The sequence below is a fragment of the Molothrus aeneus genome, chromosome 2 (assembly GCF_037042795.1).
Source record: "Molothrus aeneus isolate 106 chromosome 2, BPBGC_Maene_1.0, whole genome shotgun sequence".
Taxonomy (NCBI): Eukaryota; Metazoa; Chordata; class Aves; order Passeriformes; family Icteridae; genus Molothrus; species Molothrus aeneus.
Window position 1 is genome coordinate 30,721,097 of NC_089647.1, and position 1,153,433 is coordinate 31,874,529.

The following is a 1,153,433-nucleotide window of genomic DNA, read 5'->3' on the forward strand; positions in this document are numbered from 1 at the left end:
CCACAGGGCTTCTCACAATGTCCACGATGTAGGACTCTCACTCTAAGGGCTTCTTCTGGTGCCACAAAAGGCAAATTGTGGTTTTTAGGGTCAGATTCACAGGAATTGGTTTTGGATAGGCAGTGGGACAGTGCTTAAATTCTACCTTCCAAAGCCAATCCCTCCAGCCCCTTCCAAAACCAATCTCTCCAGCCCATTCACTCTGAGAGTTAATGGAGAATATAAATAGAAGACAACTCAACAGACTCATGAGAGCATGTGCTGGCATGTATGTGTGTATGATGGAGCAAGTCCGGGGCTCCTAAGTCAACTCAATGGGATGGTGGGGATGGTGTGTCAAGCTCCTGAAGGTTAACAACCCCAACCCAAACCTTGGGGGCTGTCCAGCCAAAAGCAGAACAGCCCTCAGAGGTTTTGAACATATTATTTACAAGAGACAGGACAATAAACGTGATTTCAAAAGCAATGGTCCTTGCTCAGTTTTGGGACTGGGAGGAGGCAGAGGACAACCATAAGGAGTGGAGAATCAGAGCTGGGCAATGATATCATATCCTATGGGAGATGCTGCAAACCTGTGTGGCATGGTGTAGGGTACGATATGGAAGAAGACGGGGAGAGATGATGCAGTGTTAGAACATACAAGGTGGCTTTAATAGCTGTAAGGAACAGATGTGTAGGGTGAAACCTGGTATTGCTAAGTCAAAGTTCCTGGATAGTGCATCCAGCAGCTAAAGCACAAACCTAGCCACCAAACATAGTTGGTCTTTATCACCGGCAAACAGTATCTGCCAAGTCTTCCCCTGAAATTAAGTTTTGTTTTAAGAGAAAAAAACAAACCAATGACAACCCCTCCCCTCCACAGACAAGTCTTAGAAATCCAGCCCAAGTGGGTCTGGCAGCCCAGCGGGGCTGCAGCTGGGGAAAACCAACAGGACATTTTCCTGTTCTACTGCCTGCCGCAGGCACTACTGCTTCATGCTCTTGGCAGGCTCCGAGGACTGCCGCACATCAGTCCACTCCTGCATGGTGCTCTGCAGCGCCTGTGTCTTCTCCTTGTCCACTTGCACGTAATCAACCTTCTCATCTGAGGCGACCGACGAGGTGGAGGGCTGTGGGGAGGAGAAACAGGGCACCGTCTGGTCACTCATCAGCTCCCTGCTCTTCCCTCTCACTCCTTTCTGCAGCAGCACAGTGGGTGCCACAAGCCCACCAGCACCATTCCCGCTTTCTTGAAGACTTCACAGCTCAACACCCTCCCTCTAACCTCCCAAAGATACTTGGATGAAGGATTTCAATCTGCTCTGCCTCTTGCTGGCATGAAACTGCAGTGCAATGGGAGGGTAGAAACAGCATGGGGGTCTCTACCTTCTCACAAACTTTGGGACATGAATGTTTGGTTGTAATTGTGTTCTCTAACTGCTGATTTTTTGAGTTCAGCCTTGCATCTTGTTCATTTTCCTGTAAAGAACTCCAGAACTCTTAGAGATACACATAGAAATACCAGCTCTATACCTTTTAGCTGTGCTGACTCTACCCACCTATGGCACTAGCTCATTTTCATCCCCAAACAACAGATATGTTTGCAGGATCTCCCAAGAGAACAAGGAGATACTTGTGTTGAGAACAAGGAGATACTTTTTACCATAACTTCTGGAGTCCTGAAGTTTTTTCTGACTTTACAAGCATTTCAGAGGACCTCCATCTCCTTGTAACTGGAGCCAGATCATGCTTTTTAGTGGTCTAAAATCACTTTTCCAGAATGGGATATAATTTAAATGGGTGATACTTGCAGAAATATTGCTGGGCAGAAAGAAACCATCAAGGGACAACTGTCAAATAATAAAAGGACCTAACCAGTGGGATACTTTGCCTAGGAAACAAGGTGGTATTTGAGAAAGTGAGGCCAACTCACAAATAGTTGCCATGGATGTTTATACAACCCTAGTCCTTCACCTTTCAGATGCAAAATCCAAGTCTGGTCTAGGAGGAGCTGTTGTTTTGAAGGAGGAAAAAAACAATTCTGATACTTCTGGGGATACCTCCTGACAGGTTTTCAAACTCCAGCTGAGTCTGTGGTCCCATCAGCATCCCTGAACCCTGCACATCCATGCTTCTGCTTTGCACTGCCAGCAAAGCTGCAGACATGCAAGAGAGACTGAGTTTGACCTAGAGTAAATATAGCAGTGGGTCACAGAATGGTTTGGGTTGGAAGGGACCTTAAAGATCATCTCATTTCAACCATGCCATGGGCAGAAACACCTTCCACTAGACCAGGTTGCTCTAAGCCCCATCCAGCCTGGCCTTGAAGACTTCCAGGGATGTGGCAACCAAAGCTTCTTTGGGCAGTCTGTTCAAGTGCCTCATTACCCTCATAGTAAGGAATTTCTTTCTAATATCTAATCCAAACCTGCTCTCTGACAGTTTGAAGCCATTACCCCTTTAGTGTCACTGTATACCTTTGTCAAAAGTCCCTCTCCACCTCTCTTTTAGCCCTTCAGGCATTGGAAAATGGTTTAAAGTCTCCTTGGAGCCTTTTCTCCTCCTCCTCCCACCTGTCTCAGCCTGCCTCCATCGTAGAGGTGCTCCAGCCCTCTGAGCATCAGCGATTCCTGAGAGTCACAGTCTGGGCTTTGTACCATGCTGTTGCCAATGTGCATAGAACCCCTTAAAAATGCATCACTTTTTATTCAGAAGTTTATAAAATCCCCCATACCTTCCTGTGTGGCCCTGGTGAGCTTGGCTGGAAGTCCAGGGCCAGGTAATCCACACTCCCCGAACTCTTTTTAGGTGCTGGGCTGTTGGTACCACTAGGAACAGGAGAAGCAGAAATGGGGTTTTGCTAATGCAGGGAAGAGACAGGAGAGATAATGAGGATTAAAGTGGGAAGGAAGAAAGAAAAAAGGAAATTAACACAAATCCAGAAATGAAACATGTTGGAGGCACCTTTAAAACAGCCTGGATATTTGCTCACCTGCCTCTGGGACAAGGATATGCAAGAACTGCTGAGATACTATAAATGCTGTATATTGTGCTAACAAATATTTCAAGTCTCATGCTCTTGATTTCATGTATCAGAGCAGCTCTGCTGCCTTTGTGCTGATTTTATTCACATGCCTGACAGGAGACGTGGGCTTTGGTATGTCCCTAGAACCACACCTCAGCAAGGCCAGGCCAGCTCTGGGATCTTTGCTAATCACAACCATGCTGCACAGAGCACAGATTTCCTCTGCCCCATTAGTTACATAGCCTCAAAAATATGCTTCAAGTCAGTAGCTTCACCAAAACAGACAAAATCCCCTCCCTGTAAGCAGTGCCACTCCCTGCTTCTGCTCTGATAGCCCCTGCTCCCACAGAAACATGATGTCAGCAGCTATTAGGGGAAAAAAATTGAAAAAAATCAACCTTAATTAGGAAAATACACCCTGACAGTCTTATAAATTTTAAACCCCTCTTAATTCCTGGCAAAGTGGGTGATACATGTTTCTCCTCTCATACACATTTAAAGCTCCAATGAGACATGTTGTCTTCAGAAGGAAACACCCTGTTTTGTGCACTGAGGGATGCACATAAGGATGTACTCCACACTGTACTATCTGAGCACTTCCACATCACAAGCTAGGAATGCATCTGCAGAGCTGGGGAGATTGTACGTCCTGCCAGAACCATCTATCTTAGCTGTGGGGCCCTTACCATGGCCACGTAGTTCTCCTCGCTCTCTCCCGAGTCAGTGCTGGTGATGCTCTGGGAGGAGACAGGGCGACAGTACTGCAGAGAGCCGGCGTTGAAGGTCTGCCTGCAAGGACAGGGGGTGAGGTGTTACTGAGGGCTGCAGGTCCTGCTTGTCCTTTGCCACGGAGGGATGGGAGGGGGCAGCTCCTGATGCCTGCAACCATCACTGTGATCCAGTTTGGGCATGAGGAAGAGCTGAGGTTCTCCAGCCTATCCTTTCCATGGGTTGGAGATCCTTGGGTTTGGTCTTCTCAATCTTTTCTTTCTAGAATTTTTTAGTTAACACCTTGCTTTCTATGTACCTGTAACTCTCCTGCTCTCATCTACACAAATCAGATTCCACAATCTCCTTCATCTCTCAGGAAACATTTAATTGTGGAGGATGGAGGGGCAGCCTTGGTGAAGCCTCTCACCTCCAACCCCACCACAGCAACAGGATTTGTTTACCGTACAGGCCCTATCCAAATTTTTTGCAGGAAAACAAATCCTCCGAGGAATTGTCTTTCTTTCAATTGGCCAAATCTAATTATACCGAACAAAATAATGAAATCAGCTTCTGGCATTAAAGCACGTGTCTCAAAAAGCTATTTGTTGCCTTTCAGTAAAGCAGGGTCATATGATTAGCTGATAGGGGAAAAATCCATTAGCTTCTCCAGGGTCAGACCTCTTGTCAATCAAACCCTGCTTGCTGCTTCCCAGCGCAGTGATTTCAGCACACAGCGTTCATGCCCTGCAGTCAGTCTCCACACAATCCAATTTATTAGAGGAGTCATAGCAGCCAAGCTTTGCTTCTGCCTTTTACTGGTCAACATCAGACCATGAATTAGTAGCAGAGCTGGAATTGTGCGAATCCTGTTATTTTTGGCTGGCAGACATAGCTCTGAAGTGCTTTGGTTTAATTTTGCAGACTTCCTTCAGGCTAAGCTTTGCTTTCAAGGCAATCAAAACACGGCTTGGTCAGACCTGAGAGTCACCCTCTGCTTTTAGATGACAGTGGGGTTTGGGGGGGAATAGCTTGGATGTGAAATCATGCCCCCCACACAGCGTGGCTGAGTTGGTCTGGCTCAGCTGAATCATGAATCGTGGCGGACCACAGGTCCCAGGTCAGAGCTACGGCTCTCCAGTAGTTGTCAGATCCCAGAAACAGGAAATGTCTTCAAGGGATCTTAATTATCTTGTTAGTCACATGCTGGGCTTTCATGTGAAATCCCAACCTAAATGAATTTACCTTCCTGCCACCAGCTGCGATGTGGGGAATGTTTAATCCATGGCAGAGGTGACAGCATGGCTACCTGTGAATGTCAGTAAGAATGAGACCAGAGAATTGCTGTTGGAGCAAAGCAAGAAATCATCTCCCAGCCATTACTCACGTTGGCCTGGACCAGGATTTTGTGACTGGTGATTTGAAGGGAAGCTCATCAATGACAGTGTTGTTCCTCAGGTCCAGCGGTGATGGCTTTGCTGGGGAGGGGAAAAGCCTTTATTCAGAGGCAGCATATTCCTGCAATTCAGCATCCATGACTGGTATTAAAGTGCCCTCAACAGATGGTTGATTACTTCCCATTCTACTAATCAGGCCCCCAGCCCTCCAGCTGATGACAAATACTCCAAACCAAAACCCCTGTGCTCATTTATGCCAGAACTGTGGGAGAACAGTGAGTTTCTCCCTCTGCTCCACAGCCCCAAAGTGGATGGGTAGTCCTAAAAGGGGGATGTGCCTTCCAGGGAATAGAGATCTGCTAAAAATCCCCAAACCCCAAAACCACTCATTAGATATCTATGGTAACTAATGCATTAGATGGGGACAAGACCAGGCTCTGCCACGCCTGAACTACATCTGTGTGGAGTGTATTCCCATAGGGAATGGAAAAGGACATCTGCAGGGTAGCAGATAAAAGCTCTTCTCATCATGGATGATTCAAAAGGTGGAAGAGTTCTATGCTCCAACCCAAGCCCTTGAATGGAGTGTCCATGAGGTTAGGTGTTGACACCCTAGAGATGGGAGCCCTCCTCCTCAGGATCTCCTTGGCCACTGGTCAGACAATGGATTAGGGAGAGATTTGGAGAATGTCAGCAGAGCCCTGAAGGAAGAACTGCCTGGAACCAGCCAGTAGAAAACTGTAGGAAAAACTTGTGTCATCTGAATACAACTTTGAGATTTTGGGGTGCAGCACAGGGAGGGGTGCAGGCCAAGGGGGTGAAATCTTGCCTGTGACATGCATCTCCTATAAAGGCCTGGAAGGGTTTGAGATGGACTGTTCAAGCACCATGAAAGCTACATTTGCACTAAAGAGTTTCTGAAAGAGGAAGAGGATGGGGGACATCTGAAGGTCTGACTGTGCCGGCAGTAGCAAAGCACACCCCACCTGGGACTGGACAGAACTTCACAGATGTAGTCTGAAGTATTAGGAGAACAGAAGGATGCCTGGAAAGATTTGTGCACAACCAAAGGTTCTTACCTTTCCGGTCGGGTTTGAGGTTGCGGTTGACTGGTGGGGGCTGGATTTCACTCAGCCGCCGGTGGCACTGAGCCACGGCTCCTCCTTTATGCACGGGAAGGGTGGCCGAGGACAAGCCCACCAGGTCAAAGTGATGCGGCCCAGGGCTCATGGGGATGTAGAGACTTTGGGCATTGTCATTGGCTTTCTCGGCGTGGATTAGGGGCGAGGAACCGGGGTTCATGGGGACGTAGTTGTCCTCGGAGTCGGTGCTGTGGGAGCGGGCCACTGCTGCCTTGGCCTGCTGGGGGAGGACGAGCTGTGAGCACCAGGCACTGCTCAACCCCATCCACTACAAACCCTTCATTTCATCATAACCAACATCTGAGGGGAGACTCACTCTAAAATCTAAGCACAAAGGGAAGGAATGATCTGTCCCCTCCTTGGACATCAGTTTGCACTGAGAGGGTCTACCTCCTTTGTTTCCAAGACATTGCAACATCCTGAGTTTTCAGAAAGGTCTTTATCACCCAGACCTGAGCACCTTCTCATGATCAGAGTGAGCTGGAGAAGCATGCTTAACCTGGAAAGTCTTTCTTCCCTAGGCTGTGTCTGTGACTAAAATGGAATATGAAAGGTTGCTTTAATGTCATTTCCAGCTCAGGAAATCTTAGAAAGTGCACAAAAGAGGCTGTTCTGGCTACATGTCAAAATTTAGCTCAGCAGCATCCCAGGCTTTCAGGAAGAAGGCAAACTCTTGGGTAGTTTTATTTGGGCCAAAGCTCTGCACATCATGCTGGGTTAGATGGTTGCCACCCCATCTATTCTCTGCAGGTCACCATGGTTTAAACAGAAACCATTAACAGACCCCTTCTTGACTTAGCTCCGCAGGACTGGGCTGTGAGGGCCAACTTGGAACCAACCTGTCTCTGAATCTGTAAGGTGAAAGTGGTGCCTGTGGTGTAGTGGCCACACCAAGGCCAACTCACCAGGTAGGAGTGGTATCCATCGTTCATGGACTCGACTGACTGCACAGCGCTGCCGCCCCCGTGCTGGGGGTACTCGTACGTCTCACAGGAAGAAGCTGCAACACAACCACAGATTCATGTGTCCCACCACAGCTGATAACAAAAAGGGGTCCCTGAAAACAAAATCCAGGCACTGGTAGGGCAGTATCTGTTCTTGTTGATTGAGATGATGATGAGAAGACATGGTCTTTAGCTTGTCACAGGCTCTCTGCTATGCTCCTTCCCAATGAGCATCTCTTTGATGCACCAGCACAACTGCATGTGCCGTGCAGACTAACCCTGTTCTGCTGAAGTGCTGCAAAATCCCAGGGGTAAAGGTGTCAGATAATGCAGATCATGGTGACAAAACTGGGTTAAGGGGAAGCTCTGTTAGAGCTTGCTCAGTAAATGTAAAGGCTGGCAGCCTCCAGGAAGGGGAGGATGGGTGCTAAGCTCTTAGACCAGTCTGTTTACTGGTGAGCATGAATCTCAGCCTAAGGGTGGGCATTTAGGCAGGAGGGGATGGAAGAAGCATTTCAGAGAGCTGTGTGTATAATTTACAGTGCATTTTCTCTCCAGCCACCTTTCTATGTTACTTTGCAACTATCTCATCCTAGGCACGAGGTTTGGAAAGGGCATGTACACCTTCAGCCCACTCATGGCCAATGGCAGTCGTGGCTCTGCTGCACTTGGGATTGTTGGGTTTTGGAGACATCCCAGGTTTTGCACACCCACCTTTGTGAGCAAAACCAAGGCATACTTCTAAGCTGAAGTATGTTCTGATAAACCCGGATATGAGTTGAAGCAAAGGTAAGCTAAAAGTGGCCAAAATTACAAATATCTGGCAAAGGGCTGCATAAGCAAGCTTATTTGGGGTTTTGGTTTAAGGTACAATACAGCCAAGAGCCAGCTGAGCAGCTCTGGTGGGCAGAACTCTTGTGTATGCCTCTCCATTCCTGCTGAATACAAAAACCAGGGCCAGATCCTGGGTCAGCAGAGTTTCTCTGTGTTTTGGTTGATGCCACGTGCACCCCAGCCCTACCACAACCCAGTGGGACTGATCCACCCAAGGCTGCTGAATAGCACAAAGCCACCCCCAGGTCCCCACCTCCAAATTCACCTCGGTGCAGTCTGCTGTTCTCCACTGCTGGCAGCGTGTTTCTCCGAGGAATGGTGGCTGCCATGGGGGTGAGACCTAAATTTTCACCAGGCTGGGGCCGCTGGGGTGGACTGCCCCAGCGTGGCTCTGTCTGCCCAGGCTTCGGGGGCCGTGGCGGTGGCGCAGCGGGTGAGTCGCTGGCGGCCACAGCCAGAGCGTTGTGGTTCTTGTCCAGTGTAAATGTCCTGGGGATCTGGTAGATGGAGAGTGGGGTGGCAGGGATGTCATAGGAGTCCGTGGAGAGCTCCCCAAACTCCTTGCATAGGGTGTTGTTGGGAGTCTTGTAGGTGTAGACCTCCTCATTATCAGTTTCAGAGCTGGTGAGGCTCGACTTGGGGTGGGTGTAGGAGCCAAAGGAGCGCGGGAGGTCGTAGGCACTGTCCCTGAACTCCGAGTTGTGCCGGCTGGGTTTTGGAAGGCTGTAAAAGCCATGGAGCTGCCCACCAACGCCGTTCATGCAGTGCCCGTTGCCCTGAGAGAGCTTCTGGACCGCCGAGTCACTCCGCATGAAGAAGGCAGACCTGGTGGCTTGGGAGAAGCTGGCACTCCTACAGAGGGAGAGGAGAAAGGGGTTGGAATGGGGGGAGAGCTGGTTCTGGGAGCTCTGCTCCCTCTGTATGTCACCTTACTGACCTGCACTGCCCAGCCCCAGAGCAATAAGAACCCCTCAGACCCCTCCAAACATGCCCACAAGCCACTTGATACTGAAACACTGTCAAAATGCCTCTGTCATAGGTGAGAGGTACATGCACCCAGCTCCATGACAGGGCCATAGGCAAGAATGAGCCTTCTGTCCAGACATAAATTTCTCCAAAGGGGCAATTTTCACACCAGCTGACAACATCCCAGGACACAGCTGCAAAGTGCCAATCTGCCAGCACTGCCATCATGTCTCGACTGCCCATCTGCAGTTCAGGAGGGAGATTTCATCTCACCTCTGCCTTGCAAATGTGTGAAGGTCTGAAAAAATTCCTGATGGGGATTATTTCAAGGTCTCCAGCCATGTCGTCATCCTGCCCTCTCACAGGACAAGCAATGGGGAGGTAATAGAAGTCCCCAGCTGGGATCTGCGGTTTGCAGCCCTGATGCACAGGGGGAGGAATGAACCTCAAGGCTAATTTCAGATTTGTAAAAGTCCTGGACTGTCCAGGGTGAGCAGGGCAGTGCTGTCACTAGGTCCATGCCTTGGTAATGATTCCTCGATGTACATGCGGTCATGCCTGGGGACTCGTCAAAACAGGGGCCAAGCACAGAGGTCTCAGGCCTCTAACAACTCCTGGTTAGCCACTGCTGCTCTGCTGATTCCCCTCAAGGTACTTCATCTCCTGTTTTATCCCTGCTTTATCCTGCACATGGGTCAGGCTTTTGAGGATCACACTCTCCCAGTCAGAAAGGGCTCAGCCAGCCCCATGTAAACACCCCCCTCAGAAGAAAGTTCTGCCCTGCATCAACCACTGTGGTGAGAAAAAGTGAAATGGTAATAGGGAGAGTTTCCAGTTGTGGGAAATCACTGGGAAAGTGCCAGTCCTTTGGGAAAAGCTGGGAGATGCTGGTTTACACTGCTCTGGTGTGGTTGATAACTCTGCAGGGACAACAGGGACTCTGTTTCATGGAGCCAGCACGAGATGGCGCTCAGAAATAGAGTTTATTTAGGGAGAAAAGCAAGTGATGCTCTGATAAGACAAACGAATCCCTGCCACCTTTGGACCTCAGCCCACCCAGAACTGGTTTCGGTTCTGTCAGGGTATTTTTGGTCCACAACTTGAAACATCTCATGGGTTAATTATTCTGCATTGCCTGCCAATTAGCTACTATTATCCTCATTTTATGGATGAGTAAAGTAAGAGCTCCAGAGCAGAAAGGGGAGGGATTCCCAGCAGTCCTGCAGCCTGACCCCGTGCACTGGGCATTGATCAGAGCATTATCTCTGGCCCAGTTGCAGAAGTTACCACTGGCCAGGTTTGTTTCTGCTCACCAAAGCATTGGTGCTTGCTCCCTTCTCCTCCAGGTCCCAGCCCTGTTCAGGTTCCCAGAGAGTGGATTTTACGTATCCTCACAGCTGGAGTGTGAGAGGACCATTTTTTTAAACACTGTCCTATTAACTCTATCTGAAGTTAATTTTTCTGAGCCTTTTTCCATTGTTTTTTTCTGAGTAGGGAAAGTCAGCTGCAGCAGGAAAGCCCAGTGGATGCAGCCTGAGCTCTGCTCTCACTCACGCCAGCTGGGTTCCGACTGTCTCTCCTTGCCTGCTCCTGCGAGCCAAAACTCTCCACGTCAAAAAAACTCCTCGCTATTTAAGGCAACCGGCTGGGTCTGGAGGCGGGGACTGTAGCTGGCTCAGAAATCCCACACCGTGCACCACCAGCTGCCATGAAAGCCAGCGAGCTCTGCAAGGGGTGAACAGCAGGGTAGGGCAAACCCTGCCCATCCCTTTGTTTGTCCTTTTTCTGGTTATTTGGTTATTTCTGGAATCAGGGCCCTGCCTGCAGGATCACAAAGTGGTTAAGGTTGGAAGGGACCTGTAGAAGTCATCTGGTCTAAACCCTTGCTCAAGCAGGGCAACCTAGGGCTGTGGCAGGACTGTGCCCAGACAGCTTCTGAATATCTTCAAGGATGGAGACTCCTAAACTTCTCTGGGCTACGTGTGCTAGTGTTCAGAAACACTCACAGTGAAAAAATGTTTCCTGATGTTCAGATGGGCTCTCCTGTGTTTAAGTTTGTGCCCATGGCCTCGGGTCCCTGGCACTGGGCATCACTGACAGGAGCCTGGCTCCATCCCCTTTGCACCGTCTCTACAGGGGAGATACCCCTGAGACTTTTCATGTGCCAGCTGAACAGTTCCAGCTCTCTCAGCCTTTCCATTTAAGAAAGATGCTCCAGGCCCCTCAGCAATTTCATGCCCCTTTGAACTGGACCCAGTATTGACCCCTGGGGTACTGCTAGGGACTGGCCTCCAATTAGACTTCATGCCACTGGCCACCACCCTCTGAGTGTGGCCTTTCAGCCAGCTTTTAACACCACCTGAAAAGCCAGGAAAGCTGGGAGTTTGTGAGGTCACCACTCTGACCTCCTCCCAACCATGATGAGATGAGACCATCATTCAGGACTTTCTCTCCAGATAGGTTTTGCAGACCTCCAAGGAAGGAGGTGGGTTGAGCCACTCACACCCAGCCCTCCCCTCAGCTGTTCCCGAGTGGATGGGCCACAATACCTTGCATTTTCTGACTTTCTGCTCATACACTGGTGCAGGAAAAGGTAGTCCTGGGGGGCACTGGCAGACAGGGTGCTCTGGAGGTGGCTGGCAGGCGAGTCGAAGGTGAACAGGGTGGGCTGGCTGGAGTGGGATGGCGCTGAGGACTTGCGCTCTCGCAGCAGGTGGTGGCTGGCGCTGCTGAGCTCGGCCGGGGAGGAGCGCGGGGCGTGGTTCATGGAGGCAATGCTCCTCAGGGTGTCTGTGCAGGGAGGAAACACACCTGTGAGTGTCAGACATAGCTACCCCACATCCCGTGTTCCCAGCGCTTTCCTTTCATAAATGCTCTGGAATTATGGAGGTCACTGTGGATGGCTCATGGCTCCAAGGGATCCTCTCAGCTTCTCTACTCAGAGCATATGCAACTACAGGCACCATGTATGGAAATAAATATTTATTATATTTTATCATAAACCACATTTCCTAATTTTATAATACTTTGTCACATGCTTAGTGGCTTGCTGGGATGTCTGCAGGACGTCAGCCTATTTCATGGGGAGCTCAGTGGGTTGTTAAACCCGATTTAAAAGAGAGGAGCTTTCACACCGCAGTGAGATGTGACCCAAGTCACCTCCATCCCTCTGTGTAAGGGCATCACTGCTATTCCTTTACACTTGGGTTAACTGAGGAATAGGGTGGGAATCTAGATGGACATAACGACAGCAAAGACAAAAAATATTCTCATGTTTCCAAATTCTGTATTGATTTTGTGACCTCCAGAGAGTTGCTGCTGTTTTCTGTGAATTTAAAGGGATGCAGACCCAAGATGTGACTGTTAGTGCCCACTTCCCCTGCTCAAGGAGAAACAGACTTTAAAATATTAAATTAATTTCAATGGAGAATATCTCAGAAGTCAGGAATAATCACACAGCTACTCCAGCCCTCTCATAAGTGCGCTTCATTAATTCAAACCACAGATGAATTTTTACAGCCAAGCTGTAAATCCCCATAAAATAAAAAACCACAAACAAACAAAACCAAAACCAAAAAAGCCAAAACAAAACCAAAACACCCAGGAAACCCACAAGCTGCAGAATATTTTGGAAATGCTGATCCATCTCTGGTTGCAGAAGACCACAGACGCAGAAGACCATCCATGCACTCCTGACATGTGAAAACCACTCACTGTGGTTTGCAGAAGTCACACTTCATATAGTAAGTGTGATTTACATTTATTTGGTGCTGATACAAAACAGAGAAAAAACCCAAACCCCAACAAAAAGGGGAAATTCACACATTTTCTAGCCACAACCTATTTGGGGATGGATCTCAGGTTTCCCTGACATGATGTTCACCAGCTCTTCAAATTTGACTTCAGGCATCTATGCTCCAACACAGGGATGAGCAACTTTTTATAGATTACCAGCCTCTTTTTTTCCATTCCTTCCCTCAAATTCCAGACCCTACCAAAAATTTTGCACCTGACTCCTTTATGCTACAGAGAAATGAGAAAACACTCTACAAAGTGGCTATAGTGGCTCAGACAAGGAGAAGCTCCATGCAGGGTGATTTTTCACCAACTTCTGAATCATGTCAAGATACAAAATCAATCTGTCTGCTGCTCATTCACAGCTGCTACATTTTTTCCCTGGTGTTACTGCAAACTTCAACCAGTGCACAAAAAGTACATTAATAAAAGCCAAAGAGCCTGCCTTGACTGTGTTGTTTGGCTTGTGCTAAACACAGAAAGGATCAATATTTAACATTGACATTAATGGTGGGGGATGACAGCTTAAAACTCTGATTCTTGTGTTTTTTGCATGGGCATTAAAGATCCCCTGGGGCTCTTCATGGGAGTAAATGGCCATCTCAGTGTCCCCGGACAAAACAGTGTCTTGACCCTCATTCTTATTAAATATTTATCCCATAGCAGTGCAGAATGATCCCCATTGGAAAAGGAGTCTTGAGAGCTATGAAAATTCCAAATTGAGTGCTTTGAGATTAACCAGGATGAGAGATCCCAAACCCACACTGCCATCAAAAATAGGGGTGCTGTACCCAAAGTGCCCCTCAGGAGCCCCATCTTGCCACCTTCTGAATCAGCACCAAGAATTGCCCATGGCACCGTGCTTTGGCCAAGCCTCTTTGGGCATGGTGAGGATGACAGGTTGGTGTTGTGCTCCCATCCCAGTATGAAGGTCACCTCTGGGGACAACTATGAACTGCATAGCGTTGGGGTCCCTCCAATAGCTCTGAGCTGTCCTCTCACACTATCCCTGCAGGCTCTGCACTTGCCATTGCATCAAAATATCATGGCAAGGCAAAATACACCCAGGAGTTAGAAATAACACTGATTTATTTGTGCTAACACAGCCTGAGGGGAGAGATGGGGCTGCACAGAGGAGACAGTCCTCAGCAACACCCCAGGGCACAGCAACTTCAAATGATAACACTTCAGGGAGACCTGGCATTCTGCACTGCCAGGAGACCTTAATCTTTCTCCAAAAATCAGTCTGGTTTGGGGAAACTGGAGAACACAGTGCAAAAGATGCACTCATTGAAATTAGGATGAATTACTCCACGGTTACTCCAACCACATAAATGAAAGTGGGGGATGAAGGGGGGCAGGAGGCAATGTCTGGTAAAAGCATGTCACTTCCCTGGGGAAAGCCGCTCTATTGGCATCCTCATCGATTTTCAAAATGAATTCCCAGCTTGCTTCCCACAGCGACCCGGCCACTGAGAGCATTAGTGGGAGCCAATTCAGGACTCACGTACTCCATTAGGTCTGTGAGATGAACTCCGTAATAGTAGGTGAGAGATGGATTGCTTTGCAGGGCTGGGAGGGTATTGCAAGGGCTGGGAAGATAAATCCTGTTGAAGGAGACTGCCAAGATTGGTCTGGATTTTTTATGTTGTGGGGTTTTTTGGCACCAGAATAAAGGACAGCTCATGTGTCCAGGTCACACGCTGACAGCAGGTCCTGCTGGAGGGCAGGAAAGGGGGCAAGAAAGGAAATCATGGCAGAAAAATAGTATTTGAAGACTAGCACACGCCAAGGGAAAAATCAGGACACCACATCAAGTTAAACGCAGACAGATCCCCATGAGGGTAAGGCACAGAGGATGAATACGAGACAGAGATCCCAAAGCCACTTCAGCTTGCCATGCTGCAGCACACAGCTGCCAAGCAATGAGGACAAACACTCCTCTCCCACATCCCTGCAGTGGTCTTAGAGAATCCACGGGATCCTGTCTGGATGCCTCCAGGCAGCGGTCCCACCCGCATCATGACCAAAGATACTCAACTCGAGCTCTCCACAAGCCAAAAAGAATAATGATTCTCAATCCCTCATGGCCATCCACCTTGGGGCCATGGATAAACCCAGGCCCCTCCATCATTTAACAGCGTAGACGTAACCCTCTAATCCTTTGGCTTCATGTTGGTATCTTGAGTTTATGCTGAGGGAATGTATCAAGTACAGCCAAGAAGGGATAAGATCCTGTGCAGTTCCTACTGCCACTCCCAGGGGGGACAGAGTTAAAGTTATGTAGTGGGGCCATGTGGGAAGAGTCATCTTAACCCCATGTTTCCTGGCCAGTTCTCCTCTGAGTTTGGGGAATTGGGCTCTCACGGTCTGGAAAAGGCAGTGTTGGACGCCCACAAGTTAAAATCCAATGTCAGCAGCATGATTTACACAAGTACATCTTGCTGGGCTCAGGCTGCAGCTGTTACACTGGTCCCTGCAAGAAGGCAGCAGCTCTGTGTGGGGACAAACCAGCACAGCCCTGCAATTCCCCATGATGCCAGTGGCCTTTGGCTGAAGGCTTGGAACTCACTAGTCCAGGTTAAGATATATCTTTTTGTCCATGTGTTACAGCAAAGTGAGGAAAAAAACTTGGAAATCTGTCCTCAAAGTAAAAATCCACAACTGTGAGCACAGCCAGCAATGGGATGGACTAGGCTGGGAGCCAGGAATTTTTTATGAATGTTTTCAATCCCCCAAAGCGGTAATTCCCTCCTTGTTGACAGTTCTGAATTCCCTTGCTCAGAGCACTCAACTACTGCTATGTGCACATAGCTTCACACAGTGTTCCTGGGCTTATCTGAACAAAATAATAACTCAGCCTCCTTTGGAAACTGTTGCTCTGAATGTCCTTTTCCACCGGAGCCGCAACGTCATCCTTCCCTGCCTGAAGGCAGAGGCTGGGACTGCAGCTCCCTGTATCTTCACATGATGCTGTGGATAAATTCCTGTGCTCCTGTTGATCGCAGCAAAGGGGCCAGGCTTGTGTGGCATCCCTGGGTGGCACAAAATTCCAATGATCCCCAACACCAAACTGGCAAGGACTGGTCCAAGAGCTCCACAGGTAAAAGCTCCTCAGATTGGCTCTGGCCACGAAGTGCTTCGGACTACACTGCTGACTTTGTGCCAGTTAAAACTTGTGGCAAATGAGACTTTCTTTATCAAGGAAATAGTAGAAATCTACTACAAATAATCCCCAGGATGGCACAGAGCAAATCATGCTCATGCACCATTGTCTTCCCCACCCTTTGGAGCAGTTCCATCATTTATTAGCAAAAAGAGGGGGAGCCTTCATCATGGGAATCTCCCTGCACCCCCACTTTCATTGCCAGCTCTCTCCTCATGCACAAATACCAAGAAATAATTAAAACAAGACAAACAACCCTACCAAAACAAGCCATCCACATGCTTCTCCTGGCAGGAAGAGAACAAACAACATGTCCAGTGGATGAGTCAACACATCACAGTGCTGCCAAGAGGCCCTGGGATACCATGAGGATGAGCATGGCACCCAAGGAAGGTTTATTTGTTGAGCTTTCCCTATTGCCTCCAAGTTGGATGGCATTTGGAAAAGCTGCTGTCAGTCTGAGCATGCACTGGCAGGTCACTAAAGGTTTTCTCCAGCAGGTTGGTGGGACACAGCATCTGATCTGGATAATTTCCCCTCCCCTTCAAAATGGAGAGTTGTGTGCATGGACACAGGCACCCCAATTCTTTACACTGCCTGAATTTTGGGTGCCAATCAGGGACAGTTGAGCTTCCTAAAAGTGAAGACAGGGCACAGCTTCATCCCTGACTGCAGAAGAGCTGAAGAACAGAGAGACAACAGTGACATAGGGCTTTTGAGCTTTTCCTTTCCAGTTTCTGATGCTCATTTGCACTTGCTTTGGGAAACTGGTCAGGACAGACTGGCCAAGGGAAAGGAGGAGCATCACCCCTTTACAGACAAGGACCTGCTGCACAGAGGGCTGAGGGCATGGTTTCAGTTATACAATTTCACCCATCTAAATGATACTTAGTCTATGCTAGTTTCCTTAGGTTTTGTCTATAGAGAACAGTGAAATCTCCCAATTATTGAAGCATTTGACACAGGACAGGGAGAATTACCCAATAAAGAGTTATGGGAGAGACAGTGAGAAAAAGATGACAATAAATAAACTGCCTTTCTCCATTAGTATCAGTGCTGTGCTTGCACTTGTATGAAACAACTGAAAAATACTGGCAAAGTAAGAGAGCATTTGCTTCAGAGAAGCATGGGAAACAGGGGAAAATATCACAGTGCTGGAGAGTGAGTGAGTGAGTGAGAAGAGAGGGAAAGGAACCTGACCTCAAAGCATTATATAGCTCACTTATTTTAACAGTAATCAATTCTTTGAAGGACGAAGGGGCAGAAGGGAGAGAGACTGAAACAGAAACAATGCAATGCTTCCCCCTCGAGAACACAGGTTTGCTTCTGCACGATAAGGCTGTGCCCCAACTCCCATCCCTGCCCTGAGAAATACCTCCTGGTGACAGCAACCCATCTCTGTTTCATATCAACATGTCCTGGACATGGCAGTTACCATCTGAAGAGCAAATCTGCCACTTGATGGTGGAGCTCAACACTCATGTCAATACTTGGAAGTCTAATATTTGGCCAGACTGGGACTCCTGGTGTGCACCTATTTATTTTTGTTATAAGGGCTTCAGTGCTTTGAGATAAAAGCAGAAGAAGGTGGATGCTCACAAACGTGGCTTATGTGTGCCCTTGAGCATCCCATGTGGGACACCCTTATCTGAGAGTCCTGGAGTGGGACAGTGACCCACAGACAGGGATGAAGGACAGTCCCAGGGTGGCAGCACGGGCTGGGCTGGGCCTTGTTTGCTACATGGAACTCACCTCATCTTGCTCTGCTTCATGGACCATCATTTCTGATATTACAAAACCAATCTGTTGAGGGGATGCCAAACCCATCTGATTAAATGGTGTAAAGAAAAGGGCAAAGATGATGTGGTGTAACTGTAAAAAACACAAAGTGGTCTCAGGGTGGGTATTTTTGCCTTTGTCAGGGTAAGTATGTAAGGTGGCAAACCCAAGGCAATGGGGATGTGTAGAATTAGCTGCTTTCTGTCTGTGGGTGGCACATGTGATTCTGGTAGATGCCAGGGACATCCTTAGCAAGTCTGTTTGGAGCTACAAGCAGCCTGTGGAGGCCAGTGCTGCAGGACAGGGTTGAAGCTGTTGAAAACGAAGATGTATAGAAAGAGATGACACATTTATATGAGAAAAGGGTTCTTTTCCCCCCGAGGCAGGCTCATGATGGCCCAGGATCAAACCAGCTCTCTTACTGTGTGACATGAAGCTCTGGCATCCTGTCTTGGAGGATTGCACTGGATATTATTATTGGTTATTATAATTGGTTATTACTATTTATGATGATGATGATGACTAATGATTTTGGCATCTCCTAACCCAGTTTTCCCTTGGAAATCACACTAGAGCAGTCTCACCCAAGCACTGCAGTCCAACACGTCATCAAAAAGTCCAGAAGCTGATGAACCACTGACTTCCACTAGCCGAGGAAAAAATTACTTTTAGGTCCTGAACAAATTTTTCCTTGTCCTCTTATCATTCACTGCAAGCAGTATGTGGGGGAACCTCTGCTTGCCTGAACAAACCCGAGTGCATGCCTCACTTAGCAGGGATGGAGCAGAAAGAATGAATCCCGGTCTAATCCCTGACAGGGCTTCTTAACAGCCCACTTTAAATTTTATAGCCCTTTTTATAGACAGTGGGAGTGGAGGTCTTTAATGTTCCAGGAGAGCAGAGAAAAACTTTCACTAGGAGAAAATGTGAACCCATTTTACTTATGCATGATTTAGGACCATTTCTATTCAAGGCAGAGCACAAGAGGCCCAAATATTTGCACTTTGTATTACAGAAGAACTGCCATTCCCAGCTCTTTACAGAAGTCATTTATTTCGATCTCACCTTACCTTGGGGGAAGAAACATTACAACTCCCAGTTTGTCAGGGAGTCAATAAAACAGCAACACTGTTATGGGTCTGCTCTACCATTGCTCAGCAAGGCAAGGCTTGGGAAAAAAAGAGCACCCCAAATTTCTCCTCTCAGAGTCCCCTTCTTCAAGGGTGCATTTGCACTCATGCATACGACCTAACTGCAGGAGTTTGACTCTGTTTTTCTCTCCTCTATATAAGATTGATGTTATTTTTGCTCTGTGGGTAGTGTTTTAGCTGATGAGTCAAAAGGAAAGGGAGATGGGAGCTGCGGTGCAGGGTACAGGGTCAAGATGAGGACAGGTGGCTGCAGTAGAGCTCCACATTTCTCACACATCTTCAGGTGAGCCCATCATGCCCAGCCCTGCAAAAATCCAGAGAGGAGACAGAAGTCATTAACCCTCATGGACACAATATTGTGTCGCTGAACCAGCCAGGTTGCAGCTTGGAAGTCAATGCAAGCAAGAATCAGTCCAGCTCCAGAAAACATGCTCGTTGGGGTGGAGAATTAAACTTGTTTGGTTTTTTTCCTTGCTGGAAGTAAGCTTTTTTTTTAATCTCTGAAGCCTTTTCTCTCAAAACAAGCCTATCTGCAATGGATTTCCATGTGGTTTTTGTTTCTTCATTTGTTTTCTTATTCTTGTTTTTTTTTTTTTTATTTAGGGGCATGGGCATACTCTGCCCACATACTGTGATCATCTGAAGAAATCCTGAAGGTGATGCCATTCTTAAGATATTAGAAGGTAAAATGCAAGAAGCAAGAATCTGTATAAGCAATGGAAGGATTGCACCTTGCCCAGCTACTCTCCTGATGTGTTCTGCAATACCAGCACTCCAGGAAAAATGCAGACAGCTCAAAAGGCATCCTGGATTTTTCTGCCCATCATTAAAAACCCGAGTCCTGCCCATTAGACTGTCTATTAACAGTGCTCAGTGGAAGCAGAGAAAGAAAAGGTCCTTTCCAGCAAGCTATTCACATTGCCATGAGGTTAAAAATGCCTGTGACCCCCAAAGCTTTATGCATTCAGAAATCAGGAGTTCACATGCAGTAAAGGTCTTCAGTATCAGTTAAAACCCAGAGGTTTTTCTCTTCCTCTTCTTTTAAGATGCAATGATGGCAAAAGGACTTGGAATTTATTCCCTACACATCACCATAATCAAATAATATGCTAATGCTATTAGCATGGGACCTTGCATGGCAAATGACTTAGACTCATATTCTCTTTCAAAATACTAGAGTTTCATTTAAATTGGTCTCCACAGCAACCAGAAATGAACTGGAATAATGTTGGATGGAAATTTTCATGTCTGAGCATGATGGACAAGGAATTTTGCATCAGGGATTGCGGGGAGAGCCATGAAAACAGCCTGATCCCACCAGGGTTGGTGGGCTTGTGCTGGTCAGTTCCTTCCCAAACAGCCAAGCAATGACAAATGCAAGGACAAAATTCACCTGCACATCCACGAGGACCTCAAAGCATCCTGATGGAAAAAAGATGAGAAGACATGATGTGGCTCATGTAGAGTGAACCCTGAGAAGCTTTTCTTGGTCCTCCTCCCCACGGATTCTTTCTGAGTGGCCTCAGGGCAGACACATGTGACAACTGTTTTCATGGATTCTGAATCAGTTCTTGTCTGTTAAACTCAAACCTGGCTGCTTGCAACTGATCTGAGAGAACCAAGCTTCTCATCACAGGCCACACTCCTGTATCTCAGGGTTGTACAAGCACAGACCAGGAAGAAAGTGTTTGTTATTGGTTTCCCTCTGTTACAACAGGAAATGCTGCTGCTTCCTTTATCTCAGCTGCTCACAATTTCTCCATGGTAAGCACTGTCTCCCATGAGGATCTAGGATGTAAAGGACTTGCAGCATCCTCTGATCTGTGCCCACCAGCTGATCACATGGTTCTGTTCCATTGAAAACACTACCCAAACCCATCTGAAAATGAGCTGAGCTTTGCAATGCCACGGCTGAAAAGCTGCTGGTTAGAAATTAGCCCTAATTTCCCAGGAAAGTGTTTTCCCAGATGCTGTACTCGTCTTTCCTGCACTTGTTTCACTCTGTGGTAACCATTACATCAGCAGGCATGGTGTGATCTTCATTCTGGCTGGGGCTTCTAGACATTCCCCTAATCATAAAATGAGTATTAGCAATGTGTCCCACAAAAATGTCTTTGAAAGCAATGTCAGAAAGTGGGAAGCATCTCGCTTGAGAACGGCTGAGAGTTCAGGCAATTAAAAGAAAACAACTCTGACCAGTCTTTCGATTCTGCTTGTAATTATCTGGATTCTGGTGGGTGTTAAACATCTGTACTGGTTTGGCAGGGACTGGGGAGCACAGCTTGTGCCAAAGGCAAGAACTGGCGTGGGTTGAAAGCAGTGCAATACTTTGGAGCGGTATTTGCACTCAGAAACGCAGGGCTGGCAGCTCCTCCCACAAGTGATTTTGTGTTAGGGTCAGTTCCAGCAGTGTCCCTGTCCCCACATTCCCCATCCACCATGGCTTGTGCCCCCATGGGACCACCCCAAGAAAGAGCTGAGGGTGGCAAAAGGAGATGCAGACTGGAGTCCTCAATCCCACTGGGCTTAACATCCTGATAGACTTTGGTCACTATCAGTTCAGCTCCATCTTAAGTTCTTGTTTTTCTTTTTCCTGTGCATGAGTGTTTCCACCTGGACACCCTCCATCTCCCCGTCACGTCTGGTCATGCACAAGCAAGTCTCTCCCCGCTGGATATTTCTGCACCGAGAAGCAGAGCAAACTGCCAGCATGGATGCTGCTGTTTGAACCCTGTGCACTAAAGCATGGGCTGGTTTTGTGGTTATTTTTAACACACAGCAGCAGCAGAGCTGTGTTTAGTGGAGCAATGGAGCGTAATGTATAGCTTGGTCCTCAGGAGACTCAGGTAAGGCAGATTTATCACAATCTCCTTCACGGTTACAGTTTTGGATTTTGGCCTTCATCGCCTGACTCAGGTACAAAACATCCACCGGCATCCAAAGACCAGAGCAAACTATTCCTGCTCTGATTCTTGCTCATGGGTTGGGAACCATCCCATGGCCTTACTCAGCATTTCCTCACCTCCTCTTCTTTGCTCAAACCAGCTCACAGTGTGGTAGGCTCATTCTTAAAAGCCAAAAGCACCAGATGACATTATCCCCCTTGCAGCTCACCCATCCGTGCACCCACCACAGCTGGAACCAGCATCCAGAGCAAAATCCACATCTTCTTGCCCAGAGCCTTGTCTGGTGCTTCACGCTTGGCTTAGGGCCAGCTGAAAATCTTCTGACATCCTGCAGCTGGAAAATGCCACTTAATCAAAATAGGAGCTTGCCAAGGGATCATTTGAAGCCAGAAATTACAAGAAACCTTCAGAGAATAAAAGTGAATTTTAAGTAAAAGGGGAGAAGGTCAAGGTATTTCAATTTATTCTCATCAGAGTGGATCATTTTTGGGGGCAGACTGCCCCTCTTCGACTGAAAATCATCATGATGTGCTTTTTAAATCTGAAAGTGCAATTCTTGTTTTTTCCCGAAATTTATTCAAATTCAGAATGAAAAGGTGTGAATCAAAATTGACACTGAAAGAGTATGAAAATGAATACCAGAGGGAGTGAAAACGAAGATGCTGAATTTTCACTGCCTTTGAAAGGGAGTTTGTTTTGGGCTTGTCACCTGCTTCAATTGCTGCAAGGACAGCATTTCCCCAGATTGCTCTGACTCCACACAGGCAACTTCTGAGCACTCATTCTTCCTCACAGGAATGGGATTTATTTAATTTTTGATTTTAATTACTGATGTGACACATGTCTGAACTTAGTGTATTTGGCTGCTGAGATAGATCTGGGTGAGATCCATCTTCATCCTTCATCTACAGGATGAAAAGTGGAAGGGTGACAAATAGACAGTACATTAGACCCATTTTTCTTCAGAGATTCAGGGAAGAATAAGCCAAGATATAATGGCTTTTGGCTACAACCACAGGAATGCAGGGACTACTGGGACTAGACCAGGCTAGCAGCCAGCCTGCTGCAACCCTGCAACCTCCCAACTCCAACTGCTCTGGAGACATCCGAGAACATCACAGGGACCACTCATGCAGCAATGCACCCACAGGGAAAACCCATTTGTGCATCACCTCATCACTCATAAACCTTATTAAAACAAATATTTTAACTTATCTAATATGATGGAGGGCATTCTTGGAGTCATGGCAGTACTAATTCTTTGAGTCACTTAATCTGTAAAACAAACCACTGCATCATACAGCTCTGTGAAAACAGGGTTGGCCTTCCCTTCAGATGGGGCCACAAGACACCAGACCAGTAGCATGTCTTCTCATCACTGAGATGACAGTGGATCTTTTAGTACACAAAGCTCTGTTTGCCCAGGACTTGAACAGCATGGATTTATCTCCATAAAATGTTACAGGAGGGCAGAGGACAGGGTGGGCATTCCAACATTGTGCCAAAGAAACTCAAAGCATTTCTGAGCCTGTACTCTTGAGTTCTTCTTACAGGTAGAAGAAACAGTGGAAGTGAGTTTCTGGAGCATAACAGAAAAAACAACAGGATCTCAGGTGCTCAGAAGGGGTTATGGTGATGCCAAAGAGGAGATCTAACAGTATTAAAAAACTGTAATAAAGATGTAAAAGCATGAATGAGCTTCAAATGAAAATCACAAATCCACCTCCTTTTCTTAGAATCACAGGGATGAGGAAAAGCCACAAGAGTCAATAAACTGGGATTGAGATACTTAAAAAAAAAAGTAAAAAAAAAAAAAAGTAAAGACTTAAGAGACATCATAGTGCTTTCTGGGGAAAAACAGTCTTCTGCTCTATGAGGAGTTTTATTCAAAGATGAAAGTAGTATTTTCATAGGATCACAGAATGCCTTGGATTGGAAGGGATCTTAAAGACCATGTAATTCCAACTCCACACCATGGGCAGGGACACCTTCCACTAGACCAGGTTGTTCAGAGTCCCATCCAACCTGGCTTTAAACAATGTGGGTATCCACAGCTTCTCTGAGGAACCTGTGCCAGTGCTTTACCACCCTCAAGTAAAGAATTTCCTCATAACATGTAGCCTAACTCTCTCCCCTTTAAAACTGTTCCCCTTTGTCCTATCCCTATCTGCCCATGTAAAAAGTCACTCTCCCTTTTTTTTATAAGCTCCCTTTTTGTTTTCAGCTAGAAGACCATGTGTTGACCAGGTTTTGACCCTAAAACTAATCATCAAAGCAACCATCAAGTAGCAGAAAGATTCATCTCAGAATTTATGGATTTCAAGCGGGTATTTGAAAGACTTCATCATGACTCACTGGAGAGCAATATGAACCATCATGGCAAGCCAGCAAAAATAATTATCATCGTAAAGGCTTTCCATCAAGGTTCAGTCTGTGCAGAGCACACATGGGCTTGAGGGGAGGGTTTACACACACAGCAATGTCAAACAAGGTGGTGCTTGGCAGGGCAGGTGATCAGCCATGAGATGAAGGTGAGGATGGAGCCACAGGCAGCCCAAGAGCCATTCACAACACTTTTACAGGTGATGAAGTATTTGTGAGTGCCCAGACACCTGCCCAACACTTCAAAAAGAGGATTCATTGTCAGTTATGGAAAAAAAAAAAAAGAAGCAATTGCAATGAGTCACTCCACTCCAGCTTACTTTCAAAAGCAACGGCGCACAAGCACAGGGACAGTTTGGCAGTGGAATGATGGGAGGTAATCACACCAAAACTTGGCACAAGCAGCTGTGCTGGCCGGGATGGGATTAGGTCATGTGGAACTGAGAGAGCACATGATGAAATTTTTGAGGTGAAATGTTATTTTCCATTTTAATAAACAGATATAAAGGGTGGCAATCAATCAAAGGTGCAAAGTAGTCACATTCCTCAGCATGTGACAAGTAAGTATGAAAGGAAGCTACATGCCCAGTAAGTGTTTGATATGAGGTTTAGGTTGGATATTAGGAAAAGGTTTTTTTACCCAGAGGGGTGCAGGGGCAGCTACAGCAGGTCAGGACTGTGTTCAGACAGGTTTTGAGTATCTCCAAGGATGAAGACTCAGGTTGGTGGACTTTGTTTGCTTTCTTGTGGGGCTGGACTTCTTTTTTCACACAGCTTTAAGTACTTGCTTCATCCTCTGTGGCTTAAAGTGATTGTAAGCATGGAAAAATGGCAAAGATGGTCCTTGGATATCTTATGGAAACTGTAACTCCCTTCTGTGTCTGAATTCCACAGAGAAGCATTTGACTGTGGGCAAGTGGGGAACAGAAGAGATAAAGAGTATCTAATTTTCATGGACAGTCTCATTTTTAAGCACATTTTTCACGAGCTGTGGCCAAGTGTCCTTTTAAATACCATTCCCAGCTTGGAGGGAACAGACACCATCCCTGATGTGCCTCTGACAGCAAATGGCTACAGGCAGGAAGAAAGATGCACCAAACACATCTGTACTGTGCCCTAGTGAGGAATCCTTTCAAGCAGAGGCTGCCTGTCTGCTCAGTGCTTGTGCAGCACCTGGCACAGCAGAAGGCACGTTTCTTGGCTACATCTACTCTGTGATGGACCCTTAGAGATGCTCTCAGCCTTCCTGGAGGGAGCTGGGACATGGAATGAGGGCATCCCTGGATCAGGTGTAAGCCCCACAGCCCAAAGTAATTGCCAGTATTACAGCTCTGGTATTGTACCACAATAAATAAATCAAAAGTATGTTTGAGGAGCAGGCAGTAATTATAACTGAGGCATAGAAACTGTCTAGGGAAGAAATGCTATCTTTACAGATAAAATCAGTAATAAATGCTACTGCATTCATAAATAAGAATCAGTCTGAAAACAAACCCTGAGTGGTGTCATGGAAAGTTCACAGGAATCGACAGCTTCATGTCTCCTTCCTGCTCCATGTGCCTTCACTTGGAGGCTTTAAAGGCTTTAGAAAGCTTTCCCTTTGCTCAGGCTTGGTTTTAATTGGAAATACAAAGCAATACAAACCAGCAAACAAACAGGCATTGGGGTTTGGGAAATGAGAGTCTAAATCTGTCCTGGCTTTTATCAGGTTTTACAAAGCAGTGTGCAGGACATATAAAACCATGTCCCTCTCAAAGCTTTGGAAGGAACAATGGGAAATGTATGGAGGGAAGAAATGGGGAAATACATTTACATGGGGGGAAAAAAGTGCCACATTGTGAAAAACTGCCAGAAAATTATCCTTTGCAAAAGTGATTTTTTCCCCTTGTCCAGCCTGCTTGCACTTGCATTTTGGGGCTCTCTGTCCATTGCATTTGCCAGCCTGGTTCCTACATATTGGGCATCACCTGTGGATCTGTGTCCTGCCCTGATGCCTGAGAAACTCTGCAGACAGATTCATGGCAGCTCCATGAATCCCAAAGTGCATGACTGGGGCACATGGGCTACAACAGTCCCAAGACCCCTCTGGGAAATATAAATGCAGGCGAATGTGGCTGTGAGTTTCTTCTTAGTTGGCTGAAACCCAAAAATGCCTCTCTCCCTCCCTGTCTCCCTCAGTTCTGCTCAGACAGTGTCACTTCACTCCAAGTCCATCAGCTGTTTTTGTTTCCAAGGGCTCTGCATGGTTTTGTTTTTTGATGCACTGCTGATACCGTCTGCCGCGCTCATTTTTCCACGGTCAGTAAGTCACCCTAAAAATTCCTCTGTGCCCATTAAACTAACAGAGCTCATCTGACAGGGCTCATAGCCATATAAGCCAATAACAAAACAAGGAATTATGTTAAATGGGTTTCTGATTCTGGGTGCCAGGGCAGGATACAGCCCTGCCCAGGGCTGAGATGTGAACTCAGCTTGTCAATCTCTGCTAGGAAACCTGTGCTGGAAAGGCTGGGCAATGCTTTTAGGGCTAAAAAAAGCTCAAACCTCTTGAACTTCTCATTTCTTCCTTCTCTCCCAGCTCAAATCCCAGCCTCAGCTCAGCTAAACCAGTGGGACTTTGGCCAGGAAAGGGCAGGATTTTCCCCAAAGGCCCCAGTCCTCCAGCTCTGTATTTATCTTCAGAAGAGGCCAGTTGGATACCCTTGAGCTGGGCGCCAGCTGGGAAACAGTCAAGAAGAGCTGGAGTATTTTGACTGTTGGTCCTTTTTGAAAGCTGAGCATAAATTTTTTTTATTGCTAGTTGATGGTTTTATTATTTGCAGTGAGATAGGAGCATTTTTTGCCTATAAACCTTGTGCTCCCACAAACAGCTGCATCCTCTGCCAGTTCCCATCAGTGCTGGGTATGGTCAAAGGAGGCTCAACAAATACTCATCTTCCAATGGACTCTCTGGGATGGCAGAGTTTTGGGTTTGCAAACACAAGGCTCACATATCTTCTGGATTTTTTTCAGTCCTGCCTCTTCAAAATGTCCAAAGTCACAATAAAAACATCTAAGTAAGAAATGCTAAAAATTCCTAAATTTCCAAAACCTAAACTGTGAAGAAAGCCTTGCTCCAAGCATCGCAGATGTCAGAGACTTGATTACATCAGATGCCCTGAAGCCAGAGGCTTGGTTTTCTAATCATGTAGATACCTTAAGACCCTTTCCCTTGCTAAAACCTTCTGCATCCTGGCCTCAGTCCTTTTCTTGGCACCTATATGGGCAGGAAACTTCCTCTTCTTCTTCTTGGTATCAAGGACAGTGACCACCACGGCAGTGCAGTGGTGGTCTGCAATCGTGGTTTGACTCTGGTCCTGCAATGCTCCTGGGAAGGCAGCATGCTGAAGAGCAGAGTACAGCACGAGGAATAAGGTATGGAAGAATAGCAGGGGTTGCTCATTGTCTGGTGTAAATGAAATTATGAAAATGAAATCACTGAAGATCCAGCCTGATAGCAAAGGCCTTGATAGCAATCCTGACACAGGTGGGATGAGTTTTAGTAGAAAGTGGACACCTGATCTCATCAGTCCTACTTCCTTGGAGAGCCAAGGGAAAGAAATGGCCACTTTCAGAGTGCAAATGACTAGCCTCATTCTAGACATATTTTTTCTTTTCTCTCAAGAAGTGGACAGACTACAACCACCCAAACATGTCTCACTCTTAGTGGCATCAGTTCCTCTCCAAACTGCCAGGGGAATCACAGCAAGGACACCCTGACCAGCTGTCAGAGAACAGCAAGGATCTCCCCTTGTTTCTGTCCTCTAGGAAACAAATTCCAGGTCATTATTGGCGCTCTGCTCTTCAACAGACTCATCAGTACCACAACTAGCTTATCTCCAGAGGGAAGAAGGGAAAAAAGGGGGAAAAAGACAGCAGGCAGTTAACTGCTCTCAAGCTGCTCCTTTGTGCCAATACCACTCCATCTCCAGTATTGTTTACACAGAAATAAAAGCTGAACAGTGTCAGATCTTAAAATAACTTGCTGTTTGTGGATCAGGAAAACCAGGGTCAGGGAAGTTTGGAACAAATTTAAAGTGGCAGGAAGGCTAAGGAATGAACTGTGACATTGGCAAGAAGGTGCTTGTATGCACCTGAAGTTTAACCATGGGCCTGGTGCAAAGTAAGTTTGGGCCACCAGGTCTCCCCCACCTATTCTAGCGAGGCTGGGTCAAATCTGGGGCTGAGATATGACAGCTGTATTTGGCCTCCAGAGAAAATCTGCAGCCACAGCTGTTCCCCTTGTTAGGAACAGTCAGAACATGGAAGAAAAGGTTGAGGGGGGTCTGATCTAAATGTACTTGAGGTGTGCAACCAGTGGATCTAGATGTGACATAGGTATTTTAAAAGAAGGAGTTCCTTGACACTGAGTGCTGAGAGTATGGATGGGAACACTGAGAAAAAGGCTGCATCTGTATGTATGGTGGGACAGCAGGTCAGAGTACAGTGCTCCAGGCTCCACATTCCTGTCCCAACACAAGCTATCTCCAAATGAGGCAGGGGATATTAGGTCTTTGGGTAGGTGAACAAACATAGGAAGGTGAAATATCTGGAGAGAATCCAACCAGATATGCCCTGTCCATCCCATGGTCAAGCTCAACTCAAACATACTCTTGTTGTAATGTCTGAAGGGACAGACTGGCCTCCATGTGAGCTGACAGCCAAGTACAACTCATACCAGGGCTTAAAGATGGAGTCAAGACCAATTGACTTACGGCAACAGAAGTTAAAAAGTCAAGTGGTACAAGGGGGAATAAATTTAAACTGACAGGGGGCAGGTTTAAATTATATATTAGGAAGAAATTCTTTCCTGTGAGGGTGGTGAGGCACTGGCACAGGTTACACAGAGAAGCTGTGGCTGCCCCATCCCTGAAGTGTTCCAAGCCAGGCTGGATGGGGCTTAGAGCAACCTGGTCCAGTGGAAGGTATCCCTGCCCATGGTGAGGGGTTGGAACTGGATGATCTTTAAGGTCACCTCCAACCCAAAGCATTCTATAATTCTAGGAGGTCATGAGGGCACAAGGCTCCACAAGGGGCTGCCTGCTCCCTTGCCCTTAGGTAGCAGTGCTGCCTGCAAATCCCAAAACAACACACAGCAGGGCCTGGGTGCTGTCAGGGACACAAGGCCACCCCCACATATCCCTCCTTGTCCCCATTTCTCATCCCACATTCCTCAGCCTCTGCACAGTCCCTGGCTGGGCTCTGGGCTTGTAACTCCTCCATGGCACAAGCAGGGAAGGAAGGAGGCATGTGCTAGGCACTATAGCAAGGAAGTACCTGGTCTTGTGTATTTCCCCTCTGCTTTGGTTCTTCCTGGCCATGGGAGCGGCAGTGGTGGCAGGAATGCAGGAGCTGTCACCTCTCATGTGCTCCCTGGTGCCCTGCTCCTGCATGCAGGGATGAGGAACACTGCTGACTTGGGAGTGTTTGGGAGAGGTGGGTGGTATACAATGTTCAAACATGGTTTTACTCTAGTCTTGCAGCCCACAGCCTCTTCACTGAGTTTTGGGCAGCTCCTGTCCTCCCAGCAAGTCTTCAGGGGTGTCTCTGTTGTTTTCTTCTCTGGTCCATCTTGAGCTCCCTTTGTTGGGCAAACACTCAGGCAAACCTGGCTGCAAGGAATCAGTGGGGCTGGAGGCATCACTGGCCTGTTTCTAGGACAAACATGCTTTGGGGAGAGAAGTGAGGAGCGTGCAAGAGCAGCCAGATGGGCTCGAAACACAGACTTGCAGGCAGCAGGCTGGGGGCAACCAGCCTGTGGCCCATGTGGGACCCCCAGCCAAAGCAAGTCAAGTGAGAGCAATAAATTTGCTCTCATGGGCTGGAATGGGGCAACTGGTGGAGGGTCTGGGGCAGAACCAAGCCAAAGACACCCAGGCATGTGGGGTGCAGATCTCACCAGTGTGAGCAGAAAGTGAGTGGTATCCAGAGGCTGATCCACTAAACTGCTAGAATGAGCATGTCTGAGTTGAAGGAGGAAGGAGAGATGCATCTCCATTAAACTTTAATGCTCAGCCCTGACCTATGTTCAGTGAGATATTGCTGGGATTGCTCCTGTCATGATGTAAAATACCAACACCATGCCTTGGAGATGGAGTGGGGACTTAGCCAGAAACCAGAACTGCCCTGGAGCAAAGTAGAGAAATAAATAAAAGAAATTAAGTCCCAGATGGACCAAAAAAAAAAAAAAAAAAGATAACATGCCTGGACTGGGTGGGAGAGGCTACTGCTGCCAGACACAACCCATCACCCATCAGGGCAGGAACCCAGTGCCATCCTTTTCCCACGCCTTCCTCACACTCTCCAAGAGGAGGGAGCTTTCAGATCAAAACAAGGACATTTACTTACACACAAATATTCCCTTCTCTGGTTTCATGTCTGGGTTAAACCTCTAGCACAGGGGCATTAATGACGTGCATGAATAAGCTTTTAAACTCCCACCCATGTCTGGTCAGCACCCAGAAATCCAAGCCCCTGAAAGAGCCCCTTTTCCATGGAGAAGGTAGAAGAGGAGCTCCAGGGTGCCACCGAGGGTGGCACAGTAAATTGACATAAAGTTAATAAAGGTACTGACTCCTTCAAAATAACTAAACCTTGCACAGGGCCCCTGCAGGGACATGCTCACTGCAGGGGCACACACACTGGTTCACACTACAGGCTGCTGTAGCTGCACCTCTGTCATACTGGAGATGGGACAAGGAGGGGTTTTGGCTGAAGCATCAGCTTCAGAAAGGGTTAATGGTACATGAGATATGTTTAGTGGGATTTGGTATTTTTTTAACTTCAACAAACAAAGCTTATGAGAAAATCCAGTTCACAGCTGAGCCCTGGCTGCCTGCCCACTAGGGCAGGGAAAATGCTGATGGTTTGAAATACCCATGTGCTGGCCTTTCTCATGTAGCCTGTGGCCCAGGGTCCCTGGCTGGTCTCCCCCCACTGTACTTGGAACACTCAAGGTGGCAGCAGTGCAAACTGCAGTGTAAAGGCAGCACTGACACAGGAACAAATCTACTTTCCTTGAGCATGGTTGGCTTCCTCAGACACGCAGAGGAGCTGGGATCCTGTGAGGCTCTGCTTGTTCAAAAATTGTAATTAGCTCTCAAAGTAAATAGGTGTTAAGAGAAACAAAGAGCTTTGCCACAGTCTGGGTAAACACTTTAGAATCAATTTAATTTCCCTTCTCCTGGCAGATGTAATCGTGCTGCTCTGCAATTATTTTCAGGTCGGGGCAGGGAACAAAGTCACCAGGGCAGCTTTGCTGAGCAGCTGCTCCTTGGGACAGCCGGCAGGACCCTCTGCTTCACTGACATTCAGGCCCCTGAGGCTGAAACGAGCTTCCTTCCGCTGAACCAGATGTATAATGCAGCTGGAGATCAGCAAACCAGCAGTGAGCCATAGCATGACATTAAATCGCCCTAAAGTCCAGCCTCCTTAATCCTGAGAGTCCCCCTGTCTAGACAGAACATGAAGGACTAATGTGAAAGCCAAGTGACAGAAAATTTACACTCGCCCGTTGAGCTGCAAATGGAAAGAAGCATCAAAGGGTGTAAATCTGTTTGCCTTTTAATTGTTTTGCCTTTTGGGAGCACGGGCAGCACCTAAGCACGGTCCCACACTGGTGCAGAGGGTCTGCATCACTGCAACTCCAGGTTGCCCATTTGCTTACTAAATCATGCTAAAAGGTTTTTTTACCCTGCCTTTTCCCTACCATCATGGGGAGCTGGTGCAACAGGCTTTTACCCAAACTGCCCCAAAAGCTAATGTCCTCCACCACTACTGGGTTATAAGCAAACTAGTGACTGGTGACTGGGGCTCAGCTGATGTGGGGTGTCCCTTCGAGGAGGCAGTAACTCAGCATATGATGGCAACTGCAGTCAATGTGTTTGCTGGTGATGGAGTGTTCCCCTCGCTGGGATGTGAGTTACAGCCCAGCTGGGAACAGCCTGGCTGCGGGGCCAGAGCCAGCAAGGCTTTTGGGCCAGTATAAAGCAGTCACACACCCAGGAACAAGTACAACCAGAAAAATGTGCACAGTGGCTTCCCTGGCAGTTCCTGATCTTGTTCCACCACGCTGCCTGTCTGCTGGGAGAAGGAGATTTAGTTAATTAATTGCTACAATTAGCATGGAGCTATTCCTGCTCATGATGGTTACCTTTTCCTCCCCCTTTTTGGTTCATTCAATTACCAACTCATTCATTCTCCAAGGCAGAGGCCACAGCAAGGCAGAGAAGCTTGAGGATGAGGGGAGGAAGGTCTAAGAACAAAATGCCAAGTGTCCCAAGCTCTGTTTCTATCCAGGAACTTTCTTAATCTCGCACAAAGTCTTGTTCCTCTCCCATCCATCCACCCTTGGCTTCAAGGAGGTGATGAAGAGGGAGCACAGCAGAATTACGAACATTGCTACAGCTGTTTCATTACTCCCTCCAGCTGACATCCCATGAAGGATGCACCCCATGATGAGCTTATACATGCCAAGATGGACAAGACTTCCGACACCTATAGAGCTCCAGTGGCCCCTCAACTTCTTCACCCAGCCCCAGGCCATGGACTCTTCAAATGAACATTATCCACTTTGGGAAATTGATGGTTTATTTGCCATTACTAAGCAGGGATGGTGAAGGAAAGGTGAGCATGGGGTCACTGCTTCGGCAAGGACCAAAGTGAAGCGCCAGCCCTGAATAATTCATGCTCCCTCTCTGCTGCAGCATCTGGACACATCTGCTGCATTCGCCATTGCAGGCTTTTTCTTGGCTTACTCAGAAAATCAAACTTTGGCAGCTGGGTACTGTTTCAAGTGGGTACTTTCCCTACAGCATTAATGAGCTGTGATTCTGTTACAAATAGGGATTTTTGTTCCTCTTTTGCTGATGTCACTCCATGATCCTGCAGGGAATAGTGCTTGGATCTCTGCAGCCTGATGATCCCTGTGCGCCCTTTGGGACAGATGCACTTGCAAGCGGGAGATTGTTTTTCCTTTTGCTGCCCAGATTTATATTTCACTGAAGTCCCGTATCGATCCTGCTGCCGCTGGGCTGAAAGCTCATTTTACTAAATGAGAAGAAAAACAGTTCCCCCAGCTGAATGCACGCAAAATGGAAAATCCTACAATGAAACAGCTCTTAAAAAAGGGGCCTGAACAATTTTGCTGAACCTCGAGGGCTGCACTGCTGACATTGGAACGGTATGTAATTTATTTAGCCTGACCTTTCCCTGAAAGACCTGGCTGGCGACGTTATCAAGGATCCTTTCTGCCACTTGTGCACCCATTGCCAAGGTGACATCCTGCTTCATGCGTCAGTCAGTGAAGATCGCATCCGCGCTGCTGCGGTGCTTTGTTTGCTGTCCTGCCTGACAAGCTCTTGGCAGGGTTTCAACTCCTGCGGATGGCAGCTGCTCCACGAGGGACCAAAACAGATTCAAGCTGGACGTTGTTATGGGGAGTTTCATGCAGACAGAGCACAGGCCTGCAGTCCCCTGGGTGAGACAAGCAAAGGTACCCAGAGATGCTACCATGTATAATGGGATGGGCAGGTGACTGCAGAGCTGCACGCCACACTCACTTCCCCAACCCATTTCACTCAGGTTTTATGTGTGCCCTCGTGGTGCTGGGAAAACAGAGGCAGATCACCAGTGCTCAATGTACAGGCTTGCCCAAGTGCAATCAAGTTTGGATGGTGGACCACAACTCAGACAACAGGTCCCCTCACTGCACACAAACTACCTGGAGTTTTCCTTTCCCCCTTCCAGTGCTTTCCCTGAGGGTTCCAGTAAAGAGATGGGGATGCAGGTGCAGAAAGTATGTCTGTCCTCCACATGAGAGACTGCCAGCAGGCAAAACTGTAGTGGAGAGGAAAATGGTTCCAGTAAAGCTTCTCCCCCTACTCCATCAAGGGATTGAAACGTCTGAGCAAAGGGGATTTTCACTGCTGGTTCTCACCACTCTCAAGAGTATTTTGGTGATGCATAGGGACAAAGGCTGCAGCTAAAAAAGTCACCAAACACCACCAACTTCTTGTAAGAGACTGAAAGGTCTACATTTATGGAGGGTAAAAATGACTGGCTCTCACAATAGCCAAGACAGCTCTTTAGATGTCAAAGGCAGGAAAGCCTTATGAAAGTTTCCCACACGTCCATCCATTTCCCACTTCAGCCCCTCTAGCCTTGTGCCAGGCTGCACACCCCTCCTACAGGTCTGATCTGAAAGAGGCCTGCGGCCCATTGGGAGGACAGGAGAGAAGATGCTCTTAGCAATGGACCTGTCTCTCATGGTACCTGTGTTCTCCTCAGACTGGTTGAAGCCACAGATCTGGCAGATGCTGCGGACCCATTTGTTCATGTCGTCCTCGGTCTCAGCCACCAGGTAGAAGGTCCTGTCACTTGTCTTGATGTCAAAGATGTAGCTGTCTTGCAGCTCCTTCTTGTTGAAGGTGAGGCCCGCGTCCACTTGCTCGCAGAAATTGAGGTTGATGACACGCAAAGGTTTCTTGGAGTGGTCATTTTTGTAGTACTCCAGGACATCGGGGTCGCCACTCATCCGACCGCTGCGCAGGACGAACCAGCGTTTCTTCCATGCCTGAAACCAAGACAACAACAAGCATGAACCCCACTGCTGCATCTGTGAGAAGAAAATTCACTGTTAGGGACAGGGTGACAGAGAGGGACACGACACTTCTCCACCATGGGGTGTTCTGGGAAGCTGCTCAGGCATACCTGCATACCTGAGATACACAGACTCAGCTCAGTTCTTCAGTTCGATACTAAAATCCAGGAGAATTAAATACCAACATAGCATCATAACATAAGATGACCCCAAAAGGTGCCAGTCTTGAGGCTCAGAGGAACCTTGCTCCTACCCTACAGCCCAGACATGCTCCCAGGACCCACTTGCCCAACTTTCCGTCATCTGTGCAGTGGCATTACTGGGTGTTGCCAAAATGCCTTCCAGCAGCTCGGAGGAACTGAGGCACTTCACATGCAGCACCCTGGGTGTCCTAACCTTCAGAGAAACCCCTGAGAGCATCACAGGATGTGTCTGCAGATACTGACCATGCCAATCTCTATTTAAATGCCAGAATAGAAAGACTAATAAAACCAAAGGAGAACTGGTTTGTGTTTTTAAATATCAAGAATAATGCCACGGAGACCCATGGAGAATCCCAGCTTCATTTGTTTTTAAGCATCCTCTGCTCTCTGGCATGTACGTAACTCCTTAGCAAAGGAAAAGGTTATCATTGATTCTTCCAAACACTGCTGACAGCAGCTCCTGGCCAAACTACCTGCAGAATGGACTCAGGGGGTTGTGGAGCTTGAAGCAAAACAATGTCAGCCATCAGCAAAACAAATGTCAGCCATCAGCCCTGGCCCTGAGAAGTGCAGCCCTGCTGCCCTCCCTACGCCAGACACATCTGGGAGCCCACAGGAGGGGGAATAGCCACAAGGATAATGTGTTAAAGGCTAAAACTGAAATTACAGGGAAAATTGTGCAGGTGTAACCCCCCATCCCATGAGATGAGCAGAGTGTTTCTTTGGGGTGTGCTCTGATCATGGCACCTGTGGGAGGGATGAAAAGGGTTGAGGGACCACCTCGAGTTGCCCCCCTTTGCAGAGCTATGCTCCCTTGCAGAGGCCTCAGCTCCCATGGCCTAGGGAAGGGAAGGATTACATCTAAGCACAGTCCTTAAAACAGCTTGTTCAGGGTGTCTTTGAAGGCAGCAAAGGAGAGGAGCATGTGGATAAGCATGATGTGAATTGTGACCAGTGCTCCTGTATTACCTGACACAGACTTCAGTTTGTACCAGAGGATGTCAAGGGAGGAGATGTGATCCCCACCATCCTGCCCTGGCTCTGACAGTGGGGCTTTTTGTATGAGATTTAACTTATTTATATTTTTATATATAACCACCTTTGGAGTTCTGATGATTATAAGAGGTTGGGTTATGAGGAAGCACACAATATTTCTAAGAAGGAAGAACAAACACCTGTAGTAATCCAAGAGAGGCACTGAGGCAAGCAGTGTGCTGGGTCCCTCATGATAATGCCCAGGTGCTGAGCACAAGCTTTACATATTGGTGATGGGCACGTGCTAGATCTCAGCCAGCCAACCGCACCAGGATCTCACAGTTTTGGAGAATTTCATCACTGAAATAATGGTAAGAAACTCCTGTGGTGTTTTCCCTGAACAGTCTGATTCAGACAATACTTCTCAAAAGCTTAAAAATAGCTTTTGTTGATGTCTTTGAGATTTGTAATCAAATTAGTTTTGCACTAATTCTCAAAACGGCTCCTGGTGCCAGGAAAGCAACTTCAGTGCAATCTTCCAAAGGCAGTGAAGCAGCAAATTGCTTAGCAAGAGGACGTGCAAGGCCAGCAGATTTTGGCTTAATCTCACCCACTTCTCATCAAAATGGCTGCTTTTGAGTGACAAAATAGATACAGTGGAGCTGTGTCCATCAGGGAGGGAAAAACCAATTTCATCAGGCAGCAGCAATAATTTACTAGCCCATCTCCTCAAAATGGCTCACCCAAATCATTGGGAAACAAACCTATGAACATTTTTTTCCTAGTTCTAGGTGGTACATGTCCCATTAGCTTCTTCCTGTTAACACTGAGTCATTTCTTTGCAGTCACCTGGCAGGACTAAGACATGGGCATGCATCAGTGAGAGGACTGCAAGAAGATGGAGTTGAGCAACCACATGAACCAGCACCTGAATGCAGACATCCAGCACCAGTTCTTGCTGCTTAACTTGTTGCTTTCCAACCATCTAGAGTCCAGTCTTGCAGCCTCCCTTCATGGCTGAGACATTGCTTTGTAATGCCCTTGTCACCACAAAGGGCAGAAACTAGACTTCAGAATTTAGAGTTTTCATGGAAAACACAGGAGGAAATGTTGCAAGCAAGATGAATAATGCTACCATGACCTCTCCTTTTATCACTAGTGTGAGAACCACAACTCCTCCAGTTCTCTTTGGCCTGTCTGGTAGCAATGAAAGGTACCACACAGTCAAGATCTTGCAGAGAAAACAGTGTAACATGCACAGTCTGGTTGCTTCGTGTAAGTTTTAACATAGGCTGGCTGCGAAAGAATGGGTCTTGCAGGCACAACATTTCCTGGAAAGCTTCAGGAGGTGGAGCACCATTGGAGAGTGTGAGCACTGGACAGGGGAGGAGTCCCACAAGCTTGGGAAGACCACCCTGTTCATCTCTGTATGGTGCCCTCCTGATGATAAGGAGTCACTGGTGTTCTTCTAATACAGCTTCTGAGCCAGAAAAAGAGCTCATGGCAGCAGCCTAAGGAGTGCCTGTCCTGGACAGGTGGCTGCAGGCAGCACAGCTGGAGGCATCTCCAACCACACTTCCCTGCAGCAGAACCAGCTGTTCCTGCCTCCTAAGATCAGCTTCTAAGCCAGAGGAATACGCAACGATTGCTAGAAGAGAGTGGAAGTAAACAGTTGAGAAATAGACAGGAATCTCCTTGTTTTTGTGGACATTTTCTCTGAATTTTTGAGTGCTGGGCCCAGCAAGTGTATTTTATTTCTTCCCTGTGGATTTGCTGTGCTGTTATTGGGACCAGGGCTCAGTTTGTGTTTGCTAGGCTGTGGCTGCTCTTAGGGCATCTCTGTTGGCACCAACACAGCTTGCTTCAACATGTCACTATATGCAGCATGTGGCTCATCCTCCTGGGACACCTGTTTCCCCATTCAAAGTACCAATACCATCCAAACCTTCTACATTTAGGCTTCCCTAGGATATCACCTTCCTGCAAGAGAGTGATTTAAGCGTCTACTGACCAGCAGCTATGACAGTGGTAAGATGTATGGGATCCATATGTGCGTGGCAATCTTATCTGATGCCAAACCAAGGGAGGATGCAACTCCATGGGAACCTACACACTCTTTCCATGACCACCTTCTCCCAGCATGAGGCTGAGATGGCACACAGGCATCTCATCCTCCACCTGAATTTTCCTCCTCTGCTTATTTCTACCCCTTCACAGCTCTTCTGGAGCCCCTGTTGCCATCAGTCTGCTCCTGCCAAAACACTGTGCCTCCCTGACACGTGTTGTGAGCCAAGGGCTGTGTTTGTTTAACAGCTTTACAATGTTGAGAGGCCAACAGCTTAACAGCCATAAAACGCTGCTTTGCAGCACAAATTTCCAGCTGTGCGGTCCTTTGCCGGCATCAGGTTCCTTCACAGTTAAATTACGGCTGCCAAAGGCCCTTAATGTCACTGAGAAATATTTTGACACTTGGCAAGTACTTCTTTTAAAGACTTGTTTGTTAAAAAAAAGTGCCCACCATGCTCCTATTGCGATGTGAATCCTCCCTGGGCACTGAGAACCGTGGCTGCTGCTCAGTTTTTTTCCACCTCAGTAGTGCAGTGGCAAAGTTAAAGTTCACAAAACGGAGCTCTATCCAGCTGGATGCTACCTGGAGCTGGCTGTTTTATGGGGAGCTGGGTTGGCAGAGGTGAGGCAGTGCTGCTGGGTTCACTGGCTGAGTGTACTTAGCAAGGATGTTTGGGGGACTCAGGCAGTGGTTGGGACCCTTCCTGTCCCATCTGGTGGCTGAGGAACCAGAAGAGCCAAACCAAACAAGGTGGCTGCTCTTGAGCAACTGAGACACCACCATGGGTGGCAGGAGATACCATCCCACTGCTCCAGGAGTGAGGTCCCTCATGTCCCCCATGGCTGTCCTGATGGTGCAATGCAGTGACAGAGCTGGTGGCATCAGGGTAGAGAGCTCAGAGAATATGGGGCCTCCAAGTGCCTAATAATCCAAATGTTTTGGCTGACAGCCCAGAGAGAGGCTTTATTAACTATGGTTATAGTGAGGGACATTCAGACAGCATCTTCCTCTCTGCTCCCCTGTTCTCTGCAAAGTGAACACAGAGATCCAGCCCATAACCTGCCTCAGAAAAAAAGAAAAGAGGTGAGGAAAATAATAATTTCAATATCAGTAGAGCCAGGTATCCATTCCTGGGGAACTTGCCAAGTGCCACAATTGTGAGAAGGAAGCAAATAGTGACAACATGGAGAGATGGCTCTTGGTGGGGCCTGTAGGAGTGGCCCACCCAGTATTATCTTAGCTTCGAAGTGAGGAGCTTGAAACAGAGACTGTTAGCTTTGGGTTGAAAGGGATGTTCTTTCAATTAGGATCAACTTCTGAGCCACATCTCTCTAAACTGAAACACTAGTATTTTTACCACCACACCCTTACAGCACATAGAGGGGGAGAGGAGAGAGGACAGAGGACAGAGGAGAGAGGAGAGGAGAGGAGAGAGGATAGAGGAGAGAGGAGAGGAACCTGTATATTTCCCAGGAAATCTCTCTGTCCTGCTCCTTCTCCCCCTGACAACAACTTCATGCCCACCAGCACTGCACACCAGTAGTGTGAAATAAACCTTCCAAAATCTGACCTGACACAAATCACAGCATCTAATCCAAGCTGGCAGGCAGGATGAGTGACCTAGCCATGACATCAGGCAAATTTCTCACAACAAGATGAAGCTGGGGACTGAGTGATTCAAGCAGGAAACCCCACAGCAGGGCAAGCAGGTGCTTGTGTCCCCGATTTGCCCAGAACCAGAGAGGCCCTGGGTGCAGGATGGCTCCTGTCATTGCCTCTGCAGCCACCAGCTGGCAATGGGAGTGCCATCAAATCCACAGAAAGCCAGAAGTCTGTCCCAGCCCCACAGTTTTCATTCTGCAGTGCAGATTAGTCTTGAACCCCATTGAGCACATTCTCCCTCTGGCTCCATTCACATCTGGTGTGGCAGAGAGGAGTTCACACTTCAGGAGCATGTAAGAAAGACCACAGCACCTGGAAAGGTCTCACCGTTCTTTCCATCCACTGTGTCCCCTCCAGGCTGCCACCACTTCAGCCATGCTGGCAAGATCATCCCTGGGAAAGGGGAATAGAGATGCTGGGGGTGTGCTGAGAGCATGTGTCTGGTGGCTTGGGTCCCTCAGTGGTGTGCTGGTTTTGCCATCTGCAGGAATTACAGCTGTTGGACTCTGTAACCCCGCGCTGGGGCGGATCCTGTCCTGCCCACCCCTCCCCACAGCCCTGCAGCAGGAACAGGGTCCCCTGTTGTGCCTGGTGCTACCAGCATCAGCCAGTGAAGCCCCGTACAGGAGGATTGTAGAATAACCTACTGGTGACCTGTATAATAATGTTGTCTTCCTCTGTGTCCCTAGGGGCTTTTTATCTCATCTGATGGACAGGAGGATGCTGGTTTTATTATTCATGCAAGAACACCTCTCCCCTCCTTGTGTAAGTGTTAACTCAAAGGAAATGTGGCTTGGAGGTAGATTTGTAAGCAGCAAGAAAGCCCCCTCTGTCTATGCAGGTGATTGTGCTCACTGATTGCCCTCACACAGCTCCAATTCCCAGGGCAAACAGAGCTCCCTGAGCCCCACTCCTGCCCTTCCAGCTCCCCCCGTGGTTCTCCTTGCCCACTGCTGGCTCACAGCACCCTTCCATATGGTGCTGGGAACAGGCAAGTCCCAGCCCTGCTCCTTGCACCCTGCAGAGGGATGGAGGCTGTTCCCTGCTGATCACACTCCAGCCCAGCCGAGCTCAGGGTGGGCTCATTATCAGCCCCGCTCCGGGAGCCGTGATTGGCAGCGCTAATAACGCCTCGCTGCAGCTGTGAGACCCTGCGGGGCACGGGAAACCTTGCTGGGGCACAAAGAGCCCCCTCCTTGCTCAGGAATAGAGGGAAGGAGATGCAAAATAAAAAACCAAACCAACCCAGTGCATATCTCAGGCTGTCAAACTGACCTTCCCTCCCGGGATTCTTTTTCCCACTCCTGGAGGTGTAATTAGGCTTCAGAGCACATGTGGAATCACTACATGTGACATCCACCCAAGGGCAGCAGAGCCAGCAGGAGACGTCCCAAGCATCACTCACGGCTGGGAGAGAGAGGGGGTTTCAAGGAGGAGAGGCACAAACACAGGCTCTTTATTTGTAAGATCATTTAAAAAAACATAAGCTTCATAAACAGCTCCTACCATCAGAGATGTTTGCTACCAGGGAAGGAAGGGTGTGGGATAGGCTCAGAGCTACAGGTACACTGGGGTGAGCTGGAGGATCTGCTCCCCACCTCTGCCTGCTGTGAACGGGACGAGCAACACAGCAGTGACACAATGTGGAAAACATTTCCCTTCATATTTATTTTAGGGGAGTTCTCTCCTTGGAAAGATTTCAGTAGCTTTGTGCTGCATGGTCAATCTTAGGAAAATAAAGATTTCTCTCTGGGACGTGAGGGCACTGACAGCATTTCTGATGGGATGCTGGAGTGCCTGATTAAGGATGGGATGGAAAAACAAAATACCAAATAGTGAGGCTGTACTTACACCACCAGACAAGCTGTGACTGTCTGAGAATGTAGGACACGGGAAACCCTGGGAGGTCCAGGAGTGCTCCTGTCTGGAGGGTATAGAAAGGATGGACCCAACTCTACTGGAGAAGCACGGATATAGCATGAGATGCGATGGAAAAGTCTCATGAGATGTAAGGAAAGGGCTTCACAATGAAGGGCAGAACAACAAAAAACCTAGATGGGGTGGGTGATGTCCATCTTTGGAGATGGCCAGAATCTGCCTGGACAAGACCAGGAGTAACATGATTTACCTCCGGACTTGGCCCTAACTTTAAGCTAGACCTGTCTTGAGTGGGAGCTGGTTCAGAGACCTCCAAAGGTCTTTTCTGACCTCATTTACCTCCAAATCTAAATCACTCTTCCCTAATCAGGTCCACTCACAGTGAAGAGTATTGAACTTGTTGTATGGAGACCTGATGAGGCCACTCAGACTCTGAGTCCTGTTGTAGGACCAGTGTAGCCACCCATTGCACATCCACCCACAGCACTTAGCATGGGAATGGGCAGCACTGGCATTTTTCAACTCTCATTGACTAAAGCAACCTTTCCTGGGTAATTCCTTCTACTGAAAGCTGGATGGCAGTGCCCTTACAAGTGTGAAGGTGCTAGGAAAGCAAGGGGTTCACAGGAAGAACCAGGAGCCCAGCTCTTGCCTCGGGGCTGGCAGCAAATGGTCCATGTGCAGAGCCTCCAGTGCATTCCTCCGGCTGCACATGGATTTTGTTATCTGGAATTATTTCCTGCTATTCAGCCCTGTCCTGTACTCCACTCTGTTATTCCTTGCTGAAATCTCTCCCACTGCCCTGCCATGGCACATCCTTTGTGGGGCACTGGAGCAGCACCCAGAGGAGGTGCAGGCAGGTGAGTGGGTGTGGGATAGACAGAGCCAGTGGCTCCCTGGAGATCTACAGGACACCCAGGCTTGTACTTTGTGGCCTCTTGGAAGGCTGACAGGACACGGGGCTGCAGCAACCAAACAGGATGTTCCAGCAGCCTGTGATGTGGTATTTCACTTGTCATACACATTGTGATACTACAGCCATACATATTTTACACGAGGTACATCAAGGCTGCTGCTCTCCAGGTCTGTTTGCAAAAGCCAGCTGCCACCACTGGCTGCACTCAACCCTGCGCTCAAGGGCCCACCAACCCACCAGGCCAAGTCAGCCTGTGCCATGTGAGCACACCAAGAGCAAGAGCAGACTTTAGTTTGCTTTTTCAAGTTTGGGTTTCTGGAAGCAAAAGCAAACTGCTCAGAGTTTTTTTTTTCCCTCCTGAGACTCTGGTATCAGTCTCTGATAAGAGCTTTCCCGGCCATTACACAAGTAGGGCTGGACATGGGAATGCATGATGAATAAATGACTTGGAGCAAAGCATTTTGATAACTGAGTTTTTCTAGCTTTCTGGCCTCTACAAGAGCAAAATAAATTCCACAGCACTGTCAGCAATTTCCCTTCCCTCAGCCCTAGCTTTGGGCTACCTTGAATTCCTACCCTCATGGCCCAGAGAAGCTGTGCATGCCCCATCCCTGGAAGTGTTCCAGGTCAGGCTGGATGGGGCTTAGAGCAACCCTGTCTAGTGAAGGTCGCCTGTGGCAGAGGGGTTGGAACTAGATAGTCTTTAAGATCCCTTCCAACCCAAACCATCCTAAAACCATGCTCCAAAAGCACCCATTCTGTGCTGGCAGGAGCCACAGTTCCTGCCCCAGGATTCTTTGGCAAGTGTACACCCGCCTCTGCTCACAAAAAGCTCATTGCATGGATGAGTCAACCCATGAGTGACCCGTGATAGTCACTCCAGGACAGGGCATCATGAGACAAAACAGCACTGCACATGTCCCCTCTGCCTTCTCCTGGAGGTTGTGGCTGTTCTCCCACCCTGTGTCACTTCTTCCCAGCCCTCTGTGACACCCAGAAGACACTCAAGAGAGGACAAGGTTTACTTTCACCAGGCTTGGGCTTTGTTGAGAGAAAATTTCCAGGCAGGGCATCGCATTTTGGGGCTTCTTTTGTCCCACACCCTTGAGTGTCCATGAGCCCTAGAGTGAGACAGGGAAGGGGCTGCTGTCTGTTCCCTATCAGTGAAACCTTTTCAAGCTCTAAACACTGCTTGTGTTTCAAAGCAAGCCTGAATTAAAGCAGTGCTTTTGAACAGAGAAAAGAATCTGAAAAAGCCAATTTGAGATTCAGCTGTAATCAGTTGGAGATATACAGCCATGTCAGGTCTAACAGTGAATCCTGTAATTAAACTGCTCTGCCCTCAATCTCCCAGGTGAAGGCAGATGGAAATACAGACGGACTTAGAATTGGATATCAGGAGTGAGAGGTGTGTCAGAATGCTTTCCCCTTCCCTTGGCACGCCACTTCCTTTGCTTAAAGGCTGCAGAATAAATGCCTTACAAGGTGATACTGAGACTGTTCTGAGTTTAACAGGCTCTATGCACAGCAAAAACCACCACCCAATTTGGTTTGATAGGATGAGCTGGAGATATCATGGGGGTGAAGCTGATAGTAAAGTGTGAGGATGTTTTTCCTGTCATCTGAAGGAGTCTGGCTTGTAGCAGGATATTTTGGATAGGCTTGCCTTTCCAGGGATGATTTCTAATTTTAGAAAAGCTCTGAGGCTTGTTAATTTTCAGCCACTTTAATGAGCTGTCTCATCATCTGTAACTACTTCCAGCTCAGCTAACCTCTGCAAGGGGAGAAATTAGCCTGATTTGGCTCATATTGAACTCACAGTCTGCTAGACAAACCTTTTCACCTCCTCATGGTAGCTGTCTGGGTGGCAGGGCCAACATCACAGCTGCTGGCATGAAGGGGACAACAAGAAAGACCAAAAGGCTGTAATGGCTTCTCTGCAAGGAACTAGTGAGACAGGTCTGGAAAAGTGTCAGCATAGGAGAGATGCTGAGGAAACCATCAGTGGCAGGGAGAAGGTGATGAAGATGACCTACTCCCTCTCACCCAAGACAAGAATGACAGGATATCATAGGAAAGTAACAGGAGCCAGGCTTGGGGCACACAAAAGGAGACTTCTCTTTGGGCAACACAGTAATGACCTTGCTGAAGGTCACTGAAGCTTGCTCAGGAGGATTCAAGTTTAGCTGGCCCCAGCTGGAGACTGAACAAGGTCACAGAAACAAAATCCCCCCAAGGTCACCAAGTGCCACCATATGTGATGATGGATGTCTGCAATGAAAACTGTTAACAACAGGGAAAATACTATGAGGAGGAGGAGGGAGTCTTGCCAGCCTAGATGCTGGCTCACTGACCACTGTGCAACATTCCACATTGAAAGGATTTGGGAGTGACCCTCTATGGATGTTCAAATGTGCCAGGCTTGGAAGGGGCAAGGGAGGTGACACTGTTCACACCAACCCTCATGGCAGAGCTCAGCCTTCGTGGCTTCACATGGTGCCCTTGCTTTGCTCTGGGAAACGTGGGTGTTTCCCTTTTGGCAAGACAGAGAGGCAGGAGGCTGTGAAGCCAAACACATTAAATGTGGGCAAAAATGAGAAATGGAGCCAAAAGCTGCTATGAGAAAGACAGCTCTGCGGAGATCAGCACCAATGGCACGCAGCTGGATTCTCATGGTTTAGTTGATTTTAGGGTCTCAGGTTCATTCCTGCATCTTGAAAGGGCATCTGAATGAGTGGATTCCCTGGTGCTTCATAACATTGTAAGCTCATGTGAATGCCTTTCCTTAGTTAAAAATGATTTCTCTCCTCTTACAGCTCACCCTTTTGGATGAAACTCATGGAGACTTAATTATCTCATCCTTCTGTCAAGCCCCTCCGAAACCTGCTGGGGGCTTCACTGGTTTCCAGGAGACACTCACAGAAAGCACACACACACACAGACACTCCCTGAGGCTCTCCCTCAGCCCCGCCAGCTCACAGCCCTGCCCACTGCTCTGCTAACAGGCACCCAGCTCAGGCAGTCAGGTTAATGGATTGGAGGGCAGTGGGGGATAATTCAGGGTACCCATGGGGACAGCCCTAAATCTGCACCATGCAAGGGTCCAGATCTTACCTGTTGCACAGCTGGTTGAGGATGGCCAGCTAAAATATGTAGATTGCTGGATTCAAGCCTGCTACAGTGAGGTACATCTTTCCAGATGTGCCCAATAGCCAAAACATCTGTCAGTGACAACACTTGGTTGGGGTCTGTGTTGAGTCCTCACAACACTTCCAGTTCTACAACCCTGTGCCTACAAAAGGAAATTTTCTCCAAGTTCTCCCATATATGTGAGAAACACATATTCAGGCAGTTCAGGACTCCTAAGGTCCCTTCCAACCTGTATTATTTTGACTGTAAACTGATTTATTTTATATCACAGGCTTTTAATTAAATGCACACTTATGCCCATATGGACCCCATTAACCGTTCATTTGTCCTCATGTTTAGCCACCACTTCCAGAAAGAAAACAACAAGCAGGGGGTTGGTTCCAATCTGTCACTTTGTGGGTTTGACATCTTGCAAGGGGCTCTCATGATGCCCTTTTCCACTAGACTGGAGCTCTCTTAGCATGTTCATAGAGAGAAAATATCACCATCACCTGGCTATCCCAACCCCTCATCTCTTCCAGGAAACGAACCAGCCACCAGTCTATGAATTTCTGTGCTAAACATCATTTCTGCAATACTGCCATGTTTTCTTTCTTCGTCTTCAGCATCAACATTAGCAGTCAGCTACTCCAACACATTTTGCTGTTGCTGCATATAAGGAAAAATAAATGCACCTCCTACCCCTTCATTTAGACATCAAAGGTCACTGTAGCTGTTTCTGCCGCAGCCTTAACTCACATTTCGCAGTTTCTTTCTACCAAACCCAGAAAACCCTGCATTTGGTGATTCACCGCCCCTTTCTGTAGGAACAATCTTATTTCTTTCTCCTTTGATGTTCAATTTTGCATTGGGCTGTCCTCTAACATATTTTTTTCAAATGTGCTCTGCTTGCCAAGTGATCCAGACTGCCCTGTCTGATGAATTTGTCTTCAACATTTACCGTTTCATTACCCTTGGTGCCACTGGCAGCTTCTCCCCACAGGAGCCATTAGATCTGCTTCACTTAGGCAAATGCTAAGACTTAGTATTAATCCCTGAAAAACAGCATGAAGAAGAGCCCCATTTCTGGGTGACATCTTCCTGGGATCTGCCAGGTTTTAACTCACTTGCCAGGTGCTTGGGGCTGTATGGACTAAGCCCTCATTTCCTGACAGCTCGCCTGACATTGGCAGACCTGTGGGCTCTACCACTTGGCCCAGGATTGATTCTGGGCATCAAGCTATTGCTGCCTAGGAAGTCCCTTCCGAACATTTCTTTTGCCTCCTGGATTGGAAGTAACTCCCTCAGTCAGGATTAATCTCATCTGTTTCTCCCCATATCTGGAAAGCTGTTGTCTTCTTTTGCCATGCTTTGGTGGAAAAGTGAGAAGACCACTGCTTCCTGGACCTCCATGTGCTTTTCATACTGCTCTGCTCATCTTTTCCTCAAGTACCAGATTTTCAAACCTCTCCATGGCCCTTCAGTGACAGGAACCCTTATGAAAACCAAGGGAAGATGGCCATTGAGAGTTTTGGTTGCAGCAGAAGGCTTTAGCAGAGGCAGTCTCCAGAGACCATCCACAAAGAATCTGGAAGAGAGCAAGGAAAGCCCTTGGCTCCCTTGCAGGAGGAAAGACCTTCCCCAAAAGGTAGCACCTCAAAGGCACACGACCAAGGTTTAACGGGTGCTGCAAGAGCAGATGACTGGGTATTGGCAGAGTCTCTCACTTGATTAACCACGTGTTTGCCCCAGCCTTTGCCTTTTGCCAGCAAACAAAGCCCAGGGAAGATATTCCTGAGCTCATATACTCTATTTGGCTCTGGGAACTCAAGTACATAATAGGTCACTTGATAAACAGTAGTATGGTTTAGTCAACATGATGAGAAGATCAAATGGATGAGGAGTTGGCCCATTCAAAGGCAACCGACTCCTAATGAATGGTCACATCACTATTGTCTTCTACAAATTAGAGCCTATAGAAGCCCTTGCAATTGTATATTCGGGACGCTATAGGGTTTCTGGTCATTCCTCTTTCCAGTCTGACCAACAGCACAGTGAGAACAATAGATATTCTGACTCTGACCTGAAGAATGGTCACACATCTGGCTGGACAGGGCACAAAAATAACCTCGGATCATGGTGACATATTGCCTTATTTAATGACTTCTTTAAAATCAAGGCAGCCAAAGGGAAGTAAATCAGCTGAGGTGCTGAAAAACAGCCAAGGATCTACCAGGCTTCTGTGGATTAGCCTTTTCTCCTTAAATTTAAATGATTCCATTAAAAATCTCTGCAGCCAGACACAACTGAGGTTTCCCCTGACTGATCACACAACTCTCCTCATTTTGAAAACCCAGCTGGAAGCCCAGCTTGATGCCCGTGTGCCTCAGGCTTCAAAGGAGTGGACAGCAGGGTGGGTACTAATTCCACATTACCAGCACTCCATAGCAGTTCCTCCATCTGCCTGCTAATGTGCACTCAAAAACCAATATAAACACTTGTCTCAGTGCAGTGAAACAGGGGTAGCTCTGTTTTGTCCCTCAGCACAGATATGGTCAGTGGAGGAGGATGATGCCCAGCACCTCTCCCTCCACTGGAATCCCAGCGGCCACTGACCCAGCTGTTGACCCCATCAATAGCTGAAAAGCCTTTCCAAAAGCAGCAAACCTCTCTCCTTTCATGTATTATTAAAATTCTCACTGGTTAATTTATTAGGGTACTTTGCACTGGGAAAAACGACCTCTTTGTTGACCCACTTAAACATGCTCCATTCCAACACAAAATGGTCAGAAGGGTGAAAGGGAGAGCTGGGGAAGTTGTGTGCAGACTGATGTCCTTTGTCTCTGTGAGACAGCTCCAGGATGGAAGTACCGGGACTCCCTGGCACGAGAGCAAAGGGCTAGACACAAGCCTTCACAGACCAAACCACAAAGGAAACATTCAGCCCTTATGCCAAATGGACACAGCCAGAGAAACAAGACTTCCCAGTCTCGCTTCCTAGGCAGTGCTCATCCCTCCCTGAATCTATGGGTTCGGGAAAGAAACCTTGATTTCTCTCCATGCTGCCTCCTTCTAACAACCTAAATGCAAAAAATTATGAAGGGTGGTGGACGAACCCATCCACATGTGGTGGGATTTGCTCATGAGGCAGCAAAGGTGCATCCTGGCCATCCTCTAGTCAAAGATGTCCAGACCTATACCCAGACTCTCCTCTTACCTGCTCCTGTGTTTCTCTAGCATGAGAATCACTAGATTTGCTCCACAGAAATCCCTGATTCAAAGTATGTGGAGGAGCAGGGCACTGCTGAGCAAAAGCCACACTGACAGCGCAAACACCACTCAGCACCAAAAGTAGCCCTGTAAGTGAAACGAGCAGGATTAGCTGTAATTAGGTCTTGTTTTTCCATTAGTGTCATAAAGATAAAGCTGCTCTCCTCCCAGAAAGGCGGCCTGCAAAGTGCTCAGACTCTACAGGACTCTCAGGTTATTAGAGAGGACACAAAAGCTCCATTTGCTTTCATCAATGACAAAGCACCTGGAAAGTGCAGTGATGACAAAAAGACACCACAAGGTGCCTTCAAACCTGGAGGGATTGAGAGCTCCATCCTGTGCCCTGCTCATTGTCCTGACCATCACACCAGATTCCTGCTACGGAGTATATTAAAGCTCAAATGCTTTTCTGTGGCTCATCTCATGTGATGCGCTTTATCTCAAGCAAAGAGACTGCCAAATAACTCTGATACTAAGAGAGGAAGCAAAGAAAGGTTCATGAGGACACCTAGAATGTATCTGAAATTTCACCCCTAAAGAAATGACCTGGAAGAAGGACCTTGGAGATAGACATGGAACACATTACCCCTGCTTATTCTTACTTTCATAAAGCTCATAACATATCCTGGGCATTAGACGAGCAGAAGTACACAGAATGGTAGTGAACAGAATAAATTACAGGAGAAGGCTGAACGCAAGTTTGTGAGGTAGAAGTTTACAAGATCCAATTCTGCAGTTGCCATTAATCTGTCAAAAAACCCTGGAGAAATGGGGTTTTACCCTGTTGTGCCACCTTTTTCCAAGCATCAAATAAAGACTCAGACACAGAAGGATGTTACAAAACAATGACTGAACTGCCATCTGCAAAAATACTTTGGGGGTGGAAAGTGCAGTTATATGATGGCTGAGGAGTAATTTTTCTCCCTGCACCGTTCTGCAAACCAAGAGGTAGAAAACAGCATGTGGGAACCTGAACCTGCAGCAAAGAGGGATGGAAAGAGCAGTAACTGATGAGTTTTATTGCAGGATGTGTTAATCATCTCTCTAGACGATGGACCAGGATGGGGGTGGAGGACTTGGCAGCTGGGATTTGAGATGTATTTGTAATGCTAACACACATCTGGGATCCATCCTGGAACAGGAACACCGTGTCTGGACCAGGCAGGCCAGAAGAAAATGTTCTTTGTGGCCAACCTTCATGAAGGACCTGACCTGCTGAGCCAAGTGTGGCCTTCAGAGGTGTCCCTCAAGCAATCTGGGGTCATGGAATGCCACAGATACTTTCCAAAGGGAGCACAGAGTTTCTCTGAGTGATTTGCTCAGAAGCTCTAAGGACTGTCTTGTATGGACTGCCAGGGAAAAACAGGTCCAGTTCTCACTGTGAGCCTTTGTCCCCAAATTCTTTGGCAAGGCAAGCTGAGCATGGTGATCTGGTGGCTCAAGTCCATGCACAATGAAGTTGAAAGATGCTTTAACCTCTGTTTTAGGGTGCTGCACCTCCATCCTAGCATTGCTCAATTCAAATTTTTCTGCTTATCTGACACACATGGTGTGTCTCTCCCACCAGCATAACCCTCCATATATTTCAGTGCAGTTATCTCTGGCTCACAGCAGTGAGCAGGGCACCAAGGTATGGGCACGGGCATGCAGGCATGCCATGATCAGGGACTGCACTGACAGGTGATAAAACAGTCACCGTGTTCCTGCACAGGCCTCCATTTACAAACTCCTTTGGAGGCATTTCATCTTCAGAAAGCAACATTAATAAAATATGGGACCTCTCTGGCCATGCTAGAGAATGCATGGAGTATTGTGGCTTTTCTGCCCCAACTTGCATAGGCTGTTGGGTTTGGGAAAGAAAGATGGGGAGTCTACCCCAGTACCTGATACCTCAGATTCCCTGGCTGGGTGTTTCCAAGGATATGTTTTTCCAAGGATATTCCCTGTGCTCTGCAAGAGTCTGAGGGAAGGCACTCCTGATTACATCACCTCCTGATGCGCAGGGGATCCCATGCTTTGCATTTGCTGTGAACTTCCTGGACACCCTGTGCATCCCAGCCTGATGCTGCCCCACCAAGCTGCAGCAGCCCTGCTGCACATGGTTTGTGGTGGATCTGTGGGTGCCCTTTGTGAGCTCAAGTGGTTTCTGCAGCTGTGTAAACAGGAGTGAAGCCCATGATGGATCCTGACCTGTCTACAAGTGGCCTCCTCACCCTCCCACCAGAAAGGATGAGCAATGAAGACCCTGCTGGGTTCTCCACCCTGAGAAAACACTGGAGAACAGCTGTCCTTCACAGCAAGGGTGGGCTCCATGCGTAGCCCAGGCACTCCTCATAGCCACTCTTAGCATCCCAGGATGCAGAAGAAAGTCCAACATCAAGCCAAGGAGTCTCCTTGCTACAGACAGCAAAATCAAGTGAGAGTTTATTAACATCAGGAGCATGGAAGAATGAAGACTGGGAATATCTGCCAGCAAGACCATTTGATTACGTCTAGAGATAACATTTAACAGGGTTTTTTCTATGGGAGAAAGCAGCCCCCACACACACAGGTGGGCTGGGAGACAGGCTCTGAAGATCCCCTTGATGCTGCAGGTCTTCAGAGGGGTTTGAGTCTGGCAAAGCTCAGTTTCAGATAACTTCACTAAGGAGAAGAGAGGAGGGATGAGCCCAAGGAAGGACCATGAGACAGGCACCCACTGAGCTCCACAAAGATTGGTCCTGTATTAGTAGTGAACAGGGTGGAGCTGGGTTAACAGCTGGCCTTGATTAGCTGGTCCCTGGGTTCAGCCAAGGGGCCTTGGGGCCACCTCCTGTCTGCACTCAGTCAAACAAGACCAGGAAGCACCTAGACCCTATGAAACCCAGCTCTCCTTCTGGCTTCACATGCCACAGGCACCTGGATTTCCTATCCATCACTTGGTTTTCTTCTAGGATGGCACCTCCTGTATCACCATCAGGTTCAGGTGCCAGGATCCCAGGAAAGTATCAATAAACTTGAGGAAATTCAGAGAAGAACAAAGCAAACTATTATCATGGAGCCAGAGAGACTGACTTTCTGAGCTCATGTGTTTAGCTTGGCTTAACGGCAGCTTAGCAGGGGCTTGGCAACTCAACTGTCTGCAAATATTTGAAGGGTGTAAACACCAAGGACAAGAGAGAAATCACTGAGGGAGTTTTACAGAGTAGGCTGAGCAAGAATGTAGGCACTCACTCACCACCATTGCTAACTGGGGCTGGGGTCTCTCCATGTAAATTTACTGAAGCTCCCTGACCTTACAGCTGCTCTCAGGTCTCGGTAGCACCTGTTGTGTCTTGATGGGACACAGAGAAGCATAAACAACCCTTACTTTGGGTATTATACCTGAGGATGCCAAAAAGGAGAAGGTTCTTGGATGCTGGTGCTCATCAAGGCAAGGTCAAGTGGTATCTAACACCACACAGCCCTGTTCCCAGCAGGTCTTCAGGTTGTTCAACAAGCACACTTCCACACCTACACCCTGTTTTTCTCTTCTATCTCTAGCAGTTTCAAATCTAAAGCACAGGGATGAGGGCTGATTTTTAGCTGAAGTCTTAGGACAGACATGGCAAGAAATGTTTTGCTTATTCATAATAATTCTGCAAATTTTTTTCAGTTTCATTGGACAAAAACATCCTTGAATTTCCCTTCCAAGCTCCTGAAACAAATAATTTTATAACTATATTTGGCATTTCCTAACTATATTTGGATTTTTCCGTTTAAAGTCAAACTAACTTTCACACTGGAAGGGTTAAAACAATCACTCCAAAATATTTAATTTATAGTCAAAGAAAATACTTATTCATCTTTCAAGCTAACTTCTGTGGCTTCACAGAACTGCCAGAGAAACCCCCCAAAACAAGTCACCACGTCTCATGTCTCATAAGGTGACTCCAAACTGTTTGGACACCCTGGAGTGACGTTGCTAAACCCCAAACGAGGATATATCCCAGCAGGCACAAAAAAATTGCTTACGGAAGGGAAGATTCAAATTTAGAGTGGCTGCCTATCTATAAATAGTCTGCAGAACTAAAATACATTCCAGTTCGGCTGGAAATGCCTTTTTGCCTTGTACTCATAAACACTCCTGCCTTTTATAGTTGAAGCAAATATTTGGTTTCTATAGTTATAACAGTGAGTACCCAGTGGTCTTTATTTTTAATCTTCACAGTGTTTGCCTGAAAAGCAGGGTAGTGGTTTGTGGGGACCCTGGAGGAGTCTGGACCACAGGTGCATCATTAAAAATAAACCTGTGAACAACACAAAAAGCCCTCCCCAAAGTACCCAAACGCAGAGAGGTTTGCTAGTAAACAGCATTTGGCTTTTAGATGCGGCTCTAAGTGCGCTGGGAGTGAAAAAGGCCAAGGATCCAGTGATTGCTAATATAATAATGAGGCTCTGTCCTACTAATCTGATGTTCTCAAAGCACTTTGCAAGCATTAATCATCCTCCCAGCAGGGCACGGTGGGGATCATCACTCCGAGCACGTTACAGGCCCAGGGTGGATGGGGAGAGCCGTGCACAGTCTGAGAGATCGTGGATGTCCAGGGAGGGGGCGGCCTGCATTGCTTTATGGATATGTATATCCAAAAGCCACGGCCACCTCCCTGAAACTTGCCTTCAAAGGGGCCTATTTATCTCTCTGACAGCAGTACACACCAAAGCCCTGTTATTCAGTGCCTAATAAATCAAACACTCATCCACCAGCATTACTGATGGAAGGAAAAGGAAATTAAAGGTGACCTGCTTGGCTTGGAGATCACAGGATGCTTCCCCATCCACTTAGAATAATTTAAGGTGATTAAATCCTGCCTGTAACAACTAAACAGGTTTCACTTATTTTCATGTCCTGGCTTGGAAAGGATTTCAGGGTGGGATACTGGGCTTCCCAAGGGATGCCTGGAGATGATGGTGCAAACTCAATGCCTCCATCCCTCCAAGCAGTGAGCTTGCAAACCCAGACTTCTCCAGGGGCAGTGCTTTTCCTGGAAAACACCTGAATTCAGCTTCTTTGTAAATCCACAGCTGTTTCACTTAACATCCCTGAATTTATTATCAGGCTGGGCATGCCAAGAGGATGATGGGGCAGGAAGGGTGAAAAGTGAGTGAGCCCAGTCTCAGTTTTAGCAGGGCTGGGCTCCCACTGGCCAGCCAGAGACCTGTTTCCCCAGCTCATGCTCAGGAATGAGGGCTATCTTCATGCCTCATCCTACACCGTCTTCAGGAGAAGAGACTCACACTTGCTGAGGTCTGCCTGGCATACTCCTGTGCCTGTTTCTGATGGGCTGATGGATGTCAATGTGCCAGACAGTTGTGTGAAGCTGCATCCACCTGGGACAATTCCCCATTTCAGCTCTTCTACACAGCTACAGAAAGACAAGGGAAAGCTGCATGGGGAAAATAAAGCATCTGGAATCACAGGGGTTTACTAGGAGAAGGAGAATCTTTCAAATTGCAACAAAGGGGCAAGTTTCTGCATTACTCATTCATTCCTGACCTCTTGCTTTATTAGGGAAAGAGAATGTTGAATTATCCCAGGCCATGGCTGTCCTCACAGTGCAGGATGTGAAGAATGGATAACAGTGGGGGTTAACAGCCAGTACAAGACCCAGCTTGTGGCAAGGGGCTAAAGAGAACCGAGCACATCCACTTATGGCAGTCAAGGAGCCACTGCTCCCACCCTAAATTCATCAGCAATGAACATGGATGTTCCAGGTGAGATTAAAACCCCTTCCACGGCTTTTTGTTACTCACACAGTGCTCTGGGAAGAATTCAGCATTTTTTACCTCAGCAGAGGGAGTTCAGACATCCCCATCATCCTGCATCCTCCCAGACCTGGCTCTTAGCTCTTGCTTAAAGGCAGAGCTGCTGGAAGAACCTCACTGCCCTGCTGTGGGCAGGCTGCCTGCTGGCCACGTTGGGACATCTCCAAAGGAGCTATGACAGCAGTGCATGCACCTCTTGGATGCCTAGAGCCAGGCTTTCAACTCTCAGCAGTTCCTGCTGCCTTAATTTACCAAAATTAAGGTGCCACAGAGATGCTTTCCTAAAACAAAGAGGTAGTACCAGGTTCACCAGGGTGCTGTTGTGCAGCCTAGGACACTTGTGCTCCTGGGAGTCTCTGCAGAGATGCCACCCCCTCTGTGATGGCACAGAGCGTTGAAACCCTCTGAACACTGTGATTTGCCTCAGGAGCCAATGAGGCTCCAATACTTGCTCCTTAGTATGCTGCTACCTGCAAACAGCACGTCTTTGGCACCTCATCCCTCCCTCCTCTCCACAGCATTAAAATGCCTCACACTTGCTGTGTCACTGACTTCCAAGCCTGTGGCCACTCTGCAATATTGATATTCTTGTATTTACCATCAGCCATCTCAGAGCAGCCTGGAAAAGACCTACAGTAAATTGCTTCCGTGATTTAACAACCTCCTTGGATTCCCAATGCGCTTCCAAGCAGCGCTGGGAAAGCCGAACATCATGGCATCAATCCAGCACTGCTGTTTCAGAACCAAACCCTGAACCCCATCTCTGGCTGAGAAAACCCCAGCTTGCATCAGCTGTAAAACCTCATGTGTTTTGGGGTGCTGGGGGGGCATAAGATGGCTTTGTGCTTGGCCCAGAGGCTCCAGGAATTCATGTTCCTGGCATGAGAGACAATTCTTACATTACGGTGGAAGAGATTTTGCTCTCTGTAGGCCCACAGAAATGCAGAGTGGTTCTAGGATGGTACACTAATCCCATTTAGGACTACAAAGCAAGACATATGGCTAGTGTTTGTGACATGGAACAAACCCCATTTCAAACCCATTTTTGTGAAAATTGCCCTGTTCACCTCCTATAACCTCTCACAGTATCACCCTGATTGTACAAAGTGTCTTTTCCCACTCCACATGTCTCAGCACCCCTGTGTGCTCCCCAGGCAGGTTCCTACAGCAGCAGGGAAGCTCCTTCAGGGAGTCTTGGAGTTATTTGGGCAAGAAGGTCAAAATTCCAATGATTACAATCATTACTTCATCACGTGGCACCATGCAGAGCATCCAGGAACCATCCAAGGTTATACAAGAAGAGCACATAGGAACTGCATCCCAGGAAGATCTGTGTGTGCTTCCTATGCACATCCTCATAGGATGAATAGAGTGCTTGTGGCTTTGCTGATCAAGGCTGGGTGAAAAGCTTGCCTAGGATGCCACACATGAGCAAGAACTCATGGGCTTTTTTCAGAATAAGACTCTTCTGGGCTTAGCTCAAGTCAGGTCCAGCAACTACTCACTGTGTGTCCCAGTCTCTCATATGTTCAAATGTTTTATGCAATTTGAAGAAGTTTAAGGAAATTTCTTTTTTTCCTTTTTCAAGAAAGGAAATATTTAACTAAAGAAGTTTAAAGTGAAGCTAGGAGGATGTGAATGCTCTTGGAGAAATCTGGATCCTGGCATGGGGGAGAGGAGGGGCAACAGGATAGCAATGCCCTAATGAAGAGGTTGAAACAACAGGAAGAAGACATAGGTTTTGTATGGAATATGGTGTGATTTTAACAGCCAAATCTGCTTCAGCCTGGCCCAAGCCATCACTGCAGCAGAAATAGAGATTTAGGGCAGGATCCTCATGTCAGACACTCAGGTGAACATACAGACAGCCTCCACTGGTTTTAAGCTCTCCTGGATTTACATCTCTGAGAGGCTGCAGGAACTACCACAGCCATAGAAAGCTGCAGCCCCCTGGCATTCCTCCAGGTGCCACAACTTCCTTGCAACTTGGCTCAGCTGTAAGTGCTGAATACAAGAAAACTGTGGCTTGACAGCAGCAATCTCCCATCTGCCAACTGGGTAAATTCTCTTGGTTTTCCAGAGGAAGATCTGAAAACCTGCTCAGATATGGGAGGTTTTGGCTTGGGGATGCTGAACACTCAGTGCTCAGTATGTCTCCCCAAGGACCACCTGGGATCTACTAGCCTGGGTCATGGCCAAAGGCCTCTTCTTTATCCCCAAAGTGCAGCTGGTATTGCATGTCCCAGGGAAAGGTGTAGAAATCCCATGAGCTTTGAAATAGAGCTTGATTGTGGGAACAGCACCCCCTAACCCAGGCAGCACAGGACACGTTCAGCACGCAGGGCTTAGCAGTCCCCTAACTGCAGATGTGGCCGATGTGGAGAAATGGATCAGATAACAGTGCTCCCAAAGTTTTCTGTCTATTATTTTAATGTCATTAAAAAGTGGATAATCTCCTCCTCCATAAGGGCATTGGCTTCCTCTGCGAGCCTTCTGGCTGCTCTGTTGAGCCAGAGCAATCAAAAGGCTGGCTCTGTAGTGAACTAGGAGATGGCAACAAAAGTTGTCACAAAATGTGACATTTTGGAAACTCAGCCTGGGGTCTTCAGAGATGGGCCTGAGCTCCAGCAATGGAGCTGTGCCCCTAGAAAGCTGTGAGTCACATATGAAAATGTGGTGACCTCTCTGGTGCTGGCCCCATGCAATCCCAGCAGGAAGGACAAATAAGTAATTTTCTTCTTCTCTTTTTTTTTTCTCCTTTGTTATGAGTATTTTAGAAACTTAATAGCAATTTTTTTACCATTACTACTATTTTTCTTTCCTTTGCAAGAAATGCCTACTGCAGCAGATGAAGCTGGGAATCATCCATAGCTCTTTGCCCGCTGTTATTTTGCCTTTTGTGTTTCTTATTTGCCAGCTCTCTGAGAACATGAAGAGGCTGGTTGTAAGAAGAGCTCTTTTGGATGAGCACCAGGCATGGCAGGGAGAGACAAGAAGAAAAGCTCAGTTCTTGGCTTCTGCACTCAGATCTCACCTTTGCTCCCCTTTCTATGGAGGGATTGCAGCAGCAATAAGACAAGCAGGTATCCAGGTGCTGCCACATACTCCCATTTGCCCATGCTGGAGCATCAACACTGTCAAAATCCCAATTATGACACTCCTTCACCTGCTGGTTTAATTGCCCTACAGCTGACCCAGCCTCACAGCACTGGTGCCTGTGGAGTCACATCCTGCTCTCAGATACACAACACCCTCAGACTCTGTGAGACATCCCATCTCATCCTCTTTATTCCTCACCACTTGCCAGGCATGTACAAGAGACCCAGGGTTTCCCCCAGCCCTTCCCTTTTGCCAACGCCTCTTTTGTCCATTCTCATTGCCTTCCATGATAGACTTCAGATACTTTTGGTACTGGGGAAAAGGAGGGAAAGGAAGAGCCAGCTCTGCTTTGCATCAATCCATTGCCATTGAATGAGGAGATGGCTGCAGTGGATGTGAATCGGCTTGATCCATCGTCCTATCAAACCCGAGGGTCCCTGTGGAGGAGCTGGCTAGTGAGGCCAGACAGCTCTTGTTATATTTAGGAAGAGCTTCCCCTCCTGTGTTGTCAATTTCATGCAGCAGGAAATCTTTTATTGGATGTTTTATTTTAAAAAAAGAGCACAACACAACAAAAAAATCACCTCATTTCCTGGAGTCTTCCTCTCTGCCTCACTTCTTTCTTTCCGTTTTCCCTGTTTTTTAGTATTTTTTTCTAGGGCATGACACTCAGCAGCTTTCCCTCTACATCCAGCTCCAATCCTTGGATGCCAGCATGGACCTCCATTGCACTCAGAACCACTGCATGGAAGGAATCAAATGCCCTGAGCTACTTCTGGCTCCTGGAAAACTGCTCCAGGGAGCATCCTCATCCGAGTCCTACTCCAAATGCCATTCAGCATGTGAAGCTATTCCACTTACTCTGGCCAGTGTTAGAACTGACCCTTGGGGCACAGCAGGAGCACGTGCAGGCTCCTCTTCCACATCCATATGCTCCATCCGGAAACATCAATTCTCTTTCTATAGGAAGGCAGGTTATCCTGGGGCAGAGGAAATGTTTCCTCTTCCTGGCAGGATGTTTGCAGTGAGCCCAGAGTGAGGTATGTATAGAAACCTCCTGATGCAGAGGATTCAGTAAACACCTCCCAGCAAACAGCGTGGACCAATGCTCTTTTGGAGCAGACAAGAGGCAGCCCAGGGGAAGACAAATATAAAAATTCCATCCTACCCTTGCCAAAACCAGGCTGAATGTCCCCTACTAACCACAGTGATCAATATCTGGAGGGATCCCTATGGGGAGCTCTCCATACATGGAATTCCCTGAATCCAGGGAGATAGTGCCCAGGTCTGGCCAGAAAGGAGTTTTTATTCTCCACTTCCACTGAATTTTCCTCTTGAGTAAGGAAAAGTAAAGCTTTAAATTAAAAAAAAACAAAGTAATTAAAATTTTTTCTGATCCCAGAAAAGATTTATCCAGAATTTCCCACCTTAGTCTGTTAATACAGTTGAGATCTCAGCCCTTCATCTGGGTTGATGCATAATTCTTGATGCACAGCTCCTCAAGACAAGCCTCTCTTCCAGGCCCAGGTACCAGGCAAGGTACCTGGCTTCAGGCTTCCAAGACAAAACTTTTAAGAAACTCAGCCCTTAAGAATATGTAGCGATTTGGGAATTTCAACCCCAAACGTTGCATGAGGTCATTAGCTAAAGCAGAGCTTCACCCTTTTGGTATTCAAATCACAGCCTCCAACACTGCTTGCGTGAAGAGATAAAGTGGTGGCTGAGCAATAAGCTCTTTTGGATGCTGATAACCCCCCCCCTTTTAATTGCTTGATGTGATTGTAATTATTTAATTTGCTTCTATTTCCCTCTCATCACGAATCCAGTCCCTGTGAGATCCAGCATGGTGCAGCTCTGCCACTCTTTTGTAATCTTTAGGGATGAACATCAGGGAGTCAGAGGGGTAAACATGAGCAGTCCATACACTTCAACAAGGTTTGATACCTAGTAAACTTAGGTATTTTTGAAATTTTCTGCAACACAAATAAAAAACCAATAGATTTGAAAAATGTCAGGGTTTTTTTGTGTGAGTAAACCATGCCTACATGTTGTTGCCCTACTGTGGGACATGCCTGAGTGGTGCACAGCTGGTTTTACCACTAATGATGGGTCCGTCCATCAAGGTTTATTTTGATTTTATGACCTTTACGAGAAAGTCTTGTGTAGCAATGATTGAAATAGCAACCGTCTCCTGTTTGTGCTGCAGTGAAACTGTCTGACATCAACACAGTCACACCACCAAGATGGAAAACATCACTGTTCCTAATTCATCACATAAACACTGGTGGCCTGAACTCATCAAGCCAAACAAGTCTTGGACTGACCCAGCGCTTCTGGATCCCTCACCAAGTCCTGCTCATTCATGCAGGAGACCCAGCAGCACATTTTCCCATAGGGATTTGCAGAGCAGGGTTGGGGAGGATGTCTGCAGTTGTTCCAGAAGCCTCACAGACATGGTGGTGTGCTTATTCTCTCTAGCTCTTCTTTCTGCTGAACCTGCCCCAGGACTGATCCTTGTCATTGCCAGCAGGGAAACTCAGACCCACCAACATGAGCAAAGCCATTCCTCCTGCACAAATTTTGTACCAGACTCATATGAGCACGGAGCACAGCACAAGGAAATAAGAGTGAATGGTTGGACTGTGGGATGGGATGGAAACTTGCTTTGCTAGCCAAAATCTCCAAAACCTTAATAATTATGATGATGATAATAATAAGAATAACAGTAGTAATAAAATTTCCAGGCATCTGATATTCAGAAAGGACCAATCACCTCCCTAGGGAAAACCAGGTACCTCCTTGCACCAACTTGAGACCTGCTACTCCTTCCAACCACTGGCAGCTAAAAGCTGCAGCTGCCCTATTTGCATTTCTGCTTTTCTTATTCTTTTATTCTTTGAAACATTCACATGAATGAAGTTTTGTTTGTGGAAAAATTACATCACTTGGGCTGAAGGAAACTTCCTGCTTTTCTTCATCTTATTATCTCATGACTGCTGTGTCTTTGTAACATGCTCACTTCAGTATTTTAGCTTTTGCTGCATCAGTGAGATCGGTGGAGGGGTGTGAAGGCATGAGTCTGAGGGCATGAGGGCAATGCTGCCCTCTTGGCCAAACATTTTCCCTCTCACTGCTTCCCCCCAGCCTACTGCTTTTGCCAAAACACACAAAATTAAGGGCAGAAGGTTGAAGGGGATATTTCAAAGATGTCAGCCCAGGCCCTACCCAAGAATGTCTCCCAACATAAGAAGCCATTCCTTCAACTCTGAGAACAGGTCCTGAGAAAGTACAGAAAAATGTGAGAAATCTACAACATCTTGTCAAATTGAGCAACCATGTTTCCAAAGGCTTGGGCTAAAATCCCAGATTTCAAGTCCTCCCAGCTTCACACACAATCACTGGCTCCATCAGAAAGACACGCAGGTACCTGGCTCTGAAGGCAGATGAGCTGCAGAGCTAAAGGAGCTACAAAGGTAATTGGGGACACATTTCAACCTCAGAAAGGCTTTGGGTGCTTACACAGTGCTAACGATAAGATAATTTAGAAATATTTCAACCTGACAACATAACGTATCAGCTCTGGCTGCAATTTAGTGCGTGTTATCAGGTTTTTCATTGCTTTTCCCTCGCTGTGATGGATTCCAAGCTTGCTGTTATTACAGCCATTACATCCTTGATTTTAATGGGGGGTGCTTGCAGCTGTCACAACGGGCTGAAAATATATTCTTTATGTCAGATAGCACAGGAGACATTTCCTCCCTGAGTCACTGACAGGTCACCTCCCCAAACCAATTAGCTAATTGTCTCCTATCACTCCCTGAAGAGCAAGAGAAATGAGTGACTTGTGAATGAACTCTGCCGATAGAAAACACTTGTTCTCTCTCTCCCTCCCTAATTTAACATTTTTTTAAACCTTAATTTAATCTATCAGCCATTCCAACAAACAAGGCAGTGTGCCTGCCCGTTCCTTGCATTCTGACTCTGCTAGACCATTTTATTTTTTGTAAATAAAGGGCAATAAAAATTAATAGTGTTTCTGTCCTAGGCATGCCACTGCAGCAAAGTGGGTCACCCACAATCACTGGATCATGCTTGGGTCCTATTCCCAAATCTGCCATCACCTTTTTCTGGCTTGAACCTGATCCTCAAGAGCTGTCAAGGCTCCTGCATAGTGTAAGGACACACTCCTGTCTTCTTCGGCTTCCATCAGCTGTGTTAGAAAATGTTACTTTGCTTGGCAGAACTGCTCCTCAGGCAGAGCCCCCCTTGGCTGTTGGTTTCACCAGTGTACTGAGCTGTCGCTCTTATATCTCTGAGCTCTGCAAAAGTGGTGCAAGTAGGGGAAAATAAAAAAAAAATATTGCTCCTCACTGAATATATCAACTGAGTTGCATGTTGTATTTCAGAGAGGACAGAGGGGAGTGGGGCTTTATGTGCAGCAGCATGGAGAGAGGAGACCCTTTCCCCTGGCACAGACAGGGATGTGAGTGGATCAGGAGAGACATGCTGGCGTCAGTATACCCATTACAGGGGCAGCCATGGGGGCAAATCCTGAATGACAAACCCTGTGTGCTGCTGAGCTCCACAAAGAAGCCCTGTGCCTGACCAGCCAACACCTCCCCTGCTGCTAGATGTTATTACAGCATTTAATTTAATTACACTATCATGGCTGAAATGCTTCAAGAAAACTGAAATATCTGTCTCAATTTCCACTAAATCATATCTTGACCTTCTACAATCCCCTCTGACCCCATGTGATTCTGCAGAAAGACCCCTAAATCACCCTTGACCATCTCCCCAGCCCTCTATGGGGAGATGACTGGCTCAGACAGAGCAGTGGGTGCTTCCTGCTGGGATGTTAATAATGCTTTCTTCCAAGGCATCTACCATAAGTCCTCATACACAAACTGGTGAAGTATGTGCTAGGTAACTCTGCAGGGAGATGGGTCTCACTGGGGCAAGACAAATTTAAAACACCACAATTTTTAAACATAAGGATCATCTTTGTTTTTAACTGTGAGGATGGTCAAACACTGGCACAGGCTGCTCAAAAAGGCTGTGGAGATCCTAAGCAATCTGTACTTGGTGACCCTGCTTTGGGAAAGGGGGTTAAATGAGGGCTCCAGAGGTCCCCTCCAGCCTCACTGATTCTGGGCTCAGTGAGGATGATTCCCTCTCTCACATATCCCACAACTTCCTTCTGACCTGCTTGTCCCTTCTGTGCAGCTGCTCAACACCCTCTCATCCTCCCATCTGTGTCTCAAAGCTCACCATACACTCATCCTCCAACCCCCCAGCTCAACAGAGGAGCTGAGATCCTCAATGGGTCAGGTTTGGGAGGAATCAAATGAAAACAGCAGGTCAGGAGTCAGCATGTCCTTTGTGAAAGCCAGATATCCTGAAGGTATAAATTGAGCCTGATGCTTTGGTTCTGGCTTCTCCATAATAATAACCTGGGATAATCATGGTTTACCTGAAGCTTTGCCTTACAGGGATGTGAGAAGGATAAAAACAGTAAAGATCTTGATTTACTGAGGTAAATCAATGCTAAAGGAGGTGGTAGAAATATATCTCAGACAGACAGAGATGGTTAGGACAGGAATATGACCTGCTCATTCATTTTTCAAGCACTGCTGGACTTGAGATAAAACCTGTAGTCATCACAGCAGAAACACCCCATAGAATGACATTTTCTTTACCGGGTTTTTGAAGGAGTGGGAGGGACAATGAAATAAACTGACAGACAGCAAAATATCTTAAGGTCAGGAGGAAAATGAAAGCAGCAAAAAAACCCCAAGGAAAATCCAGTCCTGACAATCCTAGATACTGTCCTAACAGCTATAGATTTTAATCCTTGTTCAAGCTCACCCAGAAAGGTTAAACTTGGCTTCCCACAGCACCCTGACGCCATTGGCAGTGACCCAGCTAGACAACACTCAGGGGATGCTCATTAATCCAGCATCTGGAGGGTTAAGCACATTAGAAGAACCTGCCTCAACACATCGCTATCCACAGTCTCTTTTTTCCTTCGGAAAATGCCAAGTCACTCTTTAGCAAGAGGCCAGGCAAGAGGTTGCTTAGGAACTAAATTACTTCTCATTCTTAGACAGTGATGCTAGCTGGCACCCAGGGTGTGTGGAGCATTCAGAGAGGGGCCAGAGCGCTGAGAAAGCTGCAAGCAAAGGGCTGCAGGGTCATCCCAAAGACCAACCATCAGCAGCAATCACTTCTCCCTGCTCCAGAAAAACACCCTGGCTCTGTCAGGAAAACCTAGGGTTTGGTCCAAAAAAGGAACCCTAAAAGGCAAGAGATGTCTAAATTAGAAAGGTTTTAACAATGTTATAAGAGGTGGTAAGGTGGTGCATGAGCTCATCTTCATTGTCAGGGTTTCTGAGGGCACTGTGTCCAAAGGGAAGAAGCAGGGATGCTTCAGGAGGAGCAACCTTTCATCCAAGATTTTAAAAATGCTTTCAAGACCCAGATGACATGCAGCACACAAGGCTGTCAGCTGTGTCTCCCAGTCACTCACAAGAGCTGCCCTCTTTTAGGTAGAAAACACTGCTGAAGAAGATTTTCCCCTAGATGCTTTTAGGAGAAGTTAAAAACCTTGTAGAGAGCAGAATCATGCTGGAGGAAGCGGCCAATACCGCAGCTTCTCAAAAAGAAGTTGTGTCACTGAGGCTGTCCCATCCTCATGCCATCTGCCTGGAGGAAGCTATTTCAAGGGAATCACAGGAAGAATGACTGCTGAGTCAACAGTTCGGACCCAATGAAGCAACAAAAACTGCAGGAAGAAGCCAAATTGTCAGATTTCCACTATGTGTGCTCTTGGGGAACGGACTGGTTTGACTGAGCCATACAGGAAAACTCGTAAGTGGCAAGGTAGGGATATGAGAAGTCGTATCCCTCTCTCCTCATCTGCTGAGATAGTCCAGTAGCTTGTGTTGACAGCTCTATTCAAGATTTTACACCATTAGCACTTGATGTAAAACATGCCCAGCTTTCAGACTTTGTAAGATAGAAAATCCCAACAGTTCTCTGGGATACACAGTCTCTGGATATGCAGGAAAGGAGGTCAGGCTGAGCCAATGGATGAGTAGGACCTCATTGGCAGGGAGCTGCCAGAGATAAAACTGTTGTTCCTGAATGATTTTCTGGATGAGCATAACAGAGTTAGATGCCCATCTTCTGCTGGATTTCCCATCCATCCACAGACATACATTTGGAAAATCAGTCTAAACCCATTGTACTACAAGATGACATCTTGCAGCCACTTGGATAGGACTGAACCATGTCCTGTTAGATCTTCATGCTAATGTTCAAGTTAGTCCCTTTTACCCCAGATGGGCTTTGTACTCTAGGAGATTGAGTCCCCCAACACCTAAACAAAAAAACCCCAAGGACCAAGTTAGACATCTAATGATGCTTTCTGGGAAGGTCCTTCACAGATGGTTCTTTTCAGCACCATCAAAAATGATGGACAGGATGAACACAAAGAATCAGATAATCACAATACAACCCAAATAATTAGTTTTCAAAAGACTTGGCACCTTTGCACCTGTATCACTGAACCCAGCAGACCAGCACAGATGTCTACCACCTGGAGGGGACAAATATTCATTGCAGGAACCACACCAACACTCCACATGGATGCAGAGTCTGTCACAAGAAGGTCAGGGCACCCAACCAGATCTTTTCATAGGTCAGTTTCTGTACTATTTTATGGAATATCATGGCTGAGTTCAGGATCCAGCAGAGTTTGAGATTAAACATATGTCCTGCAAGCATCCTCTTCCACCCCGTAGAACACAGATGTGGGGATAAGCCCACACTGAAGCAAAGTTATTCCCTAATGGACAAAACCACAGCTTACCGACCTGAATGAGAAAGAGGAAAACTGCTCCTCTCTCCACTACTCCCACTGCCTCCCTCCTAAATTCCTGTGCACCATGGATTCATGTGAGACCCCAGATTAATGTAAGACTTGTTTTTTACCCCAGGGTAACCCAACCACCTCAGGTCAGTTCCCCAGAAGGAACAGGAGAAATTGCAAAGTTCCCAGGACACAATCAGCTGGAGTAGCTATAAACCAGCTCATGGGATGTTCTATTCTGGGCATGGCTCATGCACATAGAGGCCCCAGCCCTCCTCTCCCACATGTGGGTATAGCAGCAGTCTTGCAGACAGGGATGCCCAGACGGAGATGTGAGTTGCATCCCTGTAGTATGATCAAGTCGAGATGAGTCAGTTCACTATTAAATTCTCATTTAGTGTCTTTGTATCAGCTCCCAGCCACAAAACAAAATAACTGTCTAGAGAAAGAGCCCAAGGAGAATTCAGCTGGCTACAGCAGGTGCTTGAAACTCAGTGCAATATGCCAGCTTACAACCCTTGTCTCCATCTTTATCTAGGCCACGGATTTTTTGGCCAAGGCAGTACAGATGTCAGGGACTAGCAGATGTTCTACATCACTACCTTCCAGGGCAGCACCCTCCAGCTCACTTCACTCAGGTCCACCACACCTTCTGGAGGCATAAGCAGGAACCCTCCAGGCTCCTGGGTGGTATGAGGGTTTAACTTCACAAGATGGTTTGATCAGTGAATGGTCTCCATGTAGAAGCGAAAAAAAAAATAAAGCCAGAAGGTAGCCACCTTCCACTCTGCAAACCCTCTGCCCCACACCAGGGCACTCATAATACTCTGGTTTTCTCCAAAATTGCTACATCCTGTGGTTCCTTCTTTTGCCCTGCAGTCCTTCCTGACAGCTGTCTCAGCATACTCAGGAGTTTAATCTAATATATTTTGACATCCCCCATCTTGCAGCCAGACAAGCTTCACAGCTCTTCCTTGTGAAGCACCATCCCAGGGTAGACAAATCCACATGCATTACTCCTTGTACACATCCCCATGGGGTGAGAGGTTTATTTCTCACTCTGCTGCCCCTGCACAAACATAAGAAAGGACTTAGCACAGATTTGACTTGGACTTCAGTACCTGCAACCAACTTCACCAAAATGTGCTCTACCATTGTTTTCTCTTCAAGAACAATTCTGCCAATCTCAGTTCATGAAGAAGGGTGGAAATCATCAAGTCTGCCCAGACTTTCAAACTGTTCCCCAAACAACTCCCTTCCCTTTTCCTGCCAAAGGCAGCTCACAGCTGCAGAGCTGCATTCGCCGTGCCGACAGCCAGCATACCCACCCTGCTCCCCACAAAGGGCATGGGAAAAGGCAGCGGGGATGGCGGACAAAAATGCACAGATGGGAACGTGGCAGGGGAAGGAGTGGGAGACTTTGACCTGCAATTTGTTTGCTCAGCATTTCATCTCTGGAAGAAGCAATGTTTCATTTGTGGAGGATAGGAGAGAGGAGCCTGTGTGCAAGAATAAATTTGGGATAGGGGGAGGGCAACAGCTCTTTGCTCCTCAGTTTTAAAGCCCAGGAGCCAACTTTTCTTGTACCTTGTCCCTTTTCCCCCTTCAGTAACCAAGTCATGGGGCAAGAAAAGAGAACACAGTGTGATACTGTAGCCCATTTCCTCATTCAGGGACTTTGGGGGGTCATGAGGAGAGAGGATGGATGCTCAAGCGGGTGATAATAGTAGCTTAAGACAGGGGTTTTACATGAGGATTTGAAAGGCTCCCTAAGACTTTGCCACCTTTACACTCATTCGTCCAAAGTAGGATGACAACTTACATCAGGCAGAAAAGATTTCCCTTTCTTGTATTTACTCAGCCCTGTGTCCATCTGAAAGGTATCACCCCCAGCCTCCTCACATGATTCCCAAGCTCTCAGTTATGTTTAGAAAAAAGAAAGGAAAAAAAAACTCCTGAACCACCACTCAGCAAGCAATACACTACATGGACACATGTTTTTGTGCTCACTTGAGCTAAACCTCCTCCACAATCTTTCCTTTCGCCAAATGTTTCTGAGTGGGAGCGCTGGAAAAATAAACTCCCCTGGCGCGGTGGGACGCAGGCGGGTGGCCAGGCTGAGCTGAGCCCTGGGGGCTCACAGCCACAGGAAAACCCCTGGGAGCCCCTTCCCAGTTCTCTCTGAGCACAGGCTGTCAGCTTGGAGACATTGACTGGGAACAAGTGCCTATTGTCCCGCATCAAGACTGAGAGGCAGCGCAGTGGGATAAAAATATAATCAAGTGGAATTTCAGCCTTCCTTTTTGTTGTCTTGGCTTTACTTTTATTCTCATGTCTGCATAAAGCCCCAGCATTGGTCCTTCTGCCTGCCTTGCTTTTAAACCTAGATAGGCAGCTTTGAAATGACACCTTGAGAAAATTATTATCATTATCATCTCCAGAACAGGTCTCTCCTATTATTACTACTGTTTTTTCCTCTCTTTGCCTTAGAGCACTGCTCCAGCCCACAGCAGGCTGGGGGTTTTGGATAGCATAATGGGGAGGGGTGCAAGATTGAAGGTGGCAGGAAAGTTGTCAGGTTTGCTGGAATAAAGACCTGGGTTGTACCTGGTTTCCAGGGAACAGCTGAAGTAGTTCAAAGCAAGCATGTGTCAATGATTGCAAGGTCCATACTGCCTCTCAGGAAGAAATCATGGGCATCTCTGTTGGGGCATGCCTGCAGCTGATGCCCATCTGGTTTCCTTGGTGCCTCTGATTCCCCATGTGGGATAAATACAGCAATTTCTCCAAGGCAACGGCTCCTGTGATCCTTGCATGACATTTGTTGCACATATGCCAACTAATAATAATAAATATGCTAGCACTATTGCTGAAAGGATACACAGAGCAATAGAAAACAAACAACACTTAAGAAGGACAAGGAGAATAAAAGCTGGCAAAGGAAAGCAGTAGCATGGAGTTAATAATCTGAGATCAAACTGGAGGAACTAACAGCCCTTTTCTCACAACCTAGTTAAAAGTATGAATATTGAAAACCTTCTTCATAATCCTCCAGCAGGGAAACACACAGCAAGTCTAACAAGCGAAGAAAAAATTAGCAGCCACTTCCCCTAGGAAAATGAGGACATTGGGGGAAGCTGGTTCGTAAATTGGCCACAAGGATAAAAAACCCCTATTATTTCCAACATCCTGCTGCAGGATGAAAGAGGGTACTGAGCAGGCATGAAACCCCTGCATCCCCAGAGGCCAAATTCTACTCAGGCTCTGCAGCATCTGCCCCATCCTCTTTTCCTCACAGCTCCCTCCCCAAGCGCCAGAGAACAGTGATGGCCAAAGACTCTGCAACACATAAGCACCTAGGAGCCATTTCAAGCCAGATCAGGACCCCAAGCATGTACTGATCAGTTTTACTTCCAGGAGACAAGGCCTTCCCCACTGCTGAAGATAAACCCATAAAGGCTAATTCAGCATGCCACAACAAGTCGGATGAATCCATCCACGCAGACTGGTACTGCCTGGTGCTCCATCCTGTGCATCTCTCAGTCCTGAAGTTGGACAAGGCATGCAGTGGAGAACCAGCTGCCACATGCAGATTGCCACCCTGACCTCGCCCCAAAGCATCTGCACTTTCCTTCAGTACTCCTTACAGCTGTTTCCTTTTATTTTCATGGTGGCTGTCATTAAACACGCCTCATTAATGCAACAGGAAGATGAGGTTCACCTCAATTTTGTTTAATGCTGTGAACCAGCAAATCTTAGATTGCACGGGAGGAGGTGAGGTCTTTGGGAGCATCCTTGGGGCAATGCTGCCCAAAGCATGTCCCAAGGAATCCCCAGGAGCAGGAAGAGTCTCCAATTTATTTGGGGAAGATATTAAGAAGCTCTTTTTGCCTTAGAGCAAGCAATCAAGGCAAGGTTGGATGGGCTCTGAGCAACCTGGTGCAGTGGAAGGTGTCCCTGGCTACAGCAGGGAGCTGGAACTAAATGATGTTTAAGGTTCTTTCTGACCCAAACCATTCTGTGACTCTGTGATACCACAAAGTATTCCTCCGACATCAATACCCATTTGTCGACGATGTTCCAGCACTGGAGGTAAATGCAGTGATTTCTACACAGAGTGAAAAGACAGACAACATGAAGGCTGGTCTCAGGGAAAGCTGATGCAGAAACCAGATTCACTGGGCAGAAAAATGCCACTGCTGCTTGGCTGGAAGCAACCAGAGTTGTGGGGTCTCTGGAGTCATCTCTGCTTTCCTGGGAAGGCCAGTGTTTAAAAAGTTAAAAAGCAGGCACAGCAGTTCAGAGCTCCCCAGGACTTTCTGAGCTTTTTTAGATGGTCTTCACTATGCAAATATGACTTTCTGAACTTTTTTGGGTACCACTACATAAATGACTTTTGTCTGCAAATCTTTATGGTTACAGACCCAAATTCTGATCGTTGTGGCAAAGAACAAGATTTACCACACAACCGCAACTTCAGCTTGTGTTTGTAAAGGACTATAAGACCACCACCTTCCCTTCTTCAAAGGATTATTCACAGGCAACAGAAATTAAAGATTTGGACCTGAAGCTTTGCTGAGGTGCAAGCTGAACTGACCCAAAAGAAATCAGCCTCATCTCTACTCCCAGCATGTTGCAGTCATGCAACACTTGCTGGATTTACTCTCCTGACAGTTGAGATTTGGTTCAGTTTAGTAAATATAAGCTTGATGGAGATGCATGATCTGTCCTCCATATCCTTGTGATCCCCAGGCCAAGAAAATGACTGGGAGTTACCTGCTCCTCGTGCTGAAGCTCCAGCAGAGTCCCTAAGAGCCCATGTCACCATAAACCCTGTCCATGAGCCCCATCCATTCCATGGATGCTCACAGGACTCTCCTGCCCATTTAAAATACACTTTTTGCATTGAGACCCCCCCATGCAACACCAGACTGCAGCTTCTCACACTACCACATGCTTCACTGGCTGCTACAAAATAGCTGCAAGTATTTGAAAACAGCAATTAAGCATGCCTGAAGTTTGGCAGTGGGATTTATGTCAGCCAGGAACTGAGAACTGCTCTCCAAAAGTTATCACTTGATTCTTCAAGAAGAATGAAAGAAATTATAGAAGACACATAGGTTATGGAGAGAAGATGGGCAGAGCTGGACCACAATCCCAGTACTGCCCTGGCACTGATACTCATCTGTTGATGATATTTGCCCAGCACTGGATGGAAGTGTGGTGAATTTAATGCAAAATGGAAAGATGGAGCAACTTGAAGGCTGGTTGAGCCATTTTCAGCTTAGAAGCAAACTCACACTTGCATGCAACAGGCAATAAACTCAATCTGCTAAGAAAAGCAAAGACAGGCTGTGTAAACTGAAAATGCCACCAGTAAGCAAACTCTAGCCCTGAGGCCCTTCTTGGTGGTCTTAAGTTTAAAAACAATGACTGAATTTTAAAACCTCATTTGCCTCAGTGCTCCAGGACCTGGCTTTTTACTATGAAATGGTAGAAAAGGACAGAAAAATATAAAAACATAATCAGCCTTCCTTTTTGTTTAATAACAGCCCCCAAACCACTCAAAATACTTGAAACTGGTGAGATAACTGTCCTGATTTCAGAGAGGACGGGTGTGGGCGGCACCTCCCGGCACGGGAGGGGACGTTTGCATTGGCAGCCAAGGCAGAAAGCCTCCACACAACCTAGGGAAAAGGAAAAAAAATGAAAGAAAGAAATAAAGAAAAAAAACCCACCCAGCAAATAAACAAAAGCATTCCTAATAAACTGGAAATGTCATACTACATCAGGGATCACAAGATCAAGCCCAGAAAGGTCCAAGTGGCAAGAACACGCTGTTAAAAACAGATGGGAAAAACAAGCCGGGAAAGGTTGAGACTGTTCCTAAACTTCTGTTCCCAACACAGCTTTTAGAGCTGGTGCTGTTGTGGCTGGAGAGACAGCAGGGTGAATTACCAGCTGTCTGCATCATCTCAATGGTCCCTGTGGAAACCTTATAAACAGGAGGATGGGGGAAAGAGTTTCACACTAAAATTCCTATTCAACAACTTTGGAAAAGTAGATTTTTCCAGCTTCCTAAGCACAGGCTCACCACATGTGGAGGCAGATTAATAATACTGCTTTTTAAAATTTTAGCCTTGGTTTTGTGGAGTCCTGCTTGGAATGGGATTTGCTCCTCACAGAATGGCTGTGTCCAGGCAGAGGTTGAGGCTGGGTTTCTGGATTCTCTGCAACACATGGGGATGGCCATGTCAGCCTTTCTGTGCTCATTCCTACTCATCTTAAGATGGACTTACAGAGGCAGCTCCACTCAGTGCCTTTGTAAAACCAGGTGCTCAGTGACCAAAATACAAGTCATGTGCTGGGAAAAGTGTGTTCCCGCTGACAACCCCCTAAAGGTTACACTTTACATGAAAAGGCGAAAGGAAGACTAAAATAAAATGGACAGAAGAGGGTACCAAGACACACAGCCTGCAGAGAGCTGTGCAGAGGAAATCTCTGCGCCTGCCACCTCCACGCTGAGCCCATTGACCCAAAGGTGACTGGAGACAAAGCTCCTGGTGACAAACTCCTAAGATATACCTGATGGTACCAGCTATTCCCTGAGATGTTCAGAGGCCTTTCGGTGTAACAAAATAACAGAAGTTTATTGTTCTAGAGGACTTTTTTTACGTAACTCCTTCCCCCAGTCCTGAACGCATGAAGACACAGTTGGAGCCAATACAGCTCTGCATGCACAGGGACCTGTTTGGGGTCCACAGTTTTCAGAGGCATTCAAGCCAAGGTCTGTTATTCTGAGAAAGAGGGTCTAGCCTGGAAGAACTCAAATACTTTTGAGTTCCAGCACCTGGAAGATCTCAAAAGTATTTGTAAATATTGGGGTTTGGCTCAAGTGCCTTTTTATGCAGGAAGAGCGTGGGGGAGAACACTTTTTGAAGCACAAACCAAATGCTATTCTGAAATTTAATAAGTTCAACTGTTTTCCTCTATTATTTTGCATTCCTTCATGCTTTAGGCTCCAGAAGATGCCTAAATATCCCAGTGCATAGGCTGCCAGCACAGCTTTTCCAGTGCAGCAGGAAGTAGGAGATATCTTCAGGGAGAGCCTATTTTTGGAGAGCTATCCAATTCCAAACTAAGCCTTCAAACTTTTTGTTGTTATTATTTGGATTAAGACAGCAGAGTGGGAGAGCTGAGGCATTCCCACAGCAGATCACATTGCTCACACTCCTTGTTCTCAGTGGTGGAAGAGGGATTTTGTATGGATGCAGGACATGGCTGGAAGTCCAGGGCTAACATCCCGCAGGATTTTATTGAAATCCTGAGCTGATATGTGGGCTCCTGGACACTTGGATGCAGTTGTGTTTAAATTTCAAAAACCAGTTCTTAATTCTGAACAACTTATCCTGTGTGAAGCCAAGATGGATGGAGAAGACTATTTTCTCTCGTACCCAAAACATTCCAAGTTAAAAATATGTATATGACAAAGAATTGCATTACAATGGCTTTTCACATTACCCAAAATGTCTGTAGAATCAGCAGCCAAGAGCAGGACACGCCAGAGCCCCCCTGCTGAACAACTAGATTACACTAAATTAATTGCAACATCCAGTGTTGGGTTTTTTTTTCCTTTAACAACTCCTATTTTATACGTTAAAAAAAATTTAGTCACCATCCCTCAGCTTATTCCTTAAGATTAATAAATCAAAACAGAAACACTGGGGAGTATGCAACAAAAAAAAATAAATTCTAAAACCCCCTTGGCTGAATTTAATTTCTATTAGAATCCTTAGTCATGATGGAAATGTTTTTATAACCACAAAACTCCACTAAATTATCTTAACAGCCTCTAGCTGTTGTGCTGATGGCCGAAACAGCACAGTAAATGACTGTCTCACCGTACAAAATTATACACATCGCTATTACACCATGTTTCAGCCCCAGCCTCCCAAAAGCAGAGCAGATTTATTCTTATTACCCAGCTGAGCTCACCCACCAGCACACACATGTGCCTTGCCACGTGTGTACTCCTAAAACAGAGTAAATCCACCGACTTTGGCACAAACACCCTGTCCAGCACACAACAACCACTCACCTTTTCCCCCTCCTTTCCCACGTCTGACTGACTTTCCGCTCATCAGGTTTTCCTGTCTGGCAGCTGGACTGAGTTTTTAAACAGGCTGAATTCACTCCCAACCTTATCCGATGAACTTCAAGGCAAGGCACGTGCAAGTGAACTTGGCTCAGGAAACTTGGAATTTCTCAGCACGAGACTGCAGGGACTGAGCTTGCTGGGATGCAGCTTAGGGATGGGAAGACAAAGATGAGACTGAAGGATGTTGGTGTCTGGTTCCCAGCTCTGTGACAGACTCGTTGCAATCCCTGAGATATTCACTGTAATTTCCTACTTATAAGGCAGGGCCGGTAAAGATCCAATATCCAGTAAGCAACCTGGGTAGAAAGGTTGGAATCGGTGTCCAACCTCTTGTGCCAACTCTTTGCTCTGTTGGGATGTGCAAAGCTAAAACAATTTGTGTTTACAACCCATCTCAGTGTTACAATGCCAAGACCATGGAATATTCAGGGTAGGTGTATGAGTATTAGTGAGAGTTCAAAGTGCAAGGACCAAAGCTTGGGGGAAAGAAAATGAACCCAAGCCCAGGCCTCACCACTGGGCTTTGGGGACAAAAAGGATAAAGGTGAGAAAATAGAAGAAGCAGATATGATAATATCCAGGAATATATACTGACCAGGAATGAATGTCTTATGTTACAATTTAAAGAGCACCAGAGCCACATTTCTGATTGTGCTTTGGTGTCTTGTTTTCCATCAACCAGTATTTTTTTGGGGTTTTGTTTGGTTTGGTTTGCGTGGTTTTTTTTTTGTTTTTAAATACATATAACAAGTCAAAAATCTCCCATGCTCTGCAGGAAGGAAATCCAAGGTTTTGACCAGGCCCTTCCACACTGACAAAGCAGAGTTGAACCATACCTAAAATACAGCTGACTCAGCAGCAATGTGCACAGCAGGGGGGAACACATAAACCCCAAACATGTCATTCTGGCTTCTCACCTTCCTCCACAACCTGAGCTACAGTTGGTTAGTGGGAGGCTCCAGGTACAAAGAAATGCAAAGAACAGGCTTAAAAAGCTCTTCTTAATTAAAAATGCAAATCTTGAAGCTTGTCCTTCCCAAGTGGTATTCAACAACTCAATTCTGTCTGAGTTTCCAAGCGTGTCAGAGCAGCAGGCCCATACGTCACCCCACATGCCCTAATCACAACATTTAACAGCACTGAACTGGTCATGGCAGACTCTCCCAAGAAGCAGGACGGACAGAGAAAAATCACCAAGAGAATATTATTTGAAATATTGTTTCAGGACAATATTTCAACAGAATATTGTCCTGAAACACTCTACTTAACCAAGTACTCATAAAAAAGCCTCATGAACACCCTATACATTGCACAAGTCAGGATTTGCTTTATATCCCTTTTTCTGTCCCAGCCCAGAGCAATCCATGAGGCCCAAGACAAACTCACTGTCAACTCCCTGTGAACATCTAACACACACTCCTGAGCACAGAGTATTTTGTGAAGCACTGTCCATGACACCAACCTGTAACATGCTCTGCCTTATGCTGCACATGAGGCACCTTCAGTATTAAAAAATCACAAACAAATAAACCTTGCAGGCAACCTTTTTCTCCACACATGACTCTGTCTTCAAATTTTGCTCCTCAACGCACCTCCCTGCGACAGCACATGATACATCAGCCCATCTGCATGCCAGCTGGCTGTACTGATTTGATGCTAAAAAGAGTGTACTGATTGATTCCCAGTTGAAGCCTCAGCCAACATGTTTTGCAAGTGTTTGAGACAACGGCCTGATCCCTTCAGGCCCTCCCTCCCTTGGGTTGACTTTGGAGGGAGTGTAAGGCTGTGGCTGAAAATGGCTTTGGCACCAATTCTATGGCTATGGTGCTGGATCTAGCTAGTCTTGGACCAATGCACATCCCACTACAGGTGGAAACTCACTAAAAAGGAAAGAGGAAAGAGCCCTATCTCTTGTAAAGATCCATCCTCAACTCTGACTGCTTTGAACTCAAAATAACAATTTTGTTTCTTTCCAGTGTTTTCTTTGTGCTATCGACTTCTAAAATTGCAGATATTCACATTATTTATCCCATCTACTTTATAAGGTGCAAATTCTGAGTTGGTAGGAGGAGGCAGGTTCTCCCCCATGACACATCAATAGCAGAAGGAGAACTTGCTGAAGGATGAAGAAACAAAAAGATCTTACAAGCTTTAACATCTGTGACCTGTTCCCCTTCTGCGTTTGATGCAAAGGGGTCAGACACATCTGGTCACCTCTCCCAAGCACAAATCCTCCCTCTCCAAGAGTGGGTTCCAAGATGGGATAGGACCTCACTCTCTTTGGTGATGTGCCAAATGCTTTGGGCCACTTCCCGAAGAAGGACCCTGGGGTGCTCCCATCAGAATCCCACAAGCCAAGCTGAAATGCTGTCCCCACTCTGCACGGACAGCAGCCCTGAGGACTTTTATCAGGGCACTTTCTCATTCGCTTTCCTTAGAAGGTGGCTGTCCTTTGCTGCTTTGGAGGCTGTTGTGTAAAGCTTTCCCAGGCTCCTAATCACTCTCATCACCCATCTCCAAAGACGCTGGTGTCAGGGGTCCACCCACACACACATTGCTGCAGGATAAAGTCCTGATTGCTGGCAGGAAAACTTCCTGCTCCCTGTCCTGCCTCACTCCATGCACACAGAGGGCTCAGAGAAGGACCTGAACAGATAATGCTCAGTTAAAACCTCAAATGCCAATTTTGAACCCTTGAGCAGGGACCAGCCTACATGATTTCTCAGCATCTCCTTCTGGCCAGGACAGATAAAAGGATCCCTGTCACTCTGTACACCCCATACCTTCTGCATCTCTTCTTTCCTTTCATTGATATTATTTATTTATTCCTCTCCCTCAAAGGCTTTAAGGAGCCACGACCACCGAGTGCCCACTGTCTGCATGACTGCCCCTATGGACCACATAAGGCCATGTTGGAGGTCGCAGCAGGGCTCAGCTGCCAGCTCTGCGCCCCTCTCTCCTGCCACCCTGGCCCTGTGCCCTGACCCCCGAAACAATGAGCTCCTCTGTTCCCCACAGCCCGCTGGAAACTCCAGCCTGACATTACGTGTGGTGGGCAGTGGGCGAGGCAGGCAGGGAAGGCGAGACGGGGGCAGAAGCCTCAAGTCATCGATTCTTCCTGGGTCAGAGCAAACGAGGTTTTCTTGGGAGCTTCCTATCTGGAGGGAGCTATTTAGGAACAACACAGTGACCCAGAATCAAAGGAGCTGTGTGCAGTTGATGGCATGGAAGTAGAGTGGCTGATTTATGCTGTCAATCAAGAAGGGGCATTTACAGAGGGGCATTTATGGAAGGTGCTTGGAGAAGAAAAGGCTCTGGGGAGACCTCATTGTGGCCTTCCAGTACTTAAAGGGAGCTTATAAAAAAGAAGGAGTTGTTACATAGGCAGATAGTGATAGAAAAGGGGGATGAGTTTTAAATTAAAAGAGAAGAAATTTATCTTAGATGTTAGGAAGAAATTTGTTCCTGTGAGGGTGGTGAGGCACTGGAACAGGTTGTTCAGAGAAGCTGTGGATGCTCCATCCCTGAAGTGTTTAAGGCCAGGCTGGATGAGGCTCTGAGCAACCTGGTCTAGTGGAAGCTGTCCCTGCCCATGGCAGGGGGTTGGAACTAGATGATCTTTAAGGTTGCCTCCAACCCAAACCACTGCAATTCTATGATTCTATGGTTTGTTACACTTGCCCTTTCCTGTGCTGGATGGCTGTCAAACACAGCATCTATGGGCAAGCAGCATGAGAAAAAAGGAGATCTGGAGTTGCTGACATGGCTTCTACAGGAGTGGTAAGGGAGACTTTTAAATGGAGAGGCAACTACTGAAACTCCGAGCTGAATTGCACAGCCAACCTTCCCTTTTCCATGGGGCACAGTTTCAAGCCAAGAGCATCCAGAGAACAGTAAAACCACATATTTCCCCCTACAAATAAACAAAAAAAGCACCAAAAGATCCTTAAATGACAATGTGGGTGAAGATCTGAAGAACAGATCAGTAGAAATGACTAGTAACACCATTAAGCATTTTTACTGAAATTATTATGAGATTAAACAAATGCAGACAAATGAAAGCCCAGTTCAACAGCAGCACAGGGTACCAAAGCTCCCATGTACGTGCAACACAGCTCTTCAAAGCTGAAAGCTTAAAAGACACCCCAGTGTCACCAGTAGAGAGGAGAGAAATGAAGGCTTACTAGTCACTTTTGGAAACGAGACATAATCCCTGGTTGGATATTAAGTGGCCAGAAAGTGGATTTAGCAAGTCAACTTGCAGCTTTTGGCAGCCACAAGAAAGTCCATTGGCTTGTTCTGAAGGTCAGTGAAGAACCAGAATGGGTGAGGCAGCAGCTGGGATCATCAGCAAAACTTAATCACTGAAAATCCATGAAATTCAGAAGACCGCAAATCTTTGACTCAAAATGTTATTTCCATCTTACCATATGGATGCGGGACCTGGAACTCCACCAAAGAAATGTCTAAATGCCTTCCAAAGCAAATGCCTTTGGAAAATACCAGGTTTAAATGGAATAAGATGCATAACAAGTAGTACTGAAATGCTATTAGGACAGTATCTTCAATCCAGAAGACACGATGGAAATAGTTTGGATGTGTCCAAAAGGCAAGGGGAAGCAAAAGAAAGAATAAACAATAATTTTTAAAAAACCAACCAGAAGATAGTTCAGTCAATAGATATTCATTTCTGTCAATAGATTATTATTTCTGTAATAGAGAGAACAAACATAGAGCATTTAAAAATTCAGAGCCCATGTGGAGTCTGGAGTAGGCAGAGACAAAAAAGCTTTTGAAGCAACAGAAAAGAAGAAGCAATCTGAACACTTAATACAGAAAAGTCTAAGAGCTGTTCTCAACTGGTCCTGCCTCAAAACCAGATTTAAACTATAAATAAAAATGTTCCATTTCTGACCCAAGAGAGAACTTCCTACCCTGAACATACATCATTTTGGGGTGAGAATATTCACATTTGGATGGAGAAGTTCATTTCTAGGCATTAGTGTAATGCAGACAACCAGGCTGATGCAAGATTTCCCAAATCAGAACCTTCTCCAGGAAAAGTGCACAAGAACTCAGCAAAAAAATAGGAACTAAATACGAAAACACAAATCCAGAGATGAAATCAGCTCCCCCCTTTTCCCCCAGGTTGCTGGATTTAGTCCAGATTCAATGGAGAAACGGGCACTGCTGGCTATCTTACACAGCAAGAAACATATGCTTCCAGCACTCAGATTTTCCTCCTGTCCTTCAAAGGCACAGCTTCCAGGCTAAAGACAGCTAAGAACAAATTTTTTTTTGACCAAAGCTGCTTTTAAAATATTTTTAAAGATTTTCTACTTAAACACAGCAGGTATTTAAGTTGCTGTGTGACTAGATATGACTGATGACATATGTACGGTGGCACTGTGCAGGCTGGCACGCTGACCTTGAGGAAATCCTCTTTGTGCATTGCAAGGTTGTGGCAGGCATGCCTTGGTGCAACTGTGTGTGCCTGGCAGCATGCAAATGGTCTGGATCTCTTCTTAAGGTCTCAGGTCTGTTTTTTGTGAATCCACACAATGAATATTTGTTTTTTCTGTCACTTATCACAAAAAAGAAAGAAAAGTGAACATAGAATTACAGAAGATCCTGAGCTGAAAGGGGCCCACAGGCATCACTGACGTCTAGCTCCCAGCCCTGCACAGGACACCCCAAGAGTCACACCATGTGCCCAAGAGCATTGTCCAAATGCTTCTTGAACTCTGTCAGGCTTGGTGCTGCGACCACTTCCCTGGGGAGTCTGTTCCAGTGCCCAGCCATCCTCTGGGTGAAGAACCCTTTCCCAATACCCAGCCTAAACTTTCCCTGACACGCCTTCATGACGTTCACTCAGTCCTGTCACTGGTCACCACGGAGAAGAGATCAGTGCCTGCCCCTCTGCTTCCACAGCAGTTGCAGACCACAGTGAGGTCTCCCCTCAAGTCTCCTGTTCTCCGGGCTGAAGAGCCCAAGTGCTCTCAGCCACTCCTCATAAGGCTTCCCCTTCAGAGCCTTCACATCCTGGTGGCCCTCCTCTGGACACTCTCCAACAGCTTTGTATAGAATACACCGGCACCCAAAACTGCCCCCAGCCCTCAAGGTGAGGCTGCCCCAGTGCAGAGCAGAGCAGGACAATCCCCTCCCTTGCCAGCTGCCAGGGCACTGCTGACTCACATTCAACTTGCTGTCCAGCAGGACCCCCAGGTCCCTTTCCTGGCACTGCTCTCCAGAATCTCATCGCCAGGCTGTCCATACACCCAGGGTTGCCCCATCCCAGGTGCAGAATCTGGCACTTTCCCTTGTTGAACTTCATATGGTTGTGACTGCCCAGACCTCTCATCTGTCCAGATCTCTCTGTAGGGCCTCTCTGCCTTGGAGGGAGTCAACAGCTCCTCCCAACTTATTATCATCATCAACAAACTTACTTAGTATCCCTTTGAGTCCTGTACCCAAGTAATTTTTTAAGATGTTGAAGAGCACTGGCCTTAGGACTGAGTCCTGCAGAAGCCCACTAAAGATCAGTCACCAGCCATGATCTGCACTGGCTGCATCTACAGAGCCTTCCACGTTCACTGCCAATTTGCTGTGGTTTAACCCATGATAACCACATGATAACCACAAAGCTGGTTTCACTTGGCAGCAAGGTGGAGAAACTACACAGAATGGCAGCAAAATGTCCCTTAGCTCTACTGCTGCTCTACAGGCACCCTGAAGTAAATAAAAACCTCTCTCTCATTTCTTCCACCTCCTGAGATACATTTTGTGACCACTGTAAGGTGCTGAAAGATCCACCTAAGCATTATGATAGGAAACTAAGAGTTTAAAGACTTTAAATGATTACTGAAAGGAAGGGCCATTTATATTAAAAGCAATAATTTCCAAACCTTTTGGGTCAACTCATCTCAGAGAGAGACCCTTGATGACCTTGGCAGCCTCATCATCCAAATCCCTGAGAGCTGTATTATGTACTTCTCTGGACTAGCTGCAATCCATTTCCACAGCTTCACACATCCTCAGCAGTTTGTGAGCAGCTCGGAAGCCCCTGGCTCAGGTAGAAACCATAAAGCCAAGGTGAGTTTCCAGCTGTGAGAATGACCCTGAACACAAGTGCAGCCAAATCACTGACTTGCTCTGTGCCTTGGTTTCTCCATCAGACCAGACCTTTCCTGGCAGATGTGGTCTCCCCAAACACAGCACGTGGAGCCCCAGTCGCCTCAGCTGCTACTGAAATACAGATAAATAATTTTTGTTCTGCCTTTGAGTCACTAATATAAATTATGTGCTTCAGTCTGGTAAACACTTTTGCATCATATCTTCCATCTGATAGTTGCTAAAAGGGGAAAAAAAAATGTTTCAGTGTCACTTCTGCTCTCTTTCAAAGAGAAACAAAGCCGGCTTCCTCACACACTTTCCTTAAGTACTGTTTGTCTTTCTTAAGTTCAACCTGTGCTTTGCCACCATTAATCTTTTATATCCACCATGGACTGCCAGGACAATCAGCCAACACTGAAGTCATGACAGATAGCTGAGGATTCACTCAAGCTGTCTCAGCAAAGCCAAAGCAGCAGAAAAATACACCAGGTTCACCCCCCACACAACAGACGGGCTCCTTACCTCTGTGGGCATGTCCACCTCAATTGATGCAATGCCTCAGAACACACACAGGTTAGTCCTAACCAAACCAGTTTGGGTTTCAGCAGCTGAAGAGCTGCCCCAACACGTGTGTTGGCAGCAAACAAAACAAAGACTGTCCACCTTCAAAGAGAGCTGGGCTACAACAGCTCTACTGCTTCTGAGATTCATGGGCTCCACGTCGCACCTTACAGAGGCGTAAGAAATGCTGGGTTAGAGAAACCTCAGGAGGTTTCTAGTCCAGCCTTGCATCTGAGGTGTCCCTACATCAGGTCATCTGGAATCTTCTCTAGCCAAGTCTCGAAAACCTCCAAAGACTGAGACCCTGCAGCCTCTGTGGGAACCAGTTCCTTTACACCATGACCCTCTTATTGGAGGGGCTTTCCTAAGACCCATCCTGAACCTACAAATCTGGGTTGTGGTTGTTGCTCCTTATTTTGTCACCTTCTACAATCAAGAGTTTGATTCCATCGTTCCCACAACTATTCTTCAAGTATCTGCCTGTTACTAGATCACAATTATCATGATGACAATACATCACCACCTGGCTGTTTCCAGAAAATGCTACAGTGGGCAAAGGAATGCAGCCCCACACTCAAAAAAATGACCCTAAAAGGAGGGGGTAGGACCTCTTCCCCTCTTGTAGGGAAGAGGTCGTGTGTTTTGACTCATTAGCAATGATGCAGCAGAGAAACGAGTTAGAGAGTGGGACCTTTGTGCAGAATTGCACAAGAGAGCTGGTGTAGCAGGAGTGCTGGCAGGCATTGCCTTTGCAAGCAAAATGCACCCCCTGACCTGCAAAACCTTCTCTGGTGGAACAAGTGTTCATCCCTCCTGTGAATCATTGGGCAGATTACAATAGCTAAAATATATGATGGTCTTTTGGGATCAAGCTGGGAGATTACATGGGAGGAGCAGGGTGCAGCAAGGCAGTTTGACAGATGGAATAAGTGCAAACTCATGGAGTTTCAGTGCAATCAAAACTTTCTACAAAGAACTTGTCAGAGGACTTCCCTGAGTCCCATCAGGAGATCCGGGTGACATAATCAGTGCCCTTAAGCCTCTTAGCTACCCCTCCCTGCATCCAGGCTCAAAACCCATAAATTCACCCAAACCAGCACTGGAAGGAACTTCTGGAGAATTTGTCAAATTTATTCCACTGCTTCTAAACAGATTCAGCTCTCTGAGGTGGAGTTTGGCCAACCTGCACTTCAGAACTGCCATGATGGAGACTCCAAGCCCATCCCAAACCATCTGTTCCACTGCTCCACTCCTCTGGCAATCAGAGGTTAGGAAGTTTTTCCTACACTTGTTTCCCTTGCTGCAGCTCAAGCTCAGCACTTCTTGGCCTCCAATCACCAGCCATGTAGAACAGTTTACTCCCTTCCCCTTCACAGCCACCTTTGGCATACTCCAGGACTGTTATTTCTCTTCTCAGCCCTCTCATCCCCAGACAACCCCATTTCTTTCAGTCTTTCTGTTTTCTGTATCTTTGCTCAATTTTTGGTGCTTTTCTCTGGCATGTCTGCAACTGTTTCCTATTTTTGTTAATGGGTAGAGCATCCCGAATGAGGCATGGCACAGCTGAGCATGGGAGTGACTGATGAAAACTCCTTAGAGAGAAGACAGAGAAAAGGAGATAATTTTGCACAATACCTATCTTTTGTTCTTTGCTGCAGAATAAAGAGATGTTCTTTCTTCTCCCTCCTATAAAATTTCATCCCAATCAGCACTGTGCCAAACTCTACCTGGCATCTCCACTATTTCACAGCCTATGATAACCCTGCACTAATGGTCCTACTTCAGTCCACATCCCACATTCTCATTTAAGGAGGACATCCTTACAATGCATTTTGAGGTGGGATATGAAGGATCTACTTCAGGAACCAAAATAAGCCCTTCATCAAGGAGTTGCCCCTAGGAACAGGGCTGCAATCAGTAAATCAGCCCTTTAACCTCTTCTCGCTTGTCTCATCAGAGAGGAGCAGCTCTTCCAATGACCTTGATTAAACTGGTTTTGCTTGATGTAAGAATGAAACTGATGCACAAGGACAAACCCAGATAAACCAGCTGGGAGGAAAAAAACCCAAAACCCAAAGCACTAGAGGACTGTACAACCGGCACACGATGAGAAGCTTTTGTTTTAGTCAGAACTGCAGACATACATCTCAGCCAGACAGAAAATACTCTGACTTCATGGTACATAAATGAGCAGGCAGAACACACTGATCTAACGATAGGGAGCTGAGCTGCTCTACGACAGCACTTGTTTTTCACAGTGCTTCCCTGCCAGACAGTCCAGCCCTGAGCCCATCATGCCGGGCAGCGGACAGACAAAAAACACTGCTCCAAACCCACGTCTCACACAGGAGACAACAGACAGGCACGTCCAGCAGGAGAGGACCAGGAGACAGTGAGTCAGTACAGGACCAGCACAACATGCACTGGTCTCAGCTGGCTGGTCGCACAACTAAAGGCCAGGGTTTTGTTTAGGGATTGGTTTTTTTTTTAAATTTTTTTTCACATGTGCTTTAAGGAGGAGCCAGGAGGAGAATTAAAAGACAGTTTTGTGCTTTGTGGCTGTGTACAAGGAGACCCTTTCATGCATGAAAGTCAGAGAGGCAAAAGGTAGGAGCAGGCTTTTTAACAGGGTCTGGAGCAACAGGACATGGGACAATGGTTTTAAACTCAAAGAGGGTAGATTCAGACCAGATATGAGGAAGAAAATTTTTTTAAATGGGGGTGGTGAGCCACTGGCACAGATTTCCCAGAGAGGTGGTGGATGCTCCATCCCTATAAACATACAAGGCCAGTCTGGACAGAGCTCTGAGGAACCTGGTCTAGGTGAAGATGTTCCTGCTTATCGCCAGGGGATTGGGATAGATGAATTTAAACCTCTCTTCCAACCCAAACCATTCAATGAATGTACAAGAAATGTTTGTCTGAAAAAAAGCAATTAAGCATGAGGATGAGGGAGCTTGATGTCCCAAGCAGAGCAGAGGTGAAAAGAGATATTTTGGTACTTCAATTACTTTTGACCTTCAATTGTTTGCTTAGCTTTTATTATCAATATTACAGTAGCATTTACAGCCAAACTGCCCAGAGTCTACATGAACCCCTGTCTGCAGTTATGAGGCTGAAAAAAGGCACACTTTGTCTCAACCTTTAAGCAGTCATCGTTTGATCATTTTAATGTCCCTCAACAGAAGAGAAACTCACAACACTGGTATTTCCCAGAGCGTTGTACAAATAGGTCCCACAATCTCACATAAACACAATCCTCTGAAGTGAAACAGAGCAGGTACTGCTGTAAATGCAGATTAACGCTGCACAGATCAGGTGTGGAGAAGAGTCCCCTTTCTCAACCACCCTGGGTGGAAGTCACAGAGAAAATTTAGTACTTTCCTTTCTTGCCACAGATCTCCTTGAAAAATAAAAGCAAAACAAAACCAGGCTTATAAAAGCACAGCACTTCAAGGACAGCGTTAGCAACACACCCATGTGCAGACACATACATTTGAAATGCACTTGTCAAAGGAAAAATAAATCTATCCTCTCCCCTGTGTCAATACAGCCAGAGCAGGAACTTCAAACCCCATTAGCAGCATCCTGCAGCCTGAGATTTCTCCTCTGAGATCTCAAAGCAGAACATAAACTGAAGACATAAGTAAAGTGGCAAAGCCAGCGATTCAGCACCTTCCCTTTGAGGCCATACAAAAGCCGGCATAAACCGTCTTTTGTGCGTGAAAACCAAAGTCCAACCATGTGGGTTTATTGTGGACAAAGGCAGGTTTTACAGGAGGAAAGCCATCACCCTCAGACAAGCAGCTTTGCTTGCCCACGGCTCTGGACAAGCTCTGAGCTACACTCGAAGAGAGCCTGATCCACACACCAACACCCTAAATGCACACCACAGCTACATAAACACACTATCAATAATAATGCATGAAAAAGCAAAGGGACGAGGCACCACCAAGTGAAACACAGTCCAAGCTAAAGGCCAACACTTTCAAATCCAGCCACTGATGCAGGAAGCTGGTGCAACTGGTGTGACTGGAAGGGAAGTCCCACTGACCACAGCGCCGGGACCGCTTCAGCGCAGAGATCCCCTCGAGTGACATCTGCCAAGCATCGCTTCCTGCCCCGCCGAGGCTGCGTGGGATGGCCGGGCACATCTCAGCATGGCTGCATTTCCTCTTGGGGCAATGAGGATGTTTTGAAAACATAGGTGGCTTGCAAAGCTCTTTGGGATGTATGTGGATGAAAAGCACTCTTATGCACATCGATAATTAGCACTAACCGCCGGCATGTCACACCCTCCATGTAGAGCATTTAGCAGATTTATTCAGCTCTTGCTGGAATGCCAGAGCACAAGCTGGATATTCAGACAGTGATGTGAGCGCCCTTTCATGGGGCAGATGATGGGGAGCTAATGATGTTTGATGAGTTAAGGCCATTGGTGACTCAGGATCAGCAATTAGTTGATTTCTGCGGGAGGAAGGTGCTTTGCTCCATTAAGCTAAAAGCATCCTCCACAGTTCAGCATGCACAAAGTCATTCTGTCCACCTCCCACAAAGCCTACCTACCCCTTCATTAGGGGGTTGATACTTCCCACATAAACACTCAGGTTTACCTTACTGGATTCCCCAGCCGTTGCACCCCTCAGCCCTGTGCCAACCTGATATTCCCTGGAAGAGCATACTGCACACAAGGAAAGAATTGCCAAGAGCAACTGGACACACAGTCTAATGCAAAGGGATGTGGTACCACTGATGTCTATGGGGCTGAATCCATTTTGGGCAAGGTTAGTAACACTCTATCACAAATCAGACACAACCCCAGTCCTGCTCTAGCCTGCAGTATGGGACTACAGACATCCATCTCCCTCTCAAGGCTAGACAGTGATGCTTCCATCAATCAATAACAGGCACTGGGGAGACACCAGCTGCACTTATTCTGCCTGCCATTCCCCAAATGCACGCAGGCAAAAGCAACAGGACCAAAGGATGATCTGGCTGGTGTCCCCCCAGGAAGGGAGAGTATCCAGCTCCCTCCCAGAGGCTGCATTCCAGTCATCTGAAGGCTGGCTGAGGCTGGTCATTGGTGTCAGGGAGTGGGACCCTGGACATCCCCAGCTATGTGCCCAGTCATAGGACGGCAGCACGATTCTGAGCGCTAATGCTCGTGGCACATGGCAGGAGCGTCAGGCGGAGGACGCAAAGAACAGTTATTTCTTTCAATGAGTGGGGAATGTGCCAGAGCTGGCATTTGGACCCTCTTTTTACAACTTCTTTGAAGTGTTTGATCTCAGCCGCTAACGACACAAAGGCTATCGAAGCGCCACTGGTGCTATCTTCAAAGGGTTCGGACGTTCAATGATTAATAGGAACCCTGCACGGGATGGGGGAGAGCGACTATTATGGGAATGTTGGGGGAGATCCAAGATGCGTTAGTACCTTTACTCTTTGGGACAAGGTACTCCCAGCCTCCCCTAAAACAGACGACTTCAAAGGCGGGGGTGTGACCGTCGCAGGTCCCGGGTGAGCCCGGCCACCGCGGGGCGCAGCCAGAGCGGCCCCAGCGCCGAGTGTCCGCTCCGGCCGCGGCCGTCACCGCCCATCCCACCAGCCCGGGGCAGGAAGCAAGCCGGGGGGCCCGGAGATGCTCCCACCCGCCTTCCCCGAGAGGCGGGGAGCCAGAAGCGTTCGTTCCCCGCCCGGGCAAGGGGCACCCCCGCCCAGCCGAGCCTCCGCGGCGCCGGGAGAGGCGGCGGCAGGTGCACCCGGGCTGGCGGCGGCGGAGCGCGGATGGAGGCGGGGGGGATGGATCCCGGCTTTCCCGGGGCCGGGGTAAGGATGAGGTGGGGTGGGCAGAGACTTACGTATCTCCGTAACTTCTTCTCCGGCGGCGACTTTCGGAGCCAGCCCGAGCACACCACCTCCCCGCCGCTCATCGCGGCAGCCGGGCGCCGCCGGGCGCTGCCTCCCGGCGCTCAGCGCCGGCCGCGCCGGCCCATGGAGGGCGGGCGGGGGTGGCTGGGTGGGTGGGTGAGCGGACGGATGGATGGATGGCTGGATGGATGGCTGGAGGGAGGGAGGGAGAAAGGGAGGGAGAGATGGAAGGATGGATGGGGGGCGGCGAGCGCCTCCCCCCGCCGCCGCGGCCGCTCGGCTGCGAGCGGGGAAGCAGGAAACTGGCTCCTTCCCGGCTCACCACGCCTCCGCCCGCCCGGCGCCCTGCCAGCCGTGTTAAAGACACAAACCCCGCGGGGAGAGGGGCTGCCCGGCCCCACGCCGCTCCCGAGGGGCTGCCGCTCGTCCCTGTCCCCCCACACTCATACACTGCCTACAGAGAAACTTTATCTCGTGTTAGAGATCAGCAGGTGATCTCTAACAGCGCAACGTTTCCTTAATTAAAAAGTACAGCTCCTCCCAAACCTCTCCGCCGTAAGGTTTCATTACCCCAGGACCCTTCCTCTCTCTTGGTGGAAAAGGTCCTTGTCACCTCGGAAAAGCGAGGCTGGCTTTAGCCTCTCTGTGCTCAGGGGCTTGTGCCTGAGATGAAGGTGCCATAGGAAAACAAAGAGGTTGAGCAAGAAACAGCTAAACACCAGTGATGCCAAAAACTCTCCTGGAGAAAAAAAATAGCAATAAAAAACCACGAGGGGAATCAATAAAAGCTTCGTCTTTTATTATTGATTTTTAAGTAATGGAGCAGTGGCCACTGAAAGGGGATTTGACTGCCATTGGAGTCTCATGCAGACAAGCCAGGTTTTGTATTACAGTGTATCATACCCTGGCTGAGATTCGCTATCAACTTTTAGATCTAGAAACACTGTACATTTCAAAGCCTGATCCTCTCCTCCCCAGCTCAGTAATAAAACATCTCTCCACAGCCCTTTGAGTTGGGTTATGCTCTAACCTTTATGCACTGCACCCTTTAAAGCAAAACTTGGGCATGGCACCCAAAAAGCTGAGTCCTCTTAGCCCATGCTCATGTGGAAAACACAACAATTTGCTAGGGATGAATTTCTAAGACCTGTCTCTATACAACAGCTCTGCCCCAAACCTGCTTGGGCACATTCAGTCATCCCTGCCTCAGCTTCTCTGCCTGTCCAACCTCTGTGGGCAGGGATGGTCCCTCCTTATGCATTTGTGCTGTAGCTGGTGCAATAACAACTCCATGCTGGCTGGATGTGCTACTGTATGTCACACAACAACAACCTTTATATAATGTCGCTCGAGCAGGGATCTTGCATCACTTCAGAGCAGTAATTGCAACTTGCAGTGCCTCTGGGAGGTAGGAGCAACACCTCTTTTCAAGATGGGGACAGCCCAGTTAAGCCATATGTTGTTTATCATCTTTGTGAATGCGTAAAGTAGGGGAATAACCCCTTACAGAACAAGTCAGTCATTTGTAAGGAATGTATTTTCTCAACAGCTTTGTTTTGCTGCCAGTGAAATGCAAAGGCTACATAGGAAGATTTTTCTACCTTCTCACTACCCAAAGGAAGGGCTTGATCCTATTCCAGTGCTGGGCATTCTCTGCAGAGAGAAGCTATGCTCAGATCAGCTTGCCCATCTCTGCCAGTGCAGTGTGCATGATGGGGCTGAGAGCAGGGAAGGATGGAGAGACCAGTGCTGGCCTCAGCCGGCATCGCCTTATTCAGTGCACTGGAGCCATATCAATTTACACTGCATGAGAGCCAGAGTCTCACCTGCAAAACTCTCCTGGGTTAGAGGCACTTTGTGCATTTGTAGACAAAACTGTGTGCCGGTGACCTGCACTTGAGAAATCTTCCCAAAACACAGAAATTTCAGGGAGGCCAGTGAGCTATTGGGTATTTAGAAAGACTCAATTAAGAACAGATGATCATGATTAATAAAAAGGTATCATGCAAAACTATCCCATGGTGTATGTTAATGATTCACAGGTTAGGAATCCACTCATACTGACACCAATGCAAAGTGGTATCAGTTTGAATACCAGTTGCAGAGAACCCTGTCTGCATTTTTATGTTAACAACTTCTATCACACAGAGTTGGAACACTTCATTTGGGTGATGGATGTTTAAAGAAATGCTCCACAATTATCATTGTGTGAATTGGAATGAATTATTCTACATGTTCTATGACAGCCCTTGGTTTATCGCCCTGCTCCCTTGCTGTACTATTCCTTCTCTCCACTCATCCCCTGTTCTGGATCACATTTACTGACTTGGTTGTATCACAATATATATCTGAACAGTGTTCAAAACATGCAGTACCCCTGTGAATTCTTTTTTCTGTGCTTTTGGTGATACCTGACAGGTATCTCAGTTTGCTGGGACTTTTGGCTGGGAAATGGGTTGCATTTTCTGTACATTTGAATATGCTGCTGTTCTCACAGTGACACAGAATCACAAAATCATTAAAGTTGGTAAATGCCTCCAAGATGATTGAGTCCAACTGTAATATAAGCTCTGTGCAGAAAAATGCTTCAGACAAAGATGCTGCACGTGAACGTGCCTCCCCAATTCCACTGTGGCTGTACGCAGAGTGGGAACAGTGAGTTAATTCTGGCATCAGGCTTCCAGATTACATATGATCCAATGCATGTAACTTTACAACGCCTTATAATGCTGGCCCTCCTTAAAGCTTTTGGCCAGGAGGATACACAAATACTACCCTCAGTGCCCCTGGGAGTTAAAGACCATGTCTGTCATGAGCACAGCTCGATTTGGCAGCGCTTGCACGTTCGTAACAGTTTTTACCAACTTCAAGCTGTTCCTCCAACCGGCAGTGGAGAATGAACTCAGGCTGGCCCCAGCTGACTGCGTAAATCTCTGGTGTGTGAGCTAACAGCCAGCAGCCTTGGCGGAAAACTGTGTGAAAACCACATCCCTGTGTTGGAAAAACCTGACAAGGGAGTTATGCGAAGCCATTGAGAATCCATCTCTGCCAGCAGAAGAGCAACTGAAGGAGGAACAGCAGAATTAGCAGACATAGCAAGGGAGAAATTAAAAGATGCCATATAAGAAATAATATTCCTTGAACAAGGGTAAGGCTGAGAGAGAAACATTTTTATAAGAAAAAGCCCTTGTACTGTCTTTAGCGTGCTGGGGTGCACGACAAAGTGACACTTTCTTCTGCAGAAACCTCTGGGGTTTTTAATCATAACCTTCAGTGTGGTTTCTTGTTCATGTCTGAAACCGAAAAATCAGAACTTCTAAGAAAGAAACCGCAATGTCCACGGCCACTCCTTCCTGCTCCAAATTTATTCAAATGAGCTGTGCCATCTGCTGGCAGACGGGAAAGCTGCAAGCGGAGCAATTCTTCGCTCCCAGCCGCTGGTGCAAGCAGTCGGGATGGAGACACCGGGCATTTCCTGTGGATTAGGGACCAGCTGGCTGAAACGCTTCGGGCTACCTACCCCAGCCAGGCACAAATCCCTTGGAAATGCCTATACGGCGGTTGATATAAACCGAAACAGGCCGGGGGGGCGGGGAGGGGGAAGGAAAGGCCTGAAAAATCTGCTGTGCTGTTTGGTGCTCCTTGCCTGCTTTTAATTCTGAGCGAATGCTCAGTCTCCTGAGATGCAGCTCCACAACAATAAGACCTGACTTTATCTTCACGCAACAGTTCCTGCAGCAGAGAGAGATGGGAGCAGCTTTTTGATTTAATGAAGAATTTTCAAGGTTAAAAAAAAAAAAATCACCTCTTTCAAGAACTCAAGTCTTTTCAAGCTTTCCACCCTCCGTAGAACAGCACAGCAAGCCCCCCAGAACGACTGCAATTGAAGCCAAACCACAAGACAGTCCTTTCCTTCTTGTGACAGACAGCAGCTCCAGCAGCACGGGCTGCTTTCCATGAGCAGAGGGAATAGTAGCACAAGGTGCTTTGATCAGATAATGAGACAGTTTGAAGCATCTTCAGTAGAGTGTTGTGGCAACCAGGGGCATCAGAGCTCTGATGCCTTAATACAGGCTGAAACAGAAGAGATGAGTTGCAGGTCAGCAGTTTTCAAGGCACATAGTCTTGTGTGGAGTTGATGGTCCTTCTTTGTCCTCTCTCTGTTGGAGATCCTGGCCAGAACCAGCATATCCCATCCAGAATGGATACAGACCCCCCCCAGACAGGACAGGGAGAAGCCTGGTGTGCTGAGCTGGATGGTGTCTGTGGATGCAGCTGGAGGACACTTCCAGTCCTCACACTTGAAGATTATTAAAGAAGACTTCCTATTCCTATTCAGTCAACACTGAAGCCCAGTCCCACTTCTCTCACCAAACTAGACACTTTTAAATAACTTTGCCTGGAGCTGAGCTGGGGCAGAACACTAATAATGCATTTCTCAGTTCTTGACCCAGGTAGAGTTTTTTTTTGCACCTGGTGATTCTTTCTAGGACAGATGAGCTCCTCATGCAAACTTTCTTGCCTGGACCCAGACACATTTTTGGCAGCTACATTTACCTTTTCCTCTCCCCCACCTCCCCCCCTTTTGCTATTTTAACCACGGAAGTGAGGGAAACTAGGAGATTTCCTTTTTTTTTTCTCACCTCCTCAAAACAGAAAACCATTATACAGCTGCTTGGTGGAAAGTGCACCAGGCAATGCTCCAGACACAGACACTATTCTGACATAAGCATAAAGGCCACTTCATCTTTGTTTTTCCCCGATGAGACCGGCAGCTCAGCATGGGAAGGACTCCCTCTATGGACACTACTTGGCACAATGGGGCTTTGAGCACAGCTGGACCCAGGGCAAGCAACCATAAAACAAACGATAATAAAACAGGCAGGGAGAAATCTTTGCCGTGCTGCCCTGCCTGCTTACCCGACCCCGGTGTACTCTCACATCCTTAGGCATTACTTCAAGAGCAGATGGTGCTCTGTGGTAGAGCAAACGAGCAATTATCCTCCTGACACCCTGCAAGGCCTCCCCACATGCGATTGCAAGAAGTTACTTCACCCCAAGCTAAGAGCTGTTGTCTGGCTTTTCAGCATAATTGGATGTAATCAAGTTTAATTTGGTTGGTGCAGTAACTCTGAAGACTTTTGTAACTGGATTACTGTTGGCTCAACGGTCATGTGCCATTATATCTGCTGGAGAAAACAGAAGCCAGAATAAAAACAGATGCTTTCCCCCTACTCCTCCTTCCAGTGACACCCCTCCAGGATATGAGCTTGACCTGTACAGCCAATATAATGAACTAAAAATTCTATTAGAAGAAGGAAGTCATTGTTGTTGTATTATGTCCAGGCCTCTTCTACAAAGTGTAAATTACTTAGAATATATATCTCTACATTTGTTTACAATTGTTGACTGTGCACAGCTTAGAGCTAAAACTACTGGAACACAGACCTACTATGCACGTGAGCCTTTAGAATTATAAATCTTATTATTCTAACTATACAAGTAGGGAAGCTGAGACCATGAGCAGGAGTGAGTGGCTGATGAGAATGGACTCCCCCAGGTCCTGTTTTCCACTCTACACCACTGTCTGAGAACCAGGAATATACAGAATACTGTGTCCATAGCAGACCTATAGCTTTACTGCAGGTAATCTATAGGTAAGAAAGGGGCATCTGGTAAATGTAACAAAGCCAGAGCATAAAGACCTTATTTTCAGACCCCCAGCTGCTACCAGTGTTAAGTCATGGAAGAAGCATGTGAAAGCCATCCTACTTTAGGTCAAATTTTGCAAATTCAAGAGCCTGTTGTCTTTTGTAATGCCCCTCAAATGCTGACAGGTAAGACACACTGATATATTCCCAAAAGAAGCTGAGCCCAGGCAAACAAAGACTGAAATATGGAAATATTTTTGCTTTTTTAACAGTGAAAATAATCACTGGAGAAGTGCATGGAGGGGATATGCCCTTGTGGTTTCAAAGCATTTTAGCCCATCTAGAGTGTATTATTATATTCCTGGCTGAGATGTCAATTGCATTTTAAACAGACATCTCCTAGAAGTCTAAAGTGTGAAGAGACTTAGCTGAGATGAGAGCAAAAGCTGCTCTGCAGTTGCCAGTCCCAAATGCTGCACAGCAGCCACCCTCCCAGCTGAATGCTGTTAAGCTGTAGTTATAGGCATATGCATCTCTGGTTTTGGCCAGATGGCTATTTTAAGTTTCTAATGATCTGGGAAATGAACACTTCATAATGTTCTATCTCAGAGGGTTTAGCACAAACTTTCTTCCTTTTATCCATGGCAGCACTGTTACAGATGGTATTGGATCTCAATTAGGGACAGGAGTAACACAGTGCTAAAAACATTGTGTTTTAGCATGTACTCCAAGGACATGGCAACATAATCCTGCCTGGCAAGTCATCCATCAAGTTCATTAACAAACAGGCCCATGAAATTTGTTAAATACTTGAACCTTATACTTCCTAAATCACCATGAACGCTAAGAATTTATTAATGCCATTAGTAATAAAGGAATTTGAAAGACTGTTTGAAGCCGCTGTATAAACCAGGCCCTCGGATTTGATTTGTGTGGTTATTCAAGTTTTGCAGATGGCAAAGTTCAGCCCTGTAGGGTGATCTGGAAAAGCACCAGCCATGCATGTTTACAGAGAAGCACCTAAAGCACGCCTTTCCCAGAACTCCAGCTGCTGTGCAGAGCCCCATCTCGGCAGCTATGACGCCACTTACATGCTGCTGAGCCAGCCTGAAAGCACATGGTGATTTATTTATACTAAACAGCTGCAGAGGTCATTTCAAGTGCTTCACAGAGATGCCATCATGTGAGCCCAACCTGCCAAAAGGAGACCTCCTCAGTTACAGTGATGACAGAATCTCTGCAGTAGGTAAGTGCTCACAGCTGCATCTCCTGGAGCTGCAAACTGGTTACCAGTTGAGCACTGAGTTTCTGTAACTTTGTGCAGAAATGGGAGAAACCTGTTCTCAACTCTGACAGGGCAGCCTGGAAATGAAACCCTAATCCTGACTCTTGCTTCCCTCCACAGCCTCTGGCAAGTGCCTTCATCTGTCACTGACCTGGAGTGTCCCAGCTGTGTGAACAGCCCTGGCAGCGCTGACACTGAGGGGTCAGTCAGCCTTTGAGCTGGCGATGGTGGGAGTTCAACTGCTTGGATGTGCAGCCCATGGCCACAACGTTCATCAACGGAGCAGCAGCAAAGCTGGGAGACAAGCAGAAAATGGGAGACCCGTGTCTCAGAAAAATATGGATCATATGCCTGCTTCACACAGCTTTAAGCACCGTACTGAGCACAGAGAGCCCAGGATCTTCAAAGGGCCATCAGAGATACTGGAATTATTGCTCAAAAATCACTTTGAAGGTAAAGACACCATGGAAGTATTACTAAAAAACATTGCGTCAGTGAAATGTAATTATTTTCCACTGTGACTGGAAATGTAGCCTCTTTTTGAAGCCATGACAGACAGTAGGGAATAGTTCCATACTGAAACTTAAATGTTTACATGATTACCAAGGCTTCCTACCAGACCACACTGATTTTTTTCTGAGCAGTTTGCATACTTTTTTTGCCAGCAACCTGTATGATCAGTGACTTCTAAAAACTCTGAACTCCATTCTTTCAGCACAAGTAGCACTACATTAACCTGCTGAAAATAGTAAGACACAAAGATATCAATGAAGAGCAAAGTGCAAGATGAACCCTTGCAAAGAAAATTAAAAATCTACTCTTTAGGCTGCCTCAAATTATTCAGAAAAAAAATCAATTTTAAGAGTAATAAAAATAAACAGCAGGATTGCTATCTCTGAAAGGCCTCAGGACATAGAGGGATAGATAAAAATCACTGAAGCACAGTCTAGGATCTTAGAAATGCCAAAAATGCGTTTGAAACCAGATCAGTTGCAAACAACCTGCCTTGTTTCTGGTGTGGCAGTGCACCCAAAGGCAAATAGAGGGAAGTCTCATGAGCAGGCACCAAGCAGGGATTTGGTTGATTTGGGTCACTTCTGTGCTTCTGCCACACATCTTCCTTAACCTTGGGCAAGCAGATTAATTGCTCTTTGCCTCAATTTTCTGCAGTATAATAGTGTCAGCAATAAGAGCTACATGGATTCTAAAGTAATTTCATCCATATTTCACTCACAATAGAGCCTACAATTTCTGATGTAGCTGGTACATGATTTTAAATGGCCATACAGTCTTGTCCCTCTCTGGGCCTTTATGTGAAAGCTCTCCCTTTACAGCATCTTTTCTGTACACCTTGTGCAGCAGACACTGCAGCACAGCAGCCATAAAACAACGGGAGCCATAATTTCTTTGAACTCTGGGTCAAACTTGTTGTTAGCCAAGTCTGTAAGAACTCATATAGTAAATTACATATGTCTCTTTATCAGCAGGATCATAAAATAAAACTTTACAACCCTTCTGAAGGTCATGGCTCTGCAACAAACAGTAAGAGAAAACAATAAATTCACCCCCGAGACCACCGTTTTTGTGGCTTTAGCAGCTTTGGATAGGTCTGAGGAAGTTAGAACTCTGTCAGTCTTTATACAAAATCTTATTTCTCCTTTGGACCCATCTCTCATTTTCCCTAAGTGTAAGGTAAAGGCTAAAACAACAGTCATAATGGCTGTTACTGGTTTCAGCAACAGCAAAGCCACGTTTACTCTATACACACATTTAATGGAAACAATGACAAAAGTGTTTCTTGGCAAATTAGCCCCCCTCACCCCCTGAGGAAAACCACATCTATAGGCTATTCCCAAAACAATCAATATTAGTCCAGCAAGCAAAACTGTACTTTACGTTTCCCATCAAAGTCTTGGCATTCCCTCAAATAAGTGATGCCTACTACCAAATAAACCAGAGAGAGAACTGCTGAGCTGGGCACCTTGCTGCGTGTTTCCCTCAGGTCTGGGGGCCTGAATGCAGGTAATTCAGCTAAAATCCCTGTGCTGGTCTGCTGATGTTTAAACATTTGGCCCATGTACCTTTCTGTCTCTGCTTATACAGAAGGTACAACAGCCCAGGATCTGAGCACTGCCACAGTATCACAATGTAAATCATAAAGGAGAAAACAGCAATCTCTACTCCTAGCTTCCAAGTATGCACTTGCTTTCCTGTGGATTTAAAAATGAGAAGACTGGAACAGGGTGTTAGTTCTGCAGGTATTATTTTTTCAATTAAAAATAGAGTACTTTGGGATACTTTGATCTTACACATTAAAAATTTAAGTGAAGGGATTATCTGATATTCTTGAAGTGAAAAAAACCAGACGTTTTCCTCTAAACACTCTTCTGAGAGGTTGGCAGTTAGTTATGCAAAATTTACGGTGTAGCTCTTTTATCTCCCATAACTCTGTTCTAATGTTGCAAAGATACCGACGCAGTAATCAATGACACTCATTCTTTCCTCTGAAGCTCAAAGTGCGGACAAACTTGAAAAGAGGCAAGCATGGGCTACTGAGGAACTGAAACTTCAAGAAATACTTACAAAATGATGCTAGCAGAGACAGTGCTGGTCACCTGGGCTTGAGAGGTGACTGCTTATGGCACTTAAAACACCCCAGCACAAAAACCACACTGTGCACTGCAGTCAGCCTAAGAGGTGATTCCTGTGTGCGAAGAGTAACAGCTTTGTATTTGAAGAAGTGTCACAGTTTTTATCTGGCTTCAGTCACTGTCAGGGCGCAGACTCTAAGAAGAGTAGCGTAAAGAGTAGTAGTAAATTAAAATCTTGGTGCATTTCCCTGCTTACATGTCGAAGAGAAATGACCTCCCCATCCTCCAGATTAACTTCCGTTTCATTCTAGAAAGGAGATTCAAAGGAAATACACAACATTCCTCATGGAAATCCCAGAAAAAACATGTCACATTCCTTGGCAATACCAGTCCATGTTACATATACACAGCATGAGGTGAACAATGCCAGCCTGGAGGGAAACAGTGGCTCCCACCTGTGCTGTCTACCCATAAATTAAGTTTCTCACAAGAATGCCAATCTTGGTATTAACCCTGAGCAGTATCATAATGCAAAGGGCCTCAGCCTCTTCTCTCTCTCAACATTAGCAAAACCAGCACATGTTGAAGGCTGCTACCAAGACTAGACAACCTTTCCTTCCCCTTCTGAGCCATCTGGTTACCTCTCTTGGGACAACCCTGCTCAGCTCCTGCTTCATCTGCCAAATTACCAGGGTTAATATTTTTGAGCTTTTGGACCCAAGGGCAATGTCCCCTTAGCTCACTGGATACCCAGCTCATCAAGCACCTTGAAATGAACCAGATCATGTAGAAGACTGGGGAGCCTGCTCCTCATGGATACCTAGTTGGAAACTTACAAAAACTCACTTGCAGTGCATCCTTGTTACTTCTTTCTTACTTACATCTACCTATCTGCAAATCAAAGGTTCAACCTTTACCTTCAGTCATGCAACAATCTCTGAAAAGAGCAAAGAACAAAAGGTGGATTAGACCAGTTCTTTGTTCTTGCCCTGTCACCCTGACAGCCACCCTGCAAACCTGTTTGAAGCAGTTGTGTCCTTCCCTGTAACTTGTGACTCATGTCACATTAAACTAGAACTTTTTGGCACCTTCCATTGTCTTCTTTTTTACATTTTGTTTTTCACCTGTCACTGTTTAGCCCCACCTTGCCCATCAGATCTGGCATCTCAGAGCAGAATCAACAACCTCCCATTGATGCCAAAACCAACACAGGCAGCCCAGAGCTGCTGTTGGGGATTGACAGCAGAGTGGACAGGAGATGTTTTGCCATCACCCCACTCTCTTCTCAGAAGATGGGCTTCCAGTTCAGGCACTCTTATTTAGAGTGACTGTGACAGAATCAGTGACTAAGGACCTCAATAAGGACACCTGCTCATTGCAAGTCATTTAGGGAATATGCTATGGATGGGGCTGTTTGGCAGCTGTACTCTTTCCACATCTTTCTGCAGAGAAGTCATTCCAAAACATAAAGGCCAGCAATAACACTTAAGACAACATACTAAAGGAGAGATGGTCCAAATGCAGAAGATACTTCAGTGTCTGATGTGGGAACTTTTCAGTGGTTTCAAAGGGAAGGCAGGTGCTCAAACTGTTTTGTGGAACCAGACTTGCCAACTCAGGGCTGTACTGGGAAATGCAAACCAGCAAATGCACAATTAACACCTGCCTAATCAAGTGGATGAAGGAGACATGAAAACATCTTGATATGCAGGAGATCTCTCAGTGCACACAAGAAACCCCCCAAAGAAATGACCTCATGGTGATGTTGCTTGCATGATCATAACAGGTAAAAACCCCAGCCATGGGGCACACTGAGACATGGCAGGTGCCACATGACATAAACCTCTAAAAATACCTCCCAAGGTATTTTTAGATGCTGCAGGTGCAGTGCCACACAGCCTTACCAGAGAGAACTGTGACTGCAGTATTGCCAGTGCAGTGCTAGTTGATTACAGTTTTTCAACTACTTCCATCTACTTGGAAAAGAAATTTTCAGGGCTGTCCTGCAGCCACTTCTCATAGTGTGTGCCCATATACATGGGGTTCATCAGCAGGAAGGCCACTACCTTGCTTTTCCTCTTTATATATATGGCTTATACTCCAGCTGTAGTGGGCTTATGAGTAGCAAGCACTATGCAAATGATAATTTGCTGGATTATGATCATTTGGAAGGGAAGAAGGATGCTGGAAACCCTCAGTTCAAGTCCCAAATAAATCAGTGGTTTCCAGTTGCCTCAGGCAAGTCACTTGCTCTTACCATAATACTGTCTTCAAAACAGAAATGAGTATTTCTTTACCTGGCAGAGAAGCTGAGAGCATAAACTCATTAGAGACTGCCAAGGAGTTCAGATCCTATAGTGATAAGCAATTACTTAATACACAGCAATGCTTGGGAGCTTATGTTGGTTGTTTCACAATACAAACCAAACTGCTTGGTCCGATAAGCACATGAGAGATTTTCTCAACAACAACAACAACAGAAAAGCAAAGCAACAACAAAACCCCACCATGAACTGCAAGTTGGCTCTGGAGAGATGGATGGATGAATGAACTCTCATCTAACTGAACATTTCTGTCTGCTCTGAATATGTGCTTTCTTGGAGACAGAAAACAGATACCTTCTGCAAAAGTTGTGCAACTAATTTTGGTTGTACAGAAAATGAAACCTCTACCAGATATTGAAGGAAACTCTCTCATGCTGAGAGCTACAGTTTTATAACAGAAGAAGAAACCATACAGAGTTATAAAACAACCCAGTGTACATCTTTATTGATGATTCACAAAATCAAACATCATTCAACAAACTCACTCCAGCAATTCCAGTATGACATTGTTCCTTGCTAGGTTTGGCTGATTTTTCCAAGGTAAACAATATTTGCCTTTAGCTCGGAGTGGGGAGAATCATGCTTTACAGTAGCCATTTCCTGACTGTAGCAGTAGCAAGTGTATCACAGCCATGACAATATTTTAGGTCACACTTCCTTATTAATATTTCACAGAAAACCCCCTGCTACCTTCAGTGCTTGTTCAGTACTTCCATGGCATGTACTAGTCTCATGAGAATCATAACCCTTTAGTTAAGTGGGATTTATTAATACTCCTGAAGTGCACTGAAGACATAAGCTGCTATCAAATTAACTGCCAGTGTCCTTCCATAATCTCACCAGAACATACATTATTTTCAATAACCCAGTATTAAATTGACCAAGAGTTTCATTGATATAAAAACTACCTTGATTTCCCACTGAAACACACTCAGTCATATCCTGGTATGTTATATACACACAGTTACACCAGTGGTTTCTCCACTTGAGTCAACTGCTGAGCTACAGGAGACAAGAGTGAGAAAACCTGGGGAAAGGAATAACATCTTTGATATTGTCAACTCCCAAGATGTACTGCAGGTAGCGTTCAAACCCCATCCCGAAGCCTCCATGAGGAACTGATCCAAATTTTCGGAGGTCTAGATACCTGTAATTTAAACAGACAGTTACATTTGCAGCACAGTTATGCTGACATCATTAAAGTGAGCTTTTCGTCTAGGGCTTGGCTTTCTATGTTAATTACTTCCCTTTGACCCTAACCACTGTGATTTCTGTGTTGGTCAGGGGTATGAAGAAGCAGAATTGTATCAGCAGAAACCCCAAGTTTAAACCCAGTCAAACCAGCATAGCTGTGCATGTTTTTTTAGGAGCAAGAACGTATTTGGCTAATGAAGAACAGCTTGAGCACCATACCTCTGCTCATATTGGAAACAGCTCTGTAGTTTTAGTACCTAAAATGCTCCTCGCAGAGACACAAACCCAGGTTCCTACAGAATCACAAAGCACTTCCCCTCCTGGAGGTGAAGCTCTCTGCTTGGGCTTGTCTAGCCTTTGCCAGGTTGGTGTGGAAATCTGTCCTGCAAATTCTTTCAATTTCTGTTTGCTTTTCAATTGCTTAAGTAATTTCATTTCCAGCAATTTATTTAGAAGCTTAAATAGGTCCTGCTGTCTGTCTACTCAACATTCCTTCATTCTTTTTTTCTTTTAAGGTAATTATGATGGCTTTTGGCTACTTTTTCCCCAATCACTCTTACAGACGGATTAATTTATTTCTATAGTAAGCCAGAAAAAAACCCCTTGAACGTATCTTCTCTAAAAATGAGATCTGGAACAAGACATTTTATTTTGCAGAACAGCACCTGTTGTGCACAGAAAACTCAGAAAACATTTGGAAGCAGATACTCTGAGTATATGGGTGTCAACAAGATTATGATGGTTCTTCTATAGTTACTCACTTCCCAGCTGGACTGTGGCTGATGTGATACTGTATTTGCAGCTATAAATTGTCCCCAGCAGTTTTATTTTAATAGAAGTGAAAAACATCTCAGTGCTTCTATTGATTTCTGGGGCCACTTCTGAGGTTGCTGAGGGCACCAAGTTATTCTTCTTTATATAAATGCACGAGTAGGGGATTGAGTGACTCCAGATGTATTACTTGCTTCTAATCTTGGTGTATGAATATTTCATCATCCCAGTTAAAAAAAAATCAAGTGCACTTAAATATAAATGCATATGTTTTACTGCTTATGCAGTGGAGTAGAGGGGGGCAGAACAGTGTGAAAGAAATTAAGACTGGATTGATTGCAATAAATGGCTTCCCAAATTTTACATACTGTTAATGAACTGCAAGGAAATATTATATTTGTGTGTATATGTACTTATATATGTATAAATATGTAAAATATATGTTATGTATATTTGAGTGCAGTTGCTTGGACATCAGATCTTTCTTGGCTTGAAGACTGTATTTTAACAGAATGAAGACAAAGTAATGTCCATGGTCACCCTTACTTGCAAAATAAGAGTACTCTCCCACAAATTCTATAGCTGCAAGATTGCCCTGTCACTCAGTTTCACAGTATGCCTTTCATACCATGAGATATTATTTTTCCTTACAGCTCATTAGCAGTAGTTAAAATTTGAGAAACCATTTATTACACTCAATCCAATATTCAGGTTTTTTCTTCCCCAGTATTTCTCCTCTCCCCTCCACTGCCCAAATAGCAAAAGGAGAAGCAGAGCTTACTTCTTCTTCATAGCACTGAGACACAAAGTGCAGCTTGAAACACAAAGTGCAAGTTGAACAGCAGGCCCAAGAGTGGGACATGTTTTCTGAAGACTGGGACCCACGTGCTTTTCTCTCTGTGCTGCTGGGTGTTAGCTTGGCTCACTAAGGCTTGGTGTATGCACCCCACATCTTGTGACGAGGATTGTGCTCAAGATGAGAACACGCAGGCTGTGCAACTGCATGGTGGTCTGCATCTCTATCCCCTTTACACAGACTGCATTAAGAAGAACTTGAGTCTCTGCAAATACCCTGAACTGCTCCTGGGGAGCTCCACTGCACAGCTTTACAAGGCCTTGCAAGGAAGGTGATGGGCAGACCTGATGCTGAGGGTGGTGACTCACAAAACACTCTTAAATGTGAGGGATATGGGTGCTGGTCGTGGCAGATCAGTCTGACCCAGCTCAGAACTGCCAAAGCAGCTGGTAACTACTTTAGCTGTAATCAGGAATACAAGTAACAGCACAAGCTTTTCTGATGATGTCTGTAAGTGCATCAGCCTTTGCAGAGGCAGTTGTGACTAAGCCCAGCATCTTCTCTCCCTTTTTGCTGGCAACAGAGTTTATAAAGTCATTGTAAGAAGATGAAATAAGTCAGCTACTTCCAGATGAACAATAATAATAAATTCTACCCTTGCTTATCCAGGACTTTGATCTGTAGATCTCAAAGCACTTTGAGAAGCCATTTTGGCAAAAGGAGCGAAACAAAACCCATCAAAGTTAATGGAAAAAGTCCATTGAATTAAATGTGCTGAGGATCAAGACTCTGAATCCTTTCTGATGACTGTGCATAGAAGAAGCAGAAGAATTGAGAAATTTTCCATTCTTCACAGATGAAAGAAAAAGTAACTGCCTGCAGATAAAGAGAAAAATCCCTTTAGGCTGGAAAATGCTCCCTGAGGTTTTCCTACATTCAGTAGTCTAGAGACATTGGATATTTCTCACCTCAAAAGGAGTCGTGAAGTAGTCTAGCTGTTTTTGCCAGTAGCTCATACTTAAGAGCAGAGTTGAGCACTCTATTGGCAACTGGTAGATTGTGCAGCGTTATTACACAGGAGAAGGAAGTTTCTGTGACCCCAGCTAGCCCAGGTGCTCCTGCTCTAGACCTGAGCACTGGTAGATCTTCAGAGATTTGAATCTTACTAAAGTGTGTGCTATAACAACATCACCCAGCAATGAATTCCAGGAGCCTGTTATGTGCCATGTTAGAACATTTCCATTCATCCTTTTAAAGATTTATATTCTTTTATCATCACTGTGAGCTCCCTGTGTTGCACAGCAAAGCACTATGAAGAGCAGTGCTCTCCTAGTGACCATTCATAAACTGAATGTGCTCTTTTCAGTCTCTTCAAAACATATATAATCTCAATCTTTTCTGCAATCCCCTTGCTATGCTGAAGGTTCTGTGGCCATTTTGAAATAGGTAAGGCTGAAAGAACAAAGATACTATAGTCTGTGAAACTGAATATTCTACTGGGTGTGTGCGTAAGAAAAACCCCCTTGGCTTTCTGCCTGCTTCTGTCTGGCCCAGCACAGCACTCCAGTCTCTTCCCAAAGAGGAGTAATAGGACCAGGTGGCTGCCAAGGACAGTGATGAGCTACCTGTTTTCACTGGGCTCTGAAGAAGGTTAAAGGAGAGTGTAGTCACTGGCCATGGGCTCCAAGCAGTTCATCAGTGCTACTTTTCCCTAAGCCCAACACCTCCTTTTACCCTGCCATACAAGGAGCCAACAGAACACTCTGACATTCAAGTTTCAAAGATTAGCAGAAGAGGTAATCTTTGAAAGAGCCCAACAGAACTCAATCTTCTTCATCCAGAGCAGGAGCAGGGCCAAAACACAGTAACATCCACTTGAAGACAGCAGACAGCACCTGCTCTGCTACTGTGTACTTTCACCAGCGTTACACCAGAAGATCAAAAGGGTACCTGGACTGTAAAGGGCTCAGTATGAGACAACTGTCTCCACTGAAGCACTTGAAGATAATCAGAGCAAGGAAGCAGTGCCTTACATGTAGGAAGACTGTCTGAAACACTGCTCACTCTGATGGTTGTGGGAACCTTAAAAAGCACCTGCTTTGTTACTTTTAAAATGGCACTTGGAGGCTGCAAACAGGATCAAGTTCCCTGTTTACAAGGCAATACTCCCTGGTCACAGAGAAATTAATATAATTTATTATTAATATTATTAATTACTAATATATATAATTACTCCCAGAGTACCCTCATCACTCAACTTTCCCACCTCATTTCCACAGACCTCTCAGTTTAGCCAAGATCATAATCTACAGCTCTGAGCTATTTTCCACCGACAATTCAAAGGAAAAAGTGTGAAAATAAGATAAAATAACTACAAAATCAAGCCAAATACTACTTCAACTCATATTTTATATGGAAAGAAACTTGCCTAACAGGAAAGATGTAGTGTACCGAAGAAGACTCATAGTTTGACCATGTCACTTTATCTATCTTTTGAAAAACTTCCTAAAAGGTAGGAATGGCAAGAAGCAGAGCAGTATTTCAGATCATCAGTTGCCTCTGCCTTACGATTCAGCCAGGAACAAGACAATCCTGAAACTGTCCTAGAAACAGTCAGACCCACAATATCCTCTTGCTTAGTGGCAGGAATGAAACAGGTAGAATCAGAGATATGGCAATGGTTAAGGAACTTGAAAGTTTGAGATCACATTCAAAAGTCAGCAAATATTATATTTAAAAAGGAATGACTCAACTGTTCTTCCAGGACTTTGTGAGCCAGCTATGGGGACTCAATTCAATCACTAAATTGGAGGAGATTAATTTTAGTCTTTCCTACCACTGGTAGGAAAGGCTGGCAAGGCACCTACCTGTATATTCTGGCAGATTTTGGACTGCAGTCCAGAAGCATCCAGAATTACTACTATCCTGCACCTTCCTAGGACACCAGACCCTGCTAAGGCAGGGGGTAACAGCAGTTTTAATCTTCTCCAGGAAGTTTCATTGTCTGTGATGGAGTGGAGGGAATAAAGGAGGAAAGAGTCTCCAAAACAAGATTACAGCAGGAAGAGTTTCCAGAATGTGATTGTTACATATCACATGAAAATGCAAATGAGTCACAGGCAATGTCCTCATCTTTTTTTGAGGGAAGCATGAGGCAGGGCTGCACTATCTTAGTAGTGTTGGAAGGCTCTGCCATTGAACACCAGACCTCCTTGGGCTGTATCTCAGCATCTAACCACACAGCTTATCACCCTCTTCAAGATAATCCCTCCCTCTGATAAAGGGATATGGTGTATTCTGGACCACAAATACAACAACAAAGGAAGAAATTAAATTCACCCTGTTTGCACATGGATGATGTAAAGACCTGCCATACATTGGGCTGTTCCTCAGTGATTTCATATTGTGAGAAGATGAGAGTTAAAAACCTATACTTTGCTTTTTTTCAAGGCAGCCTTCCTAATGATCAATCCAAATACTGCAGAATATTTAAAAATACCCTTCTAAATTTAAAATTCTCTGCACTACCCCTCTCTCAGTAGCTGTAATGAAGTACATACCAAGAAACACTAAGAACCTTCTGTCGTTTTAATGGGTTAAACTGTTAATTCAAAGGTTGATCCGTCTCCTTAGGAGGACAGTTTCAATTGCTTTAACTGCTTTGTTAGGGAAGATTTTTCGACCCAATTGCTCTGTCAATTACAAAGGGAGTTATTCATAGACCTCTTAAAGGTCACAAATTGCTATGGTTCTGTAACCTGTTTATCTCGTGCATGGTGGTCAGAATTGACCCAGCTTCCAACACAGCTAATGATTTAATATCAAAAATCATTATGGGTTATAAATTAATCCATGCAGTCCTGAGAGGAATAACCTGTGCTGTGAGTGGACAAATTGGAATAACCTGTGCTGTGAGTGGACAAATTGGAGGCATAAACTAAGTAGCATTAGATTAACCTTTGTTTAAATGAATTGGCTATTTCATTTAGACTGGCAGGGCAACAGGGCCAAAAAATTGCTCCCTCAGAACCAAACTAAAACAAACCAAAACAAACAAAAAAACCCAAACAAAATCCCAGTTACTTAAATAAGTATCAAAAGAAGAAAAAGAGCTTGCAGAGCAAGGTGGCATCTTACCATTGATAGGCATCTGTGAGTCCTAATCTGTGAAACAAAAAGAAAATCCCTTGTAAGTAAAGGAACAGAGTTATTTTGCACAAGCAGCACTTGCCTGGAAGACCATGCTACTAAAAAAGGGAAAACCTGGTGAACTATTGTATGAAGCATGCATAAAAAGACAAGAATCCTGTTTTATCTCTCTAAGGTTATGCTGGTTCTGCAGGAAATAGAATTTAAAGGTATAAAGTATTTGGGCTTAACAAAACCAAATCCTGAGGACTCAAAATTGAGAAAAACATGTGAAAGGAGGCGTGATTTACCAAAGACACACCCCATTTGTACCTTGAAATGCTTTCTATGACTTTCCTGACAAACAAGAAAGTCTGGCTTCGAACTCCACATGGACCATTCTCCTCCTCCTTAGGACTGTGGAGTCAGATACTAGCAGAAAGTTTTGACTGAAAAAATGCAGCAGGTAACATTGTACTTTACATGAGTTGAAGCATGCCTGCTTCAGAGAGCTTACAGGGAGAGTAGCAGGAAACACGGGGAATATCATCATCCTATACCAACAACTGAGAACTAACGTTCTGGTGATTTTAATTGCCTGGTGCCTTTTGGATTCATTATGCTGAAGTAGATTTTGCTCTTCTCCACTGAATAGATATATCTGTGTGAGCATGTGGCTAATTTAAGCAACAAATTAATTCCCTGTGTGCAAATGGTGCTACTCTGGGATTAGCCTTCCCCCAGTATTGCTTTGCACAAGTGTATGACTGGCCCAAACTGAAGTGTTCAAGTGCTGAATGGGACTTTGCACAACCTGATCCCATGGAAGGTGTCACTGCTCATGGCAGCGGGGCTGGAACTAGATGGTCTGTAACATACCTTCCAACCCAAACCATCCTGATTCTACAAAATTTTTGAACCATCAGATAGGATCCAGAGAACAACTGTCTATGGAGAATTACCCAATACATAATGTCAATTATTAACTAAAAAGCAGCTTTGATATTCTGACATTGAAGTTACCTAAAATTACCAAAAGTAACAAGATGCAGACTAAGGCAGCAGGGAAAGAGGAGCCCCTGCAACACAGTACAGGTCTTGAGCAGTTCCAGTGAAGCTTCCCATGAAACTATTAGCAAAGAGCCATATTCTCTGAAATCAGGCCAGTCACTGAGGCCAGCTGCATCACAACTGGCAAAGCTTCTGACCAAAAATGCAATTTCTCAGTTACACAACGTGATGACAGATATCTAAGTTCTGTATATGTGACAACTTCCACCTTCATAATCCACTTTCAGCCACAAAAACTGAAGAAAAGGATGAAGTGTCCCAGAGCAGACCCTGCTCCAGACAGTTGCAGCAGAACTGAGGCACTCTACTGCCCTGGCCTCTTAGCACAAAGAAAACTTTTCTTCTCTGAGGAGCTAAAACAGAGGTGCTTTGCACACCTATGACAGAAGCACAAGAACTTCTTCACCAGTTTGCAGTCACCTACTCATATAAATAGATATCACAAAGACAAAAATAGGCTTCTTTTAAATACTATTATCTGGCCTTCCACTCCTCTGTCTTGCCAACCACAGCTGCTAAAACACTCTCCTGCTCAGGCTAGTCTCCTGGCATCTGTGGATTTTCCATACCTCTGTAAGCGTGATTCAAGGAAGGGCAGGCGCTCCTCTCTCAAGCTGCCTCCACACAACTCCCCTACTCCTGGTACAAGGAGATCAACAGCTGCAACCTTCAAAGACAGAAAACTCATTGAAGTCATGCCACATAGCCACATAGTGATTAGCAGAAGTTAACACTGATGGTTTTTTGTAAAACCCTACTGTAATTCTTTCAGAGTCCAGAACGCCTAGGTAAGGATTTGCACATACTTAAAAAGTCTTTTGTTGACAGGAGAAGGCTGGGAGGAAATTTTGCAAGGATTAACATCAGAAATTTACAGAAAACCTAAATGACAGCACTGATGTCTCAGACTGAGGACATCTACTGCAAGTGGTTTGAACTCACTCAACCACTTGGTTGAATCTCACTAAGTGACTCTGGTGACAACCTGTGTGGGGTTATGAAGAACCCAACAGCAGCTCAGAAAAAGGCAAGGACATGTGGGCAAGCTTTCTGAAGCCCTGATTCTCTGCTCTGATGCTGTTGCTTGTGTTCAGCCCTATCTATCCCCATTCCTATAACCAGTTCTAATGGACATGGTAGCAATGGCACTCATGGGCTGGATCCAAATGTTAGGATCCAAGTGTTACCACTTAGGCTGTTAGGTTTGGGCTGTCTGTGTTCTCTGGTTTGTCTTCTAGGGTTATTTTTCTTATCCCACAGCTGAAATGTTGCTAGAATTAAAGCCACTGAAGACACATTGGTGGTGTTGCTGCTCTTTTTAGCAGAATCAATGCTTCAGGTTCTCAATTCAGTTGAGAAATCACAATTTCAAGGCATGAGACTTGATAAAGAGCTCATTTCTTCTGCCCATATGCTATTTGAGCATTACATGGATGCTACATTTGAATGACAAGAGAATCACAGACTACTTGGAGCCATCCAATTCTAGGCCTTTCACTTAATAGTACAGAAGTTTACCAGGAAAAGAAATAAACAATGGCAAACTTGTCTCAAGGCAATTAAGTAAAAAGTTAACACTGCCCCAACCCTTGAATCTTCCTCCTCCTGTTGTTCTTGCTTTGGGTATTTTCTTCTACAACAGGAAAAAAAAATGGACAGGATGACCTGATGGTCACATCTTATCTTGAACTTCTTGGGAGCAGGCCCAGCAGATGACGTCTATCAGTAGGCCAAGACATGTTCCTAGACAGGGAAGTGGTGGAGGTGTGACCCATGGACTCACTGTGTGTTGAGGTCCATCTTCATTGTCCCGCATGTAGAAAGGTTTGAGGTCGTATGGGTAGTTCACCACAAACAAAGGAACCTCCCCACAGTGCTTCACCAGGTACTTCTCATGTTCTGTTTGGAGGTCACAGCCCCACTGTAAGGACAGCAAAAGGGGCCTGGGAATCTGCTTTGGTGCCTCTCGCCCATGGCAAGAGACCCAGCAAAATCCCTGCACGCAGAGAGATGTGCTGCTTTGAATAGCATGAAACAAAGCAAAGCAACTTCTCATACAGGTCACTGGGAAGTAGACAGTTTCTCAAGTTTTCAGGCAGAGCAAAGCATGTAAAATAATATGATTTAACTTAACAGAACAGGGCCAGATCGTCCCTGTCCCTTGATCGTATCAAGCCCAAGCATCTGGTATCAAATCAGAAAACCCAAAACAAGCAAAAAAAAATCCCAGCCCCAAAAACCCCAAACCACATGCTCATATCTAAAGGAAAACAGGCACCTCTCCAAAGCCAGCTTACTCGACCCAGCCAACCAGCCTTATTCCAGTATTACCTTTGGTGTATAGAAAGCAGCTTTCCTAGGCTGATTACTCTCTTCCCTGCTGTGCCCTGTTACATGCTACATTAATCCCCACTTAAGAAAACCTAGCACCCTATTAAGCAATTCTTTGTTATCAGAAACCATGGACATTTGCAATGCTCTTCACTTTTCCTTTTTTCCAGGGATGTTATAAATCCTGTGGCTTTTGGCTTGAGACCCCCAGTCTGTTCATAGGACATCCAATGAATATTGGGGGAATGGAAGGGCAAGGGGGGAACAGACCTCTCCCAGACTCTCTTCATATTAAAATATCCCAAGTTTGCTGTCTCAGATCCAGGTAGCACAGAGAAAAAATCTGAGGTTCTACACCCACTTGTGCAGAGAGATGAGACAGTTACCCAACTGGCTATGAGGGTGGCTTCAGCCAGAGGGTTATTTTCCTTGAAGTATCATAATGAGATAATGATTAAACACTATAGACATAAGATGAGCACCACCATAAATGCTGTTCCATACTGGAGTGGGCGTGCATTTGAAATTGGGCAAAATATGATTTGTAGCAAACCACAACCTCATAGCTTTAGAAAGACTAGCATGTTACTCTTTTTCCCAGTCAACATCTATGCTTTGGAAAGACAAGGGATTCCCTTTACCTACATCTACATTACATGGCATTTTCACATGGTATTGGTTTGTTAATCCTTGTCAAACTTTTGGTGCTATCCTCTTATCTTTCCTTTTCTTGAGATCTATTACAGCAACTCTTAGGTGATTGCTACTGAATCTGTAACACTCTCAGCACTACTCACATACAGGAAAGAGAAGTGCCTTTGCTAAAGCCTTGGTCCTTCAACTGCAATCTCATCACTTCCTTCCCTGCAAGTGTTACATGTTCTCCTGCTACACATCTCACTCCTTGTACTGCTCCCATTTCAACCCCAAAGGGCAAAAGTTACACTGGATTTACAACCCAGCAAACAAAACAACCCAGGAGGCAGATAATCTGTGCAAAGTAACAACTCTTGTGGTATCAAAGAAAGAGAGACAGAGAGAGAAATGAGATTCTACAGAGATTCAGGTTCTGCATAGGGACAAACCAGCTGGCAGTGACCTACCTCTGGCTTGAAAGTGAAAGTTTGAGGAGCTTGCTTCAAAATTTCCACTGCTTCACTGTAGGAAATTCTGCAAGAGGAAGAAAAAAGTCTTTAAGATAACTATGAAAGGAACAACAAAGTTTTCTGGCTAAGTGCCATGCTGGAAAATTAAGGAGGCATTTCCCCACCACCATGCCAACTTGTGTGTAATGTCAGACTTCCCAGCAATGCTTCTTTGGACAGAAACCAAAAAGCATTTAATATGCAAGAATCCTATGTTTTCCTGTGCTTCAGCTACATGCAGGGCAGGAAGTGCTAAGCTCTCAACACTTCTGCATTATTGCAATATTGCATTTTAGTCAGAAGTGAACTCTGCAGGGAATTGCTTCATAGAAATGGGTGGATTTTTTTAAAGAAAACAATATGTCCCCATCAGCATAGCTACACCGACACAGCTCTAGTCCAGGGTGTGTTAGGCAAAAATAACAGCCCAGGGTGCAAAAGGGCTTGTAGCTCAAATGTTTCCACTTTACTTTAAAAACCATGAGATTTACGTGCAGCAATGTTTCTCTACTTCTCTGGCAGATTTGAGAGCAGATTCTCCACCAATTTCCACCAGCACAAAAGAACAGCATCATGGCAAAGCAAACAGAAAAAGTGCAGTGAATAATGCTCCAGGTTTGGTAGCTGGAAATCAAGACTCAATGGAAGATAATATGGCAGCCAAGTTTTCCACATACCAAGCCAAATGTTGTGGACAGAGAGAAGAAAAGAATAACATGATCACAATAATTTCATCCTTGTATCACTGGCTAATCCACTTAACCAAATTCCCTAAGGAGCACAAGCTCTTTACACCCTATTACAAGGTTTAACTAAAGCAGGGAAGGCTTCTGGAGGAAATACCTCAAGAAGGAATATATTGCTCCACATGTTTGGGTTATGTGAGGCCACAGACCAAATGAGGTGTATCACTGGCACAGGTTCAACACATGTAACGCATGTGCGTAAGCCAGGAATGGCCCAGATCTGCCAGCAGCTGGTGGAGAGAGAGACAGAGAGGGAGAAAGAGATGATCTGTCCTCTCTCTCCTTTTCCTTGGAGCATGGGAGAAGATGAGCACAATTTTGTCCTTTCAGGAGTATCAGTTAGGTCCAAAGAGATGCTAACTTCACTGAGGACTCCCATGGTGCTCCTGCAGGCAGAGGCACAGGGGGGATCCATCATGATCCTGTTGCCTAGGTATGGCTGTAGCTGCTTAACAAGATAACCAGTGCTGGGATAAGCATGCCTGCAATGTTCTGTGGGATAAATTGGGAGCTCCACCATTTGAAGAAACAAGCAGGAGTAGGGAGGATGTGGCACTCTCAGGGGTCAGTGAGGGAAACCCAAAGCCTTCAGCTCTTTAGCACAAAGAACTGGGATTAGGAGCTGCACAATCAACTGGAAATAGAAAACCAATTGAGATTGTTAACTGTCATAAAATACTTTCATATAAAGAGAGCCACTGAAGTGAAAGTGTGAATGAAAGCAGAGCATCAAAGCCAAAACCAAGCAGGACTGTGAGCAACCAATGTGCAGGTACATGCTGGAAGGAGAGGATCTTGTCCAGGGGAGCAAAAGCCAAAGGCCAGCAGATTCAGGTGTCAGTCTCATGCAGAACTGAAAGGGCATACATGACAAATAGTAAAAGGGAACTGCAGCTCATGCTCTTTTAGAGACATTATGCTAACCCAGAAGACATTGAGTTGTGAAAGAAAAAGAACATATGCAAAATAGGAACTCTTTCCCCAAAAGCCCTCTGCAAGATCATTTTGAAATAGTACTTACATCATAAATTTGTGCTTCAGCATTTGTTCCAACCTGCCCTTGGTCAAAACAAGAAAAACATAAACATGTAAAGCTACCCTTTATGGTTCAGGGGAAAACTCAGGAAAGTGACCTCCCTCTATTTTGTAATTTGTAGGATTGCATTCTGATATAGCTATGGGTCAAAATCCACTCCTGGCCATTCAGTGCTAAAAGGGTACCCAATTATTGAAGCTGATGATTCAGAGGCTACCAGATGAAGTGACAACTACAGTTCTACCACACCTGCTACCAGCTACACAAAATTGTGCTCTCTCTCTGTTGGCTTGAACAATCACTTAAGCTTAAGGTGATATTTAGCTTTTCAGTTTCTTAACAGAGGACAACACAGTAAAAAAAAAAAAATAAACAAATTAAGTGTTCCTATAGCCAAGAACCCGCAAAACACATGACAGGATTGCAGTTCTTTCCTGTCACATGCATTACCTTCTGTGCAGGAGCTATGTATTTATGAAAAAGCTCAACATCACGAGGACATTTGGAGAGCACAGTGCTTGTCACTGTCTTGAAAAGATCTTCCATAACCTAATAGAGAAAAAAGGAATGCATGAAAAATGAACATTGCTTAGGTGTCCCAGACTTTAAATGAAACATGGTACACATCAGCCAAAGAGTACAGAAGGAGTTTCTGTCCTGCTGCATGGCAAGACTGCATAAGAGGGAACCACCTCACCAATACTCCTAATTAGCAGGCTTGCTTAGTAGCTGAAGAGGACTGGAACCTTAATTTTTGCTATGGGTTTAGGGTTTCAGTGTTGGCTGATGGAGTCAGTATCTTCAGTCAGGTATCTCCAGTGGAAAAAATCACAGCTAAAATATTCAAGCAGCAACCCTGGCTAGCCACAGACATGTTACAACCATTTGTGGGTCTGGTTTCAGATTAGTTCTTAGTGAGGCATCTGTCCTGTAATGAACAATTCTAGATTTATGCTTTGTTGTTAGAAAAGGCAAAACTGAAGGAAAGAGAATAAACATGCAATTTGTAGAGCAAGCCCATCAAACAGATCTCAGCTAGGGAGACTCTGTGCAGTAACGGCAAAGTGAAGATGTACAAGATGAGTAGAGAGCTAAAGCAAAGGACACATCAATGCAGGGATGTTTGAGAAACTAAAAAGATGTGGTTCCATTTCCCTAAACGAATGTGGATTAACTAAATGACATTATCATCCAATTTGGATATACTTAGCCAGTAAAACGGGCTTCACTCATTAAGAAATTAAAATGCCATTAAAAGCCCCCACATGGGATGCTGCTGCATTTTCATCAACCTGTTTTAAGAGTCACTCTCTCTTTTGGCTAAGCAAAGCAGACCATCCAAGACACTTGCTGTTGCGCAGACTAAGAGTTCCCATGACTCCCTGTAGTCTTACACCAGCACAAAGCAGGTAGTTGACACTTGTGGTATCAACTGATCATCCTACCTCTTATTCACAATCACCCTCCTAGTCTCATTTTCTTTGTCAAAACAGAGCAATGGGCTGCATGTCATCTCAGCCTGGGATGGGACAAGGTTTTTCCAAACAAAGTGCATCTCAAAGTTCTGGCACATTCCTGGTTGGTTGTGGATTTTTGATTTTTTTTTTTTTTGTCAGTTTTATTTTTTTTTTTGGGGGGGGGGTTTGTTTTATTTTGTTGTTTGGGGTTTTTTTGTGAGCGTAACAACTGCTTCATTAATTGCAGAGTTGAGAGAACTGAAGTTTCCACTAATAATATCTAGGTGAGCAGCAGCCCCTAGACACCACAAAGCCTGTGACTGTGGAAAGATGAACCTGTGGAAAGATCAGTCAGCAGACCTCAAGAACAAGCAGTAGGTCTATGCCTTACAAGGAACCAGATCTTATAGGGTAAGAGGAACACAAGGCACAGAAACAAAGCAGCTGGGCTACTGACATAGCCAAGATGAGATTTCAGGCATGTTGATCAAACTTATGCTTAGATGAACATTCTTCACACCTGCCCCAAGCTGCTGAAACATTGCTCTGTGCTGGTGAACAAGCTCTGCATCCCACCAGCCTAGTGGAGCTGGTAAAGCAGTCCATTTGGACTCCTCTGAGCCAAACTCAGACTCAAGACTCCTGCATCAACCTGGGCTCTCCTTTTAAAAAAAGGGAAGATGCAAATAAGGGAACAGCATTATCATATGCAGATGAACAGTTTTACGCCTCCTGGTACTCAAACACAGAGGAAATGAAAAGCCAGCATTCCTGCTGCTGAGTGGCAAATAACCAAACAGTCAGCTTTGAACTTTCTTCAAAGTAGCTAGAAAAAGGCTTATGCAAATGAAATTAGAAAACTTCTTAGCAATTCATCTGGTTTCACCAGGCAGAGACGAAGGGATTTTTACATTAAACTTCCTCTTTCTAGAAAATGAAAGTATCATCTGGTTTTGGAAAGGCATGTTGTTTAATTAGCACTTTTTTCCCTCACTGTGCGATAAAGTAACAATTAGGTTCCCACAGCATTCAACATAAGCAGCTTCCTCTTGTGGAAAAAAGATGTGGGTGGTATGGGAAAAACAATCTGAGAAATATTTCCAGGTTTGAGACTGAGGTTTTATCCTGGCAAAAAAGACAGACACGTGGGTCATACACGGTCCTCCTCACTGCTCTTATTTATGCCAAACAAGCACTAGGCACAAACAGTAGATGGAAAAAAAAAAGGAGGGAAAAACATCTCAAATTGAGAATTTATGTCTTTAAGCAGATAGCATAATAAAGGATTTCAAAGTCGGCTATAGGAAAAATGAGTGGAGAAGTGAAATCACTGGCTTGCTGGTTTAAAGGAACACATGAGTGTGACATATAGGTGAAGTGATTGGTTTGAACATATTCTGAAAGATACATGTTTGACAGGAGACTTACACAGGGGAAAAAAGGCACTGGAAGCACAGCAAGTAGCTCATCTCAGAGGTGGGACCCTGGATGTCCCAAAAGCCCAATAATGTGGTTGCTTCACAATGGTGGTGTGGAAACTGTGCTGGTAGGGGGGCAAGCAAGGAGAACAGAGGTTAAAGCTTTCTTCCCTTCCCTCAACCCTTTTAGCCTTTCTCTTTTGATTTTCACATTTGAAACTTCAGCAGTTTCAACACTGGCCTTCCCCAATGTGGCAACCCTCTATTGTTTAATGGTTAACAGTTCAGTTTTGATTAGGAGCAGCTCCCAAGGGTATTGCTTAGTTTTCCCCTGGATCTTTTGATACTGCAACTTATCCTCTTCCCAAATAAAATTATGACCAGAGTTGAAACAGAGCAAATCATCAATAAAACAGCAGTAAAAGTCAGCAGCAGCAATTGAAGGTGCTGTGCTCTCCAAGAAAAGTTCAAATCATCCTTTTTATTACGTAAGAAAGATTACATAAGAAAGATCACATGACCTGCCAGCAGGATTTTTATGTATATATTTACCTGGGCCATGCATATGGATGCAGTGTAGATCACAGGCTCCTTACATATGAAACACTCACCAGTGGACCACTGTTGCTGCCTCCATGCTTGCTCACACCCACTCTACGGGTGCACATACACACAGAGGGGAAGATTCACATCTGATCTTGGTCATAAAATCTCCTCTCAGCAATACAACCAACAGCTCAGGCCCCATTTTAGAGAGATGCTGTTGCTGTGCAAGGAAAGAGACTTGTCTGCCAGACCACTGCTCCACTGGCCATTGAAGCTGAATGCTGATAAAAGTTAGGGAAGAGAACCCTTCTCATGTGATTACCAGTGTTTGCTCCATCAAGACTGCAGTCAGACCTGCCCAAGTGCCTCAGATTTGGTACTGAAGACAGAATGCTGAGTGAAAACTAGTCTGGAAATCAAACCACATACATGTTTTAGATACAAGCTCTCTAAAGCTGACATCCAGAATGGGTATTTCATTTCATGCCTGAACTGCCCTCTGTAAAATGGAGGTAATAATGCTCCATGTCACTCGGCTGTAATGACAGCAAATTAATTTTGATGAAGTACATAACCAGTGGAAGACAATACTCCTGCCCTCAGGACACAGCTCAAATACTGAGTGTTAAATTGTATGCCCCATCCTAAAGAGAAATATTCTCCATCCCTTAAAGAGACAGTAGTGCTAGGATATAATCTTGTTAAGGAAGACTAACACTATGCATAAACCCCTGACAATGCCCTCAGGAAAACTTCCTTCTTGCATTTCCTAACTTTACAGCCTAAATAATGCCTTTTTTACCATGGCTTTGTATGTGCTTTTGATGAAATTCAATAATGACTGTATCATATGGCCTCTTTGAGACTCCATTAGTGTCATGAGTGAAGTGGGATCCTTTAAATATACTGTGCTGCTGATACAGTGGAATGAAAAATAGAAGATAATGGCCTACAAATACACCTACATGACACAGCAGGGAAGAGAGAGGGAGGGAGTGATAACAGGAATCTCAGAGGACAAAAAAATTGGATGACCAATTCAGGTACTGGGGGGCTGATGGCTCTAGGGGTTCCAGACACTTCCACAACTGTACCTCTTCTCCTGTCTGACCTTTTTCTAAATCCTTCTCTTTCTCACCCATTTTGGAGGAGAAAAGAGGTCCCTCCTTAGATACCCTTACATGTACCCTGCACACTAAAGCAGAAATACTACCACCCAGCCATGCAGCGTGAAGTACTGCACTGAGCACATGGGACTTTCCACAGAAAGTATTGTGAAACCAGCACTGTGAGAGTAGAAGCTTCTTTGTAGCACTAAAACACATTTTGGCACAGAACAGAAATTTAGATTGCATGATTAAGACACATGAGACTTCACAAGAACTGTGCTACTAATTTAGGAATAACTGAGCTCTACTCTGTGCAATTACAGAGGGCAAAAAAGGCCGCTGCTCTAAGACTTCAGGCCCTTTGTTCCCAAATACATGTAGCTTGGTTATTAAGTCTCCTTTTTTCCCTTTTTTTTCATAATGAAAATTATGTTTCTTTTGGAGCTTTGGCTGAAAGATCTCAAGCCTCACCAGTGAATGGTAAACATACACATCTTTGTAGCAAGGCTCTTTAATGGTGTATAAGCAAATACTTCAAGATGTCCCTGAAGAAGCTGAGCATTCCCAGCACAGTAACTTGCTCAAGTGAGAGATACTTAGTCCAAATGTCCAATAGCAATTTTAAAAATAAAATTTTAACAATCCAGCTCCTTATGTGAGGACAAAGTTCAGATAATAAGCCTGGCCAAGAGCCCTGAAGGCTTTCAACTGGGCGTTTTTCACTGAATAAAGAACTTGCAGATGATAACAAACAGACAAAATACCCGATGGGCAGATACATAAGAGAACACTGAATTTAGGTCAGTCACGCCAGGAGAGACACTTAGGTTTTAGAGCAACTAGCAGGGTTTTCTGTTGATTGAGGTTTTTTGTTTGTTTTGTTGTAAGAGAGATTGCTCAATGGTTTAAAAATAAACAAAGTGGGAACTCCACTTCCCCAAGTAAGAACACCACAAAATTAAGCCTGTTGCAATACATACTCACTATGAGAAATGCAAAATAATGGCTGCTAGGAGACTTTCTGTTATAGGGAAAGGTGCTTGTCAAAGACTTTGAGACAGAGGGCAGATTTAAAGAGAGCACAAGCTGAAACTTCACAAGATACTTAGCAACAACAAAGGCAAAAATTGAGAGGGAAAGTTCCTCCTTTCTCTACAAATAAAAGCCTTACAAATTCCAGAACAGTTCTCAAATCTAATTCTCTGAATTGTTTGAACTGGCTGTTTATACTTCAAAACCAGGAAATTAAGGTTTTCCACACAAGGTATATTGATTCTGTGTTGAAGGGCTCAAACACCACTCAACAGAAGACCCTGCTTACTATACCAGATAAAAGCAGTGAAGATTTCAATTGACTCCTGATTACATAGAGAAACAAGGGGGCTCAGGAATTAAGGTGTGTACATATACACAGGCTGTGCTCTAAGAATACCCAAAGCTGTGGAGAAAAGGAGAGACTAAAGAGAAGGATGCTATTCATGATGGAGCACAGACTCCCAATGGATCAGTCCACACAGCCCAGTGTCATGCAGACATCCCAGATTCAGAAGCAGCACACAGAGCACACCAACTGTGCTCTCAGGCCATGCTGCTTCAGCACTGTTTATGACCCATGCTGAAGAAACCACCACCTGGATGTTATTTTGTAAATCTGCAGCCAGTGCCTCAGGTGTTTTTCTTTATAAGGTTATTTTTTCAATCACTTTCCACAGAGCTTATCTGATAAATGAGAGAGTGTGTATGTTTACATACAAGTCCTACTGGGTATAAGCTGGCTTATGCTGAGACTAGTAAGGTGTATAGGCATCTATCATGTGGTTAAACTGCATCTGAGAGGTCAATCCTTAAAAATCAAAAACCAGCTGACAAAGGATTTCCTCCAGCCTTCTGCTAAAGCCACAGTGAACAGCGTATGCCAGAACAGTGTATGTTGTTTCTTCTTCAGATTTCAATGCAGATTTCAAGGAGGCCTTTACAGAGCACACTGCATAAACACTGCTCACTCAGTGGAAAGGTGCTGAACATTTTGAAAGGGAGAGTGCCACTCATTAGCACTAGTCAAGCACATTCACGTTCCCTGGCAATACAGCAACTGTGGAGCTTCTCATTCAGATGAGGGCTGTGTGCACCTGTATCTTCCCTTCCAAATCCTCTCTATGGCCTCATCTCTGCTGAGCAAACCCTCCTCCTTGGGAAATACCTGTGCAACCTCTACTTGGTTCACACAGGGTGAGAGGGGCGGTGACCCCACCTGAGGGCAGGGAGCACAGGAGGAAGAAACACTGCTACCAGTCCTGCATAGACATTTGGAGTGCCCACCTGCATGATGTCTTGAAGGCTTTCAGTGAAGGACAGCTCAGCCTCCACCATGTAGAACTCCGCCAGATGCCGGCGACTCTGTGAGTTTTCCGCTCGGAACGTCGGTCCAAAGGTGAACACATGAGTAAAAGCCCTGCAAAGCAGCAGGGAACAGGCAGGTCAGGTCCAGCACAAAACTGGGACTGTTACACCCTGTTACACCTAAAGCCCTCACTTTTCTCCCAGCATCTAGAAACAATCATGTTTCCATTTCATCTTTGACCAGTTTAATGGCACTGCTGAATAAGCTGCTGCTATGTTCCTTCATCCAGGTGTGGAGAGAGGTTATTCACACCTTGTGACTCAGAGATGTTGCACACACACACTATTCAGCTTTCTCTGAACACAAGTCATGCTCAGGACACTTTTTGTAACTGTGTGGGAATAAAACCCAACATTCTGCAGAACTGGATAACTAGAGAAGTATGTAGATACTATACCAATCATGCTATCCTCATCCATGTGCCTTTACACTTCTTTGCCTGCAATGCCTGACCTTCACAGGTGCTGTGAAACCCCAGTGCTCACCAGAGCAGAGTGGGCCGTGCAGCTGGAGTTGCTGGGCTGGTGGCCACCCCTCAGTGCCCACCAGCCCAGCAACTCCAGTGAGGCCCAGCAGGACGGGAGGTGTACGGCGTGCAGTCCCCCTCTAGTGGTACGAGAGAAGTTCATTGCTCAGAGAGCCATGGAGATAAATAACTGGGCTCTTTCACACAGCTAAAAATGGCTCAGCTGAGAGGGGTCCCTACTGCAGAGAACACATGGGGAGAGTATTTAATGCTGAAGCAGCCAATGCATTTCTCTAACCACCTTCTGGGGAGTATATTTAAATACATCCTCTCTTGTTCTGCAGTCATGTCATGCTATGTTTCCACTTCCTTCATGAGAAACCTTCCTATCAAACACCAACACACCTTTTTGATTTTATGTGGGAAGCTGCACTTCAAGCAATACCTTTTACACTGTGATCTACGAGCACATAAGCTCCTGGACACCCTCAAGCCAGTGAGAGCTTCCCAAATACATGCTGTGACATCTATGTTTCCTCTCATGCTTCATGGGAAGAAAAACCATGACTGGGAAAGAGAGCAAGCTGCTTCAGAAAAACCATGAACTGGGCAGCTGCTAACTTTGGTACATCTTTAACTTGGTGTTATTTTTAGCTGCAGACAGCATGCAGGAGAAAAAGAACCCGATCAGTAGAGATTAAGCACAGTTTGACACTCATGAAAGGATGCATGCTAATTGCTGGGGCTGGCATTTGACTTGCATCTTGCTCTGCAAGCTTTCAACTTAAAAAGGACGTTCACTGAAGTTTCTGAACAGGCTAATTTTGTTAAACTGAAGTTTAAATAAACAACACTACAAAAAGCAGCATTTTTCCTTTGCCCCTTATGGAGACATCTGTGCTACAAATAAAGGAACACACACATTCTGTTTCACTCATCTGTTCCCTCATGTCACATGTTGGTTAAAGGTTATGATCCAAAGAAACAGCACTTTCTTTTTCCTTGAATTGCTAATAGCAAACACACCAAAAGTTTCAGGGCAAAACTCTGAATATATAGCCTGCCTGTAGGTTTCTTTTTTCCATGGCTCTGTTTTCCTTCCTCCAAAAAACACACTTTCTGTCTGCACTTGGCTCTTGTATCTGTACTCTCTCATATATGACCACAACATCCACAAACAACTAACTAGATTTTGCAGCAAACATCTTCCTTCAAGCATCACTTCCAGCATGCCACTATTCCCTCTGCTGCCTTTCTCACTTGCTGAGATGTTACTGTAAACTTCTGTTACTCCATCATTCTCCTTCAAACTCCCCTTTGCTGTAGCATCTACAAAACCTCTGCAATGTTTCGATAAGTGATGTACCAAGACTATTACTCACTGCACAGGTCATTCACTATTATTTCATCAGTTCCTTGTAATCCCCCATCTGTAGCCACCTGTTGTCTTGAGTTATGCAGAAATTCATGTTCTTCCTCACATGGCCTTCTTGGTTTGTTTTTTTTCCCATGCTCCTAACAGCACCTGGCACAACAAGGTCTCAGATCCAAAGTTTAAGAGCCTCAACTGCTATAGCAATACAAACAACAAATACAAAATAGTGAGTCATGCAGTCAAAATCATATGTTTAAGGCAGAACCAGTCAAAAGTTTTTGTTTTCCAGGTTGTGGAGGTTGGCCTGCAGTGGGAAACAGGAGTTAGAGGCAGGTTCTTGCTCTACCTGCCCCCATGTTTCAGGGTTTTGCTAAAATATTTCAATTTAAGGCCCTTCAGTTAAAGAAAGAATTTTTCTTAAATAAATGAGTTTAGTCACAAGTTCAGTTTGTGACTGAGCCAGGATCAGACACAAGATGAAAATATTGTGAAAAGCTTACAATTGCTGTAAGTACTCATTCAGGTCTGCTCAGTATGATGTGCAGGTCTCTAATGTCTCACTGACATGAAGGCTTCAAAGTAACACTGAAAACTGAAGTGTGACACTAGCTGGCTTGCATGAGATCCTTTCCCACAGAGCAACAGCCTGGCTTCAGGGAGAGACATTTCTCAGTGGCTGTCCATGCACAGACACTGACACTTCAGTTACTGTAGGTTACTGGGGCAGGACAATCTCCAGCAACACAGGCTGCCAAGAGCAATTTGAACTGCATTTACTTCCCACTGATCAGCAGCCCAAGCATGATGACTAGTTACTCATCTTCCAAGGGGCTTGCTGCCTGCAAGATACCTAAAAGTAATCAGAAATAAAAAAACCCCACCCTCTTATTGCTCCAAGATGTCAGCCATGGTAAAACACTTCATAGTCAGAGATCAATTTTGTACTGCAAGAATAAAGCCTCTCTGTGCCCAAGACAGCTTTTAGGGAGGGCAAGTGCAGAACAAGTCCCACAGGAACCAATTTCTGTCTTTCCTCAGCTCTAGGCACTTGCACACAGAGAACCACCTATGTTTACAAAACAAACTATTACCACTGTGACTCTATGGACTACCTCAAAGTGACAGTAAATATAAGGGCCTTGTGATAGCCTGTAGAACCTAACATTGCTCGTGTGGGGCTGAGTTTTCTGACCCTTGAGAAAAGGGAAAAACAACACTCACCCCCCCTAGCCCCCCTCCCCATCAAATAAACCCCCACCTGCAGGGACGGGAGGAATCATTCACTTCTCAGGCTAACTGTAAAGGGGAAAGACAGACACGAGTAACTGTGAGAACTTCCCCAGGATCCTGGGACCTTGGCAAAGGGAAACTAGCCAGATGTCACACTGGCAAAGCGATCAAAGGAGAGCAGTAAATACAAGTCATCTGGTAACAGCACTGTAGCACTGACCAGAGGCCTGGACATAACAGAGAAACACAGCTGAAAGTACACATAGTCACTGTTATCAGCCCTGTGCATGAACAATTATTTTCCATCTAGGCATTTATATACTGTTTACTGTGCCCGGCCATTCAAGATGTTAAGCAAATGCCCATTATACAAATCAAGTCTTTATTTGTACTTCATCTGCTATAAAAAACATATCTGTGATTTGTTACTGCTGTATCACACTGAGCATGCACAGATATATCAGAAAAGAAGGATGGGAGTTGCCTCTGCTCCGATTTCATGGTACTGAGAGCAAACCCAGTCATTTTGTTCTCTGTGCATTCAGCACCTAGCACAATGGAGCCTCAGTGCAGGGCTGTGACTCCTATGCTCTATGATGCAAATAATCAATCATTTAACATTCCCAGACCTCTGCAAGACTTCCAGCATTTAAAAATAACTTGAAAATTCTGTCTAAGTCACCAAAAGTGCCTAGGTCAGTTTGGGTTGTGGGCACTCACGAGTCTTTAAAAAAAAATCAGTAGTGCTAATTCCTCATCTCCAACAAAAGCATACACACAGGAGAGGTAAAAAAAAAGCCCACTAATCTGTTGAGCCTTTTTCCCTAGCCATTACAGGCAGAGCAGTAATGTCTGTAACACTCTCCTTGTATGTGCTACCAAAGAATACAAGAGAGGCTTTGAAACGAGTCCTTTTGCAGTCAGCTTTGCCCAGATCAGAGCTCTGGACAGCAAGCCTGAGTGCATTTATGCAGTTCACAGGCACTGCTGGGGTCGACACCACAAGAAGGCACAGAGCTGCTTAATTAATTGCTCCCTTTCTGTGACTGTATTTCCCTCTGCCCAGTTCTCTGGGAAAATTTGAGAGCTTAATGTGGAGGCCAAGAGAATACCCACAGTACTCCTTCCAACACACTGAAATGCATCAAAAGCCAGGGCCCCATCCTGCAAATCGCTGAGCTTTCTCACCCCAGCCCAGTGAAGGGCCCAGCCACTTTTAGCTACAGGCTCCCAGGAGTCCCTCTGGACACCAAAGCAGTACCTGGAAGTATTGCTGGGACACAGCCATCCTCTGCATGGATGGGGGTGGCTCACTGCTGCACAGGCCACACATGTGTTTTCCGCCCTATGAACAGCCAGGAAGGGAGAAACTTCCCCCCTTTCACCTTTATTTCACACACTACTAAAACAGTCTCCAGAAGCAGCCACCTTTGGGAGCTCTCTGCCATGCAGAATGAAAGCTCACTTTGTTCGAGTTCATTGACACTTCATTACAGAGGAAGCGAGAGGAACCAATAGAGAAGTAATAAGTATCTGTACCCAAAGCTGCTTCAAATCATTCTTTTAATTAAACTCATGCAATGTTTGTAGGCCTCAGCGTCTCTTCCTTACTGGCCCCTTTTATGGCGCAATCCAAATAGAATTAATTGTGCTGTTGGTTCCCAAGCCAGGAAAGGGTTGTGCTCCTTTTCTGAGCCAGGACTCCACGCTGCTACCAAGGTAATAAAGACTTATTTGTGCTGTCGAACCAAGGGCATATAACTCTGAACAAGGCTATTAATCAAGAAGATGCAATCCCTGCACAGTCAGCTTACAACCAATGCCAAGGTCACACCACACAGTAGTGACACAGCTGGAGGCAGAAGCTGGTTCCTGTGACTCAGGGCTAAGCACTAAACCACACCAGTACACACAAGGAGCAAAGATGTTTCTCAAAACTTCATCACCCCTGTGATTTCTGCTGTAAGCCATAAAAATACACTACCAACATGGCAGAGGGGGAAGAATTCATTTTCATGGTGCTGTTGCTGTCACCCCCAAATACAGCACGTGCATTGATTACTCTGGCACTATCTGCAGGGACAAGTTAAGCTGAACAGTGACTTGTGCCAAATCTCATCTTTGGCCATGCTAAATGAATACAGCATGTAACCCTTCAACACAGGGTGCGCTCCCTTGCACTATAATCCACCAACTCCTCCCTGCCATACACATACTAAAATCTAGATTGCAAGAAAATCTAGAAACAATAACTTCTAACCCAAACACAAAAGAACACACAATGTCAGCAGAGAGGGAGAAACCCTCAGCAAGGTGACCCTGAAGCCCAGGAGTTTATCTACCCATTGTCCTTTCTCTTAGGAAAGAAAGAAGTTAATAAAGTGAGCCATCTGATTTAATTCCACTCTGTCCTGGCATGACCATATTCATTTTGAGCATGGAGGACCTGCCTGCTCCACTGAAATAAGCAGGTGACTTTGCTCAGTTGCCAGGATGCACCAGTTAGCTGCAGTGCTTGACCTGAACATGAATGGGATTGTTCAGGGATGCTGAAATTTGTATTTTGAAAGATGCTCTGGCCCTGTGCACAAAACCACATACATAAGCAACCATACAAAATATCAGCCCAATGTTTCCTAGGTCTAGTTTTTGGAGAGGCTGGAAGCCCAGAGCTCCTAATGATGATAGCGAGGTACAGATGCCCAGCAGTGGGGACAAGAGACAGAATATTTTTGAGCTTATTTTTCAGAATAATCCTTGAGCTAGGTAGACTGTGTTAAAAAATACTTGTCAGAGTTGGACAGCAATATCTGGGTTTTAACCTCAGTGCAAAAATAATGCTCCCATTACTGTTGTCTGATGGTTTGTATTCTGCCCAATGAAAATATACATTTCTGTTGAAAAGGCAGCAGAAGGGGCTGAATTTTACCCAGAAAAATGAGTTTTTAAAGACTCCTCACAGGCCATTTCTGCTTGCCCTCTGGGGAAATGCAGATGAGAAAAGCTGCATCTTGACAAGGACTTTTGTAGCAGTATGTGAGGCTCAGGCCTGGGCAGCAGAGCTGGTGTGCTGAGTGCTGAGGTTTTGGCTCATGCTGCAACGAGATGGGATTGTACTTCCTTTTGTAAGCAGCCAAAAATAAATACATAAATTAAAAAAAAAGAAAGCTGTCTAAGTTCCCAGACAGGGACCGGGAAGTGCCAACTTCCCCCTGCAGCCAGTCAGAGTGAAGCAATGCAGCAGCTTCTCTCGCTGCAACTTCCAAAGGGCAGGGATCCATGATGCCCGCGAGGTTGCATGTGCACAGCACCCTCCTGCCACGCTCCAGGACCTGCTCTCCCCTTGCCACAGCCTCTGCTCCAGCTTCAGCAGCACAAAACAGAAGATGGGACAAGGATCCTTCCCAGGTCATCCCCCTCTGCTTGGATATGATCCAGGCACACTTGAGTAATTAACAACAAAGTGTTATATACCCTAATTATCTGGCAAAGCACTCAGAAGTTTGTTTATTAAACCTCTCAGCAGAGCTAGACCCTGGATTGTTAGTCTACAGATGGCAGGAGAACACGGGAAAACTGAGACAAAGGACATTAAGAGTTACTCAGAGCCATACAAGTCATCTGCTCCAGGCTGAAAGACCTCATCAGCCTGGGTCCTCCACCCTTCTATGCAAGTGTTGTACTTCATTGTCAGTGGAGACTTGCTCTGTCCTAGTTTTGATATTATTGTTTCTAATTAAAGTCAATAAAATGGCTGATTAGCAATGAAAACTCAAGCTGGGTTGATGAAAGCCACCAGAGTAGTTGAGGATTTATTCAAATAATCATTTCCCGTTCTCTAGCTAACAGAGATATTCTACAAAGGAGTGATACAAAATGTTCTAAAGATTTAAATAAAACAGGTAGCTAAAATGTTTTTCAAACTTAATAATCCCATTGACTCCTACTCTAAGGCATTAAAATACATTACCAACACACTGGAAGGGAACAACTGGGTTAAATCTTTTTCCTTTCAAAGTGGAAAAAACCCATGTTCTATAAAAATTGCATTATAACAGCCAGGAAGAGGATAATTAATTTTTTTTTTTCATTTTTTCAGATGAACATTGATTATATGAGTTCTGCAAGTATCAATCACAACACAAAAAAGCATCAGTGGGTGCATTACTGAGCAAAGGGAGTCATGGTTCAGGCCACATTCCAAAGTTTGGGTGTAACTATTTAAAACCTCCAAAGCCTCAAATTCTACAGTAACTAAACAAAGTAAGCAACTGTATAAAAAAATTACTAAAATCCATATAAAATGCAACATGTTACAGCTGACTACAACACGTTTCTATATTCTATTCTACTTTAGTACAATGGCAGCAAATCGAAGAACTTCAGGGCATGTGCTAATGGATTTGTGCATTTATTTCAAGGAAAGCTGTGGGAGCAAATAGGGTTGAAGTTGCCTGACTTCACATCTCGTCCTGGAGCCATCTCCTGAGGCATGGAGTCCCCTTGAGAAGCAGGAGCTGCAGCCTGGACACAAGGCAGGTTCATGCTCTCATAGGGTATTAAGTTTGCCAAGGTGTTGTTTTGCCACTGATGGCGAGCTGAGCTGCCCACAGGCTTCTTGCCTGCCTCAGTCACAAAGTAAAATAAGTTTCCAGGAGTCACCACAAACGTGGCTACTACGGCAGAGGAACATGTGGGCAGAGGGTTGTGACAGCCAGTACTGTCACTCACAAAGCCACAGCTTCTTAAACCCCTGCAGCTCTCACAGCATTGTCCAGGCACACAGGTGCAGTGGAGCTGCAAGGCCCCCCACACATGTGGATGCTGGGTTCTCCTGCCACAGACCCTACAGCACCTACCACTGACTGGAACAGGGATGATCAGGTATTCAGAGAAGGAAAAGGGACTATGCACTGGATTCAAGACACATACTGGTTCAACTTAGCTTACCTGTAAAATGAGGACCAAGAATTTCAGCTGTGGACACGTTTCACCAGATGAGCATAAAACTGTCTCTTCTCTTGCTCCCTGCACTTGATTTTTACAGCAAGGATATAAGACAAAGAACACATAGTCCAAGATTGCAGGGATTGCATTCAGCCCTGCATGTGAGGATCCCAGAACATAACTGAACTGCAGCTAACCTCAGCACACACTCACCATGCTTGCTAGCAGATTACCTGCTTACCCTCCCCAAAATGTGGAGAGGAAAAAAGGACCAACAGTATATCCATGTGGCTGTAAAGCTCCAACTAGCCAAGCAACTCTAGACTCACTGTTGTACCTACAGAGTTGATGTATTTGGCCTCCCAGTAAGACAAAGTCATTAACAATCACTGCAGCAGTCATGAACCAGACTGAAGTATGCAGTAATTGATTAAAACCAGACATGTCATGGTTGCTTTTTATAGATCCAATTAAGTGTCAGCCTAATTAATGGAAGTTAGTGCACTAATTATAAGAGTCTGCATTATGACTCAGACTCAAACAAATGTTGTGCAAGAAATGTCAAAAAATTTTTTTCAGACATCCAAGATAAATAGTTGCACTTATTTTTGTTACTTCTTAGCAACAGGAATGTTATACAACTGGACATCATTCCTGCAGCTGCATTCAGAAGAATGTAAAATTGTACAGTGTAGAGCAAATATTTGTTTAAAGACAATGTAATCTGTGTCATCATTAGCAAGTCATTTTGGAATAAAATTTTAAGAGCATGTGTTGCCAGACTGCTGAGAATGAAGCCTTTTTTATGGAAGGCAGCCTCAAACACATCTCTTTTGAGCTCTGCAGTGTTTTCTTGAACATCAAAATGACAGCTCTCTCTCATTTTCCACGGTTTGAAAAACACTGAAGTACTGGCATTTTAAAAGTGAGATCAGTGTGGTTTTAGTACCTTCTGCAAACAACAGGAAATTCACTGAGTTCAGCTCTCTACAAACTCAGGCAGACACAGCCAAAATAGTCTGGATGACTGAAATGCTTTTTAGATCCTCTCTGCAACCTGCAAAACCAGTTGTAGGATTGCAGAGAACATCTGGATTAGGCAGAAGAGCAGCAGAATAGATGACGGTTTAGCAATCAAGGGGATGTGCTTGAGGAGAGAGGGATTAATTATGCTGCATCTAAACCAAGCTTGATAAGTAGATGTTAGCAGGCAGAAGTCTGAATAAAAGGCTGAGATTTTAAGTTAGCAGGAAAAAAATAAGTCCTGGGGATGTTGAACTGAAATTCAACTAGAGAGATAATTATCTCAGCTAGAAAGATAATTCACCAAGATGGTATTGTGCCTGAAATAGGTGGAGAGGACAATGAGAACAAAGGCAAGGAAAAAACTTAGAAGAAGAAAATTACTTGGGCTGGAAGGGACCTCAGGAGGTCATTGGTTCAGTCTTCTGTTCAAAGCAGGGTCAGCAAAAAGGCCAGACCAGCTCAAGGCTCCACCTAGCTGCGTTTCTGATGAAGAGCACACAGTTTCTCTCATCAATCTTGTTCAATGTTTGACTGATTTCTCCATTATTTTCCCCCCTATGTCCACGGAGAACTTCACTTCTCTCAACTTATCCCCACTGCTGATTTCTCCATTATTTTCCCCCCTAAGTCCACTGAGAACTTCACTTTTCTCAACTTATCCCCGCTGCTTCTTGTCCTCCTGTCATTCACCACTGCAAGAAGTGGGTCTGTCTTTGGAGAACCTCCTTGCAGATTCTAACAGGCTGCTATAAGGTTGCCTCTCAGCCTTTTAGCCATTTGCAGGGAACTTCAACACAATGTGAGATGAACAAGAGAGGAGAAACCTAGTGAGGGCCTGATAAGAGAGAAAAGAAACAGGGCTAAGGAGGGCAAGGAATGATGAGATAACATATGCTGCCAATTAGGGAGGGGATAGCTCCCAGAAGTTTTAAGAAAAGCAATTTTATTTAAGCTCATGATGCAAAAGGCAGAACAGACAGGGCCTGGGATGAAGTGTGGCACAAGGGAAAAACATTGATGCTAAACTATTAACAAGAAGGGCTGAAAAGAGAGGAGCATGTACAGCCTGTGGGAAAGGAGAATAAAAAAAATAATTACTGCAGCCAGTGAGCTGTACTTCTTGACAACAAATGGCTTTGGCTGTCTCCAGTATGGTTCTGAATCATCTTCAGCTGTCACAGACCCTCCAGCCCAGTTCAGGTCCCCAAGGGGGCTTTTGTCCTCGCCAGAGGATTGGGGGCAAGGAATACCACATGGACTTCACAGCAAACCAATGACATTTCAAACCAGATATGAGGACACAGACAGCCCTACACTTGTACCACACACACTGGCTACTGACTCATCGAAGACTGAGGAGACTGAAGGGGAGAGCTCTATTACTGAATAAAGACTTTTCTGGAGACCTTAAAAAGCCCATGGATTTACAGCAGCTGACAATGATTCAGACATGCTGAGCAGACAACCTAGATGCTGTCATTGCTGAGGCACAATGAAACGAGAAGTTGTGCCAAGTAGGCCGTGTGTGTCACACTGAGAGACAAGATGAACTCCTCTGACCTTGCCTTCAGTAACAAGCACACACAGCACAGCAGACGGTCAATAAACGCAGGAACATCTCTCTTCCCACTTTTCCTCAAAGAAAAAACTCATCAACTATAAATGGCTCATTGCTCTCTCCTGTGATCAGGAATAGCATCCCAAGCAACCCTGCCATGAAACAGAGCCCTGGACAACACACAAGCATGGGCATTCAGGTCTGCAGATAAACTCTCTGCAAGGACACAGAAGATGTGATTCCAGACTCATCTGGTAAGTCTCCTCCATACCTCCCTTTCCAGCCTTTTCCAGCCACAGCTTGGAGGTTGCTTATGAGCTCTGTAAAGCTAAAAGCTAACCCCAAAATTACATGACTGCCTACTTGACCTTCTGCTCCCCTTCTACGTACACCTCTCCCAGGACAAATTCCTACCTGCCTCTCACACCTATCCTGCTCCACCTCTACTTTCTAATGGACTTAAGCAGGATCTGTCCCTCTCCCAAGTCCTAAAAGTCACAAGAGAATATGGTCAAGACTGGATGGGGAAGGTTCTCCTCAGCATTTCTATCTCAGTCTCCTCCCACAAATTCTCAGGAACAAAGTGTTCTCGAGAGCCTTAAGACTACAACACTTAACATTATATCTAAGCTAAAGTAATTTGTGATGACTAGATAATTTTATAGATGTGAAGAATTTAGTCTGGCTAAAACAAAGGGTAAATTTCATGGAATCAAATCCAAAACAGATAAATCTTTACTGTTTTACCTGATTTGTTTATTGGGAAGACCAGAATATTTCCATTTTGGAGGTGGAAAACTCACTTTTTACTACTCTAAGACTAAGAGTGAAAGTCTCAAGTCTGTCAAAGAGAAAGTTCTCTTTTATAATGGGTTTGGTCTTCATCTACACTGAATTTTCCCAATAAATTAACTAAATTAGTACACTGAGTAGCTGGCATGAAATCAGGGCAACAACCCTTATCTGAAGGCACATTTTTCTGAGCAGTTGCAATGTGGATTCTCCTCAGACATGGTACTTCAGCCAAACCACTGCTGGCCAGCTGGACTGCTGATAGAGCCTGTCAGAGACCAGATCTCAGGGAGGTATCACTGCAGTTGTTTGCCATGTACCAAGGAGGGCTCATAATGAACTTATGGTGACTTTAAAAACACTTTTAAAGTGATCAGTTATTGTGGAGTGGAAACCTTCTGAAAATGGGAGGGATAAAATCCTAGCTTTGGAAAATGTGAACTTTAAAGATTGGCCTTTTCATCTGGGAGTTCTGACCTGTATTTCTAATAGTGTTTGCTGTTCATGCCTGAATATGCAATACTGAGAATCAGTACTGGAGTTTTTCTATGTAATCACTGTAGCACAGGTTATTGGCTGCTGATAAATAGCTGCAATGAAATTGTTCAAAGGGCAATTTTTGCATACAAATCAAAACATATAAATTTTTTCAGAAATCTCTTTTCTGCCTGGTTTGTTCTCCCTGAGTGACATGGTCTCTTCTCAGACCAGCTCAATGTCTGCAATATGCAGAAATACTCAAGCTAGACATTCTTGATAGACAGGGTGTTTCTCATGAGGTGCCCTGCCTGCTGTGGCCAAAGCACAGGTCACTTGGCAGCAGATAGTAGCTGTGTCATCTCAGATATTAGCTGGGGCAAGCTTTGTTTAATTGAAGGGGGAGAGATTTTGATCCCTGGAAAATGAGATGGCATGGGTTTGTATGTGTTAGACTTAATTGACTGTCATGCATTGTGACCTTTACTGAAAGATGTAATTCAAGTAAGTCCAAAGAAGGAACGTGGATTCTAATGATCAACCTGAAATACAATCTCACTCTATTACATCAGGCTGTACCCCTTAAATAGTACACAGCCTGCTCTAAGATAAAGCTAAACTCAGCAGATTACTTGTCTGGTAAATACTTTTTCCATTGATATCACTCAGATGTACCTTGCTCTCTAAGGATGGATAAATAAAAAAATCAATGCTCTTCAGCATACAGTACATTACAGCTTCATGTTCCTATTTTACAGTAGTGTGTTGTTCTTACAGCCATTTTGAATAAATCTAGGGCCATCTACATTTAGATGTGTTTATTCATAATGGAGCATAGCTGTTCTGGGAACCTGCTCCTTTTATTTTTACTTTATTTAAGTACACTGAGTTTTTGAGGCCTGCAGCTCAAATGGTATTGAATCCCTTCAGTCTTCAAAAATAAATGAACTTCTTCTGGATGCAAAAGCACTGCACAGATACATCACACAGCATTAACTCTCTAGATGCTGTGAGGCCCTCCAGAGTATAGAATCATTCAATGGTTTTGGAAGTGACCCCAAAGACAACGCTGTTCTAACTCCCTGGTCATGGGCAGGGACATCTTCCACTACCCCAGGTTGCTCAGAGCCCCACCCAACCTGGCCCTGAACACATCCAGGGATGGGGCATGCATCCCTGGACGTGTTCAAGTTTCTCTGGTAAACGTCTGCCAGTGCCCCACCACCCTCAAGTAAAGATATCTAATATCTATTCCTGATATCTAATTCAAGCCTTTCCTCTTTCAATCTGAAGCCATCCCCCCTTGCCCTGTAACTCCATGCCCTTGTCCAAAGCCTCTCCTCAGTTCTCTTGTAGCCCCTTCACTACTGGAAGGGGCTCTAAGGTCTCCCTGGAGCCTTCTCTTCTCCAAGCTGAACAATCCCAGCTCTCTCAGCCTGTGTCCACACAAGAGGTGCTCCAGCTCTCTCTCTAGGCTGGCCTCTCAGTATCCATCATCCAGCCACTGCCACTCAGTCCATTTCTGGCAGATAACCATGGCAGATACCTGATGGATACCAAATATATACCAGCTGGGAATATCCCACAGACAAAGACGAAAACTTCTCATTTTGCTCACCCTGCCATTACTTCCAAATGGAGCTGGCCAGAAACTGTCAGGAAGGCAGGCACATTGAAGAAATGGCTCTTTTCCACTGACTCCTTTTCCTCTCTTGATGTCTGTAACAATGAGGAACAAGTCAGACCATTGGTGTTTAAATAAAAAGCACAGCACGTGGCTTATTTTCCCTCTTTTCAAAGCATCAATTTTCACTTTCCTACCAAGATGAACAGAGAGGAGGAAAAGAAGAATCGCTATCACTTGTAGTTTGAAGCTTCATACAGCATTGCCTTCAAAATTCAATTTCAAGCCTGATGAGAAAATGGAGGAGTGTTTTCTGTGTCAGCCCCACTGACTTTCAGAAAAAGCTTTTAACACAGTGTTATTTTCTTTTCGCAGGGAAATGAATTTGTTTCCACTGGAAAAAGACAAACAGTAATAAAAAAAAAAAGCAATGCAATATCCTCTTAAGATTTGTTTGTTATTCAGTCTTTAAAAATATCTCAACTGAAACAATATTAATTTAGAGACATCACAGCTTACATATTATATAGGCAGTGAAAAATAAACTCTGTTTCATTTCAGCTTTTACATGCCTTTTTCAGGTCATCAGATATTTTAAGCATAAAAAAATCTACAAGTAATAGAAAATTTAACAAGTTCAGTGTTCCATTATGAAAAACCTCAAAAGAAAAAAAAGTCCCAAGAGACAATAGGCACAGATTTTAAAAAAGACACACAAAAATTCATCTGAAAACAAGAATAACCTTTAATATTTACTGTGGGTGTCAAGTACTAGAACAGGTTGTCCAGAGAGGCTGTAAAGTCTCCATCTAGGGAGATATAAAAAACTCAGCAGCAGAGTACTGGCCAACTTGCTCCAGCTGACCCTGTTTGAGCACAGTGAGACGGATTAGATGATCTCTAGAGGTCACAACTCAGTGACTTTTAAAGAAACATGAAGATAAATGATATTGTGTTTCAACATCTTGTATATTTCAATAACATCCCTAAATTTTGGAGGAGCCAAAGGTTCAGGAGAAAAACAGAATGAAACTTCAAAGCTAATCTGAGGTCTGGCTGATCTACATTCACCTCCAAACAAATACTTTCTTCTGAAATAAGTTTGAAATACCCAAGGTGTAGCTCCTAGGAGTCATGCTAAGTGTTGCTAGTTCAGCTAAGTATGCCACTGCCTCCAGCCACCCAACTTGCTCTGTCACAGGGAGCCTTGTTCTCCAGTCTTTGATAGCCTACAACCTGCCATTTTTCTCTTATGAGCTTGAAGGTGTTGCTTTTGCTTTTGTTCTCAGAAGCTCTGCTGTTCATCACAAAGATAAAACAGTGACTTCCAAAAACCTCAGATGACAAGGCAGTTTTATCTCTTCACAGCATCACACTGAAGAAAAGAGCAAGCTTGCCTTGTTCCACAAAGATCAATGAAAAGATGACAATTTGTGGCTCTAACCCCAGGACTGCTTCGTTTCAAAGGTTTTGTGGTTCTAAAAAAACCAAACACCAAACTCTGAGGATGCAGAAGCAGGTCCCTACTGTTTTCATCAAACAAACCCAGAGCATTTGCTCAAAAACAATAAGGATATTAATAAACATCAAACATTCACATACTGCAGCCCCAGAACCATGGCCAGAACACTAAAGAGAAGAGCCATGGTTTCTGGCTTCTCTTTTCCTGCAAGCTTAGTTCAGACATTCCTTGTTTCACCAGTGAAAAATCCCACCTAATCCTGTAGGATGCAACTTCTAAACAATGAGAAAGAGACAAACTAGAAGCCAGAAAAGAACAAGAAGTCAGCCACAAAATCTCAATGCTTCCTCCCAGATCCACAAACAGGATACAACTGTCTCCAGGAGCTGGGGTCTGGTTTATTTATAATGACTTTGCGTAATTTTTCATTCTCCAAATCAGATGTGATCTCAGAGAGACATAAGGAAAAGAGAAACACAGTAAGTGACTAGATAAAGTGAGACAATCTACAACTCAACTGGGCTCCTGAAAACCTGCAGCCTGTTTGACAGGTCACTGAGAGATCCCAAGATATTTGTCTGCATTGTGAGCAGCTCCTGAATGGCTTCTGACAGAAGGTGAAGCATAAACACAGCAGTATTTAGATTGAATATTACTGCCCCATCACCATCTGATCACCTCCCCTCTCCACAGCTGCCCACTTGCTCTCTCTCATCCTAAGGCACAATACTCAATACAAGAGTACAACACAGCTCATGCAGAAAACTTTCCTATGCAGGAAAAATTAAATGCCTCCCTTTTTGTTCAGAAGGGACACCTTCAGCAAGGGAAGATTCCAAAATTAGCAGCTGCATATTTCATAGATACAAGTATCAGCTAATCCGCTGGAGGTGATTCCTTCCTATACATTTGAGCACAGGCCAATGTTCCCAAGTGCCTGTGCCTGTGATTCATGCTCAGCCTTTTAGAGCAAGATGGCTTCTTTATTATATGAAACCACAGCTACTGATACACAAACGGTAGGGGACACTATCCCTTCACTGCTGACACTGGGTGAGACTGGTTTTCATGTACATGACCAGCAAAATGAAGCAACAACACTGTGGTGCTTTTACTTCAATTAGATGGACGCTTCTGCCAATTCCCAACCCCAAAACACGGACTTGATAAAAGATTAGGAGGTGAATTATGGGTTTCCTTTCAAGCTCTTTCCATCCCAGAGTCGAAAACTACCCAAATTACAATGGGGGAAAAGGGAGAGAGAATCTGTATGAAACATCTTGGTGTCTCAGAGCAAATGTGCTATAAACATGCTAGTATTTGACGTCAACTTCAAAGGCTTTTTATTCTCATTCTAAATACAAGAACAACTGGATTTAGTACCTGTTTTGTTCTCCATCTCCTCAAATGTCTAATGATTTAATTTAAAATTATTCCCTTTGATGTCAGTCTTGTATTAACTTCTCCTTGAGGCAATTAGCTTCAGGAGAGTACAAACTGTTTGATTCTGTCTTACACTCTATGCAAGCCAAAAGCATGAAGGGATCAGAGAAGACTTGAAAAGCTCATAGAAATCATTGCTGTAGCTCTAGCCCAGGCCCACACAACCATGCTGCTGCAGCTTCCCAGAAACACATCTTTAATCCAGATTTGCCCTCTGTGATACCCCATCATAAACATGATTGGATTTTCCTTTTCAGACAACCCCTGCAAAATTCCTCACTTCTAAGAAGTCCTCCTTGCAATTCCAGTCCTAATTCTGACCAGCTGGACTTGCACTGAGCAACAGCAGCTGGTTCTGCTGAGACACACATCTCATAAATATGTACTGGAATGCATAACATCTCATAAATATGGACTGGACAGGCAGATATGAATCAGGTAGAAATGAGGAGAAACTGGGAGAGCTAGAATATGAAAAAGCCAGCCGTCCCTCAGCTCAGGTCCAGCTTACCCTGATCCCTGCTGAGCACTTCTCTGAAGTACCAGTCTCTCAGGCACTGGCTGCCTCCCAGACCATCACACATCTCTAAAAGGGAAAACACCTTACAGACACTAATACTGTTGTGCTTAACTGTGATCCTCCCCAGCAGATCCCAGCTTTCTTCAGTGCTGACAAGGATATTTTTCAGTAGTACCAAAGGGATGGCAGGAGTAAGTTTCTGCATCTTCAGCAGCAGGTACATACTGCTGGTGCCATAGCTGGCACAGCCACAAACCTGCACTGTCAGGAACCTAAAAACTTTGACACTGACTCTTGTGAGCAAGGGGCAAAAAACCCTCGAAAGCCCCAATCTCCAGATGCATTTTAGAGAAGAACTATACCCAGACAGTTCTTCAGGCTTACAGTTAAATAACTTTTCAAGCAATGAAATGGCTTGATCCAGACCCTGGGCTCAGCCAGGTGCCGTGAGGTGTGCATGGGAAGAGACAAGCCTCACACAGAGCACATTTTACCTCTGACAGGGAGAGTGCAGCACTCCTTACACATAGAGAGTGGTCCCAGGAAGGAATATGGCCACAGGCAATAAAAACTACATGTGAGATCTTCTTTAAGGAGCTGTGAATGCATGATACAGCTGTTATGCTTTGGAACTCACTGCATACTGAGTTCCCTTAAAAGGCTGCAGCTGGGCAGCCGGGAAAGTGGCTGTGGAGACCCACACTGAACCAGCTGGAGTGTCCTGGGCCAGACAGGCTCTTACAGAGCACTGAGAAGCCTCCACCTTCTCCACATCAGCTGAAAGCAGCCATACAAAGAAAATTTTCCAGGCAGCAAAGTGGAAAAGAGAGCAAGAGACTCATAAAACAGGGAGTCTTCAACACTGCAGAGTGGGAGGCTACTGAAAATAGCAGGGAACAGATATGCAGCTGGGTCACAAGGACAAAAGTATGGCAAATTTCTTAGGACACAGCCACAGAAGGGGACTGGGTAAAGTTTCTTGCAACATAAAAAACTGCTAAGAATTCTAGACTTCAGAAGAAATAAGAGAAAAATAGGAAAAAAAAAAAGCAAGGAAAGAATCTGTGCTGAGGAATAGGTGCTAAAACTGCTGGTATAGGGGAATTATTTTCAAATTAAAATAGAAAAAGGGCTATCTGCCCCTGCTGATCTGCATTCTCCCTATTTCAAGAATTACCTCATCCTGCTTTGGATGATACTAAAACACTGCTTTCAACAGTCAAAGGTCTTCTAGTATTTTCAATATATTTACTTTATAGAAAGAAGCACAAAGAAGATGCTTTCTCCCCTACATGCTCCCACTACAGGAAGACACTGTCAACAGAGCAGAAAGCCACAAGATGGTGTTGCTGATGTGGGTTAGGGTCTGCCTAGTAGTCTTCACACTTCTGGCAGTCTCTCCTCAAACCTACACTTTTCAGGCGGAGAAGTTTCCTCTGGAGTTGTTATCCATCTTGTGACTTATTTGTTCTTTAAAATGTCCCCTGCTTACTGCACTCTTTTCACCATTACAGTACTTAATTTTAAAAACATTTGGTTGATTTGCCCAGCAGTGAGGGAATACGGATTCCCCCCCATCCCAAGCCCTAATATGAGAGCATCCCAACCAAAGCTATGTACAGACTCATCAGTACATCCAAAACCAAATAAAGATAATGAGGAAGCTGAACATATAAACAAACACAAATCCTACTGGATTAAGAGTTTTGGGAATCAAAGACCACATTTCAAAAAGCCTTTTCATTCAAACTTCAGATACATTTTCCCCCATTTCTTCAACTCACATGTAAAAACATATTCATACTCTCTTCACTTTCCATCCTTTCAAAAGAATGCACAGGCCTGAGCAGCCATCAGATGTTAGTCAGAGGATTAAAACTGTGGTAGTAAGAGAAAACAGCTACTTAAAGACAATAGTACACAGTGGGTACAAAAGCAGCCTCTACTTGGGTCCTAAAGGCTATTCAACTAAAGTCTTCAACTTACTTCACCTGCAGCAGATCAGCAAAACTGGTGAGACTATTAGTTCTACACACTGCCCAAGGGAGCTAAAAAAAAAAAAGAAACAAACCCAAAAGGCAGAAAAACCCCAACCTGTTAACAGCAGATGTATTGCAATTACTACAAATTCAGGAGTAATAGAACACCAATTCTGGTTGAAGCTAGAAGATTCATCTTAAAACTTAAGGAACAGGATTTTAATATTTTTTGAAACTGAAGAATCCAATTTGAAGGTTGTTTTCATCCAAAATCTTAGCTCCTTCTCAAAAATAAGTGGAACATGAATTCATATTCTCCCTTGTCTTGTTCAAACAGTGAATTAAAGGCTAGTTTAAAAAGTGACTGAATACAGCAGACAAGAATGTCTTGATAGTTGGTTTGGTTAAAAGCATATGAAGATTCTGGGCTTTGCTGCAAACACCATATCCTTATTATTATGTCTGACACCCTTCTGTGACTCCTATTTTGTGTCTGACAGCATCACATACATGGCCAAGGCAGGCCTAATCTTCCCTATATTTTCACTGTCAAAAAACAGTATCAGTGCTCCAGTGGAGTGACGTGACCCCAGCAGGATAGCAGGCAGCCTCAGAATTCTGCTAGCCAGGACCAGTTGTGAATAGCGCTTTGCAGAAACTAAACTAAGTCCTAAATTAAGCCAGACAGTGAAGCTGTAATCAAAGAAAAAACAGGAAATCAGGGAGAATTCCCCTCCTCCCAGCAGCAAGTGGGTTTGTGAATTCCTTCCTTTATGGCACAGGCCATTTAATGGGGTCTGGCTTGGCACTTAGTGCACACTTTTCAAGCACAGCTGTAGTTACATTTCTCCAAGACAGGTATTATTTGCACCTCAGCATTCCCACTGGAAAGGAGTAAAATATCCACCTTGAACCATGCATTTCGATAAGATCCAGTTTATACAAGTTTCAGGCTCACAGTTTAGCACCTCAGTCAACATTTGCATCAGGGCTGCTGTCACTACCAGCCACCTACGCTGTAGTCCTGCATCCTCTACAGCTTTCAAGTGGATACAATTTGTCCTGAAGACGCAATACACTGTACAGCTGCAAACTGCATAATGTTTCCATCATTAAGTGTCACTTGTTTTCACGTCTTAATTTGCATGCAACAGCCTGGAGTGAACCTTGGGTAGCATTAAGGCATCTCAATTAAACAGGAACAATTTAGTTTAGCTAATCAACCCTATTGTCCCAGCAAGCAAAAAGCTGAGCTACATGTACTGGTCTGCAAGGGAATCACTGGTAGCACAGGTTAGACCTTGAGATCCTGGAGAACAAGCAGACAGAAGCTTTTTTTGTCACAAGGCTGTGCAGAGTGGAAGACACGGTCCCACAGCAAGTAACTGCTACCTCAACAATTTTTCTTTTGATTACAGATGAATCACCAGCAAAGCTGGAGCCGATACACATAAGAGGCAATGGATGCCGTTGTTTGAGACAGAAGACTGAATTTCAGATACAGAAGTATAAAAGACAGTGGAATTCTCTATGATTAATTGTAAGAATCCGTGTAGCTTGGGCTGTTGTGTGGGGTCGGGAATCATGAGAAATCTGCGGGGGAGATCTTAGTGGTTATGGCTGTGTTTCAGTTTCACAGGAGCTTCAGACCCATGATGTGAAGTACTCTTATAACAATAGATTGTGGCAGTAATTTGGTGTTTATGGGGAAGCTTGACAATATTGGGGGAGAATTCCAACATACAACAGGAATAGCTTGTAGGGAGGAACCTGTATGTACATGCTGGTGAAAAGGAGTTTCAGATATTGCTGACTTTTTTTTTTTTAAGAATTATCTCATGATTAATTATATTATTTGTTTCAAAGCTAAGAAGTACTTGAGTGTAGTAGTCTGTCCTGAATGACCCAATCCATCTCTTGGGCTCTTATGATCACATAATTCTGTTTACTAAGATGTTCCACCTCCCTCTGTTATTCTTTGTAAATTTTTCCACAGCACCAGGAATAGAACAACCTCATCAGTAAAAAAGGTGCTGATTAAGGCACAAAATAGCAATAAAATAAAAGATAATGTATCTGTTTAACTGTCTAAATTATTAGTTGAAACAAAGGATTGCTTTATTAAAAAAATCACAGAAGTACATAAAAGGGTTTATGAAGATAAATATTTCCTCTAACCTTTAATAACTCAAGAACTGCTTTGAAAAAAAAACACAAAAAACCAAACCAAACAAACTTTATGCAACCCAACTTACCTCAATTTGAAAGAGTTCCCCAGCACCTTCACAGTCATTGGATGTAATTATGGGGGTATGAATATGCACATATCCATTATCCTGGAACAGACAGAACAGCAAAGTTAACAGCTGTCACCCTGAAGGATGACATCAACCAGCACACATAACTAGGCCATTAGCCCCCAGCCAGGAGAGCACATGGAGTCTTTTGGGCAGCTTCTGGGACAGATGACAAACTAAATGCTACCATGACTTACGCATCATTGTTTACTATCTGTGTGTTTTCCTCCAGGCTTCAAAGCCAAAAGAGATTTATGTCATTACTATGAGTTTTTTTGCAATGGCCTGTTTCCATACCATTCTCCTTTCTTCTCACTTCCTCCATCATTTTTATAGTTTTGGGCAGTTTCAATCAAATTCACCCCTAAGACCTCAACACTTTGTTTCTTTCAGCTTCTTGGAAGGCAGTGGTAGGCAAAGAACAGTCTTTGTGTGCTGCATTAAGAGAAGTGATCAAATGTGTTGGATGACAAAAATCACGTACTGGATGAAAGAGACCTTAACACCCAACCACCAATAAAGTGTCAGTCCTACCTTGCATCTTCTAAGATACTGAAGTCAAGCTAATTTTAAGAGACAGGGTATACCCTGGCTTGGTTGTGTTCTAGGTACCTGCAGAATTACACATTCATGTAATAGTTCATAAATCCAGCAGAGGCCTCTGAAACCAGTAAGGCTGAATGAAGAGAGCCCCTGTTCTCTGGATTTCTCTGCAGTGCAGCCATAGGCTTTTAAAACAGCTGCAACCCAATATTCAGTGGATAGATACATCTTAGCTGCACAGCTTTTACCAGAATAATACAATCCAGTCAGTCACATGAGAGGTCCTGGTCCTTCTCACCAGCTTGTTAAGGGACTAGGAAGACAGAAGTAGTATTTGCTGCCCACTCTAAAATTAATTTGGAACAAAAACCTCATATGGACTTGCAATGCATTTTGTGGGAGTACAGTAACACAACCAAGAGGGAACAAAGTCCCTGCAGTCAGCTCTAGGCTACCTTGGTTACAGGTGCAAAGACCTTGACTCCTCACTGGGATCCAGTTACTGCACAGAAGGAAGACTTGGATCCAGAGCTACTTGCTTTGCCTGGAGAAGGAAGTTTCAGTCTACCAGTACAAAATGCAGGCCTCTGACACACTTCCCTGCATATTCAGAGACCTGCTGGTTACCTGGCCTCCCAGCTCCACATGAGATGTTTAAAAATGCCTAAATTCCTTATACAGTGGTAGCAGTTGCTGTAAAGAAGCACACTTCACATGGAAGATCCCTTACATGCTTTGGAAAGTAATGCAAACTGCACAGATCTGAAATAAGAGAGTCCCCATAAAACCTCTTGGATAATTCCCCTTATAAAAGCTTCTAAAATAATTCAAGTTGCATTACTGGCTCTCACAAACCTGGAACTTAATGTACAGAATGGAATTTGCCATTCACAATGCAACTATCTTACTGTGCCTAGGAACAATGTTCCTACCCCACATGGACCACAATTCTCAGAAGATTTAAAAAGGACATTTTAGCTTTCAACATCCAAACCAAAGGCACTTGGCACTAGTCATTCATTCCTGGAAATGAACAGGCTAAAAAAGAGAGGTTTTTAAAGTTACAGAGAGTCTTGATAATTTTGTGTATTCAAACAGCTCCACTTATTTTCTTCCACCATTAAGCTCCTTACAGCCTTGCCCAGTGAAAATGGTGAAATTATACTTTGTAGCTACGGTATGTTCTGACATTGTCAAGTTGGAAATTGCAATATTCTTGGGATGATGCAAGTGGCAATTTTAAGACTTCCTTCCATTAGAGACAGAATAAAACCACAGACATTCCTGGTGCTAGGAGAGTTCTCACACAAGCATTTATAAATATCAGGTCTGGGACCAAATCTTGCTTATTCCTTTAAAAATAACTTTAGTGTAGCTGCTGCTGCTAAATTGATGATAGAGTCTATTACAAAATAGAGTTCTGCTCTTGAGCACTGTAAACAGGAAGGTATGTCAGAGCCTGAGCAGGAGCTGGTTTGGAGAAACAAAGCCTGAATAAGGCTGTTCTGTACCTCGGCTGCCTGCGGTGCCCAGGTTTGGAAGCACAAAGCGTTGTAGGCAATGCCATCTAGTGGCTCAACGCCGGCACAGACTGATTCCCAACAGAGCTGGCTTCTGTCGTGGGAGCAGGCACAATGCTGAAACCAGCAGCTTTACCTGACACGGGACCCCCCACCCCACCCCAACAAAACCCACAAAACTCATTCAAACGCCATGCAATTCCACACAGGCAGTTCTCAGAGCAAGCAAACCTTTGCCATCGCAGGCAACAAAGACCAGCAAACCTGGAACCAGAAATTCATCTCAACATTTCTAACCTGTTTCTTAGGCCACACTAATTATTACAGATGAATTTTGCCATCAGAATTATCTGAATGTGATTCTATTCTATCTAAAGCCAGCTTATCCAAACTAAAACATGCTTATTTCCAGGAACAGCTTTAAAGAAAGGCTCAGGTGTGCTAGAGGACTTACTACCTTTCTTTTTCTACTAACACATGTGACTAGAATCTATGTGACACCTGGCATCAGAGCCAATTCACTGCTCCCCTGCCTGCAAAAAGTCTGTGCTGTGCCCACAGCTTAAGAGTGACACATTCAGAAAACACAGGTGGCTCCCACCCATGAGTTTCAAATGCACCAGACCAGGAGTCTCATAATGTCAGCCAACAGCATCCACACAGAGTTGTACTGCAGTTAGAGGCAAGAACTGAGAATAACATGAAGCTCTGAGTCAGTTTGTCTGTGTTCCTGCATCACAGATTTTTCCACGTGGGCGGAGGTTTCTGTCCAAGGACCATAAGGTCACTGCAGAGCATGGGTTAAACACAATCACATTATGTTGTGTTCCACGGACCACACACTTGGAGGCAATTATACTGCAACTCTGTGAAAGGGATAAATAACAGGAAATGGGTGGAAAGACATTGACAGGCCACAGATGCACTAACCTGGTCATAAGCAACAGTCTGGCCAAGGCGCAGCCAGGCTCTGGCCTGGAAAGAAAAGCACTGTGTGCAAAATCCATGTCATGCTCCTTCCCTCCTAACCTGCTCCCATAGAGCCAGCCTGGGTGGAGAGTTCTACTCGAGAGGCTGGGTAGAGAAGGGATTACCTGGAAGAAGGAGTGGATGCTGGCAGTGGCTTCACTGCGGATTCGCAGCAGGGCGCCCAGCGTGTTGTTCCTGCAGCGCAGGTGAGGGAACTGTCGGACATACTCCAGTGGGTGCCTCTCCCTCATTTTCAGGGGAAATGACTGGAAACAACAAGGAAATCAAAGTAAGAGGATGAGAACTTGGGAGTCCACGCAGTTTTATTGCTATTCACGGAATACACTCATCTCTCCCTACTAAAACTCAATCACCATTACAGAGCACACAAGAACTAGATGCTTTTGCCTATCTTTTTCTGCTTATTTTGTGTATTTTACAATGCTTACAGCAGAGCAAGATCCATGAACATGACACGAAGTATTGGCATTCCAGAACACTCCACCTTTTGGATGTTGAGCGCCTCTGAAACCCAGCTGTTCACCTCACTGCTGCAACAGCAAGCTGGTTCTGAATGTGCCTGTGGTAGATATGGCTCTTCCAGCTGCACAACCTGGAGTGTCTAGCCAGTTCCACTGCTTCTCCAATTCATGGTAAGCCACCTGCACAGGTAAGTGCTTCAGGGTGGGACAAAGGCATACGCCGAACTGTCAGCCTGTGCACATTTTCCATGGAGAAATGGCTCTGTCACAGAAATGGGCTTTCATGGTGATCCAATGTTTCTCTTTTGATGCACCCTACAGACACTGCTGACAAATCAAAGTCTGCAGGATCACTCAGACTTAAAGAAAATACAGTTTCAAGCATGTTTTGTTGGACACTTGGACCTTCAAGAATTGATTTCTAGCAGTCCTACCCCTTCTGCTACAGTGACATACCCAAATATCACAAGGTCCCACCACATGAATGGTTTCAGCTTGCAGCTCCATGTTTTGCATCTTATGAGGACTTTTGACAAGCTTCCCTTGCACTTCCACTGCGCTTCCAAAAGTCAGGTCTCTAAGAAACAAAGAAAAAACAACAACTTAACTAGGTGCTGATACAACTACATTCAGAAGAGAGATTCCTGTTAATTTAGCTGGATTACTGAGGATCACAAGAGATGCTGTAGCCATAGAGCTTAACTGATGAAATAAAAAATTATTAAAAGCAGAGGTGGGAATGGGAAGAGACTCACAAAGCTATAAAAGAATTTAGAACAAGGCAGGAATGTTGGACAAGCAGGGAGAACAGTGACAGGTTTTTATCAGAAGAGGCTCTTGGTGGAGACAAATGTGGTTGGCCAGCCCCTGGCACAAGGAAGGAGGCTTAAGCAGACCCCTCCAAGCACTGCTCAGCACATGTATTTCTCCAGTTATTTCAAAGGGACCTACCTCTTTTCCAGGCTGGGATCAGCAACCACCTGGAGGCTTTCCAGAGAACTCCCATCATTTATGTGCAGGAACAATACTTCCTTCTGGGATCGGACAGAGCGAACCCAGCCCTAGAGGTAAAAGAAAGAGATTTGTTATTTTTTGGCAGGAACGCTGTGTGCTCATGCTCTTCTTGCAGCTGAGCTAGACACACCACTTCAGGCCTACTTCAGCTTCTTACTGAAATCAAAGTAACTGTTTTCTTCTGACTTCAAAGCAGAGAGAAACAAGTCCTTAGGCAGAGACATCCTTCTGAGGCAGAGTCTCTTCCTGAGAACAGCAAGGATTATAAAGATGTACCTGCATCTTCGTGAAGCTGAGAATACAGAAAGCAACGCAGTGCTCTGAAGATGTGAAGTGTTTTGGCAAAGTACATATTCCTATTGGTGATGTCCCTTCCAAGCTCTTCTTACTAAAACAGGAGAGACCAGTAATGCACTATTCTTCATTACAATACACTCAAGACCATTCTGATGGTTTTCAATATCAGTTTTGTTGTTGTATCCTTGTAGTAAGGTTCCAATGTTTCAACTCTTCCAATCTGTTCACTACTGGTTTATGTGCCCTAAAATGCTGGACTGCAAAAACAATGTTGCATGTTGCAGCCAATAGATTCACATGAAAAACTACGTATTCATGCAAAACAAAAATAAAAATTATTGCCTTGGTTGTTTCTCCTTTCATCTCAAAAACCAAGACCGCTTCATTGAGCCCATGGAGAAAAAAAAAAAAGCTATTAAGAAAAAAATTTAGAAATACTTTGTTGAGTTTCATGAAAAGAATAAAACTAATGATACCCCAATTCTTTGTAACAGCAAAACAGGAAAACTGACCATGTACAGTGCAGGCTAAATGTCTTGAGTTTTTTAATGATATATAAATTTTAGTTACTTTTTTATGGGAAATGTTAAGTCAGTACCAAGGCAGCAAGCAATAGTAATAGCATGCAAAATATAACTCCCATAGTTGCTCCTCAGCTCAGCAGAGTTGAGACAAAGCTGGCCTTCAAAGCAAAATCATCTGCTGGGGGCCTTGCAGATCAAATTCTAACAATATTGTAGAGAACAACTAAAACCAGTGCTGATTAAACCACCAAACTGCCTCTTTTCCAACCAGTTTTGTATTTTTCTTAACTGGAAGCAACCAAATAGTCCCAATGACTTCAAACTGGCCAAGTGCTTTAGAGATTTTTTTACCAGACAAACCACTGAAAATCCATCTACTTCTGCCACCCAGACAGAACAAACCAAGAATTAAACAGCACCATAAGTAAAGCGTGTTATAGTTTTAAAAATGACTACTAGCACAGGCAAAGCATTACACGGGCTTAACATGCATAACATGCTTTCCTTACTCCATGTAAGAACCATGGAAGATTTTAAAGACATGAATCTAGTGAGTCAGACAGGGTAACCCACCCAAAGGAAGAACTAATGCAAGAAACAAGATCATCTGGGCATCCTTTTATTTGTATGGTGAAAGTAAAAGGTATTTCCTACAGTAACATGCCTGAAGCTGTTGTGCTTATCCTCCATATTCCAGGAAATCTCCAGAACACACCATGTATGTTATACTGGATGCACATTTAGTGTATAATGGCAGGTATTATTCCTCCCCACAAACACTCCCTAACAAAACACACTAAAAATGAAAAAAGAAACCTTATCAAGAGCTTTTCTTACCACCTCATCAAGCTGTTCTGGAATCTATTAAATAAGAGGAGGAGTCTTGCATCCTGCAATAGGAAGTAAAAGCATACCCACAGGCATATATTGGAACAGCAGAGGCTGCAGCAGCAATGTTCTGACCACTTCACACCTACCAGAATGAATGTACAATAAAAGTGACAACCCTGACTGTAACAATTAGACTGCACATTCCAACAACCTGGCCATTATAAGGTTGGATTTAAGCCAGACAGAACAATCCTATGCCAAGGAAAAGTGCTCCATAGCTAAAATGCCCATTAATTCCAGGCTATCTTGGTTCACAAGAGGAGCCAAATACAAACGTCAGGGGAAGTGCTACCGATGGTTCTACTGACACTGCTCTAAACCTGGACGTACGTGGCACAAGACTTGTGAAAAAGCTTTATAAACAGCAGCACACCAGCAATGGTTCGCTCTCCGGAACAGATAAATCCAACGCGGCGGAGAGCACGTTCAGCACAACCCATCACGGTGACAACGCTGCTCCACACATGCCGAGTGACCCCAAGGCTCCGCTGGCTGCGACAGCAGCGAACCGAGCACGCACAGCGGGGAAAGGAACACACGGAGCGGCTCGGTACGACGGCACAGCAGATCCGGGAGCTCAGCAAAATGCTCTGCAGGGCTCCCGCTTCGCTCGCTGAAGCACGGGCGTGGGCCGTGCCCCTCCAGGCCCTCCCCTCCGCTCGGGCCCCGGCAGGGCCGGGCACACACCCCGCACTCTGACCGGCCCCGGGCACGCACACCCGCACTCTGACCGGCCCCGGGCACGCACACCCGCACTCTGACCGGCCCCGGGCACGCACACCCGCACTCTGACCGGCCCCGGGCACGCACACCCGCACTCTGACCGGCCCCGGGCACGCACACCCGCACTCTGACCGGCCCCGGGCACACACCTGCACTCTGACCGGCCCCGGGCACACACCTGCACTCTGACCGCCTCCGCCGGCTCCCGCGCCCCCAGCGCCTCGCGCACCCGCAGCCGCACGGCCCGCGGCAGGAAGGCGCAGCGGCGCAGGGCCCGCCACCCGCCCCGGGCGCCCAGCATGGCGAGGCCCGGCGGGGCCGCTCCCCCAAAGCCCGGTTCCCGGTTCCCGCACGGGCCCACGTGAGTCCGCCTGCCTCCCGCCGCCCCACGTGACTGCCCGCCCAGCCAATGGCCGCCCCGACTGCCCCCGACCAGCCAATCAGAACAGAATGCGCGACTCGGCCCACCTATTCCGCCGCCCGGGCGCAAGCGGCTCTGGGAAATGTAGTTCTTCCTATAGGGTGTCCCGTCCTAGCGGGACGTGTGGGACTGTCATCCCCGCGTGTGGGGGGAAGGATGCTCCGTAGCCACGAGAGGGATCCCGTGTTGGGACACAAGGGATCCCCGTGGCGGACCTCTGGGACCACCTGAGCGGCAGCGCGGTCTGGAGATGGTGTGCGTTCTTCTCGAGGACCTTCAGCCACTCTCCCGTCTGCCTGGGCTTCTCTCAGGGACCATTGACTCTCTAATGCCCCTCGACATTCCTCACTTTTCCTGATAAGAGGCACAGGACTTGGGTCTGCTCTGCAAGCCTTGATAACGAATAAACCTTTTCTCCTGTTTCTTTTTGAAGCTTATGCCCCTCTGTCCTTCCAGGTGAGGCGGGTGGATGGTGAGGAGCAGCCATCAGGGTCTCCAGCCCTGCAAGGAATGACTTGGGAAGAGAGGTGGGCTTAAAATTGGACATGACCCAACAATGTGCTCTTGCAACCCAGAAAGCCTATTATATCCTGGGCTGCATCCACAGCAGTGGGACCAGCAGGGCGAGATGGGGGATTCTGGATTCTGCCCTCTGTTCCTGTGAGACCCCACCTGGAGCATCCAGCTCTGGGGTCATCAGCACTGGAAACATATGGACCTATTGACTGAGTACAAAGGAGGCCACAAAGATAGTCAGAGAGCTGGAGCACCTTTGCTATGGAGACAGGTGGAGACAGTTGGGGCTGCTCAGCCTGGAGAGAAGGGGGCTTCTTCCTTACTGCAGCCTTCCAAACTTAAAGAGGGCTTGTAAGATAGACAGAGAAATCTTTAGTGCCAAGATAAGGGACAATGGTTTTAAAATGAAAGAGTGTTGATTTAGTTTGCACACGAGGAAGAAATCCTCTGCTGTGAGGTGGTAAGGTCTGGAAGAGGTTGCCCAGAGAGGCTGTGGCTGCCTCAACCTTAGAAGTGTTCAAAGCCAGGTTGAATGGGGCTTGGATCAACTTGGTCTAATGGAGGGGTCCCCTGCCCATAGCAGGAATGTTGAAATTAGATTATATTAAAATGTCCCTTCCAACCCAAAACATTCTGTGATTCTCTGAAGTGTGTAAAGCCAGTGCTGCTTCCCCATGCAGCCCAGCCTTTGCTGCTCTGCTTGCCTGATTCCTGCCTGTCCCTGTTCTGCAGCTTCACTGCAGGAGGGCAGCAGCTGAACACACCGCTGTGCTTGTGGTCAGAGGTCACCTCCTTGCTATGCTTTGATCATTGCAGCACTGAGGGTCACACAAGAGAGCAGCAGTGGGATGCTCCAGGGCCAGGAGGTGCTGGGAGGCAGCTTTGGTAGTGACACTGCTTGCAGGGAGGCAAGCCCTTTACCTTGCTGTAAAGTCCCAGGTAAGAAAGGAATTGCTGGCCAGAGGCTGCTTTTAGAAGAAACAAGTGGGGCTCGTGGAAAAGAGAGAGGAAAGCTTTTTTGATTTTCCCATGTGAATCTTTTTATCTGTGCATGAAAAGCTTCTTGTCCTCAAAGTCCAAAGCTGCTTGCTAGGGCCTTCCTTCACCTCTGCTTTTGCTCCAAGTAAGCCAATGTCCCCACCCCTGGCTCAGTCCTGACCTGAGCTCTGCCCTGCCTTGAAACATCATCCTGAGGAATTAGAGCTGCAGGGCAGGGCCACAGACATAACCAGGTGGATAAGAAAGACACTGAGAGGTAGGACAGGAGACCTCAGGGCTAGGGTGCAGGGAGGGGAGGTACAGGGAGGGATAGAAGCACATCCTCAGGCAGCGAGGACAGCTTTGCCAGTATCTGACTTCTGTGCCACTGCACGGAATCGTGCAGACTGCTTGGACACACATGGTTACTGCCTCAGTGCTGGATGGAAACACAGGGGCACATATGTCTTTGTACTCCTGAGTGAGCAAAATTAGTTTTATTTTAATGCCAGCCACCATCCCCTCCTGTAAGGGCCAGCACTGAGCTTTGCTGTGTGTTGGTACACTGCTGTGATGTGGTTTCTTAGAGAATCCCAGTGCAGGAAGGAGCTGGTGCTGATGCAGTGTCAGGCAGAGATACAGGATGTGAATTGGTAGGAAATTGGGCCTCTGTCATTCAGGGAACTCCTGGATTAATGTGAGAATTAAACATGTGTGTAATGACTGCTCAGTGCATGTTACATGTTCTCTGTGCCTGGTCACACATGGTGCATTCCTTACTGCTCTCAGCTATAGGTTTTTTCCTCCTGTTCTGCCATACTGCCCAGAATAATTTTTCCAGGGTTATTTGACTCATTAAGCCCTCTGCAGGCCAAATAAACAATTAATGTAAGGAAGTATTAGAGGGTAGCACCAGTGACAATGTCTAAACACACCAGGAAAGGGGCAAGGTCCTTCCCCTCAGACCCATCTGCTCTAGGACCACCTGTGGGCAATTGGAAGCAAGGGCATAACACAGGAAAGTCTGGCCTCACGTGTTTTTGGACTTGACTTGAACTTTTCTCATCCAGGTGAATATCCTTCTCTACAAAGCCCAAATGGTATCACTATACTTTTGGGGGAAGTGGAGGTGAGACTGTAGTCAAATCTTCTGCTCCTGCTGTCGTAAGTGGTGGGCAGCCACTTTGTCTGTTAATGAGGGATATCAAGAGTAACAAAGAGAGAGATCACAAAGGCTGTGGGTCTTGCACAAGGGTGGAACAGAACCATGACACCTTAGCATCACTCCCTCTTCCACCTCTTGCAGTGGTGAGGGTCACCTGGCCTTCACCTGATAAACCATCCCTCCCCAGTCTTCATGCCCCAGGAATCCCTTAGCCACACATCTCATGGAATAGCTCATGGAAATCCCTTAGCCACACATCTCACAGCATAATCTCAGGGTTGTAGGCCTCAGTTCCCATAGCTGCCCATCTTCTTTTCACTGCTGGATGCTATCCTCACTGGCCAGCAGTTTGGCACCATCAGAACCACAAACCATAGCCCCAGGGATGACCCCAGATCTCAGGTTCTTTGAGTAGGTCCTTATGGGTCAATGCAGTGCTGCAGCTAACTCCCAGCACTGTTGCTCTCTGGTACATAGATTGGGTGTTTTGGAGATGTTTCAGGTGTTGGCAAAGGCGTGGATGTGTATGAATGTATGTTTCATTTCTTGCCATGCAGAGCAGAGCCCTTCTAAAAGCTTTCCAGAGAGCACTGGTGCTCTTTGTGGATCAGAGTAGCAATGTCAGTCTGGGCTGGGAAGCAGGATGCCGGTAGTCAGAGTGTCTGCAGGGAGGGAGGTTTAAAATGATGATGAAAAATAATGGTTCTTCTGTACTCACATCTGGGTTTAGGAGACATGAAATGTTCCCAGTAGATGTTTCTGGTAGAAGCAAATTTATCTTCTAAGATGGTGCTTCACTGAGGGAAGAAAGAGAGAGGATTGAAGGTGAATGTGGCTGGGAGATGTGTAATGTGAGGTCATGTTAGAGGCAGTGCATTTGGAACAAAGGATGCAATGACAAATGGCTTGAGGGAGTAATATGTATGATATCCATTCCTCCTGTTGCTAGGAGTGATTCCTGAGGAGCACTGGCCAGCAATCTTCATCTCTCTCTTTTTTGGTTGAACAGAAAGAATTTCTCCCATGGTAACAGAGCTGTGGGGCTACCCCAGCTAGCAGGTTTGTTCTGCAACAAGGTTTATCCTTCTGAAAGGAAGATCAAGTGCTTCAAAAATGAGCAGGAGGGGATGGACAAAGTTGTGTATGAGGACCAACTCCTAAAGGAAACTTCATCTTTCCAGATCCTGGACATTTTGGAAGTCACACTATCACCATGGCCACACTATCACTGTGGAAATGGGGAGATGAAAAAATGTTGGGAAGAGCTGTTCCTAGCTCTGTGGGGATGGCTGGAAATCAGAAGAGATACTTTGAGGGGAAGCAGTGTCTATGTTCAGGCCTTTACTCTCTGGACTGCTCTTTCTACAGAAACATGCTCTGGATCTGCTGTGAGCAAAAAGGAGGCTGGAATATTGGGCTTTGTGCTGTCTTAGTTCATGATGACACTATCAGAAGAAAAAGAAGTAAAATATTCATGAGCTAAGTAGAAACCCATTCTTAATGGGGCTGCAGAGAGATATTTTAAAGTCTGTAAAGCTTCACTAGAATTTAGATTTACCATGATAATTTCATTGGGTTCCCAGCATTCAAGTGGGTTTTATATCGTCTAATCCAATATCTGTAGAAGCCAGTGATAGCTTTTAATTTATTTTAACTGATGATAGATTGGGCTTTCACTGATGAGAAGTCATTTCAGAACTATCATCAGTTGCTGAAAGGTCAGCCCAGTTCTCTGACACAAAGTCCCAGGCTACTTATTCCCAAATGTCTCCACATTGCTTTGATGCACACATATTTTGTAGACTCTGGAAGCAGACACATTCATACTTATTTTTAGAAGGATTAAATACCTTTCTTTGTGACTGCACAGGGGAAAAAAGAGAGACATTATCTTCCAAAAAGCTTTATTCTTGTTCTCAAAATGCAGGTTTGCTGAATAACAGCACCTTATCCCAGCCTTTGCTTTCTGCTTTCTAACAATTTATAATTACTAGAATCACAAACAAGTACTGGGTGAGTCATTGTTCAGGGATATTTTTCCTGGTGAAATGAGGAATATCCCTCAGCTTAATCCTGTACTGTTTTTTTCTTTAACAAACTCCCTTAAGCAAGCCACATCTAATGTAGCTCTTTGCCCCTATTAATTCTCAGCCTATGGATTTAGGTCTCCAGCACCAGGAGAACCTGAATTCCCTGCCCACTACCACAGCTGTTAATAACTAGGGAAAAAAAAAAGACTTGGTGCAAAAAATGTTGTAATCCCCTTTGTTGGACCCAAACATCAGTTTCCCAGAGAACTGTGATGAAAACAGCATACTCCATGTGTGTCAGTTTTCCAGCCTGCCCAGAGCCTGAGCTCATTGCACCTGTGTTGTTCAGAGCCCTGCATTATCCAAGTGATAAATGCTTTGGGTAAGTCTCCAAGGTGATCTCAGAAACTGGATTCCTCCGCCATAAATAAATCCTTTATGAGAACAGCCCAGTGCTGCCATGGGCTCTCTGAAGGTCAGCTGACCCCATGGACCTTAGCAGCTCTCTGCTGTGGAGTAGCATGGATCGTTGGGATGAACATGGAAATCACAGGGTAATCATTCAGTGCTGTGGATATGGGAGAGTGCTTACAGGAGCCTGGAGGAGTCTTTCCTGTCCCTCAACTTAACTGGCACAGTGACTGGCAATGTTCCAAAGCTTGTGTGAGAAGTTCCTCGGCCCATTCCTGTTTCTTCTTCCTGCAGGGCTGCCCTGCTTTCCTACTGCATCCACAGAGGAAGTTGACATGGAAAGGGACACACTGCTGGGTGATTAAGTCCACAGCAAACCTCTGAATCTGTGTGTGTCTCTCAGGGTTAAAAGAATCTGTTGCTCCCTGTTTTTTTCCCAACACTATTTGTTTCCTACTAACTGTTGTCCAAGTTAGCATGCCTCATCCCCTCTCAGAAGAACTTGAATTTGCAAATTGGCAGACTTGCAGATTCAAGGGTAGTCTCAGGGACTGATGCTGGGCCGCTGAGGCTTGGATGGAGACTACTCCTGCATTAAGCAGCAGGAGGAAGGCTACAGCTTCCCAGCCCTGCACCTACGTGGAGAGAGAGAAGGGGGGAGTACACAGTAGCATTTCCAAGGAACGTTTTGTATTTTGAAAGATTTATCTGAGGGTCTGAAAGGATTTAATAACTGTGAACTAATTAAGCATACTAATTAACCCAGTGTTTAATCTCAACTCTTCGTTAGCTTTCTGTGCTGCTGAAGCAGAGATGTAGTCCCATATATCATGACATCCAGCCACTTTGCTTAATTGTGATTTCTCTGCACATGGTGCAGGCACTGAGCCGCTGAGGTGATGAGAGGAACACGAAAGCCCACGTACAGGAGAAAATTAGAGGGGCGAAGCAGCCCTGTGTGACTAACAACCTTGAGATTATTTCCATGAAGAGGGTATTGACAGCCTAATTTGTTTCCCCTCCCTATTATCTCTGGTTTATTCTCATTGATGCTGCTGTTCCGCTAAGGGAGGTGGAAGCAATCTGCTTCTGAGCACATGATGACAAAATGTCCATGTTATTCCTTGCTGCAACCAGGAGGAGGATGCTGCTCACTTTCCCCCTTCATGATAGTTCCCCATGGGTTTGCCTTTCCCTGAGGTTTTATACTGATGCTACTGGTACTATTTTTGTGTGGAACCCACAGAGCCAACTCTCAGATCTCCATGAGCTGTTTCCTCAGTGCCACAGAAGAAGGGGCATCTGAAATGAATGCCCAGCTCAATCCAGAAATAGATCAGGACCAATGTGACTTTCCTATATCCAGGGCTAAATAATTCTCCTGGTTCTGGAGCTGTGGGAGACCCTGGAGCAGGTGAATGTGGTAGAACCAGGAGATGGTGTGCTCCACAGCAGAAACAGAGACAGAGGACTTAGAAGATTGAAATTCCTCATACTCATGAGGGCCATCATCCCAAGGCGTGCGGACCATCATCCCAAGATTCTCTCCTTGTGGATGAAGTATTTAGTGGGGGATATCTGAAATCCTGTCATTTCTTCTCACAGCTGTCCTGAAAACTATGCCTGGGAAGACACCATGAACCCCAGATTGCCCAATCAAGGGCAGAATAATTGCCCCAACAGCACTCTTTACCAGCAGCCTCAGTTTGTACTCAGCTGTAACTCCATCTCCACACTGTTTACTTATTACTACTCACATAAACGTGGGATGAAGGTGAGCTCCTTTCAGGTCCACAACCTCAGCTTGGAGTCACGATTCCTTTAGGAGCTACTCACTTAAAAGTGTCTGGAAATGAGTCTGTGTAAGCAAAGGGACATTAAATTAGCTGAGAAAACAGGCTGCAGTGGGGGAATGTGGCAGTCACCTTCCTTGGAAATTACCAAGGGAAAGCTAGGCACAAATCTGTATTGAGGGTGTCTTAGGAGAATGAATCAGACCTGCCAGGATATGTGGAGAGGGGGGAGATGACCCACTGGGGACTTTTTTTCTGAACAGAACAAGCAAACGATTTTACAAGACCGACAATCCCCCAGTGTCTCCTTGTGCAGCCCTATGCAGCCAGCGGAGGAAATTGGTAACTGTACCCAGCAAGCCTGTTTTTAATTAACAAATAATTATCTACAAATTGCTGTAATTATTGCCTTGGATTCCAGAGGACAGGGACGTTAGTGCGAGATGAGCACAGTTTCCTTGCGAGTGAAATATTTTCCCTGCCTTATCTACAGAGCCCTGCTGCTGTGAGGTTTGGGTGACTCGGCGGTGCTTTCCTTTGGAGAAAGTGATAAAACATCTTGGGCTGTCTGGAAGGGGAAGCACGCTGGAAAAGGCACCAAAGGAAGGGCAGTTTCTTACATTTATCAGGTTGTCTGTCCTCATGCTGGAGTGGTTTGGGGGACGCCAATTAAGAGATAAACCTCATCAATGAGTGCCAGGAGAAGGGTTCTTGCATATTCGTGAGACAACAGAGCAAAATGAGCATCCTGATTTGTGATCTTTCAATGAGAAAAGGATAAATCCAGCTTTGGAAAAAGATGATTAGTGTTAATCCAGATCAAATGGAAGGCATGGTGTTTCCCTGAGCCTTCAGCACTGAAGGATGCTAGTCTGGACAGAATGCATCAGTCGCCATGACCACTTTGATCACTTTTTGGCGGGTGAGCACACAGAGCACTTCTACCTCTTTTTCTTTAGGCTCTGCTGCCAACCTCATGGTGGATATCCACAGCAACCACTTTTTCACAGTTACAAAGAATCTCTCCCAAGAGTTTAGTACTCTCTAAGTACTAAACACAGAGATGTTTATTGTCCTGCAGGGTTTGCACCCTTTCAACAAGTCTAACGGGGAAAATCCACTCCAGCTTGCAGGAAAGGCACTGAAAGATAGCAGTATATCCTGGCTGGATGAGCGCAACCTGCTGAAGGGTTCCAGAGTCTCTGAGTTCTCTGAGACTTCAGCCCTGCTAGGTGTGTTTAATCTCTGAATTCTGATGCTTTATTCTGTCACTTCTAACTGAATTCCCTCAATGATGCCACTCACTGCCAGGGTTTCCATGACAGCCTCCACTTCAAGAAAATGGGTGCTTTTTATTATTCATCCATTGCATGTACCTTATGCTGCTGTGAAATGTTGCCTTTGTTTTTGCTGCTGTCTGTTTTTGCTACTATGTCTTTTCCATGCTGATACTTACCATTTGGGGTAGGGGGACCCTGCAGCACCTTCCAAGGTGATGTGCATTGCCAACTCTTTTCAGCATCCCTTTGGCAGTAAGAAAACCCCATCTCAGTGAAAAGATGTGTTTCTGTGCTGGGGAGGAAGGGAAAAGAAATTTCTTTTAAATTGGAGTCTCTGCAGGCCGTTGTGGTGTTCTGTACCAGCCAACTTTAATGCCTGTTGAAGTGTTCCCATGGGAAACCAGTATCCTGTTGTTTTACTGGGCTGCACTGGTGAAACAACTTGTCCTAAATCACACAAAAGGTCAAGGTCACACATGGGATTTGAACTCTGACATTCTGATGTCTCCTTCTGTGTATGCACCATCAGCTCTTGTTTTTCTCATGCCTCATTTCACTCCAGATAGTTTCTCCTGCCTTCAATCTCTCCCAGCTGCCAATGATGCTCTTTGCTGCCTCCAGCATGTCCTCACAGGGGACATGTCCCCATGCAGGACATTTTTCTGAAAGGCTGGATAAACTCATCACCATGTGTGAAGAGACCTGGTCATGGTCTCTTCTCAAAGTCATTTGTTTTGTGGGCTCGCTAGTTGGAGTTTTTTCCCCTGCAAAATCAACAAAAATGAGGATAGGAACAACAAGGTTTCAGGAGAAGTTCTGACCTGTTCTCCAGGTGAAAGTCACCTCCCAGTTAAGGGACAGCAGTGATCTTGCTTAACTCTAGAGCTTGCCATGCAGGTGTCTGCATTGGAGATGTTCCCACTGCCTTCACAGCTATTGGTGACAAATAAGCTCCTCTAGGGACCAAGATGCCCCATCCTGAACTAGAAATCTAAAATAGCCTAGATGCATGCCAAGGTGTGATGGCATCCTTGGGTAATGAAGCCTCCATAGTTGGATGTACCCATTAGAGCTTTGTTGGCTGCAGGCGATCCTTGAGGAGTTAGATCCACCCTGGGATGAAAGGGAGAGATCTTTAAAAATATCTTTAGTGGCTTTGCATTTACAGATGAGACCTCACTGCTGATAGTAAGCTTCAGGTGTTCAAAATGCCCAGTTTTTTCTTCTTCCAAGGCACAACTTACACTGGCATCTTTTCACCTCGATTTTCCTTCTTTTTCGGTTACTTCTTGCCTGTTGTCACTAGATGACAGCAGAGGACACACATCAAGGACTGCTCTGAATCCAGGGCAGGCACCACTTCTGTACCAGGCAGTTCATGGCTGGGTGCCCCAAGGCATCCCGATGACTTTTAATAACTCTTTACCTACTTATTTATCTGGCAGATTATATACAAATGCTGTATTAAGTCAAATCTTAGGCTTTTTGTGTGGAGCTACTTGAGTGATTTTCATGCTTCATCACCTCCATCATCCCCATCCTATTTTTAAGAGTTTTTCTCTCACATTTACTTGATGCCTTTTGTTTTGTACTTGGCTTGTGCTCTCCAAATTCATTTTATTTAATCCAACAGGAGCCCTTTCAGATATAAGCAACTGAAGCACACTCCAACCACTTGCTTCTGTTCAACACTGTCAGACATAGAGCTGAGCTCCCAAAAGATAGGTGGTTCCTGGAGGGAGGATTTCTCTGATAACTGGAAATTGGCACCTAAATATGAGCATAAATACTTTAGATAGGATGGATGAATGCATGGATGGATGGATGGGTTTTAGAATGTAAAGTAATTACTTCTTGGTGGAATATGGGTCAGATAACTGACATAGTTAGCTAAAGGGTGAAATGGATGATTTAAAAAAAAAGTACTTGATTATAAATAATTCTGTTATCAGGAATACCCTTACCAGATAACAAGAAAGAAAAGGTATGGATTTTTGACACATGAGTCAACCAAATGGGTGATTTCTGTATCTGGGGTGCTCTGAAAGAGGCTGATTCAGTCTGTGGTCCAGCAGAGAGCTCTGTGTGAGCACATGGACCTTGTCTGATGATTAACTGAACCAGGTCTCTGATCTGTACAAAGGTATTCTGTGGGGAAGGTGTGATCTACGTTCCTAGGAAAGGCCAGGACACTTTAGGAGACATTCTGGTTGATTTATTCATAGTTTCATAGGAGATTCTGTGACAATATTTCACAAGGAGGATTTTCATTATAAAATTCTCAAACCTACATCCCCAACAGCAATCTTCAGTGCCTGCAGCTTTTGGGCATGGTCCAGGATTTTGTTCTTGTCAAAACGAGAGCAGAGGAGATACTGAGACCATTTGAATCTTTCAGATATTGCAAAATTAGAAAATGTATCTCAAGCTTCTTGTCAGTGACTAGAAGCTCACACATTGATTCTTACAGAGGTTGTTGCTGTTGCCGGTTTTACCTGCAGTGTAATTTATAATCTCAAAGGCAGTGATAACCTGCAGATACTGGGTGTCCTTCCTAAGCAATCCTGTGCCCTGTGCTTCTATTGGCTTGAACCATGCAGGATCACAGTCCTAAGGATCTGATGTAGTACATCATGATGGAAAAACTAAAACAGCCAGCATTTTCATTTCTGATCACTCGGTCTCTGTCGAACAGCTGGATGAAGGACAAAAGAGGGTATTGTTTCTTTGGTCATGCTCTAATTGTTCCTAGAAGATGGAACTTTTTAGGGAATGAGGCTTCCCAGTTCATTGTAACTGTGAGGGGAGGGCAGGAGAGGAGGGGGATAGTGGGGAGAGGGATAGCATGGGCAATCTGAGAAAGATATTTAAGCTTCTGCAGCTGCAGGTGAAATATTCATAAAAAATCATGCAAATACCTCATTTCCACTGATGTCACTGATGTCAAATGCTTCATCCACACATTTGGGAGCTGCCCTGTCCCCAGGCTCAGGTGGTGGCTGATGGATCACCGAGAGAGTCTGACTGTGTTTGGGAGCATGCCCATCACCAGCAGAGGACCTTGAACATCACTTGACATGTCCCAGAGCATGAAGCAGTTCCTATCTGAACCAGTTAGGATCTGTCCATCTGTTTCATGTCCTGTTTTAAAAACTGGGAATCAAGGTAAAATCCAGCCTGGATGTGACAAGTATCTAGGTCATCCTGGCCATGTCCACAGCTGGCAGGGTGGAGAAGGGAGGGGAGAAGAGTGGCACTTACTGATGAATGAGAGCTGAAAGCAGCCCTTTAGAGACACTGGTACAGACTGAATGTTATAGATCAGCTACTAATGACCTAAAACATTCACCTTGAGGTTCAAAGGATGACTTCTAAGCCTTGTTACTGCAGTTTTGGGACTAAAAGGGGTCCTGAAAAGGCCCTACAGGCTGAGCCCCGGGAGAAACAGCCTGCAGTTAGTCAGCTACGTGTCTGTGGTACCAATTGAGCTTTTAAATCTGGAAGCATCTGCCCCAGCAGTGATTTGATTTTATGCAACGAGTCTCATGCTACTGTATTGCTAAGCATGTCACTAAATCCTTGCACATCAAAGGAACAAGTAAATCAAGCAAAACTGCATAAGCCACTCTACATTCAGTTTTGGCAAAAGGTGCTTAGACAACCCTGGAGGCTGCAGTCCTCTAGCTAGCAGCAAAACTCACATAAACCCAGGAGCAGTGCAGTTTTTCCTGCACCGCCAGGCAAATGGCTTGCAGTTGAGGTTGGATTAGAAATTGTCCTGGAGTCAAGTGGTCCAGAGGTCTAGTCCTGAATTTGATTAAATTTTCCAGGTGGACTGAGAAATTATACTTAACCTTTTTATATTTCTATTTCTGGGTCTATATTTTTTCCCCCATCTTCCATGAGGAAGATGAGCCTTAGATAAGGCTTTTTAGTGGAGGCAAAAAAGCTTTGCAAGATTCAGGTTTACCCTTTGCTAAGCCAGATTGTTGGAATTCCTGGTGTCAGTATTGTAGTGCAGAATTTGTCTACAATGCTAATGTTAATATTCCTTATTTGTACTCCTGATCATACAAGAATTGATGCCTTTTGCTGCTCTGCAGGCATCAGTACAACAAGGAAATCACTTCACAAACTCAGCAGCTGTTCTCGCTCCCTGGGGCCATGGTCCAACACGAGAGCTGTCATTCTGCAGCACACACTGAGGGAGAAATCCCTGGGACAGGTCACTCATTTGTGTCTGATGGGTGACGGGGTGGACAGACTGCTTGAAGGCTGGGTAGAGGCCACCATGGGCTGTAGGGGAGAGGATGCTGTGGTGGCTGTGGTGGAGAAGATGCAGTGCAGAAGTTGGTGTGGATGAATGATGGGGTGAACATGTCCCTGCTGCCTGCACTGATGATGGAGGCCCAGGGGCTGGATTAGATGGGATGCCCACCATGACATGATTTGCATTCAGCGAATGGAGGTCTGAGGCTCATTGCATTGCCCAGGTGGCAGCACTTAATGCTGTACAGAGGCTATGGGGGTCCTGGGACATCTGAAAGAAGGCTGATAAGCCCAATATAGAATCTGTGAGACACCTATACAGTCTTGGAGATTGGGCAGAACACCAGAATGATTCACATGCATTGACCAGATAAGTGTGGGCAGCCAAGTAGAACTGCAAGTCAATACATCCCATGGATAACAGGGAATGGTTCAGCCTGTAGGGAAGCAGACACCTACACATGCATGGCTCAGTTGCTCTCCCAACTCCACAAATGCCCTGACGAGCTCTTACATATTTCAGACAAAACTCATGTGTGGCTCATGTAAACACTGCACATAGACACCGATACATAGGGATTAAACCACTCTCTGGGCTCCTTCTGAATCAGATCCTCCACAGCAGAAAGGAGGGATCCACTCTGGAGGGTGACCATATCTCCTATAGCAAAAGGAGGTAAGAGCAGGGTTCTCAGGGGGTTTTTCTTGCTCCAAGATGGGATCTCATTTGAGACTATCCAGGTCAGAAGAGTTAGGGAAGGCCTAATATTTCCTGGCCAGAGCTCTTTGTACTGTAATTCGCCAGATCTCTTCCTGCCTGAAGTCCTTTCCATCATAAATCTAATTCAGAAACTCTAGGCCTCTATGCAAACATACCAAACCTCTTGTTCCATACCAACTCTTTACTCTTTCTTGCCATAGCTCACTGTTCATTGTGCCTGTCCCACAATAAATGAGCTACAGTCACCAATGTCATTTAATGTTGGTAAAGTGAAACCCAGTTAAAATGACTTTTGGTCAGTCCTGGATTAGAACATGTTGGAGTTTGTAGACCACCATCCCCCTACAGAGCATTGCACAAGAAACAAATGGAACGTGTCTCCTGGGGATCTTTCTCTCTAGAGAATCCAGATGCTTTCAAGGCGCCTGGTAACAGTACAAAATAGTCTGCTATTAAAATTCAAAAGCAAGTAAAATAGCCCTTCCCTGCAGGGTTTCTTTCTATGAGGCATTTCTGATGAGAATCCAGAGTCTCTGCAAAGGCCTGGCATCTGAAATACAAATTATATAGCTAGCATTCTCCTCTTTAGAAGTGACTGTGTGAAGCACAAAATCCCTTTGCAATTCACACTCACGATGAGAGGCAGCTCCTTATGTTCAGACCGCTCCTCTCAGCATGCCCTGGGCTGAAGCCTGCAAGGCTAGTAGCCCAAGAGCTACCTGCCCTTCCTAGGGTCGTCCCAGCTCAGGGGAGAGCACACCTCCTACATCCTTCAGAGCACAGTGGAGGGTCCACAGACAGAACCACCCTCTTGCTTTCTCTAGCCCCCTAGAAACACACCAGGGCTGCATTTGTCCTTCCGTCCCTGTCTCTGAAGCCTTCCTGCTGACATTGGAAAGGGCATGTGTACAACTACACATTTTGGGCTATTTTGTCCTGGGGATAGGTTAAAAATGAGTCATGGTCTTTTTCACGAATGACTTGCAGAGCGGAGTTTTTCCACGCAGTGAGCCATTATGAACCCATAGGTGGAGAAGATAATTATGACTGGTGTAAAGCTGTGCCTAATTTCCCACTCCATAAAGGGGAGACAATAACTCCCTTTCCTCTTGGAGGTGTGTGATGATTTAATCACAAGGCAAGCTTTGTATTTATAGATTTTAAAGACATCGCTATGATTTTGTAGTCCCACCTCCGGCATAACAAAGCTCAAAGCACATCAGCCATAAATGTCTGTGTTAAGTTCATAATTTTGAGTTTGTAGCACATTTCTCAGAAAGACATGAATGTAACTAATCTGAAAGTATGTGTGCCAAGTTATGAACCCCATTTTCCATGCTAACTTTCGCACAGCATTGTATTTTCCGTTTATAAATACAGCTTGGGAATAGAGTCTCCGTTTTGTGCTATCTGTTGATTTTATACTTACCCCCCATTCACTGCAAGATTGCAGTAATGTCAGCCTGCCAGTGCCCTGATCAAAGAAAGAGTCTGCCACATCCCTGAGAGATCATCATGGAGAAATTGTGGATAAAACCACGTATATTTCTTTCACTAGCTGAGTGATATGGCACAAAATTATCTTCCTTGGGCTGTGAGTGGCAGGAGGAACTATTACTCTTTGCAGCTGGGTGGGTCTATGTGTTTAGCCCTTCTAATTCATCATTTGCTTTTGTGACGGTGTTCACAGGGGTTTTCAGGTGAGGGAAGAGACGAGAATGTTGACTCCATATTCAGAAGGCTTGATTTATTATTTTATGGTATATACATTACATTAAAACTGTACTAAAAAGAATAGAAGGAAAAGTTTCATCTCAGAAGGCTAGCTAAGCTAAGAATAGAATAGGAAAAGAATGATAACAAAGGCAGCTGCCTCAGACTCTCTGTCCAAGCCAGCTCCTCTGTGATTGGCCATTAATCGCAAACAAGCAGATGAGACCAATCACAGATGCACCTGTTGCATTCCACAGCAGCAGATAACCATTGTTTACATTTTGTTTCTGAGGCCTCTCAGCTTCTCAGAAGGGAAAAAATCCTAAGAAAGGATTTCCACAAAAAGGTGTCTGCAACATGCTTTGTGTTCATGTACCAAATTACAAAAGACAAAGATTTTATTCTGCATTTTTTCCAAGGAAGAGAAAGTAATCTCTGCATGATGTCCTCATGAATTAGCATAATTCTTTGTAAGCATGTATAAGAATGGTTCAAATTGAAATTTATAGGAGAGGTATGCCCACATGCCCATGAGTCTCATTTAACAAGCACAAGAATACATTTGGTGAAAGAGCTGAATTCAATTCTCTTCAATTAGAATAGTTTTCATATGGTGAAGAACCTAATTATTTTGAGAAATCAGTTTAACCTGCTGTATTTCAAAGGAGGTTCAGTTTTGTTGTTTGCTGATGTGACAGGCAGTACTGAGTTTGTTGTCCCCTGCCACAGGATTTTGCTCTTGTAAAAGCTTTGCCTGGCAAGAGCTAATGAAGCCTAAGTTATTTTTCTTATGCTGTTGAATGTGGGATCACCATAATAAATTTGAGGACATTTTTTTCCCCTACTCAACATGGGAGGAAAGGATGTGCTTCCTGATGGGATACATGGAGAAAATGAACCTCTGACTAGCTGTGAGAAGATTTAGGGCTCAGAAGATAAATTTATCCTTTGTCACATGCAAGTAAGCTAATCTGAAGACAGAGGTGCTGGTTGACCTCTAAATGCCAGGAAGGTCTGCCCCAGGGGCACAGCATCCTCCAAAATCTTCAGTTTATGAAGACTGTAGATCTCTTGTTCTTTCTAAAAGTGACATGACATGATTAAAAAATTTCCATGCCAAATGTTTGTGTGTTTTCTCTCACCTGCTGATCATTGCGTCCTCTGAAGAGTGAAACTGAGAGCAGGTAGGCTTAGTGAGGTGGCAGCCAGGGGGAAGGTGTGGAGTCTGAATGCAGAGAGTTATGCCTGCAAGGAAGACTGAGATGAAAGAGCTGTACTGAAGTATCTGACCAGGGATCTGCAGCCAGGAGGGCCAGCTTGAATCCAGACCAAAACAGATGTGAGGGGACTTACTAACACTTTTTTGCAGGATATAATTTTTGTGTGTCCTTCTGGTGACCTTCCTGAAGTCATTCACACACCATGTACAGCAGGATCATCACTAGCCAAGAAGAGCTCCTACGAGTGCTGTCTCTTGGTGCTGACAGTGAGGGAGTTGCTTGGATTCCCTACACTCAGGTTGCTTCTCCATCCTCTCTTCAGGCCAAGCAGCTATGGCTCTCCCTGACTCATGGAAAGAGCATCTGGCTGATCATTGCTGAGGAGAGAGGTGACAGACTGGCAGCCAAACAGAGCCGGGGATAAAGTGCAAATGTGCATTAAACACCTCAAGTTTCATATTCTCTTTACCTACCTGATTAACATGACCATTAACATGAACAGTGCCTGCCTGAACTGTTTTGTGGGAGGCTGGGGAGGTCCCACGCCATGGGAAGGTGACCTGTGTTCAAGAAGGACAATAGTGTCTCTTCTGTGCCTGGTAAAATCATGGAGAAGTTTATTCTGGGAGTTATTGCAATAATGCTTGAGAGACAATGCAGTCATTAGCCGTAGCCAGTCCATAAGTGGTTTGTGCTCATGAATACAAGAGGATGAATGAGTTCACTGGCTGTGGTGTGGTGACTCTGGCCTTTGTAGGGATGAAACCACAAGGGCTCAGGACAGTACAGGCCATCCAGAGCATATTAAATTATGTCCTTTGCCCACTGAGGAGAGAGACAAGGACATTTTGTGCCTAGCTGGACCTGGCACACAGCAGCAATGGAGAAAAAGCTTCACAAATCTTTATTTGGAACAGGAAGTGGCCAGTGATGCACCCAGAGCAGAGCTTGGATGGTGAATTCTTCACTGGGTGAAAAACTGGCTGGATGGCTGGGTCACAGGTGACTGATTAGGTGACAGGGCAGAACCACGGCTGTCTTGCAGAGCCACCTGTGATGTCACTGGAGACTAACTGGCTGATTCAGTATGAATGAACACCTGGCTTTTGCAGTGTCTGACCACCATATGCGATTGTTCCTTTTTCCAAGGCATGAAAGTGGTCCAACAGGGACAATCTGCTTACCTAGGTTACACAGAGTATCTGCTTACACAGATACTGTATTCATGATCCCCACCTATTTTCCATCAGTAGTCAGCTGGAAGACAATACTACCTGCAGGACATCCCAGCACTGATAACAGCAATAAAATTTCAATTTTATTTGGAAAAGAAAGGATGTACTCCTTCGAGGATCTGCATACCATGAGAGGTGGAGCAATAAAACCAATAAGGGCATTGAAGCAAAGACAGACAAGAAGGTTATGAGACAGCTGGATGTTTTTATGGAGAAAAGTAGAATTAAATGATATGTTGATTAATCAGATGGGTGGGGCTGAGATTCCCAGAAATCAGAGAGGCAGATTAGAGGTGAGATAGCTTTTTCTTATTCAGTAGTTCCCTACTTCCCTTTTAATACCTGAGAGAATTTGTTCCTCATGGAAAAATTTTTTACACAACTTCATGGATGAGCCTGAGATGGCCAGAGTTTTGGCTCAATGGTGTGGGCATGGCTAGAAATGCCTCACTGTCCTGTTCCATCTCTTGTCCAAGAGTGTGATACCGTTGCTGTGGCTTTGGGTTGTGGGATGCTAACTTGGCAATTGAAAAGTCATCTTTTTGCTTTTCCCTCCACTCATCATCATCCTTAGGTGACCCAGGCTTCCTTCCTCACTCCAGCCCCTCCTGTACATTTACATTTGAAAGTAATGTTGAAAATGGAGAGCAATGATTTTGGCTTTTCATAAGGATCTAGAATGTTTGGCCTATTTTCCTCTACTGTGGTTTAACCCAGACAGGAACTCAGCTGCTTGTTCACTCCCCCCAGGTGGGATGGGGGAGAGAATCAGAAGGGTGAAAGTGAGAAAACTCATGGGCTGAGATAAAGACAGCTTCACAGCAAAAGCAAAATCTCTGCATGCAAACAGAGCAAAACAAGGAATCATTCACCACTTCCCATGGGCAGGCAAGTCTTCAGGAATCCCCAGGAAAGCAGGACTACATCCTGTGTAATGGTGACCTGTGAAGACAAATCCATCATGTCCCCCATTTCCTCCTTTCCCCAGCAGGACACCCTGTGGTCTGGGATATCCCTTGGGTCATTTGGGGTCAGCTGACCCAGCTGTGTCCCTTCCCAACTCCATGTGCACCCCCCGCCCCCTCGCTGGTGGGGTCAGTGAGGAGCAGCAAAGGCCTTGGCTCTGTGTGAGCACTGCTCAGCAATAGTGAAACCACCTCTGTGTTATCAGCGCTGTTTCCAGCACAATCCAAAACACAGCCCTGTAGCAGCTACTATGAAGAAAATTAACTCTACCCCAGCCAAAACCAGCATATCCTCCCACTTGGTTACTTCTCTCCTTTTAATAAATCAAATAAAACTGTAGGAGCACTGCATTTCATCTTGTCTGAACTGTTATATTTCATCTCCTGAGTGGGTGGGGTTGGTTTGTGTGGAGGGGAACAGCTCAGAGCCTGAAAACATGAGAGATGACTCTTTTAAGCTTTTCTGATTTCACGGAAAGTTGCCAGATAGCATTTTAATTAGGATCTATCAAAACCAATCAGGAAAAGAAGAAGGTTTGTCAAGTTGCTAGCAGCCGCTAAGCTTTTTAGAGTTTGTAAGATGGGTTTTTTTTGCCTTGTGCACAAATTTATTCATCCTAACAATTTTACAGCTCTGCTCCCTTGCTTACAGCACATCTCTCTGCATGAGAAACCTCTTCTATCATCTTTGCTGCTAGCTCCATTGGTAATTTTCCTGCTGGGATGGGCAGGAGCACTCAGGCATTGCCAAGGTAGAGATTAGATTTTCACTTTGCAATTTGGAATCTTTTTTTCCTGGTGCTAAAAACATTTTCCTTGTGTGTTGATAATGCCATTATTTCTGTTTAATTTGCAAAGTAAGTTTGGAACTCAAGGATCCTCAGTATTCATTTAGTGATGTAAAACATAAGCATGATAAATAACCATATTATATAGCTTACTGGGGAAAAAAGGGGAAACCAGCACAATCTTAAATTAGAACATTTTCTTCAGCAGATTTTAGTGGAAAAGGTTTTTTCCACCCATTTTTAATTCCATGATGTGGTTCATATTATCTCTGGAATTCTTTGCTCTGTTTGTTGTGTTTTCAGAGATTTCAGTCAATAGGGAGTGAGTCAAATATTGAAAGTTAGGATCATCTTGAAGTGTTTTGCTGGATCAGAGATTTCATTATCGAGATACTGGTCACACCATCTCTGACATCCGGGAATATTTCTTGTTCAAAAACACAGTTTAAAATAAAATTGTTCACTTTCTTGTCTAATACGGCCACTGAAGGAAAATATATGACAGCTGGAGGCTGTAAAAACAGGGTAGGATCACTGAACACATCTGGAAATACTTTAATTACTGCACAGTCAACTTTGAACTATTTGGTTCTTATGTAAACACAAAACTAGTAATTAAAGTACAAGACTTAACTCATATGGATTGCCATCTTTTAACTACTGGTTTGGAGAAGAGAGGGGAAAGAGAAGGGGTAATTTTACCTTTGTAGATTTGAAGGCCAAAAGGACCATTAGATGTGACCAGCTGTGTAACAGACTGATGAATTCCACCCCATTGCTCCTCTTTTGAGCCCAAACCCTTGAGTCCACCAGGGCATATTTTCCCGAAAGACAGTTAATCTTGGTAGAAGAAAATCAAGAAATGATGCTACACATTGGACAGTGGAGGGAATACTTATTAAATGAATTTTAAGAAAGCATAAAGTTAATTAAAAGTTCATTCATTTTCAAGTGCTTTTTTGAAATAATCTAAGGATGACATTTAAATTTGATTTGCAATAAACCAGTTACAAAGAGCCACAGTTATATCTGTAATTAATTATGTATTTAACTTAAGGTGTGTTAATCAAAAAATAACAGAGGCCAAAAGGATATGCAATCAAAAATCAGTCAACTTGGTAAATTATTCTGAGGAATTGCTTCAAATAAGCTTAAATTTGCTGACTTGCCATGAAACTTTGCACAGTTGACTCAGGATGGGAAATTAACTGTGCTGTAAAAGTAAAACTGCTTTAAATATATTTTTATTGCATGGAGATGAGTGGGGATTTTTATACAGTATTAGGGAGGGCCTTATCTGCTGGTCTCCATTTTAGGTCAGCAAATCTTTCCTGCCTGTGTGAAGGCACAGTGCATGCTTCAGGCCTCTGCAGTGTGCTGGGCTCTGTGAAACCAGTGCCAAACTGCAGGTGATGTTATTGCAAAGCATTGCCTTTGCCTTGCCTGTCTTGAAATGCTGCACACCTCGGCTCTTCTGGATTTGCTTCTGTGCTCAAAGGACATGTCCCTGCTGTGCTGTGGGAAGCTGCATGAGATGCCCTCATCTGGATAGTCGTGACCAAGCTTGACCGAAGGCAAACCCAAGGTGGGCAAAGCCAAACTGGCATTCTACACATAAAACCAGCAAAACTTGTATGAGTCAGTTTGTCCTTGTAAAGCCAGGACTGAACAAGCCCAGGAGCCTGGCTTGATGTCCCAACTCTGTTCTGTGTTTCCAGTAGAGGTGGGAAAACTTGTAAAAAAATCCTGACTTTTTGAGTTTCTCCTCTGCCTGCTTTTGTTTTTTTTTTTTTTTGCTGGGTTGGTTGTTCTTTTTTTTCTCCCTTCTGAGGCCCAATGTAGAAAACTTAAAAATCTGGGGAAATACAGAAAATGCACTTTATGTGAAAAATAGCATTCAGAATAAAACCTGGACATTTTTAGAGTAAGTATTATATTATTGCTACTGCACTTCTACCTTTTACTAATAAATATTCCCAATGATATCAATATATATCATATTGTATAATATTAATAGCAATGATTTCCACAGTTTTTAGACTTTACTACTTGTACTTCACAGTGCTTTGTTATACTGAATTATTGTGAATATATATATAACAATGCCTTTTTCCTTCATCTTTCCTCCTGAATGATGAAGATTTTCTTCTTTGTCTGCAAGACAATATAAGAGGATGTAATCTTTCTTTTTTGCAAGTCAACAATATTGATGCTTTTTATTTTCAAGTCCGTAATTTCCCTACCTATTTTATCAGTATTTATAAAGATAAAACATATGCAGGCACTTTTGTATGCAGCACTATTGTATGTATGGAGTGTATTTATCACTATTGGGAAGTAAAGAATTTAATAGCAGCACCAAAATGTTTTGGTAGTATATAATGATAAAGAATATATTATTTATTAGATATTAAAAAAGATTGAAAAAGGTTTTAAATTACAGATATCCATTAATCTATTTCTTAAACATTCCATTGAAATTTCAGATAAACAGATCTGTGGTGTTACTTTCCTTATTGAAATCAAATTTCCTGCTGCAAAGGCTAAAAAACTGAGTAGCAATTTGCCACAAGGTGATGGAAAGCACCAGGAGGTAAATATAGGTTATAGCTAAGAGGAAAAGGGGCTTTAGAGAAAGGACTAAAATGGGCTGCAAAAGAAGCAAATGGGAGGTGCAGAAGACACAGACAACAGGAGATATTCAGTGATGCCCATGGATAGATCTCTCTTTGCAGCTGCTGAGACTTTACGTTTCAGGGCCTAATCTCACCCAGCAGGTTTTCTCAAAGGAAAAACATGGGGCTGCTGTGGAATGCCAGCCTCTTCCTCCAGATTCCAGTGGTGGCAAATTCACCTGAACACCAGTTTTACCAGGAAAGGGGTTTCATATTGCATAATGTCATTGATTTATCTCATGGCTACAGAGCAGAGGAGTTTTTGCAGCTCCTCTTGTACAGTGTCTTATGTGTCTCTCGGTCTCTCGGTTTGTGTGGTACAAAATTGTTGTAAAAATGTAGGATTGTAATGTGATGCACTCAGGAAAAAAACCCAGTCCTAATTGTCTCATACAGCAAGGCTCTGAGCTGACTGTCACCTCTCACTGCTGAGATGGTAACAAAAATTTCTGAAGAAAGCAGCACCTCAATGCACAAGAGCTGTCAAAAAAATCTCCAAGTTCCATCTTAGGAACTGTTAGGAAAACAATACAGATCAAACCACAAGATGCCATCGTGCTGTTATACAAAACCCTCAAAGAGATGTTGTGCAGTTCTGATTCCTCTACTTCCAATCTACTAGAAGTGGGAATGGCAGAAAGGAGAATTGCAAGGATAATGAAAGAAATGGCTTAGTTTCTGTATATAAAACCGAGGAGACGGGAATCTATAAAATCATGAGTGACAAGGAAAAGCCAAACAGGGAATAGCTAATTGTGGTTTCCAATGCAAGAATCATTACATTGGAATGATGGGAGTATTTTATTCCTTAAAATGAAATTAAAAGGAACAATGTTCCCAATATGTAAAGGCTTTATTTCGTTCCACAGCAAGGAAGTGAAATGCTGAAGTGCTTGCAGCAGAATACTGCTGGTGCAAAATTTGGAGTTAAAAAGATGGTCCAATTAGACCGTTACTCTGCCCTGACAAGGCATTTCTTGTGTGAATTTGGAATTTGGTGAAAAATTCTACCGTACTGGACTTACAGACCTTGAATTTATCTGTGCAAGAGTGTCTGGTACTGGGTTTTTGATGAGAAATTTTATGTATTGAGTCAAATCTTGTGGCAAAAAAACTGACTTGGGTTACCACATATCCACGACACTAAAGGGACTGACTGTTGTCACTCTTGTAATAGAGAATGCAATTCCAGTGCCAGTTGTAGGATTTGAAGTAGAGAATAAACCAAGAAAACCACTACTGATAGCAGATACTCTCCTGAGAGTATTACATGAGGCTGTATTTGAAAATGATACAGTATAATACATGCATGTTTGACCAAAAAGAATTATCCAGTTTCAAAACCAATGTGGAATAAATTTACAGAATCTGCAGCTGAGTGTGACACATCACTGGAAGCCACCATGCTTTTGATTGTGCACACATGTAACCAATACTTCCAGTTCCACCTGAAGTGTTGAAGTGGCAATTCACGACCAGCTAGCTGAAGACAACCCCATTGCCTTCAGAGGTGCTGAATTGTTTGAGATGCTTCAGAAAAATACAGGAAGTATAAGTGGATGTACTTTGAAGAGCCTAAAGAAGGGTATAAAAAGAACTATTCAGAGTAAAAAATGCAAAGTGGACACAAACAAGATCTTGAAATGTGTGAAATGTGCTGAAAACTGCAATGAAACAAAAACTTGTGCTAATAAATCAGGACTTGAAGCTGTGGACTACATGTACATGACACAAGAGCGACTATTTCTCAGCTTTAGCATACTCATCCTAACACTAATTGCTTTAGTGGAAAAACTAGCACCAAATCCACCATCAGTCATCCTAGTCTGATATTTTCCAGATGTAGGATCCCAGCAATAATTAGAAGCAAAAATAACCCTCTGGTTCAATAGACAAGACTTCAAACAATTTGTAGTTGTTCGTGAGTTTGAGTTTCTCCTTGCCTCAAGCCCTACAGAAAAACATGGTGGAGGATATCAGCAAAGGTAGATGTCTACACAGTGGACCCCAAAATCTGAGGATGGGTGAGGAGGACCTAAGGGTTCAAGACCCTGCAGCTGGGGTACACATTGTTACCACAGAGGATCAGGGAGATACAAACGCTGGAGGAAGATTTGTGGAAGAATCAGAGTGCACTTGCAAGCTATTCTGAGTAAGAGGAATAGGGTTATGAAACCTGTCAAAATAGCCCTAAAAGTAAAGGAAAAAATGAGAACATTGCAGAGCTGTAAAAGAATGAGCAGAGGGACAGAGATGGATGGGCCTCTTAGAAGAGCAGCCAGCACACACAGTGCTTCTGGGAGCTCCTGAGAGACTGACTGAGTGCTGTTAAAACAGTTAAAGTGGAGCTGAATGTGTATTTTTTTCCTAAGTGCCATAATACAAATTGCAATGTGAGCTAATTTACGGCTGAAAAACAGGGAGCTGTGTTATGAGGATATTGATTTCCAGGATAAGAAACAAGGTGATACTGACCAGAGAGGCCCAAAAAGGAGCCAGCAGGCTTCTAGAGTCAGTTAAATGTCATTACTACAACTTGACTTTTCTAGTGCATGTTCAGCTCAGGCTGTTGTCCTGATGGGAGCCTGAGCCAATGTCTTGACTCTTCCTCCATGAAAATCATGGCCAAAACCTTTCCCTTTGAGCATCCCAGACTGGTGACAGAACAGGACACAGCCTCTGGCTTTCTGTCTTCTGTTTACAAGTCATGTAATATGACTTTGAGTGTCTCAAGTTGAAGTGTTGCCAGTTGTTTTACCTTTAAAACAGAGGACAGAAGTAGGCTGCTCCTGTGGTCTCCCCTTGCATCTTCCTGCCATGGCTCAATGCTGAGCTACATGGGGACTAGAAAACTTCCCAGGAATTCATGTTGGAGGCAGACATTACATGGTAGAATGATACGGACAGGGTGAGGCTCACAAGACACAAATTATGAATTGTTGAAATAGGATAATACCTTGTTTAGTGGGAGAAGCCCTCTTAAGCTCAGCTGGGAGAGCTCAGACTGTCTGAGATCCACCATCTGTGGATCTTCATCTGGGGATCTTCATCTATCTACATCCCTGTATTATTCACCTCCTTACTAGTCACCCCTGGACAATGTGTTCTTCAAATGCAAAACACATCACATCATTCAAGGAAAAAGCCTGAGTATCCTCAGCTCTGCACCTTCCTACCCCAAATTGCTGTTGGACAGTTCAGCACACTCTGTGCACCATTAGATCTGCACTGGTTACCTGGCTTCAGAACCATCAATATTCAGTCCATCAATGTGCAAATCCTACTCTGGGAAATAAAATTCATAAAATGTTTTGCTGGAACTCCCAACCAAAAGAAAGGCAGATAATGCTCCTAGCTGGACTGTACAGACGATTGGAAGTAAGAGTTTCTGAAGTTCCTTCTTGATTGAGAATATGTGTCTCATTAATCTTTTAAACAGAGCAATGTGAGCTGAGCACAAAAAGATAATGGAGCTCCCAACAGCATCCTTGGCCCTTAGGACAAGGGTAGCAGTGCTTGGGCCTGACTAAAAAGCCGTTTAGGTGGAGGTGTTATTCTCTGGAGGTGCCTAAATACCACAGGCTATGCTCACTGAAGGACATAACTGCCCTGCAGGTACTGAATCGAAAATGGAGATGCCCCTCCCATCCTGCTCGGCTGCTTCTCTTTCTGCAGGTAGCTGTGTGATTCACAAACTTATTTGTTGCCACTTAACCTTCTCTAACACCCTAAATCTGTCTCTGGCCTAAGGGTCTCCAGTATTATGAGTAATGAGTGTGAGCTGAGGCCAAATGATGAGGTTGACCTTGTATATCTGGCTTGTGCTGGGTTTGCTCTGCACTGAACTCCACACAGGGCTGAAGGAATAGAGGATCCCTACCTCCACCGTGTGGTGCTTAGAGCACCTCTGCAGAAGGAGAGAGACTCATTTGATTCCTCTTGCAGCAGGTTTTGCATTTGGATTCATGGCTGTCATCGTCCATTGTCCCAGGTGTCTTGCTGAGCCTGTTTGATGATGGACATAGCATCATATGGCCTGAGCAAAAATGTTTATTATGTTTATTCTGCAGTCCTACTCTGAGGGAGTTCCCAATGAGAGAAGGAGCTCAGAGCTCTGGGCTCTGCTTCAGCAAACATTTCTCTTTTGCATCTTAGTCTTCACAGCTAAGACCTCCAACCAGGTCATCCCTCTTGAGATTATTCTGGATTCTTCATAACTTCTGGCTTCTGTGTTTCAGCTGTTGTAGTCATTTTTTCTACCAGGTAAAATCAGGAGGAGTGGGATTATGCCCAGCTACATATCATCCAAAACACAGGTGCCTGGAACAGCATGGGGGTGTGCAGATTTGGACTGAGGCAGGGCAGAAGCTGGGTTGCCCACAGCTTGGATGAATACTATCACAGCTGTGTCACAGCTGTGAGAGGGACACAGCAGCAGCCCAGACTGCAAATGCAAGCAGGGCTTGGCAATGGTCCTGAGAATGCTTAACTCCCTGGTGTAGGTAATCCATTAAAGGTGTTTGGTGGTTTTTTTACTCCCTTCTCATCCTGTTGTAAGGCCAGAAGCATTTGTGAACCACTTGCTCATCTCATGAATATATAAGACTTTCCTTTGGCTGTAACCTCTAGTGGAGGCACTGCCAATGGCTCACAGGAGTCTTGGCAAACCAGAAGATTTGCTTTTCATTACCATTTGTGCCAGTGATTCATGTTATCTTTGGCTGGCTGGTTCATTGATGTTCCTCTGTTTCCTCAGGTCCTTGATCTCTGTAGCCCAAATGCGGTATATACATGAAATTATTAACTGCTGTGGTTGCTTCTCCTTCACATGAATCCAGACACTAACACTTCACAAATTAGTACAGAACAAACAAAGCCAGATTAGAAGAATTGCTGAAGCTTTTCCTCTCTTATTTTTTTGAAGTGTGGTTTAGCAAAATCAATTCTAATCTCTTCTAAAAAATTATGCCAGTAGCAAAGTCCTTCTGAACTTTAATGACTATTTCCCAAATATGACTGGGAAACTCCTACTATTTTCAGTTGAATAGGGAACTTTACAGAAGGTTTTTGTGAAAATAGATAAAATATTCTGATCATAAACAGCAAGTGATAAAATAAGGATCTTCTAAACCAGACTGAAAACTGACTGCTCTGCAGTGCAGCCTAGAGGCTAATGTTTGATGGAGGTTGCCTGCAGTGCAAGTCTGCTGGGCTATCATTTCTTAAATCATAGTGGGTTTGCTCAATTTTCTTTTGAGGGAAGAGAAGGGAATGTGTAAAATTAATGTCAGCAGACCCCTAGTCTCCACCAGAAGAATGGGTTGTAAAGTGCATCTTTGCCATTCTCCATCTTCCCTCCGGAGATGGAAGATATTCTTCTCCTTCTATTGGTCTGCTGAAAAACCAGTTTATTTTGCAATTTATCACCAGTTTTGAGTTTCTTTGCTCTTCCTTTTATTTTTATCACCCTGTGATGTCACACTGCAAAAAAATAATAACATCGTCTCTTTGACACACTGTGGGGAAAATCTCAGTGGCCCATGGGTATTTGTACACATAAACTCGTTTGCCATTCTTCAGGGCTCTGCTCATTACCACCATGAGGCATTTGACCCAACATGATTTATTTCTTAAAATGGCCTCTTACAGTACTTCAGTCCCCAACTGAATTTGCCAATGGCATCAATTACAGATTGGGTCTCTCTTTCAGTTCATTTTCCCTCTGCAAGCCCTGAATGGACCCAGGAGTAGCTGGACAGTGTGATGTTGTCTGGTAGATAAATTTAAGAGTGATGGAAGACCTGCATTAAAGTTATATTGCAGCACAGAAGGATAAGCTTGAATGGAAAGGAGGAAAGCAAGTCCAGACAGAAATGCTGGATCAAATCCTCCTGATGAGGATTTACACCCCTGGAGAGTTCACATCCACTGTGGGCACAGATCAGCCCAGGTGCAGTAGTGTGTGGTTCTGCATTAGAGTCAAGACATCATATTTGCTCATCAGGTGTTTCTCCACTCATTTCAGTGGGGTTTAGATTATCATGGATTTAAAACTTCATCTTTTCCACTTCTGATAGAGTTCACCTGTAGACTCTTAATGTGCTCCTTGGGGAAGGTGTCTTCCTTCCCTTTCTGTTTTCATTCATGCCCTTTCCAGCTTTCTGCCCAACTCCTTTTCCTCAGGCTGGGAATACCAGTGTGCAGCAGAAGGGCAGCTTGGGACACTTCAGCTGAATGTGACTGAAACTTGCCAGATTCAGGAAGAACATTTATGGATATTTCTCACTCAAGCCACAGTCAGTCAAATGATTAAAAATCCCCTCAGATTTCTTCAATTTTAATATTTTTTAACCAGTTGGAGAACCCTGACATTGGAGGAAAGTCATACTCAGGAAAGGATCATAAAGGCAAGAAGAGGGACTGCAGCTTGATCTTTATACAGTTCATCTCTTCTTTTGTAAAAGCCTCATTTCGAAGGATCATAGAATACTTTGGATTGGAAGAGACCTTAAAGACCATCTCGTTCCAGCTCCACTGGAGCAGGCAGAGACACCTTCCAAGAGACCAGAACTTGCCCAAGCCAATTCAACAATAAACTCCAGCATAATGGGATTTGAAATGCCACTGTAACAACAGCAACAACATAATTGCCTTTGTTTATCATAAAGTTCCTTTTAGCTAGTTTTATTAAGGCTCTTGGGCTTAGGTGCGGATAAATTAGCATAAATTGCCATCTTATTAATGGCTCCCACTCTAATCTTCCTTGTGATGAGAGAGATAGGGGTGAAAAGTCTCAGCAGAAGTTGCATTTTCTAGCAGGTTGTTTTATTACTGCTATTGTGTAGGTTAGTTTTTATTATTGTGTGGTTTATTTTTATTATTATGTGATTCAGTTTTGGGTTTTGTTTTTTTTTTTTTTGTTCTGTCTAATTGTAATTAACTAACAGTTGAGAAAGTCAGCCTTGCTGCATCACCCTCAATTGCTGGGGTCCAAGCTGCAGCTGTAATTTAGAGGGCTGGAATAATCACATAATTACTCTGCAGTGATTACAGGAGGCTTGCATGGTCAGTGGATAAGAGAGATTAAATGGCAGTGGGAAAAAAGAGGCAGACATATGTTGCTAGTTAAGTTAACCACTTTATGTTAATCCTGGCCTACCCAGGGAAAGTGCCACACACCTGCCAGACGATGGGATGCACAAAACCTTTGCCCAGACTGCGGGGAGCATAGAGGCCTCATGCCCTAGTTCCATTGAGTGGAAAGATTAATTTTCCTAGAGGAAAATAGGAAGATTAACTCCTGGAGGTAATCTGCTTTTCCTTACTCTGGCATTGCTTACGTGGCAGTCTTATGTGCAATTTCCTTGAGATGGCAACCTAAACCTGATGGGCTGCAGCAGGAATTGACTCACATCTATCTAGAGCAAGGTCTGGTGCAGAATTTGGCCCAACAATGCCTCAAGATGTGCCTGGGAGGCAAGTAGTCTGATAACTAAATCATGTTGCTCTTCTTTGTTAAAACAATATATCTCAAATCAGGTCTGAATGCTTAACAAGGCAGTTTGGAGGGGCTTAAGTCAAGTGGTGTTTTTCTCAGGTTATTTACCATGCAAAAGGAAGAAGCATTATTTTATGTCTGTTACCGATTCTCCATTGAAAGCAAGCCTTAAAATCACAATTTTTATTATTGAAAAAAAGGGAGACTGGTGAGATTGTAACAGGATGCTGCAGCCCTCCTTTTCATATAAGAAACTGTTAGGAATCTTTGTTCCCACCTTGGCTGGACACATGGGACCAGCAAAGCAAGGAGCAATGTGGGAACAGAAACCCATATGAATTTAACAGGTGTGTGGCAAGATTAGGTTCAGGGTGGCCATGGGCTTCACAAGGTGTTTATGGGCACAATCCTGGAGCTGAATTCCCCAGGCATCCCTGGGTGCTGTAGGGTGACACAGAAAAAAACAGAATATTTCAGTTGGAAGGGACCTACAGGAGTCCTCTAAGTCCATCTGTCTGACTGCTAAGGCTGACCAAGGTACAGCATATTATTGAGGGCATAGTTCAAAGGCCTCTTAAACACTGAGGGGAACATCCCTGTCCTTTGGGGAATATCTATAGGAAACCCTTAATGCATGAAGCATCCCATCCCTCCTCCCAGCCCTGTCTTAACTTCTCCGCTCACGGTATGATTTTCAAGAGGGTAAACCCACTCACAGAAGTGTCCAGAAGAGCTGCCATCAGGGATGACCTGGAAAAGCTGATGACTTCTGTGCATGAGGACAGTGCTTGGCTGAAAGCGGGACATTCCAGACTCCAAGCAGAGGTGACCGCTGGAGATACTGGCAAAAAACACATTCCCCAGGAGGCTGGCTTGCTTTATTTCCCTAAAAGCTTGGAGAAAAAAACCTTCCAATGAGATACAAAACCTGTTTTAAAACAGTGCTGGATGTGGTCCCTCGGTGGGGAAGGGGGGCTGTCTGAAATCTGCTTCCCAAACATTGCTGTGTTATCAGTTGTACAGGTGCAGTGTACATGAGGGTAATGAAGACAGGATGGCAGGGGATTAGTAGGACATTGCAAACAAGTTTGTGCTAAGTGGCTTAGGGTTCATCCTGTCCTGCTTCTAAATACTGACTTCTGCTGCTTTCACCTTCCAAAACACATAAGCTGTTGATTATGATTAGTAAATGAATTCCTACAGATAAGCTTCTGCAATTTGTTAACAGCAAGATGTGCCCCACCACCTTGTCTGTGACATTCAGAACTGAACTTGTGGTGTTTTGGTGCAGGGTGTCCATGCTGACATTCATCTGGACAGCCAAACACAGGATGTCCATGCTATGAGAGCGTGTGGCACGTTTACGCCTTCTGAAAATCAGTCCCAAGACCTGTAAGTACTCATTCTTTTGGGCCTTGATAACCAACATGGCATTACAGTGCAGAAAAAGATGGAAAGTACTGAAGAGACCCTTGGTTCCCATCGCTCTGTCTCTCTATCTGCAGATCCTCTGCACCCATTTAGCTCTGGAGTACCTACAAATAGAAGAATAACTATATGTAGCTCCTTCTAGAAGGACAGAAGAAGTAACTAAAACAGAAGTCAATTAATACTCTGCTGACACAGTTCACATGGGGGAAAACAGCCTTTCTCCAGGATGAGTCAGGCTCTTGGCTTTGGCTTTCACTGAGTTTTTTACCACTGTTTTCAATAAGAAGAGGCAGTTGCATAGCATCTAATATTTAATGGGAAGCTTGAAAATATTCCTAAAATCCGTGTCACCCTTCTGCATGCCCTCGGCCCTGCTTGACTTGATTGTCCAAATCTACCAAAACTCTTAGCCACAGAGTAGATTCAGAAGCAATTTAAGAGATCGTTACCTCTAATTTGTTTTTAATTCCTCTCTTGGAATCCCAGAGAGCTGCTAGCAGTTTCAGAGTGATTATGGGGGTTTGCTCCTGGTCAATAGAACTCCTTGGAAGAAGGCAGAAACTTTGCAGGATGTGGGGGACATTTCATGCTGTCACTTCCAGGTTGCCTCCTTGCAGCGTCCCATTCAGGTTCTCCCTTTGCAAGAGAGCCTGGCAGCAGCCGACAGCCTACATGTGAGCAACTTGGGCTTTTCCTCTCTTTATTAGGACACTTGGGGGCCTGTGAGTTTTTCTATCCTTAGCATTAAGGAATCTTAGATTAAGGGTAGCTTTTATGTCCTGACACAGGCTTTTGTCACCTTTGTGTCCAGTGTGTGGTAAGGCAACGTGCCTGCGACAAACAGGAGGGAGTCTACTTGACAAAACCTTCCTCTTCTGCTCTTGAACTTGGGTTGTTTCACCTAAATACTTGTTCATGTGCAGCACAGGGGACTGTTTTCCTGCAGTAAACCAACACCTTCATGCTCCTAAAACACATAAGCATCCAGCTTGCCCTCTGCCAAGGGTAACACCACCATCCCCAGACCCAAAACTTGTCCATGGCATAAGACCATGGCAGGTGCACCCAGACTGGTTCTGTCCCTGTAAAAAATGGCTGCAATCAGTCCCTACTCCCACACCGAGCTATTCTGATCAATGTAGAGGGAGTCAGAGCACCCAGAAGATGCCATGAGCTATGTAGTCACAGCAGGTAGTAGGGAAGGTCTCTCATCTCTCCCCAACTACTCTTCACGCAGCAAAAACTGTTGGACTCTCTGTATCCACCTCTGTGGTGCCAGGGGTGGCTCCAGGAGAAAGGACAGAGCAGATGTCATTGTTTGTGGGCTGGTGGAGCCAGAATGGGAGGAAACATCATTGCAATAAAAGAGCAGAAGTTGCAATAAATAGGGAAACGTGTGCCTTTCCTGATGAAATGCTGCCTTCCTCAGTTCCCTGTAGCACTTTTTCAGGTGCTAACATCCCCCCTCTCTGCTCCACACCTGCTTGTTTAATCTCCAAACCAACTTCTTAGAAAACCTCTCCGCTCTCCATAAAAGCTGCAGATGGTGACATCAGTTCATGTTCCCTGTGAGATGATTATTTCTGGGTTAAAATATCAAATCCTGCACAATCTCTGGTGGATGCCCCGGCGTCAGGGCTGTCGACTCCAGGAGGTGGCAGCCTCACACAGCGCAGGGCTCTCGTGTGCTCACCTGATCCCACCCAGCTATTCGGAAAGGGCATAAAATATTTATCTGCAGATGTATTTGAATCTGATTCCCCACCACCACCTCTTTGTATCTGAATGATCTCTTTCTACCCTTGCTGGCATGGCAGTTTTCCAGAAAAATGAGACTTCTCAGTCTTGTCTATGTTCAGGCTTAAGCAGGGTTGTGTGGGTTTTTTTTTTTTTTTTTTTTTTTTGTTTTAGTTTGCTTGCTTGTTTGGGTTTTTATTTGGTTGTAGGGTTTTTTTGTTTGTTTGTGATTTTTTTGTTGCACAGTGGAAAAAACCCCAAAATTACAACTAAAGGCTTTAAATCTAATCTGAGGTTTCTGGTACGTAGAAGTCATTAAAATCCAGCATGTTTTACAACAGAAAAGGTGAAGTGAATTTGCAGAGTGCATATTTTTCCTTTCCCTGTGCTCATATTAAAGCTTGCTCATAATATTGAATGAGCCTTTGGCCAGAGACGTGCTGAGCCTTGCCCCTGTTGATCAACAGGGATTAAAAAAGACACCTGGGACTGTTCATGCCGAGGTAATGAAACAGGAATCCGAAGGCTCTGGAGAGCAACTTGAAAAGTTTCTTTTCTTATTGCTATGGCTGGGGCAGGCTTTTCCCCAAATTTAGTATTCTGTCCGGGAGAATATAAAATAATGAGACTCCTGCTGCTTCCTAGGGGAGACCCTTGAATTGCCTTGGAGATACCACTGTCAGCATGAGTTTTTTCTGTCTAAAGCTGACTTGAAAAAAAGGAGCAAAGAAGAAGGCAGGGGGAACGTAAGCCTGGGTTGATGCTTTCTGGTGGTCAAAAATTACTTTTATCTTTTTTTTTCTTTTTGTGGGCAGTTGTTTGTTGATTCATTTTATGTAAGAAACACCAAGGTTAGGGAGTTCACTACTGAAAACATTTCTCTTTGGAAAATGAGAAGAACAGGGTATTGGTCACAGTGTGCTCTCAAGGTCTCTGCAATCGATGGGGAAGGGATGCTATGAGGCTGAAAAAACACAGGGTGTTTCACTGTTTTCCATTGAAAGGATCAAAAGCTGTCACAGTAAAAAAAAATAGAGAGCAGCTGCTGGAGCAGTTGGGGAGGAGAATGAGATGTGGGGTTTACAACAGACTGGCTTTAGGGCATGAGGAATGCAAATGCCAAGGAGTTCCACCAACATGTTCTTTGCAAGTCAGGAGAAGAAAAACCAGAATGCCCCATGCAGAGGTTTGGGAAAAGCTGCTAGGAAAAAGTGAGTCAATAAGGAGAGATCCATTGCTGTTTCAGCTTGATTTTAGCAGCTCTAAAACTGCCCTGATGCTGAACATGGACCTGATGTGTCTCTGATGTTGCCCCTTGGGCTCTCACCGCTGGCTGCAATCTCTGATGGTCCCCCAGGAAAGCCATTATTCCACACATTTATGGCATGCTGGGGGCTGCTCTGCAGAGCAGAACTCTGGCTGGCTGCAGCTGGGCTTGCAGACAAGGTGAGAAGGGCAGATATGCCACTACAGTGATTTTTTTATGGGGCCCTGTGGGCAAATTGCACCTGCCACACAGCCACTCCAGCTCTGAGGAATAAATGTAAGAAGCTTAGCAACCATCTCTGCTAGCAAGTTAAGTGAAATGGGGAGCTGGGCAAATAATAGAATGGTTTGGGTTGGAAAAGACCTTTAAAGGTCAATTAGCCCAACTGCCCTGCAATGACCAGGGACAGCTTCCCCTAGATCAGGTTGTCCAGCCTGGTCTTGAACACTTCCAGGGATGGGGCATCCACCACATCTCTTGGTGACCTATGCCAGTATTGTATCACCCACATCATAGAGAATTTCTTCCTTAAAATAGTGGCTCAACTCATCATATAATTTGCTTCCAGTCATTGGTGCCTGGATGTTGCTCATGTTTCACTTTGGATGGCTATGAAGGTTCAGGGACGTGGAGCTGCAGCTGCAGGAAGTGCCACCCAAACCTGGCTGCTTTTGGTAAGCTGATCCCTGAGATTTGGGGTGGGAGAAAGTGTGCTGGGGACACTGGCCAGCTGTGGGACACCAGAAATAAGCAGTGGCTTCAAAGTTGTTTGGGAGGCTGGATCACAGTAGCCGCAGGGATGAGCCAACAGATGATGAGAAAAGTTAACAATAGAGTTTGCAAACAGTGCTGGGAATTCAGTGAAGGAAAAATCCAAGGATAAATCCCCGGTGAAAGCTGCTCCCCAGCTTCTATCCCTCTGGATACAGATGACCTAGTCCACTTTCATCCCATTGGGATGTAAAACTGGCTATGCAGCTTGTGGAGGGTGTGCCAGCCTTCTGCTGGGTATCCATCTTTGTTAGGGCTGGTGTAGAGCTGGCATGTCTGTCATCACCCTGGACCCTTTCTGAGCTGCTCTTTTGTTCACTGGAGCAAAAAAAACCAGGTCTCATATGAAGGGCTGAGCAGCTGGGCCACCACCTGAAAATAAAAGCCACAGGGATAAAGGAGAGCTGGCAGAGCCCCTTTTCACACAAAGGAGAATAAACATATGGAATAGGTTAACATGTGAGGTGGCTGAAGCCATGCTATAAATAAGTTCAGGAGGCATGTCGACAGCCTGCTGGGAAAAAAAACCCACAGTGGGGAGGAAGGGATTGTGGATATTAGGATGGGGGTGATGGGATCCAAAAGATAATCTTATGATAAAGGGAAAATAAGATGGAGAAGCAGACTGGTCTCTTCTTCCAGCTGTGCTGTGAGTTGGAGGAAAGACCTGTTTCTGACCCACCTGTCTGAACCAGCAGTGATTGGTCTGTTTGGCATAAGGAAGGTTTTGCCCATAAAACTGGAGAGTGTCGAAGAGGGTTGACAGCATGGTGTAAGAAATTGGGTGTTAGGCACCTCTGGTTTTGAAGCCGCTCTGAAGGGTGGATGTGTGGATTTGGAGGCTGGTATTGATCAGAAACACATCTGGAGAGGGGATGTCTCCAGTCAGTGTCTTGCTGGGAGAGGAAAGGGTGAGGGTACAGGGGAAGGACCTCAGCTCTGCAGAGCACCTCATCAAGGAGCAGTGGCAGAGTGCAGAGACCCCTCTGCAAAGCCTCCTCTGCAGTGAAGCATGAAGAGGTCACGTTGTGATGGAGAGAGAGGAGAGAGGAGATGCACTGCAGTAGTGCCTGAGGCTGGTGGAGACATGGAGGCCCAACAGTGCTCTGAGAAAGATCCTGCCTCAGCCTCCAGTAACATTAATTTCTTGATGTCATCAACAGACATCAGAGAAAGGAGTGGTGAATTCAAATAAACTACTTGGGTGTAGTAGATGAGTTTTTGTTGCCTTGGCCAAGCAGCTCTTTAGGAACTAAAATATGACCCAAGTCCACCAAAGCCATCCATCTTCAAGATTTGATGTAATCTTTTATTTTCTGTCTAACAGATCTCTTTATTAACTCTGTGCTGGAAAATCCCAGCACTTTAACAGGAAATGTGTTCTGAGCTTTGCAAAGGAAGGTATTTCCAAAATCCTCACATGGACAAGTATCCCCATGCCAAACAGAGTAAACATGCTATGCTGTGGTACTTGCAGATCCAGCAAACCTATTTTACCAGCTACAATAGCCACTTTTTTGGCTGCCATGGTGGGAAATGAGCTGCGAATCTCTAGAGTGAGAAGCCAAGGTTTGATAAACTGGAATTTTAAGTGATGTTAATGGTGGGTTACATTTCCAGGGAATGCAGCTGTTGGGTTTTAAGGGATTTCTGATGCTTATCCTGACAACAAACTCCTGATGTCTGCTCTGTCTTACTGGAGCCTGGCATCATTCACAGCAGAAAGGAGATATTAGAGCCCCTTAGGTGCTTTCTTTGAAAATCAAACTCTTCTGTTACTTGAGTGAACGCCAAAGACATCTGTCTGTCTTGCAAAGGTGACAGAGCATCTGTTCTGAGATTTGGGTGGGGACTTGCTTCCCCACCTGGGCCATAACAGGCCTTTCTGAGACTTCAGGCAACAGTTTTGGGATGCTATTCCAAGTCCAATAGCTACAACCTCAGCAGTGTCACCTAAGGGGCAATGTGTCTGGTGAAAATTGCTGGTGAAAATTGAGGCATTGAAGGAACATTTATGGCAATCACAGAATCGTAGAATTGTTTAGGCTGGAAAAGACTCCATGATGGTCAAGTCTAACCATCAACTTAGAAATGCCAGAAACATGGCTCTAAGTGCAACATTTACATGCCTTTTGCATACCTCCAGGGATGGTGACTCCATCGCTGCCCTGAGCAGCCTGTTCCAGTGACTCTGGTGCCTGTGAGTGCTGAAATGCCTGGGTTACTATGTGTGGCTTGTGTCAGTCACCATATTTTGTGGCTTCCAAAATTCCAGTTAAACTGAAATGCAGGCACATAAGTCCCTTTGCAGATCTGGGCCTTGGAGCAAATGTTTTAGTTCAAAGTTTTCCCTATAAATGTAGAGAAAGTAACCTAATATGACGTTAGCCTATAGACATCACAGCCCAGTGAAAGCATCATCAGATGGTTCCTCGGAGTTAATTCATCCATTCATTATTAATGTGTGCCTGGAATTTCAATTTACTCTCATTAAAATGTGATTGATGGTAAAGATACAGCACGTAACAGTCACACTGCACCAGCTCTTTCTTTGCACTCAGCAGAAAAACCCAAGAGCTGCTTCATGAGCAAAATCGGGCCTTTTGCTTTGCTTTCTGTGCAAAAGTTGGACTTCTCTGGTCTCTCTATGGTAGCTGCTTTTCCTTTGTCTCTTTTATACTTCATTACCATGCTGTAAATTGAAAGAAAGAAGAGCAAACATAGGAAATGTCACTACTGGGCTTGCAGCTTTAACGCAGGCACATTTAAAAGGTGCTCAGTAGGGTGAGCACTCATGGGGTGCCCCATGCCTGGAGCTGGTGATGGGGCCCTGATAAACAGAGCAGTGTCACCATGGCACACTGTCACTGCCACCCTCCTCCTCCTCCTCCTCCTCCTCCTCTGAACGTGGGTGATGATTTCCCATGTAGCCTGGCCAGGCTCCAAGCTATGCTCTGAGCCAAACCCTGGCCTGCAGTCATACAGGAGTTAAGGCCTCATTAGTTTCTTATTCCCATGTCAGCAGGCTGTTAGCAGGCTTGGAATTGGCCAGCCGGTTTCTGGAGAAGAGCCAACCTGCAGCAGCATGGGCTCAGTCCCACAGCAGGCTCTGCTGCTGCTGCTGGAGAGATGCATTTTGCATGCATCCCATGACACTGGCCCACTTCTTCTTCTCTCAGGGGACCCCTCTTAATTGAAGTTTTGTAGCTGATGGTCCCAGAACTTCCATGCCAGACTCTGTTGTCAACCCAGGCTCCTCAGAAAATGTTTCTCCACCAGCTACTTTTCATCTTTTCCCTGCTCTCCAAATTCCTGTGTGTCTTGATCCAGAATAAGCTTCTCTTGATTGCTTAGTTCTCCAGAGAGCTGTCTGTAACCCTGTGTGTGGTGTTGGATGGTGCTCTCCTCTGTGAAGCAAACATCTAAAGAGTTGGCTACCCTTTCATCTCTTGAGCCAAATTTTCAATGCTAAGTCAGAATCAGCAGGGTCCAACCTGGTCTTCAGATCTTCTTCTGGACAGCTCCAGCCTTAGCCTGCAAAGAGCTGTTCCTTTCATCTGGCACTAGGCACAAAATCCACTGGCAAGAGATTTTCTTCCCTTGGATGCATGTGGGGGAAGTACTGTTGCAAATCATGCTTAAAATTCAAGCTGGGCAGAAAAGCTTTGAAATGCCTTTTAAAAGGCTGAGCAAAACATTTATGTATGGCTGAGTAACCTATCCCTGGAGAAGGGAGAAAGAGAATTGCTGGTGCCCCAACCATGATTGGGGCTTTTTCACCTATTCCTTCTTGATCTTGTTCATACCTTTTTTTTTCTTTTTCTTTTTTTCCATCCCTAGATCTCCCTGGTAATATGGTCCATATGTTTATTCTCCTTCCAGGGAAAGCGACGCCAGCATTCACGTTGCACACTTCTACGCTGCCATGTTTTCCTAATGTGCAGCGGTTTGTTAGGAGGAATTTCAAGGCTTTCCATAATTTCCAAAGTTGGCAATTAGATCACTGCCTCCCCTCTGCCTCTTACAGTGAAAATAAACTCTCATTTCCTTTGCTTTCCGTCATACCAATACCCAGGAATTTCCGAATGTTTTGTGATTATTTCTCCAAAGCTTTGTTCTTCCAGGTAACCGCAGAGTATCCGAGACAAGGTTATGGATCCCATACACAGGTCTCTAGCTGAGATGTAGCCATTCCTTTGCTAAGCAAAACCTCTTCTTGCCCCCGATTTCCACACTGTAGCTTGGCACCTTTTCAGTTGCTTTCTTTTGTCAGATGGGGCAGGTTTCCTGCCCTGGGAAATTAACAGCTTTTGATGCCACACAAAGAACATCAGTGTCTGGGTCCTTTACTTTGCTTTTTCTCTGTCATCTTTCTGTTTCCCTGTGGTCCAGCAGGAGATGTGATTGCAAAGCACCCTCTAGTCCTGTGCCTACATCTCATGGGACAAGGTGGTGGTGAGTTTGGTAAGGATGGGAAATTGCAGATTCAGAAATAGAGGGGCATTTTTCCAGGCTGACTGACCATTTTTTGAATCACATCAAGTCCCTCATTCAGGCAAAATTTCAGCTCAGGACAGCAAGATTTTGCATAAATAAATTTCACCATGTCCCACTTATCTTTAAGAGATGGATTCTGCAATGGTATGAGCTTACAAGGGAGATTCTGTGAGTTCCAAGGCATTCAGTGTTGCTTTCTGAAAAGCTGTGAGAGCTTGGTAGAGATTACATCAAACTTGCCTCCAGGAAAATAAAAAATACAGACTGTAGGAGCTAAGCAGTTAAACAGGAAGGGAGAATTCAGGGCATGTTCACGAGGAAGTTTTGCAAATCCCAGTTAGAAAATCTCAGTAATATTTTGGGGTAGGTGAAACAGAGACTTAATAGGAAGAAAATTTCCCATGTACTGAGGAGGAACAGTTCCTAGCCAGAAGCCTTGAGCAGAGGGGATCAAGTACAGTGTTTCTTTCAGAGAAAGAAGAAATTGCTGCTGAAAGCAAAGATATCAACAGTGTGTCTGAGTAGCCCTACGGGTTGCTGTTCATTTATGCTAATAACCTTGAACAAAGAGAAATTTCACCAGCAAGTGACACTTTTTCCAGACCTGTGCTGTCAGGCAGGAAGTTCAATACAGATTTGAGTTGTTTGAGATTTGAAACTTGAGCCATTCAGAAGACCTAATGGTCTTCCTGTCAGATTCTTTAAATGAAAAAATTCCAATCTTCTTGCTGTGACTTTGGCTGTGACTTCATGCCAAAATTTTATTAACTGTTTCTTCAGGCTTTTTATGTGAGTTATCACAGTCTGAGATGGGAGTATTATCCCCATGCCTTCATTCTCAAGAGCTGACACTTCTTTCTTTAGCAAAAGAAGAGGATGCAAAGCTGGGAATGGGATGAGCCCTATGGTTAGGGGACAATTTCTGTCCTGGTTCAGAAGGTGTTTGATGGTTGCATTGTACTCCTTAATTGTTTAGAGGTGGATAGTGAATGTACAGTTTTCCTTTCCATTTTGTCCTGAGATAAGGACAAAATGATTTCGACATCTTGATGTTTTCTTTTATATGTGATAATGAATGTTAACCTCATACAAATTAAGGCCACGTGACCAAAAATCTGTGATGTATTTCCTTTTCCTCTACTGATGAGTCACTGAACCAACCATGTGTTTGGTATAGCATAGCACTGAAAACCAGCACACAATGACATTGTCTGATTTGCTATTTCAATAGAAATTCTGGTTGAGGCCCCTAGAAGGTCTCCACATTTCTCTCATTTCCATTCTGTCTGACAGTAACATATCTGTACCATTTCCATGATTAGGAAGGCTCTACTAAGGTAGTGCCAAACTCTTTGAGAAACAAGATAATTAAGGATCCTGTGAAGCATTTATTTTACACTGTACCTGAGCATTTGTTTAAGCCATAGTGCATAGTGCAAAAGGATATTTGTCTAACTTGAAAAAAAAAACAAACAGAAGAAAGACAGGTCTTGTGTTTTGTGCGGATTCTAAAGTTGTTAAAAAATATGTGCTGACCTCGGAAAAATGGAATTCTCTTGCATTGCAATGAGTCTTCAAGACAAGCAGCAGAGGAAGTAGGGAGATATGGCTTGAGCTGTCTCAAAGGAATCAGATTCAGTTTAAACCTCTAGATTACCCATTTATTGCCATTTATTGGAACTGGTTTCCCAGAGAGTGGGAATTACTTTTCTCTGAATTACACAAGAAGATGTGCACCTTCACTTTCAAAAAGAGTCTGGAAAGATCCTGTTTTCCAAAAGTACTGAGGGAAGCTCTGGATGCTCAGCCCTATATCTGATTTTATACTCCAGGAATGTTTTAAACTCCTCACAGACATTTTATATTCATGGAGTGTGAGTTTTCTGTGATACAGCTCTGGGTGAATATTGATTTTGTTCCACACTCCACAAAGTTGCACTTGTGTGCTGTGGAGAGGAAAAGCCCTGGATTAAAGCTGCTGTAAGAAAATTCAGTCATGCAGCTCATGTATGTGGACTTGTACAGATTATGGGCATGCTTTATCTCCTGGATTAAAGCCTTCCTCCTTGGCCTGAGAGCTGGCTGCACAGGGACACACAGGGCACGTGGGAATGCACACTCTCTGCCAACTCATTTTGTTGCTGTCTCACCACAGTTCATTCTGTTTTCACACATGAGACTGTCAGAGTGTAGGAAAAATCACCTGGCAAGGGAAGGGAAATCTAACCCCACATGAAGACTTAGATGCATCCTTGAAGCATACCAAGGAAGCTGTCCAAGACTGCCCTCTAATTTTGGATCTTGGTGTGCAACAACACATTCCTGCCAAGTAAAGAAGCTCTCTTTAGGTCTAGGTGTCAGTGGCATGAGTCTGAATACATTGCATTTCTGTTTCCATTTGTCTGGAAATGTGGAAGAAAACCTGAAACAACACCTGCTGCCTGTCAAATCTGAATGAAGTTGCTGGGGGTGGGAAAAATAAGTGGGGAGAAGAAATCTACTGCTGGTTTTGCCCATGTTTTACCTTTGGCACTCATCTATTTGGTAAAATCATCTGCTGTCTGGGCATCTGCCTGTTGCTTAGCAGCAGAACTGTTGTGCTGATGTTCTGGAGGACTTTATCTGGGGACATGTCAGAGGAAAGAACTGGTCCATTATTGCTCTCAAACAGTGGATTTATTTTTTTCTTTATTCATGACTTAGAACAGCAAGTAATTTACAGAGAAAATACCTTGTTCCTCAGTAATTCAGTTTAAGGATGTATAAAAAGAATCTGGATGTCTTCTTTAGTACTTTATGTACTCTATGAGCTTTAGAACTCTTATTAATTCTCTAGTACTCATGAATTTTTGTTATTCACAAAATTTATCTGGGTCTCCTTGCTGCCAGTGCTATCATAGGTGAGTGTTTGCTCATTGAATAAGACGTATATGTTGTTCTGGTTTGTTGATAGCATCATGAATCAATAGCTGTCAGGGGATGGTGGATAATTTGTGCCTTGCATTACTGCTTAGGAGAAGGAGGGGAGGTGTTCAGGAAATCAGAGAACACAATGAATAAGTAGGCACATGGGAATTTGTTTTGTTCTGCATTGGCATCCAGCTAAGCCAGAGGTAAAACTTCATGGTTTTTGGTGCAGCACTAGGTGACTGGCCAGGAGGATGGCACAGGAGAAACAGTCCAGAGGTACATGCTGGCTCTCAGGGCAGTGCTCAAAAGCCACTCACAGTATTGTCCCATTCCTGAGCATACCAGAACTGACATGTGCATTTCACTATTTGTAAATCCCTTTCTGCCTCTGCACAGCCTTGGTCAGCCAAGCCCCATTTGAGAAGGCTTGCACACTTTCACCCAGTACAGATGGATCCAGAAGGGCAGCAGCTGAGGAAGCTGATGTTTGAGCAGATGATGTACAGTGAATAGTTTGGAGAAGACACATGGCAGCATGGGACAAGATAGGAACAGAAATCCAGCCTTTGCACAAGCAGCCAATTCCTTACAAACAACACTGGAATCAAATGTCCTGTGAACTCTGCTCTATGATCTCCTTTTGAAAAACCTCATCCAATTTCATCCAGTTGTCCAATCCAGTGCAGCTGCTGCACTTTCTGCCTTCAAATTACTGTTGGCTGATCTCAGTGTGAGAGATGCTCTCCCATAAGGTCCTGTGCCCAGGGCTGGACCTGCAGAGTCCACCACTGCACTGAGCCACCTCTGACTCCTGCTGGTGCTGAGCACATCTGGCCTGTGGTGTTCTCCTGCAGCTCAGCTTCCTCTTGTTGCAGCTCGGTGCCGGAAGGATTAGGAAATTCAGTGACAGAATCACTGCACCATTAAGGTTGGAAAAAATCCCTATGCTCATTGAGTCCAACCATTAATCTAACAGTACCCTATTGAACAGCTTAACCAGGGAGGTTGTCAACCACATTTACCTCAGGGAGCAAAGGTTGCTGAGAGCTCTGGCCCAAGCCCAGCCTCTCTTCTGCACTGCAATTCTGTTGCAAGCGGCCAAAATCTGCCTATCAGGTTCCCTGCTGTCTCACATCTCTGTTCCCTATCTATTCTCTTTGTGTGATGTTCTTCCCTCAGAGAAGAGCTTTACAGGCTGCCTCTGTGCAATCCCACCACCAAAACCTGGTCACAATGTACCACCTGTTGCCATTCCTTGGAAGAAGAGTCCCTCAGCCTTCTTTCTTCCACTCGACTTTTTGAATGTCTGACCCAATCTATAATTTTTTTGGCTCTGGTGGCCAGAGCACACCTTCATGTTGGCCCTGGTGCAGAAGAGCAAATAAATGGGGGATGAATTTAGACCTGGAAAGCAGCAAACAGCGTGGATGGACATTGGCTTTCTTACCCAGTTAGTCTGGGGTGTGTTGGCACCTGTTCAAGCAATTTCTTGCTCAACCTGGACATTCCTATCTACTTCTGTAACACTAGTGGGTAATGTTATCCAGCACCGAGGATAAATTCAAGGCCCAAGTGATTCCTGTGTTGTAAAGAGGCATTTTGAACTTCTGGCACGAGATCTGACTGGTGGCGCCCGTTTGAGTCGAATCTGTTGCTGTACACCAAAGCTCACCTCTTCCAGCTGGCACAGCGAGAGCTGGCTGCCTTTCGTCTGCTTTGCACCTCATCAGCAGCGAGGATGATGCTGGAACCAATTTAGGTGGTGATGTGGTAGACAGTGCGTGAGGCAGAGCAGGATGCTGGGAGTGGCTCCGCATCTGTCTCCCATCACGGGGTCTGGCTGGGATTTCTCGTCTGGCTGTGGGAAGAGCAAATCTCAGCGAGCGAGGAGCACGTGCACCCGCAGCACACAGTTGTGCAGCTGGGGAGGGAGCAGCCTTTAATAAGCAAGGTTATGGCATTAGTTTGGGTGTTGCAAGATCTGGGCTCTTCTGCTGGGCTTGTGTCACTCACTCGTGAGATTTGGATCTGTTTTTTCAACCCAGCAGAGCCTTTAGCTCTTCCGCAGTTGTTAAAATGCACAAAAATGGTCTTGATAGGGTGTGGTGCAGTTTGGCATTTGGAAAGAAGCGTGAGGCCAGTTTATTGGTGAAAGGAGCCTTAGAAAATTCAAAGCATTGTTCTGACCCTCATTCATGGAGTGATTGAGGTTGGAAGGGACCTGTGGCGGTCACCTGTCCAACCCCTCACAGTCAAAGCAGGGTAATGCTTCTTGTACTGCTGGCTTCCAGCAATTTCTTTACTGGTTGTGCAAGGCTAAGTGAATTCTGAATTTTTAAATACTGTTTCATTGCAAAATTCCTTCCATTGTTTGTCTGGTCTGCATATCTTCTGAGTTTGAAAGAGCTTTTTGGCTGAATGGTGCCAAAATGTGGAGTGGAGCCTTTCTGCTGCACATCCTCTGCTCCATGGACAAATGCCTGGAAATCAGTCTGATTCACAACAGATTTCAAGCCTGTGGATCCCCAGAGGGATCCTCTGTTTATTTCTGAGGGCTCTGGTGAAAAGAGAGATTGCAGTGCATGCACAGAAGTGTTTGAGTGATATGAGGGCCTGTTCCTCAACTGGAGCAGATGCCACCATTTGGCTTTGCCACAAGGCTCTGGGCCATCAGCAGCCCTTGGCTGAGCACATGGATGCTGAGAAGTTCCATTGTTCCAGAAGGAGAGCAGGAGCGAGCAGCTGGAGGAGGGAATACCAATGACCAGAAGTCTGTTTGCCACAACCACATCTCCAGCACAACTGCAAGCCTTAGCTCACAACAGGAACAGTGAAGAGTACCCTTGGTTTGAGAAGGTTGGGGCAGGGCTTAACCCTCCTCTTCACATCTGTGCTTCCTGGGTTTTGGAAACTTTCCTCCAAACCACAGCCCTCTTAGAAGGTCTCAGACATTCCTTCACCCCTGGTTTAAATAGTAGTGCAACTTTTTTTGGTAGTTATCTGTCTTCTGCCCAGCACCTCATCAACAGGGCACAGAGCTTATGTCTGCCTCATGTGGGCAGGCATCCTTTTCCAATTTTTTTGCAAAGTATGAAAGGCTAACAGAAGAAAGCTGGTTGCTATCTGTGCCGCTGCTTAATCCTCAGTCTCCAATTCCCGCTATCAGCACTATCAAGGAGACTTTTCTCTCTGCCACCATGTTGCAGAACTGCAGATAACATAATCCTAAATCCCAGGTAAAATTTTGACCCTTCTGCCGTGCAGCTTTATTTTTGAAAGCAAAGTCTCTTGCATCAGATGAATCACGGCTGATAATATTCTCCTTCAGCCTATATTGCCTTAGCATCAAACTAAGCCCCATGTGCTTTCTGCTCTCTTGTTTTCTGAAACTATTTTCAGTTTTCATTTGAAAATGTCTTTTAATATGGCCTTGCATGTAAGACCTTCTGGGAAGAGGAATCAAAAAAATTCCATGATGCATCTTTCCCTCCTGAAAAGCTTTGATTTATGGCTAAGAGGAATTATTCTTGCTGCCCATAAAGTAATTTTTCAAGCATGTTGGCTACAGACCAGGTAAGATTACTTCCAAATCCAGATAGCTGTGGATTTATCAAGCCATCTAAAATGCACATACACATGTACATATGTTTAAAAATATCCAGTGGGGCATTTTTTTTTCTGTTACATTGAACAAATTCAATCAAATTCATTAAGTTCCCTTGGTTTATTACCAATGGAGTTGAGACTGGGCTATGGTCCAGGGACTGCATCTGTGCAGGTATTATTACCATGATCACCTGCACTTGTCATAGACCAGATTTTTCTCTATGTGCTAATTACAACCATGATGTGTGCTTTAGTTGCAAACAATAATGTCTTATAGGAACACACTTTCATTCTTAACTGCATTACAATAAAGTACATTATTCATGATGGCATTTTTTGGAAAACCCCAAGTGTTTGGAGTCTAAGCAGTATGGGAATTTATTATGAGCCAACCTCCCAGTTCCTGTGGATGCTCATGGGCACAGAGTGGATGAACTTTGTGGGTTAATGCACTAATTAGAATGGATATGTGGAAGCCTTTTTCCAGGCAATGAGCAGCTACAGCACTGGGTTTTCATGGAAGCAGCTGTGACCCTGCTACCTCCAGCCATGTAGGTTGCTTGGCATTCACAACCAATATTGGCTTTTATGTGGATGTGGGTTAAAACCTTTTGCTGACATCTTTATGGAGTGCTTAATTCTGCTTTAAGATTAAGAAACTATTATTTTTGTCCATACATCAAGTTATCACGGCCACTTGGCAGTGTGACTGCAGAGGCAGGAGCTGGAGGATAATCCTGGCACATCACAGACTGGGGATTAAGAATCTTGCAAGCATGCTCTCTCCTCTGAACCTCACCAGTCCTAGGCTGCTGCTCCTTAAACAAGTTCATGCCCCCTCTGCCTCTGCCACTGGCACATTGTGAGCTCAGCAAATCCAGACTGCCATGGTTAATCCTGGAGGAGCCAATGGCACCTTCCAGTGCAGGTCCTGACCAGTGTGGCATCTGCTGCACCAAAAAAGAGGGCAAACCACCTATGTAACCTTTCCTAATTAGCTTGGATTACTGAGCAGAAGAGTTTGACCAGTAAATTAGAAGCCAATTAGAGGGAAGGCCAGGCTCTGTATGCCTTATTGTGACCACGAGCTGCTAATAGGGTATGGTGTCCTGTTCATGCTGTGGTGCCTAAAGGCACCTCCCACTCCTGCACCTGGCAGGAGTCAGGGGCTGCTGGAAACCCTTCCTAAGCCCTGAGCCAGTTCCATAAAATGGCAACATTTGGCTGCTTTAGAAAAGCCACCCCAAACAGCTTCTGCATCCCTAGAATCTCACCTTCTTGACATCAAATGTTCACTTACACAGTTTGAGGGCCTCTTCACAGCCAAGTCAAATAAAGTACCAGAATTGTAGCCATGATTTTCTGAACTTGTTTTGAAAATTTCTCTTTTTGGGCACCTGACTTAGTGTGGTCCTCTGGCATCTAAAAGTTATGCTGTAGTCCTGTTGACACATGTCAGGTTGCTCACATGAAGGCCCCTAAAACTTTCCAGTGACAGGAAGATCTTGCTGCCTTCTTCTCTTTGTAAAAAGAGTTTGTTATGAAATGTAGCATACATGATTATAAAACCTCCTACCTTCTGTTTTGTGTCTTTCAGGGTGGAACTAAAACAAGCCACACACAACAGTTTCTCTTTGGGGCTTCATACTTAAACGTTATTTTTTTCCCTTATAGTAACAGGAGAAAAATAGGCAGTGACAACTGATGGAAGAGGAATTTGAGCATCTGGAACAGGGTAAAATCCAAGAAAGCAGTGAACTCTGTTAGATTTTCTCCCCACCCTGAATTCTGAATAGTTTTTCCATCCCACAAAAACACTCATGGAAGGGAGATGCTTTTCTTCCTGTTTAACTGTAACAAAAAGCATGCTGTGAATCAAAGGTGCTTCCAAGAGCATCTGGAAATATTTCCCACCCCAAGCAGAGACTGGTGATGCCTGCTGTGAATGCTTTGCAGCATCCCAAAAAAATACAGAAAAAAAAAGGAAAAAAAAAAAAGTGGGTGAAAGAAAACTCAGCTAGGACATTTTCAGGGGTGTGGGGACACAGGTAGAAGAAACAGGAGCTGGATGTGAGTCAGCAGCTGGTACCCCATGGTGACACCAGTGTATGCTGCTGTGAATGCAGTGCCCCTGGTCCTGGACAGCTGCCTGACTCTGTGATGGGTCACACAGGGCTTGTTTCCAGCTGTCCAAAGGCAACAACTTGGTTAAGAGCAAAGCTTGGTCTGTGGAACCCCCTGATTCCCACCTGGGTGGCAGTGTCCTGATTGGCAGTGGGGGGAGCCCCAGGTTCATAGTTACTGTGGAGTCCCATTGCTGGGGCACATTTTTGTGATGTTCTTTTGTTGGCAATACCTGACTGTGGCCATTTCACAAAGTAAAGAACATCCTGAAGCAATGGTGAGGATCACTTTGGTGGGTCTGGTACACGGAGTCACCCCCTTCTATATCCAAACCACTTCTGCTGCAGGCAAGTGTCCCTTTGAGCTGGAGATGCAGTGATATATCCTGGGACTGTGCTGCTTCTCCCAGGAGACCAGGAGGGCTACTGATGTCTCATCAAACCCTTTCATTTTAAGGGGGGAAGGCTTTATAGACAGTGTGAAACTGCAAGAATTTGCTTTTCAGTTGACATGCTCTGACATGTATTTCCTACATGATCTTGGCCAGTTATTTGAGATCTCAGTATTTCAGTTTCCCATGAGAATATTATGACTTCCCTTACCTTGAGGTTGTATTCCTTATTGCCAGGGAGGGGCTAGGGGATCACAGGAGAGATGGATGCTACCTGACTTGCCACCTGTGTGTGCTATAAGCAGCTCTCAGCAAGATGCCTCTCCCTTTCTTCTCTGTTCCTCACTGCTGGGGCCTCCTGTGTAGCCAGTTCTGCTTGCAATGGGTTTCTAAGAGCTGGTAGATGTGGGATCCTAATGATGCCCCTTCTCCAGACCAAGACAGCCATCAGAAGACACATAACTTTGACTGCAGGCTCACCAGTGGGTCACAAATGCTATCTGCAAGGGCATGGTTAATTCAGCCCAGCTGCCAGTGCTGCCTGTGCTCCAATTCTCCCACCTGCTGCCCCTCTAACCAGGGTTGGTTTGGTCTATTGCCCTGTCATGGACAGTTAAAGTAATGGACATAGAAGGGTTTTTTTTAAGGCCTCGTTAACATGAAGAAAGCCTGAGATTTTCTGAGCCTAGGAGAGAACAGCTTCTGCAATTAAATGGATGCTGTTCAGCACAGACTGTTCACTTTTGCTGGTTTCCTGGTGGTAAACTCCCAGCAAAAGCCTTGGAGAGTGATACGTGGAGAATACATAAAGACATAATATGGCAGAGAAGAAAATCAGAAATTTTTCTCATGCGTGTGTCTGTCTGTTGAGATGTATTTATTATCAGTTTCATATAATTTTATATTTTCCAATGTATTTCAGATATATGGTATGATATAAAAATACAGAGTCTCACGACAGTGTTATAAATGATTGGAAATTACCATCTGGGAAATTTGTCTTCTGCAATATATAACACAATGGAAGCACGTTGTATTAAAAAAAAACCCAGCCTTATATAAAAAAAAAAAAAAAAAAAGAAATACTTGTCATAAGCAATCTGTTTCCCAGGAATATTCTGGATACAAAGTGGAGATTTATAAACCCTGCAGTGTGTGCAGAGAAAATGGATGAAAACATGAGTTGCTGGTTGGCGTTAAACTGCAGTGGCATTCCTGCAGCACTCTGCATCCAAGCCATGTGACAGCATGGATCGCTTCCAGCTGGGAATCCAGCAGCGCTGCCGTCCTCCTTTCCAGAACTTGGGAAGACTGCACTTCCCTGGTGGGGCTTGCATGGGTACAGGACAGATGTTTGCTAGTCAGCAATTGGCCTTGCTAAGCTTTGGACGTGATTCTGGGCCTTTTCTTTTTCTCTCTTTTTCCCTCAGAGACAAGGAAATAAATTACTTTAATTCAGCTAAGGATGCGAAGAGCTGCTGTTCATCATGGAAGAAGTAGATGTTTGCATTTTTTGTGAAGGTAACTAGATTTCTGAATAACATGTATTTCAAAATAATTGTGCATCCGTGGGAATTCAGTTCCTGTTTTTGTGCCAAATAACCAGACATCTGTCAATTGATATAAAACTGGATATATTCGACTTAATAAGTAGCAGGCTGTTGTTGTTAGGCCCTGCCACCCAGAGAAGCTGTGGCAAGTGCTATGCATTTGGCTATTGATGACTGTTGGTCCATGTGCCAATAGCAATAATAAGGCTAACCAAACTGGCTCATGGAAAGATGAAAAAATCCCTAGACTTTCCTCCCAGGTTTGGAAATGGGCAGCATCTACCGTTCTCACATTAGCCAACACACAGAGGGATGTGGAATGAGAGTGTAAAGGGCCAGAAGCGATGAAAAACATACTTCACATTGCATTTCTGTGAAAAATTGCTTCCAGGAGCATGGTGGTGTGAAAAATGGGCCCACTGACCTGATCAGAGAAGGCTCACATGAGCAGCAGCCAGGGGCTTGGCTGGGGCATGGATATAAACCTTCTTGTCTTGGCCTGACCAGATCAGTGCTGGTGGATTCCATTCACAAAAGGAGGAATAACTCATATTTTAATGCAATGGGTAGCCTGATGTAGGAGTCCTTCTATTTTATGGCATTTGTGAACTGTCTGTTTTTCCTAGTCTCGTAACCATCTGGTAGTAATTAATATCCCCTTGGAAAGCCAGGAATTTCTTTTCCCCCCAAAGACACGTAACTTTCCACGCTTCCTTGACTCTTCACAGAGCCTCCAAGAAAATCTCTCCCAGCTACTTGCTAAAAAACTGTTTTTAGGGAATAGATTTACTGCTGAAGAATATTTCAAGCTTTTCCTTTCCATGCAGGCATCTTCTGAGGCCACATTCCCAGTCTGTTCCCTTGGGTGGGATGAGTGCACGCGGCCAAGGAGATGTCGGTGAGGGAGAGACTCATGGCAGCCAAAGGCAACTCTGAGCTCAGCTTCACCTCCTTCATAGCCAGTGAAGAGGAGCAGTGAGTTCTGGAGCATGAAGCAGCTGCCCTAATGCAGTCATCTGTCTTGGGATGAGACGGATCACAGCCCTATTGCTCTGGATTGACTGTAATGGGAGAGCATCACAATTAGCGGGATGGATGGCAACACTTTGGAGCCTAATGGTGGACAGGATGGACACCTCCTTTGATCACTTGTGTTGGAGGAGAAGCTGCTTCTACTGTATGTGACAGGTCTGAAAAGGATCACTGACAGCTTTGGTCTCGTGTGCATGAAAATCTATCTGTTCTCCTGGATGGCTGGTGGCACAGTGACTTCAAGGCTGGAACAGAATCCTGATGCAATATAAATACTGAAAAATGGGCAGAGATGTATTTATGGGGCTGAGAGTGGATTCACTCAGTCCTTTTTGAATATACTAAAAATAAGCACAAACAGTAATGGCCTCTTTAATGGTTAGAAAGACATTAATGTTGATGGACTTCTCTCCTTGCTATCCACTCTCTGCCTAAAATGTGTTTGGTGTCATTGGCCAAAGTCAGACAATATCACCCAAGCTAATTCTGTCTGAGTGAGTTAATGAGCAACACAGGCACTCCTCTAGGGATTTCAGGTGGCACAGCTGTGAAATATTTAGTGAGATAAGGACTGATGCTGTTTCAAAATAGTCCAAAGAAACACATCAAATCCAATTTTTGAAATGCTAGGACTGTGTCTTCTGCATACTGCTGTATTTTCTGTCCGTTTTTTTTTTACAGAAATAGCCAGGGAGTAGGGCAGGGTGGAGGAGGGGAGGAGGAAAAAGGAAAAAAACCCACTAAAGACAAATGTGGGAGAATTTGATGTATCTATATAAACCTATATTTTTTCTATTTCAACTCTTTTTTAATTTTTTTTTTCTGGAGATGGAAATTTTGTTCTTGCATTTTATAATCTTGCAGTATCACCTTTCCGCGAAACTGGGGAAAGTGGAAGGAAGATGGGGAATGCATTTCTGGTAATATCCAGCTGCTTTTGTTAGATCACCCGCTAATTCCCAGTCTTTGTATTCCGCAGCCTTATTTACATTGCATTATCATTTCATTTATGGGCCCCTCGGAGATCTCAGTCACTTTGGGGAGCTCTCTAAATTTGCCTTTCATCACGTATTAATGAAGTGTTAATAGCTCGCCCCAGCCGCTTCTGAGCAAACATGTGTGATGTGTTTGTGCTGCGCGCACAGCCCGTGTGCCTCGCTGATGCGCGGCCGGCGGGGACATCTGCCACCTCCTCCCCGATAATTCCTGCTGCCTCTGCTCGCTTTGCTCGCGCACGGCATCCCCGCCCTTCGGAGCCCCGCACAGTGGACCTCTCTGCACTAAACTGAGCTCCTGAAGCTCCGTGCACCGCGTCGTGTGGCAGAGGGCAGGAGAAAGAGGAGAAGCCGCTGAAAATTGGGCGGTTTCTGGAGGCTGGTCCTAGGCAGGAGATCGGCTGGATGGGTGCGCATCTGGCAGCTGGTTTGCTCCAGAAATCAGGCAGAGCAGGGGGAGAGCAGGCGTGGTCGATGACCTCTTGCTGCCCAAATTGGCAGGACAGGAAGTCGAGCCTGTGCCACGTTCCCCAGTGCACTCAGGGATCTGGGGGTTTTGACTTGCCCGTTGCTGCCTGTGCTTTTAGCAGTTAATTCTGTCAGTGTTTGTGTCTGGTTATTGATTTCTTCCATGCAGTTCTTCCATCCAAACAAGAAGAATTTTTTTTTTAAATGAGCTGGGTAAAAAACTGAGACTGTACAATCATGAGCAACTTAATCTTTCTTTGCTATTTTTAAAAAATTTTTCCAAAATGAGCAGGTTGCAACTGCATGGGGGGAAATCCAACCCTTTTTGGTTTTTTGGTTTTTTTTTTCCCCAATCCCCACTATGAGGGGACTTTTCATCAACTTTTTTTCTTAGGTTGTCAGGAACCACACATTTTCCATATTCCTTTCTGTGCTGCCTCTTGAGCATTTCCTTACCTTCCCTTTTTTTGTCTTCAGCTGCCGCTGGACACCTTCTGCCCTCACCTGGGCACACACCTGCCCTCACCTTAGATTGCTGCTCCTGAAGTACAGAGAGGAATAAAATCTGATACCTTGGGGGATGTTCTCCTGGGCATCGTGCTAAGCTCTTGCAGGATCCGACTGTTGTGTTCACGCCAGTGATGGGAAAAAGCACAGCGATGTATTTTAAATACACTTTCGGGAAGAGCTTATTGACAGGTCCTTGATGAATGCTAAATAAATGCATCTTCCAGACGTCATTACTGTGTGAGAGAGGGAGTGCTAAGCCTTCTGAAGAAGATTTTAATGTCCCAAAACAACCTTTCCTGAGGCATCGCCAGCATCTCCTGGCTGCCAAGGCAGCAGGGGGCTGTGGTGGGGATAATGCAGAGTCTGGCTGTGCAGAATGTTCCCTGATAACATGGAAGGTTGTGGGGACACATCACCTTCCACACAGCAGGCCTGTTACTAATTCAGCATTCCCATCAGCCAGGGGTGACATTTGCAGCCCCTCCAAAGGACAGGGACGTGTTTCTTGTAACCTTTGCAGCCTGGGCCAGGCTGTGTTGCAAGATCCATCACAAAGACCAGCTGTAGGGATGCTGTAGCTTTTAAACATATTCAAGAAGCATGATGCCTCCTTTTTTTTAATGCACCTCCCATTAATTCTCTAGGATATGTGATAGGATGCGACCCTCTTACCGCTGACCTTTTAATAACAATAAAATCATTCAGTGGTGCACTTTATTTTGATTTATCATTGCACAACATAAAGGGATTATATATCAAAGGAGGCACTAAAATGATAAGACTAATAAGAAGAGACCAGAGGAAGATGGGGAATAGCTGGAAGAAGTTTCATTGGTATTTTCAGTCAAAAGAGATAGGAAACTATGGCTTATCTTGAATAGCCTTGGGAATGATTTTTTTTCTCCTTTCCAGCAGCTGAAAATGCATAGATCATGTCAAAATAAACTCATATTTAAAAAAAAAAATGTACAGCTTATGTAGAATTTATCTCCAGTAATTGGAGTACTGGACATTTTCTGCAGGTTTCAGCTGTGTTATTTTTTTGTATTTAAATTATTTTTCAAAAAAGGATATTTATCCATAGCTGTCATATATTTTGATTTTATTTCATTTTTATTATCAGAGCAGTCTGATCCATTGGCAGAGCAGATATCAAAAGTTAGGCTGACAAACACCTCAAGATTTTCTTTTAAGAGAAGAAGATGTTAAAAGGGAAATGATTGCTTTAAACCTCTTATTTTATCCCCCTTACACACAAGCTGACAGGTAACAACCACGGTGTTTGGAGCACAAACACATTTGTCAGAGTGTCGTGTAGGACAACCAAAATGCTTTGTGAGTTTCAGTCATATTTGAATAGATTCAGTAAGAATTTCCAGGAAAACTCTAGGATTATCAAAACATGACTTTTTTCCTTTATGGATTAATGAAAGTGAGTGTTTTTACATATTTAAGTGATATTTAACAAATCTTTATTGTATAACAGCCTTTTTGTTGCAAAGATTGGCTTGTGTTAAAAGAAGAAAAATTTTAAAAACATACCCAAATCATTCTGTACAGAGTTAAAGGTTTTGTGTGAGCTTTTTACCACTGTTTGCCCAAAAAGTCCAAACTCTCCCTTCCAGCTCTACCCGACCTCCTTTCTTCCCCACTTTTTTCAGCAGAGCAGCAGCTGCACCAGGAAGGACTGAAAACAGGAGGCTCAAATTCAGCTCATCAGCCTAGACACAGGAGGTTGCCTAGTCCAGCCTCTTTCTTCTGCTGTAAGCCTTGGAAATTACCAACCATTAACATTTCATCAGTCCAGGGATTTGGACGGCAGCTGGCAGAGGAGCTGCCCAAGAGCAGCATGGGCTGTGCTGCAGGCCAGCCTTGCTGAGGGTGTTGCAGGTGCAGCTGCTGTGGTGAAGTCAAGCGCTGGTTGTGTCTGTAAGGCCATGCAGCCTGACCAGCCCCATAATGTCACAGCTGGACTCCAGTCCCATGTGTGCCCAGGGAGGCGTAAATCCACTGCAGAGTGAGAAAAGAAGGAAAACAAGCAGGAATGAGGTCTGAATACACAAGGGAGGAGGTCTTGTAAGGAAAGGAAAGAAAAGAAAAAATTGTTTTAAATATGGGGTTGGTGTGCTGTTTTGTGGGCTCCTGTCTTTGAGACTCCACAGATGGGTGCAAAATGAGGGTTAATGGGGCACGGAAAGGTCACAGACACGGGCATGAGGGGAAGGAGGCAGGCAGCAGCCAGAGCTGGAGAAAGCAAAAAGGAAGAAGTGAGATTCAAGTGTCTGAGCAAGTACAAGTGGGGCTCTGATGCTCATTGCAGTCCCAGCTGAAATGGGTACTTCAGCCCATTCCTGAATGAGGACCTTTCTGAAAGACATTTTTGGCTTTGCAATTTCATCCTGTTGGCTGGTTTGGTAGCTGAGTTCCTCACAGCATGTTTCCTGCTAGGATGCTGGGGAGCATTTAATTTCTTATTCCAGGAGTGGAAAATTCAAGATGAAGAGGAAAAGCCTGAGTTAAAAGGTTGGGTTGGGTTTTCTCCATCAAGTTCAGCTGAATTTATTTTGCTGTAGAGCCAGTTCATCCACTTTCCTCAGGACGCTGGTCCTGTGGACAGGGGGATGGCCAGAAGACCAGCCCACCTAAGACCTCAGTCACTTCTTTCTTGGTTGTACAGGAGTGAGTGGCAGTGGGTTCTTATTCTACACATTTTACCTAGAAAACTAAACTTAGGAGGAAAAATTTGGCCATCTCTAAGTACTTTTGTGTCGCAAAGTGTAAAAACAGGACTGCCTTTCATGTCTTCCCAAGGGTTTTCGTAGAGGTCTCTGCCTTTCCCTGCTTGATCATAGGAAATACTGAAAACATCCTTGGACCCTGATCACTCTCTTGCAGAGGTTCAAGGCCAGAGCCAGAGCTTGTGCCAGCACAGATGGCATTGTTAGACATGAGAGGGGAATGTAGGAAAAAAAAAAGACGAGTAGAAAAGTGCATTTCAAGAGTCGTCAGCCCTCCAACTTTGAAGTGACAGGGCATGTTTGCTGCACTCATTTCTCAAGGTCCCCACAGAATTGCTGAGAGGAAGAAAGCCGTGTTTAGAAAAGCTGCCAGATGACAAGACCTGGGGATGTAGGGCACGGAGCAATCACACGGTGCTTTGCTTGCTCAAAGTGCACCTGCAGGGAGGAGAGCAGGGATGGGAGTGTGTCTTTGTGACAATGAGGGGGAGCACAGGAGGGGATGGAGAATCTGCTAAATGCATATAAATACATGAAAATCTATCTTGAGGCTGCTCCTCTGAAAACGCCACACATATTTCTCTATGCACAGATATTTCTGTGTGAATATACAGCTCCATTTCAGCTGCAGGCTGTGAGGCTTGGTGTGCTTGTGTGCTGTGTAGGTTTAAAACCCTGAGCTTCCCAAGGCCATGGGCATGCAGAACAGCTCCCCTGGTGCTGCCCTATCAAAGGCTGGAGGTGGCTTTTTCTGACGTGACATCCAGAGGCAAGGGAGCACTGGGGAGAGTCTGGAGGAGAGGCAGAGCAGTGCCATCCACAGAATCCTCTTTCCCCAGTTGTTTACCCCAATGCAGAGCTGACCCAAGCAAGAATGTACAGCAGAGGGCCCTAGATCAAATGCAGCACATTTGTACAAAATGACAGACAGAACACTCTAACCTCTTACAGCTGCCACTTCAGGCTCCTGGACCAAAACCCAGGCATGCTGAGGTCCTCCAGGTGGCATTCCTGATCCACAGGTCCAGTGCAACACTGGATTTTTCTTTGTGCTCCTCCTTATCCACCTTGTCTCTGGAACTTCCCTCTTGCTGCTGCTGGCTGGCTGATGGCTCCTTTTCCTGAGCCACCACCAGAGCCTGAGAAGTATGAACAACACTCCTGAAATGGCCCAAAACTGTCACTGCTGCAAGGCAGTTCACCAAAAATTCTTAATCAAAAGGCTTGTCAGGCAATGGAACCAGCTGCCCAGGGAAGTGGTGGAGTCACCATCCCTGAAAGGATGCAAAGGGTGTGAGAGTGTGGCACTTGGGGCATGGTGTAGTGGTGGACTTGGCAATTAATGGTTGGACTCAATGTCTTAGAGGGCATTTCCATCCTAAAAGTTTCTGTGATTCTGTGATGAGGTCTGGTTGCATAAAACTCCTGGAGGACATGAGTGTCTTCCAGATGGAAAATAACAGCATAGCAATGAGTTAACAGATCCCTCTCATCTCTTGCTCTTGGAGGGAGAAATCAAAGCAACCTTGTGGTCTCACTGGTTTGCAGCATCTCACTGGTGGTGTGACTCTGCTGAATAAACTTGCTGTAATCATCTGCCCACTGCCTCCTGTTTGAGAAACCCTGGGTAAGAAAGTTTTCTAAGCTTTGGGTTAAAAAACCTCACTGTTCCTTGAGAGGGAGACTTTGAGATGCTCAAGCAGGTTGAAGTCCAAGCTTAGAGCTGTGTTTTGCCTGTGGTTCTATATAATTTAATTCAGAGAGTGGGAGATGAGCTGGTTTTAAAGCCCAAGCATGCTGTGCTGTTAACAGTAAGGATGTGGCGCTTACCCTGTTCCTGTATTCCATCCCATCCTTCGCTGAGTAAATCCTGACAAGGATGTGCTGGCTGGACTTAGGAAGGCCTGTGGTTTTACAAACACTATGCTGGAGGAGAAGGAGGTGTCGAAGTTTGTGGTTTATGTAGTGGGTTGGTGATTGGAGTTGGTTTTTAGACAGAACCCAAGAAATGTTTTTAAAGCATCCAACTCACAATAATTCATGAGGTTCCCCTGCCTGGACTGTCGTTGATTCAGCATGCTGCATTCAAAGGAGCTCCGTTGCCCTGGAAAATTCTCTGCAAAGGATCACCACCTAAAAATGACTGTTTCCAACTAGAACTGCCATGATTTGACAAAGGCTGAGCTAAGTTGTTTCAAAGGGATGAATTAATGACCAGATAATTTTTTAAACCTAATCTCTTTGCTGAAGAGTCTCTGTCCCTGCTCTCAGCAGCAGCTCAGCTTTTCTGTATCTTGAATCTACACCTTTGTGGAGGAGGCCCAAAAGCATTGGGAGCACTGGATTGCGGCCCTGGGGGCTGCAGCAGTGCCCTGTCCATGCTGTGCAGGGGAGGGAAGGGAGGGCGCTGCAGCAGGGATTTACCTGCGTGTGCTGTTACATCACTGCATGGGCACATGGAGCATCTCACAACACACACCTGCAGGCTGACAGTGCTGGAGGGACCCATGCTCAGGGGAGCTGTGTGATGTGATGTGTGATGCACTGTGCCAGCAAGCCAGCAGCACAGTTTTGGCCCTGAGGAGGGTCATGAGGCTGGAGCACTGACTCCTGGAGGGATGACCCACCTGAAGGCACACTGCTTGTGTTCTGCCTGTGTTCACTTCTCCCAGACAAATATAATCACCATTCTTTGGTTTTAGGACTTATCAGCTATATATGACGTGGTCCATGGTTGAGGCTTTAGTTGCTTCCCTGTGGGAATGCAGGACAATTTTTTTCTTTGCTCCCACCTTGAAAGCCTGGAGAGACTCCTTGTTGCATTCTGAAAGATAAGCCATAGTCCTCAGGCTATGGCCCCTATTAAAGACATGATGTGATAAGTCTGCCCTGGCCTATCAGACTGGCATGGCAGGGTCGCTTTCCCAAAAGCACTTGATTTACTACCCATAATATTTTGATTAAAACATTGGTCTTATCTGGCACAGCCACATGAGGCAGAGACAAACCTAGTTCGCCGACAACTTGAAATGTTGCTGTTTCCTTGGCTACCCTCGGGGATTAGTCCTTGGTCCAGTGCATTTCAATATCATTATCAATGATTTAAGGCAGGGTCTTTTTCGATGATAAACTGCAGGTGGCACAGGAAGTGAGGGATGGCAGATCACTGTCACAGGGGAATCTGAATTCCCTGGCTAAGCACAGCTTAGGAAAAGGCACATGAGTAACAGCCTGATGCAAACTAAGTCATCTGATTTGGAGAAAACAGACCAGACCAGACCCATGGGAAACCAGAGGCTCAGGGGGGATGTCAGGGTTGCTGTGTAATTATCTCAGTAGCCACTTTCTAGGGCAAAAAAGAAGGGGCCAGTGCCTTCCTTTGGAGATAAAAATCTCTGATGAGCATAGGAGCGAGACCCGGCCCTGTGCACAAGGTAATTTAAACTATCCTGCTTAAGGTAAGGTGGCCAAGCATGTCAGAGGATGGAAAAACTAAGACTATCCAGCAGCTGGAAAGTGGACTTTGTGCCATGAGGCTGCAAGAGTCCATCCTGCTCAGCATAGCACAGAGAGAGCAAAGGGGGAACTTGGCTGGTGTCAAGGGGACATTTGCTTTGCAGGATGGCTTGAGGAGCTGCAGTTGGAAAATGAAGGCTGTGGAACAGGGCCCTGAAAGAAAAGACATATTGGTGGAGAAGATAATATCCCACAAGGAATGGCCAAGTAAGGGTAGAAACCTTAGGGAAACCTTGCAGGCATCAATATCCACCAGCAGCTGGACTCCCCTCACCTTGCTCAAGATGTACATGCAAAGTGGCCTCACCTGGTTCCTGTGGCTCTGCCTGGTGTCAAGGGAGAAAGAGAGATGCTGTTTATTTCCCCTATCACAGCCATCTACCTCCAGAGGAGAGGGATTCCACACAGAACTGGGCTTTATTCTAAAAGACCCAATTTCACCTGGTTTTGGAGAGCAGAACAATGCTCAGGCAGTAAAGCTGGATAGCAACTCCCCACTCCTCCTCCAGTGATCACTGCCCAGTCCTATGCTTCATTTTCCCATTAGGTTCTCCCCAAGGACCACCAAGGATACTTCCCTCAACACATGTTTTCTGAACACACGTTTTTGGCCCGTTTCCTGAAGTTACTCTGGATTTTTGTCTGAAGCACTGGAGCAAGCTGCCAGTGGGGCTGGGCCAGGCAGTATCAAGAATCGCAAGGGAGTTTCCCTGGGTCACTGTGGAATGTGCTGCAGCAGCTTCTCTTCCCCCTCTGCATGAATGAGGATCAGATGCACAGGTTTCTGCTGCATGTATCATAGAATCTAATGCTATCTTGATTTGTTAAGCATCTTTTGGAGCTCATAGTGTAGTTTCTCAGTTAGCTTATCCTTCTACTGGAATGGGGGCTCCCGCAGATGAGGGAGGCTCTGAATCCCAAGCATCACCTCCTGGACTGGCAAAGCCTTGGGGCCCCTGCAATCCCACACCCTATGTACAGGTGGGAAATGCACATTTAAGTACAAATTTCAGGAGTGGGGGTACATTTTGGTCAACTCTTTTGCCAGGTGCATCTCCCATGTAAGGACCAAACAGCTGGGGTGAAGAAATCCAACATTTTCACGGAAAAAAAAAGAAAACACTATTTAAACACAAAATATTCTTTTATTTGTCACTGAAGGCTACACATGGTCATTTCTGTCTGTTTGCTTTTTTTTTTTTCTAGAAGGTATCTACATCTGCACTTATTTACAGCCTGGTTGTATTTACACAGTCAAGAATACAGTATTAGAAACACAAAGTATCGAGAAAAAAAAATTTCTCAAAAAATTAGTTCCAGACTTCAGGAAAATTATTACACAGGGTAATGACAAGAGTCTTCAGTGCTGGGCTTACAGATGCAGCTTTGATACAAAGTCCTCTTCTTGGCTGGAGCTGCATTAGAAGTCCTCTCACAAAATAAACATTTTACTTTTTAGAAAAGTGTGATTCTTTGATTGGTTATTTCAACAATATCTACGAACTGTCCAAACACTTTAGTTTTCTTTTTTGAAAGTTTTAGTGTTTGCCTGAACAATTTCCATCTCTAAGGAAAAAAAATTATATATATATATATGTATATATTTTTTTAGTTAGTTTTCATTTGTCGTTTTCTATGCTCCCCAGAAAGGACTGACCTCTGGAATGGGAGTTAACAGCTGAGCTATTTAACACTTGGTCAGGAACACAAAGTTTTATGGTAATTAAAGGAGAGTACAAAAGAAACACAGAAGATTTCCCAAGGGTGGGCTGGGTTGTTTTTGACTGGGGTGGCAGAGGATGGGAAACTGCCACAGGAAATGGCCCCCAGGACATGCAATGGCCCTTCATTCAGGAGGGAGAAGGGGGGTCCTGGACAGGGCCCTCTGTGCCCCCAGGGTGTCTGTTTGAAGTTTTTGAAGTTTGCTCTACAGTCGCAAGTAATTTTATTTAAATAGATTCAAGAGATGAAAAAAAAAACCCAAAACAAACAAACGAAAAAATAAAAAAAAAAGCAAACACAAGAAGGCTTTGGGTTATTTTTTTATTTTTACAAAACTCATGAAAATTCTTTGGTGTAACGGGGGACTATTTAGTGATCATAATAAAATGAGTGATTATAATAAAAAGAGGTACTGAAAATCTAGCTTGTCCTGTGGAGGACTGTAGCAACAGGAGCAAAAATGCCCCAGGCCATGCTCACTGTGGGATGGAGGATGCTGCTGGCCACATGGCAGCCAGATTTTATCCTATCAAATGCATCCCTGGCATGGAGGCACAGTGTTCATATTCACCAGGTCTGGCAGTGCCACCAGGGCGAGGAGATAAACTGAGTAAAATTTAACAAGCAATGTGATCTCCCTAGCTCCATTATTAATGTTACAGGCAGTCATTTCTCCTCCCCTTTTAAAAAGCAGCCACAGGACTAACCATGATCCCTGGCCCTGGTTTCAATTACGCCGAGATTGAATCAAAACAGACTGCTGTGCCGTAAATATGAGGGGGGCCCTCTCTGTAAATCGTAAAATTGAATTCTAAAATTTCATGTTAAGAGCCTTGTCTTTGAATAATGGATTGCGCTGCCATCCATCATGGTGACACTTACAAGTCACAGCTGAAAAAGTACTTTATTAGATTTTTATTTTTTTTGAACAATTTTGATTTATTCTGGTTACACTGTCTGTATAATAGACTGAGCAGAATTTCATGCTGGTCCCTATGCTCAATAAAGCAACTACAGATATGTTACAGAAATCCCTCAGTGTTCCTAAGTTACGGCCAAATGGTGTCTCAGGGACTGCTCCCAGTCATCTGTGTCTTCTAAACCTGAATCAAGCACCGGGCTCTTAATGACCTTCATCTCATTAGCTCTCTCCTGGTATTGTTTAGCATTGTTGGCCCATTTTCACTGTGGCTCTGATCAATAGCTGTGATGACAAAGATATGATGAGCTGCGTGACTCCCTCCGGTCACTGCTGCCTAATGATTTTTCCAAGTGCCAATCTCCAGTTGAAAGGGAAAAAAATAAAATAAAGATCTAAGAGGAAGCAAATGTGGCATTTCTCGTGATGCCTAATTAGTCTTGCTCTTCTGCCCCTGGGCTGGGTTCACAGGATGTTTTTCAGCTGCACAGTCCTCATGGCACTGCTTATGTTTGGATGCCACACCAAGTAGGTCCCATCACTGTCGTCCTTTCAAATGGAGCATGTTTCAGTACCAGCTCCAGCTACTGAAGACTTGAGCTGTTGCTCCTTATTGCTCTCACTGAGAGATGCAGCCTCTGCTCCAAAGCACTGCATTTTCTCCTCTGAGCTGTGAGATTTGGTCAGGATCCTTCTCACCACTCTTTGGACTGGAGACAAGACCAGAGTTGAAAGTAAGTGAAGTTACACCTTTGTATTTTGATGGGGAACTCCTTTTGGTGAGGGCTGAGTCCTCTTTTTGGGAGTCAAGAATGAAGATGACTTCTCAAAAATCAAACCTTAAAGCACATGAGACTTAAAGCACAGTGACATTTTCCCAGGGAGGTGGTCTGCCACACCTTTCAATGGGCCTTTGAAACATCATCTAGAGCAATTGTTGGCATGCTGGAGGGAAGGGATGCCATCCAGAGGGACCTTGACAAGCCTGAGTGGTGGGCTGGTGTGAACCTCATGAAGTTCAGCTGGGGCAATCCCAAGCACAAATACAGGGGGCAGAGAATGGATGGAGTGCATACCTAGGGAGAAAAACAGAGTGCTGTTGGGTGAGAAGCTCAACATGACCCATCAGTGAGCACTCACAGCTCAGAAAGCCAAATGTGTCCTGGGCTGCATCATTAGCAGCGTGGGCAGCAGGGCCAGGGAGGATATTCAGCCCCCTGCTCTGCCCTAACCAGATCCCACCTGGAGTGCTGCATCCAACTCTGGGGCCCTCAACACAAGAAAGATGTTGAGCTGTTGGAGCAAGTCTGGAGGAGGCCACTAAGATGCTCAGAGGGCTGGAGCACCTCTGCTATAGAGACAGGTTGAGAGAGTTGGAGTTGCTCAGCCTGGAGAAGACTCTGACAAGGGCATGGAGTGACAGGACAATGTGGCATGGCTTCAAAAAGAGAGAGTAGATTAACTATTGGGAAGAAATTATTTCCTGTGAGGGTGGTGAGGCACTGGCACAGGTTGCTCAGAGAAACTGTGCATATTCCATCCCTGGAAGGGGTCAAGGCCAGCTTGGATGGGGTTTTGAGCAACCTGGTCTAGTGAAAGGTGTTGCTGCCCATGGCAGGCGGTTGAAACTGGATGATCTTTAAAGTTCTTTCCAACCCAAACCAATCTTGGATCCTATGATAGGGAGTTAGTGCTGTGGGATTTGCACCCAAGACCTTCCACTCTTATGGAAGCAATAAATTACTTCACGCCTGCACACAGACAAAGCAAGAAGGGCCAGGCAACCAGAATGGTCCCATGGGGAGGCAAAATGGACAACAAAAAGGCTGGGAAGGAGCTGCAGGGACATCAGTAAAGTGGAAATGCACTTGGGATCCTGTAGAAAAAGCATTTTTCACTAATGAATGGGTAAATTTAGTGCTTCAGGACTGAAAATGTTTTGCCATCTAGGTGAGGTGGAAAGCTTTCACAGAGGTTGAGGATTCAGGAATGTAGTAGCTGTCTTTGGACAGGTTTGTCCCCAGTATTAGACAGCCATCCCTTTAAAATTTTTGTTTTGATAGAAAGGAGCAACATATACATATATATACTTTTACAGATATATTTTCCCCCCTTTTGATACAACGTCCATAGTTTCCATAGCGGCTGCAGGCCCAAGACTGTCATAGACCTGGCAGGCAGACAGGTGTAGTCACATCCCAATGCTGCTTGAGGATGCAGAAAAATGCAACACGAGGGTCTTGCCTTGGCCATGGCACAGAGCGCTGGGCTCCTGGCTCTGGGCATGCTGGACAAGCATGGAGGGACTGGGAGACTCTTGAAAAATGGGTGAACTCCTCAAAGTCATTAGCTCATGTAATAACCTGAAGAGTCTGCGTAAGGCTGTAGAGGTGCCATCTCAGGCTGGCAGGGTTCCAGTAGGAATATTTTACACTCCAATCTCTTTTCTTGACTCCGTGGAAAAATGGCTCATTTATTCTTGCACTGCACCTCTTAGCATTGTAACACATGGATGCAGATGGATACAGAAGCATCACTTTTCTTTGGAGCTGCTTGGAATGGGACAGTGTAAATGGGAGGCACAAAGAGCTCTCTTTGCTCTGTGGGTCTTTTACCAGGGGTTCATACCTTTTGACCTTGCCTCCTGCAGGTCTCTTTTTGTTCCATTCATGCTGTTTGAGACACTCACAGCCATCACAAGTTTGAGGTTTTAAGAGGGATTTGTCCCTGGTGTGACTTGGAGAGAGGGAAGCAGGGAGCTGGACAGCACTGGCAAGAAGGTGCTGCTTCCTTTGAGTAGGTGGTTACTGCTGGTTTGGTTAACACTGCCCCTGACCCCCACCTGTGCATCCTCAGGGCAACCCAGACTTGCCAAGCACTTTATACCATACAGGTGGCAATGCCATGGCCTTTTAACCATCCCTGGCAGGCAGCTGCCAAAGCAACTGCTCCCTTGTAAAAGCCTGGAGCAGGTCTGGCCAACATGTCTTCTCCCACCTGGCTCTGCCAGAACTGGATACCCTTTCCAGCTGCCTGTGGTTCACTCCTGCCAAAGTAATAAAGGTTGTGTGCTGCAAAGGGTGGTTCAGAGTACAGCGCTGGGACACAGCACCAGCATCAACACCCTTGCTGCAAGCAGGAGAGAAGAGCAGAAAATCAAACCCATAACATTGGTCATTGCCACACAGCCAAAGGTATTAGGGACTCAGAAATGGAGGAGGAACAGTCTGTTAGGGGAATTTCCATCCCATCACCTTCCTCCTGGCAAGCACCGGGGAACAGACAGGCAAGGCAGACGGAGCTGGCAGCTGGCTTCTACGGAGAAACCGTGAGAGCACCAGGGCTGCCAATGTTTCACTGCTCGAGGACTGCATGGCCAACACACGCCCCCGCTGTATCTGGGGCTGAGATCCTGCAGAGGGGTGTCAGTCTGTGCTGGAGGATGGCAGTGGTGGTGGCATGAGTGCAGAAGAGCTGCCTCCAAGTACACAGGTGCATTGTAGGACTCTGAGTAAGGAAACAGCCTTGGCATGGACTTGCACGTCTTGGGTTATCTCTCTGCAGAACTGGGAAAAGCCAAAGTGGATGGAATTTAAAAAAAAAAAAAATCAGGGCTGAGCTGTTCCCAGAGAGACACAAGAGAGCTCTTACAGTCAGGACATATGCAGGCATCAGTGTGATAGAGGCATCTATCTAGGACCAGGGTTGGCCACCTCCAGCCAGAACTCCACTGAGAGGTGGGGTAACACTTCTGCCTGCAGGAACAGCACAGGACTGTTTCAGGCGGGGAAGAGGATGATGAGCTCATCTCCTTGCTCCCTTGAATTTCAAGGACTCTTGCAAATACCAGAGCACAGAGGTTATGTGAATAAAAATTACATTAGCATGCCGAGCAACTTTGTCAGCAGTTTCTTATTAAAGCACTTGGTCCTCTCTGTAGTGGGCATTTCCATTGAACCTCCCCCTCGTCACTGCTAACAGTCAAGTGGGCTCTCCATTAAATTTGAGCTCATGTAAGAAACAGTGAGAGGGTTGATTTCAATATTCTCCTTCTTGTCCCACCACGCACAAGCTGTTGCTACTTATTAAACATTTTAAAATCCCTGCTGCCAAAGTCCCCAGGAGACATTTATCTGCCATAGTCATAAACGACTTGCCAGCATGCTACTCCAAACTGCATTTCCCAGCCAATAAATACAAGCTCCAGAATCAGGAAAAGCAGGGTTTGGCTCTAATTTTCAGTGGTATGTCACTGGGATACTATAACTACTTTTAAATTCAAATCAGCTTCCTAGAAATTAACTGGTTTTATCAGATACAGCACAGTGGACTGTTAAACACGTAGCCTCATGTACTGAAACACTATACATTTAATGAAGTTATGCCATTAGCAAATGTACAACATGGGTGCATTAAATCCACCTATAGAACAGCTCTACGTATGAGAGAGGATTTATTTTAGCTTTTCTCAATAGAGCAGGAGTCCCTTTTCTTGGCTTTTGCTAGGTTATTTAACTAAAACCAGGATTTGCGCACACACAAAAAAACCCAAAAAGTATCTACTCTCATAATGAAAAAAGACCAATTTTTTCTCTTTTTTTATTCCAGTTCAGGAAGGAAGAGAATCATCTTGCAAGGTAATATAATCAGCTCCTTTGCCTCTATAATCTATTTCTGCTCAGCAGGAGCCCCCAAAGAAACACTTTATGTCCCAAGTGAAACGTGAAAACTACTTGTAAGGTCCCTTTTGAGGCACATGATTCAGATGGTCACTTTCAGAGTATCAGAATCAGCGTTGTCTTCCATCTCCTTTCTTTCTGGGAAGAGCTCTCTGGCATGCCATGGGCTCCCCCTGTTCCAGGTGGAAGGCTATGTCCCTGCCCCAAATCAGAAAGGGTTAGGATGACACAAGTTAGCACAGACACCCATTTCGCACTTACACCTAAGGACTTACGTTGACGACTCCCCACTTCAAATTCCTCACAAAGAGGGGGAAAAGAAACAAAAAACCCAAAACAAACAAACAGAAAAAAGGACAAGAGACAGTAAATTTCACTGTGATCACACTACGGCAAAATATACCTTCTGTTCATTGCAAAAAATGCATGAAGGCCAAATTAAAGCGGGAAAAAATATGTTGCATGAGTTACAGTGCAACTGTATTATTCCTTCTCTTTCTATTTTCCTCCCACCCCACCTTGTTCAGTTTAGAAAAAGGATTGAGTACAACACAGTCAGGTAAGTGGCCACAAAAGAGTAGCTGTCTTTGGCAAGAAGTCACCGCATTGACCCTCTCTGTCACCTTCTGCCCATTTCGCTCTGTCTCATGAAGTGGATGTTGTTGGCGCTGTCTGAGAGTTCGGGGTACTGCTCCACTGAGATCACAAAATAGCCATCGTAGCCCTGTACTCGGCCCGTGTTTAGCACTTGTTGCTTCTCCCCTTCTGTCCACGAGCGAATACCCTCCTCCCCATCCCGCAGTCTCTGCTGTTCCCGGGACCAAGCTTGGGTGACGGCGCGCTGTCGGGCCAGCTCCAGGACGCGTGCCTTCTCCTCGTCCAAGGTGGTCCCGTAGCGCGTGTTTAGACACAGTGCACCGTACTGGAGCTGGATGTCTGTGTAGCGTCTAGTCCTCCCACTCAGCACTGTGTTGATCTGGGACACTGTCACATTCACGCCGTTCTCCAGGGTCCTCCGCCCGCCGCTGAGGCCCAGGATGGACAGGTCACCCTCCGATGGCCCCTGCTTGATGAAATAGTGTGTGTCCACCCCGTCAATGGTGAAGTGCAAGTTCTCCAGGTAGTGGGCATTGTTCAGGATGGCTGCGATCCTCCGTCCATCCTCATTGGCCACGCTGATGATGTCAGTGGCCACTCGCCCGTCCTTCATGGCAAACTTGACACCCTTGCCAAAGATGGAGCCTCCAGAAGCAAAGTTCTTGTTCTTCTTGACATGCCGGCACCCAGCGATGCTGGAGCTGTAGATCTGTTCAAAGCGCTCCAGGGTGACAAAAGCCTTCAGCTGCTTCTGCACTTCACACTGGACCCCCAAAATGGACTGAGCAGGGAGAGAAAGAAGAGAATGACGTATTAGAAAGAGAAATCTGATGACCCAAAAGCATTATTAGGATGCTGGAGAGCAGGAGAACATACTGGAAATATGTAATGAAGAGCTCCATTATTTTTTCCCCCTTATCATATTTTTTCAAAAATTTAATTCCTTTTCATGGGAGAGACATGTTGTCCCCTCCTAATGCTCATTGTTTCTGAAAATTGAACTGTATTTAATCTCGTAGACTGAAGGATGTAAAGGTAGACAATGATTTTTTTGCCTCAGTGGTTGTGGGCGTTGAGTTTGGATGCATAATTAGGTTGTGTTTCAGTGTTCTTCTGCATATAAGAAACAATTTGTCTTGTGGCCATGATGCTTTACCAAATGCTTTCAGCTTTTCTGTGAAACGTGGAAGTATTTGTAAAAGTTTCTTCTATTTTAACTCCACATTGTAACTCCTTGTGCTGCCTTCAAAGGCCCTGCATGACTTGTATGACCCTCAGAGAGGCCATAACCTATATATAACCTATATAACCATATTCCATTTCAGCCTGGCCAAAGCAGGTTGTTCAAAACTCAAGGAAGGCATTCTATCCAAAACTTATTTCCTGGAAACCCTCTACAATTTGCCAGGCTCCCTGAGTTAAAGCCAACCACACCTGATGCTCAAGTTTTAGCTTATATTGAAGTAAAACTGAGAGACAACAGCCCAGATCATTTGCAGTCTGGTGAAATACAAAGTCACTTTTGCTGTTAGGGTATAATGGAGCAAGCACACAGCGAGTCAGCAGCTCATCATTACTGCAAAATGGTCTGGAAATGCTCCCATCAATTCATGGCAGTGCTGACTTACAGACTCCTGTTCACGAACAATTATTTGCTCAAATTTCACAAAAGCAAGAGGATTCTATGACAAAATTCTCCTGGCACTGCCAATGGCTCAGTTCAATAATGTAATGACACTCAGGATTAAAAACAGGCTACAAAGTTTACTCCATTCCAATTATTTTGAGGAAATTAAACACCCATGAAGGATATTGCCTTAAACTGTCCATGAACTAGAGATTCACTTCCTGGGTGCAAGAAGACAATTCAGATGATGCAGGCATTTCAGTGTGGACTCTCACACAAGACTTGTAACATAACAAGGGAAGTGAAATAAACCCTCATTTCCATGGTGGCCATTTCCAGGGAAGAGTCATAAAGTATTAAAAAAAAAAAAAAAAAAAAAAAAAAGGGATTGAGCATTGCCACTTACTCAGAAGTTTTGAGCAGTTCTGACTGTTAAAAGAGAAAACATAAGGGAATAGAGGAATACAATTTCAAGAGAACATTAAAATTCCCAGAAATTACTTTTGTTCAAAGTGCTGAGCAGGCTGGTGTACCTTCTCCATTTCCCTTTTTGATTGATAGCATAGCAGGTGGAGCAGGAACCAATTTCCTATGAAAAAGGAGCTCTTTCTGGTTTTCTCCATCCTGCCTGTGGGGCATCTCACACATCCCCTAGAGAGCAATATAATTAACAGACTGATAGGGAGCCGAGCCCAGCTTCTCTGTCAATTGCACAAGTGCTCTAATTATGCAAAAAATGGATGTAATTAATGTAGATGTCAGTGATGATGGACATGGAACAATTAGTCTTCTAGGCTTCATGAAACACTTACTGTCCTAAAGAAGTGCATACCGCACAGCCTTGGTAATTAGCTGCTTCCTCTTCAAAGAAGTTTAAATGGAAAGTTCTTTGCAGGTGTATCTCATAGGGCTTGACTCTAGCTGGTCCCTTAACCACTTTGTATGTCATGCTGCCTTTCCAACTTGCCTCAGCAACATTTACCAGTGATGGGAAAAGGCATCTCTCAGCGCTCATACCAAATCACTGCTCACTCAAGGAGTAACTGTAAATCAGGTCTTCTGACTACACTGCTATGTCCTGTGATCACTTATGTATCACCATATACATATACATCGCCTTGTTTACCAGCAGGTGAGTGATAAAGAGTCCTTGGAATTAATTGCACCATCTACTGATTATCACCTTGGAGAAGGGAGCTCGGGGAGGTCAGGCAGTACTGGGCATGGACTAATAATTCCTATCAGAAATTGCCCCTGTTCCCCTTCAATTTTGTATTCATCACCTTATTCTTGATAAGCTGCAGGAACTCCAGTATTTCAATTATGAGCAAATTATTAGGTAAAGATCCTCTATTAATGTCTCCAAATTAGGTTGCCCCAACAAACCAGTGGACCTGGACACCACCATAATATCAAAATTCGCAGGCAGAGATCTACCTTCAGGTGTCTTAATCAAGAACAAGAACACAATCAAAAAAGGGTTTTCTATTGAGGACTGGTTACTTCTGGGCTCTCTTCACCTTTTTTTTCACATAGGGAAGTAGGAAATGAGATGTGCAAAGCTGTAACGCTGAACATTCACCATCACTTAGAATCACAGACTGGTTTGGGCTGGAAGGAACCTTAAAGATCATCTAGTTCCAAACCTTCTGCCACAGGCAGGGACAACTTCCACTACACCAGGTTGCTCAAACTTAACTATTAGCTATCAACTATTTCAATAACCAAATGCATCTCTGTTACCTTGAAAACAAGCCCAGGATGACTTTGAAATGACTTTTTGAGTGCATTTCTTTGATAAAAGAGTGTATTTGGGAACAGCATTCTGTTAAAAGGAAAAGCAACCACATCCAACAGAAAAAAACCCCAACCAACAAATTCAAGCAAACCAGAGCACAGCCAGCGTGTATGCTGTGCTGTGAATATAAAGAGGGTGGAGGCAAACAGATTATACATAGTTCAAAGAAGCAGTGTATCCCTGACTTTGAAATTACCATTTCTGTTCAGTCTTAGAACTCATTTCAATGAACTGCCAAGGAAAAGAAACAGAAAATTTCCATCCAAAGCTGCAATGGCATGTGCTATTCTCTAAAAATTGCTGCTGCTTTTAGCAACTGTAAACCAAGGCATCTATAAACCAGTTTTACAGAAGAAAGAAGGGAATTCATCGCTGTTTTATTTCAATATTTGTTGCTCGATGTGAGTGACAAATATGCTGGGTTTGTTTTTCCTCACAGTCTTTTTTAATCAGATGTCCTTAGGTGACATTTCACTTTATCTAGTAACAACCCTTTGGAGAGAAGAGAACGACCTTCATCATTTGTTCTCTGCTGCACAAAGCTCAGGAGAGCAGCACATTACCAGGATCTCCGAATAGCCTCTTGTATTTTGCCAGCACCTCTTGAGGATTTGAAATACCATCAGCAGATCCTATCATCTGTTGTTTTTAAATACCGCCTTCCAGTGTGAGACTGAAAGCTTTAATTTCCCATCAAGGATCCAAGATGTGAAATACGTGAACATGTTTTCAAGTTTCTTCCTATCCTTGTGCCATTATAGACAGATAGGTGTTTCTCTTACCACCATATGGCTTACAATGCAGAAAGCTACTTTTTCCAAAAGGTTTGGAAGTTATGATTTCTCTGATATAAGATTCATTTTTAAATCCTTCCTATTTATCACAGAATCACAGAAAGGCTTGGTCTGTAAGGGACCTAAAAGATGATCTTCTTCTAACCCCCCCACCAGGATGCCCCCACTTGACCAGGCTGCCAAAAGCCCCATCCAACCTGACCTTGAACAATCCCAGGGATGGGGTATCCACATCTTGTCTGGGCAACCTGTGCCAGTGCCTCACTGCTCTCTGGTTACAGAATTTCTTCCTAACATCTAATCTATACCTCTACTGTTTTAATTATAAACTGTTCCCCTTTGACCTATCCCTATTTGCCAGTGTAAAAAGTTGCTCTCCTTCTTTTTTATAAGCCCTCTTTTTACCTACCCTGTAGCTCTCTGTTAACAAAGCCATTGTTCCGCCATCAGCCTCCTCCCTATATTCCACGTGGCCAGCACCTGGAGACAAGTCTCCATTTGGATGTGCCCACCAGCATGGCTGCACTGCAGGCTCTTGGGTTGTATGAGAGGTGATGTGTGGTGCAGCAGAGGTGAGCCATGGGCCAGCAAGGCCAGTGCTCTGGATGCTGGCTGGCTGGGAATGAGCCAAACAGGAGCACTAACTCAGGGCTTAGAGGACAGGTCTCTCCTCCACCCCACCACTGTATATGACTGTATGGGGATAATGAGGTTGAGTTCATTAAGCAGATTTCAAGTGTGGAGAAGTAAGAGGATTTGCCTCCTCCTCTTGCTCATCACTTTATGGACTTCTCATCTATTTTCATATAGCCTCAAGAGCTTAATGTTTTTGAGACTTCAACTCTTTTCCCTGCATTGGATTCTTTGAAAACTGACCACTGCATTTGTAAAACATAACTGGGAGCTGATGGACAGATGTGCAGACAGCGTGACAGTCCAAGCCCAGGCCAAAACAACTGCAATGTCAGGATACCTTCCCTGAATGATGAACACTGTCAGAGCCAGTCCCTCAAACAGATTGTCCTTGGAAGAAGCTCTGCCAGAAAGCACAGCCTTATAGCTCACGTCCTGGCTGAGCATCTCAGAGCAGCCCTTGCCTTCAAAATGCTGCTCCAGAGGGGATGCCAAAAACTACTTCTCCAGCAAAGCTGTAACAGGCACTGCAGAAAACAGGACCCTTCCTGGAGACAGTGCCCATGGGATGGAGAGAATGGTAGTTATAACAGGATGTAGATAATGATACAAGTGCTGACTCCAAAACACCCCTCCCTGGAAATAGAGTTGTTCTGGCTCCAACAATTACCTGACAGCTCAACAAGACAAAACAAGGAAGGGGAGAAAAAAAAACAAACCAACAAACAACTGAAGAGAAATTGGATTCAGGTGCCGCAGTTCCACAATATGCCAGAGGTCACCCAGAGTCCCCCAGTGGCCAATAACACTGAACTTGTTCAACAAACAATTTAGTGACAGCTTCACAGTTGTGGGGAGGAGGGGGGAAGTGCTGCACAATGGAGTATTGGATTTTAAATGTCACTTCAGAGCTTTAGGGGGTTAGTGCAAGGCTTATGACATGCTGGCTGTTTTTGAGGTGGCGGATGCTCAAAGTCAGAATTATGTCTCCTGTCTTCCAGACTGGCAAGGCAAGTACCAAAAATGTTTTGGAAGGAGATGCTAGGGCCCTCTGGTTATGTACTCTGAAGAGAGATGAAGCAGCCATTTATGGGTGTTAGTTGCTTTGTTATTGTGCTCCTGTTAGTTGTTTCTCTCTGATAAAAGAACAGACTTAATCTGCTAGGCCAGCTTTTATCAGCAATGCCAGTGGAGTAGCTCAAATATACTTTTGTCTATCACAAGGAGGTATGTGACCCAGAGAAACTAGGAATCAGAAGACATGGAGATGAGAAAGTTGTGGTACATCATTCAGTGATCAATGCCTTGTCCAGGCTGCTTTTAAATGACAAAAGATCTGGAGCTTACTCTGTATGCTCTGCAATACCATTTTACAGTTTGATCAGTCTTATTAACTGAAAAGGTTGCCTGCGCTTTCATTTACCTTGGTTTAATTTTGTCATTTCCTATGTGAAATTTTCAAAAGTTTTTATTTTCTTCCACATGCTTCACCAATAAATACAGAGACAACAGTGACAAGGAGGACTGGACTGTGTCTGGGAGTGTGTATTGATGCCTGGAAGGGCTGGGAGTGAACAGAACTTCATGGAAGCATCAGTGTTGGATGCATGGATAGGCATAGGAGAAAATGGATCATGTATTCAGGTATCATATGTGAATGAATTTGGAATATGCAAATATATGCCTACAATATGCTGGGTGTGACAGAAAGCAAGGGAATCCTGCTCTACAGCATTTAGGAACTACTTGCTATCACAGCACGATCCTGCAACTGTAGACTGAAATAAAAATGCTCATGTTTTGTTGCTGTCATAACAGGGGAAGAATATGAAACAGAATATTTAACCTGCAATGGTTAAATTACATTTTCAACATCTGAGTGCAAAGGGACTCATCTGGAAGCATGACAGCTGTATAAAGCCCTCTTTTAATGAGCAGGGGCCTGCATAGCCCTCACTGCAGCTTCCGGCTTTAAAAATCTGTGTGGGCCATGGAAATTTCCTTTTCTTCTTATTGCTCATTAAAGCACCTAAAATAGGTGGACAGAAGGGAGGGTTCTCCTTGATTTTATTTCTGGCTCATCTGCCTGTATGAACAAGGGTCAGTCATCACCTCAAGCTGTCACTCAAGTTACTTGGCTATTCAGTAAGTGAAATAATGATAGTATAATACACATGAAAAAGATATATATATATATATATTGCATACTATAATACACATAATGAACTAATGATAAAACAATAATATCATACTACCAATAATAATAATTTCTGTGGTGGTTCTGTGAGAGTTATCTACAGCACATAACAATACAGAGATGGTCTTCTGTGTAGTCTCTGGGTGGGTCTTTCCTGTTTGCCTACTCCTGCACAGCTTTGCCCAGGGAGACTGTGTCCCAGCAGAGAGGAGAAAAAGTCCTGAGGGTCTCTCTCATTAGAGAGATAACTTCTATTAGCATGTTATTGTTTAATCCAAAGAAATAAGAAACAAAAAGGGAGTCTCTGAGCTCCAAACCACAACTGAGTTACTTCACTGTAAAAGTTTTCAAGCATCAACCCAGCCATGGTAATTTTTTTAGTTCCACCAATATTATTAAGTGACACTTCATATAAATTTCTTGTTGAAGTTGAAGCTGGTACATTTAAACTGATCTTCAGCATGGCTGTGAGGCTGAGTATCAATATGGACTGACACATGACTATTATCAATCTACAGTAATTTGTTTGTACCTTTGAGTGATACCTTTTGTGGTTCAGGAAACATGACCTCCTGGTTTAAGATGTATACCTCAAGAATCTGCTGCAGGTCATCAAGATTTCAGTGAAGCCATAGGTAGAGAGGCTAGGAGGGCAGATGGAATCAATTCCATTGCATACTGTTATCATATTATTAGCAGAAATGGGAGAGCATGTCCTGATCTCCCCAGTCATGTTGGTGCCTCACTGCTCTTGCAACGTTCGAACAACCAGCAACAGCAAGTGGGAGTTCAGACTAAAGAGGATTCAGACTAAACAGATGAAAGCCTCCCCAGAATACAATCAGGCTATGAAATGGAAGAGAATCCTGAGAGGTAAGTGACTTTCAAGGTCATACACTGATAAGCAGTAGGGCTGGGACTTAACCTAGGGCTCTCAAATCCTGACCCCGTGTTCTAACTTTTAACAGTGCTGCCTCTGCCTTTCAGTTGAGTAAGTCCCAACAGGAAGATGGAAAGTGATTAGGCTGTAAAAGCCTTTTTCTTGCCAATTTTATCACTGAATTTTGCACCAGCATCTACCAAAATGCCTTGGGAAACAAGCCTGTTTTTAAAAGCAGGACACAGTTACATGGGATTTAACCTGGTCAGGTGAAATGAAAGTTTAAGATCATAAAAAAATTCTTTCTGGAAAGACTTTCTGCAATACAAAAGAACTTCCTATGCAAGTAGTGTGACTTCTTGTTTAAGATATTTTAAACCAGAATGAATAGGTTTCTAGAACAAAAAACCCCCCAAACTTTATAAACCAATTCTGTATCAAGATTCACTTTTTTTTAACTTCTAAAAATCCTGAGTGCAAAGGCCTTGAATTTAGCCTGCAATATGTGATAATGGAAGAAAGAAACAGTAACACACCACTTCACTGAGCAACCACCAGAAAATATCATAGGAAAAAGCACCATGGCAGTAGGGATCTTAATATGTGATTATTTGGTCAGATTTCAATACTGGAATGGAGTTTGACTCGCTCTTCATCTCACAACATGCTGGTAGAGCTTTTTAAACCAACATTGCAAATGGGTAGTTTGCTGATAAGGGCATGAGATACAGTATGGAGTTACATGAATCACCTTGCTATTGTCCCATTCTTGGGTTTTCATCTGTGTGTGGATTAGCTCATAGGATGGCTCCATGGCATCCATGTCTGGCTTGGGGTAGCCGGGGATGACATTGTGCAGCTGGAACCCAAAAGTGAGCAGCCAACTGTTGACATCTGCAAGGGAAGAGAAACACAAATAAGATTATCTGATCTCTCAAGCAGGATTTCCCAGGAGAAGGCCCACAGGAGGATGCCACAGTGGCTGGCACTGAAGCAGTCAGGACAAAATTATGAGCTTCTGCTTTGTGTGAAAAGCAGGAATTTTAATGGTCCTACAATGAGCCGTGTGCCAAAATCCGGCCTTTCCACCTCCAGCCAGAGCCAAATCCTGTGCTTTCCCAGCTCTGAAACAGAAACATTGGCAGTGAGCAAATGGCCCAAATCAAAGCCAACTTCATGTCTGCCCTTCATCAGCAGAAACCAAGCACTGTTTGAAGGTGTGCAGAAGTACAGCAACAGCAACACACTTGGAGGCTGAGATGCTCCAGCCAACTGGGAAGTGTTATCCACTCCTACAGCTCGGAACACCTCAGCCCCAATACTTCTCTCCCTGAGGACTCTCAAAGGGCCTGTAGGCTGACGACTAAATTTAGAGCTGTGTACCAGAATACCAGGACATCCAGGATGGACAGCTCAAGCATTTAGCTGGTGCTCACAGAAGAGGCTCTGGACATATAGACTGCTTTTTCCATGGATTTCCACCTCAGTCCAGAGTTTCCTGGCATCTTTCATAAGAAGCTGTAGTTTGAGTATTATACCAGTGTAAAGTCACATCATCTTTTACAGTGGTATTTATAATTAGACTTCATACTACCTGCAAGGTACATTATAGTGAAAATAAGTGTACAAACACGAGAGGTATCTTGCTTGGGTACTTTTTACAAACACCTTTAAAAAAGTCCATGAATGGTGAGAAAACTGTGGCTATCAGTGATAAATTGTTGTCTTATACAGACAAGGGACCACTAGCACTAAAGGGAATGTGATGGAAAACCAGCCATTTGGAACATCATTCCTGCATTTACTTGCCAGTAGATTACAAAGTCTTTCTTGATTTTTGATTGCACAGCTATTAAAAATGGCAGGTGAAAGTTAATCTGCTGGAGGAAAAAATTATGAGGCTAGGTAACTCCTAGATCTGCTTGGGATTAGCATCACTCCCCCCCCCCGCCCTTAACTTCAGAGCATTTGATGAGCACACCTTGTTTGCCTTCACTTAGCTCCAGAGAACACACCTGCTACAATCCCTGAGCAATATGGTGTGGATTTGGCACACAATAGCAATTGCAAGGCAAAAAATTGTATGAAGGGGAAGTTTAACTAATATTAGCTCCCAGGAGTCTTAAGTGTCTGGATGTAACTGGAATTTTCTTGGTGATTGCTCTGCTTCAAGCTGGAAGTGTAAAGGCTTGAATTTCATTTTGCTAAGCTCAATAAGCATTGTTGAAACCATCTGAAGACAGAAAAAAAATTAAATAATAAAATATGTATCTTTGAATATTTTTTCTTTATTCCCATGAGGCTAAATTAATGTTTTGAAGAACTGGTTGGAAAAGAAATTATGGATGCAAGTGGCAAATAACGCCGTTCCAGATGACTGGAGAATCAGGAGCCAAACAAACACACTATCTGTTGCTTGTTTTCCTACAGGCCAAAATGTTGCGATTGGGCAGATGTCCAAAAAGCCCTTGCGACAATCCATGTGGAAGAGGGAGGATTTCTGTAATAAAAACACTTCTGTTCACTCAATGTACAGATTGTTTTTGGAGTGTCTTTGAAACAGAGAGGCTGGGGGGGTATGAGAGAAATGAAAAGGCTCATTTGATTATTTTGTTGCCTAGTGCTAAGACAGCCTGCCTCCAAATCCTTCTTATCTCAAATGAAGAGCTTTGATGTACATATTGTGGACCAGGTGGTCAGGAGAACAAAGTAAAACAGTGAAGGTCAACATTGGTGCAGGAATCATTTCCCAAGCACTTGAAAAATGCTAGAAGAATACAGAGCATGGATGGTGAACTGTTGAAAAATATGTAACATGTCTGGAAATATCCAATACAGGGGTTTTTTTTAATACTTCTCAGAAAACGGACTTCCAAAACATTTACAACAGGAATTTGTTCTTTTCTGGGAGAGGTGTTGGAATACCCAGAACAAAAAACCACCAAAACAAACAACCTGAAACCATGAGAGGAAGGTGTGGAGCTGAGAAAACAGAGGGGAAAATACTAATTTGCCAGGAGGCAGTGACAACTTTTTTGACAGAAAAGTACATTTCACATCACAGAGGTTTTTTTCAGCTACAGTAACCCTGCCAACACATTTCACAGTAAATTCATTTGAGGGCAAAGAAAAAGAGTGCTTAATGCAGACACATGTAATGGAAATGTCAGTTCAATCCATCAGGATTGCTGAAGCTGGCAGCAAAGCTCTGTGCCATGAAGTGTACAATCACTAAAATATTCATGTTTAACAATGGGCCTCTCAAAACATAAATACCTGCTTCTCCTGCTCTCCCCTCCACATACCTTCAATTTCCTCAAGCTCAGAGACCTCATCACTGTGGACCAAAGCATGTGCTGGTCACCCATGTCCTGAGCACTGAGCTCCCCTAAGGACAAACAGGTCCCAGTGGGGAAATGGAGGGACAGAGAGGTGTTCCCTGTGTCCAGATCTGGGCAGATTTGGTTGTGATGACAAGGACAGTCTTACCATGGGTCCCGTCCACAAGGTGCCTGAAAGCCTGAGCAAAAAGTGCTGGTGCAGCAGCCTCATGTCACAGCACTCATCCCATAGCATGGCCTGATTCTTCCATGCACTGGCGGAGGAGAAACTTGAAAAATGTATTTGGGCTCTGTATTCTTGAAAAACTAAAAATAGAACTTATAAGGCCATGGAAAAAAATCATTTGCTGCATATAAAATATTAGTGTATCAGTTTTTGACATCTTGATTTTACTGTCAGAGTTGTGTGGGAAGCTGTGCACCTGTTCTAAGACAGGGCTAGAAAAAAATATTCTGTCCCTTCTTGAGTAGGAAAACAAAAATCTGTTAATATGCCACAAAGCAACAGTTCAAAAACTAGATCTGTTCAGACCAAAAATTTCCAATTAACTTCTGATTTAAACTCCATGTTGATTTTGATTCCTTATTTTTCTTTTCCAGTTTTCAATCACTAGTTTACACTTAACTTGAAAAAGCTGAAAATCCAAAATCTAATTTTGTTTAAAGACATTCTGGAATTTGTCATTTAGACAATTTTGAAAGCTGTTTATGCTTCTCCTGAGAAATCTCTCAAGCTCAACCCTCCCCCATAAACAAATTCAGTTTTGACAAATAAGCATTTTCTGATAGGAAAAGTTATCTTGAGGTATTCCCTCCCAGCCTTTATTATCAGAGTGAGTGCAACATACAGGAACTTAGCCTGCATCTTTTGACATATTTTACTTCCCTCGTGGCATCATCTTCTCAGCTCTGGAGAAAACAACTTTTCATGAAAAAAACCCATGATCTAATCCTTATGATTATTGCAGAAGAACCTGAAAGCACAAATCCTAATGGCTAGAAAAACAAGCAGGATAGATAACCCAAGATTTTTACTTTGTAACATTTATTTGCTATTAAGCAGATCTTGTAACTCAGGGGAATGCAATTATTGTTGAATTTGGGAAGGTTGTGATAGATGCAGCAGGAGCATTTAAAAATTTCTATCTCCTTAAGAAGTATGCACATTTGATGTGTGATTGTGGCATTTGATTGTGTGATGTGTGATTCGCTTTTCAATGCGAATTATCTAGAAAAGAGTCCCACCAAAAAGTCTTCTCAAACTTCTCAAACTCTCCTCATTGCTACCACTGTTGCACACAGTATGAAACTACGTTTGAGCCTAGAGAAAGGGGATAAAACAAAGCTGGCTGGAGACAAACCTGGGGTCAGCACACCAGTGGTAGGGGGACAATTTGCTAGTGAGGTCCTTCAGGTTGCCATCTCAGAACAGGCAGGGGATGGCAGCAAACATTCAAGTGTGATCAGATGGCCAAGAAGGCCATTGCCATCCTGGGCAGTATCAACAATGGTGTGGCCAGCATGACCAGGGCATTGATTGTCCCCCTGTACAAGGCACCGGTGAGGCACACCTTGAATCCTGTTCAGTTTTGGGCCCCTTACTACAAGAAGGAAATGGAGGTGCTGGAGTGTGCCCAGAGAAGGGCAGTGGAGCTGGGGAAGGGTCTGGAGCACAAGTCTGATGAGGAGCAGCTGAGCGAGCTGGGGGTGTTTAGCCTGGAGAAAAGGAGGCTTGGGGGGACCTTATCGCTCTCTACAACTGCCTGAAACAAGGCTGGAGTATATGGTGGGAGCTGCTCTGCTCTCCTAGGTAACAAGGAATAGGACAAGAGGAAACAACCTCAAGTTGCACCAGGGCAGGTTTAGATTGGATTTTAGGAAACATTTCTTCACAAAATGGGTTGTCAAGGTCTGGAAGAGGCTGCCCAGGGCAGTGGTGGAGACACCATTTGAGAAGGGATTTAAAAGACATGTAGTTGAAGGACTTAGGAACACTGTTTAATGGTGGAAGTGGTAGTGCTGGGTTAATAGCTGGACTTTATAATTTTAGGGTCTTTTCCAAACTAAATGATTCTATGTATATAGGAAGGCCATTTAACATACAAAAGGATTTTCTGTAAAAATACCCCAGAGCTCATATTACAGCAATTTTACAAAGTTTCAGGGGAAGCAGTTCAGAGATTGCATCAAGCTTTGGGGTAGCTGTGCCCCAAAATCTGTCCTCTAAGTCTAAAGCACCTTATTTTCTTGACTTTTTGTAGATACTGTTGATTCTGCAAGGCTGATTAACTTTGAGCTACAGAGCTAGTAGTGTAGTAGTCATATAGACATTCTGAAATGGCTGACTGTAATAAAAGGTTTGAATTGCTTTGCCATTCTGCTGAAACAATTCTGTATGCCATTTGTTTAGTTGCAAATAAATTTCTAGGCAAAACTGTGTAAACAGAGCTGCCCCTCTAAAAAGAGAAAGGTTATCAGGACATTAATTGGTAGCTAAACTTCAGATATCTGAGGGGACAAAAAACTGTAAGGAAAATAAAAAGAACAAACACCTAAGAAGAGAAAGGAAACAGGCTTGGGAATTACAATCTCCATCTATGCTACATGGGGGTCCAACTGGCATTCTAAAACTTATGTCCATTAATTAAAGAATGGAAAACCTCATGGTGATCAGGACACTGAGAGAGGAATGACCTATTGTACTGGTTTTGGTGAGGATAAATTTCTTTATAGTAGCTGGTGCAGGGCTGTGTGTTGGATTTGTTCTGGAAAGTGTTGGTAACACAGGGATGGTTTTGCTACTGCTGAGTAGTGCCCACACAGAGCCAAGGCCTATTCTGCTCCTCACCCCACCCCACCAGCAAGGGGCTGGGGGTGCACAAGGAGCTGGGAGGGGACACAGCCAGACAGCTGGCCCTGACTGACCCAAAGGATATCCCAGACCATATGGTGTCATGTAAAGCTGGGGAGGAAGAAGGAAGGAGAGGATGTTTGGAGTGATGGTGTTTGTCTTCCCAAGACACTCTTTTGTGGGATGGAGCCCTGCTGTCCTGGGGATGGCTGCCTGCTGATGAGAAGTAGAGAATGAATTCCTGGCTTTGTTTTTCTTGTACAAGCAGCTTTTGCTTTTCCTATTAAACTGTCTTTATCTCAATCTCTGTGTATGGGTTTTCTCACTTTTTCAGTTCCCCATCCCACCTGGGAGGAGTGACCGAGTGAATGTGGTGTGGGGCTTAGTTCCACCTGGCGTTAGACTATGACACCTATTTACCGACGGCAAGCTTGTAAAAATGTTTATTAATTTAAATGTCTTACCTGTCATGTAACATTTGATATCCTGAGAATTGCTAATGGGGTTGTTGTTTTTGAACATATACAGGTTGAAAGGCATTATGTTATTGCTACTCAGATGCTTCCACATATCATGGTCTGGACTTGTCCAGCGACCCGCTAGCACATCGTAGTCTCTCCGCCCCATGTGGATGAGCTTCGTGAGGGGGTCATACAGTCCTCCATGGTAGCCAATGATGATCTGGAAGTTGGGATTAGTGTCCATATAGATCTCCCCATACGCTGTGTACAGTATCTGCTTGATCATTAAGCCAGTCCCACTGAAGACAGCCAAAGGAGTGCCAATGTTATCGCAGGCTATGTAGAATTCATCGCCGCTGCTGAGCTCCATCGCAAAGAGGTGGCCTTGGAGGTCATAGTACAGGGAGGTGATTTCAGAGCTTGAGTGGTTGTACAAGTGGGTGACCTTGGTTGGGTTGGTCAGATCTGCGTAGAAGAACTGCAAGTGATGGCCATGGCTGGTTTTGCTGGAGACTCTCCTTCCTAGGCCATCATAGCGGTACTTCACACTCCACCCACTTGCTTTATTGTAGGCTTTGATGAGCAGGCCAGCTGAATTGTACTCAAAAATATCATTGCCCCTTTGCTTCAGGAAGCCATCTTCATCCATTTTGTACTGCACATCCCCCAGTCTAGTAATCCTATCCCTGAGGTCATACCTGAGTGGTGTAAGGCGGGCACTATTCCCTGGACTCAACAGATGGAGGTTTCCATTTAGGTCATAGCTGTAACGCCAGAGAGGTTTGTCATTGATAGACACAGTCTGCAACTGGCCATCAGCATCATATTCATATGAGTAACGAGTTGTGTTTGCGTAAGGGCCAACCTTCAGCTCTTTCTTAACCACTCTCCCCATGTTGTCGTACTGCACAGTCATCCAGTACATGAGAGACCGGAATATCTCATACTGGACCTCCTTCATCCTGCCATAGGCATCAAAATGTTTAGTGTGGGTCATGACAGCAGTGGTGATAATCTGGTTGATATCGTAGTAGATGACCCCGAATTTACCGAATTGCTCAGTTTTGCCTGACACGTCATCGTACCTGTAGAGATCGATAGGCAAAGGTGTCTCGTTGATGACCGCTTGCATGCTGGTCACCCGGAAGCTGTTGTCATAATTGTAGTCAAAGCGTGCATTCACCATGCCCTCCTCAGTGAAGCGGAAAATCTGTCGGTCAATGAGGGGCCCTATCTGTCTGTACCTGATTGTGCAGGTGAACCCTTCATTCTGCAGGTTTATGGTCTTCAGCATGCCCGCAGTTTCGTCATACGTGAAACTGATCTTTGTGGTATCGTAGAGCATCTCGGCTAACTTGGACAGCTTCCCATACTTGTAGATGACGCGTCTCCCTGTGCCCAAGTACAAAGTGTGGAGGAGCTGTTCATCCTCTGTGAAGTCCTGAATTACTGAGGCATTGCCTTCTGGTGGCCGGTAGATGTTCCTGTAGTAACCAATGGAACGAATGGTTTCCAAAGTCTGACGGGCAACATTGGGCATGGTCACCGAGGACAACCGGTCATTCTTGTCAAACTCAAAGATGTACTGTCTCTGGCTGTGAAGGAGCAGCACCATGGACTGGATGGAAAGAAGAAAAGTATAGATTATATCCCTGTTTTTCCAGCAAAATTATACTCTCACAAAACCTGTAAGATTCCTCAGTCCAAAGAGCAGGGCAAGTAGGACAAATCTCTGTGTCCATAGAATTCAACAGTGAAAGGTAAGGAGCTGTGCATGGCACATCAAGTATCCTCAAACAGGAGTGGGTCAGTGGAAGAAGCAGTTAATGCAGTGAGGAAGGTCCAAGTTCAGAATGCTCAGTTTTTTAAATCACTACCCAATATCTGTCTTACCAAAGTGCCAATAGCCTTTGAAAGCTAACTAAATAAGATTGGTAGAGCTACTTAAACGATGCTTGAAAAGGTATCCCCCAACACCTTCCAATGATGAATTAATTCATTGTATCAACCCATCTTCTATTATCCTCTTCCTCCAAACTTCTGCCTGCATACTTATTTGTTCTGGGATTTTTTTTGCATATAACAAACAATCCACATAGATTGTATAACACAAGGAATAAGTCAATACTTTTTCCCTTTTAAAAGATATGGCACAGCTACAGTTTCCTTAAACTGTTTTAGGGAAACAAAAAAATTCCAAAAACCAGGAATAAAAAATTCCAGTCTCAGCTATATAATACATGGAGCTGCAGGTAATTGGGCAGTTTAATGCTGAATGGTAATACCTAGAAAATATAAGTTCTATGCTAACCTACAGAGTGAAGGCCCCAGGATATACTGCAAAGTGTGGTACAAGTATGGCTGAATTAATGCCTCACTTATTAATTATTATGTATTTTTGTAAGTAGAAACGGACCACTTGAAGAAGGCAGGATGTCAGACTCTGTAAGTTGTTTTCATATGCAAAATCCTACTGGAAATTGCTACAGCTCACTCTGCTGACTTTATCTGAGCATATTTTATTGCAATGCAATAAAACAAGACTGTGCTTAAAAAATCACATGTCAAAGCTTCACTGTTCACATGCTTTCAGCATGACTGGGAAAAAAACATCTCTGACAATTTTCAACTGCTCTGTGGTGGTCTGGCATGAAAGCCACTTTGTGCACCTTAGTGGGACAGAAGAGGAGGACTGGACCGCAAGGACCAGCAATTAGCTGAGGTGAAGGAGTGCAGCTGTACTGTGTCAAAGGAGAAAACCCATGTGCCTCAAATGCACCATCTCTGAGTGGTAAGACCATTCTTACCTTCTCCAAGTAGGTGTAGCTCCATGATTTACCATCAGCAAAGATTCTGGAGGTAATTCTGCCAGACTGATCGTACTCCATCCTTTCTGACATTGTGCCCCTCTGAATCCCTGCAATGTGTCCTCCTGGGGAATAGGTGACATTGACCCCGTTCAGTCTGCTGCTGGGTGACCAGAGACTGGGCCTCCCTGCCTGGTCGTAGAGGATGCGGAGCGTGAACTTGCGGTGGTCATCATAGATTTTCTCAGTCCTTGTCACACGATCAAAGTCAAGGGACAGCAGGTTTCTGTTGTGAACCTACAGGAAAAAGAGGGAGAATTAGGAAGCGGGAAACAGTGTAAGTTAGAAAGACTAGCCTTGTTTCACCAAACACCTCTTTACATTGCACTGCAGAGTATCCAGCTGTTGATTGCTACTGGATAAGACACACTTTTTAAAGCAAAGAGTTATCCTAACGTTACTTTAAATTGACTTCAGTGAGGAGAGAGGCAGAAGTATGGTACTTTTGAAACACTACAGTGAAGGAATATTGCTCATATCCCAAATCTAGATTTAGGACAGCTACAGCAGATGTGACTTACAGAACACAGAATGACAACTTATTGCAAGAAATATTTCCAAGATATTCTACTTATCAAACCTTGAAGACTGAGTCTTGCTTTCATGCATATCAGAAAACACTTGTAGAAAAGAGATGGATGTTGTGCCACCATAGCAAAAATCAATGGTTTTCTCTGAGTTTTTGAACATAATGCACGCATTGGAGGTTAAGCATTTCTCCTGAGATGAAATGTGGAGGCTTTTAACCACTGTAGATGTTACAAAGACCAGGAGCTTTCCTGTAAGAGCTGGACCTTTAACTTCACTGTCCTGGGGTTATTCAGAGTGGCATAATTATACTCTGATCTTTGGAAATACAGAGGCACTCGAGGTAAGCAAAGGTATCTACTTCAAAGGCAAGAGCAGGAATACATTTCTACTCAGGGATTGCAGTGCACAGCAATACAAAAAGGAGGTGATAATACAACTCATGTTTAGCCATGTGTGCAGGGAGACTTACAAAACCACATCACCACAGTAGCAAAGTACTGGTTTGAAAGCAAGGAAGAAAACCAGTATACCCAGTAAGACCTTGCCAGTGAAGACAGCTCTTTCTCCATCCCACCACTTCCAAACCTCTTTCAGCTAGTGAACATCTTTCTGCTGGAAGGGTGTAGGTTCTTCTTGGATGAATCTCAAACTCCAAAAAGCTGACTTGGTTTTCAGTTCCCTTTGCAGCTTTTCAGCTACAGTCAGAGTTTGCTGTTTGCTATGAAGTTTTCAGATCAACTTAAAAACAGTGCCCTATCCTGCTCTGGGTAACACTGACACTCCTGACTGAAGTCTTCAAAAACATGCAGATGTGGCATTTGAGGACATGGTTTGGTGGGGAATATGGTGGTGGTCCTTATTTTAGTTTGACATGTAGGACTTTGTACGGCTGGACTTGCAAGAGAAAGGATGGGCTTGAAACAACAAAGAGGTTTCTCAGCCCTGAAGAATAGGAGAGGGAAAGTCTTGCATGGGCAAACTTCTATGCGGAAGGCTAGAGAACGGGGACACCAGAAAGACAGAATTCAGAAAAAGGTATCACAGAAGCTGGGGAGAGAAGGAATTGTTGCCATGATGTAAGTGTGAGGATGATGTAAGAGGCAAGTGCAACAACAATTTTCAATTTATGGATAACAAGGATAAAAGGTGCATATGACTGCAGGGAAGAAACTCTGTAGAAAGGAAGACAATGCTCTAATTAAATATGTGTGATATAGAGCGTAAATGTGCAATGGGAGAGAAGAAATCAGTCACTATAACAGGGAAGCTGGAAAATAATTAAAAAGGTATCAAAACTCTTAAGTACAGATGCACATGAGTAACTAAGAGGAATTTGGTATCTCCTAGGCACTTCCTGCCATAGAGAGAGAAACACGAGAAGCAATTCCTTGCAAAAAAAGAAAAGCAAAGCAGGAAGTAATAGCATCTCTGCCTCCCATATATTCACAGAGCAGCTCCATCCTGGCAGCTGCAGCTTCTTCTGCTTCAGGTCTTTGCCAAGAAAGCTGGGAAGAGCTCTTCTAGGGCTGGAACAGTCATCCGGGCTGAATGAGGTCTTCCTGAGAAGTATGTTAGCAGCAGTGCCATTCACTGGTCTGGAAGGGCCAAACAGCAGGTCCCTGGATAGCTCTTTAAGCTCAGTCCAAATGTCTGTATCCTCTGACTGGTGCCATAAATTGTTCCACCCTCCCTATGCTTGGCAAGCAATGTGTGTGCGGCTAGTTGGAACCAATCTCACTTTTCCTGTATTTTATTTTTTAATGATTTGTTTTCTTCTGCTCTCTTGATGTACTGTCTCTTTTATCTGTGAAGTGCTGCAGTGCAAACAGTAACCCCTCAAGGCGATGAGCAAAGTGAACCCTACCCTGCCAGTAGCCTCTGAAGAGGGTCTAAATCTTTTTCATACTTGTTCAAGGGCATGCCTTGTATAGAAGTGAATTTTCTGCAGAAGAAGTGACAGGGCTGCAGGCTGCAGTCCAATAACTGTGTTTTATGGTGAGCAGCTAAATAAGGTGCCATCCTCCATCCCAGACCTTATTCTGGAATGTAGTCTGAAAACCTCCTGCAAAAAGATTTTGCCCCTCAGAGTGCTTGACAAGGCTCGTGATCAGCACAGGATCAAGACAGGGTAAATTTAAATCCACAGTTCACAGTGGATTTGACATCCCTTTAAAATCTGTGAGGCACTAAATTTAACCCCTAACTCACGTTCCACAGTACTTTATTCAATCCCTTAGCTTCCTCTGCAGAAAAAAGAGCATAAACACACCACTATCTCTGATTTCTCCAATGCTTTCTTTGGCACTCCTTTAGCTTAAATGATAATTAAACAATGTGCATTGATCCCCCTGGGAACACTAGAGTACAAAAAGGGAGAGGATTCTCATGAAAACAGCCTGGCAACCTTCAGCAGAGGAAGGCAAAAAATGCTCCTGCAGTGAGGACTCCAGGTGCCAATGACATCCATGTGATGAATGGCTGCCTACAAAGGAACTTTCCCAGCAAACTGCTAAAACTGTTGGAGTGGCCATAGCCAGACCTCAATGTCCTGCAGAAATTGTGGAGATCATCCTGGATCATCTTTATTAGTCAGCGTAACAGGAATGGTTAGCACCATATCCCCGTCTGGTCATGTTAGCTGTGGGGATTTCTGGGATACTAGATCTTGATGCCACCATTAACCTACTACCAAGGTCTTGGGAAAAAAAGATATTTATAACAGGAGTTACCATACCAGGTTAAATAAATAAAAGAACTGAGCCAGCAACTCTGTCTCTTTTTGCTGTCCTATTTGCTCTATTGCCAGAGATTATTTTACATCCTTCTTTATTGAAAAACTCAAGTTTGTTTAATAAAAAACAAAAAAAAAAAAAAAAAGAGAAAAAGGAGGAGTCCTGCTCCTTGAAGCAGGATTTACTTAATTCTCTTATCTCTCTCTGCAAATGAAGTCTTTGCTGCTGTTGGCCAGGGACAGGTGGAATTCATAGCCAGCCAATCTGCAGAGATATCTCACTGCCGGGTGGGTGGATAGAGAATCACAACTTTTCATGGGGTGTGTGGGACAGAAAAAGTGAAAGGGGCTGCTTTAACATATTTGTGATGCTTTACAGCTGCCTGGCCAAGTACAGAGCCAGGTCAGCACTGATGGAACAGGGAAAAAGGTATCAGGGTTGTCCCCTTTCCCTTCATCCGTGCAGAAGTCCCTGCTGTGTGCCTTATCCATGCAATAAAGAACTGTGTATTGTGTTATTTCCTTGGGAGGGTCAGAGAGGCAGCTCTGGAAGTGGCCTCATCGTGCTGGGGGCTGGCCGAGCTCATGGCAACAGGCTGCCAGTCTGCAAGCACACCACAGGAGGAAGAGGCACAACCCATAAAAAGTGGATCCTTGTGATGACAGCAGAAAGGATCACTCTTTTACAGTGTCCAGATCCTGTTGTCCTCACTTTGAAGGCTTCATAAAATGATGCTGGAGCTTCTTTGGGATGTTCTTTCCCCATGAAGCACTATGCCATTGCTGCTGCCTCATGCAAGCAGTGGGGTGACGGGAGTGCGAAAGTAGTAACTTAGTCACATATAGCAGAAAATGGTAACATTTCCCAAAATCAACAAAAACATTGAATTTAACTTTCCTAAGTTTCTCTCCTGCCAGGGAAAGCAGCAATTACTGGTGTGAGGGAAGAGGGGAACATCACCCAGAGAGTATGTTAAATGTTGCGCAATCCCCAGGGAGGCAATTAGCACCTTGCAGGTTTTTTTATAAGGGGTGCAATTGCTGCCATGCATGCACAGACACAGAGCTTAAAACATCTAGTACACCCTCAACAACTCTGAACCCCTGAACACAGCCATAACTAAGTCCTTTGACCATGTAAGATGCACTTCTGATTCTCCAGAAGGGTCCTGAAAGGATCAAAATGTGAATAAATGTTGGCAGATTTATAGGGATACCAGCAACTAGCCTGAAAATTCATTTTCCAAGTGTTTTTCCAACTGTAGTACAATATAAAATACAGACACATTCTGTGTTTGAATCTACTACAAAAATTTTGGTAGATAAAAACTGATATGGGCAGCTAAGCTGTGGTTAAATGAGTGGAAACTGTTTTGAACACCAAATAGCTGTGACCCAGCTGCAGATTTCAGAAGGCCCTCTCTTTTCAGAAAAAGACCTTTCTGAAAATTTCATCAGTTATTAAAATGAAATGAAATGAAATGAAATGAAATGAAATAAAATAAAATAAAATAAAATAACCCCCCCCCAGGACAAACCCAACAAAAAAGCATGGTGACAACTGATCTGCAGATACACAGAAGTTCACACTGGAAGAGCAGCTTCAGCTTTCATTACTGTTTGCATTTTTTCTTCTGGTAACAAAATACGAGGCTATCAATGCATGGGGAAAAAAAACAGAGGCTGGGGTAGAGAGATTGAAGAGAAAGACTTGACAAGTGTGAGCGAGGAGAGACAGGAAAAATCACACCAAAGTGGCAGGGGTCATACAGCAGGGAATAGGGAGAGGTGAAGAGCAAGGACTGGGAAACACATATCCTGAAACCAGAGCATTGATATTTACTGCCAAGTTTAAGTGTGAATAAATAGCTGCAGTCCTTTTGCTGGGGTGCCATTACACAGCACTAAGCATTTTTCTCAGAGGGTCTGAATTTGCCAGGTGCTGAGCAGCTTCCCAGGAACCGTTCATCAGCCTGTGACTCTGAGACTAGCAAGGTACAGGGTGAATGCACAGGACTTGCTATTACAAGTTCCCAGCTTTGCCAGCAGTTAGCAGATGAATTACAGCTTATAGGGCAAGATCTTTAAACAGCCCTGACAAGTATGAGGTGCATTGTGCGGAACAATGTTTTCAAAACACATCAGTCTCAAGCATGGAAAGGTCTAGGCACTCCTGGAGGGAGAGTACTGTCAGGCTGGAGCTGCTTGTAACACTTCAGGGAACAATAGCAATTGTGGTGCAATGCCTTGTGAGCCCAGTTCTTCAACAGGTTCAAAAGACTAGCAATTTCAGGAATCCAGAGTTTTTTCTGAGGTTTCCCAATGAACAGTATTCACAGAATCATTGAATGGCTTGGGTAGGAGGGGGCCTCAAAGATCTAATTCCAACCTCCCTGCCATGGGCACAGACACCTTCCATTAGACCAGGTTGCTCAGAGCCCCATCCAACCCGGCCTTGAACATTTGGGTGGTCTGTGCCAGTGTCTCATCACCCTCACAGAAAAGAATTTCTTCCTAATACCTAATCCAAACCATCTTTTTTTTCACTTTGAATTCATTCCCCCTTGCCTGATAACTCTATACCCTTGCCCTAAGCTCCTCTTCAGCTTTCTTGGAGCCCCTCTAGGTAATGGAAGGTGCTCTAAGGTGTCCCTGGAGCCTTCTCTTCAGACTAAACAACCCCAGCTCTCTCAGCCTGTCCTGATATGCTTAGAAGGCTTTCAATCTTCTGCTCTATGACTACCAGCAGCACAGGTAGAAAACACCTGCACTAAGTGGTCTGGTAATTTATAGTTACAACTGTCCCTGGTTTGCTTGAACAGCCTGAGATGATGGCTAAACCTGTGGTGTCTGATGGGAGGTCACACATTCCCAGTGATGCAGAGGACAGGTTGGGAGATCAGCAGCACCACCTTTGATGGCTAAGGGAACATCAGCACATAAGGAGGCCTAATGATATACTACAGTCATAAAGGTTATGTCACTGAGGGTGAACAGACAATTCTCTGTCCTGCAGCTCCATCCCTCTTGCAGACAATACAAATCATACCCATCCCTTTCTGCCACGAGACTGGGCACTGATGAGATGGGAAGTGGAGGCCAAAAGTGCTCGTGGTTCTCACTTACCCTCAGCCGACGTCCAAAGACGGTGACCTGCCCTCTCGCTTGCTCCTTCCTCTGCCTCCACTCCACGAGGTTGAGGCCGTTGTCGATGGGCAGGGTGACATTCCTCTTCCCCACCGTGGGGTTGACGGTGCCAGCCAGCAGATGTGGCTCGGTCTGCAGGGCCACCTCCATGCCATTGGCGAGCATCAGTCTGAGGGAGCCATCAGCACCAATGTAGTAGCTGTTTCGGACTTGGTCTGAAGACAGAAAAGAGTTCTTTGCTGAACTTTGGTGATACAGCTCCAGCTCTTTGTTTGCTCCCTCACCTAGGCTGCATGAGCATTTCGGATGGTTGTAACCAAACACACTCTGTTACTCACCTGTCCCACTCAATGGGAGCAAAACATCAAGTCCATCAGGGAAAGTAAACATGGACAATTGCTTTTTCATTCTGATGAGGTTTGGCACCTCATATTCTTGCAGAAAGCCTTGCACAGGTTAAAAAAGTGAAAAAACTGTAATCCTTACCAAAGGATGCAGGTTCAAACCTCTTCCTCTAGGCTAAAACACTGTGGCGAGGTATTTGTTTTAAATCAGTTTGACTGAAAACTTTCCATGCTTTTATATCCTAAAGATCCTAATTTCACAACAGTATATGAGAACATGGGGCCACATACTTTCCTGAGCTCATTCACTGTCTCACAAGTGACAGGAAATTGCACAGCAAGTTAATGCTAACCAGTTCCCCACACAACAGCCAAATCCTTTCCCTTGAGAAAGCTTTCAGGAGGCAACTGAAGTCCTCATGTTTGGAGAGAAAGCAGAAGCATTAAGCTCCCACATGACTCTATACATCTGGCCTCCACTAGCTCATGAAAGATCAGATTGTGAGGCCAGTATTTGGGAATTCAGGAGTTGAACAGAAGAGCAATTTCTCTTCTACATCCTTCAGGAATCAGGCAGGCTGAAAGCTCATCCTTTGAATCTCCAGCCGGCATTTATCTCTGCAGAGAGTAGCTCATGAAGTGTAAGAAAGCATGAGACTTTAAAGCAGAATGGCTTTAAAACATATTATACAAACACTGCCTTATCTGAAGCTCTTCAAAAGCTGGAAAATATTACCATTTCTGTCTCCCAGGCCGCCATAAACTCTTAATTGTGAATAAAAACACCAATTGAAAATTCCCATTAAGGGTTTTCCCTTTCTGAGGCAAGCTGGGTTTTGTTCACTAGTTGCTCTGCCATAGCTCAGCAGGAAACAAGATCACAGTGAAATTACCATTTCTTGTCCTCAAGAAATAGATCAGCAAAGAGCACAGTTTGGTGTAGTTAGGGAAGAAAACATGACACCAACTGGTCCTTTTTTATGTGGGTCTCATCCTGCTCCTGTGGTAGCCAGCTGGAGTTCTGCCACAGAGACCTCAGCAGAACCATCACTCAACTTTACACAGCAGTGATAACGAAACCACTGGGGCACAGGATTTTGCCAAAAAACATACAGCAGTGATCCATAATGTAGATCCAAGTATCTACCACTCTACCACTGAGTATGTAAGTTGATGGTCTTTGACACAGACTCCAGCCAGATCAAACCCCCTCCATGCTTGAGTCTGCAAATGGAGAGAAGGGCCAGCAAGTTGGCTGCCACACCTTTCTTAGATGTGTGGTTTGATGCTAAAATACAAGGAAATGGGCTTTAAATCAAATCAGTGAAAGATTCCTGAACAGTGAATATATTCCTCTCTCTTTTTTCCTTCACCAGGAAGCAGAGGAAGGCTTGAAGGTTTACATGAAATTAATCAGACACACAATGTTCTCTTCGTGTTACATAAGCACCACAGAAGGGTTATTGTCACCAGTGCTCTGGTACAGTGTGGGGAATGTAAATCCTCTACTTTCAAAATTTTCCCAAGAGAAGACTCTTCCCTGGCTCTGGAAGGCATCTCTCAAGGGCTACATGAAATCCATGGGCTGTTGAATGCTGTATTTTAGACTGCTTTGGCTCTAGGGCACTACTGCCCTACTTTGGTTTGAACAAATGCTCATTTTGTCACTAGTCCAGAAGACAAAATCCCACTGGAATGTTGATGTGCCTGTTGTAGAAGCTCCTAAATCCATCCTACAGGAATTTGCAATCTTCTGAAAATGCCTTCTCAGATCTCACCTGTTCACAGTGTGATCCAGATTTCCTGAAAGGTTCACCAAGAATTTGCTTCACCAACCCACCTCTTCTGCAACTTTATCCAGATCTTTGTTTTAAGTGAGTTTCTTCAGATGCAAACAGCTTCATAATTCTATACTTCTGAAGATAGTTAAGCTGTTTGTAATTCTGCATGTCCTAATGGCCAGAATGTCCCTGTGCTGGAGGGCAGGACAATGACAGAATTGACTGTGGCACCATTATGTAACTGTGCCTTCAGTGCTGAGTGAATAAATCACACCACAGTCAATTTTGTCACTAAAAGGCCCCCAACAGTGGGCTCCATTGCTTAATTAGGCTCTTCAGGTGAAGCCAACCTCATGTCTGTGCTGTTGCCACACATCTTAATGTGAGTGAGTGAGATGGGGTGGGGTAGGTTGCATCTGTCTAGCAGTAAAGAATAAGAAAGTAATTGTGTTTCCCTACAGGAATATGGGGACAGCTTGAGGGGGCTGGAACCCTCTCAGCTGTCCTCTCCAGAAGGGTAAAAACAGTGTTTCAGGCTTTCAGGTTTTTAGTTTTCAGGCTTTTCATAGCAGGTACCTTCTTGTAGGAAAGGTTAATGTTGTTACAGGGAAAGGGAAAGAAATTGTATCCCAGAGATGTGGAAATAAATGCCATTCTGGAACATGCTTGCCCTACTTGGAGCAGTTTGTTCCTCACAAGGAGAAAAAATGTTTCACACCCCACTGTAATCAGTCACAGCCAGAGTGAATGAGATCTGTGGAGTAAAGAAAGCAGAGTCTGAAAGTTCCTTCCCTTTCCCCAAGCCCCAGAGAATAGGTGTGATAGCTCATCCTGATCCCAAAGAGGCTTCAGCTTTCAGACCCTGGAGATCCAGGCTGGCACTGTGCAGTACAGGTTCTGTCGGTACCAGCATGTCAGCCTAGTGCTCCCCTGCTATTTATTCCTCTTTTATTTCCCACTTCATTCCCTTTTCCTCCACCTAATCAGTCCTCTGCTTCCCACCTTCCTACCACAGGCACAACTGTGCTCATTTCCCACAGCCATAAACTGGTCCCACTAGTCCTACCCCGCCTGTCCACTTCCCCTTTGTACCTCTCCACACTACCTTTTAGTTCAAATACAGACCTTTTGGGGATAGGGACGGTCATTTTTCTGGATACTTCCCTGTGAATGTTTGAAACACCAGTGAACAAAGAATCAGATCTCCAGCAACCAGCTGGAAGCCTGTTCCAGAAGGATAGTAACTATTAAGTCAGAAGCCATTAAGAGACTGAAGCAAAGGGGTTGGCTGGAAGTGTGGCTTGATTTATGCAACCCTTTTAGTTACTACAATAATGGTAATGATGATGGAGGACTGTGCGGCACGAGCCTGCATGCCAAGGGGACTGACTGAGAATGGAGCAGAAAAACAGCTGCAGAGCATCCACTGTGCTAGGGAACGAGGCTAAGTAGGTGTGTGTGTCTGTACCAGCATGTGGGGAGCTCTGGTGCACTGAGAATGCAGGTGATTTTTGGCACTGGGATTATCAAGATGATGCCTGTTTCCTGATCCACTGTGTGCAGCCTGGTCAGGAAAGGAATGGTGGCCCAACCCACCTTGGAGCAGGGTGTAGAAGGCCCCTGATGCTGACAAATTGGTTGTTATTGTAACATCATCCTTGCTGGAGGTTTCCACCTGAACGTGCACGGAGCTGTCGGTGTCGCTGCGGAAGCTGCTCACTTGCCCAGTAGGGAAGGTCACGTTGGTCAGGCGGCCAAAGCTGTCGTATCTGAAAGAGAGAATGTAATGAAGTCAACAGCATCAACAGAGGATGAATTATCCTATAAAGTAGAGATCAATTCTTCAACTCATCATCCAGATTCTTCAGAGAGAAAAATGCAGTCACTCTTTTCGACAGTCTTGATTTTTTTTGTCCTCATGAGAAGAAAATCACAGCTTTTAGCTGAAGAAGTTGAAGTAAAGAATAGAAAAATACTAAATATATATTAGCTTGTACTTTAACAATATTTTCCCAACACTCCTCACACCTGCGCTATGCTTCTTGTTTAAAAGAGTAACTTTATTTCCCATCTCCTATGCTGTGGCTTACAGAAAAGCAGTGGCCTGTGCATCCTGTCTAGCAGAACTAGGAATTTCTGAAGCTCACCAACTGATTTGTCTGGTTGTGTCCTGAGCTCAGCAATTTATTTTAATTTTTTTTTTCCTATCTAATTTTAAAAAGCTGTATATTAAAGTAGCAGCAAGGACCAGATTGGCCACATCAGATAGAGAATTTCCTTTGTGAATGTGGTGTAGAGTCCTGGGCACAGATGAACCCCCGTGTCTACCTTTCACTGTTCCTAAGACCATATGGAAGGACTGATTTGAAAGTGTAAAAAAGCAGATGAGTTTTCACCCCTACTGTGTCCTTGGCCTTTCCAATGAGGAATCAACATAAGCACCATCTGGGAAGGTTTCTGTGATGTGGACACCTGTGTGCTAGGGCCCAGGTAAAATAAGCTTCATACACGCAGGCCCCGCAACAGTTAACAAGCTGGGGGAGTTATTTTTTGGTAAAAAGAAAAACAGACACATGTGTCTAGGGCTCTCCTGAGTTAAGGGAGCAAACACCTCATTATGCCTCCCATCTGTGGCATTACAAAAAGTTTCACAGACCCAAAAGGCTGGCAAGGGACCTTTGCAATGAGGTTATTGTAGCTGAAATGGAGGGCAATAGGGAGCTCTACTGGCTAATCTGTGAAGGGCTGTTGAACCTTCTGATGAGAGGGACCTTCAGGGAAGGGGTCTTTAAATAGTTAGTGTGAAACAAAAAAATTCCAGCAAATCAATCAGGGATAAATGTTCGGCTTTTTTCAAGTCCTGCCCACAACTCTTTTAAGAATGATTTATATGAAACTAAGTAGATCATATTATGAAAATTTATCACTTGGGGATGCAAAGTAAATGATGGGCACCCTAACAATGGGTGTTCTGAAGAGGATTATAATAAATTGCTTATTGTGTCTACTGAGGATGTGACAGAAAGTAAATTAAAACAATGAAAATTCAGATTAGAAGCTGCAGAACATTTTCAAGGCCCATGGTTGCTCCAAGCAGAGGAACAGATGGAGCACTGGAAACCCCACTGTCCAACTCTTTTAAGAATAAGTTAGAGAAATGTCTTAGAGGGGATCTGGATACAGATGATCAGACCTTGGAGGGAGCAGATGGTTGAGGAGCTCTTGATGTTTTTTCTGGGACTACTCTGAACTACGGAATAAGAAAATACACCCCATCTAATAACAAAACCCAGAAACAAAAAAAAAAAAAATCCAAATAGAAGAGGGGAGTGGAGGGGAAAGGGGGGTGTGGGGGGAAGGCAGGGCAGGGTAGGGCAAGGCAGGGCAAGGCAATGACAAGGTACTCTTGAATTGTAGCTGATGAGAGACCCATCAGCAGTCACTAGACTGGCTCTGCACTATACAGAAAAAAATTTGTCTCCTCTTCCACTCTCATTTTTCCAGATTCGAACACAGTGCTGGTTTGAATCACGATTCACTTTTGAAATATGGTGGCAGTGATTTAATGTGAGGAAAGGCTGATTGAAAAGATGATTTTTGCCCAAGTTTAATTCTTGGGTTATAGTGACTAAGTGGGTGACCTCATTACAAATCTCTGCATCCCTCAGGTTTGGAGACATCATCACATGAGGCTTTTCTTGCCCACTGAGCAGAAGGGGAGGCAGAAGGATAGAAGAAAGTATTTGCCCTCCACAGTAAGCCTCTCAGTCATGGATTATCCAAGCCTTGCCCCTCCTCTCAGATATCCTGGCAATCAATCAGCCACTTGTAAAATGGAAAATAAAGAAGAAAAAAAACTCCAAAACAAGACAAGGTTGAAAACAGGACTGCATTGCAGGAGTTTGGCAGAGATCAGTTAAAGCTTTTCCAAGCAGCTAACAGCACACAGCCTGGATGTGAGCTGCATCTCCATGCAAGAGCCAGAACTAAAGTGCTCCCAGTACCAAACAATTTACTCCAGATTTGTGGCTGCCCTGTTTGCACTGAGACAAATGTGTTTTGCTTGTACTGTCTCCAGTCACCTGCACATCTCCTCCTAAACCAGCATGTGAATCTTAAACAAAAAACATCACAGGCAGTCTCTTTACCCCATCTGCTGATACAAGACACAAGGGATATGATTTAGTCTTTCCTCTGAGCAGAGAAGACATTGTTATCACTGAAGGTGTGTTGTGTAACACCCCACATTCCTTCTACCACAACATCAGTAGTCCTAGATATGCAAATCAGTCTGAACTGTAAGGGTAGAATCAAGTTTGAAAACATTCTGAAATTTCAGTAAGATGAATCTGAATTTTGGCATCTCTGACTTGGTGGATTAGTAGGTGTGAGGGATTTATTTCTATTCCCTCATTTAGATTTTAAAAATAAGCTGCTCCTAAAAGTAAGCCTGATTCACCTCCTGAAAATAATGTCACAAATCTAGATGTGTTCCACTGAAGTCCAACGGGTGAGTTTGGTGTAACAGGTGTATAAAAGGAAGCAGGTCTGCAGGTTAGGGAAATAAGGAGTGCAAAAGGCAGGATGCAGGCAGAGAGCTTGTTCATGTGATAAGTGCTGAGTCAATGTCCTGTGAGTCACAGGTTTTTATCCTAATTGAATGGCACTCAGAAAAATGCTGAGAGTGAGCACAAAACCTTTACTCCAGCAAGTCCTACTTATGTGCTCCCAAGAAAGCCTCAAAACCCTGTGGATACTCAGTTTAACAGCCCCCAGCAGCAGCAAACAGCCAACTCTTTCTATTCATCAAATCACAGAAATACAAATTGGTTTGGGGTGAAAGGGACCTTACAGATCACCTTGTTTCATGCACCTCACCATGGGCCAGGACACGTTCCACAAGATCACACTGCTCTGAGCCCTATCCAGCCTGGCCTTGAACACACCCAGAGCTGGGGCAGCCAGATCTCCTCTGGGCAACATGTGCCAGTGCCTCATCACACTCACAGTAAAGAATTTCTTCCTATCATCTACTCTAAAACCTACCCTCATTCAGTTTAAAGCCATTCTCCCTGGTCTTAATGCAGGATGCTCTTACTAAAAGGCAAGTAGTGCCTTTTTATATAATATTATGTAGTGTAAAAGAAATATTATTTTACATAGTATTTCTGTAGTGCCTTTTTAGTAATATTTTTATAATATTCCTGGACCTCAAGCTTTTAGCACCCTCACAAATGGTTCTCCACCTCTGCTGGGCAAATAAATCATATTTGCAAATATGCAACTGGAGAAATCTGCCAGTAACCTTTCCTTGTGCAAATTAGGTTAAAATGGCAAGAAAAAAAAGAATGAAAAAGTGTGATGGCACTTAGACCTCTGTGCACACATTCTTCTTGTGAAGTCAAAATTACTAAGTACAATGCACTTAATTTACATGGATACATTTTTACAGGTGTACAAAACTCACAGTACTTCACCAAAAGCAAGGACTTCCATTTGGGACTTTGGATCCTGAGAAGCAAGGCTCCTTTTGGACCAGAACAGTCTGGAATGATCTGCTGGAACTGGTTTAAGATGTCTGCAGAAGTACATTAGACTTTTGGCACATCCTTAGTCACCCTATTAACCTCCTTCAGAAGGAATAAGGACCATCTGTGTTTTCTGCATGTGCAGGAGCTGCTGCACCTCTCTACCCAACAGACAGACAGGAACCTGCCAAGGACTAGCTTTGGGGGGGACAGCTTACTGATTTGCAGCTGCAAGGAGATCCTGCCTTACAAAGGAAGAAAAATGAGAAGGTAGAACAATTACACTGTTCCCATTTTTATTATTATTTTTAACTGGTGACAGATGAAGTGTAAAATGCTCACGTCCAGACTAAGGCTCCTTTTAGCACTGTGGTGGCAACGCAAATGGAGGTGTGGGAAGCCCATTAGCATGAAAACACAGAGTGTTTTCTTCTTGGCAAGCAGTTCTTTTTCTCTTTTCGGTTTTTACTCCGAACTGGAGCATTTTCCCCCTTTTTCCTGATTTAGCTCACACAACACATACCTGTCACATACCCACAGTCTCCCAGGAATGTGCAGACTTTCACATCCCAGAGATAGTATGCTTGACAAGTTGAATGTGCTGGTTCCTTCCACCTCTGCTTTGAGCCCTATAAAGGCCCTTTCAGGGCACACCTCAGCTTGGAGAGGAAGGCCAAGTGACTGGCTCTTAGGTAGCTGCAGGTGTGCCCTGGTATTTGCAGTAACATAAATCTCTCCTAGTCACCTCATTTTGCAGCTAAGCTGCCTAGCCTGTTTCCACAGCATCAGGATTTAGGGCTGGGCCAGTTTTCATCACAGCCTAAGACTTCTGTGTTCTCCAAATGCTCTGAAAGCCCCAGAATTAAGGAAATACTGAAGCATGGGAGTGCACACAGCAGCCACTTGGAGCAATGAATCCATCACCTGCTAACACAGCTGCTGCCTCCCATTCAAACCTGCTGCAAAGCCTCAGTACTTACAATTACAGTGGCAATTATTAGGCCAGCAAAGGAATCCGTTACCATCCATTCCCAATTGGAAACGTACTTAGCTAAGGTTCAATGCACAGAATTAAAATGGTATTTGGTGCTTATGAGGTCTAATTGTTGGCTTGTAAACATTCAGAGCTTTCATTTATCACATTACCATTGTGTAGAGACCTGGACCTTGGGAATTAAAGGGCATCTTTAGTACCATCTATTCAGAAATCAATTTCTTGCCTGAGTTTCTGCATTTCCTCATTTTAGCCTCTTCACATTTCATCAGCCTTTTAAAACACAAGTCAAATAGATCAGAAAAAAACTCACTATAATAATATTGCATTTAGTGCCAAAGTGTCTAAATGGACCTTGCAAACTATATTTTGCATGTGATTATACCAACGTGCACCCAGTGCCTCTTAACAAGCTCGCCTCATCCCAATTTTTCAAACAACATTAAACACAACATTAAAAATAAATCTATAACAGACAAACCGATAATACTCAAAAATGCATGAAGGCAAGTCCTCTCCCTAATGACCAAAGACCAGGTTGTGGTCACAGTCTACTGAATTTTCTGACTGCCCAAGAAAGAAGAGGAAGATCTCTTTCTAGCTTTATGATAGTCATAATTCCCTTGGTTCTCAACTAAACTTTGCTATCAGGCATGCATTTCAGGGCAGGGCAGTGGCTCAAAATGTGACCTCATGACTTACTGAGGGTACTGGAGAACTGCTATTTTATCATGGCACCTAGTGGAGCTTCACTGCAATTTTGTCAGAGGAACAATAATGAGAATCTCATCATTTTATCATGTAGAAATTGTGGAACAAGTGGAACCAAGAAATCTTGCCAAAAGACGAGGGAGGAAAAAAAGCCAAAGGTGTTTCTCATACTCCAGTCTGCTGCAGGAGTAGAACAAAACCCTCACTTGAACTACACTAGATCAAATCCTGTAGAACTCTGTGTATGATCTGATAAATCACAGTCACACAGACCAGGGCACTGCCTTTGGCACTAAAAGCTGGGGGTGCTGGGGTGGGACCTCTGCTGAGCCCTGGGGGTCACTGGGAAGCCATTCAAGATCCTCCTGCATGCTCAGTCCAGCTGGCTCCTACCTTCCATCCATTACAGTGTGTGAGGTTTGGCAGAGTTTGGTTCTCTGTAAAACAGCCTCCAGTGTTACGGGGTCAAAACTCCCCTTACCACTCATCTGAAGATCTGGCTCCATGAGATCCTTTGCCCTCCAGACAACTATGAGCCACTTCTTGGGTAGTCTGTGAAAAGGTTTTGAATTTCTGGGCTTGGCTGGAGCAATGTGTAAGTGTTTGAGTCTGTACAGGAGGAGGCGACCTTCAAAACTAATTGAACACACTCAGGACCTAAGTAAACGAGCTTCATCTGGGCTAAATAACGCATAGAAGGTTTGACTTTGGCTCAGAGGGAAATTGAGTTAATGTACAGTGATAACATCTCAGTGAACTAATCAAGATAATTGCCGTATTCTTGATTTTAACAAATCCATTAATAAGAATTTCCGGATTCTGAAGCAGACAAACAGCAACTGCTAAGAAACTTTGTAAAGGCTGGTAGCAATTTTTTCAGGTCAAGTTAAAAAGCAGAAACAACAGAGCAGCAAGTAGTCACACAGCATCCTTTGTCTTTTACTGGAAGAGTGGAACAAGAAGTCATTTCCCTGGCTCAGTTTCCAGATCAACTTCCTTTGCTGCTGATTATCACTGTTACTGTCACCAGTTCAATGGGAAGAGAAGTCTTTAATCCAGTTACTGGACAAGCTGAGCTGCATTGCATTAACTGACAGCTAATGTCAAGCCCGCTGCAGGGGCAGGAAAGGTCTATATAATGCTAAAACCCTCAAAGTAGTCATAGATAGGTCTTTGGAGACAGGTTAATTATTGTGGGGAGCTAAGTTTCACTCAAACAAAAAGGGAAACTGCGCACCATTATACATTGAGTCTTACTCAGAGCTAAACCTGATAAAACAGGATTGTTAGAGCAGGCTTGGGTGTAGGATGTGTGAAAGGAAGAGCTGTAAGTGCTGTGAGTGAGACTGCCATTCTCTGAAGCCAGCACCAGTCTCTTTCCCCACAGAAAGGCAGGGACAATGTGCCAGTCCAGCATGAAGCCTTGGAGGACCTGGATTCCCTGGTGTGCCCTGAAGACAGACCTCCAGTACTGCATCAGTACATCCTTCCTCCTTCCCTCCTTTGCAGAGTCACGCCAATGTGCCCACGTGTTAGAGCTCTTTGCAGCCTTATGGTAAAGGTTAAGAAATGGCCTGGTAAGAACAGCACCTGGAGGAGATCCAGAGACACTGGCTATGTTGGCTGGAACTAGATGTTCTTGAAGTTCCCTTCCAACCCAAGCCATACTATGATACTGTGATTCCATGATGAACACGTAGTGATGCCACTCTCACAACACCACTGCTCTGCCATGCTAGGTTTCTGATTTATGGTCCTTTGTAGACAGCCAGGTGAAAGGTAAATCTTTTGAGGATGTTCTTCATGGGTAGAAGAACATGGTGCCACTGGTGCAGTGTAAACTTGCCAGCTGGATTTACTTTACTGTTAACTTTTTAGGCAGCAGTGTCCAGCTTGTCCAGGCCCACAAACAACTCCTTGTGTGCTGTGAGAAACATGAAACTTTCCCTCAGAGTCAGATTTGATGCCTTTATTTCTTTGGCCATGAGCAAAACAGAAATGTGAACTTCACCCTTCCCCTCAGGCAAGACTGAAAACTCCTTTAGAGCACCTTCTAGCCACTAATGTTCACAGGAATTCTCTAAACCACTTAAGCCTTCCCAATGTACATTTCTTGATGTTCTGGCAGAGAAACCAATAACATAAAGGTAGTCAATGTTGATTTTATTTGGTTTACACCATCTTCTTCAGCTTCTTTGATAACAAGGAATTTAGTCTTCATCCTGCCACGCCTGCACTCATCTCTGCAGCTTCTGTTTCAGTCATGCAAATCCTCTCTCTGGTGAGATTACATTATAAGAAAGGCATCAGAGTCCTGATCTAAGATACAAAGAAATGGAGAATATACTGCTTTCATGTTTGGTTACTCAACCAGTTAGGTCATCTCAGCCTGAAAAAAATCACACCTTCTTGTCAACTTGAATTTCTCTAGCTTTGCTTTCCAGCCCCATTCCCTTCTCAAGCCTTTCTCTGTTAGACTGAGAGTCCCTCTCTAGGCAAGAGCTTTGGCTGACATGTTCTGATCTGGACACTTCCCAGTCTCATTCATGTTGAGATAAATAGATCAAGTCTTTCTTGTTCTCCCCATAAATGATTTTTTTAAGAGTTTTTCTTCCCAGCCTTCAACTTCCACAGTTCTTCATAAACTGCATTTTTATGAGCTGACAATATTAGTCACATCAATGCTGCACAGAGAAAAAATCAGCTTCCTACTAACCACTACAAGTAGAGTGTGATGAGTAAATGTATTAATTTAGTTTGTCCATCCAAGCAACAAGTTAGACAGATTTGCCATGGAATCATGTGAGGATCACACAGAAGACTTGATGCCTTGCTACAACTCTGAGAGCCAAGGCTCAGCCCATTTACATGTGTATCCTGGCATCAGACTGTACAAAAATATATTTTGTTTAAATGAAACCTACTTTAGCAAGCAATTGAAATATTCGACTCTTATTTCATATTCTAATTTTATCAGTCTGAATTTATGTTCTTTCCCTGGTTACACATACAAAACCTGGACAGAATCGATCCCTCTAAATCACTGATCTGCCTTTCAAAACCCTAGTGGATAGGATAGGATAGGATAGGATAGGATAGGATAGGATAGGATAGGATAGGATAGGATAGGATATGAAAGGGTAAGATGGATGAAAAAGAATAGTCTCCAATTCAAGCATGGAAGATTTAGGCTGAGCATATAAAAAAAGCTCTCTAAAAGTAACAATAATACAGGTAAATACATTGTTATCACTAACAATATTTATAAAACACTCAGATGACTGACAGGCTCCATTTTTCCAAACTGTAGACATCTGCAACATAAACATCTGTATCTGAACTCATCATTCTCTACTGCCTTTGCAGAGATAAACTTCCAGAATACAACTCTTCTCATCTTAAAGGAAATACCTAACATAACTCATAAGAAACTCTGAATGGGCCTATTTCTTTCCACCTGCCTGTAAAGGGTGGCTGAAGTAACTAATTCAGATCTAGACTTTCACCCTGTAGTTTTTATATAGTTGAATCAGAAACTGTCAGAAATAGTTAAACATAGGTAAGTGATCATAGGTTTGGATGAGGTATCTCTGAAGGCAGAGTCACAAATCTATATTCAGTTATGCTGTGCTATCATACAGTGCTCTAGTCAACACTTGCTCTAGTCAAGATTTTCATAGTCCAGCCACTAGAGAATACTGTCTTCCATTTAGCTCTAAAAAGCTTTCTTATGACTCTTCTGAAGTGCATAAAAGGACCAGAATGATGACTTTCACAAATGCTCTATTTTGTTGGACAGAAGAAATAATGGATCACTGTTATAAATATATCCACAGAGTAAGTTAGTTTTGAGCTTCTGTCTTATCTCCTTTGTATTTTCAGTTGCACTTTAAAATAAAAGATTATGTTTGAGGTATAAATCTGACCATTATTAGCTGTAATGTTTACTTTGCTTCACTGTCTGTGGCTGCATCTGTTTTCAAGCACAGGAAGTATTGGGTTCTTTGCAAAAAGAAAACACCTCCTTGACTTAGCACCAATGGTCCTGACAATATAGCTGGCTTTCACTCCTATGGAGAAAGACACCCTCTTTTTCCTCCCTAAGGCCTTCCTCAAGCAAATTCAAAGAGATGGAGAGTATTAACTTGGCTTCACTGAGGAATATTGCTACAGTAATTGCAAACAGAACATTGATAAAATGCTAATAACATTTCAAAAGATTCATCACAGAGTTTCCATCAGTTCTTTTCAAGGCAAGAGCAGGAGCAGTGAGTATTAAGCAAAGAAATTTGAAACTGGGCCTGGAACATTTTAAGGAGAGAACCAAAGCAACCACATATCAACACACAGATATGTGGATTTAGCCAGCTTTCCTTTCCTGAATCCCTTTTTTTCTTAGCAACTTTTTTGTTTATCATCTTGGGAACTGCCTATTCTGTCCAAATTGGATTCTTATAATGGGTCTATTATTATGGCAGCTGAACACTTCCATGTAACCATTCAAACCATGTGGGGAATGATGCACTTAAAGGAGCATTTCAAACAGGTTACACTTGTAAATAAAAATTAAACTAAGGAAGAGGGAGGGGAAGGGGCTCTCAACAACAGGATGAATCCTTCTAGGTGCTCTTAACCCAGTTATCTATCTTTGTCCTTTTTTATATCAGAAATGTGTTCGCTTTAAAAGCAGGGAATTGCTAACAGCAGTACAGAGAAGAAGTACAAATATTCAAGATACTGCCATCTCTGGGTCTTTCAGTGCATCCTATCTTCTCTCTGCTTAAAAAATCTTTGGGGATAGTCTTGAACTGTTTCAAGACTACTTTTAAAGCTTAGTGAGGCAAATTGCAACAGGAGGAATTGAGCAGTCCATTAATTACAGAATTGTTTCCAGAGCAAGCTCTCATTAGTCATTGCCAGTTGTCATTCTACACCAGACACTTCAAACAGGCTCAACAAAGACACTGCAGCATAGGAGGTAGGTGAAAAGCTGTGAAAAAAGAGGCTCTGATGGAACTTTCATACTTCCAAGGCTTTCAAAGCCAAGAAAAATTCTCTGACACACAACCTAAATCTCCAGTCCTGACTACAGTTAAGGAGAACCAGGTGTCCAAATCACTTAGAAAAACTCAGCAGAAATTCTGTTTGACTCGACTTGGTAAAGGGAGCTTATTCAAGCTCTAATGCACCAACTGCCAGTATCTAGTGTTTGCGTGAAATCCAATACTCTCTGTTCGGGCCATTTTATTTGGACAATAATTATGACCAGGGAATTAAATTCTACCAACCTTGCATGGTTCAGAGAACACACAATGAAGTCAGCAGTGCCAATATTCATAAAATACTTACTCATAAAATGTTGTCCAACCATTTTCATTGCTTTTAGTGGCAAGGAGACCAGAGTTGCCGTGGTAAGTCATCATGGCTACTTCATGCCCCTGTGTTGTTACACTTTTCAGTGCACTGTTGGTACCAATTGTCACCCAGTAGACTTGGCCATCGGGCACCACCAGCCAGAGGGGCATCCCTGTGGAATCTCTTCGGATGTTGACTAAGTTGCCATTATTGTCAGTGATCAGGGTTATATCTCCGTCTCCAGAATAAGTAAAATTGTAAAGATAATCTCCAGTGGTAAGGCTCTGAGTATAAAGGTGCTTCCCACTGGTGTCAAACAAGTACAGTTCCTGGTCTATGGGTGAGGATAACTCATAGAGATTTTGTGTGTTGAGGAAGGGTTTGTTTTTCCGAATGAAGCGGATTCGGATGTTCCCCAGATCGGCGACGTACAGCTCCCCATCCGCACACACGGCGAGGGAGGAGGGCGCGTTGAGCTTGGCGTCCTTGGCGTAGCCGTCGTCCCCCGAGAAGCAGTCGCAGTTGGCATCGTTCTTGCAGTCGCAGCTGCTTGGGGCACCGGCGACGAGGGAGATCTCCCCATTGGTGGTGACCTGCCTGATGCGGTTGATCTTCTTCTCGTCGGTCTCAGCGATGTACAGCACCCCGTTGTGGGACACGGCCAGGGCAGTGGCAGACTCCAGCGTGGCGTGGATTGCCACCTTGCTGAGGAGAAAGTGATCCATGCCTGGCACCTGGCAGTGCATGGGCCTCCCTGCCACGATGCGCACTTGGTGGTTCTCAGAGATTTGCAGCACAACATTGTTGTCGAGGACATAGAGTGAATTATCCATGGGATTCACTGCCAGATCCGTGGGCCATTCTAGACGAACCTTCATGGTAAAAAACCACAAGGGAACTTTTATAGCAAGACATTTTTCTAGTGCATGATTGCTATAAATCAATCACAATGAGGATGGAATCAACATGGATTTAAGGGGGAATGGGTGAAAAACCCCAAAACTAATTATTACTTGATAGGTGGCCATAGAGGATATAACCTGCTGTGAGCAAGGGGGACTAGCTCTTGGGCACATGAAGCAGTCACAGGGAGACACCCACACTCTGCACTGGAACATTGGTGGGAGCAGGATGATGGACAGAGGCAAACCATTCTACGATTTTCCCTCTCCAGCTTTTTGAACTGCTGGAAGCTGGACCTCATAGCAGTAAATTTTGCTGTGTGAAGTGCTATGAAATCAGACACACAGAACAGTGATTCTTTTACTAAAGGATTTTTCACACAAGTGGCTGAACTCCTCTTGGTAAATGACAAGGAGGGATAGACACAAAACTGGCAGCTGTGCCAGCATGTGTGAATATCTGTTATAACCTATGGTTTTCTGCTTTATGCTGCAAAAATGCAGAATACCAATTCACAGGAAACTCAGGCAATTCCAGTTCATGAAGTAGAATACTTGTGCCTTCATGGTGATTTTCACATTTTGTTTTAGCATAATGGAAAAATGGGTTCAGGAGCGACATATCCCAGTTCTACACTGATAATCCACTAAAACAGTGACTGGCAACACCACAAGTGAGTAAGAACTAGAATGACTTCATTTCTAGCTCTCCTTCTGCAATACACTCTTTTCAAGTGTGTCTTCGCTTTTAGTTGCTAAACCTAAAAAATGTTTACCAACAGAATTCAGAACTTTTTTTTTTGTAAAAAACTCCAAGTTGTGCATTTTTTTGATTATTTTATTTTATTTCAGGTTTATATAGAAAAAAAAATTGGTCTTGTGCTGATGGGAACCTATCCGTTCCAGTGTAGTTTCTTTGTTTTGAACCCTTTTTTCCCACCATCCATCTCCATTGCTGCTTCTTCTCATTTGTCTGACATGACTAAGTTTAGAGGACTATTTTGTAATCTTATTGGAAGGAGGAGTGGATGCCAGCAGAGTCAGGTCCATGAAACCATCTTTCACTCTGATTTTATTTAAAACTGAGTAAGGAGAGACCAGGTAAGATTCAGAAACACAGGAAATTCCTGTTTTTAAGGCCTGTAGTTCAACATCTCTGCTACAGCCATGCTTTATTTTGATGCTCCTATATGCCTTTTCAGCATTTATTTTAAAGGATCAGATGTAAGGTATTTAGTTCATTGTGTCTTCTAATGCTTGAGTGTGTGAGGCTTATTTTCATTGCTAAGCAGTTTGCTGAGCTCTGTCTACTCTGGTTCTCTGCTTGCAAAATCTCCTTCCTTTTCTCAGCTCCTGGCCTATTTTAACCCTTCTTGTAGTAAAACATTATAGCCTGTGGTTTTCTCTTTAATAATTCATGCCTCCATCCCTTCCAGTGGTCTTTAAGCTCTGCAGTCTTCAGTTAGCATCAAGAGCTGAGTTTATTCTGAACTGACAAGGGAATTTTCAATTTCTTAAAAACCATTCCTTGTCAACAGTGGCAGCTAAATATTTCATATCCTCAGTCCCAGGCAGCCTCAAGGACCTGACAGAAAGGACCCTTCTATCTGCTGTAAATGATGAAAAGCTGCTTCCCAAGCTGGATTTTATTTTTAAATTAAGCTTGTATTCAGTATGTTTCTCTACAACAGGAGTGGTTAATCTGCCAATCCCAGTACAGTTTAATCTAAAAATGGTTCCTGTCATTTTATGACAGGGAAAAAACGTCTTCAGCTGATACATGTTCATCTCAGAAGTGTTTGAACATGACACTGGTTTACATAGAAGCTACATAACCTGGAAGTAAATAATTTCTAAAGTCTGATTATACAACCGTCTTCTGCTAACTGACCCTGAAATTCACATGAAGAAAAAACTATGTCTGTAAGATGAGAAACATACAACAAGGTGGCCTTTAACCATCAAAATTTCCCTTTTATAGAAGGCAGAAAAACTTTTAAAGTCATAATTTCAGCTTGTTCATAAATTACAGACAGTGGGAGCCAGTTGCAAGGAAGCAAGAATAATCTTTTCAAATTAGAGGGAAAAAACAAGAATAGATTCCATATGGGAGCATGGAAATTATCTAGGTAGTTACAAAAAGGAAACCCCACTGACATCTATTGTGGCTGAATAACAGTACTTAGCCCTCCAGCTATGATCTATATTTTCATAGGAGAGGACAACATTCCTGCAGTCAGGCAAACAACAAGTGGCACAAAGGTTTCAAAGGACACTGTCCTAAACTGGCACAATTTGACAAGTTGGCCAGTGCTACACAAAACTGAGTGCTGGGCTGTAACAGATTTCTCTTCTGCACCATCCAGCAGTAAAGCAATCAAAATCAAAATGAGATTTCCTCTTCTTTTTTTCTCTGAACCTTGAAGCCGCAGGACTTAAAAGCCCAGCATGATGGTAGCTGCAACCAATTTGCAATCTGATACGATTCAAGATTCTTGTTTCCCTGCTGTTGCTAATTTTGGCACCACATCCTCGAATCAGTATTTCCTATGTTAATTTGATTCAGGTCTAAAATTGTGCTGGGCCAAATGAGGATGAGGAGAAGAAAAGAAAAAAACCTGTGATTAGCTAAGACATTATAATGGAGCATGGCATATAGTCCATGGCATGTAGTGAGACATGACGGTAACAAAACCTGCCTTCCCAGGAATCTGTGCCTTCCCACTGACTGGAAACTCTGAAAGAAGTCAGTTGTGTGGCTGGGACATCTTCAAAAATTTCACCCCCAAAAATCTATGAGTTAGGGCAGTCAAGTCTTTCCTTCTGTCCTTTCTTCTGTCTTTACTGGGTAATTCTTTTATGATCTGGTCAATTTTATACCATAAACTACGTAGAAAGGCAACTCTCCTTAAGCCCTTACCTCTTTGTCAGACCTGCTGGGGAAGCACACAGACATGCAGGTAAGGGTGAAGGTGCAGGCTTGCATTCTGTAAAAACAAAACCAAGCCACTGTCTTACCTGAGAAATGTCCATAACAGAGTCACAGCTGAGAGGCCGAGCAGATGTCAAGTCATTGGAACCCAACACAGTGGAGATGATTCCATTCTGATCAATCCTCCTGATCATGGTGCCATCCACAAAGTAAATCAGCCCAAACTTGTCCACAGTGATGCCTGGAAAGGATCAAAGAGAGACAGTCAGAAAGTGATGGCAGCCTGACGCGAGGAGCAATATATCTGAAGGCATTCCAAATGGATAAGAGGAGAGCTGGGCATGTTGGAGTCCTGGTTATCAAGAGCTTTGAACTGGCAGCATTCCATGGAAGGCACTTTTCAATGCAATTCAGAAATCCCTGCTCACTCCTGGAAAAGGGCATGGCATTCGGTGAACTGCTGAAATGAAAAGGCTTCCTAATAACCACGTGTCTTACATGATCAGGAACCTGGTTTTATTGCTTATGGTATGAATGGTAAGCCATGCACGTAAAAATGTTACACTGATGAATCTTTCAAAAATGGCAATAAAAAAAGGCTGTGAAAGGTCCATCAGGTCAATCAAATTCCAGAGGGATAAATGAGAAGGGGTTTTCCCTGGGATAATCCTACTAATATACAGTGTTTCACCTGATTCTGAACTCTGCAAGTGATTAATTTCATTGCTCAAACCTCCTTTGTAGACATACTCCTGTCAGTGGATTTGAGGTCTGCTGACAGCAGTTACAGGCTGCTGATCTCATTTCTTGCCCTGCAGACAGTGCTCTACACTTTCCAATTAGAATTCATAACAGTCTATGAGTGTGGTCATTCTAATTTTACATATCAGAAAATTAACAGACAAGGCAATTCTCACAAAGGCACAGAGAAAGGTCATGACTGAGGCAGCAGTAAGAAGTTAGGGGCTCTATTTACCTCCTCTTTGTGCATGTATAAATTAAAATAACTCCACAGTCATTCACCTCATCTACCCTATAGAGGCAGAATGTCACCCAGCATAATATTTGAATGTGTTAAAGACACTATAAGCTTGTAAAGAAACAGAAAAAGAATGTAGAGGCCTGTAACATCTTTTTTTTATGCAAGTGAAAATTCTGCTTGAAATATGTGAATATTAGGATCTTCCTGTTTGGTTTCTTTTGCTTTCAGGGTTAACAATCACTTGGCAAAAAGCAGACATCTGCACTGTGCATCTAAGCAAGTATCTGAAGCTATTCCAATCAGTGGAGAGAGAAATCTACTTTGAAAGTGTAGTTTGTATCACCCTAAAGCCCATATCCCCAATACACTATACAAATCCTGCTGGAAATACCTTTTCCTCCCATTTGACTATAAAAGCATACTACAGCAAATATCTCTAAAGAAAACATTTATATTGTAGGCAGATTAAATTACTGAGCTGAATTCTCACTAGACCTTCTCTTTGGCTGTCATCTTGGTGACAGAAATGATGGAAATTCTGTTTCAGATAGAAAGCTTTGAGAATGTTTGAGGAGTGATCAGACCTTGTGTTCCTCCAAAATGCTGTTTTGCAGCCAGATCCCCTTATTTGAAACATCTACACTCTCAGTCTCCATCCACTGTGAGCTCTGCTGTGAAGTGCAGATGCAGCAGTTCACAGATCAAAAATTCTAGATTTTCATAGAGTAGGGACTAATCCTCTGATTGCTTTGGCAACTAAAATCATGGCCTTCAGCCAGCACTGTAAGTATTGCATGGGCTGGAAGCCACAGAGGTAGGTGATATGTGGAAGAACATAGCAGATTTCATTATAAGGAAATCCACAGAAGATAATCTGGCCTGGCAGAAAAACATTAGGACTAAGTCATTGTTTGAGAGAAAGAACAAACTTCTGCATTGAGCTGAGATAAAGGAAGGGACTCAGACATGGTTGTAACCTGTTGATTCCAAGTCAATTAGGAGTCAGAAAACTGGTGTTTCAGATCACTGAGTGGAATGGGAGCTGTGTATTATTGCCAGGAGGCAAAACCAGCATTTTCGTTACTTCTTCACAGCATCACCCTGTTTGAAGGGCATCACTTTGACCTGGATCAGGTATTTGATCATCAGAGCTGTGTGGTTTCAGAATAACCTCTACGGCAGTAAGAAAAAAAATTACTTGCTGCTTTCAAGATGAAGTTCATTAATTTTGGAGGGGATTATATAGCAGGATTGCTGAGATAATGCATGACAGGACTGAATGACCTAAAAGATTGCCTCTAGTCCTACACTAATACCTGTGTTGAATTCATGCCAAGGACTCATCTTTGCAGGGCCATGAAACAAGAGTCTCGAAGAGGAGCACAAGGTAACTGTTGAACATCAGAATTTACTAAGAATAGTGAGGCACCGGCAAAAGTTTCCCGAATAATTTGTGGCTGCCCCATCCCTGGAATTGTTCAATCACAGGTTGGATGGGCTTTGAGTAAACTGGTCTAGTGGAAGATGTTCCCCCTCAGGGTGGGTAGAAACTAGATGGACTTTATGGTCCCTGCCAATCCAAACCATTCTATGAGCTGATGAATGCTATGGGAGAAGCCACAGTAGTGGTGGCCATTTATTCTCACTGTAAATAGAAACACATCACTTGTATTTAAGCACTTTGTTAAATGTTTGCAGAAGGATCTGATGGGATAAGCATCAATATCTCACTGGCATCCATGGCTTTCAGGAAGCTATCTTTACCTGCCATGAGATGTGTCAGCACTACGCCCTCTTCAATGGATCCATCCAAGATACTGGCACATGTCACCTGTCACTGTCATCTGCTGTTGAAGGTCTCTGCTCCTCTTAATTATTTTTCGACTGAATGTCAAGTTCTTTCAAGTTTGCTGATATTTGCTTAAAAACCAACAACTAAGCTCTTTAAGCAATATGGCAGACATGCTTTTTTTTGGAAGAGGCATGATAGAAGGTTCAGTTGATCTTAATTAGCTTTTGTCAAACACTCAAAAGAGTCTCTTACCTATTCCTTGGTTCACAACAAGTATTTTTCCAGGTGCCTGTCCATTACTGTGTGTGACAAGCCAAAAGCCAGTGAAGGGTGGCAGGCTGGATAATGCGATTTTCAATGAGGCAGAATTTTCTTCCTTAGCTAGTTCCATATGTATTGGATTGGACTTATCAGCAGTGTCTGCTGGCAGTGGCTCACTGTGTGCAGTGCTGGGGTTTGATGGCTGGTCTGATTACCCAGTTACAGTAATAATAACCTGGATGCACTGTGGCCCTCGAACCAGCTCTGATCAGATGATAGAGCACAACTTTATTTTGCATTCCAGCTTAGACAAAGAGCTCGCACACCCAGGTAAGTGGAAGTGGGATAGCAAAGTTACCACTTATCACCGTGCTCCAGAGCAATGGTACGTGTATGTGCTCTTATCACGGAACACTTCTCTGCTTATCCCTCTTTCATAATGGCTAAGCAATCTCAATTGCCTCACATTTCCTGAGATGTTCTGCAGGGCAGCAGAGTTTGCAAGTTTGTTAAAGCCCCAAATTCCCACTTGCACACATTCCTTACATGGCAGCTGCTCCAATCCCTTCCTGATTTTGCTGAGTGTCTTGGAATCAAAACTAATTATAGAGAAGTGCCCTGCTATCCCACAGACAAGTGTCTTTGGATGGATGACTTCTGTGAAAAGGGAAAGAAGCATCTCATGGATGCTTTGCAGCAGATTGTAGAGGTTAGGTTGGACCTTTCTGTTTTCTTTCTGATATAGGCACAGTTCCAGTGCTGGGAGCTGGCTCCTGCAAACAGGCACAGAAATGGGTAATTCACATGTTATGCGTGTTAAGCCCAAGGCCTTGGCTTGCTTTGGCAGAAGGCTCCTCTCATGTTTCCATAGGAACATAAGGGAATTACAGTCTCTCAGCATATAGCTCCAAGTTCAGCCTCACAGTTACTGAGAGGAAACAGCTGCTGCCACTACCCAGGTAGTGTTGCAGATCCAAACCTTAAGTTCTGAGATATGAAACACATACGCTATCAAATTGTGCTGGCTCCCCTTACATAAGCAGAGATCTCTCACAAAACAAGGGCTTGTAGCACCACGTGCATCTCAGCAGTGAGCTATGCTGATAGAAAGTTGATGTGATGACATTTGCTTGAAATGTCAGGACCTTGCAGCATGAAGAGGTGACAGCAAAATGTTATGCTGCAAATAGCCACTGGGACATGGTGAGTTTCTTGTAGAAGACAAACCACTAAAAGTGATTGCATGGTGCATATAGCTCTAGTTAGGAAAAGCAAAAGGGGAAAACCCTTTTCACTGAAAAACAAGGTGCTTAAAAGAAATCCAAATTTGGACCTTTCTTGTCTGACTGGATGCTGAATGACTGAGTAATAAAATGGGAGATCAAAATCAACGTCAGTAAGTACAGTGGAATTCACAGGGGAATGAGAAAGCCTAACTACCCATATACACTGACAATCTGAAAAAGAGCACATAGGAAAAAGATTCTGGAATTCCTGTGAAAAGTTTTCTGCTAAGATCAGTTTTGTGCTATGCAGTGGTCAAGAAGGGAACCACAAGACAGCAAGGAATTAGCAAAGACACAGGAAAAAACCCAACAAAACAGTGACTTGGCCTCTAAAGGATCATCCTTTTTCATGACCTGGCTAAAGAAATTATGAAAATTATTAGCACAGGGTGCCTGGAAGAACAAAACTAGGTGTTCAGAAAGGTTTCTTAGCCAATTGATGCTGATATATTAAGCACAGGTCTGGTGCAACTTCTTCAGAAATTCCCCTAAATACTGATGACTAGCATCTGGAGTGTTAGCACAGGAAGACCACATTGCCCCTGTCCCTAAGTCTCTTCTGGCCAGAGTAAGGGACAAGAAATTTTGTTCAGTCAGCTTCTGGTCTTCCCCAAAATGGTCCTATTATTATCTGACCATAAAAATGTTAATAGATTGTGGAGGGCTGGTTTCCTCAATTAGTTCTGTCGAACTCTTCAACACTTAGAGAACAACTGAGATTTTGTTTACACATTCAGCAGGGCAGAGTGAAAGAACCAATCTGTCCCCAAATTAATTACTTCATTTCACATTGGTGTTATGGTGCTAAATGAATGAGATGTCCCCTCTCTCCCCACGTGCCTTCTGAAACCTCCTTCCTATTGTGTCAGACTTGTCACTGCAATCTCTCTTAATTGCATGCTCCTTTGTAATTTCTCTACCACAACATCTTCCCGAGAAGAACCAATGGTGAGTACTCAGATGAAAAGAAATGCTCTGACAAGCTGGAGTTTTAATTTTTCTTTAGATTGCTTGTAGAAGAGGATCATTATTAGCAGATGATAATTAGGAAGTGGTAACACTTTAATTTGCAAGGATATATTGAAATTCATTAGCATCTGAAAGCTTTGCTGTGCTCTGTGGCAAATGAATTGGACGGCTCAGACTGGTTCCTAATAGCTATAATAAATACCCTGACCAAACCACTGCCACCCCTACTTCATCTGTGGATCTATCTGTCCTGTGTTTCTGTAGCCTACCTTTATTAAACAAGCCAAAGACGGGTAAAGTGTGAAACTCCTGGAGGGTTTTACCCCTTCTAATGTCTTTTCTAAGCTAATGGTCTAAAAGGAGTTCTTCCTTCACTGGAGTGAGACAAGAATCTCTGTCCAGAAGGTATTTCAGAGAAATGTCAATACAAGGGATAATGATTCTGAACTAAAACAGGGTGGATTTAGATTATATATTGGAAAGAAATCCTTTCCTGTGAGGGTGGTGAGCCACTGGCACTGGTTGACCAGAGAGACTGTGGATGCTCATCCCTGGAAGTGCTCAAGGCCAGGATGGATGGGGCTCTGAGCAACCTGATTTAGTGAAAGGTGTCCCTGCCCATGGCAGTGGGGCTGGAACTGGATGGTCTTTGAAGGTTGCTTCCAACCCAAAGCATTCTACTCAAAGCATTCCCTCTGAACTCAAGGGAGCTGAGGTGAAAACTGGAGGAAGTGATCAGAACAATGGGGAAAAGTCTACCATTCTGAACATTGTTTGCTGCAGTGGGGACCTCATTCTTCAGGCTATCAGATCCAGGAGAAGACCAGAACTCCCAGAATGCGGTTCATCTCATCTTGAACATGTGCATTGTCACAGAATGAACCACCTTCAGGGTACTAGTTTCTTTCCACTGAGAAGAGACCCAAAAAAACCTACTTAGACCAGACGCTTGACTGGTCCAAGGGACTAAAGATATATGCAAAGGCATATAATGACAGCTCGTGATTATTTCTCCAGCCTTAATGAATTGCTGGTTTTCATTTGGCCAGAAGGTATCCCTCAGTGTTTTCCAGCAAGCTGAAAATATAAGCTAATTAAAACATCATGAAAGGTAAGACTTTTATTCTTTATGATTTTTGAAAAAGTGCAAAGATGTCCTTAAAATACAGAAATCCTACTTGGCATGAAGCAGTTATGTTCAGAGCAAAAAAAAAATAGCTTTAGGCTTAAAAAGTAGAGTCCTGTGAAGAGCAATGATTCTTGAAAAACTGACTTTCCAAGTCCTTCCCTGGCCAGCTGATATCTCTATAGCTACAGAATAGTCTTCTAATTTCCTTTGACCATTCACTTATGAGTGTTTATTTGCCTGCCAAGACACAGAAGCAGAGGGTCACTTGAGATCTACCGGTTACGTATACAATAAATAATTTTTATTTTGAACTGTTATGAAATACATGAGGGAAGAGCATTTGCTGGATTTTTCTGCTAGGATGAACCACTGTGGAAGCATAAACAATGGTGACATTACATTGTCAGCATGAGTTTTCACTGTTCATCATTTGTTGAGGGGACTGGGGAGTGAGTCACACCTGCCACAGCCATTGCCTCAGCAGAATTTGCAGTCAGGTTAGAATCAGATCAGGGAACACTGTTTAGGAACTTTCTATTGGCAGTGCAGGCTTTCTGCATTAGTATTTTCTTCTTGTCATTTTGCTTCATGTCATTTCCTCTTTCACCCTCAATTTACTTCTGTTTTGTGAAATTTTGGAGCTATGAGGAATGAATGCATGAATTTTGCTGTTATATGATTGAGGTGGAAGAATGGCCTCCTGAGAGCTTTAGTTGCCAACAAGATGGATTTCAGTGCTGAAAACTTTGAACTCCAGAGCTGTTTGCTATAGCAAAGAAGAAACATAAGTCATCTAAACCTTGTAACATTCACCCATGGATGGAAATGAATAATATTCTTCTTATCTTGTAGAAGGGAGAACAGAGGACCAACAAAAGTGGTGGGGCATTTTTTTTTTGCACTGATTGAACTTCAAAGAGGTGCAGAAAATTGGATTACAGATTTCTGGGTTCCCTGATCTCATGATTCATCTGCTGGACTGCCTGGACCTCTCTGCCCAAGTCACTTAATTTTCCTTTCGGTTGGCCTTCTCATTTCAGTGAGACAAATTCTACACTACAAACTGACCACCAGTAGCTGCTCCTTTACTTTATCTGTGCTTCTGGCAATACTTTAGCCCAATATAATGGTTAACTCATGGGATTCTCGAGAGCTTGGAAACCATGCTGGACTCTTTGAATATTACAGGGGTAGAAGTCTGAGTTTTGATGCTTTTTGGCAAAAAAATAGGTCCTCCAAAGTACATTTTTCTGCATCCTGGACAGGAAACAACTAGCTGACATAACAAAAAAAACCACAACCAAACAAAAACTCAAACAAACCAACAAAAAACCAGACCCAAACAAAAACAAAAACCCCAAACAAACAAAAAACCCAACCAAACCAAAACCAAAAAATCAGAGCCAGACCTGGCACAAAAGCTCATTAAATCAGTTTGGGCTTCCTGGATTCAGTAACAACAATGTCATTTCTGTGTCATGAAAAATAACTTCCTGAGAATTATAGAATCATTGAAGGGTTTGGGTTGAAGGTGACCTTTAAAATCATTCACTTCCAAACCCTTGCCATGGGCTGGGACTCCTTCCACTAGACCAGGTAGATCAAAGCCCTATCCAACCTGTCCTTGAACACTTCTAGAGATGAGACAGCCACAAAACTTCTTTGGGAATCTCATCTGCTCTCAGTGAAATAACTTTCCATAAAATCACAGAATGGTTTGGGTTGGAAGAGACCTTTGAAAGTCATCTAGTCCAAACCTGCTGCCATAGGCAGGAGCATTTATTAAAGGATCCCCAGGTTTTGCTGAGGGGTTGCTTTACAAAGAGGTTGGGATAGGCTTGGCCGTTTTTGTGCTGAGGAAGGAGGGAGCTACCACTCCCCAGCGCAATGAAAAAAAAAGCCTGCAGCACATTGATGTCAAAGCTAAGAACCTAAATAATCTTGCACTCTGAACAGCTGCACAGAAGGAAATACATAACAGGCAAAAACGCCCCATCTCAAAAAACATTCCTGCATGGGTGTCCTTTGTGCACAGATTTTTGACTGTGTTTGTGAAGAGGGCTGCAAAGAGTGCCTTCCACCTCATCTCTACCCTCTCCACCTCATCTCTATCCCTCTGTGTGTTTTTTTTTTTTTTTTTTTTTTTTCTGAGGTGCTGTGGACAGCTGGGAGGAGTGACATCCTCCATCTGCAGAGCTTGTTACCTTGAGATTGCCAGACTGAAGTCTTGGCTACACACAGGACTGCATATGTTTGGCTTAACCTGTTTTGAACAATTTAGTTCACAGCCATGAAGGCTGTGTGATGCTTTTATTCTGATTCGACTGTGCTTTTATCACATTTCAGGATGTTGGAACCAGGTAAAATTAAGCTGAATTAGACCACTCCCATATCAAAGTTAGTATCCACTCCCTACAGGATTTAAGCTAGGTGCTGTGATACATCATGTCAATGTCTAAACCACCATTTGCATATCTTTGAGCTGTATGCTAGTTTTGCTGCCCTTTTATAAATATATATATATATATATATATATATATATATATATATATATATATACACACAGCAATGCTTATAGGGCTTTTTTTAATGCCAAGAAAGCCTCAGTGAATTGAATATTAGTGATTCCTGCCCATGTTGGGAGGGACCAAGCACTGTTGGTAAGGAGAAGTAGTGGCTCCACAGATATAAAAGTGATGGGTGGATTTATTCCATTGCCCTCTGGACATGTGCCCATCACTGAACCCCTCTGGCTTGGCATTCCTCCCAGCCATGTGAATTTGAAGAAACATGACACAACTAGCTGAAGGTGAGACATACTCACTTATTTCCACGAGCAAGCCCTTAGGATGTGTTTCAGAATTGGAGAGGAGAGCAATCTCCAGTGTGACTAAACAAGCTGCTTTCAAAAAAAACCCTTTAAAATAGCCAGTGGAGAAGAAGAAGTCTCACCCCTGGGATTTGTAAGGGTGGCATCAGTGCCTTTGCCTCCATCTCCGCAGCGGGTATCATCAAATGGGAGGCACTGATCCCCAGTTCCAGCCAAGACCTCTGAGTTCTTCACAATGTCTTTCACTGATGTGGTTGACTTGATTTTATAGATACGTCGGCTGTTGGTGTCCGAGAGGTAGATGGAGCCAGTGATTGGATCTGTGGTCAAGTAATACTTATGAGCTGGGCTGTGGCTGAAAAACAAGGGTATGACATCATTAATTTTTTTGGATGATGTGTTTCCTTAAGTCAACAGGCAATGCAAACACTTTAGAGAATAAAAATGCATGGGGCAGAGAGACTGGGAAAGTGAAGGAGTGCTGTTTTGGACAAGGTTAGTACACGGTGTGTTACAGCACGGGATCCCAAGCTGCATCCATTAGCAATCACTGTGCCTTGGGTGCTCTCTGGCATGGAGGGAAGCAACCGAAGGAAAGGGCTCTCTGGTCTGAATCTGAGCCAAAACCATGCCAGGAACTACTACAGATTGAGTTCCAGTGCCTGTGTTTACTTAATTTACTTGTTACAGACATAGTCCTGAAACTGGTGTTCGTGCAGTGCCAGGAAGTGAAGGGAAAACAGAGAACATTAGGGAAATAAAACAAATAGTAATGAAAAAAAAATCTGCTCTCCCAACAAAGACTAATACAAACTCCAAAAGGAGACTCCCTGTATAAAGCACTTGAAGATACACCATACACCCTTCAAGATCACTGCATCAAGGTTCATCTGGTCTCTTGCTGACTCCAGCAAAGACTCTAAAGTTCTGTTCTGCCCTCAGGGAGATTAAGGGAATCCTACCACTGAATTCAGCTGGACCTCAATGATGAGAGAAAAAAAATAATTCCTGAGTGGCACATTTTGCCCCAAGTAAAGCATGAACTGAGGAACCTGAACATCAGTCCCCTGTTGAACACCCTCTGCTCACTGTTTCCTTGGACACAAGAAAGGGTGGCTGAGAAAACCAAATGAGCAGACAGAATGATAATATTTTTAGCTCCATGACTGCAACACTAAATGAGCCCAAGACTGAAGAAATTAATAAACTAGAATCCACTTTATGGAAAGCATCCAATACAACTGGCCAGAAAAAACCAACCAGATGGGTTTAGACAGAATTTAAACGATTGTCTTGCAAGGACTTTACCTGTATTTTAACATAGATACTTAAGATATTAATATCTTTTATTAAAATTGTTGACTACTAGTGTGTATTGAGCTGCATCTCTTCTAAGCCTGAAACTAACAGGTTAGACTTTTAATGTCTGTCCTGAAGAGATTTATTTTCCTTCTAAGAAAGCCTAAGTAGTAATTAGAACAAGTATGAAAAGTATCTACTTTTCTCCAGAACATCTTCAAGCTGTCTAAACTCATCAAATCCAAAGAATTCATATTAAAAATCTAGGCCACAGTTCACATTTTTGCACTTAATGGAATTGTTCCAGGAGAAGTTGACTAGAAACTTGAGTGTCAATCACAGTTGACTCTATTCTGCATATAGAAAATTCCTCTCAACCTTTATATTAAGAAAATCACCCCCTCTTCAGACATGTAAAAATTACTGAGTTATTCTCATATTTAAAAAGCAGTAAATTGGTTCTTCATTCAAATTATTTAATACTATGGGGGTGAGGGAAAAGCACCTTTCTGATTTATTCTGGAATATCCCTTGTGATTTATCCTATTAAAGTCTGAACAGATTTCATCTCCAAAAATGACACTGATTCTTGCTAAATAAAATGCTCTGACCTTCAAGACAGCTCCAGCCTGACAGTTCAGTCTCCATCTGTATTCCTTCCCAATGACAGCAGGCTGGGAGGGTATTATTTCATTTACCTGCATGTCACTCACACTAAGCAAGTGGCTTCAACCCTGGTGGAAGAAGTTCCCTGTGGGAATCCATCATCCATTTTGATCAGGGCCTTGCATTTTCTGCTGACTGTCCTAACAAAGCCCTGCTGAATGTCAGTAAGCTCTTGAGCTGTTCATAATCTCTATTTTGCATGGGAGGTGGACAAGAGGAGGACAGATTTAATGGCACTTTGCAATCCTTTACCATCTTTGACTGGCAAGCACAGATAACTTTCCCAGAGTTTTAGAGCAGGCTATGTGCAGATGGGCAACAGCAAATGACTTACTCAGAGATGGAGAAAAATGGGGACAGAGAGAAATTCCTGCTCCCCTCTCCCAGCAATATTGTCGTGATTTATTTTTGGATTGCACAGCCCCACTCTAGTGGATTTTATTATTGATTACAATCTTCTGTAAAAAAAGACAGGTCTTAAAACAATTTTCTACTGCCAGCTCTTGTATAGAATACATGCTGAAACAACCCGTTAAAACGGTCAAGCTGGAATTTACCCCCCTGGCCTCTGCCAACTGTTTTCATCACTGCAGAGAGTTAGTATTGTACTCTGCCCTACCATGAACTGCACAGTGTTATACACTGGAGGGTTTTTTGTCACGTTGAGATCCTTCAGGGTGAAAGATGCTTAAATAAACATACACTGGTCATGTAAAATCTCCCAAACCGCTTTCCTTTATCTGTGATACTGCATGAGTGGTGGAGCCAGGAACATTGGGGATTCACTTTTTATTTAAAGCCACAATCAAAAGGCAAATCCAAGTGGTAAACTGGATGGGGCTGAACAGCAACTGAAATAAATATGCCTGGGGTGAAGCAGAGAAGACATTTTCTCCCCTTTCATCCTTTCGTATTTCTCAGCTAGGTAACAGTCCAAAACAAAAGACAAGACTTTTTACTATTCAAAAGACTTGATCAGTATATTATTTGTAGTCTTAGAATATCTATCCCCATATCGGCGCTGCCACTAGAAAATCACTGTGGAGGAAGAGCTGATTTCCCATTCAGAGTGTTCCTTGAACTATTACAGTTTTTTAGAAGAAAACCTGAGCAATGCATTGATATTTTAAACCCCCTGAAGCAAAAACACTGAAATTGCAGTGATGGGATGGGCTGGTCCCTAGCCAAGAACTGACACTTTGGTGGGTATTAGTGGGCATGATGGTGTAGTCACTGGGAATGAGAACAGTTTCATGGTTCTGCAAGCCAAAGTGAAATAGAGGTGATACTGCTTCCCTGTATACTTGTGACACAGTGATGTGCTGGGAAAGCACAGGGAAATCTTCCAAGTCTACAGTGATCCCACTTCTTTGGGGTTGTGTATAGTCTCTTCCATACATCTGCCTTCTCCCTTTTATCATTCTCATTATTTGGAGGGGATAGTACCAGTATCATTTAGGAAGCTCTGCAGGTATGTTAAGAGATTGAGACTCTATTTTAAAGTGCTTGTGCTTTATGTAATTCCTTACACACAGGTACAGGGAAGAAACAGGATAAAAAATTGGGTGAGCTGGCAGAGGTATGAGGTTTGAATTGTGAATTGCTTCAGTTGTATTATAATACGTACATAGGCTTTGAACAAAGGCTGGCATTTTCCCTTTGAGCCCAGAGCCCATATTTTGGAGGAGTCCTAGGAAGGAACCTCCTGCTCCAGACTGGGAAGCCAGTCTCTAAGGAAAAGAGATGAGAAAAGGGAGATGGTTCCTCTTTTCAGCATGTTCCCTACAAAACATCAGCACAGCACACTACACCTTTTTATTGGTTTCTGTAAAATGCCAAGGGATTAATTTCACCAAGCTTTAGATGGTTACAAAGTGGATGCTTACACCAGAGCTGGCTGCCTTAATTCCCTTTACAAGCAGTGGAGAGAAGTATCACCTTTTGGGGTAGGACTTGTCTGACTATTTTCAACATTTGTCTCACAAGATTAACTGTATCTTAGTTTTTCAAATGCAAGGGCATCTATACCTCCTTGAAGGACAACCTCTGTTACTGGTAACTGTACAGCTCTGGCACCCACTGTGGCCAACAGACTGGAGCAGTCACACCTCCAAAATTAGTTACCCACAACCACTGACCTAGATAAACCCCTGGGGCTTCTTTGGATCTGATGTCTCTGTTTAAGGACACAAAACCACTTCTTTTTCTCTGCCAGCTACCCACTTTCCCTCTGAGTTTTGCTGGCCATGTACATTTGCTGGTGACTAAAGAACCACCAAATTCCTGCAGTCTGGAGGTTTTTGTTCAGTGGGGCTGTGTTTCCATGGCTTCATGCTAAGCACCCTGCAGCTCAGACCCAGAGGATTTAATTATTGTAGCTTGTGTGAGGTACTGGTCTTTTTTCCCTGGGTGACACTCAATAGATTAATACCTAAGGAGGCCACACAGTGCAGTGAGCTGGATTTGGTCTTGGTCTTTTAGTGTTTGCAGTTTGTGTGTGATGCCCAAAGCTTTCTAGTGTGACATGCTGGACAATAAAATTTTATACCAATGCCATAAGCCAAACCAGAGATGGCAAGGGACTTTTTATCTGATCCTAGAGCTGTTTGCTGAGATACCTCTCTTTGTCACTAATTGTAGACTTCTCTCTAAAGTATGAATGGAAACACGAAAGGAAGAATAAATTTAAGTGGACAGTTTTTGTATATTTGCAAGACAGAAATGCCTCACTGCCCCCCACGTTCCTGCAGAGAAGGCATCATGATTTGGTGATGCTTTTTGGCTTAGCTAACATCCCTCATTTAGGCTGTTGCAGAGTTAGATCTTGGCTACACACACAGAGCTGTAAAGCCAAGCCTCCTAGTGGGTAGCTCCAGAACCTTTGGAGATCAAGCTCATCACAGCCTACATACTGGGGAGGAATTCCTTTTCCCCAAACTGAGGCAGCTTTAGCATATGGATTTCAGCTTTTCCAAACAACTGTGATTCAGCCCTGTGGACCTCCCCTTTTACACCATTACTGGTCACTGGTGTCAAGCTTAGGATCTTCTGGAGTCTAAAGCACTGGAGCTGTAGCTGAGACTACACACACTCGTTTCCTTGAGGGTCAGGAGCAAAGAGACTTCCTAGCAAGAAGTATTAAAGCAAATGTCACAGAACAGGCACTAAGAGATGGGTGACTCCTTCAACACAGTCACAGATGGAAGGATTTGATCTGGAGCTCGTCACCTGCTTCCTCCCTCCCTCATCCCCTTTAGGCTACACTGAAGCAGGCATGTCTTGGATTTCTTTCACTTAATTTCTTAGTTTTTAGAAACTGCCTAAAGGCTGAAGCCCTGCCAACTCTGCTTGCCAATCTGCAGCGTTTGTGGCCAGTCCATCGATCTTCCTTCAGTTACTGTTTTCATACACAAAACCTCTTCTCATAACAGGTATCCAGCTGCTGCCCTTCACTGTCAAAGCAGATGCACTTTAGTGGCTGTGTATTTCTTGGGCATTAGGAATACAACCTGGCTGTTCCAAAGAGAAATTAATTTTTCTATAGTCTTCAAATGATGTGAAAGAGTACCTGGGGGACTGGAACTCAGCCTGATGAGGACAATCAGTGAAAAAGTCTTGGGTACCAACCTCCCAGCCCTGCTAATAGATGCTTTGGGCCAGTCCAATATATTGTGAAGCTCAAGCCCTTCATTGTTGTTCTGGCAATAGGATAAAAAATCAGTTTCTACTCCATTTCATTTCCAGGCATGCAGATGAAAGAACATTTCTAGTTTAGCACAGCCTCTATGAAGTCAAAGAAATAGTAAATGCAAAGCATGTAGCAAGAAAAATCCCCAATCCCAAATGCAAAGGAAAACTAAACACACACACACAAAAATCTCAACTCCACACAGTCTAAGCTTCTGATTTAGAAAAGCAACCAGGGAGAAGGATGGGAAACTTGTCAGAGTCAGAGAAGTCCTCGCAAACACAGTCAGTGACAGGAAGTTGACATCTTCTGGAATGCAACTGATTGGATCAAACCCACTGAAACTCCAGTGAACCCAAGTGACAAATATTCTTAGTGACAAAGCTCCAATTTAAGAGTCTCTCTTTTATCTTGTTTTCTTGTCATTACTCTTTTATTGCATTTCCTGGCTAAGGTTCTGAGTTGCACTACCTCCTATTTGAGTCTGACAGACTTTCACGTGTCAAAGCTCTCTATGAAAGCTCAGACTGAAAAATGTTACAAAAACTAACTTCCCTGGGTGAGTAATGCTGGGGCACATAGGGATCTTCATTATGCTTGTTAAACCCCCCCCAAACCCAAATGAAGGCTTTTCACTGTATGAGAATTATTTTTCCATCCTACTTGTTCCAGTAATCTGTATCCTTATGCTGTTCCCATTCTACTTTCTTGGATAATTCCCATCCATTTTTCTTCCCCCCTCCTCCTCCTGTTACCCTGCTTCTCCTGCCTGTATTTCCCCTGTCTCCAGCTGTAACAGCTCATGCAGAAGTTTGCATGGCTCACATTGTGATTAATGGCTCCCAGTTCTGATGACTGATTGCCTACGCCAGTTTTAATCACGCCAGCTTCATTTGCTATTGAATCATCTGGAAATGGCACTTGTGGCTCACTGTGTAACAACATGCAACAAGACAGGGAGCAGCATAAGAATTCTCCACTGGTTGGCTTACCTATGTCTGAAATCTTTATTTCTGACAGAAGACAGGAAAGCAGGGAATAGAAGAAAGAATGAGGTGTTAGCAGCTCAGTTCGATGCATTATTAGCAGATTGAAAACTTGACAGTAACTGTATCACACAATGCAATAATAAATAAAGACTTAGCTGGAATGACACTGATGTATTTTATATTGGATATTACTTGGCAGTGAGCTCACTTATGTACTGCTGCATATCACAAAAGAATTGTGATCTCACCGGCTTAGAGTTATACACTCACACAAGAGATAGGACCATCCGACTTTATCTATCATTCAGTGCAGCACTGAGCTAAATAGATGTAGATGCAGATATCTTTACACGTTTTTTTCACTCTCAGTCAAAGCAACACCTTGTGATTTAGAAAGGTAACTTAAGAGATGCACAGTTACGGGTGGCAGTTCATTGCTGTAACCTCATGAACTCCAGCCCAGAGGACTGAAATTATGCTGAGCTGGACATTTTTCATAGGTCTAAGTTACACACCCAGCTGCAGCTCTCTGTGACCCACAATGCATTTGCTTCTCAGAACACTACACTGCAAACAAACCTCCAACCTCTGGAGCCAAACAGTGAGGGTGTTAATCTCAAAGGAGATGCTGATTTGAGAAGACACAAGCAAACTCCATTTAGTCCAAAAGCAATGGCTTTCCTTTTAGCCAGCCAACATCTGAACCCACTTACTTTATAGCACACCAGAGTGAAGAAATTTTTATTAGATCCAGTAACCTGAGTGTTTGCACAGATGAAGCAGCAATCATTGCAGCAGATTTAACTCTGGAGTAAATTTAACTCTGTGCCTCTACACAACAGCCAGCAAGGCTACTCTGTCAAGGCTTCCAATTTTCTCTTCCCCAATGAGGAAATACTTTGCAAAATCTCTGTTTGGTCTGGTATTTCCACTGACAATGAAACAGGGATTGGGTTTTCAGAATTGTACTTCTGGGAAAGAGATATTAATCCTACTCTGTTGAAATGGGATTTGGACTCACCTAGGCTCTTCTGGAAATTTCACCTTTGGTCATTAAAATAACTTTCTGGCACTAGAAGGATAGATATTACACTCTAACGAGGACCAGGTATGAAGCTTTATCCCAGCTTCCCACCTTACAAACATGAGAGATATTATGTTCTCATGTATCATGGAACAGAATAGCAAAAATGAGGTTCTTGCTTCCTTACTTGAAAGGTGCCCCAGCCCTCTGAGGTGCCCATACCAAGGCAGATATTCTGTAAGTGCCAGCCTTCCGGTGGTGCCTGTCTGGATTTTTTTTTCCATACACCATGATCTACAAGGATGGTTCTGAATGCCAAATAAGACTTCTGGTGAGGTCTAATGACCATGGCATGTTTGTGCATGAGGGACAAAGGGGATCTTGCACAAATTTGGCTGCAGTCCTTGCAGAAATGCAGTAATATGTTTGTCCTCAGCAGCATGGGATATTAAATCTGAGGAGGGAGGGTCTTACTTTCAGGAAGATTCTCACTTTCAGGCCAGATTTTGAGAGGTGAATGGGAATATTGAACCTTCCTAGCAGGCTATCCTCATACTGACATCTCAGGACCTGAGTTCAGGCCTGTCAAGCACAGAAGACTCATTCAGGAACACTCCCTTAACTCTATCTGACTTTCCTGGAGTGAGGCTTCTCAGGCCACGCAAAGCCCCATTGCTTTGAAGTGGATGCTTGTTTTTGTGGAAATTTTAGATAGGAAAAATATCCTCAGTTAGGTCAATTTGAAATTTGGTTCAGTCACAATTTATTCAATTTTCTCAGAATTTGTGACAAATCATACTTTTCTCTCTGCTTCATTATTTTTAATGGATGTTCCTGCCCCTTCCTCGTTATTTCTCCTGGTATATTTTTTTTCTTTGCTTTTTGGCATTAAAAGGAAACTCTCCACTTACTTCCAGATGCTTCCCATCTGCATGTTCAGCCTGACACTGCTGCTCAATTGGGAACTGAAGGGGACTGCTACAGCTGTGCCCTCAAAAAACAACTAGAAAACCCCAGTCTGTGACTGCCTAGAGTGATAATCTTGTCTAAATTATGAGTGATTATCAGTCCTGATTCACCTTTACATATCATCATCAGTGCTGTGTCCTTCCAAGTTTAGGTTATCTCAGAGGCTGCTTGTTAATTTTCAGCATTCCCACTGGTTTCTGACTACAGGAAAAGGCAGACATCAGCACAGCCTGATTTAGCAGCACAGAAATGTGTCAATATTTTTGGCATGTGATTCAGTTCTGGAAGAACTCACTAGGCCTGTGTTTCTCTGGTGTAAATCAAAGTCAGCAGAGTTGCAGAAGAGGCAGATCCAGACAGCTTTTTCTCTGTTTTGCTGTGTTGATTGATTTTCATTTTTTTTAAGAGTTCTGCTCATTTTTCTTTTGGGTACATAGGATTTCTGCAGAACTTAAGAGCATTACTCTAATGGCCACATTCAGCACAGAGTACCTCAGCTCCAGTATGTTGGTGACATTGCCAGAGGGAAAGATCCTTCGGATGTAGTTGAAATCTCCAACATAAAGACTTCCATCAGACCCACACGTTAGGGCAACAGGAGCCAGGAGTTTGTTTCCATCTGCCAGACCATTGCAGCTTGGACAAGAAATGCTCCGCCTGCGGCCGTTGCCCATAATGCTTCCAATTACAGGTGGCTGCTGGGAAATGAACTGGTTTTCCCCATTTCCCTTATGCAAGATGCCTAGAGAGAGAGAAAACAGTACTGTGGAAATTAAACAAACAGGGAGACTGAGACCTGGCTAAGGGAAGCACAAACTGGCAATGCTGCATGCCAGCTGGGGAATCTGTTCCGTAGCAAGAAGGCTAATCATCTTTCATAGTATTGTTTTGTGATAGTTTCAAATGAGGACCCTTTTTTCTGAATTGAGTATTTCTTTTAGACCCGTAACATTTCCTGCAGAAGGTAAATATGTAGGGAGAACAAGACTGTCTTTGCCTTTAAATGAAATGCACTTTTCAGCATCTTATGAATTTTTACCTGCCCTGTCTGTTCCTCCTTGTCCTGCAATTTGCAGTCTACCAGGTAAAAAAAAAAAAGAAATTACATCGCTCATGGAAAAGTAAGGGCCAGGAAAACTATGGGACATTCTCTAGAGAAATGTTTTATCTGCAAAGTTTTAGAGAAGCTCTGCCTATTTTCCCTCTAAGTGTAGCACTCTCAGCAGTGATGTGGGTTGAATTTGATGTTTGCTCCCATACCACTATTATCCAAAGGGACACAGTGCTCCCACCCTTGAACATGTTCTGATGAGCTTTTAAGCTTCTCTTCTGCAGTCCTCAGCAGTCTTCAAGGACTCTGGAACCTTCCATTCTCTTTTAGGACCCATGAAGCCTCTTGTTTCACAAGTACACCTTGCATATTGGAGGATGCCTCTGGATGGATTTATGCTTAGTGGCAGCTCCAATCTGAATAGGCTCCCCTTTGTTATTTTAGGAATATTTTCCTTGATAATACCCTTCTTTTACGACACTACAAAGTTGGGCTGACATTCAACTACTTCATGATGGCCAGCTTCTTTTACATTTTGCAAACCAAATTGCTTCTAAATGTAGGTAACTAGAAATAATTTGTTAGTAAAATACATGAGAGAGCACATGTGTTGGTCAGGTTTCTTTCTTTTTCTTGAATTCTTAGTGATAAGAAGCAACTGGGTCTTGCAATGCTGCACTACTCTTGTTATGAGTTGCAGACAACCTACCACTTTGTATATTGAGGGCATGGTGTTTGTCCAGGGACCATCCTCCAAGTTTGGAAGCATCAATTTCATAACCCTGAAGCACAGCTGTCCTCTTCTCCCACAGGATTAAGTCTGGACAGGATTCATACTCATAACCTACTGAAACTGTAAACAAGAGAGAAACAAGACTCCTTAGATTAGGAACTCAGAAATGCAGTGCCAGCACACACAGAGTCACAACTGAGCAGAGGTATGAGAATTTCTACAGAAAATTGCTAATTCAATTGAAAATGTCATCATCATAATGCACAGTCCAAATATTTTTCTCTTAAAGGTGTATTCTGAATCTAAAAAGATCAATGTCATTGTCAGTGCTGGGCAAATGTGCTAAAAATTCAAAAGATACTGTTTAAGGATGTATTTTAAAACAACGGATATTAGGATTAGGACTTGATCTCTAGGAGTCCTTTCCAATTCAGGATATGCTATGATCTGAGAGTGTACACCATGCTGGACTCTCAATGGGAGAATTTTACTCCTATCTAATTTCTCTGATCAAAGAATGCATGCTAGGAACTTAATCTTGATTATGATCTTTCTTGGAAGGTAAAGACTTGCGCAATTCATGCACGGGGCAGTGAGTCCCTCAGAGGCAGCAGTCTCAGTCAGGTTGACTTGTGGTCATTGTTAATGTCAAAAGTTTGCTTGCCATGATGTCTAATCAGAGGCTTTCAGGAGTAACTCCACTGAATACGCTGGAGCTGCTTAAAATTGTCAGCAGAAGGAAAATAATGGTTTTGACGGAATAATGATTCTTTTACGATTTTCTCAGAAGAAGCAGCACCATTTTCATTGGTCTGCTTTTCTTCTTCTAATCTTTACAGCTGAAGCAAAATAGAACTGCAAGTTCCACACAAATGAAAAGCAATTACATAGATTTTTTTTTTTTACTAGATAGAAAAAAAAAACCTGTCTGATCTTACAAGTTTACCAGCCTCTTTGAAAAGTGCTGAGCTCTGAGAGAACTCAGGATTCTCCATCAAACATAGCCTTTTGCAGATTGTATCAGAAAAAGATGTAAGTTAGGATACAAAAGGTCAATGTTTTCCACTGTTCTGGAGGTGGGAATCATTGAAGGCATGAATGCTGATGTCCTCAGACCTGCTTGTGTAGTCTGGAGCTGCAGAGTTGTTTCATGGAGCACTCCAGGACCCACTGATGATCTAGCATCTTAAAGAGCATGCATGCAGAGTGCTTCGGGATATGCTACATTTCTCAGTGTGGACTCTGAGCTGGGTAAGGCTCAGCAGGGTGCATAATCCAGCCTGCTCAAAACAGCTAAGCCTGAGTGAGAGGGGAAGGCACTTATTCTTACTCCTAGAAAACCAGGCATCCTGCAACTCCTCTAAAGAGACTTATCTTCAGTTGAGCTATGAGGCATAATGAACCATCCTTCTGTCAACAGGAGCTGTATTTGCTAATTTGGGATCTCTCCCATTTTGCTGATACCATTTCCTGGCAGCCTGAAGGGACTAGTCCAGACTCAGTTGAAGACCTGTAACTGAATGTCCACTGGGTGTTGACAGATGGGAAGCAATCACTGCAGAACTGCATTACTTCTGCTCATTAAACACCCAGTATGGGATGGCATTTTTGAATGGGTAACAAAGAGGAAACTAAGATTAGACCAACCCTGAAGGTCAGGCACAAGGAGCAGTGGCAATCAGGGCTCTGTCCTAGGGATTCCTTTCAAAGCAGTGTTGACAGTTTTTGGCTATAGGTGAGAGTTAGCCAAACACTTCTAGTCCCAGTTAATTCCTTCTGTATGAATATGATGGGAGCAGTTTAGGATGTACGTGCTGGGCCATGAGCCAGCTAACAGGTAAGTACTTGCACTCTGTCCTTGAAAGTATTCAAGGCCAGGTTGGATAGGGCTCTGGGCAACCTGATCTAATGGGTGTCATCCCTGCCCATGACTGGGGAATTAGAACTAAATGGTCTTTAAGATCCCTTTCAACCCAAACCATTCTGTGATTCATCTGCTGGGGAATGTGTGCCGCAGTGAATCTGCAGGGACCATTCATGTGTCTGCAGTCAGACCATACTGATCTAGGACAAAGTCTATCACTGCCACTTAGCTGCTTCTAAAAGGAGGCACAAACCCTGGGGTCACTTACCGAAGGCTTCTGAGAGCCCATACACCTTCTGGCTGTAGACATCTGTCTTGTCCCAGATGAAATAGTAGGACAGGTCTGGGGCTGCTGCAAACCACTTTCTGAAGAGGCGTCCCTCGACGGCCACCATGAGGTGGACTTTCATGAGGTTGAAGGGGATGGTGGGGTGGGTCATGCTGATCCGCAGCACTGATTTGTAGCCAGCTGTGCGACTGCTCAGGTAACTCACTTTTATTTTACTGCCGGAAACGTTAATCTCCTCTTGTAGAGCCTGTGGAAAAGCAATCCACGAGGTGTTAAATCAGCAGCGAGCAGACAGGAAAAGGCAGTGAAGCTCTAATTTATCAAACACACCTGTATAAAAGCTCTGGCAGGCATGTCTAAAAAGGCACCTAGTAGGCATCAAGTATGAAATCATGTACATAACTTATTTCTGGAAGCTAAGGAAGGCCTCCCACCTTCTCCATCTCTGTTACATGGGAGAACAGGAGAACAAAGTGTCACATTAAGTCAGTGTTTACAAAGAGACTCACTCTTAAAAGGAGTACCAGGACACACGGAGAAAAGAGCCTGGGATCTCAGATAATTAGAGCTTATGAGTTTAACTTCCATTTTCTGTCTTTTATCATAATAGGTTTTAGAGGCCTCTAATTTTTGTCTCCTGCCTTCCTTTTCCCAGTAAAATATCACACTCTACTTGGCCTTAAGGATGTTTCCTGGTCCTGATCATAACATGAAATTCTCTGCAAGACATTACTGAATCCTGGCTCCACTCTCCCTCCTCTGACTTACCCATCTCTCCTACTTTGAAACTTCTCCTTTCCTACCTCCTCTCTGACCCACTCTACCTGATATACCACCTACCTCTAGCTTCTTTTAATCTGTGTTCTTGCCCTTATTTTCTGACCTCACATTTGTTTCTACTTATTCTGGTACTTGCTTAAAATTCCTTGCCTTCTTACTTAGGTGATAAAACTGTTGGCCTGACCTACCACCTACAACTCCTTTCCATTCCCTTGCATTCTTCCTTCTCTTTCTTTTCCAAACTCCTCAGTATTCTATTTATTTTCTCTCCCAGCCATAAGTGTGGGTATTTCTGATTATCTAACAGGTGCCCATGACAGTACAACACTTCAGAAAAGACTGAAGAAACATCAGGGAAAGCCTTTTCTGCTTTGAGAATAGAGAAGTCTCAATAAAGACGAGATTTTCAGCTAATTTACCTGCTAAAGTATCACCAGAACTTAAAGTTTTGTTTTTCTTCTTCTTTTTTTTTTTTTTTATTTTAATGGAGAAATGCTTAGTAGTTTATGGAAAGTGATACAAATATATCCCTGACACTGTGCTGATCTTTCTGTGCAAAATGCTGATAAAAAAAATCTTAGGAGTAAAACATTGTCACCTTCAAGAAATCTTCACTCTTGGGTAAACACCCAGCTTGGATATTTTTGGCACAAGTCAGCAACCTCTGGGGAATATTGAAAAATGAAGGCAGAAGCTTATCAGTGAGCAGGAAAGCCTGGTGGCTTTATGGGATGAGTTAAAAGGTCACAGCTGGCACAGTCCTCTCCTGTGCCACTTCTGAAGTTCTTCAGTGTGCTGGCCCCTAAATGACATGGAAAATACATCCCTAGCAATAATCATCTTTCTGAATTTAAGGACAGGGAACCTTGAAGGCAGGTGGGTCAAGAGATTCACCCATCAGGAAGGGATCACATCTATCACAGTGTGATTCTTGGGGTGTCCTTGGGGTGCAGGGTCAGAAGCTGGACTCAATGTGGGTCCCTTCCCACTCAGGAGATTCCAGGATTCCATGATCCTTGTGCCTTCCAAGTTATGTCACTCCTATACCAAGCTCTGTCTATGTGGGAGCAGCAAACTCCCCTCACATAGTGAGTTGCTCAACTCTTACAGGTTTTCTGGTTAGTGTTATCAAAAATGACAAATCTTGTAATCTGCCCCCTGAAAACACCTCTTCTGAGATATTATCCAAGGCCCAACACTTTTTAAAGTGATAACTAAAAGGCTTGGAGTGTTGCAGCACTTGAAAACAGACACATCCAGCAGTTAAAACCCCATTCCACTGTGCTCATAAATATTTACCTTCTCTAATGCAGTCTTTTTAATTTACATATCTCAGTGCTTAGGAGGTTGAAATATGACAGAATTGGGAAAACCCAGGATTTTAAAAATATATTTTATGAGATCATCAACAAGCTGGATGTGGACCAGGCTCAACCAGAGATGAGCTCAGCCAAACTGCAGTAAAGGTGGCCCCTTGTATCAAATCTGTCTTCATATGTAACCCCATCAGGATAAAAACAGGCAAAAATAATTGCCATGGAGATACTATTTAGAAAGTCTGCTTCAGATCCTTGTCCTAAGTAATTATTTCTCCCTGTTGTGATCTATCTTTGCTGTCCACCATTCCAAAGAAAAGGTCAGCCCAACACTGCCAAGGCACTGAGCAGCACAAGGGGCTGTGTTTAAAGGTGTCTGCTTGAAGAGAGGGTTCAAATAGTAATTCAGGTGATTCAAAATGTATTTGTAGTTTGTAAATTGCGACAAACTAGCAACAAAACACGGCACTGGTAGAGGGGTGTATAATTCAGTAATATATCAGAGGGAGAAAAGGGGGAAAACAAGCTTTAAAATAATCTGAATGTTCTAGAAGTAATAAGAGCTAAATTGTGCCCTTATTTCTATTTGATAATTGCTGTTTGGCCGAGACACATTCATATGCTGTGACTGCAGGCCTTGTGAAAGACTCTTAGGGTTTATCCCAGACTAACCAATATAATCTGCTCTTTTAAAGAGATCCAGCCACAAGGCTGGGCAGGCAGAAGAGCAGATTCTTCAGGCTTACTGGGGATTTACACAGGGTCGCAATTTTCACTGTCATGTTATCTTTCTCTGTGGTGAGAATCTGTTCATGTCTTAGTAGCAATTTTTCTACTCTTAGTATGAGACAAGGTAGGAAATCTTGTTTCTGTGTGCTGGGTTACACATGTCTCTTACAGCTACTCTTCAATCTGCCAGCAGACAGGCAAGGAACAGTCAATGTCTTTTTTTTTTTGTAAGATGCTCAGAGAGAATTTTAAAAAGGAAAACCATTTTGAGTCTGATTCAGGGGCCTTAACATAGACATCTATTGCTTTTGAAACACTCTATGGTATCCAAAACTTCTGCAAGGGCATAACAACTCTGACATGGACCTTTCTGACATCTCCACCTTTCTGAAGCTACAGCTAGAGGCCTGAAGGGGCACTTCAGGGCATTCTGAATGGCCCCAAATCTGTCTATAGGCACCTGAATCAAATATTAAAAATGTACTACTATGTTTTTTGAATGCATCCAGGTAAAGACCACTGCATTTATTTCTGCATTTATTTGTTGGAGCTCATGGGGTTCTTATCTACCCACTTGTCAAAACCTCTTTCCCAGCCCTGCTATCTGCTTGTCACCTCCTCCCAGCTATGTGCTTACACCTTTTATATTTAACATTTCCCTACTGAGAACTGTGTATTATAAAATTCAGCTGCAGGAATGGACAGTTAGGTTATTTTTTATTGTATGTACATCCAGTACAGAAATGAAAAGTAGTCCATTTCTGAACTGCAGTACAGTCAGGACTCTGCCACAAATCAGATTCTCTTGTAAACTCCTGCACCACAAACTCTGCTAACCTTCAGCTGTCAATATTTGAGGTGGAATATTGATTTACAGGTTTTAGCTCAGACATATGGCACACAGTGTGTTCATCATGTATGGGATTCATCTTATGTCAATTTAAGAACCTAAGTTAGGTGTCTGCTCTGAACTGCTCTTTTAGGTCTTGCCTATAGATAACAGCAGATACAGACAGACTCTTTAGAAGGTTGGTGTTGCCTTGTAAACTTAAGAGTGGGATTCAATTCCAGTTTAAGGCATCTAAATCCAGATGTCAACTTATGTGATGTTTACATCACATAAACAACGTGATGTAAACACACACATTAATTCAGTCAGTGGAATCAAACTGATACCATCAATTTCAGTCAGTGGAATCAAACTGATACCATCAGTGAGAACCAGAAAGCTTCAGGGTGGTCAGCTTAAGTGATGTGTAGGCCACACTGATGTACTGCTTTGATTTCTGTCCACTTAAATGGGAGCTCGGATATTTGGCACATATCCAGACAACTACACGTGAACTCCTTATAATCTCAAAATTAATCTTTCTTATGTATTAGATTCCATAAATACAAGCGTCTCGTGGGACTTGGGATGTCCAAGTGATCTGCCATTCACAAAGATATCCAGAAGATAAATTGCAGGACACTGATAGGGGGATCATTCTGGATTGGCAGTTGAAGTTCAAGCAGGATATCATCAGGACATTTCAAATGGCACCAAATATCTTTGATGAGGGTGGTAAAACATTGACACAGGTTGCCCAGAGAGATGGCAGATGTCCCAACACTGAAAACATTCAAAATCAGGTTGGATGGGGCTCTGAGCAGTCTGGTCTACTGGAAGGTGTTTGTGGTACCAAATAATAACTGAGGTTATGATCATAGTTGCACTGTATCAGATATTTGCTTTTTCCCAGGCAGCACTGACCTTTCATGATGTTTGTTTATTTCATAAAAAGATGTGGAAACCAAGATTCTGAACCAAGAACTTATAATATGATGGACTTTACAAGATACAGGACTTAATTAGTAATTATGATGGGACAAACATGGGGACCATAATTGTAAATTAGTGTGAGAAGGGATCATAAGACTTGGTCCAGAGAGAAAGGTAAAGAGACCACTAGCTTTATTTGTTGCTAGGTTTAGCACCTGGTTTATTAAAATTAGAAGGTATAAAGTTACTTATTTCCTCATTAATGGTACTGCAACCCCAGTGGAGTCACGCTGGAAGCACACAGTTTATCTCTACACTTGTTATCATTTCCTCCTTGGCAGATTATTGTCACTAAAAGCAATACTCAGGACATGCTGAATGCTGGCATATAAAATCGAGAGAACAGCATGTCCAATGTAGCAAAGGTTGAATGCTGCTACATCCATGTGTTTCAACAGAATTAGTATTTTTAAGGAAAATTGATAATTTAGTTCCTTGGACTATTCTGTTTAAAACACAACTTTCCATTTGACAAAGTACATTGAAGCCACAGCAGATTGTTAAGGTTCTTTATCTGACTCATACTTACTCATAAAAAAGGAAAATGGAGATGAGAAATTAAAGGTAACCCTCTCACTCTGCTCATCTATTCCAAATGTCATGAAATGCAATAAAACTGAGGTGCTCTGCAGGCTGTCCCTTCTCACCCTCCTGCTGGCTGACTGCATGTCTCAGCAGCTGAGTAGAGTGGGGGGGTGTGACTTCCAACCATGAGAAAGTTCACTCCAACACTCCACCACCAAGGTTTATAGAGCCAGAGGGTGGAATTTGCTCCTGAACAGAAGACAGGCATTAGAGCATCAGCCAGAAGGGCATCAGCCTGGTTCTCGGCATGTTGAATACCAAAGGATTGAGACCAAGGGCCTCTTGTGGGTCACACAAGGGTCCCAGCTCATGTGTTGTTAGCCACAAGTGCTCTACCTCCATCTCTCAGGGATAGGGGAAAAGAAATCTGGTAAAGCGAGTGCCTGGGAGTGAGTACTCCCGCCAAATGTCTGAAAAACGGAGTATCAAATGAGGAATGCGTATTGTTAGGAAAGCAGGGGAATAGTCATATTTGTGTTGCTCAAAGCTGTCAGAAGAAGCACAGAAAGAAGATGGGGATGAGGAGGCCCCGGCAGAGGTTGCCCAGAGAAATTGTGGATGCCCCAACCCCAATTCAATGCCAGGTTGGATGGGGCTCTGATCAACCTGGTCTAATGGACAGTGTCCCTGCCTATGGCAGGGGGACTGAAACTACATGATCTTTAAGGTCCCTTCCAACCCAAACCATTCTATGATTTTATGACTTATTGTCCCTCCGCTCAAACGGCTCATACCTGGATTTCAGGAACAATAGGACCTTTCTCTGAGCAGGAAGTTGCAAAAGCAGTGAGCGGAGAAGGAGACACCACAGGGTTGGGCCGGGCGAAGTTACTGAGGTCACAGCTTGGGATCTCATTCTCTTCATGCCTCATGACTATGGTTTCCATCACAAAGAAGCGATCCCACGGCAGCCACAGCGTGTGCTCCTGGGTGATGAAGGGAGCCCGCTCAAAGTGCAGGATAATTGAGATTCCACCAATGGTAACAAGATCAAAGCTGTTTTAAGAGATGGAATACAAAATTAGTGCAAGCACTACCCCATCTGTTTGTTTCAACTGCCTAGCAAGGACCCCAGAAAAATAACTGCAAGAAATGTCATCAGTCTCATTTTATGAACCTAAAATCTGCAGCCCAAATAGAGTTTACCTGAACAACAGCAAGTGTTGGAGGCAGGAGTCCAAGCTCAGCTTCTTTGTCCTCATGTATATTGAAATCATACCCATCCCTTTTTAGAAATATGTTTATCTTTGTTAGTGCTTTTCTAGCACCAACTTATTTTGGCCATATATACTCATTTTCTTTTTTTTTTTTAAGTTGTGATTATCCAAACAAATGCACAGATTGGATCAATTCACATGATGAAATAAACTATTTGGAAAGAGGTTTCTCTGACACATCCCCATATGAATTGTCTTGGCATCTCTGCTAACCTGACTAATGCCTAATGCAACCCAGTCAACGCGGAGAGCCCAGTCATGGACTGAATCTAGTCTACTAGAAATACCTACAGTGCAGGGTGTCTGTGTGCCACAGCACTCTGCACATCATCTTTTTTGACTCTTAAACATTTAGAACAGTGCAGATGAATCACTGCCTGTGGTCTCTGAGTTCACCCTAAGCTACCTCCTGCCAAGTGGCTTATCTGCCTGTGTTACTGTTGGATAACAGACAGCCCTCTGGAGCTGTGTGAAAGAATGTTACCTTGATTAGGAAAATATTTATCCTCTGGATGTAAAGATGTTGGGATAAGGTTCTGGTGGTTTTCTTAGTTTTGCATTTAAACTTCACATCTTGTCACAGATGGAGATTTTATCAAGTACCACAGGGATATATCCACTATGCATAGACCCAAAAAAAGAGGTGTTAAGCAAGAAAGGAAAGGATTTCAACAGAAATTGATGACCTCTTGTTTTTTGCTCCTTTGTGTTTTTCTCACTGTCTCTTCGGTTGCAATGCCAAACATGTGCTTCAGGCAAAGAAAGTTTTCTCATCCCTGCTTCTTACTTCCATGCTTGGTACTGCTGTATGACACTCTCACTGAGAGTTTATGCATGTGATCAGGTTCACTGGTTTCAGCAGAGCTGCTCATGTGCTTAAAGAGCTACGAGCTTAAGTGCTTCTCTGCATGAGAACTGGGATCTGAAACACTCTTGATTGCCCAAAGCCAGACTTGATGCACCTTGTAAATAAATGGTAAGAAAGAAGGTGAAAAAACGATCTAAAAATTATTTTTAAAAATAAATTGTGAAGCTTTCAGATTGGGTGCAAAAACCCCAGAGGAGCAACAGTGGGCATGAACTATTTCTAAAAAATGTCCTTGTCAAGCAATTTTTTGGGGGAACCTTTTTTATTTCATGGTTTATGGACTGAGGTGCCATTTAGGAAATAGAATTATGAAAAGGTTATTCATTAAAGAATGTTGAATTGAGTCCATGAGAGGAAGTGGAAAGCACTTCAAAAAGCCAAAGCCATATTTATTCTACCACTTGAGTTGGGGCATCATGTTCCCAGACCTATGGAGCTTGGCTTGCTGCAGACTCAGGAGTAACCTGCTGGTTCCTGCCAGCAAAGCTGCACAATGTTTGTACCCTGATGTGAATGTTTCTAACAGTCAATTAGCATTTGGCAACTCCTTCAGCTGGGAGGGAGATGCTTGCTCTGCATGGATCCGGGCACTGAACGGGCCAACAGGAGGGAGGAAATAAACATTACAAATGATTCTCAACAAGTTTTTAGGGAAGTTGGAAGAAGTCTTATTTGCAAACACCTCCGTTTCATTCCTTTGGCTTCACTGAGCCTGGATCAGAGATGGAATCTGCTGGGGGGAAATGTCTGGGCCTCTCCTGCATCCCCAAAACAGGATGCAGAAGGGAAAGCACTACCTCCATGTCAGGCTCCAGCAGCTGTGAAAACAGAACCATGCAGTGTTTTTTAGCAAGCAGTGTCGCTCACAAGCTGGTTTTCCAAGAGTCCCAGGGTGCAGCTTTCAAGTTACCTTGATGAACTAAACAAAAGGTAAACCCAAAATCAAGCAGAAAAAAACAAACTGAAAACACCTCCCAGTTTCCCTCGGTGAAATTAAATTTAAGAAAAAGAAAACTGTCCTGGGATTGAAGGAATAAGATAATTTTATTTCTGTTTTTGCTGCTCATCTCTGATGTATTTTTTACCACTCCATAAAAATCATACTTGTCGTACAGTTGTTTTGTTGTTTTTCTTTAAAGACTCTGGAGAGACAAGCAGAAGGATGAAATTATCTATTTATCCAAAGCAGCTCAAAAAATAAAAACTCCACAGGAAAGTGTAACCCTTTCTCATCTCTCTTCTCTGAAAGCTCATTGTTTTTGGTATTTCTGAAAAAGCTATGCAAAGGCGGCTGAATGCAATATGGAAAAGGTCTGGAGACTTTCTTGCTGCTTTATTGTGTTCCTACAACCCAGGGATACTGAGGACCTGCAGCCGCTTTAAACTACCGCTTTAATCAAATTTAAAACTTTATTTAAAAATGTGGTTTATAATCCAGTACTGATACTTTGAACTGTCTGTTAACTTTGCTTTATGCAGAAATGCATACAACAGAGTAGTTTGAGAGTTGTCACTTTAAATTCATGCCCTGTTATATAAACAAAGTCTCTGGTGCAGTAATTAGGCTAAAAACACATGCAAGCCTTGATGTTATAGGAGTTTTGCTCAGTCTAAGTAATGTGACTTAAACAGGACCAGGGTTTCACTATTTCAGGCTGTATCTGAGCAATGTTATAGAAGAGACCTGGAATAAAGTGAGTCCCCTTAAAGAGGTGAAAAATTTATCTCACTGTAATTCTAAAACTGAAATTTTACTTACACATTTGGAGACTTTATCATGCCAAAAAGAAACCCCAAAACCCCCAAACCTGGAGCAACAAAATCAGTTTAGGAACCAATCTAGCTAAACTGATGCAATTGTATCTTTAAAGTCCCTAACTTTAAAACCCCAGTTATTTTCCTGCTATCAGTAAACTGATTTACTAAATCAATTTAAGGCAACTCAGTGCACATTTTCAAGAATATATATTCCTATGGTGAATATGCCAAATAATAAACCTGCTGAGTTTTATGCAGTTATCTCATGACCCCTGGAACAAGGTAACTGCTTGCATGTGTGCTCCCATTTATTCTCCAAACCAGAATGACACTAAAGATGGGAGGGATGACCCTCTATGACTGGGAATGCTCTGGACTGCATGCAGCCTGCTACTGTAGTTCAGGAGAACCTGCTTCTTGTATAAGAGTATCAATTTCTTAAAACAAAGTTGACCCAATCACATGAAAACTTTGCTGTACAATAGCTGATGAGATATGCTCTATTAAAAAATACTCAAACCCATAGAAAAGATAATAGAAACTGGAACAGCATGAATTCTTTACATGATTTTGAAAGTGCTTTACAAATAGCATTAAATAAATATTATGAAAATCAGTAAGGAACACAAGTAAATATTAACTCTCTTTCACTGGCTGGTTCATTGGACTGGGAAAGTCAAGAGATGCATCTAATGGTACCCACTAAATCAGAAGCTGGGATTAGAAATTAGGATGTCTGACAACATATTCTGCCCTGACAAATTTTAGCTTGAATGGTCTTATATAGCTCAAGGTAATTTACAGACCACTGAGGAAGTCACTGGATTTCAAGGACTTCGAGTTACCTGATCTAGCGGGAGTTGTCCCTGCTCATGGCAGGGGAGTTGGAACCAGATGATCTTTAAGGTTGCTCCCAGCCCAAACCATTGGGTTCTATGGATTTTGGTGTTCTTTAACTTGTCCATTTATGGACAAGTGGTTTTTGTCCATAGAGTACCTACAGAGTACGCAGATGCACTGACGTGCCTGTTCATTTGAGAAAATACCTGCATGTATCCCTTCACCAAGTTGGAAGGTATATTCATTATTCTGGAGGTTCAGCACTGCAACTGGACAATTTGTTTGATGTTTGTGCACCAGGTTTCTGTAGAAGCAGATTGACTTGAGAGGAAAGTGAAGAAAGTGAAATCAGAAGAGCTGACACCACAGAGTCAGGGGGTACACTGACCCCCACCAGCTGCCTACAGAAATCACAGCTTTAGGATGAATCCCACTTGGTCACAGATTCCTTGCTCTGAGACAGCTGATCTCTGTCATTTTTATCACTTAGAGCTGAGTATCTGCTCGGGGCTGAGTCAGCAAACTGCAGCCCTGAGCTCCTTGACTAATTTAGCTTCTGGAGGCTGGCAGCCACTCCAAGGAACCAGGAGTCCACCAAAGCCTGGTGGAGCATACTGATGCTCTGGCTGCACTGCTTTCTGCCCTGTGCTCCTGCTCACCTGGACCTTGGGAAGGACATAGCATGGAAGGAGTATCCCTAGCTTGAACTTCCAGTAAAAGTAGATTTGTAGCAGGGGTGGTTACCTCTCACCACTGAAGAATCAGAAAGAAATAGTTGCTTGAATATTACAAAGGTCTGGAGCCTGGATAGCAGCAGTCACCTCCATGCTCTGTCCCTTTAGCCTTCATGTTTGCTGGCTAGAGGTCCAGTTTACAATAGGGCCCCTCTGTGCTAAGTACAGCACAACTGCAATGAAAACAGATGGTTTCTTTCCTCAAAGTATTTGTAATCTATATTAATGATTACATACAGCAGTTGGGTGTTGTACAAACACAGGGAAACAGACAGACAGACAGAACAAAAGGTTATGACAGGCATTGTTGTCCAGCGATCTTTTAGTCATATTTATCTGTTCTACGGGGTACAGATTTTGTGCTGATCCATACACAACAAGCTGATCATGAGAGTGTGGTTTGGATCCCACTTTCCCACGAAGTAGATTCAGTACGGTTGCCAGAGATACCCTAAGCACAAATGTTAAAATTTTCTCTTTTTTGCAGTAATGCCTAAGCTAGTGGCAATAAAAAGACACCAGCTCCAGGGGTGTCCTTTTCCTGGAATGTCTCTTTATCATCTCCATTTTATTGTCATATCATTGAAGGGTTGGAGCATCACTTGGAAAGCCTCCCAGTCCCTACCAGTGTTACAAGAGGTGCAAACATCCCTGAGTGTGAACTGGACAGCATCAAGCACACGTTGCTAGCACATGTTCTTCTTTTTTCATTACAATGCTATCTGTTTCTCTAGCCAACTCAAATGAAAGTTGTGGATTAGAGAGGTGCTAAAACCCATAAATCCTCTCCCAAGTGCTAGTGGTTAGTAGTCAATACGCAGAGCATATGCAGCTGGAAGCCCTTCTGTTACGTTTGTTCTTAAAAGAAAGGGAGCCAATTAGCACTGACAAACAAAAGATAAGATGAAAGACATTCCCAATTTGCACTGCTTTTGTTTTGGTTGAGCATGATTGCTCAGATTCTGCCTCTAACACAACTGTAATCCTAATGACTTCTTCCTAATAATTTCAACACGAATTAGCAAGAATAGATCTCCTGGGAGCAGAAGACATATTTTTAAATGCATGGGCACTGCATTACTAAATTGCTGGCTAAAGATTCTAGGTGATATCACTAAATTAATAATAATAAATAATGGGAAGGGGGAAGGGAGAGGAGAGGAGAGGAGAGGAGAGGAGAGGAGAGGAGAGGAGAGGAGAGGAGAGGAGAGGAGAGGAGAGGAGAGGAGAGGAGAGGAGAGGAGAGGAGGGGAGGGGAGGGGAGGGGAGGGGAGGGGAGAAGAGAAGAGAAGAGAAGAGAAGAGAAGAGAAGAGAAGAGAAGAGAAGAGAAGAGAAGAGAAGAGAAGAGAAGAGAAGAGAAGAGAAGAGAAGAGAAGAGAAGAGAAGAGAAGCTATTCATTTGTTAGGGAAGTACAAGGATCATCAAGTCGAGCTGCCTTACAAGTTCAGGGCTGATCAAATTAAACCATGTTATTAAGGGCATTGTCCAAATGCCTCTTAAACAGTGACAAGCTTAGGGCATTGAATGCCTCTAGGAATGCTGAGGTTACACTTGGTGCTGGTAGCCTGGTGTGCAACTACAGTGTGAGCTGCAGCTGAGGTCCTTGGGGGGCAGGAGGCCCAGCCAAAGCCTGAAGCAAGAGGCAGGGAACTGCCAAGTAGCCACAAGGAGAGACGACAGGAGCTGACAACTCCAGACTTTTCCAGGCTTAGACTGTGGGGGGATAAAAGTCTAGGGTTTCCTTTGTTCAGGGTCCCTCCTTGCAGGCAGCAGCTTGGGCTCTTTTGTTATTTAGTTATTGTACCAAGATTAAATTGTTTTAGGGATTTGGACACAAGACACTGCTATGGGAAACCTGAGGTCTAGTGGGTGAGGAACCCCGGTGTGACTGTGTGAGTGTGGGGTGTGGCTGCGAAGCGGCCCCTGTCCCAGCTCAGATGGTGTGAGTGTGACTGCCAGAGTGGCTTCTGGATATTTGGACAGGGAACTTTACTCAACTGGAAGCCTGTTTCAGTGTTTAAGCACCCTCTCAGTTAAGAAATGTTTCTTCATGTCCAGTCTAAATCTCTCCCAGTTTTGAACCATTCCCATGAGTCCTATCAGAGGATACCAAGGAGGTGAGCTCAGTACTTCCCTCTCCACACCTGCTCCTTAGGAAGCTCTAGGAAGCAATGAGGACACCCTTCAAGTCTCCTCTTCTCTGAACTAGAGAAACTCAGAGTCCTCAGATGCTGCTCACAAGATATTCCTTCCAGCCTTGCCACCACTTTCTTGCCCTCCTCTGGAAACATTAAGGGACCTGAACAGTTTTCTTAAATTGTGGGGCCCAGAACTGCACACAGTGTTCTGGGCGAGTCTGCACCAACACTGGATACAGCAGGACAACCACCTTTTTGACTGGCTGGTCATGCTGTGTTTGATGCACCACAGGATGGGGTTTGCCCTCTTGGTTGCAAGACACACTGCTCTAACAGCTTCTGTTCAGCTGCTGCTGGCCAGCACCCCCAGATCCCTGTCTGCAGGGTTGTTCTCCAGCCACTCCTCTCCAGTTTATACTTGTGCCTGGTGTTACTTTGTTCCAGGTGCAGAAAATCCAGCATTTTGACTTTTTAAAATTCATCCCATTCATCACAGCCCAATGCTCCAATGTATATAGATCCCTCTGCAAGGTCTCTTGCCCCTCAGGAGCATCAAGACCACCTCCCAGTTTGGTACCATCAGCATCTTGCTAATGGTGCATTCAACTCCTGCATCCAGGCCATCGATAAATACATTGAACAACACTGGCCCTGGAACTGAAGAGCAAGGAACAGAACTGGGGATCAGTCACCAGCCAGATGCAGCCCCAAAACAACAAACATTAATGCACCAACATCTTCAAAAGGTATGAATAATAAATGTGCTCTTGGAAGGAGTTTCTCTTTAGTGGTCATGCAATAATGCTGTTACTGCTGCCTGAACACTGTAAATCCCATACAGACATCCCACCTGCCATCTTGTCTGCTGATTGTGTATCCAAACAGAGGATTGTTGACAAAGCTGATGTTCACTCCAACTAAAGGGGTCCCATCTGCTGTCATCACCTGGCCTCGAATCACACATGCATGTCTGCAAGAAACAGAAAAATGATAAGAAATAGTAAGTTGTTTGGACAAATGCAGTTTCTTCCTCTGTTGATGTGGCTAGGAATTCCTATGGATTAGAAAGCCAAGGCCTTTATAACCTGTAAAGCTGGAGGCCATACCATGTGTTTTGATGGTGGGATGCTGCCCTTGAAGGCTTTCTCAGGCATTGTGTAAAAACCTTGGATAATCAAAGTGAGGTTTACAATTACCCTATTATATGAAAGCAACTGCTGCAGCACATCCTTAAGTATAAATTTCTGTAGGATTTACAACATCACACTGGAATTTCACAGAATCACAGAATTTCCTGAGATGGAAGGGATTCACAAGGATCACTAAGCCCAGCTTCTGGCCCTGCACAGGACAGCACTCAAATCATACCATGTTCCTGAAAGTGTTGTCCAAACACGTCTGCAACTCTGGCAGGCTTGGTGCCACGACACTCCATCAGGAGCCTCTTCCAGTGCCCAACCACCCTCTGAGTGATGAACCTTTTCCTAACAGCCAGTAGCGTCTTAACAGTATTGCCCTAATTAAAAGCAAGGTGTATTTTAAAATCAAAGAGAGCTGAAAATTACCATGCAGTACATGGACATATTTAAGGCACAAAAGCCCCAGAAGATCCTGACCAAGGCTTGGCAGCTCACTTCTTTCCTATTTGGGAAAACCATGACAGAAAATTTGCTGGGCTCAGAAAGCTTCCTTACAGTCTGCCCGGGGAGCTGAGCACACTAATAGGATGGGCTTTTTCTTCCCAAGTTTGGTAGATTGCACCATTTTATAGGCTACATCTATTCCAACTACTCTGTGATCTGTAATATGCTCTTTTATCTAAGGATTTCAAGGACCTTTACAAACACTGATTAATACAGCCAGATTGGTATTTTACAGAGAGAGGAAATAAAACATGGAATGATTTTCAGTTGTCCAAGGTCAGTCAGAAAACCTGCAGTAAAGCCAAAGACAAATTTTCTTGGTTCTCATTCCAAAGTCTGTTTCCAGACTTCTAAGTCATTACTACATTGCTACCTCAGGAGCTTCCCATAAAGACAAAACATGACATGTCTGTGAGAGTGTCTGAACCCAATTTTTGGCTGAAGGTAACTATTTTTCTGAGCAGCAACAGCAAATTGTAGTGTCAGTGTGCTAACGTGACCCAATGAATAATTTTTCTAAGTGCTGTCCTGCTGGAGAGCAGAGATTGAAAGCCAATGTTTCTCCAGGTGCAGAACCAGATCTCAGCTAGAGTAAATCATCCCAGCTGCACTTCAACAGAGCAATGGTGCTTTGCTGGTTCACTGAGGCAAAGGATGATTTCTGCAATGTTTTGTAAAGATGATTTCATAAACATAGATCATTAGGGAAAGAGCCAGTTACTTTCTTACAGTCCACCTAAAAATCTGAGATTGTATAATGCAAGGAGATAAAGTATAACTTCAATTTAATAAAGGCTGCACAATTTTTACATTCCACAGTACAGCAAACAGACCATTTGCCAGGGAGTCTTAAAAAAATTCCGGCTGATCTAAATGGAGAGCTCCAATATTATCAAAAATTACTGCAGCAATGCCAAAATGTGTCTGCAATCTAAGATGTGACTATATTCACATATAATTTTGGAATAGGTCACAAGAAAATTAGATACTGGAAATTATTTTTATGGCACGGAGTTTTCTCTGATGTATCATCACTGACTTAGGAGTCATGTAGAAAAAGACCTGGACCAAGTTTGGAGCTAATAATCCAACAATCCTACAATGGTTTGGGCTAGAAGGGATATTAAAGATCATGTAGTTCCAAACTGCCTGCCTTCCACGAGACTGCTTTACTCAGGGCCCCACCTAACTTGGCCTTGAACATATTCTGGGATACGGCCAATGAGGGGAATAATATCCTTAATACTTCTTTTGCTTCTTCCATTAAGGGCTCTAACTCAGCTTTCCATATATAAAAACTGGAAGACAATAATCCAGTACAGTATTACGCACATCACTCTCTAACACACAGGTAGAGCATAACTCAAAAAGAATCAAGATGCCATGGAATATGCTTGGAAAAATGTCGATGCTTGGAATAACCCCAATGAAGTCAACAGGTCACCACCTGCAGTGCAATTTTTGCGTAAAGTGAACGTGTCTGAACACACCTCTGAGCCAACAGCAGAACCTAGGCTCTCTCTTCCCAGTTCTTTTCATGATCTGCTACACTGTGCCCCATCTTCTTTTCCATCCTTCAGAGAGACCAGAGTGGGTTTGAAACTTCCTTCTCTCAGTTTCTCATCAAATGAGCTGAACATTTTATGGAAGACAAAGAATCACTGCAAACTCTTTCATGAATACTAACACCTGAGTACAAAAGAATTGATGTTCTGTACCACATATTCAAATAAACACTGCAACTAAAAATGTTTTAAAATAATAAGAACAAGATCATACATTTCTGTGAACCCAAGAAGAACACTTCCACGTGTTTTTTTTTTTTTTTCTTCTAAGAGGTCAAAGCAAGTAAAGAAAAAAATAAAAAAAATACAAGTTGCAGGTGTCTCTCCTGCTGCCCTACAAGACATGTCCAGGCAGTTTTAAAGTTCTAAGTAACAGTGCCAGCAGCTTGGCCTAGAACCTTGGCTCAGTAAATTGGGGATGTGCTTTATATCCACAAGCATCTGCTCCATTACATATCACTGACAATTATTTCTACAAGCACCAGCACAAGGTAGGCAAACAGTGAGTTTCCTCTCACCTTGGCAGCTGTAGCAAATGCATTTGACACCCCACCTTTGGAAGGAGACTCAGTTCCTATCCTGGATGATGCTTCCCAGCACTCACCCAACTCTTCTAACACGCCTATGTGCTCATGGACTTGGAGGCTGTCTCTTCTCAGAGAAGCAGCTTGTCAGCAAACCCAGCTGCATCCCCACCCTCCTGAGGACTGTAACCATTGCTTTATTTCCATGCTTTAAGGACTAAGGGGACATCATTCCCAACCCACAGCAGTAAAAAGAAGATGGAGCAAGATGCATGAATCTGAATCCATTTAAAAGAGATAGAGATGGAAACTGGAGGAAAACTCAAGCCCAGACTGTCTCTGATGAGTCTCAAATCTTCTACTTCCCTGGGTGTTAAAATTTGCCCCACTTGAATAAAACACAGTACATTGGAAGCAGCTGGCTTCTCTAGTGTCAACATGTCCTTTATGGAGACAAGATTGAGTGTCTACAATGCCCCAAGCCCCCCAGGATCCTGGTTAATGCTAATTTAGTCAGCTATTTCCTTCAGCTGACCTTGGTCTAAATGCAATTACCCTGCAAAGAAGTTAAGTGGCACTGCTAAGATGCTCAGCTCTGCTAGAAGGTCTCCAAATACATTTACATAAAATTATCTCTCATGTTAATAGAAGAGATTTATTCCATCAGTCCAGGCCTGCTAGTTCAGAGTGTTTTCTGCAGTTGAAAAAAATTCAATTTCTTGTAGCCTGAGTCTCATCTTTTCAATAAATTATTAACAGATTCCACCTATTGCCTCTGGTTTTTGGTTTGTTTTTGTTTGTTTTGTTTCCTTCACTACTGTTACATAAGACTATATGGATTCTTGTTTTACAAGGAAAAGCAGTCTCCATTTTTCCTCTTCTTTAATTAGACTCTTCCTTTTAATTTTTTTTTATTTGTCATAAAAACTTGCTTGAAAGACCAAATCATTGTCAAAATGCCATTTACAAGGCCAGATGGTGTATCAGACAATTTTACACTGCTGCTTTGTGAAGTTACCCTTTATTCCCAAGAAAATTAAATTAAGTCTTTCTGCTAAGATCCGGGCCACAATGGCAAAACAGACAGGGGTACTCTGATGCCTTTATGTTCCTATTGCTCAGAGACAAATAAAATTTGACAGACTGTCAACAAAATTCAAGCAGACCAAACCAGCCTTAGAACAGAAGCCAGAAAAGTAAATGCCACAAAAGCCATTTCACCTCATGGGAGCACATTAAAGATTTGTCTTTAATACTAACTCTGATCCAGAGTCTCACAACTTAGACACCAGTCCTTCCAACACATTTTAGTCACAGATGTTTTCTGGTGACAGTGTGCTTGGCATTTTGAAATAAGGGAAAAATACTGTTTCTGTTAAGCATTTTTCATTGTAAGAAGAAAATTCCATGCATCCTAAATCCCACTTTTTCTGCAAGAAATGTATGTTCTTGCCTTGACTGAGGATAGGTGACATGGGAAATCTCACTCCGAATAATTTCTGTTGCTCCTCAAAATACTTCCCACATACCTCATTCTCGTTTAAATGTTTCAATGTGTGAAAATGGTTATCATGACTGCTTAGCCATCCTCAGCCAAGTTATTAATAACAAATATTTTAATTTGACATTATAAATACTTTTGAACTTACCACTTTAATATTTTATTGGTATATATAAATATATATGCATATATATAGGATTTAACCTTCTCCTCAGGATAAAACTTCAACAGAGCTCCATAGAACAAAAATCTAGAAAGTTATAATTCATTGGGAAGAATGTTATTAATGAAAAATAATCTCTACAGCCTTTCTGTGTGACACCAGTCATGTCAGCTGGTCTCTTTATGTCTCTTTACTGCACCTGCAAAATAAGAATCACCTCCTTACAGAGACATGAGGAGAATAATTATAGCAATGTGATAATCCCTTTGCAGAGAGATTTTTACATTCTCATGGCATTCATCTGTGATCTGCTCAGTCTGATAAGTGCCTAGAAGGGCAGATGTGCTACAATCTCTTGTCTTTAGCCTTGGCTGTGCCCTTTTTGCTTGAGAGTAAGAGAGGATAAAGCAAAATGTACCTCGTCCATTTTGGGTTGAATGCACCTGTCTAATGTCAAACAACCTCAGGGCAGTCTTGTACCAGGATAGACAGAGCACTTGGTAGAATGCCAGGTAAAAGCTAAGGGCATCATGATCAAACACACGGACACACAGAAAATGCCTGAGCTGGCAGATGAAGGACAAAAGAAGAAGAGGAAAGATCAGAACATAGAGACGTTCAAGTTCATTGCTTGTGGCAGTATTTCCCTCAAAAGCCGTCTGTAAAAACAGCCCTGCCCACTCGCCTCTTAACTGTGGAGAAAAACCTCCTGACAGTCTTTCCTTGAAATGAGTAAATCTGTCTGACTTTTTTAGTTCAGTTTAGTTGTAAGAAAAGCTTAAAGTCAAAATCTATGTACTGCTCTTAGCTGCCATCTGAATTAAGGAATTAAGGTAAGGAAAAAGAATGCAAATGATCCTTCTGAAGGTCTCCTTGTTAAAAAGAAAAAAGGCAGATTTTTATATAGGAAATTAAAATTGAAGAGGACTCATGCAGAAAGAATCCCACACTATCATGGACAGCACAAGTGAGTTTCTGAAAGGGTTTGGCACATGTTGGGCAGCAGGGATACAATCCTGCTGGATTTAGCAGGGCTTGATGCAATAGGACATGGAACAATGGTTCTAAACTAGAAGAGGGTAGATTCACATTAGATTTAAGGAAGAAGCAGTTTATGATGAGGATGGCAAAACACCAGTACAGGCTGTGTGGAGAGATTGTGGCTGCCCCATCCCAGGAAACATTCAAGGCCAAATTGGATGGGGCTCTGAGCAACCCAATACAGCCGAAGATGTTCCTACTCATGGCAGGGGCTAGATGGCCTTTAAAGGTCCCTTTCACCCAAAAATATTCAATGATTCTAAATAACTGATTAGGCTCATCTGAGGAGTTTGCACTAAGGGGAGCACCAGAATGCTGGTGTCAATGTGACAAAGGGACTAAATACACTAATGTTTGACTGTATCCCAAATGGGGACTGCTAAGCGGCACTGACAGACATGGCTTGGAACAGATCCTGCCATTCTGCTTTGTGAGCCACTGATGGAACAGGGACCCTGGAGAAGGAGAATGGGTGACAAAGAGCAAAGTTTTTAAGAGCTCTGAACAGAATCAGTAAAAGAAAGCCAATTCTAAGTTGAAGCAAGAAACTGCACCTGCCCTGTTTGTTCTACCTACTCAGTGAAGGTACTAAAAAGGTCTCATCTCTGAGGGATCAGGAGATGCTGATGATTATGTGGGCATGGTCCTTATCTGTTAACCTTTTGCAAGAAGTCTTCTATAGTATTTAGATATTCCATGAAAGAAATAGCAAAGCCAAGTGAATGAAAAGCTCCAGTGAACACCCATTACTTAAATTGCCTGAAGGACAGGGGAAAAAGCTACATAATGCTCAGATACTTTTATAGATGTGGCTAATGAAGTTGGTTTTTGAAGTCAAAAAAGAAGTGCTTATTAATCAATATTTACAATAACATCTCTAGACACAGATTTTATTCTTGCTGTCTCTTTAGATCTGGTCTAACTTGACAGTATCAACCCAGTGAGTGTTCTTCTTCTGATATTTTTAGTATACATGCAAGGACTTGGTTTTGTGATCAATTGTTCAGTTTCTTAGGCTTCCCACTGTATGCACCTGACTCCATTCTGCTCTGTGAAGACTTATAATCTGATGGTTCTTTAACATCTCCTTGGGCATCATCTTTTTTCAGCAGCATTAGTGACTGCTGGTTGTAGCTCCTCCAAAAGGAAAAGGAGGTATCTTTATTGCATGACAGCTTGGTAACAAAATGTAATATCCTTTGAGGACCTCCTACCATTCTTAGAAACTCCATGATCATTGCTCTCACAAGAATTCCCTATTGGCTCCATTCTTGAAAGACTAAGGCCCTTATTGCTTTGAATACTTCTCCCAGGAACTGAACATTATTCACCTTCTTGATGTGTGTCCTTTTATCTTTATGACAGCACAATCTTCCTCTCTGATCTGCCAAGCAATCTGGCCACTCTTGGATGCCACTCCTGCCGTCCAGAGCATCTTGTTTCTCTATGCCTCATTGACTTACTATTTTTACACCTCAAGATTTCTCAGTTGAACTATAACTGTAAGGTGGGAGGGTAAGGGATATGGGAAGGCCACTCAGCAGAGGAAAAGATGCTGATGACATCTGTGGAATTGTAAAACTGCCTCCAACTGTTTAAATTAAAGTATTTTAGAACAGAGTTTTATAGGAAATGCAACAAATAATAAAGTTGGGCTGTGCTTTATTGCAAAGTTTCAGTGAAGAATCCTTTTACTCACAATGTGATTGACTAATGCTTTAGGAGCTGATGACTCTCTCCTTTTCTCCAGTAAAACCAAAGAAACACTCCTGCTTTGCATAAGGTATTAAAGAAACACAATCACACTCATATTTTTTTAGGTCTGTACAATCCAAATCAAGTGTCTAGTAGTACATAAGGTACAAGATAATTTTTCCACCTAATACTGAATTATGCTTATTTCATGATTTTTCAGAAGTCATTTTATAGCTATTATTTCTATGAGAGATAAAGACTTTATGCTGCAATAACTTTCAGAGATGAATAGTGTATTCATGTCAAGTCTTCACTAAAAATGTCTGCAGAACTTAGTAGCTCTGTATTATTACAGTATTTTACATCTGGTATTTATTTTGTAAGCATTGGCCACATATTCAGCTCTGCAGAAGAACGGAAATAAAAGCACTGCCTTTCATTGAATCTGAGGCACGATGAAAACAAAACCAAGCAGAAGAGGAGGAAAAATACATTATTCCAGGTTAATTACAAAATTATCTCTCTTTTGATGACCATAGGGGAAGTTCTTTAACTACATATAAGCTGTCTGATAGATTTGTAACTATCAAAATGAATTACGGAAAATACAAAAGACATTATATTTGGGATTATAAAACTGCTTTTTTATATAGGAGGTTTTAACCAATTTAGCAAATAACTACTAAACTCAAAGGACAGACTCTTTCTGATATGGCAGCTTTTTTCAAAGGACAGTAATTTAAGTACTGAATAAATATTTAATCAAATATGCATGTGCAGATCCAAGAGAATGCATCAACACCTACACCATAGTTTGGACTCCTAAATCCACAAGTGCACATCAGTACCTCTGTAATCTGGGAGGTACTTAAATATCAAGCCTTCAAAACTTGCAAGCATGAAAAAAACTCCTAATAAGCTGTTTTCTGCACACTCCTAATGAGCTGTTTTCTGCACACTTCAAGAGCTCCTCGGGACATAGGTATCACCTGAGACCTTTTAATTCCAGGTGCAGGATGGTGCATTGTTTCTATCAATTGCCTCACTGGGCCTTGCAAGCATGCCCAAATCACACAAGGAAGATCCTACTCCTTCCCTTGTGCTTGGTCATAAATATCTAACGTTTTAAAAATATTTTTAGAAAGCTGCATCCCGATTTCTCTAATGACTGTACACAGGGCTTATAGAATTACAGAATCATTAAGGTTGGACAAGACCTCAAAGATCATTGAGTCCAATGAAATTCCTTTTACTGACAGTTATAAAAGAGGAATATAATTGCCTCGTGGTTACACTATCTATGTCATGTAAAAGAACATAAATATGGACAGGAGTTTTACTTTCATTAAATCTTGCAGGTACAAATTCCACAAAGTTGATGTAAGTAGCTGCATATATTGCATTAATTTACTATATGTGAATAATGTTATGCTAAACTCAAAATCAGAGGGCAAACACTGGAAAAGAAAATAAGCCCTGTACATAGGAAAGGTAAATTTTAAAAGTAGGCTTAGCTCTTAATTCCTCTTGAAGGGATTAATTACCAAAATAAAAACCAGTAAGTTTTTAAAAGGTATTACTTGTACCTAATAGGGAGTTCATATGAGTAGAAAGCATCAAAAGAAGAATAATGCCTTTGGAAGACAATAATGCTGGGAAGAACAGGATCTGAAGACTTGCTGTGTTAGCCTGTTCGAAAATATGGAAAAATATGACCTTGCTTCCATCAATACAGGTACCATGCTGTGCCATGAGTGCTCACCCTCAGAACACTAGATGCTGTTTTATCTCTATGACAAAGTTTTAAAGTTTTAGATGCAGCATTCCAAGATGTCCTAACCCAAGCTGTCCCACCCACCCCATTGCTTCTGGGTGTCCGTGTACAGTGGGTGCATCTGACCCAGAGAATTTCCTGCTGCTGAAGGGAGCTGCATCTGCCTGGAGTTGGACCAGAGCCAAGGGCTGGATTAGCCAGCTCAGGAGAAATCATCAGGATTAAAGCTACACCTGGTAAGTTTTGGTTCTTTGACCTCTAACTTTGTCTTCAACTAAAGAAGTGTTTCTTAGGTCACTGTATCAAAGTTACACTTTTCTTGATGGAAAAACATGGAAAAGACAGAGCACCTTGGTTTCCTTGGGAAGAAACCTCAGAAAGATCTGCTGGGGTGAACCCACAGCCCTCCATGAATGGGACAAAATGAGTGAAAAGAAAAGAGAAGATGCTTTGAATATATGCATAGAATCAGAGAATGGTTTGTGTTGGACATTAAAGACCATCCAGCTCCAATGCCCTCCCATAAGAAGGGACACCTACCACTAGATCAGATTGCTCAGAGCCCTATCCAACCTGACCTTGAATGCTTCCAGGGATGGGGCACCCACAGCTTCTCTGGGCACACTCCCTCAAGGATACTAAGCAAACATAGCAATGTTCTTCAAAATCACTTAGGAGTGATCAGAAGGACTATCAAAACATTCTGAAAAAACATTTCGATCCCCCCTATTTTCTTAGCTCTTCTTTGGCCATGATCAATATTCACAGTTTTGGTTTTGATTGGACTTGGGACCAATGCAATTTAACTCTGACACTAAACCCCATTTATTTATTTATTCACAGTAAAACAGTGCACATAAGCACGTAGAGCATACCCGTCTCTCTGAGTTTCTAACTGTGCTATGTAATCCTCTCCACCTGGATCAGTAAGGTACACTGTTCTGCCTGGCACACAGAGGGGACACAGGAAGGTTGAGTGACATGTTTACAGATGTCTTGTTACTCAGTAATGGGAAAAAATGTACAAAGTTAATTCAATCAGAATTTTAAATCATCAAAACCAACTTTGTACGCAGACTACTGAACTGAGGGCAATTGGGGACTACTCTTGCAGCTAATAACAAATGCTGCTCTCTGATGTTTCATGTAACTCAGATGGTTATTTCTAGCTGCCCAAGTAATCAGAGCAGGTTGATATTATTGGCAGCAAGTAGATATACACAATCTGTCTCAAAAAAGGAGGGGTATAAAATACACTTACTTCAAAATTAAATGATTTGAAATTCTCTTTACAAAAGTGCCAATTCTACACATGGTTTTCTGAGGCACTTTAACCATGCCAACACTTAGCATAAAAGACTGTGGACCAGGACTGCTCTTGCCATTTTATGAATCCTCAAAAGAGAACAAATATATCAGGTATCCTACTTTATAGTCAACTTATTGACACCACTGCATCTTGTGCTACTCCTTATGGTGATGGACAACTAAGAATGACTTAAAAACAACAAAGCTAACAGTAAGAGTAAGTGGTTTCAAAATCAATACAAGAATGACCAAGTAGTAGAGGAGTACTTGTTATCTGTTCATCAAAATGATGTGAAAAGACATTCTGCGCATTCAAAATTTAATTTAGCTACTTGCTTTATCATCATAAACACTCATTTCAATATGGGTAATGATTATTTTTTCTTCTCAAACATGAATAATATATAATTGCTGGTATTTGGGAAGAGACAAGGTCTTTGCCTTTATCCATCAGGGTAATTTATCATTGTCTTTCTTTTTCTTCTGCACTGGTGAGAGAGCTTGTCAGCTCAGCTTCTTCTTAAGAAGCCAGAGTGTAATTCAATAATAAATTCACTCAAAGGCTAGCTGTCACGAGACATCCATTTATTTGTATCCATTAGGTGATCTGCACTGCTGTTCTCTCTGAAGAGTGGCTTAGCTGTGGTTTTGAAGCTCAGGAAATATATTGCAGAGATATTCAGTCACCTCCTTCATGCTGCTGCCACTTCTGCACAGGCCAGACAGGGATGCAAATGTGCCCCAGTTCCCTCAGGGTGATAATCGGTCAGCCATGACCTAGTGAAGCCTGGAGGAGCACTTAGTTCCTGACCTGAATGATGAATGTGCCTGTGCCTCTGGTGCCCATGCAGGATACCAGACACACAGGACACAGAGATCCACGCCACCTCTGTGTTGCCTGCTCATGGGGGATTGCTCACAGCAAATGACATGGATCCAACTCCAACCCTACTCCATGAGGACGATGGTGTTGGGACAGAAAGATATAGAAAGTTCCATGAACAGCAGTCAACAGTCCTGATCTACACCAAGAAGGAGACGACTTTATGAATTATCCCAGCCGCAATAGGAGAGGGCTGTCCTAAAGCAAGATGCTGGAGCCCTCTGTAAGAATAACTCCCTCTTGTCAGACAAACTTTTAAGCCAGCAGCTGGAAGAAGTGATGAAAACAGCTCATCTTGCCTCCAGTGGCTGGTGTGATTTTTATAGAGACACCGAGTAAGGATCCATGGATAAAAGGGATATTATCACCTGTCTGTTGGAAAGGCAACTGGTGAAGTTTCAGTGACAATGCTACTGAATAAAGGGCATATCCACACATGCAAAAACAGGCAATCTTGCCTGTCCAGACTAACTGGGTTCCAGATGGTTCCAGCCCATGCTTTCCCACATATCAGTCATTGACTACTGCTGAAGCACTGTCATTTCCTGGGTGACCAGAGGAGCTGTTCAAAGGTCCAGCTTTTTGGGAGGTGAAACAGGCAACTGAACTACAGAGAGAGGCCAAATAAGCAGAAAATCTTTGCGATGGTTGAGTTTATCCAGATCTATAGTCTATCCAGATCTTTAAGAACTAACAGGAACATGTGATGTCTTTTAAAATCCCAAAAGAGTAGTGGCATTTTCAACAACCCAACACTCTCATGAGTCTGGACCAGGTGCTGTCTCAGGGAAAAATATACCTTCTGTTGAGGTTCTTCAATGTTAGTTGCAATCACTCTTACAAATCAAGATACTTAATTTGAGAGATGCAATACAATCACAGCTTGAGGTGACACATCTGTAGACCACACTTAGTGGCACACACCCTATGCTGATAACTTGAGAATAGAAACCTCATAAATCATTGCTACCTCTGTATAATTCTTCATCCTAACTTAAGTAGAACAAGTTTTATTACTTCCACTGCATTTAATCAAGAGCAGTCATTAAAACCCTTCCTATCGATCTGAATCTTTGCATTCCTCCACTCCAGTAATCTACATACCAGACAAACATTTATGCTAGCAGGTGCTCATTTTGAATTCTGAATCTCTCCTGATTCAGAATTCAGATGGTTAGTAGGTCCTTCCTACATAGAGATCTATCATCAGACCTATGAAACACACGTAACTCCTGCAAGAATTTATGTTACACTAAATGACACATTCTTGCTGTTGATCCTCTGGTGGCACTCTCAGAAACAAATTCACTATATAATTAGAAATTCCCACTATTTCCCCCCAGCTCTGTATGCTGTTGAATGCGAGCAGCCCTTCAAGAGAAGCTGCAATTTTATATTTTATTGCACAAATATGAAGATTCCTATAGTTCATTAGTTGTATGGAAAGTTCACTAAGCATGTACCAAAATTCTCTGCCTGTCAGAAAGGATACATATGGACCTGATAACAGAGTCCTCTGTGGAAGTGTTAAGGAATTGCTACCCTAAATACATCAGAAGAATGAAAGGTGAGCACTTGAAGCCTGGTTTTACAGCAACAAATCACAACGCCTTGTCCAGAGTCCAGACTGTTCAGTATCCAGTACCTGCGATCTTCAGAATACCAATGAAGGACAACAATTTGCAACATAAAAGTGTTTGGTTATAATCTGAGTCACTGTTGTCAGTTTTCTTGAACTCTGAAGACCTTGGAAGCAACAAGTATCAGGGCAAATATCACATCAGGCCAATTTCCTGACACTGCTGTGATGATGATGTCAGCCTGTAGACTACCAAAACAGGCAATATATGGGAGCTGGTACCCAAGAGATGCTGGCAGTGTCCCTCCACGAAAAGCTAGAGCTAGAGGGGCCTGAGAGGCCACTTGAGATGTAAGTGCTGAAATAAATACCCACACAAACATGAGGATTGTGTATTTTCAGTGCCAACCTATTAACTGCTGTGTGTGGGAAAGCTGAAAGTAAGCAGTTCATGACTGGGTGAAGCTCAACAGAGTTCAAACCTACGTGTTGACAGCCACCTCTAGGATCAGGGTCACTACTTCTGAAAGGCACCATTCAGGGCAGACACTGAGTGATCTAGGAATTTGACACCCCAGTTACCCTGCTACAAGAAATGATTTTCAGGGATGATCAGCCCTGACAGATTGTAATATACTTAAGCCAAAATCCTGAGATGCAGTCACAGAAGTGAAATGCTATGTTTTGTTTCCCAGTTCCTGTTTCTTGATGATGATTGCAGCGATAAAGAATTTCTTCATTTTAAAACCAATCTATATTCAACCTGATTGCTTATATTGCAAATCACTCTAACAGCCATCCCTAGATGGTATGATTTTCCTCAGCTCTTCTGAAGTCTCTAATATTCACACTATAGATTGCAAATAGCATTTTAGTTTCCTTCTCTTTTGTCTCTGTCAAAGGAAGATCTGTTACTGCTCTTTAGGAGATACTTGTGCACAATGTCAATCACTTCATCTAGAAGAGCTGAATGGATGCCTTTCACTCCTTGAAATAAGGAAAGTGAGGAAACATGGAACTGGTCATATATGTTGGAAGAGGAGCATCTTGCCATACTGGCTGGCAGGAAATTGTAGGTGAAGAGACAGTCAGCAGAACTACATCAACCACAAAAGCCTTCAGGTATCTACTTCATCCAAACAATTTTCATTATTCTGCGTCTTGCTGCCCTTCCATGTCTTAAAATGGCCAAGTGGCTTATGCTTCACCACTTACTGAATCAACTCCAAAATTCACTTACCCGCCTTCAAAAGGATTGTCCCCTGGGATGACGTGAGTGCTGTCCTTGCCAATCAGGAACTTGATTCGATCATAGAAGGAATGCAAGCTCTGCTGGGAGACGGGGGCTTGCGTCTCCTGGATGATATCCAGGGGGTCCGGGGAGCCCAGGCACAGTGCATTAACGTGGCACAGTGGCTGCAAGCAGCAGTCTGGGTCCATGCAATCCACCAGGCCATCTACAGAAGGGTAAGGAACATTTTAGAGCAATGGAAACACGGAGTGCTGCAGGCTTCAGGTTGCAAGAACTCCTTCCAATCCACACAATAGAGAAATGTGGATTTTCATCAACATTGAGTAAGGCATGGTCACTTAAAGTCACATTAAGGAACTCAAAATACACATTAATACATAACATAAATATGCAGTAGTATGCAATACATGAAAACTCATATATGACACTGGGCTCTCAAAAAAGCATATTTTAGATTAATCCTAGGATGTGCCATTCCACAACTCAGTCACTTTGATAACTAACTCCAGAGCCCCCAAAGATGGTTATGGGGTTTTTTGCCAAAATACACAACTTCTGAACCCCTCTTCTAATAATTGCATCACACCAAAGCTACCAGGTTTGCTTTCAGCAGGACTAAATAGTGAATAAAGCCATGGTATCTACACGGCTGCAGAGAGATCTATACATGTAACTTAGTAAAATAGAGTAGAAAGTAAAGGATATTTTGCTGGGAAGGTATGATCTCTTTTGACCTTGGTCACATTGATTTGATACCAACACAGAGTAACAGATGACCTCAAACTCTCAGGATATAAATCTTGCACTTTCAGCACCATTAAATTAATAGTAACAACAATAATAGCAGTGGACACACATGAAAAGGCTTGCTGAGTGTACTCCAGTAAAATGAGGGTTTGCATATCTGTCAAGCCATGAAATGCAGGCACTTCCCCTCCCACCACCATAGCAACATGCCCCATTCATTTGGAGATGCCACTGCTCATTGCAAACAGCACAGTAAAAAGCAGTGACAGGAAAAGAAATACCAAAAAAAGCTCAAAAGAGGTTTGATGAAGCATCACATTTAGCAATAAAAGTTGTTAGCATGTAGTAGAGACAGATCTTTAAATCAGATAAGGGAACTGGATGATTTTGTTCTGGGGTAATGGGATACGGAGCCCTTCACTTCCAACTCATCAGTTCAAGCAAGACAGTTTGACAGGGAATGAAAATTACTACCATGTGATGGCTGTTCCCAGACCTATGTGAAATGAGTGGTTGGTCTCTGTGTAGCTGCTGAGAGCTCCATATGTCACAGACACCACCTTTACAGCAAGCATCCTACTAACAACTCCAGCAGAGAGGCAAGAAATGAACGTGCCTGGAGAGCAACACTGTCCTGAGAGGCAGAGCCCTCCTGAAGTGGGATGAAATCTTTAGTTTTCAGGATAATGGATTTTTTAATCTCAAAGAAACAGTAAATTAAAACAAGACATTTTGTTATTATTACCGTTTGTGAGCTTCCATTTTGTCCCATTTTTACCAGTATGAATTAGAAGTCCTTTCACTAATGTTATTGGCATTATTTTGTATTTACTGCAATATAAATAGGATGAAATCGCATCTTTCATTGTTCTAGTACTTAAGATGGCTCACACATCATGGACTTGGATTCTGTTGAGTTATACCTGTTCCAATCCTGGAATAGTTTAGTGTTTATAACATCACTGACATCATCATTTCATGTGGTTACTCACACACAGAAAGCTGAACAAGCCTGGTAGGGGCTCCCAGAGCTTCCAAGTAGGTCAAAGACAATGTGAATGTGCACACATACACACACACACAGACACAAACACAGACACTGGGTCATTTCCACAAGTGCTCTGGACTTGCCATTAATGGTAATGGGAGCACTATTAAGCCAGCAACAGTGCTTTGAAAAATCCCATCTGTTACCCACACCTCTGTCTGTCCTAACATCTCTACATCTTTATAACTCCTTACAAAATTGCCACACAAAAAGGTTCATCTTGGACACTAAACCTATCCATTGGCCTTTTCTCTTGATGACTAGTGATAACGAAAAAGAACTAATTAGAATTTCTTTGCCCATTAAAAAAAATTGCTTGCTGCAGATGATTAGATCAGTAGGATTCTGGAAGGTCAAATCTCAGATGGAGTTTGAGAGACCATTCACAGAACACTGCCCAGCTTAGATGCAACAGGCTTAGTCACAGCTACCTACTAAAAAAAAAAAAAAGAAAAGAAAAACAAACAACAAACCAGCCTTGTTACTATATTGACTACAATTTCAAGCAAGATAAAATGTTGTCATTTTCTCATACACATTAATAATGTTTTCTAAGGCTACAGACACTTGGCTGAAAGGATGGCAAACCAGCTGTACCATACCTCTTCATTAACCTGTCTTTTTTCTAGGCATCAGAAATGTGTTTTGAGGCCTGAAGCTGCAAGACAGCAAGAAAATGTTGTCTTTGCAGGAAACTGTAGATAAATGTTTGAAGAATAGATGCAGAGGACAATGTTTTGAACAGGTGAGAATGATGAGGACTCATCTGCAGATAAGACTTTCAACTAATGTGTTTTGGACCTAAATGGAATAAATTGAGGAAAACTACACCAGAAAGGTTTGTCACTGATGTCCTAAATTCATGAAGGCACTTGAGGGCTGAAATGGTGTTTAGCTACTCAACTCCCTCTAATACCAAAAGCAGTTTCAGGACAAAGCATTTCTTTAGCTTAGGAAAATGTAATGGCTATTTTTGTCTGGGTCATGCAGAACAGCAAGAGTTAATCTACAAGATCATAAGTAGTGATGTCTGTGCATACTGTTTTCTTGGGGTTTTTTATTGTATGGTCCAAAAGTCATCCAAGTGGTACCCTACAGCAACTTGTCAGCAGATATAATGACAGTGTACACAGCTATGACTTTCCATGCCCTGAGATCTCTCACTGGATCCATCAGAAGAGTGAGGATAAAGTGACATTTGCGAGAAGCTCCTGACCCATAACTCTGGCATTAACTGTCCAATTCAACAAAACAATATGAAGTTGTAATTCAAAACACCTTTGAAATCCATAAAGCATAAAGGTGAATTTTCATAAGAGATCAAAGCAAATTTTTCAGACAGGTAACAGAGAAAGGTGAACATGGGGTCAATGCTCTCTGCACCCCAAGTTTAGCAGCAGCAAAGCCACAGAGACCCATCACCTGCATGTGGATTCCTAACTCCAGTAGCTCCCAGAGCACAGGTAGGCTGCATAGTAAGTTCTTAGTTATGGATGCCTTTATACAGCCCTTGGTTTTAAAAAGTGACAGCTTCCTTAATTAAGTATAACTGTAATATGACCATGGCACTTCAAAGCAGAGAACAAATGTGTTGCTGAATTATCTCTGTGAGAAGTTTAAAGTCTTGCATAGGGGGATTACTGCAATTCATATGTTTTAAGGCTAATATGATCAGCTTGTCTGACCTCTTATGCCCATAGGCTGTTGATTTTTTTCCCATCCAGAACTGGATTAAATCCTGTGTTTTAGAAAAATATCTCATATACCAAAGAAAGCTGATTACAGTGAGTCAACCACTTCCTCCAAGAAACTTCTGAAATGCTTAATTACTGCTAGGGAACTGTGTCATATTTCAAGGTTGGATTTGTCTAACTCTGGTATCCCACAACTGGTCTTGTCTGACCTTTGTCCATAAAGTTACCATAGTTCCTTCTGCCCTGCATGCTCTGATGTCTTTTCCATGTGCAAGTACCTCCACACAGAATAAAAATCCTTGTTGTTTCATTTCAAATCTTTTCTCTGAACAGCTGAGGAAGAACAAAATTCCCAGTTTAAGGTTTGTTTCCCATCCACTGGATGTTTTGGTGTATGACATCCTTTGATCTCTTTCCAGTAATTTCACATCTTTTACGTGTGGACACCAACACTGGACACAGAACTATGTCAGCAATATTGGGTGCAGAAAAGAGACCACTTCCTCTTCCCCAAAGAATTTTTGGGCTTCTATACTCCTAAGGTTCACAGAGGTGAAGGTACAAAAGCCTTGCACTGAGAACTCATGTTGAGACAATTACCTCCAGTGACCTCAAAATCCTGTTCTGAGTCATTGCTTCTCAAGAATCTCTCAACCCTCCAGTATAACATCCTTTATTTGTTCCCAGGGCTGTTTTGCATTTTGCTGCATTATGATATATTTTGTTTGTGACCTTGCAGTGATGTGAGTCAGATCACTCTGTGTCAAAATGATCGGGTACGTTATTTACCACCATACTGAGCTTTAGGTGACCTAAAAATTTTACCAGGAGAGAAGTAAACTATATTCTAAGACAATAATAAAAATGCTGAGTAGGGCTGGATACAACAACCAATTCCAAGGGATCCCTACAGAAACATCTTCAATCATGGATGCCTTCCAATTAACAAATTAATTCAGAGATGTGTCACTAAGCCAGATTTTAAGACATCTCTTGTGTTCCTTCTGATTTCCAAGCAACGGGAATTTTTGAGACATCTTGAGACTGTTTATGCATTCTATATACACATATATATCCTTTGACAGTCCTGCTAAAACCAAACCCAAACTCTTTTGTCCCACTTCCTTTGCATGAAGCCTGAAATAACTACCTTTTTGCAATCTTAGAGTTACCATGGGGTGAATCAAACCACTGTTGTTGTGAAAAGGGAGCCACTGGCAAGACATTGTCACATCTGGTAAATAATGTGTTCAGTGGTTTGCATCTTTCACTAACATTCAAGTAATCAGAGAATAAAGCAGAGTGGATGGCACCTCGACAGGTCATCTTGTGAGCCCTGGCTCATTCCCTGTAGAGAGGGACATGAAGGAAAATTAATTTGGCTCAGCAGAAACCCTTTCTTTTCTGCCATTGAGGATAAAGCAGCTCCAATTTATTCAGCCAACATTGTATTTTAGGGGACCAAGACCATTTTTATCAGGTAATCTGCACTCTTTATATCACTATACAGTGAGTTTTATTTTGGGATGACTTATCTAGCTCTTATCTTGTGGGTGGAGTTGCAATTTTTTTTTAGAATGAGGCTCTGACTCCCTTAAAGACTGCAAATCCACCATTCCCATTAGTGAGCTCTTCAAACTACTACTTTAGACTGCAAACTCCCTGGGAGTAGAGACTGTCTTTTTATTTTCTGTTCACAAAACATCTGTTCTAGTCTCAAAGGGCTCTGAAGTGTCAGCACAACCCAATGAAATAACCACAATTGTCATTAAAGTTTTGTATCTGCAATGTATGCTCAGCTTTTTCTCCATGGGAGCATTGTTTCATGGAAGGGGCTGAACACCAAAGGTATCTGTGTCTTCTTGGAGCAGGACCTCAGCCTGATGAGTGTAACATTTGCATAATGCCAGCTGGAGAACAACTGATTTTAACTGACTTTAAACACTCGCTATGACTATCAAGACAGCAACACTAGATAATGACAACAGATGGAAATACTGACCTCACTCAAGAATTTCACAAGATACTCCTTATCATCACTGTCTTCCACAAATAGTCACCTGGATACCAAATTTAAGAGGAGCTAAAATTACTTGGCTTTCAAACACTGCTCATGACCCATCACTTTCTGAAAATCACGTCCTTTATGATGTTTGTCTGTATGATGCATGCAAAAAAAAAATCCACCCAAACCAACCAGATGTTTTAAAATTCCTGCAAAATAATTACTCTTCAGTAGTAATGGAGCTACTTGCTGTCCCTGCCCTCCTTGAGTAGTTGCTGCACTTGGTGGCTGCAAAGTGCTCACAAATCCCACAGTAGTCTCATTTCTCCTTCGTGTCCATGCAGTCAGCTTCCAAGTTCCTCACTCACTGCCATGCAGCACCCAAAAGGTGTCAAGAATTAGAGCTTTGTACAGAAACAAAGGCCTGATTTTGAGACGTTGCTTCTGCAGTAAACAAGATCAGCTAAGAGCTGATCTTGAAAGCTAATAAAATTTCCAATTAGCTGTGACTTTTCATGGCCCTACAATTGTGTTGGCTGATTTAATGGGCAGTGTCTTAAGTGGCTGAGACTGAATTATTGAGCATTTTTATGGAGTTATGGATGCAGCAACAAAAATCAGTTATGCTAACATCACCAACAGAATGCAAATAACCTGCAGCCAGAGGTGGTGTTATTATGTGTTTAAGCAGACTCTGACAGGGTGCTGCATGTCAAGTGTCAGGCTGGAACAGGCAGGCCATGGGTAGGGATGGACCTGTTTGTACACAGAGAGCATTCTGTGAACTGTGACACACTCTGGGAGCCCCAGGCAGGCAGGCAGTCAGAGGGAGGTGAGCTTAAGGAGCCTGATTAGGGTGAATCTGGGACAGCACACATGACAAACTCAAGGATTGCTCCTGCCAAAGACCATGACACTTTTTGTTACTGACTGCAATGGGATGAGCCTCTATGAGAAACTGTATTCGGCAAAGCAAAACTAGGAAGTAAAACCAACAATAAAACCCCATTGTCTCCCATGGGAGAATTTCCACTGGCAACAAAAGAATAAAATGCACTGATTATACAAATAATCGTGTCTCTTGCCTCATCCAGTTCTTATCTTTCAGTTCTCTTTTTGTGCCATTCATCAGGCAACATTATCACTTTTTGTGGGGACACTGTCTTGTCCTGTGATGCTTTTGGATGAATTATTGGGAGAGTTTGGGTGGGAAAGGTTTTAAATGTAAATGCTCAAAGGTAAAGATAACAAAGTCTTAGTCTTACCCCTGAGCAAATCAGGTTTTACTCTTTCAGTTCTAATCTAAACTGGTTTAGAGGAAGGCTCTAAAGGTACTTACACAAACAAGTTATTGTTCACGTGGATGTTTGTGCTGATAAAGGTTTTACAGGAATAATGATGTTCTGATCCAATTCCTGAGCTGAGGACTGACACTCCATTTACTTGAATTGGATTTGGGGAATAAATGGATTTTACTCCAGTGCTTTCAAAGATAAATTTTACTTATTCAACAAGAGTTGCAGCTTTTGGTTCCCCTTTAAGGAGACAAAGGAAAACAAAACACAACTGTAAGGAACAATGGCAATATGACTGTTAACTCCCTGTGTTCATGTTAGCTATTCATATTCTCTTTGCTCCTTCTATCCCACCTGCTCTGTTTTGATTTCACCTGAATAAGCTTCTCACTGCTTGTATCTGGGCTAAATTAGATTGCTGGCTGCCTGGGAAAGGAATTGCCCTCACTTCTTTCTCTAAGTGTTCAGCACTTGTTTGCGAATTTGAAATAACACAGTCATATGTAATAGCAGTTAAGTGTTTGAATTACAGGACTCCTTGGGCTCTTGTGCAGAACCTCTGTGGGGGTAGTCACTACAGAAAGACTCTGCAAAATGTTCATCCTAATCCAGAGCTACATTCTTTAAAAAAACATCTGAATAGAGAAAGAAAGGAAGTGGAAGGAGGAAATGACAGGAAACACATGATAATCACCACTGTCTGGCATAAACCAGACCTGTAATAATGTGTTTAGAATCTACAAGTTCACAGCATCCCGCAGCTCATCACTGCTCTGGAGAATAGAGTTGATGCAGCTGGTTTCATGGGCTTCTTCCTTTCTCCAAGCAGATTTTTAACAGCCAGCAAAGCAGCATATAAACCAAGCAACTTAGGATTTGAGGGAATTGCATGAAGCTGAGCAACGCGTGTGAGGGCCTTTTCTAGCTTAGGAGAGACTGTGTCCTGGGGTGCATCAGGCATAGCATCATCAGCTGGGTGAGGGAGGGGATTGTCCCACTCTGCTCTGCACTGGGGCGGCCTCACCTCAAGGCCTGTGTGCAGCTTTGGGCACCACAATATAAGAAAGGTATTAAGCCATTAGAGAGTGTACAAAGGTGGGCTGTGAGGAATGTGAAGGCTCTGGATGGGAAGCTGTATGAGATGTGGCTGAGGTCACTTGGCTTGTTCAGCCTGGAGGAGACTGAGGCTAGACCTCATCATGGTTTGAAGTTTCCTCTCAAAGGGAAGAGGAGGGGCAGGCACTGATATCCTCTCTGTGGTGACCAGTGACAGGACCCGAGTGAGGGGCATGAAGCTGTGTCAGGGAAAGTTTAGGATGCCTATTAGGAAAGGGTTCTTCACCCAGAGGGTAGCTGGGTACTGGAACAGGCTCCCCAGGGAAGTGGTCACAGCACCAAACCTGACAGAGTAGAGGTTGTTCTGTGCAGGGCCAGGAGCTGGGATTCGATGATCTTTATGAGTCCCCTCCAGCTCAGGATATTCTATGATTCTGTGACTAGCATTTGGACAGGGCAGTAAGCACAAGTTGATTAACTGTGATGGTGTTCACAGGGGTTTTCAGGATGAGGGAAGAGACGTAGATCTGACTCCATATTTCAGAGGGCTTGATTTATTATTTTATGATATATATATTACATTATAACTATAGTAAAAAGAATAGAAGGAAAAGTTTCATCTCAGAAGGCTAGCTAAGCTAAGAATAGAAAGGAATGAATAATAAAGGTTTGTGTCTTGGACAGAGAGTCCAAGCTAACTGGGCTGTGGTTGGCCATTAATTGTAAACATCCAAGATGGGCCAATCACAGATGGACCTGTTGCATTCCACAGCAGCAGATAACCATTGTCTACATTTTGTTGCTAAAGCTTCTCAGCTTCTCAGCAGGAAAAATCCTAATGAAAGGATTTTCATGAAAAGATGTCTGTGACAATTAACCTGATCGACTGTCATGCAATAGTATACCTGAAACTGCCTCCTTCAGGAGTCAAAGCACATCTTAAAAGTGATTCCTCTGAGCAAAAGTAACTCAGAACTTATAAATGTTTTTGGTGGGAACAGTGGTTTCACACCCTCAGCAGCTGAGAGATCCTTGTCACCAAGGTCTCTCACTTTCCTGGCAAGTGCTGCAAGTGTTAAGCTACTGTTGAAAAGTTCACCCTAACATGCTCTGACTGAATCCAAGCCAATTTAAGCAATCATTTGAAAGCATCTTGGAAAGTGGTCTCAGATAACTCAGATATTGGCATGTTTCTCAAATCCTGGTCAAGAGGGAAGTGGCCATGCAGTCTATGCAATGTTCCGCATAGTCAGTGCAAAACCTTAGGATTCTAAGGGGACTTTCTGTCTCACAGAAGTTGCAGCGGTTTCCCTTAGATGCTAAAGTAGGTCTGGTAGAGCTTTCCTGAATTTCTGCTTTAAACACTGGTGCTCAAACTCTGTTTAAGCATCTTTTGAAGTGCAGAAATGCTTTGTGATTTAAGTGTCCAATCTGTTTTTTTCTGAAGCTGGTTCATGTCACCTGTTACATTTTGTGTACCAGCAGTGCCTCCTTCCCATAACTTAGCTCTCTCATTTCAGCAGACAATGGTAGGTTTCCCTCAACACAGAGAGCATTTTCATAGCTTCTTTCTGAATCTATTAATCAAAGGCATTTCATTAAGGACTCCTTCAAAGTACCAGGAGCTCTCCCAAAGTGTCAAGACAAGACACTGCTAGACCCCCCCGTTCACAATACATAATCCTCTCCAATGGCATGATCAACACATGCTCCAGGATGCCGGAATGCCCTGGGTTAACAATGCCCTCCTGCCAGCCTTGCTGCCAACAACCAGCCACAGGAGACACCCTGTATTACCATCCAACACAAAATCAGCAAAGAGCTGAAACCTGAAAATGTGAACTGGTCATTTTATCTGAGGACGAGTCAATTAACAGTCACCATGAAACAGAGGAAGAGAAGCTGGGTGATTTCTAACAAATTATACCAGCTACCCAATCTTTTAAGTACAGGAGGCTTTCTAATCCTTTTAGCAGTGCTTTGTGGCTCCTCCAAGATGACCCTGTTGTTTGACTGGATCTATCTGTGATGATAAATGATAATTTATGATGGCTGTTTTCCCAGGTGCAGTCAGATCTCAGTATTTCCCTCCACAAATGTAGCCAGCACATTATTGTGTCATTTTTTATGGTTTTGAGGAAGCAGACAGCTCACACACCACGCCCAGGAGACAATCTTCTCATCTATTAAAGCCAAGGGCATGAGGGCAAAAAGAAGAAAGGAAGCATCAGAAAGCACCCCACTACTTTGTCTGCAGCTCAACCATTTGCAAAGACAAAGGCTTGCATTCTGGGGTTCTCCTGGATTCTTTACTGTTCCCTTTAAAACCCTGAGACTAACTTCAGATGTAACCCCTATGCACTGCAAAGATCAGTGCAGACTTCTGCCAGCTCTCTAACACTATTTGGCATGTGGTGGACAGATGGTGAACACATGGGTGTTAAGAAGGCCAGAGTGCTGTGCCAAAGTTTCTCTTGTGAAAGATTTGAAATGCTGTTGTTCCAAAGCATTATGTAAGTCTCCACCTTACCACAAGCACTACCTGATCCTTGAATGGGGCAAGGCACTGTGGAGCTGCCAGTGGGCTTTGGTACAGTTAAACAAATATCACTGATTTGCCTCAGAGAAACCATTCCTGAATTACACTGTCCCTGAAGTGACCTGATCACTGCTCCAGGGATGGGAGATTAAGGCAACCTTTAGTTGTTCTGGTCCAGGAGGATAAGTCAAGGAAAGCATACAAATGGCTCCACCTGCTAGCTTTTGGGAAGCATCTGGTGGAGAACAGACTGAACTTGCAAAGGCAAAATGGGGCCATGGGTACATTGGAACTCTCTGTTTGTCCTAGGCTAAATGAGACATAAACTGAGGGGAAGGAGCTTCGCTAATACAATTCTTGCAGAAAAAGAAAGCAGGATGGTTTATTTCTCTCAGTCCCAAAGGAAGATTGTTGACCAGATGACAGCTAAGAAAAATGAAGTTTCTATAGTTTTATTTAATGGTGTGCAATATATATTATGACAAGCCAGGCTTATTTGACTGGGAAGGGTATCTATCTATCTAGCCATCTATCTACCTATTTAATCCCTTAACCACTAACACTCACCTTTGGACGTATTTCAGTTGGGAAGAGGCAGTGGAGAAAAGCAGACAACTGAACAGAAACTGCTAATGAACATGAAGGTTTAGATAATATTGTGAACACTGTCATTTCAGACATATTTTTCATATGAGAAAAATATTGCCTCTTGCCTTCCACAAGTAAGGTAGATTCAAGTTTGACAGAGTTGAGCAGCTGCTCAGGAACAGGAATTGTTTAAAGCAGAAAATGAAGGACGGGTTGGTTCCAGTTCCTGGAAAACCAGCAAGCTTCACCCTACCTGGAAGACTTGGCTACTCTGGAGAAGCCCCAAAGAACAACAAAGACCCTCAAATAAAGTAACTGTGTTGAACTTTTAGACCAAATGAGCAATTTCATTTAACATCTGTAGTCCTCTCATGATTTCACCTCAGTGTGATTTTCTCTTCATGCAAACTCATTGAAATGGAGAACTGGACAACTCTGGCTCTCAAACAGTTAGATGATTTCTCCAGAACAAGGACAGGTAACACAGCTTTGCTGTTCAACCGTATATTCATGAGATTAGTTAAGAATATCCTCTCTTCCCCTCAGTTTTTCCCGTACACTATGTTCTTAACAGAGGAGTCTACCAATGCAACAGAGCCCATATTTAGCCTATGGAATACCAGCCTCTTCTCAAGGTATTATCAAATGCCATTAACTCTACTTTTAGGACTTGTCACAGAAGATAATTTCCTTGATTTTTTAAACTTTCAAACTTATTCTTCAAGTACATGACAGAACAGTCAGTGTGGGGTGAGACATATAGGTACTACCTGTCACACCTACTCTTAGGTAGTGAGCGTTTGCAGCCATGAATTAGAGGTTATTTTTTACTGAAGTGAGGCAAGAACCACTTTTCTCGTCTTGATTTAAAGAAACACCTTCTGTTTGTTGCAATACAGGTGGCCTCTTAGGTCAAATGTACAAAATCTTGGCCTTTTACCCAGATTGTTACAGCTCTGTCATTGCACTGTTTTTCCTTAACTGATACTGGATGATCACCTGCTCTCAGTTACTCGCTACAGCTTCTTTCAAGTTGATGGGCTTGGTTTTTAAAAGTGTAAACAAAGTGGACCTGGGTGTGAAACCTAAGTGTTAGCTTTGATAAATGACACTTTGTGGAGAGGGAACTGCACTCAGAAACAACTTTTTACTAGCCTTAACAAAGATTAAATTTCACCAAGTTTCTTTCTGAGTGACTCCTGCTCAGCTTGTTATTGTTTATCTGAACAGCCTCCAAATTTAAGAGCCGAATGCACCCTGTAATTTAGCACCCGTCTCCCTCAGGGTATGATTAGGCTGGCAGCTGATGAAAAAGTTTCTGACTTCAGCTCCCATTATCCTGAGGAATTTCCGGCTGCAGAGATTTTGATTAGCAGACACTTGACACCACAGAGTAGGAGCCAGGTATGAGCTCAGGCAGAGTGAACCCCCCGGTACTGTGAACAGGCCCACTAACCTCTTTCTCACCACTCGTGATATCCATTTTGACTAGGTCAGTTGTTTGACTTCTAAAGCTTCATGGAAGGACTTCTACCTCCATTACCAACATTCATGAGCAAATCCCACGTTTGGATCCTTGCCAGTGAACCAAAATAAACCACCTTTCTTCAGCCCTGAGCATGCATCACTCCAGTGTATGTGACAGAATTCCAAAAGGTGGAGAAGGCACAGTGCTCGTTGAAGAGAGCCCTTAGCAGTAATACAGCCAAATCAAAGGCACAGTGTATGACTGATTATCTGTAATCTGTAATGCACACCATGTACATTTTCTTTTTTTTGAGCGTACCAAGAGTAAAGTCAACACCCATTTGTGGGCTCTGACACATGAACAAGCTGCCACAAATAAGTTACAACCTATCAGTTGCTCTGTTCTTGCTGTGCACACCACTGCTCCACACAGGTTCACCAAATGCCAGTTAGTAGTTCATGTGCACTAACTTGTAAACCCGTCAATGCCTTTTGTCTCTCCCGTGTACATCTGCTGTCCTGCAGGCTTGCAAGGCAGCTCATTTCAAGGTGAGGGTAACCCAGGTAAAAAGGTTAACCCTTGATTCAGGAGATATAAAGAGATGCTCAGGGTCTTTTCATGCTCTTTGTGATATCATACAGTTATGATTTACATGGTGTGTTAGGCTGGATTACTCCTTCTGTCTCTCTTACTAAAAACTTCACACGACTTTTGCTGGTTATTTTTTTCCATGGAAACTGGGACTGACCTTTGGTCTATTTACCATACTTTTACACATCTGATGTGATGACCTTTATTGCTGCCCTGTGTCAGCTGTAAATAGAAAAGACAAGTACAGTGATATTCAGTTCCATATGAGGTAAAAAGCCATCTTTGTTTTATAGTGTGTACTCTTTGTATGGTACTCAAATTTTTCCATCTTTTCTAATGGGCTAATTTGGTCCATTTGCCATGCCAGATGTGTAGAAGTATTTTAAATATTCAAATAGAATCACAGTTGTTGTGAAGCAGATAATCACAGACTTGGCTTGGCTATTTTTTTTTTAACTGTACTGTTCTTGTGAATATGATAAAACAGAGGCTTGCAAAATGCAGTCTCCACTTCACAGTCTGGGTCCTGGCCCAGACTTGTGGTTTACAAAGCCTTTTGCTGAGTGACAACACAACAAATTATGCAGTCTCCCTTATGCCTTAAAGTTAATATCTCATCTCCTGCTCTCTAATTCAAACCTTCACACTGCACCACAGTTTCCTTTGTAATGAGATAACTCTGAATATTAAGTTTGCATTACACAGAGCTATTATTCACAGGCCTGACATCATTACATATGGAACAGTAATCAATAAAACATGGTTTGAGAGGGATTGGATGGCTTGTGGGCATGGGGATCAGTCACCCAAGTCTCTAAGTTTATGAAAAATATCCATACAAAGTCAGTAGTGACCAACTGCAGAGCCTTGATGAAAGCCTCGGGCAGTGAGGGCAAAGTTTGAACAGTCAGGGATGTTCACTGCCTGAGGTGGTCCCATCGTGTCACTGCTGAGCCACTTGGCTGGAGTAGAGGGACTGGACAGGTGCACAGCCTCCGCCTGCTCTCTGCTCTATGGACTTGATTTGAAGACAAACAAATGTCCCTCTTCAGCCCTGGCACCCCAGATCCAAACCCATTTAATTTGAATTCCAATCCACTCTGGCTGAGTCAGCCTGGCAGATTTTGCTGTCTGCTCTCTACCAGCTGTCAAAAAACAATCTGCCCTGCAGAATCAAGTCCAGATGACTGTTCACTGTGAGAGGTTTATAGGCTCTGTGAAGCCTGACATATCACATGTGCTCGTGTCCTACCTCCATCGTTGTCTTTCCCATCACCGCATGCCGTCTCCATGGAAGTGTCACAGCCTGGTCCTCTCCAGCCCAGCTGGCAGACGCAGTGCCAGCCGTTCATGTCCAGAGTGCATCTGCCATTGCCATTGCACAAGCCAGGGCATCCCTCTGCAAGGCAAACAGCCACACGTTCAAACACACTCAAAACACAAAGCAACATAGCCTAGAAAGGGCCTCATTAAACAGCTCTTTCCCTTTGCCTTCAGTTGATTTCTCCACTCCCACTTGGTGTCTTCCCACCTGGAACGAACCTGCTTTGGTGTCAGGATGGTGGTGACTACTCAATGGGCAGCTGCTTCTGGCTCTCCCAGGAGGTCCTCATAGCACAACCACACTCACTGCACTGAGGGAATGGTGAGTTTCAGGGGGGCACTGAGATATTCCTGCTTCATTGGTTGCAAAAGCAAGGCAGCACATTGCCCTCCGAGCCTCTCAAAACATTTGGTATGTGGAGACTAGTACTTGGGGTTACCTAAGTTGCATTTGGGAATAAAGTTCACAACACCCAGCAGAATAAAGCAGATGGCTTTCAATAATTCTGAGATCTCAGACTGGTAAGCATTCAAAACCAGCTGGAAAGGGAAAGGTAGAAAATATTTTGAAGACATACAGTTTCTTTACTGTAGTAATTTTGGGAGGGATTCATCTCATCTGGTTCAAATTAATCTAAAACTGAGATACCTTCAACTCTCTGTAGTCAGCAGAGAAACAGACTGTCCCAGGGCAGAAGACTCCTCATGTGGGTTTGATGCTCATGGTGATGAGCTAAAGCATGTTCTGGAAACATCCATTTCTCCCCAGTGATTAGAGAGAGTCACTGTACAGAGGCAGGCATTTTATAGTTGATAAAATTTAGTTAGGGAGGATGAACACCAACCTCCCCATCTGCTCACTAGGGTTTGGTTTTCTCATCTGATGTCCTCCTGCTGAGATTTTTGTACTTTCCCCTCCCCACCCCTTCAAGGAAACAGCAGAGTAATTTCCACAGTAAGCAGTGGTGTGAGGGAGGCTGCTTAGCTTAAACCCCTCTGGAGGCTTTTTACCTGCCAAGCTCAAAAATCTTTACCACTAAGCTGTCAGAAATGTAAGAGACACTTAACAGCTTAGGAAACTGAAGTACAAGGGACTGAAGTGACTGTGAAGTCACTCAGCAGGACTGATTACACCAGGGAAACAATTCAGTCTTCCTAAGCCCTGTTTTAATGCTTTCTCTATTTATATGTGTATAGTGCTATCCTGCCATATAGTCTGAGTTTTTTTAAGGTCCTCAGCTTTGCAAGACAGGTTTGTGAACCTGTGTGAACAACACAGACCTATCCTGTGCTAAAGGACAGTGAAGAGGTGTGCATTGTCTCAACACCTGTTTGACCATATGATGTGTGAGGGTCTCCACAAGGCAGAGCCCCATCTAGAGCATCCCATGTCATAGTGTGTCCTGCATTGGGGAAATGGGGCTTAGAAATGCCTTTCAAACAAAAAAAAAATTGTTTCACAGGGAGATTTTTAAGTTCACAGAACCTTTCTCAGTGAAGAGAAAAAAACAAACATTTTTTTAGGACTGTTTTTTTAACAAGTGACTGATATACATGGGCCAAATGGAAAACGGAACAAAGGTGGTAAGGAAAAGTCCTTTAGAAGGATCTTAAATATATTTCTCCTTTACAAACAAATTTGTTGCATTTCAGTCTTTTAAATGTGTATTCTGGGATGCAGCAAATGTGTTTGTATGTGTCAGCATGCTGTTGTGTATTTTGGTATTTACACACTATATTAGTATTTATATACTACAGAAGAGCTATTTATAAGCAAGGCTACTTGAAATTCTTAATTTTAATATCCCGCCTTTAGTTACTTACAACAGCGCCAAACATTTAACCATTTAATCAGATTTTTTCCATGCTACAGCTAATTTATATATTTGATCCCTTTACTTACTTTCAGTACAAGCTGAAAGCATTCAGCTATTTTGAGAATGAAAGAGGAAGAAGTGTATTAACTAACCTCCTAAAATTACTTGGCTAGGTAGGTAATCCCATTTTGGAGTAGATATATCCAATTTGGATGAGACCATCCTGACAGTAGAGATAGGAGTTTTTCCCCCTCTCTAAAAATCACAGAATCGTAGAACAGTTTGGGTTGGAATGGGCCTAAATGGTCATGGAATTCCAATCTCCCTGCCATGGCCAGAACACCTTCCACTAGACCAGGAAGCTTGAAGTCCCATCCAATCCGGCTCTTCAAGTGGTGGGATATCCACAGCTTCCCTGGGAAACCTGTGCCATTGCTTTGGTTTGTCTGGATGAAAAGCCTCTGAAGAAATCTCGATTTATGCGTATACTGGATGGCTCCATTAGAGCTTGGCTGGTGCATCACCACTGAGCACACCTCTTGTTTTTACTCCTCAGACTCTCTAAAACCTTTGCCAAAAAGTTCTCTTCTCTCCTACAGTTGCAGAGACTGGGCAGAACAAAGGGGCTGTAGTGTTGACCTGGATAGGAGTGAAGTGAGAACCAGAAAGAGTTGGATGAAGTTGAAGACACTATGATCTTGGCTCATTGAGAAGTGCCCGGGAAATGTAAGGGAAAACTAATCTAGCTATGAAAACAAAGACCTCATACAGAACTGCATGTGCTCTACTCTCCCAGGCTTAGGAAAAGGGAAATTTGGCATGGCAGAAAACAGATGCTATGGTTTGGAGGAAGCACCTTTGGCATCTGAGGAAATGGGAAGAGCTTGATTTGTCTTTCCTTGGACAATAGTGGCTGAAAAGAGTCTAATTTTTTTTCCCAAAAGTTAATGAAACACATAAACATTGAGAAGGGAAAACTTCTTAAAAGCTATTTAAGGTAAAGAGAGTATTGCTGGCACAAGAACAAATGGACATAAACCAAGTATGAATAAATTCTGGCTAGAAATTAGGAAAAAAAATCATTTGCAAGGATCAAAGGAATGAAGTTCTGGAGCAGACTCCCTGTGGGAGTGTTAAGGAGAAGATTCTTCAGTTACTTTTCCATAGAGCTTGGTAAATTTATATAAAGTTTTACACAATGTGTCCTTGCCAGCAGAAGACTGGACTCTAACTGAGGAGACCCCTTTCAATCCTATGTGAATTTTGTGTGCAAGTCATTGTCTATATGAAACATGCTTGAGAGTATTTGAATGGACTTTCAGGATTTACTCTGAAATCTTCTTGATCTGCACCCAGAGAAAGTAAGCCAAGCATTTCAGAAAGAGGACAAGCAGAGGAAAAGCATTGGTCAGGCGAGGAGAGGAGAGACGAGAGCAAGTATCTCGTAAGATTATGCCTTCCCAAAATATCTATTCTTCTTCTTGAATACTACAGGAATCCAGGGTGCCCTGATGAGATATAAGCATCTGTAGATACCTAAAGTAGGGTAACTTCTCCTGCAATTTTATACTCCACTGTCTTGGCACCCTTTAAGTCCAGAAAGTAAGTTTGTCTCTTCCCACTAAGGAGAATGTGATCTCTGGTTCTTAGTAGATAAAGCTCTTCCAAGGAACCAGAAAGTTCTTGCTTTCCTGATGACAGAAATGGCTCTTCACAGGTATAGGAACATAGAGATTTTCCAGTGTTTACCATTACATTACACAGTTCATCAAAATTTCAATGCTGTGAGGATTAAACTGAACCCCTAGTATCATGGTTTGGTAGGAGAGCAGACATTTTAAAGATGAATAGAGAAAGTAAACCATTAATAGGAAAAAAAAATACAGCAGCTGTTAGAGGACTTGGGCTTTCAGAAAGTTAGAAGACAACAGAGATACATAAGCCAATATATCCAGGATAATGGACCTATAAGTACTACCATTTCTGAAGTGGTTCAGTGCACAGAGACTTCACCATCACTTACTCTACACAGATAGGATGGTACAATCTTCCTCATTCCACAGACAGTGCACTTCAAAGCACTTGATGAAAAGATGATACAAAATAAACTTTATCCTCTCCTTTCCCCCATGCTGGGGAATAAAGCAAAGAGATCATCTTGTTTCCGAATTGCTTCTGAATGTGACCACAGCAGGATGGCTTAATCCTCAGAGATTTACACCACCATAATCTTGCAGCTCTGATTTTTCATGGCTAGAAGTCACCAATGATCCATTATTCCTGTTTCTAATGTCAACTGTACTTGGGTGACTAAGAGAATTAAATACATGAATAGGGCTTTTTCGGAAAAGGGGGAGGAAACCCTTTACGTGAGTTTCAAACTTAAGCACATGTAAGTGCTGCTGAAAGATTCTGAAGGGCATTCACAAAGATGTTCAGTCTGCCACACAAGTGAGAGAACAGACCAGGGAAGCAATATAAAAAGTGGGTTAATTTTGAAACAGAGAATTACAGACCATCAGAGTCAAAGGAGACTGTCACCAGAAGTCATCCTGCAATTTTTAAGACTGTTGGTAAAATAATCTGCTCTTAATGATCTGTACAGTTAAAGCCTTCTCGAATTAGTCCAACTATAAGCAACATTTACTGGCATTTTTCTTTAAGGCAAATCTCACTGCCACTTGAAATAAGAAGAAAAGGCTATTTATTGTCTTTCCTTCACTGTCGTAGGAGAGCCCTGACGGAGGTTCTTATGAAGTCCCAGACAGCAGCTGAGCTCTGGGACAAGTAGGACATGGCTGAATGCAACACGGGAAGATGCAAATGCCTGAAGCTTGAGAGAACAACAAACGCTATGAGACCTGCAGAAGTTTGTCTAAGACTAAAGGAGAGGAGCAAATTATCAGCTGATCCCTGCAAACTATGAAAGCTTGTCCCAAAACCAACTCAACTCTGAAACTACCACTGTGATATTCTGTGGTGACTGGAATCCAGAAATCCTTAATTAGATGTGTCCTCTAATAGGAAGGTTAAGAAGTTACTGACCAGAGCTCCTACACTGGAAACTGTACAAATGAGGGAACTGGCTTTAGTCAGACCTTGGGTTCTCACTTGCTCTCACACTTCAGGAGCAGCCCTTGCAGCCACCCCTGAATTCTAATGTTGTTCAGCAACTTTAAAATTCAAAATAGCTGTTTATATATGCATCACAACAGTGTTAATGTGGTTAATGATTATTTTTGAAGAGTAAGAACTGATATTCAGTAATAGAAATTAATTAAACTGATGTACCATCAGATTCAGTAATTTCTGGATGGAGAAACTCTCTCTAAAATCAGCATCTCTTTTAATTATTATTAAAATAATAGGCACCTCTTCTCATTTTAAGCACTACCAGTGTTAATTAGGCCTTAGTTTAGAAGACTCTACTCTGAGTCTAGTTAGAGCTTTTTGGTTTAATTATGCTGATATTTGCTATTAAAAGTTGCCCTCCCATTTAGGAACAATTCTACATCTTCTCTAACTGACTGGTTTATTGTAAAGCTGTAGGAAAGATTCAGCAGTAAATCAGGCTCACCCTTTGACAACAGGATTACTGGGAAGGGATTTCAACCAGAAAGATGTTAATAATTAAGAAAGCCAAAAGGGCATGAGCAATTTAGTTTTGAAAAATGCACACCATGCAGTTAGCCAAGTAGAAAACCATGTACTTTTAATGTTTCAGCTATTGCTAATCTTTCCAAAAGCAGCCATGCATAGCAAGGGACGATCTTTTATTCTTAGTATGTTACTTTAACTGTTACCTACTGAAAGACTCATTAAATATAATGTGTCTTTATTATTGGGCATAAAGGTGAGTCAAAAAGCTACCTAGAGGAAAAATGACATCTACAAATGACTTAGTTAAAAAAATTGGGCAACTGAATGGGCAAATCAGTACTGAAGGTTCCTTGCCAGGCTCTGCAGGTTGATTTTTCATCTCTTCTATGCCCTCAATGCTTATCTGCTACTTTTTGATGCAGCCTTCTCCAATACACATTAAGATGAAAAGGAGGAGTGCTGGGGTTTTGAAATGCAAAACACTGAGGTGTGGAACATTAACAGCAGGTTCTGATCAGCTCCCTAGTGATGGCCCATATCTTCCAGTTAGGATGCCACCATGTTTACTTCATAAGGGCACAATAAATGTCCCTCTTTCCCTGATCTAAGAAAGGGAACGTACTTTTTCCTCCCAATTTAAATAAAGTCAAACACGGGGGTTTTTTGGTGCTAAGCAATGAGAGAAAACTAACTACCACTGTACAATCAACTAATCCATAAAGAGGGGTCCAAGGACAGCTACTAGTTGCTGCATTACACTGATGATGGAAGTATTTAAACTATGGACATTTCCTCATCACTGGTATTTGTCTATTCAAACATTTTGCCTATTTCCAGTTGTTCCTGAATCTGCCTTTAAAAAAAGAAAATCACTGCATTGTAAAGTCTCCTAGAGAAGTGAAGCCAGTAGGGCATGTTTCTTGTCACACCACACAAGCCCTATATAGCAGACTTCATTTTAACTGCTCAGGAGGTCAATACTTGAGCATATCTGCTCTTCATCCTCAGCCTCTCACAGCTGTTATTTTTGATTACTCAAAATCTGAAAAGAAGGATCGTACTACAGAAAAAAATTTATTTGTTCAACCTGATTTTTTGGTTTGTTTAACCAGCAAACATATGAAGCTAGCATGGTGTCAACCTTGTGTTGCTGTTAGTGTCAAATCAGCCATGTAGAAAAATATTTAAGTCCAACTCAATCATATTTATTGTCAGACTGTAGTATTTAACCATATGCATGCTATTTCAATATTTTTCAAAAACTAAGTGCATTGTTGAACTGTCTGTTTCTATTAAAAAGTCCTAAATCAATTTAGCTCATTGTTCTGATTAACAAATAACTGATTTTTTTAAAAAACAGCAGATGATCACTGTTCTCGAACAGTTCAATTCCTTTTCTTCTTTTTTGAAGAAAGGTCTGTGTCCTAGACTTGTGTTACACTTACAAACAGGAGCATAAGGTTGGATTTTGTTGAAGTGTACATTAATGCAGCATTCACTAATTTCCACTGATTTATACAACCAGAGATTTTGGGATCATAACATTTCTGTATTACGAAAAAAGCCCTCAATATATAGTTACTTAAAGCTCCCATGTAAGAGTTGGCAGTTGTGAATCAAAAACATGAAGACTCCACATAGAAAGCGCACTCACCTTTGTTACAAAATGGACCATAGACATTTAATTAAAACACATCACTGTACAGGGTTCCTGCTGTATTCACAGACACTTGTTTTCTCCTGACTTGCCTCACCTGAGTGGGAAGGGTGAGGATGAGAGATGATTTGGAGGGGAGAGGAGGGACAAGGGAATGGGTAGGAACACTGATACGATGTTAACACAGGGTCACAGCACTTACAGAGGTATTTCCTACATAAATGACTGGAAAGTTCACCCTTCCAGACATTAGGGACCACTTTGGTGACAATGAGGAAGAGATGCAACCTCAACACAGCATGTTCATGGTGCATTTTTAAAAAAGAAACACAAAGACAATAGGAAAAAAAGGAAGGAAGAGCATACCTTTCACTACCTTATCCAGATAGTGAGCTTGGGAGATAAAAGACAGGACATTTAAGGTAGGATTGAATAAGTGCATTGCGGCTTACTACGAGACTGTGCAGGTGCTAGGAAGGCAAAGGAGAGTTCGCTGTGATATGAAAAGAAAAACCTTGATTATGAGGAGAGAAAAAAGGAAGAAGAGTGGAGCACAGTGCTCCTCAGTCAAATGGCTTGAGAAAGCTGTAAGGCATTCAGTCATCTTTGCTCATTAAGATAAGGAAGAAAAACAGGAAAGTTCTATATATATATTTATGTGTTTATATATATATATATATATAGGTATATGTGTATATATGTATATCAGGATATTGCAATGCTCTGATGATTTGCAAGTCTCTCTCCACTTTACTGACTGCTTTGCATTTCATCAGGAAAGCAGAGACATTTGAAAGTCCTCCACCTTACCTGATTGTCTTATATTTTTCCACGCAAAAAGGCATAGTTCCGTGACCTTACCAGACTGGTACAGGCTTTTCCCTGGATCTTTTTAATGGTAATATACTGCATTTATGCAGCATTTTCTAGCCCTAGATCAAATTACTTTACAAATATTAAATTAACCTCATGGCAACTATACCAGATAGGTAAGTATTAATATATTAATTTTAAGGACGGCTAAAGAAAAAGTAAAAACAGAAAGTTATAGATGTCATGGGAGCAGTCATTTACCCAATTCCCATGGAACACTGATATGGAAAACCACCTTCTTACTGATTTTCTGGTGTTGAGCAGAAGGCTGGTGGCAAAGACATCCTGCCTTCGAGAGCCCTGGTTCATGCCAGCAGGCGGCACTCTCTGTCCTAACACCCGCTGGCCTTTAATAACAAAAGAGAGGCTCTGAGTCTTGCATTTCTCTATTTCAATATCTACTTAAACATTATTTCCCTTGTTCTCTTGCCTGCTCCCTGCAATCTCAGCATCAGCTGTGTCCTGGTACTTTTTGAAGAAGTTTTTGTTTCAGGCTCGTTCAGGCAGACTATCTTCCTGGGAAGTCATGGCCCTCCCTTGCAGGAATTATTTTTCCATTCTGTGAATGTAATGGATCTGTACAGGAACCAAGTGGAGAGGGCTGGGAGAGCTCACCTAGTGCGGGGCAGTTATGAGGCTTGGCAAAGAGGTGAATTAATCATGTTGATGTGGGGGGAGCAATGTAGGAAGCACAGCATCATCGTCTGCTTGGATGGTGGCTGAAGCCTAGGAATGTATCTCCTGGATTTTGACATCCCCAGCAGCCCAACCTCTTAGCTCACTGTGCAGCTGATGGCAGTGAGCGTAGTTGTCAATGCCAACCATGTGTCAGTTATGTATCAATGTTTTCTTGTAATTTGAAAAAACAATGGGGCTTCCTACAGGAGCAGCAGGACTCTTTCTTTTCTAAATCCATACAGGCTATACTTCTGCCACTAAAATATAATCTTATTCCCTACAGACACTCCTTTGGAAACCCTGTGGGCATGCGGGACATGCTGAGAAATTATGCAGGAGTTTAGAAGAAAAGCTACTTTTCTAAGGAGTCCTCTGCACTGAAAGGCACCACCACACTCCTGGAAGCCACCACTCCATGTCACCACCCTACTCCTGGAAGCCACTTTAGAACTGCTAGGGAGGAGCTCCTGTGACCATTTTTCAGTGTGAAAGCCCCCTTGTTTCACAGCCTGAGCTGACTTGACTTGGTTTGCCTTGTCTGAAACACAATAGGAATGATAACAAGTACTTCTCTTGGCTTGCAGAGAGGGAGGGAAAGAACAGAAGAGAAGTGAGAGATGCTGCAGGCAGGTCCCTGAGAAGGACTTGTTTCCCACTATGCTCTCCTTCTTCATTTCCCAAATATTCTTTCTCCCTTTATCTTTCCTATGAGGTGAAGTGGACAGAGCCTCAGGGAAATCACTGGAGTTAAACTGAGATCACACAAATGTGAAGGAGAGGAGAAAGTAAACATTCATTGCTGAACCAGGGACAGCATGTGAAGTTTATGCTACAGGGTCAGGGAAATGCTATCTTTGAAGTTAATCTGTGCTTAATATTTACTGGCAAATATGCTGCCAAACTATTTAAGGCCAGATTACCTTCAGATTGATTGAAGATCATGTCAGAACAAAGCAGCAAGTGCATATTTTCCACTGACTGCTATAATCATGGTCTTCTCTTGCCCAAAGGTACCCATCTCAACCAGGCAGAGAAGTGAGTGCCAGAGGGTAAAACACAGCTCAGCTTCTGCTGTGGATGCACTTGAGCACTGACTGTTGGGCAGCGGGTAGAATCACAGAATCATAAGAGCTGGAAAAGACCTCTAAGATCATCGAGTGCAACCACTAAACTCTGTCCCTAAGCACCACATCTACAAGATAGCAAGAACCTTCCCCAGACACTGGGAGGTTTATTTTTGTCTTGGGCCATGAATGGACTGTGTTGCTTTATGGATTCAAAGGGCACAAATGATGTGTTAGAAAGCTGGGGAAAAGAGATCAGGATCCACCTGTAATGTGCCCTGTCTGGATTCCAGCTGCTCCAGCAGAAACGGCAAAGCACTGATTACAACCTAGAGTTATTCAGAACATGTGTGATTATTTATGCAAGAAGACTGATGAAAGGCAAACTTAAAGGGGCAGATTTCTCAAAAATCAGGGTTTTGCAATGTAAAACAAACCCCAGGCTGATGGCGCCATAAGCAGAAGCCGGCGTGGGACAGGCTGTCTGCCTGTCTGTCTGGGCATTGTTATTGCATCCATCACCCGTGCGTGCCAGGACCAGATTTCCGAAAGGAGTTAACATGTGGCTTTTGCAGAGATCAATGGGGATTAGGCACTGAGGTGCTTTGAAATCCTGCTAGGTAGGCTGTGGAGTGTTTGGAGAGCTAGCTGCTGGTCCCTCAGGTCTCCAGAGACTCTGGAGTATTTAGCTGCAGCAACTGAACTTCCAGAGATGGCTTTCGTCTTGTGTCCAAGCCGTTCAAGGATATTGAATATCCCAACTCCACCATGCAGGGAAGCCCCCTATATGAATCATACAAGCTGGAGAGGGAGTTTTCACAAGGGCTTATAATCATAGGACAGGGGAGAACAGCCTTTAGCTGAAGGAGGACAGGTTCAGATTGGGTATTTGGAAGAAATTTTTTTACACTTAAGGGTGGTGAGGCCCTGGCAGGTTGCCCAGAGAAACTGTGGATGCCTCATCCCTGGAAGTTTTCAAGACAGCATCGAATGGGGCTTGGAGGAACCTGGTCAAGCAAAAAGTTCCCTATCCATGTCAGTGGGGTTGGAACTAGATGATCTTAAAGGCCCAAACAATTTTGTGATTCTATGACTCTTAAACCCAGGAAATTTTCTGTGCTGCTTTCTGTGAGGCAAACCCTTAGAGCAGTCTACTACAGAGCTGAGCTGTAATTTGGCCTTTCAGAGCTCGCAGTAAGAGGGATTATTTAATCTTTAAACTCAATGCTCCTAAAACCCACCATGCTTCCTGGATGTAGTTTGGGCCAGAACAGAATAAACTTGAATTCCTGCAATGTCTCTAACTAGGGATGAATTAGGAACATGCTGGAGAACCCATCACAGGAGTCTGGCACTGATGCTGTTGTCACAGTGCGTTTTGTTCCTTCCAGAAAATGACTGAAACCTTCTGCTGGGTTTCAGGATTCCTGCAGTTAGATAATCAATTTTCTGCTCTACTCTCCTGCACTAAGTCTGCTGAATTGGGATGATGAATGCAAGCTTCGGCATCAATTTTCTAGTTGGGAATTAACTGGGGTTACTCTAATGAAATCTCTGAATGTGAGCAATCAAGATAGTACATTTAGTGACACAACTTTTTGTAAGAGCAAACAAAATTAATCCACTGGGATCAGAATACCTTAAACACCATAAGGAAGTGCCTCCTATGACCTACAAAACAAAAGGATGTCTTACTCTCACACATGCTCAACAGGGAATGGAAGAAGTGTCCCCTACTGGTATGGTCCATTTCTACTGTGTTACCTGCACACACGGCAATACTGGTCAAGCATCACTTCAGCAATGGGGTTTTATGCTTGTCAGTGCTAAAGCAAACCGGGCCATGACACAGACATATACGGAATAACCATCAACAGAACAATTTGCCATGCAGGGAAATTACACAAGGACAAGGGGAATGCTTTCCACGTACTTAATGTAATTCCAAGCCAATGTCCTTTCATTTGTGCCAACATAACTAGCTCATTACTCCTGCTAAAACCATTCAATTTTCCTGGGTATTCACAATTTTGCCAAATCTCCTTTGCATTCTACACATTTACCAGTGAAATATTCTGTAGGAAATAGTGTTTACAGCTTCAGAGGTAGGAGACTATGTAAAATTTGTTTTTAAATCACCATGCAAGGAGATGAGGAGAGGGGAAAGTGAAAAGAAACAGAGTTGCTCCAGGATGTTATGTATCCAAGAATGATTCCTAAACCAAGGCAGACTGCAACAGGAAAGTAGCAGCACATAAAATGAGAGTGTGCACCAGTAAAATCTCAATGCTGACTGCATTGCAGTGCTGGCCTTCCCCATGATAACATTTATACTTAGAGTGAGGAATACTACAAATAAATTTAATTACCATGAAAGATAAAAGCTTGTTGTTCAAAAACAGTCCAGGCATATCAGCTGTGTGGAGAATTATCATATACTGAACTAATGGCATTTTGGTTTTACAGCAGAACTAATAAAATGGCACTAAGGGGATGAATCAGGCTTTTTTTTTTTCCTGCATAAATAAGTCCCATATAAAACTGTCCCCTGGATTTGGGGCCTTTTGCTGAATTTTTTTTTACTCGCATGAATCTGTGATGCTTTCCAAATCAAACTGCTTGAATAAAAGGCTGTAAAATAATATTAAGGAAACAGGATTTCAATTAACATAGGACTGCTCTCTTTTCATTTTAAAGTTATTTAAGAAATGTGGGTTTTTCAATCCTTTTCTCAGGAAAAGAAATGAAAGCTGCTAGGGACATCAACAAGAAAGCAGAATGCATTGTCTACTGAGACAGAGGAAGTTTTAAAAGCAAGATATTTTTCATTAGGGGGATGCATGTGGAGACCATAATGTGATAGGGTGACATTAGCATAAATAAATGATAAGTAGAATTGAGCCACAGATATGGTTTGTACCATTATCCTAATGCTGAAATTAAAATACTGAGATCAGGCTTCATTTCCTGTCTTTGCGTGTGCAAATGCACCTGGTGCTCAAGCAAGGGAAGTGATGTCTCATAAAACTAAGCTGCTAATCCACACAATAACTATGCTGATATTTGCCCAGGTATTCCTAGTGGTTAGTCTTGATGAAGTGTGATTTTTAGTTATCATGACATAATGAAAGTAACATAGAGGTAAATTTTCCTTGTCTCTAAAAGAAGCTGATTAAAATAAAATGACTGAAGGAGAATTTTCATTCTGGAACAATTCTTTTAAAGTCAACTGAATTTTTTCAGGTTCACACAGGCATTATTGAGAATAGACCTGGATTCACTAATTTAGTTTTCTATTAATATACAATAAAAGGTATCTGGGGAATTTAGGGCTACTGATTTAATAGCATGACTACGGAAGGGGAACTGAAGAGGCTAAATGCTTGACAATCAGAAAGTAGGAAGAAGGGAAAATGCATTAAGTAGTTAAGTGAGAGAAGGAAAAGGTGAAGCCAAGGCAGTTTATTAATGGTGCTGCAAATTGCTTAATATGAGAACTGAAGCTCTTTGCATGATTTAGGCATATTGTTGGCTTCTTATTAATAATAACATCCATAATAAGAGACATGACAGAGAGAGCTTATGAGTAGTGCCAGTACATGAGGAACACAGAAGCAAAGTGAGAGGGAAGTGAAATGGTTAGAAAGGTAGCAGAACAGACAAGGGATAAGCAAGACAGAGTTAAATACCAGCCAGAAATCATCTGTCTGCAGTTTCCTCTTTTATACTGGCAAGCAAAGTGACAGTGCAAATAATGTAGCAAATAAAAGGAAAGAAAATTTAAAAGCAGATGCATGTTTTTAAAAATGCTGTCAACATAGTACAGAGGAGTCTTGGAGACCACAGAAAGACCTCTCAAGAGAGGTAAAGTGGGATGTTTTCAAAAAAAGCTTCTAGCTGACATTTAAAGGCTTGTCAAACACCGCATAGGTGTACTTCACGTCTGATAATAAAAAATATACAGAGCCATGTCACCAGCAAATGAAAGGACATATTGTCTTGTTCCCACATGAAAATGTATGATGTCAGAATTTGAGATCCAAGAACAAAGGTGCTCATGCTACACTAGATCACACATATTCAATTAAGCATGCGCCTTTTCTCCTCCCTGATCATCAATAATTCTCTCAAAGGAGTCGGGTTTTCTTTCTCCCTACCAATGGTGCAGTGCTCTCCGTTCCAGCCCGGGCTGCATTCACACTTGCCATCCCGGCAGGTCCCGTGCTCGTTGCAGCGTGGGTGACACGCTCGCTGATCACAGGCTGTGCCCATCCAGCCCTCCTCGCAGCGGCAGGTGCCTCCCACGCAAATGCCATGTCCTCCGCAGTCCGCTGCACAAATCTCTGTGGGAGAGGAGACAACAGAGAGAAGGGGATATGGGTGGAGAGAGAGAAGGGAGAGGGGGAAAATCCAGAGTGTTATTGTCAAGAAAAGCAGACACACTTCACTACCTCGCCTTATGGGGCAATGAAAGGAATTCCTAGAGCTCATAACACTAATCCTTCCTGACAATAAGAATCTAATAAGTATATTACAAAAAAGAGCTGGACATGGATTGCAAGGGTCGCTGTGATTGATCCTCCTATTTGCTTTCTAATTCTCTTGCACTCCTTAAGCTTTTGTGATGCTCAAATCCAAAGGGGAAGGCTCTTCCAATAAGCAGAACGGAAGTCACATTTAATTAAAATCTGTTTAAGTGGAAACAGTGTGCTGATAAACTACTGATGCTAAAGTTAAGTCCTGGCAAAGCCTGTTCATGACTTCTTAAACCATGTTTTTGGGGATGGGATTCATTAAAATCCTTATTCTCTGTTTAAATTTAAGAAAGGATATTTCTATTTCTACCAAATCTGCCCATCCTCTATGTCCTTATTCTCCTACTACCCATTAAAACTCCCCTCTCAGACATTCAGAGGTACAACTGTATCTTTTGTGAGCCACGTGTACTGGAGCTGATAGGATGGTGCTTGTTCCCAAGTCTTATCAAAGCTAATGGAAGCACAGTCACAGCTGGATATTTTGGTACTTACCGCCAAAAAGCAAAGAGCTAAAGGACCTTGCCTTTTCAGGGATGATGGCCTTCCCAAACCTCCCTGAGCCCCAGCAGGCCTGAGGACATAGGCATAATTTTTTTAACCATCACTAGACTTTTGTCTAAAACCTGGCATAGCCTTGGCATGAATTTGGGAAACATGTTTTCATCTACATTGTATTTGTCTGGCAAAACAGAGACTTGGTGGAGAAGAGATGCCCATGAATCAGGTGTTAAAGCACCTGTTACCACCATTAATACACAGGATTGATTTCAAGGAAAAAAAACAAACCCCAAATACTGATGCAGTGTAGCACTGCAAATGAAATGAAATGAATCTATTTCTTCTCCAGACTCATTACTTAGCTGCTACTTTCCATCTTTCATAAGCCCTGACTATACTCTCCCTTCCTCAGCTGAAGGAGAAGCAGTTCACAGTATTTCAGCCTATGAGGTCTTCTCTCTGACTTCTGCCTGGCACTTCTAAATTCCCAAATGTTTTGACCTCAAGCCTTTGGCTTCACTGAGCCATTTTATAGATTTTATACATTTTAGATTTTTTTGGGGACATGGAGAAGTGAACAGAAGAAATGCTGAGCAGGGCTGGGCTGGAAGCACAGAAAGGGGTACCAGGGTACTCTGCAGTGCGCATTTTTTCTCTACGCCACTGGCTGCATATAAAATATTCAAAACTACTCAGCCTGCATTAACATCACACCTGACTGAAATTCAGCTGTACTTAAGTTGCTTTTAGTCTTTTGCTAATGAATACCCCATTTACAGGACACTTGGGCTATTCAACAACTTTTGATATCCCCCTGATATAGGGTTGGTTCAGCTCCAGGAGGAAAGCTCCTTGCAGCTCCACCACAGCAGAAGGCTGTGAGGACTTCAGTCCCTTATGGTGAAAAGGATCAGAGAGTTCTTTGTAGAACAGTAATTTATGATAGGAACAACAGTAATGCCTTGCATGTCTAGAAAACACCTTATTTTTAAATGTGATATGAGAACAATATTTAGCTCTTGCTTCCCAAAAAGCTCAGGCTGGTGGAACAGTTTCCAGTAAAACTCCTTTTACTGCAGTATCATGGATGTCTCCAAACCTCCTCAAACATTTAGGCTTATATGCTTAAGTCTCCTAGTGAAAGAACTCTGGAGTTCAAATGGGCTAAAGACAGTCAGGGACTTGTCTGTATCATTTAGAATAAAACTTGCAAAAGTATTTGGGTATCTTGGCTACTTAAGCAGAGCATGTGCACACATCACTTGCTGTTGAGGTGTAACAGAAACTAATGTAGAATTTATTGGAAGCTAATAGAAATTGCACTATCGAACAATAAAGGCATGGCTGAGGAAGGGCTTGAGTTGCTGTCAGAAGTTTTTACTTTGCATCTGGCATTGAGAGACAGATTTTCACAGCTCCTAGCTGCGAGGGAGGTAATATCATACTACAGTACCCAATAAGAGCAGAAGGGATGGGCCTTATTATTGAAACCCATCCTTGCTGAAGGGCTGGAGTCCAGACATGTGTTTTCTACTTTCTTCCCCAACTGCCAGACAGCACTGCAATGGAGCGTGGGCTGGTCAGGGTGGTGATGAAAACACATGACCTGCAAGTTGGTTAATATAGTAGTAAAGATGCACCAAAAAAAAAAAAAAGTAAATTTAGTTCTCCTTGGCTGACCTGATAAACAAAGTCTAGGGGAGGAAAAGGAAACAGTAGATTGAAAACCAAAAGCTAGATTTAAGCTGCTAAAATTTCAGCAAGCTGACAAGAAATACATTGAGAAAGTACAAGGTCTGAGGGTACTGGTATTTAAGCCCAAACTCCAAAAATTATTATTGTAGCCTCTGGTGCTTTCCAGCACACTTTTACTCTAGTTAGACTGCAATCCCTTCTCTGGTTATTAGTTCACATTCTTTATACATAAGCGTTGAACTTGGATCTCAGAATATCAAATAAGAAGTAATTTTTCTTGCTCCCAGTTTACCAAGCAATCCAGAGGATGCCAGCTTGGCCACTTCACACCTTCATTATATCCTATTCTTCCTCTTTGTAAAAAATTCTTCCTTATAGCTAGTCTAAATCTACCCTCTTTTAGTTTAAAACAATTATCCCTCTTCTTATCACTATAGGCACTATTAAAATGTCTGTCCCTATCATTCTTATAAGCCCCTTTTAAGTAGTAAAAAGGCCACAATAAAGTCTCCCCAGAGCCTTCTGTCCCCCAAGCTGAACAAACCCAACTATCCCAGTCTGTCCCCATAGCAGAGGTTCCTCAGGCCTCTCATTATCTTTGTGGCTTCCTCTAGACTTGCTCAAACAGGTCCATATCCTTCTTGTGTTGGAGACCCCCACAACTGGGTCCCAGAGCTGGATGCAGCACTCCAGGAGGGGTCTCACAAGAGTGGAGGGGCAGAATCCTTCCTCACCCTGCTGGCCACATGGCTTTGGATGAAGCCCATGGCACTACTGGCTTTCCTGGGCTGTGAGAGCACATGACCAGGTCATGTCCAGCTTTTCGTCCATCCTAAAGTCCTTGTCCTCAGGCTGCTCTCAATCCCTCACCCCCAAGCCTCTATGGATACCAAGGGTTCCCCTGACTCAGGTGCAGCACCTTTCAGATAAACTAACCAAGGCATAAAGAAGGAAAGTGATGGGTCCACAGGTAAATGTGAACTGAGACAGGCTCATGAACACCTTGATGTCCCAATATGCAGTCTTGTGTCCTATAGATAAGATGGAAACGTCAGATGTCTACAGATTGGTGGTGGAGGAAAAAAACCCAGAGATAATAGGAATAGTGACAGTCAGAAGCCTTCCTGGAGTTATTTAAAGGTATCAAACTAGGATAATGGAGTGCATTGAAAAATGGTGAAGAGAGAAAAAAAATCATGTTCTAAAAAGCAGAGTCTCTGTGCAGCCATTCCGATGAAAAAGGATGGAAAACCCCCTGGGACATTTACATCTTGACTGAAATACTTCTCAGACAACATGCTGCCAAGGAACAGTCTTGCACACGTGGGCCAGGGATATGCACTGCATGGTAAAAACAAACAGATCTTAGGCTAACCCAGAAAGGGAATGCTGAGAACATTTTGGGTTTCATCTCCCACCCAGCTGAGACCCCAGCCAAACCACCACCCATGCACACAGAAGTGTGCAGGTCCCAGGCTATGAATGTGTAATTCATATATATTGGATATATGAGGTGGTTTGGACTCCCAGGCCCCAAGGGCTGTAATATAGACTCTCAGCTGTGAAAAACACTTGTGAAACAAACTACTTAGGACAGTCTCCCTAAAATGTAGTTTAATTATTTCTGACAGGGAACCAGGAGCCAGGAACTCTCAAAACTAAGTCTTCCACTTAGTGCCAGTTTAAAGATAGATGGGTACCCTACAATTTAAATAGCTTTACAACACACAACCTGCTACATGTTCTGGACCTTTACAACACAGCCCTCTTAAATGCTCACAGGTTTCTAATGAGTGATTAAATAGTCAGAATAGCTTTTACTTTTCTTGTGGCATGCTAAGAAATGATCAAAATGGATTTCATATTAAGCTTCCACTTAAATACATGTCTTTTTGGACAGAAAAAGGCAGCTAAGGCTGTTTTACAGAAAAGGGCAGGTGAGTAGTTTCTTTGTCATTCAGTCCCAGGGACAGAATTTGTCACCTCTGTTCTTATTACAAACTGCATTTTTTGGTACATTTCCCAATTCTGTTGTTAAAATTAGAGGACATGATTAGCTACCATCTGAGCTGCATGAACAAATGAGAAGGAAAGCTTTTAATTCTCCTATTACAATATTCTCAGACTGGCCAACTGCACTATATTGCTCCTGCCTATTTAAGCTTAGTTAGAATGCTCTGCCTGCGCATGAAAGACCTGCCTGTTAAATATTTTCACACCAGCTGTTCCCAAAAGGTGACTAAATATTTCCTTTCATCTTTAATCTCATCCAGTGTTTGTATGAACAGCTTAGCCACTCCTTATCCTTTCCTAGAGGTGCACTGTTTTACCTCATTTCACAGTGTAGCTCTCAAAGCTGTTTGTAGTTCCTTGAAGAGAGGGGACCCTCTGAGTCAACCTCGTACCCAATTCTAAGAGCAAATACGAGGCTTAATGTCCTCAAAAAGTACAATCAAGCCAAGCAACTCTGTGAGAAAGACCTGGACTTTGAGTATTACCCTATATTTGGCTCCCTTATGTACTTACCAGAGGGCACTGATGGATAGGAACTGATTAATGGATGCAAAATTTTTTTTAAGGAATCAAGTTCATATCAACGTTCCCATGGGGGGTTTTGTCATGTTATTGTCTTGGAGTGATGTCTAACATTGCCTGGATCTTACCTCACGTTATGTCAGTCTTACCTGAAGAATTGAATTGAGCTTAAATGCCCTCTATGGGTAAAGAAGGAAAGAGAGATAGTTCCAGAGGATGACTCACTTGAAACCTCTTTCATGGAGAATTTCTGGAGAAGACAGTGCTCAAGGCATTGTTGAGCTTGGGGTGGTTCACCCAGAGGTCTCAGGTTATCAGAAACATTATTCTTTGGAAAGGATAATGCCATTCCAATACAATTCTGCTTATTCTTCATGCAAATAATCAAAAAAGAAATGTCTCCACTTCAGTTCCAGGACCTGCTCTGTTTCATCACTGCTTATCCCCACCAGTAACCAGCCCATTACTGGGGCTTAGAGCAACCTGGTCTAGTGGAAGGTGCCTCTGCCCAAGGACAGGGGGTGGGAACTAACTGACCTTTAAAGATCCTTCCAAGCCAAACCATTTTGTGACTCTGTGAGCCCAGACTCAACTGCCTGCTGGCTAGTTTTTAGACAAATGGTTTTCCTTTTTTTTTTTTTCCCTCATTATCTCCTCATGACTGGGGGAGGGACTTCCCTCTGGTCTGTTAAAACTGCCTCAGAATTCTTCAAGGCTCTCTTAAAAATCCCAATCCATCTTGAATCCTACCCAAAATCTTGACAGTGGCTGCTGACATGCCTTAACTTCTCCACAGTGTGTTGAGGGAAACTGTAATGTAATTTTACTCTGTCTCCATCAGTATGTCTCTCTCTGTTGTTGTTCACTTAAAGTTTAAGAATCTCAACTATCTGAGGCTAAGATTATCCTTTTTGTTCTGCATTTGCACTGTGCCAGGTATAATGAGGTCACAGTCCATTAACAGCACTTCAGAAGCTAGAATACTAAAGCAATTACTCCTACAAATAAAAAACTTGTACCTGTTTCTCTTTTTTTTTCATATCCTGCTAAAAACTGGCATAAATCTGTCCCCTTAAGAACAAAAAGTCTGCTGTGTTGTCTTTGATATTTCAGAAGAAAGTGGGAAAAGAAACCCATCAAACACTAACCCAACAATGCAGTGCTTTGCTCAAGCCCTTTTTAATTGATGGAACAGACACAGGAGCCTCCAACACAGGAAATGGCATCATTCAGAATTTCACATTATTTTCACATTACATTAAAGACTGGAGTTGGGAAAAGAATAAGGATGTTAATTTGTGCTTCATTTCTAGCAAATCCATTTTTACATGTTTACCCCTATCCCCCCACATATCCTCAAACTAGCTTGACAACAGTTTAAAGCTTTCCAGCTTAGAGAAGAGCAATGCAGATGAAAATTTTTCTTTAGCATTCATGTGATGCAGAATCAGAGATTTAGCTGGTTCTGACCTGTCTGCTAAATCCTTTAATAAATATGGATTTAGTGCTAAAATGTAAGATCAGGTGAAATTGCTCAGAGCTTCATGAAAACTGGGTCAGTTCCACTGACCTTCAATATATTAATAGAAAATTTAATAATTAAAATCTGCCATAACTAGGATTTTCCCATTTCAAGTTGGCTCATTTGAGGTAATTTCCAGCCTCAGACAGATTTTTTTTTCCAGAAAAGCACAGGAGAGAGGCACTGCACAGAGCTAAAAAGCTGAGTTTGGTGAGGAGCTAAGCCTTCTTTTCACAACCTGCTTTAGAAAGCAATTTATGGGGAATATCTGGGAAAAGCAAGAAATATATAGATGAAAAAAACCAGAAGGTGTGGGATCAGCATGATTTAGATAGCAGTGAAGTGCTAAAGACATTCTTCATAACAAAACACATTTTGCAGTGTTATGAAACTCTCATTCCTTTGATTTGATAACTCTGTAGTGACATGAACTCCTGTGCTGTTACTGAAGAAGACATAAAGCACATTAGCTTTTAAAACCATCCTTTTTTCAAATGTATAAGGAAAGGATCAAACTAAGGAGCAAGAAAAAACCTGAAAGAAGAGGTGTGGATTTTCTGTCACTGCCAGTAGCTGATCTGTACCATGAAATCCTCTGAAAACCATCCTGGCTTAGTAGCAAACAGGGAATGATTGTGTAAGTTCTGTCCATGTCATTAATTGAGGGATGTATTTTTCCTTCAGAGATCATGTCCTGAAAGCAATGTCTGCATAATTTAACACCTTTAAACAAATAATCTGTTAATCAATTTTTAAAGCATACATCAAATATGTAAATATTACTAATGTAGAAAAAATAATAATTATGTATGTCTATAAATATAAAACCTGTCCTTTTAGGAGCGCAATCAAACTTTTGGTACTTTGATGACTCTCCACTCCCCTCAAGGGCCTCAATGTGTTTTACACAGCTCAGTAAACTGAATGTAACTAAAAGGTAACAGCTATTTATTTTCTTTCCATGCATGAGGAAATCATGATTAAAGGATGCTCTCTAGAGACTGAAAATGAATCCATCAGCTTTGCTATCACCCCTCATTAGGAAGAACACTGACCTTCAGCAATGGCTTTGAAATGCAACTTGGACACCTGAATTTTCACCTCCTGAACACAAAGCCCCAAGGAGCATCCCAGAATGCCTGTACTGGGGAATGCACATCCTGCATTACAGAGTGACCCTAACCAGGACACCTGAGTTGGCCTGAATGCTGATTCTTGCCAGCTCTACAGGAGGACTGAGTACAGGTCTCCAATACATGTGCAGGTGGGACAACTGCAACTCTGCACTTGTAGGAAAGACTGGGTATGACAAAGGAGGTATAAAACACAGAACAGAAGAGGAGAGAGATTTTTCACTCAAAGTGGTTGAGCTGTATCTAGGAGAAGGGTGGTGAAAATCCCTAATAAAAAAAAGGACCCATCTCTGGCTCTGGCCCTCAACTAGACACAGAAGTTTAACCCCATTTCAGTTTTTTTCCCCCAGTTTTCTCCTGGTATTTAGTTATTTGCTGGCATCAACAGCTTTGTGTTTAAATGAAAGGGTTCTGCAAACCACCTTCTAGGTCTCATTTCTCTCTGGAGATCCAGATCAGGAACAGGGTACCTCTGAGATGCTTCATTTGGAGATGAATAAATAGTCCACAGAATAGCTCCTCACCTGGTGCTGAGCAGATCCAGGAGATGTGTCTGTAACTCCCCTGGGACCCACCCTCCATCTCCAAAATGAGTAATGACGGGCTTTGGTATAGTAATATACTTAAACTGATGTATGTGTATCCTCCAAGACTGAGCCTCTAACTCTAACCATAGAGGATTGAGCACAATGGGATTCTTGGGAATTCTTGCCAGAAACAGTAAGAATGGGAGCACAACAGACACAATTAGCTGCACAATGTACACTGGTACAGATGGGATGTCTTTTAATAAAAGACACACTCACTTCGAAATGCAATTTCAGCTTGCTTCGTATTTGCATAAAGGTCTTCCAGTTCCTGTCTGGAAAGTTGTAATTCTGTGTGATGAAATTCCATTAAATTGCTGTGGTGCTTTTTATCAGCTCCTACTTCCTACAGTATTTATACTCCATTTTCATCCTTGCCTTAAATGGTAAGGACTGACCATCACTTTCTGTCTGAAGTATCTCCTCTATGGCTGTGATTTACTTTCATATTCGTGTCAACCTTTCATTTATTTATTATTATGAACTCTACTTTAAACTGTCTCTTGTTGTTGAATAGCAGGACATGAAATGCCAGGTATAGTCAGGCTTCAGGCTTGGAGCCGAGATTTGTTGAATAAAAATAAATATCCCAAAGTGCAGGATTGTATTTTTTTCTTTGATGCTTAATTGAATCTCTATGCTTTCTGGGATGTGTTAAAGCTTCCCAGAAAAGAAACAATTTCTAATATATTAAATGAAGTTCCTAAGAAGGATTCTTCTCTGGGCTAATTTTAATTTCCTCTCTGTCCACAAGGAAGAGATAATTTGACAGCAGAAATGTGTTTTGCTTATGCTTAAAAAGAACTGATTTATTTTCCAATTCTGTACATTTTGTTTTTTTCTAAAATAACTTAAACAGATCAGTCACCAGTGTATGTTCAAGTGATCACAAACTAGATTTTCTTGAGATTCCCTTACTCAGAGCTCAGTCCCAATACGGATTCCTTTTTCTTTAGACAACATTTTGCCAAAGAACTTAAAAATTTTATTGTTATTCTTCAAAAGGAGACACAGAACACGTATGAAACATGCAGAGCTGACATAACCAGAAGTTAGATGTCTGTCTATCCACACAAACCAGATGCAGCAGTAGCTGTTCCAGAAGGTTTCTGTTTGCTATGCTGTCCATGCGCCTCAACACTGACCTGAAAGGATCACCTTTAGTGAAAAGCAGTAGAGCTTTCTAACTTTCGTCTGTCAACACCATTAGAAAGTGCTCACTAGTGCAAATTGTGATGATAGTTTTTAGAGTATGAACACCTTGTAGTTTGGAAGAGGGCAGAGAGAATATACTAATTCCAGTGCATCCACTTCAGACAGCTTATTAAATCATGGATTTCTGGGCTTTAGTAGACACCACTCCACTACACGACAATTATTGGTCTTATATTGTCTTTTTTTTATGTTATTCTGTTTTACTGACTCACAGACTCTTTTCCTTGTTACCTAATCTTGGACATTCTAACTGAGAATGATACATAGAATCATTTGGGTTGGAAGGGACATTAAAGACCAGCTCCTACTACCCCCCCACCCTTGCCAAAGGGAGGGACACCTTCCAACAAACAGGCTGTGCAAAGCTCCATCGAACCTGGCCTTGAACACCTTCAGGGATGAGGTTCACCCACAGCTTCTCTGGGCAACCAAGTTCAGTGTCTCAAATATGATTTGATGAAACTGAAAACATCCAATAAACTTTTGCAGGAACTCTGATTGTGATGAGCTCCAACTGGGTTGGAGTGTAAGGTGACAGTCACAGGAGGTATCTACCAACAACAGCATGAATTGACTGAATGCCAGTGGAGAACCTACAACCATCCTTGCTGAGCCATGAGTGGCTTTATCCAGCATAATCAAGGTAGATCATGGCAGAGACTGACTCTGCACAAGTATCACCCTGCTGATATTGCAGCAGTATCCTGGTTAAAAGTAGGAATAGTCAGCAGCAGAGGTCTAGATTCAAAAATTAAGAGGTTCCTCCTTTCAAAGGAGAAGAAGCCAAAATTTGGTCATCTGAGACTTAGTGATACAAATTATATTCTCAGTGATACAAGCAAACATGCTAATTGCTCAGTCATCCTCAAAACACGATATTTTAACAGTACTCTGCTTTAAACATGGAATTTAGTATCTTGTGGTGTTGTGAAATTTTTCAAACTAGTCACATTAACACGAGCCCCACTGACTCCAGTACAACAATGCTGTTTTCAGTCAGAAAAGACTGCAACACAAGGCATAATTGATCCAAACAAAAAGAATTTTTGAGCTCATGGTGTGACTGCTGAGGTCACATTTGGAGATAGGGAAAGATGTTGAACTGAAACTGGCATGCTGGGAATTAGCCCTAATTATTGTAGGAAACAAACAGGGGATGGAATAGTCTTCCCACTGCCCTTTGTAGGGGTCCATAAATTTTCACTGATTACTGCTGATACAAGAGAGAAGCTTTGCTCATCACAGAATGCCTAAGGTCAATGAGAACCAGGGACTGCTTGTTACATTACTGGACACGCACTATTCTCAGCCTGAGACATGACTTAATCAGAGCAAATGCTTTGTGATCTAATGGTCAGAGACAGACTGATGATATCATTGCTTCCACTGGTTTTGGCCAAGTCTGAAATGACAGCTAGAACACAAGTTTTCAGGTCCTTCAATCTTCCCTTTGTCATTGTGTCTGATCAAGACTGCATGGACTGCTGCAGAGAAGGGGTTAAAAGTAAAATCCTAAACACATCCCAGAGCTGACAGAAGTTTGATGCATCTCTGATTGGCTAGGAAAATGTCCTAAAACAATTTCTCAGGTATCAGACTTAAAGTAGGAATTCATATTTGAAAGGTAAGTTGTATTTTCTATCTTAGTGGGAGTTCTCTCCCTCCCTTTATTATGTCCCTTTCATCTGCTGAGCACAAAGATACTTGGACTTTTGAAGAATTGGACTCGCCACAAAAATAACTGCAGCCCATTTCAACTATTATCTTTTTTCCACCACATCAGGGTCTCCTTACACACATTTTTAATAAACAAAAGGAAAGGGAGTAAAAGGATATTCAAATGAAAGCCTCCCTGAATGCTTTTATTTCAAAGGTTTGGACAGATCTTAGTTTTTTATTGCATTTTTAATAAAAAGCTTAGAAGCCTTTAAAGGCTAAGTTCCTCTTGGCAATGGGTAGGCTAAAATCTCTACTCACAAACTCAACTACATGAAAAAATTCATGTTTTTCACAATGATAGTTCTTACTAACACTGTTGATTCTCTAGATTCACTAATTTCTTCACAATCCACAAAGCAGGTATCTGCCAGGCAGAACCTGTGAGAGCCTTGTGTGTGCACTGGGCTACACATACTTTTCCCTTTGAGAGAAAAGTTACTTCTCTCTGTACAAAATGGAGAAGATCACAAGTTCAGAAATCAGCATGTTAGGCTTCTGCAAGGCAGAGGATGAAATTCCTGCTGGTACAAAAAATTTCCTGGCTTTCAATGACCATTAAAGGACCAAAGTAAGGCTTTCAGAGATGAGTCTGCAATTTAGGTATTGAGCCAGAAGAGATTGTGATTGTATCTTCTGAAGACCAGCTTTGAAGACACTGTGCTACCAAAGTTTCAATTGCCCCAGACTAATGTTTCTCATAGGTCTGCCAGGGTAGTGAGACGAACAAGTTACAAGCTGAAGAAAAAGCATTCAAGGTGGCCTTTGATTACATAGCTGTGTCTGGTGACTTTTTCTTTAGTGATGAAGATGTTTATCAATTTCAGGTGTTGCCTCCTGAGGTTTAGTTCTCTTTTCTTTCCTCATGCGTTTTAAAGCTAAGAAAACAACAAATCAGCAACTTCTTAGGCATTAAAAGAGGTCTTGGTCTGTAGTATGGTACAAGCCTCTACCACGTCAAAGTTGATGTTATATCCATCTTTTACAGAGACATTTTTACCCCTGAAGAAATGATTGTTTACAGAAGGCTTATATGAATGTTTTCTAAGGATGGATTTTTATCTTGGTGGCCTTGGGCATGATAAGAAATTAACATGGGATTTTATTTGCAAAAGTTGATACCAGTAAGCCCAAGGAAATCAAATTTTATCACAGATGTTGGGTTAGCCATGGCACTGTTTGAACAATGGGATATGACATGGTGTGATAAAATGTATGAGAACTGCTTCTGTGACTCTGTGTGTGAGTGTATGTGTGTGTGTGTATATACACGTGTGTGCAATAGTCTCCTGCACAATTCCTGGTGAAAAAAAAGACATTGCAATGTAAGGTGCATCTACTTCAGATTAACTCTTTAAAACTTCATTCTTCATGGTCTCTTTATCTATTAATTGGAATAGAGAAAAAAATGCCTGTTTCAATGAACTGTACCAACTTTGTGGTGGAGAACTCTTGCGTGCTACTTGAAAGACTGTCGCCATTGTTAATCTATACTATGAAATTGATACTAAAAAATTCAGTCATTACCATTAACTGATACAGGGTCTTAAATCTAATAATTGTTTGTGAATAACCTTGAATTGATCCATACTCCCGCAGAGTAAATAGGAGCTTTTCCACTGACTTCAATTCACTGTGCAATAATTTATAAGAATATGGCTTCCCTGCAACCAGAGACATGGATTCACACACCATGCTAGTTTTATTTTAAATCCAACTTCTCAACCTGCTAAAGTAAGTAAAGTCATGGAAGGTGGGTAAATACCTGGTCTTCTGCTACTCTGTGGCTACCCACACTACTTCCCCACTGCGCTTGGAGGACAAGTTTATCTAGGAATATCTGCCATATGTAGTTCTCCACAACCCTGCAGCAAAGACTGATGATTTGCATTTGCTTAAGGCAAATTTTAAATGCCTAAATATTTTTGTGATCGTAGACCTCCATAACAAAGTGCATCAGTAAATCCCTGGGAAGCAGCATTTCATCCCTGCCACAGTGAAGACAAAAGGGCATAAAGTCATAAAGCCAAATGGCATATCCTCAGAAAACCAGGTTAGCAGCAGAAGCGATGATAGGAGCTATAATAGGACCAAAGTACAAGATTTCATGAGATATGGTTGTGCAAGCTCAGCCTCAGTCTCTGGCCAGGCATGCTCTCTCAGTCTTTTCAAAATATGATGTAAGATATCATAACTTATGTCTTTACTGAGCCCCAGCTTCCAGTTTCTAAGTCTTATTGTTAAATGTGCAGCCCATGATTTTATGTCTCCACTGGCAATTTAGGACTACCACATACAAAGTACTATCTCTATTACTGGTTTTCTCCAGTGTATTTTTAAGGGTCTGAAGTACTGCCTGGGTGTCAACTGTGCATAAACTGCATGAGTCATTATGAATGAGTGATGGAGAAAGGATCCTTATCTGCATGCAGGTCAATCTACAACCACTGTCAACTGCCCAGAAAAAGTCAGTACACTTAAGACACAGAGAACATAATTTCTATTGCTGCTAAGTATATTCAACTTTGCAATGATTTGAATGAATACTGTGCATGTAAAGATGTCAACTACCAAAGACAGAACAGTGTGAAAATTGCTGATGTAAATTTGAGGAGAGTGAAAGACAACACCAGATGACTTAATTCCTTTAATAATGATTTTGCATCCAAGCCTAATACTGTTTTGATGGGCCTGGGATTATACTGATGCATCAGTGAAATCCCCCTGGTAAACGGTGCATTCCCCCAGTGCAGAAGACATGACTCACCTATTCATTTCACTGCAGTCAGCAAACATGTCTTAAGGTATGTGGTGTGCTGCCTCTTGATTCACTAGAAATAGTTGGCCCAGTTTAAATAGGTCAAGAGTGAGACTATATCACACAGTAAGTTCTGTTTCACACTGCAGCACAGGCTATTTCCTTCTTCTCACTACACTCAGACAATAAGAGGTTAAGAGACCTGCCCCATGATGGCTTTATTAGTTGCCAGATAGGGCTTATAAGAGGTGAAGGGAGATAGCCACCCAAAAGCCTGGGATACAGAGAATCTGTGATAGCAGACTGGAGGAATGGAGATAGGATAAGTGGTTCCTTAATTCCCTTTCTTTTACCAAGCATTGCCTTGGACTTTTCAGCTGAACTGGGTTATAAGGGCCTTTTTTAAATTTGCTTGTGCAACAGTACTAAGATGCAAAAGGGAAGTGATTTAATTATCCCATGGAGAAAACAAAATACCACTTTTATTGCTCAGTACAAGTTATCGCTTGGAATTATTTCTGTACCTTTCTCTAAGATACGCTTTCTAGTATTTAAGAATCAGCCAAAAAAACAGTGTGTATTGAGGGAAAACTGATCTACAAACTGTCCCTTGCATAAAAGGGTGGAATATGTTTGAGAAGCATTTTCCCTGAGTGACAATTCTGAGGTAGTACGGCAGCAGCCCTGTCTCAGCATGTCTTGGCAGTGGGCAGACACAGAAAGTAAAAAAAACCCAAACCATATAACTACTTCTTCCTACAATGCAGTTCCGAATGGGAATCTCTCACAAGAGACTGAACTGGCACAGCTTGTCTATGAAGGCTAAGTGGAATGAAAAAAGATAATATAAACAGGAAATAGAAATCTCTCTAATATTATTGTTTTGTGAAAAGTGAGGGTTTTACCCAGTAGTGTGTGTTCTCTAAGATTACCACTAAAGGCAGGTAAAATCTACCTACTTAGCTGAAAGACACAGTCTAAGGTTCAAAGAGTCCCTAGTTTTACTTTCTACATATGACAACCCACAGACTTCAGCTACTGCTTCCATACTGCCTGATAACCTAAATGAATACAGCATACAACACTGTAGACAGGTGCTATTCTTAAATTCAAAATGGTAAGAGCTGGAAAATCCACTGTGCCTGTTCATATTCTGGGTTTTCAGATAATTATGCTGTTTCCAGGGCATGCCTCTCCATGTGGTTTATGAAAGGGGCCATCCTTGGCACAAATCCAAATGGGCACAGTTCTATACATTTCATTGGGACTGAACACAGACCTAACTGCTTTGCTGAGCTGAGGGTGATTTCTGCAAGTACTTAGCTCTTCCCCTTAGTAATCCTTCTGTCCTGTTTGGTCCTGTTTTAAAGGACAATAAAAATCTGTCCCTTTTAGACCCTTCTACAGAACCTCCACCCCAGTGGGCTGGGCAGTGTGTTATTACATGCAATAGCATGCCTGCTCACTCTATTTTAATGATGCAAGAAAGGACCACATATCCTGTGAGTAAATTTGTCTTTCAAATCAAGTCATCAATTCAGTGGAAAGGTCTGGGCTAGAAATGGAAGTTTACAAATCATCTTAGCTGTGATTTTAGCTGTGAGGCACAATAACCTGAATGTTACAAGCAGCTCAGTGAGGAAAAAGGTCTTGGAATGATGCTCAAGTTTGTCTCAAATAACTTCATGCTGCCAGAGAAAGTTTGCACTAGATGGATTTATAAAAGCAGTATAAGGAAAGCTTATAAATCATCTGTACATGACTCTGCAGGTTAACAAAGGGAAAGTGAATTCTGTTTGCACATTGAAATAAACATTTTTCTAAATCCATCCCTGCAATCCCCAAACCTCTGTACAAACACAGAATAATGACTCAATTATGATCTATGCTACAAACTACAAATACATGACTACCTTTTCCCTTATGGTGGTTTTAAAAATAAACTCACACAGTATGGAATTGAAGATAGAATTAAGGAATTCTATCTTCAATTCCATACTGTGTGAGTTTATTTTCTCTTTATTTTCATTTTAATTCCTATGGAATTCCTTTCCCCATATTAATTGAAGATTAATATGGGGAAAGGAAAAGCCTGGCACCAAATTTATCTTCCCTTCAATGTATGATAGTTTCCCTACGTACATCTGCAAAAGTTTTGATCCACCTAGCTTCAGCCCTAGGCAAGTAGAGCAGGCCTCCTCTTCTGATTATTCCTCAGTCCAGTCGATTTTACTTTATGACAAGCTTCTAAACCCAGCCTAAATGATGGTTGTCAAAAGGGTTTTCTTATGTTCTTAGCACCAGTTTATTCAGTTTGTCTCATCCTTGGAAATGACTCTCTTAAAATACTTGCAAACAGTTAACCCGATTTTCTTTACTCCTGATAGCAATTCCTCAGTGAAAACGTTGTTTACATAATTTTTCTACTATATCCACTCCCCTAATAGCTTTTCATTTTGGGCTGCTTTGCTGAAAATTCCTGCCTATACTGAGCTGCCCTGGATTTCTGGCCTAGTTCCACTCCAGTTGTGTAAGGTATAGAAACTGTTATTGCTGAGGTCTTTTTTTTTGTGAGCACACAGTACAGGACAAAAGCCAAAGGACTGATGCTCTGTAAGTTCTAACTATTTAAAGTATTCCACTATTTCTCAGTGTGGTCTTATTTAAGAGCTAATTGCATGTGGAAGAAAAGGGTCTTGAACAATTTTTCTTTAGCCTTCAATTCTCACACCTGATGCAGATTTTGAGCAAGATGACAATTCAGAGGAGGAATGAAGGTCGCTGTTCCAAACCTCTACACAAAACTGCCCATAAAAATCTGTCTTCTTGGTAGCTGCTTGTACTAATAAATACTTTCACTCAGTATACTTATTTTTTAGCTGGTAGAAGAGAGTCTTTTAATATGAACCTCATGAGGCACTCATCCTCCTCTAGCCTAGAAAAGCACAAGCTTTGAATTCAGAAGGGAAAGGAGATCTGACAGATTACCAAATCGTCCTTCTTGTTTACAGCCACTAAAGATTATTTAGTCATCTCCTAAAAATCAAAACAGACAGTTTAGTGGTCCTGGGGTTCATCAAGAACTATCACTGGAACAAGAAGTTATATGTAGACCATCAATTACATTAACAGCCATATAATGAACAATAGCAAGCCTAGGTGGCTTTAATGGAGTTATTTATGATATTACTCTATGCTCAGCAATGGTAGCAGAATTATTTATGTAGTTGAGCTATGGAATTTATCCTTCCAGTCACGCCCTACATTGGGCATGACTGGAAGGAGAAATTCCAGTGCTTCACAGGAATACGTCTGTAGCACCTTTTTGCAGAGTGTTTCACAAAGTTTAACGAAAGACCAACAGTAAGCCAGTGCTGACGTTACCGATTGAGCAGTCGTGGCCAGTCCAGTTGGGATCGCAGCTGCAGAGTCCAGTATCCGGGAGGAAGGTCCCATGACCAGAGCACTGATCCAGACAAGTGGCTCTTGGGGTCTCACAATTTGTTCCTCCCCAGCCAACCGAACAGTGACATTCTCCTCGGACGCACACGCCTCGTCCCGAGCAGGTAGGATCCATGCAGTCCACTACATGGGAGAAGGAAGAGGAAGCAGACAGAGAAAGCAAATGGGACTTCAGGAAAAAAGCTATCAGACTGCTGTCTACACAAACATATTTACACAGTATCTCAAGGTTTCAACCAAAAAGCCCTGCTGTGAACAAAACAGATGCTTCATGCAAGAAGTGAGTGGCCCTAAAAGGCAGTGAGACCTAAAACACCTACATGAAAAGCAGAGAAAAATCTAGTGATGAAATCCATTCTTTTATGCAGGTCTACACTAATAAGGGATCTTTCTGGTAAGAACAGGCTAATATAAATTAAGAATAGAATAAGAATAATATTCTATTGTACACATAGTGTGTCTTCATTTATTCTATTAAAATAACCTAAATTACTATTACTAATGAATTTGAAGCTGAGCCCTAGTTTTCTGAGAGAGAATTTTGCATAAAGATTCAGCAGAGGCTGACATTCTTATTCAGCAAAATACATGCTTAAATTGAAGAATGTGCTTAAATCTATAAAGGTTTCATGGAGACTTAAAGAAATTTCACACTGAAATATATCCATAGACAGTTTTTCTTGAATAAGGATTAAAATAAAATCATGCCTTTTTTATAATGGTGTTCTTCTGATTTTATTTTTGATCAATTTTTTTAAAATGTTTGAGGTTTACTTCCCCCCATAAAAGAGGAACTTTCCTAAAAAGATCAGAGACCATTTAGTTAGGGGTATAGCAATGTACACCAAAAGACCAAATGTCCTCCCTCCCTGATTCTTGAGTTATGTGTTTTGTAGGCAACTGTCAGCTGCTCTGCCCACAGGGGAATTTCATCCAGCAATCGAAAAATATGAAATGCACCAGACACCCTCCCAGAAAAACCCAGTGGAGGAGTCGATCGTCTATTTATAAATAAAAGCTGATAGGACAGCCTAGAAAAATTCTTCCCGTCTTTTGAAACGGTGTGTGGCAGTTCCCTGGGGATTGGTGACAAGTGTCAGTCTGGCTAAGCAGCACAGGAAAACTGTCCAGCTTCTGGCTCTGATACAGCAGAGCAGAACATGGCTACCACACACACGACAGGTTTGTGGTTCAGTTTTTACCCCTGGAAAAGCTAATAAGAATTCCACTGACCTGTTTAAGATCCAGAAACCTTAAAAGGAAACACAACAGCTGCTCTGATAATTCCCTGGATTCTCAAACTCTTCTCAGTCTGACATGTAATGGCTCAGTTATTACTATCCCAAGGCATGAGAGAGAATTTTCTTTTTTGTTTGATTCCTGGAGCTCTGCTCATAGCTGGAACAATCCTCAAAAATTTTAAGAGGCTGGAAAGGATGAGTCCATAAATCTCCTTCACTGTTAGTGAGCTGGGAGCGAGGGTGCCAATTTTAGCATGAGACCCTTGAATCCCTGGCCCTGTTCTTTCTCAGCAGTAATAAGTATGAAAAGGACTAAGGGATGGAGTAGCAGCCTCCTCAGTTCTCAGCAGATGGTTTGAACATAGAGAACAAAGATCACAGGCTAACTGACAAGAGGCTACCTTCAGGCAATTAATCATCCCCTCTGAAGGTCAGTTGGGAAAAAGGTGAGTTTTGCAGGGGCCTCCATCACAGGAGGCAGACAATCTGCTATCTCAGCTCTAACACAGACGATTATAGGAGGAGAATGTGCATGTCAGAACCCCCCATTTATCATAATCCCAAGGCCATTTTTCATGTTGAAATGAGCCCTTTCAGAAAATGTCACACACAACGGCTACTTTAATCTCAGCCTCACTGGATCTATCTCTTTAGGCTTTCTGCACCATTGGAAGGGCCCTGGGATAGGATTACAGGCTTCTGCTTTCTTCTTAATCAATTGCTTAGTGGATATGGAGTACAATGGTATATTTTTAGGGAGTTCTGCTTGACAAATTTAGCTGCTCAGCTCTGGGGGAAGCAGAGATGAGGAGCTGGGCACGAGGGCAGAGCTGACAAGATCTAGTATACCTGGAAAAGAAAAAAAAATCATATGCCCGTGTTGTTGGTTGGAAAATGTCCCAAATGGCCAAATTCTTGGTTGGAAAATGCCCTGTTTATAGTTAAGCCTTGTGCAGAATCTTTGCCAGGGAGATAAATCATGTAGCAAGCAAGGTTAGTGCCTCTTCTACACTTTTCCCCAATATGCTTCATGCTTCATTGGTCACACAAGTTATTAGGCTTATTCGGTGCCCAAAGAGTAACTTCTCATATTTCACTTCTTAAATTTGCTCCCCTCCCTGCAATGTCTCGCTGGCTTAGGCCATGCCTTATAAAATATGGGCCAATAAACTAAGGAAAGAGAAAAGAAAATCTCGCGTAGGATTGTTGGCTGATGTTTTATAAACATTGCTGAACTTCTATGGGGGAAAAAGAAAAGACAGGAGAAACCCTGGAATGAAAACCCATTACAAACATGGACCAAGCAATGAAGCTACGAGAACTGAGAAATAATAAAAAGTAATCAATACCAGATGGCCCTTCTTAGAAGAGAAATTAAAGAGTAAAAGCAATTTAAAAAATAGTATAAATCAACTTTTTTACTAAATCTAAATATGTATATATATGTTCTCAAGATTTCCCACATGGCATATTTCTGAGCTGCTTCCCCCCCTCACAACGTAGTACAAATTATGCCTCGAGTATCAAAAACATGCATGCTTGGAAAAATACTAAAGAGCCCATAAGAAAAAACCATGTTCTCTTTGTTCTTCCTCCTTTTTCAAGTTTTGACCTAGTGGGACTGACACTGTCCCCTGCTACAGTGATAACATAAAATAACTGAGCAGCGCCTGGCTTTTCTGCTTTAAACGTGACCAGGGAAATAAAGGTTCCTGTTAGAAAAAGGGCAAATCTCACTCTGATTTACACACATTAAACACTTCTGGCTGGAGGCAAAATTAGGATCTTTTCATTTCTGTTTATCCAGTAAAGATATGATCTAGTAAATAGGAGGTCTACAGAGATGCTTTAAAGATACTTGAGTAGTCACAATCTTTGGGTTTTGTACGCCCCACAGCTTCACTGAATTGTGCTTTAAGCCAAAATGTGGCTTTCACAAGAGATGGCTTATTGTTACAAGAGCTGATACTGTCTTCATCTCTAACATTTACTGACACTGAAGCCATGCTACATCAGAGATGTCCCACTCCAATACATTATACACATCAAAAGAATTGCTAGATTAGATGCCATTTGAATGTCTGAATCCAATTCAGCCTATTTTCATTGCCTATAAAATAAAGCCATTTTAGATAAATCTTTATCCTGCATACATGAAGACCACCATAAATTAATTCAAGCTGTTGTCATTCTTGAATGTATCAAATGATGTCTTTAATCTATCAAGCAGGGAAGAGGCCTTATATATGTACTTGTAGAAGTGCAATTTAAGAATAATTATTTATCAGGTCACCAGCATAGAACTCTGAGAATAGTTTTCAAAAGTTTTGAACATTATTCTTTAAATAATGCACTTTTGGATATATAATTATACTCTCTGAATGATTTATACACTTGCAAAACTGTCCACTTTTTCATTAGCAGTAAGAAGCAGTCACAGACTCAGGAAGATAAAGGTTTATGTTGGCAGGTGAGTTCCTACACAAAAAAGATTAAAGATAAGTACTAAAAGCAGCCATAAATCTAAATGTAAATGAGAAATTTTTGGGGGGCTAATGTGAGAAAAAAGCTATGGAAGAGCCATTAAAATAATATCTGACTTTGAAGCAGAATTTAATTCAAGTCCTAAGCATTTCTAAGCTTTTAAAGCTGACAAGGACCAGGGACTTTTTCTCATACGCCACCATTTTGTGTATGTAAGCAACTGAAATTGCTTGGTATAGTGCAGCAGAGAAGAAAGCGCTGTAAAAGTAATTATACGTTTAGATGTGTAAATGGAAATGATGCTTTAATAAGAACATTTGAACATATGATTAGATGTTCTGGTCTTTCAACTAGATTCTTCTATCTGAAGCATTTGATGGCTTTTCATCCAATTATTGAACAAGTATGATAGCTAACAAGGAGTTATGACAACATATCATTTTTATGTTGTATCCATCTATTGTATCTGTAAGGTGCCTATTATTGTTCTGTTTAAGTGCCAGTCTGATGCTGAATAGCCTCCATCCATATAATTACAGAACAACAATCAAAGCAAAAGGCTAATTGAATGCATCCTGCAAATACCTTCTTCACAGCTCTCGCCCTTGTATCCCGGGTTGCAGATACAGGTGCCCATGATGCATGTGCCATGGTTATTGCAGGAGACATCAATGCACTGGTTGGTTGGGACATCACACTCTGCTCCCTTCCAGCCACTGTGGCACAAGCATCTTCCTTTCATGTACTGCCCGTTTCCACTGCACAGCACTGGGCAGGACGCTATGGACAGACAACAAAAATCACATTAAAACAAATGGAAAATCATTTCAAAAAGAAGCACAAGAGTCGAGCATGTAATTTACATTCTTCATACACAATCTTCACCGGGGTATGCTGCTGTTTGTTTTGCCAAAACCCAATCTTTTATATGGATGATACCCAGCTGTTAACTCTATTCTCCTGCGAGTGTTTAAAACAAACAATGCTCTTAAGTTAGACTATCTTTTTGCTTTGTGTCACTGATACTTTTTTCACTAACTGAACTCATAGTTTTCTCGTATTCTGATTTCACAATGTACTGATGTCTTCTTTCTGGAGCATCACTGACTTTAGATTGCTTATCACTATCCCTGACCTGCTGCCGGACTTTCCTTGACACTGCCTCTGCTGTGGACCTCAGTGGCACACAAATCACTCCCCTGTTTTTTTCTGAGTCAACTCTCAGCTTTATGGGTTTCAGTTGCTTTGCTCAGAGCCCAGAATACCACATTGAGACTACTTCCCTGATTTAGCTCATGTCATACCATCAGCTATCAAACTTCTTCCCTGAAAGGGTTGTCAAGCACTGGAGCAGGCTACACAGGGAAGTGACAAAGTCACCATCCCTGATGGAATTTAAAAGATGTGTTTTTGTGGCAGATTCGGATTTGGCTTAGTGGTGGACTTGGCAGTGCTGGCTTAATAGCTGAACTTGATGAAAAGAGTTTTAGAGGTCTTTTCCAACCTTATTAATTCTATCGTTCTAACTGAATGCCCAGTCCCCATTTTTGGTTATCATCTCTGCTGGACTCCATTCATCACCAGCCACAAGGCAAAATTGGCCTCTACTGTTTCCAAGCGCCCTGTAATAAAAGCTATGTAAATCTATCCTCTGAAATTTGTATAATTTATAAAGGACTTATAAAGTATTTTTAATTGTCCTTGTTTCCAGAGAAGTCAGGTGACTCTCAAGGCCACCCAGATACAGGATTTCTTCCCTGTGATAAAGGGAAGAAGAAGAAAATGACAAGCTCAAGCTGTGGCATGATGGATCCCAGGATTAAGCATTTTCAGAGCTAAATTTGGAAAATGCCAGGCAGTTAGATGGGATGAAATGAAGGATACAGAACAAGTACCCCAAGGAAGCATCAAGAACCCCCAAGAGGGCATCAAGAACCAGACCTCAGCCTCCAGGACCACAGCTTTTTGTAATCACTGCTCTGCAAGTTTTCTCCAGCTGCTTTCAGATGATGCCTTCTCCTTATGGCATTCTCCACACCAGCCACATTATGCTCCTTTTGTCCCCTCTTCTGATTTTGCCAAGGAAGATTCTGATTTCAGTCCCTCAGAAACAACAGCTTTTTCCTGTTCACTCTGCCTTGAAACTTCTTGCTTAAGTCCTATTCTCTTTCATTTTATTTTGCTGAAACTCTGCTGCAAGGACATATATTCAACACAGACTGCTCTTGTTCACTGTTGCACATCAGCCTTAGGTGAGAGCAGCTGGCCTTCTCATCTGCCTCTCAGAAAGGCAATTTATGAACAATTTTATACAGGACAAATGTGAAATGAATATTCCATTCTGCTGCTTAATCCAACTGGATTAGGCATGTGATGAATCCTCTTTTGCTTTGTTCCTGACTTTGATTATGTGTGGGAAGGGGTATTACATGGTTAAGGAAAGCTTTCCTCTCCTTTTCTTCCATATTTTCAGACAGTAATCTCACAAAGTGCATCATGAGTTGTTTCCACATGTCCTTATAGTCAAGTCAGTTTGAGTGTTCCAGAACTACAGCAGCCTCAATAAAATACAAAGCACTGCCAACTCTGACTGTTAAACCAGTTCGATATGCAGTGAACTGTATTTGCCTGACCAAGATAAAAGAAGTTTAGGAAAGAAAGGAATTTGGCAATTGTTATTACTAAGGAGCATTCTGTTCACTTTGAAGGAAACACGATGCCGTAGTGCATTGCAAGTGCATAATTTGCAAGATAGTATCTACCTATACAACATGAGACTTAAATTGTGTAAGATACACTGTATTGTGTGCATGGCTCACAGCACACTCACTCTGTAATTTCACTTTTCAGCTAAGTAAGTGATGGAATTTTCTGCCCCTCCCATCTCAAATTTCAATGCTCAGTAATGGACATTGTTCTTTCAAGGCACTGGCAGGGAAAAGAACTGCAGTTCTTTTCAACAAGAAGAAAGAATAACTGCCTTTAACCAGGGAGAGGTTGCTGAGAAAGACTTACATGTTTCCTGACAAGACAGCTGATTACTCAGTAAAGGATCAGATAAATTACTGGCCATCTGCAGTGAGATTGACACTCCACAGAGCCTTCTGTGGAGAAGTCCTTCAGCATCACCTGGAAAGCACTGCTACAAATGTCAAGGCAATGGAGAGAACAAGACCTCCTCTGTAGCATGCAATAATGAATAAAGACAAAAGAGGTTTCTGAATTTTTCTCCTGTTATTTATGCAACTCTTTTCCATATATAAAGATATATAATTATTATTTGATCATTCAGATTCCAACAATGTCTATGATGGCAAAATTACAGAAATTCTCTAGTGTGGTAATGATAGCAGCAATCCAAATGCATACTCTTGTTTCTTGCAAGTTGAACATCAGTGAGTAAGATCATTTGTTTGTTTGTTTACTTTAAACAGAACTTGAAAGGGCAACCTCCCATGTCCAAGAAAACCTTCAAAAAGCCTATGGAATACACCTCTGGTGACTTGCTCTCATTTATTTTTTAAAAATAATTAGTTAATAATACATTAGTAATAAACCATTACTAAAAAGTGAAAGGCTTTCTGCTCCAGAGTTTCCCATTCATTTGGATGGTAAATTACAAGGCTGAACTGAAATAAAGGAACACCCAGGAAATCCATGGAATGCTCAGTGTGAGCAGGAACCCGCTTGTTTAAGGATTACTGCTCCATACAAGGATTGTGAAGGGCTGCAGATGGATACTGTAACTGCCTTACACTTGCTGCCTTTTGAGGGATTTATAGGTCAAAAGAAGAGTCTTGGGTGCCCCTGAAAATCAACAGTAAGACAATCCTGGAATCCTTGGATCTCATGCTCATGGCAGTATGATCTATTTAACACACTCAGTGAATGGACATGCATATACAAACATAAATTTGGCATTCCAGGTATTTTCCTGTCTTCCTAAAGGCAGAGTGCAACATCTGAACCCAGACGATTCTGAGTGAAAAGACAGAGTTTAACAAAAGGTGTTCATAGCAGCTAGAGCATGTGCTCTGGTGAAATGGGAGACTCACATCGCTCCCTTGAAAAGCCTGAGAAAGTTCAGGGCAGCCGGGGAGGGGAGGTGAGCTGCTCTGCAAGTGGATTCAGAACAAGAATTTAAGTACTCTGACTCACAGTGAAGAAAGTTCTTCTTCTCCACAGACTCTACAGGGAGCCTTGGGGGAAATAAGCCCTGAACTTCTGCCCCTACTGAAAGTTAGGAGGTGTGAGCTGGAATATGCTATGGGACATGGAAAAAACTCCTTTTGTCTCCAGCTCTAGGGATTTGAAAAGGAGCTTGGAAATGCAAACCAAGTGTAAGGAAATGCAAACCAAGTGTAACCTGAGTCAGCAAGAAGTTTGACATAACAGCTCTCAGGGACACAGCTTGCCACATCCATCTTACTGGGCTGTGAACTCTGAAACCCCGCCGGGTTCAGCCCGGCCCCACTGCCTTGGCAGGGAGCTCCCGCCTGCCCTAGGGGTGCTCGGCTCCTTATCTCTGTCTCCTGCCTCACTGCTGGGATGTGACCCAGCTCAGCTGGAGGGGGAGAGGGCTGGGGTTGGACAGAGTTTAGCTCTCTCTTGGGAAGGCGCCAGCCTGCTTTCTAAAGCAGTGATGAGGTGGGGTAAAGACCTGACCTGCAGCCTTACCACAGCTCCTTGGGTGGGCACTAACGTTTTATGCTACCTCCCTCTCCAGATTTATAAATCTGTACTTAGTTTGTTGGACTGTTTGAGCCAAAAAAGGCCTTGAAAAGGTTGATGCACAGTATCCTGTCATTTCCCACATGCAAGGTTTTCATATCTTGGTTTGAAATGTGTTCTTACTAAAAGTATTTCAGTTTGTTTTTTAAATGTTTAAATAACCTAAAAAATTCAGGCCAAAGAAAACTCTTCCAAAGCCATTTATTAAAAATACTTATCACTTGAGCAGAAAAATTTATTATACTGTTTACTGGGGTAAGTCTCCTTCCCAGTCCTCCCAGTGTTTTCACTTTTGGCCAGAGTAACCAGTTGTTCCTGCCATTATCCCACTCCTAGCCTTATGCTAATGCTGCCCTATTCCCCACAGCCAGGCTCAGGCAGACTTGCCAGGTACTTTTTGTACAATCAGTATCTTAAAAGAAAGTATCATTATACTGTCATGCCACACCATGATAAAAGTGCTCTGCTAAACAAACCATAATGCCACATTTATAAGTCCTGTTTTCTAAAGTCAATTCCAGAGAGAAAACTTCCAACATGACATTTGCCTGTCCACAAGCAGCCCAAGGGGTTGTGCTGTTGCTAAGGGCACAGCAGGCACAATTAGGAAAGAATCAAAGCATCATTAAGGTTGGAACTGCCCTCTGAGATTGAGTCCAGCCCTGCCAGCCCACCTCTAAACCATGTGCCTAAATGCCACACCTACACTTCCAGAGATGGTGATTCCACCACTCCCCTGAGCAGCCTGAATACTTTGCTGAAGAAATTTTTCCCAATAGCCAATCTAAACCTCCCCTGGCACAACTGGAGGATGTTTCTTCTTGTCCTATCACTTACTTAGGAGAAGAGACCAATCCCCACCTGACTACACCTTCCCTTCAGGTAGTTCTAGAGACCAGTAAGATGCCCCCTGATCCTTCTTTTCTCCAGGGTAAACACCCATGAGTAATTGCTATGTCCCTCAGCTGCTGATAGAAATTTTAGCAAATTTGTGGCAAACAAAATTCACAGATCAACTTCTTTCCACTCTACTGCAGCATCCCCACACTGGATGAAGAGTACTTTGCAGAAGGCACTGTCATGAATATAATTTCCAAGACAAAAAAGTTAACTGAATGGGAGAGGGTAACAGTTAACCAAGCATAAATTCTTACCTCTGCCACAGTCAGGGCCCAGAAAGCCAAGGAAGCAATGGCAAGTCCCAGACACGCAGTCTCCATTCCCATAGCAATTACTGGGACAGTTATCCACTGATTCTGGAAAACAAAAGAGAATTCAGACACTTCTTTAGGCAAGAAAACACCTCTGAGTTTAGGAGAGCTCTGGATGGGCAGGACAGTTGAAACTTCAAAGCAATTGCTGCACTTGGGTGAAAGCATTAGTGTGAGCTGCACTAAACCCTGCTCATCCATTTACATCAATGGATGGTTCAACTGCAAATTCTGTGATTAAATATGAGCTGCTCAGCACTTACCAGGTTGGGCATTCTCTCAGTACCTGGAAACTTCCAAATTTCTTTTTTCCTGTATATTTTTATGACCATTTCTCGTCTTTGAATTTATTGCAGGGATACAATACACACCATTCTCACAGCAGAACATACACTGTTGGTCCAGTTTTGTTGACTTGATTAAGTGACCTTGAGACATTTATTTGTGCCAAAAAGAGCTGAGTGATGATAGATATGTTCCCTTATGAACTTACTGAACAGAGACCCTTGGTTCATCCTATCTGCTTGTTGACGAAATACCTTTAACCAAATTTCTTCTTATTTGCTCTGCAATATTATATTGAATATAATACATTATACTTTATATAATTTGTATCTTTAACAGCTCAAAGTGCTGGGGCTAATATTCTATTTGGTGGAACAGGATTGGGTCTATTTCACATTTTCTTCTATTTCTAGTTATCATCTTAAATTACCTGATTTTGGCAAAAACACCAGCTATTCATTTTTCAGGGGAAGTTAACAGGTAAGCAAAATGTTATCTAGCACTTCTCTTTCAAAGAGAGTTCAGAATATTGGGACTAAAACATATCTTTCATAAAAAAACAACACAAGCTTGTAAACACATCAAAAAGAGAATGAAAATAATCCTTTTTTCTTACACTAAACTGAGTGAAAACTGAGTAAATGTGAGTGGGGCTTTGAAAGACATTGTAATAAATACCATGGTTCATTCTACAGTGCTATTTCACATCTTCTCTGAGGGAGATGCCTATCAGATGAAAACTGGATTTGGTTACAGAGCAGAGGCACTGGTGGTACACATGGAGTGGGGTGAAAATCTCAGCCCTGTGAATAATGATTGCATTTGCACAGATACACTTCATGCAACCTTGTGGGAGCAAAGTTATTTGTAAACTCCCAATCAGTGCAAGTGAAGAGAACCAGCGACAGCAGAGATGTGCAGATTAGTTTCCAATCACAAATGAAAGGAAGCCAGTTTCTGGATGGGTGTTTGCCAAAGAGCAGAGGTTTCTGAAGGACATTTTAAAGGCTGTAATTTTAAATAAAGGCTGACATTTTAAATTCAGTAATTCACAAAGGACAACAGCAAATTTAAATAATAAAACCAGTTTAAAGCATTTATGGTTCAAGTCTTGGTTTCAGACATCTCATAAGCAGACCGCTCCATGCAGCAAGAAAGGTACAAGGAAGTGCTGTCAGTTTTCTAACACTCAGTAGTTAAGCAGGTATTCACTTGATGGTGTGTGGAAATACAGTCACAACATGCAGTCAACCCTTTAGGCTTGAACTGCCATCTTTGCTCCAGTTAAAGAGCAGCCATGCTTCCTAGAATAAAGAAGTAACAACTAAGGTCTTGTGCATTTATAGTGATATTTGGGAATATCATCTCTCACTTCATATCAGGTATAAACACAAATCTATCCTGTAAATGAAAATTAATATTAGCCCACGTGTATACAATCTTCAGAACTCTGACATGGGTTAATGACAGAGTTTTGTTTTTCTGAAAACAAAAATTAATTCACTTTATGACTTTTTTTCTCTATGCTTTTTTTACAATACTTGTATTTTTCTGTTCTTCAAGAAATATACCCAACGATTTAGGAAAAGGAAGTTATTTATGTACATACTTACAAGCATGAAGAACATAGAGTGTGAGTTCTGTGAAACAAGATAATGAGATGGGCAAGGAGATTTAACCACTCCTGCTGCTGAAAAGGTCAGTCCTTTTCCTCTAATCTTCTCATCTTAAGAACAACTCTAAGCTCCCTCTTCTTGTGCTGCTTCTGGCACTTGTCAGACCCTCCAATGAGGTGGTTAAGCTCAAAGGTGGCAAAAAAAAAGAATGCAGCAGAAAAAAAAATGGAGTATTTTTTTTTTCCTGCTGCCTGAAAACTGGGAAGAGAAAGGCTGTGCTATTCAGCATCAGTGCAATTGTCCCATGACACCTCACCACCCCACTGCCACACTGCGTCAGGGGCTGCAAGGTGGAGCAACCCTGCAAAGATGTAAAGATGTAACATGTGATCTTTGAAGTCAAGTGGAATACCTCAGGGCATGATGCAGGACAGACTCCCAGCATTAACAACACCTTCAGAATATTAAAAACTATTTTAAAGAGTTTTTTCCCAAGTTTTTGCTTTAATGGACTAAACTGAATCTTGAAAAAGAGTAAATATCCATATAGCTTTCTTGGTATATTTTTGTAATATAATATTTAAATAAAATAGTAAAAAGACCCACAGAAACATCTAGAAAGTATGTAAAAAGTAGCATACATCAAGTATAGCAACTGCTCCAAAGTGTGACAATGCACTACATCAGCTAAATGGTAATCTTTCTTACTGGAAACAACATTTTGCAGTTACAGTGGGTTCAGCTGGTGTGTCTGTGATGCCTAGGACAAGACAGGTCAGACTCTGCACACCAATTCGATGTCCACTACAGATTAAACTGAATTACATTGTCCACTACAATGACTATGTATAAAGGGATTTAGAAGTTCAGAGTAATCACAGAAATGGAGCAGACCTGTGCTAAGGTAACCAACCTTTCAAGAATTTCTGGGTGAATCCATTAAGAACCTTTACTCTGGTGGTGCATCCTTTCCTCCTCTGACTGGTTTAGCAGAGACACTTACAACTGGTCAAATCCCTGCTGACAGTGACTGACACTAACACATTAAAAAAAAATATTCACATCTATTTTCTGGTTCATATGCAGATCTGGCATTCCTCATTGTAAAGCTGCAGTGATATGCACACATATCACTTCATCTGTCACTACCTCCTCAATCTTTGGTTTCCCAGATACTTCTTTTCAAATGTGGCCAAACTGCCATAGAGTGGCTAAAGGAATTCAAAAGGAATTAAAAAACAGGTGGATGAAACCCATGTTACCTTCCTCACTGAAGCACCTCAGTAGCTCTTACCTGTGGCCTGAATACCCTCTGCTATTAATAATAGAGTAGGCCCTTAAAAATCCTTTAATCCCATTTCACTGCTTTCTCTGATGTCCCTTGTTTTTCTAATATTGCCAAAAGTAACATTTTTAATGTATTCTCATTTTACACTACCTCTATTTGCCCTGGAATAACCTGCCTGATAGAGATGAGATGAAGTGAAAAGAAACTCTACTCCCCCTGTGACTTGTGCCACTTGCTGTTTTTTAGCAGTTAAGGATGCAAACTTTCCTGGTGATTCAGGGCAATTAAGGTCTTCACACACTCCCAAAAGTTCTTCACCACTGAGAATCAATTCTGAAAAGTGATGAAGGTTCATGCAGTGTATCTTTGTCTCAAAGCTACTCCCAAACAACTCCAAAGTATTTCCATAAAGGAAGTGTTAAATGAACACACTTTTTTTCCTGAGAAGCTCCACAGCTAATGAGCACAAAACAAGGCAGAGACTAAGGCTTGTGAGGAGCAAGTCTGCAAGCTGGGTCTGCAACACTGAACTTGCTCCTATTTATATTCTTAGGCAGAATCACAACCTGGAATTTCTTTTTACTTTGATATTGCAGGCATTAGCAAGTTATACTCACTCAAGGCTTCTCATAAAAACCTCTGTATTTTCATCCTAGGACTGAATTTTGTTTCAATGGTTACAGACTGCCAGTTGGGCACCTCAGAAAATTTTCTGGCCCTTCTGCCATGTGTAAGTGCACATGCATTCATGCACAGTGCTCTAGCACCTACATTTCAAGCTAAACAGGAGGAGGAGGATGACTTGGCATCAGAAATTAGGGAGTTGTGGTGGGAAAACCCTGGAAAGAATAAAGAATCAGGCAGACATTTTCCGAAGCTAGGGCTTAGCCAAATTATTATCATATGGGATAGAAGGACACAACTTTAACATTCAGGGAGTCCCTAAGTCAGTGGCACAAAGCAGCTGTCTTCCTTTTGAGTGTGTTCACAGTCAGCATTGCTAGAGAGATGACACACTATCAGTCAATAAGCAAAAACAGGCCACTGCAGTTATGGCTGGCTTCTAGTCTCCATTACACAGCTTATTCTGTAAGCTGTTCGCATAATTAGAGGAGTATTTTCCAATATATACAAAATTCCATATGGTGTTTTATGAATAGTACCATGGGAACTCCTTTAGAGAATTATGACAATGTTTTTGTTTTCTTTAATTGTTAAAGTTCACTGTGAGACCATGAACAATTCTATTTTAGAAAGAGATACATATGTTCTCTGTTTCCAGTCTGATTCCCACAGTTTTCTCTTGGCTTCCAAATCCCTGAAGAGATGTGACTGACACCAGCCGGTAAGGGCAGAGATTAATAACTTGAGGGCCAGTCAATGGATGATGCATGATGCCTTCATCAGGTTTTGCTGTTGAATGAAAAGAGAACACTGAAAACACAGTTTCCATGCCACCTTTCAACCACCAGCAGGAGTGAAACTTCTGAAAGCAAACAACTCACACCAGGGGCACATGGGCAAAACTTGGGGTGTGGGGTTTCTAAGAGGGAATGCAGAAGCTTGCCTATGGAATTAAGTGTTCTGCCAGCTTCACAGTCTAATTAGCGACTGAAAAAGCAAGTCATTTAATGGAGTCACAGAATCACTGATGGTTTTGATTGGAAAGGACCTTAAAGACCACCCAGTTCCAATCCCCCTCCCATGAGCAGAGCCACCTTCCACTAGACCAAGTTGCTCTACAGCCCATCCAAACTGGCCTTGAACACCTCCAGGGATATGTCAACCACATATCAGTTTCTCTGGGCAGCCTGTGCCAATGCCTCATCACACAGTGAGGAATTTCTTCCTAATATTTAACCTAAACCTGCCTACTTGTCAGTTTAAAGCCATTCCTCCTTGTCCTATCACTCCGTGCCCTTGTAAAAAGCCCCTCTCCAGCTCTTTTGTAACCCTTTGGTAGAGCTCTAAGGTCTCCTTGGCACCGTCTTTTCTCCAGGCTGAGCAGCCCCAACTCCCTAAGCCTGTCTCCACAGAAGAGGTGCTCAAGCCCTCTGGGCATCTTCTCAGTTCTCCATTATAAATATCCTCATACTTCTCTGACAGAAAGTCTAAATGACATAATGAGACACTTGGTCTTCAGAGCCACACACCTCATTTTGGAGAATGGTATGTCAATGCCCTGTCTGACAGGTACTAGAGCAGGTACTCCCTACTGTAGGACAGCCTACCCCAGACAGGAAAAGGAGGATGTACAAAACACTTTCTGGATTCATAAAAATAAGAAAGGGAAAACATTCATTAAGTGCAAAAGCCTAGACGTCTTCAAGAGCAAAACTCTTCTGAAGCACTCTTTAAGGTCCTTTCTGCTCATGAGCTTTAAATATCAAAGCAAAGAAAGAAACAAAAAAAATTTCTCCAAGTATCCTCAGCAGCTATAATTCAACATATTGCAAAAAATAACATTGATCTGCTATTTTTGCCATTTCTTTCAGGGATGTTTTTCAGTACAAGTAAACTCACAGCTGGCAGATTTTGAGGGAAACTTGGCTGAAACCTTTGTCCCATTGCTAGTTTTCCCACTGTAATCACCCCTTCCTCTGAGAGAGGCCATAAACTGGCACGATCCAGCCCCCATCCACAGTAAGACTTCACACTACACTATCTTTTGTTTAAGGGTATTATCAAGTTCAATATGAAATCACTAACTGTTACCATTCCCATTTTTTAGAGTTGTTAATCTGAGGCATGGACACAAATACGACACAGCATTTGCTTCACATTATAAATTGACTCATGTGACAGCGACAAAGCTCCCAGGCTAATGGTCTGCTCAGGGGACCACTTTGCTGTGGACAAAAAGCCCCATGAAAGCCAATTCTACTGTGGTGAACTCTATAAAGATCTGTCAGCCTGGCTCACAACTACCGACATGAATTACCTTTATCCAGATGCAACACAATAAACATATTAAGAAGCTAGACAAATTTCTAGACTCTTGATGGACTTCTTTTTTATATACTCACCATGTTTGCTGGTCAGCAGTACAGCTACTTTAACAGTATTTCTGCCTTATTTATTTACTATGCAATATCCAACTTAATAGCTTGTTTCCCTATCTTTGGGCCAGAGGCCAAGGCAGATGTTTGCCTGACACCAAATCCTATTAGAGGCTGCAGTAATACAATTGTGTGTTAAAGATAAATATTTTATAGCCTGCACTTGCCACCAAGCATCATCATTCCCTAGGCATTTAGAGGCAACTATCTATTGGCAAAGAAAAAATAGTTATCTAGCTGGCAACTGAAGGCAGTAGCTTTTTGGGTGTTAATAAGCACCACGACTGCTTTCTAAGAACTGATTAAATGCCATTCAGTGCTGTGTGGCTGTATGAATTCAAATGTAACTGTTTCATTTGATAATCTCAAAAGGATGCTTTGGAGATGGCAGGGTTTGGCATCAGAAACATGTAGGAACAGCACTAGAGCAGGACAATTAGACCTTAATGAATCAATGCTAATCTCAGTTCAGGAATCAAGGTTCAAGGAATACAAAAAACTTGTACCAGTGAGAATATTCCATATTAGAAATGAGATGCAAAGAAAAGAGCAGAGTTTTTTAAAGTATCCTGTCTGGTCCCTTCAACTAGTAGTCTACTCTGCCACTACATGAGAAATGGCCTCAAAATCTTTTGTTCAGTTCTGGTGAGAAGATATATGTAGCTGCTCAGCCTAAAATAAATTGCCACAGCTACTCATCTACCAGCCCAGGAAGATATTGCATACATACTAATTGGTACAATAAAAGGTTTTTACCCTTTCCTAATAAATGGTGACTATCTCTATACAAAGATGCATTAATTCAAAAACAGCAAGTAAACTAAAAAAGGAGGTAAATAAAATAATTAGAATAGAATTGTTTACTGTATCAAACAAATACATGTATTTATTGTCACACAGAAATATATTGTTCCTAGCTGTCCACTGATCTATTTTCTGCCTAGTTGTGTTCCCTTGGCTAACAAAAATGTTTTGCTGGGAGGGAGGGAGGGAGGGAGGCACAGGGAGCAAGGCAGCAAGCAGGGAGACTCCATGGTTTATACTTGACCTTGAAATCCTCTGTCAGCCACAACAGTACAAAAGGGCCATGAGGAGTGCCCAGCATTCCTCTCACTGTACACTGAATTATATTGCTTGGGAGAGTGAAGGCACACCACATTATTTCACCTTACTCTTTGCTGCTGCACTAGAGCAACCTTAGAAAGCCACATACTATTTTTCCTAGATCTGCTTGTCTGCTTGTCCAGGATAAAACTGATACCTAGAAGTTCATTGCAATAACATCTCTCTTTAACAAAAATGCTCCTTGTCACTGCCCTGACTATGTTAGCAATAATTTTAATAGTAAGTCAAGCAGTGTAAGATGAACGCCAAAGAGGATTCTGAAGCTCTGTGAACACATTTAATTTACTTCCCAGTTGCAGAGCTTGCAGTCTTGTTTATTTTTCAAAGAAATGATGCTACTCAATTGAATTTCACTGCAGGAGAGGCTGGATTCTCAGCCTAGAGAACTGTCACTGCCCTTCTAATTGTGATAACAATGTTAAGGCAGATGTGGAGGTGAGAGAGGATAAAACAGGTTTCAGATGACTTCAAGCATCAATTTGACACTATGAGCCAAAAAAAAAAAAAAAAAGAAAACAAATGTAAGTGGAAAGAAAATGCCCTGGAAACAAAGGAAATGTGGAAATGCTGGGTCTGGTATTCTCTTGCTCCTCCTCTTCCTTCCCTAGATGAAGCTTTAAAGGACTGATTCCTTCTTACAGTACATCATCACCTGCTGAGATTTCAATTTTTCTGCTTCATTTTTATTTTGTACAGCTTTTATACTTCTAGCTCAAGTATTCCACACCTGGCAGCCTGAGATGTGAAAGTCTTGACATCATCATGGAAACTCAGTCATTATTTTTGAGTGCTCTTTCACAGTTTCCTCTTCTGTAGGGTACCTAGCATGATGCTGATACTACTAATGCTGGTTGATGTTGTGCCAGATTTTTATTTTATTTTCTTTTTCCTACGGCTGGGAGGTCTGTTTTAATTAAGGACCCATGCATATAACCCTGTTTTGCTCTCACATCCCAGTGGAACTCTAATCTTCACATGCAGGTATAAGGATGCTAAATTAGGAAAAGGGCGACAAGCAGGCAGTCTTTTAAACAGCTCTTTAAATCACTCCTGAACCTGGAAAGGGAGAGAGGACATATCCACAATATTGACTTGAATGTTATTCTCCCTCCTCTTTTTTCTGCAAGAATGTTTTAAAAAAGCAATTTGCAAGTGCAGATACACCCCCATCTCCATGAGGGTACTGACAAGAGACACCTGCCCCTGCCAGAAGTGACTCTGCAGGCTGGGACATTTTACAAGGTGATGGTGAAGCACAGAAGGTTTGGTGCTCAGGGGCAGTCAGGTCACTTATTGAAATCAAGAGCTGCTGATTTTGCCAAATTTCACAGTACATCATGTGAGCACATTTTCCCTTGAGCTGTCTATACTTAGTTTTTTAGGCCTGGTTTGAGATGTATATCCAGGTACTCAAATGGCTCTCACCACAATCATATCAGTCTTTCTCACACTATTTCAAGCACCTTTGACTCCAGTCCCAGCTGGAAATACTAAAAAGTCAGATTTTTTCTGTCCTATTTTGAACTTCTGTTCTATAGAAAGAGGGACCAAGTGGGAATAGCTGGGGAGTAAATAAAGAAGAGAACAAGCCTGATTATTTCAGAAACCTTTGCCACATTTGGTCTGAATTTGGGTTGCCCTTTGAGAGAGAGCTTTATCTTTATCTCCCTGATTCATTCCTTTCTCTTACTGCTTCCTTATTAAGAAGAAATCTTTCCAGGGCAGAATGCCTTATAATCTGAAGCTCTCAGATGGCTGAAAGCATAAAGTGTAATGGGATTTCAAAAGCACTTGGGCATTGGTCAATGTATATGACCATTTAACTTGATGGTAAAATCTCCCTTGACTTCACCAACTTTCAGGAAATCCTGATAATGTATTTCTGTTGTCCATAGGGCCAAACAGGGAACACTGTTTTCTTACAATGTGAGCAATGCTAAAAGCACAAAAGGGTCTTGAAATACAGTTCTTAAGGAATCATACACTGACCATCTGAAAACACCCTCTGTTCCAAAGCACTTGAAATGTGATCACAGGTTGGAAGTTAGCTGGGAAAAAAAATTCAGTGAATGATTTTAAACAAAGAGTAGCTGTTGGACTGAAGCCTTCTTAATTTTCCTTCTACAATGCAGCTTCCAAGCACAATAAGACTTTAATCCGTACTTGTAACGTAACTGTGACATGGCTGTGGAGATCTAGAAAGACACACTGTGAACAGTTATTTTCTTCTTAGATTCCTTTTTTTGCAGTTGGAATATTTTTAAACCTGAATTTCACTCCAGTAGATGAAACTCTCATATCCCATATTTCCCCAGGGGATTGCATAGAATTTTTTTTTGTTCCTTCCCACTCTCATAAATTGTTACAAACTAATACAGGAAACAACAATTATTCAGCCTTCAGGGTTCAACTTCTGGAGCTGTACTAGCAAGAGGGAAGTTACTTCACGTTCAGTACATTACATTTTCTGCTGTCATAGCTCAGGGCAAGGCTAAATCTGGCCTTGAGTTTCATTTTAAATGATGTTTTAAGTTGGTGTAGTACAGGAGGAAAAAACCCAAACCATTCTTGCATACACACAAAGAGAACTACAAATGTAATCTCTTTTGGTCAAACAAATGCCACGAAACCTTGGCAATGTTGTAATTTTGGGTGCATAGAAAATAAATTTCATTTTACTCCAAGTCTTTGGTTAATATATCCAGCCTGATAACTAAGGATGCACTGGCTGGAATGACTGATATGTGAGGTTCAGTTATGTAAGTGCCTGGTGCCAGGGACATGCTCCCAAGCAGGATGCCTGACCTGCAGCCACTGCTACACAAGAGCCTGACTCCCCTCCAGGTTCTTTTTTCAGCCTTGCCCCCCTGTAGGGATGCCCCCAGTTCTCTGGGGCATCTCAGGCAGCTGCATTGAACTCTTCTCTTCTGGTGGTCTTCTGTCAGAGCCAGACAAAAAGCAGTACTTATGGCTCTGTTCCTGCCCCTTGCAGACTTGCTGCACATATGTGGTCAAATCTTGCTCCTTCTCAGAGCCTCTGGCAAGCTGTCTAGAAATCAGTTTAAGATAATCTATGGAACTTTTTCTGAGACTGTTGTAGCACTCCGCAAAAGAAAGCAGTCACACATCTAATATACAGACCAACTGTTATTATTTAAAAAGTCAACATGTGCCAGGAGCGACTGCACAGACCACGTCCCTCTCATCTGCTCGGCCCCCATGCAAAATGAAGATTGGTCCAGTGACTCCTGAGGTGCTGATATTGTTGGCTTCTGGTTTTTTTTGTGGTCTTGAATGCAAGTATGTACACGTGAATACAGCCTTTGGAAAAATGAGGCTTTAAAGTGTCTGTTGTTCAAGTACAGAAAGAGTTTCCTTTTTGTTTGACAAAGCGGACGAGTAACTCCCACAACCTTATTTCTGTGCTTTAGCAGGGAGCATTCATGGAAAGAAAAGCATGCACAAAGCTGCTCTAGCAGCTCGGTAATACGACACAGGAATAAAACAAGCTGTGCTTACATTAGCCCACAGTCTGGGCTGCGTGGAAAGAGCTATATACAAAAGTGTAAAAACGAAAACCATATGCACTGTTTTACACATTTCTCCAGAACCCCTCAGACAGCACTTACATGCCATGTTATTAAGGCAGAATTATGCTCTTCTGAAAAAAAGTGAACAGAAAAACACAGGGACTGAAATAACAGAAAGAAAGAAATATCAGAAAGAAAGAAAAGAAAGAAATAAGAGAAAGGAATAATAGAAAGAAAGAAAGAAAGAAAGAAAGAAAGAAAGAAAGAAAGAAAGAAAGAAAGAAAGAAAGAAAGAAAGAAAGAAAGAAAGAAAGAAAGAAAGAAAGAAAGAAAGAAAGAAAGAAAGAAAGAAAGAGGCATATACTTCAGCAATAAGTAAACCTTTTCTTGACCCTAAAACTAAAGTAATTCCCCCAATCAATAAACCTTTTGTACAAGCTCTGTCAGATCAAGAGAACTTGCCTGCCTGAAAGCAGCACATGGACATGCAAGTTCAATGCTAGCAGTCCATGTAAGTACAGATGTAGGCAAAGCTTTTAAAAATGACAAATCTACCTTCATTTTTCTACCACTTTAAAGCATGATTAAAACCAGACAAAATCTGGAACATTAAAGACACTCAGACATCTAACTTCTACTGAGATGAATACTTACTGGCATCCATCCTGGCCTTATTTCTTTTATACAACAATATAAATGAAAGTACCTGTCCATTTTTCTATTTTCTCCACTCAAGTTATCACTTGTAAGAGCTATTGAAAGAGGTGTGTACATATAAAAATCAAAATAAAAAATTAAAGAAAAAGTTCAAATCTAACATTAAATAAATTACCACATCTCTGCTTTAAAACTAAGCTAGCTTTACACATTTTAATTTTCTACTGCTTGCTTTTATTCACTGATCATCAGTGAAGAGATACACTCTACACAGAGAGGCCATGGAAGTTTTCACAGCCAAGCATTTGGCCTTTACAGGCTTCTTATTATTTAATTATCTTTGAGACATGTCCTAATTTCCTCTTTATTAGAGATGCCTTACATCTTCAATAGCAAAATCCAGAAATAATAATTTTGCCTGCCATTATGGCTTGGGAAGAAGGGTTATTATGCAAGAATTGTTTCAGACACTTGCATAGAGAAAAAAGGTCATTACAAGTAACATCTAGATTTGAAACAATTGGTCTGACTTCCTGTTCCTTGGAAGTGCTGTTGATCTTAGCAGCAGCAGGCAGAAAGCTGCAGTTAACATTTAGGAAGCAGTGTACCATGGGATCACGTACAAACATTACTGACTGAAGCTGAAAGGGATTAAAGAACCAGGAGGAATGTTTGATCTGGTAGGAGTTGTCTGAAGAGTCGGACACAGAGATAAACTCCAACACTGGAACATGCTCACCCTCTTGGCTCACTTCACTGGGAAATAAGGCTGTTCATCAGTTTTGAGGGAAAACATGAAAAGATTAAGGCACACTAATAAAGCTGTTGTTGACTTTCAGCTGCTAAAGTTTTAAGGGCTGTGTCACTATCTATCCAAAATCATCATCACTGTTTTACTGAGAATAGCAAACAATCTCTGGATATAAGGAGTGCAAGCTAATGTGAAAAGTTTCACCTCTGCACACCCCTCTTTCTAGTTCCAAATCCAGGCTCAGCCCACGCTTGTTTTTTATTAAGCCCTATAAATAGAACAGACTAGATTTGCACATGGGCTGGATGAAAGTGAATTTTCACCAAGCACACCATAACACCTGCTTGGAGTGGGGAATTCCTGCAGCTCACAAAGCTCAGGCAGAGGGAGTTCACCCCACACTTCTGTCTCGCCTTGTGACACCGAACCTATCTGACTGGGCTGGATTTGGCTAGGATGGAGAGGGCAGTCTCCTGTCTTCTTGCCAACCTTCTGTATGGATAAGTTCAATTCTCACAGAAGACCCCTCACACTCTGTGGCCAGCTGGATATTTAAAGGAAGACACTTTGCAGTGCTGCAGCATAACCTGAACCCGCTCTGAGGATAAGCATTTTCAGTCAAGCAGACCTGTCAACAAAATGTCATTCATGAGATCAAATACACAAGGAAAGAAAAACCTAGCACAGCCTGGCAGGGACTCATAAATGCATTTTTTTGCTTTCTACATGAATTGAGTGACTGTATCTTTTCTAAATACTACCTGAAACCTATGAGCTTGGCCACACTCAGAGAAGCTAAGTAAGAGCAGAAAGCAGGAAACAAAGGATCAAAAAAAGGGTTGGCAGCAACAAGAGAGAAATCAAAAAAAAGCATCACCCATGTGACAGAGCATCAGATATCTGCTTGTAGATGGGCATACAGAGCCAAAGTCGAAACAACTATTTACAGAGCCTGCAAAGCTCTGCTATTATTTTGTAGCACAGAGATCAATAACATCAAAAATTAGGTGATTTTCCTTCCTGGCACAGTTCTCATATTGCTGTATTTCTTTTTCTACGCAGAGCAAAAAAAGAGCTGTGAGTGTGGGCAGGAATGGGTTACTAACTAATTATCTGCAGAGGGTTACCACAAGGTGGAAGTTCTCCATGTCCCTCTCTGAAACAGAAGGGCTAAGATGACCATACTCATGCAATAGGGGAGAACTGAGCTCTTGCACGGAGCAGCTGGAGTCTCATTAGCAGTTAAGGAGTTCTGATTCAGCAAAGTACTTGCTGAACTTTCAGCCTCTTTAGCCTAAGGAGAAGTTCAGAAAAGGGTAGCTGGGACATTAAAACCAGCTCTCCTCCTTCAGAGTCCTGAAGATCTAATAGTACATGGGGGACTTTTAAGTTGAGTAACTGTGGCATTAAGAAGCTAAAAGCAAAGTGCAAGCCAGAACAGATCACATCCCATGTTACTCTGCACAGTATCCTGACTCCTCAATATTTACATGAAACCAATTAAGATTTTTCCAGACATTAGCAAAGCAAGTGTAAATAACACAAATGTCTTTGAGACTTTAAGTGGATCACACTTCTGTATCCCTCTCTGAAGTGGAAATTGCTAGAGTTTAAGTTAGCCTAAACATAAGCAGCAAAAGCAATGGAAGCAAACCTGAGCTACTCAGATGCTTACTTTTCCCTTTGCTAAGAATAAGCTAAACACAAAGGCACTTTCACACAGTGCTAGGGAAGCCATTCTTGTCACCTCTCACACAAGGAGGGTTCCCAGTCCCATGCTTGTTTCTGTGCCCCGCAATTTCTCCTTTGAGCTCAGTCCTATTATGAAGTGTTCCTCTGCTCAGACTCTCCATTCCTGAGTGTGAAGTGCTGTCCTAGGGACTGCATGGGGTAGGTTACATTCTGGGCTATTGCAGGAAGGGCATGTGCCTTTTGGTGTCTATTACCAGGTGCTGGATGTGCTGGCAGCCCCTTATAAATTACACTGGAGTTCATCTTGCACTTCAGCGGAGGAAACTACTTACAGCAGGGTTTTTTTACAATGGCAGAGGGAGGAGACAATGCTTTTCTTAACTTAAGCAGACAATGCTTTTCGTAACTTAAGCATTGTCTCATGTAGAAGATAGGAATGAGATAGGAATGAGATGAGACCTTGCATCCTATCTCGAGTGTTCTACATGTGTTTCCTGTCGCTTGCTGGGGGACAAGCTGGTAAACAGCGATGCTCTCCTCTCACAGACAATTGATTTTGCTTTTCCTTTTGATTTCTCAATGGTCCTGCACAGTCGAGACTGCCTGAGCTCAGCAGTAACAGCTGCTGAAAGACACTGACTCCACAGATGCTCTTTTCAGGTTCTCAGATGTTTCTTGCTTCTACTGAGCAGACTTTTGGCCAAAATCTGTTGCAGATGTGCTGATTCCAGCTGATTCCTCAGCCTACAATTTTGCTTCACTAGATAAGATTGCTCTAAATAAATTACCACTATCAGGCAGATCGTGGCAGATTGTGAAGCCACAGGGTGCTTCTCAATGAAGTGTTTCTATTAGGAATTTCAGAAAGTGCCACTGATGTAATTTACAAAAAGGTTAATTTATTATTGAGAGACCTTGACCGTCCATTCCTTTATAATGGAATGAATTGTAATTCAGAAGAATGGGATATAAAAATGCTGTTAAAGGCGGAAAACTTTTCCAGAATAATATTTTTCCCTCCATCTGAACTTCCTGTGTTATTCAGAAGTTTAAGCTCTGACAGGCATTACAAGGCTGTATTCTCCCCAGGTTTACATTCAGTGCATGTAACAGGCACACATTTTGAAAACACCTAGCCCTTCAGTGATGATGATTCCACACCCATTTAGAAAACAGGCCAAGTTGCCATCTCCCGCCCTCAAAATCTAACGTTCCTGAGTGGATTTAGTTATAGCTTTATCACATTCCAAAGTTGTATAATGGACAGCCTCACAATTTTTGAAATTATCTCTGTGTTATCAAACTGGGAATACAGATGCCTTTTTCCATTTTTCTCCAGTTTTCACTAGAATAATGGAAGCCAAATCATTCCAGGCAAGCACTGCACAGTAATTGCAGTTGATACTGTCATACAGAGCCTGCAATGATTTGCTGGCTCTGAACAGCTCGGTCTGTTGAAACATAGCAGATAAGACTTGGAAAATCAGCAGTCTTTCCATCCAACATGTTTATTGCTGAAGTAAAAGCTATTGCCATTTATTTTGGTGAGTCTTCACTCACAGGGGATGTTTGCCTGAAGCAATGACTGCACAGTTTGGCTTTATGAACTTATCATTACGATCACCATTATCAATTTTGTGCTTTCTACTACTATCTGTGATTATTAATTAATGCTTCATTCATTTTCCCAGCAGTTCTATCATCCTCACAGCATCTCCAGAGAAATGTCACTCTCCTCAGTTTTACACAGTGAGCAGCTGAAGCATGAGCCTAGGCTGGGGAGGAATTAACACATCAATCACAATTCAGGAGTTCTAGGCTGCTGGTCTGCTTCTCAGATCATTGGATCCTACTTCCTCCTGCATCACAGCTATACTTTTCAAACTTGCTCTTACTGTAAACCCTATGTTAGTGGAATAATAAAGGGAGATATTTTAGGTGGTCTTGCCACAGGAATCAAATGAAATGGCAGCTTGCCTCTGACAGTCAACACAACTCCTTTGAAGGTTCCTAACCCTGCACAGACAGATCTAAGGCTCCCATCATGTGTGACTTGATTTATTTGTTTTGTGTTGCAATTTTACACACTGGTTCATAAGCACTGTCAGGTTGCCTTATTCTCTTTACTTGGGCAGTGAAAAAAAATAGTATCACTACAGTACCACAGTATTTATGTACTTACAATCTAGCAGCCATGTCTTGCCAGACTTCATGAATACACTAGAAAGGCTCTGAAGCATTAGAGTTACATAAAGCACCTGACTGTTTATTTATTTTTTTTTCCAACAACCTGTTGAAAACTAGATGGAGGAGAAAGGTACCACCTTGTTAAGGCTATTACAGTGATTGTTATGGTACTTATACAAATGCTGCACTTTTCTGGACAGATTCTAGCCAATAAGCCACATTTTCCTACCTAAAATTTTTACTTAAGTCTGTTTCAAAATTCATAGCTTGTACTCAAACGGGTTTTTTACACTACAGCTTTGTGTTGATATAAAGCTGCCAGTGGATAAAGTGATTCCCACCTGTGTAGCAAAAGAAAACTTCCTTGTTTCTGAATCACAGAAACCCTGAATGATTCAAGGTGAGAAGGGGATATATTGAATATATCATGGGCTCCATATCGTGGACTGCTCTGCTTATCATGCAGTCATGAAGGTACAGCAGAGCAAAACAAAAAAAAATAAGATTGCCTAGAAAACAATCTGACATGCTTCTCACCCTCACCATTCCCTTGATGCTCAAAGGCAAATTAAGAATGCTTCTTTTCTTTTTTTTTATCTCCTTGTTTTTCCCTATATTAGTGCAATAAGGCCAAGAGAAAGGTCTGGCTAGAACACTTAAGCATCACTTTGAAAACAAGAACAATAGTGACAGTGCTTTAAACATGTTTTCTGCTCTAAGAGCCTTACTGATTTCTTTCCTGTGATGGGAAATTTTGAACTGAAGACATTTTTCAACATGGAGAAAAAGCTGCCTTCAGAAGAATATCTTAAGCTTCTGTGGTTGTTGTAAGTAAAAAATCAAATTACTAAAGTAAACTAAATGGAAGTAAATCTGCATTCTATGAAGTAAGACTTCAATTTCCTAAGCTAACATACTTCTAGAAGTAACTACTGCTAGTGTTGCTCAGCTGCAAACAAGACAGAACATCACATTCCCAGGTTTTTAATTTAAAACACAGTATTACAGCAGTTTCCATTTCTGCATTAGATAAACTTTAGTGCTAAAATGGAATATTGGGATGTTAATGACTTTGCTTTAGTAAGACCTAAACTTTTTAATTAACCTGCCAAGACAAATTACAGCCCCTAGCTCTTAGGTAACTATTGCAGACAGCTGAGACTCAACACCAATGCCTCTGTTGGGAGAGGGATTAATGGCAGCTTTGGAATGAGTCTGCTTTTTTTCTGCAAAGAAAAAAAGTCCATTAAACACTGCGGTCAGAAGAAAGCTGAGTGCTAGTTTTATGGACTAATCTTTAAATTACAACCAAATGAATTTTGGTATATGAACAGTTTAAGCAGGTCAAACAAATGTAAAATTAAATATTACTGAATCGGAAACAGATTTAGATATTTGTAGGGTGGAAGAAGAATACTCAGTGTGCTGTCAGGCACCCACTGGCAGCATCTTTTTCTCCTTGGACAGCAACAAATCCATGCCTGTGAGCTGAACTGACAGGGCATTTTACTGCCAGAGAAGTCAGAAGACCTATTTAGTTAATTTGTTCTTCTTAAGCAATCTCAGCTTCCTTCTGTTAGCAAGGAGAAACAGGGATTCCTGTTTCTGTGGTTGCTACTACCAAGGCTTACAGTGCCCTTTATTGGAGTTTTAACCCCAGTACTCTGCCTGAACTCCAGCTTGAGTGATTTTGATGGTGTTCAATGGCAGAACTGTCTGTCACACAGAACTGGGGAATGGTGCTACTGTCTGTTCTTCAATCATTCCTACACCTCTGCTACAGAAAGAGAAAAAACCCTATCAAACAAACAAAAAATCAAACAAAACCAACAAAAGCCAACTAAATAAAAGGAAAATCAAAGTAAGAAAATAAAGCAAGGATTTTCCAGCTTGTAATCCATGTTTGGCACTGTGCAGAATCTTGTTATGATTATAGTTACTTAAAAGACCTACAAAATACTTACTCAACATTTAGGGTCTAACAGTATTCAGCATATTGCTAAATACAATCCCCTCCAAGCATTTTCTCCAAAACCACACGAAGCCATCATGCAATTCAAGTATGTGCATTAATACCTGGCCCCAAGGCGTACTGAGGAGTTTAGGAATAATAGAGGAAATCCTTACCAATAGCAGTAGTAAGAAAAGAAACCACTTCCGATTCCTTGCCATCATTGTAGAAGGCTAAATGCCATATTCCTGAATCTAAATACTGGATAAATCCTGTCTCGTGGCTGGCCAAGGGCACAAAAGCTCTGTGCTGCCGCTGAGGTCCTTCCAAGCTTCTCGCCTCCTGGGTCAGCAGACGTCTTCCATCAAGGAGCTCGACAAAGTCGAACTGAAACATAAGAGGGAGTGATGTTTGTGTGCTTATCAGGTATCCTTAAGCTTAGTCTCTTATTCTGGGTCTGGAGAAGTATCATAAATAGGATTTGCTCTAGTAACTCAAGTACTTTCCTGGACTACCTGCAAGTAACCATTTTGGAAATAGCTTGTATTTGAATGTATTTTCCTGTAATTATATAAATCTTGAAATCATCTTTGTTTAGAAGGTGACTTGCAGCATATTGGCCTTACTGAGGTGTTCTCATTCTGTAGAAATATAGGCAGGAAATAATGAGACCATGCCTCAACTGCACTGTAAATATGACACTAAGCAGCTTATTTGTTATCTTTTATATATCTTGGCTAATATGGAAAATAAGACAGAAAAATATATCTAGCCCAACTGGGTTGTTTGCCGGAGTTGCTAGGGGTCACCAAGGGAAAAATAAAAAATATTTTAAAGTGAACTCTGGTAGAGGTTTTGCGGAAGTATTTTGCTTAGCCAACAAGGATTTTATCTTAAAACAAAAAAGTGGAAAAAGTAGTTAAAGGAAAGGTGGTTAAAAGGTCATAAAAAAATGAAGATGGAAAAGAGATAATATAGAAAAGTCTCATTTAAGGAGTGGCTGTAGGTATATTCTTCAAGAGGATGCATTTACTTTTTGCAAAGGTAACTTTAACTGAACAACTGCTTTGCATTAATACTAGTATTGCAACTCCCTTTAGTCCCCTATTTAAATAACCTTCCCCTGATTTTCCACAATAATTGTATTTTGTCTGGTATTATATTAATGGGATGAGGCAGATATAAGCCTAGCAGACATCACAAATGTTAAATGAACCTTATCTAATCTGACTTCTGTGTGTTTAGACGACCAGGACACCTTGCAAGCAGAATCCAACAGTTGAGGCACTATTTAGCTTTTCTATTCCCTGACTTCACTTGGTTTTGCCTCTCTCGTCTAGCTGATCAGGTAAGTTTGTGATTTTTTTTGGAAGGAAGAAGAAAAACAGGCAGAAAGAAACAACACCACCTATTTCTGAATCCATAAATGTTGCTGCACTGAATGGCTGCTGAGTGTTAGTTGACTGTGGCATCAATATTTAGGCTGCTTATCCCTTTTCACTTTACTGTAGCAAAATTTGGGTGCTTGTTATTAAGTTGTCTGGTATGGTCTTCAAAGTCAACCAAGATAAGGACTTGATGATATGTTCTCTCCTATGTAGGAAATGTTAAAACAAGTTAAGCTACTAAGTTAAAAAAAGATGTTTTTATTTCCAAGAGCATTTTGAGCAATAAGCTATGTATGACACAGCTCGCATACAAAATGACAAAATTCATCCCTAGATTATTTTAATTATGTATTTTTAATTATTTATTTAGAGGAAATTATTTTTGATCCTTGCTTTAACTTCTATTTCTTTTGGCTGCATTTCAGTATACAGATCACAAATTTGGTGCTGAAATGTCTTTTTGAGAATGTAAAAGCTGCCATACTGCAAAGGTCATTCCTTTTGGGTGTCTATACAAGTTAGCTTTGCTAGAGACAGAGTTTCAGTTTAGGAAAAATATGACATATATATATGTATATAAATTATAAAAATATGCAATCTAAAATCTAACAATACAAGGCAAGTATAAATGCTAAACACTTGCATTTAAAAATGTGCATTTCTGTTTCAACTGTGCCCTGGGGGACATCAGGCATGGCACTGCCAGCTGGGCAAGGGAGGGGATTGTTCCACTCTGCTCAGCACTGGGGCAGCCCCACCTCGAGTCCTGGGGTCTGTTTTTGGTGCCACAATATAAGAAGAGCATGGAGCTCTTAGACAGTATCTAAAGGAGGGCCATGAGGATGGTGAAGCTCTGGAGGGGAAGCTGCATGAGGAGTGGCTGAGGTCATTGGTCTGTTCAGCCTGCAGAACAGGAGACTGAGGGCAAATCTCATCGCAGTCTGCAACTGCCTCATTGAGGGGAAGTGCAGGGGCAGACACTGATCTCTTACTTGTCTGTGGTGACCAGTGACAGGAATTGAGGAAACAGCCTGAAGCTGTGTCAGGAGAGGTTAAGGTTGGATATCAGGAGAAGGTTTTTCACTCATAGTGTGGCTGAACACTGGAACAGGCTCCTCAGGGAAGTTGTCACAGAAGTGTTTGGACAATGCTCTCAGGCACATATTGGGGTCTCCTGTGCAAGGCCAGGAGTTGGACTCAATGATCCCCGTAGGTCACTTCCTACTCAGCATATTCTATGATTCTATGAAAACAGAAGGATTTAAAAGGATACTGGCAAGTAGTTGGTTTGAAAGACACTTCGGGATCCAGGTCTCTGTAGCCACTCTGAGCATAAACTCCTGCCTAGGCTGATGCCTCCTCAGGTCTCAGTGTGACCATGCCTGACACAGCTGAGCAGGACAGTGACAGAGGACATCATCATGGTGTCTGGGTGCTGGGAATGTCTCAACAGAGCTTGAGTTTGAGTAAGGAACAAGCGAAATGGAGAAGGTAAAACCATTAAGAGAAAACCCAAAGTATTTTCATATTAATTTTGGATCATGATGCAACAGCTTGACTCAACTTTTAAAATAGAATTCAAGAAACCATAGGTAAAGTTCACTTCACCGAGTGCTGCTATCTCCATGGCAGCTTGAATTAGTTTTCTAGAATCACTGGATTGCAAGCAAAGAGATACTTCTAGGATGCAACCTGCCTCATTGTAAAGCAGACATCTAAGAAATATCCTGTGGATTGTGCTTACAAGCATCCACTTCCTGATATATATTAGATGTAGTGAGATGAAAACAATTTCAAGGCACTCAGGTACAGTGAGCTGCTGCTGTTCTACTTCAGTCTGGGTTATGCTTACTTGGGGCTTTCTGCCAAAAACAAAAGGTTTTTTTAATAAATATTTGCAAGATGCTGCTGCATATGTTGATGAATTTGGCCAAGCTACTAGTTACTAGTTGTAAATATTAACTGACCCACAAATGGATTGGGCTTTATTGCATTTTAATACATTCAAAGATTTTTAATAGGCAATTAGTTACTGCTAGCAAGGAAATGATTGATAAAATACCATGTTAATCAATTCAAACTGTACAAATGGAAAAAAGCCCTCTGCAAGCAGTGATGACCTATCCCTAAAATTCATGATTTATTAAAATGAGTTTAAAAAAGGATTTGATCTAGGAAGATTAAATCTAATAGACCATAACAAAATTGTGTAACTTATTATGATTTGTTGAGAAGAATGAGAAGAAATGCCTTTTGTTAATAGTAAACTATTATGGGCTTCTGCATGATCTATTTCTAAGACTATAGAAATTTTGAACTTACATTTTCTTCCTACTTATTAGTGACCATAGTTGTTGGCAATCTAGAATAGAAAACAATCACCCCAGCCAGAGAATGTTTCCCAAAGAGAATTTGGAATAGTTTGCTATTTAAGCATGGATAGCCATGACTTTGAGCCTTGTATTGGGTTTGCATGGCCAGGTTTTGGTAGCAGGGGGGGCTGCAGGGGTGGCTGCTTTGAGAACCTGCTGGAAGCTCTCCCTGTGTCTGACAGAGCCAATGCCAGCCAGCTCCAAGACAGACCTGCCACTGGCCAAGGCTAAGCCCCTCAGTGATGTTAGCAATTGTCATCTCCTTGATAACATATTTAAGAAGGCAAAAAAATTATTGCACAGAAGTAACTGCAGCTAAAGAAGAGGGGAATGAGACCAATTATAGAGACACAAGGTCAGTGCAGAAGGAGAAGCAGGAGGTGCTCCAGGTGCTGGAGCTGAGATTCCCCAGCAGCCTGTGGCACAGACCATGGTGAGGCAGCTGTGCCCCTGCAGCCTGTGGAGCTCCAAAGGGGAGCAGAGACCCCCTGCAAGCAACCTGGCGAGAAGACCATGCAGGAGCAAGTGGATGCCTGAAGGAAGGCTGTGACCCCCATCCCAAGCCTGTGCTGGAGCAGGCTCCTGGCAGGACCTCTGGCCTCATGGACAATGGTACCCACACTTGAGCACATCTGCTTGCAGGAATTATGATCTCATGGGAAACCAATGACTGCACTCCGTGGAAAAAGTGAGGTTTATTTGTTAAATTTTAGGTTTTTTACTTAAACAATTGAACTTATCTGTGTAATAACTTCTGTTCCATAACAAAATTTAAGATGATAATAAATGAATAAAATGAATACAGAGTTCTGATCTAAAATTAGTACTATGCAATCATGACTTGAGTTTTTCTTTAACTAACACAGGATTTTTAAGTGATAAATGTGTGAATCTCCCTGTGAAAAGAGACTGATTAGAAAAGAGCAGTAACACCATTACTGTGGCACTGGAATTATGATGTGCTGATCCTACTGAAATATTTTAATTTTGCAGAAAAGTACATAGAAAAGCATAGATTTATGACATCTCTTTGACAGAAATAAGTGGGAGGTGTGTTAATATGTATAAAATACCATATTATCCACAGAGATCATAATAAACATATTTATTTGTTCAAAACCAAAAAAGGCGGGATATTTCTATAAATCTCTAGTATTTTCAGCTAATAGTAGAGGGCAAGGGCAAGATACACTAACATAAACCTGCTAATTCTTTGATAACCTGCTGATGCAAGTGGGAGTAAGATACTTTGCACTACCAGTGTATTATGCCCTAATGTATTAATCAATCTGGGTAAGAGCAGCTTAGAAGCTGAAACAGAAAGGAGAGAAAAAAAAGAAAATATAAATTCCTTACTTAAGGGGATGGTTCTTCAGAGTTTTTCTCACTAAGTGATTTTTTGATATTTTTTTTATCAAGGTGTATTAAAAAAACATCTGCTTTCATTTTAGTCCTACAGAATAGTAACTTAGATCTTGATTTCTGCCTAAGTTGATGGCTTTCTGTAAAAAATTTGTTTTCTTTTTTTATAACTAATTACTGGGCCCTGACAAACCTCATTCTAAGCAGATAGTCAGCATACATCATGTGAAGGGTTGGCTCAAGGCATTCTGACACGGAAGACAGAAGTGAATCTTGCTCCCATAATGGTGACCAACTGGGGTCTTGCTGCCCTTACCATGAGACAGAAAAGGCAGTGGCTGAAAGAGAGACAGACCTGATGAATATGAATCTGCTTAAGAAAAGATTCCTTTGGATGCCTTTGTGCAAAGCACTGGATGGAGAAGGTGGTATAATCTGATTTTGGAGCAACCAGCTGGTAGCCTCAGTTACCACCAGCCTCACAAAACCCTCCTCCTCTGGCAGCCTGCTGCCTCAGACAACTGCCTGCTCTTCCCCTGCCTACAGCCTACCAGATTAATTTGTGTAAATTTCTTCAATTATCCCTTGATTCGCGTTCTCTGAATAAATGATCTTGGGCATCTTACAGGCATGCAACAAACTCCTGAAAGAAATAGATTAAATAATACATCATACAAACATCAATTTGAGACAACATAATTTAGTAAGTGAAACATAATTTAATTAAGGAAATAAGGTCCCATTACCTGTGTGTGTGATGGTGGGAGTCCTTTTCTGCCATAGATGCCAACGAGAGCAGCCTTTCCTAAAGACACATTGAATTTCAGATGCACTGGGTGGTCGATGAACACCTGAGATCTCCAAAAGATACCAGGAGGGATCTTCTGTGTGGCTCGTCTGCCTACATCAATTTCTCCGGAGTCTATAAAACTGTCGTCTGGAAAGAAACTACTGGGCTTTCCTGCCAAAACACAGGAACAAAATTCTTGAATTAGTCTTTAGATCCTGAAAGTAATCTAATCATACTGGTATCTCTGACACTGATCTTGAGAAACAGTCTATTAGTGTCCTGAAGTCTTCAGAGTACTTTGTCTAGTCAATCCATACGATTATGGGAAAAAAAACTGGCAGGATTATTTCTGGCTTCAATAACTATTTTGTTTGAAAACATGAGCATGGGAAGGGCAACCTGGAGAAAAATGGTGTTTTGTTTAAACTGTAACATCAGAGAGTGTGTAATTACATTCCAAAGACAAGAATAAATCATCTGACATTATATCCTACATTAATATAAGTTTAGGAATGGAGAAGTCATCATTAAATTAGTAAAGAGAAGTGCAGTGAGAATGAGATAGATGTGCCACAGAGTGGAATGGTGGGGGGGGGGAACAGCAGCATGAACAATGCCTAAGTGGGGAAAGGAAAATGTTTCTCTATTAAATTAATCCTTGACAGTGGTAACAGTATTTGAAATAGTAAAAAAAAAAAAAAGCAAACGAAAAAAAAAGGACTGAGATACAAAAAGGAGACCATATCCTGCACTTGAGTAGTATCTATGAAGAACCATTAGAGGTTTTAACTGGGTTTCAATAAAATCTGTAAAATATGCTATTATTATCCATTTTCTTTCAGAAGACAAATGGAGGCATCTGTTTCTAAAACTATGAGGCTGGAGAGCCTGGGTATTCAAATGGGATCAGGACATGCCATAATGTCCAAGGGAATCAGCAGGGAGCTTGGCACCCCTAAAAACATAGCTGAGGAATTCCAGGTTGGAAATTTATGCAGTTATAGCTCCCAAAGCAGATGGCTGCCTCACAAAATCTGGACCCAAAGGAAGACTAGGGAATGAGGGGCAGAATGAAAAATCAGGTGCCAGAATGTTCCCTTTTCAGCCTGTGCTATAACCAGTGGCCACAGCTTTGGGTGCACGGCACAGGGATGATGAAGAAGGCAACTGCTTAGCAAATAGCCTTTATTAAGGACACTTCTAGTGGAAAAGTATGTAGTAGCATCACCTGAAAGATTCTGGCTTTAGGAAGGAGAGCAACATGTCACCAACAAGGATTAATTATTAATTTAGGAAATGCAAATAAATTTGTTTCTTATCTCCATGCCATTACAGCACACACTACTCTGCATTTCACAGAGCAAACAAATGTAACAAAATGAGAAGGAAACTTCTGACTACATACATTCTTTTGTAGGAAAATCACATTATGAATGTTTTTTTCTTCCAGTACCTACATTTGAGGATGGGGGAAAAACATCCTTTCCCATCTATCATGAATTTATATCAAATAGTCTCAGAATTTACTTGCCATGTTGAAAATGGGACTGGTAGAACATTGCATTTTATTATTTCAAATGACATTTCCAAGAAGATTACATAATGTTAAATATAGTATTGCCTTAAATTTCTCCACATACCATCCCAACACAAACTCTCCAGAAACAGATGTAAATTGTTAGCTGTCTCTGAAAATCAATATAGAAATTATATGCATATTAACTATTAAGGATGGAGAATTTTTCCTTGCAGAATTTTTGGCTCCAGTAGCACTAAACCCTGATTTAAAGTCAGCAACTACTTAAGGATACTGCTGGAGCAGTACTTGATGGCATGAGCTATTTTGAGGCAGAAGTTCTATGCATACCAGCACAAAAGGTTTATATATGCAAAGGCTGCATGTTCACACAAAAAAAGCTACTCTTAATTTTATAAGATCTCCATTTATCTTTGCTCATCACTCTCAAATAAGTACAGGCAGGAAATCTGCTGACTTTTTATCTTTTTTCAGTCCATGTACATATTAAAGGAGATAACAGGAAACAGCTTAGGTAAATGGGCATTCTTTCTGAATCCTTCTGGGCTAATAGAGTATAATTGTACAAGGAAAATCAAACAGCTACATTCTGAAGGGAATTACTTTATCAACTGGATTGATAGTATTTATTTGGCATACTAAAATTTTCTTTTCACGCTCCCAGGATTATGAGAAACAGTTCCAACGTCTTCATGCAAAGTTTCTTACTGAACTATTGTAAGATGAAAAGATTGAGGATTCTATTAAAGAAGAGCTAAAGACATCACATGTTTTGGTTCAAAAGAAGGATATATTTTTTCTGATTACCACTGACATGTTTTATAGATTCTTAGATATTCAGATGAAAACCTGAAGTATTTGATATACCCCATGATTGTTCATTAATAAAGATTGCACATCAGAGTGATTCAGGGAAGGTGAGAATTTAATATGACAGATGTTGCTATGCAAGATAGAGCCTGGAGAAAATGAGCACAGGGTGTATTCTGTAGAGAGGTCAGCACTTGCTCATGCAAACGAAAATGCTTCTGTGATTACAAAAGACAGTCTCACAGAAATAATTTTTTGTACACACAATTACAAAGTTTGTCTCCTCTTGGTGGACAGTTGTATGTTTGAAAAGCACATATTCTAAGAGCTGTTATGTCATGTTGCCAGAGGTTGAAGCTTGTCCTGATAGAGAAGTCCAAGGAGAAGCTCTCTTGTGAATTCAGTCCCTGAAATCCCTCTCTGTTTCACCAGTTGCAGCCTACAATAAGATCAGGCCCTATGGACTGGATACTTCACGAAGAAAGTATAATAAAAAAGCCATTTCAGCTTCTAATCAGAAATTGGCTTTTAATCAGAATACCTGACTCCTTAAAATTAACTTCAGGTCTGAATTCTTAATTGGGCTGTCAATTACTTTGCTCTTTCTGTATATCACCTTGAACTTTTTAGTTACTGTAGCAACTCTTCCTAATTTCTTTATATCAAACTGAACTACTTCATTTCAGACCTTGCTGAATCTCTCTGTATTTCTCACAGGATGGTTCCATCACCCATGAAAACACTTAAAAACACACACAGCTCTGACTTAACCACAGTCAATTACATGCTTAAATGTAAGCATGTGATTAAGGGCTTTGGTAAACAGGGTTGGGCTTCAACAGAGGTAAATGCTGTTCTGGAGCACAGCCACAGATGAGAAAGGATGACTGTTACTGAGAGCTGGCAAGACATTGGTAATGATTCATTCAGATCAGCTCTAAGAATGCTCCTAACACATTCTAGCCTATTTCATTCTGATCCAGAAGACATTCAAATATATTTCAATTCTCTTTAAAATAAATTTCAGTCACAGACATTCTGGTCTAGAACTGAAGCCTGGCAGCACTGCTAGTCCAGAATTAGTTACACAGTTATCTGATGGGGAGAGAGCTGCATTTGAAGGCTGGACAGTATTACTCCTGCACCAAAGGTGCTGATGTGTTTTTTAGTCAGGACACGGTATTTTCCTCTAAAGCCTAGAGATTCCCTAAGATTTATACAAAGCACTAACTTGAGGGGTCTTCTCATGTAACAACTATGCTATTTCTCAGATTTCTCCTTTAACAGAGCAGCAATCAAAATTTCTACTCGTGTCACTATAAACGTGGCTAAAATAAAATCAAGTGAAGGTCTTTCACTTGGACGGCAGCTTTGAATGCCTACATTTTATTTTGACTTTTACAAGGAAATGGACAGATCAAAGCTAGATGATTCAAAAATGAACCATATGGCAAGTTAGAGGGGAAAAGAAAAGGATCTGTCGTGAAGTATTTTTGAGTACAACAGCAGGGCTGTCTGCAGCTTGCTGTACTGTCTAGTACGGTTTGCTGAGAATAACCTGCTTAGCTGATTTTTCCTTGTAGCAACTCGATGGCGGCCATCAGTTACCAGTAAATGCACTGTTTTAAGGAACACACATAATTATGGCCTTCATTTGGACTAATAAAGACAGAAAAACTCTTATAGGAAAAACCTGCTACAATTAATTTAAATTAAACATGTAAACACAGGCTGTCAGCCAAAGCCTAGGAAACTCTGCGGAAACGTTTGAGTTCAGTGAGTTGCAAAAACACTAGCATACATCTTATCTGTCCAAAAAACTTCCACCAAAATAACTATCAAGAATAGTCTATTACCTGGCTGGTATCTCATAATTATATATAGAGAAGCTTAACGCACAAACAAAAAAGCTTTCCGAAAGTTTGCATTTCTCATTTCTCCAGCTATGTCTGGTGAGGGATAAGACTTTGCAGAGCTTACAAGTACTTTTAACAGTGGTGCCTCTAAAAAAAGAACACAGTGATGTAAAGCTGCTGAGTAAGGTGCTGCTGAATTGAGGACCCATAAGCTGCTTCTAATTTCTGTCAACACCATGATACTTTATGGAGACCAGGCTTTTTATCTGGCTACTTTTGCAAAGCTATGCTCAACTCTGGAACGCCAAAACTTACAGTGTAATAGCTCTCAGTAAGTATTTTGGTCCTCAAAACATTTGCTAAGTGGCAACAAATAGTCCAACTCAAACATTTTTGTAGTTCTGTAGAAGAAGCTTGATCCAGTGCTCCAGGAATCATTTAATTTTCAAGAGACAAAGTTTTTCCATGAAAACAACCACTCGAGGCAGGGTTTTCATGCTGGCCTTCTGTAGTCTGTGAGAATGCCTTGAATGTGTGGAGAAGGTTTCACAGTTTTATTGCATTAGTGGACATCAGAGGGGTATGAAACTTAGAAACATATGGAAACAGGACTGACAGCTACTAGCTCTAGACATGAAAGACTGGAGAAGCACCTGCTGATGGCAGCACTGAGGGTAATGGAACATGAGATTGGACGGCTGGAGTTTAGAGGCAGACAGAGGACTCACAACATGGACACACACCAACCATACCTTCACTGGTTCCTTTGCCTTTCCTGTCAGGTAACTCTAACCCTGTGCCCCCCGAAGGATATAAGGAGACGTCCGTTGGCACTGGCCAACTGCTGGCTGTGTCTTCCGTGATCTCATACATCTGCCCTTCCATCGGCTGCAGGTGCCAGTTTAGGCCAAACAGGTGCATGGCTGTGGTGAGCAATGAGAAAAGTCATCTTTTTCTGTTTGGGAGAGTTTCAGAACTACAGGGGCACTTTCTCTTTCTAAACTCTCGCTCCAGTGCCTTATTAGTGGTCATTGCTTTAGGACAAGAATAGGATTAATGTAATTAGACAGCCCCTGCTGCTTCTACCATACCAGCTCCCTAGGTCTTTCTACCCACTTACACTTGATTTAGATCACCTGTAACAATTCGCTCTGCTTCTTCCAGCAGAACCACTCCTGACTCATGGTCTCCATAACCAGGCACAGTGTTTCACAAACCTCCCAAGGCTGGGATGACAATGAGGTGAACACAGAAAAACAAGAAGTATTATTTCTTAACATACCAATAAATCCTGGGGAACTGCACTCTGGTTTGTTTTGCCATATTCACAAGTGTATTATATAGGTTCTCTTTTTTTTTTACCCATCAATTATACACAGAAGCCTTTACAGACATCTCTGACAGCTTTTTCTGGTTAAGACCAAGTAAAAACAGGCAATTCAAGACCCATCTTGTGCACATGCCTTTGTGCTCTGCATCACAAATGTGAGCAACTATGTCTGAGCATTCTTTCGTACAACTCAGCCTCTTCTATTCAGACCAAAGACATATCCTTGAGAACTGAAAACAAGCATCACCATTTAGATTTGTGTCATAGCAGGGCAAAGCTCTCTGTATGTTTCTGGGCCATGCAAAGTCACCCAGGGCACATGTGAGTCTATTTCAAGGCATTACATGAAGACAAGTAAAGTTAAGGGAAAAAGACAAACTACCTAAAAAGCAAATGCATGTATGAGGAGTATGGAAATCATATGCTTATACACCTAATACTTGCCCCTTCCAAATATAAAGCAAAAGAATGTGGCTTGTGGCTTACCATATCAGTTCTTCCATCCCCAACATAAACATTTCATACTCAATCAGTATCCAGCTTAGCTTCAGGCTCTACACAGCTAAATGATCTGATATTTGCTACATTTGGAATGACATTTCTTTTTTAAGGGAAAGCCTTGATATTTTACACTATAATTTCTCCAAGAAACTATACAATGGCTCTAACATCACAGCCATTTAGTATAAACAAAAAAAAAACCCCAAAAACAAACAAACTGAACAAACAAACAAAAAGAAACAAACAAAAAAAACACCCAAAAACCAAAAACCCAGTAAAGAAACAGCATTTCCATGGCCTACAACTCTATTTTTATTCACAAATGTACACCTGAGATTGGCAACCATTGTTAGGGACAAGTGGTTAATTTATTTAAACCTGTGCATCAGAAACAATCTTTACAAGATTACAAGAGAACTGAAAAGTAATCTGAGTAGCTCTCTGAAGACAGCATGTTTAGGCAATTTAGCAAAATACGGGATTTATTCCCCTTCAGTCTCAACTGGGTCACCTATCATTTACTAACATAAACAAGGCTGTCTTTGCACAACTACAACATCACAAAACATGAGTGCAAAATTCTTTTTTACCATGTAAATGGAGACTGTGTTTGTTAACAATTTTTTCCATTAGGAAAGAAAATGCACTCCTAAAACTCCCACACAGCAAGCAAGCACAACAAGGAATGTCTCTTGAGGGCCTGTTCAACACTTGTTTTTATACAGGTACATATACCAAGAAGGAATGTTACCAACACTACTGGTTATATTACCAGTAGTGTTGGTAACATTCCTTCTTGGTATAAGGGTACTTTAAGAAGAGGAACAAGTATTTTCATCTAAAAGGGATATATTTACTCAGCAGAGAAATTGAGAAGAGGGAGGAAAGGGAAGAGAGGAAATCAGACCATGAACAAGGAATCTGCATTAAGCATTTGGCATCACTATGCTTGCATAATATCTTTGTGTTTATACAGCCCTCATCATCAGAGTGCCTGGGCACTTCATAGCTATTAACCTCACAAAACCTCACCGGTAGGAATCTGCTTTTTTCTAGTACACAGAAAAGAAAATGAGAACTACAGTAGATTAAAGGACTAACTCAATTCACTTGTTTGGGCATTAAAATGCAATTTTGTGTTAATTCACTTAACTTACTGTATGCTTACAGGGTTGCAAGCTCCAAGAGGCATTTCATGCAGCTCTCTGCCAGCAGTTCTGTTGTAAGCTCAGTACTGGAAGCTGTCTTATAAGTCCATCCAGGCTGGACGTTTCCAAGGACCAGAGTGTTACCCAGGTGCCACAGAGCTGTTACAGAGCTCAAGGGCTTAGATGTTCTGAGCACACAAGTTCCTACGTTTAACATGGGATCTTTGTAGTTACATGCATGTTTGTAGTTCCAAGCAGAATGGAAACTGTACTCTTCAGTCCTCCAAACTCAGGCATTCCTAGACAGCAGTCAGGCCTAAGTTCTGCTGGTGCTAAGTGCTTAACATCAGCTCCACCTCTCAGACATCTTCATGTTAGAATGACCTGCATGAGCTTATAGTGGGCATTCCTGGTCTAGGCAGAACTGAGCCAGTGGTCTGCTTTCTTTGTAACACCATTTGACTTCCTCTGTCCTTTGGACATCACAACCTAAGTGCCACACAGATTTTTAGGAACACATTGCAAGGCCATTGTTTCCCCAAAAGGCTATTGCTGCTTCTCTTCCCCTTAGGAGGAATTTTATTATTGTAGATCATTATTTACAAATAAAATAATTGCAAGCAAATAAAAGTGAAAAACTCAACACTGCTTTGGGTGCAGTGGGCATTTCTTCCAGGCATTAAAATTAATTTAAAATACATGAGAGGAAATGTCTTAAGTGATCATCTTGCTTCAGTTTAACAACAGAACTGACACTCTGGAAGAGGCTACAGCTTTTCTGCACATTATCCGTCCACTTGCGCAAGTGGATCAACCATTCCATGTCATCATTCAATGCTCAATGTTTGAAGAGCGTCTTACCATTTCCCAAAATAGAAAATACAACCAAATTATCTGTAATATAGATACTGTGTTAGTAGTAGTTAAAAGTAGTAGTTAAAAGACTTGTATTAATGTTAACTTTTGTCCTTTGCTAGTAGATTTTGTCTAAAGCAAAAAGCTTCTTGTGTACACTGATCTCATCGTCACATAGGTCACAAAATCACAGAATGGTTTGGGTTGGAAGGGACCTTAAAGACCACCTACTTTCAACCCCACTAACATGGGCAGGAACACCTTCCACTAGACCAGGCTGCTCTATGCCTGGCCTTGAACACTTCCAGGGATGGAGCATCCACAACTTCTGTGGGCAACCTGTGCCAGTGCCTCATCAGCCTGACAATAACAATTCATTATATCTAATCTAAATCTATTCTCTTTTCATTTTAACACCATTATGGCCCTGTCCTGTAACTTCAAACTTTGGTAAAACATCTCTCTACATCTTTCTTAAAAGCCTCCTTTTAAAGTACTGAAAGGCTGTAAGAAGTTCTCCAATGATAAGCCATGAGAATGACATCTATGCACACCATGCACACAAAAGTGCAAAACGTTGAAAACCAGAATTATTTGAATAGCATTTTGATTATCAAGTGGCTTAAAAATTCCAAAAACAGTGTAAAAGCTGAGAGCTACTGCTCTATTCAGGATTTCTGAGTTGATGCTTTTAAGCACAAAATAAAAGCCTATAAATATCCCCATTCATATGGCAAACAGATATCATGCAATTTCTGCTATAGGTAGGCAATAACCACAAGTGTCAACCTGAAACAAGAACAAAGAGTCTGATTTACTTTGGAAACACACTCTTGTAGCAGGTATTTTATGAGGATGTCACCTGAATAAGTGATTTCATTACTATATTCCAAATACCAGCAGTGTCTGATTGGCAACCTGGTGGAAGATTCATTTCTCCTCTTGCTCTAACTGCCACACTGGTGCTAAAAAGTTAAGTGGTAATAGCAGTGGATATTTTGAGTCTTTACATCTCAATGGGATGTGTAAAGCTGTTGTTGCACACAGTTGTGTTTAAAGGTTTTATGAATCAACCTTGATCTGTGCAAATTCTTTCTCACAGAAAAAAAAAAATCAACTAAGGACCATAATCATAGAAAAGCCCTGTAACCATGGATGAGAGCCATAATAATATATTTTGAAGTGTTAATGTTCCTAAGAGGGAAGTAAAGCTGTAAACATAGTTTCAGATTCCTGATGTTCTTAGTCTCTGGGTCAATGGAACCCACTGTGGACATTTTTTCTGGCTTTTTTTCGCCCCTGCTCAGCTAGACACAAGACGTTGCTGACACAGAGTAAATGCCCTCCTGAAAGCCCCCATGTCCTTCTCCATCTCCGTCTCCAACATGACGCTCAATAGATTTTCAGATATTGAAGGCTCCCCATGTGTTAAAAGAGCACTCTGCAATTAACAATCATTAAAGTGTACACTTTTGTAAAATACCATGTAGCTTTTACTGCCTAGAAAGCTCCATGACAGGCCCTTTGCAGAAGCTTTGGTTATATTCCCCATGGAGAAGAAAACTCTCTTGTCTCCCTTCTGCTGGAATGAAAACAATACTTAGGGAGAAACCCTGCTTGCTCTCTGGGCTGTTTCACCACCACCAACTTAGATGATATAAAGGCATCTGGGGCCTCTGGCCCATTATGCTCATGTTTTGAATTTAAAGCTTTGACTTGCATGACCTTTCCCCTGTAGCTAAGTGCCAGCAAAAGATGCCCTAAAACTTGCTGAATGGGTAACAGAATTTTCTGTGCCAGACTAAATCCCCTTATCCTCAGTCCTAAGTCACCTGTGGCTGCCTTCTTGGTGGAAAAAAATTGGAGATAAAACTCCAGTCCTTTCAGGGTTTGATTACTTCACAGAATTCAGCATTCAACCATGCCAGTGTGATATGGCTGTTCTTTTCTGGACTCAGATTCACTTTAGCAGAGAAAATTTGCTAAGACTTTAGCATGATCTGAGTTATTTAATCATGCAAATAAATCAAAGTTCATATTGATGGAACCAAGTATTCAGGATCATGATTCTTCTGATTTTAACATATTATTTTTTCCTATATTGCATTATTCCTACTCCATAGCTACCTGTGGACACCAAAATCAGCAGCAGCAGACGCTGTTAAGTCAAATAAAGAGGAACATTCTTTCCAAGTTTCTTTTGAAGACATTTAGGCTTTTGAGTATCTTTGTATTATTGCCACTTGCTTATGAGACAACAAAACACTAAAGTCAAAACAACTTACTCAGCGGAGCAGAGAACAAAAGAAGTGGTGCAGCATTTAGAATAAAAAAGGACGAACAAAGATAATAATTCACATGGTCAACAAAATGGACATCTCTTAGGACAGGTTGATGGAACGAAGGAGTTAGCAGAGAGAGGCAGATGATTGTGATAGATCACAGGGAGAAGAAAAGACAAGACATGCTTACTGAAGCATAAGAGACCCCCAAAAAGCACACCAGTCAGCAAAAAATTGAAAAACAAACTGCTGGCCCTTTATTAGCTTGTTGCTTTGCCCAAAGCAGCAAGCTAAGTGTAATAAATAACCAAACCAATCAATTAGGATGTTTGGATTAAGGCTACAGCTGAAGCCACCAGGTGCTTCCATAGTATTTGTTAAAAGCATTCTCACAGCAGCTCCCAGGCTCCGCTGCTTCCTTCTCCCCTGCCCTCTCAGGGCTAAGTCCAGCAGGTACCACAGCTGGCCTGGTGACTGCTCACCCAGGCAAAGCTGCTACAGAAACAAAGGAAAGAAGAAAATAGCAATTTTTTTCCAGCTAACAACTGATCTTGCCCTAAACAATGGATAAAGACTTTCTCAGAATCAAAGCCTAACAAAACACATTAATGATCCCTACCTGAGCCTGGACTTAAGCAAGCACAGGGGTAAAGGGCATAAAGGCAAGACAGAAGTCTTTTGGGATTCTCATCTGAAAACCCCAGCCAGTTGCTTTGCAGTAAGAATACTCCAGGTTTTGAATCCATATTTATGTAAGAATATATGCTCGTATATGTCAGTATAATTGCTTAAATAACACAGGGGAGGGCACAAGCTCTGGAAAAGCTTCACAGTCCACCTCTACACTGCCACCCCACCCTCCCCAGCTCACCTGTACTGGGCTCCATCTGGAGAAGTTTGGCTTTGCTACTCCACTGGTTTCTACAAGCACCTCACTGCACTGCTGACAGCTAAGCCTAAGTCAACAAAAGCCAAAAGGCCACTCCTTGGAGGGAGAAAGGTTTCCCAAAGCCTCCCCGTGCAGCATGGGGAAAAGGAGAAAATGGGAAAACACTGTGTGAGAAGGAACAAATGAGAAGGACTGATGCCACAATGGACAAGAATAAAAATGAGATATTGGAGGAAGATGAGAAAAATATGGAATGAGAGAAACTGAGAAAAAGAAGGTTAGAATAGAGCAAAGATAAGTTAAACAAAAAAGTATAAGGGATTTGGAATAGGAAAAACAGCTGAAGCTCAGTGGTTGAGAAGACATTTTGCAGGTTGTTTCTGTGCTCTCCCCTCTTTGTGTGGAAACAAGCATAAGATATGTGGTGATTACATATTCCCCTTTAACCTTCGTGCTTAGTCAGATCTAAAATAACATGCTCTCCAAAATGATACCTGAGCTTTGCTTTTTTCCTCCTAATTGAGAAAAAGCTGAATCTCACCACTGAATTACTCAGAGTTAATTTTAACCAAGTAAATGTATTGCTTTCAGTCCTGTCTCTGGAAGAAACATGACTGTAATTATCTGGATAACTGTCTCTACACTGAAATCATATGATTTTTGTATAAGTGGTAGAATTGACTGTTGCAGAATAAACCATATTTTTGTGACATCCAGTGTTATGAAAAGGAGCCTTTCAGCATGAAATAATCACTGGTTTGTCAGTCTTCGATAAGTCAACAAAGATTAGGAAGAATGGGAACAGTAAAACAAACATTAAAGAAAAAAAATCAAACTGTTTTTCTCTTACACTACTGTTCCATTTCAGTGCTGGCCAAGGCTTCTGTGGCAGAACACATGACAGTCAAGGGCTGAAGTGGCTTTATGGCCCTACTGGTGTAGGAAGAGGGCAAAAAGCTGGATGCAGCATATACTATCTGCTCTACTTGTTTGTATGGTCAAGTCCTGGACTAGACAGATCCAAGCTGTTGTTCATCTAAGAGCATGGGGACATTTTGAGTGTTGTAGTGATTTAATACCCCAAGAACACGTTCCCAGATCTGGAATTAAGACCTAGTATCTTGAATGAAGATGCCAGTGTTTTGTAGTATCATGAATTCACATCTTTTACACATACATACCCAGGTCACTCAGCAAGGCACCATGGGGCAAGAAGAGGGGGATTTCTGCAAGGCCACTTCTTATGTGGATTTCGGCAGTTACCTTGTGACCAAAAACTCTGTACAGCACTCTGTGTCATTCCTAGTGTCTGAAGTTATTTCCTATACATAAATGCTTTCCATCTGTGGCCTAAAACTCTCACTCAGGAAATGGAAAACCTGACTTCATAAATCATCTTTTGCCCGAATGAATGTGAATTTGCACACCAGGACAAGACTGCAGTCATGTGGGAACAGAGAATCCCGCATACCAGGCTCTCCACAACCCAGATGGATTAGAGCTGCTGTGCAGCTAGAAATGTAAAATTAACAGGTCACAAAGGAATGGAGCCCAAAAGGCAGCTTGATTACATGTTGTTTAAGTGAAGACTCTAAGCCTGCAGCTGGGAGGTCCCACGACTCTGCTTCCTGCCTGTTGATTTATTTGACACAAGACAACAGTTAAGAAAAATAAAAAAGCACCAGGAGGGACATTAAGGGTAATGCTCACTATTGTAAATTCCCCATTTGCCTCCCCTCCTAAATGCTCAATGATCCGCCTTCAATGAAAAAAAAAGGGTTTTCAAGCCTCCTTCATAGTTTGGGGCTGAAGATACTTTGTTGGGCTGGGATGTGATTGCTTCATCTAAGAATTGGACAACTTGCATCCACCCATCTCAGGGTTAAAGGAGGAAGGATTTGGCTGATAAAACAGAGAGGTATCTGTGTTTGTTTGTTTGTGGGACTTTTTTAGGACCTCAAATGTCCTAAAATATGATGTAGGTGCTTCCACAGCCAGCTCAGTACTGACATATGCAATGGGATACATCTAGCAATTCCTGGGATCCTACCTTGCTGCCTGACTATTGCTTCACGTTTAAACTATGCAAGCACCAAAAATGGTTCCTTTGGAGATAATTCACTTCTCCTTCCCTCAATCAGAATCACCACGTGCAAAGGAGGAATTCAAATGACAGAGAGCTTCCTACCTTTTAAAAATTTGCCAGCAAGGTGGGAACTACCTTTTGAGAAAACAAAGCATCGTGCTAATCACCTGAAATCCTGCCACAAACACATTTACTTGCTTTGATTTGGCACTAGCTATTCTTTGACCCCTTCTGATTGAAGAAAAGCTGTATCCACGATTTCCACAATAGAAGCAGATGGTTTACCAAATACAATTAGCTTCTTCTTAGGAAAACACTTTATATTTTAATTTATTTCCCAATTGTTCTTAATAAGGAAGAAGAAAGGCTTCCAGCTGAAGCACCACATTTCTTTGAAACCTTCAAGGAAGTGACTAGAAAGGCATGTTTTAAAATGAAGCAGTTAAACTCAATGTTTGTTCAATGCAAAGAGTCAGCACTTCCTATTCAATGTCTTCCTAATTACCCCTGAGGATCAAAGTCTTTTGAATGATTGCCTGTCCATTCAAATCATTAATAGATGATCATTGGCCCCTCCAGTGCTACAGTAGCTTGTAATTTCTTGCAGGAAAGAGAAAATGCAGTTTTAAATGGGTATATTTAAATATTTTTATGCTTTTTTAAAGGAGGATATTTTTCAAGTGTTAACCTATAGAAAGTATAGACATAAAAGTGGCGTGGCTTATCTGAGGAGCTGACTGCTTAAATACCTTTGGTAATTTCCTTTACCATTTACACTATTTTCAAATAGAATAGGAAGTGGAAAGATGGAGCTCAGCAGCATTTGGCTGCTATTAGGCAGCCAACTGCAAGAAAGAAACTTATTTCAGCCCTCAAAGCTCTGGTGGAATTGGTGTTACACATGCTCAGGCCTTTCTCAGTAAAATCATATTTTGCCTTCTAGATACCCTTTCTGGCAGAGACCATATTAAAATAAATATAATGGAGATATTTATTCAAGATCAAAGTCAATTATAAGATGGTCCCACTATACCTCTAAATGGAGTTTTAATTTGTGTATATAATATTAGAAATAATCGATTTCCCACTGGGGTATTCACTTCAATTAGAGAAATGAGGACAGGCAGCTCTACCAGAGGGCCTCTTATCCTGCTTTGCATTTACTAAAATTCTGGGCTAGCCTGTTGTGGACAGTATAATTTTACAAATGCCCTTTCATCACACACATATAAACTGCAAGGCACTAATTAAAAAAGGTGTCATTTACATAGGTAAATCCACAAGCTCTCACATGCTTCCTTCCTTGTTATCTCAACTAGAGAACTTTCAGAAAACCTACCTTCCAAAAATAATACAATAATTTGCCCAAATACTAAAAACCACAGTTTGCTGTGCAGAAGTCACAAAATATATCGCTCTTATTCTAAAACCTCAACACAACAGAGGTGGGATCACAGTTTAAATCAAATATCCCAGTTTAAGCATGAAGATCTAAATATTGCTGTAGAATTTGATGTGCGAGCTGATCTCTCAGATGGCTGCCTGCTCATCTGTCCTTCTGAACACAAACATGATTTTATTATAGTAAGACAAGTAAATGTCTTTGAGACCACTGCTTGTGTTTTAATCCTAAAATCAGCTGAAAACTGCATTAGTGTTATTTGTCACTATGCACATTCTAAAAGCACCAGAGCCCCAGTTGGGCTGTGCAAGTTGATACAAGAAAAATTAACAAAATGGCAATCTCAGAATCCCTTGATGTCCAAAGCACAGGTTTAACTTGAGCTTTACTTAGCCTAAGTAAATCTGGTGACTTCAAGAGGATGATGGAGGTGTTTAAAGTTCAGAACAAATTTACACATTTTGTAGATCTGGGCCAGAGTGTTCATCAGCATTGTCAAAACTGAGCTCTAAAGCAGAATCCTGTCAGCCTTGAGCCTGCTAGAAGAGATATGAAGAAATTTTAACTGTACCAGCGTTCAGGAGTATTTTGTTGTTTTAGCTGCTTTGGATGACAAAAGCACAGGTATGTTTAAAGCAGTCTAGGAATGTTTTAATTTCTTTTCTAATTTTTCTTTACATATACTAGAAAAACAAACACTCTTTAGAGGGGGAAAAAAATCCCTTTTTTTTTTTTTCTTCTGTACAAAAGCTTGGCAAATGGATACAAATGCACAGTCTGAGAAAGCGGATAAAGTGGGTGACAGAGCACAATTAACAGTACAATAATTTTTGTGTCTGTCCAGAGACCATGAGCAAAATCCAGCACAATACTTTCAGGTGCTATAAATCAAAATGAAAGGTTCAGATCAGTGTAAAAAGGTCTCTCAATAACAAAACACAACCTGACAATTTGTTCCCTTGGACTTAGAACTAAATCCAGCACATAGAATAAGGTAAGTGCTAGCAAGTGCAACCCACAGTGTTCTAGAAAGACCCACAGCCATCTTTAAATTTAATTTTACCTAAAAAAAGCAGTTGCTAAAAAAAAACTGAAGTTTGCCAAGTCAAGCACTCAAAAATGAGCAAAGAACAGAATTAAGATTGCTTTTGTGATTTTACATCAGCCCCTGTATGCATATTTACTCTGTAATAGCCTTTAATTCCCTCATCACAGGTTATTTTTTTCCACTGGCCCAATGCTGAGCAGAACAATTGCACAGAAATTACCACTCAACCCTGGCAACTCCAGCCTTGTAGCACATTGAATTGCTTTCTAGGGATGCCATATGTGCAGTCTGCTTGGTAGCAGTAGGAGGGGGTTGGAAAGGGAAGGAACACTCGGCACGGACAATTTTGCTACTGCACTCTAACTAGGTCCCTACTGAGCATATGTGAAGTCAGATTTTCTAGTTTTGTGGTAGCCAGCTCAGGGTGGATCAGAGGTGTGATAAAGTACACACCATTGCTTATTCTACCTAATAAAAAAAGAGGCGTCACCATTCTCCATCACTTCAGTACTTCTGCAATATAAATAGAGAACAACAGTAGATCCAAAAGCAGAATTTTGCCTAAATGAGTGCCACATTACCTGGTGGATCCAGATGCCTACTCTCACATCTATTTAGGCTATAGAGTCACAGAATCATTAAAGTTGGAAAAGACCTCTAAGATCATCAAGTCCAATCACTAACCCAGCACTGACAGGTTCACCATTAAACCACATCTCCATCTGCCACATCCATGTGCCTTTTGAACACTTCCAAGCACAGTGATTTCACCATGGCCAGCCTGTTCCACTGCTTGACAACCCTTTCAATGAAGAAACCTTTCCTAATACCCAATCTAAACCTTCCTGGTGTAACTTACAGACATTTCCCCTGGTCCTATCACTGGCTGCCTGGGAGAAGAGGCTGACCCTCACCTGGCTACAATCTCCTTTCAGGCAGTTGTAGAGAGATATAAGGTCCACCTGAGCCTCATTTTCTTCAGGCTAAACACCCCCAGCTGCTTCTTATCAGACTTGTGTTCCATCCTTTCCCCACCTCTGTTGTCTATCTCTGGACATGTTCCATCCAGCACCTCAATGTCTTTCTTGTAGGGAGATGCCCAGACATTCCCTTGTGATAACTTAGCCCATGATAATTCTGGTTTATCATTAAATACAAATGAAAGAAAGTGCTTGCTCGGGGGCACAACACACTGCTTTGTCCCTGCATCCCCAAAGACTAAGTTGATAGTAATGAATTAAACAGTACTAAGCAGGATAACTTGATATTCTGTAACATTTATTTGTTAGAAAGAACTCTACCCATAGCACTGGCTCTGATCAGCCAATACCTTCCAAATTCCTGTGCACTGTTCAGTTGGCAAAGACCAGAGATCATTCTTAATAGCTGGTTTGGGTCTGAATACCCATAGGAGTTTAATAGTAGAGAAATGTATCCCTTCTGGACCAGTTGGGCGCCTAGAATGGTCCCATGTATATGTTCCACAACCTGGAGTACTCCACGATACAGTCTGACTGGGGAAGGTATACTAAAATCAATAAATTGTTACTAACTATCAAGATTAATGCTGTTTGTCAATCATTATGCTTAGATTGAAGGATTTTTTTTTTTTTTTTACCAAAAGCCTCTGGAAACTCTTTTGATTCTTGATTTCATTATCATTTCTGCCATAATTGAAAGGGATTCTGTCCATTGATACTCCAATTAGATTTTTCTTTTGAAACACTTAGGGTAAGCACAGCCATCATTTCTGCCAACTGTCTGGTTCTGCTTTGCTTTTTAAAGAGTTTCTTTTCACAATGAAGTGATGCTGCAGTTGTACTGGGCAAGCAAGGTGAGATGCTGCTGCTGTTTCACATGCTACCATATTTGAAAACAGCCAACATATCCTATTCTCATCATCTGCCTAGGCAAGAGCTTCTGAGTGCAAAAGGGACACACTTGGAAGTTAAGGTATGATAAAATCAAATGGAGAGGAAGATAGGAAAAGCTGGAGATGATGGGAGAGTTTATAGGCTAACATTGAAATACAAAGATTCAACAACCTCTGTCTATAGAGCACAAGAGCCTACTACCTCAAAGGGAAGTATGGAAGTGGTCCTTTTGGAGCTTTTAAGTTTCAGCATAAACAGTGGCTTGAAATCTTGACAAAGAGGAAAAGAGTGGACTGGACTTTCCGTTCATTATTTTACAGGTCATCAGGATGTTACCTGAGCAGTATACTTAACAACAACACCTCACCCTATAAAGATGTCTATCTACTACATAGCTCAATTTTAACTACAGGTAAAAACCTCTGAGAAAACATCGCTGTGCACATTCAATAGAAATGTATAACCTGGCTGCAAAGCAGGCTTTGAAGCCATCTTTTAATTTATGCTAGAAAACAATGGGAGATAAACACTAAACTATAACCAAGGAGCATTTTTCACTGCCAGTGACATCCCTAATTGAGATTACTCTATGACTAGTTACCCACAAAAGCGTTTGGTATTTAAAAACACTGAAAAAGCCCATTACGGGAAACAATTCTTTCTGTCTCCACTTAACTGCAATTAAATTCCATGATTTCACACTAATTAGTATGAAATAAAAACATGGACTCAAAGAGAACTCCTTCCACAAGACATATAAAGATCCGTAAAACTGATTTTTTCAGCATCTGTGTGCAAAGGTCAATCTAACTCATGAAATAAAGATTATAGCAGCACATCTGTGCCACTGTCATAAAGACAAGGACCGCACTTCTGGAGTCAGCCTGCTGTTATTTTCTTTTCTGGGGGCTTAGAGCAACTGTAAAATCTCACTAAAAGCAACTGAAAAAAGCTCATGGGTTGAGAGCCCATATCTGACCACTTAATAAAACCAGATGGAATTACATTAATCTCTCCTTGTATTAAAGATTCTTAATTTTAAGGAAGGATCAGACATCTAAAGGGCCAACTAATGCGTGGTTTCATGGCACACTGATGCAGACTCCCAGATCAGATGGAGCCTGCTGGATGCTTAGCCACAACCCACTTTCGACTGGTTAAATAATCAGTTATATTGGTGATCTACTTCTGAATGGAAGTCATTCTTCCAGTGATCCTACAATGATGAAAGAGGATCAGACTTTGACAAAAGGACCTCTTCAATCAGTGTCAAAATAAAACAATATGTGGAAATAAAAAAAAGTAATATTTAAAAGCCAGAACAATAGGGGAGCAGAGAGTAATCTATATAAATCTAAAGCCAGGGAGAGAGGCAAAAAGAAGCTGAGGACATCAAGAAAAAAATACATGTCTTGAAAAAAACCCACAGAACAATAGAACATTTTTTTAAGTGTACTGAAACCTAGCAAAATGAGCAGCAATATTGATGGAGATAGGGAAATTGCTAATAATGTTGTAGTAAAGACTGAAGCATTCAGTAAGAATTTTGGTTCTAGCTTTTGAAAATAACTACAATAATGCAATCATTTCACAGGAAATAAGTTTTTTCCGGTCCATTAGTAACCAGGAATTATACTGAAGTACATCTATTTAAGGACAAACATTTTTAAATCTGCAGGCTCATTTAACTTGTACCCAGTAAAGAAGAAGGAAGAGTCTGACTCACTGATTAATACTGAACCAGCTACCAAGAAATTAGAACAAGATTAATGTTCTACAAATATTTAAGAAGGGAGAAGGACAGGACTTGGTTTTGGTAGTCTGACATCTATTATAGACAAAATAACAAAAACCATAGAATTGAACTGATAGAGAATAAAGAAAGTCAATGTATGGTATCTCAGGCCAACCATATTGCTTTTCTGAAAAACAGATCTTAAGAAACAGTTACTCATTCTTTGACAAGATTACAGTTTAGTAAGATATGTGATTTAGTTTGATGTGATTAAACAAACAAGCATTTTTGAAGGATATAAAGACATGCATACATGTATTAAAAAACTAACTGAAAGACATTAAAATTATCACTGCTGTTGAATAATCATCACGTTAGAATTTCTTGTGAAGTTGAACAACTGATAGTTAGTCTGAAATTATTCAACATTTGCATCAGTGTTATGTAAGTAAATATAAAATCATGGATCACTAAACATGTAGCTCAATACTTCAAGTGAGAAATACAATGATGAGGGCAGAACAGAAAAACAGGAGAGCAGGGCAGTAACTAAATTTGAATGATTCAAACAAACAGTGTGAATGGTCAGCCTATATACTTTGGATAATAGACCACAAACTGTCCATGACATGGGACACTGGCAACTGGAAAGCAGAGAGAGCAAATGACTTTAGGAGTAAGAACAAGAAAATGCTGTACAACAATATCCTAGTGTAACTTTTATAGTCCACAAAGACCTAATGGGATGCTTACACATATAAGCTGGGAAGAAGCCAGCTGAAGGACATATGTGACTTACCTATGTAAAACAGTAAGTAGAGCTGGGGTTTGCTGGGCTTCGATGTGCAAAGAGGTCAGGTTGCATGATATGATAGTTAATGGATTTTAAGTTACAAAAAATTGAGCAAACAGTTTTAAATGAAAGTTATGGGAATCCTTAGGCTTTTTCCTGCCTCCAATAAGCACTGAATTAGTCGAGAAAAGATGTAAACTGTCCCAGTATATTGTAGACTCTGAAGAAGTACTAACCACTTTGCAAAGCAGAAATTTTGCTGCCAAGTTCAGAACATATTGTCATCACATGGATACCTACATTTTAGTACTTCCCAGTTTCCACAGACTGGGCGAGTCTGGCAAAATAAGCAGGTCTGCAATATCTTCTGCTCCACTTTTTCAGTAATATTTTCTTGCAGAAGTGTCTCTCCTTTGAGTCCAAAAAGGGAAAGGAAGCCTGTGAAGGGTCTAGAGAGTAAGTCCTACAAAGAGTGGCTGAGGGAGCTGAGGTGTTTATCCTGGAGAAAAGGAGACTCAAATGGGGGCCTTATTGCTCTTTACAGCCACCTGAAAGGAGCTTGGGGGGGTCAGCTTCTTTACCCAGGCAGCAAGTGACAGGACAAGAGGACACAGTCTCAAGCTGTGCCAGAGGAGGTGCAGGCTAGACAACAGAAGAATTTCTTCATGGAAAGGGTTGTTAAGCAATGAAATGGACTGCCCAGGGACGTGGTGCTCAAGAAACAACTTGACATGGCACTTTTTGCTGTATTTTATTTGACATTGTCATGTTCCATTGAAGGTTGGACACAATGATCGTAGAGGTCTTTTCCAGCCTAAGTGATTCTGTGATTCTTTCAAATGCCTATCCATCATTTCTCTAATCACAACACTTTTAAGTTCAGGTTACAAATCTTATTTAGATTGAAACAGTGAATGTTCTTTAATGGAGTTTCTATGGCAAGGTTTTTAACACCCATCTGAATGAATTGATCTTCACAAGAATAAATTTAAAGTGGCATCTTGTACCTTTATCACTTTTATTTTCAGACACAATAATGGATAAATCACTTGTACTTCCTTTGCTCTAAATTATAAAGCTAAGAGTAGCTGCTATCCAAACATACACTGGAAAATTCAAAGTAAAAAAAAAAGATGCACACAATCACCTAATAATACAAAGAGCTCTTGATGACTTTGCAAGTGATAGAAAATAAAAGATCTACATTATAATTCATACCACCATGTACTTAAAGCTGCAGCAAATGACAACAAAACAGGCACAAATGTAAGACTGAATGTAACCCACTGTAGTTTTAATTTACACAGTATCCTAGAATGCTTTGGGTTGGAAGGGACCTTAAAGAAAAGAAAATCATCTAGTTTCCAACCACCCTGCCATGGGCAGGGACACCTTCCACTAGACCAGGTAGCTCAAACCCCCATCCAACTTGGCCTTGACCTCTTTCAGGGATGGGGCAGCCACATCTCCAGCAACCCATGCCACTGCCTCACCACTCTCACAGTAAAAAATTTCTCTCCAGTGTCTATCTAAACCTACTTGGTGATTTAATTTTGTGTCTTTCTCTTTTCTCCAATAATTACTCTCCATGTGTGCATGCAATTTGAGAACGAGGTGGGGCAATGCTAGTAAAGAAGCATTTGAGTCACTATTTCATTGTGGAAATGGCTAGGGAAAGTTTATTCTGCCAGATTACCTGAGGCAGCTTTCCTGAGCTCACTGCTACTCACCAGCCTCTTATAAATTGTACCCACAGCAGCTGCCCTTGCTGGTTCTCTAACATAGTGAAGTATGACTGAGGTGAACACGGAGTCCTGTGACCTTCCCATCTCTCTGCTACAGAACAAAAAATGCAAAAAGATTTCTGCAACTCCATGCATTTTTGAGTAGTCAGACAGACTCTTAAATTGATGGCATCTCTCCATGGGATTGATACTATTTTCATGCCTTAGCCTTTCTGAGAAAATCTACAGGGGCAAAATTTGTGACACAACAAAAAAAGATCATTCAAAACTGGATTGAAGAGTTAAGATCTGTCATGACTTATATTTTATCTTCAGTCAGGTCAATTTCCAGAACCAGGAATTTATAAAAATACATGCAGATTTTTCCAGCTCTTGTTGCAAACACTGGGCCCAATGCCACTGACTTCTGACTGCATTTGAACCAGTGTTGAAGGAAATGGAGTTGCTGCAGTTTAAGAGAAGCATGCGCACGAGAAGAGTAAGACACATATTTCCTAAATGTCAGTGGTGTGAAAGGAAGAGCTAAATGTAATCTAAACTGTCCTGCTTAGTGATGGAGGCACTAACCCTCTTGCCCCACCAGTGTTTGTCTGCATTTGGTACAATAAGAGCCAGCTTTAATAGAAAAAACCAAAACCCCACATATTCAAGTTATACTACACGGGAAAAAAATGTAGTGCAGGCTTGTGATGGTGGTCCAACTCAACCAGTGTCCTGGAATGTAGTTTCACAAACATTTATAATACACAAAATATATCACTGGTAATACTAAAGCACCTTTTATACTGGATCTGACACTTTTATTGATTAAGGGTAAAATTAGGTAAATGAGTTTGCAGTTACTGAGTGAACAGAACACAGTGATTTTGTGAAGATGTGAAGGAACCCAAAAAGGACCTCAAAGCTCTTTCTGAGGTAACAGATTGACTTCATAACATAAAAGATTTCCTAGAACAGATTGTTTAGCTCCCATTTCTGCCTTTTATCAAAGACAAGATGGAAATAAAAAACATTCAAAGATTTTGATTTAAAATCCTTGTAAATCAAAAGAACAAATGTCAAGAGTAGCAAAATAGAACTTAATCTGGGATCAGAAAATAAATATTAAAGCAGAAAGTGAAAGTAGCCTGTTGGTAGGGTAATAAATTGCTAAGGTTATATTTATTTATAACCTTAATATCAAGGTATAAATGTAGGATTAATAGATATGGATCAAGCTTAATAATTAAGCATTAGCAACTTTCCATATTGATCTCTTACTATGTAAACACCATGGTAATTGGTACACTATACATCCATTACTAACTAATTAGATTTCTAAGAGCTTTGGAGAGCTGCTTTAAATTGGATTTGCTCCATAGCATCAAAGAATCATGGACAAACAGAGCTAAAGTTAGCTTTCGCGGTGATTCTTAGACAATAAAAAGAAAGACGCTTTATAAAACACATCATAGTTCTAGCACACGTTTACTGTCAAAGCATTTTGCCTGCAGCAAGCAACACTGTTCTTCAAGTGAAGCTGCATCTGTACAGACTTCAAATGAACACAGAGCTGAAAAGTAGAGAGCTCTTGACTCCAATAAAAAGGAATGACTGTTTTGGCTTCATAATATATTTTCCAGCCCTAGCTTTAATCTAAATCAAATGCCCATCTTTCTTGCTGTTCATGCAATGCAACCGCAGCACATGCTTAAGTATAGGAAAATTGCAAGTGCCTAACACCATCAAATTGCACTTCCATCTAGTCTGGAATCTACATCAGGGAGAGGATAATAACTTCTGTTTAAACAGCCAGAAACCATTCTCCATCACTAATTAATTCAGAAACTGTTCCACAGACCTAGCCAAACAGCTGCTGGGCATGGAGATTTGGATAATCAAACAGGTATTTTCTGTTTCTAAACTTCCTCTCAAGCAGTACAGCAATGTCAGAGACCCTTTACAATGCTCTGCTAGCAGGTCTGGCATCTATAAGGTACAGGAACTGCTGGCAAAGTATTAGCATAGCAACATAGCTTGTGAGATTCTATCTGCCATTAGAATCTTGCTAGAAATTAGCTCTCCAAGGCAGAACTCAATGATGCTATACAGACCCCACCAAATCCCAGCAAAAGCCAGGAAAATTTTTCTTGTCTAGCTGTCCATTGAATGGACAATCCTAAAATAGGGAATTCAATTTTAAAGTCATGTCTCTTCAGGAACTCCTGGAATAGCAAATTTGCAGGGCAGTTCTGAGCTGCTCAAGGAGAGGTCATTGATTTCAATGGTTCCATCACTTTAATGCTGTAGCCCTGATTGTACTTTTTTCCTTGGTGTTCTCATGGCATGAGACAAACTTCTGTGGAGCTCGTGGGATTTGCATAAGCTCTGTGTGTGCAAACCACTGATGGGCACTGTCACCACTGCCTTAGTATGGTGTCTGACTCTTTGAAAAGGGGCAACAAGTCAATCAAAAGCTGGTTAATTCAAATGAAAATCAGCTTCTGGTGTTTAATACACTCTGTTATATTTTTTTGGTCATTATCTCTCCAGACCAGTGACTCAGCACTGTAAAACCTTCCCCTTGATCACAGTGTTGACACATGATGGCAGCCATTCAGCTGCCATGGACACCTATTTATGTCTCCACTCCTCACTTTGAAACAGCCCAGCAAGATAAATGAACCTCAGGCTGCTAAATGTCAAAAAGACTTACATGAAATAATAGAAACTGCCTTTTAGCCTCAAACAAATGATTTAAGAAGTTCTCCAGGTGAATTTCAAAAAGAAACTGGCTTCAGCAAAAAACTTCAGAAATGACCAGTGCCTTGCTGTTTCCATGAAGCCCTGCCAGCCTCAGATGGGCACCCACCACAGTTGTGCCTGAGCGTCTGTCACGCAGGAAGTACTGCCCGTAGCAGGGTCTCTTCAATATGTCTTTAGCTCCACACTTCTACACACAGGTAAGGCCTGCAGTGGGCAGTTTTTAGTATTTAAACAGAAAACTGTGACAAGCCTGATGACGCGAGGAACATCCTGAAGGCCTATATACCACTCTGAAGTATTTCCATTATCTAACCAGTGTACAAAAAAAACAGATTAAATGCCAAGCTGCTGCAGTGGGACCCAACCTAAAGTCCACTCACTTAAATGGGAATCTTTTCAATAACCTCAGTTTGCTCTGGAGAATGAAAATGGTCATTAAAAGATAACTTCCATTTTAACTAACAAGAGCAGATGGAAAGCAGTCAAGTTCCCAATACTCAGACTGTTACACAGATTAGACCTTTTACTCATTACTAAGTTATACCTTACCACTCAGACTGTCCCCATGGCATTTAAAAGAGCAAGGTACTGCTTACATGAGAAAAACTATCTGTAAGAAAATGCAGGGGGAAGAAAGCCCAAAATTGGAGGAAAAACAGTAATTTGTTTGCAAACAGACCAGGTTACTTGGAATAATAAAAAAGTTCCTGTTAAGAATTACGTAGTTCATATCAAAATGCAAAATGTCTCAGTTTAACTTAGTGAAAGTACATTTTGACTGTCTCATTCATTTCTTTTCTTTTGGGTTAGGTGATACAATTCTCATCTGCAACTTGACAGGATGTAAAAAATAATTACAAATGAAAAGGTTATTCATAATTTTTAAATGAGTTAATTAGTAAACCCCGCCAGAATCACTCATTACAGTAATTAATAATTGATTATACTTCAAATTAAACACAATTTTTCATCAAAATCTAATTAAATATCTGCCTTTTTTCTCGTTGATCAGAACACTGGGTCTGGTAGAGACAATCTTTGCTAAATATGTTTATGCTGAACTGAACTGTTGGATTTGATTTTTAATAATTGGTAGTTCCTTTAGAAATTAGTAATTATGACCCTTAATTACAGTGGTTCAACCTGCTCAGCATTTCTGGAACCTTGCCAGCCCTCCGTGGTGTCTGGCAAATGCCAGGGAATTCACCTCAATGGAGAGGATAAAAAGGATGGGAGGGCACTCACTGGACCTTCCTTTTAACAACATTAACTGTGGTTTTAAGCAGGCATGTGATCTTTTGTGAACTCTGAGATAGTGTTCTGAGTTGGAAAGCAGTAAACAAACTCCTCTCCATCTATCAACCAGCACACACCTCCTCCTCCTCCTCCTCCAGAATGAACTGGCACTGCTATGCTGAGCTGAAATGATTCTCCTTTCTCCTCTGATACACAGAGATTATGTCCAAAGGAACCATGTTCAGGACATAAGGAGAATACCAGACAAATGAGAAAGGTGACTCTAAATGTACATAGCAAATGATGAAAACTGACTGCATATTTCATCAAACTGCTGCTGATTTAATGTTGGTTAATTAATCATTCCTGTTTCTCTTACAGGAGACATAAAAGTGACCAGAGTATGATGCAAGGCAGAAGTGGAAAAGTATCAGTCATTAAAGAAGTGTATATAAAAGGAACACAGTAAAAGCAATCCTTTGTGGTGGTGCTAATCATATTCATGTAAAATGAAAGCAAAATCTTTTGATCCAGACTAAGATTTGTAATTCTAACCACAACCTTTTATAGATCATTAGCGTACAGGAAGTCACAGCAAAATCAAAAAGACTCATTTGAGCCATGAGAAATGGGCTCTTTTACCCATGATCACATCTAAAAGTGTCTGACAACTGGAGTTTGCACCACAGACAGTTTAACATAGAAGTCTAGGAATGGACTTTTTAAAGACATTTATTACACACATATCAAACAGAACTGAAGAAAAAGTAATGGTAACATTCCAGCTTTACAGGCTTAAAAATACAGTTTTCACTTCTAGCAGTTCAATTACTTTTGCAACACACAAAAAGAATGCTTTTTTGCAATGAACACTGACAGCTGCATAAAACAAAGAAATTCAGATCATGCACAGTTAAAGAAAAATCCACTGCTTTTCCACACAAGATGCAAATATCATGAGCAGCACCTACTCTAAAAAGGCCCTGATGAACCACAATCTCAACCCAGTCCTTCTCCATCCTCCTGGTCACTCTGTCAACTCCAATAAAATTAGTTAAATGTCACTGAAATGGGTGTGTCACCAAATGCTGGAATTAAACCACATTTTTGTGTACCAGTATCTTGGTTCTGACCTGTCCCACCAAAGTCAGCACTGAGGGACCTGGATGTGTCTGGGACATCCTGTTTTAATGGGATGATTAGAGAAACCCTGGTTTCTCTGCCTCATTCCAGGTACACTTTTCTTTGCAGAATGTAAACAGTCCATGATATTGAAGGGAATACAACTCCCTCATATGACTCATGTTTTACTAAGCCCTTCTGGCTTTATGACAGGTGTTAAGCTCCCTACCACAACACTGCAACACAAACAAGTCAACAGATGCCTTATTTACCCATCACTTTGCACCACAGTCTTGACCCTCTGTTTCCCAAACATTAGCAGTACGGGAGGGTTTGTAGAGAAATGAAATAAAAGAAAGAAAAACAAACAGCAACAACCTTACCTATGAAATAGGCCAGCAGGATCACCAGCGTGACTGAGATGACAATGGCACTCAGAGCAGCACATTTCCAGTTACAGTACTTATAGGGTTTCTTCAGGTTAAAGGCAGGCCTAGAAAAGGTACTTCTGGGAAGGGGCCTAGGGGGAGGCGAGTACACAGTGCTGGACGTCAGGGGATATCCCGGCGACGTTGTACAAAAAAGGGGAGAAGTGCCTCCAGGTTTGAACAGGAAGTGCCTGAGGGAAGAAAGACCAACAGCAAGTGACTCCTCACAAAAATCGATGCTGAGGGAGGCGTGGGGTGGGAGAATGGTGACTGCTGCCAGGACGAGGAAAGCAGCTCCACACAATGCTGGCTACAGACATGGACGGCATGCACAAAAGAGAAGAATAAAAATCAAAGGCAAGTCACATAGAGTAAAAGAAAACAAAACCAAACAAAAAAATCAAAGTGCCAACAATGCCACAGAGAACTCTTCAAGGGCAGGAGTCCCCTCTGTGGAAGAGCTGGCGTTAGAGTGAGATGAAAACCCCAAGCACAGCTACGACAGACTGGTGGTACGGGCAGAACTGGGAGCCTGCTCGCACTCCCGCAGAAATGCCCTATGGAGGCTGAGGAGGAGCGGAGGTCAGATTAAAGAAGGGAGGGCGTTTATCAATTTATTGATCACTGCATGAGAGCGTTTTTTGTGTGGCATTGGTGAATGGAGATGGGGAAAAGGAGCTTAAGCCATTACATAGCACCCAAATTGTCACAGAGGGGAATATTCACACTGTCCCCATTCAGCAAATTTAAGTGTCAGACAATGGTGTGGCTAAAAGCAACAAAGTGCTGTGTGTTGCCAGTGGGGAGAAGCACCTGCTTCCACAAAGCAGTCCAGTGCACCTTGGATTGAAGGCTACTTTTAAAATAAAAGTGTGAATTACTGTCAAAGGCAACAGCATTTCCTGTCCAGTGACACATTGGGAGGCACCATATTTGCCCATTATGACAAACGCAGCCTGAGAGCCAGCCCATGAGCACCTTGGGTGACACTCATGGAAGTCAGCATGAAAAGAACACACTGAAGCCCATGAGTTTCTGAAATGAAATGTCCCAATGGAACTTCTGTCCATGGGAATACTAAATGAAAAACCTGATTTAGGTGGGACATCATGCTGTAAAAGGCATTCAGATTCTGGGAATGAAACCAGGGAAATGGAGTGGACTAATCTACCACCATGCTTCTGTAAAACAAAAATGCAGCTTATGAGGACTGAGAAACAGCCCCAGTGCCCTTTGCACATTCTGCCACGGCTTATGGGGCCAGATTTGCAGCCAGAGTAAATGCAATCAGCATGGATTCGTGGGAGTCAGTCAGTGGCTAATACCAGATGAAGAAGTGACTCTATTTTCCCCATGAAGTTACTTGTGCAGTGATGGGGGAAACATCACATGCAGAAACATCATAGTGCAGAAAAGCCACCAATTCATGCAGGAAAATGTAACATAACTATCCAAAATAGGTGTCTGTAATAATACAGCCATGGTTCTACTGGTACTCTAAGCATGACTGCTGAGCATTAGAGAAAGATTCTTTATTTTTTATTTCTACTAATGCTTTTCAAAAAAAAAAAGAAAAAAAATACAATAAGTCAGATACTATCCCCTTTTTGAAAAGTATTTCTTTAGATAGGGATGTATCTGTTCTGAGCAAAGAGGCACCTGCAGTGCTCAGGTACTCCAATAAGCTCTTGTGTGAATGATGGCTACCAAATTATGCCAACACAAGATTCAACAGTTTTGGCACCAACTATCAAGTTAAAAGTCCATTATAAAATAAAAGTTATGTGATCAAAATTCGCATAAAGGTGCCAGAATGTTAAAGTCAAAGTCCAAGGCTTGGCTGACATACACCACTAGCAGACACTTGTCAGATAATGTATGCGGAAGACATCAGTTAAACAGTGAAGTACCAGGCTGTCAGCACAATAAAGGTTTCAGATTTTTATGAAAATTCAATTAATTTTGATTAATATGGGAGTTGAAATTGCTGTAGGTACTTCTTACAAATCAAATGACTTTCAAAACAATAAGGGGATAAAAAGCAAATGGCATGCAGGGGCTCACTAGCATATTAATGAGTTTTCCATTAATATGTACAGGACACAATGCTCTAAGCCCCAGAAATTCATTTTTTAAAGTCATATCGGAAGAGGTCAGCAATGGTGTTGCCCTTAAACATCACTGGTGTGACCAAATGCTTTCATGCAAAGATCATAATGACTGTACAGTAAACAGGAAGACCACGTAAGTGTCACATACCCATCATTGTAAGCACCGTCATGTCGGGAGGAGGTGAGAATGTCCATCTCAATGAGGTTGTCCTGCAATGTCTCTAGGAATGTCTGCTTTGCTATGTTTCTACATACATATGGAAACATGAATGAAGCCAGTGAGTCATGCATATATGAAGTGTGATCTTATAAACCACAATGGTTATAGTGCAGTTGTGCATGGAATTAGAATGATGGACCATATATTTATATGTATAAGATGCTACACATATACATATATAGCTTTTTAAAATGTTCATTTCTTTATATATACACTATATATATGCATATACACAAGCACACACGCCCATGTGCATGTATCAAAAAAGTGGATGTCTTTGTTCAATGCACATTATTTATTGCCACGGACACATGAAACCTTCCAAACTCCTGGATCCAAAGGACCAGATTTCAATCCAGCCCAGCTGTAATCTGGTTATACTCCTGCACCTGTGTTACTCTAACTCTGAAAAGGGACAGCACAGTATCTCAATCCCACTGTGGCCAGTACCTTGGTAGCACTCTTGCATCTAACTTTCTTATGGATTTCCAGCAAAAATCTGCCACTCCTTTGCTTTAGTTTCATTTTTGGATTTGAGGACTTTTTAGTTTCCAATTTGATTAATTTATTTCCCTTGTTGAATAATAACTCACTAAATAGAGTAAAATGTAAATTTTCAAAATGTGACTTTTGCTCAATATGAGTATTCCAAATGAAAGTCTCTTGGTGATAAGCAGATATAAGCCAGAAACAGGTTAAGCTGTAACCCAAATTTCAACATCAGAGTATTGGCTATAATCTGGAAAATACAGGCAATAAGCAAGATACTTAGGGCCTGCACATGCAAATGCTTGGGACTGACACTGCACACAGCAGCAATAATTTGCAGTATTCGTCCTCCCAGCATGGTCTTTTATAAGTCACATTTTGACCTACAAATGCTAAACTGTTTTGTACTTTTTGAGGAGAATAGCAGGAACATAAAGAATTAACTCAGAGGCACAGCTGGGAACAAACTGTGTCTTTCTCACGTTTGGCTTGTTTGTCAAGACCTGGCAAAAGAACATTCTTCCCTTTTTTTTTTAAAACAAAATACAGTCCTGATTTTGCCGATGTCTGTTTTCAGCATCAAAACTGAATCTAAGCATGAATGTGAATAAATCCCCTGGCAAAAACTAGTAAAAAAATATAACAGCATTGTGACATTTTATCACTTATGCAGGATTAAGAGCCTAGAGCATGTAAGTAACATGAACTCAAACAAGAATTCCTGTCAAAAAAACTGGATTCAGGTAACATGCTAAACCAAGAGAAACCAGCCCTGTCACATTATACAAACCTTGATACTGTTTCTTCTAAAATGTTCTCAAACCTAATTTTCATTTCTACTGCCTCATCTTCCTGCTGCTAATGCCAGCACTTGTTTAGCTCAACTCCCTGCTTTTGGAGACCTTTGGGCTGCTTCGACAGAACAGATCTACTCCTGATCTGAATAAAAGTGAAGTAACTCCTATTCATAGCTGTGGAGTAAAGTGGATCAACATGCATGAGCTGTGTGCCATAGCACTTGAGACATCAATCCATCCCCAAGTGTTTGCGGCTTCCTTACATTCCCTGGGAATGCAGGAAAGACTGGATGTTGAGTTCAATGCAAAAAGAAGCAGCATATGCGCATGCACTGAGCATTTAATGGGTAAGAGGCAAGGCACCTAGCAACACACCAATCAATAAAAGTTCATCATTAGTTAAAATCCATGTCAAATTGGTTCCATGAATTTCAGTTGTGGATTGTCAATAGAACAGAGGAGGGGAGGGTTACACAATCTCATAATGTATGCATTTGTAACAGACAGGTCGCTGGGTCACCTCAGGGACTGATGCATGACTGTCTTCCTCATGGAAGGCTCACGGAGCCTGATCCCTTGGAGATTACCTGTAAATCGCTGGCTAGTTACAAAAAACTCTCCTTTCTCATTAGCAGTAGTGGTGGGAGAAATCTGACCTTACATGATTACCACATGAAATTTCCTGGAAATGGAAGTCTCCTGAAAACTGTTGATTTGTCAACTAAACGTCCATCTAGTTGGCATTTGTTTGCTCCCACAAGGTCTCATTTAAAGGAACAGAAAGGAGGCCACAGAAGGAAGAAGACTGAGGAATAAATATGGGGGGAACTTACCTGTCAGGAGTGACTGCTGAGCAAAGATCTTCTCATCACAACCCTGATAATACATGGCTTTTAAAGCAACAAAAAAGGGAGCAGACAGGAAAAGAAAAAGGAGAAAGGAGAAACAGAGAAAAGGGAGTAAAGGGAAACTAATGAAAAGGAGTGAGAGAAGAGGGGGGGCTCTTCCTCTTGCAACATACAAAATTCTCAGATATGCTTATCCTGTCAGTTCTATATTTGTGCTGCACATCTCTGTTTGCCCTTGCATTACAATTTAGAAATTTCCAGGCAGTGACAAACCAGTCTGAATTCCCAGTTCTGAAAACTGCCTGGAGTCCATGGCAGTCAAAATCAAGCCACTTTAAACTGGTTAAATTCTGTAACTGCAGGCACATTCCACAGCCTGTGACAACGCTAGTTTAAAAGATGCAGCTTTTTTCTTCTTGTGTTCTCTCTCTGTTGACTAATATGGGATTAAAAAAACCCAATGGAAATAGAATTCCATTTTTGACATGAGATTACCATAATCTCCTAACTTCAAAAATCTTTATTCTTGGATTAATGTCTCTTGGCCAGGATTTATATTTCTACATATTGGACATTTTATTCTCATAGGTGATGGTCTTTTTATTTGGCTCTAAAAATCTTTGCAGTGGAGAAGATGGGGAAGATCAGTCTCATGGAAGAGGCTGAATTGGGCATCCAAGTTTGCTAAAAAGCTCTGAAGCCTGGTCTTTTATGTCTACACAATTCCCACTGAAGGAAATGGAAGACCTCTGCATGCCAGAAGAGCTGACTGTCAGAGTGGAAGTTAATCCAGATACACTGATCATCTATGCAGTTCAGCCTACTCTCTTTATGACACTGCTATAACACATTTTATTTTCCTAATGTTGTGTAAGTGAAGGAACAGTGAGTAGTGCTCATTTGCTGTTGGCACAAAATTGCATATTTTCCAACATGCTTGTTGTCAAAAAGAAACACTGGGTGAAATTACTCCATTTCAACCAGTGTGTCAAAAGCCTCACCATCAGTCTTGAAATGATCTGTTTTTTACCAAATTAATAAAATGATTAGACTGAGGACCAAGTACAAATGTGACTGATGTGTGATGCTAGAGTGAAATCATCAAGTGATGCAGGAAGAGCTCTTTGTGCAGGTAGACCTCCAACTGCCAGTCTGATTAACAGCAATAACATGACCAACCTGCAACAAGAGCAGTCTGCTTCAGATCTTGAAAAATTTTCATCCACAATGATTTCTCAGAGAATAAATGAGGACAGCCTTTAAGATTTTGCACTACTAAAACAGTGTATTATCTCTTCTATAAAGAATTCACCACCTGGCTAGGAAAAGGTACAGGACTTCCTTCAGAATTATAGAGGATTATCACAAAAAAAGCTGCAGGAGTAGGGCCTAAGTATTTTTTAATGTAATTTTAATAAGAATTATCACATGAAACTCAATGCTTTGGTATTTGTGCTTGAGAATTACTAACACAATATAATTACTAAAACTGTTGCCAAATCACAACTGCATTATTTGCTTATAATTTTGTCTTAATCTTTTGGATCCAGGTTCTTAGTTGAGTCTTTTTAATCAAGGAGTCACAGAGAAATTAATTATCTTTAAATGCCACAAAATGTGATATTCAGGTTGTTTTGGAAGTTTCAGAAGGCCAGCAGATATAGCTCATTCTCAGAAAGACTGACAGATGTGCTCATTTTTAAAAAAACATTCTCTTAGCAGAAGTTTGCAAAACTGGGTACAACTTGTCCCATGATACAGCTACAACTATTGCTGCCTCTCAATGAGATTCCTGCAGGCAGTGATGTTAAAAATTTGGGCCCTGTCTCAGTTTTCACTCATTGTATGATTTTTGCTGTCTAAAATCTTTTTGGTTTGAGAAGGTTAGACAAAGACAGTGCACCATGTTTTAGGCTTGGAAGACTCCTTTGCAGACTAAAACAGACACCATGTATGGGAGCTAATGACTCCAGCATCCCCAGTGGCTGCTCGGGAGCAAAGGAAATAGTGAAGCAAAACCTCTGGAGAAAGCACCTGGGACTGCAAGTAGATGCACTCACCATCAGATAGGAGGACTGAGGCTGAGGGAGTGTGAGAGTTCTCTTTTCCAGAACCTACACAGAACCTGAACAAAGCTATGTGCTACAAGAACTTGGTACATCCTTGTTACATCCTTCAGCTGTTGCATAGGTGGAAAAGAATTTGAGAGCTAAATGGAAACACCATTAGATGGCTGATGCTGGGCTATCCAGTGTTTCATGCTTTTGGAGCAATGTTGAAAAGGGCAGCAGCTGACCTCTCTTCATTAGGTGATACAAGATCAAACTTTCCCGAATTACGTACTATGAAAGAACTGCTTGATGAGGCACAGCTATAAGGCTAAATCTTTTCAATATACTGACTGATTTCAGTTTTTTAAATAGGATATTGATTTATCCTACTACATAGGAAGAAAAGACATTAAAGGAAAATAAAAGAAAGAAAACCAAGAACATTTTAATCTATGATCCTGATTCCAATTATACATGAGGAAAATAACCTTATAAACAGCTGTTAAAGACAACATTTTCAGTTTATGAAAGAAGAGCAATTTCCTCTTCTCCTAGTCCAAATAAAAAGACACAAGGAATAATAAATACAATGCAAAATGCATAAGTCAGACACCAGTTCACAAACTAGGTGGCTATGCAGATGTGTGTATTGTCCATAACATCCTGAGCACACAGAGTCGGAACATTGTAAGTGCTAAAGAAAGTGACCTACCTTGTCTCCAGTGGGATGTTACTGTTGAGTAACCAGTTGTCCTGAGCATGGGCTGGCTCTTGAGTAGTGGCTGGTTGTTCTCCAGAGAGAGAGTGGTCCGTAGGAGCTGGGCTAGGGTTGCTGCGTGGAGTGAAGTTCCCTCTGTTCAGGGAATTGATGGAGGCTGCGTGATGCTGATTTGGAGTGTGAGCATGTGATATTGGAGGAGGTGGAGTTCGAAGTCTTGAATGATTTTGAATATTTGGAGGATGATCTAAAACATAAGTAAAATACTTTTAAGGTTCATGATTTGAGTAGTTCCATACTGGGTTAATCTATGTGCAGACACTTCTAAAAAGTATGAAGGCTGGGGTGTCACACATCCTAAATGAAAATCAAAAGGGTAACACAGCCTTGTTTCACATGTTCTAATACCACAGCACTGATCCCTGAGCCAGCTAGAAAAATAGTTCAGTCTCATGCACAAAAGTTATGAAAGTTTAAAGCACTGCAGAAAGGGTGTCCTGACAGCCAAGTTAACTCCGATGAACAACTGCAGGTTGCAAACTGCAATCTATCTGTGGCACTGATTTGTGATAAAGCATGAAAAATACAACCAGTCTGGATAGATAACACGTTAGAGCCAGTTTATGATGGATATACAGCTCCCAGAGAAGTTTGTTCTGCCCGTTTTGCCTGAGAACTTTCAATAGTTAAGTCAAGAAGAAGACAAAGAATACATTTAATCACAGATTGGGTTTGGTGAAAGCCATAAAAGCATGTCAGGGTTATACAATTTAACAAAATCCAGTGGTTTGTACTGTTAGAAATGTACTCAAACTGAGTAAAAAATGCATGTGGCATAAAATCTGAGGTGTCAGGAAAATGAAACAACAAAAAATGAAGATGTTAAAGATCAGTTGTATGGCTACTTTGAGTAAAACTCAGAGTATTTCTTAGCCAAGAGACTGAGGGATGCAGACTGAGGAAGATAAACACCCAGGAAAGATGAAGCAAGTGCTGATCATATCTCTATTTTTACTTTTTTTAGCTAACCATAAAGCATTTTTTTTCATTGGTTTTTGGAAATGAAGAAAACTAAAGTATTTGATGGAACTGGAGGGAGATTGACAGTATAGCACACCGCATATGAGAAACAGGACACATATCTCTCTCTACTTTGAGAGGGTTCATGCTCAAAAGTCATTAATACTGTTCACTGGAACAGACTGCCCAGAGAGGTGGAGGAGTCTCCCTCACTGGAGATATCTGAGAACTGTCTGGATCCAATTGTGTGCAATGTGCTCTGGGATGACCCTGCTGGAGCAGGAAGTTTGGACCAGATGACCTGCTGTGGTCCCTTCCAGCATCACCCATTCTGTGATTCCGTAGTACACAACACTTTAGTGATGCCTTATCTGAAAAGAGTGTCTATCCTATCAGTCTAATACTTACCAGACTTCTACATAATGAGAAATTAATCCCCATTTATTCACTAATTAGAGACCTCAGAACTGAAAAAACCATATGTAGTTATAAATTACAACAAATGGTATCAGACATGTAATGGTACTTTTGAAATTTGGATTAGGACTTGGATTTAGGAGAGGAACAGAAGAAGCATTCACAGTGTCTCTGCAGCTTCTCAGATAGTTAAACACATTAGATAAAACAGGGAGATGTGTGAGAGAGCAATCCTGCCCCTCCTCACCCTTCATTGACTCCCACTGCCTCATCATTAACTATGGCAGGTTACACCAGAATCTTATGGTATTGGAAGTGGTCTAGCAAAAAAATACGTGTTAATTACAGGGGTGCCATTATTCTGACTGGACATATATTTACCTCTGGCTTTGTCAGGTCAGACACACAAATAGGAGTATATATGCCATAGGGAGAACTGAGTGGTTTTAGGGTCCCAATCTTAAAAAAAATCCCAATTTTACCCTAAATACCCAGAAAAGTCACACACGTACTGGTCTCTCTATTTTATGTCAGTAACACAGAAAACAAGTTCAAACAGAGGTCTATACTTGTCATCTACATTTGGACAGACAGACTTTTCACAGGAATTCGGGGAACTATTAAAAAATCTGACTTGGCAAGCTCAAACAAACTTTAAAAAGCCCTATAATGCCAATAATACTGGCCTCTGACTTGCACATCAGCCAGCAAATGAAAGGGAAGAGCAATGAGCACAGACCTTATAGACAAGTATCAGAACTAAACCAGGTTTGATCTCAGCTCTGCAGCACCATGTGAATCAAAGTGTCCAAGCATTTTTGGACTGGATATTACTGGGGACTCTTGCTTAGTTGAAGTCCTGACCATTGAGACAATAGAAACAACAGTGAAGGAATTCTACTCCTGGTTTAGTAAAATTAATGACTGTTTTCCTACTCAACAGACAGGAATCAAGATAGGAAGAGAGTATTAAAGGCAGCTGAGGGAGATAGAGGGTATCCAACAAATAGATGGTTTCCAACTTTTAGGGCTGTCAATCTATCACCATTAATAAGAACTTAATTCAGCCCAGAGAAAATGACTTGTCTATTCAGAAGAAACATACCAGAGGTTTCCAAGACCAGCTTATTTAAGTTTTCAGCATAGCTCCTGTCTGAGATGAATACTATGCAATCTCCAAAGGGGCTAAATGGGTGGATCTTGAAACAAGAAATAGGCCTTCTGCAAAGTTCTCCTGCTACTGGTTGACTTTTCCTTCAGGAGGCACACCATTTTCACATTGTGAGTCAGAGACTGTTTTCAACAATCTGTTATGTAAATTTCAATTTACACCATATTATTACAGACACATTGCAGATGCTATTATGGATAATGCTTTTGAATCAAGTAAAAATGTGTTATTTTCATTCTCTATTTTCATATCCTCCATGATTTCTTTGCTAAGTAAAGACAGCATATCTATCTCACTCTGGTCTATGAGATTTTTCACAGGATTTTATAGCTTGCATTTTGTTTTTTCTGACATTTAGATAGCTTTTCCTTCCAGAATGTTTTTTATTTCACTCATATACAAATTCTGAACACTTATGTCATGTCTAAGCACTATGGAATTTAATAGACCTTGACTAGAATTAGTAATTATTTTCCTTGCCTTACAATCCTTTTTTTTTTTTATTGTCTTCTTCCAAATAAAGGAACATCAGAAATAAGGTACAGACAAAAGCACAAGCCAGGAAGTTATCCTACTGAAAATTACTGCAACTGTGAAGAATTTCCTTGATGCAAAAAAACTTGTTTAGGTTCTTACCCTCTGCTGTGACCACAGCTCCTATGGGATTTGTAACAGATCATGAAAGCTAAGCAAAAGGAAAAAAAATCTTTCTTGATTTCCTAAAATTTCAACTGTCCCCTTTTGTGAGTATGCTTTTGAGAGAAGCTACAGATGCCCCACTGCTGGAAGTGTTCAAGAACAGGTTGGATGAGTCTTCCAGCAACCCAGTTTAATAAAAGGTGTCCCTGCCCATGGCAGAAGGTTGGAACTTTAAGGTTCCATGCAACCCAAACTTATGATTCTATGAGTATTAACTAGACCCACAATGTTTGAGTGATACAAACTGTGTGACTGTATTTCTCCCCAGGAAGGAGAACTTAATGCTGGCTGCAATGGCTCTCTTACATCATGACCGAGCGTAGATCTTACACAGTGGGAAGATGCTCGGATCATCCACTGTTTACTACACAGAATTGAGTTTTTACAGAATTGAATTTTTACAGATCCCACCACGTAGGTGGGATACAAAGGAAGTCTGCTACATCTCTCTACATCTACCAGCAAGCCTTTACTGGGACAACATCAGCACAGGAATTCAGAAGACATTATAATGGAGCAGGACACTGTGGCCAGTGCATAAATTGAACAAGATTCCCCAAGACCTTTCTTAACCAAGTATGAGATAGCTAAATGTGACTATCTGTATGTTATCTTTGTTTACTCCAAAAGAGAGAATTTTCAGTGTTTTTCTTCTTGCAATTTTCCTCTTTGGTTTCTAAAAAGACACAGACTTAATCATTCTCTCTCTACTCTTGTCAGAATGAAAAACTTGACATGAGCTACTCAGAGGGATCAGCTGAGCTAACAGAACACCAAGGAATAAAACAAACACTTTGTAAAGCACCTCTCCCCCACCCATCCAAATTTCTAATAGTCTCAGAGTCAAGCTAAACAGTTTGTTTTGTGCCTTGAAGGGAGAACAGAAGAGACCTGTCAATAGCAAAGGAGTCTTAGACACCAGTCCCAGTCTCAGACACCAGGTGCCAATGAAAGAGCATCCCAGAGATAAAGTTCATTTCTAGAAGACAGCCTGGCAGCTCTGGAAGTCTAAATAGCCAGAACTTAAAGAGCTCCCCATAACCCTCATTTTCTCTAATAGTTAGCTAAACTATCAAACATGTCTGTATTCAAATGCAAGGAAACGAATGCAAAAAACAGATAGAAATCAAGCTGCTTTTATGTTATGTTTTTTGTGGGTTTTTTAAACTTGTTTCCTAACATTAAAATGCCATTGACAAACACTGGCTTGGTAATCACAGATAAAGCAGAGCTGAAAGATAATACATTTAATGAAGTTTGTACTTGATATGTATTAGAGAGCCTTGACAGAAGGCTGTGAATGAAGAGCTGAATAAATGTAAACCATAAAAAATTACCAATGAGGACCTAGTATGAAAAAATTTCAATAAAAGGTCTGAACCTCATGTTCCTTTTCTCTCCCTTAATCTTTAATGAGTAGTACTGTTTTGAAATTAGTCTATGTAACAATTACACTTTCTGATTCATTAGGTTTTGGGATTGTATTCAGAGCAAATGTGCTAACCTCTGAGTGAAAAATATAGTCTCATTTTTTTCCCAGCTTATTCTGTTCCTCCACACATTTGTCATTTGTACGTCTGCTCACATTCAGACAGACTGATGCCTAACTGGTGTCTGGATTAGGTACAGGAAATATTTCTCTTTACTCACTGTATATATATTGCCAGGTGGAATGAATCACTCTGTGCTCCCTTGAACTTGAGCTCCACAGTAGCTGTGATGATGAACTTGCTAGTGTGATTTTGGACAATCGTGCTTGTGCCCACTCACAAGGAGAAACACCCCCAGCCCCCATCCTGCCAGCCCTTCCAGAGGAAACAATAAACAATTTCTTTTTTTTAAAAACAATGTACTCTGCATTCAATTGACAGAACAGCAAAGAGCCATGCTTCAGCTACAGGACCCACTTCAATCTGCAGCAGATGTACACTCATGGCACTTGCACCAGCCAGCTGAAATCACCTTCTCAGGGCTCCCTGTCCTGTTGGGTGTCACTGGGTATGGGAGCTGGGGTGCTTCTCTCATGAATCTGATGAGGCACTTAAGGTCAGGCGGACTAGGAAAAACTAACCTGGGTCTTTTCCACCACCTTTGTAGGGGACACAGGAAGTTTGCTACTAGAAGCAAGACTGCTTGCCAGAAATGGGTTCCCTATCAGACACATGCCAAGCCAATGATGGTGTCTGCAAAATGAAAAGGGAGCAGGATATTTAACCCCCAATTTGGCTGATAATGGAAAAATATTAGGAGGAAAATCAAAGTGGGAGGAACTGCCTGCTTGGAGGGTACCTTAGTGGCTTTTGATTACAGCCAGGACAAATTGCAGACCCAGTTTTTCTTCTATCTGCAGACAATCCAGCTGAAAGTGTAACATCCAGACTGAGCTGAAGCAGTGTGCAAAGGTACCTCTTTTGTACCAAGCTGGTCCACCTCATGGCTGGCACTGACATTCTGCAACCTAGAGGAGAATTTCCTCCTTCAAGCAATGTCTGACAACAGTGTCTGTCTCCATGGGACAGTCCAGTGAGGAAGCCACCGAAGGGTGGATGAAAAGAAATGGAGTGAATGGTGGAGTCAGATGACTTATCTGAGCAGAGATGAAGTGTATGCAGAAGTGTTTTCCCTCACTAACACTTAAAAACTAGAATCAGTGTTACAACTTGAGTGACTGTATCTCTCCTTTATACACACAACCACTGAATTTCACTTAAGACTAGCTTCTCCTACTATCAAGTGGAGTGTTTTCAACAGACTGAGAAACACATCTTTTTCTGTAGCAACATCTTGTGTCCCCAGTTTTCAAAATGACACTGAAACATAAAAGGAGAGCAAAGTGCTGATGTATAACCTACATTACGTAACAAAACAACAACAGGACAGCTAACCTTATCTTTTTTCCTCTGTTTTATTTTACTTAACAGAATAACAGGGGGCTGCTGTTCCATTAAGGGCTCTCACTTAGAGAAGAGCATAGTCCTCATGATGCAGTTAGAAACATCAGTGTCTGTGTCCTGGTTCTAGAGAGTATTCTGGCTCAGAGTCTTTTTTCAGCTGAATTCCTTGTGTTGCAATCTTCACAACCTTGTATCTCACCCTTACTTTATGATGCTACGTGCATAAACATGCAACTGACTGTGGATGACTAAAGCCTAAAGAAGAGTTTTCCCATACAACTTTGGTGCAGTCTTCTATTCAGAGAAATCCACAAACATTGGAAACTACTTACTAGAGGAACATCAGCTATGTAGATGTAAATAGTTTTGAGCATCCCTCTAAATGTGCAACTTGGACATTGAATCTGCAATAGCATGTGCTATAAAGACTGAGCACCAAAAAAAGCTGCAGAATATAAAACCTGCAATGTATTTTCATGACACTACTCACTGTCCCTGTGAATGTCTCCAGACACTGGCCAGAGCTATTCTAGATATTGCTAGTAAAGCTACACATATCAGGACCAGTGCGGAAAGACTCTGTAACTATCACAATCTAAACAGTAGTTGAGTTGAAGCTCCCCTCCAGCTGCACAGATCAACACTTCATTGGTTTACTGTTTATAGAAAATCATGGGTGCACCAAATCAAGTCCAAACAAGCCATCTCCTCTGCATTTTGTTCATCAAATGTGTACATTACATGCAAACTTTCCTCTCAAGTGCCAAAGTGCCTTTGCAAAAGCAAGATATTGACTTCTGGGTTTGAAATCAATTTTTTGTTTGATGCTGGGCTGTCAAGCTTTGCCTGTACATAGTCAGCAGGAGCTCTGGGTGGCTGTTTTTTCATCAGCATGCATCTGACTAGAGTGAATGCCCTACAAGTAATGGTTTTAAAAAGGTTCAGGTCACCATCAAAGGATGATATGCAGACTTTTAACTCATGATGTTCATTACTCAATAAAAGGGAGTCACAATCTAATAAAATCAAGGCAGACTATTACTGTTTAGCCTCTGACAGTTTATGAAGAATCATTGTCTTTAGCACAAAGGAAAGTGAAAAAAACCCACAGTATCTGGCAGAGTGCAAATTCAAATAACATATTTAACTTGAGAAATAATTTATGGGAAGCACAGGAAAGTAGCTTCTACTGTGCCCAGCTAAGCAAATTTTCCTGCAGCCCTGGAGGCTGAATTTTCTGCTGGACTTACTGAAAAGAAACATCTTTAACTACCCTGACACCACACACTGGAGGCGAGAGTAGCCTTTGAAGTCTCAAGCTCTTGAACTGCTGGCCTTTCTGGTCTAAGCATATAAACAAACAAATAAACAATGCTTCATTAGAGCTCCTTGCCTCTCAGAAATGCCCCAAACATAAAAGCTGACTGTGAGCCACACCAGTCAGGTGAGATGCTGCAGCAAACCACACTGTGTTCTCAGCCCCTGAGGTCTGGGTTCTCATGTTTGGAAACCCATAACTGCTACTCTCCTAATTTTCACAAGGATGCTCAAATGAGTTTGCTGTGCCATTCTGACAGCATTGATGGCTCCTGTAAGCTCCCTTCAGCTAAATGACTGAAGATAACCCACCTGCACTGCATCTTAGCAGGGTACAGCACCATAATGTCAGGCAAGAAAATCCACTGGCCTGGAGCTAAGGATGGTGCATCCGTGCTCTGATTTCAAGTTGCTACAAATTAGGCTCGTTGAATGTTCCTAAACCTGTGTGTCTAAAACTTCAAAACCCAGCTCCTGAAGAATTGGGATCCTGCAGCTTTCTCTTTTCTCATTTGTAGTCACCCATGATATCCCAGTAGCTGTAGTTTAGCCAACTATGCCACTTAGATCATTGCTAGTCTCCTGTCCAAAGTGTCCAACCTGCACAGACTTGGCAAAAGCAGCTGGGTGCCATCCCTCAGGCCTGGGGAAATGGAAAAAGTTCTGTTTTGCTGCCCCCTCCACTGCACATTTAAGAACACAACTGTTATTACACCTAAGACTGTTCTTGAAAGAAATGTAGTGCATTTCTCTGATGTCTGCAGTTTATTGACTTGAGGCCCCAAGGAACTCTTTGATACAGAGAGAGATTTGCTCGTTTCTATCCATACACTCTCTCCTGTGTCTGTTTCATGATCCTTTCATACTGTAACATATGGAGACAAATATTTATACATTTATATGAAACATAACCACCCAGTTCACCCTTGTCCAAACCAGACATGATTACCTTTACAGTTACACAAGCAAATCTCTGAATTGTTTGTGTAAAGCGGTTCCTGAAACAGAAGTACATCACCAAAAGGTGCCTCTGGCTGCTGTTATAGCAAATAAACTCAGGATTTTGCCAGCAAAGCTTTCAGATATTGCTGGCTTTTTGTTTTTTCCTATACCTATATTAGAAAAATTGAAATATAGACCTGATCTTTGTCTGTTTCTCCATAAAAATAAAATGAACAAAGAGTCTCTATTTTGCTTACGCCCTTCAAAAATCTTATCTAAATTGCAACACTGTTGTGACTTAGCTGTGCACAAACAGACAGGACTGACAGGTCCCCAGCTCCACCAGCAAAGCTAACTATTAATAGCAGCTGAGGAAATAGTCTGGTTTATGTATTTTTTACAGTGTTGTTAGCCATGACAATCCAGAGCCCATCCTCTTGCAAATATGAAGCACACAAGTTTCATGCAGTTTGACCATGTGTCAGGATCAGGTATGTGCTCATAGTGGTCAGGGTGAAAGATTAATATCCTGCAATTTATTTTTTTTTAATTTGCTGTATTTAATGTTAACTTGCAAGCTCTGGGTCTGGATTTTCACCTCAAATGGCATGTAAATCCCACAGCCACCAGGGAGTTGCATGGCACAATCACCTGAGGTAGGGTTTTGTTCTTTCTTTTTCATTTATATGTCACCCAGGCTTGTAAATGAACAAGTCTGTGGAAACACAAAATTCCATTATTTCACAGCAAAGTGCTTATGGAATGCAACGTGATGTGGTCCAGCACAATGCTAACAAGCACTAATGATTTTAATTATTCAGTCTTGAGAAAGAAATGGGGAGATTTCATGTTAGCAGCAACTGAAATAAACTAATTCAAGTCTTTGCTGGCAAACAGAGATTTCTTTTTCATGACTTTGGATCAACTTCTTTGCATGCTGCCCCCAGGCGCTACCAAACAGAGGCACTGCACAATACATAACCAGTTCTCCAGTTTTTCCTTTGTTACCCACTCCTTGCCCCTATCCTCCTTTTAATTTTTTTCCCGCCTTTAAAGGTTTCACAAAGAAAATTCTTTTAAACACCTCCAAAGCACAACATAAACTGGTGACGACTCCATCTGACAGCTGTGACTGACATGATGTCTGTCACAGGGATTACTACCTACCCGCCCCATCCACCACATACACAAAGCTGACTGACTTCCTTTAGTGAAAACCATGGGTGCAGATGAGTAAAATCTCTCTGCACAGGTGGGAAACCTTATTCCCTTTGGCACAGGAATCTGATTTGTGAGAGCTGGGCTCCATGACCTTTCCCTTCAGGTTCTATTTGGCATTCTTGGAAGCGCTATAGCAGACGGCTGCACTCCAAGTAATTCTGAAACAGACATAAAACTTTTATATTTTTATTAACACTTGAAGAGGCCACTAAAAGAAAATCAAAACTATGAATCTGTCAAGACACCCCTCAGCAATGCTGCACTATGTTCACAAGAGCACCATGATGGAATGGCAGTGTAGCTTATCCAGCATGTATGGTTTTCTAACTATTCATAATGCTTCCACCCAAAAAAAATCTCTGTACTAATTGATACAGACCCTTTGACAACACATGTCTGAGAGGAAATATTCATGATGAGTCTCATTTATCACTTTCTTTTTTTTTTTTTACTTCTACACTTCATGTTGCAAACCTGTAGTGCTTAAATTACATAAACAAAACTATAAATACACTGCACCTAAATATTAATAGATCATAAAGACATTTATACATGTTGTGATGTTAATTTTTCACCCTAATATTCTGGATGTACCTTTGTGTATCTCTCTGCCTTGATACAGTGAGAAAAACATATACTGTGCTACAGAGATAGAAAAAACATGTTATAGTAAAAAGATTTTGATCTTTTCTTAATTCCTCCTCTTAACTTTTGTTTCCCTTCCATGAGCTATTGCCTTTACTGGCAGTGATGACTGCTGCCCTTCAACTTCCATCTTGGAAAATAGGCTAATTTAAAATGAAAAAGACTCTGGTAGAACAAAAAGACTGCCTTAGCTTTTCTGCAAAAAAGGAATTATTATTTATAATAAAAATTGTTATTTATAATCCTAGTGCTTTTTGTGTTTTTTTTTCAGTGCAGGGGAAACAGAGAAAAGCCAGGGTACCCGGCTATTCAGCAGTTATTCTCCTGTGCACAAGGCATAAGCGGTTTGAGAAAGGCAGATCTATTTCTGCAAGTCATTCTTCACCGACACAAGCCTACAAACTGTCCATGTGTGAAACTGTCACTGGTTTATTACTGGTATCTCTACATATGCAAAGAGAGAAAGATTTTCAGGTGCTCTAACAGAAGTAAGGTACGAGCTCCCATTTCTGCCACTCAGTGATAACTGTGGCCTTAAAAAGTTTACCAGGATAATTTGAAAATCAAGCCCCAAATCAGTGATATTAGTGCAGATCCCAGAGCCAGGTGCTTAGGTTGTTTAGCAATGTTCTTTGGAAACAGAGAGTCCTAGCACTGTCTGAAGCCTGGTATTAGCTGCAGGTTCCCTTAGCATGTGGCAGTTCAGGAGAGTGACAGCGCACTCCGATAACGCTTTGGCACGAAGCGCGCGGCTTTAAGCGCAGATTATCATGAAAGATGAGTTTTGTAAGGTTCTTTTCATTACTTCCTGTAAGTGCTCTTGACATTCTTTGAAGCAGTTTAGGAGAGCTTCCTAGGAAAAATGTCAAAATAAAGTAATAATTTTCTTATAATATTGTTCAACAAATGTGAGCACGGCATGGTTTAGAAAAGATCAGTGGCTTATGAAGACAAGGCAAACATGCACACATCTCTATATTATCAAAGGCTTTAGTGTGATCAAAACAATAAATAATAATTTCATATATGCCCTGTCAGTGAACTAGAACAACTGTTCAGTGTAGAAAAGGGATTTTTTTATGACTTCCAAGTATCTTGACAATATACATTTCAGCTATATATGAAACTCTGTTTCAAACATTGCTAGTTATTCTCTGAGCAAAACAATTTGTACCAGCTTCATGCTGGAAACATTTCCTATAAAATTTATACCCCTTCTATCTCTTTTTAAATGGAAAAAATGGTGTTCAGAATGCAGTTGTATTAAAATACTGCCTTGTTTTTTTAGGGACAATTGTGTTAAAGCTATTTTAGTCTGCCACCAGCACTAACTGACACAACTCCAGGAGGGTGACAAAATTTTTTGGTTTAATTAAACAGATGATGATTAAGATGTATTTTATTCTGTAATTCACAAATAACATGTGATAACGAGGGTTTATTTTTGTTCCCTTCAAAGTCCCAGAGCCTCCTCAACCCTCTAGATGAATGATGTAAAATTTGGAATGGACCCATCACAAACCACAAGTTGCAAATTAAACAGTGGGATGAATAACTGGCTACAGAGTTTTACAAATGCTAACAGAACACATCCTATTCAGCCTACTGTGAGGGAATCTCTTCCAAAAATACATTTCTGAAGCAGAAGTAAAATTACTTAATAACATGATTTAAATTAATAATGACTGGATACTTTAAATTTTTAGGCTTGAATTTCATGGAATTTGTTTACGCATAGAACTTTGTATTGCTCACTTTTAAGTCAAACCACTTCGCATATTTACCAAATTGACATCAAAACTACAGGAAAGAATCATTCAACTCATCACTGGACAGCCACCAAGCCTGCCAAAGAGCAAGACAGCTTCTGTATGAAGGATGAAGCCTTGACTGCACTGAAAACAACTGTCAAACTCTTTAAGACTTTAGTAAGGTTGGAATTTTACAGCTCATTTTCTGAAAAAAAAAAAAAATCTTAATACTTGAGGGTAACTTTAATAGTGGAAACCAGGCAGGGCTTTCTTTATTTTTCAGTTCTAGTGATCAAACCATGACAGGGACAGATCTGTGTCTGCTGTTACGAATCCAGCAGCCTACTTCCCTGCCAGCATAGCCATTTGGAAAGAAACGTGCAGAAACTCCCACAGAGATCCACTGCCCTTGATCTGCAGCAAAACTCCTGTATTGTCAATACTCGCCTTGATCTGCAACGTAACTCTTGATGTCAGCAGAGGTTTTGTGCACAGTGTAGGCAATATCTGGCTCCTAAGGAAAGTTTTAGACTCTGGGGATGCATTGAGATTAATCAGTATTTGATGCCTCACTGAAGAAAAACAAATGAGCAGGGTTTGTGGATACAGTGAGTGAGGGAAATGCAACAGCAGCCAGAAACTAGCCAGAAAAATTACAAATGATGCCATAGAAGAACAGCCAGAGTAAGGCAGAGAAACATTAGCTCTCAAGAAGGACCACTGACTGACCAAATTATCTTAATCTCTTCTACAACTTTTCTTCTAAACTATCAACTTTCATCTGGACCATCCCTGATCTTCCTCCATCAGTCAAATCTGAAATTCACAATCTCTGCCAAGCTATCCTTAAACCCAGCTCCCATAAGCCATATAAGCCAGAAGGGTTGGATGTATATGCTCAAATTTCCCTGTACTCCTCTCCTACCCAGTCCATTCTGTATCTACTCAAAGATCCACAGGCAAAGCATCAGACTGCTCCCTGAAGTGACCCCACAGACCCAACCAACTCTGCTGGGATCTTCAGGTGGTGGATCTTCACCTTCAAGAGGTGGCCTGACCTCATAGAAAAACTCTGGGCAGCAGGGAATGCAGACTCTCCATTTCTTTAAATTCACAGTAGTAACATTGACAGTTATAGCCCCCCAAGCTTCTGTGTAATTGCACAGGGTTTAATGGAGGAGTAAAGTGATAGTTTCCCTATTTGGGACATGGTGCTTTTAAAATAATCTGTCTGATACACACTGGGAACCAGAAACACAAATAATAATTTTTATTGCATAGGAACTTTCACCCAGGATTCTTACAGCAATTTACAGCACTAATTAGTTAAGAGCATCCGATAACAGGACTCCATATTAGATGATTATAGCTATAATTAAAGGTATTGAATGATGAAAGGAACAGAGCTCAATTTGTACATGAAAATAGTGAACTCCGAAGTAATGAAAACAAAGTTGAGCACAAAGATTTGTGACTAAGAACACATGACCATATGTATTTCATTTCTTAATCCTCTTCCATCTAGGAATTTGTATGTTTTGGCTAACCTGATGGTTGCTGACAAAAGGAATGGGCGTTGGTGTAATTCTCCTTATCTTTCCTGTCACAAAGGTGTCAATTTCCACAAAACTTGCAGGACTTTGGTATCTTTGAGACCTCTGCACCCCATTAAGCAGCCAAAACTGGGCAACAGCTTAAAAATACAAATAACAGGGTGTCAGGCAGACAGGCAATACAGATATTTAGACCTTATTTTCTTAGGAAATAGGTAAAAATTACAGTGATTGCACTGGGGGGACAAATACAGATTTTATCATGAGTTACAAAACAATCTTTACCAAGCCAAACAAAATTATTGCTTTTCCTTAGTTACACATATGCAAATGGTCTTCTTTATATAAAAGGCTACCTCCATCTTGAGTTCAAGAGCATTCTGGTCTAGTAGAAGATGGACCTGCCCAAGGCAGGGGAGTTTGAGCTCAATGATCTTTAAGGTTCCTACAAACCCAAACCATCCTGTGATTCTACGTTTTATGGTGAGAAAAAGAAGTAGTGACAATCAACTTTTTGTCTTGAAGGAAGTTCGAAGTTTTTTAAGGAATCAGTATAAAAGCTCCAGTGAAGTGAGACATCACCCAAATGTTCTTTCTGCACCTTCTGCACCTTCAGTGCACCTTCAGTGCAGAAAGAACCTTCTTTTTTTTTCTCCCTGTAAGAGAATTAAGATCTTTTTAAGATAATCCTCAGAAAGACAGCATCCAGCTTATGATGAGGAACTTGTCCAATGAAATGGCGTCCTCATAATTATGAAAGGTGTCAAAATTGTGGATGATGCACTGGGAGTCATTCAAACTGCAGGGAGGGGTGTATCCTCTATATGCATCCTACAGTCACCCAAGTTTTCAGTAACTCTGCACTTTGCAGTCGAGTGGGAATCAACAGATTCTGAAAATTTTCTTTTATTAGAAGTTTGCATCCCACCATGGGTAATTAGCTGCTCAGAATTGAAGGATGGCAGATAATAACACTTGTACCCAAAGAGATCAAGAGAAACTTGATAACTTCCTCTCTATGATCATCCTTCCTTGGAGACCAGACTCTCTAGCAAATCAAGCAGTGATCCATGAACAAGTATCAACAGTGTTTCTACCTCTTAGCTGACTTGGAGCTGCTGATAAATACTCTACTGACTCCAAAAGGCTTTGTACCTGTGAAGCACACCAAACAAACAGATATGAAAGCAGAAGGAAGGCTCTGGTTGGCAAGGAACAGCATTATGGCTCAAACAGCTGATCTGCAGACAAAGGCAGCTGTTTGAGCTGTGTAAGGATGTCCAGAAACTCAGCACCTGGCACAACAAAGGGAACAGAGTGGTTTCCTGCTGAAAAATTAGCAAAGACTCCATCTCGGTAGTGATCTGAACAGCCTTTCATATGCTTTCATCTGCTGTACATTTCTGGCACAGAAACACGGAGTGTTTCAAGTGGTGGTGTGCAAGTGTACAGGCTGCCTGACTGACCTGCTGGTAAATGTACTCACCTGGACAAGAGAGGGCTTCTGAGGGGTCAGTGCCACGACAGCTGGTGTCTGGTGCGGGCTGCAGTGCCACACTGGTATCTACTGCTCAGATCTCAACGCCAGAAGCAACTGTGGTTTAGTTCTGAGCCAGGGTCAAAGTTATGCCAATGTGATTCCTCACAGATCTGACAAAAACACAGCTTGAGCCACAGATACCTTTGATCAGCAGCAAGAAGGAGAACTGTGCTTCTTTAAACAGAAAAATCCCGGGAGGGGCAACTTAGGTTGTTTTTTTTATTCTTGTAGCTGTGAAGGCTTCTCTATACATGTACATAATGCATTCTTACACTTTTCCTTAAGCACACGACCCTGGCATTTCTGAAAGCCTGCCCAGATACTGCTCTGATACAATTTAGAGAGGCAACACTCTACGCTGGACAAGATACAACTGGAAGGAAGATTCCAGCAAGATGTAAAAAGGGGGGAAAATGAAGTGGATGGAGCACCCAAAAACTGCCAGGCATCCTGCACAAAGTATTCTAAACCATTAAGAGTGCACAAAACCAACAGGCAAAATCTGTGCAAACTGTGCAAGATATTATTGTTAAGCATCTTCTTCTACACCAATATCCAGAGAAGATGTAGGGTTTGTTTCTTTATTTTTCATTTCAAATGCTGACTTATTTATTCCACATGTATTCCCACTAGCTCAGGTTTATGAAACAAATAACATGACTGGTGGAGAAGTTTAAACACATGGAGTAGTCATGCTCTCATCTTTTGGCATACTATTTCCTTTTTCTAATTTATTTTACTAAACTTGGCAAGAAAGGAAGACTCTCTTGGCAAATCAGAATGAATGCAAAGGAGCGATCAACAACATATATATAGCTCACAAATCTTTGTACCTAGCCTCCCAGGGACTGGAAGCACATTCAGGTTTAGCTAGAATATCCCCAAGGTATTACACCTATAAATATACTTAATAAACTCAGTAAAAACATGAAGTGTGAAGTAAGCACTTCATCAAAAGCTTATTTTGGTTTTCAACAAATAAGAAAATTAAAACTCCTGCTGCCCACATGAGTCTGTATGTCTGGATCTTTCTTCATAGATAAAATTATTCATGCATATTACAGCTTGTCAGTCTGTTTAACTAGGAAAAAAAGACATATGTGTCCTAGGGGAGATCTAAACAACTTCATTATGAAAGCTGTGAGGGAGTCACAACATATTACGAAGAACAAATGCAGTCTGCAGTGGTTTTTCAGCTCTTTCTACACCATTGACTCACCAGAGGAAAGTACTACTAATTACACCTACTTGCATTGATTATTTTTTTTCTTCAGGATGGATTAGCTTGTCCTCCCCTACATCTAATGATTTAAATTAGAATGAAACAGCAATGTGATGGAGGTTGGAAGTTATCTTGAAAGAAAGACATCAAACATGACATTTAAAAAAATAATTCTCTTTCCTTACTAACTGCCCTTCCAAAATAGGCTAAGGTTCAAGGGATGTGACTTAGCAAATACTACAGTGGTATAATATACCACACATTACAGGAAATGTCATATATATTTCTTGTGGCTATATAAGTTTCAGTGATTCAGATCTGGATCAGATATGATCCTGTTTACACCAATGTAAATCCAAGCTAAATTCCACTGAATCCAGGGAATTAGTTAGATCAGAATCTAGTTCACTAAATCATACATTATTCCATTCTTAGGCATACTCTTCTTATCTGTCTCCTCCTTTTCCCCTTACAGACCCTCCAGTTGTGCTGTGAGGACCATCAGGATCATCTAAATGAAACTCATATGCTATGGGTCACAGAATATCTCCCCATCGTTTCTACATCAGACCCAGTCCTTTGCAATTGTGGTAAAAAAGATCAAACACTCCTGCTGATTTTTTTTGTTTGTTTTTCATTTGTACTATCCCTGTGAGAACTCAGTAATTAGGAAACAATTGCCATGGTAACATATTACACCCAAATCTGATCATAATTAAATCAGTGCCAGAATTTCTATCAGTTTCTTCTGAACAGTCAACCTCTCCCTCTAATCATACAAGATTGTATCTCATCCACCAGTATGGAACTTTTGTTCAACCTGCTTGTTGCGAGGTCAGTCTGAGATACAGATCTTAAAGGAAATTCCCTGACCATTTGTCAGATTATCTGCCTCATAATTTACCTGCTATATACATGCTATATGCACATGATTATAGTAATCACCACTCTGTCTTTTGTTTTCCATCCCCCTTCTCTTCAAGCCCTCTCTCCAGGTAAGCAGAGATCATTCTGTACCTTTGTAAACAATGACAAAATACTTCTTAATTCCTAGCTCTATTCTTTGCACAGACAGTTAAAGTGTGTATTTTCCCATGGAATAGTTACTATTAATGCATTAAAATTTGAAAACTTTACATTTTCTCGTTTAGTTATAATGCAACGCAAATGCAATCAAAAATTCCATGAAAAACAAGGATACTACAATGAAAATAAATAGTCATTTAAATTCAGTATGGATTTATATGAACTGATGCAGTGGCTCATCATCCTGTAACCTGACACAAAATAGGCAGTATCAGAAGTGCTGGCAGCATGCTGAAGGATTTAGAGGGACAGGGGTGGGGAGGCACAACAAAAGCTTATCTGGATATTGCAGAGAGCATACAGAAAATGACAAGAAAGAGATCTGATAGTCAATACATAGCACAGGAATCAATATACACCAAGGAAACAAATGACTGGTACTCCAAGATGCTGAAGGGGGCTGAGTCCTTTGTACACTTACAGAAGTGCATGCGTTACACCCAGGCTGCTGGGAATGAATGTCACTGCCTGGACAAACACTTGTTCGAGGACTTTTGTTTTCATCAGTGCTATCACAGAATCAGACAATGTAGTTTTGTATTTCCTCTTGTTTTTCCTTATCCTACTCTGCTAAATGGCAATAAAATAAATCAATTTACCCAAGCTGAGTCTGTGTTGCTTGAGACTGTAAATGCTAAGTGATCACCTTGTCCTCACCCCGACCCATTAACTTTTTGTTGTATTTTCTCCCTGTGTCCTGTCAAGGAGGGGAGTGACAGAGTGGCTTGGTGGGCACCTGACAGCCAGCCAAGGTCAGCCCACACCATCAAACCACAGCTCTCCAACTGAGCACCAGAGATGCTGTGTGGGACCACGTCAAAGGACTTAAGAAGCCAAGATACAGTACACCAGTTGCTCTTCCCTTCTCCACCCACATGGTCACTGCATCACAAAAGGACACTGGATCAGGTCTGATTTGCCCTTCACAAAGCCATGTGGCTGTCTCTTAACCACCTCCCTGTCATCCATATGCCTACACATACCTTCCAGGAGAATATGATCCATGACCTTATCAGACACAGATGGTTCCAGACAGACACTCTGACTAGTTGATGGTTCCAGGGTCCTATATTTACCCTTTTTAAAATAAAGTGTGATATCTTCCCTCTTCAAGGACTTCGCTTGACTGCCATGACTTTACAAATATGATGGAGAGAAGCTGAGCAACTGCATCTGCCAGCCTCCTCTTATGATTAATTCATTATCCTGTGAATAGTAATGTCCAATATTGTCCTGCTGGATGAAGGAAAACATAGGAAAGTCCAGGCACTGAAGACTGGGGGAAGACTTGACCTTACAGCACCAGTGTTACTTGCCTTGACTGACCTCACACGTAATTTTTGCCTTTTTTTTAATATACTTTTATTTTCTGCAGCCCCACTAGCTTAGGCATTATATAACCAGTGCTTTAAAAGCTAGGAGAATTAAAGGCTCCTAAAATCTCTTTCCTTGTAGATTATTTTCTTCATCCGCATGATCTTAGTGACATGTGTAAAACTCGTGCCCTAGATTTTAATGATGGTGACCTTTGGGACTTACAGTTGAGTCAATGCCATTTCAAACATGAGTCTGCTACTGTATTATATCTTTGCAGCTGTAGCTAAGTGAGTGGATGACAAGTGCAATTACCAGCTTTTTCTGCGAAGATTCCTATCTGAGAAAATGCAAGAACCTTTACAAAATGAGAGAATGGATATGCCATGACTTTGTATCTCTACCACACGTGGAAGTATTTACTTTTCACCAAAGTCAGATGCATTTGATTTGGAAAATAGAAGTGCATATACATAGTTAGGAAAATGTATTGCCCTATACACTATTCCACAAGTTTATGCTCTCTTGGAATTGGAAATTCTTTCATAGAATTGCTTTAAACTGCTCTTTTGTAATATTTTGAACAGTGTTCAGGTAGAAAGTAACACTGTGTTTAACAGTTTCAGATAATGAATGCCCACTTTGCAAGTTTAACTTTCAAAACCAGCTGACATAACCCTGACAAGGAGGGGTAAACTGACTTGTTTGAACCTTAGGTATTACCACTAATAAAACATCTGAAGATAAATTGATGTAAAGACTATTTATTGACTTTACTGGGTTTACAGAAACACATGTGAAAGCAATTTGGTTAATTATTCTACTGAGGCATCCCAAGACAGAACAGAGTCTGCAGAAACCTTGAGATGTCATCCCTTCCCTCTTACTTTCTTCACTTTTTTTTTGTTTTCCCACTAGCTGGTGATAGCAGCTGAAGATGCTCTCAGAACCTTGGAATCCTACTCCTGTCTCTGTGGGAGGTACCTGTTTGCACTAGAATAACTGTGAAGAAAATTTAGATTTCCATTTAAACTACAACAAAGTGTTTGAGAATGTATCAAGGTTCAAAAAGTTTCAATAATGAGGACTACTACCTAGATCAGCAATTTTAGATCATAGAAAATTACCTCTATGGCACTAAATATTTTAATATATTTTTGATTCAGCACTCCAAGTCCCTTATGACAATGATAGAATTATTTTTAGTACCCACTGAAAGACATTTTAAAAGGTAGGCTTTTGTGCAACAGTTTTTCCTAAAAAAAAATAGTACAGCATGCATGCACAGGGGAAACGACAACTGAAAAGGAATTTGACAAGTGCTTCTGTAAGGTACTTCTTGGAGATGTTAAATGTCTCCCTTCCTACACAGTTTAGATTTTGTTTCAGCATCCTTTCCCTATTCAGTGTCAATGCACAGACTAATTGTATGTTATCATAGCAATTTCTACTGTGAAGCTATTTCACATACTGCACCGTATTGTACAGCAACTTGCATAGTTATTGCTGGGTCGGACCAGAGAAGAACTTGATGGTATAATGAATTCTGTATGAGAGAGAACCTGCTCTGTGGTTCATTTAATGTTAGTGTAGAATAAATCTGTTAACTTCAGCAGACTTGTGCTGGTGTAATTCAGATGTAGATCCATGCGGCATATCCATAAAACCACTCCCTGCTGGAGGGGATCACACCTGCTCATTCACTACACGTCACGGAGCCTACACCAGTACAGCCCTACTGCCAGCACTGTCCTGTCTCAGCCAGATAATGGGAAGATCAACTTACCCATGTGAGCTGCTCAGACACCGCTTTGTTCACAGAGGCAACAGAACCACCCCTGCAGAAAGCAAGAGGCTCAGCCATACTGCAACACTGGGTTATGCTCGCTCGGCACCTCAGGCACACACTGCTTACAGCAGCTGCTCAGGTGCCAAGACCATGGCACTGGGATGCTCCTGGGTGAGCTCCTGCTTCTCCCGGCATGCAAAGCAGTGTGAAGATACTCAGGCTGCACCTCCTCTTGAGCTACTGCAAGTCACAAAAAAAATTGTTGCTGAGGTCCCTAAGAACTGAGGTCCCTAGAGAACTGAGTTCTCTAACAGATATAGGGACAAAACAGTGTCTTTACTGCTAGAGAAAGAAACAATGTTTTCTTAGAAAGAAAATTAAAATGTTGCAAACAATTTAACTAGAAGTCTCTAGTTAAATTCAAAGTAAAAGAATCACCAACTGACAAGCCAGGGAAGAGCAACAGGGACATTAATTTGCTTATTGGGGACAGATGGATGAAATGTTTTTCCAGCGAGGATGTCAAGATGGTGGGTTAGTAAACAAGGTGAACCTGGGGACTACCCTGCAGCCATCACAAAGATGGGAGAGCCTGCAGGGGGAGGTGGCATTGCAGGTGGCATTACTAGCAGACTGAAGGCTTACAGGGAACAAGACAAAGGACAAGGATCTGAGCAATACTTTGGGGCTTGAAAAGTAAGCAAAAAAAATACAATGGAAGGAGTTAATGAAGACCCAGCGTTAAACAGTATCAGCCATAGAGCTCTAAGCAGGGCAAATAAAATTCTCTGTAAGTTGAGAAGTCCAAATAAAAGAAGACTAAAAGAAAACAGAAGAGGAACATGAGTAAAGCAAAGAAGCAGGCACTGGAAAACCCAGATGGTGCACTTGGTCACAGGCACCAAAGAGTTCATGAAAGCTTTTCACGTGTAACCGCAGGCAACCATCAGCTCTGACATCTGCATTGCCAGATCCCCACACTTCTGGAAGATAAATAACCTGTTTTGAAGGGAACACTTCAAATAATAGCATAGATATTACCGTAAATCACAGTCTTATTCCTCAGCTGTATTTCATCAGCTTTACCTTATGTGCCATCTTTCTATCATGTGCCAGACAATGCTCTTCTATCCTATTACCTGCAAACAACCACTCCTACATTCAGTACTTCATAGTCCCCTAATTCTGCTCTCTTTCAACCCACATATGAATGTCCAGTTCCACAGGCTAAAGGTAATATTTCTATCATTGTCCCCAGCAGCTCTCAATACCAACACAACGATGAATAGAAAGAAAAAGCCTTGCTGTACAGGGCATCTGAAGCAGGCTTTCAAAGTTCTACAGCCATCAAGCTAAATCACCATCCTGATTTACTATTTTTGATGTAAGCAACTCTCTTAATACTTCATGAATCACTAGAACAAGAAGAGTTCTAGTTCCACCTAAACTTTTTGTGATGACTACCACCTATCCAGTTTGCTTTTGAAGGAAATATTTACTTATCTTCATTAAATTTCAGTAGCACCAGACCACAACACACACACACAACCTCAGTTAAATTACAGGACTAAGTCTCTCACAGGCTAGGTCTCCCATACAGAAGCACAGGACAAGTCAGCTCACATTGAAACTGTTGAGAAACAGAGTGCTGACCAGTTCCAAAAATCAGGCACTTCTGTGTAAAAAGAAAAATAAAATCCAAAAAATTTATTGAATAGGATTGTAAAAATTTAAAATATATATATATATTTGTAAAAACTTAAAAAATATATATTCATGAGGTGTTTTTAATAGCACTTCTTGACCTGAAATGACATTTTCATACTCCTCATTCAGTGCTTACTCAATACCTACACAGTAAACAGAGTGAACAATCCTGTAAATATATTAAATGAAGCCTTCCTTTTTCATACTGATTTCAAAACTGTATACCAGCACCAGCTCTGCTTGAATTTTAAAAAACTTTGGTCCTTGAGCAATCCACCTTCTTACCATGTAAATCCATTTGGACTAATCCTGTTGTCAAAAGGATTCCTGAGAATACCAGGAGGCAGCTAATTTTACTATGTTTTTATTCTTGGCAGGATCTGAAAACTGGATGTGTGGCTATTAAGAAAGTAAAATTCACTCAGTGAGAGCTCCAAGTAAAAAATAATCTCCCACATAATAATTTCTGCAAGTCTACAGGCACAGGTCTAAGGTTCAGTAGGTGTCCTGGAGCTTACAACCATGCCTCTTTGTTTCTCTTGCTTGAATAAACATTTGATAAAAGAAAGATGAAGAGAAATGTTAATCCTGAATTTGGATCTCAAGACACGCAGGGGGGAGAGAGAGAAAAAAAGAGACACAGGGATCTGGCTGGATTTTCTTACAAGGTTATAAGAAAAATAAATCCAAAGATACTAATCCAGGGGAATTATCTCTCCTCTTATCTAAACAGCTACTTTAATGTAAAGTCAAGAAATAATTGGCCTTCCAGGAAGATGCATGTTTGCATAAAAAGGAAGATACACAGGCCAACTCAGCTGAAAAAAAAAAAACAACCAAAAAACAATAGTGAGGAATGGGAACAGCTTCAGAAATGTATAGAGTTTGGGGACACATTGTGGAAGAGACTGATGGTCTCCAGAGATCCCTCAAGTGATTTACCAGACAAAAAAGTTGTAAACATAAAACAGAGCAACGTGAGTCCTCATCCCGCCAGTGACTGTGACTACTATCCTTGTGGTCCAAGACAAGCTATTTAACCCATATAAATCTTTCCATCTGTTCAACAGATTAATAATATTTACCTACTCATGTCTTTGGGATTAAAACATTATTGTTATTTTTAAAGTATGTAGAAGATGAATCATGCTATGTAATTGCTAAATATTATTATTACTAAAAATGTGACGTATTGTTTGAATTAAAGAAAATAGTATATCTTTACCTTAAGAAGCTTGTCAGTACATAATAAACTGAAATTTTTGTTGCTTAATATAGTTACTGCAATTTCTAGTCTGAATGTTCTGTATTTATTGTTTGCATTGCACTGACGTTTATTAAATTAACAAGATTACACCGTATGATTGCTCTTCTCTTGAGACCCTTAGGAAATGAGGCTGTCCTAGGGAGCACAGTGTTTAAATAAATATTATTTTTGCATTAGTTTATAGGCACAGACTGTCATTTTTTTTGCATCTCTGGATGTGTTTTTAATGTTACCTAATTCCACATTATGTTTAAAAGAAACTTCATTGCTTGAACATTAAAAACAAAAGAGTAGAAAGTATATAAAATTGGACTGCAGGAAGCAATCCCGCAATGGAAGCTGAAGGGACCAACTGTTCCAGCTCATTCTTCTTTCCTGAACGTTTACTCTCTGCTGTACCATTCCCACCTTACAAACTTCACACACAGTGGAGAAGAGGATGCTTTGCTCACTTGTGCATCCACAAAAGCATTTCCTTTTCTTGCAGTATCACCGGGAGGAGCACACATTACAAACCCATCACCCAGTCCAGCACTAACCAGGCTGATCTCTGGCTCTGCACACCCACTGGCACAGTGCTCCTGTGAGTGGCTGGACAACACCACCTGCATTTCCTGACACAGCTTCGGCCACACATTCAAGACATACCAGAATCCAGGAGCCAGGCCCAATGGCCTGTGCACACACAGCCTCACTGTTTTCTAGGTTAGCAGATATATTATTACTTGAATGAGTGTGGGCTGTTCCTTGATACCCAGACTCCAAGTTCCAAGCACAGACACAGCCAGACTAGAACCATTGCAGAGTGCTGTATGAACATCCCTTGTGGCAACTGTGGCTCTTTGAACACAGACACTATTTAGGCACAGCCACAGCTAAGTTAAATACAGTTGGAGTCAAATGCTCAATTTCCTGGCTTATATAACACTGTTATCACAGTCTGAATTTGTCAGAGTGTGGAATCATTACTCAAAGTGTTGGTAGGTTTTGTACACCACCTGAAGCATATTCCACAGCTTTTTCTTCTTGTGGAATAGAATTTACCTACCCATGTACTCCCGAATGAGTGCCATACTCTGCTCAAAGCAAAGGTTAGAGGGGCTACTCCTCAGCAATAAACACAGAAGCCTTGCACCTCCACTCTTCTGTTAAATTAGAACTAAGTTTTTCTCTTCTTTTAGAAGCTTTTAAGGCTGCAAATAAATCAAGACCACCCTGCCAGGCTCCTAAAGCATATGCTATTCATCTAGAAAAAATTCAGCTGTCATTTGAAGTTGAACTAGATTGGACAAAGAGGCAGTAATCAAGCCATTTTCATGTGAGGCAGGTAATTACAGAATCTGTTTAACTACAGTGATTAGGCACTGCTAAGAAGAAGCTCCAAGAAATCTCAAACAACTTTTGAAGGAAGAAAAATAAGTTAACAGCTGTGGACCTCTTGCAATGGATTTGATTTTTCCTCCCCCTTCCCCACCTTATAACAAGCAAGCAGGTTAACAAGAGACAAAAGGCAGATAAGGGAGCGCAAGTGGATCAAGGGGAGCCTTGGGAAATCCTCAAACAGTATGTCTGAATGTGGCATTAAATGGTTCATTTGGTGGTAAGTGATTAAATGGGAGAGGACGTTCTTTATCATGGAAATTGGTCCTCTATACTGTTGGACCTATGCTAATGATTTGAAACTGAGAAAAAAGGATGACTGTGTTATAATGGTTTATAATACACCACTTCATGCTGGACTATGAGGAACATTTGCATTAATACAGCCAGGCAAGCAATCTGAACAGCAATGGATTTTTGTTTGGCAGAATTATTCTCACTGGTGTCAAAAGTTCACAACCTAGAAAATGCTAGCTTTTTTTATACACTAACTTAGAGCAAGATGTGCCATTTTTAGTCACAACACAGAGAAAACAAAGGCCCTCCTATTATACTGAGAAGTCTCCATTTCCAAGTCTAATTAAAATCAGCGTTGTGATGGGAAAAACTATACTGCAATCATTGGCTAAGTGCAAACCTGTATTTAAATCATTGAAATCCTTTAGAGCCCTAATTTATATTTTGCAATGTAAGCTATGTAAACAGAGATATTCCTTCAAAGAGAGAAGGCTCAGCACATCAGCTAAGAGTTTCAGAGACCAGAGGTGGTGTTTCCAAATTCATTTGCCAACTCCCTTGCCACTTGGAGTAACTTTAAATTAAGCTCTCACCATATTACCTCAAATGGCTTGATAAATTCATGCAAAATCTGGGAAGGAGGACTAAAATACCTTTAAAGATCTCACTGGTGCAATCCCAAAAATATTTCAAACTTTCAAGAGAAGAAAAGGTAGTTTCATATTATGACCAGAACCTTGGTTAGAACCAGAAAAAGCAACACATTCAAACCCTTTAAAAGTCAAAAAGTATCATTAAAGGGTGATTCCTTCCTGCCTTGATCTCCTTGTCCCCACTAGAATAACAAATGGTTATGGTTCCATTTTACAGTGTAGCAAGGAGGATTTGAGAATCTGCAGGGCCTCATCTGCTGCCTGTTAAGCAAACATCTAATGTAATTTTAAATTTCACTTCATCATTGTGATAGCTTCAAGCAAACCCTTTCTGTGTGCCAATCCTCCCTCTCAAAGGCACACAGCCAGTGTTACAGAATGGACAAAACCATCCCAAAACAATCAGCTCCCCTATGACTGTGATTTATGACATAAGCTACACTTGTAGGGACACGTCTCCTCATTCTTCTTCATTCACTTTAAAGCAGTGCCTTTTAGTTTGTGAGTACAAAGTGATGAAGCTACTTATTGTCACAGTGGCAAAATATAAGGTTTGATGCAGCATAGGGCTGAGTCTATAGGGATATTTAGGTGTGTGAAAGTGCAAGAGAGAAATGATGAGGTCAATACCTCTGAAAGCATCAGAGGTGCATTTTCTAAAAAGCCTTAGGCCCAAGTGAGGCTTCATTTTCAAAAGTATGCCATGCATTTTAGAGTCTAAGTGTTCCCAAAAGTTACTGTGACTTAGGCTCATACATCACTTGGGCACTTCTGAAGAGTACACCTTCAGTAAATGTACAAAAGTGCCTGTAGCAGCGAGGTACCTCTCATAAGTGTCAGGACAGTGAGGCTGCTTGCCTGCTAGGCACTCTTTATAAATCCCCTGGGAATCTTCCTGCATTTTTATATGCATAAATAAATCTCACCTTGTCCTCTAGCGTCCTTTAAAAGCAAGAGGACAACTTGCACACAAGGCTACTGTGTGTGTATCAATAAATCCCTGATAATCAAATCTCCCAATGATCACTGATACAGAATTACTGCTCGGGCTGGAGCAATGCCAGCTCAAGCGCAGTCTACCAGCCCCAACAGCCCAATCTGACCTACAAGGGTTAAAGCAAAGGACACAGACAGATCATCTGGGGGATGGTCTGCAAAGATGAAAACAGCTCTGCCATCGAGACACCCTGGCCAGCCGATAGCTCTCCCAACTTCAATGACCATATTCCTCTTGATGTTCAATGGATGACAGAAAATAAGGACATAAGCACTCGTGGTGTCCAAGGAGGTCTTCAGATTTTCTCTTCTGGGCACTAAACTGGAGAAGCAAAGGCACTATGAGGACAACATTTCTCTGGTACAGGTATTCCCACCACAGAAATTGCCCATGTTACTCAATCTTCCTGAGTAACACGCCTCTACAGCGACAATAAACTGACCAGAAACCTTGCCCCTTCTTTCAGACGATAACTGTTTGACCACAGAACTGCTGTCCCTAAAATCTAGAAATTCTAATAACTTACTAGAAATTGAGGGATGTCAATATTCAACAACCCAGGAAAATGTTTTGCTTTCTACTTGCCAGCTATGTACCAGCAGGCCATACCTGCTATTCCTTCAGCAAATTAAGATTTACAGTCTCTGCATAGTTTAGAAAGAACAGAGTAGGTACCGGGGGGGAGGGGAACTTCTCATGTACCCCATCAGCTCTCCCTTAAAAGAAAAAGTACCCAGTTAAAGCCTTGGTAGTCCCCGGGTCTTTCTGTGGGGTTTCTGACTCTAAAGTATGTGGCTTCAAGCAGCAAATGTGGAGGTCAAGAAAACTCCCCTGAGAGGAGCTGCAGTCTCCAATAGCATCATGATGTTTGCTCAGAAGTGATGAAAGAAATGCCAGCCTCCTCTTCCTTTCCCTGGTACTCACCTAAACAAAGAGATATGCAAGGGAATGTGCTGACAAAGCCAGTGTTAGCTGTGCCCAGGAAGTGCCATTCAGCCCTCAGAGGTTCCCCTCTGCTTACAGACACACAGTAGAATATGAGGAAGAGAGAATTATCAAGGCAGACAAATGGTTATGTAAAATAATCATCATGGTTTTGATAGAATAGTCAGTGCTGGCTTCAGTTCTGGGGTGGAGGGGGAAGGATCTGTAAATTAAATTCACATGATCCACTCCTGTTCATTCACACGGTTATATAAACTGCCCACTGGCAGAAAGGTGGTCATTTGTAAATTAAAGCAGGAAATTATGTCATCTTAGCACAAATATGTTGCTGATGAAGACTGTTTATGATAAAGATAAAGAAATAACCAAGTAGATGACATGGTGGAGCACGACTTCAACTAAACCCTTGTGGAACTTCACCTCTGGTTCTGGTGGAGGTTCCACTGCTTTAACAACATGGCTGGGGCATTTTGTCCTGCACAAAGGAGAACAATGTAATGGATAACTCCTTAATTACACGGTCTATCAGATGCAATGTTCTCCCCAGCAGCAAAATGTCCATTGGATTTTACAAGGTATGGCTGGCAGAGGCAATTTATAGCAGTAACTGCCCTAATCCATGGAAGGAAATGTCTTCCTTCTTTGATTACCCAAGGTTTGGTCCTTGTCCATTCTTAATGAAGACAACAGGAATTCCACTTTTGACATAAACTTAAATAGAACAGACCCTCTAGAACAGCATGCACTGGAAAAATACTGATGTAGTCATAAACAGCTCTCAGGCAACAGCAGGTCATGTATTGGTGGGTGTTCTGGGATGAGTTAAGCCTAAGAAGTACTACCCAAACCTTCACCATTTCATAGCAAATGGTTCAAATGCTCCATCTTTCAAAAGCTATGAAATAAAGCAAAGAAAAAAGTCATAAATGTTGAATGCTGTTCTCCACATCATGCTGGGAGGCCACAGCTTATCCCTTTAACTGTGAGAGAAAGCATTTGGGGCAGAGAAAGTATAAACACAAATACCCCAAACACAGGCAGTGTGATAGCAAGTGGAAGTCTGTTACAGATAATTCATTATTCCCTAACTCAGGCTCCATATGACCGCTGCAGGATATGCACTACAATCTGATCTCAGTGTTTGTCACTTGTCAAAAAATTGAGAACAAAGAGCCAATTAGCTGTGGTTTGTTTTCTTTTATTTTGCTGGAAATAAAAGCTGAGCTATCATACAGAAAAAAATTCCTGGTGTGTGTACGAGGCAGGGAGAGGAAAAAACCAATAAACAAACATTTTTACAAAAACTCAAATCACAGGATTTGCAAAATAAGGACAGTTGGGATGCATAAACAAGAGCATTAGAAAAAAAATTATTTTATACAACAGGAACTTTCCTATTCTGGCATTTGTTCTTTCAATATACAGTATAACCACTAACTTCTACTGCAAATCTGCAAAGATTTTAAAGGCAGCGTAGCTGCAGTGGGACTGGTTTTTGAGGCTGTCCAAAAGGCAGTGACTGTCACATAGTGGCCAGGTGCTATTTAACCATTAAGGTAACACTGCTTTTCATTTGGTTGGAGATTATGATAATAGAGTGTTTTGTGACAATGGAATTAATTGCTCCTCCCCACCTTGTTATGCAGTAGGTAAAGAGACACTGGAGACACATCACCAGTATTCGAGTGCCTCTGCAGTGAAATCCATCACAGATGCCGAAGATACAGCACTGCAAAATAAAAAGGGACCACCTGGCTTCCTAGCCTCATCTCCTGGGTAACCCAGTCCACCATGTTTCACTCCACTGAACAGTAAGCCAAAAGTTTTGAATACAAATTGTGGGGAAAAAATAAAAAAGAGACTATTTGAACCAATTGCAAAGACAGAGAAATCTGGAGGGGTAGAGAAGAATTACTGAAATTGGAATGCAATTAGAACAGAGAAGTCAATATCCATGTACTACAAAGATGACAAGAGATCTTTAAGGGACCACAAAGAAGTGGTCAAGGTTTTGGTTTGTATCTCAGTTAAAGAGAGCACTCGATACGGTGCCACAGCACTGACTGCTAGCAAAAACTGATCATTCAGGAAGTACCAGCAACAATCCAAGCAAGATCCGCAAGAGTTCCTGGGAGATTTCCAATGCAAGGATGGATCCAGTCCAAAACCTGATTGCATCAAAGAAAGTAATACATGGCAGGTTTATTCAGACAGCCTAGTGTAACTCTAACACATAAACACTGTTGCTTATGGTGAAGGAGGCAGCATTTAGCAATTTGCTTAACACTTTGCACACAAAAAAGCAATTAGAAAATTCATTTTCATCTTAATCTGAAATCTAGAAATATTAAGAAATAAATTTGTGCATTAATGTCATGTGTAAGGAATTGGCAAATACCTATAATAACTATAAGAACACAACTCTTCCCATTCCTACTGATAGTGGTGGGACTATTTTATGACTGACATGTCCAGTAAGCCCTTTCATTCCTTTTTAGGCTCTATATTGAATTAGGAAAATCTGCTGCTTTTTCTACTATCACAACTCTTTGTCTTTCAATGTCCTGTTCATGAACTACTGAAGCCTATTATGTTTAAATAATAAAATAATGGAAACCAAGACAGTGATTCTGTACAAACACAGATTAAAGTTCTTTACCTAGAGCTGTGCTTAGGTCACTCCCAAAGGAGGCTGAAGGGAACAGTCTGTGTGCATAGGGGAAAGTACCTTTCATAGCTTAAGACAAGTGCCTTTTACACTGCTGCCTTTTAAACAGCAATGGGAATCAAGCAATGTTGATTTCTAAGAAAAAACAAAATCCAAATTTGGTTTTGAGCACAAACAGAGATAATTAAAGCCCTTGCTCTAACAGGAAGCTGCATTAGAAAACAACTTTGCACTTTTGAGGACGCACACTGTGTTTCTTGTTATGCCAATTTATTTTAATTAATCAGAAAAACATTTATTTGAGGTATTAGCAATGCTGGTGCTTAGCCTGTCATTCTGCCTCCCTTCTAAATACCCAGAATGGCAATTCCAAAGTTGAGCACATCTGCTGCAAGGAGGAATCTCTCCTTCTGGCACACCACTGAAAAGGAGCAGTATAAACTCAGTGGGCCAAATCTTTGTCCTTCCACTCACCTGGAGCAAAACTGAACTGTGCTGGAGTTCACTACCACAAAGAAATACAATTTAACCCTTAGTGGAGTGTGAAGTGGGGCTCTTGGCATTACAGGAGCCCGTTCATGCTTGCCAGGAAGTGTGACAAACCACAGAACCTCCCAACAAGCAACCTGTGACTCAAATTTAACCTTGGAGTGTCAGACATGGTGGGAGCAGGCCCAAAGTCCCTCTGGGAGACAGAAGGAAAGCTGACAGTATGGTGAGGCTGGAGGGACCAAACAGCTTGGATGCATCCAGATGATACTCCTGGAATGCAAAGGACAGATGAGATCTTCCAGGAACATTAAAAACAAAAAGGAACGAGAGGATGACTCAGACTCCTTTCAGGTTTCTCTACAGCACCTGTTATTTCTGAAACCATCACTGAGTTTCAGAATATCTGCATACGAATATGCTCCTCTCCAGCAGTATCTGGAAAATGGAAATTAAGAATACCATCTTTCATGTTCCTCTTTGCATTCTTCATTTGAATAATAGGAACAACTCACCTGTCCTCACCAGCTCTTGTCCCCTATATTGTCTATCCAACCCAAAAGCATTGGGTAAACTCTCTCAAAAAGAAGCAGACCCCCAAAACACATGTGACTGACATGACTTCTTAAAAATTTCTGAAGTTTAAAAAAGTTAATTAATTTTGATAATATTTAAATAGTTTTCATTATTAAAATTAACATCTATTTTAATAGCATGTTTTATTTTTTTTTTCCTTTTTTCTTTGGTTCTCTGTACCTGTCCCATATACAAACCTGATAAAATAAAAGAAAGAGCACTAGAAAATTCATTTTACTCTTCTTTTAGTTGGACTAAAGTTAATGGGTAATTGGAAAGTTCATAGGGCTGACATAACAAAATAAACACCAAATATTTCTAGAAGCAGCAAAAAAAAAATGCAGGATTGGCCCTGACACATACAGAAAAAAAAATGCTACCAATATCATCAGTAATATCTCCTAACTGGTACCGTTTGTCTTACCAGAAACATTAGAGGCCAGTGGGAAAAAAAGCAGCTTTGACAGTTGCATGGCAACAAGAAAAAGACACAGGGATGCTCCCTGAGGATGAATGTGGCACAAACAGGGAGCAGACAGTAACTTGGCTCCAGCTGAGCTTGCTGGGTGCTGCCAGCCTGACCTTAGACCAGCTATAATCCAGCAGGCAGCCATTCCCACTGCAAAACTCCGCCAGCTCTCTGCCAGTGCCTCTCGTGTGCAATGGGGCCAGCTTTCAGCATCCAAGCGGTATGAAAGCTCTCAGGAGAAATAAACCAGAAAGAAGATCAACTCAAACAGTGCGTGCAAAATGGCAGCAGCAAACAAGTCCATCAGCTCAGGCAGTTTCAGCACTCAGGTGCTTCTGCAATACAGCGTTTTGGGAGCTGCTGTACGCTACAAACTGAGATCAAGAAGGGAAACATCCCAAACTCACAGTGTGACAGCCCACAGCACCATCAGGAGGAAAGCCAGCCTTTTCCACAAGGCACTTTAATATAGAGACCTGAAAATAAACTGAGCTTGCATATTTTCCTCACCTTAAACTCCTGCTAAAGTGATTGAAATTGAGGCCTAAGTCCCATTCGACTGCTGATTTACTCAGGGTAGCATTCTTCTGTTAACACATGGAAAACTGTCCCTTACAATCTCCACAATTACCACATGCTGCTGTGACAGTGCCTACACTGTCACAGTATAGTCCCTTTTGTACATTGTAATCACTACCAGTAAGGGCAATTTTTCGTATAATAAAAATTACCATATTTTAGCAGAAGACAGAAGAAAATCTGTAAAACTAATGAAGAGCCTTTTTTAAAATTACAAACCAGAGAAGACCAGGCAACTAGAGAAGTGTAACCAGGGAGAAAAATTTGCCCCAAACCTTTCATCCTCTTTCACAATAATTTTTTTTTCTCTTCGATTTTTAACCTCTTCTGTCACCACCAGAACTAAAAGCTGCTTTTTCCCCCCCTTTTGCTGGAAGAACAAACAAACAGTTGCCATTTCAGTCAAAGCAATGTTATTCTTTGGCTGCCTGGCATTGGTTTCAGCTCACAGGGCGGTCAGTTCCTCTGGCTCCCATCCAGCAAGCTGAATAAACTAGTCTGGCAGTAAGAACAACTCTGTTTGGGCTCAGAAATCAGTGCTTCAGACCTGTCTCCAACCTGAGCGCTTCCAATTTACAGCACTCCGACACCGCAGGAAGTACACCAAGCCAATCTGAAACTCAAATATATTTGAAACAAAGCTTTCTTCCATGCTTTTAGGTCTTTTTCTACACTCTTCTTCCTTCTCTCTTTAATGTTTGCAGGTTGGAATTTAGTGGTCTTTTTTCTGCCAGAAGTTTGGCCTTTGCAAGAAATATCTTCATCCAAGTGTGCCATTTCCTCCAAAATGCACAGCAGTGGCAGAAATCACAGACAGATCATTATCATCTTTTCTCTGTTTCTTGCTTCCCTCCTTTTGCATGGAGCACTATGAAAGTCAAGAAGAACTTTTCTGAATTTACAAAACTCATTTTTTATAGAAATGCAGTCTCTCTGTTCAAGACCTTTGACTCTCAGAGCACAAAATAGAAAACGCAAGAAAACTTGCAATACAAGAGAAACTCTGGTTCAGCAAGTGCAAAGGCATGCTGGAAGGATTATAAGTGCAGCACTAGGCACTTTAGACTCCCCTTATGCTCCACTCTCTGGCAAAAAAACACTAACAGCAGAATTCCACTTTACTGGGATAAGGGATGGTGCTTATGAGAATGGCAGGAGATGTGAATGCCAAGGTTGAGGAATTGTATTGAGTGCTGTGTTTCAGTGCTCAGGTTATTATTTTCTCTTTCCTCCTCTTATTTTTCACACCATTAAAATTCCACCTCAGACACCAGACTCAAAGCGAACCAACAAACATGCATTGTTCGCTATCCAAACCCACCACACTCACACGGCTGCTGCTGAAGCTGCAGTGACACTTGAGCTGAGGAGCACAAACCACTTGGGCAGCTCACAGGGGGAATGCCAGAGTGACAGATTAAGTACAAAACTAATCCACACGCTGTGTTTCTGCTGCACAGGTGTGTGCAGAGATTATCCTTCTGCTACACAAGTCACTTATGCCAATCTCAAAAGAGCCTTTCTCCTTCCTTCTGTTTCTTGGTTTATATGAAGTAAATTTTCCATGGCTACTGTGCCGAAACCCTTCCAGGGAAATTATTTTGTAAAACTTCAAACATTGTCATTACTTCTTGTACACAATAATTTATCAAGCATTGTAGCATGCTACAAGGCTAGATCCTACTCTCAGCATCTCAGCAGATGGAAGTTACCCACATTCTTTGAAAGAATCTTAAATACTACTTCTTTACCCTGAAAAGAACAATTTGGGAGAAAAAATTAAAGCTTCAAGATCACCTCTAAATTCTTCACATAAATATTATGCGAAGCCAAGATGGAGACAAGTAGTAAAAAAGATGCAAGAACCCTGAGACATGTCTGAAGTCCTCAGATAAAAGTTAGCACATACAAATTCCTATTTAGAAGCAGAAGTAATTAGAACAAGTTCTACTTAATGGATGGCACAGAAAATAGGGGTTCTGGTTTCCAACAAAAAGTGACATGCAGTAAAATATTTAGGCAATCTCTTGAGGATATGTAGCATTTCATAAATTAAAGGGCTTTAGTCAGCTTTCCATGTGACAGCAACCAACCCACAGTTCAGTCAGAGGAGAAGTGTTTGTGTTTAATCCCAAGATGGATTGGAAGAACTTCTGGCATGAACTGACACTGATATAAACTGCTCAAGAGTTTTTACAGAGAATAAATGGAAGACAAAGCAAACTGTTCTAAATTGAAGCTACCATAATATTCAGCAGAAGCCAAAATTCTCTGTTCTGAAAGCCATGTGACTAAACACTGGGATGTAATTTTCAAATAGGTAAGTAAATTGCCTTTATAAATTCCACCACTATGTTTAAAAATCATTTAGCTCTCATTCCAATTGATTAGGTGTGTCTGTGTAGCTTTGGGCAGAAAACAGGGAGTACTGGTTGTTAAAGAAATGGGAGAGTAACGGGACATGAATCCTGCTGTGGGGGTATTGCAGAATGCCTGGGTGACCTCGAGCTAGTCAGTTGTGACCTCTGTAAAATGGAGATAATCACACGTATCTGATTCAAGGGGGTACCAGGAGACCTACTGTTTCCTAATTGTTTAGAGATGTACACGGGAAAGGCACAATATATAGTTACATGGGTTAGGTTTCTAGAAATATCTACTGGCGACACAATAGATTTTACCCATCTGTGTAAAAGTGTCAAGTACTGCTATTATTTTGACCTCATTGATAAAGAAAGGATGGGTGGTCTGGTAGATTGAAGCACATTTTGGCTGGAAGCTATTACCCTTTGAGACGACCTCTTGTTTCAAGTTTCATTGGTGTATCAGAAAAGTTACAGGCAGCAACAGTAAGGGTTTCTATAATTCATGCTACAAAAATACTTCAATCTGTTTTATCTCCTCTGACATCCTACTCCTCTGTACTAGTCCTAATGATATTTTTCTTAATCAAGCATATGTTAATGGCAGGAAGCAGTGTCACTTCTTTCTGGTTTTACCTGACCTGTCTTTGGGTGCTCACTGTATCTGTGAAGCTATACCAAGCTCAATTGTCTCTCACTATTAGAGAGGTGTAGAAAAACTGACTGCCATGTTAAGAAGGGCATAAAAAATGATGGTAATTTAAGAGGATGACTGATTTTAAAACAAGATACCTAAATTGAGGTAAAATGTAGATCCTTCTGATAGTTTCATGTAGCCATTCAGTTTTAGAGAGAGAAGCTGTTTAAGGTGATTTGGGCAGGATTTATGTAAACTGAGTAGCAAGGAAAAGAGATGATTTACATTAAAAAAATATCACAAGCAACCATCAAGTAGCAGTAGTTTTACTGCTGAAATGTGACTCTGGAGAATTTTTACAAAATCTCCACACTTGGCCAGGAAGGGTAAGGCAAGAAAGGGGCCAGTGTGAAAGTAGTAGTTTTAACCTGGAGTAATTCATGCTGATTTCTATTTCACCAGAATCATTTTACACCAGAAATATCCATACAGAATGCAAATACTGGCACCTCTGTCTAAAGCACTCATTTACCACCAAGTGCCCTTGTTTTACTCAGTGTGTTTGCAAGGATGAACCACTCTATCATTTGTATCAGTAATGCAACTCCCACCCACATGTGCTTCAACCCCAGACTTGACTAATGCATGAATCTTTATGCTGTGCTCCTTATGAAATGCTGTGTCCTATCACGTTGCCACGATACTGCCACTAGATTTATGGCTCTAACTAAATCATCCGATCATACCACTTCTGTGCTGTGCTTCTTCCATTACCACCTAATGTATCAGAAGCATCGATTTTACACTTGCCAGCTTTTCTGCTGGAGCACTCCAAGGTCCTGCAGCACTTTATTACACCCCATGCCCACTCCCTGAGCTGTCATGCTAATGAGCCATGTGTCGCTACTTTAATTTTTCTGAAGCAGGTCACAAAGCTCAATTCTCCCCTCACGTGGGAGAACCTAGAGTCCAATTCCTGAGCCGTCATGGCTGGCTGATTTTGAATAGTGCATATGATGACAGGCTCTCATCTTACTGACCTGGCCGCCACAACACCCCTTCCCTCCCAAATGCTGAAAGAAATATAGCCATTTATGGCTTCAGAATGCTTTTTCCTATTTACAGCATACTGTACTTACCAAACACCTAATATCTTGAGGTGTCCAAAATGCTGAAATTATAACCTACTTAACCTCAAAAATTCTGAGAGGCCAATTTTTATCTCTACAATTAGGGTCTTATTTCGACTGAAAGAAAATGAAAGACAGCATGATTAAGAGACTCAATTGTCAGGACACTTAGAAACACCCTGAGAACCTACAGAAATGTAGAAAAACAGAAAAAGGCTCAGATCCTCCAGAAAGGACCAATATATTTTATGACCTACAGGTATGAATCCCTTCCAACTCCAGGTATTTTATGATTTCTATCAATTTACTGCCTTGCCAGGATATCAGTTAGGAAAGATAAGAAAGACAAGAGGTTAGATTAGCAGCTTTTAGGTTACCCTGAAAGGCATCTCAAAGACAGTTGTTACATTTTGCAAGGTTAATTTCTGAGTAATGTTGCTGTCCTAAGACGTAAAAGGATAGGAACAACTAGGCGGTAATTAATGAGGGCCAGTCCAGCCTTTTTATTTTGACCATTCCTACAAATAAGGCTACTTGGTGTTTGAGACCCTTGATGAGCAAAAGATTTGGGTCTCAGTAGCTTTGCTTATTTTAGAATTTTAAATGGCATGTAGCTGGGGAGAAATGCATCAACCACCATTCTGTTAGCAACTGTTTTCCACATACATTTGTGTTTTAGTGGTAGAAAGTAGTAGATGAAGATCTCGAGGTCTCTGCCATTTGGTAGAGATGTCCCGGCATCACCATCCCTGGAAGTGTTCCAAAGGTACTGCATGTGGTACCTGAGGACATGGTTTAGTGCAGAACATGATGGTGCTGAGTTAACGGTTGGACTCAGTGACCTTAGAGTATTTTCCACCCTTAATGAGTCACTGCACCTATGAAGTAACATGGAGTCACATAGCCCACATGTAACGTGAGTCTTTTGGCCCACCACTGCTGTCTTTAGTGAATGGCTGCACATTTTCATGGTACTTTGACATGTCAGTATTAGCTGACCTCTTGTAAACAGAAATACCATATACTACATCTGAATTTTATTACCTTCTGTTATACAATATTACATTTTATCTTTACATTTTTGCTACTTTATATGGAAAAGGCCTCAACTACCAGGCTGCCATTAACAGACCTAATTATTACATGGAAAGAGAAAAAACATCTACTAAATCTTTCCTGTTAAAAGCGAGGACAGACTGAGAAGATGTGTTACAAAAAGGCTGACTAAACTTTGCAGCATCACCATCCCTTACCTCCAGAGACAGAGCATGTGTTAAAAGCTAGCAGTAAAGCTCTGAGACACTACGGATTTATCAGCTGAATGGAGAGGGAATACAACAGTATTTTTCATAATCAGTCTGAAATTAAGAATATTAAAATCTCCAAAACTTCTAAGGAGCAAACAATAGTGATTATCCCCCATTTTATTTATGTAAGAGTCCAGCACCCGCATTTAGGTCACTTGGCCAAGGTCACCAACTGTAACCAGCCATCAGTTTTTTGACTGGTGTTGACTCCCACTGCACTACTTACTACAAAATACAGACCTTGCAGATGTAGATTCTGAGCTAATGCCAATCATGCTTTTAAAGCACTATGCCAGCTATTCCATCTCTCTTGGGGGCTTTTTTCTAAATTCATATGGCAGGACTCAGAAACAAACAAAACCTTTAACCCTTCAAATTCTGGTGTTTTCCAAATTTCCATCAAACTGAATTTTTAAGTTGGGTGTGTACAACCTCAAAGCTGGACCTCAAAGCTTCAACCCAACTGACTCTTAAAGAACTGTGACAGTCTTTCATACAAAGCTCTTCATAGCAAAGGTTCCTTCTGTGCCATAACTGCCCATCACATCGGCTTTACTACCAAGAATGGGCACTATGGGCTTGGTCCTGCTGTTAGACACATGGTTAAGGACTGCTCTCCCTTGAAAAAATACTCTACTGCTTTGCACCCAGGTACACATGGGAAGCAACTTCAAAGGATACACCATGGCTTATACACACACAGCAAGAAGCTGCATGATCCTCTCATGTCATATTTCAAGTATCATTTTTCAGAAAAATCATGCTGGATTCACAAAAACCACTTTTTCCTCTGAATTACTGACACAAATATTTTTTAACCTGATCCTTTCTCTTTTACTCAGAGCCTCAAAAGCTTCCACCCAAAATACCTAAAGCTATCATTGCTTTAGCTGAAGAATTTGTTGGGGTCATATGATGGTTTGAAAGCTGTGGTTGAGATTAATAGTGTGTTACAATAAACACAGTGAATAATGCAAAGCACAGAAACGATGGAGGAGGAAGTGGGGGGGATACATCTTCTGAGGCTATGCAGTTATTGGATGTTTAGTTTGAAAGAACACACAGGTCAGAGTGAGACTTCTGGCATCTTCTCCCTTACAAATTAATCACCAGTTCACAGTGACCAGCAAATTTCAGCTTATAAATAAAGTTCAAAGCCCCCAGGTCCTCATTTAAAAATGGAGACATATGGCTTGCAAACAGCTAATGGAACAAGCCTTCCCAAAGTTTGAGCTCATTCCCAACTGAGAGATCCATTTCACAGAAATAACACAGTGCAGCCATGAGTACATGAGCTTCAAACTTCCTTCCTGTATTTTATAATACACTTCTCTGCACTTCCAGAGCAGCTTTTATCTGGTGAGTGGAAAAAGTTCTGATGAACATCAGTTATGACTTTTCAAAGTGTAGAAGGCACTGCAGGAACTGAGAACATATACAGACCCTCAGCCACACAGGCTTCAGCTCAGAAATGATACTTACCCAGAAACAAAAAGTTCAATGTTGTGCACGGAAAAATCTGAAAAGATTTAGAAAAAAGATTAGCTTACTCTCTGAAACCTGATGTCTGCAAGTTTGGAGCCACAGGTCCCTTCTTGTCTACTTGTTCACCATAGTGTAAACCATGTCTAGTTGCAGTAATATCATATAAATAAGAAAGTTCAGAAGGATACCAAATCCTAGGGTTTGCGATAGCTCTCATTTGCAACTGAGAAAACTGTGGTTTAAGTTTTGTATCTGAGAAGCCTGTGGCAGAAATCAGAAGGCTGAATTCCTAGTACTCACTCCAGTGCCTGGACAACTCTGCCTTCAATGTTTTGTTCTTCTAAAGCTGCCCTGAAAGCATTTTTTCCACACAGAAGCTACTGCTTTGGGGGTTTTGTTTCATGTTAGTCACAAATCTCTCAGTATAACCTCAGGTAGACCAAAACACTGGCTGTCCTGCAGTGAAAAAGCATCTAATGGGCCATAAATTAATGTTTCATTTCCTTTAATAGTGTAATGATTAATTCCTTCTTCAGAGCAAGATTTTGTTGTACATTTGATAGTTACATTATAAAGAAAGAAATGGGGTTTTTTAATGTCAAAAAGGATCAAAGCCAGAACACTGCTATTTTTGTTTGTGCTCTTGTAGCTTGACTCTTCAAACAGTTTTTTCTCCCCAATTTTGTAAAAAGGTAAAAAAATCTATCTCAGATGAGACCTTGCACAGCTTGTCAAGTTTCGACCCACAGTAAATTTTTTTTGCAGATATAAACCCCTGAAAGTAGGGGTTTCTAATGGAAATGCTGACATAACCTTAACTATACCAATGCCGCCGTAATCTCAGGTTACCAGGAATATTTCTGCTGCCAATTCCATTTAACAAGTCTGAATGCATATAATTTGTTCCAGTTGTCTTTCCTTGGAGTGGGGCTCCTTTGTGCACACTTTTCAATGTGGCTTGCATTAAAAGAAAGGAAAAAACCCTCCTACTCCTATGTAAATTCATATACACACTGATACGGCTTTATCACAGCTAAAAAGCTATAAATCTGCTTTAACTGATTCAGTGTGTTCCTTGGCCTGGAAAGGTGACTTGCTTCATTGCTGCCCTTCACTGAATGTGAAAATCATAACTTTGCTTTATTCTTTCTGAGATATTTATTCCTTGCAAAAAAACCTCCCAAAAGCCCCCCAGCTGCCTCTCTGTGTATTCATACTATCCCCTCCTGACCAAGGGTCCCTCTGATTGAGCCAAAAGGATTTGAGCTGGGTCAGGATTTGCCCCTGGCTATGCTAGGAATCTAATCCAAATGCCTCCCACTGATACCAGTGATAAGAATCTAGTCCTATAGCAAATGATTTGCTTCTCACCTTTGGCTCATCCTGAAGCCAAACAATTGCCAGGTTAAACAAATATTCTCAGGATGCAAAGTGAATTCACAAAGCAAGAGCTTAAGGGATAGCAATGTAAGTGGGCACATCTAGAGCCTCATGTCCTCGGAGAGATCTGCAGCTCACACACTGGCATTTCTCTGATCTTTCCTCGTAGAAGAAAGAGTGAAACAGGAGGAACAAAAACTCAACAGGATGGCTCCACTGCTCAGTGAATAAGAACAGGAATAATTCATGATCTGATCCTCCTCACAGCTACCAGTTAACAGCTTCTTACTTGATCTTCAGGGTCTAAAAGGCAAGAGCTGATGCCTGGAAACTCAAAACCTCAACCTTGTTTTCATCTTTACATCAGAGATAAATTCAGAGGAATGATGTGAGGACAAATTTTCAAATACATAAGTAAATTTTTGGAAGGTTTCAGTGAGTTTGAGTAGGCATCAACTGTGAAAATCAAGCCAAAATGGTCATCTCCACACTAACCCCTCAGGCTTCTGGGGACCCATAGTCAAGACACAGCTCTAGCCACAGTGAGTGCAAAAAGAGAACTCTCTTCAGGATGACTCAAATCCTGGTGGCTTGAAATGTCTCTGTCTAAATTGAAAGCTTATGGTTAATAAGTTTATTGTTTGTTTTCTGCTTAAAATTAAAAGAGAGGAATTAAAGTTATAGTTTCTCAGGCTGAATTCTGAGCACGTTCCCAAATTAGAGGATAAATTAATTGAAAAATTATGTAGAACTGATTTTCAAAATGCTTTTGTTGAAGCACCTCATCTAATCATCACTACTGTTTTAAAAAAATATAATTTTATTAAAGAATATTTTTAAAAGTACTGCTAAACTAAACATCTTTTAAACCTTTCTTCTCCTTAGGATGTTTTTACTAAATTTATGTAGTGTTGAGGAGGAGAGGAGGGGGAGGAGGGTGATGATGTTAAAAAAGTTTTAATAGGAAATGCAGTAACAAAGAATATTTAAAACTTTTTAAAAGACACTTGGAAATTGATTGGTTATATCTTCCAATTCCTGTTTCCCTTCTGTAATTATGAATTACCATTATGAGTAACACTGACTGCTAATGGACTCTGCAAATCTCTGATAAAGGATGCAGAGATTAATTGCTATTCTTACTTAACACACTTGCTTGAGTAGTAAAAAAGAAGCAATTGAAAGCACTGTGCAAGGACAAAACACAGCAAGAGAATAGAGCCTCTGTTCACAAGCTTTTTTGGAAAGAAAAATGAAAGCTTTCCATAAAAGAAAACTGAATTTAATGGGAATTTATTGTTAGTTTTTAGATGAGAAAAATATCAATTATTCAGATTACATTATCAAAGGTTCTTTTGCTCTCCTCAGTCAGATTCCTGAAAATTCTCCACTTCTAAGACACCTCACATGATACTATTCCTTCTTCAAAATCCTTTAATATTCAGAGTCTTTTGGCCTCCCTGCTGCAGTTTGATCTCTCTGTACTTTCAGTCCTGGTGCTGTGAACACCTAACCCTGTGCTTGAGCAGGACTCGTACAGGAGAGCTGCTGTGTCTGAATTTGGGCCCAAAGATCAGAGGAGCGCTGCCTGATGCGGAGCAGGCTGATGCTGCACCCAGCCTGCCAGTGGTCACACGGGGCTGCTGAACGAGTCCGAGAACAGCCGTCGCTGTGCGGCACACTCTGCAGCACCAACCACGCCACGGACACAAAAGAAATAAACACTGAGCACTCACAGACGCATCAAAAACTTTCAGCAGAAAGTGCCCTGTGTTTCAAGAAGATGACTTCCCTCTAGATCCTGAGAAAATCCAGTCATAGCAGCAGCAGTGGCACATGATCTGGTCAGTTACTGTAAATTGCGAGAAATGCACCATTTATATAAAACTGAACTATATGACAAAAAACGATAAGGCTATAGGAGTCCCCAGCAGCCTTCTTACAAAGGATTTATCTTCTCAAATCTGGGCCAAACCATTGAATAAATAGTGGGAAGTTCTTACTGAAGGATAGGTAAATTACTGAAGGGAGGTAAATTCCAAACTGTGATTGTATTTAACAGCTCAAGGCTGCTTTTTAAAGCTTAAGAAAAAAAACTTTAAAAGAAAATAGGTTACAAATCAGGAGGCCCAGATTTAGTCAGAAATGAAATGAAAATGAAAATCTTTGGGGGATTTTACTGCTTCAAATTGTCCAGCACTCCAAACAAGAAAAAGTAGGAAAAGCAATACAAGAACCTCTAGTTCATTAACTATGTGACCATGGATTTTGTTGGTCAAGCAGCTCATTCATGCAGATCCCACTGTGCAGAAGAAGCATGGTGTAGCTGCTGGGGGCAAACTGATCCTGATGTGGTTTATTTTCCACCAAAATCATGGATCATAGAGAAATTGCACACGTCTCCCAGGATCTAACCTTAGGATATTTATGCATGTACTCAATATAGATTTCCCTCCTTGTCCACTGCCAATGTAACCTGTGCCAAGGTAAGGGCTGCACCATCCATGCTTTATGCAACTTTTAACCCTAGTCTTGGAATTCAAAATGCAGTAATACTGAGAATTATGCCTGCCTTTCTCTTCTCCCTCTCTCTCCAGCAGCAATGTCACTTTGGGTGACTGGCATCATGACCTTCCACTGTTGTTTCTTCTGTGAAAAATGCCCTTAGTGGTAGAAAAGGTGCAAAACTGGTCAAGCAGTGGTGAGCCACAAGTTTTTGTAATAGGGATGTATTTGAGGGAGAAACCAAAGAAACTGGGGTACATATATTCAGAGGTGGGTGATAAGACTCCAAACTGTATTAGATTCTTCCCAGTGACTTTAGTAGATGTTACCTTCAGTATCACCAAAGCAATTTCTAGGACCAGAGAGTCAGTTTTAGATATTCTTACAATTTACTGGTATTGCTTTACTTCTGTTAGAATTAATTAAATTCCATGCTCTGGTCTCAAATATTGTGTTAGTATTTGAAAATACTAAAATACCCCAAACCAGAGGTGATTTGGGATTTTGTGGCTCCCATGTGCAGAGGCTGTTTTAAGTGACTACATCCAGTCTCCCTGATACAATCAGCTTAAGAGAAACACAGCAGATCCCACCAAATGACAAAAGCGCACTTCTCATGGAACGCCTGCTCACTGATGGAGGAGTTGGAAGATGTCACACATTTCGGCTTTGACTATGAGGCAACACAACCAGTGTTGGAACTTGGATGCCAGCTTTCCACAGATTTTATATATCTTTCCAAATCCGGTCTTTGTCACTCTGTACAACAGCCATCTCCCTACCTCAGAGATGCACCTGCTAATGTCCCCAGTGCCACAGCTGTGGATGCTGAAGGGACATGGGCAGCAATGGTCAGGCTGATGTGCTCCTCCTGAACACCATTCCCTACAGGCACTTTATTTTTTAAAATGTATTTTTCATGTCAGTTACTGGTTCAAATGGAAGAAAGCTGCCACTAATGAGCTAAGCACCCACATCCACAGCCCTCCTTGGCTAGTCCTCAAACTTTCTCAGCGGGCCAAGATCCTCCCTATAGCCCCACTTGTTCATGCTTCTTCTCCCATACCCTTGTCAGGGACTGCATGTTCTGATCAAGCACAGCAGTTGTTAAGTTTCTTAGTACAACGAGATTAAAGATTGGATGCCTTCAGACAGTTCTGGCTTCTCCCGAGTCCTACACATATATACCTACACACCAGTATAAAAAGAAACCTGAAAAACTAATTAGTGTTTCTTAATGTCCACCAAGATAGCACACAGCAGCCAACTTTTAAAATAGTGCTGAAATCCTAAAATCAGGAAATTTTAAGGTTTCTGAAGGGAAATATCCTGAGATGTTTCAGAGAGACAGGGCTGTTTAGTCTGCAGATTGGAAGGCGTGTGACCTTTTGATGCTAAAATGGGGATTATTAGAAGATGGAGAGAGACTTTTTACAAGTGCTTGTACTCACAGGATAAGGGAAAATGTTTTTTTCACTGAAAGAGGATAGATTTAAATTTCATATAAGGAAGGAATTATTTATTATGAGAGTGATAAAGCACTGAAACAGGTTACCCAGTGAAGCTGTGGCTGCCCCCTCCCTGGCAGTGTTCAAGGCCAGGCTGGATGGGGCTCTGAGCAACCTGGCCTAGTGGAAGGTATCCCTGCCCATGGCAGGGGTTTGGAACAAGATGATGATTAAAGGCCCTTCCAATACAAAGCTTTCTAGGATTCTCTGAAATGGAGACATTCACACCTTAGTTACGTTGGGTAGTTTTAGGTAAAGTAAAAAGCCTTCTGGACTTGACATATATAAAAAGAAAAAATGAAAAGGTCCAAGTCTGAAAAATCTGTTTCTTTTTCCTTAAAATCATGTGCCTGCTAATATAATAGGTACAATAAAAATTTGGACTTTCAATGTCCTAAATTACTTAGAAATAAAGAAAATAAAACCATGGTTTGTAACACATCACAAAACTTCAAGCCCTATAAGATGCCCATTATTTATATACATATTAGCTGGTTCCAGCCTGCATTTGAAAGTTTAGGTGGACATTTTTCTGGAAGTGTAAAAATAATATCAGGGACAATATTACCTTTCTGAAATAAAAGGAACTTAGATAAAGAATAGCCTACTGTATATTAAAAAAGTAGCATGTTTCTTAAGCTCCATGTGCATTATATTTGCAATTTACATGGGGATTTGTAACAGCAGTGCTGCTCCCTGGGTGTTACTTACTTTGGATGGACTTCTCTAAGGCTGAGTTTACACAGCTGTGGTAGGAAAACCTAGCCACAATCAATTAAAAAGTGCAACACAAATCCTTTGAACAGCATTCTCAGGCTGTCCTGCTGTTGAGACAGCTACTATTCTCTGAGAACGAGTGCTCTAACTGTATTAAACTTAGTCCTAACCAAAATAAGCTTTTACTAATTTTCACCATTTAAGGAACACAAAGACCTGCCTTTGTCATTTAAAATTTAAGCTGACTAAGCCTCATAGAAACAGAACATTAAAGAACTAAAGCAATTAAATCCATTTACAGAGGTCAGAAGAGTCTCTGGGTTTTAGGCATGATGGGCTTGTATGGTCCGTGGTTGTCATTCACATGAACTTTTAGATTATGGGTTGATAGGTGGCAAAGTGAGTCACCTTTGTTTTCCTCTTGATAGCAGAGTGACGCTGAGCTGATCCTAGCAGGTCACCAGTGTCCTGCCATTACCTGCACTTCTGATTACTGAACAACCAGAATAAGCAGGCAAATGAGACCCCAGATGCCTTGTCTTTGTGTGGGACATATTTATTGCCAACCTACTGAATCCTGCACACAAAGAAGGCCTCAGGGAACGGAATATGTCTACAAGCTGATGCAAAAAGCACTGAGGAAAAAAAAAAAGAAAAAGGATAAATAAGCAGGCTGCTGAAAAGCCTGAAGTCTAACTAACTCATCAGCACATTGATAATCCACTGTGGACATTGAACAAGGAGTTTTTTGGTTTTCAGCTAATTAGTAAAAGAAGAGATTAAGGTTTTTAATCTCTTGCTCTTTCTTCCCTCTTTTTACCTGGAGGGTGTTCATGTATGTGTACACATGTATTTCCTAAATGAGCAAGGAGAAAGTACATACATATACATTATGACGTGGAAAACATGAGGTGGAGTGTGAGTTAGGTTTTATTTCCAACAAGAGGGTAATTGACATTATTTCAGATTTCCATGTTCTGTGACTGCAAGCAGTCAGATGTGTGTGTGTTATAGGGTGGGAGGGGAAGGGGAAAGCTGAACAGAGGATATGAATTTTAATCAGTTTCCTGAATGAATACAACACTGTATTTCCCCCTACTCTCCTTAGGATGACAATTCAGAGGACATAACCTTCTCCTTTGAAAAACCTTGAAAGGAAAGTTTGTTTTTACCATAACAAATGCAACAAAAGAAGAGGGAAGCTGGGAAAGGGAGAGGGCGGACAAATTAAATGTCAAACTTTCTCTTCTTACTTGAAGATAACAGCATACTAGGAAACCTTCTTAGAAGCTTAACATAAACGCAGTTAAGCTGTTGCCAGCTGCAGTAAACCTCTCTCTCACCTTTCTTTCTCTCTTTCAAGATATCTTTGAATGCCTTCTCCTTCATCATAAATCAGACCTGTGAGCAATTATCGCTCAAGCCGGATGGCAGCGGCCTGAGTGGCCACTGCTATTCCACTGCTGTAATCTGCACTTCGTCAGGTTACACTACCCTTGATGAAATTTCACATTTCTTTGCCAATGAGCGTTACCTCTCCGTTTATGACTCACTGTCTTTGCAACAGAGAACTGTGAATTTCGTTCCTCTCCTTGTAATTTGCTTAAGCATCGTGGACCATCCGGTGGTGCTGAGCACCCTCAGCAAGCCATCGGGGAGTCTCAGAGCATCCCAGTAGGATGTGGTTCTGCTGCTGTTCCTCAAATACTTCCCCTGAAGACACATTTCAGTGCCTCGGAGGGAGACTGGACACAGCACCCTCCTCTGGGATGGTGCTGATGCCACTACCAACTATCACAGGAACTCTTCGTGTTCGCCGTCTCCTTTCCTATCCATGCTGCCCTTGGGTGACAGGTTCTTCTCAAGTTCCGGCCCCGCCAGCCCCCAGGCTGTACCTTGACGCCCTCACAGAGAAGGGGAAAGCTCTTTGCCCAGTCTTTCATCCAGAAGTTAATAAAATGAAAAAGCCAAACCACCCCGAAATTGCAGCCCCGCAAAAGGGAGCGGGCTCCAGCTGTCAAGTCACGCCAAGTCTGTGAGCGCTGCCCGGGTACCAAACGGGGTTGTGCACCGCGCAGCTTGCACGCACCAGGCACCGACCTGCCCAAAGCTGCCAACCTTTGCCAGGCAACTTTTAACTCTTTATATAAAACCCCCAAACCAACCCAAAGGGAACACCCCCTCTCCCAGCCATCCTACATCCCCGCGCAAGGCTGTCAAGACGGGCATAAAAAAGTAGGCAGAGAGAGAGAAAGAAAGAAAGAAAGAAAGAAAGAAAGAAAGAAAGAAAGAAAGAAAGAAAGAAAGAGAGAGCGAGAAAGTCACTCACCGTTGGCGGCGGCACAGAGGTTTCCAGAGCCACTTTGAACTAAGAATGACTGAGGGACAAACTCTTCCTCAGAGTCCGAGCCCGCGGCCGCCCGGGCCGCGCCGTCGCCCAGCGACCGCCCCGGGCCCTCATTGGCCGGCGGCGAGGGGAGAGGGGAGGGGGACTGCGAGCGGGGGGTGGAGGAGGCGGACGAACAGGGCAGGGGGGGACCTGCGGGCCACAGACACACACACAGAGAAGGGAGGGGGGAAAAAACACAGAAAGAAATAAAATGAACAAAAAAAACCACGGCAAAACACGGACAGAGAGACAATAAAAGTCGAGCCGGGGCACCAGGGAAGGCCGCCCCCCCACCCCGCCGCCTGCCCCAGCGGGGCAGCCCTGCCTGAGGGGCGGCCGACTGCACGTATCTGACCCCATTACCTGCTGCCCCTCGGGCTGTTACGGTCCTTTAAAACTCCTGTCCTCCTAGTATCCATCCTTAAAAACTCGCATCCGTCAGTTTTTTTTGTTGTGCTTTTTCGGTTTGGTTTGGTTTTGTTAAGATTTTGACATTGGCGAGAGCCCCTGATCCGAGATGCGCTTTGTTCCCACGGCGTGGGCGCTCACTGTCAATGAGTCGTACTCATTGATGCGGCCGCGCTCCGTCTTACTAACGGGAAAGCTTTGCTCGACGTATTGTGAGGCGAATTATTTCAGATTTCAAGGGAAAAGTGTAGAGTCCTTTTGGGGATTGGTTTAACAATTCCCTTCCCTCTATTTTATAAAGCAAACGGCTCAAGACCTCCACCATGCAGGCAAGAGGTGGAGGAAAGGTGTGGACACGGCTGTGTGGGGTAAAAGCAACTGAGCAAACCACCACACTGATAACAGAGCAGAAGCACAGCTCAGACCAGCGTCGTTTCGTTGATTAAATGATGAAAAACACAACAAATAGGGTTCTAAGATTATATTTTATATAGACCTTTGCTTGACTGAGGAAGAGCTTCTAACTGACTGCAAGAAAATTTAATCAGGTACATGTAGGTTAAGTAGATCCAATTGGAAAAGCTTACTATAAGCAATTAATGGTTATCAGGGTCTTATTCCAAACATATTTTTAAACAAAACGGGGAAGTCAGAAGTGCCAGACTGACAAAAAAAAAAACTATCAGGCAAATGTGGAGGTCAGATATGTGCAGTACATCAATAAAAACAGGGGGAATATGAACACAGACATATAATACAGGACAATGCATTAAAACATGAACTTTTCCCCTTGCTACATTTGATCTGAACGTCATAATGATTAATTTCTCACATTTTCCCAAATACTGAAATTTTATCATGCAAAATCCATCAAAATAAAAGAACAGTCAGCACAAGAAAATCAGCAAACTTAAAAAATCATCTGTTTTTATAAAAACACGTTTTGAACATTGCATAGCTCACAACATAGCTGTACAGTATTTCTTACTAAACACAACATGAACACTTTAGAAACGGACACAAACCTAAAACAATAAAGTGGGTTTAACATTTAAATCCCCCAAAGCTGGTTCTGCATATATATTTCCTTCCACCTTGGTCATTAGTTTTTCTCATCACAAGCCCTTGGATATCACCTCCTTGGCATATGCCAGTCCTATAAATTGCCAATTATAATCAGACAAGAAATTGTGGCATCAGAGGCAAACCCTGAGATCCAAGGAGAATACCGGACTGTACCTGTGCTTAGAGACACTTGTCACCTGAAGGAGAAAAGCCAGTGTTGGTTGAGAGGCTACACTCCCTTGTGTGAACAGCAGCCTGTGCAGCATGCAGACCACGAGCCGAAATTGAGCCCTGTGTGTTTTGTTACGATCAGCAGTGGAATTGTCTGGATCACCTTCTTTCTGACAACCCTCCAGACAGACAAGTTCCTCCTTTAGGAATGCAGCTTTTAAGGAATCTGCAGCCCACTTCACACTCCCTGACCCTTTTTATGGTTCCAAGGCTGTAACCTTCCCATTATGCTAACTAGTGCTAGGAGCTGGAGACAGACAGGAAGAAAAAGGACCACATGCAAGTGGATGAGCACTGCTTTCCTTGTCACAGTCCCTGACATGAAAACTGAAATTCAGCTCTAATTCTGATCTGCTTTTGAAGAAGCAAAGTATACTCTGTGTCATCCTCTTTGTGGCAATAGAGATTTGATGAGCCCTGACATGTAACAAAGTTTAAATCAGAACTTTGATTTGCTATGCTTTCATTACAAAACAGGGTGACCTGTATTTCTAATCCTGTGTAGTAGTCAGAGGCTGAATTTTGGAGTGCTGGTGACTGAAATGGAAAAAAAGTGTAAAATCAATGTCTTCCTGTAGACCCATACAGTTTTTCAGTGTACTTTGTAAGGAGAGGACAAATTTTTCCAGCCATTGAGAAAGACAGTCTAGATTAAAAATTTATTTCAAGCCTATGATTCATTTACGCAAATACCAGTGAAATGCATAAAAGGGAGTTAATGGTGTGGCTACCCAACCAAAAAAAAAAAGTGGACAAGTACAGTAGAGCCCCAAAGCTCTCCCTGTGTTTTGTTTAGACAGTATGCTTGGCATAACTATACATGAATTCTGTAGTCTGGATGTAAAGAGCAGGAGCAGAATGAGCTGAATTTGGAATTGTAACCCTAAAAGCAAAATGTCAGTGCTTTTCTCAGTCCACATCACAAAGTTTCTGCCATTTCCACATGGTTGCAAGTTGTTGTGAGTTTCTTTTGGAAGGAGGTTTCCCCATCTCCCAGTATTGCAGTTTTGACAAGAATAAAATAAAAAAAAACCAAACAATACCAGAACCTTTCTAATGGCAACTTTGGGTTTTAATCAACTACACCATTGCAGAGCGCACATGAGATCCCATGGGCTTTCATGGTCGTTACGTGCACTTGCAGCAGTGTGAGAGCTGACCTTTACAAGGGCAGATTCCCCAGGAATTGTGCAGACTAACCACTCAGGCCTGTGCTGCTATGAAGGGCACTGGCACGTACCACCGTGCTCTGTGGAAAATTGCCTTTTGGGCGTGAATGACGGGGTGGATTCAACAGGAGCAGCTGGATGGAAGGTGTGCACTAGGCAGCTCTGCTGACAACAACCAGATATAAAATGCACGGGAAGCAAAGCGATACCTTCCTTTTTAGCAAGTCAACAAGGCTGTAAGGCAAGCATGTGTTAAGTTGCGGATCCTTTAAGAGAATTGCCTCCTTTTTTTCCTGCTTGGACAGAAAACCAAGAATTAAATCTGACCTTTTCACAAAAATTAAACCAAGAGAGAGACGAAAGCTACAAGTTTGTTTCCTTCTCAGACAAGTATCTCATTGAATTTACTGCAACTGCAAGTCCAAGTAAAACAAGCCCATAAACTTTCATTCCAGCTGCCAGAGCAAAATTTCTAATTGATTAGAGCAAAATGAGTTTGCAGCAATACTGGGTTGCCATGGAACCTGAGCAAGTAGGACAACTTATTTTGCAGAATGTGCTGTTTCTCCTTCAAAAATACAAAACAGAAGGACTAGATAAAACATTCATTATGTACAGTCTTGCAATTTGGAACTTAACTCAAAGAAAAACAAAACGGATTCCAAGTATGGGCCCCTTGGCATCCATTTGTAACAATCTTATATATCCACTTGAAGTGAACAGTCAAAATTATGTTCTTTGGACTTGAGGCAGGAATAATAGTCGTTGAATGTCTCTGTATGAATGATGTGATACTAGCACATATTCAGAGGAAAAGAGAACAGAACTTTGTATTTTATCTATGTGCCAGTATTTCAGATTAAAATTAAAAAAAAAATCATGGGAAGATATGTTGCAGTGTCTGGTAGATTTATGAAAGTACTTAGGAAACACAAACTTTGGAAATAGGTTAGTACAAAGAATCTGTTTCTCAACTTAACCGAGGAACTCTGCAATATTCAGGCAACTACTTTAAATTTAGGGAAGAGACAAGCAGAGCAGACCCTAAATAGTTTGGGGAAAGTAAGACAAACAATAAACACGCCTTCATTTTATGCTGCACATTTGGCTGTAATATTTAAGAATTACTTTATCTCTCATAGGATTTGGCATTCAGAGATCAAGAGCTGATTTAAAATGGGTGTATTCATTCTAGTGTGAATAGAAGGGCTGCCAGAAATACAGAACATTCACAGAGATACTTCTAAAGAAGGTCAGTAAATTGTTTCATGGACTATATTCAGTGGATTATACTCATATGTTTGTAATTTGTCCCAAAAGAGGTTGAAAAAGAGTGGGTATATATAACGGCTGACTTCTCTCAGAGCTGAAATGACAAGGCAACAGGATTTAATAGTGTTCAATATACCCAGAATGGTATTATCTGTGATCAATAAAGAAGTAGTATCAGCTTTATTCACCTGGTAACTTCTTCATCCAAGAACTTTTAAGGGCTTTACAAGCATTGGGTATGTAAACTTTGAAATAGTGTTATCAGATCTGTTGGGATCTGTTATCAGATTGGCTGATCCAATGGTCAGAGGGCTGGAACACTTGTGATATGAAGACAGGCTGAGAGAGTTGGAGTTGTTAAGCAGGGAGAAAAGAAGACTCTGTGGAGATCTTCCAGCAGCCTTCTAGTACTTAAAGGAAACTTGTAAAAAAGAGGAAGTGCGACTTTTTACACAGGCAGGTAGTGATAGGACAAGAAGGAAGAGTCTTAAACTAAAAGAGAGGAGATTTAGATTAGATACTAGGAAGAAACTTTTCCCTGTGAGGATGGTGAGGCACTGGCACAGGTAGCCCAGAGAAGCTGGGGATGCTCCATCCCTGGAAGTGTTCAAGGCCAGGCTGGACAGAATTTTGGACAGCCTGTTCTAGTGGAAGGTGTCTCTGCACAGGGCAGGGGTGTGGAACTAGATGATCTCTAAGGTCCCTTATAGCACAAACCATTCTGGGGACCAGACTTACACTTCCAACAGATAAGTAAACTGAGGCACACAGATGTGTAATAATTTGATTCAAAATTCTGTCATTTCCTGTACCTGCACGTTGTATCTCTAGCCACAGAAACAGTCTAAAAGGCTGTTGTCACATTCAGAATATTTTTAATTAGCTGGATTCCCCCCATAAAGAAACAACAGGCATGGACAATTGATTATAAAGTGATTGCAATTACCTCAGTACAACAACTGCAGTAGTTCTCACATAAGAACGTTGGCATTAAGTCCTATCACTGACATTGCCTTTGTACCACCTTAAAATAGCAAAGTCTCTAACCAAGGTTAGAACTGGTGCACCAATGATGTTAAGGACCACTACAAACAAAAGACATCACAGTACAGCTCTGGCCTTTAGAATGAGGCTTTGCTTTGTGGGTTCACAGGAAGGCTGTGTAAATGATAGCGGAGTGTATTCTGTAGTGTGCTGGCTGAGTTTATTATCCTGTCAAAGGAAAGAGTGTACACAGACAAACTTCTTTTAACTGTTTTTTATGTCTTCTCCTTACTTTACACAGGAATTTTGAGTGATCTGTACTGACATTGTTGTGAAATCTTATTGATCAATATTAATTTGTAGCTAGTCTTGTGCTGGAGAAAACCATGACCTGCCTAAATAACCCTTAGGTACCTCTGTATGATAAAGGAAATAAATTAATAATTAAGTCTAACACTCAGGCAGTTTCATCTCAGAGTGTATCTGATTGATTAAAACCCCACAAGCATGAAGCAGTCCTGCAGAGCTGAGATCCTGTGTGAGAGCTATCCTTGCAAAGTAGCAAGCAGGGTGGGCACCAGGACATCCCTGACTGGTGACACATAGGATGAAGTGGAAAGGACAGTGCCCTGCCTGCACAGCAGTGTTTGGTTCCCTGCAGAATATAAAAGGCAGTGATTTGCTCCACTGCTATTTCAGGGCATCAGAGATCCTGCTGGACTGAGGAGAGAGGGAGAATATCTGCCATTTTGCTTTTCAAGGTGAAGGGAAATGTATACGAAGATGAGCCCAGCTTATCACATGTTAGAAGACTGGTTTAGCATCCAGAAGCCTCACTCCTTCAGAGATGGAGAAAAAAGGAATTTTCCTAAGGGACAAACACCTTCATGTCTTTCTCATGGCAGCGTATCAAACCTTTCTAGTGAACAGCATAATACACCTCTGGAAAAAGTGCAAGCTGAACTAGCTGTCTGGTAAAATGTGTCAGTGAATCATAGGAGTAAGGAATTGTTGCGCAGATTTATTGCTACTCTTTAACAATAGGTGGTCACAACATTCTTAGTTCAACAGGCAATATATATCTTGTGTTTAGAATTGATTAAAAAAGCAGTCTTGGAAAACTACTTTTAGTTATTTATATTTCCTCAATTTCCACCTGCACTTATGTTTATTTCAGTTAATTTAATTTCATGTATTTGATTTATAGCTTTAGAGCCAGAGGGGAAAAAGAATGAAACGAAGGGGACAAATGAATATCATCTTAACAAGAAAAACCTGGGCAGTTGCCATGTTGCTAAAATTAAGAAATGAGTAGTTGTGCCTAGAAAATGAGAAATAATCACATGCCCTGTATGAAGACTGGCATACTGGGGGGATAAGGGCTATGTGAGGTTAAGAAGGAATGAATAAATTCCCCTGGGCTGAAGTGGAGCATGAAGAACACATATTACATGGACTTCACCTGCCTTGTGGGTGATTTGTGTTACTCTTCCAAATTGTGTTTTTCCCCTCCACGATGCTGTGAAGATAGGCAATGATTTTCTTTAGCCATTTACTAGCATTTTCTATTGAGGAAGTCAAAAAATCACTGTCAGCAGGCTAGGAAGCATTCTTGTTTGTACAGAGCAGACCTTGGTTAGACTCTCCTCTGGATGGAAAACCTCTAGATTGGCAGCAGCTCTGTGAGGAATGAAATACTGGGATATATAAAAGCATCACAGCTGAATGCCTGTTACCTGCCACTGTCCCAGCACAGATCTGGAGCGAGCATTTGGATCTTATGCAATTATCCCAAATGAAGCAGAAGGTAGAAAGGGACAAGAAACAAGGCAGACCTCAGATCTCCTTTCCCCCAGTAGAGGTTACTAACTTGACCCAAAACAGCAGAAAGCAATTATTGATTGAGCAAGATGGAGAGTAGCAGGAAGAAAATTGTTCCCTTCTGAAGCGCAGTTCCTCCATGGCTTGGGGTGCTCTGGAGCAGCACAGCCGCACTTAGAATTTTTTGCCAACAGAAGAAAATAATACGGCAGATTTTCAGAAAATTACACGGGCAATTGCCCGAGCCAGATACTCAGCTTGCTGATTTGTAGGCACAACAGTAGAAGCAGATTGTGTAAGTTAGCTACATGATTTTCTACAAGATGCATCACCAAGGCTCAAATTGTGCTGCTATTTAAAAGCACAAACAGGTAACATAAATTCCAAATATGTGGGAGATTTCTTGTATCTTTTTCAAAATCAAAGAAGTAAGGATCAAGAAAGAAAGACTTTCTTCTGATAGAGACAGTATAAACAATCCTAATCACTGCAGAATATTTATATCATGCCTTGTAAAATATTTATGCAAGTAATTCACATCATCTAAAGTTTTTAGGAAAATGCGACCCTCTATTTATGGCTCAGCATTACAAATGCTTCTGCAGCTTTACTCAAAACCAACTTGTAAAAGAATAATGTAATCAGTAGGCAGTCTGATGAGCTGCCCGTGAAGTAGCCTCTCTCAGTCTGACACTAATGCTCTATCTGATCCAAATACCCAATATAAAGTATGAAGTTCTCTGCAAGTGATTACATGCAAATCTCCTAAAAGGTCCATTTTCCTGTATTTGATCACCAAACTGTAGGCTTTATGGAAATTGCTTTCTCTAAGCTTAGTGCTAACAAAATGGTTTACACTAGCCTTGGAGAACTCTCCCTGAAAGGCTTGGTCAAGGCAAAGAACTTGTTCATGCTCCTGCTATCCCTGCAGGAAAGAGTTATTATGCGTGGGCCACTGCAAGGCTTTTTCACCTGCCCTAGCAAATAAAATTTACAGAAATGTCATGCAGGGTGGTTGGCAGTAATTTTCTAAAATTAACCTTAAAGTAATGCCAGGAGACAAAATTATGGAGTGCTAGAAACCAACCAAAATCACATGATGTTAGAGCCATCTAACAGACAGCAAAACTAATTCATCCTACAGCCAAAGCGCCAAAACATCCACAAGTTCAGCTCCTGATCAGTGATACACTCTGCAACTGTCCTGGCCCCTGGGGATGGGTTCTAACACATATGTGTAAGACAGTACATGATGAAGCAAACTATGCTGTTAAGGAAGAAAACGTGTATTTCCACCTGTTAACTAGATAATCACAAATAAGCATCTCTTGAAAGGAGTGAAGGTTGCAGTTGTTAAGAGAAATCCCAGAGTTGCTTGAGGAAACAGAAGGATAATGTGACATTGTGCAGCATAGTCACTATAGTGTCTCCCTACAGTCAGGGGAAATACAACCTTTATCTTCCAGCGGCCACTTTTTCTGTCTCCAGTTTGAGCTCGAATGTCTCATTTCTCTTCACTGGCTGTACAGGGAGCCTTGGTGATCCTTACTTGTGCATAAGTGAAAGTGTCATGAACCCAGGGTTTAATGTCTAGAATCTGCCTGAAGGTAAGACAATCTCACTGAGATGTTTTTGGCAGTGACAATTTGGGTTGCTCCATAATACAAAGCTGTAATTGGCCCATCATTTGTGCAGACTTGACACTTCCCTCCCAAGCTCAAAGACAAAGGTACAGTACACTACAGTACAGTACAGTAGCAATAGAATTGGTGATGAAACACACAGGCAGCTGGAGATAAATGTTTCGGGAAGGAAAACTCAGATGCAAGGCTATTTTATACTTCTCTTGGGAAAAAACATAGTCTGCCTGAGTAAGTACAGTCCAAAGAAAACATAACAACTGCAGGTTCTGGCAAAGGGGTGATAAAGGTGTACTGCAGTGAGACCCTACTTGTCTAGGCATAAGTGTTCTGGGGAGGAAATTTGGGGTGACCCGAACGTTCCCTGAATAAAGAGACTGTATCTGTTCTGATTACTGTTAAGATTACTGTTGACTTTGAATTTCTGCACTGCATAAAACAAATTAACTTGCTCAGCCCCTAACACTTACTGGGGCAGTCTCCTCCTAATCCCAGTCTTTATCCCCATGAGGGTTGGAGGCTTGCATCCTTAAAGTTGTATGGGACCTGTTTTCCAGTCACTGTTAATTCTTATATTCTAGCCAAGCTCCCTGATTTTTGGAGGACTTTTTCCGCAGTGCATGATTTCAAAGTAGGCAAACAGCCCTTCCTGCAACATCAAAGAGTCATGGTTCAGAAGATCACTTTCTTTCTTCAGCTGAGAAAGAGATCAAGGCAATTTGTGCTGAAAGACTCTTCTTAGATGAACTTTTAGAGCGATCTGATTAAGAGGAAAGGTTATTTTCCATCACACTGTATGTGAGCTAGCCCTGGGGATCTGGAGTTGAAGACAGTGGAAAGTGTGAGGCTCCTACAGAAGGGGAAGCAGGATGACTGCCCCAGGATGGTGCTGAGACTCAGTCCATGTGCTCCAGACACCAGCAGCAGAGCATGGTGCTGTGTTCAAGGGGCTGCAGCCCTACCAACACTTGTGCTCAGCGCTGTGCTGCCATGTGCAGCCTGCAGCACCTCTATGGCTCATGTCTGCAACCAGGTTGACAGTGGGTGTTAATCCTTTCCAACTTACTCTGAGAGTAACCCCCCACTCTGTAACCTGGGAAAGAACTCTTTCAGACCTGTCTGATCTGATCCTTATGTGTCAGACTCTCATTTGGCATCCACCTCATACTCCTGAATGCATCTGAAGATTCTACATACCCTGTGCCTGGCACAGCTCATTAAAAACCAGACCTATCCTGCATCTTCCAGCAATTTCAATCAGTTTTGTCTATTCATTCTGCAGGCTTTTCAAGACATGGACTCCTCCTTGTGTGCATGTGAGGCATGCAAAACTGCAGGACTTTGATCTTGTGTTTAGCCATTAGGTGTTCTTGCAATGCAAGTGGTAAGAATAGAGAAGCTGTTTGTGCTCAGGTAGCTGTAATTACAGTGGAGGAGAGCACTTCAGTGTTCTGTAGGGAGGGAGAGGCTGAGAGTGTCCCTTCGCTAAAATCTGCAGTCAGGATAAGTGCTGTGTTTCCAGGGAGGTCCAAGTGAATATCACACACTTAACTGAGAAAGCTGCTAGGAAGATGTGCACCCTCACTGCTTTATTCCAAAATTTCACCTTATAAACTTGACTTCAGCTTTGTCTTCCCAGAAAACTTTCTGAATTTTTGCTGATGCAAACATATCTGAATCTGAGGCTATGCATCTGTAGAGGATGCTCTTCTCTCCTGGGAAAGATTGCCATTTTATGGTTTTGCCCAAGAAGGTAATGCAGGAATATGACAATATTGAGCCAGGAAAAAAATAGTGTTTGACCAAAAATTGTGATTTGCTTTACATTTGTTTCAGTCTTAGAACAACTCAGAAACTAAATACTAACAGCCACCCACAAAAAGAAAAGAAATGGATCAAGAGGAATTTTCAGGTATTGACTGACATTTCAAGTCCCAAAACATGGGAACAATCCTTTTCCCTCCAAAATAATTTATGTATTTCAGCAGACAACAAAATAACTTGCAATGAAATAGCAAAAATTCAGAAAGTTTGAGATACCACTGATGTTATTATTATGTTTTTTTCTCCAAAGCATTGATTAATATCTTTAAAGCTACAATTTAAATACCTCAATCATGGCTTTACTGACTTTTGCCCTGTAAGAAACTTTACTTTGACTTTTGTTCAGTTCCCTGCACAGTGGAAAAGATGAAATTTTTCAAGTGACTATAAAGAGATTGGACCCAAATGATGATTTTCTGTATAGAGGGAAGGTAATGATAATTCAAAACACAAATTGCAGGCACATCAGAATTATTTAAAAATTCCAGTAGTTCAGAGAAGAGTGGCTATAAGCAGTAAAGCTAAATATGGAGAGAATAATACCTGGTCTCATTCACTGAATGGTCTCTCTATCTCTCATTTCTCCCAGCCTCTGTCTGTTTTTCAGAGAGATAGTTAAAGGAATTAATTCATACTCAAGAAAAAACCTCTTAAAAAGATGAGAGCAGTATTAGAAAATAATTCAGTTCTTGGAAATAAGGCACCTGAGCCCACATGAAAATGTGCTGCTGGTTTTGCCATAACAGAACACACTACTGGTCCACCTCATATACCTGTCCCTTTCCCATCAATGCCTAATTGCACCATGCAGTGCTCCAATAAAACAGTTTATAATACTCAATGGTATAGGGGGGAAACTCTTTCTGATACTGCCTAGTAACCAAAGCAAGGAAGGGAAGCAGGATGGCTAAGATACCTCATTTTTCCCGACTATTGAAACAGTATGTGCTATGTATTCTAGATCATTGGTAATTATTTCCCTCAATCTATTTGCTCCAAAACTAACATGTAACAGGTAGCTTTGCATGCTTCTTATGAAATATTCTCTGCTTTTCTTTTTTATATGTAATGGTTTTAATCATGGTAAAATGCTAATGGGAGAAGAGAATCCTTAAGTTTTGGGTGATAAAACAGCCCTTATTGGTTTTGTCCATCTCTGAAGTGGTTATTCACTATAGCATAGAATCCCTGCTATAAAAAGTCTAACTTTAAATTCCTGATCAATTAGTCTGGCCAGCCTGACCCAGAGTTTTGGAGGTCTAACAATGCCCACTCTCAGAGGGCTTCTGCTAAACTGCACTGAACATTCCTCAGCAGGCTGGTGAGCAGACTATATAACATTGTGGTCTCTTTTATCTCCAATTTTGATGATTACCTGCCTGACCTTTTTGGCAGGCTTGACCTTCTGTACACTATTCAATAGTTTATACAGTTATTTTCTTTCTTATGATTCCTTTAGAACTAAAGACCCTGATCTGCTAGCAGCAAGCAGACCCAGCTGCCTTTCATCAGTCCACATGTGTGTCAGCCAAATGCCTATGAGTAGAGAACCTCTGACTAAACAGCACTTGAGGCACTTCTGCAGACATTACAGCAGTTCCACCACCCTTTGTGAGCCACTCTGGCTTCAGTTTTGTCCTAATTTTTACCTTTTGGCTATCTATGTCTGCATTCATATGAGCCATGTTTTCCCCATACTCTTTTAAATTTTGGTTGAGCAGCACAGAAAAGAGGCTCTTTTTTCTAGGACTATTTTTCAAGTGATGCTTTTCATTAACAAAAAAACAACATAAGAACAAACATAAAAAAACCCCTTGAAAAGTCTAGAAGTAGAAAAGTCCTTTCAAAATGTATGACTTTGATTCTATATATGATCAGTTGCCTTGTTCATAAAGTGTGAAAATCAAAGGAGACAGCAAAATAAATGTAAATAAATGATTCTGGGGAGATTCCTGAGGTTGTGGATGGTCAGTAAACTTGATCACTTCTAAGGGCTACCCAGTTGTGGAGGCTTCTCTGCTCACTAAGTGTCTTCCTACTTAACCTGCTTGTTCCCTAATTTTTAACATTAAAAAGAGTGTTATCAGAGAGAGAAGCCTGTCTGTGGCACAGCCCTGCTGAGATACAGAGCCCCCTTCAATTCTCAAAAAACTGAAAAGTCAGTAATACCACCCAAACTGAGTGGAGCCTAGAATCAAGGCTTCCCACTTCCTGGGGGAAGGTTCCAATTCCTAAATTATTTTAGAAGAGATCAGTGTTATCATCAAACATTAGAAGATGGCCTGAAGGACTGACACTCAAATGTTTCCTATTAGTTGCATTGGAAGATTTTAAGAAAATCACGTAGGAAAAAATGTAGGAGACACTCAGGCTTCCTGTGCCTGGTCCAGGTGGGAAGGAATTCCATATGATAGGTTGATTAGAACATCCCCTGCTTTTCAAGGCCATCTACTTTCTTCCACTTCTATTTACACACACAAAGAGCAAAATTTGGATTTTAGTGTACAGACTGCTTTTCTCCCAAACTGTTTGGGATCTGGTTTCCCAAATTTCACTAGATTTCTTGGACTCCTAAGTTTTGTGTGATGAAGGATGCATAAAAGCTGCAATTTGCAGATCTTAGTCCTTAGAGGAAAGAACCTAAATTCGTGTTTCCTTTCTTAAACTGAAATGCTGAAGTCATCAAGTGAGAGGCCCTGACACAGAGCACATCAGGGTTTTCTTGTTATTTTGGAGCTGATTTCTTTTATAATTGCAGAGAACCAAGAGCTTATGGTGAAGACAGTAAGTAAATTCTGGTGGTTTTATTTCTATTATCAAACAAACAATGGTATGCCTAAGAGGCAATGCTCAAAATTTTTAACAGACATAATCATAAACAGTGAATATTTCCAAATATATCTCAAACTATCAAGAGTTACCTGCACACAGACTTTGTACAGAAAGGATGAGTTGTATTTTTAATGTTCTTGGCTGAAAAAAGCTACTGTCTATCCCTGTGCCTTTGGGCATAAACTAACCCACCACACGCCCATGGGAAAACAACACACATTTGGAGATGCTTTAAGAAAAACACAAGCTCATTGCTCCCTGTCACAGCTCAGTTTATACTGAGCTACAGTAAAACTCATTTACATTTGGGATTCTAGCTGTGGACAGGTAAAGGTGCTGCTGACAAACTGTTCTGCATCTGAAGGTTCCTGAAGGCACTCCTTATCTAAGGCTATTTCAAAGGCAGTTCTGCTTGGATCTGTCTGCTGATCTACAATAACTGTGCTGCCTTCTGGTTTTTCTTTTTTATCTTTTCCTTTCTCTTTATGTTTTCTTATATGCGGAAGCTGATGCAAAGATAAATGTGAAAAGGCATGACATTTCCTTTTTGTTAGAAGCTCATGACTTTTATTATGCGTGTCCCCAAAGGTAGCTTAACCAGCACCTGGTGCTATTTGAGTGTTTCTGTCTTCCAGTCAATGAAAGAAGAGTCTCTGGAACCAGGGAGCAATAAAGCTACTTCAGAATTAAAATGGTCATTCTGGTCTGAATATTAAAAGTTCTCACACACTCATGCAAAAGAGTTCAGATAGCCATTGTTCTGTGCCATTTACCCTGCAAAAATATATACACTCAGTTATAAATTCTTAAAAATTTATTCAAACTTGCACTTAGCTGCAAAGTCTGTTGCTTCTGTTTCAGATTTGAAGAAAGCTTGTCCACTTTTTCCAAGTATATCACTTCTAATAAAAGATTCTACCTGTGCTTGTGTTTCCTTGACTAATTTGTCAGATTATCACACCTACAAAAATCCACCCCTAGGCTAATATTTCAAGGTCTGAAATGGCATACAGATGTTTGATGGTTTATTTTGAGAAATAACTTTCTGCTCCAACATGGGAGCATAACTGTGTTGGTAACATAATCATGTAAGGCTCTTCTGGTAGTAGAGCACCAAAGAGATTTCTCCACATCGTTCTATTTTTGGTGGGGGACTCTGACCTCCAGTAATACAACGATGTGAAAACGTGATGAGAATTACATTGAAGAAACCTATTCTTTAAAACATAAGAAAATCTAACACAGGTCTCAAGCAGCACAGATAAAAAGAAAAGCTCAGCAATCTGAATGTGTCCATTTATGGACAGATCTATCATTTTTATGTAGATTTAATTTCTGAGCTTTGCTGTTCCCTATCACTGATGCCATCCATGTGAGCATGTAAATATAGGCAACAGGAGCAAAGGCTGTTAGGACTACTTGGAACAAATAATGAACTGAAGTCTGAAAACACACATTGCACTGTGTCACTAGAACTTAAATCTGCTAGAAGCAGAATGGGGAAGACCACCAGGAACTAATAGGGAAAACTTACAGGATATGGGGAAGAGACAAAAAGATGTGAGAGTTTTGTATAGCATTGCAAAATAAGATACACAGAAAAAGAACTGGTAATGAACTTGGCCATTGGACCCACAGGATGAGAAGGCATAGCTGTGCAAATGATTTTCCATCTGGTTTACTCAATAAAACACATGTAAGTTCAGAAAATGTTTCATGGGAAAACACCTTCAGATGCTGTAACTTGTGAGTAAAGTCAGGTAGAAGAACTGAGATTGGTCTGTGGCTCAAAATCTCCACAGCAACAGGCATATCTGCTACTTTTGTTAATGCTAGGTGAAAAATGGTAACGTTTTAGGGTAGAGAAAGCAGTTGTGTCTGATTATACACGAATGCTAGTTTAAAGCTCAAATAAGTATGGATTTTCCCTAACTGTGAAAACAGCTCTTTAAGCCATTAACTTCTGTGTTTCCTCGAGAAATAGGTATATTTAAAATAAATCCAAAATTCCATGGCCAGGCATTGTAAAAATTCTTGCTTTTTAAAAAAGTAAACAAAATTCAAGGTCTGCTTTTGTTGTGGGCAAAGGTCAGTTGGAGGAACAGAGAAGGTTTTATGATCCATTCTTCTTTCTTACTTGCTGTTGCTGGGAAGCTGTGAAGCCAGCCAAGAGATGGATTAATGAATGTCTTCTTTACACTTCCCATTTTATCCTTCCCAATGGTAAAAGGTGGTTGTTAAACCATGTAATGGAAAACTGGACTGATGGAGCTGGGTTATAGTTTTTGGAACAGTGCTTTTCAAACCATTCCATTTTCCCAATCTCATTTGTTCATTAATTCAGCTGTCTCTCTTACCACAGCCAGTGCTAAAATTCATAGAGAAATGATACATCCAGCAAATTGCACATTGCTGTGTAGGCAGAAATTGCTCCCTTCAGATCCCTGGCAAGTGATAAGCACATGCCCTTGAGCCTGAGGGGTTTTTTAAAAATCTCTGTTGCATTATGCAAATTCTAGAACTGATTAGAACAGTTTCTGAATAATAGCATCTTCTTCTGCCACCTGTTCACCAAGGCCTTAGGAATCACTGGAAGAAACTAAAAATCCAAACTCAATTTCCAGATCTGTCCAGCAGCACAATATACCTGACAAACTGACTGACAGAAACAAGTTTGCTTCTTAGAGGAGAAAAACAGATGAGCAATAAAGCTACCAGGCCAAAATCTTCTAGTGGGTCAGATAAGAGCAGACCATTTCCCTTGATTCCCACCATAGGGCTCTATCCACTTGATCATCCCACTTGCATAAGCAACTTAAGTATTAGTAACGAAAAGTGGCATCAAGACTGAAAAGAAAGCAAATTAAACTAATCTGCCCCTTACACCTTGGTGTTTAATAGAAATCTGCCATGAATAGATGAGTTTTGTGAAAGAGCTGTTTTAATAAAACCTGCCTTCATCTCAAAAGGGACTAGAACTGGACTACAGTGAACACTAATAATACCAGCTTCTCTGCTACTTGGTAAAATCTTAGTCATAAATCTATGAATGCTAATTAACTATCTTGCAATAGCAAGCAGAATCGTACATTATTCCCAAATGAAAGCATGGAAAGTGTTAAAGAAGACACCTCATTGATTAATGTCTAGCCAGGTGTTTTGTGTACCCAAACTCTTCCTATGTGACAAATTTTTCCTGTTATTTTTTTCTTTTCATAAATGACTCAATATGAACTCTTTCAATATGAACTCTTTCAACAGCTACTTTAGTTCTTTCTTAAAATATTGCAACTTGGAAATAGAATCACAAAATCATAGAACAGTTTGGGTTGGAAAGGACCTTAAAGATTACCTGCTTCCAAACCCTTCCACTAGACCAGGTTGCTCAGGGACCCATCCAACCTGGTCTTGAATGCCTTCCACTTGTGATGGGGCATCCACAGCTTCTCTGGGAAACCTGTGCCAGTGCCTCACCACTCTCACAGTGAGGAATTCCTTCATAATATCTTGCCTAAAGCTGCCCTCTGTCAGTTCAAGCCATTGCCCTTGTCCTGTCACTCCATGTCCTTATCTAAAGTCCCTCCCTAGTTCTTTTGAGGCCCCTTTAGGCACTGGAAGGTGCTCTAAGATCTCCTGGAGCCGTCTCTTCTCCAGGCTGAACAACCTCAAGTCTCTCCTCCTGTCTCCATAGCAGAGGTGGTCCAACACTCTGAGCATCTTCCTGGCCACCTCTGGAACTGCTCCAACAGGTCCACATACTTCTTATATTGAGAGGTCCAGAGCTGGATGCAGCACTGCAGGTGGGGTCTCAGGAGAATGAAGCAATAGTACAGTGAGCATCTGAGATTGTTCCAGAGCCTGAACTTACCAGAAATCAAGCAGAATCCACTATGAACAATAAAGTGGAATGAGTATATTTATGACTGACCTCTAAAGAGAGATATTATCTGATAAGTGTGCTACAAAAAAACCTGGTCTTTATAAAAAGACTTGTAGGTAGAAACATGCACTATAGGAAATCCATACGTATTTATAAGCCACATGACAAAAATGTGTAGCTATGATGTAAGATTGATGGAATAGGCTTAGAAATTGTCTGTGAGACTCTCAGGAGATGGAGGCACACACAGCTGGCTTTAGACATGTCAGCTCTGGAAATGAAGAAGTTGCATACATACAAATGAGCTGCTGCCTCACAGCCACCCTTCCATGGTGTGTCCCTGACCTTAAAAAGCCTCTTTAGGACTGCCAAAGACTAGAGAGACTTGCCAGCACAGACTAGAGCCATCACAAAACCCCGAGGCACTGCTGCATGAGACACATACCAGCCCTCAGGTTTGTCAGGTCTCTAGAGAAGCACAAACCAGGCTGAGATTCGGATCTTTCAAGGTACCTACCTACTTTGAAGGATAAAGGCTTGGGAGGGAGGCACATTTCTGCAATTCTTAGTTTGAAGTCCAGCACTGACAAGTGTGAGCATCTGAACAAAATGCATATTGCGCCTTGATAGAGCTGATTACCAAAGGCAGCTTTCCACATGGACTATTCTTACTGATTTTAATTGAATTACTAATAGTATAAGGCATTATTTAATGAGACCGAGGGAAGAGAGTTCCTGTTGGCTGTGTTCATGCAGAAGTGCATTTATTCTGTGAACAACTCCACTGAAATCAATGTGTATCTCTGTAGAATAACTTTTTGACCAGTTGGACTAGGAGAAAAACAGCCTGGCTTCTTTGAGTGAGAAAAGTTGCATAGAAGTATAGCGTTATTTTTATATACTTTCTTATTAATATATTAAACTTCTCATCATTCTTCAGGAGAGATGAAGCACAGCAATGCTCAACACAACAGTAGGTTGCAGTCAACTGTGTCATTCTGTCAGATAGATGGCTTTTACATGTTGTCTCCTGGACAGCCAAAATATCAAGAGGGTAATTTGTCTCTAAATTATGGCTGTTAGTAATTAATCCTCTTTTACTCTGGACTTGGGTGACCTTTATAGAGAGGCAGTTTAAATTAAAAAAAAAAAAAGAAATGAGCCATCTCTTCACAAACATACGCACTTTTGTCTTAAACTTGTAGTAAGAACTATGAAAAAAATAGAACATCCTACAGCTGACTCAAAATATAGACCAGAAGATGTATACAGATGACTTCTGCTGTATTTGAGGATAAAAGACTTCTGTAGTGGCAGTGGGAAGCCTGTGACCTCTCCAAGGCTTGCCAAAATCAGGTCATCTCTGTGATAAACTGCCTCGTCCTGCATTTCCATCTCAAAAAGTTTCCTGATGAAGTGTGAAGGAAAATGTCCGGCCTCTGTAGATATGGTGTTTCTTAAAACCTTGATGAAAATCAAATGTCTCCCTCCCTTTATTAGGGATGTTAAACAGAAGCAGCTGTGCAAGGCACATACAGTCTCTTAGCATGACCTTCAGAACTGGTACATGCTCACTGGTAATTGCACAGCCATAGCTGCTTATCATATAGAAAGTGAATCCAACACCTTGTAGGAAATACCTCTGAGGAAACAGAGTCATGATGAAATGCTGCCCTGCTTTATTTTTGTGGGTGAATTCTAGCATTTATAAAAATAAATTACATCCATGACAGATAAAAAGCAGGCATAGTTTTTGTGCAGACTTTGGGGTGAGACAGCCCTGCCTGTTTCTGTTACCAAAGATTGCCTCACTTGCAAACTTTTGGTCGAACCTTTAGTTTTGTTAAAAAAGAGAGGAAACCATTCCAAAGCTGTCCCTCATGTAAGGAGAAGTGCAACCCTTTAACATAGGTTTTAAAAAAAAACACATAGGAGAAGAAGTAGAAGGATTTGGTGGTGAAACCATCCCTGTGTTTGGGCTGCCTTGGTTTTTGATGGTAGGCAATTTGGGTTTGTCTGGGAAGGTTAAGTAGGGAAACCCTTTTTTTTTGCAATATTTATTTTTTCTCATCTGAAAATCTGGGAGCTTATCTGAAGAATAGTGGTGACTTCTCTTTCAGATACAGCAATCTCTTCCATCTCAGATTCGTTATATGTGATTTTAAGCTCAATCTAATTGAGACTGCCTTATCTATGTTATTCTTAGAAACCAGAAGTTAATCCTTAAGAGCTCCAAGTTTATCTTTTCCCTTTCTAGCTACATCTCAACTCGAAAAAGCCCATGCCATCACCCTGCCCTGCTTCATTTATCAAAATAATACAGCAACTAATCCCTCTGGAAGGACACAACGTGAGACATGCAGGGCAAGACAGCCACATCCCCAGGGCTCTTTTGGGGAGTCAGTGGGGCTGTGTGACCAGATTGTTGTTTCTAGGAGGTTTGGTTGACTGATTGGGACAACTGAATTTGAACACATCACAACGTGATTCAGCCTTGTAGGACCTGAACCCCTTCCTAATCCCCATCTGCAAGTCTGTGTTTAGGGAGGATGATGAGAAATTATCACCTCTCCATGACACCCAAAAGATTAAGATGGTGTCTCCTAGTCCATCACTATATCATGTCAAAACGTGTCCTGTTTTGTGTATTAAGGCAAATCATCAATTGTCAAAGCTGTCAGCTCAGTTCCCAGACCTGTGTTTGCTGCACAGAAAATACCCATCCTGCTTCTGTTCCAAACCCCAGCATATTCCAACCTGAGCCAAATGTCCACATGGCAAATGATCATATTAAAAAAAAAAAAACTGGTGTAAAGGTTCCCTCAGAGAACTGAGACCCTGTGTTTATTTGCAGAACAGGTGAGATCTGCTATTAGGGTTAAATGATGGAATGGGATGTTTGCAGGAAGATGTTTAAATAGTTCTGGTCCAGTGAGTGCAGATTCCCAGTAAGCATGATAACAGACATGGATAAAGGGTGCTGGGAACTTAACTGCTTGTCCAGGTTTAGGCATAAGTTTAACAATTGCTTTCTTAAGCATTTGTTTGGCTTTCTTACTATAAATATGGAGCAAAAAGGTTTCCTACTTTCTTGAAGACAATGCTCACTTCTTAAGTTTATTTTCCTGACTTCTGTACCAAAGAGTTCACAGGGATGTGAATATATATATCTAATGGATCCAAAACTTAGATCAAGTCTTCAGATCCAAAAGGACCAATTCAGATATCTCAAACCAATTTATTTCTAACACTCAGGGTTTTCCAATTCAGTTATGTCACAGAACATGATGTCTTAATCTTCAGTGAAACCTATCAAATCACATGGTGGTGGCCCATTGAAGGAGTGGGTTCTTGTAGAGAAATGGCAGCATTGGAGCTGGGCTGTTGGCACAGGGGGCAATATGTGAACTTAAGCGTAAGTCAAGTACTGAAGCACAAAAAATGTTTTAAGGTCAGTGAACTGGACAATGTTGTTGATCCCTGTAGCAAAGAGGGAAGGTTTGAAAAAGCAAAAACTGGATGAACAGCCTAAACATGAATACTAAGTCAATGGTTCAGTTGGAGGCATTAGGAATGGAAAAGACCTACAGAAAGAACCATAATTATTCTGCTTCAGTGCTCTGTCCTGTGTTTCAGACTGCATGCAGACTTCTCTGACCAAAATGTAGATTTTAATATGTACACTGTACAATCAGCTTGATTTAGGGTCCTGAGTCAATCTCTTGTAGAAAGAATATTAAACTGCAAGGCATGAACTGGAATTTAAAAAACAAGAAGGGGGGCTTGGTTTGTTTGTTGTCTGTTTCCCCTTCATCTTCCCTCTTTTATTTTTTCTTTTTAATAGGTTCTGAATACCAGCATGCATTAAACTCTCTGCAAGGCTTAACAAATATTCCTGTCCAGAAGGGAAACATTTTCTTTCCACAATGTTTGAAACAGGTATGTACAGTGCAGGGATTCACACCAAACAAAAATCTGCTAAACAAAACTGGCTGTTTTACCAGCTGAATGCAAAGTGCAAATCCTTCCCTAAGGACATGATTTTTAGTGGTAGAAAGCGAGGTATGTAGAAAAAAAAGGTGAGATCTTACAAGAATAGGAAATTGCTCCAAGTCATCCTTCTGGAATCAGGGACAGAGAGGAGGGAGGAAGAAATTGCAGAAGTATGTGAAGACAATTTCTGAAAAATTTCAGCTTGTGGCCATGTGTGGCACTCATAAGCTCAATATGTGGCTGTATTATATATGCTGATTTACACACTCTGCAAGAGAACTTAGGTCTGAAACATGACAAGAGAACAATGCCTACCTCAACATGGGATCCTTATGGCACTTCAAGGCAACATACTTGCCAAACTAAAGATAAATTTCAACAGGAGTCACAAAAGCCATTGCTATATGTGAAATAGTGCTAGCAATTTACTCACAAGAAGTCCAGTGTTGTTTCTGTTGCCTTTTAAAAAGCCCAGGAAGCTTGCTGTCATTTTGATTCTAGAGACTAACTTCTGATCAAAGTTTTCTTTAGCTTTCCTCCTTTTTGACAAGTCCCCTTTCTTCCAGCTCAGTTGCTTTATGTAAAGCAAAAGTTTGCATCAGCCTGCAAGAAGGCAAGCCACAGCCTCCTCACCTGGCAGCAGTTCAAACGCTCAGATGTAAAGGTGCAAGATAGGAGCAGAAGTACAAAGATGGGGAGCTGGCCTAAATGAATGACCATCCCAGCTACACACTTGAAACAGAAAGAAATTAAGTAAAATCCAAAACCAGAACAGTGAAAGTTTTAATGCCGAGGGTGGTAAAATACTGGTACAGGTTTCCCAGAGAGGTAGTGGGTGCCCCATTCCTGGACACATTCAGCATCATGGATGAGGCTCCAAGCAACCTGATCAAGTTGGACTAGATGAGCTTTAAAGTTTCTTCCAATGCAATCCATTTTATGGATTTTATATGATTTCCACCTTTTTCCAGATCCTGAATGTGTAATGGAAACTGCATTCTTCCTGCTGACTCTGCTCTCTTTCCTTTTTAGCCCGGCTTAAACCTACATTGCTTCTTCAAAAGACTGGCTTTGCTAGTGGGTCCTAAGGCTAAGAACTCTCCCTGCCATTCTGGCAATCTGAGGATAAATATGTCAATAAATACAGGGATGCAGCCTTTGCAATAAGACCTGGGTTTGTCTGCCTGTGCACCAAGTTCATCAGAAGCGGTTCTGTCAAGGTCTCTTTTGCCTTGGTTTAATGGTTGGCCTCAGCACTACATAGCACTCAGCACGGTACATGGCTGCTGGACTTTAGGGTTTACACCAGACATGAAAGGAGCTGGCAAAGAACTGGGGTTATGTGAGCTTATGCAACAACCCAGTGTAATGTATTTACTATCTCTGAACCTTTTTAGATTTTCTTTGGATGGGAGCCCTTTGAATGGGAAAGAGACTTGAAAAAGATACTAATTAGAAACTTGCTAAACAACCTAACAGATGACAAATGTCTCCACCATTGAAAACTAGAGGTGAAAAAGACCATTTGCATCCTGTTTACCTCTTCCAAAGATCAGGTGTGACACTATGCTCATATATTATCATGTATTTTACTCTGATAGATTTTTAATTAATCAAGTGATTAGGTCTACAGACCATGCAATATGCTGCACAGTATTTGCAGTATTTTTTGAATGCAGATTTATATTTTAGGTAGACTGATAAGAAAAGTGATGTAGCTGAGGGAGTAAAACACTACTCACTTTTTATCAAGATGATCTTCAGTGAAATGGAACTCATTTCCTGTAATCCTCATTAAAAAAAGCAACAGAATTTTTACACAGAGTACTATATTACAATTAAAGTAGGCATCTATCTGAATGCTCCTGAAATGCATAACAAAAGATGTTTGTCACAACAGTTAATTTCTATCAAGGGTGATCTGATTGCTAAAAAAGTTCACTTTGCCTTGAAAATCATTGGCATAAAAAGTCAAGCTTCAGGTGATCAGCAGAAGAGGTTACATCAAAAGCATTAAAAAATAGGAATAAAGTCTTGCCAAGTGTTTTTTCTTTATGCTGAAGATATTTCAGTAATATTCATATTTCTGCCATACTGGCCATCTAGTACACATTACTGCAGAAAGTTCCCATTCTTTGATACTTTATTAAGAATCTAAAAGTGACTTTAATAGAATTCAGGCTTCAAACCCTTTTCTGCAAACTTGCTCTAATTATGGTGACCAACTGCTGCAGGCTAATGCCACCCCTGAAGTAGGCAGTTATATCTGAGGGGCAATCAACTCAAAAGTAACAAATCCAAGTTACCCTGTGTCCTCAGGCAAGCTGTGTAACACTCAATACATACCAAAGTGGTCTTCCAACTTTCTAATTTCAGGTATTTGACATCCAGCCTGAACCCATGCCAGTGATTATTTGCATCACTTTCCAACCCGCAGCACTCTGTGTCTGTTATCTGAGTTACTGTCACTACCTCTTTGAACAGCAGCAAGACCCATATGGCTTGATTTACTGCCTCATGGAATTAAATAAGCAGCACAACATCCACCAAATCGGTCTTTTTCAGAAGGATCCTAATGATTCTCATGAACTCGGTATCCAGCCCAACTGATCCAGACTTCCCTCCCTCTTAGGCAGTTTTCCCATTACTGAATACACTTGGCACACACTGAGCCTTTTTCCTCGTCAGATCTCTGAACTGATGGCTGAGCAGCCTAACCCCTAGAAGATGTCCTGTGTGCTTAGTGAATTTTTCATGAATCCCACATTAAATCTGCAGGCCTTGAGGTGCACTAAGGGAACTGACATACTTACCCTTCCAGATCAGCACCATGTTATCTTTCCTAAGAAAGCACAGGAGCACCTTTGTTTTCAAAGTAGGTGTGGGCAAAGGAAAGACCATGGTACTCACACGTCACTCAGCTGCCACATCATCATTCTTCCCAAGTGCATTACTTAGGCCATTTATTAGCATTGCTAATACCAAGCACCTCATTTTTATGCTGCTAGCAGCAATTGTGAAAGCCATACTGAACTTTCTAATCCATTTATCTATTAATTTATTATCTAATTAAGTCTCACAATGACAGTCCTATTTGTTTAAAAATGCCCTCAAACTAAACCAATACAAAACACACATGCATTCAAATCAATTATAATGCTACTCGCTAATGTTTTCCTTAATCAGTTAGTAACTGTTCTATTACCGTTTAAAGAAAGGCAAAATTAATTTTAACTTCATCGTAATCGTGCGACCTACTTACACGGTGCCAAACAGATACAAATGGATGTTACTGTCATGTCATAAGGGCATGGAATCATACCAGCCATGAATTTTGCAAGAGCTGTCCTAGGAATAAGGCTTTTTTGCATAAAAGGGCCCTAGAACATGAGTTTAAATGCTGTCACTGAAAGGCAGGCAGGCAAAAATGGAGATTTCAGAAGAGTTTATCACAGTTTACATCATACCTTGTGCTGCATCTCATTTTTTCTTCCAAGGGCCGTGCCTTTTGCACAACAGCAGCAGACTCTAGTGCCACGTGCCTAACGCCTCATGTTCATTACAGGAAAAAGTGAATCCATCTCCCTGTGTTGTTTAAACAAAGCTTGAGCACATTCTTTACCTATTGAGCTGTGTTAGGGACCCTTTCAATGCTGTCATCCAGGCACAGAGAAATCCTACACAGTACCTTAATGCCAATTGTTTCAGCCACTGAGTTCAAAATACAGTTGTGCCTCTTTCTTTGGATGCAAAAAGTGCAGGTACTGCACGTCTAAACTACATGCAGATGTTACACCGTCATCTACCTTCTTGATACTTTCACCTTTCCTGAAGTGAAAGATTAAACACAATGTTATTTGCTTACTATGGCAAAGGATTTCTGGGGCACAGCTGGGAGAGAGTTCTGCTCCCTTCCCTCTTTCCTTGCTTCTGGAGTTGTGGTAGTAACTGCACAGATTATCACATTGGAGAGGGTTGCTCCATTTGGTTATTTAGAAACATTTTAAGAGCATCTTTCAAAGCCCACAGTAATGCATACTGACACCAAGGTCTGAAACACAAATCCCTGCAGACTCAGTCTATCCTGTTCAAGCCTGGAAATGCATGGAGGAACATTCATTCATTCATTCTCCAGAGCTGTGTTTGAACATGATTAAACTGCTGCTTTTCCCCTGCTGCATGAAGCATCACTTTCCCTTCTGCTCATTATTTATAGTACACCATAAGACATTTTTAAGATAAGGAGAGGAAGAAAAACCCAGATTGAAGATACATAGACCTGTAGTTTCTATAACTAAGAATGACTAAATAACATTTCTCAACCTATTTATTCCTGAAAATTTTTTTCTTTTATTTTTTTAAGATGAAACAGGTAGCCAAAAGAAAAAGAAATTTCATAAACAGTATATTTATACACACTACAATTCAACTCTTGTATTGGTAGAGTTTTAAAACCCCAGCTCTGCAGTGACTGAAATGACACAACAGACATACCTGGGATGGAAATCACTCACTATGCCTGAATTTTCTGCAAATCTTTTAAAAAGTGAAAAAATACACCTGAAGAGACTTATTTCCCTTTGCAAGGGAAAATAAGAGAGCAGCAGAGAGCTCTCAGGATCTGATGTTGATCCTTCTGAAGTCCAGAGAAGACTGTACCTGAGCTTCAAACCCTCACTGCCTTCCAGCACTAATGTCAGCCCACAGGCTTGCAAGCTGATTTTCAAGTGACAGCTAAGCCACCTGAAGAGTTACTCTGCCTTATCAGTTCAGTGAGGATTTTTCTGATCAGGTTTACTGGATGATGTCTTCCTGAGTGACAGTGATGGTCAGAATACTGGATATGTGTTCAATAAAGCACATTCCACTCCCAGAGCTTCTTTCTTTCCTTTTGTGCTTTATTTACTCTAGCTGACATTATGACACTTAATTAGTCTTAAAATTCAAAATGTTTTCTGGATTAGAGATTTGTTTCATAAAGCCTTGGAGGAAGTGCTAGGTCTGGTTAGTGATGCCTGACTCAAAGGAAAACAAACTCCCAGAACAGCCTCCTGGCAACTAATCTCCAATCCTGAATGATGTTAGACTAGGAGAGGAAACCACTACTGCAAAGGATTGGGACCTTCAAATACCTTCAGTGAGCACAATGAATAAGTGGCTATGTAAGAAACCTCTTACTCTTGTGGTGACTGTTGCCTCATGTGAACAGCCTGAAGGTAACTCTGCACTGTATGGTTTTGGTAGCAAAAGAGGCTTTGCCAAGGCATGGCTGAGCTCCCCCTGTGTTCTGCTTCTGCATCAGAGAATTTCAGAATGGTTTGTGTTGGAAGGGACCTTAAAGAACATCTAGTTCCAAACCCCCTGCCATGGGCAGGGACCTATTCCATAGACAGATTGCTCAAAGCCCCATCCAATGGGGCTGTGATCACTTCCAGGGATGGGGCATCCACAACTTCTCTGGGCAACCTGTGACAGTGCCTCACCTCCTGCACAGTGAAGCATTTCTGATTCACTGGTTGCTGATTGCAGCAAAGATGCTCTCTGTGGAATAGGGATATTCCTTGCTTTACTGAAATAGGTCAGCTCCAAATCATTAAAAAAAAAATAATAAAAAAAAAACCTGTTACCTGTCCCTTAGGATCTTTTCTACCAAACAGAACTCGTAAGCAGCACTGCTGCTGTCAGCAGAGAGTTCTTTGCTAAGGCTCCTCACTGGACAAAGAGGAGGAATTACTGCTCGACTGGTAGACTGGACTGGCAGCACCACTGAGCTGAGGGGCAGGACACAGTGCAAGGGGAGCAGTTTATGAGGAGGATAGTGGCTGGAACCTTGACTGAAGGAGTGGCCAGAGAAAAATGATGACCAAGAGCTCAGGCTAGAAATCGAAGGATGAAAGGATGAGTCTTCAGAAGGTCAGACACGAAGACCAGATCTTTTTGTGGAACTCAGAAGTGGACCTTGTGGGTGCTGTTACAACTCAGTCATGCCATGGTACAGCCAGCAGCGCTGGCCTATCGGCCTATCAATCACAGCTAAACTCCACTAGGCAAGAGGGTGCAGGCAGTCATCCTCTTCCCCACACTGCCACAACATTCCCTTGGATCATGTTGTTCTGGCTGCATCCTTACGCTCCGTGGGGAGGCTCCTTCAGTGTACCCAAGTCAAATGCATGTCTGTCCTGGACTTCCCTACTGGCAGACTGAAGTCAGCACCCATGCGAGCATCCTGCACACCCAAAAGGACACTGTGCCTGTGCCTGTAGATTTGGTCTCAGTGTAGCACACAGGTTTACTCCTGAAGGAAGCCTCAGTGATCAGAATTGCTACACATCCAGCTCTGAATATAATTTTGCCAAAACTTAGCAGTAGTAGAGTGCAAACTGCCTTGGAAAAGAGGAACATGAAAGGCCATGATCTGCTCTCCCATGTAGTAAAGTAAAACAAGCTTATATCACTGTTTCAGTGCAATAATAATAATATATTAATACTTCATTTAATTTAATAATAGGCTTGGGGAGAGGATTGGTTGAAAACAAGTAATTGCAGTGGCACATCCTGCCTATATTATGATCATTCTGAATATCTATCAATGCACAACACCACATCTATTGATACAAAGTTATCACAGCTATATCAATATCTTCCTATATCAATATATGGAGTGGGGCAATTGTGAGAGAATCCTAATATTGATGTGGGATAATTGCTGACAAAAAAATCACTGACATTTCTATGGAGTTTCTATACTGCAGATAATTCCAGGAATGTGCTATAAGAAAAGTAAAGATCTCCTGTTGTTCAATTTTCGATTTTCAATTAATTTTATACTATAAATGATGCTGTGCTCTAGAGAAGCTGACATAAAACCAGGTTGTTATAGAAAATCTCTGCAAAATGTTTGCTAGCATTGTTAATTCTTTTCTTAAAAAAACTATCTCCCTATGCAATTATATTTCAAGAAGCAAAAGACACATAATTGAGAAAATACTCAAACTGTTGCAATGACATTGCTGGAATTTCTCCTCCAGCATGACTGTGCTCTCAATTACAGCAGAAAAAATGTGTTAAATATCAGTCAGAGAGGAACATCATCCAGTAGCTGTATACTTCTGAAAAGCTTTTAAATTCCAAGGAAAGAAATTTTTTTTTTTACCTACCTTATGCTCAGTTTAGGAAAATAAAACAGAAATCAAATAGAAATGGCTGAGAAAGACTAGCAGAAATCTCCAAGCTACAGCCCAGAAGGGGCACCCAGAATTTCTATTTACTAGAATTATTATTGGTATTGTTATGTTGTCATTCACAGTGAGCCAAAGCCCCTTTACCGTGAACTTCTGCAAGCCCATGATTTGCTTGCCTCATCTCTAAAGTGGAAATAAATGTCCTCTCCACAGCTGGGTCTTGTAAAGTTGCATTTTCAGGATTGGAATGCCAGTATAAACGGGTTTCTTATTCAGGGCTTTATAAACTGTAATGAAAAAAGGCTGAGTAATCACTGACAGTGTTGATGCCTTATCTGAGATTTGCCCTGAGATCCCTCTAGTCACAGGAAAGTGACAAATTATTTTTCTTGTGTTTCTAATAGAGTCAAAATGAGCATGGTCCTTTGTAATAGTCAGTTCCTTAACAAGCTCATAAACTTTCATTATGTCTTGCTCTACAGAAATATTTGTACTGCAGAGCCAGACATCAAAGATATAATGTAACTCTGGACACTGGGACTACTTCACCAACTGCTGCTTTCAGGTTATCTATAAGAGAGCAACATTTTGTTTTGTTTTTATGAGATCCTGTAAAAGGAAAGCTGTTACCTAGAAAAAATGAAATGCTGCAAGCAATATATTGGCTGGATTAACTTCACCTCTAGTATGTATAATTTGAAGGAATCTTTACCAAGTTTCAGTATAAACACGTTGTGACTGTGCTTACATGGAAAGTAAAAGAGTGCTCAAGCTCCAGTTCACATAAATTTCCTGCTTAATGTTGCTGGGTTCACTGTGGTCATGGTTTGACCCTCCTGCGTTAGCCTGACTCTGTGTTTGGGGCCAAATCCATCCTCCTTCATCCATGCATCTTTCCAGGAGAAGTTTCTGTGCTCCTTTCTTGATGCCCAGTGTGTGACCACATGTTTCTAATTAAGTTGGATCTGGCCCATCATAGCTGCTGATGCACAGCATTGTTCTGAAAGCTGGTAGGCACTACTTGGTTAACAAAAGGCAACCATGCACCATCTCTAGTGGAATTTTCACCAAACTGATTCATTGTCCTTGTGACAAGAACAGAGCATGGACCTCAGTTTTGCTTAGTTTAGAATCTGAGGAAAAATTAAAAGCTTCTGGCCTTTTTTGAGAATGCATTCAGAAATGCTGTTCTGTCAAACAAGTGTCTCTGTCTCCTTGAGATAGAAAAAAACCAGTACTGATGGGCACTGGCCAGCACTTCCAAGGGGACTTGGAAGTGACAAAGACATCCATTACCCTGGAGTAGATAATCAATAATAAGTGGAATGGAAAGAAGGGAGAAAAGAAAAGAAAAGAAAAGAAAAGAAAAGAAAAGAAAAGAAAAGAAAAGAAAAGAAAAGAAAAGAAAAGAAAAGAAAAGAAAAGAAAAGAAAAGAAAAGAAAAGAAAAGAAAAGAAAAGGAAAGAAGAAAGGAAGAAAGAAAAGAAAACCACAATTGATATAATTCTGTGAGGATAGGCTCATTTGAAAAGTTCTGAGAGATTAATAAACAGCAGCTCTGTGCTTTGATAATTAATCTCTGTTAACAAGTTTTAGTCCATGCACGCAGTATTTAGTTTTTGTTTTATTACATTCTGAGAGGGTGGAGGGAAGATTATGGGATCTTCAACACAGAACAAGACAAAGAGTTAATGGGAGAGATTACTGCTGTATAATCCTTAGCAAATGGCATAAAAGCATTAGATACCTGTACTGCTACCACACCTGCTTGCAGAAATATGTCATTGCCAGGAATTTAGTTGCTTCTTCTGTGGCCTCTGGAGCTGTAAGAAAAATTCAAACTGAAGCTGCTATTCTGTACGGTTTCCTTGCAAATCCATTGGATTTTGCTCACAGGACCATAAAAATTGCCATGCTGGGTCAGATCAATGGCCCATATAATCCAGTAGTCTTTCTCCAACAGTGACTAATACTATATGTTTTGGTAAATCACAGGAAAATGTAAGAAACCTTTCGTGACCAATTATGGAACAACTTTCCCATAGAAAGAAGGCTTATCCTAACTTCTGGCAAAAAATAAAGCTTTTTTTGCTTAGAGTCTGAAGGATTTCTACTAGCTCCTGTCCAACATGACTCTGGTTATATTTGCTATTAATATAGATTTCCATTCCTTTTTCAAATTTGCTTAAGTTTAACTTAACATTACTGTGTTGCAGTGAATTTTACAGGTTAAATTATCTTTAGAAGTCTGCCTTTTATCAGTTCAAAACTTATTGCCCTTCTGTTGCGATGGATGGCTCTTGTTTTTATTTTATGAGTGGGAGTAAATAAGGCTGCCAATTTACTGTCTCTGTAGTATTCAGGATGTAATATACTTCCATGAGACACCTTTTTATTCACCTTTTCTTTAAAGTGACTGTTCCTCTCTCTTACCTTTGCATTCTTCCTAATATTTTCTGTGCTGTGTGAGACTTCTTCCATTTTAAATCCATCTATTTCTCTAAATATAAAATGAGGTGTCTATTTAGATCTGTTCTTTTCTTCTCTATTATTATTCTCTATTTAACTGGAAAACTACAATGACTTTGGCATTGAAATCTAATTTCTGAAGGTCTGATTTGAAATGCCCTGAACCAGTCATTGCTTTCTTATCAGGTTCCTGCCACCATAGCCATGAGACATTAGGCTGTTTGTGGTATTATTCTTAAAATCCAGTTTTAATATTCTAGCAATGTAAACATTTTCCTACACACAATTCTGCACTGAGTGCATGATCTCCCCGTTGTTTATAGGCACCAACCCCTCTTCACTGCTTTTTCAAGTCAGGAAAGGGTTTATTGAATTTATTCTAATCATACATCTTTTCCCTAATCTCTTCTGCTAAAGACCTTTATTTGAAGTCCATGTTAAATATAATCAACTGTCTTTTTATCCACTGTTACAATCAAGTTCAAAGTAGCCTGGACAAGACTAGCAGAGAGAAAAAGCATGTTTACATCTGCTCCATCATGTACATATGGTACATGTGGCTTATTTGTAATCTAACACTTATAATATTTTCCATTTTAGCAAACACTTCACTGCCCCATTATCCAGAGATCCCAGTTTCTTTCTGAAGAAGCAAGCAGAAGATGCTCAGCCCTCTAAAGCCTAAGCTTGAGTTAGAATCTTCCCTCTCTGTGAGCAGCACCAGAGCTGTTCCCAGCAGCTGCCAGAGAATGAGTGCCTCTGAACCAGGAGAGGCATCTAAAGCACTTGATTTCAGCAGTCTTGTTTCAGCAGCAGTGCACTTCCTATAATGATGAGAATACAAATACTGTAGCACCTCTGAAGTGCAAGTTGTTCCCTGAGGTGATTGTTTTGGTGGCGGTCATCATGCTCTAGAGATACTGGTCTCTTTTTGCTGAATACCAGGACTGCCTAAGGGACCAGCTTGGAACTAATGGCTCTGATCTGCCTGACTAAAACTGCCTGAGATGAATCCTTCACTAAGTGACCTGAGAATCTTTAACATAATGCTTTTTTATGGTTGTCTCTGGCATTCAAATTCAACTCTGTTGCTGTTTTTGAGTGCATGAGGAGCTGCAGGGCTCAGCACTGTGGAAACTGCTAAGGAATAAACATTTTTTTTACTGGGAGGTAGACCAAGTCCTGACACATGTTGCCCAGACAGTTTTTGGAGTCTTCATCCTTGGAGATATTCAAAAGTCACAATGGTCACAGCCCCAGGCAATGGACTTTAGGTGGTCCAGCTTGGGCAGAGGGCTTGGACCAGATGATCTGCAGAGGTCCCTTCCACCATCAACCACTTTGTCATTCCATGATTTTGAAGGAAATTCAGTTTGGAATGGCCTAAGGATATTGCATTGATTTGTGGACTAGTTTGTCAACCCCACAATAGGAACACATGTGTTAAGGACCTGCCAGCTCAACTTCAGATCCCAAAGCCTCATTGGCATAGTTTGCTTGAGTCCTGAGGTCTGCACTTATCCTCTCATAAATGCTGTTCAGCTTGCTGTAGAAGGACAAAGGTTTTAGAAGTATCATGCTTTACTGTATGCAATATATAGTCAAGAGAACTTCACTGCAGGATGCTTTTCAGGAGAAAATTTAGGACCCACTTCCTTTAAAAAACAACATTTGAAAGATGATGGTATTACCTGTATAAATATATATGTGTGTGTGTGTGTGTGTATGTATATATATGTGTGTGTGTGCGTGTGTGTGTGTATATATATATGTGTGTGTGTGTGTGTGTGTATAAATAAGGTGACTAGACATTCTCATACCAGCTGAATCTATATCTATATAAATATTTTAAAGACATTTGCTTTCATTTCTCTTTAAAAAAAAATTTCCTTAGTAAGGTATTTAATTGACAGTGAATATTAAGTTGCAGCAGTTAGAAATGTAGCAAGGAAACTGTGTTATGTGATGGGATGACAAAAACCCTAAGCTGTATCCCTCACAAGAAATCAATGTACTGTGTCATTTAATGTCATAAAAAAAACCCTCCCAACAAGATGTACTCAGAGTAGTATTAGCAGAAAAGTGAGCTTCTAATGGCCTTTATTGATTAGGTCAGAAACAGCAGACAACTCTGAGGATATTGCTGTTGTACAAAACAATTGGAAGTACCACCACCTTACTTTATTCTTAAGTAGATTTAGTGAGGATGCCCAAAGTCAGTATCTGTGGAACTGCCACTGGAGCAACTGCAGCTCTTTGCAGTTTTCCCATCACCTTTTCTGAGATACTCCTCCTTTTTTCCACAAATTTGCATTTGCTAAGTACAAACCCTCCTTTGTCCTTCTCAAAGACTTCCTGAACCATCCCGTTCCCCTTCTGAACATCTGTCAGATGTTTGCATGAGGGAATGAGGACTAGAGTCCCTTTGAGAGATAGCAGCCCTAATGATATAAAGAAAACAATACTGCTTGTACTGCTTTGGGGAATGAGTCCACAGTGACTGTAGAACTCTCTCTCTAGGACAAGACACTCAGAAAAATGCAGCTGAATTATGGAGGCCTATTAATATGCCATCAGTTGTGCTGCCATACCGCAACAGGGTGGGTGCAGGTCCCATGTGTCTGGAGGGGACAATGTTGTGTGATGCAGAGATCCATTCCACACTGGCTGATGCTGAGAAGCACAGAAACGCACTTGTGATCTCCACATGGTAAATCTGCTCCTATCCTGAGGCATATTCCTAATTGTAAGATGGAAAATGTAGCTTTCCTATTCTTTCCTAATGCTAAATTCTTCTATTTTGCAGAGAGGGAGCTCAGAACATGCTGGCCCAGCTGCACAGCCGTAACTCATCGAAGTACAGCAATTCTGTGAGGTTTGACTGTGTGCCCATGTCCTCCAAAAAACCTCATGATAGGCACAGACCGTGTCGGCGGCCTCTTGACTCACTGCTCAGCTGCTTTATTGAGATGAGAGCTGCTGAGAGCCATGGCCAACAGCATTAAGGGCCCTGCAGAGCAGCTGAATGCTGGCCACACAATGCTGTAAATGGGCCAGGACGGATGTTTTGGATAGGGGCCAGATCACCATAAATGCCAGCCAAGGAAGATGGCTTGCATTTACCCCTTGGTAAATGCACATTTCTTTGGTGCACATTTTCTATACCTAAAGTAAACAGAGAGAGAAACAGACAGACTCTGGAGTGGTGTGGAGTGGTGACAATAAATAGGGATGATAAAGAGCATAAAGAAAAATTCTGCAGTCAGCCATAAAAATTCCCACTCCCCACTGGCTATTTTACAGAGAATTGTTTTTATCTTGCCAACAGTAAATAATGAAGGCAGGCTACCCATCAGGTAGCTGGGTGAAGGGCACTGAAGCAGTGTAAGGACTGATCAGAAAGGGTAAGGTGCTGAGCATACACAGGATGTGCAGACTGGAAGCTGGGAGCATCACTGCTTCTCTGCTGTTAAAAACACTGGAATTACCCCAAGCCATTGAGCCTTTGCCAAGTAATTCACCGCTCTGTGGACAGACTCTGCTTCTTGTTCATGTTTGCTGATCTGATGCAATTCCTAGTGCTTAGTGGTTTAACAGAACTTTCTGTGAGACACTCGATTTATCACTGATAAATCACTGATGAAATCTAAAGTTCAGTTATAAAGTGAGGGCTCAGCCACAGCTGTATGAAAGGCTTTCCCCTGGCTTAGAAATACACCAGAGAAGGTACGCAATATGATGGAACCCCTGCAAAACCTCTGCACTGCTCAGGCTTTGTTTCAGGCTTTTGTTCTTAAACCATAATTATTGTTCCTGGCTAATGATGGAAAAGATATGTACATCATTCCTACCATGCCCAACCAGTTTTGTCCTATCCTCTACCAGCTCTCAGCTCTGTTATGCACAGAGCAAAGCAATTAAACTCAGCAATGAGTCTCCCTTTTAACAGGAACATTTTGTATTTTCAACACTGCCTGTGCCATTTCCGCCTTTGCACATCATAGATGAGTGGATGGATGCTGGATAGCTGGCTGCCTTAGGATGTTTCAGGGGTTCTTGGTATTTCTTCTTTAAGCGATGCCTCAAAAGTAGTAAATTTTCACCACTTTCTGTTCAAAACCTTGGGAAGTCCCCTCATTTCACTCAACAGTATGTTTTAGATATGGAGATGGTGATGGCCAGTGATAGGACAAGCAGGAGCGACTTTAGACTGATAGAGGGGAGGTTTAGATTAGATTTAAGGAAGAATTTTTTTACTGTGAAGGTGGTGAGGCACTGGTACAGGTTGCCCACAGAAGCTGTGGAGGCCCCCTCCCTGGAAGTGTTCAAGGCCAGGTAGGATGGAGCTCTGAGCAACCTGCTCTAGTGGAAGGCATCCCTGCCCATGGCAGGGGGTTGGAATTGGTTGATCTTTAAGGTCCTTTCCAACCCAAACCATTTTATGATTCTATGGTTCCATGACTTCCTTTCCTTGCAGGTGTAAGCTGAGGAAAAACCCCATGAAAAAATTTTAAGCATTCAAAATAATTACAGATTTGTGTTTGAGGCAGGATCTTAATCTATTTGCATTTCAGCAGGTCAAGTAACAGATGACACAAACAACACTGCAAGCAATTTTTTAATGTGGACTAGACATGCAACTAGAATGTTTGGGACCACACTACAAATTTTTTTATTCCCCATGCCTGAAGTGCTCATCATACAGGCTTTTGAAATCTGTCTTAGAAATCTCAGTGCACATCAGACCCAAATCTCTAACCCAGCACACCACTTGAAAAGAAGGTTCTGCCCCTTGATCCCAATATACACAAAAACCGTAAGAGATCTGCAGGGCAAAGCACTGTCTGATTATTTCTTTGTCTGTATCTGCTATTTCCCAATAATAGATACAGTACTGCTGCTCTGGATCCTGACCCCCATTATAGTGATACAATGCATCAGCTCCACAGACTTTCTCATTTGTGCCATCCAGAAAGGTGCTGCAGCATGAGCCGCTGCCCTGCCATGCATTTGTGCTTCATTTCCACGCATTTCTTGCCTGATACTGGAGTGGAACTAACACTGGCACAGTTCAGCCTTCACCTCTTCTTGGCATGATTTATGCGCATCATGCAGGAGCTCTACTAGAGGTTGTTCTCATTTATATTGGGCTCCAGCATATTTTCTCCTCAAGCTAACTCGATACCTTTAAATAGAAGCAGCACCTGAGCAAAGGAATGAAACCAAGAGTTGAAACCGGGAGAAACAAGTGCCTGGGCCACATGGCATTAAAAGTGAATCTCACAGTAGCCCCATTTCCACTGTAAACTTTGTAAAGGGTACACACACTATGTCTGTGGAATCTCACTACAGTGACATCAGTACACATGGCTTTTGCTTAAAAAATGGAAATGTATGGATACTGTTTACGGCTTGTATAATGGTGCTGGGAATCTGGTTGGATTGAAGTTTGGTTTGGAATGGGACATAAATTTGAACACAAACTTTAGCCAGTTTTGTGCTAAAATTTGAAGGGATGTGCTGGTTTGTCTTCCAAACTCTGTCTTAACACTTAATAGGCTGCCTGTTGTTATAGGACAGTGGTATTCTAATTGCAATTAGTGGTTTAGGGGGATTTTAATTGCAATGTAGTGGAGAGGACTGCCTCTAGATTACAGTTTCATTAATGTGGTGTTACCTGAATGACAAACAGTGATAGGTGGCTTCTTCTGATTTAGGAAAATTTACCCCTGAAGAAATAAAATTAAATTCCAATAGGCCATTCCTAACAAACAAACAAACAAAAACCAAAGGAGGAGAACTACCTGTTAAGCTGATTTATCATGCCTAACATAGGAAAACAAATGCAGGGAGGCAATATACAATATTTCAAGCAGGTAAACACTGGCAAGAGGGAAAAGCAACTGAGGTAGTATAAAATGATGTGAATAATTTGAGACTGAAAATGAGACTAACATTCCTGAGCATCAGAAGAATGGAGTAGCTGTTTCCAGTAAAAGAGATCAGAGCAAGGCACCAATCTGACTTCAAGATGAAAAGTTTATCTCTGTTTATAGTGTGAGTTGGGATTTGATGAAGGAGTAGGATCTTGGAAATGACAGAGCATGTTTCTCAAAGATTTGGACAATTTACTTTATTCAGGGTCAGCATCAAGATAATTTTCAAAGAGAAGAAAAAGAAGGAAATAATGGAGGGGAGATAAGAGAAGGAAGGAAGGAAGGAAGGAAGGAAGGAAGGAAGGAAGGAAGGAAGGAAGGAAGGAAGGAAGGAAGGAAGGAAGGAAGGAAGGAAGGAAGGAAGGAAGGAAGGAAGGAAGGAAGGAAGGAAGGAAGGAAGGAAGGAAGGAAGGAAGGAAGGAAGGAAGGAAGGAAGGAAGGAAGGAAGGAAGGAAGGAAGGAAGGAAGGAGGGAAGGAAACAAAAGAACAAGCAAAAGAAAAAAAATACGAGAAAGAGCAGAGAAGAAAAGAGAGAAAGCAGAAGGAAAGAAAGTGAGAAAACATGAAAGAAAGAAAGCAAAGCAAGTAAACAAGAAAGAAAGCAAAGAAAGAAATAAAGAAGGAGAAAGAAAGAAAGAAAGAAAGAAAGAAAGAAAGAAAGAAAGAAAGAAAGAAAGAAAGAAAGAAAGAAAGAAAGAAAGAAAGAAAGAAAGAAAGAAAGAAAGAAAGAAAGAAGAAAGAAGGTGTAATAACCTTCTAAACCAAAACCAGCTACACCTAAAGCCCAGATGACTTCAGAGAAGCTGATTTACTAAAGCTTTCTAACGTTTCACATAATCAATTGCATCTCACCATTGCTTGACTATTGTTTAACATACAAGAGCAATATAGTTCCAGACCTTGCTTGGGGCAGGTAATGATGGTGTGTTTGTGTGGGATGGAGCAGTAATTCATTTCAGACACGGAGGTAATTCATTGCAGACACGCTTTAAGAGACTGGGGGGAGAAAATAAAATGACAGATGATTTTATAATAGTTCAGTATTATTTTTTTTAGCTGTTGACCCTGGAACTGGTAATAGCAGGAAATGGAAAGATTAGCATAAAGAATGGTCATTGATACTTGGGGTCTGATAGTAATTTTTGCTGAGCTCTATACTTATTTTGAAAGGAATGAAGCATTAAAAACAGCCAAGGTTTTCTTTCTTGCAAATATACAGTCTTACAACTCTTATGGAAAATGTAAAATGGGTGAACAGGAATTATGCCAAAGGGTTTTTCACAGGAATAACTCTGAACTCACATTAAACATGACAGAGAATTAGAATTTTATCTTCTAAATTGAGTAAGACTTCTCAGAAACCTCAGAATCCATCTTTTTCCATTAAATTCTTTATTTTTTCATATGAGAAGAAAAGTTTGATTTTGTTTACTGTCTGTTTAGTAATAAAACCTGTATCTGCACATAAATGAAAGGAGTGGATATTCATACCCTGACAAATAGCTAAATAATAATATAGAAAAGAGATTTTTTTAGGTAAGTCAGAGATGTAATTTTTGGGAGGATGCAAGGAATCTACCAAAAACATGATAAGAATCAAGATGGCTCTTTAAGATATATCCTCAAAATTTTTTAACTGAATGGCCAAGTGACCATTAAAGGATAATGTGGGAATCATAATTTATTAAGTTAGGTTCAGGTCTGCAATGCAACACTGTCTATCCAGGCAACACTAAGTCCACCAGAATTATTCTGTGCTAAAGAAGAAGTGGTTTAGGCTTATTCATACTTGGACTGCTCAATTCAGCCAGCAGATTTATCTCCCACCTCAGCAGACACTCCTGCTGCCTAAGCTCTGGTCTGACAATCTAGCTGGTCCCTTTCTCTGTCACCGTTCTGAACTTCTGGGGCAACTTCAGTAATGCCACAGGTAATCCACAGCCCTTTTTCATAGCTGTCTGGGTTAAATATACAAAACGGGTGATGTTAATTGAAATATATCCTATATAACCTTGTATTCATCCTCTTTTTCTAATTACATGACCGTGGTGTGAAAAACAGTCAAGGAAGGATGGATGCCCCTTAGTTAGGAGGGAATATCATGGATGAGACAAGATGGATGTCATCATGGGGGATGGATGACACAACCTGGGTAAGTGTTAACAGTTGCACTGAACAGTTAACAAAATTGATGTGATTTATAGTAATAGACAACTACTTGTGTGACTTTGAGACTTTAGGGCTTTAAATGCCTAAAGGAGTCAAGGTGAAGAGATACTACATAAGGAAATGGGAACTCCTGAAAATGGTCATTTTTCTAGTCCTGCTATCAAGTCTAGGAAACTCCTGCAGCATTCTCACCATAATGTGAAAAATAAAGCAGACGGATGTTATATGACTGTCTTAATTGTGGTAATTGTGCATTTTTCAGCACAAAGAAGGAGGATGCTTCTGCTTCTACATTAAAGGGAGAGTGAGTTTTATGAGTCGTAAAATAGAAGGAAACACAGGAACATTATCTCACTGGCTGTAAAAAGAAGAAAAAAAAAAGGAAAAAAAGAAAAATATGATGTGAAGACTTTCACGGCTTAACCTGAAAAACATAGATGCTGGAGGCATTCAGTAGCTCTCTGGACTGGCTTTTTGTCAGGGAATAGCATTGATGACAAAATACTTTGAGCTGATGAATCCCAGCATCCCTATAAGTGAGGAGCAGAGGCATTACTGCACCAGGGCTAACTAGGACACCACTTAGGAAGGGACCCTCTGCAGCAGCCAAGGCATATTACATCTCCCAACAAATGTACAAAAGTATGTGTTCCCAGGAAATTTCTTTCTTTTCTCATATACTCTTCTCTTTAAAGCCTCTGTCTACAAACACTTGCTGCTTGACTTCCTTCCTGACACCACGAGGAGTCCCATTTAATTAACCTGGCAGCCTACGGTAGTGAAAATAGATTGCGGCTTGTAAGTGTGGGGATTGACAGTCTCTGCAAGCTGCCTTGGTTTGCTCAGCTACAGAAGTTATTGTCTCGCAATTATTTTGATCCTATGATTCCAGGTTGTGCATCCAGTGGCTTGGCTTTGGCTGCAACAGTAGCTGAGGATGGGGAGGGAGGGGGAAGGGGACATGGAGCATCAGCAGTTCACTCCCCCATGTCTGTGTTATATTGGGTAGTGAATTGCCTCTGGCTAATCACAAGCCTTCTTAACATTTTCCTCTGAGAAAACAGATGATCAAATACAAGAAAGCCTACTCATTAAAACAAGTGCTGGGAAGGTTTTGTTCTTTTCAGACCCGTCCCTGTGTTTGAGTACCTAGAGAACCAACCACTGTTAGCTGAATAGCATCTGTTTACCATCAGCTTTGTCTGAAACCTCTCTTTTTTTTTCCAAGTTAATAAAAAGGGAGTTTGAAAACTGGTTCTGATTAGGCAGGTCAAATAATGAAAACACTCTCTAAGGCCAGAATATACCTGAGGATTGCACTGCAGACCAAAACAGCCCATAGAAATCACCAGAAGAATGGCAGCTAGGTGCTGCCAGGTTCGGAGGTGCTGCAAATGGAGCTCCAAAAATTGTGGGTGAGATTCAAGCCATCTGAATTTCTGCACTAGGTGCCCAGGAAGTAGCATTAGATCCTGGGGAAGGCAAACATAAAGGAAGATTAAAAAAGCCTTTCCTTTCTATTTTTAAGGAAATACTGCATGTACACAAGAGTGGTGGAGGCTGGAGCAAAGTTTTCTTTTCTGCATTTATTTCTGCCTACTTCACAGTTAGTTGCTATAGACCACTTCCACTAGAGTATTTTCTTTCCTACTGCTATTAAGATAAATTGCCCATTACCAAAGTAGCTATAAGGAAGGAGAAAAAAAGGGTCTTTTCCATCACAATGAAGTCAGGTTCCATTGTAATTGGCAGCGTGGTGGGTATGTCACTCCCACCAGGTCCCTTGCCCAGCTGATTGAGCTTGTTCTTTGTGTGAGATGCTCCTATTTGTGTTGATTCATGTGACTTTCTTTTTCAGTCTCTCTTTATGGGTTGTCTTTTCTTTCCCTTGCAGAAGATGAACAGCTGGGGGGAGGAAAGGAAGTTGTCAGCTCCATTTACTGGAGTTAGTACTGCTGTGGTGAATGTGATTCCTTCCTTTGTGTTTTGTGGGTGCTGCAGGGTGCAACTGTAAATTCTAGTTATAAAAATAAAACAGGAAGCACAGGGTAAGCAGGTGAGGCAGAGCTGTTAAACACTTTGGTATTTGGATGGCTGGATGGGTGTCCATGTTACATGAACCTGGCAGAGAGGTAGACAACTTGCAGCTCCTACTTTGGAGTACAGCGGCAGCATCCAGAATTTCAGATGTCTGGACTCCTGAGCAAAACTGTATTGAGAAAATCTAAACCAGCAAGAAAGCCAAAGAGGAACTTTTAACAAGGGAGTGTAGTGATGGAACAAGGGGGAATGGCTTTAAACTGATAGAGTGTTCAGTAAGATCAGGTATTAGGAAGAAATTCCTCACTGTGAGGGTGGTGAGGCACTGACCCAGGTTGCCCAGAGGAGCTGTGGATGTCCCACCCCATGAGTGTTCAAGACTGGGCTTTGGATGGGGCTTTGAGAAACCTATCTAGAGGAAGGTGTCATGGCACGGGAGTTGGAACTGGTGCTTTCCAACCCAAACCACTCTATAATTCTATGATCTATTCCAGGTGACACCCCACTGTGACTGCCTGTCTCTGTTAGCCAGCCTCTGAGGGATACCTATATCCTAGTCTGTACTGCTGTTGACTGACCTGTACCTTGGCTTCTCATGCTCATCTGGCACAGTCAGCTTGGCCACTCCAAAGAAGACCTGAAGCCATGCACGGCTCACCAAGAGCCATCCCACACCTTTGCAGCTCCTTGCCATGCCTGCCACATAATCAACCAAGTCTTGTCATGATTTTGTCTCACTTTTACTGCTTTAATGCCTTAAAAAGTCTGAGCACCGCTGCTAAGGATTGTGTTGGAATCCTCACATGTGTGACCAAGAGTATGAATCTCTCCCTCCTTAATACATCTGGGATAGCTCAAGGTACACTACTACAGAGTTGTCAAGTGCTGGAACAGGCTGGTCAGAGTTGTGGAACCACCATCCCTGGAAGTGTTCAAAAGGTGTGTAGATACAGCACTTAGGAACGTGGTTTAGTGGTGGGCTTGACAGTGCTGGATTGATGGTTGGACTCAGCAATCTTAGAGGTCTTTTCCAACTTAAATGATTCTGATTCTAAGACTATAGTTCTCTTCACTCCCAGATTCAGATCAGATCCACAGGCTGTCCCTTTTACAGTTAAGTAGCCTGGAGTTGTTTCTTCTCGCAGAAAGTTGCTTTCAAAGAAATATTTGAAAGGAAAGCTCCTTTCTCAGTGTCTAATATAGTGCAGGTTTCTCCCCTGCATTTGTCTGTGAGGAACCTGGGATACTAGCATCTTTTATCAACATCTGGCCAGAGTCAGTATTTGGATATGCCATGACTAGACCAAGACATGTCTTTGAGAAGCCATAAGATGTCTGTGCCAAGTTTTACAGAGAAAACTAATCCTCAGACTTAAGTATAAAACCTGGGTTTAATCCATTACTGGCACAGACTTAAAAACTCTGTAACACCTTCTGTATTGCCATACCTCCAACACACACACACACACACACACACACACACACACTATTCTGCTTTATAAGCACCGAATATTTGAATATTTGAGACTTATAGGAAACTACAGAAAAATGCAGAGGTTTATCAGACAGAAAAATGCAAGTAGCATCTTCATGTATCTTTTGGGATTTAAATGCATTTCTTTTTAATTATTTTTCTTTTGCATCCACAGAGAAATTGAGAGTCACCAGGAAGAATAAGCTTGTTGTAAAATACAAGGTGAGATGTGTGGTGGCTGCAAGGCTGGATAACGTTATTTAGATTTTGTAGTGTAAGTGCAAGCATGAGATGGGTAAGCATGAGATGGGCAAATCAAGTGCAATATAAATTGTATAATAATACTAGAGAAGAGAGAAGTAGAGCTTATGAAATCTAAGGACCTTCTTTGAAAATAATATTGTTAGCCAGTTCATTAAGGAAATGGGAGTGAATATGAGTATTTGATGTAATATATAAAAGAGGATTGAAAAGAGTAAAATAACCACAAGCTAAGAGCAAGGACCCTTCAGCATCTTGCATGCACAGATTTCAGTTTAGCCATCTCATGCTTGTGTCCAGCACAAAGTAGGTTTACAAAAATTAACCCTTCTTGCAAAGAGATGCTTCTACAATGCAGAGGCATAGTAAGCTGTGGCATTGCTCTGATCCATGTCTATATTGATGTCTAGGTCATCAGCTCTATGTACGTCCTTCATTGCATAGAATTTTTCTTTTTTATTAAAACTGCCATTCAACAGACTAAAGAGAAAAATTCCCAAGGGAAGAAGAGTAATCTTTGAAACATCACAGAATAGGAAAATATGCTTAATTCCAGGGAGCTGTCATAACCCCACAGAAAAATTAGCCTCACATAGGGCTAATTTCAAGACCTATAGAACTTCATAGGAGAAAATGAGCCTTCACTGCAATGGGTATGAAGTCTTATAGGGTAACAAAAAATACGAACTCTTCCTTCTCCTGCCACTTCAAATGTATTTAATGTGTTTTTCTAATGCACTAACAAAATAAATAAGCTTATCTCACATGGAAAAATAAAAAGCATAAACACTGTTATATCCATGAGTAAAAATGCTTTCTCAATCTGCTGTGGTCAATTTCCAGCCCCTGCATCCCATGCTGGCAAAAAAAGAGCTGCAGGAGATAAATGCCTTTTGCATGGAGGGACACTCTGCTGAAGGGTCTGCATCTCCCTCTCCACAAAGTGAAAATCGTCGTAGGAGGCTCTAATTATCCTGTGGCAAACTAAATGGCAAAACCAGCATGAGCCTCTGAGTCTCAGCTGTAGAGCAGAATTACCGGTGGGGTTTTGTTGTTGTTTTTATGTTCTGGCTTAATGCACAGGTCATCATTACCAGACACTTGGGTTATGCCTATGCATTGCAGTCCAGGACAGGAATTACGTGGATGTGACCAATATTTCAGTACCTGAAGGGGTCCTAGGGGAAAGCTGGAGAGGAACTTTTTATAAGGCCAGGTAGTGACGGGACAAGGGGAATAGCTTTAAACTGACAGAGGGTAAATTTAGATTAGATATTAGGGGATGCGAGGCACTGGTACAGATTGTCCAGAGGAACTGTGGATGCCCCATCCCTGGAAGTGCTGAAGACCAGGTTGGATGGGGTTTTGAGCAAGCTGGTCTAATGAGTATCCCTGCCCCTGGCAGCAGCACTGGAATGAAATGATCTTTAAGGTGCTTTCCAACAAAAACCATTCTGTGATTCTATGATATATTTCACTTTGAAAGAATGGGAAAAGCAGTGTCTTTTCCTAGGCAAAAACCAATCAACCAAACAAGTAAAGGAGAGGTAAGTTCCTGAAAACTATAAAAATTAGGCTCTGTTAATATCCTCTATCCCCTCTCTCCAGCCTTGGTTTGAGATTGGCCAAGGAGTAAAATGTCCTGCAGCAAACAGGTTGAGTAGCAATGGTGAAGCCAGGAATTTACCAAAGCCCAGGCATGCAAGTTGCTTCTCTTCATTGTTTACAAAATCTGCACAGAGTCAAATTAAATGGATAAGCAAGTTATCTGATCACAAGAAACAAAGCACGAGCAGTTTGGCTCTGTGCTTGGCAGTGTGTTTCTCTTCTCTTCAAGGCTTTTTCAGTTCCTCGAGCTGTGAGCTACCTGTGGTGCCTGAACTGCTAATGCATGCTGTCAAGGATTGGGTAAATACCTTGTCTGCGAGACTTAACTTTTTGTAATAATAGAACATGATCCAAACAGTGAGCTCCAAAACTAACAGGAACAGAAAGCTTTGCATGTATATGTCAAGGCACAATTGCATATCTGTCTTTAGCTGTAAATACAAATAGTGTGTGATGCCCTGGCAGCATGAGCTGCACAGCAGAAGCACAGCATTCCCACGCAGGGTACTGATCTGAGCCTCTTGCCATCAGTAAGAAGCAGAATTAGGACCTGGTATGTAAGAAAATTATACTGGACTGGTCAGTTTGGCTTCACTAATGCTGAGATTATATACATTAGACATAGCTATAATATTGTGATATATATAATATTATTTCAAATATACCATTGAAATACCATTGAAAAGTCTAACTGGGATTCAGACAATCTGACATGGAGGAGAGCTGGGCATGTGTGATCCTAGCCACGGAGCCAAATGTCCACTTGATGAAAATCAATATATACCTTTTCTAACCAACTTAAAAAAAAACTGTGTGTGCTTGCATGCGCACCTGTAAGTACATGTTTTCTCCTACTTCAGGAATTAGAACTTTTAAAAATTATTCTGTATTTTGTATCCAACACTGACTGCGTTTAGCTCATACATTTAGGCTAAGCAGAAGACCTTCTCTCTTCCCCTTCCATAATTTTCCCAGTGGTCCAGGATTAAAAGGAGTGTGCCTTACAACTAGCACCCTGTTGATATTTACCAGCAGGAACACAAAGAAGTAATTTTGGCAGCTAATGCATCCCTCCTCTATGTCCCTGCCACCTTCCTCCTACTTCAGGCCAGCTCCCTATGCATGAGATGAGACTGTGCTCTAAACTTCACAGTTGTGCAGAAAATCCTGGTTTGGGCAAATTTCTTAAAACTTTGGAACTTCCCTCAGTTGCCTGACTTGGTAGGGGCTTTTAATTGGTTTACAGAAAAAAGCCATAAAATACATGTTTGGCAAGCTCAAAAACAAAAGGTAAAGAGAAAGAAGAAATCTGTATTCTCATTGTGTTCAAGTCTCATTATTATGAAGTTAAATTCATTAATTTTTACAGGTTATTCAATAACTCTGCAAAGTGGTCTTTGGCAATGCAGACAATACACATTTTAACCACTTGTTTGTGAAATGAAAGCAAGATTCTCACCAAAATTTTCAACCTGTGGGTGGCAAAATTTCCTCTGTTTGAGGAGTTAAGAGCTTCTGAGCTATTTCCAATCTATGCAATAGGCAATAAAGTAAATCCAATAATGCCTACTGCTATGTTCAGGGCTCTGATCCTCTTCCTTTGCAGTGCATAATTTAACATAAAGCTCCATCTACTACAAGATGTGATCTGGCATGCCAGGAAAATGCATTGTAGTATGGCAGTTACATCATACAGTGAAGACTGAGAGAAGTATACTTGTTTTCTCCTGCATGGTTAATGGAACTATTTTATCTGTTTTTCTGTAATCCTTCAACAAGTTTTCCTCTTTAGAATGAGCCTGCAGTTTGTCTTCCCTAAGAGCCAAGGGCTGAACTCCTTATGATGCCATATGTGCTATCTAGGGAGGAGGGAGACAAATGACCTCAGTAGCTCTTGTTACTCTCGCTCTGGTCAGCTGGCAATGACTCTTTGAAACAAAGCCCAGAAAAAAAATGATGCAATGTGCTTCTTCTTTAGAGTGGCCAAATTATTCTTCAAAGAAATAGGACCAGATTTTCCAGTAGCACAAACTGTTCTTGACTCACTAGAAATGTGGCCACAGAGATCAGCATCAGATAAGAATGTGGCCACCTGTTCTTCTGTCCTTGGTATTCACCCTGTACTGGACACTGGTGAGGCTGCACCTCTAATTCTGTTCAATTTTGGGCTCCTCACTACAGGTGCAGGAGTGTGTCCAGGGAAGGGCAATGGAGGTGGTGAAATGTCTGGAGCACCAGTCTGATGAGCAGCTGCTGAGGGAGATGGGGGTGTTTAGCCTGGAGAAAAGAAGGTTTAGGAGGGACTTTATCCCTCTCTACAAGTGCCTGAAAGGAGATTGTAGCCAGGTGAGGGTTGGTCTTTTCTCACAAGTAACATCTGATAGGACAAGAGGAAATGTCCTCAAGTTGTACCAGAGGAGGTTTAGATTAGATATGAGAAATTTCTTCAGGGATAGGGTTGTCAGGCTTTGGAACCAGCTGCCCAGGAAAGTGAAGGAGTCACTGTCCCTGAAAGTATTTAAAAGATATGTAGACATGGCACCTGGGAAATGGTTTAGTGGTGAGCTTGGCAGTGCTTTGTTAGTGGTTGAATCTGATGATCTCAGAGGTCACATTTCTCCCCTTTCCATCCTTAAATGGGAATTTCACTAAGATATCTTTATCTTGAGTTAAAATTCTCTGCTACACAGTGACTGCTCAGAGTATATTGTTCACAGAATTTGGGAAGTGCTGCCTCTAACAGGGGTTTCAGCATCAGGATGTATTGTTGGGTCATGCAGAGCTATTAAATACCCAGGGACTAAGTAATGTTTTCTGGCTTTTCACCCACTTTTCTCTTGTGCTGTTGCAACAATCAAGCCTGAATGACAAACATCTATTTAAAGCCTGATTTTGATGTTGACAGCAGATTTCCATTCAAATGGGAACCAAAATGGAAGCATCCTCTTGATCATGAATCTGTAAAAACAACTGGTATCCATCTTTGTGCTGATGAGTACTTGATTGCTTGCTCAGTGCACAGGTGGTGAGCTCTGAATTTTGACTGGTAAGCATAAAAAGGCCAAGTATAGGAAGGAGGAAAAGGAGGGAAGAAAACAAGAAAACCTCTGCAAGAAAGTGGTTCAAAATACCAGAGCAGAAGGGAAATTGGTGAGAAATTCTCCCTCTTGTGGTTTTCCTGATCTAAAGAGAAGGTGGATATATTTTATATCATTGTGCGTTGTATGTTGCTGCCCTCCCCTGCAACTTGCTGCAACCTTTCAACCATGAGACATTCTCTATTATATGCATATGTGTATATACGTATACACACACACACACATATATATGTACATATATACATACATTAAATATATTCATGGGCATGTGTGCATATATATACACACACATGCATATATTTATATGTAGATGAACATTGATCTACAGATTCTGAGGCAATTTACAAAGTGCAATAAATATTCCTGGGTGGAATATAAATTAATTATTCTGACTCAGAAAAGTTAGGAACATATGGTTTGTAAAAGTCTGCACATTGTTAAGGAAAGTAAGTCCTCTGTGCCAAACCTCCCACATATCTACCATGTGGAAACAGGGAAGAAAATGTAGTGACCCAAAGACCCTAAGCTGGTTCTCTGAGGCTGATGAAAAAGCTTCTCTTCATGCTCATACAGAAGTTTTAACATTTAATATATTTATATGTTCAATATATACATATTGTAGTATGCATTGATATATCATATAGATACATCTTAATATAAAATACATTAAATAGATAATAAATATTTATATATTTAATATATATTTCAAACAAGATCTATTTTTTATTTGTTCCTGCACTTGGCATCAACAGGATTGCCTGGGCTCAGCTGGTCCAATGCTGGCACCTATTAAAAAGCACCTTTTAAAGACAGGTGATTGAATAGCTTTATAAATAAAATTGCTGGATTGGCATCATTGAAATATGATATGTGAACAAGAAAAGTACACAAAGCCCCAGAGTAGGTAGGATCAAATCACAGACAGCATATTGTCTCTGTTTTCAAGTGTTTTGAAAAGGACAAACCAACCAGGATGCTGGGATAAGGCTTTGATCCTATCTTTGTAACAGTGCTACGCTTTTAAGTCCTTTTTTGAGTGGCAAACCACTCATGAGTTAAGAAAACACCACAGTGCAGTCCAGCATAGAAAAAACCCCACTACCCACAAGAAGATATAAATAATTCACTATTGTAGAGAAAGGCTCTGGTACTACAGGGTAAAGTTGATGAGAAAGTGATATAGATAGATATATATAAATAGAAATACACACACACACACATATATAAAAATATAAACATGAAGATTTTATTCAGTAGTAACAGTGGTGCTAACAAAAGGAAGCACCCACCTCTGGCCTCACAAAGAGTAAAGACAATTTAGATGAGAAGAGCTTCTGAGCGACACACACACACCAGACAAAGGAAAGCACATTCCAGCAGTGTTTCTCAAGGACCTTGAAAGGCTGATGAGTCAACAAAGAAAATACAGTGAAGGACAGCAGTGGTTCTTTCACCTTCATGTTAGACTTGACTGAAAGAAAAGAAAAAGCTCTAATGTAGGAAGATTTCTAAGAACTCATCCCCATGATATTTGATGAGTTTTGTCAGGATAACTGTGCTCGTGCAACATCTCCTGCAGCAGGCAAGAGCCTGCACACAGACTTTGCAAAGCAGATAGGGAACCAAGGCAGTGCTGCTAACAACAAGGGACACCTGTGGAGTTATTGGCAGAATCACAGAATGGTTTGGGTTGGAAGGGACCTTAAAGATCAACCAAACAAAGTTCCAACACCCCTGCTATGGGCAGGGACATCTTCCACTACACCAAGCTGCTCCAAGCCTCATCCAACCTGGTCTTGACCACCTCCAGGGATGGGTTATCCACAGCTGCTCTGGGAATGCTTTGCTTCACTGCAAAGAATTTATTCCTGACTAAAGAATTTATTCCTAATATATAATCTAAATCTCTCCTCCTCTAGTTTAAAGCCATTCCCCCTTTCCTATCACTATCTGCCCACGTAAAAAGACGGGATTTATTGGAAGTACTGGAAGATGTTCTAAGGTCTCCTTGGAGTCTTCTCTTCTCCAGACTGAACAATGCCATTCTCTTTCAGGAAGAGCCAGAAATAAATTTCTCTAGTCCTGTGTTTTCATTCTAAGACTGTGTATTCTTTCTCCTTGCACAGAGAAGTGTAGATGCTACACTTTTACAAGGTGTTTAATCACATCAATGGCTAAAGACAAACAAAAAACCTTGCCCTAAAACAAGCAGCTGGGGTCTTTAACACTATATGGGCTGGATTGACCTTTGTTGTTCCCTGAAATACTGTGAGCTGGAGCATCAGGAAAGACGGAATCCTTATTTACTACATTTTTAATGGCATGGAAATTTTTGGAACTTTACCTCTGTGGGGCAATACTTTAGGCACTTTTCTATCAGCCCAGCAATGTACTGAATGCAAAATTTTAATCAGCAGAAGTGGATCATGGCTAATTGACATGATGATCAGGAATAAAAGAATCTTGCACATTTTTTGTTTGTTTAATGATGTTTTCCTGAAAGCCTGGATTGTGTAACTAGAGAGCAAACTCTCTGGGCTGTGGACTGCCCTTTATAACAGAGTGTATCAGACTCAGCACAGCAGGATCCTGATAATTGCTTGAGGGCTTGAGGTGTTACTGAAGGAAAAGTCATCACTGAAGTGCCAAACACAACAATTAACATTTGAATTATTTACAGACTACAGGTGGGCTATCCGTATATGTCCATATACTCATAATCTGATTGGTCTAACATTCTGAAACAGAGCTCTTCGTAGAGTGGAAATGCTGCATCCATGGAATAGCTTCCCATACCAGCTGAAATTGGGATTCAAATTTGAAATTGAATTAATGCACGAGGAAATTAGGGATTGGCATTTAGAGTCACATCACCACTGTTAGGACAGAAAATGATACATACACCTTCTCCCTGCAATGAGAGTGGAGAGGATTCCTCTATCCCACAGGCTGAAAACATTGAACTAGCATCTCTGTATCCAGCCTCTGACTTTGAACAAGAAAACAGAACTGCAACTGAAAAGCAAGAATGTAAGGAAGGACCAACAAATCTTTAATCCGTGTGTTGCCATTTCTAAACCCCTACTAAAGAAGTAGAGTGGAAAAACCCCAACAGCAGTTCAGGGTAACTGTGCAGTGAAAAGCATTCAGCTATTTAAATTTCAAGGGCTGTTGACCTGGAGGAGCAGCAGAAGAGGTAATCTCACCCTAATTGATAGTATAGGGATATCAAAATCTTCTGAGCATTGAAAGCATAGAGAGAAGCAAGGTCTACATATCTGTGTTTGCAACACACATCCATCATCCATCTGTGGTTTTATCAGGCACCAACCACCATAATAACCCCACAAATCTCCTACCACTCCCTTGGAATCATCCAGATCTGCAAAAAAAACCTAAGAACACAACCATCACTTCCCAGACCAGCTCACAGAGCTCTGCATCATTAACCATCAGGTAATGACCAAATGCTAACTGCTTCATTCCCCTGAAGTATGGGAAGGTTGTTTCAAACAGCTGAATATAGTGCTTGGAAACAACAGCCCCACTAAAGTGGCCTGTTAATGAATGATTTATTAGGCAGCAGCTTTCATTGGGATCATTTCTTAATTAACAGCCACTAACTCGTTGATGTCTGAAAAAGAAAAAAATGCCTAAATATGTTGATTTTAGTATTTTACATTTAATTAAGCCTGAGATTTTAGAAGTCTGTTGATGTACCAATTCTCCTTCCATACTGGAGCCATCCCAACAACAATTGGTCTGAACCATGTGAGATGCGATCTGTGTTGCTTTCTCCTTCCACATTTTCATGGAGGCGTACTGCTGCTAAAAGGCTAAAAGGCTTCAGTGTTCAGTCTCTCCACTGTCCTGCTGACATTCCTCTGTTACAGTTTGCCACAAGGACCTGCCTTGCAAGCCCATTGCCCAGCTTGCCCTACTGTGTGTGGGCACAAAGAAACCTAGGTTATTTATTTTCTCTCTTCTGAATTGCATTTTACTCTTTTTTTTTCCTCTGAAAATTACTGATCAAAGAATCAGAACAGGGAAATAGCCCTGTGCAGGGACCACATCAGCTACATCAATTTGCACGGGCAAACCCCTTTTAATCAATTTGGTGTTGTTCGCGTGTGGCTTCTTGTAGCAACCCTGGATAGATGCACAGGGAGGTATCTGCTGCAAAAGGAGAAACTAAAAAATTGCTTTTGCTTTAGTGCTCTCCTTTTTCTATTGCCGTGCTAGTCATGTCTGGTGGGAGCAGCTGTGCAGCCCCTCATCTACACTGTGTGCAGCTTTAGTGCATCTAGATCTGGATGCAAATGATTTTAACAGGGTCAGGCCATGATGCAGGAGTAAAGCAAGAAAACAACTGAGAATTCCTGATATGTCTTTCATAACCTAGCTAGATATCAATCCCCTTACTTCCGGGGAAAGGGCAAAAAAGGATCTAAATTCCTCTTTGTACAAAGGGAGAAGGAAAGATACAGTACAAGAAGGGTTGTTGAACAGTGGGATAATGCAGAGCAACAGGACTAAAACTAGATGCACGTTGCAATCCTATGAAAGGAAATGAAAGGATTTTGGAGCTAGGACAGCAATGTAGAATTTCCCTACCTGAAGGGCAGCCAGGTTTAATGTAGGATGGGTAAACTGGAAACTGGAACTGGAGCAAAGCGTGTCCTGAGGCAAGGAGGGAGGTTTGGATGTGTGTGAGCCTGAGTTTTCAGAGGTGACTCAGCTCTGCAGCGTCAGCAAAGATGGGAACGAACGGTGTGTTTCTGCTCTCCTTCAGAAAAAACCTAAATATGCTCAGCAGAACACTCTGATCTTGCTGTAACTGTGACATTTTTTTACTTAAAATAATGCTTATTTTCTTTTCTTGTCTTGGGGTGTGAAACAAACTTCAGTTCTTGCCTGGACCTTGCTCCAGCACAACTGAAAAATGCCTGGCAGACTTACCAGTTTACATATGCTAATATGATGAATTTTCAATATGCTCTTGATGAAGCAAGTTATGCAATAAAAAAAAAAAAAAAAGAAAATAATCTATTTTCAATGACATAGGAAAATCACTTTCCTTTGTAATAATGAAAAAAGGTCATAAATAAATTCTACTCACTGTTCTTATCTGTCACGTTGCACAGAGTTATGCAAATGCCAGGACATTAGAAGCACAGCATTTACTAACTCTGTGAAATCAGTATGGACCTGAAGGTATTTTTTTCTCTGTATTTCTTCATCATCCTCACAATGGTATTTGGATGGGCAGGGGTGTAAGTTTCTTGGCAAATGTCAAACAACTTAGAAAATGTAATTCTTAAGAGTTTTCAAAGTGCCTTAAACTTTTCAAAGCCTCAGATGTTAGACAACTTCACAGCAAGTGCTTTCATCAAGCTTCAACTTACCCTGGCAGCGAGATAATGAACAATTTAAACAAAATGAATGAGAAAATTAAAATTAACAGTCCAGAAAACTCTAAATAATGAGGGAAGAGCCTCTGATGAGTTAGAAATATTCAAGCTTTTTGAAGGATTTTGAGTATTTGGCTGTATGTGTGTATATAAAAATTCATAACCTTGTTCATATTAACCATTATTGCTCGATGATCTTGAGAGTTAGACAGACCCTATGCCACATACTGGCAATAATCTCTCTTCTGTTTATGGTTGCTCTCTGGAATAACATTCATGAAGACACAGGAAAATTATTTGCATTAATTGAATGAATCCAACAATCATTTGCATCTTCTGCAGAAACAATTTTTTACAATCCTTGTCATTTACTGACTCATGCTGGAGTCTGAGCAGGTTGAAGACAGGGTCATTAAATCCCTTCACATATGATTTAATGCTCTGAAAGAGCCTCTTTAAAGTGACACAGGAGTGTCTCAAGACAAATTGTTACCTATGCAGCTACTTCTGCAGTTGAACAAAGTGGCTAGAAAACCACACTCAAGATTAGAAAGAAAAGTCAAGAACAATGTGTGTTCAATGGAAAGGAAATAAAGAAACACTGAAATGACATAAGGAAATGTCATCTCCATTCTCATTTAGCTTATTTCATCTATTGTCATCTGGACTTTACTGCAGAACACAAGAAATATACAGCATTGTTTGTTCACGAGTTGTCTCCAGGAATGTCAGATGCAGAGGATAGCAGAATGTGGATATAATAAGCCTAGTTTACAGCTCCCCTATCAACTTAACAACATTATGAACCGGGATGGTGTCCAAGACTCAAATGCTCCTCGCAATTAAGCAATGGGAGATACCAGCTCCTATAGACAGTGCCATGGCTTGAATCCTATTGTTCTGAAGCTTTTAAAATAGATTTCTGACTCTTAAAAACCTCATGCACAACAAAAAAACCCAAGGAAAGGTGATTATCAGACAGACCTAGCAGATGTTTGTGAAAACGTTTAGTTGCAACCCCAGCACTCATGTGGGGCTTGCCAGCAATTGCTCAGAGGTTTAAGAATGCAGACGGAATCTGGACTAAGTCAGTGTCTATGGCTATGGAGGCAAATAATTCAAATGGGTGTTTTCATCTTATTTCAACAAAAGGTAGTTTAACCTCATGGAAAATGAATGACTGCAAATCTGATACACGATTTTTCCTTCTGCATCATCCTGAGTCTGCAAAACAAGTCTGAGTTTGTGAATCCTCCCTTTTCTCCCCCCATAATCTGTGCTACTTGAGCCAGATCCTCAGCTAATTTGGCATAGCATAAGGTATCCCAAAAGCTGTTGACTTAAAAATAAAAAGCAGTCAGACTTGATTCTCTGCTTTTTTGCAACATGAGAAATCATTTATATTGCCACAAAGTGAGCTAAAATGGTAAAGAATGCCCCTATACCCAACTGAACTTTTTATAACAACTCTGAACCTGATTTTCACTCATTTGCAGCCTGTTAATGTACCCAGTAATGAAAAGTTTGTTCCTATATGTTTGGGTTTTTTTCAGTTCCAGATGATAGCACCAGAAGAATCCTTCAGAAACAAGGCTGCTTCCTATTCAATGTTAACTTTACACATGGGAAGCCTGATCATGTGCCATTAAAGTCAATAGGATTTTTATCACTGACTGTAATGAGCAAACCATCAGACTATATGCTTTTTTCTCTCCCCTCACTTGGTTCCTAAGTTTCTCATTATCTTTATTCAAATGACTTTTCCCTGATTTTCTGTACTTCCTTTCCCTTCAAGTTTTGTGCCATCAATACCCCACATTCAAAACCAGTGGTTCAATAGGAACTGTTGCGATTTTGTCCTTTAAAAATGCAGCTAACATATTATTTTGCCACATTTACAGACAGAACTGGATAGGTTGTGGAGCTCTCAGCAGAGTCCCTTTGTAGGCTTGGTTGCCATTCAAATCAAATTGAACGGGGCATGAACATGAGTGAACTAAAAGCAATCAAACCCAATGTAACACAGCTGGAGAGGCCAGCTTGGCAAAATGTTGAATATCCTATGCTCTTGATGATTAAATGAAGCATAAAGGTTTTTGGCACCTTTTAGCATCATGCTTTGAAGTCCTGATCTTGCAGGGAGCTTCAGCTATGCTTAATTTTAAGGTCTTGATTATATCCAACGACAGCAACAGGTTTTTGTTCCAGATTCATGACATATAACTAGAGACACTTCGTTTAAGCAGAGATGAGATGAGCAGTGGTCCTCAGCCTCACTGGAGTAGCACAGGAAGCTCCTGGATGCTTTCTCTGTTTAGGCATTAAATTTGTTGAAGTGCTTTACATGCTGTGAATACTTATAAAAAAATATGATGGTAAAAGGACAAACCCAGATGATCTCAAACAACCTTTTAGGGTCCTTAAACAGAACTTTCCTCCCTCTGCTGTTGTAGAAGCATTAGATCCCAAAGCACATACAGACACCAATATATCAGGAACTCAGAAAGTTGCATCAGCATTACAGAATAAAACACTGCAGTGTCAGGTAGCTATATACAAAAAGATTGTATCAATCTGGCATAAACATGGTCAAAATTCTTTGTAATTAAGGAAAAGAAATACTTTAGCACAGAAACAGAAAAACCAGAAACCCAGGCATGCATGCAATCTCATTTTCTGGCAGGTTGTTCGTATCAGTGGAAGGAAATGATCTAATTATTTTATGGACAGTGTTTGTCCCTGAAGACCACAGCCTGGAACTTGGGGGAAAACAGTCTATCTGAAGCAGCTCATGTTTTTCATACACTAAGTTAGTTCTGGTATCAGTGAAATGAGTTATACGAACTAAAAATAATGCTTACCAAGGCTGATAGGCATCCAAAACCTAGCTATGGCAGAGGAAATAAGGACAATCAGCTTCAAAGACTCTAAAAATAGGGTTTTTTCCCAGGTTTGTATAGATGAAAAAGCAACCAGTCCCCTAAAGCCCTTTTTCTTTGTGCTCATACCTCTTTTTAGATATGTGTTCTTGGGGAGACTCAGAAACTCAGTTCTGCACTTTTAAACAGCCTCCACGTGCTCAAAAAGGGCAGCCAGAGGCCACATTTTTCTGTGTTGTTGGCAAAAACAGACATGAAGTTTGACAAGAACATGAGAATCCAGCATAAGGGATGGACCAGTGTCTGGCTGCTTCTACCTCTTGCTCTCTTTCAAATTTCTCAATACATTTATCTTCATCACTCAAGTAATGTGTCTAAATCCTCAGTTCCTTATTTTTTCTCATCAGGGCTTCCAACAGTTCTAGGAATGGAGATGACTGATGAAGTAACAACCAGCGTGTCACATTGTCTCTTAGCCTTCAAGGAAAAGGTAACAGAATAATTTTCAAAGGCGTGGAAGAACATAATAATTTTTTTTCTTTCTTGAGTTTATCTTTTTTATTGCTCCAACTGGAACCTGAAAATCATTGCTGTGCAGTTTGTGGACTTTCAGGAATCATGGGTGGTTCTTGTTCTGATTTTGGCTTTCTAGGATGCTCTGGAAGATTGTTCTGGCTTTCGAACGGCTGCATATCCCTCTTTTGTGCTTTCTGCTCTCGTGCTCTGCCTGGACACTGACCAATTGTTTTAGCAGAAAAATCAGTATTTCTAGGGTGTGGAGGGCATGGGATTGTGTTAAACAGGTTTAGGCTGCAGGGTCAAAACTGGCACTATGGAAATTACTATGGAAACTAAATGAAATTTCACTGAGCTCTCAAAGAACTGAAATCAAAGATATTTGTGTTTTCCTTGATAAAAATAAGGAGCTGATCTCTGGCCTCTGTATATGACAGGAACTTCCTTTAGTCCATTTTCACTTGTGTTGGCATTTATAGAGTCTGACTTCAACAAAATACCTTCCTCGTTTTTCAGCTCTTTCTTTGTATTTATAATGACTTCTTTTCATCCTACCTTTCAAAGCCTTGACAAACACTTGCATATTTAACTTCTTATCGATTCTTTGGGTATTATTAGACCAACTTTAACACTGAATAAAATAAAATGAACTCCAGAACATTTAGTAAGTCAGCTTTCCAGCTTGGATGAGACGGCAGGAGTCCTGACTCCACGGCTGTTATTCTAACCACTAAACCACATTCCCTTCCCTTGCCTTATGTCTTCTGGGAATCATCCATCAAATAACTTTCCTGCATTTCCTTTTATTGCTTCCCAGGTAATGTTTATTGCTTTGAAAGTAACTAATCATTGGTTGGGCTGTGCTTAGATGCAATTAAAAGAATATTCCACACCCTCCTCTTAAAATGCAGAGCATCTCTGAGATTCCTAATCATCTGAGTTTTATAACTCTGTTTTATTACTTTCCAAATATACAATGCTCATAAAAAAGGTAATTGGATCTTTACAATAATGCCATTTTCTAATCTTCACCAATGAAGGAAAATTATCATCATGTAGCAGAATATTATGTTTCAATTGTTTTGCTCTCTTATCCTATGTCAAAAGTTTTGAGGGCAAATGTACGATATAAATACTAAGCCATCACTGCTGAGCAAAATGTTCTTTAGGGGTTATGATAATTCTGTTAAACAGGGAGCATCAAGGATGAAGGGATAAGGCAAAAAATATAGAGATGGGATAGCCTGAAGTAACAGAGAAAAAAATACAATAGTAAGTGTTTAGTTTAAACTCTTATTATATAGGAAAACTAAGAGCCATGTTTTTGCCTCAGTTCTTAAAGTACATACAATCACAGAATTATTTAATACATAAAATCACAGAATTATTTAAGTTGAAAAAGACATCTAGGATCATCAAGTCCAGCCATTAACCCAGCACTCCCAAGCCCACTACTGAACTATGTCTTTAAGTGCCATGTCTCCACATCTTTTAAACACCTCCAGGGACACTGACTCCACCATTTGCCTGGGCAATCTGTTCCAATGTTTAACAATCCTTTTTTTGTGGAGAAATTTTGCCTAATATCCAATCTCAATCTCCCATGGCACAAATTGATGTCATTTCCTCCTATCCTCTCATCTGTTACTTGGGAGAAGAGACCAACCTCCATCTCACTACTGCATCCCTGCCTCCTTTTGGGTAGCTGTCCATGGCCAGGCAGCTCTGCCCCATGGAGGCACATTGGAATCCTCTACTTGCTTTAGTACTGGAGTAGTTTGAAAGTGGCTTCAACAGCCACCAAACACAAGAAGAAACACACCACATCAGGGATGACAGTTTGATCCAAGAGTCAAAAAGTGTAAGAACAGCATTGTGTTTACTAAAAAAAAAAAAAAAAATAGCTGTTTTAGTATCAGACTTCATCCTCAATTGCTCTTGTTTTCAGAGGAGCTGAAAGTAAGATCGAGCCTGGGGCTCAAGCTGAGGCCATTTTTAGAAATATAAAGCCCTAATGAAGCCCCTGTTGCATTTCCCTATGTGTGAGGTGGGGACAATAACCTCTTTTGCTGGCAAGTGTTGCAATTCCCTTAGGATGAGGATTGTTCCTTAATGTGAAATGAGCAGCACTTTGCCCAGCAGGGCTCTGACTTTTCATCGAATGGCTTGAATTTGCAGCTAGGCAAAAATACACAAACTGCAAGGATAACAGTACTTGGGTAGGTTAATTTCAAGCTACTTTCAAATTTCCCTTGCCCCTGTATTCCTGTGGTGAATGCAGACATATCGTTTCTGTCAGAGATAGTTTGCAATTAAAAAAGCCCTCTGTTCTCCTGCATGGGAAACAAGCCTTCAAACATGGCTTGTCTGTGATCCACTCCCTCTGCTGTGACTCTCAGCCCTGAGAACTGGCAGCGCATTACAACAGGGGCTATTGGTACTGAGAAGTGACCTGCCTGACACAGCTCTCTCTGCCATGTTACACAGGACACTGCAGGCGTTGGATGACACAGAAATGAAAGACAAATGTGGGATTAAGAGGGATGTTCACGGTCACCAACACTACCACCAAACATAAGAAGCATTGTCTCCCATGCAAGCCTGCTCAGGACTGTCTAAAAATTGGTTACTTTCTTGTCTAATCTTCTAATCTGGAAGGAATTTCAGAACTCATTTTCTAAACAGTTAGAAAATTTCTAGTTTCCTGTATAAATTTATTTTGGCATATTTTTAGTCATCTGTTCTTGTACCAGCATCATCTTTTAGCTTAAAGACCTCTGGTCCCTCCCTAGTATTTACCTGGTGGATATATTTAGAGTCTGCAATTTTATCATTTCCCTGCCCTCTTCCTCCAACCCTTCCTGTGAGAAATGAAACCCAGACTGGCTTTGCAGTAATCCCAAGCCTCCCTGCACTGTAGCCATCCAGATTGCCATTTTTTTTGTTGCAGTTTATATTTTTCTTTCTTGAACATGTTCAACAGAATATAGGTGCGAGGAGGGAGAGGAGGTAAAAAAGTGTTATAGTTAGTATTTCTGTGAAGAAAATGGAAGTCTAGAGAGAAAAAGAGATTTGAATATGTTGACACAAGAAGGGACTAAAGCAAGAGGAGATTCTGAGTCTCCTGATGCCAAGCCCACTACCTTCAAACACTCTTCTTCATGGCATACCTCTCTCATAGCAAAGGGTTATTAAGGTGTGAGACACTTGGTTCTCAAACCCAGCATTTCACCTTGTGATCTTGTAAGTCTCATCCAATTTGTTCATGAAATGAAAATCTATCAGGAAGGCTCTGCTGTCTCTGCATATTAATATCAGCAAAAACTAGAACTTTCATTATCATCTTCCTTGCTTTTCCCCTTTGCCAAAAAGGCAGTTTGAAGGTTACACTTAAGGTCAGCTGCCATCCACATTTATTGGTTTATTCCCAGATTTTGAGTTATTGATATTGAGCTTGTCCAGGAAATCAGTGTAGTACAACATAAGACTCATTGATAGCCTGCTGCTCTTTTTATGCATTTTAAAAAGATAACCTTACAGAGTAAAATAAATTTTTTAAAGAGAACTTTAATGTCTTCCCACTGCCAATTCAAGGCTTTACAAATCATTGGGCCGCTGTTTATTTTATTTTTACACTGTCTTTCCCTAAAAGCTGTCTTAAATGGTCAAAGCAGGTTTCATTCTTTCTTCTTTTTTTTCCTTTCTCCTGAAGATTAAACAAATGCCCACTGCACAAATATTCAGCTAATTGACCCATTTGGATTTGTTCCCTGCATATTGCTAGACTGTCTTTTAGCTTGCTGGGCCCCAGGAATGAAAACAGAATCATGGGCTCGGAGTATCAGCAGGGCTGTGACCTCTGTCTGAATGCTGCTTCCCCCAGCCATCTCACTGGTGGTCTCTGTTTCTTGCCTTTTCCTTAAAATTCACTTGAGGGACACAAGTATGTCCCTGTACTTTGTTTTTCAGAACACCCACAAATTCACCAGTGTTTTGCTTTTCATGCTCCCGCCTGCCCATTTTGCCTGCTGTGTGTGAGTTTGGTTGCTGTGCAGCTCCCCTCCCTTTCCTGCCCTAATGCTGTTACAGAATATTGCTGTTTGCTAAGAAATGAAAGATGATATTTAAAAGGATGCTAGTACTAGGTTGACTGCTGTTGAATTTCAGAGTTGCTGGTACAAATACTGAATTGTATTACTCTCATGGTAACGCTCTCCCCAAAGGATTCTCCTCTTGCCTCATATGCTCAGTCCCTGGTCAGTTCAGATCTGATTGCTCATCTATTAGATGTAATAAAAGTATTGTGCTGTAGCCTTTCATCTCATGTGCTTTACAGAGTCTGGGCAGCTGTTGTAGAGAAACAGGTGGAAAGCTGAGTGTGGAGGCTCTTTCTAAAGTAATTTCAGTTGACATACATTTAGTGAACCCATCCTGCTGATAAAGAGGTACACTGTGTATTATTTAAGTGTATATATACACACAGCTAATTAAAATGACAGCACTGGCACCAGTGGCCAGCTGGGACAGATCTCTCTCCACAACACCTTTCTTCATCAGCCTTCCCAGGCTGGTCACCAAGGAGTATTCACCATCACCGCTGTTTCAGGACATGATTTTCGTTGTCTCATGATGATGGGGGCATCTGTCTGCACACAACTTGGGAATTTGGCAGTGTTTTACGAAGTTGCCACTTCTCTATCTGCTCTGATGTATTGTCAGCAACTCAAGTGGAAATCATAGGAGGAAGGATCCTGTTTGCCCAGAAAAAAGTTGCAAATGTGGCAACTGCAATAGCCATATTAATGGAAGTGTAAAAGAAGATGGAAACCAGAGCAAAAGGGATGTGATTTTGGAGGGTAAAATGGTAACTCAGAGAAGTACCTAAAGAGTCTGAATGAATCTGCTTTGCTTAGCACAGCTGAACTTAGGACACCTCTGGGAACTAGGCCAAAACACACACACACACACACACACACACACACACACACGATATAGCACAGTGTCATATCAGGATAATATCTTAGACATTTAAAGAAAAACTAACTGATCTGGGCACTACTTGTGCCTGTTATTTTGCTGAATGGCTCTGGTGAAACCAGAGTAAGCTCAGGGGCACTGGGTGAAACAGCTCTCTAGCCCATGGCCAAAGCCCCAAGCAGATCTTTGATTTTGTCAAACCCAAAAAAGCAAGTTGTTGGGCTAGGAGACAGATCCTGAAGCCTCATGAGCAAGAAGGTGAATTCAAGTGAAACCATGACAGCAGTGAGCAACTGTATGAGGAAGAAGGTTGGCTTTTTTCAGTGCTGAGGTTGTACCAGCACAGTCCCCAGTACAGACACCAAGGACTGTAAATTCCTCTTCCAGTAGAGGAATTGGCTATATTGGACTGGTTGGTGATCCATTAGTAGGAACTGAATCTTGGCAAGCCATTGCTTGTTAGCATCCTGCACGATGTGGGTGCAAGTGGCTGAGATGTGCAGGCCAAAGGGAAAGAGCATGAGAAAGTGAGAATGGTGGTGACTTTACCACACACTGAATGGCAAATTCATGTTTTCTAAAAATAGTGACTTGCCTTTGTCACAACACTGACCTGCACTGCAGATTCAGATTTGCTTGTAAATCTCCTCTTGGTCAGGCACCAAACCTCCTGATCCAACATGGCAATGCAATACATTGGAAGTGATCTGCTCAGAAGTATATGTGGGATGAAACCCAGAGCAGCATTACAGACCAAATTCTGACATTGTCCATTCATGCCTCTCGAGTAATGTCTGTCATCCCATAGCTTCCCACAATTCCTTCTGTATCCCCAGAAAGAACAGACATTTCTTTTATTGTTTCTTTAAGAATTTACGGTGAATATCAATTCTGTGCTAGCGATAAAACCCAAAATACTTTCCTCTGGTATTCCTGAAGCCGTGCATATATGATGACCATGTCAGCACGGGCACCAGGATACAAGGTCTTTTACAGTAGTACTACTCTTACTCCAGCTCAACTGCTTCCAGTTGAAATACAGTTCTTCAGTGGAGACAGATGCCAAGAGCAAAAGACCCTTCTGTTTTGTGTGGGGGGGTGACCAGCATGACTATATATTCATGGAAACAGATGGAACAGTTTATACTACAGTACTCATACATATTTGGTTTGTATCTGAATGAAGACTAACAGATGCAATGTGCTATTTTATTTTTTAGGAAATTTATGATTAGATATGGTTAATTTGCAGAGGGTAATGAGCTACATGCCCTTATTAAAAAGTCGTATATTTATATACATTTCTAGCAGCAACATCTTCCTCTTAAAAAAGGGAGCTGTCTGTTAAAAACAGAAAAGATGACCTTTTCGAACTGGTACCTCAGTTGTGTACCTGCTCCTTCTGTACAGCTTCTTACAGATATTTATTAAGAAATTGAGACAGGAGGATACTGATGACTGAATTGTGATCCTCCAGAAATTTGTTCTCTGCATCTGGTTAGATTGTTTTCATACGTTCATACTTCACATATTGCTCTCTCAACTGCCTGAAAGGAGGTTGTAGCAAGGCTGGAGTGAGTTTGTTTTTCCAGGTAGTAAGAAACAGGACAACAGGAAGTGGCCTCAAGTGGCACCAGGGGATTTAGACTGGATATTAGGAAAAATTTCTTGACCAGCAAGGTTGTCAGGCATTGGAACAGGCTGCCCAGGGCAGTCAGTGGTGGAGTCACTATCCCAGGAGTGATTTAAAAGATGCGTAGATGTGGCACTTGGGGACACGGTTTAATGGTGGGCTTGCCAGTGCTTCAGTAATGATTCAACTCAATGACCTTAATGGGCTTTTCCAATCCAAACTATTTTATGATTCTATACCTAAATATTTTTATTTGGTTTTGAGCACATCTCCAGGAAAACTGCATTTCATTCTCGTCATGTTGAAAAGGTCTTCAACATCTTGAACTTGACTGAGCATCATATTTTAATCATCATATAATGAGACATTAGGTGAAATATTACTAGGTGAACTGTTGCTTACTTGGACATTAAGCAATTAATGTCCACTTTGGAGTACTTTTTCTTTTTACCTTTGTGAAAAAGAAAATTGATATACAGATACTTTCCTTCTGAACTTAATAAATAATACCATGTCCTAAGGCAAGAAAGTTTTCTTTTTTAGTCCCATAAATTCAGTGGACTGAGCATGCTAGAGGTGTACACCATAATTTCTTGAGTGTTTCAGAGGGCTGGAGTCAGTAGTGGAAGATCAATTCCTATTCCCTGAAGATCTCAGTAACATTCTGGGTAGACTCAGGGGGTTGAGTGTCAGAGTCCTGAGGTCTAGTCCAGGTCTTCCCAATGGCAGATAATGCAACATCAAGCAGATACAATTAACACAGATGGAAATACATCCCAAGGAAGCACCTTGCCTTGCAGCTGCCCATGCATACACACACTCTGCAGGCTTGCACATCATCAATTTGCAGACTTGTACATTGCCATTTTACAGCAGTGTCATGAAGTTTACTTCCTTTATCTTTTAGCAAGAGGGAGTTATTAGTCTATTATGGGTTTGCCTGTAGTTTTGAGGATGGTAGCCAGTTGTTTCAGTGCTAACTATACAATGATGATGAGAAAGACACTTTAGCACAAAAACCTGGGTCACCCTTTCCATTAAAGCATTCTGAGATTTTTAACATCCCTGCAGAGCACATGAAATCAAAGTCTCCTTCAAAGCAATGACCCACGGTGCCACATGGCTGTGTTTTTCTGTCCTATGTGATATAAAGCCAAGCAGACTAGGCTGATGAGTTCAGTCCAGTGGGAGTGTGAGTTTCCCAACATCTGGCCCAGGCTTTACTGATGTTGCTCAGACACAGGAACAGCCCTCACACCACTTTATTAAGCGGAAACAATATGGCTTTTTTCATGTCGTGTATTATCAGATCAGGTCTATCTCAAATAAATCATATCAGCCCACACTGTCATCTCCTTCCACCCATTTTTTGTATAAAACTTCCATCAGCCAAGCTTACATGCATTGAATTTTCGCAATGGGTAGTTTGCCAAAAAAAAAAAAAAGGGACAAGACTTAGCCTTTATTTGAGAGATATCTTCCTTTCTAGCACTGGGAAAGGAGGAAGAATTGTGATAAACATCATTACTAGCAAGTAATTTTTCCTTTTCTGATGCAGCTCTACAGTGAGTTTGTTATCTGCCTGCATGAAAGATCTTTTCAAGATGTTTCTAGTCCCCAAGGAAGTGAGAGACTAACAGAGTCTTCCAAATGATAATAAAAGAGGGATGTCAGGAGGGAGAAGATGTCTCTCTTGTTCCTCTAACACTTGACAAAGCACTTTGCCCCCCTTCCCAGCACTAGTTTCCTAAGCAGTTTGGGAGGGAAATGAGCTTGCTTGCAGATATTTTTGTTCTTTAGCTAAAGAAACAAATGCATTCACTGAATATAGCTCTGCCAAGAAAATAAGAACATGGGCAGGACTTTGAATGGAGTCACTGATGGGAATGAAGGAGAGGAACAGTTTGCTGTTTGAATTGCTCATCAGGAAGAAATAAAGGTGGAGAAAGGGAGGGAGGAAATGGAGCTGTTTGAGTGAGGATGTTGAATGCAAAATCTGAGTGGAAGAAATAGTAAATGCTGAGGAGAAGCTGGATGAGTCTGAGTCATGCAACAAATTTTTTTTTCCCCAAAGCTGTGTAAAGCAGACGCTGCAACAACCCACCTCAGAAACCTTTCATGCAATCATTGTAGGAAAAATGACCCCAGGGCAAGGTCATGTCTTCAACAGATGGACAAAACCAGCTCTTCTGTTCTTCTCTCTCTTGCCCAAGTGGGCTGGGATCTCAATGGTTTTGAGTGGCATCTTGGAGATTTTACAGCACATCATGATAAAGGGAGTTACTGCCTGCCTCCTAACTCCCTAACTGCAGGGATGCATCAAAAAATCCTAATTTTTGCTCTTTTCATACCAACTTTCCTAGCACAGTGATATTTTCAAAATACTCTTTGTTAGTGACCTTCTGAATTCCCTGTAATTTATAACACTCTTACTTTAAAATATTAGAAACTAGAGTAACTAACCGGTTTTCAGATAGTATTTTTGCAAGGGAAGGTATGTCTGCATATTTCCAAAAACATGCAAGTAAAGAATCTGATAATTTTTTTTTCATCCTAGTCTGGAATGCTATTCATAGGCTTATCTAGACTTGAAAATGTACTAATATAATTATTCTTGGAAAATGATTTGGAATTATTCATTTCAAAGTAATTCTCTATGTGGAATCAGAATGATCAGATACTTGTGCCAAAGGAAACAATGAGGAAATAATTATTTCATAAAAGGCATATTAGTACATTTCCAATTGGAGAGGAGCTGGTATAAACAGGAAAGAAGCAAACCCTATTGTCTCCCTCATTTCTTACAGCCTTGTTTTACAGCCCAATAGGCAATAATGAGGCTGTAGATCTATGTCGTCTTCTTAGAATCCAAAAGGCTTTACAGAGTCTGTTGGATGAATTTCAACACCCTGTTCAAGTCCAAGGAGGAAATAAGCTCTTCCAGAAATTCACCAATCTTCCTTTTTCTTCTTTGAGTCTGGCTGTATCTCAAAGAAACCTTATGGACCATCTGTCCCTCCTATCCTCTCAACCCCCACACGCCACCATCGATAAAACATCAATCTGTGAAGCAGCTCTGGGAGAGATTTTTTAGTAGTTTCTCCAGGAAAGCATCTGAGTGATTCCTTTGCAGAATCTATCTGCTCTCTGTGCCTGCTGGGGAAAAGGGGTATTGACCTCTCCCCATCTCTAATCTGGTCTGGACATTCTTCTCTTGAAGGATGCAAATATATTGGCAAGAACTTTAGACAAAGCCAGGAATGAATTAACCAAATCCAATTCAGGGAGGACATTGATAAACAGTGCATGGCTCATGAGAGCATTAAAGGTTTGGAAAACATTACTTACAGTGAGAAACTCCAGAAGAAAAGAACTAAGGGAAGGTTAAGGACTAAGTTCATCACTGTCTATGGGGAAACAAATCTATCGGAGTACTGTTCAGGGGCAATAATAGATGTTCCGGGTCTACGGTTTCTTTGGGAGCCCTTCCTGAACTTCTCTTACTTTTTGTGCTTATGTGGGACTAACCATAATGTGATGTAGTCAATGCAAAACACTGGTGCCAATGACTGAGATAAAAATGATTGGGGACTGCATTTGCTTCAAAGTCCAGGCTGAGGCTCTATCTAAAGGTCTTCAAAAAATCTTCTATTGTGAGGTGGTAAAATATCTCCCTAGGAAAAAGCACTATTACCTTCCAAAATATTCCTTTGGGAACTGGTCTTCTCCTTAGTCCCGCAGTTTATAGAGAGAAATTTCTGAACTCTTTTGGTTAAGTTTGTCTCTAGATATCCATTAAAATGCTGAGAAGCACTGAACTGAGTTCCAGAACTCATGGCCTCAATATTTACCCTTCGAGCCCTGGAAGTTCTCTATCTAACAATTCAACAATTAACATGGCAATATCTTTTTTTTTTTTCCTGTCAAAACTTTAATAATTTTTGATCAAATAATGAGAGTGTTTATCCATTTGCCTTGACGAGATAAGACTGTCCACTGATGTTTCTCTAGGTTTTTGCTTCAATTCACACAAATCATAAAGTCTAACAGCTCACACACATGACCCCCATTGAAGGGAGCTATGAAAATATCCCATTCAGCCTTAGGACCCATGGAAGTTGTGTGAGTTGATCTCTGCTTTCTGCTTGCTCCAGTCACAGAAGGAAAGTGACCAAAGAGGGTAAATTTGTTCTGATTTGAGAGCAGCCAGCACACCAGTGGAAGGGGTCCTGTGCAGATGGAATGGCAAGGACTCCCATCAGGGGGAACCACACTTGATGGACAGTCAACAGCCAAAAATATTCAGGTGATGTTGAGGGACACTGTGACCTGACAAGAGACATGGAACCCTGCTGCTGTGTGTCACAGCAAGTCTAGTTTAGGCACATAATTTACAAATACATACATCTTTCTTCTATTTGCATAAATAGAAGGTTTAAGTGAACCTTTACCAGCCTAACCATCTTTATCAACCAAACTTCTAATATGCTTCTCTGCAGCTCCATCAGGTAACATTCCTCTAAGCCCTTTCCTTATTCTCCTTTGTAGACTGATCCTGTGTCAGAATTTCTACTTTCCTGACACCAGGAGTAAATATCTGTAATATCCAAAGTCACTACCTTTCTCTTCCTGAGAACTAAGGCAGGATTAACAAACCTTCAAATTTCTGCAAACACAGCACTCATTTTTATGGCAGTTCCCCAATATATGACAGGTCAAATCACCAGTCTGGGTGACAGGCTTCTTTAAGGACAGCTAAGAATGCATCCAGCAAATTGCACATGTTCCAGAGGGAACACCTTGTATTAAATGCCAAGGAGGAGTGGAACCAGCTACAGGTAAAGTTTGCTTTGTTGAGCACTAATGAAACTAATGGGGTATGTTTATGTCACACCTTTCATTCCAAATGATCAAGTGCTTTGCAAGCCTTAATCATTTCACCCATCACTGAACTGCAGACTCCTCTGGGGTGGAACATTAACAGCTGCTTGGTAGAGCACAGCAGCAAGCCAGAGCAATTAATGAAGGAGAAACACCCCTTCCAACTATAGGAGCAAAGGGAATTTTGTTAAGTGGAATGTAATTATCCAAAGCAGAGAGAGGGAGACATTTCCCTTCATACTCTAATCTGGGGTTACAGCTGCTTTTCCAGTCCCTGTGTTACTGGGAAGTCAGCATCATAGCCTGACTGAGGTTGCAGTGCTCCATTCTAAGAAAGAAGCAAAACTCCCAAAGGAAAAGCATCTTGAATTTTTCTGTGGGATACCAGATTCCCACTCCTTCAGATGAGGATTACCATTTGCCTTCTTCAAACAACTAAACCAAACTAGTAGCAAACTAAGAAAGTGGCTGGAGATAAAGGCTCAGTACATAAATGTTCCATACAAGCAACGTGACTCTACCTCAGCTATAAAATCTGCACATTATATGAGTGGGAGAAATCATTGTCTCTAAACTATTTGTGGCAGGGTGGCCTCATCTAAATTATAATCATGGTTTAAACCAGGAAGCAGAGAATCTTGATTTAAATAATCAGGTTTAATCTTGTTTTGCATGTGTGCTTTTCAGTTATTTTCTTTTAAAACTGGTTGATTCTCACTGATTGGTATAATTTGCTGCTTCTTTATGCTAAATCAGAAAGTATCCTATATCTATACATATTTATTTCAGCAATTATATAGTTTAGCATGCATTTATTCAGATTCCTACTTTTTTACATTTTTTATGAAGAGAAAATGGTGAACAACAGATTTCTTATTCAGTAGATGATTACTGGAGGTTTTTGTATTTTTTGTTGTCTTACATTTATTTGAAATTCACGTCAAAACTGCATTTAAATGGAAACTGGAATATGGTCATAATTTCACCCCCTCCTCTCAAACTAAGGGTAATAAAAGTACTTCACCATGCTGGAGACTGAGAAGAAAATAAGTCTTGCACAGAAAATGAATTGGTGAGAACAAAGGCAGTGACCGTTCTTGCTGGAGAGCTGGAGCTGGGGTGCATTTCCAAGAGAGTTTGGCAATGCTCCTTCCCTGCTGGCAACACTGGTTTAAATAGCCCCCAGATGTTTCTGTTATGCCACCCTCAGTCACTGGCCCTTATTTGATGCAAATCAGGAGGATCTTCTGTTGGGTAGGATTTCTGCTGCTCTATACGACATTGAATTGATCTCTCTGGCATGGGAGCTGAGTGGAAATTGTGAAATCAGGAGATCTGTGTGCTGGCACCCTTGAAAAAAGGCTTTAAAACACATGGGTTTAGGGGATAAGTCAGAGCTGGGCTCCATGAGCAGTTGCACTATCACGACCATAGGGATGGAGAACCCATGAAAGGTCATGGGGATGGGTACCCAGGGTGGCAACCTATTAAACAAGTTGGTCCCTCAGATGTAATCATAAAATCACAAAATTATTTCAGTTAGAAGGGACCTTACAGATCATGGAGTTGCAACCCCTTGCCATGGTCAGGGACACTTTCTACTGGACCAAGTGTTTTAGAACCTCATCTAACCTTGCCTTGAACACTTCCTGGGATGGGTCATCCAGAACTTCCTGGGCAACCTGTCACAGTGCCTCAGTATCCCCACAGTAAAGAAATTCTTTGTATCATCTAATCTATATCTCTTGTCTGTTAGTTTAAAACCATTCCCCTTGTCCTGTCACTATCTGCCTGTGTAAATAGCTGTGAATTATTGTTTTCTTTTTATATACATGATTCAATAAGATCTTTGCTGTGGTGGAGAAAACTAAACAACAACCTGCCCTAGAGCATATAATTAAAGTTTTTAGGGGCAGTCCAAAGAAAAACTGAAAACTTTGCAGAATTAGGGCAGTAATGCATTTTCAATCACTGCCCTTGATTGAATAAAGTTGCTAAAAGTTAATCAAAATCCTCTGAGAAATAAAACAATGAGATTTTAATGAATAAATTCTCATGGCAGAAGCTATGCTTTCCTTTATTTGGAGCTCAGTGTGCACCTCTGGGCATGGGTAAACCAAAAATAACATGCTCTTTCCTCTCACTTTGTTCTGCTTTTAGATGGAGACACATCTTCACTGAAAGAAACAAAGCCAGATACCTCAAGGGGCATTGTTGGAGACTTAACCAGATGTGGGCTAACACTGTGTGCTGAACTCAGAAGCAGATTCAGTGGTCCAAATGGGAATTTAGAAATACATGAGCATCTGGAAATGCCCAGTTGGGAATAGCGTAGAGGGAATAGTGGGTATTGAAAGCCAGGTGCACCAGGCTTTCTTCCCAATTTCTTCTACTCTTCAGGGAATAATGCATGTCTTTGAAATGCTGGGATGGTGAATGGACATGTCTTACCCACTGCAGTTCGATGTGACCCCTAGAGATCCAAGATGAAGGAAAAAAATGGAGAAAACGCAATTGGGAAACAAGCTTTGGCTCCCTGTTCCATGCTTAACCAGCTGGCTAACTCTGGAAGCAGGAGTCTGTGGGCCACACAAGGTAGATATCCAGCCATTTTGAGTTCTCAACCATCACCCCATCCTTGTTGATGGAACATTAACTGTCTCCTCTAATTCTTGGTTTTTCTCCATGCTGCTTCTCTTTCATGTATCCCAGAGGGATCAATTCTTTGCCTAGAATAGAGTTTAGGTCAGACCCTAAAAATAAAATCCTGCTCCAAGTGACCATTGAGCTGCAGGTCCACCCTGACTCCAGTACTGATGTCCAGTGCCATGCCAGCTTTTTGATGGCCCTCAGTGTCCTGACCATAATCCTCAGTCCATGGCAGTAGCCATTCCTGATTGGCAATGATGCACAAATCCCACCTCAAAACCAGGCTGGAAGCAAAGCTACTATCAAAAGGTTTCATGCTGCTGAACATAGGTTTATTCCCCTTGGGGTGTATCACACCACAAGAAATTATTTATGGCACTCAGAAACAGTGTAAAAAATGCATAGATTTGCTTCCAAAATACTTGGCAGCTTGCCTGCAATATCAATAAATGCAATTATTTTCCTTTAAAAAATCACCATGACAAGGCAGTTTAAAGTGGCAAAGGAAAGGACAAAAATTAATCACACAACTACAAAGAACGGTAAATTCTTACCTGTTGATGTTGTTTCTACATGCCCTCCTCACCAATATTCAGGCTAATAATGAGCATCTTTTAGCGTTTTTTCCCTGCCTCATGGCTTCACCATCATCACAATAATAATAACAACGTGAAACCTACACACTAACCTGTACTGAACTGCAGTTCATTTCAGAAGAATAACATTGGGAAGGACTTAAGTGTCAGCATCCTTTCAGATGCAGATTACAGTAATAAAGAAAGTACATTCTCTATGGGACACACCATACAGGAATAAAATTAACAAAAAAAAAAAAAAAAAGAAAATAAAAAAAAAGAAGAAAAAAAAGGAAATACTTCTTTTCCTCTAGGGACAAAGAGGCCAGCAATGAGATAAATTAGCCCTAGAAATAAGTGGGAATTCCTTCACTTACAGAATCAAGATACTGACCACTAATGCTGCACTTGAAATACTAAATTCAGATTAATCTCATATGCCTTCACCTCTTAAATGGGGAGCAAAGATGCTTCTGGTTCCCTTTGTGGTGCTACCAAAGGGTCAAGTGGCTCTCAGGTGGGTTGAATCCTGTCTGAGAGGCAGTGACATCCTCATTTTGAAAGGCTGTTTTACTCCCAGTGGGCAGGGAGTTCATTGAATATGAAGGGAGATAAGGGTCTGTGGTCCTAAACCCCAAGAATTCACTGTCCCATCCAGATAAAACTTTCCCTGAGACTCTTGTGAAGGGGTGAGTTGGTGACTCACCTATTCACTTTCAAGAAGTATCTCAGGACTAACATCTAAAAAGGACAAAAAAGGTAAGAGGATAGAAAATATGAGGTATCTATCATCAAGAATGTCAGTGATTAGAAAGTTGGATCACAAGTAAAGAAGATGTAACAGCCTTCAAGGGAGCCATTTTTCAGTGGAAAATGTAGCAGTTGATGGTCATACAGTTAAAAGTCTCCTTTATAGGACTAACATTCTTCATAGGAATATTAGTGTCTTTACGCTTGGAGAGCCTGAAGGCACATTTCTTCCCCTGACCTTCACATTTTAAGCGATCACCAAATCGCTGAATATCTCTGCAAGGTAGCTTCAGTAAATTGCCATATCCCAACAGTATCCACACACAGTTAAAATGGGGTTTTTTTTTTGCAAATTCTATCTGGAAAGGGGCAGTGTGAGAGTTTTGAGAAGCTGAAATAAGGAAAGGTATCAGTGAAAATTCCCTTCTGGATGTGCTACTACTTTGTGTAGTTCTTCACTAACTTCTGCAATCGATGATGGATATTTAGTGGTAAGGATTCTGGCTAATTTTTTATTTCAAGCTGAAACATGTTGTTAATATTAAGGTTACAACAGATGTAAGACAAGTGAAAGATGACAGCCAGCAGATGTCTGATCTTGCCTGGGTAGTTCTAATTTATTATTGTTTTCCCTTACTAAAAAGTCGTAAGGAAAACTTAATAAAATATAGCTCACAGTACATCCTTTTAAAATTATTATTTATTTTGAAAAATGTTTTGTGTTTTTAAAAAAAAATTCCTTTCTGAATTCTCCAGAATATGAGCATCACGTTTTTGCCTTCATGGTTTGCAGAAGAAGCATGTCTGAAGCACACTCTCATTTACTGGAAGTACTTTATAATGCACTGTTTAATTCAGAGGAGAAAATAAAGAGATGATGTTGCTGCAACCACGGTAACAATATTAACAATGGAGTGGATGAAGCCTGAAAGGAAATTACTCAGCAAAACATGGTAATAAAAAGAAAAGTCACCATGGATTATCAACTGGGGTATTAACAAATAATTTGTAATGCAGAGATTACACAGTAATTCTAGCACTGCTAATTGCACTGATATATTGAACTGTTCTTTGGGCCAGTGATTTGGGTCAACATGATTTGGGAAACAGGAAGGTGAATGCAAAAAAAACTGAGTAAAAATTTTTCCTCTGCAGAGAGTCAGAGCTATTAAGAAGCTACCTTGCAAGGCACCCGGTAGCAAATACAGACAACATTAAGAGAAGAGCTCCCAACAAACTAAGAGAACAAGGAAAACACACAGAAATAATTACTATTTGTCTAAAGCTCTCTTAGCTGTTGTAAAACGACCCTGAGGAGAAAATATTTTCAAAAAGCTGATGAAATGTGGCTTGATTTAATAAGAGGCCAAAATGGCTATCAGAAAACTAGCAGTGAACAGCATATTGTGGTGTATTTAACCAAAAGTATTAGGATCTATACCATTTGGGCATGCTGTTTTCAAAAAAGCCGACTGTTATCCACATGTACCTAGGACCTGGTGTAACACCGCTGATGGCAACAGGAGCCTTCAAAGGCTTTGGTGAGTTCTGTATCAGTCACTACTGAATAAATGAAAGCATCAGTAATATTTATTAACTGCCCCAGAGAAATAAAATTGTAGCATTTCTTTGGTGTTCCTTGTTTGAAACATTTGTCTTTAATTATTTCCTGCTTTAATGTACCCCTGTGTTTATAATATGTTCTATATGCATTCAGTTCTGCTGAGTCCTAAAACCCTATGCAGTTTCTTAAGCACTCTTTCTAGCAACAGTAATGGCTTAAGCAGTGGAAGCAGAGAATGTGGCGGTTACTGCAAGGAATGCTCTGTAAATCACGTATTATGTCAATTAACATGGCTAAGAGTTGAGTCTGGGATGGTAGAGGAGGCAGAGCTATCATGTGAGCTTTAAAGTTCCTGATTGCCACTATGCTTCAGTTTTACAACAGCCTATCAGAATTTTTCAGAAAGGCAATTTATTTGATGAGAAAGCAAAAATTAAGTGTAACATATCTACTACCTTTCTGGTTAAGTTGGTAAGGCTTGGAGAGCATGCTTGGAGACTGAGCTAGTTGTTGCTTGGCAGTTTTAAATGCATTCATTTAAATGCAATCCAGAACAGCATTGACTAAAAGAAAAAAATTACAGAACGGTTTGGGTTGGATGGAACCTTAAAGTCCACCTAGCTCCAACCCCTGGGTTGCCCTGGGAAGGCAGAGACACCTACTAGACCAGGTTGCTCACAGCCACATCCAGGCTGGCCATGAACAATTCCAGGGATGGGACACAAGGGAAATTATTCCTCTTCGTAGGATGTGGGTCCAAAATGCTGCTTTTAAACCTTTTCACCAGTGTCTGTATTACTATAGTCACCATATAATTTTTGGCACTGACTGGTGCTTTCACAAATGAAGCTAAAGATAAATGAACCCTGAGATGAAACTGTACATCCTAAACAGAGATGATCAACAGATGTGTGGTGGAAGTGTTGGGGTGATCAAACCTATATCCAATTCATCATTAAATGGGTGATCGGAGTCCAATAGTAAACCCTTTTGCAATCATAGAAGGGGTGAAGAAGTTTTTGCAGGATGATATTTCCCACATGGCTTTGAATTGTGAAGATGGAAAGATGTTGCACAGGGCAATTTGACAGAAAAGGTCCTGCAGCTTGAATTTTGGCCTCCTGGGTGGATAGATCTGAAATTTTAGTTCATATCTACTAATCTTTCAGTGAGGTGAAGTCACACTTCAGCTACACTTCTGCTGCAAGAATTTCTTTACATGATAGATCACAGTTGAGCATCTTCAACTCAGCTGAACTGTCTTGAGCCATCTGATGCTAATCATCCTGTCTGTGAGATCCTTTTGGCCATTTGATACTGCCCACATTCTTCCAAGGAAGAGATGATGACAGAGAGAAACATCACGCCACTCCTCACAGCATTAATCATGGCTGACTTGTCCTGCTAATGAAAAAAACTGCTTCCTCTGTCTCTTGTTCCTTCTCATATTTAACCAAATACTAGCCTTGGTGTATATGAGCGCTGAGCCCAGATTACAACTAAAGTAAATCCTTAGTCTGGAATAGTTTGCAATGGCTTCTTTGGAATGGCTGAAAGTTATGCTGTATTTGTTTGTTTGTTTGTTTGTTTGTTTTTAAAGGGCTGCAATTCCACTTTCACAAAGACCAATTTTAAAAATGCTGTTGACCCAGGTGTACGGTAACCCTGTAATGATTGTACTGAGCAAACCAGTAAGTTCATTATCACTCTGAAGGTAGAGGAAAAAGTGGTCTGGTTTTGTTGTTGGTGGTAGTTTTTTGTTTTGCTTTTTTGTTTTGTTTTTTTTTTTTTTTTTTTGTTGGTGGGGTTTTGGGTTTTTTTTGTTTGTTAGTTTGTTTGGTTTTTTCGGGGTTTTTTTTTTTTGTGAGTAGGGATTTTGTATTGGAATATCTATGCATTTTCTGCCTATCTCTCAAGTTCAAATTTGTCCAGGGGTTACCAACATGATTCATAATACTTTGGGTGGATCTGGATTAAGATCTCTATTACAGACCCAAAGGAAATAGACACAGCCCAGTTCCTGCATGCTTGCACACAAACACTGTCCATGTCCACATATGTTAGGAGTCCCCTAGACAGTACAAAAGCCCAGCCTGAATACTCCTGCACTGCCCCAGAGGAAAAAGGCCCAGCAGTGCTGCAAGAATTGAAACTGGAGAAAGAGGGATGCTTGAGAGACCCACACGGAAGGCCACTCTGACCAAGACAGCCTCTAGTCTAGACCTTTCTCAGCAGATCTTTGTCTAATTTACACTTAAAAACTTTAAGCACTGGAAGTCCTCAGACTCCTCTGATCTCCTCTAGTGCCAAACTGCCTTCCAACTGCTTATGAGGAGAGAAGACTCTAGATGCTGTCTTTCAACTGTTTTTGCAATGGGTGATGTTCACAAGATGGAGTCAGAATATTCTTGGAGGTGCTCAGTGGGAGGAATGGACACGAGTTGCAGTTGAAATCCATATCTGCTCTTAGAAAAAGAGCTGTTCACAGCAAACGTGGTCACCTCCAGAGCCGGGATATAGAGGCTGTGGCCTCTCCATTCTGATAGATACTCAAATTGCAACTGAAAAAGGCCCTGAGTGACCCAACCTGACCTCCAACTTAGCCCTGCTTTAAGCAGGAGAGGGACCAGAGACTTTCAGCAATGCTTTTCAGTTTAAATTATCCTGTGGTACTGTATTTTTATAATGATGTTCTTATGACTAGAAGTTTTTTGGGTTGGGTTTTTTTTTTCTTTTTGTATGTGACTAAGTTGCTGAAAAATAAGCCAATTTCTGGAAGACTATTACCTCGTTTTTCTTCAATGTGCTCTTCTCTATGGTAAACAATTGCTGGCTCAGTACAAATCCTGTTCGGGGTTAGCTAAGGTACCGCCAGGAAACTCCAGGCTTCACTCCAAATGACCACTTCAGGAACTTCTTTTGCTTGAATCAGTCTTGCTGAGAAATAGTGCAATCTACTATAGGAAAGAAGTTCTCCTAAAATTTCCTAGACTTCCAGGAACCAGACTCCCTCTGTGTTTGGTTCTGAACTGTTAATGGGAGTTCACAGTTCCAGTTCAGATCATGATCATGCTGCAGAAAACCCCTTGAACCATATAAAGTGCCTGCTACATCAGCAATACAGAATGATGGCACTGTCCCCAGGCAAGATGCAGCAACTTGAGCTGTGCCTCTGTCCCCTCACTGTGCAAAGTGACTATCCAGGTCAAGTGAAATGCACTGTCCACTGGAGGGGAAGCCAACATGGCTGTTTGAGCGGGCAGGATGTGAGCTCAGGGCAATGCCAGAGTTATAACTCAGCTCTTTAGCGAAAACAAACTCTTAACTTAGTAAAAGCATTTGGCTCCTAGAAGCATTCAACATAATGAAGGTGTCCCTACTCAGGACAGAGGCCTGGAACTAGATGTTTTTTAAGGTTCCTTCCAACCCAAACACCTCTGGGATTCTGTGAAAACCTCATAACAGTTTAGATAAAGCTATGGATGGCTTTCCATGCCAGCTCCCTGTTTAAGTGATCTATGGTTTCACAAAATGCTGTGAAACCAGAGCACTTCATAGACTTCCTTAAGGACAGGGATGGACTGTGACTGTCCTTTCTGAGCAGCATATCTGTTCCTTTTAGGCCACACCACTCCTGAAATAAAAATAAACCTACTTTTCAAGGGAGTGACTCCTCTCCTCTTCTAGGAACATAATAAATGTTTTGGCAGAATCATCCTTTGACAACTTGGGATTTACAAGCATCAGAAGTAAATTCTGATTATTTATTTTAGATAAATAATGAACAGCATAAAAACTGCTGACTTTGACCTTCATTGGAGAAGTTGGTTTAATGAGCCCCATAAACTCTTCTATTGATGGCAGGTTCATAAAGTCCATATTGACTTCCGCTAAAGGCTATAACTTCTATCAATACTGTCAACAATTAATATTGGCTCATAAAGGCATCCTGTAAACTGAGTCATAGCATTATGTTACTTTACATTGCCATTAGCAAAATTTCATGTCTTCTTGAAAATGTTTCTTCTATAAATCTGGGATTTCTCAAAATAGCATGTGTGATAGCTAGCAGCCCAGAGAAACACTACTTATGTGGAGTGAGGAGGGAGAAAATGCCTTTATGTTCAGCAGAAAAAGCTTCTGAGAGGATCTCAGGCTGTGAGGAGTTTGTGCACAAAGATTTCTCATGCCTTTATCTGTGCCAAGCAATTACAAAAGAAAATGCTCAAATTCTGCCTACTTAAAAGAATTTTCCCTAACCTTCTTTTCTTTCTACCTTGCAACATTTGTTTGCATATGTTTATATCACCAATTCAACCACAGTCCCTACATTAAAGTGAACTTTTTCTCAGTTCTGGACCACTTTTTCTGACCTGAACATGGTCTGATGTCCATGACATCTTCCCAGGAAAGTCTAAGCATCAGATGAAGCTCATTGCCAGCATAGTTTAGATCTTAATATTTTCCTTTAAGCTCCACCACCTCTTTTTTTGTCAGTATGAACAATACTATTACATACTGGACACCACAGCAATCTGTGCTTTATTTGTGCTACACAGACTTTTGGTTTTAGTATGATACAGCCTTTCTCATTCAAACTACCCAACATCTAAGACTGCAAATGCCTAGCCTCCAAGGAAACTCCTACTTTTATACAGCATTGTATGTTCTCCACCTCTCATTTCTCTTTTTCTAGTTGCTATGAAGTGATGGTTCAACAAATGGTTAGTGTGCCATTAAACTTAAGGAAAGAGGAATTGAAGGATGTCTCCAACCTGACATGAGTCCTTCACCCTCTGTGATTACTTTCAGTAAAGCCTTTCAAGGCATGTGAAGTTGCTACTGTGCTGTTTCTAGTGTAACTTCATTTGAAAGTGATCTGTAGGTACAAAGTTGCATTTGCAGGTGTAGAGAGCAGGGAAAAAGACTCCCATAGATAATGCAATTCTTCTCTGTTAAGACCAAAGGGGGGACCAACCTAGAATTCTGTATACTGCTTTTCTTAGTAGGCATGGAAAGAAAAAATGTATGGGATAGGATTGCAGCTGCTCACACATCACATGGAAAGCACAAAAGAGAGCCTGGATAGAGGAGAATGGGATGGAAGTGCAAGGTGCTTGCTTTTGCCTGCTTTCTATCAATTTCTTGTGAATCTGCAAAACTTTAATTGACCGTGATCATCCCTCTGATTTTTCATCAAAACACAAGGATCAGAAGGAAAACAATGCAACCTGCCACTGTGTGTCTGCTTGTAAGACGCTACACTAAGAATCTTTTAAAAAGTATGGTAAAGATAATTTAAAAAGATTCTTCCGTACATCCTTTGAACAGAAGACCATTTATCTTTGAACTCTGCCTAATGTATCATTATCTCTGAGTAGAAACTTAATAAGCTTCAACTGTAATTTTGTTGGAGTTAAACATAAAATCATGTGGGTGGTGTATGTCTCACTGTCATGGCTTCCAGAGGAAAACTTATCATCATTTGTCACTATAATACTGTGGCAGAAAGCATGAAAAGAACAAGTGATACAGTCATTTCACATGAGCTTTCTGTGCCGAGCACAAGTGCCCAATGACTTGCACGCAGCAGCTATATCAAGAAGTAGGCTGTGCTGTGCTATAATTGAATTAAAGGTGCAAAGGCATATAGGACTGGATGAACTCCTGGGTCAAGTTGCAATTGAATCAAAGTCTCCTCTCCTTCTCCTACACTGCTGGGCAGAACTGCTGACCAAAAGGTTCGCAGACCTACAAAGGCACGCAGGAATCCCCGCAGCTGGGGACACAAAGTTACAGAGATAAAAAAATCTGTGACCTTCAGGTTTTGTTTCACACAAAGAAAAAGGCTTCTAAAAATATTTCACCATTGTTTTCCTTCAGAGAGCAGTCAGCCAATTTACATAAATGAAGCAGCCCCTGTCAAGGAACCAGCAAGGAAGAGAAGAAAATTATCTGCCCAGAAAATCTGAGCAAAGATAAGAGTAGCATTGGCCAGAGGAGGGGAGATTTAAATGCCTTCCCTCTGAAAGGTTGCTGCAAAAAGCAGGGAGAGTATTACAGCTATTTAATGATCTCTGTCACAGTGATAAATAAGTAGGAGCTTCTCCAGCAGTTCATTAACAAAGACTCTGTAGGACAGTAAAAAGGCCACGACTAGGGCTGTTAGAAGAGTGTTTTCATGGAGTCTGATAAAAAACCCCATCACTAAACCTAAGGAAGATTAAGGTGGAGTAGTAGGAAGAGACATTCCTTCTAGAGCTCGAGGCTGACACTTGCATGCACTGTCACCACTTACCTGTTTCAGTATTCTCGTGCTCTGTGTCAGTGAGGGTGAGATTGGAGTTGGCCCGGCTTGACAAGCAGGAGCTGCGCCCGGACTTGGTGTTGCGTCCCCAGAGCCTCACTGGGTGCTCGGGTGACATGACCACATCTGCCTCCGTGTCGGCATCCGAGCCGGCGCTGAGGGAGTAGCCACAGTGAGGCAGCCCGATGTCAGTCCGGTACAAAGCCCCGTGTGTCGGTGTCACATCTTCAAGTCCCAGCTCTCGCAAAGAGAAGTTGGCTCCTGTGAGAAAAACACATCAGCTGGGTTATTCTTTAATAGGTCACGGTGCCATGTAGCACAAGTCAAGAGCTGAAGTGTTCATCCTCTACCTTCACGTGGGGCACATCAGCGTCACAGTAACACACAGCAACATCATACCAAAGATACCCTTCTTCTGTGGTCTTGCTCTGAATGAGACCAAGAGATCACAGAATCATAGAATCACTAAGGTTTTAAGATCATCGAGTCCAACCATTACATCCAAGTCCACCACGAGACAATGTCTCTAAGCATCTCATCTACACTTTTTTTTATAACAGTTTCAGAGACGGGTGATTCCTCCACTTCTGTAGGCAGCCTGTTCCAATCCTTGACCACTCTTCCACTGAAGAAATTTTTTGAAATATGCAATCTCAACCTTCCCTAGTGTCACTCAAGACCATTTCCTATTGTCCTATTCCTTGTTACTTGGGAGAAGACACCAGTCCTCACCTCATGACAATCTCTTTTCAAAGATGCCAGGACTAAAAAGTCGCTGGATTCCTGCTTCTGGAACCTGACAAAAATTCAGGGCATGTTCAATGAAATCATCAAGTTTGAAACGAAAAATGGATGTAGAAATGGTGCAATACTTTAGGAGAGGCAAAAAGTAATCTTCTTGTGGGAAAAGCAAAATGAGGCGTGCAGTGATCAAAAGTCCTACCATACACTTGACAACTTCCCTACAATAGGCAATTTGAGTGAGTTCTGCTCATTGAAAACCCTGAAATTACATACTGGGGATTTAAATTTCCTTTGGCGATTTCACTTTCCCCATGCTGACCACTCACACCTTGCCTCACATTTAGCTATTCATTCTGATAGAGTCACAGCAGAGGTTATTTGGCCACAAATAGATGCAATTGTTTAGCTGACTAAAAATATGACCTGGAAAGTGACTCTTGACTCCATGTCTAGTTACCTGCAGAGCTTCAAAATCAGACTGAATTGATGTGAATAAGGCTTCAAATATTAGCACACTTTGTTTGGAAAGTTCCACAAGAGACCGGGGAGAGCAATTTTAATCCATATTTATTTATTAATGCATGCATTTATTTTTCAACTCTGAATATCTTGAAAAGATTTTGGCCAGTCATGAGTGCCTTTAGCTGCACAGTGCATTTATACAGCTCAATGCACCCCTGCTTCTGTTATGCTATGCCTTGAATGGATTAAAGAACTGAACAGTTTGCAGCTCAGGCATATTTCAACAAGATAAATCTGAATGCACAATCTCCAGGAAATTTCAGGCACTAACCTTCCTTTGAACACTGAAGTTCATAACTACTCATTATTGAAATCTGTTCATCAAGTCTGGATCTCAAGGTTGCATCCAAAGCTGAATTACCATTTTCTCCTTTCTCAAGACCCCACAATTGTGTGGTTTTTCTCACATTTCTATTTGTTGATGTCAAATATCATATGGTAGAAAATGTGTATCCAGTAGAAATAGTCAGTTTTCTACTTTTCCAGAGTACAATTTCATAGGTGTGGAAATACCCTAGTTTGTCCTTGAGCCCTGATGACTGGGGAAGGTCTCTCATATTAGAGCACACATGCATCAGATGACACGTGGCCAAAAGTAAATGCTATTTTATTACATTTTTTCATTTCATTTTTTCAGTTGACTTTATAGCTCACCGTGAACAGAGAGAAGGTATGTGAATGCAAGGTGAATAGTGGGACTGGACAACATTTTCATGTATAGCTCAGAGAAGGAGCTGTTTGATGGCAGGAGAAAATTCAGATTCAGCTGGTTACAAATCTGCAGCTGACAACACTCCAACTGCATAAAGGATTCATGAACTTCACACCTTTTTAATTGACCAAACAAGATTAAAGCTTTCAGACAGTGGACAGAAAAGGTTGCTTGGGGCTCACACCTCTGCCCGACCCTTGCTTGGGAAGCACAATGCAAGCTTGTGGCAAAGTAATAATTTAACATAATTACAAAGTAGTTTGAGAGATTGTCCTCTACATTCTCATGGCATAAGGAAGCAAATAAACCTGACCTAAGTTATAAATGCTAGGAAGCTGTATCTCCCCAGAGACCTTGCTCTTCTCTTCTAGGTTCAACTTATGTTTAAGGCCATGGTTTTTCTAAACCATCCCTTGTGGAGTACTGAAAAATATCTTTTGGTTTTCCTTGCGTGTTTGAGTCACTGATGTCATGTTCCACCTTTGCCTGAAAGAAGCCACACTCAGCATCATCAGGCACATCAATGTGCAGCATGACTGATGTTCTCCAGCAACAGCAGCTCATAAATTATGAAAAATGACTGCTACAATTAACTCAAAATCAAATTTATTTGCAATAAACAGCAGCAGATGCATTGATTTTCATATTCTATGCTCACTGTTACCCTTTAAGCTGGAAGAACTCAAGTCAATAAAAGGAGGATAATAAATATCCAAGACTTTTTAATTCAGATCTGGTCTATTTTCTCCTGTGCTGACTTGCACATTTGCTGACACTTACTCTAGCTAAAACCATTTAAATGCTGACTTGTTTATTTACTGAATTTATTTGGTCAATTTGAAATGTTTTCCTCCTCTGCCTTCCAAACCAATGCAGGAGAGAAATTCACTTTGCCTTGTTGATGTCAAGCAGGCTAATAAGGCTTGGTTTCAGTTGGCCTCAAGCCAAGCAGCATCACAAAGAGAGGTCCATTCATGGCTTACTGCCAGTGAAAAATGTGGTACAGAAAGTCTGGGAGAATTGTTAACACTCTTCAGGCCAGTTTTGGGACCCTCAGGATAAACTGGGAGAAAGCTTTAAGTGTAGCCATTTGTGAGAGTTATATCAGAAACAGAACTGGTGCTCTGACATGGTTAATCTTAACTTTTCAATGAATTTCAGCTACTTTGACCAGTCATTTTTACTATTTCTCAGTACCTTCAAAATTTTCCTAGGCAAGCATGAGCTTGTGTATAGAAAAATTACATTCCCTGCCAACAGACTGGATTTTCAGGAAAAGTAATCTTTTGTGGACTTCTTAGGAGAAGTCCATACGTCTGCATGGCCTCATGGACCTCCAAGTTGAAAACCACTGACCTGGACTAATTCACATCTATCCTGCATGGTGAATATATTGTATGAAGTAAGCAAATGCAATGACCTAAAAAGTTTCCTTTTCTTTATAATGGCATACATTCCTTAGAGGGGATGAAGTACTTCAGAGTTGCTAAGAGGGAAACTGCTTTCATGATGTCACAATGTTACTTACATCAACTATTGGCCCTTTTGTTGATTGTTGCCTATTGCAGTTATTCTGAAACTCAAACACCAAAGCCATATGCATGAAGATACTTCAGCAAATCATTTTGGTTGCGTGTGCCTTGAAGAGAAGTCTTGCACCAAAAGCACAAGTGCATGATTTTTGAGGAAAAATCAAGCAGCCCCCAATTTTAATGAGTGTAATTATATGTATTCCTTTTGGGGAATCAGCTTCTCCAAATTGCAGAGAATGTGCTCAGAGTACTCTGGGTAGGCTAGTTTATGTCCATTTTCTGGAATGCTGCCTACTCTATTTGACTCACTTTACCATTTTATGCTTTTCTTGATGGACTTCTAAAAACAATTTATGTGAAGTCCTGGTTGGAATCTGAACTACATCTCTACAGAAAAATGAAGATGAGTCTTATGGTAGGGGACAGAAATCTACCTCATACAGGCAATACCAGCAGTGAAAATTGTAACTGCACTGACTTCAGGGCATCTGGAATCTCTGTTAGAACTGTGGAGTCTGTGGTGACTCTTGAAACTCCGCATCTTCACAGATACTGGGACTCAGATTCACTAAATGTGCTCCTGTAAGTCCTAAAGATGTTCCTTACTCCTTTAACACTGAAGTGTGTCCCAAAGGCAAACCTAAAGCCTGCAGGCTGTGTACAATGCCAAGAGGGGTCATTCCAGCTGGAACCCATTTGTCTCCTTTCTTCCAGGCCTCTTGGGTTTTGCTGTAGACCAGATGGACAGTGACACTCTCCACTTGTTGCCTCCTGCCTCAGCATCCTTGTTGACTTCCTTCATGACAGAGCAGACATGTGACACAGTGAAAGGTCTCCTAAGCAGGCAGGAACATTCCATGCCACGTCAGTACCATGCAGCATGTGCACAGAGGGTTCTAGTCTCATGGTGGGAAGTGGCAAAGTGCTGCTGCAGACAGAAAGACTAAGACATAGAAAATGTGTCTTATAAGTGCTAATGAACATGGGATATGGGTATGCCATTTAAGGACACTGGGCTGCACACAGTGTCTTGTGCAATACAGTGAAGGTCATCTCTGTCGCTCTCTTTAAGTCTCTCTCTTACATCATGCTTTTGGCCTCAGAGTCTTTCAAAGGTAGCCTCCGATTCAACTCTGGCTCTCAGCTGATTGCCTCATGCTGCTTACAGCTGCATCTGCTGAAAAGCACCCACCTGCTCGGCAGAATTCATCAGCCTCCTGGTGCACCATGTCTTTGACCCGATTGCTGTAGGTCAGCCTGGAGTCTTGATCATAAGCCTTCAGGGTCTCGCTGGAGCTGTAGGATTTCTGGGGTGCCTTGCTGTCCTCACTCTCGGCTGAAGAGCTGGTGTAGCGGCGCTCAGTGTCGCGGCGCCGAGTCAGAGATCGATACGGCTTCCTTTCCTTTACATCCATGGCACCCTTGTCTGAGTATTCAACATTAAAATAATGACGTCTCTGTGGTGGTCAGATTGGAATAACCTGAAAGAGAGAATTAAAAAATGTCATGCCTTTGGGCCCTCAGTGGCTAATTTGCCTTCTTTATACATTCTTACACTGAAGAAAAGGGATGTTACTTAATGGATTCCAGAAAAACCCTTTTAGAACAATTACCAATAAAAAGAAAGTCTCAATTATGTGTGACTCATTTAATAATTGCCACTGCTAACAGGATACATATATGCAGCAACCTGCATCTGTCTGAACTATACACTTGGGAATTTGAAACTGATTGTGATATTGTGTGTCTTCTTTCTGTAGGAAGTGATTCAGACACCTCAAGGAGGCATGTATTCATCAGTCATCTAATCTCTGGAAGATCGGGTAATGCTGAAATGTCTCTATTTGGGTAACTGGAGGGCTTTGGAAAAATGCTGTCCTGTGGTTTTAAAAATGTTTCCACAGATCATGAGGTTAGAATGTATGAACAAAAGACTGAGATGGTATAAGAAGGCAACTGGGAAGGGAGAGGGAGAAAGGAAGGATTGAAGGAGTGACATGTGGATGGAAATTGCATAAAAATGTCTTCCTTTTCAGAGGGCTCATCTTTACTCAGCTGGAAATATATTAAAACTTAAGCAGAGCTGAGAAAGTGTAAATAAATGATAGTGTTCTGCTTCATGTAACAACATGGCCTGGGATTTATTTCTGTGGAAAAACCAATGTATATAAACACTGTAATACAAGTGTACATATCTGCACACAGAGAAAACAGATATCAGAAATAAAAGGTATTAAAAGCATTTTTGTCAAAATAACTAATAAATAGTATTTTTACTTCAAGTTTATTAAACGCGACAGAAAACAGAAAAAATAAAGGCAATGCCTTGCATCAAGATGGAAAAAATGTTTGTTAATATCTAAACTTGTTTATGAGGAAAAATAATGATGAAATACACAAACCAAACATGGAAAATCTGTAATTATGTACTGAGCTTCTCTGAAACTGAATCCTCCTGACTGCTAAAGAACAGAAGTTGATTCTCTAAATGCCACCCCAGGATATTGTTTACCATCAGCATTTAAAAACAGAAAGCGAAAGGTTCAGGAAGAACCTATCAGTTCTTGGTCTTTTTCACAGCAAATACATATGGAAATATATGGCAAGAACTGAATCACATTCTGTTGGCATTTCTTTCTTGAAAAGCTAAACCCTGAATGTACTAATCAAATCTTTCTCATCCATGACTCAGATCCTAGATTTGCCTCAGATGCTGTGTCCTGGATTTCAGAGAATCACAGAATCCTAGAATGGTTTGGGTTGAAAGGAACCTTGAAGATCATCTAATTCCAACTCCCTGCCATGGACAGGGACAGCTTCCACTAGACCAGGTTGCTCAAAGCCTCAAACACTGCCAGGGATGGGGCATCCACAGGTTCTCAGGGCAACCTGTGCCAGTGCTTCACCACCCTCACTGGGAAGAATTTCTTCCCAATACCAAATGTACATCTGCCCTCACACAGCTAATGTGCAGTAGTTGAGGATGGATGTGCTGTGAGCTTTGTAGGTCAGCTTAAAGGGATGTGGTGTAAGGTAGCATTTGTGGGTTTTAAAACTAAGGAGTTTTAAACAAAGGATGTGTGAAGGATGGGAGACTCCTAGCAGAGGTTCTGATAACTTAAAAATCATAATAGTAATCCTGAAGCCTGAAGACAAATTTTATTATTAATTTCTTGCTTGAAAAGCTGTCTGGAAAAAGCACAACTACAAAAATATTGGAGTCGAAGAGAGACTGAAGGAGGAAGCAAGAATGACAGGAACACTGTGAGGTAAACTGGTAGCTGGGCAAAGAAGCAGGGTTACACTCTTGGGCCTCTCGTGGGGTTAAACCATGACACAGTCCTATTTCGGCAGTTCTGATTGTGCTAAAACTGCTAAAGGGTTTTAGTCCAAAAAAAACCTCCAATACCAACTTTGCAATGACACACCCCAATTTCAACACCTTGTATGGCTTCTGTAGCATTCTTCCTGGGAATTAAGGCACTACTATAACAAAAAAAAAAATAATCCATTGTCTCCAGTCTATTCCAGAGACAGTGGCAGACCAAGTTCATACATTCTGTTTGTCAGAAAAATGCATAGAAACTATTGAACACTTAGGAGGGGAGATGGGGAAGGAGGAGTGTCTTTAACAGGCTTTATCTAAGTCATCCACAGAGACTTGAGCACCACTATGACTTCAAATATGTTTTTAAACCCACTAAACTCATTGACTTAAATTCATTCAGGTAAATGTAGTACAGTGAATGCAAATGGGATTACTTACCAGCCAAAACTGACATGTTAAATGTATTGCAGAGTAAGGGTACAAAACTAAGGCCTGAATGTAGAAGCAATAGTGAAGGAGATTGCATTGTGCTATAGAGCAATAGCAGCATGTAAGAGATCTACCAAATAGGAGATTTTTTTTTTGCATTGAATCAAACATATGGTGCTTTCACACTGGAAAGAAATAAGAGAAATAGAGCATCTGATTGCCTTTCAGTGCACTGTCATCTCCCCTTTCTTTTTAAAAAAAAGAGGTTTTTGGCTCGAAAAACTGTGACTTTTTTTACACTTGTTATTGAATCTGTTTGTCCCCTTTATAGCATCTCTGTTTGAAAACCTTAGAATGAGCAGGTTTGTTATACTTTTGAATATAACACCCTAAAACAGACTCCTTCACAAAAGCCCAGTATTGTGAGCCGCTATAATGAACACTGAAATTGTGGTTTATTGTTATGGAGGATGAAGATAGCAGAATGTGAGTGAGAAGTAGTTACTCTCTAAGAAAGAAATGAGGAAAGATGGTTTCTGTCTGCTCCCGAGTATTGTAGCAATTCCTACCTAGGGCTGGTCATTTAAAAACCTACTAGCAGGAGAGTAACATGTGCCAAGGAAATCTTTTTGCACTGCTAGAGCCACAAGGTACAAACAGGGTCTGTAATTACCATTAGTAACCTTGCAATTTAGGAAATGACAAAAAAACATGAGGAAATTGACTGAATTCCCACCAGATGAAGGGTTTTCTTTTTGTAAGGAAAGGTGCTGAAAAACTGAAAATTCTCCTACAGTTCATCAAAAATAGCCCTGTAAATTTGCACCATCCATATGCACATTCCTCTGCAACAGTGTTTCTATTCCCAACTCATTCATGTCTTTATAAATTTAACTCCTCTCAACTTTTTATTTCTCTCTCCCTCACAACTTGGGTTGACTTTCCAAATAGAAAGGTTACCTCCATAAAACATAATGAATGATTTTTTTAAAGCTATTTTTAAAGACTGAACTGTTGCATTTACCTGACTTAAGTAAGTTTCCAGCACTTCTCCATGGACATGCAGTTCTTGTCATCTCAGTTTTATGGCCTAATTCCCAGATGGTTCAGATACCTTACTTTCAACGGAGTTCTGTAGTCTGAGAGTTTGCCTCATAGCTTTTCTTGGTAGATTATTATTTTTTTTCTGCTACTCCTTGTGCCTAGATTTTACTTCTGCTACAATTTCATAAGTGCCATCAACACCTCACATTTTTCCTGACTTCTCTGGCACATGACAAACACAAAGAATCACACTCGTCTCAATTACATACTCAACCAGCAGTTTCTTTCCGTCTTTAGCTCATGATTGCTCCTCATAATTTTAAAAGCTTCCATAAACTTGCTGGACTGGATGTAAAAATCCAGGCTTTCTAATATGTACCTTTTCACTTCCGTGTTCATTTTCCTCTATAAAAGCACAAAACTCTTCTGCTCTGAATCGTTTATATTTGGAAAGGACTTTCTTGTCCTATAATGCATTGTTTCTAGTTCTGTTTGTTTCTTTCATCTTACTGCTCTCTGCATAACATATAAAATTTCACCTTTTTTTCCTTTTTTAAAATTCTACTTTAAGGCCAATTACTTGCAGTAGCCATTCCTATTTTTGGCAGCCTTCTGTGTATGGGGATCCAATCCCAGCCGAATCACAAACTGGTCTGGAGTACAGCTCACAACAGAAGCATCCTTCTGTCTTTACTTACTCTACTCAGAAAAATCCCACTGACCCCAGAAAGGGTAACTTAGAAGTAAAAGCCTGTAAAATCAGATTCCTTGATATAGTTATATTTTTCAGGAGTGTGGGACTCTTCTCACATCCCTGCACACATGTCAGGGAGTAGAGTAAAAAAATCAGCGTTCTGGTTCTGGTGCAGTAGTGCAGCAAACATAATGCTTATTTGCAGCACTTTTTATTTTGCTTTTGCTTTGGCTGGCTCCCAAACAATCCTTTTTATGATGTTTTATCTTTTATACCTCTCCTCCTCATTCTCAGTTCTGTTGGTTTTTGTTGCTCTTTGGAGCTTTGATTAACCACACCAGCTTTGTGCTGCAGAATCGCACTCAATGAATGGCAAGGGGTATGATTTATTTTCTGAGTCACTGCTCAAAAGAGAAACTTGCATCAATCAAAAACCAGACAAGGGAGTGTGACACCACAAAGTGATATGCTGGGAGGTGCTTATAGCAAAAAGGACAGGTGGTCTTTGATAGCTGACTTACATTGCAGGTCACTAATCACAGAGATTAGCAGCAAGGTGATAGACAGCGCCTGTTCTGGGAGGCAGCATGTCATATCATCCAATTTTCTGTCAAAATGTGAGGGTTTAAACAGTACAGATAGCTTTATGTACTTCCCATATAGTTATGGCAACAGGATGATGAGAAAGCTGAAGAGTGAAATATCTTGTCTGCAAGAAAACGTGGGCATGAGCTCTGGTGGGTTGATTCCACCTCCACCTTTGTGCTGAAGGAAGCAAAAGAACTACTTTTCACTTCTCATTTGTTTTCCTCTGCAAAACTGCCTATCCAAAAATGGCATTATTTTACTTGGCAGGGCATGCTTTTTGTCTTCTTGAACTCGATCTCATTTAACTGCTTAGAGCAATATTTTTCCCTATTTTTTATTGCTGCTGCCCCTTGTAGAATGAGCACAGCCATAGGATGCCGAGCAGTAAGCTTAATTTTATATTCTCTCCTTTGGGCTGCACAAATTGAATCATTAACTAAGACCTAAAGCTGGTAAGTAGTGAGCAAGTATCCTTTCTTACACTTTATAGAGGAGGAGATGAACCACGGGAAGTCAAAGCAAATTGCTTAAGGTGGTACAAGAATAAAACAACACAACTGAGGGCAGCAACTTCATCTCCAAGGCTGAGTCTGATACTGAGCCCTTGACTTTTTTGAGAACCAAGTCACATAAGCATAGTAGAATAATTAATTAAAAAAAACTGTGGCCAATGCATGCCTGAAATCTTTGTTGGAGAACAGTAGCATGAACCTCAGGTATTATCAACAAGATGCACTTTCATGTTCAACAGTGTCCTTCAGTCAGAAGGACTGTGGAGCATGGACAATTGCAGTTGTATCTGACCAATGAAATCCCATGGTGAGTGATGAAAACCGCACTCAGAGTCAAAAGGGAGACAAATTTTCACCTTCTATATAAACCTTCTCAAAGACACCAACAGATACTGGGGGCAAACCAGCAATGTTATTTGGGAAATTAGCTCCAACTCAGGACCCTAAGCTGCAATCAAAGAAGTTGCGAGTTCAGATGATTAAATGACTTTGTGTCAGTGATTATTAATATCCTACACCAAATTAAGTCATCACCTTCTTTCATCATATTTGAAAGAAGGCAATCCACTCTGACAGTCTTACCACTTCCATGAGGATGAAATGCCTTGTTCAAGTCTCCTTATTGTGATTTCTTAGGCTCATGGAAAGGCTTGGGCTGGAGGGAACTTTAAAGATCATCTAGTTCCAACCTCACTGCCACAGGCAGGGATGCTATGCACTAGTTCAGTCCTTTAGGCCTTCTTTATACAAAATTCTGAACCTGAGAAATCTTATTTGGTCATTTTTATTTGTCAAAAATTGTCTAAGATATTGCCTCCCATTCTACCTCATCTAAACCACAAAGCTGGCATAAATGTAGAGGTGAATGTTCTTTCTGAAGCATTCAGCAAATACTTCAGTATGTACTCAGGGGTTATTCAAATCAAATTTGTATTGCCTGGTGATCAGAATCAGCAATGATCTGATCTTAGCAAATACACTACTGTGGCTTAAACAGTGTGATGCCATTTACCATGTTTCTGGGAGATTCTTCCACAACATAAAGGATTCCTGTGTTTTTTATTAAACCTTAAGCTTCAGATTTATAACAGAGGTTCAAATCCCAAGAGATCTTAATAAGAAATAAATTAAGCTATAGGTATAACATCCTCTCACATTTTTGGCAAAGACTTAGGAAAGAAGCAGGCACAAGAGAGGAGGAGAATGAAGAGTTGAATTAATACTGCTTGGCTTCAATCCAGTACTCAAAGAAAGTAACAAAACCTCCCTTTTCTGGTCTCAACCACTAAGCCTTTCTTCTACTGGTAAGAGACTTGCTAGACAGTTGGTAGTGCCTTGTCCAAAACATGTGGTTTGTGACCTTTTCATGAATAAATCTAAAACTACATTAAACTCGAGGCCCAGGAAAGCTTGAAACAGTAGTGGTGGGAAAACATGGAGGAGTCTGGAATGCAATTATCTCAATTATTTCTGGTTTGCAACTCCCTAAGTCTTCTGTCATGGGCTGGAACATTTAACTTGTGCTAGTGGAAGATTTTAGGGCCTGAAGTTAAAAATTCTTTTGAATGATTTTTGTCAAGTATAAGCAGTCTGCAGTTGCAGCCATTAGAACCCTACTCTGGCTTACTCCAAAATGGAAATTACTTTGGAAAAAAATCTTAGTTTTATACTGAAATTCTCATTATGAGTCTATTAGCCATTCTTGGATGAAGTGGGTTTTCTTCAGAACCTCAATATAATAGAGAGTGCATAATGGCATTTAAATAATAAATGCTGCAAGATACAGCCTGACCATGTACACTCTATTATGATCAGCCTACAAATTTTTCCTAACTGTCTTTGTCAGACTCAAGGTTTGGGTGTATGATGTGCCACACATCCAAACCCTATGTGAAACCAGCTCATTTATCAGCAAATCTCAAGAGTGACAAAGAACTGGTGACATAAAATGCTGGTATTCACTGAAAGTATTCCCATTCTTTCTCCATTACCCACATTTTGCTAATTTGGGCTCTTACCTGGGATACAGGAAGCTAAAATTTATGTCCTTCATCTGAGTCAGGACAAACTTTTGAATGTGTCTCAAGCCTCCTAGGTGAAAGCCCTTGGCATAGCCTTTCTCAATCTGTTTGGGAGATATTTTCCTTTATTTTCTTCCAGACAATAAAAACATAGCCTGGGGTTTGTTTGTTAAAAAAAAAAATAACAACAACAGCAAAAAAAAAAAAAACACCCAACAAACAAAAAAGAAGATAATTTCTAGTCACAGAACTGTAGAATGGATTCCATGACAACAAATAAGATGTCTTTGTTTTGGAAGGGACCTTAAGGATCACCGATTTTTAATTCCTTGCCATGGACAGGGACATCTTTCACTAGACCAGGTTGCTCAAAACCCTTTCCAACCTGTCTATGAACACTTACAGGGGTGGGGCACCTACAATTCTCCTGGGCACCTTGTGCCAGTGTGTCATCTCTTAGACAGTAAGAAAAGCCTGGTACAGGACTCACTCAGGGTGTTAAGCTTTATACCCACTCCTGGGTAAGCTTTGTGTCTAATTCTCAGTGTTCTGTTGTGGTCTACAGGAAGTCTTTGTAATTAAATTGTGACTCAAATGAAAATGTAGCAACAATCCCAAGACAATTCCCATGCACACCTTGTGCCATCCAACCTCTTTATTTCACAATTAGGTAAGTGAATTCCCATGCCTAAATACACTAGCTCTGTATCCCTACTTCCCTGTCAATAAATTGAACAAGGAAACTATCCATCTTTATTACCCCTGTATGGATTGGATGCAGTCAATTTGGAAGACAAAAAGGGGACAGTGGTTGTGAACGGTGATTTAGGAATCAAGGTTGGTCTTTCACCTCTATCCACTTCAGCAAATTTCTCTGCAGGACCACTGGGTGTGACAGTCCCTCATGAATCTGTCCTCTGAGAGTTTGCCTAACCCCGTTTGACTCTAAATACTTTTGGCCTTCACCACATCCTGTGTGTGGTGCCTCAATATGACTGTGTGTGGTGTGAACAAGTACTTTTTTCATTTGAAGTTACTGTTTATGGTCTTTTTCATGGACTATTGATGAGCCATCAGCCTTTTCCATAAGAAAAGAGACCTTGAACTCATACCCACTCTCAGATGTATCTTTTTGCTATTACACATTATTTCTGAAAAGAGCTGAATGGAGGCTGAGACTCTTCTAGGAAAGAAAGCATGTCTGCCTTTTCTGCCTGCAGCCACCGCCCTGTATCCATATTCCTCCATATTCCTCGTATCACGTTGATGTGCACCTCCTGTTTGAACAGAGCATCCTCTGTTCTACACCTTTCAGATGCAGCCGGGGGTTTGAGCAGCTCACAGGATGACAGCTGGAATTGAAGGAGACCTGTAGTATAAAACTTCCAAGATCTGAATTTTTTCTCCTTTTTGTCATTGGCTTGACTGTGAAAACAATAGAAAAGTAGTTTTGGACAGCACTGCCTTTCACTACTGCCATTGAATAGCAGGGAATGCCATAACCTCAACTGAATTTGGAGGAATATACTTAGAATTATGCTCAAAAAGTATTGCTAGGGACAGATTTATTTTGTATCTGCCTATTTATTAAGACTAATTCTATAGACACTGCAGAACAATAAGATGAAAAGCTTCCTACATCAGGGGGAAGCTCTCACCCAATCAGGCAGGACACTCAGAGTAGGGAAAAAGTATTACCACCCCTCTTCTACAGGCAAGGGCAACTATCTTATCCAGTTACTTGAATTCATGTAAGCAACCCAGGAAACTCCTGCAGGATTAGTCACAAGGCCAACCTGTCCTTGTCTTACTACAGTATCACATGTAAAAATGTCCCTGCTCTTGTCATGGATGCTGTGGTACTGGGTAATCTCTCCTTGCCTTCCTTTAGCGGGGAGAGAAACCAACCTATTTTCTTGTTCTGATAAAATTCCCTAAAGGGTTGAACTTCAAACTAAGTTTATTAAAACATGAATTATCTGTAAAAAAATACTGCAAGGGCTCATGAATTGATTCATTTTAGGACTTCTCTGTGAGATAATCAGAGTGCATTGAGAGATGTTAGGGATTGATTAATCAGTGTAACCCCTACTGTGTCCAGAGCTTCACTTTCAACAGCACAATAAGCTTATGCAGTAGAAAGTGTATTTTTCTTAAGTAAAATGTCTATGGGGGAAAAAAGAGAGACGTAAAAATAGTAAATTAGAAAGTGTTTGGGGTTTTTTTCTGAAACAAAGGGCCCCTTCATTGGAATAACAAGGAGGGATATCACCTCTAGGAAGAGATTTTAAGCACATGCAAGAGGACTTACACCTGATTGCTGGGTTGCATCTTAGCACTGCATTTGCAGGGATATGGAGAAAAGGCTCTAGGGAGACCTTACAGCACCTTCCAGTGCTTGAAGAGGCTACAAGAGAGCTAGAGAGGGTAATTTGCAAGGGCATGGAGTGATAGGACAAGGGGGAATGACTTCGGACAGACAGAGGGTAGGATTAGATTAGCTATAAGGAAGAAATTCTTCCATGTGTGGATGCTGATACATGGGCACAGGTTGCCCAGAGAAGCTATGGCTGCCCCATCCCTGGCAGTGTTCAAGGCCAGGTTGGGGCTTTGAGCAACCTGGTTTAGCAAAAGGTGTCCCTGCTCATTAAATGATCTTTAAGGTCCCTTTCCCACCCAAATCCTTCATGATTCTATGATTCAATCACCTTCCAAAACAGACATCAATACACTCTTCCAGATGTACAAATGCCACTTGACTGAAAGGTGCATTAAGGAGGGATCTTAATAAGGTAATGATAACTGATACAGTAGTTCAGGTAAAAAAATCAAACATTACATTTATTCTATTCTTGCAAAATGCTGCTTTTCTACTTGCCCAAAGCTAACAGAGTAACAGTAGCGTATATTTTTACTTTCCTTTTTTTTTTTTAAACACACAGCAAAAACTCAGATTTCTTACTGATTTAGCCTTCAAGGAAGTCCATTTTCATCTCTCCCATTTTACAGGCAGAACACACCAACAGAAAGGAGGTGACCTGACCAAATAATGTAGGAAGTCAGTGGCACAGACTACGCAAACCCCAGCTCCTGTTTGCACATCAGAAGCCTGTTTACTGGAGTTCTTGGATTCTGTGCCAGTAATAATGAAATTCAATCATCTTTCAGTTGGTAAAATGCTAGATAAGAGATTAAGGGGTTTATCCAAGTCCAAACTGAAAAATGAATTCTGCACTGTTGGTATTAAGATCACTACTTTAGAGACTAAGTGATAAATCTTCTGGTTTGCCATAGGAAAATATCTTATATTTGACTTTCTGTGGCAAAACAGAATGACTTATTAAATCTTTCTTGTAAGAACAAGTTTTGATAACATTTAACAGAATGAGTTGAAAGGCCCACTCTTTTGCTGAAGAAAAGCTTTGCTGCCATGCTAAGGAATCCATCTTAAAGAATATTCAGCAAAAAGACATTGTGGGAAGAAAAAGAAAAAGCAAATAAAGGAGCCGAGGAGGGGAGAAAGCAATTGAAGATGTAAATGTCTCTTAGTCATACATTTACTGACTAACTAGACCAAAGATTAGAAGAAATTGAACTAGCTCTCAGTCAACAAAAGATGCAAGTAGATTGCAAAACAGAGTGAGATTACAATAGTTTACACTAAACCAAGAGTAATTAGTGTTTGAGCAGTGCTTAAAAAGCAAAAAGTGCTATATAAATGTTAATTATTACTATTTGTTTCAAATGGATGCAACAAACACAATCTTTTATATGCCTTAGGAAGTAAAAGACAATGAAGCAAAACTCACTAACAGCCTCCATCATTTGGCTGAGACCTATCAGATAACACTTGGGAAAACACATGGAGCCTCATTCAGTGGCTGTCTCTGAATCCTAAGTGTTTCATGTGAAGTCATAGGTGACTGTCTATCTCTGGAAAGCCTGTATTCTGGGAAATGATAAAAAAATAACAAAGCCCACCCAAAGCACAAAGGTTACCAGCTCCACCAATGTCAAAATAATAAGAGAATTTAAGAGATGGAGACAATGGGTTTCAGTAGTAAGTAAACCATCTTCATTTTGGGCCATGCAACAGTTGCTGAGATGAAGAGATAGTTATGTCTACTGCTGGGAAGCAAGAGCAAGACTCTGGGAAATAGCACCAGTTTCTCTTATGCCCTGCTGTACCACTAATTTATTGTGTGATCCTGGACAAGGCATTTAACCTTTTGGGCCCATTTTACAAGAAACAGATATAACCATTCTCCAGCTGTTTCACAGCCAAGTAAAAGGTCTTTTTTGATGCTTTTAAGCATGTCATTTCAATAAATAATTTATGAGACATATCACTATTAAGAAGATGTCTGAGAGAGTCTAGGAGTCTAACAAGAAACTTATGAGGTGAGATCATACAGTTTCAGGATGGATTCTGGGCTATAACATGCTAATGATTTGCAAAGATTATTAGGCTTGTTGGAACCATGGACATAAAAGAACCCTAAAGTAAAATGCTTATCTACTTTTTTGCAATAAATTTTCTACCAATTTCCTTCCCACCTTGGCAAACTCTTGCAGAGAAGAATGATAAATAGCAGGGGTCTAACCACTTCATAAGTTTTTAAAATCGCAAGGGATAATTCAATTACAAAAAAGTAATTTGTATGAAAGAAATATTTTGCCAGGATATGAGCTAATAAAAACCTATATTTAAGCTCACGATTTCCAAGGCAGTATACAAATGTTAATTTATTAGCAATTATGTCTGTAAAGGAAGAGTACAGATGGAGACAGAGGAGACAGCAACATCCTCAGTCACACACTCCTGAAGCCAAATGTCTTATTGTACTTATCATTGCCCAAGTGAAGCTGGATCAATGCTTGCATCTGTTGGATGCAGAAATCTGCAGGAAATCCAATTGCCAAGAATCCTTTAAACATAAGTTTGTTTTCACCAAAGTACAGGCTCCTGGGTTTGAAAATGTCAGCCTCAGTAGAGGAATGGTTCCCTGTTTCAATGTTTCTGATGACAAACCCTACTTGAGATGTTCTCTCCTGCTAGGGCTCAGCCGCCCTGCTGCTTCCTGCCTCCCTGGGGATACTGATGCAGCTGTTCATAAAACCACACCATAAGCAGATCAGGGAAATTGTCTGGAAATTAAAAGAAAAAGAGCCCTTATCTCCCAAATCCTTACCTTTTTATTTTTGTAGCCTATCCCGACTTTATGCAAGCGAGATTAATATCAATCTGGTTCTATAGGGGCACTTCACAATTAGATGCAAGGCTCAAGCAAGAAGAAATACACTGGGAAGGGAAGGAAAACAGATTGAGGTAGTCTTTTCTATCATCTAAGTTGGCAGATGGAGCTGTTTCCACTTTAGGTCATGCATGCAATAACTTGCCTGACCTAAAAATCCTATTTCTAACCAGTTTTCAAGCAATAGAACTGGAGGGTTCTAATAACCATTCCAGAATATCTTTTCCAGCACTAGCTCCTTCCATCTATGGGCAGATGTACATTTTGTGACTCTGAGAGATAGTATTGCTCCATTCCTTGACAAGAGAGCTGCTGCTGCTTCATGGAAGCCACCTTGTCATGCTGAAACCCCGAGGGGTTTCAGGGGTTTCCGTGTCCACAGCCCATCTATTCCTCCTCCTTGCTTACAGAGCAAAGTTTCTCTGCCCTTCATTGGAATTTCTGTTGAGACTTTATTCTCTCTTCCATTACATTTACCATACTGTTCTCAAGAAGAGTTGAAAACTGATGTAAGCAAACCAGTTAAATGCACCCAACATATTTTCCTCTCTTCACTTCCTTGGTTTTCTTTCCTTTTTTTTTCCTTTTTTCCCCTTTCCTTTTATTTCAGTAGTAATTGTTGGTATCCTGTGTAGGAAAAATTAATGTTAAAAACAACCCAGAACTTTCTTACTACTTTTTAGCTTTTTCCTTTGGAAATCATGCTGTGTATAAGCTATATCTTAAGGCATTCCACAAAACACTGGTTTTATTCCTATATTTCTGGCCAATGAGGAATGAATCTGTTGTGCCATCTCCTGACTGGCATTGAATTTTATACCACCATGGCTTTTGTAACTTTTGTGCATCTGATCCAAAGTCTTTTAAATTACTTAGAAGTATTTTCCATTCATTTCACTTGGGGAGTAAAATAGGGCTTTATAAGCTCAGCTCTCTGTACAAAACCTTTTAATGTTCATTTTTATGGTATGGGCTGCACTGCATCGTATTTCAGTCTCCAAAAGTGTCAGTGCTGAGGACAAAGAGGAATGAAATTAAGAAACTGGAGTCTTTTGAAAATCTCCTTCTCAGGGTGAGCCAAAATGAAACTATGAAGAAACATGTCAGAGAGCACATTGGCAATTTTCTCAGATGCCACCTGTGACCTTGGGAGCTGCTGATTTGCCCCCATGGACCCTTAAGGGGGCCTGGGTTTGATTGAGCAGGTTTTTCTCCAAAATTAGGCTCCTTTCTGACATAATAAGCATAGTGCCTTTTATGATTAAGGCATTTTAAAAATTTTCTTTCCATAATTATACGTAGCTGGGGTCTGGAGCAGTCCAGCCTTCAAGCTGTCAATAAACACGTTTAGTGCCGAGTTGGGTCATTAGGCTTACAAACAGGTTAAACTTAAACACTCGGGTTTTTAAGCTGATTTCTTGGGTAGGTAAAGAGATATTTATATTTTCATTTAGTTTGAGTGATACCAGCACCTGCCACTTGCTCTAAACAGAGCAGTTAACCCATAACTCCCTCTGTCAACTCCCGTTGATGAAAAGCAAAGCAGATAAATTAATGGCTCCCCTGAGAGGAGAGAACTGAGAAGGCTCATGTAAACAAACACCTCACAAAATACAACTGTATTAATGGGAATGGAAATGAAAGAGAAAATGCTTCTCTCCATCCTTGATAGGCACAGCAGGCTGGAGGCAAACACTCACAATGAAACTAAAGGTGGGGAACACACACCAGGCTCTTTGGGGGTCACTCAGAGGCCATTAGTGCAGATGGAAATATTCCAGTCCAGCTGACACCAGTGGCAGCTTTTTTGGTGCATCTGACTTTGTAAATGTGACCCTTGCCCCTCTATGCTGGCACGGACACAAGGTCCTGCTGCTGGGAGTTGCACCCTGCAAACAGTAATTAAAAGTGAAAAGAGGTGAAGTATCAGATTCTTTTAAAAATCTGGCTTGCTCTTAGGGAAATATAGAGGATGATCCATGCTCCTTGGCTTTTTCCCCCACCTGAGGGTGGGCTTTAGTATCTTCAGCTGCTCTGTCTCAAATGTGCTGAGGGCATGGTGCTGTGACGTAAGCTGAAGAACATTCAACTACTTCCTCTGCGAAGGGATATTGTTAGGACACTTACTGGTCATAGATTCATAGAATGATCTGGGCTGGAAAGGACCTTAAGATTATCTAGTTCCAGCCCCCCTGCCATGGGCAGGGAAACCTTCCACTGGAAGATGATGGGGATGACAACCTTAAAAAAAGCCAAATGTGCAGGTCAGTTGATTGGGCTCTAGTCAGGGATAAATCTAATTAAGAGAATTTTTTTCCTCCCATCTCTATGACCTTCCTCTCTCAAATACGTTTTTCCCCTTTTCCCTGTAACAGGAAATTGGATTTTAGTTTCTTTTCCTGTAACTGCTTTGGAGTGGTCCTGGGTACCACAAGGCTTGTGCACTTCACAGTCCTCCGAGGCAGAGGAATGTCTGCACAGACAAAAAAATTAAAGACCTCTTCCCTATCTCACCCTGGCTAGTTATTTTTACCCATGCACGTCTCCTTCCTTGAGATAATACTAGCATCTGTGTGACTTTCATCTGGCATGAAATGCTTGCAGAAATTAAAATAAATCAGTGTGGTTTTCTTTCTGCAGACCAGGGATCCAGGGATCCAATCTGGTTCCAATTGCTACATGGTGGGACTGAGTGCAGGGCAGCCAGAATCTGTTGCTGGCCAAAGCTACAGCCTAAGAAAGGATTTATAAAAGACAGTAATTCTGTGCTTAGGGTAAAGGCAGGTCCCACGTCTGTGTCATCCTGCTGTACTGTTCAAGATGGCAATATAATTCCAGTCTGCTCTGCATACCCAGAGGTTGCATCATCTGGACAGAGGGTATGAAGATTTTTGCCAGACTGGAGGATCTTAAGTGCCTTTTTGCCTCCCTCACACCTCAGCTACTCCTGGAATGTGGAGGAGAAGCCCATAGCTGAACTTTCTCAGCTAAGTTGAGCTTCTATTAGGCTACAAATTGTAATTTGGTGAAGGATGTGTATAAGGAGGAATACGTACAGCATCAAAGCAAGGAGCTGCAAGTGAATTCTTATTCATAAGTGTTTTAACTCCTACCCTGCCATTGCTTATTGCCTGTGTGTTGGCTTGGACCAGAGCCAGGGAGTCAAACAATGTTCTCTGCATAATTATATGCTTAATGGAAACAAGCAGAGGTCCCATGGCCTGGATTTGGAGAGGACTGTTTCTTAAATAGTTGCCTCTGAAGCAGAGCTGGGAAGGACCATGCCAAAGCCACGTGCAGAAGGGACAGTGGAAGGGCACCATCCTTAGAAGGAGCATATGGTCTAGGGACTGTGCTCTGTAGCCAACTCTTATATCAGTCAGTGCCTTCTTTGGCACTTTCTCAGATGGTAAATCAAGAGCAAGAAGTTGCACCAAGGGGTCATTGTGGCCTGCTGAGGAGCAGGTAGCTGCAGCTCTGAAAACAAACGATATGACTGATGCCAAAAACACAGCCCAGGGGTGTGACAAGAGGTGATGTGGCTGTACTTGTGGGGACATGGAGTATTTCCCTTCCTGACTGGTTTTCCACATCACCCTTTCTTCTAGAGTTAATGGTCTTCTAAGGGCAGCAGCATAAATAAATGTGCCTAACCTGGAGCCTCATTAGTGTAAAGCCCAGCATCACACACCTATTGATTAACGTTGCATAAACTGGGTTGGCACGAGGATGGAAGCATGAGCCTCCTTCCACCTTCCATTCCACTGTCTCTGCTGTGACAAGGGCAGGAGAGCAGCTGGGCTTGAGCATATTTTAAGCTCCTGATTTTATGCTGCTGTGCAGAGCTGCTCTCAACATGAGGCCCCGGCATAAATGTACAGGGAAGGGGTGATAGGATCACAGACAGACACCACCAAGATCCTAGCCCAAGGCAAACATGCCTGTGGCTTTCTTACTTCATGCTTTTCAGCTCAAATTAGCTTATCTGTGTCAGAGAGGGCAGCTGTTCCATGGGAGAAGGAGGAGGGAAGGTGTAGATCACGTATCTGACTCCAGAATTGTGAAAAGTAAGTAAATGAAGTGGGAAAGGGGCAGAGACAGTGGCTGAGATCCCTACCTTGAGCCCAACACTTTCTCCCATGGGACTGCAGAAAGAGAAACACTCCTGGGAAAATGCTTAAGCAGTGCATTAATTGTGTCAATATTATTAACAGGCCTCTCTCTGTCCCTTCCTTAGCTGACATCTCCCATCCTTTTTCTTCCCTGTGTTTATTATAAACTGGTATATAAACTGGTATAAGAACTATAGCAGATTTACAGTTGGCCCAGGGTTTTATATAGGTTAAGGCTGAAATTAAACTATTTCACTAAGACATAAGAAATGGTCTCAGTAATTTTTAGGTTTGGAAACAAATGTATATAAACTTAACACCCCCTCCCCCCTGCCCCCCCCCCAACCCTCAAGCAAACAAACAAGCAAGCAACAACAAAAGCTGTAAATGGCTTTGATGGTCATATTTATTGCTAAACAGAAATGCTAGTAATGTGTTGGTCCTCAACCAGATTTTTCACCAATCTAATCTAGGAACTCAGATCAACTGAAATCCAAGACACAAGTGAGATATCTACATTAGTAAATTAAATATTTTATTACAGTAAATAACTGTCTGGGACTAATCCCTGGAACTGAGGTCCAGTGTCATGGAGAAGCCTTCAACTATATAAAAAACCCTCCTGGGATCCAAAACAGGGTGATGTAGTCTGCATTTTGGGACTGGTTTCTGGGCTATGCTGGTGCCTTAGTTGTGCTCAGAAATTGTATGCCCAGGTCAAAACCTTGCTAGGAACCTCTATTAATTTCTGTTTAGCTGCTATTCAACAATATAAACAATAACCCCTTTGTATTGTTTCATTTACTAGCATAAGCAGAGCCAAAACTGCCTCTTGCCAAACTGTAAGGAAATAGATACTTCTATATTTAGAATAGTTTTCAGATCCATTTGTGAAAGAAAACCCTCTTCTTATGATTATGAGTTAATTATGCAAGCCCTGAAATAAGTGTGATATCCTGTTCTAAAACCCAGTCTAGCATTGCCTTACATGCATTCCAGAGCTTGAAAGAGCTGCATGTTGGTCGTCTCAGAGCTGGCAGGCGCAAATATAACAATAATTGAGACCTTGGGTTTGTTTTTTTAAGGAAAACCCTGCTCCTTCTCCTCACTCCCAAGATTGTTGAGCAGTGTAACTTTTCTTAGCATTCAATTTAATTTTCTTTCTTCCTCTCTTTTTTTTTTTTTAAATTTAAGAGAAAAAAAAGCAAATTAAATGAAACTGATCTTTCATTAGAAACCCATTGATGGAGAAGATATCTTTTAGAACAGGTTGTCTGGGAGTGAAGGCAACATCAGCCAGAAAGGAAATGCTGCCAACTTGCCCTCCTGACTCTAATCTCTGATTTTGAGCTATTACATGAAGCTCTGCAAATCACCAAACAATGTGAACAATAATAAAGGCGTGTTTAAGAAAGAAAGATGCCATTTGCAGGGGGATTACTGGACATGAATGGTCTCTCTCCCAGCTCTTGGCAAAGAATGAATTGCCACTGCATTGTCGTCAAATCAAATATTCCTACAGCACCCCTAGGGATTGTTTTGCAATTTTGTTAATATTTTAAAAGCATCCCTTGATCTCTCCCATGCCTGCCTGCAGCTATGATTTCATTTTGCTCTGAAACAGATGTCTTCTCTCTCTCTCTCTCCCTTCTCCCCTCTCTCCCTTTAAGTGTTCACCTTAATAAAGTACATTTTGAACAATTGATTTTGAAGCCCATGAGCACATGGAATTCAACAGGATTCAGAACACTTTAATCCTGCCATATTTGGAGAATTGGCCTTCTTGCCAACATTGGTCAGACATGAGTCTTCTCAGAAGAAAAACAAGAAAAAACAAACAAGAAAACAAAAGCTCTCTCTTAGAGCCATGGGACAGAAATGCAGAGCAGCTTGGTGGCCTAATTCAGAAATCTTGCCTTCAAGATGAATTCCCAACATTACTGTAAAATTACTTATGAATTACACATTACACGAGGGACAAACACTTTTAGCGGGTTTTGCTGAGCTAGGAAAAGGGGTAATTGTTTTACACTAAAAGAGGATCAATTCAGACTACATATATGTAAGAAGTCTTTTAAAATGAGGGTGGTGAGACACTGGCACAGTCTACCCAGAGAGGTGGCAAATGCCCCATCCCTGAAAGCATTCAACAGGTTGGATGGGACTCTAACCAACCCCATCAAGTTTAAGATGTCTCTGATCTTGGCAATGGGTTTGGACCAAATGGCCTTTTAGAGATCCCTTCCAACCTAAATCATTCTATGCTTCAATGATTTTTTTCAATGAAAACTGAGTGAGCTGGTACTGGAGTGGCATACCAACAAATGAATCAAAGCCTGGGCTCTTTGTACATTTTTCTGTGAAAGAAGACTTATCAGAGTCCTAACCAAACCAAGGCTACCTATCCTAGCAGCATTTATGTTGGTGTTTATCTTCAGGATGGTTGATATAGAGGTGGAGTCTCCCTGAAGGCCAGGGCTGTGACTTTGCTTGACATCTGCAAAGTGCCATCCATTACATGAATTAATTATGACTCACAAGATGATAGAAAGTGTGGCCAATGCAGGTCAAATGCCCTGGCCCTGGCCGAAGCACAGGCAGCTAAGTGATACTATTTGTAGCAATGACCCACACTCCTGCCCATCCATCATGATAAAAAAGACTGGCTTGTTTTCTGGTTGAGCCCTTTCTACTGATTTCCACTTGTTTTCAATAATTTTATGGTTCTCAGATGTGGATATCACACCAAGGTAAACAGGGAGGTAGAATAATTAAAGGACTTAGCACTCATTAGTAATAGAGATTTACTTGTTGAGCTGTTGATGGGATGAATAAAATGATCTTACTCATTAAAAACAGCTATGAAATGACCACAGACAGTGTGCTGTAAAGCAGAACTCCAGTTGCAGCTGGAGAAGCAGAGGTATAGAGGAAGAAAATAGAGGGACATACCCATGTGATGAAACACTGCCTCAGCTGGCAGCAGAACCAGGGACTGAACAGAGATCTTCTGTTTCACAGTCCAGATCCAGCCTAAGTCTTTCAATTAGGTCGGTTTCAACTTTGAAAGCATGTTTATGCTTTTCTGTCACTGCAGAGTAAACATTATCCACTGGAGAGCATGTTTCCATCCTAAACTTGCAGGCTTAACAGCTGAAATTCCTCTTTTCCTCCCTTGGCTTGGCTTGGCTTTTTTCCTTCCCAGTTAAGTGTATTCAAATATGCAGATGCTTCAATGAACTCAGGAGTGGATATTTCAGTGGTGACTTCACATGCTCCTCCTAAATTCATCTAGTAAGCAATTTTCTTTAACTGTCTTTTAAATAAAACAGAGCTAGATTGTCAGACATTTCTTTTTATCTGTATTGCTGTTCAGGTCTCATTTAATATGAAGACTCAAGACAGAAACTGTCAGACATATGTTTTACTTCTCTAGAAAGACACCAGTTTGATGGCAGAGGACTGGCCAACTTTCTGCAATCAGAGCAGCCTAATTCACAGAGTGAAGTAATTGCTGCTATTTCAGATCTGATCAGCTTGAAAGACCATCCAAAGACAAGCCTTGTCTCAGAGAGGCACCTGCAGATGGTGACTGGGTTGTGGGGATTTTTTAGGTGTGGTCCTGTTTCATAGAGGACCACACCTAAAAAATTGGTGTTGGACATTGTTAGTCCCAGGACAATGTCTGGAGGTCCTGCCTGCAAGGCTCAAGTCTAAGCAGGAAACACTTCCATATCATCTGGGAAGAGGAGGTTATGCAGAGCCTGGTGGAGCCTGTTAATTTGGCAGGCACAGAGGGAGAGGACGACACCAGGAAAAGTTAAGAAGAAACCTTAAATGGATGCAGGCTCCTTATAGCCACCATGGAGTTTTCCTCCCCAAATCAAGAGAACTAGCTTACAGTACTATGAAAGAAACAAACAGGATGTGAACATGCATAGGAGCTTAAAAAAATTAAGTGTGCTCCAGGATCTGAAATGTAAACAGGAGAAAAATTTAAGGTAGGAGCTGTAAGAGGCAGTAAAGGTTACCCAAATTAAGAAGATACTGACATGGTGGAAGAAATGCACAGCAGAACTGTGAGCTGTGAACCTGAAGCATTTGTTTCTAAAAGGCTCTGGCAGCTTGAGGCTGGCAGGCCCTGATAACCACTTGTGAGCTGGCTGATAAATGGGTCAGATGCATTCTGTCACACTTGGCTGGGGATGCTGGCCATGAAACAGAGAGGGGGATTGGTGTGGCGTAGAAGGTCCATGTAGCCCATGCTGTTTGTGTCACTGCCCTGTGACTCATTGCTGGACATAAAAAATAGTACCTCGACGAAGAGCCTGGAAAACACCATGCAGTGAAGATAATCAGCAATGCCTGTTTCAATAGGATGTTCCTCAAACTTCCCTTAATTATGACCTGAGCCACTGAAATGTATAGTCAGTGTGACAGCAGGGTACTCATGTAATATTTCTATCTTCTTAATTATACCAGAAATATGACAGATACTTTTTTATCGCCTTAAAACAGTAACAGCAGCAACAAAACCTAGTTTTTATCTGTTAAAGGTCAGGAGGAGGGTGCACATATTCCATAATTTGTTATGGAAATACAAGAAAAAAGTGAAGGAGAATCTCAGGGTTTGTCATGGTGCATTAGAAGCTCCAAGGTAAGAGGAAGTTGGCATAACCCATGCAGAAAAATTTGTTGCCTTGTCCCAAATAAGCAAATGTTGTACCTAGTCCAGCTCAACTGAGTCCCAGTGATCCCAGTACAGTGCATGTAAATCCAGACTCTACTACTAATAAAATTTAAATGGTTTAATCATGTCTCTATAGATCAATACCTGCAAAGGACTGTCTGAAATTCTGCTTTTGCCTTCCAAACTTGTAAAACAGGACGTAATTTTATCGGCAGACCAGAAACAAAGATTATTCATTTCTCTATATGTGCTTCACAGTGCATAGCATAGGCCATGGTTATTCTTTTTTCTTCATTAATTATTCAACATCTTTTTCTCTCCCAAGGACAATCATGCGTCTTGTATTTTAGTGCTATTGCTTGTGGATGGGTATGAAGTTGTGGCACCATCCCTGCGCAGGAGGGTTGGAACTACATGATCTTCAAGGTTCCTTCTAGTCCCTTGAGGCTGAAGGGGAGAGAATATCAAGGTTCAGCTGATCTCAGCAGAGGCCTCAGCTGCTTTGCTACTCCCTAACATCTTAAAAATAAACTGTGATGGGGTTTATTCCTACATCACAGTCAATCTACAGAACATGAACAATCAACGGAGTGGTGATACTTTTCTGTACATTTGATTTAAAGTGTTCCTAGGAGGAAGGATGGGGAAGATAGAGTGACCCCTTTATTTATTTCACAGATTGGTGTCATCACTAAGTCTTTACAGTTTGCTACCTTCTACAGTAGGGAAGTATTTGTCTCTCTCTACATGACTGCTAAGAGCAGGCTTGAAGTGTTTCACATATCCCTAGGTGATTAACAAAAGTATATCCATGTGGATATACTTATGTAAAGCTTGAAGCGAGTAAGTAAGAAGAACTGGTGCATTAAACATCTGCATTAAATGTATGCAGATTGGCAAGCAGTAAAAAACAAAGGGGCTATAAAAGTCCAGAGGAATCTGAAGGATCTCTAGGAAAAAAAAATTGATTATCAGTGCTATGATTTAATTCAGAAAAAAATTTGAATAAGAAAAAGGAAATTTCTGATTAACACAATGAAATATTTTCCTAATGATCAGATCCCTTAGGGAAGTAAAATATAATAAATAATAAAGATGATAATAATAAAGATAATAAAGATAATAATAAAGATAAAGATAAAGATAAAGATAAAGATAAAGATAAAGATAAAGATAAAGATAATAATAATAATAATAATAATAACAACAACATCTGGAGTTGAACATGAGGAAGAACTTTACTTGTGCGGGTGACAATGCACTGGAGCAGGTTGGCCAAAGAGATTGTGGAGTCTCCCCCACTGGAGGTATTCAAGAAGCATCCAATGCAATCCTGTGCCATGTGCTTTAGGATGACTGTGCTGGAGCAGTGAGGTTGTACCCACCCAGTGTTCCCTCCCAGCCTGATCCATTCTGTGACTCCCCAAAGCACTATAGAAACAGAGTGTTGTACAAAAATGAGCAGTCTTAGGTTGGATTGGGGATTGAAGGGCCTGATAGATTCTCTTCCATTTCTTAAGTTTATGATACTGTATCATTCACAGTGGAGCTAGACAAATCTGTATCAAAAGCCTGTCTCTGTTCCTCAGTAGCCCAAACCAAGGAGATGTGGACCAAGCTCGTAATTACTTTGGGACCACCAAGATTTTTGATGGAAAGAGAAAACAAGTTGCTTCCAATTAGTGGAGATCCATACCCATATCACAATGCTGAGGTACCCTCCAGGGAACCAGAAAGCTTTGCCGACCCAAAGTAAGTCTGAATTCACATCCTCAGCATTGGGAGATCAACTGTCTGTAAGGAAAACCTCTGAAACTGCAGAACTTCTGAATAAGTCTCTCCCTGACCCAAATATCTGCTTGTTACTTGGGTGGAGTGTGGTCTAGATTTCTTACTCAATGGTAATTCCCAGCAGTTTGTCATGGGCCCTTAGCAATCCTTAACTTATGGCAACAGCTGTTGGAAGGCAGCCCAGGAGGGTGGTTGGGTTGACAGCTCGATTGAGGGCAGGAGATGCTTCTCATTGCAGCTTTGATGGAGAGGAGAGTCAGGGCCACCGGGTAACAGCACTAAGCTTCAAAATACCCCAGTGTTCTTGCTTTTGTGAGGCACACATACTGGAGATCTGGAAACTGTCAGCTTTTTCCAGCTTTGTAGTACCCTCAGGGAGGAAGCAAATACTCTGAAGATGTGCAACTCTAACTGCACTAACTCAATAGTAACAGTGAGTCAGGGCGAACAGACCTACCACTACAGAGAGGACACCAGAATGGAGAGGCATTTAATTGACAGATGTGAACTGCTTAGCATTAGTGGAGACAATGAAATACCACATTTGTGAGCAGTAACGCAGACTTTATCTGATGTACAGTACATCTGTGCCTTAAATTTCCTCTAGAGCGCAGCTGAGTGCTAATCCCCTTTTCTTGTTATACCCATCTCTGGCAGTGAATACACTTGTCAATTAAAATATGTTCTTTGAAGTTATTTCAAGCTTTCCAGAGTAAAGAATTGTGAAGTCTCACTATGACCCAGGATTAATTAATAGGGGCCAAATTTGATCTCATTTATGGGAGTGTAAATGTGTCATAACGCTATTCCCAGCCTAGCAAGAGAAAATATTTACTTTTTGTTAGTAATTTTTTTTTTTCTCAGTCTTTGGTCAGGAAAAATTTAAGGTAGTTTTATTCTTCAGCTGATAGTCTGTGGACTCCATCTTCATGTGAATTTCTGTGGTGCACAGCTGCAAGTTCTTTCTTTAAAATAAACCCAGGTCTGAGACAACTTTGGGCCACAAAGATGATTACAGGGCTGGAGCACGTCTCTTGCAATGACAGGCTGAGAGAGTTGGAGTTGTGCAGCCCGAAGAAGATAAGGCTTCAGGGAGACCTTAGAGCCCCTTCCAGTACCTAAAGGGGCTAGAAGGGAGCTAGAGAGGGTAATTTGAAAAGGGCATGGAGTGACAGGACAAGGGGGAACGCCTTCAGACTGAAAGATGGTAGGTTTAGATTAGGTATTAGGAAGAAATTCTTTCCCAGGAGGGAGGTGAGGCACTGGCACAAGTTGCTCATAGAAGCTGTGGATGCCCCATCCCTGGAGGTATTCAAGGCTGGATGGGGCTTTGAGCAACTTGGTCTAGTAGAAGGTGCCCCTGCCCATGGCAGGAGGGCTGGAACTCGATGATCTTTATTTGTCCATTCCAACTCAGACAATTCTGTGGTTCTATGATAAGTTATCCAGATAACCACAAGATGTAATCTGCTGAAATATTTACCAAAAAAGGGAAAATTTATCTTGTTTGTTATCTATCTTTTGAAGTGTTCTGTCTCTTAACATTTCTGGACTACATCTGTGCTAACAATCCTTCCACTGATGGTGTGAGTGAAATGAACACAGTATTGAAAATCAGACCCTCAGACCCTTTTATTACATATGCTCTGACAGAATCAGATGCAATTAATTGCTCTTATCTGGCAACGATTTACTGTATAATAAAGTATTATTCAAAGTTATCATTACTATATATTGCAACTCCTGGAGAAGGATGAAGAATCCAATATTCAAAGTGGTTCTGCAACGGCATGAAAACTCTCATAACAGACTGGAGACAGTCACAGACAAGCCCAGTTCAGCATCAGATATATATACCTCCTCCACATGAATTGAAAACAATTCCTTAGACACACATAAGTTAGTAGATTCACAACCCTTTCCAGTTAAGAAATGATGCTATAGATGGAGTTTGCATATGGAAAACATGCTGTGTATACAAAATTGAGATGTGGCATGGAAATCTCACATGAGCTGATTTGTGGGAACAATAAGACACCCCTTGACAAGCTCGCTAGCATGCTACTGAGAAGGCTTGGAGAGCATTTGAAGGATGTAAGACAGTTTTCCTTTTAAACTGATACAAAAATAGGGCAACAAAAGGTCAATTTGATGATCAAAATTGTTTCATTGTGTATTTGAGATGTCTCTGGTCATTGGAAAGGGCTGAGAGGGAGCTATGCAGGAGAGAAGACCAAAGCCATGTAGGTAGTGACAGCAAATGCAAATGGAAAGTCATTGCCCACAATTCTCATTTGATAGATTTTTACCTATATTTACAGAGATAAATGAACACAGGAGAGATAAAGTGGCAAAAAATTTTGATATTTTACAGTGGAAGTCCAATTGTACAGCACTGGTCTTTCAACAATATAGAAAGAAAAACAGTAAAAAAAGAAATCACCAGATGAGTGTTTGGACATACTCCTTGACTATTTCATTAATCCACCTTCATTTATTTCTAGCTTGATGGTGTGATCCTTAGCAGTTGATTAAACTGTAGAGAGTGGCAATTAATTCAATTAATGTGAAGTAAATGAGAGACAAGCACATGTTACATGAGTCTTGCAAAATTTGATGCAATAATAAACTCTAACTCCCTGTGCCTTCTTCAAAACATTAACAAAGTATCATCACACTTCTATATTGTATTACAATCAGGTATTATTGCCAAGACATGATTTCTTAGAAGTCTGTTTGGAAAACAAAGTACATCGAGCACCCTCATTCCACTTTGCATTTAACCTGTGTTTATACAGCTAAATTTTGCTTCTTTCGGAAGGTTGTGAACATAAATAATTTCATCTGCTATTCATGTTGCTTTAATCATTGCATTTTACTGCAAGAAAACACAGTTAAAAAATCCAAATATGTATGAGAAAAAATAAAAACAATAAACTCCTTTTGCTATTTAGTTCTCTGAGTGACATTATTGAATATTTTAATGTTATTTAATGGTGGAATCATGTGGAATTCATTCCACACATGTAAATGGAAACAGAATCTAGCCTCCTATTATAGGATGTTTGTGTACATTATTTTTTAAGTGGAAGCTGGTGGAAGAAAAATCAGTCCACTGGGTTACTTCAGAATTATTTCCAATGGGTTTCAGCACTTTAAAGTGCTTCTAAAATTATATTAACTGAAACTCAAGTAGAACCCTGTTGAGTACACTCATGATGCTGCAGCTACAATCACGAGGCTTAGAGAACTGTGTTTCACAGATGTACACAGCCTTGATGTCTCTAGTGCCCATGTAATGTTCTCCTTTTCTCTCTCCACATGGTTTCTTCCCTTTGCTCATTTTTCTTATTGTATTTTATTTTTTTTACAAGGACAAGAGAAGGGATAACACAGCTGTTGACTCTCACAGATCTGCAACGTGGCAAGACAAATCTCAGAGGTGGTCAAGACTCAAAGGCTTGCTGGGAAGCCTGTGCCTTTTGGCTTCTGCTCTCTATTATTTCTTGATCAGCATTCATCAGTACTGCCTTTGGGAAAAGAAAAGAAGAAGGAATGGGAAACAAGGGTCTGATCTTTGTGCTGTTCATTGGGCTTGCTCACTGTACAGCATCCTAAATAGTCCCCTAACTTCTCTGGCTATTTCTCTAACTAAAGAAGCAACTCACTATAATCAACAACACCAGTCTTTTGTAAAGTAACAACTCCCTTTCAAAACTTAAAATAAGCTTCCCTGTCCATCTCAAACCTTGCCTCAATTCCTTCCTTACAGTATTTGTCTGTCATCAGTTCTTCCTAAAAAAAGGCCTTATTTAAATCCTTTCCCTGATCCTGCATTCACTGTGTGCTTTTATATATTCTTCTGCTCTCTGACTTAGCTTGCCCAGACAGAGCTTTGGGAAAGGGTTTCAGAGACAGGGACACCCAGATAAGGGACCTCTTCCACTCTGCCACTGCCCTGATGTTTGACCTTGGGCAAGTCAATAGCAAATGGGTAACATTAAAAAGCTGCATTTGCCAATATTAACAGTGGATGTTATACTAATAACATTATAACTTCTGGTTACTGGAACAGGAATAGTCTGATTAAACTACATCCAACTAGCACTAATGAAGTGAACAAGAACCTTTCCAAGTTTGAAGAATAACATAAAAAGAAAGGTAAAAAATTATAAAATAATAATAATAATTTTAAAAAGTAGGAAAACAATCCAGAGAGATTAGAGTCAAGAATTAGTCTCAAAAAGTTGTAATAGAGGTTCCATTTTAATGGATCAGAATCAATTAGGTTGGAAAAGACCTCTGAGATCATTAAGTTCCTATGGACCAGACACCACCATGTCAATAGACCATGCCACTAAGTACCATATCCAGTCTTTCCTTACCATCTTCAGGGATGGTGACTCTAACAACTCCCTGGGCAGCCCATTCGAGTGTCTAAACACCCTTTCTGTAAAGAAATTCCTCCTGATGTCCAACCTTAACCTCCCCTGGCACAATTTAAGACTACATCCTATTGTACCATCCATAGTTGTCAGGGAGAAGAAACTGACCCCCACCTGGCTGCAAGTTCCTTTCAGGTGATTTTAGAGAGCAATGAAGCCACCCCTGAGCCTCCTTTTCTCCAGGTGAAACAACCCTAAGTTCCTCATCCTCTTCTCACAGGACTTGTGCTCCAGACCCCTCACCAGCTTTATTTCCCTTCTCTGGACATGCTTCAGCATGCTTCAATGTCCTTGCTGAGCTGAAGGGCCCAGAACTGGACACAGAAGTCAAGGTGTGGCCTCGCCAGTGTCGATTATAGGGGCAAAATCTCTTCCCTGGTCTGGCTGGACACACTACTCCTGATACAGGCCAGGATGCCATTGGTCTTCTTAGCCACCTGGGCACATGGCAGTGTTGAACAGCATTTCCAGGTTCTTTTCTTCTGAGCCACTTCCCAACCACTCTACTCCAAGCCTGTGGTGCTGCCTTAGGGGTTATTGTGATCCAAGTGCAGGACCTCAAACTTGATCTTTTTAAATCTCGCATCACTGGTCTCGGCCCATCAGTCCAGCCTGTCCAGATCCCTCTGCTGAGATTCCTGCCCTCCAGCAAATTGACACTTCCACCCAACTTGGTGAAGGGCAACTTTTAAAAATTTAGGACACAGTAAATCAGACTGCAAGTTTCTACTTGGAAATATCGTAACTGTGAGACTTCAAATGTCAAGCTACCATGCAGAGTACTAAAACACAGCCAATATAGGGTAGAGTTAGAATGTAATGTGCTTGGCAAATGTGTCCTTCTTTTTAGTGGAGAAAATTTCCAAAATGGGTGACTGGAAAATATCTTTTCAGCAGCTGGATTTCCCCTGAGGGTTCTCTCGAACTGGCCATGAAACATCAAGCTTTGCAAGACACTGAGGCTCTCTCTATCCATCTGAGTTACTGTTTCCTTGTCCACACAGTCTGCTCTGAGCACTGGCCTTAGTGAAACTCAGATTGAAAAGCAAAAAGTAGGGAAAATGATGAAATGCAAAGTAGTTGAAAAACAAACCCACTCCCAAACTCCCTCACAGAATCAAGCAGGAGAAAAAGGACAGCATCCTGGAAGTGTTCAAGACCAGGTGGATGGGGCTTTGAGCAACCTGGTCTAGTGGAAGTTGTCTTTGCCCTGGGCAATAAGGTTGGAACTAGATGGTCTTTATGATCCCTTCCAACCCAAACCATGCTAGAATTCTATGATTCTAAAATCACATCAAAGCAAACTCTATAGCATTTGCTAAGCTTTTGTTCTGTTACAAAGAAATTAATTGTTGGGTTCTTCTCTAACTTGCATTTCTGAGTCATTTGGCTTAAATTAAACCTCTGATCGTCATATTGTCTTGGATCTTGCTATTGTGTCCCTAAAAGCACCATCTAGGTTCCGAGGCTACTTTTTTCTGTTTTCATCCTAAAGAAAGTCATGTTGTGGAGGTATCTAATTTCATCTTCTTCTGCCTTGATTAGGGAAACTGATTGTTGAGTGTGCACTGAGCACAACCCTTCTTGTCATTCTTTATCACCCTTTCTAAAGGTACCTCCTGATCAGATCCCAGACTCCTAGGGTTCAATATACCATCAGCACTGACATTTATAGTAGCCTTGAATCACAGAAACTTATGGAAAAGCAGGGATTTCATTTGACAAAGGACTCATGTGTATTTGCACTAATTCCCTACCAGTATCCTAGTGTACTTTATGGTTTCTGCTAGGCATAGATAATTTTCATTCCCACTGTGAGGTAAATGGAAAGTTTACCATTAAATGGAGGCTGGAACTGGGTGATTAAGGTCCATTTCAACCCAACCCCTTCCATGAAATGCTGGAAAAACAATGCACTGAAGACATGTCCTTGGGAAGAAATCCCGATTCCTTTACTTCTAGCCTGCAGCAGCTCAGAGCTGCACATACTCCCATGGAGAATGACTGTCCATTCCTAGCACCCTGCACAACCCTATCACAACATCTCAGCCCTTAACAGAGCCAACCATTCTGACTGAAACACAGCCTTGGGTTGCTGTCTCACAGGATCAAAGAGCAGCTCTGAAAGCACAAAAGCAAACAAAAAAAAAACCCAAAACCTACATGCTGGTAAAAAACCCCAAACAATCAGAATTTGTGATTTAGTCTGTACTGTCTATAGATGGAGGATGGTTTGAATTTACACCCTTGCAGAACTAGAAGCAGTGCTCAGGTCAGAGGAAAGCACTCTAAGGGAACTAAAGATTCTATACTGAGCCCAGTATCATGCAATTTATCCATCAATGACTTGGATGGAGGGACAGATTACTCTGCAGCAAGTTCACACAAAGCTGACATGAGTGGCCAACACCACAGATGGCTGTGCAGCCCTTCAGAAGGGCCTTGGAGAGATGAGCAGAGAGGAACTTTTGAAATTCAACAAGGGCAGATGCAGGGTGCTGCACCTGGGAAAGAATAAACTCACAGAGCAGCACAGGCTGGGGGCTGACCTGCTGGAAAGCAGCTTTGCTCCTTCCAGAGAAGAGCCCAGGGGTGCTGGTGGACAACAAGCTGTCCATGAGCCAGCAGTGCTCCTGTTGCTAAAAAAGCCAATGGTATCCTGGGATGTCTTAGGGAAAGCACTGCCAGCAGGGCGAGGGAGGTGATCCTGCCCCTCCACTGAGACCCAGTAAGGCCATGTCTGGAGTGCTGTGTCCAGTTCTGGGCTCCTCAGCACAAGAGAGACATGGAGCTCCTGGAGCATGTCCAGTGGGGGGCTATGAAAATTATTAAGGGACTGGAGCATCTCTCTTAGGAGGAAAGGTTGAGGAAATTAGGCCTGTTCAGCCTCAAACCCCTCCTTGGAGGGGCCCTGACTAATGCACTGAACAAGGAATGAACTAATGTCCTGAACAAGGGTGTCAGGAGGATGGAGCCAGGCTCTGCTCAGTGGTGCCAAGCAATAAGACAAGAGGCAGAAACTGATGCACAGGAAGCTCAATTTGAACAGGAAGAACTTTTTTACTGTGCAGGTGACCAAGCACTAGAACAGGCTGCCCAGAGAGATTGCAGTCTCCCTCACTGGAGATACTCAAGAACCATCTGGACACAATCCTGTGCAAGGTGCTCTTGGATTGCCTGTTTGAGCAATGTTTGGACCAGATGGCCTACTGTGGTCCCTTCCAACCTGACTCATTCTGTGATTCTGCGAACACTGAAACAGGTAAATTGTTTCCTCTGGAGGCTCTTTACAGCTACATCACTGCACACTACGTGGTCCTGGGGAGCACTGAGCAGTAGAGATTTTGGTCCCTGGAGCCCAGGGCTGGGAAAAACCTTCCATTTATTCTATAGATAGAGGCATGAAATGCAGCATGGAGGAATATAAAACACAGCAAAGCATGAGAACAAACTTAGCTCTGCTTAGACAAGGGACTTGTGGTTGCTTCCTTCTCACCTTCTCTCTCATGACTGAGAGAGAAGGTGAGAAGGAGGCAACCTGGAAAATACAAACAGTTGTGGCTATAAATAGAGCCACTAAGGAAGGAGGACAAATCCTGCATCATTCATGAACATGAATCTCAGACATTCTGCCAGAGCATAACTTAAACATTTGCTTACATCAAAGTGGAGCATGATCAAAAACTGCAGGCTTCCCTCAAGGCTTTCATTCAAAGGAGAAATAGAGAAAGAATTGCACTCTACCTCTGTTACTAGATGCATTGTATAAATGAAAATTAGTGTAAACAGTCTGGAGATAACTAAATATTAAATGCACACAATTTATATAGCTTGAAGGAAAACAGTAATTGGTTAAGCTCACGAGAGAGCTGAAACTCCACACTCCATTGTTTTATTCTTTAGCAAACAGAAAGAAATGGGTAAAAAAGAGCTACAGCACCATTCATAGGTCATCATTATCTCCCTGAGTACCAGAAGGGAATGCCTTTATGTTTAGGCCCCCACAGTCACACGCAATTATATCAAATTCTAAGACCTACCTAAATTAAGATACTCTGATGGATCCGTCTTTCCCTCAGGACTGGAGTAGCCCACATCAGATACAGCAAAGCCACCCTGAAGATGCCTAATTTGGCAGGAAGGCTCCTAATGCACACACTGAGTTATTCAGCAACAAAGCCAAGCCCTTGCCCACACAACATCCACTCACACACCCTGAGCACAAGCTGTAAATCACTCCTCTAGACAGCGCAACAATGGAAAGACCTTCAGCACGTATAACCACAAGAGGTAAAATCTACACTGGGCCACCAATAAAAACCAGGGCAAACTAAGGGCATGGCCAGTGTTGTAAATCCCCTTTAAGGGTGGGAATTATCTTGCAAAAATTCCTCAATGGACCACCTGCCACTTTTCTGGAAAAGCTTTGTCATTCTGGCTAATATCACCCAGGGAAAATTCTTTGACGAATCTGCAAGACTCTTGGTGTTCCTGGCACAGCCTACTCTGTCAAAGACACACTCTCCTGTCAATCAGTTAATCCAGTTAATGAGCGATAGTTAATTGAGTTGATGACAGCAAACTTAAGGATAGGATGTTACCAGGGAGCTACTGGTAACTCTTCTCCCCAGGGTGCTACTGTCTACAGCCTTCATGGAAAGCCAAATCTTTTCACCTTTAACATATTATTCAAGGCCACATATGTATCTTACTATAAGTTTGCACAGTGCTGAGCACAACCAGGCTTGGGTACCACTGCAACACAGATCTGCCAGGTTTTTCAGTAAATACTCCCAGTGACTTGAGCAGAGAATTGTGCTGCAAAATTGCTCATCATAGCTCCTAGTAAAATCTGAAGGAGACAGAAAGAATGTTGAGGATAATCTCAGATCCTACAGCAGATCACCAAATACACATGTAAGAATATTTCTAAAGTGTAATTCTTAACATACGTAAGTCTGAAAATTACTTAAAATTTCCAAGTGTACCTCATGTCCAGGTAGCAAGTGGGATTCAGATCCCCAAATTTACACATCAGGAAGTTGTGTATTTATATTTGAGGTATGCTCAGACTCCAGATTCTGTTTAGAGTGGAACAAGAACTTCTAGCAGATGAATAGTTTAGTCATGAAATAGACATATAAAGTCAGATTTAGGTTTTTAAAAAATTAATAATCTGAGGAGTTGAAATTTGTGTATGATTGGTGAAGGTACTGGCAGTTCTTTGTTTCCTGAACCAGCTTTTTGTCTTTCTGATACAAACCTGGTTGTATGCAGCTTCCTGGATATGTGCTTTTTTTCCTTTTCCAGGTGAGGATTAAATTCCCACTACATTTGTCTGATTTGGGGGGGGGGGGGGGTGACCTTTAAAGGGCCATCAGCATTCTTCTGTTAAAAATATTTTTTCCTATGTCTGGTAAAAATTTCTTTCTCTATTTTTTATTTGTAAACCTGTTCACCCCCAAAGGATGGTCAGTCAACAACGTGTGAGCAGCTCTTATGGAGATTTTTTAGAGATCTTTTGAAATAGAAAGCAGTATAGTAAGTATAGGGTAACGGTGTGGCTGTAGGCCTAGCCCTAGCCAAGCATATCAAGTTTTTCAAAGGGTCAGCAGGATTCAGCCTTATTGTAAATCATTCCTACTGATGATCAGTCTTTTGATGTCTGCACTGTGCTATCAGGTCATGGTGCAATCAGATGCTCCTTGCATATCTGCACGTTCCTAATGGACTTTGCCACTGTTCTCCATTTAAATGGCTCAGGTGAGTGGCTTATAACCACCAGAATTTGCTGTGATGGTAGAGGGAGAAAGCAATGCAATTTATACTTCTGTACAATTTTAGTTTTCTCCCACCATTGGCCAGAAAAATAACAAGCACTATTATGATCTCTGCCTCATGTATGCAGCCCAGAGAAATGAATTAAGTTGTCTGTCAAGGAAGGAGTAGTGCATATTACTTCTGATACCTTTCTCCACTGGATTTTCCCCCTTTTAATCTGCATATTTTTACCTCCCTATACATAGATAAACATTGCTTTTTAGATTAAGGGCAACTATCCAGCTAGTCCTACACAACAATTTAGAACAAAAACAGAGTATGAATTCCTTACAGGTGTTAAATTGAAATACATCTGATTTATATTCTGGTGTTAAAACAGCTCTCGCAAGGTTTCTAATCTCCATTTTGAGCGTTTTCTTGTCCTTTAGAAATCTATTATTCATGTCCCCTCATGAACTTACAGCTCCATGTGAACATACAAGTACCAGGGAAGAAAAGTGTCTGCCCAATGGAAATGGAGACCTAAATTTGGAGTAAGTCAGTACTGAAAAGGATGTTTGGGCAAATGGAAATAGATAGGAATTGTCTTTTGGGGAAAGAGAAAATAAAGTAATAAATATTGAAGGACAAGGAAGAAGCAAAGTTGTGCGAAACTCTAAATGACAGAACGGTGATAGCAAATGGACTTGATGTTTCTTCCTCATTGAAATCCTACTGAGAATTCTTCTCCAAGATTCCTGCTTTGGGTTCCTAACTCTGAATATGGAACTCCTGAATATGTGCAATATTCAAGGCAGTTCTCCACCCCCCTTTGGAAGAATTCCTGTGAAACCTATTTTGCAGATGTACAATGCTACCCAGTTTCTTACTCCACACGCTGACTGAGCACTGAGGATGAAGAGAGAGCTCCCATCAGTTCCCAAGCAGGTAAACAGAAAATTTCTGGCCAATGCACTTATCATTTGGGCTTGATTTTTTTTTCCTAATGCAGTAAAGATTTGGGACACAAGAGCAAACAGAGAGTGTGACCTCAGAAAAGTTCCAAAGTAGGATTACTTTCCACTTTCCATTGACACTATTCAGAAGGGAAAGTGGATCAAGACAATGAAGATGTTTATTTAAAACACACTGGAGATTATTATGCATCAATTCATGGAGGAGGAGAGAGATTGCAGCAAAGTCCTCAATAAACAAACAACTTCCTATCTTGAAAGAATTTTGGTCATGGTCCTATCTTCCCTAATGAATGTCTTCCTGAAATTTAATCATACACTATCAGAATTACTCATTCTGTACCAGTAGCACTCACAAAGTTAAACCACACTTATTCAAACACATAACTTTATTTTTTCTTATATCACCTGGCTCAAAGTCATTGAACTCAACAGAAAGTGAGCCATTTCCTTACTTTCTGTGCCATATAATTATTATTACTTGTTCAATTTTCATTCCTTATTATAGATGTATTTCACAATGTGTGTAACTGTACATAAATAAAAATCTAATTGAATCAATACCAAACCCACATTTTCCAGCTAATGATACCAATAATTCTCCTTTGTTTTCTCTATTTATGTCAGTGGATACCTGAAAAAACAATTAATGCAATGTTGCTCTAGACCTAAGGAAGTAAATGGACTTCCCAAGCTAGGGAATTTTTGCTGAAAATTTAATTTTCAGAATGACTGAATAAATAAGCCATTGTTATTTAAAAATTAAGCTTACTCATATGAAGCCTGGCAAAGTGCTGTCAATAACCTCTCCTAATAACTACCTTCTTCTACAAGAATATGCTGATCATAGAAAGGTGGTGATAAATAACATCCTGTTTGCTCTTCCACTGCAACGCCGTTACTCACCCATATTTATAACATGCCATTTACTAAAGTGTGCATGTTTATAGGCTGTCTGGAAAAGTCTGATAAGGGCAGAGATTGGTGGCAGGCTATGTTCCAAATGACTCAAACTTCCTTGCCCCACTGACGCCGGCTTTCAGCAAAGCCGGACCAGAGCACTCGGCATCCTTCAGCAGCTCATTTTCTGTGCTCTCTGAGCTTTGTGGCAGCGGGCACGAAAGGAATGCAAAGTCATGCTCTTGTGTGCTGCCCTTCGGCTTCATTATTTACTTTACACTCTTCTACCTGAATGCATCAGAAAAGGCTCTTTTTAAGACTTCTCCCTGCTTTTAGCAGAAGCCTGCTGTGTGGCACTGTTAGTCTAATCTAAGCTGGTGGGAGGGCCTGCTCGATGGCTTCACCAGGTGCTGGGCTGGAGGGGGCTCCTCACAGCCATGTTCTGAAAAGATTCGTTATTTACCCCTCTTTTTCCAATGCCCACCCACCCTGCTTTCGGCATGGCCATTCTTTAATTGCAGCCCAAGCTTAACTCAAATTCTTCCTGAAAGCATTTTTAGGCAGTTCCAGAGTTGCTTTTCACTTGCGAGTACTGAATGGCAGCTTCGATGGCATATGTATACCCAGCTTAGCAAAACGGGTACATAAAAGAGATAAAAAAGGGCTTTGTTGTGCTTTCAAGGCTTCAGCTTCTGCCAGTGCCAAGGAATTTTTCCAGAGTAAGAAATAACCTAAATAGCTATTCCTCTAGTGTCTAATATGGAGAATAAGAAATAATTATTAACTCATTATAACTTCAGTGTGAGGACACTGTGGAGAGTCTACCAAAAACGAACAGCAGAAATCCAGCCTGAAACTTCTACCAGGGCTGCCAAACTTGGAAAGCTGACCTCAGAGGTGGAACAAAAGCCATGCTGGTAATCCACTCTGCTGATAATGTCCTTCCATCCATAGTGTGGCCCCAAAACAATGTCATCAGATGGTCTTTTGTCAAAAACAAATTTAGACCAATCTACCATATGTAATTCACAGTCATGGCTTGACAACATACTGCAGTTATCCCCAGCAGACACAACTGTTTACATTTTACACACATAATTGGGTCTGGTTCAGTAACATTTTTCATTGGTGTGTCTGCCAAAATTATTAAGCTATTCGTACATGCTGAATCTGTGCCAAGCAAAATATTTGCCAATAAAATTGGCCTTATCGGTATAAATGCCAAAAAGGTTTGTGTTTTTTGGTGTGTGTGTGTCTATTTTTAAGACTTTACTCCTTATATGTATACGTAAACATTAAACAACATGACTGGACATTGATGTAGCATATTAGACCAAGATAGTCTAGGGTTTGGATGTGATCCTTGGGATCATGTCTTGTCTGCCATGTTTTCTGCCGCATAGAACCATAGGATGGTTTGGGTTGGAAGAGACCATGAAGATCATTCAGTTCCAATCCTGCTGCCATGAGCAGGAACACTTTCTGCTAGACCAGCTTGCTCCAAGCCCTATTCAGCCTGGCCTTGAACACTTCCAGAGATGGGGCACCCACAAATCCTCTTCTCTGTTGCAACAGAGGAGATATATGGTGTCCAAGAGTAAAATCTATGGAGGAATCTTCTTAAATCACTTCTTAGCAAGGTGTGAAGGACTAGACACCATATCCACACTGAAATTGGGGGAGAGAGAGATCCTTAAGCTGGAATTCATTCCCCAGCGTGGAACATTCAGCCCCATCTTTAAATATGAACCTGTAACACTACACAGTTCAGATTATCACAGCCACTCTGACATCCATCTTTCTGTCTAACACCCCAGACTATGTATTAAAATTCACATCCAGTCTTCACTACTTTCAAGGAATTACAGAAGTTTAGCTAGTTGCATTTTTTTTTAATGCACAGCTTTTTGAAATCTTAATGTGTGTTGGTTTTGTGATTGGTCACAAAAGTAACCAGAGAAAGAGCAATTTTGTTACTGGGAGGTAGACTCTTTTTCAGTACTATCTGCAGCTTCACCACCGATTCAGGCAAATGCTTTCTCAAAACCAGTTACTCACACAGCATCTCAGCTTCCCAACTGAAGAGGAGGTGTGCTATGTTATTTAAAAATGCCTCTTTTTAAATCTTGTGGAGAGGAAAATCGTTTGTAAGTGGCAATTATTCAGGGAAATTTTCTTCCACCTCCTCAGGAAATAGGTGGTTTGCTGTAATATTCTCAGTCATTCTTATTCAGACCTTCAAAATGTGAGTCCCTCAAACTCTCCAACTCCTTGAGATCTCTCCTTCCTGGCAGCCCATTCCTGGGATGCAAAGAATGACCTGAACTCCCACACACTTAGGCAGGGGTTACTGTGGCTTAAATTTATGGGGAACAGGACTGATTATTAGTATTGAGCCTCCTGTGAGGCAAAAGGGCAATGTTGAGATAAAGAACAAAAGCACAAGCTTTACTCTTCAGTGTAATTGGACATCAAAGATGTCCAATTGTACTTATTGGACATCAAAGATGTCCAACTTGTACTTATTTGGGTTAGAAGGTGCATTATCAACATGGCAAAGGTAGATGACAGAGCTTGCAAATCTGTGACATGATAACATCAGACCTCAGTTCAAATGATGAAAAGGGGGCAAATTTTCCACCCTCATTAAAATGTCTATGGTATAAGTATCTTCATGGGATTTACAGGTGCAATTCATCTTATCCTAATGCACACATATAAAATACATCAGCTAAGGAGCCCTGCAGAAGGCTGTTTCCCTTCACTGACAGTAGATAAAGTCCAGAGTGACTAGCCAAAATGTGGATGCCTGCACTGCTGAGAGCTAAAATACAAGGCATGGCAAATTCAACTTCTATGAATTGCCAAGTGGTTATGATTTTTTTTTTAATCTGCCTAATTTCTCAGGACCCAAAATTTTGATAGATCTTTTAAGTACTCAACAAGCCCACATGAGTTATTCAACATCTGGGAAGATCAACATGCCAGTAAATTATTAGTTTATTAAACTGAAAAAAACATATTCAGTTTAACATCTCCAGATTATGTGCTTCCCTGGAATGAGCACACAAATCTATGAAATACAGGACTTCAAAATCAAGTTCAATTCCTCTATATTTTTAAAGACCATACTTTGAGAAGCACAGGTTTTTGTATCACCATATTCTGGCATTTTTAGTGCTTTTTATTTCATTCTAGTCTCCTTTTTTTGGGTAATCTATGCAGAGTTGCACCAATTCTCCACCCTTTGCATAACATCCCCTTAAAAGCCATTGAGTATGAAAGAACAGCAAGTCGGCCTTGACCTCACCTTCTCTGTATTTGAAAGGGGGCCTTTATCTTAATGTTCTCAAGTTGTGTGTCCTGCTTTGATTAATACACCCATTAGCCCATTGCTTCTATTTTTTTTCAATCACTCAGCATACAACACTCATCAAGAAGCCTTAAGGTTAATTTTAAATGATTTTTCCATATGGTAACTAAGAGACAGCATTCCTGCAGCACTGGCTGTGCAGCTGCACAGGGCAAGGTGGTGGACTTTGTCTTCGGGGATGCAAAGAACAGTTGGAATCAATGAACTTAAGCTTCTTTTCTGACATAAATGGTTCCATGAAGACACCAAGGCAGTGTTCACACCTATGTGGCCTTTGGGCAACATGAGGTTCAACTCCATCTCACCCAACCTGGCTGATGTATCTAGGTATGAAAATATGGATTTTCTTCCACTAAAGGGTACAGACAGAATGGAAGTTCCTGAGGGTAGTTTCCTCATTAAGATATATAAATCTCCTCTGGAAGTGACCATATCTATATCTAAGGGATGCAGGAAATAGGATTAATCTCACAAAACAACTGCCCCTTGCTAGTTTTCTAGATTCCCCTAACATATAGAAAATAAAAAATTACACTTTTGTATTCAATTTGGCCATCCTGCTTTATTTGTTCACTGAAGATGAGAGGAACTGAAGACTTAAAATTCCTTTTCTTTATGAAGCTTAAAAGAGACACTGAGGTTTTTTTATGTGAGATGTACTGCCGAAGTAGGGACAAGCAGGGTGATCCCAGGCTGTAATTCACCTATTCATTATCTTACTGTACTGTGAAAAATGGAAATCCACTGTTTCTTGTAATCAGAGAAGGGTTAGTGAAATCCTATTAAAAATGGTTATAAAATTTCTATGGGAAAAAAAAAAAAAAGAAACAGGATGGTTTAGGTGGAAGGGACTGCTCTTGAATTGCTCTCCTACATGTCACATCTCTACTTCTGGACACATCTCTTTCGTCTTGTTTAGTTCCCAAGGGCTATGCAGCTGCTCTAAGAAAGAAGACACCACCATTCATGCAAGGGATGATAATCCTTCATCACTTCCACCTTTCCACCCTGACAACTGCTGACTATGGCAGGAGCAACACAGAAAGGAACTGCCTTTATTATATATAATTTTTTTTTTAACATCAGTAGAAAATAAAGCCTTCCACCTGCTATTGTGCAGCTGAGTTTCTAATCTCTGGTGCCAGCATGACTGCTGGGAGATGACCCTCAAGTGAGGGGAAGCAGGGTTAGGCATTCAGGGGCAGGACGGCTGTGCTGATGTGATGTGACACACATGTCTCTACAGCACCCAGTAAAGATATCCCCAGTTGTTAATTGCTAGGCAAAATTCATTATTTCCCCCATGGCCAGCAACTCTGGACTGCATTCAGCATGCTGGCATAGAAACTAACATCAAAATTATTTCACTTGCTTTTCCTATGGAAATACACAGTATTCAACTTTTCTTTTTAGAGTTTTAATTTTGTTTTTAATGATCAGCCATAAGGAGGTGGCAATAAATCCCAAAGGACAACTCCACGTATCATTGTTGGCTCCAGGTATTGGTGGGACTGATAAAAGAAATAGAGTATGAGAATATGGAACCATTGATAAACCGATAATGAGTGCTGCTTATTAGGTACTTTTCCATGTGTTTTCTTTTATTTAGAGTCCAGGCCTTAAATAGCAATTTGTTTACTTTATCAACAAAACAATCTGCAAGACCTTTTGCAGACCAAGTAGGTGAATGCTTCCAGATCTCTCTGCAGCTCTTATTTTTCTGGTCAGAACTCATTTGTCTACAGAAAATTTGGGTGACAACCAGAGAAAAGTCACATTCAATTTATGCACAAATCCAGACACTAAAGGGACTCAGAAGGTGCTGAACATCCACCAGGTTTTTATGATTAGCAGGGGCCTCTGCGCTCCTGACAACTAAACCTGAAATATTGTGACAGCCGGCATGGGTGACAGAGGAAGGGATGGTAGAAGCTGAATGCCTGGATACCAAAAGCAAAGGTAAAGAGCCAGTGCCATTGGCTGTCAGCGCTGAGATAATTTTGCAGCTGAAAGCAGTGACTTAGGCTTACTTTCAGACATCAGCTGGAAACTAACCTCAATTTTCTTATCTATAAAATAGGTCTAATTCTATTTGTCTTCCTCTAGGGGACCATGTGACAGTGTTCACAGGGGTTCTTGGATGAGGGAAGAGACGAGACTTTTGACTCCATGTTCAGAAAGCTTGATTTATTATTTTATGATATAGATATATATATATATATATTACATTATAACTATACTAAAAAGAAATAGAAGGAAAGGTTTCCTCAGAAGCTAGCTAAGAATAGAAAAGAATGATAACAAAGGCAGCTGGCTTGGACAGAGAGTCCAAGCTCTCTGGTCTGTGGTTGGCCATTAACTGCAAACATTCAAAATGGCCCAATCACAGACATACCTGATGCATTCCACAGCAGCAGATAACCATTGTTTACATTTTGTTTCTGAGGCCTCAGCTTCTCAGAAGAGAGAAAATCCTAAGAAAAGATTTTCACAAAAACATGTCTACGACAGGACCATGATGCCTTTGGGTTGCTAATGTTTTTGGATGCTCCAGGCTTCTAAGGAAATATGAGCTACTCAAGCAGTAGTGGAAGTGCAGTGAGCACAGGTGCACTCTGCACTATACAATATGTATTTCATCCATATAGGATGCTAATGCCAGTTTAGAGAGGAAAAGGAAGTCCTTAGCAGATATTTTTTCTGAATTAGCAAAGATTATAAGGGTATAGCAGAGTTTGAAAGAATTCCAAATGAGGAATCAAACCAGAATTTATTTGGTTATAAAAATCCCATGAATCTTTAACAGGAATGAAACTGTGATGTCTATCCCTTGACTTAATTATACATTTGTTCATTATTTATGCAATATTCTGACCTACCCAAACCTTTTCTTTGCACATGTAGTTCTTTACTTAAAAGAGTGATTTTTTTCAGCACTCCAAACATAGGTCCATTTTAAAAATTGGTGGATCCATACATGATAAACAAGTTATTGGGAGGGACTCAGAGGATAAGTTAATGCACCTATTTGTACAGCACTCTCAGGCTGGTTTAATGGTTATGGATGAGGATAGATGTTTCCAATGCTAGGATATGCCACAGTGAAGCCGCATCTAGTCCAGAAAAAGTTTTGGTGATGGATAAAATTTTTTTTTCACGTTTGTCCATGGCAACTGGTATGGTGCTATGCTTGTCTTCCCAAGAAACCATTACATTTGATGGAATCCTCACTTCTCAGGGATAGCCAAACATAGTAGTAGTACATGGATTTCTTATTTCGTTTTGGTTTGCCTGTTAAATTATCTTTATCTGAACTCATGAGCTTTTACAGTTTTCCTCTTTCAATTCTCTCTTCCATCCCGCATGGGGAAGTGAGCCAGCAGTTGTGTAAGGTTTAGCTGCCTACCAGAGCTAAACCACAACAGTGGGTTAACCTTGAAAACCTTGTTAACCTTGCCGTGACTCAAAGTAACAGTAATGTCCACCTTGAAAAACCATAAGGATGCAGAACTTTATCTTATGGCCATGACACAGTCACTTTCAAAATGAAGGGATTTTAGCCCCTTCCTCCAGTGAGTATAACCCATGACACTTGCCATCTAGTGCTCTTACCAGCATCTGCCTACAAGTCTATTCCTAGTAGTGGTTACTATAATATGCCTTCCATTGAGTTCTTATTTTATATATAAATAGGTATAGATCTGCTGAAAGTAAGGAGTCCAAACTATTGGAATGTGGATCAGAATAAACTCTGGATGTTTCAATTTATTTCCTTAAAATGCTTCCTCTGTGACACTGTAAGACTACAAATCTCCCTCAGGTCACACTCGTCACCTGCAAAATAGTAATAACGTTTCTTAACAAACACACTTTCCTATCCATTTCCTTTTATATAGAACAAAAACATTTAGGGATAGGGAGTCTAGTATTTTGTGCAAAAGCTCTCACACTAACTCACACTACCAGATAGTTACATAAAAAATCGCTAAGTGATTAAGGTGTAAGCATATGACAGAAGCATTCCTAGATACTCCTGTTTCCAAGAAATTTAGCTACTGGAAACTTTCAGAAATATAAAAGTACATTTAAATCCACAGGAATGATACTCAGTTTGAGTTTTGACAGAAGGTTTTAGGTATAGTTTTAGCAAAATCTTTTTTTCCGTATCAGATAAAGTCCCTGAGAAATCACTCCTATCTCCACACTGATATAACTTCAAAATGCCACACACGAAGCACTCCAACATCATTAACTGGTGTGCAGTGTTGATTTTTATGTTGCAAATTTGATTGAAAACAGAAGTTTATCAGTGAAATGCTGAAATAGCCTTGAATATGGGGAAGTGAATGAGTATAATTGCTGATGGGTTCTTTTTATTATCAAGGAGTCTTGATTATAGCTTCATAGACTTAAATTATGGCAAATCAAGGACAAGATCAATTTACTATCTAAGCAAATATTTATGTGAAGCTGGAGATTGGCATATATTGATCTGTTTATAAGGACCATAATTCTTGCTGCAAAATGCATTGGCAATGAGCAGTGCTCTTTTCTCTATGTGCTTCCTCAAGAGCAAGGAGCTGAAAGTCATGAAGGAAAAAGAAAACATAATTTGGAAAGTCAGAGGGCTCATCCCAGTCAAATGCAGCTGCAAACCCAAGTCACTTATTACGGACAGTCCTTTAGATGGAGACTGATTAATGCCGAGTTGTGCATTGTAGAGAAATTGATAAACAGTTCTTGTAGTAAGTTAGAAATCCTGCTTGAAGGAAAAGAAAGTGCTCAGAGCATCTAAGCTGTCAGGCTGGTAAGTATTGATGGGCAACATCAGCCAGGGCAGAGCATCAGCTGCAGCATCCCGAGTCTCCCTGCATTTTTAAGAGGTCACTTTGATATAAAGTAGAAGAGTGTTCCTAACTTGTGGGATGAAGAAGGATCCCTGCGAAATGATGACCAATCCCAACAAAGGCTGTTTTTGTTGGAGGAAAAGGCGAATGTGGGGGCAGGGTAGAGAAGAAGCTGGATTATCTTTTGTTGCATTTGACAGTTGAAAAGGCCCTGATGAATAATTACCCTTAAAACTAACAAACAAGGATAAAGAAAAAAATGCATAAAAAGAGAAGAAAAAAAACCCTTGACCTCTCCCCAGACACAATAGATCCCTTTGAAATAAAAACAAAATAAAAATAACTCATAGGGGAAAAAATAACTTCATTTGACTTTTCTTTCTACTTTTGGCAAGTATACACACATGCTCACATATATATATATACACAATTGGCAGTCTCCCCCGGTCACAGTTATCTTAATCTCTTCTATACTTGATCCATTCAACAGCAAAGCTTATGCAAAATGCAAAAAAAAAAATCAAGGGAAAAAGCAAAAAGAGCAGCCTTGGTTGAAGGCCCTATTGGTTTAGCCACAAAAGAACAATTCCTGGTGAGAGCAGTTGTCACCTGTTTTGCATACTCCTTATTTTGCTCTTAATTGGCATTATATGGAAACTTATCTACAAGGCCATGGGAACCAAGAAGCATCCCTTACCCCCTCCTTCTTTGAACAAGCAGAACCCAATTAAAGCACAATTATCTCTCTTTTGCTATTAGCATCCTCCAGCAACAGAGACACACAGATAGGAGAAGCATTGTCAGTCTGACAGCAGCCACCTTTTTTTATGAAAATTTTTGTAAAGGTCATAAAGAAAATAAAGGAGACAAAAATGGTCCAGGCTTTGGTGAGCTGAAGGGCAGTATTTTTTAAAATTATTTGATCTGGATTTCCAGATGATTTTCTAAATACATTTATTTTCACCAGGGAGTAACTGACCTAAGACTCAAAACGCACTCATAGTGTTTGGAGGCAAGCCTGGAAAAATAAAGGAGATGGCCAAAGAACAAGAGGAAAAATAGACACAGGTGTCTTCCCAGAAAGTCCAAGCTGTCTCAGAAAGCTGTGAAATTGATAATTCCTCTGGCAGGACTATGGAAAAACATCTCAGGGGAAAACAAACAACCATTTTTCAAACTGAAGCCCAGAGTCACTCCTAAATCCATATCCTGCTGCTTAACATTGCAAATCTACAGCCTACATCCTACATCCCCGACATGGATGGTCAGCACTCCAACATGATCATGACTTGGAAAGGGTTCCAGTGACATGATTCGTGGGTTTTTTGGACACAATCTTTGAGGTGTCCTTGGAGAATGAACACCCACCACTGTTCTCAGTTACATATGTGCCTGGCTGTGACAGACTTCAAAGATAGCTCTGCATACCTTCTTTATCAGAAGCCATCCCCAAGTTGGCAAACATTTGCACTACCACTCATCCTGTCTCATCAGCAGCTACTAAGAATATGTATGTGTCAGGAAGCATCATGCATTTCATCACTTCAGCAAGTCATGCCATCACAAAGCAATTTGTGTCCCAGTTGATTCCCTCAGTTTCCCCCCTGGATGACAACGACAGGCTTTAAAATACTGAGCAAGGAAACAAACAAGCTCACTTATTTTTCTTCTTTTTTTTAATTCTTTGGGATATTCTTCTGCTGTATTTCCAACATTTAACAGGTCCAGTTCACATATTTTGTTGAAGAAGAATGCAGTATGTCCAGGCAGAAAGCTGAATTCTCCTCTTAGAGGTGCCCCAGAGGTGCCTATCTGCTCTCCCCAAGGTCTTGCCAGCTAATCTCAATGTTAACCTTTTTAGGAATTTCAGTTTTACACTCATTGCATGTATTTGCAAATTGATTTAATTTCCCAAACAAGTTAACAGCATAATGCCTGGGAGGGTGGTTTTAGGATGCCATCAGCTCTTTGACCCCCTACAGCAGATCTCCTGCTTTCTTCTCTGGAGAGCTCAATGCTGCAGCTCCACAGTTCTCCTGTCCAAAGAGAAAACCATGTCAGTGCACATGTGCTGTTTGCTTTTGTCATGGCACACATGGTTTTTGCTTTTACCATGGTTGGCCAGAGATGTAGAGAGACAGTGTCCCTTCTCCAAAAGCCAATGGAACAGAGGTGGGTGTTGTAGACTCTCTACATAAGCAGGGCAATTGAAAACAGGAAAAACAGTTCTGCCAGTGGATTTATTCCCAGATTAAATGGAACTTCTGCTAGTTGGGTAAGTGTGTTAACAGATCACCAAGGAATGGTAAGGAATTGGTTAAAGAGATCAAAAGATCAAACAAAGAGCAACAATGTGAAAATTATGCCACTGCATTTAACTACAAAAATAAAAAACTTTCCCCTCTGTCCTACTACCATCTAATACCCAGAGGCTGCTCTGAGAGCAGTGGAGCAGGATGAGCAAATTCCTGTCTTGCAGCAGAAAGATGAAACCTGCAGGGAGACAGCTGCAGTGGAAAGGATTGAAATTAATGTCAAGCAATAGATGAGATTTTGGTGGAGATTTTGATGAGATTTATTGCTGAAAATGTTTTCCCTGGCAAATGTCACATCATTAAAATTAAAAAAAACCACCCACAATAGAATTGAGAAAATAAAGAGAAACCACTCAAAACCACTGTCCTGATAAATGGCAGCTTGAAACTCAGTCCTCAGGCTCTCAGGGTCAAAGATGGTCTTCTTCATAAGGAAGTGTTCAGAACTGCTAAAATGTCCTTTCAGATCCTTTCACCTCATCAGGTCCATCATCTGTGACTCCAGAGCACATGTTTTATGGACAGTAAGGATATTTTGCCAACATCTGGCAGGGTGTGGCTGAGTCTAACTGGGAACAGCCCTTGGAGCAAATTCTGCAGCTGAGCACTTCCCAGCAGAGCCACATCATTTATACACAGTCTAATATGGGTGAATTAAGATCCTGTAAATATAAACAGTGTATTTGGCATTTGCCTGTTGAAGAAGCTCCTTGGGGAGTCTCTTCTATGCCATCCTTGATGGGACAGCCAGAAGAATTATTCCTTTATGCCTGGTAATTACACATGAAAGTGCCAGTTCCCTGTCACAGCAAAAAATGAGGATTGCAGGTGAATTGTGTGTTTGCCTCAAACAGGACAGCAAATCTGCATGAGGTTGGCCAAGCTAATTTTTATTTTCTCAAAAGGACTGAATGGTCTGCAGGTCTGAGTGCATGCCTCAGGCACGCACCTGCCTGCCCCTCCCAATAAGTACCTTGCATTTAGTAACCCTTGAAGAAAACAAATTGTTTTTATCATGCAGGGATGAACAATCCTCCTCGAGCCAGATGTCCAGCTCAGAAAAACATTTCTCCAGCCTTTGGATTCCCTCTACTTAGGTTGCTGTTCTCATCCGCACTTGTATTGGTTGGTCCAGCTAGATTTGGAAGGTCCTTGTGAGCACGGTTGCATGGAACTTGTCTTTTCTGAGCTGGCCTGTATTTCAGAGGTTCCGATATCTCTATTAAAACTCAGTGTAGCTACCTTTACCAACAATGCCATGTTAGGTTAATATACTGGCAATATACCAACAGCGTAAGAGTTACCTACACACATATCATTTATGTATATTGTTAATATTACTAGCACTACCTGTGTTCAGAATGGTAGTTTCAGCTAAGTCAGACTAGTCCATTCCTGCTAACAGATTAAGTCTGATAAAATAAAGAACTTATTTCTCTGCCTAGACCAGATAACAACTGTGTCTTCTTGGCAGAAAGAAGAAAATAAAGAAGAAAATAAACTATTCAAAAATTAGCAATAGAGCAAAAACAGAGACTGTTCTACTTCTAAGGCATTAGACCTTACCAAATTGATGACTGTCCATTATTATCACTGGTAACACTATGCTGTTATTAGAAAATGGAACTGGGGAAGAATCTCACCTGAGGAAGTATATTTTAAATTGTCTTCTGTACTTAAGCCTGTCCTTCAATTTAGGGCTTAATAGGATTCCTCACAGGAGCTAAACACATGTTGAACAGTTTTACAGCAACAGTACTCAAGGGTGCTTTCTTGTACCAGGTGAAGACAGATCCTGTAACTCTCTTTCAATTATTTTTCCATACTTCTGTTGTTTAGATTACTCTGTTGCATAAGAAATGAATGCCTCTACTCACTTTGTTTGTTTTGCCTCACGACCTGCAGGGGCTTCTTAACCTCGGTGAGAATGCACACAAAATACAAACTTCCCCAGCAGCAGAGTTGAGGATAGTCAGACACAGTTGCAAAATTAGCATTAAAATGGGATGAAAAAGCTCTGCTTTTCCACACAGAAACATTTCATGCTCTCCTGCAAAATGGAAAGTATGCTTATGTGCCCCAAAGCAAATTTTGCTCCCCCACCCTCTGTCACCTCACCCTAAAAGTCAATGTCTAATGAGAATATGTAAATTAAAACAAGCCTAGATTGGGACAGTTGGAAAATTTGAAAGCTTTGCCATGAACAAGTGAATTTACCTCAGCTATCATGAGTAAGTAAAAGCATCTTCCAGTGCCTAAAGGGGCTACAAGAGAGTTGGAGAGGGACTTTTGACAAGGGTGTGGAAGGACAGGACAAGGGGAAATCATTCAGACTCATAGAGGGCAGGGTGAGATTAGGTATCAGGAAGAAATTCTTCACTATGAGAGTAGTGAGACTCTGGCAGAGGCTGCAAAGATGTTGGTCCTCCATCCCTGGAGGTGTTCAAGACCAGGCTGGATGGGGCTTTGAACCACTTGGTCTAGGGGAAGGTGTCCCAGCCCATGGTACAGTGTTGGAACTAGACAGTCTTCACGGTGCCTTCCAACCCAAACCATTCTGTTAGTCTATGAATTTATGGTTTTATGAAAAGAAAACTGGGATGATAATTCATGGATGCATAGTTGCCTTGAGTCCTCAATAAGTTAGCTCTCTGTACCATGGCTGTGGGTGACAAACAAGGGCTTGCACACAGTCCCCAGGGGTGGCATGTGGCACCACGGGCTGTGCTGCTCAGTCAGGGCTGCAAAGTAAGGGGTGTCAAAGAGCTTTGGCCATGGCACAGTGGGGTTCTGACCAGCTCTAGGACAACAGCACAGTGTTATAGGAGCTACACATCTGCTGCAAGGGGAAGATATGCAGGCATGGAGAGGGAACTGAGGATGCACAGCTCCCACTGAGGCATCTGTGCTGTTTGCAGTCACTGGCTCTGACAGCAGCACACACAAGCTGTGTGGGCCTCGTGCATGGCACTGTTAGATAGGTCTATAAAGTACATTATGAGATCATCCAGAGATACACAAAGAAGCCCTGAGTGAAACTCTGTAAGATCATAAAAGCAGTAAAACTGTGCCAGAACATTGGGATGGCTCAGCCTGTTCATGGAGGTGGGGGGTATGGCTAAAAGCTGTTGCACTTGCAGGCTGTGGGTTAAGCCTATGTCATTATGCTCTCCACACAGCACATGGTTTCCAGAAGGAAAATGCTATGATATTTTGGTGTATTTGTTAAACCTACAAGAAGATGAGCAGTAAGTATCCCCATCTCTCTGAGATACACTATATCTGCAGCTGAAGGTGGTTCCCCTGCTATGAAGTTATCTCTTTTTCCAAAGAGAGTAATGATGGGATCTTTGTTATTTCTTTGCTGTTGTATTTTGGTTCTTTGGAGGGTGTGAGATCACATCTCCTGCGTGTCACAAGAGGAGGAAAAAAACTGGGCTGAAAATAGATTTCTGCAGCAAAGCAAAAGAAAAGCAAAATCTGATGTGTCCAAGAAATGCATCTGCAATTCACTTGCAAATCTAAACAGGGAGAAAATGATTGACAGACAATGTACAAACAGTTCTTGTAATAAACTTTTGAGTTCATACTGGTTTCTACAGCCACCCCCCACCTGCTGCATACTCCACAGCCAAGTTGCTAATTACAGCCTTCCTGCTGTTTTCCAGTTCTTCCTCTGCTAAATAATGGGAGGAGAAAGGTTTAGGGAAACTGATGCACTTGACAGCAAAAATAAATAAGCAAATGAATACATAACTAACTAAATAAATAATTAATCTGGTCATCTCCAAGACAAGGCTCTTCTATCATACCTCCAGTACCTTGAGCCAAACTTCAAGGGTTATTCAAGAAAAATGATGATCTGGCACCTCAGAGAATAAGCCATAAGTATCAATGCTTAATTAACACTGCATGACATTAATTTGAATAAATAGAACCTTTTAGAAGGATGTCTCTCTATATTGTGGGTTGAAACAAGATGCCTTGTGGGAAGAATGACAAGCTCCCTAGGATTATGTAACATCTCTATGGTTATAGCACCTGGAGGTTTTAAGTGTATCATGAGCACAACGTGTTAGATGCTGTATAAATATACAGTTGCTGAAGATGCTTATCTTGGATTTGTAGTGTAAACAAGAAGATATGCCACACAGCTCTGGTGACAGGTTGATCAAGGCTAAGAAGACAGGGGACCTAAGGAAATTAGAAAACACATACACATTGTTTAGCAGTTTCTAATTTGTTGGGACAAGGGGATTTTTACAAAAACTTATTCCCAAAACTTTATCAATATAAAGTGCTTGCAAAAGTCCCCAAAGACATAAGAGTTGCCTTATGGTTTAACAGGAAAATAGAAAGGAAAAGAGTGCACAGGTTGCAGCAGAATAGCATGACAGTCAACAATAACAATCAGTGTTTTCAAGCTGGGTACCAAATACCAACTACCTCTTTCCTCACCTGAGTAAGAGCAGTCTGATCAGCAATGAGCTACAGTTTCCACTGAGAGCTGCAAGAGGACAGCAGCTCCAAAAATCATCCTCTTTCCAGATTAATGTTGGCGGCTCCTGAGAAACACTATATCCCCTGAGGCATGTTGTTACTTTTAATGAGACAGTAAAATAACAGACCCTGTTATTTGTACTGTTCATATTCATCTTGTGTGTGCATTGAAGAGGGACAAAAAGGTGTTTAGAGGGCTGGAGACCTTCTCCTGTGGAGACAGGCTGATGGAGTTGGGGTTGATCTGCCTAGAGAAGGCTACAGGGAGACCTTAGAGCCCCTTCCAGAACTTAAAGGGGTCTATAAAATAGCTGAAAGAAGGACTTTTGACAATGGCATGGAGGGACAGGACAAGAGGGAATGGCTTCAGTCTGGCAGAGGTCAGGTTTAAATTGGGTATTAATAAAAAATTATTTCCTGTGAGAGTGGTGGGGCACAGCCACAAGTTGCCCAGAGAACTACGACTCCTCCATCACTGGAAGCATTCAAGACCAGGTTGGATGGGGTTTTGAGCAACCTAGTCTAGTGAAAAGCGTCCTTGCCCATGGAAGGGGGTTTGGAATTAGATGATCTTTGAGGTTCTTTCCATCTCCAAACATTCTATAATTCCAAGACTTCGCAGATAGTATGGGACCAGCTAGTATGGCATACCTTTGAAACAGCTCTGGAAAGACCCGTTGAGGGGAAAATGTGCCTCATAGCTGGCATGACTGACTCCGCTACCCCATTGGACATAACTGGGGAAAAATACTGTGATTCCACAGGAAATAACTGATTTGGATTCTATTATTGACTCTTTGACCTTATGTCACTACTCAGATCTCCTGGTAGCAAAAAGGTTATCAAATGCATCATGGTTGTAAAAGACTGCATTTTGAAACGAGTAGCATTTTGTAATGAAAAAGTCTTCAGATTACAGTGACAAGTAAGAATTCGCCTTTAGTAAAAAGGTATTTAGACATGTCCTCTGAAATTTTTATCTCTTAATAGAGAGCTTGTCATGTGCAGCGACTCCCAGAAATTTGAGAAGTTTTACTTTAGAGATTTCTTCTTCTTTTCCTTACTCCACTCAGTTTTCTGTCACCTCATAATACTGTTACCACTTACTATGAAACCTTGACTTTGAAAATACTTTTACTCTTTTTCTTTTTCCCTTTTTCTTTCTCTTTGTTTTTTATGCCTAGTCATTATCTTGCAGTGAGATCTTTCTCAGGGGTTAACTTTTTGAACTCTTGCTACAGACACAACATTTCAGCTCACACCAGCCCTAATACTTCCTTGCTCATGGCAGGGGGAGATTGGAATTAAATGATATTTATGGTCTCTTGGTCTCTTCCAAACCAAACCTTCCTATGAGTCTAAGATTATGAAAAAAAAAAAAAAGCACAATTTAATTCCTTATAGGAGTACATGGTTTCTCCCTAAGGAGTAATGAACAAAGTCCAGGACATGACTCGTAGGCAAAATTTTCATGCTTTGGGACCTGCCTCTTCTTTCTTATGCCAGTATCTGTGTAGTGCTGGTGATTAAAGCACTGGTGTTCACTAATCACTTTCACTCTGTCTAGCAAGTACACATAATTCTGCATCAATTTAATTTAAATATCACTTTATATTCATGGCTTTGACTTTTAGGACTCCTCCTACTGTACTTGTAGTTTTAATATTAACAGACATTTCTTTCTCTCCACTCATCACTCATATCAAGATTCCCAGGCTGAGGTGAACATTTGCTGCTTCTTTATGTGGCAAGAGCCACAGGTGCCCCAGCTCTTCAGTTCTAAGTGAAAAGTTCTTAAATATCACCCCTCAGCAACATTCTCCAAGAAAGTGTGTTTTGATTTGAAAGGCAACTAGACAATCTCCAGTGGTCCCTGCCAGCATCAAATATTCCACGATTTGTTGATTCATGCTTCTGCTTTTCTACCATTTCCTTGTAATGTTCTGTCTACTGAATAGTGCCAGCTTTGCTTGACATGTCCCAGCAATGATCTCCAAGCAACATTCCCTCTTGATCACTGTGGACAATGCCACTATCCTGTAATCTTGATATCATGTTCAACTCATATTCCTGTCCACTCCAGATGCCACTTCCCAGTTACACTGAAGCTACACATACATTCAAAGTATGTTTTGTGTATCATACTACAAATAATGCCTTTCCTTGCTCTCTACGCATCTAGGTAAATCTCTTAACTCAGTCCTTATCTTTGAACATGTCAATTACTGCAGAATTCCTTTCTGTCACTTACATCACAGGTGTAAATTTGCCCTGATTATATTCCCTGGATACAAAGCCCATTTTTCCAGATATAGCATTGAGTTTCCTTCCCCATTTCTATCAAAACTAGGCTGTCTGCATCCAATCAACCCATGCATTTTCCATGGTCTATGCACTGGATTTTCAAATGAGTGCTTTTGTATTTTCTTTCATGCTGATCTCAATAAACACATATAAAATTACCTTGCTAGTGACTTTCTTTCTCTGCAGCAACATCTAAAATTCTGACAAGGACTAGGTTGCAGGTGTGCTATTAGCATTGCCTGTCATACTGACCAGCACTTTCTTATCACATCCATGGGTCTCCTCTGTCTGTCACTTTCCATAGTTTCTTGACTTCTACTAAGACATAAGTAATTTCATGCAGAGAATGTCTATGTTTCTAGAGTGCCTGGCACAGCAGAAATGAATCCATGACTGAGACTGTGATTCAAATTATCCTTGTCAGCTAATAAAAATAGACATGGGTCAATAATAGACCCGTTCCAGAGAAATTAGTGAAATTTCTCATGACTCCAATTAGGGAAATCTCCTCAAGAAACATTACAAATATCATAATTTTATTTTAAACAACAAAACATGATTAAAACATCCCAGGTACTGGAATTAGTACTCACTTTTGGTAGTTGCCTTCTTAGAAATATCTAGGAACAATCCATCAAATGCTTCTTGTAGGATACTGTTTTAACCTAGACGTGTTATTCTCAGTCTACCTGAAAAATACACAGACATAGAAAAAAATCAGTGTTTTTTTCAGTGATTTTTAACTTATTTGCTATAGAAAAATAAATTAAAACAACTACTTACTGTTATACGGGGTATCTAAAACGGTGATCTATACATACATGGTTCCTGATGTAATGTCACATCAGCACTACTAGGGTATGCTTAGTTATCTCATAGAAAGAAATGCATTTGGTAAATACAAACTAAGTTTTTTTGTACAGCACTCAGAATTGGTGCCTGTCCTTGACCAACTGTGCAAACATCCACCCCCTTGCCAAAAGAGTAATTCATCAACTCCTCTACAGGAGCTTCAAGAGTTTCCAATTAACACAGCAGTTGTTCCTTTCCTCTTCTGTGTTTTCACAGGCTTCAGAAGATGAAAATAAAAATATATATTTTTTTAGTTTATATGGTTATCCCAAATATCTAGTTTCTTAAGTCTTCTTCCTTTGTTAGAGAGAAATGGCTGAGATCTTCCAAAGATGCTTCTTGCTGTTTCCACTCTCACATCAGTAAACTATATCCTGTGAAATTGTGTGTGGCATCGAAGAGTCCAAATTTAATGATGCATGTGTCACAAACCTACCACACTACAAGCAAAGGTTCAACAAAAGTGTAGAGCAGCACTGGGGCTCCTCTTCGGCCTCTCATTAGCTAGTTAGTCTCAAGTCCCTTTTCTTAGTCCCTTTCCTTGTCTCAGGGAGACCATGTCCCATATAGACTGGAAAGGCAGAGAACACAGAAAGAGGGTGTGTGTAGTTTCACTGAAAGCCACATTTGTCAGACCCATCAGCTCTCCCAGGTTACCCACTTTGTCAGATATGCATCTATTTTACATTCACTCTGGTGCACAAGATCTTGAAGAATTGGAAAAAAAAATAATAGAAGGCTGAGTGATATGGTAGCATACTGTTAGGGACGTGGGATTCCATGTCTTTCTTTGGCAACTTCTTTCTGCATATATGGTCCAAAACTGCATTGACCTTTGAATCTTGCCAATTGCAAATTAATTTGAATCCAAGCTGTCTATTGAAAAGGTGCAAAGGTCACCTTTAAATAGCTGCTCTGCTACGTTGCCCTTTACTCCATGGTCCACATCCTTTGTCTTCTTCCAATTAATTCTGCTTCTTCAAGAATACTCCTTGCTGCTGATTGTGCTCTCGTACAGACTATTTCTCCTCCACATGCATTTTTCAAAGCCGCATCTCATTTTGTCATTTCCTGCCTAAGGTTTCTAGTCTCTCTATTTTTGCTGATTTATGCAGTGCCTCCCAATTTGGATCATTTGTGATTTTAATTAACATGTACTCTTTTCCTGTCTTCTGGCTAATGAATGAAGATATTTAAAGAAGACTGGACTCAGGAATGCTCCCTGATGTTCCCCCACTAGAAAACCCACGTGATTCAACACATTTTCATTTATTATCTCACTTCACTAATGGCCCTGTGGATGGTTTTTAATCAACATCACAGAGTCCTTATCTAAGCCAATCTGAATTAATTTTCTGAGTATCCTCTCTTGGTGATGCTCACTTCAAATAGAAGAAAACAAAAGCAGAAGAGGCCATCACTCACCAGAATGCTTTTCTGTGAGACCTGGAAATGAGGAGGTAGTGAGAATAAATTCTTCTCTTTCCTCTCTCAGGACTCTGGTAGTCTTAGGATCCCCTGTCACCATAATACCTATACCACTCCTGATTTTCAATATAAGTATTTTAAAACTGTTTGTCAAGGCAGGGAAGTGTTATTATTCCCACTTTGGAGAATAAACTGCAGCACAGAAAATATAAGGAAGTGGTCTGCTCTGCTCCTTTTGCAGTCATGGTTAGAAACTGAGGGTTTAAGGTTGCTCTTGCATTTACACCTGTCTTCTGAAAGTTACTGTGACATGCCTACATGTATATCTCTGGGATGACCCATCAAATGCAACATCAAAGTGATTTCATCTCTTAAACAAAAAAATAACCAACCAACCAAACCAAATCCAACCAAAACAATACAAACCCCTAAATGTCAGTACATCTGTATTTATATCATGACCTGAATGCCATTTTGAAAGAACAGGCCCAAATAATGTAAAGTGATTCAGAAAAGGTGAGACTCAGGTATTCAGAACAGATAACTGCCTAATCCAGACCACAGGATACAGAACAAGTCTTATAGCAGTACCTGTTGGATCTAGTCCTTAAAGTTATTTGGGCATCTCTTTCTCACTCAGCTGAGTTTTGAGATATTCTTGAAGTCCTGGACCAAAATGCTTTCCTTGATGCTATACAGGATGTTTATACTGGATTTGAATACAGATCCACAAAGTCTAAAATATGGTCCCCACCTAAGAACTTCTTTCTTTTCCTATCAAGAGTATAATTATGTCATGTGATGGACATTTCAGCTCCAGTCATAGCTCTGTGCTCCCTAAAAAGTAGGGTCCTACTGACTACATGCACAGTATCCTCCACAGTCACCTCCTGATAAACAATTTTAATATGGTAGTTACATTCCTCTTGGATGAAAATTAAAAACACCTTTCTGCTACAGCAAAAAGGCATGTATAGCATTGATTTATTTATGTGGGTAATTTATTTTCTGAAATATTAATTGATGTTTCTGAATGAGCTCTGAATTATTTTCAAAAGCTTGAAGTTTATGCATTTTTTAATAAAAGCCAGCAGGACTTTTTTTAAATGTTGCTATTATCCCCTCTTCCCACTCACCCTCTTTATAAATCAAAACCCGTGGGGAGAAAAACAGACCAACAAAACCCTTTCACCCCCATTAAAAAAAAAAAAAAAAAAGAAAGGAAAGGAAAGGAAAGGAAAGGAAAGGAAAGGAAAGGAAAGGAAAGGAAAGGAAAGGAAAGGAAAGGAAAGGAAAGGAAAGGAAAGGAAAGGAAAGGAAAGGAAAGGAAAGGAAAGGAAAGGAAAGGAAAGGAAAGGAAAGGAAAGGAAAGGAAAGGAAAGGAAAGGAAAGGAAAGGAAAGGAAAGGAAAGGAAAGGAAAGGAAAGGAAAGGAAAGGAAGAAAAAGAATGAAAAAGGACAGGGACCAAATATTTCCAGAGCATCAACAATCATAAAGAAACCAATCACAAGCTAAGAAATTATCTAAGGGAGCACAGAGGGAGGTAACAATATGAAGAGGACAATTTAGAAAATATTTGCAGAAGCAAAATTTATAAATACTCATTATATCTTTTAAACACATGTTGAAATTAATATGTGTTCTTGCTTCTTCCTTTCCCATTAATATATTTAGTGCAAGAAGATATGTAGGATAAAATATTGTCACCAATATTCTCTTTCTATTAGGAAATAATTACACAGTTTTTTCACTCCAAACTTTTAAACATGGCCCAGTTGGAAATGAATTGCCTTTGACATGCTAAAAATAAGCACGAGAAACTTAATCTAAGTCCATCAACAGTGCAATTCATACTATATGCCACTTCTGTAAGGTGTAATTAACAGTGCATTGCTATAATTTATTATTGGTTTAAAAAGCCTGAAAATCAGATCCTTACAGTAAAATGGGAAAATGGGAAGCTATATGCCAGGCATATTATTCTGGCTTATATTAATTCAGTTATTTTACCTTTGGTGCACATCCATCTATCCATACAATGTGAATGCTCCATTGAGAATGATGCTGGGTACTGAACTTTCAGCTCAATATGAAATACGAACTTTGAAGCATAGCTCCAATAATACTTCCATTTGCATTATTATGATTAACATTCCTCTGAATAGGAAGCATCCACTAATATTAATTGCAGAAATAGTGAGATTCCAATTGCCATAAATCACTGTGCAGTGTAAAGCAAGCTCTCAGAAAACAGCACAGAAAAACTCTTTTTTGGTTCTTTTTCTGAGTTCACTTCAACCTCATTTTAACCAGGCTTATTCATTTGTGTCCATTGACAAGACAGTAGTTATGGTTTTCTCTTGATTAGCACATTCTTTTAGGTAAGGTCCCAAACAGCTTTCACATGAAAGGTTGAATCCAACAGAGCATGTTTTTTCTCATTAAAGACTTAGCATTCACCCACAGGTAATTTATCACACAGATACTCCCTGTCTCATAGGAAGGAGAGTGGCCTTGAAGCCAATGTTCTTGGTCTGATCAGTTTTTTCCAGAACAGTTGAAATGAATGCCTTTTCAAAGATGGTGTTTGCTGAATTCATTTAGTAAGTGAAAATATGGGAAGGGAAAAGATACACAGTTTCTCTATTAAAGCACAAGGAGACATTTTGCCTTATTTGAAACAATATTATCACAAAATCTGTATGATCTTATTGAAATTTAATTAATATATTTATATATTTGTATCAAGTCAACATTTCCCCTTCACTGCCATTTCTTTCTTACACAGTTAGCAAAACTGTCAATATTCATTGATTCATCAAAGCAAGCAACCCTGACATTTGGTGCATCAGCTTTCATTTGTAACAGGCATACGATGCAATGATTTATTTTGATGTATTGCATTTTACCCTAAAGAGCATCCAAAAATAAAAATGCTTTCATTAGAAGTGTTGCGAAAACAAGGCATCTTCACACACAAGGAAAGAAAAATTTCTTGCCACCTGTGCTCTTTAGTCCAGACTTTTGATGGTTGGATTGCTTTGGAGTTTGCCTGCTTGGGGGTTTTCAGACACTCTATTTCCAAATGTATCATATATTAAAAAAGCAACTGGAGGGTCTAAGCAGTGTTCAGAGCTGCAAAGAGCAGAGATTTTCCTAGCTGGTGTCCTGCTTTGATTAACTCACAGTAGGTGAGGTGCCCCTGAATTACTGTGGTATCAACTGAGTTCCTGATGACAGAGCCCACCTTGCTCTTCCTGAGACAGCAATTAGTGCCAACCTCAAAGACACCAGAAATGGTCATAGATGGCCTGGCTACTTGTCTGCCAGTGGGAGGGTGAGGAAAGGTCATGGACATATCCTCACCTAGGACATTCATACTAACTTGCTTTTCTGGCCAAGAATACTTTATCTTTGCTCCTGATAGGAGAACCCACAAAGCAGTTATACATTTCCAGGTAGGAAACATGTTCCAACTGCAAATAATTCTTTTAGCAGACATTTACCATTAAGTACAGGTTTAAGTCTCACCAGGGACATCAGAGCTTCAACATGTGCTTGAAGTCAAGTGTTCCCTCAGAGGGCTGTGGCTGAATGGGGACAGTCTGATGAACTGGAGACACTAAGGAGCAGGAGTAAATACATATGCCTGCATATACTGGTCTCTGCTGCTTCTGATTGTGTCTGTGCTGCATATTTCTCTCCAGCTCCTTTTCCATTATCATCCTGTGCTGCAAGAGATGACGCTGACACAGCGACTAAGTGGAGCGAGGCAGGAAGCGGAGACAGGACAAGCAGAAATGAGCTGAAAATCATCCTCCCAAATGAAGCCCTGCTCACAGGACAACATCTCATTATTTTGTTCCCCCATGGAGAACAGAAAGGCATGGCTGATGTGTTTGGAGATCATAGGCATGTTCCAAAAGGCAGCAAATGAAAGCAGAAGAGAGTCTATTTGGGTTATGCAGAGCCAAAGGACACCCTTCTGTAAGATGGCATTTTGCTTTGCAGTGACTGAAGCCCAACCACCACCATAACCTTTTCATTCTCTACAACTCCCTGTAAGAAGGTTTTAGAAAGGTGTGGATTGGTCTCTTTTCCCAGGTAACAAGCAACAGGACAAGAGGAAATTGTGCCAGGGGAGGTTTAGATTGAATATCAGGGAAAATCCCTTCATTGAAAGAGTTGTCAGACACTAGAACAAGCTGCCCAGGGAATTGTGCAATTTTGAACTTCAACAGCCAGAATGGTGCCCCAGTGCAGTGGGTGTTTTTCACATCCTAGTCTGTTCCAGTTCTGTTGTAAGGGCCATTTCACTGTATTTTGTCTCTTATATTTTCTTTGTTTGGTTGTTATTTTTAAGGGTTTGGGTTTTTTTTTTTTTTTCCTTTAAGAAGGGTGAAGCTGTTTTTTAAGTAGCTTATAGAAGAGATTAAAAAAAGGTTGCACAGTGGAGGCTTTGGAGGCTTCTCAGAAATAAGATAATTTTCTTGGTGTGTAGTAATTTCAAGTGAAAAATTTGACTTCTAGGAAATGATAACACAAGTAAAGGATGTCGAATGCATCACAGAAGAATTACATTTTAATGTTCATCAATGAATTGCAGTGCTGTGCTCTTTGCATACCAAGCTCTTCTTTCTCACTTGAAGGAAGATCAGCAGATATGCTTTGTGTGAAAAATTAGCTTTCATGTTCTACTTTTAACTGTGCCATACCTAAGTCTCATTTTCTTGCATATGCTTTGGTCATCAGAGATGTATCCAGCTAACTTCAGACATCTGTATAATAGAAGTTAAAGAGCTATGGCCTAGTCTAAGTTACATGTCTAGTTTTAGTTGAATGAGTTACCAGTCAGTGAGTCTCACCCCAAGATATGTTTTCTCAGTGTAAATGAATAACTGCTCCACCAGTCATTAATTTTAATGCTACACTGACAAAGGCTGAGCAGCATTTCAGTAATGACACTGTTCAAAGTATTGCAATAGACCACAATAACAAATTTGGTAAATAACTTATTTTATCAAGCTAGGAGAACTCAAGGACAAAATATCCTCTTCTGGTCAACTGGAGCAAAGAAACAGGGCATTTCCATCAGCCTGCAAAGTTGCAACCTTGATTGAGCTGCTTCGATTGTGCAAATTTCACTCACTGAACTTAGATTTCAGGTGGACAAAGAAATTGTATCAAAAGGCAACAACTTTTCTCTCACAGAAAACTTGGTCCTCTATTTGCAGAGTTTAAAATTAACACACCATACTATGAGGCACTGGAACATGCTGTCCAGAGAAGTTGTGAATTCCTCCTCCTTGGAAATGTTCCAAGCCAAATTGGATGGGGCTCGGAGCAGCATGGTCTAGTGGAGCGTGTCCCTGCCATGGCAAGGAGGTTGGAACTAGACAATCTTTATGGTTCCTTCCAACCCAAAACATTATAGGATTCAATATCCATCTGATCAAGGCTTGCAAACATTTTAGAAAGCCATCATTCTTGCACATGCAAAACCTTTTTTTGGATTGTACTTCAAAATTTGCTTTGACATGCTCATAATCCATATAGCAAAATTCAAAGCATTAAAATATGACTTTTATGCAATAGCATAGCCAAAATAAATATTTTCCTGGTCTACTGTGGAAAAAAAGTCTTCTTTGGCTTCTGGATCATTTTTTCAGCTACTCCTTTATCTGTGGGAAAAATATTTTTTCTGTTGAGTTAATTTAATAAATAAAAATGTTTCTTCTGGCCTATTTGAAGTGCGTATTTAAAATGTCGTTGTAAAAGAAAGAGTTTTTGTATTGCCTAGAAAAGTATCATAGTATGTTGCCCAGTTCACAACAGATGTTTCTGTAATTGTTCCTTGATTCTGTAGCGGCTTCAGGTCTTTCAGCAGAGCCTTGACCAGCAATAAAATGTAATTTGACCATCAATACACTTTTCGTTAAAGCTGTTAAATGGAAGGAATAGTTTTCCCCTTTATCCATTGCTGATCTAATCCAAAACCCTTCCAAAGCTTTCAAAGGATGGGTAATTGCTGCCCCTATTTTTTTTTTGCCAGAGGGTAGGTAAGCTGACATTGATAAGTTTAGAGGAGCCCAACTATTGAGCTCGAGGATGCAAAACTTGATCCTAATAAAGGCTGGAAATTGTGGACTAAGCTATATGGACCCCACGTTTCTTGTAAACTATGAATACTGCTGCATCTCACCTTACAGATCCAATGTGGTAATTTTCTAAGTAATTTGTACATTTGAACTTTGACATCCTCTGGCTTGGAAATATTGAAGAAAAGTGGGAATTCCCTGCAAAGTTTTTATGCCACTTGCCACTTTCACTTTCACCTCAAAAAATCCACTGAAAAATCTGTCTTGGCAAATTTCTTAAGGGTAGAAAACAAAATACGCAACACCAATGATTAACAAGATGTACGAAGTAAAATCTCTCAGTATAACCATTGCATCAAATTAATGATACCTGAAATGGACATTAAATAATATTTGAACATATTTTTAAAAGCTGTTTTCTCAGAAATTTAAAAATTATATTGCTTCTAGAGTGGACCAACAGGTAGTGGGCCAGATAGCTGCATTAATAAGAACAATACAATGTGAAGAGAGGGCAAGTACACTGCTCCTGAATCTGAGTGCTTCTGTGTTGGGAGGATGTGCTCCTCGCCCTTGACTCCTCGCTTCCTGGTGCTGTAACACTGCTAGGGAGGGTGTTGAGAAAGGGAAACACTCCCGGTGGATCATGCCGGAACTTGTGATTCCTTCTCCTGTGCCTCTCCCTCCAGCTCAATGTGATCACACCCCAAGACTTGACAGGCCTAACGGGGTATGGGCAGTGGTCTACAGGTGTCTGACCAAGTGTGTTTCTGACCCTGAGAGATGTCACCACCTATGTCAGGCATCTTCTGGGCTGGTGGGTCTGACACGTCACTTAAGGAAGACCTGCACCTTTCCAAATCAGTAAAGAAAGGCCAGGTTGGATGTCCTGGGACATACCAAATGAATCAAACCTTTAATTCATCAGAGGATACATTCATAGCTGTATTCTACCTCTGCAGCCCACAACACATTATGTCTACCTTGTTGCTGTGTGCTTGGTAGACTGTCCTGCTGGCCCTCATGCTGAGGCAAATGTAGGCATGCTGTGATGCCCTCTCTGGAAACCATGGAAGAATTTACCTCTTGTATTTAGGCAGCATATTGACATTTGAATGGCTTTAACAGGAGTCCCTACTGCAAGGGAGCAATCAAGGTTAGAGCTATGAAAAGGCTTTCATTTGTGATGACAGGAGAAGTCTGTGGCCTCTGAATGCCCTTTGCTCCCTACTTTGCCTATTCTGAAAACCCAGGGTGAATAATTTAGATACTTCTGGAAAATCACAAGAATGAGGTGGTATTAAAAAAGGTCAAAGCATACACATTTAATTATGTGGCTGGACACACACACACAAACAAATGTATCTACATATATGTACATACACACATGCACATATATATGCACATAGTGAGATTTTCTGTTCTCCAAATAACTACAAATGGCACATGAGGGCTGAACAGCTGGAGCTAGATTGGTATATTGTACTGTACTGTAGTGACTCAGCACAGGAGCATTTAATTTCCCCCCAGAGCCATGATGTCTCTCCTTCTCAACTGGAAAGACTGGGGTGGCTGAGCCGCCTTTTTTTCTTACTGAGTACCTCTGATGATACCTTGTAAAGAATATGCTGTAGATAAGAATTGTAGCATTTTTCTTAATTTCCCTTAAAATAAATAAAAAATGGGCATTCAGAAGAACTCAAACCTCAGAATATTCACACCCAAATGCAAAAATCCCACTTAGTTCCTGTGCCATGAGAAAAGCCTCATCACTAACCCTCAATTTGGACCTTCTATTTAGCCCCTTAATTAAACAGGAGCACACATTTTTTCACGTGCTAGGACAGCAAGAAGGAACCTGTTTAATGAGATGCCATAACAGCCCCTCCACCTGACTTGTCACAAATATCTTTACAGCTGTGCTTGTACCAGGAAAAATTCACTGAATTCGGGAATAGTTCACTGAATTATTTTTTCTAATCAGCCTTGCTACTATCCCATCCCTGCCCAGCTAATAAATTGCATAAAAATAACATTTCTGCTTCTCTAGAAAATTTGTAATTCTCTAATGGCAAAAGCATCCCTTTCCAAGCTATCTCTCAGGACAATGACATTAAGTTTTGACTTCAGCTACTCTTCCACATTTAATTAGCAAGGAGAGTGTCAAGCTAATGTTATCATCTCAAGTAAATTGATGGGAACTTTCCCCACACAATAGAAGTTGAATAACAGCAGAGGATCCTCATGCATCCCTCTTGCTCAGCTCCCAGGACTATATTCCTCCTGCTGCTGTGTAGTGTATTTTACTTCTTATCAATAGATCTCCATCATTCTGAATGAGAATGACGATCCTTCAGACCTGGTTTTTAAAGCAAACCTATATCCATAAGAGCAATTAGTCCCCTGCTGTGAGTTTAGACACACCAGCTCCACTGCAGCTGCTGTCTGTTGCCAGCACTAAATTTTCCTCAGTAGTGGATCAACGTGTTTAAACACTTTGATCTTCTTTATCTCAGGCAGGAGATTTGAAAGACTTCTGGTTAAACAAGTTTTCTTTTGGGTGAAACTCCATCTCATCCACCCTTTCAGTGCTGACCCAAAACATTTGTGCTTTATTTACTGGAGAGGCATCGTCTTTTGAAATGGCTTCTCACATCCTCTCAGGAAGACTTTTTTTTCATTCCCCCCTAACGCTGAGCTTAAGTAACGGTACTTCAAACAGCAAATAAGAGGCACAAAGGGGACTCAGTCTTCTATGCAGCAATTCAAAACCATCTTAATCTCCATCACGCACTTTCTGATTTTCTTTTTAATCTCCCGCAGCACAGTGTGCACCAAACACAGCTGAGAAGTTGCTATTTAAGCTGCCTTATTACTGTTACGCTACAAAAGCTTAACTCCTGTTTGGAAGAGATGAGCACAAATGAACAAACACAAGGGAACAGGCATCTTCAATGTGGGTACAGCAGAGTAGTTGACAGGGGATAAGAAATAGTGTTGGGTTGAGGTTTATTCTGTTTTCTCACTTCACAAGCAGCCACAAGTGAACTATTAGTGATGTGAAACTGCTGAGCAGGGAAAAGCATGGGGTGACTGTTAGGCTTATTCCTCCAACCACTGCAGAATTCCTGATTTTCCTAGCCAAAATAACTCTTTCCCTCTTTGCATACCATAGGGTTGATACAGCTGTGAATAGGGAATCCAAATCAAATCTCATTCAAGAAATTACTTACCTGAGCTTTGGACTGTAGATTGATTTACCACCAAACTGACTAAGTTTATTCTCATATAAAATCTTACCTCCTGTGATAAAAACAAGAATTACACTGCTTGTAGAGCTGATGGAAAGAGGCAAAGAACAAACCTTACTGCAGCCTTTCAGAACTTCAAAGTGGCTTATAAGAAAGATGGGGACAGACTTGAGTAAGGCCTGCAATAATGGGACAACGGGTAATGGATCTAAATTAAAAATGGGTAGATTTAGAGTAGGTAGAAAGTTTTTTACAGTGAGGGTGGTGAGACACTGGCACAGGTTGCCCACATAGGTGGTGGATGCCTCATCCTTAGAAACATTCAAGGTGAGGACTGCAAGGCTCTGACGAATCTTGTATGGTGGAAGGTGTCTCTGCCCATGGCAGGGGGGTAGAATTAGATGACTGTTAAAGGTTCCTTCCAACACAAACCACTCTGTGATTCAGTGATTCCAGAAGGAGCCCAGAGAGTTTTACTGATATTAAAACTTTCTGAATGTTAGGATCATATTAAAAGGGCTGTGCTTTTATCAAAATACTTGCTCAGAAATGCAGAAAAAACATTTCCCTTCACCCCAGTATCTGGTGCTGGCAGTGACACAGAAATAACAGAATAATTAGAATAAACAGCATAATTAGAGACTTTGCTTTTTTTCATAAGGGCTTGCTCCCTAGGCATGATTTTAATACTACAGACAATCAGAAGAGTTGATAGAGAGACAGATAACTGAGTCAAAACTTAGGTGAATTTTGTTTCTGCTGCAGTTTGAGCGCTCCCACCCTGCACCAGCTGGTTTTATTACGCAGGTGGATGGAATGTGTTCTGCTCCATTTCCAAGGGAGCCACACAAGCCTAGCATAAATCAGTCAGCGAGTACCTTGAACCACACATATTAGGAATGTAAGCAAGAGGAATTCCAAAATGAAGCATGTTTAGACAAAGAGGCAATTATGGCATGGAGAGGAAAGGAGTGTAAAAATTTCATCTGGGATGGAGCACAGTAGCTCAAGGAGGTGGAAAGTCTGATTCTTTATTTATATAGCCTCATAAATGGGGTGGTTTTAATCCCCTGCATATGATATAGCAATATCTATTAGAAGTGAATATCACAGACTGATTCCCAAAGAGGATTTAGGAGACTGGTCTTACAATATCCACACAGTTCAATGAGCCAGACTCAGGTCTCATTTACAAAGAGTCTGCCCAGGTGCGCTTTTATGGACATTGGAGTTATGCAGAATGGAGGCAAATGATACATAAATGTCGTGGGTTTGCACTGCAGACAAAGGAGGGGTGAACAGAGCTGCTCGTGTCGCTGCATGCTGCAAGCTTGACCATAAAAATGCATTCCCAGTGGGTCAGCACCTGTTTAGATAAATGGTTTACTTGAAATACACAATGCAGGAGAGCTCGCTCATTTATCCATATGGCACTAACACGAATTGCCAGCTGTGGCCAGTCGTCCAATATGTTCTCTCTCCATCTATGACATATGAAACCATATGGTATCATCTATCCATTAGGAAGAGATCATTTTCAGACAGGAAGGTTTTCTGACACAATTATTAGCTGTGGCGTTCTTGACCAGGAACAGGCCGAAATAGACAGGAAACAAAAAGAGGCTTATGCTGTCTTAAAGAGTCATGTGAAGAATTTTCTGTTTTTAAATCATCTTTAAAGCTTCTCTTTTCTTTTTTTTTTTTTTTTAAAGTGCCTTTTATCTCTCAGCTTAATGTCATTCTGCTGCATGAGATGCCTTTCTCTTCAACCATTTCTGCAGCAAGTAATCATGGCACAAGAGGCTACTGGCTTCCTTGGAGCTTGGGCTTGATTGGGGCCCGCACGCCCGCACACAGGTACGTGACTTGCTGGAAACGGCCTCTTTTAGGAGTAACTGCTCTACCTCACCCTGTTCAGCAAATATGTGGTCCCAAAACTGCGACTCAAATGTACTTTGTTCCCAAGTGTCCTTGTCTACACAATGTAGACGTTGCTCTGAACTAATGCTAAACACCGTATATCAGCATAAAATCAAAGGAAAACAGTGTCAAAACAGAGTCACTGGCTGAATTCAATAATATCTTTATTGAGACAGAAAATCCTATTAAGGCAGTTCGCCTGCTCTGAATCTGGAATAACTCAATTACTCTTGATTTGCACCAATGCAAATGAGATGAGAATCTGCCCCCAGAACACTTGCTAGCTATGCTCATTGACATGATCAGAAGTACAGTGTTCCCTATAATCAGCCTTGGTTTACCTCTAATGGATATAAGCAGAGACAAGAGCCTCAGGCATTTCAGGCTGTGGAGTGAATAGCTGATCCCTGTCTGCTTGTAGAGTATGCAGATTATGTATGGAGAATCAGAGAAGCTTATTTTGGAAATTAAGCAGCCTCCAAATGAGTCTGAAATCCAGAAATATTGCTTAACAGCAGCACTTACAGATAGAGGATCTCTCCTGCCATATGCATTGTATCTCACCTAATCCAGCAGAAACCTTCTGAGTTAAATCAGCATGCAATGAAAATATGCTCTGACCTGTGGTACAGCCCAGACTATCCATGGAAGAGAAAGATAGCATAATTACTACTAACTTTAAAACTAAATTGGAAGTAAGAAGTCCTTTGATCTAGCACCCTGGTACTTGAAACAAGGTTCGAGCTCCTACATCCAGTGATTAGAGATAGACCAGTCCACAGACAGTTTGAAACTCAGTTGTGCCAAGTGCAGACTCAATAGATGATGCTAAACACAGGTAAAATTTTGTAAAATGATTGGTTACAGTCTTCTGCTTAACACACCAGGGGCCCATATCCAGTCCTTTTCTTCCCCCTCCTGTTTTATAGGAGTTGAGGAGATAGATCTTCTGAAAGGATTTGGATCTGGGTAACAAGTTTTGTGTTTTCCTGTTAACAGCGTCATATCATGCATTCTGAAAGAGAGAGATAGAGAGCTGCTTTTCATACCAACACAGGCCACAGTTAGGGAAGTAAATGGGAAGCTGGGATGAAGACTAAACATATATATCTTTGTAATCTATCTATCTGATGCTTATCAGAACACAGTAAGAAACACCAGCCAAGAACCTTTGCAAGCAGTCTAGAGGCTACTCACACCATAACAAGGCAATTTAATGTGCAGTAAGTGGAGATTTCAGGCAACTTTTTCCTGGCTAGATGCCCATATGCAGAAGGTGACCACAACAAACACAGTAAGTGAGAATTCATATAAAACACTTCAGAGTATTTTAGGCACCTATTTACAAGCAACACAATGCACATAAAATCAGGAACCTAAACCTTCTTCTAGTTAATGCAGAAATTTCCAGATAAGGTAACACTTAAAATTAGTATTTAACTAACAGATGGCACAGATAGCACAGTAATTGTCCATTTTGCTGACAAAACAAGGAGACAATGACTCAGTCTTGCCTAGAGACAGCACTAACTGGGAAGCAGGATACACCGATTTGTTTCCTGTCTATATGGAATGAGCTCCATACATTACTATTTCCAGGGACATTAGCCCACAGTTTTCCAGTCCCTTTCTGATACTCCAGTTCATATAATAAAGGATGCTGTTGACCATCTACTAGTCATAAGCACTTGTTCCAGCACTTTTCTCTTTTTCCCATTACCAGGGGCACTTTTGTGATGTATCTGATTCTTATGAGATGTTTCTGAATACCTGATTTTCTTTCCCAAGCTACGATAATATGGAGCAGTACTGGCATATTGGCATCTCAGAAGGTTTCTAGTATTCCAGCTTGAAGGTTGTGATCCCAGTTCTTTTTGCAATGACTTACTTATTTTTGTGACATCATGACATTGTTCTCCCACTGATGATTTGCCTTTCTTTGGTCCTTTAACTGTTTATACTTGACATGTCTTCATCGTGCATACCAGACATATTTTAAAACACCACATACAAGCATCTCACCAGAGGAGCAGTTTAGCTCACTGCCATGTCATGCCATGCCTTAGTAGCTCAACCCATTGTTTTCCCAGATTTAAATCCATACCAGCAATTTTCTCACTCATATTTGTCACTCACTGCCAGACACGAAGTCAACACATCACTTCAGCTCTGACATGTATATCTCTACTTTAGGTTAAAATTGAAATAAAAATGTTTCTTAAATCTACTAGTGTATTGGTTAGGACTGTGGAGATCATAATCAATCAGGAAGTGATAAAAGAAGATAATTCATATGCTTTGATGCATTTTTATGCACAGACAGGGTGATTAAAACATACAGATCAATACAAATATTCCACATAGCCATGAAAAGTTTATAAACTGGCATTTGCTGCTTTTATAACTATATTTGACAAAAATATCCTAAAAATTCAGCAACATTTAGAGGTTGTTGTCACAACCTAGTATATTTCCTGGGAATTTATAGGATTATTTGCTTTGTTCAGTCTTTTTCTGATTCTACACCCACTACAAATGAGCACTATGCCATTGGTGCCAACCTGAAAGAGTATTCTGAGAACATGGATAGTAACAGTATTTATCTCAAGCACAAAGCTTTGTGGATATATAAAGCATTAACAAAGCCTACATGCTGCACAGACCATGCTACCCAACTTGAGTAATAATGTCTTCTACAAAAAGGATACCTTCCCACTTATAGGACCAACAAGCTCCTGAGCTGCCCAACAGCTGACTTCAGAGCCATTGCACTAAAATCTGGAGAAAGTCATCAGAAGTTGTCTGCTTTAATATTTGACACACTTAGCCTTTAAAAAAATCTTCCAGGTACATTTATTCTCACAATTTTTTTAACATCTCTGGTCACAAGTCAAAGCCAACCTCCCAAATGTGGCAGAAACTATATCAAACTGTAACAGGACCTGAATTCCTTCTTATATCTGTTTTATTTAGTGTTTGGGAAGAAGATGCCCAAGACACACTACAAGGTGGATCAGTATGGAAGTGTTCTTTCAGGCTGCAAAAATAAAGATTCCAGCCAGCTACTTTTTGAGAAGCCCCAGAGCTGCAAACAACAAACAAGACCTTTAGACAGGTGGGGTCTAGCTAGAATTACCCCTGCTTTTCATTAACTTCAGTAGAGATGCATTGACACTGACATGGAATTAGTGTGAAGAGTAGTTTGTCTCTTACTGCAAAAGGCCAATGCCATCCAGATTCAGGGATGATACCTGCATCTTGTCCATTGCCATCATTCAACAGAATTATGACTCATCTATGCCTCCTACTCCTTTCCCCCTTGTCTACTGAGATGTGATGCCGTCTGGGACAGGGTCTCTCTCACACGCATTTAGCTGTGGGCTGATGTTGCCTGAAACTACAGCAGCATTCAACTGCTGTGGCGGTATTCAAATACAAATACTCAAAACAACAGCAAAATGTCTACACCTACATAACATCTTTTCTGTGTGGGAAAGGGAATAAGCTGCAAAAGTCAAAGTCAGGTCTGCTGTGATGCAGTACCATGGTTTGTAACAGTACAGTTATTTTAGTAGAATATTTATATTCTCAGAAGACATAGTTATACTGCTAAAAAATCCAGTCTGTGCTAGAGTAGAATCTCTCACAATGCTGCTGCAATCTTGGCTGGTACCTGTGGATTTTACTGCAATGAAAATAATGAATAATAAAAAGTAATAATTGAATGTGAACTGCATGCACTGGGCTGTCATGTGTGGGCAATACAAACGACTTGCAGAAATTCTTCCTGCTCCTCTGTATTCTGCTCTTGGTGACAAGCTCTTTGTCAACTTTTCCTTCACTGTTAGCAATGAAAATGTGCATGTGTGGCAGCCAGTAACTCAAGCTTCCCATGGGGACAGTTAATTCTCTGCTCCTTGGTCCTGTGCTTATTTCCCTCAGTCACTTTTCCCCTACGGATCCAGTAACAGAGCAGAAAACCGGAAAGAGAATGAGAGCAATAATTAACCACAAGGAATGAAGGAATGGGACTGCTGAGAAAGCGCAAGAAGCAATGGCATGTCAAACAGCAAAACATCACTGCCTAATGGTTTAAACAAGGAACATGAAAGCCTTGCTCTTTCCTTTCCAGTGACACAGGAGTCTCCCTATCCACAGAAATATCTCTCTGTTAAAGGATAACATTAAACAATCCAATCTTTAATAAGCCACTGGAAACCCAGAGGCACAAGACAGACCGCCTTTGTTTATCACAGACCTTATATGCTCAGAGGTCTTCAGATGAATGAGGTGCCAGACAGCAGTCTGGGGGGACTGGGGATATTAACTCAACACCCTCCATCAGCTTCACAAAACCATCCCTCCATGCACTCAGACCCCACCCTGGCTTTCCCACACTGGCTGAGGATAATGAGGAAATTATTCCAAAACTATAGAGTCTAAAATAAATTTGCTTCTATATGAAAGTCAGATTTTATGCCATATATTTATACTTTATGCCACATATTTACAGGATCCACATCCAGAGGAAAAAAAAAATCTTAGCATTTATGATTTCAAAGTAAAACTCCAAAGGAGTTACTCACTTGCCTAAGTAGGGGCTTCTAATTTTGAGATCTCCTGGGCTATCCCAGAGCTTGCCTATGTCATGTCTACCTTCTAGAACACCTTATGGCATCTCATAAAGCAGTGAATGCCTGTGTCAGGTACCTGAGCTCTTCAGTATATTCCAGGCTACAGTTTTACCCCAAGGCTAGTTCGTGATGAGATGGCAGAGTTTGCAGAAAGTTTTCTTTTCTTGCTTGGATCACACTGGCAATTAGTCCTTGGAGAACAAAACACTGCAGAGGAAGGATGAAAGCATGTGAACAGCACAGAGCTCATTTTGTCTCCAGCTGGCACGGGGAGCAGATAGAGCTTTTAAACAGCAAGTGTCAGAAGAAAAACTCTTAGGTCTGGATGTCAGGTCTTAAATTTTTTTCTTATTTGTAGGCTGAAAATTCAAAACTGTAACCTGTTAAATAGGGATTTGCCTAATGCCTCATATAAAGCTCACTGAGTTTTGCTCTAATGCCAGTTCTACACCTGTGTAACAGTGTTGGCTTCCACATTTGCAGCACTGGGGCACCAGCTCTACCTAATTTAATTGCAAGCATTAGATCAAGCTGCAGAGACATGCTTTCAAGAATTGGTATGTTTGAAGATCCATCCAAATCCCTGATCAAGACAAAGCAACCCCAAGCTACCTGTTTCATGTTTCTCTTTCAACAGCAAGCTAACACATATGGAAAAAAAAAATTGAGGCTTGTGCACTGTTCATAAAGGCTGGGCAGGCAAGTTTTGCCAAGAACTTTTTTCATATCCAGCTCCAAGTGCAGCCACCTGGGAGCCACTTGACTCCCAGGCTTGGTGGAAGTCATGCCAACTTCCCAAGCACATAATATGCTTGTTCTAAGAAAACAGAGCCAGTTTTTATCTTTATCTTTAAAAGTGAAGCAACCCAGAGCTCTGTCCCATTAGCTACACAGGACAGATAAGTTCAAAAGCACTTTGGCAGGGAACGTGTATCTGACACCCTTCCTATAAATGATGCCGCTCCAAATAGGTTCCTAAGCTAAACCACAGCCTATGATAGGACTTTGTTAAACAAAAGGGGATTTGTGAAGGTATGTGGCAAAAATCGGCTAGATGATAAGACAGATTATGCCTAGAAAACTCCTTTGAGCTTACAGTTCATCTATCTGGATAATCCCATGTATGAAGGTGGGACCGAAAAAGGTGGTGAAGCCTTATATAAACAGGTAAGCAAATCCCTGCACAAAGCATGAGCCCTCTCTGGAAGCTGTAATGGAGAATCAAATGCACGTGGGCTGGGTGCGAATTCCTCATTTGCACCAGGACAGCAGTGTATAACAGCCTCCTTTGCTCTGCCTCACTCCTCACACTTGCAGAATAAAGACTCAAAAAATCTTTAAAGATGCCAGCATGGTGTTTACATCTTGCTACAAGGAGCAGAGAGCAGCAAGATTTTTATCAAGAAAATCTTCTTCAGAGTAAAATAATCACATGAAGGGGGAGACAGAAAACAGGCTGACTGTAGTGTGATAGAAATAGATACTATGATTTTTCTTGAACTTACAGAGTTAATTTTTGAGAAATTGCAGAACTTCCAAGCCTTAAGAAAATCTCCAGTAGAGGATGAGCTTATACATGATCAGTTTGTCCAACTTTCTGTTTTCCCTTTCTTACAGACCCCTTTGATGATTTTCAAGGCAAAGAAAGCTGGGCATTTTTTAGAAGGGGGCATCATGGTGAGGGAAGGGTTACAACAACAGATGCCCCACATTTGAAGTGCTTCTCTAAGCCTCTGTATGCACACAAACAAGAGATGCTGCTGAGCCTCTCTTCACATTAAAAAAGATAAAATCAGGTCACTTAAGACAGAGAGAAGAAAGAATGAGACAAAAACAGAGCTCAGAAGTCACCACTAAGGGAACATCGTGTACATATAAGAGTAATGCAAAGGGAAAAGTAAAATTCCTGCAGACTCCAGCTCTTGCATGAATTCTCTCTGTTGCTATGAGAATGATTGGGGTCTTTTTCCAGCCTTTCTTTCCCCACCTACAAAACGGGGACAGCACTTACATAACCACTTTGCAAAGTGCATAGGAGGATTAGCTGGCTGTCATCTGTTATATGAGCAGACCTATGAAAGTGCGAAGGAGTATTTTTAATAAATACCTCATTACCTTGTTATATTTTTGACTTAAATTCTTCCCAGGAAGGTCAATTGCATGTTTTTTTCTGCCATCCTCCCAAAAATGTGCATACCCCTTAACTATCTCATCCCTGATGAGCCATCTTTACCTAAAATGACTTGCACACAACATGATGTGCTTCTCTTGGTCAGTCACGTATGCAAGTCACAGTGAGCCACACATTAAACAATAACAGATTGATTTGTTTTTTAATAATCTGACCTTGTTTGATCTGGACAGGCAATGGTGTTTTACATCCTGTCATGCTGCAAACATGACAGGCTATGGATCCTTGTTATGCTGCTGTGAATATTGAGTGATTCAAGTGAAGGATTCAGAATTCCACCACAGAAACAGAAATCAAAATAACTGTAAATAATGTGGGGTATTTAAATAACTTGGAACTGGCTGCAGCCTTACTCTTCAGGCTTTAACCTGCACAAGCCCATGAGATTTTGTGCTCTTTGCAGCTAAGGACTAGGGCAAATTTCCATCATACGCAAAGCCTATTTCATTTGTTCTAATCAAGTTGACCTGGATTCACTTGGCTTCCTCCAAGCAAAATTCACTGTACTGCTCAAGAAAAAGAAAAAACTAAAGCCCTCACAATATCTGCCAGATGTAGTGACCCTCAGCTAAAAAAAAATAAAATTCATCAGCATATTATTTTATTTCTTTAGCTGATTTGCTTTTGTCTCCTAAAAGCCTCTGGGACACAAAGCCAGCACTAACTTTCGTCCCCATCACAATGCTCAGTGATAACATTAGCTTGACCCACTTGAGTGTTGCAATGAGTTATGGTAATAAATGACTGAAGGCAAATTGACTCTCCTGATTCTCCACAATGCAAGTCTCAATGCATATGAGAAGACTTGTTTGTTTTTTATCATTTTGAAGGCTTACCACTTACCAAGGAGCTCTTTCTAGGGAGAGGGAAGATCCCATATGACCCATGTAAAGATAGCAATAGTAAATAGTAATTTAGACTCGGTTTTGTGCACATTACACAAAAGAATGACTATAATAGGGCTGGAATAATAGTGGAGGCTACTTGACACTGTTATTCTGTCTTTGGCAAACTTGCATTGCAGAAGGGCAGGTCTGATGGACATGACACTTGGGCTATGTTGCAGAAGTGCAAAATGACAGTCTCAGAAGGCAGCCAGGAAATGGAAAAGGATTCAGTCTAACGCTTCTCCTGTTTTTTTTCCGTGGAATTTTCCTAATGGTGGTCTAACTGCTCTCACAAGAAATTACAGCACAACTTCCGTTTCTATTTAGTCATGTCATCTCCATAGCAGAACAAACTGCAGCCCCTGGCAGACTTTGCTCATACTAGAACACAGCAGTTCTCTGCCCTCTTTGCTTTGTTAGGTCCTCATGTCACTACTCTAGATGACTGGAACCACTCCTACTGCTGAAGCAGCTTAAAGCCCTCTTCAAATTTCTGTTATTCCTGAGTGGAAGCCTCACTCACCTTCCTTCATCAGGGTATGACAAATGATATTCCTTCCTCTCTTGTGTATGAGACATACAAAAGCAGAAGTAACTGTTTGCTTCCATACCCTTGTGAACCATCTAATTCCAAGCGCCCTGCCATGGGCAGGGACACCTTCCACTAGACCAGGTTGCTCAGGGACCCATCCAACCTGCCCAGGGATGGGCAGCCACAACTTCTTTGGGCAACCTGTGCCAGTGCTTTGCCGCCCTCACAGGAAAGAGTTGCTTTTCAATATCTAATCTAGAAGTGCCATTACTCCTTGTCCTCTGTGTCCTTTTCAATAGTCCCACTCCAGCTCTCTTGTAGCCCTTTTAGGCACTAGAAGGTGCTCTAAGGTCTTCCTGGAGCCTTCCCTTCTCCAAGCTGAACAACCTCAGCTCTCTCAGCCTGTCTCCATAACAGAGTTGCTTCAGTCCTCTGAGCATTTTCAGAGCCTCCTCTGGACCTGGCCCAAGAGGTCCATCTCTGTCTTATCTTGAGGACCCCAGAACTCAATGCAGTACTTCAGGTGGGGAGCTTGGGCATTAACCAGAGCTAGTCGTGTCATCAAATCTGATTAGGCTTGGATGTAGATGGTTGCAAATATGATGCTTTGAGGAAATGAAGATGCAGTCAGATAGATCCATCTGTTCCTCCTGAAGTCTAGAGAGATATCTGTCTGATACAAGATGAAGAGAAAAATGGCACACAAGACAAGTGGCTTTGGATTAAAGATGCTTTCTCATTCAGTCATAAAACATTCTGACCATTTGCTTCAGTGATGGTCAGAGCTGGATGTGTCTTCCAGGGCTAAGGAAGGGATGGTCTCCATTCACTGCTTACTTGTAACTGGAGGGTTCACTTCATGCTGGCATTTTGTTAGGCAACATGAAGTGAAGGGAAGACCATCACATGGATTAAATTAATTAGCAATCCATTACTAGTAAGCTTCATTGCTAATGATGATTTTTTTTTCCCCACATCAGAAGGCAGTTTGTGCCAATAGAGCATTATAATGAGAACAGGAAGCTACGTTTCCCAGATCAAGGTTTTGCATACCAAGCTGGTAGAAGGGGAAGATACCTTCATGGGTTGGAAACTCTATCAAGCAGGCTAGGATTGCTCTATAAATTACATGCTGGACATGAGTTACACTAATCTCCATCACTAGACACTCATTAATTAGACATTTAAGAGCAAGCACATAAATAAAACACCTTCAGATTGTAGGCAGATTACATGCATGCATTCGGTTCTGTTATGGATACATTTTCTTCACAATTCATGCTATATGGCCACTGGTAAGATTTGAAAACTTGTTACCCCAAGCTGATAAGTCCAGAAAGTACTTCCCAAAAAATCTACTGCCCACACTGATCTAAGTTCAACCTATAAATGGTGCACCAGGCAATTGACTTGGATTGTCACTGTGCATAGTTTTTTGTCTTTTCTTGCCATTCTTTCAAGATGATATGAAACAATAACTGCATTCCAGGGAAAAAAAAAGAAAGACAAGAATATTCTTAACTTGATACTTAGTTGAGGAACAAGAGTAATTCTTCCAATGGATTAAAAGAATACCATTAAGCGGTTTTAGAACACAGTTTGTGAATGCAATGATACTAACAATTTACATCACTGCAGGACCTTTACTTTCAGAAAATCCTGAAGATCTTTGCAATTAGAATGTGTGAGGAAGTGTCATACAGCAATCTAGGTTACTTGAGCAACTCTGTGTGAACACAGCAGCAGGACAATGAATACTATGAAAAAGGCCTGGTTAATGTTTTCTGTGAGTCAAAACCACCCACCATCTCAAAATTAATTCAATGTTTTAATGTATATTTGATAGATTAAATACTCAGTTTGTCCAATGAAGGAATTTTCAGTTCTTCACCAGATCATTGCACTTTATAAATTTTTGTAGATTTGCCAAATCTTTGCAACTTGGTCCATTTTCTTCAAAAATTCAGTTTCAGTTGTGATCCTTAACTATATAATTGACAAATAAAAAAGCAGCAACCAAATCTGGTGGTATATGGTCACCAGGTCTGTAAGTTGGTTATTCTTTATAAATAGAATTATTTCAACCTTTTCTTGCAAAGAAGGTCTTAGATTATAAATTTTCTCTTGGTTATTTGTAATATTATTTTTCAAAAAAAAGTTTAGAAGCTCTACAAGAATTGAGGCATTTTAATTGACCTGAAGTACATGCATTTGTTTTGTTTTTTTTCCCTTGAGCAGTTGTTTGTATATCTGCTTTAGCTCTGCTTGACACAATATTTCTGCCCTCTGTTTTTTGGAACCTTAGGTGAATCCCAATCTTATTTCACAGCTGCACTGCTTCATTCCTACTTGCTTCAGGCTGAAGGAAGCATGCCTGAGCAGAGCCTGAGCTCTCCCTCAACACTTCTTGGTATGTACATGTGGAACATGAGATGTGGATTATTACCAAATAACACAACTTTAGCTGTAGGAAAGAGCCAGGCATGGAGGAAATTGTGACTCAGAGAGGAACACTCTGTAGTACTTGGCTTCTTCAGGGCTGCTGTAACTGACTCATGATGTGCAGCCCTTCTAAAGGCTGTGCACTAAACTGATGATGCTTTCACACTTGGTGAATGTCAGTACAATTCTACTGAGGCAGAGAGTTAGGGGGAGATGATGACTTGCATCTGGCTTTTCCTCCCATACTTATCACTGGTCAGGCTGCACCTTGAATCCTGTCTTGTTTTTGGCCCCTCACTACAAGAAAGACATGGACATACTGAAGCGAGTCCAGAGAAGGCAACGGAGCTGATGAAAATTCTGGAGCACTAGTCTGATAAGAAGCAGCTGAAGGAGCTGGGGCTGTTTAGCCTGGAGAAAAGGAGACTCAGGGTGACCTCACTCACCTGTTCTAGTATTAACTAAAACTACCTGAAAGGAGGTGTTAGGTAGAGGTTGGTCTCTTCTCCCAGACAACAAGTGACAGGACAAGAAGATATAGCTTCCAGTTGCACCAGGGGAAATTTAGATTGTTTATTAGGAAAATTATTTTGACCAAAAGTGCTGCAAAGCACTGGAACAGGCTACCCAAGGAAGTGGTGGAGTCACCATCCCTGGAGGTAATTTAAAGACATGTAAATCTGGCACTTGGGGACATGGTTTAATGGTGGACTTGGCAGTGCTATGTCAATGGATGGACTTGATGACCATAAAGGTCTTTTCCAATCTGAACAATTCTGTGACTCTAAGATGGAGCATGCCCCAGACTCTCTATTCCAGGTGAATGCAAGTCTTGTCCCAGGTATCACATCGACCCCTTTACACTACTGGGGCCAGCGGCTGAGCTCCACCTGACTTCCCACTTGCTGACATTGTTTGGCTGTTGGTGTTACATGGTTTTGGTTCTGACCACTCCTGCTGGAACTCACCAAAACAAATCAGCTCTGGCTAAGGTAGGAATGAGGATGGGAGCTTCTTGGTTTTGTCCTTTAGGCTATAGATGCTTGTCCTTTAGGTGTTAATTAAGTCTCTAGAAATCTTTTTTCTCTGTTTTTGCTTTTGGTTTTTGGGTTTTTGTTGGTTTTGGGTTTTTTTTAAACAGCATAAACACAGCTGCAGGGATCCCAAACAAACCGCCTACTTCCAAGGGAAATTTCCCTGAGCATGCAATTCTCAGTTTCTTCCTTTTTTTGTGGTTGTATTTATATATTTATATTTATTTACCTTTTTTAAAATGTATATCCTATGGAAGCTGTGCCACTGACCTACTTTTTAAAATGCATTTTAGAAATCCCTAATCCTTTAGACATTTTAATAATAGCATTTATATTAAAAAGGGTAGTTCAAGCAGGTACCAGACCAGAGCAAGCATTTACCATAGTATGTGTGTAAAACAAAAAAACAAAACAAAAACCAAACAAAAGATCTTTATAAAAATAGATTTTGTCAGGCTTTTGAATAATGCAAACAGTGAGCTGAATTGTGTCAAAACATAAAGCAAGCAATTCTTTTTAGTGATGCAAATCTTCTGTAGCCAGTCTGAAATCTCAGTCACAAAGGTTTTTCTGCAATATTAAAGAGTAGACCTTCCTTTCACTGCAGAGTGATAAAGAGGCACTAAGCCCTGCTCGGTTGTTAGTCACAAGTCATTTTAATGTGGGTCTGTAACACTGTGAAAGGTGACCTGCAAAAGGCAAGTGGCAGGCCATAATTCAGTGCCTTGGAAGGTAACACCAGGATCTACTAGCTGATAATTGACTTTCCTGTTATACACTTATCATCTGTAACACTTTTAGACCCTCAGTGGGTCCTTGCTAGCAGTGTCTGTGTTAATCCCTGCGATGGGGATGGAGCAGTAAACTGTTCAGAGCATGGGAATGACTTTCCCAGTCTGTCTGAAAGCAGCAGCAGCAAACATGTTGCTGTCAACCCATCTCCAGTTGTCAGTCACAGGCCACAAATTAATGTTATTTTTATATGATACAAACACTACCTGGCCTCAAAATTGACTGGGATCCTGTTGTAGAAGCACAGGGTAAGATTACCGCTATCCTAAAGAATTTATAATCTGACCAGCAAAGGGCTGAAGCGTATTTGGGAACACCATGGCATTTGTGCCCTGTTCTCAAACACCTCTCTAAGTGCTGACACGTGGCTACTGTCAGAAACAGACAGGAGATGAGGTGGGCTTTTGATGTGCCTGATGTGAGCTTAAGGATGGCAAGAGAAAATCCATGTATTAAAGCTTCAAGTGATTTACCCAGAGCCAGGTCAAGAGCCGAGCAGTGTAGAGAGCCCAGGGGTTGCAACCCCAGAACTGCTACAGTTCATCCAGACAGGTGTCTTTCTCTTCCTCCTCCCATCTCTGCAGACTCTCAGAGAGTCTCCTAAGACTTGTGCATGCTTTCTTTAAGAAGGAATTTCTTCCATACTGCAGCAGGAGTACTGACAAAGACAGCGCCTGGGCTGCTGGCACTGCTGCTCCTCTACATCTGACATTTGAGAGAGGCAGGACTAGTTGCAGAAGCTAGCCTGGTTAGCAGGGATAATGAGGAGAACAGTGTGTACCTGCTCAGAGCAAGCAGGGATGTCTTCACAGATGTATTCCTGTGTGTGGAGTTTGATATTCACCTTGGTGGGATAAGACAGCCTTTAAGGCAGCATTGCTGATAGCAGCAGTCTGCTGGCTGCTTCTTGATACATGCAGAGGTTTAAGCAGGGAAGGAGAAGCACTGGAGTACACTGAGAAGACAAAATACAGCTGGGAATTTCTGTACTGCTCCCTTCTAGCTTGGAGAAAGGTACCACCAGTGGAGGAACATGAGCCAGTGGCATTACTCAGTTTACAAAATGCAAGAACAGACAAAGCCTTGGCTTTATGCTCCATTGCTGCCTTGATGAAAGATGTCCCACCTGTGATTCCTCATTTGCACTGTAATCCTCACCTGCCTTAGTGTGTATATTTTGGATACAGACTTTAAAGTTGTGATGGTATCAGGTTTTCAATAGAGTTTCCCCAGCCATACCTCATAGGAAATTTGTCTCTGGTTTATTTTGTAAATCTGATACATGATCTCTTCCTAAACAACTAGATGTGCTGTCTTTTGGAGGGTAGAAAGGGAAAGAGCAAAGAAAAGGATTGAGAAGATTTAGTGAAATCTACATTCAAAAATGCTAAACTCCAATAGGTATATGGACCCATTTTTTTTCCTCTTTCCTCTTTGGTTGCTTTAACTAAATGATGAGCTAAGACTGACTGTTACCGATAGCTCATTTGGGATGTTGAATATGTGATGAATCCCAGAGCATTAAGTTTTGTTATACTAATTTGCTATTATGAAGCTGAATTTCACCAAAGCAAGCTCGTGACTCTAAAAAAATGTCTTCAGCCATGCTCAGTTCTGAACTAGACCATGAAATTGTAAGTAACAGTCAGGTCTGCTGTAAAACAGCGAAAATATGTCTGTAAAGTACACATGAATGTAAAAACTTGCTTTTGAGGGACAGCTCAACTTGACCATCAGAATGTAATTTAGAAGGACTGAACAGGAATGCCTGTACTCAAAGGAGAAAAAAAATTGAAAAGTATCTAGAAGGAGGCTTCGATCTTTTATTTAACTCCATCATATCTGTTTTCTTTGTGTTAGGTACTCCTAAATGCTTGTGAAGAGTTGCGGCTGTTTGAAATCCTGATACCAAACTGAAAAACATCCTGCCACCTTGAATGCAAAAATCAATATTGAGCCCCTTTACCATGAAGTAGCAGCTTTGAAGGTCAGTCTCACACTGGCAATGTCGAGCCAGGATGCATGTTGCAGTGCAAGTCTTTTACCTCCCTTTTTCCTCATGTATCTGGAGTAAAAGATGTATGATCTGTATCTTTGTGATTTCCTTTATTCCAGTCAAATTGGATACCACAGACGTGAAACTCAACCACTTTCTCCCTTGATCTCCCCTCCTTTAAAATGACTTGTCCCCGTTTATCTGTTTCTCTTCTTGTCCCATTTCTTTTAAACTCAGAAATTCCCGCACTCAAAACACAGCATTTAGTAGCATTTCTGCCTGAACTCTAAGTTTTCTAGGAATTCAGGTTCAATCCATCAGTTGGAAGGATTATTTCTGACTCCTTAAGACTTCTGACTTCTGCAGTCCAAAATTAGGAGGAAAAACTTTTATCTGCAGAATCCAAAGTACAGTCAGGTTTATATCATTTACCGTATATACCTACCTCAATCTTTTCAAGCATTGATGTGTTTTTGTATTGACAAATGTTAAACTAAGTCAGGGTTTCTGAAGATAGGTTCCTCAATAAATCATTAAGAAGAGGAGTCACTAAACCTAATCTGGACTTTCCTATGAGAGCTAGAGCTCAGTGGGGAAAAAAAAGACAACTGATAGACTTTCTGATATTTTTCGTCCTGTTCACTTGTAGTCCAAAAAAAGTTCACAGGAAGCTTAAATGACATTACAGTATGCAACTTGTTAAACCAAGGGGTTAGGGTTTTTAAGCTTTCTTTTTATTAATTTTTCTCCTTAAAGGAAAAGAAATATTTTTTAGAGAAAATGTCATTTGCAGCAGGGAAACAGTTACAATTTGTCTGGTTTCCTGTGTCTTTCACCTTCTGTGCTCCGTGGTGTGAGAAGGTCTGTTCTGTTTAGGGGAACCAAACTGTGACAATCATTTTGTTCTGGGACATAGTGCTCCTGTCTGGTGCTTTTGAAGATCTAGTGGCCTAAATTCAAGCACATCTGAAGGACATTTCTGGTTGCATGAGTGAAAAAGCTATTTTATTTCTAACTGAACTTTGTAACAAAATATGGATACTGAGTAGGGAGTTCTAATGTTAAGGGATGGCACAGAACACTGGGTATTTAATTCTCTAATGCATGTTGGCATAGATTTATATAAATACATATTCACACATATAGAATGAAATCCATAGAAAGTTTTATATATAACACTGTATGTACAAACAGTTCTCAATGTACAGAAATATGTTCAAATGGAAATATGTACTTTTGTGTAAACATACAGCATGATTTGATGTTATTAATCTATACCACCAAGACCTGTTGCCATGATCTGGTTAAAGCACCTCAAACCACTTTTGTTACTAGCATTAAAAAACAGCATTCAAGGAGTTAATGCTAAATGAACAGTCAAAATCTCTTGCCAGTAAAAACATAAATCTTCATAAACCAGGCCTGTAGGTACAGCTATACCAACAAAATCTGTCCCTGTGTAGACCAGGTTTATGCCCTCAAAGGAAAAACAAGCCCGTGAATGTCTCTAAATTTCTTTCAGGTACAAGTGTAATTCTTTCCCTACTACATGAGGAGCCACATAGAAATAATGCAGTCACAGCTTTTCAGAGCTACTTGAGGTTGTATGTAACCAATTCCTTTTCACTTCAATCACCTTTAAGATTTCAGTTCTAGAATTCTATCTTGTATTCCCAAAGCACCGTGAATTTATGATAAAGTTAATCAGCCTTGTCCCTAAGGATAAATCATGCACCCCAGGAAAGGCATTTCAAGACCTTTGGAAGTGTAGCAAAAAACCCTGCAGTTAAAGAAGTGCTGTGCCTTAGTAGAAACACTTCCTTCCCTTGTCCAGGATGGCTTTGGCTATCAAGAGGTAAAGACCACTATGAAAATGCTGTAAGTCTTTGAACAACTCTCTTTGGCTGTCAGAGAAGAGGACCTTTATATGTTGTCCATGGTACTCAAAGTTATGTAGTGCCCTTGACTACAGTGCTCAGGTTCTCCTGCAACCTGCATAGAAGAGAAAAAGTAGAGACACAAAGTACTTTGCCCAAGGTCACTCTAGAGTGTTGAACTACATGTGCTGGACCTTGGAGAATAGCAGCATTCAAATTTCACTGAAGAAGTCTCTGAGTAAGCAAGAGAATACAAGAACAGATCTCAGCCTGGCCAATGTACAGCAGCTGAAATCAAAGATGCAGCCAAGCTCTGAGCCTTCCCCACTGGTTAGTGCATGATTACCAGGTCATCAGTGAATGCTTTGTCAAAATTTTCATTAATCCTGAAATTAATTTCCAGTTTGATTACATTTCCACTTTGCTGAGAATGTACCCATTTTTGAGGCATTTAAACATATCCTGATTCCCACTGAAGACACTGAGAGAAAAGCTTATTAGCTACTTTTTAATTTAGAGCAATAAACCTCTTAAGGTTCTCAAAAAAGTTTAGCATTTCTTGATGGTTTGCTGCTTAAAAGCAGGGATCATCACTCACAAAAAACCATAAAGGTGTACCAAAGCCTTAAAGAGAATGGATTTATGTAGAGTCCTTTATTTCACAAGCACAGATACCACAAAAATCTACTGATTTTTACATCACTGAGATCTCTAACATCCCACATAGCCTTCCTTTCTCCTGTGATGGGGACCACAAAGAACATGTCCCTAAATGAGCAAGGAACAAAGAGCTGTGGGTTCCTATAAGGTTTCCTGCCATGCTCAGGGAGCCTCAATGTATCTGCACCTGCTTCTGATGTCCCTTGCTAGGCTCTGCAATCCTACTCAGGCTCCCGAGACAACTCACCTTCCACCACAAAGCTCCTTCTGACTTGCTCCCATCCTTTATACAACAGAATTCATTTTCCCATTTGGTATTTTATTTTGATGTTCCAGGCATAAAAAAGCAAATGGTTCCCTCAAGCCATTTTCTCTCTGTGAAACTGTGAAATAGCTTTGCAATTTTGGAGCAGTTTAAAATGCATTGTTATATTGAGAAAGAAGAGGGGAGGAGGGGGGAAGCTTCTGACTATGAGCACTGAATGCTATAGGAAAAACGGATTGAAATTCTTCAAATAAGGATTTCATAGCTTCTGCAGCTATCAAGGCGGATGGCTCCCTATTTGCATACTGCCATCTATATAAAAGAAATGAGACTCAACGGTTTTATTATAATTATATAGCTCGGGTTTTAGTATTAATAAGCCTATTGTTATCACCACTGCCTTTTGAAAAATCCTCCACATTTCTGTCATACAAACGGAAATATTGCAATTCATTTTTAAGGCACATACTAAAAAAGTAAATCCTTTCCAAAGATTCTTCTTGGTTTCTTGCTCAGCACTGAACTAGTTTGTTGGAGATTATCATCAAGGACTGTGTTTGATCACTGTGTTTTTCAATATTCTCTTGCTTGCTGAGTGCTTTATTTAAAATTCACAGGAGAAGGAGGATGCATACTTTAAAGATGGTATCAGTGCCATTTTCCATGGGACTTCAGGCAGTTCCTAGGTGCCTGTGTTGATGTTCTATTAAAATGGAGCATCCTTCATCGAGTCACAAAAAAAGGAGACTGATAATTAAGGTGAAAATGCTGCTCTCCTGTCTATTTGGCAGAACTCTTATCAGGCCTGTGAACTCTTATCAGGTGCTTTCTTATCTCTCCTCCTGTGCATCCTCTGCTGGAATCCCACACCAAACTCCCATGACATCAATGGAAGCTCTACCCTTAGTGATGTGAAAACACAATTGCTACTGGAGTCGCCAGAGTGTGGCTCTGCAAGCACACTGTGGTCAGGGACATGGTACACACAAAGGAAATGTAAAAGGAAAAAATCAGTGGCTTTTGAGGCTGATACAATGTGTGACAGCATACTACTATGTATATGTATACATATTGTTCATATGTAGCAAAGTTGTTCATTTGGTGTCGCAGCCAGACGGAGAAGTTAAGCCTCAGCTGAAATGCTTCAGCTCCAAATATTCACAGGGACACATTCTGGTGAGTAAAGTAAGTTTTTTCTTCCAGAGCAGAAAATTTTAAAGCAGACTGTGTCTCAGTTTCAGTGATTTTTTTTTTTTTTTTTTTGCATAGGAAAATAGAATCATAACTTTTTCAAGCAGATAATACAAGGGAGCTTTGTGGAGAAGATCACAGTCATAAAAGCAGGGGTTTATCTAAGCTAAATCTCTGCATGCCAGTCACTTCAGCTCCAGAAATATCAGCAGGTCCTATCTGCCATCTCATGGCTGATCTCAATCCATTTCTTACGGACACAGTGATAGAAGTGGGTTTTCAGGGAGAGGTTGGAGAAGGACAGATATTTGAGGTATTTGAGGGACGAGGGCAGAGGCTTTGAACACCACAAGAGGTTTGAACATAAGATGATGTGAAAGAGAGCTGTCAAAAGACATGAAAGTTGAACGAAAGAGAATGGGAAAGAGATGTTTTACAGCCAAACAACACTAAAGAAAAATTTCTAGAGCAAGCAGAGAAGACAGGGAAATGATACGACAGAGAAGGGGTTACTGCAATCAAAAAAAAGAGATAGTAAAGCTTCATGGCAACTTTCTTAATTATCAAGTTCACAATAAACTCATTCTGAGCAACACTGTCTGATGCCTTGCTTGATCAAATTACCACTGAGATTTACTCCTCTCTACAAAAACAGTTCTAGCTTATTCTTCCCCTACCATGAAAAAGACCTCAAGTCTAGATTTATCATGTCCCTGCTGACTTGTCAGCTTGCATTATCCTGACAGAAAACTTGACATATACCCTCTAGTAAAGAATTCACAGGACTCCCAATGTGGGAAGGATTAAGCATCATAATAGCCAAACCAAACAATTTCTAAGGGGGTTCATATAAAGTCTGTCAAACATATTCCATAGCTCTGAGAAGAAAAACAAATGCAAATGTAAATCACCTCTAGGAAAGGCAAATTCTTTAAGGTGTCCAAATGCACTAAATCATTCTCTGTATTTTCACTTGGGCAGAGTCCACAAGCTTTCACCAGTTAAAGAACCACAAGATCAGAGAGTGCACGGTTTGGCATGTTTGTATCAAAAGTTCCCAAGGCAAGTACTGAAGGTACTTTAACAGAATCCAACTTAGCTGAAAGAACTTGAGCAAGGAAGGAAAAAATATGCTTAATATTTGGACAACTGCTGAAGAAACTCCACCTTCTGCATCTTCCATAATCACATTTTGAGAATTTTATTTTTGACTTAACATGCAAACACTTGGACCCAAACTGGCATCCAGCACTGTTGCAGTGTGATGCCATTTCAGGTGTGCCAACATTTCCCCTCCCCCTTTGCCCTCATGCTAAGAGCTGTCCATCAATCTTAACATTCCAGCAAGGTGTCGTGTAGTTGGCAGAAGTTCAAAAGATGGCCCTCAGGTCCGGGCTCATTGGTCTGTCCAAGCGTCTGTATCCCTTGAGCCTTCCCCTCCTCACACCTGGTTGGCCCTCACCTGTCCCTTCCCCTCCCCCTGTCCCCGGGGCTTCAAAGGAGATGAGACCATGCGGCCGCATTCTACTTGGGAGCTGTTTCAGAGGTCTACCACCCTGCAATGAAACTCTGGATTAAGACTCTACAATAGAATCCTCTCCTTTCTCTTCACCGTCGCCTGAACCTTTTCCATCAGAGGTAAACTGAGTTCCTACTATGCCTGGATTTGTTTCAAGTGCCCAGCTGCAGCATCCAGCCGGACAAAGGTATCTCTGAGGTGAAATACCACAGCTGCAGCCTTTGGTCCAGAGGCAAGGGTCAGACGGGGCCAGGCACGTCCCACCCGGAAATAATGGGATTATTATTCAATACAGCACAATATACAGTTACTAGCTATGTCCACTGGAATACTTAGCCAAATGAACACCAGATACAGACACTTAACTTCAAGTTTGGAAGAATCTGGACCCATTGGCTCTCTCAGGAAGCAGTAGGTATGCCCATATGAATTACTGAAGAAATTGCACCCAACAGGCTAAAGAAGAAGACCTTATTCTGTGTCATGTTCTAAGACACTCTTAAAGCAACAAATTTCCCTCAGTATCAAAGAGGTAAGCACTGGAGGTAAAAAAGGTAAAAGCACTGGAAGAATCCTTGATAAAGAGTTCCTCTTTCAGTTTTAACTTCAGAGGTCTGTTCCTTCATTATGGGGTTAGTTTGTATCACAAAGAAATATCCATGGTACTAAGTGAAATACGTCTGCTAACAGAGGGACCATCAAAGGAAGAGACAGCAACATTTATTTCTGAAAGCAAAATTTCTGAAAGCAGAAGCTAATTAAATTCTGACTAAAATTGTTTAAATTCAAAGAACAGTGAGAATAGTTATAAACTTGCCAAAAGCTCCAGTAGTCACCAATATACCATATTTTGGCATTGATTGAGAAAGTCCCAGCCACACAAATACTTAATATGTTGCAACTCAGAAAGGGCACTGCTCAGGTGTGGTGGTTTGACAGGAAACATGTTTTCTGGGATGCTGTGGTTAGGCCAATGGATGCTCAGATTTTAATATTGGCACCCAATGTGGCCATTGGGACATTGGCTCCGCCTCTGAGAACACGGGGTTAAAAGCAGAGCTCTCCCCTGGGAGGCTCTCTTGGGTTTCCGGCGGGAAAGAGTTCAGGTCTCTCCTGAGGGGAAAAGCCATGTGGCCGGGAGAGGTAGGCCTGAGCCCGGGGGGTGGAAGAGAGAAAGAGAGAGACACCGGGAGCCATCAGGCAGCCCCCCCCTGAGAGACACAGAGAGAGAGAGAGAGAGAGAGAGAGAGAGAGAGAGAGAGAGCGCCGGTGCCTGAGACTGTAACCCTGAAACTGGATAAACATGGGCCTGTGCCGGCAGCACGGCTGGGACGGAGAAGAAGGGGGGGGTTCAGCCGGCCGCTTGTAGGAGCTTTTAACCCCTTTTCAGAGAATGAGAACTTTACAGAACATTGACCTTTCCTAGAAGAGAGATAGAGTGGAAGATGAAGAAGGAAATGTGCAAGTGTGAGAGAGGTCTGGGCAAGTGAGAGATGTTGGAAGAATAGAGAGGAATCTTAGTGGGAAGAGATGATGGAGTGGCTTTTGCTGGACTCTTTTTGTACAGCCATGGACAGAACCATGTTCCTTGTGATACTGCAGAGACTGCATCTAGGGGGAGGCAATGCCTCAGAACCAAGAGGGTTTGGTATGGGTACCACTCGGCCCCAGGGGGTGAAAAATATGGGGGGGACAGATGTTCCAAAGTTGAGACTGTGCCTTTTTGGAGTGGGACAAAGCATCCTTAAAAGTCGACCCTAGAAGCAGCTCTGGTCCGTGTTCAGTGGTGAGAGCACTGGACATGAAAGGAAGAGGTCACCATTGGCACAAGAAGGACTCCTTCTCCTCTTGATGAACTGAGGATTGAGTATTCTTAAGGGTAGTGCCAGACTGGGAGTCAATAGTTTGGGGGATGTATTGTATTGGGAATTTGGTGGGGAGGAGGAGATATATTTGTGAAGTTCTCATTTTCCTTGTGTGTTTCTTTTTTTTTTTTCCCTTTCCCTTGTAGTTTAGTTAATTTTTTTTTCCTAAGTGGGAGCCTGCTTTGCTTATTCCTGGTCACATCTCACAGCAGAAACCAGGGAGAGGGTATTCTCATGGGGGGCACTGGCATTGTGTCAGTGTTAAACCATGACATCAGGGAAATGCTGCAGTCCTTGTGCTGAAATAGATGCCAGTGGTGTTGCTATTCTGGCTTTCTTGACTATGAGTCCTTTAACCTGTTCAAGTCTATGATGCAGAGAGCTCCTGTTCACTCTCACTATTTTTTAGACCTTGAGACAGCATTTATGCATCTGCTCTCTTCCTCCTCTTAAGCTGCCTTAGGCTGAGGACTCTTCTGAGGACACTGTGTGAGTCTGAGTCCACAACTCAGAGATGCGCTCCTGTATAGGAGAATGCACCACTATAATTTCAGTGGAATCCATTGGTAACACTGTTTTGTTTTCCTGTTCCTCTTCTAAGATGTATCTCAGCAACTTTCCCTGAGTTAGTTAATGCAGCAAATGAGATTACACTATCTGCTGCTGTGGATATGCTCAGACAGCATGCTGCCCATGTTCTCAATGTCACTCTCCACCATCCTTCTCCATTCTTGCAAATTTAAACCCTTCAAAACCTCTAGTCAACATGGACTGATCTATTACTAATCTCTGACAAATCCTTTGTTAATCCTTCCTCACTTGTGGCCCAAAAAGTGGCTACTGAAGCCAAAGGGAATTTGACTCAAAAAGACATGAATTTATGGCCATGATGCACAGACAGTGTTCAAATATGGAGTAAAAACAGATCTGATTCCTGCCAAACAGAATTCAAGAGAAATGGGCAGACTGGGATGCTTGTTGTCTTCTAGAGGATTAATGGGTCTCATACTATATTGTAAGAACGACAAAGCTGGCCCTCAAATACACCATATTTTTTGTTAGAGAGCAGTAAAAATTCTATGAGGACTTATAATTTGGTAAGATTGATTTCCTTCTCTAAACTGTTTTCCTTCATTTTTAGATAGTGTTTCCTGGCTTGAAGTTTTAAAAGTCATCCTCTTTTTTTCAGATTCTAAGATTTATTTGTTGTTATTTTTTATTCCACATCTTCCAGTAGCTGCCAGGAAAAGCAATCTGGAATCAAGGTTTTCTTACTCTATATTCTGGACAGACAAATATTTCAAGAAAATATTCTGCAAACAATATGTACTGTCTGGATCTGCAAAGATATTAAGTAAACATAGGAAGAAGGGTGAAAATGAGGGAGTGAGATCACAAAATGAGAAAATCATCTGGCACAATGAGCTTCAGTTTACTTTTCCTTTTATTAATATGAAAAGATGTTATTAACAAGCATGAAAATCTCTGTGCTCTGGTGGTTGTCACATTGAAAACTGTAGTTGGTACCTTAAATTGGAAAAGCCAGAAGTCTGAGTGAATTTCCAAGTGTCAGGTGAAGGACAGACTTGATTTCTGTTTCTAACATGCAAACTGTATCTCTGGGACTAAAGATTACTATAATTTTACCTTTCTTTTTTTTTTTTTTTAATACAGGAAGAAAATGCTAAGATTAAGTGATTTTGCCAGAGTTACATAGGGGACTTGGTGGTGAATTCAAATGCCTTATGCTCAGTCTTGTTCTTTATAATATGAAATCCTCTTTCTTAAAAAAATACCAGAGAAAATATACAAATAGCCAGTGGGGAATTATCCTAAACAACTAAAAGTCAGTCATGCTTGCCAAAACAATTGACACTCTACATTTTGCAGAGCAGAGGGACTCTTTTAGGCCTATGTGCTCACTTGCTAAGTTGCATACTTTGTAAGACACAAATAAAGATTTACTCTAATGTGCTGTGGTGGTTCTCACCCAGGGGTTTTTGCTTCAACAAAATAAAATTTCACATGAATCACTAAACAAGTAATTAAATGTGACTGAGAATACATCCTTGTAGTGTGCTTGAGTGTTATCTTCATTTTACCAAGGAAACTGAGGAATAGAAAAATTAAATGTTAACCCCTATTCAAGCAAAAAAATGGTGACCTTCAAATCTAGAAACAAAACTTACTTAATTATTTTCCTTTAGCTTTGTGCCCTGGACTATTTTTCAGTAGGATGTGTGACTGTTGTATGTTGGACAAAAAAGAGTCCTAAACAAAAGGACCAACAGTAGTACTTCTGTGTTGATTAAAAGTCGAATATTCCCACACTGAAATTCTATGGAAGTGTGATTTGGTTTCTGTAGAAATTATGCTATCTACTATTTTAACAAAGAAATCCATAATACAGGACTTTTTAAAACATCACATAAGATTCTATAAATGAGTTCTTACTCTCTATTTACTCCAGAAAAGCCTTTAGTATGAAGTACAGAAATCACAGCACAAAAAGCAAGTACCATCCTATTAAATTCAGCTGAAATTTCCTAGATATGATGGATTCCTAAAAATTGAGGAGACCTTTTTCCTAATCTCTTCCATGAGAAAGGATCCAGACATGAAGCCTCTCTTCCCTGTTGCCTTCATTCCCGATGAATTAGCATTAAGGTTACCAAAGCCCTTTTCTGCCCTTCCCTATACCTCCGGGTTTGCTGCATGAAAATGGCACCTTGTTCTTGCCTCCTTACATGGTAATGATCAGTCTTGACAAGGGTTTTCAAGGCAGGGGGAGCAGTCATGGCTACAGGCAAAATCACAGCTTCTGAACTTCATGCTTGTCAATAGCTGTTTGAATTTGCATTGCCATACTAATGTGCCTTATACATATTCCCCAGGGCTCTCCACACCATCACGTTGCTGTTGTCTTATTCATCAATACAGTCAAAACAGATCCAGATACTGTCAGTTAAGGTCAAGACAGGCCTCTTCCAGATCTGTGGAGTAAAAAAAGCTCCATCCTATCTTATAAAAGAAGGAAACATTGTGTATTCATTTAATAAGTAACTATTGGGTTATACAACTTTACCAGGATGGCCCCAATAATTAACCTTAACTGCTATACCGAGATTAACCTTTTATGCCATCCTCACTACTCTCCCTGTCCATTTTTCCTGGAGTGTTTTTGGTGATTGGCACCCACTCTACTGCACAGTCTGCAGGCCATGCTGTGTGAGATGGCATCTGAAGGGACAGGAAATGACAGCCTGTCCTTCATCCCAAATGGAAGAAAAATCAAGTGAAGGACTGGAGTGTGAAAGGTTTGGGGAAGGATGGCCTCTGCTTATCTACAGCATGGAGGTGCAGCATGCTGGAGCTTCACTAGCATTGCCTGCATTTAAAACTCCATTACTGGAGACATTTCTGCAGGTGCTCATACAATTCAGCTGACTGGTTCTTAGCCTTCTCTATTATTTTTTTTATAATTTCAGAAAATTCCATCCTAAAGCAGTGCACCCACTTCGACCCAGATTTTAAAACAAACTTGATATCCCTTAAGCTTGAACATACATGCTACTATACACCAACAAATACAGACCAAATATTCCCTCTGCTCTTTAACTCCTTTGAAAGACTTGTGATGAGTTCACACTGCAAAGGAATGACTTTTAACATGATGGTCACTGTGTTTCTATTTAGGCACTGATACGGGATGGATTCAGGACAAGGGGAGCTGAATGCTTCAAAATATAACTCGAGGGAAGTGCCATTTTTTATAAAGTCCTTGGCTTTTCTACTAAGATTAGTGACAAAGCAGACACCTGGCATGTGCAGGGGTTTCTGCACTGTGCAGATCTGATGGCGTTGCCCAGAAAAGTTGTCTCCTCAGAGCTTGTCCTTGTGCATTCTGCCTAAGGAAGCTTGCTTTGTGAGCAATCTCTCCTTGCTTCCACTGTCTCAGCTAGCACCACCATATTCATTCCCAGGAAAATCAAATATACCACTGTTGTTGTAAATATTCAGCTTACCAACAATTTCAGAAGTATAGTTTGATGAGTTCTGCGTGAAAGCACAGCGAACCCATTTGTGGTGCCCTAATTGCTACATGTACAAATGTAACAGAGACATTGGCTCTTACTTTAACACTAGTTCTCTTCTGCAAAAGACAGAGTGCCAGAGAAGTAAGGCAGCTGCCCATGCAGCCAGAGACACAGCAATAGTCTAAAGACTTGAATAAAACTGGCAGCAATAAGAAGGCTTGCTGCTTCTCCTGCAAGCCTAGTTTGATAAAATCTGTCATCGTTCAGTATACACAAAAACTACAAAGACATGCTGAGCATGCAAAATTGGAAGACTTTTCTGGGAGCAATAGGGACTGCAGACCTCCAAAAGCTTTTTCCTTGTTCTCTTTTCAGAAGGGAAGAGCTGTCCTGCCCTTCCTTTTCCTTTGCTGCTCTGCAATCATCTGTTGATAAGCTGTCCCTTTCTAGATACACATTTCTTGAAGAAGCACAAGAGAAGTATTTGCTCAAATTTTTTTCTGCAAGCTCTGACTTCCTTGGAGTTGTTTCTCTGCCACAACCTTACCTGGGTGGGGATTTTGGACCATAAAAAGAAGATTGGCTGTCATCATGCTGAAAGTTTCCTCACTTTGCAAAGATAAGCTACTGATTGTTTTTATTTGATGGCAAACTCTTGCCAACTATTGATGCATGAATAATATTAATGTCCATCCCTCTTTATGTCATGTACTTTAGACATATCACTCTTATAAACCAGCCCCAGCTTCCTAAACCACTCTGGCCTACGGCAAGCAAGAAGCATAAAGAAAAAAAAATAGCCACCAAAGCTGCATCTTGTGCAGAAAGTACACACCACACTGTGAACAGGGGGAACAGCAACATCTGGAACTGCCTCATGACCAAAAACCATCTGAAAGCCAACGTATGCAGATGTGTTTGGCCCCAAGGAGGTTTACAATGCTCATCCCTAACCTACAGAAATGCAAAATGCTCCAGAGAAATAAATGGAGTAAAAATATGTATTTGATTTAGGATGAATAGGGGAAGAAAGAAGAAGAATGTGAAACTTTCCATTGGGTTATTAAACTTTCCTTTTCAAAGTTGTTTCTGTTCAAGCAAGTGACTTGCCAGCATAGCTGAGCTGATAATTTCAGAGCCAAATGTACTCAGTGCCAGTGTCATCAAGAAGGATAGATTATAGAGCTGCTTCTCATTTATGTGCTTGTTCTGATGAAATACAGACATTTATCTTTGTGGAACTAGTAAAACAATTGCATCATTTTCCACTGCAAATTGAATCAATGTACCTAGTGGCTGCTGAGCTGGGAGCAGAGCTGGAAACTGTATGTTCTGCTATGCAGCTGCTCTGATGGTAGGATCCATTTTGCATTCAGCTTGATTGCCTTCACCTTACCTGTCCATTCCCAAGCCTTTTTTAGAAAACCCACATATACAACAAAAAAAACCAAAACCCAAAAAAAAAATCCAAAAAAACCCCAAGTAGCCAAAAAAATCCAAACAAAACAAAACAACCAAAGATAATCCCCAAAAACCTATCTTTTGTTTTGTTTTGTTTTCTCCACAAACCCTCCCCTAGTGAGCCTGAGGGCTGTAATACTGGCAGTCCTTTGTCCAAGTTTGAATTGCTGGAGAGACTACTCTGCATCCACGCAAAATGGAATTTTGGATCCGACATGGAATTCCTGCCAATGCTTAGAGATATTTGCCTCTGAGACTTTTGCTCAGGTCATCTCTCCTTAGAGACCATCACACCCTGCTCCATTCTCTTGTCAGACCTCACACAGAGCAAGTAATTCAGGAAAAAATCATAGCTGTTTAGTCAAACAGAGAGGACGTGGACACCTTCTTTGAGACCTCAGGCCCCTTGGGCAAGTCTAAATTTCTGGAATCACCTATCCAAGTGTAATCGCTGCTATAAACCAAAAGATTGCTCCAGAGACTATAACTTTGTATGGGGAAGGAAGCAAGTGCATGATACATATGGTGGATCTGCAAAAAAGCTGCGTGAAAATACAAAAAAGTACCTAATCAATATTGCTGTGACATGATTATTAGCTCTTACTTACATCACTAATGTTCTTTGGGTCCCAGGTAGGACATGCAGGTGGATTTTAGTTACTATTTATATACTATCCTGCTTGGATTTTACATCACAGTTATCGTTCCAAGGTGGGAAGCTCAGATAATGCTGGACTTCTACAAAGGCTGCAGATCCACCTGGTATCTGTGTCCCACCTGGTACATCTGTAAAGACAAAGATCCCTTCCAGTGAGGAATCCTGCTCCTGACAAATTACAAGACATAGTAATCATAAAAATCATAGAATCAGAGAAAGGCTTGTGTCAGAAGAGATCTTACACATCATCTATTTCCAACCCACCTGCTGTGGGGAGGGGTGACCCTCCAGATCATGAACAGAGAGGAGAAGGCAGAGCACAAGAAAATGATGAAACCTTAGCACAGTGCTCCTGCCACAGCTGGCTGATGGCTGGAGTTCTTCAGCAATCCAGGGAAGGACGGCTTCTAAAGGTAATACAAGTAGGACAGTGGTGCAGCTGTAATTGTATTAAGGGGCAAAGTCTCCTCCAAGCATGACTGTCAACAGAGGAAGAAAGCACGGAGGTGCTTTCTGCACTGCTACAAGCATATTTACAAATCAGGCAGAACACATAAATGCTGGGGATTTTATGTAGGTCTTTCAACTTCTATTTCTGTAACTCCAGGGCAAGAAAAAATAGTCCTGTGAAGAAACAGCAGCAGAGATTCTAACTACAAAAGTAAACAGTACTCTAAAGACCTTAGAAATGCACTTATTTATGCTTTTACAGGTGATTTAAAAAATCTCCAGCTTCCCACAAGTTATTTCATTCTTGAAATGGTTTGGTTTTGTTAATCTGTAGTTCCTGATTTCATTTATGTGCATTCCAGTAGTGTTTAGAGACTCTAAACAGCATTAATGGTGCCTACCATACAAACCCAGATAACAGACAATGTTTACCCTGAAGGCGAATAGAAACAGGGAGAAGATGCATCTGTGGTATAGAATCGAGCAGAAAGGAAAAAGCTGTCATGAGGAAGGATCCAAAGGAAATCCAAGATTTGCAAAAGTGTGGTTGTTTATAGGGCCTCAGGGTTTAGCTGCTCCAGCTGAGATGCTTCCAAAGGGGGTTGATAATGCAAAGCATTCATTGCCATGAAACAGGATTCAAGTCTGCCTCGAGTTAGTCACTTATAACACCAGGAACTGAAGATCTTATACTTCTAAAGCAACATCAGTTTAGACTTCTACAAATTAATCTTCATCCAGTGCTAATGGTGCTCAGTACTGGCTCTTAAGACTCCACTCTTGAATAGTTCACAGTCATGTTGCCTTCAGGTTTTCCTACTTATTATGAGAAAAACAACAAACACTGAACTCAAGAGAAAATATGCTTTGAAAGAGGCAACATTTTTGGAGGGAGATTTTATCTGCTATTAGCCCAAGAGACTAGCTTGGAGAAAATGAGTAAGATGTTAGGCACATGCTGAGGCTTGAAGCAGAAAAATCCAAGCAAAATCAAAACTAAAAATATTTAATCCAAATTTGTCATCCTACAATACTTTGTCTTTGGCAGAAAAGTTGGTGCAAGATTTTGTACTCTGAGGCACTCAGGCCTGCTGGATCCCTACTATTCTCACTGAGTTGGGGCAGCACCACCATCTGAATCACTGCAGTTTAAATAAGTGCATTAAATGATGCAGATTTAAAAGTGTTATTTCCTTTCTTTAAATCTGAGTTGTTCGACTGTAAAATCAGACTCTGCAAAAGAAGCAAAAAGATGGGGATAAGAATTTTTAAGTGGCTTTAATGCCAAAATTATTATACATTTAAGTTTAATTAATGTGTTAATTAGAAAATCTGAGAGAAAAAAAATATTTATTACTGGTGGTTTTGGAGCAGAGGGGCTTCTGTTCAAAAGAGATGGTTTGCCTCAATGGAAGAGAAACAGCCATTCACTTAGTTATCCAAGGCACTAGTTTAAAGATTGTATTGCACTTCATTGAAAACATTCCTACTGTTCACTTGTGTCCTGTATCAAAATATCCTTCACAAGACAGTTCCAGGTCATTCACCAGCTCATCAGCAGGGTTTTGCTGCTCACTTCTGCATATGGGTAACAGCATGAAACCCACACTGTCTGCCAAACAGCCCATATATCAGAGTTTACCAGGCTCTGCTGCTGCTGCTTTTCCTCCCCCTGTAGAATGCCACAGGCTACAGAAAGATGAAACGGGAAATACTATAGCCTTTCAAAGGACCAGTGTAACTCTTAGAGGGAAATTATCCTTTGATTGCACAACAGAGATTCCCACACACAGCTGATATTAGGAAACACCCATGTAACAATAACGCTACTTCCAATAAAGAGGCACAACAAAACGTGTTTCTCAAGACAAAAGAATGAAATCTGGCAACTTTTCATGGCTGCTTGGCAAAGACTACAAGTGCTCTAAAGTGGCTGGTTAAATGCTAGAATTACAATGGCAATTGGAAATGGAAAAGTCTGGAAACATTCTAACTTTGGAGGTTTTTGGTTTTCATTTTCTGTTTCTCCTGGCTGATGTGTAACAAGACACTACAACTGCTTTCTGAGCCTGTTCTTCTGCATAAATACATGCCAAAGGTAGGAGCAGACAGCTGCTGAGAAATCCATCAAGGGCTGTTAAACACAAAGATACCACCTCTGGCTCAAGCAATCCCAGAGCAGCAGATTGCTGGGAGATGCTCTGGGGAATTATGCCATGTGTCTGTCTCCCACCCACATCTCTGCAGGACAGAGATCCGGTACCACAAATGGCAACTTCTGCCCTCAGCCAGTACAGCTCTCTGTAAGCTCTGCTGTTAAATGAGCACTTCAGAACATTTCATTCAACAGACACTTTTGGAAACAGATGCTTCCCAAAGATGCTTTCATGAAGGATTTGAGCCAATTAAAGGGGCTTTCAGGAAAAGATACCTCCACATGCAGTGAAATTTACCCTTTGCAAGGGTTTGCAGACAGGCTGCGTTGCTTGTACCACAATAAATCCCTATCAAACATGGTTAGGCAGCCATAGGCTGTATTCCACTGAAAAATTCAGATCCTAAAATAAATCTTTTAAAGTGCAAAGGTATTTGGATGTCAGGAAGAGAAATCTCTTTCAGGTCAGTCTCTGCTAACAAGTTACTCATCTATTATGCTGTAAGGATTCAGGGCTCAATTCTCATCTCAAAGCATTTAATCAAGCATTTAGCTAAGTCCCTGCTGTCTGCTCAGAAAACTAAAGAAAATGCAAAAAAATCTAGATTATTTAGGTATCAGAACACTATTTCCTTTTTCTTGCTCTTCTACATGTGAGAAAAAGCCTGAAAATAATTTGGTTTCCAACCTGGCAGTGAAAAACTCTGAGCAGAAGTAAACATCAGAAAGTTTCATCTGATGCAATGATCTTTTCAGAAACTTTATCAGCAGGAAAAAGTAAGGAATTATAAAGGAGCAGAATCTGTAACACGAAATGTGACAGTGGGCTCCAACAGAAAAATATCACTTTGGATATTTGCAATACATGTATGTATGTAATAACATGTCAGAGTTACTCAGAAAATAAAATTATTGATGTATAAAGTTGAAAAGGAGAAACTTCATTCTAAAGTAGAGGAAGAAAAAATCAGAAATATTATCAATGTACCATCTAACCATCATTGCTCAAAACAGTCATCATGTGCCACTGCTTGTTGGTGGACTTACTCAGATCAGTGGTCACAAAAGACAGAATTTTAGGAAGTTCAGGAGGCCTATTAGTATTAGGCACCCCAACCTGACAGGAGGCCTATTAGTGTTAGGCACCCCAAGCCTGCTGAGTTTAGCCTGGATTTGTGAGAGTTATAGGATCTTATAATATCCAAGTGCAGGTATCAGCACCTGAAATATCTGGCTCTTTAAGAATCCTTAGCTGTTACTGCTCTTTTAGAAAGCTGTGTGACCCTTTTGTCAAACTCAGTGACATTTTCAAAGTTGAACAGAATCAGAACAACAGATTTTGGAGCTTAAAAAGCAGTTGCCATATGGGAAAAGTTAAAAAAGAAACAGGCACATATACAAGACAGCATGAGAAATGATGTCTCTGCTTGGCTTGGGCAGTGTTTGTCCTCTCCTCAGAGGATTTTTAGCTACCTGAGCAATCAATCCAAGCACTAAATTTGCTGCTTCTTGTCTTTGTTAAAGAAAATCTACCAATAAATCCCCATAAGAGTTTGTGTAACCCAGATCAGTCAGTTATTTCTTTCTCCCTCAGCATTCATGGCTTAACCAGCTGGCTCTCACACTGCCCAGGCACAGACCTTGTTAGGCACCAGTGGCTGAGGCAGCCTCGTGTGGCATTATGAGGAGGCCAACGCACTGTAAAAGCTCCCAGAACATACTTTCTGTGTAAGTACAAATAAGCAGGAAAGCCCCAAAGTAATTTGTTTTCTTTTATGCTAAACAGGAAGATGTATGGGAAGAGGAGAACTGCTTATTAATCCCAACCAAACAGTAAACTCCAGCTGAGCAAACTCTGCCATTTGGTGGACTGAATTTCTTAATCAGGAAAACATATGGAGAGGCAGTTTCAGCAACTGAGACAGGAACATTTGCAAATGCTTTCCTATTGGTGTATACCAGAAACACAACACAGTTTGCATTTACAAAAAATGGAATATTTTTGCTTTTTTTGCCTTGTACAAGCAAATTAATGTTAAGGGAACTCAGCAGCTTCCCTGTAGTGTCATGAGAGCAGCAGAACCAGTGAAGATGGATCAATTACAAAAATAAGAATGCTGTATGCAAGTCATAAACCAAATGAAGCAAAACTAACCCATGCTTCTGTTCTGCTCATCCCAGGAAAGTATGTCAAGAAAACAGCTTAGACTCTGGAATTTGTTGTCAGGAAAAAGAGAAAAAAAAACATTCATTATCCCAAGAAATGTCAGAAGCAAGCCTTGAGAGGAAACCTGCTGCCATTTCCATAAAATCAAAGAATTTGGTTTGGGTTAGAAGGGACCTTTAAAGCTTATCTAGTCCAACTCCCCTGTAATGAGCAGGGATATCTTCAACTATATAAAGTTGCCTAAAACCCCATCAAGCCTGGCCTTAAACATTTCCAAGTATAGGACACCTCTCTGGGCAACCTGTGCCAGTGTTTCACTATCTTCATTGCAATAGCATTCTTAATTGTATCTAATCTATTTATACCTTCTTTTAGTTTAAAATCATTACTGCTTGACCTATTACCACGGAGCCTACTAAAAAGGCTACCCTCAGGTTTTTGACAGCAAGTTTATGTAGCTGACAGCATCTTTCCTCCCTAGTGAAGCAGAAGAAGATAACCAAGCACAATGTTGATGGACACTGCTGATGAATATACAATCTCTCAGAAGAACTTCATAACCCAAACTCTTGAATGTTTCTGATCATGTGTATGATCAGCACTAGGGCCATCAGCTCCTGCCTGGCATAAGAGGTTATGGATGGTTTGAGTACATGCTCTGTTGCCAGTGCATTTCTGCTAGAATGATTCCTCTGTGCCCTGTGTAGCTTAAAAGGAATCATAAGGGCCCCAGATTTTAAAGTCAGAGAAACAACTAAATCGCACAGTCCAATTAATACATGCAGAAACAGTCTCCCTAATTTAGGTAGCAAGGTCCAATCAATGTAATTCTCTGGCACATTAAACAGGTGGAGTATATTTAAATACATGTTCTTGCTGGAATGTAAAGTTGATAGAGGGTCAGAAATTAAGTCTGAATTTTCACCATGATCTGGTCACCAGCTTGTTTTGTGTTGCATATCAATATTCAGCATTTCACTAAATTGCATATTAAAACAAAATTATGTGCAAACTTTTTTTAAAGAGATGGTCACAGATCCAAGGCAGCTTGCAAAGAGATACATAGAAATGGAGGGTTACTGTCTCAAGAAATTTCTGTGACAAAGGGACATGTGTCATTAAACTATTCACAACCCTAGAAAACCTGGAGTTGAAGGTTAGTAACTAACTAGATGTACCATTTGTGGGGCAAGGGTAGCAGAGGAATACTGATTCTTAGATTTATATAGGATAAAACTTTATATGCAGTATAAATTACAACCCAAAATACAAATTGTAATGATTCATAAGGTGCTTTGTAAAAGCAGCTGAATTACTACTCTTTTTTTTTAACCCCACTGTGGGAAGTTGTGTGATCTGACCTTCCCACAACAATCTCAGTCTCTTTAGACTTCTGCTTACAGGTAGAAAAACACATTGTGTTGTAAGCAGTCCTCATCCTCCCTGCCTTTCACAACAGAGTAGGATCAAGAGTAACCTCCTGCTGAGAAGAAACAGGCTGACCCCACTGTGAAAGAGAGATCAGTAAGGCCAGATGGGTTCCCAACACTACATTGAGCACTGGGGACCGGAGGGAGAAGAATGACACCAGAAGAAGAAGGGCTTTGCTGATCTCACCATGCAGTAACTGCAGGGAACTTTTCACCTTCTTGAGGCACTGTACCAACACCTGTTTGTCACCAAATTCAATACAGTGGCCCCTTGGTCACGACTGAATTAGGTGGCCCCATCAGGAATCAGTGTGAAAGTAATGAAAGGAGTAACGGGCAGTCAAGAGAGGTGGCTGCGCCCCTCTACTCACTCTGGTGAGAGCCATCCCAGAGTGCTGTGTCCAGCTCTGGGCTCCCTAACATAAGAAGGACACGGAGATGTTGGAGCAGCTCCAGAGGAGGCCACAAAGATGCTCAGAGGACTGAAGCACCTCTTCTTTGAAGACAGTCTGAGAAAGTTGCAAGTGTTCAGCCTAGAGAAGAGACTTTAGAGCACCTTCCAGCACCTGAGTGGGCTCCAAGTGAGCTGGAGAGGGACTTTTGACAAAGGCATGTAGTGATGGGACAAGGGGAATGGTTTTAAACTAAAAGAGGAGAGATTTAAATTAGGTATTAGAATGAAATTCTTTCCTGTGAAAGTGATGAGGCACTGTCACAGTGCTGGAGGAGCTGTGGATGCCCCATCCCTGGCAGTGCTCAAGGCCAGGTTAGGTGGGGCTCTAACCTGGTCTAGTGGAAGGTGTCCCTGTCCATGGCAGAAGTGTTGAAACTAGATGCTCTTTAATGTCCCTTCCAACCCAAAGCATTATATGATTCTGTATTACTCCAGCTTGAAAAATCACGGTTCAGCATCAACAGAGCAGCAAAGCTCTATTTTTCACTTGCTACAGGAACTTTCACCACTCTCCTAAAGGGGGTTTCTGGCCATTTTAAAGTATAGGTTTTAAAGGACATTATCCATCTCATTTCTGCTGCATTGTTCTGAAGACTGTAAGCTTTGTGGGGTTTGACAAGATTAATCTCTCCTATCTTTAGACACCTAGAAAGTACAACTTCACATCTGATCTGATCCTTTGATATCCACTTTAAAGGAAAGAAAGGTGCTTCTGGGGTGAAATTCCATCTCATCCCAAGGTAGACATCTAAAACAGGTCAGAGAAATCGTACCTGAAGAGTGTCTATTTTGCCCCTCCATTGACTGCAGGAGTTAAGCTGAGGAGCTCACATGCAGAAAATTACACTGGAATGTCTGACGCTGGAGGAGGTAAATCTCACCCTAGAATATCTCTCCCAAGAGCTGTCAAAGCTCTTCACTGAAACTCTTTGAGGCAAGGAGTTATTTAGACTGCAAAGCTTTAGGGGGTCTTTTACTGTAGGCTTGAAAAGTTATTGGCATATTGGAAACTGAGTTTCAAGGAAAGTCTTTGCACACTGTAGTGGTACTACCTGGTGGGACTTCTACACAATTCCTGTTTAAATGAAAAGGAATACGAACTGCTGCTTGTTGCTAAACATGATCCACTCTCCAATATGCAAAATCCCATAGCTAATGAGTTGGATTCTCATATAAATTACCCTAATGCAATGAGAAAGGGCACCACCAAAATTCAATTACATCCAATTATAGTGGTTTAAATCTGAGATAAAGCAAAGCCAGAATCAGGTCTAGTCTGTTCCACATTGATTTCTAAGTTTTCCCTATGCTCAGCTCTCAAAATAGCTCAAATATTGATGACATGCAGGAGTGAAGTTCTACAAAATGTCATTTTGAGATTCATTTAATTATGCCAATTGTGACTTGTTACCCTCTACCTCTTATTTGTACATTTAAAACATACTCAGTTCCCCTCTAGCAAAATTCTTTTGTCGAAAGAGATCCAATAATTGTTGTTAGCTTATACTTCAAACCTCATCCCAGGAAAAGATAAATAAAAATATTTCGGTAAATGCAGAGACAGAATTTAATAAAACTTAAATGCATGCAAATGCTTAAACATTAAAAATGCTTTTAGTAAGAAATTCTATGTCTTTTTTGCTTGAGAAGTTTCTGTTCTTTTAATGAGGTTGAACCTTTTTACCTCAGAATAAAAGCTTCCATAGCATTTTAAAAGGTAAGAAAATCTAAATAAATTTTTAAGAATTCTTGAAGTTGTTTTTGCACATACAGCTGCATTGCCTAGAGTCAACCACCACATTTCCTTGCTCTTCTGTGATGCAACTCCATAAGGACACTTCCAAGCTCTCTGGTTCTGCATTTCATTCCCTACACCAGGGTTTCTTGGTTTACAACCAGAAGAGCAACCCTGAGCACAGCCTATTTCTCAGCCTGCCCACCCTCCCAATGTGTCACTGCTGTGCATTCATGACAGTGAATGCACTTCTTACAGCAAGTTCAAAAACCTGTTTGCCCCCCTGTGCTGGATGGCATGCGGGGACTGCTGTGGTGGCAGCGGCAGTGCTGCGAGCAGGCCTGCGGTGCTGCAGCACCCACAGACAGAGATTCATTTCTCCAGTGGCTTCAAACCAGTCCTCAGATAACAGGGACTTTTGTGGAGACAGGAGCACTGGATTGTGCTGATGCTTGTGCACCTCTCTGTGCTAGTCAAACACAGCAGTTGTGGGGTGATGAGTCTTCCACACCTCATGGGAAGTACAGAACCAGGTGTGACAGCAGCTTCACAATACCTGTCATGGCACGGTAGAAACTAGAGATCTTCTGTTCCCTCAGATTAATACATTATTTTTTCTATCCAGATGGCATATTACCACAGTGTTCCACAAGAGAGGATGTTCACATGCCCTGAAGATGTCAGAGGAACAAAATCTGCAGCAGAAAATGAAGCAAACTTTTATGCTTCAGAGTCCCAAGCTCAACAAGAAGTGCAAGTGTGGGCATAGACTTACACACCAATAACTAAACAGGCATGGGGAAAATGGTATGTTCAAGAATATAAAAAGTTACCAGTTTCTAATCCTCCAAAGCCCTAAATATTGCACAGAGAAGACACATATTTAGAAACTCTGACTCAAAAGTGACTGAGCTCTGGGAAAGACACCTGTTGATTTCACAATGGTTATAGATAAAGATTACCATACAACAATGCAATTTCTCTCATTAGAGGATGTATATATTTAATTAGGTAACTTTATTTTCTATTATGTATTAGTTATCCCTGTTCTTGTCATTAGGATATTTGTTTACAGTAGCAGTAAATTCTTTAATGATAAAAAAATGCTGAATACAAGTTTATTAGAATTCTCTTCCTTAAGCAAAACTAAACCAAACCAAACAAAGTGATTTCAAAGCCACTAAATACACATGCTGTTCTTCACGAGAGGCATTTCCAAATGTGATGTCTCTAACAACTTTGTTCTACTGCTGTGACTTACGTTCACAGATTCTGTGGGGTCTTAATGAAGCAGAAGGATTAATTGCATACAGATGCTTTCCTATTTCTGCTTGCCACTGTTTTTTATTATTCTTTTATGTTTTTTTAAAAAACAAAGCCAATAGAAGGATTTTACATTATACTAAGAAAGTTAAATACAACCTGTAAGAAGTAATTATAGGCACAAAACATATGGAAATGCCATCTCTTGTTTTGGTTATATTTGCACATAATGTATGCAGAGCAAGTCATGATTAGCAGACAGGAAGCATGGTCTGTGATTATGCAGGATTTGGTAATTGAATCCACCAAGGATAATGATGCTGACCTTCCCCTTCGAAAATAAACTAGGCATTCAAGTTTTAAGTGGTTTGCATTAATTCTAATTGTATAGACATGTCTACCCAGACTGCTGCTGGGAGGACCCGGAACAGGTAAGTAATGATTACATTAGAGTGTTTTATTAACAGCAACTAAAGTAATGCTGTTTACAGCAACAGTGCTTGGACCGTGTAAAACCAAAACCTGAATACCATCATTTTCACAGAGGTACACACACGAATGCTGCACCAAGCACAACAAAAAGTTGCCCAAGGGGCTCTGTGGCTAGTGAATACTCCTTGCAAACCTACACAGAAGAAATGAGTAGCTAATTCATGAGAAATCTGCTTTCTTGCCTCTTCTATTATCCTTCAATCTTGTAAGGAACATAGAGTTCCAAAAGTTAGAAATGCAATGGAATTAAACAAATTAATGAATTATTTATCCTGGAGACATGGCATGTTTTGAACTACCTATGAAACCACAGGTTTTTGGGGTTTTTTTCCTCTTGAATTGGTACTTTTTAGCAGAGATATTAACTTGGTTCTACTTTTGTAGTTCAAGAACAGAAACTATGGAAACAGACTGGTGTCTTTCATACGGAGACAGACTGGTGTTTAAACACTGGTGTGTTAAATCTGATATCTTGCCTCCCTGCAAACTGACCTAGTTCTCAGTTAGTCCAGTGAATCCACTCCCAAGTCCATCTGTGATGCTCTTTCCTAAGCCCTGAAGGCAAATTTGCCTCGGTCCAAAGCCTGCAGCAGTTTTACTTACAGTACCACCAAGTCTATGTGTCCTAGCCTGCAGTGGGACAAATCTGCCAGAGAATAAAAAACAAAGACCAGTGGCTTAGAGAAAGCTGCATGACCCTCCTATTTGCAGGATCACAGCAAAAATATGTTGTTGATTAGGAGCAAAGTAAAGTCCATGGCCTCCTAGATGCTGTATCTGCTGGATATAAAATCTGTCTAGAGCAAGTTGGTTTTTTTTCTGGAAAAAAGTTTAAGGATTTTTACATTTCTTCTAGATGTCTGATGTGTGTCAGCCCATCAGATGTGGGATCCAGTTGCCTGCCTCAGGTCTGGAAATTACAGACAATTCCATTTTTCTTGAACATATCAGCTCTGTGGTGCAGGCATGGAAAGCAAATATTTCCCTCTGGAAATGCCAGACTTGCACATACTCCATAATTTCTGGTTGCAAAAGTCATACTGCTGATTCTTGCTGCAAACACCAGGAACACACAGGACTCACATAGCAAGCTTTTGGTGTGTGCATTGGAAGTCCAAGGTGTTCAGGAAGCACTTGGCTTACTGCATGTGCACTTTATGGCCACGTACAGACTTTCCTGCCAGGACAATGGCAGGAAAAAATACTGCACTTCAATTTCTGCTTTCCTTTACTCCCTGATGCAAATAAAACTAAGCTGCTGATGGATTTCCACCTGGCCCTTAAAACTGATGACTGACGGCCATAAGAATAGCTCAAGGACCCAGAGCTGCAAACTCTAGGAATCTGGCCTCAGTCACAATACACGTGGATCCAGCTCTGCAGAAACATCCCTGCAGTGTCTAACCACCTGATTACATCCTGTCTGCCAGGACACAGAGGTGGGAATGACTGTTCACCAGTGATTATAGAGGAAAAAGTTCCCACCAATAGTAAGAAACGGGGATGGCTGTTCTATGGCAGACTACTGACCTGAACAGGGAGTGCTTAGAATCTAAATTACTGAAAAAGAGATTAGAGGAATCACAACAAAGCTCTATAATTGCACTGGAATTAAGTTATGTGCTTAGATTTTGCATGTGTAAAAATTGGCAATATGGAATGCACAGGCTTTCACCTCTGGGTAACTGGCTTACTGCTCTATTATATTTAATGGACAAACAGGAAAACATTATGTAGTCTTCACTTAGAGTGTATTTATGACTCAGCAACACTCCAAGAAGTATGTTCAAAACCATTTTTTCAGCTCATTAGAATAACTGCAGGAGGGAACCATGATAGTCTGGGGTTTGTAAGGTGACATGAAGGTCAAACCCATATTCCAGGATCATTGTTTTACTAGTTACTTCTCACTCTCTGCTGCCTAAGATATGGACTGAGGTTCTCAGTCCAAGTCCAGGTCCTTACATATATCTATCATACACGCCCCACATGGGTAATAGGCAAAGAAAGCATACAGATAATTTACTTGTCCAGAAGAAACAACATCTTGTATCTCTGAGCACAAAAGTCAAGCCTTCAGTTTGGATAAAGACCTTTAGGCCTCCCAGACAATGGAAGAGAACTTTATCTCTTGTTTCACTTTTGCCTCATTTGCAAGCTTCTGGATACAAGTAGATTTAAGGACAACAACCCACCTCAAAGGCCCAAAGAGCATGTGGAAATGTCTGGACACACAATGAGCTTTTCACAGACTTCATTTTACTGCCACTTCTCCTTGGCCCTACAGACCACACTCTTCTACCAAAGAAATTTAGCATCAATATGGGAGGGACAGGAGCTTGAACCTTGGTGATAAAAGTAATGATAACAGCAGTGAGAGCTCAACACTGAGATATTGAACTACCTCATTTTGTGCAGCTTTGGTAAAGAGATGTGGTAGCATCAGTGGGACAGTTGTTCACATCCACGTCTGCAGGGAAGAAGCGAGTGGGGTCTGTCAGCCCACATCACTTGCTATCAGCCTCAGCTTCTCTTTCATGGAAAAGGTCATTGAATCTTCTGTATCATCTCTAGCAACAGGAAAGCGACAAAAGGACCAGAATCAGAAATGTTCCTCTCCCTTTCCGAGACTTTCCTGTCTGCAGAAAGACAACCTAAGAGGAAACCTGAGTTGTGACCTTTTTGCTTAGCGAAGCCCCCTTGTGATCAGTGCTAGCTAAGTCAGCTTTGGTCTTTTCAAGGGTGACCAGCACCCAAAACAAGTGCTTGTGATATTCAAACCAGAAATGAAGGGAAATATCCACATGGAATCCCTTCCTGCTGCTGATGGGCAGGATGGTGCACACAGACATCCCTGGATCAAGCTGATAATAGTCTGCTCCTGTTCACAGATGAAGGAAAATGAATCTCAAATTACCAGAGCTGTCCCTGGGCTTTGATACTATCATGCACACTGCGGCTATCCAGCCTCAAAGTCATAACAGGGGCAAGCACTGTGGCACCAAGGAGGGACAATGTGGTTTGTAAGAGCAGATGCAGGCAAAAAGAAAGAAAGACAAAAAGAAGAAAAAAAGAGAAAGAAAAGCACATCCTTTCTTATATTCACCATCCAGCACATTTAGTATCATGATGCTTGTTTTCTTATGGTATGAAATCACATGGGACTTAAAATATTCCTCAGGTTAACAAACAATCAACTCAGACCCAAAAACTACACCCATTTCACCAATTTAAACATAGATGGGTTTTGGGCTGGAGAATTGAGCGTGACTAAGCACATTGTTAATTTCAGCACTCTCTCTGGTTTGGGTTTGGTCCACAATAACAACCACTCTCTTAGAAAAAGCCCAGGCAAATACAGCCAGTAATAATATGAGATGACAAAATGCACAATAGACTACAAAGAGCGTGGCTTCACTTTCTTAGCAAATTATCTTGGTACTTGTTTCTTCTAAACTACTTTTCCTGAATGACACTATTGAGACATTAAAGGATCAGAGCAAAGGACAGTGAACTGGGAGCCACAACATTAATTATGGCTCTGACACTGGTTACTGAGGAGACCCTTGGCAAATCACAAATTTTCTGTGCCTTGTAAGTGAGAAGACGATGATAGCAAATCCTTACCACATGTCAGGAAGGAGAGACCTAATTAATTAATGCTCAGAAAGTGCTTTGGAGATTAGGTGTGCAACTCTTGATGCCATGAGAGATAAATATTATTACTGAACACAGATTCATACATATAGGCAAAGGTTCCCAGAAAGAGAAACATCAAGGGTGGGAAGCAAAGAATGCTCTAACAGAAAAATATTCAGTGTAACTCATTCTGAAGTTCTTTCCCAGTAGCCAAGTGATTGTTTTCCTCTAGGTACAAGGTTAAAAGGATTCCTGCTAAATACCCAGTATCTATCAAGGTTTAGGGATATGACACCAGCTGCAATCTTCTCCTAAACAGCTCTCACTATTAGTAGGGGCATGTATTTATTTAACCAATTATTTAGGAGTAGACATCACTATGAGGAGTTACGGTTTTCATCTCTGTGTCCTCTCAAGAGTACTCTTTGGTAGACAGCTGAAGGAACACTGTTAAATATGGGCAAAAGACCCTAGCTCTGATCACTTATTATTCTACTGCTTTCTATATGGTACAGTCAGAAACTGGGAATTCAGCTCAAATGTGATGGAAGTTGGGCCACAGAGAAAGGAACAAGAGAAGGTCCAAAGGGAGAGCCACTTGAGGCTAGCATCAAATTCTAGCAGCTCCTGCCCAGAGCAAAAAGAATCCAACACTGCTTTTATAAAATGTTTTATATGTCCCTGTCTTTCTGGAAAATGAGCTTTTCCAGAGACCTACCCTTCTTGAACAGGTCAATTTTTTCTTCAGTAGAAAAGGAGGCAGCATGTGTTACTGCATAGGTGGTCACAGAAGAGAGCTCAGTGTGAGGAGCAGGATGAGCAAACACATGGAGGGCATGGATCTTTCACCCATGAAGCAAATCCAAACTTTACCATGGACTCTGGCAAAAACACATGTAGTTGCTATACACTGATACTCACAGATTCATGGATCTTAAAGGACCTTCAAAATCACCATTATTCATTCCTGTATAATGGCTTGTAACTAGATCTTATCTTTTAAGAAGATATCCTATCTTGATTCTAAAATCCCCAGTTATTTGCAGGATTAAATAAGATCCTTGAGAAATTGGTGCCTAATTTCAAGGTTGAGGTTGTCTCAGTTCAAGCTGCATCAAGATACTCTCAGCTCATTTCAACAGACTGAAGAGCCATTTGCAATGTTTATTTTCTGAAAAAGTACATGTAAGAACCTAATCAAGCCTCTTTCTGCTTCTTTAACTCAAACTGTATTTATGGTATTCTGAAATCTTACATTATGTGCATGACTTTCAATTGCTTAATCATTCTTGGGAATTTTTCCTGAATCATCCCCAGTTTTTAAACATCCCTGTAAAAGCCACAGGCAATATTCTGATAACAGTCTCATCAGCACAAATCACAAAGATTATACAGTTAATTTTATTCAAGGTCCCCAAAACCTATGTCACATATTTTTGACATCAGTGTTCTGTGAGTGATAAACTAGGACCCCAGCATATCTCTGAATCACTGACTCTAAAAATAGAACCAATCTGTGGCCTTTGTTCCCACACATTTGACTTTACTTTTGTCTCACACCCTGCTATCAAGCAATCCAGATTGTTCTGTATCACTGATCAGTCCTATTCATGATTTATCACTCCCTCAAAACATGAAATCTGAAAATTTTATCAGTAATGAGTACATCTTCTTCTGTGTTCTTCCTAGAATTATCAAAAGCTGAAATTCAGCAAATCATATGTGCTTGACCCACTGGAAACAGCCCAGCTTAATATTCCCATTCACAAACACATTTTAACAAATAATATTCATCCAGGTTTTAACATTTTAATGAATTCTGGTTTCATCTTCTATCATTCTTGTTTCCTAATCAACATGCCATGCAGTACAAAGTCAAGAAGTCTATAACATCAAAACTAGTACCTTTCTACACCAAACTTGTAATCTCCTAAAAAAGACATCAGGATTATTTGACAAGAAATATAGTTTCTTCAGAAAACTACATTGATTTGCATTAATTGCATTACTCTCCTGTATGCCTTTACTATTTGAGAGCTGCATCAACCAAGCCATTATTTTGCCTGGGATCAATGTCAATCTGACATGTCTGTAATTACCTGCGTTGTTCCATTTACCCTTTTTGAAGCATTGGTACAATGTTACATTTCCTTAAGCTTTGTTAAGGATGCAGGTTTTCATGTCCACATTGACATCTTGAAGCTATCTATGACAGAGACTGAGGCCTCTGTGGGTGAAGTTCCCCTTACAATAATTATTACTTTGCATCTTCTCTGCTTGCAGAGTTAAAAAGGGTAGCATTACTCCCCAGAACCCCAGCCTGAGAAAGTCTGTATGAGGAGAAGTTCAGGAGCATGTGAAGTCTCATGCAGTGAGAATTATGTTGATCTGATACCACCTCACGTGCTTCAATCACTATCCCAACACTCTTCCTGCAGGCATCCATGACTCACTGTGCTGTCCTCTTTCCTACTTCCTGTACCCCAAATTTCTGCAAGATCACTAGCTACAACCTGGTTGTACATGAAGTCACCAGTGAAGAGAAGCCTTCAGCCCGGCACTGCTGGGCATGTCTTGCCTCTGAAGAAGGCTTACTCAAGCCATTAAAAGCCAAGGCATGCTCCAGCATGGGAGAGGTTAGCTGGAGAAAAGCTAGATGGGATATAGCACAGGGAAGGCCTAAAACATGCTATTTCTAAGACCACACTGCTACAAAGGCTTCTAAGAAGCCCTCTGATTAACATGCAAAGTGGCATTTCCAGTGAATAACAAATTTAATAATTTAAAATCTTTTCTGTCACTACAAAGAGACTAAGATGCTACTACAAAGACAAGGCTGAGGTGTAGACTATGATATCCCCATTGGAAGGAACCAGGTTTGGCAGCAAAGCAAAGGGTTCCCTGTAGCATAAAGGGAAAATTTGGCTAAAAATAGTATTACCAAATCCAGCTGCATCAGACTCATTTTTAAGACTGGCCAAGTTCAAGCTTGGCACTACTGCAACGCCTCACTTTAATTCATCCAAAATTCAGATCAGCATTTCTCCCACTCAGCGCACTGACCTGGAGAACTGTGGCTGTGCTGCATCTCCCTGGCACACAGCAACTTGCTCAAGGTGATTCACAGTCACATAAAGCTGTGTTCCCAGACACAACAGTCAAGATGCTTCCTTAAAACCTGCAGAAACAAGTCCATTTTCACAGCTCTTGTAGCTGTAGGTTTTGCAGCACATCAGCCGTGCTCCCTGGGACAGCAGAGATTATGTCTGGCCATGACATCTGCTCTGGGTTGTAACCAAGCTCACAGCTTTCCAAACTGATTCTTTTCATTCTGCAGTTTTATTAGGGTTTATTAGATTTGAAATATCCACTTTATTGATATTTGTTTTATCCTCAGTGTTTATTTCAGTGATTGATTCCAGCATTTCTAATTAAAAAAAAATATAAATTGTCTAAACTATTAGAAACCAATCAGTCTGTGTAATACTCCGAAAGAACCAGTCATCAGCCACAAATTCATAGGCATTACCTTCATTCACATATGAAATTATTTCTTAGACCAAGAAGACAATGCAGAGAGCTCTGTTTGATGCATGATACACAGTTTAAATTCCAAGACAGTATGGTCTGAACTGAGGTATCATTCCTGCTACTCGCTGTGATGCTCCATATCAGATGTTCATCCTGCATCATGCTTAAAGGAACAAAGCACCAGAAGAATTTTATTCATTATTCATTCCCCCAAAAATTGTGTGGAAAACCTCCTCACTTTCTTGTGAATAATGTGTACCTTTAATATACTCCATCTACTTGATGATGTAGAAACAAAAGACAGAGGAATAAAAGGAAGGAGAAAGCATGTTCTGTGCACAATTAAATATGACCATACAGCATATAATTTAATTAAGACACTGTAATGTGCTCCTGTGTTCTTGTTGCTTAGTACCTGCATTCAGGCAACAGTTAATTAAACATGCAGCTTAACAATGGTGACTGCACCACACATTTTATAATACGTTGTATTAAAATTTTATTTGTGACTCAACCCCAAAAAAATTATTTGCTTTGTTTTCTCATCTTGTGTAAGTGCAAAGAACCATAATCAATCCAAGAAGGCACAATGTTTATGATTTTTAATACTGGGTAAGACAAAGAAGAAATAAACATATTCAGAAAATACAAGATGAGTCTTTGGGGATCAGCCATATAGGGAGAGAACAGACTCTGGTGCTGTATCTCATTATTGTATTTGATGTAAAATAAATAAATAAATAAATAAATAAATCAAAAGCTTGAAATATGCCTAGGTTGGAAATGAAACAACCCCTTCATAATTCATAACTGATCAACAAAATACTTCTTTTTTTGGTCTGCTGAAGATATTTTAAATACTGTTTGGATTACCAGATGTGTTTGGTTTGGGGTTTTTTTTGTATGGACATGGCACATGCCAGCTGGAATGGCTGAACACACAGACCTGAGTCCACAATGTAAATAAAACCCATCACTCCTTTTTTTCTTTGCTTCTGCCCTGTGAGCAAAGACAGACTCAGGGCAGGTTTGTGTAAGCAGACTGTTCTGCAGCTCTCTTGTTTGCTGTTGAGCCTGTGACCATCATACTGCAAATACCTATACCCACCAGCATCTTTACCAGCTTCCCTACGGAGCCTTCTAGGACTCTTACTGACACAACATCATCAAGAAGACTCTTTAGACTGCATCTCATTACAATGTATAGAAAGGTTATTGCTAAATGATTCACTTTGTTAGTACATTAAGGTGGCCATATATTCAATCCCAGGCAATTAACTGACCAACACAGTAAATTATCTAATAATAAACCTGGACCCTTCAAGACTTCCAACTAAATTAAAGGGTCTCTTGCAGAAGAAATGGAGTGGCCATAAAACTCTCTGTGACTTAACACTGTTAGAGGAGTCTAAACATTTCCTAACTCCATTTGGAATATAGATTTTTTATTTTCTTCCCAAATGACCACAGGAAACAGGTTATATCATTTTAATTATTGCTGATGTTACTCAGGGGTTCTGAGAGCAAACCAATAATTCCGAAAACAGGTCTCTTCTTTTGTGTAGCTCTCTTCAGCAAGCCTTCTACTCCCACAATTTAACTCTCCATCCACCTTATATGCTATCTTTTTTAAGGAAGCCTTCAATATTGGCCTAAAACACTTTCATTCTCTCCCTTCTCCCATCTCAGTTAGTCCTCCCCTCATCATTAACTATAAAGTCCAGATTGTGAGACTCACAGGCTAATGGAATGTCTAATGCAGAGCAGCTGTACATTTTTAATGCAAAAGGGGAAAAATAAAGGCAGCATATGGTTTTATGTAATCTTCCTATGAATTTTTAACTGAGTGTCCTAATTCATGTCAGACAGAAAGAGCTTTTTTACTGGTCCTTTGTGGTTAGAGCCTGCTAGCATGAAGCATGTAGTACTTTAAAGCCATAGTGAGTGTAGGTGAGATTGCTCTGCAGTAGATGCTGGTATGAATGGCATTTGTTTTTTATTGATGCCTTTAATAATGACAATTCAGTACCTAGAAAAAAAAAAGGATATATGTGCAGAATGGATGAACTGGTCTCCTCTGCACAGGACTGTTCCTGGGGGTTTTGTTCAGTCCTGCATAATCATCATAAAAGTAGAAAATGCTGTAACAGCTTCTTGGCTTTCTTTTCCTATAAAGCACCCATGAAGTCCAAAAAAAGAGGAAGACAAGCTGGGAAGGAAGTGGCAGAAGGAAGGAAGTGGCGGAAGGAGGAAGTGGCGGAAGGAAGTGGCGGAAGGAAGGAAGTGGCGGAAGGAAGTGGTGGAAGGAAGGAAGTGGCGGAAGGAAGGAAGGAAGTGGCGGAAGGAAGTGGTGGAAGGAAGGAAGTGGCGGAAGGAAGGAAGGAAGTGGTGGAAGGAAGTGGTGGAAGTGGCGGAAGTGGCGGAAGTGGCGGAAGTGGCAGAAGTGGCGGAAGTGGCGGAAGTGGCGGAAGTGGCGGAAGTGGCGGAAGTGGCGGAAGTGGCGGAAGTGGCGGAAGTGGCGGAAGTGGCGGAAGGAAGGAAGGAAGGAAGGAAGGAAGGAAGGAAGGAAGGAAGGAAGGAAGGAAGGAAGGAAGGAAGGAAGGAAGGAAGGAAGGAAGGAAGGGAGGGAGGGAGGGAGGGAGGGAGGGAAGGGAGGGAAGGGAGGGAGGGAGGGAGGGAAGGAAGGAAGGAAGGAAGGAAGGAAGGAAGGAAGGAAGGAAGGAAGGAAGGAAGGAAGGAAGGAAGGAAGGAAGGAAGGAAGGAAGGAAGGAAGGAAGGAAGGAAGGAAGGAAGGAAGGAAGGAAGGAAGGAAGGAAGGAAGGAAGGAAGGAAGGAAGGAAGGAAGGAAGGAAGGAAGGAAGGAAGGAAGGAAGGAAGGAAGGAAGGAAGGAAGGAAGGAAGGAAGGAAGGAAGGAAGGAAGGAAGGAAGGAAGGAAGGAAGGAAGGAAGGAAGGAAGGAAGGAAGGAAGGAAGGAAGGATTTTTTTTTCCCAAAGTCAATTTTAAAGGCTCATATTTGTTGACTCTGCTCCCTGACCTAACATATGTCAATATGCAGGGCACCACAATGTTTAAATTACTTCAGTCCTAAATGACATTCATTTTCTCCCTACATGACTATTTCCATGAGAGGAACTTCCTAAGGGTAAGGTAAACACAGAGATAAATGATCTAAGAAGTTTGTGGAGTCTTCATCAAAGGAAGTCTTCAAAACAAATTACAGAAACATGCACCAGAAATGACAGAGATCCTGCCCTGGGGTTTTCTGAACCTCTTTCAGACTTATAATCCTATGATTCCTCTGTAGCCTCAGAGCTGACCAATGCAGGTTCCTCTGTTACTTAGCTATTATCCTCTAAAAGCCCCCACATTAAACTGATCTCTCACATCCATCCATTTTCTTTGCTTTCAACTTCTCTCCTTCCCTAGCTTGTTGCTCACTCTATTTTTCTTATGCTGTATTTAAGAACCCTCTGCTTCCCCCTTTTTCCTTGCCAAAGTGGCTACCCTCCCTTTCTAACATATCAGCTCCACTCTTCATATTCAGCTTTTTCAGAAATCTGTGGAACTCAAAAGTGTTTTAGGAAGGAGGCTATTTTACAGGTGAAGAAACAAAATTGGAGAGAAGGGAAGTAACTGCCAAACAGGCAGCAAAGAAGCAAGGCTGCCATGCCAGTTTGAAACCCAGTAGGAATACTTTGTAGTTATCCATCTTCTCCCTGTTGTAGTCTTCTTAGAAAAATGGACAGGGGAGCTGAGGATATAGGGTGAGAAAATCCAACAAGTAGATGAAGTGACATTTATGGTGGTGTTGCCATCCAATAGGGTTGACACATTCCATAAAGATAACATTTTTTTAGCCAATTATTGGCCAAAAAAAGTTATCTTTTCTTATACATCACAGTCTTCCTGAGTCCATACATATTTATGTGCCAATAGCAATTTCAGCAAGAAGGTGGTGGGGGGAAAGAAAAGAAAAGGGGTAGAAGTTTTTCTCCTGGATCTTAACAATTCCTTGCAGAAGTAGGACATGGTTTCAAGTTCATTCCTTCTGACTGGAAAATCTGAGAATAATTTCCTTTTTAAATGAAGGGTGAGATTTTTGTCTAATTATCTGACTGTGAAAGTTGAATCCCAAATGTGGTTTGACTAGCATTAAGATTGCTAACATTATCAACACTGAAACCTTTGAAAAGAAGCTCCTGCTTCAAAATTAGTCTTTGTCCTATATTACACTATGTAAAAATGTTTCATCCACTTTGTATGGAAAAAGCCAGTAACATTAGAGAGATCTGGTTCCTATTTTCAACCCATGATGGGTTATCTGGAACCCTGTTTTCCAGTGTTGCCTGCAATCTTATAAGGAGAGATCTCCTGTGACATCTCTAGCACTGTGCCATGCACTCCAAGCACCTTCATTTTCTCTCTCATGGGATCTTACTTCCCTTTAAAAATCAACTGTTATCACACGTGAAGATCTACATATACATGTTTAAATTATAAATGCAAATGAAGATTCAGGCCCATGCAATTGTGCCTGAAGATAAAGAAAGCTATTACTGACTTAGATCTAAAAGCTGGATTACATTGCAAAGATGTTGCTGCTATTGCCAATATCTTGCCTTGGGGCTTACTATGGACTTGACTCTTGTTTGTTCACTTATGTAAGACTAATGCAGCAAAGCCAAACAATTCTGAACTTATTCTGCACTTGCAGGAGAATGACATTTGCCGTACAGCCATGGGCCTCATTCCGCTAGGGAGCATCAAGTATTTCTACAGACAAGAAGAAAAAGGAAGCATTTAGGCAGGCCACAGTGCTTGGGCACAATCAGCATGGCTGCTTGGAGAAAGAAATGTATAATAATCCACTGTAACTGAGCCAAACACTGAGTCCAATGACTTATCCAAAGGCAGACAGAAACAACCACAACACACATTTTCTAACCATATATATTTAGCAATGCCTTCTGTATATCTGACTTCAAGGTCCTGTGGGAAAGTCTTCATGAAACTCATGTTATTTAGGACTTTTATTTTAAATAGAGTAAAAAATTGGATATTTTCTGTCCTGCTTTTATGAAGAAAATCAAAACTTCTCTCTCCTGGCTGGTGTAAAAAGAATACTCTCTCACTAAGAGAATCTAATTTAATCTCAAATATCACACAAACTCATGAGAGCATTCACCATTACAAAGCCAGCATTTTGCCTACCACAAACATTTGCCCACCACAATAATAACAGTGAAGAAAAAAAATGCAAACATATTTTTGGTGAAAAGTGACAGAGCTTTATTCCTCCTCCCAAACCACCTTTACATGGTCCAAAAATATATTTCAAGTGTTGGAGGAAAAGGTTTTATGCTGAGCTGGGCTGTGCAACCGCTGCCATTCACCGACTTAATTATTTCACCTTACCGTCACTGCTTTCCCATCATATAAAATGGACTAGTATTCCTTATTTATACATAAAGCACTTTGAAACCCTTTACTTATATACAGTTTGAGTGTAAGAGATGTATGGAACAACACTAAAAACTCAATCACAGAGGTAGGGAAATAAAATTTTTTTTATTATTCTTGGTTTTGAGGCAATATTATTTTTGTGAAATGTGTTTTCACTGCACACCTCTCCTCCCCACCTCATTTTCTGCAGCGTGCAGATATTCTGTTCCATTCACAGCTTCTCTGGTGCTGGCCATGCAGAAGATTGTGTGCCACAGAGACCTGAGAACTGCAGGACGCGGGACAGATGACGAGGGAAACCTCAGCCTATTAGATGCTAATGAAAAAAGCTTATGAAATAATAACAATTATAAAAGGATTATTTGGAAAACCTAATCATGATGAAAGTTGCCATTATTTTTTTAATTGGAATGGTAAACCTGTTGGGATTACCCTGAAAATGTTCCTTGTCTAAGATTAAAGTGCAATCATTTTTTATACTATGGGTACAATAGTTTACCAGTTGTGCATCTTTGTCTTCTGGATCAGTGAATAACTGGTTCAAGCTATGGCAGGAATTCATTCATCCTTGACATCTGAATGAGTAAGGGAAGAAAAACTCCAAAGACTTCCTGCAAGAAGGAAATCTGCAAGAAGGAAGTCTCTTCTCCCAGGACCATATTTGTCAAAAGTTTCATTGTCCATTTTCAGTCCTGCTCTGATGATCCACACAAGATCATGAGGAACACAGCTTTCTGGGACTGTTGCTGCATTCACAGCCACAAGTCTCATGAAGCCTAAGATATGTCAAAACAGCAGGGGTTCATTAAAAGCAGGCACCGTCATAGCCCTTTGTTCACAGGAATGTAGAAGGATTCACTAATGAGGAATGACTTCTAATAGTAAACATACAAAATGCAGCTATGTGATGACAAAGAAGGTGTCTAAATAGCACAGAGACTTTGGGAGATGTCAGCATCTTGGAGATGAGTAAGCTATTTAAAATGGTACAAAACACTTGGAGCATGGGGATGTATTTAAGAAATGGAAATACTAGGGTTATTAGGGGAGGAAGATGTCAAAATACTGATGATGAAATGGTTTATCCAAAATAGGTGCCTTGTCAGTGGATTCAACTGCTCAGGCTACATTTAGTTGGAATAGAAAGTTATGTCTGTTAGGGAAGTCTGCCTTTCTAGCTTTAACTCACAGAGAATATAATTCAGCTATGGCATCCAAGTGGGTTCATGAAGATTTCCTTTTTTTCCCCCCACTTTTATTCATATTTAGTTGCTGTCTGTGCTCACAGAGATCTGAATGCACACCCACATAGCAGTAGTTAAACACTCCCTTGCTAATGCTAAGGTATGTCACAGGTTCTATAAAAAACATTCCTACTTTTCCCACCCTGTTAGCTTTAGTCAGGAGGGTATTGGAAAGATAAGTCCTAGCAGCAAAACAAAGAGCATCAGAATAATTTCCAGCACTCATTTCACATATCACTTGAATCCAAGAGCCTTGACTCTCTAGTAAAACTCTGCTGCAGGAGTCCAAAAAGTTTCAGACTATACTAAAAATGTTAGTATACTACTAACAACTAGTATACTACTAGCAACTTTTGTTGACTTAACTGAAACTGGTTGCTAACAATAGCCCACCCTTCTCTGAAGTCTGATCATCTAAAAAGCATAAAAAAGGTCCTCAAATATCCCAGGTGGCTTGAAATCTTTTTTTTCAATATGGATTTTCAATAATTTCAACTGAACTCAGTCCCAGCAGCATATTCACTCTCTATTAGAACTGACAGCAACAATGAATTTCATGGAATCATAGAATGGCTTGGGTTGGAAGGAACCTTAAAGACCATCTAGTTCCATCCAATGGGCAGGGACCTCTTCCACTAGACCAGGTTGCTCAGAGCCCCATCCAGCCTGGTCTTGAACACTTTGAAGGTATGGGGTAGCCATGACTTCTCTGGGCACTGTGTCAATGTCTCACCACCCTCACAGTAAAGAATTTCTTATTAATATCTAATCTAAATCTGCCCTCTGATTTGTAGCTATGTAAGTCATGGCACCTGGTTAGTTTGGGTTTCCCTTGAACCATCCTGTACTTTTCCCTTTTAGAGCCAGGATAGTTAAAGGGATTACCTTTGGAAATTGTTCCTTGATATTCTCCAGTACCGTGGTTTTGTTTTTGTGGTTTGTTATTGTTTTGGGGTTTTTTTGCACATATGTGGGAAAGTGAGGATGCAGATAACAGAAGATTCTTAGATTCTTTTTCACCTTTCAGTCACTCAGATAGTGTTTATAGGTCTGGGCAGTATCTTGTGAGCAGGTATGACACTGCTGTGTCTACAGGACTCAGCTCAGCTCCAGGTCAAAAAGTGTGACTGTGTTAATAAGGTTACAAGTCTGAGCTCTTATATCCTGCTAATACTGAGCCTATTAGTATGGGTTTGGCCACAGGCAATGTGGTAACGCTGCTTGCTGCTTGGCTTGGAAATGCAGGCCCCAGTGGCACACATCACAACATTCCATAATGCAGAGAGAATTACTGCCTTCTCCACCTGTGAGGGGAGCTGGCACCAAAGTGTATTTGGAAGCTTTGTGCTTCCCTAATGGCAGTAAAGGAGTTGTCTCTTCTACATACAGAAAACATCAAGAGGCACATGATAACACACACAATGATGGGTACTCATCCCTTTGGAAAGGACAATAAGAATTGCTTCCAAAATCAAAGAATTTCATGAGAAAAAACACTGAGAAGTGCAAAAGAAAGGAGGATTTTTCAGCTTCACAGTCCAGAGGAATATGTTTGTGTTTATCCCCTTGCTGTGGGATTCAAATGGTGCTACACTGCAGCTCGTCCAACTGGCACTTCCCTGAACACTGAGCATTGGCTGCAGAATGTGCAGATTTCACTGCAAGATTTTATCTGTGCAGTTGGAAGGCTGTTTGTGTCCATATTTCAAGTAATCCAAACTTCTTCAAAGATCAGTTAGTAAATTATACAGATAACCATCTCAAGCCTGAGCAGAAGGTTAGGGGTCATTTTTGGCTTTTTTAGGCTGCCAGGAGAAAACAAATATTACTTTCTCCAAATTGGCATGCACCCTCATAACAAGTCCTGGTGCTTTTTATTGACTAACTGGACTGTGACCCTTGAAGCCAGCACTCTGTGCTTAGAAACACACATAATGCTGCAAAGGGTTGGGAAATTACAGATTGTTATCGATATTAGTATGATTTTTTTTTTGCCATTTACTTAGCAAAAAGACAGAAAGAGGCTGGGTCAGTGGCAGTCGTTCAGGCTTGTCACTTTTCATCAGCTTAAGTGCTGAGAGCAGATGTGAATCAGGTTACAGCTAAAAGCTTTATACACCAGTATTCACAGCCAAGAGTGCATTGCATTTGGTTAACTTTTATACGTTACGATTCCTAAAAGGGGAAGGCTCTCAATGACTAAAAATCCATTTGAGGTAATGAAAGCTTTCTTGGAGCTAACTGGCTCAAATTTTTTAAGGAGTACATGCAAATAACCTGAATCCTGCTGCAAGCTAAGCTGACAACTCAGTAGCACCCAGTACAGACAACAACAGACTACAACAAGCTTCAGCGCACAGCATCATGCAGCTCATGTGAGCACCTCCACCCCCTTTTTAAGCACATAAGTCACATTTGTTGATATTAATATCCAGCAGATGACTATCTAATAAATACAGCACTCAGAAAAACCTGTATATGCATGCAAAATGGGGCTTAGTCTCTGGAACAGCTCTTTGAATGGACTCACTCCAAGACAGCTCTTCTAAATTTCCTGTCTCCATCCAACTGCTCAGCTGAAAACAAGTAATCATGCTTAGAAGATAAAGCGTTCTTGCATCTTCTGGGATGCAAATTCCCATTTTGCATTTGGATGTGTTTGGAGACTGGCTGCAAGAACATCCATCTGCTTGCTTGCCAGAGCAGAAGGAGCTCCATAGCTGCTATTAAGTCTTACACGTCATTTCCCAAGGTTGTTGCATTCTACTGGGGTGGCAGAAAGGCACAACTCAACACCTTCTTAGTTTCAGTTAATTAGATGACCTAATTTTTAACCATGTTTTGACATGGAGATCTGTGGATACACAAATCATGAGTCCAATGTGGTAATAGTATGTTTTAATGTGGTTCAAGACAAGTAATATTAATTTGGGATGATCTTTAAGAAACCAAATGTTTCTAAGGTGCTGTTAGGATGAGCCTAGGTCAGCCCCATAGATACTGGTTTTGTTATCTGGCATATCCTTCCCACCTCAACATAAGAAATCACCCAGTCTGTGCACAGACTTACAGAAAGGTGTGGAAAAAAACCCAATTTTTTTGGTAAAACAATATGCAGTCTGTATTAGCTGCCACATTTTAGAAAGCTCCCAAATGCAGCTGTCAAGCAAGAAATGCAAATAACAACTCTACCCTGGCTTAAAACTAACAGCTTTCTAAAACCCTGTTGTCTGTATCATTTCCATGTTTCTTGTCTTTTAGTAACTCTATCCTACCGTAAGAAAAATGTCAATTGTCTTCCTGTGCAAATCTAGGATTAATGATGTAGAGAACAGATGCACTACAGAAGAAACAGGCAGTAACATTTTTGCTTAACATACTAAGTTGTAGATAGGGTTTGAGACTGCATGTAAAAAGTATAGGAGAAAGAGATAAGGTTTCAAAAAACAGCCTAATGGTTCATGTTTTGTTCTGCCCAGTATGTAGAAACCTGAATAATGATGACAGCAAATATATACATGCACAAATGCACACAAACAAAAAGGAAGAAATGAAGCAAAATATTTGGGTCTCTTGTAAAGCTGCCACTGGGAGAACTATGGCAATCACTGGCAGTGATCAAAGTCTCATCATATATTTTAGCTGCTAATAGCTGGACCAGTTCCAGCTTGTACTTTAATCCTATTGCCAAATCTGCTGATGCTGTAGAGAAGCCTGGTACATCTCAGGCAATCTAAATGTGAGCAAAGGCAGATAGAAAAGGTTAACAGCATCAAAGACAAATTCTCAGATAAACCAGCAACTAAAAGTGCTAAAAGTCCCTGATCTTCATGATTTGAGTAGGACACTGACCATAAGACACAGTCAGAAAAAAGTAGCAGGAGCTATGGTGAAGTAGAAATCATTTTTCTTTCTTCTGAAGTGTGTAGCTTTCATTTCAGCCCTGGTAGAGGAAGGGTGGATAAAGGGCCAGATTCAGACACCTGAAATTGGACCGCCACGGGAGAGGCAGGTGTCTTTCTACACTTCAATTACAGTCAGAGGAGACCTAATCAGCACAGTCAGTGAAGTCTAGAAAGCCATTTGGCTGGTCAAATGCAGGTGTCTATCTCAGGGTCAGATAAATAGCCCTCTAGGCTTCATTGTCTACACTGAATAGATCAAGTTTAAAAGGAACTTTGCCATCTAGCTCACAATTCGATTCACAAGACACTAAAATTAATCTGGTTGAATGTGCTGATAAATCCTGCCCAACGCTTATTTTTTTTATATCTTTATTTATTTTGATGTGGCACTTTCCAGGTCATGTCCACGCCTGTATTAAGATGAAGCAGTGAAGCAGCTCAGGCACAGCATATCTGAGACCTTACAGCACCTTCCAGTTCCTAAAGGGGCTACAAGAAAGCTGGAGAGGGACTTTTGACAAGGGCAAAGAAGGACAGAAGAAGAGGTAATGGATTTAAATTTACAAAGGGCAGGATTAGAGTAGGTTTAGATTAGACATTAGGAAAAAATTCTGCACTATGAGGGTAGTGAGGCACTGGCACAGGTTTCCCAGAGAAGTTGTGGATGCCTCATCCCTAGCGTAGTTCAAGGTCAGTTTGGAAGGGGATCTGAGCAACCTGGTCTAGTGAAGGTGTCCCTGCCCCTGACAGGGTGGTTTGAACAAGATGTTCTTTAAGGTTCCTTCCAACACAAACCATTCTAGGATTCTATGGTTTACCTAAATCAGCATTTTAATTATGATATTACAGGTGTCTGTCAATATTACAAGGCAGCCAAAAACTGCACACTGCCTTGATTGCTGTGCAACTGCAGATTTTCAGGAAGATAATAAGCAATATGCTTTTCCCAAACTGAAAAATATTTCACGCATTTCTACATTCCCCTCATTCTGATAATGCTCACTCTCTCCTTCATACTCATCTTCCAGCTTATCGTACTTTAATGAATTCCTCCCATGCATACTTACAGATATACAGATCTGAGATAGTAAGCCAAGGCCAGTGCAATGGAAGTGGAGTACTGAAATACAAGTACCTCTCCAAAACTTGTAGCAAACATGTAACACAATCAATAGAACCCATTTTACAACAATCTAAACCCCATTTATTGTATGTTAAGGGTTATTTTATTCAGTTGCCTTTTTTTCTTTCCCAAAGAAATCTCTTTGTAAAGAAAAAAAAGCAGCAACTTCTAAAAAACAGATATTATTCAAAATAACCTGCACTCACAGCTTTTCATCTTTCCTCACCTTGAATCAGAAAAATCTCAAGTGAGAGCATATTATGTCCAAACAGATTGCTTGACCTCATCTAAAACAGTACACCAGGAGGAAATGAATGGAAATTGTCTTTATTTTTCATAAAAGCTTATTCTGTCCTTGACAAAGTGCTAACAAGGAAACATTAAGCTCAATTAAATTGTTTATTTCTGTAAAGTCTCCAGGCCAATGTGTTGTGTTATTGATTATGTGGAATCAAAGGCAGCATTTTTACAGGAGACAGAAAAGGCCAAAATTTGACCCCAAACTGGTCATTTTATTTACACTTAAATTCCTGAAATGTGCCAAACTCTGTCTAGCAATCAAAGCTAAATGATAAATCCTCACACCTCCTTATTTTGGTATAGGTAGCTCCTATGAGCCCCATATGATGGTTACATAGACTGGGAACAAATGTAGTAATTGAGAGGAGAGATGAAATTTCAAGAGTTTCTGCATACCAGCCTGCATTTAAATCACTAAAAACCAGAAAAACTTTCTCCAGACAATCATTTCTGTGCTCTATTTCTTCCAAGGTACTTTTATAAAGGAGGTCATATGACCCCCTTTTGGTATGAAATGGAGCCCATTAAACCTGTTGAGTTGTAGCACAACAGCAATGACATTGTTAGCTCAAATAATCAACTTGCAAAACACAACTTTCTTCATGGCATCAGTTCCAATGGTTTTAACAACCTTGTTGTTCTTCCGCTGACATCAGTGTATGCTGAGGAGGTGTGAGAAAGAGAGCAAGAAGTGGGCAAAGTTTGGCCTGTTTGCCAGAACAGCACAACAGAGTATAAGACATTGGCATGTCTTTTTGACTAAGTAATTGCACACCTGTCACAGGAGAGAGTCAAATACAATTCTTGAATCTTTGATATACCCTGAAGTTCCATCACTTCATCTCTCCTGAAACACAAAATTGTTCATTTCTCATTAATTGTCCTTTATGCAGAGAGTTTTCAATTAAACTGGGAGTAGTGTTACACTCCTTACTTTGTGATACTAGCCCCCAAAGATTAATAGATTGCTCGTAATTTCTCAATTGCCGTCTGTGTTCTATTACACTCTCATCATTTGTTCTGATTATGAGACCAAACCAGAAAGTGTCTCACAGAGAGTGGCAGTAGCCATCAGGATCCCTGGGGGAGCCATTTTGGCAGAAAGAATGGCTAACTCAGTCTGAATGCAATGACAAAACTAAAGTGATTGCACAGAAGCCTACGGCTCCATGGAGAATGCCATCCAAACTTAGGTTGCATTTACTGACTAACTCCTAAACAATGTCATCCAAAAAGGTGTCTTTGTGTACTATCAGCTCTGTGGGCTTCTGAGTTAGTCTGGGGTTTGCAGTAGTGTCAAAAAAGAGGCTCAAAAGAAAACAAAAACCCTGTAATTTTAGGAAAACATGATTTTTAAAACTAAGCCTTCTGAAAAGACAATAGTAAACAAAGTAATTGGAGAATGTTTGCTTAAATGAGTCACATTGTGTCACTAACCTGTTATACTTACTACTCTGCTTTTATCATTCCTGTTTCATACTTGCACTCAATAAATACCATACAGGTGTCCTAATAAATTTGCTAAGATTAGCTCCATGCTCTGAAATATTACAGATTTCAGAAAAAAAAGTATAGTTTTATATTCACATTCTAGTCACCAAAAAATAGCTTTATTCAGGATGTTAATAAAGATAATTCATCCTTTAACTCTCTTGGGTTTGAAAATATTTCTCCCCACAAAGAAGCAGAGCTGCAATAATCTCTTGCTGGGATCACACCAGCTGTTGAAGCCCCAGTGATTGTCCACCATCATCAGTGGTTCCCTCCAGGGCTCTGAAAGACCACAGATATCTGACATAGCTCATGAACAATGATGTTCTTCACAACATCTCTGTAAATTTTTCCAGCAAGACAAGGGTTTGATTTTGGGAAATAGTCCATGTTTTGATCTTTTTGTCCTGTGACCTCTGGGGCCTCCAGTGCAAGACAGCCATGGACAGATCTGTTCAACCAGGTGCAGAAGGGGGTCACAGATGTATCTGAGGGATGGAACAACTCTCTTATGAACACAGGATGAGAGAATTGGGGTTGTTCAGCCAACTCTCTTCAGGAGAATAGCATGCTCTGGGAAAGAACTTATTGCAGCCTTTCAGTACTTAAAGAGGCTTATAAGAAAGACTTTGTTCCCCCTTCCTCCTCCTTTATCTAAGTTTTACTGTTGAGCAGAGCTCATGTGATATGGAATATCACTTTGGTCAGTTTGGGTCAGCTGTCCCAGCTGTGTCCCCCTCCCAAGAGCCCAGCCTACTGGTGAAGGGGAAATATTGGAGAGACATCCAGGATGCTCTAGAGCCCAGCCCAGTAGGAGTCAAAGCACTGGCACATTATCAATACCTTTCTAGCTACCAAGCCATAGCACTCTAAGGGCTGCTAGGGGGGAAAGTATCTCCATTCCAGCCAGACCAAATACAGCATCCAGGATTTTTATTTCTGGTATTTTAAGTTTTGGTCCATCTCAATTAAAATCAGTTAGAAGTCAATTTCACAGCTGTTGGTTTTTAAGATCTCACAAAAATGATAATTCACTTCTAGGCAATAATTTACTTCAGCACAGCAATTCCCAGGATAAAGCTGACACATTTTTAAATCTCTCTCACACTCCCTTCCTCATATCCATCCTTCTGTAAACCAGGGCTGTGGAAAGGACAATGATCTTTTTTCTTGAGAACTATGGGAAGGAAGGAAACTACAGATCTGTTTAACTCACCCACAGCCACATCTCAGTGAAATTAGTTTCCAAGCATAAGGTGAACAGGAGCTGTCTGTGCCTTGTCCATTGAAATCTGAACCCTCCCTGTGCTTCACTTTGCCTACACTAATGGCATCTCATGGAAAGACAAACCTGAATGCTAGACATTCCCAGACTGGAGTTTCAGAGGTTTTTTTAATGTGAAATCTCCTTTCTTGGTTAAAATATTAGGGCTATATTTACATTTTGAAACCAATCCTAAGCACCCTCCTGATGGATCAGAACAAGATCAGTCCTCTGGTGAAATTTATTTTTTAAATAAAGGTTGAAAAAATTGTGCTTGAAACCTTAGACACATATTAAAGTGGATAATTAAACTTGATTGCTCCCATGGGGGGTGGACTTCAGTGCAAGTTGGTTGCCAGTACAAGTCTATTTAATATATTGTATATTGTTTCTTTCAGGTTTATTTGGTTTATATCGGACTGCATAGAATTAAAAATAGATGGGTAAAGGCATTACCTAATGGATTGCTCACAGGGGTGAGAAAGATGGCGAAGAGAAGTATTACACCCTGGACCCCCAAATCCAGCCAGGAGCTGCACCTAGATGATGCAGAGCACCTCTGGAATGCAGCCAAGAGCGGGATGCCATGGGGCTTAGTTCACTTCTCTGAGGAGTACAGGAAGACATGCCCAGATCCAGTGGAATTTAATTCTTACATCTTTTTAGAGCAAATCTAAGCCCAGCATTGCAAAACTTGAAGATTGACTCATTAGCTCAGCTGGTATATTACTGACTTCTGGTAAATCTCAAGCCTATCTTTCCTCTGGGACAAAATTCAGTTTATTTGTATAGCAAGTAGCAAAATGATGCCTTGATCTCAATTAGTTGCTAATGTTATGTGAACACACATCTTTAATAACCACAGTCTACAGAGGCCTGACAAAGGGTCAGGTAAAAGGATCTGGATTTAGTTGAATCCTGATAAAGCTCTGTTTCCAACACCAGGTCTAAACATTACCCAAGTTTACCTTCCCTCTCCTAAAGACCATGCTTTCAACACTAATGAATTAACACAGCTCCCACAAAGCTAGTGGGATTATGCACGTACAGCACTAACTGATAATTGAAGCACATCCATTTCCTTCAACATTATTTTCACATCTTTTCCCCAATGACTGGCTCCCACTTATTTCTACAAAAGTTATTAAAGTAGACCATATGCCATCTGCCTTCAACCTTACCCTCCATTACCTACGTTTGACATGGTTAGTTTTGAAGAGGTCTACAACATTAACTGTAATTAATGTATTCCCGGTCATCTACTCAACATGGAGGCAGCCTTTGTTTTATTTGGTAAGGCATTCTGTGAGGCAAAATAAGTTTTCATGCAAATTATCAATTACTGTATCCCAGTGTATCACTTGCAAAGTACTTTTAGATGGTGAGACATGAATGCCACTGTAGAAACATTTCTCATATATTCCTGATGTGGACAAACATGCCTTAACTGCAGCCCACTACTAATTAAAAAAAAAAAAGCACCATTTCAAAGAGTCAAACATCTGCCCAATTCCAAAGGACAGCATCAGAGCACTTAAACAAAAACACAGCAGGGAATTTAATCATGAGAAAACTGAAGTGAAAGAAGGTTTTGTATGGGCAGAGCTAGTTTTAGTTCTTTCATGGCAAAAATAAAGGGGTCAGAGAGATCAAGAGGTCACCCATTCATGGGTTAAAAAAAAAAAAAAAACCAACAAAAAAGGACTTTTTTATAATCTACTATGCAGTGCTAGGAAATGTCCAGATCAGGGTTTCCCTACCCTGTATTCTACCCACCTTGAAGGATAAAGAAAACAAAATCCTTGGGCTTCAACCTCCCAGCCAGCTTTTATCATAATCCATATTATTCGCAAAATAGACTGGAGGTGACTTATGTGGTGACCTCTCACCACAATTCAAAACGAGTCTTAATGAACTAGGGTAATTCATTCCTCTGGCAGAGCTTATGAGATAAGGCAAGACTGCACTGGTGGGCTCAGCAGACTGAAATGTTAATCTTTTGTAGTCCCTGCTCCAGAGGACCCCCAGGTCAAATCCTGGTGCTGCCGAGAAGTAGAAGTGCCTTTGTTTGGGGTTGGAGAAGCATGGTTCTTGATTTCAGTGTTGCCATTCACTCTGCAGAATGTAGTGTGTGTGTGTGATAGTAAAAACAGCCTGTAAAGTTATTTAAAACCATACAACAGAACTTTCTGTTGAAAGGCAGAGAACAAAGGCTTATAATAAGAAAAGAAAAAAAAAAGAAAAAAGAAAAAAGAAAAAGGAAAAAAGAAAAAAAAGGGGGGGGAGATATTTAAGGAGTCTGAAACAAGAAAGACAATAAGGCTGCGGTCCCAACCTGCACTTCTGGCCCTTGTCCTCCTTTCTGGGTCATTAAAAATCCACTGTGACATTGCTTCAAGAGTTAAAAACTCCAAGTGGAATAGCTTTGATTATTCATTATGAAACAGAATGCATACCATCTCACCCTACAGCAGCAGCAAAAGTATGATTTACCTTATCAAAGGATATGACATAAACATCTCTCATTTTCTCTTTCCTGCTCCTAGATAAGCTAGCTGCTTCTGAACTCCAGTGTACAGAGCAGTCACTGGGATTTCTTCCTTTGAATCAGTAAAACAGAGATGCTGAGAAAGATAAGGATCTGTTTAAAGTTACAGTGGAAAAGTATGGAGCAAAAATTGGTCTGAAATTCACAGATTGATTCCAAGTTCCTGACTTAGTTTTCCTGATTATGCTTTTCTTTCTCTTGGCCCTGGCAGCATTTGCAAGGCAGCAAAACCAGTGAAAAGTTCTTTGGACATCTGACCAAAAAAATAAAAAAAACAAGTAAGAAGAAAATCATAAATTGCAGGCCTGCATGTAAAGTAATGGAGAAGAGTTAGCAAGGAAGGTCTAAGAGACTTCCTGGGAAAAGAAGTGGACATAAAGTTAGAAAAGAGTTTTAAACTGATTAAATGGTTTGCTATACTTTATCTCTTTTTCAAGAAGATAGCAAGGTGGATGTGCACAGGAAATAGAACTTCTCTAATACTGTAATAGCAGACTCTAGACTGCTGGAAAATTATATTTAGGTGGAGAAAATATATCTGCGAACTGCTCACAGGCATCCTGACCTCAGCAAGTTCATCCTGGATGTGGCACGTTTGTGGCCAGCAGAGACCAGCCTCCTGGCCAAGTCCTGAACCAGAGCTAAAAGACCAGAGGAAAAAAAAAAAAATCTTGCTTTTTCTTAAGTTATGGTGAAATTTCTGCTATACTGTAATTGGGTTGGAATCGTGGGCTGCAGGCTGACCCCAGTGAGATGAGAATGTGTGGTAGGTGCTGCTTCAAACTACTGACACATTTCTGAATTTATTAGAAAATTATTCTGGTATTGAGAAATGCAGCTGGACTTCTGCCTTTGTGCTCAGGGGTAATGAAGGACCAGTTCTGAGACCCTCTCAGTATACAGCATTTTAAGGCATTGTCTCTTTTGGTTTTTTTCTTGTTCTTCTTTCCATGTTGAACTTGAGACTGTTTGAATGATGAACCACACAAAACACAATTAAGTGCCATGGAAACTACTCAGTTTTCAGCTCAATGTGATCAACTCACTTGCACATTATTGTTGTTGTTGTTACTATTATTGCTATTAATTTTTAGGAGTATGACTAATGCACCTATGGATATGTGGATATTGTATGGCATGGAAAGGCAATTTGGCTTTAGTTATAATGTTACATTTTTCACCCTGACCTAACTTCTGCAAAGGAGAAATGAGAGAAAGGTTGAACAATATGTCTATTTCTAGACAATAGCCAATTCTGGGGTTGGGTTTGAACAGGAGTGAGTGCCACATCACATCATGGAGTCCACAGGATCCTCAGTGAGTGGATCCTCAAGATTTCTTGAAGTGGAAACCTCAGTGAATAGCCACGATCTCATGCAGGTGCTTGGATTGGGTAACTAGGACAGCAGGTATAAGGACCATGACAGAGGGCAAAGGGCACCCGCCTCCAGAAAGAGAAGTTCCTCCAATTTTATTGTCAATAATTTTACATCAGTGTATCCTGCAAACACATTCCATCCTTGCATGCGTCCTTTACAAACAGGAACAAGATTTTTTTTAATAATTTTTGTCTTTTTCCCCTTGTATTAATATTTCTTTTTTTACTCCCTTGCACAGCTCACAGACTTCCCAGGCCTAGTCCTACAACCAATTCATCAATGGAGATACAAGCAAGAATGGAAATTGAACTTGAGTGCTGTATTAAGAAGGCTCACCACTTTACTTCTGGGTAATTAAAGCTACTCATGGTTAGATTTGTGCAACAACTAGGAGGTGTGATTTCAACAAGTTGATAATTTTCTTTTGTGGCCAAGCATTTGAAAAATATTTCTGCAGTGATACCAACTCATGTCAATGCAAGCTAGTCACCCAAGTTTGAAGAATACTTCTGCTCTGAAGGCTGCATTCCTATAAAATTATAGGGAAAGCATTTTCTTCATTACTTTCTTTTAGTTGGATCTGTAATGACTTTTATCAAAAAAGAGAAATGAAAACAGGGAAAGTACAAAAGAATATCTACCATGGAGAAATATACTTGGTGAACTCAAAAAAAATATACAGCTATGTTATCACAGAGTAAAGCCCTGTAATTAAACCCATTCTTTTATTTCCTACAAGTTTGCACATTATAATCCACTAAGCCAAAAGGCCAGATCACTCAGCTACCCAGATTCCTTGCAGTCTACTTAGCCAAGGGTAAAATTAATTGAAATTCAATGGTAATATGCTGATTTACAAGTAGAAGATCTTTCTCAGAATACCACAGAAGTCTCTTTTGCTTTTGAATGGAGAGTGATTAGATTTAGATTAGAGAACATATAGAAACACAGAAAGATAAACAGTTGCCACGGCCTTTTCTTAGATCATAAAAATAATCGGATTCAGGGTTAGCTTTCTAAAAAGAACAATCTGCAGGAAGAAAAATAAAGGAGCATCTTAAGCTGCTGTCACCACACTCTAAAGTGCCCCCACAATAGGTTCACTTCAGAGTGAAACCAGTTCTCCTTTTGGTTCATTTGCTGACATTGTCTGATGGGCAGCTTTGCTCTTTGCAAAGAACGGTTCAGAAATCCTGAGTGAAAGGTTCAGAGCTGGACGGAGCAGACAATCATTCATCCATTTCACGATCACAAAATTCAGGCACCTGTGTGGCTTGTGAGCAACTGAAAACCAGCATGTGAGAAAGGCTGCTTGCTCCTGGAGCAAGTGTCTGAACTTGAGCCCCCAGAAGTATTTAACCAGAAATCTGCCTAGAGGGTCTTTTTGCCATTTGTCTTTTCTGCTTCCCTCTGTCTCTGAAAGGGTTTCTTTTTGATGAATGATTGCTATCTGCCACCACCCCCCTATAGGTGAAACATTATGCCCTTTAAACAGCATTGATCAAAGACCAGGGAGTAAAATAAAAGAAAGAGAGAAAATACCTCTGTCTGGAAGTGTTGGAAATCCAGGTGAGTCTCACTCACTGGTTATTTATTGAAAACAGAAGATTTTGCCTTAAACACCCCTGAAGCATCACATTTAACTTCTGCCTGACTAACCAGTGGAGGAAGATGCCAAAAGAGTTGCTGCCTTAATAGGAATGCATTTGTGACCAAATAAAGAGCTATCTCTGGATACCAGGGGTTTGTGTGAACAGAGCACTTATACAACATCTGAGTATCTGGGCTGCTGACCCAAAAAGCGGCTGTCTTGTGCTCCTGTGCCCATGTGTCTACCCTCCCTTACTCAAAAACCTTATTAGAAAATATTACCCTGACAGAGAATTTACATGGATGTGGGATGCTCAGACCACAGAGATCTTGAAATGAGCTAAGGTCAAAAAGCTGTTGCTAAATATGTGATAAAAAAAAAAAGGCTTTGAGCATTACATCTGCTTATTAATGTCTAGGGTCCTCTCTCAGTCAAAAAAAAAAATCTGTTGACTTTCTCTTGTGTGAAGGCTAACAAAGTGACAAGCAAAGTGAGCAGGACTTGGCATTAATGCACCCCAGTGACTGTCCTCACTAGCAAAATCAAATTTTGTCCACTATCAAATTTCTGGGATCAGCTAAGAACGACAAGCTAGGAGCTAGACATTCCATGAAAAGCCAGTATTATACAAGCCCATGTTATCACTACAGAACCTCTAAAAGAAAGAGTTGGATCTTTCTGCTTGTTATTCTGATCCCAGAGAGACTCTTTATCTTTAGCATGAGTGCTTCTATTTCATAGTCCCAGCAAAAAAGTTACGAGCTGAAGTAACAGGAAAGCTGTTGTACCACTGCTGTCCTTAGAGACAAGATAAATGGCACAGAATGCTCCCTTCCTCCTGAAGGCCCCCCCACCTGATTGAGAAGTCAGTTTGGTGTGTTGCCTCACTTGTTAAATTGCCACTTAGAGGAAGACACAGTTAAACATGGTCACCACTGGAGATACACCACCTGTGAAGTGATGAAGTCCTCAGGTGGCCACTAGATAAGCCAGCTAAAGAGGGTCAAGAAAGCTGTCCTCCACTTGACAGCAGCATCTTAATAGCTTTCTAAAAACAGTAGGCCATCAAGTACCCAGACAATTTAATTTCATTTCTCAGCTGGAAAATAAGTACAGTGCTTAGTTTCATTCAGAAAAGAGAGGGAAACGGAGAACTCATCTGCCCATTGATGCATTTGTTCACTCATTACCTGTGTTAACTCCAATCTACTGTAAGCTGCAAACTTTCAGGAAACTTTCTATGCCGATATGCAATGACACTTTACCATGAGTATTTTCCCTGACACCTTTGTAATCTCTTAGATTGCTTGGCTGCCCTGTTATGCTACAGGAAATGTCTCTGTAGAATTCAGAGATGATAGTAACTGCATAAATGTATTCCTGCTACTCTACCTAGTAGTGATACAGTTAATAACAAGAATGTACTTAGTGGGCACCTCTATCTCCTTAAGCTTGTGTAAAAGTCTGGTGCTGAGTTAGTTTTCCAATTTGACACAGACTGCAAGTAAGTGTGAGCAACTTACAGTCCTCCAGAGTTTCTTGCAGACTTGCACAGACACAGACACACTGTTAAATTACATTCTCTAGTGAATGGTTAAACAAAAATCTGGAGAAGGTCCAGATTTTCTCAGCTTCTTCATAAATGATTCAGGACACACATTTTTTCATTTTGTCATTAACTGGATAGGGATGATACTTCATCATGCAAAAGATAGTGTTGGGAGATTTGTGTACTTTTTTTTTTTTTTTGGTGTAGATTTAGAAAGTTTCCAAATGAGTAAGATAAAGCAGAGATTTGCTTTCTGCCTTGCTCAATCTTCACCAAAGTGGGACTGCAGTCCCAGAGTACAACCACAGTAAAGATCCCAGCCTTAAGCCTCCCCACAGCAAAGCCACTGACTGCTGTCAGATTAATGTGCACTGGCACCAGGGCAACAGACAGTCTGTGACGGCAAGAGCAAATCTGTGATTTATCTGCCAAATTTAGGATGTGTTGTATATAGTGACTCATAGTAGTATTTGAAACATCTTTTGCTCCAGTGATGCACTTTACTCAGTGCTTTGGTATGGCTACAGCTCTTCAGCCATGCATACTAGACTTGATAAGCTGAAGACCTGCCTATCGGTCTACAACTTCATGGAGACTCCATCAATGCTGGGGATGCATGGCATTTCACCACAAGAAATAATGGTTCTAAACTAGTCTTGATGAAACTGTTTTGACTGGTCAATGAAAGTCTATGTGGTAACTGAAAAACTTTAATAATGTTATTAATGACTAGTGTGATTAGAATTATCCCTTTCAGTTTTCTAAGCTATGATACATGCTTTTTCATATCACTGAATGTAAATGCTTTCAAATAAGACAGTCTGGAAATCCCCTAAAGTGCTCCCACCAATGTTGTTCTGTCAGACTCTTTTATATTCTGTGCAACTTCACAGGCAAAAATCTCAACAAGGTACCAAATTAAACTGTCATGCTGCTCTGTGACTCCTGAACTGCTGGCACACCCCAGCTGTAATGCATGTTATTAATAACACCAAGTTGTCGGGAAAACAGTTTCCAGGTCATATTGTAAAGGCAGCTAATTGGTAACAATGAATGACAGATTCCCTTTAAAGTTCTGGAAATAACTGGATGCAAACAATGCCACATGACGCAAAACATAGAGATAGACAAGATTAATACTTACTTTTGTCACAGTTGTACCTCTTACTAAGACCCTTCTAAAAAGCCAAACCAAAGTATTTGCAGAGAATCTAAAGCATTCAAATTCTTCACTTTCCAGACAGGAATTAGTTTGCAGGCAGCATAGCAGGAGAATGAATAAATAATGTGGGTCATGGTTGATTATTATTGTTAATCTATAATAACTAGCTAGCCCAACATAAAGTAAAGGTTAAATTTCCAGAGGTGTTGAGATGCTATTGATAGATTGACTTGCTCAAATTAAGACCACCAAGCTTATACTTCAGATTCCCTCTTTAACCTTTGGAGAAACAGAGGCACTGCTGGGACATAATTCATCACATCTGCAACAGTTGTGAACAATGCCTCCTTTAATAGTGCCTCTTCCTTAACACTAAGCCAAAGTATAGACCAAAGTGCTTAGCATAGATGGAGACTTTGAAGTTTAAGCAAGATGAATCACATTTTTTGAGAATGAAAGCCATGTAAGAGTGGCCTGTCCAAAAAGATGGGTGGAAGGGTGCATATGCACCAGGTCACTAAGTCTGGGAGCCAAACTTTCCCAGGCTATGACTTTTTCCTTGTGGGCACAGCTTCATGAGCCGGAAAAACAAAAAACCCATATAAAGCACTGTTTGAATGGCTTCTGTTTATTGTTCATCTTATTAAACTAACCTGCTACCAATTTTGCATACTAAGAATTAATGTATAGCCCTCTGGGGTCTGCCTTTCAGGCAGCCTCCAGGGACAGGGCAGACACTTGGGATTTGAACATCTCCTGTGGTAAGTACTGAGCAGGATGCCTATATTCTATGAGTCCTTCTAGTTTGAAGACAGGAAGGGGTTTAAGCAGTACACAGGTGTAGTCATATCACTCTGCAGCAGGGTGAATTTCATCCTTGGTGCCTCAACTCATCATCTGCAGACTGATTCAGAGATGCGCAGGGTATAAGGCCAGAGGGATCTGTCTCCAGCCCTTCACAACACACAGACGAAACAGCTATTCCCAAGAGGTGGATTAAGCCTTCTGAAGGATAGCTAATCTTATTTTAAAGAACCAGAATGATGATAAGTCTAACACCAGTCCTGGTAAGGTGTTGCAACACTTAATTACCCTTCCTGCCAGAGAATTGCACTTTCCTTCAAGGTTGAATTTAACTTTGTATTCCAGCCAATAAATCATGTTATACCTTGGCTTCCAAGACCAAGAAGACCTCCCTGTCTAAAAGTTTATCTGGGCATTGGTACCTGCATATGGAAGCCAAGCCCTTGTCAATTTGCACTTCCATTAACAGCAAATGGTCACTCTGTACCTCTATATCATATAGGCTGTCTCCCCGGACCTTGTTTTTGGGCTCCCTTGCAATTCTCTAAGTTTTCATTCACTGCTCTTCAACTCAGTTGAGGAGAGACAGGATAGGATGACTGCAGGGCACCCTGGGCTTGGTGCACTCATGGGAGATCTTGTGGGCATGGGAATGCTTTACCTCCAGCAGGCAGAATGAGAACTCAACTTGGCTGTTAGGTTTCGCTTTGCTGTCTTAAGAACTGCCATCTGTCTCCATCCAATCTTCATCAGCTCTCTTCCAGTAGAAGCATACAACTCTGTCTATTTTAGAGCAGATGATTTGGTCTGCAGAGAGATTTCTGAATTTTAACTGCCTCTTTGCCAGATTTTAACTGTATATGCTTTTTTTCCCAGCTCCTGGAGATCCAGATAGTACTTGCTATACTGTACATTGGTTTTTTAAAAAGAAGTATGTATCCAGCTTAAATTTACTGCCACACACTCTCACTCAGTAACTTCTTGCCTTGTTTTTAAAGCCAGGTTCCTGACATGTTAAATGGAAACTGTGTACAAAGTACAAAAACTATGCTACATAAGTTTAACTTATTATTTGTCATCTCTGTCTGAATTACTGTTTCAATCTTCTTCCTCTTACACAGAAATTCTCTCCTCAACTAGAGTCAATTTCATAATTTCTCTGCTATGTGTTGCATATCTCTGAAGTTAATACTGAAAAAATGCAAAATTATACCATTATTTCACAATATTTAAAATATTTATAGCATAATAACATACAATGTAATATTTTTTTGCCATTTTGACTACCATTGATCTATTACTAGAGAAATTTCCAGTGAATTTTGTGCAAGCAGAATCTACCTTTTTTTTTTTTCCCTTTTACTGGGGGTGCAGGTTTGCAGACACTCGACAATCAGGTAATATATCAGGAAAATTTGAAAAACATTGCAATCAGCTTTATCAGATTAAGGTTGTTTAAGAGCATTGAAGTTCAGCCGTGGTTGAAAATAAAATTGTGAAACCAAGTAGCAGCAGAATTGTAGAAACAATGCATCCTACCATGAGTCTGGCTATGTGTTGGTCCTCTACTCTATTTCGGTGAAACCCTGCCAGAAGTCCTCTACCCAGATCTGGGAACCTCAGCACAGAAGAACATCAACCTGTTGGAGCAAGTCTGGAGGAGGCCACAAAGCTGATCAGAGGGCTGGAGCACCTCTCCTATAAAGTCAAGCTAAGAGAGCTGGGGTTGGTCAGTCTGGAAAAGATCCTGGGGAGACTTTAGGAGTCCTTCCAGTATGTAAGTCGACTCCAAGAGAGCCAGAGAGGGAATTTTGACATGGGCATGGAGTGATGGGACAAAAGGGAATGGTTTTAAACTAGGAGATATTTAAATCAGATATTAAGATGACATTCTCTATTGTGGTGAGGCATGAACAGAGGTTGCCCAGAAAAATGATAGATGCCCCACCCCGGGAAATGTTCAAGGCCAGGCTGAATGGAACCTGGCAACGTGGTCCAGTGGAATGTGCCCCTGCCTATGACAGGGGGTTTGGAACTGGGTGACCCTTAAAGGTCTCATGCAACCCAAACCATTCTGTGATTCTATGAATCTTTAAGGTCAGAAGATGGTAGGTTTTTGCATAAGAAGGGGTGTGTTTTATCACCTGAGTAAGATGGGAGAGGGAGTGGGGGGGCAGAAATGATAAAAAGAACTGTCCCTTAAGAGTCATTCATCAGTTAGATGAGATCACAGCTGCAAAATATGCAAGGTAGCAATTCCTGGGACATGCTGACAGCAACACAAACCTTACTGGGGCCCTGAAACTCTAATCAGCTTCACAACACTGTGGCTGAGCTGCAAATGCTGTGCCTTGCAACAGCAACCCATGGTCACAGTGGTGGACGATTCTCCAACTGCTGCTACAGCACTGCAAGATAGTTTTTGAAAAGGCAGGATGAAAAAGGAGACAGTGGATAAATATATAAATAAAACCTGAGGAAGAAGTCTGAAGGGCTGATGACTAAATAGGGCTACATGTCGTAATGCAAAAGAATGCTTCCAAGTCATGACCTGTATATACACATGTATATATGGCCTGTATAGACACATGTGAAAAAGAGAAGGAGACAAAGAGGGAAGACAGAAAAGATTAAGATGGCAGTGGAAATGGGAAAACAACCAACCTGGACAGTAGAAAGAGTGGCATTCATGAAAAATGATACCCCTGCACAAAGGTCATGGGTTAACAGTAGAAGTGGTAAATGTAAATTATAGATATGTAGACTTGGTAAGAATACCCTCATTCGCATAGGACAGTGAGAAACTAAGGTCTGATAGAAAAAGGATACTTAATAAAAAGCTCTAGGTTCTCTCTTGACTCTGACAATGCCTCTGCCAATATGAAGCTGTGAACAAGCTATTTTAAAATTGTGAGCCTCAAGTCTGCTTTGCTTAAAAGATAACTGTGACTGGAACAACAACCAGTTTATAGACATTATTTATGTTCAGACATAATTGTGAAAGTACCTTGCAGTTGTGGGATTATTAAGTAGCACAACAGCACTTGAATAAATTTTATCATTATCAGTTTTGGAAATAGGGCAAGTAAGACACAAGAAATGTAAAATCAGAAGTCTGGCATCCATGCACATGTTCAAATCAATAGTTCAAGGCTCTTTTTTTTGACTGGCTGCCTGGCTGTAGAGCAGTTCATTGCAATAGTGTGGCAACAGGATTTCTCCTAAAGTGGGATTACTGCGCTACCCTAAAAAAAAAGCCAAGAATGTAAAATAGAAATTTCTGTCAATCTAATTAAATTTATCATAGTCTTAAAATGCTTCTTTCTTAGCACTGTCAACACCCATTGCCTCCCGTAGAAGCTAAACTAGCTTGGATTTCAGCAGCAAGCTTCTCCTCAATGCTCCAACAGCTTGCTGGCCACAGTGACCCCAAAAGCCAGTGCCTCATGTCCCCATTTATCTGAGAGCCAACATGAACTCTACCTTGCTGCAACCAGCATCCTGGCTCTCCTGTGGGCAGTTCTGAACTCTCTTATCTGCTCAGAATCTTTTCGTAATTTTTCCTGCTGTGGTGGACTGAACACCACAGGCAGAACAGCAAAATATAACTAAAGCAGGAGGTAAGTGTTCTTTTGTATGTGCTTCAAAGCAAGAGCACTCCTGTGGTTTTCTGCCTCCCACCACACCCTGCAGGTTCAGAGCTGGTTCAGGGCCAAACCTGGCCTAAAAACCCTGTTCTCAACCTCTTTCTTGGGTGTGGGCATAAAAATTGCCCAGGGAGATGAACAAAAGGGAAGGCAACAGGTCAAGTGTATTTCTGACATTGCCTCATCCTGGTAATTTCCCCAACAAGACTTCCATAGAACTGTTGAAGAGAGTCCAGAAGAGGCCAGAAAGATGATTAGAGAGATGGAACCCCTCTCCTGTGACAGAGGTTGTTCAGCTTGGAGAAGGCTTCTGGAAGATCTTAGAGCTCCTTCCAGTTCTTAAGTGGGCTACAAGAGAACTGGAGAGAGACTTTTGACAAGAGTATGGAATGACAGGACAAGGTGGAACTGCTTTAAAATAAAAGAAGTGAGATTATGATCAGATATTAGGAAGAAATTCTTTACTATGAGGCAGTGAGGCATGGTCACGGGCTACCCAAAGAAGTTGTGAATGTCCCATCCCTGAAAATATTCAAGGCCAGGTTGGATGGGGCTTGGAAACTGATCAAGTGGCAGGCGCCCCTGCCCATGCCAAGGGCATTAAAACTACATGATGTTTAATATCCCTTCCAACCCCAGTCACTCTGTGATTCTGCAATTCCAGGCTGCTAAAATACAGTGTGTGACTAAGCCTGCTCTACATGCAAAGGTAGGATGGAAACACACTGAACAGGCTGCTAAACTAAGATCCCAATTATGAACACCAGGATATAATTTCTAATGAGGCAGGATGCAAATGGCCTCTCTCTGCCTTGCCACTCTTTGCAGGCCCAGGTACCTGCCTTTTTGTACACACACACTGGGGACCACTCGTCTTAATGATACAGATGATAAAAACTTAACGCTGAGCTCAGGTAATGCGCATTAACTAGGTTTTATCTGCTGCAAACAAATGGCACTTTCCCATCTTTTAGAATTTTAAATAGATATTTTGTAAAATCCATGAGCTTGTTTTACCAGCATTAAATAAAGATCTGGAGAGGCATCTATCTATCCTTCCATCCATCCATCATTAGATGTAATTTAATACTTAATGACATTTGTGATCATCATGCTATGCTTGTAATTGAAAATGAATAATTGAAATTCCAATTACCACAGGGGTCAGTGTAAGGGGAATTCATATAGTAACTTCCTAGGCAATAGCCTAAATTTGCAGTCATGTTAGGACTGCAAACAATGTGTCTCATTCTTCAATTATTTATTGGGAAATGTCGTCTTAATTTCGCTTAGCTATTTCTGTGAACACTCAGGGCATTGTCCTGAAAGGCAGAAAATCTAGACTTCCTCATGCTCATTCAGCATCTAGCCAGAGAGTCCTGGATCAGCACTCCTGTCGGGCTCCCTGTTGGCATCTGTCCTTACCAGAGCAGCTGAAGGTACCACCAGCAGACTAAGTGCACTTCAATACAGACCACACATCTATCAGCATGAGGGAAAAGGCAAGAAAGCACAGAACTGCACAAGACCAAGAATACATGATACCAGTGCAGTTAGCCTTAAATAATCGATCTTGGGCCTCAAACAACATCCAGTGGCAAATCATCAACATAACAAAAGAGGCTCATTTTCAGGCTATTAGCTGCTTGCAGTACAAGGAACTTCTCTGGCTTTCTCAGAAATCTGATTCCCTAATGACTGCAGAAAGGGCAACAGGACAGAAAATAATTACAGTCTGTCAGACAGTCTGGCATTCAACCTTCCACACAGTCCAGCAGACGGTGTCAAAGATTTGACCTCAAGGGGGTTTAAAGCACATTGTCAGAAAATACTCATCTAAATGGTCTACAGAGCATCCTACAGCTGATCAATGTCTTAAGTGAGCAATACTTAGCAGCTGAAATGTGTTTGATTAGTACATCTAACCCCTGATTGATTGGTTTTCTAAATAATTAATTGCCTTGTTCGTGGGGGAACAAAATAAAACTTTAATAAGTGACAAGGATCTCAGTTTCTCTGTAGCAGGCTACAAGAATGCTAGCCCTGCTTTTCACTGGTCGGCTTTAAGTACACATATGAAACCACTTGTATATTTGCATCCAGAGTTGCAGAATTTCAATGCTTTCCTAATACCCAAACATGTGGCTTAGCGGAAATTTCTCTCCAACTTGCTTTAATGCCAGGAATTCTATATATTCCTTTAACGTGTCTTTCAATCCATCTGATCTTTCCAGAAAGATATGACTGGTTTGGATATTAAACTCTGAACACATGACTTCAAAAAAAGGAATGAATACAATAAATTATATATTCATATTGGGCTTTTGATTAGGCTGCTGATCAATTTCCATTGGATCTCTGTGTACAGGCAAGGCTCCCTCAGCTTTTCTTTGAACCAGTAGAAGCAGGCATCTCCAGAAGGCAACTTATTAGAACAGGTCATGGAAAGCAAATAGAATCATGGAATGGCTAAGGTTGGGAAAGATCTCTGAGGTCTGAGTCCACTTGTTAGGCCAGCACTGTCAAGTCTACCACTAACCCATATCCCCAAGTGTCATATCCACATAGCTTTTGAATATTTCCAGGTATGATGATTCCACCACTCACCTGGGCAGAAGATTCAAATGTATGAAACTGATCTCATCTGCCTTAAGACACATCTCTTTCAAGTGCCCATATTTGTGAAGTGATTCCTACCCAGTGTGTTAGACTCTATGTATTTTGATCAAAAAGGTGCAGAATGCTTCTGACATCCCACTGCAGATTCAGGTTCACAGGTAGAAGGAGACGTGCAGCCTGTGATAACCAGCTTCAGTCAGAGGTTTATATATAGTCCTTTGTTAACTAAATCTGGAAGGACTGATTATTTCTGCAAGTACAGCCTGGTTTGAAATGCAACTAGCAGTACTGAAATGATTTACATCTCTTCTACAGAGATACCAGGGTTAAGGGCAAGAGATAATCATATCACAGTCTGGTGATAATGGCCCTCTGGCCTTGTCCAATAAAAGCAAGTACCACTTTTTTACTAGAAAGAAAAAGGAATGGAAGTCTTTGACAGAATTATCTGGAAAAGGCTCGTCTGAGCATACACACTGCTCTTTTGTGACTAAGGAACTTCCTCCTCCCCACCTACCACCAGCAGCAATGAGTGTTCTCAGTTCCAACCTTAGTCCATTGCACTCTCCCACCAAGACCTAGATTCACCTTTGCAGCAAATAAATATTTCCTAAATATTCCAAAATATCTGTACTTCAGGACATCACATTAGTGCTTTTCCCCATGTGGCCCTCCTGTCCTGGTTGGTGTTTCTTGGCAGGATTGGATAATAGGTGCTAAAGGGACAGTCACTCCACTAGGGAACACCCTGTTCCTCTTCATCAAAAAACAAAAATTCATTTTTTGATGAAGAGGAACATGCCCCTCAAAATTCAACCAACATCCTTTCCTCTTTGCCGCAGACATGCCACCGCAGGAGACAAGAGCATGGCCAAGCCAAGTGCTAGTTAGTCTTCCATACTGAGCCAGCCACTTCCCCTGCAGGTCCATGGCATCAAAGAAGTTTTTCTATATTGCAATTTAAACTTCGAAATCTCTTGCCGTATAAATACTAAAGTGTTAAAATTATCTTCGTGTTGTTTGAGCCCGTGCCGTTTTGGGTCAATACCACCACAGTGCCATCCAGGTCACAATATTGTTATTAGTGTCAGATTTATAAGGACCATCAGTGGGTGAAGTGTCCTTAGAGAGGCTTTTTAAACAAACGTGATTTCAGCTTATGGAACCAGACCATCATTATGTCTCTCACCAACCAAAGAATGTGTGTTTACACAAGAGGAGGCCACGGGTCAGAGGCAGAGAGCAGAAGCACAGACAGTGCAAATCAATATTTTTAGATAGTTTACTGTTAAATAAACTGTAAGACCAGGCCCAGCTGGTTTGCATCAGCTTCACCACTCTTAGTATCAATGGAAGAAGGACTGTTTACTTGTATCACAGTTATGGATCTCGGCACAGTCATCTCAACAAACTGCTGCCTGGAAAACCTCACATCTTCTCTAATTAGCTACTCATTGAGAATGTGGAAGAGGTATACAGCTTCTTGGCTTACAAATAAAGCAATTAAAGAGCAATTTAGACATCAGAGTAAGGTCAAATATTTAACTTCTCAGAGCCTTTGAGTAATCAGGGACTGCTGGGTGTCAAACAAGTCATGGGATTGGAATGACCTGATCAAGAAAAGCAGTTCTTTCCTCTCCTGATGCTCAACCCAGGGTTTTGCCTTCTGGATGCAAAGTCCCATCCCTCGTGTGCACAGCAAAGGCCAAAAGGCAAAAAACTTGCCAGCAGAGTAACAGAAACAGATGCCAGTCTGTTAGCTGACAAATCTAGGAAATCTCTTATTTTGCTGCAAGGTTGGCTGTAATGACATGGTGGGATGGAGGAGTTGCCTACGCTCTGCTGCAGAGGGCAAAAGGATTTTGAGTCCAGTCACAAGAAATGTCAGGCAGAATAAATTTGTTGCTTGGCTTAGCAGTGACAGCATCAGGTTTTTCACCTGTTTCCTTGTGAGTCATGTCCAACTTTTGGACATGCATTTCCTGTGTATCCAACACAGCCTGAGGTGGGAACTAATGAGAGGCCCAGTTTTGACATGTGTTGATGTACATAGCACAGTTGCCTAGCACAGGTGCTGGCTTGCACATATTTCTGCTCACTGCATTTGTAAGTCAATGGGGGCTCTGGCTCTGTTCCTCATGTGGAAGTCTCCGCTTCAGTCTCTGAATTCTCCCAATACTCAGCACAACTTTCATGAATACATTAAATACCTATGGATCATCGACCCTCTGTGAGAATTACTATAAGTCTTGTCTGATAACATAGCTAAAGAATTACAAAAATTTTACTTTTTTTAATCAGTGAAGATTACAATGAGGTTTCTTTTCACTTCTGAGCTGTCATGCCTGCTACCTCCCTTCTGAACTTTCACACACTATTTTTAAGGTTTAACCTTTAATTTACTTTTTTTTCTTACTGAAACAGTCAGAAAATGCTTTTTCATTATTTACCAATTAAGCAACAGAAACTCAAAGGAACAATCAAGTTACCTAAAGGCTAAAAAATACAAATATTTCATTTTCTTTGAAAGGCAAAAAACTTTTTAAATTGTCTTTTAAATCATCTTTTAAATCATAATGGCAAATGTTGATTGAAAAACTCAATTCCATATCATTCCAATAGGCATTTGATTAAAGTCTAATCTAGCCAGCATATGTGTGTGATGGCTGCTTTTTTTACTATTATTATTAACAGAAAATATTTATACTATAGTAGAATATAAAATTCCTCATGAAAATTAGTATTATTACTACTTCAATTCTGCTGCACCAAGCATTCTTCTTAACCATGTGTAAGAAGATGTAGTATTACACCACTTCATTAAATTTAATAATCAAACTTTATTTCCCAGCCAACATCTTATTGACTGTTGCTCTGCTGACTTTTTGTCACTGCTGTCTTCATTGTCTTTTGATTTTCCAGTATTACCTATATATTTTCAGGGCAGCATTCCCATACACTGGACCTCATTATGAGGTCACTCCAACCAGCATCAGTTTGTCATGAAGATAAACTTTGCCTAGGTTTAAAATTAAGTAATAGCATATTTCATTGCAAAATAAAAACATCACCCACTATCATTATGAGTAATGCATACTACAGCCATTGGTTTACGCTGCTGAAGGGGTTTTGCAAGACTCTGGTTTTGTTGGCCTTTTTGATTCACAGGTTGAATCCCAAAAAAACCAAAAAGGACCAACTATATCTTGAACTGACTTGAGGGAGCTTGCTTACTGTTTTCCCTTTCACAAGAAAGGCAGCTGCAAAGCTTAACAAGAAAGAAAAAAAAAAAACCACAGAATGGGATCAAGATCAGCCAAAACATTTTGCTTGGACAGATATATCATATTTTCCTTTGTGGAGGGTGGATTTTACCTTGATTCCCTTGCATTTTTATTTCTTTAGGCCAGCAAGCTCAAACCAACCATTTTTAACAAGCCACTGAAATATTTTATGTGAATGTTTTTCTAGTTTTCATTTTTTTTCTCTCGGGGAGAGTACTGTTAAAATATATGGATGTCCAATACAACAAACTATCCAAAATAGTGTATGTATGACCATTAACCAAAAGATCAGAGCATATCATCAGCAAGGAATTAAGGCTCACACACACTCAGTACAAATTTGCTCTATCTGGCAAAGAAAGAATGAACTTACAGTAAGAGTTGTCTTCTGACACTTCCTCTGTATTGTCATTGTCAAGCTTTACTTTCTGTGAACTCTCTTATGGATTTTCCACTACAGCAAGATCTTCTGCATCATGTCTAAAAGTCTATTTTTTTTTCTTTGCTACCGATCAAGACCATGCATAAAATTTAATCACAGTTGTCTCCAGAAAGAGGGCAGAGGAAGTCACTAAAGAGAGGATGTCCCCTTTACACTGCCCACATTCATGGCTTAAAAACTGCAATGATTTGGTTTATTTTTAACTTGAGTTTCCTAGGTTGGCCAGCCCTTCTCAACCTCAGTAACCCTCTCTTTGTTCATCCAAGACATGGACAATAGTACCTTGCACAGTTCCTTACTCTTTTATGGAGAAACATATTGATCTAAACTTTCACAACAGAAATAGATTTAGGTTCAAACTTTGCTCTGCAAAAAGAGGTGAGACAGGGTTTCTGCTAACACAGGACCTTACTCCTTCTCTATTAACTGATCTTAGAACCAATTTAAAGGCTGTTTGGAAGGGAATGCTCTTTTTTCTCCTTGTTGAAGTTTTTCCCCTTTGCAGGCAAGAACACCAGGCAGCCAAGCTACTAGAAAAAATGGGATCATCACCATATGGCTGCGCAGTTAGGACATTAATCTCTAGCCCTGATTTTTCATCCAAGAAGAGTGTCTCTTCTGCACAGTGGAGCAATTTCAGCATGAGTGATAGAGAGAGATCCCATGCAGATAGGAAGGAAAATCATATAATTTTAGTCATCCCCAGTCTCTGTCCAAACTTGTCATCCTGGGCTGCTTTTTATTCCCCAGAAAGAAGCAGAGAATTTTAGGCGTATATGATGTGGTTTTATTTTAGGTGTGTCTTCTGAAATGAAAAATCTTTCCACCTGAATGTGCTTGTTTCTCTCCACTGGCTAAAAAAACAAGTCTATGATGACTGTCTCAGCTGTGAATATTTACATTTGATCAGATGTACCTAATCCCAGCCTGGGTTTCTGTCATCTTCCTTTCCAAAATAAACTTGCATTTTGTTAAGAAATCTCTTTCATACTATCTTAAAACAAAACCTTTATAAAACCCATAAGGAAAAAAAAAATCAAATTAAACCCTCCTGGTTTTAGACATTCATGTCCTAGAATAGACCCTGATATGTAACCACCACTGTTTGGGCAGCCAGAGGGAGAAACAGACTATAAACAAAACTGAAACAGATTTTATTGATTTTTCCCCATGCAAGCTAAGCCCCATGCAAAATCAAAATCAAACACAGAATACCAATAACTAACAACAAGTCAAGTGCATTTTCAAATTAGTTCCCTCTCCATGGTCTAAGGCATTCCTGCAATAAGTTAGATTAAGACAGATACCTGCAAGTTATGATTTGAAGTGGATTATGTCCACTTAAGGATTCATTTCAATAGGTTTTCACACTGATGACCTTGAAAGAATAAAGGAATTTACATTATCCAAAAGCTGTTAACCACGTACAGTTCTCTACTGCCTTTGCATCATAAAGCTAAAATGATTTCTCTCATAGAAAAAAAGCTACCATGGGACTTGTACTCTTACTCCAACATCTACCCCTTTTTCCTCAGCTTTGTATACGCTTTTCCAGCTTACAGAGCTATGGTACCCCACCACATGACAACTCTGGCTTCAAGAAGAGACTCACAATTAGGGTTTAATCAAGCAAGATTCGTCCGAAGTTGAGGGTAGGTCATAGATATACAAAGAGACACTTACTGTGAACATGCGCAGGGTAGGATTTATCCCTCACTAAACTTTGGGTATTGACTACACCTTCACATGAGCTAGGCACGCACAAATCCTCTAATTGTTGATCTGATACCACTAGCTCCTTCCAGCCGGGATGAAATCCAGCCTGGGAGTGCATCTTAGAACAGAATCAGGCTAATACAGCTCCTGAGCTGCAGCATCACAACTGTCTTGTTCTTCTAAAATGTCCTCTCTGTGCACAGAGATGCTTGTACTGGGGTGACTTCCTTGTCACGAACTGGCGTGCTGAAGAATGCCTGACACCGAATAGTTCAAATTGCTATAAAGACACACCTGTGAAATACAGATCCCTCCGTAACTGTGTGGATGGAGAACTTCCCAAGTATTTCATTACAGTCCCAGACTCTTCATACCGTCTGGGCTGCTTACGTATCTTGCATTTTAAATTCCCTGGACTTTTTCTCACAAATAAACATCTTAAAGGAAGGACAATTCAATTTACATTTGGTCAGGTTCAAAAGTCACTGTAATTGAATAATAATTTGCCGTGAAGTAGTGATGTGAGTCCTCATGCTTGCCTCTTGACCTGAAAGGATATGGCTAGTGAAAATGTCTAGCAATAATTACTGTGAGGCTAACCCTGAGGCTTGGCTATTATTCACAGGTCAATCTCTCTAAGATAATTCCCAGGATAATATTACTGAAGAAAACACTCCCCCTGCATAATGCAACACCTGTATCTGTTTTGAGACTGGGGATAGAGATGGGGGGTTGAGCTTTACCTGTTTTTCTATCCTTTCATTCAGGTTTTCTGTAGGGCAGGGGATGAAAGCAGTGAAAGGGGGGAGTAAAGGAAAAGTCACTTTGCAACAGTGAACCTGTGGTGATTTTATAGTCATTACTAGGTCTATAGCCAATCACAGAGTGTGTACGGATGAGGAAGACACAAATTCTCAGATTGTGCAACAGGACCAGGTGCTGCAGTTGGAGAATGGAAGGGGACTGGTTTCAATACACAAAGTATTTACTAGCCCAAAAACACTAACAAAAAGGGCCTTGTCAGAGCATATAATGCTTTTCTGGGCACAGGCTTACGCACACCTCACATCATTAGTAAGAACTCATCTTTTTAAGTCTTGACAACACTGTAAAGAAATTGGTGGGCTTCTATTTTGACTGCCAGCAAACCATGTCTCTTTATGAATTATACTGCAGATGACCAAGAAGAAAAATAAACATGTTGAAGTGATCTCGGAAGATCACTTAAAATCATTATTAGGTCTTCTTTTTGTCAATATACTTCCAGGACCGAGGGGGAAAATCCATGGAATTGTAGTATCATTTAGTTTTGGAAAAGATCTTTAAAATGACTGAGTCCAACTATTGTTAACCCAACACTGCCGAGTCCACCACCAAACCATCCCCCCAAGCCTGTACACCAAGCACCACACCAAGCACACAGTTTTGTGCACATATGTGTCACAGCACATATCTACAGGCAGGTATGCACCATATTTCAGGCAAGGTCAGGATGCTCCCTGGACTTATACAGCACTGCAAGGTATGTGAACATGGGACAGATCAGGTCATAATCATGAGCTGGGGTGAGCCCAACCTGCTTTATTCCCCTCACAGAAACCTAGTAAAAGATGTCTAGAGGTCATCTAGATCTTCCCCTTGCCCCGAGGCAGGGTAAACTAGAGGGAGATCATGCCTGACAGATGTTTGTTTTACTTGTTCTCAGAGTGATGGAAATTTCACAATCACTGTAGATAATCTGTGCCTGGTCTTAAGTGTCCTCATCACCAAAAGTCTTCCCGTCCCAGTGTTAGAAATCCACCCTTGCTATTGGAAGACAAGAAGAAGGAAAGTGCAACAACAGGAAAAGGTACAAGAAGGGAAAAAAAAGTCTAAGGGAGAAAAAGGGGAATAAAAGAATAAAACCTACAGGGGTCCATGGGTTTATTTGCATAAGTTCAAAATTTTGCAACTGTGAAAGCAGTGCTGAAGGGGAAGTCTAGTTGTCCCAGTGCCAGCAGTAAGAATAATAATTAATAATTATGCATCTGGTCAAAGGACAATGGTACAGTAAGGTTACATGATTAGTCTGATCAGCAACATAGAGGACTGATGGGAAAAGGTATGCAAGGGTCCTAATTAATGCCACTTTAAATGCTATTAATAATGTATGATTAACTACTTAAATATTAATATCTTTCATTACCTTCTTTTACTTTGCCATACTGCATAGCAGGCAAAAACATCTCTGCCTATGACAGTATATCTGTAAAACTTGTCAGTAGGTTTATCAACCCTGTGTTGAGCAACACGAGTCCTGATGTTCAGATTTTAATTTTTACAGATCTCTTTAGTTCCACTTGTGTTAATTATGCCTTTTAGCACTTTAGTTGAAAGAACTGGGAGTATCTCAATTACTTACTATACTCATTAGTATTTTTTGTATTGTTTATTGTTTTGCTTCCAATAATTTTAGAAAATACAGTTGAATGAACTGGTTTGTTCTAGAATAGCAACACAGCATGGAACAACTCCAAAAGATATGTTTTAAATTGGAAACACTTGCAAAAGAGGAAACCAGCTATCAGTCTCGAGTTACTACTACTGTAACTGGAAACAACTTTACAACTACATTTATATAATTCATATTATTTTGCCAACACTTTGAAGTTACACTTTCTTCCCTCATTTCTTAAGTCAGCAAGAAACAGTTATTAAAGGCACCTTTTTAAAAAAATGAAACTGTCAAGATGTGGCTTTGAAATCTTTGAAAAGACACCTGTAATGTATAATGTGCTATAAGCACGTCTATTAAATCATGACTCTTGTGGTTCTAACACAGAAATACCAGAAAAGAATTCTTTTCTCATAGGGTCAGTAGCTACACAATAATGGGAAACACTTGGACTGAAAGGTAAAAGTTGGCTAAAGTAAGCTCCTTCCCATGTGCTTGTTATCAGCAGTTGTAGGAGCAGAGCAGGTGACCCATAAATATATCTATTTTTTTAACTGACAGGCTTTTGTTTGGGACTGTGTGACAATGAAGGGCCTTATTTTAATTTATAGATATTGTCCAGGAATTCAAAATTAAACAGCAGGTCTTAGTTAAGAAAAGAGCGGTGGTGGGAAAAACTGAAATTATTTTCCCAAGTTAGAATTAAGAAAAATGTTGAAAAAAATTAAGTCCTCAGAATTTGCCAGGCATTTGCTAGAAAACAGAAGCAGCCTGAAATCAATAGAGAAATTGATCAATTAACTTACCCTGTCCCAAGTAAATGATATGCCAAGAAAAGTAAAAGTACTAGAAAAGACATGAAGAGAAAAACTTTGGGTGCACAAATACATCCAAGAGGAGAAAGCAGACGTTGAAGCCCACTCTATTTAGTATTGAAAGGCACAAATCAAGATTGAAAGGCAAAGCTGAACACATTCATACTAGAAAAAAAGTGTGAATTAAATATTAATAGTTACTACACGTGACCACTAAAGCACGTGTAGTATCTCAGTCTCTTTATGTGCTCAATGCCTCTTCAGAAGGTAAGAGTTGTCCATAGAAGTTGCTAGGCTCCAACTGGGAGTGAATGAAATTCCATCACCTCCATTAAATGGGAGGTCAAGGTGGAAGAGCTAGTGGTTTCTGTGACCTCAAAAATCTTTGAAATTATGAAACCATTAAATTAGGTTACTGATCTAATTGTCCGGGTCACTTGGAATTGTGGGGATTTTATAAAGGCTTTTAATTTAATATATGACTTACTATAGTTGAGATAGATTCAATAATTAACCTTTAGTTATTTTTCAAGACACAGCCTCTCTACAAACAAGGGATTTCTGCTGATTTTAAGTGCTGGTTGGCATTAAATAACTACAATTTGAAAAAAAACCCCTTCAAAATCCCTTAAAGCCATTCTTTGCACTGCATCCTCTTTTAAATATTTTGTCATCAAGAACGTTACTGAATTGCTAAAGTAATTAAATATTTGTTAATTAGCAATAAAGAAAAATCAACTTATGTAATTATAAGTGAATTAAAAACAATGGAATTAATTATTAATACTAAAGATTGGCATTCTTCCCAGAGCTGTAAGTTTAATTTTACTTGTCTTTTTAAAGCTAAATTCCTTCTGTGCAGTACATCCAGCAAAATTATTGATGCTTGTTTTATATCCAAGCATTTTGCAGATGAAGGAAATGTGGAGCACTCCTGCAGCTATATGCCTTGTGTACTAATTCAGTGAATACAGTGATTCAAATTTCTTCAACATTCAGGTTCCAGGACAGATGTTTCTCAATAATAAAGGAAAAATTAAATCAAATTTTTAAGGAACCTCCGAGAGTCCAGACATGACATTATATTCGTAAATAATCTACTAAACTATTAGGGCAAAACTGCTGCAAGTAAGCTTTTCCACTTAAATAAAAGTAAGACCAGCCTGTAAAATTAAGACTTAGATATTGAGTTACCCAGGGAAATGGACACATAACCAAGCCTTCCAGAGTTCAAGAAGCATTTTGACAATGTTATCAGTCACAATGTGTAATTCTTGGGGTTGTCCTGTGCAGGACCAATGTTTTAGTCCGTCCCATCAAATAGCCTTTGAAGTCAAACATTGTTCTAATCACCCTATTTTTCATGATTGTCTAGGCCAGTTCCCCTTGGAGAATTATCTGTCACTGTGAAATGAAGGTGTGATTAGAATAACAAGTATAGAGTCTGCTTGGTATTACTCCATGATGGAGTAGCAACTAATTTGTCGATATTCCCTTCTTGTGCTGGCCTGGTACTCATTTTAGCACACAAGTAAAACAAAAAGTTAGAGAAGACCAAGAAAATTTATCTTTCTTTGGAACAAAGAGTCATTACTATGAACCAAGAGTGCCCAGGCTGATGCGTGTGCCTCTGCATCTCAGCCATCAGCCTGAACACCCTTCCCATTAGTACTACTGGTATTTCCCCAGGGATCAGTTTCTATCATCAGTGCCTGTACTGCTTCCACACTTTTCCTGCAGGCAACTGAAGGAGCAAAGTGTTGGCTCCAAGGAGTTGTGATTAGTGAGTGACCAGGAGAAAAGGTCAAGGATATGAACTGCCAGGCTTAACACAGATTTAAGACAATGGGAGCCTGTTAAACAGAAGGGGAAAGTAGGTTTCTTCATCTTGATGTAATCCATATACTCATTTATTGAAAAGCAGCTTCAGAACATAGGTAGAAATTCAGCTCCTCTCTTCCTTCAGCCCCCTAACTATGCTCCCACAGTTCCTACCATCTCCTCACCATCTCTTCATTTCAGCTCTGGTCTTGCTCTACTTGCTGTTTCCCTCTTGTTTCCCTTCACTCTTACCCCTCTTTTCTGTGCTGTTCCTCCGGCTCAGATGTATTTTTTCATCTTTTATTTTACAAATTAATCTCTCTCAGGTCTGCCTTCATCATTTTTTGATGGCCAGCAGTGCTGTGGATCTGGTGCCTTTCACTTTGTTCCCTGCCTATCAGCAGCATTAAGGCATGACGCTTGATGAAATAAAACCAAACCTGCTGACAGGCCTGGCCAGGCAGTGGTTTCATACAATTAAATACTTACTCAGATTCAGATTTGTCATGGTTTGCAACCAGTTAAATCCAAATGCCACTTTGTCCTTTGCATAGTTATGCCATACTCTCCTTAACACCAGCAGAACAGGCATGTGGCTGTATGTATTTCCACGGCAAAATACATGTTATCTTGCTACAAGTATATTAGTCTCTCTCTAGAGACCATGTGTTCTAATGTAGCCAAAATATTCATCCTGAATCCTGAAAGAACTTTGGGGGTTTTTTGAGTTGGTTTTTTTTAGCAAAACAATTATACAGTTGTGGTTTTAAATGATTATGAAATGGATATGGAGCTAAAGCTCCCTGATGAGATTACAGGACTGTGTCGTACCATCATTGCCTTCTTTCCTGAACTGTGCAGGCCCACTATTCCAGGCTTTCAAAAGCCAAGACCATACTTCTTTACCTATATGCCTTGGTCATTTTTAAGGGCAGTTATTTACCTGTATGGCTATAGTATTGTAGAATTCAGTTTTCAATTAAACTCATTTATGAATTTATGAGCATCAGGATTCTCTGCATCTTATTTCCTTTACAACAGGGGAAGAACAGCAGCAGTGGCATAAGGTATACTTATGCTGGTAACCAATTATTCCCATTGGGAAGAGATGTAAATCTTCACTTAGAGTTGTACGATGTATCACACCTATGAAGGGCAGAGAACATTCAGTCAAAATGTACTATGGTCTTATCTAGACTTTTCCCAGTCATACCATGAAAGAATGGTCCATTTATTTTATTTTTTATTTTCAGATTTTATTTATTTATATTATTTATTTTTTCAGATAAAGTTTGAAAATTAGCAGAAATTGGAAGGGTCACTGTGAAGACACGGTAAACACAGATTTAATTCCATGTTGGTATTGAAAAGTTGAACATATGAGTGACTAGTGGAGGAAAGAAAAGGTGTTCTAGTTATCACTCTAAAACCAAACAGTATTTTCTAAATATTTTGTGGCAACACTTGATTCAAGCCAGATTTCTTATCTTGAAAATTTCTGCTTTCTCAAGTGTCTTCAGGAAAACAGAGCTGATGATGTCCAGTTAACTATCCTTGCTAATACTTAAACTTGATGAAATTTTTAAGTCTTTCTGTGTTCTTTATTTGTATATTTTTTAAAAGATCTTCTGAAGGTATCAGATTTATTCATGTCTCCACTCATAAACAAAGAGAAAACACAAAACTCAGAACTTAAGAACCTCCCAGCAAAATATCTGTCCATGCTCTCTCATACAGCTCTACACTGCAGTAGGAACATCCAGGCTTCATGTGTACTGAACCTATCGGACAGTCTGGCTCCCTGTACATCAAAAAAAGTGTGCCATCTATCACCACCAGATCCTGAAAAAAGACACCCATTCAATATCAGTGTCCAATCTCCTGAGTGAAAAAACACATTCAGGGAGTTATTATTATTTCACAAATGTTGTTTATTAATCTGGTGGGCTATAATGTTTGAATTTAAAATGAATCCTTCTAACATAGAAAATGCCATCATCAAAGATACTATTGCACAGGATAGAAAGAAAATTGTTTTGCTGTGCATAATAATTCTTCTGCTAAAGATGCTCAGCAATCCTTTGACCTACACATACTTTCACCTATTGTTACACAACCAGCATGAGGTACTTAAGGTGGATCTGTATGAACACCTGTTTAGGTTGTGTACTGATGGTTTGAAAGAGCAGCTAAAGCCAGGTGTGAAGCTGTGTGGGGTTGACTGAGTGTGAAACTATCACAGATGATAAAGAATCATAGAATGATATAGGTTGGTGAGGGACCTTAAAGACCATCTAGTTCCAGTACGCCTGCCATGGGAAGGGATACATTCCACTATACCAGGTTGTTCTAAGTCCTTCTCAACATGGCCTTTAACACTTCAAGAGATGGGGAATTTTCATAAGACGTCCTAGATAAGTGCAGTACAACTGATTACAGGAACACTAGTAAATGTAAAATAACCTAATGTTTCACTCCATAGTGAAATGGAAATAAACAGCAGAGTTAGTAGGAAATATTACTACAGAATTTTATACATGTCCTGAACTTGATTTTTGAAAAGTACTAGGCATAAAACTAAAACACTAAAAACTTCAGCTAAAACACTGGGAACTGCTAGAAATATCATCACTATTTAATGGAAAGGGAACATCAAATGTTCAAATGTTAAGTATATCCTTATCTTGAGTCTGACTTATTGTAGAGAAAAGGCAAATTAATTGTATGATGATTTTAGAGTTTGCAGTACCTGGCATCTATTTTTAAAACTTACTAGTAAGAGGGTAAATATGATTTCAAAAAGAATCTTCTCAATATACTCCAGAATTGTTTCTGCATATGCCTTTTGAAGCTTTTCTCATTTTTTTGCCCCTTGCACCTATTAATATAGACTTTGCAATTTATCTATCTTTATCAGCAGAAAAACTGAAGGATTGAAAGAGTTCCACAATATCCTAGTTACGATACCAGCTTGTGATTTGTTTGTGTCTTTCCAGACAGATGTCAGTTAAAAGAAAAAAGGGAAGGGGAGAAGAGGGGGGTAGCGGGGGGGAAGAAACAACGATAGTACAGGACTGACTGACAAGACGTATCATACAAGATTTCCCTCAAATATTTTATGAAAAAGACATTGGATTTAATTTAATTCTGTTTTCAAAAGCCATCTCTTATGAAAAGGAGATGACCAGAGGAATTAACTGTTTCTGTCCTTTGGATCACGTACCAAATTCAGAGTTCACCTTCTTGTCGCAGAAGGCCTGCTTCCCACCTGCCCTATCTGCAATAGGAAGATAAGAAGCAGGTGAAAAAGTCTTGCATCCTTATTATATGCAAAGGATAAAGGTATTTTTACAGGGCTGGGTGCATTTTTAAGAACCAACTTAAAATACATAATTGCTGTACCTGCTGATACACTGAGGACTGTGCTATCTAGCCACACAGGTATTGAAAAAAATACTCAGAAAACTGCTTCAAAGATCTACTTTGCAAGATTCGCAGTAAATCTTCTCCCTGTGAAAACCTCCTTAACTATTCTAACAGTATGAAACTTCAAATCTCTCCTATCAGTTGAAGGCCACCCAAGTGCAGTGGAAGTTGACATAGCAGAAGAATGTGGCTCAGACAATCCTATGCTTCACACACCCTTCAGATGTGTATGTTTTACTAAAATATGGTGAATTAGGACTTGTGCAGCAGGGTGTGAATTTGGAGAGGCGGGAGAACACCTTTCAAGGGGTATCTTACACAGATATAGCAGCTGGAGCCACCAAAAATGGCACAGATCAGAGTCAGGGAAGACAATACAGTGTGCATCAGAGCAGTGGCCAAGAAAAGAACATTTCGACTACCTAGATCCAACTTCAGGAAAACCTGAGAAGAATATCCAATTTAGGAATCTTACTTCTGTAAGGGTTGAAGAGCCTGAAATTGCTCTTCTGGCTCAGTGCAGAGTTACCTGTGAGAACAGCATAGATATAATGGATATTATGGAGCCTTCTTCGCAAATCTCAGTCCTGATATACACACTGGTGATTTCCTGCCTATAGGCCTGCCTTCTTTTAGTCCAGAAACAAGGAGACAAGTGGAAAAATGTGCTTCCCCCAATCACATCATTGGTAGAAAAGGAAGAAATGATAAAAGGATGGAACTGAGTGGAGATGAGAAAGCTGGAAGCAGATGGTAGGAGAATTCCAGAGTATCTAAGTGTTGTCTGTATGACCTATCTGTTGGCTGGCTGTCTTGCTTGATGTTGAAGCAAATCACAGTGGTTTTGGGAGGAAAATTTAAAAATGGGAGAAGCCATTTGGCCCATATGTTGACTCTTCAGGCAGTTTGGATTTGTCTACTGTGTCCATCATATTGCTGTCAGGAACAGGCTGAGTTGAGGACCCAGAAGGATTAACCTCCTCCTTAACAGGAATATTCTGAAGGGACTGATAACAGCTCCCTTCATTGTTCATGTACAGCAGTCCAATGACATGACACATGAAGAGAACCTGTAAGGATGGGAAAGTATCCAGCTAAGAATCTCATCCCACTACTTTACATGGGTATATCTAGTGCAGAAAAGACTAGTGCTAAATCCCCACTACAAAAGTGGTAACTTGGAGAAAGGGAACTTCAGCTAATGCTTAGCTGAAGCTAAATATGAGTGTCAGCAAATTTATCTGACCTCTACTCACACTGTTTCAAAGGGCTGTCAGAGAAGGTGGCCTTGTCCTTCACTCTTGGAAGCAAATAAACAGAGAAAAAACCTACGCCACTACAACATCTAGAGTTACAGAGATGCCTTTGGATGATGAAAAAATGATCTTTCCAGATTTTAATTTGAACTTTCATCTTTGATGGCCTTCCTTCCTAGAATCACAAAATAATTCAAGTTTGACCAGATATATTAGGTGGATCAAGAACTTGCCCCACTATTTGAAAGTCACCACATGTAGACATTACCAAACTTTTCTGGTCAACCTATTCAAATACCTGATTACCTTTATGTGGAAAATCTTCAAAAAATTTGTTGGCCATTTTTCCTTCTTTAACCACTTTCCACCTATTATGCATTTTTTTCTCAAAGGCTGAAGTCACTGATAGTGACTTCAAACCTGAAGCTAGCACATTGTCAATCTTTAAATTACTTTAAAAATATTCAGTTTATAAAGCTGTTTTTGGTTTCTAGGAGAACTCTGTGCCTCACTTCACATACTGTAGTTCTTCCAACTGGTTTATGTCTGAGGTAAAAATTACTCCACACATCAGCAAATATGTTTTCTTTTGTCCCAGCTCTAAAAACAAAATCAAATTTATCTGCCAGTTTGCTGGCATTCTATGCCTTTCCCAAATCCTGATAAATTATCATGCAGCAATGCCAACCATTCATTACAGAAATGATCCATGTCTAATGAAAGAGGTAGTGTACTTTTATATTCCAGGGTACTGGAAATTAATTTGCATAGTGGAGGCTTCAAGGGTCTGATTATATCACCTATTCCCATACTGGGCCCATTTTCTGGAAAGAATACGTCATTAACAGAAAAAATATATAATAAAACTACCCATTTGTAAGGGGTATTTTTATTCTAATGTAAGCCAATCTTATTAATTTCATTGTATAAATGTGTGGAATAGACTGATATAATCTATCAAACTCTTGCAAATCCAGAGTAGATGTAAAATTACTGCAGCTCAGCCCTGTGTTCTCCACACTAGGCCACACCACTGCCTTTAACTTCTGACTGCTGAGCAGGACCCAAAACTGCAATGTGATAACAGAGAACAAACCACGAGGGGTACAATGTGTGAAATAACATGGTCTGGGCACGGTCAGGTGACTATTTGAGATCATCTCCTGTGTCCCTTTTGCGTAACAACAGAGATGAACCCTGACATGGAGCACCAAGTGCTTTATTTTGTAGTGTGTTAATCTGCAGTCTGGGTAACTTGAAGGACTGTCAGAAGTATCAGAAAAAAAGTCAATTTCTTAGCAGAAACCAAGAAAAACCATGCTAACTAATCTGACCATTCTTAACAAGAGGAATCACAACACTTCCCATAAACTGGCTCAGGGAAGATATTCCTATCTAGACATAGTCTAGCTTTTACCAGAATTCAGCTAGGTCAAGAGGGGCTTGGAGAAGCAACAAAACCAAAAAATATCAAGAACTGTATGTTTCTTGCCTCCATGAACCCCCTACCTTGTAGAAACAGGTCTTTGAACCTCAGGGTCTTTGAGGACATGGCACCAGCAAAGCAATAGCCTTGATTCTGTAGATGCCTTACAGTGGCTCCCTGTGTGTCTATTATGGAGGCCCCACATGCACAGTGTGCAGTCAAAGATTATTTTTCTTCCAAAGCTCAAACTTGCATGGAATTTTGGTAACTACATGCACCGTGGAAATGTCAGCCTTTACTTCTCTATATATACAGCATCCTTTGTCCTTCACATAATGATTTTGAAACGCTCTGCAAATATCATTTGATAGAATAATAAGGTATTATTATTGAATCTTTATGTCTCCTGCTGTCCCAGGAGCATTGACCTTGCTTCCCCAATACAAAGGTCTGTCTGCCAGGCTAATCACACTGATATCTGAGTACCTCAGGAGATCCTTATGTGGCAACATTTCTACAGGAACTCAAAACTGGCCAGACATACTGATAAGATCCATATATTACTCCTGTGCACTTCTGCAAGGTTATAAACCAATTCCAATTTCAAATGTAAATCCCCTTCCTGGTGACATGTGGAGAGATGCATGGTTCAAATAACTCAAATTGTCCCCAGCTGTCAGGGTTCCCTATACAGGTAGCAATGGATGCGATTTCCAAGCAGATAGCAACCACAGGGAACTAAGATGAATGAATCCCCCTTCCACTCTTTTCCAGCAGATATGTAGTACTGACAAATGTCCTTGAACCACTAAGTTACTATGGGAATACCCTTTCATTTATGCCCTTCACTTTCATTTGCCAGGACAATGCATTCACGCTGTATCTTTTAGCCATGAACAACCAGATATTAGCTCACTTTTCCGTAAATTGTTTTTTTCCCCTTGATTTGACATTGTATAGGCATATCCATAAACATCCATGCGCACAGCCAGGTATATGCAATACATCTGACAGGGCATAGTTACCCCTAGCACAATACCACTTTTTAATACAATTTTGGCTGGTTTCCATAGCTGTCGAAAAGTCTGAGTTAGGTTGATAGGTCTAATTCTGGCAATCAAGTTTTTTTTTTCTTCCTTAAAGGAAGTCCTAATACTTATGAGGAGGGCATTTTCTTTCAGGAATGAGATATTTTGATAGTTGCTGAACAAATTATGATACAAAAGCTTCTATCTAGAGTTACGCAGATACTTCACGGCAGCATCAGCATCCTTTACATATCTGCACAGCTGCAAAAATGTCCAACAGTTTCATTTTTCCACTCAGAAGCTTTTTATTTATTTTCTCCTTTGAAATGAAATCCCAGAGCTCTACTATTGCCTCACAACTTTTTATTTGTCCTGAAAAGCCTTGTTTTCTCCCTCTAGTGCAGTGAAGATGCCTAGGCTATAGTTCCTTTTCTTGCAATACCTCTGGGAACCTCCACATGAACAAGGGTTTTGATATCATGGCACTGTTGTTACACCAATTTCTACCAATCAGCTACAGTCAGAAATCAAAATATTCTTTAAAATACACTTATTTTAATTCAGACCTTTCAAGAACAATCTGACTGTCGCTGGTACAATGTGTATGTTTAAAAACTTGCCCAAAGCTGCAAGAATTCAGGGTAGTCTCATTACAATATAAACACAATAATCTGAGATGTTTTATAACCTGGACTGGGGGAAGAAAACATTTATAAGCTTATGCATATTGCTTAAAACCAAAGGAGAATCCTTACATTCTTGAGACATAAAGCTACACTCTGAACCCTATCTGAGTAAAAATATTCTCCTGTGATGAATTTCAAAACCAGAAGTGTCATAGGACTCAGCCTTGTCCTTACAAGTACATTACAAATCTTGTTAACTGGTTTCTGTATTTTAAAGTACAGTGTTCCTGGCTTCATTTTGTAGAAATAAGCCCAGTTGTGTTTCTAAATCTTTATGGCTCATTGAAGTCCTGGTGCATGTAGGAACATTTCAAATTTCTTTCATTCTCTTTGAAATGTTTTGGGACGGACACTCATTGGTAAACCTGAGGTACAGCATTCTGCGGCTGACAAGTTCTACTTATTAACTGTTGCAGACAAACATATTTATGGGAGATAACAGAGATCTAAAAGGCACCTTATGCAACATCATTACATGAATCAGAAATAGTATATCCACGTGATATTTTGGTTGCTCTCATTCAAGAAACATGTTGGGAGTCAAGATAAAGTTGTACTTCAATATAGAATTTATTTGGTGGGTGTCACCCTGTTTTTTGAAGATTTTCTAAGCCTTCTGATGTTGACATTCTTGTAGTGAACTTTCTCACACACTTTCTGTAAATAACTCATTGTTTTCCATTCCTTTATGGAGGAGGAGAAAGTTGATAGACTGTTGGTTTGACCAATGTCATTGGAAAGGTGTCACTGTCACCCTCCAATCTGCTGTCACTTTTGGAAAACTATAAATGTTAGAGTCAGAAAATAAACTGTCCTTTTTTCTTCACCTTGAGAACAGCAGTGTGTGCTTGTGTTCTTTCGTGTCCTATAGTGACAGGTGGGAAAAAAAGTGTTATCTTTACTTGAACTGGGAGTATGCAGGGGTAAATAGATGAGTGTTGGTAGGTATTTGGTGAGTTGGAAATGCTGGTAAAGCACAGGGAATGGAGGTTCTGTGGTAAGGAATAAATTATGCTAAGTAGTATATGAGCTGCCATGAAATTATATTTAGGTTATTTCTGATACTTTAAATGAACTTCCAGACCAGCATATTAACATTGACAATATCATTTATTCAAGCTTCAGGAACCTGGGATCATTTCTCATCTTGATTAAATCACTTTGGTTAAACCTCTTCTTAACAACACAGGAAAAAAATGGATTTTTAAAGTGATCACTACTTATTAGGCAATAAATTTAAATGACACTGCAAATATAATTTCATGGGTTTTGCTCTTTTCATTTCTTTAAAAATAACAAGGATGGAGACAAATAACACTGCTTAAAATATCATGAGAACAATCTTGATTTATCAACTCAGATACAAACACACATCAAAAGAAAATTATAAATGTCTAAATACCACACCTATCATAGATTAAGAGTTGTACTTCTTTGACTCATCTTTACAAATAAATCTAAAAAACAATGATAGTGTACTTACATATTTCAGATCCTCATCTGTCTAAGAATAGAAAGCACTGAAGTCATGTGTCAGAATAACTCAGGTGGTCTCTTCTCAATTCCCTTTTTGTGATCACCATCCACAAAAATCAGTGCGCCACTGCAATGGTCCAGCCATCCTCACTACAGAAAAGGAGCCAGGTGTTGAGTGTCAGACAAGACTGGCATGGATTTGTAAAGGTTGTTTGCATGGCAGCTGTCAGGATTCTAAGACCCAGATTCCCTCTTATCTGCCAGAGTACCTCCATCAGAAGCCAGGCTATCACATCAGACAGTAATTGGTACCTGTCTTTAATGTCTGTACTGATTTGGATAAATGAGTGTCTACCTCCACATCTACTGGCCAGCCATGTCCATGCTGCCTTCCCATGCTCTGATTTCCCCAGGAATAGTTATAACATGTTCCAGGCTTGTTCCTGCCCAAGATATGCACACCATGCCACTATCCATTGGTGGCTTCACACATTAGATGTGGTCTTAAAGGCTGGATAAGGAGTGTATCAAATGTAAGGTGCTCCAAGCTGAATGGAATGAAACTGGACCTAAGTTAGCACGCACACATGTTTAAGCATGAAGAAAGAGACAGTATGTTTTTCGTGGGACAAACTTTCTAACTGCATTTTTTCTTCCTTTTCTGTCTATATTTTATGCTTAATGCTGGTAATAAAGCATATTTTGTTATTTTTAAATATTACTAAAATACTGTAGGTTTTTGCAGATTATATTGATTTTTTGGAAGAAATTTAGCAGAGACACTCCTATGTCTGACACCTGGATGAGTCCAACTGTTTTAACATACATCATCAAAATTACTATCTCAGTCCCTTACTGCATATTGCTCAGACACCTTCACTCAGAAATGTCCTGGGCACTTTTTTTAGCAGCTCTATATTTAATAGGGACTTGAAGACAACTCTCAGTTTTAGAGGTACTTGAATCTATATTTATCATGAGACACACTGGGTAATGTCACTCTGTTTAGTGACAACACTCACTAATATAATGTGTGGCACAGCAGAGAAAATGAGCCAGTATATGATCTTGCTAAGGGCCAACAGTTTCTGATAGGTCACAATTAGCATGCCTCTCAGTGTTATCAAAAAATAGCTTGAAAAGTTGTGACTGCAGATGCAAGATGCAGCCCAGCTCAGCTGTCCACATAAAACTGTCCAGTGCAACTAGAGATGCCCTAGTTTCTCTGACTGTCCTTCAGCTGCTGTCCAGAAAGACATGGGTTTCTTGCAAATCCTGCATCTTTTCTGCCAGTCTCTTAAATAACCTTGGGCATCTAAAACAGCTTGGGGCACCTCAAACATCTCTAATTTTATTGTAAAATTAAACTTTGTACTAAATCACAAGTTATGCATTGACAGCAGGACTCTGTGATCCCCCCATCTCACTCCTGTTCTCCCCATATACAAGTCCAGCACATCACCCCTTTCCACAGGTATTTTCAGGGAATGAGTTGTATAACAAGATACCAAAAATTTTGTGTAGTATGCTACTTATGCACGTGTATGCATGCTATATCAGAGCTCATATTTTTCATTCTTTAATTAATATTGCTTTTTTGTAAAAATTAAAGCAGTGGGATTCCAGAAAGCCACTATGTTTTGTTTGTTAGGAGCTGGCATAAATTCCAGTAGAGATAATGCTGTAAATGTTGATCATGTTACAAGTTGGCCCACCTACTGTCACTTCAGGAAGCAGAGGTTTAAATATAAAACTACTATTTTTAACTGAGTTAATATTGGAACTGAAGGAGAAGACGTTCAAGCTGGGGTAAACAGTAGCCTGGCTGATGTAAGTAGCAGTATATTGATTTACAGCAGTGAAGCAACTATCAGAAACAGTAACTCTTTCCTTCACCAAGAGCTCCACAAATGTATTTATAATTTTATTTTGACAAGGAAAAGAAAAAGTCATAACAGAAAGTTTAGATTATTCAAAGGTATCTCAGAAGTCCTGAAAAAGTTCAATGAGAAAATAAATGGAAATATAGAGCACGTATCCTAGCCCAGTAGACTGCTTCAAATCCCTGAGCTAAAATATGCACATTATATAACTATGTGCTTTGTTTACAATGAGCAGTATATTCCAGACATAATTAAAATAAAGAAAATTGCTATTGGATACCTCTGGATGATAAAAAAGGCCCAAACAACCCTTCACCAAACCTCCAAGGTACTAAATAAAAGTAGGGTTTATACCATAAGCATTCATTTATGTTTTCTTGTTGAAGCTGCAGTTCCTAAAGTACTGTAAGATTATTATTAAAAATAAGAGCATGACTATTTGATTTTATTACTAAATTGGAAATAGGAAAAATAAAAATAACAAAATGCTCTAATACTTAAAACTCACAATTTTACATACCTTATTTTATCTTGATTTAATAAATATTCTAATATTGGGCATTCTTTTTGGGTCTATTCAATAGCACTTGGCCTTTGTAATACAATATAAACAAAATTAGAAAAGTTGAAGAAGTTTAACCCAAGAGAAACCTTACTTCTCAAAAAATCCAACTAAAGGAGCCAAAGCTGTGTTTTCTTTTTAAATTACTTTCTCTCTCTTTAGCTGAAGTGTTTAAAGACTCCATAATGAAGCACAGCACTGAGTACAGCACAGGAGGACTGAGACTATGGGCTTTAGGGAGATTAATGGCTGCAGAGCGGTTTGCTTTTTGTTACATTAACCTGCCCAGAAAAGCAATTCCCTCCACAGCCCCATACCCAATCCCCATAAGTGGAGACATATGGCAGTTCTGTGATACAGAGAACACACTGTGGTAGTTTTATTGATACTGGGACTGCTTCTTAGCCGGTATAAGTCTTCTCCACTCAGCTATGAATTGATCCCATTGACTCTTGGCAAAAGCAGAACAGTCATAAAGGTTAATGCTGCCCTTGCAGTCAGATTCCCTCTCTGAATTGCCCTGTGAAGGTGCCTCTCTCCACTGACTCCAGGGAAACTGGCAGATTAAATTTAGACTGAGCTAACTCCTGTGCCTCTGCCGCTTTGGTGGGATAAATCTGTAAAGACTTGCTTTTCTCTTTGTCCATGATTCTTAGAGGTAAGTCCTTTGATAGAAAACCATCAGAAGTAGCAAAGAGAGTGGTGCAAGTTGTGCATGGCCATCACTGTCTTCTTATCTGAAGAAATGTCAAATGAGCAGAGCTTCTTTCTTCTTCCCTCTCTCCCTCCCTCCCTCTATCTTCTGCCTGTCCATTATCTATCTGAGGACAGTAATCATTAAAACATTTCAAAACCCATATCCCAACATTTCCATGTTGAACTAACATGAATACTTGGAATTGGAGAGCTGTGGTGCATTTTGGAAGGACCTTACAAAAAGGGTTTTCAGTTCAGATTCTTGGCTAAAGGACAAAAGGCTTGGCAATGTGGCACAACATTGCACATACACAGACACACAGAGATAATTTCATATTTTCTGCTTCCCTCCTCAGATTTCTCTCTTCCAGCCATCAGTTTCTCTGCTAACCTTGAAACTGCAAGGAATTTCATTCTGTGGCTTGTGTTTCCTCCAAAGCAGAATTGCAGGACCTCAGTTCCTCCCTAGAAATTATGTCTCCTGGAGTCATTATTCCCTCTTGGCCTCAAACCACTTCCTGCAATTTCAGAGCCACTGAAAACAGCAGTTTCAAATTATCTATTAACCCATGAAGGCTAAGCCAGCCTGGATTCACCAGAGCTCCTTTGATGCATTTTTCTTTTGTCACACATTTCTTTCTTCCTATCCCTAATCTTTGAAATAGAACTGAAAAGATTCTTCCTCAGATGAGTTTTGGCCCATTTTACAGAACTTATCCTCTGAATATTGTTTTGTTTCCACTTCCAGACTACTGCAGACTACTATTTACCAAATCTATCTTTCTTGAAAAATTCTGATGACCTGTAAAAGCTGAAACATTAACTATCAAAACCCTTGGGTATAGCCACAAATGATTATGTAAGGCTCAAGGCTCAATGCCAGATGAACAGGCGACAGATCCACTTATCATCAGTAGGAACAGGCACATTAATTGGCTATGATACCAGTACCGTCCTTCAGCATTAACAAAACTCTTCTTGATTCTGAATTTTCCCCAGAACACCCTTTATTAAATAAGATAAATAATAATACTGAGGCCAAGAGTCACACTGCTTCATCTGAGAAAACTCAATTATTTATGAACACTTCCCTGACTCAGCCTTGGTAACCTGTCAGGCTGGCAAAGAGAGCTTTTTGGTCTACTAACTAAACATTATTATTCTACACAGATGTGTCTTCTGTATTAGAGAATCAACCACAGAGAAACAAAAACATTAGTCCTGTAAAGCTTCTGGACTGGGGGCAGAGTGCTTGAACACTGGAACACTTTATCTAGAAAGGCTGCAGAGACTCCATCCTTGGCAACATTCAAAACATGAGTGGACATATCCCTGGGCTCTTGTGGCTGACATTGCTTTGAGCACTGTGTGTTGGACTAGATGATCTCCAAGCTCCCTTCAAGCCTCTGTGATATTCTGTAGTTCTGAGCCCATGAGATGAAGCCACAGTAGTAAATTCCTCAGTTTCTGTTCTGGGCTCTTCCATGTACTCACACAAAAGCCAAAATACTTGTAACTGGCTACTGCTTCCAGCTGTTTAACCATGCAAAGATGAATAAAATCCTAGGAGACCCTCATGCCAATTTTCTTGCATGCAGGTGAAAATGTGAAGTAACCTGTGGCCACCATTTGGTATGGTACCTCCAGAATTCCCCTGCAGTTAGGTGAACTCTTCTGTAAAACAATTTGACCCTATTTGGCACAGTTGCCATGCAAATATTTAGTATGATTCCAGGCACACTGTGTGTCATCATTGTCAGCACGGATAGTACAAAAGCAGTGATACACTCCAATAACTCTGCATGAGAATGGAGAAAGTAAAACACAGATAATTTTACTGGAATACTGACCGCATGTTAAAACTAGTAGAAACAAAGCGTTTCTTTCAAAATTGGCTTTCACCTACTTCTTGAGTTGCCAATAAATGGTTCTGTGACCCATTTCATTGAAGGAAGAGCTCAAAAGTAATACTGTAATACGTCATGGAACTCAAAGAGGATCCTCTGGGTCAAGTCCATCTTGCCAACACAATTTCTACCTTGTGGTCACATGTTGCTACCTTGCCTGAACTTGATACACATAGATTGTGATGCTATCAACAGCCCCCTCCATGTAGCTTGTTAGCTAATTCTGTGTTCATCCTACTATAAATGACATTTTCCCTATCCTTCTATCCCGTTTTGATCTTGACAAGAAGGAGAATTGTTTTTTTCTTTCTCCCCCAAGGGGCCTGGGGAGTTTTCCTCGGAATGATACAGTATTTCCTCACACTTGGAACAGAGCCTTCTGTTTGCACACAGTACTGGGGAATTTTCAGTGCTGACACCAGTCAGGCTGGCATGCACACATTATACCTGCATAGCCAAAGGAACTGGCAGATGGTTGGTGACAAAAGGAGCATCCCATGGAGCTGCAGGAGAACCATCTCAACATATCCAAGATTTCAGAGCCTGAAAGACCCATGCAACAGCCCAACTGTATGAATGCTCAGCATTCAGCCAGAAGCAAGGCAGGTGCTTGAAATGTTTGCCAGGACTCACTCATTCAAACGTGTTCAGTCTCCAAGATGGAAATAAATCTAGCAAATGAGTGTAGAATGCTTTTACAAAGAGATGTAAGAGCAATCACCTGGTGTAGGACAGAATATACCACCTTGTTTCTGTGACTTTTTGGTAGCTGAAGGAATGACTTATAAAAATTGTCCCTCCGAGGCCTCCAGCAGGAAGAATTGTCCCTTCCAGCAGGAAAGCCAGTGAGAGAGTAAGTAGGAGTAATGAGAATGTAAGATTTTGAATTAAGTAGTGCCTGAAAAAGATGTGCTACCAAGCAGGTCTCATTTCAGCATGGGTCTCCAGGACTAAACGCTTGCCATTCCACAGCATTTGGTGGGGACCGTTTCATGGGAGAGGGGTGACTGCTGATGGTCCAGTGCTGCATAAACACTTGAGTTGTAAGCCTGATGGCTGATGACACTGGAGAGGAGGGAGTCAAAACTATTGAGCTCAATATGTTAGACTTGTCAGATTTGGATCAGTTCTGCTCTCTGCTTGACAGCTTCATATTTCATGTCATCCTACCCTTAGCAGGCAAGTGACACACCTGGAGCTCTGTCTCCCATTTAAACTTTTTAAAGAAAAATGTGGGGTTTTCTGCATCTTTCCTTTCTGAAGTTGGTGGCAGACTAAGGAGGAAGCATTTGGTATTTGCTTCTCACTATTAATTTATTTCTTAACTCCCCTGAAATTTTCAAGTACCTCAACTCCTGCTCAAAAATTTCCCATGCTGCAGCGACAATGCACTGACATGATGCACAGTTCTTGTTAAGCAACGATAAACCTGTCCCAAATGTGTGGAGCTTCTTCCTTCTACAAAAGAAATGAACCATAGCAAAGATCATTGCAGCAAATCCATCTTCAGACTCAGGAAGATTCTTCTGCACCTCTGCATTTCAGAAGATGACCTTTATCAGATGTAAAGCCTACAAATATTTTCTGACTGTGTAGGGCAAACTACAGATATAGAATTTGATGTACAAACGTAGCAGCCCTTCTCCTATCATACATCAGCCAGTGTAGCACAGATGCAATGTCGCAGAAAGAAAAGCATAAAATAGACAGAACAAACATAAAAACTAGTTTATAACTTGCCAATGGGAAGAGGAGACCAACTAAAACAATTTGTAGTGAAGGTCCAATGGAATCTATGGAGTTAGTCTCCCTAAGGGAACGAAGGGAAGACAGGAACAATACTAACTCTCTAAATCCTAACACTGATTGGGAGAGGTGGTGCTTCTGTGATCTGCCAACAAGAGTAAGAGTTCTTTGCTGAATAAGCAACTGGCTAGCTGATGCAGGGAGCAGTGTGCACACTGATGCCCTAGGGAATCAATTTCATGATCAGGGGACCCTAAACATGCTTCAGTCTTCTCATAATGAGTGGATTGAGTGTGTTCACTAAAACTGAGATTTCAGGGCTCAAAGTTCAAAAAGCTACCAGAGGTGACATAATTTTCCTGCTTCCTCCTTCTCTTGGCCCTTCCAAAAACAACCTCACTATATTTTTTTTTCTTGCCACTTGACTGAAATCACCTGGGGGTTAATTATCTTTCTGGGATGAAAACCATATGCTGTTTCATGTTCTTGCATAAGGTTAAGCTGAATATGATGAAACCGATCAATTAAATCTTGTGGGAAGAGAAGGGAAGGGAAGGGAGGGTGAAGACTTGCCCGGAGTTAGTGTTCTCATTTACTGACAATGTAATCCAAGGTAACAGACAAATATTAAAATTTTCTTGCTCCCAAGGAAAAGAGCAGAGAAAGTGCTGCCTGTGTCACCATAAAATGAAGCTGGGGAACACTAAAATGGGGAATATTAATGTAAACAAGATGGGGGAAATCACTGCTTATGACTGGCCAGATTCAGACTATGGAAAAGTCACATTATTTAAAAAAACAATTTTTCTGTGTATTTGGTTTTGTTTTGGTTTTTTTTACCTTGCAGCTTGCAGACTTCTTTGAACACTGATGGATATTTTGAACACGCAGATACTGTGCTGATGTGCATACATAAAATCCAGTCTGTTATGTGGGTCTACACCTGTCATTTCACTTTAGTGCAGGAACAGTCCCTAAAATGTTAGCCTGATTTTCCAATCTATCTGGCATGTGAGGCTGGTTCTTATCACTGCGGATGGTTTTCCTTCAAGCTAGAATATGAATTTTTTGTGCTGGTCTGGCAGGGATAAAAGAGAAGAAGAAAAAACAGACATGGAAGTGCTCCACTAAGAGTCCCATGCTTGTAAAATTCCATGCATACAGAAACTGCATGTGGAAAGAAGATCTACAGCCACATGCAAGTTACTGAAGGCAAACGGTGCAACATAAGCTAAGAGCTGTTTACAAGTAAATTCTTCATAACTCCTAAGCCAAAAACTTCATTGCCTGAATAATTTCCTTGTCAAAGAGAAACATTTCTTTGCCAGTGAGAAAGAATAATTACAAGAATCATTCAACCCCCAGCCCTGCAGAGTTTAGGTTGTACATGGGTTAACATTTCAGTGCAGTTACACTCCCTCAGCAGTTAGCATTTGGAAAGTGTGTTACTGAAAAGAAATAAGCACAAACATACACAGATGTCTACTGTTCTGGGTTCAAATAACCCTTGTGGAGAAAGAGTGGTGTATATACATATGGGTGTGCACGTGTGTGGGCATGCATGGGAAAGCAAAAAGAGCTTTATTTTTATTCTGAATCCCACCTAAACAAAGATCCTAATGTTATTCCTTGGAATGAGGTAAGAAATATGATCATTTGGTTCCAAGACCTGTCTGAAAATACAGTTTTTGTAGCCCTGAATGAGCAGCAGCCAAAATAAAAGAGATCAGATGAACTGCATTTAGAAGTGATGCAGTGAACTGGTACAAGGGGAAAGTGCTTTTAGTGAGCAATATGAAAACAGGGGGCTTTCATCTAACCACAGTGAGGATGGCAATGAGGAATTTCAGCAATATAATATGGGATAAAAGGGTGGATAGCCTCTTATTTCAACCTAAAGACTTAATGATGCTTATTAAAAGGTTGTTACCTGGTTTCATGGAAGAATTATTACCCTCTACCTATTTCCTTAGAGTGAATGACCTGACAGGGAAAACCAAGTTTACTTAAGTCCTTGGTCCTTGTTGTATGGAAATGTTCTTCTCATTTTCCTGTGACTTTGCCAGAAGACCAACCCATGCAAACCAGCAAGACACAGTGCAATTCCCCAGGCAGCACGTTCATATTACAGCACTTGGGTCATTAGATATTACAATTTGATTCACATAACAACTGTTTAGATTTGGGTCAATGTTACAAATAAATGAGAGCTCTGAAATAGCAAAGTATTTTCATGCTTAACAAAATGCACTGGGCCAAAGTCATGTCTGGAGGAGACACACTGAAGACAATGAACTTCCATCTGGTGAGCCAGGCTGCACATTTCTGCTGGGGAAATCTTTCCACCACTGCAGCATTTCATTATTGCTTGTCATTTTCTCTATGAATTATTGCCTTCTTGTCAGATTTACCTCCCCTTCCACTTGAAAACAGTAATCTGGGGAATAGGCCAGCAATAAAACAAAACCTCCTGGAGGTTAATGTTGCAACGACAACAACAAAAACAGGAGCTGCTCTACCTCTTCAACTAGGGGACCAAACCACATGGTAGTGGTTCAGCTACAAGAGTTCAATCTGTCTGCATCTAAATATAACAGGCAGCACTGCTTTTCTGGCACTGGATGACAACAAAGTGTTTTGAACTCACAGTTACTAGATTTGTTTAAGGTTATTTGGTGTGTGTCAAGACTTAAAGTATAAAAAATTAAAGCAGTGACATTCAGATGAATTCCTGTGCCATTAAAAAAATATATTAATTAGGTTTTCAATTAATGCTAAGAAGTCCCATATGGCATTTGACTATGAGTATACAAGGTGCCAGCATTTCTACAATTCTACAGTAAAGAGACATGGGGCACAGATATGCCCTGGGAGACAGGAAACCAGAGCATCAAAATGCCCTTCTTCTTACCAGAACCCATCCAACTGCATAAATTGGCCTTTTCTTGTGAAAGACCTATCTTCTCTCTTTTTGTAAAACAAACTGTAGTTTAGCTACAGTTAACTGGGCCAAATCTATGAAAAGCTATTATTTCTCCTGTATTGCACCTGAATATGTTTGTCTTACATGTGAAACCTAACTGTGGAGTTAAGTCTAACCAGAACCCAGAGGGAGCCTAGATGTAGATTCATAGAATCATTTAGGTGAAAAAAGACTTCCAAGATCACTGAGAGTAAAATACCTTTCAAACTGCAAAATGGAGGAAATGTTTTTAAGTTAAATATTTTGAGACATGTAGAATGTGTGAGAACATTTCTTTAGAAATTACCATGGCATGGAATCAAGCCATAATAGAATGAAATCAAAGAACCTTTCCTATGTTGCCTTCCTTGGTAAATGCACAAAGAATCTTAAATCACAACCAATCACACCAGCAAAACTTTGACACTTCTTCACACTACTAAGTAGCTAGAAAGACTGCAACAGGAGATGAAATCCAACTTTACTGGAACAAATTGTGCTTTAAATTACATTGGTGCAGTGCCACAGAAGTCAATGGGATATAACCTCCACAGCTAATGAAAGAGGTCCACTAAATTTGTCCTAATCATCTTGGCTGCAGAACCCCTTTGCACACTCTGTGCACAGCCTCTTGTTCCCTCTCTGAGAATAAGTAAAAGATTTTCAGTTAAAATATAAGCTAATGAATTTCAGAAACACCTTTTTACAGTAACTCCTCAAGTAAATAATGACAGTACACTGGAAAGTACAGATCAGATTTACATGAAGACTGCTAGAACTTGAATTTAACTCATTGCAGTCTGTAACTTTCTTGTGAAGGGAAGAGGGACAAACACGGATCTCTTCTCTGTGTGACCAGTGACAGGACCCAACAGAATGGCTTGAAGCTCTGTCAGCAGAGGTGTAGGTTGGATAGAAGATATAGGTTCTTCACCCAGAGGGTGGCTGGTCACTGTCAAAGGCTCCCCAGGGAAGTGGTCACAGCACCAGCCTCACAGAGTTCAAGAAGTGTTAGCATGATTCTGTAAGGAACGTGTGTGACTCCTGGGAATGGTGCTGTGCAGGGCTAGGAGCTGGACTCAGTGATCCCTGTGGGCCCCTTCCAACTCAGCTTATGCCAGGATCCTGTGAATCAAAGTCCTTTAACCATGGGATCTCTTTGTAAAGGAGCAGATTTACTATAAGGTGTAGGAGGCTGGCAAGCATTTCAGGGCATTGCCCAGTGCACCCTAGTTACTGCTTGTGTGACTGCAAGAGGAATTGTGGAGCAGATCCTTGTCCCTTGCCTCTTTCCCTTCCAGATCAGTTCTGATTCCAGCCCTACATATGGTAATGGGGTAAAGAAATTCCTGAGATGCTTACACCTAAAATTTATGATGTGGCAGACATTCACCTGATGATCCTCTCAAATACACACTTCAAAAATGCCTACAGAAATGAGTTTATTTATTCTTAAATAAATAAGATTGATTCAGCTGACAAGGGGAAGGAAGGAGGCAGTAAAAATAATGAGAAAATAATAACTATCATTATCCATAAGTATTAAAGCAGATTAACAGATTATGAGATAAAAAAGTGAATGAATATTCCATAGTTTAAAGTTCTAACAGCATTAAGATTCTATTTCCTGTCAACTAATTTTAAGTTAATCACCATTAATTTTTCAGAGCTAAATAGCAAAAGAAATAAGATTCCTCTATTATTTGCCATACACTCTAGTTGTGTAGGGAGTCCAATATGAATGGAATGTGGTGAAAAAGTCTCATCACAAGATAATTGAAATTATGGCTAGAAAATACTTACTAATCCATATCCCTGCCACTGCAATGTCCCCTCTTCTATGGAGCATCTGATGAAGTCTCCTACTCAAAAGGTTTAAAAGTGACTCAGTGGTTTGAAATCTTCTGTTGCTAATTGACTAAATAATTTTTTTTAGTAAAACCTCTTAGCAAGTAGTCTTTAAGTACTCTATGCTATACATCCCTACACAATCTGAAATACATTATGCATTAGAAAGGCATTTGAGCTCAGTGCAAGTGACAGAGATTGTAATTTCTTTTCAATGCAAATAGCTCATTGCTTCCTTCCAACTTCAAACATTGGTGCATTTTTGTTCAGTAAATGCCACCATCTTGCGATGTTCAACTTAGGCATGGTGAATATTTTTCTAATTGTGTATTTATAGAATTTTGGTGTCTGAAAGGCTCACACAGGTGATCACTTTAAATCAGCAATTTCTACCCTGCTCTTGATGGTTCTTAGGAAATCATGAAGTCCTAGAATGGCTTGGGTTGGAAGGGACCATAAAGATCACCCAATTCCAACCCTCCTGCCACCTTCCACTAGACCAAGTTTCTCGAAGCCCCGCTCAACCTAGCCTGCACTATGAGTTCTGGTATTTACAAAGCATTTTGCACATTAAAACACTTTCTCTTTGAAGACTGTATCACCACTGCAATATCAACAATACAAAATAGTACCAGTGAAAAAGCCTGTAAAACGGCTGGATAAACATTAACTTATTCTGCTGAACAGAAGGGCGTACACATGTAGCCCATCAGCTAGAAGGCTGAAATCAATTCAAAAACCACTGTGTTGAAACACCAGTAGAAGGTGGCAGAAAATCACAAGGTATTAATGTTAATGTTTATTTCCCAGAGAAATTCAGAAAACAACTTCATGCAAAGTCATAATTATATGTCTAATACGACCAGCAACAAACCAGATACTTGCAGGATATCTCAGGTCATCAGATGCACAAAATGCACAATTTGAAAACACAGGTTACTGTGTTTGATTTCATTTAAATTTAAAAGAAGTAACTGCACAAATGCCAGAACAAATTAAGTTCTGTTCAACTTTTCCTGCTGACATCTCCTTCTATCAGTGTAAATAGTTGACCATATGCATGAGCAATTTCTTAGTCACACTGTAAGCAGGAATTTCTTCCTGCTTTGCAGCTCAAAATTTATTTTGTTTAACATAATCCCATCATGCCGGTCTTTGTCACCTTGGGATAAGAGAAACAATCTTTTCCCTTTATCCTCTGAGAGCATGACTTTCTGTTTCCTACCAAGTCAGGCTGTTCAGCCCCTTAATGATTTTTGCTGCTGTTCTTGGAATTCCCTTCAATTTGTCAACATCCATCACTACATCCAAGGTGCAATCTCATCACTGCTGTACAGCAAAAAAATCACCTCCCTATGGACAAAGGAATGACGACACTGCACATACAGACCAAAGTCACAACATCCCTTTTTGTAATCCTCTAGCATTGCAGCATGCAGATATATCATTTGCTGTCCACTAAAACCCCAAGGCCTCCTTTGACATTTCCACTTTCCAGGTATCTTTGTCTGACTTAATAACTGTGCTTTAGATTATTTCCCTCTCAGATTTATTAGCCTACATTTTTCTAGGTCAGATCTCACTCTCTTAGTTAAAGCACATATTTATGCCATCTCCCATTCTCATTGCACTGCTTTGCAATAATTAAACATAGTTTTTTATTTCAAGGCAGAAGTTGGAAGATCCTTATTAAGATTTGGACAGGATTTGATCAGAGTATTTCAGTCCTTTTATCCTTTTATGTCTTGCATTGATTCAATTGCGTGCTACACCCATGTCCACTGCTGGACCACTCATTTTTTTGTCAGTGTGACTGCCTGTAGAGTGCCTCTAAAAGGCAGCCCTGGAGCTCTCTCTTACCTTTACATGTTAACCAGAAAGAAAAATGCAATCATCTTACTAATTGTAGACAATCCACTCCTGAACAAGTCTAAAACCTTCCACAGTCAAAGGAATTAAAAAATGGACACGTTCAGGTTACAACTAGTCTCATCCCTAAATATGAATCAAAACAAAGTTTAACAAGCTACACCCTAGAAATGTTTGTTTCATTTCAATGGACATGGGGCGAGTCAAGTAGACCTGGCTGTAGATACATAAACAGCAACAAACAACAGCAGATCATTGTGGACATCTTTGACATCATTATTTACTCTTTCATTTTTTTCTATCTACTAAAATATAAAAGCATAAAAACTTCTTCATATTTAGTTCTTTTTTTCTCACATCATAAATTTTTTCATCTGTGTAAGTTAGGAGCATTTTTGATGATCCATGTTTAACAGTGAGTTTTACCCAGCAGATTTCTAGGCAGTTAAAACAGTACTTGAGTACTATATTCTTTATCCAATTTTTGAATAATTGCTCTAATTTTTTTTTTCATTTCAGGTCTTGAAACAGATGCCTACTGATATCTTTCATCCTCTGTAATTTAATTTCAACTATTCCACTTGCTGCTATTCATTATCAAATTGTATCTCAGTGCCATTACAAACATGATATTCATTATTTCAGTATATAGTGGTAATATAAAAAAATAAATGAAGCAGCACAAAAAACAAACCACTCCTCTCATATATTTACTACCTTAAAAACTTATGTAGGAGATATTTCTCTCAATGGTATACAGAAGAGTCAAGTGTTTCTTGCATCATTTCACTAAGAAAAGTTAAGATAGTTTACCACAACTATAACTGCAGCAGCCAACTGTTGCACAGATTTTTAACTTAATAAATCTATTACAAACGAAGAGTTGAAGGTGAAATTCTGATCATAACCTGGCTTCTCAAGCTCTGCCATAACATAGTCCCTGAATCCCATTAAACTTACCAAATATGAAGATACTTGCCTCCCATATGATACTGTACATTAAGTTTATTTCAACATGGGAAATCTCCTTAAGTTTTATTATAGGAATAGCTATGATTTTTACTGTTTGTTTAACAACATGGAACATTCCATAAAGATCTGAAACCTTAATTACACTCCTCTACCTAATCCTCCAGGGAATTAATTGGAATAGCATATTAAACACTTTTTTTCCCTGTTCCTATAAGGGGTCTTCTGTTGTCCATTGCCATTTCCCACACTTTTTAAAATTAATCAAATTCAATGTACTAAACAGCTTTATAAGCCAGTGGGCTCCTGCTTTCTCACTAGTCTCAAAAATTTACATTTACAATGTAAGCTGTGTATCTTTTTAACACCTGAAATGTTTTTGTAGAAAACAAAACCAGTTCTTTGCTGCAGTGATAGCAACAAATACCTTATTAATATGTGGAGCTAAAATGAACAATGACTGTGCAGTAACAATGCCCTATTCAGCAGATTTATTCCCACCTCCTTCACCATGTTTCTATTGATTTCAGTGGTAATCTTTATTGTAAAGCTGTCCTTACAGTTCCAACATGAATGCAAGCAAAACTCCATTCCTGTATGTACCTCCTCAAAGTAACTCTTTATTACACTTCAAGTTTATCCATCAGTCTGCAGTACGAGGGTTGAGTATCTATCAATGAGTACATCATTTAAGGAGGATGATAATTGGGGGAAAAAATTATTTTAAAGCACATCTCATTCAGAAATGTTGGGAAAATCCTGTTTGATTGTGAGACACCTTGTATTTAAAAAAAAAATCCTGGTATAGGCCATTGTATGAGACTATGGTAGAATGAGTTTCAAAATGAAGGGTACAGAACTAAGGGGAAGCAGCAAAAGAAGCAATGTCCGTTCTGTGTATTTAACTGTAACTACAAATCAATTTTAATGACAGACCATAGCATCCAGATACAGGTTAGCACATCCCCTTGAATTAATTAACAGTATAAAAACTGATAGTATCTTAGGAATGGTGATTTTATTACTGAGTTTAAAATATTCTATGTGAGAGCAAATTCCAGAATATTAGCATTAATGGTGTATTTTGGATGATGTGGACAGTAGTAGAACAGAATCATAGAGTCATTAAGGTTTGAAAAGACCATCAAGCCCAATCATCACCTTAGTACCACTGCCATTACACCTTAAAGCCGTGTCCCATACATGGACAGACACATCCATGTCTTTTTTGAACACTTCCAGGCAGGAGGACATCTCCACAGAATGTGGACAGTCTGTCAAATATTTTTTCCTAATACTCAATCTAAACTTCCCCCAGCCTGAGGCCATCTCCTCTTGGCCTGTCACTTGTTGCCAGGACAAGAGAATGACACCCCACTGGCAACAAGCTCCTTTCAGGCAGTTGTAGAGAGCGATAAGGTCCCCCCCAAGCCTCCTTTTCTCCAGGCTAAACACCCCCAGCTCGCTCAGCTGCTCCTCATCAGACTTGTGCTCCAGACCCTTCCTCAGCTCCACTGCCCTCCTCTGGGCACACTCCAGCACCTCAATGTCCTTCTTGTACTGAAAGGCCCAAAACTGAATGATTCGATCTGTGGCCTCACCAGTGCCAAGTACAGGGAGACAATCATGTCCTGGTCCTGCTGGCTGCACTATTGCTGATACAGACTGTGATGCCACTAAGGTTCTTGGCCACCTGGACACTCTGCTGGTTCATGGTCAGACCAGTCAGACAGCCACATAAGATTTTTATTAAAGGGACAAGTTTTCCAAACTTTGGCTTTTTCACAAGGATCCATCATTACTGGAGAGCAAAATAAAGTCTGTCATGTCCCCCAGGACTATGATCCATGAAAAACATACACACCGGGGAGTGTGTTTATAACCTGCTCTTATGTGACTGAAACTCCAAACATCACAAGCATGACGTGTGAAATATTAGGAACAGGCTTCCCAGAGAAGTGGTGGAATTACCATCCCTGAAGGTGTTCAAAAAACTGAGTAGATATGGCCTTTAGCATTACAGTTTAATGGAGACTGGTATTTTGTCAAAGGCTGGATTTGGCCATGTTGGAGATCTTTTCCAACCTTAACCATTCTATGATTCTACCTCATCCCACAGAAAAAAGCAATCTGGATTACATTTCTGATACAAGAAGCTAACAGTTTTCAAGTGATTGTTTCAGAATAAAACATAGAAGATGGTTTTGTTTCAGTGCTTTTAAAATCAGAATAATTAAATTAACTAGTGGACTTAATGTACTTTCCCATTCCTGGAAGTGTTCAAGGCCAGGTTGCACAGGGCCATTTTAATGAAAGTTGTCCCTGACCATGGCAGGGGAGTTGGAACAAGATAATCTTTAAGGTGCCTTTTAACACAAACCATTCTACAGTTCTGTGATTCTAGTTGCATTGTTTCACCGGACAGCAAGACACACTTACTATTTGTAGATTCTGGTTAGAAAATGCATGTAACTGTAGACAATATTTTTACTTAAGTACAAAATCTAAATATAGTTGATCTTGCATAGTCAAGATTAGCAAAATTCTAAAAGACTAAAGACTAGAAGCCTGCAGTAATCTTCACAAGTTGTTCTAGGAAGCTTTGAAGGCATCCTTAACTTGGACTAATTTGAATCTCAACTAGCACTGCCATCCCATATACTATAAGACAAAAATTATTCCTCCAAACAATGGTTTCTCCGCTTTTAGATGATGAGTGGACAAAAAATAACTCATTATCCCTAAATGAAGTGGAAAAGCATATGTAGTTCTGGAGGGAGCACAGCATTAGGTGAGAACATAAAAGTATGGGACAATAAATAAAGAATACTACAACCAGTTCAAAGTGGACATGAAAACACAAAACCAGTTTTTGCTTCTGTTTGTATTCTTCCACCATGCAGGCTAAAAGTGGTATTGGATCAAATCTGCATTTTCTTTTCCAAATCTATTTCATAAAAATGAGCAATTTTTCAATATTTATTGCAAATTTTCTATGACTTTTTTTCCAGGCAAACCAAAAATGAAAAAAAAAATAACCCAGCAACACAGATTTTTGCAGTTGAAAAAAAAAATGGGATGCCAAACAATAAAGCCAACAATATCAATAATTATTTTAGGAGACCTGATGAAGCAGGCTTGCATGTGGGTGTCTGTTGCCGTTTCAAAACCACAAAAAGTAGGCTGCCAATAGTGCTAACTGAGAGGAAACAAATACACTTGCAACTTCTCGGCACTGAATAGTAACTGGTATTTATTGCATTTAAGCTCATTTTATCTGACTTTTCATTTAATTGCACTTTGCTTCTAACAGAGTGCATTATATTAAATATTTACTATCTTGGTTAGGATGTCAAGACACACTTTACTGTCTTTTTAGATTACTGAACAGTAGTTCATGTAGGAATTATTTAGGGTTGCTGAAGGCAGAGAATTAAATGTGATGGGGTGAAATTAGAAAAGGAAAAAGTATAGGCAGTTAAAGTAGTCATATCCAGAAAACTGTAAACCATTTCTCAGGGAAGAACAGATATTTCCTTTCTTCAGATTTTTTCAAATAGACTAAAGGACTGACAACAGCTGTTCAATAATAAATGGTGCTGCACAGAAAGAATAAATCATGGTCTTTGTTGATAGCGCAACAGTCTCTTGCCGTAAGAAGGGCCTGGGAGTCAGAAGCTGTTTTCCCAGCTCTGCCAATAACTTCCTTTGTGATCTTTTTTGGATCACCTCAGTAATTTCACTCTCTCTTGGTCTCTTGCAGAGTCTTAAATCTCTCCAAGTGAGGTCTAACTCTAACTGGGACTTGTCATCCCTGCAATGCAATGTTATTGTCACTTGCTGCAATGCAAATAATAAAGAAATGCTGTATTTTCTACTAATGCTCACACTCTTCATCTTACACCACATTCCATTAGCTTTTTTCATCCCATTCAATTGCAGCAGGATCTAAAAGAACCCAATCACTTACTTGGAAGCTTGCAAACTTTTACTCCTGGAAAACTTCATGTTAAAAAGACTTTATAATCTACAAGTGAAATGATCACAGCTCTCAGAAACTCATCCCTAATCTCTTTTACTCTAGTCCTTCGTCAGCTGCCAGCACCCAACATCTGAAGAGGTCCTACACTTAACACCTCTTTTTCATGACAGGAACAAGACATAACTTTTTCAGAGATAGATGTTCTTGTGCTGTTAGTCACCAGGCTGCTTCTATGCTTGAGCAATGAGAACCACCTCCAGAAAATGTTTCTTTTTCTCTCTATTAATAAAACCAAGATGTCTACATGATTCCTCTAGGAATGACTATGCTAGCTTGGACCAGTGACTCATCAACTCAAGTGACCAACATGGACTTTTGAGGAAACTGTCCAAAAACAGATAAGGATATTGAGAGCTATGTCTTGTGAATATTTTTCCAGACCCCAGGTCTTCAGTCAGAGACAGAGATGTTGTGATTAATTGCTTTCAAAAGACGTTTCTTCATGAAGTTGTTTGAAACATGCACAACCAGCTAGATAAGTAATCTGCTGATGTCTATAGTTAATAAAGAAGCAGCTCAGTCTGTAAACTCTGTATTTTATCGCTGTTTTGCAGCAATTATTATTTTTACTTCTGGCGGCATTGTACTGTCCCCTCTTTTATTCTGTAGGAGAAGAAAGCCATGATGCTACAGAAACTGTCAGCTTGAACACTATTCAGGAGGGTGGGGTATCTGCTTGGGGGAGACTGAATCAAGTGGTGAGATTACCTACAGGGAAAGCAGAGTAACTGAGAATCATATGTCAGACACATTATGGATGTCCCATCCCTAGAAGTGCTCAAGGCCAGGCTGGATGGGACTTTGAGTAGCCTGGTCTAGTGGAAGGTGTCCTTGCCCATAGCAGGGGATTGGAACTAGATGATCTTTAAGGCCTCTTCCAACCCAAAACATTCTATAATTCCATGAAAACTTAAGGCTGGAGGAGGAATTGAGAGATAAGGGGAATGAAAACGGTTCCTTTCTACCAGCAAATAACCATACTTTCCAGGTGTGGCCTGGAGCCAAGGCTTCTGTTCCAAGTGCCCCTCTGAACTTGGCCCACCACACTTCCCAGGAGGTTGGTTGCATTAATCTGCTCCTGGTATTTTATTGAGAATTGATAGATTTTTCTGCTGATCTATGAACTCCCATTCCATGCAGTAGCTGTCTTTTAAATCATGGGCTGGCATCTTTCCCAATTTTCCACTTCTAAAATCTACCCAGTTGTCATATAACTACTATTTTCCCTCACACTTTCTTACAATAGGACTGTTTTAGGCTTGTTTATTTTGCTGCTGTGGGTTTCTTTTGATCACAATGGATCACTGTCAGGGCATGAGTAATATCTACAAAACAGCAACTACAATCCCATCAATCATCACAAAGATTCTTGAAAAACAGTACTACACCTCTTCTGTCCAGTGAACTTTTGGACCAATCCTCATTGTATTTCCCCTAAATTCAGCATCACTTTCCTTCTGATGACAGGAAAAAAACAATAAGAAAGCCTTCCTGGATAATAAGAGAAGGATTGGAGTTTAAGTCAGAAGAGCACTCAAAATTTCATGATGGAGGTCACAATTGTAATCTTCTTATGTGCATCTCCTATTGTTATTCAGAGAAAAGAGATAGAATAGGATCTTCTTTAAGGAACTTTTTTTTTCCTATATTATATCACATTGAGTTCAATATAAAACAATAGACAACATGTCTTTGTACATACAACAGAAGATGAGCTCTCCATTGTACTCTGTTTAGTAAGACGCTTCTCATCTAGTTTTCTCATTTGTAAATAGAATCATAGAATCATTACAGTTGGAAAAGACCTCCAATATGTCCAACTTTCAACAAATACTCTATAGCAAATAAACCACATCATGAAGGTTGAAGCTGATCTTGTGGGGTTCTTGATTTAGAATCCCTTTGGCTAAATTCATGGTTGATGGGATGGACTCTGAGTTGGGTATGGAGAAGGTCTTGGTGTTTAAGACCATTACCTGTTACTGAATACTCCTGGGGAAGCTGGTGACAGAATTGAGAGGATAAGGCATACTCTGGAAACTAAAAGTAATAGATGGGAGTAGCGAGAAGGAAAAAAGTCAGATGCCAAAGGCAAAAAAAAAAAAAAGAAGAGAAAAGCAATAGTTTTAAACTGCCAAAATGCCCAATCAGCTCTAGTCCCCAGCTCTGTCAGATAGTTTAAATCCACTTCCAGTGTCAAAGCTGAAGTGGAATCTGCTCAGTGCTCAGAATTACTTTTCATTAAAGGAAGTGGCTACTGGGAGTACAAGTTGCAAATAGGCTTTGGAGGAGAAAATGAGTAGGGAGAGGATCAAGGAAATCTCATAGTGAGGGAGGACTAGGAAAAAGCAGGCTTGATCTTCCTTTCACTTAAAGCAGTTCTACATGTTAAAATAGCTGATTTCAGAACAACCTGCCCCATATCTTCAGCAGTGTAAGAACATGAGACCAACTGTGTTCCCAGGGAATGCATTTTTTAATATATACCACCATCCCTGTATTTTTTTGTCTATCTTTTTTTTAGCCACTTTCATTTATTTCCATTTTCAGGAAAAAAAGTATGAGTAAATAAATTACTTTATTAAAAAAAGGAGTAAAACAAACATTTCCTCAGAGTTCACATTCATATATCTTTTTGATGGTATGATAACTAAGTTCTGAATTTGGATTACTATTATATATAGGTGATGGCATATGGCAACAAGGATGTTTATTAGCATATGTTCCTCCCAAACCTTTAATTCTTGTCAATGTGGTGACAAAATTTGTCATTTTGTCTTATCTAACAAGAAGTCTCAATGCATTTGCAATAGAGTAGTCCAGGGAGTATCAAAAACTTTGAGTTACATGTTATATGGTCACACAACGCAGCTGAATCAGTTTTAAGGCAAACATTTTGTATGATGCTTGCTGATCAAGCAGCCAAGTACTCTACAACCATAAAGCAGGCTGTGTTTACATGTGTAAGCATGAAAATTACTATCAGGCACAAATATATATCAACACGGTGTTGCCCGGCCCCTCACAGTTGAGGCTATGGCCAATATATTACACACAGATGTACATTTTGTAATGCTTTCATTTAAAAGGTTTAAGCTGTTTCCGAGGGGACTGCTCCAGCTCCCAGACAAACGGCCGCTTGACAGCTCTCCTAGCGCTCAAAGCTCTCATGCAATTTTGTTCAATACACAAAGTGCCAGACTGAAGGAAATTGCTGTTCCTCATCTGATGCTAAGTGATTGGCTTTCTATCTTCATTAAATGTGTGCTACTCCATGCCTCAAAGACATTTTACCTTGTCCTGTAATGTGAACTTTAGCAGCTTTTTGAAATACCCAGAAGGGCTTGTGGAAATAAGAAGGGAAATCCTAAGTCCTGTCTGCCCATGCCCTTACCCCTGTTAAATCGATTAGAGATTGGACGGATCAGATGTTGTCTTACTAGATGTGCTGAGTTAGTCTTAAAAGTTGGTTTCAGAATTCAAATGAGATTCTATTCCCCAAGACCCCAATCTCATCTGCAAAGGTGAACTAGGAAAGGAGGAAAAGAAAAAAGAGTAGAAAAGAAAAATTTTGTCTGTGAGGGGAGCATTTATATATGATGGATTACAAAATTAAGGCAGTACCAGGGAAATATTAGCAGTGCTTGTGACTGTAGATTTCCCTGGCTCACTACAGCGCCAGATGCCTCCCTCTTTTTTAATTCCAATGAGGATCCTGATACATAGATTCATTAAAAATGGGGTTCAGCCTTTAGAGAAATGAACATCCACTTCTTTCTCTCTCCCATTTTGGTAATAATGAAGAGCTGCTGCACCTCTCAAAGCTTGAAAACACAATTGTACTGTTGAAAGCCACTATAATGAGATCTCTGTTTGAGAGTCAGATCTGATCAAATAATAGACCTTCCCTGTTTGTGTTTAAGGATGGGTAAACAATGTCAAAGTGAAACCTAACCAGAAGAAATTGCATGAGCTTCTTACATTTGTGCAGATGTTTTGTTCCACTGCAATTTAGAGTTTTACTGGTCTGAAGTCTGATACAAAGCCACTACTTATTTATGAAGAAAGGTGACTGTTTACCCTGCTGACAACTCAGACACTAGAGAGAAACTGAAAACGGCAAAAGCATTATGCCCTGTGGACAATATAATCACCCTTGAAAGTCTGGGTGGATGGTGGCATTATGGGTTTTCATCCACTCCTTCTCATACTCCCTGAACAGCCAATGTCTGTGTGTAAAAGGGATAGAATAGTGAAGGCATCATTACTGGGAAAATGTACTTTGGGCAGCATGAGAAATAGCCCCATTATAGTCAAGCATGAGGGGACAAATTTGCATTGAGAAATCCCAGGAACAGAGTGGTGCCAGCATTCTCTTGGAAATGACCAAGCATCTGCCAGGTGAGGAATCCCATAATACTTTATGACTCACTGGAGGAGATTCACTCACGGTGGATGGGCATGGTTGAGTGGTGGACTTAACAGTCCTGGATCACCAGTTGGAGTCGATGATCTCTGCAGTGTTTTCCAACCTAAGTGATTCTATGACTCTATATAAGTAGTTATGCAAACATTCTGCTCCGCCCCCTGAAAATGTTCCAGCTTGCACAGTCTACATCATCTGAACAGGAAAATCATAATAAACTCAAAAGCTGTGGAGCTCTTCCATCTCAGGGACAAGGGTAATGGTCTCCAGAGGCTTTCTGCGCATTTGAAGACCTTTCCAGGTGCTTCTACACGATTTACCAAAATGAGTAACTCTTCATCCAGCTTAAGCTTAGCACTGGACGATTTTGGGAGACAGATTCCTCTCACCCTGACTTTGAACATTTAACTGACTGCTAAATTAAAAGCATTATCCTTTTGTGGAACGGAAATAATTTATTGATAGATAAAGGTGCTTCTGTTCACTGGCTAAAAAGGCAGTCTAGAACAACTGAATTTGTAACATAATTGACACTGATACAATTCAAAAATTAAACAGAAGGATATCTGATTATTCCTCTCACAAGACAGGATTCCCTCTAGGACATCAGCACTGTGCTTCTGAAACCATCTTGTGTGTTTAGTACCCCCACCTGATCTACGTCATGCCATAATCATGAAATCAGAAAAGCAAACAGAAAAAAATCCTACTTTTCAAAAAGTGAAAATATTCAGGAGTAAAAATGAACTGAATGTTCAGAATAATAATTTCCCAGTTCCAAAAAAGCTGTATGATCTAAAGGAGCAGATAACTATGCTGATGACATTTTGTCAACAGCATTCCAGGAATCCTTTGTGAAGGAACAACTGAGTTTGTCTTTACTTTTCTATTAAGAAATGATAATTCAAATAAATAGCTGACAGGTTTTTATTTAAATTTCAGATCTCTATTAGAATATATATGGAAAAATTATATTTAGAAATTTGAGAGCTTTGTCTGTTAGGTGATGCAGAGAGACTGGCTACAGGAGAACCTACAAGAGAAAGACTGATGTTTTCCCAATGCAAGTTGCACAGAAATGGGGATAAACAACCGATGTACTTGGAAACACAATTCCAGTAGCAGTTGTTAGCAGTTATGAATGTACAATCCTATCTTTATATTCCACATGTGTATATAAATTGTCAGCCTTACTCTGCACTTACCCATATGTCATACCTGTGAAATATTTTATTATATAAACAAAACCATGTTTCACTTTATGGGCCAGTATTTCCATGCAGATCTGACACCAAAAAGGGTGCTGTGCTACACTGTTATTATGTCGTCTATCAAGAAGCTCAGTATGCAGCATGCAGAACCAGGAGACAGACCTTTCCACTCTAATCTTGAGACAAAGAGCAAAGTATACAGTCTTTCCTCCCCATTTCTCCGCTGTTAAACCAGGGAACCAGTTGTTTCTTCCACAGGGTGGTGAATGTTTGTAAAGTTTTCAAACAAGTACATGAAATTATTCATGAAGCATATAAATATTAATGGTTTGATTCAACATAGCAATAATCTGTCTTTCTTTAAAACTTTCTATTATTCTCCATTACCACAGCATCTAAAAAAGAATCAGACTATACAATATTTCATGAGCAACCAAGAGCAATAGAAAAGTTCTGGAACTTCTTGGTGCTGCTATGGCTTTTCTCCCTGGTAATAATTCTTAGGTTTTAGGAAGAAGAGTTTTCCATTTTTGCTCCTGCTTTGATTTGTGGTTTTGATGGCTGATTGATTTTTCTGTGTAACTGATTTTATTTTGCTGTTATTTGATTTACTAAAGTCAGCAAAGTGAGGGTTGAGGCCATGACTGTGTTTTGAACAAACTTCATGCTATGTTGGAAGGATTTTTTGAGAGTGTGCACTAGACCTTTATAAGGACCCATGCAATTGTAGTTTTCCATCAGTCAGGACTCTCCATTGGTACAATGGAGAAATTGTTACACAGTTAGCAAAACAGCTGTAAAATAGGATTTAATCTAACCCATTTGCTCCTTTGTGCCATGTTAACTAAGCTATGAGGCTGGGAAGATATGCCCAATGTTTTGCCCCATCTGTACTGAAGGACAAGGGTGACATCTGAGCTCATCACAGTTGTGAGAACTCACCCCAAGGATGATGTTCTCACAGGCTGGGCTAAATTCAGCTTCATCTTCAGAGGTAATTTAAATACACAAAAACCATCCACAAGCACTGAGGCCAACTGGCACAGAGCAGTGAGCATCTAAGCCAGCAACCTTTCATAGTCTCCAAAACAACAGAGATGCATAAAAGAGACTGGTGGAAATGAGCTCTGTTTTTCTTTTTTAGTCCCTGATCCAGAATGAAGTATTACTTGGGAGGGCACCAGTTGACACAGGCAAACACCATATCACAGATGCTTCTGACAGTGCAACAGCAGAAATTACTGTATTGTAGTGCCTAGGACTGTTTCCAGACACTGTTTAATTTACTTCTTGGATATAGTCTTCATATTCTCATCTGTGAGATGAGTTCTAACATCTACTGTAGAGGGAAAATTATTCAATACATACCCTGACTATGCCAGAGCAGGAAGGCCTGGGAATATTAAAGTAGTTGCCAAACAGTAATGCACAATGTTTTAATTATTCAGAACCACTCTGCCATTGTCACAGAGAAAAGACAAGGTCTTGGCAGAGCTAAAACCCCACCATCACCAGCAAAACCAAGAGAGAATTTGGAATCCCCAGGTGTTTCTTTCCAGATGTTGTCTCTGATGATGCTGCTGCGTGGGTTTAACTCTTGAGCCAGAGGATAAATATGAAAGCTAGTGTTCTGTACGTATGCACACCTGCACCTTTTTAGTACAAACAGCACAATTCAAGCAGAGGAGGTTAATGATTCCCCACACAATGTAATCTAGTTTATAGATCTGTATAAATGTTTTATGGCAACACTTGATTATGCGATGTCCCAAATGATTTATCAAAGAAGCTGATGTAAAAGACCAGCAAGAAGTGCTGGGGAATTAACTGTCTCAGGCTTTCTTGGAAAAAACAAATACTCAGAGCCCTCAGGAAACTTGAAACCTGTCTGGTGCAGAAAAAAGCTTGTAAACTGTTTGCATTTCATGATTCTCCTTAGTTGCAGGTAGTAGTGATAAAGTCACAATTTGTGACAAGTAAAAAGAGGAGCAAGGAAGGTGCAGTGCACATTAAAGTAGTTTAATCACCTACAGAGTACAGTTTCTGCATAGCAGGTTTTCCTCACTGTGCTTTACTGCTGTGCTGGTGAAAAAAAAAAGAGGAAAAGCAGGCTTCATAGTGGACTTTAAAAGCTGAAATAGCAAAATATCAGTAATAGAATGGCAAATAAAAAAATGCAGATTATCTGGGAGAAGTGTATCATCCAACTTCTGTTTTTCTGATATCAACAGTGTCTGTCCAGAGAAGGGCAATAAAGCTCATAAAAGGTCTGGAGCATATGTCTTATGAGGAGTTGCTGAATGAGCTGGGGGTCTTTTCTGGAGAAAAGAAGGCTCAGGAGAGACTTTATCAATCTCTACAACTACAACTACCTGAAAGGAGGCTGTAGTCTGGTGGACGTTGGTCTTCTCTCCGAAGTAACCAGCAACAGGACAAGGGGAAAGGCCTCGAGCTGTGCTGGGGAGGTTCTTGTTGGATATTAGGAAAAATTTCTTAATTGAAAGAGTTGCTAAGCATTGGAAGAGGCTCCCCAGAGAAGTGGTGGAGTCACCATCCCTGGAAGTATCATAAAAGAGTAGACATGACACTTTGCAAAGATGGTTTTGTGGGCATGGTGGTATTCGGTCAAAGGTTAAAGTGGATAATCCAGGAGGTCTTTTCAACCTTGAAGATTCTACAATCACAAGGGACTGGTAATGAAGACTACCCCCCCAGCCAGGTTACCAAAACACAACATGCATCTGTGGTACTTTCGGTGTGAGCTGTGTCTGTGAATGATGAGCTCCTACAATCTCCTAAGGAACTTCGACAGAGGAAATCACAAAATGGTCTGAGGATCAGGATGTTGCTCTTTTAAGCACTTCAGCAACTCTGTGATGATGCCCTGATCTGTTTATTTTCCACATGCTTGGACAAGACAGACAAGTCACAGACTCAGCGTGGATTGTAAGCATTTACATGAAGCATCTGAATGAGAAGTGCAAAGATCCAGGTAACTCAGAGAGAAATGCAGCTCATATGGTGATAAAAGCTCCTTTATTTTAACCTGTGGTATCCATGAAACTAGCTTTTTTATGCATAAACAAAGGCAATCTTAGCTTTCTTCTAAACAATGAGCTGTAAGTACATAGAATAAAGAAACAGCTTACAATTGTTCCTGAGGAAATTTTCTGCTCTGACAGTGCACGTGCTGGTTGCATTCTTTTACTAGCCTAAGAGACTCACTATTAAAAGGATGGTATCTTATCCCTGCCAATTCCATAATTCCAATGCACAGTCCCGGGAATATCTGCAATTGAAGAAGCAAATGAATGAGCACAAAAGAAACAGAGTAATGCCTGGGATCTGACCTTTTATGTCAAACATTATTATAAGTAAGTAAGTGGGAATAGATGCAATATTCCTTCAAGAATCAGAAACAGGTGTTGGCAAAGGATTTGCAAAAATGGCTGAAAACCTGACTGTTGTGTGATGCACCTGACCTAGAAGACTCATCAGTTTATTTCTCTGTCATTGCAAGATGATGATCTGATTTAAAAGGCCAAAGGTGGCATATGTATCGGCATGCCACTGAACACAATTCTTGCGTATAAGGTGCTCACTGAACAGAGTATTTTATCTGAGTCAGCAAAACTATATTAAGATAGTAGCTTTGTAAATTTGGTAATCAGAAAGAGCTATGCTGCATAAATTAAAGAGCGTCAAAAGTATGAGCATTAACCTGTGATTGTTCCCATTTTAGCTGATATGATCCCTGGAAGAGTTCCGATCCAGCACTTAAAAACTATTTTGGAGAATATTTAGCTTGTATGGGCAAGAGAATATCCTGAGAGGGTGTGTGCAAATATTCAACTCTGTATGAAGGAAAAGAGAGTTTAGAGATAAATTCTTAAATTTTACAGGTTATCTGAAGTAACACCTTTGAGTATGTGCTTTGATTTAAGCAACATGAGAGAAAAGTTAAAAACAAATCAGACAAGAGGAAGTGCCGTGGTCTTAATTAATGCCTGAGAGATAAACAAAGGGACATTCACTGAAATGTGGCCAACATCATGAATTGTAGGCCAAGAAGAAAAGTAAAAGATGACACAATCTACAATGACTTGCAAAGTTAAACTTTTAAATGCCCAGCGTTAAGAAACTGAAGCCCGCCTAAGCTGTTACTTGTGTGAAGTAAGGAGACAATGCTTGCCATCAGTTTTTATTGCCTCTTGACTTCCATCAAGTAGCTGATACAGACAAGAGAGTCCCAGAGGCAGAGGTCTGTCGGCATCAGACTCATCAGCTAGAAGCTAGACTTCTAGCTCTCAGAAACAGACCTGAAGATCAAAGAGGATGTGAAAAAAGGAACCCTTCATTAACTCAAGAATTTAAAAAAGAGTGGTTTGGGTTGGAAGGGAGTTTTAAACCTTACCTAGCCCAACCCCTCTGCTATGGGCAGGAATACCTTCCACCAGACCAGGTTGCTCAAAGCTCCATTTAACCTGGTCCGTAATGTTTCCAGGGATGGGCCATCCACCACCTCTCTGGGCAACCTGTGACAGAGTTTCTCCATGCTTATTTTAAACTTCTTCCTTATATCTAGTTTGAATCTACACTCTTTTAGTTAAAAAATGTTACCCCTTGTCCTACTGCTACCTATTGCCTGCTCCAATAGGTCCATATCTTCCCTAAATTAACAATATTTCTACATATTTACAGTTGATGCAGTATTCCATTTCTGACTGGGAACTGTTGATAGCACTGGTTCTTGGAAAGGTACAATGCATTATGGATCTCTAGGAGAACTGGAAAAGAAAATGTGCCATATCAATCCTTAATCAGAAAATATTTTATCAGAAGCTCCTCAAAGAAATACACTTTACAAACTGTTAAACAGTTGGTTGGAAATCACAGCCTGAAATGGCTATTTTCAAAACAGAATTCCACACCCCTCTTTGAATCTATGTGCTTTTTAATATGTTTATGTACACATACACTTATATGTGTACTTATATGTGTAGCTACAAATAAATAGTAGGAAAAGGCTGCTTCACTAACATGATGAATGATACTTAATGTTTACAAAAGACAAGAATCTGTGGCTCAGGCTTGGAATCAAGCCATACTGGTTCAGTGTAAATTAGTAACTGCATGCCAGGAGAAAGCTGGTCTGCTAAGATATTTGCAGTGTTTTATTGCCTGAATTAATTAATGCTAACGGTTAAGAGAATGATAATCTACTGGCTTCCAAGAGGGAGTCAGGCAGTCTTCCCTGCTCAATGGAGTGTTAGAAGATTTGAAATATTTGAGGTATCAGAGGCTACTAAGAAGATTTATATAAGTCAGTGGTTGAGCTTCCCATTCCTGGAAATTTGTCATTAGAAGGTTTCCTGGAGCTCAAGTGGATATTATGGCTTCCTAATGGACTTTTATTCTTTTGTAATTTCTGTGAAATTCAGGTTCTTCAAAAAAACTATGTATTTCATACTTTTTAACTTTCACTTTTTAATGCATTGTGCACATGTTTGAGGTTTAGTTGCCATTTTCTGGTTTGATCACTTTTGTACAGAATCTGTCTTTTCACGTCCGTGCCTAAAGTATCACATAACAACCATTTTCATTCTCCTAATATATTTAAATTTTTTATGAAACTGTTAATCTTTCATTTCAAAATAGCACTGTATGTGTTCAATGAAAGACAAAATCCATTTTGTTTTTCTTTTTGCATGAGAGCTAAGACTGTCACTTAGACTTCTAGCTCTCAGAAACAGACCTAAAGATCAAAGAGGATGTGAGAAAAGGAACCATTCATTAACTCAAGAATTTAAAAAATTTGAGCCATATAAAAAACCAAGCATATTGCAAAAGAGGAGTCAAAAATGTTGGAGTGATATTATTAAGATTCTAGCATTCTGTTCTTGTGGCTTCTTTATATTAATAGAAACTTCTTTTCTACAGAAAAAAATCACAACTATTATTTACATAAATATTGTAGGGAATATTTTTACTACACAATTTAAAAGAAGACTAAGGACACCCTGATAATAAGGAACTTGTCACTCTGAGGATTGGAAACTTGGTGACTAACTGAATTAGAAACTGAAGACTTACATGCCATTGCTATATAAATGTTCCTCAAGGATTTCTTTTTGTTGTTGTTATTTACTGAAAATAGTAATTTTTTAACTGGAAGAAATCATTAAAGATTTACATACATACAAGTCTAATAAGAAAAAGGAAGTATTTATATTTCTGATATTTTCCAAAGAGTAGTGCTGTTCCTATTATGTGACAATGATAAAGTTCCTTTAAGTATTTCTTAGAGAGAAAGTTTTGTTCTTGAAGATTGATCCCCTTTATGACAACAACTCAACACAACTCTGCATCTTTCACCTGAGAAGTGTGAGACAGGTGTGGAGAATATTTCTTGGCATGGAACTTTTATGTTTTTAAGTTCCCTGTATCTTTAATTTATTTCTTTCTAGCAGCTGGCGCAGTAGATTTCTAAACCATTCCTGTAACTTTTTTGGATGAAAATTTTATACCCCTTCAAGGACACCCACAAGTCATGTATTGACTTGACAGGGGAGGCTGTCAAGAGTCTTGATAGTATTTTCAGTTCCTTTAGTTTTATCCTCTCAGAAACTGTCTTTGTTATCCAAGAGTGGCTACTGAGTACATGTTTTGACTGGCACCGATTCAGGCACTGCTCTTTTCACTGATGCTAGCTGGTTTAGATATCAGCCTACACTTTCAGAAGCAGGGTCTGAAAACATAGTCTAAAAATGACTCTGGCAATCACATATACTCATCATTTAAAGCCAGAAGAGATTGCAAGATCATTTTGCATGACTGCATGTTATGTTACAAGCCATTATATTTAAGCATTACACCTTACTAATTTCAAAAATTCAGTTTGACTACACTGTGTAGGTCCAGATTCATCCTGTATAACATAAGACACCCAGTGAAATGCCCATCTTGGATACTCTGCAGACAACAATCTATAGAAAATAACAACCCCTCGAGAGGGCAAACCAGACCAGGATATGAGCTGTCCTGTTAAGAACTCCTTCTTCATGTACACAAAGATGGCCTTGAACTTCTTAGAAAATGCCTGAGAGTTTTAATGACTATTTCTATGACGCTGTGGCAACTCATATGGCAAAAGCCAAAGAGTATCAGGGAAATTAGGGAATAAACAGAGAACAGAAATAAAAGTATTATTATAACATTGAATAAAGTCCCAGTATGTCCAATTATTACATATAATATGCAGATTCCCAAACAGCAGAACTTTTTTGACAAAAAGATGTGAAAAGTAGAAATTTAAAGGACACAAAAGTATAGGTAAGCTGTCTAATTAGGAACAACTAAATACACTGAGGTTCTCCAGCTTGCCAGAGGCAGCTGAGAGAGACTATGACTGAGACAGTCTGGATGTTTTCATGGTCCCTTTCAACACCAGAGCTAGCTAACAGCAAAGGAAGCCAGGTGGCCAGCTGAACCAAAGGGAAGGGATTTGTGTGCGTGTGTGTCCCGGGGTCAAACCACGAGAACACAGCCGTGCTGCACAGCGTGTAGTTACGCGGTAGAACTCAGAAGTCTGATAAAATGAAATAAGGAGCACTTGTTGTCTATGACTTCCATCCTCCAGAGGTTTTTAAACAAATCTTATAATTTAACTACCATGCTTCTTAAATAGGAAACCCATTGCTTATTTGAACAGTGCAGGAGGTATAAATGACAAAAAAGTGAGAGAAAAAGTTCATTGACTAGCAGCTTTTGCAGCTCCAGGAACACACACTGTGTACAGACAGAACAGTAGCTCAGGAGTGACGATGACTGCTGTTGGGCAAAGCAACATCTGTCTGAGAAAAAACATCTGGACTGCTGGAGATTCAGTGAGGAGTAAAATTTATCTTGAAGATTTTCCCTGTGGACTGGCAAAAATGCAGTTTTTACACAGAATTGTTTTACAGCAGTTCAATATAATTGTATCAGAAATTTTAAGGATACTGCAAGGTGGCTATTACAGATACTCTTTTAGGGAGTTTTGCCATTAGCATCACATCAACAATATTCAAAACACTTCCAAAAAGCCATTTGAGAACCAGACCACACTTCATATTTGAGTTCAATACACAGAGGCCTTCCCACTTACTCAGTATCCAAAGGTTTGGATTCTATTTCAGATATTCTCAGCTGCATTTGGGCCACAATGAAATTCTACAGAAAGCTGTGATCCCACCCTCACAGATGTTCAAGCATCAGCCTGGCTGATATAGCTCATAAATTCAGAGTAGGGGGTAGTTGGAAAATGCTGCTTTCAGCTGTCCAATGTGAATGTCCCAAGGAATGGGCATATGGTTAAAAAAATCACAGACTGTCCTAACCTGTACCTGCAACTGGATGCAGGAGAAAATATGCCTTTCTGCTTTTAAAGAATTAATTATGTAACAGAACTAATACGCCAGAATTGTAGCAGTGGTAACTGACTTCATATAAGCAAATTCTGCCTGATATAAAAGAATACAGTTGTTCTGTGGTTAGTAAACACAACCTTTGTGAATTCAATCAACAAGTTTTTAAACACTTAGTGACATTAAAAAGAAAGTGACTAGCTTTAGGGTATATGAGGTATTGCAACCCCATAAAGTTTAAGCACTGGCAGGAAAAAAGAGTAATTGCTAGAGCAAACAGCTCAGCAGCTGGTTTAGTTGTGTTCAGTGAATGGTGATGAGCATGATCCTACCCTGCATCCTTACAGCTGCAAGAAGAGATGGCCTATATATATATACATAACATAAGGCTACTGGAACTACAGAATGATCAAAATGGAGAGAGATTGGATATCAGGAAAGTATTTTTCACTGAAATGGTGGTCAAGCATTGGAAGAGGCTGCTCAGGGAAGTCATGGAAACATGACAAGTATGAAGATGGGGGACATGGTTTAGGGACATGATTTAGTAGTGGTGGACTTGGCAGTGCTGGGTTAATGGTTGGACTTGGTGATCTTAGAAGCATTTTCCAAGCCTCAGGATTCTATGATTCACTAATCCTGATACATGCTGCAATGTTTTCTGCACATCATTGCATCAGTAACGAAAGATGATACCCCTCTGTAATAATTCTGCAGCTCTCTGCAATTTAACTTGGTGAATGAGCAGCTCTCCTCTTTTGATCATCAGATGATGAGTGCCGCCTGTCTAAGTAAGGAGTCTGTGTTTTCAGATCGACCATGTACCTGCTGAGATCAAACAGCAGAGTCACCTTTCAGGTCTAACATCATATATCCAGAGACACTCCTGCTATGACAGAAATTACTCGTGCCTCTCGTGATGAGGGATTTGCATTCATCCAGCAGGAGGTGAAAGAAGATGCCTCCTCACTATGTGTTGATGTTTCTGTGATCCAGCAGCCCATGGGGAACCCTCCACTCCACACTCCACAAATGCCCAGCAAGACATAAACTGTCCATTTATGAGCCCACACTGTCCAGCACAGAGAATAGTTTCCATTCCTTCTCAATGTGTAAAACTGAGGCTAAAGTCCATAGAGCAACTACTCTAAAACCCTCTCTTGTGTGTTGTGGCTACTATGGTCTCAGCAGCGAGCAATTCAGATTATTGCTCAAGGCCTAGATCCCAACTAGGGATCTGAACAAAGGAACTACGCACTGAACAAAGGAAACAAAACATGACGCACAAATTAAACATGGATAATGATACCACTGCAGTGAATAAAGTTTAAATGATTTTAAATGACTTCTTGATTTGTGAGCAAGAATTAGCACATTCCTGTTTAAGTTAGAAAAGAAAAAAAAAAACAAAATCAAAACTAAATCCAATACCTAGCCACACAGCTCTTAAAAGTTGCTTCATATGGGTTACCTATAAGTCTAAAAAATTCAGTCCATTTGGAAAACTATATTACATTTGATATATATTAGACTCAAATATCACAGAATCATAGAATGGATTCGGTTTGGAAGGGACCAACCCCACAGTCACGGGCAGGAACACCTTCCACTCGACCAGGTTGCTCAAAGCCCCATCTAACAGGACCTTAACACTTCCAGGGATAGGGCTGCCAAAGCTTCACTTGGCAGCCTTTGCCACTGCCTCACCACCCTCCCAGTAAAGAATTAGTTTCTAATCTAAACCTATTCTCCTTAAGCTAAAAACCATTACCCCTGTTACTGTCACTCCATGCCTGTGTCAAAGGACCCTCTCCAGCTCTCCTGGAGAGCCCCTTTATGTACTGGAATGTGGTATAAGGTCTCTTTGAAGCCTGTTTTTCTCCAGGCTGAACTGCCTCAACTCTCTTAGTCTGTCTATATAAAACAGACTTCAGGGGTTAAAATAGAGACACACAGGAAATTAGTTGCATGCAGTGTCTCAGACAAAGGGACAATATTTTCACCTACCTACAAACAGCAATTTAAATGCCCAGACACATGAAGAAATGTTTTTCCTTAATCCTATTAAAATTCACCCGTTACTAAGAACGCATTCTGTTAAATGCATGGTTTGCCCTAAGTGTTATGCTACTGCATTTTACCTGGAATACTTAATTGTTTCCCAAGAATAGCAATTGGTTAACAGCTCTTCATACAGGAGCTGTGGAATGGTTTCTGTAAATTTCACTGCAGTTCACTGCCTGCATTTACACCAAGTGAAAAACGGACTTTCAGGAAAGAAAAGGAAAAAAAAAAAAGGAAAATGCACAGGAGAAGCAGATAAGCTTTATAGATCCTAGAAGGCAAATGTGGAACTAGTGCTACAAAGAAGCTGTCTGCTGCTCGAGAGTGCAAAGTACCTCAGAGGTGTCAAAATACGAAGGTAGAGAGATAGAGCTTCCTCAGGTTAATGGTCTGATAATATCACTGTTGAGACCTGGAAAGCCATTGCCTCAACATCCATTTCTGGCAATGTTGATATAAACTCTGCAGGGGTGGGGCTAGGGGCAAATTCTGGGGCTTTGCCTGCCAGGCTGATGAAAGAAGGAAAATCTATTTCACTGCTTAAAAGACAAGAGTGGTTTTTGGTGCAGGAGGTCAGACAGATACACGGGTAAGTTGCTGTATAGGAGTACTCTCAAAAAGGACTACTGAAATGAAAACCAGATAAGGGCCTGGAACAAGATCCTACAGTCTATTAATGCCCTAGGATAGTGTAAGAGAGACACATGGGAACTCAGACATAAGGAAAGTGGTTGGGGGGGGGCGGTTGCAGTGTTGACAACAAATATATTTGTTCTATGGTAGGTAAAAACCCCTCGGAACAAAAAGCTCTTGCAGGCTGATATGGGAAGAATAACTTGTTTGTGGTGAATACAATGGGGAATTTGTTCACGTTGATGCAGACAAACCCATCACTTGAAAGCTGAAGTCGTTGTTTTGACCCTGTTCATTCCATGTTATCGAGTCAACCCAACTGGGCATTTAATCCCCCCAGGACTAAAGAAATCCATCTCTCTCCCCTCTTGTGAAAAAAGGAAAACTGACTGCTCTGGGTATATCTCCAGCAGACTTAGGCCCAGCAGGTGCTGGATGTGTGCAGCATCCTGTTCATGGCTGACTGCATTTCGCAAGTGTTGCTATCAGTGCGAATGAGAAAGCTGCTCCACACATGGTCCCCGACCAGTGCTTTCTTCATTTCAGACTAAATCCGTAGCTAGAAATGGAATTTTTAAGTTCTTCTCTAACATAATTTAGGGTGCAGTCATTTCTATAGAACCTTCTGGTACAAAAAGCATTTCAGGTCATCGGGCACCATGAAACATCAAGACGATGAAGCAAAATTAATCAAAAATTACTGTCTTGAAGAAGAAGAAAAATGAGCACTGTATTCTGATTCTCAGTTAACAATCTGCCTCCATGAAAATTTCAGGTGGACATTCTGGGAAGAGAACAAGGATGAGTTCTTAATCTTGTGAGACCCCAAACCAGCACAGAGATCAAGAGCCAAAACATGAGAAATATCTGGCTGAAATCACTCCTGAGGCTGATTATTATATGCTGGATGTAGTTTGCTGTTGAAGCTGGGCTTTTCTGTGTTACAAGGATGGAAAGGACATTCTGGATTGAGACAGATATCCAATTTTACTACCTGCATAACATGGGCTCCCTTTGATATCATATGAGCATCCTCAGTTTTCTATCTCTGAGAACACAGCAAATGAGTTTGGAGTTAAATAATTCTCTGGGTTAAATAACTTAGGCTTCTAGAAGGAAAGGTCAGCTTGCAAGTGTTACTTTAAAATGAATAAAACAGTATAGGTATTCAAAAAACGGCAAGAAAAAATAATCTCATCCAGGCACCTTATATTTTTTACACATTGCAGCAAAGGAATTTATAATTTTCAAGGATGGAAAGGACTTGCTCTCCCAATAACAAACTGGAGATCCTACCACAGTATCCAGCAAATCTAGCTCTAAATCTGATAGTACTCTACATCCAAGACCTTTGCACGATTGCATCCAGTCCACAGGTCTCACATTCAAACTCCATGAGATAACATCATGTCCAAACAGTCCTTCCAATCTGATCTATAAAAAGTTTCTCCTGTAATAATAAGGTGCTAAGCATTGCATTAAATATTTCTGGATGGGCAGATCTGCCAGAACCTTGCTTCACCATGGGAGTCCTCTGTCTTGAATAATGTCAGGAGGACACTGCAATGAGTCAGTCAGGAATAACTATATTAAATATTTATTACCTTGTGGTCATCAACCTTAATGAACGATCCAGAAGAAGATGGGGGTCAAAGACAGGATGAAAAGTAAGAGATACTGGTTTCAGGGCAGCAGAGAACAGAAGAGGCAAGGGGGTCAGAACAAGGGTACGTGGTTCTATGGGTGCATGGGTGATGGCTCAGAACAGAAAATTAAGGATGCCACATGGCTATCAAAGAACAGGGAGCCAGAAGAATAAACTTCCAGAGCAAGACAGCTGCTAAATGAAGTAATCTCAGAAGGTGTACTAGTGGCAGCGTTTGGCAAATAAAAAGTGGTAGTAGAGCCTCTGAATTTACATGGTGGGAAAATGAGAGACAGATGTAGGGGTAGAAATAGGAGTGAGGAGGAGAGAGGAAGAAAACAGAGACCTCGAAGACGGAAAGATGTGGGAATAAATTTCAAGCAAATGTGCAAACAGTAATGGATCATAATAGCACTCCGATATTATGTAAGATCCTGTGTGTTTGCTGAGGGAACAACAAACTTCAGGCTCAGTAAAGAATGGGCGGGTTTATGACGGGAACGTTTGTGTACAAAGTAGCAGCAGGCTTTCTCAGCAGAGGCGAGATTTACATCCCATACAAAGATATCACGGAACAGAATGGTTGGTATTGAAGGGATCTTAAAGATCATTCCATTCCAGCCCCCTGCCATGGGCAAGGACGCCTTCCTCTAGACGAAGCTGTTCAGGTCCCCATCTAACCTGACCTTGAATACCTCCAGGGGTGAGGTAGACACAACTTCCATGGGAAACCTATGCCAGTGCCTCCCCACCCTCATAGTGAAGAATTTCTTCCTAATATCTAATCTGAACCTAACTTCTTTCTGTTTAAGCCATTATTCCTTATCCTATCAGTACAAAAGAATACATGTCAAAGTAATGCCTGTCTGGGTGTACCAAACAATCACGCACTTTAGGTTGTGAAAGCTCTACAGTAAACAAGCCCAGGGACAAGGGCAGCTTCTGTTTACATCAGTGCTGGCACTCTTCTCACAAGTCCTGAGGAAGGACCAGAGCTCCGAAGATGCTGCCTGAGGTAGAGTACATCAAGGACACAGCATTATCCATTCTTGTCTTATTGCCCAGAAACACACTCATCTTTCATAATCAGCAAGACAGCAGCAAAACTGTCTGGCATAGCACCACGTTTTCATTTTTCTTCATTTAATTGTGCTCTGTCCCACGGCACGGATCAACAAGCAAACAACAACATGCAAAAAAGAAACTAAAAGCTCGTCAGCAGGTCTGACTGTGGAGATTTACTTCTTGAGAGCTGGGCACAGAGCCAGATACATCGATGGCGGGACTTGCTAAGGGACATGGAGGCAGTGCTGGGTTTTTTGAACAATTCTGAGAGAAGAGGCCAGAAAACCAAAATCTGAAAGAAATAATCTTTCAGTTTCATATTACTGACATAAAACTCCAGTGGAGAAACTGACTGAACTCTGAGCCGGCACTGCACAACACTTCAACCTCCACCAGAGCTTGCACAAACAGAAATTTACAAGAACGGAGCAAGGCCAGGTTTCGTATTCTCACAACTGGCAAAGGAATTCTGTGGCTTAATGGAAATGGCTTTTCTGACACAGCATATTTTAATTTTTACACATTTTTTCTCTCCATCCCTCCCAGCATCTCTTCTCCCACCCCCCCCAAATCACACTGTTTCCTTGAACAGCACAACATTTCAATCCAATCATAATCTGATTCCCCAAAAGGTGCGGAGTTCCCTTTTCCCTCTCTCCTTGGCACCTGCTATCTCTACAGCAGAGACTGAACCTCTTCTCCTGCGCGCGGGCTCTCGGCGCTGCCTTGGCCATTCTCTCACTGAGGCACGGCCTTCTCACACGGTAAAGAACTGCTGAAGAGTGACTTGTTTCACCATTGCCCGGCTCCTTCGCTAAGATCTGGGAAGGCAGTGGGCCATAGTGGTCCCTGGCGAACAGGTGGTGGCGGTCTTTAGCGAGGGCGGTCTCTAGCGAGGGCGGCCCCCGCGCTCTGCCGCGCCGCCATCGCAGCCGAGCGCCCTCAGCGCCGAGCCGCGCGTGCCGCCGAGCGCTCGCGCGCACCATGCGCACGTGGCGAGCGGGCGGTTGCCATGGTGGCCAGGCTGGCGTGAAAGCGCCGAGTCACTGCCGTAAAGCGGGGCTGAGGCCCCTGGCAGCGGGCGGGAGAGAGCTCTTCGCGGGACGCCGCAGCTTCTTGGTGGTCATTCCCTGTCTCGCTTCCTGTAATTATTGGCTTTTTGCTCTTTTTCTGTGTTATTCCTTGCTCTTTTCTTTGATGGTGAATAAAAGTGAATTATCGTTTTGATTGCCACCATTTGACCTCGTTTGTGTCTCCTCGCTCCGTCTATTTGAATCTATCCTGCCCTGCCCTCCCGGATCTGTTCGCAAATCAGGACAGATCCGGATCGGGATACAGACACCTGCGAGATGCAAGAAAAAACTGTGCTCGGTGGTTAAACTCATGCATTTGGCAAGACAGCAGGAAGGAGAGAGAATGGTGTGTCCTTGTCATGGATTTCTCCAAAAGCCGTGGTAATCCTCCCGCAAAACCCTTTGACAACAGATGCGACTCTGCACCCCCAGGAAGATTGCAGGGGCTGGACCACAGTGCCAATCCCGTTTAAAAAAGGCAAAGGAGACAACCAGGAGCAATAGCATGGTTCATGGATACATCATCCTGAGATAAGAAACCCTAAGAACACTGCTGAGTAATACACAGCCTGCCTGTTGCACTTGTCTTCCGTGAATGTCAGGGACCTTAAAAAGGTTTTAAGTATGGTTAGCACCATATTAAATATTGATCAGCTTGTTCATGCTGAAGTGAGTGACTTCACCAAGATCATGCAGCAGTGGCAAAACCCTGGAATTGACCACAAAGTTTCCCACTCAGAAATTGCCTTGTTGACATAACAATTGCATATTTATGTAATGCTATTGTTCACAACATACCTATGGGGTACCTGGAGGTCCTCTTGCTCATTCCACAACACATACAGAGTTATCTAAAGACATGCAATGCAATGCAATGCAATGGGACCCCATTCTTTATTTCATTAGACTTGGATGGGGCATTCATTCCTCAGACTGAGAATGGAGAGTGGGGAATGATGAAAATGTGCCCACCTCACTGCAGAAGCTCGAGTAAGAAGAAAGCAAATTGGAGGTTCTGAAAAAGCACAAACCTGTTGCTTTTATCTAACATAGCAAATCCTACCTACTGTTTTCTCCAACTGCCTACTGACTCTACTATATGTCTGTTGCTGGTGTTATTCCTTCTGTGAAGATTTTCATCCTATCTAGCCTTCAGACTAGATTCCTGCATTGTGCTCATTTTAGATTTAAACCCAAAATTTGTCCAGAAACTTCATCTGAACCCGAAGCCTAATTATCACCTTCCTTTGCAATATTTTATGTATCTGTCAAGATAAACCATAGTCAGGTTTTGATGCATATTTCATGTTGCTTAGAATTATGGTCTGTGCTACAGTGACAAACGAGATCACTTGCCTAATGTTACTATTGCTCAAAAGTTATGTTCTGATGATAACTTCTAGATTTATGTATTGTAAGGCAGGACACTCTCATATGAGCAAGTCCCAATTTTCGCAAAAGATTATTTTTTCTGTGCAACAAGTCCTTGCTATCCATCAGGGTGTATTTTAGGATCTGCCAGTGTATTTAGACATACTCTGTAGTTTGGCACAGTAGGGGATCAAAACACTATTTCAGGATTGCTGACACTTTGTCAATGTAAGTGATTTCAGAAGGTAGCTTTGTTATATATTTTTGATAGACTAAAGATGAATTTTTTCAAAAATGAACAGCAAGAGACACATGGTGAATGGGGAGCTGATAACTGTGAAAAAAGCAGCATCAGCAAGTAACTGGGTCCCCAGCTTTCTAGGGACTTCTGCTGTGAAATCTGGCTTCTTGCCTCTTCCCTTCAACTCTTTCTTCTAAAGAGTGATAAAATTATGCTACTAATTCCTGACACAAGGAGGAAAATGGAAGCTCTGTCCAGACAAGATGGCAGTGGTGCAGCAAATACATCTGATGCTCTTGTGAAGGAGTAGCCTAGCAGAAAACTTTCATGTGATTTTTCCCTGCTAGGAAAACACAGCAAAGATGGCTCCATTTTGCAACGTTGTCATGGCAAGACATGATTTTTTAAAAATCCAGACAACAATGATTGCTTTAACAAAGGATTTATATAAGAACAGGGATGCTGTTAGGAATACACAGGAGTTAATGCCTTGGCTCACATGGAATGAGTACGGAACAGAAGGTGAAGCAAGAAAATGAGGACCTGTCCTATGTCATTTTTAGTCCTTCTGATGGAGACTTTTTCATGTCATAAATAAGCAATGGTGTGGGTTGGTAGGGACATTAAAGATCATCTAGTTGTAACCTCCTCCAACCATGGGCAGTGATACCATGTATTAGGTCAGGTTCCCTGGAGCCCTATCCAGCCGGGCCTTGGACACTTCCAGGGATGAAGCATCCAACAGCTTTGATGGAGCATGCACAGCTTTGAGGGTAGTATTTTACTACCCTCACAGTAAATAATTTCTTCCTTAATCACAAATCTAAACCTTTTCTCTTTCAGGTTAAAGCCATTCCCCCTTGTTCTATCCCTACATGCCCCTGTCAAAAGTCCCTCTCCAGCTCTCCTTTAGGCAGAGGTGCAGTAGCACCTTTAGGCACTGGAAGGCTCTCCAAGGTCTCCCTGCAGCCTTCTCTTTTACAGGCTGTGCTGCCCCAAATCTCTCAATCTGTCTTCATAGAAGAGTTGTTCCAACCCTCTGATCATCTTTGTGGCCTCCTCTGAACCTGCTCTAACACTTTCTCGTCCTTCTTGTGCTGAGGGCTCCAGACCTTGATGCTGTACTCCAGGTGAAAGTACAATATTCATTTAGCTGTCCTGTTTTTATGTTAGGCTTGGCAGTTACAGCTGAGCTAAGTACGTTCTCCCTGTGTTGTCACTTGGTTGGAGAATTTCTCATTCTGTCCCCAGATTTCTCATGTAACAAGGCAGGATGATGTCAAGACAAGGTGCTGAGTTTCACCCATAGTGCGAAGACACGACAAAGGTACATGATAGAGTTATTGCCAGCAGCATCTGTAAAACAGATTCCAGACAGGGCTGTGCAGGTGCGAGATGACAGTCATCATAACCAGGGTACCATCAGTCAGTTCCCCATCTCTCTTAACAATTTCCAGCTGATGGCTCCATGGGTTGTCATTTTAAAAACAGGTGAAAGACCCATCATCAAACTAGCCCCTTGTGCCCTCCTATCCAGAGGTATCTAGAAAAATTTAATGACCTTCAGAGAGCAATTTAGGCCTAAGGCTCTGAAATTAAACTGGCAGGTGTGTATTAAAAACACTCATTTAGTCTCCAGTGAATGGGAGGTTAAGTAAGGTCAGAGTGCCTGCTTAACTTACATTAAAAAGTTTTTCTGTTAATTTTTTTGGTTGATCTTGACTCTTTCCCTGCAAATGACAACACTATTATTAATGTTAATTTGCCTAGGCCAAGTAATGGGATCATTGTGGAAGGAACAGCTTTAATGTGTACAAGTAACATCTAATATGTGGTGTAATAGTGCTTTGTTACAATCAACAAAAATATATTTCCAGTGATTAAATACAAGAACTGGAATTTCAGTCCCATTAAGTTAATGGCAGAACTCCCAGTAACTAGAATGAGATGAGCAGTGCTCACTTTTATAAAAATCCACTACTTTCACCATTTTTTACACTTGAGTAAGCCAAAGGAAATGTCACTCTGCTATGCCAAAGACCTTATTTACTCTTTCCTACAATTCTTGTTTTCTCAGTTTCAAGACAATTCTTGTCCTCAGTTTTAAGAATCAGATCTCTGTCTTTCTCACTCCATCTTACCATCATGTTCAACAGACCATATTACACCATTAGACCATTGCACCATATTACTTAAGCAACACAAACTTCATTTCAAATTCTTAGATTGAGTCAGAAATTGCACCTGCTTCTTTAATGTTTTGAATATCATACATAAATTAAAATAGTATTGGCCCACAATAGGAGCAGGTACTCATGCTTTTGCATCCATTTAAATAAATGTCTTCATCTTAACCTCAACAACACCATCTATTTCTAACCAAACTTTTTTTTTTAAAGATAATTCAAAGATGGATATTTAGGGCTCAAAATATGCATTCTTGTGACTGAAAAAAGGTCCAATTAGAAGAAATTGTTGGGTAAAAACACCTCCACAGGTCCCTTTCTTACTGAGCTGTTCTATGACTATAAAATATTTGGAAATCCCAACTGAATGTCTTCTATATGAGTGCATATCAATGCTCTTCTGGATAAACAAGGTGTATAATTCAGCTGGGATGCCCCTACCACTTATGTACTTTGGACAGCCCACTCACATGTTAACAGTAAGTCTGATGCATGTGGATAATAGACTTACTTGACAAATCTACGCATCAGCACAGGTGTGGTAGATCTCATGATTCCATAATACTTCAGTCCTATAACACATGGATTTCCTACAGCATAGAATCATAGAATATTTTGTTTGGAAGGGGTCTTAGAGACTATATAGCTCCAGCCTCCTGGCCCATGGGGAGGGATACCTTCCTGACCTTGAACACTTCCAGGGATGGGGCAGACACAACTTCTTTGGGCAACCTGTGCCAGTGCCTCACCACCCTCACAGGAAAGAATTTTTTCCTAATATCAAATGTCAGCCTGCCCTCTATCAGTTTGAAGCCTTCCTCCCCCCACTACATGCCCTTGTTCAGAAGTCCCTCTCCAGCTCTCTTGCAGCCCCTTTAGGTAGTGGATGAAAATCCAGGTCTTTCCAGAGCCTTCTCTTGTTCAGACTGAACCAGCCTAACTCTTTCAACCTGTTTTCATATCCACCAGGTATGACCAGAAAGTCAGAAATGCGTATGGTGGGTTGAGTTGACATATGTGCAGGCCTAAGTAAGCCTGCACAGACTAAAAATACCCCAGAGAGAAAGTTCAGCCTTGAGCAAACTTTCACATTAGTCAGCAGAGCTCTAAATACAGCCACATCTTTTGTTCTGTCTATATAAATCTTGCCTGAGACTTTCTGTTGCATAGTGCATAAATAATGTTGTGCTTCTATTCTCTGGCTGCATTGATCCACACTGGCCTTTACAACTTCATCTTGGGTGACCCTGCTGTCAGAGGTAAGACCTGTCTGAAAAAGAGCTGAAGACCCAGAGTGTAAAGCAAAGTTTACTCTGTTGCGACTGTCACCATGATCTGCCTGAATGCCCTTGGTGAATTGCTCCCAGCTCAGGTAGGGTTTTCTTACCTGAGAGGTCCCAACAGAACTGGAATCACTTCACACAGAGTTCTTTTAATCTTCCTTCCTACATCAATTCCTCGAAATCCGTTATCTTGCCTGAAAGGAGATTATTGTCTTGCAAAAAAATATTTTTTTTTTTAAAAAGGGCATTTCATCTTAAATATCTTAATTGCCATAACATTTAAAGAAGGTACATGATTCCCTTAATTCAAAAGGCTAATGAATCATTTTTAATCATACAAAAATGTCATGTCCTATGGTGGTAAGCAGCCTAAAAAGCCCAGGAGAAGTTGGTAGGCATATGCTGGTTTGCTCTTTCTGTAGCGTGAAAAAAATGCATGAGCCTGCTGCTGGCTTCTGACTGCACATGCCAGTCTTAACTTTGGAGAAGTAATCACTTGCTCCTTGACTCATTCGTCTCTTTTCATCATTTGATTGCAGATTCCAGATGGGTTTGGTAGCCAGTAATTACTTTTAAAACTAGAACTTACTTGCAATGCATCAGGTTAATGTAAATCATTCTGTACAGACACTCATAATCTTCTCTAACTTCTCTCCCGTGCCAATGTAATAGTATTTCCTTAATACTAACCAAACAGTGAACTCTTTTTTTTCTTTTTTTTTCTTTTTTTTTTTTCTTTTTTTTTTCTTTTTTTTTTGTTTTGAAAGCAGGTATGTGGGAAGGAACAATTTATATTTTTCCAGGCTCCTCACTTTCCTTCACTATGTTTATTAAATCTGTATGTGTTACTTTTACTTCTTAGTGCCAATGAATTTTTCTTCTAATTACAGCAATCTGATTTCAGTTTATTTAAATGCTGATTTATGTTTATGCTATCCCCTGGTATCAATTTCATTCCAACTAGATCCCAGTCTAACTTAATTACTTGTAGTCTTGTCATTCCAAACTAATGCTAATTAAAACAGTTTTATTACTGGAAGGTACTAAAAATTAACCCCTCCACTGTTCTATAGGAAAGAAAGTAAAGTGAAGGTGAGGAAAAAGGTTTGCAGAACCAGAGAAAAAAGATGTCCACTACATCTGTTATGTTTGATCACACAGTGTGCTGTAGTTGCCTAAGGTTCACAGCCTGATTTTATTTTGTGGTCTGGGGATCTCTTCCTGTTCTCACCCCTGTTGTTTCCATTTCCTCTTCTTTAACCTTGTCTGGGTGCAAGAGTTGCAGAAGATGAAGGTACGCACCTACTGGTAGCTAGCCTCTCCTCTCTCCATGTCCCCTGTCCCTCCCCCTCTCCCACACCTCTCCACACCTCCTCTCAGTGTATCTCACTTTCTCTACCTCCTCCTCTTCATCACATGTATCCCACTCTTTGCCATTCTCTCAAATCACACACTTGTTCACATTCAAGCAAAACAGTGTTTTAATCCAATGATCCTCCCTGCAGACTTAGAATGGGTGAAGATCTCTTTCAGTGCATTGTTCACTGCTGTTCGATTGTGTGCAGCAGAAGATGAAGCTGAAGCACTGACCAGCCTAAGCTTTTAATAGCAAGCACTTTGCAACCAAAGAGATATCAATCCTCATGAAGGTGTGTTGGGGTGAGTTTGAATTAGATGTTAGGAAAAGTTTCTTCATCCAGTGAGTAGCTGAGCACTGGAACAGGCTCCCCAGGGAAGTGGTCACAGCACCCACTGTGATGTTCAGGAGTTCAAGAGGCATTTGGAAAATACTCTCAGGTACATGGTTTGCATTTTGGAGCTATCCTGTGCAGGGCCAGGAGCTGGACTCAGTGATCCTTGTGGGTCCCTTTCAGGATAATCTATGATGGTTTTTTTCTATGTAGATTTGAGATGATAACAGAATATATTGCAATAACAGGATATATTGCTATGACTCTTCATGCAAACTAGGGGAGTTAGTAAGCTGATAAAGCACCAGCTGAGTGCAATTGTGTCCTGTGCAGTGCTTGTAAACTTTACCTGCCTCTTCAATGCTTCCCATAAATCCCCCTGACTGCAGCATACCACTGTGGCTTCCCAAAATCCCTCCCCATCTCAGACACAGCTTTATTTTCCTCTACCTTATTCCTAAGTTAGCATTTGCAGAAATGGTAATAAACTAACTCAGTTATTTTAAGAAAATCCCCAAGTCCTTACTCTTTAATGCTAAAATAACTCTACATATATCTTTACAGGCTTACATATGCACATGTATGCAAATGGCCACAGTATTGTACTCAGGTGTTTGGCTTTCCATCACAGTTTTTTGATTGGTTGCCAGGTAACTGGAACACTTCTGATACACATGTGCAGAAGACATACTTAATTGTTTTTCACATGTACCCAACTTAGGAGCCAGCAAAGGCTACTGTTATTTCTGCTGATGAGAAAGTGACATCTGTGGGAACACAGAAAGCTACAGAGTGTGTCTGTCTGGGGCTAATTGATTTATACAACTTGCCGACAGACATATGTGAACAAACACTTCTGACAAACAGCATGATTATAAATTAACTTCTTCTTTTTATAGGAGGTAGGCTAAAAACACTCAGCAAGGATAAGTAATGGGTGCAGGAGACACGTTATTTATTTTCTGCATCCAATGAAGCACGGCAATTGTAGTCTTGTTCTTTGGGCTGGTTTCCTGTTGGAGTCTGGGAGTAGGGGAAAAAGAGCTGAAGAATGAGGATGATCTCTACAAAATGGGAAGCATATTGCAGTATCCCAGGAAAAGATATAAATAGGATCTCTCTGAGCTCTCTGTCTGAATTTTTGGGTTTTAGCTGAAGTGGATAGGTCTGATTGTTATTAAGGAATTTCTGTGCTTTTATCCTTAATGAAAATCACTCCTACAGAGACCAAGCAACTTAATTTCAGGATTTGTTCATTAGAGGAGAAGAGAGTGTGAACTTCATCACATTGCTTTGATACATAAATAAAGTTGTGCAATTCCTTTGAATTGTCTCTTAAGTCAATGAACAACACTACTGGTTTCCCCAGGAGGAGAAAGGAGGGTGTGAAGGGAGGGGTGAGCCTAACAGAAAACTGAAGTCCTCTGTGGATTTATGTGAATGCTGAGACTATTCTCTAAAATAATGAAGTTCTTCCCTCAATGTCCCAGAAGAAGATTACAGGGAAAAAAATAGAAAAAAAATCCTACCTCTTCATACCTACATGAAAGAGTTCCACATACTATTGTCTAGATGAGTTTCACTTCATTTTCCCATATATAAGCAAGAGGCAATAAGAAATAGAATTGAAATTAATTTGTCTCAAAGCAGTGGAAATGAAATTTTTGTAAGTATTAAACATGAAAACAGACCACAGAAATTCACAAGAAAGATTACATTATCTAAACTCATTGGTAAAGCAAGTGGAGAAATTTAAAATACAGGTAAAAAGGAATTTTCTTATTATCCCTTAAGCTCCCAACATCCCTATCTGCTCCTATCTGTGTTCTACCAGTGTCATTACCAAGTATGAGACAGCAACAACTGGGACTAGTAGAGAGGAGTATGCTGTGTATGCCTGCATTTTATACAGAGGGAAAGCTTGCCATCCATCATCACAGTTCCAGAGGGAGAAGCAATGCTGAATCTTTCCTCTACAATGCTTTCCACCACCACACAAAGAAATCTCAGCGAGAGAGAGAGTGCTAAGTGTACCAGCACAAGGGTAGAAATGGAAAAAAAAAAAACCTCAGAAAAGTAATTACTCATCAGTCTTCAGATTTACAGCCTTCAAGCTTTGGGAGGGTGGGCGCTCAGCACAGGCAGCAGCAGCACACACTGCTGCTCCTCAGCTAAGGCATGACCTTCCCTGACTGCCCAGCCCTGGGTATGTAGATGATGGGAGAAGGGCAGGGAAAGTTCCTGCTGCTCAGTTCTTGGGGTGCTGCCCTTGTGCAGCTGCCTCGTACAATTCAAAGCAGCAACACCCAGCATCGGATCTGTGAAGGGCAGTGAGCAGCCAGCAGCAATTCTGGCAGCCAGTGAGGGATTTTTCAGGACAAAAGCTGAGTGCAATCAAGGAGAGGTAGGCAAAGCAATCCCCAGAGCTGTGGCTTCTGGGAACAGGTAGGTACAGAGGCAGACCCTTGCAGGCAGAGGTTTGCTGGATTCATAATGGTTCCTGGTATTTACCCTGCTGAGGGTCTGTGGTGCAGTGAGGTTTAGTACTGAGGGTCCTGTTACCCTCATTGGCATCCAGCAGAATCTGGTATGAGGAAGAGGAAGTGCAAGCAAAATAAGGTCCCAAAGCTTATACAGACTCTCTAATCTAGGCTGAAATCTTGGCAGACAGGACATGCCAGTGGGACACAGGACTTGGAGTATTCCTGGGAAGATGATGTTAATTATTCCTGTCATTAAGAGCAGCAGGAAATGAGTCTTTGAGAGTAGCTTGTCTTACATACAGACACACACACACACACACACACACACACACACACACACACACACATATCCAGGCACAAGCCAAGGCAGGCTTTAGGAGAAAAGGTTGTTGTTCAGTGTAAAGGAAACTAAGTCAATATTATCTTTTAATAAGAAATCCAAAAGGAGGCAAGCTGTCCCTAAGAATGAGCCAACAGAAAACACAATTCACAGGAATATGACAGATAAAGGGGCCTCAGTTGAACAAATTAGCATGTGCAAATATTTGGGCTGATGATCTTGATGGAGATTTAAATTGTAGAGACCACATTAATAAATTGACATCCCAAACTGGACTTGCATAAAAAAGAACCTTTCCCAACCTAGGAATTGTTTTTACTGCCTTGTTTTCTTTCAGTTAGTAGAAAACATTTTTCCTTCATGCTATCAGAAACAGCCTCTTTTTTCATCCCTGTGCTTGCTCTCACTTTTCTGATGACTACTCTGAGTTTAATAAGATGCTGTCAGACATGTGCAGTTAAAGCTTGGGGTTGCATTTCTGTTTTCTCTTGTTCTTGCACAACACAATTCCAGTGGTGTCGCTTTTACAAGGCATGATGTGACTCCTCACAGGAACAGTGCAAGACAAAACCAAGGTGCTGATGGAGCACTGAAGCATCCCTCCCCTGCTGGGTTTAAGATGAAGAGGGACTACAGGAGATCTTCTCCTTGCACATGTCCCTCTTCATCTTAAACCCATCCGGGTTTTTCCAAAGTGCTCTCTAAATAAACAGGGCAGGGAGAATTATGTTTTATATGCATGGAAATTGCACAAGTTACCTTTTTTCTTTTCTCCTGTAGAATTATAAAGAGGCTTGGGTTGGAAGGTATCTTAAAGATCATCCAGTTCCAAGCCCCCTGCTGTTGGCACGAATGCCACCCACTAGATCAGATTGTCCCATTCAACCCGGCCTTGAACACTTCATATGCTTTCATCTTTCATGCTTTTGTATGTGTAATACAAATAATGCTAGGATCATCCAAATGGGAGGCAAATTATGCATCCAAGGAGAAAAGGAGAGACTGAGACAAACTAATTCTGCTTTGATTTGTTTCTTGATCCCAAGAAGAGAGAAGATGAAGTGCAATCCCTGTTCTTATATGGCCACCTTGGTCTTTCTTTTTACTGCCACAAAAGCAAGGGAAAAAATAATGCAGGAAATTCCTGTGCTCCAGTGTATGCTTAACTCACAACTTTCAGGAGTGAATTAGCCTGCTAGTGTCATAATGTCTGCTAAGTCAGTTAGAGCAAGGCAGCAAGGCTCTAGCTTTTGTACTTATTATGCTTATCTCAATTGCTATTCACTGTCTGAAGCCTCACTTCCCTGCCATTTTATACTGATCACTGTGCTAGACGGAGGAAAAGCTTATGACCATATGGTAGCATTTGGCTGCTCACCCATTCTCAGAATTTCACCCAGTTCTCATTGACTTTCAATGGCATCTGGATGACTAATTGCCACAGGCATCTCTCAAAGCCTCAGCTACAGCACCCCAAAGTATGCAGGCTACTTTCAAGTCTAACCACACAGAACAGCAGGTTCCTGCCTCCAGGCGCTTGCACGTACTATTAGATGTTTATCCTTAAGTGGTAAAGATAAGTCAAGCAAGGCAGAGTGGTTATGGTTAAGTCTCAGGCCACAATATGTAGCTGGAAGTTTTAGGAAGAGCTGGGCTAGTCAAATGAATGTTATCGTGCCCCTTATAGTGACCGTCACCAAAGGTAGCAGGAAGGGTGCTGAGCAGCCTGTGCCTTGAGCTGCAGGATTTATTTTGTGCTCTGCCACTGATGTCCAGTAGAGCCTCTGCCAGGTCATTTAACCGCTGTGCCATTTTTCTATATTAGGTCACAAAGTGTTGAGAACAGGACGGTGTTGAGAGCAGTCTTCCAAAAGAGTTTGTCGTGGAGACTGGCATTGGTTGGAATCTGACCTGGAAAAACTCTGGGAGAAATAATAGCAGCAAGTATTTCTGTGTTCTCAAAAGAATTGTGTGGACCCATCTGCACCGTGTGAGCTGACAGTACCCACATAACTGACCTGAATGTGGCTGCACTTGGTTTTGTCAAGGTTTTTTTCCTTCACAGCCCCCCAGTTTCTGCAGGGCAAAGGAAATCCTTTTGAACAAGATGATTCAGAATAGAAGAAAGCAGCATGTCGTGTAAACAGCTATGTGATGCAGGAAAAAATAAAAAAGAGACTTCTTCTGTCCTAAACAACAGCAAGACCATAGCAGAGGTCAAAATGGCCAGGGCTGTAAAAAGCTTCTAAAAATGTATGTGCTGCTGTTGAATTGCTTTGCCCTTGTCTCCAGAGCTTCTCAGGGAATTGTATTCAATCTCAACTTTTATGAAGACAAGCCCAATGAAGATTTGGTCTGCAGCATTTCTGGCTGTAGTCTGAAATGTTGTTCAGGATGTCTTTAAAGATTTAAAAGGAATTTAGCTTTAGTGTTGTTTGTGTGTGATTATTGTTGGGTTTTTTTCCAAACCAGAGAATTGCTGAGAGGTTTTATACCTTTTCTTCTTTCTCCCTTCAAAGATTACGGATAGACTCATCACCTAATTATTTTGTTTCCATCTTGTAAACAAGATCTGGGGAATAAGATAGAAAAGAACATATTTCTGCTTGTATCTTACAACATGCCTACACTGAAAGAAATTATACATAACAAAATTTCATTCCAATTTCCTGTAACATGGCACCCTGTGAAATGGAAAATAAAAAGGAGGAGACACTGTTAGACACAGTCTGTTCTGTGTAGTTCTACTCTGTTCCAAAGGAGTGCTAAATGGAAAGTTTCAGTTTCAATGAACCTTTATTGACATATTTAGTAATATTAATAAATTATTCAAATAGAAAAAGAACAAAAGTTCCCATGAAAATATACACAGATGTTATTTAAGCAGCCCTTGCCTGGAATATAAGAAAGCCAGGTTTCTCACTTCTGGAAATCAGAAAAATAAGTTGACTATGAAGCACAAAAAAAGGTTCTTTAATTTTATTTAATTCATCTTTCTTTTCCAAATTCACTCAATACCAAAGAAAGTAAATGTTTAAATGGTCATTTTTACAGTTAGGTTTTAAAAATTTTTGCTTGTAGTGTAATTTTAGTTGGCTGTGCTCCTTCAAAAACAGCCGGAATAATGGCCTATCTGCATTCGTGTTCAAAATATAATATAGAACAAGTGATATACCACATATAGTATGTTATATACATCATCTGTTGTATAAATAAATAAAAAATAAAATATTAACTAAAATAACAAGCATCTGCAATATTTCCCCCATTCATTTTATAGTCTGGAAGCCATCTCATGAGCTTGAGAGAACCTATGTTAAGATTATGGGTAGAAGACATTCCTAAGGTAAATATTGCTACTCGTCAAATACATGGTTCCTGGACTGTCTAAAGAGATTGATGATAACACCCTGTGCTTATCAGTGCAAAGAAAGGAATATTCTGAATTTTTAAAAAATGCTTCCCATAGTGAAATGTTAAATAAAGCATTACCATAGACAAAGTTATAGTTTTTACTATGTCAGGTTGTATATATCAAGAAAAGTGTGGGATATAAATTAAACCTCCCTCATTAGACCTGCATCCTGAGGACAGGAGGGGTATAAACACCACCATGTGTTTCCTGAGATTTGCAAAACCAGAAAATGCATGAGTGACATAAATCAAGGCAAGTCTATGAATTTTGGGAAACCAAAATTTCATATTTTGGTTCCCCTTAGCAAAAAATCTTCCTTAAATGTCTGACTTCCAGCAGAAAAATGCAAATGGGGGCATTTGCCCTTGATGCTTCAGACTTGCATTCAAGAAAGTGCCTGAGTCCTGATTTGGCAAGAAGGCAACGGCCATCCTGATTTCAAAGGAAATCTCTGGATGTTGGGACATCTTTAAGGTCGTAAAGAGATCCATAGGATTCCAGCACACATTTAATCATATGCCTATGCATTATTTCTGAAGTGGGCCCAACAGCACAATGGAAGTTTTCTGAAAGTCTGCAGTCCTTACAGACCTCAGGCTGTGCTTTCCCATTATCTCACCATTTTTCCTTGAGATTTTGGCAGTGATCTGTGTGTGTTAGTGCTGACTTTAAGCAGGATGAGAGATCACCCACTTTGGAAATGCTATGAGTTTGCAGTGCCCAGCTGTGCTCACAATTCCTGCTCTTCCAGTTTTCCCTCTATACAGAGGATGTAGAGGCATCAGGGCTCATGGGGACCCTCCCCTCTGAAGTCTTCTACAAGCATCTCCACCTCCATGGAACTCAAATCCACACAGCAGCAAACCACCTTTGCCTTTTCTTTATGCAAAATCTATAGAATGTAATGAATTTTTGAATAAATGGTGTTCCTGTAGCTTTTCCTCCAACAATTTCTTTTTGCTTATAAATTTTAACCTCAGATTCAATTTCATTAAATGCACAGATGAGCTGCTGGACTCTAATGAAGGCTGAGCATGGAAATATAATTCCATGCTTTTACTGGTCATTTCACCCAAAGGTGATGTCTTTCAAGGCTGAAAGGAATTCATCAAAGAAAAAGGTGATGGGGGAAGTCAGCCTCTTCTCACTGCCTGCTGCCAGTTCAGGGAGAAGTGAAATGAGCTGTCAGAGCTCAAAGAGAGTGTGAGAGGGAGACATGCCTGTAGTTCACTGTGCACCTTCTCCCTAGAGCCTGAGGAGGACATTTTGATGGTGCAGTAATCAGAAAGATGAATTCTCTGGTGCTCTGAACACACCGCCAAAAGGCAAAGCCCTCTCTTTGCTGTCAAGCCCTTACGTGAGCGGTGTTCATGCAATGACAAATCTTGAACCCCATGTATGCAAAAGGGAACCAACCCAAACATCTTTCTCACTGGTGCTGGATAATCCCCTGCCCCATGGCAGGGTCTGAGTGTAGCACAGGACCTTCATTGACAAGAGCACTTAAATTAATAATGAATTTCTTTCCATAAAGGCCACCAACCTATGCCAACCCAAGGCTGCAATTCATATTGTCCTTGCTGCTCTGAAGATCTCTCCTTGGCCCAGAAGACAGGTCCCCTGCTCCTCAAGGCAAGCTTTCTTGATTGTTTAACATCCCTTGCTCACCAGCAGCAAGCTTCAATGGTAAAATAAAATTAATAAAATCAGAATCACAGAATGGTTCAGGTTCTTAAAGATCATCTCTTTCCAACCTCTCTGCCATGGACAGGGACCCTTTTAACAGTAGAAGCATTAAGGGTAAATCTGATCATTTGTAAATGTACTAAAGGTAAGGTGTACTTCACTCCCAAAGAAGCAAGGAAGCATGTATTTATGCTTTAAAATCAAGGGAAATAAGGATAGCAGGTTAAAATGCTTCTGTAAGATGGAAAAGCTAGAAGGAACAATTTTTTTTTTCCCCAGGAAATCACTACTTGAAAATTTCACGGACAACACAGCCACTTGAATAATGAATAAAGCAGACTGGTTTAAATGCAGTGAAATTGCCCTCTCCTCAGCTTTCTTTTAATCTTTTGTGGCCCTACAAGGAGCCTTAGAAGAGGCAGCCCTGTGACATGATAATCCAGTCTCCTCCAGCAGCTGAGCCTAATCAGTCAGTAAGACCCGAAGCTACTATATTACATTTTCAAGCAGGAACCTCAAATTCACTTTTTCATGGCTAAACACTTGTTGGTTTTACATAGGCTGAATTAAAACACTGAAAACCCCCAAACAAACCAACACTAACTACAAACAACTTAAAGGACTAAATTCACACTGCTAATAGTTCCTTAATTGCTAACCTGGAGGTCCATAGCAGTCCTGATTGTCACTTAACTTATTTTATAAATGCATGTTGATTTTGAAATTGTAATGGTGCTGAATTAGCAAATGGATTAAGAATGGCAGAAGAGTTTTCTGTGTCAGGGGGCCCTACATTAAGAATTATAAGGTTTCCCTTTCCCTGTATAACTCCTGGGATTGCAAAACATTTACCAAAAATTAATTTCTCATCACTCAGAACACCCTAGGAAGCAATCAGATGTTTGTGTTTCACAGAAATTAAAACCACAGCCTTAACAAACCCGATGGCTTCTGTGTATCCTGCCATGAGGTCCACTGCTACATTAAGACCAGGAAAGCTGATTTTAATTGAAATTTATAGACATATATTTTTCCATGGAGCTGTGTATTGTAATTAGTTACAGGTGTGTCTAAAAATGAGCAGACTCCAGCTAGAGTCACACTTTCAGCCTTCTCCTGAGATTCCACACTTCTCTCTTGCAAGTTAGGAGCCCTTCCTGAGCCCCCCCAGCTTAGATTGTTCAGAGGGTCACCTTCACTGCAGGACTCAACAACCTTTGGGACTGTTATTTGACTGAGAAGGGGTAGCAGGGGCACTGACAAAAAGAGAACGAGAATCATGGAGTCATTTAGGTTGGACAAGATTTATATGATCATGAAGTCCAACAATTAACTGCACACTACCAAGTCCCCCAGTATACCATGTCCATGTCTTACATTACTCATGCAAGAAAAATGAGATTACATGAACCTAATTTTTGAAAAAAGAAGCCTAAACCCAGATTCTTTTGCTTTTTATCTGTGCATTGCACAAATCTTGGTAATTCTTATTTTTCTATTTTTTCCTGGTGCAACCCGATAGTCTATAAAACTGGAGTCTGGTCCTTGGCAGAGAACTCAAGTGATTGGGAAAGCCTGTGACTGGTTAGACTTCCCTGCAACAGCAGGGATTTAATGTATTTCTCCCTTGCTGTACAGAGCTTTTGAAAGAACTGAAATAAGCTTTGAACACTTTTGCTTTTTTTCTTAATCAAATGGTACTAAAGCAATCAGGACAAAGCATGCACAGTTAGAAACTGATTTTCTTTTAAGGAATAAAAAAATAAACAAGTTGAGCATGCACCTTCAAAGAACCAGCTTGACATTACTTGAAATTATATTGCAGAGAGTAAAACCAAATTCTGGCATTAGTTTTTATATACATTGAATATTTGGTCATCTTGTTCATGCCTTACAAAGATGAAGAAACTCCGGTGGCACCAAGCTAGCTATACACACTAGAAAAGCATCCAAGCAGCCATGTTATTATTTAATCATTAAATATTAGAGAATATCATCCCACTATCAAGGTATACTTTTAGTCAGCCTGATATAGATGGAAAAATAGATTTCCATATGTTAAGGGTTGACCTGAAGCTCCTCAGAATTAGATCATAATTATTAGAAAAAAATTCTTTTTCGAAACAGTTGTCAAGCACTGGAACAGGCTGCTCAGAGAAGTGGTGGAGCCACCATCTCTGGAGATTTTTAAAAGATGGCTGAATGTGGCATTTAAGGACATGATTTAGGGGTGGACTTCGCAGTGTCAGGTTAATAGTTGGACTTGATGGTCTTAGAGGTTTTTTCCAACCTAAACATTTTGTGATGATATGATTCTAGGATATTTACAGGGTTAAAAGACTCCTCTGGAGAAGCCAACAGCTGATTAATATATTAGCTTAACTCAACTGCATTTCTCTCCTGACTGTGCAAAAAGGAGCTACACCAGCATGCCCAAAATGGGAATCAATTACTCCTCCTTCTCATGCTGCTAAATATTCAGGTCCTGTTGGTGCATCTCCTCCTGTTTGGCTCCAGGTTAGCAAGGAAATCAGATGCAAATCACACAGGTGATTCCTCAGCGGGAGGACAGAGCTGTGGCTGCCAAGGAGGAGGCAGGCTGCCTTTGTGTTTCTCAGAGTCACACAGCTCCCATTGATTTTCAAATGGGAAATATGTAGATGCAAGTAAGAGTTATGGAAATGTAGCCTTTCACTGTATCATTACTTTTTTGTTTCCATATGACAGAAACTCATGATTTATTTTGAATTTTTAAGCTGTACCAGTGCTTTTTTTTTTTTGCTTTTTTTTTTTGGTTCTTTTGGTGAGCATGAAATAAGCAACCCCAACAGTTTGGCATGCACCATAAAGAAGCTAACACAGCTGAAGAACATTGTGAAGGGTCTATTTTGCATATAATCTAATCTAATTGCAATGTAAGTAGTCTCCTTAAAGTACAGGAATATGGAGGTGGTCACCTGGGTTGTGTTCCTCTCTGCTAGAAAAATCAATTAGTCTATATGCATCACGTTTAAAGTAGAAATAATGATTTGTTCACATGGGAGTTTTGAGCCTTTTTCAAGCCTTGAGGAGTGCTCTTATATTTTTGGATTCAGTATAACATACTATCTAGGCCATATACCGATACCAGCAAACTTGAGACTATTATAGTTGCTTCACTCACACCATCCCACTAAACATCTTTTATTGCCACTTTTGTCTGTGGTTTAAGACTGGGATACATGGGACACAGTCAGCAAGATTTTCTGTCCTCATGTTAACACCAAAGAAAACTAGAAATTAACTCCACTAAATGCAAGGCCCCACTCAGCTTCAAACTGCAATATATATATATATTTATTTTTATCTCCTGAAAATCTTATGCAATCCTGAACATTTAGATTTAGCAGAATCCCTCACCTGATGGTTTGATTTATCTTGCTCCAGCCAGCAAAGCAGTTGAGCTACTTAGTAATTCTGCTGAAATTACTGCTGAAAAGCACAGACAGGTGTGTCTCTCTGAATCATGTCCTTATCACAAGAAATTCAGGGGCTACCAGATGATCTGACCAAAGAGCTAAGAGGGATCATTTCTCTTAACTAAGCTTTTCTCAGAGGGAAATGGCTATTTGCATATTTTACCAGAAGTATCGGGCTTTTATTAGTTATAAGGAAGCATAATGGTATCTGTCTGTATATTATCTGTCCAGCAGTACCTATCTGTACCTTATTTTACTATTCAGGACACTTTGTTGAAGCCTCTACCTTTGTGCAGAACTAGAAATTACTGGCCTCATCCTTTTCTCAATTAAGTGACAATAAATCATGAACAGTTTCAATGAAACCAGTGAAATTTTTTTTTCTTTTTTTTTTTTTTAATGTAAAACTGGTTGGGAGAGACAAGAGGGCCCTTGATTCTAATAGTTCTGTGTTTAAAGCATTCAGTCCATGGGCCTTCACCATACTGCCTCTCTCTACTACAGACTGCATTCTAACAGGAATCTGACACATAGTATTTACAAAGAGTGGAGCTAAACTGTTTTGTTGGGGTTTGTTTGTTCATTTTTAATGGAGCAGAGCTAAATACTAATATTCTGGCACAGGCTGCCCAGGGAAGTAGTTGATTCACCAGCCTTGGAGACATTTAAAAGACATGTAGATGTGATGCTTAGGTTTAGTGGTGGGATAACACATTTAGTGTTAGGTTAATTGTTGGACTGGATGATCTTAGAGGTCTTTTCCAGCCCAAATGATTCTATGGTTTTAAATGCAGCACATAACACAATCTTCCCAATAGGCATCTATTAATTAGAGAATAAAGGATGATCAGCTGCTTCATGAGTGGGACAGCTTGAAAACGGAAGTGTGCCAAATAATTTCCTGCACACACTCTCCAAGTTTACAGAAGAATTTGGGTTGAGTTTGGTGTTTTGTCAATAACTCAGAAGAGCTAAAACTTTGGAAAAACAGGTGGGTGAAACAGTTCACAAAGAAAACAGACAATTTTGTAACAGTCTGAACAATTATCTAACCTGTCTCTTTGAAAGGCATGGGACAGACTATAAAAACAGACTGCAATTACAGAAGAGGAATGAAATGAATATAGTTTGTATGTTAGGAGGATCCTTCTTTTTTCCTGAAGCCTCTACAAAAAACATAATTTGTGCTGGCATTGACCTGCTTTTGGGGGAGGATCTTGTATTTCTTTACTTCACAGGCTCCCAGACGTTTTTGTGTGGCATTAATATTGGTAATGACAGAGTCTCTTTCCCTAATAAGCTATAATGGAGGTGAAAAATAATTTCTATGCCTTCTGCAAGGAACAAACACTGTGTTCAGATCCTGAAAATTCAGCTGTTTGTTATCCTCCTGCAGCCATAAGACAAATTGAAAATGTGTATGTGAGAAGCTGAACAGGTTGAAGGGAAAAAGGCCTGGGAGAAAGAAATGCACAACCCCTGTTCCCACGTGTGCCTGTCTCAAGGTGTTTATTGCTTGCTATCCTTGCTATCAATAAATGGCTTCACAAAACTTTTTTTCCAGAATGTCTTCACCAATTTTTAAATTTTTTTCCTCTCATTTTTTTTTCTAATCCCTGCCAAGCTCCTTTCTTAAGGATAAATCAGGAAATTCTTCACAGACAATTTTTTTCAGAAAAAGTAAAATGCAGGCATGTTGGCAGCTATTTTGGTTACCTAGAAGCAAAGGTGCTGAAACTGCAGGAAAGAAGGGGCAGAACCAGTTTTTAAGCTAGGAAATACCAGAAGCTTACAGGGTTTGCAGGTACATAACCATACTCCATCTCCGAGTATGTGTTTTGTTATCCCAAACTGGTGAGGAAGATGAAATCAGTATTCAGAATCTGGTCTTGCAGGTGCAGTCTGAGGGTTTCATCCCTGTGATCTCCAATTGCTCTTCATCCTTGCTTTCAGTCTTTATTCTCTCTTCCCCTGATGATGACAAACAGGGGCAAAAAAACCAGGGAGGAACAGAGTGAAGTGCTTCTTTCCAGCAGCCACTCAAATTTCAAGCAGAATACTGAAAGAACCAGTACAAAGGAACAGAGCTGTTGTTTTTTTCCCCTGCTTGCTCCTTGTTAAGCTTCACAGCTCAACAGGTGCCCTACTTTGAAAGAGAAAAGGCAACAAAAACATCCACTCACTTTTCTAACTTTTTAATTAACCTTTTTGCTTTCACTGTCTACATTTCTTTTCTCCAGGGCTCTCCTTCCTAATATTGCCTTTTGTGAGACAAGATGGTGGAAGATGAGACAAAATGGCAGAGGGATGAACTACCAGTTACTGGGAATCCTTTCAAGCAAAACATGTTGAGAGCATATGCAAAGGTGCTGCCTCTCTTCTTAGATCATTCCCTTGGCAGCAGGATGTGATAGGCAAAATCAAACCAATATTCAGAGATTTTCAGCTGCAGATCTCGATAACTGGCAAGGTTTTTATAGTTGTTTTCCAAATGGGAAAGAAAGAGACAGGGAATTTGAGAACATATGGTGATAGAATAATGAATGAGTAAACAGACTCCTTCTGGGCCCCGTCCTTCATTAAACCCAAAGGAAATTAACAATCTTAGATTCAGTGTTATAATAATAGACATTGACAATGATTTCATGACCAGAAAGTAGCCACTGCAAAGGTCTTCAGCCTCCTTCTCTCAAAGCTAATGTACAAAAGTAAAGTTTGGAAGACATATATCAAAACTCAGCACTGTGTTTTGCAATTTTGCTACCCAATGTGTTCCGGCTCACTCCTGTTGAGCAAAGATCAAACAAATCATGGAATAGAGAGGTCAAAACTCAGTTTTACCACCAAATGCATCTCTTATCTGCAGATGTCTCATTCACTAGGAAGCTGCAATTCTAAAAATGAATCCATAAAGATGATAATAGATACAAGAATCTTGTTGTTTACCAGGATATTCTTCTGACCCTGAGGCCATTCACAATCACATTAATCTTAACTTTGGAAATACATTATGTGTTCCATTTAGCTAAGAACAAAATAATGAGCAGTATCCCAGCAAGTATTTGGTTACCTCCTCATCTGTTTACCATGTGGGGACACATGGAAGAAGATCTGTTACTGAAAAAGACACTTCCTTTTATTGCACTGGTTGCCAGCACCCCTGAAGTTTAAAAAAATTAAAAAATGGGAAAAGTAATTAAAGCATGCTAGGCCTAATTACTTTCCTGCCTGCTTTGACAGTGTTTTGGTGGGGAGAAATCATAGTACTTCAAACCCCCATGTCTGGTTAGGGACTGCAGTCCCCAAGCCTTCTGCTGAGTAGAAAGCTGGAATTCTCTCTTCTTAACTGGACAGCCTCCTGCTTTCATCAAGAAACTTGACATTTTCCATAGTCAGCTCCACATGATACTCCTTCCACAAGGTACTATTTGAGATCCAGGGATCTGAAGAGGAAAATACAAGTTTATATTCTCAACATATTAAGAATGTCATTAATTGGATGTTACTTGTTGGAGAATGCTGAGGATATTTAAACTTAGAGGGTAAATACTCAGAAATAAACAAGATTGTTGGAAGGCAGAGCATGGTTCATGCTGAACAGTTCCTGTAACTACTCCAAATTTGGCTATATTAGAGGTATAAAGGTTGATACAGAAAAGCCCTGGAAACATCATAATACTAATACTAATACAACCAAACTCAGAAGAAAATCTCTGAAAAAGTGTGGAAGAAAATGCAAAATCCAAAAGGGAAGAAAAATAATGGCAAGAGAAATCAGAGAAAATTAATGTAAAAAGCAAATAAAGTAAATAGTAGTAATCATACGTTGTAGGGCAAATATCTACTACATTGTTTGGGGAGAATTTTCTAAAAAACAAAAACAAAAACAAAAAAAAAAACAACCAAGCAACCACAACTCAAAAAACTAACAAAATCCAACCAGATTTGAAGCCAGGGGTAAAAATGTTTTTGAAATAAGGAGAAAATGAATATTTCAGGAGAAGTACTTTTTTCCCATTTCTCAGCGCTCCAGCCAGCTCCATCTGGAATACTGCATCCAGCTGGGCCCCTTACAAAAGAAGGCTGTTGACAAACTTCAGGGAGTCCAACACAGGCCACCAAGGTGATCAGGAGGTTGGAGGAGGCTGGAGCACATGATGTACAAGGAAAGGGTGAGAGAGCTGGGTTGGTTCAGCCCGGATACTCAGCAGGGATTTCATAGCTGCATTACAGCACTTCTGAGCAAGTTTTTTAAGAAGAGAGAGCCAAATTGTGATGCATGACAGGGAAGGATCCATCTGGATTAAAGGGAAAAAAAATCCAGTATGAGATATTTAAGCCCAAATAAATTGTGGAATCTCCATCCTTTGAGATTTTGAAGGCCTGACTGGAAGAATCCGTAAATAATCTGTTTTCACTTCAATGTTGACCCAGCTGTGAGCAGGAACATGGGCTGGAGACCTTCTAAGGTCCGTTCCAACCTACATGATCCTCTAATAATAGGAAAGCTTCAGCAGAAACATTTTAGATAAAGCAATCTGGGAGACATAAGAGCTAAAAAGCAGAGTGAAAGGCTGTTGTTACTGGAATACAGGGCAATCTAGACACAGGCCAAAATATTTGGCATTTAAAATGAAACTTTGGAAAAGATGCAAAAAGAAATTAGCTATGGGGAAGGATGTCAGATTATAGTCAGAATTATACTCTGTGAATTTCTTTTTTCTAGGGTGAAGAATAAAGTGTAAGGTGAAAAGTGGGTTAGGTCAGACCATCATTTTCCTTTCCTTCTACCTTTGAATAACCACGGAGGGATAGATTTTGCAGAATATCACTCAGTGCTTTGCTTTCTACCCTTCATGAATAATTTTGGTTCATATTTGGTTATGACCCAAGTTAGCATACTTTGCACCTCTGTTTTAATGGGAATAGCTTATGCAGATGAAACCTTTTTGTTGTCATCCTTCTTATCATCAAAAGCATATATATACTACATTGATGCACGTTGGCTCTTGTGTCTTCAGGCCTATCATTAGTCTTCTTTTTATGTGAAGTGGATAATAGGAGAAGCTGATAGATGAACCAGAATATGAAGTATGTATTTGGATGGGTTATAACAGAGTTTGGCCAGAATTTGCTTTAGCAGATGCCATATTTACTAGAGGTGTATACTTTTATTTTTGATAACAGACAAAAATTGTCATTCACTTTGCACTGGGGCACATTCTGATTGCTTTTTCAGTGTTTGCACTTGACTCCTCATCAAGTTTTGGTGCTTCTTGGGAAACATTTGTAGGCATTCCTGAGGGTAAAGGAAGCTTTGTTCTGCTTCTGCTGAGGCCAAGATTTTAACAAATTGTAGTATGTTTGACATTTAGAAAGAAAATATAGCTCACATACATCACCAAATGGTAGCAAATGTACAAAATAGCATTGCTGTGATACTTTCTTTTGCATTGACTGTTATGTGTGTTCATTGGTTTCGGGATGTCCTGAAGTTTCATTCCTTGGAACGGAAACTCAGTCATTAAATTTGAAGCCAAGCCTGTTTTGCAAGACTTTCATTACAATTGCTTTGCTACACAACTAAGAAGTACAATTGGGAACAAAAGATGGTACTTCCCACTCTTTGCTGCCAACTCCTCAGACCTCACCACAAATTCTTTTCCATCTTGGCCCTTCTTTTTTTTTTTGCCATTTGTCAGTTACAATGTGTGTCTTAGAAAGATTGCCCTCACAGAGAGAGCTACTGAACTTTTAAAGGAACTCATTGACAGGCTTGAATAAAACATCCATAAGTTCACCTTCCTGAGCTCTGTGCAGCTGATTTATCTTTCCAAGATCTGCAATGCCCTGATGATGATTTGGAGACATATTCTTGGATGAAGAATTTCAGTGTCATACTTCTGTAATTCTAAAAATTAAGAACTTATTGCCTTTCCAAGTAATTCTAAATTTTATGTAGTCTTACATGAAATCAAGTATTTTTCCAGAGAAAATAAGGTTGCCCATTACACATGCTAAAAAATTTCCCACACATTCAGTGACAAACTCCCAATAACGTATTATGAGCACATGGGACCACAGGGAAATACAGTGTGGCATTCACATTCCTACCTCCAGTCCGTAAGACTTTATCTATGTGGCTTTGCAGGATGATGTGATGAAGAGCCTGGTCTAAGGGACATGCTTTTCCACTGAATTTAAAGTCATGCTCCCAAGTGATGGTAGAAGTAATTGCCACTGTGTACTCAGGGACAAGTGGTCAGAGACTGGAGGTATCAGGTGATATTTGGAAAATGACCAAGTAGCTCTCCTACTAAGATAGAAGATGCCCTCTGAAGAACTTGCCACACTAAGGCTTATATCCACTACATTTTTGACATCTTTTATTTCAAGATCCCTCCACAAGATAGAGCCTTGAGGCCATCTGCTTTTTTGGAGACTCTTCTATGCTAGTCATTTCTGGGGATCCAAATAACCTGGAAAGGAACATAGAGTCTTAAATGCAGTGGAGAAAAACGTTTCCTGTGATTGCCTCCACTTACACTTCATTGCAGCTGGTTACTATAGAGTTTTAGCTATTCTACAGACTCCAAATTTTGCCCGAATGTGGATAGTGCTGACAGATTGCCGGAAGCCAGATAGTGACAGAAAAAGCAGGACAGAGTATTCTCTGCTTCTAAGACGTGCAGGGATGATTTGCTGGAGACACTGAATTTCAGTACCCCATTTGACAGCCACCTTCATCTTATACTTGTGAAGTTGAATAAAGTGGAAGTGTTGCCTCCTGGGGTACATAGTCTACATGATTTGCTCAAACACCACTGAAAGCTCCAGGGCCCAAAATTTCTTGTGATGGGCTGGACAGTACATGCAGCCACTACTGCTGCTCTGATCCATACCTGACATTAGGAAACATTCACTGTTACAAAATCAAAACCAGCCACAGCTAAAATTTCTGACAAGACCAGAAGAAAAATGACCAGAAGAAAAGGAGGGAGAAGAATTAAAATTAAGTCAGCTGCTTCATTTGGCACTTGATATTCCAAGGGATCAAGAGGAATTATATAAGAAAAATGCATAGAAGACAATACTGTGCATTGCTGTTCATTATCAAATTAGCACATTTTATATCATGTTTCAACCTTCTTTCAGGCTTTGCCTTGTAATATATGTGATTAGAAGGGAAGTAATATTAGCAATTTTTAGTGACTACTTAAAAGCAAAAATGAAAAAGGCACTTTTACAGTATTTTTAAAGAATAATTAATTAAACAGAGAGAGGTATACTAAAGACACAAAGCTCCGTGCACATGAAAACACATGGAAAAAAATTTCCAGGCCTCTGCCTTTAATTGCACACAAAAGTCATTGTTCTCCAAACAAAAGAAACCATGGAGTGAGTGTTTTGTTTCATTGAGTCTTTATAAATTTCCATCACTCAAGATGAAAGACGGACCAAGTCATTGGAGCTATTTTTTGCTGGTCTCACTGCCCAAGGTACTATTTTTCCCAATTGATTTATTTTAGCTATTTTAGCTATTCATGATTATTCTCCTGTATCACGATATGACACATTCTCATGGTGCTTTTTCTCTGGTGACCGCAAATTCTTTAGGCAAGTAATTTATTTTACATCACTGTGCTGCAGAGAAGATGATCTGCAGAAGACAGAATCAGACTAGTAGGTTGCTCAAAGTCTAAAGCCAATGGTTAAAAGAGTTAACTTTCACATTGTATTTTATTATTAATTTGTTATTTATTTAAATATTATTATTATTGTTGTTATTGTTATTGTTATTGTTATTGTTATTATTATTATTATGTAAAAATTTTGCTTTATTATTTACCTTATTATTGTATTATTATTTATTGATTTTTAAAAAGTAGTGGGTAAAAATCTGTGCATTCTCTCCTCTGTTGTGCAAAAACACAAGATAAGTGCATGGTACAAAGTTTGAAAAACTATCCTTATTCCTAAAAAAAGGACATTTGGAGTTGTTTTTTCATTTTACCAAAATTAGTCAAACAACAATTCTTATGGAAGATACACTAGCTAACAAGGAAAAGCAATATTTGTAGTCTTACTGTCTGAAGAGTACTGAGAAGTGTAAGGAATAATTTTTATGCCTGTAAATGAGAAAACAGGAGGATCCAGACAGGGAAAAAATATTCCTGAATGAATCACACATATATGTGTGATTTAATTTTCACCATGGATTTAACTGAAGGAACATATTCCTTTTCCCTTCCTTCTCAAGTTCTTTCCTTAGCCCTCATTTTTTAACACACAATGAGAGAGAGAAGAGAAAAGAAGTAACTTATGGGTGTCCTTGCCATGCATTTGGATACAGAACGTGGAAAGGAAGAGGAGAAAAAGAGCTACAATGAGACCCTTAAACATAGGTGTCTCTGGGGTTAGCAGAGCTCAGTGATGAAGGGAAGCATTAGGATTTATGATAAACTTGAGGTGCACACAAATCAGACACAGTTAAATCCCATCTGTCCCCTGCACACATGCAGATGATACATTTTTCTTTCAAGTAGGCTGGTGACACTGTTAAGTATTGCCCCCCTGCCCCAGTACCTACCCCATGGCTTTTAGTATCATTCCTTATGGAATTCCTTCTGTGAAGAGAGCTAATCAGGAGAAGCAGTCAGGGACTTCAGATATTCTGTGGGCAGCATGTACCAATAAGGATTACCTTCCTTTGCTTCACAGAAATGAGACATTATAACCATTAAAAAGTAAGCCAGTGGAGACACCCAAACTCTAGCTTTGAGTTCCTCTATTTTCTTTCTTGTCAAAAACCAGAGGCAAAATTTATTTATGGAGCATAAATACATGACACTACTGGTACTATCTCTTTACTTTATATAGGAAAGTTTAATCAGGAAAAAAAAAGGTGTCAGGCAAACTGGACCTTCCAATCACCTAATTAAGGCTAAGTTTGCATACTGATTTCAAGGCTGAGTACCTCTGTCCACAAGGTTGGGTACCTTTGTCCATTCACTCAACATGGACCATATGTAAGAAACAGCAGGATATTAATCACAATGAAAAAGTGTGTTCTCCCCATTCTTGGACTCACTATAGTTGTTTTTTTCCTAAATGTTATATGTTCAGAATCAAGGAATTACTACTATAACCTATTAAAATGGGGATAATACCTTTCAATTGCTCTTTGCAATGGGAAGACAACATATATTTGCTCTGTCTTGGAAAATGAAAAACCATAGAGGTGATTTTCTGCTGGTTTTTTTCCTTTCCATGCTTAGTAATACTGTTTCTGTTTTTCAGACAAGCATCTCTTCTCTCCATGATCTCCAGAGATAAACTGAAGGTCGTTTTGATTTGATCCTTCTCACTTTCCAATCTTATCTCTTGAACTAATGTTCTCCTCCCTGGTCCTTGTGTTTTCAAGAGCTGAAAACACTTTGAAAACACTTTGAGACACATCCTGGTTTGAGAAGTTCTTCTCTCCCCATTGCTGTGGACTTTCACACACACACACACACACACACACACACACACACACAGAGATTAAATCTTTCTTCGTTTGCTTTTCTTTATTTTCCAGGCTTCACTGCTTCTTGTTTAATCACACATATCATGAACATAATTATCAATCCCAGACTACGGGATGTCAGACTACAGAGAACAGATTAAAGCAGAATTATTCTGCATTATTATGTTTTCATTTCCTGAAGTTTCCTAAGTGCAAATCTATTGAATTTATCGTTTTAAACACTATTTTTCATGTTTGCATATAGTTCTGTCTGCAACACAGAACTATTCATGCTAAATGTGCAAATTCAAAGCAGGTGATTGCTATCACAGGCACAGCATACATATAACTCAAATAAAACTGTACCTTGAAAAAGCCATTTAAAAATAAAACAAGCAAACAAATGAAAGCAGTTCAGTTTGAAAAGGAACAGAGGCAAGAATACAACAACATTCTTAGAAGAGCAATCTTCAGTCCATCCCCACTGGTTTTGGATCCCTGTCTTTCTCCTCAGCTGTTTTTGTCACTTTCCCTGTGTGGTGTTTGCCTCACTGCCTTCATGAGTCTCTTTCTTCTCCTCCTCTTCAACTCTCCATCTTCTTACCGCTTCTCCCCCAGATTCTGCTACTTATAGAGGAAATATTATTCCCATCCTGGAGTTCTCCTAATTTGTTCCCTGATTATGGAAACATCTCTCCTAGCTTCTTTTCTTTGGTTCCTTTGCCTATTTTTCTCTGTCCGCTGTCTTTTCCACAATAATCCCATTTAATTACTCCCTCTTCTCTTTTTCCTACGTATATTCCTTTTTCAAAACCCTTCAGAATTCATGCTGGGAATCTGATAGGTAATTATTTATTGCCAAGCCTGCAGACAAAGGGGAAAGTGCCCTTAATGAGCAGACATTGGGGAAGTCCTAATGACAAACCATGAGACTGCTGCATAACTCATTTAGGAAAATCAGGAGATTTCTAATGAGATGAGATCCTCAATTATATATAAAAATAAATAACTTCTATAAAAGTTAAAAATATAAATATATATAAAGGTATAAAAGGTATAAGGTATAAAAATATATAACTTCTTTCAGAAGATAATCAAGGATCTGCCACTTCAGGATCTGTCCTTCAGATAGAAATGTAGAATATAACTAAAATGACAACATCATCCCACATATTTTCAAAATGCCCTGGTTTTCATTTTACATCTTTAATTTAGATGTAAAGAGAACTGGCTACTGGGTACTTTAGTACCAGGGAACTAAATACTCAGTTTGGAGTTTTATCTGGTTTTGTTTTTTGCTTTTTTTTCCCCCTCTTTGCCTTTTTACAGGTTTTTTTTCCCCCTAAGTTTATATGCAGAACTTTTTTTTTTTTTTTTGCGAGATAATCAGACTTTTTGTTCTTATTATTATTTATGTTTAACTCTTATCTGAAATTAGGCAGCAAACAGGAGCTACTCTGCTGGCTCAGCAAGCTGAGGGGCTGAAGTATAGATTGGTTTGTACTCAAGGGACTGGAGGCTGATCTCCTTCCCACACAAGCTATTTGGGTAGAAAAATCACAACTGCTATAATGAGTAGTATCTTTAATTTCCACGTGTCAGCTCAGAGGGTGGTCTTCTGGGAGAAAATTAAATGCGACCTTCTGCTGTTGATGTGACACAAACACACATATATTGCACAAGTTTCTGCATCAATGGCTCCTGCATGCAGTTCTCTGATGTGCAGTGATCCTTAAGAAGGGTACAAGGCCCAGCACTTTTCTTTGAGGATCCAACATTGTATTTGAGAGATTTTGGAAGTGAACTGGATATGAAAAGCATTTTTGGACATACTCTGATTGGCACAAACTAGGTGAAATACTGTTAATTTCAGTGTTGCCCTGGGACTAAATATACAATAATAACAGAATTTGGTTCCTTTTTCCAAGGTAAAAAGATGTTTTGTAACTTTACAATATCATGGACTCTAGGACTGTGCTGCTCTCTGCCTTGAACTATCATATAAGTACCAGATTTCCCAACAAACATACTGCTGGGAGATAGCAATAGCATTTTTTAAACCAGATTATTCTTCTGAAGTCAGTGACATTTTCAGAAGCATGGAAGAGATCATGTTTCAAACCACTTAATATCCAGCTTTTTAGACAGCTTCCACCAGCCTCCATTTCCTTCTCTACTTATTTCATCTTGGACTTTGAATACTAATTTTGGCTGGGATAGAGTCAATTTTCTTCATAGCAGTTTGTTTCAAAGTTATGGTTAAGACAGTGTCACTACACTGTGCTTAGATATTGCTGAGTGGGGTTCACACAGAGTCAAGGATTTTTCTGCTCCTCATCCCAACCCACCATAAGGATGCTGGGGGTGCACAAGGAGTTGGGAGGGGACATAGTCAGGACAGCTGACCCCAGCTGACTCAAGGGGTATCCCAGACCTTATGGTGCTGTGCTTATAAAGAAACCTGGGAGCAGAAGAAAGGAGGGATGTTTAGAATGATGGCATTTGCCTTTCCAAGTCACCACTAAACATGATGGACCCCTGCTCTCCTGCGTATGGCTGGACACGTGCCAGCCCATGGGAAGTGGTGAATTAACTCCTTGACTTGCTTTGCTTGTGTACAAAATCTTTTCTTTACCTATTAAACTGTCTTTATCTCAACCCCATGAGTTTTCTCACTAACCCCTCAGATTCTCTTCCCCATCCCACTGTGAGGGAGTGAGCAAATAGCTAGGAGGGGTGTTAGATGCTGTCTGGAGTCAACACACAACAGCTTGATAGATAAAATTACTTCTCCTATTTAAGTGGGTCCTACAGACATACCACATATAGCAAAACATTTCTTACCTTAATCTTTACAGTCGTTATAGTACAAATCTGGAGCTAATCAAAGGACTCCCTTTAACCAAACATAAATACCAGGGCACTAAATGGTCTTCTATCTCTATGAGGCAGGAGCACTCTGTAAAGAAATTCTGTTTCTCACAAATCTGTCCATAAACAATGGACAGAGACTTCAGTGAACAGTGACTTGTTGGTCAGTGACTTGATAACATGAGCTTGATGAAACTCTCTTTTCAATCATCTTGGAGAAATGAAAAGAGCACCTATAATCTGAAGCCTGTTTCTCATTTACTGTAGCAGACTCATAAATAACTGTGGGAGACACTATATTGCATTGTTTAACATGGATGAGTCTATGGATCAAAACCAAATTTCCAGGATATAGGGATTCACCACTCGATAAAACCACTGATGGTGAACATATCATTCCAGTGATGCCAGTGGAGTCATACCAGCCTATAATTACAGTAATGGGAATGAAAACCCATCCCAGGGGTAAAGATAAATAGATATATAGCATTAAATAAAAATAGTCAGAATAACTACCTCAGCCTTGAGTCATATGTTGTGTAGCAACCTTTACTATTATTTTTGCTCATGGGGAATTTTACACATGGAGGATAGGCTAAATTTCATGTGGAAGAATCAATTCTTGGGACAACAGAAAATGACAAAGATAAAAGCAGTGACAAATATGGCTAATGGTATCACAGAGAAACAATTGCTTTTCAGATTAACCATCCCTTTCTAGACTGCCAGTGGACCTCCATTATAAAAAATAGGGTGTTTCTAAAATCAGTATATTAGGCATTTCAGGCCCCAATTTGGGAAATTCCCTTAGAAAAGGAGGAAATTTTTGTATCGTTCTTCATTAATTCTCCACTTCTTTAAGTGCTTTGGGAATTATCTGTTAAAACAGGAATGCAGTGAAGAAAAGCTAAAAGAATGTGAGGAAGTACATAAAGTTGGCCCCATGTCAGCAAAGCCTGAATTTGATAATGATAAGGAAGACTTCATGCAAGGAGTAGATATTTTATGATGTCACAATTTTTGGTTCAATAATCAGTTGTCAGGGGTTTTGAGCTGCAATAAAAGCTATTGTTTGCCAAATAAAATAGTAATTTGGAAAAAAGGAATAAGGCCATGAGCACTGTTGCATTTACAAGTTACCATCACCTGCAGTAATTCGCATGAACCTATGGTCTGATAAATTTTGTAGAGTCCAACAAGTTTTCTTGCCAAAGACAAATAGTGTGGTCCCATAATTCTGAGTTTGCTTCTGCCATCCCCATTCCCCAAAAGCACATCCATTCCCATAAAGCAGAAATCCCTGTCCCACTTCCTCCCCTCTGCTGACAGCAGACAAGATATTGCTGCTCTCTGCTCTAATTGGGATGACTGAAATGAGAACACCTGGAAATACAAAGTGGACAGGAATATTTCTTTCTTTATAGTCCAGTCTTTTGGAATCTGCTCTTCTTTTTGTTTGACCTTAAACTATGAAAAGCCATGGGCCAAAATCACCAAGGGACAAATGGATGCCACAATCCACAAACTATCTTCTCATTTAGCTTTCTCTTTATTAAATTTTATGTACAAAAAGGGGTATTACTCCATGTAGTCCAGAACTTTCTGAAGTGACTTTGTCCAAGTATTCTCTTGTAGGATTTATCTTGCACTGGTATAAATGGCTGCAAAATCCAATGCCAATTAAGAACAAGGAGGGCAAAAAAGATGCTCAGAGGTCTGGAACACCTCTGCTATGAAGACAGGCTGAGAGAGTGGGGATTGCTCAGCCTGGAGAAGAAAAGGCTCCAGAGAGACCTTAGAGCACTTCCCAGTACCCGAAGGGTCTGCAAGAGAGTTGGAGAGGGATTTTTGAGAAGGATGGGGAATGATAGGACAAGTGGGAATGGCTTCAGCCTAAAAAGTGAGTAAGTTTAGTTTAGCTTTTATGAAGGAATTCTTCACTGTGAGGGTGATGAGGCACTGGCACTGTTTATCCAGAGAGGTTGGACATGCCCCATCCCTGGAAGTGTTCATGTGTTGGATGGGGCTCTGAGCATCCTGGGATAGTGGAAGGTATCCCTGCCCATGGCAGACAGAATGGAGCTAGATGGCCTAGTTTGGTCTAGTTTTCGTTTGGAATTTCCAAACCAAACCATTCCACGATTTTCTCCATCCAATGGCCACATTAATCAGGTTTACAGATGTTTGAAAATGTCCAAGTAAGTGAAACTTGGATCAAATTATTCTGGCTTTAAGTTGTCTTATTTTGGTTGCAGTTTGAGGGAATGTATAAATGAGCAACTCAGCAGCTGCTGCAAGGCACAGCAGTTTTAAGCCAGCAGCCTCTGCTGCCTCCAGACCTGTTCACATGCTTGTTCACAGCCATTCCCAGTGCTTATATCTCAACTTCCATGCAGGCATAGAGTTACTCTAAGAGGTGCATACATAGGCAATATAGAACAATACTAGGAGCAGATCAGAGTTCCAGCTTCCATTTCAGTAACACCAAAGAAAGGAGAGAACAGAGTTTTCCTTTTTCCTTAGTTTTTCTTTGCTTTTTTTTTAAATTAGAAATCCATTAATCTTATTAATTGCAAAAATTAAGCAATTAATTTTTGCAATTAATAAGACTAATGGATTTCTTGTTGTGTTCTTCTTAAAGGAAAACAGAACTCTGTGTGATGGGAAAGCAGTATTGCAGGCTGGGCCAAACCAGAAAACTAAGAGGGAACTTGAGACTGCAAAAAACCAAATGTAGAGCATAATGGGACCCATCTGCTTGTACCAAGATCTCTCTGGATGAGCAAGAGATAACAAATTTCAGATTAAATAAATACTATATATTCATATCCATGCTTTCTCCACTTCAAACCGCTCAAAATCAGAAAAGAACCATTTTCTCTTTCCAGAGTTGGCCATTTTTAGAAGATTTATTTCACTTCTGTATCTATTCATAAATTCCAATTCAATCTTGACCCAGTAGGAGACACTTGAATTTCTGGTGCTTCACATTCTTTATCTCTTGTCACATATGGGGTATACAGGGATGTAAACTGCTATAAAATTATAAGTGATTTGCATTCATTTTGTTCGTATGCAGATTAGTGCAAAACATGAAGAATAGCAATCAATCCAGATGATTAAAAGAAAACCTTCTTACATGTTCAGTTTTCTTTTATTTAGATTTAGGACAAGTGACTACCTCAGAGCAAGCTCTTGACAAGCAAAAAAAAAAAAAACCAACAAAAAAACACTCACCAAAAAAACCCCTGATTAGTTTTGAAAATCAAAGCTCTGCTCAGGAAGTGTAGTTGTCACTATTTCTAAACATGCACAGGGCAAAAATCACTACTATCCACATGGGAGATTGCAAGAATGAGGTCCTGAATATCAAAATAGATATATATTGTGTATTCAGATGTTATACAGATAAGAGAGACCACTAGAAAGATTCTTCATGCAATACATACTGTAGGGTGTAGGTAATTCAAGCTTGATAAAAGTATTTACTAAAAGGTACAAAACCCCAAAACATACTCCTCACCTATATAATCATTACATTTCTCCCCAGCTTGTTCTCTTCATAGTAAATAATATGCATTTTGATTCAGTTCTCTTTGTCTAGAGTCAGTTTCCTGACATTTTTTACTGATGCCTCTTTGCTACATCTGTCCAGCAGAGGCCCCTGCCAGTGAATTTCTGTTGCCTCTGCAAGTAGCCAAAATAATCCCATCACTCCTTAACTTGCACTTTGAGGAGATAAACAACTAGTGTTTTTCTTGTTGTTCACTGTGTGATCTCTTACCAAGCCTTTAATTATTCTCATATCTCTTCTGTAGTTTATCAATATCCTTGTCTTTTCCATGAGTACCCAACCAAAAATGTATTTCAACAGAAGTTAACTCATGCCACATAGTGAGATGGTTTCACTATGCCTACATGAGGCTTCTGTGCTTGAGTAAGGTTTCACATTAAACTGAAAGCTCCTTTTTTACCTATTTATTAATAATGCCAGAGAAGTGTTTTGCAGTTTTGGAGTGCCTGAATAGAGGATCCCCAATGAAAAGATTGCCTTGCTTTTACTTCTCTTTGAAGAGTTTATATTTCATTACATTAGAGATGAGATCACTTGCCTGTACACAGCTCACCAAAACATGTAGGTGTCTGTCAGTATCTCCTATTCTTCCATTACTAACTCCCCCTGATGCCTCAAAGCATCAACCCAACTTTTTAGATTACCTGCAAACTATTGGCAATGGCCATGTTTTTTATCCCAAGTCACTGATAAACATGGGCAGCAACATAAATCTCAGAAATGGAGTCTATAATCTTTTAAAAAGTGAATTGGAAAGACACATAAGAAAGTAAAAATATCAATAATAACTTATGGAGAGAGGCTTACACACTGTAAGTGAACAATTCCCTTTATGAGTAAAACTTCAGACAGAAATAGCTCTTCTTACACAGACAGGGATTAGTTATTCTGTGTTGCTGTATCCAATATACTTTATGAAGGATAAAAGCCATTTTGAATTAATGTGTTGGGGTTATTGAGAGTCAGCTGACACCTGCAGATAACTACAGGCAAGTAACAGGAATACTTAAACCGTTATACACTTACTCATCTCACAGAGGGGTCTCTAACCTCCTGGCTTTATTCTTACATAGTTTGATTACTAAAGCAGCTCTTCTATCATCATAAGTTCTTGGCAATACTAGACCCCCTCATGATTCCAAAAGCTAAACCCTTTACTGTAAAACACTTTTCTGGATTTTTTTTCTTTTTTGAACTACACTCAATATCATCCTGCAATATATAATTTTGCAATGCCTCTGTCTTTATCTCTTTCAGTCACTGTTTTTCAAGTTGGAAGTAATATGCCTTGGATTTATTAATAATCATATGGAACTTTTTCAAAGAGTAGTTGGGGTGCAAAGAATATATACCAAGGACATCTGTGTCATTCTCATACCTTCTTACCTCGGCGTTAGCTGTCTTATCAGTAACAAAGAATTTCCAATTAGGACCATCAAGATACAGATAACAATAACAAGAAATAACAAGAAATAACAGGGAGTTACTGGCATGCCAGTTTTACTTCAGAGAGACTTAGAAAAACCTAGAATTTCAGATGAGTTTTCTTACAATCTGTGACTCTGCCTAATTTTTCCAATAAAAAACCCCTACAACACGTGGTCTCATATGCCTGTCCTATATTAAAGTCAAGAATATAAACTGACCTGATTTGCTGGTAAGAACCTAATTAGCATGGCTACAGGGTGAGCAGTCCCTCCAACATAATAATTTATTAGCTAGAATTCCCTGGGCCTTGGCCAATGCAGATTACTGCCAAGGAGATCTGAAGAAGAAAGGGACCTAACCCACAGGATTTTTTGACTCTTAGCACAATGGATTTTGGCAAGGAAACTTGCCTCACCATGTTCACTGTAAGTTAATAGGAGAGGAGAAAACGGATTTGATACCAGTTGCGCCATGGTGGCTACTTTAATTTCTATTAGTAAGCTGCTCTTTGGAGACCACAGGGTAAGTCACTGTCCAGAGCTCCTGCACTGGCCCTTTATCAAAGAGAAAAGCAGCGTCAGCTCTGGATAGGCTCACTGAATTGTTGCTTTAACTGGACAGATACTGGGAAAAATGTTGGCATCTTTGCCTCAGAGTTTTGTTATCTCACTGTAGCTTGTAAGAGAAGTTGGAGGTTTCTTGGGTTAATCTTCCTAAAATATATTTTCCTACTTTTTTCTCTCCTCTGGATGGCCCCTCAAAATGATGTCTAAACTAATGTAATTGTTATGAAGGTTTGAAAAGATTTAGGCTTCATCATCTTGCTTTGGATCCTCCTTTCCTGGTGTTTCTGTCTTAGTTGGAAGATCTGATCTTTTCTTATGTATTAATCTGACTCATCCTGTATGGGCCTTTTATAAGTTTTCTGATTTGTGTGGCTTTAGTACATCTGTTGTTCTTACCAATCACAAGTTAGTTAGAGAACCTTTAAGACTTAAGGAGGCTTTCTCCACCTCCCAGTCACATACTTCTCCCAACACCTTCATTCAGAGAGGCAGAAAACAGCCTGGACATAAGTGGTACTTGACCGAACAGCTGAGATAACTGTATGTTTTGATTTTATTCTTTACATGGTTCTTTTGTAAAACTAATGAGGAAAAATTAAGCCAACAAAGGAACTTGCTTTCATCCAGGAATGCAGATCTTTTCTCTATTTGCATGCCAACTAATCTGCTTCCCTTGGCATTTTCTGTCTCCACCTCAGTTTTCAGGGTAGTAAACACTGAGTCATTGCTGATAAAACAAACAGGAAAGTTAACCATATTGTTACCTCTTATCAGCTTCCTATATGAGGGGACTGTATCTAAACTGATTCAACAGGGCTGTCACCCAACACTCCGCTAATGTTGTATCTGAGTTAGTTTTGGCACCTTATTCCTCTTTTAAGACTATGCTTGGGATGAGAAAGTAGAAAATTTGATCACCAAGGGCAGGAACTTGGCGTGAATTTTGTACCCAGGTCTGCTTTGCTGTGCTTCCCCCTTCCTTGCTTATTGTTTTTTCCCCCCTTTCCTAGAAGACAGAGTCATAGAATCATAGAATGGTTTGGATTTATAGGGACCTTTAATTCTCATTTAGACCAACTCACCTGCAATGAGAAGGGACATCTTCAACTACAGCAGGGTGTTCAGAGCTTCAGTCAGCCTGACCTTGAACATTTTCAGGGATGGGGCATCTACTACTTCTCTGGACAACCTGTGCCAGTGTTTCACCATTATAAAAACATTTCTTCATTACATCTTATCTAAATCTACTCTCTTTTAGTTTAAAAACATTACCCCTTGTTCTATTGCTAGAGGCCCAATTAAAAAGTCTGTCCTCATTTTTCTTACAAGCTCCTTTGACATATTGAAAGGTTGCTATAAAGTCTCCCTTAAGCCTTGTCTTCTACCGGCTGAACACCATTTCTCTCAGCCTGTCTTCAAAGAAGAGGTGCTCCAGCCCTGAGCATTTCTGCAGCTCTCCTCTGGACCTGCTCCAACAAGTCCATGTCTTCCCTGTGCTGAGGGGCCCACAGATGAATGCAGAACTCCACATGGGGTAAGGATAAGACACTGTCCAGCCAAAGTGTGTGCTCTGAAATTATCAATCTCTGATGAATATGGGATCTGCAGAAAGGATAGATATACTTTTTGCAAGAGTGACACAGAATTCAGCTCTTTTGGTATAATTCAGAATTCAGCTAATTTCTAGGTAATTTGGGACAATGTTGGTCTGGGAGTGCACCTGTTCTGAACAAAGCCTGTTACAGACAGTGCTGGATCCTGTGAGCTCCTGACAGCTAAAAGGCTAATCTTTTCAAAGTGGAAGTAACAATTCTGTCTCAGACAGAACACTGGAGTTGTAATTCAAAAGATCTGACAAATTTAGAAAGGATTTTGTTCACATGTTTGAAGAAACTGACATTTTTACAATCTGGCCTGGAATCATCTTCTAGGATAACATTGAAGGGATCAAAGTAAACATGTGTAGGAACCTAATAAAACCAAATGTCCCGAAAGACAAGTCAACTAACTTTCTTCTTCACAGTGTGACTGTAAATCTGATTCCCATTCAATAATTTTGTGCACTGAATGATGGACTGAATTTCTGTAGCCTAAAATGAATGCTGCCAGGACACTGCAGTGATATATTTAGGGAAGGGAGAATGGGACAGAGCTTCCAGGACTCCAAAATGATGTGGCAAAGAGGAAATAAATAGGAAGTTATTAGGAAACTTTTTCTATGGACAGATGAATTGAGACAAAAACACAAGTGAGTTCTCCTGGCTCACAAAAGAGAGCTGCAAACAGACCAGAAGTCCTCATGTCCCCTCCTTTCAACTACTTCATATGGTCAAGGTCTCTACTCAATAACTACTCAGTGTAACTAGATCAGGACATCTGGATTTGTTTTATATTTATGTTTCAAGTTTAAAGTTGACCCAGGAACTGGGAAAGATGTCCTGGGGAGTATGCCCTTTAAATAATGTCTCTGTAACAACCAAGAAAAGGGAATCATCTATCTTGCCCTGTGGGATAGGATCTGCAAGACTGGTGGTTGTTCAGCTCCTGCCCAATCTGTCTGGCACATATGCTGTAAAAACAAGTCTCAGCTAATGGAGCATGCCCTCATGCTCAAGGAGAGAGCAAAATGCATTGTGCTGCATGTCCCAGTGGAATTGGGCTCTGGACAGTCAGAGACCTATAGCTATGGATGGCTGTGCTCAAAGTGTCTACCAGGTGTTAACATTCAATATCAGTCTGTCATTTCCTTTGTTTTCCCTTAAAGCTGATTCATCTGTTTGACAGCTGTCATTCCAAAATGATACTTTCTTGAGTATTCTTACTTAGAGAAAAGGACAATTTCTATCATCCTTTTGAGTAGAATCATGGCTGCATCAAAATTGATCACAATCAAATATTTTGTCTATATTACAGACAAAAAAACCAATAACCTTGGACAAAATTAATCAGATTGACAACAGAAATTTTAAAAAGACTGTCTGCAAGGAATTAGCCTGAAATATACACCATAGACATAGGGTTAAAATCAGAGATGATTTGCATTAAACTTCCCTTGTTCGTTGTCCCAGCTGCAAAAGTCTTGCACTGTTTTACCTAGTGAGACAAGGAATTACTGAAACTGATCCAATTCGACCATGCAAAACAGCTTAACAAGCAAAATCATCATTTGTGGCAATTTTCCTGATGTTCCAGAATGACTCTCATGGAACCTCAAAGGTGAAATGATCTAACAGAAAAGTGGAATTGTTTTGAAAATGAAACCCCCACATTTCACATTAAGTGGAGCTAGGAAATAGGACCCAAAACACCTTGCCTCCTTCTGCTCTGACAGAAAGTGGTTAATTGCTATATCAGGTGAGAAAATGTATTTAAAAGCATAAAATTGAAGGTTTAATTATATTTGGTATGTGTTACTGGCAGAGCTTCATGAAATGATCAACAATTATCTTTCTCATCCATCAAGTGTTCAGGGATCACACAAGGACAGGGAGTAGGAATATGAAGTAAGCTGTGCCAAAAACATAAAAATGTGTTGTTTCTCTTGTAGCTTTCTTCATTTTTTCCCCCACATTTTCCATGCACATCATTCAAATTAAAGTGGGTTTTTTCAGCATAGCTACTTTCTGACTTATCTGGAAGCAATCAACCCCACAAAACCTTCTGAGCATCAAACTCACTACAGGACACAGTGGAGTCTCATTTTAAACCAAGAACAAATTAATGCATTCCAATTTAACTTCAGCACTTGATTAACCCAAAATGAATAAAAAAATGCTGTTCATTGACATGCAAGCCCATCTTTATTATTCTGCTACTCGTAAAACTTCATATGCAATGGCACAACTCTGCCAAAACATTCAGACAACAAAACCAGATTAATCTTGGATATTTACACATGTTTCTGAAAGACTGAGATATTTCATGCCTACAACCACTTTAATTAGTGCTAAAATTACAATACAATGCATCCCATCAAAGTAGGCATGCTATTTATAGCTGCATATTTAACTCTTGGGTTGTCAGGTGCTCTGTACATTGGGATCATGAGCACCCTGTTTAGCTAAGAAATTCAGAGCTTAAAACACAGCTGGAGGGGGATGCACAATATTCCATGCTGTGGATGCCACTGGAAAGATGTAACTCATGACCAGTGGCTTTATTAGTACTTACATGCTTATCTATTTATTTCGTGGTTATTTTTCGTTGAGGTACTCGGCCTACTTGTGAAGGATGAACAGTAGAAAGCTTGGTGCTGCTAACAGATGTGGATGCACTTAATGGGAAAATCCATTACTTCAGGGAAGGGCTGAGATTTCTGTGGGATTCTGCAAAAGGCTAAGCTTTTGACACATATAAAAGTCCCAGAAGAGCAGTTATTTGTCGTTTATTATGAGGGGTTATTTGGAATGGTGGCTTGAGGCCTGGAGTGTTCTAAATTCATCACGTAACACGCACAATTTTAGTTACCCACAGGGGATCACAGCTTGAATACCAATATTTGGTGTTCCAGCCTGGCCACCATAACCAAAGCAGAGCTCTTCCTGTTTTCACCATCCAAAACTGGAATTCAGAGAAGTGGGGCGGCACAATGGAAATGTTCCCTACCACAACACAATGCACAATGTGTGCACACACATCAAGCACAGAGAGTGTCAGTGCTTGCCAACCACTTGGGAATTTAGTTTTGTCCAGCTTTTATTGAAGACCCTTAGCAAGCAGAGGGAGCAGGTAACAGGGCGAAGGAATAAAGAGCTCCTTTAACTTCTGTGCTTGAAATCTGTTTGCCCCCAATTACCATCTGTCAAAGCAATTCACTCAGGTGCTTGCATTTAGCTGGGATGAACAGGTACATAAAGACATGGCAAAACATGTTGCACTCAATGTAGAGGTGACACAGAGCACTTTATCCACCATGTAATGAGGGACCTATAGCAGATATTTTGACCTGGGTGTTCCACTTGCCATGTCAGATATGCTATTAGCACTGCTCAGGTATAAGGATCTCAAGTTTATGCCTGTTAGTGCTGGTTAGATAATAATGATGGGTGGCTTTGAAAACAAATCTCTATCTTTTGTTTTTAAGGACAGAATAACCCAGTGGCAGTTCCACAAAGTAAAAATTAGAGAATCTGACTGCCCAAAAGAGCTATTTTCAAAGGTCATAGTCATTGTTAATAGAAGCTTAAACGGAAACAAATAAAACCTGTGAAATATCCAATAACTCAGATGAACAAACAAATATCAGGTTACAGACAACAGAAGCATGAAGCATGATCCCAATATATAGATTTCCTTTCAAACCTGGATGTCTACTTGCAGATATCCTCTGAAAGCCCACACATTAATTGCAAAGGAAAAAAGATAATAGTTGAATTCATTTAGTTCATTTGTTCGACTGATGGCGTTTCATGGCCATTAGTCTGAAATTTTGAAAGAGGCCCACATTGAAGATAACCCTATAAACAGGGTAACTTGGGATTTTTTAAAAAAATAGCTTAAAAAAAAGGTAAACTTTCCCCACATATGGTTCTAACAGATGTGATTTTAAATTACCATTGGGACATAATAATGTTTTTTGAATAGACTGAATGTTAAATAGTTGGCTCTTCCTATGTGACAGACATTAGCGCTCAGTGGTTTAAGCAGAAAACTCCCCATTTGTGTATTTAGCTGGCATGTACTTCATATTCAGCCCACGCCGGTCAGTATGATTTAATACCTTAAATTTCCCTCTCACCAGCAAGAAAAAGGATAAAATTGGATTAAAGACATAAAACAAAACAAAACCAGGCAACATCACCCCCCCAAGCAGCCAATGCCAGGCTCCTGCATTGTTCCTTACACAACAACTCCCGCAGCCCTGCAATGGGAGCTCACTGGAGATGACAGCTGAGGAAGAAAAACATTAAATAATTCAAAGCCACTAACATCAAGTCTGATGTAGGTATAAAAATAGTTACAAAACACCACTCTACATGTTTTCATTATAGGAACTTTGACTTACTTGGAAACATCAAGAAAACCTCAAACCTATACCACTCCCAGCCTCACATACTCAATTAGTCCAGCAGTGGAAATGACATCCTTTTCCAAACCAGCCTTCAATTTTCATGGCCATTTTTTGCTTCTGCACTGGGGGAGCCAGGTCTGTTCCACAGCAGGAGTGAAAAGGCCTGATCCAGAGACCATTAAAACCAACAGGAGCCTTTGAATTAACAGTAATGATTCTTGGATCTGGCCCTGGTTTAAGTTAAAACATTGTGGTGCTTTGGGGATTGAAACAAGATGCAATGTGATTGGCTTTTGTTATCTTCAAAAAAATCTCTGTTGCTGGGAGTGTCCACTTTCAAACACTCAGTCTGTCAAAGCAGTGCACATTTTATATAAAAGGCCTTAATGAAATTTCTTAATAAGGAAACATGATGGCAAGGTGGGATCTCACATAGTCTGTGTAACATTAACTCCAGGTGTTTTCATTTGAGCAGAGGGAAGGAGAGAGAAACAAACAGGAGTATTGAGATATGAAGAATATATGCCTCCACACATTAGATTAGGCATCTTTACTGGGGCTGGGTATCCCAATTTTACTGATTTGCAGAGCAGAGAAGTTACAGACTGTTCAGTCTTCCATGCTCTGAAATGGAGGGTGGGAAGAAAGAAAACAAAGGAAAAAAAGAATCGGTGTCCTCAGTTCACAGAGCACAACAGAGCACCAGCTGCAGGAATCCAGCACTAATGATGAAAGAGTTGGTAGAGGTCCCTCTCTTCCTGGTATTCCCCCATTTTCTCACCCCCTAAAAGATCCACTTTTATTCCCCAGTATCAGCTTCTGATATACCCTTCTTCTCTGTTACCATCTTCTCAACTAGTTTCTTGCTGTGTCTGATACTCTCTGGAGAAGACATCAGCCAAAATAAATAAATACATAAAATTGAAAAAAATATTAATTATGCAGGAGGTATAAAAGAATACAGAGCAAAGTGATGCAGGTGTACAATAAAGTTGCTCTCCAGAGCCTGTGATCAACAGCGTTCAGCACAGAAAGCCACAAACAGATGACATTTTAAAGCATATGGGGGATATGCAGGGCTGCAAGCAATGGTTTGTAGCTTCTAAACGAGTCATTTGTGCATCCCTCCAATCCCAAATAAGATTGTGAACAGCAGCAACAATAATAATCCATAAAAGCTAAGCCCTAAAGAAAGCCCTGTTCAGGTAGACCCAAGTGCTTGCCATGAAACAGGGCTCTAAGTGACAGGCAGGTGGCTTTGTCTGCTCACACTTTCTTGTGAGATAAAAGCAAAACCAAGAGAGTAAGAAAAGTTTCCAAATCCCAGGTGTCTTTGCAGTGCATCATGAACACAAGAGGGATTTTAGGAATGAAAGAAGATGGAGGTACAGGGGAAACATGTCAGGCTGTGAGAAGATGATCATTAAGTTGTCCCTTGGTATCAGGATTCTGGTGGTGCTGTGTGGAGGAAGCAAGGGCATAATTTCCTGCTTTTGGGAAGAGCAAACACTGGCTAGAAAGAAGTATGAGAAAAAAAAGACTGTTAGATGCTGACAATGAGAAGAAAAACATTTGAGCAACAGACAACTTCACAGTCAGATGTCACAAGACAGGCAGGCTGGTTGTTCTTACTTTATATAAAGGGTATTTTGTTGGTTATATATTTGCTCAGATTATCCCCAGGACAAGAATAAAAGTCAAAATGAGAGCCTGTTTCATTGCTGGGCTTTCTGATTCTCTCATGAAGCCTCCAACCATTATGCTACAACCTACTTTCACAGTACTGGGTAACAAGCTGGGTGATAAAAACATCAGATGAAATTCAGTATCAGTAAAAGCAAAATAATGCATAAAGGGAAAAACAGTTCTAACAATGCATACACAATATGGGCTGTAAATTAACTGGTGCCCCACAGAAGGTTGGTTGAGGGGTCTCCATGGGATGCCCTCTACAACTACTGGCTCTCTGCTCGTGCCAGTTAAATGCACAGGAAAAATTCTGAGATACATTAGGGAAAAAATGGACAATGAAAAGAGAAAAATCATAGAATCATTTATATTAAAAAAGACCTGTAAGATCACTGAGCCTAGCCATTAACCCAGCACTGCCACTACTATACCATGTCCCTAAGAATCACATCCGCACACTTACTGAACATTTTCAGCCATGGTGATTCCATCACAGCCTCATTCCCTCAGCAGCCTGAGTCCCTCTCCCTTTCCAATGCCTGGTCCCTCTTTCAGTGAAGAAATTTTTTCTAATATCCAATCTAAACTTCCCCTGGTGCCACTTGAGGTCATTTCCTCCTGTCCGGTCACTTGTAACTTGGAGAAGAGACTGACCCCCACCAGGCTGCACCCTCCTTTCAGGGAATTGCAGAAAGCTATAAGGTCCCCTCAAACTTCCTTTTGTCCTGGCTAAATATAATATGGGATGATGTTTTATAAGGTAACATGCATTTCTGTCTTAATGCTGCATACATTTTTTGTTCTACCCATGTCTAAAATACAGAGCAGAACTAATAAAGACAGAGGAAAAGGAAAAGGCTGAAAAGATTATCAGGAATATGGAAAGACTTGCAGAATAGATAAAGTAGGGTGAGGATTTTCATCTTGGAATAGAAAAACAAAACCAAAGAGTAGAAGGAATTTATCCTGCTGTATAACCCACAAAGTAGGAGTCATCTAATGAAATTACCAAATTGAGAGGTTAAAGCAGAAAAACAGGAAGGCTTATTCACTCATAGCATGACTTTAAATTTTGAAACTTTTTCTTGTGGCAATCACAACTACATGCTGGGTTCAAAAAGAATCCAGCAAATTGTTAGAGGACAGCTGCTTCAAGGCCCACTAAACAGGATGGCTTGAAAGACTGTCCTGAAGATAGAAGACTGTAATGAAAAAGTGCACTCTGTATTTTAACATGAATAAAATTAGACTTCATATCAGTACAATCAAACTGCTGTAAATAGTTGGCATGCTAAGAAAAACTCCTTGGTCATGGGACTAGCCTAAACCCCCATCACCACCACAAAGCTGTTTGTACCCCCTTCTTTCTCTCTTCTCCTTGGCAAATGATTCCACCACATTGACTCAATGTAAGTCACTAAGTCATCAGAAATAAACCAAAACCCCAAGCAAAAGATGGAGCTTGTTTTGTCCTGGGTTGATAAATTAAATTGTAGAATCATAGAATCACAGAATGGGTTGGAAGGCACCTTAAAAATCACCTAATCCCAGCTCCCTCTGCCATGTGCAGTGACACCTCCCACCAGACCAGGTTGCTCAGAGCCCCGTCCAGCCTGGGGGCATCCACAGCTTCTCTGGGCAACTTGTGCTACTGCCTCAATATTGTCACAGGAAAGAGCTTTTCCTAACATCTAATCTAAATCTGCCCTCTCTTATCTTAAACTGTCACCCCTTGTCCTACCACTAGTGCCCTTGTCAAAAAGGCATAAATCATCAGACATGTTCTGAAGGAGTCAAAGGACAGAAGGTGGGGAGGGAGGACATTGGGATGGGAGGAGAGGGGGAGAGCAGGACCCCTCTCCTTCCATGCCAGTGGGTCCTGAATTTGGATCTGATGTGAAACTGCAGCGTGAGAGTCACCTGTGATGATGATAAACAGAGAAAAAAGCTGGCCACATCAAAATGCAATTATATGTTCTTTCAGTTTTCTGGGTTTCCATTTGGTTTTTCCCCCTTGGTTTTTTTTTTTTTGTTTTGTTTTTTTTTTTTTTTGGCTCTGGTTTGTGATAACAGTTGCTGTTACAATATAAGGTTGCTATACTAAATAAGAATTCCTCTGTCAGAAGGACACTGAACCTGAGGGTGGGATACATGGGAATTTGTGGGTTTGCTCCATCAGTGCAAGATCTCCTGAGATTTCTTTGGATTTAATTCCATCCTACAAATCCTGCAATGCTGTATCACTTTGATGTGACTTTGTGGGATTCTCATTACTTGTATTCACTTCAGTTTCCAAGAAGCTTGAGATTTCATCATCTGCTAACATATGCTGAAATGCATGTGTCAGATCTATAATAAATTTCCAATATAAAAAAAAAATCTATAAAACACACAAGTACAAAATTAGTTTGTAACACAATCTCCAGTTCTCTGTTTATTAGGGAAAGGCAAAGTTGATAGTGCTGTCAATTATGGGAAGAGTGAAGCAGCTTTAATAATAAAACAGCATTCACAGTTTCCTATAACTATACTAAGCAAATTGTTTGGCCTGAAAATTTCCATGCCAGCTGTCTGCCTCAGGCTGAAGTTTTTTGGAAAATTTCAGTCAAAACAGTTCAGCAGATTCTGAGAATAAGGCTAAGGAAAAATATGTTGTTTTACTAACGTTAAAAAAATAAAAAGGCTTTAGCTTTCTTTCTGAAACCTCCTCTGGGATTTTTAGGACTTTAGAGGAAGGACTTGAAATTTGCCTGGGAGAGAACTGTTTTTCTTCTAATGAGTTTTGTGCCTGTTTGAATTAAGCCAAGTTTAGGCATCTCTGATAAAAACACCGTTGCTACATGCTCCTGGGTGCATTTGTACATATTTGCCAGCTTCCATCACTTACATTTCTACCTGTGTATGACAAGACAAGATGTTTTATGCTATGGGAAGTGCCAGGTCTGTATTCAAGTGTCAGAACTGCAATCAGAGATGCTCTCTGGTTCTTGGCATGACCTCAAGCTGGTAGGAACTGAATGAAGTTGGGATGAGAGACTTGGAGAGCAGGGGTTAGAGAGGTGAAAACAGGATTGTAGAAAGGAGCTGGATGAGGCAGGGCATGAGGAGAAGACTAGGCTGAGTGGGATGGACTGAGAGATCTGTTTAGAGGAGCAGAGTACTCTGTTAAACTAAGCCATTGACACACAGAGAGTGACAAAAATGAGGCAATGTCACAAAGCTACTATCTCTTGGATGACTCCATAAAGCCAAAGAAATCAACAAAAATGAGACTAACAGACCAATAATATGATTTAAAAGTATATATTGGAGACCCGTAATTTAAGTAAAAATCACAATGAAAGTTGCCTTATTCAAGTGTCTGAATAATGAAACAGTCATTATTTACAAGACAGTGTTTTACCCAAGCTGGCCTGGAGATGAAGCAGTGAGAATGGGGAGAAGAAGAGGAGGTTTACAATCCCTGTCTCACCCGCTGCAGAGCTGGGAGGTTTGTACTCACTAAGCAGAGGATTGTAGAATGAGGATAAATGTGTTTCAGTTTAAGGTAGCCAAGTGATGCCCCAGGACTGTGGGCAATGCTGGGCAAGTCCATTCAACTCAACATTTCAAAATTGTGTCAGAGTGTGTTGCAGCGTATGGATCATCATCTTGACAGCTCAGAGGCTGATCTGCTGAAGTGTCAAGAAGCAATTAAAGGCTGTGTGAACTTTGCATTGTTTTAGCACCACCGTAAGGAAACACCATAAATAATCCCTGATCACGGCTCTGTCTGCGGGAACACATCGGCCAGTTGGCTCTTGAAATGGTTCTCTGCTTTCTAGAACAAAAATCTGTGCCAAAAGGCTGATCACACCTTAAACCCAGCTGCCCAAAGGGCAATTTTCTAGAAATAGAAGCATTTGCTTGTTCCAAACTGACAGGATCTGTGCTGCCCACAGCCCAACCACCTAATGCTGTTTGTATCAACAGGCAGAAAGCAAATTCCAGTGTCTCTCATGCTCTGTCAGTTTTTCCAACCACTTCTGGCAGTCACTTCTAAAAGCTTTTTGGCTAACCAAACTCTCCCTTCCTATTCTTCTTTATGTTACAGAGATAAGGATGAAATGGTTTTCAGCATCCAAAGACATGGAGGCACTTCAAAAGGAATTAGCAGAATATTGAAAACCTTCCATTATAAAATTTGGGTGTTCAGTTCATTTGTAAGACTGACCCATGTAAGTCCAGATGACCCAGTGGAAGAAATTGTTTATGAATGTCGGGCCTCCAGGACTTTGCTCTTATGTGAACAGACAGTGCTTGAAGATGCTGCTGCCTAGGAAATGAATCCTGACTTCTCTTATACTCCACACAGCATGATATCATAGGATCATAGAATATCCTGAGTTGGAAGGGATCCATAAGGTTCATTGGGTGCAGCTCCTGATATAGAAAACCAAGATTGATCTTATGAATAGACCAAATATTTCCCAGAACAAACAGGCCCAGACTGGATTTTTAAAAAGCAATTTTAAGACTTACAGTACACATTTTGGAGTTTGAGGGGTTGAGAACAAAGCCTATGAGCCCTTATTGCATACATGATGCAGGGTTAGACTAAAATAGAAAAATAGGATTTAATCTTCTGTTTCTAACTTTTTACTGTATAACTAATGAATCTCCAGAATACTTTGAAGGCTCAGTGTGTGCAAACACCTGTGCAGGCAAGTGATACAGCTTCTACTCAGTGCCTAAAGAGAAAACTGCACTGAATAATCACAAGACCTAAATTAATGGGGAGTGAGACATCTCCTGCTTTCATGTTTGCTGTTGCTGCTGGGGTAGCACATCTGCCACCAGTGCCTAGCAGTGATTAGGGCAGTGGAGCAGCGTTCTGGACTGCAGTGCTTATCCTAGACCACAGCAACTGCTACTTCACTAAAATGTGGAGATATCGGTGAAATCTCACTGAGCCATGCCCATTTAAATGAACTGATAAATAAATGCACTTCAGTGAGCTCCTCCACCTAAACCGACCATCAGCAACTCCTCTCTCCTTCTTCCTTCTTCCCCCCACTCAAAAAAAAAGAACAAGGATTGTGTCACATCCTAGAAAGCAACTCTAACTTGGAAAAGGAAACTTATCTGTCAGCCCTAATTAGTTTCATAATGTGCTTTCCTTCTTCTTGCTGCCAACACACTGGAAGAACAGAGAAATCTGTGCCTGCTTTCACGGACATCTTCACATTCAAAAGATCACCTCTGCTGATACCCAGCAGGGCAACATTCAATGAAGTTTGAATCCCCCTACAGCACAAACAGCTCCATTCCAAGCAATTTGGTATAAAGGCAAAAGGATTTTCATGAGTAAGGCTTAAACTTTCCAAAATTTGAACTTTCTGTAAGAAGTGTTTGTCACTGCACACAGACAAAGAAACATGCCCTCCTACTCACATTTCAACTCTGTCTCTACAGATGCTCCAGGGAGAGTAGAACAGCTGGCAAAAAAAAAAATGTTATATGTTTCTAACAAAATTATTTATCTATCAAGGGAATCGAGGGTGAAACAGCACAGAAGAATGAAAATTGTACATTTATTCCTGACTACTGTAAGTCCTATAGCCACGCTACAGCACCACTCCTCATGTTAGACTGACATAATTAAGATATAAATCTCTCCATGATCTTTTTCCTTTTAATCTAGAGCAAAGAGGAAATGCACATATATACTTATGCTTTCAAAAAGTGTTACATTATAGGACTTTTTTCTCTGAAACATATCGGTCAAGAATCCATGAATACCCAATTCACTAGCAAGTGGTGCAAGTTACTCTGTCAAAGCACCCAACAACGCCAATTTGTCAGTTCAAAGCAGAAACGGAGTATTTTAGCTTTTAGTTACAATAAGCTATGCTGATGGACCTTGTAACAGGGCAGGTAACAGCCAGTCTTTAAATCTGAATTGACATTGATTTACAGGGTTTCATTTCTTTGAATCAAATCTGAGAGAGAGCAAATTTCAAGCTCCTTCATCTCTGGAAATTACAACTACACATTTTTTAAACACTAGAGTTTGCTTTAAGGAAAGAAAAAATAAAATCTCAACTGTCTACACAGTTAAGATAAAAGGGAAAAGTGATGTTAAAGATATCAAACTAGCAAGGTTTTGTTTATTCATTTTTTTTTAATTCTGCTTTTCTCCTCCATAAATTTTTAAAACCGCCTTGATTTGAAATCCTAATAATAAGTATGCCATGCAACATTCCTCCTGTCAAATCTCTCTCTTCATGGTATTACTGCAATATTTGTAACTTTTGATCTGGAAACATCAAGTTACATAAGATCATAGTTCTTCTTCTTGTAAAGATGTGATTCTGTCAGAAAATGAACCATTGAAGCGGGAACTCAACAGACCTGGAAATGACTTTCCCAGGGAAAAGGTAGTTCTGCTTAAGCATCTCAGCTATTTTAAAGTGCAAGAACTCAATATTTTATTCTCCTGAGCAGAGAAATGGCAAACTACCAGGTTAAAAATAATCAGAGTAGGTTTTTAATTGGAATAGTGTGCATGTTGTAGACAGAATGAAATAGCATTTCGTTATTATGCACTCCAGGAAACCAATAAAATAAAATAAAATAAAATAAAAAAATCACTTTGTAAAACAAAAATACATTTTCCCTTGCCAGCATACTATCTGCTCACCAAAATAAAAGGAAAGCATCTATTTTAAATGAGTCAAGGAAAATAATTAAGCTACATGGACTTAAATTAAGCTACATGGACTTAAAATTGCAGTCTTCTCAGCCCAAATCTCACTTCTTCTGCAGACCCACTGAAATTAGAGAGATGTCTCTCTTTTTCCATCCATGCAGTAAATTAAATCAGGGGGAGGGGGGACTATCTCCCCCCCACCAGTGAAAACCAGATGAGCAGTTTTACCCTCATCTCTCCATGATTTTTTCCTATCCTTTAAAATTAGAGAAGGCAAAATCTCCCCAGAAAAGCCTTTCTAAACCAGGACCCTTTGCTAATAAGAAAAGGAAACTATGAAGTAAACTTCTGCATCTCCTTTTGCCTCTTACCCCTTTCCTTGCCAAAGAACAATCTGAGAACATTTTTCCATATTAATGACCCTCTTTCTTCACCAAAATATCACATTTCTTCTCCAGGTCACACATATAAATAACAGATTAATTGAAAATCTCCCCTTGTCAAGATGTGAACACATTCATGTGTGTATGTATGAGAAAGGAGGCTGAGGCACAGAGGCAGAGTCCCTGTAAAGATATAGTGCATCTCAGAGCAGCGGCAGTAATTCCCAATCTTGGTGATTCTTTTTTGAGGGGGAAAAAGGGGAAAAAAGTAAAACAGGTTGTCTGCAAAGGCAGCTCCCCTCCTTCCCTGCCCCAGTTGTGTGTGCAGACCCCCTTCCCAGGATGGTGGGTGCAGAGCAGTGGTCCTGCTCCCAAAGAAAGTGCAACACAGGTTACATTTTCAGGTGCCTGGGAAATGCCCGGCCACACACCGAGACCTCACTGTCGGTCCCCTCTCTGCCTCCAGACTGGCTGCAAACTAGCACAGAACCTACTTTTCTTTGGCCATGCACTGACTTGGGGATTGCATTCTCAAGGGATCATGGCAGCAAATAATTCTCCTGGCTACAAACCAGCCCACTTCAGCAAGGACTGATCCAGCAGCGTGGCAGAGTCTGGGAGCTGGGAATTTTGCAAGGACGGGCAGCTCGCAATGGCCACAAATGAGCAAATTCCTTCAGCCTTGTAACACAGGCAGAGCCGAGTGAGCTGCTCTGAAGTCCTGCCTCACTGCAAAACTGTGCAAGAGATGCGTCTTCCTCCCTTTATGCCCCCCCCCACTGCACTAGATATACATATATAGATATAGATATAGATATATATATCTATATCTATATATATATATATACACACATACTCCTTGTTTTTTCCACCCAAGCCCATAAAAGTGCTACAGGCAGAGGCACTAGGTGGGAGGCGCCTGGCTCTGAAGAGGCCAATGAAATAAATTAAATACAAATCACTGGCTCAGCCCCAGCCTCCCCCAGCTACCAGGGGAGAGGCTGGGGTTCCTGACGGCCAATCCCCGGCTCCTGCCAGAGCCAGAGTGCGGGTGGCATACACGGACTGCTGGCATGCTCTAGGTGAATGTATGCTAAGCCTTGGGTGTTGCAGGCACATATGGTGCACATGTTGGGAGCAGAGCACTTTCCATAGGAGAGGAGGGACTACACTACTAGTAGGCAATTTTATTAGGGTCAGCGAAGGCAAAAGAAATGGGATTGGGATAGGCTGGGAGCTGCCAATTTCCCCTACCCAGCTCTGGCGCCCCAGAGTAGAGAGCAGCACGCAAACAACTTGCCAGACTAAAGCAGAAGTTTACCTATAAAAAGCACACAGACAACTTCAAACTTCAAAGACTTGCTCTCATTTTCTTATTTTATGGCCCCCCCTTCACCTGGAACTTTTCTCGGGGGAGAAAAAAAAAAGAAAAAGACGCGACTGTACAGGTGAGGCTTCACTGCAAAAAGTTAAGAAGGAAGATAGGGTTGAGGTGGAGAGACTAATTTTTAGTTTGATTTAGGAGTTTGGTGTATTGCCTTCTTTATTTATTATTTTTAAATCATAAGAAATTGAACTTTCCAGGAAAAATCATGAGAAAATGCATTCAAGATGCAGAAAGGTCTTATCCATCTATTCAATGAGCATTTAGTAATTTCTGTTTTGGCTGTATGAAAAATGTATTTCGGACTATATATCCCATAAAAAAACATAGTGGCATAAATATGTTTTTTTGGCTGGGTTTTGGTTTTGGGATTCTTTTTTGTTAGTTTGTTTTGTTTCATTTTGTTTTTGTTTTCAAATCATGTGCTTACATGGTTGTAACCACTGTGAATTTCTAAGTGTGGTCATGATAAGAAAGTAAATAAATACTGCCTTGTGAATACTTCTAGAGTTTTGGGGGGAGCTAATTATTATTTTTTAAAGATTTAGAAATTTCTTAACTACCACTTCTTTTGAAGTAAAATATCCCAGATATTTTACACTATATTTTCAATCAAAACAAATCCCAGGAAATAAATGCCCTTTGGTAGCAGCCTGGTTTCATGTTCAACAGCCCAAATTTGTATTTGAGAATGCAAATTGCTGAGAATACAAGCACGAGTCTGAACCACTGCATTTCTTCCAGGCACTCCAGCATCATTTCTCCAACACCACACTATTTGGGCGATCTTTTAATCCTGCCAGGGCATGGCTGGAAGCAGGGCTTTAACATTTAATGCCTAAGAAACAGACTTGTCACTCAACTTGCAGTCAGGCGCATTTCTTTTTTTTTTTTTTTTTGCTTTTTGTTGGAGGCAAACCCACCTTCCTTGGAAAATGGGAGACCCCCTCCTCACCCCCGATTCTAAAACGGATCCAAATGTAAACATACACACACACACACACTCTCCCACCACGCACCACCCTGCAGCAGGACACGAGTATGGGGGACTCAGAGCCGAAGGAGCCTTGTGGGCTGACAAATACCAAGGCACTTCTTTCTTATTCTATTTTTTTCTGCTTCCTTTCCTCCCTGCTTTTATGTTATTACATAAATAACACCGATTGATCTTAAAGCTGCATCCTTGCTCCAGTGCCTCCCAATCTGCACTGCTGCCTTCCCCCCGTACAGCCGCACCGCTCGGGGTGCAGAGGGAAGGGTCGGGGAGGGGGAAGGTTGGATGGGAGAATCCACTCCAAACATACCCTAAGCAAGGTTTTGGCAGTCTGGGGCTTCCTGATCCCCCCCGGCCCCAGCCCGAAGCTTCTCGCAGCATCTTAGCCTCCCTCCGAATTGCTGCAAACTGTGCGAGGGGAGGGCAGGGAGCTGGGCAGGAGGGAAGGATGGATGCTGGGGAGGGAAAGCCAGAGATTCAGGGAGCTTCGCCCCAGCCCCAGCCTGTGTGCCTGGCTGTTTGGTAGGAAGAGGGAAGGGGGAAGGGAAAATTCAAGAAGGGTCTATGGCATAAATACACTTTCCAGAGGAAAAGCGAAGCTTACCATGTCTGCAGCTTCCCCCCACCGAAATGCCACTTCTGTGTCCAGCGATCCCAAAGTGGAAACTACAGGCAGGCACCGGAGCTCATCTCCGCAGGCAGCTCAGACATACACCGCTGCCACCCCCAAAAATCAAAATCAAAATAAATTAAAAAAAAAAAAAAAAAGAACAACGTCTGGTCCAGCTTCTTTCCTGACAGGAATCGTCCTGGTAGGACTGCCCAAAATAAGCAGCTGCAATCCAAAGGCTTTATTTAAAGCTTCCCCCCTCCTCCTCCCTCTCTCCGTGCCTCGCTCGCTCTCTCCCTCTCGCTGTTACACACAGAGAGAAAGAGAGACACACACAGGTTACATGAATGGGAGGCAGGAGCCGGCGCTCCCGGCTGGAATGACAGGCGCACATGCGGCTGGCGGCTGCCCACCCCAGCGGCGTGGGAACAACTCGGACACGGCCTGCGGATGCGTGGAGAGGGGCATGGGGTGGGAACAGGCGTGGGGTGGCATGGGCATGGACATGGCAGAGGCGTGGGGCTGGGCAGGAGGACACAGACACGGGCACGGCAGGGACGTGGGGCTGAGGAAATACAGACATGGGCATGGCCACGATCACAGAATAGACGTGGGCCAGGGATGTACATAGACACGGGCGTGGGGAGAACACAGACATTGGCATGAGAAGGGAATAGGCACAGGCATGGGCAGGATGCAGTCATGGCAGAGGCATGGATCGGGGAGGAAACAGACATAGGCATGGGCATTGGGAGAAGGGCCCGGGATGGCATGGGCATGAAGGAGATTTGGGCATGCACATAGGCATGCATGGCATGGGGAGAGGATGGACGGGGCTATGGGGAGGGGATGGACATGATGTGGTCATGGACAGATGTATGGGCATGGTGAGGACATGGATCAAGTGTGGACATGAGAATGAGAAGGTAATAGGACAGGAGAGGACGTGCTTGGGTATGATAGGAACGGGTTGGTCTTGGGCATGGATTAGGCATGGGAATGGGTCGGAATAGCATTGGCTTTAGCATGAGAATGGAGTGGGGATCAGGATGGAGGCAAGAAGTGGAGATCTGCCTCAGGTGGTGCCTTCATGGCCTGGCTATGGTGAAACTCCCTCTCTTCTTGGGGTCAGGTGGGCTCTAGTTTCAGCACAGATCGTAAGGAGGAGGAAACCTCTGTTTCTCCTGTGCCTCTAGTTAGGCAGCTTGCATAATGTCTTGCTTTTGGGGTCAGGGGGCATCATCCACAATGGTGTCAGGAGATGACATTACTATCATTATCAATTACTATTTTTTAACTTATTTTACAGAATTGTGCTGTTTGATAATTAAAATCAAATTCTCAGAAAGAAGATCAATGCTACCGGTTTCTGCCTTTTATTTCTTTGGGGGGGGAATTTGTTTGGTTTTATCTGTTTTTTAATAATTTTTAACAGCAGTGACAAGAATTTAGGTCTGTTTAATGCTGCTATTCAACATGCTCTGAAGAAAGAGAGGGTTACAGTGTTGCTAAGTGTCAGGCCCTGCTACTGCTTCACTGCCTGACCTTGGGCATGTCCTCAATAACATCCCTGTCAGCCTATATCACCCATTGCCATTTACACTCAGCCTATCATTTTCTCATTCACCAAATAATCACATTTTTCTCTTTCGAGTCCCTCCTCAAAATTTACTCTTACAAAACTTTTCAGCAACAGGATTTGTGTTGACATCACAAATCTTGGAGTGACACTGGATTCAGCCCTAAAACTGCATTGTAAGAGGAGTGCTGAACATAATGGACTGCAGTACTTCCTGCAGTGCTTTGAGCTACATGGGAATCATCCTCTTCATGGCATACCTTTAAATCAGCCAGGTGCAAGTCTGCTGTGGTCTGCCTTTTTCTTCTGTCCTAAAATTTCTAGCCTTTGTGGAAAGCAAGAGGTAAGATATGTGTTTTATTCCAAATCCAGAAATCTCAGTAAAAAGGTGCACAGCAAATCAGATCATCCTAAAACAGCAGAGTCCTCGACATAAAGGTCTGCATTCCAAAACAGCTGCTGCTGTTCACTGTTTTTTTTCAGACATACATATTAAAAATGAAATATATTTGCATTGGCCTTATTACCTCTGGAATATATTCCACATCAGGAATCTAGACTCTAGACAAAGGTAATTTAGGTCTCCGGAAGGAAAAAGTTTAACTGAGAAATATATATATTGTTAGGAATAGACCTCATCCAAATTCAATGGTAATTGTATAAGCCTTTCAAAAATCATACAGTATGCAAGCTTCCAAAATTTCAGAACAAGAAACATTTCCATTTAAATGCCAAGAAGCAATTTTTCCTCTCTTGTTCAATACTAAATCAGTCACATGAGCAGTTTGCATTTGATTTTCGAAAGGAAATGGAACATCTTCTCTTCCAATTACATATAACTTTTTCTTTTTCTTGTTCTTAGTGCTCTTACAGTTTGCATTACTTTCCTGTGGTTTTGAAACACTTAGTTGATATACCCATTCACCTCAGACATTTTTTTTGTTTTTTTTTAAACTCAAGTGACATTATTAAGAAAAAAAATCAGTGAACTCAAGTGGGGAGTAGAATGGTGTTTATTTGAATTCTGGCTGGTGAATTCAAGTTTAACAGGTCAGCACTGTTTGTGTAATTGGCCTTTTTCTTTTAACCGAACTAGACAATAATGCTCCTGGTAAAAAAAAGAACAATAGTAATTTAATGGAAAAAAGTGACTTTGCTTAGGAAAATCCTGCTCCTGCTTCAATTCACAGTGAATTACTGTGGTCACAGAAGTGTGCTGCATAACAATTTGGAGCATATTTTATGAAGATGTACATTCAAAGTATCAGTGTTCATCAGCCTGCAACATTGTGCCTGGGTCCTGCGCCCCAGCAATTTGCACTTTGCTCCTTGACAACAGTGACTATTGAGCCAAGTTTTCCTCCATGAAGGGTTTGGAAGAGTTTGTAAAGAAGCCACATCTCTTGGACAAGAAGGTGAATGACAAGACTAATGCCTGTTAGACCTTGTGTGCCAGAGAGCAAGGACAGCAAGTCCTGGAGCTGCCACTCCGACTGGCACCTGATGTTCCCAATGCCGGTTTGTGTTTCCATGTTGACATTCTCTCCAACGAAACAATGAAAACACATTTTGTAAAGTCCCCATTCATCAAGCAAAAAAAGCAACATCTGGTGGTCAAAGGCTTCTTGCTGGCCAAGTTCAGCAGCAGTTGGTTTGGTGAGCCCTTTTGCCTTAGTGGAGACATCTCCTGAGGGGCTGCACTACTTGACAGCCACTACTAAAGATTTTAATTTTTTTCCTACATCCAGGAGAATAATCCAGAGGGAAAACCTATGTATTTTAATCAATGGAAGTGAAACCATTTGCCTTTCAGAGACTATAAAATACACACCCCAGGGTTCAATGCTCTTTTCTACTCCTCCAGAAAATTCTTAAGGGGAAATCACTCTTTTCTTGATGAATGTGCAATTCAAATGTGGAAATATGCCATTCTTCATGCTTTCTCCATAGGGTGCAAAATGATTTCTGTAATTAAACCCTTTTTGCCAACATTTCCTGATGAGAATTTTTTTTTTTTTAAATACAAGGGGAGAAGTCATGTACAAGAAGGTTTGCAAAACCAGGTCTGGAGTGTTTGACCTTTAAGCCTCTATTTGAATTAGCAATTTTGTTTAAAAGGTGCATGAGGATGAGGATGAGGAACATGAGTAAGGGCTGCAGCTTAAGTTTCCAGTCAGGCACTGCTGAAAGAAATGTCTGCAAGAGAAAGAAAAATATGGGTACCACTGCTAATATCAGGGTAGCTATTAGGGATGACATTAGCACTGGGAACACACAGCTCAGTGCTCAACACATTTTAGCAGCCCCAAGTGGGTAACCAGGGTCTGTGTGGGGATCATGCTGAAATGTGTGCAACAGCATCAGTGCTGCACTGGTTCCCATGGTAGCTAGATCAAATCCAGCTTCTCTGATACATATCAAGCTGTGAGGGGCAGTGTAGACAAAATTGGAGTCAATTAAGAAAAGCACCTGTGTGAGCTTTTGTAGGTCTTGGACCTGAAGTCCACACATATTGCTTGTCACCACAGCTTGGACTATGTAATATATAGAGATCAGGAAACGGGACAGAGCTTTTAGCCACCTACACAGTTAAAGGGTGAAACCCCATTCCTGTATGATAGATGGCAGGGCTGAAACAGAGCTGGATGCAGAGCTGAATCCTGAAGTTCCCACTTTGAATTATGTCTCTCTGACAAAGCTCTTGAACAAGGTGCTGGAGCAGAAATCACTGGTCCTCTTTATCAAAAGCAGGATTTCCCTTCCCTTTCTCTTCACTCCATGAATTCCTGCAGCTTAAATCCATCTGCATTGACTAGAGAGATGTTTCCACTACTGGTACCATGAGATGTCCAGACTGGGGACAGAGAAATGCTATCACGTATTCAGTCACAGAATTACTAAGACTGGAACAGCCCAACTGTTGACCCAGCACTGTCAAGTCCATCAGTAAAACATGTCCTCAAGTGCCACATCCACAAGTCTTTTGAACACTTCTGAAGATGGCGATTTCCCCTACTTCCCTGGGCAGCTTGTTCCCATATCTGGTCACATTTCAGTGAAGAAACTTTTCCTAATATCCAGCCTAAACCTCCCCTGGCACAACTTGAGGCCCTTTCCTCTCATCCTGAAGACTCTTTCCTTTTGTAAGGGTCTTTCCTTTTATTAGCAGATTTTTTAACAGGCTGCTAAAGGCTGGAGAGGATCATTCTATGCTGACTGTGCCTTTGTAGCATCTCAGTAGATCTTAATTCTTGAGAAGAACAGAGCTAAGCCCCTCTACCCTCAGTACTGGGTCTTACACCCTTCCTTTCCTTCCTTGCAAAGCACCAATATCTGTTGTCATACCTGAAAACAAGCCGAGGCATACGATGGAGCTGAGAGTCTGCTCCGACTGCTTACTCAGGAAAAGTTCCCATCAAGTGAATTGGCCATTTGCCTGAGTGAATGTTGCAGGATTCGGCCCATATGCTTCTCAGCTCTTATATTTGCATAGTGCAGAATATGCTTACAGTACAGTGCCAATAAAACAAAACTATATACAGTTAAGCACAGAAAAACCAAGAGCACAGTTAATACCATTTACAAACAGCAGCTGAGCTCTGCAGCTGACACCCAGGCTTATAGACCATGCTCTGATGTGGGTAATATGCACAAGACAATTCTTTATAGGCAATTAGGTGGAAGGTACTGTAAGCATATAGGTCTGTATTCTCCTTTCCCTAAGCCTATTACATTCTATTTCCCTGTGTATTGTTTATATTTTAACTCTGTAAATATGTCCTTTTTTCCTTTTTTTTTTTCCTTTTCTTTTATTATGCTAAGGAAAACATTTCAGCAGGTCACTTCCATGGAAGACAATTGTTCTTGAAGTAAGGATTTTGGGATTGTGTAAACATACTGTATGTACCATATAAAGTGAACTTCAAATGTGATGCTGATTTGTTCAGTCTACTGAAGTAGAATAAGGTCTCTCTTATCCCCAGAAATTCCAGTGATGTCTTAGGAAGAAGAAAGATCTTCATCAAGAAGGTGTAGATCATGTCAAGAATTGTATACATTGCTCAGAGGATCAAATTACACCTTTTCAAAGACATATTTTCCTCTCTAAAAATCTTAAGCATGCTTTTTTAAATCCAGGGATAGGATAAAATATTTCTCAATTCACAACACATGATAAAACAGCCATGAACAACTGTGATATAATACATCTTCAATACAATTGACCATAAGTATATTAGAAGAAACTCCAAAAAATAATTACCCTGTTACCATACTGTGACTTTACATCCAATTTTGTTCACCTTACTGTACAAAGCAGATGGAATAGATAGATTTTATACTTTTAATAATAATGGAATGTTCAGGATTTGATATAGAAACCTGACTACCAAGGTAATAGGTACGTATAAGAACCTATTTAGAATAGCTGTGTGAATAGGAATTGCCATTAAATTACAATGAAATACTGCAGCATATCAAACAATACCAAATAAAACTTAGAAGGCCAATCTACAGCCATATTCAAGACATAACCTCATGAAAAAGACTTTTTTTTCTGATGAAATCTTCTGGTTTAGACGCATGTGTGATATTTTTGAATTCTCCAATAAAGCCATGTATCTTGACTAACTTTGTGATCACTCCAGATTTATGCCTGTGCAATAACAAAATTCATAATAATAGTCCCATTCACATGTTAGATGCTCTTGGGAAATAAAAAGCCAGTTATTTCAATCACAGAGAGACTTGGTCTTACTAAAGAAATAGATCTGGAGACATCTCTGCCCTTTAGAGAATAATGTCTGAGCCAGCAGAATAAAGCCCCCACTTCCCCAACACCTTCACTTCTGGCACCTCCTTTTCATGTGTTGAACCAACCATTGACTTCTGAGATGGCAAAGTACCCACATTATTGTATGACAACAGAGAAAATGATGATCTTGTGGTATTGACACAGCAGATCTGAGCACAGTGACTGGTTCTGATACACATTTCCAATCCTTGTTAGTTTTTTAGGACTCAACCTCCAGCTTGTCTCACTGAATCCTCACCAGAACAGTAAATGAATATTCTCTGCCTTCTGCCTGGGCTGCCTTCATCAGCTGACACGTCACCACTCACAAGCAGGGAAGGATCGAGCTCTGCTCCCACTTTCTACACTGTCCTCCAGATAAATTGTGTTAGTTTACTGGCAAAATTTAGTTTTCATTATTGTTTGCACTTCAGAGTCAATATGGATATGGAAGAATAAGCTGAAATAGATGCCTTTTGCATCCTTAATAACAGCGTGGCCTCTCCATAGCTACGTGACAATTCCCTAACACTTTATTTAACGGTAGCAATTTATCATGTCTGACGTATCACAGTGAAATAGTTCAGTATCCCCAATTTACAAGAAGCGCTGTTCTCTGTGCTATTTGTACTGCTTATTTCAAGACAGACCAACAGACTGAGTGCTAGCTTTCAGCTTGGAAAACCCAGATTCAGTTCCCTGGCATAGCAAAAAAAAACTGTCTAGGCTTCAGTTTCCTTTGTATAATATACAGATAAAAAGACTTCCTTGCTTTATTAGATGTTGTGGGGATAAGTGCATTAAAGACTGCAAGTCCCACCAGCACTCCAACAGCCATAATTATCTCAATTAGACACACGTGGTGCAAGTACAGTGATATTTAATACATACCCTATGTGTATAACCCATGAGTCAGGGCTATTATGAACACAAGCCATGCTAAGGAGTTAAAAATGCTGCTCACCTGTATGCTCTCCCCTGGCTTATGTTCCATGGAAGTTTGTGTGTCAGAATTCAGCTTCGGCTTGCGGTCGCGATGGAGCACGGCTGCTCAAGTCCGTGGATTTATTTCAGTTGCACACTCCTGGAGGCAGGGGCCCATTGTCTGGGCTGAGACACTCAATCTGGAAGGGAAAGAATAAAAAGGCTCCAGTGTGTAAAGTCATTCATTACAATCTGGAATGAACAAGGAAATCAGTGGGGTTGCTGGAGGTTAAGCAAGGGCAGAAATTGGTCTTTTATCATTGAAATGCCATAGCAAAAAAAATTACATAAAGTAAGGGATCTAATCCTGCACATCTCTACTCACATCTCTTGCCTTTATTCATTGCAAGGAGTCACAAAGAAACAATCATGTACATTTGCAGGACCAGATGTTAAATGCATTTATAACAGAATTTCATAAGCAAGCAACTTCTTTTTCCTCGGACAGAACTCCAATGAAATTTTGATACGACCTTTATATACTTTCAGATAAAATAAGATTATTTGGATTGCCATCCTACATAATAAATATTCCACTGTAACTTCAAACTCAGAGGCATGAGAACATGTTTCAGAAGTCAGCAAATATTTTTGAAGATTAGATCTGGTGTTTTTTTAAGAGGAACTTCTGTAGTGAAAGAAAAGTAAAAGGATTGATTACAAAGCTTTCAGTACTGAAGGTGCATCATATTACTGGAAAGTGTGGAGTGAAAGTTGTTCTGAAAAGCTCCAGCAGCATCTGTGCTTATTTTATTGTACTAGTTACCCTTGGCTATGATAACTTTATGCACAGCATTAAAATAATGAGATGTTTTCACAGCTATCCTACAAATTTAAATAAAACTGGGAGCAACACAATTGCTTTCTAAAATGCAGTAATTGACATTACTTTCTGAAACTTTTTATTCTCTCCATTTCAGGACTGCCCGTGTTGCAGTGAGCATCCACAACCCAACATCCAGGCTTCAGATGAATCCATCAGTGAGGACAACTCAAAGCATGCTTGCTGAGCAACAGCTCTTCAAGCAGGAAATTGGGTTCAACCAAGGGTTTCCATCCACTGTCCTGGCAGGAATTCCATAACCTCTGGGGCCAGATTTTGTTCATATATCAACTCTGCACATGATAAGCCTCCCAATTAAGGTATTTTACCTTTTACTTCCTTTACATTCCCCACCTCACATGGTAGCTCACTGTGGTGCTGAGGATACTACAAAGGAAGGATGCTACAAAAATTTCTATCTAGTGGTAAAAAATGGCGAAATAAAACAGGTGGTTGATCCTATAGACTGTTACTCAGTCATGAGTCTAACAAGGACCAGTCCAAAACCTGTGCTAGTGCACCACTACTACTAAACCCCAGAGAAGGGTTGCAGAGATTAAATACCCTGCCCATGGAACCAGGGTTGGAACTAGATGATCTTTAAGATCCCTTCCAATCCAAGCTGTTCTGTGTGTCTATGAATTTTTGCTGTAGCATTTTCATATTTAGTGACTACAGATTTAGAAAATGAGGTTAAGTGCTGGGTTTTAAGATTCAGTAAGCAGTACATTTAAAACTGGCCTTTTTTCCTATTTGAAATCCCCAGATATAGACTATGTAGCCTGTTAGACCTGATCATGCCTGATCCAGCCATTTTCAGAGTGCAGCTGGGCCAGAGGATGGGTTCAAATAATTTTCAGGGTAAGGGACTACAATCTTAATATGCTACTTCATTTACCCTCTTGGGCTGGGTAAAGAAAACATCAGAAAATCTTTCATGAGCTTGTTGGGTGAGATTAGGAAAGGCCACATGAATGCCTTTAAATGACAATCCGCAAAGGACTAATGGGGCTAGTGACAAATCTGCCTTCCTTTCCTTTTCCCTTTTGAATGTGTAGCTATGCCAGTCTGCTGTGAGTTTACTTGAGTCAGAACAGGACTGAAACTCACACCTGCAAAGCAAAATAAGGTGCTTCCCTTACTCTCCCTCTGCATCTCTCTGCAGGAGTGTCTGACACATGACATCTGTTAATGAGGGTTATAATCCCCCCCCCATCCATCCTGTAACCCTGTACTAGTAGTGCTTAGACCCAACGGCCTCTTTTCCTAAGGAAATAAGGCTTTTATAGGAGTGCTGTCTGTCCATCTGGCTCTCCATCTGTCAATCCTGTGCCCAGCAATGTATTCTGAACCTGGTGGCTAATTTCACCCCTTTCTCTAGAGAGGTAAAAGCTTAAAAGATATAAATATCCTACATATATTATGAAAATCAGTGGCGTGTGAGACAAAGCACAGCTCGTGTGAGTGAAAGGCTGTGGTATAAGCTCGTTAGCTAATTGCTTGGCTTGGGCTGCCAGCTGGCCAGTCAGTACATGCAAACCAGCCAGCTCAGCTACCTGTGAGTGACTTCTTGGATCTTCACACAATGCACCTGGCAAGCCAGCAGAAGAGAGGAGACTTTTGTAGAGGGAGTAGGTGTGCACAGGGAGAGACAAACATGGAAAGGAAGACTTGCCAAGAGCTGTGGTCAGAGAGAAAATGGTGTTATTGTAGGGGAGAAGAAAACAAAAGTGGGAGGGTGTGATTTTGTGGGGAGGGATCAATGATTTAAGATGTCTATAGAGTGACTTGGTTGTTCTTGAAGGACAGGGTTCAACTTAATATCTTGAGTTAGGATTTTCCTTCTCTTTTATCTTCAGAGTTTAAAAACAACCACTCTGTTAAAAGTAAGGATCCTTATAATCCTATACCTTGTTTCAGAATGTTGAAATTAAGGCAAGAGCAAAAAAGAGGACACTAGCAGAAAACATCTTATGGAATGAGCCTTATTATTCCCTCTCCACAGTTAATAAACAGAGGCACCAGAAGACAAACCGGATTGCATTTCAAAAGTCCAATTTAAAATGCTCTCAGTAAAGGCATACAGTAAACTTGCCACAGTGTCAAAGCCAGAGCATCCAGTCTCCAAATCTCTGGTGCTGGAATTTCCCTGGTGTATATGGCAGCGGAGTTGCTCTGCTCACCTCTGTGTTCAGCTGACAGATGCAGTGTTTGGGTGTGAATTACTACCCTTGCTCTGTCAGTGGAGAATGAAACCCTACTTCTGTCTTGGTACTACCATCAATTATACAGATCCTACTGCCACTCCTCTTTCAAGTACATTTTGGTATTATTTAGTACCATTTCACTGCCAGAACACTTGGTTTTCCCCATTCTCCTGCTCCCTCACCCCTTACATTCCTTTCTGTGTTTGATGCATGTTCAACCACAGTCTAAGAGATAAAGAACAAACATTCAGAACAGACAGACTCCTAAAAAATCAGCTGAACTCAGGATTCCTAGTGTGAGATGATAAGGTGCCCGAGCTAACCTACTGATAAAGTATGTGGTAAGCAAATCCTGTGATCTACACAGATAGCTTAAGCTTCTGCAGTGCTAATTACTATTACAACCTTAAGCTAATATTTGAGCCTTTCTTTTGAGCAAGGATGTGTAACAATTAGATTACAGGATTTGGAGCATTACAAAGAGAGATAAAAGCAGCAGTTTCGTCATGGTATGTGGTATTTTGTTTACACAGAGATAATAGCAATGATGATAATAATAATTTAATAACAGCTATTTTATTTAGGTCCAAATTCTGATTTCAGGTGCATCAGACCTGCAACAGAATTATCCTGAAATCATTTGGATTGAGGCGTGCAGATCTCTAGTCAGAGACCATTTTGAAGTGAATTGTTCTGAAGAGCCCAGCATGGTGTACAATTAGTTCTAGCTATTCATGGTAGTACATAGTGAGCCAATATTTCCAAAGAAGGGCCTGGAATTGAATATTTCTCTTCACTTCTTCCCTGAGCATTGCTGAGAACTCTGATGATATGTATTGCACCCTGATCCTGATGACAGCTCCAGCAATGAAAGGGACCTCTGTTTTTTTGGTCTCTGCCACCCTTATGGTTTCCTCTCTCCCCACTCCACAAGAATATGCATATGTAAAAACACAATATGCTTGAATACAGTGGTAATGCATAGGGAGAAGCCAAACAAAAGAGAAACAACAGTTTACTCTAGCTGTGTGCCAGATTTAATATATGTTATGCTTTAATGTGCCTGGGACATCATCTTTAGAACTTTCTACAGTGTACTAAAAAGAAAAGGCATCTTTTCTGCATGATATTTCAGCATGTTTTTCTATGTATCACTGTTTTGTTTTTTTTATTTCTTCTCCTAGGCACCCAAGGGGAAAAAAATCACCCCATGTCCATGACAACAGACAGCTTTTCTGATGAACCATAAAATTCCTTGCCTCAGAGATAAGTTAGCTCATACAAATGAGCGTTTGGCCCCTGAAATTTTGTTGCTTCTGAGATCATGGAAAATACATGACAAAAACACCCTTTGCCAAAAATTGAAATCAAGATTTTCCTCTGCTTTGGAGACTAAAATCAAACTTCCTAACTATGACAGTTTTTCAAGTATTTACCACCATTTCCTGTAAGACAGAATCAGTCACACAAAGCAAAACTAATTTGTATATCCACTCAGGAATATTAAGAATGCTATTATAGCATTAAAAAATAAACCTATCTCCTAGCAGTGGATTTAAAGAAAGTCTCAGCAGCTGAAAATCTGATCCCAGAGTCACAAGCAGCAAACAAGCAAGGCAATTAACTGAAAAAGACAAGGACATGTTTTAGCAAGCCCTCATTCTACTCTTAGTCTATCATAAGTATATAGGAAGCCTAAAAGCAGGCAAGGTAGCCAGATAGGATATTTTTCCTTACCCATAGGCACCAGGGTCTTTTCAGAGAGCTGCATCTTGCAGGCAGTCAATACTTGGTTGAAAACTTGAAAAACAGGTTTTAAGCAAAAACTCTTCTGAGAATTAGATCCAGACTGGAGAGGCTGAAAGCATCACTCGAAACGGCCAGTTTAATTTATTCAAAGAAAAGCCACATAGCTCAAGGTCAGGTAAGTAGGTAAATAAGCCATTCTCAGCCCCTTCTTGGCAAAGAAAGGTACCATGAAAAGCATACGTTAGAGGAGAGCTCTGCATGGGAAATGAAGGAGCCTCAGGTACAGACATTTGATTTATTTTTTTCAGAGTGTGGCACAGGGGAGCGTGCACTGGCTCAACCTGTTGTAATCTAACATGTGGGTTGCTAGTTGTTGCGATGATATTGCAGCAGCCTCTTCATTAAAGGAGCTGTGTCTTTAGCAGCAATGATGCATTTTCTACTTCTGAAATCAAGACTTTGTCACCGCTGCTCTTGCTGTCTGTTGCACTTCCTGCTTTATCACCTTTTTTTTTTCTTTTTTCTTTCTCATAGTGAGCAGTATGAATGCAGGGAAGGATGGATAGGTACTATATGTTTCTTATTTGCTCAGCTGGCAATCCTTTTGCTACTTCATTTCACTTTAATAGGATCTTCTTGTTACCCACCTACTGTATCTCAGCATGGAAAATCCCGGCATCAAAAGGTTGAAAGCTGGAGGAAAAACTTGCCTCCCTGCAGCTCTAGATGAGGTGAGGATGAGACAAAGTCATCTGGTTGCTTTGCAAACAGTATTAAGGCAGTTCAAGGAAGTGTAGGTAAAGGACATTAGCTTCCCCCTGAATTAATCTCCAGCAGGTTTTTGCTTTTTCCAAAGGCAAAGAAGATGAGGGAAGAGTCACAAGTATCTTAGAAGTGTAAAACTGTCAAGAAGAAGTGGTCAAATGATTTCTTCCATATGATATAGCAGTGCATTTCTGTTCAGCTTGTGTAAAAGGAATTCCAAAAAGGAATCCTGCAACAGAAAGATGTGTGACAAACAAAAGAAGAGTGGAAACTGTGTCTGGGCAGCCCCCAGCTGTGTGTTGGTGTGCAGGGGTCTGAGTGCGCATCTGTGTGGGGATTCACTTGTAGGCAGCACTGCGACCATCTGCACAAGCCCCAGTTCCTCTGTCATATCTACTGATGAGTTTCAGGGAAAGCAGCCCTGGTTTAAAATAGCCTCTGGAATATAATATTAAAACCTTACACTTAAAACCAAAACTGTTTTGAAGCCTTAGCTGCACCTCTATTTCCCAGCAGTTACTCTAGGCTTTAAAATCCGATGTCTTATGTAAAGTCTCATTGCAGGGTGGGGGGTGTTCCTGAGAAGTGGATGGGAGACACCTCCTGTCTTGGTCTGGGGGAAATCGAGGGCGAGATCAATGTGACAAAGAACCAGAGGGAATTAAATCAGGCATTTGTGTTGGCAAGGGGAATGAGGTGGGGTGGGGGGTGAGAAATTTCAGCTCTGCAAACTCCAGACCTGACATTTCTGCTGTCTGCTCTGCACAGCGGCAGCATGGAGCACGCTGGGAAGCGTGTGTGTACCACTTCCCTCTGCTGGAGGCAGCTCAGACTGTTACCTGCCTCCCTCCATCCCACAGTATTTCTGTAGGTACTAAAAATGCTCCAACCCCTATCATCTGGCACAGCAGTGATAATGAAGTGGCCACAAATCCTTTCAGTAACTTTCATTTATACAAAAGTCTCAGTGCTGACTGGGGGGTGGAACACAGCAGCTCTTCCAGCACAGAGGAAGAAAAAGGATGAGAGGAAAGGGATGTGTTTTGCAGAGATTGTTTAAGCTGACACATTTTGAAAAGAGCCAGAATACCACAGCCTGGACATGTAACACTTCTTGAAAGAAGAATGAACTGTCTGATTGCTCACAGTTTTGCACAGTCACGCACAGCCTCCCCCAGCTCCAGCACTGTGCAGCACCAGTTAGGGAATGCTTTGGGGTTGTTCAATGTACTGGTGTCCATATAACCATGCATTGATCAAATTTGTTTTGCAGCTTGTGCAAGATCACAGGTCAAGGGAATGTGGGGGACTGAATGAATTAGTGAAGAGAAAAAGAACCTGCCTGCAAGCTGTCTTCCCTGTCCACCTCTTGCATCATCTTGAGCTGTTAAAATATTTAATATAATACAGTGTAACTAATAGGTTTCCCCGTCTAATCCCTTACTTAGAGATTGTGAACATCAATGGTTTTATAGGCTATAGAAATGGATAGTTCAGATGAAAATGATTGTTTTTTCTCTCTTGAGTATGCAGAACACTTCCTAATATTTAATATTTTATATTTGCCCTTAGATATATCCTGATGACATTCTCCAGTAGCTTTGTGAGACCAGCCCCAGCTGGACCAGTCCCAACAAGACTAAGTTGGTTGGGGCTTTGAGCAACCTGATCTAGTGGAAGATTCCCTGCCTGGGAGAGGGGTTGAAATGAGATGATCATTATGGTCCCTTCCATCCCAAACCATTCTGCGATTCTTTATTCTATGACCACCACTCCTGTAAGGCCACTAAGTGCCACAAGCTTTAGGAGTACAGGTAGTGTGAAAGTCCTGGAGAGCCAGGGAGGTTTTGACACTCTTTCATTTTGCTGATATCAGCCTTGTCATTATCCTCTCATGAGAGCTCTTACAAGAGGAATCAAAATCTAGTAGCTCTTTGCCATCAATACACTAAACCCTTTAAAGTTTAAAAAAAAACAAACCAGAGTGCCACTGCAGGAAGCCACAAACAAGTTACACAACAATTTCCAGTGCATGAAGAAAGCATTATATTTATTACAAAGATGTTGTCCATTAGAACATGAAAAAAAGAAGTCAAATTTATGTTTTGTGCAAGAAATGTTCTTGTTTACCTACCATTTTCCTCAGATAGACTAATTTTGTAAAGGATGCATATTAACCCTAGCCTTCCTGCCATTCCAGTGGTGTGGTAGATCATGCTACCTCCTCAGTCAGTCACCCACACCTCTGGTGAAACAAGCTTGCTCTGTGATTCCTATTGAATCTTAGCTGTAAACCCAGCCTCAGTAAAACAAATCAACAAATACCTCTTTAGTAAGAACAATAGGGAGTGGGTAGATATGGAGAGATTCCATCATTTCACTACTTATTTATTTATTTCTAAGGGGAAAGGGATGGCAATTCCTCACAGGCTGAATGATGACAGCCATCCATGCCAATAGAGATGCTTGCTGCAAACAGGAGCTTATTTTTGTTAAATAAGCCACCAAATAAAGGTGTAAATTAAAAAAAAATGAAGTTTTCTGTATCTTATGTGTGTATCTACATTGGCATTTAGCTTTGCATCAGGTGGGTGCTATTGAGTGCCCCAATCTGTTGGCAGCATTTTAGCATTTCTACAGGGACTAGAGGGTTAAACAAGTAGGACAGATCTTGTTATGATTATGGAAAAAGACAGCTGAGAGAGACTAAAACCATTGTATATCAAGATATTACTAGATGCCAAGGCAGAATTCTTCCTAAAAATCTTTGACAGACAGGAGCTGTCTCATACGAAGGTTACCAAATATAAGTGGAAAAATTAGGGAAGAACATAATCTAAGTACTGTCCTTCCAGTTAAATGCCTAACACTTGAATTTTGAGAAATTTCATTATGACTGTTGTGTAAAACAAAAAATGTGGGTTGTTAGCTCCCATTGGCAAATAATTACTAAATTTATCCCATGTACTGAAACAAAAGACATTACAGAAGTGATGTTAGCCTGTAGTGGCCACTCACGTCTTTGAGATTTTATTCTCCTTGGAAGTGTGAAAAATTGGGTTTCCACTTTTGTATCAAACCAATGGCAACCTCCATAGGCACTTCTTTATTTGTATTTAAAACCAAAAAATAAAAAATAAAGAAATAAGGACACAAAAAAGAAGAAAAAAGAGGAGAAAAATATGGAAAGGAAAAACAAAAAAGGGAAAACAAAAAATAAAAATGAGAAGGAATAGGGAAAAAGGAAAACATAAAGGAAATCAAGGGAAAAAAGAAAAAGACAGAGAAAGATGTAACCAGAATGTTTTAAGATGTATATTAAAAGGACTGCTCTCTAAATGAATAGGAAACAACACATTTTCTTCTGTCTTTCTTCCTTCTGATAAGAAAATTCTGATTTCCTTATTTCAAGCAAGGAAAGATAACTAAATGAATGAGCATGCTGGCCACACTAGAGATGGTTTAATTCCAACCACATTTGATCTTTGTCTAATATTCCTGATTATCTCCACCTGTATGAAGTATTCAGGCAATGAATGTCCCTGCAGGTAGGGTATGGTACTGGATATAATGTGAAATATAAAAATCTCTCTAACTGACTTTTAAAACTATTTCCATTGTACTTTCTCAAGCATTCTCTGTCATTGCCACTCTTCTTTGACCAGAAAAAAAATCTGACACATAAACAAAATCAGAAATGGAATACACTTTGAGGGTGATTTCCTGTGCAAAGGGAATGAAAAGGAAAATACTTTCCCCTCTCATTAGAGGGACAGCCTGTAGTAGGGTGAGCCTGAGCAAGGACAGTGATGGAGGGAGAGACCTGAGGCAAGCCAAGATCTGGACCAAGAGCTTTCCAGGGATTGTCACATTTGGCTGAGGACAGAGTGGTTTGGCAGGGCTGCAGCCTGTCCAGCAGCCTGCTGGGAAAGAATGGGTACATAAGGCCGATGAGGGAGGAAACACTGACCTTAATTTTGTTTCCAAAGACACTATTTTTTCCTAAAGTTGAAAATAAAATAAAATAAAATAAAATAATAAAATTAATAAATCAAAACAAACAACAACAACCCCCAAAAAATATGTAATATGGTTTTGTAAAGGTGCAATACAAAATTAGATAGCATGTGTGACAAGTGAAAATTATTCTGGTCTGTAACTGTTAATGCATGATCTGAGTGGTACTCCAGCCTCCGTGGCCTCTTTCCACAGCTCTCACAGGACTCTGAACAGAGAGTGACACAATGAAGTTTGAGCCCTTAGACAATGCACTGCTGAACCTCAGTTTTCCTCATCCATAAAAGTTAATTAATAATGAACCTTTCAGAGGCCTATGCTATCCTGTGCTAGAAAAAAGGCTAATTTTGTTAAAATATTTAACACAAAATGTTTTCCCACTGTAAGACGTTTTCAGAAGAACTGCAGCATTTGACCATCAGCTTTATAAAGCTCTATCAGGCCTCAAGCTACAAGAAATATTATGGAGCTAAATATTACTTCACCATCCTTGTGCATTTTAGTTTTACATTGTAATAAGTATAAGGTTCTCTTCAGAGTGTCCCTGCAAAGGACAGGGCTCTGTCTCCAGCTTTTTTCTATTCATCAGTGTCTTGTACTTTGCTCTGTACAAATGTTTGCAGTGATTTGTAAGCAGTCTGTGCAGAGGTAGACTCAGCTGAGAGTTATTATTACACTCAGACAGCTTTATGCACTGACCGAAGATAAAATACACTCATCTCCTTAATACTATATATACACTTTCTCTATATATAGCATTAAAATGTCCTTAATGATGCTCAAACCATAGGATCTTAGCTTGAATTTATATTTAGTTTTTTTTTTTTTTCTTTAGACCTACCACAGTAGTATTCAGACTGAATCAAGATAGCTTTGTTGAGTTTTGTTCCAGACTATATAGTGCAGGGACACAGTGGTTCAGAGCATAACTCTTCAGATCAGGAGGCTGGACAACTGCTACTAAGCACTCAAGTCTTCTTAACTTCTTTGTAAACTGAGGAGAGCAGTGACTTGTAAAACTGCCTTGAGATGTGTGTCAGGTAGATGCCAAGTGTGACTATAAATATAATTTGGGCAACTAAAGGGGCTGAAGCCAAGGCCTTTCAGAAGCACATTTTTAAACCAAGGATGCTGAAAATCTCAGGCTCCCCTATTTAAACTAGAATGCTTTCAAAGCTTGCCAGATCATCCACATTGAATTTGGACAGAGAGTTCCAGAAAGAAGGAAATACTGTTGACCAGGCTGGTGGCTTTGTGCAAGCTCTCTGTGACCACTAAAATCAGGAATATACTTATTAAATATTACATCAGAGCTAAGATTGTTAGAGGATTGCATTCCTCATTTAGCAGAGATCTAGAACTCCAAGAAGAGTTTTGGGCCATTAGACAAAATAAGGGCAAATATGTGCTTCTAAACAGAAGAAAAGTCTGGCAAATTCTCTCCACTACCACTGATTCCTGGTTGAAATCTCCATAATGCATGGTAACTGCAGCAGCTCTGCTAAGATTTCTACAGCAAAGTCATTGCAGCCCATTTGAAAATCTCTTCCCTCTTCTCAAGGTTCAGTGACCCATGGGTCAGTGCTGCTAATGTGGATTTCTACGCTGGTGCAGCCGTAGTGTTAAATGACAAGGATGACAGTCTTGCTAATTTATGCAGGCACCGAAAAGAGAGCTAGCCCATAATTTTGTTATGTTTCCAGGGCTTGACTTTTGTTCTAAATGTCAACAGGGTGTGCAAATGCCACACAAGTCTCCCTTAGGACTTGGCTCAAGTTCATATGCAGATACTTCTGAGAGTGTCTTGGATTCATGAACTTAAAAAATAGCTTAAATATACAAAAGTAAAACTAGTCTCGATAGACTATATAAAAATACTGCATAAACTCCTGAGAATTTCTTTAAATTTGTGCACAGATATGCAGAAATGCACATATATATCCACACACACATTCTCTGTACACAGGATTTCAAGATAAGAACATTGGTCAATTTTAAGCAGTCCAATTTACCTCCTTGGATTTTATTTGCAGCTGATTTACTGGCTTTCCCCATTTTTCTTTTAACTACTATGCTGCAAATTTTTTTAGAATGATAGGCCTGGAAGCTGTCTCTTCAAAAGGAAGAGCAAATAAGCACTGTGAGAGGAAACTCCTCCAGACTACTCCAGCAGTGCACCTCAGTTTTTTTCTGCATAGAAATGCTTTTAGATGTGAAAGACCCGATGACACAAAAGTTCCTATGTAGATCCCTCCAGGGCATGGCAGTGCTGAATTGCTTGGCAGGGCTGAATGGAAATATCTGTGCAAAAAGCTGCCCTAGCACTTGCCCATGCAAATAGAGGGCTTGTGGAGATCTCAGCTGAGTGATGATCAGGAAGGCAGAGCCTGTTCTGGATGAGGATATAGGGTATTTTAGAAGTGAGTGTTTTCCTGGGCATGTTGAGGAGGTTAAAAAGTTTGAAGAAGAGAATTTCCAGACAGAGGATGTCTCTGAAGTTCTCTGTTCTTTTGTTAATGTTCTCAGATAAATTTTCTTGATCAGGAGAGCCTGGGAAAATTTGAGTGGAAAAGTAAGAAGAGCTGAGAGACAGTAGAATAGCCTCAGAATCAGGCAATGAACAAAGGTGTATGAAAGCATAGGAGACCTGGCTCTTCTTAGGCGTTTAGATTATCCAAACTCAATTTAATCTGTGATATCTGATCATCATATCAAGCTTCCTAGGAGCTCAGTTGGTTTGGTAGTTCTGACTTCTTATCCCCTCTCTGCCAGATCTGACATATGACAATTATGCCCATTAAGAATTCAATTATATATTTAGTAATAATTGAAAAATATTTATAAGACCACACACACAAATTCTTTTCCAACTGTGATCTTGGACAAAGACACCATTTATGATCATGAAAGCAACACGTTGCCATCCAACCACTACCACTACCTAGCTTCATCTCTTGTACTGTTCAGCTTTCATACCAAACACTTCTTATGTAGAGACCAGTAGAGTCATTTGAAGACAGCATCAATGCTGGGGTTTTTTTATCACCATACCAAGGGAGGTACAGAGTTATAAAGCTGCTGGCTAATACCTTTCCTTAAAAACTGAACATCACTTGAGCATGTGATATGCATTGCAGCATGCAAAATGTTTGACATCCCAAATCTTTCCTTGTCAAAGCAGGAGCAGTACCTGATCCCATGACCTGATCCCACAATGGCTTGATTCCTTGTAAAATTCCTAGCAGCTACTGAGTTTTTTCAGATTTAGTCTAGAACAGGTTTTCAAGGCTGTCTGTAGAATGTCAGTATAAAAGATGAAGCTGATTTTATTTTTATATTTTGGGCACTTGACTTAAATACACATTTTTGAAATGTCTTTCTGAGGCTTTCTTTATTAATAAGTGCTTTCAGAAATAAATGTTGGTTGTCACCAAAAAAATTGTTTCACATTTCTGTTTTGTTTCCTGTCATTTGGTCAATTCTTGAAATCAGACATTTAAAACAATAAACAGATGTTCCAATAATAATTAACAAATATTTCTGTGAGTGAGAAGCTAAAAAAGCCTGCAAACCTTGGAATATCTGTTCTATGCTATCTATAGACCCTCCACAACAGCATCCCATTCTTTTTTCCTTTCTTTTACTTTCTTTTTTTCCCCTATGATCTCAACTCCCACTTCCAAAGCCTGCAGATATCCTGTAGATAATCTTTTCCCCTAGGTACCTTCCATGCCTCTGGGCTCTATTTTAAGTCTAGCAATTATCAGTTGGCAAAAGGCCCCACATGCTGTGACTGGTTCCAAAATGACTGCTGGTCACTACATGCAGGCTGATTGTGCAGGGTCAGACCATGCAGAAAAATGTCCCATCATAATTTATCTGACCAGGGGTTGCTCCCAGATTTGAAGGTTATTAATTTCAGTCTTTTCCTCCCATTTTCTTATTAATTTTCATGAACCTTATCAGTACCTCATTATATTTTCTGGGAGATATCTAGTTGTTGTTCAATATGACTAATTCAAAAATGATCTCAAGTTTTCATAAGGGAACTGATAAACAGATGGACAAGCAGAGCAACTGCATAAGGCTTCAGGAACCCAGAGAGAAAACTAGACTGTCACCAAGTTTGTACTCTAAGGACCTCAGGAGAATTGATATCTATTCATTAATTCTGATTCATGGCATCATCTCATCAGAGAGATAAATATTACTGTTCTTTAATTTATAAATGGGTCAACAGAGGCATGAAGAGAGCAGGAGACTTCTCAAGGTCCTAGACGAAGTCTGTGGTGGATCCAGGGATATTTTTTTGACTGGCCTGTACTGTAACCTCAAAGTCACTGTGTACTCAACTGGTTCTTTATTAAAGGTGTGGTTTTGTTATGAAGCAGGATTAGGAATAAAGGTGCAAGCTGTGGAGAACCTCTTGAGACAGCTGTCATGGCCTGACTTATTTGATCCTTGACCCATCCTGCTACAGGCAGCAGGTACTGTCACCTGAGACACCATCCCTGCATGGGTAGAGGGGCAGAAAGGGTAAGGGACGCAGACATCACTTGCAGACTCACTAGACTTCTGAAGATTAAAGTTACTACTTCTGATATCCACCTTGAGCCCTTGGATCCACACATTTGCCTTGTGTGTTTTCAGCTGCTCATCCTCAGGTCCTGTCATATCCCATGGGGCAATTCCTTTATTTTCTTGAGTTTCCTGCTGCACAGATACTGGCCATGCCCAACTTCTTCCTGTAACTAGGTTTGCTCCTGCACCATCTCCTCTCAAGTTCAGATTCATCCTCTTGCTCAACCTTATTCTCTTAGCCCCTTCTTTTCCTTGAAGCAGATGAGAGGTCCCTTCCACAAAACATCCCCAGTGGACCTGAGACTTGGATGAAAATGAACAAACATTGGGAACCATAAAATAAAATTCTGCCTCTTGGTGATGTCAACAGAAAAAAAATTATTCCTTGACTCTTTCCTTGCCTGGAATTACATAACTTGCTCTAAAAGTCTAGGTCTCAGCTGAGTTTCCCTGGATTTGTTGCACATTTTCTTCACAGCAGCTATCTTAAGATTCCTTTAAGTCCTTGGACATAACCTTATCCCCTCATCTCTGTCTCCTGATTTGGTTTGGTGACCTTCTTGTTATGAAGTAAAGAGAATTTAGAGATGCTTAGCAGGGAAATCTTCGTCCTTCAAACTCAGCTTTGTTTTCCCAGACTGAATGACTCTTAAAACCCTGGGAATTTGTGTGATTAAGGACTCAATGAACCCCATGAAAGACTTTGTAATTTGCACAGCTATTGGTATTTTAAATCAGAGTGCTTAGGTCTTCCTACACCTCATGTTTACACTTATGAGTCTAATTATTTGTAATCAAATTAAGTGGCTGCTGTGTTTTCCTTATCAACATATCCTGAGAAAATATAGCCTTAAGACCATCTGAAATAATTTTAATAAGCTAAAAATATTTTGTATGTGTTTTATCTTATTTCTCAAATGTAGCTTTGCCAGTGGGAAAAAAGATACAGCAAAAAAAGTGACTTGTTTTTAAAGACAAAAGGGAAGGGACGGGAAGGGAAGGGAAGGGAAGGGAAGGGAAGGGAAGGGAAGGGAAGGGAAGGGAAGGGAAGGGAAGGGAAGGGAAGGGAAGGGAAGGGGGTTTTTCCATCTGTACTTTTCTATGTTTTTCTGTTTATTGATGAATCAGAAATGAAAAAATGCTTATCTTCTAAGTTAACTACAGAAACCTTGATTTGATTTCTGTCTATCGTGACGTCTGTCTGCATGACCTTGGGCCTGCTATTTCCTCACCTTAAAAAGTAGTATAAAAACACATTCTTGCATTTTTGGCTGAAATAAATCATAGACTCATCAGACAAGCCTTGCTTGTCACTATAGCCTTGTATGCACATACGGTCCTGATCTCAACTGATGTCTCTAGGTGCTAATGCAATGCAAAGACTCTGCAGTCAGAACTTTGCAGTCAACTGTGCTAAGTCAATCATCTTGTGAAAATAAAAGCTTTGAGAATCCCATGAGAAGTAAATAAATAGATAAATAAGCAATCCCACTGCAGTTCAGATCATGTAGTTTTGGACAGAAAAAAGAACTTAGCACAGGTGTACATAGCAGCCCTCAGTTCTTTTTTCTCAAAACTTCCCTTGAAATATCTGCCATCCTGCATTTTTAACATTTTATCACTGGAGCACAACAAGGTACTTAAAATAAAATACATTTTTACCCAGCCATCTTGCCATTTGAAGATTCTAGACAATTATGAGACGTAACAATCTCAAATTACTTTTCTCAATTAAAGAGTAAATGCTCTTCTCTTCTGTGAACAGGGTTTAGCTCACAGAGCTGACTGGGCCAAACCAGAGGCCTGCCACATATAATCCACTTCACGTTTTTCTAGATCAGCAATTCTCAAGTGCCTCAGGGCAGCTGGATTTGGATGCTGGGAGCTCTGAGTATGTTCATAGCACTACCAGATAAACCACATTGTAACTAATTGACAAGCAAAACCGTGGTGGCCATGGATTTGTATGGGACCAGCTGCTTAGCAAAACTGCTGGCCTGCAATTTTTAATGAAATCTGCTTTTCTGTCTTTCATGTGAAAATATTGGTTTGCTGAAACTAGTGCCAGTGACTGAAAAGACATATCAACTTCAGCCTAAATTTTTGTGAGAAAAAGGTTTCTGGCTGAGGCGATGTGGTTGTGAAGCAGAAAGTCACTCACTCAAAAAAACCTGGCTATTGATGACCAGCAAGTCCTCCTGCAGCTGTATAAATAATGAAATATTCATTCGGCCAGAAAAGAGACAAGCTCTTTAGTCCCATGCCTAAAATCTAATCTGGGATGTGAGAAATCTGCACATTGAAGTCCTTGCTCCAATAAACATGCATTTATTCACCCAAAGAGTTTGGGCATCTGAAGATGAGGGAGAGACACATGCCTCAGGGAGACCCAGGAAAATCCTAATGTCCACAGTGGCTTTTCTGAACTAAATAATTACTAATGGCATAACACAAACATGTTCTTTCCCCTCCCTCCCCTGCTTTCCCCCACTGCTTCAGATAGTTCAGTTTGACTTTGGATCAATTTTTTTTAAACCTGAACAGTTTTGTAGGGACAGGAAAACCATTTCCAAACCCACCCAACTCTACCTGGCATCCATCACCACAGAAGCAGACACTCAAATACTAATGGTGCCTGTAAAGCAGAAATTGAACTTTACTAAAAAAAATTAAACCAATTAATCATAGGCCAAAACTTCAGAAAAAAAACAACAGAAATCTTGCAGTGTGCTGTGAAAGCTGCCAACTACTGGGATTTGCAGCAGTCTCACAGGAGCAGTGTGTTACTCTGCTTCTGCAACAGCTACATTGAAAACAGAGCTTTAAGCAGGGCCAAGAGTGCTATAGTTTAGAGAGTCAAATCTATCTCAGATATGTGCAAATTCACTCAGACTCAAGATTTTTTGCTTTATGGAAGCCTTTTGTAAAACTGGGCTAGAAATTACCTGAGGATCAATTGTTTGGCAGTTTGACAGGTCCTTCTTCTCCCAGTCTTCTATTGAAGGTAGATATATTCATAGATATCTGTCTCTTGCTCCTCCTCCTTTCCTCATGATAAATGATATCACACACAAATATACAATGATATGGCAGGTGTACACACAAGGAAATGACCTTTCCATAATTGCCTTTGAGTGAGTCTCCCTCTCCCCTCACTTTCAACAGTTCTCCTTTCCATGAGCCTTAACAAGAGCCTCAGTGGTTACCCTTGCAGAAGTTAATATTCTCCCAGAAAATGTTTCAGCTTTTTCAGGCTGGACAGCTGGATTGTGTATGGGCACAGAGGGGCAACGGCCTTTCAGGAATGCCATTTGCATAGGTGTTGGCAAGCCAGGTTGGCTCGAGGAAGGCTGAATTCACACCACTGCTCCTGATAGGCAGAGCTGTGGACCCTGCCTGTTAACGTGCTGTGAATGAGGGCATATGTGCTTTCGGACAAAAAGGACTCCGTGCCATAATGCACTTGCCAGGTGACTCCTGTACTACCTAGCTCAAAGACTGTGAATTTCGACTAGGCTTGGCTGCTGTGCAATGCAGAGCTATTCACCTTTACAATCACTCCCTCCCCTCTCCCATCATCCCCCACTCTACAGCTACTTAGAGAGCTAGGCAAACTTTATCATCAGAAAACAGATCAAGTCATTTGGCTCAAATCACCAGAGCGCAGCAGCAGAGCACAGCATGTTGGAAAAAAAAATCTTAATTTTTGGCTTCTTGTCAGGTTTGGGACCATATTTGCCAAGTATTTCATGAAGGATAGTTTGGATATTATTCAGGGATCCTCCTGAAAGCAGCATGTACCAGAAAACATACACCACTACTTAGGCAGTTTTGCAGACTCAGGATGTGCTAGATGAGCCTTTCCTCCCTGAGATAAATCCAGCAGGCAATTATTCTGAGAGATATTTTATCCTGACAGAAGCAGGGGTGTATTCAAGTACTTTAGGATTTAAGGGTTTTGCATTTTGGTGCAGGCTTCTTTAATCCAGTTTTGCTTTTTTAGTAGGGTATTCTGTTTTGTCCATACTCAGTAATACTTGTCTCTTTTGTAAAGGACTTGGAAATGAACAAGTGAAAATACAGTATGATACAGAATGCTTGTTTACAGGGATGGTGCCTCTACCACCTCTCTGGGCAACCTGAGCCAGTGTATCACCACCCTCACACCATTTCTTCCTTATGGCTAACCTAAATCTACCTTCTTTTAGATTAAAACCACTACAACTTATCCTATTGCATCCTCTTATAAGTGCCCTCAAGGTCTTGGAAGAGGCACTAAGGTCTGCCCAGAGCTTTTTTTCCAGGCTGCACAGCCTTAACTCTCTCAGCCTGTCTCCACAGCAGAGGTGCTCCAGCCCTTGGACCATCTTTGTGGCATCCTCTGGACCTGCTCCAGCAGGTCCATATCCTTCTTATCTTGGGGACCCCAGAGCTGGATGCAACATTGCGGGTGGGGTCTCACCAGAGCAGAGGGGTACAGTCACTTCCCTTGCCCTGCTGATCATGCTTCTTTTGACATGACCCAAGATACTATTGACTTTCTGGGCTGTGAATGCACGTTGCTGGGTCATGTCCAGGTTTCCATCCACCATGATCTCAACATGATTATTCTTTTTTTTTTTCACTGTTGTATAGAGTAGCAAGTTTAGATCCAAACTTTATGTTTTTCAGAGACACAGATAGGCAGAAGTATCTTTGGAGTATCTAAAAAGATTAATTTGAATTCTACAAACATTATACTGTTCCTACCTGTTTGCAAGCTCTCCTTGTTACATGTGACCTACAGTACAAAGAAATGGTGCTTATTTCATCACTGCAGACCTCAGGGAAACACTGAACAGAATCAGACAAAAACCTGATCATTGTCAACCTTCATGTGGAAACTCTTTACACAAACAGAAGATGCTTTTAGCATATCTTTAAAAGGCTGATGTCTCAGAGTCTTACTGAAGTCAAGGAAGAGGGTTGATACTGGGACTTTATCATTACCCCAGTTTACTGAGGACAACTCTTAGCAAAACACTTTATTTCTTAAATATTATATGATATAATCTGCTGATTTGAAAACATCTAACTGGTCCAAATCATTGCTTACCACACCTTCCTTGTTTCACTATTGGTTTCTCACTCTTTTGACCCTGGTATGAATTTTATTAGTCATCCAATCACAGTTAATCTTTCTAGGGAAGAAAAATGCAAAAAGTCATTGAATGCTTCAGCCCCATCATCAGTTAACTTCTTTCTTTGTCCACTGAGTGATGGTCCTGCACTTACGTTTCCTTTAGTGACAGAACTGTTCTAGGCAGCTTGCCCCTCCTCCTTTCCTTTTGCCATCCCTCCTTCCCTTGCTTACCACTCATTTGTGCCAGTACAACAGTTTGCAGGACCGCATGGTGAATTAACTGAGTGAAGTTAAAAATAAACATGTTTTCCTGGGTTTTTTCATCATGCTCTTATCTTCCTCTTATTATTATTTCTATTGCACTTACCCAATATGCTTTTATATTGCTGTAAATCCTTTGCATAACATTTTATCCTTTCTTTGTGCCTATTTTCTTCTAGTTATATTACTTCCCACTGATTTGATCTATCTTCCATTCTCTTTCTCACTGTTTTCTAAATTTCATAGCATGGAGATCATGCATCAGACAAACTCTTATTAACCTTCCTACACCTTCCACATGATAATTTGAGCCCCAGAGCTGTCTTAATCAGCTTTTGGGAACTCTTTCCCCCTACATTTGCTTCCCCTGAGATCGCTTCTACCAATCAGTTGAATTTATTAATATACCTTTTCCTAAATACTTTTTTTTTATTTTCTGTTACTCTATCCTCAAAGGAATTAGGTTGTCATCCTCTTATATGTGTTTTTCTACTTTATTTTCTTAACCAATTTATATATATTGGTCAGAAGAGTACCTACAAAGGCTTTTTTTTCACATCAACCATCCCAATTTTTAGAGATAACAGGCAGCTTCCAGAGCAACCAAGGAATTTGCTCTTCCTGCAGTGTCTCTATTCCAGCTGTAGTTTGGTGTCACTATGCCCCACAGACAACAACCCCTGGGGTTTGAAAGATTCCAGTAGCTATTCAAGGCATTTATCTAACTTGCCTACCTGATGGTTACATCAGCCCATCCCATCACTTGGTTGGCTTCCTTCCTACTTCAGAAGATAGTTTCTGCAAGTCTCACACCAAATTCTGTCTCTCAGAGCCAATGATATGCTTTGGTCTATAAACCATGTCTTCTCTCTTTTCCACTGTCCTCTCTGGACAAGCCATACCTTTTTACATCAATATTCCAGTCACATGAATTAGCCTAGCAAACCTCTGCTAAGCCAATTAAGACATAATTCTAATTATGTATTAAGATTCCCAGTTCCTCTGGCTTATTCCCCATACAGCTTACATTAGTGTATAACCATTTAAAATGTTCAGGAGATTGACCCAGCAGTTTCCTTTTCATCTCCCCTTTCTCCCTTTCTGTACACACTCCTATTTCTGGCAAATTTAGGTGCTTCCACATCACACACATTTATAACTGGTAAGCAAAGTCTGGGACCATACATTTTGATACTGAGGTAAATTATATTACTCAAATACTGCAATATTAAAATACTAAAATATTCTTAAGCACTAGAATTTTATAAAGGAAGGTATTTTCTGAAATATCAGCACAGTTACTGGATGTGTTAATAGCGTTAAAATGAGGAGTGAGACAAATAAGTATTAGTCAGTGGAAAACGTAATCCACAAATAAAAATCAGACAGACTAGAAATGAGTCATACAGATGATTTTTCATTAGTAGGGATTTTTTCCAAATCATGTTAGACCATCCCCACATCTTATCCCCACCTCAAGCTATCAAAAGGCAAGGTAATACTTTATTTGTGAATGGTTTTGGGCTTTCTGTACCTTGGAAAATATGTTTACAAATTGACTTGAACAGCCAAATTCCAGAATACTTCAAACTGCTGACAAAGCAGCCTCTCCCTTTATCTCCTACATTAAATATAAAAGGCTTCCATTGCATTCTTTCATGCAAATCAGTACCTGTACTTATACATTCACAGACTTGTACATACGCAGGCACAGATTCACAGCCAGCAGACTAGCTATAGCTTCCCCAAAGTTGCAACGAGGCAAAAGAATTTAAAAAAATTACATATTCAGCTATAAAAAATGGCTACATTACACTTTGGTAGTAATAACAAATGATAATATTTTGCTTAGTATTTCCATTTCACTTTCCATCCATCATGGACTTGTATTTTGGCAGCAGCTTTCTGTACATCCATTTCTTGCTGGTATTTGCCAATGCAGTAAACCACTATGCCTTTAATCCTAAACACTTTGAGGATCCTTTGGCCACTTCAAGCATGTGGCATTGGTCATCATTGAACAAGCTACTATTGGCCTCCCTGGTATACTACAGAAATATTGCTAATATGAATCAGGCTATAAAATCTGGGTAGAGCAAACAGATCAGTAATGCAGCCTTCACTTTGTGCTGCTGCTCTCCCCTGAATTAGGTATAACATCATTATACCCATTTTAATGTGCAAAACACAAAGAAATCCCCAAAAGATCATAGTCCCAGTGACCTTAGTTTGTGAGTATTCAGCTTGTGAAACTGGTGGATGATCCTTACATTTAATGAGAGACCCTATAATCTTACACTGTGCAGTCAAAAAGTGAAACATTGAAAACTGGAATTGCACCAAACCAATTAGCTGTAAGGAGCAGATTAACTACGAATGTAATGAGTTTTTTTTTTTTTTGTCAGTCAACATATATAGGCAGCTCCAATGGGAGACTGAGATCTTATGGATCTATCAATTGCAGAAGAGCCCTGAGACTATGAAATCAGGCTCTTCAGTGAAACACCTGAATTAAGCAGGGTGGATCCAACCATACGTGATTCATTGCTGCAGACATGACAGCCAAACAGCTTCTCAGCTCCCAGCCAACCATTGTAATCATCATAATATGTCTCTGGCAGAGCAAAGCCTGCATCAGGAACCTGCACACCAGGTATTTGCAACATCTCTGAACCACTGCCAAACCCAGATACATAATTTACTGTGCACCACCCCACCAATGGGTGTCCTTCTCAGAGTCCTAGTTGCAAACATAATTCAAAATTGGTTTCAAATATACACTAGAGAAATGAGCAGCCTCAGGGGGTGAGAGCCCTTAAATCATGGCTCACCATGTGACAGTGCATGGCTTGTCTCCCCTATGGCTTGACTCCCCTATGGACAGTGAAGCACCACTGAAGTGCTAATAGAGCAAGGCTGCTCACAGCAGACACAGTCACATCTTTCAGCCCACTCTGTGTGATAATAGATGCACTAACGTTTTGACTACAGCCTTGTGTTTACTGTGGGTGTTAGCTGAGACATTTCCATGTAAATAAAACATTCATCAAGCTCACAAAAGTGTCTGCAGAGCAATTATTGCACAAGAATGGTGAGCACTGGAGAAGTGGGGTCATTCATCCATTCCATATACCTGCTTAGGCTTGTTGCAAAGGAAGATGCCACTTTCACAGATGTTGGAATTAGGTCAGGTCTCCTGTGTAGAATCTGTGTGGGCCAAGGAATAAGGCTTGGCATCAGGAGACCTGGTTTCTATTTGCATAACTTCTGCTGAGTTACTCTATGGCCTTGAGCAACTCACTTTGCAGCTGCATGATGCTGTTTCCCACCCATCTGTAAAATGGGGTTAATGGTACTTATCAGCCTTCACAAAGTACTTTTGTGATATGGAGATGAAAATGATGGTGACTGCTAATTGTTTTCACTCTCTCCGTGGAGAGAAGCTTTTTTCCTTCCAGGAGTGTAAACCCAAGCCCATTTTCTGCTAGTTGTAGAGTTTAAGTTTCCATTTGCATGGATGGCAGCACCCTTTCCTATAATTTTTCATAAATGCAATGTGCAATATCTGAGATTAAAGAGGCCTAGGTAGTATACAGCCTCAGAGCAATGATGGACAGCACAACTGAACTCAGACTACAGAGAGGGCAAAACAGGGTAGAGGAAAACAACTGCTATTTACAGGAACTGAGGGCAACAAGAGGTTGATTTGGCTCACCAAGGTCAGATGGATATGCTTAAGAAGCTGTCATGAAGTTCAGGTCTCCTGGTACTCAGATTAGTGAATTAACCCTACAAGCTTCCTTCCTTTAGCGTCTTATGGATTAATAATAGGCATTGCCGGGAAACTTTTCTTTGTGGTTTAGTTTTCATTTTCAGAGTGTTTGTGCTCCCCAAATAGCTATTTTTCCTACAGACTGATCACTGACAACATGCAGCAGTAGGGTAAGTATCTGAAATTTCTTAGTTACTGTAAAAGAAGTGCTTCAGAGACCTTCCCTTATTAGCACATTAATTGCAGCTGTCACAGACAGCAATTATTTGCTCAATTTTCCTCAAATTCATCATTTTCTTAAAATACAAAACCAAATCCAAAACTGCAGTAATGAATATTCAGAGTATCCTGGCACTTGAAATCCTGTTCTCATTTCGTAGCTGGCACTGGCTTCTTCCTATCTGAACACCTTGCACACCTTTCAGGCATGTATGATTGACAGCTGTCCTGCATGCATAGCAAAATGAAGTTTAGTCCCTCATATTACAGACAAATGTACTTTGACAACCTCAGTGCTGAGCACCACACCACAGAATCCTCCCAGAAAAGGTTCCTTCCAGAGTAAACACCAACTTCTCTTAACTACAGTGGACGTTTCAGGTTTCTCTGCAACCATCTGGGTGTACTGGTTTTGGCTGGGATGGAGTTTTCTTCAAAGTATGGGAAACTGAGACAGTGTTTTGGATTTGTGCTGGAAACAGCTCTGATGACACAGGGATGGGTTTGTTATTGCTGAGCAGTGCTCACACAGAGGCAAGGCCTTTTCTGCTCCTCAATCCCAGTCCACCAGCAAGGGCACTGGGGGGGTGCACGAGGAGTTGGGAGCAGATGCAGCTGGGACAGCTGACCCCAGGTGACCCAAGGGATATCCCAGACCACATGGCATCATGCTTAGCATATGGAGCTGGGGAAAGAAGAAAGAGAGGACATCTGGAATGATGGCATTTGTCTTTCCAAGTCACTGTTATAATATGATGGAGCCTCACTGTTCTGGAGATGGCTGAAGAGCATTCTGCCTGTGGGAAGAGGGGAATTAATTCCTTGGCTGATTTTGATTGTGTTCACAGCTTTTGCTTTCTCTATGAAGCTGTCTTTGCCTCAATTTATGGATTTTCTCACTTTTGCCCTTCTGATTCTCTGCCCCATTCCTGCTGGGATGTGAGTGAGGAGCTGAGTGAGGCTGAGTTGCAAGTTGGGGCTAAACCATGACACTGTACAATGAAAACGATCTACAGATCTTGCAGCAGTAGAAGGGGAAAATAAGGCAAGTAATTCCTAGGATTCTTTTAGCCATGTCAACTAAAAGCGCTCAGGAAACCATGTTCCTCACCTTTAGTCTTTCCCTCTTTAAGCTATTTGCCTTTATAGGCTCCCTCAAGAGTGGAGAGTGCAGTCCAGATGAATTACAGCACCTCTGTGAAACAGGCAGTTTCTCCAGGGACCTCAGTTCTGAAAAAAAACATTCTCAGGAGCCTAAATGTGCTTCTTAAAAAACTCCATAAGGCACCGCTGATGTATGCATGGAGGTATGTATGAATGTATGTATGTATATTTATATATGAATGGACAATATTTCAGCTTTCACACTGAGAAATGATGAGTTCAGGAGATGATGGATTGGGCTATAAACAGTCTGTAGGAGGCATGAATATATAACCTGTTGTTGCAGTGAAGAGGAAGCCAAGTACCTTGTCCACTTGCATCAGACAATAAAAGTGCAGGGAATTTTAACTGAGTAACTTTGAGCTGGTACAGCATATGCAAAATCAATTTGTTATGATGGAATATTTTGTTTGATTATTTAGATTAGTGCATTTTATCACTAGACAGTGCTTTTATGACCATCTAGTGTATCCTACATATCACCTAGCAATTTCTGTAACTTCATGACTAATGGCTAAATTAGAGCATATCTTTTAGAGAGACACCACATCTTGATTTAGAGCCTCCAAGTCATGGAAAATATAACACCTCCCTTGTAAATTGTTCCCAAGGTTCATTACTCTTCCTGCTAAAATTTGCACCTTATCTTTAGGTTGAATCTGTCTGGCTTTAACTTCCAGTGAGTGGATCTTGTTATACCTTTGTCTGAGGGATGAAAGAGCCCCATCCTACTGAAAGCTGTCTTCCTGTGTAGGTGCTTACAGTGTCAGCAAGTCTCCTCTTATCCCTCTTTCTACAAGCTAAATACACTCAGTGTCAAAATTATTCTTTCTTGGGGTGGGAAGATTGACAAACTCAGGCAACTACCTGTACCTACTTGCCTGAGCATCCCTACTTAATCAGTGGAGGCTCCTCCAGATGACAATTTAGCTAATTTCAACTGTAAATATGCCCTGAAGGTGTCTCTCTCAGTATCTATTTAACTATTCTAGGGCAAATATGACTCTCACTTGGATGCCTCATTTAAGAAACTGGAGTTTGGTGAGGTTTCCAGCCTTTAAAAAATTTTTGTCTCTTTCTGATATCCTTTGTATTTTCTCACAACTTTTTGAAAGGATGAACATGAGAAATGGAGACTCATGCCAGCCCCAGCTTCCCTCAGTAAAATAATACATGGTTAATGATGCCTCCATTGTCCTGTTTAAATTTGACCAAGAGCAAAATTAGCCTTGTCTCTTAGCCATCAGCTCCATATTCACAGTTTATATTCAGTACATTGTCTGCAATGACCTTTCAGTATTTTTTCAGAGCTTCTGCTTTCCCCGAATGCAGTCCCACATTCCCTAAGGCTCCGGGATACAGAATTTTCAATTTAGGGTTATATTAAAATAGATTTGTAGTGTACTTGGAGCTGCCAATCAGGATCAGGACCTCACCATGCAAACAAACAGTGAGAGACAGTCCCTGCCCTGAAGAATTTATACTCTAAATTAGACAAGACAGACAGGCGTAGCGCGTGTGGGCGGTTAAATGGAGACACTGAGAAATGAAGGCCACAGAGAGGTTTGAGGTTTCTCAGACCTTCCCACTTATCAAAGGGATGTATGAGACTTGTTTTGCTAATGCTCTCTGGACTAGTCTGTCCTAACATCCTTTTTGGTGCAACCCCACAGGGCTTCAGGTGCAGGGCTGCTACCACATGAGCAGTTCTGTCTGACCCATATCCCACAAAATACACAAAATGTATTTTGTCAGAAGTATGCATTGGATGCTAAACTCTGAGCTGCAGGAAGTTCCAGGGACAGAATCATCGCTAAGTTGAAGCTTCCTGCCAAAGATTCTTCCAGGCACAAGCTCTGTTTATGACTGTAGCGAGGACCAAACAAGGGCTCAGCCATTCCCAGAAACAATGCCTAGCTTTTCAGTGGCTGGACCAAACTAAGGTGAAAGTGGCTGGGTTTCTTCTCTGTTAGATTTGATTTATCTCTGAGGAGCAAAAGAGACGTACAACATGATGATCTGCCCTTCTCCTTACCAGGGCACCTTTCTTACATATTTCAGGGTGACCACCCAGGCTTTCTTATGACTCTTTTACTCCAAATCTTTTCAACAGGAAGGATTTGAAATATATTTTAGAGATCTAATTGCTCTTTAAAGGTTTTGGAGAACATTTAAGTTATGTCTGTCAGCACAGACTTTCCAGCTGAGTAGTTTGAAGCCCTATAGCCAGAGGTGCAGCCACAGGACAACAGCTGGGAATGGGAGGGTGACATGTGGGGCACTTGTTTTCATGAGATTTTGGGCCATCCTCTTGCTCTGGGCAGCTGTACAGATTGTGGATATGTGAGCAAGCTGGAGATAGGATTTGCATGGTACAGTTTTCCACAGATCCATTCTGCTTCAGTTAAGGTCCATGTACCTTCTTTTGTTCTTAGTGGGAAAAGGAGGATTTGACCCTTATTTTAATCTCACTGTTTCTGTCATTTCCCAGTTTTTATTCCTTTGTAGGTTTTCAACATGACATGGGATAAATTGATTAAGTGTTTCCAAAACAGGGCTTCAGGGTAAAGCCAGACTTTCTGTTGTAATAATTATCCCCATTTACTCCAGGCTGGAGTCAGGAACTAAGTTACCAGGAACTTACTTATCTTGACCACGTGACACCATCAAAGCTGTAAGACCAAAATACAAAATGGGAAAAAGCCAAACTGGAACAAAATAAAACAGAAAACTGAAAGAGGGCTGGGATTGGTGATGGCAAGAGCAAACAGGGACTGACAAAAGTAGAAAGGATGAACCCTATTATATGGTATTATGCTTTGAAACATGAGCCCTGCAAGGGAAAATAGGAGCTAATGCCTCTCCCTTACCTCAACGAAAGATATAAATATCAGTTAATTAACTTTCCTCAAGGACGAAAGGAAAAATTGCTGAACACCTCTAAAAGGAACATAGGTGAATCAAATTCTTTGCTTGTAGTCTATTAGCCACAAAAGGTGAAAATTATATACACATGGATAATACGTTTTTTTATAATTTTATACACATATAAAAATTAAAACAATATAGATAAAGACAACTAAGGCGTCAAAAAAAATCCCTACCAACAAAACCTGTTTTAATTTTATTTAATGAATACTAAATAAAAGACAGTAAACACTTCACAGGAAACCTTCATTTTGGATTTGCTATATTTTTCAGTGTTGGACTTTGAAACATTAATAACATTTGTCCAGGCTGGCTTGGGATGCAAATTTTTTTGGGTAGCAATGTCATCCTTCTTTGTAAAATGCCTCTTTGCCCGGTGCTGCTGTTAGGGAGACAAAGAGAAAAGAGAGATAAAACCAGATGTGCTGGGTACTAATCTGATTGCTTAACATGTTTTTCTGGAAGATGCTCTGATACTGTGATGATTCAAGCTAAATGAGAACTTGCAGATAAGTGGAACTGAGCCCCAGGTTGTCAGTAATGAACTTCAACTAACTCACACTGGGCCTAAGCCCAGTAGCACTGGGCACTTTTACCTACCACAGAAGGCAATGATAAGACATGAGTATGCTGGTCTCCCTGTGGATCCAAGATATTATACCACTTGCAGGCAAAATTACATTAGCTGCTCACTGTGCTGCAAATTTTAATGGTTTATAAGCAACAAGAAATTACCACATTGTAAATTTGGGATAGATGACACAAATCAGACAGACTTACAGAGGATGCTCCCTTTGCTCTCAGCTGAATTGTACTTTATTAATATCCTGCTTTCTCTTTGTTTACAGCACTGATTGGTTTTATGAGTGGGTGAAGTGCATTTTGCTCATTTGTTTTGGTTTAGCATAGGGAAACAAGAGTAAAAGAAAAGAAGGTAAAAAGAGAATCACTCTTGCAGCTCTCCTCTTTTCCCAGACCCCAGATCCACACTAGAGGAAGAGTTATATTAGTGACAGGGTAAGTGCATAGCAATCCTCACACTGTTTCCTTGATGATGTGCTTAAATGACATTGTGGTAGGCGTGCTTGTTTCTGAATGAGGACATCTACCCTTTTTGCTATTTGCTTTGGGTTTCGTCTTGCTGCTGCCACCTGTTCTCCACCTAAAGCAGAGACCAGAGTGCACACAGGACCTTGGGCCATGTGGCTGATGGAATACACACATACCTGTCCTCATTATACATGCATGCAAAAAATTCCCTCTTTGTAAAGCACTGCCCACCCCTGCCCTCACTGCATCTCCTCTCTCCAGCGAATCTATCGGTGCAGCAGGGTAAGAGCAGATCTCTGCACATTACAATTGTGTGTAAATATTTCCTGATGCCCTGCAGGTGATGGAAAGACACAGAAGTCCTGACATGAGCATCGTTTTATCCTGCCATGTTCACTAGAGAGGTAAATTTCACATATAAATTCTTGGGGCAATTACTCCAGCTATTTGGGTGACCAGTCCGTAAGTGGATGTATATGGTTAAACCCTGGGATACAATATTTGACACTCAGCCTGAAAACCATTGGACCTTTAAAGGAAATCTAGTCCAAGCCCTCTGCAATGAGTAGGGAAATCTTCAACTAGATCAGGCTGCTCCTCCAGCCTGACCTTGAATGTTTCCAGGAATGGGACATCTACCATCTGTCTGGGTAACCTGTGCCGGAGCACTACCACCTTCTTTGTAAAAATTGTCTTCTTTATATCTAATCTAAATTTACCCTCTTGTAGAGAAAAGCCTTTAGACCATGTCCTATTGCAATAGTCCCCGCTAAAACCTTTGTTCTTATCTTTCTTATACACTTAAGGTACAAAAAGGCTGTGATAGGGTTACACAGGTCTTCATGTGGCTGCCATAACTTTTTGTTTTTCTTTAACATTGTAAAAGAGGATTTTAACTCTTCCTCTGAGTCCTGAGAACTCTGGTTCACATCACTCACACTAGAACATGCAACCAGAAGTGAGGACAAAAAGCAAGTATGCTTATGCACAGGTCTGTTTCTCAAATACATTTACCTCTAAATGAGTGGGGTTAAGGTGTAATGAATTGCATCCAGAGCAATCCATTTTTCTCTGTCTTACTGCTAAGCTCCATGCTCAGAGACACAGTAATATTGTATGCACAACTCACGAGATGAGCACACTTATATTACAGCTGCCACTTAGAAGGCCAGTGAGGAGGGAGTAACAAATGCTGCATTGTCAGTTTGCAACAATAAAGAATCATTTTCATTCCTTGTGCACAAGAGCTCCAATTATAATCTAATTCAATTCAGATTAACTATGCTTTGATGGCATTTCCATTACATAAAAAATAAATTTATTAGCCAAGTATAATATGCTTTGTCTCTAGTTCTAATGCTAATAAGGAGACTGTTTAACTGCTTTAATGCTGCATTTTAACCACGGTTATAAGCTATTTCCTCAAAATTTATAATCAGGGTGTGCAAATATTACACTGGAAACTCACAGAAAAGAAAGTTATCAGGATTTACAGGTGAGCTGCTAATAAAGGCTTATAATCCATTTGGTTTAAATCCCACCCATTAAGAATTTTCATAAGGCTTTCATAAAAGATTCTTTCCTTGTGCTTCATCCCATGCTAATTGCATGGTCTGGTGAAAGGCAGCAAACATGATGGGATCAAATTAACACTGCTTTATCTAAGGATTGTTAATGATTCACTGCAGGTATTTCTAAACTACAGGCACCTAATCTTATTATAGCACCAGAGCTAAGTCTTTATGTTCTCTAAATGATCTTGATGGCTTCTGTGCCACCAGCCTCTCCAGTAATCCTCAGCCTGTCCTTTGGGTTTGTATCCTGCTATTTTAAATGCTATGCTGGTGTCTTAAGGACACGCTGCTCACTCTTGCCCTCTTTGCCTAGTGCACAAATAGATGGAGGCTCATAACTAATCAGGCATTCTGATTAGTGGAGCACATTTTTATATTTCCACCCAGGGCATGTGTTTGAGGTACTGCAGATGAGAACCCAAAGCATTCCTCCCTCCTGCACAAAGGAATCACAAAGTTGGATCAGCATCTGCATCACTTTGCTGATCTTCAAGCAATCATTCTTGGCAGACTGTGCACAGGGTGCTGGCATGGGGTTTAGAGGCTGAAAATTCTGCTCTGTGCCAAAACATGAGGGGTTTTGCAGAGTTAGAACAAACTACGAAACCATATACTGTGAGAAAACACACTCAGCACAAACTCAACCTATTTAGTGCAGGAAAGACCCTGACAATCCATCTCAAGGTAAAGGATAATTTTTGTGCAACCTGCATTTGAACTGAAATGGCCACTGCTTGGGCAGCTTGCTTTAGTCAAGAAACAGTTGTCTTGGAAGAAGCTAGATACCACAGCTCTGGAACCAGTCAAGATGGATGCAGTAACAGATGGAACGTTCTGATTACTCCAGATTGATATCTATGGAAGCTCTGTTTTAATTACATTCCACAGTGACAGAAAACCAGACCCCTGCTGTACTTATGAATTACTTTCTATTCCAATTTACTTATCATGGATGCCATTAGTTTATGTGAACAGAAATTAACATTTGTTTTCTTTTTCTCTTTCACAGTTTCTTTTCAGAACAAAAACACTTTCACTGGACAGTCATCATTGAATCAAATTATATCTGAGGGAAAATAAAAAAACCAAAACAAAAAAGCACCATAAATAGCCCCCCAAAGTTCTGAAGTGGTATCTTCCAAAAGGAGTAGGAAGACAGAAAGGCCAAAAGCAATTTGGTCTATTAGTCAGCCTTCTCCAATTATTTATGATAAGCAATTTATCCAATCTTTTTAATAGTCTTATAGGGAAAATGCATTTCCCACAAACAGATCAACAAGTTAATAGTTATTTTTTTGCCCTCAGTTTAAATCTTCTTTTTCTTCCTTAACAAACATCTGCAGATGATATATCTAAGCTTCTGAGTTTGTAATTTTTTTTGCAAGTGCAGTTGCTTACATGGGTAAGAGATTTATTATAGCAATCTAATAGATCAAGTAAGAAGAAGATCTAATGACCGGACTCTAAAGCTGAATTAATTAACTCTGGATATTTTGCATAATTTTTTAATTTTGATTTTTTTTGGGGGGGACAGTTAGGGCAATTAGTCATTGGGATAACTTAACTGGAGATAAGGCAGAATTCCTATGACTGCAAATCTCTGATACAAGACTTTCTAAAAGACATATTCCAGCTAAACTGGAAGATGGAAGCTACCTGTCAAACTCCATGGCCTTTTGCTTGTAGGATGCCAGGTTAGATGAGCATAGTGTTCCCTTCTGGCCTTAAAATTTATGAAGTATTTATTTCAGACATGATCTGTAGTAGTCATCTAGGTCAAATAGTGGGTCAAGCATTTATGAAAAACCAAACAAGCAGATACAAGCATCACCATGGGGCAGAAAGTGGTGATCTTCACCCTGTGAAGTGTTTCAGCCAGGTTCTCAAAATGATGACCAGAGAGCTGAGGGCAACCTGGAGTTCTAATCCCACAGCTCAAGTGACAGTTTGAGGTGAAACAACTAACACTGAATTGAAGTATCATCACCTTAGATGGCAGGTTACAGCTGCTGAAAATGTGCTTGTGTCTAAATTAAACATAAATTTACAATTGATACATAAAGGGGGAAAAAATCAAACAAAACCCAACTCCTCCCAAAACCCTATCAAGACTTTATTCCAGAGTGCATGAGAAGAATCACCACCATGTTTCTGCACAAGGTGGTTAGAACCTCTTCTTTGTGCCCAGAACTGGTGACACAACCTCTGCAAAGGTGCTTGGTGGAAACACCTCATAATCACGCAGAGGTGGAGGCACTTCAGAGGCATTGGCTCCAACAATTAAAGAAGTAGGAGGACTGATCTGTGAGGAAACAGCCTCTGAATAACTTGGGAAAGTGATGACTTAAGGTACTAAGCTTGGTCTTGGTGAATTTTATGGGAGGTTTTCAGTTTTGCTTGATGAAGGAAAAAGATGTGTTAATCAATAGCAAATGTTCAAAATGTGTGAAAAAGAAGATGAAAAGGACTATTTAGCCACTGCACAGAGTATAAATAACAGAGAATTAAATGGAAAAAATATAAGTGAACATTTCTAAAATATCAGAATTTATAACAGGCAAACGATGAAGAGAAAATGGGTGGAACAATCCAATAGAACAGAATACAGTTTTTATACTTTTAACTAACTTTTCTTATGAAAGATGTATTAGGAGTTGAGGAAACTGGAAATTGAGATTTCCTAGTCCTGGGAGATGAACCTGGATAAGGCCTTGAGAAATTTTCAGTTGATTCTGTAAGGTTTTTTATCTTTATTGTCCATCAAAGCCCTCTGACCTGAATCTGTCCAGGACAAGAGGTTTTCAAAACAGAGTCCTGTTCCCCAATTCTTTCCCCATCAAATCTTCAGAGCAAAACCACATTACTAGGACCTGCCAGAGACTACACCCTGCTACTGGGCTAAGCAAAAAAAAGAGGGATGACTTTTTGATAAGATCCCATATATATGTATAACTCAAGTCATGTTTTAGAGGCTTGTATCTTATTGTTCATTAATGGAAAGTCTGCATTTCATGCATGGAGCTGAATTTAATATCAATTGAACAGTAAGATGCACAGTATCTAATCTTCTGACCTGTTCAGTGAAAAAGTGCTGCAACAGTTCTCATCTTTTGCCTTCCTATTATTCATTGTTTATGTACTCCTATCCAAATATTTAAATTATGAATAATGAGGAGTCACAGGAAGGAAATCTAGTTCAGTATTTCTTTCCATTGAGATTAATTATCTTTATTTTTCCCTCATTTGAGTTTTGGGGTTTTTTTTTGCTGTTTGTTTTGTTGTTGTTGTTAGTTTTGTTTTTTTTTGACTGGAGGGCCAGCACTAGAAAGATCACCAATTTTAAGAAGAGACAGTTGTTATCAGTTTAATGATCAGTGAATAACCAGATCCTGCAATGACCCAAGGGCTCTTGGTTCAATGGGAGTCAATGACTACTAAAGATATGCAACTTTTCTCAGCATTGATCCTTGCTTATATAGTTCAGGAAAACACTGAGAGCAGGGAAACCATGTTGATGGCAATAAGGTATTTATGGCCTTGAGAAGATGCTGTTTCCTGGCGGTCTGTAAGTAAAGCCTCAAATTTTTTTCTGACTCAAAAGCTGCTACAAATGATATGAAATGTTGGTGTTGGATTCAGAAGTACTTTAATAGCTTTAATTACAATATAAAATATGCTGAGCTCATTTTGTATGCATCCTCCCCCTTTTAGCAGTTGGCCTTCCGTTTTATTTTTGTGGAGGTGCTGGATATTGTGTGTGTCAGGCAGCTCTTTCCAGATGTGAGGCTGAATGCATGAGGAGGAGAAAAATGGTCAGGCATGAAAAAGTAGTAAGTGAGAACTGAAAAACAAATTGCAAGATTCTTCAGACAATGTTCTATAGGAAAAAAAGAGATAGCTGTCTCCAGATGGATCCCAAAGCAGTCCATCTGTTTGGTTTGCATGGAAGCAGTCCCCAAGCAAGGAGTGATGATTCAGCAACTAGAGTCAGAAAATGTAACAGACCCCACGCCAAGTTAGCAGAACTGCTGTAGACCTCTCTCTGTTTTGTGTTAGCCAAAATATACAGACTTATTGCCATGTTTACACCAGGGACACACTATCCTCTTTGCTTTAAACCTGGTGTGATCTTCTCCAGGTGTGATTCTCTAAAATTGGAAAGTCTTTAACCCTACTCTACACTACCTACATGTCCTACTGGATCCACCACAGCATCTACACTCTCCAAGCACTCCCAGCAAAAAGTCCTGCATGTGCTGGTGAAACCTGCCACACAACAGGCAGGAGAAGACTAAAAATGATGACCAGCCATAGCATCTGTCTTAGTCTTCTGGAAACTGGTGCATCATCCTATATACATTCCTCTTTGCCTGAAGGCAAGGACTGGCTGCAGAGTGAGAAAAGATGGGATTTTCTTCTGAAAACTCTAGCTATGCAGAAACTGGGATGCTCTGAAAAGAAAAAACCCTGATATCCCTCTAGACTCAGGTGCCAGTGTGAACAGCCACTCCATCGAGGAGGAAAGTACTGAGCACATGGCTTGTGACAGGTTTTATATCACCTAAAATGGGAGCTCCCACAGCAGCATAACGGCATGAGAAATGAGCTACAGAGAGACCAGAAGGAAGAATGGACTGGAGCATGCTGAACAAAGAGGAAATCACATAATCAGGGAGAAAATGTATGGCCCTCAGCAAGACCTCTGGTAGCAAAATCTATGTTAACCATAAGACCTTGTAAATTTGTTGAATGTAAGTAACTATGTTTCCTCTGGATAAAATTTTTTGTTGCAGTGTGATAAAATTTCCTGTTTCAGCTATCCCAGTAGTTTCCCAGGTATGCCAACACCTTCTCCCTTCTCCTCCCCCTTGCCTCCTCTCTAAGTGCTGTCAGTCAATCTTATCATTCCAGCAGGGGTGTCGTGTGATTGGCAGAAGTTCAAAAGATGCCCCTCAGCCCTCGGGTCATTGGCTCGTCCAAGTGTCATTGTCCCCTGAGCCTTCCCCCCCTCCCACCTGGTTGGTGGCTCACCTGTCCCTTCCCTCCCCCTGCCCCCGAGCTTAAAAGACACGGGACCATGCAGTCAGGATTCTGTGGAGCTGTTACAAGATTCAGACATACGTGACTCTGGAATAAACTCTGGATTAAACCCTCTGCAGAATCCGTCTCCTTTTCCTCTTCACCTAGCCTGGAGCCTTTCCATCAGAGGTAAACTGAGTTTCTACCATGCCTGGACTTGTTCTGAGTGCCTAACTGCAACTTCCAGCCGGCCAAAGGTATCTCTGAGGTGAAACACCACAGCTGCCGCCTTTGGCCCAGCAGCAAGGGTCAGACGAGCCCAGGCACGTCCCACCTGGTAATATTGGGATTTTATTCCAATAATTTTTGTTGTGAAGAAAAGCCTTCCTCAAACTTCCTTTATGTTTCAAAGGAAGTTTGAGTGAAGTTTTAACAGATCACACTTAAACTTTTGTATAAGGGAAAATAAATGTAACATTCAGACAGTACAAATGAGAAATTTATGGCAAGTTGCAAGTCTTCTTTTGTTGTTCCCCGCCCCCCCCTTTCAAATTATCAATAAGGAGGCCAGCTCAGTTTGTTTTTCTGACATCATAGGCAGCAATCTTTTTTTTTTTATAAGGTTGGTTGCAGCTCAGAGTGATATTAAACTATTGGCATTAACAATACTCAAGGCTATCTACCATCAAACCAAGTTGTAGACTCAACAGCCTGATTACATCATCTTTGGGAGAGGAAATGAAGTTTAGCATTCATTTGAACATAATGAAATAAATTTAAGTAGTTACTAAAAACCTTTAAATCTCATCTCCTACTCAGTTTCAATAGGGATAAAATTCAGCAGACTAGGAGAAAGGGAGCATCTCAGGTATCCTGACCCTTTCAGTATTTTGTTAAGAGCTATTAATTTAATAAAAAGTACATTTTAATTCAGACTAACACAAAATCCTGGCACATGGAAACCAGAGATACTGCTTTACTGAACATACCATACTTAAAAGGCAGGGAAAGGCTATGGCCAGCAAGATCTAAAGCTTCTCTGTGGATAACCAACTGGAAAAATAGTACAAACTATGAGTTGCTATAAGAAAGAATGTAAATAAAATCTTTGTATGCTTAGTCATCAAGTTGATGGGACTTATGAGGTTTTTTTCCCCTGGACTGTTCCCAGTAATCACAGTTCCAACAAAGACATTAATTAAAACAAGATTTTGGGAATTATCCTAAAAGGATAATATAGGATAGAGAAATATGCCTCTAAAGGGGAATCAGAGATTCCCAATCTGTTTAGTATACTGGTAGATGATGCAGAGCTGACATGGTCATAGGTTATATGCATTGAGAGAAGGAAGAGCTTTCTGACTGTAAGTTGATCTTTAATCTCACAGAATCCTAGAAACTCTTAAGTTGGAAAAGACCTTTAAGATGACCAAGTCCACCCATTAACCCATCCCTGCCAAGTGCCAAGCCCTCTCTAAGACACGTCCCCAGGTGCCACACATACATATTATTTAAATGACCACCAGGGCTGGTGGTCATTAACAATTTCCAATTCTTAAATTTAACAATTTCCCTGGGCAGACTTCTTCCAGTGCTTGAGAAACCTTTTGGTGAAGAAGTTTTTCCTAATATCCAACCTAAATGTTTCCTGGCACAAATGAAGGACTTTTCCTCTTGTCCTATTACTTGTTTATTGGAAGAAGAAACTGATACCCATCTTGCTTGAACCTCCTTTCAGGCAGTTGTAAAGAACTTATTCAGAACAAATAAAACCAAACAAATTGTACCAGCCCATGTTTGGAAGCAGAAATTTCCAAATTCATACTGAAACAGTAGCATGATTATGTCCTCAAAGAATGTGTCTAGATTTCATAGTAGCCCTTCATCAGTTAAACTCAAGTTTGAGCTACAGCACATTCATTTGAAAAGCGAAACACACACAGGCAAAGGTTGTTAATTAGACACTGAAGTTACTGAGTAAGTACTGTGCTACTGATAACACAAAATTGAAGGAGAGATCTGCCAGTGTGAGGTCTCTTGTGGACAGCCATGTCACTGAAGGATGTAGTTGGGAGGTCTGAGTGTGTCCTTCCTGCTGCTGAAGCTCTGGCAGCCCATCCATTCCCCAGCACTAAATTGGGTTTTCTCTAAGTTCTTGACCCCAGACCTCCAGACACAAGCAGGTAATAATCCAAGAAAACAGCCGTTCCTGATCCATCCGTGATTCTCCTGCAATGGGTGAGAGACTTGTGCACTGGGAAAAAGCCAAGGCGCTTGTGCCTCATTCTGACCGCACATTTGCTGTCTGTGTGCAGAATTAGCTGCCTGTCCTGGTGCCTTGGCTGGAGTTCTTCCATATCCCACAGGCTTAGGGAAGAGATGCTCAGCCCTCCCACTCCCCACATGGTAGATTACTGCCCCATGTCTCCACACCGCCTCGCAGGAAAGTGAAGGCAGATGATCATGTGGATTCTCATTCACAACTGCTTTGCATCTGTAAAAATTATAATTCCCATCCTTGTTCTTCTCCTTGGATACAGAATGGTTTATACTTAATGATTCAGCCCACACTAGAAAAACACATCCATCCAGAAAACTGCCTGATGTGTTGATGATGATTTTTTTTAATCATCATCCATTAAGCGTTGACAAAGATTAGTACATCTTAAAAATGTATTGTTTAACTGTAGCAGATAACACATTTTCAAATAATACAATTTTCATATTTAATCTGTAAAAGGCGGTGATTAGAAATATGACAAGTATCTTCTACATTCAGCTTGTTTTTGTAGTCCTGAAGAAAGTGCATCTCAAGCTACATTTACAGAATGAACTTTTGAAAGCAAAAAGGTTATGTCAGTTTTATAATACCATTATACTTACAGGCCAAGGTACCCCAAACAAACCCAGGTTTAGAATCATATGATTGTTAGGTTGAAAAGAACTTGTCAGATCACTGAGTCCAATGGTTAACCCAGCACTGCCAAGCCCACCACTAAACCACGTCCCCAAGTGCCACATCTAAAGGTCTTTTAAGTCCCTCTGGGGATGATGACTCCATCACTTCCCTGGGAAAACCATCATCACATCTTTTCAGCTAGCTGGAGTCAGCTGCCCCAGCCAAGTCTCCTCCCAGCTGCTTATGCCCCGCTGTAGACTCCCCACAGATGGGATAATGTGAGAATCTGCAAAGTCCTTGACTCAATGTAAATGTAGCTAAAATTTTCCTCGAACATCATAGCTACTCTCAACAATTTTGGATGTTAGCAGTTAGGAGTTTTAAATATTATCAGAAATATTTCAAGTACAACTCTTTTTTTCCTCCACTATTTGTTTGGAAGGCAAAAAGCAAATAAATATTTATCTTATGTATGTATATGTGTATGTGTATGCACAAGTGTATAAATATATATGTGTACACATATAATTTAATTTTTTACTTCTTTATTTTACCTGTATCTATTAGTAATCTTAAAGTAATCTGTTACTCCATTCATCCACTGTGACAAAACCAAGTTTCACAAGTAGTAAGGTATGATCCTTTTTTCTTGTTAGATAGAAGAAAAATGTTCAGACAAAAACTTACACAACTTTTTAAGTATGAATAAATTATTTTGATATGAATAAATTATTTGATATTTTGATAATAGGTATACTATGCGAAAAGTCCTTATCTACTCTAGCTTATCCTCAGTAATTCATTTGATTAGATTTTTGTTTCCTTATTTTGATTTGTTTAAACCAAATTTGACTGTGATGAGTATCTTTTAAGAACAGCATAGCAAAAAAAGAACTGACATTATGTATGTAGAACCTGCTACAGGAGTTTCAAATACTGCAAACAGACTTTGGATAGATCCGTTGGAAGCACTTTTAAGAATGAAGAGATATGCTAATGCTTTTTTTTCCTTTCATCCATAAGCCACCACACATAAGTGAAATATTATTTTACAAGGTGAAAAGAGCACAAAAGATTTTGACTTTCCAGTGGACAAATCACCCTGGGATTTCCAGGTCAGCTGCAACGAGATTCTTCTCAGCAACTCAAGGTAATACAATCTTTATCTCTGTGACTTTTACCTAAATCTGCAATTGGAAAAAAAAAAAAAATTACCTATCAGCTTCCTGCTCAGCCAAAATAACTGATTTGCGTTTGCGTTCTTTCACAGTTGGCTCTGAATGGAAACAGTGGTCTGCTTCGATCCTTACTATGTATTTTACAAGTCATTACTATGCTTATTCCTTTTAATAGAACACATATGTACAGATCTGCTGAGGCACTGTGAGTAAATATGTACATGCCTACAACATCATATTCATGTATTTCTTAGCTATCCAAAGGATCCTTCTGCTTCTGTTAGCAGCCTGGAAGGACTGTGTGCAATTTAAAGAAGTCTAGGCTGACACTAAAGGAGGATGGGGAAAGATCACAATTGAAAACCATCCTGTGTTCCTCACCGAGGACATAAAACTAGGTAGAGTCAAGTGGAAAACTTCATTGCAACAAATTTCTTGCATAAAGGAAAAAGAAAATCTACCAATAGAGGGGAATCTAAAATGAAAGCCTCTGGGCAGACTGGCCATTCTCAGCATTACTAAGTAGCTACAGCTGCTGTGTCAGAGCCTTAGGGCAGAGCCTGACAGGGTTCCAAATAATAAAAATTGGGATGTTTGCTACAACTTGGTTCTCTTGTTGATACCATTCACCACATATTCCTTAATTTCATACACTGACACTGCTGCTTCCATAAATTATCACATTTTATGGTTTTATTGCTAGCAAAATAAACTTTGATGACATATTTAAAAGGCATCAAGGCTATGAAAATGAGTTTGTATTTGTGGAATATTTTAAGTTGTATTATTTTCAATATATTACAGTCAAAGGTGGGAAAAAAAAGTGTTTAAATAAAAGTGACACAGTGAAGGTTATTCTGACCACATATACTCACAGACACACGTAAAAATGACTTGAAAGATGTCCCATCTGCCAGGTCTCTCCATCTGACTGAAGCAGGGAGTTGCTTTGCAGCCAACCCATGATAAATAGAATGAATTCAACAAAAAATGTGGCAGGCAGCTTCTTGTCAGTCTTACTAATTAAAAAAAAGCAAACAGATGGACAAGCAATGACTCTTATTCAACAGGAATCTGGGTGCTTTAAGTGAGAAGGCACTCTCAGAATTTTCCTAGGATGTAAAAAGGAGTGTCCCTACAGATCAGTTTCCAAATTCTAGAGCTTAAGGCTTGACACTGTGTTTTTGATTGTCCTCCTGAAGCATCTCCCCCATGCATACTGGTATTGCTCTTATACAGAGTTCTGCCTTGCCATGAAGGAGCAGGGCTGAGTGATTCTTGCAGAAATGGGAGAGGAAAGGGTAAGAGAAATGAGAGATTACAGGTTTGATTTAATTATGCTGTCATCCTTAGTATTTTTTAATCTTCTATTTGTACATATATAATATTTAAGTACATAATTGCACATTTTGATTTTTGTTTCTTGTTATTAATAATACAATATATAATAGATATAACATATATTATAAAAAAATATAGTCACCTTTTGCACTAGTGAATTATTACCACATCAACAGTGTCTGTGGGAGGATTGCTAAGAGGGAGGGTGATTGCTCCTGAGGAGCAACAAGCCTGAAAGCAAACAAATGAAAGAGGAGAGGGAGATGCAGTGCTTGAAGTTTGCTCTGAGATGAGAGTGGAACAAGATGGAAGAGACAGCACACATGAAATAACACGAGCTGAAGTGAGATGCTGCCAGGGAGGGTTATATGGGCTCATGAACAATGTGCTTCAAATCAAAGCAAAGCAACTGGGTCCTGCAGATGATTATAAAGGTGGAAAAAGGAGGGAGAAGAAAGGGGATAGCCACTACCAGATAGAAATGATGATGATTTTATTTGCAGCAGCTTGGACAGAGCTAAGAGGGACTAAAAGTGAAGTGGAAGTGACAGGAGACAAGCTGGAAAGGTGCTAGTTGAGTGGTAACCATACAGGCAATGAGACATGGTTACTACTTTTTCAAAGGAGAATGAGCCCTGATTCTACTACATTGGTATCTCAAGAATAGGACACAGCCGTGGATAGAAGAATTCTACATAAAAAATAATAACAAAATCATAAGATGGTTTGGGTTGGAAGGGATCTTAAAGATCATCTAGGATCAATGCCCTTATCATGGACAGGTACTGTGTAACAACTGAAATAGTGGAAAAATATTATTTAAAATGCATTTTTTTCTTCCATTTTCTGTCAATATAAACATATAAATAAGTTATCTCATTTGAACTTCTGGGATCTCCGTTAAAGACATTATATTTCAAAACATCATTTCTACAAAGACTCACAGAAACTTTTAAGTCTATACATGGTATAATGTTTGTAGGGCTTTATTCAGTGCACATCAGTATATATTTAAGCTTTTCCAGGGCAGGAAGATTACCAATCTCAAGAACTCCAGCACTGACGAGCTGAGCTGCCAAAGCAGTGAGATTTAGCCTGGAAGTTATTAAAATTTTCTGTGTTAGCCTCCAAAATTTTGCTTTTTGAACAGCCTCTTTTGACTTTGAGCATATCAGCCAACTCACAACAGTTTCGAGTGAGCAGGCCAGCTTTCTAGTCTCTTTGGGAGCCTCACTAGAAGAACCAGCTGGGACTAAATCACAAAAAGCTGCCAGCTGTTGTAGCCACCTTTCCCCCTCCAACCAGTATGCCCAGCACAAAATAATTCCGTGCTTCTCTAGCTTACTATCTGCCAGCTCAGTACACAGCCTTCTTCCCTCCACCAGTCCTGAGTCTCCATCATGCACTATGGCAATTAGTTTTCCATTCTTCACTGTAATACATTTTAAACCTGCTATCAGTAATACTGAGTTAAGTCACATACCCTGGAAGGAGTTGGAGGACCAGAACCATGGGATGTACCCTGGGGTCCTGCCTGCATCCAGCACATGCCTCTTTTTCTGTGCCAATACCATCACCTACTCTTTCTGCCTTACTCATTCCCAAACCTTCCTGATAGTCCTGGAAGAGGAGAGGGGAAGTCGCATCCTCCTCTTTATAACTGATCCAAATACCTGCAGTATTTGGAATATTCTAAAACTCTGACTATTCTAAAATCATTGATCGCTCTCCTGAAAATATCAACAGGATACTAAAAAGGCTACACTGGAGTCACATTTTCAAATTTCCTTTTATACATATCTGAGAGCTCAGGTCTTCATATGAAGGCATCACTTTGGAGGTACAAATTAAAAAGAAAAAAATACAGCAGAAATGTCAAAGAATCATTACAGTGAATCTCTTGCCTGTAAAATCTCTGAACTCTTAATTTAGACAGTTAACTGATTTTTAAAACCAGTGCACAAACCACAATGGGGTCAGTAGAAAAGTTCTAACAGATCTGCAAAAGGCAACGGAGACAAATCAAGTGAAATTCAAACAGGTGACATCTCTTATAGGGGAATATGTCCAATTCAAGATGTTAATTCTGAAATTAAAGAAGGCTAAAAAATCACTGGAATTAATATTTTATCTTTTACAATCTGACTGAATATATTTAGTTCTCTTTTAAAAATCAATAACAGAAATCTCAACAACCATTTTTCAGGGAAAATCTAAAACCCAGATGTACTGGTCCTGCTCCCAGTTATCTGAGCATTAAAATGAGAAAGAAATTCATGAATGCAAATGTAATTCAAATCAACATCAGCACTGTCATCTGCAGAGAACACAGTATAACAGAATCAACATCTACAAACCTTTGAGTTTTATCAGTGTTATCATTAGCAAAGCCAAATTGTGAAATCCTCAGTCTGTTCCTCCTGCAGCAAAACTCTTCCTCTCTGGTATGGGACTTTAGGATTGAGTATCAACATCAAAGCTTGGACCCATCCTCAGAGTCTCCCCAAATTCCATGCACAATATTACCAATAGGATTTTCAGGATTTAACATTTCTGTGATTCAATCTGTGGTTAGCACAGCTCCATCGAGTCCTGGATAGGACTCAAGATTGGTCATTTTCCCTCAAAGTTCACAGAGAAACCTTTTAACTTTAGGACCTACTGAGTATATGAGAGTTTAAAAAAAACTTCTGCAGGACTACTACAGACCTTATAAGCTGTTTCCAACTTAAACAGAGAGCTGGATGTGCATAAGACAAAGGAGGAAGGAAGGAAGGAAGGAAGGAAGGAAGGAAGGAAGGAAGGAAGGAAGGAAGGAAGGAAGGAAGGAAGGAAGGAAGGAAGGAAGGAAGGAAGGAAGGAAGGAAGGAAGGAAGGAAGGAAGGAAGGAAGGAAGGAAGGAAGGAAGGAAGGAAGGAAGGAGAAAGAAAGGAGAAAGAAAGAAAGAAAGAAAGAAAGAAAGAAAGAAAGAAAGAAAGAAAGAAAGAAAGAAAGAAAGAAAGAAAGAAAGAAAGAAAGAAAGAAAGAAAAGAAAGAAAGAAAGAAAGAAAGACACAACACCCTCTCCCAAACCTACCAAAATTAAACTGTCTCCAGCACATCAAGTTCTCCCACCTTTCAAGGGGAGTGGTGATGGGAAAAGTGATAGGGAGAACAGTTCTTTATGTGACAGTTGTTAGTCATAGTGCTTAAATGCTCTACTGGAAAGCACTCAGATCGTGAGTGATAAAGGCTGGGTATGAAGCAGAGCAGAACGTAATTCTGCCTTTTCCCTATCATGTTTTGGAGTCTACATCCTCTGCTCTTTCTCAGACAGGATGAACCTTATCTCTCATTAGGTACAAATGGAATTTCACAAACATTCACACGTCGATTTTGCTCATTCACTCAGTTGAATACACAGGACTAGAAAATAACCCCTTGGTGGCCTAAATCAGAGATTTACCCTTCACTTTGCATATAGGAAACTGCTAAAAGATCACAATTCCACAACAAATCTAACTGAGTAGCAAAACAATCCCTCCTTTTCTTTCCTCATTATTTCTGCTCTCCATCATGTTTTAGATACTTGGTCTTTGTAATTATTTTATTATTTATTCAGTACAGTCAACGTACTCAGAAAAAGACACACCTAAAATGACAGTCCCTAATCCCTAAAAAGCTTGGTAAAAGCAAGCATTACTCTGCCTATGCTTATTTTTGGCAATTCCTTATTTTTCTGTCCTGAATAATTAGTGGAGTCAAAATGCTACTTGCAACATTACATGATATAGAAAAGACTTTTTGATCTATGCTGCACATTTCACAGGGCTAACCATGCTATCACTGGGAGAAAAAAACCCAATACTCTCAGTCTGACATAATCATATTTAATAAGGTTGAATTTTCAACTTAGAAATTTACATTTTTTCAACTGCATATATTTCCTGAAGGATTAGTTGTAAAGCAATGGCAATACTTTTTATTGTTTCTCTGAAATTATTTGAATTGAAGCCCTGTGTTCTGTTCCTATTACCCCTTTTTTTATTAGGGCTTCTCATCACTAAATGCCCAAGTATATAACACTAAACACTTCAGAAAATTAACTCTAAGAGTCATTAGAGATGTTTTATAGTTGGGAAGGTGAGTGAAAGGGTGTAAACCCAGCAAACTCGGGATCATTACACTACAGGATCTTCCAGAAAAATCAGCTTTGGTATTATCTCAGGTAATAATAAAAACCATTGTGCTATGCTTGGTTCTGAATAAACCAATGCATCAGCTTATCCTCAACTTATTTTTCCATTGTCTGAAAATAAAGTTAATGACTATATTCAGTGCTAACATCACTAAGAGGAAAAAAAATCTTCGGTTATTAGCAAATTTTATGTATAAATTCACGCTGTGTAAGTAAAATAAAAAGGTATTTGTTTCATTATGTCTAATGGGATACTGAATATCATTATGTTTCTATTGATACCAGCTAATTTGAAATGGAAGAGAAGAATGGTAACTCCTGCTCTGAGTGTTGGACAGCAATAATAGGCTGTTATGTATTGATTTTATCTTATTTTATTTTATATTAATTTCATTGTATTTATTCTAACTTAATTTTATTTCTGTTATTTTAATCTGGTTTGTTTTTTTGTTTTGTTTTGTTTTGTTTTGGTCTTTTTAAATTTCTTTGGGCATTATTGTATTTAAACCACTTCAAATGTAGAAACTTTTATTTAGCAAATATCACATTGGCACAGCCATACAACAGGGCCATTTTGAGAACAAAACTGAGTAATAACTGAAGTCTGGGCCTCCTTTTCCATTAACCATTGTGAATTTGTGTCCTAAAATAACTCCATTGGTTTCAGCCTTCCCTCCAAACCCTGGATCATCTGAGTACACACAATAGAACATACCCCTGGACAAACAAAAGGAAGGCAGATTCAACAAAGACTGAGCAAGAATGAGAAGTACCAGCGTTGTAAATCTAACGTGACATTTGAAAACATTCCTTTTTCTGCTCGTTTCTGACTCTTTTGCCTTTTAGTTATTCAGCCTGCAAAAATCATCTTTTTTTCAGGTCAGGGGTTATGTTTTATTCTCATTGCTGAATGTAAGAGGGACCCAGTACAGGGCATTTTTCTAGTGTGAAGGAAATTATAAACATGACCGATGTTAAGAGGAGCTTATTTTCAGGAGAGAGTGCTGACATTTCACAGAGCTGCTGCTTTATCTGTATTTTTAATTAAACTATCAGCGACTTTTTCTGCAGATACATGTTTGCAAACATGTTATTGGGACACAACATAGAGGAAAATTCAGAGGAGGTTCCTGGGAAGGGGTTGCTATATTTCAGCACAAGAAAAATCTCTACAAAACCAACTAAATTCCCAAGCCTGCATTTCATGATAGGCAGCATGGACCTGCAGAAGAGGAGCCAGTGCCAGCCCAGGGACACTGAATTCCAGTATCTCACTGCACCATCACAGCTGACAAATTTCCCAGTGTCACACAACCACATTGGCTTGTCTGGATCTGCCTTGGGAGCAGCTACAATAAGACACATCCTGCAGCCTTATCACCCTCTAGTTAAATGAAGAAGACAAAGCTCAAGACAGAGAACAGAAAATAAGAAGACCCAGGTGGTTCAGCAGCAAAAAAGGTTGATACAGACATCACCTGCTGCATGTGTGGCTAAAAGTGAGAGCCACTGAAGGAGGCTGAACTGCATGGGGAAACAAGGACAAGCAGTGTTTGGGATTGCTCCAGAAATCCTGATTAAAACCTGTACAGCATTGTGTGAGGGAAAACTGAAAGTAGGAGGCAAGTTGGTCTCTTATTATGGGTTGAGAAAAGTTTCAAAGGAGAAGCAGGACATATGCAAGAGAGCAGGAGAGAGACTTTTGACAAAGGCATGGAGTAATAGGAAAAAGGGGAATGGCTTTCAACAGAAAAAGTGAAGTTTCAGGATGGGTATTTGGAAGAATTCCTTATTGTGAGGGTGGTGAGGTGCTGGAACAGGCTGTCCAGAGAAGCTGTGTCAGCCCCATCTCTGGAAGTGTTCAAGGCCAGGTTGGATGGGGTTTGAGCAACCTGGTACAGCGGAAGGTGTCCCTGGCCATGCTGGGGGCTTGGAAATAGATGATCTGTGGGGCCCACTCCAACCCAAACCTTTCTATGGTATGTGAGTGAATAGCAGATAATTTTATGTATGTCAAGGTTTAAAACAAACACCCTTTTGCTTTAGTGACTGAGTTTAGTGGGGGGAGGGAATTCCAAAGGCTTTGTTTTGTTGTTCTTTCCACAGGAAAAAAAAAAAGATATAAAGGGAGACTTTGCTTAGGATTAATTATTGAGTGTTCCAGAGCTTTATAATATATTTATATACTCCCTTGAGCTTGGCAAGCTCTTTTCCTCTTTCTCTTTTACTCTGTCATCTCCAACCCAGCGCTTTTCACTCAAACACCCAATGAGACCCTTTGTAGTATCAGAAGAGAAGGAGGTGCTGGGGGAAATGCTGGAACCCTGTACAGCTCTCTTGAGTCTTGCACCAGCTAAGGGCTTCCTGAGCACCTTCTGCAAGCAGCCTTGCTCCCAGGATTCAGGAACATGGCTGCAGAGGAGTATATTAATGCCCAGGTCTAATACATAAACTTGAAGCTCTTCTAGAAATACATTTTACTACCATAATTATTACCCCCGCCACAGAATTTTATTTGCTTGTGCCCCTTTTCTACATAGTTTGGTGTTTCACTTTAATCTTATCCCTCTCTCCCATTACAGCATTAAGAAGAAAAAACAGATTAAAATGTATTTGCAGTTTGAAAAAAGGATGGCAGGAGGATTTTGATCAATGTCTGCCACAGGAGCATGAATTTTATTAGATGGAAGTACAGCTGCTGAACAACTCAGATGACCCAGATGATGCTGAAAAGACTACAGCTGATGGATGAGAAAGAAGAGCAGCTGTGCTTCCAGGGCTGAGGAGTGAAGACACAGCTCTGATGTTTGCCACTGTTAATGAGCCCTTGGCAGGTACAGGCCTCTCCAAAGCCCTAAGCAAACAATAATTAACATACTTATTTAGGGTCTTACACTTGCAGGGACAGTGAAAGAGTTAAATAAGGTGAAAACTTGGCCCCATTGACCTCAGCAATAGCTAGATCACTTTTGTGGAGCCAAAAGTTCACCACAAGTGAAAGTGGTTTTCCACAGATTACACTAAAAACAGCATTCTTGTGGCTTTTCACCGTTTTTATGGTGGCGAGAGCAAGTGCCTTGGTGACTGGCAACTATCTGGTGACTTTGTCAAGCAAAACAACTAGACATGATTTTATATAAATGTTCTAGACATTTATTTATTTATTTATTTATTTAATTGTTCTAGACATTACCTCTGGAGCTTGGGACAGTAGCAGGAAAAATCAATTCTGCATTAAGATGCCATCTACACTTTCCCTGTTTTGTACTTTGGGCTGTGTACAAGATGTACCACAACTCTTCATTCAGACTGGCATGATAGCAGTGAAGAAGTGTCTCTGAGACACTGGCTACACATCTTCAAAATATTTCTCATTGCTAAATAATGCCCTGGTTACATTGCTCTTTACAAATTGGTGACCTGCAGAATTCACATCATTTGTATGTTAAACCACAGCTAGGCTTGTGTATTGGGCACTGTGTGCTTACATGTCCAGTACAGACACAGGCTGTAAGTATGAGGATATGTCACAATCTATTGAACTAATAGCATGAATTTAAAATTCCATGATAAAGCCTTTACATGAGGGATAACAACTTTATTGAACTACCAAAACAAGCACAGTTTGCAAGTTATTTAAATTCTGCATTTGAAAGTAGAGAGGGTCTCATAGTCTGTTATCTAGAGAATATAGATATGGCTCCAGAGGAGGAATATTTGCCTGAATGCAAACTTCTACAATGTGTAGATATCTTCATCTGAGTTAGCCAATATGAGTTAGCTTCTTTTGTAATTCTCTGACTTCATGTAGAGGAAACACATCTCCAGAAGCAGAATCACTTAATCTTAAAACAAATTTATGATTTTCTTGACTCGCTCTGGAGGGATCCAGTCAACCAGCTTACATAATGCTACCTACACTGCAGATATCTGAAATTAGGGGAGGCAAATCTTTTGCCTGGTAGTTTATGTTACTCCCTCAGCAGCATCGCAAGTCAACACATCCAAAGTCTTTAGAAATACTTATCAGAGAAATAATCTAATCCAAACTGGCTAATGGAGAGAGATAGCTACATACAGACAATCAGCTCTGTCCAACATGAGATACTGTCCTATGAAGTTATATTTCTCTCTCTATCTCCTCTGACTAGATAAGATACTTAAATTTCATGTGGCTATAGTCAGGGAAAAAAAGTCCCCCAAGACTGAATGTCTTCCTGTGGTTCAATGAATGAACAACTGATTTCAGTTTAATTCTCTCTCACCATGTTTGAGGAGTGTGGAAGAGTTTAGCTTTAGTCTTGCTACATCCTGCCTCTCCTACAAAGGATGCAATTCAGTGAGTGATAAAAAGTGGGAATTTAAGACTATAAATTGCTTTACAGGAGGTTGCATTTTCAAAATACTGATGAACTTGGATGGCTCGACATTCCCAGGTCAGACTTGGATACCTGAAGAGCGTGATTTTCAGAACTCCTCTTTGGCTCTCATAAGGTCTAGTGGCATTTATTAATTATTTTGGTCTGAGAAGTCAAAATAACAAATTGTTTTGTAAATGCAGTTCCTAGTATAAGTAGTGCTTACAGAAAACTGTAACAACACTAGAACCCTCAACCCCATGTAAATATGTTAACACTTCAATTACATCTGTTGCATGTCAATATTTTAAAATTCAATTTTCAAACTCATGGCCAGATCCTGACTTAATTAAAGACATACTTCTTTCTAGGAGTATTTAAATTCTATAAAAAACATTCTCAGAAGAGGCAAGAGGGAGAAATACTTTCAGTTATCATAAAGCCAGCATAAGAAGTTTGGTATCTCACATGGTATCTCCCTATTAACATGTGAGGGCAAACACGGTAAAATAGGACCACACTGCAAAAAATTCTCCCTAGAGGCCATCACTTTCTGTTATAGGAAGCCTTATCCTTTATATTAATTTTGCAAATAGTGATTCAAAATATTCCCTATTCCCCTTATACTTCCTTGTCAGCCTGCCCTCACCTTCTGCCAGATGAATCTTGATGCAAGAAAGTCTCAGTTCTGTCAGTCTCAGATACTTCTTGTCATCAAAAATCACTTGCAAATCAAGAAAAAAAGCATGATTTGTCTTGCTAGAAGTAAGCAATGAAGAGAATTTTACAATGGCCCATACTCCAATTTTAGTGTGGCTGTTAACCAGCTGAGATCAGCTTTAGCCTCCTGAGAGTCGTGCAACAGAGTTGATCAGTGAATGTCCCTAACTCAGCACTTAAACACAGATTACTTCTGCCCAGTCCACTCCAGCCCAGAGCAAGTCTTCACTGTCTGTTTCTTTATATTCCATGCTTCTTTAGGGGCAGTATTACAAAAACTTTTTACTCATTTAAGTAATAACAAGCCTGCTGCCATTTCAGTTTAGCTTCCACAAATCTGCACATTTGTGTTAGAGGACAAGACTGTTTACAGCTACATTTCACAATAGCAATCCCTTTTAATACATTTGATAGAAGAGGAACACATCTCCCATCTCCCTTTCAGTTCCAGCTTTCAAGACTAATGTATTGACAGTACCTCTTTCCTGGTAATCATTTTCTTAATCGCTGGATTTTTCTGATTTTTCTATCTCCCAGAGCTCTGCTTTGGTTTTGTGTTTACTCAGTCTCCAACAACAGAGCTTGCCTCATCACCGTATATAGTCAGGCACTTCTCTAGCTCCATGTCATTAGGCTTAAAGGAAGTGACCCATTCTCCTTCCAACAATAATTCTGGAGTGTATCCAAGGAAGGACCAGCTTTTGTCTCTATATTCCCCCCACTGGATAAACCCTTGCTTTCCAGCAGAATTCCTCTGGTTTTGTGCATCATTCAGTACTTTCACTCAGTGACTACTTGGACTGAAGTAAAAAAATAAACAGCATAATAAGACAGAGTACCACTAATAATATAAATTTTAAAAGAAGAATTAACTACTTCTTTTGCTATTTTTTGGCTATTGACTTTTCAAAGCTTCTAGCTATCTTAAAAGTCTTACAGGAAAAAAATAAATCTCAAACCATGCCAGGCATAATTCAATCCATAATAACAAAATTCACGACTTTGGGCCAGAATAGTCTTGCACGAGCCAAAAAGAAAGTCTGCTGTAAGATTTCAGCTCCTGCCTCTTGGACATATCACTGCTGGCCTTGGCCAATATGATACTGCAATTTGTTGCCAAAACTGTCTCCAACACTTTAACACCTCTGTTATTTCTTTGCTGTGGACAAGTAGATAAGTAAGGGTGATGTCCAACTTTAGCCTGGTTCAGCAAGTGGGAGACTTGGGTTAAATGATTTCCCTTGTTGAAAACACCATTCACAGATCTGTAGGGTGCCCTGAATACAGACCAGGCTGTGCTCTATCTCCCTGCTGAAAGTACACCAACAGGCAGGAAGAAAACACACACAGTGATTCCTGGGGTTGTCTTCTTCAGGGCCAGGAGTTGAATTCAGTGATCCTCATGGGTCCCTTCCAGCTCAGGGATTCTGTGGTTTTATAGCTCTACATGATTCCATGAAATGAACTTTCAGATGGCCAGAAGTAAATCATGTGACTCAGGGACATGAGAACTCTGCCATGAGCAAGTAGCCCTCATTCCAGTTTCTGCTCTGGTCCTGTGAGCCACATGGATGCATTCCTGGCTGCACTGTATGTATGAAATAGACTTATTGCTGTCAGTAGGCCACAGTGTTGAAACAGTCCTAGAAACCTCAGATTCCATACACGTTTCCAAGTCAGGTCTCCCTGTGCCACTCTTCTCTGTGCAGTGTCAACATGTAATTTGATTTGATTTCTGAATGGCTCCAAAGCATGTCAGCACTAAAATTCAGCATAAAGTATTTGGTGCCTGAATCTTTTCTGGATGTAATTGCCTAGGCTTCAACTCACATGTTAAATGTAACATGTTATAATGTACCAGGAGAGAGACTGAGTGAATTTCCCACCGTCTAACAAGGAGGCTGCTGCAGAAAGAGATTTAAGCATTGCTGTCTGTCATTTCCATGAAGACACTACTATCTCTACTTTTCCTGAAGTTGAAATTTACATGAGAAGTGTCTGGGTGGTATGCAAAAGAGGCAAATGGAAATTTCAGAAAGAAAAAAAAGCTAATTTTTGTTTCAAAATAGGCAGGGGTGGGATTGAAAACAGGTGATCTTTAAATCCCTTCCAACCCAAATCATTCTATGATTCCATCATTCTATGAGATTTTTTTCTCCAGCCACAATTTTCATTATTTTATTCAGGACCTTCTCCTTCTAAAGAGGAAACTGGTAGAATTTAATAAATTTCATTGTTTCATAGAACTTATTACAATTTGTCAGAAATTTTAAACTGTTTTTTAGGGAAAGGTCTGTGAACTGGGCTGGGGTCTGTGAACCATGGTAACATAACACTGACACTAACCACTCTGCCACTGAGAGTCAGTCATCCCCTGTCGCCAATGAAAGCCTTATGAAAAGATGAAAAGTAATGAATAGCAATTATATCTTATTAATTACACCATTTTTCAAAATGGCATTTTGACCTCCATAATCACAACTTTTTTATACTTCATCTTTCTCTTTGTTTTTTTCTTCTCTTTTTATTTTTTCCATTTCTTTTCCTTTCTTAGTCCTTTCACATTCTTTACTACAGCAACTCCTAGTTTCCCATCTTGGATTTTACCTTAGTCTCATAAGGATCAATAATTTCATAGTGAATGATTATTTGAGAAAGACTGTAGTAGAAAATAGAGGTGAGAAATAAGCATATTCCAAGCACATGGGTTTAGGTTACTGATTCAGTAAAAAATACTAAGTCAGTACATCTGAACATTTGGAAAGTTTTTTTCCCAACTAATGAATATACTTCAGATGTATTTTTTTAAATCAACCTATCCCTTAGATTCTTCCATATTTGAAGGTGCTATAAACATAAAAGCAGAATGTAATCAGCCCTAAAAAAGGATTTTCAACACCTCTGTTCTTCACATTATCTTGTCTCTCCTCGATTCAGGCAAACTGCAAAAAACTCAGTGCCAACCTTACAGGACTCTTATGTCTCTGTGTTTACCCAAGAATTTTGTAGAAATTATCTTCACAACTGCTGGGTACTGTAGGCACACACCTGCTCCTTGTTTTATGACTGGGAAACTGGGTCATGGGGAAATGGACTGGTTTCACCAGAAGTCACTCAGAGAAACAGTGTCAGAGCAAAGTATAAACCTGATGATTCCAACTGTGTCTCATGAATCAATTATGTTTTCTCTTTATCTCTTATTCTACAAGGATGCTCTAAATATGTTGAATTATGTTTTGACACTTTTGAAACAGACTTTTTTTTCTAAGTTTTTATATATTCCTTTTATACCATCTGCAGAAATTCCAAAAGCTGTAGTTTAATTTGGCTTTTGTTGTATTGTACTGAAATAGAGAAGATTTACTGAAACTCATATTCCATTCCATTCCATTCACAGTGAAGAATAAATCCTACTTTGCAGTACAACGATTAATATTGATTATATTACTTGAAAATGTAAGAGACTGCACACAAATATATTTTCCATGAACCAGTGTTCTAGGAAGGACCTCTATTTATTGTAGCTGCTGAATATGATCAAAGAAGTGACTCTTTATAGAAGATAGTTAAAAAATCTGGAATTAAATATCAAGATTCAGTCTTAGAGGAACAGCACTTCTATCTATACAGGAAAGATTGGAGAGAAAATCTATGATAAGAAAAGCTCACAGTTAAGGGGCAAAGTTTGGAATATAGAGTTTGTATCTGGTGGAACAGGAAACAAGGCTGAAGGTTCATGGCAGACAGTGCACAAGAAGGAGTGGAGCATCCTATGGGTGTCAGAAGCTGATGAGTTGAGTGAGTCTCAGATCATTTTCCATCTAAGCATCCATGTTGAAAGGCATAAGCTCAGTTCATTTGGTGCTGTCACACGTCTCTGTACTACTTTTCCTCTTCTCAAATTTCCAAGTTACCTTCTCATTGTGTCGAATCACGTAATCTTCTTGACCCTCTCATCCTGCCCTATGCATGGCGAACAGCACATTTCAAAAAAGCAGAATCAGTCATGGGGCTGGAATCACAGAATTACAGAATGATAGAAGCTACTCTGTTGGAAGGGGCCAACACCAATCATCAACTCCAACTCCTGGCCCAGCAGAGAATGGCCCTCAGAATCACACCATGTACCTGAGAGCATTGTTCAAATGCTTCTTGAACTCTGTCAAGGTTTGTGACTACTTTCTGGGGAGCTGGGTGTGTGGTCCCTTTGAAGAAGTTTTGAGTTGCTGAGAAGCCAGTGAAGCTGTTCCAAGATAATATCTGCAGGGATTTTGTGGCATAGGTGCACATGCAATGAGTTTGGTTGGGTTTTTTTTTTTCTTTTTTCATTTTTTACTAGCTATCCAATTTAACTGCATTTTTGAGTGTGTCAGTAATCCACATCAATCCATAGTATAATGACTATATTTCAGAGTGCCAGTGATGTTTGAGATCCCATTATTTAATTTCATCATGACTTCATATCATACATTTGCAATACAGACAAAATACAGACCAGCAAACAATTCCAATTGTGCATTAAGGAAGCCATGCATTTTGGAATTGATGTAAACCAGCAAAGGACTCGATCCTCCTTTGGGAATAGCACGCTTTTGTCAGAGCCAAGTTGATAGAGGTGACCCTACCAAACAAAGCACTTCAGATGCTGTCCAGCAGAGATCAGCAGTGAATAGACTCCTGTCAATCAACAGAATCACCTTTCTGCTGGTAGTGGCAGGCAGCATTTGCCAAGGGCTGTGCACCAAATCCAGACTGCTGAAACACCAGCACAGTGACTTAGCCATGAAATCATCCCACTTCTTTGCAAATAGAGTGGGATACTGTTAGGAGACAGGTTTAAGAGAAGGAGGGAGGGCACTCCTTTTGACAACTCAAATTCATAAATCAGAGCCAAAAGAAGCAGCAGGTTTCTGGCTACACTGCATTTAGATCAAAGGCTCTTTTATAGCTTATATGATTAATGAAAGATGAACAGCATTCCAAAGATTAACAAATTTAATTCCTGAGAATGTAGCAGTTATCTGTGTGGGCAGACTGACCCCTAATCTCTGACTCGGTGCTGGACTGTGCCACCCTCACGTTTTTTCTCTGCTCCCCCTCCACCACCACCATCATGCTGGCAACTGTAAGATGACATTGAGTAGATGAGTTCAGAACAGAAAGATAAAACAATGTGAAAGGATAGAGACTGGGAGCTTATCAGCCAAACAGGACACCGGATATAAAAAGTAATCAACTTAAAGCTCTTATCAAAATGTTTCCTGGGAACAGTTTTGTTTGGTATTGTTGGTTTTTCGTTGGGTTTTTTAAAATAAAAATCTGTCATTGCTCAGGGAAAATTACAGGATTATTTTAAAGTAATTTCGTCTGATATACTCTGCATGTGGGCGTTTATGTGTTCCCTGAAGAATGCACATAGTTTGTAACTTGATGTGTTTTAAGCCAAGGGAATTAAATTATCATGTACAAAAGGACTTTATCTGCAAGAGGAACCCAGACATAACTTTTTCTGTCCTATTTAAAGGATGAATGGGAAAATACTAAAAAGGAATGCACACACTTCAGTATGTTAAGAATATAAACAATTAACAAAATATTTAGACAAATTACATATAGTTATGTGCTAAAACAAAATAGCTGCCTGTAAAATCATCCTTACCAGAATTCTCTGGAACTTTATTTGCAGAAGTTATTTCAAAAGGTTTTGAAATCTCACAGACAATTCCATAAACAAACAACTTTAGAAGTAGAACATTTTTATGTTTTCTGTTGTTGTTAGAGTCAGCTGTTAGGATTAATAATTTTCAGTTTACATGCCTACTCTAGTATGAACCCATCCTGTTCTCCACTGCCTAGACATTTTCTAATCTGGACAATATAATTTCACTCATTTAAACAGTCTCTGCTCATCAGAGAAAAAAAAAGTGATATTATTTCATGCATTTTTTCTAACTGCCCGTTTTTTAGTATTATTGCAATGAAAAAGCTATTGGGCATGTGAGTGCTGGTTTTACAATGAAGGGGAAATACTTCTTAATGAGCTAGATAATACGATAACACTAAAAGAGTGATAATAAGAAAACAGAGTAGAAGAATACAGTCACATGGAAAATGTTTCAATACAGACAGAGAGGTAATTTCAGCATCTTGATTCCTTGATTCCATCCTCATTTCATCATGGCATTTGGCATAGCTTGCTTGGGGTTGGGTTGAAGGCAAATTAGGCTTTATTTGTATTCCAGCAATTCATTTGTTTGCCAGCATAAATCATGGGAGCCTTAGGGTTTTTACTTAACTTCCTATGCCCAGATTCCAGACTATCTTGTGCTTTAGGTTCTGTGCTGGCCAAAAGACCCTTATGCGTTGGAAGCCCACCAATGACACAGGAAAGTATGCTATGGTTTTAGTGGTGTTTAAATGAACTCCTTTGGTCAGAGAGATCTCCTAGCTGGATACCACGAGGTGATCTCATTAGGGAAGGACACAACTCCAGCTGCCCCGTCTGCTCTTCCAGAACACAGAAAGTTAATTTCTTCTACTCACAAGACCAATCTGTGCAAAAACATACCACAGCTCTGCCTGGTGCCCCTACCTTGGTATTCACATGCATACAACAAGAGGTTCAGTCAGGCTTGAATTCTGCAGGAGGCGTGTCCTTAATATTAAATTTCTTATGAATAATTAGAAGTAATAAATGTCAAATTAAATGTTTCATGATCTTGTTTTGACTAAAAAGACCTTGAGGAGGATCAGGAAGAAGCCAAGCTATCTAAATTGGCCAGTCAGTGAGCTCAGAGGAACCCCCCACAATTTCTATTGCTCTGGAGCAGCTACCCTGTGATAGCAACAGTGCCTGAATCACAAGAGACAGGCACACTGATGTATGGTGTGCCTACTCTTAGAAGCAATAAAAATGTCTGTGCCTTGCTCTATTCTAACAGATGTAGTCTAGATGGAGCCCAAAATAATGATGTAACACACAACAGCATCTTCAGTGCTTTCTTTACTCGTTGTCTCATAGTAGCTATGGGACTTTGTTACGACCTCTTGACACATTGAGGTAGATTTCAGCAATTTTAAGTAAATCCAGCTGCTTAAACTACCCATTTCTATGATGCTTTATCATGATCAACTTGGATCTACTTGGGTCTAGCCTGAAAAGCATAGTTGTGGAGAAGAAACCTCCCACCTTCACTGGAAGGTGGAATTATCAGCGCAGACACAGATATTCCGAAGAACTTTTTTGCAGCCATCCAGCATCTGCCTTATTATAGCCCATTTTTTAAGAGAGTTCAGGCCTCATTACTGCAGACTGTGGAAACAACATCCATAATCTCAACTATTAAGGAACAGGGAAAAAGAAGTTAATTATGTACAATTACAGTTATCTTCACCTTGTTGTGCTTTAATGAACTACAAGAGTTTAACTCTGTACACATGACTTTTACAGAGGTGAATAGATTTGAGACAAACTTGTGAATGACCTTTGCAGAGTGAGAGCTGGTACAGGGGGCAGAAAAGGTGGCAGCTGAAATCATAGGGAGGGAATGCATTGTTTCTCAGCCTCTTCACATTTAGTCCCTTCTCTGCTCAGCTCTTATGGGCTTGCATTATTGTTGCATTCACTTGAAAACTAGCCAAGCTTTTTAAATCATGCCAGAGAAATATTCCTTTAATTTTTTTTTTTTTGTTCTTTCTTACTGTCTTGGATTTTTTAGGTTTGAATGAAACCAAAAAAATATTAACAAGCATTCAACTCAAAGCCACTCATGCTATTCACACACCCTAGTGTGGCATTTGCCTCTGGACTAATCAAGTTAGTCTTGCTTTGCCAGTCAAAGCTGAAGGCAAACAAAAGTCTCACTTCAGTTAATTGAATCCCATGTACTCTGTCCAACAAGAATGCAGATACTTAATTTGTTATCACATTATTCCCACATTGAAACTACCTAAAAGTTCATGTGAGTTGGGAATCCAGAGCTTTAGGTATTTCCCAAGCACACAGTTAAAGAGTAGTTTCAAACTTCAAGACCTTATTTTGTAAGTGAGATCTCTGGAGGCCAGGAATGCTGAACTGTCTGGACTTCCTCTGTTGACAATTTCTGGTGGAACAATTTTTTTTTGCTTGTTTTTCTTTATCTAAAGTAAGTGCAAGTTTTTCTTCATGCCTGTAGGAAACCTTTCATTGACCCATTTCCTGAACCAAGCAAACAGCTTATAATTGGGTGAATTAGCCACAGGAGAGAAAGCAAACTTTAAAATAATTGCTCTTTTTCCTCATTTATATCAACATTTTTTTCTGCAACAAGCCACCTGGCTCCAAATATTTGTTTTCTAATCACCCAAGAATAAAACTCACCAGACAGCAGATCCTGAAAAGTCCTAGAGCGAAATTCTGCTCAAATCACATCATCTTTCAAAAGCCATTCAAAAGGAGAGGATCAGCAGAGCATACCCCCATACTGTGCATCCTTTGGCTGGGAAAGTGAGCCCTCCTGCAGCTCAGAGCTAAGGAAGAGGGAATTTTACTCTTTAATTCTCATGAAGTACATAGAGAAAAGGAGGGAGGGAGTGAAGGGAAACTAGTGCTGATCAGAGGAACTACTAATGGAACAGGACAGTTTGAAGATGTCTGATCTCTTCTCTGCCATGACAGCAGATAAAGTCTCAGATGAATTATGAAACACAGATCCCTGTCATGCCCCCCATGCAAGTTCAAGGAATAGCACAGTTGTGTACTCCTCACAGGATACTCTGCCAATTTTCTATTCATTCCCCACCTACTTTATAGAAATAGATATTTTATATATTTTCTGTAGACAATACATGCCATTTTTCACCAATTTTTCTCTGATGTACTCAGGGCAAGGATGTCTTTAAAATATTCCTTGTGTTTTTGCATCTGCGTAGGAAGACCATTGGAAATCATTATACTGCAAGCTCTGCTCTGATTTTTGGGTTCCAAGAAGGTTTATCTCCACCCTGCTGCCTGCGCACCTACAGCTACAGGAGTCATCTCACCTCACTTTCACTCATCTCCAGGGCCACATCTGCATGCAAGCTCGTTTTCAGCTTCTCTTCCTCACAGTCACAGGAAAGAAATAAGTCCTCCTAGGGAATGATTAATTTGACTGATTTCAAATAGCTGCCGTATGGCGAGATAATTAGGCCTTAGAAAAGCCTAATTATTTCTGTTGGCTATAAAGGGAACCTTGATGATTCCTAGATGTACAGAAACCTACTCTGGCTCTGGTATTTCCTGAGCTGTAGATCATCAGTAGCTGGAAGAAAGACCGCTCCATGCTTGCCTTGTCCTTTTGCTTTTCCTCCAGCACCCACCTTCTACTGCTGGTTATGGACAAAATGGTCTTTCAGTGAAATACAAGTTTTACCAAATTGTGCAACCTTTCTGGAGTAACTCTCATCCTTGGCTCTATCCATGACACCTGCTGCAAGGCAGAAACTACCAAAAAAAGTCTTTAAATGTAGGTAACTCCAGGTAACGTAAGAAGCAATAACCCTTTGAGAGCTGCAAGTCTGCTTGTAGAACATACTCTTGATATGTAGCAGTGCAGACATTCTCTGTGAGAAGGGGACTAAGGGGGAGACAGGGACTAAGGGGGCACAGACCTTCTCTTCATGGAGGCTGTCTTCAGAGGGGTAGGGAAGTTGGGGCCCCCTACCTACCTGGCTTTTCCACTGAGTCAGCTGAAAGAGACAATTTATCCCTCAAGTCATTTTTTTCCCTGTCCACTAAGACAGGGCCTCTGAAGCCAAATTGCAAGGTTTTAGTTGCCATCAGGTTGTGGATTGACCATGGTTTACTACCATGAGCCCACCAAGATGCTATTTCACTCTTCCTCATAAAGATGGGAGAAAATACAGTAAAAACTCATGGGTCAAGATATAGACAGGGAGATCACTCACCATGTACCTTCAAAGGAAAAACAGGCTTTTCTTGGTGAAACTTATTTAATTTCTAGATAATTAATACTAAAATAGGATGGTGATAAATACATTTAAAATCACCAGGTATCTGCTCCTCCCTTCCTCACAGGCTCGACTTCCCTCATGACCTTTCCACTGCTTCCTCCCTGAGCAGTGCAGGGGGATGGATGGGAGTTGTGGTCAGCCCATAACATTTCACCTCTGCTGCTCCTCCTTCTGCATGCTGTTCCCCTGCTCCTGCATGGTGTCCCCACCACAGGGCAAAGTCAGATCTGCATGGACCTCTCCAAGGTGGGTTTTTCCCATTGGATTCAAGGACTGGTTCAGAGTGCTTTATTCCATGGGCTGCAGTCCTTGAGGAACAGACAGTTCAAGTGTGTGTTGGTGACCCTTCAAGCAGACCTCATCCTGTGGGCTCCTTTTGATAAGCCACAGTTTCTGCCAGAAGCCTGTTCCACCATGGGCCTTCATGGGCTGCAGATGGAACTCTGCTCCACCATGGACCTCCATGTGCGCAGGGGCACAGCTGCCTCACCATGGTCTTCATCATGAGCTGCAGAGGAATCTTAGCTCTGGTGCTTGGAGTACCTCCTCCTCTCTCTCACTGACCCTGGTGTCTGCAGGGCTGTTTCTCTCACATTTTTCTCATCCCCCTCTCTCACTGAATAGCATTTTTAGCCCTTTTTCCCATATGTTATCACAGAGGCATCACCAACATTGCTCATTTGCTCAGCTCTGAAGAGTGGCAAGTCCATCTTGGAGCCAGCTGAAAAGGGAGCTTGTCTTCCCATAGACTCTACCCCTGCAACCCCCCTGCTGTCAAAACCTTTTTATTGAAACACAATACACTTCACAAAGGCCAGGATTTCCATCTGTGTCTTTTCCTAGATTTGTCAGTCAGCCAATGTATGTATGTATGTTTTATGTATGCATTTATGTATGTATCTATCTCATCTATCTGTCTGTTTGTCTGTCTATCTATCTATCTATCTATCTATCTATCTATCTATCTATCTATCTATCTATCTATCTATCTATCTATCTATCTATCCATCCACATCCATTTATCCATCCATCCATCCATCCATCCATATATCCATCCTCTCTTTTCTGCAGTCCAGACTCTTCTCTTGGGCATATTTTTCCTTATTCCTCCTCATAACCTCAATTTAGGGCAGTAGTAATTAGCCACAGGTGCAAAGAGCACAGCTTCACACTCCTTGCAAAGAAGAAAGTGATAAATTAATTTTCCATGTCTCTCTGCAACATGCCTTTTAGGCTGCTTATCAGGGCAATACTTCATCAGTACTGGTCCCTTTGCTACTGTCAGTTATTTCAGGAATGCTATGAAGTTAATGAGACTAATGGCTTTTGTTTCTTTGTTGTTTGGGTTATTTTTTTCTGTGGGTTTTTTAAAAGGTACAATTTGTTTAGAGGTTCTTTTTAGCCCTCATAACTCCCATTACACAACTCCCATTATGTGCTCTGACTGCTCACGGCCTCCTTTTGAAAAATAATAAATTGGGAAGCAGATATATGCAGTCAACCTCCCCTCTGAGGAAGCTAAATGGAAAATCGAAATTATGCTGTTTCAGAAGCACTTCCATAGAAAAATTTTAAAATGTGATTTAACAGACAAGGTTAACAGGCATTTCAGGATGGCTACAATAAAATCACAGGTGTAGCACAATATCTTTAACCCTATTCTGTCATTCTTGGATGGATCATGAAATAACTTTGCAGCTTTCATTGTGCTGTGGAATCAGGCCTTTCATACTTTCATCATATATATATACCCAAATCAAATTCCTTTGCATAAGCATATACATTAATATATGTATACGTAAAAATTAATGGAATCAAATGTGAATGTCACTAACAACATAATCCCAAGAAGACAAAATAAATGATGTTACCTCTGACTTCAGTTTTTCCTCTATATCTCCTATTCTGTTGGAACTTTCATACTTTCCTTTTTAGTGTAATTTAGGTATTTGGTGAATTTTCAGAAGACAAGATTTAGACTATGGAGAGCATGAACTACATGTTCTACGGTAGATTAGCAGTTTTAAGGCAGTTGTGGGAGGAAGTCAGGATTTTTCTTTTTCTGTAAACCTATCTTTAGGATTAGTGTCAGGTTTTATTTTGAAAGACTGTTATCTTAAAATCTTCTTCTAGTATTACAGTTGTCTGTGTCAGAGAATCTTCAAGAAAAACTTGCCTATAAGTAACTAAAACTGCTTTCCAGCAGAAAGAAGGAGCTGCAAGAAGGAAAATATTCAGAGCTTGTATCTGAGTCCTTGCTCTCCACCCAGAGGTATATGGGATGCACTGAACTCTGCCTGAGGTGCAGACTCCACAAAAACTTTCATGGATATGAACACTGACTGATGTGTTCATGGAGCTTCTCTCACTGGTAGGAATGCTCCTGTGGAAGCTACCTTCATTCTCTGAGGAGACAAGGAAGTTGGAAACTGTACTAGTGGAGGCTGAGTTATTGGTACAGCTGACCATTTTTAATTTTTGCTTCTTAAACATGAAAGCAAAGAAGAACATGTTTAGGACACACACTAAAGTAGCCAGGACAGCTCCTACAATTATGCACACACACATGCAAATACGTATGTTCAATTCTCTGGAAAAGTGATCTAATTATCTATATCAGATCCCTAGTCTGTCTCTCTTATCTGCATTTTCTTTTTCCTTGTATAGAGAAGTGTCTATCATATCACAGGCAATAGCAGTCTACGATAGAGGGTCATTACATTAATTAAAACCCAACACCACCAAACAAAGAACTCTTCCTTCCACTTCAATAAACAGTGAAATATCTCCCAATATGCACACACAGACACATAAATAAACCTATTGAATGAACAAAAATAAAATACAGTGAGGGATGGACTTCTTTGTAGCCATCTGGCAGGAGCTGTGTAGCTACAGACTCATTTTACTTAGCTTTGAGTTACATTTACTGTTGGAAAACATTAGCAAGCCACTTCTCAAGGTTCATGCCTGCTCCTCTACCATGATTTTACATGAGAATGTGTTTCTGCTCACAGATAGGGGACCCTACAGGGTATGTTCCTTGGCTGATGCGTCAGTAACCTTGTCTGGCTAAGCACTTCAACCCCATATTGCTCAGCTGATATTTTATCACAGTGTCATGGAATCCTAGAATGGTTTGGCTGGAAGGGATCTTCAAACCCCCATGCCATGGGCAGGGTTTCCAGACCAGGTTCCTCCAAACCCTATCCAACCCGGCCTTGGACACTTCAGGGATGGGGCAGTGTGGTGGCTCTTCCTCTCCCCTCCTCTCCCAGACCACACTATGATTCTTTAAATGACCTTAAAACAGTCATTCACAAGAGGCAGCCTCTAAGCAACCTGTGCCAGTGCCTCCCTCACCACTATCACAGGAAAGAATTACTTCCTAATATCCAGTCTAAAACTACTCTCTTTCAGTTAAAAGTAATTCCCTCTTGGCCTATTGAACTACCATTTTACTCAAGCATCTTGTGATAGCCTTCCTCAGTGCAAGGTATAAATCTAATTGTAAGAGTAGGACTATTGTGCAGAAAGATCAACAATTTAACCACCAAAATATCTGGATCTGCTCTGAGTAAATGAGATACCAACTCTCCCACCAAAATAGGCTTACTGGACTGGCTAAGAACTGAGTTGCACCAAGGAAATTCTAAAGGAAAATTATGCTAGTCCAGACATATAAATGCACTGGTAATGTAGCAAAATAACTTTTTTGCTAGCATGTTGTGAATTTTATATAAAGGATAACAGAAAATAAAGACAAACAGAGAAAACCCAAGCAGGACGTTGAGAAATTCTGACAAGGACAGTTTTGAGACTGTGAAGTATTCAGAGGAATGCAAAAGTACTATAAGAGGCTGAAAGTTATTTTTATTTTGTCTTCACCAATTTGAGCTGGCTGCTAATCTGGGAAGCAGCCAGATTTTATTTTCCTTCTCTTGTGCCTTGTAAACGCTTACTTATTTAGTTAAAATGCAAAGATTGTTAAAAACACTTTACCAGATGCTTCCCTGGGTTCAAAACACAATTGCCTTTGGAACTCACATTTGGTCTTTTTTTCTGCTTGTGGTAATTAAGTCAACCTGTGTGATAGCAGTTAAATGTTCAAAACCTCACTTTTAAGACGTATGCTCTAGGTCAAGTGTATCCTCAGAGATTGTGCCCAGGAAATCAGGGCTATAAATATAAATATCGCAATCTAAAATAATGTAAAGAGAACCTTATTGAGAGCACCATGTAAATGACAGCCTGAAACAATATACAGAATTCATTATTGTTTTATTTGTGCTTTTGCATCCTTAAAAGCAAATTAAAGGAGATGTCTGCACAGAGCTTTGGGTATTCAGGTCCAATCTAGAAACTGCTGTAAATTTTCTAACAATTTAAGGAACTCTGGCTAAGATGGGTGTTTCTGTGCTTCTCCTCTCAGCCTATTCCACTACAATGATCCTTGAAGAGAAAGCATTGCTCTGGAGAATATTCAAGCCAAAGGGTGACTGCTTGCAATTCAAATGAAACGCCTTCATACTTCATCAAGGAAGGAGAAGGGAGTCACAGAAATGTCACTGTCAAGAATTATCTTTCTTCTTACATGATATCTTTATGCTGAATTTTTAAGGGCCAGGGGGAGGATTGCCAGTTAGTTGCTGAGTTGTTGAGATCTGATGTGTCTATCAGGGTGCTTTCATAGCAGCTGTGGACCAAGAAGACAATGAGATGGGCTATTTTTGCTAGAGAGCAAACCTCTTTTCAAGTGAAGCAGGCCAAGACCACATGGCCTTTTGAACTTTAGAGCTCTTATCTGTGTTGTTGCTGTCAGTTTTACAGGGAAAATGAATTTTGTGGTGGAAAGTGCTTACTTAACCAGTCTGAATCACTTCATGAAATACCAAGATATCTGAAATATTGATACCTGAGAAACATTCCATGACCTGTTGATACCCTATGAACTAACCTCCAAGGTAAAAAATTGGTATATTTCCCTTCTCCAAATAAGAAGTCTATGGCAGAGAAATTCAGTGATCAGCTAAAACCCACACAAGCCTGATTAAGAAGAGAAGAGAATCTCTATTTTGTATGTCACTCGACTGATGATTCCCTCAAATTCTGAATGTGCAAATCATTTTTTTCTAATGGAATAACTGATTCTAAAGGAATCCAGTTAGAATTTGTTATAATACCTTAAGATTTGTAGCCCACTTGTAGATAGGAAGCAGACCAGACCTCCATCTTGCAATTTAGGTGGGTGACAGTAGTTTCTAGTCCTCATTTTCAGAAATATATGTAATGGAAATATGAGGAATAGTAATGACTGTCCCCTCCATCTCCATCTCTTGCATACATATTTCACACTTCCATATCTCAGCTTGGAAGATTATCATATGTATTTCTGTAATGCTCAAGGCTCCTATCTGCTTTTAAGATCTACACAGTTTAAGTATTGAAGTTTTATGTTGGAAGTATCTTTGAGGGGACTGGCCTGACAATGTGAATATTTTTTATACTGTTTAACAAAACATCCCTAAGATGGCCTTTCATGACCTGTAATGATGTCTTAAAGATGGAGACTCTGCGCCTTGCACTTTGATTTTAACATAAGATTTTCCTTTACTTCATGTAGTGAGACCAAAGCAAAACCAATTTGCAGTTCCCATTAATGGTTTTATCCAGGAATCGAGGGATTAAAAACCCCCACTATATTTCTTAGAAACAAGGCAGCAACATTACTGATCATGACCCCCTAAAGCTGGAGGCCTTGTTATTAGTAATTTCCAGCTGTGCTCCTAGTGGATGCTTCCACCCTGGTCCAGCAGGATCCCAAAGGGCATGTCTACACTTCAGCTGCTGAGGCACCCTTAGATTTACTGTCATAACCAGGAGCATGTTCTCTGTAATGAATAAACATTGCGTTGGCTCTGTCACTTTCTGATTGCACCATTTAACAGATGGACATACAAATTTGGCTTGGCACCTGCTACTGCACAGTTTTCTCCCTTGTTTTCCCAAAAGGGAGAGAGTTTTGTTTAATCTTGGGTGTGTAAGAGTAGAATCAGACCCTCAAAACTCATAAGTAAGGAAACACAAGTGTCTGAAAAGATAATGGTTTGCACAGCCCTGGAAAATACAAATGTAGATTGTTTTAAATACAAATAAACTTCAGCAAGCTCAAGCAATTAGCTTGGCACAGCCCTGAAATGTGTTTAATGGCTGAGTGATCAAAAGGTTTTCCATCAACTTAACTGAATCAAACTGGTAAGTAAATCTTTCCTTCCACATAATTTTCTGAAGTTTGAAGTGACAAATTGGACTGAACTCAATTAAAGCAGCAGGTTCTGTACGTTTAATTGCAAGCAGTGACTATGATTGTGAAGGAATCCAATTCAGAATGAAAACACAGATGTGGCTGAGGCGGAGCTCTGTGAAACACAAAGAGGCGAAACAAAGTTCAATCAGAAAAAAATGTTACAGGCAATGTAAAATTATGTATTCTGCTGTACTGGTGGAGCAATAGCTGTAGGCAAGTATTAGAATATAAAATTGGGAAATGTTCACCTAGCTACACCACTCAGTCCAAAAAATGCTATGTGAAAAAGTAAGTAAATATTTGTACAGCAGTTTGACTGTGGAAAACACCAGAAAATACTAATGGTATTTTCTATTACTATGCAATGACACTTCAAATAATTAGTTGTAGCATCAGTTAGACTGTATTAAAAGGAATAAGTTTGTGCTAAAAATGGTAATTAAAGAATGACTTTGTAATAGGACACTCAGTCATTATGGGGGAAGTGCTTAGGGGGTAAATTTAGAATTTAGTCCTTCAGTACACACACATGGCTCCCATTGATATTAATGGGAGCCTTACACATGTTCAAGGGCAGGTTTCAACCTACATCAGGAAAGCTAAACTGAAAAGGAAGCAAATCTAGCAGATCAAATTATTCTTAAAATTGACCCAGGTGAACAAGACATGTGCTAGCATTTTTAGCCCTGCACTCAGTGAAAATTAGAGTTGTTAAATAAGCAATGGAATCAATTTTAAGCAATTGCAGTGTGTATTTATAGAAACAACACCTCTATTAAATATCTAAACAACTAAAAAGGGAACCTATTAGTGTTTAATTCTGGTCCTTGGAAAAAGATGATTTCCATAGTAAGGAAAGTGTAAGAATCATTTTAAAATCTCAGCAGGGAATTTCTGTACAGCCTATGAGTTCTGTTTGAAATTGGGAACTTTTTGTATGTATCTGTGTCAAGCCACAGACAGTATTTTGGATGTGGGATTTTTTGTCCTTTCACATCATGGTTGGGGGTGAATAGTAGAGGCTGTTGTGAAAGGGCTAACCTATCAAAAAGAATAGAAAGATTAAGAAAAAAAAAAAAAGAAAGAAAAGAAAAAAGGCCAAAACGCCAAAGATAACGTGGTAAAACAACTAAGGTGAAAACCCCTGTTTGAACTGAAAAGATAATCCTCAAAAAGCAGAATGAAACTTTCCAAAAATGAGAAACAGAAAAGAGCCAGTTAAATATAAAAGTATAGTAAAGAAGTACAAAGGGAGAAAAAAAATCAAGAATGCATGGGTAAAACCATGAAAATGAAAACTTTTTTTCCCAGCATGTCAGAATGTTTCTAGGTCTGAGATGATCAAGAAATAAAAAGATCATGCAGAGAAGATTGGGCTATAGCAAGAAAAAATCTTCACCATGATCATTATCAATAAGTTTGAGGAGATTGACACACCAGAAACTTTCCTTAAAAAGAGGTGAATTTGAATAGTTTTTTCAAATTAGACTATCAATAGAAAATTTTAGAGGGAATAAAAAAAAATTAACAGTATTTCATCACCAGGACCAGATAGTATTCACCCAAGAGTTCCAGAAAAATTGAAGTATGAAATTGTCAAACGATTAATTATGTTGAGTTTTTTTTTTTTGCCTAAAACAGAGTGCTCAGTACAGAAACACGATGCCAATGTGGAAAAGAAAAAAAAGGGAAAAGGAAAAATGATTTTTTTTTCAGAGGAAGTATTGGAAAAAACAGATGATAAAATTGTTCTAGTCAGTTTGATAAAAATTGTAATATAGAATGGAAACAGGAGGATACACATGGAAAATAATGGAATGGGATAATTTTTCAAGGGGGCAAGATTGTGATTCCCAAATCTGTCAGAGCTCTTGGTATCTTCTAGGGATTTTTTAAACATATTTTTTGTTTTATTTTTCGCTCCTGCTGAGTATCTTCCTCAGGGTAGAGGATGGCGAAGGAAGAGTAATGTCTTCCTGAGGAGGATATACAAGGAAAGACAACATTGGAGGCTTTCCAGGGTAGGAAGAAGAAGGCAGTGTCAGTGTGAGATTTCATTATTCTCCACACTTGCAGATCTCCAATAAGACCTTGTTAAACTTGTCTGAGAGGTGCAAAAGCAGTGGACATCATAAAGTATCTAGACAGATATGTGCTGGTATAGGCGAGGAGCAAGCAGTCTTTTCTTGTAAAAGTATGCACTCTAGGCATGTAATAATAATTACTGCTTTTAAAACTTTGATGACAATTTTTAAAAATGCCTTTTATGAGGAAGCTTCAGGAGTGACAGGTGATGATAAATAATGAGAGCATACAAGCTTGCCCACCCATGGCAATTCATTTCTCCTATGTTTCCCAGGCATCTGCAATGGCTGTGTTAGGGAAGTATATAGAGATTTATTTAGGCAATTTGTTCAGTCCCTTTTTGATTCTGCTGATGTTATCTGCCTTTATGACCAGTCATTAAGAAAATGCCTGTAATTTCCTGCTCAGAGGCTCAAGAAGGGCTTTTCTCCTTGCTAAACCCATCTTCTGCATGCTCTGGTTAAGTGTCCACCCAGCTCCTGTATTGCTAAATGGCAGCACTTCTAAATTCACTTTATCCACTGCCTTCATGAGTTCAAGCAGTCACTTGATCCCCTGGTCATTTTAGTTGCCCTTTTCTGTTTCTGGTCTACATCCACTATGCCCTTCTTGACCTGGGGAAAAGAGGCCTGAATGTATTATCCACAATGTGGGTGCAAACCAGTTTTACAAAGCAGGGATATAATGCACTGTCTTATCTTCCGTCCTCTTCTTCATTGATGTCAATGTTATTAAACTTTTTGGGTCTCATTACCTGTTGAAATGATTGTTTCAGGAAAATATCCATGGTGACTAGAATATCTCCTTGCAATTCTCTTTTCTGAGTGCAACATCATATTTCTGTGCTTCACAGTCTTCTCTCTAGATTAATTCATTGCCTTGTATTTTTTTTATAGGAACTCATCTGCTAGCTTGTGGTCCCTTTGCTATGTTTTGTTAGGTTATAAAGCATCTGACTACCTGATAGAGCTTAATATAATTTGTAATCATAAATATTTCACTGTTTTCTGCTTCCTCAAGGGCATTGATGATGATATCAAATAAAACTGACACCAGTCCTGGGGCATCCCAGTGCTGACTATGCTCCATCCTGAGAAGCAACAAATAAGCCCTTGCTACTTATCCTTTTCTTACCTTTCAGAGTTACTTTCTCTATTCCCATAGCAACTTACTTTAATAATGTTTGACATAAAGACTTACCAAAGGTAAGCTTTTTATTTTTATTTTTTTTCAAAATCTGTATACAATATGACCACTCTATCCTTTTTTATTGAGGTGCTTACAACGTAATATTTAAACAGCAGCATACAGTAAGATGGAACTTCCCTTTACAAAAGCTAAGCTAAGCTAATTCTTTCCTTAGAAGGTAGTGCTTGTCTGTGTGCTCACTGTACAATCTCAATGTTCAAAATATAAAAAGATCCACCTCAGGTGTTTAACACATGAGGAAACAACAAAATTGGTGATAAACTAGTCAGCCTACTAGACTGTGATATGAGAGAAATAGCAGTTGCACTGAATGAAAGGATTATTTGTTATTATATTTTTGTATCTTTTAGCAAATTAGGTGGAAGAATACTGAACTTGCTACTGAAAATCAATTGATTTCAGATCTGTTAGACACAAAACAAAGCTATTTAATGTAATTTTATATTAAAAGTATGACCATTAATGAGTCATAAAACATGACCTTTACTTTATCTGTCTTGTAATAGCTCAAAGCTCCTTGACTGGATAAAGGCTGAAATGTTTTTTACAACTTTACGGCAACCAAACCAGTCCTAAATCTGAAGTAGTTTGTTTATCACTTATTTGGTGCACCTGTGAAATTTCCTTGTCAACAGTTTCTGCTTTAAAAGATGATACTAGATCTTACTTGTGAATTTAGATATAGCTCATCTGAGAGGAAGATTATATTCAGAACTGAGGACACTTTACATCTGAATAAGAGTTTCCACATGGGGTTTTAAGATGCTTGAACTGTGATGCTCCAAGTTCACACCTCCAATTAATTTGAATTAATTTTCCTAAGTGTCTAGATGTCAGCTGGCTCCAGAACTCTAGATATAAACAACTTCACACTCTGGCAAAGCCTACATATAAACTTGACAGCTTGGATGCATTTCTGTTGACTTGAAGCCAGGACTTGAAGCAGACAGAACAAATTAATGTGTGAAATACCCTTAACCAGTATTTCAAAATTCTGAGAAACAAGTTTTACCAAAAACTGCTTGGAAAAGTCTGAACCCTATTTCGACAGTTATCATGTTTTAATAAGGTTTATCTAAGCTCAGCCTCTGGAAACCTTGAAGTTTGCCATCTTGATAAACTTGTTTCATTCCATATCTACACATTCTGTGCTTAAATGGGCTTGGCACACTTCACATCAGCTAATGCTGCATTAAAGAGCTGTATATGACACAAAAATGTCAAAAGCAGCTTTATAATGTAATGAAAATGCTCTGAATGGAGACTTGGAAAAAGATTCCTTTGCTGTTACATATTGGTACATGTAATACTGCACCAAGAGATATCAGAGCTTTGATCTTACATGCACCTAAAAATATCCAACTTCAATAGAGCACTCAAACAATTCTTTTCCCTCACAATGAACCCATATGTTCTTCCAGCACAAAAGAAAATTAGCTTTTAGTGCTCAAAATTAGATGCTGGAGAACAAGCCAAATATAGGTCATTTCTAGCAGGGCTGTGATCCTGTTAGATAACAGACAGCTAAGAAGGCTCAGGTCTGGGCAGCACACGCATGGAAGACAGCCAGAGGGTTGAAGAAAGCTCTAATTTGGCAAATAAATTGGAAATGGACCAAGTGATGCAACTCAGTATTGAACTGTGCCCTTCCACTGTTGCAAGGCAATGTCACGGTACAGAGGCAGGACATACTGGCATGAAGACTTGTGGTCACTAATGATGACGTGGCACTTGTACGGGAAGAGTTTTATTAGCCCCAGTGTCCCAGATTTGTTGCAATTTCAGTAATGATATTCCACTGACCTACATTTCCCTTGCAGGGAAATGGAGCTGGCTGAGGCTTTCCTCCTGTTTGTGCCTCGGTGACAGTTCATCATTGCTGTGTGTTGACAAACAGCTGTTGTGCTCTACCCAGGAGATGTGTGTGCACTGCACACAGCATCCAATAGCTGATGGTGATACAATAAACCCCAGAACAATGGAGATTGGACATATGGCTCTGCACCTTTCTCAGCCACCATATCTTCTGTCATGTCTGTACAGCATGATGTGGCCAAAATCTGCGCAAGGGTTTTTGGGACCTCCCAGGACACTACCTTATGGGTCAATCCTATTACTGATATATTTAAATGACAATAGGAAGACCCTGCATTTTTTGGGTTAAAAATTGTTGCATAATTGTTTGGTGGTCAGGCACTGTAACAGGTTGCCCAGAGAAGCTGTGGATGCCCCGTCCCTGAAACTGTTCAAGGCTGGGTTGGATGGAGCTCTGAGCAACCTGGTCTTGTGGAAGGTGTCCCTGGCCATCACAGAAGGGTTGGAATTAGATGATTTTGAAGGTATTTTTCAACCCAAACCATTTTATGATAATTTATTTTGTATAAGAATTTCTACACTTATATGAAAAAATAAAAAAAAAAAAAAAGAAAAAAGTTCAGGGCAACAATTTTTTGGGTGAAAGTGCTACTTTCACCTGTGTTTTCTACACATGTAAACAGAGGCACAAACTTCTTTCAGCATCAGCTCATTGTTACACTCATCCACTTTTCAAGCCAGACCAGCAGTTAGGGTTTGACATGTAAGACCAAAAGATCCAGTGGTCATTGTCTATGAAAGAGCTTTGAAATGGACAACAAACTGATTGCCAAGACAAAGGTGAAGTGAGGTACCTGCAGTGAGAGAGAGCAATGAAGCGTTACCAGGTAGGAGTAAGTGAGAATATAAAAGACAACGCAGAAGGCAGGAGACAAGAAAGATGAAAAAGAGGGCAAGGGGGTCTAATGAAAACTTAATGGGTTTGTGCTGGTGAGCAGCGCTCCTCTGTCACAGCAATCTTCAGTGTGAAGCAGCAACACTCTTCTTGCTGTATGTAATTGTGTCAGGGAGAGCATATAATAAATAGGAAGAGACAAGGCTGTATGCATTCACAATTCAGCCTTATTCTTGAATTTCCCCTTTGTGGAAAGTATCAACTCAGCAGCTAATCTAAAGTTTTGGTAGGCTTGAGTTTTGTCACCAGGTGTATCCCCTGACAGTGTGGAGCACAGAGCCATGGGTGCTGAGTGGGTGGCTCAGCAATGGGATTCAGAAACTTTTGCCTGTCTGTCAAGAGTTAAATGTCTCTTCCATGCCGAGGTGGTCCCACCTGATTCCTGTAAATGGGCTGTTTCGAGACTGACATGAAATTAATTTGTCATCCTAAACCAACAGCAGGTCAATTGAATATCTCCCTCCCATGGTGAATGATGCAAGACATTACAGAGAGGAAAAATAAAAGGAATATGGAACACCTGTCTCCACTGCAGAAACGCTGTCTCTTGTGGGACTTTTTCAGTGCCAAACAACTACATTTTCCATGCACACATACTTGGAAAAAGGCTTCAGTTTGCAGTGCAGCCACACCCAAGTAACTTCTAAAAGTATGGTGAAAAAAAGGAGGAAGGAATGAAATAGGGTAAAAAAAATATTGAGGTAAGTTAGGAGCATGCAGGAAACAGCCTAGTTTTCTATCACCAGTTCCCTGGTCTGGCTGAGGTGTATTTGTACTTGGGTTACACTCTGGAGCATGACCTGCTCCTATTACATTGGTTTCTTCTAGGGAAATGAAATATTAGCCTATTTTCTTAACTTGTGTATTAAGAAGACAAGTTAATTTTTCACCCCTCTAGTGAATTATTATATGATCAGTTTATATGAGAGATGTCCCAGGAGTAAGAAAATGAGTCATAACTCAAAGGAGGTGAAGCTACAAATGAGTAATGAAGAATGTGAGGATCATTCTTTCCTCTCAGTGCCTGCACTGGCTTGTTCTGCAATTAAAAGGGCAAGGGAATAGGTAAATACACAATTCAGCCATGAGTCATCTGTGTATGCTGTGATCTTTGGAAAAAAGTCTTACAAAGTTTATTTTTGTTGGAAATGAGCATGTGCAGCTATGAAACACATTAAAAGCCCTTCACTTTCTACCTAAGATCTTCATTAGAGTGCCAGGTTGTGGAGCAGCTCTTACAGGTGAGTTTCCTGAGGACACAACAGTGACTCATTTCAGACCTCTGTTCCTCTCCATTGCTGTGTTCCCACTGTCTCTTCCTTGGAATATTCAGAAAAAGTTTACTCTGTAAACTGAGCTTCCAAAAGGCACATTTAGAATGTATTCTAAGCCCTCACTATTATGGAAGTGATCTGTGTGGTAGAGGGGGAAACTCCAGACTGAATGGAAATATATTTTTAAATGTCCTGACTTGCCTTAGTTCTCCATCACCTACCCACAGGCTACCCATTTTGACTGCTTAAAATTCCTTCCTTAGCCATCTAGTTGCTTGCAGTACAGCAGTCAGGGTCTGATCTGTTCTTGCTGCAGGTTTAGTTCCACAAGGTGCAAAGACCTGATTTCAAGATCCCCACACTTCCAATGCTTATTCCAGCTCAGCTGCTAGTTGGAACGCTGTAAAGAAGAGCCTTCATTTTCTTTTCAGTATGTCATAAAATCATGGAATCTCTCATTGGTTCAGGTTGGAAGGGACCTAAAAAATCATCTAGTTCAACCCCCCCTGCCATGGGCCAGGACACCTTCAACAAGAAGGTTGTTCAAAGCCCCATCCAACGTGATCTTGAACACTGGCAGGGATATATTCCAAGCCCCATGCAGTGGTGGATAGAGGTATGACTTGTGTATGGAATCTGGCCTCTCATGGAAAGACAGTGTAAGTAGGTTTCATAAATCTGCTTTTAGTGGAGAACTAGATTTCGGCACCTCGGGATGAAATGGAAAGTCCCTGGTTGGATAATAGGGCAGACACTGCTGGGTGGAAAGTTGAGGAAATCTTCAAAGACTCAAATACTGCATCTGTAAGGTGCATTCCTCTAAATCACCAGATATCTGCAAGATTCAGTTTTTGGTGTAACAAAGCTGATAGTTTTTGGAGGTATGTTGTCTTTTGTTTGAATTATCTTCTGACCAGGCCAAGGTGGCCTCAAGGGCATCTAGTTTTCTTGCTGTTCCAGAGTTTGGGACAAAAAGTCTTTGCTCTCTGAAATTCAAATATCCCCAAACCCTTGGAGAAATGTGTCTCCACCACTTGTCTCAATTTCTCCATTGTTGGAACAGTGTTTCTTAATAGTCTTCTTGATACCCACATTAATATATTGGCTACATTTTATATAAATATCAAGGAAGGATGGCAGATGCAAATAGCCACTGACAAGAGTGATCTAGAGACTTAGATTGTATGCAAAACTGTATCCAGTTCACTGATAATTCAGTATAAATCCATTTGCTCATCCCATTTGATAACTTTTTACATACTATGCCACAGTGTGACTGCTGGAGAAAGAGGAAAAGGAGCAGTAAGAAGACTTTCTCTTAGACAGGACTCAGATTGGCAACAAATCTCAAGAAAGCTAGAAACCACACATCTGCTGACATCACTGTCTAAATACAATGGCTTGTCCTTTGTGATGTGAAAGCCAACACAGCTGCCAGCCCTCCGTGAATACTGAGTGAAACAATTTGTTACAAAAGGGACCTCTCTAGATCAATCTAAAAATCACTACCATAGGCCTGGAAGCAGATGTGACATGCAAAACTTGACACCAACAACCCTACAAGGGTTTGTTCATTCTAATGATGCCTGGTGGATTCTTTCTCAGCATGTGGAAAAGTGCTTAAACAAGCTTTAAATAGCAACATATCAAAATCACCAAGTACACAAGGCAGTTTCCTTCCACTCCTTTACTAGATTGGATATTTGGTACATTTTGGAGTCACATGTAATACATAAAAGTTGTTTTTTCCTTTGCCTACAGACTTGTAATAAATCAATGTTAATACATCTAGGTGTGCACTTGGATGGTTTACCTTCCATTCCCTCACAAGGAAGATGCTGAAGGTCATATAGGGCCCCTCCCATTTCTCAGATACATCTGTTTGCTAAAAACATTTTTCTCATTACATGCTACTGATTTCAGTTGCATTCCACAACAACTGCCCCTTGAGGTTAACAAATACAATAAGAACCACCTACTTAAAATAACTTGAATTTTGAGGGCTCCTAGCAGCAGTTTCAGGCTGACCTTATGCTCCTATCCATATGATCAGTTCTCCTCAAAGCCATATTATTCCCTTCCAAGCAGCCATGCATCTGAACCCTGCATTTGAAAATAGTGCTGAGAGTAAAAAAGAAGCAACTGCTCAAATCTTCTTTAGCAGAGTCATCGTACCCAATTCAGAGGTCACCTGCAGCAACTCTTGTAATTCTAGTTCATAATGTTAAAACACTAAACAATACAGAAAATAATGTTCTAATTTTTCAAAATAGAAGAAAGGATGCAGAATTCCAATGTATCCACCTTTTGAAATTAATAAATGCATTAGGAATCATAGAATCACAAAATCATGGAATAGTTGGAACAGACCTAAAAGATCATCTCATTCCATTGCCCCTGCCATGGGCAGGGACACCTTTCACTCGACCAGGTTTCCCAGAGCCCTGTCCAAACTGACCTGGAAAACTTCCATGGATGAAAATACATATGTATTCCATTGCAGGAAAAATAATGTTCCTCTAAGAACGTTACATATACAGATTTTTTTAGGATACAATCTAGACAAATTCTGTACGACCTATTCATGTTTCATGGAGTACCCTGTAGTTGTTGAGGCTGTTGAGGTTGTTTTATTGGGGGATATTTCCAGCATTTATGGTGAATGAACAATCCATTACCAGGCAGCACTCTAGAAATGAAGCCTTGCAAAGTCAGAGAAAATGAGGCACTCTGACTGGGAAAAACTCATTCAGCTTTAGCAGCCAGGCACAGGCAGGGCTATGATGCAGCAGGGCTCAGGCTCAATATCATCTCTGGTAACAAAAATTTTGCCAAGAAATGTGGAAATTCTGTTTGACTTCATGAAGCCAGACTGTGATCCAAGTGATGCAGGCACTTCAAACTCTGTATTGCCATTCCCAATATGGACTGTGTGTGGCTTGCACTCTCACTGCTATTGATGCCAACTGTGACATCTAAGTTAGGTCAGGAAGAGCCAGCAAACAACACTAAGACACAATGGAAAACCTGCCATTATGCTAGTTATTAAGCAATCTAAATTGGAGAAACATCTTGTGAAGGTTTGACTATTTCAGAAGTTGCACTCATATTTTGTGCTATCTCAAGCACAAGATAAAATTCCATATATTCACTGAGAAGTAATAAGATGCAAAGTCTTTCCCTATCAGATAATTTTCAACTTATTCTCCCAAGTGGATTTTCTAGTTTCTAATACAGTGTTGACCTAAAAGCACAGTTTTCCTCTCAGCAGGGGGATTTTTGAGGCAGCACTCCATTACATAGCTGTTTATTTGCATGAATCTTATGAAAAAAATAAAGTTGATCCCTTATGTCTGTGCCAAATTTCTCAGTTAAGACCATCTTTTCAGAAGCTCCAAGAAAGCACACTGAAGGAAGAAGAAGCTGACATGCAATGTGACTACAGCAGGCTTTTTCCTGAAATGCCAGACTAAAACTCCCCTCTAACTTGTAGACACTGTCTGGTTTACATCACGATGTTCTGAATGAGCTCATTAGTGTGTGGGGTGCAGTGACACCGAGCTCAGTGCTGCAGCTGAGATGGTGCTTCCTGCTCCAGAGAGATTACTGCACGTCCAATACCAGAGCAACTTGTTGAAGTTTTATGGCTTAAGCTATAAAGGAGGCAAGACTTATGGCTTTGGAACACTGAGGAGTTATGGGAGACTAATAGGCTACTATCTCTTGGAGGAGATGTATTTTTGGAAGGTAACTGCCCATGTGTGCTCCTAATCTGTCCCAATTGCGAGGTAATGGAACTTAGCTTAAAAATCTTCCAGTGAAGCTTAAGCTTCAATGCATTACATCAGTTTTAGGGTGGGCCATAAGCATGCCCCACAACTGTGCCAGTGGCTCAGAGTCAGGGGTAATTTGTTAAGCCATGGTAATGCAACTGTGGAGCTGTGAGACCACAGCCTGTGATCTAAGGATTCCTTCCAGCAGCAAACCCCATGAATCGTGTCCCTGGCAGAAAGCATAAAGGGAAAGGGAAAATAGAAAACTGAGCAAACAGAAGTGGTTTGCCGGTGTCATGGCTCTACCTTTACCTTTGAATTTTTATATGGATGATCATGGTACAGGCAGCACAAGCTTCTAATATAGAAGCATGCCAATTAAATTAACTACCGTCATTCTCTGCTTTGCTTACTTGAGGCTTTTGCTTACCTTTGCCAGAGCAATTCAAGCAAGGGTTAAAAAAAGGCATCTGGTCTTCACTAGCTGGCTTAGTTTCAAATTGATTTAGTTAAGCTAAGGCAGTATTTCAGGTCTTCACAAGCTCCTAACTAGCTGAATATACCTGGTTTTGACACTATACAGGCTTCCTTCTGCGTAAGCTTTCTGCAGGTAAGTGCCACACTTTCTATAGCTAAAGGAAAATATATATTCTAAGAAGATATTTAGTAGTTGGATTTCCATTTATTTGGGTTTGGATTTGTTGGATTTTTCCCTAAATGGAAAATCACTTTGGGACATGAAGGAGACAAATTCAAAATCAGGGAATCGTGGAATGATTTGGGTTGGGGAAACCTTAAAGATGGATCACCTAGTTCCAACCTCCTGCCATGAGCACTAGCTCAATTTTTTTAACTCTCAAAGGACCTTTACTGGATTCAGAGTTGTTAAAGTCTTAATGGAAGGATAGGTATTGTCTAGGTGGACTGTCAAGAGATTCGGCTTCCAGGTGGGAATGCCTTTAATCTGCACAGATGATATTCTTTGATTTAATCTTCCCACACAGCTTTCAACCTGCTTACAAACACCCCTTTTTATTAAATAACTGGTTTATTTCATAACCACTGTTGCTGATTAAAGTGATGTTTATTGGCCAAAAAGAGTCATACCTACTCCATTTAGACCAGATGCAAGCAAAAGTTTTGAAATTTCAATGACTTCCTAAAAATTAAAAAAAAAAAAGTCACGTGTGTGGAAGAACTTACTGAGGACACTGCAAATATATTTCAGGAAAACATAATAAACATAACATGACTATTCTTTTGGTTTTATTCAAAATTTAGGATCTACAAATGCATATCATTGGTAGATATGTCTAAACTGTCCTTTACCCAATTATACTAGCTGCATGTAGACATTAAAAAAAAAAAATCCATTAGACATTTCCTTCCAAATCAGTGAAGACAAAGTTAATCAGGATTCATTAACCTTGAGTTCTGTGCTTCACTCCTGTGTAAATAAGAGAAAGACAATATGTAATGATGCAAATTCGGATGTGACCAACCATGAAGAAAGGAGAATGGGAAGTGCTTGTTGAACCTTACTAATGTGAGGCTTTTTGGGGAGCTGTGTGAAATGAACAAAACAGGCTCTAGAAAGTGGTGTCCTACTGAGCAACATTTCCACAAGAGGAAATTTGCACAACAAGCAGCTGACTGTCTATACAGCTCATTCTGTCACAAAAGAAGAGTCCCTTAAAATTTAATAGGACTGAAGAGAAATCTTTAGAAGGCTTTAAGACTAAATTAAGACAGAAGACTTTGAGACAAAGAGATGGAATAATCCCCTTTACATGAAATACTTAATGACTGAGCTCCTTTCTCTGCAATTTTAAGTTGGTCAAAGGAATTTAATAAAGGTTGCATATTTCAAGAAAGATTTCTGTAGGGAAGCTTAAATTTCTATAAGAAAGTTAATGTTCTTTTTTATTGTCCATACTGCATTTCCAGAGGTGTTAACAGAACATCATGGCAAAAATGACTGGAAACAGAATTGTTGTGCTTTGCAAAGTGGTTTGATTTAGCTCATATATACAGTATAGCTACATTGTGTAAGCAAAGCCTTGCATGGTCAGGATTTACAGAACACACAGGAAAACCAAAATTGCATTCTGTGCCTTTAATACCCTTCCAGGAAAATGTAGATAACTACAGATAAAAGCACAAAGTCAAGGCATTTGGCTGGTGAAGAAATTAGTCAGGGAAGGTTGCAAGATTAAATAAAAGGAATATTGTTGCAGTCTCTTATTTCATAAATCAGATAAATCAACTCTCCTACATCTCTTCTGTGGCACTTATTTTCTTTTTCTGGCATCACAAGTGTTGGCTTCCTAAAATTTTTGCCCAGTTACAGGAATGATGAGGAGAAAAACCCCACTACTTTTAGGATAACAAAAAGAAAATTCCTAGGGAAATTGTTTTAAATATTCTAGTCATATTTAAAATAATAGAATATCCTGAGTTGGAAGAGACCCACAAGGATCGAGTCCAACTCCTGGTCTTGCACAGGACAGCCCCAAGAATCATACCATGTCATTGACAGTATTGTCCAAACACTTCTTGAACTCTTGAACATCAGGTTTGGTGCTGTGACCACTTCCCTGGGGAGCCTCTTCTAGTCCCCAAACACCCTCTGAATGAAAAAGTTTCTGAGTTCTGAAGTTTCTGAAGCTACATGATACTTTTTCTCTTTGTGCCTCAGAAGTAGTCATTTAGGATGTAGAAGCACTTATTCAGAGTGTTGAATTACTGAAATAGGACATTAAAAAATCCTCAGGAGACATCAGGCGTCTTACATTAACATCTGCATTTCCCTTGATGAGTACCTTCTCTGTTTCAGTAGATATCTTATTTGTTACTTTCAGGTTCATCTATTTTCTACTAGTTGAATCACCCACAATTAACACCTTAATTATTAAATGTCTTCTGCTTGAATTTCTCTGAATTTGGAAGGAAATTTGACTGGCTGCAAAAGTACTCCTTATTGCTATAGTAGCGTCACTTATAAGGAGAAAAATCAGCAAATCAAAAGCAATGGATACCAATAATCTACAGGGTTTATAGTTCTGGTTCCTCCAAAATTAGTAGAAGATTGAAAACACTAATAGAAAAAAGAAATATTAGAATAATTTAATAGAATCCTGGAATGATTTGGGCTGTAATGGCTCTTAAAGACATCTAGTTGCAACCCCCCTGCAATGGACAGGGACACCTTCCACTAAACCAGCTTGCTCAGAGCCCCATCCAACCTGGCTTTGAGCACTTCCAGGAATGGGGCACCCACAGCTTCGCTGGGCAACCTCTGCTAGTGCCTCACCACCCTCATAGGAAATAATTTCTTCCTAATACTTAATCTAAATTTTCCCTCCTTCAGCTCCTTCAGCTCAGTCATCCCCCCTTCTCCTATCATTGCAAGGCAAATGCAATTGCTATCAAAAGTAGCAATTACTAAGGCACTTGTATGGAATTTTTCTGAATGGACTTCATGTCACCTCATGGCAATCGGACTTATCAGCTGTGTAAGTCCAGGTATGTACAATATTAGTCTTCAGCTGAAAAGACAGAAGGGACAAGTGCAAAATTAGAAAGGTCTGATAAAAGGAGCAATGTCAGAAATGAATTGCAGTCTGCATAATTTGTGTGATCTGCCCAGCTAATTATATTGGCATTCAATAGCACTATCTAGTTAAGGACCTGTCAACATGTCTTCCAGAAAATCTTATTTGCTGGATTTTATAACATAGTTGTAAGGAAATCAATTCTAGGCCGAATCTTTACACACACGGCTAAGTACTTAAGAGGTAATGGTTTCTACCAAGCAACAGACAAAGTGAATTCAGCATTTAAATAGCCAGCACTGGCCAGCATGGCAAGACTGGAAAAATGGAGCATTTCTTTTTACTTACAGCAGGAGATAATTGCATTATCTGAGCTATGTTATTGTGACTTTTAATGGAGGAAAGCATCAGGTAAATAAAATAGATTTTATAGGTATTTTTCACTTATATGATAAGTAAATATCCTTTATATCTTTTATTTTTTATTTAATTTTTTTCTTGTATGTAGCTGAATTAATATATCGAGATCATTCTTTGTTCTTATACCCCTTCCTATCCTATTCCTATTCCCCTATTTTTCCTATCTCCTCCCTGCCATGGCTTTAATATATAAATCTCATAATGAAACACTTTGTAAAGTGCTGGCTAATGTGCTGGCACAATGATACTGAAGTTCACCTCACAAACTTAAACTTCAAAATGCATGCTGCTTACAAAAAGATCCTTAGCCTGGAAGAAAACACCAAGTGCAGACCATATCATCCTCTTGTTGCTACCAATCTGTTCAAATCTACATCTATGAGCACTTAAGGCAAATGCCAAGCATAGGAAAAAGCAAGTGAAAACAGCAATGTTTCCGACACGTGATGATGAAAAGCTATGAAAGAAAATGTTAGCTAGTTCAGTAGCAGGTGCTGTCCCTGTGCTGCTTTACATTTCAGAAGCTTAACTCTTAATGTGTCTCACTGGTACTTTTATTTGTTGAACAAATGCATATTTCCCTGCACTTTGGAAATATATTAGTTGCAATATTCAGGGTAAACAGAGCAGGAGAGCCTTGTTACTCTGGTGTTCAGTATCTATCACCAGAAGCAAAATGATAACATTTTTACATGATTTTGAGGTGTCGGTTAGTGATGTCTTCTTATCTATATTCATGCTTGTTCTTAACAATGTATTTTTCAGTGATTTCTATGATTTACTTCCTTGATTTTTTTAAGTGCATTTCTTTTCAATTTTCCATGGCAGTAATTTTCTGTGCCATCAATTTGTTCACATCAATAGGAAATGAATTCTGGATATCATACTTTGAACTCTTGTTCTGGAAACACAATAGGACCCCTTTTTTATCTTGATTGCTCTTTGAAGTATGTGGAACCCATTCCCATTGTGGCAAAGAAAATGGTGTTAGTTTTTACACAGAGCTTCATGATATGGCAGAAATGGAAACACACCTGAGGTGTTTCTCAGAGTAGCATTTGCAAGCTACCTTTCTGGTGGCATCCATCTAGATGATAATTGCTGGTGTTGAATCAAAGTATTATAGGTTTTTGACAAATACCATTAGAAATATTTCTTTTCTGTGGAGTCACTTATTTTCAATGGCTAGACTTTGTTTTTCAAAGCTTTAAAAGTATTTGCTTTTTCTTATATTTTTCTTCCCTTTTCTTGTTGCCTTACAGAGGAAGTTTGTGGAAGGATTGACAGACAAAACCAAGGATTCAAAATCTTGACCTTGAACAGTGTTGACTTTAAAAAACAATGCTAGAGGCTTAAATTAATAAAATCTTTAAACAGGGATCTGAATGTAACCTTTCCTCTTAGTTTCTAAAATCAGAACCGGGAAAATAAATTTCTCAGTCTTGCAAATTTCCTTAAGGTTTTTGAATTATTTTATCTCTTCAGGAAGCATTTCTCAGATGTTCCATCAGTTTTACCCCCTGACTCCCAGGAGATTGAAGAGCTAATTGTTATTTGCACTTTCAGCAAGGCTTGCGCTGTTCTCCTGGCATCACAGTCATGAAGTCTTAATACAATTCTTGTTCTTCTTTTCTCTGAGACTATCCCAAAGGTCTCCAATGGGCGGGTAATGAATGATAATATACTCAGGTTGCAGCCAGACTGTGTGTGTATATATACATATTTAGAAGACTGCTTGCAGTACAGAAGATTTAATAGCATTCACATTGCTCTGGCTTCTTCTTTGACCCATGACCTTGAGGAGAAGTTACCTTCCGAACTGTATTCCTAACTCTTCCCATTTCTGTTCTGCAACTTCTGCTCTAACATGCAGAAACAAGAGGTGCTCAAAGTCAATTATGATCTAGTGTCTGGGCTCTAGTGCAGCTGAAGAGAAAGATATGTGGATGCGTTTAATTTTCATAATCCTGATAATTAGAAACAAAATATTTTAAAAAATCAAAAATTAATCCGGAATAAATACTAGCAGTAGTAAACAGCTTACAAAACTCTTTTCTGTGAGTTAGCTATGTCTTATTTGGACAAATAGTTAAAGGTGCAATACAGAGAGGGTTTGCCTCTCTCTTTCTCATTCTCCCATTTCCATCTATAAACTGTGTTTTGTCATTCCCACAGCTGTGCTTGAAGTACTGCTAGGGCAAATGAGCAGTATTTTTCCTTCAGCAGGAGGTTCCTGAGCGTATTTCTACTGTCTCTTGCCAGAGAGAGGATACACAGCTAAAGGGACAGGTGGTTTGATCCCATAGTCGTGTATGATCATTCTTATAAATGACATAACTTGTCTGAAAACTTATTCAGTGAAACATCTTGGGTAGAGGAAGTTTACTTTTAGGCTGGGTCATGTGAGGGATGTGGTTTATGGTGCTCCCCTGGTGCAGCTCTGTCAGCAGAAGCAGCAAAGGGAGAGGGATAAGCAGCAGTGAAGGGATGAGGTATAGAAATGTCAAAGCTATTTATGGCAATGATTCTGATGGCAATATCTCATGCAATTTCAACATTAAGTCATGGCTTTATGCTATAAAGCTCTTCATGGCTAAGAAATCATAGCATTGCTTCATCCCAGCTGTGCAACACCTCTGAGTTTCTGTGCTATGGTAAAGCATTTCTCTCCTATACATCATTAGCTGTGATGGTAATTCAGATGGATAAATGATCCTGCTTTTAGAAAACAAACTACTGAAAAGCATTTGGCTTTTAAAAAAAATTTTGTTTGCCACTAAATGAGAAGAAAGGTTGTGTTCCTGCTTAGAGCAGCCCCACAGGGCCTTTAGCTCAGCTGAGGGGATAACATGCTTCACTGAGTAGACAGGGAATATTTCAAGTTCCTAATGACACAAAATCCTCTGCAAGGTAAAAAAATGGCTTCTGACATGTACAACAACCCTTAAATAGCCCTGTTTAATTCTGTAAGCAAAACCAGCTGCATTACAACTTGTCAGAAGATTTCCAATCCATGGAAGAAACCTGAGGATTTATGTTTCATTGGGGTATAAGTCATACCTGTCTCTTAAAACATAATAGAAAATCCTGTATTTATAACTAAAAAGGCTGGATAAATTTTCCTTGATAACTGTCCTGTCCCTTCAACTTCTGCCTTCATAGTGACAGGCTCTCTGCATTCAAGCATCAGCCTGTGATCCCCACAGCTGACTGAAGAGCAAAGGGTAAAGAAGAATCTGTCAACTTTCAATTATCCCGTGGTGGTATCCTGATAATGTCTGTTAGCCAGAGCGGTGATGTCTGGGCTGGTATGTGCTCTCTTTGAATCTCAAGAGCATTTCAACAGACCTGACCTACAAACACAACTTTGGAGACAAAAAAAGGGAATTCAGGACTAAAATTCAGTACAGAATAGGATGCTTCTACTGTTGCATTTGGCACTTAAGCTTACTGTATTCAGTGAAGATGTAGAAGTGAATTAGGTTGCTCAAGCTTTCTTTTGCCATTTGACATGTTCTAGGGCAGCCAAAGTGGATACCAACTACTGGAGGACATGACACAGAAATTGTAGAAGAGTTTGGTCACCTAGAGGAGCAGCTGGAAGACCCTAAAGAGTATCACCCATCTCTACATGGGGAGCTGAATGAAGCCTCTAATGTACACATAGATATTTCCAAGCAGCAACACAAGTATATTTGTTTTAAGCTGGAGCTGAGTCACATACCAGATGTCTACAAGAGAAGTATCTTTGTGAAATATGAGGATACACTGAGAATTGTCTAGGCCCTAACTTTGAAACATAGGGACATCATGGCAGTAGAATTCACCACAGTAAAGCTCCAGGCTGAAAACTAGGACATACTGAAAGTATAGATGTGCATATATGGATGGCAGGTTTTTGTGGTTCTTTTTTAATGTAGGAAGGAGATTAACATCCTCTCTTTCCAAATAGAGTGAAGCTATTTCCTATGCATAAAAGCCAGAAAGAGGCCTATGTACTACTATCTCAACGCACTAAAAACATTGAATCAGGGATTTCAAATGCAGTTTAGCATTGCCTGAGTCGTCTTCTGGCTCTTGTACGGAGTTAAACAGTGAAGGAGGAAAGAGAAGAGCTCAGGCAATGAAGAGCTCCTTTATAAGCACTAAGATTCTTGGCTATTCCTAGACAATAAAAACTGACTTAAAATCCTTATAATGGATGCCTTGTTACTTCACTGCTCCTGTAAAACAATACCTCCTTAAAAGCAGTCCACAGCTTTATTTTTCACACTATCATATTCCATTCCACTATGATCAATGACAAAATTTCTGCAGCTTTTAGAAGAGGAATTAGCATGATATAAAGGTATCTCCTCTCATTTCTGTCCAGTCTAACAACAAAAATGTATTATGTAACTTTTTCCAAAACATTTCTCATTCTGGTCTAAATACTTTTGCCATGATATCACAGCTCCTAAAGGAGAAAAGGCTCAACATTACTCCCTCCTCATGCGTAAAAGCTATGGTATATTCATCTTTGCATTTGAGTAATTTTTTGATACCTATTATTTAGATGTTCTGTTCTTTAGCCACTCTATTCTTCATGCAATCAAGAAACCCTTTGCTAGCACAATAATCCATGGTTTTATATAACCAAGCCCTATTCAGACAAGCCAACATATTAGACCTCTTTTACTGCAGCTGCACTAAACCACATACAAAATGTAAAACACTGGCCAAGACATTGAAAAAAAAGAGTCTATTTTGAGTGTCCAACTTGATACTTTTACAAAAATCCAGCATCAAGATGATGGGTTGCTGCTCTATTTTCTTTTGAAAGATGGACACTAAGATATCCCAGGATGAATGTCAGATGTGAATTGTCAGACCTGTTTTGCATTTCATTGTAACTATAATTCTCTGTGAACTCTAGAGCATTTGGATGATATCTGAACATCTCATACATTCAAGAGCATTTCAACTGATTTCAACATACCAGCTGCTTCATTCAGTAAGATATGGCCTTACTAAAGCTAGGTCTAATTTCAGTCATTGCAGAAAATGAAGGGCTCAAATAAAAGAAGTTGAGCTGAGCAATGGCGAGAGAAGCAAGAAGATGGATCATATATGCAGGATCAAGCAGTAACAATCTTCTTTCTGGTTGTTTAAGAGCTAGCCATCTGCTTGTTTTCTCTCAATTCTGTTTGGGGAAACTGATCCAATTACCCTCCCTAACCACAGACCTCTTGCTTTGCCTGTGAAAATGAGGATAGGAACTGATTTAGTCATGGTGGGAGTCAGAGATTTGTGATAGAAATGGTTTTGGGTCTCAGTTGGGTTTTGTTTGTTTATTTGTACATTTTGTATATGATTCTTCCTTCTCCTACATGGGTGGGAGAGAAATGTAACGGATGAACAAATTTCTAACATGAGCACTTGAAGAATTACATATGACAACACTGAGAAATGTACTTTACATTTTCCCCACTATTTTTGTAACCTTTTCAGTGAAATCCTGGGAAAATAGTTGCTACAGGAACAATATGGAAGCATGCATCCTCAAGTTACTTCTTTTGGATCAAAAGGACGTATCAGGTTCCTAGTGGTTTGTGGGCTTGATTACTGTATTGAGCTCTGTGGTCTAGACACTTTTTTATACCTTACTGGTTGAAATGGTACTTTTTCCTTGTCACACAACCCTTAAAAACTGAATGATTAGTTTACTTCTAAGACACATCATAGGTGAACAAGCTTAGCGTTGCTACAGTCCAAAATACAAGTCTCATCTGGTTAAGGTAGTGAATGGAGTTAATTAAAATAGCAATGGATCATGGGTGACAAAGGTGGCTAAAACCCAGAATATAAGGCTGAAAAAAATGAATCAGAGAGTTAGGGAAAGACAATTGCTATGACTTGGGAAGAAAAGATGATCTAGCTTTGTGCAGTGAATCTATGAGTGGTTGTATGTGACAGGTCCTACCTTACTGTAAAGTTGGAAAGTCTTCTTTGCAGTGCTCACTCTTCTTAATAGCTGTGTCTCAGCACTGCCTTATGGGATGATATTCTGTGTACCAAGACAGGGTTGCTTGAAATGTAGCTAAAGAGAGAATGAGGAAGGAGTACAAGAGGTGAACACCACAGGAAGATTTTGCTGCCCTATTCTTTGGTCCATTTTTCTTCTCTGCACATGTAAAGCTCCCATCATCATCTGTGTGGATGGTTACTGTAGTAATAGTTACCTTTACACATCACATGAGGAATGGGAGGTGTTAGGTCATGGGCTGGCTGCCCAGTAGTTCAAAGCCCATGTGGGAGGCACCACACTTCCTCACAGACAATCAAGATGTCGGGAGATGGAACTTTGTTCCTGGCCACCACATGCCCACCCAGCTGCTTCCCTGCCAGTGAAAGCTGACTTCATGGAGCAGAGGAATTGGGAGCTCTACTCAGGAACTGCTCTGAGTCACACTCTGAGAGCCCCAGCTCAGGCCTCATTCTTTTGGTGCTTCAGTCGGAAAACAACAAAATGTAGTTTCACCCAGTCTCTCTCCTCCAACTTTTCACCAAATATCTAAGTCAGTTCAAAACAGAGTTTCTGGATCCTAGCTCTATCTCAATGAACAGTGAATGGCACTAGTGCAGATCTCCAGAAGCTTCTAACCTGCTGCAGTGTGGACAAACTGAGAGGATGAAACCTTGCAGGGACAGCACTGCTCCAACAGAACGTGACCTAAGGTCACGCTGCACAGAATGGTGCCTGATGACTTGTCTTGCTGGGAGGTGTAACTTTATGAAGTTACACATCTAGAAAAATTGCGCTTCAGTCTTGTACTATGCTGTGGGAACTTCTGGGTTCAGTTGCTTGGGACAGTTAGTTGAGAATAACTTTTTTCTTCTGTAAGAAAATTTAGGATGTCTTTTCTCTTCATTATCTCTTTCTCCTTCTCTGTCAGGGTTTTTATTATAACACAGCCTTCCAGACTGTTTAGAAAGAGTTGAGAGCATTTTTACTTCCATAAAATAAGGTCAATTACTCATTTTTCATTTATTGGTATTGACACACAGGTTTTAAGACTTTCTGTGATAAAGGAAATAGGCTCTTTATCCTGAGAAGATTGTCTTTGGAGGTATTCATAGACAACTTGGTTTTGTATCATGTCAGTACCTCAAGGCTGATGTATCATTAATTTTGGACCCTTGTCAAAATCTAAGGTGGTATTCAGTGCGATGAATAGATAAACACTCTAGACTGCTGACCAAAAGCTTTCAGATTATCTGTGAATGTCTGTTATAATGTACTTCAAGGACTGTGTGTTTCCTCTTTGTCTGTAGAAGTGGTGACGATAAATATATGAGGATATGTTACCTATGCTTTCTGTTCTTGTGTCTGACTCATAACAAAGCACCTTGGAGCCCTGGGTGATAAAGTGCAATCCTTCAGAAGATCAAATGTCATAAAGAAAAATACCTTGAGAACCTCAGAAAACACAAATGTCATTTTGGTAAAAGCATGTGTCCCATAGAGATTCTTAAGATTATGCGGACATGGAATTTTTCTTCCTAAGAGCAACCACCAAGAGTCCTCCTAAACACAACACCTCAGATGCAAGTGTAATATTTTACATAATAATTTAATTATTTTAGTGAGCCATGGGTTTTTCTCCCTCCGTCTAAAGTAGCAGGTGCAGCTTTTCAGCCTTGTCCAACAGTTCTTACTGCAAAAAAACCTATCAATCTCCCCTTTTAACTCTCCCTTTTACATAAACTCTCCACACAGCATGAAGACATTATAAGCTATTGCAGTTATGAGTATCATGCTAACAACCTATCAATTCCCAGCAACACACCTTTTAAAACTCTTCTCAATTCTCATCTTCAACGAATGTAATTTTATCAAGAACATCAGTAAGATGCGTTTTCAACCCAAAAATATTTTGCTCTATACTAGTCCTTAAACATTGCATCTTTTCTATTTTTATTTACATGTACAATTGAGACATATATTCCTTTAAGAAGTACAAACATTCCCTTCCCTTACATTTAGCCTTTTTACCCTTCTAATATATGTAGCTCTTCTACTGAAGATTCCAGAATGCTTCTATCAACAGATTGGCTTCTGTATTAGCATCTGTCTTAAAAGTTTTAAATGTGCCATTTTGTTTCTGGTAGTTGATCCAAATTGTGTCACAGTTGTCTCTGCCCCCTTACAGAGCAGTACCTTAACACTGTACTGTCCACAGCCAAATACAATGATGGTGAAATAATGGCTTGAAACTTTTGAAAAGTGGCAAAATCTATTGAAGCTTGTTCAATTTTCCAATATATCTGACATTTTCTTAATTTGTGCTGGTCTTAAGCATTTACTCCATGTGCTATTCTTGTTTTTCTCTACACTTTCCATGATTTCAAGCTCTCAGCATTATGGATTCTCATGCACATTTATTCTATTATCACCAATAACCTCCATATGCTTCATTCTGAATTGAGTCACCTCTTTTTCTTGGAAAATTAACTCAGTCTCTTGTAGCAGTTTCTAAGTGGTTTTGTTCCATCTATAATCCAATCTCTTATCACAGCCTAATGAAAAAACTGCAATACTGACTGTTTAGCTTCTTCTTTATGAGGTTTATTTAAGTATGCTCACACTCTTTTTTAAATCTTTTGAAAATATTTCATATTTACATAGTGTATGACGCATCCTTTTCACTTCTGAAGTGCATTTTCATAGTCAATAGCTGACTTAGATGCCAGCAAACTCAATTTGGAAAAACAAAACCTTTTGAATTGCATTTACTGTAGCAAGAGATTCCTAGCAGCCGATGTTTACAGCCTAAAAATTTTGTGTATTTCTGTCAGTTAGCATATTTCTAGACAGCTTCAGTTCAGGCTTCTGCAGCTATCATATCACAAAATGCTGGGAAATTGGACCATTTCCAGAGACATCTCATCACCTCTGACAGTTCAACACCCTCCTGAGCAGTACCTCTGGGCCCTCTTTCATATCTTTTCCAACTAGCGGGTGTCTGGATGTTTCCCTGCCCATGGTAGGGCCTGGAATTAGAAGGTCTTTAACGTTCCTTCTAACCCAAACCATACTATAATTCTATGATACATATATTTGGCAGTTCGGGAGTTTGTGGTACAGGATACACCTCCTTGGCAGCTGTACTAGATTCCCTATAGAAAGGATTTGCTTTGATCTTTCCTAGATATCCATGAAGCCATAACACCTCTGCTGGATATGGATATTTTTCGTATTTTATGATTTGTTAGCAGTAGTCCACAAGCAACTGGTGTGATCTGTCTGAGGGGAGCTTTTAGAAGCTTCAAAAGAATGCAGAATACATCAGATCACCTCTTGCAATTACTTGGTAAGAATGTGCTCTGTTCTGATGATAAAGCCAAGTGATAGTTACAGCCCTTTAAAGATAAACTGGTCTGGGCTCCAACCACCATAGGTTCCTCCTATCACTGCTGTGTCTTGAAAGAGCATTTAAGATATTTTTGGTTTTTTTCTGGGTTTTTTTTTTTGGGGTTTTTTTTTTTTGTTTGATTGATAACATTTCACTCAACAATAGGAGTAAGTGAAAATTTCCACAGTCCACAATTCCCGTATTTGCAAGACTTTGAGCACAATGCAGAACATACATGATGAATTGTCTCATAGTAACAGTGCTAGATAACATCTTGTATTTTGGATTATGAGCTGATGAGCTATGACTCATCAGTTTATCTCACTGATTATGATTTCACTGCTACCCTTCTGCTTCCCCAGCTGTTGTGTTCACTGGTAGCTGCTTACCTTGGACTGTAAGCTCTTTGGGGCATGAAGTACCTTCCAGGAGCTGCTGTATCATGTCAGAACAATCTGTGTCACAAGTTACCCTCTCTGCTAATGTAGCAGAAAATAAGTGGTCATAATAGTATTCAACATTGCATGCTATATGTCCTCCAAATCTAAATTTTCTTTTATTATTTAGTGAGGGACCTTTGTCCTGAAAGCATGTTTTAAGATCACCTTGGATGTTGCAGAGAGTAAGACTCTGATCTTACAAAGTCCTTCAGAAGTTCCAAACTGCACTAGTCACAGGTTGAAATGGAAGGACCCAAAAGCCCACCATACCTCAAAACAATGTTGAAGAAGGGAGGAGGAGCTCAGAAGATCCCAAATAAATTCATTTTATTGAGGTGTAACACTGCATAACACTGCATTTGAGAATAGATCTCAAATGCATTTTTGTAAGGGCCAGTTTCGGTAGTCAGATTTCAAAGTCAGGATTTCAAAATAGCACAGGAATTTCTCTAATACATCCTTAAGTGCACTTTTCCAAATAGACAGGTTACATTTCCACTTTTGTTTCATCTTTCCTGGACTTTGAACTCCTTTCCCTCTCCACTTCCTTTTCCTTATCCAGATATGCTTAAAGTTGTTTAAATTTTTCTGGGGATTTCTTTGGTCTATACTTCAGAAAATGTACATGCCCTTTTCTTCTAAAATTTTCTTTTTCTTTGTCTGATTTACAGCTCTTTTGTTATTGTCATCTCTTGTAAGTATCCATGAGGTGCAATAACTTTCTATGCCTTGAGGTTTTAAGACTTCTATTTAAATAACTTTCTGGTGATTGACTTTGTTACTACAAGTCTGGGAATTTAAAAGATGCACTTTCTTGTCAGAAAAGCAAAATTGGGTATGACTAGCTGAAGCTCTTAGTGGTCTAAAACTGGTCTCATTAGCTGATCACTCAATATACAATCAAATTTTCCAGAGCATGTTTTCAATTCAAATTTCAGACACAATAAACTCTCCTAAGCCTTTTAGGCTTATCAAACTGAAGCATACCCTGCTAGGATCATATTCTGCATGCAAGGAAATTGCCTGCTGAAGTTCTCTTCAGCCCATGTTGCACATATCTACAAGGTCATCAGTAATATATATCTTAAAAAAAAAAAAATTATGTAAAATATGCTCAATGGCAGCAAAATTCATATTCCTGTAATATTTTGCTATTAACAGTGGCGTTAGGGAGATTTACCCTAAAAAATGGATATACACTAAATTTAAGTCAATAACTAACTGATGAGAATTAGGATTAAATTTAGTTATAGTTTATTCCATGTTTGCAGATTATATATTGCTGATAACTTTAATGTTTAGTATTAGCTATGAAAACATCTGATACTAGCTAACGATGCAGAAAAATATTCTCTTAAACAGATTGTGATCCATTGTATTTAATCTCATATCCCCATGTCCTCTGATATAAATTGTGGCACTCTTCTGAGTCTTGTTAAAAGGAGACAGTAATGCTTAGTCTTATAATGGCAGAATTATAGTGATACATTTTGAAATGGGCAAAATCTTGTTGCTATCTAGCATTTTACAGAACATTGTGAAAGAATAAAAGTATTGCAGGAATTGCTGGGTTGTTTTTTTTTTTGGTTAAAATTGTAACACCGTCTTAGAATGACAATCTGCCTTCCCAACTTCCATCTGGAGTTTCCCTTGAATAAATATTCCTTTCTTTTCAAATTTGAGAACTAAATTATTCAATGATATTGCTTTGTGATGTTAAACAGCTGTTGTGTTTCACCCCTAAAAGCACATTTCATTGATGGCTGAAGCAATTCTTTCATTTAAGCTTTATTTTTAAAATGTCCTCTGTACCTTGAGCTAAATGCAATATATGCATACTAGAAAATTCTATATATTTTATCACCTGTGATGAAAGCAAGACCTTTGCAAATGACAGATTTTATTAATCCCACAGATGCCACTGAAAAGGTTTTTAGTAATAACAATGTTCCGGAAAAGCATAAACCAATTCAACAGACGTTTTGTGGACATTTCATGGACATTTTCCAGGGGAAAGATGAGGGAAAGGCTGTGGATGTTGTCTATCTGGACTTTAGTAAAGCCCTTGACACCATTCCCACAGCATTCTCACAGAAAAACTGGCTGCTGAGAGCTTGGAAGGGTGCCCTCTTTGCTGGATAAAAAAAGGCTGGATGGTTGGGCTCTGAGAATAGTGGTGAATGGAGGTGAATCCAGTTAACAGCTGGTCCCTAGTGGGGTTCCCCAGGGCTCAGTATTTGTTTAATATCCAGTGTTGTTTAATATCTTTGTCACTGATCTGGATGAGGGAAATTAAGTCATCCTCAGTCAGTTTGCAGATGACACCAAGCTGGGTGGGAATGTTGATCTGCTGGAGGGCAGGAGGGCTCTGCACAGGGATCTGGACAGGCTGGATTGATGGGTCAAGGCCAATTGTATGGGGTTCAAGATGTATGAGTGCTGAGTCCTGCAATTAGGTCACAGCAAACCCAGATAGTGCTACAGGCTACTGGGGGGCCCAGTGGCTGGAGAGCTGCCTTGTAAAAAAGGACTTGGGAGCACTCTTTGAAAACTGCTGAACATGAGCCAGCAGTGTGCCCAGGTGGCCTAGAACGCCTCTTCTAATATCAGAAATATTAGAAGAGGCTGCCCAGGGAAGTAGTGGAATTACCATCCCTGGAGGTAATCAAAAGATGTGTAGATTGTCATGGTTTACTGGTGGCCTTGGCATTTATCAATTGGGCTTCATGATCTTAGAGGTCTTTTCCACACTTGGTGATTCGATGATTCTATGATCCCAGAGAAATAAAGAAGTTGTTTTTCTGAGAAAGCACCTACTGATGAGAAATTTCACAGGGCCATATTCTGCCTTCAGAGAGTCATACATAAATCAGATTGATTTCAATAGAAATTAGTTGCTTTTACTGGAGCAGCAGTATTGCAGAAACTTCTATAGAGATTCCAGCTTGATTTGCTTTTAACATCAAAATCCCCATTTTACACTTGAATCAGCAATTTTAGCTTCTAGATCTGACAAAATCATCCAGAGGGAAATAAAATCTCCCATGAAGAGCTGAAGCCTGGCAGAATGTCCTAGAAAGAGTATCAGCTTGTTTTCCTTTACCCTTCCCCAAGCATCTGCCCCAGGTCATTCTCAGAGCCAGGGAGCTGAGAGACAGGGATCATTTTTCTAACCTGATAGAAGCGTTCCTAATTTGGTATGCAATGAAGATCTTTTAAATTATAATTAGTGTAGGTCTGAGAAGAGTGAAAGGAACCATGGCAGTTTTCTAACTTTTCCTATATTTATTATTCCTTATAATATACCAACACTGAAATTCTACTATTTGATCTGGCTCCTTCTAAATACAATAACTTCATTTACTAGAAGGACAAGGTCAGTGTTAAGATCTGTCCATGTAAAACTTTCAGTCAGTTATAATATCAGATATCTAGCCTCTGAGTGATCCACTAATCAGATACTTGATGGCTCCTGGTTAAGAAAAAACAGCTAGAGTAAAACATGACTAATATGTTCTCCTGCTCACTGTGACGTGCTGTTTTGCTTGAATTGCTTGAAATTTAGGATTCACAATAGCTTTTTCTACTTCTTCCTAACTTTTACAGCAGCATCATTTTTCGTCTGTCGCTAGCTGCCATCTTTGGAGCTGAGCATCACCAATGCGAGCAGGACCTGAAAATTGCTCAAGACAGGAAATGAAAGTCCCTGTTATATCAAAATGGAAAGGGAAGGAAATGAAATAGTCTAGAGTTTTGCATCTAGACACCACTGCATTCCATTCAGGAAGTTTCACACAAAGGATATAATGTACTATCTAGCAGGTGAGTAAAAGGAATGGAAATCAGATTTACTGTGTTCTCTGATCTTTCCAATCGCAGTGATGTAGAAGATACCAAGGAGAACTTTGTTAAGACTCTCTATGCTGTGGTCTATCCATTTGTATAGTAATATTAGTGTTTGCTAATATATCTGAAAAGTTTACATTTAAGCCCCAGAATTGTAACCTGGGGGCTATAATTAACTCTGACTGTTACTTAGACACATCACTGTGGTCCCCAAGCAGCTCCAAGCTGAATTCCCCTTCACATCCTAGTGAGTCTTTCTTTTCAACTTCTAATGACTCTGGAAGAGCCATGCATAATAAATACATAGTTCACAGACAGCTACTTAGCCTGCTGTCTAACAAATCTCTAATTTGTTATCTAGTAAATATAGTAACACTTAAAATACAGAGACTCAATCAATGAATCTCTCTCCCTGTCTCATGTGTCTAGAATACACAAATGAGATTCACTGCTGCTGTTCGTGGGCCAGCCACTCAATAGGTATATATATTATAGTATATATACATGAAACATCTTTTAAAAAATGTACAAAGAGCATTAACATGCTGAAGGGAAACATATTATTTGCTTTTCTGTCCTTGTCTCCTCTCCTGTGATGTCCTTTGGCTTCCCTCAAAAGGGAAAACGAGGGAGTCAATTATCTGCAAAGGGAGTCTAGTAACTGCAGCGAATGCCTTGGGTCTACACCTGATTTCCATATGCTATTCTTTATTTTATAAAATAGGACCAGGCAAACCTACTTCAGATTGGCGGGATAAGATTCCATGCTGCATACTGTAAATATTATAATTCTTCATCACAGTCGCTGTGAGTTACAAGGTAAAGGGAGGAAGCTACAAAAGCAAGTAATCAAATGGGTTTATTTAAAGGTTATCCAGTTCCAATATGGAATTCAACAAAAATATTTGTTTATATTCCTGAAAGAGAATTACAACACCCCAAGTATGTTTCATTTCAAGGACTGGATAAAACAACCTCTAGTGGTCCCTATTGACCTCAACCATTCTGTGATCTGTGTGGCAACATCTTGAGTTTCCCGTGACAGAACAAGAGTCTGTGAGTCTAGAGTAAATTTTTACAGGTAACTGGACAGCTGAAACTGAGAAATCTATATCATGCAGTTGCTGACTACCCCTACTAATGAATTTATTTAGTAGGAATTGTGTAATTCTCTGCATGTGGTAATGAAGGCATTGTGCACTACCTGACAAAACACATTAAAGTTTGAAAATGCTGCCTTAAGTGCATAGTAGAGATTTTTTCAGGGGTTGATAATTTTATCCCCCTATTTGGCTTCATTACATGGAATCAATCATCTCCAGGGGGTTGATTTGAGACAGCTCAGAAATTTTTGGTTTGAGGAGTACACTGAATATTTTTCAGGATTTTAATTTGCATGGGTGGGTGATCCTTCCCCTCTGATTTGTTTTAGTTTTGAAATAGAAAATAAGAAAGCTTGTCAAAGCCTTTGTTTTTGTCTGGCTTCATGTCAAATCCATGTAGAATTCTGCATTCTGGCTGTACTTTCATAGGCTGACCTGGATTTCATGAAATTAAAAAGATTTGTCAGCTTTCAGAAGAAGTGCAGCTGAGATATCAGTTTGTAATTATATCTGAAATGTGGTCGTCAGTTGAGTTTACATTTCATTGAAACCATTATTCTCAGCATTGTATCTTTAAAACAGCATGCTTTGCCAAAGAATGCTGCAAATGATCTGTTTGAGACTAAAAAGCAAACCAAAACATGCTAAATGAAGAACCTAACATAATTACCTAGGCTAGTCAAATTCTTCCCTCTATTGTTGCTGTGACTCTCAAAATACTTAATTGTTTTCTGCAATGACACCAGCTACCCCTTCAGCAGTCAGTTCTTCACCAAATCACTCAAAAAGGCTCACTCTTGGGAAGGAAAATGCAAGTGAGAATAGACATGTTCTAAAAACACTCAACAGACCAGGCATGCTTTTCCAGAGTTGGGATTTTGGTTTATGGAATAAAGAATGACTATAGAATTGATAAGGAACTAAAAAACACCATGAACATTTGATAGGAATTCTGAGAGAGATTTCTTTTTTCAAAAGGACATAAGCACTACTGATAATGATTAAAGTTCAGTTCCAACATCCTGTAACTGCCTTGTTTTACTTCTATTTATGTTTGGGTTTTTGTAATCTCTTTAGAGTAGATAAAGATAAAAATCTCTGATGATTTTGATATAAATAAATAATTAAATTATAAAAGCCTGATTTGATAGTTATGAAAACAATGAGATACAGAGAGCTGATGGTGACTAAAATATTTCTAAAATTTTAAAGATAGACCACAAAATCTGGAGGTGGTAAGTAGAGGGGTTTTGTGTATTTTGTATGCTACCAAGGAACAAAATACTTCACTTGCAACAATTTTTCCAAGGTTTATATAAGTGTATTTGAGCCAAATCCAGGTCCTTGTCTAATTGATACAACCCAGAATTTCCATATTTGGAGAAGTTTATCATTTGCCTTTAACAGGAAGTTAAAATAAATAGGATAGTTGATTACATGGACACAGCTATAAACAATGGAGTGTTTTAATGCTGACATGGTGAGATCAGCAAGCTATTAATGAAATCCCCATTTAAAATTATTTTGTCCATGAATTGTGTGTGGTGGAAATCTCTATACCCTAGGGGAAACTAGTCAGCATTGAGTTAAACACACACATATATGTTATAAATAGAAACACACACATATCTATTATATATATATATGTGTGTGTGTGTGTGTGTGTGTGCGTGTGTATACACACATATATCAATCAGTTTTCTGATAGACAAGAGGAAGCCAAACTAGAATGCAAATATAACTTTTGGCACAGAGATCATGTCAACCCAAACAGACTAAAATTAGTTGATGATTTTCCAAGTATAGATTTACATATAAAAAGAACAAAGCAGTTTAATACATTTGCTGACTTAGAGACCAATTCATCCCAGAGGAAAGAGAAATTCTTGAGTATGGCTGTTGTCCAAAGTATTATAATTAGGAGAAACTAAATGAGATTTTACTTTGGTCTTGCAAAAGAATCTATTTATTCTTTTGGCTTTCACGGGATGAGTAGGTTGAAAATTCTGTATCCAGTCAAAATATTGAGGATCCATTAACAGGATTTAAAGTGGGGAAACAATGGTGTTTCTTGTTAAGAAACTTATTTGGGGTTGATTCAATTTCTGGTTTAGGCATTAAGGCTCTGCTGGCTAGTAATTTTGATATGAAGTTGTTTGTGACATCCTATCCTGTAGTTGCATACTGCCACAAAAGATACCTTTCTTCATCATGGGATATCTGATCCAAATGGAATGGTTTCTGTTATGCTTTGGTCAGGTATATAGTGGGGCATGGTGTTTTCAGTGTTTTTCCTTTTTGTGAACAATAGTTTTCCTTTTTGTGAACAATAGTTTACAGGAAAAAAACCCCAAACCACAACCCAACCCCTGCCAAAAATGTATTTCCCTTGCTTTAGACAAAAGCAAACTTAGAAGTGCAAGAAAAGGTCATATTTATTTTTCTTTGAAACAGCTTCATATGATTTCAGGCAAATCCCGCCCACAGCAGAAATGGATTATGAAATTTTAAGTCAGGATTGATTTTTGAGGACCAGCCTGCATTCTTCAGCACCCTTGAATCAAAAGGTTAAAACAGCAAATGACTTGTAACAAGAAGGAGTAATTATGGGTGTCCTACTTTATCCACACTAGACATTAATTTTAAATCCTCTCATTGATAGCAAGTGCCTGATCTGACTGAAGTCTAGGAAAGAGCTGCCAAGGACTTCAGAAGTTATTAAATGAGAAAATACTTGTAGCACATGGCAAGGAAAGAGTATACTTCAGATGCTAGGTTTTTATTAATTTGGGAAGATAATTAGCCCTCTTCATCTCAAGCCTGCAATGATAAAAATCAAAGGATTTAAATCGATCTTCCCCTGTCAGAAATGACATTTCTTCCATTCCTAATTACAGTTAGGAAAGGAGACATGCTCTGCTATCCCCATCTTCCATCTCTGACTTACTACATTTTCTTGTGGAAGTGTACTTTAGTTCATTTCATCTTGGTTTATTTGTTATTTAAGAAATGAGGCACCATCCTCTTACACACCTTACATGTAAGTGCTGTGAAGTCTTTGGCTGAAAATCCTACTTAAATCTAAAACAAGAAAGCAAGCCTCCTTGGAATTGTCCCAGCAATATGTCAAAAGCAGAGGACAGCTGAGGAGAAGGGTGTTGTGTATGTGAAAGAGAAACTACAGTTTTGGCTTTTTTCCTCTGTGTTACTTACGCACACAAAAACACATGCAAAAGCACTGGGGAGGGCTTCTCAGAGGAAGTGAGAGAATTTACGCTTGCTATACCTCAGCAAAAATCTGATGCTGGTTGGCCAAGTTGAAGTAATTTTAAAAGAAAGCAAAAAAATCCATGGAATACTCAATAAGCCCTTTTGTAGGTCCATTCTAGAGCACAGGTAAGGTAAAGCAAGGGAAAAATTGTTAGGCAGTAAACACTTGAATACAAAGTGGCTGACACTGAGTTACTTAAGTAGATATTTTAAAGTATTTCCTTTTCCTCTTAATACAAAGTTCACTCAGAAGGACTGTACACATAGAGAATTCTTCCTAACCTCAGTGTTACAAATAAACCAAATTATTTTACCACAGGCAATAATTAGACAGAGAATCATTGGTAAAATCCTGCTGTAAACTGTATGCTTGCTGGAAGAATAATCAAGGAGTTTCAACAGTGCTTTTCAGAATTTTTATTTCCTATCCCTTTTGAATAAGCATTACCCACTTTCTTTGTCCATCTATCAGAAAGGTTCCCATGCACATATTGAATGGATGTTTACTAAAATCTTTCAAACCTTCATGTTAGCTTGTGAGAAGTGCACATCTGCTTGCTGGATCTAAGGATGCCCAATTGATGATGGGGTTCCCGACAAAGGGAAATAAAATTGTGATCTTCTTTGTCAAATCATCCCATATATACAATGCTACAAGCAAGCAAGAACTGTCTTAATAAAATAATTAAGAAATGACCCTACAAAATGTTTCCCTTATTCTAGACTTTGAGTGCAAGTACGTAATTTTGGCTGTATCACACAATAAAAGTACATTGATTTATGCAAATTTTTACTTCCTAAGCCCCAAAACACTTTATGAGCTGTACAACATATAAAAGAACATTTTCACTTAAGACTAAATGCAGCAATTTCTGCAGTGGAGTTCTGCCTCTGTTAATTAAGGTACACTTGTAGCCCAAATTTCATTTTACGATACCCTTGTGTACCATCTCCATACCTCAGCCTGGGAAAGCAGTGAGGTTGCCATTAATCTCTCCAGGCTCAGGAACTCTCCCAGAGAGATTATGAAACTAGATTAAATCTATATAGAGAGCTCATGGGAGTACAAAATGTAGATGTAGGTCAAAGTCCTGCATTGAGGGAACACCCTTTCCCTATCACAGAACATTCTATATGTAATGGTTTAGTAATGATCTTTAAAGATCATCTAGTGCCAGCTCCTCTGCCATGGGCAGGGTCACTTTCCACCAGACGAGGTTGCTCAAAGCCCCATCCAGGCTGGCCTTGAACACTTCCAGGGGTGGGGCACCCACAGCTTCTCTGGGCAGCCTGTGCCAGGGCCTCACTATGCTCACAATAAAGATTTTCTTTGTAATATCTAATCTAAACCTGCCCTCTTTCAGTTTGAACACATTACCCTTTGTCCTATCGTTTTCCCTTTATCCTATCAGGGTACCAAAAAAGGTGAGTGGTATTAAACTTGCAAACTATAACAAAGATTTTCTTTATCCTTCCAAGAGATAAGAGTGGCATTTGGCCTCTGAAAACGTTCATTGAGTAGGAGGTAGGGCTTTTCAAGCATCATAATTGATAGATTTGTAATTAGCAAGCTTTGCAGCAGGAAGAAAATCATTGCATGATGACTAGATTACAAACCCTGTGCTTTCATCCTGCTGCTTGTGATTTTGCAATGGCTCTGATTGTAGCTTCTCTGACATTTGCATATCTTCCTAAGCATTTGAGGTGCATGCTGATTTCATGTTTTATCTCCTTTTGATATGTTGCAGGTGCTTGTCAGTGACTAGCTGAATTTCTATTAGTGTTAGCTTTTATTTTATTGAAATATTTGTGCAGAATGATTTATCACTGAAGCATAACATGAGTCCATCTTAATCCAACTGTGTGGAAAGACTTACAGAAGGCACTGAATGCACCATAGAAGAGAGGTATTTTGTTCTGATCATTACACGTAGATGTGTAGGGAACATTTTTTTACTGCATGGATTGCATGGGGGAGCATTTAAGAGCAGTTTTACATCCATTTGTATTCAGCAGGTTATCTATGCATATGATTGATGTGGCCTCCCCTTTTCCCTCAGTTGCTGCCTTTGCCTCATGATTAACACCAATCTAGTATCTTGTCACGACTGAGGCATCAGTGGGACTTCAGAGTGACAGATGCCCTCATGGCAAATACACTCAACAGCAACTGGAGCTAAAAGGCCAGTCTTCAAAAATGGGACATGTTGACACATGTGGCAAGGTATCATAGTGTACCATGTGATATTAGGTTATTTGATCTCATGCTTTGAGGAAAGATTTTGGGCTGGTGACTTAGGACTGTTACTCCAACTCATTATTTGTTGGCTTCCTTCACTTCTGAAACCTGCATTTCTTCACCAACACTGATGATAAAATCAAAATATTCAACAATATTTAGTCATTCAGGTGTTTGTAGAAATTTGGGATCTTTCCATGATGATACTTGTAGAGAATGACTAGCAGGTGTGTAAGATTATTTTCACATAGTTGTAAGAACAGCAGGCATCACAACCTATTTTTTAATTTCTCTTTCAGCCTGTATTCCATTTGCTCATTTTTATTTGTTATTTTAGGGCTCAGTTCTGCAATGACAGATAGGCAAATCACTTAGACAAAATTCCTGCAGAATGGCCCTTTTTGGGACAGAGAAGCTTGGTTCACAGTAATGGCAAATGGGCATTTATATAATATAAAGGAATCTGTGTAAAAGAAATTCTTCACTATGACTGGGAAAAAAAGGCTAAGAAAAGTGTGCTCAAAAATTTCACTGCCCAGCTTATATTGTTATAATAAGAAATGTTGCTAGCGTAGTGTTCAGTTTAGAGGAATCATGAAAGCATTAAAATTCCCTGTTTTCTAGCCTTTGATTAATAACATGGAACAAAATATGAATTACCAACCCTCAGCACTGTATTTTGTTGTTTTCCTCAGTCTCAAAAAGGTTTTGGGATATCAACAGGACTGTGCCTTCTAACAGGAATGAGGTTAAAGTCACCTTCAGCCATCTCAAACTCAAATTGTGCATATGGGGGGGACAAAGAGTAATAAATTACAGATGGATTTTTACATTCAGTAGCCAATGATACCATTGTATTTTTTACTGTTTCAGTATTTTTGAGGTTGGCAGAGGGTTGCATTTATTTTTTCTATGTGTGATGGCTAGTTACAAAGACACTGGTTCCACACAGAGGTATATCTGGAGAGTTGATGTATCTTTTTTATTTATTTTTAATAGCAATTAATTTCAGTGACCACAGGAAGGGCCCGTCCTTTATAAAGGCTAGCATTATCTGATTATTTTTTTTTACATTAAGAAAGGTCATTCAGGATTTTGAAAGATTTTTCTTGAACTTCAACACCAAGTTACATTCAAATCAGCAGTTCAAATCAGCAGTCACTTTTAAGAATATTAGTTTGTTTTTTTTTTTTTTAATACATGGAGAGCACAATGAAGAGTGTATTTATTTATAATTATGCCATTTTTATTATTAACCAAGTAGATGACACTTAATATTCATATTTCCAATGTAAAACCAACCTCCGGAAATTATAAGTAATACTTAAATCTTTTTTATTTCAGTAGTGATAACATAAATATTAGAAATATGGCTTCTTTATAAGAAATGGCTAAATTTGCAAGAACAGGTTTATGTGTTTTTCCTGAAGAAACTGTCTGTGATATAAAAATAAACCCTTGCTTTTTTTTTCTCTGCATTAATAACTGCACCTAGAAATAATACAGACAGTTGTGGTAGAATATACATCACGCAAACTCATTTATAAACAAATCTAACTTTATATATGAGAATAATGACAAAAGGGAGGTCTTTTGCAAGATAACTCATTTTTATAGAGGAAATGGCTCAGCTGCACTTGACAGTTTTTTGAAAACAAAAGAATTAGACTTTGACCAGCAGCTCAACAGGGATTTTTGGCAAGGCTGGCTTTATCATTTGCAAGGGCCAACAACTCCCTCTGCCTCACACACTGCACAAGGAACAGTAAATGAGTTGGGGAGGGCTTTTATTTGCAGGAAGAAATGACAGTGCCAGGACCACTGAATTTTTAAAAAGATGAAGATAAAAAATGTGCTTCCTTGCCCCTGCTTTAACGTGCTGACGTGCCAACGTCACTTTAACAGCCTAACAAAATAATGTTTGCAGAGATTGAACCTGCCTCTCACATGCTCAGTGGTAGATTTGCAACCACCCGCTCCTAGCATTCCCCCTCATTTCCTTGTAGAATTTAATCTCAGATACAGTAAATTAGATGGACAACTTATGTTGGATTCTCTCCCTAATGGGTATTGCCAGCAAGATTCAGGGTATTATGATCTGTTGTCCTGCATCTCAGAGGGAATCTTTATGCCACAGAGATGCTTTCACAGGCTGTGCTATTCATAATGACTTGAAGCAACATTTCAGTCCCTCCCCCTCATTTGACTGACCCATGCTCATCCCTTCCTTGCCATTTTCCTTCTGACATTTCCCCTTCCATTTTGTTTCCCTGTAGGTACTTTCCTCTGGAGCTAATGACCTTTTGTAAATATTGTTGTCTTTATATTTTGTTTCTAAAATGGCATGTATAAGGGCGTTTACAGCTATATTCAAGAGTAAATTTGTAGCCTGTCTTACTGTTGACAACCACAGTACAGTATTTCTCCAATAAGGTTTAACTTAGAAATGCTGCCAATCATCTCAGTGGTTTGGACTCTGTCCTCTTAGGCAAAAAATTGTCATAGTACCATTTAATGATGAACTTTGGGTACCAGGTTGGAGCGTCTTGTTGAATGCAACAGAACTGCTCCTTGCAAAAATATGTTTAATATTCAGAGGTGTGTGACCTTTGGTTTTGCAGTCAGATAAAACTTGGCTTCTTTTTTTCCTGTCTAACATTACAAAGGTAAGAAAATAAGAAGATAAGGTAAATTGCATATTTATGCTTATTTCCATCGCCCACAAGGAATCTGAGAAGTACTTAGAATGCAATTATTAGTTCAGATATTCTGTCCAGGAAAATTTTTCCACAAGCGTTTTACAGACTTACTGTAAATAATACAATCACACGCTTCAATCATAAATAAGCAAGGAGGAGCAGGAAAGAAAGAACTGAGGCATAAACAGAGATTTGAAGTCTGCTGCTGAATCTAGGAGACAGCAGAATGCAGAGTGGTTGCTCCAGGTGACAGAGGAGAAACCAGGTCTACCAAGGATGACAAGGCTGGGTGAAAGAGGGAATCGAGGAGCTAGAAGTGTGAGACAGATAAAAAGCGTGAAGTCCTGTGCAGCAGCTTCTGGCAGCTCCATTTGGAGGGGGTTTTGTGGTGGGGGAATTTTTGCAGGTTGTGTTCTGCTTTTTAATCACATCTTAAAGGTATATGCCAGACCACAATTTTTTTTGTCTTTTTTTTCTTTGTATTTGATTGTGAAGATGGGCAACTTCATAGCAAAAAAAGAAAAAGGTATTTTGAGTACACTCTAGTACCACGAACATGTTTCCTGTTACAGAGGAAGAAAACAAGGATCAGAGCACTACATCTGGACAAATAGAAAGAAATGTGTCTATCACTTTGTTAAGCCAAAGGATACTGAATGGTGTTCAGGGAGCTCTTACTGTGGTTCTAGTGATGGAGATGGGTGAAGAATCCTTGGAGAACAAGATGGGGAAAATGGGTGGCTGTTCTCAGGTGTTTCTTTTAAGGGAAGCAGGAAGACTTTTTTGGAGAGATGTGCATAAATATACAAGGGTAGCTCCTGGTGAAACTAGGAGCTTTCAAGAGGAGAGGAAAGCTGTTCTATTATTATAGTGTATATATATATATATATATATGTGTGTGTGTATATATATATATAATGTATATTATAGTATTTACTAAACCCTAATGATCATTATGTTGCCAGAGTTGGACATCAGATGTCATCAGTGTCTGTCCAAGAGTGATCCTTGGTTCAGATCCCAGCTGGATCATAACAGCCCACATTTGAGAGGAGAATAGCTTTATGCAACTTGCCTGTGGTCCCAGATGCATAATAAATTCTGAAACATGGCAAGAGAGGTCGGGGAACAAGAGTTTACTTAGACCCCAGTTTTACTGTTGTATCACGGGACAGATGAAATCCAGCTCCTGGAAATATTTTTCTGCTACAGGTTTGTTTGTATACATATGGCTATCATGATCGGCTCCCACTAAGATGACTATTGAAAGCATGTTCTCTATTAGCTCAGAACCAGCAACCTAGATGGATTTCCACATCATAGGATTTCCTATGGCATGAGCCAGGAGTTATCTACTGATCTCAGATCAAGACACTGAGAATTACAAACTTCAATATTCTAAACATCACCAATACTTTTCTAACCTCTGACCAGTCTCTGACTCAGTTTCTCTCTTTAGGCGTGTTTGTAAAGATTAAATCATTGCACCAAAGATTTTTGAATATAAAACTCCTTTGTAATAGTTACATATTCTTTCTTATTTTGAGCAGAATGAGTCTCTGTCTATAAGTCTGCTAAATGGACCTGGTTAGAGCAAGGTGCATATATCTTGGCCCATTGTCAACCTTTTGCCTAACTCAGGTAATACATGCAAAAAATAAAAAAAGTGTCAAACTGAATTTTGGTGACTATTTCATGTAATGATTTGGGGATTCTTGTCATAATTAAGCCTTCATAAAAATGTGAACTATTAAGATGTAAGTTTGGTATTTAAATGAACTCTTGAAAAGGCTCCAGATAATATATCCTGAAAACTTCATGAAAATATGTTATAGGCTACTGGCCACAGTTGGCTTATATAGGCCATCATTTTCCCTTAGATGACAGCCTTCTCTATGTCTTCCCTGACTTTTTTATCCTTTAGTTTCCCATTTATCTGCCTGTCTCAGCTCTGTCATCTCTTGGCTACACCATAACTTTTTCCTACTGAATCCTTCAAAGCTGGAAGGCACAATACGCAGAAAGAGTTACGGCTTACCCGTGTCTTTAGCTCTGTGATTGTCATTCTTCACTTTGCTTTCAGGGATGGAAATTCCAAGATTTGCCCTTGACTCTGAGGTTATTTTTTTTCCTCTCACAGCTTTTCAGCCTGTTTCCACGCATAGAGCTTTCTCTGGAGTGCTGCCAGAAGTTATCTTTATCCCATCACTCCCCTGCTGTTGCCAAAACCCTTACTCATATGCCAATTGCAATTCAGTAGTTTATAATCTCTCTTAATTTCTCGTATGCGGATTTTACAGAGTAATGCCAAGCTACTGTCAAAGAACATCCATTTCCAATCCATAAGCACCATCACTGCTGTCCCCATGATCTTAGAGTCACACAAGAATCAGACACAAGGGTTAAATTAAACAGGGGAAATGAAAGGAACATTTTGATCAGATACTAAATTAGCAGACTTTATGCCTTCACAATTATAAATTTCTTACCATATTCACAAGTCACTTGTCAAAGTCACCAGTGGGTCCAGCTTGGGTCAGTATCTCCTTCTAGAAGCCATTTTCAATTTGAATGTATATATCACAGTTTAAAACCATAACAAAAATCTTCTTTAAATTGAAAATGTGTGTTAAAAATATCAATGCCTGATGCTGAGATCATCCCAGTGTCTAACACTACCTGCCACCTGGTGGAAAAGTTTCTTAGTTGCATTTTTCTCTTGATTTAGTTGATTAAAGGTTTCTGGGAAAATCCCTAGTTTTTTAATGTGCAGTGCAATCCAGAAAGGATAGATTTGAACTAGCTGAGAAAGGCTAGAATGAACTTGCTAAATTACCTTCCAGACATAGCAGTTGGGACCCCATAACAACACAGACTGGGAAATCTGCTGAAGATAACTCTGATGGTTACTCACAGTAGGTTTCATGGTGCCACTGCTACCCTGAAGCCTGGATTGTCTTAAAGTTGGCTTGAGCCTGTTTCCATAAGTCAGTCACCACATTTTAGACTTACTATAAATCTGTCTTGTGCTAATTTAAAACAGATTGTCCTGTGGCTGTTTGAATTGTGGCAACAGTGGGTGTTATGTCCTTATTGATTTGAGCACTGTTGTTCACTCTGTGCTCTATTCCATAAAATGGGAAGGATGGCAATGTGAGTGAAGGCCCTTTTTGTGTAAGGGGTATATTCTCTTCTATATCTCCTCTGCAGTAAATACCACGGTGAACAATTGCCAGTGCTATGAAAGATGCTGCGTAAAGATGAAGGTCTATTGAGAGTGAAGGTCACGCTCTATCTTGAAAAGTTGACTTTAGGCCTTCAGGCAGATGAGGGGCTTAGAGATTTCAGGCTCCAGTTACTATGTTCCATTATGTCTAAAAAAAGATTTTGTAGCTGATTGTGAGCCATACAGATATGAGAGAGATACAGCTTGAGGCAAGGGCATTTTTAGTTTCTGGATTGTGGTAAGGACTTTTTTAGCAACATGCTAAATATACAAATTCTGCATTTTATCCAGTAACTCCTGAAGGTAAGACATACAAGCTATTTTGAGAGTAATTCAGAACCTCAGGATGCACATTTCTCAAGTAAGTACTGCCTATCTTTGGGATGTAAAGCTGTGCTTCATCTTGTCTTCTTTTATTTCACCTACTGCATTTCTGATTGCACTGTGGTGCAGATTAAACAGCACAGATAGAAGGTGTCCCTCTTCCCACACCAGTCCAAACTCAGGTTTACCTCTAACCTACCTAAAATTAATGCTCGCTTTTTTGGACTGGAAGGTCCTGAGACTTATTTTGCAAAGGAACTGCCTAAGCCATAATGAAAAGTATGAGAAGCATCTCCTCTTGATCTCACCCTACTACGACTACTTGCACTAATGACAATGACAGTAATGACAGCTCCTACTAAAAGTTTCTGCTCCTACTAAAAGTTTCTTGGTTTTGTGTCTGAATCACCAGAAAACTTGGTACTTTCAGTTTGCAGTGGCTGAAGAACACTGTTGTGCTGCCTGAACTTAATATATTTAGACAAATAGGTGAAGAACTGCTTACAGAGTAACTCAAGATAGCTCCTAAATGTCACTGAATTCCAGAATTTCACTTCAGATGACAACATTGGCACTTCAAAGCATCTTGCCAGAGGCAGTTGTCAAGTTTATTAGTATTACAACAATTGATAGACCTAGGAATCATTAAAAAAATCTGTTTCCATTGAGACTTATTTAAAATTATGCAGCTAAATCCCATGGAAGTTCCAACCTGAAAGTGGTGGGAATGATGTGCTGAAGAGCAGAATTGGATCTTGACTTGAGTTTGAGGCCAGAGGTATAACACGCCGCCTCCCTCCTCAGATACTTTCTGAGGTGAAGACATCCAAAGTCTGTCACAACACCACAACCCATAAGATAAAAGCAAAGCTTTTTTAATATTGCACCCACTCAAACGTCAGTCAGGGAGCCTCTTGTGAAACAGCTCTATCATCCTACACTGAAAAGAGGTGTCAGGTAGCTGTACCTTGCTACAAAGAGGTGTTCATTTTTTCAGCAAGTTTCCTTGATTGTGAACAAATAGAAAACCTTCTTAACTTCCTGATTTGACACAACAATACTATGAGTAAAATAAGAATTTTCCTCTTCAGCCTGTGAATGTTGAAATATTTGTAAGACTATTCATGTGACAAAGCTCTTTACCTTGAATGTTCCTCAGCTGAGATCTGTGTAGTCTATTCTTCCTTTGTATTTTGATTTTTTGGGGAAAAAACAAGGAGAAAAGAAGCTTATATGAAAAAAACCCCAACATTCCGCAACCAATTTACAGTTTTACCTAGGACTGCCCTATCTTGGCTATCATTATAAATATATATCAGCTAAAGGAATGCATTTTTTATCAGCATAAAGGGATAAATGTCTATATGGGTAATCAGTCTCACTGTGAGAAGTAAAATTTACTTTCCAATTTCAGCTGAGTTCACTTAAACTGTCCCTATAACTTAAATTATAGTTTTATTGCTATTTAGAACTCTTATCAGAAAAAACAAGGTAGAAGGAACACACAAATAAATTCATCCCGATGGAAGTTCCGTGAAGAGTTTTTGTTTTTTTCATTGGTAAATCTGAGCCTCTCTTTGATTGTGTCTACTTAGCCTTACTTAGGAGATGTCCCAAATTGTAGATGGTTTAAATTTATCATTTCAATACTACATTTAAGGGTAAGTGCCTTACTTCATTCTGTCCTCTTGAAATCAGGTTCTTCAAAAGCTGGGATAATTCAGTATTATTTTTTCATGCTAATTAGGTATTGAAGAAAGCATCTAATAGTGTAACATGGGCATTTTCCTGTGGATGCAAACTGAGGTCTTGGGAGTGCAAGTTTACACCCTTATTCTTGCTGAAGGCCAGTTTGTTCCCCTGTTAAAAGAGCTGTGTACCATCACTGGCAAAATCAAAAGCTCCAAGTAAACACAGGTTTTCCCTTGTCTTTATCGTGCTTGTGCAGGTACAAATTTGCAGCAAGATTTTCCCAGCAGTGTACCTTCAGTACACAAATGGAAAACTCTCTAGAAAATGAAATGAGGGAGATGTCTAGTGAAAATGGAAGTTTTCAGAGGTATGTGTTAGCTTCCATTGACTTCTCAAAGTAGTTAACCTCTGCAGAAAGATTGGGTTGCTGCTTCATTTGCATTGAGAGCTATCTAAAGTTCACCTGAACCTTTGAAACTTTACATCACAAAGGAAAAGAGGAGAGATGCTAGAATCAGAACTGCAGAGAACGTGTCTTGCAACTATGATAAAAAGGAAAGAGAAGAAAATAAACTTCAAAATTCCTCAGCAAGTGGCTTCTTTACTTGTTCAGGAAGCCAATAGCTGTAGAACCAGGCATGTTATTAAGCTGTATTTAAGACTGAGAAAAAGAAATCAAAACAAAGCTGAGTGTGACTTAGGTCATTGTGTATGAGATGACAGAAATAAAGAAGCAAAAGGTCACAGAGGGAATAAGTGCTTGATCTTCAGGAATGATGAATGACAGTGAAACAGAAAGAAAAACTTACACACTGAAGTCGATGGAACTACTTGGACCTTGAAAAATCAAGCTAAGGAAGAGAGAAACTCTGGGGGAAATTTGCAGATGTTGACCTCCTAAAGAAGAAGAAAGCAGAAGGGACAAGAACCAAGAAAATTAAAACAGAGGAGAATGCAGAACTGAAGACAAGTTCAAAGTTAATGTTATTAGAACTGCCTTAGCATTTCATTTTAATTTCAATGAATGTCGACCATGTTTGCTAGTGCTGAATTTCACCTACTGCCATGAAGCCACTTCCTTTGTGGGAGACAACTACTTGGAGAAAACATTGTGTCTGCTGCATTGTGTAAATGCTAACTCAGCAAGGTAACAACACTAGAGGCTACTGCAGTATAGATGTTAATGCATTTATATTTTTGAGGGTACCATATGATTCTTTCCATCTCAAGACAGCCTAGTGCCATATGTAAATACTTTGTTCTCATTCTTGTTCCATTCCTTTCATCACCTGGGCCTATGAAACTGATCCAGCATGACTGAGGCAGAAGGATCCCTCACTTCACAACCATTCATTTTGTTTTATTTCATTTAAGTGATTTCTAATCCACTTCAAGACTATGCTCCTTACCCTGTGGAGATTTATTCTCTCTGAGAGTTCCTTATGAAAAAGTATTAAAGTAAGTTATGTCCATTGAATCACCTTTATGTACTGTTTCATTAACTTTTCCAGAGAATCTGAACAGGTCAGAGGTGCATTTTTTTTTTAAGAACTTATGATCCTATTCTCCAAGTATTGTTCTACTCTTTCCTTAATTAAGACTCTACCATTTCCTTATTTCCAATTTGTACCTTAGCTGAGGTAGTTTATGTTCCAATATATTCATAGGTAGGATTTCCAAATATTTAAACCAAGCTTTGTGATTTGCTTTCATTTCCTGACCAAAGATATGACATAATTTATATGCATTAAAAATGTAAAGTATCTAATTTCACAGCAGGAAAAATTCATCTTAACAGGAATTATTGGCTTGATCAAGTTTTCCACTGAGAATCACTCTATTCACTGGAGAAACATGACCTCTGATTCACAAACCAATGGATTCACAAAAACGTTATCTGGAGAAGACTTCTGAGCACACATTTCTGCTTGAAACAGTGACAGTGCTCCTATGACTAGGTGTGGCACACCTTGTGACTTTGCCTAGTAGAGTCTTAAAGCCCTCCAAGGATGGACATTTCACAACCTCTGTGGGTAACTTGTTCCAATTCTGTACTATCTCCTGAGTGATTTTTTATTTTTTAACTAATATCTGATTTGAACCTGTTAAGCCAGAGATTGTGGCTGTTATTCCCTTATGCTTTGTTTTGCCACCTTTCACTTACCATAAGAGTCCGGGTCAATCTTCTCTGAAACTCCCCTACATGCAGTTCTTGGCTAGTGTTAGATTCACCTGTTTGACTCTATTTTCTAGACTAAACAAGACCAGGTATTGTTGCCTGTGGACCAGCCATATGCCTTTGGCTGTTGCTGAACCTCACAACCCCTCTCTACATTACTTTTTAAATTGAATCGAGTACCAATCTCTGTGAAATCTCACCAGTGCTGGGAAGAGAATGATAGTTTACTTTGATCTGGTGGCTGTACTTTTCAATGAGCAATATTTCCCTTTTCTGGAGAAAACACATTCAGTAGCTCATATTCCACTTTGGAGACTATTGAATTTTCAGTGGGGACATTACTCTGTGAGACTCTTGCCATCTTGTCTGGATGTTTGGGATTACTCTGCCATATGTGTAGAACTTTCCACTTCTTCTTGCTGAATCTAATAATGTCTTTGTTGTATTATTCCTCAAGTTTGTTTAGGCCACCCTTGCTAGAAGCTCTGACATTTGCTTTCAGCCTCTCTCCAAGTTATAGTCACCTGAAAATATGCTAAAGGTATACTAGATAGTTGTCTAGGTCTTTGATGAAGGTGCAGAACAGTATGGGATGTAGTATGAACTGTGGGATGCTCTGCTTGTTGCTGTCAGCCAGTGATCGCCATTCTTTGACTCTTATGATCCAGTCAATTTTTTCTCACCTTATAGTCTACTCATTAACCTATATGTACTTGGCTTCCAAATGAAATGCAGTAGGAAACAACATTAGAGAAAGTTTTTGATTTGCGTATGTGGAAAAAAAAAGGAGATTAGAACAAGATAGTTCCTTTGAATCATCTCCTATAAGCCTCAATAGCTTACATTTCTTTTTATTATACTATCTCAAGAAACAGTTAACTACATTCCCAAGTTTAATGTCCAATGTTAATATTAATCTTGAATATTGTCAAGATAATTCTCCTTTTTCTTTTTTTTTCTTTTGGGAATCAGATCCTGGCCACCACAGATTTTGAGCTCTTCTCATGTACTGTCTCCTGTGGGATGATTTATGCAAGTGTTTCAGTGAACAACACTAATGTAGCACATACTCCTACAAATGCATGCCCAACAACTCTCAAGTACCACAAGATATAGAGTTTCAGTTCACCATAGAGTCCTTGGTGTCTTCTTACCCTGATCAAAACTTCCCCTTGCACTGCTAGGGCAGGAAGCAGATGCTATTTGTAGATGGGCATCCACACTGGACCTGGAAAGACATTCACTGAAGCCATCCCAGAGCTTTTCTTTAATAAGGACCTTCTTAAAATTTCGTTTCTATACCCAGCCACTGAAACTTGAGACTTGGTGTCTATTTCTCTCTCTGTAGCTCCAGTCTATATTGATCACTGGGTTTGAATTAGCCTGGTATGGTTAAGGGTGGTGGGCATTATGAGCATGGACATACAATAAAACTTATTCTTCTAAGTAACCAGACTAAAACATTTTAAGCTGCATTAAAAAAAAAACCAACAAAACAGCAATTGACTAAATTGTCTCTACTTTGGGTTTATTTGTTTGGTTTTTTCTCCTAATACAAACCATTTAAACTTCTACTTAAACATAGGAGCCACATCCACTAATCTAGACAAAAAATATTTACATAACGGTTTGCTTGCTCTTTAGGTCATATCTCTGGCCTTGAAACTGTCAGCTCAATATGTAAGGCAGGCAGACACCATTTCTGATTTTCTGCAATACTGGACAAAGTACTACTTATACTGAACACTGAATCCTCCCTTCAAGTGTTAGGCCACATTGCTCCTGTATTTCTGCAAAGGGTGTCTCAGTTATTGACCACTGTGTTATCCTTGTTCAGGATATTGTGCAGTTTTCTCTGAGTAAATGAGATTTTACAGGAAAAAGATACCAAGACCAAATATCTGAGACCAAACTAGATTTTTCTGGGAACTTTTATCCATGTACCAATGTTGGTAGATCTCACACCCATTTTAATAAGCTGCCTAGCATGTAACAGCTGACTAGCTGCGACCATCACTCATCCCCCACCAAAATACAAGCAGGCTAATATGAAGTTAAGGAGAAATAAAGAAATTATTATAGGGGTGAAACATCTCTCCTGTGAGGAAAGGCTGAGTCAGAGTTGCTCAGCCTGAGAAGAGAAGACTCTAGGAACATCATGTAGGACTTTTCACTGCCTAAAGAATCTGAAGAGTGCCGGAGAAGGACTTTTGAGTAGGACATAGTGAAAGGAAAAGGGGCAATGAGTTAAAACTAAAAAAGTTTAGGTTGAATATTAGGAAGAAATTCTTCACTATGAGGGTGGTGAGACACTGGCACAGGCTGCCCAGACAAGTTGTGGATGCTCCATCCCCAGCAGTGTTCAAAGCCAGGTTGGATGGGGCTTAGAGAAACCTGGTCTAGCAGAGGGTGTCCCTACACACGGCAGGGGGTGTTGGAACTAGATGATCTTTAAGGTCACTTCCAACACAAAACCTTTTATGATTCTGTAAAGCAGTAGAAAAGACAGGCATGTAAAAGTCAAAAGGCTCTTGCCTCCCTACCAACTTGAATAACAATTTGGTGGGATAAAATACTCTTGCTCCTGGTATATGCATTCCTCAAAACCTAGTGCTCAAAGCTTGTTTCAGTTCCTAAAAATATATTTTGCTTACATCCTTCACTCTTACTATATAGAATATCCACAGAAACAGAGTCCACACCACTGGCAGCATAATCTCTGAGAGTTGGAACACCGCTCAGTATTCCAGCATTGGCAAATGAAAAGTAGTGAGTACAATTAGTTGAAACAATACTTAAATGCCTTGGTACATTTTTAATCCTATGCAAACACCAAGATGACTGCATCCCCACAGTAACTCTGATGACTTTAGTGTACTTAAAATGGATTTAGCTCATCAAGAGAAATGCTAGACATGTCTCACTCTTTAAATATATTCATTTCCCTTTGAAATTGATTTAATGAGGAGGCTGATTTAGCCTATACAATCAGCAGAATCAGACTTTAAAATTGCATACTATATTACATTATCTATATGTATATATATGTGTGCACAAGCACATGTACATCTATATTTTTGTATAAAAAGATATATAGATAGACACTGGTTTTGCTCTTTGGTCACCTCTAGTCATCTTTCCACAGAAGACAGATAAGAAAAATAATTCAGGAATCCTATGCTTCCTTAAAAAAAGAATATAATCTGGCCTTCCAAATTAAAGGTTTATAACACCCGAGGCCCTGAGTGTTAGAGGATTCTGTAGAAAAACAGAAGAGGGTAATTGCAAAGGCAGTAGCACATATTGCACTCTTATCAGATATTATATTATATTAATTTTATTATATTAACATATTTTAATTACATATTATTATATTATATTATATTTTATTATATTTATAATATATATTCACCCTCACTAAACAAGCAGAATGAATACCCTCCCATTGATTACAATGATACATCCCATTTGGCATTTGAAAGAAAAACAGGTTATGATTTATGTGTGTGCAGAGTATTTAAAAGCTGCTAGCATTTTAGGGAAAAGTGCAGTAGCTTGTTTTTTCTACTTAGTTAATGTTGAGTTTTATGTACTAAGACTGAATTATCTTAATTTCTTTCCAGGGGAATAAGAAATTTGTGACAACAGTAGATTTTGAAGCAAAGCAATTTAAATTTTATAATTACTAGGTAGTAAGAGAAGGGGTAAAAGTTCAGGAAGTCTTCATTTGAGGCTGTGTGTGCTGATTAAGTCAGGATGGAATTGCTGAAGAGCATTAGCTGGTTTCTATGGGATGCGTGCAAATTTTATACAGAAGATGTGCAAAATGCAATTTTTCATATTGTTACTGTATAAATCACCTTTGTAAGCAATTCATTATCTCTATTCTCACTTTTTGCATAAGCCATATCTTATTTACAAGGCTAGTTTACACATAGTAACCTAAAAACATAATCTAATAGGAGAGATCTATAGTCACTAAATGTCTCCTTTCCATTAGTGTTCTATTTGCTGGTTTTTAGGAATAGCAACATGCCTAGAGATGTGGAGAGGAAAATGATAGCTGCCTGAAGCTATTTGAAAGGTTTTAGTTAAAAAAAAAAAAGAATTAATTTAGTGTAATGCTGGATATGGCTATGAGTTATTGGATAAAACTGAGAAATGGAAAATAATGGCTGATTATTGAGAGGAGAAGTGGGAAAAGAAGACGAAAGAGACTGAGACCTATTAATCCTTAGAGTGGTCTCCAAAGGGGAATAACGTAAACCCCATTTCTTGACATTTAAGAGTAGACTGAACAAAAGGTGAATAACTGTACATTAGGGAACAATACCACATTATCAAAGAGATTAATGAGAGATCTAACAGAGCTTTGCTGCCTGTGTAACTGTCCACTGATACAAACTAATAAACTCTTATGGAAAGTTCTCGTTCACTGCAAACATGACAGGAGTTTTCTTAACTTTGATCAGAGGTATAGACCTGTCTTTTTAATGAAAAAAATATCATAATCTCCCCCAGTTCTTTTCTCCAACTCCTCTCTTTCCTGCATCATGAGCTCTTATAGCCATGTATCAGGTAGGAAAAGCCCCAGGGAGTCAGCCATCCTTCTGATGAATCCCAAAATCATAGCCAGAGCTCAAAACTGTGGAGACAGTAAAACAACATTGATGAGTAGCTGTACTACTAAAATTTTTGTAAATATCTTTATCTCACAAGAATTATTGTGTGAGTTTAGTGAATGGTCCATTCATGCTATATTCATTAGATCAGCTGACAGGACAACTTTCAAGAAGGATACCAAGATCTTCAGGGAACTGCTGAAAGTAAAGATTTGATCAATTTTTCTCAAAAGCATAAGGAATGGGACTGGATTATCTTTTTGTTTGTTTGTTTGTTGTTTGGTTTGTTTTGTTGTTGTTATTTTTGGAGTTTTTTTCCTGCTCTGTCAGGCTGCTCTATAATTTCTTTTGTAAATTGCTCAAACTTCTTGGATAAAAAAAGTTCATGATATCATAGAACCATAGAATGATATTGTTGAAAGTGACTTTAAAGGTCATCTAGTCGAACCCCTCCTGGAATACTGTGGGACACCTTTCACCTTCTGAGATGACTCAGAGCCCAGTCCATGCTGACCTGGAATGTTTCCAAGAATGGGCCATCTACTACTTCTCTGGGCAACCTGTTCCAGTGCCTCACCACCTTCATTGTAAAAACTTCATTCTTGTATTTAGGGTAAACTAACCCTTTTGTAGTTTAGCAATTACCCCTTGTACCATCACACCAGACTTTGTTAAAAAGCCTGACCCCGTTTTTCCAATAAACACTTTTGAAGTGCCCTCCCAGAGCAGTCTTTTCTCTGGGCTGAGCAACCCCAGCTCTCTCAGCCTGTCTTCACAGGAGAAGTGCACCAGTCCTCTTATCATTTTTGTGGCCCTCCTCCGGATCTGCTCCAACAAGTCCATGTCTTTCCTGTGCTGAGGACCTCAGAGCTGGACACAATATTCCAGGTGGGGCCTCATGAAAGTGGAGTCCTTTCACCTGGCTATACTTCTTTAGATGCAGCCCAGCATACGGGTGGCTTTTTGAGCTGTAAGAGCACATTGTTGGCTCCTGTCCATCTTTTCAACCCCCACCCTGTGTTGATATTGCAGATTGCACTGACCCAGATGCAGAACCTTGCACTTGGCCTTGTTAAACCTCACAAGGTTCCTTTGAGTCCACTTCTCATGCTTGTCCAAGTCCTTATGGATGATATCCTACTCCCCAGGTATGTCAACCACACAACTCAGGCGTATGTCACTTGCAAATTGCTGAGGGTGCCACTCGATCTCACTGTCTATACCCCTGATGGAGACACTAAACATTACTGGGCCCAGTACAGATCCCCAGGGGACATAATTTGTCACAAATCTCCATCTAGATGTTGAGCCACTGAGCAAAACTCTGTAGATGTGACCATCCAACCAGTTCATCACCCACTGACAGTCCACCCATCAAATTCCTCTCTCTCCAATTTAGAGAGAAGGATGTTGTGGGCACCTTGTCAAAGACCTTACAGAAATCCAGGAAGATGATAGTCACACGTCTTCCCTTGTCCACCAATGCAGTCACTCCAACATGGAATACCACTAGGCTGGTCAGGCTAGACTTGTCCTTGGTGAAATTGCATTGGCTGTCTTAAATCACCCTCCTGCTCTTCACGTGCCTTAGCAGAACATTTAGGAACACCTGTTCCAATGAATCTAACTAACGTTTTCTCAGTTCTATATATTGTTTGCATAGCTATTTCTTCTTCTGTTCCAATTCCATTGATAATTATTAAATATGAATGTCCTAACTGGGAACTGTGCACAATATTCTAGGACTGGAATACCTGTTGCAAATTTGATAATATTTTCAAATGGTGGTGGTGTTAGTACATGAAAGATCATGTGGGTACAGAATCACATTTGCTATTTTTCATGATCATATTACACATTGTACTGAAGGGTGTCCTGTGATTGACTGGAAGAAACAGAAGTCTCCTTATCACCTCCAGATAAAAGCATTCAGTTTAAAGTGGACTTTATGTTCCAAGTTCCTCAAGGCCTGAATCTCAATTTTCACTATTAAATGTCCTCCCTCTTTTTTTTCCCACGCTCAGAATGATCCCATTTACCCTGTACAATATTCTGCCTGCTGACTGATCTTGCAATCAATGTATTCATTACATGAAAACACACCCCTAACTACTTACTCCATGAATATCTTTTCTCTCACTTATAGCTCCTTTTCCAACACACCTTTTATAACTCTCCCATCAACCTGTTCCATAACCACTTGAGTACTTAAACTAAACTCATCTTCCTTGATTTAAGTAATTGTTTCCATCCAGTCTTTCACAAAAATTTTGATAAATCAAATCCTCCCATGAATCACATAAGGCTTTTAAACTCAATCGAAATTGATTAAATATTAGTACATTTTTCATTTATTTTTCATTTAAGGAAGAGTCTTTTGATTTACATTCTGAATAGTTTATCTGATATACTCCAACCAAAGTAATCTCAAATCCAAACTGAGACACAATTAGTTTCATTATCTCCACTTGTCTGTGGTCATGCTAATTGCCAGTTTTTGAATTCTTTTTATAGATCCTCTTGTTGAATACATGTTGAATACATCGCTTCTGAAGCAAGACACTTGCATTTAAACTTGTGTCGTGGCTTTCAGGATTTTCCTCACCAAATCACATATTCATGTTCTAGGTCCTAAAATTCATACTCCTGGCTGCCAGAATTGAGGCACTGCCATTACATGAAGGATCACTTCTGTAGGTTGGTAGGGAAGAATACTTGAGGTGATTGGCTTCAATTTCCAGGCTAAAGGGACTGGGTTGTCTACACTCATTTATGAAAATGAAATCCTACTTAACCAGATTGATATTGTTCATTCCATGATGATTGGCTCAGTGGATGAGGACACTGGTTGGTGTGTTCTCTGCACAATTCCACATGCACACAATTCCATTTGAAAACTAGAAAACAGTATTTTTATTGTGACAATGGTTGAACACAAGTTGCATAGAGAAGTGGCGGGTTGTCCAAAAGTGGGTATATTCCAGCCTGGACTGGAATTATATTATATTACAGCCCCTAAACAACCTGCTCTAAGAAGAGGGGTTGGATCGTGCTATCATCTCCAGAGGTTCCCCACACTAACATCCAAAACAACAACATCACTTCTGTGATACATTATTTTGTGGTTTGAATAATTCACATTTGAGTTGTTGAGAGCGGAAGTTTCCTGTCAAGGTATTATTCACTAGGGTAACTGAGAATTTCGTCCTTTCGCTTTGCCCTGCAAGTAGCTCTAATTTCTTAGCTATAAGACCTTTATAGACTGTTGTCATTTTTAGGTGTTCTTTGTGGAGGTCTGAAATTCGTATGAGGTTTGTATGTAAAAATATGAGTTCTTTTCCTTCTGCCATCCTCTCTCAGAGAAATGCAGATGGATAATTCAGTATGCTAGACATGTTTTCTTCTACAGAAAGAGCAAAGAAGCCTTTCTGCCCTACTTTTGGTAGAATCTGAGTCAGTTTGAACAACAACAACAACAGGTAGTAAAACAGAGATTTCTTGTTAACAGCCTTTGTTTAAATAGATAAGATTTTGGTGTGCAGCTTTTGTAGACACTGTAGCTAAGTTTTGACTCTTAGTGCTTCCTAAGGCAGCATCCAAAGATGTGTCACTTCATGGCAAAGGGTAGCTGCTCAAGGAAATACCCACGCTGAATAGCTTTTCCCCATTTCTTTCATTGTTACTATTATTTAAGAAATATTTTCTTGAGTTAGTGAGATTTTAAATTTTTTTTCCTTTTTATACACATGATCTGGAATAACCAAAACATACTACAAATGGTCATATAATTCTGATCTAAGGAAAAGTTTTTGGTAGAATTTATTTCATGTCTAGGAATGGTTTGTTTGGTTTAGAGACCTGTTGTGTTGTGTCTGTATAAGTTGGACAGTTCTATTCCCCCCCATCACGTAATGGTTTTCCCCTGGTTCTCTCTTCCCTCCCTTGTGCTGCCAGTTATCCCAACTCCTCCACAGTTGCCTTGGAGATTAATGTAACCTTTCTCAAATCCCTCCCCAGTGCCCTGTCCATCACTTGGCGCTCCCACCCTTCTCTCTAGAACTCTCTAGAAACTTCCAGCTAGAGCATCGAGTGATTGGCTCAGGGGCCGGGGCCCCACCATCAAGTTATCCCCATTGGTGTTCTCCCTAAGTCAATCTTTTGTATCCCACTCCCCTCTGAAACCCTATTCGTCCAAGGACTGACTCCTCCCTTGTTTCCCTCCCTCCTTATAAGCTGTTGCAACTTCCCCCATCTCTCTTTGGCTGTCGGTTTCCCCTGGGGCCCAATAAACCTGTATTCACCACAGCTGGAGAGCGCTCTCTTCTTATTTCTGCTGACTGTAGCCATATGCCAAGCCATGTCCTACCACAAGGTCACGCGGCTGTCATGGCACAGAGCCTTTGCCTTAGCTGCTGTCCTGAACCATGGAAATCAGGATAGTGCTCCCCTACTGGTAGCAGTGCTGGATGGCTAGCCGGGACGTCCGAGAAGGACAATTCTACTCCAGCGTGACTGCTTCAGAGACCTACATTTCCAACTACCATTTTGAGGAAGAAATGTGGACACAGAGAGGGACAAATGGGTGTTCAAAAGTGTATATGCACACACACACACATAAACACACACAGACACACATACACGTAAATTAGAGTCAAAAGATAAAACAACTCTTTGTTTTCTCAGATAGTTATAGCTATGTATATTTTGATAATGAGATAGGCCTCTTCAACAGAGGTCTGCAACAGGATAATAACTTTGCAAAATGTGACTGACAGTTACTGCAGAGCCTCTTTAACTGTGCTTTTACTTCTATCAAGAAGGCCTTATACTTTTATATCTTTTTTCGAACACGTTCTAGCTGCATGTGCTACTGAAGCTTCAAAGGAATGAATAGAGTTTGTATGAGCTAGATGAACTGATATGTTCAGTGAATACATGACAAAGACAATGCTGTATCATACAATCACACCAATAGAAAGGACTGCTTTACCTTCTGGATAAGGTGTTCACACAAACAGACTGCATTACAAGTGATATTTTAGGTAGAATTTATTGCTAGTGGGTGTCTGTGCTGAATATCTGTTGCAATTATATACCCAATTGTATTTGACACTTTTAATAAATCAGAAACACAGGATTGTTTTGCTTGGAAGGGACCTTTACAAATCATCCAGTTCCAATCCTGTTGCCATGGGCAAGGATTTCGTCCACTAGATCAGGATGCTCAGAGCCCCATCCAGCCTAGCCTTGAACATTTCCAGGGAGGGGGCACCCACAACTTCTCTGTGCAACCTGTGCCATTGCTTCAGCACCAGCACAATAAATAATTTACCCCTGATATGTAATCTAAATCTACTGTCTTTCAGCTTAAAGCCATTCCCCATTTTCCTATCACTGCTTGTCATTGCCAAAAGTTCCTCTCCAGCCTTCCTTATACATCTCTTTTAGGTAGTGGAAGGCTGTTCTTGCCATTCCTGTTTTTTCCTTAACTGATGTGGTATGTTTTCCTTTGGGAAAGAGCAGTTTTAGAACTGAGGACATCTTTCTATCACGCTCAAGAAAATAAGAAATTAATAAATTATGGCTAAGACTGATGGGAACCTGGGACTTCTATTGTACGTGGATGTCATAGGTTTGGTAGCAAACTCTGAGGTTCTTCAAGCTTTAGGGTCATCCAGCTTTAGTCCTCAGGAAATTATCATTTCATCATATTTCTATTTAATTGATATTCATTGTAGAAATAGAAAGCAGAGATACATCAGGCAGATGCGCATGAGTAGCTCCTTGACTGTCCAGCCCAACTTCTACAAAGGATGGAGGAGATACAAGCTTTATTAACTCTAATTTCCTACAATGGAATTGTTTTCAGCCCACCACTTCTGTCACTTGTACATGATCTACTAGCAAAGATTTTTTTTTCTTGCGAGGAAGGGACTACAGAGCTCTCTCTGGAGCTAAGATTTCAAGTCCTTCAGTTGGAACTTGGAGCTTAATTATGTTTGAGGATTTGGCTTAATCAAAGTCCTGGATTTTGGCATCAAAAAGTAAAGCAAAACTAAATCCCATTATTTTAGAGGCATAGAAATGTACATATAAATCCTCTGAATGAACTGCTGGCTTCGGCTTTAGAGTGTGAGTGTGTGAAATCTTAAATTTATACTAGAAGTGATGCCTCTTCACAGCAATACAATAATCATTATGTGTTAATGATTCCCTAATGACAGATTTAACTGAACATTCAGCAAGAGTTTGTAAGAGATTAGAACTTGGCAAAATTTGCTTTGATGATCCCAGTGAAAATAGAACAGTCCAAGAAGGAAGACTGCTTTGAATTTTATGAGTTTCACATTTTTAGAAAAATCATTTTAACTGAGCAGTGGCCATCTTGGTGGTGGGCTTTGTGTTAATTATGTTGGCTTCATCTACCATATCATTTTTGGTCCTGGTACCTATGCCCTCCAGCCTGTGGACCACACTTAAATTCATTCCCTAGATGTACACTCATTTCTTTCTAAAAAGAAGGTAGGAATGTCGACTGAAGTTTATGTATCCAGGTCCCATCCCTATAGGGGGTTAAATTATGAACAGCAACATGCCCATTAAAGATAAGAAAAAAATAACAGAAACTCTGAAGAGGTTGTTCATCGTGAAATTCTCTTTAACAATGTTATTCACCATCCTCTGTCAGAGGATCTAGAGTAATGACAAAAAAAATACTATCAACCTTAAAACAATTTATTCAAATGTAATCACTGCACAAAGTAGTGTAGTTTAGCTACATGGGAAATTGAAAAGACCCACATTATCACAGTGATAGAAGAAAAAATATAAAACACGGATGTGTTTTGTAAAGATTAATTTGGAGACTTTCTGGAGGTTTATCATATGAATTTTGTGGTATAACTCTGGTCTGCAGCTAAGCACCAGGCAGCTGTTTGCTCACTCCTCACTGCATCTGGATGGGTGGAAGTGGATTCAAAGGCCAAAGTGAGAAAGCTCATGGGTTGATATAAGAACAGTTTAATATAATTAATACTAATATTAACAATAATTATAGTGATGAATGGAAAAATAACAAAGAGCCTTCAGATCCCTTGTACCCTTGGACCAAAACTGTACCTGCTGACCTTCAGTCTCTCCAGGCATTTTCTCCCAGAGGCTTCAGGTGGGTCTGTTATCCCTGGCTCAGAGGTGCAAAGAACATATTTCACACTTTGTCTTGTCTGGACTGTCCCAAGTACTATTGCACAGCTATCTCCCATTTGATTTTTTTTAAGGCTTGTTTCTGCTCAGGGCCCATTCAAAGTCACAATTCTGGATCACTCCATAGAGAAAGCTTATGATCAGACTGTAATTTGGAGTGTGCATTCTCCAAAAACCTACAAAACTTCAGAAATCCTGTGTTTATCTTCTGTTAAGTGGTCAAGACAGAGCTATTTTTTTGCCTTTGTGAATGGCTTTATCTTTATCAAGTGATCCCAGCTGCCAGATTTCCTTATGCTCTAATTCCTGACTAGTGGCCCCAATAGACCATCATCGGTAACTAATATTTCATATATCTCGAGGCTCACTTAGAGAAAGGGACAAAGAGGTTTCTGTTGCATTTATTATTTCAGTCTTTTCCTCATGTTTTTGTGACTGCTTTTCTGCAGAACTGGCTGTGTCTTTTGGTTCTTTCTTCTTTTTCCTCTTAAGAAAACCTTCTTCATATCTTACTAAATGAGTCCTCTTCTCCCTCACAGGAGATCTTCCAGAACCATCTGGACTCAATATTGTGTAATGTGCTCCAGGAGTTTTTCTTGAGCAGGGAGATTAGACCAGATGACTCCACTCTGGGCCTTTCTAACCTGACCCATTCTGTGATTCCATTTCTCCCTTTTAGTTATGGAGGTGACTGATCTAGTGTCTGGATTAGCTCTACTGTTTTTTGGTCTGTTTTCCATCTTTCTCACTGAGGGTGATGCATCATAACCAGCAGGGTTGTGCCTCTTTGGAACAGCCACAGCATTTGTGGTTTGTTTTTTTATTTGCAAACATTCTACAACTTTGTCTGGATCCTGTAGCTTTTGGGAGTTAAGTTTCAGAACATTTGAGATCACCTTTGAGACACCTCCCCATATTCTCCCACATGTTGTGCCATGCATCACCATACTCTTATAAGGACTGGGTGATATTCCTATATTGCTTGTTAGCTTTAGGCAAAACCAAAGCAATAGTCCTGAGAAATACCAATAGAAATATTCTAATTATTCTCAGTTGTTCAAGATACTGAAAAGTTATTGTAACTTTCATAGAAGAAAAAAGCTGTCATTCTGTCTTGCCTCCACAAAAAAACCCCAAAAAACCCCAACAAACCACAACAACAAAACAAAACAAAACAGAACGAAGAAAACCCCAAAAACCCCACCCCCACCAAGAAAAAAGAAACCAATCCCCCCCCCAAAAAAAAACCCAAATAAAAAAACCCAACATCCAAACAAATGAGTAAAAGCCATTATTGTTAATTGTCCTCATGAAATGGCACCTACAATACAGAGCCCAAATACCAAGGTCAGTGTTTTTAATAACAAATCTCCCCAGCAAAATATCTCTAACCACTACAGAGCACAGCAAACTGCAAAAGCCAACACCAATTTTTAACATGTACAGCAAGAAAAAGGGAAGGGTAAAGATCAGATAAAATAATATCAAGAACAGAAGGATCGATATTGTGACCCAAAACTGTTAACAAGTATAAATCCCTTCTAATACACTCTGGTCAATCTGTTATTAAATGAAACCCTTTGAGACTCCCATTGAGTGTCAAAAAGATCTCTCATGGCTTAAGCCCAGCCAGCAACTAAGTGCCACACAGCCACCCACTCACTCCCCACGCCAGCAGAATGGGGGACAGAGAATTCAAATGGTAAAGAAAGGAAAACTCACACATTGAGGTAAGAACAGATGAATAACTGAATTAAAATTAAATATTACCTTATTACTACTACTCCTGCTGCTACTAGTATTGCTTCTGTTAGTACTACTGCTACTACCTCTACCATTATCCTAATGAAAATGAAAACAACAGAGAAAGACGAGTGATGTAAATGAAAACCATTGCTCACCACCAGCTGGTCATTTTCCAAGCAGCAGCCTCTTGGCCAGTCTCCCCCTCATTTATTGCTGAGCACGACACCATATGGTCTGGAATATCCCTTTGGTCAATCAGGGTCAGATGTCCTGTCTATGTCCCCTCCCAACTCCTTGTGCACCTCCAGCCCCCTCATTGGTAGGTGGGTGAAGAGCAGAAAAGGCCTTGGCTCTGTGTCAGCACTGCTCAGCAATAACAAAATCATCCCTTGTGTTATCAAAACTGTTTTCTCCACAAATTCAGAACTTAACCCCATACCAGCTACTCTGAACAAAATTAACTCTACTCAAGCAAAAACCAACAGAATAAAATAACGTTTGTCATTTTGGGAAGATATGCTGTATTTTTTATGTCTAGCACATAGTTTGCATTTCAAAGCCTAAAATTCAAAACAAATCTACTTAGCGAATTCTGACCCATGCTTATGGCATGAAATAAATCTGTCTCTGAAATTTATTTGTAAAATGCAAGTTTTGGAGAATGTGATCTTTGCCAGTTTCTTCTAGTGGGAAAGGAAATGAGGAGAATGGTCTTTCAAATGGAAGCCAGTCTGTTTTTCTTCAGTGGAGAATGAGTGTTCATCATACCACAGTTAGAGCAGAGGCATAAAAATAGAGCAGATCCATCCAATATTTTGAACTCACCCCCCAGTTAACTGCTAATCTCTAGTAATTTGCAGTTCAGAGACTCTTGAGGCCTTTCTGCCCCTGGAACATGGTCAAGGTTTTCTCAGAAAAATTAGGACAATCAAATAGTGTCTTTGGAGGTTGTCAAAAGACAAATGCAATTTTCTCCCTGTGCTCCAAATTTTAAAAAGGGAAAAAATTGTGTTAGCAGGTTCAGCTCCTCTTCATTTTTATACTTCATCTCATAAAACATAAGAAATACTAGTTTCAAGCATTGGTACATATTTAAAACTTTTCACACTAATGAAGACTGGTTCATATATGGTCTTGAAGGTATCATTTTCTGTCATCAGCTCATTCCTTAATTAGTATGTTTATGAATGTAACTAAACCAGCTTGCCAAAAGTGATAGTAACAACTCTCTTTCTTCCTGCTTTCTTTTTTCTATGCTTGCCTGCCCCTGCCTCACAGTTCCCTTAAATAATTTTCAGCTAATAATATTCACACAAAACTAGAATGAATTAAAATTGTAATATTATGTCGGCTCTAAAATTCATTTAGTCAGCAACAGGACCAACATGTACCTGTTCACCAGTCGGATGTAACTTTCTTGTCTGTTTTCCAGATAAATATAGTATTTCCTGAAATGTATGAAAATATGTAATATACTGATTTTTTTAAATGTTCACCTTAAATTGGTGCATTATATAGAACCCAATAGCCTTGATCTGGTTCTGATTTTTTTTTCTTATGGTCAGGTGAGCTTTATTAATGGAATGGAGACACAATGTAAAAGATAGTAGAATCACACATTTGTATGTGTGTATGAAAATTTTTTGTAAACTTTGTTATTTGGAGCATATGTCCAAATCCTCCCCTTACTCTCCAATCTTGACACAAACTTCATTTTTAAACAAAGCTATTTTAGACATGATTAAAGGCATCCCAAATTATGGGTAAAATAATGATTATATTGTTCACAATTCCTACTATCTAACTATGCAACTGTAGCTCAGCGTGAAGCAGATTGATCTTTTCCTATCTGATTCAATTCCTCTTTCAGGCTTGAGTGTTGACTGTAATTTGCGGACATGTAAATATGTAGAAGTGAACCATAAATAAATTAGTAAAGCCAGAAAAAAAAAAAAAGCCAGGCTCTTTTGGAACTCTTTCTTTCTTACAAATCAGCAACCTAAAATCTCCAGCCTAAGAGACATACAGGAGTTCAAGCAGTATATTACTCTGTACAAACACCTTTTTACTACATTCTGACAGCTTTTGACAAATGTAACACAGAGCAAAATCATTTGCAATGGCTGCATCTGCCTCTTTAGAGTCTGTGATGAGAACTGCAAAGACTGGTTATTTATTTAAAAGTCAAGTCTATGTGCGGCAGATTTTGTGAAGTGTGAACAGTGAAAGCACTTCAGTGCCATCTTTTCCTGTGTCTAAGTGCAATGCAAGTAGTTTCTAATTTCCTAACCTATACCTTTGGTATTTTAGCTTATTTCCAAGGAACATTTGGCAAATAACCTGTGGAAACAAACCCTTGTGAATTAATTCACAGCATCACCTCTGAAATGAGGATGCATAGGCTTGTTTTGCCTGGGAAACATTGTTGTGACCTGACTGTATAATTGTTCTTGGGATCAGTTGAATGGTGGACACTTTAATCAATGGAAGCATTTCTTTATTTATTCTAAACTTGATTGAATATTTCTTCCCATGATACATCAACTTCTAGGATCTCCTGGTACTGAAAAATGGTAAAGAAGTATTTGCACTGGTTGGCCAGCTCTAGTGTTTAGTGTGGCTTATGATGGTGAAATTTGTGAGACTCAGTTAAAGCAAAAAAAACCCAACGGATTCACACTTCCAAGCTTTGATGTAAAGATAAGACTAGAGATGTTCCAGTAACGCAAATGAATCAAGTTTTCATGAACTGCCTGATTTTCTCTACATAAGGACTGAACTGAATTCTTTCTCTCTTACCAGTTATCATTATCAGCATCTGACAAATAACCAATTCTACAAGTAAAAAAATCCGGCTCTTTAAATTTGGTTGCTGTGAAAGCAACACAGATTTTATTCAGGCTCCTAGTGTTAGCCTGGTTATTTTGCTTGTTTCCCTTCTCTTACCATTTTCAAAATATACTTTAAACTACAAGAAACAAATCATATTATCTATCCAATAGCCTAATTCAAGTTGCTATTAGAAACACAGCAGCAGAATTATCTCTATTATCTGCTAATTTAAGTATATTGACTTTCTTTCCCCCTGCTTCCTGCCAAGGACTAGCATTTAAGAGTTTGCATGGGTATAGATGCTTGTGTTTCTTATGCAACACTTCCCAGCTACAGGGGCTATACTTGCATGAGATGATTCCTTATTATCTTTCCCCAGGAGATTATCTCCTTCATGGCCTTAAGATTGATTTTTTTTTTTTTCCTGACACTGAATTCCTGAGCATACTGCAGGCAGCATTCTTCACAATTTATATCATCTGCCAAAAAAGCCCAGCCCAACCTATTCTTCCTCTTAGGCAGAAACACAAACTCTTACTCATTATCTCCAAAGACAACGTATTTACTCTGGAATCTGCTCTTCCATATCTTTCACAGCTCTCAATGCAGTAAATAGTAAGTGTGTTTCTCTTCTACCTGAGAGCAAAAAGTGGTCTTACACTGATTTTTCAATTTTTTTTTTTCCTTTGGAAAGGGTGAATTTCTTTTTAATTGCCTGGGCTTTGATCCTGTAGTCAAAATCATACATGTTACAGAACAGGTAAGAAAAAAGCCTTGAGTTTAATGCAGAGGATAGAAACTTAGCAAATGGATAGAACATGGGATTGAAAGGCAGAAGGTTTGGGATTTATTCCTACCATTACTATTTGCTTCTACATGATCATTGTCAAGTCATTTAACCTCTGTGTCACATGTTCCTCTATATGCAGAATTAAAAAATAACATTTCTCTATTCCAGGTAGATACTGTGTGAGGCCTAATTAAAGCCAGTAAAGTGTTTTGAGATCCTTGGATAAAAGGTGCTATAAAAAGTTCCAACTATTAATTGCTTTGTGTTCCCTAGAAGATTTTAAGTCACATACCTCTTTGAATCATGGATCTCTATTAAATGAAGATTGCTATCTGTACAATCATGCAGTTGTTGGCTTTTTAATTTCAGAAACAGATGTCTTGTGAGAGTGAGCCATCCTTACTTACAAACTAACCTACAATTTTAGCTAATACCTCCAGACTTCAGGAATAACACATGAAAACAACATACCACTAACCCAGTTTACTCTCTTTGTAGGTTTCTGCAAATTCTTTTGACTTTCTGTTTTAAGTCCACCACTTTATGTCTTTTCCCGGGAAGATCAAATCTAATCTGAAGTCAGTTTCTGTTATGTTTTGTTTCCTCACCCCCGTTCTGGATAGAGCACCTCCAGGAGGAGGTGAAGGGGATGGAGAAGGTGTATGAATTGACTGAAATCCTATGCTTCTCAGATTACCAAGCTGTAGACTATGCTCCATAAAATGGTAGTATTAAACCAACACGATCTTGCATGAATTCTGAGAAGTCAGTTTCTTCTGAACATTTGCATGGATGTGAACCACTGTGCAATGCAATCACTTTTCCTTTGGTCACCTTTTCCTCCTACAGGGTTGAAACAGGCAAAACACTTAGCAGACACCCAAAACCTGTGTTATTTCAGTTCTCCTTTAAGGAATGCTCTGTTTTCTTGCAACTCTGGCAAAAACTGGCCTTTTTTTTTTTAAGAGAGCCAAGAAATTTATTGACTATCGCTTAATATGACTTCCCAGACTCTCTAGGCAGGTATTTGGTTAATGGCTGTATTACTTTCAGCAGAATGAACTATTTCTTTTCAAGAAGACACAAACACAAATTAAACCACACCTTTAAAAGACTAAGCATTCTGTAATTGTAATCAATACACCTATCACCTTATGTTAACAAGAGTAGCATGACTAAGACCAGCAAAAGTCAGACATTTTAAATAAATAACACACATCCATGTACAGTTAGCTTCACTATCACTTGGCCAAAAAAATCCATTAAAATATATAAAAGCCCAATTTTTTACATGCTGAATTAAAAGCCATTCATGATTTGGACTTTTGCAATTAATCATGAAGCTGGTAAAAGGAAGAAAGTAAAAGAAACATGTCTTCGGAAAAAAAAGGTGAAACTCTTATTACTGAACCATCTTACTGCTCAGTTTTGAACCCTAGCATTGATTCTGTCAGCACACTTTATCCACCTGAGTGCAATTTAGAATCTTAGAACCGTTAGATGGCCTGTGTTGGAAGGGATCTTTAAAAACCATCTTGTTCCAGCTCCCCTGCAATAGGAAGGGGCACCTTATACTTAACCAGGCTGCTCAGAGCTCCATCCAGCCTGGCCTTGAGCCAGGGTGGGGCACTCACTTCCAGGGTGGGGCACTCACAACTTCTCTGGGCAACCTGTGGCAGTGCCTCACCACCCTCAAAGGGAAGAGTTTCTTCACAATATCTAATCTAAACCTACCCTCTTTCAGTTTGAATCCATTCCCCCTTGTCCAACATGCTCTTGCAAAAAGCCCCTCCCCATCTTTCTCATAGGCTCCCTTTGAGTACCAAAAGGCCAGAATCAGGTCAACCTCAAGCCTTTTCTTTTCCACTCTGAGCAATCCTGATTCTCTTAGCCTTTCTTCTAATCATCTTGGTGGCCCTTCTCTGCACTCGTTCCAACAAGTCAACATCCTTCCGGTGCAGGGAACCTCAGAACTGGATGCAGTACTTGCGCTGGGGTTTCACAAGATCTAAACAAATGCAGTGGTGCTGAGAGGGCTGTGAAGAGTCAAATTCCAAACAAATTTTCACCTAAAAATTGATTTTTTTAGGTGATTCAAGACTAGAGAAAGAGACTGTTCATTGCCAGGCAGAAAATGTCCATAAATGTAAGAAAACCAGCAATGATGATGAATGTAACTTTTCTAAAGTAAAATTGCATTTTTAAATATTTCCAAGGATAAACTACAAGTTTTTCTCCATCAAAAGCAGGATTAATTACTTCCTCTTGACCTGGGGTCTCCTATAAAAAAGGAACCAGCTTGCTGTATTCAAGTATGGAAGAAAGCTCCCAGACTCTGCTGTGTGTTGTATTTAACTATTTATTCTAAATCCTCCAGCTGCAGCTGGAGTCTCTCCCTTCAATGTTTATTGTTATTTAACCCATAAGGAAATGTAAAGGATGGAAACATTTTTGATCAATGGATTCAGTCCTGGAATTTCTTTGGGTGTGGCTGCCTATGATTTCTGCAGCGTGAATATCTACTTCTAACTTGACTCCACAATAATTTGCCACTCAGGAAAAGGTTTTTGAGTGGATATTAGCAATCTTATTGTCTTTGCCTGTACTATTGCTACTGTTTTGATCATCAGAGAGTGAAAGACTGGAAGATGATACATGTGCAGTCTTACAACTGCCTTTACCTAATGCAATGGCAATATTTTTGAGATTGCCAGTCCTATTTCTATGTTTTATTTCAAGCTGTTTCCAACAATTATATAGTAAAGCACCTGTACTGGATGCGCATCAATAGTGTTAAGGCCAGAAATTTTTGCAGATAAAAGAACTATTGTTTTTATCTTAAATTGATTTTTTCTTATTCAAGCAATCCAGCAGAACAGTCTACACCCAAATTTAGGAATATGCTAAGGCATGAGAAGCAGAAAATTAATAGGTGACTGTATAGCAGCAGCTCTAATTGATATTATTCAAGCTGGTGAAGTACAAGAGCACAAGATATGAAAAGCTAGATCTCAGTTCTAAAAAGCCTTTGTCAAAAGAGTTCAGATTCTACTAGTTACACAGAAAAGAACTGTTATAACTACTTATATTTTTATACAGTTGAGATATACAGAGAAGTGTCTCGTCTCCCAATTCATGCACCTAATTGTAAGGCATATAAACAGCATGATTATTTGCTAAAAGGATTATGATTCCTAGTGTTTGGAAACAGAGCTGTTACTTCTTGTAATTATCAATTTAGTTCATAATAATTTCATTTCCAGACACAGTGCTGATTTCTTGTGCTTCAAAATGATATTCTGCCCATGCATGTGGTACAGTTGCTGTGTATGTCCATCACAGCTGTTTTCTGGTGTGTTTAGAAGCCTTCAGATTCCCAATATGGCTTTGGTTGCTGCTAAAAGCATCAATCTTTGACTTTAATCAGTAGATATGTCAATGTGATATGATCATGTATGGAATATAAGGGCTGTTGGTTTCAGATAGGGTACCCAAGCCTTTTGCCCTTTTAAAGGAAAGAGGGCAAATAGATATTGCCTTTATGCTTTTCAACACATTGAGAATGCAGTTTGAGATGGTTGTTAATGAGAGCCTCCTGTCAGGGATTCACCTTCCAACAAGCCCAAGTTGATGCTGTTTACTCCTGAGACAGACAGTACGAATTTCATCAGGTGAAGGTTGCATTTCTTGGCCACTATAATGTACAGGAGAGAGGTGACTTTATCCACAGCCTCCCTTCCCCCTCCACCCTTTCTACACAACTGTTTCCTTGAGCAAGATCATCTGGTAATTTTTGCTCTGGATTCAGGGGCAGTGTACTAGAAACAAGCAGGTCTGGGAAAGACCACAGGAGATGGACTTAATCCTATATCCCAATGGGGATCAGTTATATCTGACTGAAGATTCTCCAACCTGTTCTGAAAACCCTCCAAAATACATCTAAGCAGTGTATTCCAGCACTGTGTATTTTTCCAATCTGTCTAAGCTCTCTGCTATTACCCACCCTGAATTGAGTTCAATTTAATTTCCCAACATTCTTCTCTCTCCAGGATTAATTTAATGGAGAGAATAAAGCATTTATTTCTTTTTTGAAAAGCCCATCACTTATTTTAAGCTCATCACTGTATATCAGCTCAAGCAATTCCACCTTTCTTTTCATTCTTGCTCATGAATCTTGCATACTCATCCTTGTTTATCCTCAGAGGTCCATGTCCAGCTAGTCTTTAGCTTTTTTTTAAGTGTCCCATCATGGATATTCCTGAGGTTGTATCAATACTGAACAGAGCATAGCAGGTGGTTAATTTTGCATTTTGCAGGCTATACTTTTATCCACACTGCAAAATGACATTTTTCCTTTTTACAGAAACATAGTATTCTTCACTCATATTCCCCTGTGGTGTTTCATGGCCCTCTGCTAGGGAGACTGGACAGAGTTCCCTCTGTAAAATCAGTCCTGATTCCCCAAGTGAGCTTAAGTTTTGCTCAGCATGTAGAAATCTGTGCCCTCCAGCAATCAAAGCATTCAGTGATCATACAGGCTTCTGAGAGCAACTCATACTTTAAAACAAAAGCATTTAAAATAAAATCTTAAAACCACAGGAAAAATTATGTGCACATCTACGGTATTAAGTACCTAATTATCTCCCAAAGCTGGATCCTAACCTTACTAAAGTAATCACACTTCCCCTTTTCTGGCTCCCCAACTTCCCTCAGCATCTTTAGAGGCCCGTTGCTCTCATCTCATATTAAATCATGAAATTTCTCTTGAAGATTAAGTAAAGTACCTTGGTGTGTGTATATCATAAAATAGTTTTCTGATCATCACACATTTCACCCAACTACATAGATCCCCAGAATGTTAGAATAAGTTCGGTTGGAAGGGACCTCTGGATGTCTAGTTCACCTTTACTTCAAAAGCAAGTCTAACTGGATGAGGTTGCTTTGGAAATCATCTGGATGAGTTTTGAACACTATCTGTAGAAATAATCCCCCTTCTGCCAAGGACATATTTTGATCCCCTCCTCCTAGTACATATCCAGGTAATGTGTGAAAATGCAACACTGATACTTTTCCCAGATATTTTCTTTCTTCCCAATAAAGACTTAACAGAGGAGACCAACTCAAGACATTTCAAAGTGTCAAGTATTTCAGTCTATTTGGCTAACAACAAATAAAATGTCCTTTGTATTTCATCAGTCTCTAGAACATGTATCTTTATGCAGCAACCTAGCAATCCAAACATGGTGGTTTCACCTTTGGTCTCTTTTCCACATTTTTGATACAAAATCCCAGCACTAACAGCATTTCAAGTGCAGATCTTAGACCCAATGGATGGAAGTAGCAATCAGCATTAAAAACAATATTGAAAATGCAAGACTTGAAGCAACTCCATTTAAAACAAAAAAATATATTTTATATTATTCATTTTTGTTAATATTTTAAGAAGCAAAGGTTTTATCAGGCCTAGTGAAGCTAAGTGACTGTTTAGTCACTCTTAAGAGCTACCTGGTGATCTCTCCAATGACGTAAAGAAGAATAGTCCAGTTCATACACTACTGTACATGCATTACTGTACCTCCTCACAGATGCACAGTTTCTGCTCTTCAGAAATTACTCACTCAACATCATACAGTAAACCAGAGGTACCAATAGGACTATAACTTGGGCAATTTTGGCCAGTGACCTTAAAACTAATCTTTTAAATGTGTGATTTTCTTTAGCACCTGACGTATATTAATCAGCTACAAATAAAAGCTGCACTGATGTTTCTAGCCCCACAAACACTCTTTAGCATCAAAACCAAACCAAAAGCACAATATCTACAGTAAATAAAACAAGACCAATCCAAAAAATAAGCAAAAGAAAAAAAAAGGATTAAAAAATCTCAAGAAGTTTTATGACTCTTGCAGTAGCCTGTGAAATGAACTTTGGACATTTCTGATGAGGGAGTACCTGTAGATAAAAAAAAACTTACAATGCCTCATGATACACAATAGCACAAAGCGGAAACTGAAAATGTTTTTCTAAGGGAGAGAGGAAATAGGACATAGTAGTACTGAAGCTATTTAGGAAAGGGAACTGCAAATATTTAAAATATACAATTTAATTTGTTTTCTTCTGTTTGTTTGTTTTTTTTTTTTTTAATTAGCGAAAATCCAATTGAACGTGATTATAAACCTGCCTTCACATTGTTGGACCTGAAATGTGGCAAAAGAGAAGAAAAAATATAATGACTTACCAGCAAGTCTGTTTGCCAGGTAAATATTTCATCCAGTACTTGTACGATACTCTATCTGTCTCCAACAGAATCCATATATTATCACCAGTGTCCTGTAAAATGATAAAGACAAACCATCTTTGAGGAATATTGTAAATAAGAAATGCAAATACAGTGTCAGTGAGAATTACTGTATGCTATTGAAATATCATATCTACTAGGAGAGTGTAGCTATTATTACAAGGCATTTAACTAAGATTACTGTTGGGAAAAATGACATTTGAAAACAATATAGCAAAATACTGGCAGGTCTTAATCATTAAATTAATCAAAAAAGCTTATTAATTTATATTATAAAAAAGCACATTCATGATAGAAATGAATAAAAATTAAATTGTGTTGATCTACTTGAATGAAGAGATTTTTCTGGTGCTCCTTGAAAATCCCATGTCAGTCTTGCTAGAGGAAAAACTGTTTGAAATTATAATTTGTGTGGCTCTGCTTTACATTCTTGAAGCTTAGTCTAAGGTAGTTATTAGACTCTTATCTGAAGCTGGTAGAGAAGGAGAAGTACCTCTGAGAGCAAACCAAGTCACCTGTGTGGATGTTCCTCTCTTCACACAATTTGTTTAGATGGTCAGTTCAGCCTCTATGTCTCTATGTCAACCTGTCAGCTGGTTGACATAGAGAACATGAATCCCACCCAGAACGTGCAGGGGAAACAAGAATCACATTGTCTATTTTTATTTTGACAATGTTTAGCTGTCTCCCACTCCTGCAATCTGCAAAGTGGCAGTGGCTCAGAAGGCAGGCTTCTTCAGGGTTGTGAAATTTTCTTATATGAGAGTTCAGGCTTTAATAAAACTAACTCCCCGTGAACAAACCCATTGTATAGGGTCAGAAATACTGCAGATTAAACTTCATGCACCTTTCCCAAGGCCTCCCCTGAGATGATGAGAGAAGTCAATGGACAAACCTTAAAGCTGTTGTTTCATAGTGAAGGAGCAGAGCACACAAACCCGTGTTCAGGGCCCCTATTTGAATACACTTTTCATCTCCTGAGCATTAGTAAGACACATAAAGCTCAGTGTTTACAAAGAAACTGCAAATATTTATAACATAAATATTATACAAGTGAGCAGAACCTGCTAAAAAAGATCTTTTCTCACTTTTACTAATGCATCCTTCATACCAATAACAACCTTAGTACATGTAATCACTTTATGTAAAAGGAATAGCCTTGCCAAATATGAAATGGTTGCTGAGATACAGACCAATCTGCCCAATAAGAAACAAATATTATATTTCAATCTGTTTTTAGTGAGTCCAGGAGCATCCTCATCTTAAATGCTCTTTAAGAATATTTTCTCTCTTAACATGCACCAATTAGAAGGAGGAAAAGCAGATGGCCAAAATAAATTAGAGACAGCATACCAGCCCTGCCTCAGATCATCACCATTGGCAGATCTGAGCAGCATCTCCACCCAGTCAGTAGTTAGGAAGAGAGGTATGTGGATTTTTTTCCTCTGTTCCTTTCTGGAATAAAATTGGAGAGACACTGCAGCTGTCAGAGTACTTGGTTAGCAGATCTGAAGAAAGCAGAAATCTGGCCAAGGATATATAAACCCTTCTAAGGAAGAAATTTTCTTAATATCCAATTTAAACCTCCCCTGGCCCAACCTGTGAACACTTCCTCCTGTCTTATTGCTTGTTACTTGGGTGATCAACCCACACCTTACTGCAACCTACTTTCAGGTACTTGTAGAGAGTGAGAAGGCCTCTGAGCCTCCTTTTCTCCAGACTAAATGCCCCCAGCTCCCTCAGCCTCTCTTCATAATTCTTGTGCTCCAGACCCTTCAGCAGCTCTCTTGCCCTTCTCTGGATAGGTATAATGACATGTTTAACATGACATCTGTGCTACTCATCAAGAAAAGTCCTAAGTAGAGTAATTTTTAGATTGTTTGTTTTGTTTGGTTTTTTGGGGTATTTTATGATGATTTCTGCAGCTGCTCCATGGTGCTGACATCAATGGACAGCCATCCCAGATTTTAACACAGAATTATGGAGTATACACATAGTGGAGCTGAGGAGCAGAAGTCAGGGCAATAACTGGCTGATGGGGAAAAAATGGGACATTAGGGATAGACTTCATCCTGTATGTTGGAACACTTGAAGCTTTCTGAGGCAGGTGTTCCCACTGACCTGCTTCTGTGCTTGCAGAAATAAGTCAAACCAAACACAGGTTTTGGCAATCCCAAATGACTTACCGAAAATATTTTATCTTTCTGGTGAGAGAGTTTGAAGAAAGATCTAAATGCACAGTTTCATACTGGACCAAAATAACAGATCAACCAACCTTGAAATGTTATTGTTTGATTTATGTGATTATATAAAAATTACCTAAACAAGCTATGAAGAGTATTAAGCAATCTGAATGCTGAGTGAATAAAGAAAGTGATTGCAGAGTAGTTAAGCATGAAAGAATATCTGAAAGGTTTTGTGTTGTTTTGCTATTTTTTTCTTCTGCCTTTTAAGCTGAAGATAAATTGCAGGCCACACATGAACACAAGTTATAAGCTGGCTTGATTTTCACACAGACTTATTTTTTGCAGGTATTTTTCCCCAGTTGTACTACTAGAAAGTGTAAGTACTATATGCTGCATCTAATTGACACAGCTGCATTTCTAATTAAAAAACTTCAGGCATGTTGCAGTTCAGAACTGAGCATTTAACATGCCATGAGCTTTATAAGATACCATTTGTCTCCAATATGAATTGGGTAGCCCAGTCTCTGCACAACTAGGGGCTATTGTGCTTTGCCATGCCATTTTGAATGCCTTTTATTTATGATGAATAATCCTTGTTGGTGTTTCCAGTGTTGCTGGAGGGTTTTCTACCACTTTACATTTTACTTTTCTTGCCATTCTAGAAGCTTTTTTTTCCAAAAGAATCAGCTTCTAAATACATTTCTTTTGTCCCTTAGACCTTGTATTTATGATATATTTTATAGCTGGGCCAGCATTATTGTAGACAGGATTTTTCTTGGGATGAAGATATGTCAAAAATGTGTTTGCCAGAGCTTTGGGAAAGCCTTGCATGTGGGGACCTGTGCCAGATATCGCAAAAGAATAGATTAATGTAATTCCAACATTTCCAGAAATCCACTTTGTTAGAAATAACTTTTTATAGTGTTTGAGCTTTTTCAGGCTCAAATCTGGGAATTGCAGAACTGTGGAAATATCATGGCATATAACACCATTTGAATTAGAGTCCTGCTGTGTTAGGCATTGAACACAAATTGCATCCAGATTGTCCTTTAGCCCTAATTGCTCTCGGTTTTTATTTATAGTTTTAAAAGAAGAGACAATCAGCCATAGAAAGTTCTAGTCCTTCTTAATAATTACTTACAGACATATCTCACTGAGAACAAAACACAGTTGCCATTTTCCATTATCTATGACAATCAGTCACAAAAGAATACAAATTCACCCTCCTAAAATAGTACCTCTGACCTTCAGAGAAAATGGTGGTTTGTACCAACAGCCTAAAGTAAAAACTAATGTAGCCAACTGGAATCTGATGGGGCAAAAGTGATTTTTGAGTCATAACTAAGCTTTACCATGAATTTCAATAGTTGCAGTAATATAGCCATAAGAAACCTAAAAATTTGTTTAATGGAACTTGTTTATTGACTATTTTGCACTGAATTCTCAGGATTTACACTGCAGAACTGAAGATGTTTTGACACGTGGACAGGAATAGAAGGTAGAGCAGGACTGCAAAGAAAGATACATCTGCATTGTGGTATCATTGTGAAAAGAAACACAGCGGAGAGGCTGGAACTAGATGACCTTCAAGGTCCCTTTCAACCAAACCATTCTATGATTCTATATGATTCTGTGGTTTGCTAGGATATGTGGCTGCTTGGAAACATGATTTTGAGTGGAAGTCAATTTAGAGTCAGGAAATGTGAATTCTATGGAGATTTTTCTTAAATTAGAAAGTCAACAACATAGGACTTCAGAGAGTCTAAAAGGCAGCTCAGTTGTCTCAGCCTAGTTGCCACAGAATACTGGCCTCTACCAGATACATAACAAGTGGCCTCTGCCACTTACATAATTGGGTGAAGCATCTCACCTTAGATTCCAAAGAGCAGGTCAATTCCTAAAGGACACACCTCAGAGGTCTTGCATCAGCTTACACACCATCATGTAAAAGGCTGGGATGCACCCTGCAATATCTCTGGAATGGCAGAACACTCCCTTGTTGAGGGAGTTTGTATAGAAGTGTAAAAAATGAGTATTTGCATATATATACACTCACAGGATTCTACTGCACCTTCTCAGGCCCCAAATTTGTCCAATCCATCTTGCTATTAAATCATACACACAGGAGATGGATAAAAGGAAGATAGACTAGGAGCACGGCATGAAAGATTTAATGCAATGAAATGAAAATCTGGCCTTGAATTCCCTTTTTCCTTACAACTATCTATTGCCATTCAAGTTACCTCAGGGAGGCAAGTCACCCACACTTTGATTCCTCTTCAGATTTTGTGGCTGACAAAGGGAATGTTAGAACTCCATGTACTTCAAAACTTATTTATATTTACATCCATTTTGCCTATGTGTTACTTTAAGTGTGATGTGAAGGAGCAGTCAGTTTAAAGACTATAGTAAGCATTTACACATATTACTTTGGTATATCTCACAGAGGGATATTCACAAAGGCTAACTCAAGTCATGGACAACTTAAGAATAATTTCCCCAGGCTTCCATTATAGTCAGTTCAGGGAAAGGATCCTTCAGAGAGTGATCCAGATTAGAAGACTAACTTTTGCTAGCTTTTCTAACTGTCCCCCCAAGAGGATCTTTTTATGAGTAATTGTCAGTCAATTCTCTTGCAAATAAACACCTGCTTCAAACATACAGACAATATAAAATTGGTCTCTTGCTGGCATCCTCACTAATTTTTCAGAGTAGCATACATTCCTATCAAGTTACAATTATCTTGCAAAATACCACTTTAACAGCAGGGTAGCTGTGTAAAGCAGCACTCAGCACTTGAACCATCACTGCATCACCTTTTTCAGTAGCCCTACACTGAAATGTCAAACCATGCTCCACCTACTTGTCTAGGTAGTCTGATTTTAGGGATCTCTATGTGTGATCAAAGCCCAGGTTAAAGATGATGCTCCTTGAGTTAATACTACATGGAAGATAAGTTCTGATGAAAGCTACAGAAAAAAGAGGGGGACTGGACAACTCTACAGAGTAAGCACCTACTTGCATTCTTACATCCACATGAATATCCAAAGAAGTATGATCTTTGGAAAGACGAAGAACAACACATTTGTACCCCTGCAACCCCCTCACTGTTGTTTTTGGTTTTTTTATGCAAAAATCAATTTTCTACTTGGAGTTTCATGGAACATGGTAAAATGCTCATGAAACCAGCACTGTTAAGGCAGTTCAATTTCTGTTATCTAGTAATGTGATGAGTCATGTATTCCTCTCCAGAATTCATCTGTGATTTAAACAGAAAGTCTTGAGCTCTTTGTCAGCAGCTCAGATATTCTTGTGAATGCTGTATAGATTTTGTGGAAAGAGAGAGACTGACAAACTATGTGGTGATGTATCTGGTCACTGTAATGATTCATTTATGTATTGCTAACTGGCACTGCTAGTGTCAGTTAACACCAGTTCGTTCATAAAATTTCTTTAGTGGCAGCTAGTTTCTGGTTTACAATAGTTAGAAATCTGTCAGTCATGGTGCAAAGAAAACAAAAACAAGCTTCTTAGGTGCTACATATTTACAAAATGAAATCCAAAGTCCTACAGTTCATAATAAGATTTTGTTTTTACTTTCTGTATTATATTTTTGTAGAAAGACCTGGAGTTTATATTTGTATCAAAATTAATCCAAGACACCAAGTTTTAACTTCAAAGAAATGGCAACATGGATATTTTAAGTATTTGAAAATATCAGTAGAAGGATGAACACAGTGGAAACTGGACTGAAGTGATTTGAGAAAAGCTCAGCAATTTTACATCTGTCTCTGGGCATATTTTCGTTTTTTAACAACCCAAGCATTGAAAAGGAGAAAAGAAGAAAAGACTGTTACAACAAAATGAGATTATATTGAAGGCAAGAGAAAGAGCTCAGGATACTTGAGTAGGAAAACAGTGCAGAAGTACACAGCAGTGCTGGCTTCCAGCTCAAATGTTCTTTAGTCACTGCTCACAAATGCTTGAAATGGCAAAAGTTTTATAATGCTTTAAAGCCATAAAGATATTTGGCTTCCTACAAGATTTATTTCCAAAGTTTTCAATCTGAAGAAGGATTATTTCTATAGTTAACAAGGAGGGACAGGAGAAACCCTAGAGAGAGATTCATCACACCTAAGTTGGACATCTGCATCTGAGCCAGTCACCCTAGGCTCTCTTTCCAGTCAGGAAGAGTGAACAGCACTGCTACATTATGAGACATCTGTCTGTTTTGGAATTCTTCTCCAAGATGACATGTTTTTTCACCCTAAAACCTCTTGTTTCTCATCTTTGATTATAACTGGAGTCTGCTTAACTAGCTCAGATAGTAGATGTTTAAAATCAGATACGAAAATCCTTTCTCTGCTCTGTCCAAACTCCCCCAGAATGAGCATGGGGCATTTCCCAGTATCAGCTGTCATGCTAAACGTACAGAACTGTGTCACTCAAGTTGAACTTTCTCACAATATTTGAGAAAAGCAAGGAGCTAGAGTTCACTGCAACTGAGTTCTTGATAAAAATATTTAGCTAATTAAATTAAATACATTTTTCTTGTCATATTTAATACTGATTCTGATGAATAGACACTTAGGGGACATGTTCTTTTATGGGGTTTTTTTGAGAGGTCTCATAATGGGCCAGATATACAACTCTCCAGTTACATGTATCTCTCCACTTTTCAGTAGGAGATATATGTAAAAATTCCTAATAAATATTTTCAGTCAGAACTTTCACATCTTTTTAACTCCCAGTGAGGAGATTTTCCTCTCCATGTTTTTTATAACCATGGTGTTTCAACCTTTTTAAATACAAGTGAGTTTTTTTTACTCCTTATGCATTTAGTTTTGCATTTAGACTGTTCACAATTATATGTATTGACAGGAAATGCTGTTTTGCATCCAAACCTACACAAGACAAAAAAAAGATTGTTGCTTCTGTACATACCTTCAAGAAATAAGAAAAATGGTCTTTAAAGAAGCATTTGGAAAAGCTTTTGTGATTTACTAGACAGCAGCTAAACTACAGAGATTCGGGAAATTCCCTAACCTGAAGATGGTTAGAGGATGGAAAAATATTAGGTGTAAGCATCAAATTTGCATGTTCGGTTCATCCTTTTTTCCTGCAGTGTGCTTGCAGCTACTGCTGGAGAAGGAGAAATGCTAAATGAGCCCAGGTTCTCCAGCTCAACCCCTTTTAACATAAATTGAAAAGCTGAGAATATACAATGTGAGATGGTGGCCAAATAACAGAGAACACTTGTCAGCTCTAATCCAACTCATTTACGTAGCTGGAAAACATTAGTGTTATTCATTGCTCTCTAACATTTCATCAAATGTTCTTCAGGTGCATACTTAAATAGCAATGAAATAAAAATATTGAAAGTTCTATACATTTCCACATAACCCACTTCAGGTCTGACCTTTTAAAAAGTGTTTGCAACTCATTAAGTGGAATCAATACCCTTAATTAGCATTCAATTGCTAAGAAAGGCAAAGTCCTTTAAAATTTTATATAGCATGTGTAAAAACTGAGTTAGGTGTATCAGTTCCTTTATCAACAGAATGAGCCTAAAGATTGCATTTTTATTATGTGCTGACAAGTATCTAAACTCTCTCTACTTTCTGAGAGAAATCAGGTGTGAGAAAATTAAATGGGCAGAATTTTAATGTATCTATTGAGCTAAAACAAAAAAATGTTACACTGTATCCTTAAACAGAAAGGTTAAATCGGATTCTTACAGATATTTCCGCAGGAAGAAAAGACCTAACATCTCTTTTACTCTTTCACCCAAACACTGCAAATAAAAAACAAGGAAATCTTCTGATTTCTAATGCCATTGATTCAGTCTTTAGTTTGAGATGAATATTCTTCCAGCATTTCCAACACTAACCTCCTGAGTATTTTAATTTTTATTTTTTTACATTTGGCTAGATTAGGAAAACAAAAAGAAAAAAACTGGTTACTGATCCTGGCTTTGTAACAAGAACCTCAATCACTACTTTCTGCTTCAAATCAAGAGTTTTCAATCATAACATTTTTTTGCCTCATTTGGAAAAAGGAAACATGGTGATCTAAGACATTGCACCAGTGTCCAGGACCAAATTCAGCAATAAAAAAATTGAGGGTGGAAAATAAATGTTGATTATTGCTATCTTTCATCATCTGCATTGTGAAGATTCATATATCCCTATTCTAGCTTGGAGAGTCATTGCAAGAACAGACTTCATTCTAGTGTTCTGGATAACTATCAAGAAACCTGTTTTGGAAAGCAAGCTCAGGAGGGAGGAAATGTGTCCCCTCTTTTGTCTGGTACCTTTTGTCTTACACCGGTGTACTTACACCAAACTGTTGTTTCAATCCCATTATGTGCAAACATCTGTGGAGTTTCCGAATAACATAAAAAAAATATTCAACATTTGCCTAGTCTGTGTGGATTTAAGGTCAGAACAGATCAGTAAAATACCTGTCTGATTTCTTGAAAAGCACATAACAAAGAACTTTACATGCTAATTCCTGTATCAAGATTATGGCTTCTGCTTGAACTATCACAAACTCCAGTAAAGGATATCTAACCTCAGCTTTTAGACTTCAGGTGGTGAGGAATCCATCATGCATCCAAGAAGGCTTTTTCAGTGCCTAATTAGTTTTACTTAGTATATGTACCTCGGTTCTAGCCTGGCTTTATCTAGCATCAGCTTCTACTCACTGCAACTCATTATGACTTTCCAGTGAATTAAAAAGTCATTACCATCAGATGGCTTTCCTCACTTAAGTGCTTGTAGACCTTGATGAAACCGCCTCTTAAACTCCATTATAAGATAAATTGATTGAGAATTTTACTATATCTCCTCAAAGGGCATTAATTGCTTGTTGAAGTTATTAGGTAGCAAATATACCAGTATGTTCTCTAAAGACTTCCACAACCTCTCCAGCACAACATAAACCCAATATTCACGTATGGTGGCTCTTTCTTTAAACACACCTTGTCAGTGCATGCCAGGAATTTCTCAGCCTGCAGTAAGTTGCAGAAAAGAGAGCTATGGTTTTAAATTCTGTGAAATTCTTCCCCTCTGTCTGCCTTTCAAGCCTAACTGTTTTCCAAATGTTTTAAAATGCAAAAGTTCTTGTCTTTTGAGAATGGAACCAGTTAGGCTCTCTCCAAAAGATTTTTAAATCTTACTCATAAAATCCATTCTGTTACTCCCTTCCAGCTAGTTATCCTCAATCTTCTATCAATAAGGGGATTTCCCCTTCTAGTTTTATATATAGGAAACACATTGTCTAAATATGAAAGGTTTTACACATCTATATAAGAAAAAAATCCAGCCTCTCTAATCTGTAAATAATCCTCTCTTGTAACCCAAAGCAACTCTTTTATATAAAACTTAGCTATGTAAACCTGTTTTATCTCACACACTTAGGCAGAAACTCAGTGTTAAACAAATAGCTAAGAGCTAACTTCAATATGGCCTATAGACTCCACTTCTCTCTCAATACATAAATTTTTGTAGAATTTACTACTCTGGAATGTTTCCTCCAGCAAGAATATGCCATAAGAATGAAAAACAATTGTCACTAATTTTGAGATCAATTCATGGCAGCAACAGCATATTCCTCTTTGAATGGTGCTAAGTTACCCCTTGCTTGCAATGCCTGCTACTCAGTGTTTGCTATACACCTGATTTGGATTGATCTGACTTGGACTGCAAAATTCTTGTGTGTGTGTGTGTGTATCTATATGTATATATCAGTATTTTTTGCCACTTTCAGTAAAAAATGAAGTGATCAATGTATCTTTTTCCTTTGTGATAGTACAGCACAGTAACAGCAGTCATGTTTTGAGACCTTTTAGCTGCTGCTGAAGGTAAGAAAGGTATCACCCCACTATTAAAGTTGCACATATGAGCAAGGAACTTTATTTCGAGCAGTCCTTGTCACCTTTTATGGGTGGAGTTGAAAATGTCAGGTCTGAAAAAAAAGAAAACTTCCATAATCTGGAAGGTGTTTTTATTTTAGCACTTTATTATCCTTCAGTATATTTTTAGATGGCTCTGAAATATGAAGCTAGAAGTACACCAGTCCTTGCCTTGGTTCCAGAGGGGAGGTGGTACAGTGCAGGCTACAGAGTGGTACAGTCACATCAGGGTATAAGGTTTCCAGGTGCACAAGTAGAAGACATTGGCTTCTCAATGCATTGTGCTGTCTGGGCATTTGGGTCTCCATGTAGTGTCCATAGGTTTGGACAAGTAGCAGTGTCAATCTTTAATTCAAAAGTTGTGTTATGACATCATGGGTTGACAATATCCCACAGGTGAATAGAGTGAATTATATTTGTATAGGGTTATTCAAATATTCTGTTTTTCGCCTTGGTTCTCCTTCCTTTAGATTTGTTTGCTAAGTTATTATGTGAGTAATACATCCATTAATTCATATATAAAAGGGTAGCACAAATAGTTGCTTGTGCTGATTTGACTTGACAATCTCTTTTGCTTCCTTTTTCTCCTATTTTTTAACTATTTGTCTTGACATAACTCCAGCTACTTCTTTCAGCTTCTGAGTCCCAAAGCTACCATCTGGCCTGCAGCTTGGAAAAGCTGTTCTCAATGTAGAATCTTCCTTATTTGACACTCCAGCTAAGACTTTTTATAATCTCTACTCCCACTATCCTAGGCATGCTAATAAAAAAACAACAACAAATATTGCCAAAAGAAACTGAAGCAAAACTTTTATGGCAGGAAAATAATTCATGCCAATGATGCTAAGAAAATTTGAATTCACTTCAATACTAGCAATCTGCTTATTTGGGGAAAAAAAAGGCAAAACCCCCCCACAACCAACTCCCAGATACCAAAAAACCCCACCTGATGTGACTGTGCAGCAGATACTATGGGAAGAAGTACCTGCTTCATCATGACACTACAATACTTGAGCTGATGTTCCATTTGCTGCTGTTATACTACTAGGTAGAGTCATGAAATGGCCAGTCTTTTTATTTCTTACATAAAACAATAAAGTCCATTAATTTTTCTTTAGAGGGTTTATATTTTTATGGGAGTGTATCAAAATATTACTTTTATTTTCATCTTTTGTCTTGTTGAGAACAATGAGTGAATCATTGCTTAGAATGTAATATGCTATGCTAACTGTACAAATTTCCCTGAAGTAAACACTTTCCAAATCTGATTTGCAATACTCATACCCTGGTCTTTGATTTGTCAGGAACTAACTGCACAGTAGTACAATAGCAAGCAAGGACAGAACAGCAAATCACACTAATGTAATTTTTATCAGGGACTGTTTGCAGTATTCTGAATAAAAGAAAAGAAAAAAGACTCTCAGAAGCTGAATCCTCCTGGTGAAAATAGTTTTCACAGAAGTCTGCAAGAAGAAACCAAATCTAAACACCAACTGTAGCTTGAAATAAACAAAGGAGACTGGAATGTTTCTTACTCCAGCATTTTATTTGACTCGTTTAAACAGTTCTGCACATTCCATGATTGGGAACCATTTATTTATAAAGTCTTTTGAATAGCTCACTAAAGCTAAAGACCCACGGAGAAATATTTCTTAGAAGGTCATATTGGGTCACTTGTTAAAGCTGTCATGTTTGGAGACATCTGTAGAACTGGCCAGCACCAGATGCAACAGAAGGATACATAAACGTCACACAAATGGGTATTGCTGGGTCATGGAGTTGTGATCAACAGAATGAAGTCCAAAAGAAGTCCAAAAGAGTGCTGATTGCCAGTGGTGTTTCTCAGGAATCACTCCTAAAGATAATTCTGCTTAAAGTCAGCTAATGGTTTGGCAGTGGGACAGAGAGCACCTCAGCAAGATTTTGGGTGAAGCTAGATCAGTGTGGGGAGCACTCAATAAGCTGATAAGGTCAGTCATAAAGAGGATACTCAAAAGGCTGGAGATATGGATTCGAAGGAACTTCACCACAGAGAAAGTAGGCAGTCCTGGAATGGAGAAGGAATAATCCCATGCAATAACACAGTCTGGGATTTGGTTGTGACAGACTGTAAGAAATGGATTTCCTCAATCTGGAGAACAGAAAGGTAAAGGGAGAACTTGCTGTTGTTTATAAGTGTCTAGTCAGACAGTATAATGTGGATGAAAACAGACACAAAAATACAGAACAAAAAATGGCAAAGGTGGAGCTGCAGGATGGGAAATTCTGATTATACGTGATGAAAGGTAACAAAACATTGGAAAAGATGGCACAAAGAGGTTGTGCCACCTTTGGAGAGAGATTGTGCAATGTCTATCTCTTAATTAAAAATCCAACTTGGAAAAGATTCCAAGAAATCTGGCTTAGGTTGGCCCTGCTTTGAGGAGCAGATTGGACAAAATTGGCTTCAGTGATCTCTTCTGGTTTAAACTAATCTATGAAATAATATTTTAGTGTTTAAAGCCTAAAAAATGCTGTAAGTTTGTTCTCTCACAAAATCATCTTCTGCTCTTGCTGTTATTTCTGGATATTCTTTTGGGCAATAAATCCAGCTCAATTCTTGTCTTTAATCTCTTGATAACAGAATTCTGCTTATCTCACTAATAAATTTTTACTTGGATGTCCAGTCTGATTAATCTGGTCTCCTGTTAAACTTTCAAATGACTATTAATTTTGTTTGATTTTACTGATCAATGGTATTTTTTGTACAGTGGGAATTCTACTCCTCGGGTTTTTTTGAGTTTTTCCATGCTGCCTATCTTTTCTAAATCTCAGTTTCTGCGATATTCAGTGTGAGATTAGTGGTCTACTCAACACTGAAGCAGGGACACCACTGGTCTGTTGGATGGTATAATCTATACTGCTTTTCTTTCCTTTCCTTGTTTACTAAAAAATATTTTGCTTTCTAATACCAGCTGCACCTTAAGAAAAAGGTGCTATGTGTAAACATGCCATACATAAAATATATTAAGGCTGGATTTCTAAGAGTCAAAAATTTCATTAGGATTAACAGGCAATAAAGGGGGTGGTGGTGGAGGAGCAGGAAAGCAATCTCAATTGCAAGGTCCCTCTGCTACCTAGAGAAAAAGTCACTATTCTGTGGAAATAATTCCTGGCTGAGGAACAGTATGCAAAACCACATCACAGTCTCTGCTAGCTGAGGATCCATTCTGCACTAGTATGAAGATGTACAAGGATACATCTCTTTGACTGCAGAGGCTTTCGTTGTGTCCTTGTTTCCAGGCTAGATGGGAAGCATTATTATCCTCTAAAGTGTGTTAATTTCTTCTAGACTCCAATCCTTATATTTCTATTAATCCTATGAGGAATCTATTTCATGAAGAAAGGACGAGGTGTAAGTCTTAATAACTTAGGCACTAATATGGATTTTCAAGAGACTTCGAGTTCTGATCAACAGCTAAAATACATTTTCTTTTTATGAGCTTCTTAGGGCTGGTCACACTTTTGCCTAGAAGAATGGTGGTTATGTGGCTGATATTGACAGCTCAATAACTCCATCAGTTCTCTCAAATTACATTTATCTTAATTATTTGGGCTCTGCAGTTCACAGACATGCATGAAAGAACTTTTGTGAGACTGTCAAGTAAAATGATCACATTTACTTGACCACAGGCTTGGTCACATAGCTACCTTTGCCCCAGAAGTCCTGTATTCCTGTTGGTTTACTTCTGGGATCTTCACAGTGTGTGACACACACCGAACTGAGAAATGCAATGCAGATACCCAGAAACTAGAGCACCTGAGAGGCTGTGCCCATGTGCCATGATGTGACATGAAGTGGGTCTAGCCTGTGTTTTGGAAGTGGCATTACCATATCAGCCCACTGCTGTATCAGGGGAAACACAGTCTTTTGAGAACAGAATGCACAAAGCCCTGTTATCTTGTTGCACTTTGAAATTGCTAGTGCATTAGAAAAAATAAAGCTTTAAATTGTTCTGCTGACCTTTTTTGAAGGCAGATCAGAAGCTCTTATTGGGAATTTTGTACATTTACATGTATATGATCACATGGAAAATATTTAGGTTTCTTAAATTCTTGTTTTTCTATATGTTACACACTACAGTACACAATTGTTCTGTGTGAGGGCAAAATACTACATAGGCTGCAATTTAAGAGAAAGAGACTATTAGTACAATGTCATATTTCTTTGACAAGCACATACTTTTATACTGTATTAAAGCAAGGTCAACTCAAATTTTACATTGCTTTTCCTGGAAAATGCCAAGAGGCACAAAAGTGCAATGGAACATCTCTTGATTTTATATCCAGGTTCTCACAGAACAAAAGGGAATTAAATACTCAGTGAAAAATTTTACCATAAATATGTATGTAGAATTTCTATTCATTGAGAACTGTCTAGGAAGACTTGATTCCCAAGTTTTAAACTTCCATTTGCCTTTATAATTAGGTGATCATGTCCACATAGTAATAAACCAGCACACAGTGCCATACAAATAATGCACCTGAAATTATTTAGGAAAGAACATATTCCTTTATTTCATTGAAACTCACCTCACATAAATTAAAATATTTAAAGCTAGGGGGAAAAAAAGCCCTCCCTTTTACTTCTCTTGTTTTGCAATATTATTTTATCATTTGGGTAAAAATGTGGTAAGACACTCCAGATCAGTATCTTTATTAATTTCATATGTCTACTGTGAATATCCTGGTGTGTTAAATACCAAGTAGAGAAAAACTTTAACTTTGCAGATGACTAGAAGAAAAAACAAACAAGAAAAAATTAAGAAGGAAGAAGGAAGAGTTCAGCAATGTGACAAAAATATTAGCTAACCATTGATCAAGTGAATGAGTATTTCAATGAGGGGGGAATTAAAACCGAATAGCATAATAACGAGAACTAACAACTAAGGAAGGTGAATCATAGTAAGGAGTCTGAACACATTGCAATTAAACATGGAGTATAAGAAGTGGTATTCAGAGGAGAAGCTTTGTGTCCCTAAATAATAGTTCACATGTGCATTCATAGAGGAAACAGTTTTAAATGAGAAATTCCTTCAACTCCTTTCATTAAGAAGTGACAAGTTTCATTAGAGGAATATTTGGTGATATATTTTCTTCTCCCCATCCCTTTGGTAATTCATCCCTACTTATGTCACATTCCATTTTTGTCTTTGGTGAATTTTCCACTTTATCATAAAAGGAGCAAGTCATCAGGTCCATATTTTACTAATATGGGGCAAGAAAGTGTTAATGAAACTTCACTCAAAAGAGAAGAAAGCCCAGTAGTCTCCAAGAGCTAATAAACAAGAATTCTACCCAGTTTGGGGGAATGTTTTTTCATTTTGGTTTGGGTTCTTTTGCAAGGTTTCTGCTTGCAGAGGACACATATGCTAAAATGTATTTTTTAAAAGGTCATTATTTGATATTTTTCCAGAGAAAATGGAAAAGACGTGAAAATATAATTTTTTAGCTTGAAAGGGCTACTGAGGTCAGTGATCAGAGAATGAACACATGACAATATAGCAAATAAGCAAAGAAGTCAGAGCTGGACTATTATTTCTACATTAAAGACTCAGGTTTCTGGCAGGCAACATTTATGTCAAAACAGGATATTGAAATACAATACAGGCTGCTGTACATGAACAAATTCTGGGGAGCTTTGAGGGGGTTCTGTGGAGGGTTTTTTTTCTCTTCACAGGCTTTATCTTACAAAAACCTCCTCTTCCAGCTAGAGGAGAGAAAGCTAACCCACAGACAGCCCATGAGAAAACCAGCTGATTCTGGCATGGGCACAGTAACTCTGATCTAAGTGAAGATTGCTGCTCAGCAACAAATGTAATGGTTAGGAGAATAAGGAAGTAGCATAAGTCAAAGGGGTGATGGGGCTTGAATGAAATTCAAATCAACATATTCATAGTATTTTGAATTAATCTTTATAAACTGAGTACAGAATGATAAACCCAGGCTGAAAGAAAAAGAAAAACTCTTCAAGCATTAAATAAGAGATACTTAGAGTGATTTGCAGCTATGATAATTTATTTATGACTTCTAATTGAAATATTATTTATAAGGCAACAGTAGCTAATGGCCATATTTTTCTGTGAAATGTGTTGAACTACATAAACCAAAGAGAGTGCCTGCCTTGTGAATTAGATGGAAATTTTGATGATTAATTTGTTTCTGATCTAATCCTGACCAATAATAACTCCCTGAATTCCTACAGCACCTTCATAGGAAAAAGGGAAAATATAAGGAATTCCTCTGTGCCTTATGAGTAAGAATCTCTGGATGAATAATCATTGCAACTGATACTTTTACCTTAATCAATTAAAAATTCTGTGTCTTGTCTTTTACAAGCTGGGTTAAAAATATAAAGTCACAATGCTTAAGTGAATATCCAAGAATAATTTTAAAAGGGATTATCAGAACTTTATCTCCAAATTCACAACTCTTCATCTATCCTGTTTTCCTACCCTATTCACCTTCTTTCATCTACCCTAATTCACAACTCTTCATCTCTTGCAAGAACCCTAACTGGCTAAGCGCATAGTTTTCAATAAAATAACATCATTTGAACAGTATTTCAAAAAAGGCTACACAGCTTTTTGGGGGAAACAAATGAATTATGCATCTTAAATATCAACAAATATTTACACAGCTAACAATCTGCATCCTAAGTGGTCTCTAGAAATTTAAAGAAAGGGCATACTGTAGTACTCCGTGATAAACTCAATTATAATTAGAATTCCTAGCAGGCTGTTAACTAATGCAGACATATTAACACGAATTTTTAGCTGAGCTTATTTTGTTTTAATAAAATTTAAAGAAGCATAGCTGAAGGGTAAGAAATAGTAGCATCTGCTCTACTACCCGCTCTGCATTCTGCTGTGCCATTTAGGCACTGCCAGTGTGTATGTTTTTGAAACACTGAAATGAAGACCTGGATTGATCCGCTATTACTACTTGAAAATAGTTTGTGTATAAGTCTCTGCTTCCAAATGCTGTGATACAGGATTTCTGGAGGGCTGCAACCCCAAAAGTAGCAGCCTAAATTAGACACTTAGCTCAACACAAGTGATGGCACTTGATCTTTATGGCAGTCTCAGAAAACAGATTCTACTGCATCCATCCCTACACATAGCTGTGTGTTTCTCTTTGATGTCCAGTCTCATTAAAAGTTTTCAGTTTTTTAGTTTTTCAAAATATTTTTGCACATTCTAACACTGCAAGGCTGGTATCTGTTTCATGACTTGGAATCATGCTAAAACAAGATTGGCACAAATGTTAAATGGAAAGTGATTTCTTTTGTAGTACTGATGTTTCTTAAGTGATACAGACTTATTTAAAGGACAAATTTCAAGGTAAAGAAGAGTCTGGGCCTTTACATATGATTTGGGGGAGTAAATATTGCATGAAAAAATAGTTCTTGGAATCTTTGCAAATAGTTTGCTGCATGCTTTCACCCTTCCCTTCATATCTGCTTGCAGGCTGGTGCAGTCAGGGTCCTGTCAGTGGCATTTCTAAGATATGATGGGTTAATTCTCTGGGCATCACCGGTGCTTGACAAGGTGTGAGATGTGAGGGCACATCGGCAGTGTGGAGCATGCTGAGAACCTTGCACAGAGTAATTCAGACAGTTCAAGGAATATCTCCCCAGGATGTCTCACAGAAATGAAGTTATAATCTGAGAAGTTGTTCCACTAGATTTGCTTTCCTTTAGGAGTCGTGAAAAAATATAATTTAGTTGTCTTCAGGCAACAGGACAAATCTCTTCAGACTTCACACACCAGACAGGCAGAAAAAACCAGCAGATCTATCCTGTTTACTAAGTATAGCTTGATTTAAGTGACCAAGGTAACATTAGAAGGAATGTAGTAACTTTTGGGAAGACACATGTTAAGAATTAATTTAATAATTTGTGAAGTATTAAAAAGAAATATTTTACCTTTTGTTTTCTTTTTGGATGGAAATTTTATGTAATCTATGGTGTATCTCTGCAAATGCAGTCCTCCTTCCTCAAATATTTACTCTGGGGATCTCAGTATATGAGCACCTATTATTGCAATGTAATTTGCCTACAATAGTGGGAAGGGAAGGGAAGGGAAGGGAAGGGAAGGGAAGGGAAGGGAAGGGAAGGGAAGGGAAGGGAAGGGAAGGGAAGGGAAGGGAAGGGAAGGGAAGGGAAGGGAAGGGAAGGGAAGGGAAGGGAAGGGAAGGGAAGGGAAGGGAAGGGAAGGGAAGGGAAGGGAAGGGAAGGGAAGGGAAGGATGAGCCACTGCAACAATTATCCAGTTACAGCCCGGGATTGCAGCTCTGAAGCAAAATTGGGAATCCTGTTAGTTGTGCCCCTTACAGATGGCACAGGGACATAAAGCACATACATGAGTGTGGGTTAGTAAAGGAATCGTTTGCTGGAGCAGGGTCAGGATGAAATTTCTCAAGCTTCCTTTGTCAGTGTGTTTTGAATGCCTGACCAAGAAAAGCATCCTAAGCCATCATCAATAGAAGTAAATAAGAACCTAGCAGGAATATGATCCACATTGCAATGCAACTAACTGGTGTCTAGAGAGTAAGAAAGTGTTTAAGTAAGAAAATAAATGGGAATGTTATTGACGACTCCTTTTCCTCCAGAGATATGATTTTTCATAAACGTCTTTTGGTTTTCAGCACCTTGCTCATTTTTCCAGCAGGGGTATGGGTCACCTTATAGTAAAGCTGAGTCTAGTGCCAATAGGTTTGCTTTTTAATTGCCTTTCACAGGGGCTTTAGTAGGAGTGCAGAGATCCCAGGAGAAACCCAAGAGTACAGAATGAAGAGCATGGAGGTAGGACTGTCTGCCCACAGACCACATTAAGAGACTAAATATCCCATATGAGAAAAACAAGAAAGATTGCACTGCACTTACAGTTTTTTAATATCATTACACTGCTACTCAATGCAAGAAAAGAATTCCACAGCTCTTAACTCTTAAGTGAGTTCCTCTCGAGGAACTCACTTAAGTTCCCTTCACTTTTCCACTTTTCCTCCTGTGCTGCTTTCTCACCATGCCGACCACACACTTTCAGTTGTACAGCCTTTCATAGCATCTGATAACTGCATAAAACAAGAAATTACTACTTTTCAATTGTTTATCTCTAAATATTAGTGCAGAAAATTGTTATAGTTGTCTTGTTTTTTAGTTAAGTGGGAAATTTGAACTCAGTTTTTGTGTGGCCACACAAAGTGGCAAGTAATATATAAATGTAATAAAATATTTTGCATTTCTCAAGAAAAAGTTTATTTAGACTATTTAGAGATCATGCTGTATTTTATAAGCAACTTTACTGTTTATATTAATTTTTTATCTACTCTATGTGCTTACACAATTACTATAATACCTTGGAGCCTCAAAACCCTTTGAAATGGAGATGTTAGTAAGATTAGAAAAGAAAACAACAGTGCTTAGCTATATATACTTAGCTAATAAAAGAGGGTCAGAAGCCCAAGAGCCTTTTGACATTGTCATGTCAGTTGCAGTTCTATGCATCTACACCTGTAAAGATCTAGAAGAGCAAGTAGAGGCTGGTTTGGCACAGTATATGAACAGTTAACTATATATATCTAAATTTGAAGGAATTTTCAGAAACTACTGTCCTAGTTTACATTGGTTATAACCATCAATGACAAAGACAAGAGACGTTTAAAAATATCCACCAAAGTTCTCTCTGTTGCTCTGATTTCCTAACAAGTTTAGAAAAATTGAGTTCTTTTGGCTTTTTATTTTATTTTTTTTAAGATTGTTGCATAAAATGTAGGTAAATCAGGGTTTTGACTTTCTAGACTGCTGGACTACCTCGTATTACAATATTCACTATGTTTGAATGTATTTATTTTTCTTTGTCTGAGGCAATTTTAACCAGTCTCTAAATTTCAGCAATTCAAAGAGCATAACTTTTCCCTGAATGCTAATTAGCTTGATAACTCTGTTTATTTACAGATTATTAAGCAACCTGTTAAATTAATATGTAGCATCATAGCACACCTTTCAAGTTTCTTGCAGCTGCTTGCTTGGTAGGTTGTTTAACAGAGGAGCTGTGGCTGATGGAATGATGGTCTCACAGGATTTGCAATTTACTGAAGGAGCAGGTTTTTTTTGCACAAGTTGTATTTGTGGCTCATTGGATTTTCTCAGAAGTCAGATGTTAATTGTATCAATAAACATAGCAGCAGTGCCTTCCACCGGTCCCATGATAGCCACTTTTGCTTCAGCTGGGGTTCTTAAAATGTTCTTTGACTGTATTTTTCCACAGCTGACTTGTACCACACAGCTAGAATTTCTCTCTGAGTCATCTACAAAGAAAATTGGAGCTGCTGGTGAAATATCTACAGGCCCCACTCTGCTACAGGCATATCAGGAGTTTCAGAAGAAAATCAATAAATTATTCCCACAGACCACCAATCAGTAATAAAATGAGATTTTCATCAGTAATAGTAGAACACTTTTGCATTAACGCAAACCCCACCATTATTGCAAATTCAATTAGCTCTGATATTCCTTGTTAAAATATTTTAAAACCTGTAAAAGTGTATTCCAAGTTCTGCAGCCTCAGTTTTATGATTGGAGGGAAAAGCAAAGGGATACAAGCAGTTCTGCGTGTATGTAAGATTTTTATAAGAAGTTCTTCTCAAAATGAACTCTGAAATTCTTTATGTTCACATTATGCTCTTTAGCACACCATTACAATTTCAACCACTTCTAAAATCTTTGATTATTAGTTGCATTGAATCAAGCACCTATCTCAGAAGAGCTGAACTTTATATCTTAGATTTTAGGGAAAGCACTCTAATACTCTAATAAGTGGAATCTGAAAGAAAATACTGTTGGTTATTGCTGAGAACATTATAAATATTTTAAAATGTCATTTTTCAGTTTCTTATTACATAGTGATTAACACAAAATTGAAATAAATTCTATGCAGTACACCTCATCATTTCCTAGCTGGATAGATGACACTGACTTAAAATACCTGCACAGCAATAAAGTTTATAAACCATTATGCAGCACAAAAATATAATCATTAATAATGGAGTGCTGAATAGGAGCTAAATTCTTTTCAGTCCCCAGCAGAATTTAATAAAACAGATGAGTTGAGTATCTATCTCCTGAAAATCCTAATTCAGTAGTTCTCTCTTTTTTTCTTTTTTTGAGAGAATGGTTATGGTTGGAAATGACCACTGGGGAGAGTTTTTTTCTTTTCTTTTTTTTCCCTACTTGAAAACAGGCATTGATATTTAGCACAACCTGGTAAATGTCAGTAAGAAGGGCTTTTATTTATTTATTTTTTAAATCTATGTTTAATTAACCAGAGTAGAGAAGGCAGTGTTACCATTGTGGAGCTCAGAATATTTGCCCATGTCTGAATCTGCTCTGAAGTACATGGTTATACAAAGCCTTGGCTGCCCTGATCCAGTGCTGGCCCTGGTCCTCTCTGAGCTTGGAGGTGGCTTCCACAGTCCCTTCCAACTGTCCCTTCTATGACCCTCTGATAGTTTGAAAGGAGTGAGATTAACCCCCATTAAAAATATTGGTTTTTCTGCGACTGATTTCCAATTGATTGATCCTTTTATTTATTTTATAATCCCCCTTTGTCTCACTGCTGATATTGTCCATCAGGTATCACCAGAGAACCCTGTGTCAGTCCTCCAGCATGCAAACTCAATAACTTTTCAATGTGACTTTTCCCATGGCAGAAAAAAAAGGAATTAATCTGTTAAAAATACAGTCATTTGAAACACAGATAGGCTATTTTGAGTTCACTAATTTTTTTCTTAATGTAACAAAAGTCAGGGTAGAAGTCATGGCTTAATTCTTTCTGGATTACAGTCCAATCAGGACTTGTTAAAATTGCTCCCATGTGGAACAATAATCCATAAACAAAGAAAGAGAGGAGTTGAGCCTGCATTTCGAGGACAACCCCCCACTACTTTGAAGACCAAAACTCTGTTTTTCTTGCCATGGTAGGAAAGCTTGAAACATACATAAGTGATGCACAACTTGGAGGAAGTCTGCTCAAATGGCATTATGAACAAAATGTATGTTGAATGACAATAGAACTGTGGAGATTCCCCCCCCCCCCCACTCTCCCTTTTTCCATAAGGAAGGCTAGAAATATATGGTATAATAAAGGACTTAGAAAAAGTATGTTCAAATGGTATTATGAATATACTGTGCTAACAGAGGAGCTACTTTCCATGCCTACATGAAAATAAACCGGCTGCCTTCACTAAAATGGATGTGGCTTATTGTTATTCTGTCTTAATTCAGAGATTTCCCTTCTGGTAGAATTCAGATATATACTTTTATATATATATATATATATACTTTTATATATATATATATACTTTTATATATATATATATATATATATGAAATAAAAAAATAAAATAAGTAAAAGTTCCTCCCCCCCCCCAAAAAAAACCCACTTAGGTAAAGAACATAAAAAATGCCTTTGATTTTCTCTCTGTTATTTTTAAAACCTGTTCCTCGCAGACAGTTTTAAAACTGACTATTTAGTGCAGCTCTGGACACCTGATGATTTTTAATGCAACAGAAAATTTTTCTGTTCTTTTCAAAAAGAGAAACCATCTCCATGTGGGATTGAAGACAAATACCAATCAACATGACAGGCAGAAACAAAGACATGCTCTACTGTATGTTCTAATTCTCTCTTCATCCAAAATGGTAGATATTCAAAAATGACAGAAATTTATACTGGTTTTTAATTATGAACATAGGTCTCAGGTTATTCCAGAAGTGCACACTTCAGTGACTGGTGCATTCAGTGGACAGACTAAAGATTAAACAATGAATTTTAATTTGCTTAGAATAAATGCAGTAAATTCCGTTTTATGTTATGCTGTAAGTACACTGATTGCAATAAGCAGTGTATATTGCTCTGTAATTCCTATTTTTCCCTTCAGCTGTTTCTGTGATATTAGTAATTTCTCTGTATTCACATTCTAGCACCCTCTCCAGGTATCAGCATACAACATTAGCTCAGAAATATAAAATAATCCATCTATAAACTCTGTGCATTCTGTAAAAACTCACAAAGGCTGAGAAACCAGATATTACATAGTATTTAGGTATAGCATAATAGAGACTTGCAAGAATCCGTGGTTCTCTGGGCTTTATATAAGTCCAACCCGGCTAGTTCGAGCCCTTAGCCCACACGGACCTGCACGGACTGAAGATAAAAGACGAGGAGCACTCTTCCGCCACATGGGACGAGTATCCTGTCTATTGGGTTGTGATGGGACACTGCCGGCCACAGCTACCACCCAGGTGGCAAAAGAGGCTGAACCTTTACCTGCAGTGGGGCTTTATCCCCAGGGGATGGGGGCGGGGAAAGAGGACCGTGGCCAATGGGATGCCATTGGGGAGGGGCGAGGGGAGGGGTATCCACGGGGCAGACCACCAGGTGTGTAGAAAGGAGTGCAAGGGGAGAAACCAAGTGATGAGGAGGGGGGAATAATCTACATGACACACCACACTCAGTACAAAATTCCCATCACCCAGTGCAAAACAACCAACTAAATGAACTATTTAGTGCAACACAACAGAGACTAACACTGTAATTCTGCTCCTAATGAACACCATGGACTTCTGTCAATGGCTTCTGTAAGAATAGGACTTTGCATAAGAAAAACATCATTGTACAGTCACCCACTATAATCTGCATAAACATCAGAGAAATCAATCTAGTAACATTACTGAATCACTTCTCATTATACTAGAGTACAACCTTTAAATCCAATTTGAGCATGAAACTGTTAGAATTATAAAATCAAATCCATGTTAAATATACCTAATTTCTCTCTACTTTGAAATTGTCTACTTTTAACTTCCAAGCACTTGATCCACCTGTAATGCTTTTCTGCTGTGAGAAACCTTCCACAGTTTTACGGCACAGTTACTATCTTTTAATATTCTTTAGGATGTATTTGCTACAGGGAGCAAAATCTTCAATTTGGTTTGGTCTAAATCAGCTGTTTTTTCTGTCTTTAGGATGATTTCTATTTGCATTATATCTCCTTTCAACAGCTGAGCAAGACAAAGGGGTTTTAAGGACCATGAGTATCCTCATGGTCTCCCACACTCAACAAATATATTTATGATGGAGACACACTTAGGGAAAATTAACAAGAAACACTGGTTTCCCCTGTTAAATAAATTCTTAGTGGATTTCTGTAAGTAAGCTTGCCCTGTCTTCTCTCACAGGCCAGAGAGACCTTCCCAGGCTCAGGAAATCCAGAAAAATAGCACTACATGTAGCCACAGGCGTCTGCTGCAACACCTTCCCTAATGTGAGATATGTGCAGTGGGTAAAGCTCCATTTGAGCCAGTAACCCTAGAGAGCCTTTCCCAGCAGTGAGAAAAGCAGCCCCTGCTCAAGTGCAGTTTATCTCTCCGAAAACAGACATCTGAACTCAGCCAGACGAGTCGAGGCCTGAAAGGACCTTCCAGCGACTAGAAATGGGAGCCAGGGCAATAATCTCAGATGGAGGCATACTTAGAGGGGCTACATGCAGTTACGTTTAATTAATTCCACCTTCCCTGTAATACTTTTGAAGAGAAACATTGGTTTAGGAAAAAAATGCCAAGATTCAAAACTCATTTCTTGTGTGGGGAACAGGGGAGTTTAATCAAGAGTCCCTGCTTCCTATGGATACAAATAAAATTCCTGGTTTCCAAACAGATCCTGTTGGAAAAAAAAGGCCATTTCAGTGTGTGGATATAATGACATAAAGGGTCAAGATGCTAGCATGACTGGATGTTCTAAAAAATGCTTTTTTACTGGTAAAATTGTAGGGAAATTTCAGATTTATTAAAACTGTGATCAAATTTCTAATAAATATTCTTTATTTTATACTCCTTTCACATTGACAATAGTTAGATTCAGTTAGTGGGGTACGAATATGAATTAAATATTTGGGTATTTAGGATTCTGAAAATATTCACTATTTTCATGCAGAAAATATATTTTCAAAGGAACTAATTTATTGCTAGATGCAAACATCTCATATAAAAATCTTACATAATTTAGAATTTGTGTTTCTTCCCTTTTCAGGTCTACAAATATTTCATTTTCATTTTAAGAGTGATTTGTCAGAGTTAATTATGCAACTAGGTATTTTTTCCAAGATAAAACAATGAACCAGCAAAAGAAAACAATTTTTCTCATAGGGTTGATAGAGAACCTGGGTTAAGTATATTTATAGTTACTGTAAGCATTATTTTAAAGCGGTAGTGATTTCATCTAATTGACAAATTAGTTTGGAAATTAGGTAAAAAAAGAAGTGAAATACCACTTGGAATGGGAGAAATTTTTTAATTACAACTCTTTCCTTATAAAGGGAAAGATGCAAATCCAAACCACAGAAAAAATACTCTGCTGCAGTAACCTACACAAACTGAATAGCAGATGCAGAACTGAACTAATAAATAATTTATTGAAAACCTTCAACTCCAAACTAGCAACTAGTTAGTGTATGTTGAAGTAAAAAGGTTTTGTCATTTTACTTAAATGTTGATTTTGATGAGTTTAAATGATAGAGAAATATTGTTGATGAAATGTATTACATTTCTTCAAAACATTTGAACTGATATCATGACAGGTCCTGTTTCATGAATTCAAATTACAAAAGCTGCAATAACAATAAAAATATGCACATTATTTTACAAACTGCTTTACGTATAATTATGAAAACATCATTATTAATATGGAACTTTATCTGAGTACCTGTGTTTCCCCTCAGTTAATCAGAGGACTCCCGTGTTCTATGTTATTTGGACATTTTAAGAATGACTGGGATAATTACATTAGTGCTGAAAAAAAAATCTCTTAGTGACAGAACAGGGGTGGGAGTGGTTAATGAAAAATTTTAAAGTTTGGTTTCAGTGAAACAGTATCTATTTCAATATGGCCAAGGACAATGTATATAGGAAAAGAATGCAAACTACAATAATGATATGGGTTTGCTAACCTGGGAAATAGTGATGCTGAAAAGTATTAGGGCCATGGTGGATAATCAACTAATAATGAGATCCCAGGTGACACTGCAGTAAAAAGAAATAATGGATAGAAATATGGGATGGTGTGTGGGAGTTGTGAGATTATAATACATCTGCATTTGACAATAATGAAACCATTCATGGAATAATTTGTCCATTTCTGCTATTAGTGCGCTGAGAGATGCTAAAAAACTGCAGAGAATTCAGAGTAGAGCAGGGGAGTAACTAAAACCTGGAAGGTGATGTGGCATCCTAGCAGACAGAAGGTACTCCATCTTTCCAAGGAGAAAACTATGGGGTCAGTCGATGGTTGCTAAGTGTCTGTGTGGACCACAGAAATTCAACAGAAGTCTTTTCAGTGTAGAATATTATGGCAAAACAACACCAATATAGGAAAGCCAAGATGAATGGCACGTAGGGATGGAACAATTGGTAATTTTTAAGGAAACTTCCTGGTCTGACCATTAACAGGCTGTGGCAGTGGCGCTGCCAGCTCCAGGGACTGTCACTGCTGGGACCGAAGCCCCTTCACAGCAGCGGCTCCAGTGACCCGACGGGTCCCCGCTTGACTCCCCCCGCACCCCCACTCACACCCACACCCACACTGGATTCCTGACTGGCTCAACCCCGGATTTCCCATGGCAGGGTCTCTGATGCCTTGTTCCATAAAGCCATTTATTCACAGTGAAGAGCTGGTGGCTCCAAGGAGGGACCCAAGAACAAAGGAGCCCCTGTGTTTTTTTCCCCTCCCACGCCAAGCACGGGAACTCTGGAGCTGTGGTCACCAGGATGGACCACAGGTGTCTTTGTTATGTGAAGGGGCAGCTGTTCACAGCCTCTGGGCTCAGCCTCCCACCCCTGGAGCTCGAGCATGCAGCTCCAACTGCAGCTGTTTACCCAGATACCTGCACTGAGTGTGTTCCTCAACAGTAATGTCTTTAAACTGGCAGAGGGAAAGTTTAACTTCAATATTAGAAAGAAATTCTTTACTGTGAGGGGGATGATGCACTGGCACAGGTTGCCCAGAGAAGATATGGATGCTTGATCCCAGGAAGTGTTCATGGCCAGGCTGGATGGGGCTTTGAGCAAACGGGTCTAGTAGGTGAAATCTCTGCTGATGTCAGTGGAGTGGAACGAGGTGATTTTTAAGGACCCTTACAATCCAAACCATCCTATGAACATCCCATTGTTTGAATTCAGCAAGAAAAGAAAAAAAAAGATTATTAAATGGAAATTATTAATCTGTGGAATCACTTTCAAAATTTTGTGGTGAAGTTTCTGTTATTAGAAACTATAAAGCTGGAACAGGATGTTTGTTTCACAAGACACCACACACTTTTCTTCAACTCTGACTATTGCACTTTGGGTAGGAATTGATGCATGGTACTCTCATGGTTTGAACTTGTAATAAAATTGGAGTCTTCCCTAAGGCCCACCAAAATCTATGAATGGTGTTTATTGATGTGGAGAAATAGCTGGCACTTCCAGATGTGATTTGGAATATTGCCTCTCATTGTGAACAAAAAAATTATTTGAACTTTAAAGACTCCAGCTTATGTACACTTAAGATATTATGACTACCTGGAGGCTGAGGTCTCAGCCAGAGGCAGTAGATCACAGGCATGACTTCATCTTACAGATGCTGCACACATGGAAGCACTTGTCAAACTGAGAGCAGGGTAGGTCTGCATGATAATTGCTCTCAGCATGAAGGGTGCAAAATTTGATAACCTCTGGTCCTGATGTCCTGTGCCCACACTGGGAGGAAATCTGCTTAAGCCAAGAACTTTTAAAAGAAGAACATTAAAGGGCCAAGAGCCATTTGGTTTAGCCAATTGATAGTTTGTGGTGGAGACCTCAACAATGATGAAGGAAGACACTGAAACTGTTCCCTTTACATGGAACATTCTCATCTGGTTCCCCTTACCAGAAACAGACTACATCTTCTGCCCTTGCCACTTGGGGTGCAGCTCCTGGTCCCTTTATAGGAGTCCACAGTCTGCAATAAAGGAAATTACAGCAAAAAGAGGTTTGGGGGAGAACACTGCTACCTTAAGCCTCAATTATTCAGAAAGACCAGTCTGATTTCACAAGTTATTATTCTCCTTCTTATTTGTTACACCAGTGGTTTGTTCCAATGCCTTTCCCCAGGAGGCTGAGCCTGAATTGTATTCCAGAGGCAATTCAGAAACTAGAAGACAAGCTGGGCCTCATTTTTGAAAATTAACATTTAACTTTAATTGTTCCTTCCCACACTACTTTGAAAATTATTCCTCTGTGCAAACTGAACAAGAAAGGAAAAGGTCACATTCAAATATAGATTTTAAAAAACCCTGAACTTTAGCTGTAGTTTACCACCTTGTCTTCATCTTAAATATAGCAATAAAACCAAAACAAGCCTTGTCTGCATGCCTGCTTTACATTAGAGCCTTACAAGAAAAGTTATATGTTGTCTGCCTCTTTGCTTAAAAGAAAAATAACCAATTTGCTCTTGTGTGGTTCAGGGGAAAATAGCCTTGAGAAAATGTTATTGATGTAGTGTATTTATGTAGGGTTGCATGACAAATTATGCCATCAGCAAATAAGGTCAGAGTAGCAGAGTGAATTACTGGCAAAAATAGGTTCCTTCAAAGGACAAAGGTTCTTTTAAATGCATATAAACCTTGAAGCCATATGAGAAGAAATAATACAGATTCAGTGTGGAATGTAGTATTTTAAAGCTCCCCAAAACTCCATATGATTTTTTTGTGGATGACTATTACTTTTTCAGGAAGGATGAAGAGGCCTGCATGGCAGACTATCTGCCTGTGATTACTGGGAGGCAATTTAAGAGCTTCCTTGAAGTGTGGTGTAGCTGCTTCAGTTAGACTTTGGACCCTGCCTTCAGAGTGGAAAACATTGCATTTAGGGATGAGTTCCTACTGCTTCTCATAGAGTCCTAATGTAGTTTTCTACAGCGGGGGAAGAAGGAACACATCAACAGATGCCAAACAACCTGCTTAATCACAAGTATGCACAAGAGCATACTGCAGAGAAGAGCACACTATTTAATTTTTAACAAAGAATTCTGCTCTACAGTTCTGAGTATCTCATGTAATTCCTTATCTGTCTGAAAGCTGTTTAACACAGGTGCTGCTAAATTATTCCTAGTGCACTTCAAGCCTTTCGGTGAATCATAAAAGTGAGTTTTGAAGGTTTGTTTCTGGACAAGTTCTGGGTTATTGTAGCATAGTTGTTTAAGAAAAGAATCATAATCAGATTAATTTGATAAATAATCTTTAAATAAAGCAGCCTATTAAGCATGCACTCAATGCTTTGCAGTTGCAATTGGCAATAGCATTTTTAAAAGAGCAAAGTCATTGCTTATCAGATGCATCAGGGTCCTCAAGCTACATATTTCACACTAGTCATTCATGATAATGCAAACTTTGGAGAACACAGAAAGATCTTCCCCTTTTTAGGCATACCCTTACTTTTGGGATAGAGCAACACACAGGATGAGTTCACAGGCACAGCCAAAGCCAGGACTGTATTTACTGCTCTGATGCAACCTCAAGACCATCTGCCCATGGTGACCACCAGCTTGTCGGAACTGATACTGGAGAGGGTGAATTTGCGTGGCCCAGAGATGAGCCTGTGAAGGAGCTGACCCTGTCCTTCAGGTGATGAAGGTCCCCAAGGCAATCTCCATCCTAATCCCATACCTGACTGGCACAAACCACATGGTTGCACGTGTACAATTGTACACATTGGGGCTTGAATCCTGACATGCAATGATCTCTTCTGTTCTCAGCATGTTTCTCGTCCCAGGCAACAACTAGACATTGCTGACAGGATCATAGAATATCCTGAGTTGGAAGGGCCCCACCAGGATCACTAAGTCTGACTCCTGGCCCTGCACAGAACAGACCTAAGATGGTCAAGTACAGTCCACGATCTGTTCCTAATAGGCACTTTGGGTATCAAGAACTTATTTTCAGGGCTTAGGAGTCTTGCTAGGACATCACTGGGCTGCATCTGGGACTGGCTGTGGTTGTTGGGATGGGCTCTGGATGGTGAGTCACTGCTCTGCTCTGAGGGGATGCCTCTGTCTTCTCCCACCCCAGGAGCCACCAAGCCCTGTGCCCTCAACTCCTACTGTGGGTGACAGTGGGCAGTTAGGAGACAAGCATTTAACAACTGTTCTTTCCAAATCAGAACTTTCTCCTTTCAAATCTTTAAATATCATTGCTGTACTAGTCTATCATGATAGTGAATCATACAGTATGGTCACTGATGTAAAACTGACAGTTAAAACTGCTTTTTATGCTTTACACTGCTCATTTTTAGCTTTCCAAAACATTGTAACATCACCTCTTACTTCCTGGGCATCTAACATTGTCACTGTGCTTTTGCTTTCCCAAATGTTACTTGCTGCATAAGACTAAAGAACATATCTGTCCTTTGATTGTGGCTTAAGAACAAAACCCTGTGAAAGAGGTTTATGCAACAAGACAGTAGAAGGGGACTTTAAGCAGTGTGATTGAGAAGAAATTATCTTCTTTACACAGGAGGCAGGTGCTTAGATATATACAGTTCATAATTATAGGCTAAGAAATAGGTCTAAAGAGTTCTGGGTGGATCAGCTGTTAAAGTAATAGCCCGTGAGACTGGGTTCCTCGACTGCAATCCTGATTTATCATCAACTTCTAATTTAGTGGTAACTAAGATCTTTCTGAGTGGAAATCCAACATCTTTTAAAGGTGCTTTTTTCTGATGTAACTCAATTGATTCTAATGGAGTCACTTTCACTTTACATCAATGAAATCAAAATTGGGATATCATTACAGTCTCAGTTAACTCATCTATCAGGTAGATTCAGTTTATCGATCAGAGCTAGGGGACAGTTTAAAGCTGGAATTTTTATTTTGTTCTTTAAAACCACTGCTTTTTGTAATTAGAAAAATCAGTAGGAAACATGACAACTGTTCTTATTTAAAGACTGTGACTCAAAAAAGAATGTGTTGGACTCTTGCACTGAAAAATTGCATGATTTTTATAGAATCGTAGAATCATTGAGGTTGGAAAAAACCTCTAAATTCATGGAGTCCAGCCACTTACTTCTAAAAGCAGGCAAGGAAATTTAACAGGAAATCACACCTTTACAAGTTGTGATTTTTTTAAACATTCAATTCCTTGATAATAATTTTTTGTTTGTTTATTTCAGCTCACATTTCAAGATGTGAAAAAATACTTAAATACCAAATTTTCCTCAAGGCAGTGTTTATTATTCGCATGACAAGTTGAACATATGTCAGCAGTGCCCTGGCAGCCAGGAGGGCCAACCATGTCCAGGGGTGCATCAGGCACAGCATCACAGCCGGGCAAGGGAGGGGATTGTCCTGCTCTGCTCTGCACTGGGCAGCCTCACCTTGAGGGCTGGGGGCAGTTTTGGGGACCACAGTAAAAGAAAGACATTAGGCCATTAGGGTCCATTGAAAGGAGGGCCACCAGGATGGTGAAGGCTCTGGAGGGGAAGCCGTATGAGGAGTGCCTGAGGGCACTTGGTCTGTTCAGCCTGGAGGAAAGGAGACTGAGGGGAGACCTCACTGTGGTCTGCAACTGCCCTGGAAGCAAAGGGGCAGGCACTGATCTCTTCTCTGTGGTGGTCAGTGTCAGGACCCAAAGGAATGGCCTGAAACTGTGTCAGCAGAGGTTGGATATCAGGAAAAGGTTCTTCACCCGGAGGGTAGTTGTACATTGGAACAGTCTCTCCAGGGAAGTGGTCGCAGCACCAAATCTGTCTGAGTTCAAGAAGTGTTTGGGCAATGCTCTCAGGCACATGGTGAGACTCTTGGGAATGGTCCTGAGAAGGGCCAGGCACTGGGCTTGATGATCCCTTGGACTGGACTTGGGTCCCATCCAACATTCCAACTCAGGATATTCTATAATTCAGTGATTCTATGACCTCTAGTTCTCATTTACATTACAGGGGTGCTTGATGGCTCAAGTTAAGTCTAAAAAAAAAAATAAATAAAAGTTTGGGTAAGAAGAACTTAAGAAGAGTTAAACCTGTATTCTACTACAATTTCCACTAAATATCTGTTACCCACATTCACCCTTCTAGCTTTCTTTTTATCCCATGTGACACATTTCTAGCATGTTTTTATTCCCTTTAGGTTTCATGCTTTCTTGTGATGGGCCATCTGGCTTCCCTGGAGGAAAAGGCAGTCATAGAATCATAGAATGGTTTGTGTTGGAAGGGACCTTAAAGATAATTTAGTTCCAATGTCCCTGCCGTGGGCAGTGGCACCTCTCACTACACCAGGATGTTTAGAGACCCATCCAACCTGGCCTTGAACATTTCCAGGGATGGGGCAGCCACAGCTTCTCTTGAAAACCTGTGCCAGTGTCTCACCACCCTCAAAGCAAAGGATTTATTTCTAATGCCCAATCTAAACTTTCCCTCTGTCACTTTAAAGCCATTCCTCTTTGTCCTGTCACTACATGCCCTTGCAAACCATTCCTTTTCAGTTGTCTTGTAAGTCCCATTCAGTTAAACAGAGTGGGAAACCCTAGAGCAGCATGCTCCATTTGGCTTGTTTGTAGAATCTAAATAAAAATCTGCATTTTTCTATCTAGAAGGCTTTTTTTTGGTTTTTCTTCTTTCAATTTCTGTGGGCAGGGTGCAAGTTTTTACATTTTGAGCCCAGCTTCAGTAAAAATTGGAAGCAGTTCTGTTTTCTCACTTAATGGTATAGAAGAAAGGACCAGCTTACATCTCTTGATGTGAAAAGGGGTATCTCATTTGCATTCTTAGTTATAGGAAATTGTCACCATGGTACATAAAAGGACCATTTAATATATTTACTCTACAGAGAAGCACATAAGTACTTTATCCCTGTGATACATATGACAAAGCAGAACCAGACAGACTGTACACTAGATATTAATAATATTGAATGACTAATTTTCAGAAAGCCAAGATCAGGTGTCTGCTAAAATTAGCCTTGTTTGGGTTTATTATTATCGTTATCATTATTATGATGATAGTGACTGGACACCTGCTCAAGCAGCAGGTTAAATTGTATTAGTCAGTGTCTAAATATACACAGAATAAAAAATCAGTTTCTGACTACAGTACTTATTGTCTCAGGATGAAATGAGAAACCAAAATGGGATATGGACAGAGAGGTAGCTACAGAGGGGTGAGATCCAGAGCTACACAAGGTTTCCAATACGATATCCTCAAGAGGCATCACAGACATTTTATGAGCTAACTGTGCAATCGATCTGAGACTGCTTCTATATTGAATAGATTTATATCTTTATAGGTGGTTGTATATACACGTACAAATACTCATTATACAGTTTCACAGAGGTTTGCAATAAAATCTTTCTGTTCCGCAGAGGGCCAGGTGAAAAGAACCAAGGTGCCTTTTTGAAGGTATTGCACATAAGTGCTAAGGGTGGACTTCTGTAGCTGGTAACTAAGACACTGTGTCTTAGTAGGTGGTAAGTCATGAAGATCCTTGAATCTGAAGATTGATGGTTTTGTTTAATGCGATGCAAGAGCAAATAAAGGAGTGTCAGAACTGAGATTATCAGGGGAAAAAAAAAAGGGAAGGCTAAGGGAAGCAACATCCTTAACAAAACCAGAAGTTACCACATTTTACTTTGCAAGACCAAAAAATCAACTAATAAGTCAAATAATTGAGCTGTTGCATCACCACAATAGGCTCAATTCAACTGATGTGAATGGAGGATGCTGAAAAAGGCCTAAGAGGTTGTTGTCGACTAAGCATGAATCAGTATCTGCATGAGAATACAACAAAACTGTTCCATAAGGACAGCAAGATAAAAGAAACAGGTGTCTTCCTTTACTTACTCCCAGTGAAGCCACACTTGAAATAATGGTGCAGTTTTAGACCTCGCTAATTTAAGGGAAAAAATTGGAGGGAATGTGGCAGAGAGCTGCCAAGATTATAACTAGCCAAGGCAAGTGACATATGAGGTGAGTTTGAGAGAACTGAGCTTGTTTAGTCTGACAAAAGAGACATTCCATAGCAGTCTTCAACTTTGTGAAAAACCGGAGTTATCCAGGGTGGATATGGAATCCCAGTTCTTGTAGTTTTTCTATATTTGTCTAAAGTCATGGTTAACTTGATCTGGTGTTGGTGGCGGTCCCAGTCTGGGTGGAAAGTTCAACCAATGACCTCTAAAGGTCTGCAAACAGCATTTTTAGGAAGACAGAGCAGTAGCCATTCTGCTGCCAGTGGTTCACCTTTTTGAGGAACCAGAGAAAGCAGTCTGACCCAGACAACTGCATGTAAGAACAATTTTTTTTTAAGTGATGAAAATTATGCAAACCACAGGACTGGTGTTTATTAAAGTATTCCTGAGCATTGCTTTGTCACATAGCACTGATATGTTGAAAGGGTCCTTTAGTGCTGTGCCACAAAGTCCCACAATTGCCTGTCAGATATGGGTCAAGGCAATGGAGAAAGTGAATGAGCTTTCAGGGACAACAGTAGCCACTAAATTCCTAAGAGTTCCTGTCCAGTTCTACTAGGATCACCATCTATGAATAAAATATGAAAAGAAGACTGTATGTATTCCTGCACAAAAATTTAAAATACTGGAGAATAGCAAAGTAGCAGTGCATGGAAATGCATTGACTGAAAGTGGAAGTTGGGGGGATTGAGTCATTATAAGAATAGGCAATGAAGTTGATTATTTATGTTTTGAGTTTTAAAGCATGATTGGGACATACTAAGGAGACACTGTTAGTGATATATTTACAAGGGAAAATGGACAAGAGGGGCATGTAGGAGGACAATTTTTAGGTTTTGATGATTCCTTTAGGGCTCATGTTTGTGCAGAATTATTAAGGATATATCTAATAAAACATACAGCATCAGTCAGACATGCAGGACAACTCAAGATCTAGCTTCTAGCTTAGAAGCTCGTCCCACTCACTGACAAACAGTACATGAAGAAAATGAAAAAATGAAGCATGGAACTTGAAAATGAAACCTCAAAAATGTGAGAATCCTCTGACACAAAGCTGAGGTTTGGCTTCCTGCATTACCCAAGAAGCATGATGGCCTCTCAGAGATGTCTTTCCCCAGAGGCACAGGTTTCAATTTGCACCAGGCTCCTAGAAACTATTCAGTGAATTATCACAAAGTTATTAAATCCTCCAGGGCTCAACCAGGTCCCAGTTTAACTCCCACTGAGCATTGGCAGAAAGAAAGTGATAATTAAAAGAGAATGTGGTAAAAGAATGGACATCTATTTGAGATGTTGCCTGGTGTTAGGAAAAGAGGTGTGTTAATGTTCAAAAAACATATGAAACAATGCCAATTATAATGATGGTTTTCACCAGAAGGTACTCTTAAAGGGCATCTCTCATCCAGAATTGAATCAAGTTATTTACTTCTAATGCCAATTGGCAATGTTAATTAGCACAGTCCTTAAAAATCTGTTCCTTGAAGAAGCCCTTTAGATGATGTAAGATGCCAATGTGATTTTAAGCCCTTACTTTTCCATGCTGCAGATTTTTAAAACAACTACCCTCTGTTCAGTACTGGCATTGCCAGGAAGAGCTGGAGCGCCAGGAAGAGCTGGAACACCAGCTCCTGTAAGGGCCATCTTGCTGTCATGGTTAATCAAGAGCTGTTAAGAGGAGCAGCCTTTTGAAATGATAATAACAACAACAACGGTAATAACCATGGTGGTGGTGATGAGACATGTACTAAACTACAGAAAAAAAATTCAAACAATGAAATCTGCCAAGTTACAATGAGGAATACTGCATAACAGTCAGCTACTCTAAGGCTACAAGTATTCAGATACTAAAAGTATATGGGTACAGAAGCAACTGCAAAGATAGGCTATGGCAGGTTTAGTTGCTGAAATCTTTTACTTCCCTAAATGCAGACACAGGTGCAAAGATGAGTGACACAGATAGAGAACATATTTTATGAGAAGGGATTAAACCAGTTTATTCATTTAAGAAGATGAAAGTATTTATGGGATATGATTGCAACATATATAAAAATATGCTTTCCCCTTCTCCCTTTTTATCTCTATAATTATGTAGGGAAGATACACATAAACTGGTCATCAACATCACTGGAGTGGATACTAGTCAGATATTTATTGGTTCAGGGGCAGGGTGTCATAATAGCTCTCCAATAAAAAGACTGTGGAAAGGAACAGAGACTAGCAAGGAACTGAGATCTCTAGGACTGAACATACTGCAAAATACAAGGCAGTCTTAGGATCTTAGGATGGAACCTGACCACTGTAACTGGAAATCCATTTCCATATTCTGCCAAAATATTTTTAAAACCTGAGATCTCCAAGCCATTATCTTTTCTGTCTTGAAATGATCTAGTGGATTTAGAGCAGGGAGAAGATGTACTTTTAGGCATAACACCAGAGACCAGCAAATAGATTTTGGGGACCTGCAGAAACTGGGCAGCTTTAGCTCTTTAGTATTTTCTTCTGTGCCATGGTCCATGCCTTGGCTGTTGGATGGCCTTGCTGGTGTTCTTTCCAAACCAGTGCTACTTCAAAGTGTCTTCATAAGCTCTTCACAAGCTCTTGTGGCAGTGAAGGGTCTGGAGAACAAGTCTGATGAGTAGCTGAGGGAGCTGGGGATGTTTAGCCTGGATAAAAGGAGACTCAGGGCAGACCTTATTGCTCTATTGGAAGTTGTAGCCAGGTGGGCGGTCAGTCTCTTCTCACGAATAACAAGTGACAGAACAAGAGGAAATGGCTTCAAGTAGTGTCAGGGGCAGTTTAGATTAGATATTAAGAAAATTTTCTACAGCAAAAGGATTGCCTGAAGAGACTGCCCAGGGAAGTGGTTGAGTGACTGTCACTGGAGGTATTAAAAAGATTTTCAGATGCGACACCTGGGGACATAGTTTAGTAGTGAGCTTGGAAATGTTGGGTTAACAGTCGGATTCAGTGCTCTTAGAGGTCTTTTCTAGTCTAAATTTTTTCCAAGTGTCAATTCTTATTATTACTGAAGTTTCTTAGTGCTTTACCTTTGCTCCCTTTTACTTCTGCCATCTTTTTCTCGTTTTTAAAATGATATCCAGAACCTCACACTTTCAGGACTTGTTTTTCAGATGAACTTCCTATAGCAATGCTTAGAGCCTGGAAGCTCTTCAGATCTCACCAGCTGAGATTTCTCTTGGCATTATAACATCCCTTGCTGGCACACAGTCAATGAACCCTGCGAATATACCATCAATCCTGACTGGCCCTGGAGAAAGGAGAGTGCCGGGACTTGGCCAGAATACTACTGCATTTGGCTTATTCCCAACTGGAGTTGTTTAAAACAGTCCCCAGGATGCTTTAACACATGCCAAAGACAGCTCAAAAATCAGTGAGCTGACTCCCTGAGCCACCCCATATCCTGCATCTTCTGTGCCCAGTGGTCTCTGGGCACATCAGGCAACAGGGGCTAGCATCTCTTCTGATCCCCTGCCACTGCCAGACTTCAGCATAATCAAAGCTCCGCAGCACACCTATCGCTCTGTCAAGTAGCTGAGGACTACTGCACACAGGAAGAGATGAGTTCTACAGAAATGTTGAGAGACTGAGGTGAAAGTTTCAGATATGTAAACAACTGTTTACACATTATCATGCTTTAGAACACTGTGAAACAAAGTTAAATCGTGAAGTCCACACAATGCAGCACATGTGTTTATGAGGCACAATCTCCTCTTTCTGCATGTGCATTAATTGGCACACACTACTAGGCCAGTAGTGTCTCTTGCCATAAAGCAGACGTGTAAGCAGTTGCAGAAATGTAGTCCATTACGTCTGTAAATTCTTTATTTTTTTCAAATATGAGTTACTTTGAAATCAGTGGGCAAATTCAGTGTGCAAATTGCTACTTGTTGCTCTGGCTTTGTGGACATAAAAAAGGTGCAAAATAAGTATAAAAACTGTTGTTACTGTCTGTGTTTCCACTCCCTGTGCCCTCTGGATGTAAACAATGACATAAGGCAATAAATTGTCTTGGCTGAGACTTGGCAACAGAATATATTCAAAAGTCTTTCATTCTCCTCCACTAAACTCATCTGATTTATTCCTTAAATCTGCTGAAATCAATATGAAAAGGCTAACTTTTAAATGAAATAAGTTCTTTGTTCAGACACTGAGCCATCACCATGACAGTGTCCATTTTCCATGCTCAGTTGAATCAGTACATGCCTGCCTCCCAGCTCCACCAACTTAGCACGGGCAGGGAACGTGCACTTAGCTTTGTTGGGAATGTTTATTCTGAACATCATGGCAGGGGTTTTTTTTGGGCCAAAGGACGCAGGAGGGCTTGTTTGTCCTGAAATTCAACCTGTCACTCTGAACTCAGGGATTAACCTTATTTTGCTAGTGGGTTTTGGCAGCTGTAGCTGGTAATTCTGTAACTTTTAACTTTTGTGGTTTTGATGTGGGTTTTGTTGCTGTAGTTGTTTGATTGTTTTTTAGTTATTTGGGGGTTTTCTTCCCTTTTTAAAACATTTTATTTTAAATAAAGCCACATCAATATCTGTCTTGTTGCTGTACTCAGGCCTTATCTTACGAAAAAATCTATTTAAAGATAGCACCATGGTGCTAAGTAATACTGCTGGAAATGTTGAAAGCTGCTGGGATATGTGCTTTGTGCTCTGATATGTGCTGCTGGGGTATGTGCTCTGTGCTCTGCAGATCCAGGGACCATAAACCCTTCAAGAAAGGGACATTGTCTTCTTCTATTCAGTTTTGCAGACTCTGTAAACACCTATCATGTTAGGTATAAAAATTTGTTTTGGGTAAATGATGGCTTTCAGGCAAATACAGAGAATTTTGGGCAAATTCAATGCCTTCAGACAACAGCTTAGATTAATGTAGTCTAGTGGAATGTATCCCTGGGTATGGCAGAAAGGCTGGAAATACATGATCTTTAAGATTCCTTCCAATTTAAACTCATTCTGTGATTCTATGAATCTATGAAATGCCGTATTCAAATATCCAGCAATATATCCAAATCTGTTTCTACCAGCCTGATTACTACTAAAATACCAATTCCCTCAATAAGAAATTCATTGAAACTGCAGTTATCTTTTTAAAAACATTTTTAAGGCTTATCAAAATCTCTTCAAGTGCATATCTGTGCCTTTATCTGTGCCTTTATTATGGTTATGTCTCTTTTTATTAACCTTCCTTTATTTTCCTTATTCCACTCTCTCACCTGTAAGAAACACTTGAAATTTGACCAGTTTACTTCTGAATCCTGGGGTACACCATTTGTGCTGCACACACTTTCAACACAAATACACACTGAATGCTCTCACACAATAGGACTTTCCGGAGGGACAAATAAGGTAAGGAACAAAAGTTTAAAGCCTGTTAGTCAAACACATGGGCATTTGTTTGTTAATGGCCTAAGCCCTAATACAGTGTTGGCACAGCATAGTGCATTTACATACCACAATATCCACAAAAGGATTAAAAATAAGTTTACAACAAATTGTCACCTTAAATGCAAGAGTGTCAACATTTGGGGATAAGTGCATTACTTTAGATCCAATTACTGAATAAAATAATGAAAAGAAATGTTGACGGAAGACTCTTCCTTTTGTTTACAATGAGTGAGCAGCACCAAATAAACTTCTAAGCCAAAGCATCAACTGTCTGCTGAGACTTGACAAGCCTCACAGTGATCCAATCCTCTGGTCCCAAAAAGTTAATAGCAAGCAGCAGAGGTCTTGTCAGGTGCCATGTACTTGCTGTGACAAACAACTTAAATTGTGAAAGACACAACTAATGATTGGAGATTAGTCTGAAATACATCTTGAACTGTACTTCCACATATATGGGAGAACTCATTGTGACCTTTCAGCAATCAAATGGGCATTACAAAAAGATTTAGAATGATTTTTGCATGAGAAAATAGTTATAAGTACAAAGATGAAAGGTTTTGAACTACAGGAAGGGAGAATTAGGCTAGATGTTAGGATGTAGTTTTTATTCAGAGGGTAAGGAACAGGTTGCCCAGAGAAGCTGTGGATGCCACATCCCTGGGAGTGCTCAAGGCCAGGTTGGATGTGGATTTGAGCAGCCTGGTCTAGTGGGTGGCATTTCTGCCCATGGCAGTGGGGTTAAATCTAGATGACTTCTAAGATCCCTTTCAACCCAAATCATTCTATGATTCTCTGAAAATATTACTCTCCCTTTCTTAACTGTCTTGAAATTCCTCATGTTGCTATCTGGGGAGAGAAGCCAATAGTCAGCACAAGCCTGGCTGTATGCAGACCTTATCAAGCACAGTCAAGACAAAGGCAGCATCTACAGCATGAACAAGAGGAATATTTATGAAATCATACTTAAATACATCCCTTTTGCCACAAAGAAATTTCTGCTCTAGGTCAGACCAGTGACTCATTATAACCAGAATGCAGTCTCTGGAAATCTCAGACACATGCTGCTTTGTCAAAAATATCAGAAGTCTCTGACTGTAAAACTCCCTTTATTCTAACAGCTAATGCTTAAATTACACCCTAAAGCACAAGTTTTGTATCCAAAAAGAAGGGAGGTGTGCACACAGATCACTCTTGTTCCAGTACACATTTAGATGGTGGGGAAGGCATGTGCCCACCCAGGGAGTCCAGCTTTATCCCTCTTTTCTAAGCTGTTTATCTGGCAATATATTTCACAGGCTGCATATCCTTGTACCACATTTTCTTTGCCTACTTTTAATTTCTGAGTTTTCTTCCTTCTTCCATTTTTATGTGCTAAGATACTTTGCAATGTGTTTTACCTTCCCCGTGCCATTCCTTATTTTATGCTTGCAGCATATATTGTAAATCTCTGAAAACATATCCTACCAAGCCTTGCTCTTTCATGAGCCTTATAGTTTTCATATCCAAGTCAAAAAGTTAAAATTTGCTTAGACCGTGCATTTAAATCACACACCAGGTGAGATGGGTGAAAGCTTCCATGTGGTACAGGAAAGAATATGAAATAATCTCTTTAAAATAATTAAACATCTCCATTCAGTGTGGCTGTGCTTCTTTTCAGAAAGAAAATGGCTATAGAGAAACATAAGCTTGTAGGAGTCAGTCAACAATCTATGTCTGGTGGATTATCTATGTCAGATGGATTATCTGTTATGCTTATTTGAGTAAAAAAGATAAGTTGTATTTAACAAACCCTTCCAAATCTCCTTCGACTTGAACTTGAGAACAGGAAGACATAGCAATTAAAATCTGAACTTATTCTTTTTTGGCAGTCATGAAGCCAGAGGACCTGTGGGCCGAAGCCAACTGACAATGAACATACAACATGGAAAGACTGAGACAATTTTGCAGAGCCACTGTTGTGCACTGGAATATCTTGCATGGTCAACCATAGACTGCACGAGCAGTGGTGCCTGGAGTGCCATGGGCAGGCATATGGGCAAGACATGGGAATGCTGTACTGGGAAAAATAATTGCAGGCTTCAAATGGAGTCTTAAGGGAAATGGAAATAATCAGAAAACTAAAATATGTACCTTTTTATTCATCAGGGTATTTCCAAATATCTAAATAAATTAATTAATAAATACATATATAATTACGATGCACAGAAGGAAGCTGGACAAGATAAAGCAGGCTCTCTGCTTCAACTCTGCTTCATCACTCACAAACTTGTGTGTGAGCAGAGCAGTAAATGAAAGCTTGGGCACAGATATGGTTCATTTTGTACGAAGAAAAGCACTTCCACTTCAAAAGCTGTGTGAAGACAAGCTACCAGGAATCCATTCCTGTGTCAAGGCAGGCCAAAGCTGACTTGGTTTTCAATAGTGCAGTTGGGGTTTTGCTTATGGCTCCTAAGATCATTGTTTTGGGCAACTGGCACTCTCCAAAGCCTTTTGATGCTGGCTTGTGGTCTGAGTAGGATCCTTCAGTGTCTTTCCTGAGCTCCCTGCAGGGACATTGGTTATCACCCCTCAGTTTCTACAATGAAACTTTGGTGTGGGGGTCTCTGGGACCCTCCCAGCATCTCTTTCACTTTTCACTTCCACAATGAAAATGCTCGGTGCTCACCAGTGATACAAAACCAGGGTGCAAGGAATGGCTCAATTGCTTGCATTTTGAGGAGAAACAAAAGTAAAATAGGTGCTAAAACTAGAAGCATTATCAGATCACAGGGGTTGCTATCTGGATAGCTGCAATGAAACTTGAGAGTCATAGCAATGTAACATCAGTTGCCTCAGAGTAAGAGGTGTTTGCTAAATACCAAAAGTCTGGACATAACAAAGTGAACACAAGTGCCTTTTAGACCAGAAATGTCAGTTCTGTCTCCTGCCAGCTACCATATCATCCAGGCAGGTTGGACAGTTGTAACATCAGTAACACAGTTCAGATCAGACGCATCACGATCTGAAACCAAGAATAACACCAATGTGCTCTCCAGAACAGATATATTTTCACATCAAAAAAATAGTTGCCTGTGTTTGATGTGACACTCATTGCAATATTCAGTTTACTGAATTTTAATGTCTTTTCTTCATTGCACTTTCTTTATGACAAAGTCCTTATTTCCTGCCTTAATGTCTATGGTTTGGTACTTCACTTTAGATTTTCTGCTACCTTCCTTTTTCATTTTGTGTGATATTAATTTGATGAGGTTTCCCATGCTTTAGCCACAGTCTGCAAGCCAGGAGCATCAAAAACTCCGTGATTCTTTGCAATATAACAGAATGACGAATGCAGAAGGATGCAATAGGACAAAGAAAATCAGTTCTAAACTAAAAGAAGGGGATTTAGATTAGACATTAGGAAAAATTTCTTTACTCTGAGCATGGTGAGGCACTAGAACAGGTTGCCCAGAAAATGTAGATGCCACATCCCTGGAAGTGTTCAAAGCCAAGATTGATGAGTCTCTGAGCAACATGGTCTAGTGGAAGATGTGTCTACCTATGGCAGGGGGGTTGAAACTTGAGGATTTTTAAGGTCCCTTTTAACCCAAGCCATGCTATGATTCTATGAGATATTTCCAAGTAAAACAGAGAAAGAAATAAATAAAAATGCCCTTATTTCTTTAGAAGACTATGGACTGACCTATCCAAACCAGAATATTTTTTTCAAAGCTCACAAGAAAAGAGAAAAGAGCCAGAAAGTTCTTAAGGGTTTTCCAAGGTGGACCAGATTCAGACAGTTCTGTTGAGGCTCTGGGGTTCATATGTCTTTCTAAAGGGTTGCTCAAGGCCTCTGCATGAATTGTCCCTGCCTGCTGCTGACTGTGTCTCCAGATGATTAAATCACTTCACTGAATCAGTTGTCTGGGCAGTTTTATAGCTGCAGCTGTCAACCCCAATACAGGAAAGGTAACAGCACTCTGTCTCTCAAGCCAAATATTAAGTATGTGCTCTGGGCTCTGAAGTGCTGAAATGTACAGGCTAACACCATACTGCATGCAGATGCTCCTGGATGGTTGAAGAGCTCATTCCTGTGGTCAAAGTGCTTGGCTGAGGCTTTATGAGCAAGCAGTAGGTGGGATGAGGGGATCATCAGTAGAAGGCTCACATCATCTATCTCCTGTCACCATATGTTCATTTTTCTCCAAAAAGGAAAGCATGGTCAAGTTGCAGAGTCCTTTGGTGGCACTGTTCTTTGGGCCAGGTGTCAGGGGATGAACAATTGGGCTCTGTTTCTGGTGCTCCCAATCAGACATCCATAGCAGCATCTTTTTCATGCCACTACCATATTTATGTGGACCACTGCAGCTAGACTATTCTGTGTCAAATTGACATGGAAGAGTGTATTAGCAGTTAGGGACAACAGGCAGCTTCCAGGTAGTTATTGTCAGTTGTTTCTCTCTGCTTGGTGAGAGTCTCATAGCAGTGATCTGTTTTCAGCCTCAGATGTTGCCTGGCTTTCCAGGAATAAGGCATTTTTTGTCCCCGAATTTCTCTTATCACTACTGCTCATTCAGCTGCATAATCCTCTCCTGTTTTGCCTTGTACTCAGAACCAGCAACAAAAAATCTGCCCATGGTTCCAGACTAAGCATTTTTCAAGTATTATCGAGATATTTCCTTTGGCAGATTGCAAGCATGGGGAAGGGAGGCAAGATAGATTTGCTAATGCTGTGTAACACAGCATCTCAGGTGCAAACCCAGTGCCAGTGCTGTAGCACTGCTCCCCACTGCTGCTCGTGGCAGTAGAAGTCAGGGAAGGTCCACATAGTTACACATAGAATTGAAGAAAAAAGAAATTCCTATACATTTATGGATATTCTGTATTATATCAGTATTTATGGATATTATATATTATATTAATATGTTAAAATATACAAAATATTATCTTGAGATGTAGTAGCAGGCTAAGGAAATTTAAAGAGAAATAACTTCCTGATAACGGGATAAAATCTGGTAAAGACTTTATCTCATCATCTGAGCAATGGTGGAAACTAAGTCATATAAAGTAACCCTGGAGCCTTCTGGGATGAAAAGGAGGTGTTCATAGGGCATCCAGCATTGTTCTTGATGAAATATCTCAAAAGACAGAGGAATAACAGCCCTTTTATTTTTTTCTCTCCTCTCCCTTTCACCTGTTGAAATAACTTGTAAGAAACATCAGCATGTTACCTTGGTGATCACTGAGCAGTGGTCAGTTTCTTCCTCTGTAACTGTTGGAAATCATAAGAATGTTTTTGCCCATTTTTATGGTTTTTTAATAGTCTATTATCAATAAAATAGGTTATCCCTATTCCACAGGGGTTGATACATGTGAGAGTGAATGGACTCCATTATCTGTGTGGCAACATATCCAGATCAACAGCTATAATCATCTCCCTAAAACGAGACATTAAGGCAAATGTAGTTCATAAAAGGCTCTTCACTGCTCACTACTTCCCAGGTCATGTGCTGTCAAGATTTACTTTCACATGCAGCCATTTTAAACTTTCTCCTATGAAAAACCATACTGGGAATAGCTGGCAATGGTGCCTTTGCACCCTATTACAGGTAACCTTAATCCTTAGCAACACATCTTGTGTCTCTCATAAAGAGGTCAAAGCAGGAGCATAACTGCTTGTTTCCATCTTCCCCTGAAAATGCTGACCTAAGAGTTATCCTGCAGCCAATCTAAAGGACAGTGTCACTGTCAGGGACTTTGGAAGTTATCCACAATACAAGGACCTTTCATTGCAGCTCTGTGTCAATATCTCATGCCCTTGGTTTTAAATCATGTCCAAAAGGTAAGGAAGCCCTTCCCAGAGTAGAGTAATACAGGTCAGATGTTATGCTGAAAGAGATTATAGATGATCCTGAATTTTTGGTATCAATTCAATTTCTATCTCGTGTAACTTCTATCCCTCTTCTAACTGTTTTCTATAAGTCTGTGCACTTTTTTTCTTTTCCACTCTACTCATCTCCCCTGCCCTTCAAGAAGTAGAGGTAACCACTAATATCTAGAGTTTTATGAGTTTATGACTTCCTGGTACAGAGGAAGACCTGCAGCAATAAATTTCATAAAAAGGCCCAAACATGGGACTAGTTTTTTGTGTTTCAATTGGAAATTGGCTGCTGCTAAGCCTCTCCGTAGTCATAACATGTCAATCACTTCTTTCCTCACTTTCCCTGTACCCAGTCAACACAGCTGAACCTGAATACAGAGTTCTTTCATAGCACCTGTTCACATCTTCATGTGTTTAATCTTTGTTTTCCTGATCACCCATACTTAATAAAAAAACCAGGCATTTTCCTCTATAAATACCCCTCTAGGCAGTTCTTCCTCTTAGCACAAAAATCCACCAAGGTGGGAAAGAAAAGGGCATTTTTCTCCTGGGTCTAACTACACATGATGTCTCTTACCTCTGGGAAAGGCAAGAATGATGACTACAAAGAATAATAGAATGAAAGAATCATAAATCATTGAGGTTGGAAAAAGATTTCCAAGATTATTGGGTCCATCCATTAAACAAGCACCACGTTGGAGATCAAGAAACTGTGTCCTCAGGTGTCACATCCACACACCTTCCAGGTATGGCAATTACACCACTTCCCTGGGCAGCCTATTCCAATGGCTGAAAACTCTTGTAGAGAAGAAATTTTTCCTAATATCTAGTCTAAACCTCCCCTAGAAGTTTAGGGAGCCATGAGGCCATCTGGGGGAACATATTGAAGAACATGTTTTAAGCCCATCTCAGAGGATGTAACTTGTAAAAAAGCTCCTCCAACTGCTGCTGGCTGTGAGCTGGCCATTGAGGCACAGCAAGGATAGCCATTAAAAGGTTAGGCTTATGGCTGTACTCAATGATTTTAGAGGTCTTTTCCATCCTAAATGCCTCTATGTTTCTATAAATCAGAAGAAACCTTCAGTCTGGTAACAGCACAAATACTTTACATTGTTAACCATTGTATTGCACAAAAAAACCCCAACAGCAAAGCAAACCATTCAGCTCCCTGTGTTGAATAAATGTGAAGAAAAGAAATAGAACAAAAATAGAAAAATGGGGAAAAATCACTAATCTTTTTGGTGTAAAAACCAATAGCAAGATTCGCAATGACATCATCTGTATCTAGGATCATCCACTAAGTTACACACAACATTTTGGGAAGTGGAAGCAAACATATTGTAAATTAGCTAGCAGTGGATGCCCACACAGTCTCATGAATTCAGTGGAAAAATATTACAAATGTTCTGAAAGAGGTTAATTAAACATTTTATACAAGGATTATAGGCTTCACACAAAACACATACCAAGCTTTGAATGCACATAGAGCTTCATGGAAATCAGACTTAATTTACTATAGGTTTTGTTTCTTTGCCAGACATTAAAAAAGCTGAAATGTTCAAGTCAAATGCAGCCTGTTTATAGGCAATAAAGATAATTATGTGGTGAGAATGTAGCCATCCATATTCCAGTGAGAGGGAAACAGGCATACAAAATATGTAATAAAGAAAACGCTTTAAGGTTTCAACTCACAGTCCCCTAAACCTAAGACAGAAAATTTATCTCCCAGGACACACATTCTCCTTGCACATTATGGGGTTCTGAAATCAAGTGCTGCAAGTGTCAAATTAGGTAAAAACAGGAAAGGGGAAATTTTGCTCCATGTGAGCTGCCAGAACATACTAAGAATTATAAAAGAAAGTTGGATAAGAAGGGACTTGTGTGACTCAAACTAATGATCTCACAGTTTGTATCAACAGCTCTATGGCAATGTAAGCTATAATCAGTTATTTTAATCTCTCAATATTAATTATAAAAACTTTTGACAAAAGAAAGAGGTAATGCATATTTTTTCATGTTGAGATTAAATGCTTAAATAATTAACCATGCAATGTTACGGTCAATTATATACACCAGGGCAAGGCGGAGGGAAGACTTAGCACTTGTTCATGTCATGAGCAAAACTCATTAAGCCAGAAGGTTTGATACTGTTTCTTACACTAATTTGCCTTGATCTGCTGTGGTGACACTGTTCTGTTATGTAAATTATGCCCCGCATAATTAACTCTGTACATTTTTTAATAAGGTTGGATACACTTTTCTAAATGGGGCTTTGAGTCACTTGAAGGTTTCGGAAGGAATTTTTAAAAATAATGGTGGGGTTAGGAAATACCCAGACTGTAAGACTTAAAAGGTTGTTTGCACAGTGTTGTTACCTTACTATATACATGATGGGTTCCATAATTCTGTCTATATGGGAGACTATAAAGGAAGAAAACTGCCGGCTCACACATGCATACCCTGAAAGCCTTCTGTTTAAAATCACCTTGTTAACTCACTAAATGATAGAGAATTAAACCTATTATAGATACTTCTAAAGAAATTTTCTTCTTTCTGGATCCTTCCAATATTAAAGAAAAGAAACAAAAATTTATGAAAATTCGTAAAAAAAAAAAGAAAAAAAGGTGACCATATTACCTGAATGTTTCCAGGTAGATTCTTTCTGACACCAATTAATTATTTTTTTTTCACTGAAAGAGTGGCTAAGCTTCAGAACAGGCTCCCCAGGGAAGTGGTGGAATCATCATCCCTGAAAGTGTTAAAAAAATAAAAGTAGACATGGCACTTTTTGATATGCTTTAAATAGGCATGGTGGGATTTGGCCAAAGGCTGGATTTGATCTTGGAGCTCTTTTCCAAACTTAATAATTCTATAATTCATTCACTCAAGATTATTTGCTTGTTTGCTGCTTTATAGAGAGTATACAAAGCAGTTCATATTTTTTCAGCTTAAGGAAAGTACTTAACCATTTTTACTCAGGAAATTCCCTGTGGAGCTGTCTAAAATGGTATTTTTGCTGTGTATAAACACAATTGTTATATTTTTATCTATTGTTTGCCCGAGGATTTCGAGACTTTGCACTACTCTTAATTAGGCCTCACAGCGAGTTTTTTCTCGTGAGCACGCAGATACTATCAGAGAAGTTTTGTACATGGGGAACCCGAAGCAGAAGGAAATATTTTGGACAAGCTCTCTCTGGCGCAGATAAGATTGGAATCAGGTCTGCTGACCACTTATCCTGTGTCTCTGAGGCACAGCAAACCTTTTTCAGTACTTCGTGTATGGAGAGTCCTGACATAGCCAAGATAGAGAAAAAACCTCTGGGGTTCCCAGGCCACTTCTTGCTGTGTTTTAATTAACATTTAGCTAAGGGAAGTCATGTGAGTATTTTATGGGCATAGCTAAAATCCTCCTGCTTGATGACTGACAATATTGCATCCCTCCTCAGCAGATGGATTAAATGGGAGGTATATTGGGATTCAAGTGATGGTCTTGGCTTCAGAATGTTAACTATTTCATACCAGATACAAAGCCAATATTATTTCACTTCCCACTGTCTTTACTACAGAAAGCAATAGATGGATATGCTGCACAGAGGAGCTATGGCTGCTTGAACAATGGAAATGTCAAAGCCAGGTTGGATGGGGCTCTGAGCAACCTGGTCTAGTGGGAAGGTGTCCCTGCTTATGGCAGGGGGCTTGGGACTAGATGATCTGTAGGGTCCCTTTAAATGAAAAGCATTCTATGATTTTATTTATGTATAATGTTTTTGGGGGTGTGGCGGTGGTGGAGGGGAAGAAAGAGCCTTGAATAAATAGATAGTGGGAAAGGTAAAACCAAAACCAGTGATCCTGTTGGATCTGTCTCCTGTGGCAAATATTTCTGAGAACAGGATGGATAGTGCTATAGGGAATGGCTTATATTCAAAATTAATTACAAACTCATCTATAATTATAATATTATTAATGGATTACAACCTAAAAGCTACATGCAGAAGTAGCAGGCAATATTTTTTTCTGAAGGGTGCTGACTCAGGATGGTCAGAACATGACCAAATGTACTCACCCATTTCTGTTACATCTTAACCTCAGCTAGGGTAAAAAGCTCAAAAAAATATTATTTGCTTTACTTTTTCAACATTAAACCAATATGTTTTGACTTTCCAGTTCAAATAATTGTTTCTTGCCAGAATTCAGTTCCATTTTTAAAGAGATTTTAAGAAAGGGTAAAGAGAGCTTGAAATAAAAGGCCATGTGACAGATCAAACAAAATGTTTTTTCTGCCTCAAAAATCTGTCATAAGTTTCTCTACCCACTAATGAATCAAATCTGTATTTTTTAGACCAAAGTCTGCTCTAGAAAATGCATCAAAGGATTGACTGACAAATCATAGAAGGCCTGTAGTAACCCCATTGTGGGATTTAGCACTGGAGGACAGAAAGAGTGAGTGAAAGTTTGTGGGGAGGAGGTCACTCAAAGAGTGGGATTGTTACTTCTTTTGTTAAACCGACCTAAGTGAAAACTTCATATTCTGAGAAATCTCTTGAATTGCGACCTTACATCACAGTATTTAAAACAAAAATGTACAAAGAACTGGAAAAATACAGTGTAAAGATCAATTCTGCAGTAGGATGTCATAAGAATTAAATAAAATACTTTTCTAGTTTTGCTTTCTAAACCAGTGTATACCAAACACAAATCAAATAAATTTAATAGAATCAGAGAATAGTTTGGGTTGAAAGGGACTTTAAGAACCATATTGTTCCAACCCACTGGCATGGGCAGGGACACCTTACCACTAGACCAGGTTGCTCAGAGCCCCATCCAACCTGGCAGTGAACACTACCAGGGATGGGGCATCCACATCTCTTCTTGACAAACCTGTTCCTTCATCACCCTCACAGCAAAGGTTTCCTCCCTAAAATCCAAGCTAAATCTACCCCCTTTCAGCTTAAAGCCATACAAATAATTGCAATAGAAATGTGGTTGCCCCAAGAAGAAGCTGTTTCTAGATTGGATAATTCTCTTTGCCATATGACTTGGCCTGCTGACCCCAGCACCGAAGATCCTGGAAAACTGCCCTGGTTTTCCTAATCATAGCTCCTCAATATGGCAGTAATAAATGTAGTCTTCTTCTCTAGTAAGATGTTCACAGACATCCCTTTAAATCTACTCAGCTATAAACTTGTACCTGTGCCAAAACCTCCTGCTTAAGGAGATGTAAAATTACACAATTAAAATGATGTAATTGAATTAAATATATGGATGAATTAAGTTTAATACATAGGAAGACTTCCTAGTGGCAAGAAGCTGACTTTAAAGGGGTTGAACATGGGTGCAGAGTTTGAGGCACTGGAGAACTGATTCCTCAGGTAGAGGAAAATGGAAGAGGGCAAAATAAAGTCAAGTTTAATTAGCTCACAGAGTCACATGGGAAGCAGCCATATGGGTCTGTGCAAATACAACTCTTTGAAGAGAATTAATTGCTTTGACCTGGTGCTGATTACAGCTAGTAGAGAAGGTAGGGTAAGTCTTACATTTGGAGAAGCAACTTAAGGGAAGAAAATGCTAAACCGTGAAAAATGGAGTGACCACAGGAGTCCTGGGACAGAGAGTGACTTGAAAAATGACCCATCTTTAAATCCTTGACACAAAACACCTCTAATAATTCAGTAATTAGGCTGCATTGTGACATAAAATGTGTTCTCCTACCTCAGACATCTAACCTACCTTCAGCCACAGCATCCCAATCCAGAATGGTGCTAAAAACTGCTGTGTCATTGAGGACTTAGCCATATGCAAGTCTCTTAAACCTTCTCACTAAAATAGATTTTCATACACCTTTGTAACTCTTGATTTGCTTAAAAATGTGCACACTGTCTCAGTAATGAAGACTGCCTCAGTCTTATGTAGGGAAGTATATCTTAGGGTACTACTATTCCCAGCTTTGCCCAAGGTCAGCTCTTCCTGGCCAGACTGAAACTTACGTAAATTGAGAGGGTAAGGAAATCAGGCACCATTCCCTCTGCCGGGCAATCCAGAAACAATTTTCTCATTAGATTTACTTCTTCTCACTTACTGAGGTCATTGTACTGTTGTATCTAGCTAAATCAGGAGTGGATGATGCATTGACTGAAACAAAATTATTGTTTAAAATTGGAATCAAAACACTGATAAACTCACTACTGCATCAGGGTATCAGAAACTGGCTTAGTGATATAATTTAGAAAAAATATAAGAAGTTCTTTTAACGAAGGAAGGACTTCTCATAGGAACTTCAATTAAAAACTTAAGCCTATTAGGAGTTGATCAAGTTGAAAGAGCAATTTTAGAAGAGTTTTTATGGCTGTTTTTACCAGGTGCCCATTTTTTTTTCACAGTGGATGAATCCCATCCATTATATCACATATTGCAAGAACACATCTGATGAGAGAAAAATCTGTTCTTAAAGAGCTTAACATTATTAGCATATGCTTTTTTTGCATATTTAAGGCTCAAACTAATCTTAAACACAGCCTGTTCCTTGTGGCTAGTTTGGTGGATTCTAATGCAATTTCTTGGAGGGGTGGTCTGTACCACAAATGAGAACACCTAGCCTTTATGTTGTTAAAAGACTGCAGAAAATTGCTTTTTAGACCTGATTCTTCCATGATTTCAGATTGATTTGTGGTTTTGGGGTGGGAAGTTTTTATTTGCTTTTGGTTTGATTTTTATTGTTGTTTTTTTCCCAGCAATGTTCTATTAAGGACTTTACTTCTGAAAAAAAGGAAAGGAAGGAAGGAAGGAAGGAAGGAAGGAAGGAAGGAAGGAAGGAAGGAAGGAAGGAAGGAAGGAAGGAAGGAAGGAAGGAAGGAAGGAAGGAAGGAAGGAAGGAAGGAAGGAAACTATAAATGGATTTGCTTTGATAAAGTTTTTTTTTCACACTTTCAAGGACACTATTTGTCTAAATCTTCTGTCTGGAGTTAGGTAAAGCAGAAGAGCAGGCAGCTGTTCATGAGTTACAAGCAATGCAGAGACTTGACAAATCTCAGGGCACATGCACAGTCAAAATTTCATGTACTTACTGTGCAAAAAGTATAAAAAACCTGTATTTTTTTCACTGATCTACTGCTTTTTTTGCCTTATTGAGAATATACTACACTGTAAAATTTTTGAGCAAATTCCCACAGTGTATATGTTTTATCACAGGCTCTACCAAAAAAAAAAAAAAGAAAAAAATCATGCCTGCCCTTTTCCTTGATGCAAGAATTTCCAGCAAGTATTAGATTTCTGAGGTTTGGGTTCCATTTCTATAATTCTCACATCTGCTCTACTTTCATCCCCACTTTCTTTTGGAAGATAATCCTGAGCTGTTTATATGGAAGAAATATTTGAAAATATTGCAAGTCTCATAATGAGAATACAAATCACATTGAAGGTCATGAAACAATAACAGCTAAGAATAGCCAGCATGTAAAATAAGGAAGGATATGTATCTGTGAAGACGGCCTTGTAGGATCAGATAAACCAGACTTCAACTGGCAAAGACCTGATCTGGTCAACAGTGGTGCTGAGAGACAAAGGGTTGCACAGAATAGAAACTTCCTGGCACATCTGGGAGAAGAATGTGGCACCTATTATTGGGATACTTTAGAGCATGTTGTGACAGGACAAGGGAAATTGGCTTCAGAATGTTAACTATTTCATACCAGATACAAAACCAATATTATTTCACTTCCCACTGTCTTTACTCTTAAAATGAAAGAGGGTAGATTTAGATTAGATGGTAAGATATTCAATGCTGTGATGGTAGTAAGCACTGGAACAGGTTGGCCAGAGAAGCTGTGGATGCCTTGTCTTTGGAAGTGTTCAAGGTCACGTTGAATGGAGCCCTGAGCAACCTGGTCTAGTGGAAGGTGTCCCTGCCCATGGCAGAGGGGTTGGAATTAGATGGTGTTAAGGTCCCTTCCAACCCCAGTCATTCTGTGTTTCTATGATTCTATGGTTCTATGATTCTGTGAGAACTTGCCCTTGCCCCTTCTTAGGGCCAGTTTGATATTTGTCAAACCACTGCAGCCACTGAAATTTCAGCTACTGAAATGAAGTGGGAATGGCTAGAAAAAAGGACCTGACTTCTCCAGTTTGCAATGTTGTCATAAACAAATTGTGAAAGAGCTATTAATGCAACTTGATGTACCTACTAGAAGAGGACTTGGGTTTACACCTTGTGCTAGTAAATCATCACTGTTGCTCATCTAGTTAGAATAATGTGTATTCCTGTTGTCATTCTGCTGTTTAATGATATGATCTCTGTTGAAATACTACATGTAAAGTAGGAAGTCCTGGAGGTCTTCCTTTCAATATTGTATATTAACAGGACCATAGAGAGCAAAGATAACTGCAAAATGATAAGTAGCCTCACTGTACACTTGGAAGTGGATAGTAAAAGGAGGACCTCTTCTCATAAATTACTAAGTGAGGGTGGGAGATATTTATTTGCCCAAGCTAAGCACATTAAAAAAAAAATAAAAATTAAAGCTTGTTTAAACATAACATAAATGAAGAGAATGGGAAGAAAAAAGTCTGACTGAAACACACCAACCTAGACATTAATAGTTCATTCTATTCCTTAGGGAAGAAAGCTAGTGTTTAAACTTAATGTTCTGCTTGTAATTTAATGGAAAATCATAAAAAACCAAAACCAAAACCAACCAACCAACAAAACAAACAAACAAAAAAAACCAAAAACCCAAACAACAAAACCAAAAGAACCCCACAAACAACTACTGTGTTATTTAGGGCAAAGGGCCAAGTCTTCATTTCAAAGGAAACATATAACAATTGTAATTCACAAGAGGCTGAGAGGCTGTTTGTATATACTTGTTCAATACAATGCCTAAAGCAGCCCTCAGAAAGAAATGAAGAGCATCCTTAACTGGCTTTCGAGCTTGTTTTCTTCTCTTTTCTTTTTCTCTGAGAAGGAACTTCTTTTAATTGTGCAGAAGGGACCTAATCCATAAACCTCTGATAGAGTAGGAGACTTTCCATTGACTCCCACTGGACATTGGGAAGTGGATTTATCCTCAGGTCAGTAAATCAAAGAGTATCATTCAGCCATAGCAGCCACCACACAATCAATTCTATCATGTTGGACTAGTACCTGTTTGCAAAGGCATCATAACTAACACTGAGGTATATATCAAACCCTCTCTTGGGCCAAAAGAGTTTTGCTGCTTGAATGGATATTTTATGTGAAAGGTTCAATCACCAGTTTGGGCTTGGTGAGGTATATCCTCCCTGATTTGGAAGGGATAATCCAAACTTTCCCTGAAAGAATGATATGTAGGTTGAAATCATTAATATGTCTTCCACTATTCCTGTATCTTAAAGCAAGGTAATCGATGAGCAAAAACTTCAGCCTTGCAAGATACCCTGATTGAAGCAAGCTGTTTGTTTTTTTTTTTCAAAGGCCACCAAAACCCATAAACACTGAGTGGCTTTCAAAGACCATTTCTCTGAATATCTTGTTCTTTAACTGTGTAATTCACACACAGTGAAAAGTGAAAATACAATTGGCTATTGCTATGAAGTGTAGGCAGATACCTTGTGTACCACTTTCTTACCTCCCCAGTGAATTCCCACCTGTAATGGTAATGTCTGGCTTCATTTAATTGGAGTGCCAAAAATCCAAGAAGGACAAAAGTCATGTAATTAAAAAATACCCTGCACTTCTTCCAGGGAGTGATTTGAACATCCTTGTCCTCACTGACACAAATTGAAGAAGAAAACCTCAGGTTCAGTGAGAATCAACAAAACAGCCTTTGTGAAATCATCAGTCAGCTGCTGTAGTCCATCTTTTCATCGGATTTATGTCTGCCATCCATCCTGTGTTCAGAAGTGTTATCTTCTTTCTTTTTGGCAAATTTCCAGAGCACAGCAAAGAAAATGCCTCAACAGATGGAGAAAAAAATATATCTGTTCATCTGTAGGAGGCATTTTTGCTCACTGATAACAAAGAGCTAAAAATGAGAAACTTTTGTAGAATAAAGTACAAGAGCTAGTGGTGAAGGATGAGGAAGAATAAAACCTGCCAAGATGCCTAGGTTCTTAGTGAGTTTTCCTTAGGTTTTTCCTGTTTATTACTGGTACACATGACTTCTTGCTTTGCAAAAGACACAGTCTGCAGGTACAAATGATTTATGCTGTGCACTTAATGGATGACTGGATCTTTTCATTTATGGACTTTGCAGCAACAATAAAAAAACCTGTAGGTTAGTTAATGAGCTTTAGCAGTCTCAGGCAGTTAACACTACATGTCTGATATTATTAGAGTTGGTACTGTAGGTTAAGCCATAGATTCTGCAGTGAAACATAAACTGATTTCTTTGGTGAGTTCATTCCAACTACTGTGTTGGCTACTTCAAGATTTGGGAGACTTCAGAATATCTTTTTTACTATACATTTTATTAGGCCTGAAGATGAAAGTTATGTTTTAAATGTCAAAGTTATTGTTTCTGGTAACACAGCAAGTATCTCTTCCAGCCTGGCATGCCAACATCACATCTATGCTATGAGTGTGTACAGGCTCACAGAAGCAGTCTTCCTCTTCAGCTGCAGTGAGTTCACACCATGCCCAGAGGAATGGTGGAGTGGAGACCCCCTTACTTGGCCCATTTCATATCTGGTCTTCAAACTACATAAGCTCTACTGGTGGAGAAGGAATCTTCAACCCATTTTCCCCAACCAAAGCAAAAACCCACTCTTTTTTAACACTTTTCTGGACACACTGAACCAGTTAAGTATAATTTGCCATAAATATCTGATGCATGTCAAAGGTTCTTTTCATTTACTCCAGCAGTGATGGAGATCTGGTTCGACACTGACCAGAGGAGACTTGCAGACTTCAAATTTTTCAGCAGCTTGGTGTTTCATTCAAGTTTTCTGAGATTTGCCCTGATATCTTTATCCTTCATGCCATTCCCATACACTGCCCCAGTAGCACACTGAGGAGGTTTTTGCAGACCCAAGCCCTAGGCTTTCATTTATCACTCTAAAAAGAGAAAACTTGCACCAAAATATTCAACATTAACATTTGTGCAGTTGGGCAACCAGAAGAAACGAGGAAGTTAATTTAATTTTTTTTCTCTCCAGATTACTGCCAGGTTGGGACAGGACAGAAAGGGAAAATGCACAGCATATGGAAAGAACAAGACTGACTATTTAGATGAATATTTACATGAATGACTCTGTAAATTGCTGTGGATGTCACATAGCATTACAGCCTGTTACATGAAAGGAAAATAATCCTGAAATTTGAGACCCATTTTTTTATTGTTAACTTGGAATAGTGCTACGGGCCTCAGTTTTTCTACTTTCTTATTATATTTGGTACCACAAAAATGAAAAATACAACATTCAGGTTGTATGGGAGACAGGCTGTGCCCTTCAGTTACAAAACACTGTGGGCACTGAGCTATTTTTAAAGTTTCTTGCTGTTCTGCTATGCTGTTTGAAAGTTCAGTCCAGCATGACACAGGATTTGGTCCTACATTGCATCAAATTCTCCATAGGTTGCAGGAGATATTAAACCTCAGATAGTCCACATACAGTTTTGAATCTGCATTTTATGGGTTTAGTTATTGTTGTTTTATGGGTTAGTTGTTTCTGTTGCATTCCTTAGCATTACAGCAATAATTCTACTCTGTTGGACTAGACATCCTCTCAAACCCACAGCTAGGCTTTAAATTTAGAGCACTGGGCTGTTGGATGTTGGAGGCAGGAGAACACAATGTTCTGAAGGATTGTTCCTATTGCTTTTCAGCAAGGTGCTCTAGTGGTATTCTTTTATTTTAAAAAATGACCAAAAAGCTTATCCTTCCTGCTTTTAGCCCAGGAATCACTTAAACCCAGGACTTACAGAGTCAAGCAACCACCCATGAACCATGAGTATGGTTTCTGAGCATATTAATTTGAGCTGCAAATCACACAGAACTCTTTTCTGTATTTAGAATATTAGTCTATATTTAAAACAAATAAATATAAAGGAAAATAAAGAATCTTTTCTTTACTGACTGTATAAGTAACTAACAATAAGATAGAAAATATTTTATAAATGGAAGATGTACCTTCTGACTTAGTTTACTCCAGAGCAAAAACCTAAATACATATTGTTGGGAAAAAGGTTTTCTAGAATCTGTATAACAAAACATTCTGTTAACTTGTAAGCCTTTCTACTTAGGTACAATGTGATTCTGATCTGTTCATTTATCTAGAGTGTATAGATACTGGTGTAACAAATAATAATAATAACAACCTTGGTCATGCACTATTGAAGTTAATCTTACAGATCCCACTATAGTTAATAGCAAAAAAAAAAAAAGGTTCTTGATGATTTCCATTAAAAGTATAAAGAAATGCTTTGAAAGTATAAAGAAATGCATAACTACACATCAGAGTACACATATATAAAATTACTTTTAGGGGAAAAGCTGGCACACAAAACTTCAAAATCAGCATTTTCCATTTCATAATTTCTATATTATTCAAGTTTATCCTATTTTAAATGAGCTCATACTTTACATTTACTGTTGTCGCTAAGTAAAAATACTTGTGTTTTCTTCTTTGATGATGTATCCAATCAAATTTTGTTCCAAACAAAAGAACAAAATTTCTATACAGTCTTAGAAGTCAGTTTTGTCTTCTATTCTCAAAAAAAAAAGTGATTATCAACATCCATTTTATTTGCTGTGAATAAATTATTCAGATCTTGTTTACCATATTATTAAATTTTAATTGTTCTCTTGCATTTTCTCAAATGTAAACAAACCTGTGGCAGAACAAAACACTGCTTAATTATGGCAGCTTCAATTGCTCAACAAAAGAGACATTTCAGAGCGGAATTTTTAGATTGTCTAATTCTTCCCTAAAGGCAAACTCAGCTTTCTCAAAATTATTGCCTATCCATTTTATTAGGAATCCACAAAGGTAAATTTTCTAAAGATATTAAAATAGAGAGCATTTCAGCTCTTGGATATTTTTTTCAATGAAGATAATTGCATATTAGTGAAATTTTCCTTTGTTTAGCACTGTCCAGAAACCTGTGTTAAAAGTGATGAGACATTCATTTGAGCCTGTACACAAAGAAAGAACACAAAAAGTACCAAAATGCCACTGGGTAGCTTTGGATCTTTTTCAGCCTTAATGATTCTATGATTCCATTCTGTGATTCTATGAAGTGACACTCAGAGGGCTTTCTGGAAGACAAAGCCTCACACAGGTAACACAGACCCAGCAAACCAAGTCCATATTTCACCTTAACTTGTATGACATATGGACTGTGCTTTCCCAGGAGTCTCAGACAAGCAAGATGGTGCATACAAGTGGTCCTGCAGACCTGCAAGATGAGGCAATGACCAGTTCCTTATTTTTGCATTGCTTCCAGTGAAAGAACTGTAGTGATTGAGAAGTGACAGCTGGTCCCAGCTCTTTGACAGTGAAGGAAATCTCTGCCTGCTCCTGAGGAATCAATATGTTACCACAGCACTCTGTGATGGTGAAATGTGTGCCAGCAGAAATCTGGGTTGCAGTTAGGAGTGTAACTGCAGAATATACATTGATGGGTAAGTTGTCTGAAATATTAGAAACAAGCGTGACCACAGTGGGACTAATTAGTGAGTCACAGAAGTAGGTAAACATATTTGAACAGTTTGTGGGCTAGCCTGGACCACAGGACGAACAATCATGAAGCTCTCAGTCCTCAGCTCTTGCTGACATGCCTGTACAAGTCCATTACACGGACTACCAGTGACTCAGGGCTCTGGGCTGTTAAGCAGTCAGTGGGAATTTTTCAGAGTAAGTGTTGAGAAACTTGGGAAAAATAGATTAATACCTCAGAGCCAGAGCAGGAGAGTTGCTGTAAATGGAGCAAATAAACAACGTGTTACTGGAACAGAGCCTCCTACAAGCATTGTGGTTTTTTGCTTAATGTGTTATATTCCCATTTCATATGCCTCAAATTATGGACAATGGAGAAGATTTTTGTTCATATTTAGCAATGATTGTAGAAGGAAGAAAAAAAAGCCTAAGTTGCTGTCAGCAATATCCAGCTGCAATCTTGCAATCACAGCTTCTCAGAGAAAGACTCTTGCTCTATCAGAAAATACATGTGTGGTCCGATCTTAGCCAGAATGTTTGTCTGGAATTCCTCTGCTATTCTCATCTAAGACTAATGTTTATGACTGCTTTTGCACAGCCTTAGGGGCCCTATGTCCTACCAAGAATTCTTTTTTCATGATGGTAAACTAAAGGACTCTAGCTGTAACCAAGTGATCTGCTACTCCACTTTAATATTGGTGTGACACAAATTTCTGATACACAAAATAGACCTGTTTTTCAGCAAAAATTTGTGTCCCCTAAATTTGTTGGAGAAATGGCATAAGAGAGTAAGCTGCAGAGAGCTGCCTGCTTGACATTCAATCCTCAGTGAAGAAGTGTCTGCAATTTTTTTTTCATTTCAGTGTCCTGCCTTTGGAATTTGCTTGTGCCAGCAGCAAACAATAGATCTGGGGAAAAATAGTACACTTCAGGGCTGGATCCTCAGGCACAAGCTAAGGGGCAAGTAGTGCCAGGCTCTAAGCGAGAGCTGAATGCTGCAAAGCATTTAGCAGAAATAATCTAATAAGGGCTGCTGAGACAACCCAGAGGTGAAACCCTGCAGAGGTGCCAGAGCCCTCAGATGAGCCCAGAAAACTCTTACTGCCTCTTTGTGATCCACCCCAGTATGTGCATGTGCAAATTGAAGTAAAAATATAATAAAAGGGAAATTTCTACCCCTGCTGCACCTCAACACAAATAACTCTTGCATGTCTTTTTTGGATTATCAAGAAAACACAAGAAATGAAAGGAAACAGAAGAATTGAACTTTTAAACACTATTTAAGAAGGTATTAGTTTAGTTTGTGATTTTTGCATCTATGGGTTTGGAGAAGAAATGTCAGGAACTTAGAAGACAGAGTGACCTACAACCACCAGTGGTGTCATTCATAAAAATGGATTTCCAAATATTCCTGCTTCCCTTGTCTGTCGCTTGAAATTTGAAGTTTCCATGTGTCCCTGGATGATGCAAATTTTTCATGTAAACTTCAAAGCTAATAAAGGGCTAACAGAGCTGCCATGCCAGTTGGAAGGGATGGAGACTTTTTATCACACCTCTAATTATAACATGTGCAGTGCTTTCAAAACCAGATAAGAAATATTCATTTCAAACTCTCCATAAGCCTGAAATAACCTAAATAACTCATTCTGTCTGTTGCATTTGCAAATCTAAATGTAGTGCACAAGTCCATGGTGTTTAAATTGTTACTGAAGAGGAACCCAAATCCGACCTCAGACCTAACCCCCACTGTAATTTTGTTTTGGTATTGGGAATTTCTGTCTGGACAATTTCAAATACAAGTGACCTTTCCCTGGAACTCTTTCCCCGCGACATTTAAATAAAACTTGCCCTAAAATTCAAGTAATAAACAGGGCTGCATAACTCTGAGGCTTGGTTATTAAAACAAATCAAGAAGCTGAGAGGAGAGCTGAAAATATGTTATTTTCCATGCGTATTTCTCTCCCTAATATTTTGCCTTGTTTTGAGTAAGCTTAATATATTTCATTTTAAATTCAGTTCCAATGCTCTATTTTATTGCAGTAACATTTATTAATTGGTATTTCCATGTATCTTCCTTTTTCCAGCATAGATTACTTTTAAATAAATGTAGGAATATCTAGAAAAAAATATTGATGACAATTTCTTACTTATTCAAACTTCAAATGAATTTGCAAATACTTTTCCCTTCCAAACCTCTATGTTAAAAGAAATCTCACATTTGTTAAAAATGTTCCCCAGACCAGGTTATGTGCACCTGTCTGACTGACATTTTTGTTTTAAAGCATGCGATTTTAATCCTGGGTGCTCAGTGACACCATTCTCAGACCATAATTTATGTTGCTAATAATGTGCTTCTGTAAAAAAAGAAGTCCAAGGTGACGGTGAAGGAAAGGTTTGGTTGTCAGATGCCACGGCAGCAAGAGAGATTTGACAGCAGGAGCACAGGGTGAAGAGGAAAGAGCCAGCTGTTGTTATGTGTTATGTTCCTCCATGAAAGGGGGGAGACAGAACCACTCCTGCAGTTTCAGCTCTTTCCCCTCCAGCCAGGGTGCTTTTTCTTGAACTGTGACACCAAGCTGAGGAGTTAGGATGTCATTTTGCAGACTGAAAGCTCAACAGGGCAAGGACTGTCTGGTTATTTGGACTTACCCGACACTCAGCACAAAGGAGGCTCGAGAGAGACTGTGGCCTGGGGACAGTGCAAACAATCACATAAATAACTCCACACATGCAGGAAAACCTTGCTGGAAAGTTTAATTGCTGTGACAGTACCAATGATGGCTCAAGTAAAAGTCTACTTAAATTCCAACACTGCATTAGCAATCTGGGACAATTTTCCTTGTACATTCACATCTCAAGTGTATTTTAGATGGTCTGAAAAACAACCCCTGCTGTCAAGCATTTCAGCTTTGCTGCTATCCAATATTTTTATTCCAAACACACATTTTTAAGTGCAGATAGGGCTAAGTGACCAGCAAATCTGATTACTCCCAGTGCATAATGCCTGACATCCTTTATGCACTTGGTTCTTGACTCAACACAGTGGGGGTTAATGGGAGCTGTGAGGCTAATGCCCCGTGCAGCAGGTTGAGAGCACACCTCTGAAAATTAACATGGTAGGCTTTCCATCTTCATCAGGCTGCTTTGCTGGCTATGACAGTGATAGGTGCTGTGTAATATCAAGAAAGATCAGAACATGGCACAGGCAGAAATCCTGTCACACCAATGCAGATGTTCTTAAGGACCAAAGAGGTTTGGAAGAGGTCTCCTATTTCAGTAAATAAATTGAATATTATTCTAAAAATCACACCAGTTAAAAAAAAGAGGTGGTGGAAAACTACCACTACAAAGGAAGATTTTCTTTTAGTCATCACAAAAAGGATGGCTGTGGAGGGAAAACAATAAATACAGTGGGAGCTATATTTATTCTCTGGGTTTTCCACATATTCTACTAATAATCTTAAGGACAGCCACATTTCTTTCTTCTCACCCTACTGCAGGATCCAGTAAAATTCTTAATTGTTCAGGGAAGGGGTGATGCCTTGTTATGTGTCTGGTACAATGGCCAATGAACATATGCTGGTATTTTTAACAGCTCCACTGTGAGAGTTGTTGTAAGAATGTCTCAGTGAGGATATAATGCTTTCCTTGTGTGGGAGGTCAGGCTAGATAATTTTAATAGGCCCTTCTGAACATGAAATATATTATCAAACAAAACCACAGTGATACAGGCAGCAATTATTTTCATAATGAGAACTGGTAATTGTGTGGACAGCACTGAGTAAAAATAAATGAGATCTGTAGACTAATAACAGACTTCTATAACACTGAGAGGAGCAAATACTCCTGTAAACAGGATTGGTATTGCCACTACTTCACATTCACACAGCATTTTGCAGAGCTGTTACTTCATTTTGGTGAAGAAGCATGAACAGAACAGAGATTCAGTGGTTGCCCAGCATGCAGTGATGCACTGGATAAAGCTCCCGGGTCACCTCTGCCAGCCTGTCTTCTCCCCTCTCACGTCTTGCACAACCGGAACACAGCACTGGTGAGGAGTCCCTCTCCTGACCCACACTGCTCCTGTTCTCTCAATGCTGGGTGACACCCTGGGGACCTCTGACAGTTATGTCCCCTCCAGCACCAGTGCAGACTGCTGGAAGGTCCCTCCAGCTCCTGCTGGCCCTATTTCAGGTGTGGTGTTTTTATCAGGGCAGGTTGGAAGAAGCGAACATTAAATCAGTCATGTGATGACCTTTACCTGCAGCTCCACCCTATCTCTGAACACAGCCTTTTGACAAACACTGTCTCAGAAGTTACCAACACTGGCACACACGTGGGGTTGTGAGAGTGTCATTGTGCATGCCTGCATGCGCAGGTATAAGAGAACAACTCAGAAATACATTTTTATTGTCCTAATTGTTTTCTTGCTCTTTCTTCACTGGCCTTAATTGAATTCACGCTGACTTCTTTTGCTCAGAAAGCTTGCTACCTCTGATTTTGGATTATCGGGTTTTGCCTTAAATCAGTAGACACGTGCATCCTCACTGAGTAGCTTTCCTCTTACCTTTAGTGGTTACTGGAGACCCATTTGCAGACACTATGTGAAATGTCTATAAGGCATGGAGCCAAGTTCTGAGCTGATGTAAATAAGGAGATGTACCAATTTTCACCAGCAGATAATTTGCTATGACACTAAATTTCTCCTTTTTCCTGTCCCTGATACAGGATGGTCTGTCTGCCACATGCAATAACAGTAAAATGCTGGTAAGATTAAAGGCCCCTTCTAGTAACCTTTTGCAATCAGATTTACTAATTGGGCCATGGGACTCACAAAACAGTGTGGTTCTACCTCAACTACTAATTATCTGCAGTCAAATCCCAAATTAGACCTTATGCAGAGGATTGGAGTCTTAGGACGATGTGATTCTCTCCTGTCATTTTAAGGAAACAGACCCTTTCATACACTATATGTATAAAAATGGGAAGATGACAGGAGCATTTTGGTTCCTTGCTATTAACATTCATGACACCCATGCTATCTGAAAAAAAACAGAAAAGAAAAAAGAATTATGCTACAATAGGGATGTTTTGGCAGTCTTGGAACGACTGCACTTATAAAGGGCTATTAATAGATTAAGATCGTGTCTGCTGTGCTCCCAACAGTTACCTAAGGATCTTGAAGTGTACTCGTAATAATAGCAATGCTCAGCACTTACAGCGTTTTACATCTCCAAAGCACTGTACAAACATTAACTAATTGATCATCAGATCCACACTGATCTGTCAACATTCATCAGAAACACATTTTGAAAGAAGACCAATCATTTTTAAGTGTTCATGCTGCAGATCTGTTCAGTAGAGGCTGAGTGCCTTCATAGCATAAAATTCAGCATTACAAGAAACATCTGTCATGGGTGTCCCATTTTCTCATTTTGACCTCATGGGAAGAAATATTACAAGGCAGAACATTTTCTCAGGAGAGATTTTTATATTGCATATGAAGGCATTACTTGCATTCTTAAAAATATATGTATTTGGATTAATCTGTAGTAAAGAGGACACTGACGAAAATTTATTTAGTGTGTTTTTTGGTAATTCTTGCTTTGTAGATGAACATTTTCCAGGTGTATCCTTAGAAAATTGGATTGTACAAAGAGAACAAAGTCCTTCACTGGTGTTTTTACACCTGCAAATCTGGTTGCCTGTGATTATGAAAATGAAGTGGACCTAAAAATAGGAAATATAGGGTTTTTTAAAATTTTAGTTTTATTTTTGATGGATCACTATGTCATTTCATTGAGATAAAAAAGGGAGACAAATTTCAGTTTCACTTGTGCATTTTATGACATTTGACAGTTTGTGGAGGTACGTCTTCAGCACAAGGCCGAGCCGTTGCATTGGTCTCCTCACACCAAAACTGACATAGAGGACTGCCACAGAAATCATTTCCCCTTGGTGAACTAGTTTGTGTGTCCTAAATAACAAAGGAAACAAATTGCTAGATGTTAAACCTTGTCTGATAACGATGGACTTGGTAACTACCTGCAATACACATAGACACAATCACACTGAGATGCTGTCCCCCTTCTGCATCCCAAGCTCCACTAAAAGAATAATATTAATAAACAGAAAGTCAAGCTCTCCAGAGAGAAAAAATTTGTGTGTATGTATCTATAGATATATGTGTGTGTGTGTGTGGTTTTGTATTTATATATCTTATTTGATCAGATAGTATTTTTCTGAATGACCTGATCTCTCTCAGCCCAGAAATGCAATGATACAGAATGTTGTTTTCTTATTTTTATACATTATGGAGGGTTTTTGGTTTTCTTTTGTTTTGGTGGGTTTTTGATTTGTTTTGTTTAGTTTGGGTTTTGTTTTGTTTTGTTTTTTTTTTCCTGAACACTTTTCTGTTCATTTCCATATGGGAGTTTCTGTCATTTGAAATGCTTAATATATTAATCAACCCCTGTAGCTGTATTCTAGTGCAGGGTAAAGTATGATAAAAGAATAAAATGATTTAAGGTTTCTCATGCATTTAGATATTGGATGCTTGATTGTTGTAATATTATTATAATTATACTTTTAGGGAGGGTGTTCACATGTAGTTTATTAGATTTTAAAAAATTACAATAGTGAAAAACAAAGCAAAATCTCATCCCTTGACATAGGATTAAAACCTACATGATTCAGGATTGGGAACTTTATTTACATCCAATGAAATTAAAAAATAAGAACTTCTGTATGGTAAACTAAAAGATTTAATAAGTATAAACATTTAATAAGAATTTTCTTCTGGGTTTACTACCTTTTTGTTATGCAGTTGCTGTTGTATAACTCTCTTGCTGGATCCCTTTTCTCCTTGTTAAACTTCCTCCTCCCTTGCTTTCTTCATTAAACTTTCCTTCCTTGTGTGTAGTTTTTTCTAACCTAGACCATGTGTGTATCAGGATGATGTTTTTACTGGGTGTAATGTGAACACAGCACCCATGTAGGTGCAGAGGAACACTACAGCTCAGAGTTAGCAGCTCAGAGAAAGCACAGACTTTTGCTAATCCTTAAATTCTGGTACATGCCACAAACACCATGTAAGGCTGAATCTCTGTCCTTCTCTTTTATTAACTAGCACTCTCAATCTGGAGCCCAGAGAAGCTGGAGGACATCATCCTCAGGTTCTGCATGCTCCTAACAAAACTTGTCCCTCACAGCACTGCAGGAGGAATTTCTGTTGTTTCCACTGGCAAGGGTAACATTAGGATTTTTAACTTGTTCCCTATCACAGGAGCACATTTAGTGATTTGTGGGTTCCCTTTTTTAAATTTCTAAGTATCACCTCCTGACCATGAATTGCTCTTTTGCTTAAGGGTCACTGATGCACTCCCTCAGTACTACAGAAGGTAAATGAAAGAGGCAGAAACAGAAGAGCAGGCAGCTCTTCAAGAAGCATTTGGACAACTCTCCCAGGCACATGGTGTGACTCTTGGGGCTGTCCTGTGCAGAGCCAGGAGTTGGATTTCAGTGTCCTTGTGGGACACTTTCAACCAGGCATATTCTAACATTCTATGATTTCACTATGAGTTCTGTTGCTAAAATAAGGGACAGCAGCAAGAGCAGGGATGTATCTCTTAAGACATGGTTGGCACATCTTTTGCAAGTCCTATAAACCTTTATGCTGCAAATGTGAATTGCAGAGTTTCCACTGCTAAAATCTCTTCAGGCTGTTAGAAGCAGTAACATGCCAGTAAACCAGCTGCTGAGAGGTGTGCAGACTATCTGTGTGGGCTGGTAGAACCAAGCAGAGGCTCATTCCCCACTCACACAACACCAGTTGTATGAATGGGTTCTCTAGTTGAACACAAATATCAGCCTTTCTTAACTGCTGTTTATTTTTCCTAATCTGTCATGGCTCTGCTAATGAAATGATCTTGTCCAGTCTTTCTAGTGCTAGTCCCAGACTTCTAGCCCAGAGTGGCTCTCTCCTTCCTCCTCAGCCTTTCAGTTGTCGCAGACATCTTTTATGAAAAATCTTTTCTTTAGGATTTTTCCTCCTGAGAAGCTGAGAGGCTTCAAGAACAAAATGTAAACAATGGTTATCTGCTGCTGAGGAATGCAACAGGTAGATCTGTGACTGGTCTCATAGATTTGTTTCTAATGAATAGCCAATCACAGTCAGCTAGCTCAGACTCTCTGTCCGAGACACAAACCTTTGTTATCATTCTTTGCTTTTCTATTCTTAGCTAGCCTTCTGATGAATCCTTTTCTTCTATTCTTTTAGTATAGTTTTAATGTAATATATATCATAAAATAATAAATCAAACCTTCTGAAACATGGAGTCAGATCCTCATCTCTTCCCCAATCTGAAAACCCCTGTGAACACCATTACATTCAGTTTCCTCCTTTGTTATTCAGTTTCAGTGTGTCCTTTTGAATCCTCTTGTTTCTCTTCAGTAACTCCAGGTTTACTTTCACACACTTCTCCTCAGACATAATCCCTCCCAACCAATTTTGTTCTTCCAGTCCATTTTATTCACTCCTGCTTGTTATCTGGCCTCAGTTTCCTCACCAACCTCTGACCTACAGTGATGTTATACCTTTCTCCTGAATCCTACATATTGTGAAGCACACACAATACCCAGCCCACTTGCTTCCCTTTAACCTCTCTCAATCTATATTCTCAGTCTTCCATTTCCAGGGCCACTGCTCTTAATAATTTAATTCCCTAGGTTGTCCTAGTTCCAACCTGTTTTTGACTCAAATAAATATCTCTTCCTACCAGCTTGACTGCTAGTAGAGAGAGAGGAAAAACATTTTTCAATTGTTGCAGAGCCTGGAGCACACCAGGCTAAGAGAAGACAGACATGTCCTTAAAGGTTTACACCTCAAGGGGTGTGGAAATTCAGGGTGCTCTTGTGCTGTGTTATGGGCACAATGAAAATCCCTTAGGCTAGGCTGGCTTTAGAATGGAAAGCAGTATGACAACATCAAAAAGGTGACAACTTTGAGGGTTGCCACTTTCAGTCTCAGCATGATCCCTGTATAATTACTCTTTCCAGTACTTTTTTCTCCCCATCTAACTCTGACCCTGCTTAGGTTTCCCCAACACATCACTGAATCATCCTGATCATATATGCCCTCCATTCTGTGGGGGATGAGCTGCATTACATGAGCTCAGGGAACGATGAGACACCCAAAGAAGCTTCTTGGCTCTTCAAAGAATCACATAACTTTTAAATTACTTGTTTTAAGTTACATGTAACTTTCAAGAATGTGTTTTGATTGTTTCTTGGAATGCACTTGCGGACTGGTGTCACGAAGAATGAAAGGGTACCCAAAGCATGTAGGAATTATTAGACATCTCATGAAGGTCTGTCCTGCTTACTGTGTTTCCAAATAATCAGTGATTTTCAGATAAGCTTCCAAGAACTGGGCCTCTCCTGTGGAGCATATCCAAACCTCCAAGGACTGCAAAAATCCAGCAGATAGTGAAATTCCTGGCAGTTATGAGAATCCCAGCTTCAAGTAATACAATGCAATTTTTTTTCTAATCCCAGATGAAGTCTGAGAGTGAAAATGAAATGAGAAGCTCTCTATTGGAGACTGAGTCTGGCTGTAAGTCTTAAACACCCTTGGAGAGGGTATTTTTTATTTAAAAAATGTGTTTTGCCAGTCTATTGGGAGACGTCTATGTATCACTTACAAATTCTGTTGAGTCTATAAGCTCTCTATATTTCTACTTTTGTGCTATCTTTTAGTGCATTTGTTAGATGAAAGCACATCAACCCTATGGGTTAAAGGGAAAACGAATACAGATCCTCTGAAGCCCAGGTCAGACCTCTCTCCATTAAGACAAACTCTCCACATGCTGCCAGTTAAAAGCAGATTTTTTTTTTCCTTGATATCATGTCAAAATACAGGCTGAATCAATGAAGTAGAACCAAAGCTTTAAGGTTTTAGCTTTGAAATTTCTCAGCACTGATACATGAAATGGATACTATGAAATTATTTTGTTTACAGTTCTATATCATGGGATAAAAATAGATTAGTGAATTTTCACAGAGAAAATGAAGCCTCTTTCCTCTTTGTTTTGACTGAGTGCTGAAAGCAGCAGAAGCACCTTTTTATTTAGTGTAGTCTCATGATTGGCTACCCTCCCATTCTGTAATTAAAAAAACCCAAACCCATCAACACCCAAAACCCTGTACAGAAACAAGGCTGTCTGCCAGACAGACTTTTTTGTGTGGATAACAGAGCAAATTAGACATAAGCTTGCAGTGGCAGCACAAAATACCTGGGTAATTTCAGAAAAATTTACCTTCAATCTTTAAAGGAGCAGCATTGTGATGCTGAAAATTGTCACACATAAATTGCTATTTCATCTCTAGAGCAAACACAGACAGAGAAGAAAATGTGTTTTAAACAGGGTGAATTCCAAGGTGCTATAAAGGATGTTTTATCGTGGTTTCCACTGTGAAAAATGCAGAGAAAGGAGCATGAGCATGTCCCTGGCAGTGCAGAAACCCTGTGTGGTTTGTACCCTGTTAAGGAAGGGGGCACAGGATCACTTGTATGTAAGGCTTGGAGTCAAGAATTGCAACCTGGCTTTTGTTCTGATATCCTTGAGACTCCAGGCAGGGAAAAAATTTCATTTCTTGCCTTAAGTATTGTTATTTTTAGAATGTGCATGAAAATGTTTTCCTGTGTTAGAGGGCAGATTTGAGGGTTAAGACTCAAAACTGAGAAGCTGAGACTGCTGATAGGGAAACAGGAAATATCACTTTCCTGCCTCGAGCATCCAATTCCACTCCTTGTGTGATGGCAAATTACTTTTGATTGATTCAAAGTTCATATCTCAACACAGGCTGTCCTTTGAACCATGCAATCCTAACAGACACTGAGATTTGAAGGCACACTTCATAGAAATAAAGAATCATAGAATGGTTTGAGCCAGAAGGGGCACGAAAGACCTCTTGTTACTATCCACCTGCCTTGGGCAGGGGCATTTTCCACTAGACCAACTTTTTCAGGGCCCCATCCAGCCTGGCCTTGCACATTTCCAGGAATGGGGCAGCTGCAGCTTCCCTGAGCAACCTGTTCCACCTCCCAATGTAGAATTTCTTCCTAATCCCAAATCTAAACCTACTCTCTTTCAGGTTAAAGCCATTCCCCCTTGTTCCCCCTGACAAAAGTCCCTTCCCAGCTCTCTTATAACCCCTTTTAGGTACTGGAAGGGATTCTAAAGTCTTCCTGGAGCTTTCTCTTCTCCACACTGAACAAACTCAACTCTCTCAGCCTGCCTCCATAGGAGAGGTGCTTCAGATCTTGTACCATCATTGTGGTCCTCCTCTAGGATTCCACAGGCCCACATTCTTCTTGTGCTGAGGGCTGGATCCAGAGCTGGATGCAGTAATGCAGCAGGGGTCTCACAAGAACAGAGAGGAGGTGCAGAATCACCTCCCTTGATCCTGCTGGTCACTCTGTTTCTGATGGTCAGCTTCCTGGGCTGTAAGTGCACATTGCTGAGCCATGTCCATAGCTGGACTCATAGTGACCAGGAGGAGCGACTATCAGACCTCTCAGATCCCACCAGGATCTTTTCCAGGAAACCCAACCACATGTTCCATTTCCATATGTGTTTGAAGCACACAGAGCTGGTGAACACTAGCTCTGCTGATCTTCTGTTACAGACTCTGCTGAGTTCAACACAAACCCACTGTGGCTCCTTGCAAAACGTTTGCTGTGTTTCATCTGTTATAGTTACAAAATAAATCAAATATCTGTTCTTGGATGCTTTCCCTCTCTCTATCCCAAGCTGCTCTTTCAACTCACTGTCCCTCAAGGATCCTATTTCAGTGTTAATATTTTATGCATTTACCATTATAAATAAAGAATATAAACATGGAACATAAATGCATTCCTGAAGGACAAAATAGCACTACAAACCCCCTATTTTGCTCTGAATTTGACAAATTATTTCTCAAGAGAATAAAAGGTGTACCTAAGGAAATGTCTGCCAGTCAAAAGTTTAAATGAAAAACAGAGCAAGAAAACATGCAATGTTTTAAAGTTCTAACTAAATTTGAACAAAAGGTACCTTGGGGAAGCAAAAAAAAGACTGGTATGTGTCCATTAAAAGATTCACATGTAACCTTTGATTTCTTTTGTTCAGAAGACTTTGAGATGATAGGAAGAAGATGTTAAAATGGGATTACATCATCAACCATGGAGAGACTGGGGGAGAAGTCAGTCACTGGATACACTTGTCTCATTTTTTGTGTAAGATGTTTCAAGTACTCTGAAACTAATAAATGTGATGCATTAAAAAAATCTCAAAATTGTAACCACTGATATATTTGAAGACTTTATTCTGGATGCAAGAGGCTATCCAGGCAGTGTTACATTTCTTGGCTGAGAGATTCTGCAAATATATATTTAAAAAAATAAAAATAAAAAGGACAATAAAAAAGGCTGCAGAGAATATGCAGAACACCTTATGTACTAGGTGGGAGGAAGGGAGTACAGAGTACCAGTGAAGAAAGGTCTGTGCAGACTCTTCTCTTCATTCCCTGTGACCTAACCAAAGGTCCTAACCATCTGGGGGAAAACTTCCAGTTCTTTGGAAGAATGACAGAGCCAGACTTTTAGTCCAGGTCTAGTGCCAGAGTGAGACAATAATCATAGAAACATCGAATCATTGAGGTTGGAAAAGACCTCCAAGACCACAAAGTCCAATGTTACCTGATGCTTCACTGGGCCTATTGCACTTCTTCTCTCCATCATTTCACAGATGCTAAAGTGTGATCTTTATCCCTTCAAGAAGGTGAGCAGCCAGTAATGACAACCAAGCCTAAATTCCAGATGATGTCACAATTTCTAACTTGCCATAGACTGCTTTTTGCAAGGGAAGAAAAAAATCCTGATATATGATGAACTATGAATTTCTAGGACTCAGTAACTAATACTAAAGCTGGATGGAGACCTTCATTTTACATTATAAATTGGTACAAATGATGCCATTTACAGCACTCTGGCTGGTTTCCACATGAGGCCTACAAATGCCACAAGCGATTAATAAAATCTCTGTTCCAAATGCATTTTACAGGGTTTTTTCTTCCCAGAGAGAAGTACTTTGCACTTTTTGAACTTCCAGGCTGATGGGTTGAGCAAATTGGTACAGTTTTTTTTTTAAAGTGGATAATCCAGTACATGGCTGAGAAAATGACAAACCAGATGCAAAGTGGATGGTCTCCCGTGGGCCTTGGAGAAGTGGAGAAACAACAAAATCTACAGGACATTTCTAGTGAATCAGACCCTTGTTCTCCTCCATAAAGGAGGAGGGGGAAAAAACATGGTGACACATAAAACATGTGGTAACAAATTGATGGCAACTTCTACAAAATGGGAATATGAACTACATGGCATGTAGATAAAAGAGAATGCATCTGCAAAACATGTGAGGAAAATTGTGAATATAATTCTAGCAATTATGATTATAGTGTTGTATACGCTACTGCACTTAATTACAATTCTCCATTCTTTTCATGCTATGGAAATGGACTAAATGTATCTCAAAAGGACAAGCAATCTGTGGCATGAATAGAAAACCTCCTTTATCTTAATACAATGAGGCTCACATTTAACAAACATGGCAGCATCTCTGTGAGAATTTTGATTACAAAATGAACATCCTGATAAAAATTAGCAGCCTTTATTTTTTCATCTGAGAACATGAATAGGATTATTAGTATTATTAAGAAGATTTGGATTGTTTTGTTGCTTTTTAAAAAGTAGTTTCCTTTAGGAGTTACATTAAAATTATCATCTTTCCTTCAGTAAAAATATTAAAATTTTATTTTATTGGAAGGAGAAGAGGTCTGCTTTAAAAATAATTCTCTTCATTTGTGTGCTTAACACTTTTCTTCTTTTTCTCTATTGGAATGAGAAAATGTGCAAGTTTCATAGTACACACATACTCAATTAAAAGTTAAAACATGGTCATAATAATCCATCTTAAACTGTGAACCAGAACAGTTTGTCTATGTAGATCTGTGAAATATTTGGCAAATATTGAATTCTGTTTAGGAACACTGGTCTAGAAGGGACCTGAGGGAACTGAATTCAGGTCCTCAGGGAACTGAATTAACATACAGGAAGTTTTTGGTATGCATTTAAAAGTGTACATTCGAGTTTTAGGTGCTGGTTTCAGGCAGTTTTCAGAAGTTCCACTGAATTAAATGAGCCAGGGTAGATTTACAGGATCTGGAGAACTAAGTCGTCATATCTCTTGAGAGGAAAAATGGTGTGAAAGAATAGTGTGGTACAACACAAGGTTTTTGGTGGCCCAAATTTGGGGCAAAGGTATCCTTGGGTATAGTAAAATTCTGAGTTACACAATTCTCTGTAAAGATGCACTGATAAATCTTAACAGTTCATTACTCCATCATGTATACTGAAAGGTTAATTCATTTTATAGGATTTTTTTTTGTGAGCATTTAAGAATTCAATGAGTTTGATAACTTCCCTCTAAAAAACTCAGAAATTCTGGCTGTATGTTCACAGATGAAGACTTTGTTGCATGGGGGTGCTGTGGCTGGCCATACTGGGCACTCTCAGACCTACTACCCAGGAACACACAGGAGAGAAAAGAAACCAAGCCAGAGAAAGGGATATAAACCTGCTTATTATGACATCTATATGGTTGTCATTATTATTTCCTTTCTGCTCAGAAAGCCTTTTGAAGGTTGAAGGAAGAGTTATTTACTATCAAGTGAACCTCAGATTCATTGTGAAACTGCACACTTGCCTCCTACAAAAAGAAGCTTAAATTAATCAGAGTTCATTAAGCTCTGTAGAAGTCTTAAGGGCCATGGACAACTGCGATGATGCTCTCCAAAGTACAACATGTAAAAGTAACAAAACTAGGAAGGAAGAGACAGTGTCCCAGCTCTGCTGAAGCATGTGAGGCTTGTGAGCACCCACACCTAGCGATCTACATGCAAATACAGCTGATCAGCTGTGCCTCCCCAGCAAAATCTGTGTGTAGGCCCCATGTGAGTTGGTAAAAACTGGGTTGAATTTATTTCTTAAACATTTTTTCATTATTAATTCAGATTCCAGATTCTCTGTAGAGCTCAGGTAGAATTCTCTAGTTTTCCACCATCTGCTATAATTCCTGCAGTATATGATGTAAGGTAGGACATAAACAACACTTCATCTCCTAGCTGAATTCAGGCTAATTTAGACAATTGCAAATGTCCAATATTTACACTGGAGAATTAATTACTATTTGTAATTCCCACAAGCCACTTTCTATGAATTTTCCAGCATTTGCTTTGCCTGTTTTTCAACCAGTCCCTATTGCTGCATTCTGTACAAAAGCTGACATTCTTACTTGAGGTCACCTAGCTGAGCATTTCTTTCACCCCCTACTGCCTGCCACAGAGGCTTTGTCTAGACTTAGAAACACCTGCTAACTGAGATTGATTTATCCCAGTCTGGACAAGCTGTATAGTTCTCAATCTCAAATTTGATCTCTTCCCATCTGTATTATCTTGGATTCATCATAAGCCTTTCTCTGTAACCAAGATATCCCTGTTTTAGTACTAAATATCAGAACTCCAGAATCTACTACGCCTTTGTCACTGTTTGATTAAGCTTCTGTTTCACCTAAAGCCTGCAAAGGACATTTTATTGTTTTTTAAGTATTTCTATTTTTGTGCATGTTAATATTTTTCTTTAGGAAGAGAAAATTCTTCCTCTGCAGTATTTAATCCTTGATAATAAGCAGAAGATGATGCCTTTTTTTCTTTTCTCCTTTTTTTTTCTTTTTTTTTTCATGGATAGCCATATCTAGGAAAAAGCCAACTGCTAAAAAGTTGCTTTGAACATATATAATCAGATAAGAATAATTTAATTAAAGTCCATTAAAAAATCTAATATTTATTATTAGCTTGTGTACTTCCTAATTGTTTTATAGGCTTTTATATTTATGGCAAGATTCCAACCATTAAAAATACATGGAACTTGATACATATCCAAGCAAAGAAATGCATTTGCAACTTTGTTTAAAGAAGAAATTGTCAAAAATGTCAGAGCATAACCTTTCACAACAGAGAAAAAATAACTTTGCTTTTAATTATGTGGTTCTTGTCTTCCTTGCTAATATATTATAAAATACATTACCAATTTTGGAGGGCAAAAGGGGAAAGGGGACTGCACTTAGAAAGTGTAGGACTGTGTAATGTCAGTAATACCAAGAGATTAAAAAATTAAATCAATATTTCAGTGTTCACCCAATGCATTGTCTTTTCCAATTTTTCTTGTGAACACCAGAAATAGATTCTGACCTCAGCCAAATCTTGGTGCTGTAAATACTATCCTTATTCAAAAGAGAACTAATTTAACTTTTTTTTAATGAATAGCAGTTTATAAATTGGGGCTTCTGAATGCAAACATTTTTCTAAAGACTCTCTGGGATTACCCTGTGCACTTAATTAGGTAGTATCCTTATGTCTGAATTAATGAGTTAAAAATGTAGAACCCTTACAGATACAGTAATGTCCACTAAAAAGCTCAGAGAATATGAAATGTTAATTCCATTAGTTCTGGTTTATGAGGAGCTCCTGATATCTTGATATCATCCGTTGTAGTCGTGCACTGATTTTAAGAGGTGGGTAATGTCAGAAAGAAACATTTCTTGCTATTTTCTGGTTAGCAATTAAACACAAGTATAACAGACACAAATATAGCTTAAACAGTTTTAAATTTAAATTTCTAGTCTGAAAGTCAAAAACACAGGCAATGGGAAAATAATGATACTACGGTTACCTGGGGAATTCAGCCAAAGGGGAATCAATTATATTGTAAAGATCATGCTTTTAATCCACCTCTACCTGAGTGCCAGATGGTCAAACCAAAGAATCAACACATTAGGCAGATGGACTTGGTATCTGATTCCCAATTACTAGAGTTGCTTCATGTGGAAGGTTACTTCTACTGATCAGAGAAAATTATTTGTGCCCAGATGGTGACAAAAAATTGCTCACTCTTTCAGTATTAAAGGCTTCCAATTATCTTTCAAAGAAAGGTAGTAGCATTAAAGATTTCATCCAAGGCTCATGGAATGTATCTATTGAGGTTGGTAGGTTTGGATCTAACCTTAAAAGTGGGTGATAAAAACTTAGGGACAAGGAGTTGTTAAGGTATGTAAGCCAGGTGATTAAGCTCTGCTCTATGTGGAGCGAGAAAAAGTCCACTGGACATCACACAAGAAACCATGGAATGCAACAAATTACTCTGTGAGACTCTGGCCAAAGCTTGCAGGGATAGATGGATTCTGTGGGTATTTAAGGAAGAGTCTGATCAGACACAGCCAAAACCCACAAATACACAAGGGGACTTAGGAGCTTTTTGAGGAGCAGAGCCTTGTCAGGGCTACACACAAAGTACACACAGAAGCAGCAGCAGGAAGACTGGTTAGGGCTGAGATTACATGAGCAACTATAGCAGAAATACACTATTTGAGTTCAGATTTGACAGAACTGGGGCCAATAGAGAGAAACAATTGTGTGCAGATTGTTTATTTGTGAAGAGACAAAAGCGGTGAAAGAACCAGCATGCTAAAATAGAAAAGCAGTAGAATAAGAAGTGGGAATAACCTTGAAGCCTGACCAGCTGGAGAGGAAAGCACAGGACAAGGCCATCAATACTACTGAAGTCCATGTGACATTACACTGCTTCTGTTTCTGCAGGTGTTGTTAAAGGTATGGTTCCCTGTTTGTGCTGGTCTGTTCACATTCAGTGTGTGAGTGGGATTGCACATTCATCCCTGCTCATGGATGGACCTCAAAATGGAAAAAACAGCAGCCTTATATCCAGCAGTCTAGGAAAGAAGAAATCCTCAGGTCTCAAGGACTAGCAGGTGTCTTTTCCTTTTAACAAAAAGCGTCAAAAGTATTTAAAATAATCCTAGTAGATACTGTAGGACAATAGACCTGAAAACAATAGAACTCCATGAAAAGCAATAAAGCTCCATTAAACCTTGTTCAGGCTGCTATAGACAACACTGCATTAGCTGCCAGCTGTACATAGCTATTTAGTCAAAGTCTCTATTTCAGTGACAATTCACCATCAAAGGGATAAATGGAAGCATTGTTTGATGGATTCAACAAGTTGGCTCTGTAGATATCTGTGCACCCAGAGGTTAGAGGCATTGTTCTGACTGGAGCTCATGCCTTCCCAAAGCTGACATACTTGAACTGGGTTCCAAGTTCCCTCCCCCCATCTCATGTGCTCATAACATTTGCATTAACTTGCAGCCTAGAGATGAGAGACTGTTAATCTTGATACCCAGATATAAATAAATAAATGAATAAATATCATATATACATAACATTTATATGCATATGTGTAAACTCACTATGTATTCTTTTTGGGCCAAACCAAAATGCACACTTTCTTACCAAGTAATGTGTATTTCCTTTGGAAATAACATTCAAGCCAGTAAAAGACTTTTGTTTTAACTGAAAGTTTTACTATCCATTTTAGCATTTTTCCTCCATTTCAAATGCTATCAGTATTTTGAAATTATTAATTTCCAAAATAGAATTCTAGCTGAGAGACAAAGAAACTGGAATTATAGCAGACATCAGTATTTGGAATTTTTAAATGTTTTTCTCTTCAAGTTTTTAATAGAATAGAATCAGAGAACCTTATAGGTTGGAAAATACCTCCAAGAACATTGAGTCCAACCATTATCAATTCCCTCAAACTTTGAATCTTGTGAATAGTCTAAGTACCTTAAAAATTATCACTCCCCACTCCCAAATCTCTCTCTAACCTCAAAAACCCCATTTCCTGTACCATCTGTTTATCTGCCATTATCTGCTGAGCAACAAGAATGGAAACTTCTATGGAGTGCAGATTATTTTACATTAGGCAGATGCACAATACACTGCACATCATGTTTTGGGTGTTTTTATAAATAGCAATGAAATTTTACTCCCCAGCCCAACTGCTAAACTTGGTCCAGTTGTAATTAAAGACAGCATTCTGTTGTTAAAACAGATCAGCTTTCCAAACTACACTGGCTTCATGGACTGATATGTCTGTTCAATGACCAAGTTTAGACAGGCAGGAACTTCTGTTCCTCCTTGTCCTAAGGGACTGCTTTAGTTTCATACAAATATGACCTTTGAAAGAAAAGGATAAAAAACACTTTTTGCCAGAAAAGGCTGGTGAAAGCCATTTCCCCAGCATAAATAAAGGGAAAAGACCAAGATATTTAGTTATTTTGAGGAACAGTTTGCATCTGTTTCAGGTGCATCTGCCAGGAGAGATAATTTTAAATGCAAGCACTTTGCAACTTTGACAGTGATATTGGCTATAAAATACTGTAACACAAACAGTAAAATTGCTTGGAAAATCTGAAGGGAAATTGCAATGATCAAGAATGGAAGAAAAGTTATTTTTTATTGCAAATGTGTATTTTCTGTGGCTAAATATCATCTTGAAATTCTTAGCTCAGTAGCCAGTGCCCATTTGTTTGTATTAAAAATAAGGTAATAAAGAATTAAATAGTAATGATAACATTATTGTTCTTTAAATTTAAACTCCTTCATTAGAAATAATGAAGATTTTTCTTACACAGATTAGCTGTCTGGGCAGGCACTGAGGGTACAGGGCAATGCTAAAGCTGCATGACAGGGATGGCATTGCTTTGCAGATTTACTGCACTGCGGGATAAGCAGATAGAGCAGAAATGCAAACGGCTGTGTAGGTGAGCAGGTGAGACGTGACATTGACCAGACACTTTAAAGATACTTTACAAAAAGAGACAGGATTGGTATGACCTTCTCCTGACTCTCATGTTATTTATTCTGTAATGACGGGTTAATGATTCTCTATAGCAACCACCCCAGATTGGTTCAGGAATATCCGTGGCTCCCAAGAGACTCACTTGAAACAACCCCTCGCTTTATGTAATCATTCATCTTATCTCAGAGCAGTGTAAGACTATAAGGTAGGCTATAGAATAAATATGATAGGAACTTTATTGCTTATATCTTAATTCCTAGGAAAACCTGACTTCTTGGTGTACCGAAGAAGCAGCGCTAGGCAGGTAAAGGAGACCAAGAGCTGACAAGCAAAGGACAGGAGGCAGAGAGAAAAAAAGGTGTGTGGCAAATGGAGATATTTATAGTGGCTTTATGGCCTCCTGCTTCAGGGGGTAATTTTCTCTTTGGGTCTGGAAAGTGTCTTTGATGAGTCCCAGAGTCAGCCAGGACTTAAAGCTGAGCCTGTCAACACCTCCTTCTTAAACAGAGGGCCCCAAAAGCCCCAAAGGGGCTTGACAAATCTAGACCTAACTTTTATAAGAATATCAAGGTGATCATCAAACTTTGTAAAACAGAGAAGCCACAGAACTTGTTTAGTAAAATGGAAATGAATTTGAAACAAAACACCCCTCTGTTGATCTGTTCCATAGGGAGACGCCTTTCTTCCCAACTTTCCTCTACAAGCTCTGGGTTAAGAGCCTTCTTGTCCTCTTCATCTTTCTGCCCCTGGTTCTGTGTTTGCCCCAGTGGCTCCCAGTGCATGCAGAAGCCCATTTCTCTTCCGGTTTGCCCCATCCAGCTCTGCTGCTTTTCTGGAAGAAATAACTTTCCACCAGTCTGGAATGCAGCCTCCTCATCTCCTGCTTGTCAACCACATTCAGTGAAAGGACTTAACAGACATTGAACATTGATCCCAGGATCCTCTGTACCTCTTATTGGGCTGCAGGGAATTCCCAGCAGGGTTCTGGGCAAAGGATGCCTCCCATCCATCATATGGATGTTCTCCACAAGAAAGACAAGACACAAGGAGCCCTGACACCCATAGGTGAGGGGCTGGAGTCCAGCTGCGATGTGCTGCACAGCTGACTTGTCACCCAAGGCCTATATGCCCCCAAATCCTGCCCTTCTCTCCATGATTAAGTAATATGAATACAGCATTTCCTTTCCCTGTATTTGGTCATTAGGGCTACCTAGCTGATTACAGTTGAACAGGAAGAGTTTTGGCCTCTGGATTTTATTTTCTTGGTAATTTTCATGGCTTTTTTCTGTGCATTAACACATTTTGAAAAATTGTTGTTGCAGAACATGTCCAGAGGTGTGACCATCTCTATTTATTTTAATTTCTCAGTTTCTAAAGCAGGAAGGACTTCTCTAGCTGTATACCTCCATACTTAGATTAGGCCAGTGATTTGTAGAGAAGAAGCTGTATATATAAACCTCAATTTATTTTAGATGGCATTAATTAAAAATGAAAGTGCTTTGGAAGTATTAAGTGCAAATAATTTACAAGACCACATGCACATAAAATCAAAAAGATTAGAAATCTTTCTTAATGTGTCTTATATTGTCTCATGTACTGGAACAAAAGGAAAATTTTGAAATTTTAGTTTTCTAGACTAAGGTATTTGGCAGTACTGACTCTCCTACACCAAGAAATCTCTCACCTCAGGAGCAATGCCTATTAGCTTTGAATCATGAGAGGCAGTTTGGTTGTTTGTCCAAATTTGAATACTATTAAGATAATTCTAAAAGATTTTCACCCTTTCCCATGAAAAAACCAAAAACCATGTATATATATATATATGGGCATATTTAAACCATTCTCTGCTTTGAATATGCCCTAGACAGAAGAAATTGCTAAATTAGTTTTTATTAGGGTAGATTTTTCCATCCATTGCAGGCCACAAAATGTAAACTACTGCACTTCTTATGGTCATCCATATGTTGCTTGGGACAAATATGATCCAAATACAGTGCACTGCATGTGGGGTCAGAAGGATAACTTTATTTTCCTCATCTCTATCTGAAGTCCAAAGCATGTGATAAAACTTGCAATTTTGTGCTTATAATACTTATAAGCACAAAATTCTCTGATTTGACCTTTTTTATTAAAGGAATCACTGAAGATACTCTGAAAGCCTATATATCCATGGGCACAGAATATAAATAAGTGCACGAAAAATGTCAGAATCATTGTATATGAACAATCAACCATAAGACAAGAATAAAAGTAAGAGTGAAATTTATATGACAACCAGGACTACAAGTTGCTTATATGATGGTACAAGATCCTTATCATATTTTCTTTTTTTAATTTCAAGTCTTTCCTCAAAGGAAAAGACACCAGCAATAACACACAGTTTAACGTCACATGGAGAAACTCCATAAGAATAATTAGAAAGACATAATTTCTTTTCATATTCATGGGGTGTGCTCCAAGCTCTGAAACAGCTTCGAGGCAGACAGAGGGGATGTAGCTGCCCAGCCTTCATGGATTGTATATAAATATTGAGATTATCACCTCTTAGAGTTTCTTCTCGCCACCCAGTGTGAATTTATGCTTCTCATCATTCAGTTCATAAATTTTATTGTTGATAAGGATGCTGTTACAGCACTGGATTGGAAAGAGGGGAAAGAATTCAATTGCCTAAATACTGAAGTGGTGCTTTAGACATGCCAGCTTATTCAAAACATTCCCATGGAGTGGGTAGATATGACCGGGCAACTTCTGGAATAGCAATTCAAAACCTAATGGGATATCCCAGGGAATCTGGTACAATACTAGACAACTTAGCTCAAGAAACAGAAGCCTATCCTGAAGGACATGGGTGAGAAAGATGCAAAATGATTTATCAGGCATGCCTCAAATGCTGCATCATTTTGGCCAGCTGCAAAACTCTCTTTAGCACCAGAAGTAACTTAACACAGTTTTTTGGAATGTATTTGACACCAAAAAATATAAGATTTATTTTTCCTTTTATTGTCAATAATGACATATGGAAATTAAAAGCTGAAATATATTCTTTATGCAAGGGGACAGTGTCTGCCAGTAGGTAAGCCAGTATATTTAAGAATTAATTTTTCCTCTGAAGGACATGAAAAGTGACAATATTACCAAACAAAATGCTGCAGGCAATACCAACAGTGAAGTTCTATGAAATTCATATTTAGCTTCATCAAAGTTTACTCAAAAAAAAAAAAGATTGGATATTGGAGGCTAAATCACACATTTCTTCTTAGAGTGAAGACTCTTTGAAAGAAAGTACTGGGGAACTTCATTTATTTTTGAGTTCATGCATTTCGGACAAAGTTCTTGCCTTTCTTTTCTTTCAATTAAATGGACTCATTTTGGTCACTCCCCATTCTCTCCATCCTTTCAATGTGTCCTAGGAATACATCCCAGTATGTCCAGAAAAAATATCCCCCCAAGCAAATATTTTTCTTAGAAACATGATAGAGAATAAAGTAGGGAGACAGCAGTGCTTCATCGCTATTAAACCCCAAATCTATGAAAATTGATTAAAAGGCTGATTACAACTTTTCTGAAATTGGTAGCAACTATGCAGTTTGCCTGGTATATCCACACCATCTGTGGACAATAAGCACAACAATAAGCCATTAATTGATAGATTGCTGGTAGTCGCATTAAAGAATTTGCTGTTGTTATTAAAGAGGATTTTTATAAAATTGTCCTCTGTGAATATATAAATCCAAGTAAAATTAAATGTTTTTTACAGAAAACTCATCTTCATTTTGCAACTTGATTAATTATAGTTTCGTAATGGGCCAACATAGAATAGCAACTTTTCACTTTTTTTAATACACAGAATGTCAAAATAATCAACTGCAGCAAAGGTGCAGTTGACCTGTATATGTACAGAAAATCCATTTATAGAATTATAGAATGGTTTGGGCTGGAAGCGACCTTAGGAATCCTCTAGTTTCAACCACCTTGCCAAGGACACGGACACCTTCCACTAGATCTGGTTCCTCAGAGACCTATTCAACATGGCCTTGAACACTTCCAAGGATGTGACAGCCACATCTTCTCTGGACAACCTCTTCCGGTGCCTCAGCACCCTCACAAAGAATTTCTTGCTAGTATCTAATCTAAACCCACCCTCCTTCAGTTTGAAGCCATTCCCCTGTGTCCTGGTTATTATATGCCCTTATAACATATGACATGCTTGTTATGTCAGACATGGGATTTTTCCACTTTTCCCAGGTGCGAAATATGATCCTTTGTGAGAATAATCTATAGATATAATCTACAGATTTAACACATACTATTTTTAGAGACTTATGTCTGTACCTCACACGGGCTATGTAGCCAATAGTGCAAAGTGGAACCACAAGCTACTGCATCATATTTTAATTTGTGGGCAGAACAGTGGCATGTGTGGGTTAGCAAGTAATGTCATCAGCAGTGTGGAGGTAGTTTTGATACAGAGCGATGAAGAAGTAAATAATAATGGCAAATGATTTCATTTTAGTCTGTACTTAGTAACAGCTCGCCTGCGCTAAGCAAACTTTGAATAGGTGACCCTGAAGCACGAGACTTACATCTGTCCTAAATCCATCCTGATCAGAAATTGGAGACATTTCCTTGCTTCAATTTTTGTTCCCATTGCAGAATTGCTAAATGTCCATCCGTAACTTTTCCACAGTATAAACTCACCTAATTACTGCTGAATAAGAAATCGCTACCCTTGGAGGTCAATGAGGTGTTTTACACACCACAATTGCAGGGTGCTCAGTTCTATAGGAAGATAGAAAGCATTGTAAAAAATATATAAAATTTTACTTCAGTTATAGTTAACAATTTGTTTTGAGTGTTTGAAGATGAAAGGCTGAGACTGGTGTCATCAGTATCTGTCTGTGGTGTGTCTGCCACCTTTGCTGGTCACTGAAGATAATTTTTTTCTCACTGGAGAGACATATTTCTTTGCTGTGATTCATCTGACCTTTTTTGGATGTGTGTGATGAGTTCAATTGCATTCTTGGAGTGTCCATGTTCTGTGAAATGAACCCAGTGTCACTAGGCAGGGGCATATACCTGTACTCTTGAGTGTCTACCTCAAATGTGAATTCCTCCCTCTACAATACCTTCATTTGCTGGCCCTGTTCCTTAATACACTAGGGGTCTCGAGTATCCCAACTGACCTGAGACTAGTCCAATAACAGCTAGATTTGTCTGCTGATAAAGAGGACCAGGTCTTCTCTTATTTCCTTTTCATCGTCTTTTATTGTCACATTTGCATGCTTGTTTTTTCCGCTCTATTTTATTTCCCCTGGTGTTTTCAGAGGTGAGAACTGGCCCTCCTACTCTTTTCAGCTGAAATTTAGTAAATTATTTTCTGGGTTTTATGAAACTTCACTTTCCTAGGAGTAACGTTCTGGATTCAAAGTGGGAAGATGTGGGTGTGCATCCTCCGAGCTTTCTTTTGCCTGAGGGGTATTTCAGCACAGTGGAAGGAGATGTGTCCTTTCCACTTGGTTCTGCAGTTAAAACATCAGAACCAAAAGAATAGCAGAAGTGTGGAGGCAGTGATTCTTGAATACTGCAATGTATCTAGGTACAGATCTTAGAATTGGTGCTGAGATCTCCTCTAAATGGTCAGAACTCTTCACTTAAGTGGTTCCAGGAATGCTAGAGATGACTTTAAAAAGATTGAGTTTTGTCTTCTAAAGAATTTTATTCTGATTTATTAATTATGTGGCTTAAAAAGGCTTAAAAATGACCATACTTTCTTTTTAATTGACAGTCTCTTGCTATATAAATTTTTAACAAAAGAAACTAAACAAACAAACAAACAAATGCACTTTATTTTATGGGGTTACAGCCTCAAATTAGAAAATTTTTGTTGAGAACTGGAATTTTTCTGTATTTAGATTTTTCATCCCAAAACAGCTTTTGGAATTTTTCTCTTTACATGCAGACTGGAATTTTCAATGGAAACATCTCTGATTGCCTCTATTCTTAATATTTTGGAGCATGGCTTTTGATGTGTCCAAAGAGATCTGTCACTTCTAAAATGCTTGAGACTCATGTCTACAGCAAAAAATCATGAAAACTTCTCCAAATTACATGACTATATGACTGTAAAGTGACTTAAGTAAGCTAATTCATATACACATTGATTTCCTAATAATATGTATTTACATTACTTCATTAAACCATTAAAAATTAATTTGGAATTAATTTCCTGCAATCTCCCATGCAAAAAAATTCTTACAGAAAGAGATGATTACTTTTCTTTGGGTTGGCATGTAACTAATCTATCTGCCTAGATATTTAGCATGCAGTCACTCATGACAGATTAAAAATCTTGAAAGGGTACATGAACAAAAACAGTAAAGATATCAGTTTTTTCTGCCTGTGCTCTGCACAAAAATACTTTCCTGGTGCTTGCCACATTTCAGTAAATACCGGCTAAGCTGTATGGTGAGGAAACATGGCCATGGACACCGCTGCCCACGCTATAAGATGCAAAGTCTGTAAAGTGTAAGGGTTCAAGAATGACAGGATGTGGCACTTGGTGCTGTGATTTAGTTGACATGGTGATGTTTGGACAAAGGTTGGACTCCATGACCTTGGAGGACTTTTCCAAACTTAATGATCCCATAAATCTAAAGGTCATTTAGAGGAACTGGCACAAGGTCTGTTCTACACTAAGTTTAGGGTGAGGATGGTGAGGGTCTGGCACGGGCTGCCTGAAGAAGCTGTGAATACCCCATTTCTGGAAGTGTTCAAGGCCAGGCTGGATGGGGCTTTGAGCAACCTGGTCTAGTGGAAGGTCTCCCTGCCCGTGGCAGGGAGCTGGAATTAGATGATCTTAAACGTCCCTTCCAACACAAACCATTCTACAATTCCATGATTCTATGAACTGAGTATAACTCACGGAAAACCCCTGGCCCTGCTGATCTATCCTTTTTCCGGTGACCACTTCTTTGCCCAACAGGAGGTGACAGTGGAAACAGCATTGCTTTCCTGTTGCACCTGAGAAGGTATAATTATAATTTTAATTTCCTTTAGCTCCCCAGAAGAAACATATCCCAAAGGAAGGCAGGGCACCACTGCCCTCTTCCTCTGGAAAGTTGTGCCTCACAAACTGTGCCAACAACTCAGCATTTTTAAAAGGTGGTGGTGCAAACAGTATTTTGACTCCTCATCTTGTGTTTTCTGAATGGAAGATGATTGCATTGTGCATGGATCCTTTTGCAGTGACTTTTTTCTTTCTGCTGATAGGAGAAGCAGTCCTAGGTGCTTCTGAGGATAAGTAGCAAACACCAGCTTCCTAATCCTGTGTCATAGTTTTTCAGGCAAAAAGTACAATTTTGTCATAATAGGTAATTTAGTTTTCTCATGGCCAAGAGGAATGAATGCAACAATGGATTGTTTTTCTAGGATTGCCTCTGCAAAGGTTTCTCTAAGTACTGCTTTGCAGCAGCCCTGAGCAGACCAATGTATGGCGTCATCAGAAACATCTGTTGATTTTCGAGTTTGGTGGTTTTGTTACCAGCAACTGGAGCAAGTGCAAGTGCATATGGCAGTGTGCCAACACCAGTAAATATCAAGTCAGGCTAACTGGTGAGTAGGGTGAAGTGGTCATAAGCTGGTGGGGTGTATGTGTAACTGGGGGTGTGACAGCTGAGTGCAGTTTGTCCAGAGAAGCTGTAGGTGCCTCATCTCTGCAGGTGTTCAAGGCTGGGTTGGATGGGCCTTTGAGCAACTTGGTCAAGTGGAACATATCCCTTAACCAAGGGATACCCTGACATGGGGGTTGGAACTAGATAAAGGTTCCTTCCAACCCAAGCCATCCCATGATTCCATGATTCTACAATTCCATGACATGACTGCTGTAGGGACTGGGGGTACAGGCCAAATGCTGCAGAGACTGTAGTTTTTGGGAGTTGACCGAGTTAACAGTGTGCATGTGTGTGTCTCTAGAGGAAGAAAGTGGGAAACTGGTGTTCCAGTGTCAGCTACTGGGCAGACAGAGTCCCCTTACTGAATGGATCCACATTATGTATCTATACATAAAGGTTTTTTTCCAACTAGTGGGCTTTCCACTTGCCAGAGAACAGAATGAGGACATTGCTGCTGTTTGTGCTCATGTAAACACTGAATTTGCCAGAATTTGCTGTTTCATGTGACCAGGCATGTGCCTACAGGGAGCACGTGCCCAGACTTGCTCCTAATTGGATCTGGGGACATGGGGGTCCAGCTCCTCACCTTAGCTGGCCTATCAGTTTCAGCAACCCCTGAATGCTTGCACGTAAATTTGGGTGAAACTACCCATCCAGAGTGAACATTCCAGATGCTTCTCTCTTGTGTTGGATAGGTGAGGTGATTCTCAAAGGCAGAATGAGTCCCTTGTATTTCAATGACATTGACTGAAGCAATAATGAATAATTCTAAAGATGCCTCTACTTCCTATTAGTTGTGTGCTCACAAGGAGCAGAGCAGAGAAGGAATGTTAAACATTTTTCAAGCTTTCAGAAACTGGCTTGAGCATCACATCCTGTTCTCCTTGGCTTGCTATCCATTTGCAACATATCTGAATTTTTTTTGCCCTTCATTGATTCTGATGGGTCCAAATTCCCTCAGCTCTGTTCTTTTCATATATCCTGCAAAGGACCTTTCTCATTCTGGATTGGCTCAGATCTACAGCTCAGTGTCCTATCTCCTTCATTCTGCTCCCAGACATGTAAAAGACATTTTTGGGATCCCTACCAGACAGACTCTTTTCCTGACAGAGGCCTTCCAAAATCTTCTATAAAGCTGTACTTTCTTGCAGGTCCTTTACCACTGAACCTGCTGAAAAAGAAAAAAACCCTCAAGAAATTGGCCATTGCTTATCAGGCTGACCAAGAAAGAAAATGTTTCCTTCTGTTGTCCTGTCTCTTCACATGAGGCTGTTTTCTCTTGCCTTACATTTTACATACAAGCTCTGAGAGACAGAGATTGTCATTTTAATCTGTATTTTTCAGTGCTTAGCACAACAGCTCATGACGAGGGCTCTAGGCATTACAGTATATATAAACAGCAGCAACAAAATAAATATGATGGCAATTCCCAAGCCATGGCTTGAAAAAACTACCTGGTCACTTCACTTTTCTGGGCCTTTATTCATTCAAGGTCAAGGAGGTGAAAGAGCAGAGCTTTCTCAGTAAAATCTCTCAACCTTTCCTTACCCAAGTAATGTCTGCAAGTTCTTTTTATTGTTCCTTGTCACATTACAGTTCCGCACAGTTAAAAAATATTGTAGAAGCTACAGTTATTATAGTTATTAACATTTTATGGCCTTTTTATTCATACCTTAAGCTGCTCAAAATGAAGTGGTGCATTTTAAGAGAGCAGCATGTATTTAATTGATTTCACTGTAAAAAGGTTGTCCTACTTCAGTGGTCTCCAGTCTTTTTCCTTAGGGTTTGCTTCTATTAATGATGACAATATCAATTTTATGTCTTTAAGAGAAGTGACACAAAACACAATTTTCTTACTGTGCTATCTATCTTGGTTTAAACATCCATGCCTCTTTCATAATCAAACACCATGGAAAGATTTGCAGTGTTCTGAGCTACCTGTTCATGCACATATCCATGTCTGCTTTGGAGTACAGTGTCATGGATTCATTGGCAGTATAATTGTTCTTGAGTTATGCACCTTTGCCATGGTGTAAGTATCCTTGGAGAGCTATCAGGAAGTTGCTGATGTCCAACAAGAGAAGTTTATTTTACCTAACTTTTAAATGCCTATAGAGTAGATACTTGCATTGACAGTTATTTCTTTAGGGTCTGCTTCCAACTGCTGAAGAGAAACAAGGCTGCTGACTTGAATAACCTTAGGAATATAGGGGACCTTAAGATCAACCTCCTTCTAGACATGCCCTCTTTTCTTCTTTGAGTTTGTGGGAATCCTAAAGTAAAATAGAATCCTACATCGGTCTTGTGTAGTGACAGCATCTTTGTATGGTAAATTTCTCTGTGTCAAGACCCAAAATCTAAATATTTATCAAACATTTCCCTTTAATGTTGTCCATTTTCACTACAAAGGGACAGGGACTACTACCTTATTCTAAGTGCTTATACAGATGCAATCTCAGAAGTCTTAATTCACCACCAGGGATGGTAATCACTGGAACATAAAACTAAACCATTTTGGTCACTCAGAAGTACTGAGTAGCAGCTTCCTTTTCTGTTCTGACTGAAAGAACTTCAGACACCTACATTTGGACAATGTAAGCTTATATTTCTATGTGATCAGGAAGGTCAAAACCAAAGAGAATGAAAAAAACCATAGGCAATTGAATTACAGAGCAGTGATAAAGTCAAAGTAGTATATGTTCACTTTATCTTTCCCAGACTGCATGAGTCACAACAATTTTGATACTTCAGTGTACTGGCAGAGATTGATGGAATAGGAAATGGCTACTCATGCATTCATTTTCATAAAAGGGGGCAATGAGAAAGGAAAGAAGTACAAATGTAAACCCTTTTTTTTCTATATCACATACCCATACACCTGGCACATTTCTGCTCTCTTGGCAGCTTCTCTGTGGACAAAGTCAGAAGTTGAATGTGGCATGGCTGATGCCAAACACCTGGAGACCAACAGAGAGCTTGTACTGTGACTTATGCAACACAGGTAGCGTGTCAGGACAGTGTCTAGAAGATCATGTAACATCTGCCTGTATGTTCCCATTGATCTAAACCCCCCGAATATACCCAAAGATTTAAAATACATGAATATATGGCATGGATGTCATTATGGTTTAGTCATGGACTTGGCAGTACTGGATTAATGCTTGTCCTCAATGATCTTAAAAATCTTTTCCAATCTAATCAATTCTATCATTCTGTGATTCTAAATGCAGTATTTTCACAGTCTATAACATACTGTATCATTCATACAGCTTTATTTTTTCAGGAAAACTCAAGTAATTTAAGACTACCACTAGTTCTCCTTCTCTTAAAAGAAAAGAAATTTTAAACTCTGACTGAAGTTTTAGATATTTTCCTTGTTCTTCTTCAAGGGTATTGCATAAGCACATGTAGGTCAAAGAGAGAGCTGCTAGGAAGAAAAGTGTCTGCCAAATATTTTTGAGCAATGTATTAACATTATTCAAATTCCTTTTAAAGAGCAGTCCTTCCCCCCACAGTTTCTTCTTGACAGGTGTCAGTTGATGAAGAGATGAGTGCGGGGGTGGGTGTTCTTATCTAAAAGGATTTTAAATAATGTTACTGACATTACTTGAATCAAAATTGCTGCCTAAGTAATGTTACAAGGAGTTTTGTCTTTTAAAGGGTATTCAATTATGTTACATTTCTCAGTAGCCCTACCTTTCATACTCACTTCTCTCCTCTATGTGGGACACACGGATTTGCATTTTCCTGGGTTATCAGATGCCATAGTGGCACATGATGGGTCATTGTTATTAAATTGAACATTTCACAAACTCTGTTCTATAGAGAGACCAGTGGGCTTCAAGGGTCTGAAATACTGGCTTGGTTTGCTGCACACCTGTGACAGTTCAGCAACTCTGTGGCTGTGGAGAGATCAGGGTCTAGAAACATTTTGTATGAGTGATTTGGTTTGCACTTTAAGATGTCCTTTAAGAAGAGCTGAGGAATAGCAGAGGATTCCTGTCAGAGAATTTTAAGTGAACTTAATATAACCATATTTATGCTCTGTGCCTTTTCTCACCCTGCATTTCTTTCTGATCTATAATTAATTTAAAAAAAAAGGGGAAAAAAAAGGAAAAAAAAAGGAAGTGATTTTCAGCCTCCCTGAGTGGCCCTTTTTGAAGTAAAACTGATAGCTTAGTTTTACCTTAAATTTAATTTAAGGTAAAAAATTTATCCTTAAATTTACCCTAAAATTAGGAACTAGAAACCTGTGATGTTTCTATTGAATTTAATTGTGGATATCTTTTAAGATGTCAGCCAAGAGACTGCCATAGTTTTATTACAGAGTGGCAGATGACATGTTTGAGAAAATTCTATATCTTAGTAACTGTTCAAAACTAGATGCTGTTGTTGATAAATGCAAGAATTGTATTCTACTAAATTCTTTACAAGGAATATAATGTGAAATGGAAAAAGTAAGAATAAGATTATTTTGAAATCTATATCTGATTCTGCTGGAATAGATCATCACAGAAAAATTTAGGTCTTGTTGCCATAGTGTCTATAAACTGATGCAGCAATGTTAATATTAGGCGTGCTTGGGGGAAGACCTCAAGATTAAAATATTTTTCCTAATAAGGGTTTTTAAAAGTTGAAACGCTGTGGAACTGGAAGCAATTTTCAGAAATTATTCATGTCCTGTATATAGAAGGGGGAAAAAAAGCATTTTATAGTTCCTAATGGAAAGGGTATAGAGTTTGCTAGACAATCAATATAACTGTGATGGCTCATGACTGAAAGCAGTTGTTTGCTGAATATTTGAGAGATGCTGGTACAAGTATACATAACTTAAAAAACCCAAAACAAAAGTTAAATAAAATTAGTCTTCAATAATAAAAAATCAGAGAAACACTGAAAATGTAAGATGCTAAAAAAATCCCAAACCCAAAACCCAAGTCCCATCTTTGTATAACTTGGATCACTTTAGTAAATTTTCTAGATCAGTGGAAGAATTCTTCAGCCCCTAAAGAAAGTATTTTATTCACTGTGTATTTCTTTGTTCTATATGGAATTCATCTGTAAGGAAAACAATCTCTTAGTACATTTTCTTTTCCATAAGCTGAATTTATTAGAGGTTTAGAGATGCTGTTCAATGTTATTAGCAATATGTTGACTGACTGCTTAAACAGATCAAAAATTATTTTTGCATTTTTTGTGTGATTTAGAGATTTGATTTTTAATACATATGCAAATATTTATCATATAAATGTGGCAGAAAAAAGGTTCCTAGATCTGCTGTGATTTTCTATTAGACAAACAACCACCTAGGCATGTAAATATGCAATGTATGGCCAAGGAAGGGAGGTAATGAACATAGCAAAAAGTAAAATCTGGAAATTTGTGTTTGAAAGAAGCAGACCTGGTGCCTCTTTTTCTTCTTTTCTCCACAAAGGTCCATAAAGGATAAGTTTTTCTACGTGTCTGAGAAAGCTGAGATGACCCCAGTTTGTTCTAAAATGTAGAATCATTTTGGATGACTTAACTTCACCTTTTCATCCTCAATAATGACTATTTATCTAGTGTAATATCTTTGTGAGGTTCTCTTCAGATATGATGAAAAAAACATGACCTCTGTCTCAGTCAAGAATAACTAGAAACAAAGGAAAGTAGGTGGGGAAAAAGGTTTATAACAAGTAAAGGTAATTGGCTGGCAATTGCACATAAATTTCAGAACATCAGCTTAGCATCAGGACAGAGAGGAAAAGGGGAGTAGTTTAAGTTAAGTGCTGAAAAAGGCATTTGAAAGTGAGGAAAGTAAACCCCAGCTCAACAGACAAAAGTGCACTACAAAACTGTATGTGAAAAAAATTGGAAGACTTGGGTTTGTGAGTTTCTGATAATCTGCACATCTTAGTAGGCCCTAAAATTGTCAGAAAACTAGGATAAAAGGAGGGACTTCAGATTCCTAGGTCCTTTCCTTATATTTTTCTCCACCCCACTGCTTATGTTTACATGTCTTTGCTTGATATGTAGTGCCTGGAAATGCAAAAGATGGACAGCAAGACAGTGTCTAAGCTGTGAGTCTGTGATAATTCATATGTTTATGATCCCAGCAGATGCCAAAGAATACAAGGAAAGAAAATGTTCTTCTGAAGGCTGTCACAAACAAGGGACGCATATGAATCTCTCCTCTATGCTGTCTTCCTTCAGACAACATTGCTAGCAAGAGATTGGCAGATGAGCATATCGATAGTTTGGCTTCCATTCAGTGTAAATTTGGAAGAAAGGTTTAGGGATGCATTACAGAGAGAAATCTCTTTGGTCACTCCAGTTCTTTGTACACCCTAACTCACAGAACCTTTTTTCAGAACATAAGCTACCTTTTGAAATTGGTTCTGAAGAAATTTCTCCCTTACTCTTCCAGGTCTAGATTTTTTTCTAGTATTTGTTTTGTGGGTTTTTTTTTTTACATAGTTGCTAATTCAGCCACAGTTATGTCCAGTTTAAGACAAATTTAACTTGTGGTTCTAGTTCTTCCCTGATATTTTCCCATCCAGTGTACATATAAAGAGGATTTACAAACTGATCTCACTTTAATAGAAGTTTCTCATTTTCTAGACATTTCAAATAGACCTCTTGTACATCAGACTTTGCACATGCTCCTGCTCAAGTTTATATTTTTAGGTCATGCCTTTGAAGACTTTTTCTGTACGACCAACAGTTTGTTACCATTGAAACACATACTTTCCTATAAGCATCATATTATTCATCCTATTTTCTTGCTCTTCCAGCACCTAAGAATCTTTTCCTCACTTTTCCACAGAAGACTGCAGTTATGGTGACATGTGCATTTTTCACCTCTATGTTGCACTGCTGTATTTCATTGCATATATTGCTGAATGGAAGAAAATGTAGTCTCAGCTAGGTACTGACCTCCCCCATGTATCAAGATGAGCCATAAACTTATCTGTTGCTCCCCTGGCTGTCGGTGAACTCTGCTCTTCAAAGCAATTCATATATAAGGTTTCAAATACCTTAGACATTTCCTTTCTGGGTGCCTCAGCAACTACTAGAATATTTTCTAACTATTTAAGCATAAGTCATACAGCAGGCAGGAGAAAAAAAATCCCTTTCACTGGAGATGAACAGGTTGACTGCACTTCCAGGAAACATCAGCACTGGATTGAGCTACTTCATGACTGACTGAATCAAGAAGTTTCCTGTCTTGATTAAAATCTTCCATAATAAACAGAATGGGATTTGTGACTATTATCTCCCCATAAAAGTTATCTTATCTGGAATATAACTTTGCCCATCAATTAGCTGCTAAACACTCATATATAATGATGGCAGCCCACAACAAAGACAACAGAAGTACAGTATAGGCTCTACTCACTTGAGTGCCAATCAAAAAGTTTTTGCTTTTCAGATCAGTGCATTTTCTTTTAAGCAGGAAGAACATGAATATTATGGTGGTCCATGACATTTGCAGGGATGTCCAAAATGAATATTTTTTAAAATCAAAATAGAGCTTCTCTGGAGTCCAGCTGGTGTTTATTAAGCTCTTCCGTTAAAAAAATTGCTAGGACCTTTTCTTGTGTTTACAAGATGAAAATGAATGAAGATGCATAGCCAAGCAGGAAGCAAAGGAAAAAAGGAATTAAGATATTCTCTGTTTTAAAATAAATGTTTTTTTGGAAGATTTTTTCCCTTTTTTATTGAACCAAGATATTCTCTGTAAACTGAGGTCTTGCAGGGTGATATCTAGAGGGAGTTTCAGGGAATTTTTGACAAAGAGCTGTGTATTTTCTTTGATTATACTGAACAAAAGATGGAAAAGTAAATAACTGATCAGTAGTGATCATGTGGAGCTCACCGCCACAAAACAGCCTGGCCAAGCATGTAGCACGATTCCCAAGGACATGTCCTGTGCTGCAACATGCAGTGGTGGGAGTCAACTAGTGTGCACAGTTGTTTGCAAGAATGCGGCCTACAACACAACAAAAAAATTGAAAGATAAGGGCATCAGGTTTTTTTCCTACCTAGCAGTGCAGGGACAGCAAGGAGAGACCCACAGCCAGTGTGCGCATGTCTCAGTGCACACAGGTAGGAATTAAGGGACTGCAGGTACTGATGTGGGTACCCACAGTGGTACGGCCGGCATATCTCCAACAGGGATGTTGTGAAAATGGGGAAAGCAGCTCTGAGAAGAGGGCTGTGTTCTTCTGACTACAGTGTTCTGGGAGAAATTTTGTGAACTCAACCCAAGTAAGTTGGTGGAGTCACCATCCATGCAGGGGTATAAAAGACAGGTAGATGCGGTGCTTAGGGACAAGGTTAAAGGGCAGACTTGGCAGTGCTTGGTTAATGGTTTAATTTGTTAATCTTAAATGTTTCAGCCCAAGCAATTCTATCATTCTGTGATTCTATAACTCTGTCTGCATACCCATGCATGTGGGTGTGATTAAAACTTTTGGGGAATAGTTATGGGAGGATGTCTCAAAAAGCACAGGTGTTGGTTAGCATTTTGCAAGCGTCAGATGTTGTGGTTTACTTGTGTTATAGCTGAATTGATCCTGACTGTATAGCTCACTGATTGTGAGATAATGATGTGTCATTAATGAATTGACATACCTCTTTCATAATGATTTGATTTTAACCACATGAATTGAGCAAGGTTTTCTTTCCCTGCAACACATGGGAAAGGAGGCATTGGTTTCAAGGCACAATAAATGAATTAATCTTGGGTCAAAAATCAAATCTAAAGAGAACGTGCAGTGGTGGGGGGGGAAGAACAAAAAAAATTTAAATTCTTACTTGTAGTTATTGCACTAATTTTCAAAGTGGTACCTTATGACAGGATGCTTTCAGACCATTTCAGCTAAACAAAAACAGAAAGCCTGTCAGAAATGGCTTTCCCAGGACATTTCTAGGTCATCATCATACAGAAAAGTAGTGGTTTCAAAGGACTCAGGTAAATGTCTACACTTTTTTCTTGGTAAATCACCCTGGCCTCCTAGCTGGAGAAATTTAGACCAGATTTCGGCTCAATACTCCATTTCATGATTTCAAGTCTGTCTCCAGTTGAACTTCAGAAGCATATACTGATGGAAGGATGATAAGTACAGATCAACAAAAAGATAAACACTGATAAAGTTAAATATGAACAGAAGCTTCTATGATGATGCTTTTCTGCAGATAAACAAAGTAAATTAAGGTGTCAAGCTGTGAGATATCTACCAAATAGGCTACCCAGTAAGTACCAGAACTAAAAGTATAGCCAGAGGTGGTGGAAAAAAATACACAGAAGTTTAAAAATATATAAATAGAAAGACAGAGAGTAAAAGAAGTTGAGAATTCAGAAGTACACCAGAACACCCACTGAGTTTGTTTTGAACTAATCCCATCCATTTCTATTTTATTTTATTATTTTTTTCTGAAAACTATAACCACAGAATCTTTCTTGGTGGCCTTTATGCCTCTTTTAGCCACTTAAAAAAAACAAAACACCAAAAACATAATCAAAGAATTACAGCACAGCACCACCTATGGTTGATAAAACTCCTCAGAACAACAGTGTTGAGACATAAGTACTCAGGAGAAAATGGACTTTTACTCAAAAATATTAAAGAGCTGAAGTAGCAGTAATGGGAGGGGTGTCTATTGTTAGGGCTACACCCAGGAATAAAACTACACAAAAAGTGTAGCCAAGTGATGCTTATCTAAAGTAAAGGAGGAGGAAAATATTCCACTGACACCGGGAAAGAGTGAACACAATACTAATATGAGCAGTCTAATAGCTACAACAGATGAGTCAGGATATCACCACATTTCATCACATTGCACCTTAAAAAATATCAACTTCAGTAAGCCTTGCCACATCTAGCGGTAAGCGGTGATACTCTATATTTTTGGAGGTTTCTGTCAAACCTTTAACTTCTTAGAAGAAATACTTTTATTATGTAGTAAGTTCAAAAAATGGTAAAACCAAAGCGCTATTTTGCCTAACTGAAAAATGAAATTAAAAAAGCAACAGTTACTGAAACATGCAGATAAAATTCTTGGCCAACTCCTTCCTAAGTGAAACACTTTTTCTGCTTTTTTCTTTTCTCCTTAGCCTTTTCATCCCTGTCTTTAAGAGGATGTATACATGACATGCCTGATACTCCTGTCATAGTTGTTTGTTTTAAAAAAGACCTAATTCTGCTGCTGCACAAAGAGTTATTTTTTGTTCACTGAATTACACCTGCTTTGCTTCAGTGTGAATGAAGGGAGTTTTAAACAGCTTCTGAGGATGCTACAGAGGCAATAACAAAACTGCAAGAGGGTATACATCAGACAGACAGATGAGATGTCAATCCAAAATTCTGGCAGAAGAGGTTGCCATGGAATTACAGATACTTTGTAGATGTGAAAAATGTTATTTTGATGTCTCTTGAATTGGATAAGGAAAAATTTGTCAGTAAGTTTGGAACTTACCTCATCAAGGTTTCTAAAGCTAGGTGTGATTCAGAAGACTGAGAGACCCTTGCAGTCTGAAAACTCATGAGGGGAAGAGGAGGGGCAGGCACTGATCTCTTCTGTGTGATGACCAGTGTCAGGACCTGAGAGAATGGCCTAAAGTTGTTTCAGGAGAGGTTTAGGCTGGATATTTAAAAAAGGTTCTCCACCCAGAGGGTGGTTGAGCTCTGGAACAGGCTCCCCAGGGAAGAGGTCACAGCACCAATCCTGACAGAGTGTTTGGACAATATTCTTGGGCACAAGCCACTGTGATCTTTGGGGATGGTGCCTGTGCAGGGCTGGGTGTTGGACTTGATGATGATCCTGATAGGCCCCTTCCAAGTCAGGATATCATGTGTGACTCTGTGTTTGACTCTGATTCAGGTTCTGCCTATGGCTAGTAGGAAAACAGAGACATCCTCAAAAGGTCTGGTCATGTTCATTATCGTGAGTATTCAGGTTGGAAATAGGTTCCCTCTGCTAAATACATATAGAAGGAACCTCATCTTGGCCTAAAAATCTAATTTTTTGTTGTATGAATTCAAGTAAAATGAATTTCAAATTTCACCTTATTTTAGGAGGGTATTATTTGGCCTTGTTCTTGATCTCTGAAGGTTAGAATACAGTCATATAGGTCTCAGATAATCCATCTGAGGAGAATCAACTCATTAGTGATCAGGTGGAAACTCCAAGTTTAAACAACCTAAGTGAAAAGCAACAGCATCTCAAGATTGATATAGGATTGTAAAAAACTGAACCTCCACCCTGCAAGATGTGGCAGGATTTGGGTAAAATTTTCTGTGACACCATTTTGGATATTTCCCTTGAAGAGAATGCATACATTACTCATGATCAGACACTCAATAGTATAAAGGCAAACTAAAAATCCCCTTCAGTTTGGGGCTATATTTAATAACATGCCCCAACATCAAATTTCTTTTTAGCCAATTGGTTTCAATGTAGCTCATCTAAGAGGAAAATGAAATTTGTTGCAGAAGTAGCTGTTGAGGTGTGTGTAACCTCTGAGCATGATTGCTGTAGTTTAGCTGAAGGGAAAAATATTTTACTACTTTTGATCATATCAGAAAGAAAGAAAAATCCAGGGAAGGTGACAGCCTTGTTCATCAAATGAAGGCACACAATCTTCAAGTCAGTGAATGATGCCAAGTAATGGCATGCACAAGATCATTTCAGTGACACAGAGAGAAGAGGAAGAATAATTCTTTTGTTAATTACAACAATTAAATTCTGATGGATAGAACATTTAATGGTACAAAATAATTACAGAAGGATTGCCTAACTTAGTTATTTGACTACTCAAAAATTTGAGAGAGAAGCTTTTCTACTCTGCAGGATGCACTGTTCTATTTCAAGTGCTGGTAAGGAAGATGAACAAGCAGGTGATTGGATTATCTTAAAGTCCTTGAGAAACAGGAACCTGAATCTGGGCCTCATGGGTATCTAAAAAACCCATGAGAGGTGCCTTTTCAGTTTCTCAGTCACTTCAAGATGGGAAATAGCCAATTCCACAAAACAGCCTGTTGTGACAAGGAGAATATTTACAAGAACATGTAGCCGTAGGACAAGGGGGACTGGATTCAAACTGACAAAGGGCAGATTTAAAAGAGATATTGGGTTAAAATTCTTCACTGTGAGGCTGCTGAGGCATAGGAACAGATTGTCCAGATAGGATGTGAATGCCCCATCTCTGGAAGTGTTCAAGGCCAGGTTAAATGACACTTTGAGTAACCTGGTCTAGTAGAAATTGTCCATGGCAATGGCAGAGAAGTTTGAACTACATGACCTTTAATGTCTCATCCAACCCAAACTGTTATATGATCCTGTGACCCTTTGACATCAACAGTAAAAATCCAGTTGGAAATGGCTGCAGGTTATAGTTCCAGTCTGAAAAAAACCAATATGGCAGGATTTTTTCTATAGGCATTCTTCTCATATAATGAGAAATTGGAGAAAAAAGATAAATAGCTTCTCATCAGTAAGCACAGTCACCTCAGCTAAAGAGAGAAAAAATCTATCTAGTGTATTCTGAAAAAGCAATAACCATATTGTATTTCTTCATCTAACTGAAGTTTTCAGAAGACAAAGCTTTAAACTTAAAAAAAAAATCAAAGGAAATTAAGTAGCTTGGATTTACATCAGGGAGCAAAGTGAAATCTTTTCTGAACAAGTGATTATCAAATTACAGACCTGTCACTACAATTTCCTGAAAGGGTCACCACCTTCTCTTGTTCCTGACAGACAAAGAAAGTGTGACAAGTTTGATCAATATTTCAGTTAACAAAACAGCTGGCTAATAAGAGGACTTATGACAGACAAAGGTTTGTTTCAAGGCAATAAAATAAATATTTTTAAAAGATGTGTTTTGATTTCCTTGTTTTGTTTTCCTTTTCTAGTTTGCTTAATAAGTTTCATTAATCTGCATTTTCCTTTTTCAAGCTTGAGATATGTGTGCTCAAGACTAAATTTGACAAGATATGAAAAAAGAATAATCAGGAGGCAATGTGAACTAAAACAAGAACATTTTTGGTTATCTCTCAGTTGTAAAAAGGATAGCTATGTTGAAAGGTGTGAAAATTTTAGCACATTAAATGTATGTCCATGACAATTTCATGTGATGAACCCTCTCCTTTTTTCCGCATCTGATTCATAGAGAAAAACACAAGGGTTACAGGACAAAGTAGGAAGTTCTGCCCAGCAGAGGCTAATATCCATTGTTAAATTATTTTTCTTAGTTAGTGCTGTTCGAATTCCAGATGATGAAACTCCACAGAAGCTTGAGCAATTTTATAATACTTTTAAATCTTGTGGTGACTTCTTTTAACCTAGCAGCACCCTACTTTAAAAGCCAAATCCCTTTCCTTTAGGTTTCCAGGGACCTCCCAGGGAAGTGAATTTTAGTTCAAGGCAAATTCATGGAGTCTGACATTGAAGCCTTTTAGTCTTTCTTCCTTTGAGAGCATAATTTATTTGTTGCATGAGGGTGGGGTCTCTCAAAAGGGAAATGTATGCACATGCCAGTGGTGCACTGCAATAAGAAGAGCACTGAAACAGCTGCACAGACCTCGATGATATCCTAAGCCCTGTCTTTGCACACTCTGTCCCTTAACTGCTGCCCTTACCAGTGCTTGTTTGGTCACAGCTGGATTTAGAGGACAGCATCAGAGTTCCCGCCTATTCTGCCATGCACAAAGAATTCTGAAAAGGATTAGATCGCTGATTTCTCCTTCTGTGTAGTCATAACATTTAAAATACCATTAAACCTTTGCTTTTGCTTCTCTGTGGGTTCCTGTACCCTACAGCTTACCACATTTCAGTGTCTGCAGGGGTTTGTATTGTACTCCGAGCTTTGTGTAATGTTGTAATGTTTCCATAAAGCCATTATATGGAAGAATGTTGCAAACTTTGTTTTTCATTTTTCTACAGCACTTTTGTGTGACACTTATTTATATACCTTATTATGTATTGTGGTCCCTAGTGATCATTTTTCATAGTGATCTAACTTGTCTGGTATTCTTCCCCTAAAGGTTTTAAACACAGTGGCTCTAAATAATCTCAAGGCTTTAAAGCTGAGCTGTTCTGATGCAGCATTCAGCAGCTAAAGCTTTCCACTTGAGCTGTCATCTTAGTGCGTGGAGTGGCAGCTGCAGCTGATTCGACTCAACATTTTATGTGACAAAAGCTGTGCTTCTGGAAAGAAAAACCACCCCAAAAGATGCCTCTGGCAATGGCACACGTTGATCTCGATGAGCAAGCCAGGTTTGTGCAAGGCGATGGATGAACATCCCACCACCTCGGCGCCAACCTGCCAGGGATGAGCTGCAAACTTTGCTTTGTCAGAGAATGCTGAACCTGAGTTAAACTGATGTGACCAAAACCATGGTGTTTAAATAGGAGATGGCCCCATTTGTAAAATATTTGTGTCCAAGCTTGTTACAAGTCAGTGAAAAATTATCTTAACAAGAGCTCCACCCTAGAAACTTTGTTAGATGTCCAGTATATATACAAATATATATATATTTTTTTAAAGCACACATTATTATGTTAACCAGCTCATGACAAATTCATTCTGGGGAAAAGGAAGAGAGATGGGATGGAAGGGAAAACTGGAGTTAACATTTTGGTGGCTTCTGTTTGTGTTTATGTTCCCACCCCCTATGGCCTTTACTTAATGCCTTGAGAAACCTTTTATCGAGCCAGAAGAATGCCAGCCCCAGCGGGTTATGGTAGGGCTTATGTTGTTTGATTCAGACTCTCATGCTGATTCAAATTACTTTCTATCACACATCAAAGAAACCTCCAGAATTTGTCACGTTCAAATTACTGCGCTATTCCTGGGTGTTGCTTATTACCATCAAACCCTCAAAGGCTCCAGACTCAATTAGCTGTTTCATTTTATAACAGCCTTTAGCATCCATATATTCATGCATGAATCCATCCCTCCCTTGTAGATTCTGAGGGCTATCTTCAACAAAGCTTCCTCTAAAACTTATACCCTCAATGGCCCAAATGGACAGGGTTTTCAACAGGGAAAATTCCACAGAGAGTGCTAAGGATTTTGCTAATCACTAGACCTCACATAGTTCAAGTGGATTCCCAAAACTCTCCCTTAAAGGCCATTTATTTTGCTCGACTTTGATTATAAAAAATTTGGGTAGTTTAAATAACCAAATTGCTTAAATTCCCTGTGATTATAGTGAAGAGATACTGGCATCAGTACTGAGCAATTAATTCCTTTCAAGACTAGATATCTGAGATATTTAGGATGGATTGCCTGTAGAGGTGCTATATTCTCTGTGTTGGCTGTAGATAATTACCTTCGATGACTAACTTTCATATGGATAAAATTAGATGATGTGATGATAGACTGACCTTGCACAGGAGTGGCAATTTCAAAAGCCTATGAGCATTTGGTTGTACAAACAATGAGATATAAACATGAGGCTTTGGTAATAACACTGATATTTACATACTTCACATTTTTCAGATCACTTGAAAATATAAAATAATTGCTGAGTTCTGACAGTTTTGTGCTGCCTTTTTTTTTTTTTTTTTTTATAGTTGACGCTGATTTAAAGCCCATCAGATGAAATAGACTGAATCTAGCTGCTGCATCTCCAGGCCCACATTACCTATATATGTGCAGATTTTCATGCCTCAGACGAAGGAGCGTTAAAGAACACTGGCAAGACCTTAAGTCACACAGAGTTCTGAGGAAGAACTACTACATGTTTTCCCTAAAATCGGCATTCAGAAAGGACCACAAAGACTTCAGCACTCTAAATATAATTTTTTTGTTTTCTTTGAAAAATGCAGTAGAACACTGAGGTTTAGAAACAGAGGAATTTATACAGTACATAAAAAATTAAGTTGTTTGAATGTAAATGCCCTCCTTGCTCATTGTGACATCTCCTTCCTTTCCCCTTGTTTATTAATAAATCATATCTGGCTTTGTGGCATGTAATTCTTCCAATGAACTCCTCACAATCCCCTCAAGGTCAAAGGTCCATAAATACTCCATTCTCGTTGTTGGAGAGATGAAAATGGGAGCCCCATTTCATGCTAAGATTATGGAGCACTTGCTGCACCTCAGCTCATTTCCAAAATCTGACCCTTTACTTCATCATTCTTGAACTTTAGAATAGAATTTTCCTAATCTCACCTGGCAATCGATGCTATTTGCTTATGATCTCCTGCCAATGACTATTGAATTCAAATAAAAATAATAACAGTATAGAATACCCATATAATGGTTTAAAAAGTGGTCATGGTGTTTACCTGTCTTGCCTATCCAAAATGCAGATTCAGACATTCCAGGGAATCCCCTCAGTATGGAATTCCAGAAAAACTTAAGAGGAAACTTAGTGTTTCTCCCAGAGCTACCTGAGTTATAATCAAACTGTAATGAAAGAATAAGTGAATGAAAAGGTGAAAGCATCTTCACATGACCAGAGGTACTTGGATTTTTCTGTAGCTGGGTAAAATTTCCTTTGAAAGGTTTCCACACCAAGAAACTTGTGAAACCCCTGTTTGCTCCTGGAGCACAGACCAACAGAAGTGTCAAAGACTTCACTATATTTAGTTGGATTTGTTAGCTTGTATTTCCTGGTCCCAGTGTAGACACATATTTGGCTTTGTGATGAATTGAAATGATGTGAACTGCATGGCATTTGATCTAAGACAGAGTATGTGATGGATGCAGGGGTATCAAATAGTCTATGACAGATGTGAAGCATCTGACAGGGAGAAAAAGCTGTTCCATATCACAAGAGAAAATAAGTTTCTGCATTAGTTCTCATTTAATGTCATGGTTTAACTCCAGATGGCAACTGTGTACCATGCAGTCACTGTCTCTATTCCACCTCCAGGGGGATGAGAAGAATTGGAGAAACAGGTAAAATCTGTGATTTCAGATAAGAAATTTAAAATTGAAATTTAAAAAGAATACTAATGATAGCGATGTATTATTGAAACAGAAAAATAATAATGATGATGATTATAATAATAATAAAAACAATAAACAGGGAAAAAATGAAAGAGAGAACTAAAACCCCAGACAGACAAGGGATGCATAATACCACTGCTCACCCACTGACAAATGCCCAGTTCATCCCCAGCAGCAATTGACCAACTCCTCTCAGTTTATATACTGATGTGATGTTCTATGGTATGGAATATCCCTTTGGCCACTTTGGGTCAGCTGTCCTGGTCATGCTCCCTCACAGCCTCTTGTGCACCTGTGCATGGGAAGCTGCGTTTAGGGTTAGCACAACTTAGCAAAGACTAAAACATCAGTGTGTTAGCAACACTGTTTTCATACTAAGCCCAAACCCTACCACACTATATCAGCTACTTTAGAAGAAAATTAACTCTATCCCAGCAAAAACCAGGACATAAGCTGTCATATTCCCTCCAGAATCTCATGTTTCTCATCAGGTGTTTGATGCCATATTCAAGTTATAGCAAATAACAAGAAGGAAGAATCTCAACGAGGAAGGGAATCAGATCAGAATCAAGAACCAGTGTTAGCAGGCAGCAGTGAAGGGTATGTTAGCCCAACATCAGAGTGGAAATGTGGGTTTTTATGAATAATTACAGAAACTGAAGTAACCTTTCAGGAAAAAAAAAATCTGAAAAATTTCCTAGTAGAAAAATACAGGAGAGATTTCAGCTGATGTGCAATGGCAGAGAAATATTAACACTGCTTCTTGTATCTGGCAGCTTAAACACTGCTCAGAGCACTGCAGACTGTAAACATTTATGATGTTTATTCTCCAAGGTTAAACTTCAGATTTTCTTAACATTTATAAAATATACTCCCATTTAGAAACAATACAATGGAATAAATATGAAAAACATTAATACAACCATTCGTATTTAAGAAGAAAAAGTGCTTCACTGCTTTTGGTCTTTTAAAGATAATGTTTTCCTGTATTTACTTCAAATACAATGTAATCACATAACTTCAGCTCCTGCTGTCCAGAGTCCTTGGGGTTAGGTGAGATACAGACAACAGCCTCGGTAAATACCTCAGCTTTTCTGTCCTCCTACTTTTTACCAGGATATAAAATAAAGCAGCAGAAATTTCTTATCTTCCTAGTAAAATGCTGTGAGTAATAACTAGCAAATGCCTGCAAGGTTCTAAGAACTTTAATCCTATTTACTGGAGAGGTCAAACTCTTGTGCTTCCAAGAGGAAACAAAGATTTTATAATGTGAAAAAAAACAGAGGTTTGTTCCAATGCATACATTAGTCCTGAGGAGAGCCAGTTATCCTTTCAAGCTCATGGCAAAGAATTGTAATGTGTGGTAGATAATTTGATACAACTTTATGTGAATTAAGATCAAGCAGTTTTTCAACACTGTTTGTTATTTAAACCCATGTTTCATTGCAAGGCTGTGCACGTCTGTCTGCCTTTGCTTCAAGACAGTTCAATAGAATAAGCTCAGATCTAAAGGTGCTTCTGCTCTCAGTGAGGTCTACCTTGTTCCCTTGAGAAAGAAAACCTGCTCTGTCAAAACCCCTCAGAGAGCAAGTGGAATGGACACAGAAGTATGTATATACATTAATCAGCCCTCATTAATGCACACGATAACTTTAATTTTTTTGCTAACCAGTTTTCACCGGGGCAACAAAAAAAGTCCAAAAGGTCATGTGGTAGTATATTGTAGCTGTGGGACAGAGACCAATCCTCCTGTGTAATCCCATTAAGTGACAAAATAATAGAATGGAGATTTTTCATAGAGTTGCTGGTATACAGCAACTCAGTACCTGACAGTCAAAAGCTTAAGAGCAATGATATTTGTTGATTGAGAATCTTTGAATAAATGAAGTGTCTCAGCCATGCAAACTCTGCCCATACACTCAAGCTCAAGAAAATCCTTCCAAGTTAAGCTTCTAATGAATTTAATGTGCTCAGGGTACACAGGAGCTATACACAACCTAATACATAAATTAGGTTACATAACTCTACTTAAAATGTATTTAATCTCACCTGCATGAGAACAGATCAGTAAAATGGTTGACAGTATTGTTCCTAGGCATTCACAACAGTTGTGATAAACTGGCATCTCATCACTTTGGTTTATTTTAGCTTACATAGAGCCCGTCGGAAATGAAGAGTGAAAAACAGTCTGTAAGCAGTGTATTCTTTTACATTGTTGTCATATTCCATTGTGTCATTTCAGCTGATATTAAGAGTTGTCAGATCATATTAATGCTATAAGTCAAGGAAATGGTAATGGGATGAGACACACCAGATACAGATACCAGGAGCTAAATCACAATTCATTTGCATGTCTTCATTGACTTCATTAGTTGATTGGTATCTCACCATGATCACAGCAGTCTTCAGAAAAATAGAAATATTTTGCCTAAGTACATGTAGTTCAAGATTCAGCACTGAGAAGTTAGACTACATATTACAAAAGATGCTAGTTTTAGATAAGTGTATATAAATATATTTTTGAATCTTAAGCTCTGAGAGACTTTTTTTTTAAATAATACTGTCCTTAAGATAGCTTTTCATGTTCAATAACTCTGAGGGGTTTAAGCTTTTCAGTAAAGAGTCTCATCAATGGGATTCTATAAAACTATATGGAAAAGACATTTATGAGTAGAATAGCTGTAAATACAAAGAGATTTTCAAACTCATCTGATGTTTTAAATTCCATTGACAGTCTGGAAAACAAATTTGTTGGATTTGGGATGTTTGCTAGTGGTTTGGTTTTGTTTGGTTGGGTTATTTTGGTTTGGGATTTTCTTCCCTTTTAAGGGACAGTATTCTTGACAATCATTAAATCTTTCTGCGTCAATACCAGAACCATTATTTATGATACATTCACCAAAGTTTCTTAAATTTCTCAGTTCCCTTTTATGCTGCAAATAATGAAAATAATCTTTTGCCCAGAGAGTTTAAATCCATTCTCAATTCTGAGTTGACACTCAGGAACAAGAAGATTCTTGAAAGACTTCAACATATGCTTGCAGAGATAATAGGGGCGTTGAGGTACTTTCAGAAAATAAATCTTCTCATAACTTGCAGGTTTAGATATCCAAGTCATCAGTAGAAATAAAATTGTTTAAAAAAGGGCTGAATACATCTGGCTAATATGAAAAGACCCCAATATACTATCCTTCCTTAAGTGCTAGTCTCAGAAAAAAAAAAAAGAACAACAAACAAACCATTAAAGGCTCCTGCCTATCTTCTTACATTTCTGGTTTCCAAGAGGATAGCAATTTAGTCAGTTTCGAACTCACTAAAGTTACCATGCAATTTGAGCCGTGTTGAATTGAGCATTTGATAGACTAACTCTGCAATGTCTGCACAATGAGCACAATATCTTCAGGACCAGCCAGGACACTGTACATGACATAATGCCACCATTTCCCTTAAGAGATTTCTCAAGTAAAAAATATCCAGCAGCAAAGAATAATTGACAGCCAGATCTTCTGATAAACATGATGGGAAGTCAGAAAAGATATTAAGGATACAGAAAGGAGCTATAGATGTTTCACACAGATGGAGAACATGTTAGATATGATCTTATTTATACAAGATCTTAGCTATAGCTGACATGCTAAGATGGGGTTACAAAATCAGATTTTAGTTTCTTTAAGCACTGGGTCTGTAGATCTTCTTCCTAAAAATGTTTGATGTTTAGCCAAATTACAGTTTCAAATTTAATGCTGGATGATAGAGCAGTCCATACAACCTTTATACATATAAAACATCTGGCACTGAAGGCTATGATCTTGATTTAGTTCTGTAACTAATAATTAGATAAACAACAAGAGCAATGAGAGAATAATTCAGCAGTTATCAAAACACTGTGTTTCTTTAATTGTTTTAATGTAATTTTGAAACTAGTTTAACTATGGGTCACTTGGAAGGTTACTGCAGATGCATAAGATCTTTGGTTGTTAAACTGAATGGTCAAATCAATCCCACATTTTATTTTTTTTCCCAAATCTGAACTGTTATAGATATTTTTTTGTTGTATTAAAATAGAAAAACTCTGAAAACCAACCTCTGTCTTAAACTGTTCTTAGCAGGAGCATAATCAGATATTATGATTTAGGCTTGAGACACTGTAGAAATTTAAGCATGTCATAAGATGAATTTATCCTGGCCACTACCTCTGTAACCTGGGGACTATTAACAATATTTAGCTTAATGGAGCTCTTTCTAACATCTGCTAGTCCTGAGCAGCTTCTTTACTCTCATATACAGTGGCATTGATAAAGTACATGAGCATGATAAAATTGTCCTCTCTTTAATTCCCTCTCTAATTGGGATTCTGCTCTTGGGTTTTGCCTTCCTCATTGAAAAAGATCCGATTTGATCAGAATGAAGCAGACTTCCCATTTCTTGGCCAAAGAAACTGAAATTTAAGCTTTTGGCATTTATTCCTTCCATCTTAAAAAAACCAGAGAATTCAAGGTGCTAACCTTCTGGATGACCCCTTTTGTCTCTAGACTGTTGTTAAAAAAACAAACAAAAAAATCTGCATAAATGCAACTGTTATTTGTTCTAGAAATAAAGTTATTTCCCTTCATTTTAGCTACCTCTTTAGTGAGTTTTTGTGCCTCCTTGCCCCAGCTCTGTAGTCTACAGCATAGAAGAGACAAGGTGATTAACAAAAAAAAACAGTGAAGTGTGCTGTGTCTGTTTGCTAAATTGATGGTTTCTTAGAGTTTGGTACCTGATGAAGGGCAGGCTCTCTTTTTTTTTTTTAATTGATTTTGTGTAGAATAGAATCAGAGAACCTAAGAATAATTTAGGTTGAAACTGACCCCTATGATCATCATCGAGTCCCGCTGTTAACTTAGCCCTGCCAAGCCCGCCACTAAAACTCATCCCCGTTTTCCACATCTACACATCTTCTGAATACCTCCAGAGATGGTGACTCCACTGCTGCCCTGAATAGCCTGATACAGTGCTTGATAACCCTTAATAATTTATCTATATTTATGTTGGATGCAAATGTATCCTGAGGTGTATTTTGGTAGCCATCTTTGATTTTCATACGATTAAAATAGAAATTTAAAGATTTTTCATCCTCTTCTGAAGTCAGAGTTTTGCAAAATAATCAGATGCTTAAATATCAGTTCCACTGACGTGGCTGCTTACACACATTTCTTTGACAGATCTGGGGTGGATCAGGTACAACAGCAAAACAAAAGCACCTACTGCATTCCCAAAGCTATGCTGTGGTTTCCAAGGCAGGATTGTTTTCCATATTGCTTCAACTGTTGGCAAAATGATTGACAAGAGGGTTTTTAATCTTTCTTGAGCAAGTTCATCAGTGACTAACAGTCCTCCTGATAATCACTGAAATACCGCACCAAAACAATTCAGCTATTAATTTGTCAGATCAGAGTATTCTTCTGAGTCATAAGGCAAATTCATTTTATTTGAATGTCAATTAATAAAACAAGGAGAAGGGAAAAGAGACCCAGGCTTAATAAAATCTCTCATTAGTCTATTAATATAACTGTAAATAGAAATTTTTCTCCTTCTATTGTTTAAATTTGTTATATTACTTGGCTTCTTAAATAGAGGAGCTTATATTCAAAAACCCAAAAAACAAAACCCAAACCAAAACCACCAAACACAACCTACTCCAGGGAAGTGTATGAGTTAGGGGAGAAAACCTTAGAATTTTTGGGTAGCATATCTGATTTCAGGAGCTACTGATGAGGAGCTACTGATAAAAATCTCTGTTCATGGAAGCCAGCAGAAGTCAAAGGCACCCTACCCTCCCCAGATGGTGTTAACAGGCAGTTTATGAATTCTTCAGTGAGCAGATGATTCGCTTAGCACACTTTGGGCAGACATATGCAGCAGCCTTCAAAATGGCCACATCAGACTGATCTATGTTATTTCACAGCAGCAGCAGCAGCAGCAGCAGCAGCAGCAGCAGCAGCAGCAGCAGCAGCAGCTCTACCCCATGCCCTGTCACTTCTCTCTCATCTTTTATCCCAAGTGCGTGTCTATGCATGATGTTAGTTAATAGAAATTACTCCAGAGACTCCTAACTTGCCTTGTATATGTGGAATATCCAGTCTGGGCATGTAATTCCTGGTTCTTAATCTCTAGTAGTGGGTTTGCCCCTTATAGGACTTGAGGAGAAGTGGATTCTGCAATCAGAGAGAGCTGCTGTCTGTGTTACATATCTTAGACTCAATAAATGACATGCCAAGTGCCCCTTGCTTTGTCAGACATGTCTGTTCCTACTGCCCAAGAGCTCTTAGAGATAATTGATTCTGGCACTTCTATTACTACCCAGAAACACAAGGGCATATTTTTTACATTCACTCAGATAGTGATTCCAGGAGAATGGTTTTCCTACAGGATAATTCTTGCACTACCTAATTGTGCCTTTGCTGAGAATGTGTGCAGACATGGCACTCCAATAACATGGTGAGGAGTGCAACATAAGAGTGATAGATCAGAATGCTTTTTGTTTCAATTTTCTTGTTTCTATACATCTGTGCTCCATATTCAGTCAATGAGACAGCCTTTAAATTAAAGAAATTCCTAGTATTCCAACATCTAGAAAAAAAAATCTGATATCTTCTTCCTTTTTTATTCTTTCCTTTCTGTACTTTTTCACTTGTAACTAAACATGGATGATAACTAGCTTGTAAGTTACAAAATGTCAGAGATGTCACAAATAAATAAAGACAATGATGTATGTGCATTCATAAGTAGTTTCGTCACAGAATATTTGTGGGATGCAGAGATACAAGTACACACAAAACCTCTTCATTTGGTATTATTGGTCGTGATTTCCTTGTCCAGCTGAGTGCTTGCACACACAGAAAAAGACTTGTGCTATGAGAATTAAAGAAATGGGAAAGAATTGGAAGAGATGGATTTTCGGTGCTTACGTATAGGCAAATGTCCAACATGTACTTAATTTTCCTGTCAGTTCCTTAAGACTAAAAGCTTATGAATATAAATTTTATCAGTGACTTTTCTGTGATGTAGTGGAAGGAAGAACTAACAGCACTATATTTGAACAATGCAAACTTAGATCAAAATTTATTTTCCAAAGTTGATAGGCCAAATATTCACAAAAATCTTATTAAATTACAAGTGAGAATCTACATGCAGACAATGAACTGCACATGTCCACAAAGACTCATTTATACTCCATTTCTCCTATTATCCATAGGCACAAGCCTATTTGCTCATAAATAATTGAATGTGGGTCAAATTCACAGTAGCAGGAACGTGACTAAGCTAAGAGATTTAGTACTTACTGGGATCTGCTGCCTTGTGCTTCTATCTAAACACGGAATGCACTGCTCCCTCAATACTTCAGCTTGAGCGGCTGAGTTCAAACCCTTGTAACTCAGATTTATATGAGGGCAGAGGACTGGGAAGAGTTTGACTAGTGGAAATGGCTACTGAATCTTCCTCTTCAGCTATCCAAGCAAGACCAAGGAAAACCTACTTTTAAAAAAATATATCTGGATGAAGCAAGACCCTTTGGTGTTTCAAGAGCATAAAAATCCCAAACTGCTTGAAAATACTGGTCCATCTCCGAAAGATGGGCCAAAGTACAATTTCTTGTGCTGTCAGAAATCTTTCAGTAGAGTTATTTGAAATGTGGGCTGAGGAAGATCAGAGGCATATGGAAGATACTTTAAATCATTTGAGTAGGTGTTCTCTATGACTTGGGCTAATTGTATGAACCTCACTGTTCCCCTGCTGCCTCGGCCTCACAGACTCTTTTGTTTCTCTCTTTTTTTCCCTCACAGAGTATGAAAGAAGGAGATGTTATGGTAGCCTCAGTATTTCCAGGGGATGGGGCCATAATGGGAGCTGTGTGTGCAGACAACACAATGGGCAGAAATACAATGTTACAAGACACTTCCTCATTGAGGTTTTTCTCTCTCTCTCACCATGCCTGAACATGGATATCCACACAGAAGACTGCTGAGCAGGGATCAGAGGAAGAAAATGACTCCTAACTGTGAGACATGACAAAATTGTACCTGCATAGCCACAGAGTTATTTTGTACATTTCATTTGTGGGTTGCTTTTGTACATTTCATTTGTGGATTTTTAAATACTGAGGGAATTTACGTCTGTTGATAATTAGAGATGTTTATGACATGCATTAAGAGTAACTCTCCACACTGGCTTTTTGGAAACATGTGAATTCATGTTAATGGCTCGAGTTTGCTAACAATTTACAGGCAAACACTTACCACTCTAAAACAGCTCTTACTCATTTGTTCTTCATATTTTTAATTTTATGTGTTTCTCTGCCTGAGATCCAGAAATTACTTACTCCATCACCCATGCTGCTTCTCCTACTTAAAGATGTAAATGTGTCCCAATTGTACAAGATATTTAGCATATGCTTAATTTTAAGTGTATGAATACTCCTACTGAGGTAACTGGGACCACAGCTAAGAGTTAGGCTTACACTTAAATTGCTTGTTCAAAGCTAAGAGAGAGCACAGACTTGGCTTCCCGAATCCTGCACCATCCAGGATTTTGCCTCATGAATTAGTGCTATGTTGTTGTGTAAATCCTCCATTGAACATCATCCTGCCAGGTTCTCTCATTTCTCTCTTGTCTTCCTGAAGTGTCAAGCATCTCATTTACCTGCTTGCAAGTGTTTTTTTCTAATGCAGCTCTGAGTGAATAATAATTTCTGGAGTGTTCAGGCCAGCACTCATCTGCATGAGCATGACACTAGCTGGTGATCCAAGTGTTATCCGCAAATTGCAATGTGTCGCTGTGTGGATTTTCCACAGTGAAGTACAATCTATCAAAACAGTGCTTTTCTCTGCTTTTCATGTTTTTTACAACCAGTAGATGTTTTGGATGATGGTTTTAAGGACAGCGAGATCAGTAAAGGTCATCAATGCAGTCTATCTTAATGTTCATAGAACCATAGGATGGTTTGGTTTGAAAGAGACCTTACAGGTCATCTAGATTTAGTCCCAGTGCCATGGACAGGGTCATCTTCCACTAGACCAAGTTGCTCATAGCCCCATCCAATGTTGCCTTGAACATTTCCAGGGATGAGGCATCCACAGCTCCTTTGGGCAACCTGTGCCAGTGCCTCATCACCTTCTCAACAAACTTTTCCTTCCTGATATGCAATCTAAACTTACCCTCTTTCAGTTTGCAGCCATTCCCCCTTGCCCTGTCCTTGCACTCCCTTGGATGTTCTCCACAACACACCTGAAGCCTCAAAAAACGCAGTCAGACAACACAATCCTTATTTTGGGAAACATGACCCCAAACTGCTTTCTAATTCTCCAGAGACTTCACCCTTCATGAAATCTGACTATTTCAGAGACCCAGACAGATGAAATTCTGCTGTTGCCCTGAATGTTTTTTTTCTGTGAGGATCAAAGTGTTTATACACTGTCTTGTATAACCCTCATAATACAGAAGGATTTCTATAAAAACTGGCAATTTATTCACATTTTAAAATCAAAACTATAATCTGAACATTTGAAAGACTGTTTGTCTGACCCCTCTATTTTTTCCTTTATGCTTTTCAGTTCTATTCTCTACACTTTTTGGAGCAGGGAATTCTCTTTTATGGTGTTTTTATATGGGACAGATAATAGATGCTCTCTATTAAAAAGGAGCTTTCTCTTCCATAATACATGGTCCTTACCAAAAAATCAAAACAATTACAGCTGTGCATGCCTTTTATTTTTTTTACAGTTTTTCACATGTGCTTCTCGAGTCCTATGCAGAGATGATTCTTACTATAATATTCACAAAATTATGTTTCTTAATGCACTTGTCTGTTAAAAGAAGTCTTTAACACAAGCAAAAGAGTCAACATCTCTAAAGAAACATTAAAAAATCCTTCAAATTTTGTCAATCTATTAAAAATAAATATTCATTGAAAAAAAGGAGACATCTTGGAGGTAATGAGAGCACATGAGGAAGGATTATCAGGTAATACATTCATGTCAGAAAGCATCAATTCCTGTTTTATTTCGGCAGGTTATCTTTTACACAAAATAGTATTTCAGCAACTTTTTGTTTTCTTTACAATTGCTTTCTAAAGACTATTAACAAAATAAAGAAAACAAATTTTTTCCATCTACTCCATGTGTTGAATAAGAATGGACCCAAACAGAAAAAGGAAGGCATTTTGCTTGTTGGGAAACTGTCCTGCTAAAGCAGGTTTTTGGAAGGGAAATCCTATTTGGAAGAGTAGTTACCAATCCCTCCAAACAATATGTCACCTTTCTGGTCACACCAGGGCTTAAGTTTTGCAGCAGGCAGGAGCAGCAGCACCAGGACCTTGGGGTTATACAGGGGTGACCTCTCACTGTGTGAAGGGGCCACAGAGGGTCAGGGAGTCACGTTCTTTAGGGTTTGCCTGGGAACGGGGTCTGGCAGCGCCAGGTTCCATGTCCTGAGCAATTGCGTGTGAATCGTTTGCTTTTCCTGTACACTCTCTGTATTGTTCTTTCTGTTCTCTTTCTTATTTCATTGCTGTTTCTAATAAATGCTCCTCATCTCAACCTGTGATCTTTACTTTTTTGTGCTTCCAATTCTCCTCTCCAGCTGCTGCAGCAGGAGGGCAGGAGTGAGAGAGTAGCGCTTGTCTGAGGTGCTTCAGTGGGAATACTAAATTGAGGAATACCATTCCTAAACCCTGACATTCTACATTGACATCCCACGGCCCAAAGACATCCAGGCAAGCAGCGAAAGAGGATAAGTGGAGCAAAGAAAACATGATTAAATAAAACCTTTTTCTACAACTGATGCTACCATTGAAGGGTTTACACTCAAAAAATATAGATTTCATGATGTCAGGGATGCCAAGAATGTCTGAGGTTGAAATGTTTGAAAGTCAAATTGCCTATTGTCATCACACTTCACGAAAAAAAAAAAATTCTTCTCCATTTAATCAATTGATCATGTTTCATTTTAAATATGTGCAGATGGACACAATTGAAAGTCACAGTAAGACAAATTCTGTAATGGTAATATGCTCAATATCTGGATAAATGCCTATCTGATGCATGAAAACATCACCTACCGAGTTGTCTGCGGGTTCAAATTTCAGCAGAAAGGCATAAATGTAAGAGTCAATAGTATTGCTTTTATACTTATGTATATACAAAATGATCATTCATTACAACAGTGAATATTCCTCATGCCCTTAACACATATCTTCTCTGAAAACTTTGCTCTCTGCTAGTGAAGAATTCAAGGCGTATATTTATTGCTCAAGGCAGCCATTTCTTTACAGCAAATGGATTCTGGAAAAATACTTTATTAGGATTTAACTGTTGGCTACATGTTACTCTGAGAAATAAGACACTGTGTATTTTTGAGCACTTCACCTGCCATAAACAACCTTCAGATCTGTAGATAAAACCTATTATCTTCATGAACTTGATTTACAGAGCCATTAGAAGTGGTTCTGTGTTTAGCAGGAGGCCCTCTTGCAGCACAAGAACCTGTTTCACCTGGCTGACATCAATCAGAGGGAGCTAATCATGATCATAATGCCAGTGTAGTGACAGGGAGGATGGTCAAACCCAGGGAAGGTGAGGGGTTCCTCACCACTACTCTTTATACTCCCACTCCTATCAATTCAACCTGTATTTTAGTGAAGTATATTCCCTTTTTACATAATTGGTGCTAAAAGTGGAAATGAACTACAGTGGAATGATGATTAGCAGCTTGCACATAGCATATTCAGATAGCATATGATTATTCACATAGCATATGATTCCTATTCTTCTTCCTCAGACAGAGGATTTACAGGATCTGATTTATCCACAGGTTGAGGCTTGCAGCTGGGACAGGCACAGGCCACCCACTGAAATCAGTAAGAAAGTAATATATCAGGTTTGCAGGAACAAGCCTTATAAATTGGCTTTTATAGGTGTTCCTTACTTGATTGTGTTCTCCTCATGCACAACTGGCCACAGCTTTGAAATAAAAAGACAGGTAAAGGCAAGCACTCATTATAGTGACTAAAATAAATTGTTTAACTATACTGTCTCACTGACAAAAGTCCAAATCAATTGATAGGTTCTTATTACAATTCTATGTGCTATTACATCCCTTCGCAGTAGATAATTACCCCAGTTGAAAGACATGTTGAACAGTTCTTTCCTGATCAGAAACAAGTGAACTCTACCACTCATGGAATCTGCAATGAAATAAATTCCACAAGCAGGAAATCTGTACCCAGATGATTTGCCTACTCAACTCCAGGAATGACTGAATACAGAGTAAAAGTTTGGACAAGAGTTTAATCAAAAAACAGAGACCAAAAGCTATCAGAAAATGTCAGAATATGTGCAAGAGAAGAAAAAAAAATTTGGTGTGAAAAATATGTGGTTTTCCAGTGCATTGATATTCATTTTTCCCGTCTGTACATTTCTGTTTACATTTTGTGTAGAATGAGTGGCCAAATATTTACCAGAAATAAATGTTAAAATTGCAAGTGGAACCATTGTGATGAACATTCATGCAAATGTATTTGTGGTTGAACGGATTGTGCCTTTTTGCTGTCAACAATGAAAGCAAAACCCTGTGGTTGATTTAATAAATCTCTGCTAGGCATCTAGATGGAGTTTAACACAGAGAACACAGGATATTTGAGGCTTGCCATTGTGCACAGAAAAGAAAAAAAATCCCCAAATACATGGGGGGAAAAAGCAAGTAAACTCATCTATTTGTAGGTACTATTATTTGGATAGAAAGAGAAGATAAATTTGTCAGATAAAATATTTATGGAGACTTTTTAAAAATGTTATTTTCATCCTGACCAAAGCACAACATAATGAACTGTGTACAACTGAGACATAATGAAATGACTTTCCTTAGATATCCAAAACTTATTTAATATTTTATAGTCCCAGTATGACATTTCATGAGATCAGACTGACAGCCTTTGACAAAGAACAAACATAGAGCAAAGAAAAAATGCACTAAGGAAATGAAAAATGAGAAAAAGTTCCGAAGCCAAAAACAGTGTATTTTCCTTTCAAAGGATTTTGTTTAAACACATGGCAAAAACCCCAAATATTTAAATGAAGATGTTAGCCAATGATAATCACATTTCAAAAGAGGATGGAACCTGATCTTATCAAAGGTTGAAATAAATTTGTATGTCATCTAAAACAGATTATTCCCTGTAAATAGAAGTAAACCACCAAAAAAAAAATGAATTCACTACTCTATTCCAACAGAAGTTTGCAACATGTGTTTAAAAATAAAATATTCAATTAAAATAAACAATAAAATTAAATTAAAAATAGAATTTAAAAGAGTAAAATAAAATAAAATAAAATAAACCAAAATAAAATATTGTTTTTTTTCAGTTACATGATTGTCCAAAGCTTCAGGATGAGTTTCCATGTTATTCTGCTGACTAGATATTATGAAAACTCCTCAGTACTCCTCAGTACTGATGAACTCTGATTTAAGTGTGATCAAAACTCAGCTGCTTCTTTGGAATCATGGATTATTTGAAAGATTTTAAAAAATCATTTTTATATACATATTTTTAAAAGAGATTTTGATGAGAAAGTAACTGAAACCACCATGTGTGGCATCTTCTGCTTTAAGAAAGAAGAAAATTAGTATTCTACAAGTAGATAAAATGTCATCAGAAAGTTCACCTTTCTTCACAATACTGTAATTAGTATTTCATATACTATAATTTTACTCTTGATGAGATAAGCACTTTCTGAGGAAATTTCAATACTTCTATTGCTCGTGCCAGCAAAAAAAAGCAATTTAAAATGACAAATTTTAATACTTAATGGAGGTCCGAACCTTTTGATATAGTGGCATGAATATCAAATATTTTAGGTACCTTCAAGGTTTTAGTGACTTTATAGCACTGCAAACAGGCCCCTCTCAGCCCTTCCTAATTTCTCTTTATTTTTCCTAGTTCTTTTTGTCAAAGTCATCCTTCTGCATGGCCCAGCTTGGCACAAAATCTGTTTTTTCTGCCCTAGTTTGAAAGACTGTCAGTTTTGTTCAGATCTAAAGAAATCTGAGATCACCACTCAGGGCTCCCTTTCATCAGCAGGTGTCAATTCAGCAGAATTAAAGTGCTGCAGAACCCCTTCAAAAATCCATGGTGCATATTTGTGTAAGAAGTTGCAGCTAAACACAATATTCTATATTTCCTCTTATCTTGTTGTTGTGCAGGGACTTGTGTCTGCAATTTCCAGACATGCTTATTTTGTTCCTAAATACCAGCTTACAAAGGTTGCACCATACCACAAAGCATTTTAGAAGACTTAGTTTACTTTGGTGGTTTGCAAGGATTAATTAAGTCACCATAAATTAAAAAAAAAAAGACAGAATTTCTTTTTAAAGACATATTGGACATCAGAAAAATATTATTACTTCACTTTAGAAAAATGCCCCTAAGGCAGCCAGAACTCATGCAAACTTAATGGGACTGGGCTCTGTTACTGATCAACCCAAACTCACCAAAAGGAAAACAAAAGCCTTCAAACATTTCGATTAAATCTTTTTTAGATTAACCCAAGACAGGCTTCTGGGTTTTATGTCCAAGCCAGGTAGAACTGGATGTTTTTTGACTGAGAGTATTATGAAGTTCCCCATTGATTCAAAGCCAAAACTCAAAGGGAACAGGTGTTCACCTACATGGCTCAAAGGCAAAATACACTCTTTCTTTGTCAGAATGAAGATAAATCTCCAAATTTTACTCCAATGGAGTGGTAAATCTTTGGTCTCGTGAAACACAAAGCAGAGAGAGAAAGAGGGCTGACACTTCCCTGCTGGCTAGGCATATCAGCTGTATTTTCAAAGGAAAATGTGATCTTTGACTTTAAATTCACTCCAGCAACAGCTTCCACCCTCAGTTGGAAGCACTGGGTGAAAAAGGGCTTCCCTAAGGGGGTGCAGTGGGGACAACTGTTCCCTGCTTTGCTCTGAAAATAGGACACTGCTCCCACTGCTGCAGAACAAGCTCATTTATTTTCCATGTGAGCCTTTGTAAGGATGCAGGTGCCCAGCAGCTGGGAGTGAGGGGGCAATGGCTCAGGGACAGGCAGTGATAAAACCCCAAACTGGGAAAATCTGTGTTGCTGTTGTGTGGCAGTGCTGACACACTAAACCCTAAAACCTTTGTGCCAAAAGCCTGTTGCTAGTGGAGGCGAGAGGAAGTGCTTCCATGAGTTGCTGTGAAACTAGCATGTGCTGTTTTGCTCAGTTGACCCCAAAATAACTTATAATATGGAGATTTAAAGCTTCCTGGCCCAGACTGTAAAAGTCAGACAATGCTATACAAAACTTGAACAAGCTTAGTGACAATTTGAGTGGACATAAACTTCTTACTTATTTTTTCTAAGAGAAATTGCATGTGATAAGGAAACTGATATCAAGGACTATAAAAATGCCCTACTATAGATAAAACTAATTTTTAAAGTCGTCAGTGTAATTGGCAGAAAACAAAATGGAGACACATCTTAAGTATCAAATGTCCCAGGAACTCTGTGTCTTTTCAAATGCTTAGGAAACAGCTTTAAGCCTAGAGCAGGAAATTAGTCATCATACTTGGCTAAAACTGACCCACATGTCTTGCCAAAAATGTTACTGAAAAAATTAGTTTTAGAGCTCTTAAAATTCTTTGTGAATTCATGAAATATTTTATGAACACAGATGGTAAAGAAGTAGCCATTTCAAAGACATTTATTTTAGTTTGGGATTAAAAGAAAAATTGCAAGTTATATTTATTTTAAAAGAAACAGGCAAAGGGTCAAAAATAGCCTCAAAACCCACAGTGTGTATGATTTATCAGAGACTAAATTGCTAGCTTGTCTTCACTATTCAAAACCAGCAGCCACTTCGGTACTGAACTTTGTAATAGGATTCCCCTAGGGAATGGCCTGAAGTTGTGTCAGGGGAGGTTTAAGTTGGATATTTGGAGAAGGTTCTTCACCCAGAGGGTGGCTGGCCACTGGAACTGGCTCCCCAGGGAAGTGTTCACACACCAAGGCTGACAGAGTTCAAGAAGGGTTAGGACAATGCCCTCGGGCACATGGTGTGACTCTTGGGGATGCCCTGTGCAAGACCAGGAACTGGACACAGTGATCCCTGTGGGTCCCATTCAACTCAAGAAATTGTACGATTCTATGAAAAAAATTCAGAACAAATGGATGGAAAAGAAAGAAGTTATTGACATATCTTTACCTTTTATAGCTTTTATATCAGCAGCTGTGTCACAGACATCCACAGAGAAAAACTCTACCATTAGGACATGTTAATTTTTGCCCCAGTATAGACAAAACATTTTTACTCACCTTAGGAGAATCATAAATTTTCCAGAGGTCAGAAAATATTAATCTCTTCAAATAAAAATGTTCTGTAAGAATGTTTCAATGTTTGCACAAGTATCTTTGCTCTGAGTTTAAGTCGTCTAGTTTCCCAAATGCTCCAGCAGTTGCCTGTAAAATTCTACTGCAGGGCAAACTGAAGTTGTGTTGGTTCATACCTTCCTTGAAAGGTACCAGCAAGGTTCCACACTGACTGGAACTGCTATTTAAAAGCATTTCTCTTGATCTGCCAGTCAAAGAGTTGCTTGGAAAGATGTAGAGAGGAGGATTTCCATTTATCAGTCATTTCAGGGAGTTTGCCTGTTAGTAGTAGATTGTCAGAGTCCATCGTCAGAAGACAATCAACATTTTTAAAAGCATTTTTACCTCCTGCCCAGGGAAACAAAAAATAGCCACAGCTGATCCATCTCTAAAAGGTGTATGGGCAGAAAGTAATTATAAATAGGGCAATTTCTCAGTAACTAAACCCATGTGCTACATCAACAATTCAGACTAAAGTTTTTATAAGAACTTGTTGGCATGAAATACTCTCTATATCTTTACTTCCATATTTTAAAATCATTGGATGGAATCAGTGCTTGAAATCAGTCCTAACTCTGACAGCTTTCTTGCCTGCTTAAGTTGTACAGCATTTGACCCAGAAGTTTGTGGTCCGGGGATAATTGTTGCAAGAAACATAAAATGACTTACTTAGGAGAACACCTCAGCATCTTGGAAGCCTTGATATTGTCCAAGCAGGTCTTGTTTTAGATTGTTTGTCAGTGGATTCAGCCATGCACTGCTTGCTGGTTACCCCCTTGAAAAAGTTTTCTTTTTTACACAATGCCATGTATACACTGTATTGTCCTGGTTGTATTTAAGACAGCAAAACAGTCCCCTCAGTGGGCACATAGTTGTCTGAGACATGTTCAGAGTTGAGGTGGTATGAAACAGCAGAGTAAGTAGACAGAAAAGGATGGTACCTGTCCACAGCTGTGCAAAGATTCTGTAAGAAAAAAATTATTAAACAGATTTGAAATTCTAAAAGTATCCTGGGCTGTGAGCTACGACAGGTAGAAATGCTGATGGGCTGGATTAGATAATGTTCCTGGGAGGCTTGTGGTGACTGGGGGAGATGTGGAAGGAAAACAGTAGGAGATTGTCTCTTCAGGACTGTGACCAATTCCCAAGAGAGAAGAGGTGAAGGAAGAACACTAAATACAAGCCCAATTCAGGCAGTACACCTCCCACTACAGCCTCAAAACAGAAATAGGGATCTGTATATAAAATGTTCACAAACTGCAATTCTTTATGAAGTAAGTTCTTTCCTTGCTGTCATTAACGTTGAAACTTGAGGTGAGAAATATTTGCAAGGGCTGAGTCCCCTGGTTGGTCTTAGGAGAAGCTACAAAAACATAGCCCAGCCTTCAGATGCTAAGAGCTACTCTCACCCTGAGGTCAAAAAGAAAAAAGCCCAGGAACATCAAAACTTCAATTTCACAATGATAAGTGGGTCTAAATTGTTAATTTACTGTTGATTTTTCATTGATACAAGGATCACAACCAAACTATAGATACCTATATGTAAGTGCACTCTGTGTAAAAAACACATGTGGCATGCTAAGTACACAAAAAATTGCATCTTATTATCACTGGAGAACTGCACAGCCATGTTTTGTGTGAATATTGTCTGTGTATAGGATGTGCATAAACTTGCACTGTTACTTTTACATTAAAAAAAAAAAAACAAAATAAGATGACAAAAAGAAAAAAATTGCAAAGACATAATTTTAGTAACTTCTTGACAAGCACTTAATGTCTTCCAGTCAAGCAAGAATAGAAAATATGTTAGTTGCTTTTTAAACTCTTATTCCAGTAAAAAGTAATTATAGTGATTAATTGCATAATGATTACTGTAATCACAGCCTATTCTTAGTTGATTAAGAAAGACAGAAGCAGCTCAGAGAAAGCTTTCCATTAAAACTATTTATGTTTATTTTATTTGTCTTTTGCTAATTTTCTTATCTGAACCCATTAGTGGCAATATTTCAAAGACAGTCTTGCCAGTTGCTTTGAGACTAATCCACTGTCCATCAATAGAAACTCCATTTAAGAGATTGACAAATGTGTAAAGTGTTATTATAAAGGCAAGAAATTCTTTTACTTGAACTACTACTGCTTTTCCTGTTGCTATTACAGTTTTTCCTGCTTTTAAACTGAGTACTTCTACATCATTAGAATATTTTGAAAGAACTTCCACGTACTTTTAAATACATATAAAAATTTTAGCATAATGTGTATATTGAGAAGGTATATGAATTCCTTTGAAGAAATGACAATGGGGTGAACAGATGTGGGATTTCATTTTGGGGGGGATGGAAGTCTTGGATGCTGGTGAAAATCATCACATTTCTATCTGTTTGGATGGAGTTGTCATAAGTGACACCCTTTAAGACTCTGCTCTGTCATGTTGTTCTTCCTCCCAGTCCATTGGGACACTGGGTTTTATTAATTTGGTGTGCAATGAGATCAGAAACTGCTATGACAGTCAGCATCACAAAACTCAAAATAGTCTGAGTGATGGACAGAGATCTCAAAATATTGAGATCTACTTTTGACTTATATAGGGAAATTGAGAGAAGAAAGCAGCTAATAACCAAGGCAGATGCTTTAGTTAAAACCTGTTAACTGCAAAATGACTCAGTGATTCCTAGGTCCCACCCATGAGCTTGATGTTGCTGCACTCCAGTATGCAAGAAGTTTTTTGGGCATAGAAGTACACAATGGGGGTGTGTTCCAATGATAAATGGCTGAGGTGCCTGAAAATATTTGTGACATATATATTTGAGTATCACACAAAACCTGGAGATGCAAAACAAATAGAGAAGGAACTGTGATATATGAGAGAACCAAGCTGTATCAAAGGGTGTCAGCTCATTCTTCAGTGTGTGAACTCAACTGTGCGAAAAACTCAATGAGCTCAGCTGTGGCACCAGCAACACAGCAAGATCCCCTGTGAAACTGTCCCAAAATGTTCTCCTAATGCCATATCAGTCTGCAACAGCTAAAGAGTGAGCTCACCTCTCCTAAGTCACATCCCAACCCTACAACCAGCAGTGCCAGAGAGCCTTTCCATGATGGTACAAGCCAAGACAAGCCACCAGACTTTAGCCAGCTTTTGGTACATTGACTACAGACAAGATTCTAAAGTCGTTCAGATAAATGTCAATGCACACGGTAGCTGTTGCAAAGGGAAAACACTTTCTTCTGTATAATTCCTCCACCTGGTGGCCAGGTCAGGGATTTGGCTAGTCCAGGTGCTGGACACAGGGCCGACCACTTCCCAGCTCATCATGCCCTTCCTGCTTAAGGCGCTATTTAGGCTGACCTACCAGGTGAAGCTCAAACTCACAGGGGCCCTGACCTTTTGTTTTCTGAAACTGGACAGGTAGCCCCATATTATGTCAAGCACGTACTTTACTGGTAAAGAGTATCAAGATTTTCCAGAAATTCTTTACCTTTTGTTTTCTCTCCTGAACCCCGAAAATAATAACTTTCTTCAAAAGTGAAACCATTTGCAGAAAGGGACCAGTTGTGAAAAATATCACATTTCAATTTTAAAGAAAATATATCATGGTTTGGAATTGTCAAAATACGCTGTTTTGACATTTGGAAATGAAAATAAAAGGAACTTTGAAAGGTCACTATCAAAACAAAGTGATTCCAAATTTATAACTGTGTTATTAACTCAATTTCTTTGAAAGAGTTCTTTTATTATTGTTTTGCTTCTTTTCCCTCTCGATTTGTCCTTTTTTTTTTTTCTTTCTATCCTCCTTATTCCTCAGCTATTTGGTACTGGAACATCTGTAAGGCAGTGAGATATTTAGACATCTTGCAAAACTTTCAAATATGCCAGGATGCATTACTTCTTTCATAACCAACAAGAGCAAGAAGCCTCCTTCTATCCCACATCTCTAAATCCTGAAAGTACTTGCAAAACGGAAGACCTGCTTTCCACCTGGCACTCATCTGTATACTCCATCATACTGTTTTATAGTCCTCTCGAGTTAAAAGACACACAATTATCACTACTGCTTTTTATTATAAATTCATATACGCATTAGAGGTGCATTTCTCTCCGTCTCACTATTTTTTTCCTTGGGCTGTAGCTTTTTTAGTATGTTCTCCATTGCTTACTACTCTTCTCAATATATTCTTTGCAGTGAGGATATATTGAACCTGTCAAGTTTATTTAAAGAAAAGTTAAACTGGGGAAAAATCAGGAGTATGTTGCCTAGACAGGGATGGTAAGGTATTCAAGACAAGCCTTGCTCCACTTAGCAGACTACAAATCCTCCAGATGTCGAGGGAAGCACAGAAAAGCAGATGATAAATGGCAAGTGAGAAACTGTACATTGATAAATGAGACTGCAAAGAAAGAATATATCTCCATCAAATCCTTCATTGTTGCCTGCAACCCAGCTGAATTGCAGAGTGCTATTTTTATAATCAAACCTGCCAGTAATCAGTCAACAGGAGGCATGGCCCTACATGTGTATGAGCCTAGAAAGTGAAAGGAAATTGTAACAGAGAGAAGGGAAAAGAATCAGGTTGTTCCTGTCCCTAAACAGATGCCCATCTTCCTCATAAACTGTGGACTCAGTGTCCTTTAGGGAAGGGACAGGAATTATGAACTCTGAGAGGAGAGCAATCAAGGAAAAGGTATTTAGAGAATTCTAATACAGCCACCGGTTTTCCTTAAAAATGTTATTGAAGAAATTAATCAAAGGCTTTTCTTCATCTATAATTACATGATCTTTGTAACTACTTGGTGTGTGGTCCCTTAAAGGATGTGTTCAGGCCATAGATGGGCTAATGACATGTCAAAAACATTGGGTAGTCTTGCAGCACCCCTTATTGAGCCTTCTCTATTAATTTGGTCCTCAGGCGCAATAACATTGAAGCATCTAAAAGAAAGAGACAGTAAGAAGAGAGGTGACCATGAGATAATCTATCTTGCTTGGATTTTGTGGGGATTCTTTAAAAGAAAGCCAATCATTGGAGGTAAAAATCTTCAGAAAAACAGAGATTCAGTCTTTGAACTGCAGGGACAGTTTAAATGGCCCCAGAGTACAGCCTGAACCCAACTTAGTAACTTGGGTTTCTTATCCACAGACAGAAATCTGATCTCAGCTCGCTGCCCTTACACAGCTGGTTTGAATATAACTTTTCTTTGATGAGTATGATTGTTGACAACCCCTGCATTTTGATGTACCCCCTAAAATAGGCAGGTTATGGAGCTGTAGAAGTACTTTGCAATGGTGTGTCTTACATTCTTTGTAAGGGAAAGGTAATTTTCGTACAGGCACATTTATACCAATGTGTTGTCACTTTGTGTAGCTGAAGGACTTCATTTATATGGGAGAGTTAAATCAGTTCAATCAGGATATAAGACAGCTTTATTCTATTGGTTTCTCAAGGTTGGGATTGAAGGCACTTGAGATAGTAGTTCATGTTTGGACTCAGGTGTTTATTATTTCTGATCAGTGAAACAGCCTCACAACCATGAGTTCAACAGCCTTTCATTAGCAAGGCACAAAATTACTATCTCTTGTTACAAGGTCTTTTAAGACTAAACTATCCAATTAAGAAATGACACCTAGACTATTTTCCCTTTTAACCCAATAACTGATCCCTCAAAGCCCACAATGCAGACTTTTCTGTCCAATTACAAAACATCTCCCAAACCCATGAAGAAATAGGATTAAGAAGGTAAGGATGAACAATGTGTCTCCACCCTAAAACTTCCGTCTTGCTTCATATTTATTTCTATATTCTAAAACCCCAAACTTTAAGTTTTCCACCCTGTGATCTTAAACGCTTCTAACCAACTACACACCCGTAATCCCAGTGCTATCAATCAATTTTTAAAGTCTTCTCCACATCTTCAGGTCAATTGTAGTGTTCTCTTGTAGGTCTGTACCTTTAAGCACAGAAAGTTTAAAATTCTCAGCATCCAGGATTCCAACATTATTCTACTGTTTACACATCTTTCAGCCCACAATCACTCCAAACTGAATCCATCCAACACAAGGCTCCTGGTTGCTGTTAATAACTGGACAGGGATCACATGAGAATCTCAGGTGCTATAGGACTAAGGCAATAATATTAGTGAACATAAACCACAAACCCAAAGTTGGTGGAAAGACTTCAATGAGCTCCGTTGTAATTGCTGTACAGCAGGATAGGCATTAAAAGTGGCAAAAAATAGACATCTCTTTCCATCTACACATGTTTGCAATTCATATCAATATTTATATATAGATATATGAGACACGCTTCATAATAGGACACCTTGAGGTCTTAAAATTGAATGATATGGTTTCTTGCTTGTAATACAGCTACTGAAAGAACCTCAACTTGCTGTACAGAATATCTTTCCCTTCTTTTACAATTTAATTTTAAATACCTTCAGGAAGTTTAAACTCACATATAATATGCAAATTATCCATATTCTGAAACATCACACTGATTTACATTGTAATTGTTCCATTACTGATGATAATGGAAGTTGCATGTCCAAGCGTACTTATTTTTATTAGGTAGGAACTCTGAAAAATAGGCTGATATTGCTTTGCTTTTGCAGCAGTTATTACAATGTGAATGGAAGAATCAAAACACACCAGCCATATTGGAAGAATATTGAAAATCATCCTGGAGAGAGTCTTATTTTTCAGAGGTATATCATAAAGAAAAACCCCACCAAAAATGACAAAAAACTACACACCATCTATTCAGTACTTGATGAATACAGCTAAAAATACAGTAGTAAATATTAAAATACTAGTGATATAGTTCATGCCATGAAAATTCATACTTAATATCAGCAAAGTTATGAAAAATAGTGGTGGGGGAAAGCTTGCATATTATCTAGGTCTAACTAGTTCTGACAGTGCTGCCTACATTAATCTGTGACAAAATGATTCCTGGAATGGAATTTTTTTTGCTTTCTCTCTTTACTCTTTTTTTCCATAATTTTGCTCCTCCCACCCTTACTCTTAGGGAATATAACACTGCTTGATAACTATAAAGATGGACCAAAAATAGACCATCTACTTGGCACCCATTATGGGTATAGAATCTCCAATCAAGATATAAATGAGAAATGAGATCATAAGAAACAGCAAAGATACACATTTAATTTACGAAATTGTTAACACAGATCAAAGGAAAAGATTTAAAATTAAGTATCAGCAGTATGTATACTCAAGGAAAAGTAAAAGCAAAGATACAATAGCCCAAACTAACTTGTTTTAATTTGCTATATTTGATGCTAAATATAATATTTAAGGTATACAAAATTAATAGCTTTTTTATTATGTTCACCTGAGATTTGTAGTCATGACATTTCTATTTCAGGGTCAGGTGAAAATAAGTAAAGCTTAGATATCTTTGTTTCTGTCTCCAGGTACAACGACATAAATAGTTTGACCTTTGGATGATGACCATGGAACCGCTCTGAATGGTGACTCTAATGTTGAGTTCATTGCAGTCTCAGACAATTCCTTTGACTTCTGTGTGTCTCAAAGATTCATAGTGAATATTTGTATGTAAGGTGAAGAGGTTATTTCCATAGAATTGTGGAGTAGGATCATTTAGGTTGGGAAAGACCCTTAAGATCATTGAATCCAACCATTAACTGAACTCTTGCAAGTCCCCTGCTAAACCAAGTCCCTAAAAGTACGTGTCTTTCAAATACCTCCGAAGGTGATGGCTCCTCCATTGTCCTGGACATCCTGTTCCAGAGCTTGTCAAATTTTCTGTGAAGAATCTTTCCCTAATATCCAACGTCAATCTTCCCTGGTGCAACGTGAGGCCATTTCTTCTCATCCTATCACTCGTTGATTAAAGAGACCAACCCCCAACCTCAATTCAACCTCTTTTCAGGCAGCTGTAGAAGACAATGAGGTATCCCCTGAGCCTCCTTTTCTCCAGGCTAAACACCCTCAGCTCCCTCAGCTGCTCCTCATCAGACTTGTGTTCCACACTTTTCCCCAGCTCCACTGTCCTTCCCTGGACACACTCCAGCACTTCAATATCCTTCTTCTAGTGAGGGGCCCAAAACTGAGTACAGGATTTGAGGTGTGGCCTCACCAGTGATGAGTACAGGAGGGCAATTCCTCTGCTGGTCCTGCTGGTGACACTATTTCTGATACAGGCCTGGATGCCACTGGCTTTCTTGGCCACCTGGGCACTCTGCTGGTTCATGTTCAGCTGCTGTTCACTAGCAACCCAGGTCCCTTTCTGCCAGGCATCTTTCCAATCTCTCTTTCCCCAGCCTGTAGAACTGCAGGGGGTTATTGAGACCCAAGGGCAGGACCTGGCACTTGGCCTTATGGAACCTCATACCATTGGCTTCAGCCATTCTATCCAGCCTGCCCACATGCCTCTTCAGAGCCTTCCTGCTCTCCACAGACCAACACTCCCATCTAACTTGGTATCACCTGTGAACATATTGAGGGTGTACTTGATACCTTCATCCAGGTCATCAATGAAGATATAAACGAGGCAGGCCTAAATACTGAGACCTGGAGAACACCACTTGAGATCAGCCACCAACAGGAATTAACTCCATTTACCATTTAAAAATGTCAATAAATAAAACGTATAAAACTGTGGCCAGGGAGACTATAATAACTCACTAACAATTCTGGTCAGACCTCTGTAAGTCAGCTAAAAAGGCTTAAATGTTATGTAGATTTTTTTCAGGATTCATTTTTGACACCAGGAACACTTCCTGACTTCTCTCGCTGTTTGATTAAAGGTCCTGCTCATAGAAGAGGAAAACAACCTCCTTAATTTATGATGTAGGAAAGGATTTGCCTGGGATATTTGTGCTCTGAATATGTAATATCATTCTATGTATTTTCATTTCTTTATAAAATAACAATGGACTTTGCTGGGGACTTTCTGCTGTTTGGTAACATTGGGCATTTTTTTCTGTCACTCTTGTTTCTCCTTCTTTTGTAGAGTGTAGTCCCCATAGGATATGATCCTCAACAGCAAATCTGAATTGAGGAAAGGAAGTAAAGATGATTTCCCATAGAAGTTGCAAGAATGCAGACTTTTTTTCAAATGTCCATGTGCTTCACAAAATCTTTTATTTATTTTTGCCTTAGGTAGTGATAATTCATTACAAATGTATGTGATGATAAGAGGAATTAGTTTGAAAGGAAGAGGCCTCTCAGAGTCACTCCTGCCTCTTGCTGCATTTGTTTGTGTTTATGTAAGCAAAAAAATGGCATGCATTATCTTTTTATGAGCCTTGCGATTTATTCTGTTTTGTTGTCAGACCTTTGGGAATGCATTCTATAAACTTTATTGAGACAAGATATCTAGAGGCGTTTGCATATTTGTGAGCTCAGCACAATATTACTTTTTAATGCACTTTTGACTTTGCATGGAGAAAATGGAGTAAGAAAATGTAAAACAAATATATTTCAGGTAGCTTCATTTTTATTACCTGCTTTTTGTTTCCCTAGGTTAAAAGCAAGTAAAGATTCAATCATTTAAATTTAATAAACACTGAGATCTACTAGCTTAATTTCTGACTCTTCTGTGGCTAAAAAATTAAAATTAGTTGTCAAGGTCTCAATTTAAAAATCTACTAAGGATAGATCTATGCTAACTGGAAGATGCGTATAAATGTATTCTGGTATGGTTCTTGAATTGGGCTTTATGACATGTGTCTGTTTGCAGTAAAAAGACTTGCAGTAAAAAGACAGATTTTGATGTGGTTTTAATTCTCTATGTGCTTCCTGATATTGCCCCAAATTGGCATGCACACAAGTGCAGTACTGTGCTCAGCTGTGCAGAGTTATTCATACACTGACGCAAGTCCAGCAGTAGACCTATGAAGGTAGCCCAAGGCTCAAGAATGTGCGATGTATAAGCAATCAGATCCTGAAAGAGTTGTTTTTGGACAGCCTTGAAAAGAGAAATTGAAGTGAAATCTTACTGTGGTCTTCAGCTACCTAATGGAAGGTAGAGGTGTATGTGTTACCTTCTCAGAAGCATGCAGAAGAAAAGGGGGTGATGCAGAAGGGAAAATCTCTCCACTGGGCAGGTAGACAAACTGAAAAGGCTCCCAAAGAAGTCTGTCATGTTCCTTTAATTGATAGAAATTTAAATGTATTTTTTAAACAGATCTTAAATGATCCATACACATTTTATTTTAGACACTTTATTCACATTAGTGGTTTGTCAGTGTCAGAAGAACAGGTTTAGGTATTAAACACAATTAATTACATTTTTTAAAATTTCTGTTCTTTGCACTTCCATCTGTGTTGACATCTCAGAACTCTCCAGTGATGTCAGGGGTTCAAATATGAGAAGAATTTGCCATTTCTGGTTTATTTTAAAAGAAAATATTGGGATACCATGATTAAGTTAAAGTCCCACTGGCTCCCATATTTCTTTTTCCCTTCAGCTAGTTTCTTTGTCATGATTTGTACCTTTTTTTACCCAAACTGCCCATTAATAAGTTAGAATTTATGAGCACTCTCAAAGAAAAAAGAAACAGATTAGACAATATTTATGGAAAACCTACTTATACCATATAGAAACACTTCTGATAGAATCTGGAGAATGAAACTCCCTTTGGAAAGGTTTGTGATTTGTTATATTTTCCTTCCCTGATAAAATCACTTGATTTTGAAATAACATCCTCACTGACAACTTGGGTAAGTGACACAAAGCGTCCTCTCTTCCTCATAGTGTAGAGGTTCCTCTGAAAAATTTTTGTCCCTCTGAATAGAAATAAGAATAATGTTTCCTCGTTTTATGTTCTAAAAGAGCATAGTGATTTTCACACACTCTCTCTCTAGAAAAGAAGGGATGTATTTGGCCGCACTGGCAGCCTTCTCTTTCCTTAATTTCCCTATATAACAGATAGGTGTTAGTTGTGACTTTTGACCGTGCTGTGATACATGATGTGCACCTGTTGCAATGTTGTTTCATTATGCAGACAGAGGAAAAAGAAAAACAAACAAAAGCAAAGGAGCAGTTTCTCCATTTAAACACTAATGCAGCAGTGCATACATCATCATTATTCAAGAAAACATGCCATGAACGTGCTGATGGATGTGCTCAGGTCTTATGTTGAATTAGGGACTTAATGACGAAAGACAAGCAGTAGAGCTGAACAGTTCATATTTGGAGAACCATGTCCCCATGGAACTCAAATGTTAATGACAATCATATACTGCATCACAGGGAAAAAAATAAAGATAAATAGATTTTTTGAGGAAACTGCAATGTATGTTGTAACATTACAAATAATCACCGTCCCTTGATGTGTTCAGATTTTGCTTTGAATATTAAAACTTTGGGGTTTTGTTGAAAGTAGAAACAATATGAGTGAAGCAATAGCATGCTGGAGCTTGTTGCCAGAGGAGATTGTGGAGACACAGAGTATCAAGAGGTTCAAAAAGGATTAGAGAAATTAGGCTGACAAATTAGATGAGGCAAATTAGACATTAAATGAGCAAAGTCAATACAATGCTATTGAGTGACTGACAAAACAAATAAAAAAGCCATAGTCTAGAGGGACTTTGATGAACTGTAAGGTTGAATGAGCAGAAACTTCATGAAGTTTGGCAAGGAGAAGAGCAATGTCTTGTACATGAGCAGAATAAAGGCATTTATCATTACGGCTGTTAACGGACAGGCTGAAATAGTTCTGCTGCAAAGGACCTGGGCACAGTGGGTGGGCACTATATTTAGCAGGAGCCAGGAGCACAATCACTGTGAAGAATGCATGCTCCATCTTTGTATACAGTATGAGGAGAAGTGCCAGGAGACTGAGAGTGGATGTTACTCTCAGCAGTGCAGATACAGTTCCACCTAGAAGAGTGCTCAGTCTTTGACCTCTCAAATTCAAGAAGCGTGTAACAAAACCAGAGGCAGCAGAGTGACAAGTGTGATTGAGGCCCTAGATTACAGAAAGTAGAGAGATAGAGGAAGATGAGGATATTTAATATGACTAAGGTGAGTAAAAGAAGAAGTCTGATGTCGGACTGGAATTACTTCAAGAACAGTTACAAGGATTACAGAGTCCAGTTCTTATTAGTGGCAGATGCTAAATCAAAGTGGAATGGACACAAACTGGGGCTTAGGGGACTAGATATTGAAAAGATCTTTCTCTCTGAGAAAGATCATAACACTGCAACAGGAGGAAGAATCCACATCCTTGGAGATTTTCCACATCTTGTTAAATAATCACTGCTGACCTGATTTAGCTTTAGCAGCATTCATGCTCTGAGCAGTTTTGCAGGATTCAGGGGGGTGAGTGGTGTTGGCTTTTTTATTATCTTTTTAGTGACATGGAAAACTGAAAGCTTTAAACAGACATGAAAGGGAATTTGGAGATATGTACCCTCTAAAATCCTTACTACAATAATTTTGGACGAGTAATCTCCATTCAAAGTTTAGACTTTCATATCCTCCCTAAACGGCCTTTTATTCTACTTTCAGAGAAAGAATAAGTGTAGGAAATATTGATAGGACATTTCTTGTGTTTTAAGAAGACAATTAAAAGATGGTGCCTCTTTCTCTCCACACATCCTCTCTTCCAAGCATATTGCTGTCTTAAAAGTTATTCCTCTACTGTTTACTTTGTCTTCTGACAGGTGAAGAAAAATTAAATCTGTAGTATTTGCCCAGCATCTAGCTCAGGTCTAAGAACACAATATAGGAAAAACATAATCATACCAAGGACCTCTTCCTTGTCTACTATGTGTCTCCTTACAGTGTACTGATCCATTATAAGTAGCAAAAAATCAGCTTTTTGGTGGAAAATAATAGCTTCACAATCAAATAATGAAAAAAAATTCATCTTCAAAAGACCACAAGGAAGTCAGAATACGGAGAACTAGTGAATTCATTGATAATACACCCAGACATACAACCAAGTATACTATTTTAACAATTAGAAGCAAAAATATATGTGATGTATTTTGTTTTCTCTTTACAGTGAGTCCAGAAACAGTATGAGTAGGAAAAACTCATGGTTTAGGGTAGTTTTTTTGATTTGGTTTGTTTTAAGAGAAAGTAGCATAGCTGGAAAAATTAAAAGTGTTCAGGCTTACAAATTTATGACGCTGTATCAAAACTGTCAAATGACCATTCTTAAATTGTCCCAGATGCAACCTACAAGAGTAACTAAAAAAGAAAGTAAAGATTTTCAATTTGACTCTACATGTCACAGCAGCAGTCTTGGAAAACTCAGGAGTTTTTGCCATTGAGGTGTTTACTGTATAACTTTGATTTTTAGCAGACAACTTTGATTTTTTAGAGACAAATTCTCTCTGTCCATTATTTTCCTTCCCTCTCTCCTTGAAGTGTCTTCATAGCCCCTTCTTGCTTAGCTGGAACTCCATGCAAAAGCCATCCATCAGCAAAAAATTGGATGGAGATTTATCTCCTGTTTACACAATAAAAATAATGACATTTCACAGGTAAATCACCACTACAGTGGAGAGTCAGTGCACTTATCAAGCAATGGTAGCCCAGTACTGTGAATGTGCATCTATAATGCTACCAGTGTGGTTGCCTGGGAATACAAATGCATTAACAATAATGGGATTATTGACCTCATGTAGCAGAAATGAAATAATTTCTGTTTTGAAACTCTGGTTTAATTGTCATAGTTAAGAACTCTTTCCCTCCTGCCTTAACTTTCACAGGCAGTAGATGTATGTAATAAGAAAGACATGTACAAAAATTCTTCATAGCCTGGATGGGTACAGATAATAATATAGCAAGTTGGCAACCAATAAATACACTATATTTTTTGAGATTTTTCATGCACAGTGATTAGTTTATCAGTATATTTCTTCATATAAGAAAAGTTTAAGAAGTTTCCTTCCTTCTTTTTCTGGGTAATCTGTTTGTCCTCACACCAGCACTCATTACCCTCCACTTTGGCACTGACAAAAATATCTGTAAATCCCACAAGGTAATGTGGGCCAGAGAAAGATTCATGTAGTGGAAGATATTACTTTTATACTTTTGAATTTCTTTTCAGCTTCATTCATATCAGTTTTATTTGCTAGATCTGTTTTAAAAGGTTTAAAATACTTATTTTTAAAAAAAGTGAAAATATAAAAATGTGCTTGTTTGTTTGTTCCTTGTCTGCTTAACAGAAATTCCTGATTATTTAACCTCATATAGCAATATTGGCCCATGATTTAGTAACTGAGTTTTTCATTGGCAGATAATAGCTGAGTCCTTTCAAGGAGTATGTTCAGCATTTCTCTGGAGAAACTGACTTCCCATCGTGTGAATGGATGTACTCTTTCCTGAGTAAAGAACTGTTTGGACAGCTGGGCTCAGAAAGAACCAGAGAGAAGTGGCAAATGGAGTTGATTCCAATTGGTGGCTGGTCTCAAGTGGCTCGGTGTTTGAGCCAGCCTTGTTTAACGTCTTCATGGGTGACCTGGATGAGGAAACCAAGTGGATCCTAAGACAGTTCGCAGACAACACCAATCTGAGCAGGAGTGTTGATCTGCTGAAGAGTAGGAAGACCCTACAAAGGGATCTGGACAGGCTGGATTGATGGAAGAAGGCAAACCGTATGAGGTTCAACAAGGCCAAATTCCATCTGGGTCACTACAACCCCAGGCAGTAATGATTCCTCCTTGTACTCTGCCTTGGTGAGGTGGCACCTTGAGTTGTGTGTTCACTTTTGGGCCTCTCACTACAAGGACATTGAAGTGTTGGAAGATATCCAGGGAAGGCAACAGAACTGGGGAAATAGCTGCACTGCAAGACCAATGAGGAACAGCTGAGGGAGCTGAAAGTTTTTAGCCTGGAGAAAAGGAAGCGCATGAGGCAACTCATTGCCTTCTACAACTGCCCAAAACGAGGTTGTGGGGGTTTCAGTGTCTCCTCCCAGGTAAAAAGTTATAGGACGAGAGAAATTGTCCTCACAGTTTGCCAGAGCCCAAGTAGTTAGATATTAAGAAAAAATTCTTTATAGGAAGGGATAAAGCATTGGAAAGCATTGGAATAGGCTGCCCAGAAAAATGGTAAAGTAGTCACCATCTGTAGAAGTAGTCAAAATGTATGTGGCTATAGCACTTGAAGACCTGGTTTGTAAACATGGTAGTGGCACTTAGCTGGGGGTTGGACTTGATCTAAAGGTCTTTCCCAAGTTTAACAGTTCTATGGTCTTCCAATGTGCCTATTTAGATTTTCTTGCAGCCAGGTTCATAGCTGACTTCAGAAATTGCTACTGTGTTATAAGGAGACTGGCTTTGACTTGGATATGTCCTGTAGGACCCCTGAAAAAGACTTGTTTTGTGGGTAGACTTTTTAACTACAGGAATGCTGTTCAACGCAATGCACCAGAAAGAGCCAATACATTTGTCACCTTGTTTTTCCAGGCAACTCAGGGATTTATATGGTCATAAAATTCCTGAATAGATCAGAAATTTCATGGAAAAATGGAAATCAGATCTACAAGGGTATTCCCTCCTCCCTATTTCTTTGAAAGAAATGGGTGAGAGAAGGAAAATTTGTCAGTTTGAAATAAAAGGTCAAGAGTAAAGATAATGAGATGGAAAGAAGATCCTTTCCTCCATTTTGAAAACCACAGGATCATAGAAGGATAATATTAGCCTAGAGTAGTCTCACAATTAGCTTTTTCTTGAGATCACCTTCAATTTCAGTCGGAAGATAAGTGTTATTTTATGGCTACTTTCACACACTGAGGTTTTCATTACCCCAAAGATTTTTTAAGACAAAAGTGTACTGTTCAGATGCAGAAGCGTACCACTGTAAAAACCTAGATCCCTGTTATGGGGATGTAATGAACATAAAATCCTGTCCAACTCTAAATAACTTGATCATTTCTCAAACATTAAGAAGGCAGAAACAGATATGCTTGAGTCAGTGGCATGACTGTGAGAGAAGAAATGAGAAAGGTGGTTTCCCTTCTTATCTAATTCTCCCTACTTCTTTTATTTTGATGGTCTTGTTCATGTGGAACAGGAAATATACAACATAGCAGAGGCAGCACCTCTGCTGAGGATCCCAGTAACGGAGGTGAAGACAATTCTGGAGCACACTAGCCGCATGTCAAAGGTGATGAATGGGAGATGATTTATTAAATCACCTGGGCTGTTCCCTTCTGTGCCAAGGTTTGTTCCAACAGTGTTTCTGTGTGTTTAATGGATTAATGCAGTTCAATGAAGTTTATTCATGAAAGAGAATGTGGGCTCAGCATTTTCTCCCAAGTAAAGTGTGTGAAAAACACTGCTTAACAGAATTCTGATTTCATTTGCCAGGAACAGGACGCAAGAGGACAAACTCACTACCCATTACATCATACCTTTCCTTTAGCACGAGTGACAGAAATGAGATACTTAGTGCAACTCTTGCTTAGTATTGGAATACGGAAAAATTCTTAACAATGCAAAAAGGGCCAACTTTAATCACAACTGCATGTCCCTGAGCAGCACATATGATACAATAAATACTTCTATAAGTTTTAGAAATGTAGACTTTGCTTTTGGAACAGGAAAGGTGGGAAAAAAGCAAACAAAATCTAAAACTAAAAATAAGGGTATTTTCTGTTTATGTGCTGACACAACAGTGTTTTTCAGGAAAAGTTTATACTTTGCTGTCTTTTTCTTCCTTCATTGTAAAAGGCATCAAACAAAAAGCAAAAATCATGGACTTGAGTGTTTATCCTCAAAATGGAGGCTCTTGAGGGAATGCTACTTATGATTGAAAGAGCTTTTCAAACTGTTTAAATTTAAAGGAGTTTTCTAAGAGTAATAAAATAATATGAAAAATCAATCTCAGCTTGTGTAGTTATTTTTGAAACACATAAACATTTCAGGGGCTAATACACTGAGCAGAAAACTGTTGGAGGAGAAATTCTAGATTATTATATAAAATTATCTGTTGAAAAACATCAGATAACAACAAGTAGGAAAAAACTTAACCCCCCTAAAAGAAGAAATTCCCCTCTAATCACATTTCTTTAATACTAATGAAAGAAAGAACTTTTCTTTCAGATTTTGCAAGTCAAAGAGAATTCAATAAATCTTGATCAGTACAGTTTCAGGTATGTGGTGTCTATAAAGATGAAGGTTAGGTTTAGGATGCCTGTAAGGAAAGGGCTGTATTTCTAATTCTGGTTTTCACTGATTGATAATTGTAAAACAATCAAGATGATCATAAGTTACTAGTTATTTCATAACTAGTAATTTCTGAAGTGTTGTATTGCTTTGCAAAGAATCTTGAGGTCAAAAAAGGATGTAAAAAAAAAAAAAAAGAAACTTGTGGTGCTTTTCTAATCTTCCTGATCTTTCAAATTTTAAACTTGTGAGTGTTTGGTGAGATGACACATCTGATTGTCAGGCCTCTTTGTTCACCAAGTCGGGATACCATTTTTTATGTCCAGAGTGAAAATACAGTTATTTTTTTCTTGCTCTATGGCATGTATTTCTCTTCTAGAAGAACTATTTCATCTACCTTTGGTGTGCAAAGAATGCTACAACTAAATCACATAACAGAGGACATTCTCAGCAAGTATACTTCAAATTTATGTTAAGAAATAGACACCTGACACCAAAGTAAGGTAATTCACTGCAGAAAACAAGAAGTTTATGTGTTTCATCAGCATTACTTATTCTAATTATTATATTACTTATAATATCCTTACTCCCATATAATTAAAACCAGAGTACATGTTCTGCACCTCTGTTAGGCATCAATCAAGAATACTTGTACAGCACACAGCTTAATTCAGACAGACATCAAGTAGATAAGTTTTCAGAAGGATGAAATTAATAAATAAATCTGGTAATCCAGAGATGGAAGCAACACATTGATGTCACAGCTATTAAGTTTAATCCATCTCACTTTGTTATATTCTTTCCAGTGAGAACATCTCCATTTTATCCCAAAGAACAGAGAGGAACATGGGGAAATTAGAAGTGAGTTTTGTTTCTTTTAGCAAGTAAAAATGAATTAACATGGGAGATGATAAGTTTGGAAAGATCATGGAGTTTCCTCTTTTTTAAAATGTTTAAAATATTCCTTTATTGTCTTGCATGGCATAGAACTTAGTTCAGCACACTGCCAAAACACTGTGCTGGGGAATGTCCTGGAACATTGGAGTTAGCACAAGAGAAATTCCATGACTCCTTTCACTTGTTTTGGCCCATTTCGTTTTATTCTGTTTTTATTATTCTGCCCTCCACCTCCAATATGTTGGAAAGGATTCTGAGCAAATAAAGGGATCACCAAGAAGATAGAGAGATTTCTTGATTTTCTCAAGGCTGCATAAAGGAAAATAAAGTCCAGAAGCAGTGAATCCATCCTTCAGGCCAGCTGTATTTACGGCAATAGCATGGACTGTCAAATGAATGGGTAGTGCATAATACCCCTTAGTGTCTTGTATTGCAATGTGACAATTACCTTCGTTCTGGATAAAGAGTTTGGAAATCTTCAGAAAGAATATAACTGTAAAAAGGAATTTTTTTTTCATAATAAATCTTTTGAGGCAGGCTTTTGTTTCTGAGTGTGCAGAAACAAAACATGGCAGGAACAATCATCTAAATGTGTGGCTTGCTTTTTTTAAAAGGCGGCATTTCTGGGATGTTGTCTAGAGTTTGGAATGTGAAATAAGAGGAAAACTAAACAACATGTTCAGTTTCAGATAGTAATTTATAATGTAGCATAGAATAATATATTTTGTTCCATGTGTTGACATCTCTTTGACATATGGAGATTTCTTATTTATATACACATTTTTTATTCATCACGGCAAGAGATAGTTGAATAAATATGAATAAAAGGAATAATTTCTTCTTAAAATACTTCTGTCTGGATGGAATTTTACATCTTCAATACATGGTTTTGGTATATTTTGGGCTAGTAACTTGGTGGAAAGACTAGGAAATACACAGCTTTAAGCAAGAGTTTAAGGAGTTTTTGTTTTGTTCTTTTCCGTACTGAAAGGATCACAAAGTAGGAAGTAACTTGGGACACAATTTTTGTTTCAGTTATGGAGTTACACTGAGAAAATACCAAAAGTTTGATGGTTCTGAATATTAGAATTTTTTGTTTGGGCATTAAGTATTCTTATCCTGTCAATCTTATGGAAATGAAAGTGGTAAGGAATAGGTGTTAGAAATTAAAGCCATTTCATATAATTATTAAATGTGCCACTCCATTCTGAAAAGGGTGCAGCATTAAATGGGCTTTGTTTGATATTAATCAAACTTTCCTACCTGAAATACCTTCTAAATTTAATGACTCTGTTCTGCAGTCAAGATTGGCTGTCATTCAAATTCAGTCTATGAGAGGATACGTCCTTTAAAATTTTTTTTTACTATAAGATTACTGTACACAGAGCCAAAGAAAGCTGTACAAAAAAATTTGTAATTATATGAGATGAAAGATAGAATAAAACTGCGGGAGAGCATAAAGGTGTACCATTCAATATCTCATATGTTCTTTGTCATGGAAGTGATTTCTGCAGTTGTAAGAAGAATGATAATTCACTAGGATTTAGATTCTGCATTTGTTAAAGCAATGTTGTACTCTTACAGTACATGTCATGTAGATAAAGCTCAGTAAAAGGAGAAAATAGAAAGGAACATGTCTCAGTGGCAGAAACTCTTCTATTTTGCTTTCATAGAATGTTGCCTAAAAGTCTACATTTCAAAAAGATCAGTGTTATTCACAAAAATCAAGCATTTAAAAATGTGAAGTTGCTACACATCATCAGATTTTCATTGAAGGTAAGTTTTCACAAGAAGAAAAATACTAAATAATATGATTGAAGGGAATTTTACTGATTTACACCCTTTGAGTATCACAGAAAAATGAGTTATGGCAACAGATTATCTATACAGAACAGACGAAATTTTTTTCCCCTCTTTCTAATTTTTCCCATCCCAGTGGGACTTGAGTCCATTTTTCTGGTAGAAGCAGAGAGAAAGAGAGAAAAACTCTTTTTCTACCTACTGATCTAAAACCAATCTTACACTTCTGGAGCAAGTTGTGTGAATGAGCCCTCTCATGACCATAGAAATGAAGCAACTTTCAGTTCAAACAGAAGCTATGGGCTTCGTTCTTCAATTGCAAAAGTAAAGCAGATGGAACAGATGCTATTTCTTTGTGGCTCTCCTCCATTTCAGAATTCATATCCTTTCACTCAGCTCTGTGCTCTCTAAAAAATTATTTTCATGCATCAAATTGTTGTCCTTGGTTAATGAGATGCTGAGGGACAACTGAGACTATAGTCCCGACATTATTACTGTCTCTCCCTGCAGAGCGCAGGTTCCAGAAGTGACCAGTCCAACATCTTGCCATGTTCACAGCATGACTTGAATTTTAATGTAAAATTCCATTTATAAATATTAATTAAAGTTATAACTCCAGCACAGGAAATTAAGGATGATAATAAAAGAGCTGGCTGGAAAAATTCCATGCAAAGGGTTTTTCTCTCGTTCCATGTTACTTAGACAAAACCAGTTCATTTTTTTTATGTGAAATGAGGTTAGCTTGGAAAAATTTGTATTGTATGGTATTGTACAGAAAAAACACTTTGAAAATGATGTAGCATGACTTTTTAATTTCTTGGGATAAAACTTTCTATTTTGAAAAAAAATTGTTTTTAACTTATTTTACCTAACAAATTGAGAAATATTAAAATAATAAAATATTTAAATGAAATTATTAACCCAATATAAGGACATGATGCAGTTTTACTCTAATTTCAGCTGTATTTTTAGTGAACAAAAATAAATTCTTTGGTCATGTCTAAATATATCTCTCCCAGAAACTAAAATTAAACTGGCCATTTTACCTTGGCTTTATAAATATATAACAATTGCATTATACCCTGAGAGAATTGATAGATAGCATAATAAAAAACAAAATATTTAATCTGATATGTTTATTCCAAGGTGTATACTTTTCTTAAGAAAGGAAAAGCAATAGATTAATTGATGTCTCAATAATGTACTTCATAAATTCTCATATTGGTGGTTAATTTAGAAATTGGAAAAAAGAGGATCAGTAAAAAAAAAAATTAAAGGTAAACAAGGGACTTGATAAACAGAATAGGAGGCAGTAAACAGGAAAGAGTCCCAAGAACTGATCTGTATAAGAGCCTTATGAAAGTTTCTTAATGTTTTGGATACAGAGGTTAAATGTGAGTTCACAGAATTTGGCGTTGTTTCAAAGAAGGACAGCACAGCAGAAACAGAATCTGAGTATAATGGCAGAATCATTTGATCAAAGGAGGAAATGAATAGAATTGTAAAGACATTTAGGACATCAAATAGTCTTGAAAATTAAAATTTCTCAGATGAGCTAGGGGCTTTTTGCTCAAAAATAGCATGGGAAGAAGACATTGGTTCATCAAGATGTCTGAAAAATGTCATTATTAACCATCAAGAAAAAGGCAAATGTGGAAATCAAATGTGGAAATGAAGTGCATTAAGCAACACATTTTCAGTAGAAATCAGAAAGTTAACTTAGGGAAAATAGAATGCTATAAGAAAAAGAACAGATTATTTTTTTCCCAAAGGAGAGTAAAATGCTTGTCTCATTTCATCAGGTTAAGCACAGCCTGAATAGGGAATATGATTTCTTTTTGCAAAAGGCATCACTAGGGACAATAATTATCTTGGTGAGGTTGAGTAAAGAATAAAAATATAAATTTCCCATAAAGTTTTGTGAGTTCAGGAGGGGGTTTTTTGTTGCTGTTGTTGTGGGGGGGATGGTGGGGGTGATTGGCTTTTGTCATCGTTGTTTTGGTTTGGTTTCTTTAATCCACTTGGATTTCTATGCCAATTTGGTAATACAGAAAGGATACTGTTAAGTGTAGGCATTAAGACTAACACTTGTAGGCTTTAAGACTAACGCTGCAGCAGATATAAATTCTGTTGGTAGTTCTGCTTCTGAACTGCATATTCATAATTTTTTAAGACTCTTTTTATTTCCCAGCATCTAGATGCCACTTTTTTGAAACCCCTAATTTAAAGAATACCTTAGTTAACTAACATTTTATGCATACCAAAATGGAATCCTAACTATGGGAGGAAGTGGGGGAGGGGGAAGGGAAGCAGCTCAGGAAAAATGAGGATGCCATGATATCAATAGTATCATTAGGTTCTAGCCACTTAAGATGATGCTATTTCTGGCTGCAAAATACTGAACATATTAAAAATTTTACACTTAGAAAACACTGATACATATGTCGAATGTATCCTGGACAAATATTCACAGTATCTTCTTTTTTTTCCAAAATATCTTACATTATTCTTTTGAAGTTGTTATAATATCTATATTATTCAAAAGGATGATTTCTGTATAGCGATTTCCCCTACAAGTTAATTCATTTCTCCCTGGGGACGACATTGCTTCTTTTTTTTTTTTTTATTGAAGCATTAGGAATAGTTCTTAAATTAATCTATCAGTACTTCTTTTTTCATTTTTTGTTTTTCTGTTTTAAATTCTCAGACTTATTTATAAATGTGAATTAAACAGACATGGAAAATATAACTACCCTTGCTGCTTTCCAAATGGTTCAATTACAGGAAGGACTCTCATGGGAGACAACATTTACATTCAGTGATGACTCAGATAAATATTTTCTCATTTTGGCTGAATAACATAGTAATTTCTGTATTTCATGGGCACAGCTGAAAGAAGAAAATAATTGGTATAGCATTATTGTCTTGTCCTTTATAACCTCGATCTTAAAGAATAAATGTCCCTTAAATGTGATTGAATGAAGACTCATTAATGGAAGTTATATGACCTAATCAGACTGTCAGTCTGCATTTTTTGGTGTCCAGAAAATGAAAAGCAAGCAAGACACTTACTAGAACAAGTGAGACATGGTTTTTGCTGTGATAAAGATGCAATCCAATACAAATCTACTGAATGTCATCTTCTCTTGGAGACAAAATGACATCTTTATTCTCCACACTTTTAATCCTGAGGCACCTCACAGCAGCAACTGTCAAACTAGTGCTAATTCAAAAAGAGCCCTGGAGGTGAAAATGTTTGACAGCCTCTCTCAGTTATCCAAATGAAAAATCAGGTTGTTTTCTTTCACCGTCTTTTTTGTCCACTTCTGTACAAATTTCCTTCAATTTGCTTTTCAATTTCTTTGTCACTGCCAGCCTCCCCAATTATTCAACCTTAAGAATTCTTTTCTTCTGCTGTTAATGATTCATATAGGATTTTTTGTAGTGTAACACAAACACAAAAAAAAGGTGTGAATTACCTAATATGAATGGTAAAGGTACCTTGTTTTGGGGCTGTAGACATCATCTGAGAAGAAGAGAAGAGCCTCAATCTTATCTTTGTTTTGCAGAAGGACTCCCTGCTTTCTGAATATATTAATTTACATAATTAACATTACAGTAAAAGTGAAGATTAAGAAAAAAGAATTAGTGCTGAAGTAACTTGGAAGTAATTTTATAGGGCTTTGGCTGCTCTTGGCTTCTAATTTACTCTGTATTGATGCTCTATTAAGTGTTATAAAGACATGAAATGTGGACTAGTGATTTAAATATAATGCATTTATGGTGATTTTCTATCTCTGTGTCTATGAACACCATTAACTTTATAGTATGCAGAACATGCAGAAATTAAATAGTCAGAATAATTGCTTAATCACTCCACAATATTTAAGGTCATTGGGTCACAAGGCCACTCCTTCATTAAATTGCAAGTCACTGAGTTCCTCTCAAAGACCCAGAGATTCTCATAACAGAGATGTTTGTGGATGGCAGAAAATGTGGGATGGCCCCCAGCACATATGAACGGAATAAGTGTAGCTGAGACATGCAGTGCACCACAATGCAGATGTCCTAAGGTGCGTCTCAAACCAGTGTACATGCGATGAACTAAAGGTGAACCCAAAGTGAAAAGTTAGCCAGCAAAAAGATTTAGTGTATGGCTGCATTCCTGTCCCTGGAGGTGGCTCAGGCCATCCCATTAGTGTGGTACATCAGCAGCCTGGAATTCTCGTGGACTAGATGTGAATAGACACTCAACAAAAGAGACCACAGGGCAGTCTAAGCATAAGACCCCTGTCCTGGCTGGGATCAGGGTGACAGTCAAATCCCAGGGTTTTGAAGTCTAAAAACTGAATCATTTTACATCAAAATCATGCCATTTATCAGTAAAAATAATTGTTTTCAGAAACCTGAAAAAAAAAAGACGTGGTAAGCAAGTGAATTTTTTGTTTCTCTTGAATCTTAATCAACAATCAAGATTCAGTATGCCAAATTTTAGCCAAACTGTTCAGCTGCTGGGCAAACTCTGGGAACAACAAAAGTTATAGTTGCATTTGTGTATATACTCTGAAGATTTAATGGAATAATATCATGTTCAAAAAGTCCCTTGCTGGGGATGACAAGAAAAAGGCAAATGGCACATTTTTGCACAAAACCATGCTGATTTATTGTTCTTTTGTGAGTATTTTGTATTCTTAGTCTCATTAGATTGGCTGTGGAGGAATTAATTTTAAACTATATAATGCAGAACTCTACAGTCCTACTTTCCAAAGGTCCATTAAAGAACTTTCAAGCAAATAGCACTGACATCAATGGAAATGGGATTTTCCCATTGTGCTCTGTGAGCTCTGGATCCTATTTCATGTTTACAAGTTATTTCTGTGTTATTTTTCAAATTGTCGAAGCTTTTTTGTAAGGTTGACATTAAGCTGTGAAGAGCAATGGGACTAAATTCACCATCTTAGAGCCAGTAGGTTATCTCCAAAAGGATGTCATGGCTCTGATTCATTCATGAAACAAGGTTCACACAATCTGTTATGTATTACAGTTTGCCTGACTACATTTTCTTCTTTGTATCTTGGCCAAGACATTTCAGTGTTCCTGTTCCTTTGAGACCCTCTGTTTAAGATGTGATTTCCAATGCAGAACATTATTGCTGCAATTGATTAATTAACTCTTTGTTAATAAAACCATGACTGAAATTCTAACTTTTTAGTCCAGGGGATTCCACTTTACTTTTATACTTTAAAGTGTTTTTTTAATTGTGTGTGAAAAAACCCCAAATGTCAGGATTAATTTTGATTATTTCATGTTGCTCCTCTGGACATACCATAAGAAATAGAGATAAGAAAAGCTGGATAAGGGTTTTCTGTACCCATCTCACTCCAGAAAATCTTCAAAAAAAGTAAATTATTATTGATCAGCAGGGAAATTCATAGTGCACAAGGGAATGTCCCCATTGGGCAGACTGTTTCTCTGGCACAGTTATTTACCCTTCATTTGCTGTCTTCTAGAGAAGAATGAATTAATCTTTTCATCCTTTAAAACAGACTACTGGGAAGATGCATGGAGGGTCTTTACCTTTTCAAATAAAATGTCTTTTAAGAGGAAAATGAAAAAATCTGCCTTGCTATGTGAGGTCCTATGAACAATACATTCATGACATGTATATGCAAAGTGTTAACATTTATGCAAAGTTTAAAGTTCTTTTTAACTTCCAGAACCATAAAGTTCTCTGATTTGCTGCTATTCTGGATTTTCAAGAGCTTGTGAGGAGACCATTCAGGCCGAGCTTTTGAGCAGAAGAGCAGTAGTAGTGGACATCATCTTGTACCTGCCATTCCAATCCCCTCCTAACATGAGGGAGATTACCAGTTCTGTGTAAATGAAAATCCATATGGATTTATCATTTTCTGCAGATGTATGATTTGGCCTCAGATAACTAAGCACAGAGTCCTGATTTGTCCAGAATAATATGGCTTGTAGAACCACAAGGATAAATAGTGCTGATTTTCTCATTTTTAACATAAATATCACATTGCTGATCTGCATGGAATATAAGTTTTAAAATTCAAATACTAAAACTCATAGAAGAATTAAAAACCTTTAATTCTACTCATTGCATGAACCTAGTATTACCCCAGCTACCAAAGTATCATATGATTTAAACTTTTCTGCCTAACTCCTTTATTTCATTCATCAGACAAAGTTGCCAAATCCTTCTTCAAACTGTGCCTGGAGCCAAATAATTTCATAGCTGTTACAGTTGGTTCCAAAAATCCAGAAGGAATAGATTTCCACCAGAAATGTAACTGTAACTGGGAAGTAAAATTGAGGAATCACCATAATTTAGAAGTGGATGTTTTAAATTTTATTTCTTCAAAGTTCCACGTGTATATCATAGAATCTTAGAAAGGTTTGGGTTAGAAGGGACCTTAAAGCTCACCTAGTTCCATCCCCCTACCATGGGCAGGGACACAAGGTTGCTCAAAGTTCTATCCAACCTAGCCTTGAACACTTCCAGGGACTACTTCTCCTGGCAACCTCTTCCCTTACCATCCTCACAATAAATAATTCCTTCCTAATATCTAATAAAACCTAGTCTCTTTCAGTTTGAAGTCATCACCCGTTTTTCCTATCTCTACATGCCCTTGCAAAAAGTCACATATTGGCAGATAACCCGAGGTTGTGATAGGAAGCAGACATTTGACCATTTACAAGTTTTCCCTGGCTAGAAGTCACTAATACCATTGCTTCACACATTGCCATTCCTTAAAAAATGCTACAAATGGGCTCTTCACAATTTCTGGCTGAAGAGCTCTTCATATTTTGGTATTGGTAATAACTATCTCAAGTAATGAAAAAGACTTGGAAGTTTTCTAAGGATCTCAACATCAGAGTGTTATGCTGACAGTCTAACAAGTGCATTATTCTGGATTCTTATTGAATTCAGGATATTGCATCTGCAAACTGCAGGTACCTGCAAAAATTCAGGTACTTGCCTCTGCAAACTCTTCTCAATTGCAATAGTGCTTTATGAGTAACTTAACTGAGATGGGATTTAAAAGACAATTGGGAGATTTGGGAAAAATACTTCAAGAATAATAAGCAAAATGGTACATCACTAAGGATAAAGGAAAAAATTGCCTTTGTCTTGCTTCTGGTCTGACAGAGGTTGCAGTTGTGGGCTGAACTCCAGAGCAGAAGCCTCACAGCACCTTGAATTATTTCATTGTGAATATTTCCATCAGCAGGGTTTGATCAGTTTATTAAAACATATGAAACTGGGAGGTGACTCAAGATATTGTCTATATTGTGATGGTAGTTCAAAATTATTTATTTTGCCTAAAATGTTCTTCTGTACTCCTCTTAGCTGCATCTTCTAGTTCTCTTGTCCTATAATTTTGGGGTATAATATGTTTAAAATAAAGGTCATCCATTTTAGTAAAATCTAATATCAAACAACTTTGCCAAGCACCCTCCATTCTAAAACTTATTTACTGGTTAGCTGTATAAAATAATTACAGGTTTAGTAACATACTTTACTTTTCTTTTAGCCAGTTCAGATATTCACTGTCAGTGAAGCTGCTTAAAACTATAGAATCCTTATAGGGCTTATTCATCACTGAAGTCTTACTTTCTGAAGTAAATAAATGATTTGCTATTCCTGGAGACTTTACTGTGCTTATCACTGTATTAACTTGCATCAAAAAAATCACAGTAAGCCATTTTTCAAACCTTGACAAAAATAGCCCAGAGACATTCTGGTGAATGAAGGTCTTGAGGGAGAAAAAAAGCAGGAATATTTTGAAAAATGGAAATGTACTCAGTTAACATCAGGTGTATTTGTCAGAGGTTATTTCTAGCATTCAGGATCAGCCTTCCTTTTTATGAACAATATATCAGAATATAGTAGGAGATGATATTGGGAGGATTTGGAAAAAGGAAACCCATGCATAGCTATTAAGACTTTGGCTTGACTGTGAATATTGTTTGGGTGCCAAATGGCATTGGCATTGTGCAGCTGACACTTGGAGATCGATTCAAAAAATCCAGCAAATGCTTGCAACAGGCAAGACAGTAACATCTCCAAGACAGATCCCTGGCAGAGGAAAGAGTGGAGATGAGATAAAAGATTTGTAAATGAACAGGTATTTTATTAATGAAAGTGGCACCTGGAAAAATAAAAAAATGTAAGACAATGCTGAAAAAATATTACCAAAAGAAAAAAAGAAAGAAAAAAGAGGATTTTGTTTTGGTTTGGTTTGGTTTTCTGCCCCACAGGAGAGGAATAGTATATCTCATTATCTCTTTTCTTCCATGAGGTAGTAGTTAAAAGCTGCACTAAAACTAGTAACCGTGGAGGTGTCTTTCCAATGGCAATTAACATTATGATAGATGTTAACAAGAGAATCAAACAACTGATCAGGGAAGAGCAGGTGGTTTGAGGACAATTTCTTTAATTTGAAGATTCCTAGGAAAAAGATTTTTGATCAACAGTCATAAAATCATAGAATTATTATGGCTGGAAAAGACCTCCAAGATCATCAGGTCATCAAACTCCATGTAACGAAACCTCTCATTGCATGTGTGTTTGGTCAGGTAGTACAACGAGGATGGTTTCTGGGCTGTACTGTAATAGACACTGAGCTACCACGTGTCAGAGAGTAAAATAGGCAGCAGCTCATACACACTAGGAATTGCACGCACATTTCAAAATATATGAACAGTTACAAAATTGTACGATCGATAAAAAAGTGGAAACAGAATTGAATTTATTCTTGGACTTCACCTATCAGGCTTATGCAGAGATTTTGATGTTCCAAGCACTAACTAAAAAACATCAAAGAAAAAGTCAGAGAACTAAGTAAGTAGGAAATAAGAAGAAATAAGTAGGAAAAAAGTAGTGCTTCTGACAGACCTTGAATCTTTTTCAAGGAAGTTTAAATAAGGATGAAAAATAATGAGCTAAATGTTATAACGTAATGCAGTGGAGAAGAGAACAAACAGATCCTCTCTCAGACATTCTTGTGACTGGACTATAGGAATGCTGCCAAATTTGCTGCTTAGTTATTCCCAAAGATCTTTTTATAGCGAAATTTAAAATGTCCTATTTTCCAGTTAATTTGTATTGCATTTTGGAAAGAAGAGTAGGGTCTAGGGAACTTGTAAAATTTGGAAATGACAGTGCTCTATGTAAGAATAATAGTGGTTTGTTATGCAGTTTGCAATAAATTTTCACACGGCTCTTGTTTCAATAAAGCAGTTTGGATTTATTGCAAGAATGACTGAAGAGACTAAACATATCCTTTCCATCAAATCACATCAAATGCATTCAGAAATGAAAACTGAAAAAATAATAATCATGTGTTCTGAGAGTCTAACTGGAACACTGAAAAATGAAATGGTTTAATTCATGTGTCTCTTACAGTTTATAGCATTTAATGTTTTCCTTCTAAGTTAATTAGTGATATTTTGAATAGAATACAATTAGAAATGCAACCTAAAATGCAAAGAAAAGCTCATATGATTGCTCTACAATTCAGACACTTATCACTGTAATCTCTTGGGTGCGACTTTCACCCTTGAGGCTTGATAAATAATTTCTTTGTCATTTCATATACCTGACCTGATTAACAAAGGATTGATTATTTCCTAAAACAGTTTTGTAATTAATACCAAAGTCACACTCCATCCCCCTTGTTGATCCTTCCCTCTACATGTTTCTGATAAAATATAATTGTGTTAATTCTCTCTGGATTGATTAGATATAATGTTCAAAGGGAAATCTACTTTATTGCTGACCTGACATACCTTTGTTAATAAGAATTTTTTTAATATTACACTTCAAAGATGAAAGTTTCTTAATTAACAGCAGAATCTTTACTGAACCAAGTCTATTACCATCACTACACCATTTCCTGAGGCTCTATTATTTTCTTTATTAACAAAATCCATTTGATATATAGGCTTGAAAATAATATTTAGACACAATGAAAAGTGTAGTGCTCTGAACATTGCTAATAATTTTAAAAATAAAATTTTAGGAACTAAACTTTTTATGTAAAGAAGAACATCTAAAATGTGTGCTTGAAGTTCACCACTTCACTTCCATTTGGAGGATTTAAATGTCACTCGAGTGGTTCACATGCCTTCAGATCTGCAGGGGGCGAATTTCACCCTTAATCAAGGCAGTTTTTATTATGTTACTTGAAAAAGCGATCTTTTCTAACTCTGAAATTCATCTCAATATTTATGTTTAGTTGATAATGTGCCATTTTTAAAGTTACATTTATGATAGCAGAGGTCAAGAAAGACATTTGCCAGGAAAAAATCTACACTGTAACCATTCCAGCAACTAACAGTCAAATAAAGGATTTCATACAGTGGTCCATAATAGTATATATAATTCACCTATGTAGAAAGGCTCTCCAGAGGGGCTTCAAATGGCTTTTTTTTAAATCCATATTGGTATTTACTTAGCTATTTGTGGTATCTGAAGACCAGTTATTTATGGCCTATCTTTAACTCCTTCTCCTTTACTCTTTTCTATGTTCATTATTTTAAAAATTAATAAAAATGAAATTTAAAAGAAACTGCTTTCTTTGTGTCTGCCTGTTGACAGAAGAATATCAGATTTAAGGCTTCTCAGCAAAACTAAGGTTTAAAGATCTATTGGTAGTTCTTCCAATGGGAAAAAAACCCCAAATAAAATAATTTCTAAATAGAGAAGCAAAACAAATTTTCTTTGAAACACACTACTCAAACATTGAAGCCTGTGTATTTGAGGAAGTGCAGTCCTGTAGCTGTTCTTCAGCAGGCAATACTGGCAGGTTTACACAGTCATGGTAAGATTAATTAGGCCCAGTAAAAATTGCATGCATTATCATTAGCATGTTGTGGGTCTTAAGGCCCCTCAAATTTGAAGACTGACATTGACTTCTAAAATTCTTAGAATTTATGTAAGTTATTATCTCCAGTTTAATATGCACACATGAGGGGGAGAGAAAACTAAAATTCCCAAGAATTAAGGAGTTACAGTTTTAGCAATTTTATTCTGTTACTATTGAAAAAGTTGCCAACAGTTTTTTAAAAGTTCTCCTTCCAGGAACATAAAGAAGAGAGAGCTGCTTTAAAATGTATTTTTATTAGTTTTAAAAGAACACTGATGAACTTGCCTGAGAGAATATGAGAGTCTCTTTATTGCTGTGCATTTCTATGAAATCCTATCTTTTTATCATATATTTTGCTTGAAGAGTATTAAAAATCAAGGAAAGACAAAAGAAAATATTCACTGAAAAGAGCTGTCATCCACTGGTTATCACATTGATTATATATATACATTAAAATTAGGAACATATGCTGGATATTTACAAAAAAATCAGAAGAAAACTTGGAAGAATACAATTCAATGGCAATGTCACTGAAATAAATCAGAAAAATAAGAAAAAACAAGGTATAAAATTATTTTTTTAAAAAGAAAATCTTTTGAGAGTATAGTGTTAAAGACGTGCATTATTCATACGCAGTCTGGCCACAGAATTTGCCTTCTTTGCCTCTCAAATACATGTTACTGGAAATCACCTGCCTTTGGTTTGTCAACTTCTTCCAATGTTTTGGGTTTCAACTACCTATATACTATCTGTACATTTTACAATGACCAAAATATAGAGTGGAGTTGGAGTACAGAGCAGCTCACCAGAAAAGGAACAGGAGAATGAGATTACTAATTACAGTAATATTCATACAGACACATCGAAAAGCAACTTCAGACCAAATTCATAAACAGGATTTTTATAGTTAAATGACATGAAACAACCTTCACTTCCAATCAACTGTCTTAAACTGCACTGCTCTGGAATATCGTTTTGTGAGCACTATGTTCCAAGGAAACTCTAAACCATTTAGACAGGATCCAGAAGACAAAAACAAATTAAAGGAATAAAAACCTTGAATTAGAAGGTAAGTCTCCAAAAGACATAGTGATTGAATCTGTGTAATAAAAACTCCTATGAAGATCTGCTAATGATTTTCAAATATTTTAAAGGCTCCATAGAGAAAGAAATAACAAAAATTTCCATGTACCTATTGGGGGGAGAATAGTTGTAGTGGGGTTAAACTGCAGTGGAGATCTAGGTCAGATAGTAGGAAGAGATCTTTATGTGATAAGAATAATTAAGGAATGGAATATCCAAGGATGGCAGTGGAATTCCCATCACTTGAGTTTTCAAAAGAAGGATAGAAATGTATCAGCTGTTGTCAATTTGATTCTGCCCTGGGGCCATGGGTAGGTAAAATGATTATTTGAGTTCCCATCTACATGTATCTTAACTCTACCAATCTAGGACACTGCTTTTGCCGCTTTATAGGCAACAGGTTTTGTGAAGATGTTCGTGAAAAAAATCATATGCAGGATGTGAACCTACTCCTGTTGCTGATGTATTTTTGAGAGACAACTAGATAATAATGTCTCCTTGTCTGAATCTCTTCAGACAGTGATAGAAAGGTAAGGACACTGTAAACAGTGGCAGTACTGTAATTTTCTGGGATTTCTGGAAAGACAGAAAATCGGAATGCATGTTTTTCTTGTCTTGAAGCCATTCATCAGCCATCGGCTGCACGGGAGATGATCTACACTTAGACATGATAAGATATCACAATGAAAATAATCTTCCCATTGCTTTTGCTCTATAGGAACAACTGAATACTGCAGTGGTAAGTGCAGCAAAGCATATTTTTGCAATGCATTTGTTGAACTCTGGAAAGAAAATCTGGTGGTCTCATTAGAAAAAGGAAGGCCATCAAGAAGAGAAATCTGCAAAAAGACTGAAGTCAAGAACATTAATATTACTCCTCAGTAGTTTTGTAATTTGCAGGTTTTGCTTGAAAATAGATATTCAGGCTTTTGACCAAGGACAATACAATAAATTAATGAAGATACATGTTTTTGGAAATTAATTAAAAAATATATTAACGAATAAAGGTTGCTGCTACAAGTCAACAACTGTAGAAGATGTGGAATGCAATTCACTTACTGTGAATTCTAGTTCATTGTAGGAAAAATATTATATCTATAATCTAAACATGAAATAGGTTTTCAGCTTTCAACAGAGCACAGAATTTTAAAATGGAAAACCCACACATTATATTTACAAGGGGCTTTAAAAAGAGTAATGAAAGATACCTATTCATTACTAGTTTGATTTCATGTCTTTTCAAGATGTTGTAAATAGTTGACCATCTCAGGCTCGACAATTGCAGGCAGAGTTCCTTGTAATATTGACAATAGCATGAAGACTATTGTTTCCGATCTCTTCAGATCAATTTCACATGTGACTGCATTTATTTGAAGTGTTAAGGTGGAACTCATTCCTCTTCAGGAATTCCTAATGCCCTAAATTCTAATTCTACTTTTTGTCTGTGGTGAAATCAAGTCAGCTGATCTACCAGCAGGGACATGGTTCAGCTGCCTTATCACAGGCTATGGTACCATTTGAGATGCCATTTGAGATGGGGTGTCCCATCTGTCCTCCAGCTGCAAGTCCAGAAAGCAATGTCTCCCGTGAGTTCAGCATCATGGCTCTCACCTCTCTAGATGCCTGGCATAGCCTAGGGTATCATTAGGGGCCCATATTTAAACAACCAAATTGAGAAGTGAGTATTTAGTTTATGAAGATAGAAACTGCTCTCTGGAGTTAACTGACAACACCTCCAGTCACTATAATGGGGACTTAAAAACCTACCTTCTCTGCAGACACCTCTGCTTTGGGAACATAAACATAAGTGAAATTATTTCCACGTTTCATATAATTATATATATATATATATATTTATATATATATATATAATTTTGACCTCACAATGGCTGAGAACAATCTACTTGAAAGTTCTCTTTTTTTGATGTGCTTTCCCTGTAAAGGTCAGTACAGGTTAAACCCATTGACCCTCTGGGCACATTTCAAACTCCTTGACTGAGGCTTTTGCCTTAGGGGAGAAACAGGGCATTGGGTAAGGTCTATATTATATTGTGCAGCTGAGTCTCTTTCAATTTAGTTTCACATCAGTCATCCATTACTCATTCTTCTTAATAATTTACATGGGCACCCAGAGAGATTGTGATGAGCATAATTTAAAAAAAATATTAATAATTAAGGGATCTAAAGTAAGAAGTATATGAATGAGTATGTCACACTGAAAATGATCTATTGAGGATGATGTATACCATAATGGGAAAATCAGATACAGTGTTCTTATATTGTTAAAGCAAAAGGAAGCTTCCCTGGTTATGTTGAGTAATCTGAGGTTTTAGAGTCCTGAACCTAACATGTGAGGTTTTTCTTTATCCACATTTAGCTTGAATAAGAGAAAATATATGCACTGGTGAGTCAGTAGCTTCTTTCTCTATTAACAGATATAATAGCTGTCCTGTCAAAAGGATTATTACAGGGATTGTCACAAAAATTACTTAAAATTGTGCCAGTCGAAGCACTGATGAATAAACTACTTAGAAAAAATATGTACCAGTGAATCATGATAAATAATTCCTTTCACAATAAATATTACTCAATCAGAACTCAACAGTGTTGTGAGCATCTTAACATGATTAATATTTTGTGCCCTCAGTGGTCCTGCTGAAAAGCAGCATATATGTCACTGTTTTCAAGTTTAACAAATAATTATTATAAGTTGAAAAACTTAGAATAAGAGAATGTTAAAACAGAAACAAGAAATAGGGAGAACCAGAGGAATGAAATAGTACAAAGCAATGATGTTATATTTTCCTGCAATCATAGAATCATTAAGGTTGGAAAAGACCTGTAAGATATCAGGTCCACCCTTTGACCTAATACCCTCACACCTATGAAACCATATCATGAAGTGCCACATTCAATTGTTTTTTGAACACTTGTAGGGAAGGTGACTCTACCTTTTCCCTAGGGAGTCTGTTCCAATGCTTAACCATTCTTCCAGTGAAGAAATTTTTCCTAATGCCCAACCTAAATCTCCTGTGATAGAATTTAAAGCCACTTCCCCTTTTCCTATCACTAGTGGCTTGGGAGAAGATAGTTACCCCCACCTTGCCACAGCTGCAGTCAGTTTTGCATAACCTTTGCTTCACCTTGTACATGTCTTCTGATTCATTAATTTTATAATTTTATCATTTTATGTCCATCTTCATATTATTTCTTTAAGAATAATTTCTTGTAATTGTTTTGGTGCATGTCAGTTAATATTGAAGCATGATTGTTGCAGGTTCAAGCAACTTTAGTCCACCTCTTGCTGTCATTACTGTCATACTGCTGCTTATCCTACAGACTTAATTATTTTTCATCTAGTCTTTCACTTTTTCTTCTTTTAGATATTCAATTTTCTGGTTTACTCCAATGGTTCAAGTTTTTTCATTCAACTCTGTGTGAGATGAGAAAATAAGCAAGACAGAAAAAGCAGTGTATGAAAGTTGCTATGTCCTAAAAGAAGTACCAAAGTATAAAGAGATACAGCTAAGAATAAAGAAAAATAGTTATGCACTTATTTATGGTAATTGTAGAGGAAGGGCTTATATAGTGCAATATTCCTTAAACTAATCTCAGGATCATATTGTAAATATGGATATGTACATAAAATGCAAATACCATAAAAATATTACATTAATATCTCAACAGTAAGATCTCTTGATCTCTTCCAATTTCTAGTCTATCTTCTGGAAACAATAATTTCCAGCATGCACAGGCAATAAGGGAATTCAAGCACTGAGAATTATGTCATGTTTCACTAGATAGGAGTACAATGTCCATTGCCCAGTGCATTTTCTCCTTAATTATTACTATTGGTCATTAGAACTGATTAATATAATTTTGTAATTATGTTAGACTGAGGAAGGGGAGTTTGCATACATAAAAATTGTCAATATTTTACAGATTTCACATACAGTGATATATAGTCAAATTTAAAATTTTATTCCAAGTTTTATTTTTGGGTTTAGTGGTGTTCAAATTTTTATAGACTTATGATTTACAGATAATGAAATAATCAGAAGAAAAACACCTTAGAAGAATCCTTTGGCATAACCACTGCCTCCATTTCACACAATCCTTTTTACAAAAACTCCTATGTCCACCAAGCACCTACTGTTTTATTCCATCTTCAATCCCAGCTTCTTTGTGACAAGCAAGATACTATGAAGTGAATCTACACCTACAGTTTCCTGAAAAATAAGATGTCATGCCCCATATGCTATGGGTATAAACCACATCCTTCTGAGAGAATCACAGGGCTGCTAAGCATGACTCCTCATGGCTGTGAATGCTCTAAAAGGCAGGAAATTTTTTGTACTGTAGCACAGAACTGTAAAGGAGTGTGTACATGCTTTATACCATTTTGGCTTCATATGACCAGAAGAGGCTCAAGTGCAATAGAATTCCAAAATGCACTAGCAATTTTCACAGTTGCTTTTCTAAATAATAGACAGGATAACTGGAGTGAAGAAGAGCGGTAATACCTGCACCATTGACACTAGATGTCAGAGCAATAGCTTGGAAGACTGTTGAAGCTGGGCAATTTTACATGGTACAAGTGGGGTATGAAGTAGTCACAATAGGTGAGGTAACATCTAGAACACAATTCTGCCATTTCTGGGCTGAGCATCTAACTTTCTCAGATGCTTCATGATAAAACACATATGCATCACATAACAAACCTTTTAAACTTCCTGATTCGGTTAGGGGTTGGAAAAATATTTTCCCCCAATATGAAGTTTCAATAGCCCTGCAGGCAAAAATCAGGCATTTTGGAGTATTTAGGATAATTTCACAATAAACTAGAATGCAGAAAGAAGATTTCTGTGTCAAATTTAGGCACCTTTGCAATTATATAGTCCTAAAAAGTGAGTGGACTGGATTGTTTCTCTTAGTGTTGTGTCCTCCAAGGTTCAATAATGAGCCGAGTGTTGTTTGACTAACCAGGGACAGATGCTTCGGCAGCAAGTTCACTGGTGACACAAAGCTGAGAGGAGTGGCCAACACCACAGAGGGCTGTGCAGCCCTTCAGAAGGGCCTTGACACATTGAAAAGATGAGCAGAGAGGAACTTTTGAAATTCAGCAAGGGCAGATGCAGGGTGCTGCACCTGGGAAAGAATAAACTCACAGAGCAGCCCAGGCTGGGGGCTGACCTGCTGGAAAGCAGCTTTGCTCCTTCCAGAGAAGAGCCCAGGGGTGCTGGTGGACAACAAGATATTGTGTATTTGGGAAGAGACAACATTTCTTTGCTATGAGAGGATACTGGATGAAAAATATATTTCTATGTGATGAATAAGCATCAAGTACAATAAACAAATGCTTAATAAAAATAAGAATTATCAGCTCATTAAAGTTCAGTGTGAAAGTTCACAGAATGTAGAGATTGCACAAACAAATAAGACCTAAGGAATAGCCAAAATACCATTTAACCAAAGGTTGAGCATTTAAAATTTTTTGTATTTATGTGATATATAAGATGATGTAAATTCTCACTGCTTCCAAAATAAAAAACAAAAACAAGGAGTGAATAGATGAGAACTACTTGTTTGTGGAATAAATAAATTACTTGCTGTGGGCTGTTGTGCTGTAGGCTGTGCATGTACATAGCCTGTTATGAAACCCTTACAGGGGTTTTTGGCTCATTTCCTGTACTAAATTTTCAAAATTTCTCTACTATATTGGCATTTTCTGGAACTTCCTTGTTCATTTTTCATTTCAGCTTGGAGCTGGTTCTTTTATATTTTTTTCCTTTAGTAGTCTCATTTTCCTTTGTTCTCAGTTTTAGATTTTTAAGGATTATTTAAATTATAACTGTTTTGCTGCCTGAATAATCTCTGTCATCTTGTGGATGACTGTTTGGTCACAGACCTTTTTACTGCGATGGAGGTCAACTGTGATGGAGGTCAACCAGTAGAATAGAAGACTTGTGGTTTTTCTGTCCTTTGAGACATCCAGAAAACAATTAGCCTTGAGTATCCTGCTCTATATGACTCTCTTTATTAGGGGGTTGGTCCATGGGTATACTGAAGTGCTTTCCAACTCTTTGATCTTATGCTCAGCTCTTACCCTCTGCTGACCCAGATTTATTTCTGGAGCAAGTTTGAATGTGTGAGGAGGTTTTATTGCAACATTCAAAATGCATAAAAGGCTCCAGAAACTGAGAAATGTAACACAAGCTGAAAGCACACTGGAATCTAGGCTGTGTAAAGGCTCTTATGCTGGGACTGAAACAACACTAAGAAGTATTCATGTGTCTTTCCTTTCCAGGAGCAAATCATACTGGCACACCCTCCCACATAATTCTTTCCTAAAATATTATTTTTTAATTCAGAATCTGCTGAAATTCTGGTAAGGTTTTTCAGAAAATATCCCATCTTTACATTTTTACACTACGTAAAATAGATGAGTAGTTCATATGTGCCTTTTAATATCTTGGAGACAAAATGCATAAAATCTAGAAATAAATTATTGTTAGCAGAGTCCTTGATATATTACTTCAGAAAATATTAATTTGTTATGTCTGTCATGCCTCATGCCATCAGCCAGTATCTCAAAGACTTCTCCACAATTTTAGGGAGACTAAAATCACACATAATCCCAATCTTACCTGTCTCCCTTATCTAATCATACAGTATTTCTTTCTCCTGCCTTTCCTGTCATGTTGGTCTCTTGCAGTCCCCTGCTATTAGGCCTACAGCACTATCTATGAGCTCAATCCAATTGATTCTCTGGCATTAGAGTTCTTTTATGTGTCTTTTATTTCTCAACAGATAAGGGCAAATCTTCTGTTTTAGATCTTTTCTTTCAAATATCCTATAATCATGTATTCAACATAAAAGCTTGTTTTCAGAGAGAAATAAAAAGAAAAAAGAAAAAGGAAAAAAAGAAAAAAACCACCAAGGCTCTCACTGTACTGTGATTTCTGTGCATTTTCATACTCATTTCTGATTGTAAATAATTAACTCTTCATCATTGGAACAAATTTATATCAGCAATGAAATTTTAACATGTTTCACATCAGGTGTTTTTGTAGCCTGATTCCATAAGTCTATGCAATGTCCTAATATAGTATGTGCCTACGTGTGCTTGTCTATGTGTCTGCATGTTTGCATGACTGACTGCCAATTCTTTAAATTGTAATAATCTGATTTCAAAATGAGTTCAAGAACTATGAAGACACATTAAAAATATTAATTCCCTTTAAATTTCACATGGTTATGAATAAGTAGAGATTCCCTTTCTAATGCTTCTACTCAGAGTTGGATAATGTTGACCTAATAACCAAAGAATCTACAAAGGAGAAACACATATGAGGGTGGCATAACTTCTGCTGTCCATGTTTATTACTTCTGTGGATTATCATACTTTGCTTCCTTTTGTTACCAGATTTCACTCTTCTTCCTCCTTTCCTTAATTTCCATGTGTTTGTTTAATTACTAAAAATAGATTGAGAACAAATGTAAAGGTCATTGAAAGACAAATGTTAAATACATTTTCCTCAGAACTTTTTAAGGGGAAAAACAACAGCAACAAAAACAGATTGTTTTTTATTGCCTCTTATTCCACCATCATTGTTTTACAGGTATTTCCATCAAGGATACAGCCAGGTCTTTCTGATGTTGTCAGCTTTTAATCTGCACACAAGCAGCGTACTGGGTTTGCTGAGGGAGGTTATAGTACAGTACTGCCAATCACTAAAATTATATCAGTTCTACACTTTAGATACCAACAGTAAGCAATAATCTAAACCAAGGTGTTGTATAAGATAATGTCATTTTAGCTGAACTAGAATTGTGGTACTTGATCTCCTTACATACAAGATCTATGGACAAAAGAGACGTGATACATTCTGTGTGTTGTCTCCTGTATCCTTTGGGAGATTCTGTGTTTTCTAGTATCCTACTATATGCCAAGCTAGCACACTGTGCATGGAACACAGCTGTGGTTTCTCCCTCGAAGAACTGAGAAGCTCCTTCTCTTCATGTTTCACTGGCTCCTCAGACCTTCTGCAAAATCCTTCAAAGACATGTGAAGTAGCACTGTGTGTATGGAGAGCTGACACAGTGCTCAGTGAGTCAGTTTGCTTCTGGCAGCGATAGAGTGAGATTCTCAGGGTGCGCTCTGTATTCAGACACCCCATTCCTCAGTTATTTCCTCCACATCTTGCTAAAATGCACTGAATGGGCTGAGTGCCTCAGGTCAGCTTTGCATCTGGGGCTTCCTTCTACCATGCATGGCCTGTTCAGTCTTGGAACCCTTCCAGGGAATTAATTCACATTAACATGCAAATGTCAGCCTAAATCAGCCTGAGGTTACTACAAGGAGTTTAAACTATAGATAAAAAAGATAGAGACACAGGAAGGAGAAGGCACCTAATTTAGGTGTGTTCATCACTAAGTTTGGTCATAAAGCATCCCAAAAATTGACTTAAGATTTTGCATTGCCTCTTGCCCTTCCTTCTTCTGAATGTTAGTTTTCCACACCAAGCAGCTAAGGCAGAGGACCTAATCTGAGGTAAGCAGTTTCTCTTGAAGGTGTTGGATGCAAGAATGATTAGGTTTGCCAAAATTCTTAGCTACTAAACAGATTAAGTAAAAATGAAGCCTTCAATCTCTTGAAAGGTATTAAATGCTAAATTATAAAACGTCTCTAGAAAACAGAAATTATGTGTCTCCTATAGATCCTTTTTCTGTTCCTATGAGAAACATAATCAATGAACAACCTGAAGGTGATATTGTTCTGCCAAATTTGAAAATATCCAAAAAGCTCAGAAGTACTTGCAAATTAACTATTAACAGTAATATTATACAGTACTGTCATTATGTTCCATGTAGTAGAATATTTTTTAGACAAATTATGTCTTGAGATGCTTTTCAAGGTCATAATATACACCTTAGTGACCCAAATTATAGCAAAAAAATTGAAAAAAAATAGCAGAAGGACAAGAGAAAACCAGTGAAAAACTATTTTGAGGTGTGCTTTGTAAATATATTGAGAAGAAGAATATGATAAAAAGAAAATTTGAGACAACAAATTGTAGTGACAAAATTTTAGAAGGAAACTACAGGCAGGTGTTCCATAAATGAAAAGGGAAGACACTGGGGAGGCTGCTGAAGTACTGTGATATAAATAAAAAGCTAGAATGACCCCCTACTAGCCTTTTCCTTTCAACTATGCTGGAAATTTGCAAAAAATTTTGTTGGGGAACATATGTGCCATCTAAATTGTAAATATTTGAAATATTCCCTCAAGTTGCAACTTTGTTTTCTATAGTTTGCTTTTAACAATACATACTTTTGTAAAGCTTTACTTACAAGAAGAAGAAACATGAAATCCATGGAAATCCAAATTTTTCCTAGGCATTTTTTTTTTAGCTACCTGATTATAATGCAAAAACCACTAGTTCTATATGTTGTGAAATTTATGAAGACTAGGATAAGAGTAATCTCATCTAAGTCTGGCATTTACAATGGAGAACTTGACATCCAAGCTAGCCATCCAGGGGTACTTTAGTGTCTGAAGAAAAACAAATAATTTTGGAGCATGGTTCATATCTCTCTGCACATCTGCACCAGGTTAGATGAATGGTGCCCTGCAGCGATTATTTTTGCCTCTATGGAGGACTGAGGAAATTTCATTTCAGTGCCTACACTGAAAACCTCTGCAGGTAAATGAGGTGAAACTTCTCCTGAGCATCACAGACTCCACAAATCATGAAACCACTTGTTTCCTTCATTAGCTACAGCCTAAGATAGCCAGATTTCTAGCTGTGCTGTCTCCTATTAGACCCATATTTGGGCAGGATTTAGGTCTTAATGTATCATAGCACTAAGAAAAAACAAGTCTGGGATGAGCTTTAATATCACCTTTTTAAACATTTTCAAGGAAAAATCATCTTGAGTGTGATCATGTGGCGCATACAGGACAACTGAGAGATCAGGTCCAGTGAGCACGAGTTTAGAAAAGAAAGGCAGGTTCTGCCCGACAAACCTGATCTTTTATGACTAGGTGACCCTTCCAGTGGATGGGGGAAAGGCTGTGAATGGTGTCTACCTGGACTTCAGCAAAGCCTCTCATTCTGTTTTCCACAGCTTTTTCCTGGAAAAGCTGGCAGCCCACGGCTTGGACAGATGCACTCTTCTCTGGGTTAAAAAGTGGCTGGGTGTCTGGGCGCAGAGAGTGCTGGTGAATGGTGCCACATCCAGCTGGTGCCCAGTCACTGGCAGTGTCCCCTAGGCATCAGTGTTAGGCCCAATCCTTTTTAATGTCTTTACTGGTGATCTGGATGAGAGGATCATGTGTTCCCTCAGAAAGCTGGCCAGTGACACCAAGCTGGGTGGGAGTGTTGATCTGCTGGAGGGCAGAAGGCTCTGCAGACAGATCCACGGGCCAAGGCCAGTTGTATGAGGACAAGCGCCAGGTCCCGCCTTTGGGTCACAGCAGTGCTGTGGTCTGGGGAAAGAGTGGCTGCAAAGCTGTCCAGTGAAAAAGAACCTGGGGGTGCTGGTGAACAGCAGCTGCACATAAGCCAGCAGACTTCCCCAGTGGCTCAGAAGGCCAGTGCCATTCTGGCCTGTGTCAGCAATGGTGTGGCCAGCAGGACCAGCGCAGCAGGACCCCTGTACATGGGACTGGTGAGGACACACCTCGAATCCTGTGTCCATTTCTGGGCCCCTCAATCCAAGAAAGACACTGAGGTGCTGGAGTGCGCTCAGAGTGTGGAAAGGCCTGTAGCATGAGTCTGATGAAGAGCAGCTGAGAGAGCTGGGAGGTTGTATAGTCAGCATCCCTGGGGGTCTTCAAGGAATCACTGGACATGGCCCTTAGTGCCATGGTCCAGATAACATGGCAGTGTTCAGTCAAAGGTTGGACTTGATGTTTGCAGAAGTCTTTTCCAATTTCATTGATTCTGTGGAAAAAAATTGCCTCTCACACATAGGCTGAACAAACTGCCCACAAATCTTAAGTTTTTAATTTTAACCCAAACTGTTTTCCTATCAGAATCCAGTATCTGATCATTGCTGAGCTTAACTTGACATTTGCCCTAACTTTGCTGACAGACACGGAGTGTGGAGTTGACAGTGGGGTCTGTGAGAAAAGACCCATTAGCAGAACTTATAATCAGGATAAAACACTGTGACAGACATTTTCATTTCAGGCTGAGTCCAATTGCCTTGACATTGACTTTTTCAGGTTCAGTTGTCAATTAATAAAACAAGAGTAGGGTTTTCTAAGATGTTTTCAATGGTTTAAATTGCATTAATTTTCTTAGTTTTCCACAGTGACTATAAATTGAATAATCTTGGTACAATCTCTGTTTTTTAAAGATTGGACACATTTAATCCTGAGACGGTTTGGTTATACAACATGATCATTGTCCTGTATTTATAAGGTATGTGTGGGAAGGGGGGCACTGACCTTCAAAAGCTCCATCTGAAATGATTTAATCAAACTTTGAGAAAACGATATCTGGCAAAAGAGATTGATCTTTTCAGATATGGAGTGTTATACTCTCTATTTGCATACAAAAAATGTGCCTTGGATGTTGGTCAAGTTGCCTATAAATATGCAATGAGTAATGATAAAGCTAGACAATGTAGCATCCGTGAACCTCAGACCCAATTTCTTATCAGTCTCCACATCTTCCTATCATTACACTGTTAAGCTTTGTGGTATATGTTACAGAATTATTTTACAGATAAAAACCTACAGACATATTTTTTAATTAGATTCCACCACTGTCTCAGCACCATGAACCCACCTGTACTGACTTTAATTTTATGATGATTATCTCTAGGACATTTCTTGAAACAAAAAGAAAGAAGAAATTTCCCTAGCTTGAGGGTGATAGACTTCTTTATCTGAAACAAACTAGTTTTATTAACATGCTGCCAGAAAACAGAAAAAAAATATACCTGCATATCAACTGGAATAAAATTTAAGATATACATACAAATACGTCTTGTTTTATATATGAACATTTGATTCTGCTTCATAACAGTATTGAATTATTATTTGTGTGGAAATTGTTTAACAAAATGCAGAAAGACCACCTTTGCAAAATGGTCATCAAAAATGTTGCTGTGTATATTAAGAGCATTTATTGATCATTAAATGCACAGGATGAGCCAGGTGAGAGTCTATTCTGCAGTGTTTGATGCTCCAGCCAGAGTGACTTGGGATGGTCTGTGCCTTTCTGTTTACGAAACCACAGAGAGTTGCCCAGAGAAGCTGTGGATTCCCCATTCCTGGCAGTGCTCAAGGCCAGGCCAAGTTGGGCTCTGAAAAAACTGGCTTAGTGGAGGGTGTCCCTGCCCATGGCAGGGGGCTGGAACTGGATGAACTTTAGGGTTCCTTCTGGCCCTAACTGCTCAATGATTCTATGAAGTCATCAGTGGGTGTATTCAGTGCATTTCTTCCCTTCAAATTAACCATTCACTCAGTCCACACCTAAATTGAGCAATAATCTTGAAGACGAAATAACAAACTCCTGCTTAGCATGTGAAAAGCCCAACACTAACTGCCATCCATGAGGATATGAAAAAGACTTCATCCTGGATCATCTTAATGTATTTTGCTTGCAATATTCCTCATCACCTATGAACAGCAAATAGGATGTACAGAGAGGATTTAAATGGAATTCTGATATTTATCAATTGTCAATTCAGCATCTACTGCAGAGAAAATAATGTCACACATTGACACAGCCACCACTAGATTCTCAGTTTGACTTTTCACAGAGAGCTTTATAGATTTTGTGATTTAAATTTCCTTTGACATTTTTTATTACACAGTTTTGAAAAAAATGTCAAAAGGTAAGAAGAGAACAGTGAGTAGTATCAGAAAAATGGAGAATGTCATGAAAGAAGCAGCCTTTTGGGTTAACAGGAAAAAAAAACCTTGACATTTTTATATAAAGGAATAATAGATATTAAAACAGTGGGCATTAAGTGTTACTTACAGGGAAATAAGCAAGGTTATAAAAATGTTATTGAGGCTGAAAAAGTGAGCAACTCATTGGTTTTCCTTGCAAACCAAATTCTTTGTCTCAGTGCACTAAATGACAGAGGCATCCCCTGTGATCATGTAAAAAATGACAATGTGACAGTTAATTGACAATGGCCTTACTGCTTCTCAGAGGAAAAAACAGTCACTGTAATGCCTCATAATGAAATGCATTAGGCAGCCTAAACGTACTGATTGCTACCAGCTTCTCCTACAACTGATTATATTTGTGAGATTGTTAGAATATGGCTTATAATGAGAAATTAACTCAACCTTGACAACAGAAAGATGTTAAGTTCTCTTTAGTTAACCTCTGAATGTTATGAATTATTGCATAGAGAGATATTCAATTGCAATGCATGCAGATCAAACCCTCGCTTCTATTATTTTGTCAGTTGTTTACAGAACATCAAGTTCATACCTAGCAGGGTTTTTTAAAATGTGTGAATAATTAAATCATACTATCTCCCCTGTATATCCATGCAGGACTGAGTAACATCACTGTGGCTTCCTAATGTTTGCTCTACAATTCATATTATTTCCAAAGACATTTTCAATAATGTAGTTCTGCTCAGAGAGCTTCTTACATTTTATTTTTCAAACTTTTTCTTTTTTTCATGGCAAGGCAATTCATTTCAGAATGTGCAACAATGTGTATCTGGTATTTTAATATACAAAGAAAAGCTTTGCTGCAGACATTGCCTCAGCACCCAGTTTTTGAAAGGCAGCTATTTTGCAATTTGAGATTTTGTGCATTTCACAGTCTAGAAGTATGTAGCTATTACAAAACTAAATGTGTTTTATGTATAGATTTCTGCTTGGAAACACTGATTTTCCACACAACAGGGACTTCTGTCTCAAGGCTAAAAAATCTTTCAAAAAAGGGTTGTTTGTTCAGCTTTCTTAATCAAATCTTTAAAGAACACCAGATCAATAACAAAATTACCTTTATTTACTGTGCAGCATAGATTCTATATATATATAGGTTGTATATTTTGCACACCTTTGTTTCTACATCACCCTTTGGGATAAATTCAGCTGCTAGATAATATCAAAATCAGAGATTTTGTTGTAATATACTCTCAACCCTGCAGCATCGTGGGAGTCTATCACTTCAGTCAGTGGTAGATGCTTCAAGAGGATAGGTAAAGCCAGGAGACTTAGAGTCCTTATCTAGAAACCTGCTGCTGATGATGTTGCACCTCCACCAAATTACTGATTTTGTTCCAACTTAATTGCATCAATGAACAAATTTTGAGGTTTAGGATATTACAGTGGATGAGCTGTGAGAATATACATTAGGTCTACCTCTTAAAACCAAGCAAGGAATAGCAAGAGAAGAGAAGAACAACTGAGAGGTATCTTCTATTGTAACTATTTTCAAAAACCTTGATAAATTCAATGTTACTGTTTTCATTGTCCTCATGTCATTCAGCAAAAGTTTTCTTTAATGTTTATAATCTTAATATTATTTCTAAAAGAACAAGTGGAAGATTTAAAATGTTCCTACATTCTGAAGATTTTACTTATCTGGGTGGGAGTACAAAGACAAATTCATAACTGAGTTGTGATTGTCTTCATCCAGAAGTTACAGCAGTAGTTTAGTAGAATATATGACAATGATAAAAAGTCCTTTTGCTACTGAATATCACACTTTCTTGTCCTTGTTTTTATTACTACTATAGTAGCTTAGCATTTCATTGAACATTCATGCAAATTTATTGAATAAATAATGATCACCAATCTGCAAGTCAGTTTGAAATATCAAGATAGTAAGCTTTCATACTGGATCAGAAATCCTGCCCACATGAAAACAAGAAAACCCAAAGCCACCTGTATTAAAGCAAACCTGTAAAGACCTACCTCTCATGGAAAAGCTAGTGGGTGCAATTGTAATATTATATTAATGAGCTTTGGGAATGAATGATTGATTTAAGAATTCCTAGCCTCTCAGCTTTGATCCATTAGTGGGTATAGATTCAGTGGGAGTTAGCACAATTGGGCAAAGGCTGCCTAAGTGGAAAATTGATCCTAGTAAGTGCTAGCTTACTTGCTTGACACCTTAATGGCTCCTGCTTTAATGCTTTGAACTTTTGTTCTGTGATAATGTGAGTTCAAGTCCCACTTGGGACGTTGAACTTTCACTAAAGTCAGAGTGAGCAGAGGGGAATCTGTCATTCCTTTACATTTTAATTAAAAGGACAAGTTGAAAGCAATGGAGAAAATATAATGAAATTACCATCATCATCATCTAGCTCTGGAACTGGGAAATAGACCTGTTCTGTCATTTAATCATAGGAATGGTTGACTAGGGACTTGAAGCAGGCACTGATAAGTATTAAAAGGTTCTCTATCCAAACTCTGAGCTCCTCAGTCACTGTCTCCCTTTCTGGCCAGCCTGATGGAAATAAAACAAAAAAAGTAAGAAAGAAGAAAATCCCGACATAATTTCAATGACTTTGAACAGTTTGCACTTCTAGCACTTATTAATCAGACATAATATAAATAAAATGAAATAAATGAATAGTTTCAAGAACACCTCCCAGACTAATTAAATAGTTCTCATAGAACTCTTGGGAGATGGGCAATTAAGTAATTTCCCAAACAGATAATTTATAAAAGTTGGGTAGAGAGATGAACTAGGGAAAGGCACCAGGGAGCACAGTTAATGATAATGTGGAACTTCCTCAGGTCCCATCCTCTGCTAAGATTTGTTGAGCGAGACTGAATCTACAGGGGAAAAAAAGCATTTTCTTGGGTTATTAAACGAGCCTTTTACAAGTAGGAAAATGATACCAGATTTAAAATAATTCAAACATTTGTCCCTCCTTCTTTTCCCCTCAACATCAAGTTCTGCCTCAGTATGACACAAAATTTAACCCCTTAACAGCAGAAAGCTTTGAGATTTCTCTGAGGTTAGCATCATTTAATAAGTATACTTGGAGAAACTCAGCTCAGAAGAAAAAGATACATTTTGTTTCTGTATAGGCTTTCAAATTTGGATTTTTACGAAGATTATGGGCATGAAACTTTCTCCTTGAAAACTTACCCAAATTTCAGAACAAAGGTTCCAAATTATTTTGTATGATCCATTTAACTTTAATTTTTAAATTTCTAAGGAGAGCATCCACCAGAAATCACAAAGCTTCTGCTTTGTTTAGTAGACTCTAGGTCTGGATAAGCCTTTGAGCTTTTGGATGTTTATCCAAGTTCACCTTGAGGTTTTTCCATACCTCTTAGGTGTGCTACTGCACAAGAGGAATAAAATATTGACTCTCCTCGTGACTGGTAGCTGGAGTTTCTATTTCTAAAATGGTCAGCATTGAATGATTACAACTTGGTAACTTAAGCACTGGTACTTACTCTTGTGATCTCCCTGGCAAGATGACCAGAGAAAATGAAAAACCTTATTTGTGGTTACCTCTGGTATTTCAATATTAATGTCAAAGCTACCTCTGATGGCTAAACACAGGCAAATAAAGGTCTCCACTGCACAGCACTTGGTGTGTCATCAATTCAAAAAAGATGAAGAAAACTCTTTTCAACCTGAAGGCTTATCCACATTTTTAATGTCCAATTTTCTTCTGAAATAGCATCTTTCAGTAGATAGACATAACTGTTCATGGGTTGTTCTCACAACTACTTTTACTACACTGAGCCAAAGAGTTCAGAAACAGGTTCTAATTAGATTTCTTTCATATTTTTTACCACCTTCCAGAGTTGTTCTCATCTAGTTATCTGTTGCCAAGCATATAATATTTGTTTGACTCCCAGTGTGAAAAAAAATGGTGGATATTGTAAGCAAAAATGACAAATTAGTAGGATCCCAGGGAAAGTGTCTGGGCAAAATACTTTTAGGAGGAAAATAAATGGAAAAAACTGTAAACCACCTTTCTTCCTTTATTTTAATGGTTGATCCTAAGGAACTAGTAGTTCAATCATGCTACTAACAAGGTAGAAGAGTTGGAAGAGTCTCTCTGAACTGTCGGACTTACCTGTAGCAATTGGCTTCTTGGTCATAGTGGCTTGGCATTGCTTGGCTTGCAGCTTGTGGGAGTCATATTAAATTCAATGAGCTTGGCATTGCTTGGCTTGCAGCTTGTGGGAGTCATATTAAATTCAATGAGAAATGGCTCACAATCACATGGACCACTGCCCAAACAGTAAGGCTGGCTTCCTTCTACTAATCAAATCCTCTTCCTAAAAGTTGCCACCATGACATACATAGACACCAAGGACAATCAACGAGTTTGGCCAGGTCAGCTGTTTACTATATATTTAATATTAAGGGGATTTTTGTGACTTCAGGAAATTTTAGTCCAAGAGTTTCAGAGGTCATATTAAAGAGACAGTAATACTAAATGTTTAATCCACAACTGCTAAACAAAAAAATGTACCTTTAATTATGTGATCAAAACTAAGGTAGTACTTTTAACTTTTGCTAAACTGTGCCACAATTGGATATATAACTAGTGTTCAATGTTCAGGTAAATACTTTCATAACCAAAACACTCTGGTAATGTTGACAGTGATGTTTAGGCAAAGCCAGACATCTATTTTTCATCAGGTGGTCCATATCTGAAAAGCAAACCAGGCTCCCAAACAGAGTATTTAGAGCATCCCAAAGGAGAACTGAGCGCACAGCATTATGAATCATAATCAGACACATCCTTTCAGTCTTTCATTTCTTTCCAAAACTTCACACAGGCCTTTGATATCATCTACCTGAAAGAAAATTAATAAATAATAAAAAAATAATCTGTATGCCCTCTGCCCTCCAATCCAAACCAATATTTGCTCACATTATCTGGCACAGAGGCCAAATACAGAGAAAATGAATTCCTGGTATCTGATAAATAAGTGGGATTTATTTACACAAATTTGTTTAATTCTGGTCTCCTGCTTGTCTGCTGGTTCATCTGCTCTGTTTCACTCATTTCATGCAGCAGAGGGTTTTTCAATTATAAATCTGGGCAGCACAGTATATTTGAGCATTCTGTCAGCTTGATTTGTTTTTATGCCTGTAATGAATTTTAAACTCCCTCCTCAAAAGTCAGCATGTACAATCTGGAAATAGAATTTCTGGGTTTTTTTTGGTGGAATTACAAATAACCAGATAAATGGGAAAGGACTGAAGATAACTACCAACCCTGCAGGAGCTGGTGATGAATCCCAATAGATTGAGAAGAGTATAAAGCTCCTTATTTTTCTGTTTACATAGGGTCGGTGGTCAGAGACAGGAACGACACACACTTCTGAGACCCTTGTGATCACAGAGAGTGTTTTACTGTTCAAACTCACTTTATACAGGGGTTTGAAACACCCAGTCTAAGCTGCTGATTGGTCTGACCTTAACACCTCCCAGTTCTCTGACCAGTGAGATGTCTGCAGCTTAGAATGGAACATGATTGGGTGAGGCCCCTGTATCACCCAGGGACTGGTTTATGGAACCGGGCTGGCTTTCTTATTTATTGCCAAATTAATTGCTCAGCCAAAGACCAGCTGTGACTTTTATTTGCTCTCTATCCTCCATAGTCTCCTCCTTCTCTTTCTTATTTAATCCATTTTATTTATTAATGAGTCTCTGATCATTGTTTATATGCTATACTGAACACTTAAGAAAAGCTAAGCAACAATTGGCTTAAATAGTTAAAATTTTTGGGCTTGATGATTTCTATTACCAGAAACCAGAAACTACAGTGTTCCTTGTTGGCAGCAAAGAATGCCATGGGAAAGAGCAGGAAAAGGTGTCTACAATTTCAGGCACAGGGTCCTCATGTAGGATAACACTACACCAAGGTGAGATCATCAGGGCTGAGCAGTTTGTCCTGGAGAAGACTGGAAAATTGAGATATTTCCCGTGGTTGCTTCACTTTCCTCAAGATGCAGGATGAATGGAAGGCACATGTTTTCAATATCATGTGTGTGCACACATATATTTTTATAGATAAGACTATTCCCTGCACTTGTAAGCTTTACTGGGATTACTCTAGGGAAGAGAGGCTATATATTTTAGAGAAAAGCTGACTCATACGGTACCTTATTGCAATGTACAATGACCTGGAAGAAGGTTGTAGCCCGGTGTGGGTCAGTGTCTTCTCACATATAATGAGCTCAACAGGAAATGGCCACAGGTTTCACAAGGGGAGGTTTAGATTGGGTATTAGGGAAAAAAAAATCTCTTTTGAAAGGATGGTCAAGCACTGGAACAGACTGCCCAGAGAAGTGGTGTAACCATTGTCCCTTGAAATGTTCAAAAACCTGTGGATGTGATGTTAGGAGACATGGTTTGACAGTGCTGGGTTAATGGTTAAGCTCCATCTTAGAGGTCTTTTTCAGCCTTAATTGTCTTGTGACTCTATAATTCTAAGACATTGAGATGTATGTACAATATATGTATAAAAGTTGTCAAAGAACTCATGTTTCATCAAAGATAAATAATTGATGAGCAGCCTCTCAATGATGTTTTTCTTGTCTCTGTAAGAATAAAGTCTGCTCAAACACCAAAATTCTACTGAGGTACTATGGAGCATGTCAGTAATGAGCTTTCTGTGAGGTGAAGGCTAGAGGTATGAAATAGCAGCTCATTTCAGGGCAATCCAAACTATTAAATCTCCCACTGGCAATCTGATGAGTCCTCATGTTCACTGTGCCCCATGAATAAGGATGTGTTTTTTTTGCTAGATCTGTTAAATTTATTGACAACCTTAAGCAGTAGAAAAGACACTGCTGTTCTGAAACTCAGGGCATTCCCAGGACAATCATCAGTAAGTGGCCAGCAAACAGAATGGCAGAAGAAGTCTGTAAGAAATCAGAGATCACCAAATGTTCAATACTTAGTGGCTGGAAAGTGGATTGCTAAGAGCTTTGAGAAATCAGGTAATTAACTCAAAATTCTCTTCTGTCAATAGAATGTACTTGCAATGACAAGTTATTTTGCTACACAATTATGCTGTCATACCTTTTATATTACTCTGTCTGGTTTGTGTGGCAAGGTTTTGGTGGCTGGGGAGTTACAGGTGTTGGCTTCTGTGAGAAGCTGTTAGAAGCTTCCCCCATGTGAGACAGAGCAAATAACATCCAGATCCAAAGGTGGACCCACTTCTGGCCAAGTCTGAGCCCACAGCAATGATGGCAGCACCTCTGGGATAACATATTTTAGAAAAAGAAGAAAGGTGGATAAAAAAATGGACAAAAACTGCATCCAAAGAGAGGAATGAAACTGTGTGAGACAAACAGTTCTGCAGACCTGAAGGTCAGTGCAGCAGGGGGAAGAAAATCTCCAGGCACTGGAGATTCCCCTTCAGCCTGCAGTGAAGACCATGTTGAATCAAGCTGCCCCCTTGCAGCCCATGGAGATCCAGAGTAAAGCAGATATCCACCTGAAACCCCTGAAGGACCCCACGTTGGAGCAGGGGGAACCTGAAGGATGCTCAACCCCGTGGGAAGACTGTACTGGAGCAGGCTCCTGGCACTCTCCTGGCTCTCTCTTCAATGGAGGGATGTTAAGCAGGTTTGATGGCAGAGCTGTGACCCTGAAGAAGACCCATGCTGGAAACTTTTGTTCCTGAAGTACTGCACCCAACAGAAGTGGTGCTCCATGTTGGAGCAGTTAATGAAGAACTGTAGCCCATGGGAAGAATCTTATGATGGAGAAGTCTGTAGAGAATCGTCTCGTGTGAGAAGGACCTCACACTGGAGCAGGGGAATAATGTGAGAAGTCCCCCCCACTCCCTGACAAGGAAGAACTATCAGAGAAAATGTGTGATGAACTGACCGCAGCTTCCATTCCCCATCCTCCTGCACTGCTGAGGGGGAGGACAGAGGGAAAATTGTAAATGAAGTTGAGCCCAGAAAGAAGGGAGGGATAGGGGGGAAAACTGTTTTCAGTTTTGGTTGTTTTTTTTCCCTGATTCAATTTGCAATACATAAATTTTTCAAGGTCCAGTCTGTTTCAGCCATGGCAGTAATTGGTGTGTCATCTCTTGCTGTCCCTATATTGACCACAAACATTTCAGTATATTTTTTCTTCTCTTTCCAGCTGAAGATGGGATATATAAAGCAGCTTTGGTGGGCACCTGGCATTCAGCCAAGGTCAACCCACCTTGCTTGGTCAAAAGTAAATGGTTTATTTCTTCATTGTGACAGGGGTAACTGCAGTGTACTTAAATCTGTGCAGGTATTTGGTGTTTTTCTGCACACATACTAAAATACTAACATCTTTGCAATCCCTTTTTTTCCACATAACATGGAGTTGGAGTTTCTGAATATGCATATGAGTGACTGAAAGCAAATTGTACAGTTTTTTAAGCTCTGAAAGCTTAATTTTATTTTCCCGAGTCAAGCCATTACTTTAGCCTTTATAGGAGTCCTCAATATAGTTCTTATGGTAGCCACACAAAGAGTTTACTGGCTCTCTGATGGAACTAGAATGAATTTTGCTCACATTATTATCTTCTTTCTTGCCTTTGTCACCAACCCGCCATTATCCTTACTTGTTGCTCCAATTAAAGAAATGGTCACAGGGAAATTATGTGAGAAACTAATGTACTGTGGAATGTTGGAGAAAGTGAAAAGGTAGGATTTTGCCCCTATGATTTCCAGATGCCACGAAGTGCAGGGAGGAACTTGCTCTCTTCTCTTTGGGCATGGCTGGCTGGGACTGGGTTTTGAGGTTTTGGGAAAGACTGCACAGCAGAATGAATTAACAGTCTCTGATGCTCTAGCGTTGATGTCCTAGAGCCAACCCAGAAAAGAAAAAATTGCAGAGACCACCTTGGGTGTGTGCTACTTTTCACAAAAAAAGGAAAGCACCTTTCACAGTCAGAAAATCCCTGTATTGTTAAAAGACTGTAGGTAGCTTAAATTGATAGCACTAGATGATTAATTTTTTTATCTACTGTTACATGACTGGAATCTCACTGCTACTGAATGAGCAAATTCAGGTCAGGAGAGCATGGTCTGAGAGAAGGGCTGTTTCAACACACCTTTGTTTGCATATTGGACTTGCATTTACCTTGAGAACAGATGAAAGGAGTAAGTTTTAAGCCTGCCAGGGGAAGAAAGAGCTTGTCAGCAAATGTGCAAATAAAGGTGTAGGTGCATCCTGACAGCAAGAGATAAGTGACCTTGTAACTCTTTGATTTTTTTGCACTAATAAAAGACACTTTTCTATAGCATTCAGAATGGACATACTTATTCTGTGGTATATAATTTTTCCTGCAAAAACATATGTTGCATATGTACAATGCTACTGAATTTCCTCTGTGAATGCGCTAACATACAGAGGAAAGGCAGAGGAATCATTGGCCCCCAAATGAATTGGCACAACGGAAGCTTGCAAAATAAAATGAAGTGAACATAAAACAATGAGGGGTGTGGTGCTGGGAGGACAAATTAGACACAACTCAGAACCGGAACAAGTTTTGCAAAACAGCCAAGGAGGCAGTGAGATGAAGAGAAGCAGAAAATTCACTTTATAGTTCAGAGGTCTTCCTCTCCAGTTCTCCAAGGATTTGAACTCCAAGTTGGATCCCAAAATGTTGCTCTCTTTGAGTATTGTACATATGAGAAATTCCCTCATTTTGCCCTTCTGCATATTTCTGTAGCTGCTCAGTTGTACGTCTGTGTTGGCTCTAGCTCTACTCACCACATGTGTTAATCTTTTTCCCTGCATGACTTATGGGAACAGGGGTAAGTGAACCATCTGATAAAACCTGGCATGTAATTTAGGATCAATCCATTTAGCGCCTTATTTTACTGAGAAGCTAGCTTTTGAATGAATTTAGGCACCTCTGTGAACTTAGTGTAAATTTCCAGCTTATTTATATTTGGAAGTAATAATTGTAGTTATTTTATGTAGTTATTTTATTTATTATTTTAAGTAATATATGTAGTTATGACATTTTAGTTCTTCTAAAAAATTACAAAATCTTATCTAATTTGGTGAATACAGCTTCTGCTTCATAATTTCATGGCATTATTTTCTTCCAAAACTAATGGCATTGCACACTATTATTAAATACACCAACTCATGCTGCTAACATCTTTTTACACAGGTCTGATGTGGAATTTGCTGAGTTTCTTATTAGACTTCTTTCCCCTTTCACTGCTAAGCTGAAGCTTCACTGTGATGTCAGGCTATAGTTCATGGCAAAACTCATTTAGTAAATGAATGAGGTTTCTGTAGATGTCTGCACCAGAGTTAACCATGTTCAATGCCTTTAATGGTTGAAAGAGAGAAACAGACATTTGAAGGCCATGAGTCATGAGTTCCTAAACCATTGAGTTGACTGGTGCTATAGAGACCCTTTTATTGTTCATGACCTTGAAAAGATCCTAGCTCAGCTGCAGACATCCACATTGTCAATATCTATGGGTAACTGAATAATCCCACAGCTGCCCTTCAGCAGCCACACTGTCGCCTGTAGAAATGACTTCACAATATTTCCTAATTTTCCCAAATTATTAAATTAAGACATGTTTTGTAGGGTCAAATCAAAGTTCCAGTTGACTCCACATTCTTTTTCGTGACTTGGATACTTTTATTGCCCCCTGTGTCTGTTTGTTTTGTTGTTAAAGAGTTCCTAAAAGTACAAAGCTGATGGTACTTGCACAGCTGAAATGTCTTAAGTGAACATAGTCAAGAAGATAGATGCTTTGGACTTAAAAGGAGAGTATGGATTTGTTTTTCTTATCTCTATTACAGAAAGTGCTATGAGTGGATTTTCCAGAATGGTGCTATAAAAATACAAGTTGATTGATTAATTCAAAACCTTTAGCTAGGCAATGTTTTCCAGGGATACTTACCGGAAATGTACAATGGTCTATGAGGAGAAGTTACTTACTATGTGCACACCGATGGGCAAATTTACAGTGATCTGATACCTTTGGCTATGGCAGTGACAGATGTAACAAAATTCCCATTTTTACACTCACTCCTTCCTGTCATGCTGAATCAGAAGATGAGGATATCAGGCCTTCAAACTTAGTGATATTTCCTAATTGCACCTTTCAACTGTTTAAGCATATTGGAAACGTGACTGAGTAGATATAAAAATATGTGGAGAGTTTGACTTCAGATTGTAGCAAGTTCACTAAAACTAGCTCTGGTTAAATGAAGATGTCTCAGTGCACTATTCACCTTACGCTGCAAGAGCAGTAATGACAGAAAGGGTGATTTTGCCAAAGCTTAATGCAAGTTTGTCCTTTGCTTTCAGAGGTCTTTGAACCAGGCCATACGTGCTTCTAAAACCACTGTGTGTAAGAAAACAAGAGAAGAGTGTTAATGGGTTTGAATTATATGCTTAAGAGGCAGGTTAGACATGAAATGCTAACCAAACAAGAAACTTCAGGGAATTTACCTGAAGAAAAAAAATAAATAAAGTTGAAACAAAAATGTCCCTCTCTAAATTGTTCCTTTTCTGGTGTGGTTGAGATAATTGGGTTGTTGTTCCTCCATCAGCATTTTCTCCTCTTCCACCAATCTAGTTACTTCATTTGGCAGATTTAGAGATATTCAGCATGCTTCTCATGAACCATTTTTACTACAACATTTTTTGTAATCAGAGGTAAACCGTTGGCTATTTCCCTGACTCATAGTTACTTGCTTCTAATGCAAAAGTGTGTCCCTTTTGACCTTGCTGAGGTACCAAAGAGGACAACTCCTGGCTCACTGACTTCACCCTCCCACTATCAAAAGCATAACCTGTTTCTGATGTTTTTCAGAAATAAATTGAACTTGATTTAATTTCACCCAATGATGACACTACAGCTTTGGAACCTCACCCTTCTAAATCATCATCTTTTAATTACCAGTTTAAATTTATTAATGATCAATTTATACTGAGATATATTTTGTGTCAGTTAGGCAACCCCTTTTCCTTCCTAACATAAACATAGTTTTGATTTATTTAAAAGCTATACCACCAGTTTAGTTACATGAATTCAAACTTATGTGTATACTGTAATGAACATAATTATTCCAAATGTTTGTAGCTCACACAGGCATAATCATTGGCATTTCCAGAGAAATAAAAATATTTTTAGTCAGATCCCATGTGCTTACCCTAGAAGAAAAAGATATATCTATTAAATTGAAACTCAAGGAGAAAGAAATTAACACATGAACCCATTTATTCTTCAGTGTACTTTTCTCCAGAGGAAAACTCTTTCTCAGATTTATTGATATGGGTGAATAAAGGTTTAAGAACAAACATTTGCTTCTGTTATGACATTATTTCATGGTTAGATAACAACATAATGGACATTGAGAAAACAGCAGCATATACAGATATCTAAAAAATGTAATAAATGTGCCCCTATAACAAAAATACATAATACAGTTCTCTTCCCCATCTTCATAAAATTACTGTTTTCTTATTTGTGCCTTCTTTTTTCTTGGTAGCACAGAAGATGTATGGATGTGAAATGCACATATCAGGATTATCTTAATTTCCTTTTTTATGATAAAATATGATAACTTTAAATTGAATTTTGTCATAATGAGGAATAAGAAATCACTGATCCTTGTTGCTGGTATTACTGTGTCTGTAACTCTTTGAATTGCTCTCTGTTCCTGAGGCAAAATGTCCTAATCTGATTATTTAAAATTACATCATTGATTAGGTGTGAACAAATAGACTCATGAAATGGAAGGATGTACAGCACATCATGATTAGACTTTCAGATGCTCCTGGCAACATGCAGGTTTAAAACCTCTTACATCTAACACCCCGCCCACTGCCCCCCTTTAGAGATATAGTGTAGTTCTGCTGGAGTCCAGCTTAGGATGTTCTTAGCAAAGGGACCTTAAGCTATTTTTATAAAAAGAAAATCCATGACAACAAAGCACAAAACATGACTTTAAAATATCTACTGAGAATCTGGTTTTGATAACAACAAGGGTAACATTTAGGTGAGGCTTATTCTGAAAATGCTGCTCAACACATTAATCAGGATTACTTCACTTTCGACTCCTCTCCTATGCCTGTATTTCATTTGATGCATCTTTAATCTCTGGATTTGGCAAGAAACATTTAGTTGTTTTATGTACAGCATTTAGAAATTTTGTGGAATAATAACAAGAAAAACAAGGATGAATCTTTCTGATAACAGGACATTAGAATTCCCTTTTCCTTGTGTCTATAGATCTGAAAACAAAGAACGCTACAAAAATCTTTAAAAATATCCTTTTGAATAAAGGGCAAAGTTTCATATTAATAATAAAGTAATAAATATTCAAATCATGTTGTTATCTGCTTTAAATCCTAAGATATAAAGAGTATGCACTGGGACTTTGAGAAGACAATGCTACTTCACAATCCTTGTACATTTGTATTTCTTGTGCATTTTGTTAGACTACTGGACTCATGGGTGCTGGTAGGTATAGGGACGAAGAACACAGAAGCAGATGCAGAGGGAAAAACTGGCTTTGTCATTCACCAGTTTAGGAAGTCAGAGGACATTGGGAAGACCACCCCTAAAAGGTACATATCACTTTGAGCTAGTCAAGTTTTTCCTTCTACAGAAAATGAAAAAGGAAATGGAATTTATCCATCTTACGTATCTAGAGTTATGGAAGAGGGAGCCAAACCTTAGTTTTTAACCCAAAAAAGAAAAAAAAGTCTGCAAAAGAAGGGTTCTTAACACAAGATCTGACATCTTAATATTTTTTTTGAAATTATAAATAAATAGACACATATTTATTTTTTCTAGTTACGTATTGTTTACAGACTGTCTTGAAAGAACTCTCAATTTAAATTGGCTAGTGAATGATCCTACATCAGGACTTAATTTTTATAAGAAGTAAACGTAAGAGCAGAAAAATTGAACTTAGCCAGGTCATGCATGCTATTGTTATGCAAGGTAAAACCTAGAACTTTCAAGGTTAATTACTACAATTTGAAAAAAGACAGTATAAGTAAAATTCAGATATTGTTATTTCTATGTAATTAAGTTGTAATTCCAGCATAATTGCACAGTGGTCTTCCTTTGCAGTAGGTTGCTAGACTGTATTTGCACAGTTACTTATGAATGGGTTAATGACACAAATGTTGACGCCATATTAATTTTTTTTTTTCTTACAAAATTCCTTCAAATTATCAAATGGGGAGTGTATATTTTTTCAATTTTATTCATTGCAGAATGTTTAATAGCATTTGCATGTCACACGTATTCAACCTGCAAAGCTTGTAGGAGTTAAACACAAATCTTAGAAGGTTTTACATTATACATTATATATTATGTCTCATAACACAGAGCTCATAAAAAATACATATCACTTGGGCTGATAAAGCTGTAAGCAAAAGAGGGAAGACTGAAACCTTAAGGCAAAAATTTTCTAATGAAATGTAATAAATACACAATAGGAATAATGCTCAAGTAATTTTAGAGAAGTAGTGGAAGTGACAGAGTCATCCCGTCTCATGTGACCTCCTGTTACCCAGTTACAGGGAATGATGGACAGCTGCATCAGGAGGGGAAAGCATCTTGTACTACAGAGGAAACAAACTCTTCTAAGCAATTTTTCTTGATAGACATAGTAGTTGTCACACAGAAAAGGGAAAAGAGAAAGGAAAAAAAAACTCTTCAGAGCATGCTGTCTCTTAAGCAAATAACAAAACCTACAAGGTGGCTTTAGAAGCTTGGTAAAATGTTGGAAGAGAAGTTTTATTGTAAGTTCATGTTTTATTCATGCAGCTGCAACTAGTTGTTCATTCAATTTTTCGGTCTCAATTTTTTTTTTTTCCTTTGGAGCAGCAAAGCTTGTTCTGATCACAGTAAGGAAAATTTTGCCATGGCTGTGGCAGGTCTGGAAATGGTAATCCTTCCAAAATAGCTGACAAAGCAATTCAAAGCAGGGGGTTCAGAAAGTACTGATGTTCTGCCTCTACCTTAGTGCACAGGATATTTAGAGAAATTGTAACACAGACCTCTGAGGGCATGTGCTGGTTAGCCCCAGAGGTCTCTGCTATGTGTCAGTACAGCAGTCAGCAAATGTGAACCCCAGACCATGAACATCCATAGCTGAACACGTCCAGCACCAGCCTCAGGTAGAGGCCAGCTAGCATGAAATAGCCCTCTGCACTGCCAACAAAACTAGTCAGCCTCCAGCACCCAAACTGCATCCTGAGAATCATTCTTTGCTGTGCTCACTTCCCAGTACTGCCTAGAAGTCGCTTGACAGAAAGTGATTTGGCCAGGTTGGACAAATTCTTCCCTGGCAAGTATCGCTATTGTATACATTATATAGAGAAAATATATATCAATATGATATATTTACACATTTTGGAAAATAAAGAAAAAGTGTGTGATGTATAATCTTAGTTAATTGTAATTAACAAAACAATTTTTAACACTTCCTTTAACAAAAACTGAAGAAGTCAAAGTTAATGGAAAACTGTTCAAGCAGGCATTTGTATAGGAAATTCACAAATCAAATAATATAGTAAAAAATCCTGAAAACTATTTTTACTAGATGAATAAAAACTCCTATCCTATGAAGTTAAGCACAATCTTACTCAAATGGATTATGTCATCTGTGTAAATAATTTATAATGGTTATTTAATAGAAGCTCAGGTTTGCAAATTTCGAGATTTTTGTTTGAGAACTAAGTACCTCTCCAGCAGCAATGGGCATCCAGTGTGGGCAATGTACAGCACATCAGCCATGAATACACAGTAAAACAACTCATAATGCAGTTTGAGCCAGAAGTTTTGGCAAAGTAATGACATAATGAGGTTTTAACAGAAATACTCCAACAAAATGCAAAACAAAGAAATAAACTGAGGGAGAAAGCTCACTGGAGATTCCCATGCATTTTTAATTATTGCAGCCAGGGTTTACAGCTAAAATTTTCATAGGAATAAAGTTAAAAACCATTTTAAATGTTTAAGCCCACTATCAAGCTGAGCTTGTACTTTTAGCTGTCTTGAAGATCTCTTTGGCATATCTTCCTTTCGAGTAAGCAAGCCCCCTGAAATACTTTGTCTGTCAGAGTGATGATATAGGCCCCCTTTGTCATCATGTAATTTTTTTCTTAAACTTTAAAGAATAAAGAAATTTGAAATAAGAAAGTCCTGAAGAAGAAAAGAAAAACCAGAGAAAAAAGACATTATTACTGAACAAACTACATTTATGAACAGCACTGTAACTGATGTCTCCCTTTAACAGCAGTCATTACCTTCTCCTGTCACATCCCACAGGCACAAGAAAATAAAGAGTTTAGAAACCAGATTTTCTATAAAGTGGTAATACCATTATCTGCCTTTAAACACTTCTGCTTTCATATCAGAAGATCCATTATTATTTATAACTTTTTTACCAAAATTGAAATTCTATCAAACAGGGCTTCATTTGCCAAGCAGAAGTTACAGTATCCATTAAATATCTGTTTGACTAGTATGCTGCTGGAATGCAGGCACAAGAATTATTTGCCCAACAACCCCATAATGAAACCTCATCACAAAAACACCCAATTTTTTGTCAGGAAAATAGGATATATAAGCACAAGAAATAGCTGATTTTACATGCAGACCTCAGGATCTGTCTCAAAACACATGAATTTTATAGACTTGAAAAAGTAGAAATGTGGCAAAAGATCTTTTTTCTTCAGATCTTTCTCTATTCTAAATTTATTTTTGGGGGGGAGCATACAAATAATGAATTTGCATAATAGTTCCAGATATTGATCTGATACTGTAATTCTCCATGTCTACTTAAGTGTACAAAATTATGTCTAAAGCTGTCATTAGAAATAAAGAGGGTATGAACAAAAACTATTAATAGTAAGCACAGGAAAAGCTCCCTTGGGAAGTATATTAAGAAGACTTTTGAATTGCATATGCAACCGTGGAAGAAATGAGAATACAGTACATCATGGTATCATAAAATCATATGTCTCATCTATACAAAATTTCATATAAAACCCAAGGGAGACAATGACATTGTACATATACTGTGGTGTGATACATTAGCAGAGATGTATCTACTACAAAATATCAATTATCATAACTCAGTAGGTTTTCATATGTGTATATATGTATATATATATATGTATATATATACACATACATATTGCTTTTTGTGCTACTGATGTATATTGAATGTAGAAAGCTAGGAGTTAATAACTGGGTCACAAAGTCCAGTTCTAGATACTATCAGAAAATCATAATGAAGAGGTTTAGTAGTGAAAGAAACAATGATGGATCTATTATGGCGAGGCTGATAAACAAACCAGTCAGCCCTAACTGCTGTGATGTGTTAGTTGCTATGACATGATCTCTGGTTTATCACACCACTCATAATCAACACTGTTCTTCCAGGACAATGTCTTGATTTAGTTTTGTTTTAAAAGTACTGTAGCTAACTCATTATCTTGTGATAGCTGAACTAATCATTTCTGATAACAACCAACAAAATTAGAATTTAAAAAAGGACAAAAATGCACAACTGCCCCCCACCCCAAAAAATCTCCCTCCCCCCAAAAAAAAACCCCGAAAAACCCCACCCTCTGTCATAAAGCTTTGGCTTTATCACCGTTTTTTATCGCCTTTGCTTATCCTATTTGGAAGCTGGCTGCTATCTCCCCCACTGCATCTCACTAGTCCCTCCTTATTCACAGGAAACAGAGATAACTTAGAGTCCCTCATAATGTTCTGCTTGAAGGATTGCTGAACAAGGCATTGGCTAGATTGTCTGCCTCAATGTTTTTCTGAAATGATTGTCTGGCATAGAGTCAGATATCTTAGCACTCTGAAGGCTTGAAGTCTCAGTCTGGGCACTTTAGAAAGAGTGAGGAAGCCAAGTTTCTTCTTATGCAATACCATAAAATGGTTGAGCTGAAAGGCACCTTCTAGCTGCAAACCCTGTCCCATGGACAGGGATACTTTCTACTTGACCAGGCTGCTCCATGCTCAAAATGATTGGGTGAAGTCTGGCTTCCAGTTGTGCAAAAAACAGTTCTCCAACACTAGTCAGCTTTTAGGGTGCCCTGACACCTCTTTAACTGGCAAGAGACACACTTGTGATCAAGACAGGAAAAGAAAATCTGAACTTTCAGATCTATTGTGGAAAAGAGTTGATTACAGAACAAGTTCTGCTCAAAGAGATTTGTTATAACTTTTCTCAATTCTGACCAGAAACAAATTGTTACAGAATGTTGAGAGTCATAAACTTCAATGTCTGCTTTTGTCAAAACAACTTATTTTATTTATGTTTTGCTCATTACTCTATAAATTTTAATTCCAAGAAAATAATGTTCCCTCTTTTAATATCCACATTAATTGGAAGCCAAAATATTTTTTTTTCTAAGTTTCTGGGTTTCAGATAAAATGTACTTTCTCACAGAAAACAGTTCCATCAACAGTAAGTTACCACAGTTATCAGTATCCATAGTCAGCACTTGTAGCCCAGTGCTAGAAGGACCCTGATGCCATACCCTGCCCATTTCCCTTTGGAAAAACTTTGAAAAAGCAGTTGCTTAATTTCACAGGGCACAAGGACCACAAATGTTGCTGGCTCTACCATGGGGAGTGCATTCAGGGGAGGCTCCCAGTATCATCAAGCAAGTTCTTGTCTTGTTCTATAACTGAAATTAAACTTCGCCTAAGTCAGAAGACACTGTGAAGACATGGCTTTTGTTGTCACTGGACTCCAGTTATCAAACAGGCTGTATTTCAGGGTGGTGTAACCCAGGGAACTTCAGGACATTACCTTTGAAAAAAGGTACCTTGCAATAATCTGTGCTTTCCATACATTGCTTCCCTCCTGCATATTGTCCCATTCTGTCAGTAGCTATGTTCTTATGAAGAACTATGAATAGATACCTCTGAAATGCAACACGGTCTGTTTTGTGATGGACCAGATGGCATCCAGTGACAGATATATTTCAACAATACATTCCCAGAAGAGGACACTTCTGTTCCTCTGACAGTACCTGAATGATGCAAACCATCTATATCTTCAGTAAAATATTCAGAGATTCTCCAACAGTTATATGTAAAATTATTTGCTTCTGTTCAATAAGAAAGCACATTTTTGTTGTTGTTATTTTTCTTTTCCTTATTTTTTGGTTTTGTTATCTCAAGAAGGAAGATAATAGAGAGATCCATGTTCCTTTCACAGACAGCAGTTTATGACTTTATTTTCACCACTAAAGTTATGCATATTTTCCATCAAACAATCTCAAACAGATTAGACATTTAATGCTACAACTAGGCTTCATTTGATAATTCAACTTTAAAAAAAATCAGGATATAAGTCTGCATGTATATTATATTCACTGACATCTGAGTGAGATCCATGTGACAAAGGCTGTGGTGTTCTGCCTTGCCTCTCTCTAACAAAACAGAGACTGCTGTCATTCACCATTATGGTTGGGATTCAGGGTCTTTAGAAGCCTGGCAATAAAACATATTGAGGCTTGAATACATTCCTTCCATTCATGGATGAATGCCTTTTAATCACCAGAAATTCTCTGAATAGCCTCTACCAGAATAAAATAACATTTCATTTAAAGTCTGAAATTGCTTTTATTTTAGGAATCATGTCTGATTTCAGTTCCATAGTTCTGATTCTGCTCCATATTCAACAGCTATTTATTCTTAAGGAAGGTCTAACTTAAGTTCCAGGTTTAGGAAAATAATAATCTGAAGTTTGCATGATTCTGCTGCATGCTATTTCAGGTGGGCACACAGGGACTGTGCTCAGACTCTGGAGGTTATATGCATTTTACAAGAGATTGCTTTCAAACCACTCTTTGAAAGCAGCGTCTTAAAAATCTCTGATGTTTCACTAGCTCACACAGCTAAAAACAAGGTGACTGTTTTTGCAAAAATGTAATTGTTCCAATTTTTATCCTACAATTAAAATCACATGTTGTTCTATCCTTGTGCTTTTCAGAATTTTTCACTGTAGGACCTGCTAAATGTGAGTTTGCAAACTCTATGGACCTTCTCTCCTTTTCTTAATAGCAATTTGCCACTCAAACTTCTGCCAACTGAAACAGTCAGAAGTTACTTTTATGCTACTGAAAAGAAATAAAGTGATTTTAGAAGCAGCGGATATAAATTTATGTTTACTTTAAGTAATAGAAGTCCTATAAGCTGATAGGCGTAAATTGGAGTCAAGGTTATATAAAGAACTTAAAATTCAGTCAGAATGATGCTTTGATATATTTACACTCAAACTCACATTTCCAGTTTCACACATTACGTATAAATTACCAGATATCATAAGGCTGGTAAGAACTGATAATTCAGAGCTGTGGATATAGTTCAGCAAGAAATGATAGGTTTTATTTCTTACACAGGACTATAGAAACATCATCTGAAATGCAGACCTGTGCTTTGAAGTAGAGTAAGGGCAAAAAATTCTCAGCATCTGCTAACAACTGTTGCAAGGCTTGGGTTAGAACTTGGATATAATCAGTCAATTTTCATCAATCAAGTTTACTTACACTTCAAGACATAATGAAATATGACCAAGAAAATTGAATACATGAGCATAATATTTCAGCAAAATGCATTCTTGATGGCAGTGGGTAAAGAAACTGCAGAACTCAGAAAATACTTCTGATTTTTTTGAGTATTTTTAGGAAAAAATGTTGAATGGTTTTGGCTGTTCTCACAGAAATTTCAAACGGCATGACTAGGGCATTTCTAGGTGCTACACCACTGAGGATTTAATTTGCAACTAAATAAAAAAGAAACTGATCATCTGCAACTTTCTGTAAAGAATGGGTTCAACCATCATTTTAATATCAATTGCAACCTATAGACTGCATAGAGGGTGTGTAGTGTTGTCGCAGACATCTTTCATGAAAAATCCTTTCTTAGGATTTTTCCTTGTGAGAGGCTGCAGTTTCAGCAACCAAAAGTAAACAATGGCTATCTGCTGCTGTGGAATGCAACAGGTAGACCCGTGATTGGTCTCCTGTGGGTGTTTGGATTTACTGACCACTCATGGCAGAGCTGGCTCTTGCTCTCTGAGACACAGATCTTTGTTATTCATTCTTTTCTATTCTTAGCTTAGCTAGCTTCTGAAGGAACTTTTTCCTTTCTATTGCTTTTTAGTATAGTCTTAATGTAACATATATCATAAAATAATAAATCGAGCCTTCTGATCATGGAGTCAACATTCTCATCTCTTCTTCATCCTGAAAACCCTTGTGACCACGGTCACATAGTATTGCCCATATATAAACATATTTACGCAGTTATAACCTTAGATATTTTCTTTATAGATTATAATTGAACAATGATGACAGACTTCTTAACCAAACTATCACTAAAGCATCACGGCTTTATCTGGCAGCCAAACTATTACTGAAGTTGTGACTGGACATTACTATAACAATGTTAACCATGCCAATGCCATGCAGAAAAAGTTATCCCAGACAACAGCAGCCAGTAAAACTCATCTCTCATCAATTCAACTGTAAAAAGATGAAGTCTATAAGATTTTCTTGAAAGCATCTAGTCAAGTCTATTATGTGACAGAAATAATCTGTCAAGAATTAGTCACATTTTACATACCTCCATATCTGTATTTAGTTCAGTAAATATCACTGTTTTTTATTATTTTGTGTATGTGCAATCATTAAAAATTTTCTTTAGGACACCTGAACAGCATTTAGGTGTCCTAAAGAAATTATATAATTGCTTAAAACACACTGTTTTCTGATTAGTAAATAAGTGAGGGATCTAAAGAGAACAACATTCCTACATCCCTTTTCTCCAAGCAGCGCACTGCAAATTATAGAAGTGATGAGCCATACAGAAAACTGAGCAGGCTGCCAGACAAACTCCATGCTGAACCTGCTGGTGGTAATCCCACCACATAGAGCATAAGAGGCTGGTAAATCCATCTGTTTCTGAGAACTGGCCTCCCATCATTCCTACCTTTATCTTTGATTTAAGCATTTGATTTGATTCACAATGCTGCTTAGAGCAGGGATTTGAAAAAGCCCTTACAAGAGATAGCCAGATCTGCTCCCACTGGCTTGTGTTGGTGTTTGTGTATTCCACTCCTTTAAAATGCTACAACTTTATGTTTGTTAATCCATGCCTCTAGAAGGAAGTGTGTAATTTAGTCCCAATACATCAACACTGCCTATTCAAATCCAGGCTATATTAGAAAATGAACCTCAGTGGAAAATTATGTGACCTAGAGATCAATTCTTAAATTAGTTCTTTAGGGGTGGAGGGATCAAAACTTGCAATCCTGTAAGTCTTATTTTCTTTGAGTGGGAGTGAAGGGTCCTAGTTTATAAAGCTGTTTTTCAAATTTTATGCTAACTATAAAGTGTTCCAAAACCAGATTTAGATCCTCAGGCCTTAAAATTCCTGCAGGGTGAATTACATTACAAAAAGAATTGTTTTCTTTAGAAAGGCAATCTATTCCCACAGGCTGGTAAAATTTAAATCTGTGATGGCATCTCTAACAGCAAACCCAAAAAGCCCACAGGTGCTGGTTAAGCTAAATAAGCTCCTGTAACAATTTAGTCTTTATGTCATTAAAAATGCAACAAAGTAACTTTAGTTTCTAAAATAAGTATGAGGAAATGAGAAGTACATAAAGATAATTACAGGCAGGACTTCTGAAGCCATGAGCAATTGCATGACTGTAAAATTGTAGAAAATCTGAAGATATTTCTCTTACCTTAATTACAGATTTTCACCATGATGTCCCAGAAGCAGAGAACATTCCTTATTTCCAAACGAAGAAATACGTCCATCCTACCAAAAAAATAAAGAGGAAGAAAAACTGAAATTGGAAAAAAGACTTTCAATTTCAGAAAGTTTGCTTCTCTCATACAGTTATGGAATTAGAAAGTAATAATGAAGTTCTGTTTAGTGCCAGAGGAAAGGAAGTTTAATTATATTTGCTGTGAGGAGATCATAGTACTGTGAAACATTTAATGAGTGTTAAACCAAGACAACACAACAAAACTGAAAGCTCTTCTTGTGTGGCTGATTCAAAGAGCTTTTAGAAAGTCACCATTTTTTTATATCATATTTCATATCATATACTTATACAGGAGATTTTCTGAGCTGTTGTTGACAGGATGCAGATTTTTATTTCAATTAAAGCATATTAAACCATAAAGCAAATTTTATATTTGTCTGTAGCAAGGTCAGTGAGCCTCCATTCCTGGACCTAAACCTAGAATTACTGATATATACACTCAATGGGAAAAAACTGGTCCAGGTATACCTAATAGTATCAAAATATCTATCTTATATACAACTGCACATCTTTGTTATCCATCCTGTTTCCCACTAGGCCAGCAAAGATACTCCATCCACTTAAGGCTGTAATACTTAACATTCAAGACACACACACATTTGTATGTACATGTGTACATACGTTACAAATATATACATATATACTTTTAAGGTAATACACGATGTAATATAAAACCAAAACAATTAAGTCAGGACCCTTCTGATATCATTTCATCTTCCCAAACTATTAAAACACCATAGGAGATAGTCTTGGTACAAAAGCAGAACAGATTCATAGAATCATAGAAACAAAACCTTTTAGGGTGCAAAAGATATTTAAGATTATCAAGCCCAACTGGTAACCCAGCACTGCCAAGCCTCCCAATAACTCATGTCCCCAAGCGCTATATCAACACATCTTTTAAACATCTTCAAGGAGGGAGACTCCTTTGCTTCCCTGGACAGCCTGTTCCAATGCCTGACAACCTCTTCCAAAGAGAATATTTAAATAATCTAATCTAAACCTTCCCTTACACAATTTGAGGCCATTTGCTCTCCTCTTCTTCCCAAATTCTGGCTAGCTGCATTGAACATGCTGATCAATTTTTCTTTTGTTGAGCGGAAGAGTATTTCCTGTTTTCCCTGAAATTGTCAGAGCAGTAACAGGTCCCTTAGCCTTGACTATTTGGGGAGTCAAACTTAAAACAACCCTTAGTTCCTATGTTTTATGAGGTGATTTGAGAAGGAGACTCTGCTGTCATTTGAAATTCAAATTGAGGGATTTTGATGTGACTAATTCTGAACTAGGTTCAGAATCTGATGTGGGTCTTGGCCTCAAATCTAGCCATCCCAGAGCCTGAGCCTTAGAATCATAGACAAAGTGAGGTTGGAGAAGACCTCTAAGTTCATCAAGATCAGCCATCAACTTAACACCACCACCATGTTCACCACTAAACCACGTATATCTTCAAGTGCCCTATCCACATGTGTTTTTCAACACTTACAGAGATGGTGATTCAACCATTTTAGCACTTACCTAAAAGTGACCAAGCCCTTTCAGTAGTTTAAGCTCAGTCACCAATGTCATAGTAACATAGTCACAAAATAACAGGTAAAGGCGACTTTGCAAATAGTTAGCTCCAGCTTGTTCTGTTCCTGTTTCCCAGCTGTTATGTTTTAAGCAGCAGGCTACTGACACCCAGCAGTGAAAGTAAAAAAAAAACCAACAAAAAAACCCCAGGCAAACTGCCTGGAAAATAACAGTGGCTGAAATTTACAGGGACAATATTTGTCACTGAAGTTTTGTGTATTGTCCTTCACACTTAGAGAGGCAAGCCTATGTGCTGCCTTTGCCTTTGATAGCTAAAGTGATGAATGTAAAAAAGATGAACCAGAAAGAAAATGTGTCCAGAAAAATAGTTTTCCTCAAATTTCCTCAACAGATTTTTTTTTCTTCTTGTAATTTGCATATTTATTTAATCAAAATTTTACTTATATAAATCATGACTATGTCAAGTGTTTGCTTCTCCCTCAGTTTAATAGTGTAGAAATCAGGAAAATGTATTTTTTGCCTTGGCCTTTCACAAATCCTAGACAAGAACAAGGAAAGAACCCACACTTATGAATGTGATATAGTTATAATGATTTAATGAGTTACAGCTTATCAATTGAGTTCTATGAATTATTGTTTCCATGATTTTCAGATCTCCCTGCCTTTCAGGTTAATATAAAACTTTAAATCAAGGAGAAGATGTTTAGCTTAAATAACCTGACTTTAAACTCAGGATGGCTACAAGGAGACATGCTGGAAGTTACCTGGGTATAGCTAAGAGTAAGGTGTATTATTTTAAGCCAGTGTAACTGAAGTCGGTACCTAAAGGAAAAAGTTGGTGGTTTTTTCATTATGGATTTCAGTGAATGTACTCTACCTTGTACTCTACCAGTGCTCTAATGTGAGTGAAAGAATTGGATGATAATGACTTCTGAAATCTAGGAGGATTTCCTTCTTTATTTTCTTCCATTCTATTTTCTTTCTAATTTCTGCTACACTGGTGGTGCTCTTCTCTTTTGATTTGCTCTTATAAGTTGACCTTAGTTACTTCTCACACTGTAGGAACTACATGGCTGTGCACCAGTTTAATGCTAACGAGTAAAAAGTTCTAAAGTCTAACAATAATTAAATGTGCAGCTGCAATTGATGAGCACTTAGGGTGAAATGCTGTTCTTTAACTCAAAGGAAAAGCAAATTCTTGGTTTGGAGAAGGGAAAGATGGAAAATAAAATGAAGAAAAAAGTCTGTCAGAATAGCTGTGAAACAAACAAACAAGCAAACAAATAAATATAATAATTTTAAATATGCCTATTTAAACTTGTTTTACCAGCAACAGTGGTGTCCTTCCTGGAACAACATAGTCCTTGCAAGACACTGCATTCACACAGTATATCAGAGTTAAAGGAGAGACAAAGAGTTCAGTTTATCATCTATCTATCTATCTATCTATCTATCTATCTATCTATCTATCTATCTATCTATCTATCTATCTATGCCAGAAAGACCCTGTTCTCACAGGGGGTAAAAAGACTATTTGCAGTGCTTAATTTAATTATGCAGAAAAGTGTAAAAAACCTTTACCCTGCTTCTGCCTTCTAGCCACTTCTGATCCCACCTTTTCCTGCTGAGGCTTTTTATTTTGTGGTGAGGAGCAATTACCAGGGAAATCATAGTGAGACTGGACTAAGCAAACTGGACATTGGTTATTCCTTGCCTCTCCCCCAGGCAAAATTGTAGGTCATAAATAAGTGACATTGCTGATTTGTCTTTGACTTCAATTGTACAAGAGGGAAATGTATGAATTGGTCTACCTTATACTGAATTTTACAGATAATAAATCAAAGGGTGGTTGATTAATGGACTATCACAGGAAGAACATGGCTGCAACCCCAGCTGATAAACTTTCTTGACTTTGTGACTTAACATATCAACAGGAGCATAATCCTATTTTCTTATCACAGATTCATAGAACTGCTTAGGTTGCAAAGGACATAACTAATACCTAGTTCCAATCCTCTGCCAAGGGCATAGGCATGTTTCACTAGACCAGGTTGCTCAAAGTCCCATCCAACCTGGCTTTGAACACAGAATCATCAAGGTCAGCAGAGATCGTTAAGCTCATCTAGTCCAGCTTCCAGGCCAGCACCACCATAATCACCCCTAGCCCATATCCCCAAGCACCACATTCAGATACCTCTTGAACATTTCTGGAGTCAGTGACCTCATCGCTGCCCTCAGTAATTTATTCCAATGCCTAATCAATCCTTCAGTGATTTTTTTTTCCCTAATATCTAGTCTGAAACACCCCTGGTGCCACTTAAGGCCTCTCATCTTTTCACTTAAAACACAGTAGAGGAAATGAACACCTCATGACTTCATCCTCCTTTCAGGCAGTTGTAGAGAGCAAAAAGGTCCCTCAGAGTCTCCTCTTCCTCAGGCTATACAGCCACAGCTCTCTAAGCTGCTCCTCAAAAGACATGTTTTCCAGATCCTTCACCAGATTTTTCATCCTTCTCTGGACAAAAGGACATTGGTGCTGGATGTCCTTTTTGAAGTGAGTGGCTCAAAACTTAACTAGTACTTGAGCTGGAGCCTCACAATGCCAAGTGTAACAAGACAATCATACAATTTGTTACAACATGATACTGGATTAACGGCAGATATCAGCCCCAGGCAGCCACAGTGCTTCTAAGAAGTACATTTTCCCGGTCTGCTTTCTAGGTGTTTTTTTCCAAATTCTCTTTGGAAAGCTGAATGGATCATACATCTCCAGGGAGCAACTTTTTCTTACTAAACTATAATGTCAGAGCCCATCTATTTTTCTGTTAGCTCTGCTATGATGTTTTCAGATTGATAGACTATGAAATAAAATTAAAATTGACCACTGTATAACATCCAGTGTGATTTCACCAATAATACAGATTTTAAAAGATAATAACTTTTTATTTGATTGTTGTGTGAATTAAAATCATCTGTTTACTACACTTGATTCTACAATTTATTTTTCTTTGTCATTAGACCAACATTTGTTATTGCATTGCAGTTCTCCACTATATTATGCTTTTGCTGCTCCAGTTTAGTCACAATCATTGTGGATAAACTCCATTACAGATGCTTCTATAAGCATCTTCATGGTGAAGCTAAAAATCTAGGTCAATTTTTTCACTTTCACATCAGAATCAAATTTCTTTCTGATGACATTGGAAAGTGTGATAGAGTAAACTCTGACGAACTCCTAAACTTTGATCAGCACTACTAACCCACAGCATGACATTATGCACTTCTATGTGCAGCAGCCACTAATAAAAGAACTCTAACACTCATCCAGCTAATACTCCGTTACAGTTGGGGCTTATCAACTGTGGTTACCACACGGCACTCTCATTTACTTCTGTGGACTTCCAAATTCTCTCATCTCCATGACACTGTGACCAAGCAGAAATATGAGAGAGAATTTAGCCTCATGAGACCATCTCATGGGGGAATTACATAAGTACATGAATATCACTAAAAACATGTATTAAAAAGAATCTTAAGTAAGCTGTTTGAAATCCTCTGCTGTCCTGGGCAGTTTCAGCAGCTTCCCTTTTTTAAGCTTTTAACATAAATAACATTAACAAAAATAGCATTCCTCTGAGTCCACTGTGCTTCTGGACATGAAATTCCTATCTAACGTTCATAGTGCTTTATGGAGTAGGTTTGGGATTTCACTAATTTCTCTTTTAATTCTCTGTCTTGACTAGCAGCTTGGTGGGTTGGACTGACTAGCTCTGTTCTGCCTTATACTGTAACCTTTTAATCCTCAATCAGTCCCACAGGAGCAAACAGATGCACATGAAGCCTTTGGCACAACTCAGAATGAAGTTAGGTTATGCAATCAGAATTACTGACATATCTAATGCTGTCTAACTTTTAGGACATTTTTGGTAGAGTAGGATAGTTTTCTCCTATTTATACCCTCATTGATGGTGCCATTTTATGTAAAGAGTGCAACATCCTTCTCCCTGCTATCCTTCATGATGTTCTTTGAGGTCTTCTGATGAAAGCTGCTAAAATAAGCACCATGTATTATTCATATATTAATTTGCTCTGGCATATTGGTTTCAGAAAACTTCATTTAAGTGCACTAAGCAATCAACATCAAAGAAAGACAGTTACACACAATGAATACACTAAGCAATGGAGCAGGCCAGGCTTGACACAGCTCTGGAAAGCAAATAAATAGCATAGAAATGCTGTAATCTCCTGATGATCATGAAGAAAAAAAGAAAAAAGGATGGAAAAAGAGAGAGAAAAACAGCAAAAGAAGGCCCTCTAATAACTTTACCTCTTGGGGCAGCTTAGTAGTGAATTAGACCTTATTAATAGGATTTTGCAGTACAGTCAAAAATATGGATAGAGACCATATAGTTAAGAAAAAAAACATGAAAAAACTATGTGGTCCCTGAGTTCCTTGGTCTGAAGTTTTCAGGGGAACTTCTTTAAGAATTTAAGATGCTGCTGCTATCTATCAGTCTTCAGAATATCTTGGACAGGACATTCAAAAAATTGATCACTCCAAATTTCCACATCATTTCTGAGGTTGTGGAACAAATTATCAGCAGAATATTTTTTTTAAAACTTGTCCCTATTCATTCTCCAGGGTTTTTACTTAGAACACTTTTTTTTTTAAGATCTTTATATACATATATATATACATATATACATATATATATACACACATATATATATATAAGGATGGTAATATTCTTTGAGTTTTCCTAATTTTTCTCCATCCCTTTGAAAAACTGTTTTCATATATGCATATAAGACATTCTGAACTCTGGGGGAAAAACTAGAATTTTGCCACATAGCATCAACATATTCCCAAAAACTTTATGGCATAATTACTCATAATGAACCTTGAAGCTTAAACTCTCAATTCCATAAACAAAGGCAGTATATGTGCACTGAGGGAAGACAATTCATAGTAATTTTGTCAGCAAAATTTTTACAGTAAAGGCCTAAGCAACACTTCATCTATCTGTCACTTGTCTTGAAAGGGCAGATTACTTTTTCCTCAATCTTGGCACATCCAATTAAAGTAGACTTACAAGCCAGGCAGGTGTAAAGTGCAAGCCAGCACTTGTTCACATTAGCAATTATCAATGGAAAAAATACATAAGTGCTGAGGCTTGGCACAACAGTTACCCTGGCAACTGTTCGTGCTCAGAACCTCAGCAGAGACTAACATGACAGTTTGACATCTTTCCCCATTAAAAAAAAAAAAAAAGATGATTGCATTCTCTATTTCTCTCTCTGTTTTTTCCCTTCATCTCTTTTTGTGCTGTTTTTCCAAAGCTCTTGGCAGTGAACCTGTCTTGTTTAACTCTAGTTGAACGCCTCCCAGAGGAAGCTCTCCTATTTCTTGCCAAACTTTAGAGCGTCCTTTGTGAACACCAAGTGTTAAAGTTTACCTGGCCAGGCCTGACATCCAGGAAGGAAGGATGGTGGGTTAGAGAAGCTGTATTAGTGCTATTGGCACAAGAGTGACAGAAACTTGTTGGCTGAGAAAACTTCACTCAATGTTGGAAAAAAAAAAAGAGAGGATGAGAGGAAAGGGCCTTAAGGTGCACCAGAGGAGGTTTAGATTTGATATATGAAAAATTTCTTCAGGGAAAGAGAAAAAGGTCTGTCAGATTTCAGAACAACCTTCTCAGGGAGGTTGTGTGGTCCACCATCCCTGGAAGTGTTCAAAAAACATGTGTGGATGCTTTGGGATATGGCTTGGTGTTGAACATGATGGTGGTGCTAGCATGATGGTTGGATTTGATGATCACTAAAGTTTTTTCCAACCTTGACAATTTACAATTCCAGGAATGTCTTGCTATTTTTGTCCTCATATTCTGGAATATCCATGCACACCACTCATCTATAGTAACTTTCCTTAAGATCTTGGTCTTCCTGACTTATGCATTGACCTTGCAAAAAGTTCCCTTTTTGTATTCTCTACCTTCATAAATACAAGAGAAAGTCAATAAGAACCAGACTACATGCATTTTCCATACAGGGGTAAAACCCCACTCCTCCTCAATTCCACTAAGGAACTCAGCCCAAGCAACCTCTCCACAAGGTACAGTGTCAGGTCATTCCCAATTGCTCAACCACTGAGGTCAGCAAACCTTGAAGACTCAGCATTCTTCTGGATTACGCTTTGTTCTGTGGGAAGCTTGTGGACTAAGTTTTGTGAACTTATTGACTGTTAGCTGCCAGTTCTTTTTTTTCTATTTGACATTTTCATGTCAAATGGAATTAAAGAGTGAGATGAGTATATAGAAATTTTGCTAATTAGTGACTGTTTCAGTTAAAGCTTACCTTTTGCTACAATTTACAAGCTTTTTCTGTTTTTTTCTTTTCTTTTATGTCTAATTTTTAAGAAGTCTTTTAACACCCATTATTTTCCTTCAGTCTTATTTTGTCTTTATATTTGTTCACATCTTTCAATGTTAAAAAGTTAAATATTAAAAATCTGCGTCTCTTTCAATTTTTTTCAGTGATTTATTTTGTTCCCTTTTTTTCCCTTGATGTGTGTCATTCATGTCTTTCAGCTCATCATATTCTTACTCATTGTCATCTCTAAATGGAGAACAGTGGAAGGATTGAGAAAAACTGTTCTATTTTTTTAGGGTGAAGGTAAAAGAGAAAACATTTAGGAAGCCTGGTAATACAGTAACAGCTTTCATAGTGAAACTGATTTGATAGTCTGGTCTTTACTCTTAAATTCTAGACAAACCAAACACATACACTGAAAGATATGCAGAAAATCAAAGTAAACATCTCACATTGTTTACAAGAAAATTCTGCATTTGCTTATTATTGCATAGGGTATAGACCTAGACCTCACAGATTTCAAAAGAGTAGGTTTTGGCTGTGGAACAACATTGACCTGAAAATTCAAGATGTGGAGCCAGATCTTACTGCCTGTGTTCCTGTGATCTTTTCCCATGGGCAAACAGAATCAGTAGTGTAATCTTAATTCTGTCAGCAGGATGAAGGCATAATAAACATAAGTAATAAACATTTTACAACATTAAACAATCTTTCACAGCTATTCAATCTGACAATTTTGACCAGCATTAAATTTGCTGGAATGCTTCTAATAATGAACAAGAAACAAAGTCATACTTCCTCTGATACAGTTGCTTCGAATTGATTCGAAGAGTGAGCTAATAAACACTATCACTACATTCATATTCTGGGACAAGAAACTTGTTCTTTTCCCTGCTATTCTGTGGGCTTCATTGCAGTCTCTTCTGCAACAACATAATTTAATTTAAAAATCATGACGCTATAAGTACTTGAGAAGCACTTAAAGCCATTCAGTCAGAGAAAGGTCATGTTAACATAAATATTGAAAAGAATGATAATTAGGCAAGAAAAAAAGCAAAACACATTAAAGAGAAATGAGGCAATTTTTAAATGTTAACATCTCAATTCAGAAATGTTTACATTACATGTAATGGTTCCATTTTCAATGAGCATTTCACTAAAAAAATATTGCTGAGCAAAATTATGAAAGAGAATTACAACCATAAATGACATTGTATCCTTTTTATCATCCTGAGAGAAAATGAATTATCTGAATCTTGTTAAACACTACAGAATTCAAATCATCCAAGCATGACTTACAACAGAATGAAGCAAAGTACTCTCTTGCTAAGAGAAATGTAGTCAATTTTTTTATGATAATTCATGATTTAAAATCCTGAATATTTGAAGGAGTTGCAAAACATTTCTTCCTATGAATTGTCCAATACACATTGAGCTGAATACAGGTTAGAATGTCTTAGCAATGTTGGCAATTTCATACCCTGAAACAGACTGTGGTTGCTCCTCACAGCATTGTTTTCCACATAACCCCACCTTGAGATCAAAAAACTCAGACTAAGTGGCACATTTAAAACTCCCAAACAGGCTAATTTGATGTTTCAGGATAACTTTAACTTACAGTATGTGCTTTTCAAGTTTAATTTTGAGTCATGGTTTATCTTAACTTAAAACATTACAAGAAACCTCAAGTCTTTTATCAAAAGCTTCCTGGTAATAAATAGACTGAATCAATTTTTATTTTCTTTTGTAGCTGTTACCATTTGAATATGCTAATTTTAAAAGAAATATTAGAGTAAAAAAAGAAAATGCCCTCCCAGAAAACTGTGAATCAGTGTTTATTCAGTTTTGTTATCTACACAGATGTCACAATCAGAGTTAGAATGCCATGATATTGCCACAGGAGCATGATACAGCTCCCAAAGAAAGGTCATTATGATGCAGATAACAGGGATGAAAAACTAAATGGCTAGGCAGAGACACAGAGGACTAAAGACACGTGCTTATAATTTAACTTTGGGTTTTTTTAAATTCTCATTTCATTTGCCACAATATAAAGCCTCATAGTTCAACCTGAACAGTTATCAGGTCAAGCAAATATTTCTGGGTTTATTTATTTTTTTAGTCAAATGAGAGGGAGGAATGGTAAAATAGAAATTAGATATTAGGAAAAAGGGTTTAGCACATTATGAAAAGGAACAAATTTAACCAAGAATTTTTTCTTTAATTGCTACCTCCTACACCCTTCTTTAAAATGCAAATGAATCCACTTAAGTGAATTGTCTTTAAAAGAGCTGTCACAGGAGATCACCTTTATTTGCAGAGACCTGAGAGAGCTTAGAGCTACATGTGTATATAAAATATCTTGACAAAAATGTGTTCCTGTGGTTTGCATTCTCAAAGGTGAGGTTGTTTTCCCTTCATGCAGCACATTTGCCAACAATGTAAATGCCAGCAGAAGTCAGTACGGCATCACAACAGCAGCATAAGAAAGTTACTTGACATTGTTGTAAACACCAAGATTCTGATTTTAGCAAGAAAAAATATGGGCTCCATTGAGTTCTGCTACCCGTTACATTTCTTACTACTTTCATCTCTGGGCTGTTACCTGTAAATTTTATATATTTAAAAATAAGTGTAGACAGCAGGTGCACAAAAGTGCAACAGTCTTGTGAAGCAGCAACAGAAGAAGCAGCAGAAGCCATATCAGAATTGTGCTATATTTTTCTTCTCCTTGGTTCTTACATAGCTGCTTACCCAGCATTGCTCATTGTGACTATTGTTAGGTTATTTTCAGGATACCTAAAGACAGAACTGCAGTGATTTCTGTAAAGTTTACAAAATAAAAACTGACTTTTGGTCTAGACCTGAAGTCTCATGATGAAGCATCTACCTGCAGAAATTTTAGCAAAAATGTACTTCTACAAAAGAAATTTAATCCTAAATTTCTCAGCTTTACTGGTATTTTGAAACAGTGTAGAAAGTGTGTACATGGGAAAACCGGGAAAAGTAAAAGATAAAAAAAACCCAAAATATTAATAGAAAATAATGTAAATAATAACTATAATAGATAAGATTTAAAAATAAATAAAATAAAAAAAATAGAGTGTCAATACATTCATTGATACCTATGTAGAGAGTGCAAAAACTACTTCCTGGTCTTGATTTGGGCTTTTTTGTAAAACCCTTGGGAAGATGCTGCAGTCTCCTAAGCAACTTAGTCTGGTGTTTTGCATTCTTGTTAAAAAGTTCTCCCAGCAGTTTCACCCAGTGCTTTCTGATGCAGTTGAAGCTTTTGCTTCTAACTATATTCAATGAGGACAAAAAAATGTTTTACTCCTTTTCTCTTTGAAGGTAATTTCTGCATATTTGGAGATGATTATCCTGTTTTCCTTCAGTCTTTTGGTCTCTAGACTAAACAGTCTCAGCTTTTTTAGGGATTTTACTGATTTCATAATGTCTGGTTGCCATTTTTGGAATTTGAACAAATTCAACAGATGTATAGTGATACTTGTTTGACCAAACAGAGTTTTTAAACTGTAAATATGCTTTACACAGCATTTACACAGAATTTCTTGATTCTAGCAGAGGAAATTCCTGTTGACTAATAATCATAAAGATAGCAAGGAACATATTGAGGGAGCTAACATGAGTAGCACTGGCCAGTGGTTTATAATATCAAATTAGTGAGTCATAACTATATTTTTTACTTATCAGAGGTCAGACCTTTGGTTGGTATCAGTGCTGAGCTCAAAATTATTTGATTACCAATATACATGTGATTTTCAAAAGAAAAATAAGAGCTACTCCAGATCTTATATTTGTATGTTCATGTGTTTCTGCTGTAACAATCATTGTGAAAACTCCTGAAGAGAAGATTTTGCAAATGGTGTATAACTCTCTCCCAAGAACCGGGCTGATGACACAGACCCTAAAAACCTTAGCTTTTATGCTTATTTTAAAATCAGGATTTGGAGTCTGCACAAGCCATTTGATATGGGGAAGCCGCCTTTTTCCAGAGGGATTGACTACGTGTGCAACAACCTAAATCTGTGGAAATGAATCAACTGACTCAGCTGCCGATGACTGCAAAAATGGCCTGGATGCCATTTACAGTTACCTTTTTAAATGGGAGCTTGAAATTAGGAGAATTATAGCAAAACTGTCATTGAGGAGAGATTGACTGCCTGGAATTTGCAATGCAAACCTATTATCCCTTATGCAGAAGGAAGATAAGTAGGGAAAAAAAAATAACAGCCACAAGAGTTCTCTCCCAGCTGCAGTTTCATCTTGTTTATTGTTGCTATTTATTTATATATATGTATTTAAAAGTTTAAATGATTTGTTAGCTAGGCATCAAGCTAACCCCTGTAAATGCATGTTTTATTGCAGCTACTACAGCTTTTAATATTGTTTATTATTATTCTCTTAGTGCCTAGAAACTAGAGCTGTGCTTTAAAGCCCCGTTGTGCAAGCCTCTATATGAGCAAGTGACACAACAACTGATGCCATCTCAGAGGGTTCACAACACAGGATTTTGAAATCATGGAGCATGTGAGCAGGTAGACATCAAGAGGGACAGGTGGGGTGGCACGGTGACGTAAATGTCAATATGTTTACTTGAAGAAGCTAGCTTTGCAGCAGAGATAGGTGTGTCGTTGCAGAATAGAGGAGAGATCTTTCTCTTCCTCTGCTTATTTGTGCTTTCTGCCACTTTGTGGCTTCATCTGAAGTCCTACCCTGAGCCTGGCTCTTTCTGTGATCCTCACTACCACTGTATGGAGCCAGTGATGGAAAGAAGGCAGATGATTTCCAATAGAGACAAGTTCTAGGTTTACCTAACATTAATGAGATATCTTTTGCACAGCTGGAGGAAAACACTAATAAAAATAACTTAGATTAAAATTACCAGCATCTGTATTGAGCTATGAGCATCTATTCCATAAATAAATTAAAAAAACAAACAAACAAACAAAACCAAAACCATTAGCAAAGGACTATAAAGCCTCCACAGCCTTAAAAGAGCAAAGGAAAAGTAAAAAAAAGAAAGAGGGACCTAGCTGGTTAACAAATGCAGACTGGAAAAGCAGACAATCCAGATGAAATAAATCATAGTGAATGTGCTCTGGCTTTTTTCACACTGTGAAAGTTCTAGCCTGAATTCTTCCTTCAAGGTTGTCATGATTGAAGAAGAGATGATTTATTAGCTATTCTTGACCTGTCTGAGTCTTTGTAGGTTAGAACCAGCATCCTGGTTTCCAATGACTTTCACAAAAATGTGCATTCCCTCTTTTAGTGTTTCTGATGTAAAGTCAGGTCCTATTGCAAATTAATTGATTGTCATTCACTGTTCTATTCAAAAGGATTTTTTATATATGTCTATGCATGTTCTGTGTTCATCTCCTACCTCAATAAGCCTTTCCAGGGCTGAGATCAAATGAAGTGGTTTCAGAATTAGTCAGTGAACAGGAAAACATAAGTGCTGGTAAATTGTGATCTCGACAAGGGCACCCAGCTATGCATTTAATCCACTTCATCACTCCTCTCACCTCTCTCCAGGACCCAGTAAGGGTTTTGATTGAACAAAATGACAAAATAGTTATGGAAGTGCCACTTAATTAGAGAAGTTGTGGATTCCCCTCCCTTGGTTTTTGTTCAAGGCCATGTTGAATGGGGCTTTGAGCAGCCTGGTCTAGTGGAAGGTGTCCCTGCCCATGGCAGAGAGGCTGGAACTACATTATTTTTAAGGTCTCGTTCTACCCAAGCCATTCTGTGATACTGTGATTTAATTCCACCCATTGTATGCTTAATTTTAGGATCTGCTGTTAAGGTCATCTCTTCAGTGAGAAAGGAGGCAACGAGAAACAGCAGGTCAATGAGGCTCTGTCCTTGAAAATAACTGACTTTGTGGAAGAAGATGACAGACGAAAAAAAACAAACAACTGTTTGTGAGGAAGACAGGATTGAATTCCTTGAACTCTCAACCAATCAAAGCTTTTCCCCCTGATAAATGTGCAAGCTTCTCTGGAAATTTATCTTAGTAGAGCAGCAATGCCCATACCAGTTTTTATTTTCTTTTCAGGGTAAAGTTGAATTATGCAAAATTATAGAATAAATGAAAACAGGAAAGAAACAGACTGCAGACCACTAGCTTAGGTTGGATATCTGATATTTAGAGTATGGCAAGGTGAATCTCATTCCATATTGAGATATGGATTTTTTAACTCAGAGCATCTAACTTTGGACTGGATCCCCATTTCAAAAGATAATGAGCATGCTAGCACCTTAGAAGACCTAGGAATCTGCTCCTTTGTGCTGCAGTTCATCCTCTGTTTAGCATGGATAATCTTTCAGATAAGACTCTCTTTACCTCATAACAGTATTGTAGTGGTTAAATACAATTTTTTTTAAATGCATAAAGATTAATGTAATGAAGACTACCATGGCACATGAGGCAGGTGGAATCATGAATTAATATGAAAATCAATGCAAATATCATAATAGAGTATGTTTTAACCTGGAACATTGTTTGACTTCTTCAGGTTATGGTAAGAGACAGAAAAATGCCATAAGTCTTTATTCTGATGATCTCAGTCTTTCTTTGCATGCTCTGTTCCATTACTGTAAAATCTCAGCAGCCATTTAGGATTGACTCTACTTTAAGTCCTTTACATAGGTAATCAGTTGAAATTGCTGTCAGTTTTGCTACTTTTTGTCTTGCCTTATTTCTGGGTCATCTACCAGTTTTGTAACATCTGAAGGAGACTATATGGGAAATAATATGTCATCTTCTGTATAATTGTTCAACTTTAGCAGTGCAATTCCTTTATCTACTCCTTTCACTCCTCTATATCCTAGTGAGGCATACAAATGTTTGCCAAAGGGTTTTACTATTTTCTTGGCTACTTCTCTTGTAATTGCAGAGTCTAACACATTTGAGATTCTGTACTTCAACATTTTTCAGCTATTCTGATTACCTTGTGATCTGATCACCTTGTGATCTGATTGTAGTAAATAGGAGGTCTCTTTACCATTCTCTTGCTGTTCAAAATAACCCAACTAAAATCTGTCTCAGACCATAGAATCATAGAATCATTTCTATTGAAAAAGACCTCTAAGATCATGTCCAACTGTTAACCATGCTCATCAATACACTGTGTCCCCAAGCACAATTTCTACACAACTTTAGAACAGTTCCAGGGATGATGAGACCACCCTGGACAACCTCTTCTCTTCCAATGCCTGACCACCCTCTCAGAGAGAAATTTTTCTTAATATGAATCTTCCATGACAATACTTGAGGTAATTTCTTCTCATTCTGCCACTTGTTATGTGCAAGAAGAGACTGGCCCAACACATTGTTACAATGAGATGTGTTATCCTAACTTGTCCCTCATTTGTGATAACTGGTGGACACTCTCAGTGACATCAAGGTAAATTTTATTTGTGTCCTTCAGAGGCAGGGCAGAGCAGCATGTTGCAGCTGAATTCTTCAGAAATTTGCTTGAATTTCTTTTCATTACAATTTTTCACTCTGGAAACTTTGACTAATTCTTTCTAAAGTGCCTTTCAGTAATGGAGCAGTGAATAATGAGAATTAATTTCACTTTTCAAAAGTAATTAATAAACAAAGAAAAGTTATTGCTTTCCTCCTAAATCAATAGATTAATAGAATGTTCTCTTCTTGACAGCTATAAAAGAAACATGAATTAATGCAATGCTAGTTCTCAGAAATAAAATAAAACTGTTATGGTCACTTGATCTAATGTTACATGTAAAATACAGAAGTGGAAGCAACTCCTGGACTCTCTAGATGAAAACAATACTTGCTGTGGCAATCCAAAGGTGCCTTTTTATTTTAGAAAATAGTTCAAGTAATAGATCAGTGGATGAACTGTGTTTGCTAATCAATTTCCTTAATTGGTCAATTCAGAAAAAAACTATCTTATACTGTCTGTGGTTCAATTGATGGAAACAGAAGTTGAGGCAAGGAAAAAGAGCCAATCAACATATTGTTTTGGGAACTTAGGGCTCTTTAGAGTGTTTACTGTGATTCCCAGTGGAGAGCATGGCAGAGGATATGCAGAAGAGGAGTGAGAGCATGGGAAGCATAAGGACAAAACCAATTCAGGACAAAAGCAGAAAACAGAATCAGATTTTAGATATTCATTGTCCATACTTTGATGTTAAGTGCACTGGAAAGAGACCTTGAAAGGTGAAAAACAACTGTGTTTTAGCAGAAAATCTACTGTCATAGC

The 1,153,433-nt window shown here is 40.5% G+C and overlaps 3 protein-coding genes across 8 annotated transcripts in view; all 3 read right to left on the reverse strand.

The window, feature by feature from the left end:
- The window catches only part of GAB2 (GRB2 associated binding protein 2), a 93,067-nt gene extending 5,632 nt beyond the window's left edge, over window positions 1-87,435 (reverse strand). Inside the window, exons 1-10 of one of the 2 annotated variants that reach the window (XM_066572308.1) lie at window positions 87,364-87,435; window positions 34,486-34,786; window positions 11,545-11,785; window positions 8,295-8,881; window positions 7,157-7,251; window positions 6,189-6,468; window positions 5,100-5,190; window positions 3,691-3,793; window positions 2,714-2,839; window positions 1-1,109 (exon numbers count right to left, since the gene is read on the reverse strand). The exon at window positions 1-1,109 is cut by the window's left edge and continues 5,632 nt beyond it. In XM_066572308.1, the coding sequence (XP_066428405.1) occupies window positions 966-1,109; window positions 2,714-2,839; window positions 3,691-3,793; window positions 5,100-5,190; window positions 6,189-6,468; window positions 7,157-7,251; window positions 8,295-8,881; window positions 11,545-11,785; window positions 34,486-34,786; window positions 87,364-87,435 (2,040 nt within the window). In that variant the 3' untranslated portion in view covers window positions 1-965. Of the gene's footprint in view, window positions 1,110-2,713; window positions 2,840-3,690; window positions 3,794-5,099; window positions 5,191-6,188; window positions 6,472-7,156; window positions 7,252-8,294; window positions 8,882-11,544; window positions 11,786-34,485; window positions 34,787-87,363 lie in introns of both variants that reach the window. The other variant, XM_066572307.1, reaches the window with a different exon arrangement.
- A 12,206-nt stretch (window positions 87,436-99,641) lies between these two features.
- On the reverse strand, window positions 99,642-147,833 carry NARS2 (asparaginyl-tRNA synthetase 2, mitochondrial). The gene is made up of 14 exons (XM_066570225.1): window positions 147,711-147,833; window positions 145,035-145,144; window positions 144,540-144,660; window positions 143,727-143,867; window positions 140,528-140,608; window positions 132,863-132,963; window positions 119,292-119,424; window positions 112,893-112,991; window positions 112,428-112,465; window positions 110,619-110,685; window positions 108,968-109,105; window positions 107,754-107,851; window positions 106,123-106,149; window positions 99,642-100,371 (listed from the first exon to the last, which is right to left on the reverse strand). Exons 1-14 carry the CDS (start codon window positions 147,831-147,833, stop codon window positions 100,227-100,229), a joined length of 1,422 nt encoding a protein of 473 aa, XP_066426322.1. The 3' UTR covers window positions 99,642-100,226.
- Window positions 147,834-207,878: 60,045 nt separating this feature from the next.
- TENM4 (teneurin transmembrane protein 4) lies at window positions 207,879-949,816 on the reverse strand. 5 transcript variants are annotated; one of them, XM_066572311.1, is made up of 35 exons: window positions 949,735-949,816; window positions 814,562-814,721; window positions 714,366-714,508; window positions 606,144-606,239; window positions 552,861-553,149; window positions 548,150-548,419; window positions 468,601-468,810; window positions 420,686-420,938; window positions 415,717-415,815; window positions 413,413-413,648; window positions 390,991-391,161; window positions 385,992-386,206; window positions 380,300-380,510; window positions 361,926-362,027; window positions 356,626-356,820; window positions 352,238-352,438; window positions 334,814-334,999; window positions 328,408-328,434; window positions 320,897-321,043; window positions 306,602-306,818; window positions 292,536-292,655; window positions 284,863-285,124; window positions 278,876-279,143; window positions 276,720-276,863; window positions 275,452-275,701; window positions 272,970-272,990; window positions 266,447-266,679; window positions 257,162-257,316; window positions 253,236-254,113; window positions 242,250-242,422; window positions 238,508-238,743; window positions 232,060-232,356; window positions 229,256-230,870; window positions 223,351-223,493; window positions 207,879-215,451 (listed from the first exon to the last, which is right to left on the reverse strand). In XM_066572311.1, exons 5-35 carry the CDS (start codon window positions 553,081-553,083, stop codon window positions 214,693-214,695), a joined length of 8,517 nt encoding a protein of 2,838 aa, XP_066428408.1. In that variant the 5' UTR covers window positions 553,084-553,149; window positions 606,144-606,239; window positions 714,366-714,508; window positions 814,562-814,721; window positions 949,735-949,816; the 3' UTR covers window positions 207,879-214,692. The 5 variants fall into 5 exon arrangements, with proteins under 5 accessions (XP_066428408.1, XP_066428407.1, XP_066428409.1 ...); XM_066572310.1 differs by lacking the exons at window positions 814,562-814,721; window positions 949,735-949,816 and adding an exon at window positions 807,221-807,342; XM_066572312.1 differs by lacking the exons at window positions 714,366-714,508; window positions 814,562-814,721; window positions 949,735-949,816 and adding an exon at window positions 807,221-807,342.
- Between the last annotated feature and the right edge of the window lie 203,617 nt (window positions 949,817-1,153,433).

What these genes read in the sequence shown, in the direction of transcription:
- NARS2 (XM_066570225.1), bottom strand. Translation starts at nt 147,833, where the DNA reads ATGCTGGGCGCCCGGGGCGGGTGGCGGGCCCTGCGCCGCTGCGCCTTC. An exon ending in TGGGACCTTGTGATATTTGG is followed by an intron (nt 143,868 to 144,539) that starts GTATGTCACTGT and finishes TGTTGTTTCCAG; the next exon opens with TCATTTCCCCTGAAAATGAG. An exon ending in CTTGAATCACGCTTACAGAG is followed by an intron (nt 106,150 to 107,753) that starts GTATGGAAAATC and finishes TTTGTTTCACAG; the next exon opens with ATTAGGACTCACAGATGCCT.
- TENM4 (XM_066572311.1), bottom strand. Translation starts at nt 553,083, where the DNA reads ATGGATGTAAAGGAAAGGAAGCCGTATCGATCTCTGACTCGGCGCCGC. An exon ending in TGCCCTCAATATACAAAGTG is followed by an intron (nt 275,702 to 276,719) that starts GTAGGTTGTCTG and finishes CTCTCTCTCTAG; the next exon opens with GCATCTTGCATAAGGGAAAT. An exon ending in AATAAAGATTTCAGACATAG is followed by an intron (nt 266,680 to 272,969) that starts GTAAGCCAACCA and finishes CTTGTTTTTCAG; the next exon opens with CCACAGCCCAGCTCATAAGT.